This window comes from Zootermopsis nevadensis, unplaced genomic scaffold (assembly GCF_977971745.1).
Source record: "Zootermopsis nevadensis isolate Lab colony 2312 unplaced genomic scaffold, Znev_1.0 Znev_ptg000010l, whole genome shotgun sequence".
Classification (NCBI taxonomy): Eukaryota; Metazoa; Arthropoda; class Insecta; order Blattodea; family Termopsidae; genus Zootermopsis; species Zootermopsis nevadensis.
Genome location: NW_028259142.1, coordinates 13,131,242 through 14,284,674, shown reverse-complemented (window position 1 = coordinate 14,284,674; position 1,153,433 = coordinate 13,131,242). Strand labels below are relative to the sequence as shown.

Here is a 1,153,433-nt window from a genome sequence, read left to right as displayed (position 1 = left end):
AAAAAATGCTGGAAATTGTCTGAAAAGCGCATAAAACCAAATATTTTGAAAAATTCCACCTTTAATTTTTTTTTCTAATTTTTTAAAAAATTTCGGTTTTGTGCGCGTTTCAGACAATTTCCAGCATTTTTTGATTTTTCGAAAATTTTGAAAATTTTCAAATTTTTTCTAAACTCTCCCCAAGAGATGCATGCCAGCCTCGGTGAATGCCTCATCCTGTCTCTGCCGGACTCGGCCTCTATCTCTTCCAATTGCTAGCTGCCTCGGTGTCTGCACCAACCGGCCTTTGCAGGACACGTATGTGACCGATCGTGTCTATGAACGTCTCGATCTCTGCCTTACGTGTTGACTGCAATACCTGGTCTTCTCAGAGACGGCACGTCAGAGACCGTGTGAGGCCCAGACCGCGTTCGTTAGACACACAGTACATCCGAGACAGTGCGAGAGCGAACGGTTCTGCTTGCATCAGTTGTGGAGAATTTTGAAAGAAATTTCGAAAATTTTCGAAAAACCAAAAAATGCTGGAAATTGTCTGAAAAGCGCATAAAACCAAATATTTTGAAAAATTCCACCTTGAAAATTTTTTTCTAAATTTTCAAAAAATTTCGGTTTTGTGCGCTTTTCAGACAATTTCCAGCATTTTTTGATTTTTCGAAAATTTTGAAAATTTTCAAATTTTTTCTAAACTCTCCCCAAGAGATGCATGTCAGCCTCGGTGAATGCTTCATTATGTCTCTGCTGGACTCGGACTCCATCTCTCCCAATTGCTAGCTGCCTCGGTGTCTGCACCAACCGCCCTTTGCAGGACACGTATGTGACCAATGGTGTCTATGCCCGTCTCGATCTCTGCCTTACGTGTTCACAGCAATAACTGGGCTTCTCAGAGACGGCACGTCAGAGACCGTGTGAGGCCCAGACCGCGTTCGTTAGACACACAGTACATCCGAGACAGTGCGAGAGTGAACGGTTCTGCTTGCATCAGTTGGGGAGAATTTTGAAACGAATTTCGAAAATTTTCGAAAAACCAAAAAATGCTGGAAATTGTCTGAAAAGCGCATAAAACAAAATTTTTTGAAAAATTCCACCTTTAAATTTTTTTTCTAAATTTTTAAAAAATTTCGGTTTTGTGCGCGTTTCAGGCAATTTCCAGCATTTTTTGATTTTTCGAAAATTTTAAAATTTTCAAATTTTTTCTAAACTCTCCCCAAGAGATGCATGCCAGCCTCGGTGAATGCCTCATCCTGTCTCTGCCGGACTCGGCCTCTATCTCTTCCAATTGCTAGCTGCCTCGGTGTCTGCACCAACCGGCCTTTGCAGGACACGTATGTGACCGATCGTGTCTATGAACGTCTCGATCTCTGCCTTACGTGTTGACTGCAATACTTGGTCTTTTCAGAGACGGCACGTCAGAGACCGTGTGAGGCCCAGACCGCTTTCGTTAGACACACAGTACATCCGAGACAGTGCGAGAGCGAACGGTTCTGCTTGCATCAGTTGTGGAGAATTTTGAAAGAAATTTCGAAAATTTTCGAAAAACCAAAAAATGCTGGAAATTGTCTGAAAAGCGCATAAAACAAAATATTTTGAAAAATTCCACCTTTAAAATTTTTTTCTAAATTTTCAAAAAATTTCGGTTTTGTGCGCTTTTCAGACAATTTCCAGCATTTTTAGATTTTTCGAAAATTTTGAAAATTTTCAATTTTTTTCTAAACTCTCCCCAAGAGATGCATGTCAGCCTCGGTGAATGCTTCATTATGTCTCTGCTGGACTCGGACTCCATCTCTTCCAATTGCTAGCTGCCTCGGTGTCTGCACCAACCGGCCTTTGCAGGACACGTATGTGACCGATCGTGTCTATGAACGTCTCGATCTCTGCTTTATGTGTTGACTGCAATACCTGGGATTCTCGGAGACGGCACGTCAGAGACCGTGTGAGGCCCAGACCGCGTTCGTTAGACACACAGTACATCCGAGACAGTGCGAGAGCGAACGGTTCTGTTTGCATCAGTTGTGGAGAATTTTGAAAGAAATTTCGAAAATTTTCGAAAAACCAAAAAATGCTGGAAATTGTCTGAAAAGCGCATAAAACAAAATATTTTGAAAAATTCCACCTTTAAAATTTTTTTCTAAATTTTCAAAAAATTTCGGTTTTGTGCGCTTTTCAGACAATTTCCAGCATTTTTAGATTTTTCGAAAATTTTGAAAATTTTCAAATTTTTTCTAAACTCTCCCCAAGAGATGCATGTCAGCCTCGGTGAATGCTTCATTATGTCTCCGCTGGACTCGGAATCCATCTCTTCCAATTGCTAGCTGCCTCGGTGTCTGCACCAACCGGCCTTTGCAGGACACGTATGTGACCGATCGTGTCTATGAACGTCTCGATCTCTGCTTTATGTGTTGACTGCAATACCTGGGATTCTCGGAGACGGCACGTCAGAGACCGTGTCAGGCCCAGACCGCGTTCGTTAGACACACAGTACATCCGAGACAGTGCGAGAGCGAACGGTTCTGCTTGCATCAGTTGTGGAGAATTTTGAAAGAAATTTCGAAAATTTTCGAAAAACCAAAAAATGCTGGAAATTGTCTGAAAAGCGCATAAAACAAAATTTTTTGAAAAATTCCATATTTAAAATTTTTTCTAAATTTTCAAAAAATTTCGGTTTTGTGCGCTTTTCAGACAATGTCCAGCATTTTTTGATTTTTCGAATATTTTGAAAATTTTCAATTTTTTTCTAAACTCTCCCCAAGAGATGCATGCCAGCCTCGGTGAATGCCTCATCCTGTCTCTGCCGGACTCGGCCTCTATCTCTTCCTATTGCTAGCTGCCTCGGTGTCTGCACCAACCGGCCTTTGCAGGACACGTATGTGACCGATCGTGTCTATGAACGTCTCGATCTCTGCTTTACGTGTTGACTGCAATACCTGGGATTCTCGGAGACGGCACGTCAGAGACCGTGTGAGGCCCAGACCGCGTTCGTTAGACACACAGTACATCCGAGACAGTGCGAGAGTGAACGGTTCTGCTTGCATCAGTTGGGTAGAATTTTGAAACGAATTTCGAAAATTTTCGAAAAACCAAAAAATGCTGGAAATTGTCTGAAAAGCGCATAAAACAAAATTTTTTGAAAAATTCCACCTTTAAATTTTTTTTCTAAATTTTCAAAAAATTTCGGTTTTGTGCGCTTTTCAGACAATTTCCAGCATTTTTAGATTTTTCGAAAATTTTGAAAATTTTCAATTTTTTTCTAAACTCTCCCCAAGAGATGCATGTCAGCCTCGGTGAATGGTTCATTATGTCTCTGCTGGACTCGGACTCCATCTCTCCCAATTGCTAGCTGCCTCGGTGTCTGCACCAACCGGCCTTTGCAGGACACGTATGTGACCAATGGTGTCTATGCCCGTCTCGATCTCTGCCTTACGTGTTCACAGCAATAACTGGGCTTCTCAGAGACGGCACGTCAGAGACCGTGTGAGGCCCAGACCGCGTTCGTTAGACACACAGTACATCCGAGACAGTGCGAGAGTGAACGGTTCTGCTTGCATCAGTTGGGGAGAATTTTGAAAGAAATTTCGAAAATTTTCGAAAAACCAAAAAATGCTGGAAATTGTCTGAAAAGCGCATAAAACAAAAATTTTTGAAAAATTCCACCTTTAAATTTTTTTTCTAAATTTTTAAAAAATTTCGGTTTTGTGCGCTTTTCAGACAATTTTCAGCATTTTTTGATTTTTCGAAAATTTTGAAAATTTTCAAATTTTTTCTAAACTCTCCCCAAGAGATGCATGCCAGCCTCGGTGAATGCCTCATCCTGTCTCTGCCGGACTCGGCCTCTATCTCTTCCTATTGCTAGCTGCCTCGGTGTCTGCACCAACCGGCCTTTGCAGGACACGTATGTGACCGATCGTGTCTATGAACGTCTCGATCTCTGCTTTACGTGTTGACTGCAATACCTGGGATTCTCGGAGACGGCACGTCAGAGACCGTGTCAGGCCCAGACCGCGTTCGTTAGACACACAGTACATCCGAGACAGTGCGAGAGCGAACGGTTCTGCTTGCATCAGTTGGGGAGAATTTTGAAAGAAATTTCGAAAATTTTCGAAAAACCAAAAAATGCTGGAAATTGTCTGAAAAGCGCATAAAACAAAATTTTTTGAAAAATTCCACCTTTAAATTTTTTTCTAAATTTTCAAAAAATTTCGGTTTTGTGCGCTTTTCAGACAATTTCCAGCATTTTTTGAATTTTCGAATATTTTGAAAATTTTCAAATTTTTTCTAAACTCTCCCCAAGAGATGCATGCCAGCCTCGGTGAATGCCTCATCCTGTCTCTGCCGGACTCGGCCTCTATCTCTTCCAATTGCTAGCTGCCTCGGTGTCTGCACCAACCGGCCTTTGCAGGACTCGTATGTGACCGACCCTGTCTATGCCCGTCTCGATCTCTGCCTTACGTGTTGACTGCAATACCTGGTCTTCTCAGAGACGGCACGTCAGAGACCGTGTGAGGCCCAGACCGCGTTCGTTAGACACACAGTACATCCGAGACAGTGCGAGAGCGAACGGTTCTGCTTGCATCAGTTGTGGAGAATTTTGAAAGAAATTTCGAAAATTTTCGAAAAACCAAAAAATGCTGGAAATTGTCTGAAAAGCGCATAAAACAAAATATTTTGAAAAATTCCACCTTGAAATTTTTTTTCTAAATTTTCAAAAAATTTCGGTTTTGTGCGCTTTTCAGACAATTTCCAGCATTTTTAGATTTTTCGAAAATTTTGAAAATTTTCAAATTTTTTCTAAACTCTCCCCAAGAGATGCATGTCAGCCTCGGTGAATGCTTCATTATGTCTCTGCTGGACTCGGACTCCATCTCTCCCAATTGCTAGCTGCCTCGGTGTCTGCACCAACCGGCCTTTGCAGGACACTTATGTGACCAATGGTGTCTATGCCCGTCTCAATCTCTGCCTTACGTGTTCACAGCAATAACTGGGCTTCTCAGAGACGGCACGTCAGAGACCGTGTGAGGCCCAGACCGCGTTCGTTAGACACACAGTACATCCGAGACAGTGCGAGAGTGAACGGTTCTGCTTGCATCAGTTGGGTAGAATTTTGAAACGAATTTCGAAAATTTTCGAAAAACCAAAAAATGCTGGAAATTGTCTGAAAAGCGCATAAAACAAAATTTTTTGAAAAATTCCACCTTTAAATTTTTTTTCTAAATTTTCAAAAAATTTCGGTTTTGTGCGCTTTTCAGACAATTTCCAGCATTTTTAGATTTTTCGAAAATTTTGAAAATTTTCAATTTTTTTCTAAACTCTCCCCAAGAGATGCATGTCAGCCTCGGTGAATGCTTCATTATGTCTCTGCTGGACTCGGACTCCATCTCTCCCAATTGCTAGCTGCCTCGGTGTCTGCACCAACCGGCCTTTGCAGGACACGTATGTGACCAATGGTGTCTATGCCCGTCTCGATCTCTGCCTTACGTGTTCACAGCAATAACTGGGCTTCTCAGAGACGGCACGTCAGAGACCGTGTGAGGCCCAGACCGCGTTCGTTAGACACACAGTACATCCGAGACAGTGCGAGAGCGAACGGTTCTGCTTGCATCAGTTGGGGAGAATTTTGAAAGAAATTTCGAAAATTTTCGAAAAACAAAAAAATGCTGGAAATTGTCTGAAAAGCGCATAAAACAAATTTTTTTTGAAAAATTCCACCTTTAAATTTTTTTTCTAAATTTTTAAAAAATTTCGGTTTTGTGCGCTTTTCAGACAATTTTCAGCATTTTTTGATTTTTCGAAAATATTGAAAATTTTCAAATTTTTTCTAAACTCTCCCCAAGAGATGCATGCCAGCCTCGGTGAATGCCTCATCCTGTCTCTGCCGGACTCGGCCTCTATCTCTTCCAATTGCTAGCTGCCTCGGTGTCTGCACCAACCGGCCTTTGCAGGACACGTATGTGACCGATCGTGTCTATGAACGTCTCGATCTCTGCTTTATGTGTTGACTGCAATACCTGGGATTCTCGGAGACGGCACGTCAGAGACCGTGTGAGGCCCAGACCGCGTTCGTTAGACACACAGTACATCCGAGACAGTGCGAGAGCGAACGGTTCTGCTTGCATCAGTTGTGGAGAATTTTGAAAGAAATTTCGAAAATTTTCGAAAAACCAAAAAATGCTGGAAATTGTCTGAAAAGCGCATAAAACAAAATTTTTTGAAAAATTCCACCTTTAAAATTTTTTCTAAATTTTCAAAAAATTTCGGTTTTGTGCGCTTTTCAGACAATTTCCAGCATTTTTTGATTTTTCGAATGTTTTGTAAATTTTCAAATTTTTTCTAAACTCTCCCCAAGAGATGCATGCCAGCCTCGGTGAAAGCCTCATCCTGTCTCTGCCGGACTCGGCATCTATCTCTTCAAATTGCTAGCTGCCTCGGTGTCTGCACCAACCGGCCTTTGCAGGACACGTATGTGACCGATCGTGTCTATGAACGTCTCGATCTCTGCTTTATGTGTTGACTGCAATACCTGGGATTCTCGGAGACGGCACGTCAGAGACCGTGTGAGGCCCAGACTGCGTTCGTTAGACACACAGTACATCCGAGACAGTGCGAGAGCGAACGGTTCTGCTTGCATCAGTTGTGGAGAATTTTGAAAGAAATTTCGAAAATTTTCGAAAAACCAAAAAATGCTGGAAATTGTCTGAAAAGCGCATAAAACAAAATATTTTGAAAAATTCCACCTTTAAAATTTTTTTCTAAATTTTCAAAAAATTTCGGTTTTGTGCGCTTTTCAGACAATTTCCAGCATTTTTAGATTTTTCGAAAATTTTGAAAATTTTCAAATTTTTTCTAAACTCTCCCCAAGAGATGCATGTCAGCCTCGGTGAATGCTTCATTATGTCTCTGCTGGACTCGGAATCCATCTCTTCCAATTGCTAGCTGCCTCGGTGTCTGCACCAACCGGCCTTTGCAGGACACGTATGTGACCAATGGTGTCTATGCCCGTCTCGATCTCTGCCTTACGTGTTCACAGCAATAACTGGGCTTCTCAGAGACGGCACGTCAGAGACCGTGTGAGGCCCAGACCGCGTTCGTTAGACACACAGTACATCCGAGACAGTGCGAGAGTGAACGGTTCTGCTTGCATCAGTTGGGTAGAATTTTGAAACGAATTTCGAAAATTTTCGAAAAACCAAAAAATGCTGGAAATTGTCTGAAAAGCGCATAAAACCAAATATTTTGAAAAATTCCACCTTTAATTTTTTTTTCTAATTTTTTAAAAAATTTCGGTTTTGTGCGCGTTTCAGACAATTTCCAGCATTTTTTGATTTTTCGAAAATTTTGAAAATTTTCAAATTTTTTCTAAACTCTCCCCAAGAGATGCATGCCAGCCTCGGTGAATGCCTCATCCTGTCTCTGCCGGACTCGGCCTCTATCTCTTCCAATTGCTAGCTGCCTCGGTGTCTGCACCAACCGGCCTTTGCAGGACACGTATGTGACCGATCGTGTCTATGAACGTCTCGATCTCTGCCTTACGTGTTGACTGCAATACCTGGTCTTCTCAGAGACGGCACGTCAGAGACCGTGTGAGGCCCAGACCGCGTTCGTTAGACACACAGTACATCCGAGACAGTGCGAGAGCGAACGGTTCTGCTTGCATCAGTTGTGGAGAATTTTGAAAGAAATTTCGAAAATTTTCGAAAAACCAAAAAATGCTGGAAATTGTCTGAAAAGCGCATAAAACCAAATATTTTGAAAAATTCCACCTTGAAAATTTTTTTCTAAATTTTCAAAAAATTTCGGTTTTGTGCGCTTTTCAGACAATTTCCAGCATTTTTTGATTTTTCGAAAATTTTGAAAATTTTCAAATTTTTTCTAAACTCTCCCCAAGAGATGCATGTCAGCCTCGGTGAATGCTTCATTATGTCTCTGCTGGACTCGGACTCCATCTCTCCCAATTGCTAGCTGCCTCGGTGTCTGCACCAACCGCCCTTTGCAGGACACGTATGTGACCAATGGTGTCTATGCCCGTCTCGATCTCTGCCTTACGTGTTCACAGCAATAACTGGGCTTCTCAGAGACGGCACGTCAGAGACCGTGTGAGGCCCAGACCGCGTTCGTTAGACACACAGTACATCCGAGACAGTGCGAGAGTGAACGGTTCTGCTTGCATCAGTTGGGGAGAATTTTGAAACGAATTTCGAAAATTTTCGAAAAACCAAAAAATGCTGGAAATTGTCTGAAAAGCGCATAAAACAAAATTTTTTGAAAAATTCCACCTTTAAATTTTTTTTCTAAATTTTTAAAAAATTTCGGTTTTGTGCGCGTTTCAGGCAATTTCCAGCATTTTTTGATTTTTCGAAAATTTTAAAATTTTCAAATTTTTTCTAAACTCTCCCCAAGAGATGCATGCCAGCCTCGGTGAATGCCTCATCCTGTCTCTGCCGGACTCGGCCTCTATCTCTTCCAATTGCTAGCTGCCTCGGTGTCTGCACCAACCGGCCTTTGCAGGACACGTATGTGACCGATCGTGTCTATGAACGTCTCGATCTCTGCCTTACGTGTTGACTGCAATACTTGGTCTTTTCAGAGACGGCACGTCAGAGACCGTGTGAGGCCCAGACCGCTTTCGTTAGACACACAGTACATCCGAGACAGTGCGAGAGCGAACGGTTCTGCTTGCATCAGTTGTGGAGAATTTTGAAAGAAATTTCGAAAATTTTCGAAAAACCAAAAAATGCTGGAAATTGTCTGAAAAGCGCATAAAACAAAATATTTTGAAAAATTCCACCTTTAAAATTTTTTTCTAAATTTTCAAAAAATTTCGGTTTTGTGCGCTTTTCAGACAATTTCCAGCATTTTTAGATTTTTCGAAAATTTTGAAAATTTTCAATTTTTTTCTAAACTCTCCCCAAGAGATGCATGTCAGCCTCGGTGAATGCTTCATTATGTCTCTGCTGGACTCGGACTCCATCTCTTCCAATTGCTAGCTGCCTCGGTGTCTGCACCAACCGGCCTTTGCAGGACACGTATGTGACCGATCGTGTCTATGAACGTCTCGATCTCTGCTTTATGTGTTGACTGCAATACCTGGGATTCTCGGAGACGGCACGTCAGAGACCGTGTGAGGCCCAGACCGCGTTCGTTAGACACACAGTACATCCGAGACAGTGCGAGAGCGAACGGTTCTGTTTGCATCAGTTGTGGAGAATTTTGAAAGAAATTTCGAAAATTTTCGAAAAACCAAAAAATGCTGGAAATTGTCTGAAAAGCGCATAAAACAAAATATTTTGAAAAATTCCACCTTTAAAATTTTTTTCTAAATTTTCAAAAAATTTCGGTTTTGTGCGCTTTTCAGACAATTTCCAGCATTTTTAGATTTTTCGAAAATTTTGAAAATTTTCAAATTTTTTCTAAACTCTCCCCAAGAGATGCATGTCAGCCTCGGTGAATGCTTCATTATGTCTCCGCTGGACTCGGAATCCATCTCTTCCAATTGCTAGCTGCCTCGGTGTCTGCACCAACCGGCCTTTGCAGGACACGTATGTGACCGATCGTGTCTATGAACGTCTCGATCTCTGCTTTACGTGTTGACTGCAATACCTGGGATTCTCGGAGACGGCACGTCAGAGACCGTGTGAGGCCCAGACCGCGTTCGTTAGACACACAGTACATCCGAGACAGTGCGAGAGCGAACGGTTCTGCTTGCATCAGTTGTGGAGAATTTTGAAAGAAATTTCGAAAATTTTCGAATAACCAAAAAATGCTGGAAATTGTCTGAAAAGCGCATAAAACAAATTTTTTTGAAAAATTCCACCTTTAAAATTGTTTCTAAATTTTCAAAAAATTTCGGTTTTGTGCGCTTTTCAGACAATTTCCAGCATTTTTTGAATTTTCGAATATTTTGAAAATTTTCAAATTTTTTCTAAACTCTCCCCAAGAGATGCATGCCAGCCTCGGTGAATGCCTCATCCTGTCTCTGCCGGACTCGGCCTCTATCTCTTCCAATTGCTAGCTGCCTCGGTGTCTGCACCAACCGGCCTTTGCAGGACTCGTATGTGACCGACCCTGTCTATGCCCGTCTCGATCTCTGCCTTACGTGTTCACAGCAATAACTGGGCTTCTCAGAGACGGCACGTCAGAGACCGTGTGAGGCCCAGACCGCGTTCGTTAGACACACAGTACATCCGAGACAGTGCGAGAGTGAACGGTTCTGCTTGCATCAGTTGGGTAGAATTTTGAAACGAATTTCGAAAATTTTCGAAAAACCAAAAAATGCTGGAAATTGTCTGAAAAGCGCATAAAACAAAATTTTTTGAAAAATTCCACCTTTAAATTTTTTTTCTAAATTTTCAAAAAATTTCGGTTTTGTGCGCTTTTCAGACAATTTCCAGCATTTTTAGATTTTTCGAAAATTTTGAAAATTTTCAATTTTTTTCTAAACTCTCCCCAAGAGATGCATGTCAGCCTCGGTGAATGGTTCATTATGTCTCTGCTGGACTCGGACTCCATCTCTCCCAATTGCTAGCTGCCTCGGTGTCTGCACCAACCGGCCTTTGCAGGACACGTATGTGACCAATGGTGTCTATGCCCGTCTCGATCTCTGCCTTACGTGTTCACAGCAATAACTGGGCTTCTCAGAGACGGCACGTCAGAGACCGTGTGAGGCCCAGACCGCGTTCGTTAGACACACAGTACATCCGAGACAGTGCGAGAGTGAACGGTTCTGCTTGCATCAGTTGGGGAGAATTTTGAAAGAAATTTCGAAAATTTTCGAAAAACCAAAAAATGCTGGAAATTGTCTGAAAAGCGCATAAAACAAAAATTTTTGAAAAATTCCACCTTTAAATTTTTTTTCTAAATTTTTAAAAAATTTCGGTTTTGTGCGCTTTTCAGACAATTATCAGCATTTTTTGATTTTTCGAAAATTTTGAAAATTTTCAAATTTTTTCTAAACTCTCCCCAAGAGATGCATGCCAGCCTCGGTGAATGCCTCATCCTGTCTCTGCCGGACTCGGCCTCTATCTCTTCCAATTGCTAGCTGCCTCGGTGTCTGCACCAACCGGCCTTTGCAGGACACGTATGTGACCGATCGTGTCTATGAACGTCTCGATCTCTGCTTTACGTGTTGACTGCAATACCTGGGATTCTCGGAGACGGCACGTCAGAGACCGTGTCAGGCCCAGACCGCGTTCGTTAGACACACAGTACATCCGAGACAGTGCGAGAGCGAACGGTTCTCCTTGCATCAGTTGGGGAGAATTTTGAAAGAAATTTCGAAAATTTTCGAAAAACCAAAAAATGCTGGAAATTGTCTGAAAAGCGCATAAAACAAAATTTTTTGAAAAATTCCAACTTTAAATTTTTTTCTAAATTTTCAAAATATTTCGGTTTTGTGCGCTTTTCAGACAATTTCCAGCATTTTTTGATTTTTCGAAAATTTTGAAAATTTTCAATTTTTTTCTAAACTCTCCCCAAGAGATGCATGCCAGCCTCGGTGAATGCTTCATTATGTCTCTGCTGGACTCGGACTCCATCTCTCCCAATTGCTAGCTGCCTCGGTGTCTGCACCAACCGGCCTTTGCAGGACACGTATGTGACCAATGGTGTCTATGCCCGTCTCGATCTCTGCCAAACGTGTTCACAGCAATAACTGGGCTTCTCAGAGACGGCACGTCAGAGACCGTGTGAGGCCCAGACCGCGTTCGTTAGACACACAGTACATCCGAGACAGTGCGAGAGCGAACGGTTCTGCTTGCATCAGTTGGGGAGAATTTTGAAAGAAATTTCGAAAATTTTCGAAAAACCAAAAAATGCTGGAAATTGTCTGAAAAGCGCATAAAACAAATTTTTTTGAAAAATTTCACCTTTAAAACTTTTTTCTAAATTTTCAAAAAATTTCGGTTATGTGCGCTTTTCAGACAATTTCCAGCATTTTTTGATTTTTCGAAAATTTTGAAAATTTTCAAATTTTTTCTAAACTCTCCCCAAGAGATGCATGCCAGCCTCGGTGAATGCCTCATCCTGTCTCTGCCGGACTCGGCCTCTATCTCTTCCAATTGCTAGCTGCCTCGGTGTCTGCACCAACCGGTCTTTGCAGGACTCGTATGTGACCGACCCTGTCTATGCCCGTCTCGATCTCTGCCTTACGTGTTGACTGCAATACCTGGTCTTCTCAGAGACGGCACGTCAGAGACCGTGTGAGGCCCAGACCGCGTTCGTTAGACACACAGTACATCCGAGACAGTGCGAGAGCGAACGGTTCTGCTTGCATCAGTTGTGGAGAATTTTGAAAGAAATTTCGAAAATTTTCGAAAAACCAAAAAATGCTGGAAATTGTCTGAAAAGCGCATAAAACAAAATGTTTTGAAAAATTCCATCTTTAAAATTTTTTTCTAAATTTTCAAAAAATTTCGGTTTTGTGCGCTTTTCAGACAATTTCCAGCATATTTAGATTTTTCGAAAATTTTGAAAATTTTCAAATTTTTTCTAAACTCTCCCCAAGAGATGCATGTCAGCCTCGGTGAATGCTTCATTATGTCTCTGCTGGACTCGGACTCCATCTCTCCCAATTGCTAGCTGCCTCGGTGTCTGCACCAACCGGCCTTTGCAGGACACGTATGTGACCAATGGTGTCTATGCCCGTCTCGATCTCTGCCAAACGTGTTCACAGCAATAACTGGGCTTCTCAGAGACGGCACGTCAGAGACCGTGTGAGGCCCAGACCGCGTTCGTTAGACACACAGTACATCCGAGACAGTGCGAGAGGGAACGGTTCTGCTTGCATCAGTTGGGGAGAATTTTGAAAGAAATTTCGAAAATTTTCGAAAAAACCAAAAAATGCTGGAAATTGTCTGAAAAGCGCATAAAACAAAATTTTTTGAAAAATTCCACCTTTAAATTTTTTTTCTAAATTTTCAAAAAATTTCGGTTTTGTGCGCTTTTCAGACAATTTTCAGCATTTTTTGATTTTTCGAAAATTTTGAAAATTTTCAAATTTTTCTTAATTCTCCCCAAGAGATGCATGCCAGCCTTGGTGAATGCCTCATCCTGTCTCTGCCGGACTCGGCCTCTATCTCTTCCAATTGCTAGCTGCCTCGGTGTTTGCACCAACCGGCCTTTGCAGGACACGTATGTGACCAATCGTGTCTATGAACGTCTCGATCTCTGCCTTACGTGTTGACTGCAATACCTGGGATTCTCGGAGACGGCACGTCAGAGACCGTGTCAGGCCCAGACCGCGTTCGTTAGACACACAGTACATCCGAGACAGTGCGAGAGGGAACGGTTCTGCTTGCATCAGTTGGAGAGAATTTTGAAAGAAATTTCGAAAATTTTCGAAAAACCAAAAAATGCTGGAAATTGTCTGAAAAGCGCATAATACAAAATTTTTTGAAAAATTCCACCTTTAAAATTTTTTTCTAAATTTTCAAAAAATTTCGGTTTTGTGCGCTTTTCAGACAATTTCCAGCATTTTTTGATTTTTCGAAAATTTTGAAAATTTTCAAATTTTTTCTAAACTCTCCCCAAGAGATGCATGCCAGCCACGGTGAATGCCTCATCCTGTCTCTGCCGGACTCGGCATCTATCTCTTCCAATTGCTAGCTGCCTCGGTGTCTGCACCAACCGGCCTTTGCAGGACACGTATGTGACCGATCGTGTCTATGCCCGTCTCGATCTCTGCTTTACGTGTTGACTGCAATACCTGGGATTCTCGGAGACGGCACGTCAGAGACCGTGTCAGGCCCAGACCGCGTCCGTTAGACACATAGTACATCCGAGACAGTGCGAGAGCGAACGGTTCTGTTTGCATCATTTTGGGAGAATTTTGAAAGAAATTTCGAAAATTTTGAAAAACCAAAAAATGCTGGAAATTGTCTGAAAAGCGCATAAAACAAAATTTTTTGAAAAATTCCACCTTTAAAATTTTTTTCTAAATTTTGAGAAAATCTCGGTTTTGTGCGCTTTTCAGACAATTTCCAGCACTTTTTGATTTTTGGAAATTTTTGAAAATTTTCAACTTTTTTCTAAACTCTCCTCAAGAGGTGCATGCCAGCCTCGGTGAATGCCTCATCCTGTCTCTGTCGGACTCGGCCTCTATCTCTTCCAATTGCTAGCTGCCTCGGTGTCTGCACCAACCGGCCTTTGCAGGACACGTATATGACCGATCGTGTCTATGCCCGTCTCGATCTCTGCTTTACGTGTTGACTGCAATACCTGGGATTCTCGGAGACGGCACGTCAGAGACCGTGTGAGGCCCAGACCGCGTTCGTTAGGCACACAGTACATCCGAGACAGTGCGAGAGCGAACGGTTCTGCTTGCATCATTTGGGGAGAATTTTGAAAGAAATTTCGAAAATTTTCGAAAAACCAAAAAATGCTGGAAATTGTCTGAAAAGCGCATAATACAAAATTTTTTGAAAAATTCCACCTTTAAAATTTTTTTCTAAATTTTCAAAAAATTTCGGTTTTGTGCGCTTTTCAGACAATTTCCAGCATTTTTTGATTTTTCGAAAATTTTGAAAATTTTCAAATTTTTTCTAAACTCTCCCCAAGAGATGCATGCCAGCCACGGTGAATGCCTCATCCTGTCTCTGCCGGACTCGGCATCTATCTCTTCCAATTGCTAGCTGCCTCGGTGTCTGCACCAACCGGCCTTTGCAGGACACGTATGTGACCGATCGTGTCTATGCCCGTCTCGATCTCTGCTTTACGTGTTGACTGCAATACCTGGGATTCTCGGAGACGGCACGTCAGAGACCGTGTCAGGCCCAGACCGCGTCCGTTAGACACATAGTACATCCGAGACAGTGCGAGAGCGAACGGTTCTGTTTGCATCATTTTGGGAGAATTTTGAAAGAAATTTCGAAAATTTTGAAAAACCAAAAAATGCTGGAAATTGTCTGAAAAGCGCATAAAACAAAATTTTTTGAAAAATTCCACCTTTAAAATTTTTTTCTAAATTTTGAGAAAATCTCGGTTTTGTGCGCTTTTCAGACAATTTCCAGCATTTTTTGATTTTTCGAAAATTTTGAAAATTTTCAAATTTTTTCTAAACTCTCCCCAAGAGATGCATGCCAGCCTCGGTGAATGCCTCATCCTGTCTCTGCCGGACTCGGCCTCTATCTCTTCCAATTGCTAGCTGCCTCGGTGTCTGCACCAACCGGCCTTTGCAGGACACGTATATGACCGAACGTGTCTATTCCCGTCTCGATCTCTGCTTTACGTGTTGACTGCAATACCTGGGATTCTCGGAGACGGCACGTCAGAGTTCGTGTCAGGCCCAGACCGCGTCCGTTAGACACATAGTACATCCGAGACAGTGCGAGAGCGAACGGTTCTGTTTGCATCATTTTGAGAGAATTTTGAAAGAAATTTCGAAAATTTTGAAAAACCAAAAAATGCTGGAAATTGTCTGAAAAGCGCATAAAACAAAATTTTTTGAAAAATTCCACCTTTAAAATTTTTTCTAAATTTTGAAAAAAATCTCGGTTTTGTGCGCTTTTCAGACAATTTCCAGCATTTTTTGATTTTTCGAAAATTTTGAACTTTTTTCTAAACTCTCCCCAAGAGATGCATGCCAGCCTCGGTGAATGCCTCATTATGTCTCTGCCGGACTCGGTCTCCATCTCTCCCAATTGCTAGCTGGTTCGGTGTCTGCACCAACCGCTATTTGCAGGAGTCGTATGTGACCGACCGTGTCTATGCCCGTCTCGATCTTTGCGTTACGTGTTGACTGCAGTACCTGGGCTTCTCAAAGACCGTGTGAGGCCCAGACCGAGTTCGTTAGAGACACAGTACATCCGAGATAGTGCGACAGCGACCGGTTTTGCTTGCATCAGTTGGGGAGAATTTTGAAAGTAATTTTGAAAATTCTCGAAAAATCAAAAAATGCTGGAAATTGTCTGAAAAGCGCATAAAACAAAATTGTTTTGAAAAATTCCACTTTAAATTTTTTTCAAAATTTTCAATAAATTTCTAGCATTTTTTAATTTTTCGAAAAATTTGAAAATTTTCAAAAGTCTTCCCAATTATTTCTTCCAGAATCGGTTTCTGTCGAATACCGTCTCTGCAGTACCGTGTAACTGACGGACTCTGCCTCTGCAATACTCTCTGCTAGAAATTCTCTCTGTATGACACGAACACTGCAGGGCCCTCCTTGCAAAGACCGAGCCCGTCAGAGACCGTGTGAGGCAGAAACCGAGTCCGGCGTAGATCGTGGGGATGACACTAATTGCGGCAGAGACCGGGTGAGGTAGAGACTGAGACATGCAGAGACGAATTGTGGTAGAGCCTGGTCCCGCAGAGATCGGTTCTGCTAGATATCGGTTAGGGAATATTTTGAAAAAAAAATCAAATTTTTCAAGAAATCAATAATTGCTAGAAACTGTCTGAACGGCGCACAAAACCTAAAATTTTGAAAATGTTTTGAATTTGATATTTTTCAAAAAAATTTAGTTTTGTGCGCTTTTTGGACAGTTTCCAGCATTTTTTAATTTTTCGAATAATTTGAAATTTTTCAAAATTCTTCCCAACCAATTCCTTCAAGAATCGGTCTCTGTCGAACTCCGTCTGTGCAGTACCGTGTATTTGACGGACCCTCCTTGCAAAGACCGAGTCTGGCAGAGACGGGGTGAGGTAGAAACCGAGTCCGGCGTAGATGGGGTGACGAGGCCGGGTACGGCAGAGACTGGGTGAGGTAGAGACCGTGTTATGAAGAGACTGAGTGTGGTAAAGCCAGGTCCCAGGTCCGGCGGAGCCCGGTTCTGGTAGGCATCGGTTAGGGAGAATTTTTGAAAGAAAATTTCATAATCTTCAATAAATTTTAAAAATGCTGGAAATTGGCTAAATAGTGCACAAAACCAAAAATTTTCGAATTATTTTGAAAAAATTTAGTTTAAAATTTTCAACTTTTTAGCATTGTGCGCTTTTTGGACAATTTCCAGGGTTTTTTAATTTTTATAAAAAAATATTTTTTTTAATTCTTCGACTCGATGTCTGCCCGACACGGTCTCCTTAGGTTGATAAATACGTGACCTTCACCTAACAGTAACCTCAGGTTGAGTATGGCCATACTAGAGCTACATTTCAGCCGACATAAGCATGAAAAATGTATGACTTTAAATGACTTCGAAATTTGTTAGGACTCTTTGCCTAACCCTTGAGCTTATATTTCCGTGACCTTGCTATGACCTTGTAACCGTGACCTGATCCTGACATGCATATGGCCATTCGCAGGCCTATAGTTCTGCAGAAATTATCATGGCAAGTAATGGCTTTGAAATTCTCCTACAAATTTAAAAACCTCTTCGCCTCACCCTTGCTCTTATATTGTCGTGGTCTTGGGATGACCTTGGCCTAAAATGACCTCAACTTGACATCAGTATGGCTAGACCTATCAGTAGATATAAGTATAAGGGACCTTGAAATTTTGAAGGCCTCAATTCGATGAAACCTTGGGCTGATATTGTCGTAACTTTCACATGTCCTTGTCCTAAATGTGACAACTTGACATGATTATGGCCTTTCAAGTAATAATTTCTTGATTTTTTAACTAAAAGCAGATTAATTTATAGTTTTAAGTAAGTTAAATTTGACATGGTAACACTTTGTAAATGTTTTCAGATACAAGGATATTGTAAATGAAGCAATTGCCACCTCATCTGTTAAACCTCTCCACTGCATAATCTATCAGAGGTATAACATAGAAGTTGCAGAGCTTGATCCAGAGTATGACATGTTATGGGATGATGCATTGGTCATGAGCAACCCACACCCTTGTGTTCCAGTCGAAGCCAATGAACCTTTGTACATCCTTTACACTTCAGGAACAACAGGTAATTTTCTGTACTTGGCATGGAAATGACTAGCATGAACAAATGCCAGTTCATATATTTATTACATTATTTAATGACACTGCTTCTAATAAAAAAGTTGTGTAGCATAAAATGAATTACCTTTTTAAATTAATAGCCCAGAATTTGTATTTGGAGGGACTGTAGATTTCAAAAGACAACATGTCATGAAAGCTACTTGACCACAATATCTGGTCACAGAGCATAAGAACTTGCAGCTAATGAGTCTGACACTTGCAGTAATTCAAAACAAAGTATAAAATTGGTTTCTTATTATTTTATTTCATGCAAATACACGAGTACTGTATAGCCCAGTTCTTAACATACATCTGTATGCACCAAGAAATATGTGTAAATGAAACATGTTCTAGATCAACCAAAGGGCATCCAGCGTCCTGTGGGAGGCCACATTGCCACACTGGCATGGACAATGCATACCATTTATGGGATGGGGAAGAATGATGTGTGGTGGACAGCATCAGATATGGGCTGGGTGGTCGGACACTCATACATATGCTATGGTCCACTTACATATGGTATAACATCTGTCATGTATGAAGGAAAGCCTGACCGTACTCCTGATCCAGGAGCCTATTTCAGGTACTAAATTGACTCGCTTCAAGCTGTATTATTTACTTATAGTGCTAACTGCTGATAGAATAAGCTGAGGGTTTAACATCACTAATGCTGTAACTCTCCTTTTCTCTTTCTTCACTCATTATCACTTTAAAAATAACTGAGTGGTTTATGGGACAATGACACAAGTCCAAAATTAAACATTTTAAAGATCAAATATAAAACCTTCCAACATCTGAGCTAGTGAAAATTTCTTAATATATTTACTTTGTATCAGTGCACTAACATGTGTTGCAACATAGGAATATAGTTACAATTATCATCTATATTTGTAAGACTTGAGGTTCTCACAGCGGTGAATATGAAGATTTCTGTCTTCTGGGTTATTGCGCAATAACCCAGAAGACAGAAATCTTCATCATCTATATTTCCCACCCACTTTCTTCTAGACTAATGCAGTTTTTGCCAGAATGATATTACCCTATTATGAGTGCAGGTTAAACCTGTAAGATAGCAAGACTTACTAAAAATGACCTATTTAGGACTAATGTCATTTTCCCTTGAAACTCCTTGATTATTTTAAAGAATACATTTTCAATGCCTGACCATTACAACAGAATATTGTTGTATAAGTAACAGTTATTCTTGAAGTGCTAAGCACAAGTAAGAAATAATTCAGTATTTACAACCTGAAACAGCAAACTGGGATCTGATGATAATGTGGTGACCTTTCTTGCATGTGCCAGGGTAATTCATGAGCATGGAGTAAATGCAATGTTCACTGCTCCAACAGCATTACGTGTAATCAAGAGGGTAGATCCAGAAGTTAAATTTGGCTCCCAATATTCCAACAAATCGTAAGTATGATATTTTTATTGTAACTCAGACATTAGAAAACTAATTCCATTCCATTATGCAAGTTCTCTCTTTAGAGATATTACATTATCATAATTTTCATCAGTTCATGACATTGATCATTGGATCATAGACTTGATCAAAGAAAGATCAAAACATTCCTGTAAATTTGAAAATACTGCTACAAAAAACTGTGCATAAGCTCCTCGAAGTGCAAGGGCCTAAAACTAGGATGTTGAGTTCATCGTAGAGAATGTCTTATGGTTGCAACTAAAACGCCACACATCTGAATTAGCCTTCAGTTGCCACAATTGAGCAAATATGCATGTAGAAAACAGAACTTTTCTGTGGTGAATCCAACATCCCCTGTTCTCACCACCCATATTGAAGAGCACAAGCATACATTATCTTCATGGCAACCTCAAATTTCTGAGAATATTCTGATGCTACATTCTAATAATGAAAATTTTAGATTATGCACAAAATTAAGTCTGCCATTCAATTAGTTTTCTAATGAGATGATGTAAACATATTATAAATAAAAAAAAGTAAATGTAAAAACTAAAGCTGTCCCACTATATGCCATGTAGGCACTTGGGAGGAGAGGTGGTATAGCTCCTACTCATTCTTAACCTCGGCAATAGATGGGGGTGAGTGGTTAGCATCATGCCCTGGCCACGCTTTATCCCAAGGAAAAACCCCGGTACCCATTATATAGGAGGCTGAGTGGGCCCCAGAGCCGGTCTGGACACAGAGGTAAGAGGAAATATCCTCTGCCCCTGTCGGGGATCAAAATTCGGTAGTTCAGTCCATAGTCTATCATAATGACTGAGCTATCCTCACAGTAAATATATTATAATTTTCAAAAGTCTTCAAACAGAAATACAGCCAGGTAGCTCAATCAGTATATTTATTAAGCTATGGGTTGGACAACCGGGGGTTTTATTCCTGGCGCAGGAAAGAGATTTCTCACCTACGCTACTGCACTCAAACCTGGTCTGGGCCAACTCAGCTTCCTATCCAAGGTGTATAGAAAACTTTCCCTTGGGATAAAGGAGACAGGGCATAAAGCAAACTGTTCGCCTCGATCTAGTGCTGAGGTCAACAATGAGTGGAACTACAACTCCTCTCCCCCATATGCCTTTATAGCATGGTGGTTTTAAGAATCACAGAAACCATTGAATGTTGTATGTTTTATGAAAATGATTCCTGTTCATGACAATTATCCTGTGGAGCACCCAACAAATGACAGTCTTAAAACATTAATAAAACCATGAGTAGGGCAAGTGGAACGCATGGGAGAGATGAGAACTGCACATAAATTTTGGTTGGAAAACCTGAAGTTAAGAGACCACACGGAAGAACTTGGTACAGATGGGAAGACAATATTAAAGTGATATTAAAGAAATAGAGTGGTAGGATGTTGACTGGATTTATGTTACCGAGTCTAGACTAGTGGTGGGCTCTTGTGAACACAGTAATAAACCTTCCATAAAAAAGCAAGGAATTATTTTGATTAGCTGGGTGACTGTTAGCTTCTCAAAGACTTGCTCTATGAAGTTAGTCAAAGATTAACATGCCTACTAACTTAACTTTTACAGTTCAGCTTTTCAAATTAAAAAGATAGATTTTTCATGAAGTGTGGGATAAAAAAATCATACCATCTGAATCACCCCGATAATTTATCTTCAAATGCCAATGTGGTGGTAATGAAAAATACTAAAGTTGCCATGCAATATAAAAACACAGGAATTTGTATAATATCTCTTGAAAATATAACACTTCTACAAACTGTCTAAATTTGTGATGACCACAATACATGCTTTTAATTTGACTGTAACTAATGATTTGTTGTACTGAAGGTAAAAACTGGTTTGCTTGGAGACCACAGATATATGTACAGTTTTTTTCAAAACAACTGTCATATTTAAATTTAAATAAAAATTCAGTCTAATGTTGGATCACAATGGAGCAAGTAAAAAATATAAATTTGGTCAGTACATTCTATGACAATAAAATTGATAAGTGACTTGGAAGTAACAGTGGTATGCTAAATGTGTTATTCTCTTATGGAGTTTTCATTATCAAAAGATTGTTTCTTGAGATATATGTATATTCACATAGGCTCAGAACGCTGTTTGTTGCTGGAGAACATTGTGACTATGATACTACAGCCTGGGCAACAAAGATATTTGATGTAAGTACAATATATTTACTTTCTAGTTATTTCATGAAACCAGAGAAGAATGTTCCTGTAGATTTAGGTTCTTATGCATTCTTTGCATGAAATGGACACAATAGGACTGGTTATATCTGTCTGCCTGCATGATTCAACCTGAGAGGCCCTGGATGAATTCAGATAAAATTTAGTATGGACATTATGCCATTGGGGACTACACAAAAATCATATTTTTCAATTTTCAACAATCAATATTACCATCATGGCAGTCAGACAAACTTCTGAGGTGGAATTAACACTAGATCCACTTAGAACAGGGCCATACAATGATGTATGGTTATAGATTTTGGTGTAGTAATTCTTTTTATAATGTAAAACAAGGCGCTGGAGGGACTGATAAAAACAACAGAAATCTTCAATAATGATAAAGCTGTCTCCTAACTGAGATTTGAAGCCGGATATAACAAGCAGAAGTAAGAGTATTCCACAATTTTGGATACAAGATTCTGAGAGTCACAGTAATGTGAGTGACTGCTTGTAAAAATGATTGGAGGCATTTATGGGGCCCATTCAACTCTTACTGTTATACTAAAATTATGGTTGTGTTTCTTGTTTAGGTTCCAGTTTTAAACCATTGGTGGCAGACTGAAACGGGACACTCCATCACAGCATCATGTGTTGGCTTCGGCCATCCCATGAACCCTCCGAAATATGCTGCAGGCTTGCCCTTCATAGGATATGATGGTACATTAATAATAAACTACACACTTACTGTACAGTGTAATAGCAGAGGACAGCTGAAGCTTAGATAATGTATGAGCAAACCAACACTAAATTAAAAAACAATCGTCACTGGTCATTCCTTGCCAAACACTCGGTCTAAATTCAAACACATCATGTGGCTTACTATATGATATGGTGAAAAGTTTCTTAAGCAGTCACTATTTCTTAGTTACTTTGATATTTCTCCCACAGTGTTTCTGGTAGAAATTAGAGCTGTAATTGCATCTACCCTCTGAATATTATCGCATGCAGTGAAAATTGGAGAGCAGGTATTTGAGATCTCTGAACAGAGAAAGGGTATATGTATGCTAGTTACACATGGAATGACCATGAGTGCTTAACTGTAATGCTTTCTTGTATAGCTGTTGTGTCAGAAAATGGTGAAAAGAAGGCTGTGGTACATGTCTCCATTAAAGGCTCCACTTCCACAATAAACTTTACTGTACCACACACTTCCGCTGCTTCTGATGCTGAATGAGAAAACACATGAAAGAGCAACAGTGTTAGAGTATGACCTGTGGTTGCGCTACTGATCGCCCTCCATGTAGAAACATTCATAAAAGCAATGCTGTTTCATTAGCAGCATGACAAAGAGGAAAGCGGCTCAATCAAACTGAACTGAAAGATGAACTGGGCATGCTGCACAATGTAAAAGGTCTGATCTAAATGTGTGTATACTGTGGTTATGCCACCATGGTCACTCCATGTGTAACCAGCCTTACACTACTTCTACTCTTCCAGTGACAAATTTGTTATTTGAATGCTATTATTGTACCAACTCTTCTGTTCATAATTAACTGCCAATGTGATGGTTCTTAGCTGTTATATCCTTTTATACATACCTCACTACAGTGATGTTTAATTGCAGTTCATGTTCTGCGGCCGGACGGCACCGAAGCTGATCAAAATGAGATGGGATGTATTGTATGTAAACTCCCTCTACCTCCTGGCACAATGTCTACACTCTACAATGCCCCTGAAAGATTTTTACAAGTTTATTTTTCCAAATTTCCAGTAAGTCATTTCTATTTCTTCATAGTAATATAAACAGATTAGAACAATAAGTTCTGGGGAAAACTTTGAACACCTTCAAACAAGACAGTATTACTGATAATATGGTGACAGCAAGAACAAAAGAATTAATTATTATAAAATTTGGTGATCCATCAGTATAGATTCATGCCATGTTAAATTTACCAACTACAAAATCAATAACTCTCAATGTCACCATGTCCATGGTTAATATCACATAAAATGTGGTTTAGCGCAGAACATAATTATAGCCAATCTCCATACAAAATTTCTCCAATGGTTTATTTGTTATTCCTGCCATATCAAAAGCTACATTTACATTTGATGAAGACACCATTTTGTTGTTTAGATTCTACAGACAAATCTTTGGTGCTAAATAAGAATGGCTTGAGTCAGTAGAAATTACATTTGACATGAACCCTTCTTATAAACATCAACATACCGAACTCAAAACAGTACCCCAACAAATGTTTCATATTTTTATAAAAAAATTTAGCACACAAAAGCATCATCACCCTGCATTAAGTATAGCTAATGTCGTTCCCATCAAGTTCATATGGCTGTAGTGTCAGTATTACTGATGGTAAGAAAAAAATTACAGTAGCATATCTACCTTTGGTGACATAATGTTCACACCAGGCTTCATGAAAATACATCAGTTGGTTAAAACTTGGAATGGAATGCCACAACTGACTTTCCAATTTCAAGTTTCAAGTTTTAATTATTAAGTGGAATGGAATAAAAGAGTGAAGATTGCATTGGCATGGCAATATCTAATTCAATATGATCTAAGTAATTCAAATGTGTACTGTCATGACTAAGTAAGACTTGTAGCTTTCACGGCATCTAAAAGCAATGAGATCAGCCATGTACGTATGAAGACACAATTCAGTATTTCAAAGATTGTCTCTATCTCCACCAAACCTAACGGCCTACAGCCATTTGTTCTACACCACCAGACCATCTGCTGTAACCACTTCAATTAATCACGCAACATCAGAACTGACTTCAATTCAAGAAGAAGAAGAAAAAAAAAAGAACTTGCATATTTGCCTAAAAATAAACACATTTTCTGGACACTTATTTCATTCAGACTGATTGATTTCAGGGTTTCTATGACACAATGGATGCCGGATTCATTGATGAGCATGGCTATGTCTATGTGATGGCCCGTGATGATGATGTAATCAATGTGGCAGGTCATCGTCTTTCTACAGCTGCACTAGAAGATGTTGTGCTCAGTCATCCGGATGTAGTGGATGCAACTGTAGTAGGAGTCCCAGAGCCCACAAAGGGAGAGATACCATTATGTCTTTTTATCATGAAGGATGGTATGTCAACAACAATAATAATAATCCCGGGCGAACACAACATTAGGGAACTTCAGAAAACTGCCATTCTAGGGTCATCATACATCATTTGAAAGATGCTGATGTAAAATATATAGTCATCCCTCACAATACTTACTTTGACGACCTGTTCTTAACGTGCCTGAGCACTGCGGGTCCCAACTTTTCGTTGGCTTGATTTATAGACATTCGGTAGGACTCTTTGGACGAGGGATCGGCCCGTCGCAAGGCCTCTACCTATACACAGGACAGCACAACACAGAAAACATCGATGGCTTGAATAGGATTCGAACCCACGGTCCCAGCGACCAAGAGGTACAAGGCCCACGCCTCAGACCGCGCAGCCACTGTGACCCTCACAATAAAACTAGAGAATACATGTAACACGTATTAAAAACAAAATGTATTTCAGAAATAGCTGCTGCACTATGTACCTCAGGGGCAAGGTACGTCACGGGTACATAGAAGTAAATTATAGCACGTTGCTTCTGACAGATACCAAGTGTAGCGCCATTTTGAACGTGCTGTATAACACCACTAGCGGGAAGTGAATGAACTAAGCTCGAATAGATGCGGGAAGAATATATATATAAAGGAAAACTGTGGAATAGAAAAATTTTGTTTAATATGTGACATTACTTTTGGAGTCACCCCTGTAATAATAAAACAATGGTGTGGCAACCTGCAGCTAGAATCACTCTACATCATTTCTGTCCTACTACTTCCTCAAGGGCTCTTAGGCAAAAGCATTAGAAACACTCACTGACATGTTACATTTTATTTGTTCCAAAGGTTTATAACTCAAACATTCTATTCATGAATATGGCTATCTTCTGGGTTGTTGTGCCGTGTAGTCTGGTAAAAGTATACCGACATTCCAGAGGTCCTTGCTGCCTCCGTCATTGTCCCGATAATGGAGGCAGCAACGACCACAGAAACCCTGGTAAACTTCTACCAGACCACATGGTGCAACAACCTAAAAGACAGCCACCTTCGACATTTTATTCTGTTACACTAATCATAATATTTATCTTTTTGTAGATGTATCGTCAAGTTGTACTATTACTTCTGTATCAGTCGAATGGTATATGCCAAAATCAGTATTATTTTATAATATCTGTTCAATCAGGTGCAAGAAAAACAGAGCCGAACATTATCAAAGAGCTCATAAAAATGGTAAGGGAGTTGATAGGCCCCATTGCAGCTTTCCATGTTGCTGCAGCTGTCACAGGATTACCACGAACTCGGTCAGGAAAGACTGCACGGAAGTCGATTGCTGATCTTGCAAGGAATAAATTGGTCAAGGTAATTCCCTTCCCAACATTCTTAAAGTTATCTCATTCTGTGTTACTAACTTCTTTATGCTGATGCATCATATATTAATCTGAAAACTCATTACCCTGATGAAACTAGCAAGGACCTCTGAAACACTGGTAAATTTCTACCAGACTACATGGCACTACAACCCAGAAGACAGCCATAGAGCTCATGTAGTCATTGACAATTAGGTTCTGTAACAGTTTGCCTGTCATTATCAAAATTTTAGACACAATATAAATTTGGACAAAAATATTTCACACTAAATATTCTAATTTATCTATAACTCAAATCACAAGCCATAAATTCATACTATATATGTATGCTACATTACTAATGAGCATTAAATATTTAAGTGAGACTTGAAGTTCTCAAGGTAATGGTGATAGTGATGAATATACATTAGAATATTCTTAGAATATGTATTTAATTTTCTTTTCCTTCTCCTCTTCAGTATACCAACAGATATTCTGCTTACATTTTGTTAGTGATCAGGTTTTTATAATTTGTAACAGGTATGTTCTTCTCAGATACTATCTAGAAAGCCTTTTGCATTTCAGATGATTTTACTTTGGTTATGATTCAATATTTTCTGAAGCAGAGACATTTTCTGATGAAGGCAGGTTTCCATTCAATCCACATTTCATTGTATTATTATTTAGACTTAAAAGTTAAAAGTGGTACAACATTTCAACTGCAAATTCTCTTCTGTTCACAGATCTCAGGAACAATTGAGGATCCCACAGTGTATAAGGAAATCAAAGCAGTCCTTCAGAAACTAGGTTATGCTAAAATAGCACCAGATCCTCAGTGACAGATATTATGATGGATACTAGGACTAACATATAAATATACACCCACTACACTTACAAAGTTCCATTTAGCACGATAAAATAGTAAATGCAAGCATCCAATTGAATAAAGTATTAAGTGATTATTTTCTGCCAGGGGCTTCTTGCAGTTTATTCTAATTGCATGAAACAAAACATACTCAAACAAAAAGGTAAAAATGGAGGGATGGTTTTTCTTCTTCACTGCCCAATCTGAATGAAAACAACACATTAACCTTTACAGTGCTGTGAATCCTCTTTTGTTGATAATAATCACAATAGACACTGTGCTGGTATAAATATACTTTTTGTGATCTGTATAATAACTCTGTTTATTGTAATCTATATATTAAACTTCACTGTTTATCTATTAACAAATAAACATATGAGGTATCTAAATATCTCTGCAGTTCTCCTTTTCGATTCAGGGTACTCCACCATACATCTTCTCACAGGAGAAAAATTTACAAGAAATCTGGTGAAATAATTACGTGTATGGAAAAAGTGGAAAATAGTGACTGGCACATCATTACCACCATTCATTGTTGTTTCTACCACTCCATTCTTTTCTGTCCTCCATGTTCCTCTTCTATTTGCATTCATTACTTTTGAAATCTGTTTTGTATCACCCCTTACTTCATCCCTCCATACACTCTCAAAAGCATTTCTACTGACCACTCACCCCTATCTAGTGCCAAGGTTTGCAATGAGTAGAATAGGAGCTATACCTCCTCTCCTCCTAAGCACCTGCATGGCGCATATCAGGATATATTTTATGGTCACTGACAGAGTGCATCATGGGTGATGCAGTCACCAGTCACTGCAGAGGATAATCCTACACCTAGAAATTTTCAGAATCTGTCTGTTATCAACTGTAAAAATTAAAAATTACTTGTTTGGAGTAGCCTCCAATAGCATAACATCCACATCACTTGCACTTCTTGCAGTTGAGATCATTTCCCACAGAGGATCACGGATATGAAAAAAATCATCCTCCAAACTCATGGCTTTGAACATCTAGCATGTTGGTATTATTAATTTCATAAATTAAGGAGAACAAGTCTGATTAGAAGCCTCTAATGACATGCACACATACTACTACTTGTATCCTAATCATCATCCGAAAATCGTAATCATCTGCCATTTTCACACAACAAAGAAATATAGGTATAAGCATTATGCACTATCTTACATGTACAATATAATTTACTGGTATAACCTTCATACCAAAATTTCATGAAAATCTATTCAGTTATTCTTGAATTATAAAATGGCAGAACATATTATTAATAAGGCCACTGAAAGATGGCAGCACAATCTTGGCTGCAAGACATGACATACATAAGAGACCTACAAAGTCTTTGCTTATGACATGAGCATAAAGAACACCTAACAATGGAACTGTTAATTAACATGGTGTCACAATACATTCATTAACATATTTATAAAAAAGAATCACAGTTTTAAAAATCTGTAACAGAGTGAATAAAAATTAGTCTGATTCAGGTTTTTTTTTATATTTACCAATCTTTGTAACAACTGAAAGGAAAGTTTTGACACAGGGTTTTCAAACATATAGAACACAGTTAACTGAAAAGAAATTATAACATGTTTTATACTGGTAAAAATGAATAAAAGCCTTTTATTTTAAATTGGTATCATTTTAGTGTATATTTTCACTGATAATTGTAGTAAAAGTAAAGCTGTCCCACTATATACCATATAGGCACTTGGGGGGAGAGGTGGTATAGCTCCTACTCATTCTTAACCTCGGCAATAGATGGGGTGAATGGTTAGCATCACATCCCAGCCGCACTTTACCTGTGGGAAAGGACCCCCACACCCATTGGATAGGAGGCTGGGTAGGCCCCAGAGCCATTATGGAAGCAGAGGAGAGACGAAAAATCCTATGCCCCTGTCAGGGATCGAACCATGGTCGCCCAGTCTGTAGCCAGTCACTATACTGACTGAGCTACCCTGGCTCAGCTGATAACTCTTGTACAGATAAAAATTAATAATGCAATTTCTCTTGCCTGAATAAACTCACATTTATTTTGTTAGCATGAAAATACATACCACCTCATCTATTGTACAGGCTGTTCATCATAGCCCACTAAATCACTTTGTTTTTTGCTTCTTTGATGATTTCTTTCGAACAGGTGATGTTGACACATCTGATATTTCCATTTCCAAGTCTTTATCACTTTCTTTCCGTTTTACTGAATCCACCGAGGGAACACTAAACCCTAGGATCTACAATGGAAATAGTAAATAGTAAAAATATGTTAGTATAAAAGTAAGAACTCTCAGTTACAACTGAGTGTTTGTTATAATCAAATTCATGATGACAACTAAACCTCGCACAACAGAGTCCTGCTTGAGAAGTTAATAAGCATAAGGCAGAAGTGAGTATGCCTCACTCACAATACCCAAGGGACAATCTTTTGTCATTCCAGCAAAATGATAGTGAGCTGTCTCCGGAATTTCAATTCCAGTAATATTTTACAGTATTATCCACGCATCACACAACTGTGTATCTATCTTTTACTGCTACCACCAAAACACTGGCCTCAGTTCTGAGCTACTTCCACCCACCATCTCTCATTATCACAACCAATCTCCATAAAATCCATCTTAATGTTATACTCTTATCTCCATCTCGATCTTCAGAACCAACACTACTGACCGAAATCTATCACCCACAAACTAGCATATGCCAAATTTAACTTAGTATCTTAGACTTACCTGTCCTAACAACACTATGAAGTGACCTGTATAGGTCACAAAACTAAAAGTTAGTAATATCCTAAACTGTTCACTCACAGCATCATTCTTATGTACAGATATTTTCAGCACTTTTCTCCAGACACTTGTGTTCTTCCCTCAAAGTAAGAGACAAAATTAAACAAACATACAAAACAATTTGCAAGTAAATAAACAAATAAAAGTACACCTACCTGAGGGTTAACCAGCTTCATAATTATTTTCTCATGCTGCAAATTACTTTGATCTAAACTGAGTTGTACAGTAACTGGATCAAATGGTCGAAAACTTACATCACCACATTTCTGGGTTTGTTCCTATAAAAAAAGACAAAAATCATGTATGGTCAATTGTCTTATTTATAAATATCTATGAGAAGGGAATAAGTATAGAAATGAAGAAATAATAATTAAGACTAAATCCTCATTAATTTTGGTAGTTACACACCAGAGAATTCCTATGACAACATGAACAATAATAAACTTAATACCTTATGCAGAAAACAAATTAGGATCATGACCAGGAAAAAACAAGTTTTGATAAGGGCTTATAATGCCTGCTTACATTCAAGTGCCTCGACTGTATCATGAGGCTAGCAGGAACTGTACACGATAAGTTACATAATTAAATATACTTCATCCGTGTACATCACTTTCACTAGTACACATTCCAATTATATTAATTTTGACAGATATAACCTTACCTCAATGTTTTGTATTGGCACCATGTTTGTAATTAATAACATACAGTATAATTAATGTTTCATGCAGAACTGGTAGGTATGCTTTTGGCCTGTCTCTGTACAAAATACCACACGCCTAGTTCCAATGGTTTGTCAGTTACTACCTTCAAACCAAAACCTAAGCAAAGACTTCACTCAAGTGTCATGATGTACTTTTATAATCAGTAAAATTATTACCTTACAAAAGTTATTATTTTTCATATATCTAATTACTGGGGATATGAGCCGGGATAGCTCAGTCATTATAGTGACTAGCTACGGGCTGGATGACCGGGGTTCGATCCCTGATGGGGGCAGAGGATTTTTCCTCTAGCCTCTGCGTCCAGACCGGCTCTGGGGCCCACCCAGCCTCCTCTACAATGGGTACCGGGGTCCTTTCCCGGGGGTAAAACCGGCCAGGGCGTGATGCTGACCACTCACCCCCATCTAGTGCCGAGGTCAAGAAAGGCAGGAGCTATACCTCCTCTCACCCCAAGCGCCTGTACGGCACGTAGCGGGACAAATTTTACTTTACTTTTTACTTACTGGGGATAGGAAAGATATAGACAATGAAGATCCCCCAGTAATCACTGTATACAAGGCTGACTGCGACCTCAGAGGTAGTCTGAATGTGGTGTCAAAGACAAAAATTTCTTCCTTGCTGGGAATCAAACCTTACCTATCACACCCACAGCCAGTCACTATACCAATTAAGCTATTCCAGCTTAGCAGGTTATAAATATGAATATAAAACAATACCTCTTCATTGTAAACAAATGTAACATTCAGCTTCTCTGCTTTGTGTGGGCTCAAATATAATGTCCCTTCCAAACCATATTTGGGGATTAGAATCTGGAGAGCATTCTTACGTACATATAGTACATAGCCCTGCTCATCTTGCACCTTGCCTCGGAAGAACAGCTGCAACAGAATTAGTAACTTGTATCTATAACTGTGGGCTATCCTACATACATAAAAGACAATGGGTCTTAACAAATTTTATTTCCAATGGGACCACCTGTCCAAATTTATACTTTCCATTTCGGTATTCATACAATGGACTATGATATAGTTTCTTCCATACAATGGTAATGAAATCAATTCATCGGACAACAATAGCAAATCAAATCCCAAATCCCAAAAATATTGTCATACTGCTTGGCTCTTTAAGATATCATGTAACAGAGCTCAATTTAAACTGAAACCAAAGTGTCCCATGACAGCTTAATGGAAGTATAAATCCAATAGAATCTTCTTGAACAAACTATGCAACAAATCATGGTTCTGTGTGTTACTCTGAGTGGTTGTGTAAACAGATTCACCAAGTGAAGTGCAGAAAATCATCATGTATTTCACACACTCAAACCAACAGCTTTGTCATGAGTCTAAAAATATTTTTTTCAACATGAAAAGACTGCATGAAGGCAAAAAGGGACACTTCAATGTCCTTGTGTGAAATAAGGTATATTACATTTATGGGAAAAAGAACATTGCAATTTCTCAACAAAGGCTCCATTGCCATGCACAAGTTTCAGAACTGCATATTCTGTATTTTGTAAAAAATCCAACAAATGCACTTTCTTATGTGGACAGATTAAGTGTGTGTGTGTGCGCGCGCGCATACATGCACATTCAGGTGTATGCAAGCGGGTGCATGGGTGTGTATGTGGGTGTGCACATGCACTAGTAGTCCATACCAGGAATATTTTATAAAAATTGTTAATAATTAATATAAGTTACAATTAGACCTAGTTATCACTGCCCAAAACAAAGTCCTGTTTTATTCACACAGCATATACCAAAGATGTACAAGACTGATAACGTCGTGGCCAAATGGCTGGTCCCCTACTTTGTATCCAAGAGATCCTGAGTTCAATTCTCAGCATGTCTTATCTTTTTCTGGTTTTATCCAATCCCTCTATGAAAATACTGAGATGATGTTGTAGTAGTTGTTCCTTGGCTCTACAACACAGTTGTGGGTCTTTGTTGCCTCCTTTTTTGGAGATTTCCTAATCTCTGAAGTGTGCATTTATGAGTAGTGAGTGACCAGCCCACTGACTCCTTTACTGAGATAGTACTTTAAATTAGGCCTTGAATTCTGCAATATTATGTAATATTTCATAGTATGGACTTACATGTGTATGAAGAGCAACAGACGCTCGTCCTGCATACTGTGCCATGCGATTTCTGTAGTTCAGATTATGTGACAAAGTTTGAGACTTTCTCTTGTCCAGGAGTTCAGGGTATGTCACATCTGCACCAATACTCACAGCCAGCAAGCGATGAACAATAATATCTGCATACCTGTAACATATTAACAGTTTCACTTCAAAAAACAGATAAGAAATTTAACTCAGAATTCATAAAGAAATTTGACAACCATGGCCCATTTTCCCTCATATACAATTGAACAGGAAGTTCTGGAAACAATTTATGATACCTACTTTCCTTAAAATGCTTAAACATATATTGTTACCCAAGCAGAAAGTATAAATTAACATGACTGAAAGGATGTACTCATTGGAGTACACTGGAATTCTGAAGGTGTTCTTCATACCACATCATGAGTGATATTGTCAGCAGGGTGACCAAGGAAGAATACATATATACAACAATAGTATTGAAAGCAAAAGACGGTACACAATACTGCAAAATTATGATGTGGTCATTGTTGCAACAGTGTAATCAAACAATTACCCCATTCATGCAGCTGCAACAATATGCTTTAACAATTACCTCTATTCATATTGTTGTAAGTGTGCTCCAGTAGTCATCTGAGTTCATGTTGTTGCAACAATGAGGGTGGATGCAAAGAGGTGTCCTGGTCTGGTGGCCAAGGATGAAGACAGTAGGCCCATGGGGCAAAGCACCTGCAGCAGCAAGTGCTGGAGGCTTGACTCTAATGAGAATGCATGCTTGGAAAATGGCTGGGTGGTAAATCCTAAGGGAAGACAGACCCAATCTTAAGGATGCCTTTCTGAAGGTAAAGCAGGTCTGTTTCTAAAGCGTTAATTTCATTCTTACAGACAAACTGACTTCGTAACACTATTCTGTTTGGTGCTTTTATTAGAAGCCAATTAAGAGTGCAAAGTATGCAAAGTAATATCATTTTAGTTCCTTATAAACCAATTCTGTTAAGAACAGTGACTCATACCTTCTGATGGGTGAAGTGAAGTGTGTATAGATAGGAACAGCAAGACCATAGTGGAAAAATTCATCCCTCTGAACCATTCCACTTGCAAAATAGACAGCTTGCATCATGCAGCGAGTTGCCAAAATGCGCAGCATAGTGTTGAAAAATGCATTGTCTGGTCTCACAGCATTATCAAGTGATAAGGCCAGAGCCTTTCCTGATTCAATGTTGATTTCAAAACCCTAGGTAACAAGAAACAGACATGAGTTGAGAAGGAAGACAGTGGGGCTGGCTGGTCAGCAGGAAACAAAATGAATCATGTAAATCATATCTTAATGCTTTAAACATCCTAATATTTCCTGCCAATCACAAGATTTAAAACCTGCCTGAGAATCTAGCATTTATTTAGTAGGATATAAGGTTTTCACTGGGATGAGTCTGAAGATGGCTGTCTTCTGTAAACTTCTGCAAACTTCTACCGCACTACAAGGTGCAACAACTCAGAAAACATTAATATAGACTGTAATTTCAGAGTCCCTTATACTAATAACAACTACAGCACACACCATCAGCATAAAGCACAAGAACATCACTGACTGCAAGTTCATCCACTGTGTGTGATTCTTAGTAACTTAATCCTAACCACATGTGTCCAGCTACATACCTAATCATAGGCACCAATAAGTGCCCACACCAGTATTTCAAGACTTGGACAAGCCTAATTTAAATGGTGTAGCCAAGAAGATAAATGTAATTAACCAGCTAGCAATTGTGTAATAACAAATAAATTCACCTTAAAATAAAATTGGTTGATTAATGGCCTAAAGTGAATGCTAACATACCAAATTCCTTCCTGCCTTCACGAGAGGTTCAAAATTTGATAATGGAGGCTTCGGATGTCGCCGTAGCATGGCACACTCTGGGAAATCCTCTAGTATCTTATTAGCCACAGATATGTTGGCCAACAACATGAACTCTTCTACCATAGAATTTGTCTCACGCAGCTTCTTTGTTTCCACTTCAACTGGATCAAGTGTTTCACTGTCCACTTGAAAACGGATTTCTGGTGAAGCCAAAACCAAAGCTCTATGGAACAAACAAACTTCATTATTAAATTGATTGAATTTAATTAAATTCAAACTATGGCATCTATTTTCCAGCATTAGAGCCTGCAAAATAATTATTTCCACAAAGCTGTTAAATACAAAGTTGCAAACAATATTAATACATTGCATATCAGCCTGTGTCAAATTCAAGTGCATGTCCCAGTGCACAAACATTTAATCCACTTTACTGAAATTGAAGCACTACAACGAGCAAGACTATGCATCCATTTGTCACTTCTCTGTGCATTACGCCTTCAAGTTTGTCATGGGCTACCTCACATAAAGTTATACAAATACAAACTTTGTAACAACCTACTGAATGAACATGTAGGATATGATTTTCTAACATTACATACCCATTTTCTATTCTCCTCTTCTTTAAGATTTTTGCAAGTGAATTCAGACCTCTAAGAGATTTGGATAAATTGTCTTGTAATGTTAAATCATCTATCTTCATCTGGGCTTCCTCATATGTCATGGCCTGTCGTGATCGAATTATACTCTTACAGAAACGTGTATTGACAACCTCAGCTTCTTGGGTCAATTCCCAAATACAGGAGAAAGCAAATCTCTCTTCATTTCCAAGCAAAGAGCACAAATTTGAACTCAGTAGCTCTAAAAATAGGAAAAATATTGATATACACTATATATACAATACACATATACATATATATACAATAATGTGTGTACTCATCAGCTTTCCTTTTGCAGAATTTCATACGCATCACACATACACCATTTTTTAGCACATCAAAAATAAATATTTCATAGGTGGATTTAGAGGAAATCAGTCTTTTTAAAAAGTCTAAATGCTTATTTTATAAACAAGAGGCTCTAGAAGGAACTTATACAACCTTAGTATATAAAAGGTTAATATTCTTAGTGTGGGTGTAGTGGGGAGAGAACATATTTCTCAAAAATCCATTATCACACAAAATTTCAGGACTCTAAATGAATCAGTGGTAGTATAGCTCCCATCTTTGAAGTTCAGAAGACTGCTACACTGGTTTTACTGACGATAGGAATTTAAAAATAAAAAAGTAAAATTGCCTCTGTTGTCTTGATTGTAACATCAAGTTTCAAAAAAATCTGTCAACTATTCCAACCTTATTACGGCAGACAGACCTTTGAACACATGGACATGATACTGTAAGCCTTACAAAAATTGTACTGACCTGGTACCATGTCGATTCTCTTGTCCACCAAATAAACTGTTGTTGCTCTGAGTGCAGCCTCCTTGTCTATTGCTGTTCCAGATCGAATGAAATGACTCACATCAGCAATATGGACACCTACCTGTTCAAAACAAACATAATACAAAACATCCTCAACCATTACAACTTGGTCTGGTTTCTAACTGATCAAAGAGAGATTAAATCAATTGACCTTAGAGCTGAACCATTAGCAGGTCCATGTGAACGTGACAATGAACCTTCAGATTCCACAACTGACATGAAATTTCTTGACTAGTTTCACAAGGATCCTGCGCTACTTAGTTAGTTAGTAAATTGGATAGTTAGGTTCATGCTTTCCAACTAACATTTTATATACGTTTATTTTCCCTCCTATGTATGCTACATGCCCAACCCATCCCAGACCCCTTCATTTGACTTCCCTAACCCCATGTGGTGAACAACTGCAAGGGCATGAAGAACATCTGACATGGTACTTTACACAGTATGTCCCACTTAATGTAGTACTCACCATGACAGCATGCCATAGCAGTAACAATCAAATTGCTGGAAAATGAATTAGCTGCAGTGCAGAATATACCTACTGCAGACTAGCAGCTGTGATTAAAGTTAAGTGGAATTCACTGTATAAAAAATTAGGGAACTTCCTGTTGAGTTTTCTAGGTTTCCCCAAGTGGTCTCTTCACTTGGGGTTTTCCAGCCAAAGAGCCGGGATAGCTCAGTCAGTATAGTGACTAGCTACGGGCTGGACGGCCGGGGTTCGATCCCCGACGGGGGCAGAGGATTTTTCCTCTAGCTTCTGCGTCCAGACCGGCTCTGAGGCCCACCTAGCCTCCTCTACAATGGGTACCGGGGTCCTTTCCCGGGGGTAAAGCCGGCCGGGGCGCGATGCTGACCACTCACCCCATCTAGTGCCGGGGTCAAGGAAGAGAGGAGCTATACCTCCACTCACCCCAAACGCCTACATGGCGTATAGTGGGACAAACTTTACTTTACTTACATTAAAACGCACATCTCAATTATTCCCCAGATGTGCCATATGTCCATCCAATCTCATCCTTCTTTATTTATTCAACCTAACAATATAATCTGAATAATATAAATTATGGAGCTCTCACTGTGTAATTGTGTGACCTTATTACTTCCTCAGCAAACACCCTCAAACTACATTCTTCCCTTACAGTGAAAACCAACTTTCACACCCATATAAAATACCTGAGAAAATTATTGTTCTTACCTCATAATTTCCATTTTCTAGTTCCATGCAATGAAGAGCATCATCGATATCAGTGCAACCTGGAGGATCCACAGAGCAAATATCCACATGACGTAAATCAACTCTGCTCTGAACATCCTGCAATATAACAGAAGAATGTTACTAAAATTCAAATACTTCAACAATACTTACATTATTTGCATATGAACAGATTTTATTTTACACACTAACACAGTCTATGGTCAGTTAATTGTATCTGAATACTGGACATATAACTTAAAAATCCTCCACATAACCAAAGAGTACCTGCTAACAACAGTAGTCCAAACTATACAGCATCGATTGTTGTTGTTGTTAGTGTTGATGTTGCTGAGTTTTTTTATTTATATATGTATATATATATATGTGTGTGTGTGTGTGTGTGTGTATATATATATATATATTCCATCCTTTTCTTGGACTGGGACCTGTTCATATACGTTCTTGGCAGATGATCCAGAAGTGGTTTGCCATTGCCTTCTTCTGTGTGTGAATGGAGTAATTGTTGGGATGCCATGGAGAAACCGGGGAAGCCCCCGGAGGAAAACTCCGTGTTGCCTAGACCACAGCCTTGCCCAACACAAGTTATAAATTCTGGCACCGCCGGGGTAGCTAATGTTATATTAATATTAATAATGAATAATGAACTGGACAGGATATGGAAAGAAGTACTGTGGTCTAGTTTGGAGAGACTGAGGAAATCCATAAAAACCTTAGTCAGCCAATTTCTGAGTCAAGATTTGAATCCACAAGCTCCCGAATACAAAACAGGAGTTTGAAGCCAAATAATCAGTCCACAAAACCACACATTATTTCTCTGAGCTCTATTTCATGATGAACATCCCATCTATGCCTAGGTATCCTAAAATGTCCCTTCCTTTCAGCTTTCTGACTAAAAAAGTCAAAGTTAATGAATAAGAAAATGCATAAGCAAAAAAAAGAGGTAATTTATAATATGATAAAGTTTATAGAAAATTAAGGCAAAGCATATGTGCTTACAAGTACTGTTCAACATATGCACAGAGGAGCAGGAGAAACAACAGGAGTCCGTCTATTTACCGTTGAGAACATAAAAAACGAATGTGCTCTAGGGTTGCCCCACCTCAGAAATGGATTCTGGACAAGCAATGCAATTCTTGTTGTTGTTGTTGTTGTTATGATGACCAGCAATGAATATAAAATTTTGAAAAGTACTAAGAGAACTACAGGAAGGGATAGAACTAGCCATGAAATCTGAAAGCTGGTAAAAAATCAAAACACAGAAGAGGCTGGAGAATTTTGTCCATTGGCTAGCATAAAATGGAAGTGCTCTACAATATTTACAATAAAAATAAAATACATTTGCATCACCTGATACTGTTGAAAATACAAAAATTAAATTCCTGCTTCACTTACCTTTTCTGAAATAATCCATGGAAGCTTTGGGAGACAACTCAAAACTGTTTCTGAGAATTTGCTATGAGGAACATCATGTTCCAAGAGCAGAACTTCATTTTCAGTGTCTTTGTCACCAATTTTACCAAGAGCCCGTACAAAATGCCCCTAAAAATAAAACAGATAATGGCTCAAATGAATTTTAAAAATTGTCAACATTGTTATTGTGAAATTATTTTATTTCAGGACTTATTATTCAGTAGAATTATTAAGTACAATGATCCAGCACAAGCATACATTTTTTTTCCCACATCTTCAAAATGCCCATTTTTTTGTGCTGAAGTTGCACCTAGTAACGGATTGTGGTGTTCTGGGGCCCATGACTCTGTGTAACTTGCAATTAAACTACAGCTGAATAAATATGGTATCTTTATGTAATTTATTCCAAGACTATTATCTTTCAATACCAATTTTCATTCCTTTCTTCAAACCAGAAAATCAATTTGAGGTATTACATTGAACTTCATTATTTCAATTTTTAATTTAACTTTTTCCAAATTAAATGAGTTTATTTTTTATACCGGGTATACAATTTATGCAGCAGCGGTCGTGCTTGCATTGGGTGGTCGGCCGGCACACTGTTGATGTGGGAGAGAGTATTGCGCGTTCTTCCCATGAGTAACCGACGAATCAGTTTCATTGCGTCTCTCGTTGCGGACTGACATTGATAATATGGTGTATAGTATTAAGCAACATGTATTCTTAGTCGAAACATATGCCAAATATTCATCCTACAGAAGATGCAGCTGTAAATATTGCAGACATTTTCCTGGTGTAGTGTTCCTAGCAGGTCCATGATAGAGAGATTAGTAAAAAATTTTGTAGTACGGGATCAGTTTTGGATAAAAAGAAGAACAGGAAACGGAGTGTATTGACGGAGGAGAAATTGGATGAAATCCATACACTGCAGAAGAACTTAAGGAAAATATTCGACAACTACCCCAAAAGAGCTTCGTCGAGTATTTTGAAACATGTTAACGAGATGTGAAGTTGCCTGCAAGCACAAGGAAGTCACTTTAAACATCTTTTGTGATTTAAGGTAAGAACAATTAATGTAATAACATGTATTAGTGACGAGAAATATTCGCAGTTCGCTGTTACTAGCGGCACTGAAACTGATTCGCCGGTCACCCACCGGAAGAACGCTCTCTCCCACATCAACAGTGCGCCAGCCGACCACGCAATGCAAGCACGACCACTGTCGCATAAATTGTAGACCCGGTACATGTAAGCCTTTTCATTAACTATACAATCATCTAAGTATTACTATCAACCCTTCAAGTGCAAGTTCTTTTATGTAATAAAATACAGTCCATTAGTTCATGTGTCACATCATAAACAAAATACCTGTAACAGTACCTATTACCAGGCCTGCACAAACCCTACGTGCCAGTTTATCACAGAACTTAAAATTTTCATGACAGCACATAGAATTTTCTCCATATTATTCTGTAACATTCTCAAATGGATACCATGTAGTTCCAATTTCATCATGCAGGTGGCAGCTTCAACAATGGCAAATAAATGTATATGAATGTTGCATCATGAAAACCTAAAATTCTACTAAATGTATGTGAACATTATTACTACCACTTCAGATATATATTCTGGCTCCTTGTTTAAGGGAGTGGTTCCTAAATTTAGAGAAAATCTGTGCAGACCTGTCCATTGCGATGTGTGTTCGTGTATACACACACACACACACACACACACACATATATATATATATATATATATAAAACACACAAACACACTCTTGACAAATAGTTTTTAATGCAACCTAAATCTAAATAGGCTGCTATTTACTTACCAGTGGATACCTAGAATTGCGAGGCCATGAATCAATGGTCACAACAATCCTCTGGTTACTTAAAGTATCTGCCTGTCGAGTCTCTATCCTTACTTTTGGAATTTTTTTTTCAGCAGGCACAAATATATGACGTACTGACTGGAAAAGACAAATTATCACCTTTACCATGTTAATTAAAATTATGAACATTTACCTCTTAACAAAAATATAAAAACACTTGAAGTTCTGTTCTGCATGTCTTACAATAATTAACATTTTTTATCAACTGTCCAATATGGTTCCTTCTCGAAGGTATCACCACCTTGCCGAAGGCAATCTGCTGGGTGAGGAGGCTTGCATGCTCAAATGACCCTTAGGGCTATGCCGGCCGGAGCTTCGGCTCATGGTAGGGTCACCAAGCCAGACAGGTCTAAGGCGATGCGCTAGACTAAGAGTGATACCCTGGTCCTCCAGGTTGGGGGTTGGGTGTAAGGCTAACAACCTTTCACCTTTAAAAAAAGCTGTTACGAAAAAATCAACCAAGCCTCGGATCAGGACGGACTCTTTGACACGACCATGGCTAAATAAGGACATGAGATTTGGTACTTGGAACATTAGAAGCCTCTATAGGGCTGGGGCACTGAAATCAGTGAGTAGGGAATTGGAAAATTATAACTTAGACTTAGTGGCAGTGCAGGAAGTGCGATGGGACGGGGAGGGCACGATCCCTGTGGACATCTTCACATTTTTCTATGGAAAGGGGAATGACAATCTTCAGTTAGGGACGAGGTTTTTTGTTCATAGCAGAATTAGGGCAGCAGTTAAGAGAGTAGAATTTGTTAGTGACCGGTTGTCTTACGTAATTTTCGAAGGACATTGGTGCGACATCATTGTCCTTAATGTTCATGCCCCAACTGAGGACAAAAGCGATGATATCAAGGATAGCTTTTATGAAGAATTGGAATCAGTATTTGATACATTTGGCAAGTATCACATGAAAATTCTGCTAGGAGATTTCAATGCAAAAATTGGGAGGGAGGATATCTTCAAATCCACAATAGGCAGCGAGAGCCTCCATGCCCTTAGTAATGATAATGGTGTTAGAGCAGTAACCTTTGCTACGTCAAAAGATTTAATTGTAAAAAGTACAAAATTTCCACACCGTGATGTTCATAAATACACTTGGACTTCTCCAAATGGGAGCACACACAATCAAATAGATCATGTTTTAGTAGATAAGAGAAGGCAGACAAATGTAATTGATGTGAAGTCTTTCAGAGGAGCAGATTGTGACACTAATCATTATCTGGTGGTAGCAAAAGTGAGGGAGCGGCTTTCAGTAAGTAGACGAACTAAGCAAAATTAAGAAACAGAAAGATTTGATTTGAAAAAATTAAGTGAGGGAGAGGCAAAGGAAAAACATCAAGTTGAAATTTCGAATAGGTTTCAAATTTTAGAGATAAATGAAGATAATGAAAGTGTGGACATCAACAGGGAGTGGGAAAATGTCAGAAACTGCATCAAAATTTCAGCCAAAGAGAAACTAGGATACTACAGGAGTAAGCAAAATAAACCGTGGTTTGATGAAGAATGTTCCAAATTAATAGATCGAAGGAACAAAATTTCAATGGTTGCAGGACCCAAACAAAACAAATGCGGATAATCTATGTAATGTGAGACGTGAAGCTAGTAGAACCTTTAGGAATAAAAAAAGGGAATACCTGAAGGGAAAAATTGCTGAACTTGAGACAAATAGTAAGGAAAAAAATATTAGAGACCTGTACAGAGGCATTAATAACTTTAAGAAAGGATATCAACCCCGGACCAATTTGGTAAAGGATGATAATGACAATTTGCTTGCAGATCCAATAAAAATTGTGAATAGGTGGAAAAATTTCTTTAGCGACCTCTTAAATGTTCATGAGACTGGTGATATTAGACAGATTAAAATACATACAGCTGAACTGTTGGTGCCAGAACCTAGTTTAGATGAAGTTGAACTAGCCATTGGGAAGTTGAAAAGTTATAAATCTCCAGGTATTGATCAGATTCCAGCAGAATTAATTCAAGTAGGTGGCAAAGAGTTGCATATGAGGATCCATAAGCTTATTCAGTTAATTTAATAATAAGGATAAGAATCCATAATTATTCCTATTCATAAGAAGGGGGACAAGACTGAGTGTGGTAATTACCGAGGAATTTCTCTGCTATCAACCTCATACAAAATTCTATCATTCTTTTGGCAAGATTAACCCCATATGCGAATGAAATTATTGGGGATCATCAGTGTGGGTTCAGACGAAACAGATCAACGATTGATCAGATATTTTGCATTCATCAGATACTAGAGAAAAAATGAGAGTTTGGTGGGACCGTACATCAATTATTTATAGATTTCAAAAAAGCCTATGACTCTGTGAAGAGAGAAGTGTTACATAATATTCTTATTGAATTTGGTATACCAAAGAAGCTAGTGAGTCTAATAAAAATGTGCTTAAATGAAACCTGTAGCAAAATTCGAGTAGGTAAATATGTATCTGAGACATTCTTCATCAAGAACGGTCTAAAACAAGGAGATGCTGTCTCCCTTGCTCTTTAACCTTGCGCTAGAATATGCTATCAGGAAAGTCCAAGAGAGGCAGGAGGGTTTGCAATTGAATGGGACACATCAGCTATTGGCATATGCTGATGACGTTAATTTATTGGGGGACGATATGAATACAATAAAGAGGAATGCAGAAGTTTTACTAGAGGCTAGTAGACAGGTGGGGCTAGAAGTAAATTCAGAAAAAACTAAGTACATGTTAGTATCTCCTCATCAGCAGACAGGCGGGCAAAATTATCTTAGGGTAGTTAATAAGTCCTTTGAAAGGGTTACAAAGTTCAAATATCTGGGAACAAGAATAACAAATCAAAATGACACTCATGAGGAAGTTAGGAGGAGATTAAATTCTGGAAATGCTTGCTACTTCTCAGTTCAAAATATTTTGTCTTCCCGTCTGATTTCTAAGAACCTGAATATTAAAGTATACAAAACAATAATCTTGCCTGTTGTTTTGTATGGGTGCAAAACACAGTTTGCAGGTGTTTGAGAACAGGGTGTTGAGGAGGATATTTGGGCCTAAGAGGGAAGACGATGGGGCGTGGAGTAAACTGCATAATGATGAGCTTAAAAATCTGTACTCCTCCCCCAGTATTGTCAGGGTGATTAAGTTGAGAAGAATGAGATGGGCGGGGCATGTAGCGCACATGGATGGGACAAGAGGTGTGCACCGGGTACTGGTTGGGAAACCTGAGGGGAAGAGACCACTGGGGAGACCTAGACGTAGATGGGAGGATAATCTCAGGTGGGATCTATGGGAGATAGGAGTCGAAGGAGACTGGATTTTGTTGGCCCAGGACAGGGTCAGGTAGAGAGCTTTGGTTAATTCGGTGATGAACCTTCGGGTTCGGTAAGCCATCTAGTTAGTTAGTTAGTCCAATATGGTTAATGTAAACTGGAATGGGGCAGGAGTAGCAGTACGGTAATTATTAAAGTAACAACTTGCTTTCACATACATTCTGCAGATGTTTCTTTGTTATCCACAAGCTTATGGTCTGGGTTAAGTATACAAAGCAAGTGCTAACCACGTCACCACAATGTTAAGTGGAACATCTACTATTCAGCCAAGGATACACATTATGAATTGATAATTACTACAATCCTCCCCTAAATTTCCTTAATCACACTTTTCCCTCTCTGAAGGCATGTCTTTTTGAGTGTGAGGTTACAGAAGATCCCACATTCATTTGCCCTGGTTTGTGAGGTAAATGCTGTCCTTTGTACTTCAACCTCTGATGGATTCATACTGTGTAAGGAATCCAGATTTCCCGGTATATCAGGCCAGTTCTCTTCCTGAACTGGTCTACTTGCACACTGGAAGGATTAATTCCACATTCAGCTGAGATGCTACCTTCAATGATTCAGCACAATGGTACAACCAATGGGTATCCCAACAACAGTTGTTTGCTTGAACTGTTGTAGTAAAACTTCCTCCACTTTATCATGTTTCCTATGCTTCTTCATTTTATTTTACATTATACATCAGCTATTCTTGAAAACAAAACACCTTTCATTACCATTTAATTAGGTAAACAGCATGCTGAATTTCTCTGCTTGTTGATCACATGAAACAGCTAGATCCACCTCCACTGTCCTCACATTAAATTTTTCTTGTAAAGTCATTGCTTTCTATTTTAACCCAAGCACAGGAAATATTTGAGTTTGCCAATTAACATGCACAATCTATGTTTCTTATATTCACATAAAGCAAGACAATCCAACATAATTAAAACAAAGAAACAAATAATAATGCAAAGTAAAAAGGTGGAAATGAAAGTTTTATGCCATACTCAATGAACAGCATTGAACATTATCCATTCTTGCACTAAGGCTGGGCGTTTGACTTCATTCATTCTACAGTTGGAAAATACTATATTCAAGAACTTATTACATGGAAAACTTTAACATTATAACCACAAGACTTATGGCTGGACTTCCAAAACCAATCATCACACAAACACTGTACATATTTTTACAATACTTAGTTGTTCCTCAATGTAATCAGTAATTATCCAGTTGAACTCACCCCTTTAATTGGATTTTGTTGCAAAATTCCACAGTACTGTCGCCACTTTCTTCTTATAATGCCTACAATATGGCCTGTAGGCAGTTTCTCCACTTGTGTCTCCCTGCTTTTTATAAGTGTGTCCTCCTCCTCTAGTACATCTCCTGGAAGCAGGTAAGAGAAAAATACATTTTTTCTAAATTTCCACCATCTTATCATGAACCCTATGTGACAGAAGAGTCCCACTTGAAAAGTTTACAGTCACTCAGCTGGTCAAGAAGCCAAAGGTTCATTAACAAGGAGAGATTTCAGGATCTCACGATTACAAATATGAAGATGACTGCCTTCAAGAGAGTTGAGGCACACAATCTGGTAGAAGTGCACATATGTTTCAAGGTATTTCCTGCCTCCATCATTGGGGCAATAAGTCAGCAAGTACCTCTTGAATGTTGGTTATCTTCTACCAGACTAAATAGTTCAACAACCCAGAAGACAGTCATCTTCATTAATTAATAAGTTTAAAAGAACCATCACTGGTTCCTTCCCTGAGCTACTTGAATCTGATCTGCATCCTCAAATTCTGTTTCTTTTAGAACCACTGTAATATAATCCTAGAATCTATACCTAGGTCCCCTAAGAGTTCTCTTCCATTCATGTATTCTGACTAAAATTTTATATGCATCTCTCAAAATTCTCACACATGCTATACGTCCCTCCCATTGCATCTTACTTTGTTTGATCACACTAATAACTGAGGACTTAAGAGTGAATCAACATAACATTCCAGTACACTTTTGCATACGCTATCAGTTCTCATTTCCTGCTCATAACAACTTATAGGTTTCCTGTATTTCAACTTGTCTCTAAACTTCATTCTTCTATTCCTCCACTTGTGTCATGTAATTTCTAATCCATACCAGAATCATCATCTTCATCCTGCAGTACCATGTGACTAGGAACTGACCACTCCTCCTTTGGCAGCAACTTTACAGCCACAATGTCTCCGTCCACTGCTCGGTTTAGGCCCACACATCCTTGCACTAAAACCTGCAAGAGCCAACAGATCATGTCTAAACAAGGCAGTAAAGCTCTTCAGTGGGACGCCTTCTAATAACATTTCTAGAGACCTAATGGCCTTGGACAGGAAACAATGCAGGCCAGTAACAGGGTTATTAAATGACCATTGTACACTGAGGTGGCACCTACATATCACGAGCCACTCAGATAGTGGAAAGTGCAGGAAACATGGTTAAGAGGAGGGATCATCCCATTATATAGTCTAACAATGCTCAGCAATGAATGGGAACAGATCAGAGATCTTCAGCTCTGCATGGCTAGACATGACAGATATTAAGAAGGCCTCAATTAGGTCAGTTCTGGCTCTAGCAGTGCAGTCAGGGCTCTTTGAAGGGCTGGGACAACTTAATCCCCCCACAAGATCAATAAAATACATAACAAGGCAGTAATATGCATATACAATATAAGAAACTGTCAAACTATGCGAAATGTCAGCAATGTACAGGATAGCAATCAAAACTTTCTATGTGACCTAATGACAAAGTGTTGAAATTCACACAATAATTAACCACATTAAAATTTACTCTTGCATGACACACAACAATTTTATATTATGCTCTTTCAATAAATACAGGCTGATTATAAGATTAGTATGGCCTGTTTCAAAATGCGGTCATCATGCTCTTCACTTGTTTCCTAGAAAGTACCACAGCAGACTGCATAAACTATATAATATTTCAACAGCATGTTACTTAAATCGATACATTAAGGAAGAAAAGAAGAAAAAAGTGAGAGGAAGGAAGAAAATAATAAAAGACAACTGCAGTCTATAGGAAGCATTCTAATGTTTTCGAACACAGTACAAATTTTGGGCTAAAGTTTATCTGAAATTGTCTTGTGTAAACTCACCATTTTGTCTTGTCCTTCCACACTCACTTGTCCTTCAAGGAAGTTTTCTCTAGATGCCAAGAATGAACCTTGAAGTAATTTCCCTGATTTTATGCCTTCATGAATCTGTGAAGGAGTTAGATGTGAGGGAAATAAAGGTTCTCGGCCACCAGCCTGAAGCTCATATGTAGTGTTATGCTGGGACAACCTGTCTTCAAGGCCTGGGCAATTATCTACATGTCTTACATAGTCACCAACTGCAAAACACACCACATATATATATATATATATATATATATATATATAATTTACAAGGATGAAACACAGTATCATCATCCACCACGTAAAATTAATGTTACAGTGTAACTCTAGTGTTTATTATAAATGTCACTAAGATGAACAAAGGAAGCAGTAAGCACACCTGTGGCAACAAGAAGACCATCATTTTCAGCTTTTTGCTTATTCTCAGCATCATCTGTAAGTAATATCACTCTCACATAATCTTTTTTCTTTCGATCTCCTTTGTTTGGCATTAGGTGGCTTTCATACCAAGCAACAGATACTCGTATAGCACGATCATTGCGGTCATTAACTTTCTCCCCTGGTTCTCGCTCTACATATGTATCTCTGTAAATAAAGCAACAACAACAACAAAGACAGAACTTAACAGAAATACCGAGAGCTTTAAAAATACAGTTACCTGTTTGCCTAGAGTAACTTTATTTTTTAAGCAAGGAAGCAGAAATTCACAGTACTAATTTATATTAACAGATCTGGTTTTAGTTCTTTATATTTTTTTAAAGTGTAAGTTGATATGTTGGTAGTACTTTTCTAACTATTTTCTCTTAAGTCAAATAAAGCAAAGTAAAAATGGATTAAATGCATACATAAAGATTTGAAATCAAACCACAGTATTTTTTAAAAAATAATAAGATTTAAGATCTGATATTCTATTGTTACTGGCTGATTTTGGCCGCAGAACTAACTTCACAAATGTTTCAACAACTGATGAGAGGTAACAAGTTACTAATAGACTTTTTACCATCTCTTTGTCACCATGAAACCTATTCATTAACCCATTTAAAACGTACACCACAGCACTTTGTCAACAGTTCTAAAATCTTAAAAAATTAATTTTCTAAAATTCTTCCAGCCTCCAATGCTATAAATAAGTGTCATAAGTCAGATAAACAGCAATAAGAGTTACAATAGTTGTTGTGTACAGTCACAAATAAGAGTTAATTTTTTAAAGGCTTTGGGGAATGTACTTTAATTCAGCAAATAGCACTTCATATAACTTCCAAAGAACTAATAATTATAACAATAATTGTTTCCACAAAGCAGAATCCTCTTGAGAAACTGATAGTAATTCAGCTAGTCAAGAAATCCCTCAAATGCTCATTACTGTGTTCAGTTCACAAGAGCATATGATAATGATAATAGTAGAATTAACAAAGTAATAATCCAGTTATAAATCCATGCCATGGGAGACAAGCAAAAAAAAAAGTTTTGGCCTGTGTATTATGTACATAGTGAAGAAATTATTTAATAAATCCATCAATGTTGTAGAACTTACTTATGATGCTCATTTACAAAAACATAGAATTTTCGATTTGGATTCCCAATGATGTCTTTCAATCGTTTATAAACTGAAGAACTTCGATGCTTAACCTCTTCTAAAACAGTCTGTAAAATTATAACATTGCACAGTGCATCCTCCTCCAGCACAGTGATCTGTAGAGTAAAACCACCTTATATTAAAAACACAAATATATAAAACATAATTTAATTTCAGGGTTTTATTTGAGCATAAGATTACTAAAAGTAAGTACAGATACCAAACCTACAATGAATTAAGATTTATGAAAGTATGGAATTGGAGGAAAAAACTTTAAATACACATGATGGTGGCAGTGAGAGAGCATGTGTTCATTCATATGCAGAAGGGTGAACACACTTAAGAAGTGATGACACTGCAAGTTCTCTGGATAATGTGCATATTCCTAACAATCTTGGAGAACGTAAATCTGCAATAAGATATTTAATATGTAAACAAATAAAATACAAATTTCATTAACTGCTTAATGCCTATAATCACAGGCAGCTGTGCATCATTGATCAATGTTAAATACAGCAGAAAAACATTTTTCTTCCATTATGCTAGCTGCAGTTCAATTACTTTAGATTTTAACCTTTACTATGCTTGAGTCAACATACAGTCCAGCTGGCAGTGTCACACTAGAACACCACTAAACCAGTTAAATTCCAGCCAGCAGCCCTATAGTATGGTGAAGAACTTACAATATCAACATTCCTTCAAATGCTAACATTCATACAGCAAGGCTGAGAGGAACTATAAACTAACAATTACTAAACAATTTAGTGATGTACTTCAGTGCATAACTTCTGGACCTAAAATACAGATCAAGCTAAAATATACTGCTAACCTGATTCAAAACAACACACGTGTCCAACAAAATATAATGAGGAAATGGAAATATCTTGTTCTTTGACAGTGGTATTTTCTCTAAAATCAATTCATTGTCCTGGTGAGCACATTTTCTGCAGATACTTGATCCACACCATATGTCATCACGAAGGTAATGTTCCCGTACAATCTGCAAAATAGTTCCATCAAGAATTACTGCATATCAGACCACTAAAAGATAATTACTACAACTGCAGTAAATCTAATACTACTTCGATAACATCCACTAAAACATTGGCGAAACAGAATGTACACTACAAGGTACACTAACACTATGCCACTTTTACATCAACAGCACACATTAGAACTTGATGTGTTTCATTCTACACATTTTTTATTTCTTAATAGAATTATACAACAAAATTAAATAGATGACAATAAAACCACATTATTTACTACTATTCTGGAAAGGAAACATATCAAAGGAAAAACTTTACAATACAGTGATCTCATTTACCTGTTAGTCAATTTCAAGTTTGTTTACACACAAAATATAAATAAACCTGACCCAATCAATCCTCCATCTCTAACAATAAGTCTGGATTTATTTAAGGTTAGCAGCCACAGCAAAAACCATTCCAACTCAAAGTAACTCAACTGGTGACCATTACTATAAGATTCACTCATATTACAATTACACTAGTTTTCTGTGAAAAAAAATTCAATTATAACTATAATATTTATCTAGTAATTCAACCCTGCTAAATCATTAATAGGGTAACCATTTTCAAAGTGACCACTGTCAGATACGAGGGAGAACTGGTGTCACGTTTAGGTTAAACAATGCTTATATCTGTAAGAAGCGATTTAACTTACCTTCAATATATTGCCTTTCTTAGTCTTCCTTAGAAATGTCTTTGTAGTCAACATTGCTACGACAACTCAAAATACCTACTTCGAAACTTCGAACCACATTACCACAACCCACAGCCGAAGTTTATACCAACCACACCACGACGACCAAACAGCAACTACCCCAAATCAGAATAGCCAATCATTATTCGCACACAAAATATACCTAACTACTACTATATTTATCTATCCATATTAAGTGTTTAGTTTGTTCAAAGAGAAAATTTAACACGAAAGCGTACTTTGCAATTGTTATCTGTGTTTCACAATTACTGTATGAAGGCGATTAAAATGGAATTTATATTATGTAAATATACATTTGACCACCCAGATAAACTAACAAAATCAATAACCTGCTAGAAAGTCATACCGGAACCAGTGTTCGACGTATAAATGTTTCGTACTTAGAAACATGCGTGCAGAAGGTAAATTTTATGTTCAATTAAATCACTACTCGCCATATTATTGATCTGTGTTATCGTGAGCGGTAGAAACATGAAAGCCGGTAGTGGTATGTTATCTATAAATTAATCTTATTCACCTGAATCCATAGCTTTGACTCCATAACGTGTACTCTTCATAATGATCGAGGAATGTTGGGATGATGTCAATACTGCACAAACAACTGTCGGCTCAGTTGATTCTGGTACCAATTTCGGCCGTGGCAGAGGATTTATTCCATTGGAAAGTATATCAAATTACAGTGACTCCGTTGGATGCAGAAATAATGTAACAGTCGACGATTTAACCAGTTCTGTTCCTCATGGAAAAAATATGAGTAATAATGCTGACAAAAGGCAGAGCTCAGGGAGAGGGCGGGGAAGAAACAGAGGTGGAAGAGGACGTGTTGGCAGGGGAGGGCTCGAAGGGTCGCGCAATGATGGTAATGGTCTTCAAGCTAGAAGAGGGGATAGTAAGAAAAGTGGGCACCAGAGGAATTCAGCTGATGATGATAATGGAATCAGAAGTCAAAAGGGCAAAGACGCTAGTTTCACTACAGAACAGTCAAGAGAAGTATACATTCCACCAGAACCTGCTGATGATGACACTATGTTCACTGGAGGTATTAGTACTGGCATGAACTTTGACAAGTATGACATTATGCAAGTGAATGTAACTGGTGAAAATATTCCCAAACCAACTGAACACTTCAAAAACTCTGGACTTCGGCAGCTTTTGTTGGATAATATTCATAAATCCGGTTATTTGAGGCCAACTCCAGTGCAGAAACATGCTCTTCCTATTGTCATGGCAGGGAGAGATCTAATGGCATGTGCTCAAACAGGGTCAGGCAAGACAGCAGCTTTCCTTCTACCAATGATAAATTTACTACTGCATGATTCCAAGGAACTAATTGTAACAAATGAATACTGTGAGCCTCAAGCAGTCATCATATCACCCACAAGAGAGCTCACTCTGCAAATTTTTAATGAAGCAAGAAAATTTTCCCACAGCTCAATCATAAAGACAGTTGTTGTTTATGGGGGTGCAGCTGTGTACCACCAGGCCCAACAGGCCATGAAAGGCTGTCACATCTTGGTGGGAACTCCAGGCCGTCTTTTGGATTTTGTAGACAAAGGTCAAATTACATTTTCATCCTTGAGGTTCTTAGTCCTGGATGAAGCTGACCGCATGTTGGACATGGGTTTTATGCCTGACATTGAGCGCATGATGGGGCATCCAACCATGGTAGCAACAGGTGAGCGCCAAACATTGATGTTCTCTGCTACATTTCCAGAAGACATCCAACGATTGGCTGGGAAATTTCTAAATAATTATTTGTTCCTAGCTGTTGGCATTGTAGGCAGTGCGTGTTCTGATGTAGAGCAGCATTTTCATCTAGTGCCAAAATTTGAAAAAAGACCAAAACTAGTTGAACTTATTTCTGAAGAAGGAGGTACAAAAATATTGGTATTTGTTCAGATGAAGCGCACAGCTGATTTCATCGCAGCATATTTGTCAGAGAACGATTTTCCTACAACTAGTATTCATGGAGATCGTTTACAGCGAGAACGAGAAGAGGCCTTGGCAGACTTCAAAAGCGGTCGTATGGGAGTATTAGTAGCTACTGCTGTTGCAGCAAGAGGACTAGATATAAAAAATGTATACCATGTTGTTAACTATGATTTGCCTAAGAGCATTGATGAATATGTTCATCAAATAGGACGAACTGGTCGTGTGGGAAATTGTGGAAAAGCAACCAGTTTTTATGATCCTGAAGTTGATGCTCCCTTAGCAAGAGATCTGGTCAAGATTCTTCAACAGGCAAATCAAAATATACCTTCATGGCTGGAAAAGGATGCTTCTAGTGCTATAATCTCATCTTCATACCCTCGCCATGGTCGTTTTGGTGGAAAAGATTTTAGAAAATTTGAACATCAGAAAGAAGCATCTGACAATACATTTGGAGCAGTGACAGAATACAGTTATAGTCCGCCTCGAACTATTGAACCTGGAGCAGAATGGTAGAGTATAGTATTATGTGCTTACGTGTCTGGCCTGGACATATTGCCACTCTGCATAGGCATGACAGAAATTCAGGGAACAATTAGTATCTATGTGGTGGCTTATAGGTTCAGCAATACTTGAAAACTTCATCAGAGCTAAACTTGCAACAAATATATCCAGGCTTAAAATGTTGAGCCTTTCAGTACAGTAAACTTATTTGCACTTGCATTCAGCTTCAAAGAATATATTAGCACTATGAATTAATTATAAATTTAGTCAACTTACCATTTATTTGATTGGTCAGAAAATTAACTGATTAATAGAAACACTCTATGTCATGAAAACTAGTGCTGATTTTTATAGTAAATTAGTAATATGTAACTTTAAATGTGAACCTAACAAACCTTCCTGTTACACAGACTGTCCATCAAATCTTGTGTTATTAATGATTTACATTACCGAAAATCCTTAAATGGTAAACTGGAACCTATAAAACCGATTTTTGGATGCCATTACTACCCTGCTCCTATATGAGCCGGGATAGCTCAGTCAGTATAGTGACTAGCTACAGGCTGGATGACCGGGGTTCGATCCCCGACGGGGGCAGAGGATTTTTCCTCTAGCCTCTGCGTCCAGACCGGCTCTGGGGCCCACCCAGCCTCCTCTACAATGGGTACCGGGGTCCTTTCCCGGGGGTAAAGCCGGCCGGGGCGTGATGCTGACCACTCACCCCCATCTAGTGCCTAGGTCAAGGAAGAGAGGAGCTATACCTCCACTCACCCCAAATGCCTACATGGCGTTTAGTGGGACAAACTTTACTTTACTTTACCCTGCTCCTATAATCTGTATATCTTATTGTGTGGAAGTTGCTCATGTTTTTCTGTGTGTACACAAAATCCTTTAAAAATGTGGCAAATTAAAATATTTGGGAACAGTAACAAATCAGAATTGAATTCATGAAGAGATTATGAGCAGATTAAGTTTGGAGAATGTTTGCTACTTTGCAGTTCAGAATATTTTTCTTTCCATCTGCTATCTAAGAATGTAAAGATTAAAACTACAAAACTATAATCCTACCTACTGTTTTGTATGGGTAAGAAACTTAGTCTTTCACATTAAAAGAACACATTGAAAATATTTGTACTGACGAGGGAAGAAATGACAGGAAATGGGAATCGGAGTTCCATGCTCACCGACCTAAAACCACGCCCACTATCAAATTTTCTTAAATTCCCTTCCGCACTTATAAAAAGATTCGAAGCTGTAACCGTATGAGCGCCTGGCAAGTCCCTGGGTTTGATCCATGACGTCAACAAACAAAACCTGAGGAGACGAGAGTGTGGAAGGACGGTTGCAAGTACATACAGAATTTTGGTCAGAAAACCAGAAGGGAAGAGAGATAACTTGAAAGAATGATGTGTATGTGGATAACATTAAAATGGTTGGCTCTTCTAAACACAGTAATGAAACATGGGGCTTCACAAAAGGCAGTGAATTTCCTGACTAGTTGAGCAGGAATCAAAATTTTCAATAATCTACCATCAAGTCTCACAAGTCTTGTATATAAGAAGGAGCAATTTAAGGTAGCATTAAAAAGATACTTAATTACACACTGCTTTTACTGTCAATGAATTTATGTTGTTTACAAATAAGTGATAACTTTTCTTCTGTGTGTAATGGGTAGGTCTATTTGTAGCTTATCATTTCTTTGCGTGAACCCTTTGTTTTGTATTATGTGAAATTTATATAATAGTACTTTATAATATGTATTGTATTATTATTATTATGACGACTTTTTCCACATCCTATTGTCATGTCTTATGGATCCATGGAACGTAATAAATTATTATTATAGCAACTGTTAGCTTCTCAGGGAGGATTCTATTCCTTGGAGTTCAGTAGGTTCATAATCCAGTAATAAAATGTATTTTGGCTCATGGGTTAATGTGCTGGGCTCATAGATATAGGACCACATCATCTTAAAATTATAATTTTATTTGATCTTTTAATTATGTTACACATTGTTACTATTACTGTTATTATTGGTCTTGTTTGGCTGTTGGCAGACATGTAAATAAATTAGTTTAATCAAATTGTTATTATTAGTAGTAGTAGTAGTAGTATTCTCACTTTGGAAATAACTTGCTGCTTAAGCACATACTCTGTATTAAATTTGTCAGACAACCTCAAAGTTTCTTCACTATATTTGAAACTGTTTATAATGATCACACAAAATCCTACTTCCAGTGGTCTATTAGTTATCACTGTCAAACCATAAGCTAAATGAAAATATTTGTATGTCACATTCCACACCTCCCCCACCCACCCCCAAATTTCACAACTCTTATAGTAAGTGTCACTTCCACCTCACATGATTGTGTACCCATGTTATTCCTGATTTTGAGAAATTAAAAACTATGAGGTACAGGTGGCCTCTGAAGGCATCAAATTTATATTAAACTTCATGAACATCAGCTAACTGGTCCCTAAGTTGGAATGAAAATATTGACAGATAAAGTATGGTGATCTAACAAGCTACATATCTTACACACACAAAGTAGGCTAAAAAATTAGAATTACAATGCATCATCAGCATAACAGTTTAAGCCTGGCTTGTTCCAGATTTAAGTTCATTTAGTCTTTCTATTTGTTGGTTTGACAGCCTTAAGTTCTTCCTGTGGGGCAGTATATACGAGTTATATCAACATATGTAAAAAAATCTAAACATTATATTCTTCAATCTAAATAATTTCCTATGACTGGAGTTGTATTTAATATATTAGGGTAAGGAAAGACTTTCTCTGAAATTATATTTATCGAATATGATTCCTGTATTTGTATTTCCAATTTCATGTTGATTTCAAAATGCCATTCTCATGTAATCTATTATTTATAATATTTGGATATGTGAAATGTAGTTAGCATTTACCAACATATGAGAATTTGTTTATAAAAAGTTGGAAGAATTTCTTTAAAACAGAACTTAAGATGTCCATACATTCAGTAAAACTGTGGTGAAGTGCTCTAATCTGAAATGCTACTATATTTATACATTAATGAAACTAATCAATACATGCTGGGTCAAAATATCTGTAGGTTTTGCATAATCCAGGTAACTCAATTGGACATTGGATATATACCTTTTTTGCAACAGCAACACTTCCAGTATTTAAAACTGCTTGAATTCACAATATAGCCATGAATATCATAAGATATATTTGAGTCAACTGTATCCTGTTAAGCTTATTTTTTAGCAACATAACGCATTATATACATTGCTTAAAATTCTATGGCAGAACATTTTGAATTCTAAGAGAAGCAGAAGAAAACGCTGAAATTCAATTCAGTGTGGAACTTCTTACAGATTTTCATGGTAAGCTTCCCAGTTTTTATACTGACAGTACATTTGATGAAAATTCAGCACCAGTAGTTCCTTTGTGGTGTGAAACATTAAGCTCATCTTTATAGTGTAGGAAACATAAAATCCTATGTGGGCTTTTAAACTGATGCTTGAGTGTCCACGTTGTTCTAAAAAGCCATTTCCACCCCTGACGAAGTTGTTCTGTTGTATTCTTATATGAAATGTTAAAGCATTTGGCCCCTTTTATCATGAAAATTAGAAGCTTTTTCTCTCTCAGGTTTAAATTTGTACCTTGTTAATAATTTTTGAAAATTTATGCTAGTAGCAATAAAATCCACATTTATGAGAATTAAGTTAGGAGTGACCAGATTACAACTCCATTTTATCACTTCTAACTTAATTTCCAATATTACTAAATCATCCTAAATGCTGACTCAAGACATAAATTCTCTCTTGCCCTTAGTCCAAATCTGGCTCAGGCTATGACATTTTCAAGCTGACAATTATAAACAAAAACAAGCATATTACCTTCAATTAAAATAAATCTGCAACAGTTTCTTCCATGAACTTCTTATAGATGGACATGAAGCTGGCAACAAATGCTTCAAGATGAATAATGGATTTACTGCCTAGATGTATGCGATGTTCAAAGAATGCTGCTTTTTCAATAACTTGTGTCTTCAGCTGCATGTCACAATTCTTAACAAGCTCTTGAAGGAGGCCCTAAATTAGTAAAATGAATGTAGTCCTATACTGTGTAATGCTTGAGCTCATTACATACCACTAAACAATGAAACATAAAGGGTTCAAGTTACATCAATAAATCCACAATATTCTAATTCATTTTTTAATTTTTACAGTGACATATTTCATATCTTCTTTGTGAACTGCAAAAATGAGATGACAGGAAATCCATGTCAAAAACTACAAAACTTACTGTATTCTTTGTGAAGTTTCCTAAAAAAACATAACTAATCTCATTACAAAATTACATTATAAAAAATTTTGAATAAGAAATTAAAAGCAAGTTTGTAAGGCATATTTGTCATCAATCTAATGAAACTGTTTTCAGTGTGTTTGAACCAATGAAGGTATTGAAAAATTATATTGTCCTATACGCTTGCCACAGGATAGGAAAGATTAACATTCATATGTAAAGAAAATGCTGACCAGGAACAACAGTAAAGTCACATCGTAGATATCTGCTACACACAATTACACTTGTGAGTACACACTCAACTATAACAGGGTTAATATCTCCTGATATTTGACAAGAGCCAGTGGCATGTTACTGTGGTGTTCCCAGCTATCACACACCCAAAACAGCAGCAAATCTAACATAAGATATTGGGGACAGTATCCTGGCAACTTTCATCTTGTAATACAGTGCATTCAGCGATAAAGTTGAATGCAACTTTCACTTCTTGGCTCCTGGCTGGAACTATATGAGCCCACTCAGCACCACAAGGCCTTTCCAATACAAGTCAAGTACTGCTCCACAAAAATAATAAAATAAACTTACAAATATTATAGCAATTCCTACCAGGTAAAGGGAAGTGATAGGAGCATTCAATCAGCAAATGCACTATACTATCCTTTACTACAGCCTTTGGTCAATAATTCATATATGGTGTATTTAATTAAAAAACCCAGCTATACTGTTAAAAGAAGGTGGTGTTCTGTACTGCAGCTACCAATTTTTTTATAACTTTTTAAACTGGAATATCAGAAGGGAAGAGACCACAGGGAAACATAGATGTAAGTGAGAGGATCATATAAAAATTGATGTTAAACAAATGGGATTTGTGGGCATGGACTTCATTTAACTGACTCAGGATAGAGTCCAGTGGCAGGCTCTAGTGAAAATGGAAAGGAAACATCAAGTTCCATATTAACCTTAGACAATTACAAAAGCTGATTATCATTGCAAGCACATCTGGTAAACTCACCTTAAAAATAAATTCACTGGGTATACCATGAATAATAAGTTCATAGAGCCTGTTGCGTATTTCTAGAAGTTTCTGTGGTGACTGTTCCAGCACAATAATTTTGGCTGTATCTTTAAGAAAGATTTCCCAGTCATGTGCCACCACTTTCTGGTCAGGCTGAAATGGATACCTACAAGAAGAAAACAAATACAGGTGGCTAATGAATTAAATTTTGGTTGACACATGAGACTTCCACATTACATTCCATGTTAAACCATGAAAAAGTATCAACAGTTTCTTCAAAAATGTTAATATATTTTAACTTTTAATGTAGTACAACACCCACAATCAAATCTTAATTGTTTCAAAATTACCAGAGGGATTCTGAATTCCAACAGACTTGACATTAAGGGGCAGTTTCATAATTAATATAATACTGACAATTAGAACTCATATATATCTGTATTGCAGCACACAAATATACAGAAACTATGATTCAACTGACTAGCATGTCAAATATAATTTTATACTGGACTGCAAAGGATTAACATGTAATCTGATTCCAGTAAGAAGAAAATAAAGACAAGAACAGTTTATAACAGGACAGCTGATTCAATTTAAATAATATAAATATATGCATGAATGTTATGAAATCAAAATATACATACTGTTGTACTTTGCAACTCTCCAAAAAGAGAATGGCTCTCCGAAGATTCCTGTTTGACTGCACAGCAATTCGTTCTGCCAGTTCATTTGGAAGAGATAAACATTCCTTCTTGCACACACTCTGAAATTACACATCATAAGCTATAATCAAGGGGGAAAAAATACACAACTAAACATTCAATTTACCCAATAACTTATCCAATAAGAATTAACACCTATAATATATTGGGTGAAACTGCACCAGGTGTAAAGCACACCTACCTGAGATTGCATTCTTAAACCATTCATAAATACACTGAATTCAATCACAAAATAATTCCAAGAACTCGCAGATGACACTTTTTACACTCAAAAATTTTGTGATCTGGCTTTTTTACTCTTGGGGAAAGAACCACCAGTATCTACAAAATAGGAGACTATGAAGACCCCACAGCTGGTCTGGATACAGTAACAAAAAGAAAAATCCCTGCTGGAAATCAAACCCTGGTCATACAGCCCACACAGCCAGTCACTCTACTGACTTACCTATCCCTGGTCATAGTAGATAAGTATACAAAATAAACCTAGCATACCTGAAGGATGCTAATAATCTCCTCTTTGGTTGGTGCCCCTACACGAATGCCAAGACAACGGCTACGAATGGCTGGTATAACCCGAGAAATTGTATTGGCAACAAGAATGATACGACAAGTTGAAACATATTTCTCCATGGTTCGTCGAAGAGCATGCTGAGCATCCTTAGTCAAACAATCTGCTTCACAAATCACCACAACTGAAACCACAGCATAAATATTAACAGCAACTTCAAACGTACAGCTCTCTTGTCACATATCTATAACAGTGACATAAAAGCACAGAAATCAAAATATGTGCTAAGAAACAATGTGGGGTAGTAAAATGGAGATCTTTCTTGAACCTCAACCTAAACATCATTTTCAAAATTCAAACACTTTATAAAAATATGTTGCAGTTTAAACACAAGTAAGCACAAAGCAGCTTTATAACTTTCATGGCATACAAAAAATTTAACACCATAATAATAAATTGTTATAACACCAGCTGGTTTTGGTGACTACAACTGAAAAAGTAGTGTACAACAGTCATATAAAAAACCTGAGATAAAATAAAGCAGAGGTCATCAACTTATTCTGATTAAATATTGGTAAAACATCATTGGTGTTCCTGAGAACCAGTGCCCGGCCTGTCTCATATTGTACAGTATAAAAAAGAGTCTGTTACTAGTATTAATAGCACTACTGCTTGTTCTAAATACAGTAACCCTAAATTTAACAGACTTTCAACACCATCTGGTATTGCTTCTTTTTTTTTCTGGATGTGAGGCATTGGTGTACATTTTGGTTTTAATGGACCTTAATGGGCAAAGTCTGTTGAAACCAAAAATGTCCACTTATGACCATTGCCTGTTTTTGCACTTAATTATCTCTTACACTGCAGTGTTTTAATGAACCTTGTGTCATTGTGGGTGTCCAGTTTATATAACTAATCCGTTTAATGATGTTCCTAATGGAAACTATAGTCTAAGGATGCATTACTGGCATCATAAAAGAACTGTGCAATTAACAGACATCACCCTCCCTATTGGTCTGTTAAATCAAGGATTTACTGTACAAAAATTAACAACTTTATGTGATACCAAAAACAAAGATACTGTAATTACTCACACTCAACATTCACAACCAAACTTTATCAATCATGCATCATGGTTTACACACAGTCTAGCTGACCATGCATCACAATAGTATACTTTTAAATCATTAACCCTGGAGTTAAAGTCTAGCCAATAGCCTCATATTACTAGGATTTAAATCCCTTATTCCTGCACAATAACGGTTAAAGTTTATGTATGAGGGTATATGAAACAATCTGTCATGCATATCCAATTGCAAGGACATTCAGCTCCACATCCCCATTTCTGAGGGATGGAGCAACTAATCCCAAAACAATGCATCCTCTTCCTCACAACTAAGCCACTCACACAATTAAATTCCACAAAAGGGAGAGAAGAAATAAGTTGTTATGTTCAACACAAACCATTTAGTTACTAGATATAAAATAGTAATATTTCTTTGTTAAAATATATATAATGATAACTACAGTATGAGAATGGCATATATTAAGCTAAGAACATGTGGTCTGTGGACCACTGATTGAGAAATACTGAACTGTTGTATTCAATTCTATACACAAGTAGCAAGGCCAGATCTTCATCTAAAAACATATCACACCAGACTAAAAATATTTTTAAAAACATTCATATAACACCTACATGAAGAACAAATTGCTTGGAAAAGTTTCTGCACTGTTATCAATGACTTTAATGGTCATGTAAAATATGCACTGTATAGTTGAAAGGTGCAAATTATGAAGTTCATCGTTATATAATGTTATCCATTTCCTAACTTCACCCTGCAAAAATTCCTCTCAGTACTTTCAGTGGTATCATAGATGGATCAAATGTCTCAAATACCCCACATATTTTAAGATATTTATTACATACTGTCTTCATACCTTTGAATTCCCTCTGGCCAGATGGGTCTAGCTGATGTGTCTGAGCCACAGTTTTTATAAGCTCTTGTATAACAACTCTATCATGAAACCCAACATCACTAGGGTTCACTTCTAGATGATAGTTGCTGCTCACAGTGGTTATATCAATTTTTTTGTTTGATGGTGTCTAAAAATATGAAAACAGCATATAAACAAGAAATTAGAACCATTAAATCAGTATTCTGATCATGACAAACTTTTCCATATGAGGCATTTCAAAGTGTGATTTGAGAATCAAAGTAATATTATTCTTTATGTTGACTCCATTGAAGTGATTTAATAATTGACAGAAGAGCATTATGCTGTTATATCTTTCTGGGTGATTCTCAAAAGGACAAATTTTATCAGTAGTCCAAATCTTTGACTCACATGCATGTTCATATGGTCTAATCTTAACCTTTCCACCCCAGGTCCATACAATTCCCTAAGTAAACAAAATATACGTGTCTTCTTGCCTGCACCTGATGGTCCATACACTAAAAGATGTGGAAAGTCACCTTGCTGAACCTGCAGAAAAATATAATAAAAATGGAACCAGTGGAAAATCATCTTGCTGAATCTACAGCAAAATACAACTGATTGATTTAATACTAGAGGCTGAAACAGGTCATTTGTTGGCCTAACTTTGTGACAAGTAAACTTTTCTGTTATATGGACTTAAATATGTAATAAGAATTTAAAGATCAAGAAAACATGTTATCACTTTCATACATAGATATATTGTGACATCAAGTACATGCTCTATGAGGCACTGTTTGCACAACAAAAATATTTGAAATCAGTACCCACATAAGTGCTGTCATTGCTTTAATCAACATTATTACAATCTGTTAATTATTTCTATGTAACAAAAATTCATCGACAGTGTAAGAGATGGTAATAAACAGTTCTTTCAACACTGAGTTGAATGTTCTACTATCAGTGGCTAAACATTTAAGTTTGAGGGAAAACTTGTATAGTTTTAAACTCGTACATTAAAGCTTTTTCGTAAACTGTAAAGCCACTAATAAAATAAAAAAAGTCAAATACCCTACAAACATAACATGAATATGTATATATATAAAGGCATACCAAATTTTTTAGATGAAGAGCTTGTTTTTTATGGTAATCCAATTTCGCTAATGAATTCGGCCTGTATTTATCAACCCAAAGAGCCATATTTCAACTCTACAATACAAACGAAGTTAATTAAGTTTAGACTAAAACTCCCATTAACTAAACATAACAGATCAAACTCTATTCCACGAATATATTCACAACTCCCACTGAAGAATTTCGCGCGCCAGAACTTAACCTCACATTCTGCATGACCAAATTTATACATGTGCGGTAATGCCAACACCTACAAATCATAATTTCTCTCTAACCTGGGGGGGGGGGGATTTACATGGAAGTTAATATATGACCCAATCAAAATGGTGAACATGGCCCCAGAATGTAGATGTTGAGAGGTTATGTATTAATATGTGCGGCTGAAGTCCTCTGCTTTATAGTATAGCACTTATGATGGGAATTATCTACTTTCTAAGTCTTGGCATGACATTCAGCCACTTTAGAGGGTCATAGTTCTCAGAATCCATAACAAAACGTTTCCTACACATCATTAAAAAGTTGATTTGCATAATAAACATGCAATGTATTATTGGACTAACAAACCAAATTATTAAATACTGGCAGCAAACCAATAAACATTCCTTGCATTTTTTCAAAGTCAGTTTAGCACTATCATGGGCTGTCTCCTTGCAAAAATACATAAGCTACATTATGTTATGTTGAAAGAATCTTCAATTCAAGTGCTACCAAACTCCCATCAAGCTATTTTAGATTTCTCATAATTCACTGAGATCTCATGTCTTTTTTTAATATATAAAAGAAATCAATATCATTAATACCATTCATTGTCCAAATATTTCTTTCAGTTAAAAAAGGGAAACATGGTCAAAAATAAAACAAAGAAGATTTCTTACAACCACACAGCCAAAGATCTGTTTTGTATGAAGAATCATAAAATGGCATAACCTATTCTTTGATTGTTACACCATTTTTTGTACATCTACTTCAGCGATTTTTTTTGGAAGCAAAATCTTTACAAAAAATACGTCCTCCACAGCATTTAATTATAACACAGGCCATTATAGCATGTAATGCAGTATAATGTGAAGCCATCTTGATCATCAATATTTTTCCAGTGGCTTGGTACATTTTCTTACAGTGCAGTTGAATATATGGTCCCCATGAACTGGAGAGAAGTTTGTAGTACATATATGCTAAGCAAAGTAACACATGCTTAGTATGGAAAAGCATGGGCAAGTAAACAAACTTGTAGATGACATGACACACTGCATTCATGGATCTGTTGACAAAAGGTGTAACAACCTCCGCAATGGTCACTAAACCAAAAGACAAGTGAATACAAAATATTTAAGGGGACAGTATAAATATGTTTACCATTTCACATTTATGGGAATATTAATTTTATTATATATAAATAAGCTGTGATTATAATGCAACAGTACATTTTTGTTTATCCTCATTCAAAGGAGGAAACAGTTTATGTAAGACAACTAAAGTAATTATTACTTGTTAGTTCTCAATAACCAAATACTATCTCAATATTAACCAATATAATGGTCACAACTGCTGAACAGTTTAATCTGATTAATTTCATTCTAGTTTCATTGCACTTATGAAGAAGAAAAGTATATTTCACCAACTTAATAATACATACTTTCAGTTACAAAGACTACTTACTTGAAACAGAAACTGTATAACTTATCAGTACATTTCTCTGTGCAAATGAATGAATTTGAAAACAATTGGTCAATATAAATTGCTTTGTGTTTTACTGCTGTGAACACAGTTATGTAATTAAAAAATTACAGATATGATAAATTAATTGGGAATAATATTACTTCATGAAAAATATTTCACTGATCTAAATACCATATTCACCACAGCAAAAACATTTAGTGTTCGCTTATTCTGGTAAACATCTCATTAGCAAAGTCAGTAACATATGCAACATACATATGAAAATCTGCAAATTAAAATAAGGAATTATGTTGCTTATATTGCATAACTGATTAACAACTCACTTGTTTTTATATGCACATTTAAAGCTATGAAAGTAAATACCTTGTACTGAAGTATCTCATCAGAATAAGATAACTGGAAAGAGCACTTAAAAGCATAGTGCCAAATCATATTGTAATTTTACAAATTTCTGTCCACAACATTGACATAAAATAAAAACAATTTTCTGTATAAATTTGCAGTACCACAATATGATGAGGTCTACTATTTTGACAAAAACGTAAATTTTCATTTTGTGTGTTTATGTTGATTACACACTTCTTGCTAAAGTTTATTCTTCTGCTATTTCATTTTCATATGCACATAAGATAAATGAAATATATGACTGTAAATAAATAAATAAATAAATAAACAGTAATACATGCAAAGACATTTTTCATTAGATATTTACAAAGTACTCAATGTCCAAGCACGTATTTGGTCTTATGTACAATGTTAATGAAGTAATAAAAGTATCAAGCTGCAACATAATAAATTCACCATCTGATACAGTAAGTTGTTAAATGATGAACATTCACAAAAATGCTGCATCCGTTCTTAATCATTTTGATATAATAGAATGTAAACAAATTATAACACAGAAAATTATATAAATTAATGAGGAAGAATTTGAAGTTAAAATAATAATAATTCATTATATAAGCATATATGCTTAAGTGCAAGGGCCCATGATCTGTGAAGGTTATATTATGTATTTTATGACCATCAGTTGTTCATTTCACTACCATCAGAGTCTCATATTACACTGATTAATGAGCTGCTGATGAACAGCTAAAGCACATTTATGTCAAAGCACGGAACAAATCTCATTGCTGAGAAAGGAATTCATACTCTACTGGAAATACCTGGAATACTGTGTAATACATTTATTAACTAGCAATTATTTATTAACAACTTACTGTATAGGATGCTAAATTGATTTCCTGTCTTTTGGTACTTTTTAAGCAACAGTATTATAAGTGACAGGTGTGCCAAATGGTGTTGCTGGAGTTGGCTGTAATATGCAAGGAGTTGGTGTCATATGAGGAAGGCCTGGAATTGTTTGCATCCATCTTGGTATTGATATGTTAGCTTCGGGTCCAATACCAGTGGGATATACACCAGCAGGTACAGAAGATGGCTGCTGGAAAAGAAGTGGTGTTGGTGGCTGAGAATAAACAGTATATGGATTAAAACATCCATTCTCACTGTTCCCAGACTGTTTTACCGGACTGTAAACAGATCCTGTGAAGTGTGATGAAACTGCTTGCCCATCTGGCACTGCTGTTGAAACAGCTACTGTTTCCTGTGGTTCCAACTGTACAGAAGAATTAACAGTGTATTGTGGGTAATATGGCACAAACATCATTCCCTGTTCAGAATCCATGGGGAAATATAATGGCACCACAGTATGGTTGTACACTGTAGGTGGCATTGGAGTAAAGGCATATGGCACAGTGGGAGGAGGAATATTATAGCTGGTAGTAAGCACAGCTGGGCAGCTACTCTGTGCAGGTGAACCAATGGTATCCCCACAACTACCTTCCAAATCCTCTGACTGCTGAGCTGTTGTTTGTGCTTCATATGGTTCACTGTGTCTGGCTTGATTTTGGTGAGACCTTCCAATATGAGCTGAAAAAAGTGAATGTGGTTACCTGTATGTAATATTATAATATTCCTCAGGAATGAAAAACATTGAACAGGAACAAATATATTGTGCACTAAGATAGGGGTTTTCAGAAAGACGGACTATGTAACCCACTTTTCTAAAAGACTAGTGTCATTAACCAACTGACAGAAACTACAGCAACTGAGCTGAATGCTATTGTCAACTCCCTTTAAAATTACATGTTTGTCTTCTACTGCAAGAGAGAAAACACGATAGCTGAAACAGCTATTTATTTTGGAGAAACTTCTCAGGTAGATAATTTTACACACACTGCCATATCCACAGTTTTAGTAATTATTTACAGAAGGGGACCAATGAAGTGTCACCACTTGTAACTTCCATCCCTATTAGGTTTAGCATCTATATCAGTTGCAAGAAAAAAAAACTAGTTTCACAAATACTCACAATTTTGTGTTATATTTGCTCTCCCATCAGGGGAATTCTTACTGGTCCTGGAGGGAAACCCACTGTTTAATGCTTTCTGTAATGCATTTGAGACTTCCATGTCAACTTGCTTTGGTTGCCATGTGATAGTCTCATTCTCAATACTGTTAGTATGTAAACCCGTTTTATCTGTATCAGTAACTATATGAACATGGTGATCATTTGGTAACATAATATTCTGTGTTGTAACTTCCTGTCCAACTTGATACAAATCTTCTTGCAATGATGGCGATGAATCTGTAATGACAAACATTACCACAATGGTATTAAAAAGCTGAATATCTTTAGAAAACTTTGATTTTTATAATTCAATTAAACTTCAAGGAAGATGAGATGTATGACATGGAGCATGTATGGGGCACATAAGAAATATATGCAAGATACTATTCAGAAAACCTGAAAGGAGGTTTTTGAAACCTAGATACATATATGGAACAAAATTATTAAAATGGATATTAAAGAAATAAAAATGTATGTGTGAAGGTGTGGATTTGTTCAGAATGGGGTCCAGCGGTGGAGTCTTATGTGTTACATAAAAGGTGGAAAGTTTCTTGTATAGCTAAGTAACTATAACTATCTCAGGAAGTACTTGCATCAATGGAGGTTTTTTAATACTTAGAAATTAAATTAAATTAAATCCGTGGCGTAACAGCTCCAGAGAGCCAAAGCCGACTAGCTTGACTGCTGGCCTCACGTTCACATGCCTAAGGAGAGGTGAGCGATCATCCAACCAGATATAGGGTGACGTGTGGTCAGCACGACGAACCCCCAGCCATTGCTAGTTTTCATGACCAGATTACGCTACTCATTGTAGCTCCCCAATTTCCTCACAATGCTGGGTTGGCACCGGTCCCATACACTGGTTGAAAGCTCATGAGAAAATTTCTTCTCCCCTGAGACTCGAACCAGCGCTCATTCCATATCGCTGGTCCGAAGCATGATGTCTCAGACCGCGCGGCTAAGGCGCGGGACATACTTAGGAATTAACTTTTTAAAAACTAGTAACAAATGTTACTAATTTATGTAGGATATATCACCTTTATTCCATATTGTCTCATTCGTATATGCATGCTTCACGAATTTCATATTCAACACACAAACATTCATCACAAATCTCACAGACAGGCAGACATGGCATTTTGTAATAAATACAAATACAATATAATGAAAAAATGTACTCACCTAGCATATGATGCTCATTTTTTATGTTGTTAGAAGTCATGACAGGATTGCTAAAAGCAAAATTTTCACCATAATTTGGTGTTGAGGTAGGTGGAGGAGAAAAATTTGGTTTTGCTTGTGCCACAGAGTTAGGCAAATACATACAGCCGAGCTGGAAATACTATAACATAAGAAACATTAAACATTTCATATTAATAGACTTTTTAAGGATGACTATGTTTATGCAAGTGTCATGATTCATTCAATTAATAGTAAACCTTAACTTTGATAACAATAGAGTGAACTCTTCACACAGCAAATAATTGTGCATGTGTCTAATCCCTTGTTATAACACAGACAAAAAAACTAACATATATGATCATACTCAGTTTATGTGCACACACTTTAGATAGGCAAAAATTAAGATTGATGTAAGTGTTAGCAGAAGCATGGAATAGCATTGACAAAGAACAACTTTCTTCCCATCTGCAAGAATTCTCACATATGCAGACACATCTTCTGGCATACCCTATTTAAATTTATACTTTCAGTAGTGCCAACATTATCATCTCTTTTCCACACTCTACTACCATGCAAATCCTCAGCTGCATGATGTTTGAACGAAGTAACCTAAATTATAACACTTTGCAAAGTGATTTCCGTTTGGTTTAGAATATTTTGTGTTCCCAACTCCTAATAAAAAACAGAAAATTTACCTGATGTTTTGTATAAATGTGAAAATTGGACTGTCATTACCATAAGAGAAGAACACTGACTGAGAGAGTTTGAGAACAAAGTGCTAAAGAGAATATCAAGATCTAAGAAAGTGGTAACAAGAGGAAGGAGAAAACTATGAGGAGTTAATAACTTATGCTCTTCACCAAATACCTATTAGAGAGATCAAATAAAAGAGGCTGAAATGTATAAGACACTTAGTACGCAAAGGGAAGACGATCAATACAAATTTTAGTCAGAAACCTACAGAGTAGAGACCCCTTTAGAGGCTTTAGTACAGATAATACTTAAGTATGTAGATTTTAAGTAAACAAATGTGAGGTTGTATATGGCTCAGAACAGGATCCAATGGCAGGCTCTTGTGAACATGGTAATAAACCTTCAGGGCCAAAAAATGATGAGAAAATTATTAACAGGTGAAAGACTATCAGCTCCACAAGAAGTATTGTGTCCCATAAAATTAGTTTGTCAGTGTTAGTATTTGTTTCCTACAGAGTTTTCAACATTCTGAGATACTTTTCTGATAAAGATATCACTGTATCAGCATAATTATTATAAATGATGGAAAAATAATCCCTCAGAAGAATAATGTACAATTTGTAATAACATTTAAGAACATCTATTACTGTACTGCAATTGGATTTTGCTGGCCCAGGACAAGGACTGGTGGAGGGCTTTGGTTAATTCAGTGATGAACCTTCAGGTTCCCTAAGCCATCTAGTTAGTATTACTATTAGTATTACTGTATTTATTATATACGACAAATGTATGAATGGGTCTCAATGTAAAAAAAATGTGTAATATGTCATAACTTACATCATGTCCAAGATTATAGAAAAAGCGGAGAGTGGAGAGGTCTGGAAAAAGAAAATAAAATAAGCATTCAATTCATAAATTTCTATTCATGAAAGCAGTTTACAGATCAATATTAGTAAATTAACAGCATGCAAATGCAAACAAGATTTTGGATAAAAGACCAGAAGGGAAGAAAACACTTGGGAGACCAAAGTGTGGGTGAGAAGATAATATTAAAATGCATCTTTAAGAAACACGATGTGAGGGTGTAGATTGAATTCATCAGACTCAAGATGGGTACTAACAGCATGCTCTTGTGAACACATTACTAAACCTTTTTATTCCATGAAAGGTGGACAACTTCTTGGATAGATTAGTAATTAGCAACTTCTCAAAAGGATTGTGCTCCATTAAATTATTTCAACATTTTTTTCTTTCACAGCACTTCTATATGAGGTAAGATTTAAATAAGAATATAGTAACAGTAACAAACTCTAAAAAAAACACTATGCTTGAAGTTCACATAAAAGGTAACAGATTAATTCAAAACATGTAAAATTCATAAAAAGAAGGAGCAGTGTAGACTATTTGGACAGAAACTGATCACTAAATAGTATAATTATTTATAGTTCCTGCTAGCCTCACTACACAAACTGAAATATTTCAAGTATAGTATGACAACTTATTCCCAGAACTTCATTTTGAATGAATTTCAGTGAAATGAAGAGAAAAAATCTAGGAAAATATGAAATTGACAGACTGCATGAAGTGATGGATTGGAGAGTGGAAATGCAAATGAGCACATGATAGGAAGATTGTACAATTTATCACTTATGTATCTTGCATATTCATTTAATACACACCTGATAAAGGCAAGTCACTGCCACTGACTTGCACAGATTTCTGTGCCATGAAATTCACCGGCTGAAACAGAAGGTTTCCACTGAAGTCTCTCAGTGGCTGTTCACTTCCTCCTGGTAGGCTAACAACACCACCCATGTTCACACTAGACACACCTGTATTGCATACCATGTATGGTAATGTGGTACTTTTAGTGCAAACTGTTTCACTGAAACATGAAGGATTCATAATTCCATGGTTGGTAATATTGGAATCTGGTCGAGGACCAGAAGTAGGAACAGGGGCTTGTGACGCCAGTGGCAATGCGTTCGAGTATGTTGTGAAAGACATGAACTGTGACGGAGAAAGAGATGGCATTGGATCAACAGACTCTGTCATCATAGGCTGCTGTGAACATGGCAAATCAGTAGTAGAATCTGGCTGTTGCAGTGGAGACAGACATCTCTCAGGACTGTTGTGGCCAAGTTCTCCAGATTTTATTACATTATTGGTACTAGTTGCATTACTGTTGGCAGTAGTGATTGGCGGAGCCAAGGACATGACCATCGCTTGAGTCATCACTGGACTAGATGTTGAATTTGGCTGCTCTAACATCACAGATACAGGCATATCCATTCTAACATTCTGAAAAACAAAGAAATAATATTAAAAATGCATATAAAATTTAAAAAAGATAAAAACAGTGCACAGTAAACTCCCAGTTATTCATGTGTTGGTTATACATGCACAACTTATTTTTACATAGATGCAGACATGTGAACTAGGCTTTCAACACCTTTCTGCACCCGCTTTAGAAGAAAAGGTTTGGTTTTTGCGAGAGTCCACATATGATATGGTTAAATAACATATTTTTTGTTAGTACTTTACAGTTGGTATCGATGGTCGAGTGGAGAGGTTTGTTCCAATGCTCGTGGTGGAAAGAAGGAATGGTAAAGGTACATTTGGTCTTTTTAAAATATTAGTATCTTACAGTCAATTCCCTTGCAGTGTATTGTGCATCAGTTACATGAAAGTGATAGTTAATGCTTATGGATCCTAAGTGTAATGGCTAAAAATTGTATAAAACCGTATTGACAGTAAAACAAAAGCTCAAGTTAATTGGAAAAGTATAGAACAGTGAATCAATGACAGAATTTTCCAAGATCATGGAGTAGGGACTGAGTGATTGCATCCATGAAATGATGCTAAAAAACAAGTGACACTAGTTAAAACATGGAAGAAACTTCTCCCAGATCTTGAAGATGATGATATTCAAGGTTTTCCTAAAGAAGAAATCAAAATGTCTCATATTCTTGACATGGTATGTTATATGAGAAGTTTTGAAAATATCAACAAAGAAATGTTGCAGAATGGCTACAACGTGAAGCATGTAAAGTGGGCTTCCAGCACATGAGACGGACATTGTCAATGTTGGCACAAGACAAAAGGGAGAAGAGGGTGAGGGTATGTCTTTTCAATTACTTGAGTATCTTGTCTCATTCATTAGCCCGGATAATTGGGAATGTACTAAATATACAACATGCGTTCATAGAGGAGGACTGAAAAGAACAGAGAAGGCTTCATCACATGACCACTCTCTGGGTTAAAATGTCGGTAAATGATGATGATATAAGAATACTGTATTTACAATTACTGTAATTTATGCTTTCAGAATAGTTCTGTAATCCATAAAAATTTTGTTAGACAATACAACTGCATGAACGAGCATCTATAACACAGTTCTGGACTACATCATGATGTTCCATTTTACACTAATATTTTTATTTCACTCCTTTTTTAAAAATTAGACAACTGTCAACAGAACCATAACATACAAACTTACATTGTAATTCTGAAGATTACTTAAATTTTCTGGTGAAAAGTTCTGGAAAGACATTTGAACTTGTTGGTTACCAATCTGTTCATGTAAAAATCTGGAAATGGAAACAAAGTGTAACATGATTGTATGCACATATTTCAAAAGCCTGCAATTTTTTGAGATTTTATATGGAAATATAAAAAAATCATAGTAATGGTAAAATTGCACCTGAATACATAAAGTATGAATAGAAACAAACATAATGTATGCACTAGTAGCCTAAATACTTCAGAAATATTTCAATTATATAACGAAGGAGGTCACCTAAGCAAACACAGGACCAGGGAAATACTCTACAATGGATATTCATTGTACCTTGCACCCTAGACAAAATCCTGTCAGCTGTAGTGGCCATCCTATCATACATTCAGACTACCTCAGGCTACTTGTCAAATTTAACATAAGGACTGTGCATTCCAACCAAGAAGGTTACCTAGAAAATTACTATTTTCTGGGTTGAAGCACCATGCAGTCTGGTAGAAGTTTACCACCATTTCAGAGGCCCTTGCTGCCTACATCATCAGAGCGATTGATGGAGGCAGCAAGGACCTCTTACATCTAGGTAAACTTCTACCAGTCTACAGTGCACACTCATAATGTACGTCCCTTACAGCTACATTAAGTTGCTACAGTTGAACAAAGCACTGAATCAGGTCACTGAATAAGGTTCAAGGAAACTTCAACAATGTATAAGGTGCAGAGAGTCTGGTAAAGGATCCAGCTACAAACCATAATTCCAACAGAAATCACGGTTTCATTTTGAATCAATCATAGATCTTGGTCTTTAACAAAATGTAGCAAAATAATTTCACTTTTCATAAAGAACATCATCATGGATTACATGTGTGTTAGCACAATACATTGATTCAACAGAAATTTTGAATGGAAGTTGTTCACATACTTAAAATAAGCCTAATAACGATTTTATTATGTGAGTATTTTTCTTTTCACTAAATTAACAAGTTATGAGAAAATTCAACATATAATGAATAGTGGTTAAAACACAGAAACTCAAAGCTCAGGCCCTCTCTTAGATACAGACATCCTGTTGTATGATATGATAAATTAAAATACTATTGTCATCTGCAAAATGAATTTAATTGCATATTATTTGTTATAAATGACCACATGTTTTAATCACTGGTATGACCATCATCAGGTGGCTTACGATCACGATAAGATGTTAAAAATTAAAATGCATGACAACATTTTAAATGACGTTCAATGTTAAAATACCAATATTAAAACAACTGAATTGTATACCTACAAGAATCCTGTCAAGTTCAGTTAACATGGTTTTATAGCTATGGCAATACGAATGATGTTATAGCCTATAATAATAAATGACAGCAAATCCAAATATTTTGGTTTTGGGATATCTTGAATTCTGAAGGGTGTGGACTTCTTCAGAATTCATAAAACTTTGGTAATAAACTGCCATATATGAAGCAATATCCATTTAAAATATTTTATTCTTACCTTGCATTGTGCTGAGTGGAATGTTTTACTGAACCTCCATTCATCTTACTGTTGTATTGCAAACGAGGAGACAGAGGTGTGTGAATGGTAGTCTCCTTCAACTTGCGGGGCTTTCCTACTTTAGATTTTTTCCATTTGCCACCTTATTAGATAAAAGAGATGCAAATGGCATTGATTTTATGGTAAGTGGATCAAATAGAGATGAAAATATGTACAAATAGAAGGAGCAGCAACTTACCAAAGTCTGTGAGTGCTAAAATGGCTGACTTTTGTTGAGCACTCGATAACTGATGACAATGTTTATAAGGCAAAGACCACTGAGGCTTTTCACTCTTTGGCAGAGGCTCCAAGTTATCAAAAGGAACAGTGCATCTACATACAAATATACATACATATATATTGAAAATATTACATTATGCACTAAATCCAAATAATATTTATTGACACAAAACACTTCTTTCTTAAATTTTTCTTTGTTACAAAAATTGGGTAAAGGATATATGTATGATTCAAAGTTGCATTAAGGTCAAAATTACATTCATGATGAAATTAAGAAATACAAGAATCAAGTTTCATAGCAAAATTTAACAACTGCTGACTTTTGACAATGAATGTTAACCAAATACAAATATATAAAAATAAACTAGTTACTGAAGCTCCTTTACTCACTTTTCTCCGAGCTCTTCAACAAAAACAATGACTGGTCCTTTGTCAGGTGACATTTCTTGAATATGAGCATGGAAATTCCTGTCAGGATTCAATTTCACGAGGCATTTTACTCCAACCTGCAGCTCTCCATTATTCCTGTACCAGCCATACTTCATCTCTGTATGATAAAGAACATCACTGCTATACTTTAGATGAATATTTTCAAATACACAAAAATTGATTCTGTAAATAATACGCTTCTATAGCACATGAAATCCTAATAGGAGAAAGAAATTATGATTTACTGATTCTGGGAGTAACACCATATGATCCATTTTTGTGGAGTCCTTAAAGAAACTACCATTTTAGGTTAAGAATGAGTAGAAGCTCAGCCCAAGTACCTACATGATGTGTAGTGGGATAGCTTTTTTGTTTTCTTACCTCTTCTGAAGTCATTCCAAATGTCAAATTCAATGTTACGATAAATATTTTGGTCTAGAGCTTTTGCAACTTTATATGGGAAAGGAGTAGCACCCTGAGCCAGTAGTTCTTTAACATTCATATTCATCTCTTCAAGGCCTTTATATTCTTTATTTGCCTCCAAGGATATTTCCATAGAGAAGCCAAAACTGAAAAATAAACACACGTGTCAATCACTGGGAGATACAAGCATTAAATAGTTATCTGTTCCAACACATTCATCTCCTCAAATAAAATGATGCTCCCATTCTGCTATATCATTTATTAATTTACTTTTATCTTAATTTTAAATCAATTGTGTACTGTAGCATTTCATTCTAGTGGTAACTATATATACCATCTACTTTAACAATCAGTAACTCTGAACTTTGCATTTATGGGTTTACTTATGATTCATTGTGAACTAGCAATTATTTCCTTAAATAGTATTAATCAGCTTATCTTTGTAATGGAAAAGTGTTATGTTTTCTTTGCGGAATGGATTGAATTCTTAATTATTATTTAGATGAGTTTCGGCTTCAAAGGGTTAAATAAATCATAGCGGAGAAGAATGTCATGGATAACAATTTTAATTTCAGTCAGTAAATTAAAAATAAATAACGTTTTTAAACCTACAAAGCTCAATCCTCCATAATCCTAAAATGCACTATGTTAATATCAAATGTGCTACTTATAATTACATGCCTGGTTTAGTACTGTATCTTTCACTTAAATAAAACTATTAGTTAACCAGAATATCTGACTATCTGACACATCTATTGCTCATGGAATGCCAGGTAACAATGCTTGTACCATATTTTAAAAACATAAAGTGATCATAAAATCACTTTTCAACTAAAGTCTACCCACATGGAAAACTACTGTAGCATGATCCTACATTAATTGCACAGTCAAATGAGAACAAAATCACTTGCACCTTTTTCCAGCAAACTGGTGCAACTGCAAATATAACCCTAAAGTCACGACAGCATTACTACAAGATATTTTCAGTAATAAAATAATTTCCAAGGATGTTTGGCCACTAAGTTCACTAAGCCTAGTTAGACCTGATTTGTAATAAAATGGTTCTACTCTAAATACAGTTCACGTTTCCATGAACAGTGTTTTGGGTGGAAGAATAATGTACAGGGATATTCATCTGCCAGGGTCACCTAACCTTACCCACTTGATTTTTAACTTGGAAGCCCCAAATCCTCATGATCAGTTTCAACTTGAAGAAGCCACCATAACTTTGATTGAAGGCGTGCTTCAGACGAAATTGGAATGTTTCTGAAAACAATTTATAACATGCACACACCTGCCTGCCTGCTTACCATGGCAATTTCCAACATGCACTGCAGCTGATAAAAGTAAAATGTTTGTTATCAAAATTACTGTCTGAAATATGAATACATGGGATTTGACAATCACTGTATAAAAATAACTTACTGACCTTCCACAGGATATAAGGTGATCTTCATTTATTGCTCTCTCTTTCTGTGCACGATTTGTTTTATCATGTAACATTTTATTCACTGCATAATTGACATCTGATAATTGGAATACATTCTTGTACAGAACCTCATAAACTAATGCTGAAAATAGAAAACATTTCAAGAGAATAACATTTTTAAAAATCTACTTTATTGCATATACTCGATTACTTTAAACCAAGTCCATCCCTTGTGAAATTTAAAATTTTAGTACAGAAATCTCTATGTGGAGCATAAATACAAACATGGCTTGGGATATAAAAATAAAACATACCATGAAATTTACAGGAATAATATATGAGGAATGTTTAGCTTGCTGCTTAAACGTTTGTTGATATGAGAATAATACTTACATTGACAAAATGCTGCCTTTATGATATAAAACTTGGGGTACACAGAATCATAATGGCTGTCAGGAGAAAAGCAAAGCAGAATTTTCTTTGTAAAGCCATAGTTGGTTGCGACAGTTGGAGATTTGCCTACTTCTTCAAAAACAAGCACATCATAACTATAAAAGCAAATAATAAACTAAGTATTACTAAAACATTAACTCATGAGCAAACAGTTATATCATATGAAGAATAAATAAATCATTAATATATTACAATTTAATTTGGTATTGACTTACTGGTATAAGAGAGCCATGGCATGTATTTCCATCTGGCCTCCCCACTCTCTAGAATCCAGCATACGAACCACATATTCTTCTAAAGGTTCCTTCAGGAACTGAAACAGGGAAATTTGATATCTTTTTGAAAATATTGTTTTGTTTAGTTAGTACCTATTTTTTACATTAAGATTTGTAAAGAAACCCTTTTAACAAAAAATAGCAGAAAAAGTTGATTAACTGCGGTATACAGTAGCCAAAGCAGCCTAGGGATCCCCCAATCAATCACTTTTTGTAGCTTTCCTCAGTACCTCCAGCAAATGCTAAGACAGTACCTTGCCCTTATCAAATAGGAAAAGAATACAAATCCCTGCACTATGGGGCTGTTGGCTGGCTTTAATTCTGTGGCTAACAGTTTAGCAGTATGATAGTGTGATGCCCCCACTAGCTACTGGTAGGGCCTCCCTAGCCAGATTGGTCAAGGGGGAGAGGTCAGACTAAGACAGGTACCCTGGTCCTCCAGGTTGGGGGTTGGTCGCAAGGCTAACAACCTTGCACCGTAAAAAGGAAGATGTTTCATAACCTCAATCAAAGCCTCCAACAGAATGGACCTAACAATACGACTTAATGGAAGATAATTGAGGAGGCCATGGACTGAATACGGACCGGAGAGCCATAGAAGAAGAAGATAGTGTGACGCATGTAAAACAGGATTGTGTGTAATAAGTGAGACAAAGATATGATAAAGGTTAAATTAGGAACAGCCATTTTCTTCCATAAATTATTCTGAATGGCAGTGGTATTTTAAACATGCCGAGGTAACATAATCATCAATATTTTAATTGTGGGATGGAATGAATGGTTAGATGTCCTTTCCAAATCATTACTCATAAATTATCCTATAATTTGGTGCTATGCTGTCTGTGCTACTTACAGTGTCATTAAATAAGCCACAAATAAATAAGCAAGTACATAACAAAGTAAAATTTTGTATAACCAAACAATAGAGTCACTGGTCAGTAGTCACAAATCTAGTGGTCAAGAGTGTAAGTCCTTCAAGACATTACATAAATAAATCTCAGTGTAATTAACAGTTAATTTGTCCCTGCTATAGCTATGCTTCCACTGCCTCTTCACCCCACTACTCCTTTCCTTCCTCTCTCATGCAGACCAGAGGTTATGGTTATACTATAACTTAAAATCCATTATATGACTATAAAATAATTTAAAATCAATTACCTCCTGAAATTTACATTTATTCTTTTGAATAAATTCAACACACTGCCTCCGAACTTTCTGATGAACAGTTTGAACATAGAACACCTGTAAAAATAAAGCATTTTCATGATGTCTTGAACTCACAGCATGACACAAAAGCATATTCAAAAAGGAAGTTTATATCTAACCACATAATAATCCCACTGGAATTTTACAGGTATGCTATTGCCAGTCCATAAAATGCCATATCACAAATTCAGAAATTAGGTAATGGCAAGGACAAGAAAAACATACCTTTATAGTTTTCCTACAAATTTAAAATTGATGAGAAGTTAGGTTATCTTAATTTAAATAGAATATGTCTTGAGAGATATTTTGCAAGAGTGGTCATACAGGTGTAATGGAAATGAGAATCAAGTATATGTAAATCCTATCATAAAGTTGTTCCACTGTTAAAGTGGATCTTAGAAAAACAGGTTTTGCAGATGAGAACTAGTTTGGGATAGGTCCAACACTAAGTGCACTTTAGCAGCCGAGGAACTATCAATTTCTGACTGATATTTAATTAGTTAATGGCAATGTTTCAACTGCAAAAGTGGCACACTAAATGGTTATAAATGGTAAGGATTTAAAAATGTGCGATTGTGGCCTTCTCACAGTGCTATTAAAAATACTCTTGAAGGGACTGATGAGTACTATGCCAAAAGTGGGTTACACTTATCATGTTTCTGAGATTCGTCTTAAATACAGAGTGGGCAAAACATTGGCAGTACATCTCACATGTGCACAATACCATCACCAAAAGCAGTACATAACAGAGATGTCACCAACACATACAAAAAAGGAATGCATATTTCTTTACGAATTTGTCTGTGAAAGTCAAAATAAAGTGACAGATGATTCTTATGGGTTGTTATGGTGAACAGTATCCACTGTTGATAATTTACATATCTACTTCAATAAATTCTCTTTGAATACCTGCTCTGATATTGCTCTGAACAAACATGATCCATCCCGAGCTGTATGCTTCCGATAGTAACCTTGCGACTCCAACCACTGATCCATTGGTCCTGTAGGTTTTGGGTATGACCGTCTTGGAACCATTATTAAGACCTCTTACCAATATCTTGAATGAAGTGATGCATATTAAACTCAGAAACTAATTATTCAAGCAAACTAAATAAAATAAGCTCTTCTGCATATAATCATTATAAGTTTGTAATAATGAAGAGGCCAGGCATCACATCCAAAAATTCAGAGTCAAGATGGACATAACACAGAAAGAGAACTAATGATACATACTTTCAGTCAGTCCATGTTAGACTAGAAGGAACTAAACATTAACAACTTTTAATTAATAGTTAAATTCTGTGTATAATTTTTACTAGTACAGATTCTCCTTATATTAAATTGTCAAATGTGACTTCAAAACTTCCTACAGCTTCAATGCTTCTAATTGCTAGCATTTAAAATAATGGTTCAAATTAAATTTGTAGGTATTTTTATGATCTATCTGTATTCATTATCATATCAAATGGTAAGTTATATATATTTCACATGACTGTCATTTTTTATATCCATACAGGATTAACAAAGTTGCAAAGTTTATAAAGACATAATAAATATGTAGTGTGGAGTTCAAACACATCAGACAGAACAGGTAACATATTCAAAATCAAATGTGTGTGAGTTTCAACCCTAATGGAGACAAAGGAATTTTTTTCCTTTCACCAGAATGGTTCTACAGTCCTCCCAGCATTCTAATCAACAGGTTTTGAGGGAACTTCCCATGATAAGTTTTATAACTGACCACCAAACATCTTTCAATTCCTTTAATATAAAATGAAGAGATCATGTCCTTCCATCCATTTTCATGTTTCATATCATCAATTAACTTGAGGGAGTTGACAGAAATCTGGTTTGGGAATAAATCAATTTGACATCTTTAATACTTTTAATTGTTATTTTAAGAAATTTCTGAAACAGTATACAACAACCCTGGTAATGCAGCTTGAACACTTAACACTAATAAATATACAATTCTGCAACCTCTTTCCTTTCCCTGTTGCAACTGCAATGCTGGGTGTCATTGTCCTCTACTGAAAATAAAAAGGCATACTTCAAATAAGAATAATCTATTCTGGAAAGTTTTATGAGAGGAATGCAGACGCATTGAGGGTCAAAAGAATGTCTCACTTCGTGTTTCAAACCACTTGATGGATGTGGATTAAATTTGGTGATGTAGACCTTTCTACATGGGTACCGGTAGCTTGACCTTGACAGCCTCGCAGACGACTTTTGAATTCCAAAGGTAATGTTAATTTACACAAGATTATATCTTCGACGCAGTTAGTATGTCAAATTGATTATCCTGGATAAATATAACTACAAACAAAAACAATATTTATTCATGACTACAAAAAGTTACGTTTCGTAAAATGGACGGACATAAATATTCAGCTCAGAATTTAAAGTCTCTGCTACTTGCCATAAAATCTGCACGTTTACGTTGCAACATAAAAATTCCTTCAATAACAAAACCTCTGAGAAAAGTATATCCTAAAATCCTGGTAAAATGTTTTGACAGCCATCACACTCACGTGTTCAAGGAGAGGCTGACTATGAACTCTTGTATCTATAGAAAAGTTATTTCAACACACATTTAACCCACACGTAACAAACACAAAGAAATATGTAATACGTTATATTTTATGCACTACAAACTGTGTTTATTACACGAAGCAATTAAAGTTGTAATTGACAAGTAACACACAGCACACTTGCCCTTCTCTTTCAACCACCGCTCTCTGAATTTCTTTCGTCTGCCGGTAGGGGAAAATCTACACCAATCTGTGACATTGTAAAATTGCTACCACGGATTAATTTCCACAATAGACTGCGGACATGTTGCATCCAACGCGGAACATAAGCATCAGATCGGCAGATTATTGCCACGAACATGACCTTTTTTTTTCGCAACTCTGAGGCAACTTTAGGGACGGCAATTTTCTGTGTGCTAGTCACAATTCCTTCGAATTTTTAATAAGGTCTCCATGGAGCATAGTCCTCAAGAAGCTACTTCTGCGCTTAGCTTGTCGAATTATCCACATTTTATGGAGCCCAGAGGTTCATTAAACATCTCAAACCTTATTTCCCTTGGACGAATTTAAAAAAAAATCTGACTATAATTAGGTCTTCTCAGTGGTCTCCTCCCTTACAGCTTTTCACAAAATATTCATTTTTAATCTCACCTATGCACACTAAATGCACCACCATGTCATTGATCTGATCACCTTTATGACATTGGTGAATACTATTATGCTGAAACTTCATCCTTCCTAGGTCCAAACTTTATCCTAAGCACCTTGTTCTCATATACCCTCAGAGTTATTCTTAAGTGTCTGCCAACAAAGGCTTTCAATTATGAAACAAATCATAGTGCACTCAGCCATTGAATCAAGTAAAGTAAAAGTAAGTTGTAGGATTTCAGGTTTCCACTGCAGTGAGTCTGAAGATTGCTGTCTTCTGGGTTGTTGCACTGTGGATGATGGAGGCAGCAAGGACCTCTGAAATGTTGGTAAACTTCTACCAGACTAGATGACAAAACAACCCAGACAGCAATCTTCAAAGAATAAGTTCTGTTCACACAATGGTGTATAGTAGTAAGAAACTGTGTCTCTCCGAAGAAACAGAAAACAAACTCACCTGTCTACTTCATTTCAAAAGGATCCTAGATGCATAATTCCATTCATACATAACATCCTAATTATAGGACCAGCAGAATATTGGTGACATTTCTATCACAAAACATAAAAAAATTGATTATTTAATACTTTCAAGTTTAATACAGATATAGCCCTACGTGTGAATTACCAGTCATTTTGTAATATCTGCAGTGTTCTGTATAACTGTGGATAATGAAAGTCTACTGTAATGAAATCTGGCCTTTCTAATTATGAAATCTGAAAGCAGAACATGGGCAAGATTTAATGTATAAGGAAAGTTGGTGAAGTTAACACTACAGAGGTATGAAAATGTTATACACAAAAGCTGGCAATAGCATTTCATTGAGAGCATCTCATAAAATAATGTTGAACACTTAGCACTGAGGAGTTGAAGGACTCTGCAGCTGTGAGGGTCAAGTGGAGGAAGATAAACAAAATGGAGTGTGGAATGAGAGCGTATACAGACATACAGAAGAGAAGCATTTATGGGACTATAGAGATTAATGGAGAATGTTCATTATAGGACAGTCCACAATGGTAGAAACATCAATGGATGATGACAATGAATTAAACCATGGGATGGGCAACTAATTAATATGTTTATTAATAAGGAAATTTGCTTGGGACTCTAAGAAGTCAATTTTATGGAATAGACTGCTTCATTAGGTTGAAATGTACATGAAAATTAAGTGTTATGAAAGTATTCATTCTTGTATTTAAAATAAATCACTTTAACCCTAAAGGTGGATGTTTGTGAAAGACAACAGAATTGTACTATACCAGACACCCAGAAATATGGTCCCTCACTCACCATTACAGAGTTAATGTAAACCACAGGCAAATATACGTATATTAAGAACACTACCAATCTGCTAGTTAGTGAGTGATGGCTAGCAAATTTAAGCTGTAGAATTTGAGGTTTTCAAAGCAGTGAATCTGAAGATGGCTGTCTTCTGCATTCTTTTGCAATGTAATTTTGTATAAGTTTACCGACGTTTCAAACGTTGTTGCTGCCTCCATCAACAGGACCTCTGAAACATCAGTAAACTTCTACCAGACTACATGGTGCAACAACCCAGTTGACAGCCATCTTCAAATTTAAGCTGTATTTCCAGAGCCCCATATTATACTAAAACATTCCACACTTAAATTATCAGCAAAAATATCTGTAAATGAAGCTAAACTGTACTGCAGTCTTCATAACTAGTGCCATTTTAGATTTAATTTCTCATGGAATCTGAGCAAACATAATATGGTATGCAAGAAGTGTTCCGAGTTCAACAAAATAAGAATTTTCATACATAAACTTTATTCAAGTTATGGAATGACATAAAGCAATATTATACAAATACCGTGTGCAAATGAAATTTTGGCATTACAATGTGCACTTCACATGGATTGAATAAAAAACAGACTTGTGGGTCCACACTTAGCTTTCTTGAATATTGGGCAATAGTGGTATTTCTGGACAGTCCCACCACATAATTAAAGGAATTTGTATTTTACATTGCTACATTTCTTAATTCCAAATACCAGATAATACAATTCTTGAGTTCCAAATATCAAAGGCAAAAAATGTACCATACTTTTTAGCCAACAGTAAAATATGACTAAAAACATACCCACTTAAAAAGCAGTCATTTCTAAAACACCATTCATTCATACCAGTACTTGCTTCCAAAAAGGGAACATATCCATACATTTCTCAACTATAAATCTGAGGGAGCTCTTTCAGAAAAAATATACTGAATATGTTAATGTTATTAAGCAGGACACATTCCATGTTACAAAGTACAGAAACATTTCAACCATTATACAGTTCTGAAATGGGCAAGATCTCAACAATGAGATACCCACTTAAAATGTGACTGTTCCAGCCCAACTAGGGAATATGTTATGACCAACAGATCTAGAAAACTGTGAGGAAAATAACTCAGCTATACCTCCAGCATCTTAACTGTGCAGGAGCTGCAACTCATAACAGAGAATCTGGACTTGTTGGGCATGGAGTTCACTTTACATAAATGTGATAAATGTAAATGACATGTTTATTGTGTGTACAAAACCCATACAAAAATATATTAGGAATGTTTGTACTCCAACACCAAAGTGCTAAATTCAAAATCAGTCCTAATTTAGAAGAATGCTGCATCCCATTTTGCAAAAAAGTCAAAAAGGATATGTACAGCACATTTCAAAAAAGGGCATTAGTGCATTTTCATACAAAATTCAATTATCCAAAATGGTTTATTTAATTAATTTAACTTTAAGGATGAAATATCTTCTACTTACAGAATCCCAAGAAAATAATGACAAATTAACGTAAAAATATTTTACTGGTAAATATATTGTTTATTGGTTATACAAACTGTGACAAGCCTAATAATTGCATTCACGGCATACAAAACTTCATAACCATACATACTGATCTTCAAAATAAAACAATACACCAAGGCAGTTTCAATTAATAAAAAAATTATGCTATAATTACAGTATACAAATATTTTGCCATGGTGGTTTATCCAATACAAAATATGCGGAAGCACTTGGCATACACAATCACATTCAAATTGTTTTCATTCGTTGTCTAATGGCCGGATAAGAAAATATTATTATTGTTATTATTACTTTTATAAATAGTGACAGAAAATAAATTGACCAGAAGTAATAAAAACAGATGATCCCAATTGAGCTGGCTGGTTGCAGGAGGACAAGTTCCTTCTACGCAAATTGGTTGAAAAATGCACCTGAATGCTGGAACGAGTTAGCGAGGTTTTTATGCCTTTTTCTCTTCATCAATGGCTGGAAGTAAACAATTTAAATTAATCACACAACATAAAAATCTGAACGTTTTACTATACTGACAGATATGCCAGCTCAATATCTATTTTCAGTTACTCTTGATATGAATTCAATACAGAAATTCTGAAAAATATAGTTTGAAAAATACACAACTGCAGAGTTTAAAAGACTATTTGTGTGAAAACATATATAAAATATTATGTCCATCAGGTACATTCAGAATGCAAAGGTAAAAGAACACATGAAAACCGTATTTCAATATAGATTATGCCTTTCTACTCTTGTTACTATTTTCACTCACCTTCTTTTGTTGGCAGAGGATTCTTTTCTTGGGTTTCAGTGTGCTTCAACTTCTTTGTATCAAAATTTTCAATGCCAGCAATCAAATTTTGTTTCTCCTTCTCTTGTTCTATAGCTGCAAAGCAAACAATAAAAGAAAAATTAATAAAATATCTGGTGAGCTTATCTATGTATTTGCTTGAAAGATCACTGCTATGTGTCATGGATACTAATATGACTTTACACATGAGGATTACTACTATGAACAGTAAATGACAAAGCACCTTATTAATAAACATTTTCTTCTTCTTTTTCCGGTTTAACAATGTTTGTACATTTTCCGGTACCTTTATGGGTCCCCAACTTTTTAGTTGGCTTCATCTATGGACATTCGGTAGGACTCATTGGACAAGAGATCGGCCCATCGCAAGGCCTCTACCTATTTACAGGACAGCACAACACAGAAAAACATCCATGGCTAGAGTGGGATTCAAACCCACTGTCCCCGCGAACAAGCGGCACAAGACCCACGCCTCAGACCGCTTGGCCACTGTAGACCGCCTAATAAACATTTTATGGATATCATTTGTCAATACTAGTGTCAATAAGTACATAAATTAAAAGTCAAAAATTATTCTGACACGCAAGTTCCAAATAAGGTAATTATGTGTCTGACAATGCAGAATATTAATTATGATGAAATAAAATTTATAATAAATAGCTATGTAAAGAATATGAACAAATATACCTCCGCTATCTAATAACTCCTTGTAATTACATTTATGATAAAAAATCTTAGGTCAATTTAAACATGTTTCAGTGAAGAATGTTATGAATGACAGGTGAATACTGATGATATTAATCATATGCTTTCAAATTTCAGAACAGGAAATAGGCCTCCCTCTTTAGTCATTGCAGAAAACATCTTTAAAATGTGGAAGTATTGTTTTTAAGAGTCCCACACCATAGCCACGCGGTCGGACCGGCGATACGGAATGTGCGCTGGTTAGAGTCTTGGGTGAAAAGAAATTTTCTCATGAGCTTTCGACCAGTGTATGGGACCGGTGCCAACCCAGCATCGTGAGGAAATTGGGGAGCTACAATGAGTAGCGTAATCTAGTCAGGAAAGCTAGCAATGGCTGGGGGTTCGTCGTGCTGACCACACATCACCCTATATCTGGTTGGATGATCGTTCACCTTTGCTTAGGCATGTGAACTTGAGACCAGCAGTCAAGCTAGTTGGCTTTGGCTCTCTGGAGCGGTTACGCCACGGATTTAATTTTTAATTGTTTTTAAGATTTATAACATACAGGGAAGTGTGAATTCCACATGAACTACAGCGACTGGCTATAAGATGATGACTGGGTTCCATTTCCAGCAGGGCAGAGACTTCTCTTCCCAAATATGTCCAGAATATATCTGGAACCCACCTATTCTATCCCATGGGTACCAGAGGATCTTTCCTCATGATCAAAGAGGCTGGATTATGAAGCTGACCAATCACTTCCATTCAGCATCGAGGTTAGGAATTCACAAAGCTATACCGCCACTCCCCATACATCTACACAGTGCACAGCTTAAGCACAATGACAGCTTTATCTATTTACATTTACAACTAATTTTGACCCATTTTAATTCATTAGTCAAAAGAAAATATAAAACTGGTTTGAAGATATATTAATTTGTAATGACTTCTGATGAAAGCATTTATTTGGTTTAGTTTCACACTATGTAGCAATTAAAAAATTTATGTACAGATCATGATTACACATTTGAATAGTAGTCAATATACACTCAAGGTTAGGGGAGATAAAAACCGAGCGAAAATTTTAAGTTCCCTATTATTATTCATAACAACTTTGAACAAGAGTTTAGAATGCTGCACTTCTGTGACCAAGCCACTTAATAACATTCAAACACAATTTCAATGAGTCTCTTCAGATAACATTTTACAGGCATGCTGTGCTACCAACACAAATTATGATAGTTTGGGAAACAAAATTCTGTTTTATAGAAATAAAGCAACTCCTCAATTATTTAAACACAATCAAAGGTCATGAAGATAAACTTTTCAAATAGCCATGTTGAATGAATACTCAAACAGCTAGCAGGTTTCTAGACCACCTCCATGCCACCTACCTTCTGGATCTGGAAGTGGATTCTTTTCCTGAGTTTGTGTGGGTTTCATTGTAGCCTTGTCGAAGTGTTCAACTCCTTCCAACAAGTTCTGGTGGACCTTCTCTTGTTTGACAACTGATGGCAAGGCAAGCAAGATGCAAAGCAAAGTAAAATTCATGCACAGCATATTAGGCAAAAGCACTGCTATGCCTTTAAATTCCTCGCGCTTCATCTTAAATACATTAATGAGAATAGTTGTCTTTTGTGGTGACTTTCAAACAAACTATTTACAAAATAACAAAACAACAATATATTTTTTTAACAACCAAATATCAATGATATTGTTAGATTCAGAATTATATTGTATCACCTTCAAATCAAATAAACATGCTCAGAGAAATCAAATTAACACGCTCAAAGAAATCAAAATAACATGCTCAGAGAAATCAAATTAACATGATCAGAGAAATCAAATTACCACGCTCAAAGAAATCAAAATAACATGCTCAGAGAAATCAAATTAACATGATCAGATAAATCAAATTACCACGCTCAAAGAAATCAAAATAACATGCTCAGAGAAATCAAAATAACATGCTCAGAGAAATCAAATTAACATGCTCAGAGAAATACAACATAGAACAAATATTTGATACATCACCTGTGGTAAATTAATTGCCACTTACATGAAATGTTAGATTGCTTTACTAGTACATATCAAAATCCAAAATCCTTTTACGTACAAACCTCCGACTACTAAATGTAACTACTTAAAGACAAAGAACTTAACTTCACACTACAAAAGTTTAGTGTTACAGTAAATGCTGATTCTTTTATATAAACCAGTCTACCAACCTAAGGAGATGGGTCATCCTTAAAAAGCAAACAGTTAAGTCAGGGAATCCCCAGCCTATTAAACCCAAATGTTCATTATAGGGCCAACAAGAGTCCACCACAGGTCCCTATCCTATGCCAATTGAATCCAGGCTACAAGCTATTAATCTTTAAGACATGTGCTTTAATATTATCCCGGTATTGTGGCCAGGTCTCATTACTGGCCTTGTCCATCCAGGTGTTCGGACAATATTTTGTATGAGAAATTAATTTTTAATTTCAGCCAGAAAGCCTGAAGGGAAGAGCCCACTCAGGTGACTTTTGCAATGCATAAACCCATTCCATTTTTCAAGATTTTCAATCTCTTTGGACTTTCATTAATAACCACTGTGTGCATACTAAAGTTAAAATCTTAATTCCATCTGGCAGAGACTGAAATATGGACGGATTGACAGACACGTGTGAATTTTTATATACAGATTCAGTCCTACAGCCATCTTTTATTTCATCTAATTTAAGAAGTGATCAAATCTTTTCTCAAATTACTGAACCTCATCATGTAGCCTAAGCACTAAACTGACTAAGCTACCAGAAGCCGCAATTTACACATGGTGGCAGAATTATTAACAACGATGCAATTCTTTCAGAGAAGAATGAATTTTAGTTCAGCACGTGCTAACTTGGTATAACTTTTCAAACCTTACAAATGTGATCATCTAAACAGATATTAGAGATTTCTTATAAAATTTACTTGCTGAAATTTTATGCTGAACAAGTATATTAGTGTAGCACTGTGCAAAAGAATTCACACTTGCAGGCAAATATTTTTTAATCATGCTTTCTTACCACCAATAATTCTTACTCCAGTTCTAAGCCATGCATTAAAAACATTCTATTATTATGCAGTATACTTACCATCCTTATCTGGAAGGGGATTTTTCTCCTGAGTTTCTGTGTGTTTCAACTTCCCTGTATCAAAAGCTTCCACACCCTGCAGGAGAGCTTTCTGAGTTTTCTCTGTAGCAACATCTATACAGAAACAGACATATTTTCTTCTGAAATGCACGTAAAAGCTGTGCCCTGACAGGTCTAAGAATCACTGAGGCAGTAATCCTTTAACTCCTAAATATTTTATGAATACCCCTTTATAAGCAAGATTTATGATAAATCCAAAATACCAGTATGAAAGAAATAACACACAAAATAAACTAAAATATAATGGAGGCATCCTCATTCATATTTGTAACACTTTCAAAACTTCTTGCAGAGACCAATAAACCTATTTCAGACATGGCTACTACAGTTTTACTGTACTAAGGAAAGAATTGATATTGTGCCAGTTAACTATTTTCAGAGCAATTTCATGGTAGAATTTTAAAGAAAACCATGTTCCTATTATGTGAAACTTGAGGTTTTCACAGCAGTGAGCATTCAGATTGTAGTCCTATGGCTTGTTACAACTTGGAACTTTGTAGGTGGTTCCAAGCAATTCTGAGGAAGATGAAGAAGATGGGTAGTATGTTCTTCAAACTTTTCTATTTGCATATGTAACTACACAGAGCCACAAATCAGATCACAATCAGAGAATACTTCAATAAAACATGTGTACACAGTATCTTACATCACTGGGAATGTGTTCACTCACTGTAATGCTGCAAAATAAAATATAATATGGTTACAGATGTTAATGTTAAAAAACATTGACTCTTTGCATGCAGCAATAAAAACTGACTGAATTATAAATAAAATACCTACATTTAACATTCAAATTTGAAAATATTTTTATGTGTAATCAATCAAGTAACTCTATTTGTGCACAAACTTATGTTCAACATGGGTGTTTCATAAAAATCTGTACAGCCATTCATCATCAATAAAAAAGTTAATTTTTATAGCACCGACTGAGAAATCAATACGCATTCTAGCACACTACATATTAGAAGCATGCAAGGCCTTCCACTTGATTATCAATAATACACACAAAGCAATGTTGACTACAAACAGTAGGGATGCATAGTAACATGCAATAAGCTTATTTAAAATATAGAGTCAAAGCATAATAGAGGACATCAGGTCATGTTAACCTGTTAGACAATACATCTGAAGGAGGTCACTTACCTTACAAGTTATTTTGTAAATGGGTCAGCTTGAATATGAACATTCCACAAGAAAGAAAGCAAGGCAGAATTAAAGATTTCTGTCTTCTGGGTTGTTGCGCTGTGTAGTCTGGTCGATGTTAACCAACGTTTCGGAGGTCACACTGCCTCCGTCATCAGGGCGTTTCATTCATTCATCGCCCTGATGACAGAGGCAGTATGACCACTGAAACGTTGGTTAACATCGACCAGACTACACAGCGCAACAACCCAGAAGACAGAAATCTTCATACTCACCACTGTGAAAACCTCAAATCTTATAAGGCAGAATTAATTTATGAATGGGCGGGATGATACTTATTCAACAGTGTTATAATTAAACTGTACAACAAACCCAATTCAGGTTGGAATTTTCAAAAAAAATTTAAAAACTATCACTAAACTGACAGAAGGTTTTAAATGTTGTAGAGAGTATCTCATCACATATGGCATCTATTCTATGAGTATAAATTACAGACCTTTGTCATATTTATCATAACTGTCACCAACATTTGTCCATATCTTTTCCAACTCAACGCTCATTCATAAAAATGTTAACCATGTATGGTATGTACCCAATGTAACTGACAAAGCACTTTCATAAACCAGAATCCAATTACTGTAATTTAAATAAGTAAAATAATTCAATTAGAATAATTCACATTGATGTACTTGTCTGAGGCGTGTTAATGTTTAGGAATGTGGTCAATTCCAAACAAATTCTGCTTTAATGCTTTCTATGCACGAGTACATAAAATTAATGCATAATGGAGAGGCCATGTCATGCCTGCCTGTCTATCTACCTGCAAGTTTCATCTCAGACTACTGATGGAATTTGGTATCTGTGGTCTGCACTAAGAGTTAACATATAATTTATTATTCACATTGGTCAAATATAAAACTGTACTTTACTGAAGCTCAAACCAAACTTTATAATTTTATTTTTCAAGAACAGCTAATTGTACAGAAAATGCTTATACAACAAGCCATGAATCTCATTAAAATCTACAGTTTTTATTTGAAACACTATACGACAATTTTATCACATAACAAAATACAGGGAACGATGATTTCCGATGCCAAGTTGGAGAAATGTTGCACTTACAAGATACTTAAGCAAGAGTCGTTACATAATAATTCAAGAATGATGCGTAAAAAAGTGTAGTTCTTTCTTCTTAAACTGCCCTTCAGATATAAGTCTGAAACAATTGCATTTGTGGAGAGAAAGTTGTAACACCAACCTAACCTAACCGAACTCAAGATTTTACATGAAGGGATTTGAAAAAAACAGTTTGTAGGTTCAAGCAAGGAAATAAAGCATACTGCACACAACATACCTTGAGCATTTGGTAGGACAATTTTTTCTTGAGTGTTGGTCCGCTTTAACCTGTCGGTTTTAAAGCTCTCGACGCCTTGAATAAGCTCGCTGTGTTGCCGCTCTTGTTTCACATCTAATTAATGAATCAACACTCAACAATGTGCTTCTAATAGTGAGCCATGCAGCATGCTAATGAAGTACAATGAATACAAATAACCTTCACTTCTTGAAAAATATAAAAAGGAATCAAGGCCTAAAACTGAGTAAAATAAGCTGAAAATGGAGGAGGACCCCAAAGTGGAGAAAGTTTCAGTTACCCAAGAGTAATATTTAACAATTCTAAACTTTTGTCAAACACAAGAAGAACGACCAAAATAAACGCAAGAAAATGATTTGAATACAATATCAGGAATGCGGATTTCTATTACATAAAATGCAATGTGTAGTTTGACTCATAATTGAACCTATCGTAACAATAAGAAATTCAATGACTGGATCATCGGTAAACATTTTTTTAAATAAGTGATAAGCAAAGAAATACTTTGGTGTATGCCCATTTTGTTTTAATTTGATAAGGCACTGAACTTCCATAACATTCCAGACATGGAAGACTTAGCAAAAATAAAATCTCTGAATTTGGGAGGTTTTTTCAGCCAACGGACAATCAGCGTCATTCATAACCCTGAATAATATCAACATCTACAATGCAATGAGAACCTTGATCTCACAAAACGGAAGTTAAGTTTATGACCTTCATACTGGGTCATGTTAGGTGGGCGATGTATTTCAAAATGGACCAAACAAAGATTTCTGGTGGAAAACAATGAAAATTTCAATGTTATATATAAGATGAGTGGACAGCTTCATGCTCTGACCAACTTTATGCCCAGTGACCTTGACATCAGGTGGATAGAATATCAAAAGCCTAGAACAAGAAATTCTGGAAATAACTTGTCTTCATATTTTTTTTTGCTGGTGTCATGAATTCTGCATTCCTAACACTGAAACATCTAAGCAAGACATACAACAGAGCAACATAATCCATAAATAACATACGGCAATCATTATGCACAAAAACCATGCAAAATATCTGCTATAGATATAATACCAGGTACCAGACAATATAAAAAGAATAAAGAAATCATAAATTATAGTAAGAAATTAGAGGTCAGTTGCATTTCCTAGGCTAGCTTGTGACTACACTAAATTTCAGGTCTGGCAATACAGAAAAAGGAAAGTCTGGAAGAACGAATTTTACTGTCATCCAAGAACCATGGACTAATCTTTCTACATACCTTCTGCTGTTGGTAAAACATTTTTCTCTTGAGTTTCTGCCTTCTTCATGTTTCCTGTCTTGAATCCTTCCAATTCACTCTTGAGGTCCACATTCACCTTGGGCAAGTCCTTCAATGATGTGCTCATTGTCTGAAGTTTCTACTACAATTAATCTGTAACAAGGAAACACAGCAATGGAATAAGCAATCCCTATTTAATCCTTACACCAGTGGTCCCCAACGCCAAGGCTTTTTTTGGGTGCCCGCGTTGATACGGAAAGAGTTTATACTGAATAATGAAGGCCGTTCAACCGTGAACATTATAAAATCAAAGCGCAGATCTCGACTTACTGACGCCCATCTTGACGATCGTTTGCGAGCAGCAACATCATCCTACACTCCCAAATTTGAAAAACTGGCCGATGAAATGCAGTGCCAAACATCACACTAACTTCCCACTTGAGTAATAATAATTGTACTTATAAAAGTACGTATTTTTTGATTGCGTGTTTTCTTGTGTCATTAAACGTCGTGTTGTTTTGTGTATTATTTGGTGTCCATATCTTATTTGTCCAGGGAAAAAAATTTGGTTTTGTTAATTGGTTGGTGCCCGCCACGATCTCATAAACTCTCAAATGTGCCCGTGAGCACAAAATGTTGGGGACCACTGCCTTACACTGTCACGTAATGTTCTTACATTGGATTTTAACAGTGTTACACCGACACGGAGCAGAGTATTGATAAGCTAGTTGTCACTTAGCTAGTCAAGAAATCTGCATTTTGAGGAATTCAAAGGTTTATTCCAGTCCCTATCCAGAGTCAGATGAGTACAGCTCACATCCTACACCTCATTTCTCAAGGATCCATATTACTATCAGCCAATGTTAGTCCTCTGGGTTGAAACACCATGTCGACTTGTGGGCAGATACCAGCGATTCCATCTTCAGGGCTAACATTGACACATTACGGCTGCTGAGGGATTGCTATCGTAGGTATTTTTATGAAAAGTCGGTGTACTGCACGCAGAAGTTAAAATGGCTGTCTTCTGGGTTGTAGTACCATGCAGTCTTACCAGACCACATGGCACTACATTCCAGCAGACAGCCGTCTTTGTACACACCGCCATGAGAACTCAAATCCTACGGGCATATGCTCATTATTGCAGTAAAATATTTAATCTAAACACTCAGAATCATATTTTGTAACATCGAAACCTTATCCAAAGACCTATAGACATCTTGTAATTAACTTTCAAATGTCTTAGTCAAATGGCCACAATGTGGTCTGCCAATTCCCTGAATATTTAATTCATACTACAGAAAATATTTGAATTTGTAGCTTGAATTCGAATCTACTAACCCTAACGGAATTTTTAATATATCCAGATAAATACGACAGTAACTTCAAATTCTATTATGCTATTCAAAATCCGCCAAGAATCGCAATATGAAATTAATTACTGTACGAAGTATGAAAGCGGCAAGCAAACGAGAGTCCTTGGCCCTTTTATAAATTGTTATTGTAGGGGTAGGCTGCTCCCTTGCAGAACTTAATCTAATTTGTTCCACAGTAAAGACATGCTCATAGAATAAAAACAAGTTCGTGTGGTAACCATATTATTGAAAGAGAAAGAAATTCTGTGGAAAAGAGCTTCGCATTTTCAACACAATCGCGCGCACATTCGATTCAACGAAAATTCGACCTGTAGTTTTAAAAGTGATTAACCGGAAAAGAAATACCGAGAATCGTAACGGGGGAAGAGAGGGAAGCAAGCTGATAAGATAACTTTTAAACCGCAGTTTCAACTCAGAAACGACTTAAGAATAGGTTCTGCGAAGAAATTATGACGCCTACGTTCCTTAAACTGTTTCAATTTACAGGGTAGAGGATGCAGAACTATAAATTAGTGCTCAATTTCTGAGCATAATATCCACAAATTTGGACAGCGTTAAATTTATGACATCAAAGTTTCGTACCGCCGCTATATTTTAACTACTGACATGTAAACACTTCACACAAATAGTTATTGTCCGTATTCACACGAGCTCCTAGCTTCTACCTTCAATGGTAGCCTACGTTAGTTGACATTTAACATTTCAGCTAAAGTTGTCCCTATTACATCACAGCCTGAGTCCGGCCGCTTTATTTCCGGGAAAAGGGCCCTCAGTAACCAACTGATAGGAAGTTGGACCTCCTATTAAAGTGGTTTTCGTGTCGTGCCCACAACATTAGTTCGGACAGCCGCCATGTTGATATTATGAAGTGTGAAATTTAAAAGTGAAAATTCGGTTAGCCTGTGGTGGTGGAAAAATGTGAAGTGTTTCAAAATATATTTTGGCGGACAGACACAATGACATGACAACACAACAAAGAAAATAGGCGAAAATAAATATTAATATAAAATATGTTTCCCTAAACACTGGATGTACAAAGAAATCAATGACCGTGTTCAAGCTCTGTCGCTGCCTTCACAGGAAGTCGACCCCCACACGCGCTGTAGCAATTACTTTTGATAAGTCACCTGTAATTCCCATTGCAATCGCCTTTACTTTCGTGCAGTTGTGGTGAACGGAAGCTTCACGCTTGTAATCTTGGTCTGTTAAAGCATGTATATTCTCATAGCGATCACTGACATCACAAACAACACTGCCGTTTTTATGACAGACAGAAAGACAGTATCGCAATAGACAAGATAATAATTTTCAGTTTTGTATAAACCATGGTCTCTTAAGTCGAAAGAACAAATTACTAGTAATTAAAAAGTGCCCAGGAAAATACTTCGAGCAAAAACGGATGAAGTGGGCGATAGAATATTAAATATAAAAAACTTCGTGATTTGTACAGGTCACACAGTACAGACACGTTTATTTAGAGGGTGAACATGCAGCATGTGGTTAAGATTGGGAGACGAGGAATACATACAGAATTTTGGTGAGGAAACTTCTCAGGTTCTCACGGCGGCGAGTATGAAGATGCCTGTCTTTTGAGACATTGAGCTGTGTAGTCTGGTAGAAGTTTAGCAAATCTATCACAGTGGTTAAAGAACCCGAAGGTTCAACACCAAAGCCAGCCGCTGTATACGATCCTAAGACAACATGCCTCATTAAGATCCGTCTTAACGTCATCCTCCCATCCCCTCTTCTGTCCTCCAAACGGATGTCTTTCAGGAGCCATAATTCAGTACGTATTGTGAAAGATCCCGGAAAACACAATGAATGGCTGATGAGAAATTAATACTCTTGTTCTCTGGAAGCAAGACAAGCAACGCATCAAATTTCGAGTCGTTAAACTCCCTTACACCCCACAATCGCTGCCTGGATCTGAGGCGGGTCTTCTCCATTTATGGTCCAGTACTTGCACATACTGAATACAGATGGTGCAGCAGTTCATCCTGCTGCCAACCCACGACGTTGCCAAACTTCCGAAACTGTTAGTCCCTATTTCCGTCACTGCCTATTTGTGAACGACTAGAACTCAAATTATCTCGAACTGCCTATACATTCTTCATGCCCAAAGAATTTTTCAATACAGGACTTGCATAAACATTCAGGATAATCAAACAAAACTAATGGTCATTCGAATATAATTAGTGAGGTGAGAAATGTAACAATCATAGTCAATTCTTGAATTACGGAAAACAGGACAAACCATACGGCCAACCACTACACACACACAATCTTTAATAAACTATAATAAAACGCTGTTTGTAAAACAACGGTGACTTTTTGACCTGTCATGTCTTGCTTGTATTCTTAGTACCACACAACACAGAAAGGTCCTATCTGTTAAATAGGAAAAATATTTTAAGTCTATAAAATATAACCTAAGTCCGGCAAAAATTACGCTCTCAAAAAATGTATAGAGCACTTTATCCAAATCCGGAAAAGTGTGTTCATACCTATTCCTGTATCTGGACATGGCAATGGAACCTGAAGAAATCACATCGCCTTTGAAGGAACAATTAATTCCTAGGAGTGAAACCAAATGCCAGTGATCACTAAAATGTTGCTGACATATTACATTAATCGCGTGTATGAGATTCAAAATTTATAATTTCGCGTGAAAACTATTCGCCCAGTGCAGAAATGGCAGATGAGATTTCTGGTTCTTACGGCGGTGAATATGAAGACTGTCTTCTGGTAGAAGTTTACCGACGTTTCAGAGGTCCTTGCTGCCCTGATGATAGAGATAGAGAAGACAACCATCTTCTTCCACGATTTTAGCAGAGAAGCGTATTGGAAAAATTCCACTTTGAAAACAATTAAAATGGGTGTCGGAGAAGAAAACTGTGAGGATGGGAGGTAAATGTAACTAGCTAAGAATCGTGTAGAATGCCAGGCTCTTGTATTAGCGGTGCTGAAACTTCGGATTCAGTTATATGTGCGGTTCTACACAAAAATAAACTCTGATCAAAGTAGTCCAATTCGCTACTTAAATTAACCACGACATACACAGACAAATAGCATTGCTCTGGTACAATGAACGTGAGTAATATGAGTGCCAGAGTTTATATTTACAAATAGTTTCGCTTCCACATATTTTAACGAAACAAAATATTGGCAAGCTTAATAGTGTATTAGTAGCAAAGGTATTTTTGTTCCTGTGCTTAAACAGCACGCCGTGGACACGACTCGGAGAGTGAAGGTATAGCTTTATACAATCATGACGTGGGCACTAGATGCAGCTGAGTGGTCACTTCACCCACTGGGTAAGAGCCTCAGTTGGATCTAGAGGAGATCTAGATTTGAAAGCAAAGATTTACTGCATAACGTAAAAATGTGTAAGTTTTATAGGTAACAATTTCTTGAAACGTAAATCAACATGGTATCCGATATAAATCTATGTAAATGTAGCAATTTAGCTTGCGATTTCACGACGATAACTTAAGAATCGTAGGTGGTATGTGAAGTTTTAAACGGATATTATAAACGTATCAAAATACTGCATGAAATATGTTCATGCCAGTAATTAGAAACATAACAGAGCGAAATTTTGAGACTAGTCTGACAAGTTTAACATGGTCAGTATATACTAGTGGAAAGTATGCAGAAAATAAGTCACAGCATTATAACTATATTATTACCATTAATAAGTTACAGATCGTACTAGCTTAACCAAACGGAGTCTATTTAAAGAAGAAGTTCCTCCCAAAACGTTCTTATTCCGTTATCACAATTATGTGAAAGTGCGCACGTTAACAGAATGGTACACGTAATCTTGACTCTAGACAAAAGAGTTTCTACCTCGTCCTGAGTGGTGTGACAAGGGATGTGGGGAAAAACTGAAAGCCATTCCGGGTTCAGGAACGATCAATACAGACAACGAGGGGGCGCGCTGTCTCGCCATTTCCATCCACCTCCTCACTGGGAAAACTGCCGTAGTTTAAATAGCAGTCTACCGACTTCGTTCCACGATTCATATAAAATGATTATTTACCGTAGCCAAAAATCACTTTTTAATCACGTTTCGTTCTGGTCCGGCTGTTCAAAATACATGCGACATCCCCGGATCCTCAATAGACAAGCTTATTCAATTCAATTCTTATGCACACAGATTTAACATTAATCATAAAACTCTAATCTCAAAACACATAATATATTTCCACACCGATATTTGATATGGCCCTTATGCTATTTGTGTATTAATTTTCATCAACATACACAAACAGCTCATTAAGTCAATTCAACAGAAGGCTGTACACTGAAGATCCCCAGACGTCTGGAAATTCTTAGCACAATGTGTACTTCATTATCTACTCCTAATATAATATCTATCCAATGTCCGTAACGCTAGACTGCACGAATAAAACATTCGTGCGATATGGAAAAAATAGAAGCCAAGTTCTGACGTTGGCTACTTTGCTGGAATAAAAGCAAACAGGCTGTGGTGGGGTCTGCGTTTGGCGGAAGTCTGGAGTCAGCAGGTCGGTTTGGTGTAGGTGCGATTGGCAGTAAACTGGCCTTGGTCGTGAAGATGTTTTCACATTACATGACATAACTCACTAAGATATACTTAGTTTAAGATCGTTTATTCATGAAGTAAACACTGTACAGTGCAGTAAATAAATAAATAAATATAAAGCCCAATTATATATGAAACAATAAAGAATGCATTCAGAAATAGCATGTGCTCTTTCCAAATATTAATTTTATGGATGGAAGAACACCAATAAGAAGGTTAACACAGTTCCTTTACTGTCAACTTCTAAATGTCTGGGCGTTTATAAAACTGAAATTTTTGTTTGTAAAATTAGGTGAAATTGGGTCAAATTTGGAAGTCCACCCAGTCGCGCACTGCTATTCGTGGAATGAACTAAATATGACGGTTTATAGTCCTCGACCTATTCCATACCGGAACTAAATTCACCTTTATTATCGACTTGCATGCCGCCAAGGTTATAAATGAGGAAGATACACAATGAGACGCCAAGATAATGATACTAAAGTATACCTATTTTTGAGGAAAAAAATGTTCACATATTAACCTACTAAATATATTTATTTTACAGATCAGTCGTTAGGAAGACATTTAACGGCGCTTATGATTGACCTCCAAGTTTTTGTCAGCAAGGCGTATCCTAGTAGCTCAGTTGACGCTCTCCATTAAACTGGACAGTTGCTCACATAGATAAGCATTAATGAATACGGCTAACAACGATTCACCAAATAAATATACGCGGGCCGCAGAAAATACACCGGAGGGCCGCTGGTTGAGAACCCTTGGTGTGAACGAGGTACAGTACGTGTCTTGTCTCCCGACTAACAGGCGCACCGAGGTCTTCAACCTCAGCATTATCAAGCACGCAGCTTCAGTACCTGACTAACCTCGCTTTCCAGTACTGACTCAAAAACACAAGTGTTGCAGAACTAATGTTTGCACAAATTACCTCCCACACACACAGAATTCCATACAGAACACTTGACGATGTTCCAGTAGCTACGTGCCGATATGATGTCATTTTGCACAACAGCTATCGCATTTGAAGGTCGCAGAAAACAATTTTAAGCAAACTTTTTCAACGGCATCGTGAAGCATAATCAACTGATCTGCGGTTCGCAACTTAATTTATGCCACATTACAAATTCCAGTTTATGTTACGTATATGCCTTTAATGCAGCTAAAAACTACTGCAACATTCCGCTTCATTCCTTTTCGTTTAATTAATATATGGACTTGCTCATCATAAACCTCATTTGTTAAGTCAAATACTTTCCGTTATACACCAACGGAAAATTACTGTACATTTCTTCACATGCCTCGGACAATTTTTAACTGGGATTGTTCAGTGCAGGGCAACATGACGGAGGCAGCAAGCACCTCTGAAACGTCGGTGAACTTCTACCAGACTACACGGCGCAACAGCCCAGAAGACAACCATCTTCATGATCGCCGTTGTGAGAACCTCAAAAATATTTTCTTCAAAGTTTATTTCACAGAGTTCAATGAGGTAATAACACAAATTTAAACAATATATTTTACAGCAGAATTTACATTTTATGGCTTACTGTTAAATTTGTGTAATTTCAAATAGTTTTTGAAAACAATATTTTATTTTATACAAAAAAGGTTCCATTTTTCAATAAAAATTCCAAACTTTAAAAAAGGGTTACTTTCAAAATTTTATTTTCAGTGTTAAAATATTAGCCGTAACATAGCATGTGTGGTTTAAAAATTTGGAAACAAAATCTTTACTTGAATTCTTACATTCGGTTACAAACGGCATCAAATATTTGGGTACCAAAATAATTCAACTGGCGGATATTCCTTTGATTAATTTCTGAAATCCAGCGTGCGCGCAATGTGTCAATGTAGCAGACAAATTCGTCATTCAACACTAATCACTTATAGCACAGCGAGAATCCTGAATGGATTTCTTCACGTCTTCTATTTCCCGTCTGTAATAGGAAGGACGATCCTTAAAATTCCAACCGAGCCCTATTTACAGCTCACTAGTACAGACTACAAGCTTTCTGCCAACTGATTAGATTCCTACGAAGCATGACCAAGATACGCTACTGACAGATCTTGGAACATGTGACCCAATTCAGCATTCTTAGGAAATGGCTTATCCGCAAAAATCTCACTATTTAGTGAAAAATGGTGTATGTGCCCAACAAACTTTCAAATCATGCTGATAAAGTGACAGAACATGCCTACAATTACCTGTGAAAAAGGCAGTTGAAATTCAACACGGAATGGTTTCTTCCCTTCCTACGTCCCTTTCATGTGTTATACCATGCATGGCGAAGGATGGACAGACATATGGTCAGAGACGATGACAGAAATAATGTAACCTTTGTCTTTAGGAAGATAATGCATAAGGCTTGAAGACGGGAACGTAATGATTCATATCACACGCGGCAGACAACTGTATGCTAATCGTACACCCTTCAATATTTACAGAGTACCTGAAGAAACGCGTGCAAATTTACAGGCTCGTACTATTTATCGTTCCTTGACCACTGTCGAAGCAGACAAACCGGATGTTCGGCTACAAACCCATGAGGCTTAAAGACACGTTCATACTGACGAGTGTTAGTTAGTTAGTTAGTTAGTTAGTACTGGGTTAACAAGGCGCATCAGCTACTCTGGCTATTAACGCCTGTCATACCGTTCTGAGAGTAAGAACCGACTAGCTGGTCACTCAGTGTGGAACGACAAACTTCCGGTGGAGTGACCTTATCGGATAAGAAAATGGTTTCCAACTCTGATAAGTCACATGGAGTTCACACGCAATACAATTTTCCAGTCAGTGGTCCACGAAGTTGGCTCTGGTTCGGCATACGACGCAATTTCTAACAGAATCAATTTAGTTACATGGAGAGGGCCTATGGTTGACAGACATCAAATGAAGCTCGCTGAAGGATGTTGCAGAAAGGGTCTCATCCATCAATGGTGACTCATACTGTTGCATACACCCAGATACTGATACAGGCGGTGGAAGTCGCTGGGGGTTTCGAATCAAACTCGAGGAAGTTTGGGAACTTAACATTACAAGCACTCGACCAAATTTTCCCCATATAAAGACAAATCCTCAGACTACTCTGCAAAAGTTTAAACATCAGTTCAGAACCCTGTCTCTTCCCAACTCTCATAAAGAACCAAAAATTTAATAAGGGCCAATAAACTCACAACTGATTTTTTATATGAATGTGAAACATGGTCTCTTATCTCACGGTAAGTGTTTAAGAACAAAATTTCGAGCCAAGAGAGAAATAAAATGTATAAAACTGCTCAAGCAGCAATAGAATTCGTAATCCTCAGCAGTTATTAAGGAGTCCAAAGCGAGTATAAGGGCTGGGACATTCAGTAGACGGATAAAAAGGTTAGAAATGCATACAAAATTTTTGTCAGAAAAATAAGGAAGAGAAATGAGCACTTGGTAGATTTAGACGATGATGAAAGGAAAGTGGGGTGAGGGTATGCACTGTATCAACTGGGTCAGAATAGGGTCAAGCGGAAGATGCCACCGGTACTCCCAATGTTCGAATGCTTCCCGACTGAATGACCATCAGACCGAGCGTCAATGTGACGTTAACAAACGAACGGTAATTTGACTATGGCTGCATCAAGAACCATCCCGCTATTTGAGTGATCATAAATCACTTCAAAATATGAAGCGGCGCTATAGAAGCAACTGTCAATACTTTAAACGTCATGAAGATGACTATCTTTGAGATATTGCCGTAGTAGACTGGTAAAAACAGTCCGACCAAGCTTTTGCCTTGGTCTACCAGACTAAATGGAACATAATCCTAGAGGACAGTAGTTTTCATACTATCCGCCGTCTGAACCTGAAATCTCACTTTCAAACAGCATGACTAATGCAATTCCACAATGTTTGCATACGACGGTAAAGTCAGTGTGTTTATTTAAGCAACACGGCATGAATAAGTATGAGGGTGGAGGCATACTGCTGTGGATTCTTAACGCCAATACCAGACAGAGGTAAGTGGTGAGACTCGGACTTAGACTGCTTTACTCCCAGGGATACAGCCCCCCCCCCCCAATTCTCATTAACAGAGAAATGAAATCTTACACAAAGAGACTACTCAAGTACAAGTAATGTCAAATAATAAAAATATTCCTGATATTGTTAAAGGACATGGTTAAGTAATACGTGAATTTATTTCTAACAGCAAGTTCGTAGCATCTGTAATAAACTCCCATTAACTTTCAGTACACTGCACTCACTTGTAAATGGATAAGCAAGGGTGGATGTGGCCCTGTCTTGGAAAGGTTGAAACCACTGCTCGCTTGAAATTACAAGCAACTGGACAAAATAAAGCAGGAAGTGGTTTGGTTTCCTCTTTTCCAAGCAAGTTCTTCGACACGTCAATGCGTTTGTCTTGCAACCCTATGCTATCACAACTGATACATTTAACTGGAACACTTCCAATAGCTGTTATCGATATCCACATAAGAAAGGTCAGGCTTTATATTCCGAATACTGCAAAATTATCAGAAGCGATTCTTGGATCAAAATCTATAATGAATACGTTTAACCAACAGAATCTTCTTTGATAAGATTACAGTATTCCTGGTTGTTGCGCCGTTTATCCTATATATATATATATATATATATATATATATATATATATATATATATATATATGGACGTTTAAGAGGTATTTGCTGCCTCCTTCATCAGGACGATGAGTACGGGCTTCGGATCTCCAAACGCAGCGCAGAGTAGACTCCCCACAGAAGTTTACTAACCAAGTTTTGCGGTTCTCAAGGCGGCGAGCGTAAAGATGGCAGTCTTCTGTGTTGCATAGCCGCGTAGAGATTTACAGACATTTCAGAGGTACTTTCTGTCTCCACCATCAGAGCAATCGCCCTTCAGTGATCTTCATATTCGCCATCGTGAGAACCTGAATTCTCACCGTATGCTATTGCCTGGCGACAAACGACGTTGCTTTAGAGTTTCACATTAAAGCTGGCCTCAGAATACGGAAACAAACGGAGAGACAAAGATTTTAAATGATAAAATTGGTCAGTATCTTGTACAGTAATAAAGCCGGTTTATGTGATTACACGTTCAAAGCAAGCGAACTTTTTACACCGACGTAATCGTCCCTTCTCTAAGAGGCCCTTAGTGAATGAGTATGATATGCCTCGCGTAGGTTTGTGCTACAGGCTCTCTGTAATCCGAAACTAAATTTTAAATAAAGTTTTATAACCAAAAATCAACGACGTGATTCTACTGATGGAACCCCCTCCCCCCACGTCCAATACTGTACACAATCCTTAGCCAGCCCACTTCGCAATCCGAAAAATTATTTTCCTGGAAAGCTCTTAAATTTCTTCCCATCGCTTTTTCTGTTTTCCAAGTAGCCTCTATGAGCCACATATACTATGTCCCATAATTATCTTTACAACGTTAATACTTAATAACTTAATATATATGCATGAAGGTCCTCCTTACGTCAGATACTCCATTCGACACTTCATGTCTGAACTTCTCAACACTTTGATTTTGTTCTTCCTTCAAGACACAGTAAATTATTGCTTCAAAGCCAAATCAAAGTAGCGTAGAAATACATTATCGTTACATCCCTCAAAAAAAATCGCGCCACAATGCTAAGGTAGTTTAATAATAAATAATAATAACAGCAGCAGGTCCACCGGGTGTATACATACGAAACTAGAAAAATGTCTGATTTGCACGTTTGTTAAAAGGATACACAGCGAGAACGAAATTCCTTTTTTAAATGTAGCTGTCTAAGAGGTTTACAACCTCGTTTAATTTAATTAGAATTCCTCGTGTCCAAACACTAGAATGCACTATATGAATTTAGTTTTTCTGTTACGAGTCACAAGGCATTAAGAGCAATGCAGCTACAAGATTTGTGAAGCAACAGGCGTTAGACGTCTCTATAGTACGACACAACCAGATCGTAAATTTGGGGTCAGTCCTGCAGCAGATAGTTAACTCTACAAGGCAGTCCCTATCCATCAGCTGGAGAAAGACTAATAATAAAGCGGTCTCAGAACGTGGCTGGATATAGAAGTTCAACTGTTCTGTGAAGAGCAGACTGCCATATATGGGCTGTCAGCCGGGATGCTGGCTGCCAGCTGGAGCGACTAGGGGGCGAAATCTACTGCTGATGTCAATCAAACCCCTGCAACTTCCAGGAACTCTGAAGGGAGGGTTGGCAGTGATATGCTAGTGAAAACCAGAAGAATCATTATCTGACAATGAGTGCACCGAAGTCTGCGGATATACAAGACGATTCTGTAACCAGATTCTGAGGCTGTCACTTGTTTACGTTTCCCATAGCAAACGTCGCCGATGTGAAAAGTATGACCTGTAACAACTTTTCTTGATTTTAGAAGAAAAACAAATATAGCGGCAACATACTTAGCAATTCTGCTTCGTATTCGGTAGGTCCCGGACTCTGGATATCCCAAGGTTTACGTGTTTTTTTTCAGTCGCTTCTGGTAGACGTGGGATTAGGTCACGATCGCTTCCGAACATATATTTCCATTTCATTAATCAATATATAATTCGACGCTATATAACGTGAGCTGTTGACAGCATCGTTAAATTCTTATTTACAGCCAGGCAAATTTTAAGAACACACAAGTTAGACAGAATCAGAAAATTAAAAATAAACACTTATTTATGGTTCATATGCTTCAGGATGGAGGCCAGTAAACACTGATATGAATCTACCAGTTACTTATACAGTGGGGCATTTCTTGAACAGTTGAGCGCCTATCACCGTGACAAAAACCAAACAATCGAGGAATGCTTTCAGGTATCATCCTGCCATTTCCCCAGAGGAACTGAGGAAAGCAATAGAAACCATCAGACAGGATTGCCGGTCTGTGGGCCGAGATCTGAAATCTTGAGCACGTCGTGGTGTTAAGAACCAAAGGCAAAAATTTACGTCTACCTTCATCCATTGTTTTGTGTAAACCGTGAAGGGTGAAAGCAGACGCCATCAAGATGACGTACCACACCCTCATTCGTCAATCTGTATTGACAGGATAGTTGAGCAATAAAATCACAGGCACGTCCAGAGTTCGAAAGCAAAATACATAGTTATCGCTGGCTATATAATTAAACCGACACTAATTATAATTAGCATGCATGCTTTATTTACCAATGGACTAAGCCAGGGCGGTCAAACTCTCTTCTTCCTCCTGATGGACCCAAACGCCAAGAAATCCCCTTGGCACCATTCATATAAAATCAATACGAACCAAAATGAAATAATTTCGCAAACTTACAGTATAATCTTCAGTACCAAATTTCGCTAAATTCGATCAGTAGGTGATAAAACTGGTGAATACGATATCGTTGAAAACAATGCGTTCATTTTATAAATTTAGTGTAGAACTGTGATTACTACGAGGGCCAGTACAAGTCGCTTAATGAATCCCTACGCATGTGGAATCGGAAAACATTTGCTAGGGGAATGAGCGTTACTGAAAGTTTTATGAACACCCGAGTGTGCTGCAATGCAACTGGGACAGACATGTGGAGAGTTAAATATTACATCACGACAACCTGGTAACAGTTACTTGCATACTTCATCTCAAGTTCACATGACGCCAAACTTGATTCGCTATTCAGATGAGATGTTCAACTACAAGACACATCCGCTTCACGTACATTCATTACGAATGGCAGCTCTCAGGCTTCCTTCGTTCACTTGTCTATTAACAAGAATTCTGACTAAAATGCGCGTTCTATTGAGAAAGAAACAAGTCATGTGCTAACTTGTTACCGACATTCTCTTGTCTGGAATAACTAACCAGCGTTTCGCAAGATCATACTGATTCAATATTCAGGGCTGAAAATGGAGGCAGTATACATTTCTTTCCTCCAAAAAGTTGTTGTAGGTGATTCGTTACACGCGGGGGTTCCAGTCTTGCCAATCGCTGCGTTTTTACGAAAACGCGTAAAACGGGAAACATAAAACAATCATCTTGATGTTAAAATGGTGCCAGAAATCTTTGATTATAAACTTGTCATCTGCATTAGAATCCCTAATACGAACGGACAAAGTTCGATTAAGGCTTTGAAATTTGGCAACTGGCAGGATTCTGATGTCCTCATAATATTTAAATAAAACCGCGGATACGCGATACGGTCGATATCAAAAGCGCATGTAACAAGAGTCATCTGTATGTACCCAAATTTCCATACGGCGTTACAGCTCAGAAGAACTGAAGCGCCGAGATTTTCAGAACTCGTAATACCGATCAGAACAACCCAATAGGATGTGAGCCCCAAGGCAGCTGTAGAGCTAAATATGCTAACAAGTTTCCAGCTGCTGCATGGAAATGACTGCGTCTTCCACTCTTAATAAAAACACGGCTTGGATGAATACGTGCAAATGTCACCATGTTTTGTCATGTTTGTTTGAGAATGGGAATACTTTTGTCAGTTCGCGATACGAACGAGCGAAATAAAAATTCTCCCTACTGCAAAAAGCACCAAGTAGTGAAGTGATGTATAAGGGACGTGAAGGTAAACCGTCGGCTATACTGGCACCAGAGCCGGCCTGAACGTCGAAGAGAGAAAGGAAAAGTACGTACAACTTAATCCTGGCACGTTCATCAAACTTCGTAAATGGCAGCAGTGCCGTTAGAACTTACGGCATTTTTCGCATAACCATGGTAAATAAGGCAGCCTGGGGATTCCCCACCCTGTCACTTCCGCGCACAAAGACGGAAAGTATATCATTACTACTTCCCGATTTTAACCAAAATTGGAATGTGTCGACAATTCTTCTAAAATTCCCCAACTCCAAACTTCAGGATATCCATCGTAATATACAGGACCTTCCTAATACGAAGCTAAGAACTCGAAGACGATGCTCGAACGGAATTCTAAACACGCGAGTTGTTTGGCACGTTCACCATGTTATTAAACAACATCGCCTTAAGCAGTTGCATTTCGTAATTCTATCACCAATAAAGTTTCACGACCCTACATAAAACTGTCTCTCTCCAGACTCAATGGCGTTCGAACGGGCGACATGTTGGTACTGTCGACTGCAGGAAATTACAATGAGATAAACTTGTACGAGCATGAGATATCAGTAATCATTTCTTCCCGACACAATCGTACATCAGAATATGTACTGAAAAAGTAAAAAGGCATTTACGAGAAAGCACCACAAAATCGCAGAACACACCCTAAGCAAGCACGGATACTAGAATTGTGGTAGAAGTGTTTCCGTGTCACGACTAATGCGGTAACCTGGTGCAAAAGAAATCCTCCTTTAAGTTTCCAGGCGACAGAAGTTTAACTCGATCTCACTGCTTTGACCAGAAACACGAAACACAGCTTTCCCCTCAAATTCCACCAGCTTTGAAAGCTCCATACCTGGACTATTATCAGGGAATCTTCCCATCTCGGTGACACCCTACTTTTGGCCTTGCTTTTTCACGGTGTTGCCTTTATTTAGCCTATGTGGAAAACGTAATACCCTTAAAACTATTTCTATAATTAACTTAGTCAGTTTCCTGCACAAGCCATATTTAGCCAACACTTTCAAGGCAAGTTTCAGTGAAACGTCATGTCTCCAAACACAGCACAAAGCAATGAAACTCGTTCCTATTCACAAGGTAAAGGTTTTATACAGTAAGGCAGAGGCTTCACAAACAACACAACACTCCCACGCACATCACCGAGGATGGAATTCTCGGTGATGCCATTGCATCCTTTCGACCTCGGCATATTTTAAAATACTGTTTCAGATGCAGAGGTTACGTGGCACAGAAAGACTGTATGGGCCATCACGAAAGATTAATGTTGCCAAAGCTGAAGCAGCAATTTGATTGGGGCACTGCCACAGCGCCCTCCAGTGTTGCGAGAAATTTAAGAAACTGGAGGAGACCTTGGACGTCTCAAATACGCACGATGATTTATCTCCTCCGAGTTTAACGTACCCGGTGCCACAGTGCTAGGCGTTGAACTTCGGACGGAGCTGGGATGTCTGGCTACGAATGAAATCCGGTGCCCACTTCGATTCACCCAATTATTTTCAAACTTGGCGTTTTATTAAACACGTACAACAAAGTTATAGTTTTAAACTAATTCCATGGAACCCGAAGGTCATTATCGTACTCACAAGAGACCGTCACAGGACTATTCTGAATAATGAATCCACACTAATTCTACGAGATATACCGCAATGTTTTCTTCCCATCTATACTTAGGTCTCCCGAGTGGTGTCTTCCTTCGAGTTCTACAACTAAACTTTTGCACTCATTTCGGTATCTTCCCCATCGTGTCCCACATTTACATTTCAATATAATGCACATGAAAGGAATCAGGTCTACATACTGTTCTTCATCCACAGGGTTGAATACTAATACCTAGGGTAAAATTTTAATCCATTCATTAAACTTTGTTCGGAAAGCTATTTATTTTAAGAAGGCATTCTTTTGCCACGCTCAACTGTGAGCGAGTAACATTTTCTGGATTCGACCAGGGGCTCTCCTAGCAACCCTCATAATCCCAGGTCATTGTTTGAGCACACAGTTGCAACAGAGTAAACCGAGGGTGTTGTTGGAACACTTTTGCAACATTGTAAACACAATAGGAGCCAGGACCACAGTCTGCTCATATTTTTGCAATCACATTTTATAATTACCTTCGATACTAGTGATGCCTTCTTATTCCCTGACGTCAACGCTCGTGATGTGGCATGATGAGCGCCTTTGGAATTTGCGTCCTCCAAAGAGCATATACACCTTTCCAATCGTTAGCTGTTGTAATCGCCTGTGGTTGAATGTGTACTGTACCATCCGACCTAACTGAATCATGTTCAGGCGATATCTTAATTCGATTAAAACACCGCATTTCCAGCAGAGGATGTGTGGGGGCCCCTCACAGGTAGACCTTTCTCCACGGCACGCCGCACGGCAGCAAATAATTCCCATGCGCGAAGTATGAAAACAAATCGTCTAACGGCATCCCTGATGCCACTGATGATGACCTCTTGAGGTCGAAACGCGTATGGCAATAGTGTCCATTATAGTGTTAATAGTTGTTGGTTTTGTTCACTCTACATTATAATACGTTTTCACGAAGCTAACGATGGTCATGAAGATGGCTGTTTTCTTGGATGTTGCGCCGTGTAGTCTGGTAGATGCCGACAGACGTTTATCAGAGGTGCTTACCGCCTCCATCGCCCTGATGGAGACAGTAGAAAGCTTTAAAACGTCAGTCACCATCTACCAGACTACACATTACAGCACACCAGAAGGCAGCCATCTTCATACTCGTCGCTGTATATGGACATATAACCCGATCACTGGAAAACTGACATAAAAATAACACAGAGTCGCAGTTTCTTTCGCGCTGTTATCACAACACAGGAAATTAAAGCTTTGTATGTTTATTTACAGATAACATTTTACGAAATAATCGTTCCATAAACCGCAGTTCTACCACTGAAATTTACCGACTTAAGATTACGTCAGGTTCTATTATTAACCGATGTTATGATCTTGAAAACAATGCCAAGTGCTCATTTATCAAGGTGGGAATGTATCCGAGCCTTAACCCTCATTCTTCTCATTGTCTAACGCCACCCACTCAGAAACGGAGTTCTTGCAGTTCTTCAGCGTGAATGTTCTACATAGTTCTATGGCTTCTTTTGACGTCAGAATTCTTTCAGTTTTTCAACCAGTGCATGAAGCAAGGCAGACATATTACTTTCTGGTGGAGGGGGAGTAATAACTGGTCCGTCTTTGACTTATGGAATCCACTTTTAAGAACTGCAACAGACTATGGGGCAATGACGATAGGTTCCCAAATCCATAAAGTGGAACTACTACGATGTGACATAAATGTGGGCAGTTTTAGCGACAACTAGCCAAATAGACTCCACACCTTTTAAGGAACACAACAATAAAGCGTAGCCACACCCTACCAGTAGTTGGTATTTCACATCCACAGGCCACGTCTACTTGAATTAATTTTTGTTGAACGGTCTGACAATGAAAATATAATAGTGTTTTCATGAAAATTACTGAAAAGGAAAACAAATATATTAAATATCAACGTAGTATGGTCCATAAGAAGTTAAACGGGACAGAACTTATTCGGCAAATTCACTGCAGCATTACGTTTGCAAATCGTAATTAAAGTACGCATATAAAATGTCTTTCTAAAGTGAAACTTCATTAATCAAATGGCGTACAATTCACATCAGCAATACCTTTAAAATTATCACCGCAGGTTATATAACCGGAAGGTTCAAAGCTGTCGATACCATTGAAGGAGCTTGTTAAGATATAGTAACTAGAACTGATAGGCATTACACCTGAAACACGTTCTCGAATACAGTATCAGAATTTCAGGCAAAAGCTCTACACGTTTACGAACTACGTAAAAAAAACATCAACTATTCTCAATATTTACCACGTTTTCTTTACCACAATCATGTAGTATTACGAAAAACGGGGGTTAAAATTAAAAGTCAAAAAGTTGTTCAAAGTGAAGTTACATATATTTCATCATTCCGTTTACTGAACGAATCGAGTAAATAAAAGTCACATTCCCCCCCCCCCTTCTGGAAAGCGCCCTCACTACCGAACGGCCAGCGAACTAGTTTGATGGCCTCTGAAAGAATTTACCCCGAACTCCCTTCCAAATATTCACGAGTTACGATCACGTTTTCTAAATATTTCCCTTGACTCAAATAAGAAAATGCGTACATCCCCTCTCCACAGTGACGCATAAATCAACGCGTAGCCCCTGGTTTAATTTACCAGACAAAAACGACCCGTTTGTGATGTGGATGGTTTTCCAGACTGGAAATATGCAAAGAATAAGTACACTTACACATAACTACCATTTAAACACATCCAGGGTTGGAGCCGTTTTGTAAGACCTAATCATACTTAAGAAAATCCAGCCATCAGCGAATACTGACATCGCAGTAGAACGGGTAACCCCTCCTTTTGCATCGCTTGAAAAGTGGGATGCCTACTGGTGAAAGGTGAACATCTATTCCGACGATATCATCAGTTCGAACTATTCAGACGGTCCACAACCGTTTCTTTACAACGATCTCCAAATTCTTACAGCTACTGTTCACTATTTTGTTAAAAACAACTTGGGCTTTCCACTTTACTAAACCTACTGAAGAAAATTACTATCCTTCTAACTGCCCTGGGTTTGTGTCGCTGAAATTTTCGACAGGTGTCTTTCTATCACCTGCTTCCTGTGTACGCTTTAACTGAACCTCAAACACATATACTTATTGTGTACCACAATACTAAATATAGTTTGTGCGAACATTTGTGCTGAATGGCTGCCGTTTCCAAAGAAAAATGTTACTTTTGTTGGCCTTTCTTAAAATTTTAATCTTAGGTTTATTTAGTTTTATTATAATATTTTTTACTTATCAGTTTCTCTCACAAACTTGCCGCAAAAATCAGTCCAATTTTGTCCCTGACTTATGGCGCAAAACAACTTTTTTCATATTCAAGACCGTGTCTGTGCGAGACGAGGGTACAATCCGGTCTGTCGGTAATGCAGTCGAAGCTGCAGAGGATCCAAATCAGCGTTCACCTCATTTCCATTTCTGACTCACGATTCAGGGCAGACTTTTATAATAACCCTGTCCGAATTCCTGACGTCACAATGAATACATTAATCAGAAAACTAGAATCATATAAGGTGTAACCTCACAACAATCGTGAAAGTTTGCTCTACACAGACATGACTTACTTTCGCAACAAGGCCTTATGCTAAAAAGAATATCGTTTCCCAACAAAAGTAACTAACTCATACACAAAATACAACATCATTCCGTAAAAAGGTACTGTAAATAACACGATGCCACAAAAAAAATATGAATACACAAATATCATGGAAGATAGAGTGCAATGAACTAACCAGCTGCAGAGTTTTTACATGTGTACTGGATCGATCAAGCAAATCACCAGATTTTAAAGATGTTCCTAATCTGAACAAGCATTACACCAATAATGATATAAAAGCTGATAATCAACAAACGCCGCGATATACAAACCTTGGCCGAAGAAAACAAAACCACACCCTAAACACACAAGCCATACAATCGTAATAAGTTCAGCTTGTTAACAAAATGGTAATAAATGCAGGAATATATAAGTAAATACGAAACGGCGTAATACCATTTTAACTAACCTGTGTAGAGAAAGTAGTTAATTTCCTTCTTTTCCCGGCTAAATGGAAACGTGGCGGGATACAAGACGTTAGTCGTCAGCAGCAGAACATCTAGCTTAACCGGAACACTGACACTCGCAGACTGACAGAGGGATCGGAATTGCTGGAGAATGTAGTGGACTGGCGGGCGATTGTAGCGCCGGTTAGGAGGTGGTGAATCATATGTAGGGGGCTGTGGAAATGGAAGGACGTGGAAGTCATACATACGTAGCGCAATGTACAGTGTTAAGAATCCTGCTTAACAAAGTACTAAATCGATATGGAATTCATACAGAGGAAAAGCTTTCTTTGGTAAAGACACAATCGCACCAACACTGCAGGCAAAAAAAGCGGGTAATTTAAAAAAAAATCGGCACGTTACTGAGGTATTCCGTTTTGCTAACAGATGGTGACGGTCCTTCACTAATACAAAATTTTAGAATATCCTCTCATGCACGACATACCTTTTCAGAAATATAGCCCTATATATTTTTTCAGATGTTCCTGTCATAATGAAAATTAAAAAGAAATAAAAACATGGCGAAGTTTATCATGTATTCAGGTATGTAGATGACACTGTTAATCTAATGGTAGTATATTACAGAGCATACATAACTGACATGTAATATTTCAATTGGACATAACGAGTGACGGATAGACGGACGGACTGAGTTGTCAAAAGGGATTATGTAGCGCCGATGATATAATGGTAGACAGCTGGTGATGTGTCTATGGAAACTGTCACCACAATGTTTTCTTCAGTATAAATCACAGTCATCATTTGTGGACATCCGACCTGACTTCGTGAGAGCCTACGATCTGTTCTGAATGAAAATGATTATAAAGAACGTTTACTAGCTTACAATAAAATGACAAGAAATCAAATATGTTTTCGTACGTCATTAAAGAAACATAAATAAAGAATAAAGCCTATTTACCGATTCCGACGGCTTGGCTATATCAACACATTGATGACAATAAAAGGAGGTTTAAATGGGCGAAACGCATGGAGATGATAAACAAAATTTCTGTTTAAAATCCTGAAAGGAAGTGGCCACTTAGGAATTCTAGCCGTGACTGGAGGGTAATATTAACAGATCTTAATAAAATTGGCTCTGTGGATGTGGAACGGATTCAGCTGGCTTCACCTGGAAAGGCTAAGAGAAAACCGTAATTTACAATAGCCAGCAATACAGACGAGAATCGAGCCTGGTACATCTAAGATAAGTCCTTCATTGTTAAGACTGGTTTGTTTGGTGTGTATGTAATAGACACACGGAAAGTTATAACAGAACAACTGACAAGTTATCCCACTTAAAATAAGAAGTCTACAAAAGTACGAATTTGTGATCGTACTACTCCCATCTTGAAAAAAGAAACGTGACGAGACTGCTGTTCTTTTGTTTTTACTTTATTCTGGTATCTATGCGCCAGTGGTGAACACCGATGACTCACTTGGTAACTACCATCTGTCATTTGTACACCCTGATACAAAAGTATGCCAAACAACAAAATTACTGTCAGCTTTCTTTCAAAAACATTATGGTTGTGTAAACGAAGTTACGCTTGCTAGTGTCAGCACTGTAAGTTCATCTACTGTGCATTGCACTATCCCCTCATAAAACTACTCGGCCCTGTGCAATTGATTCACATCAGCTGAGCATGTGTGTGTGTGTGTGTGTGTGTAAGAAATAAATTATTAGAAAGGGCGATGAGATATGGCAGAAGACTGTACTTCAGTGGCTAAAAGAATGCCCATAAAACAACGGATTTAATATGACAGAATTATAGAGGGAGTTTGGTTTGTCTGTGATCGGTTTTTGGAGAAATTCTGCCTGTGGTTAGCAAGTAAAAGTTTATCCTGCTAACAGCTGACAGGGTCTGAACCCCAGCGGAAGTTAGACGAGGTTAGTGAAACGGAATAATCCTTTATTATACCTGGATTTGTGCAAGTCACCCGTCATGGTAAACCCCACATTTCTTTACAGACCACCAGAACGTAAAAAATGATCCCATTATATAAAGAAACACGACATTTTGTCGATGTAAACTAAAGTAAAATGTACAGTTAAGACTAACTTCAGATGCAATATCTTCCTTCAAAAATGTACAATTGCTTAAATTGGCAAAAAAAACAAAACAAATCAGGTGTTTTATGGAATCCACAGGTTTATAACAACTTCCTAGTCACACCCTCAAGATAATTTTTAATATTATCACCACATTTATGCGAAGGTCTCTCAAGTAGTTTCATTCCTTGAGGCTTTCCGACTAACTGTTCCGTCCATAACCTCATGCCCCACCCATCTCAAGTTCTTTAATGTAATCACTGTAATAATATATATTGTGAGGAGTGCAAATTATGAAGCTTCTCTATTGTAATATTATCTTCAGTACTTTGTTCTCAGACGCTCTGTCCCTCTTTTATGAACACTTCTGTTAAAAAGTCAGAATTCATGTAGTTACAGCAAATCACACGAACAGACTACAGGATTTTTAATTGGAAAACGCTTCACGAATTATCTTCATTTATGAAAGGAAGATTAATTGCTATGTCGCGCAATAAACACTCCGCTCTAGTAAACTGCGATTTACTGAAGCACTTCCGGTATATGTACAAGTTTTACAATGGAGGTCATTAACCTTCCGGTGTTGGAGAGTTCCAGCAAGAAGTGACAATGGTTATGACAGATTTAATTCCTCAAAGATACGCACGCAATATAGTAGCATTATTTTTCATGCCTATGTACATTTTGTTGTCAGTGACCGGTGTGTTGAAACAGACCACGTTTACACATGAAAAGTCAATAATTCTTTAAGCTAATATAATAATTTTCCTTCGTCCTGTTATTTTGGAAATACAAAATGGCAGGGGAATTGCTAGTTTTTGATACACGATTAAAATCTACAGCTCTTAATATCTGAATACGAAATTAAGAAAGTTGAAAGTGTAACTTAAACACTGCAAAATGTAAGTCCGTAAGTACGGATTTAATTCCTATAGACCTAAAAAATCTGTAAGAAAGAAATATACATCGTCCATAACCTCATATTTCCAGTAAGAAGTGTTCTGGGAAGAACATGACAGCAATATCTTTACATTAAAAACTAAATGAGTCAGTAATCCATTTCTGTGAATAAGATCGATTAGTAGGCCAGCAGTTTCCGACTACATTGAAATTGTCAGATAAAAACCTCATAGTTGTCTTGATGCGTAATAGGTGATTTGTAAATAACAGTAGCTGTAATCTATAAAAAATTCACATAGACCTACAAAGATCAAATGTTTAATTGGTTACCACCGTACAACCGAAACTTAAGTACACAATTTAAATGTTCACCACGACGTTTTACAACAGAATTCGATCACAACATAAATCTTTCGAAGCCCGTAGTTTTTATAAATAATATTTAAAAGTATATTTCTTACCGCAAAGAAAACACCCACTGACGCGGCGCGGCTGCCGCGCCACGTCAGTGGGTTTAGCACCTATAAAAAGCAATACAAATAACAGCCGCGCGCGACAACACTCGACACGCCGCACGCGGCTAGTCGCGCCAGTGGGTCCCTAGCCTAAGAAGTACAATTCTGACGTGGCTTCTATTGGCATGGTGTCCAAACCAAATTGCATGAAACAAAGAAAATAGTGTAAAATAGGGTTTCATTAAGTCGACAGTACGTCACTCAAGAGCGGGTGCCTAGATCAGTATCGCAAGGCATGTCGGGTGGAAACAGAAGAACGGCAGTTGAGTTCAATGCACTTAGCGGCGTGCGGTCATAAGCGCCTCGACAAAACGAGAACCACCCGATAAACCACAACGCTAATTAAATGGATCGGGACCCTTCTTGACACTCTTGTCGTTCGGCTGGTCACGAACCTTCTCGTCTATTACGAGGCCCAACATTCAATATTGTGTTCACAACAGCCCGCCACTGAGCCCTGCCCAGTACCAGAGCTATTTAAATCCCAACCATTACGTCCATATATATTTTCTTAACATTAATTTTAATATTATCCTCCCATCTATGTTTATTTTACAAATTTTTCAACTGCCCCATGTTTTCTGCCCGTCCAGGACAGAAAACCTATTAGACGTCACTAAGGATGTTGGCACAAAGGTACATGCAGAAGGAAATAAGAGTACAGGATGAGCATTAACCCAATTTACTTTAGAACTACAAAGAAATATAAATACACTGCGTATTTCAGTTTTTAGTGTAACCGAAGATGCTGACTCTCCACAAGAGAATTCAGGTGTTTACTCAGCGTAATTTTAATTTGTTCTCTTTTTCGAATAATACCATTTTTTTTTCAACCAGATAGACCGAGATGTTATGGCCACTCAGTATATGTTCTGGTATCATCACCAGAATGCAGGACAAAATCATAACGTAAAGGCAAATATATACTTTTGGAAACAAGGCAGAGTTCAATATTTGAAAACATATTTAAAAATTACAAAAAAGAAAATCTGTGTATACGAAGAAATTTTACATATCTTCGCTAGCATTTCGTGAAGGCCACGAAAAACGCATTGCGACGTAACCTTGAAACGTGATTCGGAAGCATTAGACTCGGCTAGAACTCATGCAACACGAGATAGCTTTCTCAATGATTCACTGCATTATCTTTAGACAGAAGATACGAAATGCTAACGGCTTATCTGAAAGTGTCATTTCCCTTAGTCGGGCTTGACAATGTAAGCAAGTTGCAACGAGCTCCTGGTGTCATCATTCGTTTCCGGGCCGTTATTATGGTAAAATAACAGTTTAGAGATGTGTACAGTTTGCAGACAGATTCCTTTATGGTCTTGATGTCCACTTACTGCAGATAAAAATTAATTTATTCGTTTCTTTAATCTTTTCCATTTCTATCTGGGCTCTTACGGTGGAATAAGAGTCAACAAATTAGGAAATGTGCACATAACATGCGTGCACTTCGACAGTCAGTACTCTTTGGCGGGGCTTTAGAGTCAGCCTCCAAGTGGTGACGAAAAGAAAAATCCCTTCCCCTACCGGAAATTGAACCCCGGTCGTGTAGTTCAAAGACAGTCACGTCACTGACTCAGCTGTACATACTCTTGTGGCCTATAATGCTCACATTCAAAGTCGATTTGCTTCAGTTCCATTTTAATATTATCCTGTCATATATGCATGTCTCTGAAATGGCCACGAAGTCACTGCACGTATTTTCAATGTCATATTTATGACCTTGTTCTGCTCTGCCAAACAGCTCCTCCCTCATAGGGGCCTCTGAGCATCGCCAGGGCACCACAGAAAGTGACTACGCCCACAGCATGCCTGCGAGTTAATAATTTTTGGCTTTCGTTTTTAGATTAAAATGCTGCTTGCACTTCTATCTCCCAAAAGAGTGCTGCATGTTTATTCATGTCAATAATATTCGGGTACCTCTTTATTCTACAAATTTCTTCAAGTCTCCCTTTTCTTTTCTCTCAGATCCACACATTCTTCTATACTTTGTTCACAAACATCACAAGTTTCGCGCCCATCTAAACAAAAGGTAAAAACATACAGTGTGATTCAGAAGTCCCTTTGTACCTGGAAGTGTTTCCCAAGTCCCACGCTCTAAATTGGCACGTCTTCGCTTACAAGCACGTGGGGTCCATTACTAATATTTGTAACTTGCAACAGTAAGTAGGTTCATTACAAGAAACACATCTGTGTTCTTTCGGGTTCACAGGAACTTTGAATTTTTCTGTAGGAAAAGGGGATATTACTCATTATTGTACTTGAGATAATGAAAGTTACCACTGGTGCTTACAGGGTGGGCGGGATCCAAGCCGGTCTTGATGTCATAACAAAGAGAAATGTTGTTCCTCGCCAGAGATGGAACCCCGGTCGTACACTCCACAACTTCCATCTCCACGATTGTCAAAATCTGAGTGGAAGCTTCTGCGCATTCTGGCTCAGCAGTCTAGCCACACAACAAACAGCGTCTTCACGTAATTCAGAACTCGGGACTTGGGCATTGACCAAGTGTGAGAAGGCATTGTCCTTTCAGTCTTGTTAGCAGCAGGATGCAGAAGTGCATAAGTGACGAGCGATACCGTCCTCGGTTTTTAATGGCGACTAGTCTGTCAAACATTTCTACACTACAGTGATGTGTATTGGCTCTTTATATTTTATGCTTGCGTAAAATTAATGCATTATTAGGAAGTTTTGTCTCTCCGTCAGACCTTTTAATGCCAGAAGTGAATGGCGTATTTCGATTACATTTGATTCTGCGGTATCTATGATAAAATTGTCGAGCAAGTTTACGTGACGTTCAACTCCAGTTTTGAGATGATAAAAGGATTATTGCAAAGCCAGAGACCGACTGCCCATACAGAGTTTTCCTCAGTCTCTACAGGGTACTAGCTTAAATTAGGACATTGCTTCTTTCCACATCCTTCGAAATTTATTTTTCATCGTATCATTTGATGCTCTACAGTCCGAACTACTGATGGCGTTGTTGCATGGACCGTAAATAAATGTATGTTCAGGAATCAATTATACAAATATTGTATACTCCTCGTACTAAATTATAACATATTTATTAGAAATAAAATGCCAGTACTAACGGCTTCGGCATCTCCGGTAGTATAGTGGTTAGTATGCCTGCTTGCTGCGCGGGAGACCGGGATTCAATTCCTCGCAACGGGCTTTTTTTCCTGCACAGTTTGTGTAGTTAAACCCACATGACAATTAACCTCAACGGTATGCATTTTAGTCATCCAAGCAGAGCTATTGAAACTTTTAACAAGCACTGACATAATTTCCTGAAGTACTTTTAGTCGAATAGTAGAAAGAAATTATTTTATGGAAAAGTTTACATTTATGATATTTTTACAGTGATAAAAAAGAATTAATTAACATGGTTGGAACAGCATAAAAATAAAACTGAATTTGATTAAATGTAGCTGTGATGTGGTAAGTATCAGATTAATATTGGGAAGATGCTCTTAGATGCTAAATGTAATTTATGCAAAGCTTAGAACATATCTCAAAGTTCAGTTACCTTCTCCATATACATGTATAACACAGTAAACGTAAATGTAGGATAATCCACTTCCATGTATAAGTCTGCTGCTTGTCATTTAATGACTTGTTTAGCTGCTTTTGCTTTATTATGCAGAGACAAACTGGTATGTAACTGGTTTTATACATTAAAAGTCATATTAGGAAACTTGTGAAATAAGGGGCAATAGAAATAATTGGAATTCATAGACACATGTAATAAAAAATAATTTAGTGGCAATATATTGTATTACTTGTGTCTATTTATGGAAAAAAGGAATTTCATGTCAAACCTTACCTTCTTATAATGGATGGTACAGAAACAAGCATGAAGTCAAAGAAATTTCAACTGTTCCCAACACAGATGTTTTTATAAAAGGAATTTTTACGATTTTAGGTACAATGAGTAAATCCAGTATTGCCACTGGGTTTATAATAAAAATCCGTGGCGTAACAGCCCTCTGAGAGCCAAAGATATTGGAACTCCTTAAACTGTTGCTAGATGACAGCACATGAAAGTTTAGACTGTCCTGCCATCTTTGACAGAAACTATAAACTGTAAGAGCATATCTCTGCCCTTTGATATCAACTGTCATACAAAATAGTTCCCCACTACAAACAGAGCTAAATAGAAAGTGGTGCTTAAGCATCTATTCAATTGACAGTTATAAATTTAAACTGGGATTTGTACTTCATCTGAACTTAAAAAATATATATGTTTAAATATAAACCAACTCTATGGAACAAATGCTGAATCTAGTCCACACCCTCACATTACATGTTTTTTAAGATTCATTTTAATACTGAATTATATCACATTAAAAAATAAAGATGACATGGCATATCAAATGTACATTCAAATAATAGTGAAACAAACAAACACGGATAATTCAGAAAAAGGAGACGCATAAAACACTGACAAATTCTTAATCCTATGCTGGACAAATATCACAATCAACTTCAACCTCAATATGTAAACCTTTCAGTACTCCAGATTTAAACCAATTTCATTTCCCTGAGATTAGAGCACCAAAAACAAAGAGTAGAAAAATGATAACGTATTTTCCATAAGTTCTACAATTTTAATAACGTTGAATTAAAATGTATCTATAGGGGATTACTGAGATAGCTCTGAGAAACAGACCATGGCCAAACATTTAAAACATTTATCTACTAACCATTCACGTTCATTTTCCTATCTCACTGATGCTGAATAATCTCTACAGCTGAACTGTGACAGTGAATAACTGAAGAGTCAATAAATCATTAACTGGTATGACTGGTTAAACTAAGTAAATAACTGATGAACTCCCTACAGCAGACTCCTTCCTGAGAAGATAACAGTAGCTCAGCTAGTAAAGAAATTTACTGCCTTTATGACACACAAAAGTTTGTTCATAATAGCCCATCACTGGTCCTTATCCTGGGTCAGATAAATTCGGTCCACATACACTCTTAAGAATATTGGTGGTTAAAGAAGAGCGGCTGGAATATCCAGAAGAGATAGAGTGAGGAAATCATGAGGATGGATCAAGATATAATAGAGGAGATAGAGAAAAGACAACTGATTTGGTACGGACACGTGCAAAGGATGGAGGAGGAAAGGTTACAAAGAAGACTATGAAATGGCAACCAAAAGAGAGAAGGAAGAGAGGGAGACCGAGACCAGGATGGAACAACAGAAGTACAAGAACCATGATAGAGTGGAAAATACCTCCTGAAGGATGGGAAAATAGAGAAGAATGGAAGAAAATATTGGGCACCGGAAGACCGAAGTAACGGTCAAGAAACGGAAGAAGAAAATAAAATGAGATGTTGAACAAAATCAGAGAGGATAGGGATATATGGAGGTGTTTTTTGCAGTTTTCATCCATTGCTTCTCAAAACAATGGAATAAAAATAGCACAATATTGTGAACATATCTGAACTTTATATTTGTAAATCCTTGATGCATGAAAGTCTGAAAAACACGTACCCATAATTTTATATCTGGAAAGAATGAGCAACTGTTCATTCCATATCCTAAATATGATGAACACAAATTAACGCCGATTTTTTAATTATGTTACTTCAATTGATTCATGCTCATAGTCCTTGACTCTTTTAATGGTATCATATTTTGCGATTGAGCACCATTCCTGTCAAATGAGTGCCATAGTACATTCTTTAACAAAAATAATACTTTGCCATACAAATTAAAACTATCTTTATCTACAATCTGTTTTTCACAACATGAATATGTTATTCCTTTATCTTCTTTAGCCATCATTTTGCCCAGAGCACATTCTGTGTAGCATTGCATATTGTTCAACTAACAATTACAAAGGCTGAACTTAACAGTGTTACCACACATCTAGATCATTCAAACTCATTGACTAAATAATATGGCGTAGAAGACGTATTCTTTGGTTAGTGACATAATTTATAAAGATCACTAACTTTAATTAAAATAACACTATAATACACCTCAGGACTCATTTACTGTGATATGCTACCTTACTTCTTTAAAACTTTTACCAATGTAATTCCATGTGGACATTTTTCCATGATCCTGTAGAACGAGCATATATATAAATAAAAAAATGTAACCCTTGCAATGCTCTAAACAATATAACTCATTCATAAGCACTAACTCTTCTTGTTCATAATAATTTCAAACTCAAAATTGCTGATCCAAAATAACATGCTTTCTTTTTTAGTTATTATCCCAAAGAAACATTTCCGAGTGTCAGTCAGACTAATTAGAAGTATTTAAACTCATATATTTACCTTTACATGAATTCCTGATGACAGAAGGTCATCACGTAAGCTGTCACATGCATTCAGTAAGACTGTATTCTTCACTGCCCCATTCTTCACATTATCAGTCTATAAGAAAATGCACATAACAGTGAGACGCCCACAACTTGCTTTGTTTACACAGATAAAGTTTCTAATTTCTGTTTAGCTGAAAAACACACATAGTTATTGAAATACAGAATCCAGTAGAGAAGACTGGTGTTTTTATTTTGAGTAGTATACAACAATGCAAGAGCACATCATTGCCAAAGGGGGGCATTTAGTGCTTTGTTTTAAAAAAAGTAAACAGTATTTATACTATACTTACTTTAAAAGATTTATGTAAAATGTAATGTGGCAGTTTATATTATTTACTCAATGAAACAGAACTTATTCACAAATGAAAAGGTCAGTCTTCTTTGCCAAACCCTGTTTTATGTTCTAATATCATAAAGGTGCCATATACACAGCCAGCCATTCACTCACCTATCTATTCATTGGGTGACTGACCTGCTTGTATTTAAGCAGAGAGTGACTGCATCTACAAATCTACAATTCAGCAAATCAGGCATGAGTACTGTCCTGGTGTGTACTCACTGTTGCATTTATATCTTCTCCAGGAGGGTTCAGAGCATTTTGTCTTACTTGGTTTCGAAAGTGTACCACACTGTCAAGAATCCTTCCTAGATTCACATCACAATCTTTAGTCTGCATACCGGATTCCTAAACACAATGAATATTGTCCATTCAGCAATGTCATATATGGATAACAGAGAAACAGATCTCCTAATTATGCATTCATTTTATGCACTTCATGCAAAAGACATAGGACTAACTTAACACACTACAACACCAGACAAGAAAATGCTTCTATAAAATATATCGCCTCTTCCAATGGTGTGTGAGGTAACTAATTATTTCCAATAATATGTTTGTAATTATTATTTGTAACTTTCATGTTTTCCTCCTGCATAATTGCCCAGCTCACAAAGGCTGAAAAGCTGAGACTTAAATAGTACTGTTAGAGAAAATGTAAAATTTCGGTCTGAATGACTAAACTATAAACTGCTATCAAAGGATATCCCTGACAGTATAACAAGTGAACAAACCAAATAAATGACCATTGGAAAAACTAATGATAAGTGGAAAGGCAAAGTGAGGGAAAAACAAACAAACAGGGAATTGAAACAAGATATACGGTACAGGAGTACTTGTGTGAGAAGAAAAAAGAAAGGAGACTTTGTACATTTAAATTTTCTGTAATAAGTAATCTATATCTAGCTTTACATTAATGCACAATTAAAATTAGGCACCATATGAAAATTCGTATGGAGGCAAATCATAAATACAAATAAATTCTGAATGAAACTTCTGTTTTGAGAATTTTTCATTAAATTATAAATTCAGAAGTTAGTCTGTTACAATAATTCTACATTTACTGTTAGACTGTGTAATGAACTGATTCACTTACTCTTTTTTTTGAAAAATTAGACCCAAATTTCTCCAGAGATTGCTGAACAAAGGACATCACAGCTGCTATTGCTACTGGATTTCGAGCACACTTCATATCCTGAAATGATAAACAGTAACTTTTTCTTTAAAGTACGAAATATTAGCACATATTGCAGAACTGCTAGAATCCTGAATTTATGTATCAGTCATAAGTATTCTGCAGATGATGCAAAGATTTATAAGTTTATCTGTTTAAAATACCAGTCAACATCTAAGAGTTTCATTTTCAAACCAATAAAATGTTTTGTTCTCTGAAGACTTTAAATAAAAAAGGTTTATAATCTTCTCGGCTCATTATTATGTACAAGAGGGTCTCTCCACTGAAGTAAATGAAATAAGATGATGATGGCTGCTTATCCATACTTAGTTCCAAGGTTAAGAATGCAGGGAAATTTACCTCCATATTTCATGGCAATGGTGTTAAGCAAAGGGATATTATCTCTTTATTTAGGCACATTTACAACCATGCAGATTAAAGACACTTCTTCTGTCCATATGCAAGAAACAATTCAGGATGATTCTGATGTAATTTGATACTAGAGAATTTTTCAAAAGAATGTAAAGCCATTTCAATTTTAACTTAAGTCAGACACTTTTAAGAACCACTTTAAAAAAGCACAAATACTTCTTTGAAGTTATCTCAATATGATGTACACAACATTTACTCTAGTTACTGGTGGTGGGTGATTGGCCAATATAATTACAAGTACCTAATTATGCCAATCACAACATTCATATTTTACCAACACATGAAGACATAGCATGAACAGAAAGGATTCTGGTTTCACTATCTGCTGATAATGCAATTTGCACGATGAAGATAGACTACAGGCAGAACATTTTTCATATGTGTATATAAGAAAATTACATAATACTTCAGAATATGCAAGGTGTTGCAATAACTTATTAATCCCTTCTTATATTTAATGTGTATAGGGCACTATAAGAAACAGGAAACATACTCACATGTTGAGGTTTCTCATGTAACATTTTATTTGTAACTCCCACAAGTTCTATAATGGCACTCATGGCTGTAGCAGTGTCAAAATCATCTGCCAGAGCTCCTAAAATTCTTGTTTTGACCTCAGAAACAGTCTGAAATGACTAAAAGCTTTGTAGTATGTGTAATTATAGGTAAACAGACATCCATAACATATATTATTTAAGTGAACTCATATATTTTTAATACTATTAGTATAGATATAAACACAAACTTTCAGAACAGTGAAATAAACTACTTAAGTGTCCACTAACATAAGATTATAAAAATGTAAATTCCAAACCTTACTGGAAAACTATGTATAACTGAAGTACACATGCTCTCGGCAATCATACATGAAGAAGTGAAATTCTTCATTACTAGAATCACTTTTTCTTTAAATGAATATGAACGATGTTCCTTCCTGCTAAGTTACATGCTTCTGTCACTACTCATCTACCAGTGAGTAATATTTTACCTTTGGCTGGTGCTACCATTTCATCCCTATAGCAGGACAGCTTTGCTTCATTTTTAATTATACTTATTGTGAAGCATATTTTACCTTCAACAAATATGGTTCATTAACATCACCAAGAGCTGTATAACCATGAATATATGCATCAGAATCTATAAGGAATGATTCAATCTTCTTTGTTATTGCTACAGCATTCTTCATGGCTGTATCAGTGTACTCCATACCTACATACAAAAAAAAAAGGACTATACAATTATTTTAAGAAAAACTTGACTCAGTACTGCAAACAGACAAACCAGTGGTAATATACTCGTATATACATGTGATCTAATAGCATAATTTCTACAAGCCAAATTATAAAGGAAACACCGCCCTCAAAGGTTAGTATGAAAGCAGTATTTTGAATACCAAATAAGACATACTGTGAAGACACTGGTTAAAATAATACAGTAGAGTAGAGTTTATTTACATTCCATAAATCCTTCTTAGGACTCAATCAAAGGATGTAGAACATGTCACTTCATACAATATATACACACTTCAGAACTTTCAACACAACTTTCTACACAAGTACAAGAACGTAGGATTTGAGAACTTATTTCACATATCAATGTACATAAATTTCAGATACCGCAATGCAAGTATGAAAAATAATTTACAAATTAATATACATAAACCTCAGAAAACTTTATTACTGTCTGTTGAATTTCCCCAAAAGATTAATCCATATGACACTACAGAGTGAAAGTAAGCAAAGTAAACTAGCTTTAAAGTATCTATTGTCATAAGTGGTACGACTGTTCTCATGGCAAAGCATGCAGAGCTTAATTTGGGAATAATATACTCAATGTGTTTCTTTCAATTTAAGGTATTGTCGACTTGTAAGCCAAGGAATTTGTTTGTTTCAACTTCCACAATTAATTTTTTTTCAAAACCTATATTTAACCTAGGATATGTCTTGTGCTCAGTAACAAATTTTATGAAGTTTGTCTTTTCAAAATTTAGTGCCTGTTTGTTAGCTCTAAACCATTTGTTTATGTTGGCAAAGACATCATTCATGATACTTTCAAGATAGATCAATTCTTGGTGTGCAATAATGATACTTGTATCATCAGCAAAAAGAATAGGTTTGGATATAGAGTTTATAGTTGCCGGCAGGTCATTTATATATATGAGGAAAAGTAAGGGTCCAAGAACTGAACCTTGTGACACTCCGTGATTTACGATACCCCATCCTCAATAGGTATTATGATTAGTATGGGGGCTTTTAATTTCTACTTTCTGCCTTCTATTATTTAGGTAGGATTTAAACCATTGTCCTGCTATACCTCGAATTCCATAAAATTCCAGTTTCATTAGTAATATTTCATGGTTTACACAATCAAATGCCTTGGCTAGGTCACAAGATATTCCACCCACATGCATTTTATTGTTAAGGGCACATACAATTTCATTAGTGAAACTAAATAGAGCCTTTTCTGTTGAGAGATTTTTTCTAAATCCAAATTGCTCCTCGATAAGGATGTTGTTTGAGTTTAAGAATTTATTTACTCTCTTGCATATAACTTTCTCAAAAATTTTAGAAAATGTTGTCAGCAGTGAAATAGGTCTGTAGTTAGAGATGCAGGATTTTTCACCCTTTTTATATAGTGGTTTTACTTTTGAATATTTAAGTCTTTCAGGAAACATTCCTACAGCCATTGAATGATTACAGAGATAACTTAATGGAATACTTATATAATCTACGCAAGATTTAAGTACTTTAGATGAAATTCCATCATAACCACATGAATTTTTTGACTTCACAGAAGTTATTATACTTTCAATTTCATTTGGTGTGGTAGGAATAAGATTAATATTTGGAAATGAATTAGGAATTGCCTTAGCCAAGAACTTCATTGCATCTTTGGTTTTTGGAGTTATTGTATCACTGCTGTTCATTCTTTCTACAATCGTTAAAAAGTAGGTATTAAAATAGTTAGCTATAAGTTTAGGATCATTTACTCCGTTATTATTTATCATTAATGGTAGGCTTTCAATGTCTGTAGACTGTTTGCCAGTTTCCTTTTTGACAATTTTCCAAACAGTTTTTACTTTATTTTCAGACTCTACTATCAATTTATTGTAATGCATGCGTTTAGCTTCTTTAATGACTTGAATCCTCTATTGTCCTTACAACACTATAGACTGAAGAGATTACAAAGTATTCTGAAAAAATTACTTACTGCTGCGATAAGGTGACATGAGACAGAAAATTCTAAACTGATTTGCAGAGAATGATTCAAGGAAATCATGAATACCAACAGTATTCTTTAAGGATTTAGACATTTTTTCTTCTCCTTTTACATGTAGATGACCTGTAAGAAAGAAACTATTAATAACTAGATGTACAAAGTGTTTTGTGTAACTGATTTTGAATGAGATGTGAGCAAATGTTTAATGCTTTCAAATATACATTTTAACAGAAAGCAGATTTTAACCCTTTGAAGCCAACGCTCACATAAAGAATATTTAAGAATTCAGTCCATATCTCAAACAAAACAACAATTCTTTAAGCTCAATTAGTTAATGCTATTTATGAAAATAATCTCTATCTACATATAAAACTCATAAATATAAAATGAAGAGTTATTGATTGTTTAAGCAAGTGGTACATTCTGCGAACCAAAAAGTAGGTGATTAAAATGTTCTAAGTCTAGAACCAGAAGTTACAAGTGGTTAGTGTGGGAGGCTAGCATTAATGCAAAGGACAAATGAACCAGTTTGAGTCCAGACAGCCGTGCATTTTTTATTTCTGGTGTATATTCTGTATTTGCACAAATACTAATTTAAACTGTGCAGTTATTCAACTAAATGATTCAAAATTTCTGGGTGGAACTCATACCTAGAGTAACTGGAAATGGGTACCAAAATATGTAAATTGTAATATTTAAAGAAGAATATGTAATTGTTGTTTGTCTATAAAGCATATGCAATCCAGTAACCCTTTGTTAACAACTTTATAATTTGTTGTTCATTGGCATTCTGACTTAAAGGCTTTGGAAGCATTAATTTTGTAAGTATACCAATTACTTACACAGAATGTCATATAAATGACTGATAAAAACAGTTTGACTTTTAGGTGTATAGAATATTTCAGCAATAATAACTACATGACTTTTGCACACCATAATCTCACCAGAATGCAGCCAGTAGTTCACCCATTGATCCACTCCATGATAAACACAACTCTGAGCTTCTTCATTCTCATGATGAGGAAACAACAAATCCACACCACCAGAATGAATGTCAATATTTGATCCAAGAATGGCACTAAAAATATATATCACAATAGTTATGTTAACACTAGAACAGTAAGAATATCGGAAAAAGTAGTCCTTGGTATTAACTACTAAAGAAGCTGCATTTAGATGTTGAACCATTGGCATTACTGCCAAGTTTATAGCACTGACTATGACTTTAGATGGCACCGGTGATAAAATGTTTCATCTGTTTCAATATATGGAGCCACTTGATGACTTAATAGTTCCCCAAATTAATCTTTCTTGTGTAAGATACGTTTTGTTGTTACTTTATGTTTACACAGCAAATACCAAAAAGTATTATTACCCAAAGAAAGAATAGCACAGGCAAATATATTATATTTTTTCTTTAGTACTACTTATTATCAATTCTTTTGCCCATAAAGTACTTAAGATCAGGTTTAAGATGCTATCTCAGAATGTAAACGAGTGTCAATAACGTCAGTATCAGAAATCCATTCATGAGGGATGTTCCAGAAGCAAGGTACACAAAGACACTATACCACAGAATTTATTACCACAGTGCTTGCACACATATAGCCATATTATTATTTTTCTATGTAATTACCTTCCCTGTTGAGGAATTTTTCCCAATGGGGAACCAGTGACTGAAGCCTTTGCAAATAAATTCTGGTCAAACGGCCTTTAGCAGCATGTCACCATCACAATAACATAATCATTCATAAACCATTGCCCTGATGAATGCCACCTAAGGAGCCTGAAGAGATGAAAATCTGAAGGACAGGAACTGTGTGCTAAATGCTGCAGCACCTCTCGTCTACACTTCTGGAACCACTTTCATGTCTGCCAGGCTGTGTATACTGCTGCATTGTTGTGAAGCATAATAAGACCATCTTGTCCTTTTCCTGGTCTGTCTTAAATGAACTTGTGTTGGTGTGTTGCACCTTGCAATGGTAAGTATTTCAGCAGTGGCATGAAGAGAATATAAATGATACATGTTTAATAACATAAAAGTTTGAAATGTATATTCATAAGCACCTTGCCATAGCAGAGCATTCTATATGCCATCCTGGTCGCCCCTTTCCAGGTCCCCAAGGATTCGGCCACCATGGTTCCCCAGGTTTGGATCCTTTCCAAAGGGCAAAGTCGATTGCAGATCTCTTATCTGTTGCAGATGAATTTTCATTTGGAATGTTAGGAAAAAGTTTGCCATACTGAGAATAATGCTTTGTGTCGAAATAAACAGAACCTGTGAAGAATAACGTCAGTGTTCAGCTATAGTCTTATAAAGAAAGTAATTCAGGGTGATGATGGCGATATTAAGCATCTCTGAAATGCTGGTCAGTTTCTACCAGACTACATGTGCCACAATCCAGAAGATGCCATCTTCAGCAGTAATTTATTTTTGTGTTTGATGCAATGTATTGACAGAAGAGATCTAGCTTTTATTTCATCAATGAAGAGCCATCATCATTCCTAATGAGACAGACTAAGTACATAAAAAAAGAAGGAGAGACAGCACAGTAATATTTTATCCAAATACTTTTAAAAAACTTTTGTAGATCCATCCTCCTATTTCTAAGTTCAGTAGTCACTGTTTACAACAGGTACACAAGGAAATGATCACATAAAATACCATGTATACAATTTTACATTATATTCAGAAGGAAGATATCACAAAATGACATAACATTTAAATATATGTATTTATGAGTATAAGTATCAATATGAACATCAAATGTTACTGACTCATTTAAGTAGTTATGAGGTTTAGTTTTCAGAACCTATGGAAAAGCTACATAGAATTCAAATCACATTCACCCATTTTTCACTTTAGATAGAGTTACTGAGGAACAGCATAAAGTAGAACCTACCATCTTCTGTAGTGTACGCCTGTCCTTTATCAATTATTTTCTGTACAAAGTTGATGATTTGTGGAATGAAATTTGTTACTTTGGTGACAACTGTTGGTGGCATGATATTTAAACTAGCCATGTCCCCAAAAAATTCCATTTCATAGTGGTCAGCTAATCTTCTTGGATCTTCTTTACGTTCATCTGCACGTTTGATAATTTTGTCATCAATATCTGTGACGCCCATCATCATGACAACATTGATATTAAAATAATTCAAGAGAATCCTGCGTATTGTGTCAAACTTCACATAGCAGCTAAAGAAAAAAGAGAAAGTTACATTGATTCTAACCAGATCTTGTAACCTGTAATGCAGTAATCAGAAAGATCATAATATGACACATCTACTTAACACCATAGAGCAGGGTTTTTCTTGTGAAGTTGATGGTTGTTCAATTGGCCAAAAAACTTACTTCCTTCCTCCCCAAAGATTCATTATTTGATCCTATCCAGTTAGAAAAATGAAGTGAAGAGTGAATTATATTAAATTTATTTTTATAGTTACAGTCCACTACATTGTTTTAATATTTTGTTAATGTAAATAATATCTTAATTGCACTAGCTTCTACATACCAAGCATGACCAAGGTGTGCTGAATCGTAAACAGTAGGACCACACATATACCATGACAAGAAGTTCGGATTTTTCAATACTAATGGCACTTTTGAATTAGTTATACAGTTGAAAACTGATATTTTTGTCTCATGACCTCTAGGAAGGACCCATTTATGTTTCTTGAATGCAGTCTTGCATGTTGATGCTATATGTTGCTTTCTTAACCAAATACAAATTACTTGCTTTATTTTCAACAAACTCATTATAAAACTTCGTGGTTATTATAAAAAAATCTTGTTCCAAGACTGGGCAATTAAAACGAAGTATGGTGCAGTATTGAGGTTATAAATACCGTTCTCAGTTCTGACACAAAACACTTAAAATATAACAGATTGTCCCAATGTAACACACAGAATAACTTTATCTTACACGTATTATTGATAAACAAATTATATTATCAAATGTGACTTCAATAACTCGCATAATCACTACACAATACGATTCGAGGTTTACACAAATTGTAAGAGCCGCCATTACAAATTAAACCTGTCGTCGGGTTAGCCAAGTATTGAATATGATATTGACAACATATGACGTAATTCCATCTATTCATGATCTATATTATGATATTTATGGTATGAATTATATATCTGTAGTGCTTATGTCGTCTATAACAATGTGTTTTACTTTCCCGTAATAGACCACAAAAATATATATTACATGAGTGGAATTCAAAGAAACGTCCAAATTATTAACAAGTATTGGCTAAACTGACCAAGCGAGCATATGTTACATGTAAATAAAATAGTTTTAGTGGACGTTTTCATTCAAAGATTCTAATGTGAAAGAATTTCAGAAATGTAAGTGTGAAGAGCAAATACTTGTGCCTTATTTTCTTACTGTTTCAACGTTTTTGATTTTAAGAAAAGTGATGAAACTTTTTATGGCCGCATTGTGGTGGAGAGGGGGGGAGCACTAACTAACCTGATAATAGAAGCTGAATACATCCGCCGATTTTCAAGATTTTCTCCACTAATATTCTGTTCATATTTCTAGTTTCATTCATAAGAGTTACGTATCCATTCAACACTTGTCATTAAACTATTAAAACATTGCTTCAATATACTATTTAGGCAAAAATGACATGGTTTTAAATCCGGCAACTGCAGAGTTCATAATCTTTGACTTATCACTTATATTTTTTATTTATGTTGATATGTAGATCCAAGATATTTTCCGCAAAACCTCTGGTGACATTTCTTCTATGAGATATCCTGTACATAAATATTATATAAGAAAATAATTTTTGCTCCATACTTTGACCACCACACAAGGGCACTAGTTTGAAACCAGTTTAACCAGATAGCAGAATGCAACTGCTGTATCTATATAGCAATTCAGTGTCTCTATAATGAAGTTACTAATGATATATGCCAGCATGTTGGGGACTGAAAATGTGATGGTTGTCTGATACTGTGATGTTTTCTTTCACCTAATTAAATAAATACATTGTATTGTGGTGTTTAAGCTATTATAAAATGTAAGGTTTATTTTCAGTACTCTCTTCAGGATGATGCGATATGAAGGTGAAAATGCTCACCTAGTTGATCAAAGCCCATGTGCAGGTATAAGGGCAGATTTAAAAATGTGTCTTCTGGAAAGTGACTGTGTAAAAAAGGTAATTTATTTTCTGTTTGTTAATAGTTACGTTGACAGTTGTAAGAATGTAAATAATATACCCATTTATCAAATTATAAACCCACATGTTTATTAATTTTTCAGGTGAAAGCCTAAAATTCTAATTTCTTTTGTGAAAATTATGTACCTCCTTATGAAATGGTCTTCAAACTTTGTACCATCTTGCTCTTTGATTTAAAGTCATCTGTAAGACAGATTCCTGTGTAACAAGATACCAACATTGTACAGTGTGATATAATGACATATTTGGGTTTTGGTATAGTCCAAAATTGTTCACATAGGCTTCATTCCTGGTCTTTGCACATTCGAAGAGTATTTCTTCTTTCTACTCTCATATTACTTCAGAAGCACAGAACATGCATCACCTCACAGTTACTTTAGTTATAGTGTTATAAACCAAGGCACCCATTGAGCAAATACTTTTCAGAAGTGGAACTGTTTGTGACTTAATGGTGTATGTAGTACTGAGTTATTTATTATTTTAGCAACCTCTCCCCTCCCCCAGTGCAGTCATTGGTCTGTGGTTACAGCATTCCATTGTCCTTTCTGTCCTGCTGTGTGTTATGTAGATATGATGTGACTGAATGTATTTAATCTATTTACAGCAGAAGAAAACTCCCCGTGAATGTCTACAATCATTTGATGCTTCTGTTCCCAATGAATGCTATGCTCTTCGCACAACATTTTTTGAGTGCAAGAGATCACTGGTAAGTTAATTATCCCTATGGAAAATTATAATTATTTACTGTCTTACAAGTACATTCCAAAACAAGGACAGGTTTAATTAACTTCCAAAGACAAAGAATGCTGTTCACTTCTATAAGACACTTCTCACATCAGATCATTCTGCATAATAGTGTGGACAGTCATCAGCGTTTTCAAGTACCTTCTTTTATTGTAAGTTGTATAGTGTGTGAAATCTGTTTTCTTTTGAATTTCAGTTGGACAACAGAACTAGATTCCGTGGAAGAAAAGGATATTAAATGCCATATTTAATTCTGGATAGGTGGTAACACTTTTGTAAAGAAGAAACTCATGTTTACAAACATGTGAACCAACTAAATTTGTTGTGTCACATGATGTTTATTGTAATGGTTTTGGATAATTTTTAAAATTAAAATATAAGACTTTTAACATGATACAGAAAGTGGATTAAGAATAACTTGTCATAGTTATCTTTTTATAGAATTCTGTTCTGTAGTTATTTAAATTGTACTGCTATGAAAGAAAATCTGTATATACACTAAACCCATTGCTACATATGTATCAAACTTCATGACTGTAAAATTTGTATTTTAGAAATATGTACCTTAATATGACAAAATAAACATTTTGGGTATAGGGCTTGCCACCTCTCCTTGATGGTTTAGTTGCATGCTGCTGTGATGCACAGCCAAGCTGAACCATGTGTGAGCTCTCAGCACATTGATGATTGAGGTTAATGGTCTGCATCTACTCAACTAAACCATTTACTCAGAGCAGAAGCAGAATATCTATCTTACCACTTTGCTTCAAACTTTGACAGTCTATATTCCAACACTGTGTCAAATATGACACTCATTTTTATTTAGTTACCCATTTAAAATTAAGCCTCTGGATTATCACATGCAAATATACTTGATATATTGCTTACTGTGTAGTAGGACCTCATCCCAAAGCAGTCTTCTAATATAGCCTCAGACTGCAATGTGTTGTTGGGTCCCAGTAAGTGTTATGTGCCATAAAGAATATCATGATGATGAAGGAACTTGATTTAAGGAAATAATAGGAAATGCAGGAAAAACAACCATTTTGTTGTAAATTTTGTAACATTTATTTATATTATCAGAGAAAAGAATCATCTTTCATAAGATCTCATTTGAGAAAACACTGTTACAATATAAGGTTTTATCCAAGTTTCGTGAAATGTGTTTGTTTAAAAGTGTGTATAATAAAATTGCTACAGCGATGACATGGATTCAAGCCAAAAGTTTCATAACAATTCACTTAATAAATTGGCACTCAAGTTTGCAGGAGAATTAAATCACCTGTGGATGAGCATATTTTTGGTGAATAACTCCTGATGACAGATGAAAAGTGATGATGAGAAGTCTGTGATGTAACAGTAGGCAAATGATAGGTAAAACTGGAAAGATTTAAAGTCTTCTGAAAATGAACTTCACCACTTGTAGTTTTGTAGAATTAAACAGTTTGACTGCAGACAGATTAATTGTATTTGAAGATGGCTGTCTTCTGGGTTGTAGCACCATGTAGTCTGGCAGAAGTTTACCAGTGTTTCAGAGGTAACTGCTGCCCAGAAGAGAGCCATCTTCATATTTGTGACATCTTCAAATCCTACTTAATCATGTCTGTTTAATGTGCCTCTTTCAACAATATTAATTACATATTTAGCTTTCCTTCAGGAACATCAGTGAAGAATTTTTACAGCTATGTATACTCATTATTACAGCTGCATACTACAATATGTGAGGTCATTAAGTTCTACAATTTGCTTCAAGCTCATGTTGGAATGTTGTGTACTTACTGACTTGGCTGTAATGAGAGTTTCATAATAGTACAAAGTCTCATGCAGATGTAAATTATTTGTATAAAGAATGTTTTAATAAAGTGTAAAGTTTCTATACAGCACTAGCCACTGCTTTCAATACTTCAAAATTCAAGATAATTTGAAATCACAGTTATGTGTGTAAAGTTATATGATTAGAAACCAAACTGGTATATACATAGTAAAGTCAAAAAGTATGTGACTACTTCTTGTATAAGTTTTCATGTGATCATGGCAGGTTTTACTCACACTGCCTTTGAAGTAGTTTCCTTCAACCACTGGCTATACCACTGATGGAAGCACCCCTGTGGGCTTTTTAATGTGATTCCCTGAAGTGCCACTATCATAGGCTTTTTCGCCTCTTCTGATGACTGGAACCTGCATCCCTTAACGATGGTTTTAATTTTTGGCGACAGTTGTTCATGAGCATGGACTAGAGCTTGAGTGCTGGGAGGTTGAGAAGCACATTATTCGTATGGAAGTCAACCCTCACCACCCTAGAAGCAGATGTTTCATATAGACCACTCAGACGAGAAGGTGATGCTGTTGGTGTTCTATAATAGACAGGATGTACACAAGTTCATTCCAGAAGACCGTAACATCAACAAAACCCTGTACAGACAATCTTTTCTATAAGCAAGTAACTATCATAAACACACTTATCTTTGTGAATATGTAAACTGCTTGATTACCTTAAAGTACCAGCTTACTAACCTCTTTTGGTGCTAGAGTAATCTGATCAAGAATGGTATTATTGTGTTTCCACAACCTCCCTTCTCTCCAGTGTAAACCCTGCTGATTATAAACTGTTTACCAGAATGAAAACCATCTTGAAAGAACACAGGTTCCAGTCAAGAGAAGAGAGGAAAGAGGCTATGAAGGCAGAAGTTGATGAGTTCTCGGGGAAAAACCTGCAGGAGTGCCTCCAGCAGTGGTATGGCTACTGGCAGAAATGTATAAGAGTAAAAGGGAACTACTTCAGGGGTGATGTACATAAAGACCTTCCATTACAACAGGAAAGTTCACAAACTATTTTGACTTTAGTATATAGAAACAAGTTGAACATATGATAAGAACCTCCCCTTTCAAACAATAATTTACATTCAGAGGAGTTAATTACAGGATGACATTATTTAATGTGGCAATTGGTTGTGGCTAAATCAACACAAGTTATGTAGGTTAAAATATTTTTCTTTGAAATAAATATATAGTACCTACAGTGGGTATTGAGAGCTTAGGTGTGCTATAAATTTATGAGAAAGTGAACGTTGTTCTAAAGTCTGTCTTCTGATAAATGGCTCTCATATTTAAGTTGTTATCTACTGTCCACAGACCAGGAGAAAAGCCCTGCGGGGGGAAGTCGTTTCTGGGGCAGTGCAGGGGGAATATTTACTATCAAGTGGACTAGAGGGCTGCTATTGGTGGGAAGTGTGATACGTCAGAGTTTTACACTACTACACACAGACTGAAAACATCAGGCAGTTAAGAGTAGCATGTAGTGAGTGCACTTGTACTGAGTTCTGTGGATGTTGTGATAATATTCTAGATTAAATCACTGTGCCTCTGTGAGGTAATCTTAAAGCTGTACCCATTAGAACACATGAAAGATTGTTGTCTGTTGTTCGTTCAGTGGTTGTGGAACGAATGCTTTTAGGATGGGTTGTCACTCACCGCGAAATGCTGCGCATGTGCATATATCGAATTCCTAGCAGGGATTTTCTCTAGGTCTGTGGACTGTACCTTTAAAGAGATTAAGATTTTATTTCAGGAATTAACATGGCTCTTGGAATGACAAATGATTTTCCACTAACAGAATTAGAACTGATATGAGAATTACATGAATTAACGTGTCATAAACTAATAACAGGCTTGGTTCATGACACAGTGGAAGATCAAAGAGACACTTGTGCGCCTTGACCCATTGCTATTTTACAGCGAGTCTTGCTCCTTGGGCCATTCAAGCATAATATCAAGAACTCATAATAATGTGATTCTTAAAGTAGAATACAAATGGCTAGGTCTCTGCATCGTAAATAGTTTCATTGTAAAGAATGAATGCTGATTTTAATTGGATTTCATAACAAATTAAAACAGATAATGTAAGATTTATAATTTCATTGTGTATCATGCTTATCTATTGTTCAGAGATCAAATAAACATTTTCTATAACTTCTTTCACCCAAGAAAATTGTTATTATGTGAAGTGTAGTCACACATAAACAACGCAATTATAATTTAGACAGTTTATATTTTTGTATTAAGTTTGTTAATTTGAGATGCATTCATATACTTTCTAGTAAGTAATAGATTATAAATTAGAAATCATCTTCCAGGTAAATGTATTCAGGTTTAGGTTTCATTAAATCTTTCCCAAACTTTTCAGTACATAACTTGCATTTCCTATATCACAATTCAGAACCTAGACTTGTCTTAGTGCCAGGGAAAGCATAACATTACAGCAATGGAGAGAATTCAATGTAGTGTGGATTTTCTTCTTCTTAATTTTATAATTATTTTGTAATGAACTATGAACTTCACTGATGATATGATCCTAAGAAATTTGTCATTTTACTGCTCTAGAGTGTGTCTGTATTTCCAAACTATATTTAATTAATTTTGTTTTGAAACCTAACATTTTTTTAGATGTGAGATAAAGCCTATAAATATTATTACTGCTGAAGAAATAATTTCTCTGTCAACTTATGTTATTAAACTACTAGAAACATTTTGTTATCATAAAACTGTTCAAAACATGAATTAATACTAGGCAAGCTTTGTTATTGATGTAAGATTTGAGGTTTTCACAGCGGTGAGTATGAAGATTTCCGTCTTCTGGGTTGTTGCGCTGTGTAGTCTGGCGTTATTGATGTTGTAGCTATATGCTGACATTTAGTCCGCATCCCAATAATGCTTGTAAATGAGTCCCAGAACCATCAACAGTTATAAAATTGACAAGGTCTCATCAGTATTTAATATTTTAGTAATATTTGAAAAGTAATCTCCCAAGCTGGCAATCTAAATTCTGTTTGCAGTTTTCTTTCTGTTTGTTGATTAGTTATTAGTGTTGGTGCACTATGTTGACTTATTGAAATTTATGCCAGTGTTTGTAAGGATTAAAAATCTGCTGAGTGTAATGTTAATATTAACATTTGAATGAACTTTAAATTTCAGTTCTTGAAAATGTCAAATTACTGTTACTAAAAGTGTCTGGGTTGTAGAGCAATAGGAAGAAGAAGTTATTAAAAATGTATCAGAAGAATACACGACTATATCACCAGAATTGACTTCAGTTAAAGAATTGAAGTATCACTATTCATCATGGAATTAAAACAGTAGATTTGATAAAAAGATCACACATTCCCTTTCTTCAACTTCAAAAAACCCTTCTTCGTTTGCTTTTAACAATATTAGTTTCACAGAAACCAAGTTCCAGTGATGAAAGTATCAATGTAAATTGGTGCATTCTTCATCAGCTAAAATTAAGTTCTTTCAGTGAATTTCTTCTACATTAATACTAATATTTTGATTTATATTAACTTTCCTCCTTTATGTTACTGACTTGAAAAGGTGCAAATCTGTGTAATCCTATGACTGAATCATCACAATTAAAGATTCTGTTTCCTCATTTTCCACTGTCTTACTAGGACCATCATCATTAATAGACCTTAAAATTAATTTTATATATATATTGGTTCTTATTCTTGATGGATGTTTCAGGGAATTTGGTACCTGGTCCATTTTCCTCGAATGTGAATGTTTTTCATTCCTCTCGGTGGCAAGCGTAAGTATGAATAAAGACGAACATTCAAAAGGATGCAGTTGTTCTATAGAGACCGGTGTAGCCGCACAGTCGAGCCCTGAGTGCAGGCAGTAGTAATGCAGCCGCTGACAGATTTTCTAAGAAGTTTGAACATTCACATAAAAGGAGATACATCTTATCACCAGTTGAGATGGATTTATGTAATGTGATGCGCCTCAAGCCTGCTGATTTGGGTAGGTAGCGGTACAGCATTCTAGCTCCTATAATGCAAACTTAATATAAGTGGAAACAGTATAGACTGATTACCTATGGTTTTATCTATGAAAAACTCCTTTTTAAAATACAATCCAAATAGAATTTAACTTTTTTGAAACTATACTTAAGAGCTCAATTGCATGTACATTTTCTGATTTTATAATTGATTATTTTGAAGATTTAAATGCATTACCATTTTTAATTTTGGATAAATGAATACTTTCAGATGTTACCTTTTAACTAAATGCTTCATCATCTACATCAGTGGTCCCCAACCTTCTTGTGCCTACGGACACATTTGAGAGTTTATGAGATCGTGGCGGGCACCAACCAATTAACAAAGCCAAATTTTCTTTTCTCTGGACAAATAAGATATGGACACCAAATAATATACAAAACAACACGACATTTAATGATACAAGAAACCACGCAATCAAAAATACGTACTTTTATAAGTACAATTATTATTACTCAAGTGGGAAGTTAGTGTGATGTTTGGCACTGCATTTCATCGGCCAGTTTTTCAAATTTGGGAGTGTAGGATGATGTTGCTGCTCGCAAACAATCGTCAAGATCTGTGCTTTGATTTTATAATGTTCACGGCCTTCATTATTCAGTATAACCTCTTTCCGTATCAATGCGGGCATCCAAAAAAAGCCTTGGCATTAGGGACCACTGGTGTACATAATATGATGGCAGTTCAAAGCACAGTAATATTTTGAGACTGTGCAGCATATACATTGATTAGTTGATGATGATATAATTCAGATTCATTTTATGTAGTTTAGATTAGAATGTTTAGCATAACACTTTGTCACATGCATTAAACTACAAACAATTTTATGTTTAAGTAAAGCAAGAGCTTGTCTACATTTAAAAGCTTAGTGCTAACTTGTACTGTACCTGTCCAGTAGAGCCAGTTCTTCTCAAATTTTTCCCCATCATCTCCCTCAAAGACTTTATATACAGAAATAATGTAACCTGTGGTTGTGGAATGGCAACACTTTGAGCTTGGGTCAAGAGGTGGTCTTGCTATAGTCGCTACTTCGTTGAATATATCTAGGGTGTGAGCAGCTGTGTAGCGTAAGTTATGAGGGTCAAATTTACGCAGTGACGCTGCTTGAAGATTGTGGAAAAAATCCACTGGATCGGTCTGACTTCTATTGATGACATAATAGGAGATGAAAGGAAATTGTGCTGAAAATAAAAATGAGAATAAAAGATAAAATTTATCAAAATATAAAAGCAGAAAATATTATTAATCTCTGCAGAATATGAGTATTTTATACTTACTGTAAGATTTATTTTAATTAACTTGGCCTTTTGTATATGACACTATATTATACATATATTTAGTTATAAAATATCGATGTTTTAGAAATTATGATATGCTGAAGGAGGTATGGATATGAAATACATTCTTCCCTTTCTCTTTGAATAAAGTACTGAAACACAAAAGCTGGCCACTACATCAAATATTGCAGATTATAACGCATAGAACATTGTCTCAAATCCTTCGGAACATGGTGTTCGGACACAGAAAAACTTTATGTTTAACAACAGAATGCTGATCTTAAGTCGCAATATTTAAATTATGTAATCATTACCATTCTTTTCCATATTGGAGAGTAACATTCCTTCCACAGCTGTCTTTGCTGATTCCACTTCAGCGAGAAGATCACTTGCAGTAGTCTTTTGTTTGGCCAGAGGCTGGACCAAGGGCGATTCAAGAATTGGTTCGATTGACTCCATAGGAGTCATTAAGTGTAACAACACACACAATTTCGGGTCATCTACCTTCAGAACATTTAGGAAACTTGGACCCTTTTCTGCCAAAGGCAACTGTAAAAAGAAAATAAAAACATTTGATTCATCAAAACCTAATACCATAGTCACTTCGTTAATAACCCTAATTTTTGCAGTTTTTAAACTAAACAATCTTAGAGCAATGATGTAAATTTATCCTTATAATATGAAAGGGGTTTGATAAGAATTAAGCCTAGGGATAATAGAAGTTTAAATTATTTACTGGCAGTCTGTTTCTTTGCTAAAGAACACTATTTATTTTAGTTACATAAAACTTGTTGTACTCAAGTTATGTGTAACGAGAATGAGCATTTTTATTATTTTTATTTTCAACGCAGCCTTTAAGAAACGTACAATGTCTATTGAAGGCTGCAGCAAAAGCAAATAATGAGAACAACCAATAGTGAAGATAATCATGAAAATGATGTTTGACCAATTTGAGGGGTCATTTTTAGATATAATTCATTTTTATTACATTCCAAATATATATAACGATTGTATCAACATAAAAGAGAAGGGATCATGTAACGCATAGATAATTTTTTATTTCAGTGAAGTGACCGCAGGTCAAAGATGGACAACTATTTTAAGAGGATGCAACGACGTAGACAACTCTTTTAATTTGGGTGAACTTGCCAAATCAAGAGCCTCTTTAGCACGTTATAAATAAATACAAGAAGTTCTGGGATGGACTTACAACGACTACTGTCCTTAAAATCCTTCACACCATATCGTGAGGCTACCTACATTAATAATTTTACAATTAATGATCCAATTACATGTAAAATTTATAGTTGTGCTGATTCCCATTATATTATATTTGTCCGATATAACCTTAAAATTACCATGTTCATAATTGTAAACACAGAAAAGAATAGTCATACAGAATGGTTATTTATATCCATCACTTGTATTCAAACAACATTTCACACAAATCTAATTATCGCCATGAAACGGAAAAATGTTTATTTCGAGCAGAAACCTTGTATTAAATTTAAAAAAAATGTACGTTTATGCCTACAGAGGTCTATTCCCACATAAACATTCAAGATTTTCAACTCTGAAGATGGGTGACATTATGTTTATTTTCCAAAAAGTTGGTCAGAACTCAGAAAACAAATTATTTATATTCAGTGCCTTACACATGCGTAGCGCTAACGCCACTGCCACCTCACAAATTTAAACGGCCGCCATGTTGGTCTTGTTGATGGTAGAAAGTAAAAACCACAAAGGTGAGGTGGCGCTAGTGACATGTCGACATCAAGTTTAATAAAAATCCGTCAACTGAATCAAAAGTCATTAGGTGGGGAACACTTGGATATCATATTCCCTAGGGAGCGAATTTCCTTTCAAAAAAAATCAGACAAGAGTGGAAGAAATGATGCTAAATAAATTCCAAATGCTACACTACAAAAAGTAGGATAATTTGTTTATTTGTGGTTTATTTAACAACGTTGTTAGCAGATCAGACTATACAGCGTCGAATGATGGGATGATTTGTGAACTGGAAAGGTTAAGATTGCAAGCGGTCGTGGCCTAATTTAAGGCATTTGCGTGGAGATACTGAGGAAGTCGACAGAACACATCAGTCAGGATAACCGATCTCCGAGCTGAAATTTGAACCCGGAATCTCCCGAATACGAAGAATATGTGTTAAATAATAGATAGTAGCAAACATGAAGAGGGGAAAAAGTGGGACACCTAGAATTAGATTAAAGGACAATGTATTGTAGCGTGCAAGGATGTGAACTGAATTCATGTGACCAAGGATAAAGGCCAACACTGTAATAAACCTCCGGAATCCATAAATGATGAGGAAATTGTCGATTAGTTCTGCTTCTTCTCAAGAACTTTGTTCTACGTAAATACTCATAAAACAAAAATCATCCTACAGGCCAATAAATAAATAAATTGGCCAAGAAGTAAATATACAGTAAACTATCTATTTGAACATGACAGAAAACCAATCAGCAACAAGTTTGTCATATAAATTTAGCATTAGCGATGTTGAATCTAAGGTTTCTGCTACCATAATGCTGATTACTCATCAGTACAAAACGCTATTCTCCATGCCATCAGTACAGTGATCGGCTTTTTTATATTTCGGTATTATTTCACCGATGTACGTGTCAAGGACGCACAATCTCCTGACAACTACATTGAAGTCCACTGCTAAAGCTTGCGTCTAAAATTATTGCCAGGATTGAAAATATATTCACTGGGTCCACCTATAACACGGATTTGCAGCTTTACTTTTTAATAAAAAAGCTGTACGCGGCTTAACTGGGGGTTGTCATTAAAGCTGTTGGATTGAATGAACCGAGTGGAATTGGGTACTTTATTCTATATTTTTTTACTATGAAAATTCTAATATAGGTGTATCATGTTATATTCAGATACTGCAAAGCAGAAAAGTGCAATATGAATCGGAAGTAGGGAAAATTATGATAACGAGTACCATACGTCTCTTTTTTCAATAAAATTGAGTAAGATATTCAGCTGATTAAGAAACTCCCAGCTTTTTTTCTGACCCCAAAGATTATCCATGTCACAATGTTGTACAATTTTTATTTTACCTTGAAGCTCGCAATTTTGTGAAGGCTACTCCTATTATAATCTTGAAGCCAAAACAGGTCAATTATTTGTCTAACTTCGTGAACAGAAGAAGAGAAATAACTTTACGTTCTCAACATATAGATTAAAAACATTTGAAAGAAAAGTGTAATTCTTACTGCGTCACGCAATAACAAATTCCAAGTGCAGAATCATGAACTGTGCGTCGTACCTTCTGGTACGAGGTGTGTGAAGGCTTTCTGGCTTCTGACTCCAGCGCCTTGTATGTACTAATCGATCAACGAGAGACATAAAACAGACACACAGAAGTTCGTCCGCTACCTTTGCGGGTCAACATAGGGAACAGGCTAAATAGAATTCTGATCTCCAGTTTATGCACATATTCACTTGCCATCATGTGGCGTCAAGATTTTAAAAATGCGCCTAGCTTTTCTTCCACACCATCAATTCCTGCGATGATATCCAACTGGTGGTCCGCGACGTAATAATGCCGGCCAACGAATTTTATAGTAGCCGTCATCAAACTATGTTTCAAGGTCACAGCAAAATTTAAATGCGTATAAACTTGGGGTGGACAGAGTAGAATCGAATGTGTAAAGTTTTCAAAAGTTAAACGGGGAATAAGCACAAAGAAGTTATGATACCATAAATCATAGAACGAGAAGGTTTGGTCATTTTCCGGTTGTATAAATCAAATATTAGATCAGTATGTCAATATGTCGAGTGGTAGTTCAAGTTGATATTGATCGTCATAGAAGACTCTGAATAATACACTCAAAAGTTACGCCACGAAGAAATGTCAGAAGAAATTCACGAGACCAAATTTTTCAGTAAACATACATTTGGTCTTATGATAATAATGAACAGAGTGGGAAATCTAGTATTGGAACATGTAATAACACAGATTAGACTAATTATTACTTACAGATGAAATAAATGGTGTAAAAATTCTCTGCTACTCTTAAGAAAGTGCCAAAAATATGAAAGAAAATATAACTCGAAATCTGAAAACCAAGAATGGGTAGTTTATGTAAACTCATGTTTGATAATACAGTGTTTTCAAATGCGTCACTTGATGTTCATATATTGAAAATGTAAATTCTTTCTTGACAAATTAACCGATAAGCAGACATATTGCACAGAATAGAATGTCCATATTATATTTTATTGTATTTATAATACACAAAAGCTTTTAAACCGAACTGAAGACATGATTATTAACGGGATACACATTCATAATTTATCAGTGTTTCTAAGAAACTAATATTTTTTAATTATGCAAGGTTAATTTGAGTGCAGAGTAAGGTATAATTTTAGTGGACAGCTGCAGATAAAAATGAAATTCGCTCCTTTTTCCAGGTAGAGTAACCCCTTCCCACACAAATCAAAATTAAATCTGTTACGAGATTTAGAATATGGAACATACGAATGAACGGACAGATAGAACATGGGCGTAATGCGTTCTCTTTACGCACTAGAAACAAGGAACTCACAAAATATATTACAAACGCATGTTAAAATATGCACGGTGTCCGCTGACCCAAAATGTGTTTGTAATTAAGAGAGATTATCTCACTTAAGGACGTTGTTTATAAATTAAATGGTAAGATAGTAGAAGAATATGTAATGAAGAGAATCGATCATAGATTAATCGGAATGGACTAAGGAAAACCGCGAGAAGTCTGAATTATAACAGACGGGAAGAATTAAGAAGAAAGCGGTCACGGTATTTTTCACCCTTTGAACCAGGACGCTGATCTAAATAATACTTGAAAATTCTGCTACCATCTCAAAGAAAACTCAACACTCCTCCATTACAAGAATAAACTGATTAATGTTGTTTATGGAAAAATAACTTCAAACAGGCCTAAATATTTTTGGTTTTGTGAAAATTTGTGTGATAAGCCGTTTGTGAGGAAATCGATAAAGTTTGATATGTTTGTTATGATTGGTCGATAGGAATCAGAATAAATAAAATTCATTCAATCACTTTTATTACAGATCTCCCAATACCAAACTGAATTAAATCTGATTAATAGTTTCCACGATAAACTATACGGACACAGGGGACAAAATTACTCGTTATTTTTACATAAACGCACCATAAACGCAGAAAAGCCCAGCGTAGAGGTGTTCATATAATAAAGTAATTTGTAGTTTGGACAAAATTTACACTTGACTTTTTTATATCATTACGCACTGGCAACAATAAAGCCCGGTGTATTTCTTTAGCTTTTACGAAGTTGTCTCTTGAGACCAGTCCTTTAGCGACGCAATACAATAGCGTAGAAACACATTCGGCCTGGTGTATCTTATTTGGTCCATCGAGGATGCCAAGTTTCATCCCCCGCATTTCTTACTAGCAGTCATGCGTAAAAACTTTGTGATAGTGTCATTTACTGATACATGTGTTATATAAACAAACAAACAAACAAACAAACATGCAAGGATGCACACTGACCATGCAACTAACTCACCGGAACTCCTGCAGGAAGAAACCTATCCAGACTAGCCACAGGGATGATGAAGCAATCCTTGTTGAGCGTAGCTAGGGTAATAGGTTCGTGATGGACCACAGATGGCGATGTGACGGGGCCCTGGAGGGGCCCGCTACTGAAGCTCACTTGTCTGCTTCCAGTTGGCGTTTCAGGAACCGTAAGAGAAGTATTGTCTGTCCGACCACTTTGTTTCCGCCTGTTTCCACCACCACCACCACCTCCGCCCACAGACCACTTCATGAGTGTGACGGACGGCCTGCGTTGGGTCATGGGTTCAGACTCCGTGTATCCCTGGCAACCACTGCCTGTAGGACTTAGGAAGATGTGGGTACGATAGTGATGCTCCTCCATTACAGTATAACCCGATTCCCGACTTCGTTTTCCATGCATTCCCTTCCCCACTTTCCCGCCAACTTTTCCGTAACTTCTTTCAGGTTCTCCATGGAAATGTTTACGGAATAAAATATTCATCGCCGAAGTAAAAATAAAGACGACTTGTAATTTTCCTAAGCCAATCTATTCAAGTAGTGACTAAAGCGTGATTGCCGCTTGGAGCGGCCGGCCAGCGGTTCGGTGTGCCTACGAACGTACCAAAGACAAGACGGGGACTGACGAGTCCAACACTCACGCTGCTATTTTCAGAGCCTCCTCTCCCCTCCGACGGCCACTAAAAAGCGAGCCAACCTGCAACTGACCTCAACACTCACGTGTACCATTGTCAACTGGTTCAATACCTCTGCGTGCACCGAGGTACAAAGATTGTTCCAGTATTAATTTCTATCAGAATGACGAATCAAGGAGAAATATGACACTAAAATTAATATGTTCAATTATTTTACATGTTTCGTGTCAGTATTTGATAAATATTTTGACACAGTGGTAGAAGATCCCCAAGATTCAGCAGCGTTAACGCAATCCTACCCCTGCATCCTCGCAGGCAACATCTGTAAGACGCAGTTTAATGTCATCGCCTCATCCCCTTCTTTTTTTGACATGACGATGTTTTCGGAGAGCATTATTTGTATCTCCGTCCTACCACATGACCAGACCATCGTAACCTCCAAGATTTCGCTGTCCTACTATAATTAGGTGACCTTTATTCACAACAAATTTAGCCTACTAGTTGTGTGACATCCTAAATTACCATTTACAATGGAACAGCATAAATTAGGCTACTCTAAAATATCCATAATATTAAAGGCAGATCCCTGAGATTTCAGCTTTATTCTACTGACACATATTCAAACATATAAACCTATATTAAATAATTACACAATGTTGTTTATAGACGCTGTAAAACAAAGTAAATAATGTTGTAGTAAACAGAAGCCAGGATTTAAAACGAGAAGCTGAGAATAGGGAAAACTGGCGAACTCTTTTTGGGCAGAGCAATGGACCTGTCGTCAGACAGAACACTAAATAATAATAATAATAATAAACAGAAGCAGTTCTTGGAGATGATTCTGAGTCATTTTCATGCGCCTCCGACCGTCATATTTATCTTAAGATCCATTTTTATTTTATCCACTCACCTCAGTATTTAAAGTGCGAATTTCCCATGTCTGCTCTAACAGAATTTTGTGGGTATTATAGATATCTCGTCTCTTCGCATGCGATATGGCTACATATTAAGAGCATAAATTGTCGTGTAAATGTGAAAAAGAGAAATTCGTCGGAAAGAGGCCTGTTAAGTCACTTCTGTCTCCCGTTTTATAGTGACTGGAGCCCATTCTCTGTTGTGGCAAGTCTTCCTTCGCAACTGAAATGCGACTACTATTAACTTAGCCGTTTACGTCTGTCCGCTTGTAAGAACTGGAAAACTGCTGGTGGGATTTTCATTTGAATTTATACTGTGGAGTTACTACAATTCGTAGAAATATTTAAATTTTGGATTAAATCGGACAATAATAAGGACCGTTAATATGGCAATTATAATAAACTTTAATATAATCACCATATAATTTTATTCTGGTATCCGAAACAAGCCACTACTGGCATTTGGCTTAATTTACACTTATTACAATTACTATTGCATTATATATTTACTACAAATTACAAATTTATTTTTTTACAAACACAGAGCTTTCTCATTTCCTTTTAGCGACTTACTAATTTGTTAAGCATTAGTATATTGTTAATAAACATGTTAAAACGTGCTAGTAATTACCGCATTTCTAGACAGTGCTCTGAAGATTTACGCGTAGACGGGAAGATAATATGAAAACGGATCTTAAGAAAATAGGGTGCAGTGGTATGAACTAGACTCAACCGACTCAGAATAGGGCCCAGTGTCGGGATCTTGTGATTACGGTAATGAACTTTCGGGTCCCAGAAATCCAAGGAATTTCTTGACTAGCTGAACGTACTATCAGCTTCTCAAGAGGGATTCCGTTCCATGGAGTTATTTTTTTAAATTATTTACGAGGCTTAAAGGGAAGATACGTTGCTATTTTGCTGGTCTGTCAATCAGAAATGACTGCGAACAAATGTTATAAACGAGGCTTACTGTACAGTTTAAGAAGCCGTAGGCACCCGAAAGTGATTTGATACTGGAGAATCCGTAAAATGGTTTTAGTGACGACAGTAGATTTCAACTGAACGCCATTTTATTCAGTAGATCTTTTATGGTGATATGTTGAATCATTTTGTCCTGTAGATATCACAGGATACAGTTACCAGTTGAAGTTGTAACTGTACTTATGTCTGCTTCGATCCAAATATGTGTGATGTAGCTAAGTAATGTCAACAACCCTTGTGTGGAAAACATCCCACAGCTGCTTACGTTTATTTTCATATCTTATTCTTCTGTGTTAGGCCTATGAACACTAGTAATGGCCTACCTGTGGGCAGTGAGTCAGGATGGCGTCCGATCTATTAGAAAGCAAACTTGCACATCACATCTACTAACACACACACACAAACAACACATATAGAACATTACAAGGGCACGATATATTTATTACATGCCCAGTAGTTGAATTATACTATTCTTGAAAGGAATATGGTTGTAGTGGTGGAGGTTTCAGATTGTGGTGTAATTCGTATACGTGATATTTATTGAATTCTATTTATTTTTATTAGGTTATGACGATACGTAATGTTATATTTACTATATTAAACTTTAAAGCCAGTTACGTGTAAACACACAGTGTTTCTATCGCCAAAGGCACGGTTTAATAGTCCCTTCGTTTATTTGGTCTAGAAAAAGGGTATTTTCTATCTACTCGTGGCTTATTTAGCAGGAACTTTTAATTCCATCTAAAGGCTAACATATAGAATAGGTTATGTAGACGTTTGATACCTGCAAACAGATTCTCTTATGTTTTTCTTATGCATTTTTACAGAAACACGTAATGACAATTTTTACAATTATTTTTTTCCGTAACTTTTTCAAAATTGGCTTATACACTTAAACCGCACATAAAAGTTTAAACTATTTCCAATTTCTGACTTAAATTTCAGGAATACAAACAACTACATGGAGCAGTCCTCCTTAAGAATATAACAGTAGTTCACCACAAGAAATTTCCCGTCATTGAAGGATTCATAAGGATAATTACCGTGTTCAGATCAGCCTACCCGCGTAATTTTAATTTAGTCCATACCAAAATTCTTAAGATTTTTCTTAATTTTATCCTCCCATCTACGTCTAGTCTTCCACATGGCCTTTTTATATTCAGGTACCCAGAACAACAAATTTTGTAAACATTTCTCATTTCTGTTATGTTGATTTACATAGATCGCTTTGTGACATTTCAAAACTCTTAGTTACTTCATTGTTCCAGGTAGTGTTAACCTCACGTGAACCCCGAAACTGAAGGTTCATCGTTTTTCTGCTGTCCGCTGACTGTTCAATATATTCACAGCCCCCCCCCCCCCCCCCCCATATCTGAAGACAGTCTCTTTCCTGAGCAACCTGGAGGTACGCCATGATGTGCTACTGACCTACTTAATAAGAGTAATACGAGTAAACGTTTCAACATTTCCAGTGTATTCCTATATGTATTTAAATTTGAGTGGTATCAAAATGTGAAATGAAATATATCATGTAATAAAATCCATTATATAAAGAATATATTCCCTAAAACCTGCCGAAAACTGAAAAACCACAGTACATCTGTACCTGTAGATTAGTTGCCGCAGATAGAAACAGTTTTGGTCTAGTTCTGTATGAATTGTTGTCCTGGCTATGAATATTTGTTTTGGAAACAAAAGAGTCGCGGCAATGGCAAAGGTCATGTGATGGCATGTGACTGCAAAATGTATTATTAATTGAGACGTGTATTGTGTATGCCCTACGAAACGCGGGGCTACCAAAGGTAACCTTCAACTCCTGGGTCGATCGAAATCAAGGAATATACGATATCAGCTTCGACTCGTGGGAAGTTTGAAGGTCAGAACAGCGTAACACGGAAATACATAGAATGCACGCCATATTGATTGGATACCAATTATTGAATAGAGTTTATAACACATGTTGAGGCATAATACAAAGCTAAACATATAACACACACTGGAAATGCATGCAGACTACAGGACTGTGCATTTACGAGTATACAGCACGTATTACAACACAGGGTCACATCGAAATTAACCATAGACAGGGGGAAAAATTAAAAATATATCTGATAACAGAAATCTAGATTGTATAATACATGGCCTTCCTAATTATGCCTCTTTTTATTCAACAACGATAAGTGCTAATTTCTGTTTTAGTGCACGGTTGCGTGACGTTTGCATGTTAACAAACGTTTCCTGGTTATTAGTTATGCACACAAAGATAATTTCTGAAAAAATCGTGATTTTTCCACCACATACTTGTGACTTCAACTTTCTAAGTCCATAAATTTAAACTATCTAGAAATAGATGACCACTTGCTGTTTTGGTTCTATCTTTGACTCTTAAAGCCGTGTGAGTAAATTTATAAAATTTGAAAACGCAATCTGAACAGTTGTAAGAAGCTTGAGTAGGATGATTAGGATTCTTCTGGTTAATATTTATCCTTCTTTCGGCATAATGATCAGTGCTAGAAAAACACGGTGGCCCACTCCCTTAAGGCAAAAAGATTTGTAAGCGAGGGAACAGAAAGTGGCAACAGTAATTTTCATTAATAGAATTCATTTCGGTTGCCCCGGGTTTGGTCTTGGCATATTCTAATTACGAAGATTACGATCCGTCATCCTGTTACCGCTCTGGGGAAGCATATTTCGTCGCAATCTGTTCTTCACATTTCTTTTCTCATCCCACTTTAACAATTAATTGGAACGAATGAATTCTTCGTCTTTGTAGAATTGAGCCGGTTAGTGTAACGGTAATAATCTGTACTAGCCATCGGCTGGAAATCATGACCGAGGGTTTGCGTAGTTTTACTCAGTTCTCCCTGTAAGAGAATGTCCGGATACTAACATAAAATAGGCCACAACCTATAATCTTTATTATAATCTTCCCATATCATCTGACACCTTTCAGTTGAAACACTGTCGTTAAATAACATAGTAGCAAATTTACCGGGAGGCTATTATTATTTTTTCAGAATCTTTCGCCCCCGGATCGAAAACTAATAAATTTCAATCTACGTCTAACTGTAGGCTTACATTCTATTATTTCATGCACTTAAAAAAACAACCGAATGGATACTGAACTAAATGTTAATTAAATACCGACTAAACTATTTCCTTTACCACTTTCGTACCTTTATCCTGTTTAGAATTACTTCTTAAAGCTGCCTAATGATAGCAGCACTTGGAAAATAGAACATTCTGCCATTTAGCGGCGTCTTTACTGAAAACATGGTCAGACATGCATAGAACACAGTCACAAACATAAATTATTATGCACAACAAACATATATAGATAGGCCTATATGTACATGCAAATAATTTGAAATTTTCTCCGTTATTTTGACTCTACAGCAATATAGCTTTAACAAGCTGCGAGTAAAATGCGAGAAGTAGCTTATGTTTACCAATTACGTGTTTTTCACAAAGAATATAAACAGAACACACGATGGGGAGGCTGTGTCTGTCCGTCCGCTTGTTTCAACTCTCAAAGTGTTGATCGAATTTCGATGATATTTGTTGTTGGGAGTGTAAAATATAAACGTTTCTAGAGAAAAGTTGTACCTGGTGGTTAACAGAACAACATGACACTCAGACGCATTTATAAGTGGAGGTATAGTTCCACACATTCTTAATCTAGGCAGTGGATAGAAGTGACTGGTTATCTTTACGCCCCGAACATTTTTCCCAGTGGAAAACTCACCGGCGTTGGGCCCAGAGCCGATCTCAACTTTGTGGCAGACAGAAAAATCGTCCTGCCGGAATCGAACCCCGGTCACCCAGGCTTTAGCTTAGCCAATAGTTACTAATTAACCTATATCGAATTCAGTTTTGGTTCTTATCTGTCTGATAAACACGTGAAACATACTTTAGTCTACATTAAGCTCAGTTCGGACTATTTTTTTTACAAACTTCTCATTAGTAAGAACTAAAAATTTATCGATAGTGTGGAATATTTAATTAACTACAAAAGGGATGGAGGGGGGAGAAATGGTTATCTGGAAACCTGAAACAAGGGAAGCGTGAAGTCTGCTTACAGGAGAACGTTAGTCAGCTCCTAGGTAAAACGAAAGAATACAAACAGTCTGCTGGTCATATGTAGTAAATATATGGTACTGGGTGAATCATCAACTGGAAACTGCGTTTATAAATAGGACTTCTTTTTACTCGCAACACCAGATTCCAAAACTTTTACCTTCAAATTGAGAAAGCATGACGAAAGTAATGGATGAGAGGCAAAAAGCCAGACTGCAAGAAGCAGGTCATTGTCCAACACAATCTCTCTCTCACCGCAGCTTTCGGGGCAGGAGCAGAAAGAAGTGAAAATATTGCTCGTAGGCAAATTTGTTTGTAGTCAGTGTTAGTGGCTATGTCTGGGAGAACTTTTCAAGTTCGGGTTAATTCTAAGGGCTGGAATAAGTCCAAAATCCACGTTCCGTTATTAAAAACGACGACACATTTAAATTCGTCCTTTCCCCCGTGTTATTTGTTTAATACTTCATATTTTTTATTCATAACTTTAGAAATACGATGTGTAATGAAGCCGTTATTGCAGTTAAATCAGGAAATTCTTTTAGACCAGTGGCCTTCATAAGTTCGCCGTATGAATTGAGAGTATATATTCTAATGCTAAGGCTAAATATTTGCAAAAAATGCCGAACACATTGAAATATTTTATATACGGCAGAATACAAGGCTAAAAGAACTTCATTTAAAGTTTAAGTTTTTTATTATTCAGACGGCGAGGCGGGTTACTAGGAGACAGACGGTTTGAACTTCAGTGGAGGCGCCAGGCGTCGAGTGCCGCTCAGAACCGAAAGGAGTGTTAATCAGATCACAGACTGTTGAAGGTCTAGATGCAATTTGTTGCAAATATCAGATTATACGAAAACAAGTGTTAACATGCCCCTACTGAGACTGTGTCTTAAACTTGAATTTCATCACTGTCGTTTGTTGTGACATTGTCTTGAATTTTCCCTTTGTTATTGTTTTGGATATCTACTCTTGACATCCTCATCGGGACGGCAGATAGGCTTTACTGTTGACGTATCAAATTTTTACCCAACTTTCCTGAAGAAAAAAAGGCTTGCGTGATCGCTAAGCTGAATGTGATTGTATGTTCCCCTTTAAAACCTGAAACCAACACGCAAATTTTCAGGAAATTTCCTTGTGAACTTGCTACTGGAGGCCACCAAAATCTTGTAATTTTTAATTTCCTACAATCAGTAACAACAACATGGCTGACTTACGACATGGGACTTACACCAGTGGCCTTGGAATTAAGTTAATAATAAACCTTTAAAACTATCCGACTCTTCTCATGGTAATATTTTTATAGAATGTAAAACAACATGTATTCCGCATAAAATCAATATTTAATTTACGGTTTGATAATGATAACTACTAAACCATTCGAGTTAAGGCCCTGAAATATTATATGCAGACATCATAAACTTGTCTATAAATTCGGAATAAAATATTGCTTACATGTCAACAATCACAAATATGGCGCCAAAGCAAACCGTTGAGATTATGTGCGAGTAATTTAATATACTAGAGCAGAGATCTCCTTTCGGAGCTCCTCGGGGGGGGGGGGGGGGGTCAAGTTTTTAAAACACAACCAACCTTGTGTAAGAAACTAAACTACCCCCCCCCCGAATAGTGGGTTAACACACTTGACAACCCCCCCTTTGGGGGGTTAGTTTAGTGACTTATTCAAGTGTTTTAACCCTTGAATGAGCAGTATGACTTGAATAAATATTATTATTAGTATCAGATTACCTTTTTTGGTGTTGGTAACGGCTTTTCTTCATTTCTTAAATAGTTTTATCTCGCTGTTCGGAGGCGATGTGCTGCTTCTGGAGCAGTGATAATGCGACTGGCTTGGTAGTTGTTAATCCCGTTGTTGTGAAGCTTTATTTTGTTTAAATGTTGCATGCATACATTTGTTATGTAGCTTTAACATAAAGGAACCGAAACTCTATAAAATATTTGAAACTGGAAAAGGTTCCAGAAATTCAGAAACACATACATGACAGAAACATAAAGTATTCACTCACATTTAACATTTTTACTTTAAGGACTATAATATGACAAAATGAACACTTAACATCACAGGTTAATGCACTTACCTGTAACAAACTATCAGCACAACCTGAAAATAAAAATTAAGACCGCTTGTATAATATTTGCTAACATTGTTCGAGTAAACAGTTTTTGTTTTTTAATATACCCCAACGTACTACATTAATTGTTAAATTTAAGTATTTAAAATTCTCGCTAATATTTTGATTGAACTAGAGCAGAGCGCTCCTTTCAGAGCTCCTCGGGGGGTTGGTTTCGTTTTAAAATCTTGAGTAAGACACTAAACTAACCCCTCCTTCGGTTTAGTGTCTTACTCAAGTCATTTGTTTACTCGGCATTGTTGTGTTGGTACAACAATGCCGAGTAAACAAATATAACGTAACATTGTTTGATGACGTCATTTTTTGATAGACGACAAATCACGAATTTTTATAGTAGATATCTTGAAAATATAATATTGTACAATATTTATGTAAGAAAGGTAAGACTGCTGCCTTATTTATGTTCTGCTCCATAAGGAGTGGGTTTCGACGAAAGATGTTAGTGAGAAGTCAGCTCAGGTTTTATTTGTTAATAACAAATATTGCGACGGTGTGAAACTTTGGGTATATGTTGGAAAATATTAAGTTTTTCTGTACTAGTGAAAATTATCGAGAAATTGATAATTAAATTGTAACATTACTAATTTATGCTTGTATTAAATACTTTAATATGTAATCTATAAAAATGGGTGCTAATGCTATTAGGATTTTATAAGTATAATGAATTATTATATGGATTACAGTTACCAGCTTATTATTTTATGCGGTGGTGCACAATGTGAAATCCCCAACCTCTGTCTTTCTACCTGTCTCCATTCCCGCCCTGGTTAAACCGCACTGCAGTGCGGCGAGACACGAGTAGGTCTTAGGGGATCGTCTCTTTCTCTCTTGAGGAAGTTAAGAATTACTTCCGAAACTTTTTCTTTTACATTCTATGTTGTGGAAAGAAACCGGAAATAACTGTCATAACGAACTCGTCCGTCCGGATGCTGTGGGCACTGGGAAATTTAAGTTACAATACTACAAACATCATAAAAACTCTGTCCTACAAAATATCACTAAAACGCAAACTGACGATTATGCGAGCACTAATGACAGATATCTCTGCATTGTCAAAAGGTGTATTACTCTAATTTAATAGCACATCATGTTACGTCTTAAGAGGACAGGTTTTAACGGCAGTGAATCTGGAGATGGCTGTCTTCTGGGTTGTTGCAGCGTGTGGCCCGGTAGAATTTTTCCGACGTTTTAGAGGTCTTTGCTGCCTCCATCATAAGGGCGCAACAACCCAGAAGACAGCCATCTTCAACGGATAGCCTGATTACGTTGTCTGCAGGTGACGTTACTTACAAATAAAATCAGTTTTCTTTACGCATTCTTTTCGTAAATTGTGTAACACAAAGGGATAATACAGACGCCGGGTTTATCCGCCGGCCCTCGTGTTCAGTCTCCGTAACCGTTGATCTAATTGAATTGAATTGAATTGAATGGTGAATAAACCATGTCATTTGTCATCGTTTCGCAGATCTGACGCGACTTGTAACCCGAGAGTCTTTCATCTACTATAATTACTTTGTAACATATTACCATTTATTCTAAACCATTACGTTTGAATTTTTTTTAATGATAAACTGTTCGCAAAGACTTTGCACTATGAAAAGGGACTTCTGTAGATTTTCCACTGATATCTGAATGATAAATACATCATGGCTGCACAATAAAGATTTCGGCGAATATTTATCATTCTACTTAATGACTAAGCTAATGGCTGTTGTCATTTTTTAACGTCATCCTCTAATATACTGTAAAAGACAGTAAGCACGCTTAGAGTTCCCAAAAGGCGCTGTTCGTTTAATTAGGTCACAGTAACAAGGGACCAAGTAGCTAAGCGTGGAAGTAAATCTTGTAAGCTAGAGTTACAAGATTTAAATCTCATATGGACTACCGATTAACCTGACCAAGGGGTTTTCGTAGTTTTACTCAATTTCTCCAGGAGAATTTAGTGTTTTTAACTTTCAACATACCACCAAATTACCCCTCCAAAATAATAACAGAATGACATGTTTTAAAAGTGTTGCTGTCATTAGGCAATTTTTAGAATTCTAAATGAGATGAAGTACAAATGGAACAAGGAAACGGTAGAATGAAGTAAGTAATAAAAATGCGAATAGGCCACACAAGACGATCTATGTCTACAGCTGTTCAGTCGCTATTTGTTATTTACCAGCCTTGTCACCATTCGATCCAACAGCGTAATTAACAAAGAACTGCAATGTCCTATAGGGATTTTTATTTTAATATTTTGTTTGCCACTCGTCATTCCTTTCTCGTTCCTGAATGTTGGCCGATCTTAAATTTTCTCCGAACTGTGTAATGAGTGACACATAAATTGTGAACATAACAATCTTAAATAAGTAGGCTATGAAGAACAGTGTGCATAAATCGATGTTTATCTTCTGAGTAGTAATGACGTATGAACTTCTAGGTAGTTACTAACGTCATGAAGGAACAATTTCCTCCTCCGAAACGTTTATATCTACTTAAAAGTCTACACGGATATGCTACCCAGAACACCAAAATCGACATCTCACACAGAGTAAATATATTGCCCTACATGCATGTACACAGAATATTATAATGATATGTGATTTAGTGAACATAAACAAAAACTGCCTCACAGAAATGCAGACAAAAAGATTAAAATAGTGCTCAAAATTTACACACACTTATTTTGCCACACACTGAAATCATATATTTTTAAAACACGGTTTATAATTAGTTTCCTAATATTATTATAACTTACTGCATGCACGCAAACACTATTGTAAAATACTGGAATATATCGATGATAATATTGTTTTGGAACCCACCAGAAGATGGCACGAGAGCAACGGATTTTCAATGGCTTCATTCCAATATTATCTCCAATTTAGCCAATAGCCACGGTTTGTTTTATCCAGTTTCTACCACAGGCTTCTAATACACGGAAGAGCAGACTGTGGTCCTTCGTCTGAGTATGGACAAAAAATAAATCATATTGACCTATAACTTTTATTCCTTTTTGTTTAATAAATTTATTAAAAATAAATCAAGATTCAAACGAATGCCTTGGTGAGTGAGTGGGTACGATTCCTTATAACTAACACTGTACAGTGGAAAAAAGAGTCTACAAACAGGTTTATAATATGTAAGTATTAGCACGTTTAGATGTGTTCAATTGTAATCAGAACACGAAGGAAGCTAATTCACAGACATGAATGACAATAACAAATGAAACGCAGGTTTATACACGACATTATTAAAATAAAATACTGCAAATATCTTCTATCATTTAGTTAAATTGAAGAACGATTATCTGAGCAAGATGATTTGAGGATTAAAACGGGTTTAAGAGAAACAAACACAGTCTTGGACAAAGATATCCACTCTTTGTTTAAAATGGCGACTGGATATCATCTGTATTCTATGAACTATAGCACACATTTATTTTCACATGAAACAAGGGCAAATCAGACGTACTAACCCACTTTACTTATAAGTAAGAGAATTTGCCGGGATGGCACGGCGAATATGTGTTAAGTGCTATTCTATCGAAACTAGTTGCAGTTAAACCAGTAACTTTCCCGTAAACAATGGCAGAAAATCTAAAAACGTAAATGCACACAGTCATAAATATTATCCTACAAGGCATCAAATCCCTGAACATCAAATAATCACAAACCATCCACGCTACCAATAACGTTGTTTATGAAAAGACAGAAGATACGAAATGAGACACGATAAAATGCCGAGTGTGACTCTTATGTAGGCTACAGGATAAATTTTATCAAAACCCTAAACATATCATAACAAAACACCAACAGACTTAAAAATCTAAATAACTTAAAACAGCGGTTAAGTGATATTTAAATAATCTGGTAATGAAAGTATTCTATTTTGAGCCGTGTCTAATATTTAACCCGTGGGCTTTCTTCCAACACTGATTATGTAACGGTCACAGTAACCCCAATCATCGCCGTACCTCGAGCTGCCAAGACGTGACACGAGCTGACGCAGGCAGGCTTTAATTTGATTACCCCACTCTTATTCTTCTTCTTCTTCTTCTTCTTCATTTTCCGACATGGATTACGCCTTTAGACTTGTTTGATTTAAAATTAATGCTGAAACAACGTATCTTTTAGATATTTAAGAACGAAGTATCGGGCCGTCTCAAGATTTTTACCTACGCAAGAAAATACAACAGAGAGACGCGTGAACATACATGTATGTGTCCTGAGCAGGTTCTGAAACCATAGTTCAGTATTGAAGCGGATCTAGACCTTACACCTTTTAGATCGCACAAAAATCCTTCATTGATAACTGGATGCATGGATGTAGCCTGCATTTTCTATATTGTTGCTGTCTTTTGTATGTAGAGGTCTTACGTCCAAGGATTGCAACGAAAATTCTTAAGAATTTAATGTGGGTGCTTACGACACCAGTATGAATTTAATATGCAAAAACATGAAAATTGTTAAATAAAAACAAAAATATAGTGATAATGAAAATTGCATTGTAAAAAGTGAGACAGATAGGTTCCAGCCCTCGCAAAATCGACTGCTATTTTACCATTTCCTGATTGTAAAGTAATCGAAATTATTGAGTGACACGAACATTTAACAAGGAAGTTATATTTACTATGGTAATTTATATTGATACATCGGCGTTATATAGTCTGAGCTACTGAAAACCGTCGTTAAATAAATAAATAAATATTCATGTACTGTAAGTGAAATCAGTAGTGATACAAGCAGTGAGATTGGCAAAGAATCACGGGTTTAAACGCGAGAAATTCTGCATGTAAAGAATTCGCTTTACACTGTCATAAAACTACAGGCACGCGACATTCCATGATAGGGCAAAAGTTAGGAAGGTCTAATCTAGTATTTCCATGCAAGACCACCTTGGTACTTTCCTAGTGATGGTGGAAGATCATCTTCAGAGGACCCACAGCAGTCCGTGAAGGCGTAGTGAGGCTCAGTCTCCGAGGCCACTGATGGACTAATCTTGGTGTAGTGAACCAGAGATCTGGATTGTCGCTGTTGCTGGTCCATGCGCAGGCCGGGAGGCTGTGGAGAGAGCTCAGTGCATCCGCTACACGGAGCGACGCTGAACTGACTGGGACAGCTTGCTGAGGGTTGGAGATATAAGTTACCGCCCACCGCCAAACAATTCCAGCATAATGGGCGTTTTGCGCGTGCGAATTCAGTCCCCGACAACATCTTTAGTTATAAATGCAGTTACGGCTTTCGGGAAAACTTTAAGCAATGCAAGGATTTTATTTAGTTTCACCTAAGAGCGGGATAAATTGACAGTGAAGAGCTTTCTACGCTACTAAAGTGTGTGATCTCGTTTAAATGCCACGGATAAAGAACTTGGCTTGTTCCGGTTGCAAGAATTAGGATTTTAGGGTCCCGTGGTAACTATATATACCATCTGATTTAACAATAAAATAACTCTACAGTTTACCCACTGAGTAAATTTATGAATAACGATGATTTTTCTAAACAATATTGATTAATTTATATGTTTAATGAGAAGAGTTGGTTGCCTTTGGGGTAAGACCTGATTTTTTAAATATATTTAGATGAGCTTCGGGCTCGAAGGGTTGAAATTTTTTCTCCTGTACTCTTTTTTTGGATTTTTATAATCCTTTGCCCTACCATTTATACCAACAGACAAGCTTGGAGATTCGAAATATAATTGTCTCTCTCATAAACAATACTATACCTCCACTACCCCGTATGTCATGGCGTGGTGTTTAGTTAAATACTAGCGACAACTTTTACCCGTGAAACACATCCTTGGTTTTGACGTGCAGACTCGTGCACACCACACCAATGAGGGCAAGGAATCACAAACAAAGCGTAATAAGTTCCTTTGCATTGTGTGGATTGTAAAATATTCATTCTGGAGTTGAGTAAATTGAATAATAGTTAAGTTTCTTATCGACCGAGCTTAGTAATTGCTACTGTATCGTTTTGTAGTTCAAGAAATACTGCTGGTAGATGACAGCACAATACATGCGTGTCGTACTCCACCTATCTTGTCATCCTACAGCACTGAGTTACTGATCTATGGGTCAGTATAACCAGTGCAAAGAATTCAGCGATATCCCCAGCCACCGCGGCACAGCTGTGTCCTCACCTTGCCTCAGATCAATAAATGACCGCTAGAATACTACCAATGCGGCACATACGGCAGGTCAGTACCTGTTTCCCTACGCGGACTTTTTTCAATTCAATTCAATTAATTTATTTACGTGTTTGCCAACAGCAAGAAGCCAATAACAGGCAAACACTGATAATACATAAAATAATAATGAAAAATAATACACAAACAGATTAACTAAACTTATACATGTACAGTACTAAATATAACTGCCAAGTACAGGCAAACCCAAAATAGAAACAATATCAACACAGAGCAAAAAATGAAGAAATATAAATAAAAACAAATAATCCACCTAGGGAACACTAATATAATTGTAAAACTTTAAAGAAATATAAAAAAACAGATAACGAAGCTAGATCATCTACCAGGACATCTATCTAGATCTTTTCCCTTATTGAGAACGTGCCCTCAAGGGAGACAATGTTTATGCTAAATACGTCCAATAACAATAATAATGTCGGAGGAGAGACGGAAACTACTAAAAATAAGTAATTGTTTATCAATTAAACCCAAACCTCGCGTAAAGAGTATTTAATAATCCAATCCTTACAGCAAAGAAAAAGGCAAACTTCACTATACGAAGATCAATTGTTGAAGGAAATAATCATACGTAACAGAAATTGTGACTTATTGGCTGTCAAAGCAGCTGGGACATATAGTTACCACTAGATTTTGAAGGATTAAACAACAACTGCCTAAGATATCGATACTTGTAGGACGTTTTAGCTCTCCGTTTTGGTGCAACTTCTATGGAGTATGAGTAAGGCCAGTAGTCTACCTGCTTTCTTGCAGGCGAACAACCGCTACGGAAAAAGCAGTGCGATTAAATTTGAGGTGTTTAGATTGTTCGATTCTTCAATCGATCTGAACAGAGTTTTTACACCCACAGCGACAATACGACAAAATCAGTAACACATGTTCTGTGCTGTATATTCTGGGACCCCTTTTTAACATTATAGGCTGCAGTTTGTTGTGTAATTAATTTTGTGTATTAAAATAAAATTTTTAATAGTATATCAGCCCAATCAATAATGAAATATTATTGATGATAAATGAGATGGTTAAAGTTCTAATTACATCTGTATCTAAGCAGAATACCATGAATATTTCTGGGGACGTGGAAATAACACTCAACGTATTCTAGATTCGACAGGGTACGGACTAGAATGATCAGTACATATACATAATGTAACTTAGTAACATGTTCTTTACAACAAAGAAAATAATATTAGAAGAAATCTAAAAAGAATATTCAAAAAATGAGAGATTAACCCGAGTAGGATTCGATCATATGCCCATTTGTAAGAGTCCAAGATTTTTGTGAGCCAAATTCTATTTTATTGTTCATTTACCTGGAAAATTTATAGGACTGAGAACTTGCAATACAAAAGTAAGCTTCGTGTTTTACCCAGACTCCTTGCTTACATTTAACACGTCTACGAATGCACCATCTAAGAAGATTCCATTAATACTGAGCTCGCAGCAGAAGATTTTTACGTCTTTCACCAGAATGTAAAATCTCGTTAGTAAAAACAAAACTGAATATAAACAGCCTCTTTCACTATCTATAAAATGCGGAATCGGAAAGAGTTATGAACAAACATAAACATTCCTAAACATAAAAATTTTGGCCAATGTGTGTCTGCTTACGTTGATTAAAAATATTACCGGGAAATATTGTAAAACGTTAAATTGAAAGTAAAGGATTTTCAGAGGGTTGGAACCCCTGAAATGGTTCAGTTGGTACCCGAGCCCTTGGGCAACCACACAGTCGACGCCCGTGTGAAGGGAAAGTAAGTTTACAGCATCTCCATTATGACCAATATTAAAAGAAACAAAGCAAATTGTACGGAGCCTTCAGTTAACTATAACCATGTCTGGCTTACCATATTGTAGAAATGTACAGAATATTTGGTACATCTAATTTATGGCAAAAAATCCAAACATGTAACCGAAAGTGCTTTGATTTTCACGCTTGTCGCTCTCAAACACTTTTAATCCCGAGAGACTAGAAAGCGAAATAGCAAAGTAGTGTCCACACATTGATTGCAGATATTTGAATTTAACTGAATTTACTTACGTCAGTGAAGACTAAAGGTCTCTGCTATTTTAGATATGACGAAAAATTCGTTATCGTCTGTTTGTTGTGTCCTTGGAACATTCACCATTTAGAAGCTATTGCACATTTGTACTCAGAATTTGTACTTCAGTTGACATGCAAATAACACACTACTAAGAAAGTCTACTATCAAAGCAAATAAATTTCAGGCATCAAATCGTACCTTCACAAAGACCAAAAGACAACTAAATGGAATAAACGCGTTCCGGTACTGAATCGGGTGAAATTGGGGAGGTGATGGTAGTTGGACTTTATGATTATTCCTCTGTGACTCTCATTCCTTCCGGCCACCGAATGTAGCTTGCTCATCCCCGTATCTACACGGTGTTTAACAAATGATTACATGCCTCAAAGCAAAATAAATTTGTGTAACAACAGTACAAGCTAAATTCACTATAGAACACTCTGATACTTCAGCAACAATCACTTCGCATCACTGCGATAAGACGGAAAAAGGAAATTAAGACTGTTGACAGTCTCTTGCAGCACAAAATACAAGAAGCTTTTGAAACGAGGGAGCTCCGCTGCGTTTGACAAGGAAGGGAGTAAAACCATACTAACTGGCATGTAAACAAGAAAGAAATTCCAGGGCCACACATACTCCACTAGAAATACAAAATACTGAAATATCCAGGGATATTAAACGTTGCAAAGAACGGTTAGAACATCTTTAGACTACTAATAAGGCCACTAATATGAAAGAGTATGAAAGTTTGTTCGACCCTGCCAAGCTGTTCCTACAGTTTTATAGATATTTCATAGGACGATTCCACATCATAAACAAGGCTAAAAGAAAAACTTCAATTCCAAGAATTACTAATACTACGTTACGACAAGGAAATTATTTCGATTCTCAACAACTGAGCTGTCCCTACAGTACTGCATGGGGAAGAATTATACGCCGGAAAGCAAGGTCGCTACTAGTAGTTCTCCTCCAAGAACTGCTAGAATGTCATAACAAGGAAATATGTCCGACCAAATGCAACTAAGTTATTGGAACAGCATTAGGGATCTAGGAACTAATTCTTGTGATGGCGACTGTAATTTCCCAAGCCTCCAAAGCACAAGACACTTTTCCGAACATAATTAACATACTTTGGGGCCCGCTTACGTGTTAAAATATAAAAGAAATCCTCCCACTGAAGCTGATGCTGGTGTATATGTGCAGGTCGCACACATTTTCAAGGACAAAAAACTTTATGGTTTCTTCAAATTTTTCACAACACGTGGTATTATTACTTGTATGATACATGAACTAATCGCTCTGCTGTCAGACTTTAAAAAAATAATATAGTCACTGCGACGAATGTTAAAAGATTAAATGGAATTTTGTTTTGGACTTGTCTGAGGAAGAAGACAAGACTTGAAAATTATGGTCTAAAATTTACTATTATATGAAACCAATATGAAGAGATGATTTTATAAATAATTTGTAATAGCTCTTAACGGATATGGCAGTTCTCAAATTATGACTGCTCACCGAGTAACTGTTTATTTATGATTCAGTCCATTATCAATTGTCTGATGGAAATAATTCGAAGTGTTGTCATTCCATGCAAAGACGAAAGCACTGCGTCATTTTTTTGGGGGGGGGGTTGATTTCCTTGCAATTTATAAAAAATAGGAGCAATAAATTTGGTATAAAACTGTTCTAACTGGGCCTATAGAACTGTCACGCCTGGGACGTCAGAATGTGTTGTGGTAAGGAAGTCACATTGGATGCTCCAGTTTCATCCGCTGCGGTCATGAAACTTGTTGGAGGTTTTTCTGACTCACCTATTACTACAACGCTCAGTTTATTTGGTTTAGGGCCGAACAGGAAGACAGACTCTAAATATTGCGAAAACAAAAACGAAGAAAGGCAAACAAAACACAAAAGAAAGTACCACGAAGTTGTGTTGACGTGGACAGAGAGAGACTTAATACAAGTAATTTTGTTCACGGGGAAGGAAGTTCACACAAGGGAAAGCATAACTGGAAGAACCAGAAATAATAATTGGTTATAAAACTTCGAAGTCATTTTAAGAACTCTGCGAACAAATAAATTCATACTCTGCTTTCAAAGAACAAAATGTCTCCGTAAGAAGATAGTTGAAATAATTTTGGATTCAACACTGATAAATGCACTTGTTCCACAAAGCTGTTTTCAACAAGCACGTGCCTATAATAAAAATCAAGGCAACAATTACTATGAAATCGCAGTCTAGTGAATCTAATAGCACGACTGACAGTGATTCTTGATCCGTGAATTCTTCCTTGCAGACATGCCCACGATACAACGAAATTCAAACAAACAGCAGTGTAGTAAATGTGAATCGTATTACTGTGTGTAATGTTTTCTCGTAAACCACAAAGCAGATAGAGGGTAGAATTATGAAGAAAATCTAAAATTGTTCTTTTTGAGAATCTTTATTCATGAAATTTGTGAAAATATAACGTAAAACTGTTTACATCAACGTTATTAAACCTTTAAAATAATAAATGTTATTCATATGTTTCAAATATTAAAACTTCATATCTGACGCTAGTAAGTTGCTTGTACAATTAACTGCCACATACACTTATACTGAAAGTATTTCGACAAAAATATTTATAACCTAGAGCATTCAATTATTTCTGGGCCACGTATAACAGTTTATTCACGGGGCCGTGCTGAATACAGGATCAGAGGTACAATACACATCACGTGGCTCTACAAGCAACATGGTGTGAATTACCTGAGATAACAGTCGAGGCGATACTCTGAAAAAAGAATAGGATGTACTCGTTTGAACGAGTTTACAGTCAGTCAACTGCTTTCACTGCTAGCTTATGTAAACTAATGGACAAGGAAATTGAGCTCCAGTCTTCATAATAGCGATTCCATTTAAATTATTCGCTCTACGGTCACAGTATATGTGAACAGAATTACTTTAACGGATCAAAGGAATTAAGGTTATGCAGCATCCCTCCCCGTTGTCATTCGTGATGTCACAGTACTTGTACTGAAAGCAATTTTAATCAACATCAGTGCTGAAATATTTGCACATCTGCAAAAAGAAAGGCAGAAAATAAGTTTGCGTGTGGCCATAGAGTCCCCTCCTCTTTGTGTGGGGAAAAATTGTTGGGAGGACAGGCAAACAGTGAAGCAGTGTTGTGCTACAGACAGGAGCCAGCTGACCGATCCACTCACGCGAACAGTAAGTGTAACTTAGGGTATGTCGTGGACGTGGAACACGTTTTGGTCAGGCAATCATACAAACGGTCACCATCTCGCCTGCCGAAAGTAAGGAACGAAAACTAGAAATGAAAAGCGGTGCACTTGTAGAATATTATTTTTACATTTCAGTTCACAAAGTTTGTTAATCCATCTTTTTGTAATTCAAAAATAAAATTTTGTTTTAAAATTTTTTTCTTGTTAAATACATTTTCTAAAAATTTGTACCAAATAATTTTAAATTACTTTTAAAATTCCTAAAAATATGCTTATTTATAATGTTAAAAATAATTATCATTCGTTAGTACATTTAAAACTAATTAAATAGTAGAATAAAGACAGTTATATATATTACATAGGTTTAAAGGAATATTTAATAATATTATTAATGTGATTGAGTAAAGGAGGTTAAGATACGGTGGACACGTAGCGCACACAGCGGAGAATAGATGCACAAACAGTTTTAGTCTAAAAACAAAAGAAATAGACTATTTGACAAACTTTGGTTTACATGCGAGGATAATAATAAAATGTATTAAAGAAATTGTTGTGATGATATCGACTGCATTAAACTGACTCAAGACAGGGACCAGTAGCAGGTTTTTGTGAATACTGTAACAAACTTTCGGATTCAATAAGAACAGAGGGATTTATTGACCAGTTTCAGTGTTGTTGTTATTAAACGGGCACTATTATTTGTGAGCCACAAATTTCCACAAATGAACAGTGATAATCATCAATCTATATTTTCTAACGAGTATTTTATTGGGTGTATCATCACAGGTGTGTCTCGACATGAATTAGTTTGCTATGACATTTAAAATTTAAATGCTTTTCTATACAACACGACAGTTCACAGAGTTCGCAGTGTGTGGTAACTACTAATCTTGACCAACCGCTGTGCCTTTGCCTGGACATTGTTAGTAATTCCTTATTTCTTTTATTTTCATAGCGGAACTTCTCTCGTCTTCAAATATTAAAGTTTCCTGTGAATTATAATTTACAGCAAAAGAATTACATAAACGCAAAACGCAGAATATAAAGAAAACACGGAAATAAGTACACGAAAAATTATAAAAGGCCTTAGTCCTTGATTTAGAGTCCTGTTTGAAACTGAACTACATTGCAGTCCAGTGTTTTGAAGAGGTGTTTCACGGACTCCTGATGGTCCGCGGCTTAATATCAGCCAGTTCTCGACGTGATAAATGCTGTCTATAGTTTACCACGATTACAAAAATTGTACTTTACAATTATTGGTAACTACGCGATATTTTTAGATTTTATTTTCATTTTAGCGACTAAACAGATTACAGTAATATTAATACATTTTCTTGCGCGGAATCTGACAAGGTAAGTCGATTACGATTAATTTTTTTCGGTTATATACCAATGGAACATTTTTTTACTACTTAAATCATTTTATGTTTTATAGGTCTTGATCGTTTTATTTTCAAATGTTTAGTGAGGATAATTATGACGTTTCTTTGATTTTAATTGTCATAAAAGGAGTTAATTTTTATGTTGTAAATCAAAAATAAACCTATTGACATCCTAATAATAAACATAATCGTGAAATATAATTTTTACTGCACAACGTGAGATGGAGTAAGTGCCTGTCTGCGGAAAATTCTGTCCGAGCTTCTTGGTACTTGGAATTGTTGACACTCAGATTTACTTTAATAAATGCGAAAATCAGAAACTACACTGCACCGAGAACATTGCAACTTTATTACCAGTTGTATTTCTAGATTTGCTCTTAGTGCTGAAGTGTTAGCATATCGTTATATGAATTAAAAGTAAATTCTTAGCTCACAGAAAAATATAAACTGCATCTCTGGACTTTAAAATAATGTGAACGGATTAATATCCATATTTCGGTTTATTTGAACTCTGTAACGAAAGTAATCAGACAGGTAAGTTACTGTGTACTTGACATGAACTGAGTGGGGCGAATCCACACACAGAAAATTGTGTCTGTCCGTCAGTATGTTTCATGTCCGAAACCTCTGAATGTACTTCATTTAAAAATTGTGTTAGTCTGAGTTTAAAGCATGGTGGACGTTGCTTCTTACTGGTCTAATATGAACTCGAACATTCTTAACCCTGCATTAGATGGCGGTGAGTCGGCCAGCTTTACGCAGCGGGCCCCAGAACTAAATTGGTTATTTCCGCAAATCGAGACCTTGTCGTCCAACCCTTAGCAGGGCACATTAATTTTTAATAAACTACGACATGTGCGCGTAACTAATCAATTCTGGTGCATTCATCAGGTTTAACCTATGACCTCTGCGACGCTAGCAGTGAGATCAAAAGCGTGACTCGTGGATGACGTCGTCACAGTGATTGTCCATGTGTCTGTGTGGGCGCCTTTGTTACTGGAATTCCTCCACACATTCCTATGCCCTCAGGTATTCATGTAACGTGCGTCGACAAATTGTAGGAAAACTTTCCGTTGTCAAACTTCATGAAAATTCGTTCAGTGGACATCTGGACGAATAAGGCGATGATAATATATTTTCGTCACTTTTAGATGCGAATTTGTCTTGTCTTACAAAATGACATTGGTACAGTGCACGGCACGACAGATTTATAATTCTACTGATCTAAATTCGTACAAAAGAAGCATAGTTTCATTCTCTGTGCATTATCTGCGATAGGCCTATCTGAACAACCTTACAGTGCAAATGACTGAATTTTCGTAATTACAAAGATAAGCAAACAGTTAAAGGAAAATGAATAACATGTTAAGATTAAATACTGACACAGTATGCCTACTTGAAGATGTCGTATTTTCTACGTAATAGTCCTATATTTCAATGCATTTAGTTCAGCAAGCCTCAAATTGTCCGATTCCATCAGAAATGAATAGGCAAATATTTGGTTGGGTATTAAGTCATTCTTACAACTCTTTTCAGTAATTTATTTGAATTTCATATGCAATTCCGTGGAGTTAGTGTTTTCTGAAAATATTAAATCAGGAAACGACCAACAAATATTTTCCGCTTTGAAGTTAATTGTTATAAAGTCACATAATAAGTTTGTTTATAAACTTCAAGGATATCAACGATATTTCTTAAAGCATGATATGTTGCACGCGTTTCTCTTTATAATAGTAAGGCTATTCCATTGTCATCAAAACGGGTAGGTTCCAAATGACTGAACAGGGAGCACGTTTTTATAAAAAAATATTTAGTTTAATATTACTTTATTGTAAAGCCTGACTAAACTAAAGAAATTGTCCAATTCCATGTTCATTCATAACGGAAGACTTAATTGGGTATTTTCTGATTCAGTACACAATTAATCACTATTTTACAGACCTTATTGATCTCGATATTAATTTCTTTCAGGTACAAATCTTTTGTTGCCGAGGTAATCACAATACAGACGTTAAACTGCACAGAGTCACAAATTATTTACATTCTAGTTTGTTAAGTATTCTCGCCATATCGAAAAAATCATCAAAGTTGTAGACCTTAATGATGATGTGAGTTTGGGAAACCTGTTAAGATCAGTTTGAGCCAGTATTTATATTAGACCGATTTATAAGAAAGTTAAATTTCTCTAATAACACGTTAGCTCAACCAGAATGCCAAAGAGAAAGGGTTTCTACCCTCTCCATTTTTTAGCTGAAGACTGAAGCACACTCAGCTTCCGAAACGTTGAGTTTATTTGTAATTTATACGATGGACAAAGTCCAAGAAACCAGTTTTACAATTCTAGTGAAATTTTTGAACAGAAGGAAGTAGGAAGACGACCTTGTCGTTGTAGGTTTATATATGCAGTTCGTTCAAAGAATTAATAAAGGCTCCCGCACGCTTACGACGGTGTCGTTAAAGTAATGCATCTTCCAGCGATGCTATTTCCACTTACAAAGTCACTCTTTGTTATAACAAGACTTGTGCTCTCGTTAACTCAGTTAATATCATCAGTGCAAATTCAAGCGGTTCAGACGTTGGCATTAGCTTCAGAAAATTCTCATAAATACACTGTAAAACCTTGGTTATACATGTGCTAGACCGTTTTGAAATGTTTGTTCCTCGAATATTTTATGCGTGCCTTACACAGATTGCATAATGTGAGCACATTTACGACAGTTTGTGACCATCTGTCGGTATGTTTAATCCTTGAAGCTACTGAGCCGATTTCGAATACATTTCTTACTGGGAAGGGGGATTAGCAGTCTAAACTAAAAGTTATCGTGAGGGTTTAATCTTGGTTATGTATAAACACTATTTTACGTGAAGTTAAAACAAAATGTAGCCTATCGGCTTTCTCGAAAGTTGCTCATCTTACAAAACATATTTAGAGCTCAATACGTAATTATTTTAGCATTACTCAAAACATATTAATCACATGTCTATGGTCGATTAGACTGGAAAATGTTACGAAATAAAATTGTGAATAACGGACAATAAAGCGCTTGTATGAGGGTTAAGATAAGTAGTTACGTATTTGAATAATAAGTTAATTGATTTTATGCCTATAAGACATTAAGATATACTGAAAATACAATGAAAGATAATGCGATTCAATACATGGATATAAAATTAGTTCAGAATTTAAACATTGCATCATAGACTATAGATGAAGTTGTTAATGTAAAGGAGACAAATCTCTTTCAGAGATATGTAAGCTGCAAGATGTAAATCAGTAACATAACTAATTTGATGACTGTCCTGCGAATAAAAGTAATTTTAATTGAGCCAGTAAGATTATCATATAATTAAATGTACATACAGATCAACGAGGTATTTAGACAATGTACCCATGGAAATAAACTTTCCAGTCTATTAATTCCCTTGCGTGTTTAATAGCCTCACGTCAGTAAAGCTGATTGGGGTAATTCGCTTCTGCGGGTTCTTATATTAGCTAAGTGATGACCTTCCTATGAACTGACCTTAATATTGGACAGGAAGTGACGTGACCATCTGCCCGCCTTGCTAGTTGTGTGTTGATGACCAGCTCCGGTCCTACAAAAGCACTGGTTTCATTTCGAGGGAAATGATTCCAGTGTCCATAATTAAAACAAACATTTGGTTAATTATAAAGTTACTTAACAATTCATAGTTGATTCCAATATCCCATGTTGAAAAATGGCTGCGTGACATAATCTGCATAAACTATTCCAGATATAAATACACCTAAACAAATAAAGGATTAATTTAACGTGTAATGTAGGGCGTATAATAGTTTAAACACAAAATGACGGATAATTGTGATGTTTGACTAATATATTTAATTAATTTAAACCATATTTTTTCCGGCCAAGTATAGTTGAACTTTCTGTAGGGCTACAACGACGTCATGATCTCGTCACCATTTCTTTGTTCTTTCGTGAAGTTTGTTCTTGAGCGTTTGCGTGAAGCAAAAAACTGTTTACAGTACATGCCTGAGTACGAATATAATTAATTTAAACCGGGCGTTTCTACAGATAATGATTTTTTTTAGCGAAGATCCTATGCGATATTGGTGGAAAACCTTTTAATTCCCATTAGATTTCTTGGAAATATGAGTTTTTCTTGTGAAGACAGTGATTAAGCTTTTTGTTTCATTAGTCTTCCAAGATTTACCATAACACCAAACCCAACTCAATGTTCGTAGACACTATAGGAAGAAAAATAACGCAATTACAGTTAAAACCAAGTTTGGTACAACAAATATATATCAAGCAACACTTATTTTTCTGTCAATGCATTGCTGTGTAGTTAATAGGACATGATGAAAAAGATGTGACGGTTGGGAAAATGACAAAATAACTTTATTTAGATAAACAGCATAATTGCGTCTTACGTGTATTTTATAGACAAAGTAAATGCCAATTTGAACAGCATACAAGGTCAGAAACCACAAACAAAAATTACAACAAAATGGTCTGAGTTTTTCTTTGCAAATAATTATGTAATGGAAGCAGAGCGGGAGAACCAACAGATTTTCTTATGCTGTTAAAATTATAACGAGTTAAGTCACGGAATCTTGACGTATTTTTTATGAAACATATTTCAGACGACGTACGAATACTATTTTTTGTGACGTTGGTGCTAATGTGTGTCGCAAATCTTCATCGCCAAGTTCTGTCTTGGCATATTCTCATATCTACATCAGTCTACCAAACGTCAAGTTCGATTAATTAGATCATAATTCGTATTCGTAAGGTCAGGGAATCTCTGTTCTTTCGTGCTTTCCTCAGCCCACCCAGGCAATTTCTTAGAGAGTCAGAGTCTTAATTTAGGCAATGACTGCTTCATTCCAAACACTTCACAATTCAGTGACCTACCAGGTTCTCACGGCGGTGAGTACAAAGACGGATATTTTCTGAAATGTTGCGTCGTGTAGTTTGGTAGAAGTTTACTGATGTTTCGGAGGTGCTTATTGCCTCCATCATCAAGGCGATAACTCATCGCTTTGATAATAGAAGTAACAAGTGCCTCTGAATTTTCGGTAGATTTCTACCAGACTGCACTGTACAACATCCCAGAAGACAGTCAATTAATTTCAATTGACCATTCACAAATAATCCTACAATTCGATGTCACATAACCTATGAAGTTTAAAAAGCGTCTTTAAATAATCCAATAGTCAAACCTTTCTATCTGTCAAAGGGACACGGTGACATTCCAATTGCTCATGCATTTAGATGTATATAAATAATTGTGCAATTTTGCTGGGTGCAAATAATTTGATTTGCACTTGAGGATTGCGAATATTCAGTATGGTGATTATGGCATCGCTTCGATATTTATACCATATAAATCCATTATCTTCATAAAGACAGTAAAAGTGTTTATACTTGTTATTAATAATTAGATTTCTAGTCTGTTACTCGTCCTGTAGAATGTTGGACAGATGGGATATCAATATTCGTGAAGTCCAACGGTGTAATTCCTATCCATAAACCAGAACATATTAGGAACCGCTGTCTGTGATTAAACTGTATCGTTTTTGCAGTGGATAAAGCCAAGAAGCTGAAGAAAGATTACACAGATGTGGTGCAGTCTTGTATGGGCAATTTTGGGCGATGGCAGCTGTGGGTTTGTTGTTGGATATCCATCCTCAAGTTCCCAGTGGCCTGGCACTCTCTGGGCATCGTGTTTTTGGCACCACCGACCGAGTCATGGTGCAAAAGGCCTACGGCCTTACACAACCTGACAGACGAACAGTGGCGCAACATGAGCCAACCCCCTGCAGCGTCTGCGAGTCAGGGACGCGACTCCTGTGCGATGTACGACTACACCGGCGGACCTTATGACGCGTCGCCCGCCAACCTCAGCATTGTCGCATGTGACGACTGGGAATATGACAGGTCCGTCTTCCAGGAAACCATCGTAACTGAGGTCAGAATCTGTTTCTCAACTTCAGGGAATTGTTTTGATGTAAGTTAAAGTACATTTACAGCTTCTAACTCTTGCTGCAGATGTAAAACTGCCAATTGTTTGTTATCAATACGTTAACTAAAGTATGAATAAATTAAGCAGTCACGAGGCGTGATTTTTAATATCTGATGAATGTAACGTTATTGTTTCAAATAAGCAAGCATAGCCGATAAGGAGTTAAATAAACGGATAAAAAAGAAACAAGGGTAATGAAAAAACATTAACAGGAACAAGTGAAAGAAATAGAGAGTGCTAGAAGGTCGAGAAAACAAGAAAAAAGTAAATTGGAACGGATCAAATTGCAGCTTGTAACTGTAAATTTACGTAACGTCTCAAATCTGACCGGAGAACGTAATACCTATAATAGAGCAAACGAGCGAGAGCTATTACTTTATGGTACATTTTCTCACTTGGTCATTGCGTCCAAAACCGCTCTAGTATCAAACAGCCTTTTTCTCTTGGAACATTAAGGCCGAAGCGTCAAAACGACCACTCACTTCCATCCAGGCCGAGGTAAAGTGCGAAGAATGACCTCCATGGTCTGCACGGCGTAGCTCTTACGGACTTTTGCCCTTATTGTTGCAGTGGAACCTTGTTTGCGAGCGGAGACAGCTGGCCAACGTAGCGCAGACTGTGTTCATGTTTGGCGTCCTGGTGGGAAACGTTCTGTTCGGCATGATGGCCGACAGGTAAAACTAATTGTCACTTGTCACATGAAATGTTACACGCACATTCTAAGCAACATCAAGAACACCAAATATCAATACAGGTCTATTATGGGGTTATCAAACTACAGTTCTTGTCAGAGTTCTTTAGTCCTCCGGGGGCAGTAACGGGGTGAGAGAGGTGGAATAAGGAAATGCGACAGAACCAATCAGGAGGCTACTGAGCTTACCTGGTGTACACAACTAATATCCACCCTGAAAACATACGTCTGCAGTGAGAAACTGGCGATTAACTGCCTGTGTTTTGTGACGTGGACAGTATCTGCCCTCAGTGAATTATCTTCCTGTTTGGCAACACTGCCAAATACTAAATGAAATAAAAATATAGACTCTCCAAGCAGAGTAAAGGCTAACTAGGCCAATACTTTCATTCTGAGTAATAGATATATTTGTTTCTGTTTGTCACTACCTACGTCGTAGTTTCCGCATTCCTTCCAGGGCTACAAAGCTTGGCCCCTGACTAAATTTTATGATCTAGTGCACACGGAAATAAGCTGCTAATATCTTAATACTTCTTTACACTCTTACTTTAAGTGATGTCTAGCACCACCCACCACAATAGCTGTTTGTACGCGGTACAATTAATACTCAGGTTATATACGTATAAGGAGAAGGTTTTATTTAAATAGCTGAGAAACTATCAGCTTCAACCTCTACACTAGATAGGGATGAATGATTAGCATCACTCCACGACCGGGCTTTGCCCTGGGAAAGGACTCCGGTACGCACATGGTAGAGATAAAATCTTATGCCCCTGTCGGAGATCGAAAACCGGTCGGCCAGTCTGTAAGTCAGTCATTATGCTGACTGATGTACCCTGGCATTCATTGCTACACATGATATTTAATTTTTCAGATTCGGCCGTAAGCAGCCACTGATGGTAGGCTGTGTGATGCAGGTCGTGTTCGGATCGGCGTGTGCCTACATGCCCTGGTTCGAAGGATTCCTCCTGATGCGGTTTCTAACAGCGACTGCTGTTGGGGGATCCATGATCACAAGTTTCGTCATCTGTAAGTAATACTCGCATACGCCAACACAACCTAACCTAACCTACCTTTACATATTCAAATTCAACCTAACCTAACATAGAGCTACCTAACCCAATCTAACTTCATCCAGGGGGGTTTCGCGCCAACCGGGAGGTTCGGTCCGATAAGGTGCATCACTCTCTTAGAGAGAATATATGAAAATAACAGGATAATTGACGACATCACATAGTAAGTAATTTCATAATTCAAGGCTGACATCATTAATGTATCAAGATTTGCAAACAGAATTCCAAAATTGCACCATTATTTATGCTATAATTTATAGCATTTTATAACAACAGTCACAATGCAGGTAATAAATAACCTTCTTTATTATCGTAATTTTGAAAGCTCCAGTCTATTCGGAACAGATGTATACCGTTTATACAAATGTTCACCGTGTATTGTGATTTAGACACACACACACTCAGGCCGAGGTTATTCATATTTCCTGCCTTAATAATACTATTTATACTAGTTCAGTGAAGTGACAAATAACCTTGAATATGCTTTTCACATTTGTATTTTAGAAACCTGCGGCCACAGAGTTTGTGGCTCCGGACAAAATTTAGCCCGTGTTGGACAATGAACGGTACCCGACTTATAGACCTTTGGCTATTATACAATTTTCCTTTTTTTTACATACATCTTTATATGACTATCATTATAAAAATACACATATTTGTTACTGATCCGGGTTTCCAGACTTTATTCATCGTTTAGTTAAAAAGTAAAACTGTCTCGCTACACGCCATGGAGTTGCTTGGGGGGAAAGTTACAGAGACCCTACTCGTTCCTAACCTTGTCACTAAAAGCGGGTGAGTGGTCAGCTCTTTACCTGGGGGGGGGGGGGGGAGAACCCCAATGCCCACTGGATAAGAGGCTGGGTGGGCCCCACAGGCGGCCTGGATGCAGAGACTGGAAAAGAGATCCTTTGCCCCGGTTGTCTAGTTAGTAGTCAGATGGCATAGTAACTAGTACTCCAAATAAATTCACCACATGTAATGGACAACATGCAAAGTTATTGTGATTCAATGAATAAACCATTGTACCGAACTTCTAGAGAAACTGTAGCCAACAGAATGTGCAAAGTGTCACTGAAGTCGAACATAAGAATAGAATGCGGGACTGAATCAAAGGCCTGCCTTAGATCAGAGTACACAGAGTCAATCTGTCTCTGTGAACAAACAGATGGCTGAACATCATTAAGGTAGGTAACTAAATTAGTTACCGTAGATTTAGATTTACAAAAACCATGGAACAGAGCCTCCCTCATGCACAATAGGTATATTACCAGCAGACGAAGCACTTACTGTAATAGTTTTACCAGGAGTGCGGAAGGAATGCATTTGATCAGGAGTCAATTTACCATAAAAGAGGGCAATAAGGCACCCATTCGGCCACACACCAGTGCTATTGATTAAAGGAAAGTCATCTTCATTAACTAAAACATGAATTGACGCATATGAGTCAAATTTATTTTTAAGTTTGGTGCAGATCAGCCTCTTAAGGCTCAATTGCTCTTTAAGTGCTCTTTCCACCTCAACAGATGTTACCTCTGGACTAAAAGGGGAAACAAAAATAGTCTTAGACTTTTCCCTTTTAGAAACAATTGGAAGTGCGACACAGTTACGCACTCCAATCAAAGATTGACGACGATGCTTGGTGGCCGCTGGTGTTACCTGAGAAGACTTCTTGTGAGAAACTGTAATAAAACCATCAGAGATGAAAGTAGAAATAATATGTGACACATGGGGGAGTATAGAAACAAGATTTTGCGTTACAGAAAATATTATACATATGTAGTAAATGAACATCAAGACCGATGGGGTATTAGAAATAGCAAAGCAGCATTTGGTAGGTTTTCGAATAAGGTTTTACAGTAAATTTTTGCCTCCGATCTATTTTCATCCTAGTCACTGTCACCACCGGTTATATTTGCAGGCTTGGAGATTCTCGGAGGCAGGTGGAGAACGGTGTTTTCCGTGTTATTCCATCTTCCATTCACTCTCGGCCACACTACTCTGGCAGCCATTGGTTACTACGCCAGGGACTGGCATACATTCCAGTTGGCCATAACACTACCTTCGATTCTTTTAATATCTTACTGGTGGTAAGAACAAGCAAACTGTAACGTTTCTACACATTTATATCACACACTAACGTAGCATGACCTGTTAAGGGTGACCGTTATCAACTTTTTTATATTTAGCAGTAATACAGTTTACTGCAGTATCATATTTGTTAATTGCATTGGAAGTACAGTTAAATTAAATGTGAAAACATTTTCAAGGTGATTAAAGCCAGACTCACGCAAAACGTATATATTCAAGCGTGACGGCTACTGGCTATTATATTATCAGTAGACAGAAAGATAAACTTCCTTGAAGGTCTGTAAACTATTGATAATTATATTAGAGTTTTAATCTGTTATTTATACCGTTTTGGTTCTCTGTAAATGTACTAATGGTTTTTAGTGCCTTAAATTAAGCAACGATACCTTCCACATAATTTCCAACACATTAGTCATCCTATCATTCGATGCTATATAAGATGGGATATCAAATATAAATATAGGATATATGATTCAGAATGTGATTATAAAAATAGGCTAAGAGAGCATTTTGTAACAGGCTCATCCCTGAATCTCCACGGTGGCTTCTGACGGCTGGAAGGGACGAAGAAGCTATCAGAATACTGGAGCAGGCAGCGAAGAGAAACAAGTTGGACACTTCTTGTATAGCTCAGAAGATACAGTCTGTCAGCATACACAAGGTAATGTGGATCGGAAAATATTATTCAGATCGTGAGATTCCAGGTTCTCACGGTAACCAGTATGAAAATGGCCGTCTGGGATGTTGCACCATGTAGTATGCTAAATATTGACCGACGTTTCAGAGGTACTCACGGCGAAACATCGCTGAAGACAGATAATTCCTTTGTTAACTTTTATCGCGTATTTAAGCTGTGTATAGTGTCTCCGCAGTCAGCAATGCCCGCATTACGAACTGATTTCAACGAAACTAGTTTGTTGGGCCAACACGAAGTTTAGGCCTGCTTGGTTCACATTAAGAATCATTTTATTTAAAGGTCTCCAGTGAATTAATTATTTTGAGGTTTATTTACGGACTATAATGAAATCTTAAGCCCTATATAAGTATCTATTTTAAGGCCTTATGATTATGATGTTTTCTGGGTTTTGACGACATGCAGAATCATCGGTATATATAAACGTTTCGGAGAAAAATACTGTCTCCATCTTCAGAGCTGAAACATCTACCGACCAGTCTACACGGCTCCCAAACCCAAAAGGACATCATCACCCGGAATAGCGTTATCTCAAGAAGAATAACATTGAATGAACATCACGTACACGTGGATACCTGAAAATAACAGCATTTGGAAAACATGCGGCCTTCTAACATGAGCTTTCATTCCACATTAATCACTGCATTGTACGTGTACATTACAGAACAAGAGCATGGATACGGGGAAGACAAAGCCGGCGAACATCCTGGATTTGTTCAGGACTCCGAACATGCGCCTCAAGACCCTCTGCATGTACTTCAACTGGATCGTCTGCGGCCTCTGCTTTTATGGGCTTGCACAGTACATGGGGCAGATCGGCGGCAACATCTTCATAAACGTTGCCATTTCCGGTCAGTTCTCTTCTTGCCACGAAGAAATGGCGTAAATTTTAATATCGATGCTAGTTTCATAAGTAATTTAATGCTCAATTAATTAGTAGACTTACCGAAATTTTGTTCCGAGTCAAATCACTTGTACTGGCTTCTCTTTGCATTGAATCTTACTTTTCTACAATTCCGTACATTCTTATATGCAGCACTAACAAAAATTTGCAAAGCTTTTTATTTGCCTGTCAGGTTTACTTGGATTGCCTGGGATTGCGCTGAGTATATACCTCATGGCAAGGATCGGAAGAAAAAAGACGCTTATATCCACGCAGATGCTCTCAGCAGTTTCCTGTCTTCTCATCATGGCAATGCCTCAACGTAAGCGTTTTGTTTTATTGTAGTTGTCCACTGTTGCATATTCTTACTATATTTTATTTGCTTATTAATTTCTAAAGGTTAAAGTAATATTTTACGAAGTGGACTATAATTTTAACATTTGTTTTGCATGGATGGACGTGAAATTTTATATCTTACATTAAGAAATTATCGTGGTTTTAGAATGTTTGAGAACGTTTGAAACCATCAGAGAAATAGAGGAGACTGATCTAAAGTGACATACCATAAATATAAATCGGTTAACGTATTGGCATTGATCTCTCAGTTTAAGAACATTACAGTAACCCTTCCGGTTCCACAAATAAAGAAATTTCTTTGTCATTTGAGCACGACGATCCTGCAGGTGGAAGGCCACCGCTTGTCTATTCGCTACAGCTTATTCAGAATAATCTAATTTATCCTCCATATCTAAAGGCGGTCTCCTCCATCCACAATCTTAGGATACCATGGTAACAAGGGTTCCACTTAACCGTCTGGAACCGAAGCTCTTCTTAATAATACTTAAGCATTCAGTCCTTACCTCAAAGAAAACCCAGAACCATTACAAAGTATCAATCAGTTAATGCCGTTTAGGGAAATATTCACAGTTTATTCTGAAAATCAAGCAAAACCTACATATACACTTTGCGGGCAAAACGCAGAATTGTTGGTTGTTAAAGCAGGTGGTACACGTAGTTTCCGGTAGGATTTCAAGTTTTACATGGCCGACAATTGATGTGTCAACAGCTGGTATAGCAGATGTGAAGTTAAGCGTTACGCATCAACTAAATATTTGAATTTAGGTCACTGATCGTCACAGCAAATCAGGCAAAGTGACTGTTGTACTTTTTCAGAGCCGGAGTGGCCCCAGGTGACGCTGGCGGCCCTAGGGATTGTGGGCATGTCCGTGTCCTTCTCGTCTGTGTACTTGTACTCCGCGGAGCTGTTCCCCACGGTGGTGCGCAACGTGGGCGTAGGATCTTCGTCCATGTGCGCCCGAATCGGCTCCATGGTTGCTCCCTACGTCACCTCTCTGGCGAGTACCATATCACTTCCAAGTCTGCCGGCTGTGACAGACGGTCGATTCCAAATGTCCTCAATAGCGTATTCCTCTCTCCCTCAACAACGCTTATGTACCCACTTTGTGCAAGGAACGCATAATAATTAGGTTAATAATCCCCCCTTTTCGACACGTAATAAATGAACGGAATATATTTGCATAAAAAATTTAGTCGGAAAACCCAAACTAAGAACCCACTTGAGAGATATAAATGTAGATGAGACGATAATATGATAATCGATCTTAAAGAAATAGGTCAAAGATTTCTGTCTTCTGATGAATCGCCCTGATGACGGAGGCAGTATGACCTCTGAAACGTTAGTTAACATCGACCAGACTACACAACGCAACAACCCACAAGACAGAAATCTTCATATTCATCGCCCTGATGACGGAGGCAGTATGACCTCTGAAACGTTAGTTAACATCGACCAGACTACACAGCGCAACAACCCAGAAGACAAAAATCTTCGACTATTAGCTTCTCAACAAAAACTGTTATTCCTAAATGTGTTTGAAGTTGACTAATACTCCTTGGAAAGTCTATAACAAGTTTTTAATTTACTGTAACTTACTCGCTAATAAGATAATTTTTATGCTGAATATTTTGCTCGTTTGTCACAGAGCATGTTCGGCGTGTTTATGCCACCCCTGACGTTCGGATTGTTTCCGCTGTTCGGGGCTCTGCTGTGTCTCTTGCTTCCAGAGACAGCCAACGCCGAGCTTCCAGACACGTTAGAGGAGGGCGAGAATTTTGGAAAGTAAGCATCTGAAACAGCAGCAGTGTCTGTTATCCACTAAAAGATGTTAAACAAGCACAAACAATCAGGGTTTAAAGTTTTAAATTTACATTTTTAATCTCCTCTCGCCCAAATACAAAATCAGAAATACGTCGTAGATACATTCTATGAAATTAGTCTAGTGAAATGTTTCTCAGAATAATGTGAATGAAATTTATGATCACAGAGAAAAGACACCTGGCAAATATTAAGCTATTCGGTTAGTAAAATGCATATAGGTATTGGGAAAATAATCAAGAACCCTACTTAGTATATCTAATCTTCGAGCCGAAATTTTAACCTGGGACTTCCGAAATACGAAAAGAGATAACCACTCGGCTGCAACGTTCGGCACACACAGTGCTTTATACAAGGCCACCGTATCCAAAATTAAAATGATCGATAGCTTTACTAGGGCACATGATTTCCTCCCCTTATGTGTCGATGAACATGGACCAGATAAGCCTCTCAATATACATCATACATAATGCGGGATTTTGTGATCTAGATCGTCTAGTATTGTCAGGGCAGTGAAATATATGAGACTACAATGGGCTGGACATGTAGCTAGGATGAGGCGAAAATAAAGAATACACAATTCTACATAATTTTGTTGGGAAAACTTTCTGAAAATGTTCTCGTTGAAGAATGGCAAAGAAATGAAAGGATAAAATTGCTTTTGTAGTAACGATGGTGTTAATCTTATTTCTCAGCATTACATAAATTTTATGTATAATTTCTGTACTTATTTTGCAGGAAAATAAAGAAATCCAAGACCACAACAGGATCCTTAAATAAGAGCTACGTTAATGAAGTTAACCCATTGTAGTTTCATATTACAATACTTCATTACATTCGTTTGTGATTTCATCAATATTTTGCAGTGGATTTCGAAACACTGATGAATGGTGTTTTTGGCGATCATGCTATTACAGTAAAGGTACATATGGTAGGACTAGTATTAAAGTAACAAGTATTTTTAATGATATTACCTCATATGATAAGTCTGCACTGTGGACATTTTAAATAAACAATGTGATACATAAAAACAATGACATTACAACAGCAAACAGCAGAACTGGAAGGTAATCTTCAGTTTGAGGTTGCACCTTAAAAGATTAATGCATTTTGAAACTAATGTTTTGTGACGCTGTATACTGCTACTTGGATAAAGTAAATGCGTTTGTATAAAGGAGTGTCTCTGAATAGAACACGCCATTAACTAATAATACGATTTTAAACAAGTATATTTTCACCAATAAAACATTGCAGGGCCTGTTAACCTATTTCAGTGATACATTATAAAGCCATTTAAATGAGTGAGTTCACACGTTTATTAACATAAAATGAATATAAAATGGATTATAATTGTAGGATTTGAGGTTATCATGGCGGTAAGTACAATGAGAGCTGTCTTCTGGGATGTATCGCAGTGTAGTCTAATAGAAGTCTACCAGCATTTCATCCACCCTTCATCATCAGGGCGATCGCCCTGTTGATGGAGACAGCAATAACCTCAGGACCAGTTCACGAGACAGCTCACTCATGCTAGCTCAAATGAAAGATTCGTTCACAGAGGGTCCTTCAAACGAGTCATTTCGTTCGCGAATTTCGGTGCTTCATGCGAGTTTTTTTAAGGGCATTTCCCGACCGATTCGCCACGCAATCCATTCTTTCTTCCTTTCTTTGAATTCGTTCATGATTACTGTGGGCAGCGAAGCAAAACTATGCTGCATCGTTCACGAGACTAGCGACCCGATCGCTGAAGGAGAACAAGTCTTTCGTAACTACGTAAGTAATTCACTCACCACGAATCCCTTATTCACATAAACCAGTCTAACAATTGCTTCTGCTGCTTGAAAGCCATTACATCATACTACTGCTGTGAAGAATTAAAATGTCTAAAAATACGCAAGACCAAACTACGTATCTGGTAGACTGTGAATGAGAACAAATTGGCTTGTAAGAAATGGAATTTATTTAAACAGTCATAAATCTTTTATTCAGTTCAGAAAATTAAAACACTAACGTGTTATAAAACAATTGCAAAAAGTTTACAGTAATATTAATATAACATAAGATGTAACATTTCTCAAAACTTAAAGTGTCACCTAGCTTAAAGGAGTCGACTTCAACAGTAGGCCCTAACATCAGACGGGGTCGCTTTGCAGCTGTGATACTTGGATGTAGTTTCTATTTTCCTTGTCTTGGGAATGTTTCCTGAAAATCAACGTTCAGAAAGGCGATTTTAAATAAATTTATCTGAATACATACACATAATGGTATTTCAGTCACAATTATAGATACTCACATTACAGAATGTTTTCGGACTCTCGTGGTTCACGTCTGCACTGGGCAACCCATTATACGTAGGTATTACAACATATAAAGGAACTGCAGTAATACTTATGGGCCTAAAGCAGACAGGTTATCCTAAGATCTGTCGCTTTCACGGCGACTAAGTATAATAAATTCTTCTCGGGCTATCGTGAGGACAAAGACAAAGATGGTTCTCGAAACATTGGTGTTTTCTTTATTAAGCCACCTTACACGGCTGGCAGTCCGAGAAGAATTAAGAATAGGTTATCATAAATGTCGATCGGTGTCCTCGAGATGCTAAGACACACATTTAACGAATCTGGAGTGAATCCCACTCGACCTCATATCCATTTTAAAATGTGCATACTACAGAATGCTACTACGTACTTGCCAAATTGTTCTCCATCGTCCAGCGTATCAGACAGTCCACAGTTTTTCGTTTCTGGAAGGAAGAAAATCACAGCAGCTCCCAGCAGAGAACAGCAACCAATTATCAATGGCGGCCAGAAGTCTCCAAAAGCACCCTGGAAATAAATTTCTGATACTAATAGTAATCTCCATCTCTTGAATCCTCTTGTTACCTTGGTATGACGCGCGCTCAGGTTGCGGTTGAAGAGGTCAGTGGCGAACGTAGTGAATACGCATTCGCGGACAGCCGATAAGTGGTGATCCCAAAGCTTCAGAGCTTGGCGGAGGCTAACAACTCCTAATCTTAAAACAGCACTGGAAAAGCGTAATCTTTGGGGGGGAAAAAACATAAGTTCCAAAGACATTCTTTGAGCCAAAAACAGCTAAAAATTATCCCATAACGTTAATAAGAATGAAAATAAATATTGAATGCAACGTTTTATTTTTTACCGCTACATTCCTCACACACGAGTACTCATCATCTTACAGAATTAAGAATGGATCAAGAAGCAATGGGGCACAAGAGAACCGCTTGGAGTTCAAAGAACGCATAATTTAAACTTTCATTTTCCACCGTTCTATTTCCACATAATAATACTCATACACTCCTTAATCTGTATAAGTGATACTATTATAGGCATATGGCGTGTATTAATGAAAACGCAACAGTTGTTCAGAATGCTCAATAATTCACTCCCTTTATCAGAACAGACTTTCTTCTAAGGTCACTACGGCGACACAATCCAACACATTACGTCTGATAAGCAAGCCACAGATAGACGGCTGCACGAGTAGTTTGTATAGTCACTGATGACGTCTTGGTCTTCGCGGAGATATTAAATGTAATGTACGTACGTACGTTTGTATGACAGTCGTCTTACTCACCGTCGCGAGAACCTCACATCCTTCTTTTCTTACAAAATAACGTAGATAACGCGTAAGATTAGTTTGTAGTAAAATTTTACAAGCACTTGGCCTTGCAGAATTATTCCGAACGTTGTAAGCAACAGAAAATGGACATATCTTCAGTATATAATTACATAATTACACAGTAAAGTAAACCAATATAGGAACATGCATAAGGTATTTCAATAAAGAAGTAGATATGTATATTAAATAAGTCACTTATCTCGAAATTTCATTAGCGGGCTGATACGATCATCAGTGGAACGGGCGACGACAAATCTGACCCGAGGAAATGCTCATGTTAGTGACGAGATACCTCGTCGAATTCTGGATCGACAGTCATCTGCTGTGCACAGTTACTTACCAGAGACTTGACGAATGGAGCGAGCACAGATCCTAAACGACTGAACATGGATGACGAACCGACTCCGACGTTTCGGACCACGGTAGGAAAGATTTCCCCAGAAAAAACATAGAGGGTTGGGAAGGTCAGACTCATTCCGGAGAGTGAAATCGCTGACAGGAGCACACGTGGCCAGTCCCCAGGAAACATTCCTGAAAAGAATAATAGCAAAGCCCAGATTTAGAGAGAAATAAAATCAAATGTCAATTATATTTTTATTGTATGGAGTTAATAATAGGAAATTCAGTATTACGGACTGCGATACTGACCAGTAGGAACAGCTACAAGCAGCAGACAGGCAGTTCCGGAAACAATGTGGGATATGCAGATGGTTTTCTTCCGCCCGAAGCGAATTACGTACATGCATAACAACGTCCCAGGCACACCTATGATGCCTGGAAAGTTCAATATACTCACATGTACTTCAAATCATCAAACAATATTGATTAAAACACAATAAATATTTATTTTATTGGGCCACGTATATAAATAGTTAACGAAAAGTAGTTCTTTGAGTTTCGAGGGATTAATTCTCTTGGTTAGGATGAAGAATCTCATAATTGATCTGTAAGTATCTGCTGTTGGAGCCAAAATGCAACCAACAAAGGCAAGTGTGGGCAAAACATCTGAACAGAAATATAATTTTATATCCATTCTGAATTATCGTCTGCTAGGAGTATAATGCCTATTGATTGACCACATATATCGTAGCTAGGATACGTTTGTAATTCCGAATGTCATAATAATAAAAAATTAATTCTACAGATGGTTTTACAGCTGGATAAAACGTATGCAGACTGAAATTTATTCAATCTAGCATTTTGTTTCATTTAATATAAAATTGCACAGGGACTTGTTTGCTGTACCCATGGTCTTTCCTCTACATCACGACCGACCAAGCATCCTGTCTTACTCACCTGCTATGATTGTGGTAACGAAGATGTTCCCACCAATCCTTCCCAGACTCTGTGTGAAGCCAAAGAAGATGAGGCCTGCCAGGAACCAGCTGAAGAACAGAGACAAAGAGTTTCGACGAAGGTTCGGTGTACGAATCAGGTCGATCAGGGTCGCCTTACGGCCAGCGCTCACAGCTTCCTGCTCGGATGTGAGATTCTGCAGAACTTCCTTGACCACACCTACGTCTCGCCCGTTCCATCGGGCAGCTCTTTCCATAATGCGGATGGCTTCCTTCTTTCTGCCCACAGCCAACAGCCACCGCGGAGACTCGGGGATGAACCTGTTCAAACGCCGCGACAAATCCCATGTTCAATATACGGTTAAACTAGGCCCACTTTTACGTTGTAGTTTAACTTCCTTTATTTATAGAAGAGTATTGAAGTGACGACACTGCTTCTTCGCATACCTGTCATCGTGAGAGTAGACACACGTCGAAGTTGCTGTACGGAAATAGTGGATATTTAATGCCTAATAATTTCTTGAAGTTCTTCTAAATATTGCGGTTTGCTCACACACACTTTTATGTCAGCCTGCCTCACAAATAAAAGTCACAAGGATTTAAATCGGGTGATAACGAAGGCCACAATCCTCGACTTATAACTTTTTCGTAGAAGACGTCATGCAAGGCAACCACAGAATTGAATGCAGTTTGTATCTTGCATAAAATACCAGTACAATTTTTCTTGAGCAGTCAGTTGATTGAAGAAGGGTGATAGAGTCAATCTCATATAACGTTCGGAATTGTTTCGTGAAAAAAACAAGGACCCAATTATCCTCCGCGTACTAACTGAACACCAAACCCCAACTTTTAAATCATGCAATGCCAATTAATGAACAACATGAGGATTTTCTGTGCTCTGGTGTCGAGATTTCTGTTTGTCCAGCACCGAACCCGTAGAACATAATTTTGTCACAATACTGTCAGGATGCTCCATACGAAATTTCCTGAGGCATTTTCTACATTAAGGACGCTGAACAAATGTATCGTCTATGAATAATTTCTGTTCAAAACTATACTTCATTTAGACAAAGAGACGTTTCGGCGGTCAGTAGTGGACATGCGTGGGTGAACAGTTTTCTAGCCGGCCGGTCTAAGGACAAATTGGATTCCCTGTAGAATAACAATAATTTTATGAGGTTATGACCAATTCCAAAACTGAATGTGTTTTTTACTTCCGGTGACCGACCAAATTTCACACCTAAATAAAAAGAAGAAACAAATAAATTTTAAAACACGAGACGAGAAGATAAAATGACAGTTGTTAATCCTCGAATTTAATATGCTCTTAGCTCGTATCTAAGTGTAATTTCGGTTTGTAACTGTCGCTAAGACAGGCCTGCCGACAAGTACATAGCCTTTAATACTCACCACCAGTAGACAACGAATACCATCGATATTGCTGAAAGAGTGAACTGAAAGTCCCGCCAGTCTCTCTGGATGTAAGAAATCCCGGTCATTACACACATTCCCAGAGAGAATGGAATTTGATATAAAATTGCTATTGTTGTGCGCCATTTGTCACCGACGATTTCCATGACTAGAAGAAAGAGAGAAATAATTCAGTTAATGAAGTATAATGAGGCTTATTTGTAGTTATTAACGACTGTTTCGTAATTCATGTTTTCTATACTGTGAAAGATAAATAGAACTGCCGTTTCATTGAGTGGAAACCTGTCATACTCTGTTCACATTATTTTGTTCCATACTATATTTCTTGGAATTTATCTACGAGCATTCCTGTTCCAAACAGAACGAATAAGGTTATGCCGACAGCATTTGTGCAAAATACTTTAATGGATTGCTGATTAAGAAAGCAAAACACATGAGATTCCACGTTTCTTAATATGGCCACGTCTGCTGGTGTATAACTAATATGTGTCAGAGAAACGGTTTTCCTTTCCTGTCGGCTGAACTCTGCAAGGTACAAATAACAGACTACAAATGTAAATAATACGAGCCTGTTTGACATACGTTTATTAGCATTATAATGCCTGACTTAACGTGTTGTTAAAATCAAAGAGACGCCATAATCACCCACGAGGTCATATAAAAACATTACATTTATCAGGCATATTTTTGATTCAAAGAGACTTTAATGGTGTTTCATCTCATTGTTTCTGAAAGATACAGCGACAGACCCCCAAATTCAGTGTCCCCATCCTCAACACACGGCCAGCCACAGTTAACACCGCAAACAAAGAATATGAAAAATGTAGTAGCCAAAATGTTCAGCACGGCAACGAAGACGACTATCTTCTGGGTTGTAGCGCCGTGTAGTTTACCAACGTTTTCAGAGGTCCTTGCTGCCTCCATCATCTGGGACTATTAATGGAAGAGCAAGGCAGCCATCTTCGTATTCACCGCCGCGAGAATCTCAAATCCTACGATAACGCAACTTGAAAAACAAATTTTTCATCTGTCTCAAAAGGAGCATAATATGACTAGAATTTTCGAACCGGTGTAATACTTACTGTATTCAGGGCGAATCTGTGGGGATCAGAGTAGTGGGAGGTTAAAATATAAGAAAGCATACACTGACCATACAATAAAAATTATTTCCCGGTGGCAATACATTGTAGCTCGCTGTTTCATTTCCTCGATAACTTTTTCTGTTTGCATTTGTATTCCTTCTATCCACAACCCAGTAAAGTTGGGCATGTTCTGTTTGGTCCCGGTTAAAAACGGCCGTGAATGGCAAAGATCCGCAGACCACCGGCTGGGAAATGCTATTTAGCACGAAAATACGAAGCAAGCCTGCGAACCTAGAACAAAGCTGATGATCATGGTGCCTCCAGTAGCCAAAGCCGTGAGGAAACGAGCCACTAGGAAGCCGCTGAACCAGGGTGAGAGCGCTGACAGGACACCAGCAGCGCCTTGCAGGGCAATTGCCACTATGAGCGGCAGTTTGCGACCCATTCTGCAAAACAGAGGCATCAAACACACGTTACACAGTGTCTTGTGGCGTCTATGGATTGTGTTAACATACAGCTATGGTAGAAATTAGAAACGGATTGAATATTTTGATCGAAAAACGCTAGGGAAATTAATCACTTTGTAGACACGATTGAAACAGTGTTTAAACGGACATAACTCCGTTCACTATCGATATGTGAGCTCACTGCGTTGTTTTTCCGGACTCTCTATTTCTCTCTCGGCAAGGCCAGTGGATACTAAGAAGTAACACGATTAAAGGCTTGGGTACAAAAAATAGACTTTCCTTTGTTTACATTTGCATTTCTCATTACCTTTCTGGAGTGACTAATGTAAGAGGCCATGACTACCGATCTTGAACCATAGAATGTAAACTCAAAAACTGCACGAATGTTCTGTCAGTATCTAATTACAGATTAATAAGCCAAGGTGTCACTAAAGCCCTAATGGTTCTACAACAGATGGATGGCCTCCAGAAATTCACGTACTACAATGTGAACCTAGGCCACTTAACCCTTTAAAGAAGAACGAAAATTATATGCAGGCCTACTATTTCCCTAATATTTAATAACTCTGCATTTTGTCCACAGAGGTATTTATGTATTTCGTATTATTCTAAGAAAAATGGTGATTATTCCACCAAATATCATAAACAAACTGACGTATCGTAATAAATACTAAGATAGAAACTAAACCTCCATATAACTCAGCAGGCTTCTAAATTAAGTTCCTGCTTCAAACTCCTATGGGTGTCCTGTCCCAATTTTGCATAGATTACCCTTGGCCTTAACGTTCAAATCAGCTAGCAGACGCGGTCTTTTGGTAAACAGAAGCTGAAAATTGCTCTCATGGACAAGAAATTCCAATCCTTGTATGGACCCGGAAAATTAATTAAAGTCTTCACAAAATTTTACTACAGATGCCATCCTGAGTCATTTGAGGTAAGTTCACATCACACTGAATATTTTAAAATTCCTTGTTAATATTTTTCATCCATTTGCACTTAGGTTTTTCATGTGGTCTTTACTTCTGGTTTTCCTACTGAAATTCTTTTCCATATCTCGTCCTAACCTTCATATTTTATTTGATCACACTAACTAATGAAATTAGGGCAAACAAAAATTACGAAGCTCTGCGTTTCATTCTCTTCCTCTCAGGTTCGAATATTCTTCACAGTCTTCCAACTCCCTCCATCTCTTACTCTAAAGGTTTCTTTCAAAAAAGTAGTTTTGGAAGCTGGTTCTGCTTCTGTGATCAGGTGAAAGTGTAAATGGTTGGGTCCCAGGTACACGGATCGAAATCAACTTTATCTAACGGAACCAGCAGAGATTCGTTTTTATACTTTCACTCGATGACGAAAGCAGAGCCACCTTCCAAAATGTGATTTTTTCTACTTTGACTTATTTGTTGTATATTAATTGGTTTATGAACGCTTGTAGTAGGTAAATAAATTAAATTAACTTTCACGCAAAATTATGGACTTTGTCGTGAATGTAATTGATTTCAAATAGAGCCAATCAGATGAGTCGCTATAACTATAAGCAGAGCAACGGTATGATTGCTTAGCGTCCTGCGGTGCGGCGAAGGGCAGTGACATCTGCACAGAAATCATTTGGTGAGAACAGGTTGTGTTACACCCACCTGTCAGCAACAATGCCAAACACAACGTTGCCCAACAGAACTCCAGCCATGAAAGTCGCTTGTGCTACGTCTACCAACACGGATCGACCGCAGACTAGGTCCCACTGCAACAAGGGAACACGTCAGACGACCCTGTCCGCATGTTTCATGGATACAACTGAACGGGTTTTCGTAAAATTTAATATTTGGGTTGGCTCGGGGTAGGTAGCACCACTAAGTAAATTTTTTCCCCTTAATTGTTATTTTTCTTCTATTACGATTTAAATGGTATCGTTCAGGAAAGAAGCGGGAATGTATTTTATTAGTCGAATTAATAGATCGTGGTACAAAAAGTTTGAACTGACCTCTGTTACAATGTTTTCCTTGAATATGTCCCTGCTGTATTCCCAGTTCTGGCACGCGACAGTACTGCTCCCTTCGGCTACATCTTGCACTATATCTATCGTGTAGTTGAGGTCGTATATCCTGCATGCGTCATAACCACCCTGTAAACACGTCAAATAAAGCAGGAAGTACAATCAGATAAATAAAATGAGCGAACCGGATTACACGAGATCTGAAACAAGCAGAACAGCATGTGTTAATGTTTTTTCCATTCCTTATAATTCTCGGATTGTTGTTTTAAAGTGACTTACCTTTCCCAGGCGAGGATGACTGAGATTTCTCCATTCCTCCACGGTAAAATTACGATACAGACCATGGGGTCTGGCACACCAGAAGTCAGTACGTGCCTCCAGGACAATGATGCCGAGCTGAAACCAGGCTATTGGCAGCTTCAGCAATGCCATCAGAATGCTAACACCGGCCTGCCAACGACCGAAGCCTCCCACTACTTTCTGCAGTGCATCTGACGTCGATCCGGGATATGCCATTGTCCAGATACTGCAGAAAAATTACAATGAAATGTTCTTCCTGGAAATATAGGATTTGAGACTTTAGAGGCGAATACAATCAATAAAATCTTCTCGGGCAATCGGCAGCGTCAACTGGTTATGGTAGTAAACCGACGTTTCGGGAACCAACCCTCTCCCCATCATTATGGTTCTGATGTGACTGGATACCTTGGAAGTCACCTGTGGCACAGGGTTCTTTGTTATGGTGGAAATAATATTAGTAAAATGAAAAATAGTATAAATGTACATGGTACGTTGTAACGAAAATTCATAAGACCAAAGTTCGTAAATCGCGAGAAAGATGAGCTGCTTCTTGTAGGTTTTCGCGGACGGGGTCCTTGTATGTGGCCATCCAGACGCAAGGCCTTTGCCTACACAGGCCAGTATAACACAGGACAACGTTGACATAAATTAATGCTGACAGTGAGATTCCAACACAGGATTTCAATGTTTTGGGCATCAAGAACTGCATATATGACCGCGCGGTAACAGTAAAAGTTAACCTCAAACGCCTTTTAATATAAATCTATACTTAAAATTGCATATAATTATGACTATATCTTATGAAGTGTCAATATAACTTTAGAATCGTTGTGGTGTAAGATTAATGAATGAATTACAAAAATATTTTCAATCAACTCACCGAGTGTTTCAGGATTTGTCTGTCTTGTGACAATTTCAAGGCTTCGTAGGTATCCTTGTCTTCAGTTTGTTGGATTTGAAGTACGGTTTCTGCAGCTCGTGTGAAGATCTCTGAAGGAAAGTTTCATTTCTGAAATGTACGGTCATCCGTAGAGGCACACGAAACAATGAATTCACTGCTAAACAGTCAAACACTTCCTGCAAGAATATTCTGAACGTGCAGGTAGGGAAGATCATTAGAAAGTGAAAATACCTGGCCACAGCATACTTCGTGTCCTCCATATCTCCAGCTGCCCTTTTAACCTACTTTATCTTTTTTTATTGTTTTACCTTCACTCTCTCTTTCTGAGACAGGTTTTCTTTCAGTTAATGTTTATTACTTTGGGAACTCAAATTAATTTTACGTCATTATTTCACCTAATAATTATTTATTTTATTCACCTGTCTCTGATCTCTACGATTCCACTCATAGCCAAACGGCAGGATTCCAAGGATGAAAGAGGCTTAAGCCCACAATACACTTAAAAGCTGAAGACGGAAGCAGAACCCAACTTCCTGAACTTTTTGAATTTTATTTGTAATTTAAACAATGTAAAAATGCGAAGAAAACAAATAATTCAGAAACAAAAAACTCTTCACACCATGGAACAGTAGTGTGTTAAAATATTATAAAAACCAAATATTTGTACTTATTATTTTCTGGCTTGTATTTGCATCAGAAAAGTTTCATTCCTACAGGGCAATCATCAGTGGAACATTATTTGTACTTGATTCAAGAAAACTGATAATTATATCAAAATAAACGTCATTATTAAGAGAGACTGAAATGTTAAAATTCCTTTAAAAGCCATTGAAAATACTATTATACTTTACATACGGAGGAGCTATACTTACAAGACAGAACGTTTCGCCAGTGCGGCTACTTTAAGATTAAGAAAGTAAAAACAAGGTTATACACAAATTGTTTCTTGAAAACAGCGATAACTACGTATACAGTAAGCAGTGATAATTCACACGAATTGTAAGTAAACTGTGAATGATACGTACCATACGTAAAGTCAAAGTAATATAAAGCAACGTTGATGTCGCAACAAAAAAACTAAAATGCAAATGAGACAAATTAAGTCGAGGAATATTGAAATGTGAAGTTATAATACTTATAGTAGTTGTGTAATGTATAAATAATACTATCTTCAACATGTTTTAAATAAATTTTAACGTCTTACGCAACTCATTCAGTATTTCGTAATAAATGCGTTGTTTATGTTAACTCAGTGATCTAAATTAGTGTATTTTTTTTCTGAATCAAATATATAAACAAGGTACCACTGAATATTGCGTTTTGGGCTTAAACGCGACTGGTGATGTAAATACTGGCAAACAAACAGTTAGTAAAAGAAGCTGGTAATATATCCATAAAAAATTGCATAACATTATGAACTACGAAACTATATACAGATAATTTAATTATGCGGATTCAGCTAAGACTAGTCATAAAATATTTCTAGCAAAACCACGTCGTATTTGAGTTTTGAGGTTCTGAAAGTGATAAAAATGAAGAAGTTCTTTTTCTGGGGTCTGAAACCAGGTGTATTCGCATGTAGATACCTTCGTTTTGCATGAACACTGGCTCCATCTTCAGAGATGAAGTTCTGGTTTCTACCTACGAATCCACACAGCGTCACAACACAGAAGATCAACATCACTTACTGTTCGTGTATGCGAACAATGAGACATTATCAATACGTTTTAGAGTATAATGTGGCACAAGCTACGCATATACTAGTTTCTACTTTCCCTTTATGTGCACAGACTTTAAATGGCCCCTTCTCCGTGAAATGCATCTTTACTCTACTGATTTTAAATAATTAAGGCGCACCCAAAAAGCCGCTTGGAGTGTCAGTTGTTTGTGTGAGGTTCGAATGCGGCTGCCGAAAGTCTTCCTTAACATTTTAAACGTGGCTTCACACTTATACCAAATCGCACTAAAATAGTGTGTTATTTTGAACTATGTGTTAATGTACGCGTGACTTGTGTTCTGGTTATTATTAATGCTTTACATTAATATAATTTGTTGTATTAAACATTAGAATTAGTAGAATATTTGACATTTTAAAACAACGATCAACGAAGAAAGAATCACAGAGGAATATATTATTAATAGTAAAAATATTTAGGATATTTTAAAAAAGCAAAGTATGAAGATTTATCAAAATATCGTTACGGAAATATTTTAACAATAAATCAACAAAACATTCCGATAAGAATATAGGATTAAACAAGATATCACCGCTGTTATCACACTGAATTATTTTCAAACGTATATAAATGCCCTTGAATTCAAAATGATGGATTAGAAACACCGCAAAGTGGTATAACAAGTTAGGTTATGATTCAAAGTCTTACAAGCAAGTCCTGGAGACAACTTTCTCCAACATCCTGCTAAATAATTTATAAATCACCTGCCAAACAAAGTGATGATTATAACTATGACGACGGTGATGATGGTATGAATGTAATAGTAATTTTATTACAAGTAATTTAATAATTCGTGTACCAGTTCTACTTGATCATAGCTGACAATAATCTACAACTTCAAAGCATAGAAAAATGTGTGGCAAAATAATACACCAAAATTTAGTTTCTGTCTGCTCGTATCATATGCAAGTTCATTATCAAAATAAACAAAATTCTGAATTGGAAAAGCAATGCTTTCCAAACGGAAGGTCTATGTGATTTAAACAAGTACAAGTTTACAACAATTCATTAAATCGTTTCAAAATGAAGCTGAGTGATATGAAGAAGATAAATTATGTTACAAACTTATTCAAGGAAACAATATAATATTACTACTGAAACATCTTTTACCTAACTGCAGGCCTATTTACTTTGTTCAGAGACACACCTGGGCTTATTTAAAGCATTCCGTAACATTTACAGATTTTAAACTGAATCTGAAGGTTTTGATGTACAGATTTGTAAATAATTACACGAAAATGTTCAGTGTGCGTGACAAAACCATGGGAGTTCATTATTCAGGAAATTGTTTTCCTCAAGTGTAAACAAGTATCGATTAGTAAGTAGACCTACATACGATAACATTTGTTTTACAGGTCATTAGTATCACGAACCAAGTTACGCATAAATCTGTAAAAGGGATTCATACGAAAACAGGCCTAAATGAACACTTCTGTATTAGGGACATTTCACTTAAGTTATCGCTTAAAATTAATTAATCTGAATGAAGCTAGTATACACGCAAGTGATATCCTACATAAATTTCCGTCAAAATATACCAAGGGATTAAAAAGTATGCAGGACTACGTACAAGTACATTTTGGCTCTTCAGTTTTAAGTAGCTATTAAAGTGATCGAACTTTACAAATTTCAGTACTACCCACGTATGTATGGACTTTGGCCTAGACATGTGGCTGAGATATGCAGTCTCAATCTTCAATATTTTATCTTACTGACAAGATTATCGAGGCTCATGAGGGCGGAGATAAATCCAATATCTTAGTGCTGTTTCCGGTTGTCTTGAATGACGTTTATCGTGCAATGTGTTTGCATCAATGATAATGTGCTACACTAATGATTGGTCAAGAATCGGATACAGACGTCCAAGCAAAATATAGTGTTCACCTTCGATTTGCTGTCGAACCTATTGACACGGATCTAAAAGTAATTAAATTAATTTAGTTATTCTTCAAATTTGGCAGACATATTGGTATGCTTCCTTAACAGACATCTGACACAAATAGTTGCAATCAGTAATAGACAGAGAAAAGCCACATACGGATAAATAAAAGAAGATTACGAATGAATGAAATAATTACTACAGCTGTACGCCTATGTTACTTCCGGTCTGAGTTCTAAAGTGCTTGATTTTCGTTTACATGTGCTAGATCTAAAGCGTAAAATGTTCGTATATTTGTTTAAACGGAAGTAATTCATGTGCTTCACGTGTGTTTGAAGAGTTGACACTACGTTGTCATAAATATTTACTGTCGTCGTAAGAAACAAGGCTCTCGCATACCTGACTTAATTGTATACAGTTAGAGGTCACATACCGAACGTTTCAATAAAGTTCTTTTCAAAAGGACTGCGAAGAGGCAATGCACTGCATACGAATGTACTGTGTCCTTCAGGTGTTACGCCACTCGCCTCCATCACTGCATGAATCCTCATTCACCATGTTTGTTCAAGGCTGGATCCACGATGAAGAGTCTGTAAAGGATGAACATCTCCCTAATCCCATGGGTCCAATCGTTGCAAATTTAATCAGATTTCTAACTGAATAATTTAAATGTCCTTGTTGTGTAATTTAGATAGATTGTAAAACTTCAAATCTAAAACTTCTTGACGATGGTGAAGAGTCAATTGAATAAAAATTTTCTTGGATATTATCCATCGTCTAGTAAATATAAAACGTAAAAACGACGTTTCGGAGATGGGACTCTATCTCCGTCTTCAGGTTCCTACACAGTTGGGCCCACTAGATAGAGCTAATCCCAACTGTGTAGGAACCTGAAGACGGAGATAGAGTCCCATCTCCGAAACGTCGTTTTTACGTTTTATATTTACTAGACGATGGATAATATCCAATAAAAATTTTATTCAATTGTAAAACCTTTTGTGTTGTATGATGAGATTCTTAGTAATTATTTTATAATCCTCAAAGACTTTAATTCGCCTTTCTAAAATTATTTATTATTATTATTATTTGTTTTTGACTGCAAATGGGTTTTTACCCGGTGGTAGTGGTCCTACAATAAGACACAAAACAATAAGACACAACAGAACATAAGACACAACAAAAACAATAAGACACAACAAAACAACTCATAAGATTACAAAACCATATAACCTAAAGTATATAACTTAAAAATTAATACCAACTAGACATAAGACAGTAACAGTAATGAATTACATACGTCATGAACTGATGCACTCACATTTCATCAGGACCTTCTCTACACTTATGAAGCCTTCCCATCCTCACCCAAATTTACCTCCCTTCACTTCACCTCACTGTCCAAACGAAATAAAGTTATTTCAGCTCAAAATGTTAAATTATTTTACAGCAATTTGTTTCGTTTCCCATAAACACAAACAGACGTTATTTCATTATAAAATTAAGATAAAGTTCAATTGGTTTAATGAAAAAGATACATTACTTCATGTTTGGAGCGTCTGCAACAGAAGTGATAAAATTTACTTATTAAATGCACCATTTATGTTGAACTCGAGAGCCGCTAAACTGATTCTCGTTAAATTTCATAATAGTGTGTTTTACTTAAACGTATAAGTACATAACAATTTTGGCTAAAATCTAACAATACTGGGCACTTTAATGAAGGCTACACTCATATTTTGTACATGAACACGAATCAATTCATACATCACAATAAATTTGTTCAACAAAATCAGCCACAGGTGAGACATATGACTCTGATTTTTCTCAAATAATATTTCTGTTCCCGGTTTAATTTCCATCTCCAAGATTCGCATGCAACTCTTCTAGTGTTCATCAGTAAGACGCATCCTACTTTTTTATGTTCTTCATTAATCTGAACACTTTCTCACAGTCCAAAACTGATTACATTAATAAGGCTTTTTATTTTTCATCACACAGATAAGACATTAAGTTTAAAAAAAATGTTCGTGTGCCACACAAAACATAACGGAAGGCCGTATGCGGCCCGCAGACAGCGGGTTAAAAACCCCTGTTCTAGGGGCAATAACATAGCGACAAGGATTGTAGCGTTATGCATACATATTTCTTTCTGTGTTTTAAATGACAGTATGAAGTAATAAGTACCTCAGTCGCGGGACCTGACAGGTTATTGTGACTTGGCTACACGAGACAGTCATTAAGTTGGAGTGAAAGTAGGCCTATAACGAGAGAGACGGTCTTTAACGACCTATCGATACTTTCTTCAAAAGCTGCAATCAAAGTCGTAAAGACTGTAACAATAAGTAAAAATTAATTTATGGTGTATTTAACGATCTATTCAATGGCTAAGATTATGTAGCGTCAAATGATAAGATAATTATTGAATAATGGATTGTAAGGGATGTGGAAGAAAGCCATTGTAGCCCAACAAATTAGTGACACTCTTCTATTAACGAATACCACTATCAGGCTGTATATTCCGGCTACTGTAATTTGCCCGATAAGAACTCCAAGGTCTTCCAGTCACTAAGTTTGTAACGAAACAAAAGTGTGCACACTTACGCATACAAAATTTTACTAACTGAAATTATCGACGTTATCACCGTAAAGTCTAAAACTGAATATTAATATCGCGAAGCCACAAGGTTGTTTCACATGCAATAAGAAAATGACTAATAGTTGTATGTTTTCTTAAGATAAATTTTCATATGTATTCCTAATTTCAGGATCCCTCAGAACTTCGCACCTCTTATGTTGGTATTATTGATGGAGGGATATTAGAAAGTGCAGGGTTGGCATGATTTTCACACTGAGTTTCATAAATATCCGCTAGTTGGTTCAAAATTCATAGGGAGGGATACACACACACTCCTTACCGGCTTAAACTTGGGCTACGTAAATGATTAAACATTCCAACAAGAACAATTCATAATTGGCTATTAAGAGACCCTGTTTACAGAATTTTATTTGATTATATATCTCGTACTTCAGTTTGGTTTAATGCAGAGGTGAGCAGTTAGGCCTACATTTATTCGGGGGGGGGGGGGGGCAGATGGAACAATTTTAAAATAGCTTCTAGCAGAAGAGCATGGCGATAAATATTCCGTAGTCTACTAAACTTTAAAAATGCAATTAGATCTATTAATAATTCATTCGGGCGGAATGATCAGATGACATTAAATGTTTACATTACTATGCTGACCGGTACGAGCATTCATTTTTATTTCCGCGTTTTTTTATCGTTAAACGACTGAACGATCAAGGACGTAATAAATTTACGCTGCAGTAAAACTGCCGTTAACAGAGTGACGTTTCAGAAGCTGGCCAATGAAAGAGCCCGAGGCGAGAAGACGCGCGTAGAAGCACATTACCATCTTGAAAACTAGATAGTCTTGTCAAGTGACACAGCTTATTGGACGTGGGTAAGCTGATATAAGCGTGTGAACAGTGAGGTGTGTTTATACAGGATTGTATGCCTTCTGAAGTTGCAAACTAAGCTGCCAGACGAATTTTATTTGACAGGTATCGAAATCTGAATGTTAAGGGTAAGTCTTAATTAGTGATAAAATAATTCAATAGAACAGAGTCCTTCTTGGTAAAATAAAGTCGTTCAGCTAGTCATTAAATTTCCCTGCTTGTTATGGAACCTGAAGATTCATTGTCTTAATCAGAGGAACCACCAATGGAATATTTCCTGAGCCAGATGAACTAAGTTCACATTTTCATACACTATTTCTTTAAGATATTTACATCTTAACAGTTGTATTTTCGCCCATCTACTGCTAGGTTTGCTAACTAAACTTAGACATCAACATTTTTCGATGAAAATTGTCAGTTGCTCGTGACACACTATTTTACTTGATTTAACCACGCAAATAATATTTTGTGAGTACAAATCTCAAGCTTCTCGCAATGATCAGTGATTATTTTTAGTTTATTAGCAACAAAACCTGTCACATAAAAGATATGCCAATGTGAGATTTGTTATTTTCACGGCGGTGTGGATGATAATATAGTTTTTTTAGCATATATACATATATCATGGAGTACGTTATAAAAGTTTCATGTATTATAAACGTCCTATTCAGGTCGGCTCAATGTCTCTTTTAACAAACAACATTGTTTACCAACTAACTGGAAAATACCCTAAGCCTGTGATTAGTAAGATATGGCATATATATAATATTTACGAAGTAATTTGTACATATACTGATTGGTGCTTTCCTCTTATAGTTGCTAACAACAGAGTTAGCATATATTAATTCCTCACTTACTTAATGGAACTGAGTCCTTTTTGAGAAGCTAACAGTCGCTCAGCCACTCAAAATATTCTTTACTGATTGCGGTATCCATGGTGTAAATTTTCAATAAATTAGCATCAAGGACAATGGGTTATGTAAAACTTTAAAGACTGCATTGAACAATTCAGTGAAATTAATTAAAATACTCTTGATTTCTCTTAGAGTTCTTAGTTTCTACGAAATGTACTGAAGCACTGAACTTCAATGTTATCTAAAAGGGGCCTCTATACAAATGACACTGAAATATGTGTACGTGAATTTTAACTTCGCCACATTGACTCATCTCAATGTAACGTAGTGTTAATATTTATTCTCAGAATTCTCCCATTATGTAATATAAAACAGTTGTTTGTCATGAGATTCTGAAGACTGTACAAATTTGGAAGACTTCGAAGCCATGGAATAAACATACCTTAAAGATGACTAAAGATTGCAAACAAATTCTTAACGAAATGAGTTACCATACATGGAATTGTGTTTTCACGCACGTAGAGAAATACGTTCTATACAGTTCATCTCTCACGATATGTTGGGTCGGTAAGCGCTATTCATTGAACAGAGTTACTGTTTCATGACTGAGTTGCTAGCAAAGAAAAGCCACTTATTTCAGTGTATTAATTACAGACCGTCGCAGGTGGAAAGAATGCTATTCATTCCAAATATATATATATTGAGCTCATAACATTTGTTCCTGTCGCTGGTACAGAAAACACATACAATAAAACGCATACAATTAAGATTAATGAAGGGTGATACTGAGTCTTAATTGAATGACGCTGTATGAATTGATAGGCTTGTACAAAAGTAGAATAAGATGGTGAAAGATAAGTAGGTAACAGTTTAGAAGGAGATGATCTGTCATATTCCAGTGTATCCACGTATTCGTCTGCAGATAATGAGACAAAATAGCAGAAAAATAATCAGAGACCAGACCCACATTTGAATTATGTATGTACCTCGTTAATGTTACTGCTGAGCTGTTCTCCTATTTTGAAGTTTCATTGCGTTTAATGGCGTCTATTAGTAAAAAGAGATAAGAGGAAATATAATAGGAAAAGAGAAAGCAGTGAAAAAATGCAGGAGGGAAGAAAGAGAAATATTAGGAATAAAATAATAAATACATATTACCTGAGATTTGACGTTCTCACCGTGACGAGTTTGAACGGTGGTTTTATTCTGTAACATTGCACAGCATGGTCTGGTAGATAACCGACGTTTCAGAGGAGTTTACTACTGCTGTCATCAGGGTAATAACTGGTCTGATAGCGTATAGAGTAAATTTTACGAAAACTAGAATCTCGACTTGTTGTTAGGTCCTGCTTCGTAGTACAAGCATCTGTGTTCTAAATGGATGTTTTGCGCAGATGTTTGGCTGAAACATTTCGTAAAAAATTCCACTGAATTACAAAAGTTTACATAACTTGGCACAGATTAACCTGTCCTTGATCCTGATGTTGGTGTGATCACATAACTTTCTGCCAGTCAGTTAGCCCAAAATTAGCCACTGTAACGAATTCAAGGAAACGACTGGGCAGATTACATTTATTTAGATTACTGACTGTGGTCAGGATGACTGCAACGTTTAAAGCACAAAAGTGATAGATGGATGAAACGATGAATAGAGAAGACAAATTTAATTCAGAAGTAACATTCTAATCTTTCTTATACTGGGATACTGGGAACGACCCGTTCTTCAAGTGCCTGAGCACTGCGGGTCCCAACTTTTCGTTGGCTTGATCTATAGACATTTTGGTAGGACTCCTTGGACGAGGGATCGGCCCGTCGCAAGGCCTCTACCTGTACACAGGACAGCACAACACAGAAAGACGCGGACAAACATCCATGGCATGAGTGGGATTCGAACCCACGGTCCCAGCGACCAAGTGGCACATGACCCACGCCTCAGACCGCGCGGCCACTGCGGACCCCAATCTTTCTTATATGTGGAACAAATCTAATTTCAGAAGATTTTCTTGACAAGCTAACAGTCGCTTAGCTAGTGAACAATTCTCAGCCGTCTCCTTTTTAAATAAAATTCGAAATTACATTATTGTGAGAGACATAAAACGAAAAGGTCATTAAGCTTTACAACTGCATTCAAGATATTTTTTCAATAAGCGAGGTATACAAATAACGAAATATTATTTTATCATCTCCTACTCCAAAACACGATTTAAATAAAAAAAATTATGGGCCCAATTTTACTCCTTGTCTGGTATGACTGTGAAACTGGGTCTCTAGCCCTGAGGGAATAATATGTATTTAAGGCATTAGTTAACAACGTGTCGTGGGAAATATTTAGACCTGTGAAAGAGAAAGAAGCAGGACGATGAAGAAGACTATACAACGAAGGAATTTTGTAATTAATACTATTCACCAAACTACTAGGTTCGTGAAATCAAAGGAAGGTGATACGGGCGGAACATCTAACACGCATGACAGAAATGAGAAATTCATGAAGTTCCATTGAAAGACTTAAAGGGAAGAAACCGCATGAGAGACTTCGGTGTACACGGAAATATAATTTTAGATGGTTCTTAGGAAAACAGGACGTGAAGGTGAAAAACTGATTCATCTGTCTGAGGACAGGGTTCAGTAGTGGAATCTTACGAATATGGATATCAGCCTTCAAGCTCTAAAATTCTGGTAAATTACCCATCAGCTGAGCGACAATAATCCTTTCAAAAAAGATTCTTCACCGAGGAGTTATTTAACAAATTATAAATGTAATTTCTGGCTGTATATTACGATTTCTGTAGTGTAATTAACTTTGCAACAACAGAATTGTATCTGCACTGAATGAACTTCAAATTCGATTCGGCATGAAAGATAGCAAGAATCGAATGACGTAAGTGTATGTCTACTCCGGTGGAGTACACCTTATCATTATCGTACACTATAAAAATAAGACATCTTGCATAAATACTCTGTATGAAGGAGTTTGTACCAAGTGAGGATGATAGGCGTTTTATACACGTGGAAACAAGTTTAACCTTGCGGAACTACGACAAAAAGAAAGAGTAGCTAGGAGCTGCTCCTCTGCTTGGTCATCACCAAGAACTTATGAAGAAAATTGTGTTTTTTTTTGGTGTTAAGTGTGGTTTTATGTCTCTTTTTTATTCGAACTAAGTTCCAGAGGCTTCTTTTGGGTAATATGTCGTTACACTGTAATTGTTACGAAGTTCAAATCTCTCAATGACTACGTGATCAAAATATCGCACGTTTTATATCGCTCGAGCACTGGGATCACGAGTTCGAACCCGCTCTGTGGCACTAATACGTCTTCCCGATCAACTGTGTTACTTTGTCATGTGTATGGAGAACTTGCTATGTGCAGATTCCTACTGCAAGTGATCCTAGCTAATGTTCCAAGAATTCGTTGTTTCTGAATTAGTTCTGGATCGAAACAGCCCCAGGGGGACTGTTGAATAATTAAATTTGATAAAGTTATTTTCTTCAACGTGTTAATTCAACAGCTACATGAGCTCATTACAGAGTCAGCACAAGAAAATTAAACACAAAGATAAAAAATAGGACAATACATAGTAATAATAATATCATCCCAGGCGAACACGACATTAGGGAACTTCTGAAAACCGCCATTCTAGGACATCATACATCATCCGAAAGACGCTCATGTAAAATATATAATGCCTCACGCGAAATGTCTTTAATGCATGTAACACTATGTACCTCAGGGGCAAGATTTGTCTCAGGTACATAGAAGTAAGTACCCTGTAAAATGGAGAATAGATGGAATAATATTCGTTCTCTCGTTGAAATGAAAATATATGCTTCGGTCCTGTATAGTCTGCACACAAGTTTTTAACCTAAGATCAAAATTTTAGGCTCAGGTTCATAAATAGGATAAACGTTAAAATACAAATTAAACTTCATTCAACCCTTACCTATGCAACATTTGCGCAATATGGATTTTACGAACGTAAGTTACATAACTTACACATAACAAAACATGTTTTTCCTTTTGATTTCCTTTTCTATTCTAAATTCACACATTTTCCGACGAATCACGTCATACAGAGACATGGAGAGTCTGCCCCCATGCAATCTTAATTTTGGAACTTTCCAACATAACCCATCCGCATCCCAGTGTTGCCAATTTTCACCCTGAATATAGAGGCTGCAGGTTTCTCCTAAGCAGTAATGCCCATTAACAGGAATACACGGTGTGAAAACTCAGGAAATCAAAACAATTTTTCGTCGTCATGAAAACTTCGAACCGAATACACTGAAATGGATCTTGAAATATATTAAACGAGGTTGTGGACTTGATTAAACTGGCCATGCTTTTGTGAGCACGGTAATTAATCTTCATTATCCATAAGTGGCATGGAATTTTATTCGCGCAGTGTTTTATACAAGTTAATAATAATCCTTGCTAAGTGGACCAAAGCGAAAGATCCAGTTTATATCACGATGTGTAGATAAGAGTTAAATTTTACAAAGCAATTCTGTGTTTCAATGTTGATTTTCTGACTCAAAACTGTACGCATAGCCTATTGATTACACAGTTTTCCCTGGTAATTGGAACGTACAAGCCGTGGAAAGAAAGTCAGTGTTTTCGAAGAAGCAAGAAGGTGAGTTTTAATTTGACAAAGCAGGCGTTAATTTGCCAAATCAATGGGCATCTGAGCTGGGCTTCACCCGAGATAAAATGACTCATTGAAGAAAGGGCGCTATGAAAATGTGGAAGGAGCTAGAAATATTGATTCTTCAGCAAGTGATGATTCTACTCATCTCACCATAACCCAAAATATATGCAGGAAAAATAGATATTTGCTTTTGCGTACTTTTAGACTACATACATCTTACTGTTAGCCACTAGTGTAACTAGTAATACGTATTTCAATACTTCCGTTACCATTGTTCATTTTCTTGTGAATTTAACTTACAATATTAACCTATAGAATGGAAGAATGCAGTCAGTGTAACTGAATTACTCCTGCTTATTAATTAAATTATATTGTTCACACCAGAGACGTATTAAGAGCGAAATCATATCCGCCCTTCCTGTAAGATGCATAGGGCCCTTAGAGAAAGCGATCTTTAAAACTAACTAAAATATAGATCAGAATAAATTTGTTTTCATTTTGAAAGCAATGGGACTTCGCAAATTTGTGTAGTACGAGATCACATTATTGCATTTTACATACGTTCTTATACTGATTCTAGGTTCGTCGATCGTGCTCGCATGAGTTGAGAGAAAATCGCGAGCATGGCGGAACTGTCTTTGCTTGTCAGCTGTGACTGTGGTTACCGCGATGTTCGTGAAGGCGTCAAGGCTCACCAGAAGACGTGCGACGTCAGCATCGTTTCTGCCCAGCGTCACACCACTGCAGTGCACGATCGTGGTGAGCTGGACCTTGCACTACATTTTGGCCTCTACCAAACTTTTATACTTCCTAAACCATTCTTCTGATGATAGCCTTAAGGTGCATTCATACTGCTGCAGAGACTCAGGGTGGCTGTGAATCTCAGAGAAATAAAATACAAGGTAGGATTTGATTTTTTTTCACGGTTGTGAGTACGAAGATGGCTGTCTTCTGGCTTATACCGACGTGTAGTCTGATAGAAGTTTGCTATGCTTCAGAGGTCCTTGCTGCCTCCATCATCAGGACAATTAAACGTTGATAAACTTCTGCCAGACTACACGGCGGTATAAGCCAAAAGAATAGCCATCTTCTTAAAACATAAAGTACATTAAACGGGTAATAAGTGAAATCATTCCTTGAAATTATTACTCAAGTAAGTTTCCCTTTATTACTCTACCTGAAAATACGTATAAAGACACACTTAAAAAACGTATTCACTCCTGTCAGTATTATTTGTTCATTTTGTGCACCACGCGGTCTTACTTTTTCTGGGGGATTGTTTCTGATGAATTCGAACAAAGCTTGAAGAACTCGAGCCTCCTCATGGTTTTCGTTCTGAGGAATAACACCTTTTCCAGTCGACAATCACGATAGCGTTCTGTAACGAATGAAATTTAAGGCCTAAAGGACCTTTAATTACAGCTGGTGCCTTTGGTCTATCTCTTTTAATAAAGGATTTCGCAATACAGCTTGACGTGTGACCTTGAATTCCTTTTATTGTTTTCCACCGTTCTAGTTATTTCATTAACTTTCAGAAACACGATTTTAGTTATGAACCCTGCTTTGTCCTGAGCTCTGTAACAATCTGCTGATCAAAAGAAACTGATCATGTCATCCAGAGAGGAATACAGCATAAGGAGCCCGTACAAACTGACGAGTAACTGAAACTACTGTTGCTGTTGCGTATCAAAAGACAAGCATACAATATACGTCTACACAGATTAATATTCTACACCACAGATAATACCAACATAGTGAACACTTTATATCACACACAATACCAACATGTTTATATCCTACCACGTATCATATCAACTTATCTAGGTTGGCAACATAGGCGACGAATGATGTCACGCGCGTGTTGCCCTGCCATCTATCCGCTGCAGCAGTGAAACAACTACAAAACGATCTGTTGGGCATGCGTCTACTATGGGCTCAGTCGGTATAAGGTTAACTATTATCCAACTTAATCTTTCCCCATTTACAACACAATAGTGATTAATTTTACAAACGTGGCTCCTGATATAATCTATGTTCATAGACCACCTGGTGTGTTAGCGAACGAGACTGGAACGGAACTATCATTGTGGTACCTGTAAAGTAAGTAAAGCGTCCCTCTACATGCCAATGCAGGTACTTGGGTGGAGCGGAGGTATACCTCCTACTCATTCTTGACCTCGGCACTAGATGGGGGTGAGTGGTCAGCATCACGCCCTGGCCGTGCTTTACCCCAGGGAAAGGACCCCGGTACCCATTGGACAGGAGGCTGGGTGGGCCCCAGAGCCGGTTTGGACGCAGAGGCTAGAGAGAGAGAGAAAAAAAATCCTCTGCCCCCGTCGGGGATCGAACCCCGATCTGTGGCACCTGTATATGCATAAATAAACAAAACGTGTCTGGATACTTATCCATTTCACTAACGGCGGTTATGTGAACACCACTTCTACTATACTTATTTCGATTTCAAGCCGCTTGGTCCAACATATTTTGCATGTTTCGATTCTTAGGAAATGTGCAACATACAGTTTTATATGGGCTTCACGTGCGGTTTATATTTTCACCGAAACGGCCAAAATTAAATTTAATCAAACATGATCAGAGAGATTTCAGCCTGTATAAAGTGGCCGTTTTCTGGGTTATTACGCCATGTAGTCTCGTAGAAGTTTACAGATATTTCAGAAGTGCGAGGGCGATGATAATCTATCTGATGATACTGGCATACTAAATGACTAGGTTTATAAATCTTTCAAGACAGGAGCACATTATAAAAGTCCGCCATATATAACTGCACCACTTGGTCTTGGGGAAATATTTACGTTAAAACTGAAAGAAGCAATGACGCAGTTCGTAAATTCAAGATTCCCTATGAACATAATGTACCTTAAAATAGAAAGACATCGAACAAGGAAACTTAAATTCGAAGAGATGCCAGATATTTCGTGTGCTGTCTGGACAGTATACCTCGGAGGTCGCTGGAGTTTTAGTCTAGCGTATAAATTCAACAACCATGTTATACTAACTTCGATAGAGGAAATTTAGGTCTGAGGTAGAATTTTCGGATATCGTAGGTTTCCTTGAGATAATTTTACGTTATGAAAAAAAGCACTTGTATATTAAACCGAAACATAATATAACATGCAAATGAAGGAATTTAACAGAAATACTATAAAATTTCGTAGATATATTACAGTCTGGACTTTTGGTCTTAAGGCCACAGGATTAATATTCATCATAATTAGGTAGAACATGATTACTTATCGCCCTGATGATGGATGCGGCAGGTACCTCTAAATCGGTGCAGCATCCCAGAAGACAGCCATTTTAATACTCGCCACCCTGAGAACCTGAAACCACACCCAGAATTAGTTACATTTTGCAGAAGTTACGCGATCAAAATCTGGTACAAATTGTTCTGTGTAATCAGAAATGTTCACAGTTTCTAGTATGCTAGTACGATTTCAAATAATTATCGTGTCGTATTTAAATGCACACTGCTCCTATTCCACTTATCGATCGTTTCTAAGAGTGTCACAAGTACACACACTTTTATCCCGTCAAAGGATGATACATCTCGTTCTTCACTTCTTCTGGCCTGTCTAATGGAGTTCGGGATATTGGAAAGCGTTAGGACCCGGTATCTCAAATCGTTCCAAGCAAGTTCTCTTAACAGACTGCCAATCCAAGGTAAACTGACAAGACACCAGACTTTCATAGCGGCATGTCTGTGATCATTATGAAACATATTTTGGTTTCCACACTGAGTTCGGACTAATGCCGTTTTACATAGTCCACACATGTCACTCATGTCATAAAGAAATACACAGTTTCTCACGGAACCCAAAAGTGCATGAAACCCCTCCACCACCAATGAGTTGAACCAGTTCACATCCTTAAATCAAATAACTCACTCACTCTATGGTGTAGGATGACCTTTGTAAAGTCAATTGTATACTCGTATGTTAAAGAATAATCCACTTTCTTTATGGAACCCGAAGGTTTATCACCGTGTTCACAGAAGCCCGCCACCGGACTCTATCCTGAGTTAGCTGCATCCAGTTCGCTCCTTCGATTCGTCTCCGTGAAGTCCAACTTAACGTTATCCTCCCACCTTCGCCCAAGACTTCCCAGCGTGTTCATCCCTTCACCCATGCGTGCTGCGTATCCCGCCAACCTCATCCTCTTCGATTTAATCACCTTAATAATATCAGGTGAGGAGTACAAGCCGTGAAGCTCATCATTATGCAATTTCACCATGATCGGTCTTCCTCCATTTTAAGTCCAAATATCTTCCCCAACACTCTGTTCTCAAAGACCCTCAATCTATGTTCCTCCCTCAAACTTTTGTGTATTTTAATCTTCAGTTTTTATTTGTATGAGACCTTACATCATATTTCTTGAATTAAAGTAATGCTAATATAATTCTTCCATCTATGATTAGGTCTCCAAAAGGGTCTCTTGAGACTCTCCGCCATATTTGCCATATTCTTTCTTGAATTCACCCCCCTCCCCCTTCCTTTCTCTGTCTTAGACCCAAATATCCGAATTATTCTGATTCACATACCTTCAGTCTGCGAAAGACATCGTTTCATACCCCAAAAAACCGACCAGTAAAATTATAGTATCGTATCCTGGGGTCTCGGGTTCGATTCCCGGCGGTGCCCGAATTTATAACTTGTGTTGGGCAAGGCCGTGGTCTAGGCAACACGGAGTTTTTCTCCGGGGGCTTCCCAGGTTTCTCCGTGGCATCCCAACAATTACTTCATTCACACACAGAAGAAGGCAATGGCAAACCACTTCAGGATCATCTGCCAAGAACGTGTATGAACAGGTCCCAGTCCGAGAAAAGGAAGGAAGGATCCTGTTCATATGGACCTGTCGTCAGACAGAACACTAAATAATAATAAGATGAGGTGGTCTAGCGGTTAGAACGCTGGCCTTGTAATCCTGGGGTCTCGGTTTCGATTCCCGGCCGTGCCCGAATTTATAACTTGTGTTGGGCAAGGCCGTGGTCTAGGCAACACGGAGTTTTCCTCCGTGGCATCCCAACAATTACTCCATTCACACACAGAAGAAGGCAATGGCAAACCACTTCTGGATCATCTGCCAAGAACGTATATGAAGAGGTCCCAGTCCGAGAAAAGGATGGAAGGATCCTGTTCATATGGACCTGTCGTCAGACAGAACACTAAATAAATAAATTACATACAGTACGTTCACTGATAAAGTTGAAAGCAACTGTCGCTTCCCGGCTTCCGGCTGGATCTTCATGACTCGTTTTCATGCGATACAAGGTTTTCCTGTTACGATAAATAATATAATCAATTTACCTTTGTTGTAGCAGCCCCTTCCGGGAACCAGGAAATAACAGTTGCGATCAATTTCATAGGTGCATTATTTACTTTTCTGAATACGAAACAAAGAGAGAAAAAAATGTTCTAAACTGAACCGTAACAAACGTTTCCCAAATTTAACCTGCTCTTAATTACTTCGTAAATGCAATTTTGATTCCTTGCGACCGTTCCTAAATATCTGGCTGTACCACCCGACACAGTTAAGTACAAATAAAGAGACGGGAGTTGGAAAGGTAGCCAAAGTGAAGTGACAGTGAGATTTATTCTACTCCTAGATTTGTTAGTTGTATTCAAGCAATCAGGTTAAAAAATTACTGGCGTGCGTGACAGAAGAGAATGTCTACTGGAACACTCTCGGGCTACAAGCCTCGTCAGGTGGTTGAACAGTGAACAAACTATGTCTTCTGCCAACGTTTCGAGAACCATCTCTGTTCCCATCCTCAGGGTTGCTGGGTAACTAGTCAGTTCCTTTCCTTCGCGCAGGAATACAGTGATATAAAATATCAGCAAATATTTCATTTTAATTTTAAAACCCCTCGTACATCCAGAGTCTGGCCCCGTTAGTACGCCACGTTTAAACCAAGAGTACTGGCGTTTTAGCGGGATGGCGGTAAATTGTAATTGATTATTTTTGGTGCAATTTTATTAATAAATTATTGTGCCATACGTTGTGCAAATACTGAATTTGTGACCTTGAAGATAAAATAAAAGGCAAAATTGTGCGATGCTACATTACAAGCTCTTCCTAGTTTCCCGTCACCCAAAATAAGTTGGCGATCGCTGGGCTAACCCATAAGTACGAAAAATAGTTGGAAATACTTTTATGACTTGCACCATGATATTGTTTTTTGCATATATTTACAGTTTATTTAACGACGCTTTCCGTATCTCAGACTACAGCGTCGAATGAGAGGATGGTAGTTAATAATGAACTGGAAATGATGTGAAAAGAAAAGGTGTGTTCTAATTTTAGGTACTACCCCGATATTTTCCTGGACGGACTGAGGAAAACGACGAATGACTTCAGTGAGGACAGCCGGTTTCCGGGCCGAGAATTGATACCGGGACCTCCCGAATACGAAGCAGAAATGATAACGATTCGACCACGACTTCAGTTTATTACGTGTTATCAGCACGGCGGTTTGAAACGTATCACGTGCGAAGGAAGTGGTGATGCAGACTTTCTGCGTCATCAATGGCGAAATTTCCGTCGCATTTGGGTCGTATTCTACCTTCCGAATACAAGTCAAGGGCTGAGAATGGCTACAAGAAGCACCTCTGAAACGTCGGTAAACGTTTATCAGACTACACGACTCAAAAACCCAGAAGACAGCCATCTTCTTAATCGCCGCCGTGAGAAATTCAACTTAAGGGCCGTTAAGAATGCAGGAACCAGTTTCATTCATTAAACTTCTCGTTCGCATCCGTCTGATCAATTCTTTGAAGGAGTAGGGGTATTTGGAGCTTAAACACACAGATCCAGGTAGTCATTGTTTCAGATATCTGAAAATGTTTCCAGGAACCACGTAGAAACCTCCACAATAAAAGACCTGCAACAGTAGGGTATAAGTCAGAAGACAATTTGGTGACTGTCATGTTCTAGAATTGGCTGATACTTAAAAGTGCGAGCTAGACCAAACATTTTCTTCAACATGAAACGGTAACTGAAGCATTGCAAGTTGACTTCAGTAATATGTAATTAAATAGCGTTAAGCACCGTGTTAATTTTCACGATTTAGTCCTCTGGCTTTTTGTTTCAGAATTTATTTTGGTACTATAAATCATTTTATATTTAGTGCGATTCCTGCCATAGCACATCGATCTACAAACGAAAAGGATTATAATTATGTGTACAACTTTCTTGTTGTCTCAAGTCTTTAGGATGTTCAGCGCTACATATATATACCAGAATATTATCCTACCATTTAATCTATATTCACTCTCCTCTGACTTTGAAGATCTGATTATTAGGTTCGTAGTTTACAAGAGAAGACAGTAACAATTTTTTGCTGAAGTTTACCAAGTGTTTACAGTATGGTTTATATAATGAACCTTGAGACAGAATCAATGCGTAATATTCTTATCACAGTTGTAAGCAACAGTTAACAATGACCTTCATGTGTTGATGGCACAAATGCAACTAAAAGCGGTCTTATCGTGCCCCCGAAAGCTATACGTTACGGCTGCTTGTAAATTCAGGACTGACCTTGCTGCGAGAACTGAAAGGAGAAAGTGTCAGTGGACGAGAACTTTTCTTTTCAATACCATGTTGTCTGAACAGGATTAGAAGACTCATTCATCATTCTCGACGTATAAATCGCACGTTTTTTTCTGTTAGGCTACTTGCGATTGTAATTGACCCTATGGAAAAGAGATTCTCTCGAGAAACATGGTCGCGAAGTTAGTAAAAAAATCAACCCCCTTTTGTGGAAGTTTCATTATCTTGTTCAAATGTGCCGGTCATTAGTCTTTATCCTGAGTCAGTTTAATCCAGTCTATAATTTCAATTTTATTTCTTTAGGATTCATTTCAATATTATACTCTCATACACATGTGGGTATTCAAAGTGGGCTCTAGTGTTATGGTATTTCCTTCTCAAATTATCTATTAATTTTAATCACCCCCATGAGTTCTATATGTTCCGCCTATGTTTTTCCCCTTATTTTGATCACCATAATCGTTTAAATTTACTCTCGGGAAAGTATGAAGTTCTTGCAGAAAAACCAAGGAATGGCTAATTTAAAACTAAGATCATATAAAGACTTCGCTTAAAATTTCCAAACGTTCAGTATCAGTTCTTAGAAATGCTATTTCCCGCTAATAGGTGTCAATTAATTAGATCATGAGTTTAGTAGTCACCGGTCGTCCTCGACCCAATAGCCTCCCTAAACAATACAAATCGTATGAATTAAAAATGCGGCCTTCGTATTCGGCTGAAGAGAGAGAAATCTGAGTAAGAACGTTAGGCTGCCAGTGGCGTAGTGCAGTCATTCCCCCAAAGAACTTACGATAAGTGCAAATAGAATTATTATCGGACAAGGGACGAATTAATTGCCCCAGTCTTAACTCTTCACAAACTCCGATGCTTGTCTAAATAATATTTAAAAACCAAGTTCTTGCTTAGCAGAAAACACGTCTCCATTAAATGAATCACTTGCTTAAAGCGGTTTAAGAAAATGATTGCTGTTTGTTCTGATAATTATAATCGAACGGACGCAGTAAATACACCCTGTGAGCTAAATTAATTACTAATTTTTAAAGCAGATGGTACGTGTAGTGACCACGGGATTTTAAAGTGTTCAAGTCCGGTGGTAAATACATGTATCTTCTGCTTTAACAATCAATAACTCTAAATTTGGTCCAAAGTATATTTATGTTTCAGCGATTTACTTAAACTGTTGTAATGAAGAAGCGATGTTTTCGTTGCAGTGGGAACTTGAATTTTAAATACTATTTAGATTAGCTTAAGGATTCAAAGAGTTAATGCTGCAACAGTCTGCAGGGTTATGAGAAACGGTGGAGCTAATCAGCATAAGCTGGCAATACATAACACAAATAAATGAAAATGGGAATCAAATAAATTTATGATTCATTCATTGCAGTTTTATGTACATCACTGGTCTTTGTTCGTGTAGTAATAAATTCTATTGTTTATATGTTGTGGTTGTTCAGTTCCATGTTGAAAGCCTTGTAGAGACTGTAAATAAGAAAAAATAAGATAACCTTTTATAAAGACCTTCTTCTTCTTCTTTTTTACTCTTTAATATCTGCTATTCTTGATGATGCATGCTCAGATTTGGTGTATAAATGCGCTCAATAAACATTGGTGTGTTCTATATCATCAAGCGCCGGTCTTCCACATTAAGGAAAGAATATATACAGATTTTCACGGCGGTGAGTCGGAAAATAGCTACCTTCTGGGTTGTAGCATAGTATAGTCTGGTAGTTTACCAACGTTTCAGAGGCTCTTGCTGCCTCCATCATCAAGGCAATGAGAGTTTTGAGATCAGATCTTCATTTGCGCGGTAAATCACGAAGTTGAAATCCCAGACTAAAGACAAGAATTTATAAAAAGTGACTCACACCACACGCCAACAAAACTGCTTGACTAAGTGACAGTGTCTGGAAATGACAATTTTATTCGATACGTATCACAAGTTAAGTCTTATGTAAAAAACATTTTCTGTTTTCTGTATGATAGGGTAATTATACGACAGCTGAAAACTGATGTTTCCTAATTTGTTACCTGTAATGGGAACAGATATTTTAGTGAAACATACATTTATTATATAATATTACACAATTACTTCTCTGTTATATAACGTCTGCGGTATATAAAGTTCTAACAATTGTAAGGTAGTTTCAGGAGTACGTCAGGACAGTAATGTGCGTCTCGTTGACGGAACTACATTTTTACCACTGTCTGATAATGTTATACAAGAATTCACGCCTTCACATTCATATCGGCAAATTGTCGGAAAATTTCCACCCCCTTATCCTAAGTTACCGCAACTTTCCTTATCTGTTTTCTCTTCATTTTATATTTTTGTTAGGCACCTGTGTTTATTATACCCGTGTTAACAACAGCATGACCAAAGTAGATATTCCAACCTTGAAAAAGTAGTTTTTGGCTTATGTGACAAACCTTCACTAAATAGCCGCCTGTCAAGTTCAATTTCTTAACTATATTTCATTAGAAAGGTCAGTCAGTCAACATTTCGAGCTGTACTCCACAGCCAACCGCAATAGGTTTTGTAAAGCGTCCACCAAATTTACAGTGTTACCTCGTTATAACTTTGTTCCGAAGGTTGGAAATCTGTCAAACTAAGAACACCTGCGGAAAACAAACATATTTTCCTTGTACCACTTTACAGTTGCTGGCTTTCACTAACAAAATCCTTCACAATGCATAAGGAAAAACTTTTATACTTTACTGGGCACTGCTTTTGTATATTTAAATGACATTTTTGCTGACCAATCAAATAGGCAAAAACAGCTGAGAATAGTGTGGGAACAGAATTATGTCAGCCTACTTTCCACGCAAGATCAGTGCCGAATAAAAATTACTGAATTATACAGAGAATATTTTTTTCTAAATGGGTGCTGCAGTTTCAATCTTCACGGTACACAGTCTAATGTCTCATGCCTAACTGTAAACGTATGTGTGTGTATGTATTTACAGTATGTAATAATTGCATGCATGAGCCGGGAGAGCTCAGTCAGTATAGTGACTAGCTACGGGCTGGACGACCAGGGTTCGATCCCCGACGGGGGCAGAGGATTTTTCCTCTAGCCTCTGCGTCCAGACCAGCTCTGGGGCCCACCCAGCCTCCTCTACAATGGGTACCGGGGTCCTTTCCTGGGGGTAAAGCCGGCCACGGCGTGATGCTGACCACTCATCCCCATCTAGTGCCGATGTCAAGAAACAGAGGAGCTATACCTCCGCTCACCCCAAACGCCTACATGGCGTATAATGGGACAAACTTTACTTTACTTTACTTAATAAATGCATGCATAATTCTGGTATGGCAAACTCTCTTCTGCTCAGATTTTCGTATCATATACAATAAGGTTTCTATGGTGTAGACTGGATTAAATTGTTTCAGGATAGGTTAAATGGTGGGCTTTTGTCAATACGATACTGAAGCATGAAGAGAATTTCTTGAAAGCAGCGCGACAATAAACTATTCAAAGGCACACATCATGAAATTACCTTCAACTATATAGACCCGAACTCGCAATCCAGCACAAATAAAATGTGAACAATTCAAAATATATAACCTATAGACGTCTCACCCCGAAGTGCCCAGGGCACAGAGTTCTGCAAACCCACCCCCACTTTCTTTGTCCTGCTAGCAGGTATACATTCAAGCTGCCTCGATTTTAATCGATCTTTAAAACTCGAGGCGATATTTCCTGTTGGGGTTTCCCGTGGTTTTCAGCCTCCCCACCAGCATCACGAAACTCAGTGGTTTCACATTTAATGTCGGGATGTCAGCTGATAAACTTATACCTTTGCTGAGGTTAATCGTGACTTGTCAATAATCTGATTATTGTATTAATTTTCGATAAGCACTGCACTCTTTCCATGAACTCCAGGGTCGCTTGGTTCTTGGAGGAGACGTAGATCAGGCAGAGCTAAATAGCGTCTTGTACTTCAGATGGGCATCCTGCTGGGCCTTGTAAGAAAAAATAGGTTATGTTACTATAACAATATTGATAATTTGTGAATCTGCAGTGTCTATTAACAGCTCTGAGGTGTTTGGTCAAAAGACCAACAATCTTAAATGACAACTTGACAGGAGAGCATCTTTTAAATCTACAGCGCTTGTTTAATTTCTGCAGTTATCTGGTGTAGATTATTATACTAGTAGCAATTTTATTCGATAAATGTTATCAGTAGCTTATCAAACAGAAGAGAAACCAATATGCAGTCAATACTTATACGTTACTCAAAGTGACAAATTCTGGGGTTATTATGTATTGACCAAAGGCTACCGAATTTATTCTTCCTTCCCTTCGAAAGACTTTATCACATTATAGGGGTCGTCTGACAACCAAGATTCTTCTAATCGGAAAGGGTACATGTTTCATTGTAAGATGATGTTTTTCTATGTAGTACAAACACCCCTCTTCAGGGCTTAAAAAAATTCTATAGCCGGCTCGCCTTAAAGCAACAAATTCACAGTCGCCTACACGTCGCAAAATCCCAAGAGATAGTAATTTTCAAGTTCCTAAGACTGTGGCCTAATATTGTGCTTCGTAGGATCTGAAGCAGCGAGGACAGTATTACGCAAAGAGAATGGACATTCATCGACGTGGAGTAGCAACAGCAGTTCAGTTCCCTTTCACTGCCTCTGCAATAACAGAGCAAGTACTGTGCATTTTATATAGGCTGCACGTCACAACATGCATTGTCTTTCAATGAAGTTCAGCGTTATGGCTACTTTTTTGCGGAGCGAGTTTTATAATTTACTTCAAAAAACACAACGTACAAAGGCTTAACACAACAAATATAAGCTTAAATTTTTTAAGATATTTTTGCTATGGTAAATATTTAAAGAGTAGCATATTAAAATATTTAACTATTACGGGGCTGTCTTCTGGGTTGTAGCTCTGTGTAGTCAGGTAGTCTGTCTACACGGCGCGCCGCGAAAACGTAAAATCCTACTATTTAACTATTAGTTAGCTTCGATTTGGCCAGTTTTTTTATCAATAAATATATATTGTAATTAATTGTATATCAAAGACAATGGGGTATGCAAAGTCGCACAGAACATATGAAAGTTGTGTACGCCTATTATATTCAACTAAAGTCTTTACAATTTTGTTTCCATACAATTTGTGAATTCCCATTTCAAAAACACTGACGGATTTTCATGAAACCTGGTATGGATACTGTATCAATAATCATAGCAACTGGAAGGTTACATTGATTTTCATGAGATTAATACAGCGTAAGCTCCAAGTGTCTCTCATCTGTTTATAAACTCGCGTTGTCACGACTTTTTTTCTTTTTGCAGCGATATAATTAACATTAACATGTATGAACTTAAAAATATGAAACCTTCGTCAGATGACATTTCTAACGGAACTCGTTAAAATTTGTTTTAACTACAGACTTGTATCCTTACATGCATATAACTGCAAACACAGAGCAGATACCTCATACATTTATACTGGATCCATAATTTGTGCCGATACAAGTTCTGAAATATATATAAGATGTAAACTGGTTTTCGAAAGCTTTTTACATGTTATCCATCGTTTTATATTTTGCACGAATATGGTACATTACCACGCATTTACTTATAAAACATGGAATAGTAGGTTTCCATTTTACTTTCCTACAACGTGCAGACTTTAAAATCCATTTTGTAATGAAGTCAATCCCAGTGGATGAGACTTGCGAACTTTGGAATGTTAGATGAGAAGTGCAGGAAATGTCTTTTCGTGAATGACGTCTTTCCTGAAACGAAAGTGTGGAACAGGAAACCACTATCACCCGTTACGACTAGTGACAGAAATGCATTGTAATATCAGTTACGTTCATTGTCGGAGTGTAGGCTTGTGGGGGGGTTATTCAGAACCGCAAGGAAACTTGAAATTAACCGACTATCAGCAACCAATTACGAAATCCCTGTATCGTAAATCAAATCATAGAATTTTAAAAATGATAATTAATGTGTTAATTCTTAGGCGTATTTTACTGCTGCACATTTTTGTAGTTTTCTTCAATTTTGTCTCACCTAAGACACTTTTATATGAGTTTTGCCTAAAGTACTACATTAAGAGCTTTGCTGTCTGATCATCTAAAATGTCACGAATATAAATACATTATTTTGTTGTAAAGTATGAAATAATAAATTTAATTTGACTTTATTATTTGGGCTGAAGTTCAAGTATAATCAGAATTACAATTAAACCACCTGTCCTACTGACGATGTCACTCATGTTAACCAGCTGATGAGGAGTAGTGTCATAGAATTTGGTAATATTTTAATAACAATAAAATTAACATAAATTGTGTCAGTCAAAGTTTCAAGTTACAACGTAATTTAAGGTCAGAGTTCGGGCGTTCAAATCCGGGATGCAGACGCGGGATGTAGAATCCTAAAGCCACAACTTAGCCTTGGTTTATCAGATACACTGGAAAGCCTGAAGGGTTACGGTGGGTTGTGACATTACATCTTACTGCTGCAAAATCAATCACGCGTTCAGAAGGGCAGGTCCGGAAACATCTTACTTCAAAGTTCGTGCTACCTTCAAAACAGATGACAAATCCTTTCGATAGAATGATGACTTTTAAAATGTCACTATCGTGATATTTCAACCATCCTCATCACAAAAAGGATTCTAAGATAATTTCTGCGAAACTATCATGAAGTTCCTTATGCGTTACGTACAGAATTTGTCCGGTAATTTCATCATTCTACTTCAATTATCACGGTCGTCAAAGATGCTGAAATGATGAAATAATAAGACGTTCATCATCCGTAAAATACACCAATGATTTGAAACTCTTTACAGTTCTTTTGTTTTTATTAAATTTATTAGGAGCACTATAATAAATTTTGAAGGTGCTGAATTCCTAAATTTTTACTTTAATTTTAATTTGTTAATGTCACTATATAATTTCTATTCCAAACTTTTGATGATATTTAGCAGCAATTTTGCTCAGTACATGAACAGAATTATACATATAACCCCCCAAAAATTAACAAACAGGATTACTCGAAATCTATCCCAGTCACTAATTCCATTTGGATTCAAATTACATTTCATCTAGAGAGTTAAGTAATAGCAGCTATGTCCTGGAACAGTCATACAAATGTATAGTCGAAAATGTTAACAGTACGAGGTGCGATCGGAAAGTTTACAGACTGCGCCTATAAAACCCGTACACTTATCTCAGGTATTAAATTCATCCATCACCCTCGAAGTAGTTCCCCTGGGAGTGAACACAACGATCCCAGCGCCGCTGCCAAGCCTGGAATCATCCCTGGAAATCTTTCTTTGTCAGCCTGTCAAGCACCATCTGCGATTCTGCCTGAATCTCTTCTATCGTCTCAAATCTCCTTCCCTTTAGCTGAATTTTCATCTTTGGGAAGAGGAAGAAGTCACACGGAGCTAAATCCGGCGATCCGGCAAGATCTTTGAGCTCCTGACAAACGAGAAGTCGATTCTGCTTCTGGTCCTCAGACAGGAGCCTTGGCACAAACTTGGCTGCGATGCGTCGCATGTGGAGTTCTTCCTTTAGAATCAGCTGACAGGTCCCATAGCCTATCCCAACAATGTCGCACAAGTCGTTGATGGTACGACGTCGATCTTCGTGAATGGCCTGCCGAATCTTCGTAACATTTACGGGCGTTGTGCTCGAAGATGGTCGTCCAGAACGCTCGTCATCATCGACAGAGGTTCGGCCATTTTTAAAACCTGAATGCCACACAAAAGTTTGTGCACGACCCATTGCGGACTCCCCAAATGCTTGCTTTAGCATTTCATAGGTTTCCGTAGACGTTTTGCCGAGTCTTTGGCAAAATTTGATGCACACTCTTTGTTCATGAAAATCCGCCATTCCGAAATCGCAGGAGGGTCGGTGTAATGCACTACCAAAACGCCCGTAACTAAGAAACAAATGCTAATTCGATGATGCTGGCTGGCACACTGATTCACTATGAATGTAGGCCGCACCCCCTAGCGGCAGAAGCTCGTACTACATCCGGTTCGCCCTCTATTGACACAGTCTTGAAACTTTCCGATCGCACCTCGTATATTGTCCTACATAAATTTTATACTAGTTAAATGTCTATACAGGTCTAAATAGCTAAGCGATTCTTTAGTATTTGTTCTCAGATACTGTAACTTAAGTAGTAAAGAAATTATGTTAGCGTGCGAGTTGTATACACAAATTTAAAAGCTAGAAATGTAAGGTTAAGTTCTATACACAAAAATAAAACAAATTGAATTATGGTACTGTACATATAATTTTTTCATCAGCAATAGACATCTTACATTTTATGCTATGTCAAGAAATATCTTATTCTTCATATTTCATGGTATCAGAATAGCACATATTATGTGAAATACGTAATTACAAAAGGTTTGCAGAAACTAAGACTTAAACAAAAGAGTACACACAATAACATAAAACGAGCCTGAGACTGCCTTATGGTAGATATAATGAAGATTTCTGTCTTCTGGGTTGTTGCGCCGTGTAGTATGGTAGATGGCAAACATCTACCATACTACACGGCGCAACAAGCCAGAAATCTTCATACTCATCGCTGTGAAAACCTCAAATCATACAGATATAATGAAGTCATTCAGGTACCAAGACTATTCCTGTCACAAAGCACCAGTCTCCTTGGAGATTTCTACGACCCATGTCGTGAAACTGAAATCGTTACAGGTGAGAATGAAATCGAGTGACATTGCAACAACGTAATGCGATACGTTGTTATAGCACTTGATTGTAAAACAATACTACACTATTACATGAAACTGCACGACACAAAGTGTCCACTGAAGTCACTGTTGAAGATGGAGGCAGTAAGTTCCTAAGAGACGTTGGTACATCTACAATTCCTTTCGGCGTTACAACGCAGAAGACGAAAATGTATTTCTCACAGCCTACAGAATCTCATACCAGTAGATGTCTTTATATGTTAACATAAAAGAATTACATGTCGGGTTACAATGATGCATCAGATATTACAGAAATAAAAAATTTCTGCCCCAACCTGTGCTTCATCCTAATAAAAGGAACCATAATTAAATAATCAGAAATCACAAATATTTGTCGCTAAACGGAATTTAAGGATACCACTGAGCTCAATGCGAATATAATCAGTGATCTTTGCCATCTTATGCATTGTCGTTATTGTTACGATGGGGTGAATCTGTTTCTATGTGGCTGGACCTCTAACGAGCCCTTTGTCCACACCCCAAACGATACCTGAGTGAAAATGGATCAACGGTGGAATGAAATAACAGGGGAAAATTGAAGGACTCAGAAACACCAGTCCTTTGTGCCATTCTATCTTCCACAAATTCCACTCCGACTGAGTTGGAAGAATACGACATCTGTTGAATTTTAATATCAGATAAATGGGTTAATTTTATATTGAAACAAACATATTTGGAGTACATTGTGAGACAGTCTATAATATCGCATGATCATATTACGACGACACAATTTTAAAAACTCTGCTAGTCTCAAGTGCCTTAGCGCCACAGATCTGGATCACTGATTAACTTCAACGCTTTAGACTTGAGATAATGAAGGTTACACCCGGAGCTCCCAAGTTCCCACATTATCCTGGAAGTGTGTTACCGTATATAACCAACTGAGAAAACCAATACGATGATGGAGACATCCAACAGGAGGAGTTAAGAGGGAGAAGAAATGGAATGGTGGGAGGTATAAATAGAAGGGGAAACAAAGCTAGAGTGAAATAATTGTTGGTAGGAAGAGACGAATACAAGGTCTAGCGAGAGAGGAATAGCTTGTAACTAGGGCGAACTACAGTGGACCAGTCTCTCAGCAACACAGTCATTCAGCGAACTCCACACTGCATACTGATACTGTCACCATACCGGACCGCGGCATGTAAGTTGAGTACCCCACGCGACATATATCATATAGACCACTAAATATTTAAACCAGGGCATTTTATAGAACGCTGCTGAACTAATCGTTTTGTTTTAATTTAATGCAGTGTAGCTGAACGTAACACTTGAGGAGTTTCTGCAGCCGAGTTTAAGACAGACCTATATTTTATGATCCAGAAGTAGAAACGGCGAGACTTGTACGTCATTTTATCTCTTTAATTGACAGTGCTATTCTGTTAAACTTTTACAGAGGCTAAAATGACGTTCTTCAAAATATTACTTTTTGGTAAATAACCAAAGCATGAGGGGAAGCAAGAATGGAAAGACAAATTTTGGAACTCTTTAAAAAAAAAACTATTCCTTCAACTATCAATTAAATTGGAATAACACACGTCGACATATGTAATGAAATTAACGTATTTTATGCAATTTTATCGATGCATCATCCACTTTTCCGTCTAAATATATGGAATTGTTTTAATACTGAATATGTTCAAGCCTGCTGCTGACTCCTGAATGTATGTGACCAGCACACGTCCGAACCACGTGTTGATGTGCAAAGTGCTGCTATGTGCTCCAGTGTTCACTTTCCTTGGTACAGATCATAGAATGAACATTGTCGATATTAGTCATTTTGTAGCATCAAATAGTGATTTTAGCTGTGAGGAGCTGTAGTTTACTATTCAAGATTGACCAAATTCGACAGTCGATCCATCGTTTCGGTTATTTAAAGACCCTGAATAACGTATAATTTATAGCGTTATATGACAGGATGGTTGTGACTGATGAATTAAAAATGGTGTTAAAACGGTCGTGGCCTATGTTAAGACTGCCTTCCAGCATTTGTCCCGAAGCAAAAATATCAGAATAGTCGATCTGGGGGCAGAGTTAACAAATTTACATATTTATTCATTGCTTATTTTACGACGGTCTCAATGATTCCTACATAAGGCGAGAAATTATAAGATACATTGTGAAAAATGAATTGGAAACTATGTGTCGTAATTTAAGGTATTATCTGCGAGTATCCCCAAAATTTAGCTTCTTCTTCTCCTTCATTCTGCCGGATACACCATTAAAATTCTCAAAATAAAGAGAAGAAAGAAGTAACAATATTCAATATAAACGATTAATCACTATAAGGAAACGATACACTTCCCTAGTCGTAAAATATTAACCTATTTTAAAAGACAATGGAATGCGATTAGTGAAATTTACACCAAGAAATCTCATTTACAAACGTAGACACACGTGTTATTTCAGTTACAATAAAACAAAAGTAAATGGGACGGAACAATCAAATTCAGCAGAATATTTACACCAAAACAATTGACGGGCTAGTCTTATTAGTCGTAGATTCAAGACAATTGAAGCGTTAAATAGAATAATTCATGAGAGCAATTTATTATGTTAGACACAGAGTCCTTTCTAACAAAAGTGTTGACTTGTTGGGCAATCTCATAATCGCAAGAATACTGGTCGTAGATGAAATAATGATAGAACAGACCCGGAAAGCGACTATTAGAAGACAGGCAAATGCGTACTTGACGTATTTTGAGTTCAGAAAGTGGATAGTTGACAGTTATCAACCTACAGTAACTGAACTGCACTTTCGATACAAGGCCATACGTGACTGTGGTGGGCGGTGTAACCACTGCAATGCAAAGTTAGCTTACTGAATGCAAATGGACAAAGTAGTCAAGACCGGACCTCAACTTCTTAACCAATAGTTAGGAGCCCTATGAAAGCATATTATGATTCGTGAAGGGGGGGGGGGGGGCGAAGCAATGGTAATAAAATAAGTTTGGCAGCTTGGTCATTGATGATAGTCGCTCAGTTATTGAAGACACTGTCCAACTTTTATGGAGCCAGAATTTTTATTCATCTGTTCGCAGGTGTCCGCAAATTGGTAATATTTTGAGCCAGTTGAAGCCAGCACACATCTTCACACATTATATCTCTATTATTAATTTTAATATTATCCTGTTCCTGTTAGAAGAACACTGTCACTTCAGCTGGCAATAAAGGTTTGCCTCAAACGTTGTTACAGAGATGTATCGAATTACGACGTTATATGTTACAATACAAGAGCACGAATAGACTGAATTCTGCGGTGCTCTTTCAGATAACAGGAAGCTGAAGTCCGTATTTCTATTTTTGGATCCCCGGTAGCAGGAATATTTCCTCGTTTCCCCCTACGTTGTTCAGACAGGCTTTGGGGCTCACCTGATCTCTTTCCAAGAGCGCGAAGCAATTGGGGCTTGAATCTGGCCACTTAACTTTATCTAGATCTGAGATTAAGACGCATAGAGCTAAGCTTTTACTACCACGGAGAGAAAGAAATAGGACCAAATGTGACAAAAGTTAACATAAACTGTTGAATGAAAACGTGAAAAATAGGGTTATTTTGACACATTCGTCATAAAGAATCGTGGAAGTTAAGTACAAATATTGAATGTTGATTTTAACACATTTACAATTTCATGACAAAATGTCAATATTATTGAATTGGTAAACATAAAATATATGACAATAAAAAAAATAATTTAAATGAGTCGAGTTGCCTATGAGATTAGTTTGACATTATCTAATGTAATTTTATTTGGGCTGGAACATTCTTCCTCATAAAAACTGTACTTTCCTTTCTCCTTCAGTTCATATTTAACAGCTTTCAAGACGTTGACTTCGTCATCCGAATCATTACTGTGCAACTACCAGGCATTTCACGGTAAGAGCTATTGTCTACAGAGAACTCGGTCTTCATTCACTGTTCCTCAATTGCTTCACGCTGAATAATCATGAAAGAGAAACTTCAACTCGTAACATGAACACCAGGTTTTTGTCAAATTATTACTTCACTACTGGTGTTACGCAGTTACATTTATGAAGTCCACAAATTATAGTTAGTATTATATTTGCCACAGTAAAAATACCTTAGTTTTTAAATTTGAAAAATTTCTCTTAACTACTGAATTAATTTTAAAATCATTGCTTTTTCACTATCTCGTTTTATGGCGTGTAATGATGTGACCAACCGAGAGGCAATGACGATGATACAATATATCGCTCGCTCAGATAAGACAAAATGAAGCCGTGTTACAAACCCTCTGAATACGGTTGTGTGGTAAATTAAATTATCCATGTTCTTCCGTACATACATTTTAATTGTGAGTACTGAGTTTGGATGATTGATGTCTCAACGATTTTAATACTACACATATTACTTAGATTTCATATTTAAATTAAACAAGGTTAGGCCTGGTAGCGCAGGCATATATATAAACTATATTTTGTACTATACAAGAAAATAAACTGTTGTTTCACAACCCGTAAACAAGCAAAAATTTAATAACCACTGGTTTAAACGGAGACAAAACAAGGAAATGCACAATTTAACAGGACATTTATTGCTTCGTAACTTTCACCACCGAAACTTCTGCGCAGTCACAAACAGCAATGATTGTGGATTGCGGAAGACTCTTTTTTGTTTATTTAACGTTCCTTTACCAAATTACATGATTATTTATAGTCGGACTGTAATAAATTTTCAACTACATGCAGTGTTATGAACGCAAAAGCAAGTGGTATGGGTAATTACCGGTCTATAATGACCAAAGTCTTGATATTATAATCATATTTTAGGCTACATTCCCTATTTTATAAAACAATTGACATTGATATTGTTTATATGGGGGAGACTATGTTCCTGCAGAGGCTGTAAAATATCTCAGGCAGTTAGACAATGACTTCTCGCAGTGGAGGTCTGGCTGTGCACCAGGTCAGCTCATGTGGTATTCGTGATGGACAAAGTGTCATTTACATGTTTCCATCAGAGTCCCTCGGTTTGTCCTGTCAATACTATTCCACTGTTGCTCCATATTCACTCGTGTATCATCTGGGGGATGAACAATGGACCCGTTAGAGGCCGTAGTTCCTCAGAAACATAGTTTAACCCCACTGGAACAGCAACAAACCAATGCAAAAATTGTGATCGGAAAGAATAAAGAGAAGAAATAACTTGGGAGACGGAGATGGGCTGCATAGGGCATGTGGATTGTATTCTATCGGCTTAAAAACGACCCTGCTGTATGCACTGTTCAGACACACAGATAATCCTCTGGTGCATATTACCGTCAGATTGTAAGATTTGAGGTTTTCACAGCGGCAAGTATGAAGATTTCTGTCTTCTGGGTTGTTGCACTGTATAGTCTGGTCGATGTTTACCAACGTTTCAGAGGTCATACTGCCTCCGTCATCAGGGCAATGAAGATTTGTGTCTTCTGGGTTGTTGTGCTGTGTAGTCTAGTCGATGTTAACCAACGTTTCAGAAGTCGTACTGCTTCCGTCATCAGGGCGATGAGTATGAAGATTTATGTCTTCTGGGTTGTTGCGCTGTGTAGTGTGGTAGATGTTAACCAACGTTTCAGAGGTCATACTGCCTCCATCATCAGGGCGATGAGTATGAAGATTTATGTCTTCTGGGTTGTTGCGCCGTGTAGCCTGGTAGAAGCTTACCGACATTTCAGAAATTTTTTCCTTCGTTCAGCATCAGGGCGATGACTAATCGCCCTAATGAGGGTGGTAGCAAGAACTTTTGAAACGTCGGTAAACGTCCATCAGACTACACGGCACAACATTCCAGAAGACATTAATCTTCATGCTTTGTGCAGCGAGAACTTGAAATCTCTAATTTGCCTACACTTGGCTTCTAAATGTCATGTTAGGCATTAACGAGAGCTGTAATCGCCAGAATTCTAGGCCATTCGCCAACTGCTCCACTTTTAAACGTGATAACAGTGTCTGTTGTGAAGCTAAAATAGCTGGGAACTGTTCGGATTGTTAGCGTCACTTTACAAATTAGCAACATTTCACTTTGGAAACGTGAGAGCTTTGTTTTGTACGGAGAAACTCGCGAGCATATATTCCAGTCATTACGGGGTGACTGAATTCCATTAACCAAGTGACTGGAAATGACAACAACATGAATATCAGTTCGCCTCAGACGAATTGATTTTACGTGATGGTGAATAAAAGTCATTTGAATTAACCGACTTTGACTCTGACTTATTTAAATTGGGGTTAATATGTTATCTGTAGCTATCTTTTCCACCATAGTGTGGTCAGGTAAAAATATCTTAAATGAGGACGCAAAGATAAACGAGCAGATTACAGCAGTTTAAATTTTCCCTTTGTAAACAGCATTCATTTATCACGGACTTCCGTCTACACGACAGTTTATGGTATTATTTATATTACATAACAGATACGTGTTTCGACACAAAAGTGTCGTATTAATGTAATTAATTTACGACATGCCTAAGCAAGGGTTTTAATATGGCTGCCGCGTAAATTTATAGTATTTGAGGACCACCATTAAACTTAGGATCTGAAGTTTTGTATAGCGATAATGTTTGAAACGTTTTTGACATTTATCAAGTTATCTTTTTAGAAATGGAGAAAATATAACATGGTAGCTGCGCGAACTGTTCTGAGACCAATATGATTAACTGAGGAGTACACAATTGTAAACTAAAATTTGAAATTTGTATGGTGACATTGCAAACATGTGTATTATTAGTGAGAGTGGCTTTGAAATGTACAATGTTAGCACTCCGAAACCCCAAATGCTCTCTGGCAACGACAAGTGCTTTCATTGTATGTTTTATCATTATTATTATTATCACTCAATTCAAGTTTACAAAATAAACGAGTCTAATCTGAAAATGTTAGGGAAACAACTTGTCTGAGTGAAGAACGGGTAACAAAACAGGTCTATTCCTGCACACGGCGTATATAAACAAGCAAGCACTAAAGAACAATGCTGTATGGAAATTTTTGTGTAATGAATGTTATTTAAAGTTGCTTTAAACGCAGTAGGGGCCAAAATATTCCTGCTAAACAAGATAATATGCATAAAATTTGTAGTACTAATAAGAGCATTCACACTGGAGGTCAGATCATATATTAACGTGTTATAAAAATTAGAATGTTATATATTATAACAAACAAGCTTCTAGACAGTAGGGGATATATAAGATTTTGAAGTGAGTGGTATGCAGAATTCTGTGATGGACACGTTCCCGTTACAAGTCTATTATGCAGGCAGTCTACAGGCTTACAAGGAATTACGTTCCTAAAGAGAGTTCGTAAAGCGAGTCGCTATTTTCCATAAGCTTGATATTATAATTGGGAGTTACGTTCCCAAACTATCAAATTTTTACCGCATAATTTAGAAACAGATAAGATTTACTGCAAAAAACACACGCGCACCAAAGCAGAACGTAAACCGAACTGATCTGGTTTTAGTGAATGAATGGGCGGCGTTGCGTCCTTTGTCTGCATTTTTGTTCGATTTTGTTCGGAAAAGGAGCCAAGATGAGGGTATGCACTTCATCATAAAAGCACTTACGAGCGAAATTTCATAATGGGAATATTCTTAAAGCGAGGACTTGCTGTATTTTATTGTCTACAAACATGAAAGAAGGAAAAGGAATATTTGATAAAGCAATATAAATACTGTCCATTTGCAGCATAAATAAAATCTGCCATGGTTTCCACTAATGACATAGAAAGTGGCTAACAGAAAGCTTGAAGTCATTATACAGATTGTTAACCACGCGGAACAGTACGGAGTTGTCATGACTACAGTTTGAGTGAGAGTCGACAAAGTCTTGTGCACTGTTGGTATGCTCTCAGACAGTCATTAAGACAGTCAGTCAGGCATTAAGGCAGTCAGTCAGTCAGTCAGTCAGGCAATCAGCCAGCCAGTCAGTCGGTCAGTCAGTCAGACAGTCATTCAGTTAGTAACTCAGTCATTCAGTCAAGTATTTAGCAATCGAAAATGAAGATGGCTGCCTGCTGGCTTGTACTGCTGTGTAGTTCGGTAGAAGTTTACAGACGTTTCAGAGGTCCCTGCTGCCTCCATCATCAGGGCGATGAGAAAATTCATCTGAAACGTCTGTAAACTTCTACAATACTATACGGCGCAACAACTTAGAAGACACTAATCTCGTAATAAAGGATTTTTATCACGAACATCAAGGCCAACGAGGTGTTTAAATTAACACTTAGCAGATGTGTAACGTACTCCATGGGAGCAGTATTCTTTTTTTGTTCAATTTTACATTAAAATGAGATTTTCAACTACCGTAATACTACTCGAGTTTGTACCAAAATTATTTTCTTGCAAAGGTACAATAAGCAGATACACGTTTTCATTCGATTAGTTTGTACCCGCATCGCCATTGACAACTAAGAACCCTTTTCGAAGCTTTTCCACAGAACAAATAAAAAAGACATTCATATAGGTCTACATCCACAAATACAGAAAAGTGATTCAAACATACTTAACATGAAAGGGAGTAGAAATTTCAGCAAATTAAGCAGTGTATGTGCATGATATATATACAGTTCAACGTCTGAGACCATTAATCAAAGAAACCAGATTACACATTAAGTAGGTCAAGTCTGATGCATCTTCCTCTATGTTGACCGTGGAACACATTTTATCGGAACACTGATATGAGCTGTTTCGAGAAGTCGAATACCTACTCCTACATGTTTGTCCAAACTTTTAGAACCGCAAATCATTTAACATTCATATGGAAAACATATATTACTCCATGGATTCGAGTTCTTACTGAGACGTCAACAGTCGCTCATCCACTCAAACCCTAACCAACCTAACTTAACTTAAACCAACCCAAACCAACCTAAACTAACCGAATTTTTACCAAACAAACCTATTCAAAACTAACCCAAACTGAACAAACCTACCAAAACCCAACTTAATCACTGGGCTGATAGCCGTGACCTTCCCATGACTTTGATCTAACCGTGACCTCAAACTGACATGAGTATGGTAACTCAAACATGTACAGTTCGAAAGAAAATAGCGTGACGAAAAACGAAATTGAAATGACCTTGAAAACTACAAATCCCTCTACTCCGCTTACTATTTGGTTGATATTATAGAGACCTTTACATGACCTTGAAATATCAGCGAATTCTAATAGATGTACGGTCAATCAGAAATCTACACCACGACAGAAATAAGTGTGAGAAAAAATAAACTACAAATGACCTCGAACAATTTAAACGCCTCCATTCCACAAATATTTAAGCATATATCACTCTGACCTTGACATGACCTTGGCCTATCCTTGACCTGAAATTGCTCTGAGAATAGTCACTCTCATAACTCCAGTTCGGCAGAAATAAGCCAGAGAAATTCTGAAATTAGAATGACCCTTAAAGTTACAGGGGCTTCCATTCAGCAAACACTTGCGCAAATTTTGTCCAGACCTCCACATACGATTGACCTATTCTTGACCTCAACTTGAAATCAGTACGGTCATTCAGGCACCTACAATCCGACAGAAAAAGGGGTGAGAAAAATGACCTTCAAATGACCTTGAGAATTTTAAATGCCCCTATTCGGCAAACCCTTGGGCTAATATTGCCGCGACCTAGTCATGCATATGATCAATCCGTAACGTAAACATGACACGAGTATGTTCATTCAGACACCTACAGTTCGGCAGAAACAAGCATGAAAAACCACACCATAAAGTGACTTTCAAATTTCAATGGCGTCTATTCGGCATAACGTTGCGCTAACATCGGCTATCATACGGGCTTTACTAAATTTTGTGTCAAATATTTTCTTGTCAGGTAGGAACACGTTCATAAAACTCCGTCGTATTGTACAACACAGACACATGCCGATATGATGCTACTTTACGCATATCTGGGTAGAATCATGCTTCCACACTGGTGTAAGCATAATGCAGATACGTTTCAACTTCTTAATGGCATCGTAAAGCAGGAACATCCGGTGCAAGATTGTTGTAACATCATTTAAATCACCGCTCTCAGCTTGCGTAACTAAGCTGACATTTCTAGGAATTCCTGTAATATGTTTATGTAATGTAATAAGAAGGAAATGAATCTAATACAGTCTAAGACAATTGAGATAAACATCACAACGTGTTTATGCATTCTTATTACAGCGGTCTTTCAATTTCTTTTTCCCTAACAAATTTAAGAACTTCCTAAAACAGACGAGAAACTTCAAGGTTTGTTCAATTTCTTATCTTGTTCAAGACATGCATAAACTGTTCCTGGAAGAGAATTCTGAACTAATTCGTGAACTATGCACCGTATCTGATGACACAGGAAACAAGGCACTTCGTGACTCCTGCGACCCTTAAAAGCATAGAGTTACGCGTTTTGAATTGTCATAATCACAGACTGAAACCGTATGGCGTCATCACCTTTTCATTTCTAACGACAATAATGAACTGAAACAGAATAATTTTACGGCAAAGAATTGTGGATACTAATTTCGCTTCTATTCCTTTTCAAGCAACAGATGAACTTAAGTTTCTTAAAAAATTAACAACAGTGGCTATAAACATTATTTGAACCATGGGCCGGATGGTTTTACAAGGACTAGTAAGTCGTCTCTCATTGCCCTGATGATGGAGGCAGCAAGTACCTCTTAAATTCTGTTGAACTTATACCAAAACACACGACCATACAGTCCAGAAGGCAACCATCTTCATACTCGCCTCCGTGAAAACCTCTTGTCCTACACGTCTACACTTGTCTATTTAAAACATAAATATTAACATCTCTAGTCTGTGTGGCATTAAATTCAAAGATATTTCATAAACGCTTACATGGAAAATAATTGCTGGCTAGGGGAAGAAGTACTTTGTTGTCAGAAATTTTTCGTTGAAATGAAACGGGAAGAAAAGTAATTGTAATCGACTTAAATAGTGTGGGTTTTTTTTTTGCAGAAAATTTAGTCAAGTTCGTAAAAAAAACAACTATTTAGTCCGTACAGACAAACATTAAGCGGAGGAAGTCGCTACTTGTAAAACAGCACCCAGTTGAACACTGCAGTAATAAGTATGTAAGTGGATTAAAGTCAATTAAAGCTAATGTTTGAAGCGAATCATAGTGAGAAAACCCACCAGTTGAAATAACACGTACTACTAGAGGACTGATGTTACACAGTAAAACCGATCACTATTAAGACTTGAATTAAAAGGAAATTTGACTTCACATTAGTTCCTAGAACACCAATATAACATTTCCTGTAACAGATGAAAACTCTTTTACAGCGTATGCAAAAGGAGAAGAGAAGGTAATGGAAAAATATCTAGGGTATTTATTGTTTCCTGTTCATAAGCTGCGAGTAGGCCTAAGTTATAATTGTGTTCTGAACTGTCCTTTATAAAAATTATCCTGTTATAAGTGGTAAAGAATTAAGCCTGTCCTTCAACAAAATATGAGAAATATTATAAATATAAAATGTTTTAAATATGTAGTGTTCTATTAATATTATCCGTTAGTTGATATCTTTTATGATGAATGTATTATTTGCGTAGATGTTGTAATAATTAACTGAGAATTGTGAAATTTGTATGTATGAGTTTACATTTTTCTATGTTCTGCAATGTAATAATATTCTAATGTATCCCAAAAAGGTAAGACATATACAAAAAAAAAATAATGCTGGGCTTCAGTGAAATGTAGCCATTATTTGTTTACCAGAAGCTTTGCCTTGTCGAAGTGCAGATCGACGTTTGTTAAGAACTCGGAATACGCAGTCATAAATACAATTTGCAACACCTCTAATTAAAATACGCATAACTGTAGAGAATATTACAGTAACCGTTCCGCCACTGCTGCCCCAACGCAGTCTGACATTAAATGACGTTGTTAGAATAGTGTACAGGAATTGACTGCAGGTCTGCACGTAATTTTATGTCAGTTGCTTACTTCGGATGAAGGTTAGGGGTCGCTGTTTTTCATATATGATGAAACACATGTACCGGTTGCTTGCTGCGTCTTCATAACATTCACCATCTACAGGCGATTATGTGTTATCATGTAATATTTTGGAACGCAAATTAAAATAAATTGTTGTATTTTCCCAAGAACACCCACACAGAAAACAAATCATTGCATCAAGAAATTACATAACACACAGCATCGCGTCACCCACCACGAAGACAGATTGTCAACTAAACATTGTTTTACAGGTATTGTAGATGCGTCATATTGTGATTTATATAGTATTAAAAATATATTAAAATTATCCGTCAATCACAATATAATATTAATTAAAAGATTAAAATATCATTTAACGTTCTCTATCGAGTACTCGATTTACAAATGGAACATACACTACATGTTTCGGCTATATATAGCCATCATCAGGTGTTATGTATTTAAACTTATCACTGAATTACTGGTTTTTTACTGATTTATTGTCTTCATTTTTCTTATGATGTTTTTGTCCTTTATATTTGTTTCTTCATTCGTTGTAGTATTCCAGGTCACTAATATGTTTGTATTTCGTATTTTGTAGTGATGTTAATGTTTTGTATATGGACCAAGAAGTAATATCGTATCAGGTTTATGAGAGATCGGAGATGTACTGTACTGTATTGGATCGTGGCTGGTTACCAAAACATTAACATCACTACAAAATACGAAATACAAACATATTAGTGACCTGGAATACTACAACGAATGAAGAAACAAATATAAAGGACATAAACATCATAAGAAAAATGAAGACAATAAATCAGTAAAAAACCAGTAATTCAGTGATAAGTTTAAATACATAACACCTGATGATGGCTATATATAGCCGAAACATGTAGTGTATGTTCCATTTGTAAATCGAGTACTCGATAGAGAACGTTAAATGATATTTTAATCTTTTAATTAATATTATATTGTGATTGACGGATAATTTTAATATATTTTTAATATTGTTTTACAGACTGCTTAAATAAGAAGAGGGAGTGGTAGTTGGGGGTTGTGAGTGTTCCCCTGTGCCTCTCTCCCCCACAGTCCATCCTCTGTTTCCCATCGCCAGCTCTACAAGATGTTTAACAAATAAGTTCATATCTGAAAGCTAAGGAACAATTTCTTACCATAAAACCCGGATTTCGAATTTAGATAAGGTAAAACATAAATCTGTGGACTGTAGTCTATATTAATATACGGGGTCTGATGATATTATAATTAATAAGTTGGGAAGTATGTAAAAAAAACGGTAGTGGCTCAATTAAACGTATTATCCCGACATCTTCCTGGAGGAGCTGACAGAAACCACAAAAAAGAAATACTGTCATGATAGATGCTGTCCAAGCTTAAACTTTAACCCGGGAACTTTCGAATATGAAGCAGAACATTATATTTGTGGGTTGTAACCATCTCGTATAAGACTACATTGCCTGTGTCATGAGTAGTTTTCAACTGTCTCTCTCTTTCCAACTCATGCAAAGTTGTACGCTCTGTATACTGTATTCTCCGTGTAAGAACTAAAGCTTACGAGACACAAAACAGTGCAATGTATTCAGTATGGAACTGAGCGCTATACGTAAATAACAAAAATGCAATTAAAGACGTAAACGAATGGGAATGTAATTGATGACTTATTACTGTTAGTGCTATTAATATTGTATTGAGTTTCTTCAAGGAATTTCAATTATGACGTTCCCAGACTGAGCACAGCTGTTGTTAATTTACAAAATTCGGCTTCAAAAACTATGTTTTTACAAAACTTGGAACTGTGCTCTTTAATTCTATAATGTCGGTGACACACCAAAATGGCCATGTTGCCAGGGGGTGAAGGACAGTATGAATTATGAATGCAAAAACCTCGTATAGCCGCTGAATCTCTTGAAGGATTAGAGTGCGCAGGATGGCGGAATACCGTGACCTACATTATTAGCTGAAGCAATTTACTCTACCAGAAAACGCACGTGTACTTTTTATAATTTTTACATTCAAGTTGCAGCCTATCACACGACACTGTGGTGAGCGGTCTTCATGAAAATTTGACAGTCACTGAACTAGTCACAAAAACTCCCCACATTTTATGGAACTCGAAGGTTCATGGCAGTATTTACAGAAGCCTGCAGCTATAAACTACCTTGAGCCATTTTAATCTAGTCACACCATGTTGTCTTTAAGTATCATGATAATACTGGTATTACATAACATATTGACCACGTATGTTTAGCTTCGATTAACAAAGTAATTTCTGGTAAAGTTTTGTTTTATGTGGCATTTTGACATCAAATGTTTCTTTCTGAATATCTCGCAAAGCTTTTGTTGGTGTCTACATTTGGAATACATTAAATGATTTAAAAGTGATGTATATAGGGTAAGAACAATATACAATTTAATTATATTCAAAACGTGACGCTGAATAGAATCAGTAAGAAAAAATTTCTATCTCCAGTCGTATATTTCTGTCGACGGTAATTTAGATTTACATACATAAAATCAGTTTCTCGCATCGAAATAGTAAGTGGCCTCATGGCCGTGAGGGATCACGTGTTAACACGACTTCGCGGTTGTCAGTCTTTGAACGGGCACCCGCTCGTGCGCCAGTGACCAAACGCCTCTCGTTACGATGCAAGGAGAAATAAATGGCGATACGGATTGGTCATCACCAGTCGGTTGTTCAGGAAGCATTAAATTCTCCAGTTTTGGTAAGTGAGGTTCAAGGTTCACAAAATAACTTTAAACATATTCTACGCAATAAATCAGTGCAACATTTAAAAATCTTTAAACAAAATTTCTGCTTCTAAGAATCGTAAAAGAAATATTGGTTTCTTATTTCAAAATGTTCTGTGTCTGTCGCTGGCTATATATCCATGTCATTATATATTTTATGTTATATCCTATATTCCAGAATAAAAACCTAAGAATTACGAAGCAAGTGAACAATTTGTGATATTACATATCAATACCGAAGAAGTTCCTAACAAACTATTAAGATAACGCCCTATAGGGCGTTGCAGTGAGTTGAGTATGTGGGTGGCACTAAGGATACTAGAAGTTGAAACAGAATTCTGGTGAGGAACCTCTCGTAAAACGCCATATAACTGTACATTACTCTATATTAAACTAGTCTGGTGATCTTTTAGACCTCTAAATTAAATTATCCAGCTAACAGGGACGTGACAATGTGCTTTCGATTATTTGTGACAACACTGTGGCATGTTACCAAATACCTCGTGTATTTCTATAATATACGGGCTGACAATATTTCGCATTAAAAATATAACTAGTGGCTGTAAATCGAACAAATCCGCTATTCTAAAGGGCTTGGATAATTTTTTGTTTGTGACATAATAAAATGTGTTTTGTTACTGATATTGAAAGTTTATTTAATAAAAAGTTTATATTAAACATTATTATATATAATATAATCATTTAGCTACGAGTATGAGTTTTTTCACTCACTTTTCACAGAACGAACAATATATTATTCCTTTATTGAAGGCATAAAAATTCGATCCTATTTAATACACATTATTATTAAATTAAATTATAGAACGGGTCTATAAAACTTTTAGTCTTTTACAGAAAAGGTTTATCAGCCTTTGTAATTACATTTCATACGAAATACTGTTCGCTCCTTAATATTTTGTTGAAACAATTTTTAACAGTGCGTAAATAAATGGCAATGAACTTGAACTTCCTGCCTGTTTCACAGGCTACATGGGAGAAATATCATCATTGAGGCTGAGATTTAGTAGCTTACAAGTAAACAGGAAAAAAGTGTCCGACAATTGCGGAAGACCTCCTGAAATATAAGATTGTCTTACGTGCATTCAGTTTGCGTGGTTTTGACTGTAACCACAACAGTTCCTGCCCATTTTAATGCAGTGGTTTTGAAATAAAACGCAATATAATACTCCTAAATAGAACTACACATTATGTGAAAAACTGATGGCGAGCCTTCTTAGATAATGAACTGTAATGTGCCCTTTTGCCCAAATATCACATCGAAGAGCAATTCAGGAACTTACATATAATTACTTTCGTCACATAAAAATTCTTGCCCTTTTTCACTAGATGGAATGACTGATCATCTGTTTGATTCTTGTGTTGTTTAATGGTGGTTTCCTAAATGCATGAGTTATGTAACGTCTAATGGTAGGTAGAAAAATTTTACAATCTGAATTCAAAGGGAAGGAGAACGAAATAAGTCGTGGCCTGTTATATCATCCTGGAATTTGCCTCAAGCATTGAGTAAAATCACGAAAACAGCAGGACTGTCAGATTCTAGACCGATATTTGAAGACGGGATCTCTTGAACGAGAAACAGGACAAAGTTCTTTACGTTTATTGAAGATGAAGGCCTTTATTTATCCTGTGGCAAGGAAGTCTTCACATCACCAATTCTGTTGTTATGCTACAACGTAGGTGAGAACCTGAAATCTCATTCCTTGACTGAGGTTTATTTTGGTTTTTGTCAGTCCATCAAAGTGAATTCCAGGGAAACACGTTTAAATATTTTCTATAATTTCTGCATCTCAAGGGATTAACCCCAGACAGCAATGGTGTCAACTGCAGTAGCAGTTAGACACACTGTTCACTCCGGACTTCATGGACCCCGTTCCAGATACGTGCATCCAGCTCAGTCTGTGAGGATGTCAGTGCCAGCGGACGCAGATAATGAGTTGATAGGGTCCGAACGCGATGGGTGTGATCTGCCCATGCTAAGTGAACACTTATGAATAAGGGGGCGGTTCTAGTGGCCACGTTATTTAACGCTCGCATTGTCTTAGACTCCCAGTCTAGCTGGGGAAATGGTTCGGGTTTATCTCGAAACATAGCAACTTTCTATGCGATCTTCAATGGCAGAGTTTTGCAGACGGCCAGAATCTCCTTACGTCATCATACTGACACAAATAATATGAGTCCTATTGACAGTCCTATTATTGTCGGAACACGTCAGAGTATTTGGTCCGTAATCGTGGTAGTCACAGAAAAAGATCGATTATGAAATTGCTGTCTCAAACCAAATTAACCAAGGTCGACTGATCGATTATGAAATTGCTTAGAAATACAAAATTATCCAATGAGATCGGATCTGTGGCCGTCATGAATGATAAACAACATTGTCCCCTGTTTAAATGAGGATTTTAGGTTTACTTACCGCGTCTTGTAACTGCAATAAGGAGTACATACAAATCAGTTACGGATGGAGGCAGCAAGGATCTTTGAAACGTTGGTAAACTCCTACAAGACTACACGGCACTATAAGCTAGAAGACAACCATCTTTTGCAATTTATCTTCCACTTTTATTTCACCGTATGACGTTAGAATTTCTATAACCTGTGCAGTAGATAAAGCGTTATAAATAACCCAAAGAGAAATTAATTGTTTTGTGTTAAAGTTCTCTTCCTTCCTTCATTTGTGTTTATAAATTGAGTATTATACATTTCCAAATCTTGTATTGGTCTCGTTACTGTTTTATGGAATGGACATAACGTAAGAAGAAATGCAGACTACAAGAAAACTCGACCTAAGATTCCTAGAGCCTAAATAAATTGTGAATACTCGTTTTATTTATTGCATGTGTCTGTGGAATAGATTGGAACTTCTCAATACCAAGCGCACAATTTTGGAAGACACAGATGTTTCTTGTGGTCGATGTGTTTGAATTTTATCGCATAAATAAACTTCACATGAAGAAAAGCATTCTGACTTACAACTGACAGCATTTACAAATTCCTTTGTGGAAGGCAGGCCAACATAGTTCGATCTCTGCCACACACAGCTAAGCTATTCAAACACTCTACTATGCAACTTACTTTAACTTGAACTTGGTTTTAATTCTGAGAATGTAACAGCAGTAAAAATTATTAACTGTCATTTAACTAGTTTTAATTTTTATATAACATCTCCAGGTCAGGGATGCCCAAATCTAAGCATCATGCAAATTTAGTCCCATTGGACAGCCAAACCTCCAGCAGTGTTCATACAATTTCTCACTCATTATATTCATTTTACGACAAACAATTACAAGTACAATATTATTATATCAATGCTTACAGAAAGTCCTTCAAGACAGGGCAACAGTTTAAGATAGCGTAACTTAATTTCTTGTATCTCTCATCAGAGAAGATTCGTGTATTGCCTTTTTATTTTTATAATTCTTTGAATTAGTGCGTAATAGGGAGCTATTGTATGTCCGTCCTTCCATGTGTTTCATCTCCGGAATCACTGAACGGATTTTTATTAAATTTGGTATTGCAAGTCTATAACCTACTTGACATTGTTGGGAGAACTTAATTTTGATTCGTCTCGTTCACATATAACTCCCATTATGCATGAAGATCAAATCATACTTACAGATTTCATCAAAACTGACTCATCGTACACATAAGTAGAATGCCGTCTATAAAAATATAAAACTCGTATACGGTTATCATTACCGATGTGATGTTTTATTCTGTTTAAGTAGTCTACGGAACCAGTATATTTATATTATCATAGAGGCTTTTATATAAGTTTGAAGTCTTTTGTTGTCCGCCGCTGTAAACTAATGTTTGAAAGTGACTGGGAACACAAAAAATATTGGACAAGCCCACTCTGACGTAAACATCGATGTCTGACTCTAGTAGTAATGTACGCAGGAAATGTAATACAAACACGCAAGTCTGTCTGGCTGTCATCAGAGATAACATCCTCGACAAACAAGCTAGTAATGTTAACATTTCTCCTTGAAGCTTACCTACATTTAAAACAGAAGTTTTTATACTCATTGATAAAATACTATCCATAAGGCAAATTCAATTTTTCAACCAAGCTATTTTTCTGTCGTACAAAAACCTATGATGCTGATAAGATTTATTTTTTCTGTCACAGTCTCAATGTCCGACACGACATCGCCTGGCGACGCTGTGCCGAAACACGTATCCGTCAAAACCAGGACAGATGAAGAAGTAGAGGATCGTATATCACAGGCTGTGGGCGAGTTTGGGCGATGGCAGCTGCAGCTGACTTTCCTCTTGTCGCTCTTCAACATCCCATGTACATGGCACATATTCGCTCTTACGTTCCAGTCGTTGCCTTCAGACTTCTGGTGCGCGAAACCACCTAACCTCGGAAACCTCTCGGTGGACGAATGGAGGAACATCTCTCATACAACAGACGCAAAGGTAAAAGCGAAAAAAACTAAACTGACGACAAATTGCAGACAACTGGGCTATATTTAAACAAATATAAGGATAAATGGGAAACGTCAATAACGGATTATGAGGAGGCATAAATCACAAATTAAATATAGCAAAGATGTCAGATAGTGGTACAGTTTAAAATGGAAGTATAACGTAAAGAGAATATTAATATGGCTGAAAATACTTACAGAAGACAGACAAAAGACCAGCAGAAATAAAAGTAGCTTTTCTTGACATAACGCTACTAAAATGTATTAAACAAATCTAACCTAACCAACCCGCACAGGATCAAACCAACCACCGCTTAAGAACTTCCTCAGAACATATCCAGGACTTTTCCAGCACTCCTCCAGGAATTTTCCAGCACTTCTCCATGACTACAAAACTTCCGCATAACCTCTCCGGGACTTATCCAGCCCACTACAGACTTTCTTCAGGAATTCTCCAGAACGTCTCCAGGACATCCACACGACCACTCAAAGAACACCCTAGAAATTTTCCAGAAAACAACCCAACCCATAGTAATATAACACAACCATACCTAACCGAACCTGAGGAACATAATTAACCAACCTAACTAAACCTAACCTAACCTAACCTAACTTAACCTAAACAAACCTAACCTAACTTAACATAAACAATCTAACAAAAACAACGCAACCTAACCCAATGCAACATATCCCAATCCAACTTAAACGAATTTAACCTAACCGGCCGGCATAGAATCAAGCCCTACTACGTTTAAGGACTTCCACAGAAACTTTCCAAGACTTCTCCAGTAATTTTCCAGAACTTCCTCATGAATATATAAATTTCCACATAACCCCAGCAGGACTTCTCCAGCACTTCTAAATGCCTATGTAAATTTCCACATAAACTCTAAAGGACTTCTCCAGCACTATTGTAGGATTCCTCCAGGATTTATCCAGCACTTCTCCATGACCACTGAAATTCCGCATCAACTACCCAGGGCTTATCTTACACCACCCTACGACTTATCCATATTTTCTCCAGCACTTCTCCAGCACTTCCAATGCACATCCCCACGAACACTCGATGAACACGCTAGAAATTCTCCAGGACACATCCCATCCCATCATGAAACAACACAAACTTCTCTAACCGATAATAAAAAACCTAACCAAACCTAACCTAACCTATCCTAACTCAACCTGACCCAAAACAACGGAACCTAACTCAATATAACGTATCCCAATTCAACTTGAAACTATATTTCATATATACGTGTTTATAAATTTAAACACCTAATAACTCGTAGGCTATCTTTCTTTAAGATATTTTTTAAACATTATACAAATAAAGCATAAAATTTTTTCCGTAATGCGGAAATCTCCAAATAAACAAATGGAGGCACATAAGGTTTTTCTTTATACCAGTTCTACAGCTATCACGAACAAATTCCTCACAGTATTGTCGATAATTTGTAGATGGTTAAGAAATATCCCGCTTTTAATAAAACCTAAATTTGATTGCCGTTTTCATAACTGCCTGCCAATAAACTGCATCCATGTCTATTTTAACTCAATACTTCACAACCCACTTTTGTTCATATTAATCGTAATAGTTTCCTCTTATCTACACCCAGGTCTTCATGCGGTCACTTCCCATCAGGTTTCCCTACTGAAACTTTGTACCTATTTTTTATCTTTCCCTGCATTCTACACACAGTGTCCATACCATCATTTTGATTTTATCACCTTCATAATAGTTTGTGAAACTTACAAATTATGAACCTTGTCATACTCAGTTTTCTACGTCTTCCTGTTACTTCCTTCGTAGCACCCTGGTTTTAAACACTTTCATTGTATCCTTAGGGTGAGAAGTTGTCACGACGGTTGGCATAAAACTGAGAGCATGTTACACATATCAGAACTGAGTTTCGGAAATATACTGATCACAAGCGTGTGAAATATTTACATATTTACTTTCAGCAAGTTACACTGCATGTTTATAACTTCTCAGGATGGCAAGGGAAGCTACAATCCCTGCTATATCTGGGACGTGGACTACTCAACTGCGGCATTGTCTGGTCACAACAACGTTAGCAGGGCCTGCACACAATGGCAGTTTGACAGCACCGAGTTTGGAGAAACGATTACGGAAAAGGTGAGTTCTCGCACGATTCACCTCAAAGAATTATTTGACGTTTTTATATTCAATTTGGTACATGAGTTCTATACCAAAATCTGTGTGACGTATTTGTTGTTGGTACTTCTGATCTTACAGAATACTCTTCTTAAACGAAACACCAGTTTTTCACGAATAGCTAATCATACCAAGATTGGTACACTGCATAGGAGTATAGATCCCAGCCTCTATAATGCCAAGTGAAGTTACTAAATTGTAACTTTCTTTATGGAATATGGTCCTTCTTGAGATAGTAGTTCATCTGATCGAGAAATCTTCAATCTTTAATGGAACTCGAAGGTTCATTAACGTGTTCACAATTGCCCACTATCGGATCCTATTCTGAGCCAGCTGAATCCAACACACCCTCTATCACCGTTCCTGATCCATGGCATTTCATCAGTGAAACATGTGCCTAGAAGAACTGAGGAAAACTACGATAAACTTAAGAATAACCGTTCTCTGGGCCAAGATTGGAACCCAAGATCTCGGGACTACGAGGCAGGTGCAGTAAACTCTCGACAAGGACTCTCAGTCGTCAAATTTCTACTTCACCCAGTGAAAAGTCTGCAGTGAATATAATATAAAGCACGCCTTGTGATGTCAGAAGGTCACTGCTCGCTCGCTCTTAGCGACTGTTTTCTGGGTCAATGATAAAATTAGCTTTTCTTAAATCATTCGCATGAACTGAGCATTTCTTCTTGACCAAGGTCACAGTTAACAGGAGCCTTCATGTTCCTAGTGACGTAGTGGCTTAGTGACTGTTCTGGGCGTGCACATGCTGTCAGGCGGCTTCGATACCGCTAGGATTACTTTTTGGAAGTAACTTACGTATTTAAATGTAGGATGTAGGAAACAAAGAATTCACACAGAATTTTAGTTGGGAAATTTCACAGAAAATGTCATAAGTTGGTTCTTAGGCACATGTGTTGTTATGATGCGAAACTGATAAAACTGGATCAAGTTCTTGTCCAGTGGAGAGCTTTGGTGTTAACATTGATGGGCGTTCATGTTATGCTAAACGTGAGATAATTAGTTATTTAATGCATTTAGGATCCTACAGAGGCAGCCAAATATCACACAAATAGCTTTCATCTTTAACCCTGAAAATGGAGCCGATATGTTTCTCCGAAACGTCGGTAACCACCAACAAGACCATACAGTGTCAGAACACAGAAGACCACAATCCAACAACAATTTTTTTTTGTTCTTTGTTCCAGTGGCATCTGGTCTGTGACAGGGCACAGCTCGTCAACGTAGCAGAGATGATGTTTCTGGCCGGAGTCGCTGTCGGAGGGTTGGCGTCGGGTATGGTGTCTGACAGGTAGTACAATTAATACTTTTTGTGTTTCCACGTTCTCCCCATACCTCCTCGCCCCTGAGGGCTACTAAAATTCCAAATTATCCCAATTCCTGATCATGATACATAAATCTTAAAACCTTACACGCTGTGTAGTGTATTGGAATATAAAACATGCATACAAACAAAACTGTTTACACTTTGAAGGACACTAATGCCAAACGCTAAGTGCTCAACATAATACACCAACTCCTGTGCAATCAACGTGTTACATTAATATGATTCTGTAAAGTACATACATTTTAAGCTCTGTTAAATACCATAATACTTCTGATTTGTTTTATATGAATTAACTTATTTTTGTCACTGATGATGACCTCTTGAGGTCGAAACACGTTTGGCATTAGTGTCCTTCAAAGTGTAAACAGTTTTGTTTGTATGCATGTTTTATATGATACATAAAGAAAAGTAAGTCCTAACGTTATACATTTTCCCTTAAGTAATTTCAATCCGCGTGCCTTTGTGATGTGAGACGAACAATTGTTATTAAAAACTAGGGAAATTTAATGAAGCATGACAGTTTAGTTGGCGATTAGACGATTCAGAAGAAGAATACCTCAAATACAAACCAGAAACATTTATTGCAATGGAACCGGAGAAGAAGTGGGCGATAGGATCAGCTGCATTGAAGCCAGAGCGATTAAATACAAAATGTAAGACATGTTTTCTTACTTTGTGGTTACTTTGCCAAAACTTACAATAAAATTGTCTTTGACTATAATTTCTCACTCCACGCCAATTTCAAATGTCACGATACTTTGGTTGGAAATCTTGGCTAGTATCCGGAATTTGGAAAGTGTCTGTGGAAATCTTGTTTATGGTGATACAAACTTTCATTGTTTTCCGAAGTACCTCTAAGATAATGCCCAGATAATATAGATCTTATGAAGCAAATTATGTCATTACTTCACATCCATGCTCTGGGCGCATAACGTCACGTGTTTGTTAAACAAAACTTAGCGCTAAGGAGAATATTTGTACAAGAGAGAGGAATTAACAATAAGATTAAATTACACAATACAGATCTTCATATGTACTCCACCAAACATTGTTAGGATAATAAAATTCTAAAGAGATGAGCACTCATGAAAATGTGAAATGTATATTTATTGTTGATAAGAAAAGCTCACGTAAACAGATCGCTTTGGAGATCGAAGATCTGATGAGAGAAAAATATTAAAATATATCTCAGATGAACAGGGTATGAAGCTGTAAACTAGATTAAAGCCTTCGATGAGATTCAATAGCAGATTATTACGAATATGATAAAGAACTAAGTTGACTAAAACTGGGAATATTTTACTCGGGTAAGTAGCTATAAAAGTTTCAAATAGTAAATAATATAACAACTACAAATGTGAAAAACTTAAGTTTCATTTGATGTATGACGGAAAGTAATAATGTGTGCAAACCTTTCTCCCTAAATGAATTCGTAACTGAGGAAAAAATAAACAGCTGATTCTGAGTACGAGTACAAAAGAACATGGCAGCGGTGGGATTCGAACCCACGCCTCCGAAGAGACTGGTGCCTTAAACCAGCGCCTTAGACCGCTCGGCCACGCTACCCATGATAAGACGTTTCTTTACGTTTCAAAGATATGCACCACCATTGCATTAATATCTTATCTTTGTATGATACTCAACACCTACAGTGGGCTTAGGCTGTATAGAATCATGTTGTGCAGTAGTCGGGACGAATCTGTGCGTTCTACCTAAAATTGTATATATTTACGCTGTAGTGAAAACTTGTGATTGAAAACTAATTTAAAATTGATACGGATGTCTACTGGTTTGTAGCGCCGTGTAGTCTGGTAGAAGTTTAGCAACGTTTCAGAGATCCTTGCTGCCCCCATTATCAGGGAGATGAAATGTAAATAACTTATACCAGACTACGCTGCCCTACAACCCAGAAGACAGCCATCTTCGAACTTCCCACCATGAGAATCTAGAATCTCATATATTACTTGTAGGTCGGTAACTCTAACATAAAGGACACAGAAAACTACCGGCTCAAAGGGAGAGGAACAGACTTCAGTTTAATGTGGAAATGATCTCATTAAGTCATAGCAATGATGACAGATTACAGCAGGAAGGTGATTGCATTATGCAGGATTTTTTTCTCTTTAAAGTCAAGAGCCTACCTTGCAGTAGCAAACTTAGTGATAATATATTTTATATAATGAGCCCCACAGAATAGCTTTCATTCTACTCGAAGACAGATTCTGAAAGACCAACACGTATATTTTGTTGTTAGGACAATGGTCATCAGTTTCTTTCCTTAGATTGTCTTGATTGGTTGTTTGTTTCTTCACATGGTCAATTTTCCTATTACTCGCGACAGCCCTTAATCTAATTTCAGACACTCCAGTTCGTTTCTCATGTCAAAGTCCAACAATGAGATCTACGTAATGTCGGTGCAGCCATCTTAAACAGAAAATTAGAATTGTGTTCGATTACAGCTCGAGCGTGGATATAACAATTTCCCTCAAACTTGGTATGCTTATTTCTATAAACCAGGAAAAAATTTACAAAGGTCAGAACTCAAATAGAGTGCCCTGGTTTCAAGCCCCACTGAGGTTGGTTTATGTAGCTCGTAAATTAAGCTGCGCCAAGACAAAAGTTGTTTGTTCGGCGAGGAGGTTACAGGGAAAAAGGCCACTACCTCGAAAATACTTCTGGGTTCAAGTCCCAGTGAATATGATTTTTGTAACTCGATAACTAAGCACGATGAAAGAACGACACCGACAACGGAACTATTTGTTTCAGCTGGGAGATTACATGGATGAAGACTAAAACCTCGAAAAGTTGTCCTGGGTTCGAGTTCCGTCTAAGATGTTAGGTTTAGGTATGATAATCTTTCCTATGTTATACAATGATACGTTTCGAATAATTAAGCCTATAATAAGCCTTGAATCAAGAAGAATTTGTAGGCAATGTAGCCATTTCTCGAATTTACCTGCAGTGTTACTGCAGATACTATATTTGTTATATTAAAATACGTTGTTTTCGTCTTGCCTACATGTACAGAATTGTTTTACTGTGACACAAAATACTTCATTCCACATGAAAATTGTTTAATCATTATGGGATAGCCCATGTAATGATTCTAGATTGTGTTTCTGGCATTCTCATAAAAAATAAAGTCCTCCTACGCTGAAATTACAAAGGCCTATATTAAAATAGCCTACTTTTACTGCGTCCTGCAGTTCGTTAACCGTAAATGTGCTTTCTGTACTGTCTTGGTCTTTTTTACTCAAGTTCATTCATTCTTATGCGGGTCCATATCTTGTTCTCAAAGCCTGTAGTGTGTACAAATTACACAATACTTGTACAAGTAGCCCTATACCTTAAAAATGGCCAAAGTATAAACTTGAATAAAAAACTTATTGTTCAGGTTTGGACGGAAGAGGACTCTAATGGGCTCGCTGGTGCTGCAGATCTGTCTTGCTGTGATCATGGCTTTCTCTCCATGGTTCGAGCTGTACCTCATCCTCAGATGTTTCCTCGGCTTCATCTCCGTTAGTGTCGTCTTCAGCGGATTTGTTTTATGTAAGATTCAATAATTCTTTTATGGAATCAGAAGTCCTAATACCATGTTCACAACAGCCCCTGAATTCTTCCCCTAAACCAGATGAATTCATTCCGCACTTTGTTAAACACCCCAACCTGTGATCATACAAAAAGAAAAACCTGGGGTACTCAGCATTAGTTCTCGTAAGAATTGGTGTTAGCACGAAATGTGGTACCAGAAATACACCGTATTCTCGCACGCATTCAAACTGTGGCACGAGTTTTAACTTGGTTGAAGCGGAAACACTGCGAGATTTCAGGTTCTCACGACGGCGCCTTCTAGGATATTGTGCCGTGTAGTCTGGTAGGAACTGACCGACATTTTAGAGGTGCATACTGCCTGCATTATCAGGGCGATAAATGCCCTGATGATAGAGGCAGTAATCACCTCTGAAACGCCGGTCAATTTATACGAGACGACGCTGCGTAACATATTAGAAGACACATCTTCGAGAGTCATTCATTTGTTTCTGTCGTATAAATCGGTGATTCTTGAGATTCCAAATTTAGGTTCAATGCAATGGCCGAATGACATCTAGCACTGGCATAATTCCGTTTCTTCTGTCAACTTTCCAATGTTCAGACACTGTCTCCTTTTTCACTGATTCGTTGTGACCTTTGACAGGTATGGAGCTGGTGGGAGGGAAGTGGCGGACGGTATCCGGAGTGTCTTACCTGTTCCCGGTGCCTCTGAGTTACATCACTATAGCCGGCATCGCGTACTTCGTCCGGGGCTGGAAGGAACTACAGCTCGCCATTACTCTTCCATCCGTATTGCTTTTCGGGCTCTGGTGGTAAGGCTATTTGACTTATGTCGCCGCCAGTACACGCACTCTAAACGTGAGGCAATCGACAGTGTCAAACAATACGTACTGCTGGTCTGCTTCCAGGGTGCTGCCCGAATCTCCTCGCTGGCTGCTGGCTCTTGGTAGAACGGACGAAGTAATGGTCATTCTACAAGAAGCAGCACGGATCAATAATCGTCCTCTGCCACCGAATTTGGATAAGTTACTCCGCCAGGTAAGAATAAAGGGAGTTATTTAAGAAGGTGGTTGCCTTCTTCATTGTCCTATTGACGGAGGCACAATGAACCTCTGAAACGTCGTTAAACTTCTACCAGATTAAACGACGCAAGAACCCAGTAGACAACCATTCTAATATTAGCTGCTTAAGTCTTCTTCTTCTTCATCTTCTTCTTCTCATTCTTTTCCTCGTCGCTGTTTTCCTCCAGTTCCTTCTTTTGTTTTCCTTCCGAGCATCCTTTTCCTCTTGATGTCCTTCTCCTCCCCCAATATTCTGTGCCTCACAGTAATGAAGAACTTGACTACGTACGTCACTTTTATTAGGACACGCTCCGCAAGGAACCAACTGACCAGCCCAAGGCCGGCATCATGGATCTGTTCCGAACTCCCAATATCAGAAAGAACTCCTTGGTCTTATACATCATCTGGTTCAGTGTGTACCTTGTCTACTACGGCCTGGTGCTCAATCTTGGCAACATCGGGGGAGACATTTACTTAAACACAGTTCTGTCTGGTAAGCTATCCGAATTACACTTAAGCTTACACATAAGCTATTCTCAAACTTTCCGATTTACAGACTTAATGAGTTTTCTGATAACTGGTTACTCAACCGTCCCACACTGTGTACCTACACAGTACATTACAACACCGAAAGACGAGGACAATCATCCATGCCTCAAACGGGATTCAAACCCACGATCTCAGTGTAAAAGCGGTCAAGACCGACGCCCCAGGTCGCGGCCACTGTAAACGGCATTGCATTATATTATATTCATAAACATAATTATTTTCGCTACCTTTCCTTACAAACACTTTTACCTGCCCGTTTATCAAAAAGAGTTGAGAAATATGCTTTACACAGGGATGTCGAAACATAAAACTGGTCTATCGCTTTTAATACAAAGTATGGTGTAACAGGTCGACTAAGAAATCTTAAGGCAGATGAACACAACTTTAAGGCTGTTTCTTGTGATGCAGGCATTGTAGAGGTCCCTGCTGTCGCTATTAGCATCTTGTTCTTACTCAAGATGGGGAGGAGGTGGCCGCTGTGCCTCACACTAATGGGGAGTGGCGTCGCTTGCTTCCTGACACTCGCCATACCACCAGGTACGATATCAGTGTCCCTGAACATTCTCCGCCTACGCGGTAAGACCGGACACGTATACGTCAGACAAGTATGAAATTGGAACAAATTATTCACTGAATTCTGCTTTGTTAAATTGAATTCTATGACTACAACTTCTGTTGCTTATCGTACTCCTGTTTAGTGATAAGAACTTCTCCTTTCAACGGAACCACCAGAAAGAAGTAAACATTTCAGTTTCCTATTTTCTCTCATTACTTTCGGTATTGACATGATGTAGCATTTGTTTATATGGGTTTTAGGGCGATATAGGCTCGTACGCAGAAGACAGCGTTTCAGAGAAACATACTGTCTCCATCTGAAGGGCTGAAGTAGCGATGAATTACACAATTTTCTCCGGTCTATTGCCCTGCACTCAAATATCTTTAACCTTCCCTAGTGCGAGAAACCAAGTTCGACGCCCATATAAAATAACATGTAAAATTGCAGCTGTGTTCAATTTAATCTGTAAATTTATTTAAACCTATGCTAAACGGGAAAACGAAAAAATATCAACTAAATGGTAGGAAGCGTTCTCTGAGTTTAACCTACTATTAATTTCTTCCTGAATTCAGTTTTGATTTGTTACTGTTGTTCCAAAATACTTTAATTTTGACATTTTAAAATATTTATTAGCTGCCTTCATTCTTGCTTTCTGGTGATGAGACAATTAATATAGCTCAGTCTCATGTACGTGTGATTATAACCAAATTTTGGATATATTACAATATTTAATTTCTTCGAAATATTTTGAGTAGATTCGAATTTCAAACACTCTATCATACAGACACCCAGTGCACTTGTGCAAAGGACGAGCTGACATCAAAATGTTAGTGCAGGAAGCAGTCTTGTAGCCAACAGTGACTCCATATCAATGCCAGTGAGGACAATAGAACAAAGTGTTCATTCCGTTGAATATTTTCAGGTGACAAAAGCTTGCAGTGGGTAACCATCACCTTTGCGATGGTCGGCAAGTTCTCCGTCTCCTCATCCAACGCGGTTATGCCAGTGTTCACAGCGGAGTTGTTTCCGACCGTGGTGCGGAACCTGGGGGTCGGATCGTCCAACGTCCCTGCAGGGATAGCCCTGATGCTCGTTCCCTATCTCTGGAACCTGGTGAGTGTCGGCCACAGCACGAGGCGATATGCTTAAAACTTCTAGCGCTCGATTCCACAAATAATTTCATTGAAATTTTTTAATAATTATTTTAAATACTCAATTTGAATTATTTTCGTAGTACACATTCGCATTTTATGCACATGTCGGCTTGTATTATCAATTCTACAGCCACGAAGTCTACGCCTGCATGTTAAAATACAAAATGGTAAATGTGTCAGTTAAAATTCGCCAGAAAAACCTATTAAATGTCGGCATTCGACCAACAGCATCACACCCATTTCTCAAGAATATCAAATCGAATCTTTTGTTTTCCAACAGTATCAAGATTTGCAGAATATTTTAGATCTTTCCATCAACTATCAACACTGATGTCTTTTCTATATTCTTTGAGCCTCTAAATTATCAAAAAACTCATGTGGTGGCATTACATTATCACCATGATTAATTAACATGTAACATCTTTCTTTAATCCTGTTCATATTTTTACAATTTCCGCCTAAAATCATAAATTTAATATTTGTTACAAAACATTCTGCCTATTTTACAGCTAATTATTTAGTAAAAGAAGTCATAAAACAAAATAACTTGAAATACAACTACAGCACAACGATAATTCGGTGAACTATAAATCATATAAATCCGTTTCACTTTTATGATAATGAATCCGGTAAATTCTGGATTTGGGTTTGTACGTTCTGTTTCCAAGCACTTAATTTTTTACTGTGCCGAGGTGGGAGATAGGAGGAGAAGACGGAAATTCTCTGTGCTTCTCCCAACCATTAGCACATAATTCTGCTACTTTTAACAACTTCATTTTCAGTCTGGGATGGACGAGCGCGTACCCATGGGTGTGTTGGGAGCCTTCGGAATTGTGGGCGGTCTGAGTGTCCTGCTTCTTCCTGAAACGGGAGATAGACCCATGGCGGCAACTCTGCAGGAGGGAGAGGAGTTGCCAAGGTACCTGTAAAAAATGTGAAGTTGGCCACGACTACAAACAATATGGAGCACGGAATAGCGCTGTAATCTCTTTTATATTTAATTGTATATTTTCTGCGGCTGACATATAAAGTGGCAAAAGTACAAAGTATATGAAAAGTTGGCATATGAACTCACTTTTATCATAAACATGGTATTATTTTACTCTCCGTTATTGGTGGAAAGAAACATCTAACGTCTTTAGCAATGTAAGTGGCTTTTGAGAAATATAAATCCCGAGTTACCATGCCATGTATGAAGTAGTGATTTTATTTTGAAACAACTAAGTGAAGAAAGGGATAACTTATGAATCTATCTGCAGCTTACCAGTTAAATAAATTCATAAATAATAACTGACTCTTCACGCTGTCTTTAGAACTCGATTTACCGATTCAAATTTCTTTCTATTTAGTCTTCAGACAAAATTACGCCACGGACTGAAGCAGAGCTAGTTGGACCCCGATTGATGACACCGCCACACGCAGTTCAGATGTGATTTGTTTCTTACCATTTAAGTTGGCAGGCGCTCGTAACCTTAAATCGTGGAGCGGGGTCGATTTTAGCTTAAATAAAGTCATAGTTACTGAAGTTAATAACTGAATTTGCCACACGTTCTTCAGCAATGAGGCCGGAGACTGTTTTCCTCGAGACATTGCCATCTACAACCCAGAATACCAGCATCGATATAAAGAATTAATTCGCAACCTCGAAGTCTTTGACGTTCAGAGTAGATGACAAAATAAATGACAAGGTGAAATTGTTACTGCATGTAAGAGATGCCCATTGCGACCTCTTGGGGATATAGGAGGGCAAAACAAAATTATTCCAAACATAAATGATCAATGGTTTCCTCCAGTTTTCTACAGTGTGTACTGCGTATTTAGACAACCCGCTTAACTGATGTGCTGAAGAAGTTGCCGGATCAAAACGGCGCTAAACACGTTACGACCAGCTGTCGGGGAATATCTTCCAGATAAAATCATGAGAGGTTTCCCGAGCATTAAAACTGAGATTAGGCTGATGTAATACATTTTAACTTATCATCTTGTTTCGTTCTTCTCTTCTCCTTATTTCTCTCGTCGCCATGGCCTGTTTCTCCTTTTCTTCTTCTCTCATTCTCAATTTTTCTCATCAGTTTCGTTACATCAGCCTCATTATACCTAGGATGAGATAGACAAAAAATCCACACAAAATTCTGATGGAGAATCGCTTCGAAGACCAAATATTGACGGGATTATAATCGTAACAAGATAATTACCCATCACGAACAACGAGAAAACACATTTTTATTACATTACCCAATCTACGGAATAAACACGGACAGACATTGAGACTATATAAAATGCCAGGATATAGAGTTTCAAGTACATTGCCTATAACTTTCCTTGCATTTATTGATCAGCTTATAATACAATGTCAAAACCCTTTGAATTTATGCTTTTCTGTTAACTATCAGTTTCCTATAAACCGAAAGAGCAAAGGAGAATTAAAAGAATTCTTCAAACCTACATTCGTGTATTTCGGCAAAACATGTTGAAAGTACACATATACGATTTCAATCAGATCGTTTGTTTTGTTAAGGAGATAAGTAGGTGAGGTTAAATGATTAAATATCATGGCGAAGAAATACGCTCATATTTTTGCATTGCCTGCAGTCTAACAATGGTTCTATAAAATGAACACCAACCAAGCAACACTTGTCAATTATACAGATAGATATGCATCTTAGGGAATTAGATTATGAGAATGGGAAGTGGAATTAAATGGGTCAAGGTGGTGTCCACTTTAGGTCAGCGTTGCAGTGTTGAATTTTCGGATTCTTTTACCAATGTGTTAGTTACAACAGTGAGGATATTTGGCGGCTGTGCTGGGTGCAGCGGCCTTCTGTTATATTATGATTAATGCTTACGTACCCGCTTTTCCTAATCTTGGCGACTCAGCAGCCTATTATCCTCCTTGTATTAGGTGGCAATTACCCGTACAAGGTGCCTAATACAGAATTAAATAAGTCAGTATATGTATTTCAGGTCTAAAAGGACGAGCTCTGCGGAAAAACAGAGAAAGATAGGCAATGATGGCAACTGCAATGGATCGTTCGCTTCTTGAAACGTCCATCTGAAGAAATCTACACCGGCATTAACTGGTAACCTGAGTTTGAGGACGGTAGAAGCTGGATAGCCCCAGTTCTCTGCGTTTCAACGAAGAGGTTCATCACTATCTGTGCCAAGGGCGGAAGGACATTTAAATGAAGCTTTCTCAACTTCTGAAATTCAGTCTTGGACAAAACCATGCCGCAAAGTGAATCAACATTACTTACAAGTCAAAAAATGTGTTAGCATAACAGAATGGACAAGTCATTATCTTCAAACAACGAAGTATCTTATTTCCCGTTTTCGAAATATGGCCATGTCATTTGCATGTAACGGCCCCACATTGGGAGCCTTTTGTGCAGTCACCACACTATTGCATTTGTCGATCTTACGTGGAAATTAACTCTCGATAAGAACGAACACAACTATATGTAAAAATTCATATTCGAATATATAGATTATCAGTTCTTAAAACGTAAACTAGAGTGTAAGGACGCCAAAGGACTGTAGGAAAATAATTTAGCTGTGTCGCATAACACATAATAAAGAGTACAAGTCGATATTAAATTCTCTACATATTAACTCTTTAAAGCCCAGTATATGCCACCTGCTTTAACAGTCAGTAATTCTGAATTTTGTTTTTGTAAATTTCATATGATTCTCACTGTGAACAGTGGTTATTTCCTTAAAGAGCATTAACCAGCTATCTTTGTAATGGTGAATTGAGGTGTTTTCTTTACGGTAAGGACTGAAATCTTAACTCTTATCCAGACGTGCTTCGGCTTCAAAGGGTTAATACACACTCATAACGATATACAATGAATAACTTCAAGTATATTAATATTATATAACAATAGTATTTATTTGTAACAGCAGAGGCGTTAAAAATATTACATATGAAGAAAATCCCAGTAAAGACTTCGTTAAAACAATTACTTTAACTCTATAAAGGTTTAGAATTACGAATATTTCTTTACGTTCTACATCAAGGTAAAATTGAATTGTAAACTCGGAGTCTTAATAAACGCAAAACAGTCGTCATAAGAAATGTTTCTTCGTTGTGTTTCGCTTTAAATATATATATATATATAAAACAAATACCAAAGAAATTTATGGAAAGAGTACGCTTCTTGATGATCATTTATATAGTTGTGTCAAAATCGTAAGGATAATTACGAACGTAGTATAATTCCTGCGAGGAAAATTAAAATGGTACTGAATCTAAGTGGCAGTGGTGAGGTGAGACATTATATTACCTGCCACCGATTAAAACATAGGCTTGACACTCTTGATCTAAAGACTGGCTGTCTTCAGCAAGTAAATTGTACGTGCCAGCTCAGTTACTTTTAATCAGTTCAATGAGGAAATTCAATCAACAAATACCCGGTGCTAGGTGAAAAATGTTCTGATGAGAATTATTGACCGATATCAAATGGAATAATAACGTGTAGCCATAATCCCGCCACCTTAATAGGTATGGCCTTTGACGAGTCCCGACAAAAACATTCATAATTGACCACTTAATAGTTACGTTACAGAGCTAAAAATATCTGCAAGGATTTTGACCGACTATTATACTTTAACGACAGCAGAAGTTTCACCCGTTCAGTTGCGCTAGCTACTTAATGGATCAAAAAAATCTTCCCCGAAAGAAATGCAAAATAACTAAGATTAGACTCAGTTTGTTGGAGAACAGATGCCTCATAACCACAGAAAATATTTGTGATAATTCTGAAAAGTTTATTATAAAATATGCTAAATAACTGTGTAAATAACGAGTAAAAAACTAAACAGGACATATAATAATTAGACTCTTGACATGTAATCACACAGTAGTCATAATAACGCTCTCTCTCTTGCTAACAGCCGTGTCAGGTGGTTAAAAGGGGGAGAACACCAACGTTTCGAGAACCATTTCTGCCCTCATACCCGGTGGGTGCAGCCAAGTTCTCGTTTTGCTGTTCCAGCTATGGTTTTTCGCCTTTCATGGCTGGTAGCCCGAGAGAACTTTATTACATCAAGTTTCCGCGAAAGTTCCAGATCAAACATATAGTAGTTACGCTCTGTTTTCCAATGTAAACTACCTTAAAACACAATGATATTTGTTGATGTTTCATTCCTCTGGCTAACAACGCCGTGTGGATTTGTAGGTAGATGAAAACAGTACGTTCCTACGAAATGTTATCTTCTGCAAGTTCACACGGCGTTACTACACAGGAGATCAACATCCACATCATCACTGCCGTGAGAAATCTCAAAAGTCACAATGATATTTTTATTTTCTTCGTTTTTAAGAGTTATGTGCTGTAATAACGTCTACAAAGAATAACGCGCTCCATATTACTTATTGATAGACTGGGATTCAGTGCTCTAAACATAACACTATATAATTAGCTAATTACATATACATATATGTAAACATATTTTGTACTTAATATACTTCTCTTTATTGTGTACTTTAAATAGTTTATAAAATATTATGGAATATAAAATCCTGTTTTTTTTTGTAAAACGTTATTTATTGTGCATTTATGTAAGTACTTGTGGGTTAAACGCATAAAACAATAATGTTGTTATACTGTATGCAAATAAAACTTGGTCTCCCATACTAAGGGACCAACTTATATCGTCGGTTTTTGAGACTGGGATGCTGAGAAGAATATTTGAACCTAAGGAAGAAAGTAAAAGAACACTGAATTAAAGTGCTTAATGAGGAGCTACACTTTTAGGGTGGGCAATAGAACGAAGTTACTGTTAATAGAGTCCGTAGATGAAACCCACCATAAGCTACGATCCTGAACAAATTTAATTTATTTTCCTTCCCCAGATTCTATTTGAATTTCCATCGAAAATTATCCTCTGATATCCTGCCTCCCCACCATGGCAAGACACAGAAAACTGACTTTCTTTAGGAAACAATATCAGAAACGTGCAGCAGATCTGGTATGATTACATCATCTAATTTCAAAGAACCTCTTGAATTTGCAGTGAGACTTTGTGTGTATTGTAAAGAGGCGCAGAAATACTGAAAGTAGGAATAATGAGGTTTTTACAACATGTAGGCCTACTTTGTATCACACAGGAAAGAAGGCGGATAAACCAACTGCACACAAAGATAACTGAGCCTCGTTCTACAAAGTAAATGATGACGAATTTACAAACTTCAAGAGATGGACAGCACAAACATTGTTTTGCAAATTCACCACGATGAAGATTCTAGCATTTTGGCTAGAGTTTTTATTTACAGCTATTTACGAATAATTCAAGTTCTTGTATATGCAGACGGAAAATTTTCTAAAGGGGCTACAAAACCACATAACACTTTTCTCTAAACAGAGCAAAACTGCGGGGTTTATTTTATCTACAATTCAACACGGCCTGATTTGAAGATCAGAAGTCCTTGTATCACATCTCATTATCGCTTATGCATGAGATTCACATACGTTAATATGAACCGAATCACTAAAATAAACTACAATATGGTCGTATATGAGATCTCGGGTTCTCACGGCTACGAGTACGAAGATGGCTGTCTTTTTGGATGCTGTGTCGTGTAGTCTGGTATAAGTCTGCTCACGTTTCAGAGGTATCTGCTGCCTCTATCACCGGTGTGATCTTATGATGCAGACAACAAGGACCTGTGCTTGATTTTTAAGTGGCGTTATTCGAAAACAGTCCTGTTACTGCCCGGCCCATCACAACGCATTGTTTGTAGGTTAATGGCCTTAAAGAGAAATTATCTCCTTCTTTTCTTTGCGAACGATGCCAAATGAACACACCCACAAGACAATACACAAGACATCAGCTGTCCAAATGACGTTTACCCATTTACCGTTGAATTAATTACCTCGACGACCTGTCAGTGCAAGAACACAGCGATAAATATTGGAAAGCCGGCGAAGTAAAATTGTTCTTCACTCAATAAATAAATATATAACCGAAGTAATAAATACATATCCCTTCGAGAAACTGACTGTCCACACATTCAGGGTCCTACCTATCTGTTCACCCAGATATTTCTTTTCCTAGCTATGTATTATATCTATACTAAAACAAACTTCCATAAAACATTTTATCACGTAAAAGACTGACTAAACATAGAGCCAGGTGTTATAACCCCATGGAGCTAAAACGCGTCTGGCATAATGAATTTTAAACAAATGCAAGTCAGCGATAAAAGTGTTTGGTTGTTTTATTGTGAGAGAAAAACAGCGTGATTACGATATTATCTGAAATGTTACCGAAATATATTAGAGAATATGCATATTTGTGTGTGCTTACATAAAACAAACAATGTGAAGTTTATAATTAATTATATACACAAATACGCTCGCGGATTTAAAGTACTTTGAATGGCAGTGACAAAACAAGATTATATTCACGACAATATTAAGAACACATTAATTTTTGTATTTATATTTAAGAAACTAAACATTAAAATGTGTATAATTACAAGTTTGATAATTCGCTCACATTTGAGATAACTAATACTGAATTTGTCACTCAGTTAATAACGGTTTTTTATATCTTAAGCCACAATCTTCTTACGTCTATAAGTGGCAATAAATGCTGCAAAATTTCCCGCTAACGCTTCCGTTCGGAACCCCAAGAAAAATTACCAATTTCGGGCCGGTTAAACGACTGGAACAAACTTTAGAAGAAAAGTTCGAAGTGAGAATGGTCGAAGCACAAACAGCCCTAACCGGAATAGCGAGTCTCGTGACACACCTTAAGCGGCCGAAAGAGCCTTGAATCTAACGTAACGGTACTACATTAAAAAAAATTGTGGCTGGGCGGTTAATCTTGAACGATAAACAACATCGGATGGGGAAAAAATGACACAGTGGGGAATTTCACGTTTTGTGCTCGTCACCAGATTTTATCAAATCACATTTCTGGTCCGAGCTCCCTGTCGACACGCTGTACAGAGAGAGAAAGAGAGAGAGAGAGAGAGAGAGAGAGAGGTGGAATAAAAAAAAGCGACAGAGCCAATCATGAGTCCACTGCTCAGCTGGAGTACACAACTAATATCCACCCTGAAAACATACGTCTGCAGAGACAAGCCGGCGATTAACTGCCTGTGCCTTGTGACGTGGACGGGATCTGCCCTCCGTGAATTATAGTCCTGTATGGCAACACTGACAAATACTAAAGGAAATAGGATTTGATGTCTTCACGGCGGATAGGGCGAAGATGGCCGACCTCTGGGTTATAGGGCCGTGTAGTCTGGTAGAACTTTACCAGCATTTCATTGGTCCTTTCTGTATTAATCATCAGGCACCAAGGAAAAAGGTACTGAAGTTCTTGTAATTGTAAATATGTCTCGAATTATATTCTTATTACTGTCAAACAATTTATTACCCAAGTACAGATGCTCCCCGTTAAACCATTCCTGTCAACCCAAGGACAAATGTTTGTATTTTGATTAATACCGTCCGGTTCGGCGTATGGAATTGCAAGTATTCGGGAAAAGTGATCTTTCAGATTAGCCTCGGGATATAGGTCGAAGAATATCAGAAAGTATAACAGTGTGAGGAAAGCGCCATAATGTTAAATGAATTTGCTTCATTGAACAGCAAAATTTAACCACACGATCTGCAAGAAAGGAAGTTAATCTGAGTCACAAAGTGCTCTATGAAGTTTAGAACGCGAAGGACAACAGTGGCGGCCTCATGATTCCATATTTCTTGACCAGTTCAACGATTATAATAAGCCTTTCAAGCGGATATTATCTGCATGAAGTCATTCAACTTTTTTAAAGTTGTTACTGTATGGTTTTAATTAGGTGGCGCTTCGATCCTTTAATGTAGCCTACTTAGAAAATGAGAACTGGATCATGGTGGAGGCGCTGTATAGTATATTGAGTTGTAATTAATGCTTAATCAATTAAAGAAATTAATGTGCGAAAGTTTAAGGTGTTCACACACAATTACCTAACAAAAAATTGTGTTAAATCTGTACTTATTTTAATTTAATAATTTATTTTACCCGCTACTGGCAAATTATGGAAATTCACTTCTACTAGACATTCGAAATTTTCACCCTCAACACAATAAAACACTAATAAAACTTTAAAATCATCGCGATATGACTTTACGCTGAAGTATCAAGTTCTGTTACGTAAGTCGGAATGATGTGTTACTAATCATAATATTAATCACAATAGAAAATGTAATAAATTGACATGTTACAAGGGCTGAAAAGTTATGTTTGTTTAGACTTATTCTGTGTCTAGTACATACTGTATTACCCTATTTTTGTCTTCAAATTTTTAGGTTAGACACGGGAAGACAACAGTTTCTGAACTGAATGGTAGAAAGCATAACCCAAATTTAATCTGCCGTTAACTTCATTATAAACATCATTTTAAGTTTTCATTGTTGTACTCAAATATCTAAACTCCCCAACATTTCAAAGGATTTGTTATCTAGGTCTACTTTTATATCATGAGATTGTCCTACATTCTGAGGACGTGAAGTTTATCTCTAGAACAACTTTCTTACAAACGTCCAATAGAATTTCTCCAAATAAATCTCAAATCGGGATATGTTATGTGGTAAATGAATTGCGTTTCTGATACAAAAAACTATAAACATTATTGTACTCACCGTCACCGCCATCGAATGTGTTGTTATGTCTCTTCACACAGCTTCATAATCACACAGTCTCGCACTAAGCATTCTTCTATGGGTTTCTGTTTCTCACACCTGGCTAGCTGAGGGAGTTTCGAGACACGCGATTCTAACGACACACAAACTCAATGCGGATTTGCTGATTGAGCCACAAGTTATAGGTCCAATACACAAAAAACTACGTCATTATATAAAACACAAGGCATACGCATTTACAGCACTAAAATTCGTAACATATACGTCCTTATTATAAATAAACTCGTCGCCATTCATATCTTACACCGCAATCACCCCGCCATGTCTCTTCTAGCAAACAAATGAAACACGATACATCTGATACTCGTTCTGTGCATAGAGTGCGTTCATTGCATCGGCAGGATTTTATGTTCGCTTCACTACGCTTACAGGATGATCAAATTGCATATACTTTAAAATGTGATGCACAGTTTATACGAGCAAAAAGGCACGTATGAAAATAGTCGAACCACTAAAATAAATAAAAATGCAAATTCTTTGATTTCAGTGTACTGACGCGATATTTATATTTAAACTATTTAAACAACTGATGCACAACTGAAACTGACCAACATCGTATTACGTCACAACATCCACGTAACGCTGCTGCGAACTACAGTCTCAAAAATAAAATTTCTTTGTAAGTGAATGGGGTAAAGCTACAAGAACAACAATTAACATTTTATTTTACTACAAAATTACTGCTGTAAATTTTAAAGTTCCACACACCTTACATATGCAGATATTTCCAGTTGTCATCAACTATACTAGCCAACCTATAATCTGAACTGGCCTTTGACGACGCCTTCGTATGCTTTCGATCTTGGTATTTTATCACCCTTATAAGGAGCATCATAGTCTAACTTTAATATCCGGGTATTTTTACGAAATTCTGTTAAAATGTCATGGAACTGGAGATCTTTCTAAGGTCATATTTTTATAACTCGGCAGCAATGCAAACTTTTGAGGCGAGAATAACATTTGGCGCATTACACTAATTCAGATTGGCCTGATGCTGATATTTCTAATCGAAATGTGTAGCCAATGAATTGAATGTTTTATGGTTTTAACATTTTGTTATGTTGATGCTAAATTATACAGAATATGTTATGTGTTAATAAACTTGACACATACATCTCTGAGTCTCTCCAACTTGTGCAAGCAAGCCTTCATTACACATGATTTGAGCTGCATTGCCTAATTTTAGCTGTGGCCATGTATGTTCTTGTTTTACTTACATTCTGACAGGCAGTCTGCTTTTCATTATATAGGCCTGCTATATGGCCTCTATACTTAGCGAAGTAAGCAAACTGGGTAATAAACAGCATGTAAATTACCAGGCTGAGAAGTGCATTCATGTCACGCGGTGCTGAACTAGTTTCTAACTATCAGAGAGTAATCTATTGGTAACAAGTTGCATAGAAAGTATGCGATCCGATATTTTATAACGTAATTTTACTGAAGTTAATAACATTCGCAACTCGTGACAAAACAATGGCTGGTGGCGAAAATAAAGAAGCACGTTTCTTCTGTTTTATCGGGCTTATGTAAACAGGTACTGTGATTATATTACTGAAAAGAGGCTTCACGCTTCGCGGCGACTGCTAATCACCACACATTATTCTGTATATAGCAGCGACATTTCGGATTTTTTTTCCTCCAAATTCTTCATCCTTAAACACTGAATTTGCTGTCAATTTCATCAGGGTTCAATCATAAACTTACCGTCTCCATCTTCAAAGTTTAACTATTACCCTGGCGTGAAATTCTGCACCATTTTATTCAAAACTTGGGGCAAAGTTGTTCAATATTGAGCAGTGGACGTGCTGTATTCTTCTGCATTGTTGAACCCTGAACTTGAAACGTCCTTCAATATCATGTTCATATTCCTATTTTCAACGTTCTATATTTTTTCTGTTGGATGAGTGTTATAAAATAACATAAGAATTAATCAAACAGCGACATTATTACCTTGACAGTAAAGACATGAAATCTGCCAACAAACTGAGTGTCATTTGTCTTAAAATTCTGTTGTCTCCTGTCGTTCGTAGTACATAAGGTAAATTACCTTTATTCCGAGACCAGTCAAATATACTACATGCAAGATTCTCTTCCTACCCCCAAGAAAACACAGCAAAGATTAGTCTGTTGTACGATGCATAGCAAATTAATAGTTCTATAATTAATTGTTCCCAACAGTAGCCAGTGAGTGAGGTCAGCTGCTACACATCGTGGCTTCAGTTGTTGAAAAGCCTCTTTTTTCAAAGAATAAAGACACACTTTGAGCAAAATTACAAGCTACGTTAAAGAAAGTGGTATAAATAGTTACCACAGTGCTTCTCCTCTTCTGATTTCCATGAAATCATCTTTCAGAGAGCTGTCTCAATCAGGTGATAGAAATTCTATTGAATTAGGACTCTTGCAATTTCCGACGGAAACATTGCTGATACCACACGACTTGTACGCTGTAACGTTGGGTATCGCTCTCTATTTCTAGGACCAGTCTTCCCACTTTCCTACACGACCTAGTTAAGCTGTGAATATTAACATTCTGAAGACAATATAACTCACAAGAGACGTGCCAGAAGTCAAACTTATCGGCTCCCACACCTTCGATTTCTCTACTTAAACTACATACTACGATTTCTGAACACTGCGACATGCATATATATAAATATTATTTTCATCCAAAAGAGAATTATGCGATGAGCGGAGAATGTAGTACGTAAGGGTCAGCTGAGAAATTTCTTATAGAATTTCAGTCGGAAAACCTGAAACAAAACGCAAGCACAGATTGAAAAATTATGAAAAATTTTCTCCGCCTCGTGATATCCCTGACCAAGCAGCTGATTATTGTACCCTAGGTACTAATGACTTTCAACTTTATTTTAGCACTTAAATGGTCTCGAAGTAAAGAAAATTACTTCGCTTATCATTAATGAGAAGAAATGAGGTGTCGACTGGGTTTATATGGCAATAGATGAGGTTCAGCGGCGAGCTCTTTTAAATAAGAAAATAGATTTTCAGAATTCCATATAAGGCAGGTAACTTATTGACTAGATGAACAAATATCAGCGTCTCAAGGACTCTGTCCATGGAGCTGGTGGCATGCGTAGGCCTGTAAAATAACAATGTTGAACGTAATTTATGAAATCCTTGTGCATGAAAAAACTCCAGGCATGCACATGTGTCCGCTTATTTATGTTGTCCTGTCCTGTGTAGATGTGACGGACTGATCTCCCGTCAAAGGGTCCCAAAAATATTGTATTCGTAGTTTCAGAAGCTAGTTCTGAACTGGAACGCACCAAAAGGCCTACCTAATACAGAAACGCCAAGAAAGAAAGCCAGTGATACAGACAGAATATTGCACAACGTTCTCATAGAAAAGGCACACCTACAAAGCTACGTAGGCTAATTAAAATGTATTTCAGCTAGACCTTTATCCATATCCGCACTGGTAAATATTTGTCCGACCCATTTCATATTCTGCATGGTATGTAACAAGGAGATATTTTATCGTAATTTCTCTTCAAAATTGCTTTAGAATACGCCATTAGGGAGATCCAAGAAACCCAGGAAGAAAAGGAACAGAACGAGTCAAGTCAGTTTCTGGACTGTGCTTATTATGTTAATTTCATCTTTATCAGCTATTACATATTATGCGGTGTGGTCTGTTCCAATAAAGAATTACATCTGAAATTATGAATCTCTTTAGACATTTGACAAGATTCCCTGGACGACTGACCAGCCCGTCGCAAGGCCTCTACCTGCACAGGACAGCACAACACAGAGAGACACAGATAAACATCCATGACTTAAGTGGGATTCGAACCCACGGTTCTGGTGTCGGAGTAACTAAGGCCTACGTACTAGATCGCACGGCAGCTGAGACATTATGCTGGTTTATTGGATGAATACAAAAGTACCAGAGAGAGAAACAGAGATCTATTAGACACCAGTGAAGAGGTTGGCTAGAGGTATAATAAATCTTGTTTGCGACATAGAAGGGTTTAAAATGTAAACAGGACACAGAAGACATCAGCGCCTCAGAGAACTCGTCCCAGACACAGGAAAGAGACGGAAACCTGTCCTCAGAAAAGAGCCGACAGACCAGCGCGCTGTCGACTCTGCTTCATTTGACCTTTAACAATAAGTGAAAAGCGTGACTCCACGTTATACACAACCGTGTCCTTTGCATTCTTTAATGACATGAAGTGAGAGGTGAGAACCGAGAGAAGCAATGAAATATGGCGCTCTTCCTGATAAACAGTTCACTCCATTATCCTACGAGCCAAATGAATTTGAATTTGCACTTTACCTTTAGCTTTGATTTAAGGTTTTCACATATCGGCCAACGATTCATTTTACGTCACACAATTCCGGTACATGATTACGTAATCACTTTCATTCACGCCTCTAACCAATCATTTATGGGAATTCTATGCATAAATGGATTGTGAACTGTTTAGTTGAGCAGGTGGTTACCAACATTTCGGGAAAAATAAGCTGCTTTCATAATCAGGGTATAAGTGACGAACAGGATAAACTACGGAGACCCTCCTCTTACTGCCTTCATCTTTCGTCCAAATATGTTTCCTAGGCCTTTGTTCTCAAATACACGCACGTTCTTCTTCAAGGGAAGACAGACCAATTTGCACAACCACAAGGAACTTGGTCAATTAGACAATGAATGTGGGATTGCTTAAAAATAGTTTCTTATTTCTGGTGTACAGCACAGAACTGCAGACTCGACAACTTGATTACCTTCACTTCACTTCGGATGGAATGAGATCTGGAGCAAGCAGTTGGCCGATGGTCCATCCAGCTGTCAGGGACGTCTGCCTACTTGAGTCGTAATCATCATCCATGCCAATATACACAACATACAGTGGCCCATAGCTCAGCGTTTTACAAACAGAATATAGCTCATCACATTCTCACTCACTGTAAAGTATTGATTCTTTTGTTTTGGATAAATTTTATATCGGTATTCAGGAACCGTGAAAAATGTTTCCCGCCATTTCCTAATTGTTCGTGAGTTGTTTCACGAAAATATATGTTGTTTTTTAAACATAAATCCACGTTGCCATCGTTTTACGTAATTTAAAAGTATAAATTACATGTTACCATGGAAAGATACGCAGTTTTTCATGGCCTAGACGATGTGACCTATTTCGATTTAGACTTAATTCTCCAATTATGAATCTCTTAGATACGAGGCAGGACTTTTCGGACTCCAAATAGCACCAACCTAAGATATCTGCCTCCTTAAATACCATAAAACACAAGAATGCGAAAATATATCCATGCAATGATGATTATTTCAGCCTACGCAAATACTTTCGGATGATCAAAACAGTAAGCACCTTAGACTTGCGGTCACTTTGATCTACTCTACCTCTTGTAAGACAACATCTAAATCCTTGGGGAAGTACAATTCTTTGATTGTGTAGGATATCTCTGAAATACGGTAAATTCCTTTACTTAGAAAATCTTTTCGATTTGCCTTTTGGTTGCTAAATCATACTATTTGTCGATTTTGTATTTAAACCTTCAATTTATACTACATATGTGCTGATTTTAATTGCCTTTCAGTACTCTTTAAATAAAGTTTTCTTCAATTATTAACAGACTATCAACCTATTAATGTTCTCCAACAAAAGAAAGAAAAACAAATTAACACCAACTGTTCGTTCTATTAGACTGAAGATACAAAAAAATGCAGCAAAGATATTCACACTCCATAAACTCATAAATTATTTTTCTTTGTATTTCGTTCAATATTAACCACATCAAAAAAAGTTTCAAATAAGTAAAGAATCTTAATGAATGTCATGTAGCTACAAATGTTGTTTGTATTATGAGTCGTTTTTGAGAAAACTGGAAGTCAGACTTGAGCTTAATTTAAAGTAGATATATTGGTCTGATACGTACCAAATTCAGATTCGTCCGCCAACTTTAGGGTTACATTGTCAATATCTGTTTATTTATAAGCTGCGTGGAAAGAATAAAAAACTGCACGTCGAATGATAACAGCTTCTCTAACGTATGTAAAATAGAAAACGTAGCTTCTAATTTGTCCACTTTGAGTATGAGAACTGAAACATATACATTGTCTAGGACACACATTTCCAGTTAGAAAATGTACAAATTAGCACACCCTCTCGACAAATGCAAATAATGCTACTGCAGAAGCTTTCTCATGTAGATCGAGTCCGGTTATGGCAGCAGATCCGATGCAATATGGCTGCTAGTATAAGAAAGCAAAGGAGCCCAGTAGGGCGGGTCATTGTTACTTGTGGCGTCTAACAAGACTGTAGCAGCCATGAGATCGCGCTTCTTACTGGTAGGTACAAACACAGTTCTTCAAGATCAGAAAAAAGTGCTCGTAAACTGTGAAAACCATCTTCAAACCGAGATTCATTGCGGACTTTAAAGTTTTCCTAATATGAATTAGAATTGTTTCCGTCTACGATTTAAATTCACTGTAATTAAATTTGAAATGTTTTTGGTTTATCGGTGTTGAATGTGTAGAATTGTGGCGTGTGTTCTTATGGTAAATCCATAATTGCAGTGCGTTTAGTGGTAACAGCTGATCGATGAAAATGTAATTTATCCATCCATCTGCAAGTTAAGGCCAGTTACAGTGATTCGTTTCATGTCAATCTCTTACTTTTGTTATTCAATCCCAAAACTTTTAACATCTTGTTTACTTTTCAAAGCATCAAACTATATATAACAAAAAATTATTCAGCTGCTATGTACAGACGTGAAATGTGGTCTCTTAAGTTGAGGAAAATTTAAAACTTACAAGTGTCTGAAAACACGTGGACCTAAAAAGGAAGAAGAAAGTGAAAGATTTATATTACACGACAATTATTTGTACAAGTGACTAATACCGATAGAATTTTCACATCTAGAAGGTTACGATGGGTTCAGAATGTAGCTAGGAGGGGGAAGACAAGGGATGCATAGAGGATTTTTGAAAACTGCTACTTGAGAAAGGATCACTTGAAAACAGGAATAGATAAAGAATAATATCACAATCAAGCATACGGAGACAGGACAATTCAAACATTACAACTGGCATTTATTTGTTACACAAAACTGTGTTAGAAAACACGCTACAATTAAGGATGGTATTCACAAATGTTAATAATTTTTCCTAGCTTAGTGTTTTATGAGATATCTCAAAGTGCAATAAATGAACGCATGCAAGCAAGGCTGACAAGACAAGTGTTATTTTAGAACAAAATAGGATATCATGATGTGAGTTGGAGTCTTCTGACTCATCATAGCGACTAGTCGTGGTCTGTTTTGAACACGATAACAAAACTTTGGGTTTCATAAAATGTGGGCAATTTCATTACCAGCTGCACGACAATTTTTTCAAATCCATACGCACACATACATCGTAATTATACAAACAACTTCACTTAATGAATGGGTATGTTTATTGCAAGAACGTATGTAATTTGTGAAATACGGTACCAAGATTTAGTTTTTGTTCTTTAATCTTGGAGTTTACGTCCCACATCGGGTACGTTAATTCGCATTGGTAAAGACCGCCCCTCTAGCGTAATGATAATCCAAGATCTGGCTTACTTAATTGAAAGAAAATAATACAGCGTCCAGGGACAAGTTTCCAGTCAAAATTAGAATTGTTAAAGAACATCAGTCCACAGAACAAATAAAACATTAACTATTTGGGTTGTGTGTTAACTTACAAACCAGACGGCGTGTGTAAGCTAACATACTTCACACATTACCAATATACGCGGTTTTTAAAAAGAAATCTTAATCGTAAACAAGGAGAAGCACAGATATTCTATAAAACGATGGCAGTGGACATCAAATACGGAATATACGACAAGGATTCAGGTGGCAGAAGGCTAGAGATATTTTCAAAAGTGGAAAAAAGTACCCGATGTATTTTGTATCTTTAGAGAATGAGCCATAGAAAAATACCAAACGAAGCAGACACACACACAAAATTCAGACCGAAAGCAAGAAAATACTTTTGTCGACCGCGTAAGCGATGGGAGGCTGAAGCAGTGAATCGTGAAGTGAAGATTATTATAATTTTAAGACAAGACAACCCTGAGACAGGTTTCTTTCAAAGCAGTTCCATTTTCTCCTGCCAATTATCTGTCCACTGGCATTTCATACTCGTTTATTACTTTCAATTAGGTGTGCACAAGGCCAAATCAGCCGGCAGGTAGTTTTCATAAATTCTGGCTTTAGTAGGAGCTTCAACTCTGACACATAAATGGACAGGACTTCACTTTATCAACCAAGCACACATGGTTATTGCAGCAAATAATAAAAATGAAAAGTCAACACTTTTATCCATTCTTTACTTCAAAGTTTAAATTCGATATTAGATATAACAGATTCCGATAAATCTAAGTCTCGGTCAATTTCCTTCAGCCACGAAACAGTATCGACCTTCAATAAAAATTGAAGCATCGCGTTCATTTCTTCGTTCGGGTCTGCAGAAATTCAGAACTAGAGTTGTACTACACTCCTGCTTCATCTTGACTATAGCTTTTGGTTTCTTGCTGGCAAGATGGAATACTAAGAGGGAAATGTTTCTTCAAGCAGAATGGCGGATGACGAACGTGAAACAACCTTCGACTCTCAATTGGTTGCCGTTCTCCCATTACTGACCTTCATTCAAGCTGTGATCTGACAATCGACATTATTACCAAATTCTGAACAAATATCAGTTTTATTCAGCAGGTTTATGCAAGTTTTATGGTAATACGACCATAATTCACGTATTACTGTGGAAAAGTCTATATAAAAATAATTAACGAAGTAAAATTCAATAACTACAGACAGGCCTAACACAGAAAAAAGAACATGTACAGAATAATGTAATAAGAATATGTGGAAACTAAAGGATACCGTTAATTAATGAGTCACTGTAAGAGTGAAAACTGACAGCAGATGAAATACAATCGATTATGTCCAATGCACACATCAAGGGTCTACTTGTCTTACTCTGCGGCTATCAGATTTAGAGTTGTCGGACATGATTCTACTGTGCTGGTCCAGTGGAAATCTTAGGTTCCCGTTTTGATCAGAAAATACCTACATTTTGGTGAGATCCAGGTCTGGTAGACAGGCCTACTTAGCAAGATCTGTTTGAAACGATAAGTACCAACATCCACTCTGCAGCATGTTTTATTTGGCAAATTACAAAATCAAATTAGTAACACAATTAATGAAAATTCTTTCCGTCAAATTAATTGCAGGAAGAAAGAAGAAACCCCTACGAACTTTTCTGTGAAAGCAAATAAAGAAACAAAATACAGACACACACACTACATAGTCTGGAGCACATTTAAGAACACAACCAGCTTAAAATATAACAGAATTAAAAAGCTCTTTGAGGTAATTTCGTGCCCACTTGCTAGTCATAATTATTATGTGGATTTATGGTTATTATACCGAGTTTCAGGATATCACAGCTGTGCATAGCCTCCCCAACACAAACCTAAAGAGTAATATGATAATAAAATAATGTGTACCGTACGCGGTATACGACTGCCGCACACCTGCAAGTTTAAACATGGCATATGCTACAGCTGCTTTCCAACAGATCGACTGATTCCTGCTCAGAATGCGATTATATTTTTCTGGTACAAGAATTGATAGGTGGTGCTATTTCACAGGTAATACAGGGCGTTGAATATGGACTTCACATTTTATTAAATAATGACCTGTCTGGTATGCAGTATAAAGGGATAGCTGCAATTCGAAGGTAAACAGGGCAGTCGACTGTGCATATTCAAAAGCAGGTTTAGAGTAGTGTCTCTCGGTCAGTGGTTCGACGGTTCGTAGCCTAAGTATTTTACTACAGCTGCAAGAATTGCCTCTACTTCATAACTGACATCCTTAGTCTGTTGACTCTTACCACCTAAATAGTTTGTGTTAAATATTACTTCATTTTTTGTAGTCTCTCTACGTTGACCGAAGTCAATTACAATGACTTCTTTTCGTCATACACCCACAGGTAATCAGATGACTTAAATTACTCCATGTTTTTGGTTTATAATTTTAATTGACAGCTAGACTAATTTCATTGTTTGTCACTATTATGTCCGTTGGAAAGAAATAAAAGGAGAGAAAGACATAAAAGAATCAGGAAAAAATTCGGTTCCTATTGGGAATGGTAGAATACATGATCAGTGATAAAAATCACTCATTTGAATGTTTGTGAAACTTAATATTTAGGTCCCGAAATAAATTAAATTTAAGTCTACTTTCTGTCACTTATGCTTAATTAAACCACAAATGTCTTGGTTTACTTACAATACCAGTTTTCCTTTAAATTACATAATGGAGTCAATCCTAGAAGTCGACTTTATTAGCCAACCTTAGTTTGGCAAATGACCAAGAATTCTACCAGTACTAAAAAATGTAAATTTCAAAGGCGTAAACTACACGTTAAAGAAGTGAAAGTTTTATCACGTACATGAAAAGTCGAATTATAAATCAGTAGATATTTTTAATCAACAGCACACACTGCGACTACCCCGTCTGGGTACGATTCTTAACAGATGTAATCAAAAGCACCACGACTATGTACTATAATAGAGATCCGGCATATGCAGTACTTGACTCCTTGCCACAATTACAAGTACATATTTATTTCATCACATCCTGAACAGAACTGTAGACAGATTCCATTCAAGGCCGATTCCTGAAGCACGTTCTTGTGGTAATTTACTGAATATTAATATATAAAATAAACAAACCTCCTGTTATTACCGTCTTCCATTCACTCGCTGTAACGGGTCGAACATAATAATACCTAGCCGCTTACAATATACAGCGTTTTCACTAGCAACAGCGTGCAAATGTGGCCCTTGGTGGTGGCATTGTAACGGTTACGTTGCATTTACGAACACCGCCTGCCTGATATCTATGTATACGATCGTATATCGAAAGGGATTGCTGAACAATTGACAACTCAGAATAATCCTATACTTCATCACCAAGCCTCAGAGAAAATAATATACCAGGTGATTCAAAAAGGACTTTACAACTTTGAAAGTGTATAGAAATTTATTCAGAAGGCTTGATTTGTTTTGCTACAAAATTACATCTCAACCGATTCTGTAAGCCTTCTGAATAAATTTCTGTACACTTTCAAAGTTGTAAAGTCCTTTTTGAATCACCCTGTATTAAAAGAGCATGTTAACAAGTTAAGATAGCATTAGACTACATATTTAATATAATAGACCACACCACGGTAAAATGTCTGCTATAATTACATTTGGTTTAAAAAAAACTTGTATTCATTTCAGAAGCGTTGCATAAACTCCGTACAACCTTTCCACTTAAAAAGAAAGTCATACTAAGAGATAACAATTTGATATCCTTTCAGATAGTACTGTGTGGAAGTGTCCTGGCACAGTATGATGACGATGATTTTGGAAGTGCCTTGCCACAAAGAGTCATCATCCCTGGAGCTGTTCCTGCTGGCCGACCCCAGGTCCGTCCTCGGATTCAAGGGGCACAAGGACGAGTCCTACAAAGTCCTAGGGGATCTGGGGCAGTACCAGTGTTGAGAGTACATCGTCCTGGTGCACCAGGACGAGGCGAAAAGCCACAGCAACAAGGATATCCATCTACTCTGAGTGCTGGAGAACCGCAAATATTAAGAAGCACTCCAAATCCATTAGGACCCACCCCATCCTTACCTGCCATTCTTGCTCAAGCACGTCCACTTCCACACGCGAGTACAATACTTCCTCGCCCCATACAAGAAGAGCCATTTGAAGATGAAACAGAAACAGATCTGGATTCTGAGACACAAGCTCTTTCAATCCCAAGTTCAACTTCTCTCCCAGCTAGTCTGTCTACACGTCCACAGAGTCTACAGCCTGCAGCATTCCGTCCAACAAGACCTGCATTCAAGCCTGAAAGGCCATTAGTGCCACATGTATCTCCTTCTATAGAAGATATACAAGTTCCTAGTCGCCAGCAATTCAGGCAATCAGCTGATGACCTTCCAGTACCTACACGCCAGCAGTTCCATCAACCTACTGAAGACAATATAGCGACACGCCAGCAGTTACGCCAACAGGTGAGTTTCAGTAGATTACAAATACAGGTAGCCCTCGATTTACGCCGGGGATGCGTTCCTGGACGAACCGGCGTAAATTGAAACTCTGTTATAATGTAAATCAATGGGAAGTCAATGACATGCGTTCCTAGCATCCAAATATTGACGAGTACTATAATGATATTACATTTAAAGTTCTGAAATAACATAAATAAAATAAAGGGAATTTAAAAAAATATATTTCATACACTTACAATCGGCAATTCGTTGGTCCCCGCGATTGATTGCGATTCTTTCATGTGATTGATGTGTACAGTCATCTCTGCTGTTATGCAATAGTTGCATTCATGTAAGACGCCGACCTATAGAGAATCGCGTAATAAAAATATCCTCGGTACCTCCTTAGAGATTAAATTAGTCGTTTGAAAGTTTAAAGCGCCAGGAATGAAATTGCATAAGAGCTAACTCGCATATGCAAAAGTTTGTATTTCACAAACAGCTTTTACCGATTCATCGATCTCATTGGAGCAAATTCGCGTTAACGAAACATACGTAATTGCAGAGGTGACTGTATTTATAATTTTTATTCAAAATCAGCGAAGTAAGAATTACGATTTAGTATAAGAATCAGTACGAGATACATTGTAAAACGTTATAAATAATAGTAAAATATATTTTTTTCACTTTTTGACTTTCCGGTTTCAAAATCGGCGTTATTCTGAATCGGCGCAAATTGAACCGGAGGAAATCGAGGGCTACCTGTACTAAACAATCACATGACACACTAAATCAGCTCATTTTACCCTTCTACTGGACTCTTGACAAAACTAAAAATTGATAATAAACTACGAACTGACCAATTAATGCTAACACTGCTCAAATATTTTGTCTTCTCGTTACGTATCACGTGTCGAGAAGTATAATCTTTTACCGACATTCATATTTCATACTACACACACAGTGTTAAAATATGACCAATGTCTAAAAAATGTTATTTTAATCCAGATCATGCTTGACATTGTAACAGCCTTCCTTTTTTAGAATTTTAAATAATTACTTACTACAGTATCTTTAATCATTTAGAGACGCAACTTAAACCACATCCGTATTTGTACGCCCACAATTTAACAGACTGGCATGTGGTTAGCAAGGACTCCAAGGGTTAAAATCCAAGAATTACCTCATTTAATTCACTAGAATTTCCCACCTGTCCCCCAAAATTCCAAAGAAAACGTTCCTGTTCAAATAAATCATCACTCACTGCCATGAGAACCTCAACTCCTATCAAGTAAATTACTATTAGTTTTTCAAGGATTCTGATCTATGAATTGATTATCCTAACTTAAAACACATGGACTTCTAAATCACTAAAGTGAAGCAAAATAAAAATAATCCAATTACAAAATGTTTTCCTATTCACAGCCTAGGCCAGTACCTACTGAGCCCCAGTACACAAAGACATCCCCTCAAGAGTACAATACAAGGCAACAGCAGATCACAAGACAACCGCCCCCTCAGCAACAATTCAGCAAGCCACAACGTGGAAAGAAACCAGTAGCTCAGGTATGAATAACCAAGAGACAGGAAGAAACAATTTATCAACCACGGCACAGAACCCACAACCTCCCAATTACCGAGTCTGCCAAAGAAGAGTTTTCTTTCAGTGTTGTTCAGGTCGCAAAAGAAACGTCCCTTACCATATACTCCAGGGTTCTGGACGATATATCATTCCAACGCCATATTATGAACTCAACATCGTAACATAATTTACTTTTCATGTTTACCATGTTAATCATTCAATTCCTGAAGCTGTCTACATTATTGTAGTTGAAGATTCCTGTCTTCTGGGTTGTTGCGCTGTGTAGTCTGGTTAATGTTTACCAACGTTTCAGAGGTCATACTGCCTCCGTCATCAGGGCGATGAAGATTTCTGTCTTCTGGGTTGTTGCGCTGTGTAGTCTGGTCGATGTTAACCAACGTTTCAGAGGTCATACTGCCTCCGTCATCAGGGCGACGAAGATTTCTGTCTTCTGCGTTGTTGCGCTGTGTAGTCTGGTAGATGTTAAGACAGAAATCTTCATACTCATAGCCCTGATGACGGAGGCAGTATGACCTCTGAAACGTTGGTGGACTTCTACCAGACTACAAGGCGCAACAACCCAGAAGACAGAAATCTTCATACTCACCGCTGTGAAAACCTCAAATCTTATACAGTAGATTATAGTTGTTTGTGGACCACACATAAGAAAGAAACAGACAAAACAGCAATTTCATAAGCCTAAATTCTTTTTCCTGAAGAAATAAAAGTGGACTAAAAATTTTGTCATTCACAACAATCTTTATGTTCTATCCACACAATAAATGTTTGTATAGTTCCAATGGTTAATGATTTGTCATCATGAAACTGAAAGCCAACTGTACAAGATTTGTAGATTTTGGATGGCCGACAGTTGTTTTATTCCAGTTTTTGTAGATATATCTTCATATAACACTTCGGACAGCTATTACACTGGTATCAAGGACAAAGTTAAAACATACAAACACGACATAACACTCATACCAAATTTCATGCAAATCCACTGACGAGCTCAAAAGTTAGTTGGGGGGAAAAGAAATGCTAAGGAAAGTAGGATAAAAAAAGTTCTTCCAGTCCAATTTCTGAAATCACATTTATCAGTTAAGTGTACCATCATTTGCTCTTTGTAAATGTAATAAAACTCCAATATCGAAGCGTGGGTTCCGTATCTTTAAAAATAAACTGTTACGGGTGAAATTCTGATGTGTCTATAATTCTGGTTCTCACAGGTTATCAGTCGTTACCGTGAAGATAATGAAGATGGCAGCATTACATGGGGTTATGAAAATGATGACGGAAGTTTCAAGGAGGAAACCATTGGTGTCGACTGTGTCGTACGAGGCAAATACGGTTACACGGACCCAGACGGCCTGCGTAGACAGTACACATACAGCAGTGGAATACCTTGTGATAAAGAAGAAGAAAACAGAAAGAAAGAGAGTACCGAAGGTTTTGAAGACTATCAAAACAACAAATATGTACTTCCAAATGGTGATGCTATTGATCTGGAATCTGCTGTAAGAAACAAAGCAAGAAAACCAGTTACTCAATACAGAAACTGATGTATTTGTACAATCAACTTAAAACTGTAGTGTAAATTACAGATGATGTGAAATGAAAGCAGACACAGACCAATATACAGCAGTATAATACAGCTTAGAAACAAAATAATCATGTTCATATTCCTGGTATGTGTCATTGCTTTACAGGAAGTGCAACTCTAACTAGAATTCAGCAGTCTGCATGTACTGTTTGCACACAGTGCATAAAATGACAAAATTTAGTACTCAGCTGATCTACACAAACAATTTTTTTCCCAAAAGTATTAAATTAAGCATAAGCATTTCAGTTTTAACAGTAAACATAATTACTCTTTTGGACATTGTCTACCGTCTGAGGATTTTCAAACACAACATTTTGGAAATGGGACCCTTTTCTGTTACGCACTGCTCTCTATGCTGTTTCGCAGTCGATGAACTGGAGTAAGCGGATCAATGACCTATCCTCCAAAAAGCAAAGATGTATGAAAAACATTGTCTGTACTAAGAGAACTCAGCAATTAAAGACGTCTTTGAAAAAAAATTACTGCAGCTGCAGCAAGTCACTTCAGACTTTGTTCATCATAACTGGACTGTAATTAAACAATAATAGGATGTTGCTGGGCTAAAAACGGAGACTGTAGCAACACATGCACGCAAACTGTGAAACTTTCACCACATTCCTAAAATTAATAACTATATTCTTCTTCTACGGCTCTCTGGTCCGTATTCGGTCCACGGCCTCCTCAATTCTCCTCAGGTAAGTACACAACAGATAAATTGTCAAGTGACAATTACACAAAGTTAATGGAAATCTAATACAATCAAATATTAAACCTAGTAATAACTTTTATTCAGAAATACCAGTTGTTTTCTACCATGATAATTTTAATTCTTTCCCAGCATAATTTCTTAAAATAAAAATATCTTTTGCTGCATTATATTTGGTGTGAAAACAATTTAAAGTGTCATTCTTTTTGCTTTACTAATGCCACGTTTTAACAAGATTTCCACCAATAAAACATTTGCTCAACTGCCACAGACACTGATGTCTTCGCTCCACTGCCACATGTCAGTAAGCCAGTAACATTTCATGCGTGTATGGCTACTATTGTCTTGAGCGAGTGTTAACTTCTTGGAATGTTCCATTACTAAATGAAAAGGGCTGAGTCTCACTACAATGTATTTACTGATTTCTTATCCTGAACATAAAAAATACAAATCCTCAAGTAGGGCTTTCAAAATTCAATTTGAATTTACTTAGCCTTATCCACATTCAGTAAGATCTTCCACCTCTTCTCATCATAGGCATCATGCGATTTGGTGGAGTAATAGAAATGTCCATGTAATCACCAATACAAAACCTACAAATGAAAACATAGATACCAAATACAACAGATATTACACAATAAAAGAATACATTTAAAAATTCAATGTTGTGATTTCACTGAGACTAGATTTCTATCATTCATCAGCTTATTTGCTTTCAGAATTTAACAACTTTATAATTTATTGTTCCTGTAATCTTGTTACAATTTACCACTCAAATTACCTTGCCTGTGCCAAAGTTTTGCTATCATCAGAACCTCTTTGTCCTGAGCATGTTGTTCCAATTTCTCTCATTCTGTACCCTGGACTCCTCATATCGGGGAAAACTAAAGAGAAATCAAAGTAGGTCCCCTTCCTTCTGGCCTCTGGATTTACTTCCTTCACCAAACTAGTAATTTCACGAAGTGTTGCATCCATCCTGCAAAGAATAATACAGAATTCACATAAACAATTATATAAATATGAAAAATTAGGAGTTATTTAACTATTTCCAGAATTCAAAAACTAGAACTAGCTCAAGAAACTTTTTAGTTCACTTTCCATTCAATAAAAGAATAAAGAGGCTTATGGTATTATGTCCATGTGCCTGTCCGTACTTAATAACATGAATATTATGGGGTAAACACTTTCACGAAAGTGAGTTATGAAACTCATAACACAATGCACAGAAAACAGTAACATGATGTCCATATAAACAGTGCATACAGGTCACATAAAAAAAGTTGTTGAAAGATATCACTATTCAGTGTTTCATTATGTGCATACAGCTCACCTCAGATATTTTCACATACCATTTCAAACTAAAATTTTCCATAAATCAGAAGTCAGGATATACTTATTTGCATGGCCTTACCAGGTATAAATCTGCAGTTCATTGGTAGGAACATTGCCTCTACTGTAGTCAATTATATTATTGTGGCGCCCTGTACTGCAGAACACGCGCAGCAAGAGGGGACAAGTCTGGGAAAGAATAAATATGTCATATTTTATTAAGAGTTGTATGTTATAGCAACATCATATGACTTAAAAAGGGCTATGTTACTAAATCTTATATGGGAAGAGGTATTTCTTTTTTGAGGCACGATACAAAACGTATTTAGTCTGCATCCTAATAAAACTGATGTCAAAACACATGCTAAGGTATTTGGCTGAAATATTAGTAAATGTCATGAACATGGTACTATTAGTCTTGTCACTAATTGATGAACACTCTTAAAGCACGTCACATAAACACCATGTGTTGGACAAAGCTGCAGTTACAAATTCAAGGTTCAATCAACCAAACAGTAATGCTTCCCTAGGAACTGTGTATAAAACAATCCATCAAAAATATCTTCTCATCAGTGAATTGTGATGTACTTACAAATGCATATTAACCGGTGAGTCAATTACTATAGAAAACTTTCTGTGTTTTATTTCTGATCCCTCACATCAAGGAAAGAACACTGACTTTTATGAACAGGGTGCAAAGGAGAATATTCAGACACAACTGTCTGAAGGCTGGTGGAAAGCGTACTCGGTTAGGGTTTTAAAAATGTTTCTGTAAATATATGTAAAGTTTTTCGTAATAAAGACTAGAACTATACTACTTACTTTTTCACGATCCACTGGTTTCTCCGGTTCAGATTTATCTTCCACTATCATGGATTCGATCGGAGCAGACGCCATCTTCACAACGTTGCTACAACGCGTGGTTCACGTGGTTGCAAGCGCATATCTACGAAACACAGCCCACAGATAGTACAACCTATCAGAAAAATACGGATAGCCTTCCATGAAACTGTACAAACATGAGAATTTACTGCCATCTATGAACACGATACCGTATTGCAGTACATAAACTTTTACGTTCTCCACGCTCACCTTGTAGATTGAAACCTTTAAAAAAATTTAAAGAATGCAAAGCACAGATTCCCAACGCACACTTCAATAACTCGACTTAACATAAGGTGCACCCTAATCCTTTATACCGTCAGTATTTTGCAATATCCACAGCAAATAAATTTACTCATTGCTTATGATGTTTGAATGGAGGCAGAAAAGACCTCTGAAACGTCGGTAAACTTCTACCATATTACATGGCGCAACAATCCAGAAGACAGCCATCCTCAGGCTCACTGCCGTGAAAATCTCAAATCCTACATAACTTTCGGAGTTCTTGTACTTCAAAATGTATATAATACTGTCTTAAACTTATGGCTGAAATGACAGTTCAAACTGACTGCATGGATCATGGATTTTTACTTCTGACAATACAAGTTAAATGTTCCATATCCGTCCTCTATCAATGGGCTTTACCATAGCCAACATTCTTCTATAATAGGATTGTTAAAGTAATTCGTAGTTTATCTATTTGGGAAGAAGTTTTGGATTTTGCTTCACTAAAAAATAATAATTATTATTATGATAAATAATAATTACAGCAAAGGGTTTTTAGATTATTACTTTTCTGTTTGCTAACATAAGTGCTTGTTTCTTGCACTAGCTACTCAGAGTGTCCAAGTTCACTCCAAACTACCTTGAAAATTTTTAGTTTTTTCAGTTTTATGATATGAAACATGTGTTACTGGCCAATGCAGGTTTTGTAGCATACAAGTGGGTAGTGCTTAGAAGCAAACAGCAACAACTTGTTTTAAAAATGGTCAACTATGTAAAAATCCTAAATCCTGAGAAAAATTTATCTTGGCTTGTGACTAAAACTGCAGAAGTTACATATATTTTGAGAATCTCAGTACCTATAAAAGGAATGATGGCTCTGCAACAAGTTTTGTGGGTAAGATACATATTTTCATTTTTTAACACGAGAACAAATCATTACCTCATGTTGACAGTAAGATCAGACAGAACCACTTCTAAACATGGTTGAGCACTGGCTGTTCATTTAACTTGAATGTTATGTACTTGGATGGCTGCTCTACATTGCAATACTGTGGCCATATGAGAAATATTGTTCATGTTGGATAAGCTACAGAATATTACAAGTGTATTTACTAATAAAACCAAATCAATTTTTGAAGTACCACATTTTTATATAAGGATACATGTGGAGAGTAACAGAGCTATGTAAATGAAGCTCAACACATGTGAACTAAATGATGATATGGGATGAAGCTTCAGTCCAGCAACATACAAGTATGGAATCTGGATTCCATTCTGCAACTTATAACTGCACATTTACAAATTATCATATTTTCATGAACATATCCCCACACATACCCAAATGTGCATCACAATTTTCAAAACCTAAATTGAAGAAAATAATTATTTTTATCGATATAAAATTTTCCAGCTATTGTTACCATGTGACATTTAAGATATTAACCAGAAGATGGCCTAAAGAGGTCACAACATATAGCACAGTATAATACAAGTTGTGTAGACACTACTGTACCAAAAAGCTTCTTAATGCAGTAAACAACTATTCATGTACCAAATATTTCTGAAAAACCTTTCATTAAAATGTTTAGATGTCAACTGTACAAAATTTACCGTAAAGTAATTTCAATAGATAATAAAATTCACATTAGTAGCTTCCACTAAAACATCTAACAGAATTAAACATATGCTAATATAATGCACAGTCAATGTTTGGAAGGTATTTGAATGAAAAAAACTGCAAATTATATTTGGGCGAATACATTATTTCATTTCACTCATAATGTCACTACTATTAAAGATCATCTTAATTTCTGATGCTAGAACTGTAATATCACATGTTACTATTTGCATATTCATAAATATTATCTCCATACTGCAACACATCATTTTCAGATTCATGTCCAAACCAAACCCAACTAATTGACTAAGTATATTTCAATAAAAAATAAATAAATAGAAGATACAGCATTATAAGAAGAAAATATAAAGGACCACATGTCTGTTTATCAGACAAAGGATTACAAGAACATTAGTAGAAAATGTAATCTTTCAGTTTCATTGTATATATGCCTCAGCATTTTAGCCTTTGTTAGTTTTGTAAATTCTCTGGCTTTCCAGCCTTCTTAATTTTATGTGTGCAAACTCTTAATGCAAATTTTCAATGCTACAGTTTAGGCAAAGTCTTATTTAAGTTCTACTTCCATTTACAAAGAAATACAAATATATGCCCACAAATAATAAGTATGAACTATAAATTCTTACCTTAGTTTTAAAAAACAAGATTTATACTTTCACTAAAATGGGTTTGAACTACAAATCTGAACAAAAAATGTTAGAGCAGTACCACCATACACCATATTACAATTTACAGGCAAAAATATCTGTAGTTACATCAGTTACGCTGTAGATTATGTACCAAAATGGCATTAAGTAAGCTTATAAAGAAAATAACCAATACTGAAATGGAACAACAAGCAATGAGGAAGGGTAACAAAGAGAGCATGTTTCAGTTGCATAGCACAAACATATATAATCTTTGCAATTTGATCTGTAGCAGAACACAATGTAAACAATTATTAATTTCTTAGAAATAAAAATACAGAAAATTGAAACAACTCAAAAGGAGGTAGGGATGTTCAATAAATTTCATATACAGCTGTCAAAAGTAGTGTGGTAATGCTGAACTGCTACTCTCCAACAAACCTGAGGTTTCACTACAAATGCGCAAAAATTATACACTTCCAGAAAGAACTCTAGTTTTAAATGGAAGGTACCTGCATGGCATACTGGAAGTATCAGAGAAAATGCTGATGGGAAGTATACACCATTAGTAATAAAATCATACTTGAGTAATGCCAGATTTGTACTATTCAAATTATTTGATTACTTGTATAAAATATTCCTCATGGGACATGTAACACTTAAAAAAAAAGTATGTAGAAGGTTGGCAATATGATTATACATTACAGTCAAAGGCAATTACTTATCTCTAAGAGTAATATATAACATCATTAACATCTTACTTAAAGTTAAATGTCTGGCTCTCAATCTTCATTACTTAAGAAATCTTGGGAAGTTAACATTCCTGTCTGTGTGTAGTCATTCTTATATTGGAATGACAGTTATGTCTTGTAGATGCACTTCTTTAGAAACATGTGATTGTCAAGGAAAGTTTATTTATATCATACACAACTGGAATGGTAAAATGTAAGTCACTAAATTGGTATTAACATGAAGTTTACATTGTCTTACATTATATGTTAAGGTGGCCTACCTTCAGTATTTCATATAAACATAAAAAACAAGATATAAAGTTACAATGAGTTTCAATAGTAAATATAATTGATGGTTAATGTCAAACTATGGGTAAATGAGTTGGGGAGTATTTCACATAACCACCATTTTGTAACTAGTATAGACATGGAGCAGGAACAGACTACTTTTGGACCTTGGGACAACTAATTATCTGTCTGGTTGTCACTCTTTTTCTTACTTTCATTTTCAGTCATTCTGGACCTTTTGTAACTCTCATAAATGTGGGGAAGCATAGGACTAAGTTACAGCAGTAGCTTTGTCCATGAAATTAATTACAGAAGGTGAATACCACTATCCCCACCCACAGCCTCATCAATTTATTGTTGTTGGTTTGCAATGAAGGCTTAGAAATAATGGTCCCATAATAGTAAAGTACTACCCTCTAAACTGTTCTGATGATCAGTAAGAGTTCTACCCACATGTGCATTGCCTGTTAGGTCTCTGAACTGGCACTGTACTTGTGATACATTTCATATATTTTTTAAACTTGAATGGCCTTACCAAATGCTCGTTTGACTATTTTATTATAACAGATTAACCTAATAAAAGAGAAGTGAACCATGGATTTTACTTCAATTAATGCTGATTCTGCAAAATTCAATCTATGCAAGCAAGAATTAAGTTACAAAAATGTCTCAAAATTGATATTTATTTTTAATGCTTGGCTGGTAATTGACCTCGTTTGGCTATTGTCAAGCACATTAAAAAAAACTGAATTCAAACATCTGGGTTCTTTCCTCAGGGGTAAAGTGGCCAGGTTATGAAACTAACCACTACCTCCATCTAGTATGAGGTTAAGAATACATGGAGCTCTACCTCCACTCCTACATACACCTCCATGGTGTGGTGTTTAATTTGGTACAAGGGATAACTTTACTTTACCTATATCTTGTACTAAGACTACTGTAAAGATAGTTCCCCACATAAAACAGGAACGATACAATGCCAAAACTTAATTCTTGTCAACAAACTGTAATCTGTTCACTTACATGCACATAGATATTTATACCATTTTTATGTTCCTACATCAGACTACTCACACTGTGATTATGTGTAAGAAAAATAGTTGATTTAACACATTTTAAAAAATAAAAATTGAAACAAAGCCCATTAGTATAAATGAATGCTTGCTGAGAATTTGTTTGCCTAATCATAAAATAAATTAGACTAAGGCTAGTGGGACACTGGTTTTCAAGCCATGATAATGATAATGTGAAATGTTGAATTACAGTCAATAATATGCCATCCAAATTACATAAGCCTGTAAATCACTTTTATCTGGGTCAAAACTTCAACCTCCAATAAATAATTCTAACTTAATTCTGAGTATCTTTAACTTTGAGTTCAAGTATTCCAGATATACAAGCCTTGTTCACTCCTAAATTATCATGGCATTAAGAAGTACATGTGCTCACAGTAAAATCTGTAGGCTTGCCACCCATAGAATTTCAGGCACTAAATACATACAGTGGAACCCCGTATTTACACTTTCCTTAAAAATGGCATAAATTGCAAAAATCATAAGGTTTAGTACTTACCTTCACTCTAACTCTTTACTATAATGCTCAGCAAATACATAATGTAGATAAATTATTCAGTAATATATGAACACTTTTACAACAAGTAATTCCCAGAAAGTAAATTGTGTAAAATGAGCAATAAAATAATTTGATATCTTCCACAGTGATTTACATTTTCTTCAGTGACATTATTTTTTTACTATTGTATTCAAAGCTGATACTAATACAAGTTGTTTTACCAAATAAATACGAGTCCCTGCATGTTTGACAATATACCATCGTAAGATGAGTTTTTCTGCTAAGGAAATGGTTTTACTTTCCTTTTGTGTTGCCATCATGCCTTATCAAACATGCAAATAAAACAACTACAGCACACGCACCACATTCAGCTAACGGACAAAATAATAACAGCCAACATGAAAGGTTTCCCACATCAAAAGGTACAATAATGCTTGCAAGATGGTGACCAACTTGTCAGAGTAACCAACTTTTTAAAAGAAAAGCTGAATGGCCACAAAAAGTGGAAAACCTGGAAAATCAAAATTAAATTGTATATTTTTCAAGAACAAAATGCAATGACATTATAGGAAAATTAAAGGGAATGAAAAAAGATAATGTAAATTCAGGAAAATGTACATTCTGAGAATGTAAATACGAGGTTTTGCTGTATTTGTTCTCTTGAATAATACAACATATTATGCAATTATAATATGGCTGTGATCATACCGATTCATAAATTATACAGCATAATACAAGACATATGTGCTTTCAAAATGGGATTCATATTTTGTTGAGAATTACTTCAGTTCTAAAAAACTTACCTTGTTACATATGAACATTTTAAATATGAAAGAAATAGACTGTAATGTCAGAATGAAACATTTTACGAAATAAGTTCAGTATATCAATGTGTATCAGAAAATAAATAAACATATGCTAAAGCATTACTTTTGTATAATATTTCCTGTTTTCTAATTATACAGTATGGTGAACGATAAACTTTGTTACCTATACCGGCTACATTCATATCTTTTAAACAAATAATATGGCTGAAACAATCACACTTGGCCTGAATAACTGGTCTTTGCTATCCATAAATAAGAATCATTACATCAATAAGATCTCAAATTCATACCTTTTCATAAATTGGATGCCTAAACAAAATAAGAATTTCTGTTAACACACACTACTGAAAACAATTTCGTGTATCAATCAGTCTAAACATTCTTATTTTAGTTCACCTATTACAACAGTAATTAATACCTCATTCTGACCACATACTAGAAGGATGATGGAAATACATGACCATTACTTGATAAAACCGTTTCATAGGGCTGATTCTACTCGACAGCTCCCTTTATCATCAGAGCGAATACTGCTTGGATGTGAATCAATGCTGACAGCATCTGAGTCATTGCTGCTGTGTGGACTAGAGTAATTGGCTGCTTCCTGGAGACGCATCAACATATTCAACTACAAACAAAATCAAGCCAACAATTAGGTGATATTTGTGTTCTATGCTGCATACTGATAGTATGAGTGACTAGTAAGGTAAAATAGAAACATGTGAGGACAGATATAAATCACCTGGACGTGTTTCTGTTTTCTTTTGCCAACACTTCAAATAATGGGAAAAATTTGACATTCTAAGCTCAAAACTTATAATTAATTACATTAATAAGCATGTATGGTGTCCATGTGGTATATCAAATGAGAAAATTATTGGGACTGAGAAGACATCTGAGAAGTGGTAAAAATGTTTACTTCTTTCTGCAAGTCACTATAGTGAACACTTTTACTCTCAATAACCTTACCAATACCAACAAAACATAGCAAAAGTCGCTCCAAGTGATCAATTTGGTGGAAACTCATGCAAGAGTGAGCAGAATGTGGAATTATAATGCAGTACAACCTACCATATAACACTTCCCTGATGAAAAAAAGCATTAGGCATAATAAATGTGTTGTGTGTGGGAAGGACTGAGGCAAGACCAATAACATTTAAATCATACAATACACACATGTAAATGTATGATCTTCCAGTGTGCCACTCCCTTCCCCCCTCAACAACAAAGGTACACTGAAATGAAAGATAAATAAGAACTGTTCCATTTATGACAAACCTGTGTAAATAATTACATTATATCAGTTTGCTTTCATCAAACATTAACACATTCTTTAAATATCCCACCAATAATTTTACATTATTTAAGATTTACAAAATACACCACAAATGCATTCCAAAACCTAATAAAGTTAGAAGATACACTCACCAGGGGATCACCATCTGTGTCACTCTGTGTGGAGCTCATAGACTTGATGCTACTGCCTCCCACACCTCCACTTTGCTGTATGTCATAACCAACATCCTCGGGTCTTAATCTGTAACAGAATACATTCTTCAGAACACAAGAAGCTACAGTTGAGTAGAGTAAATTTTGTAAAGACAAACTTCATGATTAGTAATCTTTGCTAAGTATTGTTTATAAGATTAAAGAGAGACAAGACAAATACAGATTGGCCCGAAATATACCCACCAAATTTAAACTCATTTTCCTCCACAGTGAGCAGTTATAATTTGAAGAAATTTTGCTGACACACTGTAGTACTCAAGTCATTTGTTTTTATTCAATTTTGTAGATACCAATAAGTGGCAGCCTATAGTACTGAGCATAGAATATTCATCAAAAAAGAGTGCACTCAATCATCTGAAAGCCCATAAAATGTCAGAACAGTAGTCCAGATAAAGTTTTGCATCAGAGATGGACCAGAAAGACATACAATTTCAAACATCATCATAAAAAACATAAGAAGTAATAAGTATTTTAAATCAGTTCTTAACAATCACCATACAGGACTGTATTATTTTAAAACTTAGTTCAAGAGCAAGCTACTTCCAAAAAAATATAAAACTAAATAAATTGTCCATTATTATGGTAACACATGGCACAGTTACCAGATGCCAATTTTTCCAGGAACCTGATAAATACACTTGTTTCTTTCATGCATTTGTCTTCATTCACGTGCCCCTGTTTCTGAATAAAACAGAAGTTAAAAGAAAGCCTTCCCTAATAGTCAGGTTAATACAGTACTGCCCTTATGTTTGATGCAGTAACCTTCCAAAAGACCTGAGTATGTTACTGACCTGAGCAGAGCCTCATGACCTCTATGCACAGTGTCTCCTGTCCAAGGGTATGTCTGACAGATGAAATAAGCAGGGTCCTCCCAGGGAGCCCGTCGTCCATACAGCTGAAGCCCTTCACGCACAGCTTCTAGCAAATATGGGACTACTGAGTAGTTCCACAGATCAGTAAACCACACCTGAGATCCATCTGGGTCACTTGGACAAGACAGGAACAAACGAGGACCTGTAACAAAGGAAGGAAGAATTTAAAAAAACATAATGTAAAATCATAAATACAGTAGTGGAGTGAATTTTGTCTCAAAATCGCAAACAAATCAATTTTACAAACATACTAATTCCCAGTTCAACACCAACAAATCATCAACCACCACTAGCATATTAAATTACCAAGAAGTAATTAAAACCACTAGTATACATAATTACCACAAAGTCACACCCAAATTTGGCACATCTTATGATGTGAATACACCATAGGAATCTTTATTGGCCAAGCCTTTGAAGTTTATCCAAGACGCAGGCATCACCAGGGTTTGGGATTATAGGGGAAACCTCAGAAACCCCATTACAACAAACAGTGGACTAAACACACATAAGCAGTGGCATGGCTCCTTCCCTAAATGGGTCTGGGTAATGCAGTTATAAAGGTTCATAACATTCAACAGTATAATAAACATAAAATGCACCTACACCTGCACTGAGCCAGAAACATTCTCTAAAATATCAGATTGCAAACTTCAACTATTTTCCAAGCAGATATGAAGTAAAACAGCAATTTCAAAAAATGAAAGTTGCAACAGTCATGAAGTGTAAAAAAAGAACACAGTGAAATGAAATGATAATTTATCAGCTGACAGAAATTAAACTTCTACAAAAACCTGCAAGTACCAAAAAACCATATATAGACATGCAACACATCTGTGACAAAAACCTGTATCATAAATGTATTCTGTATTGAGTATTTCTCACCAATAGTGACATCTGATGAGCTGTGAGTTTCAAGGAACTTGTTCAGGTGCTGCCACACCTTTGGAATCCAGTCAAAGATGCGATTCAGATCATTGTTGCGTATTCCCTCCTGAACTTCCGCTTCCAACAAGCGTCGTCGCAGGAACCGACCAAGAAAACCCTTTACGGGCTCCATGTGGTTTGCACATAAGATCCACCTGCAAAAGACATCATTTCATGTCAAGTCAACAGTCCAACCTTGCCATGATCTGAAGCAGGGGGCTTGCTAATCAGGGAAAGGTAAAACAAGCACCTGAAATAAAGTTCATATAAATTATTAAGAACAAACAGAAAAAGAGAAAATCTGAAACCAGGTGATTAGGCAAGATCCCTAAGAAAAACCAGAGACAATAAAGATAATGATAAAGAAATGTGTTACACACAAATGGAAAATGACAAATTACAACTGAGGAGCCCAACGAAATGGTAGGAATAGTGCAGAAGCAATGCAAAACAGAGTATAAAATGGGCACAGACAGAAAAGTGCTTATGGCAGGACAAAGAATACCGGAGAAGACCTGTTATAAGATGATCCACTGTGGTAGAAATGTGAATGATTATTGATGACTTCAAATACAGAAATTAAAACCCAATATACATTTTATTGTCCTTACTACAACCCAGTAACTCAATATGACATAGAATACCTAAAATTGTGATGCAACTGCAGGTTGGTGGTGGAGCATGTTGCTTGATTCATGGTTCCTATAATGTAAGGGCACTTGGAATATTTTGCATTCAGGAAGCCATTGAACACTTCCCCGAGAGAAGCCGCATGATGGAGATTGTCCAATATGATCACAGAGGGAAGGTCCAATGCATTATTTTCACACTGCTCTGCTACGTTGGCAAGATACTGACGCAATTCTTTGCTGCTTTTATGGTCCACACTGAAACACAACATGGTTACAAAAAGTTCAATGGCAAAGCATACAGGAATTCTTGACTTCTCAGAATGTTTATCTACTGCTTGGAATTTACTTTTGTATTCACTTATGCAATTAAAATACTGGGACAATAACAAATCAAAATAGAAGACAACAAACCTGGATATACACTGTCTGATGAAACATAGCACAGTACTGGACACAGAAACTAATGTGTCTCAAACTTCACATGGAATTGCATTCACAGCATATTGTAATGCTACATGGCATTTGCAGACAAAAAGCAAATTATATAATTTCATGTCATATTTTAGACACTGATTGCAGTTTTAATAGTTGTACTTTGTTTTAACAGTGTGATTATTTTAAATGTGTAAATTATTGGGATCAATTATCTTAGGTCAAACAGCTCATTACTTCTGTGATTAGACTATACAGAACACATCAATGATGAAAAAGTAGGCCAAGTTAATGTAAAAAACTTTAGCATACATTTTAATCAAGATAAACCCCTGAAGGTGACTCAGCAGTGCTGAAACATGCTGGACTATAAATTATTGTATATTTGGATGATACACAAATGATATGTTGCACATTATTACATCTGATATCAATAAACACCTGAATGCACTCGGCTCACGTAGTCTAATCATAGCAAAAATAATGTTTATGACTTGCACTAAACATAAGATCCAATATAGTTCATTTCTTATATTACAAACTTACTTAAATGTGGCTATTGATTCGGCTGTAGACTCCTTCCCATCACGAAGTACAAGAAACTCTGCTAGTTTATTGGCAAGATAGGACTTCCCAGTGCCACTAGGACCACAAAGGATTATTCTCCTATGTTCACTCAGAAGAGAGACATATCTGTGAATTGGAAATTCCCATCACTACTTACAAGGCTTCAGGATTCTCAGTCTGACATTACAATGTCTAAACTTAAAAAACTTGCATTAAAAGTAAAAGTTAAAAAAATATATATATATATCAATCAATCAATCAATTAACACATGAAATGTACTAAAGAGTGGAATTTCACAGTACCTTTGTACAATTGACTTAGGAATCAGTGTTTCAAAGGCGAGTGCATCTACACTGCCACTGTGCAGAGCACCCTTCAGGCAGACATGAATACTGTTTTGCGAGTCACCAACCAGATACCCATAAGGCAGTAGTTCAGGCACTTGACTGTCCTTGTATCGTACAACCTCTCCTATGTGATAGCTCCAAATTGACTCTGCGCTTAAGCCCAAGTTTGACACTGGATCTACTCGCAGAACATACTCCTGCAATAGCAAACAATTCAAGTCACTACAATCATAGATTTTAAATTTCTGTTTCAGTATTTTGATACATGGTTACTCTATTACAAATACAAAGACATTCATACAACTGAAAGACAGTAAATTTGCTCTTATATTCATCTGATGTTTCCTGCAAAAGAAAAGGTATCTTGTATATAAAATCCTTTTGCCTCTCCACTTTTTTCAAATTATCCATTTTTGATCTGTTTTTTTGGCAAACACAACTGGATTTTTCATAGTGCATAAACCAAACTATTTTCACAACCATTTTGTTCTGTGACCATTCAATGGATAAAGCTAGCGCTATGAGGCACCACAATGGAAAATAATAGGGAAGATTTGTAGTAATGTCACATCCTTTTGCACTTTTGATACCTCTGAAAAATTGGGAATAATGTTCATAAGACTCAGAATAAATAAGCAATTTCACTATTTTAGTCAGGCTTATTTAAAGAAAGCCCAATAAACAGCAACAGTACAATAAACACTGGTAAAGCTTAGTAAAATCATAATTGTCATGATGGAGTTAGCTCATTAATCTGGATACTGTTAAGTATGAGGCTTTGATGTAGACTGCAATTTGCTGTACCTTGAACACTCTCCTGATAAGGCAATCCAACATGTCCCATTTTGTCTTCCCACTCAGGAAAAGTGCTGCAATCATACAAGATGATGGAGCGTTCCCTTCTTCTATATATTTATGGTAACTGCCATGGGAGCCGAGGAAAACTGAAACTACAACACGCTTTCCTTCTGGGTCTGAAGGTGAAGAAGAAAAAAACATGGTTAATTTAAATTTTAAAAGATAAGCAGGACCATAAAATCAGAAGCATGCTTTTAGATGCTATAAAGCTGAAGAAACAGGCTTGAAATCAAATAAGTTCAGGCAAGCACTTATGTCGACTTCCCTTCAAAACTAATGATCAGTATACCAAGAAGTATAAATAAATAATGATAGCTCAGTATAGTGACTAGCTATGGGCTGGACGACTGGGGTTTGACCTCCAACGGGGCAGGGGCAGAGCGCGGCTGGGCCATAATGCTGACCACTCACCCCCACCTAGTGCCGAGGTCAAGAAAGAGTAGGAGCTATACCTCCGCTCCCCTCAACTGACCTATATGGGCTGTAGTGGGACAGCTTTAATTTTTTTACAGATTCTGGGTACATTAAATTCATTACATATAACCTTCAGTTTTGTACTGTCACCATGTTGTTATCATAAACAAAAGTTCACAGAAAACTTATAGGTATATTTATCATCCACCTCCATACAAAAAATCACATGCCTAGCATCTATGGTTCATCATCACCATCAAACTGATAGAAAATAAAGATAACACAAGCCTATCTTATCAAATTGGTTATTATTAAATGGCACACCTGCTGGGGGTGTTGATGTTTCGGTCATGCTGAACCTTCTTTCCAAGCTGTCTGTAATAGGGAGTGAACTCTGAGAAGAAGTCAGTGACTTGCTTGTAACGATTCGTTGCAGCCGTTCGTTATCCTGCTTCAGGTTTAGCATTTCATTCTGTAAATAAACGGCAAACATAAAAGTGAAAATGCTTTGCTCAAGCAGCTACAAAGCTCAAAGAAGACATACATACATACACGTGTGTGTGTCTGCTTATAGCTCCAGAACAGATACACTGAATTGCACCAAACTTGCATGCATTTTGTACATGCTGTACAGAACACAACTTATGTGTTCTACTGTTTTGTGTTATGACCTAATTGCAATAAAGACACTATATTTTACTTTGCGTTTGCATAATAGTTATGTTCTTTAGCATACGTTTCTGGTGTATATATGCCTTTAAGCTATGGTCAGTGTTGCTGACGTTCCTGCCTGCCTCTGTTTCTTTTTTCAATCACTAAACTAAACTGACTACCACCATACAACTGTGCCGTCTCATGTTCCTCGTACTCACCCTCATTTTGATCACTGTATCTTTAAGGGATTCCAGCTGATGTGCAGAACTAAGTGCTTCCAAGCGTATATCTGTGAGAACAAGATCTTTTTCTCTTAGCTGCTTCTTCAGCTCCTCCACCACGTCAGGTCGTGCTTCATGAGGCTCCTTATCATAGATGCTTGAACCAAACAAACAAACAAAGTTTTCAACCTATAAACTGCCCAATCAGTAGATAAACAAAATCAGAATATTAAATACAGACTAGCAGTGCTAAAAAAATATGGTCACCCACTTGCTCCCAGGCTACTTGATTTCGTAAGGCAGTGAGCAGTGGTTCATAATATTAGTTTCTTATATTATAGGAATTATTTTATTTTATTTCACCTTGCAGAAAATGAAGCCTGCATATGGTTAACATCACTTAAAACACATTTTATAACCTGAAATGGTAATTGTAACAAAAGCACTGCAGTACTTACGCAGACGATGACTGGCTTCCTTTAATTTGACTTCCATTCATATGATGTGGTGCACTCAGAAGTGGGGAGGAAGGAGCTGAAACATCTGAGTTGAGTCCTCGAGAGTCTTCCACATCAGACACAGACCCATTTTTATTTTTCTTCGAACGTGAAAATGCTTTACTGAAGGAGCTACGCAGCTGAAAGGACAGATACTTGGAAAATGATTCATGCTATGCTCACAACAGTAGGCAATTTGAGAACACATTTAATCATACAAAGGACAGCCCAGTAACACATGCAAACTGAAGAGTGATGGAATCACTGTGTATGTAATCAAGAAGACAGAATTATGAAAACTGGAGGAAGGGCAGAAAACAATGCAATAAAGTGACACATTACATATTTATATAAAAGCATGAATGGAATTAACCATTATCAGTTGTACATCATGGCTTACACATGGTCCAGCTGGGCATATGTCACAGTGGCATACTGCTAATCTATTAAAACCCAGAGCCAAGTCCACCAGCAGCCTTGTAGTACAGGAATTTAAACCCCCTATTCCCATATGACAAACGTTAAGAGGTATACTTGAGAAAAGGGGCCTACTTCCAGAATGCCATGGTATTGTGAATAGAGCAGAAATTACATTATAATTATCTTTAATAAAAATTCATGTAGCTTAATGATTTAGATACACAGAAAGAAAGGAACAAAAGACAGAAATAAAGAAAAATTACAGATTTGTATAAAAGCATAAAGAAAGGTTTGGTCTTCCTTTCTTTATGAACCACAAAGACATCGGAATCAAACCTGAGTTCCAATGAAGCTGACCTTGTCATAAAAAATTAATAATTTACAAGTATTCAAATACTGAATTAATTCCACATAATTAATGTAACTGTAAAATAATTGCAAATGTATATTATATTCAATAAAGCTTCATTACCAGCACTAAAAATTTGTCTTATACCAAATTTTTTAATCTTATTTATGATGCAGGCACATGGCAAGATAGAAATGGCATAATGCAATACTTACCCAACCTTTCTTCTTCTTTTTGCTGACAGAGGTAGTAGAGTTGTCGGGGACATGAGCAGAACTGGACAGACTACAGGCTGATGACAATGAATTGATGCTTGATACTGAATCTGTGGACAGCTGGCGTAACATGCTGCCCCCATCTGTAGAGTGCAACAGCATACCAGATAACAATAAGATCCGAGAAGACTTATGACACACACTTCAATCACAATATTTCAAACTATTTTAATTTGAATGTTCTAAACTTAAAGAAAAAGAAAAGACGGGCAACTGTAGTATATAAAACAGGTGTTCACAGTAGTTAAAAGGATGTTGGGTAAAAATAATATGAATCTTCCCTCATTTGCTCTATATTGCTTTTTAATAGGCACAGAACCATGTCATGTTTAACATGGATGCTCCACTGAAAGATGCACCAAAGAATAGCTAATTTCTGTGGTGAAGTGGTGCTAAAACATATAGAAATTTATGAATACTTCAGTAAGGCAATAATTGTATGAGCCAAAGGAAAGTTCACAAATACGTAGAAAGATTCAAGGATGAAGGAGTACTGCAGTTCACATTCTGTATGACCAGTGACAGCAAAACAGGTTCCTTAAAACAAATGACTTGGTGTGATTCAGTAATGTCATTTAGCTTACTTTGTGCTCCAGCATTAATGTTGATGGTGTGTCTTCGAGCAAGAGACGGTGACATGCTTTGAATATGTGCTGATGTCAGTCCAGCCTCTACACTTTGTTTCCTCAGCAACTCAATTGTTTGCCGTAACTCTAACAGTTCAGAGTCCTGTAAGGTGATAAAAGCAATATTTCACAGAACAGCGCAAAACTGCAAAAAATAACTGAAATATTACAATAAACATTTACAATTCTAAAAGATTTTCTGGAGAAACCAATAGTTTAATATTTTATAAATCATTATTTACACTCTGATAGGAAACAGATATAATACAAGTGCTGCACGAAACATTTTCAAGACATGGAGTTGAGCTCGTACAGCCAATGGCCTGCATTGCCATCAAACATGTAGCAATGCTCCAGCTATAAGAGGAAAGTCTTTTCCATTCTACATAACCCACAATTAATAATACACCTTAGAATGCTGTAGGCTACTGAGTGATGGAAAATTTCATCTTGACAAAAAAAAACCACACAGCTGAACATTTTCAGGCTCTCATGGTAGCAAGCAAAAACGATGACCATCTTCTGGGATGTTGTGCCATGTGTAAGGTAGAAATTTACCAACATTTCAGGGATATTTATTGCCTCCATCATCAGGGCCCTGCACAGTCCAACACCACAGATGACAGCCATCTTCAACCCCCATACAGTACAATCAAAAAATAAGTGTCAAACTGTGGATTCATATCATTTACCTTCCTCTCAGCTGTAGAGGTGAGGTGCTGCAAGCGTTGTGTCATATTTGACAGAGACTGTTCAAAAGCAGATACCACGTGAGCCTGGAAGATACAAAATGAACAGATTATCGATTGTAAAACATATCTAAATTTGAGATTTGAGGTTTCTATGGCAGTGAAAGTTTGGATTGTGATCTACCTGGCTATGACACCACAAAATCCTGTAAGCAATTACAATTTTTGAGGAACTTGGTGCCTCCAAAATACTGATAACCATTAAGACTACAGTTTCATAACCCAGAAGACTACAATCTAAATGTATCAATTTACTGTGACTACTTCTCCTCTGAATAATTACATTCAAACAATAAAATAACCTCAATGACCACTACACCAAACATACACCAATACACAAAACCACGGCTTAGAAAATTATGCCAAGTCCTATTTGCCACACTAAAAATTAATTTAAATTTAAGAGAAGACATTAAATTTAAATACAATATACTGGAGTCACTCTCTACTTTCAATGTTCTGAAAATGTTAGCACAGTAAATAGGTAAACATACATTTGTGGAGAGTTGATTTGTTAGGGTATGGACCTTCTCCTGTGCATCCTGCAACTCACGACGCAGTTTCCTGATCTCGTGAGACTGTTTCTCCTCTGGAGTACTGTACAATGAAGATGCAGTAGACACTAGGCTAACTGAAGAACCATGAACTGAACAGAAGCAAATATTAAGGAATTTTAAATTAACAGAGAGGTATTCTTTTCACAGCACTAGACAAGACAAAACATTGTACACATCAACATTTTATATTAACATTATTATAATATTTAAATTCCACATGTCAATTACTTTCATTGAAGTGAAAAGTAAATACAGATTTTGATGCTTTCCATATTATTTTTATTATATCCATCACTATCATCATCATCTTTTAAGGTTTATGTTTCCAGGAAGGTGGATCATCCTGTAAACTCCCTTAAAAACAAAGGTTAAAAATTAGGAAATTAGTTTTAGGCAGGAGTTTGCATCACATTTAGAAGCAGTGATCCAATTCTCTACATTCATTCTTTTAGTTACATACTTGTAATTTTTATAACTTCTTTATACAGCTTATCCTCATACACTTCTAATACCAAAACTTGATCAGCTGTAGAGCTTTGCATTAGAGGAAACACAATTATAACAAAGATGCATCAGGAGTTAGTCAAATTATATCCCAGTTTTTACTTAAAAACAATTTCTAGGTTTCAAACTGAACAAAAAATATTCTGAAAATATTCAATTTATACTTACTCTCATCATCTTTGGAATTTGTTTTTGAAAGTAGACCTGAGTACGGAGAGACAGTGATTCGACTCAGCCCATGACTAGACGCAGATGTCGTGATTGGTGAATAATTGAACCTGAAAATTTATAATTTTCAATAACAAACATGCACTGACAGAACAGTCTAAAATCTAAAAGGAAGCCTGTTCTGTGATGAAACAGTTTAGTCACAAAGTATGGCTGAATGAGCTACCAATATTCATATTTAACATCTGTTAGCATATGAAAGTAATATCCAGTGGTACCAAATTTGTTATTACAGTCTCTTTGGGGTAGTACAGCTATCTAAACAATAATGCTAACTTTATTTATGTAACTAGCAATTTTCATGCATATTTATTACCACTTTAAATAATATTTCACACAACGCATAATGAGATGGAAAGACACACCTGGAGGCAGCGCCCTGGGACACCTGGCTGGGTGTTGGACTAGTGGGCTGGGAGGAGTGGCTTACTGTGTTTGAACACATGGGAATCCCATAATATGGATCCAGTTCTTCTGAGCGCTGAAGCATGGACGGGTACATCTTCTCAGATTTGGTAGATCTAGAACATTGAAATGATTTTCACCCCAGAACCCATCATAAACCAGTCTATGAGAGACATCTGATGTAATATTTGTTTTGGTAATATTATGACAGCAATATCAGCTGATAATGTAGTATATGTCAGAAATGGATATGTTTCTTGAAAATATCACCTTCAAATTCTTTTGTTGGCACACTACCAAAAACAAATGCCTTCTATAAAGACTCATTAAAAGGTGTATCTGTATAATTTTCAGCTGGCTGGCATGACACATAACCTCATCTTTAACAACCATTTATACAAAGAAAAGTGTCAAGTTAAAAAAGCAATATATCCTTCAAATTTGATACTACATGCTGATTTTAGATTGCAATTTTGTGATTCACACCATGCTCTTCTTTCTCCAGGCAGCAAATCTGTTTGCTATCTCTATCTCTCTCCATCTCAACATGGAACAGCAATGTTCTTGCACCACAAATGGAAGTCTCAAAGTTACTGCAGTTAACCTTTAAATGACGGGGATTTAAATGGCAAAGTGGTAGCAGCCCTACGGAGTTTTTTTTGCAGGTTTTTAAACTTTTGTGCACGGTCTACGGAAAACTTTAATATTATCTAAAGTAAACATGATAAATTGACGAAATAAAAGCCATATTTATTCGAAAAGAACAGAGAATACATAGAGTTTTTTAAAAATGCAGTTCATATCTTAATTGCCTAAATAGGCCTTAGTAACTTTACTTTCTTCTTTGGAAGCTCATTGGACATGGTAGAAGCCATGGTTATGAACTAATGACCACACAGAAAAATTTGTTTCCCCTACTTCAGTGGATACACATTCTTTTCAGAGATCATGCTGAGGAATGTGAGTAGCTTTGAATAGGGGGTCTGAAAACGCAGCCGAAACCCACTTGACAATAACAATGTTTATTGCTGTTTATAGTTCAGGTTGAACTTGTCAGAACCCTAGAGAAACTGATTCAATATTTGCAGCCCCTAAAAGATGCCAAAAGACATAGCCAAGTCTACTTACAATGTTGCAAGTTTTGAGTTCCGCACAAGGAACGTTTGTAGGGCTGAGTACACAACTTACGTCCCAGACAAGGAACACTAGTAAGATAAAGGTTAAATAAATCACTTTACTCTTTCCACCCTAACACCACTCATTGTCGTAGCTTGATGCATCAATTGTCTCAAAAGCAACATATATTTTCTCACAAAAAGAAAACTTTTCAAATGTTAAAAACTACAATATATTAAATGGAGTGTATAAAATAATGTAATAAACAGTATAGGATTCAAATAAAAAGAGATAAGCAAATAAAAGCTTGTTTTGTAATGTGAGCACCAGGAAAACATTCAACTATACAAACACTGTATTGTAACCACGAGCTCCCTAAAGATTTTTAAAGAACAAAGATTACACACATGAAGAAAAATGTATCAGGCACCTGTGACAGAATCAAGGCAAGTACAAGGGCAATTTTGATGTAGATACCTGATGCTGTTGCTACGATTGAGACGTGGGCCTGGGGACGCACTGCTGTCTCTCTGATGCATCAACAGGCGAGCATGGGTGAGACTAGCACGATGATGCTGCAGCTGTGCTGGCAGAGAGCACAGTGATTCAACACTGTCTGCTTCCACCAGGCCTGCTGCAGAAATACAGGTAAACAAGGCATAAGTGCTCAATGCACAAAGTAAAATAAATTATGTTTCCTCTATGGTTTACCAGTCGTTCATAATGATGAGGAGTGTCAATCTGTGCACTGAAAAAGAATTCTAAGAACAAGAGCTTACATTACTGAACCAGCTAACAAAACCCTTGACTAGTTGTGCATTTCTTTCACAGCTTGGGAAAGGTCACGTCATTCTTAAGCAATGGTAAATAAGTTAAAAAATTTCTGCCACTCTAAGACACCCGTTTTCCAGAATTTCAAATAACACACATAAACCATGGGGTGGAAATGTGGAAAGTATGTTCATCAATCTGCTGGCCTGATGATTTTGTTTGTTCAATACAGGGGAAAACTGATTAATCTTTCATAGTCAGCATTCTATTTGACAATTTTAGGTTAAGAATTGCAGTGAACAGACTATACAATTCTCTGCACTTTAAAGCATTTAAATACCAATTTAATCTAACCACAAGACTGTGATAGGACATTTCCATATCCGAAAGGTTAATCAAGTTTCCATTTTTCACTCATTTTCTTCATTTATGAATGTAAGTCACTTCCTAGTTTTGAATGAAGAAGAAAAAAAGAATGGTAATCTTAAGAGAATAATATGACATCGTCTCCCGCAATGATCCAGGTTTGCTGCAATAAGTACCGAAAACTACTTACCTGCACTTGCTCTGGCTGGTAATGACGATGTGTATGCGGCACTATATCGTAGCCATGAACTGTAGGGGCTGCTATTGGCACAGTAGTTCTGCAAATCTGCATAATTGGAATAGGTTGTATCTGAGAGGGAGCCATCTGTGGGTCGATGACCTCGTTGCTGACCTCTGTGCGAGTGGAACAGGGCTGCATGTTCACTGGAGCCTGGTTTTGGCAGGCTCTGTGATCCAAGCAGCAAACGGTCCCGCACGCTCTGTGACAGCTGACTGGCCGAGGGGCCGGTAAGAGAGTACGACTTGAAGTGATGGGGCTGTGGTTGTTGCTGTTGCAGATCACTTGTGCATGTCTGTGTGCCACCAGATACTTTCACTTTTGTACGAGGCACTGCAGACACTTGGGCAGTACGAAGCTCACTTTTGTTGCCAGCACATCCATTTGTTGAACGCTTCACATAGCCAAAACTCTGTGGAACACCCCTCACCTTACTCTGCTTTCCTTCACCATTTGAACGCAACCCTGAAGAACCATGTGGAGATGCTCTGTCAGTCTTCGGCTGCTGTTTCTCTGCATTGCCACAATATTCCTTTTCCTTGCTTGTTCCATCTTCTTTTACACCTGTATTACAAAGTACGAGATAAACTACGTAGGAGAGGACAACAGCCAGCTTAAAGACTTGAATAAAGTGGACTTTAAAATTAATCACAGTTCATGAAACTTGAACAATGCAAATACTTCTATAATATAAGTACAGTACCAGTACTACAAATTTTACCAAACTTTAGTTGAAGACTCAAAAGACACATTGAAGTTCATCTCTGCCATTTATTCCCCTCCTTAAAATAATTCAAATTAAAACAGAATCAAAAGAACTTGAGAATATTTAGTATTTGTTTTAGGTACGACTACACTATGCACATTGTAGAGACTATGCAATGTCTGAGAGGGGTGTAAAGACAACTGCTCTGCCCATATCTCTTACCCAGTGTCCTACGTGAGCGATTAAATGCGAGTGGTGCGAGTTGCGTGGGTGAAGCGGAAATATCAAACTGGCTCTTTGTGTGGCGCTGTCCTAGGTTACAGCGAAGCGGTCAGCGGCCAAAGTCCGAGATCAAATATTTTCGTGTGAGTCCCTGCGCTGGCCAGTAAGGCGCATGCGCAAGAAAGCTCTGACCGTGCAGTACACGAAGGTGTATGCACAGGAAGGCTGTGTGCTTCTATTGCAGTCTCTCACGTAGGACACAACAAGCGATTCCCTTATGTCATATGACACCCCATGCTGCTTATGCAGCTCGCATAGCTCGCTTGTTATCGCTTACATACGACATTGCCTTATACTCATCATCCGAGTCTCCTCCACAACCATTAATTGCGAATGGAAGATTCTGAGCAACCAGGCTCAGTGGTCTACTTATAAAAGAAAACTTATGCCAAACCGAGTTTTAAAGTGGTGATCACTGGGTTGCTATTTGGACACACCCTTAATGTGGCCGATTTTACCACTCCTTCCACTTGGCTTCTATCCCCTAAAACTGCCATACAGATGTCATTGTGGTTTAAGATAGAATTATATAGTACCTGAAATCAACAATTTTCCTGAGGGTGGACTAATTGTAGGCATAAACAGAATTTAAGACACAGGACCCAAATACAATTTAGAACCCAGACTCACTTACCAGGTCATACAATGCCAATCAGTGTTTGGGGTGGTTCCCCTTGTCCAATGGAGCTACTACAGAGTCAAAACACATAACGAAACCACAGTCCTGTACAGGCTTGCAGCAAGCAGCATCAGTGGAGAGAGGGGGACAGGCCAGAGAGAAGGTTGAGATACTGGGTAAGCTGCAATAACTTTAACTGAACTGAGGTTTGGCACAGTTTGAGACAATGGTCAAGCAGGTTAAGCCCTGTTATATGCAGTTGGATGGCCAGGACAAAGCCAACACAAGGATTTCAATTTTGTTTCACAAGCCTAAAATTCTGAAAATATAATGTGTTGCAAATCATCCTGGTTTCCAACTAACCCATTTTCTTCTGCCGGTCGGCGTTCTTGTCAGGCTTGCGAGCAAGCCCATTGCTACTGGCACCTGGGCTACAGCCTGATCCCCGCTTCTCTCCTTTCTGCTGTCTCACCACCTCTGGGTCCGTCTTACCACGGTGCAACTCTGGTACTCGACCTCCTCCATTACCATTACTTTCAGCATGCTTCTTTGCTTGGCTGCCAGAATTTTGTCTGCAATCACAATCATTTCTGAAGTAAATACACATATTCAATAAAATCATAAATATTTCAGATATAAGAGCCATTATGATAGTTTCTGACTTTATTAATGGTGATGGCAATAAAGCATCTTCTCATTGCAGACCTTTCTGAATAGGAAATGTGCCAAATGGATGCTCATGTATATGGAATTTAATAAAATGTTCTGTTCGAACGCCACTGCTAAATATAAGACTATAAAACCTACCTGAAAGCACTGTTGTCTGTCTGCTGGCTGCTGTCTGATTTCTTGACATTTGACCGAGACCCAACAACTCGGTATACTACTTGGGTTTGATCAGATGGATTGAAAGGTGATGGCAGGGGCTTCTGAGCACCAGGCCCTTTGAGGCACCCCCCAGGCCCACCTTGCACCAACCGCTGCAATAAACATCTCGTTCCTAAGCTAAGTCTGAAGGTTTCTGACAATGGTGTATTACAGTATGTACAATTGTTCTTTTGGACCTTGTCCATTGTCTAAATTGTAAAATTATAAAACTACAATGTTTTGGAAACTGGATTCTGCTTCTGTCTTGAAGCATGAAAGGAGGGAAGAGGACAGAAGTCCATCTGTTGGACTCCCTGGTTGAGCTGGCCTCAAACCAGGTCCAGTCAATAATTTCAAACACAACACACATTTTCATAATGACTTTCTTGACCAGTTGCATCAACCACCAACATAGACACACTCTTCTACTGACCTTGTTATGGGAGTGGCCAGGGAGGTGCTCGTCTGCAGACAGTTCGGAAAATATCTCCGAAACGCCCACAGATGCTGACCTATTATCATCCAAACTGCACAAGAGAAAATTTATTTAAAGACGCTATCCCAGAATTTGCCTAAAGAGAATCAAAACAAACAAACATGACAAACCTTAGGCACAGCAAAGAGCGCCCACTTTAAAATTTGAACCAGGTATATTGTGAGTACAAATCTAGAGTCATTTCCAAATATGGTCAGAAAATCTTAATTACATTACACATATATATATATATATAATAACTAAAATTACTACTCTTTCAATCAGTGACATTTTTCTTCTCTTTTCGCAAGCTCTTTGGAATATGGAAATGTCCGACAAATTAATCTGTATGCCCTCATGCATATTTTGATGACACATGCCACAAGCATGCCAATCATTGCAAAAACACTTTCAATGGCAAATATTTCACAAAAAGCCAAAAACTAAAACAAATGTGATGTTTATATAAATGGCATGGTAGTCCAATTACAAATATGGTCAATCCAAATACATCATCATCATCTCACCATATACGAGGCTTTGGTCTGGTAACAGCTCTTCTTAGTAATGGTTCACTCTTACCACTTGGATTGATGTTGGCAACAGAACTCCTATGAAAAGAAAAATTTGTATTTAAAGTTTTGTCAACAATTTGCATCAAATGGACACGAGTGAATCAGAGGTGGCTAATTACTGTGTTCAAAACGTAACTTTTCTTCTTGCTTGCTAGATCGCATATAATATTGCAGCACATATTTTTTTTAGTTCTTTACATATTTATTAACATAAAAGCTGCACTTATTAGGAAACTTCTCGTTTGAATTTAATGGCACTGAATTGGTATACATTTCAACACAAGAAACAATTACGATAATAAAAACGAGTAATATTTTAACTGACTACATCCACGGAGGAGAAGTCCGTCTTGAGAAAACTATAGTCGTCCTGCTCGAAAGAAATTTCTCCGCCTTTTATGAAACCCGAAGTTCCATTACCGTATTCTCAGCAGCCCCTATCCTCGGCCAGAAGAATGCAGTAAACAGCTCACACCCATTTTCTTAAGGTCCATTTTACGTGTTTTGCGCTTTATCATAAGCGAATTACGTCTTACGGCCACATCCGTCTATCGAATTTTTCACAAAAGTGAATTGATCACATAGTATTATTGCCGAACGTACAGTGCCAACAGCTGGAGAAAAACAATAACGTTGCGTCTTATCTAATCTACAGAGTATAATAATTTTTGTACTTTTAATGTCTACCCCTTATTGTTATTATACCTAAAAATAGGAGGTCTACAAAACAATATACAATGCACTTCGATGAAATTTCGATGTCAGTTTCCGGCAGGCAAACCTTTGTTAAATAAAACAGTAAACCTCACTACAAAAACTAGTCAACTAAAATTACAATGTAAAACAAAACACTGCATGCAATTTGTCAGCTAAAAGGCAATCTGTATAACTTAAAAGACACTGACCTACAGACAATCTTAGAGATTCGAATCTTTGTCTGACTTGACGTCTCCGACAGAAACAACAAAAAACAATGAGGCATACACCTACCTAGAACAACTACCCGGGTTTCTAATTGCACTTCATTAACTTATGGTATTATCCTTCTATGTGTGTCAACCGAACTCCGTAGTAGTCACCGCATCACCCCCAAATCAATGCCGGGCAGGCCTCCCTCACTAACAGGCCTACCAACTCTGCTGGGATTTGCACAATTTCGGACGCAAATGGAAGCAGTGTCCACTGCATGACTGTGGGCACACTGTGGGCAGCGCGACATACAACGGGTGCTTCACAAACAATTACACAAAAGGATGACTGTAAGCAAGCACCTCTGAAACGTCGGTAAACTTCCACAAACCACACGGCGAAAAAATCCAGAAAAAAAGCCATCTTCATGCTCACCGGCGTGAGAACCTCAAATCTCACACGTAACTTGTGAAAGGTATCAAAACTATAATAAAAGAATGATAATGTAGCCACGAAGATCCACGGACAATTAGCACTAAATATAAGGTCCGGAGAAGATTCTCACAAATCACAAATGTCTGCCTTGAAAAACAATCATGCAGCATTTTATTCAAACAGAGAGAGAGAAAAAACTTCTAAACACGCCAGAAAAAGTTACAAAATACCTGACAGAATAAAGCAAGCGCTGCACCATAATAAATATTTAATAAATGGTTTACGTAACGACGCTGTCAGATAGCTCAAACTACCACGAAAAATCCGGTCCATTCCGAATACAAAGCAGAACGGCTAATCACTCAGTCGCAACGTTCGATACCAAAATTGAGTAAACATAGTCAAATACCTTCGAATTTCAATGAAACTGTCCCAAAAGAATCTTCATAGCACCACTAAACTACCAAATAATATTACATTCTGCTTAAAATGCCTTAATTCTTCAAATGGCAATATCCTATTACACCGTGTACAATTTAAAACGCGCCCCAACAAAAATCCCGCACCACAGCACAGAAATTGAATTAGAAGTACGTCCTCCGTGGCAGTTGAGTCTAGTTTACCCTTGTTGCTAGGACGCTCCTCACGCCAGTTGCGCAGAAGCTAAGCAGGCGCGAACACTGTGAATCATGAGCAAAACGTGTTCATTCTCAAACATTATTTGGCATCGAAATCCTTTCTGTGATTTTCCTCAGTCCCTCCAGGCAAATGCCGGGATAGTACCTAAAATTAGGCCATTACCGCTTCCTTCCACATCCTTTCCAATTCATTATTCACGTCGTTAAATAAACTATAAATAAAATACTGAATAAAACAATGCAACATTAAACCATAAAATGCATTATGCCAACTTGTTTATGGATGTAACACTAATAAATGCATAACAGACGGGCTTACTGATCACACTGCCAATGGCAAAGCTAATCCAAAGCGTCACTGTGGACCAACAGTGGCCAAGGAATTTATGAGCACCCTGTCGCACACCATTCCACCCACAGGAAATAATGAAATCTCAAGTATTTATTAATGCAGTCAACCTACACACGACCTTCACGATGCAGAATGTTAAGAACTGAGCGCGCAAGAGTTTAAAATGATGACCTTCACCTCAGAACCTGAATAGTTAACACACCCAGTCACAATACCCAAGTTTTCTGGAAAATATTTATTTGTTTCACGCCTTTTTTCAGTAACTCAGACTACAAAGATAATAGTAAATAATAAATTCGCAAGGATGTGGAATGAAGCGGTTGCAGCATAATTTAAGGTACTATCCCAGCATTTGCCTGGAGGGACTGAGGAAAATAACGAAAAACTTGTCAGGATAGCCGGTCTCCGGGCCTAGATTTGAGCCCGAGACCTCCCGAATACGAAGGAGTGATAACCACTTGACTACGACAGTCGGTAATTTTTCTGGGGAAAAGTGTAAACTTCCCCAAGGAATACAACGTTCATTTATAATTATGGAAATTAATGGCTCTTAACATTACATCAACGGATGATACTTTGTACAGCAGAATGATACGGACGGATTATACAAGAAGGATATTAATACCAATCGCAACATACTTTAAAGCACTATTTTGGAGTTTCATTATATAAAGTGACGAAAAGTACAACATTTCTCAGTTAGGTCCTGGGACAGGATTCGAATGAGGTACCCCCAATGCTGATGACCTTCATAATAACTAATTTTCGTCAGTGATAGGTAACAATTTTGATCAAATTTCCTACCGTGATATAGCCCCGTTTTAACCTACACTTGTAATTATCTCACACAAAATTTCAAATTGACTGACTTTGAAAAAAATACGTAAAAGGGGAATAAGGGTGTACGATTGGATCAAAAACTGGCCTTATTCCAGTATGTACTAGTAAAATGACGGTTGTAAAATCGATAGTCGGTAGCCTGCTGCAACAAGTTGTAGGAGTGTTCCAGTTTACCCCACACTGGCAACGATCTACATCAATTCGAACAGAAAAACCCAAAGATGTGCCACGGATATCTCGATAAAGTGCAAACTGCTTTGGGTTACAATAAAATAATCTTTTGCAAGGGACAGGATAAAACACGTGTCTGAAATTACAGCGTCGTCCATGTGTGTCACCTTACAAAGATAGAACCAGTGGATGAATTTAATGAAACTTCCGAGTATCGCGCAATTCGATGTGGCCGTATCTTCATACTGTATACTTCTCTACAACTAACACCGACATCATGGCAGTAAGCACTTCTGATTTGGAGGAGATTTTCTCTCTTAGCCGCCTTTTATGAAACCTGAAGTTTCATTATCGGCCACAAAGGACATCAAATGGGTCCAATATTGAGCTAGTTCAATACCGTCCACATCCTCACAACGTACTTCTTTAAGATCCGTCTTAATATCATTCCCGCGAGTACAATATGTTCTGCCAACATTCTCCTTCATTTCATAATATTCTGCGTAGGGAACAAATTATTGTTGTTAATTTCACACGTGACCCAGTATCATACCCAGTTCATTAGCAAATTTCATATGGATTTCATTTTTATTCATATTTACTCAAAGTCCAACGTCGTGTCTAAGATTTCAGGCTTTCGCAGCAGTGAAAATGTCGACTGTGGTCTGATGGGTTGTGACAAGGTGTAGTCTAATTACACGGCTTCACAAATTCCAAGACACAATTCACAACGTCTCGAACTACATTCATCTGGCTCAGAATAGCGGACTCTTGTTAACACAGTAATAAAACTGTAGGCTCCATTGAAGGCGACATTTTTGTGGCAACTTAACAACTATTATCTTCTGAAGAACTCTACTCACCGAGTTAAACACTATACTGCGCCTAAAAGGCTTACGCGAACGTCAAGCTAAAATTATACGTTCACTTCTATACAAACACCGAGAGCCAACAACCAGTAAAGTCCAGTATCGCGTACAGAGATGAATGTAATGAAACTGTATATTACACAAACCAGTACGCAATACATAACAAAAATTTACAACCAACTCGCACAAGCATGTGTCCTAATTACGAAACTGCAGCTGACAGCCGTGTGCTGTCGTTTTCGTTTGAAACATCTGCTGGAGTCGACCCTACAAATTCAAATACATGTAGGGTTAACAAGTCACTGGCCCTAACGTAATCGCTTCCTACATTTCAGAAAAGCAAGTAGTCAACATATATCGATTTACAGAACATTCTTTAAACACGATTCCACTTAAAGCATGCCTCTGAACAGAATTCAATGAACATAAAACGATTCGAACACGATTCAATCGGCAGAAAATATGTATGCTTTTAACTGGAGTACATTTATAAAACATATATGCCGTCTTTGGACGTCTGGTGCGTTCGTATCTCGAGAAAACACAATTATAAAGATCGATTGTTTAATGCCGTTTATGGGAATAACAGCAATAAAGCGACATCAAGGTCAACGACGTACATAAAAATGCAAAGATCGAATTTGAAAAATACGCGTCTTCGAAACTGCAATACCTCTTATTCGCTAGTGTTAAAAATGTCACGACGTGAAAAAACATAGAACGTCTTTATTCTTCCTGTTTCCATTAATACTATACATCCAATTTGAAACAATAATGACCTCGCGTAAGATCCCACGCTCAAGGGCTGCTGGCGACTTCGGCACGCTACGATGACGTCACACCATACTTCACCAAATCCGTCGGCAAGAGTATTGATTTTGATGTCAGGGTGTTTAAAAACTGGCAGTTGCCAACTGTGAACAATGATATGCAGGGCAGGGTAATTCGCAAATGGTCATTGTAAGAAGTAATGACGCTGGGTCCAGCCACGCTGTTATACAACAATAAATTACTTTTATTTTCGGAAGTGCAATTTTACACACTAGGCAATAGTGAGGAACCTAATAATTTGTGCACTTCATGTTTATCACACGTGGTAAAAAAGAGAACGAAATAAGCAAGGCTTTCACTATGAATGGGGAAGCCAAGCAAGCCAAAAAAACTTTAGAAGATTACATAGGAGACCTACGCAAAAATGGGAGAATATCAAAATACATATAATAAACTAAGTTTTGAGGGTGTGGACTGGATTCACCTTGCTGAGGATAAAGTCAAATTTTATTAACAAAGTTATGAGCATTCGCTTTCCATATAATCAGAGAATTTCTTGACTACGTAAACATCATCATCCGAAAGACTCTGCACTGCTGGTTATAACTAATATTTGACATGACAACAGGGAGATACGACAAAAAGGAAATGGAAAGTGGCATTTAAGAACAGTCACTGCCAAGGTGGTAGTAGTAGTAATAAAAAAAATCCATGGGTAAAACATGTTGCTGAGATGCAGAGCCAAGAAAAATATACACAGAAATTTGGTGCAGAAATCAAAAGTGGAAGTTTAAGAATCAAATAATTGGGTTCCTGATTCTTCAAGGTGAAGGTCTGTTTTGACATTTCTTGACCTCTGCTAACCTATGGCAAATCTAGAATCAATTACAAGGCGGGAGCAACCACAAAATGGTTTCAATTATTCCTGATGGTAGGTTAGATTACTAAAGATACAAGGCAGGACCTACAGTTTAACACAGGCTCCAAACCACAGTGAAGGCCTGGTATACTATTTGACTTTCCTAGATTTCTATCTTTGGCAAAGAGGTCGAGGCTTCAATGTATCGACCAAACAAATTCACCCACAGATATGACTGGGGACGAAACCCAGAACCCTCTAAATGAGAGCCCAGTGTCTTATTCTGATATGAAGACCCTAGAATTAAAAGGATGCATAATAATATGACCTTAAGGAAGCATTATAAAGACAGGAAGAAGACGGAAGAGGCTCAGAATTGTGTCAAATGGTGGGGCTTTGCAGCTTTCAGGTTCTATAATCAAAGAGAATTCACTTACAATATATCCATGTATGTCTCTTTGAATTTCTTACAGTCTGGAAATAGGTTCAAGACTGAAGATTTCTGACGGAGGCAGTATGACCTCTGAAACGTTGGTAAATATCGACCAGACTACACAGCGCAACAACCCAGAAGACAGAAATCTTCACACTCGCCGCCTTAAAAACCTCAAATCTTACAGGTTCAAGACTGTTCATGAATTTTGTTTCCAATTATTAAACAAGCAGACAGTATCACTATAATGGAAATACCCATTATGGCTCTTCTATAATTACAACTTCAGTAATTACAAAATATCCACCTGCAGCATTCCCAGATTACATATTAAAGAGAAAGTTATGATGGACACGACATATAGCTAGAATGAGTAAAACATGGATTGTATACAGAATTTTGGTGGAAGAACCTCTTGGAACAGTCACACAGAAAGCTAAGGATACAGGACAATAACATCAAAATGTACAATCAATCAATGCCAGAATGGTACTTTCAAAACAGGTTACATCTGCTTCGTCCTCAGTCCATTCTATTTCACAATACATAATAATTCTCATATCAGTCAGCATAAATAGCTTCTGCAACTGATATATCATCATTAAATAACCTATGAACTACACATCATAAACCATAAACCAACACAGACGTACAGAACTTGGAGAGCCAAGTGTAGCAGAGAGATAATTACGAACGTAGCAAAGTTTAAAATATGAGCTGGTTCGGGATAGGGTCAGGTGGCAGGTTTTTGTAAGCACAATGATGAACATTCAGGTTCCATAACAAAAGTGAGCTATTCTTTGACAAGCCAAGTATAGAATCGACATTTTGAAAAACATCCTGCACCACCGAGTGAGTGAGCAAGCAAAGTTTAAAATTGAGGAACACAAGGAAAATAACGATATGATCCAACAGTTTAGAGACATATAATAATAATAATAATAATTAGTGGCATAACAGCTCCAGAGAGCCAAAGCCGACTAGCTTGACTGCTGGCCTCACGTTCACATGCCTAAGCAGAGGTAAACGATCATCCAACTAGATATAGGCTGACGTGTGGTCAGCAAGACGAACCCCCAGCCATTGCTAGCTTTCCTGACCGGATTACGCTACTCATTGTAGCTCCCCAATTTCCTCACGATGCTGGGTTGGCACCGGTCCCATACACCAGTCGAAAGCCCATGAGAAAATTTCTTCCCACCTGAGACTAAAACCAGGGCGCATTCCATATCGTCGGTCCGAAGCATGATGCCTCAGACCACGCGGACGTTAGAGACATATACTTCAAGAAAATGAAATGGGAAATGTTACAGTACTCCTTACTGTCATACTCCAGAAATCTGGAATTTCATGTGAACGTAGTAACACAGTACATTTTGTACTTACCGACTGCCCTGTAACAGACCCTGCTGGGCGTGCAATCTTCGAGCACAGACAGAAGCTCCGCCTTCTGACATGTATCCATCACACATATCAGAAAATGGGTGTGTCACACTACTCTGCAACACATCTCCATCAGACAAGTAACCTGTATATACAACAAATTAATTACTGTTAATGTAGATTAAGATTACAATAAAAAGTTAACACTAAAATAAGTGAACTAGAGAACTTTTAATAATCACAAATATGGTTCAAATGCTGTACATTTTTCTTTATTACAATATCACAAATAGTTTTAAAAAATAAGACCACCTCCTCTCAGTATGAATGGTAAACTATTTTGGATGATCACTGCGAGTATTTCTATGGCTCCACGTATTTTCTCTTACATTATAGAAAAATATCAAACTTATATTATTAGAATGTTTCTCAGAAGCTATTTACTTTATTTATATATTTACTTGTGAATTATGTAGTAACATTGTCAGTAACTCAGAAGATTAATAAACAAAGAATCTGAAAGTATAAGGATGGAAGTGGTCATGACCTATTTTAAGGCACTATTCTGGAATTTGCCTGGAGGTACTGAAGAGAACCAAGTACAACCTTGGTTTAAACAGCAAGTTTCCAGGCTCAGACATGATCCCAAAAACTACAGATACAAAAGCGGTAGCATTTGGTGCTTAACCAAATTATAGTTTGTTTCCAACAATAGTTGAAGTACAAGAAACAAGGGTATAGCCTTCCCAGGTTTGCCACACTGCAAATATAACAACAATTAATTATAAGAAGAAACATAACAACTTATCCCACTACAATTTTGTAATATTACCTGACATAACATCTATGTTGCTGTATTCTGGGTCTCCATAACCACCATCTCCCACTCCTCTTTTGATATTCAGCATAGGATCTAAATGCTGGGCATAGTTGAAATATTTCATGCTTTGTTTATTTTGCACACCTGAAATGACAGGATTGCGGAAATCAATAAGATTAACAAACTGTTATGCTTTTAGTACCTTCATATATCTCAAGCCTTATGAAGTGTAATCATACTTAACACATACATTCTAAGCAGTTATTTTCAGTTAATAAGTAAAACTATTTTATACTAAATAAAAGACCTTCCGATGACAAATTTCAGGAAACAGAAATTACAGATTCTGGTATGAGACAGTTTCATATATAAAAAAGTTTTAGAAATTATGTAAATGTACTGCAGTCTATCACACTGGGATCATTCTTATTTTCTTGATAATTCAATGTCAAATAAACCATCCTTTAATTTAACCCATCATCTCAGATTTTGAAGATTTCTGTCTTCTGGGGTGTTGCGCTGTGTAGTCCGGTCGATCTTAACCAACATTTCAGAGGTCATACTGCCTCCGTCATCAGGGCAATGAATCACCCCACTTAGTATGAAGATTTCTGTCTTCTGGGTTGTTGCGCTGTGTAGTCTGGTCGATGTTTGCCAACGTTTCAGAGGTCATACTACCTCCGTCACCAGGGCGATGAATATTCATTGACTACACAGCACAACAACCCAGAAGACAGAAATCTTCATACTCACTGGGGCGATTTATTGCCCTGATGACGGAGGCAGTATGACCTCTGAAACGTTGGTTAACATCGACCATACTACACAGCACAACAACCCAGAAGACAGAAATCTTCATACTCACCGCTGTGAAAACCTCAAACCTTACATCTCAGATTTTCTTTCTATTCCATTCATGTCAGTTTGTTAATATAATAGTAAACACACTGAATATCCTTATTCATAATGTGTCAGAAAGTTCCTTACAACCTCGTATATGCAGTGCTCGAAACTGTTCTGAAATAATTATTGATCATTCATCATGACAATCATAAATATATATTCCTTCAACCCTTCCATAAAATGCTATTGCTGATGGCAGATTGAATGTGTACTGTTCAGTCACATTATCACTATTAAAATATGTCGTTAATGCATAATGGGCGGTAAAAATTAATAATCGGGACTCACCCATGCAAGACATATGTATACTTGGCCCAGATGGCGTATAGCCCCGTAACAATGGTTGCATGGGCTTTACGTTCATTGCTGCTTCTTCTTCTCCCCCAAATGATGTTTCTCGAGGCTGTACATGTGGGGCCTCTTGAGTTATCACCTACACAGAATAATACAACAGCATTATAACGAATTCTTCTTGGGCTACCAGCCGCGTAACACAATTTAACGGAGAAAACACCAACGTTTCGAGAACCATCTTCGTCCTCATCCTTAGGGTACTATAACTGCAAATTCTCAATTTCAGAGGTGGTATCTGCGAAGCAACTGGTGACAGAGTTCTAGTTTTCAGAGTGGCAAGTATAAAGATGGCTCTCTTCTGACTTCTGGGCAATGACCTGATAATGGAGGCAAGAAGCACCTCTGAAACAACAGTTAACTTTGACCAGAAGAAAGCCATCTTGAAACAAAACAGGTTGCATTTAAATACAAGTTTTGTTTGTAATGCAAAAGGACTTGGGTCTGTGCTAGTACATGTAAGAAAAACCCAAATTCAGTTCGGGTTAGGAGCTTGGCCAGGTTAGTGAAAGAATGTTTGAGTTAGGTTAGTAACTGTAACTAGTTCCTGAACTGAGAAACCGTTAAAGTGGTGTTGGAAACTAGTTCTGACAAAAACTTGCTGGAAAGCACATTACCTTATCCAAGTTATCAAATGTTGTCTCAATCTTCCTAGAAACAGGCTTGCCCATTTCACTGCCACTCTCAGAGCTGGGTCTGTAGATAACACTGCTGTCAGACGAATTCGAGTTGGACTGTCCCGTTGAGGTGGAGTAAGTTGATTCACTCATACTAGAACTATTCTCACTAGGCATTGGAGAAACAAGAGCAACACTGATGCTTCCACCCAGTTCACCATCCCGACTTCCCAGCTGCTTCTGGCGTGGCAGAGCATCGCGGTGTATTACCGACTGTTTCATGGGACTTGCTACTTGGTTCCGTTCTTCCTTGGCTGGTTTGCTGGTACCTTTCACAGCAGCAGTGGGCTTAGGAATGCTACTTCCAGATCCTCCAAGGGTACATGGGGGAACAGGTGGTATTCGCAATGGCATGTTGTTGCTAGAACCAAATGAACTTTTCACTGATGATTGACCTCGTATTTTCGAAACTGCATTGTCAGATTTCACAGACTTTCCTTGTCTGGCAACATTTTCTGAATCTCCTGATGGTTCACATACATAATTCTCATTATTCAACAATTCTCTCCCATGCATTTTTGGATCCCCTTGCACTAATCTTAGGCCAGAATCTTCTTTCAACTTGGGCTGTTCATCCACTACCACCCCTCTACATTCTCTACTGTTAATTCCACTTTTACGAACAAATTTTGGCGAAGATTTGTTAGACTGGATTTTGGCTCTGCTCTTTGGTGAAATTTGGCTCACGTCTTTACAACTACCAACACTTATCAAGTCTTTAGAACTTGCGACACTTATGCCCTTCACTAGTTTATTCCTAAATCCACGTGACAAACCCTTCGGGCTTGAATCATCACTGCCAGGATGTCTGTACGAAAGTGAGGGGCTAGCTTCCTGCCTTTCATCTTGAGAGGTAGAGCTGGAAAGGAAATACAAAACAGAGTTTAGATACGCATCTGTAGTACCGATATTTATTAGCAATTACACTGGGAACATAACACAAACAAATGTAAACAAATGCCATACTGCTTGGATGGAGCACGTTAACTTTGACAGCAGTGCACGTCCTCTTGGTATTCACTGTTTATGTTCTGGCGAACCTCATTATGAAAACAAACCATGCAGTGTACTGACTCCGCGTACTTGGTTTCCATACACTGACGACACACTCCGCTTTTTTAAATCAACGGACATGTGTCCTAATTCATATACACAATTACCACGTTGCAGTCACATATCTTTATATTCCTGTTTTTAACGCACAGCATGCCCAGGGTTGGGTCGCAATCGGGAAAGCAACCAATGAATCACTTAAGTTGTGCGTAACAGTATAGCCAACACAACCACACCTCATGTAAAAGTAAAAACATAGACACTAACATTAGAACTAAGTTCATTTGCGTCAATGCATAAAAATTGCACAACCCAACCAAATCACTGACTTCTAAGTCGACAGCTGACCTAACCCACAGATTCAAAGAACAATAGTACAGAAAAAACACCCATAGTAGAACCTTGTGCGAGGCTACGACCAAAAAAGACGATTGTGGCAATCAAGCGGAAACAAAGAGGGTGGGTTTTCGTCTGTCTGAGCAAAACACGCATGGTTAATTTTAAAAATACTTCTTTTTGGTGTGTTAAAACCAAAAAGGTTAACTAATGGGGCACCTCTTCTTTCAACGGGGTCAAAATATAAAGATACATAAAACTATAGTTTGTTTGTTCGTTTGTATGGATGTGAAACTTCGTCTTAGGGTCTGCAAGGGGTCAAGCCTTAGGCTGAGGGACGGACCGGGTTCAAATGATGACAATGAAACTTTATGCAGAACATTTCAGACGTTCTCAGGTCATTTTCTTTTCCCAAAGAAAAAGTTATTCGCAGTTGCCTTCATCGTATGCTAGTGATGTTGCCGGGCTCCAGTTACAAATCCCATCGACTTTTTTTCTTGGGGATTTTCGTAGCTGCCCCGTCCCAGAAATAGTTCGAGACAGCACCTTACAACCTTGGCATCAAATATATTTGTACCGTTCCTCAAACTCAAAAATTACCTCAGATGTTATTACTGCGTCCTTATATAAATAATTCAAGGAAAACTGGCATTTATGCACAAAAATAAAAATTCATTAATGATACGAAATTCGGGGCAGATTATAAATATGTGGCTTTATTCGGGCTGCAATTAAAGGAAGTTGGGAAGACAAACTTCTGAAATTTAGGCCCGTGCAGACCCTTACTTGTTCTTTCACATTAAGGAAGAATATAGGTCGGAGGTGTTTGAGAGGGAAGTGCCGAGGAGATCATTTGAATGTAAAGCGGATAAAGTGACAGGTAATAGGAGACTGGGGACAATGAATATTCTGAGGAGTTTAATCAAGTATGATCTTCATGAGAAATAATCTGAATAATCAAATCAAGTAGGATGATATTGATGGAACATTTAGCGCCCAGAGGAGAGATGAGAAATGTATTCATAATTTCGGTTCAAAATGAAGAGACCACTTGGAAGACAAGGGCGTAGACGGGAGGACATTAAAACGGAGGTTCAGAAAATGGGATGGGAGGGGTATGGATTGGATTCTTATGGTGGATTTTTTACACCGTAATGAACCTTCTGATTCCATAAAAAACGAAACATATAAAATCCTCAAGCTAATTTTTTTTATGAGATCTGAAACATGATAGCCGTAATTTAGTTCCAAACTAGTCAACCTTATTTTAGTGTGCTTCCGTTTTTCCTCAGATGCTCGGTAAGAAGGGCAAACATCAAATATAATTTGTATAGATTTAAACGCCTTCTACTGAACACAAAAAATTTACGTAGTCGCTTACTTAATTACTCCATGGAGCCGAGTCCTATTGAAAAGCCAACAAAAATTCCCGACATTATTATGCAACCCGCATGTTCATTGCCGTGTTCATAAGAGCCCGCCAATGGTCCCTACCCTGAGCCAGATGAATTCACTCCATACCACCCTACTCTATTTCTCTAAGATCAATTTCTTCTAGCGACTAGATAAAGCTTAAAAGCTGTAAGAGATTAATGACTGGAATGTTTCTGTGGTTCCTTCATCCTTCCAGCCTTTTCTGATAAAAAATATGAACGTAACGATTTTCGAAGTTCGATACTGGCTACAATCGAAAACCCCTTTAGAGTTTGGCAGACCGCAGTTTGATAAACACTGATCTACATGAATATATTCAATCTGACGTACCTGGGACAAGGTTTGGCATCACTGCACAAGCTGGTAGAAGAGTCGCTCCTTTCTGATCGCGCAGAGCTAAATCCACTTGAACTGGAGGTTCTTTTGGACACATTCGTGTTTCCTGAAATATTGTCAAAGAAGTAGCTATGTAAACTGAATTCAATCACTTATCATGTCCCTTTCTCTTTTATCAATATATATAGTGAATTTACAATTCTCATGAATACTTCATAAGAATTAGTATTTGTCTGAACACGTAACAGCAACTCTCGTAATCAGTGGGTAGGCTGTCTGGACCAAAATGACATTGAAGAGAAAATAACCTTGAAAAATTAACCTCTGTATGTTCATTACAGATATATTGAAGTACACGCAGTTGAAAAGCATTATCTTTATAGCACAAGAACCAATAAATCTTGCGTCACAATTGAATGTTGTATTTTCGCTTAAAAGTGATGCACGGAACTTGTAATTTTGAAGTAACTCTTACCACCTTTGACTCTGCTACCACTGTTCTTCTCCTTGTAGGAAAATAACTTGAGACCGCCAAGCATGCTGTTCTTTTCAGATGTCACACGCTGCTGGGTGTGGCCACGAGGAGACGAAGGGCTGGTAGTGGTACTCGAAGACGGGGTGCTGCTTCGTACTCTGTCCAAATAGTGCACAGGCAAGGAGAGAAAATGTTACGAATTTAATGCATGGAGCATTAGTCCTTATTGACAAGTTAACCGTAGCTCAAGTTCTCAAAGAAATTGCTTTGTTTTTATGTAACAAAGGTTCATTGCCGTGTTCACAAGAGTGACTGACGTTCATATCAACATTTAAAAATTTAAATAAAATTCATCTAAGATACAAATGTACTACTGATCATCTGTAACTTCAAGAAGACAAAACGCAGAAGGATTCCAAACGTATATAAACAACAAATTAATATATATTTTTAATCACACTCAATAAAAACGCTCGTGGTGGTGAAAATGTAAAATTGAGTCTTCTGGATGTGGCATCAGCTTCTAAGGCATGACGTCACGTAGTCTTACCAATGTTTCGGAGGAAGAGGGTGGATTCTGAGGCAATGAAATTGTCTGGCTCAAGAACGAGGGGTAACTGAATACAGTTCACATGTGACAGAAAGAAATTTAGTTACAATCCATTATTTTTGTTCCAAACAAAGTGTTTTCCAGACAAATCTTATAAAATACCGTATAGCGCAATTACTTACGTTGAAACTGCGATCCCCACAAAGTAAAAAGAATTGTTTTGCAATACTACCTGGTATTTGGAAGATGCTTGTCATGTGGTCCCCCTGTCCGGGTAACGGTAGGGATCAACGAATGCGCCGAAGAGGGACTTGTAGACCGGGAACTACACGCCGACCCACTGAAGGATCCTCCTGAACATAAATAAGGCTGATTGTACAAACAGTTGGTGTTCTTTGGCATCTCCGGATAATGAGACACAGCGTTACCACAGTGTGAACAAAATAACAATTTTTAGTGATAATCGGTGGGCTTCCTTAAACATGCTGCAAAGCCTCGGACGACTTAATTTGTCAGACCTTAACCCTCAGACCCTGCTACAGCCGGCCATTTTAGTGTGGATTAACTCCTGAGTAGAAAATTGTGGATTGGAATAAACACGTCACATTCTTTACGTTTTAATGTGATATTTATTGAACAGATTGTTTAATATTAATTTTAATAGCTATATTTCATTTAAATATAATAATCATAGCCATTATTTCCTCTTGATTTCCTCAGCTTGGGTTAATTCTAACTTGACTAATAGTAATAACCGCCTCTTTCAATCAGACACACTTTACAAGTTGGCATAATTATCTGCAACATCACATTCTCCTGTTTCCAAGTTTACTTCCGTCTACTCTATCTTGTGATTATTACGAGACGATGTATGTCACTAACAGAGACAGAGATCAATGTCCACCCCTGTTTCGTCGCTAGAGAACCAGAAATGGTTTTAACATAAATCGTATTTACAAGTCCAATCACCTTGAGGTGTCACGGTGTTAAATAACAGAATCGATGTGTAAAGTCACTTTTCAAAACCTGAATCGACTGATACGTAAGAATTATTCAGTATTTGTCAAGGAATTCCATTAATGTTTACGTCCCTACAATTTAATACAGTTTATTCGAAATTAATCCAGTATAAGCATAGCCACACGCATTAGGGTTAAGTAAGAGTTTATTCAGGCTATATAAAGATGTCGTAATAAATAAGCAACAATATGTTTAATTGTTCTTCATCTACAACTTAACGGGTTGGGACTATACATCACGGCAGAGTGGTTAGCGCTCGTGCTTCGTATTTGGAATATCTCGGCTTCATATCTGAGCCCAGAGACCGGCTACCCTGATTGAGGTTTCTGTGGATTCTGTCAGTGACTCCACGAAAATACTAGGGCATTACCTTCCATATGAATTCCAATTCATTATTCAATAATTATCCTATCATTTAACATTATAAAGTAGTTAAATAAACCACAAATATATAAATTAATAAACTTCGCAGTTTGGGTTTTAAGGTCCTTTCCGTCTAGTAAGTAAGATTTTGATCGATGTCTTTATTTAAGTGCAGTTTTTATTAAGAAAAACTCAGGATAAAACAGATAATTTAACGAATTTTAAACATTATTTAATGTAATGGCATTGCTATACGGTCATTTAGCCAACATACTTTTTATCTGTTACCGATAATGTTCACGTTCAGACTGTTCTCCCACATAATGCACATTACAACCATACTTATGACTTTCCTAGGTACAACAACAACAACAACAACAACAACACAATGGAAGCGTTATTAAGAGCAAACACAGTTGGTCTGACCTAGTTTCCACAGGACGAAAACAGCCATTTCTTTTCGAGAAGTCTGCGTATGGCAAAACACGGTTCTGCAGTATTCTGAACATTTTGAGACATACCAGTTTCCGTGTACTTGTATTTAGTTAAGTACTAATCGAATCGAAACCGTTTCTAATAAAATTTGTACATCTTATTAGGGCTCCGTCTTGTAAGATGAATCAAAACTTCATGAAAAGTAAGTTCTATAATGGACAAGTAACCACCAAAACACAAGTAGTTTCGGAGATGAGACACGTGGACAAACGGACACGACCTCCTCGTCATGCGTTCATTTTAACTTGTGCACATAACTCACAGAAAGACTACATCAGCAACTAACCAGCCGGTGGTGGTCACGAGCATAACAAATTGCGAAATGTGTGCGTGGCGTAACAATTATGGCGCTTTCGCTCTGTTATTGCCTCCAGACCTTCCACGTGGCAAATGTTGACTTTTTATGCACTTAAAAATAACGTAAATTACCAAAGCGGAAAAACAAGGACCACCAACACAAGATTGTATCAACATCAGTACAACCATTCTCGAGTAATGACATGATGCATCATAAAAAATTGGCTTGGTTTAATAATATCGAGAACCAGAAGACTTGTGGAAGAAATGTATCGGCAGAGAAGTGAGTTTAACTTCTCTCTACAACTTGTACTAGAAATATTCGTGGCTTGGATAATTACAGTCTATCGCAAATTATGCTCGAGGAGCGTGTAAAAAATTATATATGTTTATATTGTCATTTGTTATTATTAGGTTTTAATTAAAATTGGAAGCATCGATATATTTCAACACACCTCCTTCCACAAATATCAAATTTCTTTAAAATCCGTTCAGCTGTTCTCCAGTTGTTGTATACGGACAGACACACATGACGAAACTAACAGGCGTATTTTTACAACTTTCCACTGCGAATGGACCAAAAAACGTTTGCTTGTTCAAAGCTCCACATTAATTCCAATACTTAAAAGATCGTTTGGTTGTTCCGAACACGAATTTGCCTTCGCCATTGACGCACACAAATCTTGAAGGTGTGTTAGTTCCAAATTATCACTTAGCTGTCGTGCTGACCGATTACATGAAAGCCTTCAGCATCTGCATTGCCATTTTTTGGTTCTATAACTACAGCCCAAATGTAAGAAACACGAGGGCATTGCAAACAGTGAACGTTATTCTTGTGCCTTAAAATTGTATTTACTGTAGGCAGTTTGAATATTTAAAAAACAAATTATATTTTTAAGTGCAAAGACAATGTACAATCGGCCTACATAAAAACTGCATCAAGCCATACAAAATTTCATTTGCCTGCTCCAAGGCTCATTAAATGTCATATAACCTTCAGCTGCCATGTTGTGTTCTGTTTGAAAAAAAAAATACTGCAACAGAAGTTATGTTTTTCGAAGATATATTACCACACAGAATGTCAGGACATTATATTGAGTGACACTCCCTCATCGGAAGGTCTCATGGCTACCATGTTTCTATTATTTATGGCAGGAAATGAAAAGGAACAAAGGTTGGGTGGCCCCTGGTAGCCATGGCGTTCATATTTCATTACCTTTCGTCACTTGGTTCAAGTAGAGTGGACAGACACGTACACACAAACAGGAAGATTGATTTAATCTACTTTTATAAAATATGTAACATAAACCAAAAGGGTTGGAATCAAAACACATTTTTTCTTTCGAAATGAAATGTAACGGATAAATGGCAATCTAATCTCAGGTAAATACATTCTGGATGTAACACTTTTCTTTACCGTGGAATCCCGGGTTCACTTCCAGGTCAGTCCACATTGAGATTTGTGGTGGACAAAATTACATTGGAACATGTTTTTCTCAGAGCTAGTCGGTTTTCTCCTGCCAGCATCATTTCACCGCTGGTTCATATTAAGTCGTGTGTCTTCCAGAGGATGGTATCTCAAATGCGTTACATCCCAACCCCAGTTTCCTTACTTTCGAAAATCTTCCTGAAAATTACAAACCCCTGATTCCTATCAAACGTGCAGTATCTCTTTTCCGGGTTGCGCTCCGAAGCAAAAAACGATGGACGAACGTCAAGTATTATAAAAGATTAGCATTAGTTTCGCCACAGCAATATGTAATTAAGCGAAATTCTAGCTTCAAGGGCGAGTTATTATAATACTGAGGACTATTACTGTCAAGAACAATTTATGCCGGCCCAAGTATTTGTTTTAGAAGCACTATTTTGCACCTAGCTACTTCCTTTCCTTTTTCGTTTCCTTTTAGTGACTAATTAGTTTGTGTTAAACATTACTGACAATGCCTTCTGTTGCACAGAATCTCACTGGATTAAGTCGATTACGATTACGTCACACTACTTTTAATTTCCCTTGTTAAACAAACAGGAAATTTCTGAAAATTTAAACTATTTCACATGCCCTACATGATTTTTAATACACAGTGATGATTATAGCGTCTGTTAAATTTTAATACAACTTTCATGCATTTGTTTTAAATCGTAAATAAATGTGTTCAGACCTTCTAGCAAGAATTAAATTTACAGGGAATTATTTACACTGTACAATATAAACCACAGTTCTAAAAAATCTCACTACTGCTTTATGAACGATTTCTCGACAATGTTTTTTCCCCCACTAATTCTTTTTCTCCTCCCCTCACTTCTCCCACATTCTATTTCCTACCTTTAAGCTTAGAATATCAACGAAAAATATCAATTTGCGGTATGTAGTCCGTCATTCCAATATAATCGCCGCAGACTGCTCGTAAAAGCTTCCCAACGGCTGCAGCTTTTGTAAAATAGAATATTCTACCTTATAGGGTCATTACTTCGAGCTCTTAAGCCTCTCTGGGCGCAAACAAACATGCGTCAAGCAAGCAAACATCAAACTGGATTTTATATGATACGGATTATGAACGACAAAGGGTCCGCCATGTTGAGCGTGAAGGGTGACTTCCCAGCTTCACACGCTACTGCTGTCAATGGGAAAATAACCTCTGCTACATGATATGTGAAATCGAGAAACTGAGCGGGTTACGCGTTTCCTTTGTCAAGATTCGAGGTCAGTGATGCAAACCACAGAGCAATATCATCACTTACGCTCGCCTACACCATACCCACACTACCAATACAAACACGAAATTTCTCCACAACTTCCCTCCAACAATCATCCTTTGGTTCACGTAACTACGTTTACGGAAATTTGTCTTTTGATGCCAATTGTTTACTCGCATCCTCCCGTCCAGCCAACGAGCTTCAACAGGCCTACCACTTCATTTTACAAATATTAAACATTAAAATGAAGGATCATAAAAAGTTTATTACTCCTACGGCACCAACGATGCAACGCGCAACGTAAAACGCGGGACACAGTGAAAATGGGATTTGCTCTTACCCATCACCATAACAAGATGTCACGTTTCAAATTACGACACGGGGCCTAGGAATTTGGTACGAGCTAAGCGACGAGAAAGGTCATGGGATTTTGAACTTGGAACGTTAAGAGTCTGTATATGACAGGTTCACTGGAAACAATAGCTAGAGAATTAGCAAAGGAGTTTCTTTCTCACGTTTACATAAAGGAACCAGGTCAATAGTTAAAGAGTTCGCCAGTAACATAATGTCGTATAGGCCTGTACGTTACCTAATCCTAAGAGGTCGTTGGTGTCGTATGCTAACGCTGCAAGTTAATAGTTAAAAAAGCATAAACACCATAAAAATAATACAAAAACTTCATCAGACGCTAGTAATGAGGTTAGTCTCAAAATAAATGCAGAACAGTGCAGTTTACATTTTTATACAACATTCATGCCCTTCTCCTAATCCTAGCACATTCGATACATTATCTGTCAAACCCAAACCCCACGGAAGGCAGCATTCACATGTTTCCCTCCACCATTTACAGATGCCAATATACCTTGAGGCTGGTGGTGAACGCTTCCGAGAGGAATAGACGACTGGCGGCCATCTTCAGTTCCCGACAAACGGGAACCAGCGGGCAATGGAATGCTCGTGACACTGCCACTGTGCTTGCTGTTTGCAGACGGAATCCTGGAACAATATCACATTATCATTTCTAACTATCGCGTCCTGAAACAGGAATTCACTACTGTCAGCAAAGTCACTGTACAGGTTTCTGCAAAATGTTTTTGGTCTAGGCAAAAAATGTCGCGAACAAGGACAGTAGGACAACGTTTCTGAACAGATGGACCTATATTTCATTTCTGTCGGTCCGCAAACTGTAGATAATCTACAGACCTTTTTCAAGCTTTCGGGAATTTGTAAATTCTTTATTTTCCTAGAGTGACCGGCAGAGTGGTGAGGAAGTGGTCACGTGGTTTTGGGGTTGGCCGCTGTATCAAACGAAGGGGGGATGTAGAGCCATATTAAAAACCCCAGATCCTAGAAAGACAGATGCCTTACACTATTTTTTTAAAAAAAATTCTTATGTTACATGTGGACGATTATAATGTCTCTAAGTATACAGGATGATTCAAAACTCTTGCATAACGCTTAAGGATGCGAGGAAGATCATCTGGAGCAAAAAATGTCGCTTTGTATTATTACGATCGCTTGACGGGGATTCTTGCAGAGAATTCGTGAAAGTACGGATAAATGATGCCCAGTTATTAGACTCGGACAGTGATGCTGTAAAAAGTTTAACGATTTTCCACTAACCGAAGAAAGAAGTGTTCAAAAATATTACTTTGAAGTGATGATTGAAAAACGCTTCATAGGGCACAATTTGCTTTCTTTCTTTCATTGCAAACAAAAATCAGTTTACATTCTGCTGAAACGAATTGTTATATTGTCTTAAAAATCGATAATCACAATAATAAAAGTGACATCAACGTAAAAAAAATCGAAACTCGAAACGGGAGCGAAATCTGAATAATTGTTCCCAACAACCTCTGTAAGTGTTGTACAAGAACTTTGAATCATTCTGTATAAACAATGTATTGTTTCAATTTAATGTTGCTGTGTCAAAAATATAAATGACACTTCTTTCAAGTAGCACTGCTTCGTACCTCGGCATTGCTTCAGACTGTCTTGTGAGGTGCTTCTGGTGCTGTTTATGCCGCGAGAGAGAGAAGAACACGCCAAGAATCGCCTTCAGGTTCCCCTGACGCACATCTTGTGCTTGGATTCCATCCACACTCACCCCCAGCTCACCCAAACAGGTGAGGCACGCCCTGATGTTGTCGATCTGCATGAAAAACGGCCAATATTCAGCATAACACAGATACAGCGGGAATTTCACTTGGAATATTACCGTATTTTCAATTTTAAGATGCACTCTATCAACATTTTAAAATTTCTTAAATCGGGGTAAAAACATACGTTAATTGGAAACATGTTTAAAACAGAAAAGCATTCACGTTCCTTGAATTCCATTGTAAGCAAGTCTTACTGCATATTAACAACAATGATGGTGACACTGGTAGGATGGAAATGAGCGTTATTGAATTTGAATCTCATCCTGGTACCAACCTTGGGTGTTACGGACATGTAGCACAATCTGAAGGTGAAATACTGCTTCAAGGTCCTCAAACACAGTGACTGGTTACGTGCAGAACACATAATTGCACTAAAACTTTGCTTTAACATTGCTAAGAAAACATTCCTCTTGCCAAGAACAGAAGGTGTGACAATGTGCGAATTGTTTCGTTACCCACCCAAACAAAGAGTGTACAAAACATGCATTCGTGAAAGATGACTGTCTTCTGGGATGCTGTGCAGTGTACTCTGATAGATAATGACTAACGTCTTAGAAGTATTTGCTGCCTCCACCATCAGGGCGGTACGTACACGGCACAACATTCCAAAAGACAGCCATCTTCATACTCGTTGCCGTGAGAACCTGATATGTCATCAGGAATTTGTGGTCTTTATAATGGGTCGGAAAAGTGTTGTGCTGCTTGAGTGAGAAATTGTCAATAATTAGGGTGGGACAGTGGAAGCAATAAAAGAATATTTTACTTTTTCGCGGGCGGCTTCATCACCCTGAAGACAAAGGCAGCAAGCACCTCTGAAACGCCGGTAAATTTCTACCACACTACACGGCTCAAAAACCCAGAAGATAGGCTATCTTCCAACTAGCTTCTTGTTGAAAACATCTTCTTATACTACTAAATTTTTCTTGAACAAAATTATTTAAAGATTTCTGTCTTCTGGGTTGTTGCGCTGTGTAGTCTGGTCTGAAACGTTGGTAAACATCGACCAGACTACACAGCGCAACAACCCAGAAGACAGAAATCTTCATACTCATCGCCCTGATGACGGAGGCAGTATGACCTCTGAAACGTTGGTAAACATCGACCAGACTACACAGCGCAACAACCCGGAAGACAGAAATCTTCAAAATTATTTAAGTTCCCTTGTTTCAATTCACAGGCAAGACACATCCAAATTCTGGTTCTGATGTTCTTCACTGAGCTGAATGAGCGACAGGGTTTCCTCATGCAGAATGACAGTACAACAAAAATGGTAAGTCGGCCGCACAAAATGACGCCGAAACATAAAAAATGATGACCTATAAACTGTCAAGCTGGTGGGACAGATATTTACCATCCTTGGTACTAGATTGTGGTGAGTGGTCATGTTCAGGCTCCGGTTGTCGGGCGAATTTAATATTAGGGCTAGCTGGGGGCTAGCCCTAATATTACGTGAAGCTCAAAATTAACCTACCAAAATCTTCAAAAAGATATCATCTTACACATAAATTACTATGCTACAGTATAGATCTCCGTAAGATCTACAGATATTATTTCCTTCATATGAACACAGTGGTCGCCTTCAAGTCGATATATTTCGTTCGTATGATGGGAAATGTTAAATTCGTTCTTTTATTGTTTAGTAAAATAATAAATGACTTGACTTTGATAGAGTATAAATTTAATTACATATCTCTAGAGTTCGTGTGGAAATGAGTAACTAACACAATGTTAAAATCTGACGCTGCAAATTCTGAGGATTTCCTGTGTGGACTTCGAGACGCTGACCAACTCATTACTCAGAATCGCCATGAGATCATCCTCTCAACTGACCCAATAAACCGACAATGTTGACTCTGTCTGAACACCAAGGTTTTCCAGATGTTTTGGTCCAAAACAACCGGCTATCTTACTCTGACGCATCATGCGATATGGATTCTGAAGTTTCTGACATGATCCATCACGGCTGACGACCACTTAAATTCCTGATTCATACTTGGGAGGTACTGGATTAAATTCTCCGCACAGAGATATGCTAATCGGAGGGCATGCGTTGTTTTCTGCAGTACCTCTAGGAAAATTCCTGGATCGTACCTCAATATGGTCCATGGCTGCTTCCTTCCACAGATTTTAAGTTAATAAAACATATCACTGTCCCATTCTTAGACCCATAGAACTAATGAATAATCTAAGACCAATTTCTCGTCTTTACGAAAGGAACTGTAGATTTACACATCCTGAACAACGTCTCGTAACGCTACCCACTCACACGAACTGTTTGGATGTAAAACTGATCTCTTGCCCTTTCGGAATAAAAATACATATTAAGGGTTTAGTATCTTAATTTATGCTGTAGATCATTTAAAATCCACATCATAATTTTTTCAGTCTGCTTCAGCTAGCTTTGTTGCGTTCCATGAATACTCTTAACTCCCATCCTCTCACACCAACAAGAGGACAGCGTGTGAAAAAAATAAATAAAAATAAAAATGTACAACACGCTCGCCTGGTCTTGGCATATGGCTACGTCACACTTTCATGCAAAACAAAGCAAACCGCAAGACGTCGGGGTTCCCGCAAAGTCTGCGTCATCAGGCGTGACGTAACGAAAATGGACTGCAGCTTCCATACTAAAACTGTACTCTTCACCAAATATATAACTGGTGATAAATTCAGTAATGAAACGTGTGTGGTAGAGAGCTGGAGTGCATACAAAACTTTATAGAAAAATCTTTTCTTTTTCAGAAGGGAATGGAATGGAACATGAGAATGTGCGCTATATTCTAGTGGTGGGCTCTTGCGAGCGCAGTAATGAACATTTGGCTTCTATAAAAGGCTAAAATGTTCTTGACTCTACTCCATAGACTTAGTCCCAGGGATAAGTACTGATAATGTACGTATGTGATTTTGCGAGGACGTCAGATTATTTCTGCAGGAAGGAACAACCAAATGTGACCTGTTTGGGATCTCCCAGAGTGATCACGCCAACTTTCGGTCCAGTTGTGAATTTCATTGGCAGTGAAAACGGAAATACGCACACTGATTCACAACGAACGTGTTCGTTTCTCCTTTCCGGCAGTACCAACAAATAATCGGTGGTACGAAACAGACAGTACTAATCCCTCGCTTTAAGAACGTTATTCGTTCGATGAAAACTGTTCGCAAGATGCAATTTTGTAAATCGAAAATAAAATTCCCACAAACTGCAAAGGATAAAATTCGGAATGGTTTCCGACTCCGAGAAAAACCACTCAATATTTTCCCCATATGTTAAAAGAGTTCGTACAATCATAAACATAAGAACAGTATTAATTGTTATGATAGTTACTACCTACTTAACCCTTTAAAGCACCGTTAAAGTGTTAAATCAAATGTTTACATGCTATAGCAGTTACTATAATTACAGTATAAACATACGTAAACAATTGTAGTCCTCCGCGTTCGTTACTTTCAAAGCAGACACTCGGCCCTCGGACGGTTCTTCTTTGTAACGAAAATAATGTTCGTAAATTAAAAAAAAAACACAGGTATGAATTAAAGGTAAAGTTGTCTCTGTACTTAAGTAAGCATTATGCCATTGAGGGGTATGGCATAATAATGGTAGAGCTACAAGAATTATTAACCTCGCCATTAGATGGAGATAGTGGTCAGCTTCGCGGTCGGTGTCTTTGGATAGGTAGGGAGAGGACCCCAGAGCCCATCTGGACACCATGGTAGCGAAGAGAGAAAAAACTGCCTCTGACGGGAATCTAACCCCGGTCGTACAGCTTGTAGATCATTACTATAGTAACTGAGCTGTCCTGGCTCCGACCTAATAATTCTAAATTTATTAAATTAAAATATAACGATGTTATTTTTCTCGGAGAAACAAGCTGTCGCCATCTTCAAAGCCGAAGAACAATATCCTCATCTCAACCGCCGTGATAACCTCAAATCTCACATTAGAAGATAACTTATTAGATCCTATCATGTGTCAGTGCCAGATTATATAAATTCCAGTGTTTTAAAGTATTTTATGAATGTCTTTGGCGATGGTATTACGTTAGTGATTTCTTTGTTTTGAGCGTCATCCATCGTCTACTTTTAAGTCTCAATAAATCTCTTAAAACATTATATACGTCTCGAAGTATGGATCTTCTCTCTTCCTTGCTTAAACGGCAGGAGGGGGTGACACCTATTCAGTTGGATCCGGTAGACTGAGCTAATCCCGATCTGTAGTATTTTTAATTAATTAAATTTTGTGGACATGGAAAGAAGAATTTTTAAGCACAACGATGTGGTTCGAACAACAGCAGACAAGTCACTTCTTGTTATACAATAAACTGATGTTTCTAACAGGGGTCTACGTTTCCACGTTCCCCACACTTGGCTGCGACCTTAAGGCTTTGCCCCAACATCTGGACGAGTTTAATGAATATTTTCCCATTGAAACAGATCCTCAGACAGGATGTACGTGGGCAATAGAAACACTCTTCCTTTCTGGCAGAGACACAATTTCACTGTCGCTCTCAGAAAACGTTTCTTTTTGTGTTATCAATTGTCCCACATTTTGGAAAAAAAGACGTATTTGTTAGCTTCTAGCAAAAACTGGGTGTACGTATACAGCGAAACCTAAAAGCAATGAAGAAAACAGAATTACTGTCTTCCATATTACTTTAAAACACAACAGTACCAAGCAGACTGTGCGAGACTCGACCGAATTTATACTTGCATGTAAATAATACGGTGAGAGTGAGATTAACTTTTTGAAATTGATCTTAACTATGTCATCACGAGCTCAACGGTGGCCAGTATTAGTAGTTTACAGAAACGTTCGTTGTTTCACGAAATTAAGCGTTTCATGAAACATAATTACAATGTACTGCATTTGAACATTTCCAATGAGACCTATTAAAAGAGCCCATTAGTATATATAACTATTGTGAATGAAAGCTTGTCACCAATATGAAGTCGCCTTACACAATAATTTATTTAGAACGTCACTTCCATTAGACTTCCGTAAGTTATTGTTAACAAATAGAGTTTTATATAAAAGATTTGAGATTCTCACGGCGGTGAGGATGTCCATGTTCTGGGTTGTGACGGTATGTGATCTCGTAGGTGGTTACCATCGTTACGGAGAAACATACCGCCTTCATCTTCAGGGCTGAAGCCTGGTTTTATTTGCTTACGAGTCCACACAGCGTCACACCTCAGAAGAACAACGTAGAGATAATTTCATAGGATGAAAGACGAGAGCTATAAAAGTTGGTATGTGGTTCTTGTTACTATTATTAATGTTCAAATCGCCAACATCCTTCTTGAAGAGGAGCTGTGTATGCTTAGGAATGCATTCATAGGTGTAGCAGTCCAAGACGGTTATTATTCATAGCAATGCAATGCCTGATCCAATGCGACAGCAGACACTGCCAAACGTTTCTCCCGCAACTTTATTGTCGTTTGATTATGGTGTCCTTCGTGACAAGAGCTAAGCGACTTACTAACTTTAAGGACAGTATTATTATTACTACTACTAATACTACTACTGCTGATGCTGCTTAATTCCCAGTAGGGACAGAATTTTTCTTTTTATCGCCGAGGCATAAACTGGTCACTCAACTCCATGTCAACTGCATGTAGTATCGAGACAAGTGTGGAGCTTCATCTCCATTCCCCATGTGGCGTGGTGTTTAAGAACAGGGCGAACTTTATTTGCCTCACAATCCGCATTAATTTATTTAGATTCAGTTAAGATGCTGGAACGTGATTATGTATAGTTGATGGTTACAATGGATGTAAGAATGACAAAGGCCAAAGTGAGATGAAATTAATTCTTAAATTGCTTTTACCTTGCGTAATTGGACGTGGCAGATCGTAGAATTATAGCAGGAACGACCAGGGTCAGGGACAACTATCCCGCTGCCCTTCCCGATGACACTGTCCAAAAAGAGGAATACGTCGTTTCCTGAGTACGATTCAACAAATTTTAACCCACGAAACCAAGACTATTAACAGTAACGAACCGGAGACAATGGAATCGTGAGGCATTATCAAAAGAAAACACACGTTCGTGATCAGGAAGTCTAAAACAAATGGCTTGTGAGCGAACGTATATATAAGAAACAACACACATAAAAGGATCAACCGATAAAACAATAGCTTTGCTCTTCTGAATAACTGATTCATACTGACACACATGCACCCTGTAAATAGTACTTACCATCACCCTGTGCGTCAGACCACGACATGAATGCACGGAGTGGAAAAACGTCAGCTAGTTCACTTTTGTAAACTATAACCCAGAAGCCCATGTAGGCCACAGTGACAATGTTTCGGAAATCCTGTCTCCATCTTCACATTGAAGAAGACGGAGACAGAAGGGACCTCCGAAACGCGGCGGTAGTGTTGGGTCACCTCAAAAGTTCCTGGTACTTAACTAAGAACAATGTCATGTCGTAGACGTATGGGGAGTGGAGGTATAGCTCCACGCATTATTAACTTTGGCTGTAGGTGGTAAGCTTCACGCTCCTACCGCTTTACCCCCGAGAATAGAACCACACGGTTGGGCGAAACCTGAGCAGGTCTGGGCGTGGTGGCAAAAATGACAAAGTTCTGCCCTGCCTCGAATTCAAGCCCAGTTGTCCAGCACGCAGCCTAGTACCTATTGACTGAATTACCCGGACTCTATTAAACAAGGACAGTGAGCCGAAAGGAATTTTTAAAGGCGTACTTTTAAATCGTACAACGAAGTGCTCAGGTATCCCTTTTTTAATGAGCTATGTGTGCCTTGAGTTTATGAATCTGTGTGCTTCTGGGAAGTCGTGGGCTGGGTTATGATACAAATAACGAAGACGTCAACCCCACGGTATTACTGAAAAACCTTTCTTCTGAAGAAAGTGGAGACGACGCACCGATACGGACACGATGTACATTAACAGCTATGTGAAGTGTATTAGTCCATTCTGTCTCCCATCAACTAACCCGCTAAGCTGGAAACATGACAGGCGCATAAAATGGCTGTCGCGATAAAAGTTTTTTCTAGTTCTTCCCTACTGTAACTTACACCATTGTTGACTCTATTTCTAAAAGACAAAGAGTCATACAGACTGGTGACCTATAAGTTACAACATTGGAATCGGCTGCTATTGTCCTACTCCAAATTCTGACCTAATCTCCTTCCGTTCAATTTCTGCTTTCATTTCATGCTATAAGACTCTAATTTCTGTAGTTTAAACAGCGTTAAACAGCAAATATTCAATCATAAATAATATTAAATAATATGAAAACAAGCTGGGTGTTTAGAAATCAGAAGAATTTTCATTTCATGTTCGTTCATGACGCAAATGAAGTACGTTTGAAATAATAACACAGGGCTATAAACGAGGGATAAAATCTTTTAACCAGAACAATCATATGTGGTATGACCTTTTAGACAAAGCGTTTGCTGTATTTGTGTTACTGACGGATCGAAGTCGTGCACCAGGTGTTAGCCCTGGTGTATGAGAAATCAATCAGTTTATATACATATTTACTGCCGGGGACAAATATTTGAGACTGGCTACTTGCCTTTCCATTATATTTGAAGGTAAATGAAGCGATGCTATTCTGACACTTTCCATGAATGACACACGAATGGATGAATCGATACAAACGACCTTGGATTCTGAACTCGGACCCTACAAATGAAAAACAGACAGAACACATGCTAACTACATTCTTTCATTCTTCTGCTTAAGAAAAGCCTGGTGGATAACATTATTAAACTACTTATATTCTTAAAACACGCTAGCAGTTGCGATGTTTTACCAAGGCATTATTTTGAAACAGGCCACTACGATGCACTTCTAAATCCTTGCTGACTCAAATTTTAATTTGGCGCCACATAACCTCTAAACAATACAATTCAAAATGTCTTGTCTTTTTCCATATTTTTTTCTGTATCCCATTAAAGTATTCTGCACATATTTCGTTCTAAGTAGAGTTTAGGATCAATTTCCACCACAGTTATATTTCTTATCACTATAATGTTTGCGAGGCACAGTACTGAACAAAATTATACGAACAGAAAATATTTTAATATTTTCCGTCAAATCACAATTTTAATAAGATAATAAAATATAAAATATTTAAAATATAATTTCACGTTCGGTATCGAATGATCGATTTACAAATTGGAACGTCTCTTACGACATGTTTCGGTTATATATATATATATATATATATATATGTAAATCGATCATTCGATACGGAACGTGAAATGATATTTTAAATATTTTATATTTTATTATCTTATTAAAATTGTGATTTGACGGAAAATATTAAAATATTAACCTAATTCACAATATGACGCAAATATACTACCTTATGAACAGAAAATAATAAACAGACCTATTCAAGAACGCTATTTCCGTTAAATTCTTGTATTTCGTTTCTCTTTCCTTTTTAAAAGACGCCGTAACTCGAAGTTCGTTTTCACCAAACATTTTTGGTACATAAAAAAGTTAACAGATTTAAATTTAATCCACTTTCCCTCCTATAAAGTTTTTACTTATTATATTCCTACATTAAACAGAACAGTAGCGTTATCCTTCTTTTGATAATTGTCTGCTTACCGGTGTGCCACTGTCACTGAAATGTTAATTTCACAATTCATATTTCGTCGTCCATTTCCACTACGACACCGCAGGTATCACTCGTCAACCTTAACTACAGCACCAGGCCAGATCCGGCAGAACACTGACGACCGTCTGTCACCCATCGCACCACGTGGGTTCTAGCTACGTCACGCAACAGGTTCCGGCAATGACTGATGTGACGTCCTAGGTCCGTATGTTAACAGCACGATCTTACCGAGGCGCTAAACCAATCCCGATCAAAACACAACCCATAACTAGTAATATAGCTGTATTCGAAACAGAACAACGTTAATTTATAATATTAGGCCCATCAGTGGCATTTAATTGTACCAAAAGAATTGGCTCAGCAAGGACCAGTGTGGGGCGAAGAAATCCTGAACGCTTGAACACAAGAGTAAGACACCAGCTACATCCAGAGAGTTTAGGACAACCAATTAAGCCTAATTCTGCATACTTTATAATAATGATGATGACGTAACTTTAAGAATATTTGTAACCACGAAATGTTGGTTTAGTGACTTCTTTCCGTACTTAAGACACAGCATTAGTAGACCAACAAGCTTTTTCTCCTTTAAATCCACTACGAATATTTATATTTAACTTTTCATGTGATATTATAACGTGGTATTAAGTTTCTAATAGACGTAACAAGGAAAATGTGGTGTAATTTTCGTACCTTCAATCCTTATCGGTATTATTCAGCCAAGTTATGTCAACATGTAATTACCATAATATTACTTCTACGCTTATTATTTACTGTTCGAGATTTATCCCCCTCGTTTCAGGTCCAATAACAAACAAAATTTAATTCGTACAGCGCCACGTTATTACACTGCCGTGAAAATACATTGCATCACTTATGCCCGCACGTCCCATTCAAGTCATTACTCTGTCATATGAAATTAACATGGTTTATGGTATGTTACACAGTATCGTCTGGTCGAAATTGATCAACGTTTTAGAATTACTGCCTCCATCATCAGTGCAACGTCGTTCGTCGCCGTGAGAACCTGAAATCTCTCATGGTCCATCGTTAAATAGCGGTCTAGCTTTCAATATTGTTTCTCCCTGTAAACAGAGTGACCTCTCCCCATAAAAAGAAAATTGTTTTCAGCCATATAATTCTGAGTAAAACAGTTTTAACGATGCAGAAAGCAGAAATCGTTTCTTTGGGCAGTGGGAATGTTTTTAAAGAATGTTTTGTATTGTTTCTTAGGCGTAGTTCAGGACTAATGAAATGACAGACCTCGACTTTAGAGAACAAAAGTTTGACTACTGAAGGATTTTAAACAAAGAAGGTTTCACTTCGCATAAAAACTATGAATAGGAGTCCATTCTAAACACACAGGCCAAAAGTTCTGAAAGTGAATGGCCCTCACATTTAACGTTTTTCGCCCGACGATTGTCAAACAAGAAGAAGTTCTTAGAAGAACTAACGACACCTACATTCCTTTATTTGCTTCAATTTGATGTGTACATTATTTATCCCCACATCTGAGCTACATGTTCAGACTGTCGTAACCTCCTACATTTCACTGCCCCAACAACATTACGTGCCCTGTACAAAACACAAATTAATCGTCGTGTAATATTATAAATTGTCCACCTACTTTACTCTTCTTTCCCAGGTACATTTCTGACATTTTTTGTGAAATAAGTAGCATTTATATGAGTTTATATTATGTAGGCCTAACCTGTTTTTTTTAAAGAAAAGTTACATATATTTCTAAATCCTTTCACCACACATAATTTCAGTGCTACAAGCGCCACTCTCACCCCAGAAGTTCGCGGGTAGTCATGTTTACGTCCCTTATAAGAGGTTTTAAGAATCTGTGAAGGCGGGGTAGCCTGCTTCAGTTTCATAAAAATCCGACAGTTTGCTTAGAGGTTATTAGGAGGGGTCTTACATTCACACCCACGGACACACAAACACATCCACGCTCAGAAGCGATAGCAACGTAGGATCTTCTCTGTTCGGAAAAAGACTCTCAACTCTTCATACAAAGCCTTGAAGTGTTTAGTAATTCAAATCAGCTAAAGTTGTTCAAAATATATTTTTGTGTAGTATGGCACCAAGGCGTGGTTGGGAGAATATTAAAATCGATCTTTTAAAAACAGGATGTGAGGGCGTGTCCTGGATTGATCTGGCTGATGACAGAGAATCCATGGCAATGAACTTTCGGCATTTGTAAAATGTGGGGAAATGCTCGACTAGCCAAGCGACTATCAGCTTCTGAAGAAGAGTACTCTGCCCCCATGGCGTTAGTCAGTGTGATATAAATTATGGATTAAAAGGAGCAGAAAACTATTTCAGAGGTTGATTTGAAACTGGTTTCTCCTGCATGGATGGAAAGCTGATGTGGTTGGTCAGTCCTAGCTTGTTGATGACGAAGAATGATTCAAGAAATTCTGTACTGAGAGCATGCGCTCACGTCAATTATAATGTCAAATCTAAGAAAAGCTCTTTCCTTTCTGTAAATGAAGTTACGTTATCCAGGTCGCGATAGGATGACGTGCCTGTTAGGTCTAGAAGATGTAATGACGTCACAGTGGTGTAGTCAGCCATTATTCCCAGAAAGCGTTCATACAAATCACGAGCATCACGACTCGTCCTCGGAAAACTAATTTGAAAGGATAAACAGAGATGGGACGACCCACTCGCCCCGAATAAGATTTCTCATTACACGATTTGTCTGTATCAATATTTTTTTTCTCGTATCCAGTACACACCATTCAGCATGGCATGATGGAACCGGGGAAACCCCGGAGGAAAACTCTGTGATGCCTGAACCACGGCCTTGACCAACACAAGTTGTTAATCTGAGCACCGAATCGAACCCAGGACCCCAGTATTACAAGCCCAGCGTTCTAACCGCTAGACCACCGTGGCGGTATCAATATTTAGAGTCCTGTAATGTTTTAACAGTTCCCAAGCAACACACACAAACATTGTAAAGGCACACTTTTTCTGTTATTTAATGCTTTCGTCCCAAACCAAAAACATGGTCGCCGATTCCCAGATTGTAACAGCTACAAAACTATAAGTAAGCCGGCCCGGATGCTTACCTAAGCACTACGCCATGTAAACGTATTGGGAAGTGGAGGTATAGCTTCATACATCCTTAAAAAATCAGTAACACAGAGAGGTGCGTGGCTGGGCAGCTTTATCTGCGAAGAAAGGATCCTGGCACCCGTTAGATAGGAGACCGGGTGGACATCCGAGCCGGTCTCGATAAGTCTTGCCGTGCTGAGAATCGAACCTTAGTCGGCCAGCCCGCAGGCCAGTCATTATACTGACTGAACTATAGTAGACCATATACAAAAATATGAAGTCTGTGGTTTATTTTCTGTTTCTCTAACATTTGTCCGAAAAATACACAAGATTTCAGAAGTTATTTCACTGACGAAATGACCGACGTCTGAATCGTTCTGAAGAGCTATAAAGTCCAGCTGGCGCTACTAGAGCAATGAAAACGGCTGGCACTATTTCTTACTGATAAGTAACTTTAATGTAAATTTGGCACCGGCAACCAAAACGTGCGCTGTGCCTGAGCTGCGAATACACCCACAGCTGCTGAAAGCAAAACGTTGTTTCCGGAACTGAGACACGTGCCAAGCACAACAAGAAAAAAAAAAAGCATTAAAGCACTCGCCATAGGCTGAGAGCAATTTGGGGTCCGAAAGATTCCACAGAGTGTAGATTTTAAAACCACGCGCACAGCTCGTAGAAAGTTTAGATAAGGCGTTCTTCCGAAATGTCGGTAACTACATACAATACCGCGCGGTGTCAGAACCCAGAAGACCGAAATGATACAAAGATGAATAACGACGGTTTCATCATTTTAAATTATACAGCGTCGAAAGGATTATTAGATAATGAAGGATGGGAATTAATACGAAAGGAATTAGTTGTTGGGTGTTTAGAGAGTTGTCTATTTATATCTTAGTGCTAACTTAAAGACTTTAATGTTCCATCCTCACACTCAAACAGTTCAACTTCAATGTTATCCATGACTTGGCAAAATTGAACGTTGGTGTCTTCTAAAAGGACTCAGTCTCCAAACAAAAGTTTAAACGGAGGATTTTTTTGGAAAGGCTGGAACGTAAAAACGACCGGCCATCTCCATTAGTTTTACTTTTACAAACATGTAGTTTAACCTCCATGTCCCGCGCCGTAGCCGCGCTGTCTGAGGAATCATGCTTCGGAACGGCGATACGGAATGCGCGCTGGTTCGAGTCTCGGGGGAGAAGAAATTTTCTCATGAGCTTTCGACCAGTATATGGGACCGGTGCCAACCCAGCATCGTGAGGAAATTGGGGAGCTACAATGAGTAGCGTAATCCGGTCAGGAAAACTAGCAATGGCTGGGGGTTCGTCGTGCTGACCACACGTCACCCTATATCTGGTTGGATGATCGTTCACCTCTGCTTAGGCATGTGAACGTGAGGCCAGCAGTCAAGCTGGTCGGCTTTGGCTCTCTGGAACTGTTACGCCACGGATTTAATTTAATTTAATTTAACCTCCATTCCGCTATACGCTTTCACGGCGTGGTGATCGCTTGCATAGACTTTCACACGTTCACATAAAGTTCTCTGTCAGGATATTGAGAATAGCGCAAATGTCGTGAGGTTCCAATTGGTATAATATTTATTGTAACATGTTTCCATAAAGCTATCGCTCGTTATAAAACAATGAAAGCAGATTAAAACGGCATTAGTCATTTTACACTACGATATTACTAGCGTAGGTGCATATTCGGTGAGGGTGTAGGAGACTGAACTCTCTATGAAGTGCGCATGAGTGATGAGACGTCGACCCAATAACCAACCATTCGCCGTTACTTGGAATGCGGTACCAGAGAGCCCCCTAGAACGCAACAGAGTACATCGTTCCGTGTCATTGATGATCGTGGCCATTAGCTATTGAAAGCTCGTGCGAGTAAGCAATCATGTCTGAGTCATTCAAATGCAGTAACGCAACATGGAACAGGGTTCTGTAAGCAATATATGACCCACGAACGACGAATCCTTTCGATTCCTGGCAACTAAATTTATATAAAAGTACATTTAGTCAATTCAGAAGTAGTTTCATCCACCTTCGTGGCCCCAGCACCCCTGGCGGATTCAGTGAGAAACTGCACATTGTTCCATTCTTGTCTTATGATCTGAGATCAGCACAAATGACAGTAATTTTGTAAGATTTGAGGTTTTCACAGCAGTGAGTATGAAGATTTCTGTCTTCATCGCCCTGATGACGGAGGCAGCATGACCTCTGAAACGTTGGTAAACATCGACCAGACTACACAGCGCAACAACCCAGAAGACAGAAATCTTCATACTGATCGCCCTGATGACGTAGGCAGTATGACCTCTGAAACGTTGGTTAACATCGACCAGACTACACAGCGCAACAACCCAGAAGACACAAATTGACAGTAATTTTGTTTGTGAGACGCCTTTAATCTGATTTTATTTCCCTCTCGGATGAAAATAATTGGTATCGAAAATAAAACAATGTCAGTACGTTGAGGTTGTTTGAATTGCTCTTTACCTGATTAATCTCACTTTTCAGTGTCTCAGTAAAAAGATCAAAAGCGTATCTTACAAGAAGAAATGAAAGACCATGAAGTGGATGGTAGCAAGCATTCCTCGGATTTAACTCTTCTTCATTGCTTTAAGATTCCAATTTTGATTTGTTACCGTAATTCCCCGGTTCCTGTATATTATAATATTTTGTCCTATTTTCTGGTGACGAGACATGAACATACAGGCTTACTTAGTTTCCTCTGCGTATAATTCTAGATCAACTTCCTTAGTATCATCTAACAGAGCTTCTGTGTTTTTCTTTATGATATTTATATTATAACGGAATAAATTAACGTCATCAGAACAGACGGAAAGCTGTGTCCCGTTCAATTACAATCCTTATTTGTTTTCTCTCTTTTGTGCTTCTGGACGGAGTAATGATCCTGCAGCTTCTGCTCGCTACAGGCCGTTCTAAATAAGAAGTCCATTAGAGAAATATTTACGTAATAAGTCGCTGCTTGTAAAATGGTATGTTTCCAACCGTGGTAAATTAAATAAAACATAAATAAACACTTTGAACAGGGAAAAATAACTTGTGAAACACTGTTTTTGAACTATTTTCATCCACGCGGCCAATAAATTTTCTCTTAGTCATCTCCGGAACACTACAAGGCCACTGGAACACACGGCGCAGGTGTGCACAACGAATTTTCCAGAATTGGCTGCAAGTGTCTCGAGCGGAACAAATCCGAAGGCCGATGTTCTTTCTTCACAAAATAATAAATTTAAAGAAGAAAATGAGAGGACAGAACAAAATGCGGGATATAATAAGGTTATTATGTCGAAAATAAGAACGGTAATCTAACGAACATTCCTCCCTACAGACCCCAGAATTTGATTTGTAAATCTCAACCTTGTCCGTTGGTACATACATTCTGACAAAAATTAAAGAAATACCAAAATGACTTTCTAAAACCAACAATAAATTACTAAATTAAAAATAAACCGATTGCTTTAAGACGCGGGAGGGGAATTTTGTACTTGGAGATAGAGGCTGCTTTTAAGTGATCACAAGCAGGAATGAGAATGAGAATGAGAAATAGGGTACATACACTTTTTTTTATACCTACAAATTATTATAGTGACCAAACAAGCTTTTTCGTTCACCGGAAGACAATAACCACCTAGCTAACTAACTCCGTGTATACCTACAAGTCCATAAGGCGTTCCATCCATCGTAAAAGACCAACATCGGCACCTCCCAGTCTTGTTTAAACTGAATTGTTATACTACACAATAACTTACGGGCAGTGAACCCGTGCGATATCACGGCCGCAGAGATAATCTCACGTATGAACAGAGTATAAGGTGCAAAGCAACACGAATTATGACTTGACTTCCAGCACGTTCAAACCGCTCTACATGTCTGTACTGCATTTGCAGTGTTATTGTAAACCTGTACTGAAAAACTCTGGTCCGTAATTGATGGCGCAGATAACATAACCTCACTTCTTAAGCAACCGTATCTATTCTCACGACTCAAATTAATTTAAGTATCACGTCCACATGTCATGCAGTGATGGCTTTGAAAAATTAGGAACAGCAAGATGTTTTGTCAACTTACCATCTGAGACGAAGTCTTCGGTTTCTGATTTATATTGGGGACACCGTGACTGGCTGTAACAGAGAAGTCATATAACTTTAAAGTCACGGGGTCAAAATGGTGGATTTGGCTTTATTAAAGCCATTATTGCGATAATTTATTTCGGTACACAGAATATTTATTATGCACAAATCTTTAGTTTCTGAAAATTAATAGTTCACTGGAAACATCTAACATCTGGAAAATTCAAATGTAAAACCAGTGAAGAAAAATTACAAGTGTTTTCCGTGCTCTTTAGAAATTTCCAGACGATTTGTTTAATGCTCTCGTAACTAACAAAGAGTTGGGAGAATTTACGGCAACGACATTTCTTAAAATGGTCCAGTCTGCGCGGTAAAGAAAGAAATAATCATACAATTTAATTAGTAATTTCCAATAAAATAGACGTAAACTTCGACTACTTTAAAAAATCAAATATGAACTTAAAATTCAAACCGTTCCCATTTTTGTAATGGTTAACACGTAAACCATATTTCACACTTATTCTATAGCTATATCAATGAACTAATCGCTGTCAGGTCGCAAACTCTCAGCAGCAACAAGAAATATTTCATTTTCGATCCACCTAGAGTGAAGTAAGGAACACCTTTGGAACGTCTGAATAGAAACATGAAATATTCCATCGCACGACACACAGACGTAAACCAGTTCTCTTAACGATTTTAGCCAAATACGTGACGTTACGTAGACATGTATGCACGTGCGTTTGCAAGTTCCAACGTAGGATTTATGATTATCACGATGGTGAGTACGAAGACGGCTATCAGAGCGATAATCGCCCTGATGATGGAGGCAGCAAGGACTTCTAAAACGTTGGTGGACTTTTAGCAGACTGCACGGCGCTAAACCCAGAACACAGCCATCTTCAAGTTCCAACGTGATTAAGGTGAGAATATCTGATTTTATGCTGATAATTCACAGGTGGCGAGGGTCGGTGTTAGCAAAAAGAACTTAATCGGTAATTAATTAATTTCAAATGTATCACGTTCATTCATGGGGCCTAATAAGGGAAAGCAGACTTGATAGTCTCTCTCCCTGCAAACGAGTCAACACCACCACATGAATTGTAGTAGAACTCTGATCTGCATTTAATGTCTGAGAATGCACGTCATATGAGGGAGGATGGAAATGGTAAGAATGGAGAAAAGATAAAGATGGAAGAACTGGTGGAAGGAAAGAAAGAAACAAGTACCGAAATAAAGGAGGAAGAGAGTGAGGAAAAGGAAGAGATAAGGATTGTTTCTCGACAAACGATACTTACTGACAGCTTCAATGATGTCGGCCAGCAGCACCCCGTCACACACGTCAGTCTGCAGATCATGAATCAACCGCTTGCTACGAGTTCTGCACAGGTAGTGATTCGCCCAGTCTGTGTACACCTACAAAGAAACCCTCCATTATCCTAAACCAAATTTATGCTGACATCAAAGCTCGTCTAATCTGTTCACGTTTCTTAACCAAAATTCCGTATGTATTTCTCATCAATCCCGTGCATGCTACATGCCCCACTCATCTCATACTCCTTTCCTTTAACAAGCAAGAGTAAAAGTAGGATTTGAGGTTTTCACAGCGGTGAGTCCGAAAATGGCCGTTTCCTGGGTTGTAGCGCCGTGTAGTCTGGTAGAAGTTCACCAGCGTTTCGGAGGACCATGCTGCCTCCATCATCAGGGCGATAATCACACTGAAACGCTGGCGAACTTCTACCAGACTACATGACGCTACAATCCATAAAACAGGCCCTTTAAGCAAGAAAATCATTCGCAGGCTTAAGTATGATTGTTACCTGTAGTCCATTTTTAATATTATATCTAATTTAGCAAAGCTATCACTTAGCCATAAGTTCTTGTGTAATTTATATAATAATATTTCTGTAAATGTTTGGAAAATCAATAAACATATCTTCTTAGAACTTCCGGAAAATTCTTTTTCGTGTCCTGAACTTTTGGTAGTCTTACACATTTACCCCGGAACCGTCCTGTGGCATTTCTCCAGCCTTCTGTTACATCCTATCTACTACTGAGTTGTTATTACCTGAATGATTGGCATGTGCTTCTTCGGTACTGCGGCCTGCTGCCTGAGGAGATCGTCCGTCGAACCTTGGGGCGACCTCACAGCCCGGATGCACGCCATCACTCTTACACTGGATTATTTTCATCTACAGAATTTGGCACACGCACAACATTGTTGTCACAATTTAAAAAAAATCACAACACTATTCTCACTTGATTGCACTGCATTATGATATGCTTCACATTTCACCTGTTCTATAAAGTATGGAGCAGTAGTTCCCAGTCTGCGGACCGTGGCTTAAAAAGGGCCGTGAAACTATTTTTCTGGTAGATCATCTAATGAAAATTCATTTTATATATGAACAACTGGTATTATATATTATATATTTGCGTGGAATGCAATGTCGCTTGGGCGTAATTTAATTTCACAATATAGCGTCCTCTTAAGCCTATTATTATTATTATTATTAATATTAATAATATGGTACATTTATATATTTAGTTTCATTTGTTTTACTTTTATTATTATTGAAATAAATTAATTACTTATTAAATTTTATCCTGTACTCTGGTTTAGTGCTTGGCTGTTATTGGCCTTTTTGGCTGTTGTCAAGCACTTAAATAAATGAATTGAATTATTATTATTATAGTTAATTGAATTTAATTTAATTATGTCAGCCTATTATATTATAATAATAAAAGAAGAAGCGCTTGTACTTCGCTTTGGATTTTCTCAAAATAAACTGCACTAAAATAATGCAACTTCAAAATTATTATAATTTTAATCTCATTAATATATATTTTCGTTGACCAAACACGTATAATTCACATACATAATAGACTTTTCCTAAAAGATCACAAACCTTATTCTTATACCTTAAAAATCTCAAACCCCTGTACCTCTTTAACCTACAAGTACAGAGGCCAACATATTTTCATAACTTTCATCATAAATGCACAAAACATAGCTGCAAAAGCCTGTTGTTAATTATGAAAAAGCTTACAAGGAAAGTGAATCATTGAATCATTGTACATTGTCTTGAATGGGAGGTCGAGTGGCTGGAATAGAGACCAAGTCATTTCTTCGCTAGGAGAAAAGGCCTCGTTTGTGATGGCAGGAAGACCGAAAATAATTAACTGTCTTTTTATATAACCAATTCTCAGCACAACACTAAGGGGTGATCCCAAGGGTGGCGCATGTTTGATGTAAATTTAGCTCCGTAAAAGTAGACCGAAGCTGAGTTTTATAGACTATATAAAAAGATCAAAATAAAACTGTGTCAGAAATGTGGCTCGATAAAGGGTGTGGAACTGTGTGGACTTCCTGTCTAAAGACAACTTTATTCCGTTATAAATAAAACGAGAGGAAACTTACAATCCTACTCCATTTTGGAGTTGGCCTACCCGTGAATTTTCAAATTTGTTCTTTTCGATCATAATTAGTATTGATGTTCATTTATTGCAGATAAAAATCTCTAACTATATATACGATAATATTACTACGATGTTGTATCACAAATTATTTGGTATTGCATGAGTCAGAAATTATTTATATTTATTTAAATATTCGCCATACCGAAAATGCATCGAATGAAATCTGTAGAACTTCATTAAACGTGCGGTTTATGTCATCCACCAATCATTTGTCCGATAAATCGTTATAGAGAATTTCGACAAATTTCGATTTGAAAACTAATGGACGGACAGGAAGCCGCGTTATGCGTCCATTCTATGCATTTTGCGCAAAAACGAGTATCAGTTAAGTTTTCCCTGAACTTTAGAACAACGCCACCAAGGCATGTCGAGTAAGTCGAGGTAGAGCTACACGCTTTCTTAAACTGGACACAAGATATAGGTGAGAGGTCAGCTTCACATTCCACTCTCTTTACTCCGGTGGAAAAGCCCTGGTACTCAATGGATAGGAGTCTGGGTGGGCACCAAAGCTGGATAACACAGGATAAAATGGTAATATTTTAAACCTACATAATCGACGCTATGTATAAAGTCGGTTTATACAGAGTTGTAAAATTATTAAATAACAAAGTTACTCATCAAATAAGCATAATGTTTATTACCAATAGGTATGCTATTTCCCGATTTACATGAATTTATTTTTTATAAAAGAATGGAATAAATAATAACTCTCAGAAATCCTACGTATTGTTCGCGAACCAAGTAAGTAGGTGACTTACTTTCTTGTGTAAGCCAAATTCAAGCACTGGACGCAATCTGCCAGTCATGCGCATTCGACCGCAGGTTCCAAGTTCACAACCTCAACCAAAGAGGTAAAGCATGACTTAGCTCTATCCATTCATTTTGATTTTCTTGCGTGGGTACAATGGAACACAAGTACAGGAAGTTTTAAAACCACAGCAACCTTCAGTTCTGCTAATACACGTGGGTCTGGCGCCATACAATACTGCCGTCGCGTGTCTATTTCCGTGCGCTCCGTCTGCCTTTTCTAGCAGTGTTTAAATTAGCGCCGAAAATCCGTATGCAGTACAAACACAGCTTCTGCTTGTGGTAGCAGAGTCTATAAGAGTCTTTTTTAAAATCAATTATTTACTGAGACTTGCTCACATATCTTCAGCTGCAGTCAAGATTAGCAAAGAATATTAAAGGTAAAGTTTTAAGCTATGTTATTAAAGTGACTGAGTACAGGGCGGATACGCGGAGTTTCATTACGAGTATTGGCAGAGCATTTCGACACAGCATCCAGAATGTCTGTGGAGTAGAAACACTTCTATTGCGTATCAGGGATTCTCCCAAAGGGTAAAACAGCAGGAGGGTGAATCTAACCACAAAACTATATCTAGTGCCGCAGTTACGATACCAAGATCTGTACTTACTCGCCCCTACAAGCATTTAATTTGTGATGCTTAAGCACAGTGGAATTGACTTCACTTTCTTTACCTTTAATTATTTAAATAACAGAGAAATTGTCTGACGAACCGATGCCTTTACCGAGATAAAACATGAAAACAGAAATAGGACTATCTGGCAACATTTTCAGATTTGGTAATCACATTTCATGAGATTAAACATTTAATTAGCTACACAATTATTGCTACTAGTGAAGGAAAATTGAAAATTGTATTCGTTCTTACCATATTACACCGCTTGTATGTTAATAACTAATTTTGGATATGGTAATCTTTCCAATGCAAGAAAAATTAAAATATTCTAAAATATCACCTTTGATGTAAAACATAAAAATTACTTCACTTAAGCAACTTTCTGTATTGGCTGAATTTCACAATTTCTTTGTTTTCAGTTCGCCTGATTTCCGAAAAGATAAAGTCAAGTATTAATGTACGAATTATAATATTTAACGTATGTCAATAACAAACCAAGAGGGCAGGAGTGTGTTGCAAACTATATGATGTCATAAAAATAAATAATGTAAGTGTAAAATAGTGAGATGATTTTCAACAAATAGTGAAGTTTGAAACGTCGCCTATCATAAGCAACTAACTAAAATACGTAATTTAAATGCGTTATATCACAAATCGACAGCTCTAGTGCTAGTAATTACATATATAGACATAATAATTGTGTTAAATACAAAACACAGGTGGAATACAGAGATTAAATATAAAATTCACAGCCTAAATTTGAAGAAACAACGCAGAACATACACAAGTGATCATATCAACAGCTTCAAAGATTCAAAATCATTTGTACATGCAATAAATATATGGTATATGAAGCACTTCTATGACACAAAACCCTAACCACATTCGTAGTCAAAACATTTTGTATATTTAACTTTACCATTCAACCAGCGTTGATTGCCCCATTATAGCTCAACTAGCAATTTTCAGCAGCACTCAATTTTCGCGCGCACGTATTAAATTTCACTTCATAACGGAGGTAGCTGTCAGACGATTTACAAGGCGACGCCGAAATAACAATATATGGAAGACGGAGAAAAGATTCTATATTGCTTTAACTGAAACGATATATATATGATTTCCTCCATTCATCTGGCACAAAAACAAATAGTTGTTTAGTCACAACATTATAAACAAACAAAATTTCTAGTCTTCAGACAGCTGTACGATCGAGCTTCCAACCGGAAGTACACGTTATCAGTGTTGCCAAAACTCACTGTATTTGCCTGTGCTACCAACTGCACTTACAGGAAGCAGAATAGATACTAAAGTCGGTTTGAATGAGCTGGCCCGATCCGATCCTACATGTCTTGAGCTAAAGATAGACTGGGCGGAGGTGAGACAGGGTGGTTCCTTCCAAGACGAAAGAAATCGTGATGCCTTGTGTGTTAGCAGCACGTGCGTCCCAGACCCAACACGCATCCACCTCCCCTGGACCGGTTCGTCATTGCTGCCTAGTATTGACCCTTCCTTCTCCCTTCTAAATTCTTCTGATTCACCCTTCTGTCGTTACTCACGATACACCTGCCTAACCGGGCGTTACAAACATATACGTACTTCTCTCATAAAGCGCTGTGCTATGGAGAAGAAAGCATAGAATTGCAACTTAAATTTTTAAAAATGAAGTTCCGAGAATGTTTACTACCACTTCCTTCAGACTTTCGGTTTCCTATCCAAAAACGTAAGATTAAAACACTGGTACATAAACAAATAATGTGCCTGTTGTTTTGTAAGAGCGTTTCGACTAGGTCTCTCACCTTACTTGCCGATCACAGATTGACGGCAATTGAAAACAGGATGCTAAGGAGAATATTTATGATAGGAAAAATATCTGCATGATGAAGAGTATAATAATTTTTACTCCTCGTCCAGTATTATTATGGGGTTCAAATCGAAGATAAGATGGGTGGGACATGTAGCACGCATGGTACAAATAAATCCATGTTAAATTTGTAGTCGGAAAAACCTGAAGGGAAGGAATCACGTGAGATTTCTCTCCTGTAATACTGCGAACTAGAGCCGGGTTTTCTTAGCTCTTTCACATTAACGATAAGTCAACCGTCTTATCTGGACTAAATTTAAATGCTTTACAAAGTACGGCATAATTCACGTTTGGGCGAGTCGTTGATCTCATGAACCCTGGGTGGGGGAAATAACAGAGTTTTCCTCGTTCCCGAACAAGCTGGCCACCGCAAATTTGTCTATTTCTGTCCGCGGTGTAAACGAAACGTGGGAAGAGGTGGAACTTTGACTGTGACATCCTCAGATGTTACATGACTTAATACAGAATAGTAGTGGAATAATAGACAGGAGAAAATGTAAAACGAACCGTTTCCCACTGACTAGTGTGAAAAGCCCGTTGCAATTCAGAGGAAAATGATTTATTTCGTATCTTCGTCCCTCGCCATCTTTTTCTGACTTCGATCTCCTTCCCTCCAAAACATGCCGGCACAGAATAGAAAAAGTGCTACTCGTTACCTTATTTGAACGTTTTTCGCGCTCACTGTAACAGATCATAAGCAAGTATGAGAGCACGACCTTAGCCTAATTACAGGAACGTATATATAAAACCTGATTTTCCTTTGATGTGAAAAATATGTGTCATGGTTACTTTACAAATCGTGACTTTTTTAAGACTGGTTTCTGAACGGAGAAAAAATGCATAATTTTAGGTCAGTACAAGCTACATGCTTTCCCTCCCTTTTGTATGAATGTACACATTTTTGTGAAACTCAATAGGAAGGTCAGTTGGTCATTCAACATTCACGTTCCTACACTAATGAACAAATATGAGGTGGGAGACGTGATACACAGTATGAACTGTATTTTACTGATGTGGAATTGGATCCAGTATCAAGTTCGTGTGAAGATTTAGGTTCCATAAATGACAGGGTGTTTCTTAACCATCAGAGTGACTATAAACTTCTAAAAACGTATTTTTCAACACACAATGATTCAACAAACTTGTAATTTATTTTAATATCTCTGCAATCACTATATACAAAAACTTGAAAGTAAAACAGTTGGTCCAATCCAAGCTTGGAAAAAGATGTGACTTATATTTATGAAAATATGGCAAATTTCACGTGCCTGAATCAAAGTTACCAGAAAAATATCTGGACCTAAGAAAGATTAAGTAAGTGAATAATTTAAGATAATTTACAATGAGGAATTTTGTGATTTCAGTTCACCTTGTAATGAAAAGTTATTTTAAATTGATTTCTTTGGTCACTTAAGTTAATAGAATATGTTAAGATTAATCTATGTTGGTGTTCCAGACATAGTCCATCAAAACTGCAACAGGATATTAAAGTGAAACTCCTCAATTCAAACCCAACTTGTAAGATTTGAGGTTTTCACAGCGGTGAGTATGAAGATTGCCTCCATCATCTATGAAACGTTGGTAAACATCGACCAGACTACACAGCGCAACAACCCAGAAGACGGAAATCTTCAAACCCAACTTATTATTCATCATTATCAACCTTTGCTTTCAATCATTACAATACATTGCAACACAGCCTCATACTCCTGAATAATCATGATATCCAATTGCACCAAACAACTACGGAAAGGTCCAAGAAGAAGCAGCATTTTAATATTTATTATAAGAGGCATTGTGGACACAGCCAATAACACACACAGCATCGTCAAACAGGTGAAGCCCTGTAGCACTTCAGAACATAATGTTAAACATGTACTATAGGATTTAAGGATGGGCTGTGGGCCAGCATTAGACCATGGACCACCAGTTGAGAGAAACTGCTTTAAATAAAATAATATATTATCCTGAAGAACAGTCCCATGGCTACAAATCAGGAAGGTGTTTTAAATAAAGGACAGAACCAGTTGAAATAGTCTGTGTCTCTTGGTCTGAAACGCATTTCTGAGTTCCCACCATATGAGAGTCGGTTGTATTTTGTAACAGCAGGAAGTCCTGCACAATTCCAACTAAACTACTCTTTTCTGTTGTACCATCACCATAACCATCAGGAACAAAATTTATGCTATCATTAACGTAACTTTCATTCTTATCACCATTATTAATGATGCAACTGTTACCATTACTTTCTTCACAGTTGCTCTGCGATACCTTATCACTGAGGCACAATACAGACATTCTTTTCCTGTATTTGTGGGCCCTATCCAGTAATGTTGCCATTTCATTTTCTTTTTCTGCCCTCTGTTTGTCTGCAATCAACATCAGTTCTTTCTTCCACTTTTGAGCCATGTTACTGATCTTTGTTACTTCTGTTGCACTTTCGCAAAGCACATTTTCATCTTGGTTGCAGTGTTCAGTTATATTATCTACAACAGAGGAGATGGCTTTCATCATAAGCTCATGTACCACGCAATTCAATTCTTTTTTGAAGCACCCAATCACATGAGGTGTCAGAATCAGTGACGCTGATTCTCCTACTTCTTTCTTAAGAACTGTCAGAAGAGACACCTCCAAATTGTATTCTATATCTGTGTTAATCAGAGACATATGAAATTCTGACTCATTACCACACAGTATTTCTGATTCCGTATCAGAAACACATGACTGAGAGCGTATTTTACGCAAATCCATGTGCCTGTGATCATGACTTTTAGAGTCAGTCTTTTCACTGATAGAAGCTGCTGTGCTATTTTTCACTTCATAATGTGCTTTGGTAGTTTGGGTCACGGTCCTCTTGTTTGCGTTACTGTTATCTTTCAAAGAATCTGTTTTAACTTCACTTTTTGGTTCCAAAAAATTTGTAATTATTTTAGCATCTTCTGTTGAATCCATAAATGTTTTGCTAGCTGCTGTCACAGTAAAATTATTTTCATTTTCAAAATTTGCAACTGCTGCGGCTGTAGTTGCTGTAACCACAGAATCGCTTTTTTTGGTTGCAGCTGTGGCAATACCAATGATTTGTTTTGAAGCTGTCACTGAGGAAGTACTTAATGCTGTCGTCACTATACACTTTGTTTCTTGATTTGCAGTCATATTTTGCTTAGTAATAGCAACAAAGCTCCTTTCTTTGGTTGCAGGTGTTATAGCACTGATGTTTAGTGCTGAACCTTGAACTATATTACTTGTTGCTGTGGTTGCAGATAAAGTGCTTTGTTCAGTGGTATCACTACTAACCACTTGGTTAGCATCAAATTTACTTGCAGTGGAACCACTTAATTCTTTCTGAGAAAGTGTTACTGCTGCAAATTCATTTAATACCCTAGTACTGTACGAATCATATATTTCCTCTTCATCTTCAAATTGCTGTTTACCTTCATCAGGTAACCGCTGTTTGCCAAGTTCCTGAACCTGAAACACAGCACAACACTGCATAGCATCGCCAATAAATGAAAATATGTAATAAGTTAACATGATTTATAGACTTAAAGAACATTAGTACAATTAATTATATGTATGATATTCATCATTGATTTAATGTATCTCAACCTTCAAACTTAAAACTTTGCATATCGTGTAGTGTATTAGAATATAAAATAAGCAAACAAACAAACTATTAAACACTATAAAAAAGACACTATTGCCATACGCGTTTCAACCTCAAGAGGTCATCATCAGTGGCAACTGGGAAATTAATTCATTTAATCAAAATAGTTTAAAATTGGTCTAAATATGGTTTAGAAAACAAATAATTAAGTGTAATATTTTACAAAAGTATATCAAGCAACACTACACTAGATGTTGGCTTCACAGGAGTAACACTCACGCTTCGTTGGAGTTCACAGGTACGGACAACGCGACAACAGTTCGCTGCAGACCAGCTACGGCCACAGGACCATCGGATCAATAGCTAAGTGCAGAGTTCATCTCCTGTGAAGTGTTGCTTGATATGCTTTTGTAAAATATTCCACTTCATTATTTGTTTTCTAAACCATATTTAGACCAATTTTAAATGAATTAATTTCCCTGGTTACTGATGTTACAGAGGTGGCTGCTGCTTCCTTCATCAGGACGATCATCCTGATGATGGAGGCAGCAAGCAGCTCTAAAATGTCAGTAAACGTCTACCATACTATATGGTGCGACAACCAAGAACACAGTCTTCTTCAAAACTACAACAAACCACACAAATGTTCAGTGTAGCTCAGAGTTTTTTGCTCAAATGCAAATTTAAGAAATTTATAGGTCCTGTGGCCATCTTTCTAAGTTTCATACAGAAAGTCATGCTCATACATTGTTTTGTGATGTCAGTAATTTTATACTGCAGTGATCAATAGACATGAATACAAAACTGCTCACTTCAGTTGAGTTACAGTCAGAAACAGCTGTTGATATTTATAGTTTACTGTCGATATAATTTAATGTCCCCAAAGAATAGAGTTGAAAACCATAACAAAAATAAACCAAGAATTAATAACTTAATAAGACTGTTGAATAAGGTCTCACAGGTTAACACTCTGTAATCTTGTAAGTAGTTAAAACATTCCTCTGAAATGTTGGTAATGACCTATAAGACTACTCAACAAGACAACCAAGTTGACATATTCACTGCTGTAAGAACCATGAGTCTAAATTAATGGGAAGATTTCCAAATGTATATACTTACGATTGTTGTCAAAACCAATGGGTCAATGCCTCTTTCCCTGCAATACTTCATTATACAGTTTGTTCTCTCTCTCAGGCTCAGGCTGACAGAATCACGTGAGCCAAACCAAACACACGATGCTTCACTTTTAACATCCTCTGATAACAGGAAACTCATTTCTTCACCTGTAAAATACCAATACTGTACAGGTAATTTCCAGCTCTTAATAATAGACAGACTCTGATTTAGAGGCAATCATATACATAAATACATATTTTTCTGAACCACCATTACTGAGATTCTGGCTAGTGTTAGTTTGTATAGGTCCCATTGTTATTAACATCTGGAGTCAACTGATAATTCAGTAGTTCATCAAGACCCTCCTGTCACTTCATCCCTGTTGGGTTCAAACATTCTCTTAAGCACCCTGTTCTTAAACACCTCCCCTTAACCTGAGACCAAATTTCATATCCATAAAAAACATTAATCTTAAAACTTTGCATACCGTGTAATGTATTAGAATATAAAATAAGCAACAAACAACTATTAACATTATAAATAATGTCTTTTTTATAGTGTTAATAGTTGTTTGTTGCTTATTTTATATAAAAGCTTGCAAAATTATAATTTTGTATATTTTAACCTTCGTGTTTCTGGATAGCAGAAGAGAAGAAGAAAGTTTCATTTCTGCCTACATAGTGCTGAATGATATAATGATCAATGAATAATGAATTGGAAAGGATATGGAAGAAAACAGTCCTGGCCTAATTTAAGGAACTAAAATGCATTTAACTTTTACACGCAGACAAATTATAATATAACTCAATAGAAATTTATTACATATAAAATGAAAAGACTTTTGTTTGAGAATATTATTATCATGCTCATATTTAAGAGTGAAAATCATACCTGTTCTGAAAATCTGATCCAACCTCAACCCCTTCATGGGTACTCCAAACAGGAATGCAACGTCACGATGAAAGAACACTGTATCATTACACTCTGCACTTACAAGATGTGCAGCTTCAATGCCCACAAAGCCCAGTTGGCCTTTCATAGTGCAAGTTTTTCCCTCTGACTTACGAGTTCTCTTACGTTGCTGTTTCTTTTTTTTAGAGCTCGTACTTGACAACAAAGCATCATCACCTTCCATCCATGCATCCCATGCCGACCACTCAAACTCTTTTCCTGATGTATTTTTATATACTTTTACATATACCGTATCCCCCTTAGACACATAAAGGCTGACAGGTTCATCTCTACGCAGTTTTCCTGCGTGCTGGTTGGGCTTAAAGGCTTGGTTGAACACAAAGACAAGATTCTTAGAGTCATCTATTTCCACCACAAAGGCAAATGGACATCGCATTTTGATTACTGTTCCTCTATACACTGTATGATCAATAAGTTTTGCTGTGTGATGTGTGTAGGAAATGGGTTGAGAACTTGAGTTCGATTCCTGCTTTCTCGACACCCAAATATTGATACATTTAACGTTTCTCACATCATCAACCTCAATGTCAAAATAAACCACTCTGCCTTCAGGAAAGTAACTTCTAAAACCACTCCCTTTCTGTACTACAGAGAATTTAACTTCATCCTCAGTAAATGTAACATCGCCATATACCTTATCCCTGAAAACAGCTGTTCTGTCAGACAAAACTTTAACAATGTTGCCTGTTCTTCCTCTCAACACCTGAACATTAAGTGGAGTTTTGTCAATCTGAACAGAAACTGAATCTTGTTTAACTGACATATCTAGTACTAACACGCATGCATATGATTCTAGCCCAGTCTTTTGTTCAGAAGACAATAATGTCTAACTTAACATACTTTAGACATGTCATTTTTTTGTTTTAAAGGTTCAGTATTTGGAAATGTCTCACAAGTGTTTAGATCTTTGTATCTTGTTTGGGAATAATGGATGCAAGTTCCTTGGTTCAGATAAAACCTGTGCACCTTCTTATTCACTTTCCTGGACACACACCATAGGGAAAATAACTTCTTGGACTGCAGGCAACAAACTCAATTGACTCTTTCAGACAAATAAATCACGTAACAAACCATACATTACAGGCAGTTATACTCCCATTACATCCTGAAACAAAAGTTCTATGTATTAATATGACAATTTTTCCTTCTATAAAATTGAATACTGTGAATACAAGCAACACAAGCCCTCAAAATGTGTTCACTCTTAAAGATTCTCAAGTGTCAAGAAACATCCTATCCTGAAAAATAACAAGAATCCTGTATCATAAAACATTACCTAGTTACAATCAAATAATTTATAAAATATGGTAGCACATTTCATGTTAGTTTTCATGCTCTGGCCCCTCAAATAGTTATGTGGCTCAAGCATGAAAATCACATCAGACACTAGCCAGAACAGTCAACGATGAAGACTTCTGGTAAAAACTTTAAATAATTCAGTACCTCAAACACACTATGAGGTTATGTTCAGACTGAAGCAAACCATTCACTACACTCGGCCCCAAAGTCTACAGTCATTATTTATCTTATACTACAGAATTAATCTCTGTTATTAAAAGTCTGATCATTAACTTACTTCACACATATTATAAAAAGAGATATATTAATGGTCTCAACATGTGTGTTATTAACTTTTGAAATTACTGTCTGTCTTTCATACACCTTGGTATAAAGATAATGATATCAGACCATTTGACATTTTAATATTAATTAAATTAACTGTATTTAATTGTATTGTTCTCATCAGTTATAAGTGACAACAGCAATAAATAACATATTTGGAGATAACAACTGATGAGTCACCGAAGTGAACTTTGGGATTTCCCCAAGTTTCAACCTCTGGTCTCTGACGCTTTTAAGTAGAATTTAGAAGTATCAGCAAACTGTTATTTTCTTGTGTCATAAAATGTATTACATAATTGTGGAAAATTTATAGGCGCTTATAGATGTCACGAGTCTTTCAGCAGAACAATAGTAATATATATATCATGCACGGTGTGTAAATGTGTCACCCCCCCCCCCATTCCGCCTAATGTAGCATTGCACGCTATTATCTAACACAGTATAGATCACAGAATACCAGTAAAATATGCGGATATCCTCGGTGGTCCTGCAAGTAGCCAAAACGGATAACAACCTCTGTGTTCCACGGACGTACAAAAATGAATAATTTGCAACGTAGCGTGTAGCGCATTGTGCTGCCATCTCTGAAATCAATCGGTAAAAATGCTTACTACATGTAAAACTTCGTCATTGAGCGAGTACATGTAAACAGGCTTATCGGTATCGTTTCACTTGTATTCCTCAGTTGAAGATAGTTTCTCATACAAGTCAAGTTTTGTTTGTTTGTCATCAGTCTTTCGTTCCACAAAAAATAACATCAGCTCGTGCCGGGACCCGGGAAGTGACATTTGCATTCAACTTCGTCACTAAACGTGGTGAACTCCTTAATTTGTACTTTCAACCAGATGTTGAGGTGATCAAATCAAGAAGATTGTGATGGACTGAACATGTATCCTGTTTGGGAGATTTTTAAAATAAACATAATAAAATAATTTTAGTCGGAAAGCCTTTTGAGATGAGACCACTTGGGTACTGGCTGGATTCTATTGTCAGATGAAGACTATTGTGAATGAAATAACAAACTTTAAGAGACGTGAAATTCCTTGACTAGTCGAAAGTATCAGATTGTCAAGAAGGGGCCGGCTCCACGCATATCCGAATGATGTCCAAGTCTTCCTTTAGTTCAGAATAAAACACTCAAGCTACCTGCTAGGCTAAAGAAACCTAGCTAGCTAGGATCCTTTCAGTAATAAATGGATAGTTATTGTACAGTCAAGATTCGAACGCAAGCTACACAGTGTTGCTATTGATATTAAAAGGCGCTTGCCGCGATGAAATATGAGCAGGCCGGTTGTGTAAAGCCAGGGCTTTGTTGAGCAGATAGATGACTATGCTTATCCCACTCCACGCGAAGTGCGCTGTTTTAAAAATCTAACCACTTTTCTGCATTCTGTTTTTTCTCTTTTTTTTAAAAAAATAAACAGTGATTATTTCCCTAAACAGTATCGACCAATTTATTTTAGTGATGGAGGTTCTGTGTTTTGTTTGAGGTACGAACTGAATTTTTAAATATTATTTACAAGAGCTTCGGGTTTCGATAAGTTAAACGAATGTCGACAGCGCGTGCGATTATACCAGACTCCATCGACTGCGAACTAATAAGCCTTAATGCCAGTGCCAGTTTTTCGTTTTCCTGTAACATATCTGAGGTCTCACAAGCGAAGTAGTAAAGATGCTCCTGACCCTATTGGGTTTATCTATAGGCTAGGCCAGAGGTTCCCAAAGTGTGGGGTGCCCCCCTGGAGGGGCATGAGTGGTTTTCTGAGGGGGGGCCTGTTGTTTGTATGAAAAACTTTTTAACGAAATATGGAGAAACATTTTTAACATCCTTTGCTTGGTTGAGGCAGTTTAGTTGTCTTACAGTGCTGTAGAATTCAGAGCGTATATTTTATTACAGTTTTTTTAAATTAAATGCATTGAATAATATATACTAAACTATAAAAAAATGTATACTCATAGCTAAATTTTATGTCAAATCTGTTTTGTTTGCACATTCTGGAAGGAGGGCGTGAAATTTATGAAATGTTTTAAGGGGGGAACCTCTGGGCTAGGCGATACTGGAACGTGAGTGTGAATGACCCAGCTCTCAAACCCACCTTTGCATTGTGCCCTCATAATTCAGATAAGATACCCAGGCATAACAAATAATTCAAGTACCCAGCCAGTTACAGTCTGTTTTTCTCCTTCATAAAGATGCAATTGTTATCATTACTTGAATGTTTATGAGACAATTCTAGTATAAGTTACAGAATTAATACTTAAAAATATCGCTTCGACGTTTTTACAAGAGGCAGAAATTTCGATTGTATTCTTCTCGGTCATGAAGCCGTGTAGTCTTGTAGGAGGTTACAAACTCACTGCCTCCATGTTCAGGGTATAACTGCTTTTAACTTGGTGGCTATTAGTCACTCCGAAATGTTGGTAACCACTACACAACTATACAGCGCCATAATTCAGAAGACAACAATCCATACCGATTCCACTGTATAATCAAACAACTAGCATTTTGCCAGGTGCTTAGAAAATACCATTTATCTCATTACAAAGTGTTGCAACCTATATCGAGAGAATTGTTTTGTGCACATTCTTATTAATTAATAATTAAGTATTAATAACAAGCAGTAATAGTTTTGTATAATGTTTCCAATTAAATAATTACGATACTTAATCCATTCTTCCCATACTAGAATAATAACAAAAAATTGGAAAATTTTGGATGTAGATTATCGATCGACTGTAATATCTCAGCATACAATTTTAACCCGATGTTTAACTGAAACATTTTGTTTCCCCAGTCAACTATTCACCAAATGCAAGAATGTGCTAGACAAAAACGATATGAATTAGTAAGACGTGTTACAAATACAGCAAAAGTTGTTGAAGAAAATGAGGTCTGTATTTTGTATCACATACAAATGTTTTATCTGATTAAACGTTTTTAAAAAAATTGATAAAATTCGACTTAAGCTTCACAAAAATTCGGTGGTGTAGTTTCCCTAAGTAGAAGCCTTGGTTCCAAAAGGGGTTGTGGAACTTTATTGGAGAACTGGCAATGGTCTAATTAAAGTATATACAAAATGATAAGAAGAAAGGCCACGAAACATAATCTGATATCATTTAAAATACTTCATAAATAACTCTAAATCCATTAATAATTATTTTTTACATTTCTAAGCCACATTTTAAGTCATCTTAAACTTATTCACATCAAGAAAGTCTCAGACTGAAATATTTCGGGAACCTCTGTTACATAGGAACGATACGAAACAAAATTAACATCTTTATTATTTCAATTCAATTCAATTCTTTATTATTTGTGTGCTGTATCAACAGCCTGGTGGCCAATTACAGATACAGCACAGAGATAAACTCACAAACACAGTAAAACATAAAAGGTAAAACAAGCAATATATAAAATACATTGATACGGAAAGTACACAGAAAATTACTACTAACTACATTAGGATATTTGTAAAATAACATGAATCAATTAAGTAAATTATGCTATTATAGAATATGATTAAGTGTGACAATTTTCGTCTCGAATATGTCCAAATCCCTGCAGACAACATTAGCAGCTGATGCGCATCTAGCAGAAGAACTGTTTTTGAACAAGGGGCTAAAACTGAACATAGAAAAATCTCTCAGATTCCGAGCAGGGATGCGGAGACCGACAGCTTCCAGAAGGGAAGGACAGCATTTAAAACCGCGGTAAACCTGCGCAAGGAACAGTGCATCACTGCAATGCCTTCTCTTACGCAGGGTCTGGAGTTTTAAATACTCTAACGCATCAGCGTAGCTGTAATGAACTTGGGGGAGGAAACGATAGTAGCAAAGGGCTGCAAACTTCTGCTGAATACGTTCCAGTTTGTTGGCATCAGTAGTCGTAATAGAATTCCAAACGACCGAGGCGTACTCGAGCTTGGATCTAACTAAGGTTACATATAACATATACAGGCAATCGAGAGAAGAGAACGAAAAGGTTAATGTGCGAACAAGACCCAGCAACTTAATACAATGTGAAAATATGTGGTCAACATGGTTGTGAAATCGGAGCTTGGAGTCGATAAATATTCCCAGGTCTTTAATGGTATCGGTACGTGTTATGGAGGAATGAAAAAGTTTGTAATCAAAGATCAAAGTAGTGGTTTTCCTGGAGAAGGAAATTACTGTAGTTTTACTAATATTGAGTTTCATGAAGTTAGCAGTGCACCAACCTTGTACCGAGTCAATGTCAGTTTGAAGTTGATTGCAGTCGTTGGGAGATTTAATGGCACGAAAAATTTTGATATCATCAGCGAAAAGAAGGCATTTAGAATGATTAATTACTTGGCATATGTCATCAATAAACAAGTTGAAAAGTAGAGGACCCAAAACAGATCCCTGTGGAACTCCAGAGAGGACTACAAAAGGAGACGAAAGAGTTCCAGAAACGCGAACCTGGGATTGTCTGTTGGTTAAGTAACTACGAAACCAGTGTACATAACCATCAGAGAGTCCAAAAGCACTGAGCTTGTTGAGTAATAGATTGTGAGGGACAAGATCAAATGCACTGCTAAGATCAAAATAAACAGCATCAGCTTGACCCTGGGAGCCAACTATTGGGTTAATAAAATCAAGATAAGTTACGAGATTAGTAACTGTAGATTTAGATTTAGTAAAACCATGCTGACAAGGATTTAATTTCGACTTTATGTAATGTGAGATATGATCATAAATAACAAGTTCAAATAATTTGGAAAAAGTATTAAGTATAGAAATGGGTCGGTAGTTACTAACAGTGGCCGAGTTACCTTTTTTAAAAACAGGAACTACTGCTGCCTGTTTCCATAAAATAGGGAAATAATTCTGTGCTAAACTTAGATTAAAGATGTGCTTGAGAACAGGAACAAAGATTTCCGAACAACCCTTTATAACAAAGCTAGGAATGTCATCAAGTCCGACAGATTTGGAAGGTCTCAGACGACGAATTGCTTTACAAATGTCCAATTCGGAGATAGGGGCTAAAGACAAGAAGTCAGAGGACTCCACAGGGGAAGGGGATACGCCTAAAGAGGTACTGTAGACCGACTGAAAATGCTTAGCAAATGCATCGGCAACAGAATGGGGTTCAGCCAATTTTAGTGTTGTCTGGACATGAAATGTAACTGAAATCTTTTCAGTAGTTTCAATGATGAATCATACGGAGAGACAAACGTAAACTATCTCACGTGTGTGATTTCACATCGTGCAGTTTGAAGCAGCCTATCGTAAGTTTTACCTTCCTACTTTTGCTAGATTCGCTCACCTAATCTCGGACTTACGATATCCTTACCGTTACATTTGTACCACCTCTCAACAATGCAGAGATCACGCGACATTTCTACGGGCACGCGCACTCGTAACTGATATTTCTAAATCTTGTGTTGTGTTACGGAATCAGTGTCGCTTCGCATAGTGCTGTGTTAGGTCGGAGTGTGGTTAAAACAGTTCGCGAAAATCTTTAGCCATTATCATTACCGCGACCACGACCACAAGCAATAAGAGATAATTAAAATAATAAGTGTTGTTAGAAACAAAGATGCAAGTTATTTGCTGTGATAAACGGGTAGAGATACATACGTTTTAAGTTGTTTCATAATAAATAGATTTATTAAAAACACACCGGTAAAACACACTTTTATAAAATTGAACAATAAAAATAAATCAGATAAAAATTAAAGTTTTTTTAAAATTTTATCTTATTATTCAATTTTCTGAAAATATGCGCTGACACAAAGTACCGTTGAGCAACGTCAGGAAAATACATTAATAATAATATTAACACCAGAAATAATATTGCTGTTGTCGGAATCGCTGCGATGGGAACGCTGAAGGGGATCAGACAAGACAGCAACCCCGAGTTGATGGACCTGTACAGAAACAGCGCGTCCTGGCCACGACTCGATCACGGTGACCACGTACAGGCCCTCCTCAACATGACTGAGACGTACTTGCACGCAGCGAGCAACTACCAGGGTGACAGGTTCCGTATTAATAATTTATAGTAGGTACAAAGATTCTGTTACTACCTCAAAAAAGGCAAAAGATCAATGGTCAATGGCTTTTAAGGAAATAGCCAGTGTTTATTCTGGGAATCATACGGAATAATTTACACATTTTGTGGAAAAATACAGTGTTAATGAGTGTTAATAAAGTATGTGGTACACACAGTTACCCCGTGATTTAAGGAACAGTGGTAACGTAGATTCAAAACTTACTTATAACAGAATCCATAGGAACCTGGTAAAATTTGTTGTATAAGAAAGCTTCCGTTTAATTCACGTCCTTACCTGTAGTAACATTTCATAGTATACAGCCCGTGTATTTATGATCTAAATCCAAAGTTGGATATTAATGTTACACAGTATATATTAACTGTTACTAACAAGAACACATTTTAAATGCTTTTACTTTCCTAAGTATCTTTCTTCTTCCTGTAGCCCATTAAAGTATTTCGAATCAAGCTTAACCCGCTCTCATTTGTGAAAGGAATGATCCTTTTAAGAAGCAGTCAATTTTCAAAACATAATACTTCCTTAAACATTTTTACAATCACAACAGACACATAAAAGTCAAACGTAACAACGTAGTAAATTCTTTGTACCTTTCACCATATATCATTAAGGTGATACAATCAAGGATGTTGAAATCGGAGGAATATGTAGCACCCATGGAAATGATGAGAAATAGATAAGTAATATTAATTAATAAACATAAACGAAATAGACCACTTGGGATGTCCGGGCGTAAATGAGAGGATGATATTAAGATGGATCTTAAAGTAAATAGATTGCGTGGGTGTAAAATAGCTCAGAATAAAGTCCGAATGTTGCAGTCGGCTGGTTGCCACGCCTAACTCGTATTCAGGAGGTCCCGGATTCAAATATGCGTCCAGAATGATTGTCCAGACTAAGGTGGTTTTCCTGAGTACCTGCAGACAAATATCGGGATAACTTAAATTAGGTTACAACCGCTTCCTTCCTTATCCTATTCAATTCATAATTTATTATCCTGATAATTTGAGCTAATGACAGCCTAGTAAAATAAAAAACAACTAAATAAAATATTTATCTTTTAACGACGCGTTTTCAACCGCAAATTTTTTAGTGTCGAACTACAACTAAGGTCAAATAGGAGAATGATTTTAATGATAAACTTGAATAGAAAGGAAACTGCCGTGGACTATTATAAGTACTACATGAGCATTTCACTCGACGGTCAGAGTACATCCAGAAAAACCTGCCATGATAGGCAGTCTCGAATCAAGAATCGATCCACAGACTATTCCACTCTGCCGTAATGTTCAGTCTGGGATATAATTTGAATTTATGTCTGTGTTATTTAAGATCTGCGTTTATCAATTAAGTCTTGGTGTCAGAGATTTAATTCTTATGGATTTCTCCCAAGGGAAGGGCCACTGGTTATTTTTAATTAGACAGTTAAATAAATACGTGATCACAGTGGATCGGTCTCCCAAAAACGAAAAAATGATTATATCCCATGGGGCGAAACCTTCCGAGCAGAGTTCGTAATAGCCTTGCTAAAAATATCGGCTCATGCTAATTTGTGCCAGTCCTATTACTAATGTTGTATAGGACCTAAAAGAGTGAAATTTAACATTTACTTCTTACAAATCTAAAATAGTTTTACGGAACGTCTACAGGCCTGTTAAAACAACAAATAACATCTTAATGATGTGTACTGTATTTTATTACGTCTAATAACTCTTAACCCCTAGTCATGGAAATAAAATTTCAGATATGTTGGAAATTGACTGCCTGGCTGTGAAATTTTGTCCTTTTTCAATTTTTACCTGAAAGTCCTTCATTCACACTCATTACAACAATCAAAATACACAAAGCCAGAATTTAAAATGTTCCAAGCAAAATAGGCACACATAAAGCTGCCAAGCTGAGTGGGGTTAACAGGTAGCCGATATTTGGCACAGATAGAACTCCTTGGGTTAATATTGGACATACAGCCGTCCTCTCACTTTTAAGGATTGATGGATATGGCACCTAAGATTAAGCCTCAGAGCAAACTGGGACAAAGAAGATGCTATGAGAGAAGCCATCAAACAATTCAGAAAAAGCAAGACGACTTCCTTAGTGTCAAATACGTTTAAGGTTACATGAACTGCGTTATTTACGTGCAGTAGATCAGAATGCCAACTTTTTTGTTCAAATGAATAAGCCGTGCAGTTTCAGGCAAAATAAGTAGCTCTTACTTTCTAATTTTCGGATAGTAATTTTTGTAATTTCACCACTTTTCACAAATAATTTTTTCTTTGTATTCCGTAATTGAGTCCCATTTTTTCTGCACGCTGAAAAAATTCTTTAGACGAAATAAATTTAGTCTAATTTGCACATATACTACAGGATTCAAGTTTCGTAATCATATGAAGGTAGGTAGTTAGTAATTTTTATTTTTATTTGATTCGTAATAGGACCCAAAAATAATAATAAGGAAATCCATATTTGCACCACATATTCTGAAACAGCATAATTCTAAAAATCCACAGGTGGGTCAAGAAACAAAGAACGAGACGGACTTGCAGCGCTGACCGTTACCGGCCTCAACTTCAACACGCGAGGCGTTACAGCGCAGGCACGGAATGCAGCCAGCGGGACAACTCGGAGACCGACGACGAAGTAGATTTGAACGAGCACCTCGCGAGGTGTCGATGTTCCTGTGATCACATGGGGTACACCCCAAGTCCCCGGCACCACACACAGGTTGGTGATGGCGAAGAAACTTTCAATGTACCTCAGCATTCGCGACGGATACATTCTTGAGATGATCTCCAATACATTCATGGTTTGTTTAACGACGCTGTCAATACGAATTCAGATTATACAGCATGGAATGTGATGAAAAAGCGCATGTACCCTTAGTAAATAAGTATTCCTTTCTATTGCCACAGCAAAACTCTTCCACTTACTTTGTTAACATCATTAATTTTTTGTAGGCACTGGTGTTAAAGAAAAAATATACTTAGTGGGATATTGCCGCTACAGCAGCGGGGTGCAGAAGGGGGACATTGACGTAGCGCACGTGGGTTAAACACACAAAAAATAAGCTGCGTAGAGAAGCACTACTGGAAACATTTTAAAGAAAATTCGTGATTATGTAGGCCTATGTTAAGAGCTCGGCCGCTTATAGAAGAAACGGGTGTCTATCGCCCTAATAATTTGAATGTTCTTCATGTGGAACTGTAGGTTCTATACCCACATGTATGTGAACTGGGTCGATTCGCGTGTTCCCAGCTGAAGGACCGAAAGTCTGCTACAGACGGTCGAAAAGATGCATATCATAGGAAGTATTGAGAACTGGAGCACATAGGACCTTAGCATAATTTTCTTTTTAGAAACAGACGTTACCTGAACTCGGGAAACGAGTCGATGTCTAAAATCCAACTGTAAATAGAAAGCATGCCGCAATGGCCCATGCAATACAGTGCCACTTCACATAACACTGTCAGACTTTGTGTCTGTGCTCGTGAACTCGACAGGGAGAAGAGATCTAGTGGTACGGACACCACAGTCTCCGGATCTCAGTACATATCTGAGGCTTCCTCAAGGCAAGAGTTTACATGGATGAGTTCACGTACGTGTACATGTCCGAAGTACCGCGTTATCGCATACAGACGTAATGGAGAGCACACTGAACAGATTTAATACTTTCTTATGATTCTCATTTTTTCGAGTAGTCTGCATGGCTGCCGATTTTCTAACGTTTTTCTGTGTTGTGTTACCAAAATCGGCAAAATAACTGACTACAGGCTGGATGATGTGGGTGGTAATTTTAAGGTAACAGTAGCCGTTCGTAAAACTACCCTGTCATTTGTATGAGTGTTAATACACGAACCTACCGCTGTGACTGAGCGTCGCTGTCATTAAATATTTTCCCGCGACTTGTCAATAAAAGTTCTAGGAAGTATTTACAATCCCTACTTCCCTTCAAATGTTTTTGTGTCTGTGATGAGATAATCAAGAAGTGCACATTAATAATTATGCGATTAATGACCCATTTTTATGTATAATTTCCACAAGCTGAGATACCGCCTGCGTTAGAGCCTCTGAGTTTCGAACCTTCGCCATGTTCGTAGGCCTAGTTGTTAACACATAGAACATAACATGGTTCGTTAGTTCTCCCCAGTCAAATGAAAAGTTAAACATAGGTCTACTTATACTACTGTTTTATATACTACCCCCCTCCCAAAAAACACACACACAAATGTTTATATTTCGAAGATTTATTACCTCACAAAATTTCAGTACCCTCGCGTCACTTCCACCTCAGACGTTGACACGGCCACAGTATTTATGGTAAGAAATAAAGTACAGCGGTGGGGTGGCCTCTAATGGTATAATGTTCATACCAAATGTTAGTAATATTAATGACAAAGTTCAAAATTATTTGGCGGGACAAACACACGGACTTGATATCATATATAAGACTGTCTCCCTTTACAAAGTTAGGAAAACAAGAGCAGGTCTGACAAACGTTCCAGCCCGTGATGTAATTAATCAACATAGTCTCTTACTGTGATTAAATAAGAAATACACCATGAAGACATCTGGGGAAATATACGTATAGCTCCACGCATTATTTAGCTTATACACGACGCCAGATGAAGGTGAGTGGTTAACTTTATGCCCCGACGTTTTACCCCCGGGAAAACAGCCTTCGGTACTCACAGGAGGGAGTCTGGGTGAACCCCATAGCCAGCCTGGACGCGGTGGGGGAAAAAAAAGTAAGGAAGTATACGCACAGCGTAACAATTATGTTGTGTTCGCCGCTCTCTTCCTACCTCTAAATGTCCAGTTAGTGAACGGTAACTTTTAATGTTTTCTTGCATATAGCATACAATAGTCGGGACAGATAAGCTAGGACTTCCAATAAAAAATTGTATCCAGCCCAACAGTTCTGTAGTTCTCACAGTATAAAAATCACTTTTATTTAATTATTTCGAAACCTTAAGACCTAGAGGAAAATTGTAGCCCTACTGGGCACTTTTCTATATTTTTCTTAACTTTTTTAAACCATCTGTGAGAAAAAAAATTCGTCCTGATTAATATTTAGCGAGTCATGTTCTAAATACGTGCAGAAAAGCATGCAAGTGTTTACGTAAAGTGTCCATCGTTTTTCGATTTTAACCAAAATTTGAATGTGTCGACAAATTTAAATAAAACTTTCTACAATTAAATGTTATTAAAGTCCATTCAGCCGTCATATTGTTGTTATATCGGACATACGGACGGAAAGACGAACATTGTGAAAATAATATGCATATTCTTGTTACGTCGTTCCGACTAAAAGTCCGCCAATAGCCTAGTCACTGCGTGTATCGACACAGCCATGCCGGATCCACTGAAATTACTACAGCGTGAGCGTAACAAGAACTCTGATTTATTGTTGGAAGGTACTACAGGAAAAAGTAGGGTATGATGTTTTCACGGCGGTGAGTCTGAAGATAGCAGTCTGCTGGGTTGTTGCGTCTTGTAGTCAGGGAGAATTTAACCGACGTTTCAGAGGTCCTCGCTGCCTCGCCCTGATAATGGAGGCAGCAAGAATCACTGAAACGTCGGTTAACTTCTACCAGACTACACGGCGCAGCAACCCATAAAACAGCCATCTTCTACTGCAGGAGACATTACAGTTCCTGACTTCTGATGGGGTGAAACTATAAAGCTTGCAACACAGAGTTACGCCTACCGAAACTAATTTTCTTTAAACTAACTCGTCACATGAAGGCGATAATCGCTCAGCAAATTAAATTTACCTTCTTACAGGGAGAAGTAGACGATCATAACAGCAGAACCCACTACCCAATGGAAGCTGATGGTGCCCCCACCAAGCCAGAAACGACGTTCTATCCCCAGGTCAGCTCCACACCGAGCTCCACTTCCGCTGCTTCAGGTAAGAAGCAGCGAAATAACAGTTGGCTATTTAAGATATTTTGCATTTTGAAACAATTAAACGCGGGCTTCCTGAGATGTGCACCGGGTACTGGTTGGGAAACCTGAAGGGAAGAGACCGCTGGGGAGACCTAGACGTAGATGGGAGGATAATCTCAGGAGGTATCTATCGGAGATAGGAGTTGAAGGAAACTGGATTTTGTTGGCCCAGGACAGGGACCGGTGGAGGGCTTTGGTTAATTCGGTGATGAACCTTCGGTTTCGGTAAGCCATCTAGTTAGTTAGTTCTTCTAACACCACAAAACAAATTACTTTGTAATCAATGAATAAATAAAATAAAAGAAACTATACTCAGATATCTGTAATACTACAGTGAGGATATTTGGCGACTGTTCTGGCGGTGCGGCACGGCATACCTGCCAGGCGCGATCACTGAGTCGGTTTCTGTTCAGAAAAATTATTTAAAAGCGAATTTAATTTCTGAAAGTCAGTTCCAAACGATGTTCATCTTACTTCCTATACATGCTAATGGAAAGAGGGTTTAGTTTAGGGACCTCGCACGTTTAAACTTGAATTTCTTGATCTAAATCAGAGTTTGAATAACTGAAATCTGGGTTCGGGATGCTGGGAATTGAATAAAGCAAGGTGATTCCAAAAGAAGTAACACGTTGTACTTTTGTTCCTACACGGTTAATTGTACAAATGCAAATTAAAAAGACCTGACTTATTGATAATGGCACCGTGTAGTAAGAAGGAATGAATCCACAAGAATAATTATGATGTGAGCAAAAATATTGACTTAGACATTGATAATTTTATTATTAAAACAGAGTTAGGAAACACTAAAACAATCCATTAGTTAATTTTCAATATAACTTTAGGTACTTTGACGGAGTGAGCATTTCATAGCAACGAACTGTTTCTACTGACCACTAAATCTTATCTCTACTATTCAACTCAGAACCGCATTCATTTATGCAGGGACCAGTTTTCCCTTTTTTAAAAAAAATTCTTCTGGGGTGCTGTTGAAATTTTTCATAATACACTGACAATAACCTACGGTTGCATATATTTGTTAGTTGTTTTTTTATGCTTCCCCGTGCCTTCGAGATATGAATCGCACGTTTCTTCACGTACTTTCCACTTCAAGACTTCGCATTTGTGGCAGAAGGAGCAGGCAGGGTGATTCCGTATGTATGACCCTCGCCTCTGGACGGCTAATTCTAGTACAAAGCCATGAAATCCGTGCGACCGTCCTGCGGGACTCTGTGATAGCTTTGTGAGTTTTCCGCTTCAACTTTACGACGCGAATGGTGGAGGGGGTCACGGGGTAAAATGAGATCCGAGAAACAGATGCCTCGCCTCAAAAAGTGATCATTTTACTCTACTCCGAGTTAATTGAATCGATTCCACACATCAATACGCCGTTTCTTTGAGGATTATTTTAATATAATCATTCTATTTATGACTAGGTTGCCTGAGCTATCTCTTTCCTTGAGGTTACCAGATCTAAACTACGTAACCTACGCGTTTCTAATCATCTTCGTATGTGCTACATGATCTACCCATCTACCCATCCCCATATATTTAATCACTACAAAATATAAAATTAAAAACGAAAATTATGAAGTACCTTTCTGCGCGACATTCTCAATTCTCTCTGTCAGGTCGAATATTCTCCTCAGCAGTTAGTCCTCTAACTCCCTCAATCTACGCGCAGAAAATCCAAGACTAATTCACCAACTTTCTTTTCATGACGAAAAGATCCCTGTTTCATGCGCTATATATAAATACGTTCACGATAATTGGACCTACCTCCACCGACAGCTAACCCTGCGGAGACATGGCAGATCGAGGCCTGACCGGCAGACCGCGCTGCCGACTGTTCGCGGTCAAGCAGGAAGAAATACACTCTGCATGTAAAGTTTAATTTCCTCTTAATTCTATTATAAACATCATTCTGTTTTCTTACGCTCGTTTTCAAATATCTGAACTTCATCACATTAAAAATGAATGAGTATCAAACCAGATTAATAGCAATATAACATAAGGTCAGTCCTCGAGAGACAGAATTCAACAAATTTACCGCTGGATAATAGACACACGAGCACGGCTAAGGGACACCAGACACCCCAAGAGAATGACAGGCCGAGGGTCAGTACACACACTTCAAATATTAACGATCGCAGGCCACAGGACACAGTGTCCTTCAGGATTTGTAATTGTGACTGACCATAACGCCTCATCAATAAAGCAGTTGAATTCGAGAATCGATCCTGCACGTCAGTCAGTCCACAGTAATATCTATACGTACACTACAGCAGCAAAATAGAGTTGAAGGGGATACCATGCTGCAGCGATCCCCTGTAAAGAAATTACGTTTGAACCAATTAACGATCTGAACATTACGACACGCCACGTCACAATATACGATCCACATGGAAACCTTGTGATCTTCTCAGGTGGAAGTGACAATATCGCCGCTTAGCGCAGGTCTATGAGCCTGAAATTAGGTGTGGTAATATTAGGTTACAGCCCTCAACTTCTGTTGAGGCAATAATTTTTGCAAAATTTATATTAAGCTGAACGTTTAATAGTGACTCCAGAATTCAAAAATATAACACCTTTCACTCTCACAGTTCGCAGGATTTATGTATTTAAATTCGAATTTTGTTTTGGCTTCGAACAAATGACTGTTTACTCCACTTAAATCGACCATTTTTACATATCAACCGTACAGACGCGGTAGCTCCACGTAAAGTCCAATTTTACATTATGTAGTTAAAATATCACATTAGCATTTAATGTTTTTCAGTAAGAACATTCAAAGTTTAGTCTCTGTAGATAAAATTATCTTGTTCCAGGAACGATCCTAACAATGATTTTAAATGGGATTGTCTCTTGAAAATCTCATATCTCATTAAAACCATCACTACATTCATACTGAATATTAAATTCATTAAATAACACCTTGGTTGAAACAAAATAAAAAAATACAATCCTGGACTCCAACAGTTTCCCGTATTAAGTTAAAGTCAGAAATGTCTTAAGTCTGTCACTGAGTTAGCTCCTCCCCTCCTTTCAAATCCCCATTAATTCATCATCCACAGATGTCAGGTGCACATACGCTTTCTTAAAGGAAATGAAGGCGCAGCCAGGTGTCGCTTTTATTATTGCATAACAAAGCACAGCCAACGAGAACTGCGCGCCGCTTGTTTATTCAGTTCAATTATTATTTAAGCACTTCTACGTTGATTTGCTGCCTTCACAGAAGCGTGCCCCCCCCCCCCCTCCAACCTCTTTGTAGGCTGGGTACACCTCGGAATGAGCACGCTATATGCAACTGAATAATTGCTGACAGTGTTTTATTTCACTACTCGTGGAGCAGTATCCTTTGCATTCCAGCTGAAAAATTTTATGTTTTTCTGAGTCACTACAGATGTGTACTGGAACTGTATATTAACACGAACCACAGCATCCAAAAACATTCCTTAAGCTAATCAGACATAATCTTCGTACCATATCACAATCAATCATAATCCTTGCAGCAGAAATAACTGATAAGAAATTTCAAGGTTCACGGTCTGCCTTAAAAAAAATTTCTGCTTTTAAAGAAAACAAACAATTAATCGTGTTTATTGCTTCTCTAAGATCCATTTAAATGTTTTCTTTCGGTCTACGCCCAGATTTCCACATGGACCCTTCCTTTGAGCTGTCTCAATAACAAAGAAATACATGCACTTTTCATTTTCACATACGTGCTACATGTCCATCTCATCGCATACATATTTATTTAACTACTCTAACAGTATCAAGAGAATAGCAGAAAACAAATTATGTTTTATTTTGTATTGCTAGTATTTTAAATGACACTGAATCCAATAATATCTGAACCAGGGGAGGAGCGTTCATTTTAACCGTGTTAGCACGACTAACACTTTCAAAAACGAAAAACAGGAAGTCTTACTTCCGTAGCTCAGTGGTACTCCATACACTGGAACACGCAGAATCGATCAGATATAATGCACCATCGGCCAGTTTACCAGCCAGGAGTTGTTAGCCAGCTGGTTTAAGCTTAGGCCACTGAACCACAAAAATATGAAAATACAGTTTTTGAATTCTTTTAAAATGTTAGCCGGGCTAACAGGGTCAACATGAACGCTCCACTCATAATCTTCAAAAGTACCAAGCCGATGGCGTGTGTGCGCAATGGACAGCAGTAACAGCAAAACAAGACTTGCGCTCACGACAGTAGACGCCATCTATAATGGAAACAGGAACAATGGAACAGCCTTGTTGCAGGTGATGAGCATTTTGGCTTCAACAAAATACCTGAACGGCAGTAAAAAGGCGTGAAATTATTTATCCCGGTTTTCTCACGTGCTGTGGCAGAGAATATGTTCCCGGCTTTTTCCTCTGTGTAATTAATCTGAGCTCACAATGCCTGCAAGCAACACGTTGAAGCCCCACTCCAAATTAGGTCCGTCACTTCTTTAATCTAGTGCTGTTTCATTAAACGCGACGTTTGTCCACCACCACTTCAAGAAGAATACGCGAGACAGAGGCAAAGCTTCACTCATTCTTAACACCTGCACTAGACGAAGGTGAGTGGTCAGTTTTAAAACACCGTCCCAGGTACCTACTGGAGTGGACGCTCAAGTTACCCAGGAGCCTGTCTGTGATGGTTAGAGGAAAAAATAAACACTTCTCCCCTTGAACTGATCCCCAATAATACAAACATTAAAATCCACAGATACAAGGTGGTCTCGAACAAAAGACCTTGTATAGAGAAGACCAGAACTTGACTACAAAGCCATCATAAGGCAGAACTATTGGACTTTTTTATTTTGCAGAAGTTAATGTTCAGAGCAGAGCATTGAAAGACATCTGGCTATGATGTGTTACAGGGATATTTGGGCTGATCGGCGCCCCGCGACGCTGGTTGGCGATTCTAGCGGTGCTTCTGGTAGCAATGGGAGTGAGTGTCGGAGTTCCGCTGGCACTGCGGTCAGGAAGCGACAGTGGCACGTCACTACAGCAGCGCTTGGAAGCTGCAACAAGACTCCTCCACGAAGTGCCACTAGTGGACGGGTGAGAGTGAATGAATAAAATATAATCTGCGATCTCGTCAAGTGAAATTAGTCAATGCGAACAGAGTTTTGGTTGGGATGACAAGGGAAGAGTCCACGTGAGAGACCTAGACATAGATGGGAAGAAAACATCGAAATGGACGTTCGAGATGCATGGTGTAAGGGAGTGAAACAGACTTGTTTATCTCAGAATAGGATCCACTGGCTTGCTCGTGTAAAGATTATGATAAAGATGACAAACCTTCAGGTTGTATAAAAGGCGGGATAGATGAGTGACTACCAGCTTCTCTAGAAAGACTCTGCTCCGTGGAGTCAGAGTTAGTTAAAGCTTTGCAAAACAAACCCCATCATCACAACCATCGACGCAAACAAGAGTAGTCAGCTTTATGGAAAATAAGTAAGAATTAATCAACCTGCACCTACATACTTCCTCCATCTTAAGGGGTGAAAACATTATTTCCATCTTCAGGGATAGAAATGGAGACAATATATTTCTCTGAAACGTTGGCTTCTACGGACGAGTTTACACGGCGCCTAGACCCACCGCCGTGAAAACCTCATATCTCACAACTCTTAATTACGTCTTCACGCAGGTACGTGAGAACATACATAATTTCCAACTAGCACAGAGAGAGAGAGGGGGGGGGAGAGAAAGGTGTCTGACGACGAAACAAAAAGTTTTTAGTAGTCATACGAGGATCAACTGTGGTAATTACCGCTTATGTCAAACTGCTAGTGTCTAGAATTCTGACAAGCTCACGCCACTTTGCAGAGGGGAGTTTTCATAAAAACCAGTTAGTGGTTAATTGTCCACGTTCATTAAGCTGCAGTCGATTCATCATGCCATGACGCAATGCATACATAGGCCTCTACATACATCCAAGCCGAACGCTACTGTCGAGTGGTTAGAATGCCTACATCTTATTCGAGAGATTCTTGGTTCAATCTTCGGTCCGATAGGCCAGAAGCCAGTTCGACGCTAAATTACGAGGAAATGTCTTTTCACGTAAATTCAGAAACAAAAGACATACATAGCTGCATGTACACATATATACGTAAAATACTGTTATTCAATGACGTAGTAACGAATAATTTTACTCAGACTACTGAATTTCAGGAGATTGAATCCTGGTCACAATTGCTTCTGACAATTTGAAGAATGAGAATGACAATGATCAACTTCACATAAATTAAATAACTTCACAGAGCAGAAAGCTCCCAGAGAAACTAACACTCACTCAGCTCGTCTAAAATTCTCCGCCTTTTATGGAACACGAAGGTTCATTATCGCTTTCATAACAGTTCTGACTCCTGAATCCAGTTTTTCCCCTCGTAACCTATTTTCTTCAAAATACCTTTTTAATACCTTCCTCCCATCCATGTGAAGTTCTCCCTTCAGGTTTTTCAACTGATATTCTGTATGCATTCTAATCTATTTCATGCATGCTACATGCCTCGCCATTCCATTCTCCTACCTAAAAATATAAAACGTTGAACACAGAATAACAAACCATAATTTTACTTGTTCTTTGGTGTGGTTGTCAAACGTAGACGCGTACCAGTAAATATAAACATTAATTATAGGCGTAAGTGTAAGGACAAAAAGTGTTCATGAAAATACTTGGACCCAAAAAGGATGTAGTGAGCAGCTTAGGGCGAAACAGAACGTAGAATTTCAAGATAAAGGCCTATAGGCCTATATTAGTCACTTAGTAGCCCTACTATCTTGAACGCACATATACACGTAAACAACATACGCCTATATATAACTGAAGGGCCCGATGCTGAACTACTTGACAGCGTCGTTAGATTAACCACAAATAAATCAATAATAAATATAACTGGAATTGTCACAGTAAAGACAACGGAAATGAGTTTCTACATATGCCTTCTTGATTTCTATCAGTGGCTTTCTACTGCCGTGTTGGAATCCCAGTCCCAGTCAAATTAAAACACGCAAACACCTATCGTTTATGTGTTCCAGACATAACGATCTGCCGTGGAACATTCGCAAATTCTTGCACAACCGACTTCGAGACTTCCGTTTCGGGGAAGATCTGCGTAAAGTGGTACCTTGGTCCAGAAGCCCATGGTCACACACAGACCTGCCTAGACTACAGGCGGGATTGGTTGCGGCACAGGTCAGTACGATCTTATATTGGTTAATGGTCTTCTTCCCTGCACAGCAAATAAATAAATTTATAATAATAATAACACATAAAACGTTGCAGTCCAGTGGTTAGCACTCACGCTGCTTATTCGGAAGATCCCGGGTTCCAATCTCAGACGGAAAACCGACTTTCCCTTCTTTTCTAATTCTCTCTAGGAAAATGCTAGAGATGATGCCTTTAAATGAGCCACGACTGCTTCCTTTCAGGTACTTCTCAATTCTTCATTCACTAGTTATTTTATAATTCAACGCTATACGTCAGTAACCTGCAGGCCGCATGTGGCCCTTAGAACATTTTGGTTGCAACTTTCTCTACACACATTTGCTAACGTTTATTTTGTAAGACAAATTGTATGAAATCTAATAAACGCAGTGTTTCTTGAGTTGTTTTGAAGACACGAACCTGACATTGCAGCATTACCATTCAACATTCAACACCTAGTTTCTTATTAAACAGGTAATAATTTATTAAAAATACACAAGGTGATAGAAATATTTTTTTAAAAAACTTATTACATACTGTTAGCGTGTAAAATTTCAGCAGGATTTCTTACTTCTCAAGTTTTGGCACGGGAACTTAAGGTTCGCCATTCCACTCCTAGACCATGACGTACATGTCTGCGTGTTGAATCCGAGAGCTTGAAGAACCGAAGGGCAAAGGTGTAAATGTTTTACATGATGCAGTGTTCAGTGCAAACTTCAAGAGCGAATCCTATCCTATTAGCCAGCAGCATGCAGCATTTATGCTGACTATGTTATTCAATTATGCAGTAGCCAAGTGCGTGAGTATTATGCTGACGCCCGCCTGCCTGCCTGCCTGTCTGCCCATTCTTTATTTGTGTTGATTTTCTTACAGCTTCCCCTCTGAAAAAGAAAATCTACTTGTCATAACACACACCACGCGTTCTGACATGACCACGGTTCTGCAATGTATGTCAATCTGAAAGCGCATTTTATTTGCGTAACATAAAATGAACTAAGATCTAAAATTAGTCGATCAGGCTTGCGTAGCGGTTATGATTCATGCACAGATTTTCAGCCGACTTCCCGGATATAACACAAATTTTCTGTCAAGAAAAGAATTTCGAGATAATTATTTAAAACAGGTCAAGATCACTTCATTTTCTTCCATACCATTCACTATAATGTAATTGGATGCTATAGACCAGAAGGCTTAAACTCTACACTGTAACCTCATCATCAAAGAAGCTAAGAATTGTGAGATTTGAGGTTCTCACGATGGTGAGTATAAAGATGGCTGTCTTTATTTTGGTTCAAGAGTGGCCGAAATTGAATTGTGACGATGCAGTGCATGAAACAAGAGACCGAAGTACCATTTGAATTTATGTTCTGCCAGAAATTAACAGAATATGCGGAAAGGAAGAACAGAAATATTCTTACCATTAATCCTAAGTACACTGCTTGAATTACCAGATAAACAATTTATCATCACGATTTAGACCTACAACATTTGTTAGAAATTATTTACGATATATGGCGAGTATTTAAGGTAACCGCTTATGAAAAAAATACTAAATCTAACACGATTAGCTGCATTTACAATAAATGAACATCAAAGCTAAAGATTTATGAAATATCGCATTTTGGAGACGGGTTATGTTCATCACCTTCCAAACTGTAGTACATCTCTTCAATTCTTCAATTCTAGCTAAGAAGCAGAACTGGACTCGTACCAATTTCCACTCCAGTGACAGTCTGGTTGTGACACTAGGGTATTGACGTCGTCTAACGCGGCTCACCGACTCCTGAGGGAACATGACGTGACGTATGAAACGCGACTGAACTCTACAATTTGATTCGGCGACATAAAACTGATCGTCGAACAACGTACACATATATGGTGTATAAGCTCAAACTCCCTCTTTTCACTAACTAGTTCAAGCGCAATCAACCTGCCAGAACTTCGCCAATTGTTGAAATATAAAAATATGCAGGGTCTGCTGGTATCACAAATATAAAAAGGTAAAGCTGTCCCACTATACGCCATGTGGGCACGTGGGGGGAGAGCGAAAATAAAGCTGGACTCATTCGTTTCCTTGTCTTTAGATGGAGATAAATTTTTAACTTCAAACACACTGGCCCCTTTACTCTGTAGAAAGTGTCCCTGGTTACCACAGTACCAGTGGTGACTGGAAGAGCCCTAAAGCTGATCTGGATAGTGTGGCAAAGAGAAAAATCCTTGCCTCACACAAATAACTAAACCTCGGTCATAGTAAGCCACTTCCTACCTCTCTTCAAAAACACACAATGGACCGTGATCAAATTCAAAGGCACGTGAATAAAAATGCGACTGCATCAGTGGGTGATTGTATAGGTAATTTAATCAAAATGTCATAGACTACAGTGATAATTTTGAGTGTATGAATGGAGGAAAAGATCACCTGCATCTTTTTGATATATGCCTGAATGCGTTTCTATGATTTAAAAAATTACACTGAAATAAATATCGTCTAACACAATTCTTCCTTGCAGTTCTGGGCAGCGTATGTCCCATGTGAATCCCAGTTCCTGGATGCTGTTCAGTTAACCTTAGAACAGATCGACGTAATCCGACGCCTCACAGAGAAATATCACCCAACACTAATTCTATGCACATCAGTTGCTGGTGAGTGCCAAACACTACCTACAGCATGCTTTAAGATCTTCTTAATACGAATACTTTAATTTTACGCTAAATTATGCTCGCTTCATGTGCACCTCAGGTGAGAGCGAATAATTCTGTTTATAGCCATACTAAAGATCGTAGCTCACCGTAACACTGCATGTTTTCAAACGCAGTGTCACAATGAACTATGTATTTAATATAATTGTTAATTACAGCATTTAGTTCTATTCGCCCATGTTTCATCAGCAGTTCTTCAGACATCACCTGGTGTTACTTACCATTGTGATTAGAACCATTGAAAACAGTAGTTGTTTTGTCGGTCCCCATCCTCATAATGACTCTCCAGAATCCATTTTAATATTTGTTCATACAACTCCCAAGTGGCATCTCATCTTTAGATTTTCTGACTACAATTTTACACGCATTTTTCATCTCCCCTACATGTCCAGGACACTTCATCTTTCTTGATTTGACCATCCTAATAATACTTAGTGAATACCTTCTAAATAATACTTTTCAGACACTTATCATCTCCTTCATGCATGCTATATGTCCAGCTCATCATATCTTTCTTGATTTTATCGCCCTAACAGCATTTAATGATGAGCACAAATTATAAAGGTCCTCATCATGTAATTTTCTCCATCATCCTGTTACTTTTTCTCTCAGATCCACTTGCCCCAGTACCTTGATCTGAAACACCCTCAATCAATGTTCATTTTTTAGAATTAGTTTTCGTGCAACCAAAATTTTAGGTAATAATTCATAACTAGCTCCATGGAGCAGAGTATTTCTTGAGAAGCTAATAATCTGGTCAAGAGGTTTCCCACCTTCAATACAACTCAAAGATTCGTTACCATGTTCAAGCAAGCCTGCCACTGGTCCCCATCCTGAACCAGAGAAATTCAGCCCACATCATTACACCCTATTTCTTTAAGATCCAGCATTATTAACACAAATTGTCACAGACAAGTTTCATCTACACTTGTTATAGATATAAAGGCAGCTCACGCTAATGGACAGCTGTGCAGTCTAATTGGTGTTGAGGGTGGACACTCACTGGCCAGTAGCCTCCCTGTGTTGCGGACACTCTACAGTGTGGGCGTACGATACCTGACACTCACATCCAATTGCAACACACCATGGTAATTATTTCTGGCATTTGTATAAGTGGTCATACATGAGCCCTAAGCAAAAGATTTTTCCCTGTGCTTGGTGTCATTTTCTTTAATTTCCACTGTCAGTAAATTGTTCAGATTATTAACATTAAATGATAGGGTGAATAATTAGTAACAAAATAGAAAGAATTTGAAAGGAAGTGGTTGTGGACAGTTGACAGTATTTCTAGGGTGCTCAATAAATCTACACCATTCAAGAGCCAGTAAACAAAATGTTGGCTCATCAAAGATCAGTGAAGGATAAACAGGTTCTGACACAAAATGGCCATTAAATCTCTAATAGAATATCTAAATAATCACACCAAACTGGAGAACCAATGATAAGCAGCAGCCACATCCTCTAAAAATCAGACGTGGTATCAATTTTGACAAAACTCCTAAGACATAAAACATCAAGACTTACTGAAGCCACTGAAATAATAAAACTCACAGGATTTCAACCATTTAGATGGAGACAAACTCTTTTCTTCAACCTCTCATCTGAACTACCATGCCCTCCCCATCAAACTCCTGTAGAACATCGATTAAGCAGATGGATACAGAATGAGAAAAGAAAGCTTTTTCTCCAAAGTTACATCTCTCATTTCAACTGTTTTCCTTCAATGTTATGTCTCAACTACTGAGCTTTACTCATTAGACAGCATCCACTATGCTGTTCACCCCAACATGTTACCTTCCTCTCCTGCCCCACTCCCTACACAACAGTTTCCCTTTCCTTCCCTCAGCGTCAATTCTCTGTTTCAAAACTGCATCAAACCACAAAGCATTTAAACAGAACACTTACTGCTACTACAAAAAATCCAAACAGACTGATGAACAATACTTATTACTGATTCCAGAAAACCCACCTGAAGTGGAAACATCTTAGGAAATGCAAATTAAGATGAAGATTATTCATGAAGTCATAGGGTCCAAAATGTGGCAATCTTACCAATGCTGCTGTGTGTCCAGAAAATGTAGTATGGTAACATTACTGTCTGACCTTTAGCACAATCTCTTACATTTATCAGATAATTTGTTTGTCCAGCGAACAATTAGAAACGTACTCTGACGAAAGTGAAATGAGAATAAACCGATTTTCGTTATGTTTTCCTCAACTGCAATAACTTTAAATTCCTAGAAACCAATTAACTCCTTTAGATTTGCCAGGGCATATTTCAAAATAATATAATGTTCATTGACAGGGCCGACTCTCTGCTTGTAGATGGCCCTGGCAAGCAACCAGAGCATAATGGACTTACCAGCTTTGGAAAGGTGTGTATGTAATAAAAATAGCATTTCAGTTTGACATTTCTGTTAAGTTTAATTTAAAAATTCATAGTCATCTGTTATTGAAAGTAACAGACTTCATATAGCAGACTCCTTCTTGAGAAGGAGATACTCAACCAGCCAAGACATTCTCCACCATTTATGGGATCCAAATGTCTATTAATGTTTACACATGAGCCCACTATTTCTTCTTATCTTGAGCCAATTAAATCCAGTCCACACACTCATACAATTTTTTTAAGATAAATTTTAAATCCTCCCATATATTGCTACATCTCAAAATTAATCTTGTTCTCTCCAGATTCCATAAAAATTTGTATACACTTTCATGTTTCAATAGGCCCCATTCACCTCATCTTATAGTTAATCACACTAATAGTATTTACTGAAGAACATAAACTTCTCAGTCCTCTTGTACCTGAAACTACAGACTGTATAATTACATCCCAGTGTTATTGCATGCTTCATTTTTGCTTCAGTTCCATAAGTAGCAGGAAAATTGCACATATTAATTATCTATGATTTCAGTTTTTCAAATTTTCTTTCAACATCAGTCCATTAATTTGAATTATTGCAGACTGTGGTTAAGGAGATGAACCGATTGGGAATGTTGGTGGACCTGGCTCATGTAGCAGTGCGTACAATGCAGGCAGCACTGGAAATAAGCCGAGCTCCTGTCATCTTTTCCCATTCTTCTGCCAGAACTCTGTGTAATACTACAAGGAATGTGCCTGATCATGTTCTCAGGCTTGTGGTGAGCACCATAAGAATGTCCCAATTAACATACTGTAATTTTTACATGCACTTTAAGCCACCTTAATAGCATCACTATTTTCAGAATAGAGAAAAGTGGACATGAAAGCGAACAGTATGGCAATCTTGCTTCATGTTTGAGAGTTCTCATGTTCAAACCTCTGTGCAATGATCGGCTATTCTGACATTGTTTGTGGTTTCTCTAAGTCCTTCCAGGAAAATGCTAGGAATTCCGAAAACAAATACAACAATAAATTTGTGTTGCTAGGGTCTGAAGGGTGGACTGGTGATGGTCAACTTCTACTCCCAGTTCCTGACCTGTCAGAATACAGCCACTACAGATGATGCTGTTGGTAAGGCTACTTTCTAATGCACAAAAGTCTGAATGTTACAAACAGTAATATGAAAGATGTGCACAGAATCACTGAGAGATGATGTTGTTACAATAGTAAAAATGAGGTGATATGTTCCTGAGAAATGTTGAAAACCATATACAAGACTACAGGTGTCATAACTCAAAAGAACATGATCTCCCCTACAGAAAAGAGGGAAACTTTTATTTATTTTATTTTGGTTGAAAATTAACTACATGGATGAGAAACAACATTTTGAGAAATGCATATATTCTTTCAAACATGACATCTATATTAAATTGTCATTACAAGTTGATATTTTGTTCATGTGAACTGTGTTGTGTTTGGTATGAAGTCATTAAAGTGGAAATGGTGGAGGAATTTTAAAATCTTTTGTTTAACTGTAAACAGTCCATAATGCACTTATTTATATTCATACGGACCTACTGATCTTAAAATTGGCAAAAAAAAGAAAAGAAAGGTTAATATTACCCAAACATCCTGTGAGGGGTTAGAGAGGGATGTGTTTTGAACACACTAATTTATCCTGACACAACCACATCTTTTGAAGGTGTTTAATTTTTGGCTTGTTTCAGCGCATATTAACCATGTGAGGCGAATAGCTGGAGTGGATAACGTGGGGCTTGGTGCTGGTTATGATGGAATTAATTTGTAAGTAGTAATAATGAACTAATTTAAAGAATGAAAATGCTTTGAATATATTTGTATCATAGGTAAAACACTGGAATTCAAGTAAGTACTTCTACCATCATAATAATATGCAGTGATAAAAACTGAATGGATTCAATTATACAGTTTACAGTATTTCATTTGCTTATGTCTTCAGTCCAGGTAGTTCATCTTCTTAGATCTGAAAATTATCAACTCTTTGTCTTAACATGCTTCTACTTTACATTTAGTAACAATAAAAACAGCCTCATGTCATGACACATTCTCATTTATTTCAACCTGGAAGTGCATGACAGCCCTTCCCAACAATTTTACACCCCTAACTATAATTCACAATACCATTATATTATCAGTGAGAACTATCGTGGTTAACATTTCACAAGAATAATTCACTGTTGCTGTCATTCCAGCACCCCAGAAGGACTGGAGGATGTGTCAACTTACCCCATGCTTTTTACTACTCTAATTGGAACAGGGCAGTGGAGTATAGAAGACCTAAAAAAACTTGCAGGCCTTAATTTCCTCAGAGTAATGCAAGAGGCTGAGAAGGTACTGTACTTAAAATAAATTGAATTAAATTTCTGAGTCAAGTAATGGAATAAGGCTATTTTATTAGTCTCAACAGATACTAATGTGTGTCTACTTTTTGGCTAAACAATTTTAACTAAACTCCATGGTGTAGCATATTACATGGGTAACCAACAAGAGCACAATATTACAACCCTAATGACCACAACTTACATCTTCACTACAATGAGTATCTTAAATCTTAAACAGGAAATTCCTGCTGTCTTGGAACCAAAAGGTGCATTACCATGTTCATAAGAACCCACCATTCAGCCTCATCCTGAATAAATTGAATTTAGTCCATCTCTCCACATCGTGATTCTGTATATGATCCATTTTAATATTATCCTCCCAGCTACAATACTGTTTCAACATCAATCCTACCCATTTCATGGTGAATTTCTATTATTTTGTGTTCCCCTTTTCCTGAGAGTTATAAATTTCAAACCAAGCAAGCATTTCTTCTTCAGTTAAAAAGTATATTTGCATTTGATAAATCTTAAGAAAACACATGAAAATAAGCCATAACTCATACTGAAATGAAGTTATCTGATTGTTATCTGAAAGGATGTTTTTTAGTAAAGTAGGCTTTCCAATTGTATTACACCAAGATAGTGCCAAATATTGTAAGAACAAAAAGATGTCAATTTCTAGTATTGGGTTCTCTCATTTACTGCATTATCCATTTATGTGCAGGTACGAGACGCAATGCGAGCAGCAGGAGTGGGCCCATATGAGGATGATGATATAAATGCACCTCAAAGACAAAAGAACTGTTCTTCAACAAACCTCTTTTGAGAATTAAACTATATTCATTTAACAGAACAAGATCAAGATCAGATATGAGTCATACCATGAAGTCCTAATTTGGTAATGAGTAAAGGCAGACTCAGACAAGGTTCTCTCATCCAACCACAGTTGTCGCAGAAACATAATTCTCATAGTATTATAACCCGAAAGACAGCCATCTTCAAACAGTTCCTTGTTGAATTTAAAATGGCAATTAAATTATCAGGGAACAGTGACATCAAATGGCGCTGCAAAAGGATCAACTATTAAGATGAATGATAATTATGTTACAAGTTCATTTTCACACTTCTACAAGTTATTTTAGTTTAAATTACAGAACCACTGTAACCATGTGAAACATTGAACAAGTAAAACCTATCTAAAATGCTACATGGAATTAGAGGCCTGGGTTTATAAAATCCTTCTCTGGTCCAAAGAATAAAGTGTGAACGCTATTGTAAAATTACCCGTAATAAACCGACACTGTGTTATGTGAAGGCGGAAAAGAGTCTGATAGATTATTTACTGCTTTCTGCTGATATGATTTTCTTTTGGTCTATGCTGCCTGGAATTTATTCCAGAAGGAACATTTCTATCATGAGTGGGAAACAATTCAGCTTAATGATGAACAAAATATGATCAGAATACTTTAATGGACTACAATTAGCCATCAGAAAGAAATAAAACTGAAATCCAGATTACCTTGAAATAGTGTAGTGTTCATGTGTTGCAAGAATTTTTGGACTGTGATGGCAACATGAAGTCTATATGGAGACTGTTCTGTGCAACACTGTTTTTCAACAATAAGTACCTAAATTATGTACAAAATTATTAGGATAATTTTTAATTGCAACTATTTCCATGATGATGTGTCATGGTAATAATATTCACTCAATAATCACTTCTGTAACAGATGTTAAAAAAACATCAGGTGTTGGGACCTACATCATAGGCTAAGTACTGGCTACCACATGGTCAAGAACTTGAAAACACTTTACTCCAATACACATTTTATGGACAGCTTGAAACAAAAAGGCAGTGGCAATAGATTATATACATCAAACATTATGAACGCTAATGTAAAATAATTATAAACTTCTGCAGCTTACTTAATTTCTTGCATTACAATTCATTAATATGGAAACAAAACAAGTTCTGCACTGTGGACAAATAGTGAGAGGCAAGTCCTCCAGGTTTGCGGTTGGTCGCAAGGGTAACAACCTTGCACCGTAAAAATGAAGATGTTTCGAAACCTCAATCATAGCCTTGGACAGACGGACCTAACAGAGAACCGAATGGAAGAGGAGAATTGAAGAGGCCATGGACCGAATACGGACCGAACAGCCATAGAAAAAAAAGTGTAACTAAGACTTACTCAACAGTAAATTGAGCTTTTACACTGTTTGCAGTTTATTTATTGTTGACACAATGCTTTTCTATTTGTTAAGTACTACTTTGACAAAAGAAGTCTGTTTTTAATAAATATCACCTTAGATTTATTTTCTTATTAGATCTTTACTGCAGCTTAAGTTTATATGCACTGGAGAGCAAATGAGAACAATAAAATGTTCACTACCAACACACAAGTGAAATATCTTTGATTTGAGGTTCTAACAGCAGTAAAAATGTCTTCAAGAAACAAAATGAAAAGAGAAAATCCAAGTTGCATGACAATTCTTGTGATCACAAATACGTATCCGTTAGACATTTGTATGTAAATAATTCCACAACATTATTAGAAATAACACATAGAATAATACTACTGACAGAGGTAATCAACTAAAAACATATCACACCATCTATAATCATGATTTATTTGTATGCTATTTTGTTAACGATACATTGCATTAAAAACCTTTTCAAATAAAACTTCAGATCCCAATAACAATCTATGTTTTATAGCCCTTACCAAAGTTTTTATTATGAACATTTCAAAGAAGTTTAATTGGAACTTCATGTGAAATATGCGTTCTAGGAGATTGAAACATGTAAAAATTAAGTTTAATTCCATTACTTAGCATAAGTCCCCAGCACTAAAACATATGGACAGACATAACTTCTTCATTATGTATTCATTTCATACACTTTAAGTAATGGCATAAAAATGACATTAATAGTTGCAATTATCTTGTATTTTTATACCTATCTCCTTAGTTTTGAGCGACGTGAGTCATACTGGTATAAAAAATAGGAAATACAATTGAGTTGGTGAAGTATAAAACAATATTCTGCCAGTGGATTTTACCTAACTGAACATCTGACATGAAAACTTGAAACTGGACATGACCCTGAGCCAGATGCATCCATCTTTCAATCCCACAACCCATGGTCCTAAAAATCCATTTTAATGTTATTTTTCCATATCTGTTTCAGTCTTCCAAGTGGCTGTTCCCAGCCAAAATCCTATATTCATTCTTCCTTGCCCTCTGATTTACATACATAGAATATCACAGCCTCTTAAAGTTTTCTATCCTAACAATACCCAGTGTCATATATAAATCACCAAGTTCCTTGTTATATAATAATTTATAATTTAATTAAATATATATAAAAATACTTTTAAATTAATTTTTAAAAATATATGTAAAATCAATAACAAAATAATCTGACTATGTATGAGACAAGGGAAAGAAGATATATGATCTTAAGGTTGTAAAAGGAAAGCAATTCGCACTTAACATTTTACATAACAGGAAGGCTTACTTGCGGATTAGCAGTTTATTTGAGATGAAACAAACGGATTCCTGCACAGCAATATATTTACATTTAAATCACTACATTTGAAAACACAGGTGATCTAAACTGTTTTGACATTAAGTGTAAACTCTTTATATTTATTAAGCAAACAGGTGTATCTTGCTAAGACCAAATCTCCTATGTTGTATGAAGTTTCATAAATAAATTCTAATATCCACAAAAAAGTATGATTCTGTTTTAACTACAATAAAATGTTGGATACGCCATCCTTATAATAACTTTTAAGGTAATCAACGATACAGTTATTCCTTGGGATTACTAAATTCTGGGACTCTGACCTTCAACTGTTAAACAAAATAACACGTTTTGGAAACTGGACCTTTTCCCACCCCTAAATAAAAAGATATAAATTATATAGTTATTCCTGTAAAACATGGTACAGAACAATTACATTTTGCTTTTACAACTAGAATTTGTTAATGCAAACACTCTCAGAATATAATCAACAAGCGCAGGAAAAATAACCTAAACACTGCAATGAACCTTCCCCTACTCGACAATCCTGTCTGAGCATGTGTCGCGTAATAATTATTTTCTGTTTTTACTATTATTTCAACAAATTGGCCTACCCCACAGTGAAAGTCCATCATAATGGAGTTCATAATATTAAAGGCGGGTTGTAATGAAATCATATTGTGATTATACAAAGTTGTTTGATGTACATTAATTTTCCATGATATTAATATTTCATGTGATTCTTTGTATTTGATATAACTTTGGATGTAAAGTGTAATGAGACAGAAGCAAATTGAGTTTGGTAATGAGCACTGATAATCTCACATACATGATTATTACATTTAATAGAACAAAAATAACATAGCGGATATAAATTAAATAAGCTTACTATAACCTAACATAATCAGTCACCAAATTCCGAAATAAAGAAGGTAAACCTAAACATATACTAAAATAAATTCACTAGTAAAATTACGAGCATTCGGAACTTCCGCGAATAGTGTGGAGGATGCGTGAAAACATCGTGCAAACAAACGATTTCAATTAGAATGTAAATAGAAAACTGATTGCATATAACTCACCTTGCCGCGTTGAGCACCTGCCGATTGTCACAGTTCGGTCACATTTTATATTAAAGACCTGCCGCTAACGAACTGTATCGTGTAGCGAGTAAAACAGCGGCACATGTAACGCACAGCACTGGGTCCAATTCACAGGTGTCAGCAGAATTTACTTTCTTATTCCTTCCCGGCGTTTGGTTATTTTTCTATATCGAATGCTGCAGAGCTCGCCAATTTAACTCTTAACTAACATACGTCTCGTCACACGACGAAATGATTTCAAACTTCTTAGCCAAGCCGAAGTACGTGAAACTTCTTAAAACTACCATTCATAAATTGCGCTTACCCATGACCCGATGTTCAAAATACACTAAAATCTAGAAACTTTTCGTTTGCATTATGGTCCTGACGTCAGTACATCCTCCCTACCTGGGCCCATGATCAGCCAAAGACGGAAAGGAAGGATAGGTTCATTTCATACACATCGAAGTTCAGGATGTAGAACAAGTCAATGTGCAATACTTCATAAACACACAAAACACAATACACCTAACGACACGTCCTAAAAACAAGGCAGGCGCAGAAAAAACGGGGGCACGAAACCAAGAAACCAACTTAAGCACTTCGTGAAAAATTGCTTCCTTTTATGCGCTTTCGTCTGTCTGCACAACTCAAGGGCAGATTTTCATAATGTTTAGTACTGGAGATTTTGACTAAAAATTACCCAGCCATATTCATGTACATCAAACAATTTAATGACCATGTATGTCTTCTAGGATGTACCAACGTTTCAGAGGTACTTGCTGTCTCCATCATCAGGGTGCCCTGAGGCAGCAAGGTATTAAGTATTAGCAATTCTATATGATGGTGGACCAGCCTGTTCCAGTCATGGCTAACGTAGCAAACATACATATGTTGGTCTGACTTTTAACTTTGATGTGTATTACATACATCAAGCATCAATCTGATACAAACAGGCACACAAACAAATAATGGACAAAATGCAGGTGGGACCTGTAGACAAACAAAGAATCATGGGTGAAACTTGCAGGTCAGGATTTGTGTTTTAAATGACCGCTCGTAAAACATGGTCCTTTCTGAGAAAAAAAGATCGTGTAACTACAAGAAAATCTTCTCAGTCCATATAATGCTAAAGATGTCAAGAATGTTGAATTACTTTTCGTCATTTTCGTACCTTAATGACAATCCTCTATGAATTCACAGATGGTTCTAACTTCATAAGGTGGCAGATCTTACAGGGAAACTACACCATGCACTTCATACCACCTGCAGACAACAGTAACATTTGCAGACAAAATTTTCAATTTCAGTTTCTTTGCACAAGTGTCTCATGCTGTTACGCCATACTCCTGCACACTGTGGTCTCCCAGGCATGTCAGGATTCATATATAAGACGCTGGTAGTGAGGGAATACTTCCCAGGTTGGCAAATGCAGCCCAAATTCTAATGCTACAAGGACAGCAAATTCAGATGCAAGAAGGTCTTTTCGGTTCAGCCGGAACACACTCTCTGTCCTCTGCAAAAATATCCAACTTAATTACAATCTAATTAATTATATGTTTACTTTGTAATGCAGTTACAATGTAAGATTTGAGGTTTTCACAGGGGTGAGTATGAAGATTTCTGTCTTCTGGGTTGTTGCGCTGTGTAGTCTGGTCAATGTTAACCAACGTATCCTCTCCACAAAAACCGACTACATGGATTGGATAATCAGGGAAGCCAATGAGATCTAATTACATCCCGATAACTTCAACAGGGAAGATGGACTTCACCTGAGCCAGTCATGGAAACCTCTTATTCACACTCTTCGAGGGCTCCGAGAGTGATCTAGAGTGCTCCGCCAGAACCAACCAGACCACTAACCTTGCCCTTTTCAGGGCCCCGATCACATTCAACCGAACTCTCGATGTCCCACCGGACGCACTTCCCAAGCCCCCCTCTTTTTTCCTTTCTCTCCCTCTCTCACACTCGCCCATGCGCTCCTATTGGTCCACTCCCACGCCTGCTCTCATTGGCTCGGGGCAGGCTACTCTATTCACAGTCCGGCTCCTATAAACCTAGCCCCACACACCCTATTGGCATATTTATCACCCTGATGATGGAGGCAGTATGACCTCTGAAACGTTGGTAAACATCGACCAGACTACACAGCGCAACAACCCAGAAGACAGAAATCTTCGCAGTTACAATGTTTTGACTTAAACCTAACTATTCTAAGATTCAAACATGAAGGTGGGTGAGTGACAGTCACATTGAGAGAAACGACGCCACATAAGGTTACAATGTTCCATTCAAACTTAACTGTCATATGCTCTGCAGTGCAGTCTTCTGCCAACAACACTGTCCACAGATCCACTGTTCTCCTCCTCTCATCTGACATAATCAAACACATTAAAAACTAATCTAATCAGTCTGTAAACAAATCTGATGCTTGGGACCCTCCATTTTTAAAAATAAAGGACAACCACCTGAAACACTTTATATTCAAGAAAACATTATTTTAAGTTGTGAATATAATTTCACAAGTACTGGTACTATTGTTGAAGACAAATTTATATGTTAATTTTCACCACTTGACACTTCTTGCTAGCAAGAAAAGCCGTCGGTCATCTTGTTTGAATTCTACAAAAAATATATTACTTCCATATGTATATACCACAAACAACGCAAATAAATTTTGTCAGTATTTAAGGATCTTATTCCCGAGGTCATTCCCAGTCAAAAATGCAATGTGAATACGAGTCCTGTATGGGCAAAAGTCCATACTGCCAAATAATTACTTTAGGGTAAGACTATTCATCGTACTTTTATTTACACTGAAACTCACAGATTTTCTGCAATGGTTTGAGGCTACAGTATCCAGCCATTGCAGTGATGAACTGAGAATGACTGACCTGACATTGAAGTTCAAATAAATTTGCCACTGGTCACTTCAATGATGAGCAACTCCAAATTACACACTCTTCTACCTTGCATATTTATAACATGTGATCAACAGTGTTAAAAACAAATATAGTCCAGTTTCTAAATGACATCTGGCAGGGAGCAGAGGAAGAAAAACAAGCTGAGACACAACAGAGCACCACTGATACAATAAATATTTACAACAGACTGCAACCTGGTATGACAAGCTCTGGAACAGGAAGATGATTGTGCCTTGCAGCACAAAAACTTCTCTTTCTCAGATTGTACAGGAAGTACTGAAATGGACCACTCATTATCTGACTTTCTTTTACACATTAGTTTTAAAGATCTTGTACTGTACCTCAATGAGAGCCTTGAGGGGCTCTCCCTTGACATCATTAAGTTTTGCTGACAACAGGAGGCAGGCACCTGCGCACAGCTTGCGGTTTTCCTTGTTGATCATATTGCGAAGGATCAATTTCTCAAAGTAAACATATGCCTGTGCAACGGTAAGAAGATCCACGGGTCCATCTTGTTGCTGGCGTGCAATTTTTCGCAACTCCCGCTTGAGGCTTCTCAACTTACTTAAAGTCAGCTTAACTGAAGGAAACTTGGCACGAAACTTGTCATTTAACTCCTTCTTTAAGTCTGATGGGCGAACATAGTCAATAACAGAAGTCTGCAAGTGAAGCAGTACCATAAATAGCATAAGAGAGAAAAGAATAATTAATTATTCAATCACGGTTCATTCTCCTTTTTGATTAACTAGTCAATAAGCATCAACTATGAAAATTTATTTTAAAGTTTTGAAGTCTAGAATTAGTTTAATTTTCTGATGATGACATGGGAAAAGTCTGATAATTCTGACTACACACAAACTTGACTATCAAAACTATTTCAGAATATGCTCACACAATTTTGTATCTCACCTAATTTTTATAGATTTTCCATACCCTTAACAATTAAAACTAGCACAGCATTTAATATAGAATGGTTTATTCCTTATTGCTGTTTGTCCGACAATGTGATGCCACAAGTCACTGGTTTCTCTCAGCGAAGAAAATCATACACTACTACACAATTTAACTGAATGTTTCATCTGTACTTTAAAAAATATTTTCAGTAAAAACCATTACTCATGCATTAACACAAACAGGTTGCCACCATGAAAAGAAGTTCACAGTTACTTTCCATGAACCACGGCATGTTTATTTTTGCAGCAGGTAAGCTACGAACACCGTTTGTGTTTGTGCTGAACCATGGTTAAGAATTACACTTATATTCCCCGCAAAAAAACACAATGTCACACATAGCAGAAAAATCAATGCGAGCTCTACAGTACTTTTGGACTACGGTTTTCATGTTCCCTGAACCTGAATATGTGATTTTTTATCTCTGGGGAAACTTCAAACAGAAGGCCTACACACATAACCCATGTCCCTCAGAGGCTTTACAGCCTGAAATCTGGATATTATTCTAGAGATAACAAAAGGAGAAACTTCAATCTGTCACAGAATCTCTTCTTCTTCTTCTTCTTCTTCTTCTATGACTCTCTGGTCCGTATTCGGTCCATGGCCTCCTCAATTCTCCTCTTCCATTCGGTCCTATCCTCCGCTGCTCTGTTAGGTCCGTCTGTCCGAGGCTTTCATCGAGGTTTCGAAACATCTTCCTTTTTACGGTGCAAGGTTGTTAGCCTTGCAACCAACCCCCAACCTGGAGGACCAGGGTACCTGTCTTAGTTTGACCTCTCCCCCTCGACCAATCTGGCTAGAGAGGCCCTACCAGTAGCTATGCTACCGCCAACATAGCTCTTGGGGTCACTGAGGTACTCAAGCCCCACCACCACGACAAGGTGCAGGTACCATTAAGTGGGGCACAGAATCTGTTATATTGTGTGAAATGAGCATGGACATTTATGGACACCACCTTTATCTCTTACTGTAATATCAAGTAAGTAAAGTATTATTACTGAAAACATTTTAAACGTGGATGGCGTTTCCAGTTACATCACAAGGTAGTCAACTTCAAATAATATTTTCACCAAGCCAAACGTTCGTATTCAACATTGTTCAACTAACCTCTCCAGACCCTATCACTTACAACAAAATTACACTGATTTTACATCATCTCTTGCTAACAAAACCCGTGAACTGGAGCCATGATACAGCAGGAACACTGCCCAAACATACTGTACGGTCTATGGAAGTATCACCAGGAAGGAAACCCTAAATCTTGTGAGTGGCAGATTAGATTAAAATGGTGAGCATAAACAATACTTTCACTGAAACCAGTTTTTTTTTATATCCAGTACACACCATTCAGCATGGTGTGCATTGGTGGTTAGCAGGATTCACGACCCATCAGTACATGGGTTCGACCGGGACCGCGACATTTAATGCTCCTGCTGTGACCCCCGTTTTGCGAGATGATGATGATGAAAGTGGAGTAATTGTTGGGATGCCACGGAGAAACCGGGGAAACCCCGGAGGAAAACTCCGTGATGCCTGGACCACGGCCTTGCCCAAAACAAGTTGTAAATCTGAGCACTGCCGGGAATCAAACCCGAGACCTCAGTATTACAAGCCCAGCGTTCTAACCGCTAGACCACCATGGTGGTTACTGTAACCAGCGTGCCTCCATAACTGATTAAACTTCAAACAATCTTGCTCTCTCAATAATAAAGTTATGAAGGAGCTTCGAAATAACACATATCTGAGTCCAGCATGTGCACGGCCATTTCCTTTTATTCAGACCTGTACTGTAAGTGAAATTTCCTATTATCCTAAGTTTGAATAAGTCTCTTGTCAATGCACCTGCAGCAAGTCTTAACTGGTTAGTGTTTAACTGCAGCAGTTCCATAATTCAGTTCTTCAAAAGTAATTAAATGAAAGACTGGATGTTTCTGTCCAGTAGCGGACTTCCAGTGTTAAGTCCTAAGAACAAAAATGTAAATTCACCCAGGACAGTTTTTTGAGCGTTTAGGTTGGGCGAGGGATAACACATGGTACGAAACTATTCCTTTAAATGTACCAAATATACTGTGCCAACTTTAACAACTTCACCAAAGTGATAAAATAAATACTGTTGCAACTCGAACCCAAACGAGGCAACCTCTTTTTTAAATAAATTAAAAATACAACATTTTCTATTTTAAATCACAGGCATGACGTAACCACAATAACTGACTGACCATATAAGATGTGAATGTCAGCAGAGTTCGGTGTTTGCCTGCAATTAGCTCTGGGTCATCCAGAAGGTTAGGCACATACTGCAGGCCAAGAGTTGCGTCATCCCATTCAAAACTAGTTCCACTGCCTGTGGGTCCAGCTGGTTTGTTTTCATACAGTATTGTGGATGTGGTTGGCGGAGAGCCACAGTGAGCAGAGCCGCGATAGCCTGGCACATCATATGAGAAACACCTGTAATTAAAAAATTTTACACTGAAATTGTATAGAATATGCACATATATTTTACCATACATGGCAGACAGAGATATTATCGCAGTCAAAGTTATAAGCTAAGTATCAAACCAAAATACCAAAATCATACTTACATAACTATGCAGAAGATGTCTTTCTGCCAGTGAACTTCAATGACACTGTGAATCCATCCTCGGTGCATGGTGAAAACCAAGGTGAAATTTCTATACATAAAAAAAACACGCTACCTGGCAACGAAATGATGTTTGAAGCCAGCAATGTCAGGAGCTTCATCTGACACCATTTTGCGGTCACGAACCAGAAACTGACGTGATGGCACCAACAGTTGCCCATATGATATCTCCTGCAAAATAGTGTCATTACAAATTATTAATGATTTATAATACAGTAAATATCAATACAAATATGAGCATAACAAAATAATAAGGGTGAGATATAAACATCTCTTGTACCACAAACAAGAACTATTATGGTTCCCCAACTGATTAACCTGTTAGTGTACTGCACATGTGGTTAATAACTCTAGTCTGGTGAGCACTTTGGGTTCATGAAGTGAGCTTATAAATGACAATGTCCAAGGATCACAATTACATCACATATCTTGGGAAGTTTCCTTCTTATTCATACACCTGATGTGAACAGGAATATCTACTGAACCCAGTTGAAATAAATACTCCCTTAAGTGACTGTGTCCTTAATAAAATTATTACACGTATTAAGTGATTATTGGTTAATCATAATAGTTCCCTAGTCTGTTCTGTAATGGTACTTTGAATGAAGGACTACACAATGTCCAAAATCAATCTGTGTAAAACAATCATTAATCACTCACACTGAAAAAACAATGCTCAGATATAAACAGAGCAACAAACCTGTCCATCCTGCCCTTTTTCTAAACCAAGCAGATCAAAAGGATCAATCCCATCACTGATTGCTGACAAAGGACGTGGCCCCGATGTATGCCGCCGCCTTCCGCTCTCCTTCCTTAGGTCATTCCTGACACATTCCATGAAATCACAAAATGAAACTGGGATCAGAAGAATGTACATTACTTACAAATATAATTAATTAAAAATCGATGGCAATGAAAATCATACTTTTGTGTGTACAAAAAAGCAGAGCAAACATCAAGTTATAAGACTTAAATCTCAATCACAACTAAAATCATAGATAGGGAAATGGTCACACTGAGTTAGGCCTCTTTGGAAAGCAGCATGGCAACATCCTGTTTACGTTACCTTGTTTCAAACTTTGATATCATTATCAATCACCACACAATAAACTTTGAAATGGATGACAATCAATGAAACTGTTCAGGAATTACTCATTAACACAAGTTAAAATGTATGATCAGAAGCTTTCATGGTGATTAAGTATGATGAATTCTTCTTGGGTTACCAGCAGTGTCCAGTAGTTGAATGGGGAAAACACAAATGTTTTGAGAACCATTTGCATCCTCATTTGAACTTTAGTACACTGAGGATGAGGACGAAGATGGTGTTTTCTCCATTCAACCACCTGACACAATTGGCAGCCCGAGAAGAATTCGTTATACAAGGTAAAATCTTGAGCCAATTCACATAAATGGCTTACTGAATAGGTTTTCTAATGTCCACTGGCAAGAGGCATGCCAGGCTGCAAGTAGTAATGTTCCAAAACACACTATAATTAGAAATGATTGAAACATGCAAGTGTTTTCTTGAAATAATATAATAGCATCAAGTTTTTGCTTTCTATTGTAATGTGGCACAGATTCTGTCTGAGAATCATAACTTTTGGCAGGCATAAGCTAGGACAAATTTGATTGTACAGAACTGTTCCATCTTCTATTAGTCTTACACAAGGAGAGCCTATATCATATTTTGAATAATAACTAAATAAATATATATACATTCACCTGTTGGACCGGCAGCCCTTGTTGTATGGTAATGTAGAAAATATAAGAAAGGGCACATGTCTGGCAGATACAAGCAACAACCGCTCATCTTGAAAATGATGTCCTCTTGTAGGGCGGACAAAACGAACTTCCTTGCATGGTGGAGAGGCCACCTCTGGGATAATTTTATTGCGACCTACTGTTGACCCCAAACTTTCGCTGCTACTGAAATTGTGGTAGTACTTGTCTTCAACTAGAGATGACTGATGATGCAAGAATTTACGTTTCTGACCCCCAGACCCAAACCTTCGGTCCAGACCACCATGATCGCTCCCTGAAGTATTTGCTCTCTCTCGAAACGAACTTGTTATACTGCTCAAATTTCTTTGCAGCACTTGTGCATCCTGATCAAATACCTTAGAGGTTGTTGTTGTTGTTTCACTAGGATTTGAATCAGAACTGTTTGATTCATGATCTGGAGACTTTTCATTCTCCTGAAGTGATCTCTGTCCCTTTTTAATTGTCCTAAGAGATTCTGTAGTGTTAACTACATCAAGGTCCTTACTTTTCCAACTCTCAAAATCACCTTCATAAGGACATTCCACATTACATTCCCGTCCCAGTCTGTTTTCGTGTGCCCCTTTCTCAAATGACGCATTTCGGGTGTAGAACGCAAATCTGGTATCTCTGTAAGTACCATCTAAAGAAATGTTGGACAAAAACGTTAAAGCAGCTATTCTACGCCTAGAACGATTTCTTTTTATAGACGTCGCCATCTACAAGGCCTAGAATGTTATTCTTCATATAGGGTCATACTAATAATCGATGTCATATCATGTCAACCGTACTACTATTTGGCAGAAACTAAAATAAAAAATGTAACTCAGGAATAGCTTTATAATGAGTTACAGAACCATTGAATTGCCAACAACTGCACAAACTGCTCAAGGCCATCTCCAACCTAACCTTTCCCTGCAAAACTTGTCTGCGTCACAGATTATTTAACCTGAGATTGATTCCCTGCATAGACTTAAAATATCCCTTTCATTGAATAAGTTCCCGACACGTTAACCATAGAGATGCGAATATGACGTGAAAACAATATAAACAATAGAGTTATATATCACTTCAATCATATAACATAAACTACATAATACGAATACACCCCAACTCAGTTTTATGGCTACTATTGTCAACAGGCATGAAGAGAGTGTTCTGCCATCTGTCAGGTAGGTGCTTAATATATCGAGAGCGGTAGCTCAATCGATAACGAGGTTTATTACATCTTTATTACATTCCATGGATCCATAAGTTAGTCAGATGACAATAGTATGTGTAAAAAGTCATAATAATGCCATATATATATATATTTTACATACATTACAAGTACAATTCATACTATGTAAATATTTAACATATTATAAACAAAGAGTTCATAGAAGCAGTAAGTGTTATGTTAAAGATACATCACCCATGACACAATAAATAAATTATATTACATAAAGACAAGAAAACCTTAATGAACATTATGAATTATTTGTAAACATTACAAATTCATCTACAGAGTATGCAATCAACTATTTTTAATGCTACTTTAAATTGTGTTTTTTCATTTATAAGACTTGATGTTAGACTGCTGAAAATTTTGATGTCTGCATAATATGCACCCTTCTGAAATGATGTTGGAAATTGGTCTATGAAGGTGATCCTTATTCGTTGTATTGACGCTGTGTTACTACTGTGTTAAGTGTGTTAGTTACTATTCGAGCACATGCAAACATTTTCTTATTTGTCTCAAAACTGATACTTTAAACAGCGTAAACAATTAATTTATTAATTTTACGATTTTAACTGGTATAACTTTTTGACTATAGTCTTGAAGTATATGAGTACCTGACCCTTTCAAAATAATACCTGCCAAATGTTATTGTGCTATGATTAGGCTCTTACTCTGTTAGGACAGTTCTGTACAGCAGGAAACAAATTCTCAGAGTTAGTCCTGAGTAGTAACTGTTTTAGTTGATCAGAAACTAAGTAAGATGAAAGAACAGTGCCAAGAGCAAATAAGTTTGTTTCAATAAGGAGGTTACAGGACAAAGTACATAACCCTGAAAATCTGTCCTGAGTTCAAGTCCTAGTTACGATGGTTTCTGTAGCTTGGTAACCAAGCACAAAAGAAGAAGGGAAGAACAAATTTGTTTGTTTCAGCAAGGAGATTACAGGAGTAAAGATTACAAACTCAAAAATTATACTGTGTTTGAATCCCAAATACGATGTTGAGTCAAGGAAATATTTCTTTGCTGCTATTCAATGATATATATCAAATGATGAAGAATACAATAAGAATTCAAGTAACAAAGACTGAGAAAAAATATACGCATTTTGTCAAATTTTAAAATTAAAAATTTCGAAACATCAAGAATATCAGATATGTTAACATATGTGTTTTGTACAGGTCTAAGATCAAACATGATCAAATATCCCCTCTTATCGGTTAAGAGTCAATAATTCACCCAGTAGTCAGGGCAGCAGTTTACAATGTGCTGAGTGGTATGTAACTACCCACTTTGTATGGGAGAGTTGGTACGCCTTCCTGCACAAAATATTGATCTATCGTGTTCGCGTTTTAGTTGCACGTCATTTGTTTCTGTCGATTTTGACGACAATTATAGCGCTATTAGTCAAAGTTCTCTTGTGTGACACTACACTAATAACCCAGTTTTCTTCCTTCTATTTGATGTGCACGAATCAATAAGAATGAACAAACATGCGAGTAAGATTACCTACCATTTTAATGCAGGTACAAACAGATTACGACTTCCTGATAGGGAAGCTAACTACTCACCTACTAATAATGGTTACGTCTAGAATACGTGGTGTTTCACCTCCGCATTCCTTTCGTGTTCCAGTCACAGTTCTTAGGCACATAAGCATTTTTTATTAAATATCCCACTTTTCTAGTACTCGTATAAAAAGTAGGCATAGGCATGCAGAAAGATTAAAGGATTGCTAGGAAGCATTTCGTTATGTTTAAAAAGTGCGCGTAGTAGCATATTGTAAGATAACAATTATGCACTTTCTTAAGAAACCAAATAAAATAACGAAAAGCACAAGTAGCTGATTCCGGGTATAAATTCCAAATTTTTAAACACAAATTTCCAACGATTTAACTCTTTGTAACTTTGGGTTGAAGATGAGGGAATGTGCCATAGCTCCGGCGGCTAGACGCGCTGGACCGCGGAGGTCCTGATTTAATTAATGAACGGTGCTTTCAGTGCGATCAGTGGCGGACCAAGTGTCACTGGGAGATAATTTTCTCAGAGCCCTTTCATTTTCCTCTGTTAATAATCGTCATCCCACCATTGCGTCATTGCGTCCCATGATATGTGCAATAGCCCTGATCAAGCGGCACTATATAGTACCCTCGTTTAAAGACAATTATTAATCCTGATACTGGAGTTCTGTCATCCCTTTCGGGTTTCAAGATGGTAGCAGCATTTTCCTCCGAATAACAGGACTACGCGGGGCGACAACCCAGAGACGCGTCACAATCTAAATCCATACAAAAATGAAAATTCCATCAACTATTTTACCGAGTTACTTCAGACATTATACTGGACACTGTCCTTCGTCTAAGGTTTATAAAAATGGGCTAAAATAACTACAAAATACGAAATACAAGGCACAATAATACATGTTGATCTCTCTCGTCACTACATAAAAACCCCGTACGTGTAAATGCTTAGGCTACACAGCAAAAGCAGGAAGCAATAAACTCCTATGTATTGATTTTTTCCCTATATGCAATGTCCAAGAGCTCTTGTTTTGTACTTGTGGAGTTCCCCCCCCCCCCCCACTCAACCCCGAAGGGGAATACCGGGTAAAGTTTATGCATTTTCGATCGAAGTCAATTTTGTCTCAAAACTACAAGGAATATTTTTATGCAATGACAATTTATTGCAAGTTACACACAAAATGAAGAAAATTTTTACCAGCTGTCAGTCAAGCGTCAAAGCCAAATTAAACAGATCCAGTTTACTTACAAAATACACAGTTTAACTCAGATCCTAAAATTCACTGTTCAAGATGATGCGAGCCGCCTGTGAATTAATTCATTGGTTATTTAATAACGCTCTTTCAATTGTACTGGAATGGGATGATGATTGGGTGGCCGGTTAGAAGGGATGGAGACGGAAGTGACCGATTCCGTAATTTGTATGGGCGGACTAATACGAACTATAAAAACGCCTCGACTAGGTCAGGACTGAAGATCTACGTTCTATAATTTGCCACTGACCTCAACAATCTAGTTTCAGAGCACACATAACTCATCTTAAAAAGCCCTGATTGATCGCATAGATGAGTTCAATACTATTTATTGTTCTTTCCACCCACCCTCTCTCTTGAGGTGTCTGATTACGTGAAAACACGCAATTCTGGGGTCGACTGCTGCACCCTTCAGAAATGGAGGAGCGAAACGGAATGGCAATCCGCACATTCTTTAACGATGGAAAAGTCTAACAAATTATTTCGTACGCCTTCTTGCATAATTATTAATTGAAAATGTTCTGTGTAGTGGTTATGACGTCTTTTCGATTTTAATACCACACAAAGGCGTTAATTATTGAATTGTAAATAAACATGTTTAAATGCCCTTAATTATTATAGCCTATCTGTAGATCATTATTGTCCTGAAAAATATGAGACAGACAAGGTGCCGCCACTCGGAGAGTCAAATGCTGTTCTATCTGTACGTAAATCAGAAAGCTTAATAACCATTGTGCTGTGCCGTTGTAAGAGTCACATTCAAAGGACAAGTGTCCTGAACAGATAAACAATTTATATGCACGGTTAATGGATAGCAAGTTAGGTCACGCAGATGATGAAGTGCACTCCAGGACTATTGATACTGGAGGATTTATTAATCATACAGTATTAAAATAACGCTCACAGATATGCTGGCGTACGTACCATGAAACTGAAATGAAGTCGAGTTTTGCAGAAGATACTGTCTTTTGGGCATGTGAATACATTGAACACTATAAGTTTTTTTATTATGTCTGGACTCTTACTAAGCTGTGTTCGCCTGGAAATTCTATCTAAATATTATTTATGAATGAAAGGATTTTATATATATGTATAATATTGCTCCTACAGAAACAAAGGTTAAAACGTAAGTGTGTATCGAGATAATTCAGGGCACCCAGATACATAGCTCTCACGTGAAGAATGTTAAAAGCTTACTCACCTGTTCAACTTATTGCACATCCATTACGTCTTCTATACAAAATAAAGCTCTCGAATGCCTACAGCTTTAGTAGTTTCATTAGAAATCCAAGTTTTTTACGGACATTTACACATGTAGTATAACCAGATATGTTCAAACATGTCGTGCTTTGTTCCTAAACACTTTAATACTTGTACGCTTTATCCATTCTCTATCAACACACACTGCAATAAAGTAACATTTTTTGCAGCATTTTGTCGCATGTTACAAGACTACTTCAGAAGCTAATACAACAAATGGCCGAATAAAATCTAATTTTTGATTCTACTTTATAAAAAAACACCTAACAGACGGAGCGGAAAAACACAAAATCTGATCAAAATCAGTCTATAAGTTTCGAGTTATGAGATGACACAGTCCAAAAATTTCTGTTCATTTATCTCAAAAAGCCACAAGATTTGCAGAAAAAAGGGTATTACAAATGAAATGTAAATTATATTCAATTGTACTCTTCAGCTTTTATTCGAAACGTGTCCTTTTGTTAAAAAAACAGGTCTATACACGCCTTTCGTTTTCACGACGACTAAATACAATTGAGTGTACTCTGGTAATCAGCTGTCTCTCTATACAGAAAAACTGCAGCGTGTCGGACAATATCTCTGTCTCCATCAACAACGATGGATGTGAAGTTAGAGTCAAATACAGCCAAAAAACAGTACCCATTAGTCTAGCAGGGCCCTGCCTTCATTGACCATTGAACCAGAATATGAGAGAAGAGTCGATAGGCTGTGTTCAGAAAATGCATTGGGTTCCATGACCACCCCTGTTGAGATGGAGCGTGATATCAATGGCTTCTTTTACCAGATGCTCCAAATAGTCTATTTCTTTCGTCTTTTGAAACTTGATGCGGTTATTCATACCGAAGTCGAATGTCTACTCTTCTAGATGAAAAAGTTCATTGTGTTGCGTATTCTCTTTTGACGTTGTTTCAACCAAGCTTTCCGTTTGCTCGACGTAAACATAATCGAATTGAATATTTAAATTGCTTTCACTATCATCTTATGCAAGATAAATAAACGTACATTTTGACTTAGCAAAAGTGATAGCGTCGGAACTAATAAACATGTCTTATTTTAGTGCCGGTTAAAACATACAGCAGAACAGAGCGGACTTAAATCATCTTAAACCAGACGGATTCTGGTACGATGTTCGGAGAATCATTACCTCTTGCATCAGCTTTGTGCCACGCGTATTCACGTGATAAACCAGGATGTAATTACATCGATACGTTGTATCGTGTGCATCACTTTGCGTTAGTTAATCATTTATCAACTTACTGCCACGTATCTTACTGTTTTCATCACAACCGCTGTTATAACACCTGCCCTCTTGAATAACCTATTCTTTAGCACAACAACTTGTGTAAATAATCCTTCTTTGTAGAAGGAAAATTGTTGGTTGGTCATTTATGTCCGATAATTAACAACAGCATATCAGGTTATCGAGTCAGGCGATAAACCAACTTGTCGCCATTATCACGATTTTGTCCTCCACTAAAGTTCGCCACCTGTCACGGACCACATGCACGTTGTCAGTGTGACGCCTGAGTGTGGTGCAGGAACTCTCTGGATATATTTTGATGATGGAAGAAGTTCATATTACTAAAGAGAACAATTTGTTGAGAGAAAATGATTAGACATCGTCCATATACAATTGATGATGGAATCATAATGTTACAAAATATTATATATTATTGTTAATGATAATCGAATAACATAACTGTGAGAACAATCTGAAACTAATAAATAATAGATAAATAATATTAAAATAGAACCTCAGTGAAAATAATGAACTCAAAAAAACCACAGAAACTTCAATTAACATATTACAAGAGTCAATAATTAAACGCATTTGGACCAAAAGGAAGATTTGAACGAACATAAAACATCTCACGAATTGTATCTACAGAGTTACTGACATTAATTAAAGGTTGTTGGGTCAAATGGCCATACTCTCCTATAGCATGATGCTGATGATAGCAGTACCTTGTTGTGGTAAAAGAGAAGTGCAGATTCCAGCGACAACTGCAGCTAATGTAATAAGTTCATTGAAGAATTATTTTCTCAGTGGATGTGTTTTCCTACTCTCTACCAAACATCAAACGGAAATGAGTAAGTATTCACTCATGAGGTTACTTTTTAGAGACTAGCTGCTTTCTGCTGATATCAAATATGTGTTACAGTGTGACTAGTGCAATTCCTAAATTCAACGGAACGTCTTCCAATTTGTTACATCAACTACATTGTTGTTGTTTACAGATTCAATATATTTTAATTATAACAGTACAACAGAAATTAACACAAAGGTGAGACCGTGATAATACGTATATAGGATGGCCAAGTCGAGTTTTATCGCTTGCATGGAGGAGTTACCAGTACAACACACATACCCAGGCTTTTATATATAAAAAGTTTATTTATAAATTAAAGTAGATGTGTTGCCGCAGTAATAAATACATCATAATTACTCTTCCATATCCTTTATCATAACAATAGTTAATTGAACTGCAATTGGAGTAAGAATTAAAGTTATTGAAAGTAGATGTTTGTCTGAGGTAGGGGAACCACGAGATTTTGGGAGAAATGCCCGAAGTTTCGGTACAACCAGAAAATAAGTTATCATTTCAGGGTCTTAATTCTAAACCAGATCGTAATTCTTCTTTAATTAAATTTTGTAAGAAATATCCATATTGCCTAAAAGTATAAAAAAATCTCATTTAAACAACTTCGATACAGAAAATCTGATTAGAGAAAAAGTTCAGCGATCCTACTAAATCCATTCCGCGTTGAGTACAGTACTGCCAGTATGGACAGTTACAAGTATTAAAAAAACAATATTGTAATTATTTTTCCACTTTCATCGTTTCGTAAGAAAATACATGATCATGATATGAAAACATCTGCCTGTCAGTTCCTACACTTTTTAAACAAATGGTAGTTTCTTAAACTGAGTACATCAATGTGACTAGAAGCCATCACGCTTTTGTATTGATTTTAATTTCCTACCTTTGTGCAGTAGCTTAGAATAAAACCTGCACATTTTTCGTAGTTCCATTACAGCACAAAATTTCAGGGCCGTGCATCAAGCGGAGCTAATTGCAACCGCATCTCGACAAGTTTTACATGGTCGCCACATTTGTATTATCGATAGCAGGAAATCGAAAGATATGAAATAGGATTTGAGGTTCTCGAGGCGGTAAGTACGATGATGGATAATTTATAGGTTGTAGTCTGGTAGAAATTTACAAACGTTTCAGAGGTCCTTGCTGAGTTCATCATCAGGGCTGTGAGTGATGAGTCATCTCCATGATGATGAGACGTTGGTATAATAAACTCCTACCAGTCTACACGACGATACAGCCAAGACATCCATTTGTAAGATACAACGATGGCATATCCTTTAGTAGCATCATGTGTATACTAACTATCACAGAAGTCTTTCAGCTGGTTCAAAAGTTGTTAAGGATGGACAGACCAACTGGCTCTATAAGCCTTATCGTATTTTTCCTTAGAAAATAGGTAAAGTTGAGGTAAATTCAGGTTGCTCATAGCCAGAGATTAAATTATACAAGACGAAATGTGAAACGTATTGAACCTTCACACAATAATTTGAATTTTATGGACAATTCGACTACAATAACAGTGGCGTCTATTAAGAAACAATGCAGGATATAAGACGCCTCCTTCAACAAACGTTAACATGCACTTATTGATTGCAGGGCCATCTTCAGTGAAACTAGGTCGACTCCTCTCAGATAAAAGGATCCTTGCAACAGAAGTTTCCCTCCAGTCATTTAACCATACTCTGCCCGAATACAGGTGCTGCAGTAATCACCCTCTAAATGTCATTCTGTCGGGGGACACACAGGCCAAGAGCTCTGTACGTCGGGTAAGGATTCGTCTGATACATAATACGAGGCTCGTCCACAAAGTAAGTTTCCCTGGGGCCGTTTACAGAAACAAAACACAATTTCATGGAAATATTTATTGCAACAGATACAGCAAGTGTCCAGCTATTTTTCAACATATTCGCCACCGGAATTGAGACATTGGTCATACCGTGGGACCAACTTTTGAATACCTGTGTCGTAGAAGTCTGCCGCCTGGGATTGGAACCACTGTGTGACAAGCATCTCCGCCTCTCTGTCATTCTCAAAACGCTGACGCTGACCGGACAGGAATTTCTTGAGGTGTAGGAAAAGATGGAAATCACTGGGAGCGAGGTCCGGGCTGTAGGGTGAATGATTAAACACCTCCCAGCTGAACTCCTGCAGGAGACTTGCTGTCCGTCGAGCCGTGTGCGGCCTAGCGTTATCACTGACCGCACTTCACAGTCGGCGGGAGCTGGAATAAGAACCTCCATCTTCAACAGCTGCAACGATGCTACTGTGAGAACGCGGGAAGTACCGTTAGTGCATGCGCCATTCTACGTCATTGCTCTATCACGTACGCACAGTCGCTTTGCGCAATATAAGGTTTGCTAGCTGTGGGACGAGTGGGAAACTTACTTTGTGGACGCGCCTCGTAGTGCAGTTTATTTCAGTTCTATCCTTCTGCGCAACAATAAAAAATAGTGATAGTAACTGCAACACAGATCCGCTATAAGAATTAACAGCAATGTTTCTTTGAAGGGGCTTTATTACTCAGATGCTAAGTTACACTTATACACTGTATAAATGGTTTCGGCTCCCTTGTACGATAATAATGTTTTTTTACGTTATTATCGAAATTAACACTGATACTTCCACCCTATACTACTACTACTACTGCAATTTTATCTTGTTTTCTTGTGTTTTAAAATGTATCGAGACATAAGTCTGTTGAAGATTGTAAATCTCTTCAAGATGACACTGATTCAGTGCAACAGTGGTGAGTTGAAAGGTAAAAGCTGTATGGAAATTAACATTCAGCAGACCAAATTCACATATTTAACACGTAACATCAACAACATACATTTTAATTACTATAACACTGATATATTGATTTTTCGTACTGACTATAATTAAGGGTGCAAATAATGAAGCTCCAAATTATATTATTTTCCCCACCATTCTCTTACTCGCATTTCTATATATTCTCTTTAAAAACTTGTTATCAAATACAATAAACACAATTATAATCTTTATTTTCTTAGTTTTACTCTAACTTCATATAAAGGCATAAGTGCAGACTATTCTGAACTTCGTCAACAAACTGGAAAGATGTACCCGTGTATTCATTGGCGTACACTGACATTACAAACGTGTTCGAATTTATAGTTTACAAATCCTGTACTGTAAGAGTGTGAAAACTGACTGACAAGCAACTGAAAAAACATCGCTGAATAAACCCGAATCAGTCACCTCATAACCTCATTACAACCTCATGTGTACCCCTGCAGACAATGCGTTCGTAATTAATGTTTTACTCTTTAGTTGTCCGACACAACAAGTCTGACTGGGCCGACATGGCTGCTTCTCTTGGACAACACCTCGTCTCCGAAAGAGTTTCTTGGTGACAGCAACATCCCTTTTGATTGCGAGTTCCTGGTAGCTCAGCAGAATGCAGGAGGCTTGGTCATGCTGACAGAAGTATACAAGATCGCAACAGAAAGGCCGCTCCTCTACCACGATTTCGGATATTGGTTATCAGAGACGACATTCAGATTTCCTTCGACAGATTTCTACTTCAGGAGGTCCAGTCTCCAAGGTCTTTCTATTTCTACGGCAACTATTGAGGTATGGATAAAATAAAGAGAGGGTAGAACTCTATTATGGTTACTGTCGTTACGTCGCCATGCTGTCGCGGCGACACATAGTGATCGCTTGTTGCATTACAGGTTATCAAGCAAGTTACGTGTGTAAAAAGTGACTGACAAGAATCAACAACAATGGACACAGATGGCTTTTGCACAATAAAACTATTTGTTCTTGCATTGTAACCAGTCCGACAGAAACGGTAAACACTGTACGAAAAGCTTTTGTTCAAACTACTAACTATTTAAGTTAGATACTATAGTTCCCTTCCATGTCCCACGATGCCCGAAAAAGTCACTAACTGAGTTCTGAAAAGTTTCTTCGAAGAAATAAACACATAAATAAACGGACAAACCAATCGAACACAGAGGCAGTGCTGATTACTTCCGGGCGAAACTGATTGTCATCTACCATGTTTGTCGATAGCCAAATTATTCCGTCAAAGACAACAGCACGATTTGTGATCAAATGAACAAGTGTGCATACAACTGAAATTGACCAACTAAACTGCGTAGTTTCAGTTACTATATGCCAAGTTCAGAACATCTGACCTTCTAACTAACTAGATGGCTTACCGAACCCGAAGGTTCATCACCGAATTAACCAAAGCCCTCCACCGGACCCTGTCCTGGGCCAACAAAATCCAGTTTCCTTCAACTCCTATCTCCCATAGATCCCGCCTGAGATTATCCTCCCATCTACGTCTAGGTCTCCCCAGCGGTCTCTTCCCTTCAGGTTTCCCAACCAGTACCCGGTGCACACCTCTTGTCCCATCCATGCGCGCTACATGTCCCGCCCATCTCACTCTTCTCGACTTAATCACCCTCACAATACTGGGGGAGCAGTACAGATTTTTAAGCTCGTCATTGTGCAGTTTTCTCCACGCCCCATCGTCTTCCCTCTTAGGCCCAAATATCCTCCTCAACACCCGATTCTCAAACACCTGCAATCTGTGTTCCTCCCTCTGAGTGAGAGACCATGTTTCGCACCCATACAAAACAACAGGCAATATTATTGTTTTGTATACTTTAATTTTCAGGTTCTTAGAAATCAGACGGGAAGACAAAATATTTTGGACTGAGAAGTAGCAAGCATTTCCGGAATTTAGTCTCCTCCTAACTTCCTCACAAGTATCATTTTGATTTGTTATTGTTGTTCCCAAATATTTGAACTTTGTAACCCTTTCAAAGGATTTATTAGCTACCCTAAGATAATTTTGCCCGCCTGTCTTCTGATGACGAGATACTAACATGTACTTAGTTTTTTCTGAATTTACTTCCAGCCCCACTTGTCTACCAGCCTCTAGTAAAACTTCTGCGTTCCTCTTTATTGTATTTATATCGTCCCCCAATAAATTAACATCATCAGCATATGCCAATAGCTGATGTGTCCCGTTCAATTGCAAACCCTCCTGCCTACCTTGGACCTTCCTGATGGCGTATTCTAGCGCAAAGTTAAAGAGCAAGGGAGACAAAGCATCTCCTTGTTTTAGACCGTTCTTGATGAGGAATGTCTCAGATACATATTTACCTACTCGAATTTTGCTGCAGGTTTCATTTAAGCACATTTTTATTAGACCCACTAGCTTCTTTGGTATACCAAATTCAATAAGAATATTATATAGCACTTCTCTCTTCACAGAGTCATAGGCTTTTTTGAAATCTATAAATAACTGATGTACAGTCCCACCGAACTCCCATTTTTTCTCTAGTATCTGACGAATGCAAAAGATCTGATCAATCGTTGATCTGTTTCGTCTGAACCCACACTGATGATCCCCAATAGTTTCATTCGCATATGGGGTTAATCTTGCCAAAAGAATGTTGGATAGAATTTTGTATGAGGTTGATAGCAGCGATATTCCTCGGTAATTACCACACTCAGTCTTGTCCCCCTTCTTATAAATAGGAATAATTATGGATTCCTTCCATTGATGTGGCATCTCTTCCTTATCCCAAATTAACTGAATAAGCTTATGGATCCTCATATGCAACCCTTTGCCACCTGCTTTAATTAATTCGGCCGGAATCTGATCAATTCCTGGAGATTTATAACTTTTCAACTTCCCAATGGCTAGTTCCACTTCATCTAAGCTAGGTTCTGGCACCAACAGTTCAGCTGTATGCATTTTAATCTGTCTAATATCACCAGTATTATGAACATTTAAGAGCTCGCTAAAGAAATTTTTCCACCTATTCACAATTTTTATTGGATCTGCAAGCAAATTGCCACTATCATCCTTTACCAAATTAGTCTGGGGTTGATATCCTTTCTTAAAGTTATTAATGCCTCTGTACAGGTCTCTGATGTTTTTTTCCTTATTATTTGTCTCAAGTTCAGCAATTTTGCCCTTCAGGTATTCCCTTTTCTTAGTCCTAAAGGTTCTACTAGCCTCACGTCTCACGTTACATAGATTATCCGCATTTGTTTTGTTTGGGTTCTGCAACCATTGAAATTTTGTTTGCTTCCTTCGATCTATTAATTTTGAACATTCTTCATCAAACCACGGTTTATTTTGCTTTCTCCTGTAGTATCCTAGTTTCTCTTTTGCTGAAATTTTGATGCAGTTTCTGACATTTTCCCACTCCCTGTTGATGTCCACACTTTCATTATCCTCATTTGTCTCTAAAATTTGAAACCTATTCGAAATTTCAACTTGATATTGTTCCTTTGCCTCTCCCTCACTTAATTTTTTCAAATCAAATCTTTCTGTGTCAAAATTTTGTTTAGTTCGTCTACTTACTGAAAGCCGCTCCCTCACTTTTGCTACCACCAGATAATGATCAGTGTCGCAATCTGCTCCTCTGAATGATCTCACATCAATTACATTTGTCTGCCTTCTCTTATCTACTAAAACATGATCTATTTGATTGTGTGTTCTGCCATCTGGGGAAGTCCAAGTGTATTTATGAACATCACGGTGTGGAAATTTTGTACTTTTTACAATTAAATCTTTTGACGTAGCGAAGGTCACTGCTCTGACGCCATTATCATTACTAAGTGCATGGAGACTCTCGCTGCCTATTGTGGGTTTGAAGACATCCTCCCTCCCAATTTTTGCATTGAAATCTCCTAGCAGAATTTTCATGTGATACTTGCCAAATGTATCAAATACTGATTCCAATTCTTCATAAAAGCTATCCTTGATATCATCGCTTTTGTCTTCAGTTGGGGCATGAACATTAAGGACAATGATGTCGCACCAACGTCCTTCCAAAATTACGTAAGACAACCTGTCACTAACAAATTCTACTCTCTTAACTGCTGCCCTAATTCTGCTATGAACAAAAAAACCCGTCCCTAGCTGATGATTGTCATTCCCCTTTCCATAGAAAAATGTAAAATTGTCCACTGGGATCGTGCCCTCCCACTCCCATCGCACTTCCTGCACTGCCACTAAGTCTAACTTATAATTACCTAATTCCCTACACACTGATTTCAGTGCCCCAGCCCTATAGAGGCTCCTAATGTTCCAGGTACCAAATCTCATGTCCTTTTTCAATTGCCGTGGTCGTGCCAAAGAGTCCGTCCTGATCCGAGGCTTGGTTGATTTTTTCGTAACACATATTTTTTTTAAAGGTGAAAGGTTGTTAGCCCTACACCCAACCCCCAACCTGGAGGACCAGGGTATCACTCTTAGTCTAGCGCATCTCCTTAGACCTGTCCGGCTTGGGTGACCCTACCATGAGCCGAAGCTCAGGCCGGCATAGCCCTAAGGGTCATTTGAGCACGCAAGCCTCCTCACCCGGCAGATTGCCTTCGACAAGGTGGTGATACCTTCGAGAAGGGCATCTGACCTTCATTCGAGTATAATTTTTAGCACTTCCCCTGAATTGAAACTGTTCCTCACAACACAGAATCATTTAATAAATCACTAATAAAGCGGCCGTGAGTAATTTAAATCTGGCACGCTGTAAATATTTAGCAGGCTCCGTGCAGAACTTAATCATCCCAGTTTCAATCTCTTTCCTCTGGATGACGAGACATTCATGCACGTAGATATCAAACGGAAGAATAAATACATATTCCGCGCGGCAGCCATGTTGATCCACAACAACACCTGGTTTACCATAATGTACACATTTGAGGGCCAGCACATCATATTACAATAGCGTCTCTTTCACTTCAGAAATTCACACGCCTCCCGTGTTAATATCAGTGGTAAGGAATTTAAAAGGAAAACTTGAAGTAGACTCCAATAACATCAAATATCGTGATAATTCGTCTGCTGATCCAGAAGTAGCCAGTATTAGCGTGAACAAACACACAGAAAGACATTGCACACTCATACATACAGATACACCATGTTAACATAGACTAAGTATTGTTTTATAAAATAAGAAAGTAGGCTGATACAGAGACTGCTTTTACTGAACAGGAGTAAAGGATGAGTTTATTTAACGACACATTTTCCTGTTATAGAATCCTCCAATCACAGTGCTTGAAAGGACTGACGGTCAAATTAAATTTAGTGGCTACTTCGGTAAGGTATGGCGTGTCCTGGAGAAGAGGATGGAATTCAGGTAAGCGACCTTCTAAGATCAATTTCAGTTATAATAATGTCCGAACAAGAAGGCGGGTGGCTGTCAGTTGCTTGGTAGCAAAGATTCTGATGCATTTCAGGTGACTGTTTGGAGATAGGCACGTTCTATCTCCAGAGATAGGGATTAGCTCTATCGATTAGCGCAACTGAGTAGGTCTACCTGAAAACGGAGATAGAGTTTCATCTCCGAAACGTCGTGGATTTTATTTATTGGACGATGGATAATATCCAGAAAACTGTTTACTTCATCTGACGGTAGTTCTCAAGTGTGGTAACAGAAGTGGCAGTTTGTTCAGCTGTCTTGTTACCTGCCTGTGTTGGTGTTGCTGCTTCTCTGTTAAAGGTCTGACGCTCAGATCAATATTATCTTGACACCGCTGTTTATATCAGTGGTACATTACAAAAGTTTCTGTCAGTAGGACTTGAGGTTTTCATGGCGGTGAGTCTGAAGATGGCTGGCTGTTTTCTGGGTTGTAGCGCCGAGTATTCCGGTAGAGTTTACCAACGTTTCGAAGGTCCTTCAAAAGGCAATCTCCCTGACGATGGAAGCAGCAAGTACCTTTGAAACATTGGTAAACGTCTACCACACTACAGGGCACTACAACCCAGAAGACAGCCATCTAATCTACTATTAATATTATGATGCCGCGTTATCATCTCGTGTCTACGTTTTTCTTTTTAAGGCATTATTACGGCATCTGCCCGGACAGACTGAATAAATCAAGGAAAAAGCCGAGCCAAAACTTGAACTCAGGGACTGCAGAGTACGAAGCAGGGCTTCTGCGCATTCTGCTATGACGTTCAGTCATGCCTGCCTACACGTATGTGCACACGTGATAACACACGATTTGATGTTCGGTGAGATACTGAACTAAAACTTATTTTTCTGCTTCGTCTCGTGAGAAATACACTACCTGCGTCCATTTACGTCGACGCTGCCTGAGTCTCTAGGACACCGCCTTTTCAAATAATTATTTAAATACTGCGTACAAACGAGAGAGGAGGTTTCTATTTCCGAGCGTTCTAGAGCGTCAGGACTGGCTTTACCCATATGATAAGGCAACGAATACACAGAACTTCACGCATCATTGCAGGACGAACTTCAGTTTCCCTGCTGATGGCGGCAGAGGATCGGTAATGAAGAACGGGACTGCTACTGGAATGATCAGGATGATACAAGACAATCAGGTACACGTGGCTGTAGACGCATTTGGAATGAGTGGGATACGAGCCACGGCTGTCGATTTCACGGTGCCCCTGCTTTCTACAAGGTACATTAATCACCAGGCTCTTTAGAACTCAACTCTCTGGAACAAGAATCTCAGAAACCACACACAATACTAGATGAGATTTCAGGTTCTGGCAGTGGCGAGTAAGACTGCTGTCCTCTGGGTTGTAATGTCGTGTAGTATAATGATTGGTCTCCAGATGACTGGGGCAAGAACCTCTGAAAGGTTGGTAAACTTCTGCCATACTACAGTTCACACTCAATGTTCGTTCTTCCCTTGAGCTAAGAAATCATCTTCAATACGCATAAAAAACAACAGATAACATTTTTGTTATATTTTTATTAATCCTTATTGTTTCAGATCCGAACTAAATAATAACAGGGATTGCCCGTATTTAATCTGCTAGTAATTTCTCCGTGTATGTAATTATGGAAATTAATAAAACACCACAAATCACATAACAATGGCACTAATTTATTTAAACAAACAAAACTGCATATAAAAATGTATAACTGACTCGCTAAATACTGTGTTTAACTAACGAGCCGTCTGATGCCAGGTACTGTGTCATCGTGAAGTCCCCAGACAGCCTAAAACTGCAGTGGGACAACTTTCTGGCTCCGTTCAGTGTCATGCTCTGGGTAGCTATGATGGCCACGGTCATCGTCATCGCTATCCATTATACACTGCTATACTACCTGGGGCAGCGCTATGGCAACCAAGAGGCTGACGAGATCAAATTTTACACGTTCAGCGACTCCTTGCTGCTAGTACTTGGCATATTTTGTCAACAAGGTAAAATAAATGTCAGTCTGGTATTAACAGCAGGTGATCGAACTGAATAATACGTACAACAACAACAATAATAATCAATTCACAGATGGGGTAAAAAAAATTTTGGTGTTCTTTACGCCAGTGATATTCAACCTGGGGTACGCGTACCCTCGGGAGTACGTGAAATTTAAAAAAAAAAAAATATTATTTTTATGATAAATACTGAATAATCAGTAATGTAATTTATTTAATTAATTTTAGATGTAGATTATATACTATGTATAACTTGAATTATACACCAACAACTTTGGGGGTACAAAGTTGAAGAGAAATTATATCTGGGGGTACGCGAACAAAAAAGGTTGAATACCACTGCTTTACGCCATTCAGCAGCGAAGAACACTTTATGAGCCTGTTCTGTCCGTCCGTCTGTTGTGCTGCCATCTAACGGTGGCCAAACAAATTACATGTTCTGCAGTATAGGCCTAATATTACAAGAACGGCTAATCGGATTTTCATGAATTTTTGTTATTAACGTCATGCCATTAAATGTTCGTTCAAACTCATGTATGTAATACCATCGCGAAGTGGGACGATGATGAAGCCATATGACGAGCAACATTGAGTATAATTCCCGTCGTTTCGTTGACAGGTCACGACACGACGCCCCGGTCATACTCCTGCCGGTTCGTGTGCATCTCGATGTACATTATTGCAGTGATGATTTTCGGCACATACTCAGCCACCTTCATATCGTTCCTGACAGTTCATGAAAACAGATTGCCTTACACGGACCTCGAGAGTCTCCTGCTGAAAGGTGGATACACGTTTGGCATGTTCAGCAAGCACGCCCAGAACTACATCTCCGAGGTACCATGCTTGAGCAGAAAGGTCTGGAGAGAGATTCTGAACAAAAACATAAGAGAATGTTTTCCTTCAACTTCTGAACTAATTAATACAACGGTCACGCAAAATTTGTAATCTTTAATGCCCGAACATAATTAATACAACCATGTCGGCTGTACGGACTTGTGAATTGGGACGAAAAGAAAGGTAATAATATGTAAAATGAAAAATTATAACATCGCATTAAATATTTAACCACTGGAACTAGGCATGTATGGAGATCAGATTAAAAACACACAGATTCGTTCTATAAGAAACAGCTTCATATGTTAATCGAACGTGGCGTCGGAGTAAAGATTTTTAAGTTAAATGTCATAAATTTGTGGTAATTATACACAGAATGAACAAATAATTTTTAAAACAATAACTTTGTAGTTCTCGCCATACTGTGCATAGTAGACCTAGCTGAAATCAAGCAGATCTGAATATACATTTTCAACAGAGGGTATTAAATTTCTCTCCAGCGACTGTGGAATATGTTGAACTACCACTACATTATCAAATTTAATATGACTTCCCTTCTACTCCCTACAGCCTTCCAGACAATTTCTCGATAAAACGTATGGCGAATCGTACCAAGACAACGTCCAACCGTCCGTACTGGACGGAATGCATAAGGTCTGCAACTCCAAGTATTCCTTCTTGATGTCAATGGACACAGCGCTGGCGTTCAAGAACAAAGTAAACTGCACTGTCGTCCCTCTGCCGCGTGAAACAAGTTTATACATCCCACAAGGCTTTGCGATTGCTAAACGAAGTCCGTACCTAGGGCTTTTCAATTACAAGTAAGTTATATAGCTTGAGACTGCGATCGAATGACAAGCTGACTGTAGTTATCGTGTCTCCTTTTCTAAGGTAATTCCGCGAAGCCAAGCTAAAATTTTGAAAAGATTTCCAGTTTTGGCGAATCTACAAGAAAACAAAGAAACTAATGAAGTCATCATTTATGTTTCATGGGACAGTCAGTATCCAAAATAATGTTAAAATGCCAGCCGATGAGATTTTAGGACATCACAAAATTTAGCGGAATAAATCATGATTCTATAATGATTGCTATTATGGATATAACGAGAAAGTGGGCTAGAATGCAATGACTGCAGATTCGTAACCAAATAAACGTAGTATATACTTCCTACACGCGTGTGTGTGTGTGTCAGTCTACAACTTGACACTAGCTACACAAGTGTCACCCAGTTTCAGGAAGATACAACTTCCATATCTCAGTCCCTAGAAGTTACTGAGTTTTGTCATGTCTGGAATGGTAAGATATCTGGTGTAGGTCATAGGCCTGCAGGTTATATGGTGCCTTGCATACACATTTCTGGAGGCACTCGACCTCACAAACATGCCCCACTACAACTACTTTGTCAGTAGCCAGCACTCACATAATTTAGTGTATTTGTAATGTTGCAGCCTGAATAAATTACGATCAAATGGCGTCTTGTACAAACACCGAGTATATGACAGTATGAGGCGGACATTTAGCAAAGAAAATGCAGCATGGACAAGGGTAAGGTTGGAAGAAGTTGCACCCATCATCGGCTTCCTTCTGGCTGGTATCGTGGCATCTTCTGTGGTGCTGCTGCTGGAGAAAGTAATTACAACTAACATGTTCCTGCAACAACAAAACGTGTTCTGCTGCATCGCTGCAGTTCGTTACGTTGATGGCGGCCATTCCTTTCATCCGAAAAACTCGCAAATAAACTTTTTACGACCGGTGGGACACAACATCAGAGTGAGGAGGGCCCCACAGCACCAGCGCCTTAGGGAGGTTGTCTGAGTAATTCCAATGAATGTAAATACAGTTCTAAAAGCAACAACTAAAAAAGAAAGAATTTTTTTAAGAGTTATGAGACTGACCACACTTTGAAACTGCATTACATTATATTTAATACACAGGTCTACACAGTCGCTCATAACGAGGTACGCGTTTAAGCAAAGTGCCTGAATTTCGAATGTTGAATTTCTGCTTAAGTACAGAGGTACCACGCCAAATTAAATTTTCGGTATAATCTTGCATTCAGTTCTTTCCCTACTGGTAAAAATACTAGGAGAGCACTTTCAAAATAGGCCACGATTTCTTAGTTCCGCATCCGTCCGAATTCATAATTTACAATAATCCTCTCATGCAACGCTGTGTAAACTATGAAGCTCAGAAAACGTCGTAAATAAACTGAGAAATTAATAAAGAAGAACAGAGGATACGTTCATACAGGCGATGTCTCCGAACATTAATTGTTGTAGAAACTAAATAAATAATAAATTGTTGTGTTTTGTTAGCATTATGTACGATAAAGTCTATTTCGAATAAAAGTTTGTAATTAAAAACAGACACTCTTGAATGCTAATAGGCGTACAATGGTAATATTTTTCTTAGAGTGTATGGTAAAACAGACCAACTCATAAAGGAAAATTCATTTAAAACTTTTAAAAAGCAGCACCACCACATTACTATTGCAAACGTATTTTAACAATCTTCATAAAAAGACGTGCAATCTGTATTCTGAGAACCAAATGAAATAAATAAATAAATATATTCTGTGAGTGAAATAAAAGTAAGAAGTTATCGCTAAACTCTAAAGGGTTAGAGACCAATCACGGGTAGAAAAGTTTCAAAGAATTTTTTATGAAGGTAAGTATTAAGTAATTTCTCTAAAACCCTCAACACCACACAAGTAACAACTTGCTCACTCCGTGATACAACCAACAGTTCTTTTGTGAAATAAAAAGAGTAGTCAGGGAATAGTGAGTGTCGAAAAAGGAAGAAATTTCATCTTTTTAATATAATAATAAATACACATTTAAATGTCCTGCAGTAGTCTGCCAAAGCATTTTATAGAAACTATGAACACTAAACGACAAAGATGACTCGGTTTACATGTCTCAGAATTATTGACATGAAGATTTCTGTCTTCTGGGTTGCCAATTGGCACATTCATCGCCCTGATGACGGAGACAGTATGACCTCTGAAACGTTGGTGGACATCGACCAGACTACACAGCGCAACAACCCAGAAGACAGAAATCTTCATTCTCATCGCCCTGATGACGGAGGCAGTATGACCTCTGAAACGTTGGTAAACATCTACCAGACTACACAGCGCAACAACCCAGAAAACAGAAATCTTCATACTCATCGCCCTGATGACGGAGGCAGTATGACCTCTGAAACGTTGGTAAACATTGACCAGACTACACAGGGCAACACCCCAGAAGACAGAAATCTTCATACTCATCGCCCTGATGACGGAGGCAGTATGACCTCTGAAACGTTGGTTGACATCGACTAGACTACACAGCGCAACAACCCAGAAGACAGAAATCTTCATCGCCCTGATGCCGGAGGCAGTATGACCTCTGAAACGTTGGTTAACATCGACCAGACTACACAGCGCAACAACCCAGAAGACAGAAATCTTCATCGCCCTGATGACGGAGGCAGTATGACCTCTGAAACGTTGGTTAACATCGACCAGACTACTCAGCACAACAACCCAGAAGACAGAAATCTTCATCGCCCTGATGACGGAGGCAGTATGACCTCTGAAACGTTGGTTAACATCGACCAGACTACACAGCACAACAACCCAGAAGACAGAAATCTTCATACTCATCTCTGTGAAAACCTCAAATATTAAAATTACTGACATCTCAAAGTAGGAATTAAACTTCGATGGCTCTGATGACGTTCGTTATTTTGGGACATCCAATATTAAGCATAAGCCATTCGTTTTCATCATTAGATTAGCATATTTATACCAAATATCATTAGGAAAATAATCAATAATATAGTGTGCTTGGGTAAGAGCAAAAGCATTGAATAAGGCCTATGCTAAGACGTAGCTTACTAATGACTTTTAAATTGTTAGGCAATAAAAAATGTATGGATGATTACTTTAAGTGCGTCAGACTATAGCCGTCCTTACGGCCACTAGAACCTAATCAATCCCCATCAAATGTAGTGTACGTCATCATCATCAATTATTTAAAGTACTCGTAAAAGGAGAATGCTTTCTCGACAGCTGACACGCTTACTGTAAAGTACTTTGCTCTACAGTATCAGTATCGACTGAAAGTAATATCGTCTTCTGTCGACGTTCCGTTCTCACGCAATGCCCCAGAAGTGCTCGTCTATATAAAGTTGGTATTATCAATGAAAAATAGATATAATAATGTACTGTTAACGTTAAAATATCTCAGTAATACGCACACGAAATTTTGTTTTGAAAACTGAAGGAAGGGAAACCTCTTGGGAGAACTTGACATGTGAAAGGATAATATTAAAATGGAATGTGCGCATGTGAATTAGACTGAACTGGCTTAGAACAAGGTAAAATAGTGTAATCTTATGAACATTGTGACTTACTTATATACCCCTAAAATTCGGAGGATTTTCATCATATGAACAATTATCAGTTTCTAATGATACCTCTGCTGGAGTCCACACTTATTCCCAAGGAGTGTTATGGGCTGGGATAGTATTTATACTTCAGTAGATTTAAGGAATATCATTTATCGAGTGAAACCTGTACGACGCACAGACTACGCTACACTTCTTTAAAGTTGGCGTTCCTCTCGCAGACATTTATTCCCTTTGGCTGCTCAGATACCCTGAGACAAAGTACGAGAATTTTATAATGTTGCTTCTAGGAAATTTGTATAAACTGATATGAAATTCAATTAAAAATTAGATAAAAACGTCAAATTAGATGGGAGAAATCTATATTTATAGTCTGGTTGTCCATATATTTTGTCTGGAAAGAATAAATAAAAGATTTCCCTGGGTTTAGTGTTACATTAAACCACAACTGTGCGTGATGAGACCGCGTGTCTTTGTTGCACTGTAAGATAAGGACGGGATGGTTAAAAATAAATAAAGCGTACTTCCACATGTTTTACGGGTACGGTCATACCCTTTTCCCGTAGACATTAAAGAGGGTCAGCAAATAGGGAGAAGGCACTTCATTTTTTTTCATACGCTGTATGGAAAGAGTCAATAACAACTGGAACATAGGCTTATGTTACTTTACTGATAACAAAAGTTCAGAGAAAATACGTATAACCTACTGACACGCTATATGTGACATATAAAATAAATTGTTCACTTGATAAAACCACAAACCTCTCTTAGTTTCGTTTGCTTGTCAAGTACATTTGATGTTTTTACAGGATTTATATCAGCTCTGAAAGCCAAAGTTCTTGAATATTTTACTGTTAAACGTGTCTCTAGACATTAATCAAACTCGTAATGTTGTCCAGAAATGTACACATTTCACGTATGTTTCCACCATTAAGAGTTGAACTGATAGTAATGAGTCATATTTCTATCTCACAATCAAAACCAAACTTACTTGCTATATCAGTATGTTGAAATGTATGTCAGAGAGGTTGTCCTTCACCATCATCATTTCAAAACATTAACCTATTTTGTCGAAATTCTTTATGAATTCATGTTACGTAATTTTAGAAACACCTTCCTAATTTTGTAAGCCGGGCTTACAGCATCATTATTTCCACGTGCATCTATCTCCTGGTAAAATTTGAACAAAATATTTAACTTTCGAGGGTCCGCAGTGGCCGTGCGGTCTGAGGCGTGGGTCTTGTGCCGCTTGGTCGCGGGGACCGTGGGTTCGAATCCCATTCAAGCCATGGATGTCTTTCTGTGTTGTGCTGTCCTGTAAATAGGTAGAGGCCTTGCGACGGGCCGATCCCTCGTCCAAGGAGTCCTACCAAATGTTCATAGATCAAGCCAACTAAAAAGTTGGGGGCCCGTAAAAGGTATCGGAAAATGTAGAAACATTGTTAAACCGGAAAAAGAAGAAGAATGTATAGCTTTCGTAAGAACCTAGTTATGAACTCTTGTCTTAATGAGAGGCTAACACATCTTCGTGTTTTCTAAATGGCCACCATCAGCATCAACAACTCGAGGATTGAGCAGTAACAGAACACAACTTCGGATTTCGGGAATGAATTATGAAAGTTATGTAATGTATTGGCAAACACTTCAGTCGCCATCTTTAGGGCGAGTACAAGAGGATACCTTTCATGTAAACCTCTAAATGTACTGCAGCAGAAACGACAACCTCGAAGGTCATGGAATTTGGACACAACGGCCAATTATTTTGTTAGGGTAATGTTCATCAACGATTCTGATTAATCAGACGAACTTGTTGCGAAGCCGAAAGCACACTATGAATAAATTTGGGGAAACGATAGTTTTCATGCGGCTCAGCAACATTTTTTGACGTTTGTCAAGGAATTTTAGAATTGTACTCTTTAAGCTTCTACCAGAATCAATGCATTGCCGTAATACTGGAATTCTGAAGAGAAACTCACCCCTACAGACAACTTCGTTCTCAAAATTACGTGACGAATTTGGTTAAGGTCGGGGTGAACGAAATTGTTCCTATCCTCAACCAAGAGGGAACGGACGGCTTTCTATGCGGACTCGCCTTGATTGTCGAGTGTTGGCTGTTCCGACGCAAGCGCCGACGTCCCATCGTCGACGCCCACGAAGAAGAATATGAATAATCCTGAAATAGTTTTGTGTTCAACAAGTGTTACATTTCACTGCACCTCCTTCATAAGAGTTCCGCAGTGGCGGACCACTGAACATGACAGTCAAACGATGCGGGAAGGTGAGAATTAATTGTTATATATTAGACTATAAACTAATTCATACACACTACTATTATACATGTGTTAATTTATAATTTACTGTTCACTGAAAAGAAAAACGTGTTTATGAACAGTCACCTCCAATTTCAGGTCAATAATTGTAAATGAAGGCAATGTAAGTGTTGACAGTTACTAAGCACGGATTATTAATTAATTTGAATTTATCATGCAGAAGACTGCTGCTTTAGAAGGAATGGATGGGTAAATTCGTGTTCGATACACACGATACATAGTTTATTAATTTAAAGAAATAAATTTTAACTAAGTCTCAAGTGGTAGTAGTAAAGGAAAGTCCTGACTTTACACACGTTGAAATATAATTATTCAAAGGATAATTGCTAAAACAATGCTGAATTTTTATCTGCAATGTAACTGTTTAGAATTCCGAATTGTAATAATATTTTCATAAGTTGTAATATTGTTCCAAAGTAATATATGTAGTTAGGATAATTAATTGCTCCATTTGTACTCTGTTATAACTGATTTTCATAGGAACAGACCTAGAAGTGTCCAATAGAGGGTTGTTATGTCATTGCCGGTTAAGGAACTGTGTGAGTAGTGAGGTTTATACATTTCAGAAAACGGAGTGAAGCATCACAAATTACATTTTTAAACCTTTTCTGAGCATTACAAGACAAGGTCGACAATCAGACATATAAAAATTGATGTTTCAATATTATCAGATAAAATGAAGGGTACCAAAAGAAACAGCTGCAACACAAATTCAGAGTGAAGACAAATAAAATAAAAAAGCGGAAACAGGAAGAACAGATGCCTAAAGGAAAGGTGGAGACCAAAGAAATCGAGAGGGTTCAGGAACAGACAATTTGGGGTAAGTGTTAGAAGTACAAAAAACGAAGAACAATTTTTGGAAAGTAGTCGCAAATTAATTTTATTGGCTTTTCAAAAAGAAATAATGCATGTATTATTGTATGGTTTAGAGAGGGACTTAAGGCTGAAGTCTTACTTTTGCTAAATTACAGATGATCTGTAATATTGGTCCTAAACCAGTAATCATACTTAGGTAGTAAATTTTGGATTTATATCCTGTCACCAGTGAATTTATTCTAATTCATCGTAGCCAATAATAATAATAATAATAATAAATGTATAAATTTTTGTTACATTCTGAATAGATAAATTTAACCATTTCAAGCCAAAGCTTGCCTAAATAATATTTAACGATTCAGTCTGTACGACAAAGAAAACATAAGACTTAAACATTACGAAGATCTACAGACTAATGCACCTTGATCATACAAGACCCATAGGCGTAAATATAAAATTCAGAGTTATTACTGTTAAAGTAGCTGGTACACATAGTTACCATTTGGTTTCATAGTGTTACTAAACGTTGTGAAACTGATCTCACGCAAATTTTACTGTGAGTTATTTGCATTAGCGCATGAAATATATGTGTAATAGGAAAATAGTTTCTGCTATGTCCGTCCGCATGTTTCATACCTGAAGACTGGATGTCGTTGAAATTTAGTATTGATTTTCAGCACTAAATGCTGTCGAACGAATTAAATGTTGATTTATGACCAATCACTCAAATATAAACGTAGCTTAAATAAAATTTTTGCCGATTTTATCACAAACAACCCATTGTACACAAATATGCAGCGGTATATTATACAAAATATAGAGCTCGTAAGATCTCACCAAAACCATTGCACCATATCACGAAAAATAGGCTTTATAAATTATTCCGAACTTTATGTTTTATGTTAGTAGCTGTAACTACGGCAGTGCACGCTGACATCGAAATATGTAACAGTCCTACGTGTCACGACATTGCCACATCAACGAAATGTCTAATGAAGTACTTATAATGAGGCCAATTAGCGTCGTTCTTGCAGCTATGGAAAGAGTAGATCGTACGGCCAGAAAGGAAAGTATCGATTGTCATTTAATGAACATTATTCCAAATCCCTATTCGTAAAGTATTTCTTCATAAAAACTAAACCCAGTCGCAGAAACGACAGAATGTTGTGTTGTGTTGTTTGCTTGCACAGTGTGTATGACGAGAGAGTGATATTACATGGATTTAATTTAACCGAAGTCTAACGCCACCTCGCTTATGCGTCTTATGACGGTAAAAGGTAAAGTTGCTCTGTGCGTAACTAATCTCCAAGTCATGGACACGTATGGAAAAGCGGAGGTATAAATCCATGAATTCTTAACCTTGGTACTGGATGGAAGTGAGTGGTTAGCTTTACGCCCAGGAAATAATTCCAGTACCTTCTATAACTGTGCATTTTTTCACAGTGTATGCCTATTTATGGACGATTACGAGGTGCGATCGTATAAAAAGCCGTACACTTATCTCAGGTATTAAATTCATCCATCACCCTCGAAGTAGTTCCCCTGGGAGTGAACACAACGATCCCAACGCCGCTGCCAATCCTGGAAGCATCCCTGGAAATCTTTCTTTGTCAGCCTGTCAAGCACCATCTGCGATTCTGCCTGAATATCTTCTATCGTCTCAAATCTCCCTCCCTTTAGCTGAATTTTCATCTTTGGGAAGAGGAAGAAGTCACACGGAGCTAAGGAGGGTGCGGGATGACGGCCATGGTGTTTGAGGCCAAAAACTGCCGAACTTTGGGGGCGGTGTGCGCTGGCGCGTTGTCATGATGCAGCAGCCAGTTGTGGTTGTGCCACTTTGACGGCCGCTTCCGTCCTTTAGAATCAGCTGACAGGTCCCATAGCCTATCCCAACAATGTCGCACAAGTCGTTGATGGTACGACGTCGATCTTCGTGAATGGCCTGCCGAATCTTCGTAACATTTTCGGGCGTTGTGCTCGAAGATGGTCGTCCAGAACGCTCGTCATCATCGACAGAGGTTCGGCCATTTTTAAAACGTAAATGCCACACAAAAGTTTGTGCACGACCCATTGCGGACTCCCCAAATGCTTGCTTTAGCATTTCATAGGTTTCCGTAGCCGTTTTGGCGAGTCTTTGGCAAGAGATTCAGGCAGAATCGCAGATGGTGCTTGACAGGCTGACAAAGAAAGATTTCCAGGGATGCTTCCAGGCTTGGCAGCGGCGCTGGGATCGTTGTGTTCACTCCCAGGGGAACTACTTCGAGGGTTATGGATGAATTTAATACCTGAGATAAGTGTACGGTTTTTTATACCCGCAGTCTGGAAACCTTCCGATCGCACCTCGTATCAGAATAAACAGCATTAACAAACTCATCTTTGTGATGGAGGAGTATTGTGTTTTCTTTTAGGTAAGATCTAAATTTATATGTAGCCTATTATTTTTATTATTTTCGGTTTTACAAGTTTAAATACGATTCATCGCTTAATGCAGCAGATATTCGAAGCGGGAAAAAGGAGTTCTGGGCAGACCTTATCAATGTCACTTTCCCATTGTATGTATTTCTAAGAAACCATGTCCTACAGGCCTATTGATAATGTTAATTTAGGCAAAAGAACACGATCGCTTTCTATATTAATTATAATTAATTATTCATTAACCATTCTATAAAATAATATTTAAAGATTCAGTCCGTACCGCAAAGAAAACACAACACTACACTATCACAAAGATGAACTGGTTAATTTTGTTTCAATAAACAATTCCTGTTTACTCTAAGAATTATACGAAACCTATATTGCGTAAAATGCATAGTTTCTGATTGTTAAAGCAGGTAGTACGTATCGCATTAAATGTTACCCGAGGAGAACAACAGGGCTTATAAAGACAGCTAAAAGCATCTTAGGAGCAACATCATCTTAACTTAAGGTAAATGGACTTGGAGAGACGTACGCCAGCTGTCTGTAACGAGGGAAGGAAACGGGTGTTTGCCTGATTACTGTAGAAATTAAAAACATGGGGCCTTAATGTTAATAAGACATGCGATATAAGTTTATGCATTATTATTTTACGTTTTTCCTAGGAACTATAAGTCAATAGAATAAGTTAAATTAAATGTCTATATCTTGCCACAAAAGTCATGCCTTCTAGCAATATCTTTAAAGTGACGGCTTCGATAAAAAAAACTACTGGTTTACGTCAGTATTATGCTACATATTCCATAATTTGTCCACTGATTATTATCGGTTGTCGATCCACAATATTTATATTGGTATATTACGGTCATATTTCGTATAAGGATTATTTTACGCAGTTATGTTATTTTAGCCTGAGGTGAAACGGTCTCATGTCAAGGGCTAATTACACTACTTCGTGAGCAATATTTGCGAATGAATTATTTATTTAACTAATCCTGTTTATTTTTTATAAAATATATATTACTGCCAAACATTTATTTTCTTTTCCTTGAAATGAAGGGATGCATGACAATAACATGAAATATTAATATCCTATGTCAAATAGCTATTTCAAAAAACCATATGTCAGAATATGACAATGTACAACATACACATGAAGGGGTTTTACTGAAAGCGTCACTACATACGTATACTGTATGTTTATCGTTAGCAGTTGATGTCCTTTATTGCGTACCTCTCATCTCATGTCATATGCAAATGGTTTATAGGTCCAAGGTATCAGCTGTCACAAAATACTGATCAGCTAAGACATAATGTTAAATTGTTCTTTTGGACTTTGTCCGTCGCACAAAATTGCAGCGTTTCTGAAGCTGGTTTTACTTCCATCATCAGATAGATAGTTCTGTTCTCATTTTATCTGATAACGGAAGCAGAACCAAATTCCGAAACGTAATTTTCTGGCATACATACAATGGACAAAGGCAAAACATACAAATTTAATACAATGTTCTGCACCGTTGTCAGAAACATTCAAACTTCGAAAAGACAAAATATTATAATATGTCTTGATATTCCTAATTGTTTCTTGTTTCATCTAACGACGCCTTCTCAGCTCTAAGACAAAGATGACCCCGTGCTTGAGCACCGTATCACAAAGACGTAGAAGAATCAAGCTCCACGCATTCTTTACCTAGAAGGCGAGTGAACAGCTTCAGGCTCCAGTCGCTTTACTCCGTAGGAAAGAGGCTCATGCTTCGTGTTCGGGAGACTTCGCGTTAAAAACTGTGCCCGTAGTTCAGGTAACCTAACAGTGGTTTACTGTGATTTTCTTCAGTTCCTCCAGAAAAACGCAGGAAAAGTTTTACTTAAATTAGCATTGCTATGATTTAGGCGTCTCTACATAACTCATTATCATACAGACTTAATATCATCTCATCCTCCTCGAGTTATCACCCTAATAATACTTGGTGCAGAGTACAAATTGTAAAACTCCTAATTTTATGACAGAAAAGGATGGTACGAATCAAATCCATGAACAACACAATTTAAACCCACATTCTAATGGATAAATGTGTTGTTGCAAACAATGTAGCAGATAAATTTAAGTCGATCACAGTGTAGGTCTGAACTGGTTGATTGTTCTGACTTTATTTTACTGTCAAGTTTATAAATTTTATGTAGGTAAGTGATTTACTACATAAGAAACTGCGCTTACTTGCTTTGAGGTATGTGAGTACTATTAGCTTCATAAAGTGTTCATTCATTACATTATGACTAGTATGAGCCGGGATAGCTCAGTCAGTATAGTGACTAGCTACGGGCTGGACGACCGGGGTTCGATCCCCGACGGGGGCAGAGGATTTTTCCTCTAGCCTCTGCGTCCAGACCGGCTCTGGGGCCCACCCAGCCTCCTCTACAATGGGTACCGGGGTCCTTTCCCGGGGGTAAAGCCGGCCGGGGCGTGATGCTGGCCACTCACCCCCATCTAGTGCCGAGGTCAAGAAAGAGAGGAGCTATACCTCCACTCCCCCCAAGCGCCTACATGGCGTGTAGTGGGACAAACTTTACTTTGTCATGACAATCACTGGTACTAACAGCAGCCAATCTAGTGCCACGATATTGTATGGACAAGCAAACAATTCTCACGTGCTCAACAGAAATCGATTGTGCAGTGTTTATTCTTCGTATTAACGTGTTTCAAAAGCGATTACTGAAATCTTTCTCCCCATCTCCGGGAACTTCGTATTCAACAATTTTATAGTCGGCACGTTGAGCCTACTCTGATAAAATTGTAGATGATCATTTATATCTGAACTTGTGTTAACCTGTCAATTTTTTGTTTAATAAAAACATACCGAGTAGAATTATTTATTGTATACAAGTCTGCTTACTGACTTTCCCACGATTTATTGTCAAAGTATTTAAACACGAATGCTAAAACGCTGTAAACTACAATCCGAACAATGAAAGTACGTTGAATTCGATTTCTGACGGAGAGGCAGGTGAAATTAATTTAAAATCGCTGGACATGGGACAAACATGAGACACCGTATTATCCCTTTATAAATTACAGCACACAGGCGTACCAAACCCTGTCACTTACAGCGTCTACTAACAGTTCTTATTTTATTCTCAGAATAAAGAGAAAATTTTCCGTAAAGATCATTAATGTGCTTTATTGTTGAGCCCAAATTTGTAATGGCGATGCGGCTTCAATTTTAGAATTAAGAACCTAGTTTATAATATTATTTACATCAGTTCGTCTCTAAAGAGTTACAAACAGACGGTTGATGGTTTCATTTGTGCCGGTATGGAAATTGTAGTTAACTCTGTACGAGATTCCACTTCGAATTGTTGCGTGTTTTTCTCTGAACATCTTGTATTTAACCGCAACTAAAACAATACTTTCATAACTATTGACAATGCCAGTTCATGTTTTGTTTTTCTTTGGCCGACTAAGTAGTTTCTGTTCAGTATCTGTATAATTCCGCCTCTTCCCTTGTGGCATTTAATTTTGTAACCGGTCGATTGCCGGAATTTTGGAGTCGGTTGCTCCATCCCATAAGAAAATGTAGCTGGAGCCGTGTTTCAGCCCCCAGAACATTATAAACAGATGCGTCCAACATCTCATAAGATTTCATAAGCATTGTATTAAATCGCAGGTATCCAATGTGTGTGATTATAACGTCAGCTCGGATTTAATACCACATAAAGGCGTTAAATTTGCTTTGTAAACAAGCATGTTTGTACCCGCTTTTCGTAACTAGATGTGTATAATATAAATTAATATAAAATATAAGCTTATAATGCGAGACAAAGCAGTGTTCCTTGAAACCCCAAAAGCTGTTTCACAAGTTCCCCCATCAGGAAAGATTCAAACTTAATGCAGAGTGCGGAATTCATGGTGCGACAGACAGTGATGGAATCTTCAATCCCCATCTGCGTTCCGAGGCAACATCGCTAGAACATAAAACCAAGCAAACAAAGATTCAAAACAAATGCAATGCATAGCGTGGTTTACATGACAGACCTAACTGTTAATTTTGAGTCCGTTTTGTTATATGACAATTTCCAACCTCCAGTGGGTATCGAGTTTCCTTTCTCTGGAGTAAAGCGACCGGAGCGTGACGCTGACTACTCGGCTTCATCTGTTGCCGTTAAGAATGCGCAGAGCTATCATTCCACCCCCCACCCCCATACGTGTTTTGTTAAGCGCCAGAGACATTTTAATCTTTCTCCCTTTGTGATAATTTCTATTGTAACATGTCGTTACAGCTATGAAACATCTGCCATGGAACAAGTTCCTCATAGTGTTGGCGATGGTGGAACTCTGCCCCGGTCAGATTGAGAAAGCTCTGACCCTGGTAGAGACCACGGCAGCCATCATCGGACTGCAGCAATACTTCCGGTCAGGATGCGTATTCTTCCTTTATTCAAATGGTCGAACCCATTATGGTGAGCTTACTATCGAGGGTTCAGTCCCATCCTAAGAGTTTATACAGCGATTGGAATGCCAAAATGTGTCCAAATATAATTTCAGCAGCCCAGAAGCAGTTGATGTTAACTCCGCACTTCAGCAATTTCATTGGTTGTAATCACCACAGTAAAAGATAAACTGTGCTTTTAAAAAGCTGCATTGTTTTTCTATAGGGCGCTAGTAATGGCGGTAATGTTGGTTGTACCACAGAAATTCTCACGTCCGCCAAGTTGGAATTATCGACGGTGTTACACAACAAAGTGGAGTCGCCTCTAGTGGCATGACGTTGATGTAAACTTTTACAGAAATCTATCAATTGGTTCAATTTTATGAGAAAACATAACTTAGAAAGTCAGGAATAATGAAAAAATATTGTCTCACTACAGCCTTCAATTATTCTATGGAGGCGGGCTATCACATGTCGTATGTCACTTTTACATTTTTGTGGAATTACAGGAACCGCGTTTAGCTTTATCTCAGTTTTTCTATTTTAATAACATGTAAATTAAACTGCTTTTCCTCCCAGGTGTTTAATTACGAAAGTCGGTTAAAAGAAAGTGTAACGACCTGGTCGCTCCTTTCAGAGTTTCGAGTGGAGGGGCAGTCTCTACGCAAATCTGGAAAATTCATGCAAGTCTGGTTTAATTTTATTTCAGAGCTACGAGATAAATTAACGCTGGTGCGTCTTAGCAAGACAATGTCTCAGAACACGGTTACAAGCGCGACCCTTAATACTGGCAAAGGCGACGTATCGTTGAAATACCTTCGATGCCAGAAGAATCGACCTGTCAATGTTTTAACTTCAGATGACCAGAATATGATGCTTTCTCTGAAGGAGGTAATGATTAACTAACATATTTCATTCAAGCTTAGTACGATGTGCGAGGCATGTAACACGAATGAGGCAAATAATAAATACGTATTAAATCTGGTCTTGAAACCTCAAAAAAAGTACACTAAGATGCAAGTTGATAGTAAATTTGTGATATGAAGCTTTCGCGGCGGCCAAGTACAATCAACTTTTCTCTGGTTACCAGCCGTGTCAGGTGGTTAAATGGAGAAAACTCTAACGTTTCGAGAACCATCTTCGCCCTCATCATCAGCGTATTTCAGTTCAGTACCACCTGACACGGCTTGTAACCCAAGAAGAATTCTTTATGACAGTAAATTGTTAAGTGTGTGGTACAAACAGATTTATTGTTGGTTTAATTATTGAAACTGACAGAACCTGTTCAGTAAGAAGTTAACTCTGTTGTTTATTGCCTTCCAGATGGCAACACAACCACATTTCGCACGTTCAGTCTGGTTAATGCTACTTAGTGTCGGAACGGAAATTGACACTTTCTTTTCTGATATTGATGTGCCAGTTGACAGTGAATTCGTTGTGGCACACCGACCAGAAGATTACGTCCAACTAACAGAAGTTTACCGAGTAAGAAATGGTTATCCACTGCAGAAACAAGTATTCGGCGAGATAAATGCTGGGAACAAAGTCCTGAATCTCACCGATATAGGTTTCTATGAAAGGAGAAACAATTTACATGGACTCATCATGGAAGCTGTTACAATTCAAGTAAGCGTACCTCAACTCCGCGTTGTGTACGTTGCCAATTAGTGCGTGTCATTTGTTTTCGTCCAATAAACTGATACAAGCTGGTTTATTCCACTCAATTACGAAGTCTACTTGTTCTCTTAGAGTTTCGTAATGACATATCATAGAGTGTCATTTTTACGTATGATATTCAATCTCGTCAAATTTATTTTGTTTTAATTACGAAAAATCCAAAATCACGTTTTGGAATGAAAAATGATTTTCCATATGTAAGACTGAATGCAACAGAGGATCGCCTTTGAAACCCCTTTTTGCACTCACAAAACACCACAAGCAGGTCTATACTAAATCAATTAAATTAGTTTTCCCTTTATTTTTTCATGTTGTAGTTTTAAGACGATTGTGCTCTACCCCACAACGGGCTGAAGTGTAGACCTAAGACCCCTGAAAATCGAATAATTCAGACGGGGAGACGTAACTTTGATACAAAGGCCTACACCAAACAAGTTTCATGCCTATGTACTTAATTTTCTGTTAGTAATAGTGATAAGAGTTAACAGAAAACAATTTTGAATTCCCGCCAACTTGAATAAGCATCAACTAAAAATAAATCGTTGGATGTGAATTTATATGTTTGTTTGTCAGTCTACAGGGTAAATCATTCATCGTTGAATAATTATTCAGTTTAGTAAAGAGTTTTACTTCCACAGATCAACTCAAAGTGAACAAGTTTCACAACAGTTTTATGAGCATAATTTATAATTTCTTTTGTCGAATGTGCGTGTTAAATGCATACTGTATTCTTTTATAATCTTGTTTAAATTCATTTTCGAAATGAGCCAGAAAGTGTATCAGTATATTAAGCTGACATATCAGGTATTTATGCAAAATAAAACTTGACTGTCTTCCCATTAGTAATGAATTTGAATTGAGCTGTTGTACTTCTGAACATACACTTCGAATGTTTGCTAGGACAATCCGTACACCTCCATTGCAAAGAATCCTGACGGATCTGCCATTGTGACAGGGGGTTTCTTTGGTCTCGTGTGGAAAGAGTTTGAGAATAAACTACATTTCAGGTGAGTAACAAAACCAAGCCTGCATAAAAGGCTGTTTTTGTTAGTTCTTTTCAAAATGGGGTACAGTCCTTTTCCAATTAGTAAGAATGTGGCCGATTGGGTATGTTACTATAAAAATTATACGTCGTACAGAAAAAACTTTACAGTTGCAAACAAAAATAATAAATTTCTATTCAACGCTACTACAGTTCGAATCTCATCACTGACCTCTAGGCCAAAGAGTTGACAGTACGGATGGAGAGGTTTCAGTTGCTACACAAATGGTCCATCATCGGCTTCGAGACCGGCTACTGTGAGATATTCCATGGTTATCCTCAGTCATTCTCTGGTACACGCAGTCGAAGTGCCACTATCAGAGAATGTTTTAAAATAGACAAAGATTGTTTCCACAAGGTTGCGGTTGGAGGAGAAGGCCTGCAATAATATCGAATAAGCAGTCGCGGACAGCCAATAAGGGGGTGTCCTCTAGCTTATAGGTTTTGCGCCAGGAGAACAACCCACAACAGTGGCATCAAGCATTTTAGGAAACGTAACAAATGTGAGGGAATATAAATTAGGTGGTAAAGACAAAAATAGAAGCATGTGATATGAAAAGTTGAGAAATTAGTAAGATTTTGATCAGGAAACGTCAGGCCAAGAGATTTCGTGGAAAACTACGTATAGATAGGAAGAAATATCAAAATAAATTTTCATGGAGTGTGAACTTGGTGATTGGACTGAACTGGTGATGAATAGTGAACACAGTAACGAAACTTCTGGTTCGTTAAAAACATTAAATTGTTTTATTAACTAAGTGAAAGTATTTTTAAAAATGCACCACTATGTCAGCTTACAGTTAAAATAGCAACACAGCAAAGAACCATTAAATGGTACTTAATTACATTGAACCTTCTTCCTGTGTTTACAGGACCAACTTCACTTACTTAGAAGAGAAATCATACACTTACGAAGTAAACGACAAGACAGATCCTTTCGCCAAGATGGTATATGATGTGCATTTAAAAAAATACGACATTGGCGTAGCAGCTTTTCGCTGCGTCAATGAAAGAGCCAAAATTGTGGAGTACACATACATTATGCACAGAAGCAAGTAAGTGAGCCAGTTCTATGAATATTCTATTGTAGGTTTACGCAGCTGGAGTTCAATGTACAATCCACGACTGTAATCTTGAGACTTGCAAGGAATGCAGGAAGTCCGTAGCGTTAAAGTAAGACGCTATCTTCCTTACCCCGCAAGTCTCAAGATTACAGTCGTGGACTGTATAACTTCGGCCTACAGGTGACAGCCACGTCGAACACCAAACATTCGATGCGGCTCTCGTCCGAAAGCCGAAGTTATATATTCTTTTAAGCTATTGAGTTCTGCGAAAGCAAGCTAAGTACCAACTTCTCAATGAATAACCAGCGCCATGTAATTAGCTCATTAGGACATGAACTCGTATATCTCCGCAGGTTTGTGATAGTATTGAAACCGGCAGACAATGAAGACATGGCGTGGAACCACTTCTTCGGACCATTTCAGCCCTCGCTCTGGTTCGGCCTGATTTCCTGCATCTTAGTAATCGCAGGTTGTCTCTCGCTGTTCTACTACGTTGGACAACGCTTAGCATACCCAGAGTACGAGACACCGAAACAGTACACATTTGCCATATCAATATTCTACGTGTTCAGTATGTTCTGTCAACAAGGTAATAACGAATTCACCATACTGATAACAGTTATTCTTTCTGACATGATATTTGCTTTTGATACCTGAAATTGTAAAAAGCACCGTGGGTGTGAGAAACTAATTTTTCGTAACGTACAGACTGAGTGTGAACTTAACATTAATTTGCGAAATTACATGTGCATTACTCTTTTGTTCACAGCTGATACAAAGCCATGAGCCATCCAACTAATTCCATGATGCACGGTCCCCCTCCAGAAGGACCCGCCTTTTATGAAACCCGACGGTTCACTACAGAGTTCACAAAATCCAGTGACTGGTTCCTATTCCGAGCAAAATTAATATTTCCTCTTCTACATTTCGTACCGGGGGTCACAGTGGCCGCGCGGTCTGAGGCGCGGGCCTTGTGCCGCTTGGTCACTGGGACCATGGGTTCGAATCCCACTCAAGCCATGGATGTTTGTCCGCGTTGTCCTGTGTACAGGTAGAGGCCTTGCGACGGGCCGATCCCTCGTCCAAGGAGTCCTACCGAATGTCTATAGATCAAGCCAACGAAAAGTTGGGACCCGCAGTGCTCAGGCACTTGAAGAAAGGGTCGTTCCAGTATCCAGTACCAGTATAATTCGTACCTCAGTTTTCGAATTGGTCCATTCCATTTAGATTTTCCAACAAAAATCTTGTAAGCTCTTCTCGTCTGCCCCATGTGTTCTACATATCACGCCTATCACACGATCCCTGATTTGATTCTACCAGTATTAGGTGAAGACTGAATTATGCAGTTCCTCACTATTTAATCTTCTTCTGAATAAGGAGCAGGGGTATCAAACACTAGACCACGTTATGTGATAAGTTCGTATGGCGGTTTGTCTCTGTCTCTGCAGGTCATGACGTAACGCCCAAGTCCTGCGCGTGTCGTCTGGTGTACTGGTTGGGGTACGTGACAGCAGTGGTGGTGCTCGCCGCCTACTCGGCCACCCTCATCTCCTTCCTCACAATTCAGAACAAGGAGCCCCACGTGAAAACGCTTGAGGCGCTCGCCGCAGATGGCACTTACAAACTGGGAATGATACGCCATTACGTCAGGATCGTCAAAAATGTGAGAATGTAGCATGTTTCCAAGTATCAAAGACCAGAATTTCTGGGAAGATCTCATGAAGCCTACTTTCCTTCAATCTAAATAGTAAAACTAGACAGAACTTTGAATGACCATTTGATAATTAATTGCTGTGAACAGGTTTCGCCAGTACAGATTCCGACTACCGTATCTTAAATTATATATAACCTCAAAACTGTAGCTGTTTACATATGAAAATAGACATATTTCATTCGGAATTTGTGGGTAAGTTTATGACCTATATCCATACAGAATTTGATATGCCCAATTCCAATGGCTCATTAATGTAGTTTTTATATGCTCTTTTATTCTTCTTGGTCCTCTAGCCCCAATCGAACCAAGGCGTTCACTAAACAAGTCATAGTGCCCACGCATCTTTGTAGAAGAGACTAGTGTAATTACCGTATATATAAGAGGATGGATAGCAAAATAAGTTGTGGAGAAAAGACGTATGTAACGTGCACAAAGCATAAAAGCCGCGTGATTAAATATGTGGTAGTTCTTGTGTGTATTAATATTCACTTCAGGCCTCCGTGCTACAACACGCTTTTCATAACCATTCCCTCTTATTTTTAAAAGAATGTACAATTCTAGGCCATAAAAACAAAACATTTCTTCACCAAATGTTAAAGTCAAATAATCGCCGATAACCATAAAATCAAACAGAGCGGTACACAGCAGCGGCCGGGAGCTTTCTTGAATTTCGGGACACTGCTTCGAAGGCAGGGGTGTCAAACGTGATCAATATAGACTGTTGGAAAGATTGTGTGAGCCCCTTCCCCCAAAGATAAGATATGGAGTATAGTCCCATGGAAACTTAGAAAAATTACGTGTTATGAAAGATAGAAAACGAAGTTATTTGCTATAGTATTAACATCCTCTGCCCTATCAACCTGCTTTATTTTAGAACTATACCTGGCGGTTTAACGAGCATTGTTTCCTTGCAATGAATAATGTTCAAGCTTTAGCGCCATTATTTACGTACAAGATAATTTGGCCGAAAAATTTGCACTGAAAAGCACAACAGCTTCTCCTTAGATCACAGCAGAAGAAACTGGTGTGCATAGTTGCTCTGACATATCATGATTCCAAAGGATTTTAATGAAATCTTTATGTCATTGTGTTAAACATATATACAAAACATATGTGAATTCAAAATAACGATAAGCTCCATTTTACAGGATGTAGATCACGGCATCACGAATGAAATATACGACAAAATAATCGAACCAGACCCCAACAACATTGTCGATACAAACTTGGAAGGATTCCGGCGTGTCTGCACCACAAAGTACGCTTTCTGGACAAGCTTGGAGGCTGTGAAAGAAGTCGGGGATTTGGTGAACTGCAATATAGCGTTACTATCGTACAGCTACGTGTTCATGTTGGGGATGGTGGTCACTGACAACAACCCGTACAGGCGTCTACTGAACTATCAGTGAGTGTCTGCACTTAGCTTGTGAGCTTTACTAACAACAAAATGAGTTTTACGAGGTGCGATCGGAAAGTTTCTAGACTGTGTCAATAGCGGGCGAACCGGATGTATTACGAGCTTCTGCCGCTAGGGGGTGCGGCCTACATTCATAGTGAATCAGTGTGCCAGCCGGCATCATCGAATTAGCATTTGTTTCTTAGTTACGGGCGTTTTCGTAGTGCATTACACCTACCCTCCTGCGATTTCGGAATGGCGAATTTTCATGAACAAAGAGTGTGCATCAAATTTTGCCAAAGTCTCGCCAAAACGGCTACGGAAACCTATGAAATGCTAAAGCAAGCATTTGGGGAGTCCGCAATGGGTCGTGCACAAACTTTTGTGTGGCATTCACGTTTTAAAAATGGCCGAACCTCTGTCGATGATGACGAGCGTTCTGGACGACCATCTTCGAGCACAACGCCCGAAAATGTTACGAAGATTCGGCAGGCCATTCACGAAGATCGACGTCGTACCATCAACGACTTGTGCGACATTGTTGGGATAGGCTATGGGGCCTGTCAGCTGATTCTAAAGGAAGAACTCCACATGCGACGCATCATGACAACGCGCCAGCGCACACCGCCCTCAAAGTTCGGCAGTTTTTGGCCTCAAACACCATGGCCGTCATCCCGCACCCTCCTTATTCGCCGTGTGACTTCTTCCTCTTCCCAAAGATGAAAATTCAGCTAAAGGGAAGGAGATTTGAGACGATAGAAGAGATTCAGGCAGAATCGCAGATGGTGCTAGACAGGCTGACAAAGAAAGATTTCCAGGGATGCTTCCAGGATTGGCAGCGGCGCTGGGATCGTTGTGTTCACTCCCAGGGGAACTACTTCGAGGGTGATGGATGAATTTAATACCTGAAATAAGTGTACGGGTTTTTATAGGCTCAGTCTATAAACTTTCCGATCGCACTTCGTATCATTTGTTTTTAAATATAACACAAAAATTAATACCTAATCATATGTTACAGAACTTTGTAAAAACGGATTATCAACTAACTCTTGCAGGCGAAGCGGTTTCTTTAGCGTGAGCTACATTTTGGTCACGTGTTGTTTCCTTCTACAGATAACATTGCGAGCAAAATTTATAGCAAATTATTCGGCAGCTTTATATTTTTATAATTATATTTAGCGTTGCTTCCGAGAATGTGTTTATTTAATTTGATGAACTGTAATTTTAAGATACAGAATGAATACACCAAATACTCATTGTCTGCGCCGATGAATCTTGTCTAACTCTACATACAATTGTTCTTGAGAAAGTGGTTCTTAGCTGGCCAAGAAATTCCTCGTCTTTTATGGAACCAAAAGGTTTTCATTACCGCAACAATGACCCCGAATCACAGGGCAACAGTAGTCTACGTGACGGGCCGTAAATAACATCTTCGAAATGTCAGCGTACTCCAAAGAGTACAACTTTCGAATCATGTCTATTATTAACATGGGAGCTGAGTGTAGTATTTTGTAAGATTATCGGTCAGAGTCCAAAGGAGGACTTGACAGGACTGCATTCTTCCGCAGAATCTCGAGGATGCAGTCTGGGGGCGTGCTGCGCAAACACAAGCTGGACTCCTGGGCGGCCCACGTGCCAGAGGCACAGAACATGTGGACCAGTGTCAGTGTCGGGCAGATAACGCCACTACTGACCATCTTGTCAGGAGGCGTGGCAATTTCTCTGGCGCTCCTGCTGACAGAAATGGTAGCAAGCTGGTGGCAGCACAGACAGACTGAGCGCAAAAACGCATGGTCAGGTCAGCTAAGCAAGCAGTTGCGCACAAAATACATGTTCTTCCGGGTCTAATTGGGCAGGCAAGAGAGTTTCCATGTACGTATCTGTTCGTAGTTAGTGGGATGAATATTACACTAATCACAGTGAAAATCCGCCAAGTGTTTCAAAAGTTACGAAATGAAGAATTCGGTGTAGCAAGGAAAGCAAGCTAACAACCTATGTACACGCTAGAACTATGTTGATCTATTGAATGCAATATTGATTATTTCCTTTTTAAGATGTTAAAAGTGCCGTATTATTATTAATATCTTAACATCGCCATGGGCAGTATTAAATTCTTCGCCAGATGCATACTCCTTCCTTTAACGCTGTAGTATGATTTCCCTGATTCGGCGTTGTTTGAGGAGCGAGGTAAATAACACTCCACCCTTCGGCTTGTGGCCATTCTAAATGCAGCAGTACTTCCTGAACTTCAAAATACAGAAAGGAAGTTACGCCCCTACAAGAATGTTACCATGCTTCTGACTATAACAAGTTAACAGCTTTATTTACTCACGTGTCTTTCTAAAAGGACGAAAACAGATACATTCCTTGTTTAGTATATTTAAAATAATGAAGGTACTGCGTATGTGTTCTGATATAGCAACAGCCCTCTCCAACTCCACTGGCCGACCCTCCCTATCGTTTGTATTGTTTATGAAGCCTCTCAACATTGAGGAACAATAGACCTACTAGTGCGGTTTTGGTCTCCTTGATGGTACTTACAAATTTATTCCGATAAGGACGCATATAATGTCCATAATGTAAGTATTTTCTTCTCAGTGGCGGTACTTTGTAACTCTCTGTCATACTTCCAAGTCGGCAAAGTCTTTGGTTTACATAGCATATGTGTTTGTTTTCCTTCTACCTGTCAGCTAGTGACGTACGCGAAATGTACGGTTTGGTCCCGATTACCGTGCTAGGGATGGAAGAGTCGTGAATTGCTTGGTTACTCACCTCTAACTGATTGCGGGAATGACACCTTCACTCCTCCATTTGTCTTCGCGGCGTGGTTATAAAGCATTCTTGTTACTTTCGCTCCTGTAACTAGTTGGATACGCCAGGCGAATGAACTGACAACTATAATTACTGTTAGTAGCAAATTCACTGCATCATATGACAACAACAGTTTGCTTCTATCACGTGTAAGCACTGATTTAATGTTTACAAAACTCATTACTCATAAGACCTTCTCTTACGTGTTCAGTTTCGTCTTTTTTAAACTTAAATGTTGTAAATCGACACTAGGGTTCGGCACAGATCACATGCAGAGAGTATAACAAATGGCAGGCCACAGGAGTAGAACTCGTCATGTGTGAGACGAACAAATTGCTGTTGTATGGCTCTATCATCGGTGTTTGTTCCCATGTCGTGCTAATTTTATTATTATTATTTTCAGGGATTATTAATAAAACCTAACATATTACATAAAATTGAAATTGAGGCACATTACAGCATAAAATGGATACTGGGTTTTCGTTAGATGATCTTCCAAGTGAATTTGTGTACGATGTCGATAAAGATTCAGATGGCAAAAAATGTATTCTAATTCGAGCTAACCTTCAAAATAAGGATGATTGTGAACGTTGGCTGAAAGCATATGAATCAAAAAGTAGAACAAAATGGATTGTTGCAAAAGTAATTACGACACCATTCAGGTATGACAGTTTTGTTAATCAATGTTTCTTATAAACAGGCCTTTGAAAGTGAACTGATTTTATGTACTGACAAGATTTGTTGATCAGTCTTGAATATTGTTACAGAAGTAGCGGTATAAGATTTGTTGGTCTGAAAAAAATATATTGTTTTAGTGTCTGCATAGAAGTGTGTTAAGCCAAACTTGCATATGTAAGTCTTAGTGCTTAAATGGGCCAACATAACCTGTAATACTTCTGCTTATTGCAACCCAATATGATCGTAGAAATTAAAGAATTTACACCGCCAGACCAACTTTAGGGACCAGTGTGGCTGTCTTTACACTTTTGTTTCTCTCCACTACCGGTTGTTTAATCACATAATTTTGTGGTACAGTCAAGATAATGGATTTTAACCATGGTACATTTTACTAGATGCTGTCAGACATTTCTGCTAATGGTTATGCCATGCCTGAATACTCCTGCACACCTTTCCCTTTAAACTATGTAGCTTCTGTTACCTCAGGAGGCTTTCATTTTGGGAACAGGGAGAATGAAGATGGCTCTCTTCTGGGGTGTTACACCATATAGTCTGGTAGAACCCAGAAGACAGCCATCTTCAGGCACACTGCCATGAAAACCTCAAATCCTACTTGGCAGGGAGATTGTGGATATCTAGTTACAGTGTATTTTGATACGACAGAACCATTGGAGCCGTCCAGATAGTTAGTTCATTGACTTCATCTTTCATTTATATATGGTCTCCTAGGTTTCCCTCTCCTGCTTCCACAGGTCATCCTGCAGTGACCATAAACACTCCCTGAATATGAAAACTGTATGCAACAGCTTCACACAGTGTTGTCTCCATGGGCTTCCCTGTCCCTTGTGACATTGTTCTGTCCAGTCATAAACAAAACTTAGTATTCACTCATTCTTCACAATGCAATATACTGATGAACCAAGTTTTGAAAACAACAAAATTTGCTTAGCTGAACAGACACTGGTACTTTTCATGGCCTCTGTACACTGCGTCTGAATTTCTGCCCAACTTCCCTTTACATATCTCACAAGTAGCATGCTGTTGAAAAAGTTCACCAACAAGACGGAGAGACAAAGATTAGTTATTTTTTAGTATCTTAGTTCTTGTAATTACACATAGTTCTGAGAGGACCTAATTCTTCCTCACCTAAACTTCAAATTTTTTAAACTTTTCTGAAATGGATATGACCTGTAATGTGCTTATGCCATTATTTCTTCACATTAAACTGTGTGAACTTGTTGCATATTAATCATCATTTTCTGATGCACAGATCTGTATTTCACAAAACGTGGATGTGCCACTTAAGCAACAGGAACAAATCCAAGGATTCACAACGCTCAACAGACTGCAAGGCAAAAATTGATATAAAGGTTAAGAAGCTTAACAGAAACACTACAAGAAAGGACAAATATTTGAGAAGGGACCCTCCATTAAGTGCAGTTATGCATTTGGAACTGAAGCACAACCATCACATACAATGTGACAGCGTGTTAAAATATCTTAGAATAAGCCAAAATGTTACAGAAGAGTTTGAATGTTACTTCAGGGATGGCTTGACTCCTATTGAAGCATGTGAAGTTCATGAAATTAAAATTAAACTTAATCAGAATGCAGATATTAACCTTGCTGATGGATCCCTAAATCCATCTCTAAGGAAAGTATATCATCTTTACCATAAGTGGAGAAGGGTAACAGCTGCAGGAGCCCAGCCCATCAAAACTGATACAAGTGAAGCTAAAATGTCAAGAGATTCACTAACAGAAACAGTTCAGTGTTTGAATAACCACTCAAGTACTCAGCTGTGTTGACTTATATGTTAAAGAGCAGCAAAGCATGCATAGCTTTGAGTAGGTAATTTCAACTACTGCAGTATTCACAACATAAATATGATTACATCACAGGAATGTAAATGGCTTTAATTATAAAAAGCATTTAAACAGTATTAATGAAAGCATAAATTAAAGTATTAGAACAGAAAATACAATTGTTCACATTTTTATTTCTAACACAGACCAATTTTACGTAATATAAAATATTAGTGCTAGTAGAAGATAAATGAAGGAGGGGAAGAGATGACAAATTTTACTCATCATCATCACCAGCACCACCTGATGGTGGTTTGGGACCACCTGATGGTGGTTTGGGACCACCTGCACGTTTTGCCATAATGATCTGATCAACCTTCAGAATGGTATTAGTAGCATTTAAGGCATACTTCATACCCCAAAATTTTGTTAAATACAGATCAATAATTCCAGCCTCAACTACATCCTTAATTGCAGCTCCTTCTCCCTGTAACATAAAATCAAAAAGTTCTTTCACATTAAAATTCAACAATTCCTTCATTCAAAAAAATCCTTTGTTATAGATTGGGAAAATATCTATTGTACAACAAAACAAATTAATCCTTCAAAGTAACTTTGACATTTTATGAATAAGGAGAAAATGTCTGAAACCAAAATTCCAAAATGTATATTTGTATAATATAGTGTACAAAGTCTTAGTATTCTTACATCAATGTCAAAACCATAGTTCTTTTTCCCCTCTTCATGGGCAGCAAACAGTTTTGAGATCACTTCATTTGCTTTCACTCCTGTATTTTGAGCCAGAGTCTTGGCAAAGGTTTGTAGTGCTGTAGCAAACTTTTTCACAGCATACTGCTCCAAACCTGGTTGCATCTCACCATAGCTTGTAATTTGTCGAGCCAATTCAATTTCAGTAGCACCAGCACCAGGAACAAATCTCCCATCCTACACAAAACAACTGAATACAGTATGTCCAGCACAACGGAAACTACGAACAACTCAAGTGCTTGACAACTGCTGTATTATCCCTTCTCCACCATACCATCATCATCACCATAACTGCAGAAAATGGAACTGAGAACACATTACTACAAATTATGATATTCCATGCGCTCAGTAACAATGACAGCAGTGTGAGCTGACTCATAAATACCTGTGTAACTTATAAACTCATTTTACCAAAACAGAAGAAAATGAGAAAAACCAGGATAAAAATATAAACTGTCACAGTCAAAATGGGGCGTCTGGTAACCCCAGCCAAGGTACTTATAAATAAATTTTATGACAAGTACAATAAGACAAAATGTTCATTGCACTATAAGTTAATTATTATACAATAATCCTTTTCTGTGTATATTTTCCATTAGCTCAAATTCCCATTACACTAAATCTGTCAGACGTATCCTCGGAGTTTCAACATCACCAAGCTTCTAACTGCTGGCATGTGAATGTTTCAGAGAAAATCAGTGAATGGGATCTCCCTGATCTATTGCTATACAGAATTTCACATGTGCAGTTTCAATGAATCATTAGTAATCATAATGAAACTGTATGAATGATGAAATCACTGTAACACATGGTCATTTCAAGTTGTGGGACCAAAGAGGAAATAAAAATGTATCTGTCCAACAACCAAGTTTTTACATTGAAGTTGGAAAGTGTTGGCGATGTAAAAGTGTTAAAAAGTTTGTACAGTCTTATTTTCAGACAACTTGAATGGAACAGTTCTCTACATTGGACTGCAGTATATAAAATAAGAACCTACTGGTATTCATTTAGAAAACATTTTTACCTATATTCCCTGGTCTACCTCAATGATCACAAAAGTCTCATTCCTTTTACATTAAGCACGCCATCTTCTTAAATTTAAGAATCCCAATTTCAGCCTGACAATGTCTATTAGTTACATTCTATATGTATTAATGTTTGAATATCAATGTTTGGAAAAATTATTCTAACCCCTGGTAATGCTGCATTCTATTGAGTATATTAATTTAAAATTCATAATACATTACAGTTTTGAAAAATCATCATACTCACATATGTTGTACCTTGCAAGATATTACACACTTAACCACCAGTTTTCATTGTATTAAACTTAAAACATCCCATCAACTGTGGTATAAGAGCATGCCACTATAGATAAATGTTAAACTTACCCTGGTTATGATCTTGAAGGTATTGACACCATCATCTATGGCTCTCTCTATATCGTCCATATAATTATCTGTAGAACCACGAATTACGATAGTAGCAATGCGTGATTCCCTGCCATCAATGCGAAATATTACCACAGAAGTATCTCCAAGCTCATTAACAAATACATCATCAGCATAACCTAATTCTTCACGGGTTGGTGGTGTCTGTAAGAATGAGTGTAAACATATATGTGTTACTCATGTCATAAAATTCTAAAAGAAAAGTGCAAAAGGAAATTGACAAAGGCTCAAATAAACTCTCAGCACCAGAAATTTTTTGAAGAACTCTGTAACTAAATGTTTCATGTTCATTCAGATTCTGTATCAAGCATAATTAGTTCACTGCAACTCAGAAGATATAAAGCAAATAGAAGGCAATTCTTACCAGTCTAGGCAATGCTGTCGCACCAACAGCCTTGCATAACCTCCGCACGTCAAATTTGCTACGTAGACGTACTGCCATCATTTTGTACTTGTTTATGTAATGAACTGCCATATCACCAAACTTGGCACCTGCCACAATTACATCAACTCCAGACTCAGCAAGAGCTTTAATTTGTTCTTCTAGCAAGTTTTCTTCTCCACGACTAAAATTCATTAATTCATCAGCAGTCTTGATCAGAACTGTGCCCTGCAAACAGAATCAGTTACATATTCATGAAACAGTATGAAATATCATTTTATATTCTCTTTCAGTTAAGCAGCTATATTTTTAATTTAATACCTGCAGCATGTAAACATTAACCAACTTCCTTGGCATAAAATCAACGTAGTTGCCAATGCAGTCCTTCAATATTCCTTACATTCTTCAAACAACCTATACATGGGGCTAAAGGGTGGTGGGGAGAAGGTATGGTATATATTACCTCAATTCTCTGCTAAACCTAATGTGGTAGAACATAACATTAAAGCATTAAACATAGACAAAAGGGCCAAGGAGATGGGAAGACTGTTTTTACAACTTTTATTCCTCAAGTCCCATTATGTCCATGTTACATAATTCATATACAGTATCTTGTAGCTTATCAACCACCAATAAACTATCCTGGTGGATTTAAAAAGCAACTAGCATGCCCAAGCTAGCTTAATTGCACACATCCGTATCTTGTAGACTAGGGGCAAAAATGGATAACAGATCTTACCTTCGTCTCAGTCTGCATGGCATCCACAGCACATGTGTATACAGCTATCTTTGCCTGAGACTTCTTAGTGACGTCCCCTTCTACTAGACGTTTGAAAACCATTCCTTGTACTACTTCTGAGTTATGCATGCCAGAGCCCTGTCAGAAAAAAACAATTTTATATCACAAAAATCCACCTATTAACAAGACGAACTGGTGTCTAGAACATAAATTCTGACAATGTAAAATAATGAAATAATATGAACTAGGAATGAACGCTTCGACACTGTAGAAATGAAAATGTAACATTTTTATAAACTAGAGGCTTGTGGCAGAAAAAGCTGTAGTAAAAAAATACATTAATAATTTCTATTAAACATAAATTGTACAAAAATAAATATTTTGTTTTCATTCAATCCCATAAAACTATGCAGTTGATTGTGCCCATTTTTAATCATAAATGTCTTTACAACCATAATACAGATAATCAATTGCAGCCTTCTGTAGAGAAAGCAAGTCCAGATTTTAATTAACTTAGCAGACAAATGATATTCCAACATCATGGCTGAAATTGTGTCCACAAGGCCAGCTAAGATGAATGCTCAGGTGTGACTGAGCTCGTCTATTATTCAATTCTTTATTATACTCCTAAACAAGGGGTATTGTAAACAGACTGAAAACGCTTGGCAGAAGCATCAGCAACTTTAAAGGGTTCTGCAAAATGAACACCATCAACATCAAGCTGAATAGAAGTGGAATTATGGTCGCAAGATTAATTTTAGAGCAAATTTTGCAGCTTTTGTAGTTCTCAACATAAAAATGTTTCTAGTCTGGAAAAAGAAAATTACTTTTTAAATCAACAGTTGCTCACCTCTGTACATGTTCCCATTCACTCACAAATTCAATAACCAGAAAACAGCATTATATAGATATGCCCATACCATTTATGTTTATTTAGCAATGACAGTAAGTTTGGCAATATCATTACTGCTCACTTATCATTGAAAATCAATCCAATCATACCCCTTTTCATATTTAGCCGTACCCCTTCAATTCTTTTAGCAATCACTCACAAGATCAACCAATCTTTCTGTCAATTAATTACAAATCCAAGATGGCAATATAGAAAATACTGACTGAATTTTCAATCCCCTGAAATCTGAAGGCTCTTACAAGTTCTGGTAATTCAAATTATGCTTACCACGATCTTACACACTCTGACATTATCCACATTAAATGTTGTCTTCTCTGGCAAGATGGATACTGTACAAAATATGAAACACAAATTACAATTAATATTTCAGGGAAGGAATAACATGCCTTAGCCACAAAATTATAATTTCAAGCCCATATACCAAACACTAGCAAGGACTGTCATACTTTCTTAAGTATCCAATATAATATATAGTGATGCACTGATCGAAGACAGTTCACCAAAAAACTTACCACAAGCCTTTGCAATCAACTTTGCCAGGAAGTCTTCATTGCCATACTGTTTGCTCATAATTGAAGTTTTAATGCCCTTCTCAACTTCAGCTTCATTTCTGTAGTCCTTAATTTCATAACATGTGAGAGTTGGCAAAATTTCCAAAGCTTTTTCTAGAGCAAGTTCATAGCCATCAACTATTTCTGATGATGTCAGACCCTAAAAGGAAATAGAAGCAGCACTAATAATAACACACTCCCCATCAAGTAACATAATCTGATGGAGCATTACAATATAATGATTGTATTTAATAAGAAGAGAGAAGAGTAGTAGTACAGAATGAAAAAATAATAGCTTTGCATATTATGACATTGTTCTTTATGTCACTGTCCATCACTGTCAAGAGACAAACTAAATATTCATGTTTTAATTTATATTTATCAACAAGTTCAAACATTATGGCAAAGAAATTGTCAGAAAATCTAATACAATAAATAAATTTTTCAAACTGAAAATTCCAAAACCTTTGGAAAAATATGGATTGTGGTTTTCTACATTGTGAAGCTGTATGGTCTTGTAGGCGCACCAACAAGAGTATCACAACCCAGAAAACTACATTTTCCTACCATGAAAACCTCAAATCATATACTTAAAAACAGAGCTTTAAAAATCCTATTTCTCATGCCAAAAGCCATTGTTGGTATAGGTCGTATGAAATAATGTAGCTAAATTTTATAAATTCCATTTTAATATATCAACGGTAATTCAGTAAGGGACATTACATGGACAGCAGCAGTTTAATCCTTAGTGAAATAATAATTTTTCTGTGCATCCCCAACCACAGGACAGTCTGGGGTCCATACATATTTCTAGAAATACCAGTGGTACTTTCTCCAAGATAAATTAAGTATATGTCAATAAAGTAACACTGCCAACAACTAAATGACAAAGTAATGACTCATATAATAAAAACGTAACCATACCATCCTCAGAAGATCTTCTCCACCTTCCAGAAGAGCTCCAGAAAATATTATAACAAAATTAGTTCCATCACCTATTTCTTGCTCTTGCATTTGTGATGCTAAGATCATCAGTTTAGCAGCAGGATGCTCAACGTCTAGTTCCCTGATTATTGTTGCTGCATCACTGGTAACAAACAACTTTTCTTGCTCATTAATAATCATTTTGTTCATACCATTTGGACCATATGCAGTACGGACAGTTTCTGCAAACTGTTTGCAAGCACTGATATTCCTGTAAACAGCTTCATCTAAACCTGAAAAATACTGCAAACAGATGATATAAGAAATTATTTGTATGAAGTCAGAAGCTCTCTAGATAAATGCATGCACAACATAACATCAGACATTTACATCTCACATACAAAACCTACATACAAATTTGCATAATATATAATTCAGGAATTCAAACTGAACCTGATTAACCCACATAAAAAAGCCGGAGTTCTAAATATGGCATGGAAGAAAGATGGACTGCCAGCACAAAACTGTTAAGTAAGAATGCGCACAAGATGAGATTTAACATCACTTCATTGGTTCAATAGAAATACGATATTTACTGAAATGTCTTAAAAATATTATCAATGGCAATACTGGAGTAATTTTGAATTCCTGTGGGGAAATTAACTACTGATGTGAGATTATTATATTATGTTAGTATAGAGTTTAGATATTGTTTGTGGCAAATTTCAGTAAATTAATCAATATTTACACCAACGCATATGAAAAATTCTGCTTTAGTTTCGTGTTGATAATTTATGATGCTTTCTAAGCTTGAGTATAGCTAGGACAAAAATGAAGATTTCTGTCTTCTGGGTTGTTGCGCTGTGTAGTCTGGTCGATGTTAACCAACGTTTCAGAGGTCATACTGTCTCCGTCATCAGGGCGATGAATAGGACAAAAATGTTAGAGAAATTATATTCTAGTTGCACAGCATAATATTCTATGTCCTGTTCGTTGCAATAACTACCCATTCCCATCACATTAATCAAATTACTACTTCATTTTGTTAAACGAAAAAACATAATTTTAAATGGGCACGCTTTCTAACGCAGCCAATTACTTTTTTTCAACATGGGTCTTCAATTAAGTTTAACAGTATTTTCTGTTGCCTAATTATTGGTGCAATATACTTTTAAGCAATTTAATACATAGTCATAACGCGGCTTCTTTTTATATCGCAAAATAGGATGAAACAACAAACCTCTTCAAACATTATAATCAAAGTCAAATCATCATTTAACCAATACATGAAAAAGCATGTGGACCTCCTTCAACTTACCCTTGCGCCTTCTTTTAACATCTGCGACACACCTGGGGCCTTGGGCACATGTAACGCCATTTTTACAATAAAAGTACAATATTTGTCCTTTTATAACTAAATTCTGTTTCTGGAATGCTCGTGCACAAATATGACTGAGCTTAGTTCCCCAGGAACGAACAGAAAGCAAGTAGCGACACTGCAGTAAGAATCAGTTTATCTGTAGTAGATATAATCAAAGAATCCCAAATGACGTTATGGAATGCACAAGTAAAAAAAACTGAGAAAATAAACCACTTTCTATACTGTGTCTACCGCACATCACCAAATACAGATTAGTAATGCAAATTTGCAACGAAAGCGTCACTTGACGTCATCCATATATATAGTTCTTCCACCTATCCACAGCAATAGCGGAACTACATAGGTCCTAATAGTAGTAACCAGTGCCAGGAGCTCCGTCGGTAAAAATGTTAACTCCTACAGCATCTATCCATTTAAAACACGGCACTGATTAATTTTACGAACCGGCTCCTGTTAAAACAGTGTATTGCACTTCCATTTTAAAAATGAGTGTTTGCAGACTTCTGTAACCAATATCATCACTCATATTTATCAGAAGAAATTTCTCACACCCAGTTGGTTAAGTTTTCATGTGTTAACACATATAAAGTGATCATTCTGTATTTCATAAGTAGTTACTACCATTCGTAAGCGTTTTGGACAGTAAGGTTTGGTACACTTGAATGAAAAATATGTTTTCATTATAGATATTCGTATTCAGTGTCATAACATTTAAGTAGGATTTGAGGTTTTCACAGCGGCGAGTCTGAAGATGACTGTCTTTTGGGTTGTTACGCCGTATAGTCTGGTAGAAGTTTACCGACGTTTCAGAGGGTCTTGCTGCCTCCATCATCAGGGCAATGAACATCGCCGCCGTGAGAACCTCAAATCATACTCAGCTTTGAAAAATTAAATTTTTAGGACCATTAAGTCGCTGAAGAAATGCACGTTTTTATTATGCATTAAAACAAATGAAATTTTCAACCTGACTCTCCCATTTTTATTCCAGTGACAAAACATGAACCCCTACATAGATCATAGATTATACCAGGTCTTCTGAGAAAAGTGAATGTCGCCATACCTCATAGGTGATTAAAAAGTGAGAGTCAAATATTACCATAATAACCATGAAATCAGGAACTTTCAAAGGAATCTACTTAGCTTACTTCCATCCTATCATGTAGCATGAGGGAAATTCAACGGGAGGCAAATGAAAGCGTTTGAACAATGGCAGACACTAAAAGGAGAGCTTCTTGTAGGAAATTATTTAAGAAGCTTAATACTCTTCCAATAGCAACCGAATTGTTGTTCTCTTTATTATAATTTGTAATGTGCAACATAGACTGTAGGATTTGAAGTTTTCACAGAGGTAGGTATGAAGATTGCTGTCTTCTTTACAACATAAAAAATTTTCAAGCTTAAATATCCACAATGTAAGCAACAGATACAGATATAACCTTTATGTGACGAATTTGTATCTCATTTTACTATGTTGTAATTACGTTAATCAGTAATCTTCCACCTACTATCAAATGTCTAAATCATAACTTCAAGTCAGCACTAACACTCCGTGGAAGGATGTACCTTAACCAGATATTATGAACCGTTATAAATACATTTAACTAATAATGGTAATGCTTTCTTGTATAATTATTTTTGTGTGATTCTGTAGTAAACTGTAATTATCTTTCACAACTATGTATTTATATTTTATTTTATTTGTATTGTGACATGTTTTACAAGCTTGGCTTAGGCCTATATAGAGTATTTTATTCTGAAGCCCTCCAGCAGTGTTCTAAAAGTATGTGGAGTATATCTATAATTCTGTGCAATCAACGATTTCGTACTTCATCCGTGAACTCAAGCACAGAGGAAACAAGCAATAAGGAGCCATATTTGCAGACATTAGGGAATTCATTTATTTCTACGGCATCTATACTGAACATTCTTGCTGAGTGAATTTGTTTAAAGTGTACAGTGAAATAAAATATCTCCCCTCGCTTTGTAAAGCATCTGCGGAAGTAACAAGTGGCCACTATTGCGGCCTGGTTTTGTGTAGCTACGTGTTAAAACCACGCCCTTAAAATAGGCCTGTCAGATACTGCTGTTATGGACATGATGATTTCCAACTTGCAGCAGCAACGGCAAGTTACGGAGCAGCTGAGGAGAGAAGCTGCTATTAAACGTATTAGTGTCTCTCAGGCAGTGTTAGAGATAATGAAGTATATAACTGAGCATGAACAAGAGGATTGCCTCTTGGTTGGCTTTAGTTCTCAGAAAGCCAATCCGTTCAGAGAGAAGAATAGTTGCACACTCCTGTGATTGCTTTACAAAATTTGTAGGGCACAAGTTAATTTGGCTCTTCGGATCGTCGTGGCATTTGTGGAAAACGTTTATTATTACATTATTTTGTGTACTATGTAAGTGTGTGTTGTCATTTCCAGCTATTATCTGTTGTAAAACTCATTTGTGATACTCTTTTCTTATCTTAAACCTGATTCATAGTCTGCTGTGCATAAATAAATAATTAAAATAGCCAAACATACATTGGTCTGTCACCAGTATTATATTTTTGTACATGTAACTTAGGAGAGCTTATTATAAAACAAATTTCATGATAAGAGTTTATTAGAATAACAGTATCACTATGAATATATTTTACTTCTATATTGGTTGTGGATACAACCTCAGTTTTTATAAAGTAATAGTATACAAATAAATTTACAGTTACAAGAAAGGAAACTACTTGCACAGCACTACTACCTTTGTAAAAACATTATATTCTGAGAACTAATCAAGATACATGTAGCAAGCTGTAACAGAATGGATTCAAGTGCAGATTCATCATTAAAGTTTTATTACTGTTGTTATTATTATTTAGCAGAAATGCAAGTATTAAATGTTCTGGTAATAGTACATTAGGTCTGTCACTGCATATAATACCTAACAGCAGGGTAGTTGGTTGGAAACACAAATGGCTTCATATTCTTATACGTATGGAAGTACAGAACTCAAATCTTTTAGTGGTGTTGTACAGCATAATTATTGTACTGAAGTATATTTTGTGGATTAATTTGAACATATAAGATACTGGGAAATTTTTAAGAAAGTAGTTTTGATGGGGCATATTGACTGTTGCTTTTTAATTTGAGGAAATTGTGGGTAAGCTGGCCTTTAGTGAACTTCAACATGCCATTATCTTTTTCCTAGTCTACAAAAGGGAGAGGGAAGGAAGATCAGATGGTCAACACCAACTATTTAAACAGTAAAATGAAATGGCGAAGTGATTAGTCATACAATTATGGTGTAACTAGTTATGTAACATGCATATTGTGCTGATTAAAATTTGCAGTTTATCAACAAATTAAATCTCAAACTGACAGTAGGTTGCAGTTGAGAAACATTGCTTTAGCTCTCCAATTGATTGGCTTTGGAAACTGCTCTGTAGGTTTGATTATAAAATTTATTTGGTATTAAAACTGTTAGCTAGCTGGGCTCATAACTTAGAGAGAATTCTTTATTGTAAAAATAAAAAACTTATATGGACAGTGAATTCCTTTTCACTGCCTTTGAATAACTGCTGGATGTATTACAAATCAGTGTGGGAAAAGAGAAGTGGAAAATTTGACTTAATATGGTGACTGCTGGAAGTAAGTCATAGGTAAAAGTTTATTATCAATACTGACTGCTAGTGCAATGACATACTTAGGTGTAATAAACAGTGGATATGCTCCATTCCACCAATACATGCTCATGACAGTTGATCTTGTACCAAAAACTAAAGTTGATAGGATGGAAAAAAAGGAACCTTGATCAAAGCTCTTGAAGGGATAAGGTTATAGTTGTTTTTGCATGGCAACTTGCATTTTTGTTCTAATTTCCTGTTACTTGAAATAAAAATAGTGTGGTATTTGTATGGAGAATTTCTTTTGAGTAATATGTCATATATTGCTATCAGCAGTGACACAGCATTCTTGATGCCATTAACATTGGTAGTACTTCAAGATATATTCTTCTTAAAGAAATGCTCCTTGTATATGTCAGAGTTATTTGCATGCATAAACATTGCAAACATTAAATGTGGGTTTAAAAATATCAGAGCATTTGTATTTTGCTTCCTTGTCTTAAAAAAGTGCTTTTGTTTTGGGTTGCTGCTATTGGTCCAGTCATAACATAAAATCTTTGATATTTACAGACATTTTATGTGACCAGTGTGAGATGTAGAAGTAGGTGTTTATGAGCTTGAGTGTGGCTGTAATATGTAAGTGAATAACAGTTTGTTGAACACTGTATTAATATGTTAAGAAAGGCCTAAACTCTAAGGTTTATAACCCTGTGGTCATTGTGTCTACAGTGTATGAATTACAGTGTACTTCTGTTCATGTACTGTGACCAATAAATTTCAAGTATCTTAAAGAAGTTTTTCTTATTCAGATATGTTACCATTTGCAAGATTTGTAGATTTAGTACTGTATGATAATTATCTTTTAGCATTGAAGTGTAACTCTATCATTAGTGGCTACACTTAGATTTACCCAATATATCATCTCGATGCAGGAGACCGTGAGAAGCTAATATCACTCAACTAGTCTGCCTTCTGTGGAACCTAAAGGTTCATTACCTTGTTAACAGCTTACAAAGAATCTGCCCAAGTTCCTAAAGTATTTAGTCCATACTAGTTTTTATAGTAACAGGTTATTAAACACATCCACCCAATCCCAATGCTGTGGGACCACACTGTTCCAGTTGTTCATGACAGCTTATTCAATACATTCTTAGTTACTCATGTCTGGAGACCATCTCTATCTGCAACATCAGGACATGCTATACTTTTGGTGTATCGATATTTATCTGACACTTAATTGATGGCATGTTAGTAGAATAACACGAGTTATTGTACATAGTGGTAGGTAATAAATGTTCCTTTCAGGAAATAAAAATGTATCCTCTTTTTAGCCAGGCAAGTTACGACTTTCATTATTAACATTATACTTAAACTCTTGCATAATTATCTTGGGAATATTGGTTTTATCTTAATCAAACTTGGAATGTGCATGCCATAGGACATCACCCCAACTTTGTCCTTTTTAATTTACTGTTGTAATACTACAAGCATGGTGATAATGCAGACATATGAGGTATGAGTGACACTGTCACTTATTTTTTGGTCCTGCAGTTTTTTGTTAAGGCAGTTCATTTACAGGATTGGCAGCATGAAGAACATATTTCGCTTTGTCTGACAATGACAAATGAATCATCAGAACTAAATGTATGGAGTTAGATCATAAACATGCTTACAAATTCTGCATGAAATCATATTTACTTACATATCAATTACAAACATGATTATGGTGAAAATCTGAGGTTATAAAATTCAGTGTAATAATTGTACTAGTACCACAGAAATAGGAATCTAAATAGTATATTATTACTAACCTTACCACACGTGTCAACATTAAGTGAAGAGGAGTAGGTATTTGACGGTCTTCCCAGAATGTCTTGCTCACATTTACAAAATCAGCATAAAGGCAACCTGTGAGACTCCCATCAGCAACCAATGAAAAGGCCAGTTACATTCTGTAAAAATTTCATGTTATAAGAAATAACACTTGCAAGATTTGTGGGTTTTATTAAAAGTTCATTAGGAGATGCAAAAATTAAACTGGACTTATAAGAAATTTAATAGAGTACAGGTTTGGAATTTGACTTCAACAAAGTTATATCCAAAGGAAATAATTTTGTATTTTCCAGACTGTAAGACAAAGACTGCCTGAATAAAGAAAAGCAATTCAACAATTTCTGGGAAAATAGGGATCTGGCAAGTGTGGCATGTCTCAGAACTTGGGTGTACTGTATCAATATGAAAATGTTTGAAAAACTAATAGTTAAAAGTTCTATAATGTATTAATGCTATATAATATGAGCAACCTTTCAGTACCCGCAAAAAATTATTAAAAAGGAGCAATGATACCAAGTTAGCTGATACCATAACAAAGAGGTACACGAGCAGAGCAACAGCAACACTATTCTAAAAATATGCTTTGTTACTTGTCAAGTGTTGTAACATCATTTCAACCACAAAGACTGAAACAGAACGACTGCTCATATTAGAATATGGAACATTTATATTTGACTGATGCTATTTATTTGTATAATTCTAGTTACTGGTAATATTACCAAATGAATTGACTCCATGCAGCACAGTCATCCTTGATAAGCTAATAGTTGTGCACTGAGATCCTGTGTAACATTTCATAACAGACACCTATTAAATCACTTGATGAAATCATGAGAGACCACCTGGAAGCAAGACAGACTTGATATGTAGTTTCCTTTATTGCTGCATATGATAATATAATTGATTATCAGGAATACCACAGACTAATAATTGCATTATATGCAGGAAATGAAGTGTATCTGAGGTAACTTAACACAATGCGATACAAGAAACATTTCCAGGTGCAAGTCTCATAGTGAAAGCATTCTGTGGATGTAAAATTGACTACTTGAGGAGGGGGGTTATGTTGGAGGGGGAAGAGTGAAGCTATTCCACTATGTGCCATGCAGGCCCTCAAGGAGGGAGGTATAACTCCTACTCACACTCAATCTTGGCACTAGATTGGGATGAGTGGTCAGTATCATTCCATGATCACGCTCCCCCCAAGAACAGACCCCCTGGTAGCCACTGGACAGGAGGCTGGGTGGGCCCCAGAGCTGGTCTGGATGCAAAGGCTAGGAGAAAATCCTCTGCCTGTCAGGGATTGAACCCTGGTAATCCAGCCCACAGTCTGTCACTATACTGACTAAGCCACCCGGCTTATACTGTGTTGGAGAAATGTATAAATTTTATTTGACCAAGTGATAAAATTTTTCTTACATTTTCATTATGAAAGAAAGCAGACTTGGAGTGGGAAAATACAATATACCTCTGATATAAGCACATCTGTAATCCATATAAGAGCAGTATCTTGGATAAAATTACAAATCCCTAAGACAGCAGTATTTAGCATTTTTAACTCGTCTGAATATAGGTAAATGATAGGATAATCCAAAGTTATGAAGAACCTTAGTTGTATTTATGCCTCTATTTCAGATTTTGGACCAGTATTCTATTCTCCACACAATGTACATTACAAATAACAGTCTATGATTATCTTCACACTGTTATTGGTGTTCTGGGTTGTAATGCTGTATGGATTTGTAGGTAGATACTAATGTTTTAGAGGAACATACTGCCTACATTTTCAAGGTGAAGACTGAGGCAATATGTTCCTCTAAAATGATGGTACCTACCTACAAGTCCATGCAGCATTATAACTCAGTAGGCCAGTAATGGAATTTTCACCTCTACAAGAACCAAAAATCTCATTATTAACATGTCTGATTATGAAGATGGCTATCTTCTGGGTTTACCAAACTTCTAACAGACTACAAGCACAAAAATCCAGAAGACAACTTCAGGCTCATCACCATGAAAACCTCAAATCCTACACATCTAATAATGTTTATTTACATCACAGATGTTCTTTATGTAATATTCAGATTTAAGAGACGTCATAATCACCCACGCTTAACACCTTAACTGAAAATTATTCAAAAGGGGGAATAAAGTAAAATTCCCCATGTCATTGGGTTGGGTGGATATTGGAAGGAAACTTTCCTGCAATTCACTTACCTAGCAAAACTTCAATGTAAAAAAGTGGCAAATGTTCAACACAAACTATGCGGACACTAAAATAAAACAAAGAAGTTGCTTGTTATAAAACTACTATTTACAGCTGTGGTAAAAATATATAGGCCTACATATAAAATACCAACTCCAATTTGCAGACTGGCATACAATATGCTGCAGACCACTGGCAGTATGCATACTACTTCTTTCAAAACACTGTGTTGCTCCATTAACAAATTATTGTTCTATATTTATTAATTGTATTAGCAGTGTAAACTTTTATATACATTGAAGTTATATAATCATATATCTGCACTGTTACAGTATGAGAGCTTTCACTCCATAAGGAACTCAAGTATTATAATGCCTACAGCTATTGAAAATTATTATTAACATTTAATAAATGCAATCTCTAAACCATTGGTTCAAAATCAAAATTATGGTCAAAGAATTATCAAAACCTTATGAGAAGAGCTGTTTTATTTTTTAATGCTGGAAACTGTCAACAGGTTTGAGCCTGAGATCTTATTGGTGACCAGTTTTAGGTCACAGCAGTAAAAGGCAGATTACCATTGCACAGAATAATTACTTCATTTTCTGTGGTTTTGATCAGTGACCCTGTACCAACAGTAGCTTCCCTTAATTTTGCAGATCATCTACAAGTGTTTTATGCTATGTTACAGCAATCTGGTAAAGTCATACAGGCACATTTTATACAATCATTTCAAAACTCGCATCAGGATTTAATATGTTCCAGTATCTGCTTCAGTTACAAAAATTACAAAAATACTCTCTGTATGCTGTACAAAGTTTTGTGGTAAACATTTGCAAATAGATGCAGTAACATAACTCCAAAATTACTTCATATTGAGATTATTTTATCTGAAGCAATGTCTAATATATTCATCATATAAAATCAATAAGAGTCTACCACTTTACAGCTGTTTGCACTTGCTTGTTTACATTTATATGTTTGTGTGTGTTACATTAAAAACTCAAAATCTATTACTGCTATTTACTAGTAAAATCTATTACTGCTACTTACTAGTAAAATCTATAACCTCCTAAATGAAGTAGACAGAACTGGAATTTCATAGTAAGAACTAGACTTTACTGTAGCCTTGACTGAAAGTAAGTTCCAGATTAACAAATGAGGGAAACCACATGAAGACGGGACTTACACATTAGGATATAAAGGCATCCTAATGAATTTGTACTCATCTCAATTTAATAATTGCAAACAGAGTTTTATTGTTGCAATAACTGATGTGGCTAAAGAGAAGGAAATATCTTTAAAGACATGCTACAATACTGTCCACTTTGAGTTCAGGCAAAGGTATGTTACATGTCAATATAAAAAACTGGCTTGGTTTTATGCTTGTGGAGAGGTGGGTGGGCGTGCGTGTGTGTGTATGTATATATGTGTGTGTGTGTGTGTGTGTGTGTGTATATATATATATATATATATATAAAAACAGCAATTCAAACTGTCACAATAGCAGCTCATGCAAAAACAAGTAAACAGGAATGAACTTGAAATATTTTCTGCAGTAGACATTTCCTTTGCATTATAATACATTTTGAGAAAAACAAAACATAATAACTTGAAGTTAATGAGTCTGTCATACTTTCATTTGTCTTTTTTGGATATTTTGTGTTTTTTCCTTTACATATAAAATTTGTATTTCCTTTCATTTTAAGAAGCAAAAAGTGATGAGAGATTAAAGAGTCTATCACAACAAGTTTGTAAGCTATCTTGTAGCAATAGGCTAAATAAAATCTGTACTGGAATATTTCTCCATAATCATAAACCCCAGTGAGAATTACGTGTAAATAATGAAGAAGCTGTATGAACAAGCTTTAACTGAAGAGCAGTAAATACTAGGTCTTCCAATGTTCATTCTGGCTTTCACCAACTACAGCAGTCTTTTCTAGTTCTTACTAGGAATTATTAGTTTGGCTTCCAGATTTATTAGCAAAAACTGGCAGTAACAGGTTTCAGGTTCCTATAATAACATACACAAAATTATATTTGAGAGGAAAGAACAAGTAGTTTTGCACAGCACTGTAAAGTTGGAAGAAACTATCTTATTATGGTGAAAAGGGCAATTAACTTTGTCCCTATTTACTAAGTAAGAGGATCAAATAATGACAACTGATAATTTACCAATTTTATCTTTAAATACAACAATAATGCATCATGTACTGGCTGTTTTAAAATTTATATACTTAAATTCCTTCATTCTGTGCTATTTTCCCAGAAATGCTATAATAAGCAAAAACAAGTTCATATTTTTCACATTCTTCATTTACTCATATATGATAGCTTCAGTATTATTGTAGGCTAGCAGAAGATTGTGTAATGTTTTCTAACTGTAACATCTTTCAAAAGATAAACTTTTACCTTTTTCTTCCTTCTTTACCCAATCTTTTCCATGTCACCATGCTCATCACAGAAGATAGTGAGTAAACATTCATCTCAGAGCAAGCAAAAATATGAATATGATTTTATGTTGTCTCCAGATTCTATCATCAAAGGTGTGCAACAGAGTGAGCACATATAACCTAAACAACAGAGATGGGTAAAGAGATAGTTCTCTAACCTAAAATATGGTATTCAGAGAGGAAATCATAGCAATCAATGACAGGCACATAATGTATTTATGATACAAGGATTAATAGTGAAGAAAATTTAAAATTTTTCTTCTAATTGAAAAATAAGGACCAAGAGAAACTGCATCATTATAGTCTGTTCTGCCTTCTCATAACTATTTCATTACATTTTGCAACTACACATCATATCTGTTCACATTATAATAACTCAGAGTTCATGGAATAAATGTTGGAGTGGATACTTGCATATTATGAAAAGAGATCACTACAAGAAAATAATTTCCAAGAAAATATGCTAATAGCATTTTGTGACTATAAACTATACATACACGTATATACAGTACTTAGGTACCTACATACATTTATATCTTTCACACTATTATAAAGTTAGACTGTTAAAAATAAAATGTGGCTAAATTTCAAAGACAGGAGAGGGGTAAGTACTTTTAGACTGTAAAAATGATACTGAAAAATCAGAGAACATTCATATCAATGTAATTATCTCGACACCATTCATAAGCTGAAAGGAGTTACATGTTACAAGTTCTTCATTTATTGCTTTCATCTGGCATGTTTTTGGTATAAATTTAACATTATTTTTATGATAAAACATCTAGTTCCAATGCCATGAAAGAATTTACTTTGTAGATTTCCTCACTGTTAACATATCATCCCTCCTTTACCCCTTTCCTCAACCAACAATGTTCTAAAACATTAGGTGTACAATTCATAGCCAAACTCCATACCCAAAGACAAATATACAGTAGAGTACCGATTATCTGACCTAAACAGAACTAAAGGATGGTTGGATAACCGAAAATGTTGGATAATAGGGAAGACTAATGAAAAATATGAGAGTAAATATCAACTCAATTTATGATATTACTAAATTACGGAGAAAATTCAATACAGTATAAAATGAAATACAGTGGAAACTTGATATACCGTGCCTTATACTGCAGCTGTGATCATGTCCCACAATATGATTACATATTTTACATCGTACAAATTTCTATGAAATGTTCTGGTTACAATATAAGATTGTATTGCAACATTTATTGCTGTAGTGTGCAGGTACAGAGGGTGAAGTCCATAGTCCGCAATGAATAGGTATGTTTCTGGTTTTTCTAACCTTGGGGTTATTTTGCTGAAACAGCAAACTTTAGTGAGCACCATTTTTGGTTGAGACAGGAAGAGTTACATTGTTCTGATGCTAATTTTACCAGTAGCATTGGTAAAAACATAAGTTTGAAATGCCCCTTAAATTTCATATATTTTAGTCACTGGATAATTATACATAACATCAGGGATTCCAAAATTATATAAATGTCAATTTCACATATAAGATGGGTACTGAAGCTGTCCCCCAAAACCTGCGTTACATCGAGGTTCCACTGTATCTCACAAACAAAAGTAATATTAAACATAATGTAAAATGGAAATGAGTTTTTTTTTAAAATTAGTAATAGGTACACTGAATAAAATGGAATGTTTGATAATTGGGACTCTACTGTACTTCAAAGTATACAAACTGTAGCAAACAGCTGCATGGCTTCATTAAAATATATAAAGAAACTTGACTATACTCTGGGCAGCCTTGCCAGTCTGCGGCAGCAATCCCTTTGCAGACCAAATGTTTCCTAAGTTATTTATGAAATCACATACACGAATAACCAAACAGCTGCCATCAGTTCTTCCTGTGAAACCTTCAACTTAACAACAAAGAACATGATTTCTATATATACTTTGAAGAGAGCAGTTTGGAAGAAATAGTCAGATTATTAAATCCGAAGCTTTGTGACAATGGAATAGGATTAAAATTGTTGCCATCATCACCACACATATGTTCCATGGGGCCATGACTTTGCTTTGAGGTACGTTTTGTTATAATATAACACCCATCAGATATGAATACAAGTCCAATATCTTTGTTACTGATGATCCAAAGTGAATGATGCTGATGTCTTAATATTGTTAGACAATAGTTTCATATCAATGCACATGTTTTGAGATGTGCCACAACTGACAGATATAACATAGTATGTGGTTTGCTGAGAACTGACAATGTATAATATGTGGTATTAGTAGTTTGTGTTTACAATAACTGTACCTATTATATGGAACATTAACACTGTAAATCACATGATGAAATCATCAAAAGATACTTTTATTCTCACTAACCACATATGGTACCAATTATAAATTAATAGTTTAAGGCATGCTAAAAGGGCTAATAATTAGCAGGATTTGAGGTTCTGCAGTGGTGAGTCCTAAGATGGCTGTCTTCTGGCTTGTTGTGTTATGTAGTATGGCAGAAGTTTACCAACATTTCAGAGGTCCTTGATGCCTCCATCACAGGGAGATGATTACAACATGGCACAACCCAGAAAATAGCCATCTTAGGACTAATAATTGCAAGGCATCAAGAAAATACTGTATTCCTGAGACAAATATATGGTAATGTCAGAGAAACAAAGAAAAATTGAAAGGCATAAAATTTGGCCAGTGAACATACTGTGGCTTTAAAATGGGCTCTTATGTAGTGACAAGAAAACACATGCCATGGTAAATAGTATACATAAAAACAATCACATTCTTTGTGTTTATTGTCAACTTTCATGATCAAAGTGCAATACATTACTCTGGGTCAATAGCAATTTGTGAACAAAATATTTTAGCACAGTTCAGGAAATTATTACTGCACCACAGTTTTAATCTAACAACATTTCTCACTCAGCATTTCATATATAATCTATATCAAAGTAACATTTGCCATTAGCAATTCTCATAATTCACTTATCAGATTGGTAATCACTGTTATAATAATTTAAAAGTATGTTTTCAAATGACTTCCCACAGATGACAGACTTCACACTGAAATAAATACTAGTGTATGAAACCAAAGACGTTGCAGAAACATGAAAGATAAATTAAATTAACACAAAATAAGTTTATTTTGGTCAATGAAAGTGCTGAAATTCGCTTAGATTCTACCATGATACCAGGTACTTATTTAGGACAGCACACAATTTTCATGTCAAAAATACATTATTCAGGCCTTCAGACTTTAAAACATATCATCTTAATGTCCAGACTGTGATTTCAAAGATAAGCTGATATGCAGTATCCTAGGGGTGTTGTTTACTGAACACTTTATAAAACCATATCTACTGAGAGACAGAATTTGTAAAATTGTATATGCTTTGCAGTCAGTCAGTAAAATGGTACAATTACAAAATTAAATAAATCAAATAGCTTCCCTACTATACCAACTACTGACAATGGAGTTTGTTTACGAATAAGCCACCAAAGATAAAGAATCACATACACACAAAACAAACTATCATATGAAACTTATGTGAAAAATAAATTGTATTCATACACTCTTAATATTTTCTATGGAACTTACAACAGAACGTTTCAGAAAACCTGAAAAGAAGGCTAAAACAAAGTTTCTCAAAGTGTCTGGCAATAAAACACAATTTATATAAAATCAGAAGCATTTATAAACATAAACTGAGTAGTTTCTTTATATACAGATCTTTAATTAGCACGTGCATGCATCTACATTTCTTCATTCTTATGATCACAATATCGAGAGAACAGAATTTGCCCTGTGTGTTCTCCCAACAAAGTAGCCGATTCTATACCCTTTCCTAAATGGACACAGGCCAGAAAGAAAAAACATTCAATAAACACACCACATTTAGTACGTCTGGTAACTTAGAAAGCAAAACCTCTAAATTTTGCATGTGTCCCTTGTGAGAAATCTAGAATTGGACTCTCATAACACAGAATTTACAATTCAAAATTGGTTTAAAAGAATGTGGTTTCTGCTCATGAACACTTGATGTAGGCCAGAAAACAAATGTATGGACACTGTTTAAAAATTTGTCAGAAAAATTAATAATGTCAATTTTACTAACAAAGAACAGATAATAGAAATACAATACTCTTAAAACATGATTAATTTCAGGTAAGCATAGTGTGCATCAGATCAGTTCTGAAGAACTGACTTATGATGAAGGCTTCAGTCAAACAAATACCTGCTCTCAGTTATGCACTGCACGTACATAAATTAAATTCCACTGCACATTGATAATTATGAATGGCAGAGGATATGGGAAGGGGCAGTTGGGCCCTATTTAAAGGTTGTCTGTAGGGCCTGTGGTAAAGCATGATAATCCTCAGGCACAATATCAGGTCCATTTGGGATTCGAACTGGGTAATATTCATGGCTGTACCAACAAATTCATACCAATTACTGTATTTACACTATTTCTTAATACAGCAATAAAGGCATATCTTTACTGTATGATAACACTCTGCACAATGAACCAGGGTTATTACTAACCAAACATTTTGAGAAACCTTGGGCTAAAACATAAAACTGCATTAATTCTGTGATAAATTACAATTATTAAAGCCATTCCAGTACATATGGATATTCTACCTTTGTGAACACTCAAACTAAATAAATCTTATACATTATACATTACCTGTTGACTGACTTCATAGGTAACTCTAAAACAGTAGCAACAAAGAATACAGTATATTCACTGAGCAAGATGTAGTTTTATCTTGAAAGATATTCATGCTACAAATGTTCACGTGAAATTTCACAAAAGAGCTTTCAGCTCTTTTACTATGTGCTTTAGCTAGTAAGAGCAATGAATGAATTAGCTTCATATACAGTTAATTCATCAGCAAATATAAACTTTCACAGTAGACTTTCCACACATAATCTGGTTCTTCTCTTAGAAACATAGTGTAACAGGATTTCCCACGATACACATTTATACACGCACTTTGTACATTTTAATACATATCAAATTGCACTGGCACACCAGGGAAATTAGAGGACAGAACAAATATTACAACATAAACTAACAGATTTATTGGTTATGTCTTAATGCGAAGGTTTAGAAGGTATTACTGCAAACATCTGAACAAAAAGCTGACAAATACCTTCATAAATTTGATTAATGGCAGACCCACAGTGGTGCTCTTTCCCAACACACTAAAACATACTGAGATGTGAATTATAAAATCATAACAACAACAAAATCTAAATCTTGTCCTTGAAAATTAATAACATCAGTCTAAGGAACAACATTTATATGTGTTTTGGTTTTTAATTATTTCCAGAACATTTTTGCTATGCACATTATAGAATTAAAACAGTAAAACCTTTGATGAAACATAAGTTTCATCTGTGGCTTATCAGCAGTAAAATTCTTAACATTCTGCATTTTAAAGAACCTAATTTAATGTACATACAACATAACCAATGAATGTTGCACAAAGTCCACATAAACAATGATGGTGGTACAATAATCTAAATAACAAATCATAAGCAGCAGTATCAAAATACTTTCCACTGCAATATTATATAACAAAATTACTGAACACTACCGTATAACACTAATCCCCATCAATGTGTGTTCAAATTATAGAAAATCTGAGGAGTCTGTTTTGTTTGTAAAATTTTACTATGGAACAAAATAATAATATGTAGAAGGAAAATTTAATGAAACAAGTTCACACAACTTTAAAACACTTATAAAACAGGACCAAAATGGCACAGAATCCATTTAAATGTATCAATTATTTGGTACTAAGGCAAAATAAATGTTCCACACATTAACACAAAAAACGGACTTTCCATTTTACACATTTTTACCAAAACAATCTTTTCTTTCATTCTTCTCAACGCAAATAATTGAACTCCGGCCCACAGCATACAAACTTGCTCCCAAGCAATGAAGCTCATTGTTACCTCCAATTCAATAAAGTTTGTTTATTACAGTTTACATTTTAATTTCAATTCATAATATTCACAAATTACTTACTATAACAGTATTATTTTACTTGCCTTATGTATCACAAATTGTTGCATTTACACCATTCTAGGTGACGACATAGTTCACTGTCATAAGAGCAGATGTCTTCGTCCTTTAATTCTGTTGACCAAATTACAGATCTTGAGAGCAGGGCCCAGTTTTAGGCCCATGTATTTCATCATCATGTCTGAGTTAAGTAGCAGCAATGCTTTACCATCAATCTCCTGCAGGAACAATCAAAATATAACTGTCACTTCTGTCAAAGACAACTATTACTTCTACGCTCCAGGGATTAGACTTCTGGAGTTTAATGATGATTCTTACATTATTTATTGATACTGCTACAGCTTAAGATTATACTGAATTTTCTCAAATAAACTATTTAAGACTTGAGGTTCTCACAAATAAGGAAAACTGACAAAAAGTGGGGTGAATGACTTATTTGTAGAGAAACTAACATCACTATTCACTCTTATTGACATCTTAACTTTTCTTTCATACATCCATATGCCAAGCATAACATCTGATGAAGAGTACCAGTTATGAAATTCCTTATTATGAAATTTTCTCCAGTCCTTGTTACTTTCTCTCAGATCAAAATCTTCTTTCAAAAACCCTCAATTTGCTTAAATGAAAAGGACATCTTTGGGAAGAGGTTTTCAAAGAGAATTCAGGTAAAGACACTTTAAACAACTAACAAGTACTTTTGTCCTTCCCCCAACCCCCCTCCCTTAAAAAATGAGGAAGAAAAAAAAATACACACATTAAAAGTGACAGCATGGACACTGTTTCAATGAAGGAACTGAAAATGAAACTTGCAAGCTTAAAGTTCTGAGAAATCCATGGAAAAAAATCCTGTAGCATCTTATATTAGTGTCATATTAGGAAAAAACCCTTATTTAAAAGTGAAAAATGTAAATAGTTCCTGAATATATATATATATATATATATATATATATATATATATATATATATATTTCAACTGCAATAAAATGTAAGATATATGTACATGGAATTCAGAATATAATAATTACCAAGGGAAACACTCTGGAAATAGGAAATGCATAAATGTAAAAATACCCCTACTTAAAAGGTACATGCCCCTATTAACAGGCAGCAAAAACGTGTACACAGAATAAGGCAAATATAAGTGGACTAATGACAACAGAGACAAAATTTTTAAGAAGTACAGAAAGAGAAACCTAGAGAAATAAAAAAAAATTGAAACAATCTGAGGTTAAACAGAGAGAATGCCAAGGTTTTGGACATAAATGTACAAAGGAAAATGCCAAACAGAAACACTGAGATCACACTAGGAACAACAGATTTGTAAAGATTTCACACAGAAAGAACAAAGACCTTGGAAAAATCTGAGGAGATCGAGGAACACAGAAATAGATGGGAGAAGTATGGTTGTCAGATGACACTCATAAAGCGAAAATGTCTTAGGAAACAAAACAAGATATATTGAACTCACATGTTTTCTGAAGAGATCTGCATGGACTCCTAGGGCAGGGTCAATGAAAGCAATATGCTGTATAACATCTTCAATTGACCATTCAGACGGATCTGCTGGTGTCTTGGGCGGAGCCTCAGAATGTGTAGTGGATGTTGCTGCCTCCAGTTCAGCTATAATTAAATAACTTATGAACCTAGCAATTTAATAAAAATGGACTGACCCTGTTTTAATGGAAATGGAGACAAAGCTCTATGCATTACATGGTAACAAATGGAACTGATTGGTAAGCTGGCTGCTTTACTCGGGAGAAAGAGCCTCTATACTGTAGCAAGCTGGAGTAGTCTCAGAATAAGCTTGGATTTGGATCAGAAAGAGATACAGTGAAACCTCGATGCATCGTTTTCGGCGGGGGTGGGAAATAAAAACGATGAATACGGGAAAACGATAGTTGTGGAAAAGCATTAAATTTTTTAAAAAAAACAATGTTTCTCTTTCAAAGTTATTTCTTTTTACCAAAAAAGTCTTTAATGGACAAATGGTTTGTCAAAACTTTACATTTTAGGCCAAACAGAGCCATTTCCACATTCAAAATGTTTTCCTTGTCACGTTCACTAATATTATGCGCATAAAAGAACGACTTCACTTTTGCCAATGCAGCATGTGTTTCGGCAAAACTCGGCACAGCTTCGGGCTCGCATTCGTCGTCTTCCTCATCCTCACCACTTCCACCCCCTTCGTGGACAATAACAGGAAGAATGGAAATACTATTACGGCCGAACTCAACGAAACGTAGCTGTAGAAGACACAAGATGAACCAGAAGAATGAAAAGTGCCGCCCGCCTTTCCTTTGTACGTATAATAAAAGCATTTGTGAAGAAATTCACACTGCACATGCCATCTGGCATTGCTGGAACGAAATATGAGTGCACCCTAATTAAACTCGTAAAATTTCTGACATTGGGCACCGCCATTCTCTCCAACTATCACCCCTGCACCGCTGACCCCTCATTCCAAAAGAATCTGTGCTGGTTGGGCGACATAACAGGTTACCGCTACTGTGTATTCCAAAAACATTGTGCATCTTTCAGTATTAATTTATCTCAAAACCCAGCATTTTAATTTCTCAGAAACGATCATTGCGGGAAAATTGTGGGCCGGGACTAAGATTTTTGAACGATCGATGCGATAAAACGATAGTTCGAGGAACGATAGAAGCGGGAAAATGGAACATTATTTTATATGGGATGTATCCGGGACCGAACAAAACGGACGATGCATCCGGGAACGATGGATAGAGGTTTCACTGTATTACTATACATGAAACACATAAATAAATGTATGCTTATCATTTGCTGAATAATATCAGATTTTGTATGAAACACAGAACACAAAATGCTATCTTTGAAGACTACCAACAGCAGCATTGCATGTAGCTACAACTGCAACTCATTCCAAAGTATTAAAAACTTCTTCAGTTCATCTTTCAATGTACTTGCTTACTTTATTCATAATAAACTACATCATCACAATCATTACAAACAAGCATAACAGCTCAATGGTTAGCACCCCTGCTTCAGGTTAGGGAGGTCTCGGTTTCAAGTATCGGAATGAAGACCAGCTAACTGGACTGAGAATTTTGTGGTTTCTCTACATCCCTCCATATTCTGGGATAATACCTTAAATTAAGCCAAGGACACTTCCTTCCACATACCCTGCGATCCATTATCATTAATCATGGTAGAAATGATGCTATAAAATCTAAGCTACTGAATGCCATGAAATTAACAAAAAATAAATAAACAAGATCACTATGAAACACTGTGTTGATGTAATTAAAAACTTTACAATTCTAAATGTTAAAAATCTTACCTGGCACGGATTTTCGAGGCTGCTTTGCTGCAGAGGCTGTGGTTGATGAGAGAGAAGGTGAAGGTGTAGGTGCTGTGGTGGTTGTTGGACCTGGACCCAACCGTGAATTTGAGTCAGAGCTCTCAGAGGACCATCTACGCTTCATGGCTCCATCATTATCTGTCACCGCATCTGCACCTCCACTAACTTCACAATCCTCTGTAACAAACAAGAACATATTCAAGAGGTTATACAAAGACCATAACTGTCACTGGAACAGAATAAAATTATAACACAAGTCTCAAAATGATATTTACCAATCAAGCATATCACTTTAATTGCTAGACAAGAATTAATTTTTAAGAATACTCACATAACAAATTTACAATGTAATTTGAAAATGTGGTGTACAAATGGAAAATAAAGCATGCAACACCAATACAACCACTCTAACTCCTAAAAGAGAATATGTTTCTAAACTACAGCACCAATACAGTTGAGTCATCTTGGTTATCAAATTCATTTGCACAGTTACCCATTTGTCTGTGGTTTACATGCTAGGTTGATTTCAATAAGTGTTATCATGTAAACATTGTATCTACTAGTATTTCTGTTTAATTTATAAGGCAGTACCACAAACAGAAAGAATGCATCCATTTTAATTACAAACTTTCCCACAAAGAAAAGTGCTTTACCAGAAACACTCCTGCAGTTTACAACAAAGATTTATCAACATTAAATACCCACACAAAAGCTTTCTTTCTTTTGAATTCCATAAAAACTTACCTTTCTTCAAAGCAACAGACTGTAATCCTTGTTTCGAGCACTTTGAACAGGCACCAACCAAGTGCTGACTTGTGTAGAAGTTTTCACAGCACATAAGTTCTTCAAACAAAATCTCTAGAAAATTCCATAACTCAGCCACCTTTTCTATTACAGGAAGCCTCACATGTACAGTTTTACTGTCAAATGATGCTGGAAGAGAAGACCACAATGTTAAATAAGCATCTGTTATCTAGCTAAAAGATGTAACCTTCATTAAAGTAACTTCAACCAATGTATCTGCATGAGATTATCTCAGATCCCCATAAAAAATTTTAGCACATAAAACAGCAGAGCACAGAAATTTCTACACTCTTCTAAGGGCATGATTCTGTTTTCCATGAAGTCTAACCCCATTCCTCCATTTCTTGCACAAACTATCTCTCATCCACTCTCATCAACAAAATCCTACATACAAAGGCAGAACGCTTTCTTAATTTTCTTGAATACATTTCTTTTGTTATAATTGTTTTATAAATAAGTATCTTGTTGTTTTCATTTTTCCACTTTTAAGTTAAAGGATTTTATTGGTCACTAGAGCAGAAGTGTAGTTTTCTTCGAAATTTGTTATCAGTTATCTACACAACTACTTCCAAGCAAAATAATATAATTTAACTGTACTAAATGTATGTGAAATAACATGCAGGAGTCCTGTTATCCTCTCACCTGTAATAACAACTCTCCCTTCTCCTTGTCGCAATAATCCAAATATCTGCTTTTGGTCCAGCGCAGCATCAACAAGTGACTGCACACACTCTCGCAGAACTCGGTTGATACTTTTCCCATTGAAAACCATTGGAAGGTTTGCAACCTTCCGAGGATCCAGGTATGGACCACACGTACAGCCATGGTTTACAAATACACAAACTGCAATTAACAGTAAAATTCTGTTTGTATGTTTATCACTTAGACATATCTAACATTTTAACACTCTAAGTGTAGTCAAATTATTTATTTATTGTTCTGATAAATAAATACAACATTCTAACTGTCCCACCATACATTAGCAATAAATACACACCAAGGCCAATGAGGTATATGAAACTGTAAAGAGCATGTTTACAAATGTGTGTACTGCAATTTGGTCTGCACCTATCAACTTGTAACAACAAATTTTTGATTCAGCAGCAAATAAAAAATAAAATATTTTGACAAACCTGCTGTTTGTTTCTGCATTGTGGATGTATCTGGTTCAGTCACAGTGATACCAATTGTACCACCATTTGTTGAACTTGCCTCTGTCGCTGCAGCAGTCCCAGCACTGCCTGGTGACAATTGTTGTGGTTCCATGCTGCCAGGAGTACCACCCACTCCAGCCAGAGGAGGTGGAATATTGCACACTCTCGCTTTGTACCGGCTAGCTCCATGTGCAGCTACACAATCACAACTATAACTAGCCATGTTGCACTTACATGACATTCTATACTATAAGTAATTTCATCTATAATGCCACATGTATTCAGTTATAAGATGGTCCACCCCTTTACAGTAAAAAAATTAAGAGAAAATAATTTTATTACTAGTTCAGATTAAATTCATTGGTACAATTTTCAGATGCAAAATACAGCATCTTTTATCCATCTAGCTAATACCCAGGAAGGATCACTAGGCATCTACACACTAAGTAACATCTGCCAATCATAACATGTCTTGAAGCTTATGTATCCATAGATTATTAATATGAGAATACCTCTACAGATCATCTCTGATTCAAGCATCTTTATTTTCATTAAGTGGTTTGCAAAGATGAATTTACATCTGATGGATGCTGCTCTGTTCCAGTCTCCCTCTCTACATTAAATAATTTTCAACTTGCAGTAAAATAATCCCATACCAACAACACATACTTTGCTCTCATTACTGTGGGTGATAAATATCTAATTGCGACTTGAGATGACATTGTAAGAGAAAGGGATGATTCTGAAAGTATATGGTGTTACAAGAATCATGAACTACATCAATTAAAAAAATTGACAGTGGAACCACGGTTCCGGAGAATCTGACGTAAATACGCAAACGCAGCAGTAGCGTGAAGTGTGATGCGCCTTTATTTGTATAAATAAATGTTTGTAGAACCTAAACCATTTGTGATATGTAAAATCTGAAAACAGACATGGAGAGCTCAAGAGGTAATACGCATTTCGTATGCAATATGTCCAGATCCATCTCTTACGGTTTTCGAGAAGCGGGCGCTTAACGCGCCAGATGCATTGAAAATTGTACACATTGGTTCATTAAAATTACAATAAATGTATAAACAATTATAATTACAATAAAATACATTACAGATTCTTAAAGGTCCTTATTTATTGATCATTTTACATATAGGTTACATTATCCTTACACTTACCATTCCTGAGGAATGAACATTTAAAGTGACTCGGCACTGGATCTTACACATCTTCGTAACTAACGCTGTTTTTGCCGAATGACCCTTCCGTATAGACGTATTTACGTCAAAAACTTGGGATACTTTGATGCACATAGCAATTCTCAAGGAAAAATAATAACCGTATACAATTTTATGCCAATAAAACATGCAACTTATTCATATAATTGCAGTACAGTATTTTTGAAGAGAAAAATGGTACCGTCTCCAAATATTAATTACTGCCTGAACATTAGTGTACTTACTCTTTTGCCCTGGAGGCTGCAATGGATGCCCACTCTTGGCACACCAGCCAACTGGAAAGATGTCTCGAGAATCAAACCGACACCAATAATCGAATGCTCCACGCCACCCATCAAACGTCACGTGGATCATTTCACCCTTAACAGCTCCTGGAAATTACATGAAACTATTAACCCTACAATATAAAATTAATCAAAGATGCTATTGCACATCAGTGGTTTAAGATTATATTATTAGTGTAAGAACCTTAATTTTAACTTCTTACTTATACTAGAACAATACCTCATTTGGGCAGTCAATGTCTGACCATAACAACATTAACTGGAAACCAATTCTTGAAATTAAATACATGGAAAGTTTGGATAGCCCAGTCAACAGAGTGAGTATTTACATGGATGAAACAACCACAATTTAATTACTGCCATTAAATTATTCTCTCAACCACAATAATGTCCTGAGCAGCTCTTAGGCCTACGCAGCCTTCTAACAAATCAATGCGTACTGAGGGCTCTAGTGCATAGGTACCATAAGAATGTATGAAGCTATGACGCCAGTGCTTGGTGCTCAGGCACCAGGGTAACTTTTATAATTTAATTGTACTTACAAGTTGAAGCCCTCCATTTAAATGTAAATTATTACCATGTTACTATATTAGCAAACAGGCAAGTCTTAAAAGCTGCTTTCATCTGGAATTTCATAGCAAAATTCATCTTGTTCACAGATCTTTCATACGCTTTATCATTTCTTTACTTTTACTTCTTTTTACAGTGGTAACTGAATTATTTACACCATCTGCATACAACACATTCACAGTGTTGATATGTTAGAATATTCAGAAATATTGACATATCATGTGGTACTTTTTAAACAAAACAAAATATATCCATGATCCTTCCAGAATTTTAACTAACCCACAGTTGCAGCACAGATCAGCTGCGGATTCTTTTTATCTACTGCTTCAAGCTTCATTCCCACTTGAAACAAGTTACTTTTTGGTGTAGGAGGTTCCCTTTTGAATATTTTTGATGGAGCCATTTCTGCACCATTCAATGTCTTCAGAAGAAACATTGGCCATGAAGATGCATTCATTCGAAAACCTGTGGAATAAAAACTGGAATAAAAACTATCCAATCAGTGATGCCTTTAAGTCAAAACCCTCCAACATACAACTTATTCATAAAGAAAAATTCTACAACACAAAATAACCACCAAGTATAATTATAGAATAATTACATATTTGTATCATATATTCCCTCACATTAAAAGACACGAATATTTAGACCTAGGAGAGAAAAAAAGACAGAAGGCCAGAGAAAACTGCCCAGAGTGTCATAATTCTTCCTCAGCAGTTTATTCTAAAAAATCCTCAACAATGTTTTCCTCTCCTTACATGACAGACCAAGTTTCACACCCATACAAAACAATGTGTAGAAGTACATTATCTTTGAGGAAAAAAATCTTATTCTAAGTCATGTCATCTGCTTAGTACAGTAAGTTCAAGAATAATTTTTTATTAACCTGCAGTTTTCTATACTGCTTTTTACTGCATGACTACTATGTAGTGGCACATAGAGCTAGAAAAACTAAAAACTTCCTATCCTTAAAAATAACAAAATTCATAGCACAGTAACATCATGTGTAAATTTTTAATTTACCCAAAGGAGGCTGAAGCATTCCACCATGTTTCTCACAGTGGCCAATGGGATGTATTTCATTTGAATCAACAAGTCGCCAGAAATCATTCTTGTTATCACTTCCATCAAGTCTGAGCCTTAACCTTGGACCAAGAATTCCAACAACAGATGCAATACATGTTGAGGTTAGATTTCTTGGATCTAAAGCCTCCAATTTCATTCCAATCTTGAATTCATTTGTTGGAGGAGTCATGTGCTGAAAATATTAAAATTATAATGAATATTTCATCATATCTGAAGTGTTCATGGAGGTGAAGTGATAACTGTGATCTGGGTTACGATGCCACGCGGAAGTGGTTAACAATATTTTATTAGGGACAAACTGCCTCCATTTTCAGGGTACCCTATATTCCTCAATATTTGATCAACTATAAACAGAGGCTCTAACATATGTGGAAATGGAATTCCCCAAAAATATTAAACAAAATATTTCTAACTGAAAATAAGGGACTACCTGGGGCAGCTAAGCATAGAAGGATAATATTAAAATGAATATGAAAGTATGGACTGGATTCATCTGGCACCTATGGTGGGCCTTTGCAAACATCAACCAAATAAATTGTACATTACTCATATAAATTTAATGAAAATCCATCTATTTGGTCAAAAATCACATACACATTATTATATAACAAGACAATTTTTCTTTGTTAAATAAGAAAAGCATGCAAAAATTCATAAAAAAATCACCATGACAGTTACAATCCTTTACCATACAGACCAGCATCTCATACAAGTAACTTCGGTAGTTTCAATATGGACACAATAAAGAGAAATTCTGTTTACCTGCTTGTAGTACTCTGGTGGTGCAGTGACACTATTTGTTTCCCTCAAATATACATCCCAATCAAAAGTTGTATATGAGTCAAACTGCATCACTGAAGCTGGGGAGGCTTGAGAAGAGGTGGAACCAAGAGAACGCTGTTCAGTGCTGCCCACTAAAAGACACAATACAGTACATCAGGCGGGACGGGGGACACCACTAAATGAAGGAGAAACAAAAACCTCAGAGTGTATGTCAACCATTTTAGGACAAAGTTAAATAAGGTAGTATATTAGCGTCATATTGTGAATTAGGTTAATATTTTAATGTTTTCCGTCAAATCACAATTTTATTAAAATTGTGATTTGACGGAAAACATTAAAATATTGAAGTTAAATAATTTCAATTTTTCATATCTTTATTTAATTTTCTTAAAGTGTAACAATTAATAACTAATTTACTTTTGGAAATGACCCCTTCTCTTTTTAGATCCCAGTTTAAATTGTTTTTTAACCTTTAGCAATGTGAGTGAAGTGTGTGGGGGAGTGTACACACATTTATATGTACTCATTATCTGATCTTTTCATGATATTTTTAAGTTAACATACACAATGCGGTCCAAAAGTTCCCGGACTGAATTTTTTACCACTTTTCTACCGTCATCTTCCGGACCGAGGTTGAAATACGTAGTAGAGACCTTTGCTGACAAGGGTGCAAAGTGCCGTTAGTGTAGTGGCAGGTGTTGTTAAGAAGGGTTGTCTCATACGAGCTATTGTTATTGCGCAGTGTCACGGTCGTGAGATGGATGCGAAGGAGGAACAACGTGTGGCGATTAAATATTGCTGTAAAGCCAATATTTTGGCTTCAAAGACTGTGGAGCTGATTCAGAAGGCTTACGGTGATGCAGTGGTAAGCCGAACAACAATTTTAGAGTGGCACAAACGGTTTCGAGAGGGTAAGGAGTCAGTGAAGGACAACGAATGCAGTGGCCGGCCCACAACAAGTCGAACCGATAACAACATCGCCGCCGTCGCCAAAATGGTTCAAGAAGATCAAAAAATGTGACGTCTTGGTTAATAGCAGACACACTTGGCATCCCTTTGGTTCTACGGATTCTAAGCGAAGATTTGCAAAAACGAAAAATGTGCGCCAGATTTGTCCCACATGCCTTACGCGAGAGCAACGCCTCGGCTCATTCGGCAGCAATGATTCGACAGTTTCTGGCGCAAAAACAAGTCGCGACGTTACAACACCCCCCATACTCACCAGACTCCCGCAGACTATTTCCTGTTCCCAAAGTTGAAGTTGCAGCTAAAGGATGCAAGATTTGACACAATTAAGACGATTCAGAAAGCAGTGACCAACAAGCTACAAGCGATTCCCACAGAAGACTTTTCCAATGCCATGAAGAAGTTGGAAACACGTGCTAACCAGTGCATTGCATCAAATGGATCCTATTTTGAGTAAATAAACCAAAAAAAAAAGTCCAACTTCGTTTTTTAGTTCTTATTGCCTTAGTCCGGAAACCTTTGCACCGCACTGTGTAGATCAATATGCAGAAGAAAACACATTTATGTAAGCAGGCTGATTCCAGTAAAACAGTATGTAAATTATTGGACAGGTTATTAAAGAAAGCTGTGGATCGATGTATGTCCACATTAACAACAATACAAATTTTTGTCACATTCGTTATGGCACGTTTTATCAATTGAATTACTCATCTCGTCATTGCATTACAGTAATGAGTAATTAGACCAATTGGCCTGACAGAACAAGTTAACTGTGTTACATATTTCTAATCTGCCTTCAAAATCTGTTATTTCCTTTGAATTAAATTTCTTAATTTGAAATTAGCTTACATGTATAATGGCGTTTCCCTGTATAAATACAACAAATACTTTTCATTGTTGTGGTTTTGATGGATTTTATATACAATAAAATAGAATGAACTACTATAGCCATTTATAAAATGAAAATTGATATTTGAACAATTCATTCTATTCACCTATCATGAAATCGTTTCTTCTGCACAGACCACATTTCACTTCATTACATAAATTCTGTTTTAAGACAAAACATACCTTGAAATATTATATAATCTTCACATTTTTGTTAAAATATTTTATACCAGAGCAATTAAATCCAACAATTATGTTTATAAATGTAGCATAGTCATATGTGCTAATGGGCTAAACATCAAGTTATGTGCACTGATAAAGGGCATGACGCATATGTATAATGTTTTGTAAATGCCCTTGCCAATGTTTAGGTCACACATCTATTTTGAAGCAGAACATAAAACTGTTTCCTAAATAAGCATAAATAAATACTTCAGATATACTAAGTAAGCAATTAAAGTTACATCTGTAAAGGCTAGGACTAGTACATAAAAATGGGAGAAACAGCGTGTCTTTCATGGACAATGTTACGCTGTGATTGCCCTTCACGCTACCTCGTTTCTGTTCTGCCAGCTGAGCTGCCTGTTCCTTTTTCGTATGTTTGTTGAGACAATAGGTGCTACAGAAATCCTTTGCAGATGAATCCTGCTGCTCAACTCGAACAGGAGTACCACGAATAACATTGTCACAGTACAGACAGGCACCCTAAAAATGCAAATATGCATATTAATAGAAAAGAATCATGCAGACTGGTAAAGCAACAACACTCTATACTTCTATTCAAATGACACAGAGTTCAAATCTTAGCTTTGTTACATGTTATGACTTTCTGTGGTTTTCCCCTCTCCAGGAAAAGTCATAATAGCTGCTGAAAATAAGTCATGATGGCCTCACCGCATTACTATACCATACAAACAACTCTGCCCTCCATATAAAGTCATCTCCTGCACAGTCTACTATGAACCTATTTCAGATGGCAGATTTTTATAATTGGTTTTCTGCTAAAGAATGAATAAGTGCAAATAGCATACTACTGTTACCTTTACATATGCCTTTCTAAATTCTGACAAACAGGTTTCTGAACAGAATTCCTTCTTGCCGTGTTGTGTTGGTAATACATATTTCAAGGGTTGTTTGTTCTCCCCACACCACGTACACGACGTCTTGTTTTTTGAAGGTCTTCCTGCACCTATTAACACAGACATGTGTCCATTGCCTATAAAACATCTTCATTAAACTCTTCTGAAATTATTTTCAAATCCACATCTTTCTTATAATAAAGTGACTGAAGTGGAAATATAAATAATATGTTGTACAGACATCACTTATACCAGAAGAATAGAGAGCCTTGCAATATTAGCAACACTAGATTCTTGATCTCCTAACTTTTGTTTCACAACACCAAAAGCAAGTGTAAATCTAAGCAAGGTAAAAGAGTACATAAAAATTTAGAATATGACATTTTCCGACATAAACACTTTCATGCAACTGTCTGAAGCTGACAAAACATGTCAAGTATTGCATGGCTAGAATATAACATTAAAAGCAATATTTCTATTTACATATATATAAAAAACAACATCACCAGTGACTGGTGTACAGACCAACCAATTTGTGTCTGTATGTCAGAACAGCTAATTCTAGTTGCTGGACATTTCATTATTGATGTTATATTTTCATCTGTTACCTTTGATTACAAATAGTTTAAATCTGAGCTTAACTATTGTCAATTGAAACAAGGAATGACCCCCTTGTCCCATTCTTGCTAACTTATTTACAGAATTAAGATACACATTATGCATGGGAGAAGAGAAATTAACATAAAATTCAGGTCAGAAAACTTGAAAGGAAGAGACCACTTTGAAGACCAAACTGAAAATCAAATTATATTACAATGGATCTTATAAAAACAGGGTGGGAGAGTGTGATATGGATTCATGTGACTCAGGATGGTATCCAGTGCCAGACTCTAGTGAACATAATAACAAAGCTTAGGCCTCCATAAAAGGCTACATTCTGCTACAGTAGCAAAGACACTTCAGTACATTATGTGTGATGCTGTAAACATTAAATACAGCAGTTACATGGTTCTACTGCATCAGCAGAACCAAACTTTTACACAGGTAACCTTGCGAATCTATTTTCCACATAAACTATTTTTACTTACAAAATTTCACACATTAAATTCTGACAAGGACAAAGAAAAAGTACTTATTTTAAAGACTTATTTACAATGAAGTCCTTTCTAACTAGGTTTCACTTCTTTTTACAGAAAAAACGAATGCTATGTGTACAAGCTTAATTAATTACTACACAAGACTCCACTGTAAGCAGAATATATTACAGAAGTTCACAAGAACCAACTAAAAGACAAGAAACATGTACACAAAAAACCTTCACGACAGCTTACCTCGCACTTTACCATGTGGACCTGACATATCTGATTGCTGCCCTTATAACACTAAATACACAGGAACTTCAAAAGGTATGACACCTGCAAGAACAAATTAAACCCATTATACATTCATCATCATATTTTGGCAATTGAAATAGCACATAACACTTCTCTTACACCTTATGGTATTAAGTCAAAGCTTTACTTGTCATTAAATTATGTCAAAGCTACTGTCACTGAAAATAGCTGTATTGACATTAGTTGAGCACTTGCAGCTGAGGTACTGCTATTCATTTTTCATTAATTTCATCATCTAAATTAGTGCTTCTCAACTAGTGACCTTTGTAAATTAGTTAGCATTATGCACATGTACACTCATACACAAATAACCACAGGTTGAAAAATTACTTTAGAGCTAGTAACTTTATTTTTCTTTCAGTGATTATAATATGTTGAAGATTACTACATTTTTCACAGAGGTCTCTCTAGCAAAAACAATTATGACTGCCTTTTCTTTTCCCAAAAATACATAAGATTTCCACTAAATTTAAATTGCTTCAACAATAAATGTGGCAATAATGTCTCTTAATATTTCCATCACATTCATTCAGAATTTGCAGAGTAAAATTCATAAACGAACAGTTAGACTAGTGTATTCATAACTACAACCAACACACTACACAGTGACAATATATTCACATACCAGTTATGAAATTGGTGGTTTTCCCTTTTATAAACGTAACAGGAGTAGAAAATTAAATACAATATCGCTTTATCATTCAGCAAAAAAGAACATTGCAATGCCATGAAGATCCACACACACACATGAACCAAGATACACTGCTTAAATTTAACTTTTACTGACAATCCCACTACAATTACACAGAAAAGTTTATATTAGAACACGGGTGACAATCTGAACACATCAGTCATGTCTCAATACAAAAATACAGGTTCACTGATGCACAGAACAACAACATAAGAAACTCTGAAATACTAGGAGTTAACATTAAATCCTACGATGCCGGGCTAAAATTTATATACACTGGCAGTTTCAAAAATGCATACACTTGAGAATGACACTCTCCCTTCCTTCCACCCAAGAACATACCTTAATGAATTTTGGTATCTGACTTGTATTATCAGTTCAATAAACTCACTACCTCAGTAAAAATATGTCTACATTATAAGACGCAGTTCTTATGCTGCACCAACAACGCCGCCATGTTGAGCGTCATAAACAGACATTCCGGCTACTACTAGACAAAATGGAGATACATTCAGTAATAAAGAATTTGTACTGCTTTTGAAACACTTTTCTGCGGCGACTGATCAGTTCTCTTCCGTTACCAGTACTTAATTTTAGATACACAGAAATTCTGACTTGTACGGTTATTTAATTCTTTAATTGGCACTGACGAAATAAACATATTACCATTACAATCCAACATCTTCAGTGTATACCAGCATATTGCATGATTTGCTATACGAAAGATAAGGAATACAGAAAACGAAATACACCCTTCAAGGAAATCATTGGTCAAAATATCATACAGGTACCGTAATCAAATGTCACAGATGCTACTAATCCAGTAGTTTAAAAGCAGGGACATTTACTCGAGATTTTTACGTCCACATATATTAAATACCAATGCTTCAGTAACAATAATATCATACAAATACTAATTTTAAATTAATTTAGATTAAAAGTACTGTTATGTTTCAGTATAACATCTAAAACTGCTTAAATTTTTAAATGAGTAGAGCCTTAAATATGACAGCTTTAATATTCCGCTTCTCTGCTTCTGAAACAACGTTTATGATTCTTTTATTGTGTCATGATTCAAAAATGTGGTTACCAACAACCCCAGTTGTCGAAACTTACACATATCACTAAAAGATAACGGTAAATGACCTTGAAACCTCGATCGCATTTCGAATATGCTTCCAGATAGTGTGTAGGTACGGGACGTTTCGGCAAACACTGCAGTTACCATCTTCAGGGTGAATATTCACCTTGTATAATTTTCAAAATTTGACTCAGCTCACATTAAGTTTGTTAATTTAATGTAATCCCAGTGCAGAGATGAGACTACATTCTTTAATATAAAGCTTCTTGCCAGTAATATTAAACTTACAGGTAGCTGGCTTTTTTATTCTTTGTACAAGTCTTAACGAGGGACCTGCATGGACTGCTTCTACCCAGCTCCCACTCTCACAAGTCTTGTAAATAAAAAGGCACAATTTAAACCAGCATTGAAAAGATACTTAATTACACACTCCTTTTACTCTGTCGATGAATTTCTAATGTTTACAAGTAAGTCGTAATTTATCTATTGTATATAATGGGTGGATTTATTTGTAACTTATCTCTACTTCATGTGAACCCTTTGTATTTTTGTGACATTTATATAATAGTATGACTTGTATTTTTATAACATGTATTGTATTATTATGACTTATTCTACATCCTATTGTCATCTGACTAACTTATGGATCCATGGAATGTAATAAAGATGTATGTATGTATAGGGACAGCTGTGCCTGCACTTTCTGACACAGCAGATTGTTTAGGTTGTCAAACCTTTTCTGTAGAAATCAATATTTAAAAAATGATAACTATGTTAATTTTATAATAAATATACTTATTAGTAGCATAAACTGATAAGTATGTATCAAGGCAACTGTCTCTCTTCATTATAATAAAATTAATGACCACACTTTTGTGGGTAACATGACGGGGAATAATTTTTACAACTAAAATCTGTTAACAGGATATTCACACTTATGTTAACCAAGATTATGCCAACAAGTGTGAAGCCTATTATTGTGCTTAATATGAATTCTATATTTCAGTACAGTTCATTTTACACAAAAAGACATCTTGTCACTAATTTAGACAGCTGACATATAAAGACAAAAAATATGCTTCAAAGTCAAATATAAAGACAGGGTTGTGAAAATGGAACATAGTGAATACACTAATGCATGTACAGTTTTCAAATACCTTTATTCTTTACTATATGTATCTGTATCTTCCAAATTGATATATTACAGATTAATTTATTTCATATTTCTTTTCTAAATAATTTACACACAGAAATTAAACATTAAAGAAAGTGAAACACTGGAAATATCTACTAAATATATTGTGTTAGTAAATACATTATAGTTTATGTATACACACCAGAGTAACATACAGTATTTACAATTTAGTACTTAAAAAAATAAGAATAATGATATTATTATTTTAGGGTGATATATGAAGTTACCATATTACTATAAATAAAATGATGTATGCATATCTTATCCAGATGCCTTGCTGTCGTGCTCCTTGTCCGGTGATTCTTGTTTGATCTTATAATCTGATAATGCTGCTTTAATGGCATCTTCAGCCAACACTGAAACAAGTTTGAAAACATAATATAACACTTCTCCAAACATACACAATGAAATGATATTTAAATGCAATACTACATACTTGAACAGTGTAGTTTCACAGGTGGCAGACACAACTCCTTTGCTATGTCAGTGTTCTTCAGCTTTGATGCTTCCTCAACCTGAATCAGAGTTTCGGATTCTTGTTAATAAATCACACGCCCAACTTTAAAGTTACAAGATATTCTTTATACAAAATCTAGCACTTGTTTTAAGCAACAGAACATCCTATTTTTTAAAGTAGAGATGTACTTTCCACCATAATAAATAAATTGGTGCAGCACCACACATATCCTTACCACATCACACATCCAACTGTTCACTCAGCCTCCAGCACACAACACATATGACTATACAAACCAGACAAGTTAGCAGTGGCTGAGAAGCCCATCAATGAAGGAGATTGTATCAACTTCAATGACTCCATGGTATTGTCCAGAAAGGTGGGTTAAATGATAGCACAGTGAAAGAAGCCACTGAGGTTCAGTTAAGTCCTGACAACTTCAACAGAGTTATGGGATTTAATTTCAGTTGATTCTGGAATCAAGCCACCGACATACTCTGACAAAGTAGGGCCAGCAACAGCCAGTAGTCTGGTATGTGCAGGTTAAGTAACAGACTATATGATAGACAAACACCAGATTCCTCCCACTGTCCCTACTGGCATGCTCACAGGCATAAACATAAAGTTTCAAGAACACTTCATGGGTATATATACAATGGGAATTGTATCACTTATCATTTCAGCCCTGATGGAGGCTGGCACAGACTCAAAACATTGACCTGCAATTCTATACCTACAAAGAACACCCAAGAAGGGTTCATTACATAAAATTCAACTTATGGAAGGGTCTGCAGAACTGAACCCTTTGTAAGTCAGGGAGGAAGTCCAAAACATCAAGATGTATGAACGCATCTTTGGGTGCATTTCATTCTTATACAATGCCTGTCTCTTTTTCAGTATATACAAGAAAAGACCAAGCATTGTATATCAAACAAACATCTGTTAGATTGCAGGGAAATCACAGGAGCTTCAACAATGTTTTAATGGTAAACACTAACTAGGTACTATTATTATACATGTACTAATGAATTTCTTAAAATTAGTGAGATTTGTATAAATATTGTACATGACATCTAATAGCTGCATTTAAATGTGTTTGAATAACTAAAAAATTGCACATAAGTATTTAAATATACTTAACAGTTTTTCCTTTCACCCATTCTGTGGCTAAAGAACTGGATGCAATTGCAGAGCCACAACCAAATGTCTTGAATTTGGCATCAATGATTTTACCATTCTCATCTACTCTGATCTGGAGCTTCATGACATCACCACAAGCTGGAGCACCTACTAGACCTGTACCCACATGCTTATCATTCTTATCAAGGGAGCCTACGTTTCTTGGATTCTCATAATGATCTAGAACCTGTAAAAAAGAGAAGAAAATTTGCTTCAAATTGGCACATTTAGAACCAGAATGAAGTACAGGCAGATTTCAGCAGATATTAGGAATTACAGATTTTATCTATATTAAAATCTGCAGCCACCTAATAATTCAATAAGGAAGTCATACATTTTTGTGTAAGATACATTTTTGCTGCCCTGATGTGTTCTGACCCCAAATACCAGAAGGCAGCTATGAGAAAACATATTTTCTTCGCAATATAGCTTATCACCAATTATTTCATATGATAAATACATAAATGAGATTTAATTACCATTCTTAGGAATGAAATGACTCCTATTTCTGTCATTTTCAGAACAGTTATATTCAAGTCAAGAATATAATGTGTATAAAAATGTGCAAAATCAAATAGCTAAGTCCAACTGGCAGTTCCAGAGCAATGACAGCTGACACCATTTGTCTGTTGTTCATTAATCACTCATGATGTAAATTGGCAATAGGCAGTGAAAAGGCTCACCATAACCAAACCAGAATCATAGGACTATGGAACACAAAGGTCCATCAAAATAAAAGCACACCACTGTATATTATCTTGAGGCAGTTGAGATCAATTTACATCACAAACAATTTTTAACCCACTTCCCTTATTTTACAAGGACAATAACTAGATCACAAGTTATTTTACAATGCTGTGTTATTATAACATAAAAGAAAACAATCTCACTTCAGATTACAGCACTGTATCAACTAATCATGTTTCATTGGATTCTGTAAACTGAAGTAAAATACAAAAGCCATTAAAGAGTTATGTAGGTTAGAATTGTCTATATGAAGTTAAGCTCTTCACCTCAAGAAAAATATTCTCGAATTTGTTTAATATAAACAGTTTAGAGGCCACATCTGGACTTGGTGGTAAACTTCTACAGATTATCCTGATGAGCTAATGAACTTGCAGACGTTAAACGTTGACTGACAAACGCCAAACATCGACACTAAATAAATGTTAATACAACGTCACAATAATCCATGTAAACCAATAACATAACCTAATTTTAAAAATTCAATGCAGATTTTGAGACTGGAAATAGACGAAAATAATAGCCTACAATTTTTTTATGTACAGAAAATACGGCATGAAAATTATATTCGAAAATGAAAATATAGCTTACATTTGGATGGTAGAACAAGACAGGGTTACTAATGCTCGTGGTTCTACTCCTTAGCAGATTCCCACACGCTTTCTTAGAAACAGTATTAAACAACGACATAACTGATAATTTGTCAAATCTTGTACTTGATTATTCGTACTAATAAAATTGAGAGTGAATTCTGTTGCAACACACAATGGCGTTGTACTGTCTGTTCACAAAATTATTACTGTCAAACACAGAAATTCGATAACATGCACACCACTCCACAAGACATTCTGTTATTATCCCATGGAATGGGAAACACGTTGTAAGACCACAGTAAATAAATAAGTGCTATTAAAATAAATCCGGTGGCTCGCAGCGCCCTGTGTATTGTGTTGCCATCTATGTATCATTGACAAACACAATCGCGAGAAATGTACTGCGAATGGTAGCCTAATCGGTAAGATTACGTAAGGCACTACCTTTTAAAATTCCTCAAACACTATTTACACCATAAATAATTTACAAACCCTTACAGTGCGGAGAAACTAGCTCCATCTTTACGACAATACGAAGGCCATCTTAAATTACTTTTATTCAACCAACCCAAAACAAAAAATTAATTTACAAAAGTAAATTATCAGCTTGGATGTGGTGACGTATCTGGTGAACGATGGATTCTAACACAAGATATGAGCAACTGAAAGGTTCCATGTCCTTAGAGACAACTGTATGCATGGTGTGCAAACAAGATTGTGAAAGATACTACCTTATGATATGCAAGAAATTAACCCACTCTGACTACAGCAAGATGTGAACATGCACACCAAACACATTTCAGTTGTTATTACTGTTATTGTTCTTCTTAATAAATGATAAAGTAAAACTGATACACAAAAAGAAATCTTAATTCAATTTTTGTTTGATGTACATCAACCCCTCCCTCCAAAATTACATATAATAACAAGTTTCTTAAGAAATATGTTTTCAGGAATCAGCATTTTATCTCCTATCCTATTCTTACAATATATCCACTACATATTATGTGGACTTGCCAAAAATACATGTACTTACACATTTCAGAAAAATTATCGACATGGATGTCCATTTGAGTCTAATGTACACCACACATACATGTTAATGTATTCACACCTGAGTAGCCACTTAGCAGCACTACATACTGAAACACGTATTATTTAAATCAAATAACATGCAATATAGCTGACAGATTTTCAATTTTCAATGCTCATCTTGCAAGAAGTCTAAAAATATTTAAGGGAGAGACTTCTTATGAACCACTGTTCCTTGCCCAGAGAAATCTGCTCTCCTAGCCACAGCATTACTCAGAACATTTCCTTGTTGCTGTCATTTTATTGTTTCTCATTATGTCTAACACACTAGCTTCCAGCAGAGTTATCAATCACTGATATTTATCAAGAAATTACATAATCATAAGGTTCTAAATCTGGCAGCGTACAAAAATGTAATTTTCTGTGCTCCAACTTGCTAATGTAGGTGGCAAAGATATAGGAAAGTGCATTCCTGCTATGACCATGTTCTTACAGCATAAAATAAAATAAAATACAATTTCATGTCAGATTACACATTCAAAGCTTAAGTACTCACAATGCATAAAAGAGGGGCCAATGTTTATACTATACTTATGTTTTTCATTCGTTTACATCTGATTACACTTTCATTCTTTACAAAATACAACACCACACTGGAATGCTCAGTCACTTTTATCAAGAGCTTTAAGTCTTTCTAAGAGTGGAGGATGAGAATGATGCCACATGGAGTACATCCAGTCATATACTGGAAATCCTAAGTTGTCCTTGTTCAACTTAATCAGGGCTTGGCGGAGAAACTTTGATCTTCCAAGGCTCTTGGCAAATGCATCAGCTTGAAACTCAAACCGTCGACTCAAAATTGTCATCAGGAAACTTAAGACCTATACAAGCAAAAATAAGAAGGAAAAGAGTAATAAATATATGTTTATAGGTATAAACAGTAACATTTATAACTATGTAGTTAACACATCATAAATGTAATATTAAACCTTTAAAGAAGAAGCTTGTCTTAATAACATTTAAATATGCAGTTCATGCTTCAAGAAAACCCAGACCACGACCATTAAAATGACCAATCAATTAATGGTGTTTAGGAAAAACTGCACTTTACTCTGAGAATCATATGAAACCAACAAATACACTTCATGGGCAGAACAAAAAATTGTTGATTCTTAAAGCAGATGGTACTTATAGTTCCCACTAAGTTTAAAGGGTTAATACAATCTTTTAAAATAAACTAGCTTCATGGTGCACAGCGTCTTAGTCACTGAGCCAGTTAAGAGAATAAATTCCCGCGTTTAAGAAAGTCAAAGGTTCACTAACATTCTGGAATTATTTTACTCAATCATATTAAGAGAGTTTAACAATCTAATTATAAAATAACTAAGTGACTCCATGAAGCAGTGTAATACTTCTGCAGTGCAGTACACAATGTGGATAGTAAAATTAATAAATATTCACACTTCTTGATTATAAGAGATGCAATTAATTTTCTAACTTATTGATTATATCTTACAGCATTATATGGTGAGAAGATGAACTTAAGAACCACCAGAAAGCCAATTAATATTGGTTTCTCATGTTGGAATCCAAATGCATGATACATGGCTTCATACTGGAAGAGCAATCCAAATACTAAAAATATTAAGAACAGGTTCAGCTGAAAAAGAAAATGAAAAAAAGATTGTTACATGATGGCCAATAAATGCAAAAATATCATTTCTGTTGTATGCATTATTATCAATACAGTTCCCTTGTGTTTTGATAATAGTCAACATAAACAATTATTTTCTGTGTGTAAATCAGACCTCAGGAAAAATACCTACAATTTTGGCACATATATGAAATAAAATACCAATAAGCTCTGAAAACCAATGTAAAATAGTAAAGCCATCTCCTTGCATGCCAATGCTGGCACTTACAAGAGAGGAGGTATAGCTCCTACTCATTATCAACCTCAGCACTAGAAGGAAAGGGGGAGTGGTCAGCAGCACACCAGGGCCATGATTTACCCTCATGAAAGGACCCCAGTACCCACTGAGCAAGATGCTGGGTGGGCCACAGAGCGTCTGGAAGCAAAGGCTAGAAGAAAATCCTTTGCCCTTGCCAGGGATTGAATACCAACCATCCACCCAATTGCCAGTCACTATACTGATTCAGCTACCCAGCTCAATGAATATCAATGTATTTATTATATGGATATTATCATAAAAGGCTGTAACATAAACCATGGAAATTAAATAAAGAAAGTGTTATATCACACTGGCTATCCAATAAAGGCAGACAGGATATGCATGGCTTTACTGCGCATGCATTAACTTAATATTTCATGTCACTGGTGGAGAAAATATGACCAAAATATTTTACAAACTGCTATGATAAAAGTCAATGACACATGAAAATTATACAACATTCTTTAAAGCCTTCTTTCTATACTCAAACTAGTTACATAATGAACAGCTTGTAATCAATGTTACTCAAACATAACCTTTCTCAAAGCATGCGATCTGTAAACAGATGTCTACTGCTACTAATTAAAACAAACTATGATAATACTACCATCACTGTCATAACAGTTGTTTAGATCCAAATTGAAACCACCATCTGCAAACAATCTTGCATTCAATTCTCTTGAGCAACAAGCAAACACCTTAACAACTTCCTCACAACTATAAAACTTAAACACATGCACGTGACACAGCATGTGATACGTACAAAGTTTTAACTGCATGGGACCAAGCAGCACAATTTAACAATTGTATAACTGCTGTGAGAAAAGTATATCAATAAATCATTAATCATTATCAATACAACATATATTTAAGAGTGCAATACCTGCATGATGACTATATTTTTCAATACATGATTTAACTTCCAGTGACCTAATTCATGTGCCAAAACTGCAAGAACTTCAGCATTATCACACCCCTTTTTCTCAGATTCAGGATCATCTTTAACATCACTTTTGATGGCATCTTCAGGTGCATAATCCTTCAACAGGGTGTCAAAGAGAACAATACGCTTATTCTTGAAGAATCCATAGAAGTAAGCATTGCTGTGTGTGGAGCGTTTGGAACCTGCAATACCAACATCACTCTTACTATACAGAAAACATCTAGCATGTGATGTGTCAATCTCTTGTGCAGAAGAGAAACCAGTTTGCTGACGGTATCCACTGCCTTCCATGTGAAAACACGTTAAGCATGGGCATTGACTTTATTAAGGTTTGCAATTCCTCTTGGATGCGAATAAAAATTATTCTTTATGCCACTTACTTCACCATTACTTCTAACCGTCACATGCATACACAACCTACAGTAACATATCAAACAATAAATTTTTAAGTAACACTAATTTACTAATTTCATAGAATTATTTTATAATGGAAGTCATTAAAAATGGCCACAAAGAGAATAACTGTTAATCGACTAATTTCAGGGTGCAGTATTTTCTCAAAAAGTAAACAGACACTAAGTAAAGAAATTCCCTACTTTCATACATTCCAAAGGTTTGTCACCATATTCATTAGGGTCAGTCAGTAGACCCTGGGCTGACCCAGCAAACACAATGTAGTAGTCATTCATTAAAAGCTGATAGTTACTTAGCTATAAAATAAAATGCAATATTTTACAGAACCCAAAGGTTCATTATTACTGAGTTCACAAGGGCATATCACTGAGACAGACGTACTCTCCTCTCAATACCAAGATTTTTTTTAATAACTTAAAAGCTACAGAAATATCTGGATCTTACCTTCCACAACATAAAGTTTGTATAGTGGAAAATCTATACTAGCTGCAAGTTCTTCTATGCATGTTCTCAGTTCACCATCAGGCAGTGGTGTATACTTATCAAAAAGTGGAGCAATGCAGTTGGGGTAAATAGTAAGAAGAATAAAGGTCATAGCCATTGCAAACAACCACAAGTAGATAAAGAAATAGTTTCCACCAATCTTGACAATATAAACAACTCCAGAGATAAGTGGGAGCATTATCGCTTGGCCAACAACGAAAGCCTTTATTTTGTCCTTTATGAAGAAGCCAATGGTCTAAAAAACAAGAAAAATCATTTTATACAATACCTATCTTCCAATCAATCTTTAAAACATGTGGGTTATTCAATTAATTTATGCATCTGAGTATGAACTGAACAAATGTGGTCAGCTTTCAAGGTTTATTTAACTTGGTTTTATAAACATTTGCCTCCAGATAGAAGTCAACTTCCAGGTCTTAGAACCAAGCAGATATGACATATTTCAATTTATCACCAGTTGAAAAAACACTTTTCAATAGGAATTTCTTCAGGAATCCAAACATGATGGCATAACTTATGCCCAGAAATGGATTACAGGTAAGTGGTTGGGTTTCCAAAAGCACAACAGTAAGATCTCTCCATGACTTATGTCACGAAGAACCAATGTCAACATTTCTGAATGCTTTTGCTTGATGGCATCAAGCAAGAAAGAACTGTACTTTGTAATGTGGATAGGAGGCCACACAACAGACTAAAGATGATCATAGTGACCACTCCTTTTTAATGTTATCTAATTTAATCTACAATAACATAAATGAAACACTGTAACAAATATTATATCAACAATTTTTAAAATTCAGCTTACTGTCCAAAATAATGTTATTTCATAACCAAACCAAGACCTCACTTGCCTGCTTGTTGAAGCCATGATTTTCCTCCAACACAAACGTGTGATAAATTGAAAACGGTAAACTGACAACAGTGTTGAAGACATTCATTGTAAGCATCAATGCAGCACTTCGAAGGATTTCATTATTCATATCATAACCCAGGTCTGAGACAATAACACCAGCAATGTTCCAGAAATGTACAAAACCATTCAGCAGAATGATGGCCTGAAAATAAAACAACTAAGTACTTAAATAAAAGTGCAGAGAGGAAAGGTGAAGTTTAACCTACAACAATCTCCAAAACAATTCTATACAATAAGATCATAGTTATTCACACTGGAACTTTTCATAAAACATATGCTGACAATTCAATTGCAACATTCATTCTGCTCTCCACCTTTAAAAGCTAACAAGGCTTAAAAAAACATATTCCCCAGTCCAAGAGAAAAATTAACAGAAATGGGTACACATTCAGTAAACAGGCTTAAGACTGCTTCTTACTAACTTAGGATGATCATAAACCAACATACATTTGTAATGCAATGAAAGCATGGTTTTAAGATACTGCATTGTTGTAGGAAGTCTGCATATAAGATTTACATGCCTGAGTTCTCCTTATAAATAAAACTATAACTATAAGGGATACATTACAAGTAAAATAAACATTTGAAAATTAAAAGCTTCAAACCAAAAGAACTTCACCAAGTTTCATCATTATCTGTCCTGAAAAATTCTGCTAAGAAATATGCCTTACAAGAGTTGTGGCGACGCCAAACACTTCTTCGACAATGCTGAATAAGCTTTTATCCAATCCATATACACGGGCCTTATTGTATGTTTCTTCATTTATAATTTCTTTCAGTTCTTCAGGAACTTTAACCACTTGTTGATAAATCTTGTGCTGTAACAATCACCAAAGAAATGGAATGTCTACAGCAGTAACTGCTAATAGTAAACAATGACTGAAAGTGTAAGAATCGATCTCTACAGATAAAGTCAAATTTAAAACAGTAACAATACTATGCCATACACAGATTATAACCTTAACCTGAAACAAAACAATACTACATCACACAAAAATTATGGAGCATTCTGTTGCAGTAATGGCCAATATAACTCACTCAAAATTGAAAACCATAACAGCAAAAGGAAGCAACACATATTTCTGACCTGAAAACTTAATGTAGGATCCTGAAACTTTGTGTGGTAATAAAGATTAAATAAATGTAAAGCTTTATTTTTTTGGAAACATAGTATGGCAGTAGAACAAAATTTATAATCAGTTTTCCATTTCATATGAATGAAGTGCATGTATAAATCTGGAACGAAAATATATCAATAACTTTAAAGAGAGTGGGAATATGCACAAAACTGGATTACATTTTGCAACAATAAATTTATAAAAAAAATATGACTATTATTGTAGATATTATCCATCATCATTCTCAAAAATTTCATAAACTGGAAGTGTATCCATCTTCAGGTAGAAACCAATGGACGATGACAAGTTTCTAATAATTTGAGCCCTTCTGAAGAGGTTAGTTTCAATCAAATCAAAGAAGATGAACAAGGCATGTTGCACACTAGACAATGATACATATGCATAAAATTCAGGCCGGAAACAATGAATGGATTACACTACTCAGAAGTCTTGACGTAGATGAATGGGTAGTATTATTAAATAGCATCTTCTGGTAACATACGTAGGATGGGGGGTTGGATTTGGTGATAATGTAGCATGGAATAGTCGTCTTAAAAACGAAATATATTTTTAAAAATCAAAGTATCAGTGTAATTTCAGCACCTTAAATACAAAACCGGCAGTTATAAAATAACCGCATGCTAACCTGTCGTATCGATAAGTATAATTCCCACAAATATTCCAAAAACAAAAAAGATAACACGCCGTATAGTATAAAACTCTCTTCCAGCAACATTGTTCTTGATCGGGAGCACCAATTCCACAGAATTTTTGAGCAAGCACTATAATTTCAATACTTTGAGAATTCAGTTAATACACGATTTACAACCCATGAATTAACGGACATCTTCCTTTTACATGATCCACAGTCACCGCTATACTCACAAGCTCAACTACCCAGAAATTGCACAGAATTCAAAAATCTTCAGTGACACTGCACAACTAGAAGACGATGTTTGTGCCATCTAGGTGTGACACCGATTAGTACATTTCGTAATGGTGACAATCTTATATTTGTAGGATTTGAGGTTTTCACGGCGGTGAGTTTGAAGATGGCTGTCTTCTGGGTTGTTGTGCCGTGTAGTCTGGTAGAATTAATTTCAGAGGTCCTTGCTGCCTCCATCATCGGGGCGATGAGCAAGGGACTCAGAAACGTCGGTAAATTTCTACCAGACCACACGGATTAACACCCGAGAAGACATCCATCTTCAATCGTACATTTCGTAGAGTAGAGTTTATTTACATTCCATAGATCCTTCTTAGGACTCAACCAAAGGATGTAGAACATGTCATTTCATACAATATACATACACTTCACAACTTTCAACACAAGTGCAAGAACGTATTTCACATATCAATGTACATAAATTTCAGATTCTGCAATACAAGTATGAAAAATAATTTTACAAATTAATATAAATAAACCTCAGAATTTTAAATATAAATACAAAACTTGCTTTACATGTATGTACCTACCATGTAGCTTCTTCTGTTGACAACATTAATTTAAATGGCAATCAGGGACTGTACTTTAAGTATAATACATATACAGTTCATCAACTCATATATAATGGAAATGATGCCAGAAGAAAATCTCCCAGCATTCTTCTTCAGGCATGAGATAAATCATGAAATAAATGATGAAAGATTCTCGCGTTACAAGCCGCGTCAGGTGGCTGAACGGTGAATAACCCATATCTTCTGCCAATGTTTGGATAACAATCTCTGCTCTCATCCTCAGGGCTGCTTATGGGAAACTCAGTTTCCCATCAGTGAGCATGCAACAAAGTATCAGATTTGTTAACCAGCGGCCCTGAGGATGAGAGCAGAGATTGTTCTCGAAACGTTGGCAGAAGATATGGTTTACTCACCGTTCAGCCACGTGATGCGGCTTGTAACCCAAGAATCTTTCATCACCTGTTCTTATGCATAATTCAAACTAGATACTTCCTGAAAGCTAAAGTTACACATTAGACTCTTGTCTGTGAAAGCCTCTGGGATAAGAATAATAGTATAATAACAATAAGTACAAGTTGCGAAATATTTTACACAGATTGATCCTCTTATCTGATTTCATTAGGAACAATTTTTAGTTCACTTGAAAGTGCCTTTAGCCAAACTGTCACTCCATAAGCTCCAGCATCCACATCAGTGACATAAGAGGCATCCACATATGTTGCTCTTCCAACTCTGAAACAGTGGACCAAATACTGCAGCAACATCACACCAATGATGCAGTTTGAACAAAACGATTCATTACAAGGAAATTGTTTTATTAGACTCAGTACATACAACATTTAAAATTAACTAGGACAAATGCCAATGTTAATTTTCTGAGTTGTAATGCCATTTCTGAGTAACATACTGCCTCCATCTTCAACCATGTTCTCCTCACAGTAAAGACAAGTTATGAGGCACAACTCAATAAAATAACAGTTAAACTGACAATGTAGTTCCATATCAGTGAGTATTTTATCAGGTTTTAATACACAAATTGTATTACTTATCTTAACCTGACATAACATATAGCAAGAAGGTACAGCAGCTTGTGTGAAGAAGACAATACAAGATGAAGGTGAAGGTAAACAATTAATGGCAATTAATGTTTGAAAGTGACATCAGTGATTCAGTGTAATAATACAATACCTCAGCTGTAATAAATACTGATAGACATTGTGCGAAAGCAAAAACCAACAGAACTATAACTACTGTATATGGTATGCGTATTTGTAAATACATTTACTAGTAACAGCTAAATGAACATTCAGAAAAAATTATACTTATCAATACGGACATCTTAAGTAATTAAGCTTCCAAATATTCCTGCTACCCTCAGCATGTAGACTGATTGGTATACATCACATTGAGATATACTTTACTTTACCTGGCCTTCATGTGGCGTGTCTTTTGACATCCTTCTTCTGCAGACATTACAGCAGCTTCCAAGGCTATGAGTACTTCTTTTACTGTTATAGGTTTGTAGCTTTCAAATGTCATACAAGCTGGTAAAAGAGCATCAAACTGGAGAGAAAAGAATTAAACTGTATGTCTTTAAAAATGTTATACAAATATAATATAACAAACAACACATTAAGACATTAACAGAAACTTCAGTTCTCCTTCTAGAAGTGAGTAGTATGATCTTATTTACATATATACTTTTCATTTAAATTGTTATAATAATTCATTCATTTATAGTAACTGATTCACATTCTAACCATGGATCTATCACCAAGATTTGCCTGGCTGTAGTTAAGTGTCCCATGTGTACCAGCTAGCCAGGCTTCAGCCCAAGTCTTTGCAGTTACTGCTTCAGTTTCAGTTTCTAAAGCCTTTCCTGCCATTGTCAACATGAGGCTGTACAGAGCACCTGATGTACCACCCATTGTTGTTTCAGCAATGACACTGAGTTGCTTTAGCAAGGTACTGGGATGAGACACTGGCAGACTTATTAACTGGTGCAGAATACCTACAAAATTAAATAAGTGTGGAAGACATAAATTAATTAATTATTCAGAAGTAAACTATCTTAAGATTGTGAGATTTGATATTTTGACAGTTGTGATGATGTTCTGGGTTTTGGCACCATGCAGAATTGTAGGCAGAAGCTATTTCAGAGAAACATGCTGTTTCCATCTTCTGGCATGAAGTGGCAATGCTGGGAAGTGGAACGATTTACAACATAGGGTTAGAGCCTTCCCTTCCTCCGACCCTATATAAATCCTTCCACTTCCCAGAATCACCAAAGGTACATTCTATAAACTAAGGCAGCAATACAAAATAATGAAAAGAACTTTAAGAACTACACCAAAGTATGAATAAACCATACTTAATATGTTAAAAACATCACTTTGTCAACATCTCTCAGTTACAGTAGTTTAGGTAACATAAAAATGCAATAAATTAAGCAGCATGGGATGTTTAATATTGCCATTTGTTGGGGAGTGGAGTCTAGGCTTCACAGCCCTAGTCATATACCTGGCAACATTAAAACAGAATCCTAAATACCTTCAACAAGAAATAAAAGACTGGTTTCAATAGAAAGGAATTGCATTTTCAGAATCAAAACTTGAGGTGTTACCTTTCAGAAATATAAACATGATAAGTTGGCTAATGAAAGAGGATAATTTGTCTTCCTCCTTCATTGCCAGTAGAATCCAATAGAACTTGAGTGAGCTGAACTGAAATGTAAAGTGGGAAATAACAAAAAAATATTCACAATGGCAGAAGAGAAGAATTTAGTGAATAAAGAATTCAACAGTGTAACACAAAATTTCTGGGTGTCCTGAATAAAGCAGAAAATATACAAGAAAAGGATTATTCAAAAGGAATTAAATGTTTTACAAGACAGCAATACAGAATATGAGGTAAGTAGTGCCAGTGATGACTACTGCTGACAATCATGACAAACAGTTACTCTTCCTCTGGATTAAACAATAATATCAGCAGAATGGTATGTTTAATTAATCTGCTTTATACACATTCATTATTTTAACATAAATACTCAAGAAGATGGGTGTGACCACAAACAGTTACTAGATGTTATAAATGCTTTTAATCTGACTATGACAATAAATGTACCCACTCGAGTAACTGAAAGTACAGCAACAATTTTAGACCAAATCATTACTAACATGCCTTCACACTGTTATATAACTGATGTAATAAACAGCTTACTTTCAGATCAATATGCTCAATGTATAACTATTAATATGACTATACCACAACAAATTAGATGCTATAGAGAGGGCAGGAAAGTATCAGAAGCCAATGTATTAGGCCTTTGCTCTTTAATACAAAATGAAACTTGGACTGAAGTGTTCTGGGATAATGATGTAGAGAAAAAATGGGATTCTTTCTCTAGTATTTTTAACTATTATTTTAATACAGCCTGTCCAAAAGAAGAAATACTGCAAGGGCTTTAAATGTTCCTTGGATAAATAATGATGTTATTACAGCAAGAACAAACTTATAAAATGTATATGATCTTTACATGCAAAGTAAGATTCAGGAACATAGAGGCAATTATAAAATATATAAAAAGGAATATAATGTAATAAAAAATGCAAAAGCAAACTACATCCAGCACCTTATAACCAGTGCAAATAACACTCCTAGTGTATTGTGGAAATTTGTAAATAGAGAAAGAGGCTCTTTAAATAATATATTGACTTGCAATATTCACCTGTAAGCAGGAAATGAAACAAGTTACAAGTCCGAGCAGAATATGTAATATTTTTAATGGTACTTTTTTAGAAACTGTAAGTAAACTCATACTTGATAAAAATTTGATGCCTCCACAAACTAGTAATAGTACAATAAGTATAAAAGATTCATTGGTCTTATTAGAAATAACAGAGACTGAATTGATTAAAGTAATCCAGAGTTTGAAGAATAAAAAATCAGCAGGACTTGATGACATCTCTCCCTATTTATTAAAGAAATGTGTACCTTACATGATAAGATCACTATTAGAATTGATCAATGCATCAATTAGAGAAGGCATCTTCCCGTCTACATTAAAAGAATCAGTCGTTAAACCAATTTACAAAAAAGGGGCGAAAGAAGATGCAAATAATTATCGTCCAATTACTCTTGTTCCAGCTCTTTCAAAGGTTCTGGAAAAGGTAATAGCTATTCAGCTAATTTCTTTCTTAGATAAACACAATATACTTAATAAATCTCAGTTTGGATTTAGGAAAAATAAATCTTCAAATGATGCAATTGCTGCAATCATTGAAAATATAATTGAAAATCTGAATAATAAAATAAAGTGCAATTGTGTACTATTAGATTTATCAAAAGCATTTGATTGTGTTGAACATAACATCCTTATGGATAAAATATACCAATATGGAGTTCGTGGCATATCACATAAGCTAATCAAATCCTATCTCACAAACAGAACACAACAAGTAAAAGTCTCACATGTAGCAAACAATCAAATGAAAGAATACTTGTCAAGTAGCCTTCCAGTTACATTTGGAGTTCCTCAAGGTTCTGTCCTAGGTCCATTACTTTTTATATTATATTCCACATCTAACACAAGGCAGAACATCAATGTATGCTGATGACACATCAATATTGAATATGGGTCGGGATTTGAATGAACTCCAAAAGGTAACCTTAGACAATATAGACTTGGTAAAGCAGTATTTTGAGATAAATAATTTATTTATAAATCCAACTAAAACACATTATATTTTTTTCCAGACAAAACAATGTAGGGAGGAAAGTAATCAAAAAAATTTAATAAAGAACGTGGAAATAGTTAAAGTAAAAAGTACTAACTTCCTGGGAGTTGTGATTGATTGCACTCTGAGTTGGGAAGTACATATTGAAAGAATGTGTAGTAGAATTGGCCGTAACCTATTTATAATTAATAGACTCTCTAAAATACTTAATCTAAATGAAAGAAGAATATTGTTTTATGGTTTGATTTATCCCTTTTTGTCTTACAGAATCATCGTATGGTGGGAGAATGCTAAAGTACTCGCTTGACAAATTTTTACTCTTCAAAAAAGGGCAGTAAGGTACACAGCAGGTTTAAAACCAACTGAATCGTGCAGAGATAGTTTTAGGCATTTAAAGATATTAACAGTATACTCATCTTACATTCAAGAAACCATTTCATATGCAAAAGAAAAGTGTGTCTGCACTGTAAACAAACAAGTACATACATATAACACAAGAAATAATAATGATTATCATAAATATGTACATAAGTTAGAACTTTATAATAGCAAACCGTCTGTAGCAGGTTGTTTCTTCTATAACAAACTGCCTACCATAATAAAACAAATAATCAGTTTAAGATGGAATTGAAGGACTTTCTTATTAAGGGGTGTTACTATTCTCTAGATGACTATCTTAATGAAGAATTTTTGAATATTGGCTATGGATAATCTAATGTGTATAATGCTATATCTCCAATGGGATTATATCATAATCATTAATGTATTTTGATAATGTATAATATAGATTGACATATCCTATATCAATGTATTTTTTATCTACAGGAAATAAAGTATTATTATTATTATTATTATTAAGTTCATATGTTACAGATACTGTTATCTCTGTCTCCCAAAAGTTCAGGCATATTGCTACCACATTGTTCACATAAGTGCTGGCAAAACAATGGTAACTTGTCACTGCCTATCAGCAAACATTAGGAAAATGGATCTAAATTAATAAACCAATACATTGAAACATGAAGGAAATTAGGCATAGTTAGTTATTTCCATAAATTCTCCAATATAATATAATTGTGGCCACTTTTTGTGTTTAATACAAGTGATGCAAGAGAGACAAATACATTTTGTAGTGCTGCTAATAGATTTCCATTCCATATTTTGAGTTTCACATATAACAGAAAGGTAATATTTAATAATTTTTCTGTAAAATAACGAATTTTAAGTATTTTCATCAATGGTTACCGACCTTCTGCCATTCTGCGCAGTGTTGTGCCAGTATCACCATCACCACAGACACTGTCAAGTTCATTCAGTTTACATTCATTGGAAATCAAAGCTACTGAAATTGCTTCAAGACATCTTCTTAGTATATCACAGCCTCCTTCACTGATTACAGGACCTTGAAGCTTAAAAGAGTGAAAGAAAATAATTGTCATCCCATCTTTAGCACAGTAGTTAAATTTTAAATAAAAGATCTTACATGCATGTTAATTGGGTTTTATTATTATAAGTTACATAAAACCCTTTTGCAATCGTCTTTTCAGTTCCTATCCATCTTTGGTGTGACTGCTATGTAATTGTAACATTTTAAAATATAAAAGTGATTTATGCCTACTGCTGTTTCACAAAAGTACTAAACAACTTTCTTGTCTACAGGAATTATCAAAACCAAGTTTTTAATATTTTAATATTATGCTGATAGTACTACAGAGAGTTTCAAATATTTTGGTAGCATAAGTGTTGAATTATCATGTACAGCCCCAAATACTATTATTTTATTTTCAAGGGCTTTCAAGTCAGGAATTAATTTTTAATTTGGCAAGTAGGACTTGGCACAATATTTTACTCTCTGTTCATATGAACTAAATAGAATAATGTCTGTCTATGCTTCTGTTCACATTCCTTACTAACCTCATATTTTTCTGGATTATTTTTTGGGGGAGGAGGAGGAATATTCAACAGTGATTTTTCTGGTGGAATGGACATGGGAGATCCAGGCCAGGCACAAGCCTTGGTTTCAGCATCCAGATAATTCAACCACTCTGCCTTGTGTACCCCAGAAATATTTAATGCAGAGACCTGGATTCCAGCCATTTCTAACGAGGTCATAATACATGCAGCATATATACGCAGAACAGCAATGCCAAGACCAACTGGAACAAAGGATACATTCAAAATCACACAAATTGCATACTTTATATCAGTCTTGAATTATAGTTTTACCTTTTGTTTTGTATGGGCATCAAACTAGTCTGTAGCCCTAACAGTAGTACACTGATTAAGAGTAATTAAGAACAAAATGGTGCAAACATTTAGACCTAAACAAGAGTAATTAATGGGATGATGCAAAAAATTATATAATGAAGAATTTAACATATGTACGCTTCACCAAACATTGTTAATCGCTTACTCCATGACTCCACAGACCTTGTAGGAACTTGGCTGCCTCACACATTGGTTTCTTAAGCTATTTAGACATTTGGCAGAACTCCTTGAATAAGTGATTAGCCTGTCACAAGGCCTCTATGGCACAGGATAGCACAACACAGAAATACGAAGACAAACATCCATGTCTTGAGAGGAATTTAAACCCATGATCCCAGTATCTGAGTAATCAAGACCCATGCCCCCAGAAAGCACAGCCACTGTGACTAGCACCACACATTGTTGGGGTGATTAAATTAAGGACGATGAGCTGAATGGGACATGTAGTATATATGATGGAGATGACAAATGAATACAAATGTTATACACTTTCGTGTTTCATGAAAAACATGGAAATTTCCCAGCCAGCTGAATAACTAAACTTTTGAAGAAATATGCAGTACTATGTCATGAATATATTTTGCCTGTAATGGTAATCACATGACAAGCTGCTGGAAGTGGGAAATTAGGCAGAGAAAGCAGGAGGTCTGAGAATTCTTTGTGGTCTCACACAGCATAACATGAAACTAAATGTTCTTACATAACTATCATGAGAACACAATAGCAACAGCTAGAATCTGGGTATGAGTGACAGATATGCCACATCACACATTTTATTATATTTGTGATGATATAATAGTTATCAGTTTTGAAGAAAATTTTGGCTGCTGGGAGAGCCCCCATGTTATATAAGTGCTGAACATATTTATAAATTCTTACCAAACTGTTTATGTACTTCTCCAGTGACCACCCACTGTTCCAGTTGCGATGTACCACCCAAGTTGTTAATAAACACAACAACTTCATCTCCAGGTCTCAGTTTTAAAACTCCTATAATAGCTTCCAAAATTACTTTCACAGCTTCTGCTGCTGTACACATCTGAAACAAATTTGAGCAAATCTGACAAGAATAAATGTGTTGGAATCATCAGATGTTGCAGAAAGAAGAGAAAAGTCAAAACCACATATACTGACTATGGAGGAGAACTGAAGGAGTCCCCTCAATCATAAAAGTGATAATTAGTGAGTGAATATGAGATATAAAAGAAGGCCTCATAGCTAGACAATTTCAGAAGTGATTCTAAATCGATGATGAAATCAGAACTGTTTGGACATACATTGGTTTTCCTTCAAATATAAAATTATTTGAGGGCAAACCTAGCACTAATGTAGTTCAAAATGATACTAAATGTGTACATGAGGCCAGTTTTGCAGAGATCATCAAAATATGAAATTTCACTCCAAAAATTAAAAGTACTCATGTTACACAAAAATTAAATTAAAAAGAATAATAACTCACAGTATCAGTTGTCATATGCAAAAAGTGCTGCTTTAATGTACAACACACATCTCATGTACTAGATACCATTATGGATAATTGTTACATGCTGAATGAAAAAAGGTTAAAAGGTGAGGAAGATCCATTTTGTTGGTTTTGATGTAAACCAGAATACATTGTACTAACATTTATAACTATACCTTTACTCTTTTTATTCCAGCCTCTCCATGAACTCCAAGCCCAACTTCCATCTCATCTGATCCTATCTTGAACAATGGTCCACAACCTGATGATATAATAAGTCACTCTTAATTTATATTATGAAAGAAATATAGTGCATATATATTGCATTTGATATGCAGAAAATGCTGTTACAAAATTCTGTTTGTTTTAATGTTGACACTGCCTTTATTATTGAAAGTGACATTTCTTGTGGAGAAACAGTTTTAATTAGGATCGGGGGAGAAGGATGTAGGAACCTTTTCTGGAGATGCTGAAGGAAAACTGTACTTTCAGGGATTGTGGAGATTGACAGCAGTGGTTCCTTTTGGGAATCTTTTCTTTAAATATGTTTATAGGGAAGTTTGTGGTGACTGGATCAAATTAATAAATTGCTGTAATATTCATATAGGTAATACCTTTATTCATATGCACAAATTTGTAAGTCAGACTTCTCTAAACTGGTTACTTCCTGTACAGAACCCAAATAGCTACTCTGACAAAACACACAACATTACAAGAAATATAGTGTATACATGGAGGATATCCCACAGAAACTAGGCACTAAGATGCATCATACACCTGCTTTACTTTTCTCACTTTATATCTCAGGATAAAGTTTGGGCCCCTCATGGCCCATTAATAATATAAGATATAGTCACTCACAGCATGTCAGTTATCTGTTAATGATACTTGTGTATGAAAGAAAAATATGTTCTAATATTACAAAGTAAGAGCTGTTCATACAAGTCATTAGAGAGTATCTATACAGCGACTGCTAACCTGGTAGACTACATGCTGAAAGGCTCACACCAAAAGTTGCCAAAACCTCCAGAACCATTCGAACAGTGTGTACTATATCTGTCAAAGACTTTCCCTCCTCCGCCATTGCTCCAGCAATCTATGAACAAAAAGGTCAACTATAGTGACATGTATGTACATATAAAATGATTTACAGATGTACAAACTACCCTAGGAGGAACTGGCCAAACTTTGGGAGTTTAACAACCCCCAGTGCTAAAGAGATTTTTGAACAAAAATATTATATCATCATGTGCCTACTTATGGCAGTTTCAGTTATGATTATTTAAAGGAGTAACTGGTAGAAACATTTACTGTACAACTGCTTAATCTACAAAAGTGTTGACATTAGTGATTTGTTCTGTTTGAATTCCATTATTAACTACTTAACTACTTAAACATTAGTGCTTTTGCATGCTTGGTACTCAGATAGTGTATTAGTGGCAGCACTAATAGTAGTGGTATAATAAATTGAGCTAGAAAATGTATCAACAACAAAGGTACACAGTTTGAACATGCACTGTATACAAAATTTAAATTACTTTAGATACAAAAATCTTATGCATTATGGAGCATGCAGCATATTAATAGTTCAGACATTTATTGTAGATTTCACATTTCTTGTACAGTCAACAATTCTACCAATTACTCTTTATATCAATATTATATTGGACACTGTCTATTGTCTGAGATATATTTCATATACTGGTTCATAACCACTATAGTGTATGAATTTCTAGATTGCAAATAAAATATATTGAACTCGAGATGCAAGTTCCTTTTTGAACTGGAAAATTATACTAAAAGGAACAAATTGATTAAAAAAATACACCGAGAAAATGACTGATGGTCTAAGTGCACAAAAATGTGAATCAACATGAGGTACCTCTAGTCAGATTAAGTTGTATGTACAAGAAAAATAGAAACCAAAAAGTGGACTCATCATATTCAAATTCAGTGTATCACAAAGGCAGGAAGTAGGCACAAGAATTTCCCTATTACGTCTGTGTCTGTCGCAGAGAGGAATTACAACAACCATATACAGTTATAATGAGATTCCTTGTTGTGTTAGTGATATAATGCTTGTATTTTTGGTATTTTCATATCATAAACTTTTTACTGTAATTCATATTTCTTTATTCTGTACTTCAGTTCAGTATTTTCCCTAATGAAAATGTAATCATTTTCAAAACAAATTGTATGAATTTAATTTATAACTATAAATTTGGAGAATGATAGTGGGATACATCTGCATAACAATCAATATTTATGATTTAAGAATGCTTGGTTCTTGCAGGATTATTAAATTAGATACATTTCTGGTTTCAACTAAACCAATCCCATTAAAAACAATTTCAATGAAAAGGAAATAAAAGTGTTCTGCATGCTAACTTTCATCCAGAATATCTATATCTTATTTCTAAAAGTATAAACATATATTCAAGTTTGAAATAATCCTGCATAAACATTATTATAATGTTATTATTCTGTTATGACATGTTAAATGATTCCCTTTTCTCTGTAGCATGGCCCATGCTCAGGTTGCAGACTGATGGTGGCAATAAATATATTGAATAAACAGTTGTGGACAGCTGGTAAGGGGTATTCTTCCAGTTTGGTGGTTGGCTGTGGGGTTTACAGTCCGTTACCTTGAATATGAAGACCATACCACACATCCCTCTACGCCCAACAGAACTATCTTGTCTAAGGAGAGCACAATCTTCTCCAAGTACAATACTCTCAACCTGAAAATATAATCCATAAGTGAGAATAAGGAATGCTTTGAATGCAAGTCTCCAGAAATATGTTCAATCACTGATTATGCGCAATACAACATCTCAAAGACCAATGAATTCTTCTCGGGCTACTAGCCGTGTGAGGTTGTTTAATGGAGAAAACACCTCCATTAAACCAACTTACATGGCTGGTAGCCCGAGAAGAATTCATTATACTTGGTTGCCATGAAAGCTTCAGATCATACATTTCAAGGTCTGCTTGGACCACTGAAATCACATTTCACTACATACACAATAATATTAAATATTAATGTTTATTACATTGGGTCATTAATATCTTGAAAAATTAAGCACAATTTTGAATGGTAATGGTTAATTTAAAATTTACTGACCTTTAAACCTTCACTCTTGGCCCATTCAACTGCAAGACCAAAGTTAAGACAGTCTCCAGTGTAGTTAGGAATAAATACCAATGTTCCAGCTGAAGAAAAAAAAATGAAGTGTGTGATTACTGGTTCACAATTCATTGGAGTTCACTACAAGCTCAACATTTAACAGGTCATCACTGTAACATTTTTCATAAAATTGTCACATGTGAGCCCCTCTTGAAATTCAAACTCAATTTCTTCAGTTTAACATATTCTGATGGTGTTCTTAACATTATTCATCATCACCACCACCATCAGTTATCATCATCATCACAAATGAGCTCTTGGCCTGTTTCATTTACAAAGATTAAAACTGCTCTTTTTCACATTTTTTGGACATTTTTGATATATTCTGCCCTTTGGTTCACACTGATTCAGCAGCTTTGACATTTAATTTTCAGGCATCTTTTCCGAATGTTCTAGCCATTTATTACTGGATTAGTATCTTCCATAAACATACACAAGGCGGTAATCAATAGTCAAAGTTCTCAATTACTGGAAATCAAAAGCATGTATTGAATAATTATGTTGATCATGCTGCATAGCAATAAAGAACAAATAAAAAAAGGCAAATAAAAGTCATAAAGAAACTACTATGAATAACATACCCATAATTTAAAATAACGAATATAAAAAAAATAGAGCAATATTCCACACACACAAAGCAATACATTATACAGATACTAACTACTCAGAAACTACAAATTTTGTCTTTCAATAGTATCTTACTAGTATAAAAATCAGCAATATATATAAATATGAACAAGTACTCCTACAATATGCAACTTTCAGATTGTTGGTTGTATCCTGCCCAAAATACTGGTAGTACTTTCTGCTGTTCTCAGTACTCATCATCTAATCAACACAAATATCACATCAGTATAAAAGTTCAGAGGACACCAAATGTCTCTTTGTTCTGTTCAAAGGACCACCTCTTTTAGCCTTGCAAAACAAACGATGATCTACAGTTTAAGAGAAGTGTGTTAAGTTCCTACCATGAGACCATTCATCACTACTGAAAGTTGGTCTAATTATACAGCATAATTATTTTTGGTCAGTGACCCATTATTACATTTAAATCTAAAAAGATATCTGTTACATTAAAGGAAATGTCAGTACTTTGTTGTTGTAAATCGCATGGATAAAACACAATATTTAAATAACTGCCTGTAAAGTGGCATTCAGTACAAAAGAAAAGGTAGTGATGTTGTTAGAACTAGTCATTAGTCTAAAAATAATATTGCAGATAATATTTTTACCTTCATTGCCTTGAGCAATGCACTGGATGGCATGCAACACATTTCTAGCTGGGGGTGAAGCAAATACTGATCCTGCAACAGCAGCACTCAGCATCCCAGCCCCAACAAATCCTTCAAGATAAAGCACAAAAAGATGTGTGCAACATGTTTCATGCTCTTTATCATGTCTATCAAATATGTGATGGCAGTGGATACAACAAATATTTAAGTTCATTTCTGACAAGTGATTGTTGTCAGTGTGCAGGATATGAATAAATTAACATTAAGTAATTGTCAGTTATTCAGCAGATCAAAATATACCCGTTTAAATTAATTTGGAGGATCAACATCACTATAAAACCCTACCACTGGACTCTCTCGTGAGCCATTTCAATCCAGTTCATGTTCTCTTAACACTTTTTCTTACAATCCATCTTTGTATCTGCAAATATGTCAGAAGATTAAATTACCTTACCTTACCTCCAGCAAATGGTTCATGCCCAGATCCACCACCAGATAGAAGGGCCACTCTGTTCTTACTATCTGCACACTATAAGTATGAACATTAAAACACTAAAATATTAAGTTTTCATGGATTAAATGTGACAAAATCTTTTCAAGCAGTGAACCACACCAATGTGGAATACACATCCAAAGTGCCAATGCTATATCAGTCAGATTAACGAACTTTGATAATGTCATTCATATGCTCACCTGTTTTGTTAAGATGACTCGATTGTCAGCATGCAAAGAAAGGCCTGGATGAGCTCTAACAAGGCCATCTAACATCTCATCAACACAGTTTTCTGGCAAATTGATTAGCTTCTTACTCATTTTCTCTAATTAAATCTGAAATAATTCCAGGAAATAAAATGAAATGTAATTAACCAGATCAGCAATAAAAATTGTCCCAGTATGCCAAAGAACACTGAACAGTACCTCTACAATAATTAACCTTGGCATGAATTGGAGGTGAATGGGTAACTTCATTCTCTGGTAATTTCACCTCCAGAATAAGGAATTTTAATATCCAATGGGTACAAGGCTGCTTGGATCTAGACATGCGAAGAGAAATATCCCAGTCAGGAACTAAACCTTGGTTAAGAAGGATTTGAGGTTCACATGATAGTGAGTACAAAGCTGGCTGTGTTCTGCTTCCATCATCAGGGAAATGAGTGAGTGACCAGTGCCCTGATGATAGAGGCACAAGGACCTCTGAAACTTTTATAAATTTCTACCAGTATGCACAGTGCTACAACCCAGAAGACAGCCATCATTAAACCTTGGTTGTCCAGCCAATAGACAGTCATTTTACAGAAATGTCCCAGCTCATTATCAAATATCAGTATTAAAGTAAGGTTATCCTGTTGCTCAACTAAGTACCTTGACTCAGTCACTTTATCCCTGAGAAAAGAACCCCAGTACTAATTAGACAAGAGGCTGGGTGGATTCCAGATATGGTCTGGATATTGGGGTCAAAAAATAAACTGTGTACCAGGAAACAAAGCTTGGTTGTCCATGCCAGAGCACTCACTAGACTGACTGAGCTAATGAAAAAAACACCATTCACACAGTAGTGATAAGTGTATGGGTTTGAAACATCAATGCAAGCAGGAATAACTTAACATGCAGTAGGCCACACAGAATATTCAAACTCTCATTGATGGAAAGAATGGAAGGGAAGAAAGGCATAAGGCATAATTTTGCTAACTTATTCATTCTACACCAACAATAACAGAAGATAATTTTTAAGTTACTGATTCTTGTATGTACTTATTTACATTTTTCCACATGACTAGGTGATGTAGCACTTAATTTTACAATCTGCAAATTATTAACTGGAAAAGATTTGAATGTGACCATGGTCTGTTTTAACATATTATCACAGAATATACACAGAGGGTATAGGAAAATGACAAGAAACCTCAGGACATGCAGCTCCAAGGTTGAAATATGAATATGCAACATCCTAAATATGAAACAGGTGTGCTCACCTCTTGGCCATGAGGTCTGATAAGATTTTTTTTCTCATCAGAATATCTTATGTTAGTTCCATAGTTTAATTTCCATGCCTTTATGTAAAGTGGCCATTAAACTGTTCTATCAAAATGAAATTTAGATCTTGAATAATGCTGCTTTTTTGGTCTTCAGTAATCATTTAATACTTTTTTAAAAATGCTCTGTCTTGTTCTAGATTGTTAAAACCACAATATTGAACACAATGCACCTTCATTAGAGCCCCTAGAGAAAACTCAAATGATTCAATAAGTTTTCATAAAACAATCCAATATTAAATTTATATGTTTTTGAGCTCATTCATGCATACTTAGAAGATGATTATACTCTATACACCACATCAGCTGTACATGAACTCACTCACCTTACATTTCTCACAATGAAGTGATCCAGAATTAGGATTCTCACTTTTCATCAGGGAAGGACATAAGAATATCAGCAGACTGTCTATACTTAACTGTAGTTTCTCCACTGTTGGTTTCCTCCACATAATTTCCTCCTGCCCCTCCTCTCCTGTACTCCCAGTTTACCATACTATCCTTATTCAATGCTACATAACCTCATGTTGACAGAGGACCAGATATAAATCTACTACTCACCTTCATACTTTGAATAGAAAGAATGATACAACTGCACTTCAGCTCAGTAACTTATGTACATCACAGAACTTGTACCATAAAATACAGAAAATGAATAAATGGACCTAATATACACATGACCCTTGACATCAACAACAGATAAATATGACCTTCACAATCATTACTTCAGTGATATCATGCTGACAATCAATTGGTCCAGGTCCCTTCAGTAAATCTAGACTACATTTCTGTGATGCCAAATAAAAAACAGAAACATTATTCTTTTGCAAAAGGAATTTCTTTATGAAAAAAATTCATGGGATTGTTTAATGTGACATTTCACTGCTGTTTGACCAAATTCCATCAAACTACCAACCTCAACAACTTAAATTCCCTTGAGCTCCATGCTGATGTTATCTACCCATCTTCCTACCGTGCCTCAACCAAAACTGTATTTATTGTTGTCCACCTAATGGTGGATACATGTTCAGATTATGACTATATACTAAAATTGATTATAATTTCTAAAAGCATCAATTATTTTCTTTCTGTAACCCAACGTCACTATGTTTCAGAAACTAAATTACACTTCATACGAACTGTTGAACACTGGTATATAAATTTTGTCTGCTGCATTTGTCTTATAATGACAGTAACTTAAACTGTCATGCTGTTATAATGCAACTATTATGAAGTGTAGTCCATTTTCATGGACTACTGTGCTAAAGAACACGTTCCTGTGCCATGCCTAGACGTGATGCACCTTATTCATATATATCAAGCTTGAGACCCCTCATAACAATAAGGATAATTAATACTAACATTCAGAACTTGCATGTTTTATTTTACAGAAAACAATACAAAAGATCAATTACATAAATAAGAAATAACTAAATAATAACAAATAATTTTAAACACATTTTTTATTTTTGGAAAGCAGAAATGGTTATATTCTAAAACAGCAAATTATGAAGTTTGCCATGTCCCATTCACATAATAAATAGCTAAAGCAGGAAGCTTTCTTTCAACACTGTTGTACACAGTACTTCCTTTCTTCAAGACACCTCACTCCAGTACAAATTTTCAAATACTTCTCAATCTGGTCACAGTAACTGCAAGAGAAAGTAATAAGTATTACCAGACGGTGAAATTAAACTTACAAAGCCAAGGAAATTTTGTTCCATCCAAGACTATCACTGAATAAATGTGATCATCTTTCTAAGACATTAACACTTCATGTGGATCATCTATTGCAAAAAATACACAGTTTGCGGATGATAAGACGTAACTTGGGAATCTGATAGGAAATTTAATGTGAAGTAAAAATGTTCTTAAAAACATGGGCCCAGAAACGCTTCAAAAAAAAATGGACGTCAGTTTAGGAAGAGAAAAACCATAATTTTATTTTCTTTATTTATAAAAACTGTAAACTTAAAAACTTCAAATTGCAAAATTAAAAAGAAACTGTATCAGTTTTGTAAAAAGTAAATTAATTTAGTCATGCTGAGAATGTTCAAAATACCTCATACCTCTGCCCCATTTTGTTTCATCTGATTACATGCATCTTCAATACTGTTGATCAGTTCTTGCCTTGTTCTGGCTGGTCTTGCATACACTTCATCTTCTTAACATCCCCAAACATAAAACTGTAATTCAGTTGATGCAACTTGAGAACCACTGGACAGATTTGAAATGTAGGTTGTGCCATCCTGCGCAACCTCAAAATTGTACTTTTGAATATCCTATGATGATGATAAAATGACAGAGGAGGAAATTCATGACACAGACAATGACATGCTGCAATCTGGTGGCAAAATTGGGAAATATCAAACAAGGCATATTTATTACCACTAAATACATGATGCAAAGAACACAAGGATATTATAAGTATGAACCTAATGTCCCAGGCTGTGAACTGAGATTTTGCCATCTGGAAATACATGATCTGAGCCCTCAGTTATTCTCTGGGATGTTCCATTGCTTAGCAACAGTCACAACATATACTACTCTCGAACTCAAACTGGTAGACCAGAAACCTTCTGTTGCAGTGAAATAATAATATATGGTACATGATGTGACTGACCTGTATTTGAACTTATGTCAGTTTTCCTCTTGGTATTATGGATATTTAGGGACTGTAGGTAGCTCCTGTGGTTACCAGTGTTTGAATGTTTGCAATCCAGTATTTTTAAAGGAAACAATAAGGTCATTCAACTATTTCCGAAATCTATGTTGCAGTTAACAAATGTGCACATCAAAAAAAAATGGTTTTCCATCACTGGCTTGAACAACACTGTTATGGAGCGATGTACTGAGTGCTGAGTGACTCATTTTGTTTTATCTTGAAATTACACATGGCTACATTAGTCTAATGGATTTTAATGAAAGCACAAAATTAAATTTATGCATATTCTTGGAAATTTTCCTTCATCTATTAGTTAAAAAAACAATAATCGAAGCAAATCCAGCTTCCAAAATGATGTGATTTTTAAATCGACGAAGGAAAATGTGTGAAAGAATATGCATCAGTTTAACAGTTATAATGCGTTTGAAAATAAATTAGTATGGTATAAAAAAGATGTCTTTAGTATAATACACAATTTAGACAGACCCAAATTAATTATAACCAGATTTAGATTTCATAGAATTTGGGATGTTATAAAGGAAAATTTGCAGAGAGATCAGACTGTAATTTATAAGGGTGCAACTGGAGAGAAACTTGAAATTGATTACCTACTAATTATTCTCTTTCTTAAAGTGACAAGTTTCTACTTTATTTCAAAATTAGAGGAAACCTGTTTGGGTTAGTGACAAGTAAGATAACTCCATTACTAATTCAGGATTAAAGATGGTTGATATTTGAGAAATGGTCTAAATAATGGTTAGAGTTCTGCAACGACTTAGTATTTTGGTTAACTTACAAATACTAGATGTAATTTATTGGCTGAGGTTTCCTGAACAAGTTATTATTAAATCTAATTTATAATACAGTATTTACATGAATTTAAGCTATGAGTGCATATACAAGATAATTTATTGGTTGAGGTTTTCTGAACAACTTATTATTAATTAGAAGAAGATTGCCGTCTTCTGGGTTGTTATGCCGTGTAGTATGGCAGATGTCCACCAACGTTTCAGAGGTCATACTGCCTCCGTTATCAGGGCAATGAATGAGCCAATCGAGCGGAAAATGTTAGGTTTATAGGGGATAAGACAGTGAATGGTGTAGCCGAATCTTAGCCAATGGGAGCTGGGGTCAGATCAGTCGTGGATGGGGACCAATACGAGCGTGTGGGTGTCATGGGGTGTGTGAGACACTCCAGCACTGAAGCAGCAATAACGCACAGATAAAATTGTTCTTGAGCGTAACTAAGCACCACGCTTTGAACATGCATGAAAGCAGAGGTACAGCTTCATACATTCTTAACCTTGGTCATAAAAAGAAGTGAGTGGTCAGCTTCACACACTTTATTTACAAGAAAGAAGCCCTTGGTACCCACTGAACAGGAGGCTGGGTGAGCCCCAGAGTCATCTAGACACAGTAGTGGTGAGGAGAAAGATCCATCACCTTACCAGAAATTGAACTCTGGTTGCCTAGCACACAGCAAGTCACTTTACTGGATTATAATGAGATATAAATAAAACATACGTAATTTTTATTGTTACAAGTAAATGAAACTTTTCAAATAACAAAGGTCAATGCAGAATACAGTTAAGAATGGCTGTGAACTGCAGCACACTTCAATTTCATACAACTATAGCTTTAAGCACATTGTTAACCTTACAATTACATAGAGGGCACCTTCTAGCTTGTGTCCAAACCTTTAATGCACACTTATAACAGCAACATATATGACCTATTTTGCCGTGGACAAATATACCATTTTTTGGATTTGTCGTACATGTCATACACAAGTCAGAGTTACCATTGCTAGAGATACCAGATAATCCTTGTGAATCACTTTCACATTTAGATTCTGTTTGGTATGAAGATTCCAGACTTGATCCTAAACCACTATCCACACGAACATTTGAAGGTCCTGCAATGTCAACTGCACCACTGCGTACCACAATCTCATCAGGAATGTCCGATAAACCAACTGCAGGTGCAGTGGATGACTTCCTGACAGAGCTCAGTTTATTACGAGAATAAGAACATTTCCTTTTCCTCTTCTTTCTGCGTGGTCGTGGAGGGAAGAAATTCTTTCGAACCTGTAGATAAAATTACCCAGATAAAGACAATTGCAAATCTAAATCTAAAAGCTATTATCCCATACTGTGTTCACTGAAATGTATAAAATTTTCTCCTCACACAAGATGTCCTGAAGCCATACACAGGAGACAGACCAAACAAAAGAGACAGTTGAGTTATAAAAGTGGAATAAATGGTTCAATGAACAGATATACAGAATGAGTCAAAAGTATGTTTGGAAAATTTAAGGGTACATTCTGTGAACCAAAACAATAATAAAAAGTTTCTATGAACACGGGGTCAGAAATGCTTCCTTACCTAGATATTATAACTGAATGGAGAACACACATTCCTGTTACAAAGTGTTTATGATGTATTTAATTCACGATTTTGGAAGAGGTGTTCAAAATCCTCTCTCCACCTGCACACATGCCCCAGCACAACAAACAGTAGACTAACACACTCAAACATACCAGGGCTCATTTTAACTGTGTTATAAGCAACCCACACACACTGCCATAGTTCCTGCTATGTGTTAACTGGCATGGCATACACCAGGGACTTCAAGTGATCCCACAGGTAAAAGTCCAAGGGGTTCAGGTACAGTGTATGCTTGACTGAGATTAAAACTATTAATTTATCAAGTTTTAAAAGCTGTGGATCACAGAATTAGTTTAAAACCTGAAGTCCACCTGATAACTAAGGCTCTCCATCTACCTTGTGGGAAGACAGAAATAATTAAAGTAGCATGGGTGTCAAATAACTTAGGAAGAAGCAGCTTGTGGAGTGTTGTCAGCCTGCACTTCGTTTATGATACAAAAATAAGAGCTAAGTGTCATTATCAGTCTAATGTTGGATTATGGTATTAACAACAAATGATATGAAAGGAAGTCCACAGAAAAGGAAACTTTAACCACTTTCCTTGTTACCCCAAATTAACTTGGGGCTTATCCCAGGCTCTTTTGCTCCTAGCAATAATCTGAGTCTTTCTAGACCGAACTAGTTATCCGTAGTTCAATGACAGATACTGCCTCTAGCATAGATCTTTTGTACTTCTTTGTATTTATTTGTACATTGTACCTCTAACTTGTTGTTAATAACTTATGATCACAGGTACTCATGAAAATTAGATTTTCGTTTAATTTATTACTTTTTCGTATGTAAGACTTGAGGTTCTCACAGCGGTGAATATGAAGATTTCTGTCTTCTGGGTTATTGCGCTGTGTAGTCTGGTCGATGTTAACCAACGTTTCAGAGGTCATACTGCCTCCGTCATCAGGGCGATGAATATTCATCGCCCTGATGACGGAGGCAGAATGACCTCTGAAACGTTGGTTAACATCGACCAGACTACACAGCGCAATAACCCAGAAGACAGAAATCTTCTATTACTTTTTCAATTTTCATACCACATAAAATTCAATGATTCTTTTGGTATAAATACACACAATTAAACATGCTAATAATAATTAAGTTTTCAAAATATTTTGTATGTGAGACAGACAAAGCATCAGTCCTTAAAAACCCACGAGTCAGATAAGGGCCAATAACTAATCGTGCAAGACAGAATAGCTAATTTCACCGTTCTCATTACGAACTGCTGATAAAATGTAGTTGTGAACCAAATGGTCTTGTTAAATTCTGAATTCTCCACCCCAAGAACAACGAGCAAAGGTAAGGACACAACCATTACATATTTAGTACACAAAAACACACACTACTAATAGCAATATCATAATCTCAAATATACATAAAAAAGTCACATATTACTGAAGACAATGCTGCCTGTTTCTTTGATAGGACAGCTTCCGCTTTACTGAACTGTTAAACTCACCTTAAAACAAACCTCACAGAAGAGAAAGCAAGGAAACTTCTTAGAAATTTTGCACTGCATACATATCTGCCTCTGCCGATTCAGAATAAAACAAAAATATAGAGAGGCCAAGATTTTCACATCCCACAATCTGTTCTTCTTAGATTAAAATGAAATAATATAAAGATTTTATATACTGGCACAGAAAAGACTTCAAGAATCAAACTTGAATATTATTAACCAAAGATTCATATTTCTGATAATTTTTTAAATACGTTCACCATTACTCCTGAATAACAAAGCTTAACTACTGCTACTGGAAAGAACACAATATACAGTACAGTACAAAGAATCGAATTGTATAGATGGCCCTAGATATTATTCATTAATTTGTTTCTTAAAAATGTGTCAGATAAGAAAATAATGGATAAAGAGTAAATAACTTATATGTTATAGGGAAAATTTGTTTTACAGAAGTCATTTTCAGAGCTGTTAGTCTTCCATTGTTATCAAACCAAAAACATGTTTCTACCATCACAAAATTAAAATATGCCTAATATTTCCAAGAAATTAAGTACTTGACTCCCAAACATTTACTTACTGATTATATGTCCATACTGATGAGCGACTGACTTTCAGAGCTGTCACTTTACAAAATAAAAATTATTTCAGATTATTTCATTGTAGCGACCATATTAAGAACAGGTTTCATCACAGAACTGATAAAATTCAATGAAATAATTTGCAACTGAAGAAAATATTGCTGCTTCAGGGTCTCTGAATAATAATGATGTAACTTGGGCAGTAGATTGGAACAACTGATCATCAGTGTGGTTCACATACGAGGATTAAGAAAGACAGGAGAATTGCCACCAAATAAAGAGATATATGAAAAATAAATAGGAAAGTGCACTATCACAACTCAATAAACAGCTGAGATATGCATATAACTTCAAAGCGAGGAAATAGATGAGGCAAGGGGTTGGAAAAATGACTAGCAGATAATTATACTATGATAGGTCAGGAATTTAGAGACCTGTTCTCAGTCTACAGCTCCTTCACTTCTGTACTACCCAATTTACATACTACTATAATTAAAAGGAATTTTACCTTGTAACATTTCTCACAATATCGGAAAAGAGGATTATTGTTCCTATTCTTGCACTGCACACACGCCCAGTAATCACCTCGAGGTACCTCAGGATCAATGGTCAGCTGACAGTCTGAAATCTCTGAGCTATCAGCACACAGACTAAGTTCATCATTACAGAGCACCATCATGCCTGCTGCACACATTACATCCTGTTAGAGACAAAGAATGTACAGTGATTAAAATAATGAAATGGCCAATTTATTTTCAAATATCTTCATTCTACACATCCAGCTCCATACATTATGACAGAAAACCTTATTACTGACAGCAGAACCTAAATGTTCAACACAACTAATACTCCAGCCTGCCAAAATTCAGGATATTTATTTCTGAAGCTTGTCTGTATTCTCATTTGAATTTATTTGAACTTTAATTTATGGTGAATACCTAAAAACAAATTTGCAATGCAAACAGTAGTATATATAGCTGTCTGGTACACAGTCTATAATCAGACAATTCACAGTTTATAAAATAGCAGTGTTTTAAGAAAACACTGTATAGGTCAAGAGCTGAAAACTGTGATATAAATGTGACTGTAATGAGACAGAAAAACCATATCCAGCTTCTTCACCTCTACTCAAGCAATGCTGTCCACTGCCACCCACACTGTGTATGGGCAGCTTACAACGTTTCCATTACTGTCAATTAACACAAAGTCATGTTGCACATCACTGTACTCAAAACATAATGAAAGTTTGAGATATTACAATTTAAACAAACATATGGTATTACATTCTTCAACTACTTTAAACCAAAAATACGTAAATAAAACACATAACTTAAGAAATAACCAAGTAAAAATGAACATTATAATCAACTCCAACACTATCCAATGTGTAATAATATTAGCTATCACAACTTTAATTTTCATTCATTTTACATAAAAATTGGGCAGAAAGATAACCTAAAGAACAGTTTAAATAAAAGGAGCTGATGTTACCAGGTAATATAACGGCTATTGAAAACCTGGTATAACGAAGATTTTTTATTGTTACAACAGATGACAGCAATGTGTTCTGCAGTCTGCCTTTGTCTTTCAAATGCAAGGTGCGTGTTGGCGACTTTCCATTGTAGCATTCTCATCAGCATTGTAAATATGGTCAGGCTTCAAGTTATCTTCACTTTGGGAAATGTTCATTTAGACCAGGGGTCGTCAACCTGGTGCCTACCGCCCACTAGTGGGCGATTCAAGCTTTCATGGTGGGCGGTGGGGTTTTTTTGCCCGTTGTTACAAATTTTGTTCTTCCTCCATATATCGAATACATTGCTAACAACTTCGCGAGTTTGACTTTTTAAAATATGCTTTTGCAATTTACTTTTGAATTCCATCTCTAAACTTTGAATATAGATAATAATTCACCGGACGCTTCTCGAAGTATACTCGTGGACAAGGGAGCAATGAATGAGTTCCATAGCCAAAGGCACGAGTTTAGTGCGCATAACGAGGGCAGGGCTTACCACCGGCCATCACTCAGTCTTCGAGCTGTACCTCTTTCATGGTGGTGGGCGGCACCGGTGGGCGGTAAGGAAATTTTACCATCAACAAAGATACAAAAGTGGGCGGTAGGTATGAAAAGGTTGACGACCCCTCATTTAGACCTTCACAAAATAAACTCAGTGTACAAACTGCAAATCCATCTAGTTGAAAAACTGCTGTATTGCCTTTAACATAAAGTTTTAGCATGTTCAGATATTCTGTGAATTTCAAAATAAGCATTTTCCAGAATGGTGTATTTGGAAGGGACCTTGCTCTTTTCTTCACAGAACATAAAACTTTTCTAATGATGTTCATAAGTGTTCTGTGTTTGAATTAAAATACTACCAAATATCTCTTGTAAGAATAGCCAGATATTAATTGTAAGAATCAGCATATATACAAATGTGCATTTTTCACAAAAATTCAAACTTTCTACCACATTATACATTTGAAGGATGTTTCAGAACTGGAAGTACTCTACTCTAAAAATAAGCTTGTAATGAATTTTATTATTTATCTAAAAATTAGGTACAACTTACATCTGTATCAGAGGACAAGCTGCCATCACCAAGAGGGTTTTCTTGCTCTGAAAGACTTTTCACCTCATACTCTACATCCATAGTAACTTCATCAGTCCAATCTCTATGAGATGAGGTGTCACTCGTATCTTTGGCATAATCTGCACAAAGAATATTTGTGGAGGTATTCAAATCATTATAAACTACAAAAGGAATGAATAGCCATTATAAATTCAAAATAACAATGTGTATGATGGGACAATTAATGAACAGTTAAATGAAAAGAATATGGAAGGAAGCAGTCATGGTATAATTTAGGGTACTTTCATGAACACAGCTGTAATTTGTCATGGATGAACAGAAGACAACACTGTCCATGCCTTAAATGCTTTGAATGTCTAAAAGAAAGGAATCAGCATTTATCACCACCAGTTATTGAAATAAAAAATAATACACCAACCTGTCGCCTTCGCTTGAATACTATGAACACTTTCTTCATCTTCATCAGTCGGCTGTTCAGACTCCTCTTCTAACACAATATGAAAATTAAATCTCGGTACCTTCGCCCCAGTAACACTCTGTCCTACATAAACATAACAAAACACAGATTTAAACAACTTAACCACAGACGAAGTTTTGCATTACACAATGACTGTATGTGTCAACAAATAAGCTGCTTGATTCCAATGTGAATTGAGAGTTCAGCAGTGCTACTCTGCATTAACACCATAGTGCAGGGTCCTTCTGCAGAAGTCGATAGCCACTCACCTGATCAAGCAATTCTCTGCCTTTACAGAACCTGAAATTTGATTAGCATATTCACAATGCACCACCAGACCCCATCCTGAGCCACTTAGATCCAGATTAGATCACCATATCCCACTTTTTAAAAATTTATCTTAACTTCATCTGATCATCTATGCTTATACCTCGCAAGTCATCTCTTCTCTTCAGACTTTCACATTAAAATTTTGTATGTTTTTTCTAATCTCCCCATGTGTGAAACAAGCCATGCCCATAGCATTCCCCTTTATTTGACCACACTACTGGTGAAGGACACATCATTGAGAGTACCTCCAATTTCACTAGTACTCCACAAGAATTTACCTCAACCAAAAATACAGCTATTATAAATACATATAATAATGGTTATGCTTTCTCATGTAATTATTTCTGCAGTAATATCATAGTTGACTGACATAACTATGTAATTTATATTTTTATTAGAAGCAAGTCAGTTCACATCAGGCTTTCCTACTGAAACGTTATATGGATTGTAAGCATTTCACACCTACCTCATTCACATTATACATCCTATCCATTTCAAAATAAATGTTTAATACTCAATGTTCAATATTAGGTTATCTGTCTCAAACATTTAATTATAACAAAGAAAATGATCAGATTTAAATGACTCAGGAGTGGGCCCAATGAGAGGCTATCATGAAAACTTCATTCAATTCTATCAAATGCAGCAGCTACTTCCCTAACCAGATAAAAGACTCCCTTTTTTAAGGAACAACCTTTATTGTGAAGTTAGTCACTAGTTAGTGTTTGCTTCAAAAATAAACTGTTACTAATTAGATATTCAAATAAAACTACTTTACCATCAAAAGCGGCTGCTCCACTTCGTTTTAAGCTCATTATTTCAACTGTAAAATAAGCATATATCATAAACAGAATTTTTTTAAATTAAACTGCATAATACATTTCTGGATCTCAATTCAATGTATTATATCATGTAGACAGCTACAAACATTTCAGAGGAACACGCTGATGTAGTGTCATAGTCTTCATTTACTAGAATTCTCCAAAACTTTACCTGTTATCCTACCATTTCAAGAGCCATTCCATATACATGACTTCTCTGTGGGAATAAGTTTCACCATTACTCAACCAAATACACTGTGCCAATCTAATCAAAGTAATATCAATTACGAAACACCTATGGAATAGAAATCAATTATCTTACTCGCTATCATTGCATCTCTCACCTCTTGTTTCACGATTTTACACCTAAAACAATCCACACCCGCAACTAAACTAACAGTTCCAACCACCAATACAAGTCCTACCAAGTTCGAACATGTCTCAGCTTGTTACCTCGTTACGCGTGTCGAAAGTATCGATTACACTAAGTACGTATTAACCGTTACCACGGAATGTGCATTCCGATGTTCAACTGTGAACAAAATATTGGCCACATATAAGACATGGCATTACTCTAGTGCCATCATTGAACAGGCATTCCTAAACACCAGTGATAAGGGCTGAGGGAGCAGAAGCCCAATCGATTTTAAAAAGTTTTGACTATGGTGTAAAACCCTTCTGATTGTAGTTCAGTTGATAGAACGATTTGCAAAACATGATCACCTTTTTTTATATCCTAGTTATTCCTCTGTGCATGTACGTATATTATGCTCTACATTTCTTTAAAAAGCACGGATTGTAAATTGTGGTCAGTTTAATTGCGAATGATGAGTAAATATTGCTGATATTGCATAAAAGAACTCTCTCCGAACATGAAAGGACATTTCTAAGAATGTAACCACAGATTACCACCTGATGGTTTAATGAATGAAAACACACCAAGGAATATTTCATCACAGAGGGCACTAAGATTTAATTTTGCGTTTCGATAACAATTAATAGCAGTTGTTAAGTTCAGTTGTTCCATAAATAGTTTGTGATACACACAATTGCACTTTCTAGGATACACAGAAAAATATGTCGAATTACCGGGTAAATATAATTTAATTTGTAGTAACTGTGTATTTACTTTGTGATATATTTTGTCACTGTGGCATTAAATACATGTGCTCATTTCTGTTGGTTAAGATGTAATTGTTTATAATTGCAGCAAATTGATTCGAAAAGAGAAGAGTTCAGGAAATATTTGGAACGAGCTGGTGTTATGGATGCTCTGACTAAAGTACTGGTTAGTTTGTATGAAGAAACTGAGAAGCCAGATGACGCCTTAGAGTATCCTTCAGTGCTTTACAATTGTATTATAATTACTCAACAACTCTCTTGCAGTGCATATTATTGGTTAATAGGTGAAGGGTTGATACTAATTACATAAAGCCAAATGATGATGGGTGTTTTGCATTGTATAATACAGCATTGAAATCCATAATTGCTTTCTCATGTTAAATTTGTGTAGCTAATATTGCATGCAGATTTCCATATAGTTGTCTTTCAGATGCAGGAATTAAGTTCCAGTATACACTAATTAATATTGTATGAAGAAGTTGGCAGTTATTGGTTTCTGTGTTGGCAATATTGATCTACAACACCCCCCCCCCCCCCCCCCCGACAAAGCACCAGAGACAACTTTACTCTTTTCTGTTGAAAAAATAACATAGTTTAATTATCAATGTACTGTGGTTAACAGTCAAAAGTCTTAGCAAGATCATGGATAATTTCAGATTGTTAGATTTTTTTTATCGCACATTCATCAGCATTGGCTAGATTCCATTTATAACTGTTATTTCCTGAGTCACACCTGTCTGGGTTTTACTATTGAATAGGAAACAATAATTTAAATAAACATCTGTGCAATTAAAAGTTTATGCCATTCCCTTTAACACCATATTCAGGATACAATCCATATTATGAATAAATATTGTCTATATGTATGAACAACAATATTCATAATACTTGATTAATGGGTTGCTGGCTCAGAACAGGCATGTAATAGTGGATCATATATCAAAATTAAATCCGTGGCGTAACAGCTCCAGAGAGCCAAAGCCGTCTAGCTTGACTGCTGGCCTCACGTTCACATGCCTAAGCAGAGGTGAACGATCATCCAACCAGATATTTTAAATTAATTACATTTTCTAAGGATTTGTAAGCTATATTTATATTGTGATTCTATCCTGCATTTTAGTGATGAGATATAAATATATTCCTGAGTTTTCTGAATTTATATCTAGGACCTAAGGAAAACTGTTAATGTATCAGGTTTAGCCATTGAAGTTTGTATTTTAGATGCTTTAGGATATGAAAGTTAGTACTCTAAATGTTTTGAAGTTTATATCATGAGTTCCTTGATGCTGGTACAGTTACGTTCGCAAACATTTGGCTGGTGGTGGCCCTGATGTGGAGGATTTAGGATCAGTGAAAGCTGAGCTGGATATTAGTAAAGTTAAAGTAGAAGAATTAGAACAAGAAAATTCTGTGCTTAAGAATAAGTTGTTACAATTTGAAGGACCAGTTGATGAAAACACCTCAAGTGAAGCAGCACAGGCAGTAGACAGTACTCCATTAGACTCTAAAGAGGGAGTTAAACAAGCTGTGGCCCCAGATCAGGCAGACTGAACACAAAGGTAAAGTATGGTTGCAAGAATTTCATTGTGCCAGAGGAATTCCAGTATAAAATGGCTAGATGAATCATGCAACTGGATATATTTATTTACAGAATATTTACTTTTTAATAATGTTTTAAGCAGCTTTTTGAAGTAAATATTATTTTATGTACTAGGTAGGAATATCTATAAACATTTGATGGTATAATACTAGAAATGTTTTGTTTTACATATTTATTGCATATTTTGTGTTCAATGTATAGCACAATAAGGAAGTTCAATGTAACGAAATGGTAGATTCTGTATTTTGGGGGTTGTGACTGTTGAAGCATATTTCATGAAATTAATTAGACATGATTTTTTGTCCAGTTAGCTGTTACACAACTAAAGAGAATGATGTTTGATGTGGAAATATTCTTATACCAATATTTACATGGATATATGAGTTGTGTTATGGGTGCCAGATGTTGTTTGTGGGGGTGCAATGATCCTTTGTAACGATTGCTACAAACTGATATAAGCTGTGCTATGTGACTGTTTCTTGCGTCAGTGCACAGCAAAGGAAAGGCAAACAGCACTTACTAAGTGCAAGTTCCACTATAAAAATAATTCTGTCGAGCTTTAAAACCCTTCCTCCATACTGCTTCACCAACAATTTAAGTCATTTTTTACATGTATTTTTGTGTTAATTTATAATGTTGGAACACTGTCTAACTCCATTTTTCCGTTTTAGAACAAGAAAATAACATGGACAGTTAGCAGCTGAATATCATCATTAGTACCTTGACTATGGCCTCAACTTGCAGGAGTAAAATACGGGTACAAAGTGCCATCAGTGGAAGTGTTGCATAGGACTACTTTTCATCAGTTTATACAGTTAAAAGCTTGCCATACTGTGTAAGATACAGGTTTATTGCAGTAGATTGATGGACACAGTGTTCAGTCTTGTATTTAATGCTGTTTCTCCTGTCCCTTTAAGAGAATCTGTCCAGTTTAGACATATGTAAGACCAATATTTTTGTCACAGAATGTTAAGAGTTGTTCATAACGTCAAAGTGAATTTAACATGTTATATATAAATATTTATTTCTTAGGGTTTGTTTTGTACTTCTGGAGAAACCCATGAGTACACTTGTTTTCTGCCTGATGTAATGTGCCTTCGTGTTTCATTGTATTTATTTTCCCTTACATAAGTGAAGTATAAATTTGTGGGTATGTTTGCAAAGTGTGTTAAGTCAACAATGAAAACTTAGTTATCCATGGAACCTGATACAGAAAAAAATGCTTTATGCATGTGTAAAGCATGTTGTGTCATGTTTAAAGTTTTGCAGAAGTTATCTCATAGTGTATTTTACTCTAATTGACAATGACAGGTTTTAAGGGTGCACAGTGTGTTATGAAGCTTTACAATTCCCTGTCTAATGACTTCCCACACACTTTGCATACTCATACACAAATTTATATTTACATTCCAGTTTAAAAATCATGAATAAGAAGACTTGAACTTTGCTTTATTTTTTATATAATAAGCAGTTGACATAGCAATGAAAACGCAGGTAAGCTGGCCATAACAATTCATAATATAGAATTGGAGAAGTACATGACTCTAGAATTAGAACTTTTCCATTAGCAGATTAAATGTAGATATTTTAACAAGAAAATATATTTTCTCCAGAATAACAGCACTGCAGTGTATTAGTCATGTTAGCTAACACCAACACAAAAAAATACTGCCTCATAAGAAAAATCTTTCCAGGTGCACTATAAATGAGTGTGTGTGTGTGTGCTGCTGAAAAGTGGCCAAAAATATTTAAATAAAGGGCTAAATTCGTCCATAAAGTTAATTTTAAAGCTTATTATTAAGTTGAAAGTTTTGAGGACGAGGATTTAGCAGCTTGTCGCTTCTTGACATCCCAGTTATACACGCGTGCCATATTGACCTCTGTGGTTGTAAACTGGTCTCTGAAAAATAAACATTGGTCATTTGTGAAGTATGAATTTCAGACTTTATGGGAAAAATGGGGTTATGGTTGGTGTTCCTGGCTGAAAGTTGTCAGGATGATCAAACACAAAGGCAAGAATACACCCTAAAAAATGTGGAAAGTACAGGTAGCCCTCAATTTACGCCGGGGATGTGTTCCTGGACGAACCGGCGTAAATTGAAATTTTTATAATGTAAATCAATGGGAAGTCAATGACATGCGTTCCCAGCACCCAAACATTGATGAGTAATATAATGGCATTACATTTAAAGCTCTGAAATAACGTAAATAAAATAAAGGGAATTTAAAAAATATATTTTATACACTTACAATAGGCAAGTCGTTGGTCCCGCGATTCTTTCATGTGATGTGTACAGTCATCTCTGCTGTTATGCGATAGTTGCATTCATGAAAGACACCGACCTATAGAAAATCGCATAGTAAAAATAATCCGGTATCTCCGCAGAGATTAAATTAGTCCTTTGAAAGTTTAAAGCACCAGGAATGAAATTTCATAAGAGCAAACTCGCATATGCAAAAGTTTGCATTTCACAAACAGCTTTTACCGATTCATCGATCTCATTGGAGCAAATTTGCATTAACGAAACATGTAATTGCAGAGATGACTGTATTTATAATTTTTATTCAAAATTAGCGATGTAAGAATTATGATTTAGTATAAGAATCAGTAAGAAATACATAGTAAAATGTTATAAATAATAGTAATATTTTTTTTTTTTTTACTTTTTGACTTTCTGGTTTAAAAATCGGCGTTATTCTGAATTGGCGCAAATCGAGGGCTACCTGTACATTCATTGGTGTACCTCCTGTGACAGAGAGGTGTATTTGGGCTGTTTGTATTACTTCATGCACAAGAATGAGGGACCTACACTGATGTACAAGTATTACCATAATTTTTTTGCAAATATGATGAACCATGATGCACAAACCTGTGAACAAGGTGGGTCTGCTGTATTAATCCAGGCAGCTGAAACCCCGCAACTTTTGATTGGAACTGGCGAATATCCTATAATTTTACATGTCCACAATACCCAATATCTTGGACACCCCTTTATCCTGGAACTTGAACACCCCTTTTGTTATAAGTTGGACAGGTTCATGCACTTAGCTTCAATGCTTTCCAGCGAAACTTTTTCAGTTACATATTTTGTTATTTTGAATTTATGACTGATGAATGACTCCTCTCTGGAGGATTATCTTATGGACATTGAACCCATCATTGGAACGCATTGCAAGTGTTTATCTATTCTTTTGCTGAACCCTTAACTGGACTACAGTATTGCAGAAGACACAGCTTTAACTCCATCAGCACTGTGCTTGCATTTGAGTTCAGATTGTGTTAAAAGAAATGGAATTTTTCTTTTTGCGATGGGGAAGCGAAAATTGGTGGAATAAATTTTAGAAAATGTTATTGAGGCTGGGGTGTAATTTGCAATGCATGGGAGTGTGCTCCAAAAGATTATTATTAATACTATTGTCATTAATTCTTAATTAAAGTAAGCCTACAGTAGTCAGTGTATGTAAGTAAATAGATTGTATTGTCATTAGACCACAATCTGATTTTTCTCTTTCCCTCTGTCTTGGACACCTCTGTAAATTGGACACATTTTCGTGGAACCCCAAGTGTCCAACTTAGAGACGTTTTACTGTATTTTCTGAATGATCCACTGCTCACATGATACATACATAGAAACACAATGAAATGGATGTGATTTAAACCAACATAGTATGAGACTATTAGCTGGATTTTAATTTCAGTTTTAGTGGTTTACCAGGTAGTATGTTGGTGTGAGGCAAGGCCCACTGGACTACAAATAAGCCATGATGCATGGACAATAAATATGAAATGTAACGTTTAACTTACTGAGTTAAATGCAATTTAAAAGCCCAACATGTGGGTATCTAGGAAGAAAGTGTAATGACTTGCCTCAAAAAGTCCAAGTCATGTTCTACATAACCCAAGTTTTTCTTCGCTGTGTCTATATTCTTCACTAAAAGATTAGTAGCATCTTCTAATGTATATTCGAGCATGACATTAGCCTGTAACACAAAAAAAATACATCAGTGTTAAAATAATTGAAGATGAAATTAGCCAATGTGAGGGCCCATGTGTGAAAATCTGAGTCTTATAGAATTGTGAAACACCACTTCTTATTCTGAGGGAAGAACATGGATCAGTCCTCTTCACCTAATACTGTCAGGGTGATTAAATCAAAGATGGCAACTTGGATGAGACATGCACCTCTCATGGGAGAGTTGAAAAATGCATACTTTTTTTAACAAGATGGACTGAGGCTACTAAGCAGTTACAGGCACAAAGAGGAGGATTAGAAAAGTAGGGTTTAAGACTGAACTAGATTCAACTGCTAAGCACAGGGTTCAGTGGTTGGCTCTTGTATACACAGTAGCAAACCTTCAGATTTTCAAAGACTCTACTGCATGGAATTAGTCATGAATATAAGCTTCCCCTTGTGTCACTATGGCAACTTTCTTACAAATAATATTTTTTTCATGGTGGACTGAAGTAAATCTTGAAAGATAAGTATTGGTTTAGGATTTTGTTTTGGGGGGAAAATGACTCCCATTCAACCCACATTTCTACAGGAGTTACATATTCATATTTTAATAACAATTTTTGACTTCCTATCACAATATTAAATCACGCAATAGATTCCATGGATTCAGTTGAAATTTATACTTACTCCAAGCCACAAGCACACTTTGTCTGTTGGGGGAACCAACGCTTTGAAATATACTTGCTCACTCAGCAGAAACTCAGTTTCAATCTCCTTTGGATTATCACGTTGCTGCTGTAACAGCTTGATCATATCCAGAGAGTTTTCCAAGTCTGGGATCTGATTCTTCAACCTTCAGTAAATAGAAATAAAAGTTAATATTTCTGTATGAAAACTGCAACCTATATATACAAATTGCATAGTCCATATAACAAACTGATTGATTACACTTGCTACCTCCTATGTCAGAGGTCTACAAATTCAGATATAAGCACACACACAATATAGCCTCCATACAGTTGATCGGTTAGAAGTGGCAATGCATCTGCCTCTCATTTGGGAAGATTGCAGTTCAAATCACAGCTGGAGCATGAACTTACTGAATGATTATAGTTTAGATGCGTCATGTTTGTGTTTTCAATTCATACATATATTTATTCTTCAAGTCTATACACAAACTATATTAATATTGATGTTAAAAATTAAAATTGACATAAATATTTTGCGCTATTCATCGAAACATGTTGTAATATATAGCGCAAATTGTAACATCGAGGAAACGATGAATAGCGCGAAATATTTATATCAATTTTAATTTTTAACATCAATATTAATATAGTTTGTGTATAGACTTGAAGAATAAATATTACTGAATGATATTTTTACTCTCTTTCCTCAGTTCCTCTAACAAATGCTTAGTAACTTAAATAGATCTGATATATGGGGCATATCTGTTAGTATGTAACAGAATTTTTATTAAACTAGACAATGACTCTGCTTTGATACTAGTTTCAATCTGATACCAACACAAGTGGGACAATTTTTTTACCGTCGTCTCTTTGAAGCAAGACTGTATTCCATAAACTTATACTTGCTATGTTGTTCATCCAGTCTTCTAAGAACTTTATCTGCATCACCACCATTTTCTTCTAAATCCATAAATTTGTCAACATCATCCTGGAAAATATCAGAAAGTTCAGATATGTATACAAAATATATTAATTATTCCATGTATAACTGATTCACAGAATAGGATTTGAGGTTTTCATGGTGGTGAGTAAATAGATGACTGTCTGGTAAAAGTTTACCAATGTTTCAGAGGTCCTTGCTGCCTCCATCAGCAGGGACCTGATAATGGAGGCAGCAGATCCACAGAATTTCATCTAATGGGAAGTAAATAAAAATTAATAACTTATTGGTTACATATGCATATAGTGTTTATTAACACTTAATTGAGGAATGGCATAACTTTTTATGCACAATAAATGTATATTCTGAATGTAATGTACGTTACTCTTGATTCGACTTACATAGGTTATAAGGGATGCATTCATGAAACTAGGTCTACACAAACATATATTTTAAAACACACAAAAATGGGATCAAGCCCACATTACATACGCCCCATTTAACAAAAATTTATTACCAAGTTATATGTATGTATTCCAATTTTAAAAGGTGAAATATTTATACGAGGTGCACCAAATCTAAACAGATTTCCGGTTAATGAAATACGTAATCTCGACCAGCGATTCAATTAAATAGCCAACATAATAATAGGTGATAAAGTTGCACCGCAATAAAACATATTATTACTTACAACAAAAGCAGCCTCAGGAATGCCAGCATATGATTTCTTCTTCTTGTCATCACCATCACCCAATATACCACCCTCGCCATCACCAACCTCCATCTTTCAACTTTCCTGTTACAGATTGCTGTTAGGCACAGATTAATATCAACATTGGCTCTTGGCGACTAGGAGCACCTTTCACCAATATTGTGTACTATTTTCAAGTACCACTACTCCATTGCGGATAGATGTCGTGAATTCATGCTTCCATTCTCTAATACCGGTTGCAAACCCATTATGGTAAGCGATCGCAAGTAGTAACCGATAACAGACAGATCACAAATTATTAACGTGTAGCAAGAAAGCGTGCACTTCACTACGGATTGGTATGGCGAGTTTATATTTTCCTCTTCCCTTATTCAGTTACAAAACCCCAGCAGAGGTTAGAAATTACAAAGGTCACATATTATCCACGAATACTAAAGAGTGTACAATGCTGCAAATAGATGTCGCCAATGCATTTTGACCCAGCTTGTACATAGTTTCAAACCACTGCTGGGTAGACATTCTGAAAAAAAGTGTTCGTAGCTACTGTCTAATTCGTTTAATTGCTAAACAACTTCAAACGTATTGCAATTTTAAAATATGTAGAATTTATTAATAAGTAGCTGCATGCCATGAAAATATAATTTTTGATGTTACATGCACAAAACTAAGCACTCATTTCGTCAAGTTCAAACTGTCATGTCGGCTATGTTAAAGGTAGGAGAGTTAACCGGTGTAAAGGATGAGCAATGCTGTCACATTAGTGGAGTACATAAAATGCAGTAAATTTAAAATGGGACATAACTTGCCAATCGATACCTTTATTTGAATAAACAGTTTCCTTTAACACTGCATTGTTATATACCTGTGGTGACTTGTTTATGTGGGTATATGACTTTCACTGAAATTGTTATAAAATTAAGTAAATATTGGCATTAGTTCAAGTGAAACTAAAGTTTTATAGTAGATACTACTTTTACTTTTTTTGGTATAGAATTTCCAACCCTTCAGTAACGAAATGCGAAAAGAAAATGTATGATTTGACAGAATGTTTTGTTTCAGGATAAGGGACAACTTTTGTTTGAGGATAAATGGCCAGCCATGAGGCCTATCATCCTTAAATTATTGCAGCAGGAGCCAGTAACGCAGACTGAATGGCAAGAACTCTTTTATTCTGTACATTTGGTGTGCCTGTGGGATGAGAAGGGACCACCAAAGGTTAAAGATTCGCTGAAGGATGACATAATGGATTTTATCAAAAAAGCTCAACAGGTGATAAGTAATATGCTGACAACGGAACATGTCATTCACTGTGTGTGTATAGCTTGAGGCATACAGGAAATAGCAGTCATAGTTAAAAACATGCCTATCAATAAATTATATTTAAATTGGAATAAGAGTATAGTGTTTTGTAGTGATTCATTGTGTTTTACTAAGAGGTCATTGGTGTGATCATGTTTTCAATGTGTATGCTTGTACTAAGGATGAAAGTGATGATAGAAGATGTAATTATATGAGGAACTAGAACTTGTATTGAATCAATTTCTATGTACTATATACTACATTCTCTTATGCGATTTCAGTGCAAATGTAGGAAGACTAACAACTAGGAATGGAAGGTTACATAAAATTGGTGATAACATAATAGACAACTGTGATTGTTTTTAACGATGACAAAGTACTTGTAGGTATAATTGGACAGTCCAAAGCCAAGGAGTATAAATCAGGAGCATTGTTTCTTGTTTTTTTTAATTTTCTGTAGTGTAGCTCATGGTGTAGGATTATGTTCAGAAGCCATTAAGGGTAAGTCAGTAGTTACTATGGATGGAAGAAGATGCAGTACAAAAAAATTATATATATGTATTGTCCCGAATTAACTTTGGTTAATATTTTTGTAAAAATTATCAACCTTAAGTATTTTTGAATAATCAGAAAGCGGTTAAGCATATATATTGTTATCTGTCTTTTCATTTCAGTTTTATAATTGTGTTCTTTCCAGCGAGTACTGTCACATCAGGAGGATCAAGCACTTCTTAAGGCTTATATTGCAGAATGGAGGAAGTTCTTCACACAGTGTAACTACTTACCAACTCCCTTCAGACAGCTGGAAACATCTCTCGCAGGAAAGACCATCTCTGTTCAAAAGAAAGCTCAAAACGATGAAAGTATAGTAAGAAAGGTATGGATAATGATTTGACTGTTGCCTTGTAGTATGTCTTCTTGTTCATACATTCCATACTGAAATACTTGCAGTTGATGTTCTTCAGCAAGGATATAAGAAAATAAACACTGCATATAAAATGAGTACCTCAGAATGTATAGTGTCCAAATAACATTCAGATTGTCCTTAGATTGAAACTCAAGATCAGTATTTTGACAGATGGCTTACCAGTTTCTTATTTTTAATGTTTGAATATGTCCATAAAGTACTACTGTGACTTTTCCTAGTGATAAAGAATTATTACTTTGGTGATGGAGGCAACAAGGACCTCTGAAATGTTGGTAAACTTCTACCACTTCTACCTGGTGCTGCAACCCAGAAGGCAGGCATCTTCCCTAATTAAAGTGTTTTTTTAAGTGTCGTAAAATTATATGAATTTATTGCATATATTTTCAAAAATTTACAGTGTAAGGTAAAAAGATGTTCTATCTGATAATTTTCTAGTTGTTTTTATGGTCTTCATTGGGTACACATTTCCTGAGCAAAGCAGGTAATTACATTAATATAAGAACATTAGCAACACAGACAACTACAGTGCATTATAAGAAAGGTTTTTCTTTTCTATATCATCCACATGCAATACATGTCTTGAAAGAGTTTGTTGTATTGAATGTACAGTCAAACCTCGGATCACGAACAGTTCAGTTTACGAACAAATTTTCCGAACACAAAGCGTCTTGGATGACATACTGTGTCTCGAGTTACGAACACGCAAGCCGTCAATATCGTGGAGTGATAAGCTGGGAGTATCAGCGTCGGCAGTATTCGTAGAAGAATGATCCAGCATGGGGCCAAAGAAAGACAATGATAGCAGCAAAGTGAAAAGAAAAAATACCAATATCATGATAGATGTTAAGAAAGAAATCATAGCCAAACATGAAAATGGTGTTCGTGTAGCAGTAGCAAGCCGCATCATAAACATTTTCAATGATAATGCTATATGTCACTTGAGAAACATTTTAAAACGTAGACAAAAACAAATCACACTGGACAACTTTTTAGTGAGACAGAGGCCCAGTGAGTCTGATGCAGAGTCGAGTGGTGCCAAGAGACAGAAAAAAGAAAAAGAATCCCCTTCCAAACAATAACATTTCACTTCCTCACCACTTTCCACTTACGCCGTCAACTCTCCTCCATACAGGTACGGTAAAACTAAATTAAGTTTTCGTCTATATTTGATCTGCTTGGTGTTGTGTTTATCTTCTTTGTGATAGATTTAATGGTTTCCATTGATTTTGTGTTAAGAACTTGTGCACAAAGTACTGTTGTAAAATGTTAAATAAGCAATCATCTGGGGTCCTGGAACGGATTAATTCATTTTACATTAATTCCTATGGGGAAAATAGTTTCGGTTTACGAACGACCTTCAGGAACGAATTAAGTTCGTGAACCGAGGTTTGACTGTATAGGGAAACTCAAGTAAAGGAGAAGTTTTTATTTTAAATTGATAAAATTGAATTTTAAAAAGGCAGAGTACTGAAACATTACTTCAGTGTTTCAGGTTATATCCCAGAATTAATTGTAATTATCATATTTTTGAAGAGATTAGTTTGATTTTTATAGAAATAGCACACACTGAGAAGCCTAAGTAAGTGTTCATGTTTGATCACCAGAATTCAGGGTAGTCATGAGGTAGCTAAATTGCAGGTACTGTGGCATGATATGAAACACAAGTTACTTTCAAGATTAAATTAAGAGAAGATTGAATTCAATAGAATGTTTGCTTTATTCTTTTGTTGTCCTGCATCCAATATGAAATCCTAAGATTAATGTGTAAAAGCTATAATTTTACTTTTCTTCTTTGTGGTTGTGAAATCTGGTCTCCAAACCTAAGGGAAGACCATAGATGAAGGTTTTTGGAAAGAAAGTCATGGGGAGAATACTTGGACCTAAAGGGTAGGATGGAGCAAGAGGGTTGAAAGTGTTACTTAATCAGGTGCCTTGTAATTTGTGCTTTTCACCAAATATTGTTAGGATGGTCAAATAAGAGAGGATGAAATTAGCAGGAAGTAGCATTTGTATAAAAGATGTGAAATGCATACACAGTTCTAACCAGGAAAGTGCATGAAAGGGACCACATGGTAGACCTAAGCATAGGTGGTAAGATAATAGTAAAATGGATCATGGGGTGTGAACTGAATTTTCTTGACTTAGGATCATGTCCAATTACAAGCTGTTATGAACACAGTAATAAGCCTTATCATTTCATAAGAAGCAAGCAGTTTCTTGATGCTGCATTGAGAAGATGTATAGTTGAACAGATTATTTTTTATCAGAGGAATATTGCTGTAATTGTTATATTCTTGTTTTAGTTGATGTTGGACAGCTGGAATCAAAGCATATTTTGTGACATTAAACAGCGATTGCAGGACTCCGCCATGAAGTTGGTGCATGCAGAGAGGAATGGAGAAGCATTTGATTCACAGTTGGTTATTGGAGTCAGGGAATCTTATGGTAATTAATAGTGGTTTTAAACATTTATACTTTTTGATAAATGGTATTGCTCCTTAAAGGCAGCATGGTTTGATAAATATTTTAATGCATATTTGGGCACTCGAGGATAGGCTTGTAACTCTGGGAGCTTTTGTGGACATTGATTATGCATTTGACAGTAGCACTTCCTGAGTTCATAGCTAAGAGCATAGGGTGGAGTGACATGTGGTCATGTTTAGTGATGAAAATATGCCTTTAAGGAACATTTATATGTGATGCAGATTTTCCTGACATTAAGATTATAAGGAGTGCTCATGTTTCTTCCTTCCTTCCTGTCAGTAATAAGTCTTATTTGATAGGTGGTAAACCCTGATTTTGATACTGATTGTGTAGAAGTAACAGTGGAACATGCATTAATGTGGAACAATATTAACTAATCGGTTTATTTTTGCCTGTTTATCACTTCTTGCTTATATGCATTTGATGAATTCTAGTAATGTATATTTTCTGTTATCAGAAAGTATAGAAATGTGGAAATGATTGATGTATAAAGAGAAGTACTGGATACAATGTTGTGTGTATGTAATTCATTGTACATTAGTGAAAGCAGATGTTATTTAATTATATTAGTAACTTTATCCCAACATGCCAAAGTATTTTCCCGGTTTACAGTGTTTTGTCAGTTGTTTTAACATGAGTGCATATGAGATTATTATTTCATTACAGTAAATCTGTGTTCAAACCCTGAAGATAAGCTTCAGATCTACCGTGAAAATTTTGAGAAAGCTTATATGGAAGCAACGGAAGCATTCTATAAAATGAAAGCACCTCAGTATCTTCAAACAAATGGTGTTCAGAATTACATGAAATATGCTGATGCCAAACTTAGGGAAGAAGAGCAGCGTGCACAGAAGTACCTTGAATCATGTAGTGGGTCAGTGCAAGTTGTAAGTACATTACAAAATTTACGTGAAGATTAATGATTGTTGGATATGTAGTACATAATATCAATATACTGTTGTGTTAGAATTTTTGTTAGGCATTTTCAACTGTCTGGTATGGAGAAAGTGACAGTTTCTGAAATTTATGTAACTTGCATAATTTGTATACTTCTACTTTTAGACAAATTTCAGAAAAAATAAAAGTAAATGTCATGATTTTACTTCTTTTAGCCATAAATTGTTGGTTAAATAGATATGGATTTAAGTACTTTATCTAATTTGTGCTTACATATACTGCCTCAGACACATGTCAAATCTTCTGAAGGAACAGACAAAGCATTTACACTATATCGGTTATTCATTGCATAACAACTAATAGCTTAATTACATATCTTCTCACATTTATCAGTAGTGCACTGAGGAATATGCTATCAGTATATTTTGAAATATTATTGCCTTTACATGATATTTTAGTGGAAACATGTAACAAGACATTTTTATTAGCTTAGCAAAACAAGGTATATGAAAAACATGATTAAAAATTTCAAATTTTAAACACTGAATTTCCATAAAATGCAGACTTTTATATTTTTATTCTAATATTGATGGGAGGTAATTTGAAAATAAGCTGCTTTGAATTTTCTTGATGTTAAAGCATGTAACCTTATTTTGTTTTAGCTTACAGAATGCTGTGTTAATGTTCTAGTATCAACATTTAAGTCCACAATTCTTGCTGAATGTGCTGGTATGATTAAAGGAAATGAAACAGAGAGTAAGTTATAATGATACATCTTGTTTAAACTATTTGTTGCAGTGATAAACTATGCTTGATTTCATCTTGGTCCTTACAAACATAGTAATGAACCTTTTGGTTCCATAAAAGGTTGGGAACTACTCAACTAGCTGAGTGACTATTAGCTTTTCATGAAGGACTGTGCTCCAAAAAGTTAGTTCTTTCTTTGTGTAGTTGAGTAGACTTGATCAGAACATTGCAGTCATATTCTGTTTTCTTAGAAAGAAAGGAGGAGGAAAAGAGAATTAAATAAAGGAAAGACGTATGTAAATCATAAATACTTTATACTTATATGGAGCCGGTGTAGCTCAGTCAGTATAGTGACTGACTACGGACTGGATGATTGGGCTTTGATTCTTGACAGGGGCAGAGGATGTTTCCTCCAGCCTCTATGTCCAGACTGGCTCTGGGGCCCATCCAGCCTCCTCTTCAATGAATATTGGAGTCCTTTCCCAGGGTTAAAGCACAGCCAGGTCATGACACTGACCACTCACCCCTATTTAGTGCCAAGGCTAAGAATGAGTAGGAGGGAGTCTCTTTACGAAACAGATTCATTCAGGTGTCAGTTTTAGGGACAGTGTTAATGGCTGTAAATATATGCTTGTTGAATCTGTCCCTCAGTCTTCAGACAATCTGCAAGACGTTTATGTTTCCACAGTACCATCAATTTGAATTACTAGAATTAAATTACTTCTTTCATTATTTATTGTCGGTTATAAAGCAAAGTTTAAACCCAATGGCAGTCGTTCATTTCATTTCCGTGTCCGGCAACGCCTAAATATTCTCAGAAAAATAATATAGTACGTTATTCTTATCATTATTGTTGTTGTTTTAGTTGTTTATGCTGTCATTTTCATTGCTTATATTAAATATTTTCATGTTGTGTTCTTGTGAAATTATCATGTAATCTATACTTGTTGCTTTCAGGACTCCATTTAATGTTTAAGTTAATGGATCGAGTTCCGGATGGTATTGCTCCCATGTTAAAAGACTTGGAAGATCATATAGTGAATGCTGGACTGGCAGATATGATAGCTGCTGCTGACATTATTACACAGGTAAGAAGAAATATTAAACCACAATACGTATACATTTTCTGAACATATTTTGATTTTTTTATTGAATATTTGATGTTCCATTTGTAAATTTTTTAAATGGTAATGTTGTTGCAGTCAAGTTCTTAAGTTTAACAGTATAATTTTAGGTGGTGTTGTACAGGGTGAATAGGATGTTGCCTGGAGAAATAGGTGGTCTTCAGGCAAAGATTTGAACCTAGGACCTTCCAAATACAATGCACAAATGTTAAAACCATTTGGCCACAAAAATCAGTATTGTTTCTATGATTCTTCTTAAAATAAACTGTACTAAAATAATTAAACTGCTTGTTTATTATTACACACATCTTTAATTATTGTACCTCTTTGTGTAGGGGATTATTTCTCTACTTTAAACTTTAATAAACTTCATATACAATGTAATTAAATAACAGGGTAACCTAATCTATCACAAGAAAGTCAGTGCAGTATAAGGAAGAAACAGAATTATTGTTTTTATTATTAAATTCAGGTTCTAAAAACAATAGGACATAACATTATGCATCCTTCTATTAATCTCTGTGGCACCAAATGGTGATAAAGCTGTACATACCAATTAGATCACTTCATGCGTTGAACATTTCATGGCTGCCAAAAATGAAGCCATGGTAAATGTAAATTATTTATGCATGTGGTCTCATAGCATCCACCAGGCAGACAGAGGATGGAAAGAAATGTGAAGACAGAAGGATAATATAATGTAACTATAAATTACTTAATTATTGGAGTTTGTTTGCCATTAGTAGGTCTAATAGAATGTATTTGAGTAAAATTGTGTGGAAAAATATTGTATTGAATTTATTTGTGGAGCTTGTCTGTGAATGAACATTTAAGTTCAGAACTTTTTTAATTTAGTAGCTGTTACTTTTTTTGTGTGTCTTTACAGGATTCTGAGAAATATGTGGAGAGGTTGTTGGAATTGTTCAATCAGTTCAGCTTGCTAGTGAAAGAAGCTTTTAATGATGACCCAAGATTTCTCACTGCCAGAGATAAAGCCTACAAACAAGTTGTAAATGACACACAAGTATTTCGATTAGAATTGCCAAGTAGACAGGTAATGTCTCATCTGTACACAATTATAAACAAGACTAGGTTATTGCTGTCAGAACATTATTCTCACAGTGAATTTATGAAAAAGTGCTCACAGCTGTTTACAGAAATACAGAAACAAACTTGATAGTCATTATACTTATAAATCTAGAATATGTTAAAATTTAGATCTTCAAAATGTCTGAACAATTATCTTATAGAAAATAAGAACAAAAGAACACCAAAGGATGAAATCAATCTCAGGTACAGTAAGGAACTAAATACCATATAATCAATGATATTTAGGCCAAATAGAGCTGTGGCTGTTGTACTATTATTTTAATTTTTGTTCCTAACTACTTGTGTACAAAATGACTTTTATCTTTTAAACATTGCACCATCATATGAAACTTGAGTAGCTTACTAAAATATAAAGTTGGCACGTGACAGTGACCAAGACTTGCAGAAGCGTACTGTTCAAATGATAATGTAACAGTGTGCTTATTTACTGCAGAAATATACACAGATCATATCAAATTACATTTTAAACCATGTTTTCAGAAAATGTTTATCCTATTGACAATCACTTAATAATAGTTCATTTTATAGAACCATAACGAGGTGTATTATTGGCATTCTTACCATATGTTTAAGACCATTGTTCTTCCAGACTCACACTGTTGGCCACTTTCAAAAAATTGTGTTAGACACTTTCTTGTGGATAGGTTGCTAAATTCAGATATTGTAATATTGGTTTCAAATTTCCCCATGATATTAATGTTATATGCGTATTAATAATTTATTATTTAATGATTTTGCAGAATGCTGGTCTGAAATCTCAACCTGAGTCTAAGTGTCCTGAATTATTAGCCAACTACTGTGATATGCTGTTAAGGAAAACTCCACTTAGTAAGAAACTCACCTCTGATGAAATAGAAAGCAAATTGAGGAATGTAGTAAGTTTACTTCATGTTCTAGTATACATACTGTTAACAAGCAATCCAATTTGTAGAGTGAAATGTCATCACAGTGAACTTCATCCTGCAGACTTTAAAAGTATGTTTGTAAAAACAAAGTTTTGATACTGTATAATTGTCCCCTCTTGTTAACTTCAGTATGCTTGATTATGGTAGTAGGTGTTCTTACTATAGCTCCCAGAGGAGCGTAGGAATCTTATCTTAGGGTTCACGTGGTGTTCAAGTTAAGAATCTGTCGGCCGAGAACTGGCAATGACATGGTGGTCCAGTCTAGGAAATAATGGATCGAGGATGGGGAACTTACTGGTTGCAGAATGACTTCAGATTTGCAAAACAGTATGCTGGTGATATGAGGCATACAGATTATATTCGGGTATATGTTACATCATAATTAAGTTGTTGAGAAATAAGTTCTGTAAACTAGAAGCACCAATTTAAAATTATATGCTGAGCCATCATTTAAAATGCTTTAATATGCCTATGAGATAAAAAACTCTTGGCACAGAGTCCTCCTTGAGAAGGTGAGAGTTACACAACCAGTCAAAAATTCTTCAAATTTTTTGGAATTAAAACATTATTGTGTTCACTAGGACATGCCATGAGAATCCTGTACATATCCTCATGTCCTGTTTCTTTATGATATACAGTAAAAACTTGAACGTATATTTCCAGAATGCATATTTTTTCTGAAGTTTACATAATTGATTTTGTTCCATTAATTTTCCTATCATTTAAATGGTTTTAGTTTCTGAAAAATATATGTCAATTTAATTCTCCTGAGTTTTGTGCCATTTTTGTAATGACTAGTAAATTTTTATTTCATCTATTGACTACTCTGATGAGTTTGTGGCCATCTTGCAAGCATTTGTTTATAATATTTGGTTAACTGCAAGTTAGCCATTATTTAATCTGTTAGCTTAGCCTGCTGTGTTCACTGCACTTGTTTTATTTAAATATGTATGTTTGATAAGGCAACACAAAATGAATGTGATTTTAGGTTCTTGTGGCAGTGAAGATGTTAATGTTGTTCTTCTGGGTTGTGACACTATGTGGACTCATAGGTAGATACTGATATTTCAGGGAAACATACCCTTTCCATCTTCAGCCCTGAAGACAGAGATAGTATGTTTCTGTCAATTTATTTCTGCACTCGTGTAATGATGAATTTCACTCTTCTGTGTATTTACATATGAAGGTTTATGTTATATGATGTTTAATGTCTGTCACAGAATTATAAATGTTATACCTGAAGGTACTATTCATCTGGTACATCCATGATTTATGAATCCTTTAAATTCTCAGGTTACTTTTATGAACTGCCATTTGGTCAGGTTTTTGCAGCACTTGTAGCAACCCAAGGTAAACCTCTTACTTTAAGAAATTAATTAAGTTTTCCATTTTTCTTTACTTTAAATATAACAAAGAAACAATTATATTGTGCATATCTGTAGTCTGGGAAATGGGAAACAGCACGCAATATAACATTGCAGCTTATGATGAAGTAGAAATCAAGCTACACATGGCATCGTACTTCTGCAGATCATTGCACAGTCTGGTGAGAACATTTAAAATTTTGAGTACAAAATGTGGCAGAAGATGATTTTTCTTCATCTTGTTCTGTAGGAGAAACACTGTAAGGTACAGTTATTCCTAGTGCTTAGTAAGCACTACACCATAAAGGCACATGGGGGAATGGTGGTTTGGCTCCTCTCTTTCTTGACCTTAGCACTAGTTGAAAGTGGGTGGTTAACTCCACGCCTTATCCTCCTTACCCCAGGGGGAAAATATCCAGTACCATTGAATAGGTGGCTGCATGTGCCACAGAGCTGATCTTGACAATATTTTAATCTTGACCAAATATTTCCATCATTGTCTGTTAGTCTTTCATTGGGCCAGGCACAACTTGTAAAAGGATAAATAAAAATCTTGACACATTTGCATAAGGTATAACTTCTAGAATTGGTGAAATAATAGTGTATTTCATGGCTATATCACTGTTCTTCAGCCTTCCATTTACTTCTAAAAGGATTTCCAGTTCTTATCATTAGTAACTTCACAGTTTGGAATTTTACTGTGTTATAATTACAAACCTAAATTAAGAACAAATTAAATATCTCTGATACTAGTAGCAAATTTCATGTGGAAACCATGAAAGTTCCAATCTGTAATGATCGGAAGGTCTCAGATTAAGTGAATATAAAGTCATTAGTTTAAATAAGTACAATTGGGTTAATTTTGTATGCTCTTTTAAGTTATACCATGCCAGCAGTCATTGAATCTATACTTTGTCATAATTGTAATTATTTCTGATTTTAACATTACTGGTATTTTTCTACTTCATTTCTTTATTTTACCTGAGGTCATGCTTTGTAATAATTGAGATTCTTGCACATGCCTGTATATAAATTATCTTTATTGATTTCTGATAAAGGCAGTAAGAAGAATGCATGTTGGAAACATTTTCATAAGCATTTTTATTTTCACACAGCTCTTAGTGCTAAAGTATGTCCAGAATAAAGATGTTTTCATGAGGTATCATAAAGCTCATCTAACACGGAGGCTAATTCTGGACACTTCAGCTGATTCAGAAAAAGAAGAAAATATGGTAGAATGGTAAGTATGTAGAAAATAGGTGAATTCTGAGATAATTGAGTTATTTATGTAGTTGAACCTCAATTTAATTGAAAGACGACCAAAATGGGCTTTGAAATAACCAGTTTTTTATTAAGAAACTGTACTACGTTGTATATTGTACTGTGTCTGGTGCATACGTTCAGATGAGTCATGATGTTACTTACATTTTTCAGTGAATGAAAATTAAATGCACACACATAGAGGAAAATATATAAAATAATTTTATTAAGTGTGCTCCATTTCTTCATGTGTGATCTGTGTCTGCCATTGTTCTATTGTTTGTTATTTGTTTATTGCATAATGCAATCTCTGTGTATAAATAATAGAGCATTGCTTAATGGAAACATATATTTATAATATCGGTAATTATACGTGGGTTCTTGTTTAAATTAGATCTATCCTGCACAACTGTATGGTTGATTCTTCTTCATCTTCTTGAATTAATGTTCTGTCAGTCTACAAATCACACTTGTAATAATGGTTTTCTTAATTTATGTTCAAGTCAGAGTACTTCTTCAGACTGCGCTCATCTACTGTCATCTTGCTTCTTATCTGTATTTGCACAGGTAATATTAGAGACTCTCAATTTAAGTCTCTTTCTCACTCTTCCTCGATTTATCAGCAACAGCAGTTCATATGAAACTCGGTGGGCATGACCAACTCATTCGTTTGCTTACTTAGTACTATCCTAATTCATGCTAGGCTAGGCTAGGCTAGTCTTACATTGATTCATAGTGTTCAGGGAGCATTAACTTTGTTCAGAAATGGTCTAGGAGCTCTTAAGATACAGTGAGACCCTTCAGGTTTCTCCGTCACATTACTCAAACCCGTTAGCAGACTGGTGATGTAATACAGCATCCACTGAGAACTTGCAGGGGGTGGAGGGCACGCATTCTCACACTGCAGGTCCAGAACAGTAATGTCATATAAATAAGTAGTTTTGTTATTTCAGCACAGTTTGTTTAAAGAAGATTCTAGGTGATAATTGACACTTATTCTTTCCCCCAGTGAAAATATATATTCAAAAGATTTAAGTAACTTTTCTGGTCATCTGGAATATATCAGATAGTCATAATCGTTAACTGATTTCATTATGACAGAACAGTTTTACTTCCAAGAAAAGAATGTCCAATTTCTCTAGTTTTTGTGCTTGCGCACATTGGCATGTACACATTCATTTGTGTATGTGTAAAATAAATTTGTCAAATGCAATGGAGGTTGAAGTCTAATAAACAACTTGAAATAAAACAATTTTCTTTTCTGTTCTTCTGTCATAATTTCCATTTTGTACAGGTGGTTGGATGAAGTGTCTCCAGTCCTTTTTATTATTTTGATCTGGGGTTGTGATCATTGTGTGTCAATAAATCATCTCACCTGTTTCATATTAGTTGTATTGAGGTACTCTCCCCTCATATGTGCATACTTTTCCCATTCCCACAGCGTAGAAGTTTTGGGGCAGCATGTTGCCAGTGACAGTGAAAATTCCAGGTAAAATTTGAACCGCCCTCATATTATTGAGCAATGGAATGTTTTTCTAATAGAGGTGTATAGTCCACTTCCACTGTATAAATTACCATACATACATATATACATACAATTAGCATACGTTAAACTTTTGTTCTCTTACAGGCTTAGAGAAGTTGGTATGCCAGCAGATTATGTAAATAAACTAGCTAGGATGTTCCAAGATATTAAAGTCAGTGAAGATCTGAACCAACAGTTCAAAGAGCAATACAGAAGCACAAGAGGTAGCATAGCAGGTGAGTGAACGAATTGCAGTGAAATGTATATTTGGTTGCTTTCGTATTTAGTTCATTTTGATTCACTGAAAAATTGTACCTGTACTTGTACGTAATATATTTCACATATTAAAATATGGTATTGATTCTATTATCATTATTGACTGAATTTTTTACCTTCTTCTGTATTTCATAATAAATGCAAATCTTACAGTTTCTTCTTATGTCTGTGTGTTAGAACACATGTGCGTGTGCTTTTACCAAGTGGCTGGTTTCCATGAATCTTGGCATGGCATTATTGGAAGCTCACTACTGTTACAGTAGCATTCAGAATATTGTCATTGACTGAAGCTGTGTATTTAATTTTTCTTTCTTGATGGTTGAAAAAGCCTTTATTCTGCACATACAGACTTTTGTATAATAACATTTTATAAACATAAATACAAATTTTGATTAGTAACATCTGATATAAAGGTCTGTATTTAAAACTAAATCATTATATTACATTTTTTGTTAAGAATTTGGATTAGTGTGCTAGTTTCTTAAGCATATGATAGTTGCAGTATACCATAGGCCATTGAATTTAGTTTCCAAGGAAAATACAGCTTTGTCTTTAGGATGCCAGTGATATAATCTACTTTGTCTCCATCTTTTCATTTCTGTGTTTGTGTGGTTATAATGATTGATAAAGGAGTTTTGCTTTTGTTTGGAATTCAATAACATTCTCACACCAGAAGATCTGAACTTTTTTTTTATCTTCTTCTCTTAGATTCAATTAATATCAAGATTTTGAATGCGGGTGCTTGGGCTAGGGGTAGTGAACGGGTCACTGTTTCTCTTCCTCTGGAACTTGAAGATTATATCCCAGAAGTTGAAGATTTCTATAAGAAAAAACACAGTGGCAGGAAACTGCAGTGGTACCATCATATGTCTAATGGCACGGTTTGTATTATTTGTGGGATGCACCATAGTTTATTGTGGCAATTTGTGTTCTGAGGTACCATATGCACACATGAAGAAAGTTCTCTGGTCCGAAAGGATGTTCACAGACCCTCTATGTCAAAGTGCTGTCTCTAATTACCTACCCTGGAGAATTCCAGAAATAGATCACATTATATATTTTGTATTCTAACAGCATTAGATTATAGCATTATCAGTCACAGACTTAGTAAGTGTTTAGTGTAAAAATATAATTATCTTTAATTATGAGAATGATTGGCAATTTTAAAATAATGTGATGTATAAAGTAAAATTTAGTTTTTGTAATTTTCACTAGTGTGGTTTGAATCAGTAATAATTATAATAATTTTATTAATATAAGTTAGTTTGGCCAGTTTCAGAGCACTGGCTTTTCAAAAAAACACTTTTATTTTTGCAGATAACATTTGCAAATGCAGTAGGAAGATTTGATGTTGATGTAACAACATTCCAGATGGCAGTACTCTTTGCATGGAATCAGCGCCCACTCGATAGAATTTCATACGAGAATTTAAGGTTAGCAACAGAACTACCTGATCCAGAACTCAGAAGAACGTTATGGGTATGTAATGCTTCCTTGTGATTTAAATTTGTGTGTATATAATAATGAAAGCTTGATTGGTTTGTTTCTTTTGAATCTAACAATGCAAAATTGTATTAGTGAATCCAATTCTTCCTTAGTACAATTTTCTGCTAAGGAGGTTAGTGTAGCATTAACACATCTCCAGTCATACTTGATTCAGATATTGATTATGTATCATATCAGCTATCTTGCAGGTTTTCATAATTTTACTCAGGAAGAATATTCACAACATTGGTATAATAAGAAATTTCTATAGTTTATTTTATGAAACTTCTCGAGAAGAATACATTCGTTCACTAAAACAGTGGTATTCAACCTGGGTACACGTACCCCCGGGGGTACGCGAAGACATCTTAGGGGGTATGTGAAATTTAAAAATATATATGTATTATTTTATGATAAACACTGAGTAATCAGTAATGTAATTTATTTAATTTATTTTAGATGTAGATTATATACTATGTATAACTTGAATTATACACCAGTAACTTTGGGGGTACAAAGTTGAAGAGAAATTATATCTGGGGGTACGCAAACAAAAAAGGTTGAATACCACTGCACTAGAAGACAAACATGAAATAGATCACTCTCTATTAAAAACACACATCACATTCATATAAAGTGGAGGATATTGATATATGGTAGACGTCTCTTTACAATATTAGTGTAATAAATTGAAGTAATGTTGACAGGTCATGTCACAATATCACATTTCACTGTTCTTCATCTACCTCATATTTGTAGACTTTACAAATCCTGCATTGAAAATTATAAAATGCTTTTAGGTACTGTGGAAGTATCAGACTTCCAATTAAGGTAGGAAATGTGAGATTTCAGGTTCTCATGATGACAGGTATGAAGATGACCATCTTCTGCATTTCTTAATGACCTTCACTGTAACATGTACATATGTTTAATTTGGAAGGACTTTAATGTTGATATAATACATTTTGATTTAGTAATCATTGTTTGTGTGTGTGCACATATAATATTTTTGTAATGTAATTTAACTGAATATATTCTACTTCTTTCAATTTCAGTCTCTAGTAGCATTTCCAAAACTAAAGAAACAAGTTCTTTTGTTTACTCCTGAAGTTCAGTCTCCAAAGGATTTTGATGAAAATACAATGTTCTGGGTAAACCAGGAGTTTGCATTGGTGTAAGTGTGTATGTTGTCTGTATTACGTATTTCACATGTGTAAGTTACTAGTTTACTGATACAATATTTTTTATAAGTTGTGGTTAAATGTTGTACATAAATGTATTGAATGAAATTAGTATTTTTCTGAGTATTAATTATACTTCTTAATTCAGTCACTAAGATTATCAATGCTGTTTATTGAGCATGATGATGATCAAGAAACTTTCAGGACAAAAAGTTTGTTTTCACACTTCTTGAATTTAGTGGCTATTCCATGCTTTCATCTTTGAAGTAATTCTGTTGTGACCTCATAACAGCGATTCTCTCATTATTAGAAACTCTGTGAAAGTCTTTTGTTTTGAATTTAGCAGGTGTAGTTTGAAGTTTCTCTTTGAACAATGTCAGCTTGCAGCCAGTTCAGAAATTTTCTATCACACCTTATATTCATGGTAGAGGTATATCTGTCATAACGGCTTGTCAAAACTTTGTTTTAATATTTCTGCACTGAATATGCATGAAAATAACTTGAAGTATGTCAATGTCTATTATGAACTGTGCATATATTGTGTGCTATGGGACCAGTCACTCACCTAACAGTACATCAGAAAAATACATTTTGAAAGCCAGAAATGCCTGTCTTGTTAAAAACAGTCTAGCAGAAGAATATGAAAATCACTGAGGTGCATTTTGGTTTAAACATATAGTAGGGAAATTTTTAATGGTCTCTCATACAAATGCATGACTATAAGTCATATTTTATATAAAGAATATTGAAAAATAATGTGGAATCTGCTAATACAAATAGTATGTTTGACAGATGAAATTGTAAATTTTAGTGCTTCCTTCAGCCAGTAATACAGGAAAAATAATGTAGAAATTGTTACAAACTACCAGGGCCCAATGTTTTGAGTAATATTGTATGCATAAGAAGGTATTTTAGGCAGCCTAATGGTGTTAATCATTCAGTATTCTTCAAACAAAAAGTATGTAAGTTTTAGAATTGAATTTATGTGTTATACAGTTAAGCTTATAATTTTTATTATTGTTACTTACAACTAATATTTTTACAGCAAAAATGGAAAGCTACAAAAACGTGGAAAAGTGAATCTAGTGGGTAGATTACAGTTATCAACAGAGAGAAGCAAAGAGGAAGATAATGAAAGTATTGTTCAGCTCAGGATACTTAGAGTTCAGGTCAGATTTACTGTTTTATGTGTGATATGTTTATATGCTTTTATTAAGTGACTACTAATGTAGATATACAGGTAACCCTCGATTTGAGCCGCTTCAATTTGCGCTGATTCAGAATAACGCCGCTATTGAAACCAGCAAGTCAAAAAGTGAAAAAAATATATTTTACTATTATTTATAACGTTTTACAATGTTTCTCGTACTGATTCTTATACTAAATCGTAATTCTTACATCGCTGATTTTGAATAAAAATTAATAATTAATAATTGTTTTGGAAGTTTGCTTATACCAGAGTGTATGGATGTGCCAGTTTTAGGGTATGCATCAGTTGCCAGATATGAGTTAGTTTGTGGATGTGATAATTTTTTATTTTATGACACTTTAGATTGTTTAGAGTTTATAAATGTATTGTCCCAAACAAAATGTTATGAATCTCATGTTGACGTCCATACTCAATAACAGTACTTTTACAGGAAGCAATTATCAAGATACTCAAGATGCGGAAACGAATCACCAACGTTCAACTCCAAACAGAATTGGTTGATATTCTCAAAAATATGTTTCTTCCTAGTAAGAAAATGATAAAAGAACAGATAGAGTGGCTTATTGAGCATAAGTATATGAAACGGGATGAAGATGATATCAACACATTCATTTACATGGCCTGAAACTATCTTCTTGCCTTGTGCCTCTTAGAAAGTTACCAGGCCAAGTGCTTATTGGCGGTTAATTGACTGATCAGAGTGAACAAAATAAAGGCACTTTATCAAAGTTGTGCTATGTATGCTTGAACATTCAGCTCATTTAACCGCATCCACGATGATTAATACATTGTCGGCAACTATTATTGTTTATGTAAGACTGATCCACAAATGAAACACAATGAAGTTCATAATAAAAATGTATTACAAATGCAAAATGAAATACTGGTAATGTTCCATTGTACTTTCCACCTAGCAATACATGCTTTGTTGTATGTATATAACATTTTAGATTTTTTATATGTTCAAGAAGAGCATGAATTTGGTAATATGTATATTGTTTTCAACATTGCTGCAAGTTGTTAAGTACAGTAGGAACTTCATTTTGTCATATTTAAGGCACTTGGAGCCTGACACAATTTGGTCCACAGAGATAATTTTGCAAGACCAAATATAAATTGTTTGAAGTTTTTTCAGAAGTGCCAAGACAGTGAGCACCCAGTCTGTACCTATGTTAATATGTAGTGAGGCCAGAGTATACTTACATTTGCACTCATTATGCATAATTAAAGGAAAAGGTATAAATTTCTTCAGCTCCAAAACATATATTAAGGATCATATTAATTTTGTTTGTTAATGTTTGGATTATTTTTACAAGTGATAAATGTAGTAGCATCTCCAGCTTCTGAATATCACAAATATGTGACAAATTATGTGTAAAGGTCAGTCTGTTAAACTGCAGATCACGTGGGATAAAAGAAAATGAATTCATGCTAAATGTTTGAAAAAAAAGGCGAGTTAGAAAATTTATCAGAATATGTGCCTGCAGATGTATTAACTAAAGATAACCATTAATAAATTATCCACACTAGCTTCTAGCAAATCATTCTCAGGTGGTTTGCTGTGTGATGTTAATTTGGCATGTGTTCTCAAGGAGCTCTGTTTTAATACATTCTAACAAATTGTGACTACTGTAATAAAGTGTTTTCAAGAAAGACAGGTAATGCAAATTGAATAATACACATCTCTTTGTCGATATGAAATATTGAGCTGTGTGAAAATTTGAAGGTATGTTTAGTCTGTTTTGTGTGTCTGATTTTCTATACTCATTTTTATGACTAATGCATAAGGCGTGTGGTTTGAAACATTTATAGTAATGTACAATCTGATGCGGTTTGTCTGAAGGTTTATGTCTACTGAACACCACCTCAGAACATATGAAAACTGTTCTTCCAAATTTTTTGCTTTAAATAATTACCATATACCCCCAAATTAATCTAAAACTGGTAGATTTTGGCGAGCAAATATGCATCTGTTAGAAAGAAGTCATTTTTTTTAGACAAGTCACAATTGTAAGGCGTCATGTTCTCAGCTGCTAGCATTTCTAACAGTGTGATTGTTATGAAAGAGTCCATTTCTGTGAATATATTGTTAGTAATTGAGATCATATTTTTATAACATATAAAACACTGATGACCAAAAGAAAATTAATAACTTAATTGGGCCAAACATGTTTATCAGAAAATTGTCTTTACCTTCCATATGAGCTCAGATCAGACCTTTTGTTTACATGGGCCATATCTGCTGAATAAATCTTTATTTCCAGTGGTAGTGAAATTCCCAAAAGGATTCTCACAGCTTTAAAGACTGCCCTGAATATTTGCTTGAGGTTTACCCGAAGGCCCATTTGCATTTTCTCAAAGTGAAATTTGTTTAATTATTCTGCTAAACATCTTCATGTGAATAAGTATGAAGATAAGAATCAGAAACACATTTGCCCATTATGTTGTGAAATTTTCTGACTTTAGATTTTTATAAAGTCATTGTTAAAAGTAAATGAATGTGTGTTTATTTAATTTTTATTTAACAGGCACTAAATATTTCAGATTTTTGTTTGTTTCTGTGGTTTGAAAGACATTATTTGTATAAAAAGTTTGTGAAAATTTCCCTTGTATTTGTTGAAGTACTGTACCAGCCACCACCAAGGTGGTCTAGCGGTTAGAACGCTGGCCTTGTAATCCTGGGGTCCCGGGTTCGATTTCCGGTGGTGCCCAAATTTATAACTTGTGTTGGGCAAGGCCATGGTTCAGGTATCACGGAGTTTTCCTCCAGGGCTTCCCCGGTTTCTCCGTGGCATCCCAACAATTACTTCACATTCATCATCATTTACATACAGAAGAAGGCAATGGCAAACCACTTCTGAATCATTTGCCGAGGAAACGGACCTGTCGTCAGACAGAACACTAATAATAAAAAAAAAAACTGTAGCAGCATGAAGCATGGAGAAGTCTTACGCATTCTCAGCCCTCTGAACCAAGATGAGTATAATTTACTTGTAACTCCCTGGAATTAAGGTAAATTTTGATATTTTATTACACACATATTGAAAACCATTTACCTCCCCTAAGATGAAAATTTACTGAACTCCTCATGCTGGTTCCTGTACCCATATACATTGTTCACCACTCCCCCTATAGAACAGTTGTATGTATATGGGTATGTGGTGTGCTTGGTCTTGGAAATATTCAGTCTCTGTTAAGGGATATTGAAACTATATTAATTGCAGCATGTCCTACTGGCCTCCATTCTTCCTGCCATCAGTCGTTTTGTGTAAAAATAGCTATACACAAGCAGGAATTTGTTTTACTAATACATATAGATTATACCCAATTTGTCATAACAAACTTCTTATAAAAAGAAAAAACAGCAATAGCTTTGCATATATTGGTATGTTCGTTTATTTACATCAAGATATACAATGTCACATGACCCTCATTCCCTCTGCTGTTCAATTAAGATATCAGTTAAAGAAATGAGACAGTTCTGTGCAGTCACATAAATTCAGGTTTAAAACATCTGTTTGGATTACATAGGCCCTTTAAGAAAAACAATTTGTAATTGACTAAATTAAAGAACAACAGAATTTAAAAAATCAAACTCAAAAGACAGAAATGCCAATTTGATGCATCAAGTAATTCATGCATATGTTATTAAGAAACATTCTTCATATGGCTCAGAAAAAGTTCTTACAAAAAGCAATACCTGAAGTAGTGAACAGCAGAGCATATGGATTTTTAATAACATAACATTTATAATGTATCAATCCACTTCTGACTATGAACAGTTGTTTAGAAAATATTTACAATAACACATAACATTATAATAAGAAAAGATGCTGATATATGTTGCATTATTATTAAACATTTCAACAGTACACTATAAGTGTCCCATTAGTTTTGTTATTTCAACTATGGATCCAAATTTAGGGACATACAATAACAGGATATTATGATCTGTGTTCAACAAAATGTACTGCCAGTGCTTTGTGTCATCATAAAAATAAGTGGAACATACAGAATGTTTATCCAAGCACATGGATTATAAATCATATGTAAAGAAATAGAAAAACTGTTATCACCACTGTCAATACCCAGCACCAGAAAATACCAAAATGTATTAGTCTTTTCAAAAGATACCTTGGCTTCTCCATTCTTAAACAGTTATGCAATGAACTACTGCACAGTGCAACCTCGATATACCGAGAATTTATAAAATGGCTAAAAGCATATCTCTCTGTCCATCACCTGAGTCTAACTATGCATATTATAGTATGGAACTGAGGTTTAAAACAAATTAATGCAGGGAAATATTTATTCTTTGTTGAAGTGGGGATCTGGTAATATCAAAGTAACAAATAATTCAACATTCTCAACATCTTTAGCATTATCTGAACCAAGAAGTTTAATATTTTTCATACCATCTTCACACTGCCTCCACATTACAGATTTGGCTCAGCTCGTTATGGCTTGGTATTTACTGACCAAAAAATAATGTATGCAGTACTAATTACTCTTATATTTACACATATTCACTTCTCATACTGTTATTACAATGGAGAAATGTTATTTTGAGTGGTATTGCTGAGCAGAGTGTAGCATGTATTATTTCTTTTTGTTATGATGGGGTGAGACTATGTCTCTATGTACATGTGACCACTAACAGGCCCACTGGCCATCCCCCAGATGGCACATGAGCAAATATGAAGTAATGGTAGAATGAAAAGTATATGGGAAAGTCACAGAATTTGAAGAAATAACTTGCGCCAATGCCACTTTGTCAACGAAAATTCCACATGGACTACTCGGAGTAAAAATGGTCTATACTGTTAGAAACAGGTGGTGAACAGCCTATGCTAGGGTACAGCCCCAGTGTGTGTGTCATACTAACCCAATACCATCATAAAGAACTGAGGTAAATGACAAACAGAACATTCTTCTCTCAGACTAAGAGACAAAGAGGATGGGTTAAAGATATGTTTATTGACCACCAGCCACAAATAGCTTCAGAAGCAGTACTGCAAGAAAGGGGCACAAACAGCCATACCAGATGATACACCATTAAAATAACCATTAATACAAGAGAGGGTGGACTACCATTCATAAATAACTTAAGAAGAAATACTGCAAGTGCAGTCAGTGAAAAAGTCATGGAAGAAATTTGGCAGCTAGTTAGGAACTGCTCATTTTATATAAAATTTTACAGGTATGTAACATTAAGAAACTGACAAATCCAATTATTTTGCTCAAGGTCTCAATTTTTTTTAAACCATGCATGTTCTATCGTGGTTACACTGTATTTGATTCCAACAGCCTTGTGTCATTCGAGTAATTGGTATTACAGCACAATGCTGAACCAATCCACTGACTATTAATCAGAAAACCTGTGTTTATATGATTAACATAACACTGAAAGTTAATTCTTAACAGAGAAAGACATACTTTTTCTACTGTATACTGTACTGCAGGTCTATTAGTAGGGTGAACACAACACAATAAACTTGACAATTCTGATATGATATGTAGGCAAAAAATGTAATTCATTTCATGTTACTGATGCCCACCCGTCTTCTCATAAGAGTGGTAACCTCGAGAGCTGATGCACCTCTAAACACACACAGAGTTAAAAGTGATAACAAGTTCAACACGAAATAATATACTTGTCTGTAAAATCTCTCAAATGTAAATCAACAAGGCTAAATTACATAGCTTAATACTTGCACCATGAAAAACTGCCAATCAATATGTTCCTAAGATTATCCTAATGAATATATTGAATATGGGCTTGTAATAAGCCCAGGACTGCTGACAACAGCAAATCTTTATCAAAGCAATTCAAGTGATTGAAAACAATAACAAACAATGTCATTATTCTTACTATAGCAATGACAAGTTCCAGGGATAAATTCTTGATAGTTGATATTAATTCAGCCAATGCACTCTCAGAACACACAGACTTGAGTGCCATTCTAATGTATTGTATAACATTGTGTTGCTTCCTAAGACACTGATTTAGTGGTCTCGTTTGTTATTTGGAAAGTACAGGTATGTTAAAGTATACAGAAAAATAGCATAATAACATTACATTTTATGTTTCTTAGTTACACTCTTCACACAACAGTTATTTACAAGTAAATTCATGCACTTTGCACATCATATATTTCATGTCATCTGATCTACTGACATGTTTCAGGCAAAATAAGTTTTGTACAAAGTACATTAATTTATTTGCAAATAAATGTGTCAAGATGGTAACTAACAAAGATTCAAATAGAACTACATGATGCAAACATAAAAGCTGTTAAAAATTTTATGTTCACAACATCTACAAATGTGTGATTCTATAATCTGAAGGAATGGAGAAACAGTAGCACTTTACACAATTTGACTGAATTTGACATGTCTCTCATAGGGGCTGATACAAACACATTCTTCTGTCTTGATCTGTCAGTTCATGCTATAATACCAGTGATGATTCCACAATGATAGTTTGCAACAAACAGGAATGCCAAACAACTGGAATATATCCAAATGTTTTGCTATTGATAACTGCCAATATAAATTAAAATACTGTAATATTTTATTTAGAAAACTTCATACTACACTTTATGAGGATAAATATCTTATACAAATGCTTCAGAATAAATTAGCTGCACTAAATCAAAAGCAAACACAACAAACATTACATGATGCAAAATTCTTATATGAAGGAGAACTCAAAATCAGTTGTCTTCCACTGACACTGACCTTAATAACTGTGAATGGAATCTAAAATTTATAAGACTTGTTCCAATTTTGTTTACAATGTATGAAATTTACTAATCTTTCTTTTCAATTTCTCAAATATTGAAACATTTCAATTTTGATAAAGGTACAGTATCAGTAGCTGGCATTCCCATGTCAACTACAGGATTCACACTGAAGCCTAAGTACAAACTGGCAAATTAGGCAGCATCTTCATAGTGTTCAGTTGTGATCTGGGCACCTTGTCTGCATTATTCGAGCTTTTGGTAGTGGCGTTCCGCCTTTGGATGTCCCAGCAGATTCCTCACAAACATGAACTACAATACCTGGCTGGCTGCCTGATGGTGGATGCAATTCATGTGGCTCTCCTGAAGAACATAAAATGTAAGCCTACATTAATTCATTTAATGAAAGGTTGAATCTAGGTGTGCAGAAAGTTACATTTTCAAATACTTCAAATTCCTCAATTTACAAACTGCGTGCAGATAATTTGTCTATGTCTAAAAAACATTCCACAATTCTCAGCAGCATCTCATTCAGAGGCAAGCTGCTTTCAAATGCAAGCCATGTGTCAGAGATCAAAACTAACTGAAATGAATTTCTTGCAGCCTAAAGATGATTACAAATTCTCTGCACATTATAAGAAATTTAAATATGCAAAGACAGCAAGACAATATGTGAGGTTTCCCAAAAGTAATTTATTTGCTTTATTCCAAATTACAACTTTTTGATGGTATTTACTAGTTGAAGGTGAATGTTGGCTACTGAAACCAATTTAACAATCACAGTATCTTCAGTGAAGATAAACTCTCTCATCCCCTCCTTTCATTCTATGACTTATCCACTGTTTAAAAATTGTAATGGGCTTTTACCCCTAATAAAGCCATCCACGTGAATTCAAATAATTTTGTTTCTGATTTCTCACTCTGCACTTCTGTTTCTTTTGGTGAAGCTGGGATAGCTCAGTAGGATTTGTGGTTCTCACAGTGGTGCATACAAAGATGGCTGTCTTCTGGGCTGTAGTGCCATGTAGTCTGGTCAAGGTTTACCAATGTTTCAGAGGTCCTTGGCCAGACTACATAGCACTACAAACCTGAAGACAGCCATCTTCTGGGACAGCTCAGTCAGTAAAGTGATATACTATAGGCCAGATGACCAAGGTCCAATTTCTAGCAGGGGCAGGACCATCATATCCACACCAGCTCTGAAGCCCACCCAACCTCTTGTCCAAAGGGTACTGGTGGTTAAGCATTTGACCACTCGCCTACACTAGTGCCAAATCTAAGAATGTGTGAACCTTTACCTCCACACTTTCTACATCCCTTTATGGTATAATTCCTAGGCATAGGATCAACTTTACATGTACCCTTCTTCAAGAATGTATGAAGCTGCACCTACACATTCCCATTACTTCATGGTATGATGCCTAGGCACATGACCAACTTTAAATTTTCTGCATTTCTTTCAGATCACCAGTCTCCTTGCTAAACATCTGTTTGTTGCAATAGCTTCTTAATGCTTGAACAGTTTAGTTTTTTCTGCATTATAATGGTGATACAAAGTGTGTTGCTTGCTAGAGAACAGCAAACCATTCAAGTGAATATTTACTTAGCGCAAGAAAAGAGAATTTTTAAATGTGTTCAATTACATAATAAATAAACATCCTAAGTGAAATATCAGTTATAATGTGAGTGGAGCAACTTAATCATTTTGAAAGTTTCAGTTTCTACAGAAGTAAAACTAACTCCTCATATCATCAGAACAGATCAGCAGCTGATGTGTTCCATTCTGAAATCAGTACAGGAAATTCAGTTCATATCCTTATCACTGATAACAGGTGTCACTGTATAAAATATGAATGCAGATGAAGCCATCTTCAGTACTCTCCGGATTGAATACACACCTGGGGTCAAGTTTGCTATAGCAGCTAAAAGATCATAATTCACTAGTGGTTCTCCTTCATCTCTTGGCTCCCAGCCAACTGGCGGTGATGCTGGTGGAGAAATCAAGAACTGCTTAACTGGAGCCGGTGGTTGCAAGTGTTGGTCCTCTAAATCAACTGGTGAAACAGGCTTGAATAAAGAATACATCTTATTAAACAAGGCATTTGCTCAGGGGTATGCATATGGGCAAGTTATCTTGTCACTAATCTGAAAATTAAGCAAGTGAATACAGCAAAGGAGAATGCACACTGGTTTCACTCGGCTCAGTTTGACTAAGGTGTTGGTCCTTGCACAATTTTAAGCTCCTTCAGACTCTACCAATGAAGCTATTGCACGCTACTAATTGGAGAATCAGAGACTCTGATTTGGGTGCATGAAATATGTGCCAAATAGAATGGAATACAGACAATTTTACCATCTTTTTAATAACTTAATGAGGATGGCAACAAATTTTTCCAGTATTTTCAAACATTGTGCAGCAATTTGTTTCACCTCATGGATATACCTCTAGAACAGGGGTTCTCACCCTTTTTCGCTGGCATACCACTAATTCTAATTTAACACATTAAATGTACCACTAACCAAATGCGTTCAGGGAAATCTTATTTATGTTAATATTATCTTTTGATTTTCTTACTTAGTTTGCATACCACTCAACATTGGCTTGCATACCATAGGTTGAGAAATGCTGCTCTACAGAAATATAAATAAAAAAAAATTAATGCAATTTCTCCAATAGGATAGTAAGTGGTGACTCTGAAGTAGGTCTAAGTCTTTTTTATTCCATACTTTACATTTAGAATTGCAAGACAAATCAGGGGAAGTGCATTTGTAATTATAATAAAAAGTTCCATATTTTATAAAAAGTTTAATATTTGTCCCTAACACTTGGCCATAATCATTTGGATGGCAACATGTTTATGTAATTTTTTGCAGAATTACACTTGTTCATGGTAGCCCAGTGAGAATAATCTACTGGTCTTAGAATCTCACAGGAACTACTACTGATGCCTTCATGATCAGAAATCCATTTCAACATTTCTCTTCATTTCCAACTAGGTAATTGTTGTGGATGTCAATGGTCTATAATTTCAGTTTTCCAGTACTGGTGTGTTCAGTGTTATCAAACACAATGATATTTGTCATGTATTTTGGTAAATATATACAATTAAAGCTAGAGCATCTTTTTGGAAAGGCTGTATTATTAGGAAGTGAACGACTGAAAATCTTACATTTGTAAATGGATTTCTTGTCTTACCTGTGCAAAGTAGCAGTTGATTAAAGTATCTCCAAACTGTGTCTGGTGCATGTGTATTCTAGCCTTAGCAGCAGCAGCTGGGCAATTATAATTCACCCTCATACGCCTAAAGCTTCTGAAAAATTGGAATGAAGCTGGTTCGCCAAACTGAGTGAAGAGTAATTCCAGTTCTTTCTGAAAAGTGTAAGACAAAAACTACAGCTCTAAAAACAAAGTATAGCATTAGTAAACACTGTGAAATTCAACTGGACAGCATATCTGCTATTTACAGACTTCAAGAAAGTCTGTTATTCAGTTGCAAGAGAAGTGCAAAATTTTAAATGAATTCAGTATACCCATACAATTAGTTAGGCTAATTAAAATCTGATGAAAAGCAATCTACAGTCTGATGCAGTTTCTATTCAGAATGATCTGAAACAAGTAGATACTTTAACACCACTATTTTCCACTTCACTTTAGGACACACATATGAGAAGATACAAGAAACAAGGAGGGCTTGGAACTGAATGGGACATATTAGTTTCTGGTCTATATACAATGCAGAGAAAATAACCTGTACTTATATATTATTATATACAGATAGTGAATTAAGTGTACAGCCTTTACATGTATAGTCATTTACTTTCTACATCAATTTGGTAATAAACATTTTGAGTATAAATTTAAATATTTCTAAATATATTTTGTAATTACAAAGAAATTATTATTAAGAGTGTAATTATGTATATGACTAGGCATACTTTAGTATTTTCCATTCTTAGGGTTCCTGTATGTACCTATTGTATTTCTACATATCTTCTAATGTAATATACCAAATATCCAATGACTGTGATGTCAGTAATGAGGCCATTCCCAGTCAGAAATATCATACAAACATGAGTCGTTCTCAACATTTATGGAGCTATGGACAGAACATGATTACATAATGCACTTCCTGTGTGATAGGGCATTCCACATTTCAGTTGACATATGATGGAATTCCCAAATGAGCCATTTCTTGGCCAACATATTAGTCATGATAGTTCGTAGAAATGGCCTCTGTGGCCACTGGACCTCGCTCCCCATGAAGAACATGGTGTATGAATGCAAAGTAAACAGAAAAAAGGAAATACATAATCAAATTATTGATGCCACAAGACACATAAATGACTCTGTTATTCTCCACAACCACTGAAAATCAAATTTATTCATGATATTTCTAACTGGGAATGACCTTAGGAATACAATCTTTTAGTATTGACATTCTGTCATCAGACACTCCATCCTATTTGTTGTGACCTAAGGGATGCATCTTATATGTCTACTGAAATAAGTATCAGACTTGAATTCAGTTTACATACAAAATTCTAAATACCTCAATGAAAAACACAGTAAAAAAATTGTACATTCTGAAAAAGTGTCCCTAAGATTTGTGCCAGCCAACTTCTAAAACCAAGCTCACAAATCTACACAGAAGTCTTGGTAAAACCAAAGCAAACCTAACACAGCAGGAAAACTGCAGGACCAAAAACTGTTGTGGAATATTGTGGGGCCCAAACAATATTTTGCACTTTAACTACAGTAACAACATAAAACATTACTTTTTTTTTCTCATCTTTGAAGATGAAGCCATCTAGATTTGTAACTATCAATGAAGTTGGAAGATCTTCATCATGAATCAATTCATCCATAGTTCGTGCATCATCTAAATTCTGTCTAGGAGCATCATGATGAAGTTCTAATTCAATGTAATTTGGATGAACATTGGGCAAGCCATCTACTTCGTTGATAATAATATCATTCTCATCATTTGACATTGGTTCATCTGAATCAACAGCCATTCGCCCTTCTTGCTCTTCCATTGTGATATGCCAAAGTTGATTTTGTAAGGCCAAGTACAGGTTACAAAGCTAAACAAAAACAAAACATATTACACACGTAAATAGAATACTAAAATGTTGGTATGGTAAAGTTTCCCTTGTGCCTTAGCAGCAAAAGCACGGATCTCTGCAAGATATAAATGGAAGAGGTCAGCTTGGCGCTTCGGTAGCTTTACCTCCGGTACCAACTACTAGCATGTAGGTTACAATGATAGGAGTAAGAGTCACACGCTTATTATTTGTAACGCAATTTGTTGTAGATACTTCCAAATAATTATTGTAAACAAATGGTCAATATTTCAAATACAGAGTTTCAGTTCCCACATGTTTACACAATATTTCACCCGCCGGCACCCACAAGCCACCTATAGCACATTTATTTTAATAGTCCAGTTCTTACATTGACATTACCACTTCTGAGCTTATTTTATTTCACAAGTTCATGTCGAAGAAATAAATGTCTGTCTGAATTAAAATATTCATCAATATCGAAAATGAATAATGTTTCAATTGATTAGACTCATTGACGGGAACATGAAAGCAGAAACACCTTTGGCCTTTCAAATTTGAACGTCAGTGATTTGTTTATAAGTTTCGGTAGACCTCCGCAGTAGTCTGCTAGCTCTAGTGCAGACAATCCGTAGCTAAATCATAAGTTCTTACTTCTAATTGTTCATCTATGGAACTATTGGAATTTTAAATTACGGCTGTCATAGAATAATATCAAAGAGAAAAGGAATACAATCTGTAGCTAGTGCAGTTTCTGTTATGACGTAGGTTGTGAGAAGGTAGTGCATAAAGATCTGTTTAGGGTACTTTGATGAAAGGATTTTGGCTTAAACTTTAATTTTTTTATTGGGGTAAAGGTATCTTAAACAGAGAAATAACTTTTTTAAAATTTTCGTAGGCTTTAAAAACGTAATGTGAACGATGGCTGTGCCTGGTTGGTGTGGTTTGTTTTTAGTGATGTAGTTATCAGAATGCCCAAAAAGATGATTACAAAAAGTTGCCCAAAATGTGTCCAACAGGTTAGTACAATGTGTTATCTCGTTAACGTGACTGTATAGTGCCATTTGTTTCGTCATATGTTTAGAAAAACAATCTAAGCAATAAATACGACCTATACCATTTTCCTTGAGTAAATGTAACATTGCCTTTAATGTAAGTTTCATAAAAAGTTCACTTTGTTGATGGAACCGTCACCAACTGTGATCCCAGAATTCCGTCAAAATTAGTTACATGATATTTTATGAAGATGGGGAGGAAGCACAGGTTGCAAGTTGTTCTTATTTTCCTGGTATAAGTATCAAAAATAGGATTTTGCTCAACACATTCTGACCCCACCCCACGTTAAAATTGATCAGTTGACAAGGATTCTTAGAAACCCAATTGAAAATGTAGTGAATACAAAATAGGTGTCAAAAGACTGCATGCAGAACGTCAATGCTTAGTCATTAGCACTGTTGTTTGGTGTTTCTGAGGGTTATGTTTCAAATCTTGGCCTGGAGATCACCTGTCCCCAGTTTTCATGGTTTTTCACAGTCCCTCAAGGCAAATGCCAAAATAGTGCCCTAAATTAGGCAACAGCTGCTTCATTCCAACCTTCCCAGTTCATCATTAGTATATATATATATATATATATTCTTTAGTCATATATAGTTATAGTTAACTAGATAATAACAGTGTGTGCATGAATTTGGCTCCATCTCTCATCCTCTTCCTGTGGCTCTGTTAGCTGTTATTCCTGTTATCTCCAGCATGTTCCTCTGAAATGCTGATGTAGAATCTTAGGATTGCATAGTGCATAAACCCTCAAGACTACAATCTAAACTCACACCATCATGAAAACCTCAAATCCTACATGATGTAAATGGTTTACTAACATTTGAATGTCTTCCATAAGAAATTACTTTAAGTTGTAAAAACTATGATCATGATTCTGACACATCAATGTTGTTATTCAGCGCTTATAATTTTAAATAGGTGAGTCTGTATGTAGCTTTCTTAGTGGATAGGTCTTCTGTAAAACCAACTGTTTGTTAAACAAAATGCCACTGCAGTTTAAATGGTGCATAACATTCTTAAATATTTTAGAAAACCCTGTTAAAAGAGCAATTGCTCCATAATTTGATATATTTGACTTGTCAGCTTTTTAGCATAGGATTGTTTTTACAATCGACCATAAATAATAATGAATTTATTTGCTTGGTATGCTATGTTTTGCAGCTGCCAGTAGCATGTAAAGCATGCCCATGTGGGCATAATTTTTTTTCTGCTCGGCGTGCAGTCATTACAGCACAAGCAGCAGAAGTGCGGGATGAAGGTATTACCAAGCGTAGGCGAACAGAGAGAGTGAAGCGAGGAAAACCAAATTATTATGATGCCCTGGAGTATGAAAAACAAACAAAAAAGGTAATTGTGTTTAGAAGGATAGAAACGTTTCAGAATACATTGTTGGACCCATGCCTGACATCCCAAAATCTTTTCCCAAAAATTTTTATGGTGGATTTTTCATACACTAGTCATGTTTGAAACAGGTGTTTTGTGGTTCTTTGACTCACCACCATGTGTGAGTGGCACTACTGTCAACAGTCTTTTTACTGCTAGTAGAAGACAGCCTGCTTGTTTGCACATGTTTAGTCAGTGTTTTTAATATTGTAGGATTTGCCATTTCAGTTTTGTGTACTGCGTACTAGTTTTACCCTTTAAAATGTCCAAAAGGTTAACAATGAGCTCTGAGGATTACAGAGGATTGATTAGAATAAAGCAAGAAGTTCAGTTATTGATGAAGTTGGACAATTTTATTGTTTATTTTGTCTGTATTAAATCTCTTCTACACAATGATCCAAAATCCAGAAAACCCTAAAATTTAAATGGTGTATTTTTATCCAAAGCAAAAGCGGAGTCGGAATGCCAGTGACATCCCTGGTGAGCAACACAGAAAAGGAGACTACATAGATGGCCAGCATCAACTGAAGAGAAAAAGAAAAAAGAAGGTCTCAGTTGAGAAAGAGCATGAGGAGAAAGATATTTCATTATCAGCAATCTCTCCTGAGAATAGCCTCAAGTGTTTTGTCATTCTTGCTGAAATAAACAGAAAAATTGGTTCCACATCATGGAGGGAATAATAGCATTTTAATCTACTTCTGTTTGATCAAGGCTTTTATATTGTTTGAATATTGGAAATATAATATGCATTACATATTGGGTATGTTTGACTTATACGCTTTATTGTTGTTATTATGAGACTAAGAGAATGCAAATTCTACATGTAAATTGAAGACTGGCCTTGATCTGGTCAACTGAATTATGTGATTTTCTTTCCTAGTTTGACTCAAATATTCAGAGCTTTACTGTGTAAATTTTGAACATTTTCAACTGAATTCAGTTGAGATCATAGATCATTGTTTTATTCTGTTTTGTGTTGCTTCATTCTAAAGATGAGAATTCCCCTCCTCACATCCATTATATCCTGTGCATGTCTGGATAACTCTTGAATGAGAGAGTTATCCTGTTGATTTTTTATTTTTGTTAGTATTAGCAACATTGTCGACTTGCAGACTTTGTATGTGGGAGCAGTTGCATGTATTATATGATTCTGCAGCTTTGTCTCTGAAGTAATGTTTGTTCAGGTAATAAAGGCAAAATTACTTTTTTTAAATTTCGGTTATTGAAAGTGCACTAAAAGATTGTGATGTAAGTAGTGTTTTGGGATGTAGGTATAGAATTACTGTACCATCTTCATCACATTATTGCCACTGAGAAACAGCCCAGGCAGTCTCATATGCTATCTTCTCAAGGTATTATTGTTAATTACATACTCTTTAGTAACATTGAGCAGTTTCATATAAAGATATTTTGAAGTACAAACATAGCAACTACACAAATTTCTGATGGTTTGTTTCCTTAGTATTGTGTTTACCATTGACATTGCCACTATTGTCATCATCATACTCCAAATTTTATGCTGTAGAAATTTTTGAACATAACTGACAGCAGAACGAGAGAAAGCTAGTGTTCTGCTAGTCAGTGTAAACTTTGCTCGACAAGTTGTTGGTTATTACTTTTTATAAATTGATTGTGTATAGAATATGTGATGGTAATTTGTTGAATGGATGACAGACATCTAACTCTGTGGTCGCAAACCCAAAGATGCAAAATTGCACATACCAAGACCTGCATTTGGATTCAATTCTGAGTCCATTTTACCTACTGACATCTGCAAGAGCCATGTTAATGTTTCCCTCTGATCTCCTTCTTGGTCTTCCAGGTTTTTAGTTTCAGTTATTTTTTGTATGCATTACTTGCCCTTCCTATCCTATATACATGCCCAGTTCATCATAGGTTCCTGTATAAAGTGTTTTTCATTCTGTAATATTCCGAAGTGCACATGTGGCTCATCCTTCTTGAGTCCAAATGTTTTCCTAGCATTTTATTTTCAGGCACTTATAATTTATTTTTTCTTTCAAAACAAGAGATTACATTAGATTATGTGAAATGCATATTATGGATGTCAGGATAAACAATTTAGTTGTGAGTTCTTCCACTCATACTCCCATAGTAAATGCTAAACAGATTGGTGGTGTAAGCTAGTAGCCTCCCCCCCCCCTTATTTTATTGTATGGAAGATGTGTGGAACATAGAAGCTTAGTTCATGATGACAAATTTGCTGCTACGTGTTCATTAGTATTCTGTAGTGCCAATTTTCATGTAGTTGTCATATTGTGAATAACTTGAATCACATTGATAATTTTTGGTAAAGAGCTCCAAATTTCCATGTCACTGCTTCTATTCAATCCAGATATTTTCTTCAATGCCCCATTTTCATGCAATGTAACACTCCATTTCCCTCAGGACCAGAGATCAGATATCATGCCCATAAAATGGATATAAACTAACTAACTAGATGGCTTACCGAACCCGAAGGTTCATCACCGAATTAACCAAAGCCCTCCACCGGACCCTGTCCTGGGCCAACAATATCCAGTCTTCTTCAACTCCTATCTCCCATAGATCCTGCCTGAGATTATCCTCCCATCTACGTCTAGGTCTCCCCAGCAGTCTCTTCCCCTCAGGCTTCCCAACCAATACCCGGTGCACACCTCTTGTCCCATCCATGTGCGCTACATGCCCAGCCCACCTCATTCTTCTCGACTTAATCACCCTGACAATACTGGGGGAGCAGTACAGATTTTTAAGCTCATCATTATGCAGTTTTCTCCATGCCCCATCGTCTTCTCTCTTAGGCCCAAATATCCTCCTCAACACTCTATTCTCAAACACCTGCAATCTGCGTTCCTCCCTCTGAGTGAGAGACCATGTTTCGCGCCCATACAAAACAACAGGCAAGATTATTGTTTTGTATACTTTAATTTTCAGGTTCTTAGAAATCAGACGGGAAGACAAAATATTTTGAACTGAGAAGTAGCAAGCATTTCCAGAATTTAATCTCCTCCTAACTTCCTCATGTTTAGTATTTTTAGGAATCAAAAAGATGAAATATTCTTAACTGAATGGTAGCAAGATTTTAATCTGCTTCTTAATTTCTTTGTGAACAAAATTTAGATTTGTTACTCTCATTCCATATATTTGCACTCTGCCCAGATTTTTAAATAATTTATAAGCTGTTTTTATCCTATGCTCAGTGACTATACCTAAAAAGTTGAAAATCTTGCAAGCAGTGCATCATGCTGAGTGTATATTCAGTTTTGTATTTATATGATTCTGTTAACATAATCAGAGAAGAATGCAGGTGAAGTATGTTTATTCCTGAACAATTAAGATTAAGTCATGATTGTTTGGAAAAAAATCATTTACGAAGGTGCCTGTTAATTATGTACTTTTAAAATTTTGTTTTACTGGAAGTATACCTATGTAGAAATGCTAGTAATTAGCAAGCTATTATTTGTACTATACAATGTGAGACAGATGACAATTATCCAGAAAACTAACTCTGGTTTCTCTTGCTTTTTGCTGGTCTTTGAATCAAGTAAAGTTGAGAACCACTGAGCCTGGTGACTATATAGCTCATTCATATCTCTTCTTGTAATAAATATGCACATGATGCTGACCACTCATCTTTGTATAGTGCTAAGATTATGAATGCATGGAACCTTACATCTACTGTTCTGTGTGTTCATAGTGTGGTGGATTTGTTTATTTATGGTTTGGGGGCATGGGTGTATGAATGTGAAAGAAAATAAGTATTCAGAATTCCCATTTTTATTGGTTAAGAATATAGATGTGTATTGTTTCATTGTGGTAATAGGTTTGTTAAAATTCTTATACCTCTAGCATGAATGATTTGTCTTGCTTTATCATGTGATGGCATTGACCTTTCCCCAGCATTTGAATAGGAGCCAAGCCAAGGTCAGTAAGATAAGATATGTCATTGTCTCCCAGTTTGAGATGCTGGCCTATTATCCCTAAAGACACTTGTCGGGAGAGAACATTTTATCAGCAGGATTAGCATACAAAGGTTAAGGTATGTATATATGTATCAGCTGATATGGGTCAGTCTTCCTGAATCAAATCTTTATTTTTATCACATGTTAGTAACCTTTTTTATGATACATGTCTTATTTTCCACACAAAGTAAATGGTATTAGTAAGACAGTACACTACACCAAAAAATAAAACCCATTAAGGAGGCAAAGAAACAGTTTTGCCTACTAGAACATAACTCTTACAATGTAACATTTGATTTTTTAATATTAAATCGGAGACACTGTTAACTATGTTTGTGGTTGGTTGGCTATTACTGGAGGTTTTTGAAATCTGATGACTGTCCTCCACTCTGACATCCCTGTATATTTATTTGAATTAATTATACACACAATGAAATATTGATAACACAAATTCCATGGATTAGAGTCCTTGAGAAGCAAATAGGCACTTATTAAAAAGTTAATCTTTCAAGGAGCATGTAGGTTTATTGCCAAGTTTGCAAGAGCTGTGTGAGTCCAGTTTACTCTTTATTATGTCCTGTATTTTACTCCACCACTTGTGAAGTTTCTTACTGCCTACACCAGGGAACAATTTCTTGTAGTAATTCATAAAGGCAGACATTGTATCATAATATTGATTGATTCAGCTTATTTCACAATTCTATTTGACTTTCTGAGATTATATAGCATAGATTTCTGTAGCGATTTTTTTTTTGACATAAATACGTCTATACTTTAGGGTCAGTGTCATTCGGCAAAAAGTGGAACGAAAAAGTGTAACTTCATTGTTATGTTACCTAGGAAACGTCAAACTTCATTATGTTACCTTGGAAATATCATCTGTTTACTCAGCATTGTTGTTACCTAGCAAACGTCATCTGTTTACTCAGCATTATTGTTACCTAGGAAACGTAATCTGTTTACTCGGCATTATTGTTGCCTAGGAAACGTCATCTGTTTACTTAGCATTGTTGTTACCTATAAAACATTACCTTACCTTACCTTAACTTACCTTACTTTACCTTACCGTACCTTACTTTACATTACCTTACCTTACATTACATTACATTACATTACTTTACATTACATTCAGCTACCACAGACCCATTTCCAGCGTAACTAATTGAAGTTGAATAAGCAATGTCTTAATCAAACTTATCTCAATTGTAAAGCATGTATAAAGGAAATATTTAGATTAATGCCAATATATAAACTTCCTTTCCGTATAGATTTATTTACGTCAAATTCTCCGGAACCGTAGTTCCACTGTCAATTTTTTTTTTTTGTATTTTGACTCTTTAACATTATTACTTATTTTTCATCATGGTCACATTTTTTAAAGCATTTTAAAGTGTCCATGACTGCCCAGCAGACAGGGAAATGATCTTTGACCAGTCAGATACACAAACTCTGATAGTAGTTGTCAACAGAAACATGTTACATACCCATTTCTTTTACAGTGTTAAGAAATATTTTGTAACATAGACTGAACATACATTTGTAGGAGGAAGTTAAATAACTGATATTAAGTGAAAAGCCAGATGGTATCTTAAAACTTCAGGTGAGTTAGAAATTTCTGGAAAATACTCTGAACAAAAGTGAGTGATGGTTTAGTAAAGTGACTGGATATATGATGGTTGACCAAGATTCAATTCTTGACAAGGGCAGGGAGTTTTTCTTTGCCACCACTGTATCCAGAGCAGCTCTGGGGCCCACCCAGCAAGTTGTCCAATGGGCACTTGGGGCTTTTTCAACAGGGGTGAAGATGACCACCTCCATCTAGTACTCAGGTCAAGAATGTACGGAGCTTTACCTCTGTTACCCCATATGTTTCCATGGTGTAAAGAAGGAATAGATTTACTTTTATGCAATTTAACTGAAGAAAAATCACAGTTCTATTATCTGCATTTAGAAATGATGCATCCTTTTATCTTTGTTATATAAGAAAACATGATTGGAATGTTACAAGTATAGTTTCATATAAACAAATTCTGAGCCCAAGTTTACAGAAGTCTGGCTTAAAGCTTGTGAGGTCAAAGAATTGACCTTGGAAATTAGCAGTCATATGTATTTGAATATGCATAGACCCTTGATAATAAATGTAATTTATTATAACAGACAGGTTGCCAGGAGATGACACCTGCTCTATTAAGACGCACATTGTTAGGTTGTCTTCAGACTAGATTTTCCCACCATCCATTCAGCACTGGAAATCCTGCAGATATACAAGATGTGGTAAGTGTTTTTGTGTTCTCTGATAATGATGACTCATGCTTTAGTATAAGCATTGTATATATTTATTAACTTTAAAATTTTTAAAGAAATGTGTATCAGAGCATGGAAGTGTCTGCTTATATGATGATAAATGAGTAAATATTAGTAACCTCTGCTAGAAAATTTTTGCCACTATGTATGAACTTAATGACCATCATTTTTTTCATAGCAGTGTTTCACCTTAACATATACTAGTCTACTAATTATAGTCAGTGCTGTATTCTAATATAATTTACAACTGGACAAATTACTGTTTTACTTTTATATTTCATTTCTTAATATTAAGTATTTCTGTTCTCAAAATCACATTATTTATAGCCTGTTTTCCTTGACATATCCAATCAAGTCTGCACTGTTTCAGTATAGTTTTTTTAAATGTGAGTGAGCAAAATCTAATGACCTGACATTAGTCCTATGAATGATTGAATGACCAATTCATACATCATCATAGACATCTTGATGCTTTGTAGTCTGAGCTACTGAAAAGCATTATTACATAAACTATAACTAATAAATATTGACTGGAATCTTCTTCATGTTAGGGTTCAGTGGCTGGGGATCTTATGAACACAATAGTGAATCTTTGTATTATGTAAAAGGCAGGAAATATATTGACTGAGCAACTGTCAGCTTCTCGTGAAGGCCACTGCTTCACATACTTAGTTGTTTGTTTGATAGTTTCTTTATTTACTTTGTTGATTATTGTCAAAATACTTTGAGAAGAATAACAAGACTGGAAAGATGTAATCCATACCAGGATATACAGTTTCCACATGTGTTCTTGACAGATATTGAATTTTCAATGCTTCTAGCAGAAATAAAAAAATTATATTATGCTGTGTAATCATTATTATCAGCGTCATTCACACAAGCATATCGATAGATTGCAGGCAATATAAAAACATATTTCTTCAGCTTAAGATCTATTGTGTAAAATTGTTTTCGTGGACTTATCCATCATCTATGTTTTATGAACCACAGTGTTTCAGACGTTGGTTCTACTTCAGATGAAATGACAGAAGAAAAAAAACAATCTGTTGGGGCCCCTGATCTGGCAAGTTCCAAACTTAGATTAACTTGACCAGGGGTCCCAGTTGATTAGGCACACTTACAGTCACATGGTCAGCCCATTATGTGCCCATTTCATGCACTTTATGCAAGTAATGCATACAAAATTAAATATCTCTACATACTTTCAGCAAGTGCAAGAGCAAATAAAGCAAAATCTAGAAGCATGTCACATGACAGAACTTGTTCGAGATTTTCTACATCCTGGCGACTTCTACAGGGCTGTACGTAATATTGGTATAAGTTTCTTCTGTGGTGTCCCAGACTCATTACTTAAAGGTAACAAGAAAAATATCTTTCAACCATGTTTCACAAATACTGTAAAACTTATTTAAAATGGAATCCATTTCAGACAGAGTTCCATTTAATGTAAGTTTTTAGTAGTGGATTAAATATAATGGATATATATATATATATATATATATATATATATATATATATATATATATATATATGATCTAATGCACAAGTGACGCTTCTGCTTTTCTTTATTATTTACAGTAGTTCATTTAAGCATTCTACAAGTCTTGTTTATTACTTCTTTCCCATTTGTGACAGGACTATTCCTTATAAGATAAATTAAATAAAACACATCAGAACAAAATTGTTCTTTCCTAACAAGGACTGGGTAGAAAATCTCATCTGAGGCCAGTGGGATAGCTTTTGCTTGGCCCATGTCACATCTTTTATATTGGCACGTTATAGTTTGCCTTGCATGGGAAACATCCAGGGAACATTCTTTCAATGTGGTCAGTTTCTTTGGTATTGCATAATGTCTTCCACCACATTCTTGATTTGTAATAATTTCTATATTTCTTCATGTCTTATTTTGCCCTTCAGTGTAATTCCTAATATTAACCACAAGAACCTCTTCTTTGATGTTTTATTCTCTGCTGATCTTGTGATCTTAGCACCTATGTTTTGCTGCCACATATGATGACTGTCATGAACAGGATGTTATGCATCCTTACTGGCATCTGTGGCCTCATATTTAAGACATTTATTTTAATCACTGTTTAATTTGTTATTTTTCTTAATATTTTGTTTCACAATCAAGTTAATTTTATACATTGTTATATTGCATCATGTATATGTAAATGAATTTGCTACTAATTGGTGGTGGCTCAAGTTATATTGTCAGACTTCTTAATCTTTTTTACAGATTTCTGTGCATACGTTGCTTATAATGAGAAGGAGTCCCATCATATAATAACTGCAAATGAGGGCAATGCTATTGGTTTAGCAGCTGGGTATCATCTTGCAACAGGCAATGCCAGCCTTGTTTACCTCCAGGTAATTTTTGTCTCATTTAATATGAATTGACTTATTCAACTTAACAGAGTTTGTAACCATTTTCAGCTAGTGAGATATTATTTCTTAACATTCAGAGTTTTATTTCAAAATCGTAAGAAAGCAAACCACATCAAGCATACTCGGTGTGAGAGAAGATTGTCATATATTCACATCCCAGTCAAGATAACTTCTTTTACTGCTTGCAGTTTTAAATGTTGCAGGTGCTCCTGATGGGCAGGGTTAATTTTGTTTGGTTGGAATGATTCAGTAACATTAGTGCAAGAACAATGCACGTGAAGTGGCGTGAAGAACACCTTTGAAATGTTGGTGTACTTGAAAGAGTACACCTTTTCAGACTTGTTGTTAATATTAGTATTTATTGTCTTCTTGGGAACTACTTATTGCTTAAGTAGAGGTTTTGTATGCTTTAAATTTGTTGAATGTAATTTCAAAGATTTGTGCTGTCACCGGGTGTTCAAGATTTGAATGAGATATGTTTCAAATACAAGTGTCATTCTTACCATCCAGAACTCTGGATTAGGCAACACTGTGAATCCACTTGTATCACTTGCTGCCCCAGAAGTATACTCAGTGCCTATGCTACTGCTGATTGGCTGGAGAGGAGAGCCAGGAAAGCGTGATGAGCCCCAACATATGCTTCAGGGGCAGATTACATCTCAACTGCTGGGCAAGTACATATTGTTATATTGCTCTTACTGGGCATTCCTATATCTGACTCATGATTTCATTAAAATGTCTCTAAATACCAAATTATGTAACTGTAACAGAAAATTTCTCAGTCAAACCAGTATGCCTGTTGAAAATCAAGTTGATATTAACTTACAAAACCACGAAACTGATTCTGTACCAGAATGTATATATCCACCTGCCTTCATCATAGTAACTTTGTATCATTTTCTTGTGTATGACCCATGTTTAAAATTGTGTTGAATTTATCAAAGCAGATATTTGTGAATTCTGTGGAAAATATTAATCTTTCTTTCTTTCACACATAAATGCACAGATTTGGTGAATAGGACATTTCACAATTTGCACGCCCTTGATATATTTGTTTTTTCAGGTTGTTGAATTATTTCTTTGTAATGCACTACTGCCATGTAATTTTTCCTCTCTCAGACACACTACATATCCCATTTTCGCCACTGCCTGATTACATTGAAGGAGCCAAGAATGCTCTGAATACAGCAAAACAGTACATGGAGAACCATAGCAGTCCTTATGCACTTTTAGTAAAGAGGCAGACATTTTTACCATATAAACGTCCAAGACCAACTTCGGAGTAAGTGTCATAAATTAATTCTGGCATAGCAACAATAGGTTTGTATCTAAAACAAATAAACATCAATGCCAATAAGGTATGCAAAATAGTAAAGAATGAATTTGGAAAAATATGCGACTTGTAGAGTGTCTTCCCCCTCTTGTATTTACTTCAGTCTCATTTATTTTGCTTCTTATTTATGTAAGTTCAGGAAGTTTCATACTTTAGAAATCTTCACTCCTCCTAATTTAGCCTTCTTTCTGTTAACTTAGTTACTTATAATTTTCATGCTCCATATTAACATGTTTCATTCTTACAGAATTTTCTTCAAAATGTTGTAAATCTTTGTGAGATTTTATATAGTACTCCACATTTTGGAGAACACAGTGTTAATTTTGTTTTATTTTTGCAAGATCTTAAGATAGTTTGTTATTTTCTTCTTTTATTTTCAGATATCCATTGTCAAGAGAAGTGGCCCTTAAGATGGTTGTAGACTCACTTCATGACAGTGATGTAGTTGTCAGCACAACAGGAATGCTTTCTCGGGAGCTGTTTGAGCATCGAGTAGCACGAGAACAAGGCCATGAAAGGGACTTTCTTACAGTTGGATCTATGGGACATGCATCTACAATTGCTCTGGGAATAGCACTGAAGAAACCTAAACGACAAGTATGTGGTTATAAAGATGTGTGAATGTTGGTCACAACCTTCAGTTGGTGCATAATATAGTTATGCCCTTCAACTACACTGTTTAGTCATGTAAGTCACAGATACAGAACCTAAATAAATTAGTAAGATTTTCTATAATAAAATTACAATGAACACAATACTTTCAAAACATGATGTCCGTCTCTTGAGATGTTGTGCTGTGTAGTCTGGTAGAAGTTTGCCAATGTTTCAGTCATGCTTGCTGCCTCAATCATCAGAGACCTAAGCTGCCATATTATAGGTCACATATATATATATATATTATTGTGTTTTGTAACACTATAATCATCTCCTGTATTCTCGTGTTACAGGTATTTTGCCTGGATGGTGATGCATCAGTAATTATGCACATGGGAGCACTGTCAATAATTGGCCAGATGAGACCTCGAAATTTGAAGCACATTGTCTTTAATAATGGTGCTCATGATTCTGTTGGAGGCCAGCAAACAGCAGCATTTAATTCTTGCACATTCCGTATTACTGGTATTGCTGTCAACAGTGGATACACTCAGGTACAACATTGTAATTTTGTTTTTCAGACATACCAATATAATAAACTGTCCTAACACTTCTATTGCAAGATATTAGCAGAAAGTTTGTGAATCTTCTCCTAGCTCTTAAATGACAGTGTCATTTGCACTAATTGTAGAGAAAAATTGCACATGACAATATTGATTAGATAAACTACCATATCCACCACTCTATTGTTTGTTTGTTTGTTTTTCTTTAAATTCTCTGGTGGTGGAGGGGTAAAACTGTGCATGTGATGGCATAAACACACAGACTACATAGCAGTTACAGTTAACATATTTATTTTAGTACTTGCAGATGGAATAAAAATTGTGTGCAAATTTGTTTCAAGAATGGTGCTGTTGTTTGTGATTTTTCATTTCTTTCGTAAGTTCTGCTGAGTAAGAGCCTCGTATCAACATTTTTAATATTAATTCTATTCGTAGCCAAACTTTCTGAGAAACAAAATAAATTATACCAGAATTACATTATAAAATTACACGCATCTTTAAGAAATTAGTTATTTTTTTCTTGGAGGTATGCATCTCTTATAACTTTGATGTTAACATCACATGCATCAGTACTATGGGCCTCATTCAATGGGTATGAAGTGATTTTCCCCGATGTAAAGCAGCCATAGTGCCGAAGTCTGTACAATGTATGGAGCTTTATCTCTCTGCTTCCCACACACTTTTGAAGTGGTGCTTAGACACATAAACAACATTAGTTTTATTTTACATCATCATCAGCAGCAGCAGCAGCAGCATCACCATCTTTACCACAATATTGCTAATTTTTGTTCATTATCAGTTTAATTATACATGTGACAACTTGCAGGGAAAGGTAGCAGAGACTGCAAATGATTTGATGAGTGGGGTGCAGTGGCTTCAAGAAACTATTGGGCCAGCCATGTTGGAAATAAAAGTCCGCCCAGGTAGCAGAAAGGATCTTGGTCGACCAACACGATCACCCATTCAAAACAAAGTAGATTTCATGAATTTCTTAACAGTAAATGCATATGAATAGTTTATTCTGTATGAATTTCTTATTGAATAACATATTAAATACTTGCAGAATTACAGTCAGTATGATCTTAATGTTTATATACTGAGAGAGAAGACACACACAGAACCTGGTGTATGAAGTTTCACACAAAACTACAAAACATTGTGCATTTTGTGCTCTCTGGATTGTATTATGGTTTTCAGTTTTTGTCTGAAGAATAAGTGTGTACATTACATGTTTTTTGTCATATCTTGTTGCTGTAAAGTTGAAGTCACTTCTGTCTGGTTTCATCTTTAAGGAAGCAAGATTGTAGGGAACTAAAGGCAAGCTCAGCCACATTGTGTCCAGTAAAATGATTAAAACATTCTCTTGTAACCATATTAAATAGGCATCCTTTATATTGCTGATATTTTTTTTTTTCCAAGTAATGTCTGAAAATATAAGAGAAGTAGTAAGCTTTATGGGCTAGGAATCAGATTCTCAAGCAAAATCATCTGAAGTGTTTAATACTTATGTGTAAAATTCAAATCGTTTGATATTTTACTTTAACAGAAAAATATAACTTATACAGATATTCTGAATTCATAAGATACTGGAGAAAAAGCTGGAATACTGTGACATTGTTTGTCTCAAAAAATCACATTTGGCAAGATTCATATATTTTAGAGTAACTAAGAAATCAAAGTTTCATTCACAGAGTGCTTTAAATGTTGGGAATTATTAGAATTATAATGCGATTCTTATGCAAGTATGTACAAAATGATTATATATGGATCCCAACCATAAGTATAATTTTTGTAGCATTAGAGGTTTTCACGGCAGAGTCTGAAGATGGCTGCATTCTGGGTTGTTGTGCCATGTAGTCTTGTAGAAGTTTACCTTTTATTTCTTTTTTTCCTCCCCCTTCCTTCTATATCGAAGTGCAGTCTTAGGATTCTACCAAACTACACAGCGTAACAACCCAGAAGACAGCCATCTTCAGTATAATTTTTGATTTCCATAAATATGCCCATTCAAAAATCGTGAAACCTTTCTTAGGACTTTAATTTTTTCGGCGGGTTCCAGAAATTTAGCTTTCTGGACGTTTCATCGTTGTGTGGCAACTATTTAGTGCATTAAGTAATCGCCATTGCCAGTAAAGAGATTATTAACGGACAGCAAAAGAAATGTTTAATTATTTCATAACGGTTTATTTCACACCAATCCGTGATGTATTGTAAGAAGAAATCGGGCCTACTAAGATGGACGCTTTCACTTGTTTTTAAATTACAAATTCAACAAAACGTTCAACGAGTTGAGTGTACTCGCATCTAAGTTCACATAAAAAATACCAGATCGCGTACGAAATCCAGTAATTGCAATTATAAAGCTTTACTTCGAGGGACATATTGTAATATTAGGTTGGTACAGTGTGAATTCACGGATCATAGAATGTTAATTTTTGGATATTGTATTTGTCAGGGAACACGTGAGAAATGCAGCCTACTTACTATTGGTTGTAGTCTCTATTTTGTTCACGGAGTGTGTCTGTGTGATTTGTATGATCTTTGTACGTTACGCAGGATTTATGTGAGTAAATTTGTGATGTTATTCTGGTTGCTGCATTAATAAAGTGAACATGCCTGTTCCTCTGTTTCCTAGTTTGACACCTAAAATTACCGATTCCTTGTGGTTTAGTGTTGACAGACCCTGCGACGATGAAAATGAGATTGTGCAGCTGGAACAAGAACATCAAACGTGGGTAAGTTTGAATTGGATGCATCTTTTGAAAGGGCATGGAGGTAATTATGCATAGGTGGGAGACTACATGATTAAATGATAATGCTTGAATGAGGTGCAGTCATTCAGAGAACTGAAATCCATCTGTTATTTTTACAACTTCGGGTTAGAGCCGCCACAAATGTTTGGTGTTTACCAAAATTTCGGCAAACATTGCAGTTGCATTTTCAAGGTGGGTAGGAGGTGGGGTCAGTTTATAAGGCTGTATATAGTGCAGGCAGTGAATGGTGAGAGAATTTTTAATTCTCAATGAACTAAAATTCTAAAGTTCACTATTTATGTACATTTCGTTGAACTTCATAGTGATATGTGCCTTACTTGCTCTGTTCCAGCTGAACTCTATAGCACAGGAAGATTCTGACTTGATTCCTATTGGAAAAACAGCATCAGAGGTATTTTAAGTGATGTTAAATAAAAAATAATTATAGTTTTTAGTTCCAGCTTTGTTTTTAAAATATTCTTTGAGGCTAATGCAGTATCACCTCCAATTTACCTTTCCTGCTACCTGTACTTTTATACAACTCTGTCAGCGAGTGCTTGTAACCACGAAAGATATCACAGAACTGAACCATGAAGTCCCTAATTAGGAATCAGGTGTACATAATTATGCTCATTTGTCCTGTTTTAACTTTTATTTAATTTTGTTCCTGATAGATGTTGGCAAAGATCCAGAAAGAAATCAGTATAATATCTTTTTAAGTAATTGTTATTTAATTGGCATGTTGAGATAATTTATTAGCTACATCTTTCAGTGTGTCACACATTGCCATGCAAGGAGTCAAAATATGCAAGAAAGTAAAAGAAAGAGGATAAAAATATTTCAGTTGGTTAATAATGTGTTTGAAATATTTCACAAAGACATGTATTTTTTATGTTTATATCTCAAACATTTAATTTCACTATTTGTCTGGCAAGAATACACTAATATATCAAGATAATGCAGTGCCATGATTGACATGTCCAAGTAACCAGTAGTTATACCCTAATTTTTTAGATTAAAATGTCACAGATTTCAGACACACTAAAACACCCACAACAGGGATCACTTAGTTTTTTTAATTTTTTTCAGTAATGTTTTTCATATAGCATATGAGTATATTCAATTTTAAATTTCATAATTGTGTTTTTATGGTTAGAAAGTGAACTTCATGTAGTTGGATTTATGAAGAAAAAAAATGTTACAGCATCTTGAGGAAGAGGAAGAAGATGATGAAGAGGAAGATGATAATGATGATGATAGTGACACTCATGATGATGAAGATGATGATGAGTTAGACATGGAGGTAACCTACGAGCGGGACTCTCCTGTGGATGTAAGCATCCGTCTTGGTTCAGGACATGGTGTCAGATGAACAAGTTGAAATCTTGCAGGTGTATATTTTGTTACATATGAACTGGTTAATAAAGTGAGTCGAGGATTGTTTTATATATATATTTCTGCTTGTCAATATTTCACTGTTTTTTCTTATTATAGGAGGCAAGGTAGGGCCAAATGGGTGGAACACATTGCAAGTTAATTCAGAAGATTTTAATTGCTAGAGTACAGCCCCATTTAATGATGTTGGAGAGTCAGGTGATCAACATGATAAAATTGTGCAGTACAACAGCAAACTGCAATCCTTTCTTCTTCTTCTATTCAGTATTTTTTCTTGTTACAAGTGGCAGTTCTATGAGTAAGTTTTAAGGGAGTTTAGTGAAATAAACATTCATTTATTGCATACAGAAGCAGATATTTCATTCACACTCAGATTTCACCATTTACTTGTCAAATGTCTGATGCTGTGGGCCCTCACTTTTCTGATTGAACTTACCATCCTTTACAACCTTATTTCCATTTTGTTGCTATACTTGATTCTGTACTAGAGGTCTAGTAAAACAAATCAGGATTGAGTAGAAATTGTGCAGAGGCAGTGGGTTTGTCACTCACTACTCAAATGCACCCTACATGACTAAGGACAAGTTACCTTGAGCAACTGTCCCAGAATTGACAATAGGTCCAATCCTTGTAGTAGTTGGTGATGACATTGTTGGGAAATCACATGTATATTTAGGTGATTATTATCTTTTGCAAAAAAGTTTTAATTACAATTGATCACTTTTAAATAGTCATCAGTATCATACTATATACAGAAATTTATACAGTCAAAAACAGGATACTTTAGAAATTAGTCCACTGTCAGTTGCAGAGTGTCAAATTATTGTAATGCATTAAGTCACAAAATGATAGTACTTGTACATGATATTGCCTGAGTGCAGGATAGTCTTATTGTATTCTGTAGTCTGTGGTTTGTGTGCCCTGAAAAAATAATTCTCAGTGAAACCCTAAAAATATTGCATTTAAATAAAAACTAGTTTTGATCAATTTATTTATCATTTATGGTTCTTAATCACATTGATCATTGTTACAAGTGCAAACCCACCATTAACTTCAAGAAAATGCTTGTGCATTAATTTCTCCAGAAACATGCTTGATATTTTGTTGGGCATAAATTTCACAAAAACAAATGTTTAAAAATCAGGTATGTAATACAATAAGGCAGAGGTTCTCAACCTGCAGACTGCATGCAGTCCTTCAGTATTTTGTGTGACCCACATATTTATTAATATCAAGCCACCTGCATGATAATCTGCAAAACACTTAATATTGTCACTCTGGCAGTAATTACAGCTAAACTTAATGAACACCAAATTAAGATCTAAGATCTCGCGCTTCACTGATAGATTAATAAAATACCATGTTTCATTAAATTGCTCTCACGAGTGAATAAGAAATGGTAGGGCCACACTAAGTATGAAAATGTTGAGAACTCGTTATCGAAGTAAACATGTCTTAAAGAGTTAATGCTGCAGCTAGTTCTTCGGAAGCTTTTCCATTCTCTTTGTAGCTACCAACAATGGTGACGTTTTAAATAGATATAAAACTGTATGCCGTCATTATACCCAAATTGTTTTCATTGGAGAAAATGCTGGGAACAAATCTGTTCAGGATAAAGGCAGTAGTGCAGGGTAACCAACCCATAAACACATTTTCTTTAATGTCATTATGTTTTCTTACAAAAGTAACGTAAAATAGTAGCTGTTTATTTTTAAATGTATGTTCGAAAACAAAAACTATTGTTTAAAAATACCCTTAAAAGCTGATAATTTATTGCGACATATTTACATTGCCTATAGTCCTGCGTATACTGCCAATTATCAGCAGTGAATGAACTGTGATATATGTGTGGCGGGTTGCGCCGGGGAAAAATTGTCGGTTTGGCTACCTCCTGCAATGAGATAGGCTCCTAATCTCAGAGCTCGTAAATTAAACGCCTGCCAGATGGTTGATGGACAGGTATCCGTCAGACAAGTGGTGGTCAGAGAACTGTTGTATTTATCGCAATCTCCATCAATTTCTTACGTTTTCCGAACGGTCAAACTATCGCCGTAGATTAAAATATAATGCGACGACCACGTGAATGTTGCCGTATCAGGACATTATGGAATCGTAAAGTGTAAACTAACGTTAATAATTAGTGCATTACAGACACTTGCTCTGTTTGCATGAGGAAGGACGTTCTACTTCGAAATAGCAATGCAGTTTTGTCCTCCATTATGAACATTTTTCGTAACAGAAGTTTTGTATGCGTACGAACACCATGACGCTTTTCTTTGCATTTCGTGCTCTCTTTGAGCACCGTGAATATGTTCAATATTACTAAAGCTAGGCTTAATGTACATGAATAAGTGGAAGTCAGGGTCGGTTCAGGATAATTGTATTCCTGAGGTAAGCGTGTTACTGGTTATTTTTAAATTGTAATTAAATTTACAAATTTGTGTGGACGTTTGGCCGCGTATATGAAGAAAAAATCTCAATGCCTTGCCAGGAATTGATATGCGTATGTACTTTGTAACTTTTTGCCATAAATGCTGGTATGGATTTAAATATGAAGTTAAGAATGAATAATATGTACTTCATTTTATGATTATACACTACCTAAAAACCTAAACCAATATTAGTATAGAAAGCTAAAATAGGTATGTCCATCTGCCCTTCCCCCATATGGGTAAGTGGAATAAGGATGGCAATAGCAATGGCTTGTGTGATCACCAGTTTTGAATGTAATATAATAAATTGTTTTCCAATAAAATCTTCTGTATTCAGCAAATTATGAAATAAAAATTTCATTGCAATGATAGTGTATATTAGCTTGAGCCTTTAATGCATTTAGGAGAGCAGTACAGCATGTCAACATTCTGTCATGGAATAACCTCAAAATTAGATGGATTCGTTAAAATGTGTGTAAATGAAACCGGCAGTAACATTTATGTTTCGGTGAATTGTGGAATGGATATCAAAGAGGATCATATTATTAAAGTATGATGCACTTTTCTTTATATTACTCCATATATGATGTGATTGAAAAAATAATTTTAAATTGATATATCCAATATTCAATGCAAACCATTTTAGGCACCTACAAGTGTCATATAAATACAGATGGGTTTGAAAAGGTAAGTACTGTTTTCATATCACAAGACAGCTTTACTATACCTTTCAGCCTGAGACCAAGTTTGAACACCTTCAATTACATCCACTAGATAAAAAGTTCTGTGTTACATATAAATACTGGGAACGGCCCATTCTTCAAGTGCCTGAGCATTACGGGTCCCAACTTTTCGTTGGCTCGATATATAGTCATTTGGTAGGCACAAAACAGAAAAACGCGGACAAACATCCATAGCTTGAGTGGGATTCAAACCCACGGTACCAGCGACCAAGCGGCACAAGGCCCACGCCTCAGACCACGTGGCCACTGTAGACCCCTTACATATCAGTACTTTATTTAACATGAAAATATATCCAGTTGAGACTGAAAAAAAGAATGACACAGTGACCTTTCAGTCCATTTATCTATGAATTATGGAAAAATATCCTGTTTATTCTACCCTGCATTTAATCAAAGATATAATTTTTGTTATTGCTCATAACACATACTTGAACTTTGCTGCATTTTTAGAGGATTCAATATGATCTGAATTTGATCATGAGTCATTCTTTTTTCTTTTGTAAGTGAGCACACCCAAGTTACTTTCATTTTCAAACCCTCCCACTAATGTTGTATTCCATAGCAAAATTAAAAAGTGACATAACAAAGAATCCCCTTCTTTTAGACTACAGTGATTTGGGACTGCATCAAGCATGAATCTCTTTTGTGTCTTCCTGTCAAACTGTGACGTATTCTACATCAAACGTGTAGGATTTGAGGTTTTCATGGTAGTGAGTCCAAAGATGATTGTTTTCTGGGTTGTTGTGCTGTGTAGTCTGGTAGAAGTTTAACATCATTTCAGAGGTCCTTGCTGCCTCCATCATCAGGGTGATGGAGTCAGCAAGGACCTCTGAAACATTGGTAAACTTCTATAGAATATCAGCACAACAACCCAGAAGGCAACCATCTTCCTCCACATCAAACATTTTTGTACAATATGACATTATTGGAATTTCATATGTTCTCAAATACCCTCAATTAATAGCTATTTTATAATTTCAGAAGTGGGTCATTTTTTACAATGCAGTCCTCATTTTTGGCTGATGGTAGCAGTAGTGGTGGTGAAGATGAAGCCCATATGGAATTAAGTTTGCACTTGTGGAGGCAAAGGTGATATAGTAAACTAAATTATAAGTTAAACTGGTTTACTATTTTTTGACATTTTAATCCCTTTATGTTTAGAAAAACACAAAGTTCAGAAGCTGGCTTTGCTTCTGCCGTCAGGTGAACAACTGAATTAGTTGGGTCCATTGGAAGGGGCTAATCTCATTCTGTGTGAAGTTGGTGGCTTATCAAAGCTGACTGTGCACCATAGATTGGTTGTTTTTTCTCTTTGTGTGCCTTGCAAAACTGTCCAGTTATTTGTTTGTGGGGGAAGAGAGTGTTAGTGTTCTTTAATGTGCAATGGTTTCTCAATTGGAGAAGTTTAGTAAACACAGGGTTAGTGGGTGTGAAGGAGAGAGTGAATTTTTAAATGTATTGTGCTAATAATTGCATATGAAGTTAATCAATAGTTTAATGTTGCTCTTTGCTTCAGGAATTACTTGCAGGCAGAGGAAGAAGAAATAGTGAATTATGTGGTGAGACATAATGCATATGGTCTGGTAAAGGGCACTGCTTTATGGAAGTTGATGGAAGAAAATATGGTAAAGAAAAGTATAATAAATATTGAACATTAAGATGTGTACAAATCCATTCTCACACTTTTTCTCATTCTTCCTCTGCTTCCTCCTAAGATGTTTCCACAACAGTTCTTCAGTATATATAACAACCATTTAATTTAGAATTAGCATCATATGCTGTTCATGAGAATGAAAGAATCATTGCACCAAAGGTCCTTTGCGTCTATGTGATCTGCCATGATCATGTAACATGATTTGTTAAATTATAATTTAACACTTTAAGCTGGGTACACATGTACATTCTCTTAACTTTTAAACATTTCCTTACATGGTATCACATACGTATATACACTTGCTGATTGCAGGCTTGTAGAAAAGATCTCTCAATTAAAAAAAGTCCAGAGCCACTGCTGTACAGAAACAGGACTAAATAGCAGATTTTAAATATTTTTATCTCAGTGTGAAATTCATGTTTCAAGGTAATGTTTCAGGTGTCAGGTATCTTATTTTCCTAGAAATGGTTGAATTGCATTTATTTTTATGCATGTTTCTTTATTTGTGACTTATCTTAAAGTCAGGTAAGTAACAAACAATGTAAATTCTCTATAGTTTATTATAATAAGACCACAGATTTCCTTTCTTAATTGTAGGTCTCTGTTGTAGAGATGTTTTACACATTGTTTTTTGATAATACTTGTTTAGCCATTTTTTTATATCACTGTCATTTTAGTAAAAACATTACTGTAAGCCTCAGCTAATTTACTCACATTTTTATCTCAGATTTTGCCTTTAAATTAAGGTATGGACACTATTTGGAACACTTAAAATAATATTGTGTTTTTTGTGAATTAGGTTAGTACTCAATTTTCTGCAGGCATGAACCGTAGGGTTGAGGATTCCTGGGTATGTGTGGAACCAATATCATTTGCTGTATTTAATCGACGTTATGAAGTGTGGTGTTCAGTACTTTGATGTATTTGTAAGCATGTGCATGTGATCAGTTACACTCCCTTCTCCAGAAGACATACCTATCCTAGATTTCTAACCATTCCAAAGAACTTGCAAGATAAGATCTTAAATGTAAATTTGAGTTGTAATAATTAGCTTTATTGTATTGATTTGCTGGAGATTAAATAAGTGGTTTAAACTGTTTGTCATACAAAGCTTTGATTTTTTTGCAAAACATACACCAAATTTTCAGGTGTGCAAGAAAAGGACATGGCAATCTATGAAGGAACGGTTCCTCAAGAAGATCTTACCAAACATTAAATCATTCAACCTTTCAGAATCTCAGATCGCCTTGTTTAACAATATGTAAGTATTGCCATGTTTAGTTATTGTGTATTGATTTGTAAGTTCTTGTTTGTCAATGCATGATTCAGTTTTAATAACTGTGTTTGTAGTAGTTTATTGTCCTTAATGCTCAGAACATAAATTTATTTTTGTACTCATGTCTTTATTGTGCAAGATTTTGGCAAGTCATTATAACTATTTTGTAATATTTTATATTCATGTGGTTGCTGATGACAGAATTACTTCCATTAGGTTCATAAAATTAGCTTGTAATTTGACATAGGACCAATAGAGTTTGACTGAGTTTCTGGTATTTCAACTATTTTTAGAAAATCTGATGGAAGTAATCAGTTGCACAGAAGCACAAACTAATGTACAACAGCAAAACCACAAAACCAAGTAACATTTTTTGATACCAGATATTTATTTTTATAGTTTATTTAACAACTCTTGTAGTAGCTTGGACTATATAGTACTGGATGAGTGGATGACGGTGAATAATGAATTGGAAAGGATGTGGAAGGAAGCAATCATGGCTTAATTCAAAGTACTATCCTGACATTTGCATGGAGAAACTGAGAAAAATCACTACAAACCTCAATCAGGATAGCCAGTCTCTAGGCTGAGATTTGAACCCAGGATCTTCCAAATATGAAGCAGGATTGTTGTGCCAGATATGTTTGCAACTTTGTAAACAAAGCAAAAGTTACCATTATTTTATCTGTAATATTACATATGAGAGATTATGTCTATATTTTTCAGAAGGGATATCACAAGGAAACAAAGGCAGAGAGAAAATTTATTACAAGAATCTACTTCTCAGCTTAACAGGTTAGTCATCTTGCTTTGTGTTGTGTTGGGACCAAAGCTTGAAGTTTCCACAACAGGTTTTTGCGAAACATCTGTATATACCAATTGACATTGTCAGTTTTTAAAGTGACATTTGTGCAGATACCTGTCACTTATTCTGAAGTATTATAAAAATGGTAGCAGATGTTTTTCAGCAGTTTGTACATGACATTTTAAGGAGACATCCAGCCTTTAATGCATCCATTGCGAAAACTGTTGGTTCAGTTAAAGATAATAATTGATTCGTTCAATGACAAACCTTTGTTGTATATTATTATGTGTAACTAGTGCAGACAGACCTTTAATATTAATCCAGATTTAAACACAACGAGTTGAGTCTGTGTACTACTAAGAACAAAATAATTGTTATTTTCCGTTCCATCGCTGTTGACTGCTTTTAAAATCATCTTGAACTTATCTTTATTTTTCCGTTGTCACCCATTACTGCCTTCAGTTTCCATCCTTTCTTCATGTCATCATTAATGCCACTATGCCACTTTATGCTTGTCTTATAATAATTGGTATTTTGTTCATCTTCATTCCCATCCTTGATTTTCTGTGTGTCTAACTCAGCAGTTACGAGATTCCAAAGAAGGGTTCTGCTGTATGGGTTAGTTATATACACTTTGATAATCATAATGCTGCTCTAATCTTGATATGAGGGTGTTTAACAGTAAGGTAACAAGCACTTCTGTGTGAGTGACTTTATTCTTACATAGATGTATGACATACAATAATATTTTATTTCAGGATTATGCCATTGAGCATCTTTACATTCTTGTGTTCTTATTATTATTTTCATGATCCTTATAATAAACATTCCTGTTGCTTGTTTCTAATGTTTCATATTGTGTATGAAATTGTGTCAAAACACACATTCATCCTGTGAGGCCCTGTTATTTTAACATGTAACATTTTTTTCTTTGACTTTCGAAATAATCAAGACTCTTAACACTGCGACATTTTATATGTTGGTTTTGAATTAAACAGGGGACCTTCTTTGAGGTACATGTAGTATAACTCCAGAAGCAGTATTTATTTATTTATTTTGTTTCAGTTGTTGGACTTTTTTATTTAGCTGCCACATGATTTCCTGTATGTAGTGAGACTATTTATCTTGTTAGTTGTGAAAATCTTATGAATCTATATTATTCCTACTGTCTAGTGTTTTGTTGTGGCTGTGTTGTGGGTTACACTATGTAGTCTGGTAGAAGTTTATCAACATTTCAGAGATGCTTGCTGCCTTGTTTATCAAGGCAATGATGTAGGTAACAAACTCCTCTGAAACATCAATAAACTTCTACTAGTTGTAGTTAACAGTTGCAGTTGTAATAAAATTCATTATCATCTGTACCGTAACAAGTTGTGTTTAATCTTCTAGGAGATGTGGGAGTTCCAGTGAAAATAATGGTAATCAAAGTAACTCAAGTGTTGAACATTGTGGCGATCAAAATAAACAGAATTTTTTCAGGTATAGTTTTTGAAGTGTTTTAGAAGTCTTAGTGTTTGTATGGAAAGGAATGTATTGATTGTAAACATACACACTTTTTTTTTCAGTAGAAGTTCAAATTTTTACAGAGAAGATGAAGATAAAGCTCTGCTTAATTTTATTGTTCAGAAGAAAAGATATGATCGAGCTGGAGGAGTACATCTGTGGATGTTCATGGAACAAAAGCAGGTTGTTCCTGGTAAGGGAGTAACCAGTAGAGGCAGAAGCCAGCATAGGTTAATAAAAGTAATGTTTATACAGTGAAGACTTAATACTGTGTGTCTTTCTCATCTGGTTCATGGTTAGTTTCTTTTTATATCACCAGCATTAAATGAGAGTAAATGTCCATACTTGAACACATCTTTTTTTTCTTCATAAATTTAAAACACTTCAGAATGGTTATGACTTTCTGTACACTGGGATTGTCTTTGGGAGACAATCGGGCTGTCTAATATTGCGCCTCATTGGTTTTTGTTTTACAGGTCGTTCTTGGCAGTCCATGAAGGAGAGGTATCGTAAAACTCTTATGAAGAAACTGAACAATTATTTGCCCAGTGATGTGGTGACAAAAATAATGAAAGCTGAAGTAAAAAGTAAGCTTAACTAATATCTAAATTATATTATGTAATGATAACTGATTTTTAAACTCACTGCCAAATATTAAAGTGAATATTGAGCTGCCATTATAAATCAAGTTGGCTTTCTTTTTTTCCCCCTTATGTATATTTAAGAGCAAGCCTATACTTAGATGTGGTCATCTTCGTGCTATGCACATCCATAAATGCACTGGGTAAGTGCCTGTATTATATATCATGTATTTAAAAGTGAAGTGTTCCAGCAGTTTGCTGACATCTGTCAGAAGCAATGATACAGTTAATAAGATATCATATTCAGGAAAGTTTTTAAATCACTTCAAACTCCACTGAATTTGTTGGTTATGTTGTAATAGTTTTGTTGAAAAGAAGGAATCCCGTATGTTAAATAATTCAGGCTATATTAATTATTTGGTGTTGTAAATTATTAATTTCTGCAGAGGAGATGGCCTTTCAACTTTCATTTGTTAGAAGTGGCAGGAAACCAACCAGCACCATGGAGCAAAATTCACAGTTTTTCTCCACCTTTTTGTCACTTAGGTCCAAGTACTTTCTGAAGCCCCCTGTTTTCAAACATCCTCAGTTCATATTGTTCCCTCTCTGAGAGACCCATACAGAACAACAGATAAAATTATAATTTTGTGTAGACAGGTGACTGATTATACACGGGGATTGCATTCCTGTGAATCGCCACATATGTCGAAAATGTGTAAAACACGAAATGGGTCATCAGTGTTATACGACTCAGACAAGGGTAGAGGTGATCCCACAGGAGCTTTTTTCAGCTGTGACAGGCTCTGCAGCTGTGGTTGAAGGCTTCTTATTATGCTTAGTATTTTCATACTAGAATAAAATGTTGATTGAAATTCATCAGGGTATGATTTGTGTCATATCTTCATCTCTTGTCCTCTTTGTTCCTTTTGTTTATTACTTATATACCTTTTCTCATTTCTCCTATTTTCCTTTCATTTGTCCATTCTATTATCATTTCCTCTCCCTGTTTCTTCTTTTTCTCTATCCTTTTCACACCTTTCAAAACCATGCTATTACAGAGTGATAACATAAGCCATGCTACATGTTACATTTTTTAACATTTCATACAATATCTGTAAAGTTAAAAGTAAAGTTTGTCCCACTATACGCCATGTAGGCGTTTGGGGTGAGAGGAGGTATAGCTCCTCCCTTCCTTGACCTCGGCACTAGATAGGGGTGAGTGGTCAGCATCACGCCCCGGCCGGCTTTACCCCCGGGAAAGAACCCCGGTACCCATTGTAGAGGAGGCTGGGTGGGCCCCAGAGCCGGTCTGGACGCAGAGGCTAGAGGAAAAATCCTCTGCCCCCGTCGGGGATCGAACCCCGGCCGTCCAGCCCGTAGCTAGTCACTATACTGACTGAGCTATCCCGGCTCATATACAATATCTGTACCCATTTAAATAATAGTGGAAGAAGGTGTGAAACTGTTTTATGTAGTACAGCTTATGTTGAACACCAAGATAATTAATTGTTTTCTATTAGTTTGGTGTTTATAACCATTTTTCTTTTAATAGGATCATATCTTCTGAATGCCATCCATTTAGTTGCTGAGAGTGACATTCCATATCTGTATATTAATTTATTTAGTTTCTAAGTTAGTGTAATATATCAAAATCTTAAAATTCCTCCATTTCCACGTTTCTTTCAAGGGGCTAAGAAGAAGAAAACGTCATCTGCAAATGGCATACATTTGACACAAAATCCTGAAGTTGGTAGCACACAAAAGTCAGAACCTGAAACAAATATAAGAAGCAATGCTCATCCTGATCATCCAGCATTGGGATGCACATGTTGTTTTGACAGCAGTACAGATGCAAGTGTAGGCAGCATAGACAGTACTGTATTTTTGCCTTCAATTGAACCAAATAAGAGGGAATATCCACAAAATCACATTTCAAAACGTAAGCTATTCTCACAGAGGGAATCTCTAATGGAGTTCTCACCAGTACTTGAAGATGAAAAAAGAATACAGTCTTCAAGATATCTGCATATGCCAAGACAGCAATTTCACCATAAGGAGCTCAATAGTAGAAGTGATGATAGAGGCCAAAAGAGTGGTGTGACAGTTGTCAAAGTTGCATGCACACTTAAAAAGTCACAACAAAGTAAAGATATTCCTGCTTATGATACAATAAAATCATATTTACCACAAGAAATGATAGGTGATGATGAAGTTCCCAAAGAATTAGCTGAAAGAAGTCATATTGAAAACACACCTGAAGAAGAGACTGTGTTCTGTAAAGAAAGTGAAGTATTAAAAGTTACGTCCATTGCAGGAGGGAACAAGGGGCAGGTGTTAGATGATGGTATTCAAGAGAATATGTCAAATAAAAGGAATGAGGTGCAGAGGAAGTCAAACAGAAAAATTTTAAACGATTGTAGTGTATTGGAAGAACCGTCATGTGGCAAGCCCCAAGATGAGGTACAAGAAGTATATTTTACGTCAAACTGTGAAAGATGTGAGAGTGAGTATGTAGCCACACAGCAGAATACTGATGTGCAACTTCAAAATGTGACAGTGTCTGTCAATGAACACGAAGGAGTAACAGGTGATAAGGATTTAGTAGTTGAGGCAAATAAAGAAAAGCATGTTGCAAGATTGAAGAATGTTTGTGATGTAGGAAATGCCGCCGGATTTTCCATTAAATGCTTTTTAAATGAAGAAGCAGCTAATATAAATCATGACAAGTCAGTACAGAGGCATCATAATACAAAAAAATTAATGAATAAAAAATGTTTGAATGAAGTAATGCCACATAAAAAGAGTGGAAATTGTGTGTTGGCGATCAAGAAATATGGTAAGGAAATATTCATAGAAGAAATTATGCCATTTCCAGAAGCCAGTGCTCAAAAGCTATCTGCCAACGAGCATATAAGAGAAAGATCTGATGGAATACCAGAGAAGTTTTTAAATGAACTGAATCTAGAGGATTTGTCTGATAATGAATCATCATTGAAAGATTATTGTTTTACTCATAAAATAGTAATTTCCCCCAAAACGCAGTCTGATGATACATTCACTAATATAAGATCTCTTTCCCAGAGTAGTTATTCTAAGACACCCGAAACTTATTCTTGCAGTCGTGTTTCATTTAATGATGAAGATGTTCTGTCTGGAGGAAACAGTCATAATATTTTGAAACAAAAACACTTTGCTGATAATCGACATGATAATGGAAAGTCATTCGAGAAGGCTGATAATGGAACAGATGAAATTGATGAAGGATTTACAGAGAATAATATGAGTACAAGCATAATTCATATACAACCATGTACAGAAAAGAATGATCATGGTGGACTGTGGGTGTTTGAAAATATCAGTGGTAAAGTGAATATCGATAGCAACAGTGAAGGCGGAAATGATATTCCAATGTTAAATGCGTGCACAGTAGATGGGAAAAGTTCAAATTCCATGAGAGAAATAATGAATGATTGTGTACACTTACTGGAAGATAACTCTAGAGTTTTGGGTCTTCCAGTAGAAAAGTTAATTCCTTCAACCACTCTGAATGGACATACAGAATTTGCAGACAAAGAGCAAACACATGAAGTCTCTGAAACTACACATTCCTTACCCTTGTCTTCATGTGTGGAAAGTTCTTGTGAACTAACACCTGAGAATATTATAGCAGATGTAGGTCAACATTCTGAAGAACAATCCTCTTTCTCTTGTCCAAGCCAGGAATCTGTGCCATCTTTATCAGCACCATCATCAGAGGACTCAACCCACAACAAAAACAATGGTAATATTTTCTTTTCTTTAAGTATTGATTAAGTCCATGTGTTTTATTTCTCATGTATGCTCGAAGTATTTAGTTAGTATTATGTTTATTCTAGTTAAGAGTCTTAAACATGAAGATGGATAAATTATGAAAACATTGTTATTCTCTTCTTCTTCTATGGCTCTCTGGTCCGTATTCGGTCCATGGCCTCCTCAATTCTCCTCTTCCATTCGGTCCTCTGTTAGGTCTGTCTGTCCGAGGCTTTGATTGAGGTTTCGAAACATCTTCCTTTATACGGTGCAAGGTTGTTAGCCTTGCGACCAACCCCCAACCTGGAGGACCACAGTACCTCTTAGTCTGACCTCTCCCCCTCGACCAATCTGGCTAGGGAGGCCCTACCAGTAGCTCTTGGGGTCACTGAGGTACTCAAGCCATACGACCATGACAAGGTGCAGGTACCATTAAATGGGGAAAACATTGTTATAACATACATAATTGTGTAAGCTCATATACAAGGAATAATTTATCTTTCTGTATAACTGCTGAGTGTCAGATTTTTGTCGAAAGCCTCATTATTTTAGCTACCTTACTGAAGAAAGTTACTGGTATTTGTGTAGTTGTTTGCATCCTACTTCAAATTTTGGAGTCCCAGTTTAAAATTACAGCCCAGAGACTAAAGCTTTTATGGTTTTTCAATCTTTTCAGGCAAATGCTGGCATTTTGTCTCGGAATAGTCCGTAACTGCTTCCTTTTAGATCCTTCCCAATTCATCATTTTGTGTTAAACAGAAATGTAAGGAACTTTGTTTCATATATACATGCACATGTTAATCTAGTCTTGTGGTTCTGTTATAAAACCTTGCACTTGGGGTTGTACAAACTTCTTTTCATTTTTAAATTTAATAGCAGTATAATTTTTCTACAGTTACTGGACATATGTGTATGAAAGTCAGAACTTTTATGTTTACTGTGTAAGGCATTAAAATCGACGAGTTGGAATCATCGGTGTGTACTCTTACAGTACAGTCCTTAATTATCTGACATCTGGTTATCCAGCATTCTGTTTTGTCTGACGTGCTGTGTCGATGCGCTCCATTTTATCATCAGTCAACTCTGCATGTAGTGGAATTAATCACCCTCCCCCTAACATGCACCTTCCACATCTGTTGCTAGAGATGTACTACTTTTCTGGTACTGGCATGCCCTTGCCACAAAGAAATGGAAAGAAGCTTACAAGCAAATACCCATTACTACTTTCTTGAATAAATAAACTTTCATTTACAAAATTTATGTTATTAAATAACTTTCTTTATTTTTGATATGTTTTTCATTTGATTTTATAATCTTATTCTGTTGTTAATTCGTCTTAAAGTGTTCTTTACATCTTAGAAAATTGCATCCCTGCTGCTCCTAATTGACTACTATTAAATAAGAAACAGCCATTTGAAAATTACATATAATCCAAATCAGTATATAATGGGATCTCTTTTTGAAAGGGAGAAATTGAAAGAATCCATTTTGGTTCTCAGTGCATCTGTTTATCACAGGTTTGACTGGGAGACTTTTAGAACGGTCAGAGAAAGGGAGCTTGGCTTGCTGGTTTAAATCCAGCACAGAAAATTCCAATTCATCAGCTCGCTGGTCAGGATGCGATGTGTGTGAGTCCTCTTGCAACAGCTCTGCTTATTCTGCTGCTTGTAAGAGTCTGAAGAAGAACCAGTGGTGGAAAAGTAAAGACTGTTCTATTTGTGACAGATGTGAGACCATGGAACCTTGTATGGAAGATGCATAATGCCATGGCAAAGTAACTGTAACGCTGTCATGAAGTTCAGTATTGTAGTATATTCACCAGTGAAGAGAGAGATGAAGGAATGCTGGCAGAAGTGTTGGCTAACATAATTTTTCAGTTGTATTGTTGCAGATAATAACAATGAAATATAGTGCAACCTCAGTAATGTTAATTTATTTACATTATATAATTAAATTGATTATAAAAATACAATTTCAAGGTAAACTTTTATGTTGAAAAAATTGAATATATATTTAAGGTTATTGTTTGTGAACCACAAGAGTTAATTTTTATTTTAATTGTTTTATATTTTTTGCTGTTATTATCTTTCCATTATTTTATATGGGATAAAAATAGCCAACTTATTGCGTCATAAATGAAGTGGTATCCATATATAAATGCAGAGAGTTTCTTAAAAAAATGCAGATTTAAGAATTGTGTAGGTTGAAGATTACTGTCTTCTGGGTGGTTGTGCCATGTAGTATGGTCGATGTTTACCAACGTTTCAGAAGTCATACTGCCTCTGTCATCACGATGATGATTGCCCTGATAAAAGTGGCACATGAATAAAACGCATAAAGCAATATTCCCAGTGGAACTGTCCAAATAAAATCGTAACTTGTAGACTATAAGTAATGCGGTGATCTGATTGTACTCAGAGATTTGTGAAATATGTTGATTATCAAAAGCAATAAATCTTTTAGACATAACAATAAAGGGAAACTTATCACAGTAATCTACTGATGGAGATGACAGGATGAAAGATTTTGTCAAGATACAGAGCCTGAATGTAAAATGTAAACATTGACGTTTTCATCTATTTAGTGATTAAGTGAAATCTCATCAGGGTTACAATGAATTCTCATTGAATGTAAATCTAAAGAAGAAATTATGAATTTTGGTAAAATACTTTATTTGTTTTATTACCATCAAAATATATTATCATGTTTTATATGCATGTAGAGTTGGTTGTAATTGATAAGATGCATCCTGTTAGCAAGTGCACACATTCGTATTTTTGATGAGACATGTAGACTATATTTAGTACACTGAGAATATTGGATATGTACCTGTGCCTCTGGCACGGTTAACAGCTACTACATGAATTTTGTTCCTATATTTTTATTTTATTCATATGTTATCATTTCATCACTGCCTGTTGTGCTTAAAAAAATACAATTCCCTAATGTATACATTTGTACTGTTTGTTTCCATTTCAATATAAAATACGACATATCAGCACATGCACACACAAAATTATATGCAGTGTGTGTTATATATTTCTATTGGTTTCAACTGCAATTTTTCACTTTTTGTGGAAGAGCTAACAAGCATATTTGGTGGCATTAACCCGAATGTCATTTTAACCTCTTATTACCAGGTCTTTCATACATAATGTACAGGAGTTTCCAGGCTGTTTCATAGAAGTTAAACGTTTTAAATGGAAATAGCTGTGTTCATAATTAAATATTTTGCATTCTACAGTTACCTCTAAATATCTGTATGAATTATATATGGTAGTAAACCAGCCTCAGCAAGATCAGATTCTGACAGATCGAGTAGAAGCTGCCTCACTGCTTGTAGAATAATACTTCGGTACTTCATTATACAATACACAGTAAGTAACGATTCCAATCACCTCCAGTACTTCGCGTGTGAAAGGAAAGCAGTTTTGATTAGATCGTAAGCATTACGACTTCGATTTTGAGAAGTTTCGAATGGCCAATAGAAGTATTACGGCATTTTTGCAGGAATTTGAAATTTCAAAAGGTATGTGTAATTTACACGCCCTCATATTTTTAGTGTTTGTCTTAACAGTATTATTTAATATGGTCAACCATTGTTATTATGTGTCAAAATGGCGAGTTCACTAATAGGGAATAGAAACTATTAAGTGGTTGGTTTGCGTCAGGTGAGTAGGCAACAAGAGGTTATGTGGCATAATGTGACTATACAGTATATTCTCAGTTGTAGGCAAGTTAAGTAACAGTGTTTCGAAAAGAAGATAAGTGACATCATACAAATTGAAGGTAATTAAGAGCAAATTGCTGACAAAGTTATTCGACCTTATGAGAAATGAATGGGTTTAAGTGAAACAAATGGCAGGTTTTTGCAAACGCAGTGTTGTGTGTTCAGGTTCGTGGGCACCCGTAATCTAAACTTTCAAGGACTACGAGTTATTTATTTAGCCGTGAGAAGTAATGAATTCCTTGAGCTCAGAAATTATTAAAGTGGTGAAGAAAATTAGTCCTAACAAATATCAAGTTTAATGAGAATTGAGGTTCTCACATCAGTGAAGATGTTGATATTAAGCTGTTGTCTGCCAGGGAATTTGTGTTACCTCGTCCGTCTAGCCTTGTTACCTATGTTTTCTGCGTCTTTGACAGTGTCGGGAAGTTTCGAATTAAGCGTTTCGGGAAAACTGAGAGAGAAGAGCCCAGACAGGATTGACATACCGCCGAACAGAAGTAGAGGGAGAGACTGCAGGTACCGCTCCTGAAAACAGACACACAAAATATATACATTTGCCGAAGACACAATCTGGTGATTTGTGTTTTCAGCTTACATTTTCAACCTTGGAGGTAATGAAACGTTCTCAGCGTAGTGTGATGGGGCCATCACTTGAAGCCTTCAAAATTGCCTGGGACACATTTTATCTGGTCTCTCGCATTTCACATGTCCATCAGTTTTGTATCTACCATAATCTATACAACCCCTCTACACTAGATGGACGTGTGTTGACATTCGTAAGAAACTTATGGAATTGTGGACCTATACAGCAAAGAGTAAGAGGAAATCAAATAGAAGTGGTCAGCTTCTGGTTCCGGCCCAAGGAAAGAACCTCCGGTGTTCATTGGATGGGAGTCTGGTTGGCCGATCTGGGCAGAAATGACACATTTACCGCTCTCGAACTCAGGCTTTTAAACAAACTATTCCAGTCAATAGTGCAAGTGTCCATTACTCACCAGTAGCGGTGTCTGTGGTGCAATCATGGAACCGATCCTTCCGACCATCGCGCACACGCCAAGCAGCGAGTTCCGAAGCTCCGTGGGGAACATTTCGGTGGTATACACGTACACCACGGTGAAGGATATAGTAATAGAGAATTTTCCCATCAGGAAGAGAAGCATCCGTACCCATTCCAGATCTGCCCCAGATAGACAGACTTCCACTATACAGTGTTTCTTAACTTCTTGATTGTTTGGCTGCTGATTATATGGCATAGTCAATATGAAACGACGTTATGAAATGGACCTCTTTAAATTTTATGTCAAAATAAGACGGTAGATGTGCATTGAAGAAATAAACTTCGTCTTGGTCTTCATGTGCACTTTATCCCTTCATTACAATATGAATCTCTCGAAATACCCATAGCTTAATCAATTTTGCTCTTATCCCGATTTATATGTCTCTCGCGGAATGTATTTTTAATTGCTTTGCTTTTGAGTACTTACTTCAAGGTTCGATTTGCAAAACCAGCATCAGACATTCTCTAGTAACACAGTATGATCACAATATTACAGAACAATTGAAACTGTTGACGACTCTCTGGAGCATACTGTAGTAGCTGTACCAGCAAAGACAGCTCGCAATTCGCAGCTTAGCAGCTGTTGACGTAAAGCTGTGTGGTAAGGGTGGGATGAAGGCTTTCCTGGCCTTGAAAAGTACAATTTGATGTCTGCAAGGGGAGGCTGTTATTTGAACAAACATGGTAGTGATAATATGAAACAAGGACTGCCCTTACCTGTGGGAACAAAGGCGAAGGTGATGCAGCTGATGCCGGATAGTATGAGAGACACGCTCATCGTAGATTTCCTACCGAACCTGTCCATAGTGAAGTAGAACACAATGTAAGCTGGGAGTTCAATTATCGCCACCAGTATGAAGTTGGTGAACTTGTTGCCACCGACAGACACCGATGTGAGAGACAGCCCGAAGAATACGAATGTGATGGCAACCCTGTGTGTCAAACGGAAGGACGGAATGAGAAACAAAGTAATGGGCTTATAGTGTTAGAGTTGGCAAGAAGAAGAACAGTAAGAGGGAATCATATATTTCAGACAGCACGCCGGAAAATATAATTATGGAAAACTATCTACATTAATGTTAGTAATCCCAAAAGTGAAGACAGCCAACGAGGTGTTCAGCTCAGTAAATTACCACATCGGTTACATTGTGTTGGATGGCTCATTACCGTGTTCACAAGGTCCTGTCAACATTCCCTATCCTGAACCAAATGAATCCAATGCACCAATGTCAAATTTGGGCATATTCTAGCCAAGGATATTTGATGGAGGTAAATAATCTGAATTTCGCTTCAGCCACTTCACTCTCAGCCTATGATACAATGATGCCCTGATTTGGCCTTAATCAAGCGAGTTATAATTCTGTACATACCAACAAAAGGAACAATTGACTACTCTCAGCAGCAGTATCTTGGAGTGGAGAACTTGCTTAAGGACTTCTTTTGCAGATTTTATCTCAGCTTCAGGACTCTCCTAATAGGGGTGTCAACAGTGAATCCAGTCAGTAGAGTACCACAATGGAAAGTTAAATATAAAAAAAGATACAATGGCACAATGAGATTCCAGTTTCTAATGTTTAAACAACGAGCACAGTGACAGCCCATTCTAACAACCGTAGGGTTTTAGGGTCGCTCGAACATGGGACTCGGATGAGGGAGACCTCCAGATGTAAGAGGATAGCTGTGAATGTACCAGACAGCTTGGTGGTTTATCAGAAACAGTGCTGGGCCATCACCTGTAACGTTCTCTGTGATCAGATCTCTCTTGTAAAGCAAAGAAAATATCAGAAACAAACACACAGCAAACATCTTACAGATTTTCCTTCTGACAGGGACGTCATCTCGAACTTGTTGAGCGCACCGCTTGATAGGACGACTCCGTTCCGTTTTGCAGCTTTCATAATAACGTTTCTTGCTTCTTTAATCTTCCCCATGGCCAGAAGCCATCTCACTGATTCAGGAAGCAACCTGTCAAAACGTAAATGTAAAAATAAAATGATTTGCGGTACAATTATTCTCTAAACTCCTGTTGCAATGATTGATCCATTATATTGCATATTGCCTATTATTTGAGGTATATTTCATACCAGTAGAAAAGCCTGTTGCTATTCAGAGGGAAATTATTTATTTCGTGTCTTCATCACTTACCCCTTTCTTCCTTTGTTTTATCAATTTCGTACATTTATCTCCTTTAGAAGTTCTTCTGAAAGCTGTCTACTGGTAGTAACACTTGTAAGGTGGGACATTCTCTGTCTCTTCTAAAAAGTTTCTGAATTTCTCCAGCGTTTCAGAGCTGTTTGCTTTGTAATGCATACATTAAGAAGCGCTGGAAGTCAGAGATTTCTGAGACAAATGGAAATCAGGGCCAATACCGTCTATACGAGATCACTGGCCTTATAGTACACGATACGGGCCAAAATATAATTAGTTATACAATTTAGTAGCAACATAAATAGACTGAAATGCACAGTCACCATACCTATGCATTAGTACGACATGAGATCATTATTACGTAATCAGGCTGTACCAACAACGACGTTTTCATCGCGACAAGACGACTAATTTTTGCTTTCAGCTGCCGGTCACGTGAATACCGCTGAAAATATATATCTTTGTGAAAATGTTTTATGTTCAGTCCCAAATTAAATTGGAAACCATTAAAAGACAATGCATGAAATATGACAACATGATTTTTCTATGAAGCCTGTACCTCATACACCGAGTACAAATAATGCATGAAAACAAGGAAATGAAAAAGGGAAATTAATTATTCCCGTTGCAGACAACATATTGTATAGGCTACCAGTGGTATGTGACACAAAGCAAGGCTGGCGCGTAGAAGACTCGAAGAAGGTTCCTCCAGTTCTGTAGCCATAAGGCTATACCTCCAAGAATTGCCTCGCCGAGAGCATAGAAGACAGATATTAGAGTACCACCCAGCACCCTAGCCCGTGACCCCACTAACTCCATACCTGAAAGTAAACAGATATATAAATAAGTAAATAACCTCCAGGGGGGGGGGGGGGGGGACAAATAGAAGATCGATATGTCCAGACCAGTTCCACGTTAAAATCGAGATTTTTTGTTTTGTTTTGGACGACATTTCAATTCAGCTTTGAACATGTCTTTTATTTCCCCGTGGTGGAATGTTACAGACATTTAGTGCTGCAGTATTAGTAGTAGTAGTAGCTTGATATGTTATGGGTTTTGGGTCATTTGTGTACAAACAATTAATGCCATTTCAGAAATTATGGAGTCATACCTAAAACAAACCCTGTTGTGTATATTCCAGAAGCAAATACTGGGTCAAGAAATTCGATGACGACGAACGCTTCGTAGCTCCAAGCCATGGAACGGACGAGCCCCATCACACCTGCACCAACAGTAGCAGTCACCAAAGTTGTCCTTCTTCCTACTCTGTACGAAAAGATGGTGAGTGGATCTCAGACAAACCAAGGCGCATTCTTTAACCATTTCCACGCTAATTTCTTGTGCTTATTTGACGCCTTAATTTTATATCTTTCTGCAACGTTTAGACTATTTCTGTCTTAGAATTTTTAGGAGTTTTATTTATATAAAAATTGATGTTTTCAGCTTATTTGGTGCTGTCATTTTTTTATCTCTTTTGACAGTTTTAAAAGTATTTTGGTGTTTTATGACGTTTTAGTTTTTTTCTTACGGGTCATGTTTCTTCTTTTATCTCTGTCATACTGATTAGAAGAAATGTTTCGCACATATTTTTGGGCATTCTGTGGCATTTATTCGAAGTTCTGGTATAGACTGTCAAGAAATTGTTTGTCCTGTATTTCTCTAGCGTGAATTAAGAAGAAACACCATATAAGTTCGTCCATGTCTGCCTATCGCGTTTTTCCTAAGGAGGTAGGCAACTTGAACAGCAATTGTTACGCAGCAGTGGGGCGATAGATAATTTTTGAACACATTGTTGAGTAACAATGGCCTCGAATCTCATAACTTAATGAGCACTTGAGTTGAGGGTTCTCTGCGTGGCCATTCGTGTGTGAATCCTGATTTTTGAAGGCTTTGGTGTTAAATGTGTTGGACCTTTGTATTCCATTACTAGACACTTAGTTAAGTGGGTGGAGAGCATGACTACAAGGGTCTACTTGAACGGTTAGACCGTACATACAAGGCAGTATTTAAACGGATAGTGTCAGGCAGGAAGTGACATTATTTTGGAGTTACGTTTTAATTTCTTATACGTCGATAATAAGCTTTTCAGACATTCTAAATATTATTTAATCTTGATTCTATTAAGTCACCTGTCGGAGAAGAATCCAGCGAGGGGGAAGCCTATGAACTGGCCGACGTTGTTAACAGTTCCCACTAACGTCAGTTTCCACTCATTCTCTTCACACGTTATATTCCACTGAAAGGAAGCAATAACATGCATTAGAGTTAATAAGACGTGAGAGAGTCACTCTGTTTCACACGTATAGTTATTTCAAGGTACGGTACACTCAGTTTTAGCCATATTTAGCGCTGTTTACGTTTTACTTTAAAGCCCGCGTGACGCGAAAACGCGTAAATAAAATAAACTTTTTTGTTGTGCTAATTGAAAACATAACCACGAACTCAGTCGAGTTACTTGATTTCTGGGAAAAGATTGAAACAAAGTAGCAAACCTACCGCAAATGCGAATCGCGCGATCACGTTTGGTGAGAAATCATGCAGTACCTCGTTAACAATTGTAGTTTCCTCTCCGTTGTACACCCATTCCTGACACCGAACGTTGTTGTTACGGTCGAACATATCCGACGAGCATTCTTCATCAAAGGGAGTAGATATGTTCCTGGGTGTGTACCGGAGACAGCGAACGGGACGCGACTGGGAGTCAGGGCCCTCAAAAGGAACCGCATCCTGAAGCCAGTTTGGGCAGAAGGAATCTTCTTCACCGTCGCACTCAGGAATTCGGCACCTGCAGGGCAGAGACATTCTTTGACGGCTTTAGCACGTCTGTCCCTACACCTGACGTCCGTCAGCTAGTTTTATGGCAATGTAGCGTTGCTGCATGAGTCGAAACAGTTTTTTTCTTGGGTGACTTATGAAGTTGCTACAACTATTTATGATAATTTCGTAAAAAAAATCTGAAATATTTTAATTGTTTTTTATAGATGTGTTTAGAAGACAAAATCTTACTTGACAGGAATATTCAGAATTACGACGCGGTTCTTAAAAATGCCGTGCAATACGAAAACGTACAAGCTATATGGAAGCAATTTTAACCTCAAATTTTTGTTTATAGTTTATTCGAAGTTTTCTGTAGCGGTCGTTGCCTATACGGAATTCGTCTGGACGGACTAAATAAAATCACTCAACACCTCCGTTAAACTAACTGGTGTCCGGGCCGAGGTTAGAGTCCATGATCACCTGAATACAAAGCAGGGATGTCAAAAGGATCAGTATATCAAAGGCTTTTCTTAACATATATTTAATGTTAAGACAAAGGAACAAAGTTTCTGAGCAGATATTTTTCGAACTTCAGCTTTTAGTAATTGTGATATCCTTTATTGGTTATTTAAAACTCAATTAGGGTTGCAATGCCATAGAGGGGTGCTTCGTCAACATCGTGTAATGGGCCTAAGCTCTAGGAGTCACGTCTAATGCGCCCAATCTTCGTCCTGGGGAACCAAAACCCTCAACTTGCAAAATGCTGTAGTATCTTTGGTCGTACTCTTGAAATCAATTATACACGTGCACTTACGAGTTAATAAAAATTCCTATTTTAAACCCAGAATTGGACTTTGTATGAAAAATTGCGATAGGTTACAGATTCTAGTATGTCCGGCACCAACTAGCATGCTGTGGAGGTACCTGTATTCCAGATCTCCGGCCGTAAACACGTAACTGAGTGCAAACGCAGCAGATAGCAAGATTGGAAATCCTACAAGCGCGTAGTTGACGGCTTGAAATTTTCCAAAATGCCCAACTTCATCCAGAATTTCGTCCAAGTCCATGTTTTTCTGGAGTACAGACAAGCAAATGAAAGAAAATGCATTTTAATTTCGTTGACATCAGTCATTTGTGTATGAAGGCTAGGATTCATCTCGGTATATTTTTCTATCCCCTATCTATTTGGTATTTACAAAACACGTGGCGTTATATCTGTAACAAAGTGTGATGTCACACAGCTTCATTTTTTATCTATTCATGTAGATTTACATTTGCAGTAAATGAACAACATAGACACTAAGGTATGCAAAATCACAGGCAATGTATTTGTAGAATAAGTGTACTTCTTTTAGCAGACATTCCCATCACCAATCTTGTGGTTACACCAGGCTGAAGTCGCGATTTTTAGATAATAATTGTTCTTCACTTCACATCCACACACTTCACGCTAGAACTTACACTGAAGTCTTGCTTTTTTTCTTTATTTAATGTCGAGATCTAAATTCCTTTACGTCCGTTCGAATTATTGATTAATTACAAACTGGATCTGTTGTCATGTTCTTAGATAACAATATTTGACGTCACATATCAGATATCGCCGAGACTTGTGCGGATTGATCTGAATCCTGGATACTCCATCATCTACAAATAAGTTCTTAACGTTCTGACTTCTCTTATCGTTTAAGCCAAGTATAAGTAGACTATATCCCACCTAAATGGGGAACACATTGTGATGTTTAATTATCGACAATGACCCACGGTTTCAGTCGGAGAAATCTCAGCTGCTTTTCAGCTAGACATAACACAAAGTTCAAGGATGTAATCAGCAGTTCACAAAGATCAAGCATTCGTAGGATGTGAACGATTTCTGGACAGCTCGAACACTGGGAGTGCCACTAGAGGCAGCGTTTCTGGCATTTTTAAGTTATTGGTTGGCTTCGGCCACGTCGTATGTGATTCGTTGGTGAACTCGCGAGTCTCGAAGATTTTCTTGCGATCTTGCCTTAATCGCTTATTACATGTCACGTTCGGGATAACGTGTTCATACGGCGTTCCTCTGGGTTTACCTCCTTTGACAGTAATGCCGGAAAGTGGGAACTTGGTACTAAGCACCGATGGAAGGTGTATGGAAACCTCCGCTTGTCTTTGTTTTTCGTGAGTTTTCATGAGATTTACTCACATAGAGCCAGCAAACCATGAATTACCCTCAAATCTAAATATCGCTGCTAAAAACTCTCATATATATCAGCCTTTCAAATAATTACAGTATAGTAATGTTTTCTCAGAGTGAAGAATACTAGCGGTTAAATTAAACTCTGTCTGCTTTCTTCTATAACATTTATTACATTAAGGCTTGCAGGTTCATTTCCAATATAGTCAACTGGAATTTTATGTTTATAATATCAAAAGATGGCTAGTCTTCTGGGCTGTTGTGCCGTGTAGTCTGGTAGAAGTTTACTAACAACCCAGAAGACAGCCATCTTCAGACTAATTGCCGTGAAATCAAACTTTATTATAACATTTACATTTTATTAGGATTGTCATCGTCAGTTCACACAGAACAGACACACAAGTGATTTCTGTTTGGGACAGTCTTCAAATTGCTTCAGTTAATGAATTTAAATACAATTATTTATAAAAGTGGTGCAAACTGAGTATATCAGTAGAAACACTATAAACAGGTTGTGTACAGATCAGAATATTTATACTCACATGATTGCATGCTGCATGAGCCGGCGTAGCTCAGTCAGTATAGTGACTGGCTACGGACTATGCGACCGGGGTTCGATCCCCGACGGGGGCAGAGGATTTTTCCTCTAGCCTCCTATCCAATGGGTACCGGGGTACTTTCCCGGGGTAAAAGCACGGCCGGGGCGTGATGCTGACCACTCACCCCATCTAGTGCCGAGGTCAAGAAAGAGTAGGAGCTATACCATCTCTCCCCCCAAGCGCCTGGCATGTAGTGGGACAGCTTTACTTTATGATTGAATGCTGCATTACTTCCAATAACCGGTGGCACTGGCTAGTTTTATGTTGCAAAATTTTAATTATATACAAATCAAAACTGTTTACTTATTTAGTGACCTATAAAGAGGTTTCGTGACATATCTGAGGTCTTCAATATAGAACCTTTTAATTAGGTGTGAACATCTTAATAAGAAATATGGGGTAAGATGTGCACAAAGCAGGATCCCTGAGAAGTTAACAGCTGCTTAGTTGTTCAAGAGTTTATCATCTATTACGCGACTCGAAATTACATCACCGTATTCACAGGCAGCTGCCCATGGACCACATCCTGAGCCGCACCTCACATATTAGGTTTCTACGACCCATATTAATATTACGTTCCAGTCTATGCCTCGTCTTCCAAGGGTCTCTTCCCTTGAGGTTTTCTAGCATTCTATTTCATTATCATGTGTGCTACTCGTCCTGCCTATGTCATCCTCGTTTAAATCGGTGTAATAAAAAATTAACTTATATTTGGAAACATTTACATAATTTTATATTTATTTTTTACTATTTATGTGTTTTTAAAAAAATAAGGCAGCAGTTCTGTATATCATTCTATACCACCAAAAAGAATCAACCAGGTTTACCGTAGTAAGATCATGAGAAGAACAGTTTGTAGATTTATTATAAAAATATGGGTATTTCCAGTGTATGAATAATTCTGCAAAATATAAGAGTAATAAATTCTGGAAACGGTTACAAAATTCAGACTTGCTATCCCAGATAAATTATATGACTTCCATTTTACAGTACAGGAATGCCAATTCAACTGTTTTACACCTTTGCTTGTAAGAAACAGAACATGTCAACAAAAATCAGGAAAGTCATCAGTGATGGATGTCTTTAAATATCCAATATCACTCTTTGTACTACCCACAAAATCTTAATACTAAGTACATTAGTACTCACTTTCTAAACTACATCAAATCATAGAACTGAGAATACTTAGAGTCTGTTGATCATGGTCAGTGCGCCACAACTCACAAAATCCATCCACGTGCTCTGTACAGAGCTAACCGTAAGTCTTGAGATGCTCAGGTCTACTTCTTAATACAGTGGTCCCCAACATGGTGCCCGCCAAGGCTTTTTTTGGGTGTCCGCGTTGTTATGGAAACAGGTTATACTGAATAATAAAGGCTGTTCAATCATGAACATTATTAAATCAAAGCGCAGATCTCGACTTACTGACGTCCATCTTGACAATTGTTTGCAAGCAGCAACATCATTCTACACTCCCAAATTTGAAAAACTGGCCGATGAAATGCAGTACCAAACATCACACCAACTTCCCACTTGAGTAATAATAATTGTACTTATAAAAGTACGTATTTTTGATTGCATGTTTTCTTGTGTCATTAAACGTCGTGTTGTTTTGTGTATTATTTGGAGTCCATATCTTATTTGTCCAGAGAAAAGAAAATTTGGCTTTGTTGATTGGTTGGTGCCCGCCACGATCTCATAAACTCTCAAATGTGCCCGTAGGCACAAAAAGGTTGGGGACCACTGTCTTAATATATACAGTACTAAATGCAATTTTTTCCATCACGTGTTCTGCCGCTTGCCAAGGTTCTCAGCTTCTTCCACAGTGTCTGGCAATTTCTGGTTCAGGGTTTCGGGAATTAAGAGTATTAGCAACCCAGACGCAACAGATATGCCTCCAAATAGGAAGAAAGGCAGTGCCTTATAGATCTCAGCCTGGAAGTTTATAACAGACACAGTGTACATTAGAAGCACATTCAGGTTTTAACCATCATAGTTTACACAAGTCAGTCAAATACTAATAGGTAATCGCCCAATTAAAAATACTTTCTTACTTTGTTTTTAAATTTACCATTGTTTAATTTTAAAACTATGAAAATACTCTTTGTATACGTGACCAGCTACGTAAATAACTCCAACGCACAAAGTTCTACTTAATTACGAGTTTTATGGCACAAGAAGGTTAATTACCATGTACGTAAACACCTGTCACTGGAACCTACTTTTCTAAGAATTTTTTTAATATTATCCTCCAGTCTATATCTACACTTCCATGTTATCACTGCCCTTTAGATTTTCTGTCCAAAATGTTGTATACAATTCTTATTGCCCCATTACAATATGACTCACAATCAATAAAAGTTAAATAAACCAATGGTATTCAACATTTTTTTTTTATATATATATATCTTAATTGCGTCATGTTTGTGTTTATTAATATAATAATTTATTTACCGTCCATACACAAACTTAAAAATGTTGTTAAAATTACTTAAAATTACAACATTTTTTCATTAGATATTAGATCTTGTTACATTTTATATTGACGACATGTTTCGATGTGTATTACACCATCATCAGGTCTATCAATTTTAAAAACTGTTTTAAAAACTGTTGCACATCTTGCTTTGCGTATATTGATTTGTCTGATTTTTAAGTCTCTTCCTTTAAATGTTGTGCTTGGATGTTTTATATCGGGTTGTAAGTGATGTGCTGTGTGTCCAATATTATGGGACGGTAGATTGCAATAAACTCTAGCAGTTATAGAAATATCCTGGATGCAGTGATTAAAGCACATTTCTATATTTCTACTTGAATAAGGTCACACTTGTTGAATACCGGCCATTTTCATCTTAACTGCACGATAATCCGATAATCTCAGGATTGTCCTAGAAAATCTGTAGTCGTCTTCATATCAGAGAATAACATTCTTATGAATGCAAAGAAGATAAAGATATTACTTACTAGGAGCGGAGTCTGAGGCGCAATGATGGAACCAATGCGCCCCACCATTGAGCATGTACCAAGCATCGAATGTCGGAGTTCAGTTGGGAAGAGCTCAGCAGTGAACACGTAAACCACCGTAAAGGCAATGGTGATGGCAAATTTGCCTGCCAAGAACACAACGAGTTTCGCTGTGTCATAGCCTGTTGAGCCAAGCAAAAAAATCTAATGAGTTTTGAATCTGTACTGCAGGACTGGAGCCAATAAAATGGAAACAAGAAATACTTAACAAATTTAAATACCAAATAATTATTTGTGACATTCAAAGTGATTAAAATTCTTCAAATTAGTAACTTTACATCAGAATTTCAGTATGAGTGGCATCTAATTAGCAATATTTAAAATGTCTCATCATTCACAGCTTGAAAAATTGCGTAACGATACAATATTCTATCTTTAATTCAAAAATCCCTGATGGAACATTCACAGATCATGTTAATTAATTATTATTAACTAACTCCATGAAGCAGAATCTTTCTTGAGAAACTAATAGCACGATCAGCTAGTCGAGAAAGTGGTAAGAAAGCTGAGATACAGACGAGTATGGCCGTCATCTGTCATCTGCCCCTTAACCTAATTGCACAGTTCGATTCTCACCTTCTGGTATGAAGGCAAAAGCAACGCAGCACACACCAGCGATTAGAAGTGACACGCACAAAGAAAGTCTCCTGCCAAATCTATCAGAGAAGAATGGAGTAACTGCATAAGCTGGAATCTCCACCACCGCTACCAGAATGAAGTTCGTATACTTGTCACCTCCGACCGACACGGCAGAAAGTGACAGTCCGATATAAACGAAGGAGTTTGTGATCCTGTGTAAACAGAAAGTAACTTAATCAATAAAATATTCGAGGGGGGGGGGGGGGGGATTGGTTTCAGTGGTGTTGAATCCGTGGATTCTGCTTGAATGAGGTAGATTTTGTTTGACACGTAGAAAACTTTGACAATTCCAAGCCTCCTGAAAGAAAGCCCTTTAATTATAGCTTAAGCACATAAAGGTAACACAAATTCTTTATATCAAAGCCGAAATTACTGGACAAAATTTATACAAGTTGTAGAATTTATTATAAGTTTAGAAAGTTTTGAAGCTGCTGGCTTTCGTCATGTATGAATTATGCTTAAATTATTTCAAATGTTAATGCTGTTAAGGGATTCTCAGCCAATTTTAGAAGTAATGCCAAAAATTCATATTTTATATATTTTATTTAATACATATATAGACTAAGTAATGTATTACCGTCCCGCGCGGTCTGAATCATCATGCTTTGGACCGGTCTGATACGGAATGCGCGCTGGTTCAAGTCTCGGGGAAAGAAATTTATCATGAGATTTTTGACCGGTGTATCGTGAGGAAATTGGGGAGCTACAATGAGTAGCGTAATCCGGTCATGAAAACTAGCAATGGCTGGGGATTCGTCGTGCTGACCACACGTCACTCTCTATCTGGTTGGATGATCGTTCACCTCTGCTTAGGCATGTGAATGTGAGGCCAGCAGCCAGCTAGTCGGCTTTGGCTCTCAAAGGGCTGTTACGCCACGGATTATTAATGTATTACCTGTCACTGACATCTGGGGGGAATATCTGTCCCCAACAGTAAGCTATTTAGCAATATGACACTCTCATCACAGGTCATTTTGCTAAAAGGATTAATAAAATCACAACATAAAACTCTGTGACTTCAAAATCATTACTTATTACATTGTTCAAACTTACCAGCAGAAGGCACAGTTAATCAGTCTAGCCAGCAATATTTTTGATTTAAAAATTCTCTTGAAAGCATCAGAATTAGATCTTTTCTGTACAGGAGTCTCCTGAAAGAAAAAGTGCTTATTTAATTGTGATCCTACCATCAATTACAGAAATAAAGTCAAGACGTAAAATTGCGTGGATATAATTTCTGACGAAAAGGACAAAATCGTCCTCAGGTATGTTTATATAACTTATTCTTGCATTAACATTGTTAGTACGTCTGAAGAACTTATTCACATAACTGTAGGGACATTGAACTCTAAGCTGATAAGAACACTTGAATTACAAACAAGTGACTGATACACTTCTGCTTAGACATGCAGTGTCATTTGCGTACTACATCTCTCGAACAGCAGAACAGCATTTGTAGCTTATGGGGAGTTCGTCCTTGAGTGTCCTTACCTGAGTGGACTAAGCTGTCCATCATTTAGAAGGACTTATCAAAAATAATGAACCCAAGAAATTAATTTCCTTCTCATTTCACTGGTTCACTACCCTAAGTATTACAATAGATTTATAAAACAAATACTTAAAAAATATATTTATGGATTATCACTCACATCTTCTGTCTTCGCTACAACAGGTGATAATTCAAACTTGCTAAATTCTTGTTCAGACAGTTTTACTCCATTTATTTTTGCCGCTCTCAACATAATTGTTTTAACTTCTTCGGTCCTTCCTTGGGATTGAAGCCATCTGACAGACTCTGGCAGAATCCTGAAACATAACTTTCACGCTGTGCATTGGGACTGACTGAGGAATCCCTAATATATTCACTTTTTATACCAAAAATCGAATGCCCAAGGCCCTGAAAATTGTTGTATTACACGTTCATTTTACAGAGATATTTCTATTTCTGTTCAACACGCACAATTAAAAAAGAAACAATTCACACTTGAAAATACATAAAGTTGATCTAAATAAGCCAAATTTCATGTTACATGTAGTCAAAAGTAGAAAGTCGCTAGAAAACCTCAACAGAAGAGACTATTTGGGGGATTATTAAAATTTATCTTAAAATCAAGGCGTGGAGGCATGGACTAGGTTCAGATGATCGATTCTTCATGTTTCTGTAACTATTTAGGTTATGTGGCATCAAGTAGCATGGTGGTTTGATAATGGCGAAATTTTTGGTGAAACGAAGTGGGTGCAGCCAAGTTTAATATTCTAACTTGCCGTATGTAACTAACGAATATCATGGATAATCGATTTTCTAACTCCGGACTTTCTGTATTCGAAGCACGATTACTAATCATTCGGCCACTATGTCTGCAGGTAAATTCATCTGTATCAGGACATGGTAAACATAATGATGTGTCTACAATTTGATGGAAATTATCGTCAATACGTAATTACATATTTCATTATCAGTTATTCTTCAGCTTTTACGGAGCGAGTGGCAAAGACTTTAAAGACCTTATGCCTTAGTTCGTAGTAGTAATAATAAAAGTATTTTAACAAATTTAATAACAAATATTTTAAAAAATATTCTTTAACGAGTTTAACATTACACTGTATAGGATTTGCCGGCGAAACGTTACACAGGTGTAGATAGGGAGTCAGATTACACATTCAATTATGCATAGAATAAATAAATTATAATAGTGGGGCTGCAATATTTGCAGCGGCGACAAACAAATAACGTGATATGTAAGATCACATGCAACGTCGTCTGAAAATGTGTACCATGAACTGGAGAACGGTTTTCCGCTCTAGTTTAAAATATGCGACACAGAATTACGTAGCAGCTTCTCCCACTGTTTCACCAAAATAAACGTCCTACATAACGCCTGTTGGCCTCTTAACCCAAGTCACCGGATTGGTCTGAAATATAACACACCTCTAGTCCTGTCCCGAGTTGCACAATCAGGGCATTCGCCCAATTCCTGCAACGCGTTTCAGTGATTGCACCAGTTGAACGATGGCCAATGGCGTTCTACGGTGCTGGCAGCCAATTCCGGCAGAAGAATAACGTTCTTTTGCACGGCCGTCTCCATTACCACGGAACCAAATTCAGCTTTCGTTATGTTGCATAATGCAGCTTTTTGAATAGGTTTCATGTGGAAAAAGCGTTTTCTGATTCACGGATCGGTAAAACTGCACTGGGTTTCCCCAAGCCACTTACTCCCGCAAAACGCATACGTCTTCATGAAAAGTGTCTGTCCCCTATTCTTTGAAGTAATTAATGAATAGACAACAAAGCATAATTAGTAATTACTCTCGATCCAAATCGCTGAGGACTTCTTCAGCTCTTAGTGACCGGCCGTCTCCATCCGTACCTCGCGGTCATACATTGCTCTCTTGACAAGGGACCCACAAATATACATATAAAAGAAGTATCTGTCTTATGGGATGGTGTAGTCTGGTAGAACTTGACAGACGTTCAGAATTACTTAGAGCCTCCATTTTCGCCCATCATCTGCTTCTACCCGACTACGCGGCGCAATATCCCTAGACACACTCACCTTTATTCTAACCGCCATGACAGTCTGATGTATTTTGTTTAAAATAGTTTGCAAGTCTATCAACATGTTCATTCCAATAATTATTGCTTTTATATTTCACAATTTTGTCAAATATAGGTTGTTTATAGCTATTTCAGTATGTTGTAATGCTTTTAGTCTTTTAATATGCCTTGGATGGGTCATTGAAAAAAGGAAACAGTCGCTTGAGGACACAGTGCATGTCTTTGGACTACTTTGTGCCTGTACTTACCAGTAGTAGACGAAGCAAATCAAACCAGGTGCATATATGGCTTGCAGAATTCGCCAGTTTTTCACCCACAAGGCGACGGCTGCCAAAAGCACCATGCCAGCCGAATAAAAACAACTAATAACGGCTCCCCCAATGACTCGAGCTCTTGGACCAACTAATTCCATGCCTGAAACCACACAGCGTTATTAGGCGCGTGCCCAGAAAGAAAGCTAAAGACCAGACAGCTTTGTCGTATCTGTTTGGAAGTAGCAACGTCCAAACTACATCTTCCTATGTACTGTGTATTAGAGGTGATTCAAAAGTCCCTGTCACACACCCAAATCTAGTACGCCATCTAAAGCGTGTTGTGTGCGTGCGTGCACAGGGATTTCTGAACCACTCTGTATATTCTTGTAACTACACGACTGGAAAGTGTACGCTAATCCGTACCGGAATATAGTGTTTCCACACGCGTTCTTTGCAAATTTCTTTTTTTACTTCTAAATGTGCTTTGCCCTTGAAAATAGAGTTGTCAAAAACTTCAACAGTTTTAAATAAGCACTCAACGTCATCTAACCTACTCCATCTGAACCACCCTCACTTAAACTTCCAGTGCGGTGCCAGATAATGATGATTTTTTTCGGTAATTTGAGGTCAAAGGTAGGCTTGAGATTCTCGTCCAACAAGGTTACTTACAAGGATCGACTTACACTCGCTACAGCGAGCTTGTTTGCTTCAAATTTTGAGGTTTACATTTCTAATTGAAAGGGGCCTAAATGTGAAGCAATTGAAATTGTTGTCGGTCCAAAACGAAATCCAGAACTAGACAATGTTGATGTGCCGCGGAAAATACCACGTCTTATCAACCTTAAACTCGATAAATCGCCACCACGACTTCCCGACGCTGAGTGGCCAAGTCTTGACTTACTTTTTCTGTCCCACGGTTACAATCAACTCTGTTTATCGGTCTCACAACTGATAAACATGTCTTCCCCGAAATTACCCCCTTTTGGTTTCTTGTCCCGACTTGTCCCTTTTCGAAACATTCTGGCAAAACCCAAGTCTCCTTTCTTATCCTGACTTGTTTTAATACACTCTTTATTGGCCCATTATAAATGTTAGTTTATCCACTTCGCCATAACACGACACGTTTCTAGCTAGAAACTTGAAGTGTGGACTTGTTCAATTATTTCATTATTTAGAACCAGTTTTTTGACTCACAGGTGTAACCCCATTTACGGCCACTGAATCCATTTTATGTAATGTAACAGGCAGTATAGATTATACTTCACTGATAAACCCATGTAGGCGTACTACGTTCAATCATATCTCGTAAATGTGTAGCGCATTAGTTATCCCCTCCAAATGCTTGTAACAACAAATTCCAACATTGTCTACAAATTACGGACATCACTGACATGTTTACTACAGTGGACGCAAAATAAATCCGAGCTTCGCTAGCCGTGGAAGCGACAGCACACAAGGAAATAAAACAGTCTTTGCACAACAGATGTGAAATTATTACGTTTAGGCTGTAGAAGCAGCGCGGCCGGGTTAACACGTGTACTTGCATTATTAGTGTTTTTTCCCTTTAGGATCAAGATCGGTTGTCTGTATAAATTATCAAATAGCAATGTTAAAGACTGAAGCATGAAGACAACTGTTCTGTGTAAGTCGTTAACCGACATCATCACAGACAGAATGTACTGTAAAGTCACTCAAAAATCTGTGATTTATGACTCGAGTCACCGTGACCTTTATGAAGGTCGAGATTCTTTGGTATTCGTGCGCGTAATCATGCACTGCGTTTGTTTGATCATAGTTACTGTTAAACCCGGCCTCATCATCGATAATTTTCTTGCGTATCATTGCAAATTCAACACGCACCATTGCAGAACACTGTGTAACAACAGAAATGTTCTCGCCCGTTGTTGGACATTGGACTAAAATTCAATGGTGAATGATTTATTTCGTATATTCTTCCCTTAATTCATTCTTCGTTTCCTTTGCCCCCTTCGTAGATTTACATGTTTTCCTCCTTTACATCGTATTATTTTCCCATCACTTTAATGAAGAAAAAAAATGTCGTGTTACGTACTAGGTCAGCGTTTTCGTCACCCAATTAGAAGCACTTCCAAAAACTGCTTAATGGCAGTACTCATTACTGAGAAGTTTTAGGTCTATGTGGCTGTAGGTAAACATATATCAAAGCACGTAAACATCAAAGTGTTTGTGGATGGAAGAGACAGCCTTGAGACATGAAGGGTAGACATTCGCGAATAGCCGACGAGATATGGCCTTCAGCCTGGGGATGCAACAGTTCATTATCAGATGCTGTACCTACATTAAGAGGCGAAGTCTTGAGTAGGCCAAATTCATGAATCATTCTATTAATTCAATTAATTCTTGAATCTGTAAGTAATGCCATACTGGTATTGCAGAAACAATATATTTATTTACACGATTACCATTTGGCATGACAAGAAACTGTAAAATATTTTTACAGCAAATGAAAGTTTATGAAGAGAGGGCTTAATTTCAACACGACTTCCTGGTGGCAGGCATCAGAAAACATGCATGTTGTGCAGTTTCAAAACACATTACACATCAGTCACGTATTTTGTTCATCATCGTACTTACATAACTGGCAACCTATTTCCGTTCACCTTGGAGCAAATCTTACAATCTGATTCCAAGGACAGTCTTACACTTTTCATTATGTACACACACTAAACGCATATATATATATATATATATATATATATACATATATATATATATATATTCACTGAACTTTAAAATTAAGGTGCGCGGGTGAATTTAAGTTTTCCAGGTTCGGTGGGTGCTTGGCTGTTCCTTTGGTTCTTAGGGAAGAAATTTATCAACGCACGTTGATATTCTCTTTAAAAACCAAGTCAAATGATCGAAATTACAGAAATCATCAATTAAAATACTAAAATTACGCGATCATTGGAAGAAGAAAAAAGAGACTTATGCCCCTGTCGGACGAACAACCAGGAAAATATTTGTTCCTGAGCAATCAAAATTATTCCGAAGCCAACTGAAATATCAACTGTAATGAAGTGTAATTTAAAATGGAAAAAAGTTTGCGAAACACTGGTATAGGGATCCCTCATCTATTCGTTTATTTTTGACGTTTTTGGTACGCTCTATATAAATATATTTACAAGTTAAAATTTTTGATAAGTTTATTACATTTTAGTATAGGTGTCCCTTTAGTTCGTGTGTGATTGTGCAGGACAATACCTGCTCAGAACTAAAGATGGAGGCAGTAGGTTCCTCCGAAACGTTAGCACTCACTTACAAGTCAACACGGTGGCAGAAGACCACCATGGGCAACTGCAGTATGAAGTTCACAAGCCAGGAAAACTTGGGCGATTGCACATACATTATCACTATATCCTGCACGTTCTCGTTATCTAGACGAACGGATAATAAGATATGGTTGCAATGCAAACCTTATCGTGTACGTTCAGTTTCCGTTCATGTATGTTACACGTCTAACATCAATGCATTCTCTTCCTTGAATTGAAAAAAGCTATTATTCACTAAATATCATTTTTGTGATGAAAGCAAAGAGAACGACGTGGGAGTCATGGGGAGATGAATCGGAGACCACATGGGAGACATTGGCGTAGATGGGAGGGTAATATTAAAATTGAGCTTAAATAAACATATCGTGACTATGTGGACTGTTCAACTAAACGAGCTCTTTTGAACGCGGTAATGAACCTTCGGTTTCATAAGGGGTGTGGAATTTCGTATTGATTAGCTGAGAGACGGTCAGCTTGTGAAGAAAGACTCTACTGAATGGAATTAGTGATTTTAAGAAGCGGTAATAACAACTTTGACAGGACAAGGCACGTTACGCAGCCCGTAACTATTTATCAAAACCAAATAAATACATGCTTCTAGCCTCACAAATGCAGCCCCAATAAACCAGCGATAATGTGAATGATAACACTGACAATCACTTACTGGACTGGTTTAACGACAAACAGCAGCTAAACATTCTTTTTCAAATATCACTATCTTCATATTTTTGTATCCATTTCCATCTGCTCTTGGTGCGAGTTCCAAACGGAAATGTTGAAACGTGTAGTTAAATAACGTACAACTGCACAGTTTAAATTAATGTGTGTGTGAATACAACATACGCATTAAAAATCATGCCCACATGAGGAGTGGAAATTTACAATCAACGCTAGCCTCAACTGCCAACTACTCGGAAGTCAGGGGAGTTTGGTCTTGACCTTTGGTTTACTGTCAAACCTACTCACACATGTCGGAAATGTCATGAGCATTAATTAATGTTTTTCTTCAAATCAGACAGACATGTTGGTGTCTGCTTGACAGATGTCTGGCATAAAAGTTGGAGAAAAGTCTGAAATTACGACGTTTACATCACTTCCAGTTTCGTACTTTGAACATTTTCAGCTTTATATTTTTCCTGCATAGAGTGCAGTAACCATCTATACATACCAGACAGTGTCCTTTCGATCCCTACTGAATGCATGCTTCTCTACGCCCGGACAGACTTTAGTCAATTATTTGTCTTGTACAATGTAAACAAACAAATGTCTTAGGACACTGGATTACGTTGTATTAAATTAGCTGTTAAGAGTAAATGCGGTTGTAAGAGACATTTTTGTTAAAGGAAAAAGGCGTTCATTTGACTGTCCATTACCTAGAATGAATCCAGAGTTGTAGATACCACCGCTAAACCCTGCCACAACAAATTCGAAGAACAGGAAAGCCTCGTAACACCACGCGAAGGAACGCAGTACGCCCAGCAAGCACGTCACTATGATGGACACCAACAGCGTCTTTTTCCTGCCAACTCTGTAACACACACACACAAAAAAAAACACTGGAGGTTCTCGAGTATTTTAAATTAAATTCAGTCTCATAAAGCGAGCTGTTTTTTATGTTTCTGTTAATTTCTTTCACGAAACTTCCCTCCATCTCTATATTTTATATACCGTAGAATAGAAGGGTGGCCTTGATTGATGAACTGGAGAAGATATGGTCAAAATTTGCTTGGATAATGTCCGTCCTCATTTTTTTCCTACTCGTTACCAAACTAACGCTAGTCTATTCAGTGTTTCTAGTTAACGACGCCCTTTTACATAAAGAGGTGGCACAAATACGCTACCACTGTTTTTAAAAGAGTTGAGAATAATATGATTTGGCATGCACAAGAAAATGTTGCCTACTTTTGCAGTGGAAACTTTGTTTAACAGATTTAACAATAACAATTACTTACCTGTCAGAAAAGTAGCCAGCAAGTGGAAAGCCGACAAATTGTCCAATGTTATTTACAGTTCCGACAATCGTTAATCTCCACTGCTTTTCAAAACATGAGGTAAACTTCCACTGAAAGAAAACAGGAGGAAATTAACGTTACGGCATGCAGACATTAGCGCAGCGGAATTCTGAATTCCGAACGACTAACAGCAAGAAAATCTTCCTTGCCCATGGACAAAGTGTGGTGGCCCTCCGCCTCTCTCGTTCCCCGAAACATTTCCAAGTTTTCGTCCTTTATTTCAACCTTATTAACTAGCATAGTATTGTCCGTCAAAGTTGACGGGGATGGATCTTTTTTGTGTTGAATGGTAATAACAATTTATTTCAGAAATATCGGAAAATAGAGCTTCAATTTTTTTCCGCATCGCCCTTGCATTGTTAACCGTGAGTGACATTGGACTCCCCAGAATTTAATTATTCCCCCCTCCTGATTTGTTTCTTTCCCTCGAGGTTTCTTGGCCAAAATTTCATATTTTTCATTTCTACATGTCTCAGCTCTAATTTATCTCTTTCCTCTTGTGTGACAGTTTCAGCTCCTTCCCTCTATGACGCAACCCTCACCGCAGATTAATGACACAGGAACTAGGATGTTTATCGACCATGAGTCACAGACAGATTGGTAGGCAGATGACATGCGTGTACGTGCCATCAATTCGAAGCGGAAGGCAGTACAGTTATAAATAGCAGTTCATGAATACAGCCTGAAAGGTGTCCCGTTTGTGATTGCTTTGTTTTACTTCGCACTCCCTACACCACGCATGTCAAACTCAGTGTCACAGATTATTAAAGACCGCTTGAAAAGAAACTGACTGTTCCGGAGGCCATCACATGGATAGAGAATCATAACCGCCTACATTCACCAAATCCAAGCTTTGAATATTTTTTTTAAGAATCGATATGTTTGGCAGCGTCACCTGCAGCACAAACCAGACAAGCCAATATGGCAGGAAATAACATAAGGGTGGGGCAAATTACATTACGAGGAGCATCATAATATTTACTTTTCACCAGATATTATCAGGTGATCAATTCAAAGACGATGATATGGTGGGACTTGGTGATAGACCTATGCGTAGAAGAGAAAATGAAATTAAAACGGATCTTAGAAAAATAGGGTGTGAAAATGAAGAGTGGATTCCAACGGCTCGCATTTTTGGAAGTGAACTTTTGGGTCCCATAAGAGGCTGGGAATAACTAGGCCATCTGAGGTAGACTCTATGTAGTTCTTACAATATTTTAGTATTGAAAATAAAATTCGTGGAAACTGAAGGGTGTTGTAACCGCTAAACGAGTAATGATAATGTTCTTCAAGCAACAGTCTCAACTACCGACATATATCAAATCCCGAGCAGTTTTAGTAACCGACTTTTTAATCAAGAATGATTTATGTTCTAGACACAATAGCCTCTTCAAAGCCAAGTCCCACGTGCTGCCTCGTGGTGGGGGGGGGGGGGGGGCGAACAATTCCGAAAAGAGGGCTACTGGTGGGGAGAAGCATGTGACTCCATACAACAGTTGGAACTATAATTAGTTTTTCAATGATCCAAGCAGAGTCTTTCCTGAAAGCTGACAGCCATGACAAGAAATTCACTGCCGAGAGATTATTAAAGTGGTCACAGGACCGTAGAACACACCATTAGTTCTTTCCTCAGGGCGAGAGACGTAGTTTCACACCCATACAAAATAACAAGCAGAATCTCACTTTTATTATATGAGATTTGAGGTTCTCTCAGCGGTGGAGATGCCGATGTTGATCTTCTGGGTAGTAACGCCTTGTGGGCTTGTAGGTGGAAACCAACGTTTCGGGGAAACAGTTTCTGTTCACACTACCTACAAGTCCACACAGTATTGCTACTCAGAAGACCAACATCAAAATATACTTTAGGAATTTTTATTTTTAGGTTTCTAGGTAGGAGATGGGAAGTGAAAGGATCATGAACGGGATGATAGCAACCATTCCTCGAATTTAATCTGCTGTTAGCTCCTTCATAAACGTAATTTTGGTCTGTTACTACTTTAACAAATAAGTGTCACGTGTTCAAAGGATGTATACCTACGAACGTGTATCTCTCTCTATATTGATTTTGCCTTGCACTATGGTTACGACACACACACTCAGAAGAAGCTTTGGTGATGAAAATAACGTGCGTGGTCCATCGCTAACAGCTGTGAGTGTATTAATAGGCATAAAGGTGGGAAGGGGTGGGTGGTGTAATTTCTGTAGGAAAGTGTACCTATACCGAGAAAGACAACGAACAAATAATAATCCTTATATTACTTTACTGCAGTCATTTATCATTTCCACACGTACCACCCTCGGTACACTTTGAAAATCGAAAGGACACAACAGTGAGTCACAGCACACAGACTGCGAAGCGTTAATTAATCTGATTTAATGTCAGAAGTGCTTGCTTTAGGTTCAAAGGGGCCAATAGAGCTAAACTGAAAAAGATTAATTCTGAAAGAGGTTGTTGTTTTTGCGATGAGATGAAACTATGTCTTTGTAGAACCGAGCCTCTAACGGTCCCTGTATCAAAGGTGTTTCAAGCAGACGTCTTGGAAGGGGTTTCCCCGTTAATATCATGTACATATTCCAGGTCTCCTCCAGTTACGCTACGTGTCAAACATACAGCCTCCTAGATTTCATATCTCGACAAAACTAGGTAACCTATGTAGGCTACCCGCAGGTAACGAAGTTTCTCCTTGCGTAAAATATAATACGCCTAATTTTAATTCCTCACAAGACCTACTTCACGCCTTTCAGATTCCGATATTTTCCAACACACTCTGCTTTCAAACACTTATCATTTATTTCCCACAAAGTAAAAGACAACGTTTCACAACCATACAAAGCCAGTAGCAATACTATTGTTTCGTACACCTATCATGATCTTCAGCGCTTTCAAAAACAGACGGGATAATAACCGATTGTGAATTGAATAACAAACTATTACGGAATTAATTTACTTCCCAATTTAATCACGAACCAATTTCTATTTGTTAATATTGTTTCGAAATATTAACACGCTGAAATATTCTCAGGTGATTTATTTCACCGATAAGACATTTATCATGACGCTGAGTTATAGGTCAAGCTACAGAGAATATTAACAAACTGCATAAATTAAAATGTAATCTATACTACAAGCTGAGTGTTTCGAAATGCTGAGACGGTTCAGCGTGTTACATCAAAGTTTATGCATGCGCAAGTCGCAGAATAAATAACTCTACACTTACCTCATTTGCAATAGTCCATTCCTCGTTATCGAACACCCAGTCACGACATTTTACCATGCTACTGTTATCAAAAGTATCAGGTAAGCAGGAAGTTTCGTTGTTTATCGGAAATCCGTCGGCGGAAGTTGAATTGCTTCGTGACAGATACCTTTCACAGGAGCTAGGCTTGTCATCATTGAACGGCACGGCGTTGCGTAACCATTCGGGCTGATAGATTGCTTCTTCAGCATCGCATTCTGCGATACGGCACCTGTAATCACATCACGTCGATGTTCATACTTCTGAGTTTACTCCAGACAGCAGAGTTCTTCCGGAAACTGAAAATCGCTCAATCTGCCAATTAATTCCCTGAATTTTATGGAACCCCTTGTTCACTAGAGTACAACAGTTTACATACGCTGGCTAATCAGCCACTATTTTTCTCGCAAATAAAATTTATACAAAAACGGAAAATGGAAACTTCTCAAATTTGCCTTCCTGCTGCCCTCAGCTCGGTGACCTTTTCGTTCCATGACAAATGCAATTTCTAACACTCCCAGTAGTTTTATCTACTACTGCAACTAGAAAATTGTCGTAGAACGCATATCAGGGGAATAACAGGTTACAGTTTTACACTGACTTCAAAATTTACAATTCATAATCACATTTCATTAACAGACCAAGAAAGAACCTTGTTGCATAAGATTATGTAGCCGTAATTCTTGTGCATGTGGCACAAAGTCCTGACGAAGTTCACCTTCAAACGCACAATAAATATCTGCTGACAGTTTTTACAATTTGTCCTTGGTATCGGAATACAGTCAACACGACAGTGACATCAGTAGGAGTCTGTCTTATTTAAACAACTTGTTGAAGTAACTGCAGAAGATGCGAAGTGAAGTTTAACTTATTAACTTCGGCACTGGATGTAAGCCCAGAAGACAGGTCCAAAAGACTGAACATTGCTGAGAACAGCTCCCTTTCAGTCATTTAGTTCGGAAAGCATGCAGGAAATACTTCTATGCATTACAGACGAAGTAACTTTTGAATGAGCTAAGTAAACTTACGCCGTGTTTTGAAACCTGTCTCCAAATGTTACTAGGAAGGTGAAGGCGCACTTATTGGAAACACTGATAAGTTTTGAGTCTCATATAACGTGGAACTGATACTGTTCCCATTGGAGGAAGAAGAAGGAAGAAAGAAAGAAAGGAAGAAGAAGCCATTAGTTTCGGTATAAATCCCTGCATAGTAAATGCCTATAGGTTCGGAGATGTAACATGCTGATCGAGAGATGACCTTTCCCTTATGTTTTCAGTTTAGTGGCCTCGTGCGAAGAATACATAAAAGTATGTTCTGTATTCAATAATATTACAAATTCTGTATTCGTTCCAAGCAATAAATCTTAGTTACAAAAAAAAGTCCTTTTGTTTCGGTGACTAAGTAAATAAAATTAATATGTTTGGGACACGTGACATTTATTGGGCGAAGTAAATTTCAGTTGGAAGTTAGAGCGCTTCAGACAACTAATTGTGTAGGGAAAGGCAATATTAAAATTAATTTTATATAAATAGGTTGTGAAAGCATGGACTCCGGCTGGTTTACAATAGGATCCAATGTCTGTCCTTGTGAACACGGCACTTAATATTCGGGTTCCATAAAATCGAGAATTGTTTGATCAGCTGCATGCAATTTGAGACGACTGCTACGAGCTGGCTAACCATCAGCTGCCAGGCCATTCCTTCTGCAGGTGTTAAACAGGCCGTCGAACTCTGGCGGGAACGTTAACTGGTTAGTAAACTTCAGTATTGGGTCCAGTCAGAGTTGTAATTGAAATTAAAAAGCATCGTCAACGAAGGCCATATATTGAGAGCAAAACTACGCTGTTAAAAATAATTTGCGAGACGTTTCTCTTTTTACGCATGGAATTATCACTTTATTGTTTTGCTTAAATTATTTTTTCAAGTGATCCACAGGTGGGGGTCTTGTGAACCGCCAATCCCCACAATCGGTGCCACCATGACTTCGTTTGAATTTCTTGCTATTAGAGTCGCCACCGTCAGAACTTAATTTCAATTTTTTCGACATCAAACGAACGGCTCATTGATAGGAAAGCATGGTGGACTTTGGCTATGAGTAGATTCACAGACTTTTTGTTTTTAGAAGAGGTTACAGTTGATTCCATCCATGTGATTCTAAAACTCCTATCCATTGTACCATTTAAATAAACTCGGCAGATGATACAACATCGTTAAACAACATGATGTGCTTACCTGTATTTAACATTTGCTGTCGTGAAAGCGTAGCTTAGTCCAGCAATTGCAGCGTAGAATATGGAGAAACTTAAGAGGAAGTAACAGAGACCCTGAAACTTCCCAAAGTGCCCCACTTCGTCCATCACCTTGTCCAGATCCATGGTTCCTTCAACTGCCGTCGCTACGCAAGACGAAACAGATTCTCCTGCGTCCCTTTATTCCTTCGTGAATACGTATCTTCGGAAGCGTTACCTGTGCCGAAGACGATATTATTAATTTATGGTGTTACCAACACACAAATTTTAGGGTTATACAAAGTGGTCGAAAATTCTCTGTGCACATGCGTAATCTACTGTTTCCTTATTCAATCAGTGATGCAACCAGCTATGCAAGTCTTGGTTTTTCAGCTGTAAACCCTACGCGGATAATTACTGTATTAACGACATGTTTGAGTAGAGATTGTCCACCAAGGCCAGAAAGTTTGGTTAGGCCGTAATCTTAACTACAAAAATTGTTTATACTTTACAGTAACTTAAGCAGCAATTCTTTTTCACCCACAATCACTGGACGTGATGAATCTGCAGTCTGATAAACTACTAATAAGTTTAATACCAACATACAAACTCATATAAAAAACCATTAGTTAAACAGTGAGAAGTGCGTCATTATTGATGCAGACGAAATCAAACTGCCATTCAATTACTGAAAGACATCAGGAGAAGGGGTGACCAAAAAGTACAAAGTCAATCTGTCGTCAACAATATAATTTTATGTGAGACATTTTAAAAAACTGTCGTTTACTCTCCACAGGGTTTTTATCGAAAACTCCCTGAATAACTTCTTCATCGTTGTCGATTTCAGATGAAAGTATATGTGCTTGGCAAACAAGCAAAAAATATAAGGAGAAAATAAATTTGCAGTACTTACAAATACCTTGGGCTTTCGCCCACTTCTACTCCTGTTTGTCACATAGTAGAGCTGTTATTTTGAGAGAAAGAACTTTCTAACACAGAAGTACAAACTTAAGATAACTGACACTTTTGTTACCTGAGTTTTAGTAAAGTAAATCCATTCTTCCGACTTCTTAATACACTCGTACCACAAACTTTATACAACACGTAAACACTACACGCCACTCCCTGCCTGCAGTGTAAGCTCGCCCCACACAGAACTTCCGCCTGCCTTCTCACGACTCCGTCAGCAGAGTGTCTACTGCTAGCTGAGCGCAAATGATATGGACTGCTGACCTTCGGTCTATAGGCTAGTTAACTTGAGACCAATAACAAAGCTCGCCTAGTAAAGAGATTTTGTGCACGCACACAACTGCGCCAGGTTGAAGCAGTTTTTACCATGCAAGGGGCTTCACATAACGGGTTTCACTGTGTGGACGGAGGGGAGAGTTACTGTATTGTTATTGGTTAGTTCTGCAGTCAATGGACCGATAGCTCGAACGGTTTAGTGTTAGTGGAAATGTACAGGATTTAACGAATTCGTTTGTTAGCATTGCTAACTGATCCGTTTATTGAAGGAAAATACAATTTATTTATTTTTATGCTTAGGAAGATCGTGTCTGTCCGTGTCATTGCCAATCACTTGTTTTAACTGATTTCGATTCAATTCGGTATAGAAGATCTACGCTGACAGTTGTTACAAAAATTTAATGTTAGTTTTCATAAGCCAAACGTAATTCTTGCTTGAAGCTCGTATCTGGCATCGATTTTCTCTGAAGAACAGCTACCTATCCGTATTTTAACTGTAGCACTATAAGACGACAGCATGGCTGAAATAACATCAGGACCAGTAACAACACAGCAGAAAACAGATTTAAAATGTATGTTGTAGAATGCATATAAAACTGGAGGACAACTTTCTGATCTTATTTAATCGAATTAGTCTTTTGCTAAATTCTTGCGGAAAAAGAGAAAAAAATTCGAAACACAAAGAAACGTGATCGATATTATTAACAAAACTAGTCAACAGCAGATTTAGGCGACGAGTATGAAGCTGGCTGTCTTCATGGATGTTGCGACGGGTAGTCTGGTAGATATTCACCTACGTTTCAAGGTGCTTCCTTCATCGCCTTGATGGCGTAGGCATCAAGCGTCTCTGAAACAACGGCCGTATCTACCGGACTACACAGTGCAACATCCCAGACGACAGCCGCCTTCAATGTCTTTCTTTTCCACTGCATCAATCATGTCAACTTTAGTCGTCAGAAACACGGATATGATATAAAATGTTAAAACTCAAAGTTCTGTGGTTAACCGCAGAGATAACTGAGTCTTACTTCTGCTGAATGGAGTTGGCATGTTCAATTATTCTTCATGTCTGATTACTTGGACTATCTTTTCATATGACAGGCTGGGTCTGGTCCATACTGGTCAGATGTGTTTATGCTATGGGGCACCAAAACCTCCTGTTAACGTTATGCAATTTAGTTGAACAATAACTAAGTAACTAGGTGGCTTATCGAACCCTAAGGTTCATCACCGAATTAACCAAAGCCCTCCACCGGACCCTGTCCTGGGCCAACAAAATCCAGTCTCCTTCGACTCCTATCTTCCATAGATCCCGCCTGACATTATCCTCCCATCTACGTCTAGGTCTCCCCAGCGGTATCTTCCCCTCAGGTTTCCCAACCAGTACCCGGTGCACACCTCTTGTCCCATCCATGCGCGCTACATGCCCCGCCCATCTCATTCTTCTCGACTTAATCACCCTGACAATGCTGGGGGAGGAGTACAGATTTTTAAGCTCATCATTATGCAGTTTTCTCCAATCTTGTCCTTAAAATAACATCTCTCGTTAGAAGATTTAGACGTTCGAGCTAAGGAACTACTTATTCGACCGCCATGTTAGTGTGTTACTGCCAAGTGGCAAGGTCCAGACTTCGAAGTATGAGTTCGAATCTTCCAACTACAGTGGCCTTTTAGTGTAATTTCTGCGAGCCAAGTTATGATGAAGGGTAACAGGAGAATGAGGAGCTGATCTTCTACCCAAGAGGTTCTACGACATTATTCATTATCTCATAATTAATTACGGGGAGGAACGATGCAGCGTGTCTAATCCATGACGGAATACGACGATAAAAGTGATGAATACTGTGTTAAAAGTGACATAAATGAAGAATATTCTCAAAGCACTGTGTCGTTTTATCAGTGCCGGTGCCATAAACAAAACTTGTGCGGACATGAAGAACGAACTGTTCAAAAGATACCACATTGTCGATGATGGTCTTCTTGGTAGTGGAATTGTAGGCAAATATTCGTGTTTCGAATTAACATACTACCTCCTTCTTCAGGTTACTGACACTGCGTGGATTTGCAAACAATTGCTAGTGTTTCGGAGAAAAATACCACATCCGTCTTCAGGGGTCTAATAATGTCATGCGGACTTGTACTAACTAACGTTTCTGAGGATCATACTGCATCCATTTTCAGGATTGAAGTCCTGGAGGCTTTATCTTCTTCAGAAACGTTGTTATTGTCTCTACCAACAAGTCCACACGGCGTTATTACCAAACCCTGAAGACGGAGGTGGTATTTTTCTCCGAAACGTTGGTACCTATCTGCAAGTACACACGCCGTTACTACCCAGAGGAACAACTTCAACGCCGCGCCATGAGAACCTGAAGTCTCTTAAAAGCTGCCATATTTTGATTACAAAGTCCCTGTGTATAAGTTCTTGCTGACCATTTACTTTAACCCTGTGCCATTCCGTGTAAAGTAATTGCGTCACATCACCTTATATTAATTTATTCATCTCTTTATTGCCTCCTTTCTTTAAATCCTTGGGTGTAAAAACAACAAATCCGATGGTTTCGTACCATTTTTAAATATCCTCTTTGGTAGAGTTACGACCTACAAAAAGCTGTACTTTGTACTTTGCTCAGGGTCTGTTCTCTAAGTAAAGTCTGAAGATCGCTGCATGTGACTCAGACCCTTATCTCTTCTGATACTGGCACCACCTTTCATGTTACATAACAGACCCCCAATTTGCGTTTTCTTTGTAAGTCCTAATCCAAATAAATGAATAGCACGCTTCCTGCTGGATCCGGGGAGCTTCTGTTATCTGGCCTATCCGCTCGTAAACACAGCGATCTGTCTCATTTTCACGGGCAACAAAAACAGGGAACTTTAATTTGGGATGGTTTGTGTTGTTTGCGGATTTGCTTATCGAACTGGTCTCCAGGTTCACTTATTGCATGTTGCTGCTAAGCATATCGCATACATCGCACGCAACACTTCGATAATTACACGCAGTATCGATTTAATTTTACAAACCTTTGTGGGTTCTAACAGGGTATATGTTTTGCCTTGTGAGTTATTTTTTGTACTCGGATTTAATTTTGAGAAAAAACTGTAGTGCTCCAAACTTGTACTTAGCTTCCCATTGTGCGTCTCTTACGATTGCTATATTTTGATACCGTCTATAGCACTGTATACCTATAGTACGATAGTGTATTACAATCATAATAACATGTTTCGACTATAGGTCACATTAGGATTGTTTTATACAAAAACTCTTTTTTGCCACTGAATTGCTGTGTTTTGGATTGCCACTTCTCCAATTTACCCATTATATAAGTTCTTGTGTTACAATAGGTTACATAATTGCAGTGTATTTTCTTACACGTTAAAAATAAGTAAAAAGTAAAGTAAAGTTTTCCGAAAATAATTCATATTTTATAAGTAAAAAAGTAAAAAGGACATTTCTTTTGTTTAATGTTAAAATTGATCACTGCCGTTCAAATTTAATATTTTTATTTTTAAAACTTGTTATTTAATTCACAGTTCTATTGCTGCTGATTTTCTTGAGGCGTTTATTGTTTCTTCGAAAATAGTTATTCTTGCTGTGTGAATGGCTTAATGTTTTAAACAACTGTGCATTTGTCAGCAAAACAATATTTTTTTCAAGCAGCCTGTATTCTTCGGTAGCTGTGTTCACATTTGTCATAGGTAGGCCATCTTTTCCGCGGGTGCCTCATAAGAGACCGTTATGTACCGGAAGTGTTATGGAAATGACAAAAACTTGTGCACAAAGGCAAACACCACATCCTTGTCTCAGTATGACACACAATGATATCATTTCAGTGTTCTAAAGATGGCCCAAAGGGGACACGTTACATATTCTTGCATGTTTGCAAGTTGGATTTCAGAATACAGTCGTAACAACACACACACCAGGACGTCAATAATTCCATGCACATGTTGCAAACGTTCGGTGGTTTCTTGTGTTCTTAGTATTTAAAATCTAAATGCATCTTTCTTCTTGAAAAACTGACTGGACTTTCTAACCTTCGAGGAACTTCGTGATTCGGTATTGCTAACGGTGTAGAAATGTAGTAGCTAAAAGCGAATGCTTGCAGAATTATTGGTGGGGAGACACATCTATTAGAAAGCGGTCACTTTGAAGACCGAAAAGAACTCTTTGAATCAAAGCACGAGTAAATATTTGAGAAGTCGGTCAAAGAAAACATCGCGTATCAACTGGTTAACGCTATTTAAAGAAATATCTTGAGCCCTAAATAAAAAAATGTAGAGATACTAATCGTTAATGAAGGGGATACATGTAGATACCACTGGGCGGTAAAGGGTTAAGATAATCTAATGAGTAAACTGTGTAGATGGGAACTAAATGGAATGGCTCACGGTCTGTCTTATGTCCAGAGTTGTTATAAGCGACGTCGAACCTTCGGCTTCTACTACAACAATACATTTTTATTGTCATTAAATTTTTACAGCAACTTTTTTAAAACAAACAAAATTGTTAAGGGATGATAAAGTCGCTGAGAAATCTCAGGAGCTAAAGAGGGTTTCATGCAATTCCATTGTATTACGATTTACTCAAGTGTTCCAATAAAACAAACCAACGTCAACAGCCACCCATCACTGCAACATTAAACGTAGGTTAAATGTTGTACACAGGTACAAAATCAAAAATTAATCGTTACACGTATTAAACCGTATGTGGTTCCTTAACGACGAAATCCTTTTGGACAATGACTTCATGCATTGTATATTATGTCTCTTAGTAACGAAAATGACAGGTTGGACGGAAGAAAATGGGGAGACGAATGACCTTGTATTACAAATGTACTGTATGGGAGGATGACATGAAACTGTGCCGTGTCTTAAAGAATGTTGCTGACTGGATTCATCTTGCTGATGAGAGGTTTCAGTGGCGGGCCCTTATGAATACGTGATGGCCTTCAGATTTTGTAAAATGTGCATGTTTTTGACCAGCTAACTGACTGTCAGATTCTCAAGAATTTCTGCACTCCATACAGTTTTTTTTTTACTTATTTGGACATCCAATACATGTCACAGGTACTTGTAATAATTGCCTTTAGGCTAATGTAAAAATTAAATTTTGTTTAACGAGAGACATTCATCGAACACATTCTTGTAGAACAGAGAGTTATTTGGGACGCGAAATTGCAAAGTTAGAAATCGAAGATTTCGGCTTGTCTTGGTCGCACAATGTAATATTAAATAAAGCGGAAATCATATTGGGGGGGGGGGGGGGACATTGTCGTCATTATAGAGCGAGGTTATAAACTGTCTGTGTCAGGATCAGAGGTGCTGTAGATACAGGGCCTCGGGGCCCGTAGAGACATTTACTGGTCGTAAAAATAAACTAATTGAAGACAGACCGCGCAGAAGCGCATATATTGATGGAACAAGTATATACGGCCGCTGAACTAAATGACTTCTTGAACTCATATTTTATTCAGTCAGAAGTCGATACAGCTATCATACTGTGACGCAGCGCGTTTTATTTACGGTTATTTTTTGGGGATGGATTAGTCAAGAAAGCGACTTGGTACGGGTTGGACGACCAGGGTTAGGTTCTTACGTCTGCGAGTATGAAGATTAGGAACATTGAAGATTCTGCGATGTTTAATTCAGTAATATTTGACAATGATCACATGATGACATGTTCTGCTCGTGAATACGTTATGTTCGTACCTGCACAACTTTCGCGCAACTGGTTTGAGCAGCGGCCTTGCGACCAGGGTGACTTCGGTATATCCTGTACCTAACGGTTGACTGTTTCTGCATCCGAAACGTTGTCATGACGCTTTGTTCAGATAATTTCATGCTATTCATTACATAATGCAATATTAATGTTTGTGCACTTGTGAGGTTTGTTACAGTAATGTTGCATCTCCGAATGTGTTCAGGACGCGGTCCAAGTACAGGCAACCATCCAACCAACCAACGGGGTTCTAAATATCAGATATGTATTCAATATTTGGCTTCACTGTGTTAAGAATAGTAGCCACAGTGACTGGGTTCTGGCAGTGTGCCACAGATCGTTCCCGATTCTTCAGCATGTGACTGAGGCGTTCCGTCATCGGCAGGACCTTTGTCCATCATTTGCGTCGCGAATCGAAGATGCAGCATTCTGACGCTGCTGCCTTAATGGCCTTTCCCTCTTAAAGACGAAGTAACTAACGGTTCAATATGCTTTAATACGTTGAGTTAACGGTGACATACAAATTAAACCTCCCAAGTCATCTTTAGCAATTATATAAATTTCTAGAACGGAGTTTGTTGCTATTTCACATACCTAACCTTATCAGCCTTGATGTTTAATTATTGTAGATACAAATCTTCTATTACGATGTACTGTATTTATTCTTTGTACTATTAAATTTGTAATGCTACTTCCTTAAAGTATTTTATAGGACATTTCTCTAAAATTCTTTACTCACCTATCACCATTGATAAGACGTAATGTCTAAAAGTCTAATCAGTATTATATACATACTGATTCACATTAACTTGTGTCGGTTTTCAGTGAAACTTACTCAGATGATCGAAATCAGTAGCTTTAAAAACGGAATGCATTTCGAACAGAATAATAAATGAACGCCAAACATGTCGCCAAAAATTCCAAAATTCCAATTTCTTGTTTAAATGAGACATGATATTATTGATGGATATAATGTTAAAGATGTGGTCACGTTCCTGAGCTGTTTTTAAACAATAAACCATATGATATAGATTTTATTCATTATTTAATGGGGATGCTCGTGGGAATAAAAATGCATACACGAGTAGGTCTTTAAGAAACTGCTTATATTTAACACATGTAAATCTGTGTATATATCTTAAAAATACATTTTAAATGCATATTTGTAATTTCGGACTCCACATTGGTCTTGATGCAGATAAGTATGTAGGTACATAGTATAGCACAGTCCCTATCCTACAAAATTGTGTTCCGTTATTCATAGCAACTAGATAGACTAATTACGACATGTTACTCCATTAATCTGAGTCTTTCTTGAGAAGATGGTAGCTCAGCTGGTAGACATTTCACACGACCATTGGACCTTATCCTGAGTAGGCGAACCCAGTCCACATCTTCATGCTCCAATTCATTAAGATGTATTTTAATCAAATCCGTCCCTAGGTTTGCCAAGTGCACTCTTCTCTTCTACCTAACTAACTAGCTGGCTTAGAGGACCCGAAGGTTCATCACCGAATTAACCAAAGCCCTCCACCGGACCCTGTCATGGGCCAACAAAATCCAGTCTCCTTCAACTCCTATCTCCCATAGATTCCGCCGGAGATTATCCTCCCATCTACGTCTCGGTCTCCCCAGCGGTCTCTCCCCTTCAGGTTTCCCAACCAGTACCCGGTGCACACCTCTTGTCCCATCCATGTGCGCTACATGCCCAGCCCATCTCACTCTTCTCGACTTAATCACCCTGACAATACTGGGGGAGGAGTACAGATTTTTAAGCTCATGATTATGAAGTTTTCTCCATGCCCCATCGTCTTCTCTCTTAGGCCCAAATATCTTCCTCAACACCCTATTCTCAAACACCTGCAGTCTATGTTCCTCCCTCAGAATGAGAGACCATGTTTCGCACCCATACAAAACAGCAGTCAAAATTATTGTTTTGTATACTTTAATTTTCAGGTTCTTAGAAATCAGACGGGAAGACAAAATCACTCTTCTCTTCAGGTTTTCAAATTAAAATTATTCACGAGATACCAAGGAAGAAAGAACACGCGCGGTATTTTACACCGCTCCCCCCAGTACCCCCTAAACTCGTCTTTCGTTTAATTTTTTGTATCAAAGATTTCTGATGTTTTCATATTTAATGTGAATAGCGCATACTTCTGGAATCATAACCAGTAGATACGTACACTTCAAAAAAGACAAAATTTTTGTGTTTATAAGCAGGCCTGTAAAACATCTGCATAAGATTCACGTTTTTTACGACGAAAAGTACTTGGCAGTTCTTGCAGTAAAACGTAATTCTTATGGTTTGCATGCTTTATGAGGTAGCAGGCGTCTCAGTAATGTTTCCAGTATGATGGAAAACACGTCTCATTAGCTCAGTGTTTCAAAAAGTATTTCTTATAACACTTTTCAGAGAACTAATTAAATGCGTTTATTCGCGTTCTTGACAGAAAACAAACAAGGCTAGTTACATCCAGGCACGAAAAAGTACAATAACAAATAATATAGTAAACAAATGACGTAAAAGATTAAAAAAGACAAAATACGGTCAGATGTACAACATGAAACACAGAAAATAGACAAAGTGTACAAATCTAAGTACAAACAATATTATTAAATATCCGTTAGTAAAATATAATCCTTGTTGTAGATGTCTCAGTCCTTGCAAGTAGCATTGGCAACAGAAACACGTCCAGCTAAAGAACTGATCTTTAGACTTTGACTGCGGCAACCATAAATGTACAGTCACCTCCAATGAATCTAATAGGTATTCGTGCACTAACAGAATTAAATACGCAATAGATAATTTTTATTTTAAATACATTAGTAAGGAAAACACTATCAAGATATCGCAGCCTGGAATAGTGTTGAGAGATTCAGTCTAACTAAAATAACTTTAAAATTATCGTAACATGTGCCTACAAACAATTAGCTACGGCATAAGGCGGCATATTTTCTTTGAACAGTTTAGAGTTTGCACGTAATGACCTCTATAATAAACCCCCCCCCCACCACCACCACCACCACCACCACCACTGCATACCACGTTCCCACTTTTAATTTTCTACAGTCAGTAAACCTAAAAAGAACATGACAACAAAGCGACCTTGTCAAGCGAAAACACCAACTACAATTTGTATGCAAATAGGGCCCTGAATTTTTTGCAGCAACAAATCTTCCTAAATTGTGAAAAACTTGTTGTATAATTTTCTTGTACAATTTAAAGCAGCGACATACGGCCATAAGTTAATCAGCCATTGGAACTATACATGCGAAATCTTGTATGGAGATCCAATCAAAATCTAAATAAAAAGTCTGTGTGGGAAACTACTTGGACCTGGATTTGAACAATTATAATTGTAATTACAGATGTGGTAACAATACGAACTTTGAGGTTGCATGTAACACATTTAAATTAGAATTTGTGACATGTGACGTTATGATGCCGGCGAGTCTGAAGATGGTAGTCTTCTGTTGTTGTTGCGTCTGGTTGACGTTTATAATGATTCGTACTTATTTCTTTCGACAACTGCGTGCCAGATCGCGCCAGTATTTTTATTTTAAGAACTACGCCCTGAAAATAATGTTCTGAAATGGGTAACTAAGTTGTATGTAAAATAACAGTCTGATCATGTATAGGCTTCCTAAGTTTTTACGGTATAAATAGTGTTCACTTGTTATAATCTAACCCGATCTTCACTGTAATTTAATTTCATAGACGTAAATTTATTTTTCGAGAATAATTTACATGACTTCTTTTATTTTGAAAGCAAAGTCAATTTTTTCTGGGGCAAGCCTATAACCTTCTTTATGTATCTAAGTAAATTTATGGAGACAGAAGTTATCAGGGCTCTCAGGCACTTTGACACGTGGACCCTATGTACCAACTGTCCTCATTGGGTTATATGAATTTATATAAACGCCGCAAAACATATTTCACAACTATGAGCTTATAGTTTAAAATATCATTTGTGGACTACTGAATTACTGATCGTTCACTTGTAATAACTAATCAGTGATTTTACAACACAAATCGTTTTATGTTTCTGTTAAATCTTTGACGGTGACTTTACCCACATATTGTATTTATGTTTTTCTTTTGGTTCCTGCAGTGCCAAGCAGTCGCTCCCCTAAACGTTAAAAACCAAGTGACATTCGCAACGGCGTTACGGTGTATTTTCCAGGAGGTAGGACCAAAATTATTAAATTCGCCTATTATTTAAATGAGTTTTGTGCTTGAACGTGTTTTCTGGAGATCCATGATTAAAATCTGTGTCCGGAGATTCTCACATTCCGTCTACGAAAATTCCGGGATAGTTCCTTAAAATAAGGCCAAGACAGCCTCCTTCCACATCCTTTCCGTTTTACTGTTCATTACTATTAATCCTGTCATCTGACGAAAAGAAGTCTGAGCTACTGACAGCGTCGTTAAATAAACAAAAATTAGAATATCAGTGCTTTTTGGGGGGGTGGGGGGAGATGCGGCGAACTGCTTTCTTAAATCCGCCTGGCAACATTACGGCACTAGACTCGTGAGTGCTGAAACAAGGCCAGTTTGAGTTGGTTGTTTACCGCGTTGGCATCTTGTCGTGTCACAAGGTTTGAACAACTTGTGATGAAACTGGAAGTCTAGTCCAAGTTTTGTAATTATTAAATCTGGTTTTTCTTGCGCTCAAAAAAATTCATTTAGTTAGAAACTTTCTAACAGCAGTTAATGATTACGATACATATTTTTTATTACTCTTATTTCATAAAGGAATATAGATTTATCTACAGTATCATCATGTCCAAACTCCTGAACAAATTTCTGGATATTCATGAAAATTGGTTTGAATAACCTTTAATTTTCTGACGCCAGTAGCATGTGCAGGCAAAGTGGTAAAGTGGGAGCAACACTACCGCCCTTTAATACCGAGTTCGAAATTATATTTCGCTAACTCTCCTTCGTAGTTTAAAATACGTCACCCGCACGACATCTATAGACGTATTTAGTTTTCTGTTTGATGGTTATAAGTAATGAACAATTGGAGTTGACACACATAAACTTTTGTTACGAGATAAACCATACACACAGGCCTACTTACATTTTTAAAATGAATTATTGTTTTTGTATTTAATTACAAACATTGTAATGGTTAGACCGTTTGATTTCTCGGCTGACAAATTTATACTTAAGTAGTTAGAATCTGTACTGGTGGATATTATGAATCATCAAATAATATCATTTATAACGATAGTTCTGACAACTTTATGATGGCATCATACTTCCTTACAAAACTTCTTTTACTTTTCATAGGTTCACGTCCTTAACGTTTGCTGCGATTTGTTTAAGACTATTGTATACATTCTCTGGACTTGGGGGTCGATCCAAGAATCTACTGCGGTTGGACTTCGTATTGAGAGGGAAGTTCTCTGGTTGGATTGTCAGAGGTAAAAAGGAAAGAAGAAACCGAAAGTCCTATCAAATTAGTCAGTTAGTTAGTTCGTTACACTCGCAATATATCTCAAACGGTGTCAAATACATTCGAAATGAGACGTATATTTTATATCATTTACCATTTGTTTTATGTGCAGTTTTTTAAACAAACTATTGATAAGGACCTATTCTATCCTAATGTAGTGGTCATATCGGACCGATGTGGGCAAACATAAATTCGTCTGTCTGACAACTTGTGGTGTATACCTCCCCGTTTCCAGTACCACATTTAATCGAAATCCGTTCAGTAGTTCTGCAGTTGAACCATGCGGACAGACGGATGGATTCCGCCTCCCAATAATGTGATAGCTTGATGTACTTACTGCAAAGAGTAATTAAATTAAACTGATGGTTCATGTAGCAGGTCTGCACAGAAATGTTAACAGTGAAAAAGACCTTTTCAGAAGTGTGAAGAATAAAGACAATGCTCAATTGTCTATTCGGTAGCTCTAACTTCGCGATTAGAACAGTGACTGTTATTCAGATAATTCTACTTACGTTTAAAACTCGAGATGATGCTTTCTCGCTTCTGCTACAGCAACTGCGCGGAACCATTGTATTATATCGGCCGCCGTTCGTGTTGCAATGTCCTGTGACGTCACAGTTACAAACATGCCAATGGTCATCGCCATAGGGGCCCGTCTGCCGGTGGAACTATTAGTGTATTCTTCGTGTCTTGTGATGTGCTTCCTCGTCTCTCGTCAAATAAGAGCAGGGTCCATTATGGAGTTTAAATTTACACAACCTAAAATAAACCGTGTTTATAAACTTTCGTCTAGGAAGGTAACAAAATATTACTGGAAAAAGATACAGTTTGTGACACACGAATTTAAACTATTCTGTCCCTTTCAGTAAATATTTCGTACGGTAGCAGATCTCAGATTGTTCTGGACTGTTGCGTCGTTTCGTCTTGTGGATAGTATATACCCGCATGTCGGAGGAACATGGTGCTTCCATTTTAGTGTTGAAGATCTTATTTGTTATTTTTGGCGACATACTTTGTAATAGTTGTGCCATAACAACATAGTAATTTTGTGTGTGTGTACGAAATTGGAGATTTTGTTTGAGAATATTCTGGATAGCTCCGTACTGTGCTATCTGAAGTTTTCTGAAAAGAAACAGTGCTGCCACAAATGGGAAAGAGAAACCATAAATTAAGTTAAAACTGGTTGTCTGTTGTGAAAGTTGTAGGGAAAATTTTACACGAAGCTCATTGTCTTAAAACTAAATCATTCTGCAAACATAAACGTACTTGGAACGTGACATAAACTAACTTACAGACTTCGTGAAGGTCGTCAAGAAGTTTAACCTGAATCCTTCTTTGGTGTGGTGAATATTTGATATAATATGAGTAATAAATTTTCGGGCTGGACGCAGTATTTTTAATTTTAAAGTATGGGTTTGCAGCTGAAATAAATACACTTTAAGGCTAATGTAACAGGAAGATCACAAAGAAAATTTTAGGTCATTAACAAAAGAGACAATGGGAGAACAGGAGAAAATCCATAACTGAAAATCCACGTGCTAATCTCGCAAGATACTGAACACGTATCCATTTTGTGGACGCAACAGTTAGGGCAATGTTAACACCAGAACTTCGGAGTAAGGCAAAGATCCAGACACAGAAGCCATTATCTCCTCCAATGCCACTAACTAAAACGGATAATTTCCTTAAAATAAAAATTCAGGACCAGAGTCGTTTGTTGGTTCTCTTCTCCCATTTTATTGAAGTTTCCACTTCAGTTCTCGACCTATAAACCAGGCACACAATGTCCGTGGTATTTTCATTTCCCTCAAGTAATTGTCGGAATAGTACAGGAATGTCGGTCACTGAATTTTCCTCCTGCACTTCTTTCAATTCTTAATACGCCGATCATACCTAACTAGCTGTTAAGTAACACCAGTAGTTGATGTAGTTCAGTAAGGTAATCGAGTAACCATACATTTCAGAACATGAAGTTTAAAAAAATCCTAGTTTGTCGTAACGTTTCTTGTCCGTGGCAATTCCGCCCAAAACATTGCCATCCAGTAAGAAAGTTTTGTGTGCCGTCAGATTATGAAACAATAAACTGTTTGGTATGCGTTTCGTATCTGTGTTTCTCTAAGATTATTTGTCTCCAGATAAGAGGCCAGCGGCCGCAAATGGATAAAGTCACTTAATCTCTTCTGGTACTTTGAAGGCGAGTTTCTGCTCCCATAATTATGCTTTACAACTACTATTACTTTCATCAGGATCGGTATGATTTTTACACCAATTACACTATATGTTAACTAATAACATAGCAGACAAATGAGATAGTCATTCAACTGTATAGGCATGACCGCCTTATAAAAGAGTCGTGGAAGAGAAGTTGGAATTATAATTAGGCATGTTCTTAAATATTCCTGGTTCGAGGCGACAGAAAAATAAGTGCAGTTTAGAGTTGAGAAATATAATTTAAAAATTAATAGATTTATTAACGCTACATTACATTTATATCTGACTGGGTGTGTGGTTTATTTAGCGATGCTGTCAGTAGTTCAAACTATATATTATTTAATGACGGGGCGATTAATTAGTACCTTTGAATTGGAATTGATAAGTAACAAAGCGGTTGTGACCTAATTTAAAGCACTGTCTTAGCATTTGCATGAACGACTGAGGAAAGCCACAGAAGACCTCAGTGAGGATTTCAAGTCTCTGGGCAGAAATTTGAACACGGGTCCTCCTGAATTCGAAGCAGGAATGCTGACCCTTCGACGTTCGATCTGTATGCCCGTGCCATATCACACTGTAGGAGTACACACGACGTCCAAACGCTTAAAACTAACAAAGACGTGTCCTCCGCTGTCAGATCTCCTCAATGACGTCGTGTAGTCTTGTACTCGGCTACCGGCGTCGGCTGCATCCACAGTTTCACAACGTCGTGAGGTCCTCACGTTTGGAATAATATGTAGTCCTTCTCAAGAAGGACTCTGCTCCTCATAGTTAGTTACCGGTGCGTGACTGCAGAAAATAAAATCCTGACGTAAGTGAAATTAAAAAGGACAGCGCGCAGCTGGGCGATGTATCGGTTCAACACATCTCCCGGAGTCTCTCCTGCAGCGTGTTGTTAACATTCCTGACCCGTGCGTTACACTTGTATTGTATGTGCAAACATGAGACGATAAATAGTTTATTACTTTACTACTGCGCACAGGGCAGTTCAAATACATTTATATCTTATAAGGGCTTGTAACCAAACACTAAGAAGTCTACGAGTTATACTGCGTTCCAGCGTATTTGGCCGCTGAACTTCTTTGAATTAGAACCTTGGAGCAAGTCAGTTACCAGAAGTTTTCTGGAAGGGATGGCAGCAGGCCGCGTACAGCACACTCCAAATACAATATCACCACGATATGTAACACAGGAAAGTCGATTTCACTACACTACACATCACTAGAAAATTAACACTGCGGAGAGTATTAGATAATTTTATCTTCTTCACAACTCATCGATCCTCTTCCAATTCTACTCCTCACAAACCATCTCTTTCCGGCATATCACTTAATTAATCACTACCGCTGCTGCTGTCCACTCCATTATCTTCAATTACGTTCAATAGCGTCATCGATTAAGCTTTCTTGCTAATAATAAAACGTTGTTTAAATTAGTGAATGGTTGTTATGGCCAAACATTGTCAGGGTCACGTACGCAACTAGTATTGTAATGTCTTCCTCAATAAAATCCACTAGTCTGCTGAACTTCCACACTGTATTGTACGAATCTGTAGCATTCATTTTCTTATCTGTACAGTATAGAATAACAGGGTCTGGTTCTACAGATGAAGGACAGGCTGAAGGTTCAAGGGCGACTATCAGATTGTCGACGTATCAACGTACGAACTGTCTTGAAATCGAACAAATCCGTCAATGTCGGATTGTGCGTGTATTCGCTTCACATTTTTAGTGCGCTAGACAGAAGACAGCTTTCGAGTAACGGGAATTTATGTGCTTTTTAAAAAAGTAATCCACATCTATTAAGTCGAAATCTGTGAAGCTACAAGCCCTGGCGATATCATTGCTCACAATTACGGTTTCCTTCAAGACAAGTTTGAATCTGAACACTCAAAATATACGTTTTTTTAAAAATAAATCGTCAAATTGCAAGTCGCCAAAATCAGATTCTAAACGTTTGCTAAAATGTTCCTACTAACAACAGTAAGACATGTTTCGGCTTATTTATCGTGATATATATACATATAACAAAAATTTGGCGTCGGAAGTCACTGAAGTTATTCTACATCCGGAAGTGCGTATATAATGTGAATGCGGTCTACGTGATTGAAAGTTAATTTTGTAGTCTCTAGAAGCAGACGATAATTAACCTTGCAACATGTCAGGTTCACACTTATTAAAATTAGCGAGTTTCTTTGAATTTACAGTTTGGGGTGAAAATGAGGAATATTCTGTGATAATTAGGTCCATGATGCCTTCTGTATAATTCTGGCGCCTGCTTTAGAGAAGTAAAGAAGAATTTGCTTGTGATGGGGTTAAATCCACTTAACCAAAGTGGCACTGTGTCTCTCTGCCTTATGATATCCCAATATATAAAGATTTCTCCCAGTTTATTACCCTTAATTTCAAAGAAAATATTGCCACAATATGTTTCCATGTCTGTGTATGTGCATTCCATAGTAAATTGTGAAGTGGTTGAACAATTGCTTCGTAGTAAGTTCATGCTGGTTGAGAGCACCAAAGCGGTTTATTGTTTTCTTCGTATGTTATAAACGTGATAGGCTCTGTTACTTATTTACTGTGGCAGTACTAGGGCTTGTTAATAAGAAGACTATAACGTTTTTATGTCGAGAGACTTGTAAAGGGTGTGTAAAACTTGCTAAAGTGATTTTCGGAAGAAAAAATCCCAGATAAGCTACGTCAGTATTAAAAAATACTGCTATATCTGGTGTCTTATGGTAACTACTTGCAGCATGTAGCAACTCATTTGAATAGGTTTTTGTAAAACCACGTGAGTAAACTTTTTGATAGAATTGGGCTATTGTTACCATGACAACCACTAGGGGTAAATGCATCGTATCCTACAAGAACGTTGGTCCAATCACGGAAAGCTGTATCTATCGTCTGTTTCCCGCTGACAAGACATGAGACGCGTGTTATATTACTACTAGGTTTTGGCTTACGCACTGACCATAAAGAAACCACCGAACGTCAGTTCACCCAGCAATGACAAAAGCCAAAGGAGTCCGAAGATGACTTTGATGGTTCTCTTCTGGGTTGTAGCGCCGTGTAGTCTGGCAGAAGTTTACCAACGTTTCAGAGGTCCTTGCTGCCTCCATCATCAGGAAGATAACCATCTTCTTACTCACCTCAAGTCCTATAAAAATAACTTTAGCTTAGGTACAAAAGAGGTTATTAAGCTGTAATTAGACACTTACCAATTATTCTTGGGGGAAAACAAATCACACTAAATAAATAGAGTGTTCGCTTTTTCCTTTCTTTCCAGATTTTTTTTGTATTTTTTTTTTGTGAACTTGTGGTTCTTCAAATAATAGATTAATTTGTCCTGTCAAGAACATTCACTCTCCGCCCCGCGTCCGTGCGGCCTTCACCGTTTCAGTCTGTGGAGCATCCAGATTTTTGTGTTGTATTCACGTCACATGTTTGCATTCCTTGTCTCCCTCACTCTACACACATGCCCTGCCATATAAAAAATGTTTAAAACCGTAAAATTGTACTGACGTTTTCCTTCCAGATGTGTGACAGAGCGGGATCTCCTAAGTGCGTCAGGCCGGACACTCTTTACGAGAAAGACGAAGTCCTGTTTGCTTATTTTGTGGTAAGTCCGTGTGTGCATATGTTTCTTAGCTTCCGGTAAGAAACTCTCTATTAATTGTAGTTTACAGTGTATGTTTGTTTAGTCATATGCGAATTTATTTTCTTTTTGGCTAGAATCCCTCGTTAACATACAGTATAAATATCCTGGTGGACGGTAACATACATTTTCAGAAGTTTTAATCAAAAGGTAGTTGCATACGCGACTTCAAAACAGAAATCTTTTGTGTCCACGCCTTCTTCGTCACCGCGTCTTCACGTTGTGTATGAAGTAGACGGCCTCCAGATTGCTGATAGAAACTAGAATATGTTGCATAAGCATTTGCGTACAGATGACAACGGGTGTTTGTACGGCTAGGCTTTGATGAGGGGGGGGGGGATTATAACAGCCTCTAACAATAAAAAATAATTAGGTCGTTACGAAATACCACAAATAGCTTCAGACCTCGACGGGTTAGCATATTTGACTCGACGTTCGTTGGAATGATGACACGTGCGTACAGTTTTAGACAGAAAGTCAGACTGAACAGACGATATATACCTTGAGAGAACTATAGTTAAGGGAAGTTGTACTGAAATGGATCTCCAAGAAATGGTATGTAAAGTTGGGATTGGATTCATATGGCTCATAATGGAGCCCAGTGGCGGACTTTTGTAAGCAAGATGTCTACTCTATAAAGTTAAATGTTCCTTTGTGTGCTCGTAAGGATAAAATTAAGTTGTGTCTGTGTCGATTGAAACCATAATGGCGCACAGTAACCTGAAGGTAAATCAGCAGGCATTCTAGACCTCTGTACTAGGTCAACATGAATGTTCAGCTTCACGCTCCGACCGCTCTGTGAAAGAGTGTTGGGTATCCAGCAGATCAACAACTAAACCAGTGTTTCCTAAGGAAATTGGGAAAGCGCCCTTAAGAAACTGTGAAAAGAACAATTGTCAGTGACTATAATAATAAATATTTCTGAAGAACACGGCTATAGAAGACTAGGCCTACAGTTAAGCGATTAATGTGGGAACACAGCCGTCTGAGATGTGAAGTGGTTCTCAAAAATGAATGGCTTCGGCCAACTTTGAAAACGACATTAAACATTTAAACACCTGAGTTTAAATTTAAACTGTACTAAGAGTCGATATATGTAGTTGGGACTGTGAAAGACAAGAGTGATTCGGTGGTTTCTTTGGCCTTCGGAATATCGAAGATAACATTTCGTGGTTTCGTGATAGAGAGTCGAGAAAGGCAATTATTCTTAATCAGCTATTAAAATTAATGCATTTGAGGCCGGTAGTGGTTTTAAAAGTTGTTTTAAATATTTAAAATTAGGTTTGTCGAAAGGGATGGCATTTCTTGTGTGTGTGAAGCGGGCACGCCTTTGTATCTGTCGAAAACTGAGGACGGGTTTTCGAATCCCTGTCTTGTCATGAGTGGAAGTTCAGGTTTCTTTATATTGAGTCGTCCTTTGTAAGTAAAAACTTTGAAATGGGCCAATTCCTCATCAAAGGAATTTTATAAAATGCCTATTAAGGATTAAATGGCTTAAATTACTCCAGAATTGGAACTCACCAGAGGGTGAAGAAATATCATGTCGGAAGAACAATATCCATGAAAAGACGTTAGCGTTATCGTTTAAAAACCAGATACTAGCATGTGGGAGTAAACATTTTATTGGGAAAATGCTGTGTTATATCTGTTGCGTGAGATATTAATCGATTCCAAACTTTTTTCTTTATAGTCCTTGTTTTACTGCCTTATGAAAAGTAACGGATCTGACAGAATCTTATAGAATTTTTAAATTTTTACGTCTGTTTCCATTCTTATTTCTTACGACGTTTTTAAAAATTATTAATCTGTTGATTTAAATATTTCTATCTTTTGTCGGTAACAGTTGTGTCCCAGGGAAGGTACAGAATTTATTCTTCCTAATTGTCCTCCCTTGTACATCAAATTCCCTGTTGTGGTTTCTTCCCTCAAATTTTTCCGGCTAACGTAAAAATATTTTCCCTGATAAATTGTTACGGTGGAAATTGTGCACGTAATTCGACCACTAAATAGTATCAATTTGAATTTATAGTTCTTCACTCTGCGATGTACAGGCTCGATTAAAACATTCTTGAAGGAATGGAAGCTCTGTTTTCCCGAGAATATTTTGTTATTATTGAGTTTGTTATTTATGTTTGGGGTTCTGGTAGTAATTTTTGAGGTCAGAAGTGTTCCGCTGTCCGTAAAGTTGCGAACTGGTGATGTAGTGGAAATGAATGGGACTTCACGGATGATTCCTCGGAGCAAGACGCACTTTTCCCTCGAGTGTTCCCTAAATAACTTTGCTTCTGTTACACAGAAGATGTGTAAAAAGAATGAACTTGCAAAGTGTTGAGGGCGAACTATATTTACGCTTCTTTCTTTCAGTGCGCTCTATGCGTAATGCGTGATGGCGCTCGCGTATGGTAGAACCAAAATTAAATATTGTAGAATAATTTATTAAGATGTTTGTTACTAGTAATTAACGTTAACGTGAATTTTTAGGAATATGCTTCTTGTGGGTGTTTGCAAATAGAAGTTAAAAATATCTATAGTGCAGCGTCCCGATGTGTATTCTTCAGGTACTAAATATTAATTCACTCGTCACTTTCTACACACTTACTAAGTGTTTATCGAACTACAAGTTCCGAACGCATGCGCCAATCTTCAGGTTCGACGTGTCTACGTTGTTATTGCAGTCCAGAATGCAGTAACTGCGTAGTACGAACGCGGGAAGTGTTAAGTGACGAGTGAAGAAAGTTCAAGAAACAGAGGTTAAAAAATGTTTAGCACCTTCACTGTGTCGGTCTGTTTGTCTGCAGAAACAACTCATTAATCGCTGAACGGATATTCTTGTAATCTGATATTAGGCAATTTTCTTAACACTTGTCTTAACATTAAAAATTTCTGCTAAATTCGGTCAACGTATTGGACACGTCACACAAAGACCTTGTACCGTTTCTGAGCGCGGAAATGACTGCGCTTGGGAAAAGCACCCACCGTTTGGGGAATCCCCATTTGAAGTACTCCGTGATGACTTCATCTATAAGCACGTACTCCATCCACGCACAGGGTATTGACCCCCAGACAATTCTGACGTCACTGGTAGAATTTACGAAGGTCAAATGCCAAGTTCGGGCGAGCGTGCTAGAATTGTTATGCAGTGCATTAATTTTTAACATTATTTTATGCTTTATATGTGGGTTTCGATGTAAAATTACTGTAACTGTGAAGGAATTGAAGACTAGAATTTGGAAGAATTGTCTGGAATTGATCGATGTTTGTGTGATACGGTTACTGGACACTAGTCATAATGGTGAATTATGAAGAAGAGGAAGATGATGCTGTTGTGGAGATTAAATGTCAGTTGTTATAAACAGGTACGAAGGTTTCTTTAACCCATAGGAAGAAACATTATCATAAATAGCGCCATTGCCATAGAGCACAAGGTTGTATGTTTTTATGATACATAAATTACAATCTCTTAACTTGGGTCGGTGAGTGGAACAATGGAAGGTCAGATAGATAGAATAACGTCAAAATTGCAATACTGGAATATGTGCGCGAACCAATGAGAGCGATTGGGTGTGTACTGCTGACCAATAAGTATGGTGGAAAGAGTGTGTGTCTGTGTCATTGAAATCGACAGGAAATATCTGCGACAATCTAAACTGCAAGTAACGAATGCTTAGCACAATTTACGTTAATCAGCATCAAGTCACTGACGTCACTCTAAATGTTGGTGCGTACTGCACTGTTCAGCCTCTGCATCTGGTGTCCAGAAAGTACTTTCTGCCTCTTTCATCAGCCGTAGCAGGAACTCAGCACCTTTGGAATCTCAGTGTATGCCGCAGAGTACACGTTTCCACTCTTGTTTATTTAGAAGATAATGAAAGATAACAAGTGATTTAGAACGTGTATAAGATTTAAATATTAGTCCACGTCGTGTGACGCGATAAGATACAGCAACCGAAAGGCAAATAAGAAAGATTGTTTAAGTAAAGCAGTACAACCTGTTTCAGAGAGTCGTAGGTGTTATTTAGATCAGTGACATAACACATTTAAAGTTATGAGGAATACGTATAAAAATTGACCGACTATCAGATACATGAACAGCAAGGACAACGAGGTATGCAGAATGTTTCGAAGTAATGTGCCGTAAATAATAATGGTCCTTCAGGACATTACTATGAGTCAGAAGTGGCATATGAACATAGGCCCAGAAATGTAACAATAAAATTTGCATGGCTTTTACATTATCTTTGAAATACGAAATATTTGACTGAAGGAAGATGTACTTGAACACAACATATGCTCGAAATGCCCTCCATGATTATGAATGCATACGTCAACGCAATGTCTTAAGGAGACACGCATTCGAAAACCCCGGATGTGGTACGAATCTCGTTTGCTGCATCCTGTATGCGTTGCCAGAGTTTCTGTCTGGTATCAACAATGTTGGTGTAAACCGCACTTTCATGGAGTCTCACAAAAAAAAGTCTGTCGTATTGAAGTCTGGTGACCGTGATGGCCACGGGACCACGACTGATACAACACTCGGGTTGATACCAGCCTAACCACTTCCGTACAGACAATGACATGCCCCAAAGCACCATCGTGCTAAAATCACACCGTTGTTGCATGAGTAGCTCAACATCCTTCAACAATTGAAGTAAGTATCTACGGAGAAGAGTACTCCCGCGCCGTAGCCGCGCGGTCTGAGGCATCATGCTTCGGACCGGCGATACGGAATGCGCGCTGGTTCGAGTCTCGGGGGAGAAAAAAATTTCTCGTGAGCTTTCGACCAGTGTATGGGACCGGTGCCAACCCAGCATCGTGAGGAAATTGGGGAGCTACAATGAGTAGCGTAATCCGGTCAGGAAAACTAGCAATGGCTGGGGGTTCGTCGTGCTGACCACACGTCACCCTATATCTGGTTGGATGATCGTTCACCTCTGCTTAGGCATGTGAACGTGAGACCAGCAGTCAAGCTAGTCGGCTTTGGCTCTCTGGAGCAGTTACGCCACGGATTTAATTTAATCTACGGAGAAGATGCAGCTACTAGGGACCAATAAGTTTTGCTGGTGAAATGCATGGATCAAGGAGATGCTGTCTCTACATGTTTGACGGCTTGATGCATCATGCAAACTGAAACAGCCTTGAAAAAACACGTGCTCTTGAAACTTATCCTGCGTAATTAACGGAAACTTTTCGAGAGCTATGCGTAGACATCACATAGAAAAGCCTTATTACAAGTAAAGTTGGTGTAAATGTCCACATATTATGCTTAGGCTTGTATGTTGAACGATCTTGATGAGCAGGTGAAGTTTCAGGTTTTCATAGCTACGAATATGAAGATTACTGTCTTGTGAGATGTTCTTTCAACATCTCGCATGCATGTAGACTTAAGGATTAATTGTTTGAAGGATGTTTTTGTCACGAGGAACTGCCGAAGGATAAAAGGAAGAACAGAACAAATGCTACAAAATTCATAATAAACACTATATATTTAGTCTTATTTTGTATTTGTAAATATTGATTATAGTACATAGTCTAAGCTTGAATAAGGCAAAATTTTACTTGAAATGTAAGGCCCGATAATGGACAATATAATTACAGTTCTTTTTGAAGTAGTTACTTCTTAGTGAAATCACGCTCATTATTGCACTTACATAAACTTTTGCAGTGTCATTAGATTTTTATAAAATAGATGAGAAACGTGGCTTATGTATAAAAGTAATTTATTTAATTGCGAAACAAACAAGTACTAAACTTTACAATTTGGTATCAGAAATTAAAAATCGAACTGTAACATTGTAAAACGTAAATTTGTTCCTGTGCTTAATTGAGCATCAGACCATGGAAACGTATGGAGAAGTGGGCGTACACTCAACACTGTACTCGTAAAGTATATAAATAAGACCACTTTTTAAAATTGTATTGATTCAGTTTTTTGTTTAGTGCATAAAGAACAAGTATGTGTGTGTGTGTGTGTGTGTGTGTGCGCGCGCGTATAGAACCACACGCAGAACAAGTAAGGCAAGATTTTTCGCTCACTTTTGGACGCTTCGTATGTTTCGCATATCCTGAGTTTGCAAGCATTTTGCACTGATGAACAGAGCCTAAATAACAGATTACTCCCCAAAACCGGTCTAAAACTGGTATTTCTATTTATAATTATGTGTATTAGAATACCCCTAAAAATACTTGGACATCATAATTTAATGTTCAGGAAGGATATTTTAAGAATAAGGTTTCATAAGTTAAAGATAAAAGTTAAGCTGTCTCAGTGTCTATGTTCCAAAGCATGGAGGCGTATAGGGGCATGGAGATATGTTATTTTGCTTAGAATGAGTTCAATAAATTTATCTTTCCTTGAACATTTCATGAAAATTTGAGGAAGGAAGAATGATTCTCATTGAATATTGAAGGGAAGAAAATTCCACTTTGAATTCACTTGGCATATATCAAACAAGTCTACAAAATATTATTTCCAAGAACCACAAAATGTTTAACCCTCTTAAAGTTAACATTGTTTGTTCTAAACTAGGTTGAAACATTTTAATGTTGTGTTATGGAAGTCTTATTAGAATTTAGATTTTTATTGCGTATCACATTTTACAACTTCTCTTCTAGAGAATTGTGTTTACAGTCATGCATAGAGTTTACGTTATTTCAAATGATATGGTTTCACCTACCAAAATCAAGGGAGCACACTTTGCATCGTCTGGTATAAAATGCAGCCTCTACTCGATTTGAAGATGGCTGTCTTCAAACTCCCCTCTGTGAAAACCTCAAATGCTACTCTACTCGATTTGTTTCTTGTGCCTAGATTTAATAACAATAGAGTCGTAATGTTTGTTTTACCCTTTAAAACCAAGCGTGCCACTTGCTTTAACAACCAATAAAGCTTGCAGCTTGAATTTATATGCTTCGTATGTTTCTCAAGGTAAAGAGCGATTATTCCCTTAAACAGCGTTAACCACTTGATATTTGTAATTATGAGGTGTTGTGATTTCTTTGAAATACGGGCTGAATCCTTAGATATTATTTAGACAAACTTCAGCTTCAAAGGGAACTCTATAAAATCTGCTGCATCACTGTCTCCGAAGACATTATTTTAAGAATGTAGTTGCAGTGAATGTTGACTGCAGTATGCCTCCATGTTGTTTCCATGTCTCCTACTTGTCATGGTGGTATAAATTAAAGTTAATTGCAGAGTGTACGTCAGATGTGTTCTTGGGCTTCGTATTCGCTGTCGTCGTTCATACGTCGTATGTGTTTCCCAATGTTTTCCGCTTCTTCAACTGTGTCTGGTAGTTTCACGTTTAGAGTTTCAGGGAAGTATAGAGCCAGTAATCCAGAAAACACCGACATGACTCCGAACATGAGAAGTGGAAGAGATTCCATCACCTCATTCTGGACATAAAGAGGGATACATCAATAACTAACACACCGACCGATTAACTAAATCTAAACTCACACCAACATCTACAACTAACAAAGTAATTAATTGTCCAGTTTAGTAACTAAGTAGACCACTAAAGAAAGAAATAACATCCAAGTCTTGTCCTTTGGTTTAGTGGTTGGAGTTCAGTGTACGACTTTGTATTTTCGGGATGAGCCGCGTCGAATGTTAAAAGTTATCCGTCGTTTCGGCAAACATTGTAGTTACCATCTTCAGGGTTAATATGTAATGTTTGTGGACTTTTGGAGGCCTCGTACAGGGCAAGCAATAGGTGACGAGTTGGGTTTGATCGTGCTGATTTGTGGAGCGAAAGAACGAGGTGATATCGAATTGGAGATGATCATGTAGTTGAGGAAAAGAGGCGATTAAAGTACCTACCGATGTAAAGAATTAAACTATGGAAATGGAACACAAAGCTTGTACAACACTATGAAAGCCCGAAATTCCTTGGAATGTCCTAAGTTCCTCATTTTATCCCACTTACGTCCAAATAGGCAAATTTTCCTGAGAACTCTGTTCCAAGAACATATAATATGTGTTCTCCTTTTTTTAAAAAAAAGAGAGCGATCATATTTACGCAAAGCCTGATTTACACATTTTGCTCGGTCAATAATTTTTCTTCACTGACTGATAGTTGATAGTTAAACTAAACTTTATAAAGATAACTTTAATAAAATGAAAATGTTCCGATCTGTAATTAGACACGTTAATATTCTGTTCGACGTTTGTACGATACCGACCTTGTAGACTATTGTAATTCTAATTAAAATCTTGTTTGGTGGGAGCATCTGATGTATTGTAAACGTATCTGTAGTTTCTCACGTATGATTTAAATAACGTGAATGAGGACAAGGTCATTTCCGTTCCTGATAGCTATTAGCTGTTGCTGCTCATACGTATATTATCATGTATGTTCACAGCGTAAATGAATTCCAAGAAAATATAATTTTGAACCAATGCGAACAACGAAACATAGCCTGTACAAAAACAGAGATAATAATGCTTCTCAAGAAAGCCTCTTCTCCATGAGATTCGTTAAGTAGTATAACTGAATCCTACTTTATTGGACTGCTGTTTGCTTCAGTCGTATAAGTGGGGTAGGGTGGGGAAGTAAGAAACAGACTATTCTGGTTGAAGACTGTGATAGGGGTACGGATGTATGTCCGCGTTTCCAGGTTTGTTTGCAACTAAAAGCTGTAATAATGTGCCTATTGTTTTCGTTAGACGTCTGTCCGTGTGTAACAACTCCGCCGAATGGCTTTTGTCAACACATTCAAATTTTGGTTAAAATCAATCAATAACGGGTCATTTACATGAAGATCTACGCGAATTCCCGTCTATGACGTAACTAAAACCAATCGGAAAGGTAAATCTCGGCGAATCGATACATCATGCGTAGGTTTCTTAATTTGTTCTAGGTTTTTATTCACTTAGCCACTATTCGCCTTACCAGCAACGGTGTCTGTGGTGCAAGAATGGAACCGATCTGCCCAAACATGACGCAGGCACCTAGCAGGGAGTGCCTGAGTTGTGTCGGGAATAGTTCTGCGTTGTACACATACATCACCGTATAAGAGATGGTGATGGCGAATTTTCCAGCCAAGAAAAGCAGCAGACGTACCCACTCCAAGCCTGTCGCACACAGAAAATTGCGCCTTATGTAAACTACAAAAGGCTAACACCTTACTGACAAGTTGATACTCAGTTAGTCAAGAAAAAAACTTCTGTACGAAACACGAAGATCCGTTACCGTGTTCCCTAGAGCCGTAATTCTTGTCTTGAGCATTCCTTTAAAGTCCATTTAATATTATCCTCCGATGTAAAATGAAACGGGTACTTAAATTTGAGGAATTAACAGTGTACTGACAAGGGGCCATATCTCCTGTTAGCAGTAATTTTGATTTTGTCTCTAATTTACATGTGGACCTATGTTCACCGAGTCCGCATGGGACTGTGGGTTTTATTACCGAAAGCGAATATAGTTTTAACTTACTGTAAAACGACTGTGAAGATTAAATCTACAAAAAGTACAAGAGTAGGTGTAACGTCGAATTATTTTACTTATGTTAAACTTCTTGTTCCTATCTTGAATTTGAGTTTCTGACGACAGTGATGAATTCATTTATAATCTTCTGAGTTCTGGCGTCTTGAAATTAGTTACCTGCGTATTGGATAAAAATATCGCCTCCATCTTCTAGGCTCTTCTTACTTCAATTTCACTACTGGAAAAACTGAATCCTGAGATCTTGTGTAATAAACTGTTATAAAGCTAAAAGAGTGTTAAATATTTGGAGAAGCTTCAATGTTTTGGCGATGGTTGTAAGTTATCTGCAAAGCGTGCAGTAGCTTACGGTAAACAAACACGGAGCGGTGTCTTGTTAAAAACAAAAAAATCCTCACGTACACAATATTGTGCTCTTTGGACCCAGAAATTTTCAAAAACTTTACACCACGTGTCTGTACACACTCGTTAGATAGCAATTATGTCACAAGATCGTCTTAAATACATTTTACCTCCACCTTGCTCCAGGAATGAATGGGTGTAACAATTAGGCATCTAATTGGTGTTGTGAATTTAACCAATCTGGTTCTTGAACACGTAACATTCATAATCAGATTACGAGAAGCTCTGTGAAACATTTCGCTAATAAAGTACTATTTTCGTTACCAAATAAAAGAAGGTGTGAAATGGTTTACACGAAAGTATTATGGCAGTATAATTTTGGTAGCTCAAAAAGAACCCTCCAGAAGGAAGAAAATAGGACCTACGGGCGCGAACATACAGGCTTACTTTGTATTTTCCAAATGCACTCCTGGAAATTTTGTATACACTGATTTGGCCTTGGCAGGGAACCAGAAATTGATATTCCCTTGGATTCGTTAAACAATTGTCAAATATTGTAAATCTTAATAAGTGTCGATTTATTACACGACGAAGTAATGTCGGATTTATAATTCAGGAAAACATGTTCGAAAAGCAAACTATCTCCAACATTTTTAATGTTCATTTCTACTGCCAAATTTAATAGATATTAATTCTGCGTTTTAGAAGGTTGCACGTTCAAACAGACAGACGGATAAGACTTCTCCCAAATGCGATCACTCTTTGCACTTCGTGCAATAAACTGTAAAAAAACGACAAGTATTAGAATTATTATGCATGGAGAACTGTATTTCGGGTCGAGATTTGATCCCGGGACCTCTTAAGTACGATGTAGGAATACCAACCCCTCGACCTCGATGTTCGGTGTTTATCTTGATCAGGGCAGGGCCCGATTGCGAGATCTTGTGAACGCTGTAATGGCAATGAAACTTCGTGTTTCACAAAAGAAATTTCATCACTACCTTCTTAAGAAGGACTCTACTGCTGAGCCATCTGCAAACAACGGTTCGTACGATCGAGGAAGCTTTCAGGTATAATATTACCGTCAAAGAGAGAAATGAATACACGTGGCCAGAAGGACGGTACTATTATACTTGAAAACGTCGGTCTTGTCCTCATCTTGCATTCGAATTCTTGACATGGTTGAACATTCAAAAGATCGCTCGCTACAACGAACAGCGACAGACTTGTAAGCAATGATTAAACTAAAGAAACAAACAAATTGGTCGTAATGTCAAAGAGAATATTCAATGTGCGCAGAACCTCATTGCAGTTTCGCGTCAGCACCGCCACCCTAGAAGCTCGCGTCTCTTCTTCACTTTCGTTGACAATAGTTGCTTTTTACCTGGCGGTAGGAGTGCGAAGGCTGTGCAGGGGATGCCCGAAATTATGAGCGTTGAGCAAAGGGAGATTTTCCTTCCGAACTTCTTCAGCGATAAGTAAGTGGCCACGTACGCAGGTAACTCGATCAGAGCCACCAGGATGAAAGACGTGTACTTGTTACTGCCCACTGACACGGAATTCACTGTCAGGCCGAAGTATACGAACGTAATGCTGACCCTGAAAATTAAGGAAATATTCAACATTTCCTAGAACACAAAACTTAGCTGTCGTATGGTTACTACTCATACTTCTTATTCTAGAGGTACTGGGGTCAATTACGACCCGACAACCAGCTGTGCTGGCTAAGATCTTTCCTGGGCTTTCTCAATCCACCAAGTCAAACGCCGGTGTCATAACTAAATTAGGCCACGACCGCTTTCTTCCAAAACTTTTTCAATTCTGATCATCCTATTATTCGACGCCATATAATTTCAGCTACTGACAATAAATAGCTGTATCAATACCGTGCAATGTAACTACATATTATGTTTTCCTCCCTACGTGTTTCGGCTACTTCGAGCAACATTCAAGGAACTCACAAGGTTTTTTAAAGTATTAAAACTGTTACTCCATATAGATGAATTACTCCTTTATTATCCCTATCCCCTTTTTAGGTTCTTTGTGAAAAATTATATACTAATATATAAAAGAATTTAACATATTTTTCTTTTGAATTTACGTCAGAAATTCAGCGTAAAATCGGAGTGTGGCTTTGAGATAGATCCACTTTCCGAAATGTTGGTTTCCTGGTCAACAATGACAAGACTAATAGCGGGAGAGGACGTCAGTGCATTTAGTTCGTTATAACTAACCAACCAGCTCCATGGAACACAGTACTTCTTGAGAAGGTAAATAGTACATTCAGCTAGCCAAGAAATTGATCGACTTTTATGGAAACCAAAGGTTTGTTGTTGTGTTCAGAGGACCCCGCCATCAGTCCCTATTCTGCGCCAGGTTAATTAAATCTACACCGTTAGGACAGACGACGCTTACCAGCAAACGATGCAGACAATTAGTCTTATTAGTAAAGTCTTCGATCTGAAGACTTGTCCAAGTGCCTCTTTCCATGGACTTCCACTTCCTTCCAGGCTGTCCTGGGAATATTGTAACAGTACATGTAACTGACAGTAGAAAGATGTCTGTCTTCTGGGTTATTGCGCCGTGTAGTCTGGTAGAAGTTTACCGACGTTTCAGAGGTCCTTAATGCCTCCATCATCAGGGCGAACATCGCAATGACTTCTGAAATGTCGGTAAACTTTTACCAGACTACACGGCGCAACAACCCAAAAGACACCCATCTTCAGACTCACCGCCGTGTAAACCTCAAATCCTACATAACTGACAGTAACTGCTGAACTTCTATAAAACATCAGTATTCAAAAATTGTGACTTGTGGGCCGCGATGCACAATGGTCTTATGTTTCTTAAACACAGATTCAGCGCCACGAATCACTAGCTAAATTGACCATTTTTCGCTGGGGCTTTCTTAAATAAAACTGTAGGCCTACTGAAATAATAACATTGCGCACTCCTTATATCACACAGCGTTAATAAACACTTAATTAACAGATATAGCTGAATGTAGACCCAAATTAGAATGTTTTATACAAATCTTTAATAAATCTAATCAACAATCCAAACAAACCAGTAACCTCTTAATTAACACTTGATAATGCAAGAAACAATTACTGAATTATTCTTACTTAACATTAAATTGCAGCTCTTAAGAGAAAGGATGTGACATAATTATTATTTTATATTAATTAACTGCTTGCTGCAATCACACAGTGGAGTTTTGCTTGAACTGTTTATTCAAAGTCTGAAGTAAAGACTCACCTCACTGTCTTTATGCTCCAACGATGATCTGATCTCACTCATCACACGTTCAGAAAGGCGTACTCCATTTTTCTTAGCTGCATTAAGTATAATATCGGAGGCTTCTTTCGTTCTTTTCTTCGTCAGAAGCCATCTTACCGACTCGGGAATAAGCCTTTAAATGCAAGAAAATTAGGAATTGTTAAATTATTAATCTATGTGCTAATATAACTGAGATTAAATACACTTAAAATTATTCATTGTCAGGACCCTTTCCATAGTCTGTTCTTTAAAACCACGACGTTTCGGAGGCTGGTTCTGTCTCCGTCTTCAGGTGAGAGGTGCCTACTCTGCTGGGTCCCTTAGATAGAGCTAGTCTCTGTCACTGGACCCTAAGGGACCCAACAGAGTAGGCACCTCTCACCTGAAGACGGAGACAAAACCAGCCTCCGAAACGTAGTGGTTTTAAAGAACAGACGATGGAAAGGATCCTGATAATGAATAATTTTAAGTGTGAACTACCGTCGTCAAAATCTTTTAGAATTGAGATTAAACACCATTAAGCTCCTGGTCACTTCACTGACCTGTCAATAATAATTTGGTTTGTAAGATTGCTAATGTAATCCTTGTACATTAATAAAAAACCAAATTAAGCTAGTAGGAGAATAGCAAAGTACAATTATTTCAGCGGTATGTTATCAGACTTCCCTGCCTTCAATGGCCTCGACTGACTCAGGATAACTTCGGAGGACATGGATTCCTATTCGAAAGTTGTTCTCTCTGAGTCCCTCTATACGCTCCTTCAGTTTGGCCCTAACCTTTTGAATCACCCTGTATGTGTAGATATGACACGTAAGCAGAATGTAAACCGTGTGTTTGGCGAAAATAGAAGATACAGACAGAAAATGTGTATACCGACCGTCCTGCACATGTTCAAAGCTCTAGACTCTTCCGTTAGGTGAACTGTCGGACATGCTAACAGTAACTTACCAATAATAAGATATGCACAGTAACGACGGAAGATATGAGGCTCTTAGAATTAGCCTCCAGTTCTGTAGCCACCAAGCGATTATACCTGTCAGAGCTTGGCCTATCGCGTAGAACGAAGTAATCATAGTTGCTGCTAAGACTCTGGATCTTGACCCCACCAGCTCCATCCCTGCAACCACAGTTACAAGAACAGCACTAAGAACAATTTTAAGGACAAGTGCATGATTGTATTTGCATGGCGAAAGGCTACGCAACTAATTTAATTTTAAATTAAAATTTCTATACAGATATTAAGCAAGTGATAATAGGCTAGTTGTCAACATTAGCTGATATCACCCTTGAAGAGCATGAATTTATATGTGGAACCTAGGAAAATGGGCATGGAAATGAATGAAAAACATCCGCCATTTGTATATGAAGCTGTCAGCTGATCAAACACATGTTCTCTGTGTGTATATAATATATATATATATATATATATATATATATATAATAAAACATGTAGAAGGTACTGCAAACCCAGGTCGTGTATTGGCATACGTAACACACTGAAAAATATGACATGACATTTTTGACGATCGAATTCGAGATAGATGATTCCTGATGGCAGAAATGTTAGGATTATTATGAATAGGCCTGTTATAAATTATGAAAGGGCAAGGACTCTTAGGAGGAAGATGGCTCTTATTCATTTTAGGGTACAGCTCCAGCAGTTTCTTGAAAGGAATTAACCTTTTAAAGCCTAGTTTATACATCGTATACTCTAATATCCAACAGCTCTTTGTATTGAACATAGAGTGTCTTATTGCTTTCATGTGATTCTTAGAATAAACATTGATTATTTTCAGCATTAACTAACTAAATTTTATTATGTGTTTTCTTTACGGTAGAAACTGACTTATTAAAAATATTTGTATGAGCTTCAGAGGGTTAAGGAAAACCACCAAAGAACCTAAATCAGAATAGAAAATCTCCAGGTTGTGTTTTGAACCAAAGACTCCTCGAATACGACGTTGACGTGTAAACCGCGATGAATGAATGAGTTTCGGTGCGCAGAGTGAAGGTTACCCCCGCCCAACAACTTAGAATCTTGAGGTTCTGGATACCTCGAGAAGCCTCGAATCATTTCCTATGCCAATGAAGCAAGAAGCAAGTTCAGAAATGACTATAAAGTCGTTCGATTAGTGCAGCGTGAGGAAGTCGGTACTTTAGTCAGGTGGTTTATTGGTTTGTGCTGAAACACTTAAGAAATGCAGCTCTGCTGAAGGTCTGCGACACCGGTGTTACGTGCAACCATTGCGAAGTACGTCATCACGCATATGAAGAAGTTCTTGGCAAATACAAAATATTCACTAGATCCTTAACGACTGTACAGACAGGGTTTACTTTGCTCCCCGTGCTTAAAACAGCTTAACCATTCACATACTTTCACTATTAAGTCACCTTTAATTTTTACAGTTGAAAAGCAACGTATTATCAAAATATATGAGCCTGTTTTATTCACTGATATTTCTAAAAGTAAAATATTTCAAATTGGGACGGTACAGAGTTATGAATGAGAATCCTTGTGTGTAGCATATAAAGAGCGGAATATTTCAGGGCACATTGGTATTTATATGAGGCATCACTATGTATTGACGCAATCTCAAAGAGTGGGTTACCACAGAAGAAAATATTCCGTCCCTGATTTATCTACCTGTGATCTAAACCACAAGCCATTAGCTCTGTGCAACATATCTACAAAACATTCTTTCATTTTTCCATAAGCAGATTGAAGCATTAAAATATTGTACACTGTCGTGCGCAGTTCTCTTCCATTCTGAAAACAGTTTCCTTTATGAAATAGTCTTCAGGAGTACACAGCGTAATTACATAAACACAAAACAATATTCAAGCAGACTGTAGTCCATTAGATTCTTGGTGAGATTTCAGGTTCTGCCGGCTGTGAGTATTAAGATGGCTGTCTTCAGGGATGTAGCGAAGCGTAGTCGAAGTTTACAGACGTTTTAACGATGCTTACTGCTTTCATAACCAGAGTGATGAAGAAGGCAGTAAGCATTGTTGAAATGTTGGTAAACGTCTATCAGATTACACTGCGCTACAGTCCTGAAGACAGCCATCTTAATACTCGCAACCGTGAGAACCTTAAACCTCACCAAGAACATCCAAGAAGATAGTCATCTTCGTTAGATTCCTGTTTATAGGTTATATTTTCCGTGTTAAACAGAATCCGTGTATTTTTGCTGTTTGAAGATTTTCATAAGCCGCGCATTCAAGCAGCTGCAAAACCTAAGACCAAACATCAGTATATTTTTAATTAAACTGAAATAGAGATACGAACCTAGGACCAATGCAGAGGTGTAGACTCCGGTTCCGAGAGCCGGGTCCAGAAATTCGAAGAGAAGGAATATCTCATAGCTCCAAGCAAGAGATCGAGCCAGGCCCATCACGCAAGAAAGTATCATAGATACTATCAAAGTTGTCTTACGGCCAATTCTGAAAACACGGAAGAGGGCGGAAGGATTCTGTAGCATGAGAAACATATAGGCCCTACTTGACTTCTTAAATGGGATGTGAACAGGCTGACCGCTGTGGCGAGATGTTTGTTGGCTTGAGACTTGACTACGACAGAAACACTTTGCTGAGTAACCTATCTACTTAAGTCAATATTACAATAAATTAAAAATATATAAAGGAAATGAGAACTAATGCAGGAGATATTGGAATGTCAGATGTGTTAAATATGACTTTAACAAATATGTAATTCGTTGACAGAAATAATTATGCTTAATGTATTAGGGTATATACATATATATAACACAGTTACTGTAATATATTTAGTTTATAACCACTCTGTTTTAACTAATGCGCTGAACGATGGATGGAAGAAGTATTACGTTGGATAAACCAGGAAATCTCTAAAAGCAAAAATCGTGGCATTAGATGCTATAGTTCATCTATAGACGTATTTAGGTAGCATGACTTGAAAAATCCACGTGAAAATAAAGCTATTTAGTTGCCAATAGGAATATAACGTCAGATTTTCTAACGCGTGTTGCACTCATTGCTAGGGATTATCCTGTAATTAGTCGTTATAGACCTACATTTTATAACTTATTCTCAAATATTTTGTTCCATTCGGCAGTCTTATGTTTATATTCTCTACCTTTTTTAAATTATTGATTTTGTGATTGATATTAAAGGACAAAGTGTGAACTTATGGACTGGTTCCAACTTGATTAGGACAGGGTGTAGTGGCGGGCTGTTGTAAACTTGGTAATTATCCATCAGATTTCATAAATGGCGGTGAATTGCTTGATCTTCAGAGCGACTATCAGTGTCTCAAGGATTGCAGTCTATGGAGTGGAACGTGTAAATCTTCGTTTAAAATTTAGTCGTTCTCCGAAATATCAAATTTAAAGTAATGACCCTCCCCCTTTTCAGTTCCTCTACGAGTCTAAACGCCGGATTTTCGTCATGGTATCAGGTAATAACCCAGAGCTGAAATCGGGTTAAGTGTTCAGATCAAATTGCTGTCAACATTCTGAAGAACACCTTAGGTTTTTTATACCGTGAGCCTGGGTATATGAGAATGTACGTGGCGGAATTCAGAAAAGATGGTTCTGATACCATATATGTGGTAGGTCGTACATTCGAATATATAAATGAACCCATAATATAACTGAAATAAATGTATAAAAATATAAAATAGAATTTGACGTCATGGAAAACAGTGAGATTAGCATTGCTGTTTTTTATTGGGGGGGGGGGGTTCCCGGTTTCAAATTTTAGCCCGGAGACTAGTTATCCTGACTGAGGTTTCTTATGATTTTCCTTAGTCCCTTCAAGAAAATGCTGGGAAAGTACCTTAAATTAGTCCACGATAGATTTTTTTCATTCTTCCCAAACAATTTTATAATAATCATCCTATCATCTCACACAATATACCCGATACCCAGAGCTGCTGACAGCATCGTTAAATAAATAAGTAAATAACAAAAACAAAGACGCATGGAAAGCTATGGAGGACAATTTTCTCTGTGCTTAAGCGGCATACTCTGAAGACGTATGGGAGAACTGAGTTAAGTGGTGCATACATTATTAACCTCAGTACGAGCTACTGACTGGATAGTCTATTGAGATTACCTCAGAGCCTCTGGTGGCTAGTCATTCACTGTCTGAGCTATTCGATGTCATCGTGAAAGACAAAGCTATGGAGATTACTCCTAATATACTGCAACGCCGTTTATTTGTTTGAATGGTATCATTAATTTTTGTTGCACATATTTGTTATTTTAATATTATTTAAGGTAAAATTTAAAAAAATAAAATTACCTTTACTCCGAGACCAGTAGGGTCGCATGTTAACCGTGTTAGCCGTGTTTGCCTAACTAAAACTTTGAGAAACGAAAAATAAGTCATCTATCTTAATTTCGTGGTTCAGTGGTACTCAATACATCGGAACACGGCAGAACTGATCAGATAAAACGCATCGTTAGCCAGCTCCAGCCAGGCGTTGTTAGCGTTATTATATTCACGACACGCCCAAGTCTCAAATAACCATACAGAACACTTATAAAGCCTATAAATTGTAAAAATAAACTTGAAGTTTGCACCAATATGATGTGCTTCGTATCATATCTACAGCTTCGAGTCACAATTAGGTTCCGATTTAAAGAATTTATTAATCTAAAATAAAGTAATTATGTGTGTTCTTATAATTGTTTCAATTTCGTTATCGCACTTTCAGCGAATTGCCGAAAGAAATTCTAAAGCCACAGGACCCAAGAAAGCGTAGCCACTTCATGTTGTTGATTTAAGAGATGCTTCATGAACTGCAATTGACCCATCAATCATAAGCCACGTGTCTTGAGAGATGCGTTTTAAAGAATAAGGGAAAGAATCATGTTGTTGACCAGGAGACATTGCAGCAAGTCGTATAGATAGTTGCTGTACCAAAATGAACATATTCGTACACAAGAAATTAATGCATATGCAAGTATTGATGCCCAAAGGATTGGAGGATAGAAGACGAAATTGAACAGAAATATCTTGAAGAACGAAATAACATTCCAATTATGTATGAAGCACAGCAGTACAATGTCTTGGGGCCTCTGCAGAGTTTATCGCCCTTTGATGAGGACCCGGACTCTTCTTGTTGCTGTGTCCGATTATAGTGAACGACGTTTAACTATGTCCCTCGTAGCATAAATCCGAGTTTAAATACCGCTGATCTAAAAGACAGACATTTAACATGATCCTTAGTCAATTCTATCCTCCTCCCACCCTTACAGCTGTCTCCCTACAGATGGTCATCTGCATCTCGGTGTTCTAAGTTAACTTTTTTTAAAGACATTTCATTACCAGAATTTTGTGTGAATTTCCTGCCTACTCCTGTTCTAGCCTCGTGCTCAAACAATCATACCATCCTAGATTTCTAACTATTCCAACAATAAAAAGTTGCATTGTCCATCTTAGATTTCTCACCAGAATCCAACACTGGACCTTACCCTGAGGCATATAAATCTAGTCCGCACTCTCACATCAAATTTTCTTGTGGCCTTCTTTAATATTATCCTCCCATACATGCTTTCAACTTCTGAGTGGTCTCTACCATTCAGGCTTTCAACAAAATTTTGTACGCAATTCTCACTTTTTTCATGCATGCTACATGCCCCGCAATTTCATATTAACTGGTTTGTTCATTCTAATGCTTGGCTGAGAGTAAAATTTACGAACCTTCTCAACTCTGCAAAATTCGTCAGCCCCTTCTTACATATCTGGTCAGAAATTGAAATATCTTGAGTCATCGACACTTCTTAATCACGTTATGTATCTATAAATGTTACACTAAGTAGCGTCTATTAAGACGTATGTCCTTTGAATTGACATAATACGAAAGTAATGTCAATTGTGATGAGGGCTGTACAATTTAAAGTACTTAAGAGCATCTGTCAGAGTTCAACTGGCTTCATGCATTTACTCAAGTCCTGAAAGAACACTTGTTTTACTCCTGTCGGTTGTGGTATTTATGACCCAGATTTACACTGAGCTAATGAAATGGTTGACATCACAAATCATTAATAAAAACGCTAACTTAATTTTTGTAGCCACGAACGTATTTGGAGAATACATATATTCGGTTATTCTGCACTTTTTCAGCACGTTTTAATAACGTGTTTGATTTACGAAGCTTATATTTGTTAGAACATTAATAATGTTACCATTAGAACTGTCGGCAGTACAACAAATTTCAGGTGAGAGTCACTTTTGTATGTTACAATGCAACCAGATAGACATTAAATCTCGCTTGGTTGCCTACTAGAATCTGTAGATTTAATTACTTAAGCCTGAACAACTCACCTGTCGGAAACCACTCCGACGATCGATAATCCCACAAACTGCCCGATGTTGTTTACAGTACCCACCATTGTGAGCTTCCAAAGATTTTCTTCACAGGTTAGGTCCCACTGTAATGACAACAGTGATAATTAATACCAATAATAAAATTCATTTAATTTATTATTATAGTGCTTGCCAACAGCTGTGGTCAAAAGCAGGAAATAACTTTAAATACATAATAAATACAAAAAATTTACGTACGCCAGAAGAAATAAATTCTTTAGCATTATGCAAAGGAAATGTGTCCTTCAAGGAAACCGTACCTATTCCTATTATAATGTAAAGAAATTGTCATATGTTATTTGCAGTATTAGCTCTCTTGACTGAAGGACTGGGCGTTACATTGCTGTTTACTTTAAAAATGAAAGTGAAAAATTGATTTAGTTGGTACTGTACACGAAGCTTAACTTTATCAATGATAGAGCAGTAGCTCATTTTGTTCTTAACATTTTAAAAATAAATCGAGATGCTGTCTTCTGGTAGGTATTATTATTTTAAGATTTTGGAACAAACATAATTGCGAGAAAAGCCAGACTGATAAAATCGACTGTAACATAAATATGCGAACTTATTTTGAATATTTTAAAGTTTATTGGAATTTTCAAGAGCCAGCCATATGAATTCAGTCCACACCCCAGAAAACTATTTTGCCAAGATTTGTTTTAATATTATCATCCTGTCTACTCCTAGATATTCCATGTAATGTAGGCTACATATGTGATGCTGTAACTTATCCTGATTAGGCCTATCAAAATTTTATCATCCAGCAAACTAAAACCATGGTGCAGTGTCCTTGAGAAATTCTCGTCTTTTATGGTTTCAGACTGTTCATTATCATGTTTACAGGAGTCCTCAACTCGGTCGTGTCTTGATCTAATATGATCTAGTCAACTCCTTCAATCTTCTGCATTCAAGACACATTTAATTTTCATCTTTGAATTAGCCTTTATGTCCAGGTTTTACGCCTGAACACTTATAGTCTGCGCATTTACCCCTGCGTGCTACATGTTCCGCTCACTTCATCACCATAATGACAGGTGGTAAGGATTAACATGAACCCCCCCATGAACCTACAAGAAGACCAACACAAATGCATGGCGGTACAGCCTACCTCTCTCAGAATTGTAGTTTCTTCCCCGTCGTAGATCCACTCATCACATCTGATGACTGTACTGTTATCGAAGCTCTCTGGCGAGCACGAAGAGTAATTTCGTTGCGAATTTTCACTTAGGGCGGAGAAATTGCGGGGTGCGAACCGGCGACAGCGCCAGGGGACAGACCGCGAATCCTGTTGATGGAACGGGACGGCGTTCTGCAGCCATTCGGGCTGGAAAGTGGCCTCTGCCCCGTCGCATTCCGGAATGCGACATCTGCAAAAAAAAAACAACAACATAGAAGTCTGAAACGGAAACTTGCCTTCGGCTGGAAATACTAAGGCTAAACAAGAATTTAAGGCAAAAACTGTGTTTTAATATTTATTATTCTATATCCAGACAATTTTGTTCCATAATCTCTGTTTCCTGAATTTTATCTGAAGAGATGTGTTCGTTGGCATCAGTTCGGAATATCACCGTCCTGATTTAAATTTCAACGTCCGTGAGCGGTTTAATTAAAATTCGATAATTACTTTAACACAAGCCAAGAAATTCTGAACCTGTGTGTAGTATATTTTCTTTACGATCACTCAAAGTTCTATAAATGCATTAGGGTTATATGCAGTGTTACAGGGTTCAGACTGTTTGGCCGCGTTTTATCAAACTCGGTTTTTTTTGCTGATTTCGAGAAAACGAGAACATGCAAATAATCCCTGCCTTTTTAGTATGTCATAGAAAGCGTTGTACAGTTACAGTCTTCTCATGTAGATTGAAACAAACGTTATGCTTAATCGAATCTCATATTTTTAATACCGCCCAATGGTGAATTTTTCCTTTCTTCTGCTTGAATTATTTTCCATACAAAAATTCTTCAAAATTATTACTATCCTACAAGGTACTTTAAGTGTGGATGCACGTATTAAAACTTTTATGAGATATTTGCATATTGACAAATCGTGAGACATCGACTCCTAAACAATAAATAAAACATCTAAAGTTAAACAAAATGCTATTATATGTTATATTATGTATTTTATACATACATGTATATATACATATGTGTATATTTTATATTATAATATTATGAAATTACTACAAAAATATTTTTTTTACCTGTAATCGAGATCCCCAGCCGTGAAAATAAAGCTGGCCTCGAACATGGCCGCAAACAATATAGCCACACTGAGTAACAAGTAATTGGTGGCCTGAAATTTTCCGAAGTGTTTTACTTCGTCTAGAACTTCGTCCAAATCCATACTTCTGCTGAGTGTTCAGTGGCGTGACTGCAAATCAGAGTGAAAATCTTTAAATGACATCAGCAGCGACACGAACTAAGGGACAGGAAGCAATGTTGGCCCAGTTCTATAGATTAGCAGTGTTTATATATTATTCATAGAAGTAGTTTAAAATATGATAGTCAGTGATCTCCAGATATAACATCACAACTTGTACAAACAGACTTTTATTCCAGCGGGCATGCCAAATTTTCCTAAAATTTAAAACATTTGTGAAACATAGTACGAATTCCATATCACCGAATGTCGTGGTGTAGAAGCTAGCAATATGGCTTCGTATTCTGGAGGTGCTGTGTTCGAATGTCCTTTCGGCAAGTGTGATCTATTAGTTTCCTTCCATAATGCGAGTTCCTTCCACATCCTTTCCAATTCATCGCCCACAATATTATCCTTCCAACCAGCGCTATATAATCAATGCAGTTTGGAATGGCCATCAGTAAATGATCAGAAAATTTCATATCGGAACCTGGTTATAGATTGACGAACTGCTTTTTTCCCTAGTAACTAGGGGTTTGTAGCCATGGCTTAAAGGGGAACTATTGTAACCTGCTTTATGTGGTGTAAATTTTGTAAACTTTTCCAGAACGGGGGTTGAAATAAAAATTCCGGTTTTGGCGACCACATAACCAAGTATAAGCCTAATCTATGTTGTAATGAATAACTCACTGTCTCGTTTCTTCATTGAGGTCACAAGGAAATTAATTTAATTACTGTTCTTTAAATAAATTAAAATCTGTATACAATATAGCGTGAAAATTGACTTTCTACAGAAAGTGTCGTAACTTCTCAGGTCACTGTAGGTTGAAATATGTTTAATACTGTAAAAACAGTGTTCTATCGACTTTCCCACCCATCCACAGCAACCCTGATCGACGAAGCATCGTATATAATCGCATTTCGTAAGTGGTTTCTTAGAAGTGTTTAAGAACTGCTAGAAAATAATATTTCGTTACATTTATACCATTATTCACTCGATAAATCATTTTAGTGTTGTTTAAAAATACATTCAATCACCTTTAAAATATCTTGTCTTTTAAATAATAGAGGTTTAGCTATAATATTATGTCGACATGTACTCACCAGTCTGAGTGGAGTAACAAATCCTTTCACTTGACAGCACTGTCTGTAATTTTTCGTTTCATAAATTGTTAAACTGTTGGACACGATAAGTGTTCCGATTCCTGGGATGGAATCGAAATTTAGTTCGTGTTAAAAGTATATCCTATTCATTTGTGTGACGCTCTGGTTAAGCCACAGGCCCTTGAAACATTCTTCTCATCACGCCAAAATTCTAAGAATAAAAACAATTCAGTTGCCAGCACATGTTCATACCATTAACTTGAAGATCTTGACAGCAGATAGCACCTTCCTACTAGATCACACGTTTGTAGGCCCATATGAAGGAAAATAACGTAGGTTCTTTATGAATATTACCTTGTATCTGTGAAAGTGATTCGTAAGGCACAAAAATGGTAGTTATGCGTGTCTTTAAATTTCACGTAATATTGTTTTCAAATACCGTATTAACTGAAGGCCAGGCCGATGGTCGAATAAGTGAGACCATGGCCAAGCAACGCGGCGAAAAGACCGTGCAAATCACGCCGGCGCGACGGGGTAGACTGCCCTTTCCAATCGATACCGACGACCCGCTGATTCTTGGCTTCTGCATTCGGGATTGTCACGATTCACTGTGTGGGCTGTGTTATTCGTTTTAAGGATCTGCCATTTCATGTGTTACGGTGCAGCACATTTATGTTCGACGTGTAAAGAGACTGTCATCCACTTTACTAGAAATTAGTCTAATTTATTTTCATTTCGTCCGTATGCTCGTGGAGAAAATGACAAATGTCGAGTGGTTATCACACCTGCTTCGTAATTCGGGAAGTTCCAAATTAAAATGTTCAGCCCGGAGGCTGTCGATTCTGACAAGGTCCTTGGTAGTTTTTGTCTATCCCTCCAAGACTGTGACTTACGTTCGTATGGAGCCTGTAGGCATTAAAAATGTCGCCATCCTATTGATTCATCGTATTCGGTGTAGCAATGGCGGTTTAGAATGGTAATACTTTCCAATCTTATTTATATTAAACACTTGTGCCCTTTTCTGCGTCTTCTCTTGACGCCTCAAAACGGATCTTTGAGCACAACCAACCAACAGAATAGCGGCATTTACATACATATTTCATATCAATGCAAGGGATTCTTATATGCTGCCGGGATAGTTCCTTTGGCCACAACTATTTCCTTCCACATTCTTTATAATCACAGTATTTATTAATCGTCCCATCATTTGATGTTTAAGGCTGGATTATACCTGAAGTATTCAGTAGGTTTGAATTAAAAGTACAGCTATCATCATTATTTATATGTAGGCCGAACTCGACAGTTTGTAATATTACCTAAACAGAGACATAATACAGTTTAAGGCTGAATTTAATTAGTTATGCATGCCGGTGACGACATTAAGGACGTACGCACTGAGGATCGTGAGAAATGGTGTCCTCATTGGCTCACGTTACACCACATTTCTTGCAAATCCGTTCATCCATTCTGGAGTTATATGTACGAGTCTGCGTAGTTTGTAAGATCACCGATAGATGATAGCACATCTCCGATGGAACGACGCTACAGTAGACAGAAGGACATTCACGGGCTCATAAGATATTTATTTGCTTGGGTTAAAGCACACAGAATACAGGCGACAGCTACAAAGCATGGGAAAGACTGATATGTGTCACAAATTAGTTCTATAACATTTTGTTGTTTTATCTTTATACTCGTTGTATGGTTGATATAATTGTATATAATTTTACTAGAGCGTTTTAACGTTTTGCAACTTAATCTACAATTTAAATAATTACGTTTTTAATAGTGTTCCTAAATTCAACAATTTTTACCAAGTACCGCCGTTGCGACGATTTTATGTACTAATTTTTCAAAGGTGTATGAATGCCTCTGTGAACTACAAGCCAAGGAGCTAGAGAAGGGAGTGGGGGGCATAAATAGTGGGATTTCAAAGTTTTATTTGGCAGCAGCTGATTTTAAAGCATTTCATTTTTAAACTGGTGAATTGACAAGAGTCCCTTTTATTTATGTGATATTTGTATTGTTTGCTGATTTTTTTATGTTAATATGAACTCTGTTGTGTAGAAGAAAGAGGAACGAGATGATGTTTCTTATCCTTTAATAATTCTTGAACGCATGCGTCCATGCTTGGCAAATGAAAGTGGTGGAGTGAGTGACACTGTTGACTCTCAAAAGGAAAGCCGAAGAATGAGCCGTAGAAAGAAAGCAAAGGTAACTCATTTTCCAAATAAAATTTGTACAGTCAGACCGTTCAGACACACTTTACAACGAAAACAGAGTACTGACAGTGCAATAATATCCAATGTTAGCTTTTGTGCATGTATTTGTAAACGTTTTTTTAAAAAATGTAAGAAATGCAGTTGTAACAGCGTGTTTACTATTTCCCCTTGTCGACCTGTTTGTAGATAATAACCGTGATAATTATTATATTATATCAGTTTGCTACTTGTCTGCATATACAACGATATATGATTTATAGGTTATGTTCCACATTGCATTGCATATGTAGACCAGTACAGACGTGAGACAAACGTTTTAAAATTAAAATTTGAAAGTTATATACAGATGCTTGTGTTGAAGATGACAACAGCAGTGTTTGTCAAAATGTTGGGTAACATCAAACATTTGACGCAGCTCACACCCAAAAACCTAACTTATTCGGAGAAATGAATGGTTCTAATTATGTTATAAACATAAAACTTACCATAACCTCATTGAAGTTTAGTTATATTGGTGTTACCTTTTCCAAGGTTGAATATCGTGAGATGGAGGAAAAGTACAGCCAGCTCTTGGATGAGGAAGATGTGTCGGATACATCTGAGAAGTCTAAAGCTGGTGGAACTGCAACTCCAGAAAGTGTGTTGACACCTGTTCCAGAACCCATAAAGAAGGAAATTTTACTGCCACCAGAACAACCATCTGCAAATGCAACCACAATTGCAGTAAATGCTAATGCAGTAACGGCTGAGAAGTATGAAGAAGTGGAACCAGATTCAGAACAGGATGACCCAACTGGTAAATCTGGCTTCTTATCTTTAGACATTTTTTTGAAAATTATAAAAATTCTGAAAGTTGCATTTTTTAAATTAAGGCTTAATATGTATGACAAGATTTGAAATATGTATTCTCTAGAGTGCACAAAAGTTCCAAAGGTGTTTTTATGTCACTTTTGATGGGTGAGATATCAGATAGCTGACATGGCTACTGATAGAGTACAGTGGGGATTGCTCATATAGGTATGATTGCAGCACAATTGATGTAATGCCATGATTGACTGGTTGATACTATAGGTAGATGGAAATGGTGTGTAGTTCACATGGCTCCTGATAAATGCCAGCATGGGCAGTTTAGAATTCCACCAGTAGGATTGCAGCATGATTAGATCATATAACTAATGGTGGCTTCATCAAAGATGATCATTATTTAACCTCTCAAGCTTGAGCATCGATAACATAGGTATGACTGTTTGTAGAAAATTAAAAATAGTTTAAAGTAGTCTGCATTGCTATAACATCTAAACCTCTTTCATGAAAATACATTTAGGCATTCTCAAGTGACATATATGCAAAAGGACATCGTGGTTATGACATTATTTTTGGAGATACAAGTCATCACATATGATCATCCTTTCGTCTCATGACTCTGAGCATGTTTCATGTTCGCATTACAGGTTGTATGAAATAAAAAGTCTGAGTATGGACTAGTTTTCAATGGCATAATCTCATTATAAGATTTCATTAAGACAATAAATTCTTCTCAGACTACCAGCTGTGTTAGTTGGCCTAATGAAGAAAATGCCAGTGTTTTGAGAACCGTCTTTATTATTGTCCTCAGGGTGTTGTAGTTGTAGGAGATCCTGTCTGGACTCTTTTGTGTCATTTGATTTGTCACGTGATCCTTTAGGTTTGGAAGGAGCCGCGTTTCAGAGTCGATTACCTTTTGACAAGATGATAGCTCCTGAAGCTGCTGCTTTTCCTGATGTTGCTCAGGGACCACCACAGACATTAAAAGTATTCCTGTACATCAGAAACAGACTAGTAAGTAGATGTGGAAGAATTTAGTTTGTTATGCCTTTTTATTTCACATCTTCCAAACTTGTGAGACATTGACTCACTGTTCCTGAAGAAAAGTATGTCACTCAATTTGTGTTACTGTTCCTTCAGTTGTCAGAATTTTCACAACAATTATTATTTTATTTCTATATATGAGTTCCAGGACACCATCCTAGCACTTCTTTTAAGGACTTTGCTGCGAAACATAGTCAAAGGATAAGGATGATGCAAAATTTTTCAGTTAGAATTATAAAACTATAATTAAGTGTCAAAAAGAACAGCTTCTTATCATGATTTATGCCCATTTCTTTCCTGGCACTTCCAGGATCACACTCTATATGGTTTCTTGCTTTATTGAAACATTATCACATTTGCAGTTTAAATTCAGTGTAATCCTCAGCGAGTAGATTAAATTTTACACTATTTTCAGTTGCAGCTCTGGCTTGACAACCCAAAACAGCAGCTGCTTTTTGAAAATGCTCTGCCTCAGGTTGAACCACCGTACAACAGTGATGGACCATTAGTCATGAGAGTCCATGGATTTCTTGAAAGACATGGCTTTATTAACTTTGGGATCTTCAAGAGGCTTAAGGTACACGTTTCCATATTTAGCAGTCCGTGAAGTAGCTTGATATGACACAATAAATATGCACCTTTCCCAAGTCATTTGTGCAAATAGAATTTAAGTAGGATCTATAACTAACATTTAACATTATTTACGTATTAAATTCTAACCAGGATGATTCTCCGAGTTTGTGTTGCTGCAAAGAATAATATAATTGCTGTCTCATTCTTTTAAAAACAAGAACAGAAATGACCCAGGATAAGGGACAATGTCAGGAAGCAGTAATAACACTTGCCTTCACATGACATTGCCTTTCATCTTACGTGGAGTACCATGTTGGCTTGGTATGGGTACAAAGCACCTTAGCATTGACTTTCTTTGGGTTAATATTTTTTTACTGTTTTGGGTTCCCTGTCACAGTTATGGGCTAAAGCTGGAAAGAATCCATTATCTGATATCTTATATTTAATGGTTTCTTCTTCTTCTATGGCTCTCTGGTCCGTATTCGGTCCATGGCCTCCTCAATTCTCCTCTTCCATTTGGTCCTATCCTCCGCTGCTCTGTTAGGTCCGTCTGTCCGAGGCTTTGATCGAGGTTTCGAAACATCTTCCTTCTTATGGTGCAAGGTTGTTAGCCTTGCGACCAACCCCCAACCTGGAGGACCACAGTACCTGTCTTAGTCTGACCTCTCCCCATTGACCAATCTGGCTAGGGAGGCCCTACCAGTAGCTCTTGGGGTCACTGAGGTATTCAAGCCCCACCACCACGACAAGGTGCAGGTGCCATTAAGTGGGGATTTAATGGTTTGGTCCACCTTAATGAACTTCATATTAAAATGTTGCAGTTCCTGAGATTTTTGCAGGAAATGCAACTTAAAATGAAAATCAGTTTATCTCACTGCTCATGAGAACTGTTTACTTAGAAGAAAATTAGGATGCGCACAGTGTGGTTAGCATGTCACTGAGTTTAAATGCTTTGAAAAGCAATGCCTCACTATGTTATTACTGTGTTGGTTTGTTTTTTGTTTGTTCTAGAGTCTTCCTGCGAAGAAGCAGGGGAAGGTCATCGTGATTGGAGCTGGCATTGCTGGCTTGGCAGCCGCTCAGCAAATGCAGCAGTTTGGAATGGAAGTTGTCGTGCTGGAGGCAAGGGTAAGAGTTGTGTTAAATGTTGAGTAATGTTAAGATCCAAGGTAAGCTAAGTTTGAATTCTGTGCAGAATTAAATCCTGCAGTATTAAATAATTAAGTCTTTCGTAGGGTGTGTTCGTAATTTGTTACAGTATTTTGTGTGTGGTTCATAGGGAACTGTTTAAATACATGCTTTAGTTCCTTGTAAAGGCTGCCCTTTATATTATCACTTTTATTCTCAGATTAACTGAATTTAATTGAAACAGGACAGGATGGTCTACTGTGAATGCAGTAATGAACTTTAAGATTTCCAACTTTCCACCTGTGATTTCTAGCTCACTGGCCGCTTGGCTTACAGACATTTCTGCTTAATGGTAAACGTATGTGGTTCTTCCCAATACAATCACCTGTCATTTCCCTTTCTGTCTAATCAGGGACTTGGACAGTTACAATGTCATAGCAACTAATGCCTTCTTTTAGTGATTTACACACAGACAGGTGTACAGAACTGTAAGATGTACATGCAAATGTTCTTCTTCTTCTTTTTATTGTAGCGTTATAATCCTATATGGGTTTTAGCTTGTTTGACGAGTTTTTTCCATTCTGTCCTATCATTCACAATTCTTCTCCATCCCCTCACTCACATCCTCCTCCACGTCATCTGTCCATCATTTCCGTGGTCTCCCTCTCATCCTTCTTCCCATCGGTCCCCGTACCATCACTCTTCTAGTTACCCTGTACATGCAAATGTTAACCTGATTAAAGTCAGTCAAGTTCTTCTCAAGTGGAGCTTTCTATAATTTGTCAAGAATAAATTTGTGAATGGTAGAGATGACTAGAACAGAAAAACACTTTGCTTGCAGGACCGAGTAGGAGGTCGGATTGCCACGTTCCGTAAGTCTAATTATATCGCTGATCTTGGCGCGATGGTAGTCACTGGTTTGGGAGGAAATCCGGTGACTGTTCTCTCAAAACAAATCAATATGGAACTGCACAAGATCAGGCAGAAATGTCCCTTGTACGAGTCAAACGGCAATACGGTAAGTGGATGTAATTATACTTTTTTCTATTAAGGATGTTTCTAAAGGAAATAACATACAGTATGTTTTGCTATCTAGCATCATTGCTGAGGACATTTCATATCATCCATATTATGTACTGAGTTATGCTGTAAGGCAGGATTATTATCTATGACAGTGGTCCCCAGCGTGGTGCCCACGGGTGCCATGGCATCTGCCAAGGCTTTTTTCGGGTGCCTGCGTTGTTACGGAAAGAGGTTATACTGAATAATGAAGGCCGTTCAATCCTGAACATTGTAAAATCAAAGCACAGATCTCGACTTACTAATGCCCATCTTGACGATTGTTTGCAAGCAGCAACATCATTCTACACTCCCAAATTTGAAAAACTGGCCGATGAAATGCAGTGCCAAACATCACACTACCTTCCCACTTGAGTAATAATAATTGTACTTATAAAAATACGTATTTTTGATTGCATGTTTTCTTGTGTCATTAAACGTCGTGTTGTTTTGTGTATTATTTGGTGTCCATATCTTATTTGTCCAGAGAAAAGAAAATTTGGCTTTGTTAATTGGTTGGTGCCCGCCACGATCTCATAAACTCTCAGATGTGTTTATAGGCACAAAAAGTTTGGGGATCACTGATCTATGACATCCACACACCCCTTTAAAGAAGAACAAATTTGACTTTCCTGTATTAATTTCTTTTTTATGTATCAGTTGAATCTGCACATGTAGTTTAATGTGCATGTAACACATGTTAAAGGTTCCAAAGGATAAAGATGAAATGGTGGAGAGAGAATTCAACCGTCTGTTAGAGGCAACAAGTTATTTGTCACATCAGCTGGATTTTAATTACGCTGGTGGAAGACCAGTCTCTCTAGGACAAGCTTTAGAATGGGTAATAAAGTAAGTAAGTTGGCACTGAAAATCCATACTGTAGCAGTATTTTAAATAAAATTAAATTAGTATGAACTTCTTGCATCATGTAGCGTTCCTCGGCTATGTCATATTTCTTCTTCCCTTTGTCTAGCTCCTGCGGGATTTCATTTGTTTTCTTTTATTGGTGCCATCTTTTCTTTTTAGTATTCTTTCATTTCTTTGTTTGGTCTAGCAGTTAGAATGCTGGGCTTGTAATACTGGGGTCCCGGGTTCAATTCCTGGCGGTGCTCAGATTTGCAACTAGTGGCAAGGCCGTGGTCCAGGCATCACGGAGTTTTCCATCGGTGTTTCCCCGGTTTCATCATCATTTCGCTAAAAGGGGATCACAGCAGTAGCGTTAAATGTCGCGGTCCCGGTCGAACCCATGTGCTGATGGGTCGTGAATCCTGCTAACCACCAATGCACACCATGCTGAATGGTGCATACTGGATACGAGAAAAAAAAAAATCTTTATTCTTTATTATCGGTATGCTGCGTCAGTAATCAGAATGCCGATTACATGTGGCCTTCTGGCCGTGATCTGTTATAATGAAATAGCAAACTCATGAATAAACTGAAGCAGAAACCAGTAATTTTTAAATTTCGTGTAATATTTTGATGAGGTGATATTTTTGTCGAGTGTGAAACAATGCGGATATTGCACCAAGTCCGTGTTTTGTTTTTTGTTTGACGATGATTATATGACTAATGAACCATTGAAGCTAAATCTGTGAAATTTGAAATGATATAAACATTACTTACAAACTTTGTATGGAACATTTCCCACACATGAAAAATTATGAACTTAATGACAGTGATAAACTTCGAGGTTATATTTGGAAAATTTAATTTAATCATAATCTATCCCAATCAGAGTTAAAAAATTATGTGATTGTTAACTTATATTTTCTGCTAGTCTGGCTTTGTGGACTGATATTTCAGAAGAGAAGTAGGTAAAAGAAGTTCTTCCCATGATTACTTCTTACTACGAAGAATTACAAGATTTCACAAAGTTTTAATTTTGCAGATTACAAGAGAAGAATGTCAAAGAAAAGCAAGTGCAACATTGGAAAGCTGTGATAGCCCTTCAGGAAAGATTACAGACCAATCAGCACAGGGTGAGTATCGGTCTGTAATATTATTTGTGGCTCGAGGTACCACAAGTGCAGGCACATCCACTTTCTGGTTAAGAATTACACAAAAGTGCTGGTAAAACAAAGAAGACAAAACTGTACTGATACAGGCAGCAAGAACTAGAGAAATTTTTACAAAATTATTTCTTTATCTGAATAACGTGCTTTGGTTGCTTTTCAGATGTTGGCCTTGCGAGAGAAAATTGAAGAGCTCAGTAAACAGTATAAGGAACAGTGTGAGAGCAAGGGTCCAAGAGATGTCACTCAGGAGTTCGTTTTTCGTTCCAAACTAAGGGATCTCAACAACTCGTGTCGAGTAAGTGCATTTTAGAGGGATCAATAGTTACACTAATATTTCAGCTGTGTTGATAATAGATGAGGAAGAAGGCTTTTTAGGTGTTATTTACTCTTTGGCATAAGTGAAGAACAACCATCCATTTCTGTCTTTCAGTCACATTTTTCATCTGTCTGTAGGAACTAGGCAATCACCATTGCTTCCTCAAAGGATGGTGTGAACCCAGTGATTTTTCCTCCCCCTGCCTTAGATTTTGCCTCAGAAGGTTCTTTCCCTAGGGTATTTACCCTCTTGGCTTGTCTCATGCCCACAAGCTCCCTGTAGCTTTTTCCTTCCTGAGCCTTTCCCTCACAGGGCTAGAAACTTTCTCAGGTTACATTACCAATACTTTGGAAACACTGAATGCCCCCGAGGGGCTTGCCCACCCATGGGAGTAGGTCGCTGTTGGAATAATGTATTTTCCACCTCCCCCTGCACTCATTACATCTTGTCCTCCTTGATTATTCTAATGTTTGGTGAAGAGTACAAATTATGAAGATCTTCGTTATCTCCAGCCTCCTGCCACTGCATCCATGTTAGGCCCCCTCTTCCCAAATATCCGCAATACGTGTTCTTCCCTTGATGCGAGATACAAAGTTTTCCACTCGTAACAAAACACTAATATGGTCTTGGAACTCCTATCTCCCATAGATCCCGCCTGACATTATCCTCCCATCTACGTCTAGGTCTCTTCCCCTCAGGCTTCCCAACCAACACCCGGTGCACACCTCTTGTCCCATCCATGCGTGCCACATGCCCCGCCCATCTCTTTCTTGTCGACTTAATCACCCTGACAATATTGGGGGAGCAGTACAGATTTTTAAGCTTGTCATTATGCAGTTTTCTCCATGTCCCGTCATATAACTTAATTAAAAATAATTGTCTTCTGATAGCAAGTAACTATTTTTTGTTATACAGTGTGACCCATTATTACAAGAAATGGGTTGGGAATTCGTCATTTACGAGATGTGGGTCGTAGTAGTCGCTTGGAAATATATTGTAATGAAATTAATCGTTTGTCATAGGAATGGGATCAGTTATCGGAACAACAGAAAGAAATTGAAGATAAACTACAAGAATTGGAAGCATCACCGCCAAGGTTTGTGAAATTGAAAATTCCGTCCGTTTCAGTGGTGCATGAACATCTCCCGCATAGAACGCAAAGTTGTAAAGTCGGAGGCTTATGTTTAAAGAAAGAATCGTCTTTAATGTTGTATCGGCAATGTGAAGAGAAGATTAATAACATATTTTTTAGAGCAGCAGAATTATTGTATATTTAAATTGAAGTTGATGGTAATTTAATGCTGGTGAAGGTGGTGGTACTGCTTGTCCATGTAGGATCTAAATTTCACTTTGTGCTTGAAAATTTAAGACTTTTTTAAAGTTGTGGTTGTATTACAAAAATGTCCTCTGGTTTGAATGTGTGAAATGACATGAACGCTTTATATCGTCATGAACATTGTTTCTGCTTGTTTCGTTTTCTTTTTTCTTTCTTCATGGCACCAGCTGAGTTGGCGATTTTTTATTGTTATAATTCTTTCTGCTCAGTTTGTGGGCAGGGTGACTTAACATTGCTACTGGTTTTCTGTTTTATTTTCCTTTGTCACTTATTATGCCATATTTACGCATGGAGCATTAATGGCCAGTTTATACAAGATGCAAAAGTGGATTATGTCAGATTGATCAGAGTTCTGTAATAAAGTTTTAATTTTATTGTGCATGTGAGAAACGTCTAGTCTATTAAAATGATAAAAAAATTTATTTCCTTTTTTTTTAAAAAAATTATCCGACCGCCACGGTGGTCTAGCGATTATAACACTGGCCTTATAATCCTGGGGTCCCGGGTTCGATTCCCGGTGGTGCCCAAATTTATAACTTGTGTTGGGCAAGGCCGTGGTCTAGGCAACACGGAGTTTTCCTCCGGGGCTTCCCTGGTTTCTCCGTGGCATCCCAACAATCACCTGCCTAAAAAACACATATGAACAGGTCCCAGTCCAAGAAAGGGATGGAACGATCCTGTTCATAATGTTGCCAACCTCCTGTAAAGGAGACGGCGTAATAAAGAAGAGGAAGAAAGTTTATCCTTTTATTATATTAAAAATATTTGCCACATATTTAATCTTTAAGACAGGTATTTTAATCTCTCGTGTAACCTTTCAGCTGGAGTGAATCAGCATTTAAATGCTTTAAAGTGCACGATGTGTTTATGCTGTTTTTTCTTGAAATTATGAAATTTCTGGTAGAAGAGACAAAGAGATACTAATGTATAAAGTGCGGCTTTCATGGTGACCGAAGTTGATGAAAGACTCTCGGAGCTACAAGCCGTTGGCAGAAGATATGGTTTATTCGCCTTCTGACCGCCTGATGCGGCTTGTAGCCCGAGAGTCCTTCATCAAAGAGACGCTGCTATCGGTACTGTACGCACTTGACGAAGGACGCTTCTCACTGCCCGACATCACTTTACAAGAAATGCACTTTTCTTATCTGTTATTGTTCAGATGGGTGACGCATGTCCAAGAGGCTGAAAGCCGACTGGTCCGCACTAGAACAGTATTTTCGAGTGATGAGAATGAGACAGATTCTTTTGTATGCTAATATTTCTGAATTTCATCATTAACAGAAATGAACCTGATATGGTATTTCATTGGTTAATTTTTATACTGGTGCCATGAAGCTTCTAAAGCTTTAAAATTCCGTCATCATCTGCTCAAAATGAGATAAATAAGTAGTGGTGAGAAGATTAGTTTAAATTTAAACCATAATTTTAAGATCCTTTTAATTTTTAGATCAGCTACAAATTTTTTGGGGTCTGCCTAGTTTCTGCATTGCCTCAGGAAGTAGTCCCTTACTTGATGTTATGTTTTAATACTGCGAATAAAATGAATACTAAAAATGTAAAAATAATGGTTATGTGGAGACGGTAACGGTCAGAGACTTTTTGGCTGTTGTCCTGTGTCGAGTCTGATGCTGAAGCAAAAAGAAGCTGAAGATTAAGATAACCTGACGTAGAAAGTTGCAAGAACGGGGAGAAAATAAAAACTTTCCTGTCATATAAAAAACATTAAAGATCGAAATAAGTAAAACTGTAATTCTGTGACCATCCTTTCACTTCTGACTACAATTGTTAGCTGGTCTAAAAGTTAATCGGACCTTCTGGTTTAGCGTATTCATATACTTTTAATATTATTTTAGCGACGTGTATCTGTCATCACGGGATCGCCAAATTTTGGACTGGCATTTTGCGAATCTGGAATTTGCTAATGCTACACCCCTTACCAATCTTTCTCTGAAGCACTGGGACCAGGATGATGATTTTGAGTTCACTGGAAGCCATCTAACAGGTAGGATAAATCAGACAGATTCTTAGATCGTGTGTCTTCGTCGAAATGTAATAATGTTTTTGCTGTTTTCAAGATTACGCCTCTTTACACATAGCCAGGAAGTGTAAATATTCCCGCGGAGCTGATTAAAAATAAGTCCTGTGTGTCGATACAACCATTGTGCATATTATTGTTAGAATGATTAATTTAAGGAGATTGGAAAGGGCTAAATGGGGGAAGCAAGAAGTGCATTGATAATTTTTATTGGAAAAACATTTTCGAGACTAAATATTTGGGTTGCATAACAATATCTCTTCGTATAAGACTACTACCACGGAGTTGAAGATTTCTGTCTTCTGGGTTGTTGCACTGTGTAGTCTGGTCGATGCTAACCAACGTTTCAGAGGTCATACTGCCTCCGTCATCAGGGCGATGCAGATTTCTGTCTTCTGGGTTGTTGCGCTGTGTAGTCTGGTCGATGCTAACCAACGTTTCAGAGGTCATACTGCCTCCATCATCAGGGCGATGAGTATGAAGATTTCCGTCTTCTGGGTTGTTGCGCCGTGTAGTATGGTCGATGTTTACCAACGTTTCAGAAGTCATACTGCCTCCATCATCAGGGCGATGCAGATTTCTGTCTTCTGGGTTGTTGCGCTGTGTAGTCTGGTCGATGCTAACCAACGTTTCAGAGGTCATACTGCCTCCATCATCAGGGCGATGAGTATGAAGATTTCTGTCTTCTGGGGTGTTGCGCTGTGTAGTCTGGTCGATGCTAACCAACGTTTCAGAGGTCATACTGCCTCCATCATCAGGGCGATGAGTATGAAGATTTCTGTCTTCTGGGGTGTTGCGCCGTGTAGTATGGTCGATGTTTACCAACGTTTCAGAAGTCATACTGCCTCCGTCATCAGGGCGATGAGTATGAAGATTTCCGTCTTCTGGGTTGTTGCGCTGTGTAGTCTGGTCGATGCTAACCAACGTTTCAGAGGTCATACTGCCTCCATCATCAGGGCGATGAGTATGAAGATTTCCGTCTTCTGGGTTGTTGCGCCGTGTAGTATGGTAGATGTTTACCAACGTTTCAGAGGTCATACTGCCTCCGTCATCAGGGCGATGAAGATTTCTGTCTTCTGGGTTGTTGCGCCGTGTAGTATGGTCGATGTTTACCAACGTTTCAGAGGTCATTCTGCCTCCGTCATCAGGGCGATACTACACGGTGCAACAACCCAGAAGACAGAAATCTTCATCGCCCTGATGACGGAGGCAGTATGACCTCTGAAACGTTGGTAAACATCTACCAGACTACACAGCGCAACAACCCAGAATACAGCCATCTTCAGTCTCCACTGCCTTGAAAATCTCAAATCCTACAATGGATGGATTGTAATGAAACTTGGTATAGGCATCGTGTCATTAACAACTACCCAGTTTCATAGTTTTTATTTTCCTTTCATTGATAATACAAATAGACTGTCATCATTTCTGTGGCGGGAGTGAATCGTGTAAGACCACATTTTGTCTAATGGTAGGTTATCACAGGATATGCAGCTTTTGTTGTAACTTTTTTGTGCAAAAGTGTAGTAGTTTTAATTTGATGATAAATAAAGATCTATTCAGGTAGGCATCTTAAATTTAGCCTAGGTATAGGTGGAGGATAATACTGAGATGGATCTTATGAAAATAGGGTTGGGGTGTGGGGAATGGATTCATGTGACATGAGATAGCGACCATTGGTGGGCTGTCGTGGACACTAAATGAACTTCTATGGCGAGGAATTTCCTGACTAGCTGGGCGTGTTGTTAGCTTCCCAAGAAGTATTCTGCATCATAGAGTTAGTATTAGTGTTAACCAATGTAAGTTGGTTTGTAGTGTGAACAGAACTGTTTCGAGTTTCTTTTTTTACAGCTAGATGAAGACGAATAGTTTCAAACATTCTAATTAGTAAAGATTAAAAGTTGAATGAAAGGACTTGTGATTTAAGAGAATCTAGAATGAACGTGGAATTAGGTGGGCATGGAGGAAGACGCTGTTTGATTGCACGTGGTGCTAACAGCTCCTCGTTTTTACGTTCTGGTCTGTTCAGAAAAATGTAATGAAGTGAGGCAGCTTAGGGGGAGGATTTTAATGAACACATGCAACGGCAGTCTCATAAAAAAATAACTTGTTTGTATAACTTGCTCAAGATTGTTATTTCTTTTGGGACGAACTTGGATTATAGGTTGGTTTATCGTAAAGGTGGGCTCGGGCTAAGAAGTTCTTGTTCAGAGGTTTGACATGCAAACTGTAATGGGCATGCCTAGTTTCTTCCAAGTACAGTCAGCAACTAAAGACAACTAGGTACTGTGTTTACGATCCGGCGACGTACTTAATGTAAACAGAGGTGGCTTTGGGTTAAGTACTCTCTGTAATGTTTTTAATGTGTGTGCACAGGTATGCAGGTTATGCTTAACCACAGGTTCACAATTTTATAACGACGAATTAAAGTTGTAGGCCCATCGTCGTCGTCATAAACTATGCAGAATTGGGTTTAAATACCGGTGACTAAATTTCCAGATGCATTTGGTCTCTATTTTCTTTGGGGTCCGGATATTTTCTTCGAAATGGTTTGTATTGTAATTAACAGAATGCTCGTAGTGTTACTGCGGGGATATTTGGCAAATGTTTATCGCTGTTCTACCTTCGTGCCTGGTTTTCGATCTACAAAAACCCCCTTCACGGGGACTCGAACCCAGGGCAGATTTTTTGCGTTTTGGTCCCTGTTCCCATGATCGCCTCGTCGAAACAAGCTACGAAGGTCTTGGACAGTCTCCTGCCATATCCTTGACTACTCGCCACTTACGATAATTTTCCTGTGACGTTCGACACAAGCGAAACTAATAAACTGCCGAGTGTGGCTAATAACCGTAAAGAATTACACACACTTGGAGGGGGGGATGTCATGACAATTCTTTGCCAGACGTAGTAAGTACGGTTTTATGGTAAGTAATGCAAACCATACGGCCGAGAATGCCGTAACAATGTTACCATGGCAACGGTTATTATTTTTATTATTATTTAAGCACAAGCGTGACGCGTATCAGGTATTAAATTAGGAGTGGATGCCAGCTTTGGTATTCTACTCGTCTTAATTCTGTATAGCAAGTTCTATCGGTACCCTTCAGATTTCCTCTAATGTCTGGAACATGTATTTTTTTTTGCTCTAATCTTATAATACCTATTAAAAGTTACAGAAATCTTAATCTTGCTGCTTCAAGTTTTCCTACTTCTCTTTTTCTTTAACATTTCCGGCACAAAACCACTTTTTATGACCGCACTACGCATTTCTGGGCCTAAGGTTTACGCACGGGGCGAAAATAGTCTTATCCTGGAAAACCATTTTGTTACATGCAGTGAATACATGAGTACGCAGTAGCGCCAGCTGTTGTCATATTCGTAAATTTTTCTGGCAGTCGTAAACTTGTCATTTTTTGAATCAACAGTTTACACAATTATTTTCACGCTTTAAACTTTAAGGTACAAGCACGCCGTTTTTTGAATAAGTCATTCTAACATTAACATTTTCTTTGTGCTTAGGAATATTTGTGTCAAGATCGACTTTCTTTGTGCGGTCTCCGTCTAAGATCCACACATGATTTAAACTTGATGAATTGATATTTGTAATTTATTTGGAGATGGTATTGTGGGTCTTGAAACGTGCCATAAAAAGAGAACATTTTTTATGAATTTGATAATTTAAGAGTTGTCAGATATGTATAAGGCAATTGAAATGAGTTACTTTATTTTGTTTGTTTCGACGTCGTATAAAATTACGCGCGTGCCTGTGAAATATCTGTATGTTTTATTAAAACGGTCGGAGCTATTCGGATACCAGTTTTGTTTATTTTGGGCCATTTGGGTAATAAAGTTTTGTCGAATAAAGACTGTACTTTGAAATATGTATTCTTCACTGCTTCACTATCACTGCTTCTCTTGTGTTCCATTCAATTAATTACCCATTTCGCTAAGCAACGTCTCATGATCGGGAGATGCCAGGGCTACCAGAAAGGATGTTTATTTTTAGACAAGACAAAGCTGAACAGAAAGAATATTGAAATAAAAATTATTGAAATCTTGGATAATCATACTTAAATTACAGGAGAAATTACCAACCACATAAATGCAACATCGCCAGGTTAAGAGGAAATATGAACATATTTTAAGTGTATTGAGTACATGGGATTGCAGTTGATTTAATTTTATACGCATTTAAGAATCTAACGATTTTCAGTTCTGTATGTCGCACTGCTTTGCCCTTCAGCTGTTGTGATACACTCACCAACTTGTATTTACGTATGGCTTTATTTTTTTCTTAATGTAAAATAAATTAGGCGTGCGACGTCACGAGGCAAAGATGTCTGTGTCGGTTTTCTGGGTTTTAAGGCCGTGTGGACTTGTATGTAGATAGCGTGGCCTCAAATGGAATAACGTCCACAAATTAACAAAATTCTGCAACTGGTTCAAAAAACTAAAAGGGGGACACACACATACAAAGACGGCATAGCGAGAACCTCAAATCTCACAAAGTCTGCAAGTTCCTGAATAGTTCGCTATAATTTGTAAAATTGTTCCCTTGGACTCTGTCCATCATCTAAATGATATAATAATGAAATTACAGCGTGTAGGGAGCTGGATTGTTTTTCCGTCTTCAGCCGAAAAAGGGGAAGAACCTCCAAAACCAACATATAGGTCACATCTACTAATCTCTTCCTTAAAAAGTCCACATGGTCATATCAGCTACGTGTCTTCACTCTGGTTTTGGCAACTGCACCCGGTAGAACACTGTCAGAATAGTGAGTTCTGCAAGCAAGTGATAGGCCTGTAAAATAAAACGCGAAGGAAGTCCACGCCCATTTCTGTAAAACTTTAAAAGTAGTTTGTTTTTGACAACAAAATTAACCACTTTCTCTCCTCTGTCTCTCGCATTTAAATTACACTGTGACGCTTAAGTGCGTAATGACGACAGCAGAATAGCCACTTTATTGCTGTTCACAGCTATAAAATGGAGCTGCGGCCATAATCCCAAATGCGGAACTCAGGAGGTAGAATTGCCTAGTTATTAAACTGCTTTGCTAACCCCAATTCGGCTGTAAAATAAGGGTTGGGCTGTTTATTTCTCTACAATATACATTATACATCCCGTCACAAAACCATTCGTAATTTATTATATATAGTTTATCGTTTGAAAACTGTTGCCGTGCCGTTTAGAGAGAGAGAGTATATATATATATATATATATATATATATATATATATATATATATATAGGCTAAGTGTGAAATGCAGTCTTTTACTTTGGGAGCGTGACTCCACCAATCAGCACCATTAAATGTCCACCAACTGCATTTACTGTATAATACTGATAAAAACGTCCAACCATTACGCCCTGAAGATGGCAACCAAAGTGCATATCGGAGTGTTGGATTATTGTCAGGATTCGACGCGGCTCATTCACCGAAGCCGAAGTTGTACGTATGGAAAAGGGCACGAAGAAATCTATATTTAAGAAGGAAAAGAAGTGCCTGGGAAGAACTGAGACTTTTGAGATTAGTGTAGGTTTGCTGCATACAAGATATTCAGATGTGCTACTTGTAGATCAATGTTTTTATTAAACTTGTGAACTGGATAAATTGTAATTTCTCGGAAAACTCACCGTGAGTAAGAAAGAATTAAGAATCACTGACTTATGACTTCGATAAAGACTTTATGATATAATGTATATTTTTGCATTAATTGCATGGTTATATTCATTTAAGAATTATTTGATTACGTTTTGTAGTGAATTAAGTGCTGTTACTGCCTTAATGGTCCGAAATGTACGACGAAGACGGAAAGATGATATCGCTTTTGTTAATTAAGATCGTGGATGCATATCAAGACATTACACTAATTAATTAAAGTTAGTTTAAGGAACGTGTTTAAATCTTGAATCTGGATTACATCCAGTAACCTATATTCTCTTTGCGTTTTATGGTGATGCTTCGGAAGGTTAGCACAATGTCTTCTTCTAACTGCACAAAAAAGAACAAACAAAAAAAACGAGGAATACAACTCACGTTAATTCGTGTCTTTTGTTTGTTTTCTAGTATGTAGTAAGACTTAAATTATAAGGTTCCTGGACGTGGTGCTTTTATAGTACAGTCCCATGAAACACAAATGTACCTTCTTAAAAAAATTACGTCATAGAATAGAAGGAGTGTCAAAATAAATGGGACTAGATGGACACATGAAATCTGTTGGGCAGAAACAATTGGAAGTGTCCTCTTCCATTCAGGGACTTTCGCAGCAGAGAATTAGAGAACTGTTAGGCCCATTGTTTAATTGTGCCCCACTTATTAATAGGACACTGAAAGGGACAATTACCAAATTAAATCTAACAGATTTTCGTTCGCACTAGGTGTCTAAACAGAAAGACGGTCTTGCATGTAGACTGTTACATACTTTTGAGGGCAGTTTATATGTTTACCTTATTTTCTGAACACTTTGTCTCGTAATCTTTATTTTGTGGCTGAATGCAGTAGCGGGGAGCGGTATGCACATTGATTACGCACTTAGGTTTTTTTGATCATTGAACGATTATAGTAAACCACGGATGAAAATTTGTTTACAGAGAAGCTTGTAGAAACAATAATGTAAGTTTGGGAAGGATAAGACGAACTTTACGTTGCCAAATCACTGGGTATCTGAGCCGTATTCCATGTTAGGTGCCATGCCGGGGTGAGATGCGCTGGAAATATTGATTGCTCAGCAAGTGTTGATTATAGTCATTACAGTCTAAACCAAAATACATGCAAGGAAAGAATGAGATTGCTAGTAAGTAATAAACATAAGTAGATCTGACTTAAAGATTTCTTTCTTCTGGGTTGTTGCGCTGTGTATCAACGTTTCAGAGGTCATGCTGCCTCCGTCATCAGGGCGATGAAGATTTCTGTCTTCTGGGTTGTTGCGCTGTGTAGTCTGGTCGATGTTTACCAACGTTTCAGAGGTCATACTGCCTCCATCATCAGGGCGATGAGTCTGAAGATTTCTGTCTTCTGGGTTGTTGCGCTGTGTAGTCTGGTCGATGTCCACCAGCGTTTCAGACTACACAGCACAACAACCCAGAAGACAGAAATCTTCATACTCACCGCTGTGAAAACCTCAAATCTTACACAGATCTGACTTAGTTTACACACGGGCTCAGATTCTGTTCCACGCAGTTGTAGTGAGTTGGTCTGTTTTTGTGAGGAGTGCCCGAGCCGGGCCTAACGACCCTTCCACATCACCATGTGCGTGGCCATCCAGTCTTGTACAAGACCAAAACGGTTTGTTTGTTAGATGTGAATTACGTGGCAGCTTTGCTTTGGACACGAACTGGAATTTAGAAATGTCGCTGTAAAGAAAGTGGGAGATCTATTAACATTTTCGGGCACGCTATGTATGTAGACTACTTTATATTCTGTGGTCGGTGAAGAGATCTTTCTAATGTAAAGATCACACAAGGAAGCGAGCGACATAACATGCAGTCTGCGTACGACTGTGAAGTTTTCTCTTTCTTTCCACGTCCAGCCCTACACGAAATAAGTTACATTATCCGTTGTTTGATTTGTGGGTTATTTAGCGACACTTTTCTAACTGCGTAACTTATGTAGTTTCCAGTAATAGGATGAGTGAATGATGAATTGGATACCGATTTAAACTTCTGCATATTCCACCTCCCTCATATTAAGGGAAGTTAGTCATTGCCCTGCCTTTGTTGTGCGGGTAAAGTAAAAGGAATTATGGAAGTAGACCTACTCAAGGTTTTTAATAACAAACATGTCACATTGAAGTACCTGCGTAATTTTCGTTCCCACTAACACCAAGTAAGGCATTCCTTCATTTTATTTATGTATGCAAGCAGCAAATAATATAAAAATATTTGTTTGAAGTTAGTGTTGTACAATTTTATTCATTTGTAAATGTCATTTTACATTAGGACCCGAAGTTATGAAGACGAAAATGTTAGGCAGAAGCGTCTCCTCCTCTCATAATTAGATTTTTCTTCAGGTGTATCTGCCTTTAGGAGAATTTTAGGTCCAAGTTCTTTCATTAGGAAGAACGTAAGTTTCTATTTTATTCAAATTCAATTATCATAAGTTTGTCCGTATGTGGGTTGTAGTCAGACGGGTTTTTCACAGCCCAAGTTTTGGCCCATTAGTGTTGCATGGTAACAGAACCTATATATTTGATGTAACCTAACCCTTTCTTTTACTGGGCTGACAGTAACAACTGCCTCGGCATCTTTCAACTAGAAAACAAATTTTCCTTGGAGGAAATTGATTGCAACGACTTGCATTTCCATAATTCTGATTTCATTTTCGGGCTGAAATCACGTGCTTCATTGCCATATAATCTCACCGTATAGTACCTAGACAGGTATATGACAGAACAAGTATTGTTTGTTGGAACCAATTGTTATTCATGCATTTGTTGGTGTATGCGTGGGACTTACGTTAGTAAGTCCCGTTAAATAACAGGAATTTCTTTATGGCTTATTTATCCATCCGAATCCCAACAAATCCAGAATATATTCGCTTAAATTCTTCTGTGATGGCACCGAAAACATTGGCTCACTGCACTTACAATTGGATGGTTAGGATTTATGCCTGGTTTCCGACTATTCTGAGTATTTCGTGATTTTCTTTAGTTTCTCTTTGTCCATGCCAGGGTATTATCTTTACTTAAACCCGTCTTCCTCATTCGAATCCTCGCCCTCACATCATCAGCTTCCAGTCTTTTTCGATTGTGTCACTCGCTGCCTATGCATTTAAAGTGCGGCGTTATGTTAACCGGAATCGATTATAGTAGCCTTGTAGGATGAAACTGTTAACTGGACATGACACACGTATTTTATTCTTTGAGAAGGATCCATTGAAAGTTTTCAGTTTCATGTGCAGCAATGTAGGTATAATTTTTATTTTAAGACCAGCGTAAGAATTTATGTTAAGTGAGTCCCTTGTCATGGTGCGTCATGAGGTTGGCTCGGTGTTGGCTGGAATGTATTGAATGAACAGTAGCGAACAGTCGACAGAGTGACCCTCCAGTTTTTTAGAGCACTGTAATGGACATTCGAGTCCTGAATCTGGCGCGGAATATTTTGATAATCTGAGAGACTATTTGGTTTTCAAGAAACACTCTGCTTTATGGAGTTACAAGAATTTCGCTTTCATTTAGCACGTAATTCAAGAAACGTTTTTTAACCAAAAATTATACTTTCAATTTCATCAAAATATGTAAATGTTTTCTTACATTACTTCATACTGAGTGTGTTTCTGCTCTGTCCAATTATCGGGCTGTGACTGGAGACTTCGGTCAGGGGATTGTGATGGTTCTTGGGAATGTGTTGAGTAAAAGCTGAGAAGGGATGCTGTTTTTACTTTAAAGAATTGTTCGTCGTCAGTCGTCAGTATTTGAATAAACTACAGTTGGCGGCTAATGACGAGTTCGAGGGCGGCCATTTTCTGGGATCCTCACCCAGTTAATGAAGAAATAAGCCCCTCTAAGACGTTGGTCAGTATCTATCAGACAGCAGAGTGCAATATTCCAAAAAAACATATCTTCATTGTAGCGAGTTGTGTGAAAGTGAAGAACAGTCCACCGGCTTCTGTAACAACAGAATTGTGAGTTGTGTATCATATAGTGGATCACATATATTCTCATAAAAAATACATGATATAAGGAGCTCACTTTGTAGAATGTCTTGTATAACCTCGTGTGGAAATGGTTTCAGAGGAACTTGATGCTTCTTTCTTCGAAGTCGATTATATGCCCGCGTGCCCATAATGGTTGGTGGTAAAGAAATATTTTCGTCTTCTGTGCAGTATTAGGCCGAATGTTCGTGAATAGAATGTTGAGCACTGTGTCCGAACAGCTTCTGTGCGATTCTAGTCGGGGGAGGTTTTGTGTAGTTACACATTTGTACAGGAACGGCGAAGGTAAAGGGTCCGGAAGTAGGGTGGTTGTCGGTTCAGCGTTTGACATTCAACTCCCATGGAATGTATTCTGATATACACCATGTATCCAGCAATAATAGGCAAAGAAAATTAAACGATTGTGTGCTATATCCTTTCACAGTACCGGTTCTTGTAAGCTATAACCAACTTTATAGGCTGCGAAACTGCACTTTTGTCGTCTTTGTGAAATGGTAGTAATAGCACCGCACATCATATAGTGCGGTGAGGATTTTTCAGTAAATTCATTTCCGATAACGAGGCGGGATAGCTCAGGCAGCATAGTTACTAGGTCACGACCGGGTTCGATTACTCGCAGGACAGGATTTTTCTCTTTGACAACCTTCAGTTCGGCTCTGGAGCCCACCTAGCCTCCTGTTCAATGGGTACCTGAGTTATTTCCTCGGGGTAAAGCATCCAGGGAGTGAAGCTGTCGTGGAGTAAGGTACATGACTGCCGGTGTGAAGTGTACTCCAGTTGGAGTAGACTATTCCTTTCCGCGATTGTCATACAGACATTGTATAAGAATTAACACTATTGTGCGTTGTAACCCTGGAAGATTAAGTACAGAATGTAGTACTTTAAACCGTCTCTAGCAACTTGGATGAATTTTCCGTAAAGCGGTACGTTTCACCCCAGTCGTTTTGTCGTTCCCCCGAATGAAAGAACGAGTTACAATACTTTAGATTTGGGGCCGCAGTTCTTATACTGTAGTTTATTCTTCTACTTAACCCCGTACTTAAGAATTTGCCGCTTAGTTTCTGGTCTACGAGTTTCCCTTTCATTGTCACTGTCACCTCTCTTCAATTACAGCCTTCCATCGGCCTGTTTGTCGTATTGTCGGTGTTTCCTTGATATACGAGTACAGTTCAGTGCCTCGACCCGTTGTTTCTTTATAAGAGACCCAGGTGTGAGGTGGTTCTTAGTGATCGCTGTGTCCCAAGGGTTGTGCCTAGCGGTGTCGTTTGTGGCCCCACCCGGTACTTAATTATCGCTGGCTAGACACTGACTGTCATGTCACAGCCGAGCGGGAATCTCACATACGAACAGGAGCTCCTGTAGCAACATCCGGAGACGTATGGCAGATCAAAGCCTGCGAACCGCGCGTATGGCTTGTATGCAAATCTTTATTTTATTTATTTATTTTTTGCATTCTCCATGTGACATGTGCGGACTGTGTTCGGACTAAAAGACATGTCCCCGTTCACTGTTCGAATTTTGTCTCGAGCCTGGATAGCTGTGTGGCTGGGAGAGAAGCAGGGCTTCAGCTTCAGGCAGTGCAAGAGTTTTCGCAGAAATTCCCAGATCGGTTCTGGGGCCCTCATGTCTGGTGGATCGGGGGGTAAATCGGCCGGGACGTGAATTTGACCATTTATCCCCATTTAGTGCCAAGTTCAGAATGCTGGAAGCTATACCTGCATTCCCCCCATACGTCTGCATGACGTGTTGCTGATATCAGAACCAGGAAGAACTTCAACCTTCACCAAACCTGAGTATGATATAAAATTCCTAAAGGTCTTCTTGTCTGACGGAAGGACATAAATTGATTGTGTTAGATAACAAGGTGTTGATAGTTTTTGAACCTAAGAGGAAGTAACAGGAGTTTCGAGACAATTACACAGTAAGGAGCTTCTTGCTGAAGGATAGGCGATCGTTGAGATTATTGACTTCTATCGAACAATTCGTCAAAATTAAATATTTTCATTATGAAACAAAATAATCAGCAGTGATTATATTCTTAACAGCAGTGCTATCAAAAGACACCGATGTTCGTCATAAAGCACTCACTGCGACGCCACGGCGCCAAATAATGGAAAATATGTGTGATGTCATGTCCTGTAATGAATGGGAAACATAATTCCATGTTTGTTTCCTGCTTTACTCAAACACCGATTGTCGGTTTCATTGTTTTAGAAGAATTTAATTACAAATAAAGAAGCCTTGCGTTTTTGCTAGTGCACACGCACATAAACACGTTCATACATACGCACGCGCACAAAACAAAAGTACTATTTTATATTCGTTCAGTAAATGGAGAAACAGACAACTGGTTAATCAGGAGGCAGCCATCTTCATACTCACGCCGTGAAAACCTCAGATCCGACTGGGTAATCAACTTGAGCGGAATAGTCTCCCTAAACGCACTGCATTTACAAACGAACGAGATACAGACATATTTCATTAGATTACCACGAGGTCATATCAGGCCACTGCTTAATTCGTGAGGGGCAGAAGAAGATTGCAATACTGTTCACGCCGAATGAGCGCTGCCCTATGTGCACGGAATCTAGTGTTAACGCATCATTTCATCAGTACATACAATAATATTATGTCAACCGCATATGGAATTCACAATCATTTCATACGGAAATGTCAGGACAATTTTTGACGAATTTCTGTTGCCTTTTTATTCAATGTTGAATGTTTATTTAAGTGAAATGGACTTCGTAGTTCCGTTGTTTATTGCATCTGATAACGTTATTCTGTTTCTCTGTATGGTGACATTTTGCATGCGTGAATAATTGAACAATTTTAACACAACGTTGTTTATAAAGGGAAATAACATGGAGCGGGTGCACTGAATTGTGCTGTCTGCCATGTTGGATGTGAAGGTGTGTTGGTGTCGATACTTAATTTATTCGTGTGGGAGGACAAGAGCCCAGCTACTAAATTTTTGTTCGTTTCTTTATTTTTTTATCATCTGTCGTAGCCTCTTGTTAGTTGTGAGTTAAATGTAAGAGAAAGGTATCACAGAAATTCCTTTTTAATTGCCCCGATGCTGGTAGGCAATCGTGCGCTTACGTTGATGAATGAAAGTGCGACCTGCAGCTTGTTTCATGTACAGAGATGGACGACACTCCATTCGTATAGTGTAGTGTTGACTTGTTGCTAATCACTTAAAATGTTTCTTGATATTTGTCGAGAATTTACTTGGCCGTGGAAACTAAATTGAGAGGAATGTCTTTGCGGGCATTTCTGTAATGAAATAAATGCATATTCCAATTTATACGGTACCTGTGTTCCTGTAAATGGCAATGACGCATACATCGGAAACTTTCGTTCCCCATAGATTCAATTGTAATACTAATCTTTCATTTATGAACGGACATTTGTCGACGATAAGCGTTTTGATGGCGATTTATTCAGCTATTTTTTTTTTAGTGAAGTAGCATTATAACAAGACATTTGAACACATGAATACGACGTTCAATAATGCATGTTTATTAAAATATTTCTTCAGAAGGTCTGTGTAGCGCTTCTCTGTGTGATCGTGGCTTCACGTGATAGACGTCTTATCTCAGAGATGAGTCTAACTGAGCCACTGTCCGCGGGAAAGCGACCTTTGTATGCGGGGAATAAACACGAAAGGACACAAACAGAAGACACGTAAATCTAAGTTTGCATGCCAATCAAATTTATTATGAATGCAATAAATATGTAGGCCTAAGTCAATAGGCTGAACTGAGTGTATGCATGATAAATTTAAAATTCAAGTTGTTTTTGTGCGTAAGCACAAGGCAAGAATGCGAAAATGGGAAGTTGAGGTACAGTGTGCACATAAAAAGGTCAGTATTAGATTAGATGAGTGATCAGCATTAGCGCTTCTTCCGTCTTTACCCCAGGGGAAACAGGCCCTGCATCCGTTAGCCAGGATGTTGTTGGCCTCAGCAGATGTCGATGTTTTGGCAAACAAAAACATATGTTCTTGCCGGAAATCGAACCCGTTCATTTAGTTCTGAGCCAGTCGATATACTGACTGTTTTGCAAACAACATCCTCTTTGGAGCAGTGTCTTTCTTGGGAAATGATTGTCGCTCAGCTGTTTCGAGAAATTTGCTTTTATAGAAGCCAATGGTTGGATCTGCGGTTCTCACGGCTGTGAGTACGAAGGTGTCTGTCTTATGGGTTGCAGCGCAGTGTAGTCTGGTAGACGTTTTAGAGGTCCTTGCTGCCTCCATCATCAGGGCGATCGCCAACCATCTCGAAGCCAAAGGTTTATTACCTAATTCACAAGAGCCCGCCAGCGGCCCCTATCCTGAGCCTTATGAATTCATTGCGCATGTTTCTTTAAGTATTTTGCAGATTGCATGCATGAATTTTGCCTTCTTCAAAGTGCAGTCTGATAATGAAGTTACTGCGTCATCAAATTACCATTATATTGAGTGATAAGTTGTTGCATAATATTATAAAAACGCTGTCAGGTGTTTTACATTTTGAATTTCTTTTTACTACGAAAACAAGTTTCTTCTATTAAAACGAAATATATTCGAGAAGCATAAATCATCCGTTAATGGCGTTGAACATTTTTATTTCGAAGATGGCTGTTTTCTGGGTTGTAGCTCTTATGGAGTCCAGTTGGTTGTCCAAAGAGATTGGAAATATTCCACACTGCCCATTTGTTCGAATACCTTATTTATTTACATTCTTCTAGTTTTTTAGATTCTTCCCATCTTTTTTTTTCTCCAACCGTCTTAGCAGCGTTGCTGTAATTTTTCGATCAATATTTGTCCATTGCTACAGTTGACGGCAAACTCCTTGTAGACCTACCCCATGTTTGTTATATTTATTTTTATTGGCATGTGAATTTTTAAAGTTTATTTTTGTGACTTCTGTAACACATTTACATCTGCTTAATAATAAATATTTTACACCACTTAGACGTTTTATTTTCCCAGCTGCTAACAAGATTGGAAATGTATGCATCAATTTCAAGTTACACGTACTTCTATTTTTAGAAGCATATTTAATTCGTCTTGATGTCTGATAATACTATTCTTTGCTTTATTACTGTGATAGAATTTCCTTCGCATATATATTTCCTGGTCTTAACTTTCTTTGTGTTAGATTGTGCCAGTTGTAAGGTGTCAGAGTGCTGTCTGTAACCTATCTGTTAAGACACTGTGCACAAACTGTTGCTTCTTTTCTTGAAAACACACTTTCAAATTTCGCCCTGAGTCGATGTTTCTAAGTGAAATCTCTGGGGTGACACGCGGTGTCTTCGTTCTTTCTCACTGAACCTTTCTAAAACGAGGAAGGATTGAAGAAGTTCTACCTCGATCGGAAAATTTCCCCGATCCCGAAGACAAAGCGAAAATCACTGTAAAATTATATCTGAGAAACTGAAATTGCGTTGAGAGAAAGTCTGCTTGAACAGACTTACTTGTTTTTTTGTTCGTATAGGCTTAATTATTTTCTTACTTTTCCTTCTGGAATTTATCTTAGAAGGAGCATCGCAAAAAATATGTGCAGAATGTTTTAAGGGACTGCTGAAAGGAAGGAAATGGACACAGTGTAACAATTCTGGCGCGTTTGCCTGACGTCATTACTGAGTATTCCCGAGTTTGGTTACGCACATGAAGATATTTACGTAGACTGTGCTATTAAAATGGACCTTAAAGATATCAGGTTGGAGGATGTAGACTGGATTCAGTACAGGGGCCACTGGCCAGCTTTTATGAACTCGGTAGTGGACCTTCTGAGGGACAGAGAAATATTTGGACTAGATGAGCGATTTTTAACTTTTCCAGAAGGTCTTTGCTGTTATATCTGCTGTTGTCAACGGTTACTGAGTTTTTGGTGTGAAGGTAAATGAGGGGAGTGTGCTTATGTAAACTTTAGAAACGGCTGGCTTACTGATTGTACTGGTTTTCTATTACGCTGCTAAAATATTTACCCCGGAGATTCACAGTTTCCTTTTACAAAATATAACGCTATTAAAGGTTCCCCAACTGAGTTAACTTCAGTTTCTTCCTTTTTACGAATGCATCTACAGTCAATAAGCGATGATTTCAAATTGTGGAGTTATTTTTAACTTATTTACCTCTGTATTTGGACACGTTTTCTCTGCTGCTTTTCGACTTACTTTCGACACTTGTATTTTCAGACTGTCGTGACCGTGATTTATGTACTTGCTGACCATTGTGGTTTCTTCACATGTAATGGTTTGTTTCTCCCGACAGGCCCGTATGGAATGTTGGCAGAACATGCCAAGTATTGATGAAAAGTACGGTTCACATTACGACGTTGGTCAATGTAATGCAGGCTTTAATAAAGGCTTACCGGCTGACTGTGTAAAGCTACGCTGTGAAACTTTATTTTAGGTACGCACTTGGTGTGTACTTAAGTTAGGCACTGCCTGTCCAAAGGAGGCAATGTGTGAAAACGGCGGCAAGGTACAGCTTATGGTTGCACTGTTAGTCGATCTCCATTTACAAACGTTCTGTTAGACTGTGGAAGTGACTAGGATTGTTGGAGCCTGTGACGGGACAAGGAGTGACTGCGCTGTGCCGTGCAGAAGGCCGTCCAAATAGCCTGTGTAAACCAGTCACGACGTCGTGGTCGCTCCATGTATAACCAGGTTTATGAAGAACTTTTGTGCTCAGTTCAATTAGGCAATGCCGCATTCAATTTTTAGCATTTTATTAGTTATTAACGATCCTTTAAACGCCACAAGTATTACAGCAGAAATGTTTTGAGCAGATTGTCAAGGTTTCTTGTTCAAGGCTGGCCGAAACACCGGCTACTCTCATATATCGGTTCTTTGGTATTGCCTTGTCTTGTCCAGACGAATGCTGCGATGTTTTTCGATAGACCGGATCTTTCCAGTTTGCTGTAGGTCTACATCGGGCCATTTTTGCGTGAGTGTTTCAACAGTGTTCACATTGCTGCGCAAATGTGTGTTGCTACATGCGCAAACACTTGAACGAGCTCGCACGGTATTCTGCGCTCACGCAGGAGCTTGAAGAACACCGTGCAGCTGATACGGAGTCATTGAATAGCCAATCAGCCAGCCAGCCAGTCAACTGGGAATGTGTACGATTGACATATATTACAGAGCTAGTTATGCTGTTTGCAGATACTTCGGTATTATTGAAGTCTCAGCATGAAAATGTACTAATTTATAATCGTTTATAGTCTTAACAATTTAATCATCCACGTCATTAATCTCATAATGAAATAGCGCGCCATAAAACAAAATAAATTGCATTATCGCTACGGTGTTTAGAAGTTAGTCTCGCAGGACTGTATGTTGCTTATTTTGTGTTGTCATACCTGCTTGAACTTGTCTTTTTTTGAGCTTCAGGATTGAAATTGATGAATTGTTCGACGTATTAGGGGATCGTAAGTGGCGTCGACTGGTTATCCATGATTAATGGACGAATGTTGAGATGATAATAGAATAAATTAGCGTTTACTTGTTGGTATTGCCGTGACTTGTGGAGAGGAATGTAAATGTTTGCTTTTCAGTTCCCGTCGTCTGTTCACAGAATATGACAATACGATGTGCCCAGATTATTTCGAACGAAGCGAAAGGCTTTAGGAAAGCATGTAACAAAATGTAGGTTATGTTTCATGAAGTACATTTGTAAAAAATTAAGTATCCGGGTAGAAATCGCGGAACCAACTTTCCTATTCTGCTGACATCTATTTATACGTAAACATTTTTTTATATATCTAGGGTATGTAAATTTAGAAGCCAACAATAAAGGCTCATGAAATTGTGTATTTCGGCCCGATCGTAATGGTCGCAAGACAAAATGATGTTGAGTAAACTATTTTATTGTTTGTTTTTGTGCTATAAATTGCTGTTGTACTTGTTATTGTCATTATTTTCTTTCTGGGATGAATTTAATTACCTGTACTATACTTTATTTAGGCATATTACACAGATTGTGCCCATATCAAACTAGTCGGCTTAAAAATCAGTTTGACACTGTCGCCATATTTGAATTGTTGTATTATGAAGGGTATTTCTCTTGTACATAATTTGTATGCGTATTTACACTCCAGGTTCATATAAATTGTTGCTGTCAAATGTAAATTTACAATTTTCTCATGACCACCATGTTATTTTACATTTAAAAACGGTATGTATTTATCGTATATCTGTTAACCTTTAGCGAGATTTGAAGTTCTCACGTTGGTGAAAATTCGGATTGTGGTCTTCTGAGTTGTGATGCAATGTAGTCTTGAATGTGGTTGTGAATGTTTCGGAGGGATCTATCACCTCCATCTTTAGGGTACAATTAAAATACGTGGTCTAGGTCGCTATCGGTGTAACTTACAACGATCATGTCGAATTTCGTGAAAATCGGTCATATGGCTTAAATCTTCAAAGGATGCTCCCAGATTGAATTGTGATATTATATGCATAGTTTGAGCCCAAGTAGAAATAGGCTTGTGACATTAGGTTAGGCACTCTTTAATTGATAGTGTGTGTTATGGTCTGTGTAATTGCTAGGGATTGGTTTTCCAGACTGCTAGAGTCGGTGTTTGACAAATAGCAGCTCAGAGTTGCCAACATTTTGAATTCGGTGGTCAGAAACGTAGCTACCTTCAAATGCAGCTGAAGTGCCAAATGGAAGTAATATATTCATGCCAATTTAGTAACTGTGCGGAAGTTTACTGCAGACTTGACTGGAAAGTGACTGTAGAACATGTTTTGTTGCATAATTAGTTTTATGGTCACCTCAGTATAATGTCGGTTTATGCCTTTTCGTGCTAAGTAGTCTGGTCTGCTATATTTATAGAGTGTCAGACTGAGCTACATGCTGCCTTAACTCACGGTTAACAGTCACATTCTATAATTGCAGATTTGTTTCGCAGAACGAAATCGTAGGAAACAGCTTCTAAGCGAAACGACAGGAAACATTTGCTGAATTTAACTTACCTTCAATTTCGTCCGAGGGTGTCGTCGCTAAAATATTTCGAGGCTGTTAATCAGTGTTAATGGATTGGCTCCAAAATGTAGTCCAATTTATTATCTCGCTGTGTGACCCTCAACTTAAAGTGATAATGAGTTTTACCTTAAAATACGCTAGAGCTACATTCGCCCAAATTGTGCATGTCTATACATTGATCGTTAGATACTGTTCGACGTTGGAACAAATTCCGAATGTTGTGTACAGACCATTATTGTGTCCAAAGTTCTCAGTATCTCCGCGAGAAACTAATCTGTTTCTATAAGACGACTTTTGGCTTACTGCAATTCTGCACGGATTAGTTTCTGTCAAAACTTGGCATACATACATTCCTGTTGATTTAAAACGAAGCATGAACCCCGTGAGAAAACACACTTGTTTTGAAAATGTGATCATTCATTACGTAGACTTCAAATACAGAAACAAAAACAAAGAAATGTTAACATTGAGGAGATTTGCTGTAGATGATTTGTTTTTATTCTAGTAGAAATTCCTAACGATTACCGGCCTGTTATTGCCATGTCTCTAAGCATATAAATTTAATACCATAACGCCCTTGTCTGTTGTGAACTGTTTTATGCTCCGTAATAAATCAAGCGTAGGCCTATTTGTGTTCTAAGCGATGCCGCCATGTGCCATATCTAAACACAATCTGCAAGGCTCCGTTTCAGTAATAAGGTGGTGTTGGCCAGCACATACCAGTTAGTGTTAGTAGCGCAGGTCAAAGGCTTATTTGAATTGTAACCAAGATTTCCACGTCTCTAGATATCCAATCCGGTTGATCGTGTGTCTGACGAATGCATCTCCTCCTGAACAACGTAAACTATATCTGGAATACAGTTATATTTAACGAACTTTCTAAGTAATAACTACTACCTAATATGGCGGAGGCTTTATTTCCTTGAATAATAATAGATTTATTTTTAACTGATCAAAAATTCCTTCCTTTGTTATTTGTTTCTTAGTTACTTAATTGTTGTTTTAGTTATTAGTGGCACGTTCTGTACTTCAGTGGTCGTATGGTGTTGAATGGTAGATAGTTAGTGAATTCAGTGAGGAAAGTGTTAAAATAAGTTGTCAAGGCCTGTTTCAAAATATTACTACAGAATTTGCTTCATGGAGGCGAAGAAAATGCGACAAACCTGTCAGAATAAATCAATTCAATCATCCTAATTGTAATATGCCTTCGTGAGAATCCTCTAGAATGTCGTCTGTTTAACCTGCATGGACCCAGTGTGCATATTTGTGTGTGTATATTCCTGTTTTAGGGTGTTATTTTAGGAATAATAGACGATGGACAAAGTCCAGAAATTCGGTAATACTCAGAATCATTTACATCCAAGCCGAGAATGGAGCCCAGGACTGCAGAAATAGAAAGCAGAAGTGTTAACCACGAAGCTACTATATTTGGTCAATTTCCAGCGTTTTGACTGTGTCTTTATGGTGGAAGATGAAGGCGTCGTGTTTCTCCTACACGGCTGCACGGTGTCATAACAGTCGACATTTTCACTGCCTTGAAAACCTCACATTTCATGTAGTTCCTTGTAATGGTTCCCTAAACGTTTGTGACAATGGCTTATTCATTACTGCATCGCAACTGTGTTGTATATTATCCATTGTCTGAGGTTTATTTGATATGCATAGCATTACGGGAGTTGGCTTTGTTCCATTCATCACGTGATTCGTTATTGTCCACAATTTTTTGATGTCACGTTGGACCCGGTGGTCCAAGGGTGCGACATTACCCTTCCAGAAGGTCTCGGTTCCATTGGCTAGTCGAATCTCGTGCTGATTTTTATAATCTTCCCTCGCCTTTGACAAAACTAAGTGGTTTGTGTATATAAGATACAGCACAGGCTAAAAATAATAATAAAAAAACAGCTGTCGCAACGTTGTGCGAATTCCAGGTTAAGCTGCAACGTAGTTTCATTCTGCGGCCGTCCTCACTAAAACGGAACATTGAAAATGGATCTTAGACAAATTGGGAGTGTGGATTAGATTCACTTGGCTCAAGTAGGGACCGGTGAATATTGTAATGACTTTTTGAGTTCTATAAAATGCAGGGAATTTTCCGACTAGCCGAGCGTACTGTTAACTCCTCAAGAAGGACTCTGCCCCGTGGAGTTAGTTAACATGTGAACCTTTTTGCAATACTAGGCCTAGTCTTTTCAGTAAATTTCCATACTGTGTCAATTGATTCTTGCCAGTCATGACTTTGCGGCCCGCGTATAGATAAGAAAGGGTGAATGTAGCCCTTAGTCTGGAATAGGTTAAGTAACTCTTAATGGATGGTATTTATAGTTCAGTGCACTCTTGGCGTTCATCGTCCAGTTTTTATACAGCAGGTTAATAACAGTATTATCAGCCTTCAAATTATTTCGTATTTATTTATACATAACAGTGTAGATCGTAATGCGTATTGTATTTAGGTAGGCCCTCCAAAATTTATAGAAGTGTAACAACAAATACACAAAGAATTTAAGCCCGTGGGTTGGATCCTTTAGTATAAAGCGTGAACTAATAATTTGTTTCTTAGAATTTACATAGATTTGAAGATACAAATATTTTAGTGTCTGAAGGAACAAGTTCCTGTCTAGATCCTTCATGAGTGCCTTGAAATTACATTCTTGATACACGAGTTTGTTCACACCAGTGGAAACCACGTGAGCAAATACACGATCTCACTGGCGCAGGAGGAGGGGGGCTGGATCCAGCTGTGTAGAAGATTACAAATAGGAGTAGAATCAATATTAGATCTCTCGATATCCTACGATCAGGTTTAGCGCAGGCATTGGTGTGACCAGCTATGAACTTGAAATCCGAGGTTCAGGTCTCGGCAGGAGTAGATTTCCTTTTGTGACGTTAGAGGTCTTACGGCGGTGAAGATACCTATGGTGAATTTCTAAGTTGTGACGTCGTGTAGACTTGTAGGTGGGTAGGCCTGTCAGCGTTTCTGAAAAAACGTACTGCCTCCAGATTATGAAGATGGAGGTATTATGTTCCTCCAAAACGTTGGCTTCCGCTTACAAGTTAACACAACACAACCCAGAAGACAATATGGACGAGCCACCGCATTCAGAACCACTGCGAGATCGGTCGTACCTTCTATTTGATGGGCACAGACTATTTAATTGTAGGTAAAGCGGTCGGAGCATGAAGGTATCGTCTCCATCTGTAAGAATGTGTGAATCTTTACCTCAGTTCTCGCAAACGGCTGCATGAAGTGGTGCTTAAGGGCATATCATGGAAGTAGGTATATGCCTGTGTGGTGTCGAGCGCGCAGAAAGTTATTTCTTTGTACTGGAAACCATGTTTAAATACCACTGAGACGCCTTTCTTACTGTTAAGCATTTAACACAATTAGATAATAACATTAATACCGGATCAAACGCAGACACTAATTACGGTAAAGTTTAAAGTTGTCTCTGCACTAAAGTACCACGCTAAGAATAAGTATAAGGGAGAGGAGTTGAATCGTCACGAGTTCTTATTCTTACAATTGGATGCAAGTGGCTAGCTACACATTTCGGCAGTCTTTTCCCCTGGGAAAGAGCCCTCTGTGGACAGAACACTGGTTGAGCCTTATAGCCGGTCTGGACGTGGTGGGGAACGAAATTGCTTATATTTTCAATGTTTAGCCATCAGATTGTATGACTAGGAAGCCATAAGTTGCAAGGATTTTGAAGCACTGTACTGCATGAAGTTAGTTTCATAATCATTGCAGATATCTTGTTTCCTGTCTCCACTACCCGGGTTCGTGAATGCTCACGTGTTTTAACTTTTACACTGATTACAGTGATGTTATTTCATTAGTTTCATTTTCGTTTAATTTCCTTGTAGGATTTGAGGTTTTCACGGCAGTGAGACTGAAGATGGCTGTCTTCTGGGTTGTTGCGCCGTATAGTCTGGTAGAAGTTCACCGACGTTTTAGAGGTCCTTGCTGGCTCCATCATCAACTAATACATTGAGTTATTTACAAAGTTTTATTTGCATTTGACGTCAGTGAGCTGTATAATTAACATTGTTCGATATAATTACAGGCACGTGTGGTTACTCTTTTATAAACGGTGTATTCCATTTACGAAAGTTAATGTTGTTTCCTGCAAGACTTTTGTTACTGCTTGCTTGTATAGTTGTAAGCATGATTATGTTATTAAAATATAAACTTGTGTGCAACTTAATAAAATGTAGGACTGCTGCATAATTATGTTTTTGTCTTGAAATATTGTGAAGTTAGATAATGCCGAGTTTTTCAGCCTGTTGCGTTTGTAGAAGCCGTTTACGTGCTGTGTTCAAGACAGTTAACTCACGTGTGGAAATTGTAGTAGATTTCCAAACTTTAACTTCCGGCAAGATCTTAAACAATCTACATGTCTTTGCCTACTAAATTTGCAGGTGTTTAGTTCCCTGGTTACAGACTGTTCATTCACTTGGCGTGTCAAGAATAATGGACCGCAGTCGCACGAACTCCAGTAGGTATACGCCTGAAATTTTTATTAACAATGACATTAGTCAAAGTTTAGTTCACAAACGTATGAAATTTTAGTAATGTGGCACAGAGACAAGACAAAATATTTATTTAAGAACGTCTAATTTATGTTTTGCTTGAAAATCGACAGCACATTCAAAGGGCGATTTTCTTGATTATAGAGCCAGCAGGTACCTCTGAAACGTCGGTAAATTTATACCAGACCACAAAACGACAATTTTCATGATTAAGTGATTGGCATGCAAATTGAATATCCGTTGCATATAAGGAACGTTCTTAAAAAATGGGCATGGATATATGCGTTGCGTGTTTTAACACTGATTTTTCACTTGCAGAATCTTTTGATTATGGTACATATGTGACAAACGCCATGGTAGTAAGCATCTGTGGTATAAATCTTCCTGTCTCTGTCTGGTTGTTTGCTAGGAGACCGTATGAGGTACTTGACGCATAAAACTATGTTTCTACCGCAATTTCGTTGTTAGGAAATCGTGTGTGGCTTTATGCATAACAGCACGAGTAACGAAGGTGGTAAATAACACGAAATACGTGTGGTGTCACACTCTCGCTTGTTAGAACCTGAATTAAACGAGTCTTAATCATTCAGTGGGAATATCTGTTTATTCTAGTGCACTACATTTCATGTGTTAGTTTAAAGCGCGCTAATATAGTTTGGAATACGTGTGAAGTTTTCTAAAACTGCATGTAGAAAATTAACCAAATATACACATAGCTTCAGTCTTTAAGTAAGATTTTACTGGACAAATATATTTTTATAGGAAATAAGAAATGTAATTGTTATACCACAGGTTATCTTAAGAGTAACTCTGGCGAAGAGAATTTTAGTAGAAGTCACAGTAATCCTGTTTTTGTAGAACGAATCTTATTGCTGATACTGCATCTGTTGTCCACTGTAGTTGTTAACTCGCCTATTAATCCGAATAGAACGCGTTTCTCCTTAAATCATAGCAAAATATACGATAATTTAAATGCAGCTAATAGCACTTTGTTTTGTGGAAGCTTGAAGTGTCATCACATTTGTGAACACTGAATTATACAAAAACTATTAGTACTGTGTGTGTGCTTGCGTCTGTAATATACTGATGTCACTCGTAAGCCAGTAATAAATTGGCCTTATTCATTCCTAGATGATTTTTGCCTTTGTCTTGTGTGTGGGAGGAACCTTACGTTGAATTAGCTTGTAATATGCAGGCGTGGAATAATTGCAGTTCGTTAATTAAACTTTTTCTCCAGTACTTAAGATGTTATGTGAGGCATAATATGTGATGCACTTTCAGAGAAGTGTGTTGAAATGAGAATTTTCTAAACACGACCACGTGGATTTCCATTGCAACATTTTTTACGATCGAATTAATTATAAGCCTGTTTTGCGTGTAATTTGTATAATGTCGATTAATAACATCTCATTTGTTTCAAAATTATTACAGTTAGGGAAGTGTTTCACATTATGGGCGAAATTTTCCTGCTTTCCTGGGTAGTTAAGAACTGACTGTTTAATATATATATATATTATTTCATCATATCCTGATTAAGTGCATTTTAAAAAGCGCAGAAACTTTTATAACGTAAAAGATTTAAAAACACTGTCTTCACTTAGAACAAAATGTGTAAAACTGAGGGGAGAGTCGTGACTGTTTTTTGAATTGGTTATATTTGTTTCTTGGTTCATTAGCTGCTATATGCTACATCGCTAAGGTGTCCGGTTTGTGTTGTAGCGGACTGTACTGTGTGTTTTACATGTGAACTTGTGAAGTCCTACTGTACATCCGATAGGCCAACTAAAGCCATCGGAAGACCCGAGGCAGGGCTTAGACTTAAATACAAGCAAGATTGCCGCGTAGTCTTTCATACTGACAAGATAATAGTAGGCTATGTGATGTTGAACATGGACAGACAGACGAATAGGAGGGGAATCTCTGTACCCAAGACCGAACTAAGCAAACTACTACTTAAAAATTGGACCTCTTCTTTTTTTATTCCCTCCCATTACCTCTTCTCTCATCATCATCATCATATTCGTCGTGACTTCTTTTCGGCATTCTTCTATTAGAGTTCTTCAACCCTTGACCATGCATGGCTATCCTGTATTGGATACACATTGATTTCTGAAAAGGGTCAAAGGTATATTCCTGTAATTATTAGTACGAATTAAGCTGTTGTTACATCAGTTGTTTAAAATAAGTACCATGTAGTATTTTGTATTGGGCAGGTACAAATTTACAAAAGTGGTCCCAAGTATGTTTCTATATTAATACTGTTGTATCCAGTGCATAAAAAAATTACCGTTCAGTATTTCTATACTGGATACACAAAGATTTATGAAAGTGGTATCATGTGTTTCTGTATTAGTAAGTAAACAGGCTATTTCTCTATGTTTCTATAAAGTCCTAAAAAGGATGCCGCATGCCAGATTTAATTAATGCTCTCTAAGTGATTATGTAGGTCTACGCTTTGTGACAGGCGTATCTGTTTTGTACACTCGTAAACAACGCCTTCGGTAGGAAATAAGCCGTTTTAGATTGATAATAAGACAATTGTCTCGTACCATTGCGCACATCGAACATCGTTTCTTGAACCCTAAAGAGATTGGCCTTCCAGCGTGTCTGTCGACTTCAGCCGTAAGCAATGCAGCGTCCTTCTGAATGGATGTTTTTTAATGCGCACTGCATAATTCAGTCCACAAATGTACGTGACGTGCTGGGAAGAGATGATGGTGTATAAATTCCTTCATATTTTGAAATAGAAAACAGGAATTGGTAATTATACTGTTGCGTATTACAGGCTTCTTATTTGTGTAATTTCTGTTGCCATAGGTCCTTGCACATTTTGAAGCTCTGGACTAAAAAAATCATCGTAACGTAAGACTTTCTATGGTTCTAAGTATGCTCGGTCCGTTTTGCCTGTTTGGGGCCGATGTGCAACTTACCCTCCCTTAATATGCAGTAATTTGGTCCAAAAACGTGATGATTAGAAATATTTTGTGTCTTATTTCCTTGTAACCTTGTACAGAGGCAGGCTAGTCAATGACATTTATATATTACTGAAAGCGGAACTACATTGTGTGTATATTATGACATTTACAGAGTACGTGTTTGCTTGTCGATACAAAATTCTTCATAATGTTGCAATGCTTTTGGGAAGTCAATGTCTGGCATGTTTAGATTGTCGAACTATTTACTGTTAATAACACAGGGTGTAGTTAGTTACGTTGCCAATGTATGCATTTACCCTGGCATGTATAATTTGGGCCCATTGGCTAGCAATAGATTCTGGATTTCCTTGGTCACATAAAGAAAGCTGTTCGTAAGGGCGGAATATAAATAGGTCGTGAAGACTCATGAGTAGTGCCGGTTATATCAGGCCGTTTATCTACGTAATATTCTGCCAGATGAATGAAAGCTAATGCCACAAAGTACATTAATTCTTATGACTATGTTGAAGTTATAATTTATTCCTCATAAAGCTGAATGTTTGAAGAGCAGCCTAAGTAAAAATAACTCGTCTTGAAGATGACTATCTTCTGGGATGTTGCGTCATATTGTTTGATAAAGTTTAACGACGTTTCTGACATACTTCCTGCCTCCATAACCAGGGCAATGAAACGTCGGTGTACTTCTACCAGACTAAAGGCCCATCATTCCAGAAGACTGTCTTATTAATAATCACCGCCGTGGGAACCTGACATTTTACCTGTCTCATTTTATTTCATCCATCTCGGAAAAGTGTGGAGTGATGTGAAGTATTTGTCACTACAAACGAAGAATGTATGTACTTAAACTAGTGATATGTTTCTGAAGTAACTGCAGAATTGTCCAAAACTTCCCGAAACGTTCTGCGTATCTCAAACATTGCATTTTGTCCCACGTAGTTGTGGTGTCATTATAGTAGTCGTCACCAAATGACATGCTACAAGGTCACACCAAAATCGCGCTCCGTTGCAACACGAACAGCGGATCCTAGGCGAGTGAAGTCAGATCACAACTCGCACAGTAGCAAAGCAAACAGTGCTCTTCTGGTGACTTAGAACCGCGATAAGCGGGGTGAGGTTCTTCAATGGCCTCGAAGTACGCAATTTAGTGACGGCTGCTACAGTGTGGTTTCCTTCCTCAGGGAAATTAAGTAGTCCTACTTACGAATTATTATCCATCACCATCACTTTAAAGGAATATCACTAACTAGTCAGTCAAAAAGTTGTTCTTGGCGCGTAGGTAGATGCCAGCGTTTCGGACAAATATACTGTGTTCATCTTTTGGGCTGAAGATGGACACAGTAGGTTTCTCCGAAACGTTGGCATCGTCCTAAGAGTCTACACGGCGCCAGAACCAGAAAAAGAGCATCTTACTTACCGCCTTAAAACCTCAGTCTCACAGACGGTAAAAAAATACTTCAGTGAATGCGGCGTGTCCAGAATAGTATTCGGAGTTTTCATATCTTATGACTATACTGCCCATTCTTGCATGCTAAGGTCCTTTTATCAGGAGAGTAGATGATGAAGGGAGCTATTTTATTTCACACTACCCAAGTCTTAGCTCCGTAATTTGAGTTGTGTAACTAGCATGAAGTCTGACCAAATGACTGGTTTCGGTGGTCCGTGTGTGTATCCCGATGCAGAGCGGTTTGTCAGGTCTTGTAATAATCTCAGCCATCTCTCTTATTACGTTTGGGGAGATCATTCAACCTTGAGAAATCTTCGGTGAATTGGCTTGCACTAATTAAGAGCGTGGGTAAACCCCAGCCTTTAATCGGTTATAATGACTGCATTGTTTCAAAACATGACCAGATATCCGGTAATAGCAAAATTATCACATCATCTTCTCTCGTAACAAGACAGCAGCAATTCGTAACATTTGATTGCACTTTATCTTAGAACTTATGTATTTATACAGGTCATACGCATTATATTTTAAGGCAGTGAAATATATGGAGATAATAGGCTGGGTACGTGGCTATTGTGGGATAAAGTAGGAATGAGTTCAGAAGAATTTTGGTGTCGAAATTCCTTAGAAAACGTCCACTTAGAAGATCAAGTAGTAGACGGTATGTTAAGATGCATCTAGGGAGGAAGGTTGTGAGGGTGAGAGGTGAATATAATTAGCTCAGGATCATATAAGTGGCAGATTTTGGTATAAGATGTATTAAATATTTAGTTTCTGCTGTCAGTGTTTATTATGTATGATTTGAGGTTTTCAGGGCGGTGAGTATGAAGATTTCTGTCTTCTGGGTTGTTGCGCTGTGTAGTCTGGTCGATGTTAACCAACGTTTCAGAGGTCAGGAGACGCTTGATACCACTCGACACTTCGAAATTTTTTCTCACTCTGGTTGTAAATATGACTGCCATATAAACTTTTCTTAAAAGGGGAAGCTGTTCAACGGAGAGCAATGAAATTTTATACGACGATGCTTTATTGAATGGATCTACATGTTGGTTACGGTGGTTTTGTCGTAAAGACGAATAACAGACATGGTCACTGAAGAGAGTACAGATTTGCTTTTCGATTTTATGACGAGAGGAAAAAAAATTCAATAATGGTATAGTAAATATTTTGATAAAATTTTTATGAAAAGTGCATGGCGGGCTTTAAAAGTGCAAATGATGTGAGATACGTACGTTCATCGCAGTGTATCTTCAACCACAAGGGACTGCGTGTATGAAACCTGGCCGAATCAAAACGCAGGATTTCATTAAAACAATCTCTTACAGAACGCAGTTTTCTTTCTGCTGTCTGATTTTATTATGTGAGCTAAAAATATAGGCACATACTGACACATTCATGACACTCGAGGTGGCATCTTGGTACTTGGACCATCTTATAGTCAATAGTGGTTACAGCTGTTGTGTGGAAGTATTTCTTAATATAAGAATTATTAGACTCGTTAAGTCTGTCAAAGACTCGATTAGGACTGAACGGATTTTCATGAAATTTCATACTGGAGAGTTTTATTAAAATTTGTTAACACATTCCAATTTTGGTTAAAATCGGGCAGAAACAGACACTTCACACAAGCAATATGCGTTTCTGGTTGTGGATATGACGGTGGGGAATCAGAAGGCTTCCTAGATAACCATCGTTACTTTGTTTGCCATGGTTAACTGAGGAACCAGCAGTCAGCCTCGCAACCCAGACTACACGGCACAACAACTCAGAAGACAGCCATCTTCATTTCGTAACTTGTTTAATTGTAGGTCTACACACCATACCACACCATCATGAGATAGTCTAAACGTTCTTATTCTACTATTCACAGTTTACTGGTAATGAAATTCACGTCATGTACGTTTAATTGTGGAGGGAGGAATGGTAATTTGAACAGCCTATACAGATTATCCCAAAAATAAATATATACACAACCATTACATAAGTTAGCGTTGTGTTTGTTTCGTTTTGGGACATTCTTTATGTGACGATGGTGACATTTTGATCATAGGATTAGCGCTCATGTGCACTTGATACAAATTGTGTACACAGCAATGTTTTTGCGAAGGTCACAAAATTCTAACCATGGAAGCCCTTTCTTTCCCGGAAAAGTAGACTAATTGGCCTGATATTGTGTTGTATGTGATCAGGATAAACACAGGGTTTGAATGCCACGTTGGATTCAGATCCTTAAGGTATCTATCTGCCTTTTAAAGCATATCATTTGTATATAATAGCATATCATTTTGTGATATAATGAAAGAGGTGTTTTGGATCGTCAGTATATACTCATTTCTCCGGACATTGATCTCTTGCCTTGGTAAAACGCCTTATGGTATCCTCTACAGGAGATATAAATAGAGACGTTAATCATGTTCATAAGACAGGGATACAGCTGTAAATAGGATGCGCCGATTTATTGAGTTCTGTACGTACCCACTGGAATTTTTGCAGGACACAATCACTTTTCGTTACCGGAAGAACTGAACATCTCGGTCATACGACTCGTATTGTATAAACAAAGCGTCCCCCATAAAGTAGATTGGTTCCAAATTTTGGTTAACACTGATCTCTTTCATCTGTGTGATTTAAATAGGTTCCTCTGGTGGATTGAATTTATTTATAGTTTATTTAACCACGCTGTTAGTAGCATATATTATAGACCTATAGCGTCGAATTATAGGATGATTAATGAATTAGAAACGTCTCCAAGCCGAAATTTGATCCCGGAACCTTCGGAGTACGAAACAGGAGTGTTAAACATTTGAATCTTCCATTGATTTTATAAGGTAACATTCACAAAATTTAATTCATCGGTCATTATAACGTCTTTATTCTGAAGGACGTGCAGCACTTGCATCGATGATTCTGAGATGCAGTAAACGAAACCTGTCTCCCACCTCTTTATAAATCAGCAGTGCAGTTGATTCACATCGTGTACTGAGGAGTTGGATCGCTTTGCCTTGTTAGTATCCTCGTATTTCGAAATCACTAAAAAGAAAGCTGTAAGTACTTGCATCGATATCATGTAAAATAAGTTATATTTAATTTTTGTGTCCATTAGGCAGTATACTACGTTAAACTCGAAATTAATCTAAATAGTACGTTATCAGCACAGTCGAAATTAATGCGGGAAGAGAAAACGGTATATTTACAACGAAATGCATGCTACCAGCAGGCTTCTTCGATATTAGCCTGTATCTCGAGTGTGGAACTTCTGGTGCAAGCTGAATTTCCCCTTCATCAGCCTGTTGGTGATGATTGCACGTTGATTCCTCCTATAGTGAGATACTCCAGTTTCTACGTCTTTTGTTTTGTATTTCCTACTCAGAAATGTCCGTTTAATTCAGATCCCTTAAGTTTCTGTGATGTAATTAATCTTTCCTCTCGGGAGTGTTCCAACAGTGGACTTTGCTGCTTTAATTAGTGCTCGCAGACTGCGAAGAAAGATTAGCAAATTAAATAAATGTAACTTTATTCAGTTTTCCTACAGAAACATCTTTTAATAAGGAATATAGCGAGAAGCAGCTCGCTTTATTAATCTCACACTTTCAGTTGTGCGTGTAGCACTTAACATTAAATTCAATATTCTCTTTTCCTCCGTGAATGTAAGCTGGAGGAGTTTCTTTTAACACTGTTTTAGGAAGGAATACGATTGGAAAGGTGTATACAGTATTTCAGTGAGCAGATTGAGGATGAGGACTGGATTGAACTCATTCGGGTTTGGGATTAATGTCCGGCTGTTACTGGTGAAGGCGAAGTTATCCCTGGCATGCAGTTATTACCACGTCATGTAATGTAAAACAATTTGTGTAATAAATATAAACGTCAGAATCTCATTTAGCGATCAGAAAATAAAAATATTATGTAAGTCATATTATTTTTTAAGAAAATTATTTGAACCAACAATAATTCAACACAACCTATATGAAACGCAGATGAAACAAAAATAAATGGAAACGTCTGAACAGTTTACTAACCGAACAGAAGACCCTGAGTGGTACATATTCCGTAGACAAGACAGCCCTTCTTCTAAACGTCTGAACTAGTGTTCCATAGCCAGTATGCTGCGAAACACTGGCATGCCATCACAAGTTTTCAGGTGTGCAGGGGATTTTTGTAAGAAATTTTATATTCACACGTTACAGTTAGAAAAAGACAATATCTTAGCTTTCGTAACTAGAATTCGCGAATGGATATCATTTTTAAAGCAAGTGTCGTGAAAATTTCCCTACTTAAATTTATAGTTTGTACAGTTTTGTGTAAATCTACCACGACTTAAATTAATTTAGAACCTGTGTCTTAGAGCGGTGTTCCTCAGCCTTTCTGGTGCGAACCCCTTAACCAAAATTATCTCATATATTTTGATTAAAAAATATAGACTAATTAAAATATGGGTAGAGTGTATAGTTTTGTTATGTCCTTTAACCCATTGTGGAAGTAATATATGTAATAACAACTCTTAAAACGTACAATAAGCATTAAAATGACTTGCGGTCTCCTTAGACACAGCTCGGAAACTCCTGGCTGAGAGGCACTGACTTAGAGCATGGATATTTGGATCGTTCCATGATGTGTAGCCTTCCTGTGGCGTGATCTTTATCAAAATTAGAATTCCTACGTGTTATCTCAAGAAGGGTTTAGGGAACCTCAGTAACAGGGAACATTTTGGGTTTAACACGTTCGACGAAACATAAAAATTGTTTTCCCCCCATTAAGATTCCATGTCAAACAGTTTAAGTTTATTACAAGTACGTTTACATCAATTTCTCATATATTCACGGGATCACAAGACTATTGAACAGATGTTTTCGTTTATTCCAAGTTCATTTTAGACAGGTTTTGCTGTGCTGCTAAAAAGTCTATGAGTCTCAAAGATGTAACATTAGTCTGTTATTTGGTATCGGAAGCATAATGCTGCTAATTAGAGCTACAGAACTGTGAACCTCAGTGCACAAATTTTCGATCATACCAGTAACACGCACTTTACGCCCTTCGCATTTTATCCGCAAAATAACCTATTCATCAATAATCACGGGGCGTTAGGGAACAGACAGATTGAGGTGTGACTGTTCGCCATTTCGTCGCACCAACATGGGATATGACCACACAATCTAATTACTGCAATTCGGCGAACTATGAGATAAGCGGTTGCCTCATAATTCACCACAAATACCTAGAGAGTATGTAATCCGGATTAGCTCTGGGATCAGAGGTTACATACAGAATGTTCTCTCTCCTTCTCTTTTTCAAAGTATTCTGAATAAATAAATAGACCGAGCTTAAACAGAAATGCCTTAGGTGGACAGCAAAACAGTCTATTTTCTGTATGAATGACAAGAGTGACGAATTTTTGATTCCAGAATCTGGTCACACTGAAATAAACCACAAAAAATAAAAACTACAAGTAAAAGGCTTTGTCGGAATAGTGTACGTATATTATTGAATTTAACAAGAGATTTGCCAAATAAATTAACATCATTGCATCATCTACTGTATGTTAGTAATTTGGCTTGTGACATTGAGTGAAATCGGTTGTGTATTGTCTCGGGGCTGGACCTTTGCTGTTATCTTCAAGGTACTTATGAACAGCGGGATTGGGGATTTCGTTGTGCGCCCAAGCATTACGTGAAGATGTAGCTCAACGCATCCTATGCCTCGTCGACATTCCGTATGAAAAATCTTCATCCAATCACCCTGGTTTCATAAATCAATTTCTAATCCCGTACAGAATGACAGATAAAATTACAGTTTGTGTAGGACAATTTAGTTTTTTTTACGTTTTTAGAAAGACGAATAGACAAGATTCTAAAATGAGTAGTAAATGCTATTTCTCGTTTGAACTTATTCTTAATTTCATCTTGAACGTAATTTTTCTTAGTTACAGATTGACTATTTAAATTTCACGACAATGTCGAAGACTTTATTAGCTGGGAACTGTTTTGGTGTTATGACCTTGTTCTACATTTTGGTACCGAGATAGGAACATGCGTTCACTTTATAATGACCTCCTTACTAGCATTCGGTTGAATCTCCGTGTTTTTATTTGTTATTTATGCTTTCAGTCAGTCACTTCCGGGCTGCGTCTAAATTTCCGTTCCAATTACAGTCCACGACTGTAATCCTGAGACTTGCAAGGAATGCAGGAAGTCCGTAGCGTTAAAGGCAGACGCTATCTTCCTCACCCCGCAAGTCTCAAGATTACAGTCGTGGACTGTACTTGTATAGTTTTGTTTGTTGGATTAGTAAAAATAATCGACATTTCGCAGCTACTTGTTGCATTATTTTTCATGGCGAAAGTGACGAAAACTTAGTGTCGGAAGTTTTATATAAGCCACGAATCGCGATTGGTCTGGACATGGTGTGAACATAGTTTCTCTAAAAACGGCTTATCATACAAAAATTGTCATATTGATAATGTAGAAAATAAATACGTTTAACGTAAATATCACATGTATACAGTCTGTCACATTATCGGCAAGACAAAAAAAAGTCATTCAGACCAACAAGTTTAATTTGGGACTTTAATGCCCGAATTTATAACTTGTGTTGGGCAAGGCCGTGGTCTAGGCAACATGGAGTTTTCCTCCGGGGGCTTCCCCGGTTTCTCCGTGGCATCCCAACAATTACTCCATTCACACACAGAAGAAGGCAATGGCAAACCACTTCTGGATCATCTGCCAAGAACGTATATGAACAGGTTCCAGTCCGAGAAAAGGATGGAAGGATCCTGTTCATATGGACCTGTCGTCAGACAGAACACTAAATAAATAAAATAATGTGTGATTAACTTTGCAGCAATATATTTGTATTTGCAAGAAATGAACATGGCGTAGGTATCGAAGAACTTATAAGAACACTTTTGGAAACTGTTGGTACTTCATTGGATTACAACTTCTCGCGTTAGGTTTTACTGACGCTTTGTGCAGACTATTTGGCCACGTTTTGCCTGTTGCACAGTGAAATGTGATCCGATGCAGAACAGAATGAATAACAGCTGGAATGAACAGGCAGTATGCAACTGTATTACAACGACCACACCCGATACGCAATAAGAACAGCGTCTCTTGTATCACTTTGGCTGTACTGCAAACATTTTGATGCGTTGCGCTTCTCATTTGTTGCACGGAAATTGTCGAATAGAAACCGTACTTTCTCGAACGCTTCAAGCGTGAGAGACAAGACAATCGCGCCATTACGTGCAAGAGTGGTAGACGTGGAGTTTCAGTGGGTAGTGCGTTAGAAATTACAATGTGATTTATACAGAGTAGAGATTATATTTCTTATGATTTGTTCTATTCAGTAAACTTCAAAACTCACTTACAAACATACTGAAAACACTGTGCATGAACTTGATGCAGCTATAAACGTAGTGTGCAGACTGTTACGTGCTGTTTAGCCACGTCATACGCAACAAGCTGAGGTAAGTATTTTCGATTGAAGTAGACTGAAGAGCATTCGTGATAATAGTGAAACATACAAGGGAAGGATATTAATGACACTGCAGTTTTCATCAGCAGGAGTAGTTGATGGCGTACGTTGATAGGAAATAGGGCGTCGAGATGTTGCTATCAGAAATGATGTGAGAAATATTAAATCAAAGTAATCCTACATTATTAGTGTCACGGAAACCGTTAAATGTCTGCTACAGCTTAAGGTTGCAAATTTACGTGGAATTCGTACAAGTTAGACGAATTCGTTGACGCAGTGGGATCCCAAGTGGACACGTGGATACTCAAGTTTGGGCAATATTAGAGCGTTGTATAAAACTAAAAAGTTATCAGTAGTGAAAAGGGGAGAAATGTGTTACATCTAACCTTACCCGGCATTTTTAAGTCACGAGAAGTAATGTAGCGAGTGTAATAGTGGGAAAAAAGAGCTTACAGTTCAGTAGAACTCTGAGATCTCTTGAAGCTGTGGGAGCGAGTTATAATAGTAATAACAACAACAAAAATAAATCTTAAGCTTCACGAATTCAACAGTGATTCCATTGCCCGTAAAGAGAGTGTGCATCCACTTGCACAAATATGCCCACTCACGTTTTTTGAAAGGAATTGAAACATGGTCCCGTTGACGAAGTGGCATCGATATGTATTGTTTTATTGTGGTTAATATTGTTATTTGCCTTCAGTTTTGTGTTATGTCCACAAGTTAATTCTGTGTTGTGTCCAGTTTGACAGATATTCGATTTTAGGTAGGCCTTATCTATCAGTGGACATTTTTGTTAGCATGTGTACGTCCCTCCTCACGCAACCCATATGAAAATATATATTGACGGTTGCAATTCAATGCAGTTCGATTTGGTTAATAGCACACAATAACGCCGTGACTGTACAGGATCCCACGCAGGTCACTTCATGCCGATCGTGCCAGTGCGTCATCTGTCCTTCAACAGTCGAACTACAACTACAGTCAAGCTTAGTGAGCGCGCATTGCCAAACACTACGTGGCATCTTGTGGTTACGTTGTCAGAATAGGTTTGGGGATACATTTCCCGATTCTCATGTGCCAAATCGACAGTATTTCGTATGAAATTGGAAGCGTTCCCTTCCGTCTTCTGTTTTACCTGATGATGTAGAACGCGGTGAACATTTCCGACACGTAACATTTTTTGACGTAAATACGTCTATAAGGAAGGGTCATTCGGCAAAAAGGGGGAACAAAAAAGTGTAACAATAGTTACCTAGGGAACGTCGTCTGTTTACTCAGCATTGTTGTTACCTAGGAAACGTTACATTACATTTCATTACATTACATTACTTTACATTACTTTACATTACATTCAGCTACCACAGAGCCATCTTAAGCGTAACTAATTCAAGTCGATTAAGCAATGTTTTAATCAAACTTATCTCAATTGTAAAGCATGTATAAAGGAAATATTTAGAATAAAGCCAATATATAAAATTCCTTTCCGTATAGACGTATTTACGTCAAATTCTCCGGACAACTTTTTTCCGATTTCAAAGTTACATACACGCAAGGACTTCCAAACCCTCCAGTGTGTGCCAAATTTCAAAACTGTAACAAACTGTCTCTTAGGTAAGGTATAAAAAGACTGGGAAACACAAAATGGAGTGTCTATTATGACGGTAACGTGACGAAAAATACAAGTTTATTCTTTTCTGTTACTGGCCTTACATTTTTCGATTTACTCTTTGTGTGAGACACTTCCGTGCAGTAAATGCAAACCCAAATGCGGTACGCATCGGAGTTAATTGTTTGTCTCGTAGTGTTCGATGTTTTAAACACAACCGACATGTGGTTCTCCCTCTTGTATGTCCGTGTGAGATCACAGATATTTGTAGGATAACTAGAATGAGTAGGTTGTTGGAAATAGTGGGATAGAATATAGAATGTTAGTATTGACAGCATAGGGTGCGCCATAAACTATCAAGTACAAGTGTACAAGTAATTAAAATATATCACACGGCAAACCATTTCAGCCAATAGCTTTGCCTACAGCTGAAGCACCCGTTCTATGTTCTTATGATGTCTAGCGTCTTTGGAGCTTTGAACATGGATTAATGTTACCCTTAACAAGAAACATGCTATGACATATCGCTATTTGGTTTCAGCATGTTAATGATATTGCTATACAAGAAAGACGAATAAATGTTGTTATAAGGCGGAGGTACTTTTTGCCTGTAAGCATGTGTGTGTTGTTCAATGTTATGAAGATAACTTGAAGATACAGCGTGCGCAATGCAGATAATAGCAAGCGAAGTGAGTTACGGCGCACGTTTTAACTGGCTTCACACCAGTTGTAGTCTGAGGTAGTCTGTGACGAGTGTCATTTTTATGCATCCACGTTTGAAGGTCTGGGAGCAACAGTGGGCTAACCCGCATGATATTAGAACTAAGAAAAGCAGATGGCACTGTTGCCCTAATTCCACTTTACAAGATTTGAAGATAAACTAAATGTGGCTTAGCCGGCTCCAGTGTGAAGAATAGACGGCGACAGTGAGATTATATATTTTTTAATTATTCAGATTTTCCACCTTTGTATGTTAGCATATTTTTTCTCCAAGGTTTCCGTTTATTTTACACGCTTAGTAGCTGAGTAAATTTAGTTATCTGCCTTTAAATCTTAAATTTCTGTTGCTGTGTTTCATATATTCATCTGAAACAAAAGAATAAATACAGTAAGAGATTGTCGGCGTGTTTTCCGTGGAGCTCACTAAATTCCTCGCGCGCGGCTTATTCTTCGTCCTGATGATGGAGGCAGCGAGCACATATGAAACATCGCTGAACTATAGTGGTCTATCGGAATATGGTACTTGCTGATCCCATAGAACCAGAGATAAACAAAAAGAGAGCATACATTAGACTTTTATTTAGACTCGAGCGGGTCGCTTCGGGGCAAAGAGAGAGTAGTGACGACATGACGAATTTCTTGCAGTTTATTAAATTGATAGATGACGTGAATGTGCATAAAGAGACATGGCGGAGTCGCGTTCTTTGGATGCCAGGAGACGTCACAGACTGTGTTTGTAGAGAGATGGTAGTTGTGCCTTCTGACAGGGAGAAGTTGGAAACAAATAATAAATATTACGCGCGGTCTGAGGCGTGGGCCTTGTGCCGCTTGGTCACTGGGACCGTGGGTTCGAATCCCACTCAAGCCATGGTTGTTGGTCCGCGTTTTTCTGTGTTGTGCTGTCCTGTGTACAGGTAGAGGCCTTGCGACGGGCCGATCCCTCGTCCAGACTTTTGTTCCAAGCTGGACACCATGGACAGAACATAATTAGGTGTAATAACATGTTTATAGATGGGTTATAGTTCGATAAATATTCAATGTTGAAGGATTTCGATGTTGGTCTTCTAGGTAGTAACGCTGTGTCACCTCGAAGTAGATATCGACATTTTCTGAGGAACATCTTGCCTTCATCTTGAGGGACTGAGGTGTTACTACGCGGGAGACCAACACAGACATTTTCGCCGCTGTGAGGACTTAAGATATCTTACTGAATATTGAAACATGTTACATGAGGTTGCAGGCCAATGATAATATTTTGTTGGGCGCATTTTTTGCTGTGTATAGTCTTTTAGTATCTGTCTCTATGGTCATTCGTAATGTATTCTTTCAGAGATCTCTGTATCAAACGCTAATAGCCAGATTGCTCTTAAAATCTATATGAACACCACGCCATTTGTAACAGTCTTCTTAGTTGTAACTGTAGCTCCATTCAATGTGGTCCACTCAAGTTGTGTATGGTAATAGATCTTTAAAAATATGTGTTCTGAAGATGTCGTTGAAACTTGCATTCCTGGTTAGCATGAAGATTACACAAAGGAACAAGCAGCAAATGAATCGTACTTGTGCCACTGGAACAGAATGTGAGGTTAGGGTGTGTCTAACGTGAGCCACGGGGATGCAAGCGAATGCACAGCATTGGGTTTATTTGTCATTTCTTTTGGCGCGCTGTAATTATCTCTGCCTCCAGCTGTGGCAATTGATGTTTACATACCGTGCCATAGGTTTTTGTGTGATGGGACGGATCATTATCGCGTTCTGTTGATTACACATTTGTTATTCAGTCCATGTTCTTGGTGGGACTCCCAGGTTACACACGTTAATACCGCATTTCTGTAATGGAGACGTACGCTTCATTAGATGTGTAATTACGCTCTTGCCGGTCTCTTGAATCTTCTATTCTCGTTTTCTGAAACTGGTGCAGATAACTTATTATTTGCAGTCTCGTCACAAATGAAAACGTTTAAACAGGGTGAATGATGTTTCTAAAACTTTTTCTTATATTATGGCTGTTTTACATGATTCGCGTCAATTGGATCATCACTGTAGGCCTTTTTCTATTTTCAAAGCGTCCTTGTGCCTTTCAGTCACGTTTTTTCTCTCCCGTCGATAAATTTAAAATTTGAAACTCATTACTATGTGTCTAGATCAGAGGTTCTCAAAGTGTGGGGCGCGCCCCCTGGGGGGGGGGCGCTTGTTGTTTGTATGAAAAACTTTTTTTTAACGAAATATGGAGAAACATTTTTAACATCCTTTGCTTGGTTGAGGCAGTTTAGTTGTCTTACAGTGCTGTAGAATTAAGAATCGTAGAGCATCGGCGGTTTTAGGAAGTAAAATGCAATATAAGTCTACGTACAGTTAGGGACCCATCCCACTAATCCAGGTATGAAGCCTATATTTTATTACAGTTTTTTAAATTAAATACATTGAATAATATATACCAAATTACAAAAAGAAAAGTGTACTCATAGCTAAATTTTATGAAAAATCTGTTTGCTTGCACTTGTTCTGGAAGGGGGGTGCAAGGTATAAAAGTTTGGGAACCTCTGGGCTAGATGTAAAGGGTAATGCCCTAGAACCCTAGTCGTTCATCCCGTAACCAGTTACTTTACTGCCTGATCTTTTAACGTAAGGCCTTGGTTCATTCCCAGTGCTCAGCGCTCCTCGTTTTAGCCAAACACGGGGTGCAGTGGTATAAATCAAATTACAGGGGGGGGGGGGTCTGGTAAGCAGTTATTCAGGTTGAAGGAAGTGGACGTGAATCATGGTACGAGGCCGCTGGACTCAATGTTCGCGGGTTCAAACCCGGCCGAGGTTAATGGATTTTTAAGGGTCCCATGTCGTAGACGTGCTTGCAGATTTAAAAGTTGTTAAAATTGTGCACTTTTAATTTGAAATAACTCGTGAGGTCATCTGCATGTGGTAAGCGGAAAGCAACGAATGTGAATAGGTTTTTGCCGGTGCTTAGGCCGTATACCGGATGTGTTTACAGGTGTCTATTTTTGTGTTGAAAGGCTATAGAGCACGCTGTTCAGCTGCTCCAGAAACGTGACGAAGCAAATGAAAACGCTACATGTTCGGGTCATAAATTTTAAATAATTTTTGTCTTTGTTCGTTACGAGAACAGTCATATGTAGGATACTCACGAATATTCTCGTGCTCTGTACATTTCCGTACTTGAAGTAAGTTATTTATGTGTTCAAACATATATATATATATATATATATATATATATATATATATATACGCACACGGTATTTATTTTGCTCTTCACAACGTATATTTGGGGATTTAAAACAAAACAAAGTGCTGAAAATATTTGAATTTTAGAACCAGAAAGTATCAGAACCATGGAAGAAACATAAATAACAAGTATATAATAATTTGTAATTCCCGCCTGATATTCTTAGGGTGATTAAAAAGAGCAAAACGATTAGGGCGACGCATTCAGCACGCATGAGCGAAATAAGAAATGCATACATAATGTTATTTGGAAAACCTGAAAGGAAGAAACCATTTCGGGCACCAAGGAGGAGGATAATACTTGAGTGTATCGTAAATAAGTTGCGTGTAAGAATGTGGGCTGAGTCTGAATAGGGTCATAATAGCAGTAGATTTGTGTCTTTCCTCTTTTGTGCGTTTGTATTGATAGCCAAAACCGCACGAGATGTGTTATTCGTGTTTGATTCATTAGGAGGCTAATTTCAAAACAATGTCGTTGCTATGTACTGACTATGGAAGGTCTGTAGCAGATGATGCTCAAATACAGATTTACCTATATCTAAACAAGTTCTCGCACTTTCTTGTCATAATTCGTTGAAACGAATTTGGAAGCGAACATGTTTTCATTTTAAGTGTGTGAAGAAATTAGTAATATATAATTCTGTTTAAATGAGAAGACCGTTTTTGTTTCGGAAACACGCGCATTCTAGAGACATTTTTAAGCGAAACTGATAACAAGTAATACCCTTGTTAACTTTTGCTTTCTTAGGGCAGACGGTGTGTGTGGGTAATTAATGTAGTGGCCAGGCTTGCCACATTTCGAGGATAAACACATTTTCTTTTTGTAGTAAAAATCTGTCAACTGGAGCATATAGAAACTGAAACGAACATTTTCGTCTTTAGATATCGATTGATAGTCCTAAAATAGAAACAAATGATAGCGTGATTATGGACCTAACTGCTTCATTCTAGTGACAATCAGGAAACGCAGGGAGTTAAAATTTAAGTCGGAAAATCTGAAGCGAACAGACTATGTATTCGACTAGGCGTAGACGAGACAGTATCAGTGGATCAAATACGAGGCTGAGAATGTGCGCTGAATTAAATCGGATCAAGATATTAACCAGTTGCGGGGAATTTCTTGTCCGGAAAAGACAGACAACCCCTGTATGAATCGCGTCCCTTATTTTCTTTCAGATTTGCTTAGGATGCAACTGAAAAGACCTGTTGTGCTCTGTACTGCTCGATTTACATTGCCATGCATGTGGATAGAAAGTGACCTATATGTGATGGCTGATTGCGTCTCTACCATCCCAATGCCATTAAATTCAAAGCGACGAGACATTAGTTTTCTCATTCTGCTGGTTGGTCAGCACTGACGTAGACGTTGTCGTCAGCCTGTGTGTCTGGTGACAAGCCCATTGCACGGGAAGCGACTTATGTCCTGAGCACATGTTGGTCGCTCGGTGAATATTGGAATCCATCCGACTGGATGAGTGATTCAATCGCCGTCCAGTTCAACGCCGATGCTCGCCTTGGGGGGAGCAGACACTGCTGTGTCACTCCATACCTAATTAGATATAGACGCACACAGCGTTTTTTGTAGCTCTGTGTGCTTCAGTGTAGGAATAGCGCGCCGTATCCACCCCAAGGCAGCTCCCGTTTCCAACATCCCATGGAAGACCTACTGCAGAGGTAGCCGAATATTATGTTGGTTATTGTGACCCGTGTAACATTATTACGGTGATCGAATCGAGAACGATGAGGTAGGAGGGGGAGATGATAAATGCGTAAAGAATTTTAGTGTGGAAACCTGAAAGGAACACACCACTCGAAGACTCAGGCATGTGGGAGAATCGATATTAATGTACGTCTTAAGCAATAGAAGTTTTGGATGTGAACTGGATTCTGCTTATTTCGAATAGCGTATTTGTGAAGGTGGTAATAAACCTTCGTGCCTCATAAAATGCGAAGTTTTTTGAACAGACGACACGCTACCAGCTTTTCAAGAAGGGTTTTGCTGGGTTTATTAGTTTTGGTTTTAATAATTCATAGATACAGTAATGATTATTTTCAGCGTATTAGGTTGTTACAGTCTAAAGAGTTTGCTTTTGTGTATGTGAATGACATTTTGTATGCTGATTGGTCACAAATTTTATACCAAACATATACATACACGCAGTTAACACACATAAAGTTACTTGGCATGATAAAGTGAATTAACATAAGGTATTCTGAATATTGTCATACAAAATCGAAGATTCAGATGACTTCTAAGGAAGTCAAACAAAAAGACTCAAAGACGATGTGGACGTCATTAATAAGAAAGCGTGGCTTTGCAGAACTGCTGAATAAGGTCAAAGGGAACAAGCATAGATGTTTCTCTGCGGTTTCTTCCGTTGTTAAGTTATTTTCCAAAGGAGTTATGTTAGTTTATTTTCTTTCTTCATTCATTTACCTTTGCCACCCTTGCCTCCAGCCTTTATCAGTCAGTACTTTACTTTTGCTGATACTTCCTTGCCCCATTTCCCTTCAGGCTTGGCGTCTGTTCTGTCTCTAAATCTGCTTCTTTGTGCAGTACGTATTATACTTTACCATACTGTTTCCTTTCTTCTTCTCTCTGTGCTCTGAAAGTCGACGTCTTTCATGTGTCCGTGTAATCATGTCCGTTTCTTTGCCCAGATGACGGTCTCTCTCTGAGATATTGTAATCTAGTACAAGTATTTGCTGTTAGGAATGTGCATTTCGATGGTACTGGTAGAAGCGATCGAACTTCCAACTTTTCTTCATCAGGAATTTTCTTCGATAGTTTTCCCATTTTGCATGTCCGCGAGCTTCGCGTAGCTTCTGATCACCCAAGCTGCGACCGCTGTATCGCGTTCCGCCTCGCTCTGTGCCGGTAACATCTCATGGTAAAGTGTAGCTTCATTACATGTTCTTCACGCACTACCGTGAACGAAGAACGTCCACGGGTCACATTTGCAGCAATGTGGTCCGAGGTAATTAGTTCTGCAACAGTTGTCTCAATGTTGCAAACAACGGAAATAAAGTAGACTTTAAATATTGGTCTTATGTAAGTTGTAACTGATTAATAGAAAGAATGCAATTCAGAATGAAATTATACAATGCAGGAGTTCGCAGTCTGTGATCCGCCGATATGTTTTGTTCACTCAAATATTTATTTGTATGCTTTACGGAATAAACTTGAGCTTATAGGGTAATAGTGCTGGCGCATGTGCAGTGAATATTCTCAGAAAAGGAAAAACACGTTCCAAATTGTTTGCTTCCTTGATTGTTTGTCGTACGTGTAAGTCTGACGTCTGTCAAAGAACGCGTAGAAAAGAGAAAAAGATGTGCCGGACATGTAGAATGACTGGGGGAGATAAAAATTCACAACATATTTTGATGAGAAAATCGTGTGGAAAGCGGGTCCTTGAAAGACGTAGAAGGAGATGGGAAGGCGTCTCACGGATCTTAGGAAAATATATAGTGAGGGTGCATACAACGGCACAGGTTTGTCCGATGGCTGATCTTCTTGCTAGCGGCACTGAATTCGCAGATTCTACCACCACCATAGTCGCACGTATGACATCTCACCTTGAAGAAAATTCTGCTTGGCTGCCCTTCCATTTAACTGCAGACACACGTGCCAAGAAAATGCCGTATTTATATTAGACTTAATTTATTTGATTCCTTCTCGCGGATTTAATTGAATTAACCTTGAATTGCTCTGATCCTTACCGAATAACAAAGGTCAGTGTGGGTTTTATCCTGGTGTGAAAATATTAAATTGCACTTTCTTTCTTATTTTTCATTTTTACTAGCCTGAGTCGTGTTGAAACCTTGCCGAAGTGGTTTGGAAGTAATTTAAAATTAGTTGTTTCATAATTCTTCTTATGCAAGCGGAGATAAACCTTTCTGAAGACAGATAATATTTCTGGTTGGCTGTATTCGCCTTCGAGTGAGCGTGATATTTATTAGCTATGGACCAAATTACTACACTCTCTGGTTTATAAATGTGGATGCTTGGAACTATGTCGGCGAAACTTGTAGCCTGTCTATTTCAATCCGATCAAGTAACATCGTCAGTTAAAGCATTCTCATAGAGTACCAGTCAGAGGCCCAGTTTTAATTGCTTTCATGTCGAATATTCAGATGTTTTTCTTCGAATGCTGATTTGCAGTTTATTTCCCCTTTTATTGTTTCTTAACAAGCCCGTAGAGTTCACTAAATATTTTGTTGTTACAGTATCAGCATTAAATTATATTGTGTGATTTTACTGTGACTTCGAGTTAATTTGTTTTTGAATTTCGGGTTTATTTCATGTTATATTAATTCTTCATATATTATTTTGGAGAATATTTGATCCAAAAACAAAGTAACTCATGTTGGAGAAAATTATATATGAAGAGCTTCGTAATTTATTTTATGTTATAGCATTTCCATTTGTACTATTTACCAAATATTAGTGGACAGGCCTTAAAGGAGACGATTTAGATGGGGGGGGGGGAGTTAAAAATAAAATCCATTTTGTAGGAAGTTTGTAAACAATTGGCTGGATTAACTGTCCAGGATAGAGCTTAATGCCTACATTTTGTTAATACGGTAATTAAATTTCGTACTATATAAAAATCAGTAGCTGGAACCCACCTCTAAAAACATTGCCTGGGATATGTTAAATATACTTCAGAGACTGGACAATGTCCAGTAAAATATTCGTGTAGTGAATCTACCATTGTGATAAAGCTTTAGAGAATCACTTTGACTGTAGGTTTTCATAGCTAGAGAAGTTTTAAGAAGTTGCAGGCCCACGGTTTCAGAAATACCTTCGAGTAGCGCGTAAACAGTGAAATATTTTCCATGGAATTGAGATCTTGTTGACATAATGAAATTCTCCACGGACAACTTTCAGTATGTATTACTGAGCTTTGGACGTGTTTGTACAATAAAACTTGCCAAATCTTTATACCATAATCGCATTTTAATTCGGCATCTTTGTAACTGACACCGTGTGTCTATGTGGTCTTATTCTGTTTAACGTATAGCAAAGTAAAAAAGTACATTTATGAAATAACAGTTGATTAAGCGCAATGTTCAGTGAAGATTTTCGTGTCGGCCTGAAAAATAATTTGAAAGTCTCCCAGAAATTACGAGGTCTGTAGTGACTGGTACAGACTGTACTTTCACTACCTAAATCGCCCATTGACGTCCAATTGTGTGGCGCGAAAATGCATTATAAAAAGAGAACAGTAAGATTTAGTTTAAAGAAGTTAGATGCCATCGGGAATACATGAATGCGAAAATGGACAAACATTGCCATAAAATAAAAAGTCAATTTTACAGTTGACAGCCTTTGCGAACTTTTTAAATTGAAGCTAAACATAATGTAGGCGATTATTCTTAATGTAAAACCTATACGATAATAATTATTGCTATTTTAAAAAAAGACACTTTTTCGGTTACTTAAATTAAAACATTGAATTAGGTACGGTATTTGTTATTTATTAATAGTTTATTTATAGTTTACCTGATACAAGAACATGTGCCACAAAAACAAAAGAAATACTGGAAACAGCTGAAGTAATCGTGTCGAGAAATATGGTGGGGGAGACGACGAACGATGGAACATGTTAGATGCCGAGACGTGGGGCAGAATGGAATAGACATGTATCGCGAATGGCACCAGACAGGATTCAACGAATAGCAAGAGACAGATCACTGGAGTGGAGAAGCCCTGGAAGACCGCACAAAAGATGGCAAGATGTACGCTCTGAGAAGGCACAGGCCCGTGGCCTGAAGAAGAATTAGTGTATCTTTTATGCTGTACTGGTTAGCAGAGACGTGAATGATAATTTCGAGGCCGTCGATAAGAACATTTGTTCTGCAAAATGTTAAAATTGACTTTCGGGCTGTCTATTCTACCTGTAAGCACATAGTACGAGGGTCGCTCATTAAGTAATGCCCCACATTTTTTTCCTCAGAACATATTTATTCAAGATGGCTCAAATTTAGTGACAATATAAATCAATGTTTCCTTTACACATACTATTTTTCCACATAGTCCCCATCAACTTGTACGGTTTTACGCCAGCGTGGAACAAGTGCATGCATGCCTTGCCGGTACCAGCTCTTGTCCTGTGCACGTAGCCATGTCATCACTGCTTGAATAACGCTCTCGTCATCTTCAAATCTTGTTCCGCGGATAGCATCTTTAAGTGGCCCAAAGAGATGGAGTCGGAGGGTGGATGGGGCAGCACCGTTCAACCAAATTTGGTGATTTCTTCCCGGGTTCTCAGACTTGTGTGAGGGCGTGCATTGTCGTGCAGGAGCAAAATTTCTGCTGGATGCTTGTGAGGCCGAACTCGTCGAAAACGCTTCTTGAGGGTTTTCAGGGTCCTGATGTACGCGTCTGAATTGATGGTCGCACCTCTTGGCATCACATCCACAAGAATGACCCCATCACTGTCCCAAAAGACAGTCATCATGACTTTTCCGGCGGAGGGAGTTGTCTTGAATTTCTTCTTTCTCGGTGATTGAGGATGATGCCACTCCATTGACTGCCTTTTTGTCTCTGGCTCAAAGTGGTGTATCCAGGTTTCGTCACCTGTAATGATCCGGGACAGAAAGACCTCTCCCTCAGCATCAAAACGCTCCAACAATTCAGAAGAAATCGTTTTCCTTTGAATCCTGTGGTCTGCTGTGAGACTTCGTGGAACCCATCTTGCGCACACCTTCGAATATGCGAGAGCCTGGATAATTGCAATCACACTTCCATTGCTGACTGAAAGCTGTTGGGCCAATTGTCGAGTTGTGATGCGCCGATCCTCACGAATAATGGCATCCGCGCGGTTCAACATGTCTGGAGTGGTGGCTGTGGCAGGACGCCCAGAGCGCGGCAGATCACGGAGCTCGGTTTCTTCACTTCCTGAAGCTTTAACTCTCTTAGCCCAGCGACCAACGGTGCTCCTATCGACTGCACAGCTTCCATACACATCACACAAACGTTTATGAATATTCACCACCGTTTCTTTTTCAGCAACAAGGAATTCAATTACAGCTCGTTGCTTGTAACGAGAGTCGTTCACAGACGCCATTTTAACAGTTCACTACAGCTCCGCTATCGGTTGGAATCATTTGAAACTCCGTACACGAACGCGGGAAACATCAAATCTCAAGCATGTAAAAGTACACTTTTCTATCTTCATTATTGGCTGAGAAAAAAAATGTGGGGCATTACTTAATGAGCGACCCTCGTATATGCGCTTCCCGTGTGTTTTTTGTCTTTGGTAGCATATTCTTATGTCACCTACTTTAAAATGAATATAACTTACGTGTAATAACGTTCAAATGACAGAAATATCGTAGCGTAAGAAAAGTGGACCTTCAAATGACCCAGACTAAATCGAAATCAAAATGAGGTGACAACATTTAGCTTAGTCTATCGTCCCTTATTTTATGGGAATGGGTCTGGTACTGTGGTGGTTACGCACAGAGAAACTGCCATGATGGAAGTAACAGAATATATTCGCATTTTTTTTTCCGAAACGCTTCTTATTCAAACCTTTTTCAGTTTTATATTTGTATCTCTTTTGTTGGCAATGACCTCACATTTGTGAAAGTATCCTACATCACACAGAAATCCGCAGTCTAGGAAAGAGGGATATGAAATGTTTAATTCGACTCCATAAAAAGGTTCACATTTTGGCAACGTTTCACAAGACATGAAGTGGAGGAGAGTGATAAGCAGATAGCGGTACGCTACTACCTGTTCAGAAAACATCAGGGGCTAGCATATGATTGAACAGTTTAGGGATATTTGGAGTAAATTTTGTGTGAAAGAAACGCATAGCAGTTATTATCGTGTTAACTGGGTTCTCCAACGATTTCATGATGTCGAACTGTACTACAATGATGAATCAATGATTTTAGTTGCGTTCGCTGTCCTTTGAAGCGCCTATTAAAATCGCCCCGTGATCATCTGTCCGTACGAATGAAGTAAGTCGAGGCAGAGTAAACTAATTGTGGTGAAATTTAATGTTTGGGAACTTTTCGGAAAATTGTTGATCCATGTCAATTCTGGTTTAGATTGGACGGTTTTAACGACTACTTGTATGTGTACATACATACTTTTTGATCCTGTCGTATTACGACAGCAGACAACCTTTGTTATAATCGTTACCTGGGGAGGGGGAATCCGCCGTGATGACGTCATTAAACCAGATTCCCTTCATTCCATATAACGCTGATTGACGTCACTGACTAAATTTGACAATCAAGGTTCAGATATTGACGATTGCACCAGAATTATTACGCTATGCGTGCAGTTCCTAATTTGTTCTCTGTAGATGTTCTTAATCCAGTTGTAGAAGCTACGCTCCACAGATGACGAGAAAATCCCTGCAAGGGGAAGTCGTTTCTGGTCGGTGCTGGGGGAATGTTACTTATCAGCTGGACTAGAGGGCTGCTATTGGTGGGAAGTGTGATACGTCAGAGTTTTACGCTACTACACACAGACTGAAAACATCAAGCCGTTAAGAGTAGCGTGTAGTGAGCGCACTTGTAATGTGTTGTGTGGGTGTTGCGATAATATTCTAGATTAAATCGCTGTGCCACTGTGAGGTAATCTTAAAGTTGTACCCATTAGAACACACGAAAGCCTGTTGTCAGTTGTTCGTTCAGTGGTTGTGGAACGAATGCTATTAGGATGGGTCGTCACTCAACGCGAAATCTTGCGCATGCGCGTTTAACGAATTCCTAGCAGGGATTTTCTCCTGGTCTGCGGACTGTAGGTGAGATGGCATGTTGTAGGTCCTCCAGAGGGCAGGTAACGTCTCTCATCTGTCCCCCTAAGGGCCGGCTAGTGACCGCACCCTTGTTACCAATGACCGGTCCGTCCGTCACTGTGGAAATCAAATCAGGTTCAATGTTCGTCTCTCTCATTATCTTTTACTAGGGTTATTCAACACAGCCCTTTCATGCGTGTTTCTTCCTACGATCAGTTTTACATTTTAGCCCTTCGAGATCCATATATTGTGTCGATTGCCCCCACCCCCTCCCGCAAGGTCGAATTGATTTAATTTGATATAAGATCTGTTGGGCTGAATCAGATGTCGGACTGGAAATGAGTTCCCGAACGTCCAACTGAGTCCGGCGAACAGATTAATTTTACCTCACCACTTAAACTACCATGGTCTGATTTAAAATATTTGCGAATTACAGTACAAGTAAAAATGTATTCTCGGAGTAATGAAGAGAGTATTCAGTTTGGGGAATGTTTGCTGCCGTTCAGTTTAAAACCCTTTGTTTTTAACACTTTAAAACGCACGGATTAAATTATACAAAACTATAATAAACGTATAGAAAACGAATGCTTAGAATTCGAAGGTTCCGGGTTCGAGCCCGACCTTTGTTCGTAATAACAGTAAAAATAATGTCATTGTCTTGCTAACCAATTACCTGAAGACGGGAGTAGTCAACTTCCGAAACATCGTGTGTGTCAAATATAATTCAGACAATGGACAATGTCCATAATAAGGCTCCTATAATGGATTAACCTTTGCCTCAGACCTTGTGAGAATAATTTCTTTGTCATAAGTTGGAAAGCACAGTTAATGAAAACGCGTATTTGCGGTAGTACGACAGCAATACAGTGTGGGTACGATGTATTTTATTTTGAATTAATAAACTCTTTTAACACTTTTACTAATTTAAGAGTTGTAAGTTTCCTGTCGCGCGAGATATAAGAAAGCCCTTGTCTACATACATTTTTATAAACTCCCCAGACGTACAGCGTGTGGATAATTGTGTTTGCTGGGCAAAAGTTGTGTAATACCTCCCTCTGTGCGCCGTGTGTGTAACTGGCTGCAGGCTCGTTTGAACTCTTATTTCTGCAGTTCTTTTTACTCGTAACGAAGCCGGACGCACGCGTTTCAGACCGCGAGCTCTCTTTCTGTGTATATTAACAGCCCTCCTACCCTCCCGTAAACCACCCTTTTAATGACTTTTTCTGCAGAGGCAGGGGTACAGTGACACATTCTCATACCAGGGCAAACATCGATGATGCTGATGTTGCAGCATTTGGGGGGGGGGGGGTCTACAGTATTTGTCCGGCAGACCTCGCTATTTTCCGCACCGTTTACTTCACAATATGTAGCCCTCTCCTCCCCTGTCACGTGCTTTATTACTGGTGACATTTTCATATGAATTGTACGCCTTTGTGGGAGACCGTTTTAAACTCTGCTGCTGGTCGAAATGTGTTTTGTTTTATGTTTTGGATTAGTGTTACTTACGGAAGAGTGACAAAAAAAGTGTTTCCTAGGACTGTGTGGTATTTCGCTAGATTTTTTTTTCACATTTACGTTATTAACAAATAATTGTCAGCCGCTGTGTTTTCGGGCATATGTGGTATGTACTTTGTAAAAATTCAACGCCCCGCAGCATTTCTCTTGATGACAGTGTTGTGTGTTGGCTGCTCAAACCATTCACATCACCTTTAATATGATGATTTTGCCGGGACCAGCCGGAAATTTGGATTGTGGCTAAACTTCTTTTACGAGGGCTGGGTGAATGTGAAAAATATGCCAGAAACGTGGGCGACAATTATTGCCTTATACTGACTATTCTCATAAGAAGTTATTCAAGTTATGTGCCTGTTTCTTGCATTCGATTATCTTGCAGGGAATCAGTGACATAATGAAGTATAAGAATATTTTATTTAAAAAGTGTTGTCATTAGTGCACTTATTATAGATGTGTTGAGTGATGTACAAGTTTATAAAGAAACTGCCTAAAGCCGTTAATGCTTCTGAGGATATACAATCCTAATAGGATAACGTTTATATTTAAGTTTTTCTAGCAGCACTCAAAGTAAGAATGATGAATCCGTGAAACATGGACTGATATTTTTGGTACGACACGCATACAACACGGAAATGTGCTACTAGTATCTTCCGCTTCGTCATCCTCTGGTACAGCTAGATTGATCACGTTGCGCCAACGACGCTGAGTTAGATCTTTGTGGTTTTCGTCAGTTTCCACAGAAAAATCACTGCATTTTGAACAAGACCTCTCGTACCGTTCCGTTTTGTTACTGTTAACCGTTGGTGGTTGTCTTCCCGTCGTGTTCGAGGCTGTACAGTGTCTGCAGTTAAAAGAGAGTCTCTGTGTACCCAAGTATTCAATCCCTGAATTGAAACTGCGTTTTTATGACGCTTTTATTGCCTGCTGTTTAAACAATGCCGATACTGAAATATGTGCATCTGACATGAAAGTAATTGAGTATACACCCGCAATTTAATTTAGGACATCCGAAGTTTTATTTCAAGGAATATGTGGTTAATTCCTACCTCTGTTAGTGAACAAAATATTTTAAAATGACAAATTCAGTTTACCAAGTGTCTCCTTAAGTTGCAATACGATCACTGAGCACTGATGCATTCTTAAAGGCACGAGTGAACCAGGGCGTTGCTGGCAGTTAAACGTTGTTCACTGTTTTGTAAGGTACACAAATCTCGGTTGTGAAAAGTTGCTCCAGAGACTTAGCTCCATAACCACAAGGTGGCCGACTGTCCTATGGGTTGTGCCGTGTAGTATCGTAGAAGTTTACCGACCCTTCAGACGTGCTTCATGCTCCATCATGAGGGCTATTGTCTTAAATTATTTTTGCTCAAATATTCGCCACTGTCTTTAAAAAGGGATCCTGCTTGTAGAATTTGAAACAACATGGCAGGTCGCGAAGTATAGGCCAAGTCTCACATCTAGTTTGTGATTTAATGGCGAAAACTAATGAATTAGTGGAGTGGAATTTTTTATGGATATAGTTGATTAACATACCTACATGATCTGTCAACCACAAACATGGCGACGGCGCGAAACTTTAAGATTGAATTTGATACATTTAACGAAGCCAGAATGTGTGGAATTTATGCTTACTATTAAGATCGTAACATTTGAAGGAAATTCGCCTACCTATGTGGCGTTTACGTAAGACCTTGGCCAGTTTAACTCCTTCCTTTCGTGTGCTTGTGGTTTTAGGTGTCAGTTACATTAATTTATGTTGATTATACAAAAAGTTATGAACAGCTCTTGCAGTATTTATGAGACACGTGGCATGCTATATGGAGAACACTAATAAAATGACCAGCTGTATAGCCTATAGGTTTATCAAGACACCAGAATACTGAACACGGTTGCACTGACATTCCCGTGATATTTTTTTTTTCACCAGTGAATTCGTTTTGGAACATGTAACTTACAAGTTCGGGTGCCCATAGCGAGAAATGAAATGACTTCGTTTGGTTTGACCTGATATCAATAAAGTCGACAGGCGGGGATGAGTTTAGTTGTCCTAAAGGACACGGGACGTTTGCCTCAGACCGTAAGGATACGGCTATTTCTCCGCCAGAGGACTATTGAATGAAGGCTCGTGTGGTCGTAGACATAAGGAACACAATCTTTGTGCTAGATTATTATGCTCGTGAAGAATTTTACTGGTGTTGCTTCATGAAGAAGGTAATGGAAAATTGTTATTTATTTTTTTTGCTAAATGCGCCTTAATTTTAAATTATAGCCTAAATAACACGTTATCGCATAACGGCCTACATGACTACATTTTAACGTCATGGCAATAACGGCAAAAATAAGGCTATCAGATTTAATTGGATATAAGTCATTAATAAAATAGCCAGTCACACGTTCACACCTTATTTCTTTAATATCCGTTCTTCATTGTCGTGGACTGTAAAACTTAGATCTGCCAAGCGGTCTTTTTCCTGCAGGGTTTCCTCTTTGTTTGTACGCATTTACGCGGTTTAATCCACGTGCCCCTCCCATATCATATTTTTTATGATGTTTTGTGAAGAGAGCAAATTAAGTTGTTCATTATGTAATTTTGCCGTCCTTTTATTACGTTCCCTCTCTTAGTTCTAAATGTTTTCTCTGGTTTTGTTTAAGAGACGAGAGGAGATTGTGAACCGAACGGCACCAAAATTCCCCGAAATCCATTGTGTGTACGCTTTTGATTTTAAAATTGCCGCATTTTCCGATGATTCAATACCTCGCTTCATATTATGTTTTTGTACTGCAGTCTGATGACGATACTAGAACAGTATTTAGTTTTCTCTGAGTTATTTTTAAATCGACTTGCTTAGTAGGGTTTCGTGAAATTCCCGTGTCCCGCTAGTTAAGTCCGTAAATTGAATTTATCGGTGTAGGCCGTAAGCTGGTATGTTGCATTTATTTTCTGTCTCATTAATTAAGTGGTGGAAAATTACGGAACATTGTAGTCCTGTTGTTTTCAATTGTACGGTAGAAAAAATATTTCCTGTAGCAGTGTTAACATTTTGAAGTTGTAGTATCGGTGTTCACACTGAGAAGACTGCTTGATGCTTACATGAATGTGTGTTACGTAATTCATTCAGAATGGGGTCTTTGTTTACATCCTTACAATTAAGATATTTATGTGTGTAAAATTGCCTCATGCCAAGCGGCGGGCTCAGTTGTAAGCAGTCTGTTGACGACAGGTGGTCGGGGCTCTGTGCACGCCCAGAATAACTTCATATGCCCTTGCTGTCATGGGGCGACTCCGAGACAGTGACGCAGAACACGACCGTCCAGGTGAGGGTGGCTGTTGTAGAAACAACCACTAGGCGCACAGTGTGTGTCGTCTTCCTATCATTTGCGAGCAGAAATTTCGAGATTCCATGCATTGCAGATGTGGTGTCTCGTCTATCTTAACTCAAGTTTAAATAGGTAGGAACGTGAATTTATAGAACTGCATTAATTGTCTGAAGCAGAAGCGCATCTAACAAATTCGTTTGAGCCTTAAAGAAAACAATACTTTTCTATGACAAAGACCATTTGGACAATGTTTAAGGAAGTAATAGCTGAAAATACGGAAAAAATTGTAGAGTTATTGATTTCTATAGCAGGTGGTACGCATAATTATTACCATTGGGCTTTCCAGGACGTGTTCCTTTTACACACGAACCCACCATCTGTGTGAACTTGAGCGGAAATGGGAGGCCTTGCGTTATGCGTAAATCAGGTGGCTTGCTGCGTCCATCATCATCATCGCTGTGATAGTAGAGGCAGAAAACTTCTCTGAAACGTCGGCAAACTTCTGTCAGACTACACGGTGCAACAACCCAGAAGACAGCTATCTTCACCTAAATATAAGTGGTCTTCGTCATGAAACGACCGGGGTTCGATCCCCGACGGGGGCAGAGGATTTATCCTCTAGCCTCTGCGTCCAGACCGGCTTTGGGGCCCACCCAGCCTCCTATCCAATGGGTACCGGGGTCCTTTCCCGGGGGTAAAGCCGGCCGGGGCGTGATGCTGACCACTCACCCCCATCTAGTGCCGAGGTCAAGGAAGAGAGGAGCTATACCTCTACTCACCCTAAACGCCTACATGGCGTATAGTGGGACAAACTTTACTTTACTTTTACTTCGTCATTAAATTAAGAGCAGAATAATTTTCGGGAATACTTCCTACCGTTCAGTTCTTAAGTTTAAAATTGTGAAGTTTTTATTTTGCACTGACTTAGAGCACGGTGACTGACCTTTAGATTCCATAGAAGCAGGTCATTTCTTGGCCAGCTGAATAAATATCAGTTGCTCAAGAATACTTTATTCCTCAAGCGCACGTACAACTAGGTTTCAAGGGGCGTATTTATAACGAACGGACGCGCGTCAATGTCGTTACACCCGTGCACATGTTACTACGTCGGGCGAAGGTCATAATGATGGCTTTATGTGGTAATTTATATACCGGTAGTACCAAAGAATATTTTTGCACTGAAATTATCTCGGGCGATCATCCGCGTCACATTTGACTTCACAACAAACTTTCCGTTGGCTTGTTCTGTCTCCATCGTCTGTGACGATATCGACATTGCCTAAGAGAATTTAATGCATTTATTCGCCATGAAAGCTTAAGATCTTACAGAATATTTATTTTCTGCTGCTATAATTAATTATGAGTCATTTACTAGAAGGGATATCGTGGTGTATTTTTAAGCGCTATCCCAGTTTTGGCCTGGAAGTACTGAAGAAAATTACTTAAGAATGGTTGGGATAACCTTTGTTTCAGACGCGTTATCGTCGAACAAACCAACTCGATGTGCGTGACTACGGAATCGATCTACATATAATCAGGTGCTGGAATCGACCTGGTTTCAATTTTGCTGTGCCTTTAAGAACGAGTAGGAACTGACCATTTCAGCCATTACGTGGCCTAACCGTGGCAGAAGCAAACATTTGGAGCTGTCCTGAGATTAATCCCAGAGCCGAGAGTGAAGGCTGTAAACCCCCGTCGTCCTGCCAAGCCACCCCGCCAGGCAGCTCGGAGCAAACTCGTCTTTCTTCAAACACATTTATTTTCGTTCCCAGTGTGATGATAAAAATTTTCAGTACCGAATTAATTGTTGCCCAACGGTCTACGTATAAATCAGTCGACCGTTAACGCCAGTGTCGGTTGAAATTAATGCAAGACAGAGGAGGAAGGAGAGAACGAGACAAAGAAATAAGTGGTAAAATGAAATAAAACTACAAACGTTGAAAGAAAGTAATGGAAATATGGAATAAGAAAAGGCGTAGAACGCTAAAGACTGAATAGAAAATTAGAAATAGTCGCAAATGCGAGAACAGACCATGCACTAGAACACAATAAAACAGAGAACACACAACAGAATACGCAACAAAGATTGAAATAAATAAAAAAAAGTGAGTTAGGGACGTGGCATGCGAAGGAAACAATACTCAGCATCCGACCTTCTTTCCAGTGGCTGAGAGCTGCCAGCTATAATGGTGAATTGGTACGAAGTGCATGTACCACCCGCGGCGTCTTCCACATGGACCATAAAGTTTCCTGTAATGTGTTCCGTAGGCAATTAGCACTGGGCCTTAACATTAGCACCTCCGTGCTGGCCACCCGCACGTTATCCATCAGCATTTGAAGCGAGCATTAAGGCACTGTCACTTCCTGACATAATAGCAAATCTGTAAGTTCCTTAGATAAAACGAAGCTGAAGATCGAGGTAGGAGACGGCAGTGTTGTTGTTTTGTACGGGTGTTGGAAGGAATGACACAAATTACAAGTATATAAAGACGGAAAATATTTGGATCTGGGAATAGAGAAGTAATTAGGTAAGGAACCCATCACAGCCATAACAATTAATGGTTTGTAAGATTTGAGGATTTCACAGCGGTGAGTATGAAGATTCCTGTCTTCTGGGTTCTTGCGTTGTGTAGTCTGGTCGATGTTAACCAATCGCCCCGGTGAGTATGAAGATGACGGAGGCAGTATGACCTCTGAAACGTTGGTAAACATCGACCATACTACACAGCGCAACAACCCAGAAGACGGAAATCTTCAATTAATGGTTTAGCTTTATACCCAACCCGCAAGCAAGAGGGACGTACTTTTTCGGCTCTCCGTTATTACTTAGTCAAGATACTCGCAGCTCCTTTTCGTGCCTGTAGTCCGTCTTCTGCATCACACAGCCTGAAAACTATGTCTGTGGTGGCGAGGCATCAGCTTAATATGGGTTTATGTAGTGTGTTTTGTAGATAGCGCAGCGTGAATGCGTTGCGGATCATTCCGACTTGACGGGGAACATCACTCTTTCGTCCGGGTGCATGCTCACACAAATGTCAACTTTAGTTATGAAATACAGAAATCGAAGTGTGGAAAAGTAATTTCAGACCTTCCTCGTTTGGAAAGAAATCTCTGAATTGTAATTTTTTTCTATGTTTCTGATTCTGCAGTTACGGGAAAAAAGAGCCAAGTATTATGTGAATGTAAGTGTTATCCGCTTGGTAGTGTTGGCGTTAAAGCAACAGGGTTGCCCAAATCGTTGCAGTACGATGTCGTTTGCATCATCAGTAAACTTCTTGCGGGAAAAGATAGGACATTAGGACGTGTCCATCATCATGTATTGAATATTCACGTTGGTATCTCTTTCTTTCTCTTGGAACGTCCACACTCTGTAGTCCATCTTCTTGTTCGCTGTAGGAGGGAAGCCGCTATACATCTTTTTAAAAGTCTTGCATCAAATGCCCACTTAGGGATCTGCCATTCTTTGCGACCATCTTCACACAATCTTTTCGAGCTCTGCCTTGGATATTTCCTTTTTCGAAATGTTGCATACACTCTGCAGGGGGTAAGATGAAAGACAGTGCCATCTATATAGCTAATGGCTTGATTTAAAAGTTTGCATGTCATACTAAAGAATGTTTCGTTTCATGTGCTAATGTATAGTTACATTTTTTGTTGTGTGGTGAATATATGCGAAGTAAGCGCACACAAGGTCGGTGTGATTTTGCTAAATCTGCCACGATCTGCGCGTGAAAAAGGTAAAAACTGTTGGAGGAGACAGGGATGGACATAACTACCACATTTGATACACTGTTAAGCCGTCTCCAGACCCCAAATAGGCACATCTCTCAAGAGATGGCAACGGCGCATTGTAGGCAAAGAAATAACAGTGATTCCTTCAGATCAGCGTTGCCACGCCGACTAGAAATAAGGAGACGGGTTATTCAGGCATATGGAATGTTGGGTAATACAGGCATACCTTGTTTTATTGCGCTTCGCAGATATTGCGGGTTTTTTTTTACAAATTGAAGGTTTGTGGCAACCCTGCGTCGAGCAAGTCTATCGGCGCCATTTTTCCAACAGCTGTGTCACATTTTGATAATTCTCGCAATGTTCTCGCATTTTTTTTAGACATAGTGCTATTGCACCCTTAATAGACTACAGTATAGTGTAAATATAACTTTTATATGCACTGGGAAACCAAAAAATTCGTGTGACTCACTTTATTGCGGCGTTCTGGAAACGAACCCGCAATATCTCCGAGGTATGCCTGTATTGTTAACAGCGCCGTGGTTGGAAGAATCAAAGGTTTGCAGCAGTGGGGACGTGTGATATTGGGGAGTTGCTGTAATTTATCTGCACATTTTAATTATGACTTAATTCTGACAACAATAACGAATACTTCACATATTTGTTCGCTTCTAGAGCGCTAGTTTCAAGATTTTGAAAGAAGAGTGAAACATTTTTCGAACAAATGTAGAGAATATGAAATACATTTTATGCCAAATACACTTATAACTCGAGAACCTTTGGAATAATGTTCATAATAATTTGTATTTTATTTGTTTGACACTCCCCCTTATTTGACTCTATTTATACGGGAGCATCTAAGTTAGCGTTCAGGAAATGAAGATTTGGAGGCAATGACAGAGCGAAGGTCCACGTTGTTACATTTTCCTACTTGTTCTTCAGCGAGACCATCCGATTCGTCTTCTGATCCGTTGGACCCGAAAATCAATGAAATAATGACGTGTGTAGACTTTGTTAGGACTCTTTGAATGGCGGATGTGGCAGTGCCTTCGGTTTCAGTAGTCAACGAAAGGCGTACATTCAATCACCGATGGAGGTTGGACCCCTCGATTCCAGTGTTCCGGTGGTCCAAGACTGTGTTGCTGCTGTAATCGGCTGCTGTTTCATATGCAGATTAAACTTTAAGTTCGTTTTGATCCACGTTCTTCTTAAAGTTAATCATTTCAAGTTGTACTTATACAGGAATGCTGAAGCCTTAATCTAACTGTATTCCGATTTCTGTTTACACATTCAACGAATTTTCTTGTTTCACAAAGTATTTTAAAAAGTGTGAAATAGTTTTCGTTGCATTTTTAATGGTACGTAGATGACAGGATGTTCTCCATACTTGTTTAAACAGGGCATTACCCTCTTTTCAGCACACACAGTTGTAGCCTCAGGCACCATGTTGCCAAAATGCTGACTGACTACCTTGTTGAGAGAAGATTATTTATGAGACAGCTTAGTTATTGCTGTTTGCCGTCCCTTTGAGTAAATCGTGAACCATTTTATTAGGCCTAATAATATTGTAGTCATTTGGTCTCTCGTGATATTAAACACTGTTAAACACGTGGTAGGAGTTGTAATATCGGAGACTCAGATGAAATTTATGTGGATTGGAACAGATTAATATTACCGTACTACTACTATGTTACTCGATATTTTAAAATACATGAGCAGCAGAGTAAGGCCTCCAATGTTAGATACTTAGGCCTGGATGTCACTATTTTATTAGATCAAAAAGAGAGATGCCGATTCCTTTGTGAATAAGAATGACGCAATGCCATAAGGCGTACGGGATTGTGGTTGCAAATTTCCAAGCCTTCGTAATATAGGTCCTAAATGGTGATGAACTATCGATTCTTCTATCGCTACAGCACCCGATATTCTACAGACTGGAAGTTGGTAGGACAGAAAAGCCGATCCAGACGAGATGAGATGTTGGGAGTCAAATCCCGATCATCCAGTTCATAGGCCGTAACTTTGCTGACTGAGGTACGCCATTCGTTTTTATTAACTGGCTGGTCTGGAATGTGTGGAAATTTTTTTGGGGGGGAGGGGAGCCCTCAGTTATTCACGGAGACCCGTCTGTCGATATCTCCACCCTCTCCCTTCCGCTGTTACTGCAGAAACTGAGGATGATGTAGGCATGCATCGTCCTTGTTTTTTGATGTGGAATGTTTGAATGTTGAATATAGGGATAGAGAATTGACTGTAATTATTTCGCCCCTCCTTGTATTTTATCTGCGTGTAAGACTGAAAGACTTCAGTGACAGATGGAGAAAAATACTTTCCATAGAAACTGGATGAATTCGTTTGCACGTGTTTCATATATCCACACAAGACGAACGAGGTTAGAAAAAGTACGTTCTACAGTATATTACACACACATACGCATCTATAATCGCACGCATAATAGCATACACGTTTCATATATGCGTAGCTGTGTTATTTCTGTCGTGAATTTAACCGGCCAGGCCCTACGTTTCCTCAACCTAGCCATAAATAACTCTTTTTGCACATGACTTACAAGCGCGAAGGATATACGTAATAACGAGTTTGGTGTTGTACCAGTGTTTGTCATGTCTGGCGACTGTGGTGGCTGCTGCATATATTGACATTATGCCCCTACGCTCCTTCTATGTTGTTCTTGCCTGTGGTTTTCGTTCAAACTATTGCACTCAGGTGGACAGACAGAGGTATCCGCCATTTAGTAACGTTTTCACATAATCTGTTATTATTACTGGGTTTCTGGGCATTGTTCATGGTCCTATGTTCTTAAAAACACGTAGATTTTGAAACTCCGTAGTGAAATTCTTCTTCTTCTCTTTCTTTTTCTTCTTCTTTCATGGATTTAGGCCATAGCACCTGTTCCCACATCAAGAGAGCTAGTCTTGCCACCTTGTTAATGGGCGGCCAAGAGTTCTTCGTCCTAGTGGGTTGTATTGAAGTACCGCCTTCGGGATTCTTTCCTCATGCGTCCTTTGGATATGGTTATGCCAGTTTTGCTTCATTTGAGATTTCCTATCTGTTAAGTTAAAAATCTTCAGTTCTTTTTATTCTTATACAAATTTTCATTTGTGTAAATGTTCTTTTATTCGTATATATAGGCCACATATCGAATTGTATATAGTTCTAAACCAAATATCGAATTAAAATGAATAGTTTTCGTAGCACTGTAATTTTGTATGGACTTCGTCCAGAAATAAATCTGGTTTTCGTGATATTGAGCATTATTTTTTAACCTACTGAGGTTCGTGGCCGTCGTTCACGTGGGTGTCATTAGTCTTCGCAGACATCTCCGCAAGGGGACCCTACCATCAGTTATGATGTCGCTGGAGTAGACCTGCACCTTCGATCCCGCTGATGGGAATCCACGTCACATTTAGGTGTACAGATATCGGATAGATTATAAAAACAGAGGGAGATGTGTTTATTCACTTAATTCAAACAAAGGCATAATTTGGTATCAAAATCTTTAACTGCCTGGTGTGTGATGTCTAAAGAAAATATGAAATAGTAAAGAAAGATGGAATCGTGAGAGACCTGTGAACAACAAGCAGAGGAATTATAAGGCTTCGAAAATGGAGGCTGGGGGAACATGAAGACGTTGAGACTAGAAATCTACAGAATGTGTCATCTGTTAATTCGTATGTAGGCCCTGCGCTCAGCAAACATCGCTTGCTGTGGTGTGAAAGGCCGGGTACAGCTCTTGATAAATATTACAATTGGAATAGCAGCACTGTCGAATTTTTCGTAATTTGGACTACTGATAGACAAAACATATTTTTTTTACCTAGGGGATGGGATACAATAAAAACTGTTTGGAAATGCTGTTGACGTCTTTGCAAACCTTGTCCTATTTTTAAAATGTAAATGTTTTTTTAACTGAGAATCTCTGAAGAGAATGAGAACGTACAATTCACTGCGGTTATTAATCCATAATTGTGTTTTTGTAACATTTAGTATGCGGACCTTTTTTGTCTTTATTCAGTCATGAACTTATTAACAGCCTGGATAGCTCGTTTAATAACCGACTGCTGGCTGGACGGTCGTGTTCGATTCCCAGCAAAAGCGTGATTTTTCTTTTCACTACCGCATCAAACGTGGATTTGGGTCTCATCCATTCTCCTACCCGTTGAGTCTGGGGCTGTTACTCTTCAGATTAAATAGACGGAGGCGAAGATGACCGCTGTAATTCACCTGGTGTGAGTTACGTGATTGCCGTTAGTAATGAGGCTGAAGAGTTTGTTCTTAAAGTCGCATATAAACGACGTGGTAATTGTAAAATACTTTCGTCTAATCGTTTGAAGCATGATGCAAAGAATTATTGTTTCGATTCCAGTTATAACTTCAAAATTAATTCGTTTTGGTTAACAGTTTTGAATTACTCTCTCATAAATGGTTCTTTGCTATGGTAGTTTCTTCTAGCGGCGAATTCTTTGGGTTTTGTTAAAACCGTGAACACATTTAACGTCGCTTTTGTGTCATTACCTGGTATTCTGCTTCATGCTTTGACACCCGGAGTGTTCAGCCTTTTGAAAAAGATAATCAGGTGTCTCTAAAGCCTTGTATAAGGAAATGAAAAGGTAGCAATTCAAATGTAATGCCACTCCCAAGACTAGATCCAACAAGCAGCAGAGTTGAAGAATACTTTCTTCACAAATGTGTACTTACACAAACTCTGCTCTCAGTTGTCGGTCATACTTTCTGTGTTGTTTTTGGGTCTTTGGGAACACGTAGAACATTTGTGCATGGTACTGACCAAGAGTGGACATTTTCGAATATCCATTCCTCCTGATCTTGATGAGCGTTTATTACACATACGAGTATATAAACTTGTTTGGCTGAGAAGTGCGCAAAAATTCGTGACGTAGAACAACATACAAGAGTTTTACAATTTTCATAATGTTTATGTAACTTTTCTTATAGTTTTCACCTGCAAATAGTGGCGAATTTTGAACTTCTGTGCATATGTATTGATATCGATTAAATATGTACATTGGGACTAATACCTGTGTGTTAAGAAGGCGTCTCCGAAAAAAAAAGTGCTGAAAATATACGCCTACTTGATACTATTTGTTTAAATTCTTTAAAAGTTTTTAGGTCTTTCCTGCACCTACCCTAATATTCGCTGGTTATAGTAATTGCAAAGCAAAATGATTAGTTGTGGAAGTAAAAGGATATTTTCTGTTATATAATGTTTTTTAGTTCTTATGAATTATTGTTCAGTTGAAAAATGTAACTCAGTTTTAGTTGAAATGTTGCCTACACATAGTGCGGGAGAAGAGATGTCAACGGATGAAGAGAGAAACTCTTTTCTTGACAAACATAGGTCTAATTGTGTATCGGTTTGATAATTTCGGGGTGGGCCGTACCTGCTTTTGTGTAACTGTCATCTTAACTTGCCCTGAAGGCCGGTTTACACTAGCTCAGCGATATCACAGGATTTTAGCTATCTTAAGTACTGTCTCAAAAAGACATTCTGTTCCGTTCGCACGGTCTCCATACCAAAGCAAGACAGAAAATCATCAACATGACATAGTACAGACACGCAAAAGTACTCCAAAAACAACGGAGCAACTGTAATACACCTAACTTCGCTAACAAAATATATATGATAAATATCTGCTCAAAAATATTATACACTTCAGTGGATTCTCGAAATAACTGTCTTTATCACGTTGCAGAGTGTCAAAATGGCTTCTGGTAGAAAAGTTTTGGTTCAACATTGTGTTACTAACATTATATTACCATTAGCAAATATCTTTTGCATATCTTAAAAATAAAAAAAAATGTGAAAAAGTCGTATGTGGACGGTAGAGTCTGAATATGTCACTTCAATACACATTTTAATACCTGCTTCAGCCATAATTTAATTGCTGCTTCAAAAAACTGTTGAACTCATAAAACCTACAAGGAGAAAAAATGACTCACACATGCGCTGTCTTAATTCTCCAGATAAGAATAAAAATTCTTTGATCTGTCCCTTGAACTATTTCTGTATTCACTCACTTGTTACACGAGATTATTACAGCTAACGCTGCATGTACAACTGTGCTGTTAACTGAAGACTAGGTCGGTAGCGAAACAAATGGCTGTCTTGTGAACTGTCCGCACATGTTTGAATGACCCATCTGCTGTCGGAAGCCCACTGTCTGTTTCTAAGAAGCACTATTAATTGTGTGAGAAGAAAATTACATGTTCTTGGCCTTTGTGGATTTGTTAGATTGAACAGATTATAACGAGAAAAATACGTTAAACGTATGTTTACTATTTACAATAAATCTATGTTTCGATTCCATTTTCTATGTAGTAAGATAGGGACCCCTCGTTATTGATAAATGTCGTGATTGGTTTGTTTATGACGCGTTTTTTACGCTCTGTTAATATTTTACATACTTTGGCTTTTATGATTGTGTTTATAGAATGACAGTTACATGATTATAATTGATTGTAATCAAATAAATTGCACACATGCTTGGTATTTTAATCAGGTTTAAAACTCGGTCTTAGTTTCTCGGTAAAAATCGTAATTTGCATGAAATATATTCACTCTGACAGTCTTAGTATCAGTCATTAAAGTGCACAAATGACATCAGCAGGTCAGTAAGTCAGGCTAGCGACTGATGGATATTTGTTTGTGGCTTAACGGCGGAGTCAAGAGAAAACTGTGTGAAGTCGAACGATATAGGCTTAAATATTAAATACATTGTTGAGGAGCTGTGGCCGAATATAAGGAATGGCCTCAGAATTTGTTTGGAGAGGCTAAAAGACCTCGGGATAGGAATACGAGACAGGAGGGTCAGCGATTTTTTTGAAAGAATAATTTCCTTATTGTGTTCTATTTCTGTACTTTTTGGCTTGTTCTCTCATGCACTTTTTCCGGCTTCTTGTGGATTTGCTAAGAGAACTACACATTGCAGATCGAAGACGAACATCCATGTCCTAATTGGGATTCGAAACCACGATCCCAGTAACGAAGCGGCCACTGTGAGTGGCATTGCTTGGCCACTAGGTTCTTTTTCATTTTTATTGATAAAACATTTCATACGGTGAATGATGCTTGTGTGTCTGTCCGATAAAATTTGTGAATTTCATCTACCAAAATTTAACCCATACATGCCTACGCGAGACGTAGTTGGTTTATGCCTTGATAGGTAGCTGATATTACTTTCGTCGGAGTAAACATCCCCCCCCCCTCCTTCGTCCATCGACACATACTAATGGCTCATAATATCATGCGGTACATCTTCATTTGTCAGTCTTATCATTTTATTTTTTATTTCGAAGTAAAAGTGAACATTTACAAATTTACACGTCAAAATGCGACGTAAGTGGAAATACAAATCACATTTTGGACATTCAAGATTACTTGACATAGACACGGTTGCTAGTACCCATTGGTGAAACACATTAGCCCAATCTTCACATCTTTGGGTTGTTGAGATGCCTGAATGCTTACAAGGTAGTCCAATCAGATAAAAATATTTCCAATTGCATTCTTTTCTATTTTGCATATCTAAGTTATAATAATTTCTTGCTGACGTTTTTCATTTCGGTAGATATTTGCCTTATCGAAATATATTTGAAATTAATGTTGTCGATGTTAGCCAACTATACGCAACGTCGCCATCTTTGTATTCGGGAGGTGCCTGTTTCAAGTCTAGTCCCAGAGACAGATTTTATACAGTTTTCCTCTCAACCTCCAGCCAAATTCCTGTGTAATGCCTTAAATTAAACTAAGATCGCTTTTTCAATATCCTTTCCAGTTCATGATTGATTGATCATCTAATCATTTGACACTCTATAGTCATTATCGCGTTCACATGAGAATTCTACCTACACTGTCCTGAGTCAAATGAATTCAGTCTCACCGTAGATCCATTTTCATGTTGTCGTGATTTCTTCCCCTTTTTTCGGCTAGTACTTGTATGTAAATAAAGATGTGTTTATTTGTACCAAACTTGAAGTATGACTTGTTTTTGAAGTGTGCTATGAAGAGACTTTAAAGAATCTACGATGAGATTTGAGGTTCTCGCGGCGGTGAGTCTGAAGATTACTGTCGTCTGGGCTTTTGCGCCGTGTAGTCTGGTATAAATTGGCCGACGTTTAGAGGTGCTGACTTTCAAGTTATTTCACTGCTTTAATTAATTAAATGTAGCAAATTGTTATCTTTTTAATCATTCTGAGACACTATAATTTTCACCTTGAACAGTACAAACAATCTTCCGCCGTACAATTTTCGATTCTTTGATACTTCTAGAAAACTCGCCATCTTAGAAGGATGAAATAAGCGATCAGTTTAGAAACTTTAATAACAAGGATTATCCCGATGCCCTACAGGACACCTAGAACTTTTAAGATTGTGGTATCTAGGAGGCTACGATGTGTTGAGCATGCGCATAGATCGAAGAAAAAACATGGAATACATACAAAATTTTGGTAGTTCTCTTCGAAAATATGGCCTTAGTAGACGGAAATGGAGATTTAGATTATAACAGTAAGATTTGTGTTACGGATAGAGGTATTGAGGATGGGCCTAGTGCAGGATTGTGTTGTCATAAGGCGGGCTTTTAGTTAGTGATGCTGTGCTAGTAACCTTTGGGTTCTGTTATTGGAATGTTGGTTAGCGCCTTAATAAATCGCATAAGCTGTTGCCAATAACTCGATTTTTGATACCGCGGCGGGATGGCAGCGTGATACCCGCTCGTGCTGTTGTCACCCTGGAATGTGCCCACGTCACTCAGCCTCGTTGTCCGTTACAGCTCTTAATAACTTTCAGAATGAAACATGAGAAGGATTAGAAGCAACTTTCAACGTAGTTCAAATTAGGAAAGACTTCACTGAGCTTTGTTTTGCCGCGAGCTTTAGATGGACACCACGTTCATAGTCGTGAATGAGCTGTGTTACTGAATTGCATTTAGTTGCTATTATGAAATGTTTAAAAAATCGTGTCCCTGCAATTATTTATTTCAAAGATCTTAAAACAACTTAATATAATTTGTTGGCACCACATTTGAAAGAATTCATAGGGCAAGTGGTTAATTATTATGCTCAACACTTTTACTTTAACATGAGGTAACTTCAGTCTTAACGTCTCTGTTCCAGTGACTCAAACTTTTATGTTTGATAAGCATTAGCGTAGGACTGTAAGTGTAATATTAAGTAAGTAATTTATTATCTCCCCGTCTTCACGTGTTTGGGACGAGTTGTGTCGTGAAGTACAACTTATTCCATTTACAAGTTTTCTGTTGAATTACGTTGTCAAGTTCTGAACCGTCACATATAAAAAGTCTTCGCTGAAGAACACAGAATTTTGTGTTTGTACTTTTCCGTGCATCAGCTTTCAAGACAACGTGAAAAAGTGCATGAAGGTACAGACAATAAATTTAATGTTTTGGTGATAACTGGACAAGTCTTTTGACAAGTAGCAGTGGAGATAAGTAAAACCATCACGCAGAAAATATTACGCTCTCTAACGTTCGTGTACATGTTTGACAGAAATGATTCTTCTTTACGACGCTGTTTCAATTGCAGAGGTCAATAGGAAGATGTTCGTGAAGGTGTTATTTTTGCATTAGCTTAGATAGCCTGAAAAGAACTGCCGTTATTTTTAGTGTTGATAGACGGTAAGCGCCCGATACCCATCAAAATGAAAGGCCGAATTGTATGTGATTTATGCCTAAATGACTCAAATTTCATCAGCACAATGATCATTCGGAAGCACAGGTAGTGTGGACATAGATTTGTTTTATGGACGTCCTGACGTTTCAGGCATTTGGAAGACGTAGATAGGGGAACAGTGTTAAAGTGGATCTTAGAGTAATTAGGTGTGGCATTAAGGGCTTGATTAAACTGGTCTGGAATAGGATCCGCTTGCGAACATTTCAAACGCCATGATAGGCATTCATTGATTCGAGTAAGTACTTACTTTGTGTAGTCGAGAAGCAGGAAATTAAGATTTTTGTTGTAAAATAAATACTAAGTATAAGCAGTAATTGCCAAGAGGATGTCATAAGAATACGTGAAAATATTCGTCGATGTTTTGTTCTTATTCTTCCCCTTATTTCAAGGCCTGGGCCAAAGACCCGTTCGGAGGCTAAATTGTTTGGTCACTCCATCTTTTACGTGGGCGACCAAGGTCCCGTTTACCTGTTGGTGTATAGAATGAAGCTTGTTGGGGATGTCTTTAGAGGTGACGTCTTAAGAACATGTTTTCCACGTCTCTAGTGATATGTTTATTCTGGTGTAGCCCGTCTATTAGTCACCGTTGGCACTTAACGGATATTTTCACTCTTCGTTATTTCTCACTTCGTCTCTTTACATGTTTATCTCTTAAAACCTATTCGTGTATCGTTAAAAGGAGATGACTCATGACTATAGTTTCTTTACTTCCATATTTAAGATCTGTCTTTTGCGCACTACTATGTAGATCTGTTTTTTCTCATATTTTCCTGCAGATATTTTTAAGGGGTTAGTAGCATAGCTGTTAGCTGCTCTAAGAAGACCCTAGAGTATGCATTACCTATGCAATTTGTGTCACTGCATTTGTGTTTTAAATGACAGCATAAATGAAGCTATTGTCAATAAAAGTAATAAGTTGTACTGATGTAGTTGATTTCAAATTATTTAAATGGGAGAACAAAAAATAGTAAGATGTAACTGTAAGTGGCGGGTGTGAAGGAATAGGATAGGAGATGAAATCCGTGTAGTCTGTTGTGTAATAAGAGAGTAGCTCCGGTGGACATGCGTGTAAACGGGCCGTGGACCAGATCAACTAGGTGTTGGCGCTTACACAGACTTCAGAATAAAGAACACGACGTAACAATTGTTATTATATTAATACAACGTCCATGTGGGCTAAATTTTCTTTGTTCTCAAATGATGTATGATGTGTATGACTTTCTTTCGGCTTTATTTTCGAAACCAGATGTATGAAACAAGAATAATTATTTAATAATTCCTCCGCGTACCACTTTTTGATCCACAGCGTGACGTTGGTCCTTGATTTGCTTGTCCTCATCTTGCATAATTTCATATTCTGATTGAGCTTCGTAGTAACTGACTGCAAACAATTTATTCCTCTGCCAAATGCCCGGTGATTTGCAAAATTATTTAGTACTGCAAAAGTAAATTTTACAAATGGTAACAGTATTCGAGTAGTCATCGCGTGTGTTTTATACTCGGGAGGTCCCCGGTTTGAATCTATTATTTTTTCTTAGGTTTATTTCGCGTTTAGTTTCTGTCTTGGCCGCGGTTTCTCGTGGTTTCAGGCTGGCATAGTGAATTAATAAAGCATGATCGCCTCCTTTCACTTCCATTCCAAATCATTATTCTCCTACCGCAAGAAATTAAGTAATTTCTGAAATCGTAAAAGCGTCGTTAAATGAAAACTTAAGCACTTACCAGAGGTTCACATTTTGGTTGAAGATATTCGTATCTTGCATAGCATATCTCAAACGTGTCAGAATTGTTTCGAAAACGATACTATAAATTGCAATGGAGTAATGAACTTTAATTATTTTTGTTGAATTTTATTTATTTCATACATGCACCTGCCAGATATCCCCAGTGGTCTTCACACTGCATAGAAACATAGAAAGATACTTTGTTATTGATGAAGCTAATCATCGGTGGAGATGCTGCAGAGAGTAGATGCTTAAATTATATTTCTCATTTATATACATGAGAGTTGGGATAACTCAGTTAGTGGGCTGGGTCTCGGGTTCGAGCTGTTGTAGAGACAGGAATTTTTCCCTTAGCCACCATGACCAGACAGGCTCTGTGAGACAAGAATGCATTTATTTATACAGACGTAGGTATTCAGTAATGATCAAATAAGTTATATGTACGCACACACAGGTAGTTATGAGCTCTGCGTTGGTATGATTGTAAACGAGAGATAGAACCTTGCGAGAAATTGTTATAGTTCATGTGCACTTTTTAATGAATACTCTTTTCGTACGATATGTTAAGACCTTATTTATGTGGTTGGTTGAGTAATAAATTCAGTGTGGATAGATATATTGCAATTCAGTTCGGTTTCAAGGTCACTGGTGAACAAATTGAACAGTTTGAAGTACAGAGGGGTGAATATCAGGAGGTACACATGGACATGTGGATTGAGTTTCTTTTGTCATTTTAATGTTTCTTGATCTTTTACGTCCTTTGTAGATTTTATTATATTTAATTTTATACTGTACTGTTTGCTGTTTAAGTGCGCGGCAGTAATTGGCCTTGTTTTGCTGTTGTCAACCGCAGAAGTAATTAAATTGAAATGAATAGAATTAACCGCAGAGTTTCGTATCCTGCTGTCTCAACGCGGACGTGAAGTGTCATTCGGGTTGACTTAGTCATGGGGTTGGTTACTTGTAAGTAGGGGAAAGAAGATTAAGGGCTGTAGTTTTTATGAGCAGTATTCATTGTATCATAAGAGCATCTTAATTATACAGACTGAGCGTCTTAAACGTGTTGAAGGAGTGAAGGAAGGCTCTGAAGTATGAAAGTGCAAGCCGGTTGAGAATACGCAGATAAAGCCCTGTGCTCCTACCAGCTTCACTTTATATTCTAGTAGTATGCTCTGTCGACAGGGAAAATTAAATTTAAAACTTTATAATTACATTTAGCTCACGGTTGCTTGCCTTTGTGAATTTTATATAAAAGCGAAGGGGATATTGTGTGTATAAGGGGTGTCTGTGTCTCAAAGGCTTGCGGAATATGATCCACCTTTCAAAACGAATGATTCTGTGCGCTCCATTCAAAGGGCGGGGGGAATAAAAATTATTTTGCTTATACAGAAAAAAACCTGTTGATGTATTATGTATCTGTTAAATTGTATGAACCATGTAAGCACATCTGTTTTAGGTACTAACCATATGTAATTGCGTCATGAAATTACGGAAGTAGATTAATTCCGAAGGTGCTGTCAAAGACGCTCTGTCTGTGGCATTGTGATGTAGGGCTACAGCTAAAACATAATAGTAGAAGTGTAGGTAGGGCAAACGGGGACGGCCTTTGAACAGCGAACAAAGAAGTGGGTGGGGAAAAATACACAGTAATTTAGTGGTTACGATTCACAGGAGGAGGTGAAAATTGTAGCAGAAACAAGAACGTGTACGTGCCTTTAGTTTTCGGCGTTTTAGGCTCTTGATGAGCGGAGATTCAAGTGTATCACTGCAGCTCTTGTCTATAGGGTGTTTGTAAAGTGTGGTCCTTTAGGTGAGATTTGACGTTCTCACGGTGTGTGTATGCGTGCATGCATTTATGCATGGATGCGCATATATAATAATAGGTCTAACCATACTTTTGGTGCTAGAAAACCTTTAAGGAAAGAGAACACTTGGGAGACCTAGGGGTAGATGGGGGAATAATATTAAAATCGGGTGTGCAGATATGGACTCGAGTCAACTTAGTATGAAGTCTAATGCCTATGTGAAGAAGATAAATGAATACTGATATTCTATGAAAGGTGGCAATTTCTGGATCAGTTGCGCGACTGTCAGGTTTTCAAGAAGGGCTTTGATCCATGAAGATAGTATAAGATAAGTTGATCACTTTAAGACTGCAGTGTGACCAATTTCATGTGGTATGTATTCATCAGGCAATCTGCAATGTCCAACGTAATTGTGTTGTGTTGCTGGATAGGAGACAGTGAAGCACTCTGGGTAACATTGGTATATATGCATACGTATCCCGAGGGTAGTTCATGACACTAACCGCGTGTATGTCCCATCAGTGTGAATTAGCCCCTAGAGGCATTCACGCCCAACTGACTGCTTTTGAACATTCTCCAGCCAGTGTTGTATGAACCCAAAAGCAACTTTGGGCACACAGGAAGGAGATTTGCGCTGTATTATAGCTTCTGGTCAGTTTGTTTTCATGTACTGAAGATCTAATTTAGGCTGTTAACCTGAAGCGTCTTTACTTACCAAAAAGAACCATAGGCCTGAAAAATATATTCTGACAATTACTGCGAATCAGGTTAGCTATCAAAACGCATGATGTTCATAAATATTTGTTACTGTACGAACACGATTGTGTCGTTGGTTTTTACTCTTTTTTAGCGTAATTTTATTATTTTATATGTAAAGAGCTGCTTGTGGCATTACGCCCGTCTGTATTTTCGTCTTAATAACTTTTGAATTAATTGAAGGGTTCTTTATAATATTTTGGTTGAAGATTATGCCACTAGAAGTCATCTCATCTTTGCCCCCTCTTGGTTTCCTACTTCAGTAGTATCAACATGGTGGTGGTGCGAAATTCTGAGGCAAGTCCATCACTTGCGCCACTACTAACAAACTTGCGTGTAACTCTAAAATGTGTCTTGACAGATTGGGAAATATGCAGCTTATGTTGAGTTTACGCTTTAAAGCACGTAAAGTCACGGCGTGATGTTGACAATAGCGGTCCGCTGAGCTAGACATGTGAAATGTTCGCAATTGCTTCATGAAGAAGCAGCATACAAATTCATTTTATTGTTACAGACTTGGCGTCCGTGTGAGTCTTCGAGAGTGTGCTTTAAGTAGTCAGAATCTGTACTATTTTAAATTATGCACAGAAAATGGACCATTTGCTTCTTCTGAATTAGGCCCAAATATTTTCAGTGTTTTATAATATCGATATTAAAAACAGTAGCAACTTGAATGTGATTATCTTCTGCGTTGTTGTCTGGTGGAAGTTTGCTGATGTTTAAGAGGTGCTTGCTGCCTCCATCATATGAAACGTCGGTAAATTTCTTCCAGACTCTACGGCGCAATAACCCAGAAGACAGTCTTCTTCATACTCAAATATCACTAGCAACTTTATTGCCATCGTGTTATTAATAAAATGTAAAATATTATTATCGTGACAGAAGGTTCTTCTTGTAGATGATATATATGTACACAATGGGTAGTGTCTATCAGAATATCGGCCACAAGTTGTCCAGTTAATTTTTCTGAGTAGGTGATATCTAGAACATGGGTCGCTAGACAAGTGAACATGTCGACATGACGAATTGCCTATTTTAACCTGATCACCCACATCCACTTCTTGCGTTATTTGATACAGTTGTCAACATAACGTATTTATCAACTGCTTTTAAGATGTGACAGATATAACAGGTTTTAAAGTTGTGTGTGATAGTAAGTGCTAAGGTGTATGAATATTAACTCTCATGGGGGGGGGGGATTCTTTTGTTGGGTAACTGCGATCAGGCTTTCAGTAATACTATCCATGGCGTGAAGAGGTTTTTATCACACTTTTTCGTGTCAGAATTCAGGTCTACAAACAAGAAAACCTTTAACGTTCTATAAAATTAAGAGTAAATCTATAGGGCAAGTTTGAGTTCGTTGGACCGGTGGGCGAAAGACCGATTTTGTTTAAACTTCTTTGTCTGCGTTACTGGTGATTCTGTGATCGGTGATGCCATATACAGTGTTTATCTGGAGCGAGTTGACGGGGTAAAATACTACATGGACAGGCGTGTTTGAGTGATAATTGTTTGTTTTGAAGTTGGTATTTTAAGGTAAGGTGTAAAGTTAATAAAATTCTGACGTTTCGGTAGTTTCTCATTCTACAATTGGTGTGTATCGATTTCATGAATGAATAAAATCCCTGTGTTTTGAAATTCTATTGAACCATAAAACGACTTGAACTTGATAGGACTAACCTGTTGAGGTCTGTGTCGGTGCGAAATGTGTACGTCTTACATAAAGACTAATTCGTGATTTGAGTTTTAATCTGTATGCTATTTTATTTGAAATCATTAACCGAATTTTTAATTTGTGGATTTATTTATCTTGTCCGGAAAGAAAATGTAATCAAAGTGTTTTGAAATTGGTATCAATGGAGGCTGCTGAAAACTGGAGTGAAGCGATGCCGCTTGAACGTGTCAGAACTCGGGGAAGGGACTACCGAGTCATCCAGCAAGTCGACTCTATAAACAAAGGCTTGAAGGCCAGGCAAGTAAAGTGAAAATGATGGTAATTATACAAGCTGAGTCGCGGAATCGGAAATTACGGTATGTTATCATTAAGACGCTCGGGAGTTATGCGATCAACAAGGTGCTGTCCCCAGGACAGGTGCTTCCACACCATAATTGCACCTCCACGTTGCGCTGTGGAAACACGTCTGCACTAAACCGCTACTGCCACGCCACTGCTGAGTGGCTGAGGAGTAGCATTGCGTTGGTCCTTCCGGGCTATCAGCTGTGTCAGACCGGAATATGTTTCTTTCGTTACGGAAACTGTCTCTGACTATAGAGCTGCAAATGACAAGAACTTGGTTTTACACAGAAAAGTGCACAAGAAGACATAATAATAATAATAAGTAATAATATTAGTTTGATATTAAAATAATGGATCCTGGGTTCTTCACCTTATTCGAAACGCTGGGAGTTGTTTCATAGCCAGATTCTTTACCAGACGTAGACTTAATAACATTCCCCCACACATCGGGATTTTAGAGTATATTAAAAGTTAAGTTCTGGGAAGAACTTCAAAAGTCTGATTAGTTAATTTTTGTGCATAGTTTCTGACAGCACAGAATATTCATGAGTCGAGGTAGCACAGCAAGCAGGATAGTGTCTGACTACAGACTGCACGACTGGGGTTCGATTCCCGGCAGACCAAATGATTTTGCTTCTAGCATCCAGACCGGCTGTGGGGTCCACGCAGTCTCCTATGCGGGGGTATCGGGGATCCTTTCCCCGGGGGTAAAGCGCTACCGGGGCGTGACGCTGACCCCCCCCCCCCCCCCCCCGGTCAATCTAGTGCCGAGTTGAAGAATGAGTAGGTTCTATCTCTTCTCCCCCATCCCCATGATTTGTAGCGGGGCAGCTTTACTAAACAGTATATTAGTAGGACCATATGGAGTTAGTGTTAGTCTCATAAAAGACATAAAAAGAGTATTAACCCCAATTATATTTGAATATATAAATTTCCTTGTACTGATCGTTACAATCAAATAGAACCATGTTCTACAGAGTTAGAAGTAATAAACCACTTGTAAAATTTTAGAACCATTATTTTCAACTGCATTTACCTCTAATTAAAGTCGTAGCGCTTCTTCCGTAGCAACGTACGAAATGTTGTTAGGGCAGTTAGAATAATTACAAGTTCCTTAATTATTTACGAGGAACTGCAGATCTCGTCCATCCAGTGTTCAGCGTCCGTTTGGCATGTGAGCGTAGACAGATTGCAGAAGGGGAGAAATTAACGATGGACCAACTGGCACATGCACGTAATTACTTGTTATGAGAGCAAAGTGCCCCCTGGTTTTGCGACATCCTGCAACACGGGTGTCGAGAAGTCTCATGTTAGTTTCAGACTTTATTACCAGTGAAGGAATTTAAAAGTGCTGTTGGCTTAGTGATTTCAAATCACCTTTTCATCCCATTAACGTCTAATATTAATCACATCGTTGAATTAATTATTTTTGAAATAACGCACGTTTGAAGGTTTGCACTTGAATCTGTCGTCAATAAACAGTCCTGCTTGTCACATCCGAAATTACAGGTCGTCAGTGTTCTCTGTTCTGCTGTTACAGCTTCAAGAGAATTCACTATGGCAAACGATTTAAATATTTTGAACGACTATAGACAAGTTGCCAGCAAATATAAGGAATGTTTGAACATGAATGACAGGTCTGTGCTTAACTTAATCGAAATATTAAGCTAAAATTTAATTATAAGTTGTTCAAAATAAAAAAAACAGACAGGTTAGTGTTGGAATTGTTTGATCCGAGCAGGGCTGTGGAGTCAGTACTAAAAACTCCGATTCCGACTCCGGCTTCGACTCCGACCCCGAATCCTTCATAAAAACTCAGTATTTATTAATAAGGGTAAACATACTAAAATGGTAAAGGACACCATAAAAGATTTCCTCACCACCACGTGAATCATCAGTCTACTTTTCAGACTTATAACCTATATTTAAATATACGTCTAATTGGGTATTGCAGAAATCGGTTGATTTGCAGACAGTTTGTATTCTTAAGGTACCGGAGCCAAAGTTGCAAAGCATTATTCCCTCAACGCGGTGTTGAATCTCCCTAAGCGTCGGTACATTTTTATCGACTCCGACTCCACCTAAAATTGCTTCTGACTCCGTCTCAGATTCTACAGCCCTGGATCCGAGGCCATTATTTTGAACCAACAGTGTTTCCTAACAATGACCTCATTTCCCATTTTTGCAACTATGTATTCCAGTAATTGTCTCCATTATCATCGTTCCCATGGCCAGGGTTTTCCTTGTTTTGTAACTGTGTTCCAGCAGTAGCCGTTTAACATACAGGTTGCATAACACCAAGGATAAACGTCAGATACAGACATGGAAGCCCGCCCCTCACGCTAGAGAGCGAAGAACACCCGAAAAATTGAGATTGGCTGGGCATGTAGCTTGTATGGGGGGGGGGGGGAGACGGCAGTACATATATAATTTTGGTTGAAACGCCGGAAGGAAAAAGACTACTCGGATGACCCAGATGTAGATAAGAGGATAATATTAAAATTAATGTCAGGAAAATGTGTTGGAGGATGTGGGTTGGATTTATCTGGCTCGGGACAGGGACCGTTGGTGGATTAGTGCAGATCCCATTAATGAATCTACGGGATCCATAGAAACCGAGACATTTCTTTACTGGTTGAGTGTGCTGTTTGCCTCTCACAAAGAGCCTCCATAGAGGTGGCTTATGACACATTATGCTGAGTTACTTATGGTAGGTACTTCTTTGCGACGCAAAACCAAAACATAGGATGCTTGTCTAGGACAATTGGTAATCCTCCTTTGGAATGCACATTAAATGAGGACAAGAGACGCGAGCACAGATTGAATCGTAACGAGCTGTATTTTTCATTTTTTAGAAAATACAATGCCCGCACTCCAGGGGTGGAAGGCAGCTGCAGATGTTCTAATTCGAAATTTCAACAGAGAATTCAGTACAAATTCACCTCTCTGCTTAATGTAGCAAGACATTCTGGGAACAACCACTGAGTCAGTCTATTCTTCGTTTTATTTTATTTTTTAATGGGTTACACTTTCGATTTCAAATGAAGAAACTGTATAGAGTCAAATGACATGAGGAACCTAAAGTGAGTAATGAGTGAGTGAGTGAGTGAGGAAAAGGGGTTTGTGGCCTACTTCGTATCATTCGCCTAGAGAGGCTGAGGGGAACCACGAAAACCCTAACGACATCTGGTTGTCGTGCGAAAACCTAAATCGTGTACCTCACGGAATGTTACCGCTACACCAGCCTGGTGATTGGTTCTGGCGGTCGTGCAGTCAGATGAGAAGACAAGCAGGCGTGCAGATTACATGTACAGCGTGTTCCAGTTGAAACGCAATCCAAACTACTACACACAAACCCCTTCACCCGCAAAACGACGAACCCTGTGGCAATATTCAGGTCTTGAGGTCGTATCCCGTTGGTACAGCTGATGCACTGCTTGAAGTCAGTGCGGTCTTAATTTCAGTTTTCATATTTCTCGATGACCATTTATCACAATCACTTCCTGCGTTCTGATTTTTTGTTTTGTTTTGCCAGTCTTGTCTTATTCGGTATTTCCTTATCATATGCATCGCTGAATGCTTCACAAACAGCAGTAAAATATTTCGATGTGAAGTAATGTTCGAGGATTAATACACGTTCTGCTTGTGAATACACCATGTTCGCACTGGCACAGCTTTCGCGAAATTGGTGTAAGCAGCGGCCTAGCAACAAGGATGACCTTTACTCAGGTGTCACGGGGTGGATTGATAGAGTCTATTATACAAGGTGTACCTGCGTCTAATTTAATTTTTGTACCGTTGTACGTGGTGGTTGTTGAGTTTCGTTTTAAATTTTACACTCTGCAGTTTTACACAGGTCTTCATATTTGTGATCGAGCATAAGGCATGAAGTTGAGTTGTATTGGACTTGAAATATCCCCTGAAATTACGTAACATGGTTACAAATCCTTTATTTTGTTACAGGTAAGCGCTGATGAACCTACCTGCAAAATATTGAATAGAAGCGGGAATCAACTGAATCGCTCTTTCCGCTTATCTTATTAACCACGCTATTCAAAATGGTGAGTGAAGATAATTTTATCTGTGTATTTCTTTTCTTGTTGTGACTGTTTTAACTTTGTGTGTGATATAATACAGTCCTCACTGGTCTAAACACCGGGTTGCAGTGATCTGTTTTTTTTTTTTGCACAAGATTTATGCTGAGAGTAAAGTATCGTATTAAGACATACATAATGTAAAATAGTTTGTTGTCAAGTAGGTTTTGAGGCTTTTGCGTTAAAAGGGATTATGAAATCTAATTGTGTACATAAAAGCAGTAAAATAAGGATATATAAGACCATCATCAGGAGTATCCTCTGCTATGCAAGTGAGCTCTGGACACTAACAAAGAAAACAGAAATTATGCTGGGCGCACTTGAAAGGAAGATTTTGAGAAGAATCTTTGGACCAGTACAGGAAAACTTAAAGTGGAGGATATGCTACAATCATGAGCTATATAGACTATATAAAAGTGATGATATAGTAACTCACATTAAACTGAGAAGGTTGGAATGGGCTGGACATGTCTACAGGATGGAAGAGTATAGGATACCCAAAAAATATTGGAAGGAACAATATATGGGAGAAGGCCAGTGGGAAGACCTAAAGGTAGATGGCTGGATGCAGTGACGACTGACTCCAGAAATCTCCTTGGAACAGCAGCTTGGAGAAGGATAGCGTTGGATAGAGAAGATTGGAGGAAGAAGATAGAGGAGGCTAGGGCTCGATCTTGGGCTGTTACGCCATAGTAGTAGTAGTAGTAGTAGTAGGTTTTGAGGCTATCACGGCGGTAGGTAGAAGGCTGTCTTCTTGGTTGAGTTTACACATCGTCCTGATGATGGTGGCAGCGTAGATCTCTGGATCGTTGGCGAACTTCTATGAGACTACACGGCGAGCAACCCAAAATACATCTATCTAAATTTTGCAGTCATCATGCGTTCAGTACTTGTTTAAAAGGAAGTGGCGTCAGTGTTTCAGAAATGTCTCCATGTTGTGGCATGCTGTCTTGAATGTTACGTGCCTCGCAGAGACTTCCTAGTGAAAGAGTTACGTACATTGATCCACGAAGTTTCATGTCACAAGTCCCGTGTTTTCTTGATGAATAGGTAACAAGCAATTAGCCCACACATCTTCTCCCACACCTTCTCTTGTTAAGAGGTCATTGCTTCCTCGGGCGCTGGTGTACGACGCTCTATGCAACGCAACAAAGGTAAAACATGTCAGCTTATACAAAGACTTAATACACGACGGTATGGTCTTGGCGCTTGTCGATGCCGAAGGGCACGGCAGTATTAAAAAAACACGTCAAACTTTGAAACGTTCAGTGCGAAACTCAGAAGACCTCAGTACGAGTACGCGAAAGTTCCATTCGATAATTGTTGTTGCCACAGTTGGTTCGTTTTCGGGAGATGGAAGGTTAAAATTACCGGCTATCCTGATAGGTGTACTCTGTGTTTCTATTAGTTTCTCCAGGCAAATTTTAAGATAGTGCCTTAAAATTATGCTATGACCGGCTACTTTACACATCTGTTTCAGTTTATTTTTCATTAATCGTCGCGCCATTCGACGAATAAGTTGTTCTGCTGCAGCGTCGTTAAATAAATCGTAAATAATTACGTGAAATAACTGGGGAATATTTTGGAATTGATTTTTATGTTTCACTTGTTATCGAATAAGATATTATTATGTTACGTTATTTTTATTATATAAGCGTGTATTTTCTGACGTTGCTGGAGTAAATTTTAGATTGTACCACAAGGAGGAAGTTGCATGTAGCTTTATGAAGTGGCTAATGTGGATGCATTTGGCAGAAGGTAGCACTTACTACACATTGCAATGAACCCAATTAATGACAGCACTATACGGGGCCAAGATAGTCTGTGTATCCAAAGGAAATAAAAGTTCATCATTCGCATCTTTCTGTACTAGCAATAGTAGTTACCTGTTATGAAAGTCTTACGGATGGGCTTAAATACGCCCGTTGGCCACTTTTAAATATATTGTAACCGTGGAACCGCGTTTTTGTCGACTTATAAATTAGATGCTTATGAAGCAAGGACGCAACAGTGGATATAGGTCTCTTTTGCGCTCTAGACTAGCGACGAGGCCAGAGATAGAGAAGCAGAGGGCGCCGAGACGTGGAAACGGTTAGGACTGTACGTTTGGGTTTTAGATAATTCTTGAATGTTAGTCGCTGATATTTTCGAAACTATAATTGAAGTAAGACAAAGAAACTTAATTTCTAAATATGTTCTTACATGATCGTTAAGTTTTATATGTTGTTTATAGCGCCCAATTGGGACCAAATGTGGCCCAGTGATAAGAATTGACTTAGTAATAAACTCCTTTAAAACACCGTCTTCGATATTTTCAAGGTAATTCTTTCAGTTGCGGACTTTTTGTGTTAATCTCATCGTGTTTGCGAGAAAGCTAAAGCCTATAGCAGAACAAATATTGCAAGCACGCTGCAATACTCGCTCGTTCTTAAACATTTACATTGCTAATAAATAAATTGAGGCCGACAGTTTTACATTTACCTATTAAAATCCAACATCCCATTAGATTTAAATGTTGATTGTTTGAATACGTTAAAATACAGGTTTTGCGCGAAGTAACGCGAAATGTTTTAAGAGTCGTTTAAATCTGAATAGTGCGTGGTTGGTGGTTGGTTGCTTGATGGATGATCAAAATATATTAGTAGCCCATTCCTTCAGAAAACCTGTCATGAACCTCGTTAAGACCGTTTCTTTATGACCAGAGTTTGACTCCTGTTTATTATCCGGCGTTCTTCACCACCCTACGCTGAAAACGCGATGCAGTCAGAAGCTTCCTCTTGGTAAGTTAAATTCAGAGCCACCATGCCGGTCTTATGTAATCAAGGTCGGTATAGAATGTAGGCGGTGCTAGTCTTTTGTTTAAGGGGCCATGAGTTCAAATCCTGCTGCTTCTTATGTCAGGTGTTAGGCATTCTTTTTTTCCCCTCGCCTCGTTAATTGTAAGAAGGCACAATAGAATGTTATGTGAACAATCAATCATTTTATCTCATTCATGTATTGCAGTCAGGATAAAGGGATGGAAGTTCAAAAATTGCAGCCGAAACAGGAATATATTCATGTCACGTGTGAGTTAGGGAGGTAGTGCAGGTGCCACCTGTGAAACTCTACTGAATCTAGTTCTGTTGTCTAGACAATAAAATGACTTCAAATCGAGTTGACATGACGCATTTTTATTAGTCGCTTGGCTGGTCAAGACCCCGAAGGCCCGTCACTGGTCCATAGCGTATGCCGAATTAATCCAGTCTACACTCACCTTATTTCTTTAAGGTCAATTTTAATATTATCTTTCCATCTACTCGTAGCTCTTTCAACTGTTCGTTTCCGTTGAGCCTAAGACATTGACGCGTCTAGAAACGCAATTCTAATGCCGTAAGTGGTATTTCATGATTTTTTAAAAAATACCCGTAAGACTGAGTTCAAGTACTGATTTGCATAATTAATTTATGTCTGCTATCCTGTGTGTGTACAGAATGAAACATTCAAAGGGAAGTTATTTTCAAAGGTCTTTTTGAAAAATGATATAATGCGTGAGGATAAAAAGACAGAAGTTGATTTCCATTAGCGAGCGGTGCGTGAGGGTCAGGGGTTAACATTGCACCTGCCGTTCGATGACATCACTTTGCTGTGTTATTTTGTGGGTCGGCCCGAAATGCCATTTAAAAGTGTTTTGCCCATGTAGCAAAATAATTGCTTAGATTTTGCTGCCACTCCTGTTAGCTGTTCGTGGCATTGCTTTGTATGTTAATCTTTGTACCATTTATGCCGGAATAATTGTTAAAGGCAGGTTTCCTCCGGGGGTAGACGTTCCATACACATTTTTCAGAAGGGAAGAGAAAGAAACAGTATACTGCTCTCAGATTGACATGTTTCTCGTGATGCCATTGAAATTTTTCGTTCCTCGTCAGCCTTGTTTTATGACACCTTATCAACCGTGTGGATTATTGAAAGGTTGGGGTAGGTCAAGAATTGTTCCTCACGTCACAACGTTTAGATTACCCTGAACCTCTACAGAGTGACTTGTCGCTCTCTGTAGCGCAGAGGTCTAGAACAGTGGTATTCAACCCTTTTTGTTCGCGTACCCCCAGATATAATTTCTCTTCAACTTTGTACCCCCCAAAGTTGTTGGTGTATAATTCAAGTTATACATAGTATATAATCTACATCTAAAATAAATTAAATAAATTACATTACTGATTATTCAGTGTTTATTATAAAATAATACATATATTTTTTAAATTTTACGTACCCCCTAAGATGTCTTCGCGTACCCCTGGTTGAACACCACTGGTCTAGAATATGTGGAGTTTTACGTCTTTGTTCTTTGTGCATCTTTGTAAGGTGGAGATTTACCGTAAGATATTGTTATACTTTTTATGTAGTTATAGCATGGAATAACAACATGTTTAATTATTAGTTTATGTAATGACACTATTTCAACTCCCAGATCGTGTTTTGATTTTATGGTTGTCTAATTCTTTACTGAAGGGGCAAGATGAATCGCTTCAGCTGAGATATTTTGTTTTGGTCCAGACACAGAGCATAGACGTATCCACAGATTCTGTATAGAACATGCTTATAATGCTAACAATTACAAACATGATGGCGTCAGTACCAACATTTGAGATTATATGGGAAACATTTAATGTTGGCTGCATTGGTACTAATGTCAATTACGTGTACAAGTAGATAATTGAAGTGTTTAATTAATAGTTGCTATTCTCTCAACACAAGAATCAGTACTTTGCGTCGCTTGTGTTGCGAAATGAAACGGAGAAATCACCGTACAAGTTCGCTTAGTAACAGTCGATTAAGTAATATGACTTATCTGTGTTAAACTGCTAAATTATAACACCAAAACTACAGACATACAGAAGTTTTTAAGTAGTTTGTATTTTAGTAGGATTTGATGTTCTCGCGATGATTACGAAGATGGCTGGCTGTCTTCTGGGTTGTAGCGCCGCGTAGAAGTTTACCAACGTCTCAGAGGGAGATCGCCCTGATGATGGAACCAGCAAGGACCTCTGAAACGCTGGTAAACTCGTACTAGACTACACGGCACTACAACCCAGAAATATCCATCTTCGCACATATTTTATATATATTATTTTCACCAGATATCCGATGTGAACACGCAATGGGATTACTTGAAGCTCAAATCTAAGTTTACAGAATTTTTTCTAAAAACTGCTATATGCCGGAAAATATGTACAAGTTATACATAACATATTCTTTCGACTTAGTAAATATAAAACATTCAGAGTGTGTGAAATGTTTTTAACACAGAGCTTCTTAGCTACAAAAAATGAACATCGCGGTCAGTAAAGTACGAAAAGAAGCGAGGAACGCATTCAGGAGACGTGTGTACGCCATTAAAGTTCATCGTTCGCTTTGTTTATATGGTAGACAATTTTATTGTGCAATATTGGCTCTAGACATAACAATAGAGAAATGGAGACAACGCGAACCAACATGCATCCAGCTGAGCTAAAATGCGGTACATTTTTGTGAGGCTCACGCTGGTTCTTGCGTGATTGAAGAAGTGCTGGTCTCCAGATGGGTGTGACTTCTTCGACAGGGACTTGGCGTGTATCGGTGTAGTCAGGGCTGTCCAACTTAGAGCGCTAGTACATCAACAACTTATTATATATACAAATTGACATAGATGCTGTATAGTCGGCGCAGTAGTTTTTGGCCGGTGGAATTTTCAAGGGGAAGGCTAGGAGCGAGTCTCTTGTGCGATAGTATAATGCTGACTGCACCGAGGAGCTTATCGGACGGAACGCCCAAACAAAAGAAATACGCTAACCGTGCCACATCAGGTACACAGAGTGGGCCCGTCCGCCAACTACGCCAGTCAAAAACTACTGCGCCGACTATAGTAGCCAGTTCAGTTTCGTTATTTTGTATCCCTTACGCGTACCGTGGGTTGTAACAAAGATTTTCGGTTGAAATTCAAGACTGACCGGTCTGCTGTGTTCGTTGTGGCATCACTGGTAAGAAGTCAAGCGTATTTCTTAGCATTAGACGCATAGACAGCTAAAAGATTAAACTATAAGGCGTGTCGACCATTAGTCTGAACATGAGTAGGCCACGAAGATATGTTGAAGTAAGACTATTTCTTCTTGGAATGAGGACTTTAACGGGCCCTTTGTTCGCCCTCAGATGATGTACGAGAGAATGTGGAATGTTATTGATGGGGGAAAATCGAATGACTGAGAAACACCTGTCCCAGTGCCACTTTGTCCACCACAAATCCCACGTGGAAGTCAAGCAAAGAATTGTAGGCATTTTTATTACACTTTTTCATAATCCCTCAGTAGTGACGAACATCTTACTTTTCCGCTTAATCTATTCTGAAGATTAAGTATGTAATTGCATTAGAAACGTTGGTAACCATCTTAAAAAAAATCACGACTTCATAATCGAGAAGACTACAATAAAAGAGCAATTCATGACCGTGTTCACAAATATCAGCCGTTGAATTCTATCGTGAGTAATTCAGTACAGTCCACACTTTTAACCCCTAATCTCTAAAATCCATCTCATCTACGTCCAGATGTCCAGATTGGTGAAATTTTGTAAGGATTTCGTACTGTTTCTCATCACCTGAATGCGTGATGCATGCCTCGTCTATTTTCACGCATGCGTAATAACTTGCGTAACATGAATACTTACATACTCTAGCCCTGCATAGTACACAGACAGCAACTTGTGTACCATTTTTATAGCACAGTCCATACACAGGATGCAATAACTTTACGTAAAAAAAATTTAAATCAGTTTGAAAGTTTAAACCAATTGCATTTTTCTGATTGGGTTTTACTTTAAACCGGGGTGAGTAAGAATTGTACATTGTATGAGGTTAATATATGGACTTTTCTCAAGACAGTATTGAATTAGCGAGCTCTATGAAGTCAATGAATTTCTCTGCAAGCCGAGTGTCTCAGACTGCTCCTCCGTGATGGGTCATTGGATGATGTTTTTGTAACATTATCTTTCCTCTCATTTAATATCTCCGTAGATGTCGAACGGTAGTTTGTAACTGGCGCGGGTTTGAACCCCTTTTTAAACCCGACGCGACGTGTTTGAACGTTGGTATGTATAAGGAGTTTAGAGCGAAATACAATTCATCTCCTTGTGAATGATCCGTCGTTTTGTTTTCACTTCGACTGTTTTAACACGTGTTTGGTACTAAAAGCTGCCGATAATAGTGACTTACTTTTCCACAGTTTAGCTCAGTTACAGTCAGCTTTTTTGCCGATAATATTGTTCGTGGCAGTTTTCTTGCGGAGTAAATGTGTGACGAGTAGAATTTTTGTATGTCTAGTGAACTGAACCAGTTAAAATTGGAAATGTATAAATTCCCTGAATTTTGTAAGCTCTGCACCATGAGAGGCCTTAATTTAAAGTTCCCGGAGTTAAAATGACGTAACTCAGTGGACCTGCTCTGTAGCTTTTTGAGTGGTCGTGGATTGGATAATGAAATAGAACCGAGAATATGCGTAAACTTGTTTTTCCCCCGTACGATAAGACAGGATCGTTGAATTGCGGTACGGAGATGCAATAAGGCCCCATCCTGCGGCCTTACTTCGTGGCATATAAGAACTGCAACATTAATATTAATTATATTTGTTCTTTCAGTACCAATTCAACAACTCATATATTATTACTCTGTTTGCTTTCGCGCCCCACTGCAAGAGGTTTTGCGCCCCACATTCGAAAGAACATTTGCCTTGAAGCAAAACGAGATGTAGGATGTTTGTGCTTAGAAAAAAATGAACCTTGGTGAGATCATTATTGAGCACGTGATTTCGATGTTGGAGATCCCTGATACAGCGACTGGAGGAAGACCTTCAGAATCACCAACAGATAAAAAGCGTGGCGTGGCGACCAGAGATCGCTTCACAACAACGCGCGCCTTCATGTATTGATTCTAAGAACAGAACATTTTCCTCGTGTGGTACAGCTGATGTATGTAGACTGTTTAAGTACTTTTAAGTGTTTGTGAAAATGTCTGATGTCGTTAGATTTGGGTGGTGACTTCGTCTCAGTCCTTGGGTAGAAGGAATTTGAGAGGCTGAATAGGCGAAGCAAATATTTCAACTTTTTGTGCAGTTTCCTAAGGCCAAATTGAACGCTTTCCATGTTACGAACGAGATATTTCGCTTTTATGCCCATCTTTTGCGTGTATATATTTGGTGTGTGACATTATCATTGAAAATAAATGTATCGTACCATGTATTGATACTTCGAGCTACACATTAGCAGCATCTAGCAACGTGAAAAGTATCAGATACTGTTAAATATGGGTGTGATGGAAGTCGGTTCATTAATTTCTGATTTAAAATAATCCCGATCAGGACGTAAGGATGTATGTCCTTCCGATTTGTATCCAGTACATTCCGAAAGGCGGTACGGAACAGGCTTGCAGGTCTTCACAAATTCTGTCAGTTGTATTAGGCTACCAGAAAACATTGAGCAACTGCGCCAGGGAACCGTAGGTAAAAAAGGTGTAAGCTGTAAGGCGACACGGTCTGTAGCTTCATTGACTGATCCTGCGCAGTAGCTATTAATTCCAGGAATTCCGGTTAGCGCCTCTCCCCCTCCTGCTCTGTGTGAATGGACTGTGAACTCCACCTTGTGAACTGGCCTTGCGTTTCACGGCCGGCAAAGGAAGCTGCCGACTGACTGTCTCTGATCCGTATGACTCAAGTCTGGCGGCTTCGGTGCCTTCTTCGTTGTGGCCGAGGTGAGGCTGGACTCTGGGCTGGAGTAATTCCTCTCAGCAGGTGGTGTTGTCGAGACCCTAATACATCATCTGCATCACGAAGAAGAATAAATACGATGAAAAACGCTTGGCTTTCACCAGAACCACGGCTTGTGCTGCCATTACACTGGTATAAAAATTAACGTATTGGTACTTCCCAGCTAAAGGGAGCATTACGAAACTCCAGCTTTAGTTGTTCCGAGCCACTGTTCGTAGGAGGGATGTCCATCTGGTAATATATTTGAATTTTTCCATATATCAAGTGTAAACTAAGATATGGCCAACAAGCCAGGGATGCGAAATTTATAAAGTGCAATTTTAGCACAAAATCTCGTCTGGCAAGAAGCGGTGTGTTAATAATTAAACTGATTTTGCTGTTGTGATTATTACTGTTGTTTTATTGACGTATGTGACTTCTGTTTTGGAAATACCTGGTTAGATCTCGGTCACGGCGCTGGCTGTTTTTAGAGGGTTTCCTCAGTTATTTAAATCTAATGCCGGGACATTATTTTGAAATTGGCTAACATTGTGTCCTCCGCCGTCCTCTTCAGTACGTCTTGCAAACATCAATAAAGATTTGGGTTTGAAATACAGGAATTGTTTATGGATGTCCTGTGTTAATTTGTATATGAATCAGCAAATTATGATCAAGAGTTCGAATATGATTTTGGGTGTGGATGTGTGACCACTGATCCGCGTTCAAAGAATGTTACTGATTGTTTGATAGTTGAAGTGGAACAAGAAAAGTAACAGGTATGTCATTTATTGACAATTATAGACCGTTTTCTTAGTGGCACAAAAGAGACAATTCATTCTGCCTTTGCCCTTAGCAATAGTCCTTATCGAAGTGAACAACTGTTGAGAAATGACATTTAATCAAACGAGGTAGTTGTGTGACTACTTTCTCTGCAAGCACGCCTGTTAAATCTTGCCTTGGGAATCCACGTGGTTGCTGATTTTTTTCCCCCCGCATATACATTGCTTAAAATCATTTAAATGTGGTAGGTTTTAAATATTCTACAGATTTTTTAACTCTGATTGGATCTGTGTTTCGTGTAGATTTTAGTTGGTTTCTTTGTTTTTATCAGGTCTGTTTTATAGTCCGCTTTTGTAATTTTGTGTAAAGCATTTTACTTAAAGTTCCATTTTATTAGTTTTAGAAAGGATAAACGGCGTATGTTTATTGGTCCTTTTTAAGCCTTTGTATTTGTTACGAGTTAGTAGTTTTTAGTTGGTGAAAAACATTTTATGGCGGAGCGTGGTCAGTAATCCGATGTTAAATCTCAGGTCACATGAGATTGACGTGAATAATTTTGCATTATTAAGCAACCTGTCTGAGCTTCTAAGATTCGTCAGTAATTATACATGTACATTGGGGCTATGCAATGTATGGAAGCGAAATGAATGAACTCCAAGTGTAGCTTTGTTGATTAATTATTGCATATCTAATGGAGCTATTTGAGCTGCTTAGGTTTAACAACGACGAATGGGGTGAAAAGATTGTAAATGTACAGACGATTAAATGCAAGCATTTTAGTTCTCTTTAATGTTCATTTCCTGCGGTTTATCCTTTTTTGTGAGTGTAATTTGTTGGCTTGTTGTGGCAGATGTTCTGTGCGTTTAATACACAGGCCGGTACAAATAAATAATTCCTTCCTCTTCTGTTTTTTTCTGACTAATTGTTTGGGAAATAAAAGTTTCCCCTTACATATTTTTAAACACTTATACAGTATTGATTCTCAACATTTTGCGTTTTATTAATTTTCCTCGTGAAATAGGTCGGTGAAAAATATTTTCTTGTCATTTTGGATGTGGAAACTGCAGAAGATAAAAATGAGACGATATAATGTTTCTATTGTTTGTTATTTTTATGGGCAGACAACATTTCATGTCCTCGTATTCAAATTCTAATTACACCTGAAAGTGCCTTAAAAAGACGTGACGTGACTTCGAATATATTGTATGAGATTGTTACAAAGGTGCAGTTCTATTAAATGGATGTATTTCTGTGTAAACACCTTTACCTTCTCACAAGTGCTTCATTGAACTTCGCCGTGATTCGAACCGGATACCTCGAAAGTAGCCACTGAGATAATGTGTTCAAATGTATTCATTCTAGACATGACTACTGATAATATTTTGCAAATTTTATTTCATTCTAAAGAATTATAATTGGCAGAAAATAGTTTAAAATTATTTATTTTTAAATGATGCTTATGGTCAATAATATCAAACCTTCCAGCTAGTGTCTCTGTGTTAGGAAATATGAAATATCTTCTCAGTGTCTGACCAAATTTATGGTTCAACAACGCCTTTTTTCGAACGATGTTACCTGTATAATTAATTCATAGTGCATAAATTGAGGCCTATTACAAGCTTCCAGAGTGCTGCTTCTGAAAAGAAAGGAAAAAAATTCACGTAGGAGAGGAATTATTAAAACATTCATCTTACAAGGACGACGTGTGTTACAAAATATAAATATTCTGAAAAAAATAATTTGCTGCCCGGACACTTCTAATAATGCTCACTCCGAGAATCTCATCATAACTTAGTTTAAATTAAAGTAAAACATGGTTAGGAGGCAGTCTTGTTTATGTTGGCAGCTTTGCTCAGGGTCCAGAAAAGTTACGGTAATTATTATCGAACTTGCAGCAGCGTGAATCTACAAATGAAGAGTCGGGAAGGAATTGTTCGCCATTGCTGTTGGTCTCTCGTCTTAAGGGAAGAACGTAGACTGAGGTTGTTCGAACAGAGTGCGAAGTAAAATACTTTATATGAAAACCTCCTATACCCGACAGCACTGGTGCATACCATCTGTTACGAAACTGTGCGTGAGAAAACATGAAGTGGCTCTTAATTTTAAGATACCTTTCCATTATTTCGCCTAAAGCAATATAAATAAGTTTAGTCACTCAGGAGTAGATTTAACATAGCTGACTTCATGCATTCTTTTCGCCAAACTGCCACGAATCCTACTCACATTTGGTTTTATTTCGTTATAACACTTACTTTGCTGCGAAATATACGTAGGTTAGGTTAGGTTGGGTATATTCTGGTTTATTGCCTGCGGCTTAGAAAGGCTTTTTCGAAAATAGATTCTAGGATTTTCCGCCTCTTGAACAGTTAAAGTTTATTTGTGGAGTGAAATTGTAATAGCATTGTATAAGATATTTTTCCTTGTTCTGTTAAGGTTTAGACGCTGAACATGTTTTAAGGAGTCCTCTGGACAGTGCTGGAAATTGAATAAATTTTATAAATTTTTGGAATAGGGGAAACTTAGACATTTCTGTTTTGAGATAGCTGTCATCCGGGTTGTTGCACCGTGTAGTCTGGTATAAGTTTACTTGCGTTTTAGATGGCAGCAGCAAGGACCTCTGAAACGTCGATAAACTTTATCAGACTACATGGTTCAGCAACCCAGGAGGCAACCATCTTCAGACTCACCGTCGGGAAAAGCTCAAATCCGACAAAGAGATCTCGTACGAAATATGAGTTTGCGAACTATGATTGAGACCAAAACGTCCAGGTTTTTTTTTTTTTTTGCTAAAAATGATTTGTGTTGAACTAATGTTATCTGTAGATCTCTCCCACCGCACGGTCGTAGTTACGCCGCTGGTAACAGGACGTTCATCAGAGTCCGAGTTCTAGACGGAAGAAGCCGAACCGGTTGAGACCCCAATATGTCGCCCACTGGGCACCCAATTTTAATTAACATATGCCGGACTGTGTCGGACATTGGCCTTCAGAAATCACATTCTAAGCGATCCATGACGATATGGTCGGAGCACGGTTTTATATATATATATATATATCACACACAGTCTTTCATGTGTGAATCAAACGAAGTCTGACAATGTAATTCACGTTGAAATTACACTATTGAGAATTTTAGCGACATGATACGGTCTTCGCACAGCCCTGTATGAGTGAGAATTAGCCTTTAAGTCTAATTCACATATAAAACGTGCTCGGATATTCATGAATCACCGTGACTAGATATTTTTATTCCTGAACATTCGCATGACTGCGTGCTTTACTAGATAAATGGTTTTATAGCTCTGCTGGCCATCTGTCTCGCTAGTGCCATCAACTACTCTTTGACAGTGGCCATCACAGACTTAAAATGTTAGCTGCAATATGGTAGGTTATGTCGCGTTAGATTCGTCGGGTGGGTAGCTAAGGACACTTGTGCGATGATGAAGTTGATTAAAATAATAATGTAGCAATTTTATGAGATGAGCAATTTTATAACTTTACAAAAGCAGAAACCTAATTTCTCGTCTGGAAACTGGCTGTAGCAAGAACTTTCGGCATATCTTATGTGGTGAGGCTACACGAACTATAATTCATTTGTGTTCGTGATTTCGTCTAATGCGGATTCAGACCTCTTTAAAGTTCTCAGCTGTAGAGCTACAATAAACTGGATCTTATGATAAGAAGTTACGAGTGTACCAGGTGGATGGAACTATGGCAGGGTCGTATCCTCTGCAGGGGTTTGTTAAGCCTGTGGATTCAACTGGCACAACTTCATTTACTTTGTTGGTACAGAGTGTTTCATTTAAACACAACCCTATCTACTACACTTGAATCCATTCACGCACAAAACGACGAAAGTAATGAAAGTATTAAATTTTTGCAGCCGGATCCCCCGTGTTGCATCTGATGCATTGTTTGAAATCTGTATGGCCGTGATTTAACTGTTTTGTCGCTAGATGAACACTTGCCACAGATAATCACGTCCTGCGTCCTGTGTCCAGCATTAGAGTCTCCAGCAAGTGTCGGTCCGTTACCTAAAGTGACTGCTTCCTTCCCTCGTTTTTACTTTATCACTCTTTGATTATCCTATCATTCGATGCCGTACAGTCTGAGTTACTTAAAGCGTCGTTAAATAAACCATAAATAAATAGAAGAATGGGATAATTAGGAGGGATGAGAATTCTAAAGGGAAACGATGTAAGTAGAATATACCGTGACCTACCCCAAGGTCTTATCACTGTGTAAGTGTGGAGGAATTAAAAACGAGATACTTCAGTCAGGATAGAGTGCCCTGGATTCGAACTCTGTCCCTCCCGAATTAGAGTTAATCCCTTTACCGCTCTGTGTGGCCAGTTGATAATAGACACTTGCATCCCCGGTAAAAGCTTCTAAGAATGGGGAGGACATATATATTTCTGTTGCATTAATGCAAACTTGAACCGCGTGACTATGAAGATTCCTATAAACGCACTGGTATTTGATTTACACAGTGGTGGTCGTGGTGTGAACAGGTTGTGGGTCACCGTAATGAGTATTCACGCCTTTGAACGTCCGCCCTCAGTAGCTATGGACGAAATGCGTAATACAAGACACGCTGGTTAGCGTGTCTCAACTCCGGTGGTCTGGTAGTAACCCTAAAGTTTGCTTGCCCTATGTTCATGTCCATGTCACCCTCTGCACAGCGGAAAGGTGATCCATCTACTGCAGCAGCATACAATTGAACCGCGATTCTTCAGCAGTACAGGCGTGATCAAGAAGTGTGTTTCATTGCTTAAAAATTAGGTACAGGTAAAGAGTTGGCTTTCGTATATCTTCATCACTACAAGACGACTGTTTTCATACTCATCACCGTGAGAACCTTGAGTCTCACTCTATCACTTATTATTCTGTTTTGAGAACTTGTTAATGTTTTTGTGAAGTGTTGCACAGAGTAAAGGAAAGGAACATGAGGATGTAAATAATTACGTGAGCTTGAACTTCATAATTTGTGCGTTGCACCAAATTTTACTAGGGAAATGTAATAAAGGACGGAACATTCAAAACATAGGAAAACGAGAAGTTCATATAAGTCTTAGTTGGAAAACTTAACCGCATGAAGTCATGTACGTAGATGGGATAATAAAATGGTTATTCAAGAAATGGGGTTGAAAGCATGGACTCACCTTGTCTGCTTCAGGTAAAGATATACCTGTGGGCTTTTGTTAACGCGGTAATGAACACTCGGGTGTCATATAACACTAGGAATTTCTTAGCCAGCTGAGTAATCTGCCTCTTAGTAAGTATTATTTTTAAAAAAATATGTTCTTAGTAGGATTTGATGTTCTCACGGTGGTGAGTACGAAGATAGCTGTCTTTTGGGTTTAGCACCGTTTAGCTTCCTAGAAGCCTGGCACCGTTTCAGAGGTCCATATTTCCGCCATCTTCTAAATATGTTCTTAATTCTATCAGCAATAAGCTGTCATTTTGATGTGACATTTTGCTGTTTGGCACGTAATAGGCTACAGCGGATATTTTTACCGGGTGCTGTACCTTTTTTGCATCATCCTTGCTTTATAAGAATTCTGCATATGTTGATAATGAGGTGCTCTAAGCTGCTACAACCATCGCACCTCCCCCTCTCTGCTTCTTTTCATGGTGTCCGTGCCAGGCAATTGTAATTTATAGTTATCCAAGCATTCAAGGCCCATTATGCATTGTTTCTTCCAGCCAAGTTGGGTTGCAGGATGTGTTGTTTTATCCGAGAGATTTGTGTTGGCTGTGGTGGCCAGTCCAAGTACATAAACCCTCGTCGGCCTATACGACGTACTTTTTATAATAGTAAGTAGTAAAACGGAGACACGAAAACCGATAAATGTTTCGTTAAATTGATAGTTACGTGTCGAGGGCTGCTGTTTCTCCTTGTTCCCTAGATTCAACATACTGAAATTGATATTGAACTACTCGAGGTTTCGATTTTTTGCCTGCATTTTGTTAGTCTGTTTTGTGGTTTTCAGGCAGAAGTGTTGCGTTAAGTTGATCACCCATCCAAACAATTCTACTAAACGTCAGAAGTATTTATCATCAATTGGAACAGGTCATATGGCCTAAATACTGAAAAATAAAGAAGAATAAGAACACAGATTCTGTATTGTTATTACATATTGAGCACTTATTTTATATTACAGTCGAATACGTCGCTTTATGCATTGAACTATATGATTGCCTAGCAACGATAGAGCTTAACACATTGAAATTTATTTGTTAGTCAGGTACAGGAAATACTCAATTAGTTATAATATTAAAATGGACATTATAGATCATGAACATGAAGTGAAATTCTCACAGCGGCGAATATGAAGATGGCTGTCTTCTGGTAGAAGTTTACCGACGTTTCAGAGGTTCTTGCTGCCTCCAACCCCTACCAGACTACACTGTAAAAAATCCAGATATTTAGTGATCACGAAGTTTGGCTATCTTCATTTGGACCAAGTACTGTGATTTTAGAGAACACATTTGATGAACTGTTGTGTTTATTAAATTAATTTCTTGATCAAGCAAGTGTCTGTAGACCTTCCAGAGGAGATCTTAACTTTCTGCTAAAATGTAGAGACATTTTAACTACTTATGTAGGTATGCACTAGGCGTCATTCTTATAGCATTTACAACCGCGGTTATCTGTGGCGATAAATTTTGCTGATAAAGTGAGAGACGTTCTACTCATTAATTACTTGAATAGATAACAAAAATAACCTGACGGTTTAAAAATGTATGCGTGTATGATGGGTGGGATTTATACGCTTCAAAAGAAAGGTAAACGTCTTGTATCGTTCGAGACAGCGCGGTACTGATACGCATCTCCTCAAGCGTCACGCCTTGACGCGTACAAATGTTGTTCTTGTGTCGGCTGGAGTGTTCATATTCTCTCGTCACTAAAACAAATGCGTCTTGAATTGCATTGCAACTTCTTGCAGTATCCTCTTCGGAGCGAGTTCCGTACCGGCTTTACTGTTGTCTTCATTTTACGGACGATTCAACAAATAATTTCTGATGTAATGCAAATGTTAATGCTTAATCATTTATAGTCGGCACAGTAGTTTTTGGCCGGTGGAGGAGCTGGCGGACGGCCCTACTCTGTGTACCTGAGGTGGCACGGTCAGTGCATTTCTTTTGTTTGGGCGTTCAGTCCGATAAGCTCCTCGGTGCAGTCAGCATATACTATCTCAAAAGAGACTCGCTCCTAGCCTTCCCTTTGAAAATTCCACCGGCCGAAAACTATTGCGCCGACTATACACGACTTGTCTTTCTGGCATAAAAGCTATTGACCGTCTGTCGCGGTGTGGGAAAACGCATTCCAGTGGCGCCTATGATGAGAAATTTAAATCTTAAGTGGTAAAAATTTGGGAACTTGTCGATATCTGGATTTGGAATAATGTATCTTCCTTTCAGTCATTGTTTTGTCTTTGTTCGTGATATTAAGCCCCGACCTCGAGAATGTTGTGTCGCGTTCTACACCTGCATGAAACTGCCAGCATTCATTATAGAGAGATTTGTTGACACCTGTCTGATTCCAAAGCTTATAAATGAGGCCTCCCTTGAAGAATGTTGTATGGCACTCTTCTTTCGAAACTTCTTCAAGATTTTTGCCTTCAGTATTTTACTGCACAACATTATTTCAGGGTAAATTTCAGATTTGCTGTCTGGTTAGAGTATCCTTTTGTAATTAATGTTTATATGTTACCTACTCCGGAATAATGATTTGTAGCAAAATATGGAAGACAAACGTGAAGAAGAGGTTTCGCCAAAAAAGTGCTACACGGCGTTTCTCGTGGAGAGGCCTGAATTATAACGACGAATGAAGTTATTCATGCATAAATGTTGACAGGAGCTCGATTATTGAGTCGTTGGTTATTTAACTATACCTTTTCAGCTGTGTACGTTTTATAGCATCAAACTGAAGGAAGGCTGTGAAGGATGAACTGGGAATGGATTGGACAAGCGGAAAATTGCATTCGATGGAATGAGATTTTTAAAATCAACAACAGGGCATGAACTATTCGTGCTGCCGTCTGTCAGTGTCATAGAACTATTCTATATCACATCCATCAAGTGGGGCATAAATAATACATTTCGAAATTTTGTGTACTCCTCGAGTACATTTTTCCACTCTTATTGAACTTCGGATTTACTTTACTCTAAATATCTGAGGCGGGCCTTCTGAATTACCACTTTTACTTGTAATATTCGCACAAGATGACATGTATTTTATGTACTTGGAATTTACCAATTTTTCAAAGAACATTACATTTTGTAAGAAGTAAATATATTATCGTAAACGCTATTTGTTGAGACCTATGAGTTTTTTAGTACTGGGAATATTTAACGAAATTTGAGGAATCATATTTGGAGTTTGTGAGGTGTGTTATCTGTAGTATGTTTGGTTTCAACAAAAGAAGAAGTCATCTGTAATAAATGAACATCCAGGACGACATATGCAGATTCGAAAAGAGAACGAGTTTGTAAAATATGTTTACTTCACTGGCGTTCACCTTGTAACTCGTCGTTGTTTGTGTGTCTAGCAGTCAAATCCCATTTAGACAGTGTGGTCGCACAGTGATTGATATGACATCAGAATTAAAAGCATCAAATGACATAAGTTTGTGAGACTTGTTTTCATGTCAAAGATGTAGAAGGTATGTTTAATTTCAGTACACAGTCGTAACTTGATACAGGTATAGGACATTGTTTGCTCAGCTTGTCAATTGATAAAATCACAGTTGGTGGTCTAATTCCAATTGCCTAATCCCCAGTAACCAATTATAATCGGTCGTCTGATAAGGGATATTCATTTGAATTTCTTCGCCACGGTTCAAGCAGGATTCAGAGAAGAGGTGCAACAGTTACTCACGTCATGCACTGTACATAACCGGAGCCTATTATGTAGTTCATGGAACACAATGACCAGGCCGGCCCGTGACCAACGCGAACTATTGCAAACCATTGTGTGGTCCGCGTGAGAGCACACCAAAACCTTCACGGCAGCCAATGCCCCGATTGACCGCTGCGAGAAGCGACAAAACCATCTAGTTCGAGGAGATGAGAGGAAGTGGTCGCAGCTCCTGCACACATTCTTCTGAAAATTAGACTACAAGAATGAAATATTTTCAGGAGTTCTCAGATTCGAATATCGGCTTGGCGACCGAGTATCTGATTACTGAGGGGTTTCGTGGAGGGCCCTAGAACTGGATTATTACGACTTACTTTGGTGACAATTCGCGATCATTCTGTCAATACATGTTTAGGCGTAAACGAGCGTTATTAAATAATCCAAGAACCGTGATGATAGCTATCGTCTGGGTTCTTGCGCCGTGTAGTCTGGTAGAAGTTTACCGACGTTTCAGAGATATTTTCTGCCTTATGAAACGTCGATAAACTTGTATAAAAATAAATGGGTTAAGAACCCAGAAGGCAGCTGTCTACAGTTTTTGTTAGGTTTATGCTTAATTCTTGGTGACTCTTTTATGAAAGCCCACATGGGAAAAAAGACTGAAATACTTCTTATCTTCTGACATTTCTCTTGCTCTGATGGAAGTCCTTGGTGCGAGAGTCTTATAGAATTGCGTTGTAGGGCACTTATCGATGTTATCTCAAATGTTAAAGTTATACAGCGTCGAATTAACTGGAAAAGTAGTTATGAATGATGAATTGATACGGTTTTGGAAGGAGGTAGTTATGAAGTATCCCGACACTCGTCTTGTAAGGCTGAAAATAAATCGCTTAGTTAGCCTGTAGTCAGCCGAGACTCGAGACACGGCACTTTCGAATACAAGCTTTAGAACATTATCGCTGTACCATTCTGATCTGTACATCAGACGAGGCCAGAGTTTGAATTGTCTTGACAAGAATGGGGGGATGGTTGAAATTAGCTGGAAATAATTTAAAAATTTCTTTGCATTTTACCCTTCTATATTTTTAACTTCCGACTTCTCTGCCAGCGCAGGCGAATGATTCGGTCGCTGTAGGAATGTAAGAGAAATGTTTTACTGCGTAACACGACAGGGGTATATTAATAATAATAATAATAATAATAATAATAATAATAATAATAAGTCACTCAGGAAATATTTGGCCAACATCCCGGGCGAATACGACATCAGGGAACTGCAGAAGACCGCCATTTTGGGAACTTCTTACATCATTCGGAACACGCTTTCATAAAATAAAATTATATAATACATGTGGCACTTGCTAAAAACAATATGGATCCCGGAAATAGCTGCTGCCCTATGTACCTTAGGGACAAGGTCTGTCTCGGGTACATAGAAGTACATACCCCATAAAGTGGTGAAGAGATGGGATGATGATGATGATAATAATAATAAGTTTTTTGGTATTTTATTGCGATTTTTGAGGGTATTTAATAACTTTTAATTTCCGCACGACCTGACTGGTAGACCTAAATTCGCCGCTGTGTACCAGCTATGTGACCCACTGATTAGGAACCATTAGGATACCAGTTATTCAGGCTAACGGTCTAATATTTCCGAAGGAACGATTCCATAATGGTAACTGTACCCGCTTTCGTTTTGTTCACTCGTCATCGACTGTTTGATGACACGGATTGATGAGTGTAATAAAGCCCAGAAATTGAATCATGCCCTCTTACGCTACACACTGACGTCACACAGCTGGAATGTTGAAAAGTTGTCCTCTGTATTTGCCGGCATGTGTAATTTAAGGACTTGGGATTGGAAAATAACATTCTGTGTAGGTTATAGCTTTTAGTTTTAAATTAAAATATTCGAAGGTTGTATCAGATGGCTTGTGTAACAAGAGTATTCATAGCGTGGTTTGCAGTTAGGGAAAATTATATTCATTTGGGTTTCAGGTGTTATTATTAATAACCAGGAAATTATGGGAGATGAAATGTAGCGCGTAGCTCTCAGGATCCATGTATGTTTGTTCGAGCTGTATAAAAATGATGCGCCACCGGTGTGCCGCGGAGGCCAGCCTGGTGTGCCACGAAATTTTCACCTCATATTATAATTACAACCATAATAAGATAAATAATTGTTAATCTTGTTTTCTGCTCTGTCTAAGTTTTAATTCTCTTTGCCATAAACCATCTACCACCCCTCTACGATATGCAAAATGGGGTTGGTGTGCCGCCATGACTCGTCGACAATATTTAGTGTGCCGCGAGTGTATAAAGGTTGCACAACACTGCTGTATAATATCATTTAAATCTCAGAAACATTGTCCCTTTTACGCTGTGCGTAAATACAGGTTAATAAGTATGTTTAAATAGCTTAACGTTTAATTACTAGAGTAAGGTTGTGTTTCACAAACATCTTTATATTTAAATTGCGTGTGTTCAAACATTGATTCCCACGTCGTGAATTTCAAATTTATTTAGACTTATGAAGCAGTGATGTTCACAATATTCTTCATGCACAATTGGATTTTGCGGCGATTCTGGTATAAAATGTACTGTACCTTTTGAAACCATCAGCGTTATATTAGTTGGTAATCGAATTTTTGAGTTCTCGGGTTTAAATCTCGATATCTTTAGATGACTGTTGTGATATTTTTATGTGTGGTCCCCCAGGACATCCACTACATTAAAATAGGCCACAGAAACATCCTTCCATATTGTTTTAATTCATCATTCCTAAGTCTTACCATTTGTTGAAATTGAAAAGCGTTGTTAAATAATGCAATAGGAATAAATTTAATCCATTGGTAGATGGACATTATTGGAGAACATGAGGATTACAAATTCGTTTACACTTGTGACTTGTATTGTACTTTGTAGCAATGTCGCAGTGGAATTTGTTTTTTCCCTAGGTCGTCAGTCTCAGTTTAGATGTTTACGAACTTTGCTTTATTACTTCACGTTGTCTGTAATTGCTTTCGCATCTTGAAGATATTCTAAACGTAGCCGACTTTTTTGTATCTACTGCACTAAAGATCAGATAAGTTGGCGGTTGTTCAAACTTTAATATGAAGTAACAGGCATGTTACTAACTGTTCTTTGCACCGAGCCAGACAAAAGTACGAAACTACGACGTTGCAATAATTTCTGCGCAGGTTTGCGTTGTTCAGCTTGGCAACACTGTGCATGAAGCCCACCATTCTTCGCCTGTACCTTGAAAATATTAAACATATTAAGACCTTCAGTATCGAGCTCGTCTGTGTAAAATCTAATGGTAGTTTCTATGTATCCAGTGTTTAAATACAATAAAAAATAAACTAGCAAGAGCCTGAAATATTTATTTAAATAAAAATATATGAGTTGTTAAAGCTGTGACATAACGTGTGTAGCAGCCTTCATGTTTGAATTTTAAAATAATTTATTTTTGGCTGTCGTTGTCACTTAATGAGACCAGACCAGTCACAGTCAGTCACGCTATGCTTTTGTCACAGTGAATAATTTGATAACAGCAACGGAAATACGTGATACAGGAAGGATATCTGACGGCTGCCCTGGGCAACGAACGGTCCTTCCGCTCTCTGCGACGACCGCGTTAGTTTCCGCCGTTGCTAGCTGGAACCAGCGGCGACAGTGAGAAAGATGTCTCAGGAACGTAGTGGGGTGGATTATTTATTTACTTACCTGCGTTACGGAGAGATGCTGAGATGTTCCCCATTCGCTTGGATACATCCCGTACGTCTTCCAAACGGTGGCTAATGGCGACTATTCAAGCCGGGCTGCAATTTAATCCAACTTTTTTTTGTACAAGACGTTAACATATTGGCTTTCCGCCTGTTAACACGCCAATTATTGTGACTTTATTGAAACCATTATAGAAACTTTCTTCTGAATTTCCGCTGGCTCTTTGTAGTGGAGTTACGAAATAGAATAGCAGTCTGAGATTCGCGTTGTTTGCCAAGCGTCGCATTCAACACAGCTAAGAAGTGGACCCTGTTCGCCCGGTGTTGAAGTCAGTAAGGATTTTTATGTGCCCAACTTCAAAATGTGCTTCTTTTTTCTGAAAAATAAATTTAGTCCCGATACGTTTTGACCACACCTCGTGTGTATTCTCGGCCGTGATTGGAAGTAGGATCGTCCATACGACGATTATGCAAGACGGCACAATAATGTCTTATAGACCGGACTAATTTGCAATTGAATAACTCTACAACGTTCGACGTGGATAGGATTTAATTCTGTCGACTTCTGCATGAAACCAGAATAATGGTCTAACAAGCAGTTTGATGTAGAACTCGTGTTACCTAATTGCCGCGGAACTTGTCATGATTGTATAACAAGTATGGAGTGGTTTGTCATACGAGTTTCAGCTGATAATTATTCTCTTTTGCAACTAAACGCAGATCAGTGCTTGGGTGGTCGTACTTCTGCGCATAATTACCGGATGTATTAGAGATTGAATAGGATGTTAATGTAATGCATAGCCATTAGTAATTTTTAAATAAAACAAACTAAATTCTAAAGTGGAAATGGACCGTGTGAACGAACTAGTTTTTCTTTTTGTACATGACGCGAAGGAATGGTCAATTAAATGCCTGCACCTTAACTAATGCTTTAACCAACAGCCAAACTGGAACTAATAACCAAGCGAAGTGTAAGATTTGTATGAACGATATTTTGTGTTTTTCGAGCTGATGATTGGATTGTTGTTTGCCATTCAGTGCGCAGACGTCGAATCTCGATGACTCGGATTTGGTTCTGTTTAAATATGCATATTTATATCATAATAAAACAGAATTTGAATAATGCATGTATGAAGCATCGTCTGATTACACCCGAAACACTGTGGCAAGCAAATTCATGCCATGAGTACTGGTATATTTCATCGGATGATGCGGTTAATATTTTTACCAGATACTGGGGTTCGTATCCCGTGTGTAAAGCATATAGAATGCTTGGCGCGTTCTTTTCACGCCCCTTATACGCCTTCGTGGTGCGATAATTAAGACTGGATGGATATAGCTGTATCGGCTGCTGACGTGGCAGTGAACAGTGAAGATGATGGAACAGAAGAGACAGTGAAATTGATAAACTGCTTTAAGGCTGCAAAGCGCAGGACATCTACAGGGAACAGGGCTGTTTTTGGTGCCCATATACCGGATGAAGTAACTAAATAAATCCATGGTGCAGTGTATTCCTGGAAAAGATGGTAGTCAAAACGTTTCTTGCTTTTATGTGACCTGTGTCCGCGTTTGGATCGCATGCTGAGTCTCTTGAATCTAGACCACAGTTGTTACCTTTTGTCTCTCAAATCGATGTTAGAGTCTGTCGGATGATAGGAGAAAAAATTGCAGATTTATAACACACTCAGGATATTATAAAATAGTGGTAATTATAAGTTAGAGGCTGAAATGTAAACAATGTCTCTCCGGAGTTATGAAAAGGAATAATTTTCTTTACAGGCCAGCTGGAATTTGTCTTGGTCTGCTTGTTTCGATGAATGGAAATCAATTGTTAACTTGACAGGTTTCGTTACGTAATATTTATTTTTGTTAAGTGTTAGGAGAATGATAAGATGTGAAACTGTGAATTCTTCAAGAAAGATACGGTAACACGTAGTCATGTGATTGGTTGGTTAGTCAATTTTTATGTGATGATAAAGCTACATAATATTATCATTTTATATAGTTGAAACGTATCGTCTGTTACAAAGTGACTCTTTATTTCTATAAACGCTCATGAACGTTGTTAATTATGATCTTCACATCCTTTTCAGACTCAACAGCTGTTGAAGTTCTCTCTTCTAGGGTTCAACGCACGTTTGAGGTTTCTCATTCCATTTGTCGTAACATATAGAGGGCCAATTGCATCCGGCTACTCTTTTTACGTATTTCAAAGGTTCGTAACTTGTAACACGCGTACCTCTGGATCTACGTAGTTTTAGGAAACGTGTTAATTCTAATCTGCAGTGGAGAAAAGTTTTGGAGGTTCTAAAAATTTAAGAAATATTCGATTTTGATTTGAAAACTGCTAAAATATTTGAACTCAAAAAGTTGTGGAACAAATAGAGAATGGAAGATACTGCGAATATTTTAAGAGTAACTTCCACTGTTTATATGTGTCACGTAGATATATTTTAGGTCACGATCGACTGGATATGTAACTCGTATGGGAGAAACCTCTTTACAGCTACTTTAGAGACAGGGAGATGGACTGGAGGATAATATTAAGTAAGATCTTAGGAAAATAGATTGCGATGTGGAATTGAGTGGAATGTTACAGCTGTATGGTGCAATTGGCACGGAGCTGTTCGTTACTTAGGATCCTAAACATTATAGATTTCACATTTTATTCTTATTTGACTCGGCTCTCACACAACTGTTCACGAGTCATGTTCGCCATCAGAGGAAGAGGTCGCGCGTCAGACGCAAACAAAACAAATTATAATTGTTGTTTGAAAATAGCCAACGCTCTTTTTTCAAAAGTAGACGAAATAACGGTTTTGAAACGTAGCAGTAACAAGTCTTGCCAGAATTTTAGTTTTCTTCAAATTTAATCAGGAATACCGTATCGATATCTTAGTGTTGCTTCTAGATATTTCAGTTTTGAAACATTGTGGAATTATTTGTTAACGTATAGTTACATTTTACTGCTGATTTTGATGTTGTGTTATGACCATATATTTTTTCCCGTCTGCAGCTGCTTATAAGATCGCCTTCTTTATTGGACTGTAAGAAAATTTCTTTTGATACCATCATCGTAATAACGAGATATAATATTTTGGCCATTCTGTTGTAGGGCTTTCAGGTCTTCTTTCGGACCTTTGTGATGGCGTATTTTGGAGAAAACTTAAAAACCAGTACAGGTAAAGCGTATCCGTGTTTCAGTCGACTAATAAATACTTACATACACGTACTCTAGTACCGAATAGAACACCTTTCATGCATATGAACTCTACAGAGCCATAATTTATTTATCGTTGTTTCTCTTAATAAGGCCTGTTTATCTTGTCGAAATATGTTCTAGTTAGAAGCTGAAGATCAGTAAGTAGACTATATGTTTAAACTTATGAATATTCCTGGACATTGTCCTTTTTTCTGTTAGTTTAAAAACCGCCACAACATTTCTTAATCCCCGGACTAGATTTATCAATTTGATCCAATAGATGAGATTGTATAGTTTCCTATGATAACGGAAGTAGGGTCACACGTTGTGTTTGTTAAAAATAATAGACGAAAGAGAGTGTCAAATATATGGATCAGTTTATTCGCAATCATTTGCCAGAAGCCTTTAAATTAATTTATGTTTTTGAACTTACGTAACGAGTTTTGTCCGATGAGCCGTTTGTGACAAAGTTTTCGAATTTGGAGTTGGATTTCTTTCTTTTTATATATCGGACTGATTGAAACCAATCATAATTATTTTTTTGTTTAGACACACACACACCAAAATCAATCTGTGGTTACAGAGATGGAACTGACAGACTTTACCTCATCAATATTTACCCATTTTATGCACTTCTTGACAAAGAGGACAAAAATTAGAGGATTGAATATGCTAGAAGCAAGCTTAAGGTGATGTGATGTGATGTACGTCCAGCTAGGTAGGCGGAAACCACAACCCTGCGGAAAACAAGCCGTCTGTTGGTTGACCTACAGCCCGCACACGACCAGAAAGAAACCTTCCAAGCTAAAGGTAGGCGACCGACCCCTCATTTCACTTAAAAATCAACTATTAGACGTTCTGCAGATGTTGTCGAGCGTCCCATGTGCTACCAGAACTTGGGGTAGGTTTTCACTGCTTTATGGAAACAAAAAATTAGTTGGCGCAAGCAAAACATGTTACAGGTAGCTTACCAAGAGGGACGACCTGAAAGATTGCAAGATAATAATAATACAACAACAACTGTTCTTTTGAAGAACATTCTAATAACCATCTATTAGCCTAATTATAAACGAACACACCCGCATGGATAACAGAAGTGACCGTTTAGATTCTCAAGTACACAGTTAACGTCCTCAACGAAGCTCAAAAGTTTTTCAGAAGCTGATAGTCACTCAGCTAGACAACTAATTCCGTGCACAAGACCCCACCACTAGATCCTATCTTGACCCGGCTGAATTCACTTTACCCACAAACGCCTTGTTTCTTTAGGATTCTGTTTAGTATTATCCTCATTTCTAAATCTCGTGCCCATTTTTCATTGCTTATGTTTCTTCCCTAAAGAATCCATCCAAGTCTGAGCCTGAAAAATATTTCATAAGACTCTAGTTTTGGTGTTGGTCGCGTATTAGCCGTATCTTTAGGCTGGCATATACAGTGTGTCCGTAAAATAATGGTGGGATAACAAACAGTCATAGTTTTGGAACAAAGCAGATAGAGACATAAAATAAACGTCAAAATAAAGAGAAACTCTCCAAGAATCTTACCTGTTCAGTAGATTTCGATACGCGCTTCTTTAGTTGCCCTGCAGACATCAAGACGATATTCAAGCTCTTGCCATACACGACCGAGAATTTTTGGACAAGTTTATGTTCAGTGATGAGGCTACGTTTCATGTTTCGGGACGAGTCCATCGGCATAATGTTAGAATATGGGGTAATGAACCTCCATATGTCATTATGGAACATCAACGTGATAGCCCGAAAGTTAATGTGTGGTGCGCAATTGGACGAGACAGAGTTATTGGCCCCTTCTTTTTTGCTGAACAAACTGTGACGGGGAAGAACTTCCTGGGTATGTTAGAAGGGTATGCAGTGCCTCAAATACCGGAGAATTTCATTCTCCAGTTGGATGGAGAACCTCCACATTTTGCCACATTCGTGCGGGATTACCTAAACCAAACATTTCCTCAGCGATGGGTCGGACGAGGAGGGTGGATAGCCTGGCCTCCACGCTTTCCAGATCTTACCCCTATGGATTTTTATTTGTGGGGTTATGTGAAGCAACAAGTGTTCTCTGTCCAAATAACAAATTTGGACCATTTGAAAGAACGGATCTCTGAAGCTGTTTCATCTATCACACCGGATGTTCTCGGTCGTGTATGGCAAGAGCTTGAATATCGTCTTGATGTCTGCAGGGCAACTAAAGGAGCGCGTATCGAAATCTACTGAACAGGTAAGATTCTTGGAGAGTTTCTCTTTATTTTGACGTTTATTTCATGTCTCTACCTGCTTTGTTCCAAAACTATGACTGTTTGTTACCCCACCATTATTTTACGTACACACTGTATAATGGCGATTTTCCTTTTCTTAAAACCATATAGAAATTATAAATGTTGGACACTTGAAAAATTTTGCATGTTTCAGAAACGATTGTAATTGTTGACTTACAAGCGTAAAATTTATGTAATTAAGTAATTCACTTAACGTAATAAAATATTTATTTGGAACAGACACTCACGCAAAATTTCAGTTGCAGAAACAAAAATTAAACCGATTCCCAAATAAGAAACATGCATAAATTTGATGACAGTCTTTAAAATTTCATTATATTATAGTACCAAATTTTACCTGTATACAGACATTATATACACAAGGAGCTGTAAGTAGAATGAGTGCTGCTAGTAAAATACATTTTAATTCAATGCTTGATTTCAAAATGACAGCGAAAGAACAGCTGTATCCATACAATCTCCTGCACAACTGAAGCGTTTGATTTAGGGTGTGGAGAGACCAGCTTGAGGCTACTCTGTGCTGAACATACCATTCGATCCTTCACACTCTGTCATTATCTTTCGCAAATGTAATATGTCCACCGGTCTTAAAGGAACATGCGTTAATCTAAGTAACAACTTTGTCGTCTTCAGGGCTGTAGCGACGTGTCGTCTGGTAGAAGTTTACCAGCGTTTCAGAGGTCCTTGCTGCCTCCATGATCAGGGCAGTAACAGTGTTTCGGTTCACTTAATTTATATTAGCTTACTCTTCAAATTTATGTATGATTGTCACAGCATAAGCTTATGAAGATCAAGCTAACCGTTTTTGTGATGATAAACCATGTTTTTTCCATTTATAGGTTTGGCCTGTCAACAAGTACGCGACAGGAAACATTTTCCGTGTCTGTGTTAGTCATCAAATACATTAAAACAAGCTGTTATGTGTTTAAGGATCGACCTTAACGTATTAGGTCTCTAGAAACATTTTAGTGTGTTCACCTTTGTTAAAAGGCGGTGTTGTGTTTTATAACGAAAAATTGGTTGTGCAGTTCTTGTAGATATGTGTTTCATTTGTTTCATTGTATGCATTTAAAATATCTGATGACGTCATGTGGTATGGCCGGCCACCTGCTCGTCAATCTAGTGTGAGGCAGCGGCCAGTACTGCCCTCTTTCCAGCAGATGGCACGCACTGACCAGAACCATCAAGCCCCTATACTCTGGCATATCTTACATTGGCGCATCGTTTATAATGACGGTGACTGAAGTTCGAGGCAATACAGTACTTATCGACAATTTGATGCTCGGGGGATCCTCTATTTCTCTTCTCTTCTTTCAAGATTTTATGAATACACAAATCAAAGTGGTAGACCGTCAGTTTCCGACAGGCTGGATAGCTTACAGAATAATACCATTTGTTTTGCATAACACTGAGTTGCAATATACGCACAGCACAATTTTTCAAATTGTTTTGTGTGGATCTGAAGCATTGTCCCTCGTTCTGAAGGAAGAATACGATGAATATGTTCAAGATAAAATTAATTTAAGCATGATAAACGAATCCAGACGCAGAAATTTTTGGGAAACATCTTAAATTAAGAAAATGTACAATGTGACCATCATTTTGTTGAACAACTTCTTGGATACGTGGACCAGTGTTTGTAATCACATGTCTTCGGAGGTATCCCTGCGCAAGCGGACAATCATGGCTCTCGGGCCCATGAGATTAGTTGTTTTCTTTGGCTTGTTCACCGTCCAGTCCAAATGAACGTAAGCTTTACCCTTAAACCTGGTTTTGAATACTACAGCATTTTCTATCTCTGCCAGTGTTGTGAATTTAAGTATTCTTTACGTATTTCGTTGTGAAAGTTTATGCAACACTGGCGTTTTGTACAGAAACGTCTACGGACCATGTTAAGTATTCGCTGGACTAATCGTCGAAATGTCCATAGTTAATCAACTGATTTTCTGGATTACGCTTCGTTGCATGCCTGGAGCGTTCTCTGGAACGTCCACTGGAGGACGGTTCCGTTTCCTTTACACGGCCTTCATGCGACAAACGAAGTATGGTCAGCCATTTTCCTGCTAATGGACGTATATAAGCGCTAGGTTATAGTGTACTACAAGTCAAGTGTGAAGTCTCACAAAAAAAGAAAGAAAGAAACGGTTTGTTTTTAATCAAGCTACAGATTGTTAACTTTCGTGCGTCACTCTGTATTACGGACTTAGGTTCTGAGGATGGGATTAAAGTGGCCTAAAATCGTGTCCTGTGGTACACCCCTGAATCTCGTTTAGTTTCGCCGTTTCTTCAACTTTCGCTTTCGTTTTGTGTACGTTTCTGAAAGTAATCTAGAATTTTATTATAGGTCCTATGAGTTTTTGAAAACCCGTTCTGTGTTGAATGCATCAACTTTAAAATTGGAGATACTGGAAACTTAAAGCTCTTTTGCGTGCCTGGTGACTGGTCAGGAAAGCATTTCGTGCTTTTATATTGTAATTGAGAACATCGTTCAGTACTGAACAATTTTCGTCAAGAATGGTTGCTGCAATGTGATACGAAACTCTGCTATTGAACGGATGTGTACTAATTAGATGTTCAAAATAGTGATGAATTTCGTAGTTAAATTATACATCACCACAGGGCGAAAGTGCATCGTTACCCATATGGCTGGTACTACCGGATAGCGGTTGATACTTTCCGTTTGCGACAGGACTAATAAGTATCCAATGAGACGTTATTCCTTGGGACGCATGATCCTTGGTAAAGGTGGTAGTTAGCTCATGTTTAAGGGGGCCTTCAGACTCAGATGTTCTTCTTCTGGCTTTATTCTTGTTGGAGTAGTAGTTGTTATTATAACCTTTGCTTGTAGCGTATGTTTTATAGGGAAGTCAGTTGGGTACATAACATATAGCAGACCTTACATCATGTTTAACTATTACTTACGAAAAATCTTAACATAAGAGATAGTTACGCAAGACAGAATTCCTCCAAAACTGTAATTTATAGATGCTGGCGGGAGGTAAATTTCTGTGGTGTACTGTGAACGGCCAGAGACACAAGATATTGTAAAGAATGTTGAACAGTTTGGAGCAAATTTATTTGTCTTTTTTCCAAAATGTTTGCGGTTAATAAAATTCATATCCTTTGGAACAGTGACTGACATTCTTGGACAGTATGTGTCTGGTAAGCCGCTTGGTAATTTAACGTGGTAATTTTCAGTAATCGGTGTTTTCATATAGCTAACACTTTGGTAGCAAAACCTGTAAAATTTATCACAGCCAACTCCAAAGCCTGCAATTGTAAGCAGTCCTAAGACAGGTCCACGTACAAGAAACTCTGTTATAACGTACTGAATCAGAATTGATTCACATTGAACTCAGAAGGAATATAGGCGAGAAAACGTAGCGAATTTGGCCGTGTCACTGTACAAAGAGGGTGGTTTATGATATAATGTGAAGAACCTCAACACTGCAATTGGTAAAAGGTCCTTGTGGTAGGTAAATATGTATTGGGATTTGTTCTTTGAATTTCTGAAAAGCTAAAATCTCCTGCGTTGTTCGCCATCACATATTCCCTGTTAAATATTAAACGGGAATTATGTGGGCAGTAATATATTTTAAAACCGCATGCCCATGGATGCTCGTCATGTTCTTGTACCTGAATTGAATAACTGAAGTCGAAATAAAGACTTTGATTAAAAATAATTATATTTCGGAAAGTGAGAAGAGCTGAATTTGGGAATTTATATACTACATAACAAGTGAATCCTAGCATCCAAAGATTAATAAACATTGGTATAAGTGTACAAATGCTTACTCTTATCAGAGTATATTTAATGCGGAATTGGTCTCTATATATCCCAGGAGAGAATTTTCTTTTCTATCACTGGCCCTTCAACGCCCTTTCATTATTCAGGTTTGGTAGTTAGAACAAACTGACTGTAGCAGAAACGTACATAAACAGATGATCTAATTGCTCATGCATTTCGACAATTAAACTGACTACTACTCTATTGGACATTGTCTATAATACGCAGTGTATTAGTGATATGTTCTACGTTTCGGTTGTTGAATCTGCTCCCGTCTTCAGGTGATTTGTTATCATTATACTGATATACGTGTAATGTTCCTAGTTTTATATCAGTAGCGACCGTTGGGGTTTGATGGATAGTGAATGATGAGCGACACACTGACCAGTAGTGTTAGCACTAATTTGAAACTAACACTTAATAATATCAGTATAATGACAACGAGTTACCTGAAGACGGGGGGTGCAGACAACATACGAAACGTCTCGCGTGTCAGACGTACCTCAGAAATAGCGGCGTGTCCAACATAATTGTGGCATGATAAATCAATCAATCGTTGTACTGTCTTCAACACAAAGCATGAACTCCGATTCTCCCAGCACCACGAAGCCATGAACGCACGTCTGTCCGTCACGAGGAATTACTTTTTCTGCTTACTACCTCCATCATCAAGGAGCTAATTTCTACGGCCTTGTCGATGAAAACCTGAAATCACACCACGTATTTAATTGGGTGGTTATGTATACATTCGCAACTACCAGGCTTAGATGGATTTCGATGAAATTCTTATACTTTATTCTAAGCCAGATTAATCCATTCAGTACTTTCACGCCCTACTCCTTTTCAGACTTGTTTTAATGTTACACTCCGGCCTAAATTTATTTCTTCCTTTGAGTTTTCACACAAAATATGCGTATACGTTTCTCATTTTTCTTGGTATCCTGCTGTTCTGCTAATTTGTCTTGGTTCCTGTCCCCGGAACGGATTTAAGTCAAGTGTACGAATAATATAGCTGCTCGTTATTTGAATTTGTCTTTCTGTTTCGTTAATAGGATGTGTGTAGGCTGTTTTCAGCTGGCTCAGTATGAAGTCTGTTAGCGGGCTTCTGTGAACACGTAATAAACCAACGTGATCCATAAAAAGACGGACATTTTCTTGCTAACGTGTATCAACTACTCAAGACAGCTTCTGTTCCGTATAATTAAAATAGTAATTTATCGTAGTTCATACCTTTGCTGCGTGGTGACAACCTTGATGATAGATTTGCAGAAGACTAACAACATATTGTCACAAATGTGGTCTTTGTTTTTTGTTTTTGTTTTTTTGTTTATTGCCAAAGTATAGAGTTTATGGCGAGGTGAGGAAATCGCCCGAGCATTTTCACGCACTTCTTGTTTCGACTATATTAACCTCACGGAATTTGAAGCAGCGGAAAATTGTGAACGCCGGTCTCTTCTTTTCGCAATCCCCGAAACACGCTTCAGCGGGTCTTCTCATTGGTCTAAAGCACGTTGTTTCAAAAGGAATCGTGTAGACATTCAGCTTTGACCGAGTGCCACGACTACCAAGACATCTTATTCAGCACGTCGTGCCCATAACCATATGAATGCTTGTCTCAACATTCTTCGTCTCTTATGTTCTCACATACTTTCTTTTGAATGGAAGAAAAGTGGTTAATCCCCTTATAGAAGCTTTAGATATGATTTAAGATCTTGTTAGTGATTTTATTTTAAACTTGATGTTAAACCCACCGGTTCCTTGCGGGAAGCCGCTCCGTTTGTATGGGCGATTAGACTGTTCGGGATATGCAGTTCCCGCGTCGGAAATGAGAAAGGCTCCCTTTTGATCCAGTCGCTTTCTTTAGATTATTCTGCCTGATGTCTATTTAATATCTACTTGGTACTGATTTGTGGCCAGAACAGGGGAACAAATCAGTGAAGTTATTTGTGTCATCAAATTTCTGTGTCCTTTCGCTTCACACGTATTATGTTGTCAATTGTACATCAGTTGTAAAAAATTCTTCTATCTCTCCAACTTTCGTCCTGTCGTCCTGCTGTTGCTAGAAGAATAAACGATGTTTTTTTATGTTGCATACAGCAATCTGTGTCCATAGCTCTTTTGAAGATTTCTGACCCTTTAATGCATATGGCGATCACGACTGTAGATTATAGAAAGCATACTCTGAGTGATGTCAGATATATTTGTTTTAAAGATATTAATATCTTGATAGTTATGAATAATTTACTGTTTTCTGCAGTTAACAAATCTTCAGGTGCCATTTAAGATGTTAAAGTACATATACGAGGAAGTGTCGGGGAATATTATTTTTGGTAATACAGTACTTTACTACAATCTGTTCTTTGTATCAATGCTAGATTTGTATATACGAAAAACATTGTTTCTTCGTATGTTACGAGTTTCTAATAGACTGCACTAAATTCCAGCAGACTTGAACAAGTTGAATCATGACTAAAGCATTTGACCCTTAAGTATAATAATGATCTACTCACTGAACAAATCTTCGGGCTGGCTTCTTCCCCTCCTCCACTTACATTTGTGACTTTTTGAACTGAATAGAGATGATGGCGGATGGATGTATTGAACATGGGCCACACCCTGCATTTGGTCCATGTAGTCCGTCGTTCTGTTGGAGTTGATGCCAAGGATCAGTGACATCGATTCTTTCATTGAGGGAACAGGGGAGCACTCCGTGGGTGGAGAACATGACTCGACCCTCACAGTTTCTGCCCTGCCCCTTGTTTTCGTTCAGCTTGCATTCGCCCTGTCTTGGTCTTGTCTTTCCATATACATGTGTCACGATCAGTTCTTGTTGGTAACTTTTACTTGCATTATTTTGATGTTTCCACGAGAGGTTGTGGGCAACGGAGTAACACATTTGCAGCACGACAGGGAGATTCTTCAAAGGCTTTGTGAACTAAACGAACTGTTGCATGTGCATGCTATATGCGTGTGTTTACGTAAGGCATGAATGTACATGTATGTGTGTGCAAGCGAGGTAGCGTAAGTACGTATAGATAACTGTACAGTTCAGTTTCTCAGACATGGCCGCTGTAAACACGATGCGCAGTAAATTTTTGAGTTCAGTGAAATATGTATGGAATTAATGGGGCGGTTGGTTAGTTCAGTTGCAAAGTAACGACGCAATTATCCCACTGCACTTAGAATTTCAACTCCTACTACTCTTCCCGTAATTTCGCCACCACGCGCTGTTCAGCGGCCACGTATGAAAAATCGGACTGTATGTGTGCATCAAAGTTTAGTTTCAGCGCCAAGTTATTCGTTATTCTACTCAAACAAAACGTTTCATGTAAAACGTTCTTTTAAGTACATAATACTGAATGTAACTGGAAGACTCTTGTGTGCATGGTAATAAAACTTCGTGTTCCATAAAAAATGGCGGAGCTTAGCAACCATCGCGAAAACGGCATAATATGGACTACCTTCAAAGCCTCGTGTATCACACTGTTTCTGTATCATAGTATTTCTGAAGGAATCGGGCCCAGGGAGCTTGTTTACGGTGTTAGGATTCATCTGTTTCAGGTTGTGGTCCCCCTTGGGGATCTTGTGAACACGGCGATGAACTTTCGGCATCTGTAAGAGATGAAAAATTTCTTGACGAGCAAAGCGGCTACTGGGTTCTCAAAATGGAATCAATTCTGTGAAGTAAGAATTATTTGCGCAGTGTAAATATTCAAATTGACTCTTGCTTGAGCTTCGTGTTAAAGTTTGTCACTTTGCAGAAATTGGAATGTTTATACAAACAAAAATGCTACTCAAAATAAACTCATCCTTGAATATGGCTATTTTAATGGTTGTTACGCCGAGGGCGATATTGCTGACGACACCAACAGCAAGCGCCTCTGAAACGTCGGCAAACTTCTACCAGACTACACTACCAAACAACACGTCGCCGTGAGAACCTCAGATCTCTCTAAGGTCATTCTTATTTATGATGTAGTCTGTAGATTTTATGAACTTCGTTGTCTCTTGTTATTCAAATGGAAGCGGTTAGGTAAGATGCGATGTGATTAGTTATTCAAAGAACGTGCCGTCCGCAAAATTTTAACTATAACTAGTCTACTTGCTCGGTTTATGTCGTCTGTTATTTTGTTGGAAACCGTATTTCCTGGAATTTACTTGATAAAAGGAAACTACTGTAACAGATGGATTGGAAGTATGGTTTATACAAAAACCGACTTTTGACAAAACCGGTTTTCGAATCCCAGTATTTCCAAAAAAAAACATGTTTTCGAATTTTTACAAAAAACAAAACAAAAACAAAATATAATTAAAACAATAAAAAATATTTATACTTATTTTAAAAATTTTCAGTTTACTTAATATTTATGGAACTACAAAAATAGAACAAAATAAAATATACTACATACAAAACCAAATAAAAAAATTAAAATAACTAAAATCCGTACAAAATATAAATTTTTTATTTAATTTAGTATTTTTCTTCAGGAAATATGATTTCAAAAAACATAAAATATCCACTGAACGATTACTTAATCTTGTTCTTATTCTAGATACAAAATTGCCTGAAATAGAAAATACTCTCTCACTGGCTACTAAACTTGGTTTTATCGTTTTCAGGGCATCAAATAATAAATCTAAATTCTTTGTTCTTTTATTGGTTGCCTGAAATACTGAAAATTCGGCCTTCAATGTCTTCGGAATTTATATTATTTCTTCAGGTTCCTCAAGAAACCTATGAATTGATTTTTCCATGGTTTCTTTTAGAGCATTGCCCTGATTAATAGTTTCTCCGTCTCCGATATATTCATCATCGGAATATGTTTCCATACAAGAATTTGGATATATTCTAGACAATATTTTTCCGGATAACTTAATAATATCGAGTTTTGAAGCTATAGGAATTACACTAGATTTCTTTGTTGAAATGTTTTGTGGATTTTGCAAATATAGCAAAAGGGTTACCAATCAAACTTGTCTTCTTTCTTGAATTGGTACTTCTAAAGCATTTAATAATTTGGAACTAATTTCAGCCTGACTCATGAAGATTAGTTTTACTACAATATGCTTGTGCCCGAGGCAATTTCAAGGCAAAATGTTAACGTTTTTAATTGATTAATTATTTTGACATATTAATTCTAGTATCTAAAACCGGTTTTTTAAATTTTAAAAACCGATTTTCGAATTTTACAAATTTATCCAAAAAACCGGTTTTTAAAAACCGACAAACCCTAATTGGAAGTAAACCCAACGTTGATAGAATATCTGCAGAATACATTAATGTTCTAATGGAAAAGGACGGAGGTAAACGAGAACTTCGTATTCGTTCAGCTCAATAACTGAATAGTTATGTGTGTTAGACTTATTCGTGATTTTGATCGTAGATACGCGGGATATGTCAAGTGCAATTCAGGACGTCCCAAAAAGATGTAAACACAACAGCAATTTTGGTGGTCGCTTGGCAGTCAGCTGCTTCCCGCTGTCAACTGTGCCACGAAGCTAACGGTTGTCATTTTTAACACCTACACTAGATTCCTAAAATCACGGAATGTCAGTGTTGACGTATGTAATTAATGCCTTTGTTTCATTAGTGGAATATGTGTACATCTTTTTCGGACTGTGTCTTTATTTAGAATTAAGGCTTGGTGCTAAACAGAAACCTACTTCAGATGAAGTAAAATGTAAAAATCCCTTGGATTCAGTAACAAGTAGTTTGTGTGTATTTTTATTTTCATCAGTAGTGATATAATTTTTTGGCTTATTCACGTGTTCTCTTGCTGGAACCGAGGGGTAGTGTAATCAGCCGTTGCAGAAGCAAGTCCACTTTTAGTCTGTCAGTTTTGTTTCGCTCTGAGTGTCATTTTTCTCCCATCAAACCATGTCCACTCGACAGTTTTCAGAACCGGTTTATAATATGCCAGAGGGTCTCACTGACGTGACTTACACGTTACAAATGCGAAAGGCCAAGGTTATATAGTTTATAAACATGGCGAGAAACAAGCTTGTATTCGAGAGGTACCTGGTTCAAGTATTGGTCGAATTACCTCCTATCATGACTCGGATTTTTCGTGGTTTTCTTCGGTCTATTCTGTCGGATACGGGTAAGGGGGTGGGCGTGAGGATTTTAGAAGATTAGAATAGTGTGGTGGATCTAAGACACTAAGAATGTCTGCTGTCTAAGGCAAGAACATAAGTAGGTTCTTTGAGAACAGTACTGTACTGAGAATAATATTTGGAACTGGGAGAGACGTTGCAGCGAAAAGGTGGGGGAAATTGTATGGGAGAAGGTGTGTAATTTTTACTAGTCGACAGATATTAAATCAGATGAAGGAATATCGGATAAACACACGTGGCTCGTGAATGACAGATGACAATCGCGTAAAAAGGAACACACCATGTTGTTTGTAACCTTGTGGGATTTTTAAACTTAAAGATGAATGAAAATGTCCACTAAGCGTTGATTTATTAGTCATTTATTTAATTTACTGAACTGTGTAATTGTAAACAGTACGGCTGAGATTTGATTATTTCCTGAAAGAGTTTAAGGCAACTGCTTCGTTTAGCGAGAACGTAATAAAGGTAATTATGCTATGGTTCGTGGGATGAAGGGGAAAGTATTGTCTAGGGATTTTGTTGTTGTTTTACAGAAATTTAAAAAGGAATTGATCTTGTTGCGTGAGCTGTGCTATGCTATGCGAATTATTCAAATCCAACAACGACGAATGTGATGGATGCGAAATTCACCATTGTCACGATGAAGTGTCTGTCCATGCGATTTTCGTAACTAAAATTGTTGTGTCGAACAGTACGTATCGGAAAGGAAGTAGTTTACTCGCATTTGAACAGTTCGATGAATCCATTTTGAGAGAAGGCGTCTTGTGACACGAATAACCCTTCTCATTACCGCAATGAATTCAAGTGGGTTAGTTACCGTAAGAAACATAAGAAAATTGCATCATACACCATACACGAATTTCTTGCGGTATGTGAAGATCAGCGAAAGAAGAAAATAAAATGACTGCTGCCTTGCATTCATCGCGCGTGCTTTGGCGACGTACGCAACTCCATATATCACCCCCCACCACCACCGGTTTGTCTGTCATCTTGATAGTCAAAGAGATGCCGCCACCGCCTCGTTTCATGTAGCCAAGGCTTCGTCTCTTTGCTTGATCGCGCCTTAAAAATTGTTCTGAACCGCCTGCTTCTTCATTGTACAATATTTCTGCAGGTGCATTGGTGACTTTTGATGTATAAAATTCTGAAGAAAAAAAAAATTGTATGCGTTGTGGCATTTGGAACTGGGTTTTATTAGGCTTATTATGTATCGGCCAGGTTTGCTCACTTATCATATCAGTTCCTCGGGATGGGGACAAGCACTAAGCATATAATGTATGTTTCTTGAAAATCTTGTAGTTACTCACCTTTCCAACAATTTACCTCCCAGCGTTAGTTATTGTGTCTACAGAAGTAGGAGACGTTTTTTGAAGTGCTGTTAGACGCGGTTAAGTTGTTATAAGTTTATTGTTTGATTGGATGGTTGTTGTGTTACATAGCCTGTTGAAGGCAGTTACAACGGTCAAAGGCCAGTGGTCATCCAAGTAACAGCGCTGATGCCTGTGTTGAATGTCGATACCACCACAGACAGTTCGCACTGTTGACTTTTTGCGCTTTAAAAATTGATTTGAAGTGAACTTAGGATTTACCCTTCGTGCATTTTAATGACGTATAAGGAGTTATTGTAATTGGCTTGGAACATTCACTTTTGAGGCACTGTTTATAAACAGTGCTGAAGTGCGTAGTAGGTTCTTTGTCTTAGTTTGTCTGTCTATTCTCAGAAGACTGATTGGCCAAAAGTTATCTTGACTGTGTTTTATGCAACTCGTCTTTCGTAATATTTATCTTCCAGATATTGCATTATCCCAAATTGATAACTATACAGTTGAAGCGTATTTTCGCCCATTTCATTATACATACAAACATACACATTTCTAACGAACTGTGAGCTTAAGTAAGGTGAATGATTTTGTTACGCATGGTATAGGAGTCACCCGTTTCTGACACTGATTATAACGGTACAAGACATATTTAAGATAGAAAGCAACATAAGTCACTTTTGTGATTTATATATTTCACGCCTGTCCATGTTCATTGTGAAATCTTCTTGGTACAGCAACGTGTCAAAACGTTAAAAAATACTGACGTTTGGGCAGGAGACAGCCTGAGGATGTCTGTATTCTGGGTTGTAGTGCCGTGCAGTCTGGTAGACGTTTACAAATGTTTCAGAGGTACTTGCGGCCTCCATCATCAGGACGTGGTATACCTATGAAAAGCTGGTAAACGTATACCAGACTGCACGGCGTTAATATCCAGAAGACAGCCATATTCATGTTCGTCGCTTTGAGAACCTGTAATCTCACCATTGTGGACTTAGTTTCACGAAAACTGGCTACACCGAGTTGGTAGGACTGACCATATGCAAGTTTCAGGCTGTGTTGTGCAGCTATGGGCGTTGACTCAATTGGCGGCTGTGGTGGACAGTACTGGATTTAAAGCTGCTGGAACAGTACGTTTGACCTCTCTGCCCTGTGAAAAAAGTTGTAGGTTAACTGTTTTGTGTCAGACAATATAATCATAACATTTAATATATAGAGTTACAAATAAAATTAAACCCATATTATCTTTAATCATTTAATTTTGTAATTAAAACTTTTGTTGTAGTAGGCGTTAATAATTTTAGGGGGACCATTTACACAAAATCGATGCACTTTTAATCATTGACTTGTAACTTCAGGAATTTTTCTACAAATGCTGTCTTGCTACCTTTAAATGTTCCAAATGTTTAACGATTATTATTATAACTTTGTCAGCATTTGATAAAGCATAATTAAATCGATGAGGTTGCAGGTTCTCACAGCAACTAATAAAAAGATGACTGTCTTCTGTGATGTTACGTCGTGTAGTCTGGTAGAAGTTTACCGACGTTCCAGAGGTGTTTCTACCTCCACCGTCATATCCATGAGTCATAGCAACATTCGAGAAGACTGTTATCTTCATAATTAAATACTTAAACATTCGTTTATTATGACAGCAGTTTATGATTCTGGTGTGTCTGTTACGAGTATTTCTGAGTTTCCTATGCTTTACTTTGTATTTTACAAGGTTTGCTTTCTACTAAATTTCACTTGCTTTACACGCATGTCAGATCTTCGCAGTAGGAGCCCGAAGGACGTGCCTATAAAGATTTGCAAGATGCTGTTTCAAATATACCACGTCCAATTAATTCTTCATAACAGTTGCCTCAGGCAACGCTTAGTGTTCGTACTTTGTTGTTCACGTGAGTGGTAAGTCCTGAAACGACAGGTTCGATTCGCAACGCTTTATAACAAGCAATTAAACGCAATTCGCAAGCGTGCGTGTAACTTGCCTTTATGGCTGTTTATCTTAGAAGACTTGACTTACCCTTTAGAGCAATTAGTACAGAAGATAGAATGTTGCCGGGAAGAAAAAGCTCATAGTTCGAAATGAATTTGAAATCTGGAACCGATATCTGTTTTAAAGGAGCCGTCCGCTCCACTCCAACATTTTGGCGGTTCCAAGTGTTATATAGTATCCCCTCCACGCAATTATTCTATCCTCGTCTTTTAGCGCCCAGTTTTTTAACCTTTCTTCTTATACTTGTTTGTCTATCTTTCTATCTGTAGGTATGTCTGGTTTTGCTGATGGTTATTTGCCGAAACCCGCCCCCTTCGTGTTCCCGCGGCCATCGGCACCTGCTTATTGGCCAGCTCCATCGCGCAGACACTTTGCGTCACTTCGTCTTGCTATTTGACCCCGACCTCTTACCTGTTGCGCTTAACTTCAGGGCCTGGTACATAGGAATGCAGCCCGCAATGCACTTCTCGTATCTGAATCAAAGCGAACTGAGAGTGATTGGTCCATGACGTGCAATCTTATGTGTTTAAAACAGAAGTGGAAAGCTGTACTGAATTTTCGAGTGCATGTGTTTTCCAAACGTATTATTGTTCTTCTGAATATTTTATTGGCACTGATTTTAATTTATTGCAGGTTCGAACCAGTTGTTGCAGAGTTAATCACGCTGAATTGAGTCAGAAATTATTTTACTTCCATTTCGTTAAATATTTTTCATATCCGAAACTTTTTTCCACGATCGTATCTTTTCAGAGAAAGTTCATATTGTTTGATTTGAGCGTCATGTTAATAGTGGATTACATTGCACCGATATCTGTGAACCCATAATTAAATTCAAGCTAACAGTTTATAATTTATATTCCCAATATAAAATTTAATGGGAATCCGTCACGTAACTTCGGAGATTAAACATAATTCAGTCAATGTAGCCGGTCTCAGATCCAAGATTCTAACCCGGGATTTTTCGAGTAGGAACGAAGCAGAATGCTAACCACTCGACCGAGATATCTGGTGGACGTTGAGTCAGATGAACTGCGAAAGGATTATTAATGATGTGAGAGGATACGGCTTTGCCCATATTAAGCCTTATCACTGCATTCGCCTCGAGATACTGGGTAAGACCCGGAAAACGTCAGGCGTATTGGATTATCTTTTTTGGGTTTGGACTTGGATGCCTTCCGAATGCTACTGAAGACACTATTATTACTGTTCCACTCCACGTCTGTAGGTGTTATATGAGTTTCAGGCCTGTCCAGTTGGAGGGTGACGTAAACCTCTCACGTCTGTCAAATGCCGAGTTTAATGCATGGAGCTTCACCGCCATTTCCCATACACAACATAGTGTTGAAGCTGGGGATACTGGGAACGACCCGTTCTTCAAGTGCCTGAGCACTGCGGGTCCCAACTTTTCGTTGGCTTGATCTATGGACATTCGGTAGGACTCCTTGGACGAGGGATCGGCCCGTCGCAAGGCCTCTACCTGTACACAGGACAGCACAACACAGAAAAACGCGGACAAACATCCATGGCTTGAGTGGGATTCGAACCCACGGTTCCAGCGACCAAGCGGCACAAGGCCCACGCCTCAGACCGCGCGGCCACTGCGGACCCCAGTGTTGAAGCACAGAGACAATTTTACTTTTTACCATAATATGTATAAGTGTTATGAATTTGACACGCAGAAAAATATATAATGTGTAGAATTCTTAACGTAAACATATAATTACGATGTAGGCAGAATTTTAAATCTCTCTTGCAAACACACTGATGCAGGAGGCAGAATGTCAATTAGATATTCAAATAACTCGACCAATGTTCGGTAGGTGATTAGGGTGGGGTGGTTACCAGGCACGCAGTTGGACTGCCGCACTGGTAGGCCTAATGGGAGATTTTGAAGGCCACCTCGGGTTCACCCTGCGGGATGCTGGAGCAACTTATCTTATTTTGCTCTTTATCTCTGACCGTTCTTCCCCCCCCCCCCCCCCCCCCCCCCCCAAAGTTCATTTGGTTAGTTCCTGCGCAACGCCGCAGATCCGAAAGTTGGTTGTAACACCTTCAGCGGAATAAAAACGTCTGATAAGTTTTCCAATATTTTTTTTACCTTTCGGACAGGTTTTGTTTCTAACACCAAAATGCATGCATTATATTTTAAACAGTATTTTTAATATTCATTGCTGAAACATAGACAGTTACAAAGATAAACAATAGCGAAACTCAAGTGATGTGTCTTTGGAGAAGCATTTCGTTAAGAAGCAAGAATTTAAAATGAAATCTATAAAGAAGTAATTGCAATGAAATTTTGTTAACTCAATTAAAAGATTAAAGACTACATTATTTTGTTCGTTTGAAGACAACTATAGAACAAGGATACCACGAAGGGTATTAGAATTGGAAGTTAAAGGAAAGAGACCAGTGGAATGATACAGAAGAAGATGGTATTGCCAGGTACTAGAAGACGTCAAGAAGAGAGGAGAGAAAGTTGAAACTCCAAGTTCTCACTGCTGCGATTACGAAGATGGCTGTCTTCTGGTTTGTTGCGCCGTGTAGTCTGGTAGAAGTTTATCGACGTTTCAGAGGCGATCGCCCTTATGATGGAGGTAACAAGGATATGTGAAACTTTGCTAAACTTCCACCAGGCTGTACAGTGCTACATACCAGTCATCTTTACCGTCGTGAGAACCTCAAATCCTACTTGTTTGAAAGATCCACACTCACAGAGAAAGAGAACTTTTTAAATATGTTCTGAGAGGACCGCATGTAGCCTGTGCAGTTGGTGCCGGAGCAGAGGACACGCATGCAACAGGAAGACTTTTTCCTCCGGCTTCTTTACTCAGTTGTAGTCTTCAGAATGTAAATTACGTAGTTTAACTGAATTCTTTCTGTTCCTTGCACTAACATGCTCCACACGATTAGTTGTAGATCGCAATGTCCTTCTTAACCTCTGACAGAGACAACGCGAGGCGTTCTTCGTGTTTCAAGAACGAAGAGTTGCCATGCGTCGTTTGTAAGGAAATTAGTATTAGCTCTATCGATTGTGAGAGAGGAAAAATTCGTAGATTAATTTGATCTGAAAGTATGAAGGAAACGTCATTTGGGAGACGTGTGTGTGTGGATGCGGTTTTATACTGAAACGAATATTAAACAAATAGGATAACTTACGTGGTTGTAGACGGGGCACAATTGGCAGAGGATAGTCCTGTGTCGGGGTCTTGCGAACATGATCTTGCAGCTTTGCGCTCCGCAAAGCCAGCGTTGTTCTTTAAAGAGTTGGGTGCTTGTTAGGTTTTGAAATAGGACTTTGTTCCGTGGTGTTATAGATACATTTGTGCCTGTTGCTTTATCTGAGTGAAAACGAAATGCAGAAACTGAAGATGTCTGAGAGGGAAGTCGGTGAGAGAAACGAGCAGAGGGACGGAGCGAAATACGACGAGGAAGACCACGAGAAATGTCACGTTAGCTAGGAATCCGGCCGAGATTCGACCGAGTGCTTTCTGAATGGATGTAGCTCGCTCTTGTGCTTTGGAATGAAGGAAGTGGGAAGAAGAAAATGAAGGACGGAGAAAGAAAGACGAATTAGATGAGGTAAACACACGTTTATTCCATTTATGTTTTAACATGTGTGTAGCCTGTATATGAGACCTCGCTTTCTGTGATGTTACCTGACACACTGAACGTTAACGGAATGTCACTTAAAGCATGTGGCTTTTTTCGGTATCTAATTAGGGTTGGGACTTGGGAAACATTCCATCTGCCCTATATATATTTTAAATAAACTTAATTTCTTGTATGGGTTACGTAGGAATAATGAAAGTCGCTTGTAGATCAATTCATTAGAAAGGCAAGCCGGAAGGTACAGGGAAGAATACAAGACTTTTATTTAGTTGTCTCCGATGAAGTGAAAATGCAGATATTTTGGTAAAAGTATTTACCGGGGTGTAGGAAGAGGAGGAAAATCAAACTATGTGATTTAAAACGATAACTAAACCACTTCATGAAACACACACCTTATTGAGTAACTGATAGTCGCTGGTTTGGTAAAGAAAATTGTTACCTTCTGCTTCACCCAAAGGCTCATTACCTTATTCACAAGAGACATATAATGTCATATGCCCCATCTCCTATCTATCTTCATCCCTCTGATAATATTACGTCTGATGTGCATGTCGTGAAGCTCCTTATTAAGTAATTTTCTCCGTTGAGTACTGCTTCTCTCTTGCGTCCAAATATTCTCCTCAGAATTTTCTTCCCAAACACCCTCAATTTGTGCTTTTTCGTTAGTTCGATAAGCCAACTTTCACTTCGTTAAAAGCAATGGAATAAAAAGTTTTGTCGATAAAATTATATCACAATGCTTTCTGAGCTTCGAGGATTTTTATTTTGTATTTTCCGTATCAAGAACGTGATTATAAATAAAAGCACATTTTACTCCTCTACATTTAGCTTTTTTCAGTTTAACCATCTGGACCCAAGCTTATTTAAATAATGTATAAACATTCAGTACTTACCTCAAAGAAAATACAATACTTCTCCTTTACAAAGATAAATTGGTTAATACTGTATAGGGAAATAATGTACATTTATAGCTAGCCTGAGAATCATTCTAAACCCTTAAATAATGTACACTATGGACAAAATGCAGTTACATATTGTTACGACGTACGTGGGCTTGAAAATAATTCGAAAATAATGTTTGATGTTTTTTAAAATGGGAATAGTAGCATCATTGAATGTGTTGTGCCAGCGTTTTCAGTACTAACAGTGCCGGCTGCTATAAATTTTCCACCGTAATGCGTAGACATTTGACATTTGTAGGTACCGAATCAAAGCATTTTCCACCTTTTTGCCATAACTGTCCGTAAAAGTTTAAATTTTAGTAGTTATTTTATTACACAGTGATTAATTCTCTTAAACAGTAGTAACTCTGTTGCATAAATCCATTTAATTTCCTCTGTTAATGAAACTCAGAGGTTCATTATCGCTACAATGAAAGCCAATCCCCACAAACACTACACACTCACAAAAAGATCTTTGCTTCTCTCAGTAGGCCTATGTTACAGAGAAGACATTAATCGCGGCAAACGTAGAGTCATTGTCTGTGATCCAAACGCTGGATGAAGGTTTATTTCCGTGTATACCAGAACGGAAATTATATGTAGTTTATGATCTGAATTTTGTATCTGACTCTAACTGAGAGAAATAATTACAGACATCTTGCGAATTTGACTCAACCAGGAATAATTGACAAGTGTAATTCAGCTTAAATTGATTTGAAACATGATAGGCTACCACTGATATAAGGTTAAATCAGTTACGCTCTTAAACTTAACTAACTATATGGAACAGAGTGCTTGATGTGAAGCTGACAGTCGCTTGGTTAGTCAATAAATTCCGCGCCTTTTCTGGAACGTCGTGTTAATTATAACCGAGAGCATTCACATGAAACCAGGTGAGATTTGGGGTCCTCACGGCGACGAGTATGAAGAAGGGTGTTAAGGATGTAGAAATTTAGAGAAGCGTACTGCCACCATCGTCCGGGTGATTCATCAACCTCATGTCGATGGTTTCAGCCTAATCTTGGGAAGTGTAAATATGACATTTAAATGGTATTTTGCATATTCGTGAGCACAGTTTACATGCTGACGTACAAAAGTCTAACAATTTTAGTATATTTTACACTCTCCACAAAGTATAATACAAGTATGAAGCTCTTCTTTATATAACTATTTCCCTATATATATAACACACAGAATCAAAATTTTCACGGTAGATATTTTAATTGGAGTGCCAGATTTAATGTTTCTTCTATAGTTTAATTTCTAAAGGGATTAAACTTGTTTGGAATCGAAGCTTATTATTAGACAAGATGTAAATACAGGGTGACGCAAAATCTACCTACCAAGTTTAATGTTTTATTTCAACTAAACGATGAGACATTAAAATCTCATTCAAATATCATTCATATCAGCATTTCAAGCTGTTTACATTACGATGTGTATAAAGCGATTGCCCTGGAACTTTTAGAATATTGGTTTCAGCCATTGCTTTGAGAATAATCGTCCCAAACTGATCCAGTCTTACGAAATTCCTTATCCGGTTTAACAATGACGCCAAATTTTGCGTGGAACGCTCTTCTGACATTTTCTGGGCTTTCTTATGTTCAAATGTAGTTTTCGATCATGAATATCCGCTGCTTGCTACTGTACAAAATCGAATGGTAACAAATTATAAACAGATCTCTTTAGTACTACAGTGTCAGCGAAGTTTCTTTAAATTATAATCACTCGTCGCGGAGAAGATTGTATGTAAATTTGGTAGTGCGTTTTGAATAATTTTAATTACCTGGGTTCGCAGATTAATACTATAAATTCAGTAACTAATGAAATTAAAGCACGTATTTTGAATGGTAATAGATGTTATTATGCCTATCAGAATTTAATGAAGGAGGGAACTTCAACTGAGAATCTATAAAGTTCTGATAAGACCAGTAGCCTGGACATTAACTAGCTTTGATGAGCAACGACTTAGAATATTTGAACGCAAAATATTACGGAAAATCTATGGTCCAATACAGAATAGTGATGGCTCCTGGAGAATTAGGATGAATCATGAACTAGATTGTATCATACAGGGAGCAGATATTGGAGGCTGATCAAAAGCAAAAGGTTAGCCTGGCTTGGCCATGTTGCAAGAATTGAAGGAAACAGTGTAACTAGAAGAGTGATGGAATGGAGACTGATGGGAAGAAGGATGAGAGGGAGACCACGGAAACGAAGGATAGATGACGTTGAGGAGGATGTGAGGACGATGGGAGTAAGGGGATGGAGAAGAATTGTGAATGATAGGACAGAATGGAAAAAAATCATCGAACAAGCTAAGATCCACACAGGGTTATAACGCTATAAGAAGAAGAAGAAGAAGAAGAAGTTTTGAATAATCCTGTATGTTCTGTAACCTGGTCTTCATGACGTCAGTATTAGAATATTTTGTTAATGTGAAGCGAAGGGAAGCGGTTTGAGATGAAGAGGTTAGGGTTAGAAGGTCGAAAGATGAATTCCGAGTGTCTAAAATGACGTATCCAACGGATATGTTTTGATATTCGGGCTCTTAGAAAAAAGACAAGAAGATAAATATTGTGAAGCAGACAGTAATGCGCTGTGCCCTATAGAGCGCAGGTTGTCTGTCAGCCGGAACTGCATCGCAAGGCGGGCGAATCGACCAGCAACGGGGTCCACGGCTTCCCCAGACTCGGCCGTTGCACTCAGAACGGCCGGTCTTTGGGCCAGCCACTGCTGCCTTTCAACACTATAATCGAGGATGATTATTTTAACTGTGCGCCTGCGTGGAGGACAAAAGAAGTAGAGAGAAAGATGGAGTATGAGAGGAGGGAGGGAGGGGGAATTGAAAAATGATGGGATCGCGTGCGTAAGCCACATGCATGGAGGCGGAGCGAAGTATTCCTTTCATTATTTTGTTTGTGGCACCGAGTGTTAACAAGACACTACGAGGAGCAATCGAATGACTGGCCCTTTTTTTTCATCTGTTCCCTCGGGATATTCCCCAACGCATCGTGCTTGTAACAGGTCTCCAACGCCATTGTGTTTTTTTTTTTTATTCTGAATGCGATTTCAGTTATACTGACCCATGCGCTGCCTGATTAGTCCAATGCCCGTTGTCCCGAGAAACGTTGCTATCGGAATAGTAAATCAGCGTTTGTATTCGATTTGGAAAATGCCGGCAATTTAATGAAGGTGATTATGTTGATAAGTTGACATTTTCACCTGACCATCTCAACCTGGTAGCTTGAATATTGTCTTTTTTTATTGGAGTGAAAAGACGAGTTGAAAATCAGGATGTCTAGGGTGGGTTAAACAACTTGGGCCTATTAGAATTTAAGTAAGTAAATTATAGTTTGATGTTTTGTTTTGTTTTGGGAAACCTTTGTCCCTGTCTATAAAGTAGTGACGAATATTGGCCTCGGTGTCAGGTAATGCGGAGAAGCAGAATTATTAAATCTCCACCAACATTCTCACCACATTTTAATGATTATGATTCTGTTTATACTTTTACGAGTAGGTTATTAATTGACTTACTGTACCTTATTAACTAATTATATTTCGTAGGGATATTCTTTAAAGTTTGTAGTCTCATTTGGTCAGGAAATTCTCAAATTTATATTGACCTTAGAGTTCAGTGCCATAATCCCGTCAATAGACCCAATCCGTATGTACGAGGCTCGTCCACAAAGTAAGTTTCCCTGGGGCCGTTTACAGAAACAAAACACAATTTCATGGAAATATTTATTGCAACAGATACAACAAGTGTCCAGCTATTTTTCAACATATTCGCCACCGGAATTGAGACATTTGTCATACCGTGGGACCAACTTTTGAATACCTGTGTCGTAGAAGTCTGCCGCCTGGGATTGGAACCACTGTGTGACAACCATCTCCGCCTCTCTGTCATTTTCAAAATGCTGACGCTGACCGGACAGGAATTTCTTGAGGTGTAGGAAAAGATGGAAATCACTGGGAGCGAGGTCGGGGCTGTAGGGTGAATGATTAAACACCTCCCAGCTGAACTCCTGCAGGAGACTTGCTGTCCGTCGAGCCGTGTGCGGCCTAGCGTTATCACTGACCGCACTTCACAGTCGGCGGGAGCTGGAATAAGAACCTCCATCTTCAACAGCTGCAACGATGCTACTGTGAGAACGCGGGAAGTACCGTTAGTGCATGCGCCATGCTACGTAATTGCTCTATCACGTACGCACAGTCGCTTCGCGCAATATAAGGTTTGCTAGCTGTGGGACGAGTGGGAAACTTACTTTGTGGACGCGCCTCGTACAATGCGTTTGCTGATGAAGTTGAACGCAACTGTCACTTCCCGGCTCCCGACTGCAACTGAGTGTCTCACCGCCAAGCGCTGTAGTGTTTCCTGTATGCGTGCCAAAATATCGCTCCATAAGAATGTCAGCAGAAGATGGCCGAATACGACGCTGGAATGTTAACCACTTGGCCGCTATCTTTGGTAATGATGTATGATGATTATGATGATAGAGAGTAAGAGTATAAATTAATAAAATATGATTACATTTGGGGGTTGGTATCAGTTCTGGTCGTATTCGCCCTGTTCCTGCGCCCACGAATCTCTCCAGTGAGTTGCTGTGTGATCGAGTGTTTCGTGCTCTGTTCCTCTAATGGTTTCCCGATGCTGCAGTGCGAAATCAACCAAAACAACGATTTTGCGTGGAGTTACTTCGCGTAACCAAATACGTGTGCTTATTATGTGCGCAAATAACACAGATTCATTGGAAATATCAGCGTGTGATGTCAACTCTTGCAGTTGCTGGTCGTCGTGTGATAACTAAGCACTGCACTATGTAGACCATACGGAAATGGAGGTGTAGCTCCACTCATTTTTAACCTCGGAACTAGATGGAATTTAATGGTCAGTTTCACGCCCCGACCGCTTTAAACTTGAAGTAAGATACCCGATATTCATTGCATAGGAGGCTTGGTGGGCTCCAGAGATATAAAATAAAGTGTTCTATGCAACTTTCGCTTAAGACTTTTTAAAGAAAGTAGAAAGAACACTAGCCCTATTGGATCTGATAATCCGGGTCCCAGTTTTGCGCAGTAGTACCTATTGTATGTATGTATGTATGTATGTATGTATGTATGTATTAAAATACTCTTTTTAGAATAAATTTAATTTTTTTAAATTATGTATTTTTACAGCAAACTTTTTTAGAATAATTTTTTTTCGAATTATGCATTTTTACTGTCTTTGTATAAAGTTCATTTATTTTAAAAACGCCTTAACATATTTAACAATATATCTTATGGAAAAAATAAGATCAAGTTACAAATACATTTTAAATAACACGTGTTCGTAAATTGGCGTTCACCTGTATTCGATGTTAAACCTGAAGGCAGGTTCCAATGTTACTAGAGGATGAGATGTCTCGTTTTCGCTCCCACAGCTAGTGTGCATGTCAATAATTTAGAGCTACCAAGTTGTATAATGCTCTTTACTGTGCGTAATCTGCGAGTAATTGGTCCTTACGTCACAGTACCAAGTTTGGTAGTCTGGTTGTGTAACTTTCTTGGATTGCGTAGTTAATTCTCCATTAGAATTCCCTTTGATGATTAGGTTTCGGATCTGACGAGCTAGTCAAATATTTACATTAGTTGGAAGTATCACCAGATTGACTTTGTACAAAAGTTTTAATGGCATTTCTTGGCATGTAGTGTACCAAAGTTTTCTATCTCGATGGAGGGCCACAAATTTATGTAACCTGTGACCATACTTTGTGGTTTAGTAAAGTGTTTACGGAATTAGATATGCAGTATTTGTTCTCGCTAGTGGTACGGACTGTGAACTGAGCTGTCTCTTATCTGCATCTCTCATGCCCGTTGCTACGGTAATGTTGATGACACAACGTAGCAGGTCTTTGATAGAAGCGCCTTGCAGATAGGCATCTGCTCTCCCATTCGAGAGTGAGTGTTAGGATTGCTCCAGGGTCTTCTGAAGACGAGCAAACAGCTTTGGAGGCGAAAGTTTTGGTGTTTGCATTTCGTGTTAGTACTTTGATTACCGGAGAAGCGAAATCACTCAAGGTGTATCACAACATCCATCGCAGAGTTTCCCGTTAATTTTATAAGTATTGAATGAAACCAGAGAGTTTTTTTTTTAAATGTTTGAACAAGTGTTGATGCTTATGGAAAGAGTTTAATATCCGTCCAGTAATGTAACTGCTTTACAGTATAATGTCAGTGGTGGACAACGTCTGTGTATAATTTATATATGCCATATTTTTAACATTACATACCTAATTGGCCATAATGTTTATGCATTACTCTGTATAAATCTATATAGTAGTGTTATATTTGCCATTGTCCGTTGTCTGAGGTTTATTTATTGTTTATAGGACATTTAGGTACTTGGCTTCATTCCCGCATTCTGGTGAATGGTTATCATTATATTGGTAGATTTATCGTTGCTTTCTATATCACCGGCCGAGTATGTTACTAGTCTAATATCAATCGGTTCTACATTCGATCCAAACTGTCACCGTTTATATTATGAATAAATATTTATAAAATATCTGTCAGTTTACTGACCGCCAGTAAATGGAAGACGGGAATAAATCAAACTTCTGATACGTTGCGTGTATTCACCATACTTCAGGCAAGGTACAATGTCTAATACAATATTTATAGATCTGAGTTGTAATAATCAGCTATTTACAGAATAATTAGATACAAATCTGTTTATTATAGACAGAAGTATATTGTTGAATAGCGAGTAGCACTACAATTATTCCTTTGTACAGAATAAGAAATTATTGTCTTCCTAACGTGTCGTTAAATACTCAGTACTTTTAGAAATGTTTCTGATAAAATTTCTACCGGTGTATTTGGTTATGTATCATGATGCTAATTTAAATGCCAGGCGAATTTTGAAAAACTGAAAACGTTCTATTTGATCTTTGTGTAAAGTAGGGTTTGTATTGAATTATGTGAAGAAATTAGATTCTTGGGGCCATCTATTTATTTTTTTCTTATTTGATGTTATTGCCAGTAGCTTAGTTTCAGTAGCATTAAATGGTAGGAATGAATGATGAATTAAAATGAATGTTGAAGGAAGCGTCGTGTCCTAACTTAAGGTAGACCAAATATTGAAGAATTTTCCTGAAGGGTCTTAAATTTGGCCACGACTGCTTCCTTCCACTTCCTTTCAAGCTCATTATTATTTTGTCATTCTATAATTCGACGCTGAATAAAACGAAATATTCACAGCATCGTTAAAAATAGAAATGAAATAAAATAAAATTCAGGCATTTGTAACGTTTGTACTGTTTCTTTCGATAACATTGTTAGCAAGTTCAATAAGATTCAAATTTTCAGGCAGTAGAGAATGTTGTAACTCTGCCGCGCAATTTTACGAGACTACAAAGCGATGGTTGTTGAAGCGTTTCCATCCAGCCAGACGCCTAGTTTGGCTGCTATTCGCTCAAGACTGAGCTTGGGCTCTGCGGCTGATGGATTCCGTGTTCTAGAGGAGGTAAATCCCGCGTTATTGCTTCGTGCTGCTTTTATCAGTTCCCGCCACATGCAGCATTCATTTCGCCCGCAACATTCAGTTTGAACGACCACAGCCATTTCCTGGGGCCCGGCGCTCACACACACACATGGATGTTTTTGTTTCACAAAGATAACAAAGAACTCTTTTACGTCATGAAATACATTCAGTTTTCTTTGCGTACTCACTGACACGTAAACTGGATCAGGCCTCGCTACTGCTGTTTCGTAAAGCGATATCTTATTTGTGTTTTCTCTTTAGTCTTTACTTGGTGTACCAGTGATTTCGTTTCTGCTGAAAGTTTGAAACAGTTGCGTGAAATTTGCTCTCTTTGTAAGGAACTCAATCCACAAGTTCACAATAAGAGAACCATGAGTGATTTTTGTCATCTCCATGGAGCAGAGAATTCTTTCTTTTAGAATCTGATAGTCTCTTAGGTGAACAGAAAATTTCCCGCCTTTTATGAAACTCGAAGGTTTAATAATGTGTTCGCGAGAACCGACCGCTGGACCCTGTCTTCATCCAGTTAAATCCATTCCGCACTCTGACATCCATTTCTTTACGATCCATTTGTAAATTGTTTTTTCCTCTCCGAAATGGGCCGGTATGTTCTCTGACCGAAATGTTTTATACATTTCAGCTTTTCGTGCGTGCTACTAGTTCCCCCCGTTACCATTATTGATGTTATCACTCTCTTTATATTTGTTGAATTCCCTCTTTCTGTAATTTTCTCTATCCTCTAAAAATATTCACTTTCTTAGACTTAAATGTACCCTTCAGCGCTTTGTTCTGAGACACACTCATACTTTGTTTCGTTAGGGTTTGACACTCATCTAGCTGGACAGAGTAAAATTAGGGGTTTATATATTTTAATTTTCGGGATTTTAGTCGGCATTTGAACCTCCACGCTTAAACAGTGTAACTAAATAACTTAAGAATTTATTTTGATAGACGCTGTTCCGACTGCAGACATTCTAGCGTTGTCTGAGATGGAATAAGATCTTGAATGCTGAAGGGAGGTAGGATTTGAAATAACGAGGTCATGACCTAATTGAGGGTAATTATCCCATATTTTGCCAGAAGAATCTGAGGTGAATCACAAAATCATGTTGGGTTGCCAGTGGCTTTACCGGGGTAGTAAATGGGTATCTCCATAATACGATTCCAGAACGTTATCTTCCCATCATTCTATCCTATATCAGGTACTGACTCATCAGTATAAACCAATTAGTCTCCTGTCGTCCTACATTCTTACGAAACTTCTGCATAAAGTGTTTTGCTTAATGACTGACGTCTTTTTGGTTGAAGAGCTGCATATATAGGCTAGTTATGATTATCATAAATCGGTGACTTATCGATTACGTGGCTAACTGGAAATGTGGTTAACGTTGGTAGGATCAAGTATGAAAATGACTGTATTCTGGGTTGCACCGTCATGTAGTCTGGGCAATGGTGGATGCAGTAAGCACCTCTGAAACGTCGGTAAACTTCTACCAGATTGCACGGCGCTACATCCCAGAGCCATCTGGTTGACGTTTGGCTATTCTGGTTAGTAGATCTGGCTGGTACGACCTGGCATCTAGATAAGTGATTGATTGATTGATTGGATGTACAGGTTACTGACTAACTGGTAGTCTGTGTGACTTGCCTGACTGCCTGAGAGATGGCTCGACCTACCGATTAGCTGGCTCTCACTTAACCTGACAGTCTGACTGATAGTGTGGCGGTTCTCCGGCCCTCCGACGGACTGTTCGTGCATCACCGAATCAAGTCTGATACGTGAGTGCAGAGGATTCTTTAAGAGAAAGATCCGCTGCTTGGATAAGCCGCGTCTGCATTATTCTGGAGGAGGAGAAAAGGAAAGGGAGCATAGGGGTTAGGAGAGGCGGGCATCTGCCCAGCCAAGGTACAAGCCACGAAGGCCTTAAGTGAGCCAGATCAGCATAGTACACTCGGTGATACAAGCAATAAAGGCTTCCTGGTTAAAGCTAATTCTATCCAACATGGCGCTCCTTTGAGATGTTAAGGTCCATGTGCCTGAATATCGCGTCATGAAGTCCTTGGTGTAAATTATAATAAACATTTGAAGCAAATGTTCGTCCAAATAATATTAAGGATTCAGTCCGTACCGCAAAGAAAATATAACTCTTTACCATTACAAAGTTCAGTTGGTTAATGCTGTTAAATGAAATAATCGCTGTTTAATCTGAGAATCATACGACAGCCATGAATCTATAATGCGGAGTTTTTAATTGTTAAAACAGCGGTACGGCTTTAAAATTCTAATGTCATCATAAGACGTTAAGTCGATTGTGGGTTGTGGCGTCTTGTGGACTTGTAGGTGGTTACCGACGTTTTGGAGGAACGTATCATCTGTCTTCACCATGAAGATGGAGGCACTACAGTCCTGTGAAACATCAGTGACCACAAGGCGTCACTGTTCAAGGAAGATACCATTATCATAATTCACTGTCGTCAGTGTCTCATATCTCATGTGTTTAATGGAAATGTTTTAAAGGCATTTCGAAGCACTGTGGTATTTTTGTCTCGAAGGGTTAAAGATGATACATATTTGAATAAAAATGTCCTTGGATATTTTACATCGTCTAAGAAATAATAAAATATAAAACGACGTTTCGGAGATGGGAGATAGAGCCCCATCTCCGAAACGTCGTTTTCTATTTTATTATTTCTTAGACGATGGAAAATATCCAAGGACATTTTTATTCAAATGACTCACCATCGTCACGAACCTTTTAGATTTGATATGATACATATATTGTTTTGTTTGTAAGTGTTTATAAGTGGTTCTGGATTAGATTTTAGCGTGTTTTTAGAACTGTTGCTATTTATTTTATAACCTCAGGGTATTGGCATGTCTCTAATTCCTGAATTAATTTGTTTATTTTGTATAAAAAGCTGTTTGACATTGCAGCAGGCCACTAAGTCGGAGTTACATGATTGCTCTAGCACATATTCTTATAGTGAAGAAGCCTTAGTTTCTTCAGTAACCCTCAATACTCTTGTTTTTGCGACCATTCTGTTTCTGCCAGTCATGTGATGATGAAGTAGTTGCATATTACATACCAAAGTGTTCATGCTTTAGCATAAGCAAAGAACACATTAAGGGCTCGTCCGTGTCTGTCGAATTTTTTCTAGGGGGTAGGACCATTGTTGGAACACATTTGCGATACAGTGGTAAGCGAGGTCATTGTTCGATTGCATTGTTGCGCAGCATTTAACTCATGACTAAGTCCAGCAATGACAGCATTGTGCAACAATTAACTCGGATCGCACGTGAAGCATCGGTCAATATCTATCAGAATACAGAAGTCTTCAGTGTTCTAGAAAGGTGTCGAAATATTGGACATTATGCAGTTTCCCTTTCCGTGACAGAAGTATCACGTCCTATTCCTTCTTCACTGCATTTCGTTGTGTACGACTGGGGTCAAATATTCAAGTATTGTACGAACGGCACACAATGGCATGTCCGTAATATGCTTTTGTGCAGCGAGCGGTAAATCATTGAGGACTGATCAAAAGTATCGAGTTTGGTTTCATGTCGATAAATCGCCCAGCACAGGGACGGCTGAGACGAACGTATTTTAAGATGTAGATGTAAGCTCATGCATGTTTATGGCTTCACTGATTCAAGTGGCCCAGGACAGCCGTGTTGTTTGGAAGGACTCTGCTCCAAGGAGTTAAATCTGTTGTCAATTGAATAAAAATTTTCTTGGATATTATCCATCGTCTAGTAAATATAAAACGTAAAACGACGTTTCGGAGATGGGACTCTATCTCCGTCTTCAGGTTTCTACACAGTTGGGCCCACTAGATAGAGCTAATCCCTATCTCCGGACAAAGTAAAAAGTGAAAGTCCGGAGATAGGGATTAGCTCTATCTAGTGGGCCCAACTGTGTAGGAACCTGAAGACGGAGATAGAGTCCCATCTCCGAAACGTCGTTTTACGTTTTATATTTACTAGACGATGGATAATATCCAAGAAAATGTTTATTCAATTGACTCTTCACCATCGTCAAGAAGTTTTAGATCTGATATAAATCTGTTGTGTTTTTTTTCATATGCTTAGTGGGATAATGGGAGTTGTTCTTTACTCATCGCCATCACAGAGTTACGTACATATTTCGTGTGGTAGGTATGCATTATACAAGACAACGACTTTATAAAATGTACATTTTTCGAAGGTATATTACCACAAAATCTTCCGGGGTCATGTGTTTAGTATTTTAATGTTGTTTTCAGCTCGAAAGCTTGCACTAAGCGTTTTTATGAATGTATATATAACAAGATATTGAAAAAGAAATAGTCTACAGTGGCGTGACCAAGTTTTAACAAAATCCGTCACATTGTTCGAAGTTATTAGAGTTGACATAACATGCCCATAAACTGGTCTTTCGTTGTGAAGAAAGTGAGTTAAAACTTCATCAAGAATAACAGGGTGAGAAATCATGAAATGAATCGAATAAGATATTTGATGAAATTAAAGTTGAACAGCTTTCAATTGCTTAAGGGAAACTGTACCTTGTAGTTAAAGACGGAGCTGGCGATGCATTTCAATATGCTCTCTGTTGTAAAGAGAATATTTTCTCGTAGGACGTTAACAAAATATGGGACGGCTTTACATTTACCATCGTCTGTTATATTGGGTGGATCACATTCTGCTGGCAGTTTCAAGTCAGGATGACAATATAATGTTTGAGTCATGTTGTCCGAAGCGACATTTCGTATAGGATTATGGTACAGACTGGGCTGCACCACGTGACCCTGACGGTATGATAGTCAGCTGCAGGCTCACAAGGAGGTCGATAAAGCAGCATGCTTCGACATATATTTATTTACTGTTCTATAACTTTATGAATATATTTGCATTGTAAAATCCACCCATTTATAGTGTAGGTGGTTGGAATAAAATTAGGAGGGCCAAAACCCCGGTCGTTGGACATTTCTGTTTGCCGATTAACCACGGTCTGCTGTAACCTGGACTCGTATAAATAGTCTTATTAATTCATGTTCTTAAAATATGTGCTATATGAAATATGCGCTCTATAGGAAGCAAACACTGCATTAGGTACACTCTTTTATGCAATTATGAACTTATAGTTCTCGTTAACTACACCATATAGACTGAAATAATTAATGAAGACGGCATCATAATCATCCGTCCGGGACATGTTAATATTGTCTGATGTGACACATCGTGTACAGAATTTAAGCCTTTAATTCTCGAATTTTGTTGACATAAATTTCATATCCACATGGAATCATTTTAGTGATTTTAGCTTTGTGTGTTTCTTCATGTGTTATTTTGAAGTCCTGCCGGACATCTAGCATATTACTTGATACAAGTGTATTTTATTTATTGCATCATAGTCGGATTAATAAGAAACACTGCATGCCACGAAGTTCAGGCATGAAACTTGCTTTATAATCGAATGTAAATTAATTAATATTTCCTCTTTCGTTGTTATCAGTTATATTTTCCGATCAAAATGAAAATTATGTTAAGAGTGAATACAGCAGCGACAGCTGTTGTACAACCGTATTGCCAGAGAAAGTGTGGCGACAGATGCTAGGCGTTGTCACTTTGCAGCGCTACCCTGGCAGCGTGGGTTGAACTTACTTTATAATACTGTACTACGTGTTTTCTGTTTAGAGTCGCACGCCTAGATCATACTACAGCCACCTTGTTCTTCTTGTTTATGGTTTGGTACATATCGAACCCCCGTCTGTGGCATTTTGCTGCTAAGGTACCGTCAGAGCAAAAAGCTTATTGTTCGCTCAAGAAAGCTGCAACACCCCAATGCTCATATATATTTATATGTGTTTCAGCTTTGTTTCATGCCGCTGGTAGGAATTTCGCGGTTATTATCCAGTGCTCTGTCGTGATTTAAGGCTTGTTTTACTTTTATTTTTCCTTTCCTTCTTTCCTTTATTCTTTCTTTCTAACCAAGAAATATTACTAAAACGAAACTTCGTAAGAATTACACATCTTGAAGCTTTTCTTACGAGATGGTAATTACCTCATTACACGGCCATCGCTGATATTAAAGCTGTTAACTGACTTCCATTTAGTGCCGAGGATAAAAGTGCGTCAAGCTATGCTTCCGGTTCTGAAAACGTTTTATGGCGTGTTGCTTAACCTTTCGAAGCCGAAGCTTATCTATATAGTATTTAAAGATTCATTTCCTGCATCGAAGAAAACGCAAATATGAATTGGTTGTTGCTGTTTAGTGGGGAAAATGGTTGTTTATTCTGAGAATGACACGAACTTATTAAATATGTTCTTTGCGCAAATTTAGGAGTTACTGGTTATTAAAGCAGGTGGTACGTATATGTAGTTACCACTAGGCTTTACAGAGTATGCTCCAAACTACCACAGTTACTAAGGTAGTAAAATCCCTCCGCTCAGTAAATAAGTCCTGTACAAATGTAGGCATGAACAGTCATTTTCCATATTTTATAACAAGTGAGGCTTCTTCTGTTAGTGTAATAATACTACTAGTATGTATGTCTGTGTGTTAAGTCTTCCTTTCCAGCTTCTGAACTAATTGGTAGATTTTAATTTAATTTTTATGATCGTGATGCTGTGAAAACAATCCGGCTTCTTACTTTTTGAATTCACTAACACTAACAGTGCCAAGACTTCTGAAATTGGTACAACACTATGTCATTCAACATCCTGATGTTTTATATAGTGAAAGATCTTAAACAAATCTACACTGTCGTTAACATTACTTTGTAAAAGAATAAATTACACAGACTTAGACCTACTATATTATTAAAATATGTATTCTGTGTTTGTCGCTAACTCACATCCTGGAGCAGTGTTTATCGATAAACCGGTAGTATCTCAGCTGATCAAAAATTAAAATTGTTTTCCTCCCATTGTTTGAAACCCAACGAATTATCGCCGTATTTTATAAGATCCCGTCACACACATTGTGCAAATTTCTCTTTAATATTATCTTTCCATCTACGCGCAGGCATGACAAGTGAACTTTTTCATACACGTTACCCGACTCAAATTTTGCAGGTCTGTGAATTTATCTTGTGCCTCATCGCGCTACGTGTTTCGTCCATCACATCTAGGCTGTTTGTTTAAAGTACTAATTATGGAACTACATTATTATGTAATTTTCTCCAGCTAGCTGCTAACCTCTTCTTACTTTCAGGTTCAATTATGCCCTTCGAGACTCTATTCTTAAACACTGCCAGTCTGTTTTATATTGAACATTGTGTTTTTGAACCAGATAAATTAATTTCCGAATTTATTTTTTTTGTAGGCCTTCAGTCTATATTATCCCCTACTTTGCATGAAGCTGTGATCGAAGTTACCAGCTATCTGTTTTAAGAAACCTGTTCAGCGTACAAGACGTAAAATGGTGACTTTATTTAGTTGTGCGCATCCTCGATATTATGAACATTTAACCCTCTAAAGCAGTGGTATTCAACCTGGGGTACGCGTACCCCAGGGGGTACGCGAAGACATCTTAGGGGGTACGTGAAATTTAAAAAATATATGTATTATTTTATGATAAACACTGAATAATCAGTAATGTAATTTATTTAATTCATTTTAGATGTAGATTATATACTATGTATAACTTGAATTATACACCAACAACTTTGGGGGTACAAAGTTGAAGAGAAATTATATCTGGGGGTACGCGAACAAAAAAGATTGAATACCACTGCTCTAAAGAACAGAGCTCATGTAAACAGTATTTGAACTAGCTACTCTTAGCTCCAGTTGTACATTAGGCTTACTGTTATGAATGTAATAATTTGTAATGATCCTTAGGGAAATATTTGCTCTTTATTCTGAGGAACCCATAAATAGATTATGTGGATGACATACAGAGATAAAAACGTAAAAGCAGTTCCTATAAAGGATTGATGTAGTGTATTATTAATAAGGACCGCGTAGCCTGAAAATTACCAAATATTCCCGCTGGTCGAAAGGGACATAAGAATATAGTTTCTTTACACTTGTTCTGAATTCATGTGTCCGCTTTGGTTATACTGTTCTTTAAAACTACTCTATTAAGATATATGTGGGAATGGTAGTAACCTTCCACGTATTCCTGATCGTGGCACTCGGAGTTAAAATTTATTTGACGTCAATTTCTTTCCCACAGTTTCTTTTTTCTCATTTCATCTGTGGTAGATGGTTAAGACAGTGTTTTGTCTTATCTGCTGCTTATTTTAGTAAAGTCTGTTAAAATGTGTACACATGGAATACCTGAAACATACGCTACGTAACTGTAATGGGAACCTTTGCATATTCTGTAACCATCATTCTTTGATGTGTACTGTGGTAAGCCATCAAGCAAAGCGAGTGCATCCATTACCATTACCACCATTTATTACCATATGGTGATCTCCAATTACTCTTGTGAATGTTACATTCATTGATAAACTGCATAGACTAGGCTAATAAGCTACATAAGTGTCTATATCCACAAAGCACCATTTTCGTTATAATAAAATAAGAGATTTTACAGAGTAATTTATTTATGTAATGGAGCATTACAACATAATTGTTTAGTGAAGGGTTTGTGATAACGATTTCACGAATGAGCTTGTCTTCCTAATAAACCTAATGAGTGTTTTCTGTCATTTGACACGGGCTGCCAGCACCTTCCGTTATAGAAAGTGTCTCTCTCTGGTGTGCTTTTAGATATGATATCGTGACGCTTTAAAACCGGTTCTTCGTTGAGATGCCGTGGTTTGACTTGTAGGCCGGTTGCCTGCAAGTTTATGGGTTTGAGCGGTGAACCAGTGGAAATGCCATTATAACCGGACGGACGTATTACATTCTGAAAAAAAAAGAAACAATAAAAATAAATAGATTTTCCAGTTTGCTGCTGCTGCCAATACTGTTAGTAATGGGTTGAGATATATGAGGTGATTTGGTATTGGAATGAGTTTTCTGCTCTCTGGTCTTCGGACGTTCGACAAACAACATTTTCGAGCGACGACTCCCATAATGAGGAGCTTCCATCAGAGAGTTTGTATAAGTTTATAGGCCATATTTTCATGGGTGAGGCTTCTGGAAGTGATTGTTGGGCGTTGTATTTCACGGACCCCTACTTGTGACGTCGATAATACGATCTGAAGGCAGCCAGTTTCAATTAATTGTTGTAGGCAGCGTTCCCTCTCCTAAAACATCCGTCATACGTGATGCTAAATAGTGCTCTTTCATCTTATCTTTAAAAGCGTACAGGAGATAACTTCTGTTTATTTCATTCTATTTTTGTGCTTCTGTTTCCACTAGAACACATTGGCAGTACCAACGTGAAATTTGAGAGACATAACATGAAAGTATGCATCTTCGTCATGTCTGTATTTATTATCATGGAAAAGTATCTCATCAGATTTACATAAAAATAATTTATAATTTTAATTGAATAGAATACTGAATAAACAAAATATTTTTAGTGGGTAGTTTCATTTTACATGTTTTTAGCTATCCCCTACCTACGGTTGGCGCACTATATTAGTATTTACGGTAAAAGTATGGCAAGACGTGATGTCGAAACGCGGTCAAAAAATCCAAACCTAATAAGTATTAATAACCCGCTTATTGTTTAAGTGGTTGTAATGAATAATATGATATCGAAAACGCAACCTGAATGCTGTTTTCCTTATTTTCCATGAGCGTTCCTCGGAGGTGTTAATTGCGCAGAAAAGGAGTCATAGAATTAGTTAAAATCCGTTTATAACCTGTAATTATTATCATAACTTACGAACTCCATGGAACATATCTTTTGGAAGTTGGCAGTAGCTCAGCTTCTCCACAGTGAGGTATTTATTTACAAATCGCTTATTCCAACGTTACAGATTAATGTTTTGTCCACAAAAAGCAGAAACGTTCTTTATTGTTGTTCTTCTGCTTCCACACAGCGCAATGCGCCTCTCATCAATTCCTGGAATGTTACGAACAAAGGTGCATCATCGCCTTCTGCCCTCTGTTTCAGTTAATGTGGCTGCATAAACACAGATAGGCGTTTCTTTTTTTTAAATGGTTCATAGGTGTGAAAGAACCAGGCCTTGGTGCCTGTGTTCAAGGATCATTATTTATATCTGAAGAGCGTTTATTCCATCCGCAGCTTGATGACGCCCATGCAGAAGTGGCGCTTGGTCGTAATGTGGCAGAAATTTATGCGAAATCGTTTGGTTGTGATCCAAATTCTATTGCAATTATATTGTGTGTTTAAACAGGAGGTTTATGTTCCAGTTATTCAATGCTTTTACTTTCACAGTTTGAATAAAAGAGGTAGTTATTTGTCCAGCCTGTCTCTGCGACCTTATTGTCCAACGCAAATAGCTCTTTGAATTGCATTTGCAGATGTAATTTGTGGCTTTCACAATCTGTAACGGTGACAATAACAGCGTTTGTTCCTTCAATGCCAGCTAGAACAAGTAGAGTTATATCTGTGCATGGAATGGGGCCCCGCCCTTGCACTGTATCCATATAGGGCATTGGATACAGCAAGTATAAATACAGAAACCCGGAAAGACTGTTTAACTGTGACGTCTATAAAAGCACCGACTCAGCCCAGGCCTCTTACAATACAGTGCAGTACAATAGCTCGCCTCCGGGGAGTTATTGTGGGAGTTGGCTGCTCTAGTTTGCTCGGGATAAGCCTAATGGCTATGTCGCAATGCATCGATAGCGACTAGAAAATATCTGCGTGCTAAGGGTCCGTCTTGTTTCTTGATATGCAAGCTACTTATCACATGAATAATGCCTTTGAGCTGGGTGGTGGTCTGCTGCAGGAACGAGATCTAATGGCTGTGTCGTTTACAGTTGCTAACCCGTGGTTCGCGCACGAAGCGGTCCTCAGGAATTGCTAATACGAAGGTTTATATTTATATTATAAAGTATTTTATACCATATATATATATATATATATATATATATATATATATATATGTAATGTATGATAATGTGCGTGTATTGACAAGTGCACCTCACCTTGAATCCTTTCGTGCCGAATGTGATATAGAATGAAAATTGATTTTGGATCCAGTAGGTCTCTTCCAGTAGCTCTCATATTTTTTGGGCTCTGAATTTAATCTTTGATTCGACACGCAGAGTTGCGAGTGGGTGGAACGGTACTGTCCGGGTAGACTGTTGATTGCTGAGCGAATCCGGATGTTATGAGCCTCTGGTGTGTAGCTCACCGCCGGCGTCTGTGTTCTACTTTGCAGAAATTGATGCTGCATCCCGCGGAGAACGTGAGGCTCCTGCTCAGGACTTTGGTTGTTACCGTACCACTTGACATAGTCACTTCCTGCATTAACCATTCTCCGATTATTTTCATTCCGTCATTTATTTAACTTATCCTCGTGTTCAGCCATGGCTCGGTATTCTTCTCAATGACTCGTGTTTTTGTTTCTTCCGTACGCGTGAAACAGTTCGAGAACGCGTTGACATATTTTGATAAAACATGACACTGGATAATCTTAATGAAAAATTGTCGAGCAATATTATTTTGAAGTTTAGATCGGATAATTTTGACGACCATTTTTTATCTCAGTATGGCTGCACACAACGTTTATAGAAATAATCGCTCTTTGTTCTTAGAATCATACTGACTCTGTGGTCAACATACACAGTTATTGAATAATGAAGCTGATGGTACATGTAGTTATCAGTGGGTTTTAAAGATACAGCTCACAAAGTAAGCTCCTTTCTAACCCTTGTTGTAATTAATTAATTTCTTCGAGCTGAAGAATTAAGCAGATGTCAGATCCAGTGCCGTCCGCTCACCCGAGGAAAAAAAACTCTTATTAAATTTTGAGTCTTGGAGAAGCTGGGAGATCCGACAATTAAATAACCGGACTGATTCTTGAAGAATATGTCATTGGTTGTTATTGTATTAGCCATCTGGATTTATACGCCTGTTCCAGTGTCTCTAACATACCTTGGAACATGACTTCGAATTTTCCCGAAAGTCGTTCCAGTATTGTTGTCACTGCGTCTCTTCAAGTTGTTTAAAATGACACCCTCACAACGAGAGTTTTAGTTTCGGCGACATCAGAAGCGACCCGGGGCCAAATCAGGCGAATACGGTAATGTTTAATTACCTGCTATTTGTTTCCCCGAAGAAGAAAAAAAACACTGGTGAATGTGTGTGGAAAGCTGCAATGTTGTGATAAATAATTCATTTGTTCTTTAAAATATTTGTCGTTTTCGACTAATGCAATGCCGTAAATGTTCCGAAAGTTCAAGGTCGGATGCTTGGTTGACTAGGGGAGTTTGAAGATGGATGTGTTCTGCGTTGTTACGCCGTATGGACTACGGATCAACCCAGAAGACAGCCATCTTCGCTGCTTGTTCTGAAAAAGTAATTTCGCAATTGGTAATTCCGTTAACATTCTCTCAGAAAAGTAGGTCATTTCGCCTTCTTATCTTTGGCTTCTATGCTTGAGCACCTTCGTGTTTCGAAGACATTGTTTTATTTGTGGGTCATGATGGAGACAATTCTAATGACTAGTCACTGTTTTTCCCGAATGATCGGTTTTTCCCAACCATTTTCCTGAAAGTTTTAGGCAACTTAACTTTAGTCAGTCATTTTAGAAACAGAATACTGAGCATACAAAACTCAACTTTAAAACGAACTGAATCCCACTGATTGTTTAACATAAAACTACACATACTCTGAAACGCACCAACTCATCAGTATTGCCAATACATCAGTCCGTTTATTCAGTTGTCATACCTCGTACTTCAGTTTGAATATTACTGGAGGACGGCGAACGCTGGTGATTGACGCTAACAAGAACATCGCGTTGGCCTAGGGATGTGATGTGAATGCTAGTGGCTGGCAAGTTACTCAGTTGTGTTGAAAGCTTTTGCTTAATAAGATTGTTTCAAATTAGTCTACCGACTTATAGTACGTTGTCATAAATGGACCTCACATTTTTATTAACGATTCTTAGAACTCTTCGGACGTCGCGTGTTTGTATATACATATCATATTTAGATTCTAGTCTTGTACTGCTGCTGTTGGTACACCTGTGAGTTTTCTGCACGGAAGTGATGTGTGTCGTCTCGTCTTAACACGGGAACATTATAATCACGTTGAATGATATGACAGACTGCGTACCATTAAGATGTTTTTTCCAGTTCTTAAGTAACACTATTTGTTTTAAGTTGTATTCCGTACTGCATTTAATAAAAATAATTTTACAAATAACTGAAGTGGAATAGGCATGTGAAATTGCGGCTTGCTGCGTGTTATGTGGACGGGAAATTATGATTAGGGACGGAGGATTTGAGGTTTTCACGGCGGTGAGTTTGAAGATGGCTGTCTTCTGGGTTGTTGGGCCGTGTAGTCTGGTAGATGTTAACCAACGTTTCAGAAGTCATACTACCTCCGTCATCAGGGCGATGAAGATTTCTGTCTTCTGGGTTGTTGCGCTGTGTAGTCTGGTCGATGTTAATCAACGTTTCAGAGGTCATACTGCCTCCGTCATCAGGGCTATGAAGATTTCTGTCTTCTGGGTTGTTGTGCTGTGTAGTCTGGTCGATGTTAACCAACGTTTCAGAGGTCATACTGCCTCCGTCTTGAGGGCGATGAGTATGAAGATTTCTGTCTTCTGGGTTGTTGCGCTGTGTAGTCTGGTCGATGTTAATCAACGTTTCAGAGGTCATACTGCCTCCGTCATCAGTGCTATGAAGATTTCTGTCTTCTGGGTTGTTGTGCTGTGTAGTCTGGTCGATGTTAACCAACGTTTCAGAGGTCATACTGCCTCCGTCATCAGGGCGATGACATTCATCTTCATACTCACCGCTGTGAAAATCTCAAATCTTACAATCGTTGTTCTGTTTTAAACGATGTGTGTTTTATATCATTTAGCATTGCGAGGACGCCGCCATGGTTTAAGAGAGAGCATATGTGTGTGTGTATCGTCTCGAAGCGGCTCTGTGTGAAGGCGGAAGGTAGGCTGTTGACCTCGTGGAAGTTGTTATAAACTAAGCTGAGCAAAAGAAGGTATATGTATAGGGATAGGGTCTGGGCTAAGTTATCTTCTGTGGGCTGACACCCGCTGCGTTTCCAATGCCGGGCTGACAGGTGATTAGTCCGAAAGGTGATGTATGAGTCGTATGCGCGACTCGGCGCTGTTGGGCCATCAGCTATTATGATTGTATTCAGCATTATAAGGACCCTCGCTCGATGCTGGGCAAAGCTCTGGGTGTTGAGTTAACGAGGTCTGTCTTGGTTCCGGGTTAAATTACGTCCAAAGATTTCAGCACCCATTGATATATCTATTTGTGTGAAATGAATAAACACGTTAGGGTTATATACGTTGCCTACACTTAATTATAACATGATTTGCATTCAGTGTGTAAGAAATCTTGGCATGTGATAGAGGATTTGGTCACTACCAATTTCCTTTAATCTTTCGTATTATAATTCATTTCGTTTTTAACACATGTTAAGAGGAAATATATAAGATTGTGGATGACAAAGTTGGTTAACTTGCCGGGCTGGATTGGATAATTTGTTTTATTGTGCATTATTACTTATATTGTTTCCAAAGCAGGAACGCTATTACAACGCAGAGAGAACTAAACTTCTTCCTGTGTCGTCACTGGAATGCAGGACAGAGGTACAATATATAAATCCCTGTTATCCATTAACTCTTACTTCAAACCGGATGTAAACGAAAACACGTGCTTAACAAAGAATTATATTGGTTCCTGATATTAATTGTGTCCAAACTCATCGGTCATCCTGTTACTATTTTAAAATACGCCGGTTGTGTTCTTTCAGTTTATCGATTTTAAAAGATTGTGGGTGCTTAAACATCGTTTGAAATTTTGTGAATCTAACTACAGAATTTTAAACTGTGATAATTTAACTGTTTTATGGAAATATTTGGCTACGTTTAGATTTCACTTAGTATAATAAGGGTAGGACTTTTATTTCAAAGTAGAAAGGAAGCTTTCAAAAAAGTGTTCATCCCATTTTTACGTTTTCACTAAAATCATCCTCTCCTGATCAGTCAGCTTACCAGCCGGTCAACCTGTACACATAGGAATCTCAAAGGCGGGAATATAAGGGGTCAGAGGGCAGTTGGTGGTTATAAAACGTTTAGATTAGTCATTCTAAGATCTCCTGTTAGCTACAATAGAAAAATCTCGACCTCACTTTTCTTGAATTATTCTGTTACTCTCTGCTTTGCAGTGTCCTACTGTTAAGTTCTTAACAACTGCTACTACAAATCGTTTTAATCAGGAAGGACTTTTAATAGGTGTATGTAGGCACCAACAGCTGTTCGTTCTTCACAGGTGTTTTTCTTACTTACTACGGAAATTATCCTCGTGTTTATATCGAAAATGTGCTTCTTTTTGGACATCCCTGCCTCCGCAACTTGTAGCCTGTTTTAGAGAGAAGTACTTCATGGTCGGTGTTGCTAGTGATTTTCGTCTTCTTAAAGTTCGAAAGTAGGAAAAAGGGATAATTGGTTAATTTCAGTTATTTATACATTGATAACGAACACTGCAAATTAAATTGTAGTGCGCCGGAATAATTTCCATAGAAATTTACCACTCTCTTCCTACGCAAGTGCAGATGATACAAATTATGAACCTCTCCGTTATGGAATTATTTATCTTCCTGTCACTTCGCTTTTAGCTTCACTTATTCTTAGCCGTTTATTCTCAAGATCCCTCTATATAGGTTCTTACCTTAACTTTAGAGTCTAATTTTTATACCTATACAAAACATCAGGTACAATTATGGTTTTATGTGTTTATATCTATATATAGGAGCCTGGGCCTCTGATAAGCTATTTTATTTGAACTTTCTGAACGGTTATGATGTTTAGAGTGAAATCATTGATCCAGTCTTAGTAGGAGAGCATTCGTAAGTCCCCCTTCAGCAGAGTAAGAAACCATTCTGGGCCATAAATTACATATTCAGTCCCGTATAAATCCAAACGAGTTCTTGGTGTATGAAATGTTATTGAAAAGTGTTTTTCTCCGAGTCCTTCGAATTTTCTCTTCTAATCATTATTTCACCATTGCTCCATACTCGTCTGTACTGGAGCCCTGAACAAGTAGCACGTTATCAAACCGTTATTTGAAGTTCATCTGCATCTCTGACCTGGCACTTTGCTGTTCTCGGACTGAAGGTAGTTTTTCTTCATAATAAGTGGGAATTCGTACATAGTTATGCAGTGGAACAGAAGTTATGCGTCGGAGCATCGCGTCGCGTCGTAGTGCTTTGTATTAATCTTTGGATTACGATGCTCGAGTGACGTCTAGCGTTTCGTGTTGCGGTTATTTGTCACGCAGACGGACGAGTTCACTGGGGCATGGCCATAACAGGAAATTGTTAGCAGAATAAACTAAAATGACGTAACCGAGGTCTGCCCGATATTTGAAAATATGCTAACCAACTAAATAATTCTATGGACCAAAGTCCCTCTCGAGAAGCTGATAGACGGAGCCTACGAATTCACCGTCTTTTATACAACCCGAAGGTCTATTACTGTGTTTACAAGAACCCGCCGCTGGTCTCTATCCGCATGTATTTGAGGTTTATTTTAATATTGTCTTCCTTTAAACGTTAATTTGGAAGGTGATAAGGTACACACAACCGAAACAAATTAAATAATAAATATCCTCCCATCTACGCCGAGATGTCTTAAACGTCTTCTTCCCTTCGTGTTTTGCAATTATTTTAATGCATCTTCGCGAGAATTGGGGTGGGGAAATTATAATGTAAAAATAGGTAAAACATCCTTTAAAAATTTGTCAAAGTTCAAATATTAGGGAATCAGAATTATTTTCAGTATGAGCGTAACAATAGATTAAATTAGAGGAATGCTTGCTACCATTCTGTTCAGAATTACTGGCTGCCCGTCTCTTCTGTACAGATCTAAAGACTGAAATATGTGAAATTGTAAAAGGTATCTGGTGTTACTGACTTTTTTCGTCGAATGTAAATGTTGTACCTACGGATCCTTGATGGTGCTGAGCTGTCCTGAAATCCAGCTTCATAATCCATTGGCTAATCTGTGATTAATGCACATGAATTGGTATCCTACTGATTGGAATAATTATAGAATAAGGGATTAATTGTTATCAAAACTATTTCGTTGCGATCTCTAAGAAGTACGGAAATCGTGCACAGAGTAAAGTAGAAAATATTTGTTACTGTTATTGTTAATAATTATTTAATGAACAAGCTCAGTGCATTTCAGTTTTATATTATGTAATATGCCGACATGATGGCCTTGCCAACTTTTGAAATTGGAACAACACTATACCATGCACAGAAGGAAATGACGATACTTTGAATTTATGCTACTTTTACCTTGTTAGGAAATTACTGACCGGGAAGATGGCGGTGGCGGTCAGTTTAAGGTACTGTCCCCGCGTTTATCAGGATGTACTGAGGAAAATCATGAAACACTTCACTTCTACTAGCCGACATTTGAACCCGGATCTTCCATTAAATTAAATAAGAATGCTAACCACTCAACCGCGACGTATTTCATGCTAAATCGTATCTCTGAAGCATGAGACAGGCTCACTTCATGTGTTTGCTGTGCCTGAGCACTGTCTCGCCGTTGTTGTTCGCACTCACTGCCTTTACAATTATGAATTGCTGCTGTGTGATGTGTCACACCGCTGGGTGTAGCTGGCAGACGTGACGTTGATTGACTTGTCTGCTTGGAAATATGTCTGAAATTGTTCATGAAGTTGTTAAGTTTGTAGTATTATATGGCATCTAGCGTCACCCGATGTAACACAGGCAAACATCTAGTTGTATGATTTGAGGTTTTCACAGCGGTGAGTATGAAGATTTCTGTCTTCTGGGTTTTTACGCTGTGTGCCAATTGGCACATTCATCGCCCTGATGACGGAGGCAGCATGACCTCTGAAACGTTGGTTAACATCGACCAGACTACACAGCGCAACAACCCAGAAGACAGAAATCTTCATCGCCCTGATGACGGAGGCAGTATAACCTCTGAAACGTTGGTTAACATCGACCAGACTACACAGCGCAACAACCCAGAAGACAGAAATCTTCAAACATTGAGTTGCTATATAATAAACATAGTTAAGTTGGTAGTTATTTTGTGTCACTGCAAGGTATACTGTATTCTGTATGCTTATTCTGAATATGGTATCTTTATTAAGATGGATAAGATTTTAACTCTCATGTTGACTGTGTTTGAAGTTCTCTTACAGTTGACTGTCAGCTCTATGTTTAGGATTCCTGTCACAAAGCCCAAGAACAAACGACTTGCGTTTTGGTGGAGCAACGTGAAAGGAAGGGTGAAGTGTCCCATCTCCAGCTGGGTTCGGTGCTGTGGTTGTGAGAACCGGTTGATAGCTGTTTTCTGCAGGACGCCGTTTCATCCCCTATCCTATTCCAAGATTGACCACGTGGTCTTCGTTGATGCGGTTTCGAGATCCGGTTTTCGAGGGCCAGATACAGAGTGATTCATTTAGTGTTCTTATTACCGTCGTTTATTTATGTGTGAGAGTTGGTTAACGAGGGCTTGCTATACAGCATGATGATTTATTCCGATCTTGATTTCCAGGGTTGGCTGCATTGTCGTCGTCGTTATATTTTGTGAAAGACCTTTCCTGAGAATACTGCAAAATTTGTGTCTCATATTGTGTATATCATCTCCATTAATTTGTTTTGGATTCTGAAAATATTTAAATTTAACCAGTTTATTTTGAGTACGCACTTTTCATAAAAATCACCATGCATTTAAAATAGAACCTGGAATTGAAATTAGTGATCTTTGTTTTGTCATTCTGTATAAGATAAACTTGAAACGAATTAAAAAAAATACATTTTGGGGTTAATTTGTTCTGCGTAAGATAAATTTGAAATATATATGCAACCGGAATAAATACCGGTAGCGAAATGTTAGTGCATTTTTTCTACGTTGAGGTGAGGTGAAATTTGAATTACGACTGAAAAGAACAGTGCAATTATGACATTATTTTATTCATCGCAGTTTGAAAGTTGTTTATTTGTTGGGATAAGATGATTTTGATAAGTTCAGTTGAAATTAGTATTCAAATTTTGGAGGAACCAAATTTATATGCGCAATTTACGGTCATTGACATAAACAATACTGCAGAACCATTGACCGCATATTTTACAATAACATTGCATAATGACCACTCTGTTGTACACCGAATGTTCCCTACGACCACTGAAGACAAGCACGAGCACGAATTTGCAGTATAATGTTTATGTATAAAAGACCACAAACACCGCTTGCCAGTAACAACCATAAGGTAATGTTCCGAAGCCCTGATGTATAACCCATTTCTGCTTATCCTGTTAGAAGCTTTCAGGAAGGTCTTATGTCGTCCCGCCCGACTCCAAAGAACACGCAGACTCTATGTGTGTGCTCTTGTCTGTCTGCAATCCGCTGTCCGACACACCCAAACAAACATAAGCTATCCAGTATTGGAATTGAAATGTAGCTCAGCGGATATGGGTTTATGAATATAATACATAGGATGTTCCATGCTGTTGTAGTGTTTGTTTTTTGTTATTGCTGACGTTTGATGTTCTAAGGGTTCTACAGCGAGTGGTCGCAAATAGACGGATAAAATATGGGAGGCTGACGAGGACGACTGTTTGAAGAGGACACTCGGCGCTTAGTTGCAAGTCCTCTTTTGTTACAGAAAACTTTGCTAGGTATTTTATGTTTATTTTAAAGGACTGTCATTCAGTTTGATGTATCTTGACTGCTGCTTCACATTTCCACACAATAATTCTCGCATCATGTATTTAGTGATTTGTTGCGAGAACCAGCTCAGCCTTATTGGCGATTTATTTACCGGTAATACTGAACATACTGAATTCAGCGAGAATGTTGCATAATATCATAGGCTTTGTTGAAGTCTGACAATGTCCAGTGTTCTGTCTCATTAACTATATCTCGTTTTTCTCCGGTATATATGGCGGATATCTGATCAGTAATTGATAGATTACGTCAAAATCTATGCTGGTGATTTCCAGTAATTTCATCTGCGTTTGAAGTTAACGATGAAATAAGTATGTTGCATAAATTGTTTATGTTTTTATAACAGTGACATACCTAATTAATTACTAGTCGGTGTAATCGGCCTTTGTGTAAATATGCGCAGTAATAGATTCGATTTCTTGTTCTGGCCGTTCTTGACATCTTCTAGATAGACTTAGTAAGTTTGTGGATTTTAGAATGTAATGTAGGCCTGTTTTCTCCGGCTTGGATCAGACGGTCTTTATGTAAAATATTTCCAAATTCGGTCTACCTGTCTCTTCTGTAAGCGTATTTCGACGCTACACCAACAAAATTGCCTTTTATTCTATCATTCTTATTCCAGTTAACACGGCTGATACAGTCCGAAAAGCCATTCATAGTAATGAATGTATGCCAGTTGGTTTGATAAAATTGATGGGATTTATACTTTGTGATGTGTTCCAGAATGTAGGTTTGTGCTTTGTTTTCTTTTTGCCCCGTTATTTTCCGACTAGTTACATTGTTTAGATGAACGTTTGCTTTATCTGTAAAGCTCTTTCACAAAATAATAAATATAATTTGGTTCATTTCGTCGCCAGAGGTTTAGCGGCTGTAACCTTAAACAAGAGAAAACTTAACGTGTCTTGAAAAAGAAATGTTTACAACGAGATGAATATCGTGGGCAATGATATGCAGCGGTGTTGTTTGCATCTAACCCTCTGTATACCAGCACCTTCATAGTATAAATGGCCTTCTGCCTTCAATAATATAGGAAGGTCTGACTATTACGGACTCCGCGTCTGAAGATATTTTCTGCATGCTGAGTCTCGAATGGAAGTTATTTTTCAAAAGGCGTCATGATGGCTTTCTTGTTTGATAGGAAAAACGTTAAGGGACACTTTGGGAGTCTGCATAATGCATTCAGACAACAGTGATCTTAAGAAAAGATTGTAGACACTGCAGGGATGACGCAGCTGTCGTGTGAAATGTGTCTTGATGGTAGCAGGATCCCCGCGGTGTCGCTTCTCAGTCAAAAAAGAAGTTCTAGAAAGAAATTATGACGCCTACTTTCTTCAAATTCTTAACTCTGTATGATGACTGTAGTATGAAATACAAAATACAAAATGATTATTTCAGTGATCCATGCTGATTCCAATAGTATGGATTATCACCACGTTACTATTTGTCTGATGAAACCTCAGCGTGCCTCACTGTCGCCATGTTTGTAATTGTTAAAAAGTTTATTACCGAACTATTTATAAACTTTTACACAATTCCAATAGTTCATAAGTTTTTGCCTTCAAAATGTATGCTATTTAGTCCTATAGATTTCTTGAGGAGCATAGTTTTGGAAGATACGTTACTATATAAAAATTCATAACCGTATGTTAAGTGTCAGTGCCGCCTCAACCTCAGAATTTTGCACGTCTCCTTAGTCGGTGTTATTTATTGCAGGAAATTAAAGGGACAAAGGTGAAATAGCTTCTCAGTGGACGATGTTTCTTCTCGGTGCATGAAATAGTAGGTTCTCACGGCGGTAAAGACCTCGATGTTGGTCTTCTGGGTTGTTACGCCGCACGGTCTCGGTGGATACCAACGTTTGGGAGGAACATGCTGCCACCGTGTTCAGGGCTGAAGATGGATGCATCATGTCCCTCCGAAACTCTGGTATTTAACTACAAGTGCACGCGACGTTAAAACTCTTAAGAACGACGTTGGAACCTTATGGCGTCCGAAGAAAGAAGTTTCTTCAACGGGAGTAACTGCCAGTTTTGTCGAGGAAGACCTTTGTCAACGTATACATTGTTATATGAGGCAGTATATTTTAATACGATCAGTTTTGTATATTTTGTTTTGAGTTATGTATACCCCTGTCTGTATTTCATGTGTTAAGAAATCCTTTATTTTCTACATGAAATAAGGTGTTACATACAGAATTGTGAGTGTCAGTGCGTTACAAGTGTGGTAGTCTGTGAATGTTGAATGTTAAACAAACAGTTGAAGTTGTGGGTGTACAGACATGACCTAAAGCGCGCTTTATTCCGAGACTCGGTAGCGTATTATTTTACAACGCCTCCACTTTTCGGTCTGTTGCCTGCTTGATGAATTGTCCGCATGGTAGATTTCTTAGCAATAAATGTAGTGATGAACATATTTGTTTTATTATATATCGTATAATAGATGTAGAGGATGTGTGACGAACAAAGCAGTTGGATGTCTTCCCTCTGAATGAAAACAGTGTCTAGTGTCCGGGTACAAAAACACAAAAGGCGGTTTATTTTTGTTGTTCATTTTCGTTGGGAAGAGACACAGCTCTTGAATTAACGGAATTCTAAACCTTATAAGGCATGATAGATACTACGCTGCTTCGTGTTTTTCAAATATTTTTATTCTGCTGTAAATAAAATAGTGGAAATTGCTTCTAGAACATAGGATAATTATTAGATGACAAAGCGTTGGAATTTACTGCAAGTTTACGATGTTCATAATGAAGTGAATGGTTTACTAACTCAGGCGTCTCTGTGTGTGTCCTTGGGATTCGTGTTTTGGCGTTGTCAAGGTTTACTTCGGAATTTATCACGAAACTAGCGAAATATTCCGTTCTTTTGTCAGGGTTTTTGTTGAAATAAACTGAGCTTGAGTAAGGAAATTACTTGTTTATTACGACATCTGTTTGAATAAATGTTTTTGGCGTAATAAGAAACGACACCGAAAGTGCGAAATGGTGTGACATCACACGTCTTTTCAGTTCTCTACTCGCGGCGCCACATAATAGACAATGAGAAATATCACGCTCCTGCCAGGATTCGAACTGTGCTTGTAGCAACGAAAAAGCGCCAGATATGGATTGGTTTATGCAATATAGAAAATCCTGGTACGGTCATCTGACAAGAAGACTGGAGACGGAAAAAGAAATCTGGAAATATGAAAGTATTTATATAAGCACATGAGATTAAACAGATTAGTTCGGATGACAGAAATTATTAAACATTGAATCAATAGTACGATGTGTGAATAATTTTTGAACACAGAACTTTCAAGTTTATTTCATTCCATTTCGGCTTCTTTTGCTACTTTCGAGAGAAATTATGCATCATTATCCAGACTACATATGTCCATGTGAATGACCCTACATTCCCTCCCAAACAGGCAAACTTTCGAATAAATAGACGACATTTTACGAAATTTTGTATGAAAATAATGCCATTGGAGAATTCTGAATTTTATTTTACAGCAATAAGCTGCGAAAATTAATTAAAAATTCACGCTGTACTTTTATTTATAAGTATATTTGTTAATGAGAGCATATATTTACAATATTTTAAGGTTGATTCTTAACGTAATACGAGACTTTAAAATTAATTAATCTTGAGAGTGCAGTTATTGCACGTTGTGATGAAAATCAAAGAAGGGGACTTATTTATAATTATATTAATAGGGACCCGCATTTAACTACCCTTTTATTTTAGAAGAAAATAGTTTCTGAATCAACTAATAACTTTAAGTAATGCTCGTCATAAGGGTATAAATCCGATAACAGGATCACGATACATATAATCCTATGAAAAGTGCTCGGCAGCGTTACCATGGCAACAGCTATAAACCTCAGTACTTTGAAGTGTGACGGGCATAGCTCATATTTTATGTAGACATTCCGAACCCGGTCCGATCTGAGGCCACATACTTCGAGGCTGTTTCTGACAACTTTCAGGCATTGGGAATCTTAAGGCCTGTTTGTGGAAGTCGAGAACAAGAATGGTAGGGTATTTTGCCAATCACTATAGGCGCACCCTCTAAAGGTGGCGACTGACTTGTAACATTTACGTAAGGTGTGGCTTTCGATGGTTCAGACACTAGGATCGTGGGTTCGATTCCCACTGGAGACTTGGATGTATATCCGCATTGTCCTGCCCTGTGTAGGAAGAGGCTTTGCAACCACAGTTGAAGGTGTTCAAAGCTGGCCCAAACTTCTCCAGGAAGGCCGAGGCTTATTTGTTGTTTGACGATTCCTTTTCAGCAGCTCGTACGATGTAGTAGTGAATTTGAAAGGATGTGCACCTAATTTAAAGTCCTTTCCCGAGGAACTGAGGAAAACCACTAAACTCAGGATAGCCGGTCTTCGTGCCAAGATTTGAACCCGGGACCTCCCGAATACGAAGCAGAAGTATTAATAATTTGTGTTTATTAATGTCTAATTCCTGCTAAGTTCACTTTATATACACACTTATAAATTTATGTACGTTTTTAGTAAAATGTGAATATTTTCTAATTTTCTTTTAAATTATACTACTGTCACTCATCTTTACTACTTTACTACATCTTTACTAGCTTATAATCTATTCGTCATCGTATTTTATCACTGACCTTTTCCATTTCTCTTTATACGTACTTAAATATAACCCAAGTTTTTGCAGTTTGTCACAATGTTTGTCGTTATCCTTCTAATTCCTTTCTCTGGCTCAATACTTATGTGAATCTTTTGTCTAACAGTTTCTACCTCAAATTTTATGTTTCCTCACATCTCAGTATATGGATCCATTCTTCTGTCTTACACACAGTGCACATCCACTGTTCTGTATTCGCCTAACACACTTCAAATTTCAGATGCCCATTTTCCACCAGCCTATACCTCTTCTAGTCTCCTGAGTATATTCTTCTATGCATGAGTCTCTCAAATGGTCTCTTACCTTAGCTTTTCTGATTACAATTTCTTATGAATTTCTCATCTGCCCCATGCGTGCCACATAAGACGCCCAGTTTATCCTCTGGTTTTGTAACCCCGAATAATATTTGACGAGAATATGGTTATGAAGCTCCTCATTCTGCAGTTTTCTCCAGCCTGTTGTCACTGCCTTTGTCTCGGGTCCACCGCATCCTGTTCCCTCAATCTGTGTTCTTTCTTGAGGGTGAGAGATGCTTCTACGCTGATCTGAAACGTGGCATTCCATATTTATCATCAGGTCACTTGTACTAATTATTTTAACTTATTGTTTCCTTTCTGCTTTGTTACAGGTGAGTGTTATTTCCTGCCTGACTTTCTTTGAGGCGTGTGCGATTGTAGGTAAGCCATAAAGAATACAAATACTGTGAAAGGGGAGTGCCCTTCTAGTCTTCTTCGATTCCTGACCGATTCCTGTCATATATTTTATTTGAAAACCTTGAATTTTGAGTGAAGCAGAAACTTATTTAGTGTTTACTTACATAATACGAATTAAATATATTATTTTGTTTAATTTACTTTAAGGAATTATAACCAATTTGCATAACGTTTGCCATAATTCATAAATTTAGCTTGATTATTGCATGTCATATCTAAAGTTCGTGTTCTCAGATGGTTAAATCAGGACCTGGGGTTGTGGAGTATTGCCCATCTTTCAGAATCTAAAATGTACCCTCGATATCAAGAAATATAAAGACCCTGGGGAACAATACTTTACGCATTCTAAAGCACTGAATGGATGTGTGTGGACGCCTTTATATTTCGGCGTGTTATTTTCTGTCGCGGTATAGCCTTCTGGTATACATTTGAAAGAATGTTGGATGGGCCTCTGAATTAGTATTAGGCGTTGTGAAAATGGCATTTCTGGCTTTTCCAAGAAACGAGCGTCGACCGTCCAACTCACAGCCAGCACATTCGCAGAGCTGCACCGACTGACCCCAGCAGTTTATATAAAAAGACGTAAGGTGGCCTTGAAGGAAGGAGAAAACAAAAGAAAATAAAAGAAACGCCGAAGAAGAATGATTCAAGAGACTTAGCAAGAAATGTAACAGTGAGTTACATCATAGTGACAAATATACATTGTATCATGAACCACGTAATTAACTTCCAAATTGTCCTCCTTTTTTCCCCATTAAGAGTGGTGGAGGGTGGAGTGGATCTGAATGGTGTCTGGTTTAAATTTCATACGATAGAATTGATGAGAATGGTTTTATGTTCGCATAGGATTCCATACGTATCCTGCATTTTGCCACTGTTTTAATCCTTTTCTTACTGAAATTTATGATTTGCAAAGTTATTCATCTTCTTTTTGTAGTAAATCAAAGTCGTGAACAGTTCTTGTCCATACTAATTACACCCTGTTTACTTGAAAGTACAGGTTTGTTGCGCCTGAAGGTATACTAAACAGGGGTGCACAGAGTTGCAGACACTGATTAAAGATGCAAATTAATAATATGCTTAATGATACAGAAATCATATTTTTGTAAACAGAGTGACGAGGAGATTATTTGGACCTAAAAACAGGAGGTGATAGGATAATGCAGTAAGTACATGATAAGTAGATTCATAATTTGTATTCTTTACAAAATTTTATTTTGGTACTCAAATCATGGAGGATGATATGGACGGGGCATCCATGGGTAGATGAGAAATGAGTGCAGAATAATTGTTGATCGGTAAACCTGAAAGGAAGATTTTTGTGATAGCTTAAGATGGCGATACTGTAATGGAGTTTAAAGAAACAGGGTATGAGCGTGTGGAATTGATTCATGTGGCTCAGGATAGGGTCCAGTGGCGAGCTTTTGTAAGCATAATAATAAATCTTCAGGTTCCGTATAAGGCGTCTTACTTTTTATCGACTGAGATACCAGCTTTTGAAAAATGCTCTCCTACATGGATCTGGTTAATGAAAAGATATGTAGCTGATTCCTTTAGCTGGTTTTTATTAAAGCGGTTAGTAAATTTCACGAAGACCAGCATTTTATTTGGTGTTTCATAAAATCGGAGCCTTGCAGCGGAGAAATAAATGTTAGAAAGTTACCGAACCACAGATGGTTCCTTGTGGTTATTAATTGTTTAGTTGATATCTTGAAATACTGTAGGCCTAACTTATTTTCTTTATAGTCTTATGAAGTATCTGTTGAACGGATACTTGGTGTAATGGAAATTTTTATTTATTTTTTAAAGTGGAGTGTGAACCAATATAAAATTCTGTGTATTAAAGGGAAACTATTTTCTGTGTAAAACAAAAGTAAGACTTTAGCATAAAATAATCAGCTTGAATATTCATTCTGTTCCTATAATTTTTTCCGGGCTTTTTTTTTCCTGAACTTGTCGTGGAACACTCTTTTCAAAAATTCCAAAGAATTAAACTTTACTTTCGATAAAATATGTATATAATGCTTTATGTTACTATTTAATAAATAAAGGAAAATAAAGACGAAGAAAGAAACTGAAAAGTGATATTCAATAGTTGTGTAGTGTGCGTATATATGGGAGGTAGCCACGAATATATGACTCGTGATTTAAGCCATAAATTCATGTAATGTTGTAAAAAGGATTAATAACCTGTTGTGAACGGAAACTTATATTGAAATAAAATTTATTACAATCCTTTGCAGCCAGAGACCGAATTTCTTCCTTATATAAAACAATGTTTATGCCAATAATTGTAGTTCTTCATATTTTAATCTTTAAGTTTTAGTCAGGCTACAGAACAAAAGAAAGATTCTGAATTAAGTCGTAGCATGTTATCTGCTGTTAATTTAATCACGAATGTAATCTGAAATTGTTATTGTAGTTCCCAAGTATATAAACTGTAATCGTAATAGTAGGACATATAAAACTAATTAATCTTAACGTGATAGTAAAAGCACGAAATAATTAGCTGTACGGAACTGGATCTGTTTTGAGAAGCCAGTTGTCTGCTCGGTTGTACAAGAAATTCCCAGTATTTTATTGAAACAAATTGTTCCTTAACGTGTTTACGAAAGCCCGCCTACGTGTGCAACATTAATTTAGCTACTATTGATTACTTTTCTGGCAGTTTAGTTGTATTTGTACGCGAGTGTACATCGTTCTTGGCGGATAACTTGATCACTAAGAACTGTGGTGAATTGTCCACCGCTCTAATTATCGCGATTCATCGTATTTACAATTTAAACATCTTAAATGTATGGTGGGTGTCAATCATAACATTCTCTTTGGATTTCACTCTGTACTTTAGTTGTTATTAATGGCTTAATTATAGCCACGGTGGTCTAGCGGTTAGAACGCTGGCCTTGTAATCCTGGGGTCTCGGGTTCGAATTCCCGGCAGTGCCCGAATTTATAACTTGTGTAGGGCAAGGCCGTGGTCTAGGCAACACGGAGTTTTCCTCCGGGGGCTTCCCCGGTTTCTCCGTGGCATCCCAACAATTACTCCATTCACACACAGAAGAAGGCAATGGCAAACCACTTCTGGATCATCTGCCAAGAACGTATATGAACAGGTCCCAGTCCGAGAAAAGGATGGAAGGATCCTGTTCATATGGACCTGTCGTCAGACAGAACACTAAATAAAATAATGGCTTAATTACGGAATTTGCAAGTGAACATAGTCACTCTGCAGAAGCAGTGGTGGCTTTACTGTGCGTGTTGTATATTTACACATAAATATTTATAAATTGTGATATTGTATTAATAGCTACAAGTTATAGTAGCTCGCTTTAACAGAATTATATATAAATATGTTTTCTAGCTGTAGTGGTAATACTCTTGCTTATACTGTAATACAGACCCACTCAGTCGTACATTAGATCCGTGATGTCAGTGATGGAATTTGCAACGCCGGAGGGTTGAAATAATGCTGTTGAACAAAATATGCATGGAATTCAATAAAAGTTAGGTTTAGTACTCTTCATTACTGATGGGCCACATTAAGTTTCCATTCACATTGACGTGTTTCTGTGCAAATAGTTTGTGTGCATTCTCCGCAATGTTTCCACAAACTGCATAAATTAGATGGCGTGTCTCTTCGCACACGTGATATATCTCCCCACGTCCTCACATAATTCTGCATTTTATTTTGGACGTGTGTACTTAAAGTTGTTGGACAGTTTTAATTTTTAACCGTATCGATTAAATGTAAATTCTGGTTTATGTAGAATACTTTGAAATTTCGTGCTAAGGAAATATAGACCTTATTATGGACTGAAATTTTGATGTAAAACATTTTTCAAAGAACAAAATACTTTATTATTTCTCTTATTTAGTGCGAATAGTTAAAACAGTGGTGTTGTCGTTGTTGTAACGTAACGGAATGTTAATACGGCAGGAGAAAATACTTGCTGTTAGTTGCAGCATGGAAGGAAGGTTATGATAGCAACATAATGAATACGTTGAAAGAATTATTAATCTAATTGACTTGTCAGTTTAAATAAGTGTCGTTGGAAATGTATTGAAACGTAACATGAGTCACAGAATATTCCTGCTGTAGAAGACATATTCATTCAAGACTTACATATGACCTTGTACGAATTGTGGTAGAATATTGCAACCAAAAGTTATTTAAAAGAGGTTATTGAAAAAAAAATGGTTTGTACTATACCTATTTCAGAGACATGTCCTTAAGATGCTTTAAATAACTGAGATTGGGCATTTAATGCTGCGAAGAAAAACTTATTTTAGTTGGCCTGCTGTGTATCAATAAAAAATAGCCTAAACGTGAACGTCATGTAAGTATGTATAACCTAAATTTAAACAGAGGCATTAAAGAAACTAAGAATGAACTCGTTGTCGCCACAGTGTTACGTGGAAGATTATTTCGGCTACGGTAAAATTAACACAGCAGGAGGACACTGCCAATGTCTGGCCCATTTTCAGTTTGAAGTTAGATCTGCTATATTAATGTTACCTCGGATAGGATTAATTGTTTGCGGATCGTAGTTTGTCCTCCCTTTCTTCGGCTAATCTTCAGGTCTTTGAGTAATTGCTTGCATGCCATTACTTGAGCAATGTTTGTGTTACCATAAATCCTGAAATGTTGTTGAAGAGAACTGGTTGTACATTTCAGAAAGCTGATCGCTGTTTAACGTGTCACTTGCAGTATTACTGCTTTGTAATTTAAATTGTCGTTTAGTCTTGTTTCCTAAAAGGGAAACGTTCTGTCTTTACCTTTGCAGCCGAGGGGTTCAAAGACACTTTTATGAAAATCATTCGACCAGAAGCCAGTCCGCCATCACATTATATAACTCTGCATCTGACATTAGCTTATAATTATTATCATTAGAGCAGTAGTAGACTGAGGAAGCTGTGAAGTGGATTAAACAGCTCTGGGTTGAGGCCATTGGTATTTAACACGATAATTGATGAACGTTTGAAAAACCATAGCAGCAGAGATCAATCTCGATCAGATGGAACGTTCAATGAAGAAACATTACCATGGCGTTAATTCAGATAAGCTCATGTCAAATTATAAATTGTACTCTCTCGAATAATACAATTGTAGTTGAATAGGCTTTATATTTTCTGTCTTATGGGTTGTTGCGTCGCGATCGCCCTGATGATGGAGACAGCAGGGGTGTCTGAAACACCCGGTAAACTTTTACCAGATATGGTGTATTGTTTATCAAACAACCATCTTCACACTTCTCGCCGCGATAACTTGAAATATTTTTCGAATTTATGTAATATTCATTTCCATTATGTTCTGCTGATGGCAAAATACCGTAAGATACAAATATGGCGAGGTAACTAGTACTTATGTTTATTTTCATGCCCTGTTAAGTTGTGTATGTTCTTACGTGCTTAAATCAGGGCGCGTACGAATACAAATACACACGTCGCTACTAATGTTCGAATTGAACACCATAAATGGATTTTAAACACTGCTGCCTCTGATGTATCATGTGTGTGACTGTAGACAAGTTAAATAAAATCGGGCAGGTTTCGTTTGTTAACAGTCGAAACTGGCACAAACACAAATGCTTATTACCTTTCATTTAACACACACGTGAATTGTTGCGTAAAGTGTTGTCTGCTTTGGTAAATAGCACATAACAATATGCCACATTGTTTGCTTTATAAGAAACTGTCAATCAGCCCATATTGTTGGTAATACACTCTTAATAGATCAGACATCAGTGGAGTAGGTATTAAGTACACGATACACCTTGTATAAATTCTCCCAATTTGATACATTATTGTCACACAAGAGAAAAGATTTTGTTATAAAGTTTTTGTAATACGTTCATTGTTGTTATCTGATAGGTCTATTAAGGATACAGTTGAACATTCACTCCTGAAATTAGCTAAAATTGATTGAGATTTCCAAGTAATATACCTTGTATGTCGTGACGGGGTGCTACATAATAGACGATTATGCATTTCCTAGAACATCTGAATTCAGGTAATATAATATACAAGGAAAGCATTGTGCAGTAGGGTGTGGGGTGGGTCCATGGCTGACGGAACCTTTACTTCCATTCAAAGTGAGATCTATTCTATGAAAGGTAGCTTACTAATAAAGCCGTGAATGCCGGTAAGGCAGGTGGTTTGTGCCTGTAGATCGCTAATTAAAATGACGGGTTGCCTGTGGGAGAAGCGATGTACCCTGTCTTATAGGGCTACACCACCCATGTTCAGAAAACGTAATGAGAAATAACGAGTTGTGTACATGCCGTCTGATATTTTGCTGTCTCGTACGTTCCAATTGATTAATTGATTGATTGATTTGTAGGTTATATAACGACAGTGGTTTAGTTGCACGGGACATGTACCACGCATGAGATAAGTGAGAAATGCTTTCAAAATCTTGGCCTGAAAACCTCGTTGATATTCGATCGTAGATTTACGCTTGAGAAACGTGTTTCACAGGATTAAGTCCAGAGGCGAGATCATATAAACACGAAAATGTACCGCCAGATACTATAAAAGACGTAGGCTTTCCTAATGAACTTACCGACTGGTGGCTTCTCAAGGTGGGCCCTGCTAATTGGAGTTATTTTGTGCTATTATAATAATAGTATTTGTGTATGTGCAATCAACTTTATCACTGAATGCCAATGAATAGGACTATCAGCAGAAACGTTTCAGCCTCAGGGGTCATCATCAACTTTCACATTGGTTCAACAAACGAGAATAACATTATCTGCAGTAACGTTTATATGTAAAGCATGTGAACACGTAAATTTGCATATATTGTTTACCGTAGCATTCTTATAATTTAGAACATATTTTACGCTGTTCTGTGGTTTATTTTATTGTAAATTTTCATGTTAACGTTATTGAAAAACGGCTAAAGAAGTTTATTTTATTATTGTTTGTTGAACGAATGTAAATGCTACGTAGATAACACTGATGATGGCCACTTGAGGCTGAAAAGAGTCTGTTAATAACTGACACACAGTAAAGGTAGTTGATAATGCACAAATACTTATATTATTTTCCCTTGGAGTTAGATGATTAATCCATAAAGAAAACATGATTTTGATGGTTCCAAAATTCTATAGGAAATTATTGCAAGCTTTAGGAAATATATAAATCTGTAGATTTCATAATTTAAACTGAAATAATCTGGACTTTCAAAGCAGAATATAGAATTATGCCCTAATGCTGACAGCAGTAGTCGTCACCAAATTACACACTTCAAGGTCAGAGTAAAATCGTACAACGTTGAAACATGAACAGTGGAACCGAGGCGAGTGCAGACAACTCAGAACTTGAAGAGCAGCAAAGCTAGTAACGCTGTACAGGTGACTTCGAGCAGCGCGGTAAGGGAGTTAAGTCCTTCAGTGACCTTGAAATATGCAATTTTCGTGACGGTTGCTATAGTTTAATACGGAATCGTGTTTGTTAATGCTCTCTGTGCCATTTTTACCTCAGTTTTATGTAGTTTGTTTTTCTAATGTTATATTTGTCAAGAAATATTATCACACGAAGAGTTAACCTGTTTTTCTCTCATTTTGATGTAAAGCCGTCGAATAATCGATGTTCTACATACAAATATCGAGGTAGAGTACATGCAACACGCAGTCGTCAGTCATGTCTTGGCAGGGATTCAAACCTGCTGTGTAACAGCCTCGAACTATGTACTACTGTGGTAATTGGACTTGCTCATTTACCGATCTAGATATTCCAGTCGTGATTATGAACGAAAGAGGCAGTTGCTAGGAGAAAGTGTTACATGTTTAATATCAGTACCGTTTTGCAACCTGCTAAAGACATAACTTAAATGTGAAGAGCCAGTTCTTGAATAGGGATTATCTCAGAATTCTCTTCTCGAGTTGCAGGTACCTCCAAGTACGTCATTTGACCTAACCAGTTCAGTGAGCCCCTTTTTTAGCCATGCCTTGCGTTTGTCACGCTTTTGGATTGACGTTCCAAAGAGGAGGCCATTACATAGTGAAACGTAAGTCGTGTTCACTGTCAGGTCATTTCGTTGGCATAATGCTGATGCTTTCTGTGTCGAAGGCCACAGTTTTGGAGAATCTGATGTCCTAAAAGTAAAGATGTAATCAAAGAAAGTTCTGTACTTGTATAGCAACTAATAAGAACAGGTAATTTAAAAGTTTAATAGCTCCAGTCAGATTGTGACTACTACATCGTGGATGTTTTGAATGCGTCAACGCCTCGTGGTTTCGACAGAAGTTTAACACGTTTTCACATAACCTTTTACTTTGTTTTTAGGCACGTTTCGGGAAGACATTTGAAAACGTGTGTTTGTGTCGTCTTGTGTGCCCGTGCGGATGCAAACGCGGTACTGATTTCAGCGTTTTGTCCATGTGCAACCGTAAAGTTTAATAAAAAATATGTCTGTTTGTTATTTTCAAGACGTAACAACGCAATACTACCTCTGTAAATAACAGTAAATATATTTAATTACACACTCCTTCGTTTTTACAGTGTTTGTTTTTTGAGTGCGGAGTGTGAGTTCGGAATCTTCCCGACATAACGATTAGACTATATAAAAATTATTATTTTGTCTGTTGCTATGTATGAGTGTGAAACTGTAAGGGAATGCCACAAATTGAGGGTGTTTGAGAACAGGGTGGTTAGGAGAATATTTCGACCTAAGAGGGATGAAATGAAAACTGCTTTGTAACCATTATCAAATTCTGTTATGGTGACCATTTCGTGGAGGATGATTTGTTCTGAGCGTTTATCGTGCATGGTATGATGAGAAATGCGTACAAAATGTATGTTAATAGACATGAAGGAAAGGGCCACTTCTAAGACCTAGACGTAGATAGGAGGTTATTACGAGAATGGGTCGTAGGGTGTGCGGGTTTAATTCATCTGTCTCAAGATAGGGACGCGTTACGGGCAATATTGAACCTTCTGGTTCCATAAAATCCAATGAATTTCTTAGACCGGCTAAGAATGCTATTAGTTTCTCAACAAGGATTATTTCGTGGAGTTCGTTATGAAGTCTACTAAGGATTTATATAAAAAAGTAATCTAATGTAGACCCACATATATTTATCTAATTTCGTTAAATTGATGTGTTATATGATAAATTGTATTATTTGGATGGAGTTTAAGTTAAACGAAGATGCAGATGGGTATTTAACTAGAGGTCCCGGATAGCGAGTCGGTATAAGCATGTCTGTCTATTATATGACGTACCAAGACAATGAATACAGCCACAACATTATTACAGGTATCCCTTGGAGGCTTTGGGTGTGCTGGTATCTGAATGAAAGAGAAATCTTCTTGAAATGTCGGACAAAGACAATCCGTTTCCACCCAGCTTTCTCGCTGTGCGAAATACTCGTGCTAGTTCATGACGGGGCGGTAATTGGCCCACTGTTTCTCACTTTCCAGTGACACATTAAACTTTTAGACGTGTTTATGAGTTCCCTCTGCCTAATTCGAAAGGCTTGTTCACAAATATAGGATTTGAGACTTTCGCAGCGAGTACAGTCAATAAAATCTGATGCGACTGGATACCTCGGAAGTCGCCTGCGAACCCTGATGATGGGGACAGAGTTGGTTCCCGAAACGTCGGTTTACTACGGTAACCAGTTAACGCGGCTGATTGCCCGAGAAGATTTTATTGGTTGTTCACGAATGTTCGCTGACTTTTTGTTCGAAACTACGTCGGATTTTACGACAAAATGCTGCTAAATTCATTTGAGATACTTCTGAAAGCGGAAGCCGGAATATCTCAGTCAGTACTGTGGCTGGCTATGTGATGGACGACCGGGGTTCTATTCTCGGCAGTAGCAGGGACTTTACTCTTTTACACACTTAGAGGCTGCATTTTCACCCGCTTAGTTTCCATACAAGTTAGTATCCTTGGCTGCGTTCTCTGACGATTCATAAGGAGATATGTATTTATGGCCATGTGTAGTTTCGTACGCCCTCTTCGTGAGGCGAAATTTTGTGGTGTGTCGTCATGTGCCTTTGACAAAATAAGTTGTGCCGCTTGTGAAAAGGATTGTGGAACACTGATCTGGTGCCGAGGTTAAGAATTCGTGAAGCTATAGCCTGATTTCGTGACTCCCATTTCTCTTCTCGGCTTGTGCTTAATTAGAAGAGGAAGGACTTTACGTCTGATTGGAAATGTTTTATTATGTGTCTACAGAACACATAAAATACAGCGGATATCAGACAAGAAAGTACGCGATGATCGGTGGAGACTTCACTCGATTTGAAGAAGTTAGAACACAAGAACCAATGTTTTTATGACACAGGTTATTGGATTAATCTGGCTGAGGATAGTGACTGATGGTGATCTCTTGTAAACACGGTAATGAACCTTCTGGGAATTTCTTGAACTAGCTGAGTGTGAGATTCTCAATAACAGCTCTGCTTTACAGTGTTAGTTAATGCCGTAGGTTTCACCGTGTTCGTTTATCTGAGCACATGGGCAGAGTCGTACTGTGTGATTGTGTACAATGAATTTATATTTTATTTAGTTTTGAGCGAACACTTTACAGCAAACAATTTTGCGTCATTTTGCGGGAATTGACCAGTGAATTGTCATTACGTTATATAGGCTAAGTTCTTGAGCCAAACAGGGATTGACCCAAAATACTTCAGTCTCCTATCCCCTTAATTCTCATTCGCCCATTGTAGGGAGCGAGACGTTTCCAGCTAAATCTAAAAGTGTTTAGTAGACATTTTTGTTCCAGAATATTTTTTGAAGATTTCCAAATATCAGTATTGGCATGCAATATGCTGATATTAAGAGCACGCTTTCGTGAGACATTTTCTGTCTCTAGAATGATTAGACGGTAGGCTTTTAGGTTTCCTCATCACTCGCAGTACCAGAAGATGTCATATTCACATACCACGGATTGTCAGAATACCTTTTGCATATTCAATGTCGTCAGAGTTTCGGTAACTCGAAACACACTGTACTTTGGTGTTGCTTCTTCACCTCAATCTCTGTTCACTTGAACTGGGAACGTGAATGACCTATCAGATGACGCGTCCTTTGACGTGCCAAGATGAAACACTGCAGCGCCTTTTTGCCTTGCTGGCACATGCGAGTCCATCCTTCTGTTGTACTGCTGCAGAATCGCAACGCAGAGTAACTCGGAGCTTGTGACGTGAAGATAGAAACGGCGGAGACTGTCTGAGAATGTTGAAAACATATTTGTCTCTTTCAATTTTGACACAGTCAATGACAGTCTTTGTAAAATGACTTGTATAGGACACTGTATTTTGTGAACCAAAGAAACTAGAAAACACTAATAACACAAGCACACGTCTTAACCGGGACGCGATGCTTCTGCAGCCAAGACTTAATAATTTAACACCCAATAGTCGAGGAGTTATTTGGTCATCTCTGCATATGTGCTATCGCTTCGCGGTGTTCCCACCTTTCAATGTGTGTATTTGTAACAACCAATGAAGTTAGGAGTTATTTTGCATCTACTTTACTACCGTTCGGAACAAACAGTGTTTCCAAATCTGTTTCTTCTCGTCATATCATCAGGGCGATTAGAGAAAACAGGATGAGATGAGTGTTGCATGTAGCAAGCGCTGGGAAAACAACAAATGCATTCAGAGTATTGGACGGAATATATGAAGGGCAGAGGTCACTTGGGATTTATAGATTGGATAATATTTAACGGGTGTTTTGAAATATGATGTGAAGTAGTGACTCATATTATCCCCTCCCCCAATCGTGACTACCATTATGAACACTGAAATAAACTTTCGGGTTCCAGGATTCTGTTATAAGCTTGAAATTTCTTGACCAGGTGAGCAACTACTCTTGGGTACAAAATGGAACTGCAACGTGGTAACATTCTGGGCCAGGCATGTCGAACTCGGTGTCTGCAAACTAAAAGGGTCGTTTAAAGAATAGTTGACTGTTCCAGGGACCGCCACATGAGTGGGAGAAATCGTGACCGCTTACTTTTACTAATTCCAAGCTCATACTTGGGATATATTTATTTTTATTCCTATGTTTTCCCACAAACACAAACAAATGCAATTTACGTTGAAACACATTTTCAATGTATTTAAACGAATTAAAACAGTTGTACACAGATATTTATTTGTGCCTAATTAACATTTCGAAAAATGACTCTGACCTCATAAAATATCGAAGTGCCGCGAGTCTGACCCGCCCAGCTTAGCTGTTAATCGTTAATAAGCACATGTGGTTGATATTCAGGAAAATCATGTGTATTCGGGTGTAGCACGTAGGTCGTGCCCGAGTCAGTAAGAAAATGCAAATATGGCTCCATGTCTTAAACATCTATGAACCGCAGTTCTAGGGCACTATTAGCAAATATAAATATTTGCATATGTGCATTGAGGCTGCAGACGGCGGTGTTCTTTCACGCTGCATGGGTAAGAAGATTCGACCCTGAGATCGCAGAGGTGGAAGGGCACCGCACTGCCGCTGTGCTGGGCAACCAGTACATTAAGTCAGATTGGTCACGGTGTTACTTCTGTTGTGTAGCGTGAAGCTGCAGCACCCTTTTCTTTCTGTTCACCCCACCTTTTGTCCTCGCCTTATCCTGACGATCTTTATGCGACCAGTTTTGCTTTCATCACCGATCTCTGTAACAATTATGGCTCCGTCATCTTCCAACTTCGTGAGATTTCGGGTTCTCACGATTGGGAGTAAGAAGATAGTATTCTTGGATGTTTCGTCATGTACTCCGGTAGAAATTTACCGACGTTTACCGGACTACACGTTGTAATAGCCTGAGTTATTGGTATGTATCAATTACAGATACGTCTACTAGGCATGCTGGATAAATTTTAAATTTACAGAGGATTTTAAAATTCTACGTTTTAATCGATTGTAATGGAGTGTAGATGATCATAACTAAAGCAAAAAGAAAGACCATGGATTGTTTACCATAATCGATCGACGAAAAAATTAGGATTTATTTATCAACTAACAGTGTTGAATGTTTTGTGACTAGTTTTAATTTTAAATGTCTGTCATGCAGTCTGTAGGCCTTTTCATCGATGATCTCGAAAGGCTGGATGTTTCTGTTTGTTTTAAGCAAAGTGCAATAATATCGTTGGTTTTTTTATGTATCTGTGAAAGTTGGTCTTTTGCCGTGAGAGAAGGTCGTGGGTGTGGCGTGTGAGAGGAAAGGTTGCCGAGTCAAATACTCGGACCCAAGTGGCTGGATATGGCACACTGTTGAGCGTAATTTGTGTCCTTCGCCTAATATTATTGTGAGGATTATATGTAAGTGACGGACGAGTTAGATGGCTCATGCAGCACGCACGAGGGTACGAGAAATGTAGGATTATTTAACGATTTACCCTCGAAATGGAAAAGAATAGGACGAGTTTTGAAATTTACAATTAGACTTAGATTAGATGGTAATATTTTATTGTTATTCGATTTATTTATTGTGTATTTAACGACGCTGTAAATAGTCCAGACTGTATATTATGGGATAATAGGATAATCGATGAATTGTGAATTGGAAAGGATGCGGAAGGAAGCGGTGTTTGCCTAATTTAAGGTGCTGTCCCGGCATTTGCCTCGAGGGCCACTGGAAAACCATGAAATACCTCGGTCAGGTTAACCGGTATCAGCTGATATTTGAACCTCGAGAACTCCTAAATACAGGTAATTTTAAATTAGATTTTACCCTATATTTACGGTTTAAAAAGATGTTTTAAACAAAGGCAGACTTCAGTGTAATCAGCACTCCATTTTTTATAGGTTTCACTCTGACGTTTTTAACAAAATGGCTTGTTGTGTGAAAAAAGCTTGGAAAGGTCTAGAAAACCGTGTTCCGGAAATGCTACGTTATTAACTCGCGTAATAGTGAAGGTGCTCTGCATAACTTAAGAGACCCTTCTCCTGTGTCCTACATATTTTGTGGCTATGTTAGGATTACGTGTGGGTAACTGTAATGGTCCCTTTGTGCAAACATTTATCTGTAAAAAAACTAATTTCCCAGTTCCGGTTCTGTGTGTCGTCTGGGTTCCAAAATAAATCGTTTGGTGGACTTAAGGTACAGGAGTCTGCCCACAGGGACAAATATTTGTCAGAGCTCATTTCTAGCTCTTTCGTATATGGGACACAGGTTCGATTCCTGGCTGGGCGGCGGTTTCTTCTCTGCTTTCCCTCTGTCGTATTCGACCAGTGAGTACAACTGCAGGAGGGGTGTTTCTTGCACCGTTAGGTTGGGTTGTTTAATTTTTACTACTGCTGTGCGTTCAAACATCATATCATTAACTAAGTAACTCCATGGATTAGAGTATTTTTGAAAAACGAATAATGCACTCGGCTGTCAAATTTACTGCATTTTATGGAACCCAGTGTTTCATTATCGTGTTTACAAGAGCTCGTCACCTGTTCTTATCGTGATCCAAATTAATCCAGTTCACATTCCAGACCCAATTTTCGAAAACGCAGTTTAATATTATCTTCCCAGGTCTTCCCTTCACAACACGTTTCAGAGCAATTTATCGCTGGATGAAATAGATACAGTACGCGTCTCCCGGTCGTTGGTAATCATCTGCTAAACTACGAATTCTCATAATCCAGAAGTTCGGAATCTAAATTCGGTACTTTTTTCTGTCCTACCATCTCTTCCATCCATTTTTCTCTCGTGGGCACGTTGTGTTGAAAAGAAATTCATATGAAATTGTAAACTAATAACAAATTGCATTAGACTTTGAAATACTTCTGTCATTAAATTTGTTTCTAAGAAGTCGTGAAATAACAATTGTGAACCGTGTTGCCCTGCTACATTGAAGTGGAAATGCAGTCCGTGACAAAGTCTAGCAGCAGGATTTCTGAAACTGTTTTTAATGATCCTAACTGTTCCACTCTGTTTTGATTTTGAATTTTCTTTTTATGAGGTTGGAGTCGCTACTTTAATTTTTTTTACTTTTTCAATGGAAATTTGTTAATTCAGACATGTCTTAAATTGATTTGTGGACGACACGAAGCTTGAAATGCTAATTTCTGCGGGCCGTGACGGTGGCCTGAAGATCGTACGTCCCCACAGTCGTGGTCAAAGCTGACTTTGGTTATTTTGTCTTTATTTGCAAACAAAGGGGTTAAGCGTAAAACTAAGGCATAAAATAAGCCAGTAAACATTTGAGATCATTTCGATGAGAATGCCACCTACCGTGAACAGTATATTTTGGTCTTAACCATGCACTTGGCCACGAATTGTGTTTATGTTGAACAGTAGATGTACGAGTACAAGGTGTTCATAAAGGATGTTTCCGTTTACGTTTTGTAATTTAACTTTTCGTTTTATAATACTGTAAAATTTAGGAACCTTAGCGTCATAACACATAATAGTTTACGGTAAAGTGTTACTTTCAAGGTGGAAGACCGCCCCTGGACTGATTTCTGCGTCTGCACATTCAGTACGACCGTTACCAAGGTAAAGGTGCGTAAGCCAAAAATTAAAAGCCGAAACATGCTTGTTGTCTTATGACTTACATTTCTTATTACCTATAATTTAACGACGTCAGCTTTAGGTCCGTGTCTGAATTGTATAGCTACGTGTGGGTATATCTTATTGAAATTTGCAATGTTTATTGAAATATTTTTGTTGTGTTGAATAAGAAACGGAATATAAAGGAAATATATTTTTTTTCTGGCTACGGAATGTGATATTTGTGTCCATGTGGGAGATGTCGTATGTAACAGGGAGTTTATATCATAAAGATGGCTTTATATCAGTAGTTTGCATAGTGAACATGTACGCTTTACTTAAGTGACTTACTGCTGCCCGTCCACTCTTGTTTTTCTAACTTCTGTGCTCCATTACCTTCCGCAGTCGCCAGTTCGAGAAATTACTTGAAGATGACTGTCTTCTAAGATGTTACCCAGCGTAGTCTGGTAGGAGTTTACCGAAGTTTTAGAGGTGGTTGCTGTCTCCATCGTCAGGGCCGTAGTACGTGACGCAACATTCCAGAAGATAGTCATCTTTATAGTTTCACTTGTTTTAATCTTTATAGTTTTAGATTGAACATGAAAAGACTGGCACCTATAATCCCCAGAATTTAATCTACTATTAATGTTATGGATATACGAGATATTATGGCAAAAACACATACGTTTTAGGATTTAAACATCGTTGGCATGATTATTCTTGTAACGTGTTAAATTAATTTTTGAAAATGTAATTGGCGTTGACGATTGGTTCTTATGTGTAACATGTCAAATAACGTTTGAGAATTTAAGGCGAATTGTTATTTGTATCCTTCTAAAATGTATTAAAGTAACATTTGAGAACTATAAATAGTATTGACATTCGTTTTACTTATTTCTTAAAGTGTCTCAAAGTAACGTTTGAGAACTTTAAAAGCACTAATATTTGAGTTGACGTACATTCTGATAATTTAATTAGCACTTCTAAGAAATATGATCGTTACTAATTAGTTAACGACTGACTCTTTCGCATTAGAAACCTAACATTTAACATTGGTTTCATGTCTGTCACTGAGCACTCGGTTCCCGAAGAAATTCTCTTTAACATAATATTCACGTCCCCATATCGTTTTAAGGTCGAAACATTCCAGGCGTGTTTCCCACCCATATTCTGTATGCATTCCTTGTACTCCCCTTCTGTGACATTCCCAGTCCATCACATAATCCCGGGCTAGCAATAGTGGACGAGGCGCGTATAACACGAACTTTCTGCTCACGCGACTTTAATTATTTCTCCCTTCTTCCATCCATTCTTTTTAATTCAAGGCTTTGTAACATTTTAAAGCAACGTGGTTACTATTTGTACCACTTTTTTAGCATTCAGTACGTGGGTTACGTATGATTCATAAAATAAACTAGTTATATCCCGAAACAACATTAAGAATTTGTTTTTGTAAATAAGGCACGTAGTGTTTCCTTTGAAGTACGAACTGTTATTTGGATGAGATTTGTGCTTGAATGAAGTAAATGTTGAAAATTTCACAACAAACGTAAAATTAAGTGAATATTACCTAAACTTAATCTCTCTTGACTTCATGAAATTGGAAATGCCCTAATTTGTAACTGAGACTCAACAGCACTGAGGCTTAGAGTAAAACTTCGTCTAGGTTTTCGTAATTTTGCGTCAGTTGTTTGCGTCTACGTTAATTTTTTGCTATGAATCACATGGGTATCTTAGTATTTCCAGACCATATGTTTTGTCGAAAGCGTTAAGTGACAAATGAAGTCACAAAGAATATCTTTAATAAGATGCTGTTATTTTACTCGAAGATTAAATCGAATTTAGTAGATTTTTTTTAAAAAGAACTCGTGCAAAATGTTTTACGTAACTTGACAGGCAGATTAACAAAATGCAAATTGTATTAATAATTTATTACACTGTGCAATAGTTAACAGCTTTCACTGTTAATACCTGAATTGGCTTCCATCACTGCTTTAAATCCCAACAAGTGGCGTTCCAGTTAACTTAAATGCTACCTTGATAGACAATATATTTGCGTTTGCAGCAGTGGATTTGTATAAAAACCAGTCGAAGGCTAATGAGAGCTGTAGAATCGAAAAAGAAAATTCATTTGGAAAATATGTGAATTTCAGTTTATAATGTATCTTTCTTGCTTTTCTGGTAACGAACTTAGGGCAATTAATGACCTGTTTTGGCTTCAAAATTTAGTAGTCCAGATCAGATAAATCTGCGCGTGAAAAATGTGGGCTCCGGCGTCAGAGGGGCGGGGAACAGGAAGTGGAACAAACGGGGAGGGACATAACTACAGAATTTGCCACATAGTATGTCTCGTCCCCTATCTGGAAAAATCCTTCAAACGTATTATTATGTGAGCAACCCAACTTCCTCTGACTCTTTCTGTAGCTGGCAACGGCGCATTCTGGGCAAGGAAATAACACAGTTAATCCTTCAGATCAGCTTTGGCACGTCAGCTTGGCATGAGGACGTTCCAGGCGTCTGGACTGCTAGGTAATGTTAACAGCACCGTAATAAAGAGCAAAGTGACTGTGGAGCAACAATGTTGGTAGAAGAGTAGGAGATACGAAATAATGGAGACTATAATTTTCGTGTTCTGTGTCGCAGTAGACATTTGCACAAGCTCTAACCGTCTGCAGTGCTACCATCAATACTAAACCCCGGGAAGTGTGTGAACTGAGTGGAGATTCCGCTTAGGAAAAAATACCTCTTCCGCCTTTGGGAAGCCACAGTTTCCCTCTGCCTCTTAAGCCACATTGTTGTCAGAATTAACACGACTGAGTAGTGACAGTGTTATTCACAAATAGGAAAGCAACAATGCAGTTCAGTAGTAAGGACAATAATTTTGCAGTGCGAAATAAAACCATAATGAGGTTGGATTTGAGGTTTTCACGGCGGTGAGTCCGAAGATGGTTTACCTCTGGTTTGTAGGACCGTTTAGTGTGGTAGAATTTTACGACGTTTCAGAGGTCCTTGCTGCCTTCATCATCAAGGCGATGATTCATTGCCCTGATATTAGAGTACACAGCGCTACAACCCAGAAGACAGCCATCTTCCACAATGAGGTTCATTGTGAGAACTGCCTGATATCATCGCGTACCCTAGCTACACAGGAGGTGTGTGAAGAAGAGATTCCCCTACCGCTGGTTTTAGTGCCATTAATCGTCGTCCAGGGTCTCGTCTTCTGACGGCTCGGCATCAAGTTGTTTTGGATCGCGAATATTTTCCAGTCTGCTAGTGACTGACACGAGCGAGGGGGGGGGGGAGATACAATTTGCGACGTTTCCCTAGTTAATGATCCTTTGCACACTTCCAGTGCTTAAATCGCAGGCTTCAACTTAAGCAGTGCGTTCTTGCGTTTTGGCATCGTCCTGATCTGGCATGACGGCATCTGCTTCACGTTTGAAGTAACTGAATACTTTAAACACCAGCTCTCTGTCCTGCCTGCGGAAAACCTGGTGCCTTGCGACGTTCGCCTCCCATATTTTAACACATCTTTTGAAAGTTTAATGCTGAATTCTAAGAGTTTGCTTCGTATGAACACGACATTCACTGTCCTTCGCTAATTTATTTTTGTTTTGTTTCCATGTCGAGTTTTCCTCAAATATCTCGATTTTCTCTGTGGTCTGATAAACGTTTATACAGGCATACCTCAGAGATATTGCGGGTTCGGTTGCTGAATACCGCAATAAAGCGAGTCACACGAAGTTTTTGGTTTCCTAGTGCATATAAAAGTTATGTTTACACTATACTGTATTCTGTTAAGTGTGCAATAGCATTATATCTAAAAGAAAAAATGGGAGAACATTGCGAGAATTACCAAAATGTGGCACAGAGACACGAAGTGAGCACATGTTGATGGAAAAATGGCGCCGATAGACTTGCTCAACGCAGGGTTGCCACAAACCTTCAATTTATAAAAAAATGCAATATCTGAGAAGCGCAATAAAACGAGGTATGCCTGTATTCTGCTCGTGTTTACGTCTGATGTGGATGTGTGCTTGATGATCATCCTATATGCTATGTAATTTTAATGTACATCTGTCCTGCCTCCGAACGTGTTACACGTTACATAGTCAACAGGTGTGTCTTAGATGTGTGGGGCATGTTTGTGCACTCATGCAGAAATGTGTTTTGAATATGTTCTCGCAGTGCGAACTGAAGCCAGGCGCTATTAAGGACTTGCAGCCTTGCCAGAGGCTGTTTCTTTGCACGGGGCAGTGACCAGTGATAACTGTGATTGGCATCTCGTTGCCTCGTCTTTGAGAGCACACAGCAGAGGTTATTTATTGCCAACTGTACGCCGCCACATTTGGAATTAACGAATATGTACATAAAACGCAAATGTAGTTTACATGGAGATAACGTCATGGACATAATTGATCGTAACTCTTCTATGAAAGATTACCAATAATCAATTCAGTCTAAGACGCTTCGGGTCTTTTGTCGCTCGAACACTGGGATTACGAGTTCAAATCTCTCTCGTGGCTCGTGCCATGGTTGTATGTCTGCGTTTCTCTGTGTTTGTTGTCTTGTGTAGTTAGAAAGTCTGCTGTGGTCCAGTCCAGACCAAACATCGAAAGATTTATTGTTTAGAACTATGAAACGGAACGAAGCAGCAGAGGGCATAATCCACTTAGTATTCATAGATATTAGTAAATAGTTAGAAGATCATTGTTATCATTGTCATATGATTTGTTCACTTAGTTTTGTACTGGTTTTACGTACACATTTATTCGCACGTTTGTCAGTAATATGCCTACAGTAGGCCTGAAGCTGTTATTGTATACAAAGTTCCTTATTATACTACATGCATTGAGTAGACCTACAGTAGATTTTCATGTGGCGAAAAGTATTCTTTCAAGGACTCTTTCTGAAGATGTTTTACCGAGATGTGTGGAATTATTTATTATCGCCTGTTCCAATTACCACATATCCTCGATTTCTTGCTGTAGTTACACATATTTCGTATGGTATTTCCCACGTGTTGTATATTTTATGAACATGCAAGCCGTGGTCTCACAAGTGGTCGCTTTCCTTAAGGTCTTGCGACAGTATTTTTACTATATGAATTTCTTATGTTCCCGTGCTACGTGTCCTGCCATCTCGATTTAGATCAGTCCAATTACATTTTGTGAAGGATGCTGTTTACAGTGAGACTCGTACGAAACTCTAAGTGTAAAACGCAACGTTATTGTTAAACCAGGCTTTCCTACTGCGCGTAAAATGATTAAACATCAGGTACAAGCCAGCCCTTTAAAACACAATGATAGCAAATGTGCTTCCCGTCCTAACATTTAATAACCCAATTTCTTGTCTACACAGTGTTTTTTTATGGATTTCGTGTGATTTTTGGAAAATACAGGAACACGGCATTAACTAATTTGTCTTTTTGTGTTCTTTATAGGAACTGAATATTTAAATATCATATAGATGAGAACTGTGTGTTTCTGGAGTTGAACTTGACTTTATTACGCTTTGATTTATGGTAATTCTCATGCAAGATACTTGGGAAATGTGGACACTCTACCTATTCGGTCCTTTATTTCCTGTTTAACAGCGCGAGGTCTATAAATTAGGAGCGTAAGGACTGGCGATTATAGTGCACGCTATTTTACTGCATTTCTTGAAACTGGACACCATTAAATGTAATGTTTATGACGGTCTTCAGATGCGAACTGGTAAGACCAGCGCATTGGATGTCCGCCGTCTCAGAGCATTTTCTATACCAAGTGCATAGATCTCAGTGGACCTTTTCTGGTACTGTTGGTTGAAAATCGTGACATGTCAGTGCTATTGACATTACCTAGCGAGTATATATTTGCCAAACTATACTTTATATTCGTTTATAAAACGGCAGTTAAAGACGTTTTATCACAGGTCGTTTACGGAATTGCTTGCTTTATTATTGTATTTATGTAAGACTTGTATATCTTTTAAATTACACTATTATCCCTTTGTACTGTAAACGTTCCGGTGTTAGTAAACGTTTCCGTTTCTTTCAAACTTATTTGTGTACTTAGCTTCTCGTTGGACATTGCTTCTAAGACGATTTAAAAGTGCTGACACTTCTGCAGGACATATAGGCTCTACCTGCATATGTGTGGATACAAAAATACGTTCTGTGCAAGTTCAGGGCTGCTGTTGAGGTAGTCGAGAAGAAACTGGCTTCTATCGGCTTGAACGTTGTTGTCACCAAATAGCAGCTTCGTTCAAGATGTTTTCCAAAGCCTCGCTAAAATCTTTTTCATGCAGTTATGTTCGCAAAACGGAGAAGGTCCGTGTATACCCTGTAGGACAAGGATTTCCGATTTCGTCGAACGGCTTTCGTGAATGTTTACATCGTACATTGGCTCTGAAGGGGAGCAGAAAATGTAACTTTGAAGTAACCTGCTATCGTAACATGGCAACATTTAAACGCAGTTTCAAATTTTCTTCTCTGAATGTATGATTTAAAATCTTGAATTTCGTGTTTGTATAAATATTCCATACAACAAACATATCTTCCCTGATCAGTAATGTTCGAGTTATTCTCCATACAAGGCACAACGTCACATGACGTATGAGACATTTGAATCATGTTGGAGCCGTTGCAATTTGTATGCAGCTTCTGTACTCATGTTTCACCTTGTTTTTCCATGTCCTTTCTGCTGCAGCGTTGCACAAAGACCAGATGATCTGATTACGTTTGTGATTACCATGAAACTTTACATTGAAAGCGAACTTGAGGAAGAAGTCGGAGGAGCAGTGTCTGCGGTAAGAGGACGCACGCTTGCGTCGTGATCACTATCTGCTTCTTACATTATGACCTGACGTGGTAAGTTCTTTGTTCCACTGCTCTGGTGAATGCGGTCGGCGCATTATATATAGGCCAAGGTCCAAAAATGCCCCCTGCCAGCCAAAGGATCCTCCAGTCCTGGGGTAAGACGCTGGTCGGTATCGCTTATCTCAGCTCAGAAAATGACATCGATGTAATTCAAATTGAATGAATGCCCTGAGATAGACGCTGTTACAGAGCGAAAAGTAACAAAATAACCGGATGTTGAGATGCTTTTGTTTCTGCATTGTACGCCGTATCTCGTTTCAATCATTCATGCATTTCTTGGCAGAATTTTGTCTCAGATCAGATCGGAGTAATGGCTAGCCATCCTGAGATTTTTAGTTGTTTTCCTCAGTCTCTTTATTCTAATACCGTATAGCACGCCTATCTTAAAACCGGCCACTGAGCTCTCCTTCCATATGCTCCATTTTGTTTGACGCTGTAATATAACCTCTACTGTTTGCTTTGACTAACTTCATGTAACAGAGACCTTCTTGAGAATCTGTTAGTCGCTTTGCTGGTCAAGAAATCCGTCTTCCTTTGGGAACCAAGAAGTTTCTGTACCCTCTTCACTAAAGCGTTTCAGTGCCCTCGATCCTGACCAAGATGAATCCAATAGAAATACGCATTCTGTTACACGGTATTTAAATCCCCAAGTATCCTCTCGCATTTAGTCTTGTGACTGAAATATATGCGTTTCTCATCTGGCCTCTGAGTTCTACCTGCCCCATTTATGTCATAGTTTTGATCATACTAATTATAATTCGACAATAAGAATGACGTTTCTTGTTCTGTAATTTTCTCTGTTATATTGTTCCTTTCTGTCTCTTAGGTTTTCCTCAGCACGTTGTTATGACACGCTCCTAATATAGCCTGCCTGTAATTCCTTCCCAGCGACGTTAGGATTTGAGGTTTTCACGGCGGTGAGTATGAAGATTTCTGTCTTCTGGGTTGTTGCACCGTGTAGTATGGCAGATGTCTACCAATGTTTCAGAGGTCATGCTGCCTCCGTCATCAGGGCGATGAATCATCTTCCAGTCTACACGGTGCAACAACCCAGAAGACAGCAATCTTCAGACGTTAAATTACCAAATAATCAATAATTGACAGGAACTGGATTTAACATAAACTTTCGGATCTGCATGTCCGTAGAGAAGATAGATGGAAATTGTTTTAAGAATGGATCTCGAGGTTAAAGGTTAATTTCTGTCGATTAATGTCGTCCGTATATAGGCACTTTAAACTCAATGCAGAGTACAAATATATGCTCATACTTATACTCCATCGTATGGGAAACTGATATGACATAAATGTGTCACTGACGTATGGATTTCATATTTTAAATGTTTCTGTGTTCTGTGAATAGGCCTATACAGCGAAATACATGGAAAATAAATTAATCTGAAGGTTCATGAAGATTTATTATTAAAACAAGATTTCTAGACATTATCCATCATCATGATTCTTTTTTAAAAACACGACGTTTCGGAGGGTGGAATTCGTCTCCGTCCTCAAGTCCGAAGATAGAGACTAACTCTATTGATTGGGTCCACAGAGTAGGTTATATACCTGAGGACGGAGACAAATTCCACCCTTCGAAACGTCGTGTTTTTAAAAAAGAATCATGATGATGGATATTGTCCAGAAAGCTCGTTGTTTATAGCAAGGAATCTGGATTGTTCTGCCTAGTGCGATATTCTTTCGTGCTAACGGTGCATTCTAAAGTTTATCTATGAAGAATGAATGATGCTTCTGTGCGCAAGCTGCATCTTTGCTTCATGCGGTTTTAGGTCGCATTTACAACTGCTAATAGTTCACTGCAGAATATAGTACATCATTAATACGAGGTTCCGTTAGTACTCGCCCACTAATACATAGTATCAAGGTTTCATCTAGGCCCGCCTTCTTCCTCCCCCTTTATAATTTGTCATTTGGTCGCATCGTCCATGATCTTCATGATTACAGCCATCCCTGTAGGCGCATTGCAGTAACTTCAGTTCTGGTCTTTGCCATCCGTAAAGACGCTGTACCGCGTGTTGAAATACAGACGATAATCGATATTTAGCTTCGAAAGAACTAAGAGGAAGTGGTTGATAATGATTCTGGTAGTAATAGTAATATGATCAGTAATAGGAACAAGACTGTAGCCCGCGTGAGGGACATGTGAAATGCATGCAAAATTGTTGGGAAAGCTGGAGAGAAGAAATCACATGGTAGACCTAGTCATAGATGGAGGATAATAGGATTATTATTGAAATAAATGGGATATAAGCTATGGACTAATGGTTGAGGATAGAGTATACTGACGGGTTGCTTTGTAATGAACATTTGGGCTCCATAAATAACAGGGAATTTCATGAGCATTTGAGCTACTGTAAGGTTTTTAAAAGTTTCATCTTCTTGAAGTTAATAATTATAATTACTCATCTTCTTCTGAATGCCATCGCGACTCCATCTTGAGGGCTGATTGGAGGAGGATTAGGGAGGGTGTGATTTATAAGGTTTCTTAAGGTCAACTCAAATCGCCGTGATAACCTCGATGTATTCATTGTTTCTCTTATGTGCACTTCTGTCCAATTCGAACATTGTCTTTCAAATGCAGGCCTGTCCACTTCACTATTGAAAGGGCCTAGTGTGATGATTATTATTATGATACAGAAACCTTAAGTAGGTATTTGTTTATAAAATTCGGCTTTGAAATATGTGTGAAGAGGCACTAATCACAGGCCCGCGTGAATCCCTTTTGTCATGATAATATAATGGGATATAATGGAATTAAATTTGTATTCAAAGTTGGAACATTTAAGTTTATGTACATTGACCTTTACTTTGTGTTAATGTAGCTTCTTCCCCCCCCCCTCCCACTACAGGATCTGAAGTCCTCACCATCTTTGAATCGGCCTCTCATGTAATGACAAATTACCGGTGGACAGTGGACATCGGCTCCGAATTTAATGCTGCATAAAGACACCATAACTTCGTGTTTCAAATGCCTTGTCTCTGTGTGGTGTTCAAGTGGAACTCCAGTATGTAATAAATGTTTGGTTAACTTAGATATCAAGGAGTTAACTGAGAATTCTACAGTTAATTATCAGCAGGTGGTCCAGCAACTTGTTTTATGCTACCGACATTCTCCACGGGCTGAAACGAAAAGTGGCGAGCCAAGCTTCCGAGAGCAATGATCTACTCTTGTGGTCACAGTCAGGAATCGATCCTAAGTTGGCGATTTACATATGTTTGTACTTTTGTTTGATGGATTTTGAGAGGTCGTCATTCGTTGTACAGGCGTGTCTTACAGGTAATAACCCAATTCATGTCTGTGAAGGCAAGAAAGGGCCTTTGGTCTTCCTCTGTCTGTTTATCATTCTGGAAATTGCTGAAATTGTAATTTCAGTGTACACTAATTTAAAGTCCAATTCTTGTTTTGACAATGATTGTTACGTTAATAACATGGTCCCCGATCAGTAAGTTTTGTTTGTAGAGGAATGTGTACTGACAGCGTCTGATTAGCATGGCTTGGAGGTCTGATTAATCTTAGACAAACACACACAAACCCAACTCTGCAACCCCGTTGGGCACTTTTACCACCGTATCCAATTTCATGATATTTATCTCAATTTACATAGCTTTCATTTCGTGAGCATATATTTGTACTTAGCGATTGGTACCAATCGTCAGATAATACCGTCTACAATTTGATCCAATATAGGGATGTAATGACGGATCATTTTCTCATCCTTGGGAGATTACTAAGACCAAACAGGCCAGAGATTCAAGATGCCTCGCAACTTACATCACGCTTCCCTTGTATCGTGATATTGATGATTTACCGGTCCTATATTACAGATGATCCATTCGTATTGGTCGTATCTGAAGGCATGGCAGGTTCCTGTCACAGTTACATGCACGACCCAGCGCTAGATCCCATACGCCTTATACGTTTCAAATGTACTGTACCTACTTATTGTTGGGCAGACTGTCATTATATGTAGGTAATCCTCTGTGAGGTTGTGGATAGGCGTATACTATGGAAGCCCAATTAGTTGAAATGATAGCCATAAAGGTATGCAATGCAGCGGCGTTATGTGTTGAAGTCGAGCGCAGTATGCAGGCTTTTGGGACCCTCGATTCTAGAGAACTGTTGTTGTAAGACTGTACTGGTTGATGCATGTTGTTGACTGTAATGAAGCCTGGCTGACTTCTTCAGTTCTCCATATACCTCCCAGTGGGAACACTGCGTACGTCACTGGTAAGATACAGAACTATGCAAAAAATAACTTGGACTTTTGTTCCGTCGTCTGAATTATAAAATAATGAAATTACCACGTATTGGAAGCTGGATTCTGTTTCCATCTTCAGATAAAAGGAGAGAAAGAAGGCAGAAGGCCTCAGGCTTGAGGCTAGCTCAACCAGACAGACGAGTTTCCTGCCCAATTTCGTCCTTTTTACTTGAAGACGGAAGCAGAATCCAGTTTACGAGGAGTTGTACTTATTTGCATCGTAATTTAGACGACAGGCAAGTCCGAATGAACAGTTTTACCTTATTAGACCAAAAATTCACCATTGTCAGAAACCTTTGACGAAGTTGTGTGCATTATCTTAAGGGTAACTTGTTCGATCCTTTCTTCTGAAATATGCAGCGTGGCAAGTTCTCAGGAATTCTGTAGGGCGTAGTCTTATTTGAAACTTGGCTAATGCGGACCAGGAATGTTTCGTCCAGACTGTCCACACCGATGAGATCATGGACGTCTCCAGTCCTAAAAAATTCTTTAAAGCTCTCGCCCTTTAAGCGTGAATTTTAGGGTTCCGAACGATTAGGCATTGAAGGTTTTGTTATTTGTGGCTGTGGGTAATGGCTATTGAAGTTTCTTTTGTCAACTCACGCAAAAGATTATCCAATATTCTTTTGACACGGATAAAACCGTTCGTGAGTGAAATCGTCGATGATCGTCAGTTTGGTTCAGGCGTAAAGAGTCAACTATGGATAACGTTGTTTGCGTTCCATAGACACTATAGATGATAATACATCAGTACTTGAGCTCATTAAAAGATCCTGCGATTCAGTTAAGAGAGAAATCTTATCTAGCGTTTTAATTAATTTGGGATACTTTATTCTTATTAAACTGCATGCACGTGATAGCCTATGTGTAGTAGAACTCGTTTAGGCGAGCTTTTGTCCGGTGTATTTCGAACGCTGTATCACCTTAATTTTTAATTTTGTTTGAACGTGTTACAAACGAGTGCAAGTAGGCAGTAAGGACTGAAATGGAATGACTGTAATGTACTTCTTCGGCTCAATTTGTTGGGTGAGAATATAAATACTATGAAAAGCTGATGACCTACTTACTTTAGTACAGCCATTTTTCCAGTGACTGTGAATGTAACTAAATATTATGTGCCTGGCGTGAAACTAAAATCATAATGCAACTAAATAATAATAACACATATTAACAACGAAATGTATTTCGGAAATAGCTGCTGCTTTATGTACATCAGGGGCAGGGTTTGTCTCAGGTACATAGAAGTAAATACCCTGTAAAGTGGTGAATAGATGGAATTACAACAATAACAATAATAATAATACATGCCTGAATTGTTCTTCGGGGGTTTTGACACTGTGTGTACTTATAGATAACGTTTCTCAGACACATACTGACATTTCTGAAGATGGAGACAGCATGTTTCTCCGAATCGTAAGTATCTGCCCACGAGTCTACAGGGCGGCACACCATCAATTCTGTCCTGAGTCTGTTGAATCTAGTCCTCTGAAGTCTGTTTCTATATCATCATCGCATAGACACCTAGGTCTCCCAAATTTTGTTGTCTTCAACTAAAATGTATGAATTTGGCATCGCCTCGACGCATAATACTTGTCCCGCCTGCCTGAAATTGATCGAGCACCTAAGTAATGTTTAGTGAGCTATTAAGAAAGTACCTGTTGTTTTATGTCGGAATGAAACTTTGTGTCCCTCTCTAAGTGAAGAACCTAGATTGACGATAACTCTAACGGTTTCTGACAGTAGTCATCTGGTCGCATGGTTGTAGGATGTTCTCTGGGCACTGTCCAGTCTGTACTTTAGATTAAGGCTTCGTCGTTTTCGGAGGCTGACACAGGCTCTGTCTTTACACAGTGAACACTAGTCAGTGAAGATCCTTACATCATGACAGATTGAGGGATTTCGAGGGTAATATCTTGAGGAGAATATTTGAACCTAAGAAAGGGGAAGTAAAGAGGGTACTGACGAAGAAGTATCACAACGAAAAGCTTAATAGTTTATACTCTTCGTCTGATATTGGTAGGATAATTAAAGCAAGGAGATGAGGTATGCCGGACATGTAGCACGCATGTATGAAGTGCCAACTTTTCAAAATTGTCGTCGGAAGAAAACTTTGGCGTAGATGGAAGAATGACGTTCAAAAGAAAATTTGACTGAATGTACTTGGCTAAGGTTAGAGTCCAGTGGCAGGCAACTGACAACACGCTACTGAATCTTGAGTTTCCTTAAGAGTAGGGCATTTCTTGTCCTAACTGGATGCAGTGAATGTGGACCGGCCTTCCAAAGGAATTTTATGCTAATGAACATTTGTACAGCAAGTGTGAAAATGGTTGATTCATAACACTGCCATTTGTTGGTCATTGTCCATTGTCTGAGGTAAAGGCTTCTTAATAGTGGCCCATCAGTTGGATCTACTCGCGTCATCAGGTTGTTGGTTGGCATTACACTGACGGATATTTGTCATTATATTCAGTAACACTCAAGCTAGTGCAGTAGTGGGCTAAGGCTCTACACTTATAATCAGATTCAATTATCTACCATGTTACCGAAAGTCCTGTCCGTGATATTGCGTGGTTTACCACGGTTGAATATTACAAATAGGTCACGTACATCCAACTTATCTGTTTAAAGTTCATGATAATTTTCCTGTCTCATTCGACGCTGTATAGCATTTGAAATTGAAACAACTTCAGTAAATAAATAACCTTTGAATCGACCAATCGAGGTAGGTTACTTCGAGTTTTTCAACTCTTGTTTTGTAGTGGTTACCCTTCAAAGTGGTAATTCCTTGCAAATGTTGTCTTGAAAACTGACATATTATGACAGTTGTTAAGTAGCCGTGCTGTGTAAGTTAGCCGCAAGTGTAACCAAATAACTCATTGGATGCGCGGAGGAAGGTGTTCGCTTGTGTCGTTCGTAGAAGGTTGGGCTGGAAACCACAAGAGCAACGGTCAAGTGTTACGGAACCGCAACACGATTGTTCTGAAACTCGAGAGGTGAACATCGTTTTGACTGTAGTGTAAACATTATCGGCATCTTCTCTAAAGGAATGTAAAGCTATATGCCGGTTTACTACAGTCTCTATATCAACCCTTTCCACGTGGTAACAAACTAAAATATAGTTTGATATTTTAATGGCATACCAATTCATGCAGGCCTGTAGCATGATGTCACTGCTGTCACCATACTTAGTGAACCGTTGTTAAATGTCTAGAAATGCGTTTAAATTAAAAAAATATATCGCGGTACACCCGTTCATACCAGTCTGAACTATTATTGCATACAACTCAGACAGCGAGATGTGATCGGACTGGATTGACTCAAGGACGTTACTCTCGTTGGAAATGTTGAGGACTGCAAAGGCAACTTTCACTGCGCCGTGCAAACATTCCCGGATATGCGGTCGGTCACACGAACCTCTAACTGGAGCAGGCTAACGTAATTTCAGTCGGAGTTTCTTCACAGACCGTATTAGAGTAGGCAGTGTTTCACTGGCGACTCACTGAACGTCAGGATGTAATGGTCTCAGATATCGCTTCCTTTTCGTGAGGGCTCAGGTTCGTGTCTCACCTCGAAGGTAGACTGTACTGAGATTTTTCATAATATGTAAATTTGTTATTTTTTTCTCTGTCCGCCTTCGAAATTATGAAACTACCAGCGGGCCCAATAGATGGGCTTTCTGTCCTCGTTCCCGTTTCATCCGAAGACGGAAGCAGGTTCCAGCTTCTGAAATGTATGATTTGAGGTTTTTACAGCGGTGAGTATGAAGATTTCTGTCTTCTGGGTTGTTGCGCCGTGTAGACTGGTCGATGTTTACCAACGTTTCAGAGGTCATACTGCCTCCGTCATTAGGGCGATGAACGTTGGTAAACATCTACCAGACTACACAACGCAAGAACCCAGAAGACAGAAATCTTCATACTCACCGCTGTGAAAACCTCAAATCATACATTTCAGAAGCTGGAACCTGCTTCCGTCTTCGGATGAAACGGGAACGAGGACAGAAAGCCCATCTATTGGGCCCGCTGGTTCAGATAGCATCAGACTTGGTCTGAGGCGTCTGTCATTCAGATCTAACCGGAGACGTTTCATGTTTGTGTTATTACCGTGGCGGCTGGAAGAGACCTAAACCTGTGAATTATAAAAGCCTCCTGATATGTAACTACATCTCGTCCTTCGTTACTTAATCCCTGTTACTCCACCTATCTTCCTCAACATTATTTCGAGATATCCTCAATCTGTGTATAACATTATCTTTCGATATTGAGCTTCGTCGTTTATTGAAATCATTTCAACCTTTGAAAAAAGACCGCAGTTGTCATCTTTTGTCACATTGTGGAGCCAAATTTTACATCTATTTATAACAGTAGATACAATTACAGCGCGTATAGGTTTCGTGTGAAGTGCCCGTTATTGATGTCTGAAATGTAATAAAAATTAGGTTGTGTCGACAAAGTGTAAGTGCAATATCAAATTTCATGAAAATTCATTCAGCGATTTTTCTGCGGACAAACAGACGCAACGACATGGCGAAGCTAATAGTCGCGTTGTGCAAGGCACCCAAAAAACTATTAAGACCTTGACAGTTATTGGTTAGAGCCCAGAGGGGAAAAAATGATACGACGATGCTTTTTTAGAAAATAATTTTATGTCGGTGTGCGGGATTATATGTAGATGTTCGCTGCAGTGTTCTGTTTAATAAACCTGTCGGAATGGCCACATGGAAGCTGGAGAAGAAGTGTAATAATTATGTTAACATGAATCATGGGGAAACAGACTGTGAAAATGGGAGGTGTATGGTGGCTGGTGATCGTGCCCAGTAGCGAATCAAATTTGATTTCAGCGGTGTAGAGCAATCGGAATGTGCTACCGGAGTTAATTATGTATTTAAAGACCAGTGTGCCACTTGTTTTAACGGTTAAATCTGTGCATTTTTATTTATTTGTTTCATGTGATTCTCAGTGTAAACAGTTTTTATTTCTTTAAACACCTTTATGAAAATATTCTTTGTAATGGCAAAATGTTATATTTTCAATGAGGTAAGAAATGAATTGTTAAATATTATGTAGACGATCTTAGACTTCAAATGGTTATTAGTCATGTATTATCATTTTTCCCTTCTCGAAGGTATCACCACCTTGTCGAAGGCAATCTGCCGGGTGAGGAGGCTTGCGTGCTCAAATGACCCTTAGGGCTATGCCGGCCTGAGCTTCGGCTCATGGTAGGGTCACCCAAGCCGGACAGGTCTAAGGAGATGCGCTAGACTAAGAGTGATACCCTGGTCCTCCAGGTTGGGGGTTGGGTGTAGGGCTAACAACCTTTCACCTTTAAAAAAAAAATATGTGTTACGAAAAAATCAACCAAGCCTCGGATCAGGACGGACTCTTTGGCACGACCACGGCAATTGAAAAAGGACATGAGATTTGGTACCTGGAACATTAGGAGCCTCTATAGGGCTGGGGCACTGAAATCAGTGTGTAGGGAATTAGGGAATTATAAGTTAGACTTAGTGGCAGTGCAGGAAGTGCGATGGGAGGGGGAGGGCACGATCCCAGTGGACAATTTTACATTTTTCTATGGAAAGGGGAATGACAATCATCAGCTAGGGACGGGTTTTTTTGTTCATAGCAGAATTAGGGCAGCAGTTAAGAGAGTAGAATTTGTTAGTGACAGGTTGTCTTACGTAATTTTGGAAGGACGTTGGTGCGACATCATTGTCCTTAATGTTCATGCCCCAACTGAAGACAAAAGCGATGATATCAAGGATAGCTTTTATGAAGAATTGGAATCAGTATTTGATACATTTGGCAAGTATCACATGAAAATTCTGCTAGGAGATTTCAATGCAAAAATTGGGAGGGAGGATGTCTTCAAACCCACAATAGGCAGCGAGAGTCTCCATGCACATAGTAATGATAATGGCGTCAGAGCAGTGACCTTCGCTACGTCAAAAGATTTAATTGTAAAAAGTACAAAATTTCCACACCGTGATGTTCATAAATACACTTGGACTTCCCCAGATGGCAGAACACACAATCAAATAGATCATGTTTTAGTAGATAAGAGAAGGCAGACAAATGTAATTGATGTGAGATCATTCAGAGGAGCAGATTGCGACACTGATCATTATCTGGTGGTAGCAAAAGTGAGGGAGCGGCTTTCAGTAAGTAGACGAACTAAACAAAATTTTGACACAGAAAGATTTGATTTGAAAAAATTAAGTGAGGGAGAGGCAAAGGAACAATATCAAGTTGAAATTTCGAATAGGTTTCAAATTTTAGAGACAAATGAGGATAATGAAAGTGTGGACATCAACAGGGAGTGGGAAAATGTCAGAAACTGCATCAAAATTTCAGCAAAAGAGAAACTAGGATACTACAGGAGAAAGCAAAATAAACCGTGGTTTGATGAAGAATGTTCAAAATTAATAGATCGAAGGAAGCAAACAAAATTTCAATGGTTGCAGAACCCAAACAAAACAAATGCGGATAATCTATGTAACGTGAGACGTGAGGCTAGTAGAACCTTTAGGACTAAGAAAAGGGAATACCTGAAGGGCAAAATTGCTGAACTTGAGACAAATAATAAGGAAAAAAACATCAGAGACCTGTACAGAGGCATTAATAACTTTAAGAAAGGATATCAACCCCAGACTAATTTGGTAAAGGATGATAGTGGCAATTTGCTTGCAGATCCAATAAAAATTGTGAATAGGTGGAAAAATTTCTTTAGCGAGCTCTTAAATGTTCATAATACTGGTGATATTAGACAGATTAAAATGCATACAGCTGAACTGTTGGTGCCAGAACCTAGCTTAGATGAAGTGGAACTAGCCATTGGGAAGTTGAAAAGTTATAAATCCCCAGGAATTGATCAGATTCCGGCCGAATTAATTAAAGCAGGTGGCAAAGGGTTGCATATGAGGATCCATAAGCTTATTCAGTTAATTTGGGATAAGGAAGAGATGCCACATCAATGGAAGGAATCCATAATTATTCCTATTTATAAGAAGGGGGACAAGACTGAGTGTGGTAATTACCGAGGAATATCGCTGCTATCAACCTCATACAAAATTTTATCCAACATTCTTTTGGCAAGATTAACCCCATATGCGAATGAAACTATTGGGGATCATCAGTGTGGGTTCAGACGAAACAGATCAACGATTGATCAGATCTTTTGCATTCGTCAGATACTAGAGAAAAAATGGGAGTTCGGTGGGACTGTACATCAGTTATTTATAGATTTCAAAAAAGCCTATGACTCTGTGAAGAGAGAAGTGCTATATAATATTCTTATTGAATTTGGTATACCAAAGAAGCTAGTGGGTCTAATAAAAATGTGCTTAAATGAAACCTGCAGCAAAATTCGAGTAGGTAAATATGTATCTGAGACATTCCTCATCAAGAACGGTCTAAAACAAGGAGATGCTTTGTCTCCCTTGCTCTTTAACTTTGCGCTAGAATACGCCATCAGGAAGGTCCAAGGTAGGCAGGAGGGTTTGCAATTGAACGGGACACATCAGCTATTGGCATATGCTGATGATGTTAATTTATTGGGGGACGATATGAATACAATAAAGAGGAACGCAGAAGTTTTACTAGAGGCTGGTAGACAAGTGGGGCTGGAAGTAAATTCAGAAAAAACTAAGTACATGTTAGTATCTCGTCATCAGAAGACAGGCGGGCAAAATTATCTTAGGGTAGCTAATAAATCCTTTGAAAGGGTTACAAAGTTCAAATATTTGGGAACAACAATAACAAATCAAAATGATACTTGTGAGGAAGTTAGGAGGAGACTAAATTCCGGAAATGCTTGCTACTTCTCAGTCCAAAATATTTTGTCTTCCCGTCTGATTTCTAAGAACCTGAAAATTAAAGTATACAAAACAATAATATTGCCTGTTGTTTTGTATGGGTGCGAAACATGGTCTCTCACTCAGAGGGAGGAACACAGATTGCAGGTGTTTGAGAATCGGGTGTTGAGGAGGATATTTGGGCCTAAGAGGGAAGACGATGGGGCGTGGAGAAAACTGCACAATGACGAGCTTAAAAATCTGTACTGCTCCCCCAGTATTGTGAGGGTGATTAAGTCGAGAAGAGTGAGATGGGCGGGACATGTAGCGCGCATGGATGGGACAAGAGGTGTGCACCGGGTACTGGTTGGGAAACCTGAAGGGAAGAGACCGCTGGGGAGACCTAGACGTAGATGGGAGGATAATCTCAGGCGGGATCTATGGGAGATAGGAGTTGAAGGAAACTGGATTTTGTTGGCCCAGGACAGGGTCCGGTGGAGGGCTTTGGTTAATTCGGTGATGAACCTTCGGGTTCGGCAAGCCATCTAGTTAGTTAGTTAGTTATCATTTTTCCATCCTCGTCCATTTTTTATTCATGAGGCTCGCTGTTCTTGTAGGTATTGGGTCTGTGCTGTTAACTGTTTCTTAGGAACATCGATAAAACTTTTTCTCAAAGGTTGCCGCTTGCAAGAATTTTTGTTTCTCTCTGTGTATCGTTTGCAAGAAGTGAAAGCTGTACCGCGTGTTATCTCGTTCTTATGACACTGGAAAATAATTTTGCTGCTTGTACCAACAAATTCTGGCTATTGTACAGAGTGTCAGAATTCTGCATTAATTATGTTGCTCAGATTTGCAGCTGCAACACCAGACCTGGTTTCAGGCCGTTCTGTGGCTGTGCTAATATGAGAAATTCAGATAGATGAACATTTTTCGTGTATAATATGTCGGTGTTTTATAGTTCGGTTGTATTTGAATAATACGTTTCAGATTCGTTTTGAAAAAAAATTGGTGTCCATTACTTTTGTCATGTTGGTATGCCTGCAGGGAATATAAGGGGACGATTTTGATGAAAATGGTATGTTGAACATGCACTATACTCTGTGGAGTAGTTTTGATTTTGTAGAATTTCAGGTTCTCACGGCAGCGAGTATGAAGTTGGTTGTAGTACCGTATTTTCAGGTAGTTTACGAAACTACGCGGTCTACAAGTCAGAAGACAGAAATCGTCACATCCGTCTCCATGAGAAACTGAAATCCTACAACGCAAATGGTAAGGATGTATACGCCGAAGCACAAATAATGCTGGCATTCCTTAACGCAGAATTTATAACTTGTGTTGGGCAAGGCCGTGGTCTAGGCAACACGGAGTTTTCCTCCGGGGGCTTCCCCGGTTTCTCCGTGGCATCCCAACAATTACTCCATTCACACACAGAAGAAGGCAATGGCAAACCACTTCTGGATCATCTGCCAAGAACGTATATGAACAGGTCCCAGTCCGAGAAAAGGATGGAAGGATCCTGTTCATATGGACCTGTCGTCAGACAGAACACTACAAATAACAAAAATTCCTTAACGACGCTGATTCAAATGTGAAATTTATATAAGGTCGAATGATGTAGTGATATAACAATGAATGATGAGTAGATAAGGATTATGAAGGTGTTAGTTGTAGTTAGGCCTGTTTTCTTGTCAGTCGCCTGCAGAGACCGAGAAAAACCAAGAACAAACTTAGTCGTGATATCAGGTACTGGACCAGTGGTGGAACCGAATATGTACCTTCCGGGGTCCCGAATGTCGGTAACAATTTTTTTTAAACCACCATCTGATATTATCTTCCTAGTGTTCATTTGCTTCAGAATTTGAAGTTGATTTCGCAGATACTACCAGTTAATAGTTTCACGTTCTAAAAAGTGGTGTGATACGACGTACCTTAATGGCTGTAAGCAGATGGATGTACCAAATTGCACACTTCAGCAAACCTGATTGCTTTAGGATGTTATCCCTGATTGGCGAATCGTGGTCTTCGGCTCATTTCCGCTACATCTCAGTACGATCCGATTAAGTATTACTTATGAAGTACAATAAATGTAGATTATTTTTGGGCAGTAATTTTACAGCTAAGTTTCTTGGGAGTGCAATTCATATTGTTCGGGGTGCTGTTTAGATATTCAAAGTACGTGTGAACTAAGTAGAGGTTGATCGGCTGATTGATGCACTGTGTTGACTCATGCAGTCCCCATGCGTCTCGTTCCATTAATCATTCACACAACACTGGTCCAAAATTACTGATAATTTTTGAAAACCATGTTCCAAACTGAAACCTGTTACCAGTCACCAATTTTAACTTAAGTATGCTTATTATTTAAAACATCTTTAATTTCTCTATTATACTTTGCATCGTATAACATGTGAATGTGAATTATAAACCTTTTTTTATACGAATGTACCAGAATTGTGTAGGGTTTAGACAGACAAACCTTGTCTTGAAGCTGAAAGCCGGTCTGTCTGGAGTGAACTGGCAACACTGCAAGAACGGCTTGTTCAGTGCCTGCTCGGGGCTTACCTGGCAGATACCTTGGCTGCTGAATACCTCTTCTTCGCTCGTTTGGTTCACTGCAACCTCAGTTAGCATTTTTGCCGTCTCTCTTGTTAAGATTCTTCACCTCGGTCCATCACACGGGCATGCGGTCAAGGGTGTCCATGAAACAGTGAGCGGTCTAGCACCCACTTATTTTACGACTTACCCCTTGCACTTTTATTCTTCAGATGCTGTGGTTCTGTCTCCCTGTTTTTACGCTAGATTTTCGATTAACGCATTCCCCTTCATTCGGAACGATATAAGTTTAAGCTGTATTTTTTTTTCATAATAGAAAGGTTGGTACAAAAAGATTATGTCCGACAAATTGGACAAAATCTGTACTTAAGTTATAAATTGTCCATAAAGCGTAAAGCACTGCTATTATCACTGCAGTGAAAATCTACATGTGTGATCGTTTTGTAAGAACGTCCTTAATTTATTTTTAACAACGAATGCGTTGTTTAAAAAGGTGCTGATGTGCACTGGTGCATACCGCCAATAAAGCACTGCAGTTTAAGAATTGGCCCAATAGTACTGGTTACTTATTTTAGACTTATACAGATTTCGGTTCTATACGAGACAGTAGTGGATTTCGAACATGTACGAGCCGCATTATTTTAATGAAATTATTTCTACCCTGTTCCAAAGTAACAACCACATGCTTAACTAGGGGTGGACAAACCGGGAAATAGCTGCGGGCATAGGTTACAAGAGAGCGCGTCGATCACATTCAGGATAGTCATTAAATAATAATATAATTATCATTAAATTGTGTTAGTGTGTAAGGACTACGAGCAGTAGAAGAAATCGAGAGGGGTAATTGTGTGTGCCTTTCTTTGATTGAAAATTTGTCATCATTTTGGTTAATTTTTTTTTGGTTTTACGCACACGAGGAAGGATGTGATATTTAGCGCATAACTCTTATTTTTGCCACAAAATTTTATCTATTTTACGTCTTTTTCGTATAAACATTGTTTTTTTCCCGTACGAATTTCCCCTATTTACGCTACGTTTCCGTGCATGTATGAAGTTTGCATCACTCTGACTTGTTTCTGAGAGGACATTTTCATATCCTATATGAATTTGTGCACGCATGCGCGCTTCCGGTAGCTGAACTTAGGACATATAGTAACAGAACAATATTGTAATATAATTAAATGACATACTTAATGCAATGTTAATTGAATTTCAATTACGATCAGCTACCATAATTGACGTATATCGCAGTTTTTGAGGCAGATACTTGGATATTAGGCCTATCTTAAAATAAACGGCTGGTGTTTCTTTCTTGATCGTTTGCAATCCATCATTTTCATTCATTTTGTTATTGTTTGCCCCTTACGCAGGCTGTGTAACTCAAAAAAGCGTCGTTATATGTCAAGTATGAGTTAAGTAACAGCTTATATGCGTGCTTCTCCATTTGCAGTAATTATGGTTTACAAACACACAAAGTATTAAAAGTCGAAGTGGCTGATATACCTACTTTATGCGAGCTCACAAATTGATTCATATTGGATACAAGGATGGTGACAGATGCGTATACCAATTTAACTTTCTCGCGATTTGAGAGTTCCCGACCTACTGTTGTCAGTATATATTTTGTGATGGGCTTACTTTAAGTATTACGAAGAAATATATCTTTTCGTCTTTTAATGCCACTGGTATTGCTATTAGATTTCTTTTTAATATGAAGCCATGCTTATTTCGTTCGTTACGTTACATAATTCAGTTCTTTTATTCAATAAAAAATCCTTACGGTCACCATTTTATTACTTTACGTTTTCCTAAAGAAATTTGCGTTAAAATCGTTATAAACTCCTCATTCATATCATACGCGAAACTTCAAGACTGTCCAAGTTTGAACGTGTGGAATTTTTTGTTAGCCATATCTGTCTTCTAAAGATCTCAGTTGTTGAACACCTTTGTGCCTCCCCATTTTCTGCACGCCTCAAAATTCTGTGTCATCCTCTTCACCATTCGGCCGATATCACCATTGAACTTTGCTAAAGGAGCAGAGGAACAAAGTAGCGATGTTCAACACGAATTGTTTCGTCTCTGAGAATAAGCGAAAGCGATCAGCTGTAATGCGGAAGATTTATGTTTTTGGCAATGATAGCTCTGCAAACGCTAACTAGAGTTCACGGACATCTAAAAGTCTCCGTTTCACAGTTTGAGAAACACTGCCTGGAAATGGTCACGTCACATTCCTTGTATGCATTATTGACCATCATCAACTTGTGCAGTTGAAAAGCGTCGAAAAATTAAATAAACATTTGCCAAGATGGCTACAGTTTCGAAAAGGCTTGCTGAAGATGTGAATGTGTGGACAGTGTTCACTGTTGAATTAATTCCAGTATGACACAAGAGATGATAAATCGACAAGCTCCTATTGCTAAGTTGGCAGTGTTGGTAGTCACAAAGCAAGCTAATTGCAGACAGGGCGCCTATGACTCCACGTCTTTCCACTGTCCAACCCAGCAGCACATCAAAGAATGAATGATTTTGCTACAACATACAATACTCCTTGCATATTGTGTACAAATTCTACAGCCCTTTCTACGAATTTAGTACCAGTCTTAACTCGTATTATGTTAATGAATAACTACAAGATTTGACCTCACAGCAGCTATTATATTCCTTTTCTTTCCAAACTTTCCTGTCGGCAGATCCGGTTATTTTATAATTTAAATTCTTCGCTCTTGCTATCCCTGTGGTCTAATTCAAGCATTACTCCCTGTCGAATGTATGTTTAATACACGTGTGTTTTGTATTTTCAAGTTTTTATCCTTGTGTACCCGGCGAAGTTGAATTAAAAATACGTCTTGCTGGCCAGTAATCATACCGCTGTTAACGTAAACATACGTGTGTGTGCAGTGGCGGAATTAGTTTGGGCCGACTGGGGCAGCTGCCCGGGCTTAGATGACAAGAGAAGACGTCGAATATAAGATGGCTCTTTTCTGGGATATTGTACCATATACTCTGGTAGAAACTGACCGACGTTTCAGGGGTGATTACTGCCTCCATCATTATGGCGTGAGTTTATATCAGTGTTTTTAAACATACCCTAGTATAGAGGTAAATAACATGTGTTTCGTGTACTCATTTTAGTGATTATTTTCTTTTCTTTGGAGCGATATGTGACATGTGTGTGAAAGTGTGTGAATGTAAACTGCATCAAAAGTCACTATAGATCTTGTTAATTGAATTAATCATAAAAATATTAGACTAAAAAAATTTAATTTCCAATGAAGTTAACGTTTCGTACCTTGGTGATGGACGCGGTAATCTTCTCTGAAACGTCGGTCAATGTCTACCGGACTACACGATGCGACATCCCAGGACACAGCCATGTTCTTACTCGTTGCCTTGGGAACCTGAAATTTTGCATAGCTCTACTGCTATTTTCTTCAGTGTATGTCACAGATGTGTAGCATTTGGGAAATGGCGGAAACTACGAAGACATTATATAAGGTCTGCTGTCGGTCTGCTATGACGATAATAGACAATATAGGAAATGTTTCAAAGTTTTGTCGTTAGTTGAATTGTAACACTGTCATTTGACCGCCCAGAAACTCCCATTTACAAAGTGTAATGTGCGTGTGGTTTGCGTTACTGATGAAACTTATAAAAAGAGCTACGAACTGTTTTTGGTGTGTTGTTTTATGGCTTACATGTGGTGAAGGTAAAGCAGATCTCGCTTCTGGGCACGGCGGTCACTTAACTTCTTGGTCCGGTCCAGCTGTGAGCTCCAGATTACAAGTTTCATACATTTGGGGGGGGGGGGGGAGGTTCAAGCTGCAAGTGATCGAAAGGCCGTCATTGAAGACGTTATGCTATGAGGTTGAACCCAGTTGTTAAAATTTCGACCATTTATCCTCCCTCGCCTGCCTGTCCAGCATATCAGTACTAAATAACATCGTACATTCTTCTTTCTTTAAAGTTTTCTAATCTTAGGAGCACTGGTGTATATTTCCTTCAGGTACTTTATCGTGTACATGGTAGCCTCTCGCCGATGAAACCCGAGTTCGCTTACGGGTTGCGTAAAATGAGATCCGCTGTGTATGCAGTGACTCTGGGGCAAATCTCTCTCCGAGTCCTTCGGGTTTTCGCTGGTAATCATCATTCCATTGTTTCTTCTTAAACATATAGGCCTGTAACCGCCCCACGAGATGTGCAGTAACCCTTATCAAACTTTAGGTTCTAATTTAGGGGCTTCATATCTGACCCGGTACCTGGATGGTCTCAGAATAAAGGAAGTTTTGTGTAGTTAAAGCATTTTCTGAGCCAGATGTGTAAAATAAATGCATAATAGTGTTTGTTCGCCTGTGTGATGGATTTCAGTTGCAGGCGAATTTAATTTAGGTTCTTGGCCTTCAAACAGTTTTTGTTCTTTAAAGGTATATTCAAATAAGTGTATATACTAGGTGCGATCGGAAAGTTTCCAGACTGCGCCTATAAAAACCCGTACACTTATCTCAGGTATTAAATTCATCCATCACCCTCGAAGTAGTTCCCCTGGGAGTGAACACAACGATCCCAGCGCCGCTGCCAAGCCTGGAAGCATCCCTGGAAATCTTTCTTTGTCAGCCTGTCAAGCACCATCTGCGATTCTGCCTGAATCTCTTCTATCGTCTCAAATCTCCTTCCCTTTAGCTGAATTTTCATTTTTGGGAAGAGGAAGAAGTCACACGGCGAATAAGGAGGGTGCGGGATGACGGCCATGGTGTTTGAGGCCAAAAACTGCCGAACTTTGAGGGCGGTGTGCGCTGGCGCGTTGTCATGATGCGTCGCATGTGGAATTCTTCCTTTAGAATCAGCTGACAGGTCCCATAGCCTATCCCAACAATGTCGCACAAGTCGTTGATGGTACGACGTCGATCTTCGTGAATGGCCTGCCGAATCTTCGTAACATTTTCGGGCGTTGTGCTCGAAGATGGTCGTCCAGAACGTTCGTCATCATCGACAGAGGTTCGGCCATTTTTAAAACGTGAATGCCACACAAAAGTTTGTGCACGACCCATTGCGGACTCCCCAAATGCTTGCTTTAGCATTTCATAGGTTTCCGTAGCCGTTTTGGCGAGTCTTTGGCAAAATTTGATGCACACGCCATTCCGAAATCGCAGGAGGGTCGGTGTAATGCACTACCAAAACGCCCGTAACTAAGAAACAAATGCTAATTCGATGATGCCGGCTGGCACACTGATTCACTATGAATGTAGGCCGCAACCCCTAGGGGCAGAAGCTCGTACTACATCCGGTTCGCCCTCTATTGACACAGTCTTGAAACTTTCCGATCGCACCTCGTGTATGTATGTATATATATTGTTTTCGCTTAACTCGCGTGCCGTTTTAGGCAGGTTCGCTGTGTTACGTGTACAATGGTTTGAATTTAGAATTATAAATAAATGAATCAGCATATTGTTCATGAAATGCTTTGGTGTGCAGAGACATAGATATTGAATCTATAATCGAATCATATATATATCGATTTAGCACCAGTTTGAGAAATTATTCTCGGACTGCGATTCACATTCATGTTTAGGGAATGCACGGCTGTGGAGATGAATCTTATTTTGATTCTTATATGTAGTTACTGCTTCGTTGCAGTGTTTTATACGTAGGTAGATGTACTTTTTACTAAACCTCAGATAGCGAAAAGAAATTCTGACAGCGTCCGTACTCTGGCACTCGAGCGTGACGAAGGCCCTGGCTGGCAGCGTGATCGAACCGATCTAAGAAAAACAAGACATGGGTGGACTGTTCCATCCACCTTCAGAGGGTCTGCGCGTTCTCTTATACGCAGTATTACTCTTTAAAGAAGCTATTGTAATTTTTGCGATATTGACTTCTAAATACAGTATTTTCTTGTGAGTTAACACCACCCTGCGAACATGTAGGCGCAAGGATTAATGTAAAGGATGGCGAATTCTAGACCTCGGCATTTCATGGAAGTGAGTGGTCGTATTCACGCCCCGGCCGTATTTATCCCGAAGAAATGACCCCTGATGCCCTTAGGTTTAATGATGGATGGCACAATTTTCAATCTGGAGGTGGCCAGTGCCATTATGGCCACAAATCCCACGTGGATTGATCGATCCTTCGTAGTGAGAACTGCTACTAACAGCCAGAGCTACTGCACGGCCGAAAGTAAAACTTGTAAATTTATGACATTCTGAATTATTATTTAGCGTTTTGAAAAAAAAGGTACAGGTACCGATTTTGTAATCCTGTTAGTAAGCTTCGTGTCAATCATTTCGTTAGTTAGTTTTCCGATTCGTTTGCGGAGAAAAATATCGGAGGCCTATAGGCCTCCACGGAACGTGAGTGTTCGATAATCATCACTCGTACTTCGTTGTACGGAGTCCTCGGCCCGGAAGGTGGCTGTCGTTTTTTAGGGTTTTCTTCAGTTCCTCCTCGTAACTCGTACTTGGGCGATATCATATGCCATTGTTTAATCTTTGTGACATATTTATCCATTTCCTCTTTCAACACAGCTACTACATTTTCACATCTTGAACGCGACATATATTTAGCGAGTTAGTCCTAATTTTTGAGGTGAGCGCAGAAAAACGTGTTGTTGTTGTTGTTTAAACAGTCGCGTTATTTCGGAAAATCATAAACAGAACTGTAATATATCGATTAATTTTAGTAAAATTCCCGCATTGTCAGAATTAATATCCATTCTGGTTTCCTCGAGTTGTTACATGCGAACAGACAGACATGGTAAAGCAAATAGACGTCTTTCTTAAACTCTGTTTTACGAACGGATCTAAAAGGTGTATTCGTATGCAATTTAGTCTTTGTATATCGAAAGACATCAGACCTAAAATAATGCGAAATAATAGGGTCTGTGACATGCGGTCGCTGTGAGTGAGCCTAGGGCTTGTCTTCCGAAACGAAACTTTTCTGCTGTTCACGTCATAGCGAACAGACCATGTGTTTCATTCTTTTCACGAGTGAGAACATAACATAACATGTGAATTTATAATAATATGCTTATTTGAATTGTAGTGAATTTAATTGCATTTTAATAATGCAAAATCAGCCGAAACTCATGTTCGTATGCTGGAGGTCACGAACAAAGACGACCCTGACGGTCGCGTGACGAGCCTTTATATGCCACTGTAAATCGACATTGCATATATTAGAGGCATTTCACACACACACACAGTGGCATCCGTATGGTTTCTTACTCTTAAGTGCATGATTAAACTGATCAAATACATTATTTGTAGGATTTGAAGTTTTCACGGCGGTGAGTTTGAAGATGTCTGTCTTCTGGGTTGTTGCGCCACGTAGTCTGGTAGAAGTTTACCGTTTCAGAGGTCCTTGCTGCCTCCATCATGAGGGCGATGCAACTTTTACCAAATTACGTGGCGCATCAACCCAGAAGACAGACATCTTCAAACACATAATGTATCCTCAGACCGTTATTTACTATGAAGTTTGATATTTGATAGTTTTCAGAGTACGGCACTGGTAGCGAAATATGGTCAGCGGGCAGCACTGAGTTTTATCCTCTTTGAATATGATTCATCAAGAGTCATGGAATTCTGTGAATGTTAGGATATTAGAGCGATCCTGAGACAAATGGTGTCCGCGGCGTAGAGGCGGTTGGCTTTTTTGTGTTGCAACATTGTACTACTTTTCTGTGGCCTTGAAGCATGCGAATTGTTGACGGCTGCTATAGTATATAACCCTTTCCATGTTGAGAATGTTATTCGTAAAATATTTTTCAATTTGAATTTTTTTTGAAGTTATTAATTCTGTTTTTATGGACCGCATTACGTGTTATGAGATACAGAGATGCTGATTTCAAGGCTATGCATGCGTCGTTAATCTCATCCTCCTATATTTGAGAAATCTAATAATATTTGTTGAAGAGCACAAAGCTCTTCTTAATTTCTCTCCAGCCTCCTGTTATTTCTTCCATCTTAGGTCCATATATTCTCAGCGTTTTGTTATCGAACGCCCACAATCTTTGTTCTCTCTTAAGGCGAAAGACCAAATTTCACACCTACACAGAACAATTAATTTTATAGTTTTGTATATTTTAATCTGTAGATTTTTAGATGAGACGAAAGAGCGCCATATTCCTTGATAAATGGTACTATTTTTATTTGTTACCTCAGTTATTTTCTTCTCAGTTTTGAGGGATTTGTTGTCCGTTTTTGTATTTGGAGATACGCACAATACGTTAGTGCATGATGCCGCGTGTGGTGAGACTTTGAACTAATTTTTCTGCACTCTGATCGTATAGGATTTGAGAATAATTTGTCAGGAGTAGTGAAAGGTTACTGAAAGTGGCAGCAGGGTTACAAACTCAGGCAAATCAGCATCTGATTCCCCACTTGTGTGGACTGGTAAGTTTTAATGCACTGCGAGTATTACAGTGGATGTTTGGAAGTAAACGTCTGTGAATTAAATCATGTACGTAATCACATCACCCACGAATATTTCAGTTGAAATCCTCGCGTTATAATTATATATATATAAAGTAGTCATAAATAACAACTACGTGAGAGTTAGAATTATGAAAGAACAAAGTTGAAATTGTTGTAGAAATTTGGCGTTCCAGTGGGCCAGGAAGTCTAATTTACGAAGGTGGCGAATAACTTGACGTGTTGAGGTCGCTAAAAGGAATAAACGCAACGAAGACGTTGTTACAATTGTAAAACATTCCTGATACGTACGTCAAAGAAGGTGTGAACACATAAAAATACCTGTAAATGTTCCTGCACTTAAGATTATAGCTTACAAGAGTGGAGATTTCAACGCATGAGAATATGGGGTGATCTGACACCACCAAATGAACTACTTTTCTTACTTACTAAAACGTTAAACAATAATACTTCTACATTTTTCACAGCTGATACTCTTAATTAATGATATAATGTTGGCAACCCTGATACTCTGTTTCATAATCTTTAGGAGTCAAAGACTTGGAATTATGCCTATGCATCGTTCTTTGAATTTGCACTCGATAATGAAATTGCATCCTCCCGAATACTTCATGGTTCCGATTTTCAAATGGCTACTGTGACTTTGCAGAAACACATTGAATGCACATGTATCCATTGTAGTTAAATAATTGCAGAGGTCGATAGTTATGTCTGTAGTTTGCAGTTCATGTCGAAGCTGACTTAGGTAAATTATACTTTATTTTACAACTCGTATTTCCCTTCAGTATAATTATACTGGGGAGACGGCTGTCTCAAGCAGTATAGTGACTGGACTTTAGCCTGGACAGCCGGGGTTCGATTCCTGGAAGTGACGAGAAAGTTGTCTCTTATTTGTGTCAAGACCGGCACAGCCCACCCATCCTTCTGTCCAATGGATATCGGCGACTCTATCCCCAAGGGCGGAGATCAATGAATAGCGGAGCTATCGTCAGGGTCCGTGTGAGGAGTTACCAGAAGTCGATGATATATGTCATACACTATACAATTTTTGTACCAAAGTTTTGTATTTCCCAAAAAATCTTCATTGTATGACCCCGTTACAAATGTTAGTGTCGACACCCCCCCCCCCTTCCAGCTCACATTTTGTTCGTCCGTTATATTGGTATTACGGATTGTATGAAATTGAAAAGTACGATTTCATAGTCGTCCTCGGTTGCATAACGACCATTCCAAATTTAACCGAAATCCGTCCTGCGGTTCTCGAGTTGAATCATAAGGACTGACAAACAAACAAACGTGACTAGCCCCATATGCGTTAATTTTATGCACATCGTCGAAAGAACGTGTAATAAAACATTTGCGACATTCTGCAGTATGTGTTTTTGTAATGTGATTAGTTTTGCATCAATAGATTCGAATTAAGTTAAATTAACATTGAAACAAATGAGACGTGAAAACCGCTCGAACGTATTTGGAAACTTATAATAAGAGTCAGTTACACATTTTGACTCTTACTTCACATTTCTTTGTTAAATAATTGGTTTTTGGTAGTTTTTCAGTGTAGAATGTGCTAATTCATTATGTCTAGAAGGATTTTAATTGCCTACCACAAGATCCTAACACCAAACATGTGCCTAAAAGGACAAGACTACAATCTATAGGGGACTAATTTTATTCATACCTTTGACCACTTATAAGTTTCCAGCCGGAGAAATACTAAATCGGACTCTTGTTTTTTGACTTCATCTTTCACCTACACCAAAACATCCAGCAGTTCGGGGTCGCTGCCCTGGGTTTTGCAGTAAAAGAAATACACCAACATAACACATGACTGCTCAACGTCTGCACAGCTGAACTGCCATTGCGCCATTATTGCAGCAAGTGGCTTTTCCTGGCCATTTCTGGCTGACCAGCGAAGTCTTTGTTCGTTGATCGTATTTCCTAGAAAGTGTTTAATCAGAAAATGGCTGCTTGGCACTGCTTTCGAAATAACAACGGACATAAGAATTTTGTGGTATGGAAATGTGATTGCAGTGCATGCATTAAGTCAGTAGACAGACAGACAACGTCTTTGTTTATCTGAGTGCTCTCTTGAAATGAACCTTTATTAAGCGAAAACCTGTGTTTGTCGGAAAGGTGTCTGCCCTTCAGCTAAATTGTAAAAGAAAGTTCATTGTCCTTAATAAAGGGAAACTGTGTAACGCGGAAACAGTTATCAGAAACAAGAATATTACAAAAAAGTCTACTTGCTGTCCGAATATTTTTTGTTTGTATATTTCTGTTCCGTATTTTGCTTTATGAACGTTAATGTGATCATTCTGAAATAATTTGCCCGTTTGTCGAAAAATATGTATGTGCAAAGTAATGTAATAAACATATGTACAAACATGACACAAAGATGTAGCATGAACTTAGAAGACCTCATTATTCCGCTGACCGATAGCCAGTGATGGAAGATTAGTGAGGTGTTCGGACGTAGCCTGTCACTAATGATAGCATTTTATTTACATTTTTGAATAAAACTCGCAGTTTTTTCAGACGATTATATTCTTATTCAACGGAAAGTGTTTTTTTGGGGGGGGGATAAAACTTTTTTGCGTAGGGTAGTGCTGCTGTACACAAACATAAATTTAATTTGAAGTTTTAAGGATATGCAATTCTCCAATATATTAAGTGAATTATTATATGGATTCCACACCCATAGTTGAATGTTGAATTTTTCCTTTTGCCAGACTAGCTCTGGAGCCTACACAGCCTCTTTCCAAGACGATGGCCTACTAAGGATTCATTATTCGGGGTTGTGACGGTTGAATGCATGGCAGATAAAATCGCAAAGAACGCGTGTGGAAGATTCCACTCATTTTATACAAGACAACCCTTCCCTATTTTCTTCATATTCTGATGCTTACCACTTGAAGTAACTTAGAAAATTCATATTAAAAATATTTATTTCTGTTGCATATTTAAGAAGCCATTACTGAAGTTACGCAAACGTTTTGTATTTTGAAATGCTTTTTAAAACTCGCAGTAGTTGCTATTTTGATTGCCTTAATAATGAGTAGCTGTTTAGACAATCAGACCTGAAACTAAATCTATGACGTCATCTCCAAGGCACAGAAAAAGATTTCTTGGGTTATTAAGTTAAATGCAAATTAAGTAATTTGTAACATTTTCAATGTAACGAGCGAGATTTTTTTTTGCTTTCACAAATGGGCTACTTATTTTCTAAATGACTTTGGTATTTGCAGCTATCAATAAATTCTGTTGTTATATCTCGCCGTCTCTAACCTGTTTGTGGGTTTTCACTACGAAAATGCAGAACAGAAGAAGAATTTTTTCTAAATTAAACTCAGCGCCGAAAAAGTTGAAACTTTGTTGGAAAATACATTACAATTTAATGTTTTGTGGAAGTGTTTCCTGCAGACGGCGTGGATTAATTTTTCACCGACCCAGTGTTTATTTCCTCGGAATGGGTGCACAGTTCTTGTACCATGATTTATTTTATATTACTTAGTAAGTTTTATGGCTTGGATATTTATAATTTTGTGTACATTTCGTTCATTAGTCCTGTGTGTGGTTCTTTGTGTCTGTAGTACTACAGACTCCTTGGCCAATATCACGGGTCTCAGATTAGTTGGGCCAGCTGAGTGAACTGTAGGATGATAAGGGGTTATGAATTAAAAACGACAAGGAAGAAGCGGTTGCCGCCTAATTTAAGATACTTTTAAGGAACTGTGCCTGCATTTGACTTGAGAAACCTCACTCAGGTTATTAGATTTCAGATTATTACGCCGGCGAGTATGGGGATGAGGTGCTTACTGCCTTCATCATCAGGGTAGTAAGGCAGTAAGTATTCCTGAAATGCAGTAAGTTTCTACGAGACTATAGAGTGCAGTATTGCAAAAGACATTAGGCTTCTCACTCAAGAAAACCGAAGCCGAGACGAATTTCGAATCTGGAATTTTCCGAATGCGAAGCCTGAGTACTAACCACTCGACCGCTATGTTCAATTCGAACAGAATTATTTAGTGTGAAACGTTAATTGATGTGTTTCAACATGGTAACTGATTTGCTTAAGTCTGCCGGTAAACCAACTTGTTACACGATTGAAAATAAGGCGAAGAAAAGGAATGTGTGGGAAATATGGATGGGTCTACACCTACAGGAGGTGCGCGGTTCTTTACGTATAAATCGTTCTTAACTGCTTATTGTTGAAGAGTTATTTGTCTCGGATTTCTGGCAAAAACCTTTCAAACTGATGCTGTGATAGTATTATCCGAAACTTCAACATCACTATGTGGACCTATTCTAGCATTAATATTGTTTCCACCTCATAACTTTGTGCAGTTGCCATGCTGTTATTTTTCATGTCGTGGTGTGTACGAACCTATTTAATGAATTTTTGCTTAGTTCCTAAAATTGTAGCTCACAGCAAATGGGATAATGCAGTTTTCATAAGAGGTGGAGGTATACTTTTATAACATAGGCCTACTTCTTTGTATGCAGTATTTCAATAATAAAATTAAAAAAAATTCTTCATTGTTATTAAGAATATTTTAAGGTCTTACCGCAGAAGTCTAAGAATATTACTTCGGTGATCATGAGTTAACTAAAGAGATATTCAAAACGTTGCTTAAATAATTAGTCTTACCAAGCAGGTCCTTCAGTGATTATAATTGTATCAGACATTTTAAAAATATTTTTTCAGATATTCTTACCAGCATTTTCAAAATATCGCTTCAGTGATTGTACATTTACCAAGGAGATATTCGAAACATTATTTCAGTGATTATAATCTTATTAAATGATTCTTCATGTCATTATTGAAATGAACGTACTTTAGCAAAGAAACTTCCAAAGCATTCGTTTGTGATTATTCTTGGCATAAAATAGAGACTTAGGTCTATAAAACAATTGTCAGTACGCTCCACGTTCGCCCATATGATTCCATTACTCTGTCGCCTATTGTACCTGTGGCTGTATCACGTCCTTAAAACTGAAAGTTTAAGTTTCATACGGACAGTGTACTTAGTAGAGCTTACAGCCACGTGTTTTTTAAGACCAACTCACTTCTGTGTACTAACTGCCATCCACTGCATTTATTTATATTGGATGATTCTTGGCATTTTAATGATGCTGTGTGCAAATATTGTATGGCGTTGAATGATATTGGCCAGTGTTGATGAATAATGAGTATATAAGAATTTGGAAGGAGGCGGTCTTGACTTGTTTTAAGTTGCTTCATATATCTCCTTGAAAAGACTAAGACACTCCAAAAATAACCAGTAGTAACAGGCATCCTCTCTAGAATTGAACCGACTTCCCGATTACGAAAGAGGATGCTAACCACTCTATTGGATCTTCAGTGTTTAGAACCCGGATTACCTGTAAATGTTATGTCTCCGGTCTTCAGATTTTAGGTCGCGAGGCTCATAAATATGGAATGAATATCGACCTTTGCACTGTGAAAATACAATCAACACACTTGACATCATGCAATCTAAATGAGAATTCTCATTTAATTCCATGTTGGTAGAGACTTATTATGATAAACAACTGGACGGTGTATCAGATATTTCCATAGAATGTTAGTTTATTTCTATGTTTGAGGACTGTGAACGATGATTGGAAGCGGTATTGTTCTATTTTAAAGCCTTATGTCAGAATATGTCTGCAGGTTCTGGGGAACATCATGAAATAATTAGGCTAGGAGGCTTCTGTACTCAGAATCGAACCCGGTAGGTTCCGTATACGAAGCAGGTGTGGTCTTAGCTTCAGGTGTGTTCTCTGTCGCCACAGCAATCTAGTCTAGCAGCTACAACTGAAAAGCAACTGCTAGTTCTGTGACTTCATGTTGAAGAATGCACTTGTTTTTATTTGCATTACTCATTATGAAGGAAACGAATAAGGTTTTACTGGCACTGATTAGTAGCCACATGATGGAAAAGCCAAACATTTACCAATTTTCAAATGGAAGTCGATACACGAAGACAGGGATGTTAACATATAATTTGTACTTAAAAACCGATTGCAGGCTTCTGGGGTATGACGCCGTATGGTATTATATGTAAGTGGTAGCCGTGAAGATGGAAGCGAAATGTTTCTCTGAAACATTGGTAATCACGCGGTATCATAATCCATCGAGTTATCCTGGCAGTGAGAAACCCCTCGCTTTATTTGACCGTAGCATCTCTCAGTATGGATGCGTTCTTTAGAATGCTATTTATTCCATATCTTGCGGATATCAGTAGGCCTGTGGTTGAAGAACCAAGGTACGATTACAAAGTGATCTAAATTCATCAATTTATAAAGTTAAGAGCTTTTCAAATTTTTCATGTCATTGACATATCCAGCTCGCTGTACATCATTACTCCTAAATAATTCTTTGGCTCTGCACGTATTAAGTCCGTACGTTGATACTGAAAATCATTTGCGATTTAACCACTTAAAGCCCAGTGCTAACTATATGTTTGACCTGCTTCAACCATCATAACTCCTCGAATTTTGGTCACGGATTGTTTATGGCTTTTGTGTGATTCTCAGAGTAAACAGAAATTATTTCTTTAAACAGCATTGGGAATTTATTTTTGTAATGGGTGATAATTATTGTCATATTTGCCGTAGGAACGGAATTTGTAAATATTATTTACATGACTGTTGTCTTTATAATGTTAAATAGGCCCAAAGCATCTACGCGTTTGATCTGTGGTTCCATGTGTCATTCTTCCCCCCCCCCCCCCCTTCCTGCTGGGAATTTAGTGTCCCGCCAGTTTTGTCCATAATTTTTAGTAAGAGCGTACGTTAATGTTCTGCGAAAAGTCATGCGATCTCTTCTGCGACTCTGGTCTGAAATCCCTGTTCGCGTACAGTGCTTAAGAAGATTGTCTCAGAAAATGTTCAGCCATCCAAGCAACACGTTCTTTACCAAGCCTGAGTAATTCCTTGTAACGTTCTTCCTGACTCTGTAACTGTTCAATCAAACATTTTCGTACACAAACATTGATCTGTACCGCCATACTGTAGTTTACATCTGTGAGGTTGATATTCAAGTCAACCCTGGGACGCTCTTGAAAAACCGCAGGAGTTTACAACTGAAACTAATTGGAAGGTAATTTTGTTTTTAATTTCCCCATATTTTAAAATTTCCAGTAAAATTTAGCTTTCGCCAATTCGTTATTTAGCACTAAGTTGTAATTCGCTTAAACTCCAGCCTTTGCTTAAAAGATTGCCAGTAAAACCTTTTGTTAGTTTATGTTGGCATGATCCAATGTAACAGGTATTGAAAATATTTTGTGTTGGTGCAGAGAATTTTGTGTTTCCGACCTGCTACATAATGCCAGTTTTTCACCGCTCATAGGCCTGTTATTAGTAACACCTGGCCATATAAATTTCAGAGTTTAGATTACATGTTGTCACCAGTTTTCGTCAATGTATCGAAATAAGTTTATGTTCTGTTATCTTTATGGTAGTGAGTCCCACCTTCAAATGAGTTTTTACCATTGACTGATATCTGTCGACACATTCCTATTTTGATGTTGGTTAGTAATAAGTAGGATATGAGATTCTCAGGGCGGTGACTACGAAGATGGCTATCTTCGGGGTTGTAGTGCCGTGTATTCTGTTAGGCGTTTACTGCACGGCGCTACATCCCAGAAAACAGTCATTTATTTATTGTAATAGTTTGGATCGGGCCCGAAACATTTTGAATACCGGAATTATGTTCATGTGTCACTAATTACGACTTTAGTTTAGTACGACCGAAACGTCCTTGGCTCTGTAAAATCGTTCGAACGTAAGGACAAACTATTGGCGCTCATGAGAGCGCACGTTTAAGGACTTTCAAGAATGTAACGATACAAGAAGTCAGCGGATTATATTTTGGATGATAAGCCCATGGTTACTGTTTTTAAGCTTTTTAGTTACTTTTTTGTTATGAGCTATGAGTGTTTAACAGGGCAAGGTTCACGTTTTTTGTTAATCATTTCCTATATTTGTTAGAAGCCTAGACCTAATTTTAAATATAGAGATTAAGTAACTCTTGAGTATGAATCTTACATTCGCAAAATCCTGTCTCCAATATTTCTTCATTTCTATTTTGTCTGTCCTGGTCTTGCTAGAAGACCATCTACTCTTCATATAATAGCCAGTGTCCATTAAACTTGACTGTATGAGTGTGCCGTTTGTTCTGTGCGAAAAAAAAAATTAAATTAATTTCTGATGGTGGTGACTCAGCTAGCAAGAAACACAAACGTGTCTGTGGTGGTATTTTGGTGGGGTCTGGAGAAGTTTGCGTTAAGCAGGAGACTCGAGTGAGGCTGTCGGTTTTATTTTGGTGCGTTTGACAATGAAAATATTTTCATATGAAGACATTACCCATAACAAGTAGACCTACAGTATAAAGTAATATGCAGGCCGGTGTTTATAACCGACAATGTGGGAGTTAAAATATTGTAATGATCACGAAAAAGAATTTGTCATGTGGTCTTTCCTCAAGCTCATGCTGATAACACACAAGAGCGTCCGCCATTTTAGCTATCCCGAGGAAATTAAACTGAGTTCACATTCTAAATCATATTTATTTAATATTTATTTGCATCTACCTCCGGGTCGTCCGAATAGTCTCTTCCGATTCCCAAACCAAATTTCTGTGTGCATTTCTCATCGCCGATATGGCATTTTATCCGTCTTAATTTGATCATTCTGAAAATATCTGATGAGTACAAGTTTTGGAGCTCCTTTTTATGAAATTTCTGCATGCATCTCTTACTTCATCCCTCTTAGTTCTTAACATTCATCTCAGCACCCTCTTCTCAAATATCTAAATCAGTTTTGTTGCCGTCATGTGAAAACAGGTTTTTTATCCAGACAAAACAACAGGAACATTTTGCTCTGTAGCCTATATTATAAAGCTTTGCTTTTTACATAGCAGTCGGAAAGACCCTGAACTGCGTGGCGTCAAACATTTTCGGGATTTAATCTGTTCTTGATTCCTTTATGAATGCAATTTTGATTTGTTACTGTCGTTCCAAAATATCTGAACTTTGCCACATTTTCAAAATATTTATTTTATGATTTTTGTCCTGCAGTCTGGTGACGAGACTTAAAACGTACACGTGCTACAGGCTACTTCCTTATGTGTTCGCCCAGCACATTAACATGATCAACGTAGGCCAGAATTCCATGTGTACCATTCAGTCGCAGTCCTTTGTTTCTTGTTAGAACAGATTAATATTTAGTCCAATCGTTATTCAGTTAACAAAATATGTTCTTCTAAAGCGATTATAAGAAGTGGAAACGTTTGAAAGTACCTGGTTTATATTGCTCGTTGAGAATACGTAGTTAATGAGTTAAGTAAACTAATTGATAAATAATTGAACAGTAATAACTAAAGTAAAGACTACTGGACGTAAAATGAATAAACAGTAAATTGGCTACAAAAGTACGAGATAAATGTTAAATGAAAGCGTAAGTAGCATAGCCATCGCGTGGTTCTGTTTTAAAGTGTGCCATTACTGCACACTGTGAGAGAAGCAACGATAACTTCGAGATATATCGAGGCTCTTATACAGTGTCATAGAAAGTCAGTAGACTTACTTCATTCTAGGTAACGATCTTATTTTTGTGTTTTAAGTGGAATTTATATTTTCACTGTAATGCTTTGTTTATTCCATTAACAAATCAGATAACATTAGTTTCATCGTTTACTTTACTGGAACTTGTGTGTTTGTTTTGTAGAAACAGACATCTGTGTTTGTTTCCATATGTTCAGATTTAGAAAGAAGGATCTAAATGTGGATTATATTAAAACTTTTGGCTTAATTTATCTAATTGATCTGTTTGAATTAAAGTAAGAATATTTTCATACTACTTCCATATCTGATAAATCCCTCGTTACAGTTGTAAGACTTCATCAGTGGAATGCACTGATGACTCTTACTTTCGATTTCTCACAAATATTTGGTGTAGAGCCTTCACTGATTTAAATCATTCACTGAAATATTTAAAACTCTCTTACCCATTTATGGTATCAAATGATTTTAGTTCCACATGAGCTCAGTAAGGTATCTTAAATTTGCAAATAACGATTAATCTTTCAATATATTAAATGGCATCTTGTCATAATAGGCTTAATAAAATAAATATACTCGCCCTTCGTAATGTTTACTTCATATTTGTTTTTCATAGAATACTGTTTATCACAATCCCCCACAACATTTTCGTAGTGAAAGCAGGTTAGAATGAATATAGTTAAGTACCTCACTGATTAAACTATACTCATATTATATGAGATTCGAGGTTCTGACAGCGGCAACATTAAAACACATAAGGCATTTTTTTACTTTAAAAAATGGCTTTGTATGTGTAGTAAAATAAATCACAGTTCATGGGAAAATATTAAACAGCTGAACAATATTTAACGGACGACTAATATATGAAAAGAATTGGAGGACAGAATATTAATAAGACCCTTCAAAGATGGTTGTTCTGAAAAAAATCGAAGTCATCTGTAAATTAATTCTTTTTGAAACCGACATTCATTATTAGAAATATAATAAGGGACATTTTCTTATGTATTATGATAAAAATTAATATTGTACATTACACCAACGTCAAGATATCAATCAGAGCGGAAACAGTTTACTAACGAAACAGCAGCAGATACCAATGACAACACAGAGATTTGAACAAGATCCCACTGCTTTTAATATCGCCGCATTTTGTGGCCTGTTTTTTAAACGCGTAAGAACATATTCGAATTCATAGGCTGGCGTCGTGGCATTTGAGTTGACTGGTTAGTGGTGGGGTCATGTTGCATGGTGTGTTCGTGTTTTTGACAAATGCATACAGTGGCTGGGAAGTGTGGCTTTATGAATAATGATCGGATTTTTAAAGGACCTCGTATCAACTTTTATATTTCGATTCCTTGTATTTAATGATACGGGTTTATCACGAGGATATTGTAAAAATGTAACTATTATTTTGTTTAGATGCCTCTGTTCTAGACTGTTATAATCTTAAAAATTAATATGGCTGTGTTCTGGGATGTTGCACCGCGTAGTCTGGTAATTACCGACGTTTCAGAGGAGCTTACCGCTTCCATCTTCAGGTTTATTAGTAAGGCGCGTGCGTATGGAGACTACACGGTGAATCATCCCAGCATACGTTTTAACATTCGTCACTATGAGAACCTGAAATCTCGTCGAGAATGTTCGTTGTAAAATTGCGGATATTTTATTTACTATATTAAGAAAGTAATTAAGACTATAATGAAGAACATGTTTATGACAGTTATAACGTGTGAATCCAGCAGTTTTGGCACTGTAAAGGAATGGAACAAAGCAATGTATATGATGCATATACTTCGTGTATTCAGTTCACATAATTTTGGTATAAAAGTATAATTTCCTGCTTAGGCTAAATGTCACCGTTTATGAATCGAGAAGTATTAACAAAGATTGAATGTTAAAATAGCATTATTTATATACTGTATTCTTAAGATTTTCGGTAACTCGAATTATTATAACTGAGCTATTTTTCTAAAGAAGTGATATTTGAAGAAACCTCGGACATTATGCTCCAAAGTCCATACATATGCGAGTGGAGTTTTTTCGACTAGTTTATACTTCGTGTATTAAATATAGAATAGATCTACTTTAGAAATTAATTGCACTTCACATTGAAGGCGACTGGCATTTCTATAGAAATGGAGGGTTTGTATCCTTTAACAAGTTTCCTATAAGTGGTTGTCGTTCTGTTCGTGTGTCCTCTTTATCTGCGACTCCAGACGGTTTTTCAACAGCAATTTTCAAGTTATTTCACGTAAAAAAAGTTAACAGTGTGATAGTTTGTGGGGAGGGAGGGACGACGAATATCAAGAGTTGTTTCTTGGTCCGCGAGCTGTGGCAGGTACGCATGCGGTCGACCAGGCATCAGGCAGCTACAAGAAGCGCTCTGTCATTATGGTGTCTGCGGGAGAAAAGACTGGGCAAAGACCCTAACTTGTTTGCCGGTCGGCTGTTGTTTCTTCTGCCTCGTAACTTAACCTCCGTACCAGAATTTTAATTTCAAAAATACTAAAAAAGATTGATGTTTTATCTTTATACTTCATAATGCTTCTAAATGATTTCGTATTGTTGATTTGCGATGGAAATATTTAAATTGCAAAATGATTTCGCAGCCGAATTTGGTTTTTAAAGTTGTCCAGCTCGAGAGTAATTTCTTAATACGTAACTATAGTTCTAGTAAATTAACATTCACAATTAGTACATTTCTACAATGTATGCCTATAGAACAAAGCCTCACCTCGTCTAAAAGAGGCATTCAGTTTTTATTTATATCATATTTTCCTTTATAACAATTACGGTTGGTCTGAATCAAAACCCATGAGCTGGTAAATAATATTACCTTCTGATTAAGTTTATAACTAATTCTATGGTCCAAAATGTGGACCAGCTTGTCAAGATATTTCTTGTCTTTTGTGAATCTCGTAGGTTCATTACCGTATTCACTAAACCCTATCCTGAGGCAGTTTTAATCCATCCCACATCGTCACATCCTGTTTAATATCTATTTTACTTTTGGATATGTTTCCCTGGTGACATAACCTCAAATATCACACGTTTCAGTATTGCCTGTCATCTATGTCTTGGTTTACCAAGTCATCTTAAAATATCTTCAGGTGTTCTAACTAAAATTATATATGCATTTCGCATTCTCCTTCGTTTGATAACCCTAATAGCACATCGCATAAATAAATCTCTGAAGAAAGTGGTCGCGCCCATAATTTCGGTACTTGAATAGAAAACACGATCTACAGCAACTACATTGCTAAACAAGAGATAATCATAGGCCTATTGTGCAGATTTTACACAATGGAATTTGCTTTTTAAAATATGATGTATTAGACCTTACCAGTCTCTGTCGTCCTTTCGAAAATGGCGGTTTATTAACAGGTTACACCTAAAAACTCAAAGGCGTTCCAAGTTTTGTGTGGAATAGGCCTCTGTGTATGCATTTAAGCCAGTGTGTTTCGTATTTCGTGGTTTATATGCCTGCGTTTGTTTTGATATTATCGGTAATAGTATTTATAAGGCATTTTTAAAAACACGCTCATCACTTTGGAAGTCACAACAGAAATATATACAGCTTACAGTGGATCACTAAATAACACTTTGTACCATATTTAAACACAACAGTATGATGCAATAATTTGATCTGGAAATCAATTACGTTCGATAGAAAAACGTGACAAAATTAATAGTAGAAGATGGATTACCAGACCACACAGCGCAACAACCCAGAAGACAGCCATCTTTAGACTCACCGCCGTGAAAACATAATATTTTACTAAAATTATTAGCAGTTTTAAAAATCAGTGATAAAATTACGAGATTGACGAAATATTAAAATAAACACAAGTGAGCCTAACACATTTGTGAAATTTTAGAACGGATTAACACAATAAAGAGACAATAGGAAGAATTTCTGGCAGATCACAATAAAATTGTGCCTGTAATATTACACAAACGTTAATAAAACTTTAATAACTGGACACCAATACATACCGATGAGCTGCATAGAACAAGCCTGAAGAAGATCTCGCCGCTGTTCACATTTTGTAAATATTGTTAAAAAGCGTAGAAAAAGGATAGCCTTTGAATTCGAAACGTCAGGTCTCACAAGTTGAGAAACATTGTATCAAATACATTCGCCACCGTTGTAAAAGTTACAAGAATTTGTTCAGCACTTCTGCATAGGGAAATCTAATGTGTCTATGAAAACACGTCGATTCATTCAGATATTTCTTGTCACGCGTTATACGTTGATATAACCTACAACTACTGTCGTCCACATATTTATGGTGCATTCAATAGCAAATCGCAATTCGTTCAAAATGGACAGAGATGCAGAGCACATGCTATAGGCCCATTTGTTATGAAATACGAAACAGTTCCACGTTTGAAATAAGCATCAACTCCCTAAACACTTGTTACCTTTTAATGGAAAACGTATAAAATATTATGATTATTACATTCAACACACTTGATTAAAATCTTAAAGCAGTCTCTTTATTGGTGACAGCATGTTTCGAAATTAAAATACCATCTTCAGACCAATTTGAAAACGTATGTGCGAACTAAGTTCTTAAAATAGAAATTTAAAATTTAATCAAAACCAACATTAAATTTAAAATGAAATCGCATGGGGCTATTTATATGGACGAATAAGGCCACCCGTTACATAAATTGTTTTGCAAGTAACACGTGAGCCTACTCACCAAATAAATAGCCCCATGCGATTTCATTTTAAATTTAATGTTGGTTTTAATTTAATTTTAATTTGAAGTTCGTGGTTTGCACATTATATTATGAATATGACCTGACGATGGTATTTTATAATTGAAAAATGTTTCGAGGAAGAAACTGATTGTTTTTTAAATTAAGTGTGCTAAAGGTATTAAGCACAATATTATTTAAGTAATATGTTGGAATGCTTAATTATATATGGAATATATCTCAGGAAGAGTTAGGATGTGTTTGAGGAAATTTTACTACCTGATTTCTAATATAAAATTAACACAAGTTTCATAATAATGAGGGGATTTTATTAGCCGCTTTAATCCCACAATAGCAAGGCACTTTGTATTTACAATAAATTTCATGTCACACGTCTGCTGTGTGCCAGTTCGTAAATCAGCGTCTTTATAAGTACAACAAAATCATAAACGATTATGCTACTGTTCACTGTTCATCGTTCACCTCAAAACACGAGTAAATATTGAGAATACAGAAATAGAAGTAACATCGAGAAAGCATTTCTTTGTTACCAAATATGCTGCAGTGTTACGTACCAGTATAAGACAAGAAAATTCTTTTACCTTACACTCGTAGCGGGCGACTGATGAAATGTGGAAGCCGAATAGCACCATAAAGCAATGTTTGTAATAAACTTCTTGGATAGAATAAGAAAGAGAAGAAAATAAAGTAAAATAAATTATTTCGCTCACAGCACATTGTTCCGAATTATTATACACAGTTGTAGTATTTTGATGGGCGGTGTTTATATACCTGCATTTGTTTTGATCTGCGTGGTTATCGTATTTATAAAAAAAAACACAGTCACCGCTTTGGATGTCACAACAGATATACACAAGTTGAAACGGATCACTAAATTACACTTTGTAACATATTTACACACAAGAGTATGATGCAATAATTTGATCTGGAAATCACTAGCATTTATGGTTTGGCACCAAGCACCACTACACAGCATCACACTCATATGTGGATGGCGACGGATCTGGGCGTCGTGTTCGTCGTGTTAGACGCACCGGACGTGTTGTTCGGGTGGCTGTGGTTGTGGTTGTTGTGACGGTGGACGTGATGATGCACCACGTGATGGTGGTTGCTGTTGTTCGTGTTGTTACTATTACGCGTTGCATTGCGAGTTCTCTGGTTGTTCGGGACGTCTGGCAGAGCGAATCGCAGTTTCTCCCAGAATAGTTTGTCTCCCCACTGGAGGTACGTGTTCGTCTTCAGGTACAGCCGGATGTCGGGGTCCAGGTCTTTCTGCGGCACTTCTCCGAGGAGGACGAGGATAAGCCTTCGTCTTCGGTCTCGCAACACTTGGTGATGCGCAGATTTGAACTCGAACCGGCACCACTCAGATTTGATGAAGTTCTCTGAGAGAACCATGATTGTCCGCCGGGACGATTCCACGGCCTGTACGATAGTGTCAGCGATAAACGCTCCGACGGGGAAGTCGCGGTAGTGGAGGCACAGTTTGTACGGTGGATCGCCGTGTTCTAGGATGGGCGCCAGCTCCTCGGCGACGAATGCCTCATCCTTGGAGCTGTAACTAACGAACGCGTCAAATAACTTGTCACGGTCATCACGGTCGATATCGTTTCTGCGATAGAAGAGCCGAATACCGAACCGAGAGTGGAACCAAACTCTCATTTCTTGCCGGAAAATGAATACGGCTAAAGTGGTGGCAATAACAATAAGAAACGCGCACAAGGTAGCAATGAGGAGGGGAAGGTAATCCTGAATGGCCTGGCTCTGGATGATTGTCTTGGTAGAGGTGTAGTTGCCATTGATGGCGTTGTCTATGGCACCGAAGCATGTGGAGTTCTTGTCCGAGATCAAGAAATACCCGTCCTCCACTTCGCCTTCCTCCATGTCTTCGCCGTCCTCGGGTTCCGTTCCATTATTGTTGTTGTAGACGCAGCGAAGCGAAGACAGGTCTCCGATAGTTTCGCCGGCGTGCTGTATCCATTCCCGGAACCTGTCCGTGAACTCGCACTCACACGACCACGGATTAGCGGACAGGCGAATATCGTTGAGGTCGGATGACAGTTGCCAAACAGAAAAGTGTTTGATGCGATTATGGTCCAGCCGTAGTACCCTAAGCTCTCTCATAGGCATGAATGTCGAATTATGGATGGATGTGATTTTGTTTCGTTGTAGGTACAGTTCTCGTAGGCTCTCTAGGCCTTCGAACTCATAACCCTTTAACTCGCGGATTCTGTTGTCCTCTACATGCAACAACTCGAGTTCTTTCAGTCCATTGAATGTCCTATTGTGTATTATTTCTATATTTGACGCATTCATGAAGAGAACTTTGAGCCGCCGTCTTCCAATAAAGGCGTGACTGCCTATTGCTCTGATATCATTGCCGTCCAAGTACAGCTGCGTGGCGTCCATAGGAATTTGATCAGGAAGACGATCGATGTAGCCGGCCCCTGCACAGTCCACCACATTAGCAGACCATGACTGATCGTGGTAACACGTGCAATTAGTGGGGCACGTCATCTCGCAGTCACAGGCGTCGAAGTCGCAGCAGTGGCACAGGGCGAAGCAGTGAAAATCGTAGCGACATAGGAACTGATTTGGCGCGGCTTCCACAAGGGGGATGTACGTGCGCCCGCGGTTGTATAGAAGCTTACAGTATATGCTCTCCAGGTCCATCAGGCGTGGCTGGTTCCTTGCTCGATTCTCCATGTTAATCCTCTGCAGCCAGTCCATGGTGCAGTCGCACTGATAGGGGTTGCCACCGATGTAGAACTCCGGCAGACCTCGAAGTGGAGGAACAGCTGATATGCGAAGGGAGTTAGGATTTAGACTGGTTATTTTGTTGCCGAAGAGGTCAACACGGGTGAGGTTGGGTTTCTTAAAGAATGTGTAGGACTGTACTTTTGAAATGAGGTTGTCGTTGAGGAACAGCATCTCCACGCTGTCGGGAATGGCGCTTCCAGTGATTTCCGTCAGCTTGTTAGAGCTCGCGTCAAATGTGCTCAGATGAAGTTGGCTCTCTATCTCGAAGTAATTGCCAAGCTCAGCGATGCGATTTGCGTGGATGTCCAGCCACTGCAGGCCCGTAGGAATCAAAGCGTAGTCGAACCATTCGAGCTGGTTGTCAGATATGTTGAGCCAGATGAGACTGGGCAGCTTCGTAAAGAGCGAGTCGATGTCGGTGAGCTGGTTGCCGTCCAGTCGAATTGCCTGAAGATTGACATTGGCATCAAAGGCACCTGGTTCAACTTTCTGTATTTTATTGCGAGAAAGATTCAGGATTTTAAGGGCAGACATTTTTTCAAATGTGCCTTTGGTGATGTTGCCGATGTTATTTTCGGTCAAGCGAAGGCCGTACATGTGTTGCATCGAGCCGAAGCTGGAGTTGGCAATGTTTGCGATGTGATTCTCTCCGAGGTCAAGTGTCTTGAGAAGAGGCACGTCGTTCAGTACTGTAGGAACTTCAAACAATTTGTTGCCATTCAAATGGAAATCCTGAAGACTGGACGAGTTTTTTAATGCCTCTGGATGGATTGACTGGATTAGATTGTTGTCTAATGATAGGAGACTGAGAACGTACAAGCCATTGAAAGTGTAACTGTCGATTACGGCTAATTTATTGTTGGAAAGGATTAAAGTGTGGAGGTTGTATAATGAAGAGAATGTGTTTTCTGGCACAGTTTCTATGACGTTATCTTCCAGTCGCAATATCTGGAGGCTATATAGATCCCGGAACACAGCTGGCTCCAACTTGGCTATGCGATTGTGTGACAGATCAAGCACAACAAGGCGCACCAAGCCTGTTAACGTGGCAGTATTCACCCATTCGGCTGTCAGTTCATTTTGTGACAAATCCAATACAAGTAGCTGTGTCAAGTCGTTGAACAACCCAGGCGCCAAGACATTGATGGAATTGTTTTGTAGGTAGACTTCCTTTATGTCACGAGTATCTGCAAATAATTCGGGCGGGAGACTGCCTAGTTTATTGTCTGCAAGACGGATGATAGTGAGAGAGACCAGCCCTTCCAGAGCCCTGTCGGCAAGGAACGATACTCCATTTCCCTGTAGGTTTAACTTCTGTAGTCGCGATAGGCCAGAAAACGCTGCAGGAGGAAGGGAATCGATACTGTTATTGGAGAGGTCGAGATTTTTCAGGTTACCACCACAGCGCTCTGAGGGATTAAGGTTTGAAGAAACTAATCCGCCGAACCGAAACCCAGTCACGTCGCGAAGTCTGTTTCTGGTAAGATTAAGTGTTTCTAGACTGTGGAGCGGGCAGAACACGCCGTCAGGAACACTCCACATGTTATTTTCACCTAGATCTAGACGCTCTAGAAGTCCCAGTTCTTCGGTAAAGGCTTCAGGATCCACTTCAAGTGTCATCGCAGACCAGTCCGTGTTATGTGTACGCACCGTGAGATTGCGAAGTTCCCGGAGGCCTCGAAACGCCCCTGCCGAGAGGTTTCCGATCTTGCAGTACTCGATGGCAAGATCCCTTAGTTCCACAAGAGGCCTGAAACTCCCGGAGCTGAGTGAACTCTGGAAGAACAAGATGTCACTGCACTCAAGCCTTAGGCGCACCGTGTGCTGGGGCTGTATCACGCTAAAATTTGTGTTCTCCAGTTCACTGTTAATTGTTCGTAATCGACAAACGAGAGCAACGTCTTCGTCGAAGCTGCTCCCGTCACTACCACCCGCTCTCGAGAATTCACCACCGCCGCCGTTCGCATTAAGCACCACCCACTTGCACTCGTCAGGCGCCTGGTATCTCAGTGCCTTACTGAGCGACGCCGATAGAACGCCAAAGATGGCTCCTAGCAGCACCGTAAAAACCACTGGGCTGACCTGCATTGTGAATGAAAATGTTAATGTACGTGATAACCGCCTGTTCGCATAATTACTATCTACCATTATTTCCTCAACGATCTTTGTAATTACCACTCGCGTACCATCTTTCACTATTTCTGCCGGGTTTCACTGCATTAACACGTACGTCACGAGAACTAGCCGCGGATGAAGTTGGGGCTCCATGGGCGCGCGTACTCACGAACCACCACTCAACTCACTCATTAAATCTGACAGCACCGGTGTTGGACTCTGTAACTGTACCCGCGCCACATTAAGAGCTCGTCACTTATCGTACAACGAATTCAGTTCTGTCATTGCCCATTAACAACAACACACTATGCGCTGCCTCGCGTTCACTCTCAGACTGCAACAACGACAAGCTCCTAGCAGCTCGGATCACTGGACTGGACTAGCCGAGTCTGCTTTGACCATGGCCTCGTCGCTAACCAACCAAGCAACAAGCAATTCCAACCTCACTCCCCTTCAGGGCAACCAGTAAAGAACTCAGGTAAAAAGAAGGTAGGCGAGTTTGGTTCCAGAGCCATCACCCAGGTGGCGTTCGAGTCAGTTTCTTGTTCGGTGTTGCTGTGTTCGTGTGGTTGCTGTGTTCGTGTGGTTGCTGTTGCAGTCTCATTCCTGCGATATGGAAGGTCACGGTGCGAGAGTTTGACACCCACTCAGAAGCGACCAGCGGCTATGACTGCAGCAACAGCCTCGGGGCCTGCGGGTCAACCTCACTGCCTTATAGACGTACTGTAAGAAGACACGGAATTAGCATTCATTCTGTAGCCTAGCAAATTAAAGGAGCCTTCAGAGGTTCCACCCACCTGAAACGAATCGTAATAGCACTAATAGCACTACTGCTTCATGCCCATTGTTTGTTTTAGCTGAGGCGTTATATTTATCTTGTTATTTTGTTAGACATCGTATTCAGCAGTCTTTAATTCCAACAAGTTAATGAGGTTAAGAGTTATGTTGGGTTCATTAGTTTTGTAACGTTTGAACTAATGAACTGTAGCTTCTAAACCCTTTCTTTTTATAGCTGATGTCGAGGTTCGTCCAGCATGTAACAAGGAGGAGAACTGTGACAATACATGATTAACATTGTCGGGCGTGCTTGTGGAGCGAATTAAGTTTGTTCCTTTAAAACTGTGAACAACGGCAGCAAATCAGAACTGCATTCACGAAGAACGTAGGGGCAGATTAAATTCGGGGAAGCCGTGCTCCCGTGAATCTCGAAGTCTTTTGTTTTCCCGTCAGCTGTCTAAAACGTGAAGATTAAACCATACAAAAGTGTAATTTTACCTGTTGTTTTGTATGGGTGCGAAACTTGGCCTTTCACATTAAGGAAAGTACGTATTTTAAGGCTGCTTAAGAACGGGGTGCTAATTAAAGAGTTATGAACCTCATAATCTTTTACTCTTTACCAAATATTGTTAGGATCAAGTCAAGGAGAATGAGATGTACGGGGTATGTAGAACGCATGAAGAAATTAGAAATATGAACAAAGTATAGGCTGGGAAGCCTGGAGGGAAGAGGCCACTTGTAATATAGGGGCGTAGATGGGGGATAATATTAAATAGGGAAATCGGATGGAGGTTGTATTAGATTCATGTTGCTCAGAGTAACGACCGGTGGCGGGCTTTTGTGAAGAATGTAATGAACACTCTGGTTCCATACAAGGTAGTGAATTTCTGTACTAGCTTGTCAAGAAGGACTTTGCTCGATGGTGTTAATTTTTTGGTTAAAATGTTTTGAAGTCGAGACAACTGTTTTGAATAACTGTTTTATTCTGAATTTTAAGATTCGCTTTACTTCGTACTTTAAAATTTCTTAAATCGGGGTGCATCTTACATTTAATGGTGTCTTAAGAATCGGTGTTGAAAAATTATATCGTATTACTAAAGCGCAAGGAAAATCTCCATGTCTGTGACACTAGTCATGGGACAGTGAACACACACGAAGAAGATCCTAAAAGCATTTTTGCAAAGAAGTATTGTGTTTGAATATTGTTAACTTCTTATGTAATATGCTTGTATTTTTTCTGAAAACTTACAGTCGACGGTGTCTTAAAATCGAGTAAATGCGATAATTAAAGAAATCATACACGTGTTTTGTTAGTCGTTGCTTATCGATGAAGGTAGTTTGTTTGGGAGAGGAGGACATGATTCCAATCATTGGCCGCAATATTATTAATTGTCTTATGTAGATGATTAGTAGGATGATGTATTATTTCCATGATTAATTATGTGACTGATCAATTGATTGACTGGAAGATGACGGAGATACAAATTACTTACTTTGTTCTGCTTTTTTGTTGTCGTAAAATGTCGCGTCTTTATCTGCACTGTTTTTGACAAATTCAATTACGTTATTAGGTGAACAACATTTGTGTTCACAGATCAGTTCGAATGGTAAGACAAGCTGTAACAGCCCTCGAACATCAGTATTCTCTTGCCCAACAAAGAACAGTTTTCTGTTATTTTTTGTGTTATTATAGATACTGTAAACACATTCTTTGAAAGGAAAAAAAAACGAGATGGAAATGTATATAGCCACGGTTTGACCTGTTGAACACACACACACACTTTCTACTTGCCGTTACAGAAAATATTGTCCGAACTGACAGGTCCAGGAATTACTGCGTCCCGCTCAGTGGGAAAACTAAGGGGAGGAGTTTAACACAAAGACGATGATTTCGTGGTTTTCAAAACGTCAAATACCGTTTCTGAACTTCCTATTCTTATACTTTATTCTCTCGCTTCTTCATGAAAGAGATGCAGCGACCGGCGTTTATAAAGTATTCTGAATAAATATTCTTCTTTCCCTCCCGCGGTCAGTGCAATACATAAATAAAAATTTTGTCACACTAGTATAATAAGAATGCCCGTTCTCATATGCATGAAGCAGGCTACTATACGGGTGTTACTGCCGTGAAGGCACTTTGATCTGGTGGAACACTGGCATTCAGTTCTCTGTTCCCTTGGAATATATGAGCTGGTGCGGGTACTTACTCCTTCCTGAGAAGCCAACAGTCACTCAGCCACTAAAGAAATGTTCCTGCTAAGTATGAGGCAAAATATATCCTTTCCCCTAGATTTTGCTCAAAACTAAAAGTTTCGTGGATTGAACGGTGTAGGCTTTTGGCTGCACGAAAAAGAAGGGTTGTATAAATGAAAAGCTATTTAAAAATTTAGTTCGTACCTCAAAGAAAACACATTGCGTCTCTATTACAGAGTCAGTTGGTTTAACCGTGTTTAAGGAAATATTAACTCTTTCGTACGAAATATATAAATTTATTACATGGATAAATGCACAGATATAGAATATTGAATTAAATACATATAATAACCTCTGTGATATAAGGTTTTAGGCTCGCATGTGAAACGGACACTGCAAGAGACCTGATTTGTCAGGATGTCATAACCTTCACAATCGGTTATTTGCAACTGAAATCGTGAGAAGTTTCTACACACAGAGGAAACACTCTGTATTATACCAGTGTATTATTTATTTTTTATTTCTTTCTTTCTTTCTTCTCTTATGTTCCAGATTGTTCTAAATTATCTTCTTAAAAAAAAAACTCGATTCAAATTTACTGTGTGCTCATTCCTTTATTTGTGTTTGTACATTGTGCCGTAAGTCGATCTGTTGATATGTTGAATTTTCTTTTAAAAGATAAAGCTTTTGTAAGAATGCTGTGGTTCCACACATTGCGAGAGAGCTTATTTCGTGATATTTTGGTACCCAAAACCTGAGGTTCAGACTTCGATACTTCACGTGTATGGCATAGCTTAAAAAATATTTAGACTAAAGTGTAGGTCTGTCGGTCATGGTATGTGCAAACCTAACACCATCTTCTAACTGTTCTCAATTTCATATTAAATAATGTTTTATATAAATCTTCTATGACATATGCGTTTATATTTTTGCAGTATCGAATATCAAGTTAAAAATCTTAACGATTATTACGTTAATAAACACAGACTTGGTCCACAGTTTGTAAAGCCCTGTAAGGCTATTTTCGGAGACTGGAATTTTTTCACTATTACCGGTCTGGGTTGCACTTGAACACGAAGGCTTCCAGATACCAAGACGTGAGCCAAGTAGCCCTGTGCTGACAGAATACTAATACCGTGCTGGCCTTACATACAAACACTTCTCTCTGGAGTGTTTGCGTCTCTCGATTGTACTTTCGATTTGTGTTCAATTTACAGCCTTTCATGCAATTTCGCCTTTGCACTGTTGTCTGCAACAAATTTTCACCAACGTAAATCATATATTCCAAAGTACAGTGTGGTCATTTTATTTGTAAACCCATTAAAATTTCAATAACTTAGTGTTAAAGACGATCATGAATATGAAATTTACAAGATTTTTCTGTTTTTGTGGTGCTGCCATCTCCCGACAGGCAAAAACTCTGCGAATACGCATGCATAACATGACATTCAGTGTAGAGGAGTGTGTTTATGGGTTTAAAGATCAGATGACTTTGTACTATATCGCAATTGAAAGGGTTAAAAGGTGAAAATTATTTGTATGTATGAAGTCACGCAGTTTTACCACTGCTGATTATTCGTCAACACTCAAGCTCATTATGTTGTCATTATCTCAACTGACATTTTACCCAAAGTCTTAATAATTATTTACCTTTGACCACAAAAATAGGATGACAGATCTTTACTCTTCGCTTTATGCTGTCAGTATAATCACAACTCGAAAGACAATTAAAACGAAATAGCAGCAAATGGAGAAAGGCTCATGCTGAATTAACTATAGTTGACTTTAATTTCTTTGCTTTCTCTAGAAATAACAGATAATTCTATGTACAAGTAACATAGTGTGTCTTAGCGGACTACAATAATCTGTTTACGCAATTGTGCTGTCGTGTTAATGATTTGTTGGTTAATTTACTAAGTACAACTCAAACCTGAACTTTGATGTTGTAACTGTTGCAGATTCTAATTACAAAGTGTTCTATTACAAAAATAACGAAGAATTCCATATCTGTCTCTTGTAATTTAAATTAAAAATAATTTTTAATGCTACTTTTAATTGACTGCTCACATTCATAGTTGGATGTTTGGTTTCGTAAGAAGGTTCTCAGTTAGTGTGTTAAATATAATGATAAAATAATTTCCTGGAAAGATTAAAAGTGACGTAAGAGTTTAGAATCTCAGGAAATACTTGTGGTTTCCTGCTAAATACACAACAGATTTGGAGTGAGCAGTGATAATTGTACGTAGCTAATAGCGAATTTGCAGGTTTTTGATCAGAAATCCCGAATCGATCTTACTCAACACCTTCAGTCTAATTTCGAAATTGTGTGTTCAAAATAAAATGCATATTCGGGATGTTCGGTCCAGGCCGAAAGGTGTAGACTAGATTAAACTGGCTCATGGTAAGATAGATTTCAGGCATTTGCAAGCACAGTATAAAGTTTCTTGTCAGATACTAAGGAAGTTCTTTACCGTCTGATTAACTGTCAGCTTTTCCTTTGAACGATCCCGTTGAAAGATTTTTATGAATGTTGTAACATGCTACTTCTCACAGTGTTCGAATATATTAACACACGGAACCACTGTAAGTGCACTGCACTGCATTGCGATTGTTTTCTGGACGAGCTTATTTCATACTGAGAGAAACGGACATGCGTGTGACGTGTTGTGGGTGAATCATCCGAGCTGTCTGCCAATAATTGTGAGCGTCCTATCGCTGCCTGTTTGACATGTCCGCCCCATAGTTATTCCGATTAGAGTTTTGAAGCAGTGTTTCTTTTATTAACGGTTGATATGAAAATTGTCAACTTATTAGTGGCATATTTTTGTCTCCTTTTAGCCATTAATGAACAGAGTTCGGCATGATCGTGGTGGAATGGATCTTACGTGGCCGAATTGATTAATTGCTGCCATTTTTACCTAAATGAAGTTTATGGCATGTCATCTCCCCCAAAAAATGATTGTCAACCCTAATAATCTTGACTTGTGTGAATGATGATAATATCTATAATTTTCTCTCGGAAATTGTCTTTCTAAAAACATTGCTTCCAGAAAATAAATATATTCAATTTGCTGTTAGAACCTAGTGTGAATTACACGCACGTATTGTGTCTGTGTATTTGTTTCATCTCTGAGTGATCAAACAATGTGTTCTATGCTTGTCTATTGTGGTCTGCCGTGTACTTATATGAGTTATTACCAACGTATCGGAGGAAAATGCCGGTTCAGTCTTCAGGACAGATCATGAAGTCGAACAACAAGAAGACCGTAGAAGAAATTTTCACCGCCATGAAAACCTCTGATTCTGTCTTATAAATATCATTTTTCTTAATCGCTTCAGAGGCATCTGTGAAATGTCATGCCAGTATTGACAACGTAATGGAGTAGAGCATGGACTGCCCTCTGGTACCTTGGTACCTTGGTGTGAGGTTTTTTGGAGTTTTGGGATAAATTTAAAATAGTTCGTAACAGGCCTAAGTGACATTTTGTAAGAAATTGGCTTACAGTTCGTTATATATATATTTTGTGAAATAGATGTTATCAAGAAAATGTTATGAAAAATATCTTGAGCGTGAAAGAAGATGAAAAGCCTGCTATAAATTAGGGCATATTAACTTCTGCCAGTTACTCGTTACCAAAAATAATGTCCTTGGTAATACAGGAAACTTGAAAACAAGATATTTACATAGACTTATTAAGAAATGCTCTGTTTTAAGAAAGCCGGAAGTTATTGACTGCAGTGTTCACAAAGTTCCACAGTTGAACATTAACTTGAACTTGACTTAAGTTGAACCATCTTAAACCCCGTTTCTCTAAAATCCGTTCTGATATTTCTTCCCATGTACTCCTCGCATATGCTATCATAAAATATTGCCCGATCAACATTTTGTGTGCATCTCTCATTACCCTATCGATTGTACCCATTTCACCGGATCCAACGTTCATATGAAAATAAGCGAATATTTTTCTCATTTTGAGAATGAGCAATATGTAATGTGTGAGGTCTTTTTAGTTGTGCGAGACAATGGATGTGAACTCTAGTTCGCTATTTGTCTTTCATTTGAAGGAGACAGAGAAGGGTGCTCTAGGCCAAAAGAAAACCCTTCCCTCAGTTACGTTATAAGCCACCAGTTTACACTCATCTCCCTACGTATCATTTCTCGTTTGTCGCCTTATTCGTTCGCTCGCAAGGTATAAAAACGATACACTGCAGTAGTAACTTCGTTAAAATGTAACTGGTGCACACAAATCTGTCACTGTCGCCCTGAATGGTAGGACAGCGGCGAGACGCTGCTTCTTAGCTCCTGCCGGATATATGAACTGCGGAACAAAAGCAGTCTTGAGGTACTGTCACACAGACGTACGCCACTTCTAGTGTCTTATCTTCTTTATGGTTTATTTAACGACTTTGCCCATAGCACGGTTTAATACGAAGCGGGGGTTCAAATCACAACTGATTCGTAATATTAAATTACAAAATTTGTTAAGGTAAACCTGTTTTAGTGCGTATAATTAATGGGAGCGACAGTAAAATCTCGACGCATTCATGTAATTGTCACGAGAAATACGTTGCCACACCCTCGGATAATGATACCGATAATTAATACAAAGTCTACTTTTTACCACTCACTTCGTTTTATTGTGTATTATTGGCGTCTGTCTGAAATCTGTATTAAAATATTAAGACAATGTTACTGGTTGTTTTAGATGATTGTGAAACGTGATATCTCTTCCTGGGGGGGGAGTACGTAGATTAAATGTGTTCGGGAACAGGATGTTGGTGAGAATATTTGGACCTAATAGAGAAGCTGGAGAAAATTTAGTAACTTTACGAAGGATTTCATGGGATCAAATCAAGGCTGATGACATCGACTGGATGCGTAGACCGAATGGAGATGAGCAATTAATACAAAATTTTAGTCGGAGCGCCTGAAGGAAGAGAACATTTTTGAAACCTGGACATTGATATGTTGATAATATTAAAATGGATCATAACTGGGATGTGAAAGTGTGTACTGGATTCGTCTGGCTCAGGATAGGGTCCAGAGGCGGATTGTTGTGAACAAGGCACACACCTTCGGGTTCCATAAAATACCAACGTAAGTACCATCAGATTCACGAGGACACTGCACCAGGGATTTCAGTAGTTACATCTACGGAAGTCTTGTTTGTCTATGTGTTGGTTTACGCTTTCCTCGATGACCAAACTGGGTTCATGGACTGTGGACATTTGTAAGAACAGGTATTTCTCTTGTAGACAGCATCAACAGTAGCAGACTTGTGGAAGGGTTGGGCTTAAACTAACGAAGTATTTGGTCAAGGAGAGGCGTGACCGTTGTGTTACTGCATGGAAGACTCTGTGTTACAAGTAGACTTAACAACGTGGTTATTTTCACAGCTGGAATTCTCTTTGTTTAATTTATGAAACTTCCCAAGCAATCCGCCAGACAGAATATGCTGGCTGTTTCAGTGTAATATCTATCCACGTGGAAAAATTTCATTTCGCCATTGGACACGGCCCGGATAGTTGGAATATATTGGCCGACGGCAAAAACGTCCGTTCTTATAATTAACTTACGCTTAACTGAAGTTATGACGATGTATGTACACTTTTAGAGAGTTTACAGTGTTACTGTGGGGTATTTCTCCAAATGCATACATTTCTTATCAGTCTGTTACTGAAACCTTATCATAAGCCTGATCATTCGATGTGTATAATGGAATATCACAAAGAAAAAATGTCCCTAAACGCATCATCATCGTGACTCGAAACCAGGACAGTTGTTGGGCTTGTGAGCTTAGCTTCTGTAGTCTCCTCATCGAAAAGAACAACTTCGATCTTGGCGAAGTTCTTCTGTCGTGCTTAGTTTTCAGGATGCAGAAACCACCCTCACAGGGTTTCCAACGCAGAACACTTTTCGGGAGGTTTTACCTTTCTCAAATCTCTTCTGATTTCAAGGATAAACATTCCAAGTTTGGTGCAAATCGGTTTACTGGATTTTTTATCTGTAATTCAAGCTTATCCTCTGGTTAAGGGTGACTTGGACGTAAAATATTGCCGAAGAATTTGAATTTTGACATTCCCTTAGACCTTTCATCTGTTTCCTCACCACAGGGTTGCATTCCGACCCAACACCTTTCAGTTGTTTACATTCTTTTAGACCTGCCTTCGAGTTGGGTGGAAAAATAGGTAATAACCTCTTGAAGTTCAAACTTTCCCCTAGAATAATTGCCTTCCCTTTCTTCAGGTTAGCTCCGCGACCCCGCACAATGCAGAATGAAACCGACCAGAACGAGTTGACGCCTGTTGCAATAGGGTGGCGTATCTGTCCAATCTTTCAGAGACAAGCAGCAAACCAACCCACCCAGGGCTGAAGACTGTTACTCATTTTGCCTGCAGACCCAAGATCTGTTTCAAGCTATCGATTGTCGTCTGTGTCTTTGTAGCAGTTTATTACCTGCTTATGGTAGTTGGAATCTTTTTGATTGTTGTGCTGTGTAGTCTGGTAGAGGTTTACAGACGTTTCAGACGTTGCAATTATAGCGGCTACCAGACCACACGGCGCATCAATACAGAATAGTCAGCTGCATATTCATCGCCGTGAGAATCTCAAAACTCATTTCACACCCTTTCTCTTAATACGTTTCTGGTACAGACCAAACATATCACGAATCATAGATCAGAATTACCGTCGTTTTGTAGAACATCGTCCATTGAATGACTCAAGAAGCTGTGTGCCCCTGAATTATCCGTTATTGGTCGCGAATCTTTGGTACGACATTTCATGTGCGCAACCGGATATTGAACGTTCTTGTGTGCAAAAGTGATGTAGCTCCATGTTACTGAACACCTGGAAATTGAGACTGGAAAGCTATACTCCTGTGATAAAGCACCGTACCTCGCGTAATTGAAGGGGTGTTAAGGTAAAACTCAACGCGTTTGTAACCTCGGAACCAGATAGAGTGTGGTTTACTTCACTTTACTTTGCGAAGAAAAAATCACCTTGTACCTATGGATAAGAGACTTGGCAGGCAGTGGTTGTGAAGAGAAAATAACAACTTGTGTTCTGAATCGTCCATCCCATAGCCACTAATTTTACAGACAGAACTATCCAGGTTCTTATTCCACTGGAGTACACATATTTTTCAAAAGCTGTTCGGTGGTTTGCAAGCGTCATTGGTCTTGATGCCAGTACACTGCTGATTAGATCTATTTGTTACAAAGTTAATCACAGTTAGTATATCACGCTTTTCAGAGTTCTTTTTATTTCATGGCTAAACGAAACTCTTAGAACAAGAAACTTACTCTGTACATAACCTTTATTAAACTAGAGCAGAGCGCTCCTTTCGGAGCGCCTCGGGGGGCTTGGTCAAATTTGTAAAACGCAACCAACCTTGTGTAAGAAACTAAACTAACCCCCCCCCCCCCCGAATGGGGATTAAAACACTTGACCGACGGGGGGGTTGATCAAATGTTTAAAACGCCAACAGTTCTTGTTCAGTCAACTACTTACGTCCAGCCCCACCCTTGCAAATCTTCGTCTTAAAATCGATCATAAAGTCAGTTTTCATAATAGTTTTCGTAATCGTAATATATCGAATGAGTATCAGTTTACCTTGTTGAAGTTGTTGGAGTTGATACTTCAAATACTTGATAACGTCTTCATACACTTTTCTGATGTTTTAAGCAAACTGTCAGTCAATATTCAAGAATGCTAATTGCTCCTTCTGGAGCAGTGATAATGCGACTGGCTTGATATTTTTTGATTTCTTTGTTGTGAAGCGTTATTTGTTCACTCGACATTGTTGTATTCCACAACAATGCAGAGTAAACAAATATCTGTTGACATTGTTGATGACGTCATTTTCGGAGCTCCTAGGGGGGTTGGTCAAGTTTGTAAAACGCAACCAACCTTGGTTAGTCCCGAAGGGGAGTTAGTTTAGTGTCTCATTCAAGTGTTTTAACCCCTGAGTAAGAAACTAAACTAACCCCCCCATGGGGGGTTTAAACACTTGACCAACCCCCCGAAGTGGGTTGGTTGCGTTTTAAAATCTTGAGTAAGACACTAAACTAACCCCCGTGTATAAACAAATATAAGGTGATATTGTTGATGACGTCATTTTTTGTCGACAACGATGGCTAATCCTTTCGGAGCGCTTCCTGTAATCTGATATTTTACTTCTTTACGTCGCTGATCAGAGGCCAACAGTTCTTTTTAGTCAACTATCTACGTCCAACCCCACCCTTGCAAGTCTTCTTTTTTTCTGTTTTTTGTTGAATAGTTATGATGTTTTAGTTCTTTACGTCGCTGTTCAGTGGCCATCTGTTCTTGGTCAGTCAACTTTTTACGTCCAGCCCCGCCCCTGCAAATCTTCGTCTTAAAATCGATCATAAAGTCAGTTTTTATAATAGTTTTCGTAATCGTAATATATCGAATGAGTATAAGTTTACCTTGTTGAAGTTGTTGGAGTTGGTACTTCAAATACTTGATAACGTCTTCTTTCACTTTTCTGATGTTTTAGGCCAACTGTCAGTCAATATTAAAGAATGCGAAGTGCTCCTTCTGGAGCAGTGATAATGCGACTGGGTTGATATTTTTTGATTTCTTTGTTGTGAAGCGTTATATTTGTTTACTCGGCATTGTTGTGTTCCACAACAATGCCGAGTAAACAAATATCTGTTGGCATTGTTGATGGCGTCATTTTTTGACGACAAATTGGTTGAAGACAACGACTGGCTCGGTAGTGAAGCGTTATTTGTTTACTCGGCATTGTTGTGTTGTACTGGACATTGTTGTGGAACACAACAATGCCCAATGTTGACGTCATCAACAATGTAAACAGATATTTGTTTATACTCGGCATTGTTGATGACGTAATTTATTGATATTTATCAATGTAAGTCTTCCTTCGCTTTTCTTTATTTGTTAGATCAGATTTTTAAGATTTCACGTAGCTATTCAGAGGCCAATTGTTCTTGGTTAGTGAACTATCTACGTCCAACCCCACCCTTGCAAGTCTTCGTTTTTCTTCTGCTCTTCTGTTCTTGTTGAATAAGTTTTTCTACCTTTATAAATGTTAGTCTCCCTTCGCTTTTCTTTATTTGTTAAATAGGTCTGATATTTAAGTTTTTACATCGCTGTTCAGAGGCCAACTGTTCTTGGTCAGTCAACTTTCTACGTCCAACACCACCTTTGCAAATCTTCGGTTGTTTTTTTACCTTCTGTTCTTATTGAATAAGTTGTTCTAAGTTTATCAATATAAGTCTCCCTTCCATTTTCTTTATTTGTTAAGTAGGTCTGATGTTTTAGTTAATTACGTCGCTGTTCAGAGGCCAACTGTTCTTGGTTAGTCAACTTTCTACGTCCAACCCCACCCTTGCAAATCTTCGTCTGTTTTCTACGTGTGTCGTTAATATGGTCTCGTTTATCAATGTAAGTCTTCTTTCGCTTTTCTTTATTTCTTAAATAGGTCTGATGTAGTTCTCTACGTCGCTCTTCAGAGGCCAACAGTTCTTGGTCAGTCAACTTTCGACGTCCAGCCCCACCCTTGCAAGTCTTCGTCTTAATATCGATCAAAAGTCACTTATCATAATACTTTCTTAATCGTAATATATCGAAAGAGTATCAGTTTATCTTGTTGGAGTTGTTAGAGTTGATACTTCAAATAGTTTATAACCTCTTCTTTCACTTTCCTGATGTTTTAGGCCAACTGTCAGTCAATATTCAAGAATGCGACGTGCTGCTTATGGAGCAGAGATCATGCGACTGGCTTGATAGTTTTTGTTGTGAATCATTATTTGTTTTCTCGGCATTGTTGTGTTGTGCTCGGCATTGTTGTGGAACACAACAGTGCCGAGTATAAACAAATATAAGTTGACATTGTTGATGACGTAATTTATTGACGACAACGAAGAATCACAAATTTTTATAATAGATAGATAGATAGATAGATAGATAGATAGATAGATAGATAGATAGATAGAAGAAGAAGAAGATAAGCTTAACAAAGTTAGAGAACGTTAGGGAATACAATACAACAATAGTAATGACGTGTATTCACGTATTTCCAACGAATGGCGTCCATCACACGAACGTGCACATGACTGCGACACAGAGCGCATGCGTAGCTCGCGTCCAATTGACTTAAAAGGTGTAAATATTGTTCAGCACGAATGGCATAAAAGAACAGCTGAATGAATTTAATTAGTACAAGCAAGAGAAAAGTACAAAGGGCCATTCACCAAGACCACGAAGCGTGAGCGACTCAAAATAAGGGTCAGGTAGCAACTACACAAAACAGCAGCGATTTATCTGCAGAACGTAACGACTACAAACAGGTTCAAGAACAGCTTTACGGCAAATGTTTTAAATGTTCTAGACTGCTCGCCGAAATAGCAACGTATGAATGGTTGTTATATTCTTCTTTCTTCATTTTCTTCCTATGTACTTCTCTTCATGCCACGGTGGTCTAGCGGTTAGAACGCTGGCCTCGTAATCCTGGGGTCTCGGGTTCTATTCCCGGCGGTGCCCGAATTTATAACTTGTGTTGGGCAAGGCCGTGGTCTATGTTTCTCCGTGGCATCCCAACAATTACTCCATTCACACACAGAAGAAGGCAATGGCAAACCACTTCTGGATCATCTGCCAAGAACGTATATGAACAGGTCCCAGTCCGAGAAAAGGATGGAAGGATCCTGTTCATATGGACCTGTCGTCTGACAGAACACTAAATAATAATAATAGTACTTCTCTTCCTCCGCCCTCATATCCTCATCATATTTCTGTTTCATTTCCTTACTCTTATTCTATTTCTTTCTTCCCTTATGCCTCATTTTGTTATCTTCCTTGTCTGTTTCTTTCTCCACTTTATCCTCTTCATCATTTTTGACATTTTATAGTTTATTAATGACGCATTCAATATCTCACACTATATAGCGTCGGACAGAGAACAGCAGTGAGTGATGAATTGGAAAGGACGTGGAAGGAAGCGGTCGTGGCTTAATTTAAAGTACTCTCTAGGCATTTGCCTGGAGGAACTAAGGAGACCCACAAAAAACCTGTCTCCGGACCGGTGTTAGAACTAGAAACTTCCCGAATATGAAGCAGAAATTCTAATCACTCAACAACGACGTTTGGTTTATGTTCGCTGTCCTGAGCGGCACAATTGTACTTTAGGAATCTGTAAGGGTTTGTCTGGGTATTGTACGGTCTTTCACGGTCTGTTTTGTAGGCACCGAAGAGGTGCAGCCAGTTCTGTCAGACAACAGGACGACCCTTAGTCTTTGACTGTAGAAACGAGAAATATGGTTGGTTAATGAATCTCACAATTCGTACTTTGTGCCCCATTTGTGGTTCACATTACATCCTTTCATCTTTGCGCTGTGCCTTTATGTTGAGTTAATATCTCGAATTGGACAATGGACGCATCCATTCTACATTGAACATGCTTGCTTAATAGGGGTTTCGAAAAGGACTTTATGTAGCATACAACAGGAGGTATATTGTTATGTACTAGCTACATCGTCCTTTCCCCACACCTTGATTCCTTCAGAACTGACTTCTTTCTATACCAAAGAGCAATATTACATGTATAGCAAACATCAGTACAACAGTGGATGTGACATTGTGCTCACGAATAAGTAAACATAATTATAAACAATTGAAACAAATAAAAAGGAAAATGTCTGTCTACTGGGTTGTTGCTCCGTGTAGTCTGGTAGAAGTTTACTGACGTTTTAGAAGTCCTTGCTGCCTCCATCATCAGATCCTGCTTTTATTATAATTCAGTTTTATCATGTGTTATTCATTTGTGCATAAAACTGGAAATGCTACTCAAATGGAATGCGCATATATTTTAAAATCTTCTTTGCTTCTTTTAGGCTTACATACCTCTTTTGTCTTTATGTTTATTTATATGGCAGAAACAGATGTGGAATCTGATGTTATAACGATTATCACTTTACATGTGTCAAAGTACAATTCACACTGTATATTTAAAATTCTAATGTTGAAAAACATTAGAAACGCTTCAAAATAAAAATGTATTAGTTAACCCTAAATCTAAATAATTCTAAAGCTTCAGTTCATACCTCAAAGAGAACACACTTCTCCCTTAATGTTGTTTAAGGAAATAATTGCTGTTCATACTGAACCTTTAGAGGTAAGTAAATATTTTAAATTATATAAATAGTATTTCTAGGCTTAAAATTAAGCCACGGTGGTCCAGCGGTTAGAACGCTGGCCCTGTAATCCTGGGGTCTCGGGTTCGATTCCCGGCGGTGCCCGAATTTATAACTTGTGTTGGGCAAGGCCGTGGTCTAGGCAACACGGAGTTTTCCTCCGGGGGCTTCCCCGGTTTCTCCGTGGCATCCCAACAATTACTCCATTCACACACAGAAGAAGGCAATGGCAAACCACTTCTGGATCATCTGCCAAGAACGTATATGAACAGGTCCCAGTCCGAGAAAAGGATGGAAGGATTCTGTTCATATGGACCTGTCGTCAGACAGAACACTAAATAATAATAATAAGGCTTAAAGTTAGCTTACGACCGCTTCCTTCCACATCCATTTAAATTCATTACTCATAATTATCCACTCATTGACATAATTTCTGCAGATGAGAAAGAGTCCTTAAAGAAATATCGTTACTGGAACCCTGTGCTAAGAAAATTACCTCATTCATAGACATGAATTTGGTGTGACCTTGAACTGACGGCATTTTGGTGACGGCTGTTGTAGATGACGTGCATATAAATCATTCCACTTTCCATCTTCACATTCTACTTCCATAAGATCCGTATTAATTCTATTATCTCATCTCGTTCTCTGTCTCCCAGTACATTCCTGGCTCAGTGTTCAAGATAAATTTTCTTTTTATGCCTTTGCGCCCCATTTCTACTCCAGCTTAGGAACATGTCCATCCCATGTCAACCCCATACACTTCACTATCCAAAAAATACTAGGTGACGTGTATAATAACCTTAACTTCTGAATTAACACGATCTTTCTTAATATTAATCCTCTTTCGGTTTATCACGTGTAGTGCTGTTTGTTGAATCTAATTTCGTGTTTTTATTTATTTTAGGTAAGTCCTGTTGCGTGCTGTATCCTCTCACGTTCTGCCATTATTGGTAAGTCCGTTAACGAGTGATCTGGTGAGTAAATGATTAATTTACGACTGTAATCTGCATCATATCCTGGAAGAACTTAAATACGCTTAACTGGACATAGTCATTTGGAATTTTAGCAGTTCTTACGATAACAGTGCAGTAAGTTTTTAGTGTAAGTTAGGGAGAGGTACAACATATTTTTTCCATGCTAATATACTAACAGATGTGGACGCGAAACTGAACAAGTGGCCTTGTGATTTGGCATTGCCTCTTCAAGAGTTGTAATGCGTATTTTGTATGAATTGTAGGTCTTTCTTCTCCGTTTAACAATACATTTCTGTTTAACGCAGTTTCTGTTCCTTTTTTGGTAAACAAATCATCAAATGGATACATAAATTGCTGTCTAGGTATGTTCATGCAGTTAAACACGTAACCCTGAAATGCAAAATAAATTACCGTATTATGTATGTAAATAAATAGTGTGTCCATCTTATGGAAAATAAAATCAATGTTATCAATATTGCAACAATAAAACCAATAAAATTTGGCAGTTGTGTTAGAAACCTGTAATATTGCATCATGTTACAGATCTATCGCCTTTAAATGTTTAACAGTTACTCCGTGCCTGGTATCGTTGCTGGGTTATGAACTCTTGTTTTATGGTTTACACCGCTGTTATAACTAACTTTATAATGTATGAGATATATATGTTCATAGCTATTTGCAGTTTAATGCAAAAAGCGTTCGTTGTTCTATAGTCCGGTGGTAAATAATGCCATGTTACATCCTTTCACAATGTAGGTGCTGTATTTAATGAACGGCAGTACATGATATGAGAATGTCACCATAAGTAAGCATTTTCGTTAAGTGCGTTATGATTAACGTGGGCAAAGAATGAGAGCGTTCGTTAACTATTTAACAACGATTAACAATATTTAAATTTGTAGCACTGATTAATAATTCTAGAGATCGTAAATTTTGCGATGAAACTTCGCTTAGTTGCATTCGTTACGTGTCTCTTGTACGTTTTTGTGTTATGTGCGGCGCCAAAATGGAAGACAGGATGAGACTTAATGTAGTTGGAAACGTCATTCTGATAGCATGCAAACAAAAAGAAGGCCTCTTTCCGCCCAGTTCGACCCTCATGAACCACCCTCCCTCACTCTTTCTTGCAGTTCGTTTGTTTGTTAATGACGGGTTTCAATAGGAGCCGAATACCTGACTTGTTTGCTTGGATGCGGTAATTTAACAAAAGCCTCTGTCTCTCTCCTTTTTTATTATTTGGCCTCGGGAGTTCTGTCTGCAGGACACTTATTCCGGGAGTTGTCTGCCTGCCCCCATCACTGCACCCATTCTTCAGCTGTAGGTCTTAAGGCCTGCCATTTTATTTCCAAAGCATCTCCCTTCGCCCTTTGCTTCATGCTTCCAGCTTGGCTAATCGACCATTGTCAAGCTCGAAGCGTCCCACCCGCCTGTCTTGGATGAGGATTCACACAGTAGAAACATAACACAGCGGTAGTTTCCAACGCTTTCATCATGTTCACCGCCCACGTGAAAGATTGCATTCAGTCGTCAGTGAATGAAAAGGCGAATTGAAGTAATTATGCCGAGGAATTTCGCTTGGACAAAGCGACATATAATCTGTTTGTGAATCCGGTCGTATTATCGGTCCTTAAAATCCATCGTTTCTAACCGAAGAAAGAAAAAGAAATTCCACTAATGTATTTTCAAAATACTACAAATGTATGTTTCGGATAAAGCAATAGATTTGTGGAAAGTCTGGTTGTAAATGAGTAGTTTACTTTAGTAAATTCATCTAAAAGTATTATGATCCAAGATTGTGGATTGGATTGAAGTGGTTCAGGGTGGTGTTCAGTGGTGGAATTTTTAATCACGGTAATGGATTTTGGCCCCATAAAAGTCGAGGAATGTCTTAGTTTTGATAAAATAATTGGATAATGTATGAAAATGTTAGTCAATGGTTTCGTACCGAATGTCTGTATTTGTATTTCAGTTACATAATTAATTAGCTATGGTAAGATAAATTAAAGCCGGTCACACTGGCCGCCTAGTCTGGGGCGTGGGCCATGACCGCCCGGACATTGGGGGACCGTGGGTTCTTATCCAGTTCAAGGCATGTCGGCGTCTGTGTTGTGCTGTCATATTCTGGTTGATGCCTTGAGATGGGCTGATCACTGATCCACGGATTCGTACCAAATGTGTGAGTAGATTAAGAAACCTCCAAAGTGAGGATGCCAAGGTCATTGAGGGGCTGTAGAGCTACTGATGATGATGATGATATAAATTAATGCTCCTCCGCCGTGAGAACGTTAAAACCCAAGCAAATGTTACACATTACGTATGTGAATAATTGAGCTCTCTTTAGGTGGAAATGCTTCATTCAAATACAGTTTAAATTGCACTTAGCTTTGAAATAATTTATGTCCATTTGTTTGATTTTTCATAGGTAAGACTTCGCTTGAATGTTTGTCTGATATGTAAAGGATCATTCAAAGCGTTCTTTTGTTATTTTAACAATTGATGTCGGCAACACTGATTCGTCTCAGTCACTGGAGAAGAAAGTCGACTCAAATTTAACATGATCCTGCCACATGAACAACATAGTATTGACTTAAGAGATGGTACAAACGTTGAAGCAAAGCATAGCTGTCCTCTCTCTCCCTCCTCCCTCTCTCCTCTCCCTCTCCTCTCCCCCCCCCCTCCCGACCACTCTGCTCACAGTCCAGGCCAGTTTCAGTTTGTAACCATATAATCATAAACTATAACCTCAGTTAAGTCTTCAGTGTGAATTGGTAAAAGAACAGAGTACAGCTTGCAGTCCCCAGCGGTTGCATGTTTTAAGCCGATGCATAGAATTTATATTTCTGCGTTAAAGAATCGTATTTTTTGCTTTCGATCCCCCATTTTCCAGATGTGAAGAGAGAAACTACGTCTCTTCTCAAAATGATGTAAGTGATTTTGATAACAATTGGACAGACATACGACGGTGATTGAGAATAAAGAGTAAATATGAGAATATTAGAATTTAAGAATGAATCCGTAACTGGGGGATGAAGAAAATTACATCATGAAGAGATTTGTAATTGAAAATCTTAGTTACAAAACAAGACGTCAGGAAAAGTGGTTTTTTTCGGGAATTAACACATTTGTTATGTGGGTAATATTGACGCCATGTATATGTTTTGCTTTCATAAGAACAGGAAACTTCTTGACCAGCTGAGCTACTATCAACTTTCATGAAAGACCGTGCACAAAAGAGAAGTTATTTTGTCATTAATACACGAAAACTGAGCCGAGGAAATGTGTAAATGGATGGAGAGATCACCGCAGGCGGTGTACTGGTCGTGTTGTGAAGTAAAAGGAAAACCATTTCGTTTGGAAAATTTATACATATTTAGGAATAATATAAACTCTTTTAGGGCTGAGTACTGTTCTTGCGACTGCACTCAACTTGGAAATCAAAAGCGGTTCCTACTGATTATTGTTCTTTTTGTATGGTGTATGTTTGTTATCGGTATTCTTGTGCATAATTTTTGTAATAACTAGCCATTGCAATCTCTCTTCTCTTAAAGTTGCTTAATAGTAACCTAGCGAAATGTGCTCCAAACATTTTTCTTCATTTAATTCTACATTTAGTCACAAATTTTATTTAAACTACAAACACATTTTTCTTGTTACATTTTCCTTTTATGTACGAGGACAAATTTTTGTAGGTTAAAACAGGGAAATTCATTTATCGTTTAATTTGATACTCTGATATGGTAGAATCGTACATAACCAACCATTTAAGTTAACTGACTCTGGTATTAGGCCTATAACCCGAATGTTCAACAAGGCTAACTCATAAGCTCACTATTAGCCACACTTCTGAACCAGTTACATCGCCTTCCGATAGATCTCACGACCTATTTTCCTGAGATCCACTTTAATATCGTTTACTGTCGGTGTTTCATCTGGCTGTTATACTCGCACATGGTTAAATTTTAAGTAAACCACAAATAATTGAGACGGGATGCACAGTCTCTAAGTCCCACGAACATTTCCCTTAATCCATCTGCCTTGTTTCATGCTGCTATTAATTTGTAAAAACGTAACGCTAATTCCCATTCCATGGGAAGCACAAGACAGCTCTGGTTTCTGCACCATTAAAACAATGTGGTAAACCACCAATTACAATTACGTGCAGCTAGTTCGCTTCCATTCGTCATCATGATGGCTGCCGTAGACGGAGCGTACAGCGTCGTCTCATATGAAGGCGATAACTTGGGACACATGACGTTACCCACGAACCTGCGAGCGTAATCTCTTAAGCACGCAAATGACTTCCGTTACCGTTCAGTCTTGAACAAGTCATCATGCAAGAAAGTATGCATAATGGCTCGATCTATTAGACAGTTGGTAGGACTCCTTGGACGAGGGATCGGCCCGTCGCAAGGCCTCTACCTATTTACAGGACAACACAACGCGGACAAACATCCATGGCTTGAGTGGGATTCGAACCCACGCTTTTCAACACAATTACCTGTCATTAATGGATTAAAAAATAAAACATGATTAGACCACATCCCTGATAGCACGTCCCAAGATTCTTCTCAGTCATATGGCCATTTGTGCACGGAGCGGTAGTGTGGTATGTCTGAGATGTGGGGGGAGAGCCTCGTGAGGTGCTGTGGTGCCATTTGGTCTGGCTGAAGGCAACAAAGTGGTCAGCGAGGAGATATCTGACTAGAATAAACGTGTTAAGAGCAGTAAGATGTCCATTGACAATTCATAATACAATCGATTGCTCGATATTATTAACATTGCAATGCATGATAATTTCGAGTGTGAACGGTCTGGCAACACTGTAGTAATCTACCTTCTGCCACTCCTCCGACGTTTGGTTTGACGCTAACTTTAGTACTAAGGTCAAGGTCTACCTTCACACTTCGTTTCTTTGATCAGTAAGTTATAATTTTTGAAATAGACTGTCGTCGACTCTTTCTTGTAATACTTTTAGTCGAGTCTCTGGATTCACTGCCCATGCACCGATTACTCCCTTGCAGTGGTTCTTAGCTGCCGTATAGATTTGCTTTTCGTGCTCGCTCCTACTTGCAACTTCTTTTCCAATCGTCCGTCAGTCCCGTCCATTCTCCCTCTTTTAACCTTCTTGCCTTCCCCCTCTCCCGCGGAACTTGTAGATGAGGTCGTTGACTTAATCCTCTGCGAAATCGTATGCGGTAAATGCATATGGCTAATCAGTTAATTTTATCAGTATCCGCTGGACGTTTGAACAAAAGGCCAATTCCAAACTTGTAGATCAGCCTGTATTGACGCTGAGACTGGATGGTCGGTGATGAACTAGGCGCTTCGCACACCCACATTGACAGTTAATGGATTCTCGGCATGTCAGTCATGTAGACGTTTGAATTGGAAATCCGTGTTACAGAATTAGGCTCACTCGAGCCACGCGTAACTATTCTTGATATAAAGACCTTAAGAATGCTTAGCAGTAGAGCCTACTATCTGGGACGTGGGAGGGGGGTGCTGTAGTATCATTAAGTGCCAAGTGTTGTCTCTGAGGCTTGGGGTTCTCAAGGAGATGAGTCTGAAGAGGACTGTCTTCTGGCTTGTTCCACCGTATAGTCTGGTAGAAGTGTCACCATCTTCTAATGAGGCTTGGGAAAGATTTTGCTGCTTATTCTCTGAATAAAATGAAAGGTATAAAGCGATTATTACTGAGAAACCGATCGTTAAAGCAGATAATGCAGTTGCCAGTATCTTGTAATCTGTGTCATCCGGAATTCTACCATTCTGGTTTTCGGAGTCTTGGGTCTTTGATTTTAATATTCTTCATAGTATGGCAGATGTTTAATTATTTATTGTCCGGTATTCAATTCGTTGTTGTACGGTTTAAGTACTGATGTTGGTGCTCGGATTTAAAAATCTAGAGCCAAAATTTTAGGGTTTTCAGTAAAATGTATTTTTAATGTTTTAAATATTGTCATATTTAAATGCGTATTTGTGTCTAATAGTGTGTCCTATTTACTTGAATAGCTTAGGGGCTTGGGTTATTTTTTTTTAAATACGCTATTCAAACATGTGTCGAGAAATGGTATTAAATTTCGGAAATCATATGTATTGATAATACTGTTCCATAAAATTTAATAAACTTAATTTCATTCGCTTCTCCCTTCCAAAGAACATTTTGCGAATCTGTACCGAACGTTTCATTCTTCAGTGAAGGAATACCGACGGTTGGAAATACATTTCTTGCCCATTACCATACTTCGATTTGTTTAACTTCCATTGAATTCTATCTGCTATGACTTGAATTTGGTATTGTTGTGATTTGCGAACAAGTTGAAAGCCAAACATCGGCAGGTGACGTGGTTCCGGGACCCGTAATGTATTCTTGTGGAATATATGAAAGAAGGAGACGCGGGGGGGGGGGGGGGGGAGATGACCTACTCTTTTGACGACGGTAGATTCTGCTGTTTCAGTTCCATCTCGCTTGGCTGCTAACTCGTACGCCCAGATTTGCTGAACTGGAATCGCTTGTTTTCTCAGGCCCTGCTACTTCACTTGGGAGGTGCACACTGTATTGCGCATTTCTTGTTTTTTTTTTAAAATAGGCTGCAACCGCTTTATTCCCAGTTCTCTTTAATTCAACTTACATGAACATCGACTGGTATGGTTTACGCTACATGACGTTCCGGTTGATTCCCATCCATTAAGTAATTTGAAGATGAAATATTTGTTTATAACGCACTTCATCCGTTAGAATACCTGTATAGCGTAGTTTAATAATAAATAACTTCGTATATCGCTCACAAATGTATTATGTTCTTGTTCCATTACAAGAATAAACAATGTTTGCTCCTTTGACAATCTTCATACTATCTTTACCTATTTAGGGGTCCTTTTTCAGAATTTCCGACCTCATTTTTGTATCCATTTCTCATCTTCCAGTGCGTGGTACTTGCCCGATGCATCTCATCCGCCTAATTATTAAGAATAAGCGAAATAAGCCGTGCTTTTCCAATTGCGGGATTGTGCGTTATGCAGGCCAGAAGTGCATACTGTATTGTTATTGACTGTGTTCCATAAGGGACTCTGTGTGTCATTGGTAGGTTATTGATGAGGAATGACAGTCATATTTATAAGGCCTATAGCTTATCATGCAGGCCATATGTAATGTTATAGTGAAAGTTTTGTAGACATCAATCAGACGGGAACATTTTATTGTGTTTCAACATAGCTACAAAGAGGAATTCTGAGCTCGACTGTGTCCGTATTGTGGTGAAAATGTTTGATCAGGATTGGTTTTCCGAATGCACGATTTTATGTTCACGATTTAGACGTAGATATACAACATGTTGTGAGTCACGGTTGTTGCATGGATGTTACAAGCCGTGTAGCAGGTTTATGGAAAAATATTTCCTCACGATGATATTAGGTGCATATCCTCAGTATACTCCGTGCATTTCTTCATAAACGTGCTAATTTAAAAGTAAGCCAGACGTATTAGAAAACTGAAATGTTTTCATTTTAAATCTTCGTGTTCGACATATTGGTGTGAACTTCGCACGGATGCTTGGCGCTTGTAAAGAAAATATTAGTTGTCTGTCGGATTGTTCGGGGTTTTGAAAGTAAAAAGGCTTGGCCATTCGCTTTCAGAGTACGACAAGCAGATTTTTACGAAATTGTCCTAAAATATGTATTTATCATTATATGAGTCCACCATTAAACTGTAATATTTTATTTTAACGTTCGGTTATGCAGAGAGAATACCGAGAATTTTTGACTTGTAGAAACAGTGCACTTTACATGTTATTTCTCTTCCTGACTTAGTTTTTAATTTTTTTTATTACAATGGTTACTCCGTCTTGTTCTTTTTACCCACGGGTTAGACATTTAATGCTTAAGCAGATTTTACTGTAGCGTATAGAAATACAGATTAATAGTTCAAGAATCATAGCGTTCAGGATGGCGTATCTTCGAGAGATGCTGACTCCTCCTGAGTTTAAATGTAATCTTCAGTATTCGTCTGCTTTGCAAGAAATCAGAAAATGAAAGATGAAGGTGGAGTTTTTGATCGCCGTGTTGATGGATGCAGCAGGGACCTCTGAAACGTCTGTGAACTTGTACCAAACAAGCCACAGAAACACTGAAGACAGTCATCTTCATACATCCATACAAAATTTACGGGCTTAACTCCAATACGGTAATTAATGAGTTAGACTTTAATTAGACCCCCAGGTTAGTTATTACAAAGACGCCACATTGTTTTACTTTCTATAAAGTATGTCATTAACAAAAGACATATTATTTATTGTGTTGGTGTTGCAGATGGCAGGAAACTGAAATTTATACGTTTGGCATGATGCTCATTAGAAGTGTCATAACACAGTGATTATTATACCGTAAGCTTATATTTAGTTTTAAGTAAGGAAAATTATCTTAGAAAGTAAAGTACAATAACTCAGTCCAGAAGGTACAAAGTTGTCTTCAACTGTGGAAAGACAGGAGTGTGATGATGATCACGTGATGTATGAGTTCGGAGTATCGAGCCTTTCACACAGGCCCATGCTATTATGTCTTCATGTTAGGCGTGCATGAAACTGTGGTAGTCTATTGTTCCTTCTCAACCCTCACTTCATTTTGCTGAATACAGTTAGAATTGTCGGGCAAAGAAGTACAGTTACAAATCCGTGGCTTAAATCAATGTATTCCAATCGGCGTGTCGCATTAACTGTGATGTCCATTGAATTCAAATGCATTTTTACTCACGACGATGACTGTCTTCTGGGATGTTGTGCCTGCAGTCTTATAGAAACTGATTGATGTTTTCAGAGGTTCTTACTGTCTCCATCGGGGATATCACCCTGATCGTGAAGGTATCAATGACCTCTAAAACGTTGGTAAACTTCTACCACCCCAACCCAGAAGACAGTCATCTTCATCTCCAGTTATAGTTTATAAGGTACCGTTTACCATTTCTGGTTATGCGTTTTTGTACGCAGGAATAGTCTAACCTAGCAAATGATGTCTTGCGCATGCACAGGACTGCCTTTGGTTAGCATTTGGTTGGTTCTTCCTCCTGGATATTTTTGCGCGGTGCTCGATTGACTGTTATATAGCAGGCGAGGACGAACTCTTTCCTTACAGCCTGCAGCTTGCAGTCTGTCTGTAAACAAACTTACCCGCGCGCCCGTTGTCTGCGGGTAGTTTACTGTACTGTGAGGTCTTCCACCGGGTTAAATTAGCCTCATATAAGAGGGTCCCTCTTTGTGGAGAGTCATTCTGACAAATGAGGCTGTTTTATTCTTAACAGTCAGAGGTCTCACACAGATTTCCCCCATCTGAAAGTCTCAGTAGACAGAGCAGTATAGCACACTTGTAAGTTCTTAGCACAAACTCGTACATAAATGAACGCCAAATTTACATCCAGCTCCACTCTAAAACGTTCGGCAAATTTAATTTGGTCCTAGTGATAAAATGTAAATGCTAATTTAAACGAAGCTAAAATCCAACTTGATTGATTGTCGGTATACTGCCTCCTTCTTCAGGGCGGGACAGTATGTTTCTCTGAAACGTTGGTATCCACGGCAATAAGTCCCACTGAGTAACAGTGATTCATGTCTATTTATTTCAACCTGAAACCGCGTGCCAAACCACAGCGGCACTTTCATTTATAAGACGGCCACCCGTGTATAAGGAAGTTGGAGACAGAGATACTCTCGGTTTTAAGCGCTAAACTATACGGACATAATGTGGAGCTCCAAGAAGGTTCGTAGGCTGGGTGGGCCCAGAATCGCCGTTGAAGAGGAAATATTCCAGCCGCCATCAAACTTGTGTCTCACTGACTGAACCATCGTGGTTCATAAACGTGGCTTGAGACATGTAACAAAGTTCTTGCAGTAAAAGGACAAGGAACAACATTCTGTGAGCATTTTCAATGTTTCTGTCGCACAGTTCAGATAAAAAGGTCGTTTTACTTGGTGCATGTGTTTTATTGACTCTTACGTCACGTTTTCTGCTGATACATGGCTTATTCACCTGTCACTGTAGCAAGGCATGACTGTCGTCACATTTGGCTAGCTAAGTACGAGTAACACTTGCAGGCATGGGCTTTGCAATAGCACAACGACATTGCTGTAGTGTTGTGTGGCGATGAACAATGGGAATGTGAAACTCTCGTTAATATTTGTCGTAGAATGTCTTCATTGTTTCTGTCACGTAGCGCCATTTACGCATGCGCCATGCCCTCTGTGGGACAAAACATAACTTAACGAGTCCCATTTGCTCGACCCCAAACTGCAAACAAGCAAAATTGACGTCCGGCATTTTGGAGCAGGGGTGTAAATTCTTATTCTTCCGAAGGGAAATATTTCGAAACTGTTCTTTGTCTGTGGATCACATTAAGAAGTGCTTTGGTTGAATTATTTTAAGCCATTGTATCAAGAGCCAACGTTGTTCGTAAATAGAAGTCGTAATAAAGAATAACCAAAATATTATTTGTGATTTTTACCATAGATATTGGAATTTATTTCGCAGAGAAAATTGAACAAACCCGTTAATGAATATTTTATAACATTTATGATTACGAATTTAATTAAATCTAATTTATAAAGTCTGCAAATGAAAGCAAATATAATTGCAGGTTTAATTACATATAATTTATAGAAAATAAGTATTACTATTATTTTAAATCCTTTGTACCAAAGAAAATAAATGAGCTTGTAATATCCGGTAACAAATTAAGTAATAATTTACGCAGGCCTTGTTACAAGTGCCTCGGGTCGAATGTGGCCCGCGGGTCGCCTGTAGTACCATGATTTGGTCTAGCTATTATAGTGATAACATACACGTAATATCGTGTTATAATAAAACATATTATATTTAAAATTCACTGCATCTGTTATTTACACACGAAAGTAATCAGTCACCCGCTGTTTAAGAGAATTGTGATCAAGAGGATGATGGACCTCGAGGCCACGCGCTTTTCATTTCTGTTTTTAGAGTTCAATTGACTCTGACGCGCTCTGTTTGGTGATTGCAGAAATTAAGGGCAGCCCATTGCATTTTAAAGCAGCTTGCCAGTCGTGTTATTGTTTCATGTTTCTGTTGCCTGCGTATTCCACCACCGCTGTCGTATGGTCGTGATAGTTTGTGCGCTTTCACGGAAGACTGCATTACACGTATTGGATACAGGACTGAATTGTTGTTGTTCTAAACGTACTCCCCTTCCTTGGTGGCAATGAATGTTTTGCTGTGTGGTATACCATTTTTCTCGTAAAGTATCTGCTAGATTACACGATAAATTTATCTGAAGCGTCTTCTATAATTTACAGCAATTTTATTAATATTAATTTAGTTGGTTCAGTTTACACTCTAAGCTGAACGTTATGAGACAAAGATCAATTATTAAACCTAATCACTTTAAATTAACTGTGGGTGATGTTAATTTATTGTTCTGTTTCTGTTACATACGAAGCGTGAATCGTATTACCCACCCGCGTCTAGAGCCAAAATCTAAGTTGCGTGGAAATTTACTTTTAAGTCCCTATAGGCTTGCTTCTAGTGTTTCTGGATGGCATACGAAGACAAATTTTCTTTTTACGTTCTGCAGACTCTTCGGGGCTGTGGGACCTATCCAACGTCCTCTAGAATGGGCACAGGAGTAAATCAGCTGGGACGTGAATCTAACCACCCATATCCCAACAGTACCGAGTTAATACAGCGTGAACTTTACCATCACTTCCCAGCATGTCATGATGGCGTAGTGCTTAGGCAAAGAGACAGCGTTTTATAGCTTTCCAGTCGCTGGGAATTATGTTCAAATGAATATTTGGTTACGTTGCTGGAACACATCTTATGGTACCCACGGAATTAATCCGGGTGTCAGTCGAAGTATATATATGGTTAAAATAAGTTTTTAGACGTTGATAAAAACTACGACGGTTTGCGCCATGACATGGAAAAACTGGATTTTGTCAGGTGATATGACATCAGAAGACGTCGACCAACAAGTGGTGCTAGGTAGAAGGGCATTCGTGATACAGTGTCAGATAGAGTAGGTCGATAGGACAGTGGCAAATTGGCTAGCTTCCTAGTCACTCTTTTGACACTGCGTGTTTATAACAAAACATTCAGCAACAGACAAACATTCTAGGAGGGAAGGCACAATGGACTTCAGGGAACGCAAGAGTTTATATACGCTATAGATTCTAAACACAAAGATAGACAGCACTATATGTAAGACACTCGCATAGTGAAGGGAAGACAAAGCTTAAGTAGACACATAAATAAAAATGTCATGGAGATACGTATAAAAAAGATGAGCGACTGAGTTATTCTCGCATGAAAAGAACATAGTAACGTGTTGATGGATTCTTGTGTGATGCAATCTGTGTATAATTTATGTGGAATTTTGTGTAAGAAATGGGAAAGTCGTGGACCTCCGAGAGTAGTAGCACTTCAGAACACAGATTGAAGGTGTTTGAGAAAACATACCGAGCATTTGTATCTAGGGATTTTGACGTAACAAAGGAGTGAGTGCTGTGGCGGTTAGTCGTCGGCTTCTCACTGTGGAAGCCCGGGTTTGCGCCCTGGGCAGTCCAGTGGGATATGCGGTGGCCATTGTGGTGCTGGGGTCCTGCGCCGTAGCCGCGCGGTCTGAGGCATCATGCTTCGGACCGGCGATACGGAATGCGCGCTGGTTCGAGTCTCGGGGGAGAAGAAATTTTCTCGTGAGCTTTCGACCAGTGTATGGGACCGGTGCCAACCCAGCATCGTGAGGAAATTGGGGAGCTACAATGAGTAGCGTAATCCGGTCAGGAAAACTAGCAATGGCCGGGGCTTCGTCGTGCTGACCACACGTCACTCTATATCTGGTTGGATGATCGTCCACCTCTGCTTAGGCATGTGAACGCGAGGCCAGCAGTCAAGCTAGTCGGCTTTGGCTCTCAGAGGGCTGTTACGCCACGGATTTAATTTAATTTAATTTAATTGTGGTGCTGGGACGGTTCTTTTTGGAGTTCTCAGATTTCCCATGTCAGTATTATTCCACCTTTTTTCTGTATTTACAATGGGCCCGTTAGATGCCGAAGTTCCACAAGGTCGTATTCTCTTCCCATTGTAACAATATAGAAACGAGGGCAAAATAAATTATTGTTTAAGTCTTGAGGCGAGTAGAAATTGTTTGTATACTTAAATGTTCTGAGTACGTGTACTGTCTTTTACATCCCTTTTCCAAAAGTAATGTCAAGATACGCCTGTATTATCTGCAGATAATGCTGTAGCAGATCAAGTCTTTGATCATTTATCTTTTATTTTCCGCTGTCACGTACAGGGCCCTGTCGTGTCACATAGAGCGATCCAGAAACGGAATCGGGCAAGATAGACTGTTTTCATTCTATCGCTGCGTCTACATATTTCACATCTTTACATCAAAGTTCTTTGTTATAGAGCCTCAGTGTACTAAATAGTGTCTGAACTACCTTTGGAGAATGGTACGCTACCAGGGCCTACAAAAAGCCCACTCGTCAGTTCTTTTCACATTCTGATGTGTAAACCTATACCTCTTTAATAATGTCAAGACGTACTTAAGTTAAGCAGATAAGAGGAAGATAGCATATATAATAATGCATGTCGTATTTATTGATATGTGCCTATAAAATGAACGATTTTATAAGTAAATATTTAAAATAAAATGTTTTGTTTAATCTGTATTGTAGTATTTTATTTTATTAATATATGCATATTGCATGAATCACATTATTAGGTCTGTATACTCGTATTATATTATTATATCGGAAGCACACGTCAGTGAAACAAAACGTTTATGGGAATATACCCTGTAGATACCGGTGTCAGTAATAAACATTAGTATTTTTCGATTAATTTGCCTATTTCACAAGCGTCATTATTTTCCCTGGCCCCACTGACATACAGCAGATAAATACATTTACAAATAAATTTTAAGAAAGAAATTAAAAGAGAGATAGCATGTGAATGTACATGGATGCAACGTACTATAAAAGAAGGGAATATATAGTAATATAAGATTGGAAATTTGTAATCCATACTGTAATACAGAGTTTCCAAATTCCTTTTTTTGCACTTTTGGATTTTATAAGATCTTGGCTTATCGTATGTACCGTCCACGTAAAAGTTGCAGAAAATGCAGAGAATGTAAAAATATAAAAAAAAATGTTTTCGACTCTACATAACTTATGATTTGTTCATAAACTCGTATGTACTTATATTCTGATTAAAATAACAGAGCGAACTTTAATTACTCTCCGGTAGTTCTGTCACTAAAATGCTTGAATATTATTTTTAAAACGTTTCATTTGTTTCTATACGAATTCATTTGTTTATCGGAAATTGATTGCTGAGAGGACAGTATAGCCTCAAACGGAGGACCTTGAAATGTCGAGATATCAAACTATTCAGTTTATACAACGTTCGCCTATGTAATAATATAAATAAGCCATGCATCGACATTTATCGTAGCTTGTTAATCTGAAAATAACTATTTATAAAACAAAAGTTTCCTTTCCATAATTAGTAAAACGGCTTTTCCTCCCAACTTTACTATTCGAAAATTCTTTATAAGTTATTTAGGTAATTTGACACAATATAAATCAGCACATGGGCCAGTGTGCTGGACTTGTACGCGGATGGTTCATAGGAACGAATCCCGATCGAATCTAAACTTTTTTTATTGCTTTCAGTTTTAAATATTTTAAACATTATTATTATTATTATTATTGTTGTATCTTTTGTTGACTCTGTATTTGGTTCGTGCGGGTATTAGCACGTTAAAATAAAGAATTAAATTATTTTAGACTTACTGCCTTACCTTGCTGTATTTGCTTTAAAAATATTGAGTTTAAATCTTAAAGTTATATGTTTAACCGGAAACTTCTAAACAGCGCAATTATTTCTGTTGATGGCGATTGTTTTTAAAGCGGTAAGTGTAACTGCGATTATATGATTTTGTGTCTCTTGGAGGGGAGAATTTAGGAGAAACTCCTGTGTTTTCAGCCACGATTTATTAGTTACTTCGAGTAGAATTTACGTTTCCTTCTTGTGGTCATAAAAATGATGAATTTGTTGAGTGGTTGAAGGGGCGTTGAGGAAAATGAGGGGGTTATTAGGGTGCGCTCAGCTGGCGAATTATTCGAGTGCACCGAGATTCTATTGTGTATTGTTATGGGGTGTTTTACCTGAGGAACGTTTCGATTATTTCCGCCTCTAAAATACGCTGTTTCCTGTAATTTTCGAAAACTGATAAGGAAAAATCGGTTGTTGGCAGCTGGCTATACAAGCCCTTCCATAGATGACGAGTGTTTAAAACTATTTTTGTTCTGCGTCCTGCCACATAGAGTCGTAAGCATAACGAGCATTCGAACAGCATAAAGAGACATCCGGTTTAAACGATCTTTTTTCCGCAAGAACGTTTAATGGCCAATTTCATCCGGATGCTTCCGGATGTATAATGAGGGTTGCAAGAATTTTAAATTAGTAATTATGCTGTGAGTGGTTTATTATGGGTACAGTTTCCTTTAGTACAGATTCTTTATCCGTTATATTTGTCCGTTAGATTTAACCTTGAACATTAGCATCGTCGCCATATTTCATACAAAATGTATAGGCATGTTTATGAAGTATGAAATTGATTGTTATCATCTCCAGTAGTTTATTAGTTGTAGTTATTAACGAAAAGTTTAATATACTGTGGTTTTCGCGGGCGCCATGTTGTTTGACATCCTACAAAAAAATTACATTAGAAAATGTTGTCAGTTTAAAACAAAAAATTACACCAGATTTTAAGCGTTGTTCGAAAGTTCGCAGGCTTGTATTATTCTTAAGAAAAAGGCAAAGAAACATTTAGAGTGACCTTTTTGCCAACTAACTAACTCATACTTGTTTGAACAACTTACTCTGGTATGCCTCGTGTCCTAACACCATACCACGAAGGCGTACAGGAAACGTGGAAGTAAAATTTTACGAATTCGGTACTGTTTGGAAATGAATGACCAGTTTATAGTTCTGGCTGTCCCCGGCTGAAAGCCCCCAGGTACCCATGAATGGGTTGGACTGTCCTTCTTATCCTTGTGCCCTTGCCAAGCGTCGAACCTTGGTCGTCCAGCCTGTAGTCAGCCACATGTACGAAGTTCCTATAAAACGAAAGTTGTTTGTTTGTCGATATATTAGCATGACACGTGTATATAGCTCAGTGCTTCACGTGAGGAATTCCCTGGATATTTCATTTGAATTCTGTGTCTCATTTACAAAATATTTTCCTTCGTCCCACAGCCACTGTTATTGTTCGGAACAAGAGTTTAAATTTGCTGGAATTAACGAACATTGCGTGGCAACCAAGTATAATTGTGAATAATAATGCAGAACAGGATCAAGCCATATTTTGCTGCTTTACTAAAAGGTGTAACAATTACTGAGGCAGGGCGATAATTTTAACCGTACACCCATGTTAGCCCCGCCAAAACGGCTAACATGAACGCTTCGTCATCCAAACCAGTAATTACTCTGTTATAGGAGTTTTTTCATTGCCACAGAATGGATCAGATAACAATTTGTTTTACTGGAATTTAGAAATTCTCTCAAAAATTTTGAGTAAAGTTTTCTCGAATCGTTCTTTAACTTTGTTGGTTTCTTTCAGCGTAAATACGTCCAACTCAGCTCCTGTCAGTTGCCTACATGACTCTGCAGTAGAATATCTTTCGATCCTTCTAGCATCTTTGATATTAACTCGAAGGCAATTTTCCTTTCCGTTATATGGGAATTCGTCGTTGTTTGGATTGGTGTTCATTTTTGACGTTTCCCATTAAAGCTGTGACAGGTGTTTTTTCTTCATTGTCTGGGTTTATCGTTCTGTATGCACACGGCTTGCCTTTACTTGATTGACGGACTGCTTATGTAAACACTATCATCAGAATTTGGGGTTCACCAGAATGATGGCTGACAGGTGACAAGGCTTCAATTTCCCGTGTAAGTAAGAAAAAGTGCTCCTGCTGTTTTTATTTGGAAACGCAGAGCAGCCACTGGCGGCGTTCAAAATTATATAGGCGTACAAGCCATTTTACTTTAAATGTCAACAGACTCTTGTTGTCAGTAAGACTTCATTATCCTAGTCTCCGTAACTTTATAAGGAATGATGGGTTTACAGTACTCTCATGTCCTTGCATATCACCTTTAATAAATTTTGAATCAATTACGAACATGCAACTAGATGTCACCTCCATCTTGAGAAGCTAATAGTATTGAAAGTGGTAATGAATTTTACACCTTTTAAGTTCCATTTTAATATTATCATCCCACCGACACTTAAGTTTTTCAAGTTGAGTTAAGGTTTTACAAACAAAACTGCATACGGTTTTATCATCTCTTCAGATTATGCTACATTCCATGCTCATCTCATTTACTTTGGTTTTATCATCTTAATAATATTTGGTGAAGATGTTTCTAATTCTGTCCCGGAGACCAGCTGTTCTCATGATTCTTTCCTCGTCCTTTCCAGTTCATTATCCAGTAGACATAATTATCATATCAGTCAGTGCTATAAAATCTTAGCTATTAACAGTGTTATAAATAAATAAATAAATAAACAGGGTTCACATGTTCTCAGCACCTTTTTTCGCTAACAGGCAATAACTTATAATTGTGGTGGTTCAGTTGAAGCCCGCTAATCGTGAGTCCTTATACATTTATGGATGAACGTCTTTAAATAGGAAACGATAACATTCTACAGAATCCATACCTGAGGTAGGCCTACGAAGTAAAGATGAACATTCCCACATTTATAAGCGTACAGCTTAAAAGCGTAAAAATTAGAGAAAATGTATTATCATTATTATTGTTGTTGTTGTTGACGATGGCAATGTATTTTTAAATTGTAAAAATATGTTGTTCTGTTTGATACATGTGAACAGTTTTAGGGCTTCCTGTGGCTAGAATGCACGAAGGGCCCTCATACATAATGACCATCCGCTTTCAGGTGCGGTACTGGGGTGTGTAAGCCGATTTCCAGTTAATTGCATCTCAGCAGGGGGTAACAGGGGCTGTGTCTGCGTCCAACTAGGTTTTCGTTCTCCGTCCGTTTCTTTCAGCCCTAGTGAATAAGGAATAATCTCCTCTATATAATGCAACGAGTAATAAACGATTATAAATTTAGTTTGTTGCTGGAATTAATGTAGTGTTAGGTACGTCGTGTTCCTGGACATGTCTGTCAATGTATTATTTATTATATTTTCTCTGAGTAATGAAAGCTTTTGCTAACCGAATTAACTAAATTATTTCTTCAGATTGTGTTAAAATTTTTATTACCTGAATTTCTAAAATAGCTTAGGTTTCTTGGTGTGTGAGATGAATATGACATGAAGTCGCTGAGTCTTGGGTGAAAGGATTTTTTTTAATTTTCTCTTGAAGAAGGTTATTGACATTTGACTTCGTCCAAATAATTTTAAAGGCGATTGGAGGTTTACTTTCTTGATGGAACGAAGTTATTATATTGTGGGCTTTTACTTCCAACGTTTTATGTTTCCGTTTTGAACATTGGGCTGTAATATTGTGTACTACGCTTCTAGACATCCTTTTCCATTTGGACGCAGGTTTTAAGTTTTGCATAAACAGTATTTTTCAAATAGGCCTAGGAGCACCTGCTCACTAAACGTACCAGCCCTTGTTTGTTGTCTAATATTTCCACATAGCTTACGTCGTTCGAGAATGTTTGATAGCGGTTATAGTTTTTCTCGTTTGTCGTTGTGATACAAAATGTAAGTAATTGTATTATTGCAGCTGTATCCCATTATTGCAGTTGACGCATTGTTTGAAATCGGAACGGCAGAAATTTCGGCTGTTCAGTCGCTCGATGAGCACTTATCAAAGGCAAATATTTCCTGCGCCCCGAAATTTCGTTACCAGTGTACAGTCGTCTTATCCCGTACCTCTATTTGCTTGTCAGGTTGCACATCGCGAAATGCTGCTCGAACAGCAGTAAATAATTTCGATGCGAAGTAATGTTCTACAATGTTCTGCTCGTGAGTGCATCTTGTTCGTACTTGCACTGCTTCTGCGCAAGCGTGACCTTGGCTCGAGTGTCACGTGGGAGATTGGGAGAGTCCACTACGAGTAAAAGTGTTGAACCTGCTTGCATTTCGAGAGCATCATTTTCTTTAGCAAGAATGGGATTGCTGTATAAATGTTATGGGTAAGTCTTGTAGACCTGTTTCCATTTCTTTCCGTAAAAGCGTGTTACGTCAGCTTTAAAATTAGATATCAATGCATGCTTGCTTATTGGTCTTGCTCTTAACTAGCACTATTTGTTGCACCGTATCTGGACAGCCTTCATTACCCTTCTGTTGTTACGCTGTACTTATAAGATCAGTAGTATTTTGTGGTAAGGCATGATTCAGAATCTGAGACTCTTGTAACATCCACGATGAACAACATTGAGGGAAATAGCATTGAACTGGGTGGACAGTGTAATAAGTAAAGACTGGTCACTGATTTTACTGTTGAGTGCGAGATTATAAAAGCACCTAAAGTTTTGTTTATGTGTGCGTTTGTAGAAATGTATCAACATGTCGACACGAGCGGTGAGAACGTTTGAGGTTATGTTATTAAATAGTAAGTTATCTTTTATCATTGTCAGCGAGAGGTAGTATGCGAGAGCAGTGATTCTAGATTTCTGTCTGATCTTTGTACTTGGTCGAAACACTTCGCATGTAAAATAAATACCAATACTGGCCGGCTTTGAAAGAGCAGAGCGCTCTTTAGATGCTTAATAGGTTCTTACAGGTTTGTTTGTTGAAATGGGTGGTATGTTTTATGGATCATCAAGAGGAAACGGATACACGCCATCCTTTTCATCAGATAGCCCCTTAACTTTAAACGCCGGTATAAGAGAGAAATATCCCTCAATAAATGAAAATATGGCGGTCCATTACAGACCGTATTGAGAAGATCTAATCTCCGTTTAACTGGTGGGTCATAATAGTGGCACATTCCACTGTTACGCAGTATTGCTTCATGACCGTGATAACCATCAACAGATAACATAAGGAGGACCGTATAAAATAGAAGGATCCATCGTTAGGACTGTTCAGAAAATGCCATGGCAGGGTTTGTAAGGTTGGGTTTACGGGCTAAGCCCCCCGACTCTCTGAAATGACAAGGACCACAGTGGAAGGAGTGTTTTTATGACAAAGTTAGTTAGAAGACAGTGACTTCTTGATGAACGGATAAAAGCTTCAGCGAAGAAATGCATTTAACTTCGAAGTAATAAAATTAAACATTTTGAAAATTGAAACCAGCAGATCCTTGAAGCGGCATTACTCTGAAGTTGTATTAAGGAGGTCCCGTGTTAGAATATAAAACCTGGTGGCTCACTTTTTGTGGTTTTCCTCATTATTACCAGACGAGTGTTGGAATAGTACCCTGAAATAGGTCTTGACCACCTCCTTCCATAGATTTTAGCTGATTACCATTTGTCATAAACTTCCATTCTTATTAGACGCTGTGTGTAGTTGGAACCATGTCGTTATGTAATAATCATTTTAATTTCAGTACCCCTGTACTTTTTTAACTGGGTCTTTAGTTTTTTTTTGGGAAGAACATGCCTTGACGGTAGCCAGTCCGAGATCATTTTGATGAGTGTAACGTGTGCACCAAAACAGTGGAAGTAGAAAGAACGCGGGGGGGGGGGGGGTAATGGCCTGATACCATTCGAGAGATCGAATCGAGGAAAACGGGGTTGTTGGTTAACCTGAAGAGACCACTTAATATACAGGAGTACATGAGAGTTTGATATTAAAATGGATCTTGAACAGATTGATTTGAAAGTGCGAAGTTGATTAATCTGATTCAGGATAGGGTTCAGGGGCTGGAGTCATGTGATCACTTCATTGAAACTTCGGGTTCCATGAAAGGCGAAGAATATTTTATCTGAGCGACTTCCAGAGTTTTAAGGAATCTGCTCCATGGAGGATGAAAATATGGCCTAACAAACGGATACCTTTGTGCGTTAATTGTATGAACTCTACATGTAACTCATAAGAAGTCTTATTTTTTCATATTAGTTACGCAGGAGGATATAAATTGCAGTCGATTTTAAATTACCACTTTTGCCTAAAAAATTACAGCTAGCAATTCGGAATGCTGTGTGATTTAAAGTCTGAAGGATTTGAGGTTCTCGCCGCGGTGAGTGAAGATGGCTTTCTTCCGGGTTGTTGTACCGTGTAGTCTCATCGCCCTGATGATGGAGGCAGCAAGGACCTCTGAAACGTCGGTAAACTTCTACCAGTCTAGTAATATTACATCACGAATGAATAAAATTTCGATCCAAATCGTTTATGTTTTTCTTTCTAAAACTGATTTAAATTGCTTGCAAAGTTGAGATTATAAGGGACCGTTATGAATCAAAATAAAATCTTCCCTACAATTTTCTGTGTAAATACACAAATCGAAATTTAATTGAAATAATATCAGTAGTTTCGGAGATGAAACATGAATTGTTGATGGACGAATGATACGATCTCCTCATTATAAATGTTAACATTTTGAATATGCTGAAATGCTTTTAGAAATCCAAGAAGTAATAATTTATGACAAAGAGACGAAGTTGGTAACCGAAGTGTTTTGTAGTGGTTAGTGTTGAAATGTTGCTTGAAGTATCTCTGAGCTTGCTTTAAATCCAATCTACCCTATTCCTTTTGTGCCTTTCTCGTACTGAAATCTGGGGGAAAACAACCCGAACCTTACTTTTCTTACGTACGTAGAGCTCCACATGATTCAATACACTGAGGTTCGTTGTCCTGTAATTGATTGAAATGCAGTGGGCTGTTAACAGCTTTAGGGATAGGTCACTGCTCCAGAATGCAAGCGAATTAAATTATTCGTGTCCTTTGAACAGGATTATGTCGGTCACAAGGGACAAGGGAGTAGGTTGGTCTTATTTATATACAATGGTATTACAAGGGGCAGGCTGGACAAGCTTGGAATTCTGTACAACATAACAACCTAATTCACTTTCTTTCTGTTAGCTACTGTACTTAAATTCTGCTTGGGAAAAGATAAGCCCGAGATTACATACAGACAGTTGAAATTGTAACTGGTGTTCCCTTGCAGATTTCAGTCGTTTGATTTTTTTTACACGTGACATGGGGGTATTGTTGAAGAATGGTCGCAGGGTTCGAACCCGGTTTGAAGCATGAATGAAAATCTGAGTTTTTGTGCTTTGTGCTGTCCTATGTAGGCAGATGCATTGCGACTGGTCGATCCCCCAGTTAAGGAGTCCTACAAAATATCAAGGATCCTAATTCTATTTGAATCGGATCGTCACAGTCCTGAATTAGTAAATTTGGGTTGGGGGAAGTTCAAATATTTTCAGTCACACAAGATTCTGCCGTATATTTAGATGTCCGTAGATGAATTCTGGGAGAAATGGCTATCTGTTTTGTTCGTGCGGATGGGCATACAGTCCATATCGAAGAAGTTACAAACGAGAACTGAATTTTGGTAAGGAATAAGAAGGAAGTGTTTTCGCTTCGAAGGACAGAAATGGGAAGTTAAAATTTTATTGAACTTACACATGAAATCTAACAACTCGCTACACGCGGGTTACAAGCTGGCATCTCTTTGTTTTGTGAGACTCGTGAAACTATAATTCCGTACTCAATATGCATATTAGACTGACCAATGTTTCATAGGCCCTTGCTGGGTTACAACCTACAAGAACGCTATATTAATCTTTCCACCTCTTTAAGAAGAAAAGCCTCGAATTATGTTTAGAAGACTTTTTGAAAAGTGCTTATTAAATATTTCGTGTAACATTAACATTATTTTACCCAACACGTAAGAAACAATTTAGATAGGAATTGAATTATGATTTCAAGTTCGTTTACAATATAGATTTTTCCGTACAATATACTAAACTTTTTAGAGGCTAATTTTTAAGCCCAGTTTACATAGCAGAACTGCTTGACGGCCTCATTGAGCGTTCAGCAAGATCGCTTTTCCTAACCACTCGGATTAAAACACTTACGTTTTTATTTGTTATTTATTTGCGTGTACTTTGTAGATCTGATCATTGCAGGGCAAATATTTCTATATCCTGTCAATTAGGGACTTCCGATTTCGTCGGAGGGTGCTCGTGAAAGTTTACATCGTACGTAGGCTCTAGAGGGGGTTAGAGAGGGCAAGGGGGAGACTGCATGACCGAAAATTATAGAATGAACTTAAACATGATCAGTGACGTTCTTAAAGGATCACTCGTATATAATAATGTGGTGTGTTTTAGTGTACAAAAGTATTATGATGATTTAATTACAAATTTAATGAGATGGGTGGGACATATACCTGACATGGGGAAACGAAAAATGCGTTCAGTATTTTGGCTGGAATTCCTGAAGAGATGATACCACTCAAAAAGCCCTAGGCGTAGAGTGTAGTATAATATTAGAATGGATGTTACGGAAATAGGGGTTGGGATTTCTCTGGCGAAGAACAGGGATCGTTGGCGGGCTGTTATGAAGACGGTAAGGAACTAGAATGGTAATGGAGTTATTCTGTGTCTGGTTTGTCGAGAGACATTGACGTGTATTTCAATTTGATGTCACGTGGAAAGAGTGAGGAACATTGTATTCATGGGTGTACGGAAGTCAATTCTGTGTTTAATTTCCTTCCCTGTGTGCAATGTTGTGCGTGTTACAGACTGTACAGCACCAGTGCTCAACAGCTGGAAGATCTCTCAACCCAGTTTGGATTTATCGGTCCCTTTCCTCCATTTCTGCTTCCCTCCAGCCTTTTTAAGCCAATAAGAATAAGTGTTCTCCAGATTTCCTAGGATCTTATGTGTCCTGTACCATCGTAGTCTGCACCTAGAATGGACCGTAAGGGACAGTTTGCTGATTTTATGTTTATGTTTATGTGTAGTAGCCAAATGGGAACCATGTCCAATCAACTCTGATGGACACGGCCGGGCGTAACGAATTTCTTGTTTTAAACTGGAAATTCTTTCTTTTCCTGAGAACGTATTGTGTAGTTCTATGCAGACTACTGAAAAGAATGTTAGTGATCAAAGCACCGAGGGTGAAATGAGCTGGGCGTTTATCACGGTAGATGGAGGTTAAACATGCGAAGGGCTAAAAGATTTTAGTTAGAAAATCTGAAGGGAAGAGATTCCTTGGGAGATGTAGTTGTAGACGAGAAGATAATATTAAAACACGTCTTAGGCAGGTAGGGTGTGAGGATGTTCGTTGGATTCATCTGCCTCAAGATGTGGGTATGTGGCGGGTTCTTGTAAGCACGCTAAAGAATGTTTAGGTTCCATAAAACCGTGAATGAAAGAACAGTATCGGTGTTTAAGTTATAAGTGATGTTAGGCGTTCACGGTAATGCTGGTGCTGGCCACCTGTGGAAATGGTTCTTTTCTTATAGACGTTTCGGAGGAACATGCTTCCCTGATGGTGGGGACATGATGTTTATCCGTATCGTCGCCAACACGCCCTATTTACACAAGATGCCAGCTCTCAAAAAAATGATTATAATTTGTTATTTAAATTGATATTAGGAGTAAATATTGTGTAAAGATGTGGACTGGACCGAACTCGTGGGGGGGGGGGGGGTCAAGGATCAGTGTGATGTAATCATTGAAGCATTCAGTTTTTTGACCATATGAGTAATCATCAGTTTGTCAAGGAAGACCTTGCGTCATGAAGTAGTGTTAAATCATAGTAGCGGTTCAGTCTATACAATTCATTTATATAAGTACTACCTGGAAAACACAAAGGCAATTTAAACCAAGTACAGTAACATACTTAACGTCTTTGAGAGGACTGACCTTTCTTAACATGCACACTACAGCCTACATCTGAGGAGGATTAATCTCCTAATGCTACATAATAACTGTAATAAAGTCAAGGGATCCAACAGGTGGGTCAAATTAGACCGGTATAAAGACATTAGGCATTATTATATGCTTCTACAATAGGCTATAGGCTGTAAAGCTTTTAAGCTTTCATGGTAATAAAATTTTGTTTCCAGCCGTCAGATGCCACAAGACGGGACATTGCTATTAACCCTTGAGATTAATACGTCTCGCCACAAATCTTTCCGTCGGTGAATGGTGCTATAGTTGGCCCAAATTCCCCCTTTTTTTGTTTGGAACAGAACGAACAATTTTGATACTGTTTTGAAGTGTATGGTGACAGGGTTGTACAGTCTTGTTTGGAAGCACCTGCACTAGTAGTTTTACTTTACAGTATGGTCAACTTCTGTTTTCCAAGAGTATTAGTTCTTTGAAGTACGAAGTTCATGGGGAGGGGGGGGGTCCTTACATCAAAGAAAGAAAACCCTTCTCCATTACAAAGATCAGTTGGTTAATGATGTTTAAATAATCACTGTTTATTATGAGAATCGTACGAAACTTATAAAATCACTGTGCAAAATGCAGTATTAAATATTTGAGTAAGTGCTACATAAGAGTGGTTACCACTGTGTTCTTTAGATGCAATTGGGGAGTATGGGGTTCGGATTATTGGCTATCTTGGCCAAGATTTTCGTTGTTTTATTTGGTTTCTCCAGACGAAAACTGTGCAGATCTCTTTCAACCAAATCCTTAACTACCAACCACTCAGATCATTTTTCAGTGGCATTCGACCCTATAAATTTAGGCCTAGCCTCGAATGTTGGAACTAAAATTTTATCTAACACACTTCATGGTGCGGAGTTTTAACTGAGAAAAATATATTTAGTGCTTTGTCAAGGTATTCCGTACCTTTAAGAAATCCTAGCATTGGACTGTGTTAGTCCGGTCCTACTGTCGCATACAGTTTATGTCTTCTCTTATCCACGCCTACGGTCGCTTCCCTTGACGCTTCTTGTCCAAAATTCTGTAGGCATTTGAATCACCCCAGTGCATGCTACACTTGCATGTCATAGTTTCGTCTGTTATTTTTTTTGCGTTATTAAAAAACTAAGAATGAAGATATCCTTTGGGATGTTGTATCGCGTAATCTGGTAAATGATGATACAAAGTAAGGCGATGAATAGGGTGGGACAGGTAGCGTAGCGTACATTTTGGTTCAAATAACTGAGGAAGAGAACATTCGCGAGTCACAGGCTTAGACGAGAGGATTATAGTAAAATGTATTTAAAAGAAATATGGTGTAAGCCTAGAACCGGCTTTCCAAAGGTGATCTCATGTGAAGACGTTAATTAATCCTCATAAAAGGCAGTCAAGTTTTTGACCAGCTGAGAGACTGCCAGTTTTTAACAATGGCTCCGCTCCGTGCAGTTGGTTTCTTTTTGTCTGTGGCTGTATTCGAGAACAATCAAATTCTGGTTTCGAGAAACTTGTGTCTGGCTGCAGTGCCGTTACATACAAGTAAGCATCGCATTTTCATCCTTTCTACGATATCATTTTTATCGTATCTTCAAACTCCAGAATCGTTTCCTTTGACTGTCTTCCCCACTGAAGATCACATTTCTGGATTCACTCTTCTGTATTCAGACGCGGGCAATTTCCATGCTTGAAGAAACCTGCTTGATCACCGGGTCTGAACTTGTGCAGTCGCATAGTCGTCTTTGTTCATGGGCTTGGAACCAGCAAATCGCTTTACCCAACTTGTGAAACGCTTCTTTCTGTCCCCCCCCCCCCCCCCCTATACATTCAATACTTGTGGTGGGTCCTTCGTGGATTGAATTCATTGTAGGTTAGCTCCTCACGTGCTGTACGGTTACTGAATGCGAGATTGCAATGCGAAAACAACATGGCACATTCGATAGTTTTGGTTGTTTGTAACTTTCGTGTGTTATTTGCACAAAATTCGTGCTCAAAAGGGAGGCCACATCTGTTAATCCACGTGGCTCTTTTCATAAACTATTGTACATGACTCATCGCCACATATTTTATTTGAAACATTTTTCGATGTAGTAACATTTAAGTAAGTGCAAGGGAAATTATTTTAACCAGTGAGATACAGTTTTTTTAATGCGATTAGCTTTATTGTTGGTTTATGTCTACAATAAATGAACATAACGAAGAATGTTTTTGGAAATATGTGCAGGTCTAGCTCAGTGACGTACAGGTTTAATATTCTTGTTTTATATGGTGACTAGTAACTAGATACAAACTCTTTGACACGCTGTTTGAATCCATATGAGAATGCATGCCATCCGCTACTGTCATTAATTTAAACGGTTAATGCCAATTGCAATTGAAGAAATAATCGTTTCATCTTCTCTTCTTCCGTTAGTCTATAAGACTAAAATCTGAACTACTTTCTGTTTTTTCACTGCAGGTGAAGATGAACAATAAATACCAAATCAGCTACCTTGATCCTTGTTAACCTGGAAGTAGCACGGTGATAGCGAACTTCCGTGGCGTAGAGGACATGCCCCATATGTTAATTTGATTGGTACTCTGGTACACACAAGTAACTTCAGCTGTTGCTTTTATCAGTTAGACCTATGCATTCCAGTACTATAGTCAAATTGTAGAAGGTGTTTTAACTATTTAAAGCAGAAGGGTATGCCTTGCAATCCTGTGTACCGCCTGCTGGCACTTGTGTTTGTGAATTTCTCCTACAGAGCGTATTTATGGGCTTCGCGTTGTTTTAAGAATAATCAATGATTGATTATTTGCGTGTTGTAGCTGTCACCAAATTGCATGCTTAAGGCCACAGAATGACTTCACCCCCACGACTCTAAGTCATCAGTACAGCGTAGCTAGCTTTGCTATGCTGCTAGTTCTGAGCTGTCTTTACTCACCTGTGCTCTGCTATTCGTGTTTCAACGTTGTCTGATTTGTCTGTGACCTTGAAACATGCAGTTTTATGACTGCTACTGTAAAGAGCATTAACCTATTAACTGTAAATCCTACTGAACAGTAGTTTATTTTTACACTTACATATACGAGGTGCGATCGGAAAGTTTCAAGACTGCGCGTATAAAAACCCGTACACTTATCTCAGGTATTAAATTCATCCATCACCCTCGAAGTAGTTCCCCTGGGAGTGAACACAACGATCCCAGCGCCGCTGCCAAGCCTGGAAGCATCCCTGGAAATCTTTCTTTGTCAGCCTGTCAAGCACCATCTGCGATTTTGCCTGAATCTCTTCTATCGTCTCAAATCTCCTTCCCTTTAGCTGAATTTTCATCTTTGGGAAGAGGAAGAAGTTACACGGAGCTAAATCCGGCGAATAAGGAGGGTGCGGGATGACGGCCATGGTGTTTGAGGCCAAAAACTGGCGAACTTTGAGGGCGGTGTGCGCTGGCGCGTTGTCATGATGCGTCGCATGTGGAGTACTTCCTTTAGAATCAGCTGACAGGTCCCATAGCCTATCCCAACAATGTCGCACAAGTCGTTGATGGTACGACGTCGATCTTCGTGAATGGCCTGCCGAATCTTCGTAACATTTTCGGGCGTTGTGCTCGAAGATGGTAACAACGGAACGTAAAAATGCGTGTTCTTCGCCAAGTATTATTAGCGTATCTGCTGTACCAACTGGCCGAAGAATAAATATAACGAGAGTGTGACATACAATAGGGAAATTAAGAGATTAAACATTTAAACCCCTTTATGAATATTCCGACATTCTTGGGGGACACATAAATACCATTCCGAGGGCAGCAATGTACCAGCCGGCATAGAATTGACGATCTATGATCTGGAGTGACATCATGCCACTGTGACGTCATTCTTCTCTTTGGCCAGTATGAGCTGTAGTTCTTACGATATCCTCCAGCTTAGCTTAAAGGCGTCGTTTGTTCAGTACAACACTTCACGGAATGGTATCCTCGCCACGATATCAAAGACATCTTTATTTTCATTGCGGAGAACAAACTATATACACCTGATTGTTTCACATCACTGCTGTAGGCAGGATTCTGTGTTCCGTCAATAGTTGATGTTGCGTATGCGTTAAAGACAAGGGAACTTCAGTGATTTAGGACAAGGGAAATTGTTTTTCAGTCTGAAGTTCAGTTGCTGCTCCATAATTAAATTTTACAGCTTTGCCCTAAAGGAGCTGTTGGTATGAGTAAAAGATGTGGAGGTCCCGGTTAGTCTGGGCTGTATGCGTTCAGTATCATAGTTTAGTCTGGATTCATTCTTTGGCTTGCGTGACGTCACGCCAGTGCTTCTTTTGTTCTGAATCTTTATAGACTTAAGTGATCGCAGTATACGATTTTATGAAGGTCCTCAGACTTAGTTATCAGCTTAAGCGGTGGATTGCTGTTTGTTATTCATTGTTCATGACATCATATGTATTAACATATTTTTTCTTGAGAAAGTGGTCGTGCCTTATCATTAAGTATAGTAAATGTTTAATTGGAAATGACCTATTGGCCTTCTCTTATAAACAATTGCAGTTACCACAAAAACACCGCTCATCCGACTGACTTAGCTCAAACGTTAAGATCCGATGCAGGTAGGAACTTGTTATGAATAAAAACGCGCGCAACGTATAATACCAGGTTTTCTTTGAGCCAATAAATCCTTCTTTTCCTCCTCTTTTTCTGATAAATCATGTCCACTCTATTATCTGTGCTTTGGAATTACGTGCAAACACGCCAAAAATCTTTTAAAAATACACTATTAAGACAACCTTAAATTTCCCCAAATTATATGCTGTCAATTTTAGTACGAAGTGAAATGCTACATCCTCACTTCCCCAGTCGAGCTTCACCACCACCCACTCAACCACCCCAATATCATTGTAGGTCTGTATGTTCGTCTTTGACCTGTATTCTGTATGATTTGAGGTTTTCACAGCGGTGAGTCTGAAGATTTCTGTCTTCTGCGTTGTTGCGCTGTGTAGTCTGGTCGATGTTTACTAACGTTTCAGGGGTCATACTGCCTCCGTCATCAGGGCGATGAAGATTTCTGTCTTCTGGGTTGTGCTGTGTAGTCTGGTCGATGTTAACCAACGTTTCAGAGGTCATACTGCCTCCGTCTTCAGGGCGATGAAGATATCTGTCTTCTGGGTTGTTGCGCTGTGTAGACTGGTCGATGTTAACCAACGTTTCAGAGGTCATACTGCCTCCGTCTTCAGGGCCTTGAAGATATCTGTCTTCTGGGTTGTTGTGCTGTGTAGTCTGGTAGATGTTAACCAACATTACTGAGGTCATACTGCCTCAATCATCTGGGCGATGAGTATGAAGATTTCTTTCTTCTGGGTTGTTGCGCTGTGTAGTCTGGGCGATGTTTACCAACGTTTCAGGGGTCATACTGCCTCCGTCATCAGGGCGATGAATTCATCTTAGACCTGTATTCTCTTTGACGATCTACTTTTCCCCATGTAAATTCCACCTACATTTGTATGAAGGTAACACGCACATACACAAAGTTGGAATTAAATTTCGAGTTTTGTTCATATTTCAGGGACTTACGTGTTTCGTGAACATATATTTTCTTCCTTTTCGTTTGAGCTTGGACAATTCAGAGAGAATGCGTTAGGCCATTACTTTCAATTTCTGTGCCTAGGTTGGTAATACTAATGAGTTTCATTTGAATAATGTTGAAGTAGCTTTATCCATTTCTTTTTCTGGGACATCTCTCTTACAGCGCACGCTTCATTTACATCTCTTTTGAACTACGTTTTCATGCTTACAAGCACGTGTATTGGAGTATAATTTTCTGGCGTGGGATTTAAATTCTGAATGGAATTGAACCCTTAGAAGACATTTATAATTAAATTCAGTTGCTTATATAATTTGTATAATAGTTAATGTAATATCTCAGTTATGAAGGCGGTTGCTGTGTTTAGAAATGCCGTTGAATAATCGCCTAGGAATTAATCAAGCCGGTTACCTTCTGTGGGCATGTCAGTTTCCACACAGCACACTGACATGTACTCACCTTGCCTAATGCTGTCATCAGTTTGTTCTGCCGTAGTCCAGGTGACAACGTTCTGTCAACTTGCTGTGATTGCTGTTGGAACTCTGTGGGAGATGTCGACAGATAGATTGTCGAGGCTCGTAACAGCTTCCTGGGTGACTATCCTGGATACCAAACCATCTTTTAGACTGGGGTTTGCTTCTGCACTTTATCTGTCTTGTTCTGAACTGAAGATGATCGTAGCCTGGGTTGTTGCGCCTTGTAGTCTGGTAGAAGATTACCGATGTTTTAGAGGCTCCTGCTGCCTCTATATCATCAGGGTGATGACTCACCGCTCTGTAGAATAGGTCTATTTGTAAGTTTGGTCTCTGATGTAAAGTCGGTTTGTAATCCTCTAAAAGCAATACGATACCGCTATTTTTAGCAAACTTATACTATTATTGTTTAGCCTATTTGAACTTAATTCAAAATTGTTCTTGTGTGTAGTTTGGTGGTTTATTAATTAAATAATACAGAACTGCACGGATTAAATGTTCCTACCGAAACAGAAAGAGAGAGTGAGAGAGAGAGAGAGAGAGACAAGCCTTTATATCCGTCCCATCCAGAAAACAAAGTTATTGGTAGACTGGAAAGAATTGTCATATCTTTGTTCAATGGAATGCAACGCGGGTCAACATTGCCCCGGTAAATAGACCTGCATTCTACATTCTCGCTTGGGGATTCAATCATTGAGCTTTATGGTGGAGAGGAAGTGAATACTTTACACTTCTTAGTGCAGTAATAACACTTGTCACAATCTCATGCAGAGACCACGCGGCATTTCTTCTGTGATGTTGCTGCTGGACATCCCAAGTTTCTTCAGAAAACAGACGTTAAGCAGATGGCTCTTTGTTCAGTACCAAAAGTTACAAAAGGACGTAACGCAAAATCTATTTCTACCGTGATCTGTCCAATGATCTATCATTGCAGGTACATGGTTTAGATGATATTCCTTCATCGTACTTTATTTTTCGGCCCACGACTGCATTTGAATCTTACATTTTAATGTAGGGTAATAATCTGTAGCCAGAGCAGCCGCATTACAGAAGGGACGTCCTTATTATGTCTGTTTAGAGCCCGTCTATGCCGTTTACATATTGTTTTGTACGACGCAGTTTGAGGGTGTATGTTAACAGTGGAATGAAAAAAATATTTTGATCTAAGCGAGAGGAAGTAACACGACGAAGAACTAGGAATTCCTTCATTCCTGCTCTTCACTGCTGGCTCGTGCTAGGATGATTGACGTTATTTCTTCCTAGCAGCCACCTAATGCAGCAGTTTCGAGGCTCGTAATAGCGCCTGGAGCGGCTTTTCTTTGTTGTAATTCATGTTCATGGATACCCTGTCACCCACAGCATCCCAAAGCCTAGTTCCGGCATCCGGGGTATATTTTTGCTCGAAATGTGGCACAAAATCGTGCATGCCACCCGCTGGAGGTTGGATAGATGATAGGAACTTTGCAATGCAAATGTGCTGTAATACTACGGTAGGACATTCTGCAACCAGTAGGGACATAACTTGTGAGGAAGCTTGTACCTAACCGTTAGGCTGGTTTATCAATAACTGGCCTTACTAGTGTTGGGATGTATCCTGGAGGACACATGTCATGTGTCTTCACAGATATTTTCGTGGGTTTCCTTAGTCCTCACAGATACATTCTGGTATAGTTCCTTGAAACAAACCAACGACTGCTTCATCACAAATCCGTCGTTTCTTTCATCCTCCTAATAGGTATTATTCACCTCTGGCGTGTGCGAATTACACCTTATGGGCTCATCCACGTCTGTCTTATCTTTCCGAAGAACGAGGCAACCCGCATTACTCAAGGTTACTGTAACATTGTGAGCCGATTCCATTATTTGAACATCCTTCCAACAATAGTATTGATAATTGTTGAATACATTGTTGTAAACTATGCACCGATGTCATTGTTGTGGTACAACCGAGGTCGTTGGTGGCTCACAACAATTACGTCTGATCACATTGTAAATGACCTTGGATATAATTGTTGCCTATGTTATTATTTTCGTGTAAGAATAACTTTGATCCGTGGTTATTAACGAAGAACCTGCTGACGTCACTGCCCGTCTATGTCTCATAGCACGGTGCATAATATTATTACAGCTGATACATCGATGGACATGGTTTTCGAAACATTGATTTCTTTTGGCCGCTTGAAGAGGTTGTTGGCCCGAAGGATTTAATTGCAGTCAGGGTTTTGTTCAAGATCTGAAAGTGGTATCAATATGAATATGATTTTAGACCAGTTATATGGAAACAGGCGCAGGTGACACACGCAGATCTCTGCATTGTGTGTGACGCGACTGCCGCCCTACTGTGCCCCTCTGCCTTTCCGTCCCAACATAAAGTGGTCAAGCCGCTTTTCGATTTGTGTCCTCTCCAAGGGCTTCGGCGGGCAAGCTGTGCGCTCGCGTTGATATGCCGCCAGCAAGCTTCAGTTGCGGGTTCGAATCCCATTCATAATTGTTGTTTGATGTTGAACAACTTCGGAATGGATTGGAAGATGATGAATAGTTAAGGATTTGGAAGCAGGCGGTTGTGACCTATTTCAAGGCAGTTTTTCTGTATTTGCCTGGAGAAACTGAGAAAAATTACGAGCGACTTCAGTCAGGTTGGGTGGTAACAAAGCCGATATTTGAATAGAATTATAGAACAAAACCGTTGTGTAACCTCTTCGGTCATTACATCCGTGGCATAACCATTTTGACCACTTTAGAATGGCTGTCATCTCATTTGCTATACCGTGTAGTCTGGTACAATATTACCGACGTTTCACGGGTGCTTGCTTCTTTATCATAAGGGCCATCACCGTGGCTGACATTTTCACATTACGATATTTTTTCAGTAACTGCGGCCTATAGAATCTGCTAATTTCTAATGCGAAAATCACATCCGAAGAGTTATAGAATGTAATTATATTTTGTCAATAAGCCATGTTTTTGTGAATTTATTGGTTTGTATGTTATTCAACGACGCTGTTATTAACTGAGACTATATTGAATCGAAGTTGACTATCTTCTGGGATGTTGCGCCGTGTAATCAGGTAGAAACTGACCGACATTTCAGAGACGATTTATTGCCGTGATAATAGAGGCAATAATCATCTCTGAAACGTCTGCAAATTTATACCAGACTACACGGCGCAACATCCCAGCATTTCGTTGCCGTGAGAATCTAAAATCTCGCATGTCGTCGGGTTGGAAGGAAACAATTGTGACACTATTTATCGTACATTGCGGATCGAGGAAAATCTCCCGAATATGAAAAATAGCTGACCACCTCGCCGTTACGTTAGTTTGTTTTGATTAAGTCTAAAGTTTCAAGTGACTGGAGAGAAAAGCAGGTTAAAAACGTCGTTCGGTATTGAAAAACCAACTAGAATGGATAGTGGTTTAACTAGGATAGGCGTATACGTCTCTAAATTGAAATGTCCACCAAGCAAGTTTTCTGTCTGCGTGTGTGTGTGTGTGTGTTTAGTTAAAACGAAGTTTTAAAAGCATTTAGTCGCTTGGTCTAGTAGAGATGCATTATAAAGTGTAAACACACAGAAGTCATGGTGCACGGACCTTCTACTCAGCCGTAATCGGAATAGAATTTCTTCCACGTTTCGATGACACGACAGTCTATTTACACGCAGAGAGTGAATCCTAGTACATTAAGAATCCTATTACTCGTATAATTATCATTATATTCTTGTTAAGGATTAAGTTGAAAGATTGCAGTACCTTAGAAGCATTTTACAGATGTGGGTAATTTCTTCGGTTATTTGCATTTTGAGTGGTTGGAAATTTCTGTCATCAGAAAATCGAGTTAATAAATGCCCTAGAGTATATCATAAAGCCATTTCTCTAGTTAATCAATTATAAGAACACAATTCTTTACTTGTACTCTGTACTCGAATCTGGCAACTCAGTCGGTAAAGTGAAATTTCAGGTTCAAGCGGGGACGATTGTGAATGTGGTTGACTTATAGGTTGTTGTGCTTCTAAAGCAGCAAGCACATCTGAAACGTCGGTAAGCTTCTACCAGACTATTCGGCACTGCAACCCATCTTAATTTTCTTAATCAAACTACTTATATTTTGACTTGCGGTTTGCTTTCGGCGGAATAATCCAGTACTTTTGAAGTTGGTTTGTGCATGTGGAAGTGTATTTTATTAGTTTATATGTTTTTAAATGGTTAAGTAAACTTATTGGCGCAAAAATTGTTTTATTGCTGTGTGAAGTTGGCGAGGAATTTCTGTTTTTTTCTGTCTCGCGTTTACAAATAACTTTAATGGACACAGGTCGACCCAATTTTGCTGTCTATTGGCTAATACTACTTTGTATTCGAGAAGTCCTGGTTTTAAATGTGGTTTCCGATATACTAATATTCTTCGTGACTTTCCTCAGCCCCTTGAAGTAGATGCTGGGATGTTACCTTAAATTACGCCGTGTCACATTCTTTACAGTTAATGAAGTTATAGGTCGTTCTGTTGTTTCACATTATATATCCTAAACTTAGTACATGAAAGCGCAGTGCGCAAAGACACAGACGCTCAGATATTCCGCTACGGCTGGACCTGGGTCCTTTCTTTGATGGTTTCCACACTTGGAGAAGCGATTGTACTGGGCACAGCGTGTTGAGTCAAAAGAACGCTGTGCAGGTACACTGCTGCCTTTTCTTGTGCTTGGGATTTTACCAACAAAATGTTTTAAAGGCAACGTTCCAAGGGATGACAGGACTTCCACTTGAAGTCTCTCCCCTTGTCGATGTCACTTTCCTAGAACAAGAAGCATATTTTATAGCCTCGTCAGGTATGTGAACTTCTTCGTCCCTAAGACAACACACAGAACCTTTTTGGAAGGTCTCCTTAACGACTTTACCTTTTAATACATTTCATGTTCTTCAAGCTGTTTTATTTTTTTGGAAATATTTCACATGTTGACCAAAAATAGAAACTAGTTTTTTTTCTTACATTTTGAAAATTCGGAAGCATGTACTGGTAGTGTTTTGTCCAAGGGCGCATATAATGGGTCCACTTTCGTTGGAAGTCGGTATGACGGACTTGCGCCTTGTTATTTTCTAACATTCCTTTTCTTTTCACACTGACTTTTGGGATTAGATTTCCTTCCATACTTCTAACATGTTTCTAAAGCATATTTCCATTGCCTCAAAATCCAGCTATTATATTAATGTATAATTCCTCTCTTTAATTATTTTCTACTTTCATAATCTCTGAAACTGCATTTCAATTTCGTCAATCCTCTTTCTACGACCCCGACTTCTGATTAGTGCGAAAGAACAGGTCTTGCCCTTCTCTCATATCCAGCAATTTCGTTAGAGTATCCTTGTAAGGATTTTTGGTGTTGTTTTTTTCTCTCAGGAATTTTACTAATTTACTCTAAATGTATAAGTGTCAATAAAGTGTTACTTCATACACAAGAAGCTAAATTACGTTATTGCCCAGTGCAGTAAAACGGAAGCGGAAAATGTTATATCACGGGTGATAACGCAGTGCATTCTTAATTCTGGATCCACCGTCGGAGTCATGCCACTTGTCTGAGTGTGGAATTAGAAAATCATGACAGTAAAGTAAGCCAAGGCACAAATCGAACTGTGGGGCCAGGAAGCAAATTAGATCCACGGAGTGGAGTGCTTGTTGAGAAGGTGATCAACGCTTTTACGGTAAATAAATTCCGCGTCTCTAGTGGAACCGGGATGTTCATTACTGTGCTCACAAAACCCAGAAGGCGAACTCTACACTGATCTACTCCCCTCTCCCCCCGGTCCGTTTCCTCTTTGAATGTATGACCCTAATTTGATAAAGAGGAAAAATTTTGCAGTATTCTTAGTTTTGCCTTTAATTAATTTTTTTGGTCCTTTTATTTTCATCACCAGTATTCTTGAACACTCTGAATCTGTGTTCTTTTCTTGAGGTGAGAGTCCAATTTTCATGTCCATACAAAACAGCAGGTAAAATTACACTTTCATGTACTTTAATATTTATGGTTTTTGGTAGGAACAGAATAATAGCGAGGTTTGTTAACATTTGACTTGTTTATAATTTATTAAAAATGACGCCTGTAAGAGGCCAATTTTCGTTTTGAGAAGTCCGAATAATATATTATTTATTTTGATTAATAATAACCACGTAGAGGTCCATGTTTTGTTCATATTTCTTTATTTAAATTTTGTGAATTCTTTTGTGCGTATGGTATTTTTGCCTTCATGATTTGTGGTAGGCCTACTGGAAGAATGTAACCGATTCGAAGAATTCTGTATTCCGAGGTCTGACTCTGTAACAGAGCGTATTTGCATGTGTCACGTAGCTTAATCGGTTCATCTGCATGCAAGGTACAAGGTTACACGACGAGTGAATTGTTATATAAATTCGTTTTCTGCCAGTAAATGCCAACATTCAGTATTCATGAATCAGATAGGAGCCTTTATCTTGAATATTCTATTTCTAAGACTGCCTTCATGAACATTCATAACTTTACAAAAATAGTTAAAATGTTTTACTTATTTTTTTCAAATATTGTTTACATAACAGATCTATTTTAGCTTGCTTTTCCTCTCTCCCTCTTTTTCTCTTGTTTTTTTTTTCTTGGAAAATCTTAAGGGTCGAGATCACTCAAATCTTATTAGTTAGTTGTTGCTAGGTAAGTTATTAGTTTTTAATTTAATCTTTATTAGAGACCATAGGAAGTCAAAAACATCGTAATTTGTTTCGTTTTATGTCGTTCAACGTATTTCTTTCACTTGTTATGGGACCTCTGAAGCTTAGCATAGCCTACGGCCCCAGGGTGTCTAAATCTGGCCGTGGGTGGGAAATACGAATATCCCTACCCCTTCGTTCAGTCGAATCCACGTTGTCCAGTCACTAGTCAGTAATTTCACTGGTAAAGGTACCCCTACTTATCACCTATTTTAACAGTGCACAAAAGTTCAGATCTTGAGGGACTTTTGCATAAGACAAAATCACTATGCGTGATTATAACCACGTGTAAATTTCCTCAGTTTTTCTTCGTCATTCTTTCAGCACTGCAGTATGTTATTGCCTTTTCAATATACTAAATGGTTCCATTGCAATAAACTTGTATGTGCCGGCGAACCAATAAATTACGACGTTTTCGTTGGTGAACGACTCGCTGCACATAAAACACGATTCAGCGTTCTATGTGGCGAAACAAATGAAAAGTGGTCTAAACTTGTTGCCTGCTAAGGTGCTATAAATTAATGGATCAAGCAAGCCTACATGGTCGGTGAGAAGTTTTATATGCTCATGCATACACTTACGTACGTACAGGAATTGCCGAGATACTTTAACTGTTCTCTTTTGTATTTGTTCTAACTCTGTTTAACCATTAGCACAAAATGTGTTTACTGATTGCTTGCGTGTTTTGTGGAGTTGTACGAATGGCGAGGTCATGTCGATATCTGGGAGGAAAAAAGAAGGATCACAGTAAGAATGGAACGAGAGTTCTGTAAAGAAAATAGGGCGTCAGCCCGTTGTGGCATATATTTTTGGTAACTTAATGATATTTACGCGCATGTAGGCCATAATTTTGGACTGGAATGTGATTCATGTTTTAGAGGTACCTAATCGATTATTTCTAATACGTTTCATACTCTTGAAACGCATACATTTTCTGACTGAATGGGACATATAAATTCCCTGTCTTAAAAGAAAACCTAAGGTTTATATAGTTTTCATAAAAATTTGTCACTGGTACTAGTCACAAGCCAGATGAATCAAGTCTAAACTTTCATAGGCCTGTCATATTACTTTAAGTTATATTTTAATATTATCCTTCCATCGACGTCTTGGTCTCACAAATGATCTATGTATTTGTGCTTCTCCTCTATCTTATTCTTCTTGATTTGATAACCCTCGAATAATATTTGTCTGTCAAATTATTAATTATCGTATTTATAAAAACGTGTTCTACAGTTTATTTTTGATCCAAATCAAATGTTAGAAAGTCACTGCCAGTGATCAGTACACATTTTCGGTTTTATGTCGTCTTATTTTCTTACTTCCAAAGGAATATTCGGTCCTATGTAATTCCAGAAACATTTATACTTTCTATTTCCGGAAACCCAGAAAATTTCTGATGAAGACAGGCTCGTTTGAGGCATATTTGTTATAGTTTTAACTTTAATATAATGAAATAAGTAAAGTAAAGTAAAGTAAAGTTTGTCCCACTACACGCCATGTAGGCGCTTGGGGGGAGTGGAGGTATAGCTCCTCTCTTTCTTGACCTCGGCACTAGATGGGGGTGAGTGGTCAGCATCACGTCTCGGCCGGCTTTACCCCCGGGAAAGGACCCCCGGTACCCATTGTAGAGGAGGCTGGGTGGGCCCCAGAGCCGGTCTGGACGCAGAGGCTAGAGGAAAAATCCTCTGCCCCCGCCGGGGATCGAACCCCGGTCGTCCAGCCCGTAGCTAGTCACTATACTGACTGAGCTATCCCGGCTCATATAATGAAATAAGACCGATTTCAAACGATGGTTTGCCAAACAAAGCTTTAGTGTTCTTATTTTGTTACATTATACATTTTAATTTCTATTTCTAATGTCATATTAATGTCTTGGGTGTAAAATGAAGCGAATTCGAGTGTGCAGTGAAAAGGGAACATTTTCAACAAGTGTCAGTTTCACACGCCTACCTCATCATTCAATGTGGGCCACAGACACCGGGGGGGGGGGGGGGGGGTTGGGTGTTGCCTTGACTTACCGAAATGACCCTCGTAAATCTCTCCACAAACCTATCCTGCCAACAAACGTTTCTGTACTGAAACCACGGAGCGAAAGAAGAGATATGCCCTATGTTAACTAATTCTGTGTTATCATATCCGTGTGTCTGTCCCTTGTAATAAGTTTTGAATCAGTTGGGTGTGAACATATGAAAGACCTTCAGAATACACGCGACGTTTAAGGGGAATTTTTTTAGTTAAACAAGAATATGATGGTATTGCAAAATTTACTCTGTATTTATATTTCGATATAATAGCAGTAAATAATTAACTATCGGGGTACATGTGAAACATTGCATGGAATTATACCTTCGATCCTCAATATTGTGTGTACCACCTGTTCTAACATTTAATAACTACATTTTGCCCGCAGTGTATTTATGGGTTTCATATAGTTCTCAGAATGAACAATGGTTTTTTCGTTAAACAACATTAACGAATTGGCCTTTGTAACGCAGATGTGTTATATTCTTTGAGGTAGCAATTGAATTTTTAAATATTATTCATGTGAGGCATCTTCGGGCTTCAAATTGTTCAAGAAAATTACGATAAATTTTGTTTGCTGCATTTTCTGTACAATAACAATTCCAAATATGCTGATGGGTGTTGAACATCGTCGTATTTGACAAATTTAACATAGTGAAATCGTACACAGAAACGGATAGCTATAGTTACACATAGCCTTGACATACTATGTATTAAAACATTTAATGGAAAGCTAACGTCATACGTCCTTCTAAGAACTTCTTACTAGAAGCCACGTGGCATAGAACTATCAACATAGTCAAACATGATTACCATTCAATGAAAGAGAACCAGGCGCTGGCATAATTCCACATGACATGGGTTCGCTGTGTCACACGTGTTTCAGTGCTATTTTGCAAGCTGTTTGTACCTTTATTTTAACAAACACTTGCCGTCAAAATAATTTAACACATAATACTACGAATGTAAATACATAATACAAATTTGGAGATGGTTTGTTTGATGTTTTCATATTTAGGAAGAGGGTGTGGAATGAAACTTTTGTATTCTAAGGAAATGCCACAGCATGTACCTGGACGGACTGGGAAAACGACGTCGATAGACGGTTTCCGCTGTCGAATTTTGAATCATGGTCAAACTACCGTACTGCCGACCCAAATTTGCTTGCCCTGGAAACAAAATTCTATTTGCATGTTTATTTATTATTGCACGTTACAGGTCTGTACCTACATAGAGCTATGCGGAAGAATACCTGCACCGGTTCTCGACTAGCCATCCCGACGTTACAAATCCTGATTACTGCTCGTATTATGTTGGTTGCTGTTGTTATAGAAGAATCGCACAACTTCAGTATTAAGGACTGAAAACAACCAAGTACCTAACCGACACGTGGTAGCAGATTCTGAAGGTTCAACATCGTTCTTTTTTACCAAGGCCCGTTATTGCCTGTTTTGTTTAGTGGCGAATTCTGGTCTAGAAGTCTGGTCGTGAGGAAATGCAGTATCATTAAATTATCTCAACAGTGATAATGATAATTATATAATAAGCTGCTGTTTTGTTATATAGTAAAATATTCATTTTTTGTATTCCCCCAGTTTTAGTTGTCTAAAGACGCATTAATAGCCAAATCGGAGTATTTGCCTTGGTATTATTCCAAAGAATACGTCCAATTCCGAATCGTTTGGAAAAGTTTTGAAGCATCAGGTTGTCAACCCTGCACGCAACATTCAATCTGGTGGGACAACAGTTGTTACCAACTTTTGTGAAAACCGTCCAGTTGCTTGAAAAGCTATCATCACCGTACAAAGCGTTTTGTCTGTCCAGAAATTGACCTGAAAGTTCGAAATTTGCTTTGTGTTCACTGACGGTCATCATCAACAATATACATTGTACAGGAATTTGGGTGTTTATTAACATAATTTTGTACGTAATGGTAAAGAAAATAGTTCCAAAATCCTAACCGCAGTTGTACCACTGTCGTTCTAGTAACTCTCGAGTTGAATCTGATTGTATCTGTACCGTCAAAAATTTTGTGTTTGACGATTAGATGACGCCGGAAGGAGTCAGTAGAACGTGTGCAAAAGTGAAGTATTAAAATCCTTATAATAGGACATTATTTATGAAAGTAATATGATGTTGATTCGCGTTACTTCTCTTTGTGTGAAAAACCATGGGCGCAGAAGAAGCGTTGTAAGATAGCTGAAGACATCGTATGAAGCTGATCTTGTAACCTTCAGTGTGTCTGCACGATGTTCGCCCGCCAGACGGAGTTGCGTGATAGGCACCAATTGAGGTGAGGTTTGTGATAATAGATGAATTGGCACGATGTGGCTATAATCAAGGGTGAACAAATGTTGGCTCAACAGTAAAATTAAAGTTTATTTGTCATGTGCCTCAATGAATCGAACGCAAAGACAGGCCCGTGTGTTTATAATACTTCGAAAAATACCCAGGTTTAGGAATCGATAAGTTTCTTCATATTATACGGGAATGAGGTTGCTCGGTATCCCTTCTACCACCCATTCCACCCTTCCTGTGTTTTACGTGTCTGGAATTTCAAGCAAGTTTTGGCATGCGGTGGGAAGTCATTATATCTTGTGTGTTCTGTGTTGTGTTTTCTTGTATATTTATTTATGTCTTTCAATTAAACGTACACCTCCTTTATGTTTGTCAAATATTATTGTACTTTATCTGCTAAAGTTTCCTGCATTATTTATGTTACATTTGTACCCGAAAACTCATTCATGTGGGCACAAAAATTGCTGATTTATATTTATGTTATCTAAGTACATGTATTGTGTAGATATGAACACTGTTGAACGTTATCTTCTGAAGTATGTTATTTATGTTAAATTGTTAACCTGAATATTGTAACACACAACGCAATTACTGTATTATTTTACGAACTTACGTTTTTTTTTAATTTCAGCAATGCCCTATATGTTAAATATTTGTATATTGTCTTTTGTCTTCCAAAGGGCATTGGGTTTCCTTGAAAATGAGGTACCACTAGTATTACAGCTTTACAAATTGTCTGGCATCTTTCTGTTTTTCTATATCTTAATACTTTGGGCATGGAAGGAAGGTGAGTTTTATAACGCCCCTAAATAAGTAGAAAATAATGCAGAATTTGGGGAGAATATAGTTAAAATAGAAGGATAAATTAATTGTGATCTACAAAATTATTCATTTTGGCTTGACTATTTGATAGTTTGAAACGGTACGATGGTGTGAACTTTGGGGTCATACCCGAGAAAGGTAAAGTTGTAGGATTATGTACTTTTGGAAATTATGTACATGAATAAATTTTATACGCCTCTCGTTCGTGGTATTCTGGGTCACGCCATGTAGTCACATGGTGTCTATCCTGAAGATGAAAGTGATACGTTCCACCGAAAATATGATTATTACCTACGAGACTACTCGCAACTAGAAGACCACAGCCAAAATTTTCACAGTCGTGAAGACATTTCATACATAGACATAATTATATATTTATTTACGATTATTTGTGGACTTGCTATATGGACTAAAGTATTTGAATGAAAGCAGGGGTCATAAGTTCTTACTAATACCTCTTTAAGTTAAGAGCGTCTTCGTTTCGTATCATTTGGTATTTAACATACTTACAACAGGACAGACCACTATACTTTTCCGTATCTTGTTACCTGTGACAAAGAAAGGGACGTGCAGAGGCTTCTGTTTCTCATTTTGTTTCATGATGGAGTTTGGTAAAAAGTGGCCGTGACGTTTCGAGTGTCCATTTCAGATAGGGAGCAGTGTTGCTTCAATTATAAGTCGATAGCGGCGCACGCACGGAATGAATTCTTTCTTTTTTATAGTTGGATTCCTCTCCTGGTCCACACAGCGGTTAAAAATGGTAACTTCGTGTGCCTTCATGTTCAAGCACGCCTGATAACTGGACGAAACACATTTAGTTAAATTTAAGGAAGTATTTTGATGATTTTAACTTCATAATAAAGACTTCGCTGACCGTGAAACGAAGTAACTGAAATTGATTTATTGGAGTGTAAACAGCGATTAATTGACCGTGTGGGAGGCCTTTCCTTGATATCATAAGTCGTTAAGTAACAGTATTGTTTAAAATGTGTTTTATGCGTATAATACCTATTATGTGGCAACACAGGTATCACCGGGAGATTTTTCTTAAGTAGTTAATTGGCAATATTGTTCAAAATCTGTTTTGTTAAATATGTATGTTGTGTGTCTAATACTTCGTTGGTGGCAACACCGGTAAGACAAGTGGCCCCACTGGGTATTTCTAAATGTCAATGGAAGGGCCTCTTCTCACATCGGTGTTGCCATCTGGTAAAATAAATGTCAGAGAAAGGAACGGAAAAAAAGATGTTATCATTGCTAGTCTCTTAACACTGAAAAATCTGTAGCTTAAACATCGCATTAGTGCAAGCGTCTATGGACGGCAGAAAACGTTCCTGAATTTTCCAGAACTTTAATAAATTCTTATAGTTTACTTACTTTTGGTACCAAAAACTAAATTTCTTTCGCACGTCTCAGCGGCTGGCTTCCCCAGATCGTTTCTCCCATTTTCTTATCTTCCTTCTGTTCTGTGTCTCATGCGGTTTGTCTCTCCTATTTCAAAACGCTTTTTTCTGTGACAAGTGACATCCGACTGTGGAAAATGTGTTTTGACGTTGACAGTGGTCATTGAGTACTGGCGACAGGCATCGGATATAATATAACGCAAAAGAAACACAAAGGTAGGCAAGCCAGTCATCATCAAAGCTTCTCTGGCTACTGATCGAATCTAGATGACCAGTCTAGAGAGTTTATTTGGAGCGTGGGTAGACTTTCAAACAGCAAAGAACTCACCGCGACTCCCGTAAAAAAAGCATGGTTTATATACAGACTAAAAATTTGTGATGGGAATCAGAAGGGCTTGTTTTATTACCAGTCTTAAACACAGCATGACTGGATTCCTGTGACCTGGCCCGACGGTTTTATTCCTACTCTTTCGTTCCAAGTGGGAAAAGTATTCAGAATTGGCACACATACGTGAATGAGAGAGAGTAGAATTCGCTGCCCTGAGGAATTCAAGCAAGAAATATAGGACTACAATAAAAGAAGTTTGTTCCGGGGGGGGGGGGGGAGGCCTCTGTTATTCATGCATGAAAATTGGAGGTAAGGGTAAAGATGTTTCATTTGGATCAATATAAGGGATTAACCTCGAGTTCTGGTCCCTATATTCTCGGTGCCATTGTTTAAATGGCTTTTACGGCTACCCGGACGTCGTGGCCAAGAAATTCGAGTCCCATAGCCAGTGACTTAGCAAACTGATTATTACAAAATTCTACTCATTGACAAAAGTTTTGCACAATAAAGTGTTACAAAACTTTTTTTTATATTTTGTCTTAACATTTTACGTATGATCTTTTATTTAAATTACTATATAGCCTTGTTGTTTGGGATGAATGTTCAACATCTTGAATTTTATGTTATACAGTTCAGCAGAACAATCATTATAAACTTTTGCTTGAATTCATCAATCTATGTTTTGTAAACCAACTATTTCTTCTTCCGTTTCTGTCTTAATTTCTTTATTTCTTCTCTCTGCTTTATCGCACATCATGTTTTCTTAATGTGACTGCACTCCATTACATTTGTATGGCAAATGCTGTATCGTAGCAATGTAATTTCGTACGAAGTGCTTTAAAGAAGACGACAGAAATATTTTGCGGACAGAAGATCAGAAGGCATTGAACATTCACTCTGCTTTATTGCTGCAACTTTATTTAAGTGGTTTTATTATGAATTATTGAGGTTTGAATAGAAATTTCCAAGGCCATCTTTAAGTTTCTTTCATCCGACATTCTTGAATTGGAGTTAATGGCTGTTGTTATAAAACAGCTATAAAATTTACAGAATTTTTAAATGTAAGCGATTGGACTGTAACCTCATCAGCTACACACATTCTGTTTGTAACTTGGCGTTTGATGGCCACTGGGGTCACTGTTCAGAGTGCGCATCATTGCATGTTTATCTTTAAAAATCCTGCACATGATATATAAAGTAACGCACTTTAAATAAAAAATTGCAAAATTATAGCTTTGATTTTGTACAAACGTATCCTAATAATGCAAATAGTATAAATTGTGAATTTCTATTCTGCTTATATGGATAATGAAATAACTAAAACCAGAACCGATTTTGGACATTTTAAATAGGCATGTTTAAGCAGTTGAGTTTAACGTGTTGATAGAATGCAAGGAGACAGATTTCTAAAACTTACAAATTATAAACTATGGATTAAGGGATCCAGGTTGACCTTCAAAGAAACTTTACATGATCTAACCCTTTGACTACTAGATGCTGCTGCTGATGATGTATTCTTATGGACGAACAACATGGCATGATGTATAGAAATCATGAATACGAATGAATGTATCCTCATAATGTAATTTGCTATTACGTTAGTGGTAAGTTTTCTGAATGTATTACCTTCCTTTGTTGCAATATTGCAAGTGATATTACATTTCTAACATTTGTAATTCATGCTAAAGTAGATCTACACCACCCAGATGACCTTCCATATCGTAGTTCAGAACGTGATGAATTGTCTTGTGTTTGGGATGTCCCTGTATCGTGTCATAGGTTTTTTTGTTGGGTGAGATACTAGGAAAGTGATTATGAAACATTTAATCGAATCCAGACCAATCTCCGCCCATTTTTTGTAAAGTTTTAATTTTAATATCCCTCATCATCTGTTATGTGGCAGAATAATCAATCAGCCACGGTATTTACCGGGATAGCTCCACGTCCGAGCTTCGATTCCCTGCAGGGGCAGGGCGTCACGCCCATGCCATCTCCAAGTTCCATTCATCATTCTGTCCAGTGTGTTTGGAGGCATTTTTTAGACGGCTAAGCGGTTAGATTGGTATACCGGTACTTGATAATCCGATGAAATAATTAGTAGACTGTATAATTTATTGATTGATGAAAGGGATTCTTACATTTGTTATCGAGCCACGTTGTTGCAAACATGTGATCCTTAATTGCACCAAAATTATACAAGAATCGTGTTGTATAAATATACTGTTATATCAGGACCATAATTCTGGTGAGATGTGTGCAACCAAAGCAGCCAAACGCAAGAAATTCTCGAAATTCCCAAGATAAGTTCAAAGTTTGGGATTTAAACCGGCGTGGCACTAAATTTACTTATTGAAGATTTCTGTCTTCATACTCACCTCTGTGAAAACCTCAAATCTTACAATTTATTTATTGTTGACTAGTAAAAATTTACACCATCAACTGAAGTGGCAAGGGCTGGTGTTCATTTCTTCCCAGGTCAAGCTGCGTGGCAGAGGAACCTTTCTGCTTTTGATGTGTCAGCTTCCAGTAGGAGGATAGCTAGAAAATCTCAAATTCTCTTGAAACTAACTGAAAATATAGACCTGCGTGTACGAATGTACACGTTGTCCGGCATTTTTAATCCACCTATTTTGACAAACATTTGTTTAGAGATTATGACATTTATATTTAAAACAGAAACAAACATTAGATAACTAAGCGTAAATGAACAGTCAATTAGGCTACATCTTCATGGAAAACAATCCTTGAAGAGCTAATAATTTTTTCCGGTTCAAAAAATTTCCCACGTTTTAATGAAGGCGTGTAGGATTTGAGTTCTCACGGCGGTGTGTCTGACATGGCTGTCTTTTGGGTTGAAGAGCCGTGGAGTCTGGTAGATGTTTACCGACGTTTCAAAGGTACTTGCTATCTTCAGTGACGAATCGCTCGTCGCGAGCCAAATGAATGAGTTCGCATATTCACATTCTGTTTCTTTGAGAAAAATTTTGATATTTTAGTCCATTTTCGCCATGTTTTCCCAAGTAGTCTTTTCCTCACAAGATTTCCGTCTGTTTTTTTGTTTTTTTGTATTTAGTTTTCATTTTTCCATGTGCACTACATACCCTGATAATTTTATCCGTCTTAATTTGACCACCTTAATAATATTCAATAAATAATACGAATTTTGATTTTTATAATTGTGTAATTCTTTAGCCTTCCGAACAATAGCGTAAATAGAGCAACGCAAACGAACTGTAATGTGTGGCCACAGCACAGGCAACTGAAGAAAACTCTGGTGTCAGGAAATTACTCTTGCATCTTACTTAATCCCTTAGAAGTATTTGACGATCGCGTGCCCTTTGGTAAAAGCCAAAGATTGTAATGATTCAGTGCAGGCATGTGCGACAAACAAAGTCAATAGGCGATTATTTAATAGGCTTGTTCATAATTTTAAGCAGAGACGCCCGCCTAGTGCAGAGAACAGAATGCGAGTCGAGTGAACTGTAAATGCCGGTGATCAGGAGGAAGTTATAAGAGCCAGCCAGCCAGCTTGTTAGGATAGCCCCCTGGATGCAAAATGGCGGTGTTGATACCAGCTGGACACGCCTACCCGTCACGCTCGCCTTGTTTACGCACAACAACCCAACAATTTAGCGCAATAAGTGCTCTGGCCCCATCATTTCTTGTGAAGATGAGTTAGTGTTGGTTGTGTTGAGTGAGGGGCATACACTAGGGGTGCCCATGCATGTTTTTGTGTCATTTATGGCGATGTACTTTCTGTGAGGATGATGTGTGCTGTGAACTGAAAGTCCAGGGGAGAACAACCGTTAACAGCAGCAAATTATTTTCTTACCTGGTAAAAAACACCATATATCTGTTACAGAGATCGTTTGGTTAATGCAATTGAAAGAAACAGTGGTTGTTCTGATAAATACGAGACCAATGAGGACTTAGAGCGGATTTGCTGATTGTTAAAGCAGTTGCTAAGGGTCTACAGCTGGATTTTGTAGAGTTACCTCTTCTACCAACTATTCTGGAGCTGAATTGGCTTTTAATCAGTTATTTCAAGGTTTATTTGAAATAGTAAATTAGTTATATTCCTTGTGTTTGCCTATTCATTTGTTCAGTTCCGTAGAATTTGTGGTTTCAACGGCTGTGAGTCCGAAGATGGCTCATGGCCCTGATGATGGAGGCAGCAAAAACCTCTGAAACGTTAGTAAACTTATACCAGACTACACGGCGCAACAAACCAAAAGACAGCCATGTTTGTGATGTGGGTGTTGTTTATACTGCACTTTCCCGTGTTCCTCATTGAACGCTCCGTTGATTTGAATCCAGCCCACGTTCTGTTCTACTGTTCCTTTTAGATAAGTGTTAACTATCTGCTCACTTGCGTGTAGATCCCCCACGTGTTCTGGTCCCTCCAGGCTATACCTCTAACGTTTTGTTTGTATTCGTCATTTCCCATTTTTCCTTCTCATCTTCTTGATTTGGTGTCTCTCATAATATTTAGCGAACATTACAAATTATGAATCTCCTTGTTATGTAATTTTACATCCTCGTGTTGTTCCTCCTATGTCTTTTGGGTCTACACTTTTTCCCGAGCGTTCTCAATTTATGTTCTGCCACAAAAGTAAGAGACACAGTTTTTAACTTATACATAACAGCAGATAAAGAAAGTAATTATGGTCTTGTATAATTCATTTTAGTAAGCCTTTTGTAAGATATGGGAAGATGAAAGATTCCAAACTAGATGGTAGCAAACATCTGCTGTCAACATCTTCGGATATGTAATTTTAATATTTTACTCTCTTTTACAAATATATTTTACATCTTGAATAACTTAGTACCTGCCTATGTGTTGCTGTTTTGTTCTGAGAGGTGCTTAACTTCATGATCAGTCTGCTGATGCTGATAAAAGTCATGTAAAACGTCAACGGTAATAGTCGGCCTCGGAATTTGCTCGCGGGTCTCTGGAATTTATGATAATGATGAACCACCGACATGAGTTAGATTCTTAAGCCTGCCACAGAACCCCTGCCAAATTGTTCGGAACACATAGAAATGAATTAATGAATTTTATAACCCGTGATTTAATCCCTGCCCTAATTTGATTATCTTATTTTCTGCTTAAATGCAACATAATCGCGCACAAACATAATTTTGATTGTTTGATAAGCTTGTGAAACTTTCGTCATTGTTACCGGTTTATGGGCAGTTAAAATGGCCGAGCCAGCGTGTCTGAGACGTTTATCCGTTTGGGCCTGTGTGCTAACTAGCCGTGATTTGTGATGCATACAAATTACTGAGAGGCTGTAACGTGTACGGTCACAGAACAAAGCATTCGCAGAAGAAAAATAAGAAGAAGAAGGATACGGATGTAGTATGTAGCGAATTTACTGTGAAAAGACAGCTAAGGTGACGTGTAATTAATATATGAATAAAGAATCTTTGTTTGTATGTTCAGAGGCATACATTAATTTTATCTTAGGGGCGTTCCTCTCTCTCATGCAGAGCCCAACAGTAAGGCACAAACAATCACATTTTTCATCGGTAGTTAAATTGGTGATCATAAAATATAATAACCAAACTATGTATCTATGCCATATTATTCATTTTACCAAGAGAGTCTCTCACATGGTGGCCAAGTCCTACACTAAATGAAGATTATAATCAGCATCAACATTAGTTACTCCATTCATGTTCAAACCTCTTAATTTCAATTTCAGAATGTCTTAAGTTACGTAGCGTAGCTCCGAGTTTGGAATCTTTCGGATTACGGACACATGGATATGACTTTATGATTAAGTAACAGGTCTGCCATTTATGTAAGAATTTTTTTTTCAGTGTGCGATACAACATTTATATTCAGTTAGTGTCAAATGGTTTTACTGTAATTTGTTTTTTAAAAAGAATATGTCCTCGGAGTAGGTCTACACAGTAGAATTGCCAACAGTCTCTTCAAAGCTACTGAATGTCTTATACTTTGTTGTCGTACGTGCAACACGATTAGTGTCATTTGTCGTTTTGCACACGTGGGGTTTTCTATTTTTCCAGTCTACACAGCAAAAGAATGTTGTGCGGGCCTTACATGAGTGCATAAATGAATACCCAAACGGAAGCCTGTTTGGTCGTCTACATATTTTATTTCCAAAAGTAGTGATGAATTTCGATTAAATTTAAGATTAAGAGTCTATAATAAATGTCCGATAAACGTAATTTTGTCCGTGTGAATCGTTATAATATGACATGTATTCTGCATGAGACTCCTAAACTGAGATTTTGCCACCTGGGATCAAACTTAATGAAACCAAATGATAATTATCACGCCCCACTAAGCGATATTCTGAAACATCGATCGAGGTGTGAGACTTCTGGAGAGCTAACCAGGGAAACGGCATGCGCGTAAAATCATTGTCAGTCGCTTGTTTGTCCACCCCTAATTGATTAATTTATTCAAATACATACTCTTTTCGACCGGGATAATCGATATCCTGACTGAACGTTTTCGTGGTTGTTCTCAGTCTCTCTAGGATAATGGTGGGACATTATCTTGAAATGTTCCACGAACTGCCTCCTGGAGCTTTCTCCAACTCCTTCGTGATCACTGCCTCACATCATTCAACATTATTAACCTTTGAAAATGAATATCATATGAAAATAAACTAAGAACCAGTCTTATGATAAGGCAAGTTTAATTGATCAATTGCACATCTGCATTCACACTTAATTGGTTATGGAATGTTAAATGTTATTGCCTAAATCTCCCGACTTCTGTCTTTGAACTTGTAGGGCAGAAAGTCTAACCCAGACACTTGCCTCATGGAAATCCAGTAGGGCGACACATATTAAGATACAAAGTAAAATAAATTAATGTCGCGGTCAAATGGTTCGAACTCATGTTTCATATTCGAGAGGTCAAGGGTTAACATTCTTACGCATAGTTCAGCAATCATGACTGACATCTTTTGTTTTATTACTTTGCAGTTGCAGAGTAATACCAACATGTGTCTTAAAATAAGCCACGTCATTTTCCTTCCACATCCTTTCGAATTTCCCTTACTGCATATCCTAAGGAGTTTGAAAAGCGTCTTTAACTATTTGAAGCCGAAGTTCATCTAAATAATATTTAAGAACTCAGTCCATACTCCAAATAAAACAACTTTTCACCATTTCAAAGATCAACTTATTAATTCTGTTTGAATAAATAATGCATATTTTAATCGAGAATCATACGGAACGCTTACTATGTGGTAGATAACGTATCTTTTGTCTTTGTAGGGTTAAGTCTTAACGATAATCGATTAGTGTGAATAAAGCAGGTACACAGTTGTTGCTAAAGTAAGCCAAGTTTATTCCTGTTATGGAGGTTTCGAGTAAACTACGAGGTGCGATCGGAAAGTTTCAAGACTGCGCGTATAAAAACCCGTACACGTATCTCAGGTATTAAATTTATCCATCACCCTCGAAGTAGTTCCCCTGAGAGTGAACACAACGATCCCAGCGCCGCTGCCAAGCCTGGAAGCATCCCTGGAAATCTTTCTTTGTCAGCCTGTCAAACACCATCTGCGATTCTGCCTGAATCTCTTCTATCGTCTCAAATCTCCTTCCCTTTAGCTGAATTTTAATCTTTGGGAAGAGGAAGAAGTCACACGGAGCTAAATCCGGCGAATAAGGAGGGTGCGGGATGACGGCCATGGTGTTTGAGGCCAAAAACTGGCGAACTTTGAGGGCGGTGTGCGCTGGCGCGTTGTCATGATGCGTCTCATGTGGAGTTCTTCCTTTAGAATCAGCTGACAGGTCCCATAGCCTATCCCAACAATGTCGCACAAGTCGTTGATGGTACGACGTCGATCTTCGTGAATGACCTGCCGAATCTTCGTAACATTTTCGGGCGTTGTGCTCGAAGATGGTCGTCCAGAACGCTCGTCATCATCGACAGAGGTTCGGTCATTTTTAAAACGTGAATGCCACACAAAAGTTTGTGCACGATCCATTGCGGACTCCCCAAATGCTTGCTTTAGCATTTCATAGGTTTCCGTAGCCGTTTTGGCGAGTCTTTGGCAATAGATTCAGGCAGAATCGCAGATGGTGCTTGACAGGCTGACAAAGAAAGATTTCCAGGGATGCTTCCAGGCTTGGCAGCGGCGCTGGGATCGTTGTGTTCACTCCCAGGGGAACTACTTCGAGGGTGATGGATGAATTTAATACCTGAGATAAGTGTACGGGCTTTTATACGCGCAGTCTGGAAACCTTCCGATCGCACCTCGTAAGCCGTGTTTTAAGGTGAAAATCGTTAATATGTCGGCCTAAGCGTAAAGGTCCGGACGGCTATTGTGTACGGAGAAAGCATCCACCTATTGGTATGCAGATATGTGAACTACCAAGTCTTAGAAATACAATGAAAGACAAGGCTCTTCTAACACAATTTCTGATACAGTCCAAACTCAAACACATTCAAAATTATTCAACAAAATTTGAAATGCATTCAAGAAATCCCGTTTCTATTTGTTATTATAATGACGATGATACGTATCGTGTTCAATATTTTCTTTAATCATCTTCCTTTTTCATCGTGTTCTTTACACCATGCTCGTTATTGACACACTTTCTCTGCTGTCGCTGACATTGACGGACGGGATGTTGTAAGCCTGCGGTTTGTTGAAGTAAATGCATCTGTAAGACATTGTCAGTCCGATTCCACTACTCGCTGTGATGTTGTACCAACAGGACGGGTATGTGACGAGCTATCTGCTTCACTTACTGGCTCTACATATGTTATCACATACGAGACAAGTTGCGGAGAAATGTTTCAATATTGTTGTTGTTTGCAAAGCCGACGTCATTGGAAACTACGATAAAAATCTCGAAGTAGAATCACAACGTTGCTCGAAACTTCCGTTCCTCATGTAAGACAGTTGAGTCTAACACATCTAGAGACTGATTTATTTCTTCTAGTTGCTGCAAGGCATATGGGAAGGAGAAGCTATCAGGAAACTAAACATCTTATTGTGGTTTAGGCCTTCGGTTACTTATTGCTGTGAAGGCTGCCCCATTAGAATTTTCTATGCTTTTTTTTAACATATTCCCAATTCGAACTTCATATCACGTCTAGCCGGACCTCGATGTGATCATACAGATAATAATTGGTGGGGAGTAGAAAATGTGAAACTCCTCGTCATATAACTTTCTCCATCCTCCTGTAACTGTCATTTATTAGGTCGAAATATCACCTTTAGGATTTTTGCACACACTTCCTCAACGTTTGGGTTTCATTTAGGGTGTTAAGACAAATTAAGTAATCGCGCAAGTGTATAATAATAGTGAATTGTGTAATAAAGGAATGTCATTGACTAGACCTATGACTGAATCTGGTTCTGTGAGGAAATATTTTCTTAGAAAGATGTCTTGAAGTTCTTAATAGGTCTAAATTTCCATTCCTTTTAATGACAGATACATTATTAAGCATGACCAGGCCTCTTTTTGCGTACTGCATCTCCTTGGAAAACTCTGGGTAATGCCCTCACGCCTAATCCAAACCAAGATATTTTATTTAACCCCAGGGTCTTTATCACCCGATTTTTACACCAGGGGCTTTGCCCCTCGGGACATCTCTCACCTACCTTGGCCAAGGGTCCAGGACATCCCTGTGATTCCACAATTCTGGTTGTAACACCAGTGCAAGAATAACCCAAGGACATTGTTTGAAAAGATTGTCGCTTAACAATGACCTTGGGCCCACTTTAGTGCAACAGTGACCTCTGTGATGTGTCGTGAAGAACACCTTCAGATTGTCAGTGTACCCCAAAGCGTATACCTTTCAAATCCTGTAATTTAAAAGACGAAGAGAATTATTCTACGTATACTCCAGTAAAAGCAAGGATAGCCATGGCCAAGGCAGCTTTCGTCAAGAAGAGGATACTTCTCACTAGCAAGTTGGGCTTGGAGATGAAGAAGAAACTAGTGAAGTGTTACGTATGGAGTGTCGCGCTGTATGGAGCAGAGACTTGGACACTCAGGAAGAAGGAACAGAAATACCTGGAGAGTTTTGAAATGTGGTGTTGGAGAAGAATAGAGAAGATCAGGTGGACGGATCGAGTGACCAACGAAGAAGCATTGAGGAGAGTGAACGAGCAAAGAAGCATTCTGCAGGCGATTACACGAAGGAAAGCTAACTGGCTGGGACATATTATGAGAAGGAATGGGTTACTGAGTGATATCATCGAAGGCCAGGTTGAAGGAAAGCGAGGACTGGGAAGATGATTGATACAGCTAACCGACGACCTTAAACAAGGAAAGAAGATGACGTTCCAGGAATTAAAGCGAGAAGCCGAGAATAGGGACAACTGGAGAGCTCTGTTTGGGCAGAGCAATGGACCTGTCGTAAGACAGAACACTGAATAATAATAATAATATACTCCATCATCAGAAGTCTTTAAACCTCGCCTAATTTCTGTCAGTTTATTCCCTGCTTCTTAGTCTTTGGCCGCTCATTAACCCTTAAAGTCCTTAAAATAATTCACTTGAAGATCACAAGATTTCTACTCTTTTTTTCATGCTTTATTTAGGATATTGTGTAATGTTCTCAGGCATTGGTACAATTACGGAAACACAAGATCTAAGTCATATAATGTTTGTATTTTACGACATGCCATAAACTTCTATAACCTCTCTTGATTATGGTTTCGCTGCTCTTAAAATACTTATGAATGGGCCTTAAATCATGTCGGTTTAGATACGGATTTATTCACACTGAGAGGGAATATTTGTTAAAACATTTTCAATAATTGGCTTGAAGTGATAAATTGTATTTCAAGCGACTCTCTGACTTGTGCGTGGTACCGTGTATAAAATGTTTATTTAATCCATTGACGGAACGGATTTGTGATTGACAGACAGTGTGTTGGGATTACCAGTTGTTTACGATGTAGGATAATGGCAGTGGCTGATTTCATTCCACGAAATTGTTGTTATACACAAAATTTCTGGAGATTTGTCTGTTACAAGTATGAGTACTAGTTAAAGTCCAGACTGCCATTGTCTTAGGTTTACGAAAACTAAGAAATAAACTGTTTGAGATTTTAATGTCGTACTGTATTATCTTTAACTGCCATATTTATGAAATTTTGGATATTAGATCTAGAAATTTTGAATAGATTAAAATGTAATAAATTCTCTCGGGGACTATCAGGGTCATTCCTAATATTTGTCTGTTATGTTTCCTGTAAAGATTTCTTTTATAAAAAAACATAAGAAAAATATGTATTGGCATTGGTTTTCCACTAGGCTTTCGAACACGCCGGTACTTGAAACCCACAGGTTTGCTGTAAGTGAATGAATCACACTAGCTTACAGGCTGTGGGGAAGATGTTAATTTATTGATTGAACAATTTTCGCTGAAATATTTATGACTTGTCTAACTGGTTGTTTCTTCTTATTGCTATCAATGCGAACCAGACGGGCGGGTGTTTATTACGCAAAGGCGTGAAATTCTGAAATACGTACAGAATTTTTACCTGAAAATTTACAAGGAAGAGACAACTTGGGATACCAAGGGAAATTACATGAAAATGCATCATAAATCAATGGGGCGAGGACTGAATGCATGTTCTTAATACGGTAGTGAACCTTCGGGTTAGGGATGTTTTAACCAGGTGAGCGATTTTCAGCTTCTCGAGAAAAAGTTTGTTTTATATAGTTTGTTATTACAAAGAAAGAAGACATTTCAATATAAGATTGCTATACGAGTTTCATATTTCATAACTACTTTTTAACTGTCACTGTAAGGGGAATAGGCCTATTTAACACCATTTGGGAATAGCATTCTCTAACCTGCATTCCTTTCTTTGTGAATTAATCTTTCGCTGCTTCAAATATCTTACTCATTCGTGATGTAGACAGTGACTAAAATTATATTATTTTAAATAAACTTTGACCTTTAAATGCTCATTGTGGTTCTGTGTGCAAAGTTTATAATTCATCTATTGAAATAGTACCTGTTTAGACATTTGTCCAGGTCTAGCTATAACGAAACAACTCCGATTGTTAGAGACTTTTTCGTTCACACACACACATGTATATGTATATGATTCAGGCAAGCCTATAGGCTTGCTTATTGGCCTGTAGCTGTTCGATTTCATAAATAAATTTGCATATAAGGACCCTTGTTTGTGTTATTTAACGTGCTCAAGTGGTTAGCATTCCTGGTTCATATTCTTGAGATATCGACACGGACATTGGCTATCCAGACTGACGTTTTTCTTGGTTTTCATTGGCTTCTCTAGGTACATTCGGGCATGGTACCTTAAATTAGGCGAACTCCGCTTGATTCCATGTCCTTCATAATGTACAATTGACTAATAATCTTATCATAAATCGTTATGTAATCTTAGAAATTAAAAATATCCTTAAATAAACAAACAGTAATGATGATGGTCGTTGCTCATCATCAGGTCTGCTGAGGCTGTGTCTGTCCACAAGTTCACACGTTGTTATGTTCCAGAAGACCAACATCTTCACCACCGTCAGAACCTCGAAACCTTAATATTTTTTTTGATCAGTCAAGGAGTGGAGAATCCCGCTTTTATTGTTTGCCACAGAAGTTGCCAGATCGCAGAATATGAATATTTATTCATAGTGTGCTGACGAAACGAAGTGGATTTGCACATCATTCTCGTTTGAGTGTTTTGTTGGTGTGATCAGCGACATAGGATCGATGTTATCTAATATCGATCTCTTTCCAAAATAACTTCTTGGCTTGTCTTGGCACTGTTTGTAGCTTGGAGCACACATTAAACAACTTACATACAGGACATGACATTCGTAAACAGAAATAAAATTTATATTTTACTTATTTAAAAGTAGAACTGGAATATGCCCTGTTATATTTCACCAAAGAGTTTTTATCTTATTGTTTATTTTTATATGTATTTTGTGGTATTAATTTTGTTAGGTTGTAAGAAAGTGTGAATGCTATCATGCTTAAAGGTGTGAGGGTACTGTCACCTTCTCATATGGCAACATACTTCGTGACGAAATATGAATTGTTATTAAGGAATGATATTTAATAAATAAAGATTCGGATCGGTCTGTTCCTTGAAGTCATTTTGTCCAATCTTATCAGATTTATTTCGAAATATGATTCGAATTATGTGTGGTTTCTTGTTCAGATAGTTAATGTACAAAGTGTCTGATGTGTCGTTCGAATGTACAAAGAAGTGAAGCCATTTCCAACATTCACGTGCCTTAATCCGTCACTGCCTTGGTGCCTGCCACTCACGACCGTGAATATACGTGACTGGCCGCGTGCTCACCTGTCAGGCTTCAACTTTATCGATCACCACAACACCGTCCACTGATGATTGCTGGACTGGATGTCTAGTCTGTTTTCTTTTTACATCTTGAATCTTTTAAAAGACCTCATAATGACCCTTAGTCTTTTCAACAGTCATCATCATCATCTTCAGTGTCCAATCTATAAGCAGCCAAACATGAATTTGTCGATAGGATGCACACGGTTACAGCAGAATGACATTAATAAATAAGGTAGCATGACCCAACAAAGTTGACGGGGTTGAGAAATTTTGTGTTGAGTCGCTGTACAGTTTATTGCAGCATTATTATTGCGAATCGCATTGAAAGTACAAACTTTGTTAAATGCGTTTACTAGCGAATCAATTCATCTTCACGGGGTCTGAAGTTTGATTCCCGCCAGACGCACCGGTACAAAACCGACCACCTGTCTCCAGACCCCGCCATGGCCTTGTTTGTATTTCGTGTTACCACAGTTGCCAACGTCAGAACTTCAACTTTTTCCGCGTCGCACGAACGACGTGTTAGTTGTCAAACGTGACGGACATATGTTATTAAATATATTAAGAAATATTTCGACAAACAAAAGTTATAGATTAAAATAAGTATACATACGTACATATCACAGCAAAATCAACTTTTAATTCCACCGTACTTACCTCAAAATCTTGTTAGTATTTACGGAAAGGAAGAATTTAATTTGAATACTGCATTCTCTATAGCATTTAAACAACTAAACATACTCGAGTTACCAAATTGTCATCCGTTTTCTCAGCAGTCCTCAAATCATAGTTGGTAAAGGAATTCATTACAGAATTCACTAGATCCCGCAACAACGTTTATAAAGCTCTAAATAGAACTTATATAGTAGATTGTAGCTCATCCATTTTAAAATTATGTTATCAAAGTACATATTTCTTCGTGTCAGTAATATATCGGTTTTACTATGCATATTGTACATGTTTAAATATTTACATTTAAAGATTTGTGTTGCTTTGTGAGCAATAGACCTGTTCTACTCGAAAATCGCAGGATGCTAAAGTCATATAATTGCACGTGCTGTAATTGTCAGTGTAACATGTTACGTGAGCAGAAATTTAACTTTAACTTTCTCGATTTCATCAGACTTATGCAAGTCTCATGTCCCTAATTAGTTGCTTAGAATTTTTCTACGGAATTTCGGTTGTTTGGAATATAAGTCAAAAATAGTTATGTTTTGGATCGCTGGCCTTAAGTTATCGTTATGTATGGACTGTTGCTTGTATCAGATGTAGCTCGGAATCAGAATTCGACATTCCATTTGGTGATACATTGTTACTTGTAGGTTAAATGTACACGGACGACGGCATGCCTCCTGCAGGTCTTAAAGCTGTCAAGAACTAGATTCCATCATGGTTTACCCTTGTCAGATACTTTTTACGTATAGAAAATAAAACTATGTAAACGGCATCGGAAGGTTTTAAAGTCAGAGGAAGTGAAATAAAAACTGAAGCTGATCTTCCCATCTTGAGCAACTATAATACGTGGTCGGAACTCTAAACCACCTGTTTTATCCCAGAGTTGCTAGTGGCGACAGGGTTCCTTTTCAAAGATCGACTGATACAGAATCGCCTGTGGCAAAAATCTTTCTGTATTAATTTTAGTTAATTTGACTTTTAGTTGGTAAATCCGACAGACACGGTCGCCTTCATATCAGCAGAGATTTTGTGGTCCCAACAGCTTACGGCTTATTTGAATGGTGTATATTGAAATCTGCATCATCTTGAGGAAATTGACAATGCACGTACACACGATTTCTGATTACTTATTCCACGCGAAATGCGCTGTATTAATAATGCACAAAAATGTTTTCTGTTATGAACAATATCTATTGTATGGGGAAAAATATCACGTTCTTTTTGAACTTCCTTAAGGACCCGAGTCACTATAAAAATATCTGTATAAACTAATATTAATGCTTTTTAACACGAAAGTGTGTGATAAATACACGGTCAATGAACCTTTGTAACTGTAAATAAGTTATTTCGGACAGATTGCCACGAAATTTTTGTGACACGTCTATTTTTTCAAGTTCGTGTTGACATCGTCTTCCTTTAACGTCTTGCGGAGGATTGAGATTTGCCTCTTGTTGGAAATATCAAATTGAAGGTATTTTCGAACGTATGGATTTACCTGAATCAGAGTCACGAAAGGTTTTGGATTGGTAACACCTTGGCCGCCGAGGTCTCCGGACCTAATCCTGCTTGATTTATTTTTATGCAGACGAATTGAAGACCTACAGGACCAGAGTGCACTCAAAGGAGGGACCGCTGCGTCGGATTATAGATGATGCTTAAGTACGAGAACACCACGAAATGATTCAACGAACATAAACTCTTGTTTTGAATGAGCAAGGTTGTGCAGTGAAAACCGTGGCTGATATCTTGAATAGTTTTAGGCGTATACAATAAAATGTGACAATAGATTCGTCGGATAATAATTTATCTTTCCCTACACTCTCAAGCCAACATGGCTCCGCTACGGTTGGAAATAGGACGAATGTTTTATTAGAGATTTTTCTCAAAATTATTTTCTGAATCACCCCAGATATGTGGCATGCCAGTTGGTAGATACTGTTACCATCTTAAGGATTAGAGATTAGTGACTAGATTGTAATCCTGAAGATTTACACATTATTTTTCTCCGAAACGTTTGTGTCTTTGACAGGTGAACTAGAAACTGGGAAGAATCAGAACTCAGAATTCTCTTAGAATACCTGTTAGATATATGTTTAGTTCTTTCGGACTGAAATACGTATTAACAATCAGGTCAGAAGGGGACAGTCGTTAACAGTGGTCATAAAGTTTCTACAACAGTGCTGTTATCCAAGATTTAAAAAAAAATTAAGTTGAGTTAATTTATATCTTTGAGTTTTCGGTGGTCGTCTGTCATGTTGCCAGATTTCTTGAGGCTAGAATCTGTATTTGTTTTTATAAATACACTGGGATAGAAATTACTTACCTTAAATTAACTTCTTAATTATGAAGGTAAATGTTATTCTGACTCCATTAAATTTCTTGAACCATTAACACTTTGTATAAGAAGGTGTATCGTAATGGTGGGTTGTGTGACCTCCGGGCTATCTTATCTCAAGCCTCAAGACGCTGCGTTCACTCCTATTCTTTATTGTTTGCAGCCTGTATCCTGCCTGACGAATTTCTTCTCCTGCAGCCACTGCAATTAGCATGTTTAACATAATTCGATTTTTTACCCTGTTTCTTTTTTTAATATCTTTTTACCCCCCCCCCCCCCCAACTTCTGGCTTATGGACTTGCTCAACATCATCTTCTATTTTCATTATTTGTTTCTCCTTTACTCCCTCCGCCTTCTTATTCCTTTTCTCCGCCCTTTTCTCGTCTCGTCTTCTATTTAATTCCAACGTGAGTAAACAACAATGCGAAGAATAATAGCTAGAACTCCTACAGGGCGCCAAGGTAAAGTTGTCTATCTGTTGTGCAGTGTAGCAGGGAGCAAGGCGTCTGTCGTAATGTTTTGTATCAAATGTTTAGTCATTTCAAACTCATTTTCAGACTCAGCATTTTATCAGTGACTCCAATTTTTTTTTTTAGTTCTTTTGTGAAGCCAACCTACCATTTAGAATGACTCTTCCATCTCTCTGTCTGTCTTTCTAACTCTTCGTCTGTCCCACACTTGTCAAGTCTGTTTTTCTTGACCGGACACCATTAACATTAGAGACGAAATTGTCCGCATGGCCTATATCGGCGCTGCTGTCTTGTTTTTTACCTGTTCGAAGAGTGTTTCAGACGAATTTTGACAGAACAGAGATTATTTAATATTTGAAATGTTAACAAAATAGAGGAAATAATATATCCCTGCATTTGTGATTTGCTTCGTCAGCAGTAAATGTCGAAGAATTTGAAAGAAAGTACGAATCACGTTCTTCACTAAATTTCTTATTTAATGTTGTGTGTACAGGAGAATTTACCGTATTTGGATTTGCATTTTACGTCATTAAAAATGTTATTGTTCTCATTGTATGTTACTTCTGTGAGAATATTGACAGAACTCTTAGGTTGAATTGTGTTTCAGTGGAATGTCTGTTCCATTCTCTAAATAGGCCAGTGGCTTACCTTATATCTCTATCATGTTCGTCTTTATACATTCTTAAATGCGTTCTACTAAAACGAAATTTGATTACCTTTCATAATGGATACTCTTATAAATTACATGTCTAAAATGAAGACTACAGATTGTTTTGACAAAATAACTGCTGCCCGTTTCCTTGACGTAATTTAACCCATTAGTTTATATCGTTTAGTATTCTCAAGAGCTTCAGATATTATTATGGTGATCGTACCGAGGAGATAAGACGGGCAGATCATGTGGTACCCCATGGGGGAGGTGAGAACTAATGCCAACATAATCTTTTCTGAGAAACTAGTAGTCACTCAGATAATCATAAAATCCTCTGTTTTGCGAAATTGGAAGGTTCATTATCGTATTCACAAGAACGTACCACAGGTCTTTATCATGAGTCACATGAAACCACTCCACGCCCTCAAATTCATTTCTTTGAAATCTTGTTTTCATATTGTCATCTCGTATATACGCAGGTCTTCCAAATAATCTATTTCCTTCAGGTTTTACAACCAAAATTCTGTATGCATTTCTCTTGTCTTCCATTTGTATTTCATGTTCAACATATTTTATCTTCCGTGATTTGGCAACCCTGATAATTGCAAAGTGCAAACAAATTATGTATTATTTCCAGCTTCCTACCATTTTATGAATCTCAGGTTTAATTTTTTTTGTGTAACATTAAGATACATAACATGCTGTGTTATCTCCCTGCCAATCTTCCAAGTTCGAGGATCACCCCTGCTTTGTTAATGCATAAATTCGCAGCTACGTGCCATATTTGGAGGCCACTCAACTTGGAGATGCTCCCACTTCGCCGCTTAAAATTTAGTCCGAAGGGAAGAGATCAATTGGGAGACATACGAACGGAGGCAGTATAATATTAAAATGGATATTAAGGAAATAGGATGTAAGAACTTGCGTGACACATAATTATTACGTTTTTCTTCTTCCAGGTAAGGAGCTTGATGGCCTATGGTTCTGTCCTCCACGATTGTCGCTTGATGTGAGTAGCCCATGCGTTATATATTCTACAATGTGGTACATTGGAATGATTTGTTTTTTAAATGTCTTTCGTTTGTGTATTTCCATGTTAACTTAGATAAAAAAACAAAACAAATATATTAGTTTATAATCTATCGCTTCAGTAATAGGCGTGGAACGTTGTGTTTCATATTAATGCAGTCCTACGTGCGAATTTTCCTTATTTATAGACTCGATTTTGTATAGGTCTCTGGCCTTGATACGTATTTGTGTATTGCAGAACAGATATTTTAACGGGAAAATTAAACTTATTTTTTACATGTTGTTATATACGAACTGTCCTCAGTGAGTCAATCTTTTTTCGAACTCCTTCACTGGAACAATCTTATTTACTGGTGCTTTTGCGTCGTGTATTGTGGTAGAAGTTTCAGAGATGCTTGCTGCCTGATGTAGATCCTGAAATCTCATTTCTTTATTTACCCTTTGGTAGCTGCAGTATATTCCGCCGCCATATTGACAGTAATTTATGCACATATGTGTCAGTTATTAATTAGATGCTTAATTACCCATTCATTAACGGGTATAAAACAGATGAACGCCGATGTTGTAATTACATATCAAATAGAAGTGCTTAGCTCCAAAGCTACCTACAATCCTATATCTTTTCTTGTATTTCTTTAAATATTTACAAATTTCCCTATTATAAAGTTAATGTTCTTCGCGAGTAACATTTGTGGTATTATTTTATTTATTTCTGCTACAAATGTCCGGTTATCAGAGGAATTCTGCATTGATTTTCACTGTAAATTATCTGGACCAAATACATATTCTGATTAGTTCAGGTTTTAGTTTGACTGAGGTTCCATTTTAGTCACCTCTCACTGTATCTGATAATCGTTGCTAATGTTTAGTCTTTGTGATGTGTGTTAACTCTTTGAACGTTCGTAGTACCCACTGTCTCATTTCCGGAAGCGTGCAGAACGAATGCAATGAAGCCAAGTTTTCAAACAAGAATTAGACCACCGTGAATTTGGATGTGACCGGATACTAACACAGTGGTTCATTAAGCAAAAGGCAGTTGTTACACATTGAAGTTATTGAAGTCAATTGCACGTCAACGTGAAAAGACTATTATATTAAACTTTTGCCGTAATTGTCTCGGTATTGAATAAGAAACGCCTTGACGTCATTTTGTATAGACGGGGCTGAAAGGGGGCATCTAACATTTCCCACCTGTCTTTAACTCCCCCTTTTCAAACAGCTTGCATTCTGACAACGCAACTTTTCATATATTCTTGTGATGTCTCGTGATACTTAATGTATTTTGGGTAAGTCTATGTCGTTTTAGGAAATTCGAGGGAATGTTTTAGATAATGGCTTTGTCCGTGTATGTAACTTCGTCACAAGGACAGAAAAAACATTATAGGTCGATCATTTAAATGGACATTTTATTCCGTTGGTCGGACAACACCCAGAAACAAGCGAAAATGTCGTCGTGGAACAGACTCCAAACACCGTGCTTGAGCCATGTATTTGGCCTGTATCAGTCGTATTTTTAAAAGTGCTTGGCATTTTGATGGCGTTTTGACGATATCCCGTGCTGTCTTTTATCGACTGGATGGGCGAAGTGCGAGCTAGTGACAATAGATGGAGCTTTAGCAAAAGTGTAATAAAACCTATAAAGAAAGAACACACCGTTGTTCCTGTAGCTTTAAAATCTATGACCTTACCATAATTTAGGGGTGATCAAAACTCTGGATCATTGCTCTGTGTGTGGCCTTATTTATTTCTACCTGTATATAATTTTGCTACCAGGTTCTTATTGCTAGGATAGCGAAGAAAGGGCGACTAAGATTAGAAATTCATACCGAATTCTGGTGTGGGAACCTCTTGAAAAACCGTCATATAATATACAAAAAGTGGGAATATAATATTAAAATGGGTTTAAGTGAGGAAGGTTGTACTTACGTGCACACGTGAATTTTGTAGTTGTATGAAAAGATATTGAGGATCGACCATCCCTGTGTCACATGTCGCCGACGTTGAGTGTGTTAGACGTGTCATACAGTCCATACATACGCCTGTGTGTAGGCTATATGTGTGTATCACGCATTATTCTGTTTCATGGCAGAATTACGCATTACGGAATTACACACTCACTGACCCTTTAATCCTCGAGGGTGAATAGTCTCATGGACTTAGCAAGATACTGCCATTGTTGTATCGAGTTTCAGCTTATAGATGAGGTCCACTTAAAACGTGCTCTTGAAAGAAGAGTCCCTAAAATTCCTTTGGTCTCAAAACTAGCATTTTTCTGGACTTCATTAGGTCTGGAAGTCTCTTTTGATCATTCTTTTGTGGTGTGTACAGAAAATCCTACTTGTAAACGAATACCATAGCAGTTGAATATTAATGCTGTTCATTTGAGTTTTGGTGCTATTTACACTCCCCGATAGATGCCAGCGTTTAGGAGAAATATATTGTCTCCATCTTCAGGACTGAAATGGCGTTTCTGCAACATTTACTGATTAGTCTACACCACGCCAAAAGAACATCATATCCGCTGTGAAAGCCTTAGATCTTTTTTGTTTCTGAAATCAAAATGATACTTGTGAGGAAGTTAGGAGGAGACTAAATTCCGGAAATGCTTGCTACTTCTCAGTCCAAAATATTTTGTCTTCCCGTCTGATTTCTAAGAACCTGAAAATTAAAGTATACAAAACAATAATCTTGCCTGTTGTTTTGTATGGGTGCGAAACATGGTCTCTCACTCAGAGGGAGGAACACAGATTGCAGGTGTTTGAGAATCGGGTGTTGAGGAGGATATTTGGGCCTAAGAGGGAAGACGATGGGGCGTGGAGAAAACTGCACAATGACGAGCTTAAAAATCTGTACTGCTCCCCCAGTATTGTGAGGGTGATTAAGTCGAGAAGAGTGAGATGGGCGGGACATGTAGCGCGCATGGATGGGACAAGAGGTGTGCACCGGGTACTGGTTGGGAAACCTGAAGGGAAGAGACCGCTGGGGAGACCTAGACGTAGATGGGAGGATAATCTCAGGCGGGATCTATCCGAGATAGGAGTTGAAGGAAACTGGATTTTGTTGGCCCAGGACAGGGTCCGGTGGAGGGCTTTGGTTAATTCGGTGATGAACCTTCGGGTTCGGTAAGCCATCTAGTTAGTTAGTTAGACAGTAAAAGGAATGGATGCATTTATATCTGAAATAACAACAGATGTTTATGGTATTAAGTTATTACTGAATAGGTAGTAATAGTGCTGGATTAATGTATGTGTAAGAACTTGTGTTTCGTAGGGATGCATTTTATGGGTGTGTCGATTTCTGTGGGTAGATTGGTGACCAAAATTATCTTTAATAATTTTTTTTTCGGATAGCAGAACGGTATTTTTGACGTTATGGTATGTTTGTATAAGTACGTTGTGGTATGTCGGTCATTTGTTTGTGCATTATTCAAAAAGAGAGCTTTGTTACAAGTTTTATCATAAAATAAAGAAAATGGTCAAAAACATTTTTCGTAGGCCTGAAGCACAGTTCTTTTTGTACGTTTTGGAAAGTACGGCCCAGGGCAGTGTACATTTTCAGTCGCTTTTCGGTTTTCCTCTCTTTATTCTATTTGAACCTTTTCCTGCTTTCCACTAGAGTAATCTACACTTTGCCGACGGCCAGACGGTATTCTTTCCCATTTGTGATAGGAATCTTCTTTACCAGATAAATTTCAGGAACACCAAACTTTACAGACTTTACAGACTTCATTCTACTGAAATCTTTTTTCGTTACGTTCGCGTTAAATATTATCAGTTTATTAGAGGACAGCATTTAGTCTGTAAACTTTCATGAAAAAGAATACTGCTTCATGTGGACGTAGCTGCGAGGATGCTTTTAAAGTGGATCTTAAATAAATAGTGTGCTAAGGTGTGAACTGAATTCAAGTGATTCAGGTTAGGGTATAGTGTTAACACGACGGGTTTTTAAAAGACGGGGAATTTATTGACTGTCAACCTCACGAGAAGGAATCTCCTCCATGGAGTTTGTTAGTTTACTTCAATGCTGTCGGGCCCGGAGAAGATTATCAACAAAGCCCTTTTCCGTTTGAGCTGGGTTTTGTTGTGTGTTGCATTTGGCTCTGAATATCATGACAACAAAGTTTAGTTGTTTTGTTTGACGTCATATGACGAGTTTATTGACCCTGACAGCCAGTTCTTCAAGCTATGTCCACCCCTGTTACGATATTCGTCGTTTGAGGGTTTCTTTCTTTTTCAAAGTAAACGCCCAGTGTTTTGACGACGTGGCAACTATGTATCAACTTCGTTGCTCGTTCTGACCATCCAGTTCGGTCTGAGGAGAGATGTTGCTATCCGATTATTGGGGGGCTGGCCGGCCAGCCGGTCTTACCGATGAGTGTGAGCTGGTCAGCCACGCAATGCTTCGTGAAGAGGTGGGAGCGAACATTCCAGAATAATGATGCGAGTTGGCTGCTGACAAGATCAGCATTACACTATAGGGGATGGACCGCTGTATCGCTCGTTTCAAATACATCGATTCTCCAACATGCCCGTTGTTTTTATGGCGAAGGGATTTGCTGTCTCACTTCAAGGGATGAACATAGATTGAATCTGCGCTGGGATGAAAGATCTTGTGCTCTCGTCAACAAATATCTTTGGAGTGACTGAATGAAGGAACAAGAGATGTAGGATTTGAGGTTTTCACGGCGGTGAGTCCGAAAATGACTGTCTTCTGGGTTGTTGCGCCGTGTATTCTGGTAGAAGTTTACAGACTTTACTCATCGTCCTGATGATGGAGGCAGTAAGGACCTCTGAAACGTCAGCAAACTTCTAACAAACTACACGTTGCAACAACCCAGAAGACAGCCATCTTCGAGTAAGAGATAGTTTAGAGATGCAGCAAACATGAAGGAAATGAGAAATACACACAACGTTTTGGTCGGGAAACCTGAAACGAAAGTTACTTCAGGGATACAGGCATGCATGTGAGGCTTGTACCAAATTTAATATTACGATATGGCATGAATTCGCTCGGATGCGAGATAGGCGTGTTAGTGAAGAGACGATAAAGCAAGGAACTTCTTAACTGGTTGAGTAAAACGAATTTCAGAAAGAAGTAATAGGGCATGGAAACTTAGTTTTGTTTTTAAGTTATCAAATATTACCTCGGTTTCTGTTTTAAACAGTTGCGCACTGAACTATTTTGTTCTAAGGATAAGCAAGATAAGTGAGTACGTTTAAGTTCACAGCAGTTTTTAAAAACTTTTCACTCTTGTGTGCTGATAACGAAAACGTGATCTCATGCGTTCGTATCTCTCATTTGAGTCATAATTGGACAATTTTCGATGAAATTTGAAGTAGGGGACACTTTTTTGGGTGGGTGTTGTTTCAATGCAGGCCTACGCTGACAAAAATCTTTAACAGGACTGTAATTTTTTTCTTTTTGATTAAAGAACATGTTAAGCATTCTCAAAATATGATCCATTGTGTGAACTATAGATCTCATTAAGATGCACAACTTTTGTTTGTTCGTTTGAATGTGGTATTTGTAGTACGATTCGCTTTGAAACAGTAGATTTGTATGATTTGAGGTTCTCACAGCGGTGAGTATGAAGATTTGTGTTTATACAAAATATAGTCAATAACAGTTTTGAGTAAAAGAAAGAACGTGTTTGGAAAATTGGTGGTTTGGAGTTCGCTCACATATTTCTATTCTTTAGTCTATTGGCTGTTTGTGTCAGAAAATGTTCAATGTAATGCAAACCAAAGGAATGTGATTTGAGGTTCTCACGGCTTTGAAGATGACTGTTGGTCTTCTGAGTTGAAGCGCCTTGTGGACTTAAGGGAGTATAGCAACGTTTCGAAACAAATACTGCCTCCATCTTCAGGCCAGGCATGAAATCTCACTAATAATGGCAAATTTCTTCGCTGTCGCAAAATATCATTATAATACAAATGGCAAAAACAATTAGCAGGTAGAATAAGAAATATTCTTACAGGCCAACAACTGAGTAGGTAAATATACGTTTAGTCCATGAGGACAGCGCGATACATTTCTGAACCTGATTTACATCTCTGCGATGTGATCGAGAGCTTTCAAAAACGTCTCCAACACTTGAATTAGCGATCCATATCACCGACAGTATATGAGTTATATATGCTTCACAGTGCTTTTGAAACTACCGCAGTCAGTTTAAAAGAATCCGCTCATTTCTTACGTGAGGCGGTTGGGGTTGTAATACTGTGGTATGTGACGCGACAAACATCCTTCCTATCAAGTAACCTCAGACGTGTGATTATATCTAACGTCACAAGCAATCAAAGAATGTTAATTAATGACGCAACATGCCTAACGTTGAAAGTGACAGAAGATGCCGGAAATCAAGTCCAACTTACCAACCGGTCTTGCAAGAAAATATTCCGATTCGGTTCACAGTACTTTTTTATTTTATTTCCTTTTTAGATTTACTCCGGTCGAACTAACTAAGAAGGCTAATTAATTAATGTGAAAATACTTTTGTCTGTAGTAGTCGGTCTTCTGGGTTGTAACGCCGGGTGGACTTGGAGGCAGATGCCAATGTTTCGGAGGAACATAATTTCTCCTTCTTTAGCCCTGGGTTGTCAGCAGATATAAGTATATCTGAAACGTCGGTATCCTGGCAGCCCACGAGTCGACAAGAAAAGGTGAATGTGGTTCCGGGTCTTGTATGGCTGAGAACTCGGGCTTTAGAGTGTTAAAATTAAACAAGCACTGGAGTGTATATGAGCGTAGGCGTGAAAAAGGCAAACTCGTGGTTGTTATAGCTCCATTCACTTGCTATAACTTGGACCTCAAGAATTTTAATATCTCTTCTTGTGGTTGTCAGTAGTTTACAACCTGTGACCGCAGCCTGCAAATATGCATGTTCTTATCTATGGTTAGCACAAAGCCATGCGCTGTTAGTTTGACCCATCAAGGAAAGACAGCTACACATTTTTTGAAGTTAAAATAAAATTTGGAAGTTGTACTCAGTGGAGTAAAATTTGTTTTCAAGTGCATTAATTGCGTCTTTATATATCACATTGAACTTTATGCTTATTTATTTGAAAGATGAATTAGTTATTGAAGAAAAGGTATTCAGAGATTATCTCTCTACAGATACCAGGGACCATAGACAGAAATTATTTTACTTTGTGCTTCCTTAAATGTTTATCTTATTAAAATTCTTTTAAAAATAAATTTACAGGATCCAATGAAGATTAAAGTGTGTTCTGTAACATTTTCTTATGTGACCCAGTCCTGAAAGATATATGTGTTTTATATAATGTAGGGGTTATAGCGGATTAATTCGAACCGAAATTAAATTATTATGATAACTAAGCTGCCGGAGATTTCTGTTTACGTGGTTCTACGATTCTTGGCGAACATAGGCCATCTCCTTATGGGAGATTTCGGAACCGTTTCTTCCGACAGTTAGTAGGACATCTTGGACGATGGGCAAGGCCTTTTCCTACACAAGACGGCACAACATACATTTATGCCTCAGCTGGGGTTCGAACCCATGATTCCGGTGTTACAGTGGCTAAATCCTACGCCTTAGACCGTGTGGAGACTCTAATCGGTAAGCAGTCGGAGTAGCCTACTAAATTTAACCGAAATCTGTTGAATTTTCACACTACCGCGATCTCTTGCGTGCATTTTATGCAAGAAAGGAAATACGTTTTGTGTTAAACAGCCGAATCGCGAAATGCCATGTTCAGTTTTTATGCCTGTCAAGAACGGAACAGGGTTTGAACATGTCTGTAATTCCTAGATTAAAGTGTTTTTAAGTAGTGGAATTAAAAATGACGAAATTGTTGTTTAGTAACAAATTATTCATATTTGTAGAGGTCGACTGACTTTTGCGATTATTCTCACATTTTATATCGTGACAATTAAGAAGCCATATCTGTATGTGTAGTTAGTTCGGTGCAGACGCACTCTGGTTGAGGCTGGAGTCTGTTGGTCATTGCTGCATTTCCGGTAGCCAGCGGGCTGGAGTACTCCCACCCGTGGCTCACTGTAATGACAACCGAATTTCACACCGGGTTTAATTAATTTATTGCATATTCATCTTGCTCCTGACGTGCTGCGGTATGTTGGATGTCCGTCAGCTCATTAATTTTAATTATGTTACCACACATCACTTAACCACACGCCACCTTACGTCGGAACATTGGATTCATTTAGATCTTGGTCGGAAAGATTGGACTGCTCTGCAAAATTGCATCGTATCACTCATAATATTTACATATAAATTAGATTGGAGAGGCCACTGGCATGCATGGAAGGTATGAGAAATGCATGTGATATTTTATTTGGTAAACCTGTACGGAACAGTCCATTTGGAAAACCTGGGTGTAGATGGGAGGACAAAATTAAAATTGGTCTTGAGGGTGCTGATTGGATTTGTGGTACACGAGGCGGGCTCTTGTGGATGGGTAATGAACATTCGTGACCCGTAAAGGATGGTAAATTTCGTGATTAGTGCCGCTGATAACTTACCATAATGAAGGACTGTGTCCCATGGGTTAATAATATTATTGTTATGATTCGTCAAAACTGTTGTTTATTCACGTTTTACCACTACTTTTGGCTTATTATTCTTTGCAATAAGGACTATTATTCAATTCAATTCAGTTCATTTATTTAAGTGCTTGACAACATCCAAATAAGGCCAATAACAGCCAAGCACTAAACCAGAGTACAGGATAAGTTATAATAAATAATTAAATTCATTTCAATAATAATATAAATAAAACATTGCAAATACAAAAACAAACAAACAAATGAAACTAACTATATAAATGTACCATATTAATAATAATAATGATAATTCAATTCATTTATAGAATAATATTTCACAAGTGAATGGGCAAAATACGATACCTAAGTAATATAATTCAATTAATAATACTAAGTAAAACATTAAACAATAAAAAACAGAAAAACTTATAAAAATAAAACCACAAAATAAGATCCAGTCAGCACAGCAAGTAAATAAACAATAACAACAATGCTTATTGTTTAAAAAGCTGACTGACATCAGTAAGTAAATAATAGATTTTGTCAATTTCCGTCTCTGAAAAATTTTACAGGTCTCTAAAATGAATCGTTGTTGTACATATTCATGATAATTTCTCGAGGATTTAATTTACGATATGTATTAATTGTTTAACTTAAGGTGGATAATTCTTGGAATGCATAATGGCAACAACCGAGGATTTTGATGACCGACAGGTGAAAATCTTCCTCTCTGTTTGTGCTTATGTTTGCAAATATTTATCTACTTAAATTCATATTTACTTACGTTTAGCGCGTAGTTTGTTCCCTGTCAACAAGAAATACAAGTCAGAAATACAAGAACTAAAGTAATAACAGAATGTTGGGAAATTCAGATGCTACGAACGTCCTAAGAAGATTAATTTATTATTGCTTTATTTAACGACGGATTTATAACTGCCTAATTTATGTTGCGTCTAATGCTAGCATGGTTAGTAGTCTTTAGTGAAGTGTACACATTGTGAAGTTTATCACTATGAAGATGGCTGGTTTCCGCCACGCCGTGGTGAAAAGTGTCCTGTATTCCTAATACGCTCGAAACCTTGTCTGGTCTCATTTTGCACCCACAATTTGACTTGGATGATAGTGGGTTTAGCGTGAACCGTGTTCTTATTCATTCACAGAGAATTCGTTGCTTCCTGTAGTCAGTCTACCTGATAACATGCTTGCTGTTCTCACAAAAACAAAACAATTATGAAAGCTTTCCATTAGAGATTTTTTTACATTCAGTACACTTCAGTTATTATTTTGTAGTTTTTGAAAAGTATTGGAAAGAGGAGGTTTTTTATAATTATTAGAATAAAGTTACAATTTGCTTATTAATAGTAATTCAATTCACTTATTAGAGTGCTTAACAACAGCCAATAAAGGCCAATAACAGCTAAGCAGTAATAACAAACACAACAATACAAAAACACACAAACAGTGAACTAAATATATAATAATGATAATATATCAATTCATTAATTTATTGCAAAATAATTAACAGTAAATAAGCTAAATAATGTGCCTAAAAGTGAAACATTAAAATACAAAAAACAAACAAACAAATAAACTAATTATAAATAAAATTCCTAAGCAAAATATTCTCCTTTGTTAAAAATGTCGATGCGCTGACAGACTGCATTGGCAGCAGAAACACACCTAAACAAGGGACTAGCCTTAAAACTACAATGAACAAAAAACGTGAAGTAGTTTCTAATGGATCTGTAGGGAACGCGCAAAGAAACTGAATCCAAAACGGATGGGCAGCAAATTTTGCCTTTAAATATATTAATGAGAAAGAGAGCATCAAGATGGCTCCTAACTAAAACGTCTTCATAATTATAGTCACCTAGGCCATTAAAAAATCTGGCGTGACATAAAGCTGCAAATTTCCTATGAATTCTTTCAAGTTTGGTAGAATCAGTGGAAGTAATGGAATTCCAAGTAACAGATCCATACTCCAATTTAGACCGAACAAGACTATTGTACAAAACCAATAAGCTATCTAAAGTAGAAAAAGAAGACGTAATATACCTAATCAAACCTAGCATTCTAAGGGCTTGTGAACACCTGTAATCAATATGCTGGTGAAAATAAAGCTTGAAGTCCAAAAGTACACCAAGATCTTTAACACGCTGAGAACGCGATATCAAATTGTCATATAAATTGTAATTGAAATATATGCTGTTTGTTGTACGAGTAAAAGATATAATCATGGTTTTACCTAAATTAAGCTTCATACCATATTTATGGCACCAATTTTGCACAGCGTGAATATCATGCTGCAACAACTTACAATCAAAAACGTCTCTAATATTACGATATATCTTTAAATCGTCAGCAAACAACAGATAACTGGAATTGGAAAGAGAGTCACAAATATCATTAATAAATATATTAAAAGTAGGGGGAATAAGGTAGAACCTTGAGGCACTCCTGACTTAACAAGATAAGAAAACGAAAGCATTCCCGATATACGTACAAAGGAATGTCTGTTGGTAAGATAACTACAAATTCAATCAACAAATTTAGAGGAAAATCCAAAATTAGTGAGCTTGTGAAGAAGAATGTTATGGCACTACTACTACTACTACTACTACTACTACTAATAATAATAATAATATAACCTCACTGAAATATAACGAATGTGGAGGGTAAAAGCAAAATAAATTCCAATAATTATAGGAGCAACTGGAACTGTCTCCAAGTCACTCAAAAAATATTTGGCCAACATTCCGGGCGATCACGACGTTAGGGAACTTCAGAAAACCGCCATTCTAGGATCATCATACATCATTCGAAATACGCTGGTGTCTATATAATGCCTCACACGAAATCTGTATAATGCATGTAACACATATTACAAACTAAATGTATTTCAGAAATAGCTGCTGCTCTATGTACCTCAGGGACAAGGTTTGTCTCAGTTACATAGAAGTAAATACACTGTAAAATGGTAAGTGAAGGGAATAATAATATACCACCCGATAGTGAATGGTTATGTATAGCCAACTTTCGAAACGTCATGTACATAAAATAAACCTCAGGTAAGACAATATTGGTAATCTTTAATGTGATATGGGCCGGTAGCGGGCTGTTTTTAATGCGGTAATGAACTTTCAGGTTTTAAATAAGCCGCGAGTTACTTTGCTACCGAAAGGAATGAGTATCAGGTTTTTGAGAGGGAATGTGCATTATGGAGTTGGTTAGTTAGTTAATTAGTCTGTTATAATGAATGAACAGTTGTCACGTTTGTTGAACATCGGCTCCATTACTGTAGCAAGGAATCTCGTATATCAGTTCCGTTCATACCGTCGGCCATTAACTGACGTAGACTGTAGACATTGTCGTTACTTTGATACGGAAACACGTAGTTCGTACTGGTGCAACGTCACGACCCATGTGTGGTGTGTGTGTGCGCTACCTGGGGGCGGGTCAACGGCAGGCCCGACGTACGCGATGCTGCTTCTTATGCGGCTACTCTAACGCCTGATCTTAATTGCCAAGATGTCTTCATTCACGGTACGCTTCATCCGCTGCGAGCTATCTAGCCTTATTAGTTGCAAGACATGGCAGGAAGGAACGCTGGAAAGGCCTTTCTGTTGTCAAGAGCTTCCTTCTTGTTCTTCTTATTCTTCTTTAAAACTATCAACTTCAGTTTACTCCGTCCTTTTCGCACATACTAAAGTTGCTCGGGCTGATATGACGTTTAGTAGAAATGATGTGGTTATTAAGACGCTGACTTTTTCTTTTTTATAATATACAAGCTTTAATATTAAAGAAGGGATCTTTTTCCTCCGAATTCATGTCAACGAATTGACTTGTCTTCGTAGTATATTTCGTCATCTGAACATTAATACTTTCCAGTCTGGTTTTTATTTAAATAAAACTCTTGTTGGCATATATCCATGATAATATGTAAAATTTATTATCTTGAAAAACAACAAATAGTTTTAATTGCTACAGACTGCTAAACGTTTTGTCTTTAAATGCTCTTCTCAAACAGCAAATACGAGTGAAAATGAAAAGCAAGAGGATATTTTAATTTGCGTAAAAAACAGTGTTGACGGAACTAAAGAAAAAAGATATCGGTATATTTAAACTTGAACGTAGACTTTCTGTCGTTACTTGGTTTTTGTTGTCCTATGATAATGACAATTCTGTGTCTTCGCAGTAGAAATTCTGGAGTATAGCTTCGGGCTGGGTGTTAGTTCAGAACCCTCCTCACCGTAACCTCCGAAATGCTGTGCAGAAATTATCATAATGTCTACAAACCTAACAGCATTACTAAGAGACGAGTAAGAACTATACCCCATGCGTACTATCATCAACTGCTACCGTATTTCTGCATCCCAGACACACCCACACACACTGTCTCTTGTTTACATCTGCAGTGGAGAGAGAGAGGTCCGCAGTGGCCGCTTGGTCGCTGGGACCGTGAGTTCGAATCCCACTCAAGCCATGGATGTTTGTCCGCGTTTTTCTGTGTTGTGCTGTCCTGTGTACAGGTAGAGGCCTTGCGACGGGCCGATCCCTCGTCCAAGGAGTCCTACCGAATGTCCATAGATCAATCTAACGAAAAGTTGGGGCCCGCAGTGCTCAGACACTTGAAGAACGGGTCGTTCCCAGTATCCCAGTGGAGAGAGAGCCCATAGCCTGATGGAAGTCGTCGTAACCTTTTAAGACCTGGGGCCGCATGCATCTTTTTTTATCGACTCGCGGTCTCTGGAACTTAATGGGAATTTATTAAAAAAGGCTACTGACTGAATGTTGTCATTATATTGATGATGTTCTTCTGGGTTTTGGCGCCGTGTATACCGAACGGTAGACGCTAGCGGTTATTGATAAGGTGATAATCAGTTAGCTTGTCATGTAATTCCTTGTCTTTTATTCAACTCTGTGGTTCATTACCATGTTTACAGCAGCCCAACACAAGGTACTTTCAATTTCAGAGCCAGTTGTATCCAATCCTTGTCTTCATACCTGTATCTTTAAGATCCATTTAATAATATTCTGAAATCTGCTTCTCCGAAGTGGTCGCATGCTTTCAGGTATACCTGCTAAAATGTTGTGTGAATTTCATCTTCCTTTCTATAAATATGTTGAAGGCTGATTGGGAAAAACTGTGTTTGATGTTCGGATACGCAGTTTGAGTGACGCAGACAACAGACAAAAACATTTCGAATGTCGCGTTCATTGACTCAAGCAAACAATTTAGCGTTGTTAAGGAGGTTATTATCCTGGCTTGGACAAAACTTTGTTTACGCGTAAAGTGGGTTAGGATGGGTTGCAGTGCTTCAACCTTTTGTTTAATGCAAGTAAGTTGCTTCTATTAATGAAAAACGCACTTTTCTCATTGTTAGGGCTGTTTTGCAATTATTTTTTTTCGATTTTTCTTGTCTAGATCTATTCACTGTTACATGGCATCTGGAAGGTACGTAAGGCCTGATTGTAAGATACCAATCCATGTAGTAGCCATGGATCCTATTGTACTGGCAGTCCCCCTAATCAAGACTATATTGAGTGATAGGGCCGCGATTCATTGTTCCTGAACGTGGTTCTATTCAAGCACCTCTCCTAGTCTCACCTTCCACCCACACAGGGGAAAGGTGCAGGTAGGGTTTGGAAACCACCCACTGAGACTTACAAGCTTTCAGTCACCGGTACTAGTGCCAAAAACAATAGGATACGACTAACGAGCAGAAGAATGATTTGCAAACAATGCAGTGTGCTGAGGGGATCTTACACATACAACAAATAAATAGCAAAAAGAATGAGACCTCTCGTTATAATAGCAGGTTAACGACAGCACTTGATGGTCGTTAGATTGCTCTGCAGTGGAGCAAACGCTGTTTGGGCTCTGCTGGCGGCTTCACGACACATACCATGGCGCTGTTTCGCCGGCCACTGCGAGATGTCTCTGCTGGGCCGAAATTATCATCTATCATAGGACTGTCTTATCATGATCATAGTCATGTGCCAAGTAATGTCCAGTTATGCTTCATTTTTCTTGGTTAAACGACATCAATACTGGCAATTTTTATGTACTTTAAACATTTCTATTCTTCAGGGAAATATTTAATATGTAATTCACAGGATTACTTAATCAGTCAAGAGATGGCAGGATAGATTTGTTTTTAATCAGACGTAATAAGCACGTTTTAGTAGCTTGGTTCGCTGGTGATCTGTTTATTTTAAGGGATTTTGGGCCTTGTGGAATGTTATTTATGAATATATGTTTGATACTTCAGATTTTCCCATCATTATTGACATGCAACTTACCAGTAAATAAACATTTGTTGTCAAACTCACGATTTGCTCAGCTTCGAACGTATATATTTTTTTCGTGGCACCTCTTGATAGCATTAGAAATAAGTTTGATTAGAATTATATTTTAACCCCCGTTGTTCCCGACGGGATTTCTCACGCAGCCAGTCACGTGTCACATGGCAAAATCTTAGTAAAGTAACGAGGCACCTTGTTTGTTCTAATACTTGCATTGTTTTTGTCATAACTGGAAGAAGGTAGGTTACGCTGTTAATGTTTGTTGTACGGTACTTATTTGTACGTACTGTACATTATTAATTATGTTACGCAAATATATGATTCTTTCTTTTTTATTTTTTTATTAGGTTAAACATATGAAAATTATTCATCGTGTCGTAATTTATAATGTACATTTCTATTCCTTGTATGCTTATATTGCAGTTTTCTTATGCAATCTACAGTCTCTCTCTTTCAACTGTTGTGTTATTTTATATATGTTGTTCCATCGTTTATTTATTTATTTATTTTTTAGAAATACAGCAGTATGATTGACATTAAACCTTGTTAGAATACCGCTAATTTTCTGCTAAAGCTGAAGTTTACATGTTATAAAGTTCATGCTGTAGCCATGTTATCAGCAAAGTGAAAGCAAATGCAATATAACCACGTGTTTTATTCCTTACAAACCACAGTTCTGTGTTATAACAAGTTAATACATAGCATAACTTTATTACAGGCTACGCGCAATTGAATTTGCGGCGAACCGTATTAAATTAAACAGTCTATTTTGTGTTTCTCACAGCTAACTTATCAATTTTCATTGTCCCGCTTCGTCCATTGTGTGGGGCGACTACAGCTCTGCTGTTTCCGGTAACGTGGCTCGGTTATTTGGTGAGAAGCTTCTACAGTTTCCTCTTTTGTGGTCAAATTTTCAATGTTCCAGTTCCCGTTTCTATTCACTATCGTGGATTATTAGCTTGATCACTGCAGTTGCGGTGGTGAGACTGGCCGACCTCATTCGAGCAACGAAACCTCAGACTTCTGGGCGTCTCGAAACAATAACTAATTCAGTTTCAGAAGCTCCGTGATTTCACGTCCTTCGCTGTCTTTTGTCTCGCCTTGACCATAGAGCTAATCTCACATTATATTACTTCACCGACCAATGCTGGAAGAGACTTTACAGTTTCTAATGTTAAGCCCAAATGTTATCGTACTTCGCCCTCATATCAGAATACGAAATTCTAGACTCACGTTGGAAGTATTAATTTGCATTTTAACATTGAGCTTGGAATTAGCGTGATATGTATGGACTTCAACGACGAAATTGACAGTGTTATGACACGAAAAGCTTCAGATATTTCTTACGTCATGTAAGCTTACAGCTATGCGTATACGTAAGCACGGTTTGAGTTGTAGATTGTGCCATGTTGATACAGGGTTAACTATAATTATTGAAATAATAATGTTATCAGAATTTTAAAATAAGTTGTAAAATTATCAACGCATTACAATCCCGTAAGACGTTTATTAAGAATACCAAAATAAGAAACGCTTATAATAAGCTATAAATTGGATTTAGTAAAATTCTTAAACGTGTCATGGCGTCGCAGCTGTTTGGTACTACGCTCAGAAGAATTGGGATCATCAGCTGGACCTCTTTGTTAGAAGTGATAGCCATTGAGAATTGTTAAAAGTTGTATTTATTTATCATACAGATGTTTAGTCTTTTTTAGTTGTCAACTTACAGCTTCAATTCCTTACGTTTCTCCCACAGAATTTTCCTAACATGTGATCACCTTTTCATAAAATTCCTGCTTCTCTGCTTTCAGCATCAGTAACATAAAGACGATAGTATAACATCTTCCGAAACGTCATATATCTGTACGAAATATACCTCTAATAATGAACGATTTTAACGCTACTTGGATGTAGTGATTAAAGTATTTGCTACAGACGAGGAAGGCCTCTTTAAATAGTACGTATATTTTTGTCTCTTGTTTTCGTAATTCGCTGTTCTTCATCATTTATCGTGATCACGTATAGTCTTGCAGCAAATCATTGTTCACAGTAAATAATCAGATTTGTGGTCTTGACAGAAGTGAAGGACGACTGGTGTTCGTCCATTAGAACACTACCTGCAGCGCGAAGATCAGTTTTTCCCCCCTGTTACACGATGGGTTCTTTCTTGTTTTTGAGTCTGGCTTTATTTTATTTCACTTGAGATTACCGTTCTTTTCGTTACCAGTATGTCGAGAGGGGGAGATCTAAGATGTGATCGAGTGATTTATAACTCGGTGTGGAAAACCCGTTCAATTAATAAAGCAGGTAGGAGACAGCTGTCGGTTCCGATGCCCGATTACCTGTTGGTCCTCCAAGGGCCACAGCCAGCGGTTTGTGCCATACAACATAACTTCCTTATAACCGCCCTCAGCATGCATGTTTATCGTATATATGAAGTGTACCGTTGCAATGACGTCACATACATATTTTAATTGGAATTAGAAATCAACCAAACATGAACTACGGGCAATGTACGTGGGTCCTTAAGGCTGCTTTGTACATAGTCTACATACATAGGCTTACACACGTACAGAATGATTGAAAAGTCATACAACCCTTATTAAAATATTTATCGGTGGTTGAAATTTAATACATTTCGATTAGTTCAATAAATATATCGATTTAACTGTAGAAGAGCCCACGCAGGTCACGTTGTGTTGTAACCTACTGTCGTTAAACGTCGAAGTGAAAGGATGTATTTTTATAAGTGCAACGAGAGTCTACAAGTTTTTTCCAGCCAGCACACGGTCCGCGAGTGGAGCTATGGTGAGCTTTTGTAGAGAATAATAACATCATATGCCGCAAAAATGCTATCTGATAACTTTGTTCATTTATCGCAGTTCTGTAGATTGAACCAGGTCTACGTTAAACTAGAAAAGTAGGCTTTGTTTTTCCCCAGAATGTCTTCTTCGTAGTCGTTTCGATATTATCAGAACTTTGATATGGCGCACTGAACGTCGACTGTTTCTGTATGGAGCGACCTTAGCAATGGGCGTGTTGTCTTGTTCCGTAGGTCCAGTTTTGCAGTGGCCTCTCCGGTAGCTCATTCACCCGAATATATAGAAGAATGGAACGCACTGGGCGTTATCAGATAGTCTCCCCTGCGTTCCTTTATGAAGCTAACGGGAGAAGATTAGCATTACAACACCTGTAGTGCATTATTCTTTATTCTGATTGATGTACATCACCGGGGCAGCTCAGCAGGTTCGTAGAGATAAATTTGAGGGAACAGTGCATCATTGATTTCTATTTTAAGTGTCAGTGCGTTATTGAACTTTATAGGATGAACTTCGTTGTCATACGAACGGGTAAATTAAGATTTTTGGGAGACTTTTATTGCCATTTTAAGCTTAGAAGTCAAAAAATCGTCTATTGTAGACTGGATATGGCTGTATTTTGGGTTGTTACGCAGGTAAATCGTGTAATGATGGAGGCAGCAAGTTCCTCTGAAACATCGGTAAATTTCTACCATTCTACACGGAACAGCCATCTTCATACCGCCGTAAGAACCCGAAATATCGCTATTCTAGATCGATTTCGTTATTAAACCACGCAAATCTGTTGAAAATATGAAGGTCGAATTTGAAACCAGTCAGAAGCACTTCTTACCGTGGTAAGATTCTTTCAGTACAGGATTTCTTCTATATTTTTAACGTGTATTTACATGGACATGTGTGAATATACAGATCTGTACCATTATTCTTTCCATCACGAATTTGTTGTATTAACATGACTGCTGGTTTACCGCTTTGAGGATGGAGTTTATAAATGGGCATAAGACAAGGAGTTGAAACATTTTGATCGTCATCTGCTCAACTTTTAAAAGAAGCATTCTCCATTCTGTGAACTGAAATCCGGAACATGTATCAAGAAACCCGACAAGTCCAAGGCTATTTGTAGCGTTTCGCAACATGTCAGATCGGTATCAGTCAGAGCCAAGAAGTCAGAGTTGGAACAGCAAAGTTTAGACGAATTACATTCTGATGCAATGAAACTAACATTTCAGATAGGCTTTACTGGAAAGTGGACACTTGTTTTATCCAATACACAAATTAAAGGACGTTATTCATTCTCCGATTCTCATTTCCCACTACCAACTGTAGTTTATTCCTTTTTTCTGAGAATAAATACAATGGGGAGCCGATGGGTGAAAGTTATTACCCTAACGCATTACATTGGCGTAAGCCTGCAGGAACTCTGTTTAATGAGTAAAAATTGTACTTCTTCACGCAAATAATTGATGTGAGGGCACAGAAAGCCTGAGTGTGATGTAGTGTAAACTGTTTTTTGTTTGGTGTGCATATAGTTATATAGGATCATGATTTTATAAAATATTTAAGTCACATCTTATTTAGAGTGCGGGATTGTACTGAATGTTTCTTACCTGTCCAACAAATGATCAGTGTTAATTTGCTCTTAGTTTCACTATGGATATCCTGTAATATCGTACTTAATTAAATTATAATGATAACTAAATAGCATACCGCCTACACGTGAAGTTGTAAGGCGCAGGTTTCCAGACTAGAGAACATAAATTATTAAGGTGTTAATTTAATTTAGACGGTAATGAGTATTATACAAATTAAGGTACTTATTGAAGCTTCAAGTATCGATAGTAGATATTGACTGGTTTAGAATTGAACGATTCCCTTTCAAACGACTTAAATTAATTTGCGAGATATTTAAGGCAGATCTGCCCGTTTCTTTTGTTGAGTGTGTAAGTGTGATGCAAACAGGTTAGGATTGCTGTAGCTTATTTAATAGCAAAGCTGACTCTTAAAGACGTGATGATCTGATAGCCAGTACCTAACTTGAGGTAAGCTGAAACACTCTTGTTGTAAAGACAAAGACGCAGCAGATCGAAACTTTTACTGAGTTTCAGCCAAGTATTTATGATAATTATGTAGAAATGCAGTTGGATTGTTTTAAACAGTGATCCCATTTAATACCTTTAACTTTGGATTCGTGTGATGTATGGAAACAAATACGTGTTTATTACAAGTCGGAGACGATTAGGCAGAAACACTGAAGGAACCGCAGAAATTGATCGACGTTTTAGACGTTTTCACAAAGGCCCGCCATGGATCATTTTCTTAACCAGATCAGTCTAGTCCACACCTTTATGTCCTGTAAGCACATTTATGTATATAATCTTATATGCATATCTTGTCTATACTTAGATCATCCCAAATAGTTTAGCCGCTTATGAATTTTAACTGTCGTTTGATATGAATTTATCCTTACCTCATGCAGTGAGAATGTGTTTCTTCTTTAATTGTTTTAACTACCAATATTATGGGTGGAGTATAAATTACGAAATTTGTTTTTATGTAATTTTATTAAACTTAGGTCAAAACATTTTTGAAACATCCTCAATTTATGTTTGTATCTGTGTGGTACTTGTGAGGGTGTATCATGGCCTGAGTTCCCTAGTGCGTCATTGAGATTTTTAAGTTGTTGTGTTGAAACTGGCTAACAGTAGGTGTGAAATTATGGGTTGAGTACTAAGTAAGTATAATGCATGTTCTGTCCTTTACTTTTGGAAGTCTGTACTGTATATATTTCAGTGTAATGGGGAGTATTTTGTCCTATTCATAATGAGCGAGAAAGCTTTAGCCTGTGTATCTCTCTGTTCGCCATTGTCCGAAGGGTGTGTTCAGAAATTTAGTCGGTGCCGGGAGATCGAAGACTCTTAACTCGGCGTGTGCTTTGTGTTATTAAGGGCGTGGAAAGATTGTTCACACTTTTAGTCTCAGGTATACTATGGACTCTGTGTATTGGAACACTTTCAATCTTGACGTACACTCTCGTCTGTATGCAGTGGAACTATCTGGTACACTCAATAAAATCTTCTCGGGCAATCGGCCGCCTTAACAGGTTACCGTAGTAAACCGACGTTTCGGGAACAAAATCTGTCCTCATCTTCAGGGTTCTGTTGTGACTGGATCCTCGGAAGTCGCCTGTGTAACTTCCTGCTCGGGACCAGTTACACAGGCGACTTCCGAGAATCCAGTCACATCAGAACCCTGAAGATGGGGACAGAGTTTATTCCCGAAACGTCAGTTTACTACGATAAGCTGCTAACGCGGCTGTTTGCCCGAGACGATTTTATTGATTGTACTCACCTCGAAAGTCTCAAATCCTATATTATCTGGTACACTATTGACTGTAACTATTGAAGCACTCGGTGTCAGGCATAACGTTTAGATCTCACTAAAATTAGCAATGTTCATATGAAACATGTTGTACTGTAGTGTATATATGTAACAAAATACAAGAAGTACATTGTAAGTTTTCATATTCTCATGGCTGGGAGTATGAAGCTGGCTGTCGTTTAGGTTGTAGTGCTGTGTAGTGTGGTAGAAGTTTACTGACGTTTCAGAGGTACTTGCTGCTTCCAACACCAGGGCCAGCAAGCACCTATGAAACGTCAGTAAACTTCTACCAGACTACACGCCGTTACAACCAATAAGACAGCCGTCTTCATACTTCAAAATTGTCGTTAAATAATACAAAAATTTAAGACTAACTTTCGTGTATGTTGGGCCAAAGTTACTGTAAGCCTGTATGATGTTTCATGATCAGTATTGTGGAATGGTTGATTGCATTAAGACGAATGAGAATTGTAATGTTTAAAACAAAATTGATGTCTTATTTTACTTACAGTTTAAGACTTCAGAACAAGAGAACTTTGAAATTAAAGCAACGTGTTGTTGATACAATTTTCATCAATTTATGACACTCAACTCTGGCATGGCTGACTATGGTTGTCTGATCTATTCATCTTAATGGATCACCTTGACAGCTATAAAGTCTACCATTACTACCGGCCGTACAGGACTAACGCTTCCTAATGAATACAACGATTGGATTTCACAACCAATAGAATTATTTACGTTACAGACCTCAACCACCAGATAGATACGAGCAATGAGATATATAGCCCGTTATAAAATCCCTTCCAGTCGGTTTAAAATTACAAAGAATTATAGCATCTCGCATTAAAATGGGAATTGTACTTTTTAATCTTATATATACGTCTTTTAAACTGTTTTATTTTGTATAAAATCTCACTTACGTGTTACAAAATAAGATTTTATTTCACGGCCATGACATCGGATAGAAATATGTAGCAGATGTTCCCCAGAGACTTAGGCCGCTCAGTTTGTTTTATGGCATTTGCAGTTCTTGGACAAGGCGATCCAATCTTTATTGCATTTGACTTTTAGTGCTGGAAATTTTGTCAGTGGCGGTTTGCGCAAGGGTTTTATTGTTTGTGTCCGATCCATTCTATAAGTTGTTCTTTCATATCACAGTATTAGGCTTATCGATGTCAATATTTCCGTCTGAAAATAACCAATAGACCATATCACATCCATATAAAATAAATTCACATTATTAGTTTTACATTTGTAATTTTAAGAAAGTTGCTGCCGTTGAATTTTTATAAATCAATATCGTTCCCTCACGCTATTTTGCATTGAAACGATTATTTAGAATAAATGTGACTCTTGTTTGTACTGTAAACTTACCGTTATTCTATTTTTATTACTGTTGTTACTGCAGTTACCCTGGGGAGCACCATCCTCCTATCCAGCGAGTACCGTGGGGTAAAACAATCAAGAAACTGAACGCTCAATACCATCTCATGTAAGAACTTCAGCTCCATTGTCGTATAATGACTGTTTAATGACGTGATATCCTAGGTTAAGTATTCACCCTATGTAGAATTCATAGTATAGGAGGTTCATGTAACAGTTTAAACTCTGAAGATGGAGGCAGATGGTGAAGGTTTTTAAACTCGAACGAACTTCAAAGCGCGGAAAAGACTTGAACGCAATAATAGATTCGACCCAAAAGGGCACAGCGTGTTAGGTTTTAAAGACTGAAGGTCTGAACTCTGGACGCAGGTCGCAGAGGAAAACCCCGAAAGCCCCTGTGTGAATTTTGTCGTTCTGTGTTAATATAACACCGAAAGCGATCCTATATAACTAAACTGAAAATAGAATGGTTTTCTGTTAGTTGGTTGTTGTGTTTTATGAAACTTCAACTGATGAACTGTTTAAAAAAGGAATTCGTTGTAGATAATGAGCGTTGCCAGCATGAATTGTTAAAATAACAAAAGATAGCGATCAACAAATATGGAAAATAACAAACAGAGTAGGCCCTGCGTTTATATTTATGCCGGACAAACAAGGAAGAGATGTTTTATTACTGAACATCAGAACAAATGGACAAACATTATTCCAAAGCCGAACAGCATTTGTAGCTTTATTTGAATAAATAAATTAAACGTTGTAACCTCAATGTAGCTGATCTGCTTTTGTAAATAATCTGTAATATCTGTTAGTTTACCGTATTGTATGTACTTTTTTGCAATGAAAACTACGTAATTTAGCAGAGGGAATGTAGAGATCGGTATTTCATACTCTGATCCTGAATAAAATTCTGATGTTTCTATAAAGTGTTTTAAGCCTTCATATAAATTTAAAATTTTGGGGGGAAAGTTTTAAATAAATGTTTGGTATGGTTTATTTGTTATTTCTATGTGTTGTACTTTACTGTAAAAATGTGAAGTCAAATATCAGAACTTGTTGTCGCTGTGTAAATGAAATTATTTCTGCATCTTGGAAGCTCCATCCATTTTACTGACGAAATTCGACACCCATATACCTACGTAGTTTTAAATTTCTTTTTATGACAACATTTTGTACCATACGGATAGTGTCTGCATTTTAAATAGTGCGGGGTTTTAAAAAATAATCTCCAAGAACCGTGTTTTCATACGTAGATTCACAAATTATCATGCTTCTATAATTTATTTTATAACTAAGTTTTACGGGAAAGATTAATTTTCTTGTAGGTCCAAGAACTCGAAGCTCACGTGTGCGTTTGACTGCGTAGTCTGTTACCTTGTTCGAGTTGTTTGCTGTTTATTCCTGGGAGAACGGAAATTCTCCGAAAGATGTAGTTTTATTTTTATACAGGTATTTATGAAAAATCGCTAACAATATTTTGAAATGAAGAATATTGTTTTAAGTTTTTTAAACTTACAGTTTTGGCTCCCTTAGAAATGCTGCAACGTGATTTGAGGGTACATGAATCTGTATCCTTTTTTACCACGCGAATTAATACGAAATTTACGTAATCATCAAAATGTATGAGTGAAGATGAAATGTCCTGTGTGCTACCTGCGGGGCACGCGACCATATATGTGTCCCGAATTTGGAGGGCGTTATGGATGAGTAGTATGCTCTTCCGAGTATGTCTGTAGGTGCAGTTTTTTCTACCTAATTCGTAATAACTTTTAAATACGTACGCTCTACTTCACACGCAGTAATATTTTTGTTACCGAACGTCGATTTCGAGTTGTTTAACAATTTTCTTTGTTTTCGTGAGGTCCCTGATTCAATTCTCTGTCCAGAAACCGTTTTTCCTGTCTTTTCTTTGTGGTTCTTAGTTTTTCCAGGTAAATGCCAGGACAGTATCTTAAATTAGGTCATTGCCTTTTCATTCCACGTTCTTTTTAATTTATTATTCGCCGGTCACCTCATCATTCAACATTTTATAATCTGAGTAATCGAAAGCATCGTTGAATAAACCGCAAATAACAAAGAATGATGTAGGTTTACGAGAACTTCAGAACGTGATCAGTTCTTACATCATTTTAGAGCTGTATTCATAATAAAACTGTATAGTAGAACGCAAATGTAATTCAGTTGAATACTGGAGTTAACTGATTTAGACAGGTTTATGCGAACCATTCAGAATGATCAGAAATGAAATTTCTTGAGGTATTGATCTCTCACGAAACATGACCACTCCTAGATCAAGGCTATTCGAAGATTCTGCGAGGTCAGCAAGACAGAGACATTTCGCCCCCTTCTTGGGCCATATCATAACTTGCAGACCAATTTCAATTCCTGCTGTGTGTGCATTAGGGTACAGAGGTCAGCAGTGCAAGTTCCTACACTTTATTAGACTCTGCAAACTGGAAGACGAGCGACTGGTCTAGGGCTCCTCAACGTTTCTGGCCTTACTCCGATCGGAATTGACACTCGAGACAGACATGTTGCCAAGTGCAGCTATTCTGTCGCAGGTGGCAGCACCGATTGTCGCGTGAGAACGGGAATTCATACGCTGTTTTATGTTGTGTAATCTCCAAATTTATTTGATTGATATATTTGAGTGCTTAACTCCTCGAGGCAAATTTGCTGTCTTCGTGACCTAACCTAGCCATGAAGGCGTATGGAGGAAGCGAACGTATAACTTTACTAACTTTTTATTTTTAGGTCAGCTGTACATTTCAGAAGTTATACGTATAGCTAAATAGCCCATTACTTCCGTGGTTGATGGACCCCATAGTCGGTCTGGGTACAACGGTGGCGAAGAGAAGAAATTTGTCCAACCCAGTATTGGAAACCCCCCTTACGTCCAATCTGTAATTATTTCATTGCCGGAGCTGTTTGATCAGCTGCAATTACGAGAGGCCTTTTTTGAGAAGACATGCATTGTCAACGGGTTAAGAAATTTCCCGTCTTTTCTGGTACTCTAAGATTAAACACCGTGTATTCAGGAGCCGTCTAGTGTTCTTAGTCGTGCCTGATGAGAGACGCAGAGTAAGCTTATTTCATAAACGTAATCGTTACGAACCTGGAACTGGTTTGGAGGAACCGGAAAAATGATTAAAATATAAGAATCTTAGTCCGTGAATGTGAATGCGCATTTCATTACCAGGGTCCCGTATATCTGATGAAAAATTCATTGTTCTGCTGCGTTCTCAGGGAAGTTGATTTGCTATTTGTGAAGGCAGACACAGAGCACGGCTTGGGACATATCTGTACGCTAAGAAATAAACATAACATCTGATTGAGATGAAAAATTGCGCGTCTCGTTTGACGAATGAAACTTAAAGGAACATCAATACACAACTCACTATGCTTCTTCTCTCATGGAATGTACTTATTAAATTCCTTGGGATAGCCTTCTGTTAGGTTATTCTTCGCTTCTTGTGAAAGAATGGCCATACCATTTTTATTCGCTGTTATTGATGTTATAAAATATGTATAAGCCGGAAGACACAAGCGGAAAACATGATGGGTCCGTACTTCCAGAAAACAAAATGATTGAAATGCCGAGAGCGATTTATCTCGTACTGTGCAAGCGAGAATATTTTGGTAACTAGTTAGTAGAGAGACGTGTAGACTGACCAGACAATTTTAAACAGTTTTGGATTTTATTAACCTTAGACAGCATTTCGTTTGACCTTTGTATGCGTCTAGTTTGTGTGTATGAGTAAATAATTGCGATTATCATCATTACAAAGCATGTTCATGCAGGCAATCAAAAAGTGGAAAAATACTTGGATATCGATTGTGGTTAATCGACAATCGACATTTTCACCGTTGTGAGAACCTCAAATTGTACGTTTATTATGTTGGACGTTTCTGTTTTCCCGAGGTACATTTAGTATACGCGACGTTTCGGGAGTTGTCTCTACTCTCGTATTTATTTGAAAGGTTGTCATTATACAGACAGATTTTTTATTTGTGTGCTGGCGACAATGAAATTGGGAGTGGAGTCAACTCCAGAAACGTCGTATACATTAAATATTCCTCAGACAACGTCCAATGTCCGAAATAATATAGGTATAATGAATCTTATTGTCACAAATATAGGTAATCATTATAAAAGTTTATAACTAATACCTTATTATTTTAGGGTATTCCTTAAAGATAATGTAGTTTCTATGCAAATTTCGAACATGCTATTACACACATATAATTAACGGATATGGGGATAATGGGCCTATGACCTAACCTATACACCACTACAAAACTAAAATTAAGCCATTACAAAATATATATGATAGTAGCCACACATATCGATTTACATTACCGTATTATCCGGGCTGCCTTGTTCACTGTAGCGATCTGCTACGAACAGAACAGTCGGGATTCGATTCCCGCTAAGAGGATTGCATTCAAAAGGGCGCTGAGTCCCAATTTTACAAGGGGTACAATGAAACATTTATCGGGGCTATAATGGCCGGAGAGTGAAGCTTACAATTTACCTATATCTATTACTGAGGTTAAGATTGTGTGGAGATTTTCATCCATTTCCCAATACGTCTTCATGGCTCGATGTTTAATTAAGCATAGTAACATTACCTTCGGCATAAATTCTAGACTAATTCTGGTTACTTACCGAGTTAATCGACCATATCGGTATGTCTTAGAACAAAACATAGTTTGTATGTATAATTGTTTTATCAGGATTTTGGTTCGACTTGTGGTGGGTTACTACATTATTTTGAAACTGCTAAGACTTGACGTGTTTAACTACATATGTTGATATATTCAGTGACCATTTATTTAATGTGGTCACTGTGAAATTCATGTCTCCAGTTGTACAACGTACAAACGCTTAAGGCCTAAATGAAGTACCACTCATTTTATTTGTTAGAGCTGCTACAGATTTCTTTTAAGACAGTTGTCTCTTGTGTACATTTAGGGATATTAAAAACCAATTTGAACCTGACGGCTAACAGAAGGGCGAGTACAAAGAAAATAGCAATTCACATTATAATACAAAAAGTGTAGTTTAAGTAAGGCTAAAGAATGAATTCCATTTTCATGGTATAGATTTCACGCACGACTTATCCGTTCTCCTCCTATTCCATGCTTTCTCGTTTATTACCTCAGGATATAGGCTGCTGATTACTAGTGAACTTTTACATTTAGCAATTCTGTTAAAAAATGAAACTTTTGAAAACAGCGAGGTACTTTCAATTAGTGTGAAATGAGCAAGTTGTGTGGAACTATAAAGCGATCACTACTTGGGGTGCCAAAAGCAAATCTTAGCTAAAGTTTTAGATACTAATAGGCCTAGCCATACGTTCGCGTTTGTATGAGTCTGTTGAACGACAACGAGATATTAAGAAGTATGAATAATACGGTAGAAGTTCGTTTTCTCATAGCGGTCGCAGGATGCAGGACTACGGACCGTAAAAGTAATTAATCTGTTGCAGTAAATGCGAGTAACAGGTAGCTTATTAATTATAAAATCTATCAATAAAATTTTCTAAACATCTAAAAAGAAGGCCAGCAAATCCAGTTGATAGCCGATATATTAATAAATTATAAACATAAAAGCAGAATATGGCATTCAATAATCGAGCAAACGGGTCATCCTATGAAGGAAGGGCGCTAACATTAACATTAACTCATTAGAGCAGTGCTACCAACATTTTTGTGAACCACTTACCGGTACAGAAATAATGGATTTCCCGAAGACCGGTACCTTATCTACTTATATAAAATTCTAAATTATGATTAATATTAGTAGCACGTTTGTATATGTTTATTTGCAGAAAAAGTAGAATGTCTTTAGCTATGTGGTATTGAAATCAAAGAGATGACATAATCATCCACACAAAATATTCGTAATTAAAAATCACTCCGGAGTGCATATGTAATAATTCAACTTGCCATCAATTCTCCGTCAGTTGATTACGAAAAAGACGTATATTCGTAATCGACTTACCTAATGAGCGTCCATCTGCACAAACTGTTCAGTTGTGAAAGTGAAACGAAAAATTAAAATAGTCAGTATGAAAACAGCGATTCACGGACCAGTGGCTGTTAAATATTTCAGGAATCAACTGTATGACGCTGTACGTTATCCAGTTAGTGACAGAAACTGCGTTATTATTCTCTGATTAATTTACGGCGAGGCAGATAATTTAGATAGACAGGTCATTTCACGCAGTCTTTATGACTTTTTAAATAGCGTATAAATAAAGTAATTCAGTAGTATTTGAGGTTTTCACGACGGTGAGTGTGAAAATTACTGTATTCTGGGTTGTTGCGCCGTGTAGTCTGGTAGATGTTTACCGACGTTTCAGATGTCAGGGCGCCCTGATGATGGAAGCAGAAAGGACCTCTGAAACGTCGGTTAACACCTACCAAACTACACGGCGCAACAATACAGTATACTTCAGACCCACCGGCGTGAAAAACCTTAAACCAGGTGGTACAGATAGCAGTCACTGTCGTAATTACGAAATGTTAATGTTACCATGGGCCCTAGTTAGGCCCTTATTATTATTTGAGGCGCCTGTATTTATGGAAGTCCGGTTTCTTGGGCAGCTGCTGGTAGCAAACATCATCTAGCTTGCAGACATGATTTCACCATACGTTTCAAAAACATTGAGTACCTATTTTTGCCTATGCCGTACTGCTCTATTTAATTGAACTGGAAGACGAGAAGAATTTGACAAAAAAAAGTTGACTGCTGTGGTGAGCTCTTCAGCCCCCCCCCCCCCCCCATCTCGTGCCAATGGTATTCGTTTAATCTCCTGCTTCTGTTCTGTTACTTTCATTCTCTTATTTCATTCCATTTTTTCTCTGTCTCCCTTTCCTTGTGTTTTTTTTTGTCTGTCCATCTCATGTGCTATATAGTTCCTCACTTTCTCCAAGTTTCTTTGACATTCAATTTTCCTCTCAAGCGACTCCTCTATCCACTCTTCGTCCTCTTTTGTGACGTGTTGGCAGCCAATTCCTCGGATATTCTGTTACTTGTCTTTTTACAACAGCGTCTAGGACTAATTTGAGTGCCGCATTCAGTAGTGGAATTGTACCCTGTGTGTAGGAGCGGCCACGAAGAAGAAGCGAGGCGATAGAGAACATTAATGCGGTGCGCTGCATTGTGCAAGAAACAGAAAGAAGTGATAGACCCCTAATAGCCGCTTCCTTTATCATCGGATTTTTTTCCCCTCCAAAGTTTGGAAGTGAGTCGCTCCTGTGTGTGGTACAGAAAATCGCGCTATTTTATACATCACAGTTGGATGCGTTCTTGTATACATAGCCTTGGGTGGTCTGTTCCAGGTGGTACAAATGCCTTCTGGTACTATTTCGGAACACATGTAGACTTAAGTGTGATTGAATTTGCCACAGTATACTTTCTTTTCGGTTAGTTGTAAAGTTTGAATATTGAGGCTCTAAGTAAATACAAGGATAAAATTATTCTCGGGGTTTGTCGCGACGTCTAGTGTGGTACAATTTTACCGACGTTTCAGAAGCCCCTTGTTCCTCTGTCATTACTACTATCGCAGCAAGCATCTCTAAAACGTCGCAACGGCCCAAAAGACAGCCATCTTCTTTATCTCCGCCGTGAGAACTTGAGATCTCACTGATGTAATTGAGATTTCTACTCACATTTGAAGCGTGTTTGATGATGGTTGTTATTAAGGGTTGCTGATTATCGTATCGTTAATACATGTTTACTTTAATGTATAAATATCAGCAGTCCTTGAATATATTATTTAACGACGCTCTAAAACATTTTAGGCTATTTTCGTTTTTAAGGAACGGAATAAAAATATCGGATACCAAGTTTTTAAAGTGTCACCTCGATCTGATTCTGGGAGGGGTACAGCTACGAAAATATCTGATTAAATCCTGTTCGTGGGATCTGTTTCCGGATTCCGACTGTGTCTGGAGCCTAAGACGAACGTGTTTTTGTTTCGAAAAAGAAATAATAATGATTTGAGAAAGCCCAAGATGTTCTACATAACGTTTGATTGCTATTATACCAGGCTCGAACCCGTCTTGGACCCCAATAGTGTCTGTGCTATCAAGACAGGTCGATGCCCGGACCTGTGCAGTGTTCAGTAAGCTAGTATAGGCCTTACCCGGATAAAACGCGTTCGACGTTTCCCCAGGATGTAGGAGACTAACTACGACACTTGCCATCGGGCTCTGGCTGACTCTTTCGTGACGGGCCAATATTGTAAGATGTGTGAAATTCTTTGTATGCGTCTTCGTTTCTATGGCAGGATGTACTAACAAGATGAAGGGAAAAAAAACATGGGAATGCATTTACGAAGCTATTGTAAGCATAGGCAGGAGATTCTCGTGCAGTTATAAATCACACAATGGGGTATTGCAAGTATGGCCTGTGGAGACCTATTTGACACGTGCATAGTAAATTTGAATCCAAGTGACTTTAAGGGGAGTCGTGTTTGTGTAGTTATAGGTGAAATGAAGGTGCAAGGGGGGGGGGGGGTTGAAGACCGTCTGCCCCGTGCTCATCTTGAAGCTTCTCGGAGGGAACAGAATACTACTGAAGGTAAATATGTCAGAATGCTGTATTCAAATGCAAATGAATCTGTATTTTGGTTACCATATATTTGTACTTGTTAAATTTAATATTTGAAAGTTTTTAAAAAGATAAAATATTAGTCGTTTATAGCCGTACGTATAACAGAATCTTCTTCCTGGAATAGTTTAACAGGAATGCTCTGCTGTCCTGACGCACACAGTTTGAGTTTTAAATTCTTGTGGGAAAACAGTGAAAAGGGCTGTGTTTTTGTGATGTTGCGCCGCGTAGTCTGGTCGACTTTTGCTGCGATTTCAGAGGTAATCAATGTCTCCATCATCATGACGATTGCAGGACAGAGAAACGTGTCTACTGGGCCCCCCTTGGCTGAGTCCAGGTCCAAATTTGAGACTAGCTCTGCCAGGGGCTCAATAGATAGGTTTCTGTCTTTTTATGTCTGGTGACAAGTATAATTCATCTTCCAAAACTTTACTTTGTAATTTTATTATATTTAGACAATAGACAAAGTCCTAAATAACAATTTAACAATTTGTGATATACAAACCGTGCCAAAGATTTGTATACACACAACCATTGCATAAATTAGCAATGTATATACATCTTTCTGGGACACTCTTGCTTGCTTTTGTTTTTGTACTCTTGAACGATGTTGCTTACTGTCAGTCGATCGAACCAGCCTCGTTTCTTACTATGGCCAATCAACGGTTTCAAAATTATGGATACACAAACTGGCAGTTTTAAAAGGCGTTGTTACAGTAGAGTGCCAGAATGCAGCTAATGAAATTCAAGTCGTTACCCGTATTATATATGCTCTGCCCACGCCTTCTCATATTTTTGAGCCTCGTGTCGTTTGGTCCTATGTTTATAAGCTAATAGCCCATAAAATCTATAGTGAATAGTAGCTTCCCCGTTTTCCGTTTCTCTCTGTGCCAGAGTATTTGCTCCTTTAATGATCTTATGTTAGTCTCTTCGTTGTGTATCTTGACATTTTGATTACAGCCGTTTTTTCGTGTACGCTATCTGATTCTTGATTAAAGAATTATTATTCTTATTTTGTCTTAGAATGGTGTTGTCAGAGTCTGGGAGTTTCTGTTCCTCAACTAATACGTTGATACATTTAGGCGTTGTTATGTTCAAGAGTAAGAAGTCAGAATCACGAGGACGAATCTCGATAAAGAAAGGCGTGTGTTTGATGCGGAACTTTCGGGTTTTAACCAGTGTAAGAAACTTTGCTGAAAACTACATAATGACTGTTGATTTAGCAGAATATTCTTTTGCCAACTAATTGATTAACTGATCGACTAACATCCTGGTAGCAGAAATAAAACTGTCAATGCCGAACTAATTTTTTTGTTTTGGATTTTATTCGTTGAATGTTTTTTTAAATGTCTTGAAAATTGGTCCACAGATGGGGAACAAATCTCTTCTCCTCTCTACTTTTTATCTGAAGACCAAGGGATGTTTGTCCTTCGAAACGTAGTGATTTTAAAAGGTCTTAAGATTCTTAAGACTTTTAAAAACAGCCGATGGATAAAGTACTAAATAAAGAAAGTAGTAGCATACGATAAGTCCGTCGTCAAAGACATTAACACAGTAAGTCAGCGCCAAAGCCAACAATTGGGGACTATTCCCGTCCAAGTTTTATCCTCGTCCGGTCCTCCCATTTCTCCTACCTGACATTCATGTTAATTTTTAAGCTTCCTATTTTTGTTGTCTGAAGTGTCGGCGTCCCGCCAAAATTCTGTATGTATTTATTGTTTCCTCAGTCCGAAGTGCGTGTTAGTCGCATACAAAGTCTGATAAACTGCGTCCCATCTGATACTTGTTCTCTGGACATTATTGTAAAAGAATCGAAGTTTAAATTGTAGGCATTTCATGATTTTAATTAAATATTGAAACATTTTGTGATTTTTGTCTGTAATTTACAAATAAAAACATAACTACCGCAACTAAAATATGTATTTCTTTTTGGTTTACAGAAAACCAGACATACCTGTTTTATGTAGAACGAGGTTTTCACTTCAGTGAGTCTGAAGATGGCTGTCTTGTGGGTTGTAGCGCCGTGTAGTCTGGTAGATGTCCACCAGCGTTTCTGAGGTACTTGCTGTCTTCATAATTAGATTATAATGGAGGTAGCCAGACTTAACGGCGCTACAACACAGAAGACAGCCAATATTAATGCTCGTCGCCTTCAGAAACTAAAATCCCACTCGCTTTTGTTAATGGTCACTCAATTCTCACTTGTCTCCGTGGAAGAGGAAAGATGAAGACCTCATTGTCTCGCATTTTCTGTTGATTTTCGGAAACAATGTAACGTCTCTTTCAAAATACAATTTTGTCTAGTTCATACAAAGTGACGTTTCAGGGGAAGTAAATGTGTCCGAAGTCTGGCTTGAGATGTAGGATGGTAGGCCTTCTGGCTGAAGCTGTAACTGTGATATGAAGCCATGCCCGGCACTCAGAGGGACTGAGAGGGCAGGTTTTGTGGAAGGTATAACTGAGTGAGACAGGGATCAGCACAGCGGGGGGCTGCCCATTGCATGCCACGAGGGTGCCGCAATGACGGACGGTCCAGAGCTGGAAGCTGTTAGTTCACCTGCCATGCTGATGAGAGGAGAAGTATGGTGTACTGGTGGTTCTACATGGACTGCGACCCTTTATTAATGTTGTCCGGACTTTTAACATGATGTGATGTGTTCCACGCAACACGCAAACACTCAAATGTAATTCCGAAATACAGTACACATATAATTGTGTCAGATATTTTTTATTTGTAGTTTACGTGTGGTATAATTGGGGCATATGAATCAATTAAGGGATTAAGCAGTTAAACGGCGACGAACCCAATTGTCAGTGATCTTCAATGAAGTTGTATGTAATGTTTGAGGTTTCCACTTCTGTCTCAGTCGAGATTTTTGTCTTCTGCGTTCAGGTGCATGTTCCTCCGAAGTGTTTGAGTACACAAACACAAGATTTGGCCTATACGACTTATCAAGTTAGAGGACCACAGTCTTAAAAAAATACTTATACTACGGTGTTTTATTGACCGTGCAAAATACACTGAGTCGTATTTGAAAATATTTCGTCAGTATAAAATACTTTAAGTGAGAATTAATTTACCACAAATTAAATACAATTTAATTGCTATTTTTTTAAATTGACTGATTACGGATGGGCTACCGGATTTTGATACGCGGCACGGGCAGGAATTTTTATTTTTGCCATCACATCCATACTGGCTATGCATCTCACGAGCTTCATATCCACTGGGCACGGGATGCATTTTTTCAATAGTAAAACGGCCGAAGCTTTGAGCTGACCACCAACCTCTCCCTATTGGCGAGAGACGAATGTGTGAATATCATGGACAGGCTTGAGTACTGGATATCTGTGATAGTGGAAATTACACATTCATTGGGTCACTAAACTGTGTAATTAAGCCTATTAATTTAAATTTATAGTTAGCATCGTCATATATTAATAGATTGGAGCATGTGAAGAAAATTAGATATTATAACTTCTTCTAATTTGTTGTGGTGTATGTTAACACTTTGTTGTGCGAATCTCTACTGAGATGAAACCGGCCTGGAGAATTGTTTCTGTCTTTAAATGCTGAAACTGAACGTCGAGGCCGAGTTTTTTTGCAACACCTGCTTCGTATTCTGGACGTCGCGACGTTAAATCTGAGTCATGAAATCGGCTATTATGACTGGTCGTTTACAATTTATTATTAATTAGTCATCCTCTCATTTGACACTATGTAATCCGAGATGCCGGCCGATACCTTCAGTAAATAAAGTGTAAATAAATATAATTAATTCATGTGCTGGAGTTGAACAGACAATTCAGACTGCCAAGGTACCTACCGTGGTTGATAGGACTACGTGATTTTATAATGTACGGATTTTGTAAACCACAATATTTTGAGTTAATGTTATTTGTATAATACGCGCCGAAAAATATTCAGATTCGGGATACTCTCGACCAGGAAAAACAACATCTGAATCAACTTGAATTGCATGCGCCAGAAAACTGAAAATTTACTTCAGTACCCATTGAATTGTAATGTTTGCATTTGCTTTCAGCAACTGGATCACGAAGTTCATGATAGTTGAGGCTCCTGCGAGTTATTAATGCTTTTGAATTTATTTTGAAAAGCACATTGATTCATTCTGTGACAAAAATTCAAGGTTCTTAATATTAAGTCAGATGGTACATGTGGTTTACAATATGCTTTACTGTGTGTGGTGACAAGGTCTCCAGTTTTCACAAGAACTGAAACGAGTCTCCTGAAACATATCGGGTCAAGTTTCTGGAGCTCATGAAAGAAGGAAACCCTTTTCTTTTATGAGCTTTGTTATTGAACTTCTGAGATGTCTTTGATAATATACTGATTGCGTCTAATATTATTCCCGTCATCATGGTTGTCTTGGTGCTCGCTTTGTACGGTACCGCGCCTGGTGGAGGCGCCGTGAGCCTAGAAATGAGCTCATAAACGTCACCTCCTAGTGGCTTCAGGTCTTCAGACGAGGTGGCTGGACCCCTTACGATTCCCTGCACGTACCGTGTTATGTAAGAACTAACTAACAGTTTTATATATGGGACCCATGTCAGGACGTGAACATGTCGTTTCAACTATACCGTGCCAACCCGACCGTATAGAATGACGTCTGGTTTTCTTTCTTCTCTTTTTGCTGCTCTGGGGTTTGGGGTTGTTATGTGTTTAAATTTCGTTCCGTTATTCGTTAATTTGAAGCTGTGTAGTCATGTTCTTTATTACTTCTCGTATATTTTGGTGAAATTAAGGATATGCATGTTTGTGAGTGTTTGATTTTGGTATGGCGAGTCAGGGAACTTCGCGATTTACAGTAGCAAGACAATGACTGCAGATACTTTTTCGTTCTTTGTTTTCAGAATTTGTCAATATAGTTCTTTAATTTTGTGTCTGTAAATTTGTCAGTTTTGATAGTGAATATCACTTAGCCTCTGCATTTGGTTTCTTAACTGATTATTTTTTTGACACGGACCCTACCAACTTTAGGGTCTAAACGAATTCTGACTCTGTCTTTGGCTTCAGGAGGAACGAATTGTCATACAGTCTTTGGAGCGTATTGTCAAATACATTTTGATGTTCCCACGGTGACGAGTTTGAAGATGACAACTGTCTGGGATATTACGCTGTTTAGCATTTTAGAAGTTGACGGACGTTTAAGACGTGTTTATTGCCTGCGCTGATGATGGAGGCATTAAGCACCTCCTGTGTTTTCCCCTTATGGTTAGAGACCACATTTTACATCCATGCAGAGCAAGATATAAAATAGGTAGGGACTTAGATTCTCATGATTCTGAGAAACTCAAATTCTACTTTCTACTGTCTTCTGGGTTGTAGTGCCTTAACGCCAGACTACACAGCGCTACAACACAGAATTAAACAATCTGAGATGTAAAATTGTTGCTAATGCTTGTCGATAGATGTCTAAAGTTTTATGATAACAGGAAGATTTTTTTCTGACGTGAATAGTATCCAGTGTCTTTAAGAATTTGTCATGCTTTTCGTGAAATCGTAATTTCGTATCTTTTTAAGTCTTTGCTAAATATTTGCACTTCGCTACATTTTTAAAGGATGTCACTCATATAGATTTTACATTAAGAACAAGGATAAGTGAACGCACTATCTGTAGTCTGTGGAGGGTATGAATTTGACTAGCTTCTGCGTTATAATCCCACACAAACTTACGTGGACAAAATTACGAATTGGCACCAGTAACCTCAGGTGAGACTCAAGTTTTGAAACCGGTTCGTTGTTTTGTGACGACACTATCGACTTGAGTCGAGACCAAGTACAAAGCCTGTGTATATTTTGATGGTGGTTTCAGATAAATACAATTTTCTCGTCCTACAGCTTAAGACAGATTTTTTCTCGCTCTGCTGCTGGAACCTGTTCGTCGTCTCGTAATCTCAGCATATTTTCTCTTCCACTCGGTGCACTGAGGAGCAGTAGGTAAATTTTCTTCAGTGACAAGAAAACACACATTATCAATTTCCAAAACATCGAGCCTTGTCTTGCTGGCAACATATGGTCATAACCACTTCCCTTCACACACCAGCTGTGTAGCAAAAGAGATATGTCCTCTTGTTACTGTTCCTATAAATACGTGAGCATAAATAAGCAGGAAACTTTCGAAATACGGCAGATAGGCGTGGGTTTTGAGGAGGAGGTGACGCCGAAATATTTCAAAGAGAAAACAAATGAGATTTCTGTCTTCTGGGTTGTTGCGCCGTGTAATATGGTAGATGTTTACCAACGTTTCAGAGGTCATACTGCCTCCGTCATCAGGGCGATGATGACGGAGGCAGTATGACCTCTGAAACGTTGGTTAACATCGACCAGACTACACAGCGCAACAACCCAGAAGACAGAAATCTTCATCGCCCTGATGACGAAGGCAGTATGACCTCTGAAACGTTGGTTAACATCGACCAGACTACACAGCGCAACAACCCAGAAGACAGATATCTTCAGACTCATCGCCCTGATGACGGAGGCAGTATGACCTCTGAAACGTTGGTTAACATCGACCAGACTACACAGCGCAACAGCCCAGAAGACAGAAATCTTCATACTCTGATGACGGAGGCAGTATGACCTCCGAAACGTTGGTAAACATCGACCAGACTACACAGCGCAACAACCCAGAAGACAGATATCTTCAGACTCATCGCCCTGATGACGGAGGCAGTATGACCTCTGAAACGTTGGTTAACATCGACCAGACTACACAGCGCAACAACCCAGAAGACAGAAATCTTCATACCCACCGCTGTGAAAACCTCAAATCATAAATGAGATTTCTGTTATTACTGGAATTTGTAAGACTATATCATTTATGAAATATTAGTCAAGTCATCAGAGAAAAATTAAATGTTTCAAATATTCTCTGTGTAACTGAAGAGCATGCAAAAACATGGGACTGGTGACAAATAGAACAATGAAGTGGGCACTGTAACGCAGGTCATTAGGACGAAGAGACCCTGGACGGATGAAGGAGAAACAGCTCCACCTCGAGGGTTTTGTGAAAAGGCAGTTTGTTTAACCCAACATGGTGATAAAATAATTTGCTTTGTGCGTTGTTGTTTTCTGATTTCTTACAAGGTTTAGGTCCATTAGACCCAGTCCGAGGTTACAAAAAATGTTCAAACCATCTTATTCGTGATTTACCTCTATTCATCTTAACTCGATGTCTCTAATTGGAAAATATCCTTGGTAATCTGTAGTCTGGCTTCCGGTGAGCATGTTTGAATATGAACATTTTTAAAAACACCCAAAACACCTAACTGGAATTCGAACCTATAATCTCAGGAACATGATCTCCAACAACGGTTCTTGATATCGGCTTCCTCGTTGAAACGTCTGTTACTTCTCTGTGACGATGTTCTAGGTTATGACTGTGTAGACTCGTAGATAATACTAATAATTCGTAGATGCATGATGTCTTGATCTTCAGGGCTGAAGCGCTGGTATCTATCTACGAATCCACACAGCTTCACAACCCAAAACAACATAACCTTGCCATGAGAACTTCATATCTCATATAATTAATACTCTGTGTTTGTATATGCGTACACACTTATTTTAGGACACTAATACATATTTTAAGCGCTAGTTACGTTGTTCGACATTCTGCTGATCCATAAAATAATAATTTTATGATTTTATATTTCGATAAATGTCATATCTACTTTTGAAAGAAGCCTGGAGCTATAAAGAAGAATATATAAAGATATTTTGATCTTTCAAAGCGGAGAAAGTTACCATATTGTGTGTTCGTTAGTTACAGGAAAAGTCGTAAAATGGTTATGTCATTCTGAGCTCTTTTTTATGTTCAAATTGTGACTTGAGGTGCACTTTGGTGGCATTGCCACACCTTGCCGCTTCAGAATGCCGCCTCTGACATGGAGTTATGTAGGAAAGAGACGGAATATAATTTAAACAGTCCTTGTCTGTGATAATTAGGGACCAGACAATAGTGTCCATAGATCGCTATGAATATAAATGAAATGTTTCACTGAACGATTTAAACCGACCTTGGACTTAAAAAAATAGGACAAGTTGTAGAGTCTACACTGAATTTCTCTCTGGATCTTGTTAAACTTTTGGTCTGCCAGAGATTTATCCAATCTCGTCTTTTTTCTGTCGCATGTTACTTCTTGTTCAATTAATGTGCCGTCCAAATGAGCGCTGGAATACATTTTTCTACTATTCTCTCATAACACTTGAGAGAATATGTGACACTCTAAGCACCCTGTTGTATTAGAGAGAGGGCTCTTCGTGTGGTCATTAGTTTCATCCAATTAGGTGTTTCGATTTAATGTTAAAATGAATATGTGTCGTTATTATAACCTGGCGTTTGCGTTAACTCTATATATTTTAAAGCTATATATGGCTTTATGTAAATATTAGACTATAAGAAATGCAAATGTAAGTGATATTTATTTATCTTCTGTGAATGTTATACACAGTAATTCTTTATTTAGTCATAACTGTTACTGTGGAGATTGTACTGACAGGATACATAAATTGATGTATTCCTCGAAATTTTTCACAACACGATCCTTGATTTCTATCGCATTACGTAAGAACCTTACTCGCTTTAGTGTTATTCGATACTATTGATCACTTTCTTCCCACCAGTTTTCAAAAATACTGGTTGTTGAAGTCAGCGATGGAATTTGAATGAGAACGACTCCAGAAAGTTACGGAATGGAAGGCAGACAGACACTCGGCGGATGCATATTCAGTATAGATTGTACTTTTTATTACAGCTCTTAATTACTTTCATGGAACAAAGCCTTTCTTATAAAACTGATACTCACTCGGAGAGTTAGAAAATTTTTTCCCACAGTTTATGAAATTTCCCGAAGGTTAATTACCGAATGCAGTGGGACCCGTCGTTGAACCTTATCCAGAACCAATTGAAATCATTGCATGCATACCTTCAAAGCCTGTTCCTTCAAGATCCATTTTAATATTTTGATACAATTGAAAATGATGCGTTAAAATTAAAATTCTCTTGTATGTTTATTCCGCATCCTCGATTTTTTCTATTATTTATCCATTCCGTACCTTTATCTCCTTTGTGTGTGTGTGTGTATAACGGCTGCCTAATGGTAGTAGCACTCGTAAAATAGAGTACTACTGTCGTTACCGAGTACTTGGTCAGTGATGCATAAAACACACACATATAGATCCATAAAACGTTTCGTATTGTGTAGGCATCACAATAAATATTGAGTGTAAAACAGGTGTTACAAATTCTTACAGAGTACTGATAATGTTCAAATTTTAATAACAGCTTATAAGAACTACCTCTGGAGAATTTTCTATAAATACAAATAGTACACTTGTAAATTGCAGATTGTAGTCTTCTAGAGTGTGAGGCTGTGTCATCTTTCATATGGTTACAAACGTTTTGAAGAAACATATTGCATCATTTTTCAGGATGAAATTTATTTGTTTGGATATTTTGTACACTTATTTATACCAGTATGCATACCATTATTAAATTCTATCCCTCTTCCAAACAAAATGACGTACGTTTATAATTATAGTGTCTATTAATAATGAAATGAACTAAAATTCCAAAACATAGAGTTACGTAACTCGACAGCCAAGTAACATACTTGAAGCCTCAACTTAATTTCCTGTTTCATATTTATTGTATTAGTGGTGTGCTTGTCTATGTATTATCCGTTTTGAACACAACCGAGCATCATGACAGTCTACGGTACAGACGAAAGACCAGATTGGGCGAACTCGTGAAACACATTGGTCGTTCAGAGAGGCTTACGTCTCGCCTGTCACATTTTCATTCTTGGGGTCGTAGAGTTCAGTCCTGATGGAGGTCTCTTGTAGATGCCAGTCGATGTTCGTATGTCGAACAAAACAGATTCCACCCGATGTTGGTCTTCTGGGCTGCGACCCCATGTGGACTTTCAGGAAGACATCAGCATTTCCGAGAAACATACTGCCTCCATCTTCAGAGACTGGATATGGGGTGAGAAGGAAGCGATAGGGTATATGGTGTTTTGCTGCCCCCTTGCCCTTTCCAATTTATCTTTCCCTCTTACTGTAATGTAGCCAAGGTTTGCAGATATTTCGCGTCCCGTAGACTACGGTCAAATAAGTAACGTATATCCGTTGCACGCCTATTATTAGCAGTGTGAAGTTGTAACAGTGCAGCGAACGCCTCTTCGCGCAAGCTATTTGATCGGTAAATATCCGCTTTACCGTCGTAAACATGCAATGTCTTGACATTAGAGAAGCAACAAATTTGAATGTCTATACACACGTCTTCAGATTTGCTTAAAACTAGATCTGATTTTGTTTTCCCTTTGTTTTTTGAAGGAAAAAAGATTCTTTTTAAGGAAGTAAATTATCGAAATAATATTTAGAGCAGCGGTTCTTGATTTCAAGGAAACACGTCACATAACTGTTTGAAATATGATTTTAATGAGCGTATTCTGAGACCAAAATTAATCCTATAAAAAGAATCTGGGTGACATAAACGCCAACACAGTTTTGACTGTTCCTTCAGGTCTTTAGTGGCATTTTATGAGTGGCATAAAATTGCAATTTTTAGGTAATTTCATTTTTATTTTTATTTTTCTTTACTTACTTCCATGCGTTGTTTCTTTCTTTGCAAAAAAATTGTACTGGTGTTTATTTCGGTTGGCACTGTTGTATTGTTTCAAACTCTGTATTCCCACTTGTTTTTCGCTGTCACTATTGCAAAATTACGACCCCCTTTCCCCCCCGTACAAATTTAAAAATATGTTAGCTCGAAAACATACTGCAAAAATTTATTGCTTTAGGTTTGTACAAAGGTGCGTGTAGAATATTTTTCAGATTGTTTCTGAGTTACGTCACTAGAGTTATATATGTTTAGTGCATGGGCAAAGATGTATAGGAGATTTTACATTCAACTCTCGTGCGTTAGCGTCTGTGGGTCGCGACCCGTGTGGAGTTGCTAAGCCTTTCTTTTACTTAGCTTTATTAAATAAGCTACAGTTTTTGCATAGTAACGAAATTAAATTCAGAAAACATTTAATAGAACAGGTAAGTTTGTGCTGTTCAGTGTTTCGTTCACTGACGTCCTAATTTGCATCGAGGTCAGTGACACAACAAACAGGTGTTGGGCTTGTGAGCTATTCATTTTACGATCACCTTGGAAATACCGCGACCCTTGCCTTAGTCGATAGATAAATTTGAAATTGAAAATTGGTTTAAACCAATACTTCTCTGCCTTTTCCACCTGGCGTCATACAAAGATTATTGTATTATTGTGAAATTGTTTGTTTCTGTACGTGTGAATGTATACAAAGTACAGGATGCTTCATCTGAAACGCAACTCTAACTACCATGGTGTTTTGTAAATTTCGGTTATGGTCGTGTTATAGCTCAGGCGGTTAGCCGTCGGCTTCTAACCGCGGAGCGCTGTGTCTGCGTGAAGGTTAGTACGCGTGGGATTTTTTGTGGACAAAGTGGCAGGGGACGTGATTTTCTTCGAGCCCTCTCGTTTTCCGCTGTCAGTAGCATTTCATTGCTGCTTCACACTTATTCATGTATCTGGGGACAAAGTGCTTGTTTGAGGACAAATTCCACAGAGATATAGTTTGATCCAATCGCAACATTAACAATAAACTTTTGTGACGTCAGTACAAAAAAAAAGTTGTTTTTAGTTTGTATTTGTTAGGAGGAACTTTCAGAACAACTTCACAGCAGATTCTGAAGATGTCCACCATCTCGGAAATGTCCCATTCGCAAATTGTCAGACAGCGCGCCTGAAAACGACAGCACCTTGTCCATCCGTGCTGGATAACATCATTGTCTGACCTGAAACTGTAGGTGTGTGCAATATTTCCGATGGTTTAAGAGACTTCCTTACCGTTAATGGACAAGGTATTCTGGGCGTCAAGTTTCGTAGCATTGAGGCTTTGTTTCATTTATCCAGGTACGTGAACTGCGCATGTGGTCGGCGTTTAATCCGCATGAGGTACTGGAGACACCAATGCGTGATCAAATGGCTTGTGTATGTTTCACTATATCGTGAAGTCTAAATAGAATAATTGGCCCCATATTCTTAGAGGACACAGTCAATTCTGTACGATATTGTGAATTGGTTCTGTACTCTTTAAATGAGGACATTGCCCGTGGCTGCTTACAGCAGGATGGTGTTACAGCGGTCACGGTTCGTGTCTGCACGATGCGTTCGAAGGACGAATAATTTTGTTGGACATTTGGTCACCAAGATCGCCCGATCCTAGTACCTGTGATTTCTGTCTGTGGGGAGCAAAGCATTCTCCGTTACTCTTCGTCATCTTGAAAGGAGTCATCACTAACTTTATTATGGATGCCTCCCATGCTCAATTTATTCGTTCCTTTATCAACAAGATAACAAGTTCAGATGCTTTCCTACAAGCAAATGGGATCAAATTCCAACAAATTTGTAACATGTTTTAATCTTAAGTTCATGAGAAATATGTGTTCCTGAAGGTTCACAGAAAGTTTTGAATTGCTGTGTATTTACGTTTTGAATGAACTATATATGTTTTATACTCGTAGTCTTTACTCTAGTGTCACTCTGTTTACATTTTTAAGAAACCAATTTATTCAGTCTGACAGTGATATTAATTTCTTACATTTCTGTTATGTAGCATATTCTTATTCCTGTTTATTAACTCCTCCGTTCTTGTTACATACATTTATTTAAATTTATTTATTGGTTTGATAGGCTGAATTGTTACTCTAGATTATTATGCACTTTGATGTCTTAAAAACAGAGTTATATCACATTTTTGTTGTAGGCTACAATTTTATTTCGACTCCTAAGAAATTCAAGATATAAGAATACGAATAAGTGCAGATAAATATCTGTAATTGATTTAATGCGTGAGAAGACCTGGCTACTCACTGAAGTCTTCAAGAGTCACGCTTCGTTTCTTCGGTTGCAGTTTTATCCTCTAAAAGGATCTTGATCCTTATGCTATAATAATCATCACTGGCTTCATAGACATCATCTTCACATTTCTCAACATACTGCTCTTCGTTGTTACATAGTATCTCCAACGATCATGAATAGTTTCTTATATATTTCGTTCTGCCATTAATTTAGGGAGTACGATCTTCTTGTATTGTCAAAAAGTGTTAAATCCATTCCGTTCTTGGCCCAAATTTTGCTGGACCTTGGTTAGGTTCCTTTTAGGCATTCCTTGTTTATTTTTGGGGATGTCTAATGAATTTCGTCTGAGCAGTTGTGAGTGTTTGACCATAATTGTTTTCAGGGTTTCCTGTCATACAAGAGACTTGGGACAGATTATGTGATTAGATTCTTATTGTTATAATTTCCTAAACTTCTCGAGATAAGTACACAATTTATTGTACTTATAAATATACGTTATCGTGTTTGCAAATATTACGTATTTTTATGTGTAATGTGTCTATATGATAATGGTGTTTTATTCCGGTCGCAAACAACCTTTGTGTTTGATAAATCTTCGTTATATAATATATCATATATTAACCACATCACGTTTTGAAGACAGGCTAATGGCTTTTGGTTTGTTCCCAGTTAGGACATATACTTTGTGTGTGACTTTCTAAATAGCATTTCGTCAGGCCGTGTGATTACCTCCAAGATAGCGCAAGTGGACAGTAATCCATCAGTCAGTCTGGTATGAAGCGGATTTTTTTAGAACGTATAAAATATGAAAATGTTTTGTGGAGCGCTGCGATGGTTGTGCCCAACAATCCATCAACGACCTGAGTAACCAGTCTGGTCCAGTCCGGTCCACCTTGGTTTGATACGCCGATACGTGTGTGTTCGTTAGGAGAGCGGCGCCGGTATTTGAGCCACCGAGATGAGATTCTTTATTACTTTGTGTATCGCTTCTGAGTTTTCTTGTTTGCTCTTTCTCTCTCTAAATTCCTTGGCCAGGAATTGTAGATTTATAGATCACCAACTAAACAACCTCTTACCAAATTTTGTGTGAGTGGTTAATGTATGCTTGTCGAGAGAACAACGAAATGGTAACAAGAGACTGGGCGAGTCGCTTACAGTACAGTGAACATCGGTTTCTCATGTAAATTAAAACTGTAGTGATTCATACACACTTCAGTTTGGTGCTAATTTAATATTTCAACGTACCACAAGCCTGGGTAAAAGTTCCATAAGGATGAATTTTGTAGTTTGAATTTGTCGCCAAATTTTATCCAGGTGATTAAATAAAGGATGTTAAGATGAGTTGAGCATTTAGAACGCATAGAGGAAATGCAAAATACATACAACGTTTTTGTAAGAAAACCGTAAGGAAAGATATCGGTAATTTGGCTTGGTTTGGATTAAACTGGACAAAGATAGGGCCCAGTGGCTTTCTCTTCTTAACATAACGAACCTTCTGCTTTTATAAACTGAGGGAATTTCTTGATTAGCTGAGTAACTGTCAACTTTTCAAGGAATTCACTGTAACAGAAGCTAGTCACGTTTATAGAGGCCTATCCGTACCCTAAAATCAACCTGGCATTACATTGACAATTGTGCATAAAGTAATATATCAACTATACAAATGTTAGGCCTGTAGTTATAACAGTAAACTGTTTAAATCTGCCTAAAATGCTATGTGTACAACCTTAGAAATAAAATTCTACAGCGCCGTGAGTTGATTGCGACCCCATGATCTCCGAACTTCATTTGTAACGCCTACACATTGTGTATTGATTGAAATAGAATCTTGCATTACTTATAAATCATGTTTTTGCGCTCAGGATCTATCGATTCCCTGAGCCATCTCTCCGTGTGAAGTGGGCAGGTCTTTGTTTCATTACGTGTGTAATCTAAAGTGCACGAAGTGGTTTTCTTCTTACAAAGTCAGAACTGACCAACCAAGAAGTAGTAATAGACGACATTAAAATCTTACCTAATGTTATTCGATGTATATATGGAAGCAGTCGTCTATATGAATAGAATTGTGTGTCATCGTTAGTAGACTAATTGTAACGACGTAGCATCGACATGTGACAGTAATGAATGTCACTAGTGATTGTGAGATAGAAGGCATCTTCAACACATTAAAATTCTTACGCCACAATGTAATTAATTTGAGTTTCTACAGAGCAGTGATAATGTTGCGTATGGTACCACATACTAAACGTCCCTCACAGACACTTTTTATGGATTTTGTTTGGCCCTTGGAATAAACGCGAAACGTTTCTTTAATATCTTTAAATGTAATTAAGCTTAGAAAATCCACGACTAAAAAACCTGATGTTTTAGTGTTTTCTTGGGAGGGGGCCAAGAACCGATTTTTTAAACTTACTATACGTAACAATTTCCAAATTATCATCAGAAAATTAAGATTCCTCTTTGTCTGTCCAAAGCTATTACTTGTTAGATCTTAACGTCTTCACTTTCATGTTACCTTATTAGAAGGACGAACGGGAGAAGCCTGGGAACATTCTAACAAGTAATTTTCTTCCCTCCCCCAACCTCCAAAATAATAGTACACTAATAATAGACCACTTTCCAACGCATTTATTTCTCTGTAACCTTCATAAACCCCGCTGCCATCCGGCCAACTGCAGTAACTCCGAACTGTGAAGAAGTTACTGACTTGACTGTCTGACGCCATCATTATTTCTACATTTTGTCTTCTTTAGAACCTCTTATCGACACATTGGCCTGCATTGCGTAAAGGCATCATTGAAGAGTAAGCTTAATCTAAATACAAAATCGACCATCGTCGTCTGTCAGTTCGAAAGTTTTGTTGCGTTTTTATGGATACTTGAGTACCATACATACACTGATCGAAAAATCACGTAACCCATTCCTGACACGTGTATTTTTTTTGTTAAAAATCTTATTACATTGAAATGAGAAAAAAGCAAAACAATCAATGTTATATTAAGTGTTGAAAGTGTCCACCGCGTTCCTCAGGTTCGATGTAACACTGCGAAAAGTGTCCGTACGCTTACTGTGTCACGGAAACGGTTTATCAGAAAAAATGTAATCGATTAACTCGAAACAGACGAATCGGCATGTTAGGTAAGAACGAGGTGACAGGCAGTGTTCGACAATGAACATTCGTTGCACTTGTGAAAAAGACGTCTTTGCACCGACTCTTGAAACACAAATGACGGTGTGGCACGATCAACATGACGTGACCTGAGTGGGTTTCTGTATAGTCTCTGCGATATTTTGTGTATATTAATCGAATCGAATTGTACTGAATCTCAACCTTCAATAAATATTTAAATATGGGTTTTGCTTAACTTTTTGGCCACTCTGTATTTTATAGTAACAATGCATATGTAGTGGGGCGCTGAATCGACCGTCCCGTATGCTGAATTTCATGATGTTGTTCCCACATGAACTTAGCTGAAGGAACAATGGTGGGCCAGTATACGATGCGTGTAGCTTTTCTCTTAATGACATCATAGGAATGGCGATTGCTCGGTCGATCTGGTAGATCCCGACTGTGTAAACTAGAAACTGTGTACTTCAATAGCTTATAGCCCAGAGAGGTACATAAATTTCCAATTCCAGACGAGCTCTTCTTGGTAAAACATTCTCGCCAACCTCTTCTTCTTCTTCTTCTTCTTTTTCTACTTCATCCTTCCCCTCCTCGTCTTGCCGCAGATTCCACTGCGTCATTTTCAACATTTCTGTCGATTAATAGAAGATCTTGCCTTCGTGTTAGATTGTCTTCTTTGTCTCTTGTTTTCTGGCTTGGTCATTAAGTGAATCCACACAAGTGTTTTAAACTGCTTGAACATTCAGCTTTAATAAGTACATAAATATTCACGATAATTAGACAGGCACCTGCTGTTTTCATTAAAATAGTTGTTTCGCAACTTGCCATGATTAATGCACCAAGCACGAACAGAGATTTCTATCAAAAAACTGGCGTTTATCAGTGTCCCAAAACAATTTTGTGTGTAGTCCAAGTTTGTAAGGCAATAGCCTGTCGTTTATCACGTTGGGTGGAAGTGGGATTGAAGATTACTTAGCGCACTAGAATGCAGATGACAAATGACAGAGCGAGCTTTATCAACAGTTGTTTCAGTCTTACCACAATTTATTTAGAAAATGGCTGTCTTCTGTGTTGTAGCGCCGTGTGGTGTGGTAGAAGTTTACGAACTTTTCAAAGGTCTTTGCTGCCTCCATCATCAGGGCGATGAGTATCGCTGTGTTGTAGGTTGCAGCGCTGTGTAATCTCGTAGAAGTTTACTAACCCAGTGAGAACCTCAAATCCTACAATTTATTTCCTTCAATCAGTGTAGTGTACCTGGGGATGATAGCCTCTGCGTAATTACGCGTTGATTTTGGTATTTTTATAGGTTCAGGGAGTTTTTAATTGCAGGTAGCCTTAATTTTAAATGAATTTAATAGTCGTCGTACTTAAGTTTATGAAGAACAGCATCGAGTTGTACTTCTGCTTAAGTAACTTTAAATTATTTTATCAGCATAAATATCAGTCACTAATCATTGATTTTGTTAGCATTGTACAACTGACATGGATAAATGATACGTATTTTTTTCTTCATATTAACCAACGGAGATCCCCACGAAATTTTCTGTAATGCATAGACGTCCTGTTTTTCATTATTTCCAAATATATATCAATTTTATAAATCAATAAATTAGCTGATACAATTTATATGTACTTAACACTTGTGCCCGATATCGTATCATCCTGAAGTGAACATGTGGTTTCCGACAGATTATGGTAATAGAGATACGGCGGTCGGTGGCTTTTAGTGGCCCTGGATGTAGGTCTGTAGCGATGGGTTGAGGTCGAAGGCACCTGGAAGGAGTATAAAGGATTTTAATTCTCTTATTATTCTGCCTACCTTCTCTGATTAAGCGGCTTATTGCCTGTACTGGCATTACAATCCCCTCTGTCCTTGGTCTCTCAGTGTTTGACCCAGGCAACGTTTGAAGGTTTATAGAACTAAAGAAGGCTGTCTTCTGGGTTGTTGCGCCGTGTAGTCTGGTAGAAGTTTACCGACGTTTCAGAGGTCCTTTCTGCCTCCTCTATTAGATCTTGCTTTGGACCGAACCCCACAGTGTCGTGTCAAATATATAAAAGGATTCATCGTATTAAAACTTGGTTTTGAATCGAAGCAGTGCCTAATACATAATAAATGAAGAGAAAACTTTTATACAGTCCGCGTACATTATTTTATGAGAACTACTGTGTTAACCTGCATATTAAAACAAATAGTTATTTCATATCAGAGAACACGCCCTGTTAATGTAATCAGTATTTGGGAGTACCTGTTGCTTTGAGCAGCTGTTTGGCTTAATGAAGAACGTCAAGGAGTAGGATGGGTGTTGCTGATAACGCTTGGAGCGATACATGCAAATTTTAGCGACAGGAATTAAACCGGATATTGAAAGATTACTCAAGGAAAGGCAGCGTCAGATGATTATTTTGTTGACGATTATTGAGTGATGTGTGAACCTAAACTAATATGTGTTCCTTCTTGCATGTGCATTTAGAATTTAAAACATTCTATACGCGATGTTTCGGAATCAGATTATGCTTCCGTCGTTAGGTGAAAATATACAATTTAGTCATTTGGGCCCATTGAAAAGAGCTAATTCATATTATTCCCCGAACCTAATGGACCCAACTGACTAGGTTGTACGGTTTTCCTGACGACGGAATTAGAACAAGCTTTCGAAACGTCGTGTGTTTTACAACTTTTTAAAATTTAAAATTTCAGACGAATGAAAATGTGCAAGAATAAGTAACAACTTTAAACATACAAATACTTTTAGACAGAAGTAATACGCTGTTTAATATGATAAGTTAGTACCATTGGTAATAAATTGCCATGAGTTTCAATAAGTTATCTTCATATATAACCCTGCAGTCCTTTGGTAGATACGCGAGTATGAATTAACCCATCTGTCTGGGAAAGGCTGAGGATTCCTGTTTGAAAAATTAAAATTTAATTTTTTAAAGATGTTCGTTAACTTTCCCACGCCGAATTGTTGAACGTATTTCTGCAGCATGGTTTCTAGTATTACCCATGACTAAATTTAGTTGCAGTCGTAATGTTACATATGCGTACCAATTAAATAACTCCATGGGGCAGAGTCCCCCTTGAGACACTAATAGCTCGTTCAGCTATTCAAGAAATTCCCCGCATGTTATGGAGCCCGAAGGTTTATTATCGTGTTTATAAGAATAGTCGTCGGTCCCTATCCTGAACCAGATGAATCTAATCCACGACCTAAACCCGATTACCGCAAGACCTGTCGCGATATTATCCTTCCACCTACGCTTAGGTCTTCCGAGTGGGCTCTTTCCTATGTGTTTTACGACCTAAATTTTGTATGTACTTCTCACTTATCCCATGAGCGCTATATGCCCCGGCAGTCTCAATATTCTTGATTTGATCACAGTAATAATATTTGGTGAAAAATACAATCCGTCACTTCATTCATCTTGAGTCTAAATGATTTCCCAAGCGCCATATTAAAAAAAAACTCAGTCGTTTTTCTCCCATCCAAATCAACAGGTAAAATTATAAAGTTTTGTTTGTTTTAATTATATGGCTTACCAACTCCAGGTTAATAATGTCTGTATAGCAGTCATAGTATATAATAATTCTAGTCATACCATCGGTTTGTGGATAGTTAGAGGCCAGACAGGATTTTCACAGGACTATGTGGTGTTTGGTTATTACACGGCTCTGGTAATAAATTTAAATTTATTGATTAGTTGTGCACAAAGATGTTATAAGAGATAGAAGCTAGTTGTGGATAAGGTATTTTATCAGGTTCGTTAATCATTAAACCACTGTAATGAAGTTGGTACTGGTATTTCATTTGTCTCGTAAAAAAAGTCACGTGTTTTAAAGTTGGTGCCGGGATTCTTATGCGCAGAAAACATTTCCTTTCGAAATGCTAATACTTTTGTTAGAGACCATGCCTTCTTCTTCATTCTTAATTGCCTCCTAATTGACGTGAAGATGGTGTTATGGGCGAGGACTGATCTTTTACATCTACTCTAGCGTCCCTCTGGAATTATACTTCCTTCCCTTTGTTAAAATCTGGTACGTAGTTTACTGTAGATCCGCTAGACAGCGACAAATAGTGTCAGCTACTCCCGAGATTTGTGAGGCATATCGGATGAGATGAATAGCTTCCCTACAGGAATCGATCGTTGGATTGTAAAAATTCCACAAGGGATTTATTTGAGAGTTCAAAATACGAGTGTTTTCGCAGCTGCAGTAAGTCGGAAATGAAGTCGAGAAGTTGTAAGCAACTGAAAGTCTGTTCCACAACATAGTATGTATTAATACTATATCTGCAGTGTTTGGGATTATAAACAGTAATTAATTTATTCAGAAATGGAATGAGGATAGCCATCTTCAGAATCACCGCCGTGAAAACCTCAAATCATACATCTATGGAATGTTTAACGGCGTTGTCCGTGGCTCGAACTGTATAGCATCGAATGATTAAAATAATCAGTGAATAATGAATTGGAAAGGATGTGGAAGGAAGAACTTATCAAATTTAAAGTGCTGTGTTAGCATTTGCCTGGAGGAAATGAAATCGTTTGCTTGGACAACCGGTTTTGGGGCCGAGATTCGAACCTGAGTTCTTCCGAATAAAAACAGGAGTGCTGACCAGGCGTGTATAAATGTTAATCGACAGTGCTTTGGCATTGGAGATTAGAAACTTCACCTTATTAATACTTCTTTCTGTTAAATGAATGTCACGTGTGTGAAATTTTAATAACAGTGAGTTACACATTTTATTTTACATTGAAAATTAAATAGTTGTCGGCGTTGTAAGATCATATCTCACTATGCATGTACTAGTACGACGCTACTAAATATTGACCATTCCGTGGTGCAGAATATTAGAACCACTTCAAGAGATCTGAAGCCATGAACTCACAAATATTACACCTATAGACGCGTGCAGAATAAGTAATCTTAATAATAAGTTTGATGTAACTGTGTGCAACAAAATTAGAAAGACATAGGGGGCCTGTAACATTTAAAGTTACTCCTAATTTTTTTTTTATTTTCATGCATCATAGAACTTTTTATTTAACAAATGGTGGATAAAATCAGCGCTATATTCAAATGTTATTAAGTCAGAGTTCAGACGCAGACATGGCCGTTCTTTAAGATTTTTTCTTCTCCATTCGGTCTGTAAATTGAACAATCTATTACGTTCGTCTGTCTCTCTGTCTGTCTCTTTCATAGTATTGCTGTCAACTGCATGCAGCACAGTGTGTTATGTCACGGACAGTTCTGTATTCAGTAAAACACCAGCTGACGTCATTTACAGTGATGCTGCTAAATATGGATCAACAATAACATATAAGAGTAGTCCTACTTTATTGCCCCATTTATAAGGTTTTGGTATTGCCATGGTAGAAAGAAAATGGACTTCATAATATAGGGGTTAATTTATGAAATAGCCACTTACTAAGGCCTCGGAGAGAACATTTCAAGAAAACATAAACAATAAACATACATACTAAAAATATTTCAGATACGAGTTTCAGATTTCAGAAAAATATATATTTTATTTGATGCTGTATAACATTTTTTGTTTGTTTAATAAACCATTATTTGGGTAATTTATATTACATTTTCTTTTATCTTCATGTAGATACATTCACCATTTTATTGGCCGATACCGAACGAAATTAAATTCTTCAATCGTCTCCTAGTGTGCATTAGCAATACCGGATGTCGGTTGCATCCGCAATTTTCAGGTCTCTTTTCTTCCCTTCAGGGCTTCCGACTTAAACTTTGTGTGTATTTTTCATCTTCAATGCGTGTTACATTTTCCGCCCATCCTACATTTTCTGATTTTGACACCCCAATTGTATTTGCTGAAGAGTGCAAATGTGAAGCTCCTATTATGCACGAGATATTATGAAGGTTGTCAAATCAAGAAAATGAGTTGGGAGGGGGGAATTCTCACACTCGTGGGGAAATTATAAATAATACGATCATCCTGGTCGAGGCAGTTCAGTATTGTAGGTTACGTCATAACCTCGGCGCACTTAGGAGTGTAATGTGAAAATACATTTTAAACAAATAATACGTGAGATTGGGAATTGGATTCAACTGGCTGTAGATAGGGTCCATTGGTTGACGTTTGTCAGTACAGTAATTAACTTGCTGTTTGGAATTACCATGATATACAAGGCGCCGAGGACAGTGTCCATCATAGGTCTGCATTTTATCACTCATGTCAGATACACGCCCCACTAATGCCATAATTTATTTTGAACATTAAAATAATTTTTATGAGTACATTTTATGACGTGTCTTATCATCTTTACAGTTTGAGGGTGATTGTGAACAGGGTTCTGAATAGAAAATAATAGAAACGAATTGCCTAACTTTCAAAATTATCGTCTCAACACCCATCATAAAATTAAAATGCCTCAGTCTCTGTTTCAAACTATTGCTGCTTATCGCCCCAACATCATCACTCTCACTCTGCCCTTATCAGAAGGACGAGTGGGACCTTCTACCCAGAAACCATCTAACAATATGTCTTAAAAGGTTAATTAAAAAATTGTTGCTGAATCTTGTCAGTGTGAAACGAAATACTAACGATGGGTGAGGGAAAGCTTTGCGCGCTTGTCTTGTGATTGAAAAAATGTGTTTTCTGTCACAGTTCTGTTTCTTAGTTCTGAAAACTTAGAAATGGGGTCGGAAATTTTAGAATTTCCCTCGTTTGCAAAAATCTGTATTCAGTATCATATATTGTAATATAGCTATGGTTTGAATGAGCGGTCTGTGTCTAGTTTCAAATGTTGAATTAATATTTAAAATATTACTTCCTTTGTAATTTGTCATGCTCATTTGTTATGCAGCAGGTAAAATAACTATTTCTACCCACGTTCCTACCTTCAGCCACAGCAACTGCATTTGATTACGTGATTATTCAATTCCTACTTGTGATACCCGTTCCAATGACGTATTAACACGCGGTGCAGCTCAGCACATGAGCTCTGTGGGTTATCCCATTGTGTCTGACGTAATTATCGCTTCCGACCGCGAATGCTGTCAGTGCAGAATGCTGGTGGTGTGTTATCACTTTTATGCTGGTATTATTCTAGTGATATACCACGTTGAAGGCTGGCAACTGGGATTAGTGTTTATGAGCTTGATTAAAAACCTAATGTTAGTTGCTTTTTAAAAGTTCATTGAAGAATTTACTGTACAGAGTCTGTCGTATACAACTGCCTGGTCCAATATATCCAGCAGTGAAAGACAACGGCTATCTTAAATGAGGGACTTAGTAGTTTAACTCAGTGTCTTCGGCCAAATTCGTGAGTAATGGCATAAAATAGGTCACGACTATTTCTTGAAACACCCTGCCAAATTTATCATTTATAGCCATTCTCCCATTGGATGCTGTGTAACTTTTGCAGGTCAGAAAGCTTAAATAAATCAATTAAAGAAATTGAAGTACCTATATTCCGCGTAGGCGCGTGGTACCAGAGTATTACCACAGAATTCGCTATTTAATTACAATAACAAGAATAATATTTGTTGCTAACATCATGAATCCGCAAGTTTTTTGTGGCATAATTAATTAATGTCAATGAATTTCGGGAAATACAAGTATAGGTGTAGATAGAAAACGTAAGTGAACCCATTTGTACGCAAAATTGGTACGTTAAGGAATTTTATTGGTTTAATTCTTCGTCCAAGAGTAGCTCTTCCGAAAATGGACGTAGCAGCTTGTTCTCTGCTATATATCAGACTTTTGGTAAAAATCCGGCACATAGTTCGAAATGCCGAATGAAGTTCTCAGTTTATGTATGCATCGGATCAATTAATTTTTGTTTTCCTATACACGTCACACTTCTTGGGTTTAGATGGAATTTGTGTGTCCATGTTTCATTTCCGTATAAACGCTTTAGTCTTTGTGACTTAATTTCATAACTTGTTTCAACCGTTTGTTTATTTCCCCACATCGAATATCAGTCGACGAGCAGTCACTGGGTTATAGTGGGAGGTTGTGTTTTCAGAATCAAACCTTTCCCTTTGTTAACTATTGTACGATTCGTGACACGTTGAACAGCGCGGTGAAAGTTGTTCGCGACAAACGTCATTTTCGTGAATTGCACAACGTCTAGGAATGATCACTTTTACGAAACAGCTTTCCGTTGCTGGCAGATTTTAGGTCAGTGGAGTACATTTTGCACCGCGCCCACATTTGTCTGTAAAGAATGCCAGTATAGAATCATTCACGAAAGGTATGCACAATTTATGCCGGATTGTAGAAGCAAAGATGATGGGACCTATGGACAGGATTCTGTCATAATCTGTGTTTTGCTATTGTCCAAAACGAGGTAAATGTTTAACAAGGAAGGGCTTCTATTCAAAGTCTGAGTATGTTGAACGCCTTTATGTGCTCCGGTAGCATGTTCCATTGTGCAGAGTACCACAGAACCACGAAAGTAAGACAAAAACTTTTTATTTATTTTTTATTAAAAGTATTAGTCTGGTTGACAAGGTTGACACGAGACAGGCGGACGAACAAAGCCATTTAATAGACGCTCTCCCCAGGGATGCGAACACGTCTGAACCCCGAACATTTTAAACGTATTTAATTTAAATTCTGTGATTTTAGATGTTCATTTATAGTCTTTATTGCACCGTACTTTATTCAGCTTAATCACTGTATTTTTCGCATACCAGGCTTTACATTTCTAATGCGATATGTGACGTGTTATTTTCTTTTAATATCCAACTACCGCCTTCAGTAGCACGGGGTCCAGGTCGGATGTTTGTATGTGTTCATTTTCGTTTTATCAAATAGTCATAGCGAAAGGTATCCGACCGCCTTCTTTGTGTTTTGACAATGCTGCATCCACTTCATGAAAAAGGATGAACGCTTCTATGAATAATGAATTCGTTTCTGTATCGGATTTCGTGAAGTATCACACGCTTTGCGGTCATGTGAAAATCCATCCATGCATATGCGGTGGATCTGCATTACAAAAATAAACTTTTGATGCATTTAGAGGTGCATTTATCCGTCATTTGTGTACAAATCAGTCTACCCTTTGAAATACGAACTTTTATTCCCACGTTCAATGCTGATACAATACATGTAGGTGAGCATGTCACATATGCTGAAGAATGAATTTCGTTAATCAGTTTTTATTTTGTTTTAGTTAGTAATTAATTTCTTCCTGTTATGCCGATGATAGGCGTCTGTAAAAAAAAACTTTCGTGAACAAAATTTTATACAACTTCTTTTCTTCTGGTGGGGAAAGTTCTTTATGCATTAGCAAACTCAGGCTACACTTGCGAATTTAAATTAAAAGTTATTCCCAAAGTTAAGGAGAGATGGGTGAACAAAATATTAAAATGATTCTGAAGTTTTTCATTGGAACGAAGAAACTAAAAGTACAGGTAACACACCCTCTCAAACAACCTCAATTAAGCTTATTCAAGTCCTTAAGTTTCCGTGGTTGGTTTCGAGGAAGAACTGTATCAATTGTTGAAGGCAAATATTGACACTCATCCTGAAGATGGCAATTGATTTTTTTGCTGAAACGTTGGAAGAATTTAAACAATCGAGGTGGCTTTTCGCCTAAAGCTGAAGTTATATTTTTCATGTATGTTTTCTTTCTCTTAATTCGAGAGATCATATTTCACATTCTTTTAAACAGTACGTCTAAATTGTGTAACTACGAATCAAACAAATGTAATTTCATGGGGGAAGTTTAAAAGTTGGGATTCATCGTACGTACAGTTGTCATTGCAAGATACGAGATCGGTTGTTCCTGTAAAGCAAAGGTTCCCTCTTCCAACCGGTTACGATTATCTGATCTTTTCCGGTTAACGTGATGGCATTTTGTTTAATAACAAAGTGTGTTGGATTCAAAGGCCTTGCTTGCTGAGTGTCTAAATAATTTATTGTGTGTATTAAATCATGTTGCAACATGGTTTATTTCCATAATTTTATCCTCATGATGCATCCCTCACCTTGAGATGTCTTAACATGACATCTTACTACAAAGCGAGGAGAATATGTTTCTCTTTTTTATGCCATTGGCTAGCATCTCACATCGTATCCGCCAAACGAACAAGATAAAGTTCAGACTCTTAAAGCCTTGCTTTTTTTGGACATTGAAACAGTGCCCAAAACAAACAATATATTCGTGAGGAGGTTTGAATGTGTGGGAGGTCGCTTAAGAACGAAGTGACGAGGAGGAATTACAGAAATATGGAGAAGACTGCATAATAACGAACTTCACAATTTTTATTGTTCGTCTGATATTGTTATGATGATTAAATAAATGATGTAGAGATACTTGACAGAGGTGAGAAATACGTACAAAATATTGGTAAAAGAACTTCAGCTTAATGAGATGCAGTATATTGATACGTTGAGTTTGTTGGTTAACAGATTTTTTGAGGTTAATTAATCGTCATGAAAGGTTCGCTTACGTGGTCAACCGAGATTTGAGGCCCTACCAGCAATGAAGATGTAATTTGTGGTCTTCTGGTTTGAGACACCATGTAATCTTTTAGGTGATTTAGGCGATTCGTTCCTCCGGGACGCTAGTAACCATTGAATCACAACCCGGAAGACGTCGGTTACTATACGTCATAGGTGCAGCTATGTTTTTAGCCGCGAGCGTAAGCCACAACTAGGTGGCTAACAAAGCCTGGTTGGCCGGCTGGCTACAGCTGGCTAACGATGCATTCTATCTGATCAGTTCTATTATTTTCCAGGGTCTGATGTACCACTGAATCACGAAAGTAAGAATGCTTTTTATTTTTCGTTTTTCAAGATGTTAGCAGGGCTAACACGGTCCAAGTGAATTCAGTAACAGGCGTAATTAATTTCTAATTGAGAGGATGTTAATCGCTATGGGGTCGGCATTTGTTTCCTATATAAAGGAATTGCAGTCCGAAATTTAGTACTGAAACACTAATATATTAGACTCTCGATTCATGGTATTTATTGGTATGTAAGAATTGTTCGACCATAAACTTCACGGTGCTACAACCCAGAAGACAATTCAGAACACCGATTTTCTGCTAAGTTTCGTCTCCCCATTGGTCAGTTGATTGGTGAACGGTAAGGGAGAATAGAATTATTGATCTCGCTTCAGAAACACATCGTATATTGTGCACAGCTTTCCTTGGAAAGCTTACCGCTAAAGAGATGCCAGCCTTTCTTAAACCGGAAGGTTCATTACGTGTTCAGAACAACCCGCCTCTGACCTCTATCACTAAGACAGTTCAATCCATTATCTGTGCACAGTATTCTCTAGGATACATTTTAGTATTATCCTCCCATTTGCATTTAGGTATCCCGATTATCTGCCTAAAACTTTGCGATAGAAAAGTCGGAACAAAAGTTGAATACTTATCGGAGATCTGTTAGCAAACACAACTTTAGAACGCTTCGGGAAGTGACGAGTATTAGTATGACTTTCGCCTCAGAAGTTCGCACAGTTACCATGTTTGTTTGTGTGATTGGTAGTAGGAAATTTAGAAGGATAACGATAGTATGTGACTTCTAGTGGCATGATATTTATGTCAAGTTTGATTAAAATCCGTCTTCTGTTTAAAAATGTAGGTCTGTTATTTGGGGACAGACAAACTAGAATATTCCACAGGCCTGTCTGTGGTTCTAAAATAAATAAGTGTGTTTGAGTATAGATATAGATGAAGGTATTATGAGCAATATGGCAGTATTGAAGACGTATGCTAAGAAAACTGTGATTTTGATTCATATACATAGTCGCTTGCGAAGATAATGTTTAGTTTTCCCTGTCAATTGCAGTAATTTGAATGATCTTGCTTTTAAATTGGGAGACTCATCTCGTCTGTAGTTCTGTTCTGTCTTCTACAGAGCTTCCTTCATCTCGACTGCTTCTGACGGGTCAATCAGCTTCTCGTCAACCCGCCAAGGGTTTTTCCTTCGCCCTCTGATTTTTTCGTTTTTCATTTTTTGCTTTACCATTCCTCGAATACTGCCTCTCAGTTTTACTCGTCTTTGAGTATCACCTTCTTTCATTTATACGCAGTTAAACATTGATGCAAGGGAATGGGGACGTTGAAATTGACACGACATGAAAGGTGTTACTACAGTTGAGTACACTTATTTGCCAGTGGCGTTTATGTCAATTTATTGCAGATAAAATATATTTTCCCAAAGCTAACTGCACAGATATCAAATTATAAGTAACGTCATGGAGCCGAGTCGTCCTTGACAGGCTGATGATACTGTCAGTTACTCAAAAACTTCTCCGTATTCTTTGGAACCCGAAGGTCCATTACCGTTTTCACAAGAACCCGCCAACGGTTCTTATCTCGAGCAGTATTATATTGCACAAAACCCAAACTTATTTTTTTTTATTGTAGGCCGATATTAAACGTGCTAAATAAAACATTAAGACGTCAACTTGAACTGTAGTCTGTATTATGAACCAATACTTTCCGGCTTTTGTGAAAATGAAAAAGTTCATTTTGAACGTTGTTGAAAGTAGGTATTAAATTGTGACCCGGTACAAACCTAAATTACAGTCTGATGACAACTAATTCTGTCTGAGAGTACCTGGTTCTATGACAACTATTCCTGGCTTTCTCTATGAAACTATCTGAACATAAACGTGCCATTATTCTTACTTTTCATCGCATTGCGTTAAGCTGATCACTCATCTAGCCGTCCCTCAACCTAATCTTGTATTTATACTTCTCTGTCTGTTGAAGTTGTACCGTGGACTGATTACAGCTCCGTCGCCATTGAGTGGAATAGGTGACGATTGAAATATGTTACAGTATTTTATTTCAGTATAAATTTAAAAGAATGGCAAAGTCGTTTTGGTAAATTTACAATGTTCTTATAATACGTAATTTATGATGAACTAGCAAAGCTTTTTTTCGGTCACAGATTAAGCTTTTAAAACTCGCGGCTGTATTTCAGGATGCGCGCGCTCATCTGAGATATCTTCTGGCGTTTGTGCCAGCTTGTTCCTTCCTCCTTCAAACTCAATCAAGAGGGCAGTCGACCCTAACCGCTTCTATTCTCCCAACAAATTGCATTAGACCCAGCCTCCCATCTTCCCAACTCTTCTCTCTTTTTTCAATTTCCTTTTGCGATCCTATTCTAGTAGGAATCCGATTAGGTTAAATTCGGACTCAGGTAGTTAGGTCTTGCTGGAACCCCCATATAGTTGAGCACTTTCTCAGGACTTAATCTCCGCATTGAATCTGAGATAGAATTTACATGTGAGACATACCATTACGTATATCCATTTTCTTACTCTGAATGATACGTCATTAAAGACTTAGGACGTAACCGCTACGTTTGATCAATTTTTAATCTAAACAACAAGACAACAGACTCGTATTTCTTACCGAGCTTAGATATTTAAGTCCACCTTGAAAGCCAAGAACAAAGCTTTTGTGATGAATATTAGAAGGAGTATTAATGATAATGACTAGAGTCAGCTCTGTACCACGTACCCATTAAGCTGATTTATAAATGTAGTTTATGTTATGTTCATTATTTGCTCCCCCCCCCCCCCCCCGAAATGAAATAGGTCTGTTGGATATGACTGTTGATTGTACAGAAAAATGAATATTTCAGAACATAAAGTGCATAAAGGACTCGTACTTCAGCTTTGGATTAGTCTACTTATCTGTACGTATGAAAAAAACTTTAGAATTGAAATTTTTATGCTTAGGATTCGAAAACGCGCTGCACCAACGCTGAGGTTTTAATACTCCTTGGGTCTGGCTTTGTTCGCTTGTAGTGTTCTTGATCGAGTTATCTTTTTTCACAAATAATATAAATTCTTGCGTTGTGTTATGTCTTATTTCTTGTTTTTTAAGTACATGTAACTAAGTACTGATGTTCAAAGATGGTGTACGAAGCAGTTGTCTGCATTGCTTTGGGGATAATCTCGCAATTTAAACCCCGCCTGTCCAATCGAAATGCAAGGACGGGTCATGGTCTTCGTTATGGAAAGGGCAAGTAGCTTTTCATTCAGGAGACGTGTTTTGGAATCATTCCAGATGCGCTGCACGATTCTTCTGTCAAGAAGTCGAATTTATTCATTTCTTGTGATCAATATTCTTCTTATCATTGTTACGTTGTCTTGGTCATTGACACAATGGTATGTGGAAGCCGTTCAACAGTACTCAATGAGAGATGGATCATATATCATCTCAAGATCATGAAGTACCAAAAATGACTGTGTTGGCTTTACCCACTGTCGGTAGATGGTACAGATCTGCTACGCAAATATTCACAAAGAGATGGCTGAAACTCTGAAGATGGCGATAATATGTTCTTCTAAAATGATATATATATTTACGAGTCCACACGGAGTCATAACCCAGAATAAAATCCTCATTTATTCATCGATTAGCCAGATAATTGCAGTCATTGTAAAAGTTTCCTAACGTGAAATGCGTAAAGCGAAAACCTCTTGTCCATAACTCACTGGTTCTTGAGCGTGCTTTAGTAGTAGACTTTATTTTCGGTTACTTAGAAGTGAAATACATTGAAATATAGTGTAACAAACACCGTACTTATATGATCACATGCGCGTTGGCTTTCTTGTGACAGATCAGACAAAATAACATGATTTTGTCACACAGTTTCCTCACAAGGCGCGAACACGTGGATCTGCTTAATTTTAAACTGTGTGGAAAACTCAAGTCACATGCAAAGAATAGATATTCTGCGAACTTATCCAACTATTTTCGGCATTTCGGAAATCTTTGTCGGTGTTGATTTGGCTGTTGCCTCGGAACACAGCAAATATATTGAAGAGACACCGTTTTATGTAGCCTAACGATGTAAGCCATTAATAAGGCACAAAGCACATGAAATATGGAATGGAGTTGTTGTACGATGTATGGGGAAATAGTCTTCTTTCATGAATCTCTGTGCTTTGGGAAGGGGAGGGGGATACGGTCATTAATTTCCTCAAGTTCTTTTCAGTTGTACCACTGCTCTGTCCTCTCCATTTGTTTTATCTCCAGACCTTCTATCCTCTTATATCTCTCTGTCTTTGCTAAGCCATGCTTCACCCATCTCCCTTCTTCTGCAGAGGTGTAAAATATACATCAAGGTTACTGCCTTACGTTTTGCCTTCAAGTCTGTTGGCTATAGAAATACCCACGGCTGGACCTATGTGTTGCTTGTTAGCGATTGTAAGCGCCGATAAAATCTTCACAGCATTTTCAATTTATAAAGTAAGAGTTGAGAGTCGTGCTGCGGGGTCGACAGGCGTGCAAGCAGGGAGAAATATTCACATTCCGGACAGACGGGAGCTGCGCTGTGCCCCCATGTTGCTGACGTCAGGGAAACAGCCAGCTGACGGTCTTAACGTTATACCACTACGCCAGAACGCGTCGGCTATGATGGGAAATGTAAGGTGATGCTAACGATTGGAACTGTTATATTGATATTGTGATTCCAGATAAAGCTAGCAGGGGACAAGTTGTGACTGATCGATTCTTGGTTTATTTTATGACGCCTTTTTATTCGTGAGTTCAAGAAGTCATGTCCCACAATCTATAACAGTTGTACAACAAACATAATTTATTCATTCATCCATTGCTTGAAATTATATATCGCGTATAGTAGTGGGATAATTTGTGAATTGGAAGGTGACGTATATGAAAGGAAGCGGCCATGGCCGATTTCAGTATGCTATACCAGCATTTTCTTGGAAGGAGTGATGGAAACAAAGGTACTCGTTACCCGGGCCGAGATTGGAATCCGAAACCTCTCGAATATGAAGGCAGGATACGCGTTGAGGAACTGAAAAATGAATACGATGTTTTGGTCGAGATATTTTAAGGAAGAGACCACTTGAGAAACAAACGTAGGATGACAAGTTAATAGTAAAGAGGATTATATAGAAATAGGATTGGATGATTATACTGAACTGGCTGAAGGGATGACTTAAGTTAACACGATAATATTCGTTCGGATACCATGAAGTCCGGGATTTTTTTTTTTGAACTGAGAGAGAAGATGTTTAAAGATCGCGCTGCCCCGTCGAGTTAGTTCACATAGCTAGTATCAACTGCTGAAGCTAGCTTGCTGATTGTTGAATAGGTAAGGATTTGGAAATAAAAGGTGGTAATCTATTTTACATTGGATTCGTCACTGGTAAGTGAGGTCTATCACAAATTTCTGCCAGTAATTGACAATAAAGTCGGATTCGGCTATTTCCTGGACACATTCCTACAGTTACACCAGCATAATTGTATTCTTGTGATTCGTCTGGTTTCACACACCTTCTTCGTAGGAAGAAATTAACGGCGATGCGAGTTACAAATTTGGTCGAAAGCGAAGCGAGTGAACGAGGACACGTGAGGATGAATTGGATCTCCAAAGGGCTTGACGGCGATGATGACCAAGAGTTCGGCTTCTGTTCGGCCCTTTGCCTGGGAGGGAGAAGCTGCTGGAAAGAGCGTTGTTTATCTCTACAAGTCGATCTCTCGTTTCTGACAGCCTGTCTTCCAGCACACAAAGCCTATTTTTTTTAGTAGCATCATACTTTTTTAGGATACATCCGGAACATTCAGTCCATACATCGGTCAGCTGTCTGCATTTACATTATGGTGCATTCTACTTGTGATACGACATTGCAAACCCGGTCTGATTTGGTCTGATTTCAAGTTATTTTACAAAACTGATTGGTGAATCTTAAATTTAGCAACGTGGACCGTTATTCTAGTCGATTTTCTAATTATTACAAGTGGTATTTTGTTAATTTAATGCTGATAAATCGTTTCAGAAATGTGAGGGTGTCGTCGTTGAAAATTTAGCAGAAATAACCCGATGTTATGGAATCCGAAGGTCATCGTTGTACATTGCAAGATGTCACTGTATGACAACGTTTCCAACCAAACTAAAGTTACAGGAAACCGTTCGGCTCCATGAGTCTATATCTCTCTCTCTCTCTCTCTCTCCTCCTCCCCCCCCCCCCCCCCCCCAGCGGATTTACGTCAACGGCAAAGCGTTACTAGCTTTGCTAACTACGAGTTAAGAGTTGTCTTTATTCGGTTAGGAGCCCCCATTTGTGTTTAAACATAGTAACAGACGATTTTGATATGACATTGAACCGTGCAATTAGGTGACGGAGACTAAAGCAGAGATGCAAAGCTGTGACAGTGAATGTAGAGGAAGGGTTGTTACTTGTGTATTATTTATTACAAGTAGAACCACACATGCGGAGTGCACATGTTTTTCAAATGCGTCTTTTGGAGTTTTATCTTCATGTTTATTTATTGAAAAAATAAACCCTTTGTTCCAAAAGCAATGACACTATAAACAGACCGATCACAATTATGCAAAGACTTGAAGTTGATTTTCCTTATATTTTGTTAAATATTAATCGTACCGAGAAACTTTTCAAATAAAAGTTATGGAATCCAATGAAATCCCAGGTAAATATTTTGTAAAATGTTACTTTTGTGCAATGAACCACTTCAAAGATATGTGTAAAATTGTACTGTGTTTTACCTTGATGCAAAGCAGGGTTTACGGGCTAACTGATCTCGACAAATTTTGGTGTAGGAGCCAGTATTAAATTTTATCGAAATTAATTAACCCGTTTTGCAGTTGAAACGTGCGAACTCATAAACAGATACAACCTTCCATGATCCCTCAGCTGTTAATTTTGTGCAGTTATTTCAAATAAGTTTTAAAAAACATGGCTACTTTGCATTCGAATTCAAGTCAGACACGGGATCAGTAATTTATAAAGCCACCGATTGTGATGGTCTTGCTTTCTGTGTACGCACAGACTTCGGTCACCTCAATACACTGGTCCTGGGTTTGAATCCCGCTCCAACATTTTCAAAATTTTCTGTATTGTCTTGTAAATGTAGAAGCTTCAGAACATCCATCCTGGTTTGTTTTCCGCGTGTCTATCAGATCCGAGAGTTATATAATGTCGTATTGTGTAATGGGAAGCTTGTGCAAGGAAGCGGTCGTGGCCCATTTAAAGTAACATCTTATCATTTTCCTGGTGGAACTGATGGTAAGGATAAAACCCTTAGTGAACCTTTTTCCGGGTTGCGACTTGAACCCGGCACCTTCTGAGTACGAAAAAATATTTATGACCATTTGACCACTTTGATTGGATATAGCATTTTTGTAACTTGTATGTAATTGAAGGATTTTAAGGCTTATATCGAGTTACGGGGCTGATAGCAAAATCATTAATAAGAAAATTATCTGGAAGCATGTTCATACGTCACATTGGATTCTTCGTTTGTCTGATTTGCTGAAGTTAGAATCGGACTTGCGTTGGAAGGAAGACCATGCCAGATGAATAGAAATTTCCCCAAGAGACAGGAATGTTTTACTGAACTAATAAGACTGAAGATAAATTCCTTTCAAAGTACATTCCATGTATCAAAGTAGGGATACGAGTTGGGAACAAGAACATTTTATTGCTGAAGTAAGTGGAAAGAATCCGTCTCATGTAGGACATGACTGTCCCGTCTGATTGAAGTATGTTTCTAGCTTTACGAATGACCGAGGAGTATTTGTGTTCAGTTGTCAGAAATACTTGCGCCATACGTGCACAATGGTACCGACAGATCGCTTGCAGAAGTAAAGCGTTCTTCTTGCTTTCGTCCGACGAATTCAGTCTAGCACTGTACCTTAATATAAATCTCGGCGGCTTTGATCTTCATTCTTACTAGTTCCTTCTTTCATTTGACGTTTCATATATAGGTGATGATATATCAGTAGAAAGTTTGAAGTTTTCTGAAATTTGTGGTGCAACACATCGTGTTAAAATGTCGCCTACTTGTTAAGTAATGTAAGATTGTTTTCTCTCTAACGCCGTGTACTGTCAATGGACTTATTCCATTATAGCATCAATTTATAAGATTTTTTTCTCCATATGAAATCGGAAAGCACAAAAAACCCATAAAATTAGCTCGAAAAATTAAATTATTTGTTTCCTGTTTCTTCAATGTAATAAGAAAATCATATGAGACGAAACGAGAACGGAGACTTAAATGTGAGATAACATTAAATGAGTCATGAATATATGTGAGTGTCTATGGGTTGAAATGGTCCATGATGTGATACTGTGGTAGGCTGTTGTGTGCATGGCTGTGATCCAAGGGGGTCCATGAAACGTGAGGAATTTCTTGACCAGCTAAGAGACTTAGTTTGTCAAAGGCGACTCTGGTATATGGGGTTTGTTAGATTGTGCTTGTGAACTTCAAAGCTACATACGAATTAGCTATAACACATAGGCCTTCATATAATAAAGAGTGAAAATATGGAATTAAAAGAACACTGGGAGGAAATTAGTCTCTGCGCCCGAAAAAAGGACCCGAGGATTTAGAGACAGGCAATTAAACCTAATCCTGAATCAGGCACTGATATCACATTAATGGAATTCTGTAGTTAGGGCCTGAGATTCGTTTTATTCGACATTTTGTTCCTAAACTGCTTAGTCATGACGCACATTTCCATTCTGTTCGTTGAGAGCAATGATCTCTGAGGACATGTCTAGCAGGAAGCTAAGCCACTTGTTCCAAATCAGCGTTGCTAGGCTTAATGACATTTCAAAGCACGTAGTCATGCAGCTAACGTATGCACACAGGATGGCGTTTGACGCTCAGTAGAGCAATGGTAAAAAGCCAACGAACGGCATCCAACGTTGTCAAATTTATTTTGTGCACTCCCAGAACCAACATTGGGTGTTTTTCTCGGTTTTTCTACACGTCATTTTTACACACTGTTCATTTTCTGTTCACTTGAACAACATGTTTCGATCCAATATGACCATCGTCAGGTTCATTTCCCTGCTTCTATGTCTCTGCACTAAGGGCCTCCTTCCCTATGTCCATAAATAATGATAAACTATATATTAAAACGTTCTTAATGACGTCTAACCGTATGCAAAGGTTATATAATATATACTGTCGTCCGTTGATCAATGCATCGATTGAATCTTGAATTATTTAATGGCGGTATTTTGACTGCATTGGTTATATGAAGTCGAATGATGGGATAAGAATGAGTAATGAAGTGGTAGGGATTTGGAAGTGAGCTGTAGTGATATGTTTTAAGGTTTCCAGATCGAGATATGAGTCAAAAAGCTCTCGAATCTGAAACGTTATGTGTTTGGTACGTGCGTTTTTCATCAGCGCCTGTATTCATAAAATCGCCATAACTCGCCCACTTTTGGAGTTGGTCACATACAGATCGAGTTCTTCCGTGTTTAACTCGAAACATCCGGGGGAATAAGCTGTCAGAAAGAACATCTAGTTATTTTTCCTGTGTTCGTGGCATGTTCGTTATATAGAGTGACGAAGTGATACAAAACGATTTTCATAATTACAGCTTTAAGCATCATAAAAGCATTGTAACTCTTTTGATATATGGTGGATCATCCACTTCTTGCGAATTCCGCTTAGCTATCTTCTAATAACAGAGGTCTTTAGTTCGCAGTTGTTATTTTCAACAAAAGATGGTCGATCGAAGTTTCTCTACGCGACGTGTATACATAAACGCACAGTAAATAAACTACAAAGTAAAATTGTGCACAACCGAACAAGAGATTCAGTGGTCAGTTATAAGACTCCTACATGATACAATGCCAATAAATCTCATGCTAGATCTAATTAGCGGTTAATGCTTCCCAACTGCACTATACGACTAGCTCTGTTTTTCCGCGGCCGGCCACTTAGACTTCTAGGTGATACCAGTCATATTACCACCATCTTCAGGGCTTCAGCAGTGTGTTCCTCCGGAACGTAGTCATCTACCTACAAGTCCACATGGCGTCACAGCCCAGAAGATCACCGTAGACATCTGCATCGCCGTGAGAAATGCATCTCCCACTGTTATTATATTCATCACTCAGACATTCCAAGAAATAAATTAAACCCTTTTCTCTTGTGTCATCGTGTTCCGTAGTCTCTGATGCATTTCGTTGGTTATTTCAGTGATTAGGTGGAGTTCGGAAGGCTTACGTAGTTAGAAACAGAACTACTTGAACATGTAAGATATTACTAACAGTACAATTTGGAGACAAGTGGAAATAGCGTGTGGGTATAAAGAGTTAAGGCAGGTGTTCGAGAATACCGGAATTAAAAGACTACAAAATGCAGAGTAAAAGAAATATCAGGGAAAGACTAACAAAATAATTCTGAAGCAACAAATTTCCCACCATTTCCATGATCCTCATGAGGTTTGGTCACCCTTTTAACAAAGTGAGTAGGGTTTTCTTTTAACGAAACGCAAAGCAAAAGATATATGAGTTACCAGTAGCTCCTCTGATGTGTGTATGGTGAAGTTAATGAAGTCTACTGTACCTGCGTACTTGTAATACTGTCCGCGGGTTAAAACCTTGAGATGTGGCCTCATGGATGACCCTGCATCTCTTACTTACGCCAGTGGGCGGGTGTCGCTTCGTGTCACTTTGTATTATTGGTCAAGTGTACTGAATGTTAATGACGTTCCATGGTTCCATGATTTTTTTCTGCTTTCATTGGCTGTCCCACCGCTGTAGGTGAGGTCTCTTGTAATTGAGGTTTACCAAGGACGCGGCAGCTGTCTTTGCTACAAACAAAAGGTATTTAGGTGGACCCAATTATTGTATAGTCCCTTTTTTATTCTCTATAAAAGTCGCTTTAAATATCGTGAGCTTTGTTTTCTAATGAAGGTGGTTCCGTAAGCGACATCAGATGTAATTGTTTATAACATTAGAATAGCCTTATTAACCTTTTGCTGGAAAGGTCAGACTTCTGTCCTTCCTTGACATTCCGACAAGACGGTGTGATGCAGGAACGCCTAACTATAGGCATATTTCTTGCAGAGGGCACAGACGTGCTGTGGTTTCACAGTTACTCAACTGGTCAAGATATTCCCACCTTTTACAGAAGCAGAAAGTAGTTACTGTGTTTGTAAAAGCCAACCTCTGAATCATATCCTGAGTCAACTGAATATAGTTTACATCCTCACATCTATGTCTATAAGATTAATTTTAATATTATCTTTTTTTATGCTAGCGTATCTCACGTTGTCTCCTACCCTCAGGTTTCGAGAATAAAATGTTACGGCACCCATGCATTTTACATGTCCCGTCCATTCTCATTTGTTAATTAATCAGCGTAATAAAAGTACGAATCGCAGTGTCCACGCGCTCTAATCTCGTGTTGTCTTCGGCCTCTCGATAATTTGGTTCGAATTTCGCACGGGGTGTCGATAGTTGTCTGCATTTCTCTGTTTTGTGTTGCTCTGTATAAGGTGTAGGTCTTGCACCGAGCCCATCCCGCATCCGAGGAATTACCTTAACATCAGCGTGCGATCTAAAAAATCCCTGACCTAGCTTTCGTGTGACGTAGCAAGCCCTAACTTGAGCGGAAGAATGTAGCGCTGTTGTATTAACTCCTTCATCTCATCTTAATGAACTCAGTTTGCGTCGTGTCTTCAAAGAAAGACGGACTTGTTTGGAGCGGTTGTAACGTTTGTCTTCTAGTTGAACGGTACCCGGTTCGACTACTTGTCACACCTCTCCCCAATTCATCACTCACAATAATCGTACCATATCTCAGTCGACACCACATTAATACATCGTAAAGTAATCAAATAACCAACTAGCTTGAAGAGACCAATTCTATTTCCAGTGGGCGTGGTTATTATGTTGTAAATAGGGCCACAAATACGAAACCGTGCCTGTATGTGTTGTCCTGATAATGATTTAGCCAGATAGCCAGTGCGGAGGACAAGAACACCTCCTGTAGGGCAGTGACTGACACCTCTATTGAGGCCAGAATCGTGCCACATGATCACTATCAGCTTATCTGTCAGGCGGCCCTCTACGGGAACACCATGTAACGTACTGACATTCATCTTCAAGATGTGATGTACGACAGATACTTGAGACTCTTTTTATTGTATTCACAATATCAGGAACGTGACCGGGATGGTCAAGTCTGTGTATAAAAGGAATGTACTGAGCGTTGAATATCTGAAGAAAAAGCTATTCTTACATTTAGTACAAATGCTCGCTGAAAGAAAGTAATGATTCATGTTGGTTAATATATAACTTAATAGTGTAATCTTATTGTATAATTTAGTCGGAAAACCTTGGAAAAGTGCCATTAAGGAGACCTAAGGATAGATGTGAGTATAATATAACATTTTATTTTAGAGAAGTAGAGAACCAGGGTTTTAATTGCCGAGGGAAAGGTCTATTGGTGGGTTGCTTGATTTCTTCTTTCTGCAAATATACGAACAACGTACAGAGGCTAGACCTAGTTTGATAATATGTTGAAAAATCACTTAGAACTGACAGTTTTTGTTGAGTGACGTGCTGAATCCGTACATGCAGCATATGAGAAATTAATCTGACTGACTGTTGTGCTAGTACTTTATACGCTGAGCGACCAGGGTTGAAATTAACCGAGACGAGGTTAAGAATGCATGGAGTTTTACTTTCACTCCCCTATACATCTTTATGACATGATGGTTAAGCATTTTATACCACAATATTAGATGAAGATGAGTGATTAAATTGTGCTTTCGACGTTTTACCGCCCGGGGGAAAGCCCTTGATACCTCATTAAGAGGATGGTAAGTGGGTGTCAGAAGCGACCTTGACGTCGTAGTGAAGAGAAATCTTTTGTCTCTGCTGGGGAAGGTCCCTGTTATAAGATATCCTTTCGATGCCCCTGTATTAGAGACGGCCTTTCGATGTTACGGTTGTTAAAACTGATCGTTCTCTTGCCCAGTGAAGTTTAGGGGTGACCTGTTCTACAGTGGTGTATTGGCCCAATGTTTGAGTCCCATATGTGAGGCGTGAATGTGACCCTTGTCCATATGGGTCTTTCCTGTTGAGGGGACTACAGTAGTGATCCTACCTTTGTCGTTCCCTTGGCTGCTCTGAGGCTGCGGATAAGGAAGCGTGGATGACAGAGAAGTCTCATTTCTCAAGATAATCTCGAACTTGGCACACAAATCTCTTGGAGACGAGAGTCAGCCAGAGATCAGCGATCCTGTATGTGGTTGTTGTGGTTTTCTTCAATTTTTCCTAGGACTTAACTCAATTCTGGGATATTACCGTAAAATATACCGCGACTGATTTTTTCCGATTCATTTCCAGGTCATCGTTTATGATCATATTGAAATCCGACGCTGTGTAGATGAACAAAGGTCGTTAAATAACTCAATCGCTTCAAATCAAAAGAAGAATTTGATGATATATACAGTTTCAGATATATTAATGTAGAGTCCTTATTGTGAATCATATCTCTACTCTGTTTAAAAGATTTCTCGCCTTCTGTGAAGTTGAAGGTTTATTATTGTGTTCATAAAAGTCCATAAGAGAATTCTGACTTGCGTCAGCTGAATCCAGTCCACGCCCTGACCGTTTCTTTAAAGAAACCATTGTAATGTTGTCCTCTTACCACTCACTTCTAAGTCTCCCGTTTTCTCTGTCGGCTGCAGGCTTTCCTACTAGAAGTTAATCTAGATTTCATGACATGATTTCCTGCTTGCTCCCAGCTTCCTAGAAATCTTGACAATAATTCCGTCATACTTTATGAAGCAACATTTTTCACCTGCCAGTAGCTATTCCACTTAAGGGCTTCTTTACATTTCAGATTCATGCATGAGTTGTCCGATCAAGACGATTTTTTACTTTTGAGGGTCGTGTCAAGGCCGTTTCGAAATTTTATTGAGTCCACGCTTTGTTACTGGTTGTATACTTGCGATATATGAACATGATATCGTTTCTTCTTGAAGAATTAGCTGTGATTGGTAGGATTTGAGGTTTTCAAGGCGGTGAGTCCGAAGATGGCTGTATTCTGGGTTGTGCCATGTAGTCTGGTAGAAGTTCATCAACGTTTCAGAGTTCCTTGCTGCCTCCGTCATCAGGGTGATGACTCTTCACCTCTGAAACGTTGGTAAATTTCTACCAGACTACACGCCGCTACAACCCAGGTGACAGCCATCTTACCTGTGATTGGTTTGCTTCTAGATTAAATGCAAGAAGTTAATGTAATATCAAATGGGTTAATGCATCTTGGTGAAAGCTAAAACTTGAGGTCGAATACGTTACTTTATTTAAAGAACTTGTGTATAAAGCGTCTAAATTTCATGACTATTTTAGAATGTCTAAACATTCCATTAATGCTATTCTACGGAAAATGGAGGATAACTATGCACTTTGTTGTTCATATTGTGTGCAGTCATAGTAATGTTAAGGTTTTCAACAAATCTATTTCCGAGGGCTAGGCACATTTAGAAATATAAACGTGCAATTGCATGATTCAGGGTCTTTCTTAAGAAACTAGATAGTTACTGAGCTGTTGACAAAATTTATTACATTTATGGAGCTCAAAGGTTCATAACCATGTTAATAAAAGCCTGTGGGCCTGCTCGTGTAGTTTAATGAAGTATTCAACTTCACACCCTTTTCATACTTAATTGAATTCGTCTGCATCTTCCTGCCAAAATTTTGTATATATTTCTAATTTCTCCGTATTTGGTACTTGTACCTATGTAAATGATAAGAAAGCTGCTATTTGGTGACGTGTATAAAATTTCTTTTGAATCGTATCTTGTGCTTAACTAAACACTACGTTATACAGACGAATAAGGGTGAGAAGTAAAACTCCACCGCTTTACCCCTGAGGAGCCGTGGATGGGCCCCAGAACCAGTGTGGACGTTGTGGTGAATAGAAAAATCCAGACCTGCCGGGAATCGAACCTCAGTCTTCTAGTCGATAGCGTAGTCGCTGCTGACAGATCATCCATGCTAATGGTTGTATTCTTTATTGTGTATCGCTGTGATGTGCTTTGAGCAGTCGGTGTGTGAGGTTTATGCAAAAACAACAGTAAATTACTACTGTAACGCGACCGGCCTCGGAATACAATGTAACAAGGCCAGTGATCTCAGAAAGACCTGAACTCAGAATCAGTAAAAATGTAATTAAATTTTACAAGTAGAACATATTTTCGTTAATTGTTTTCGAAATGAGGAAATTCTAGACTTTAATCAGTTTCGGAGATATCGCCTACCGATGCCAGATGGGCGGAATTACAGCCTTCGCTGCAGGCCACTCATCGAACGTTTAATGAATTGGAATTGTTCTGGAAATGGATTACAGATGCGATACCTCATCATATATCCAGTCGTATTGTGTGAGATCACTGATTACGTTTGTATTGCTCGACACACCACACTGTATTTGAGAGGTACCGAGTTCGAATCTCGGGTTCGTTAAAACTGTCCTATTTGAAGATTCATATGATTATTTCCATTATATTTACGCGAATGTCGAAACGGAGCTTTGAAATAGGCTATAATTACCGCCTTCGAACTCCTTCCAAACTAGCTGCCAACCGTCTTGGTAAACCTTAGTGGTTTTCTCTAATGCTTCTGATTCTGTGGGATCTGGGTTTGATTATTTCTTTGTTGGTTGTTGTGGCTGAGTTGTGTTTGAGTTTCTCCAGGAACATTGTATGATAGTGCCTTCGTATAAGTGACAACACTTCTTTCCCTTCTAATTAATTATTCATTATCATTCGACATTATATGACACTCAGTGATGAGAAATTATCGTTAAATAAATCCACAAGCAGGTCGATTACTATTTGCAGTCATCTTCCCATCTTATTCGATGTAATATATAACACATGCATTTGATATGACATCTTTAAATAAATCGTAAATCAAATAAAGTGTTTGTAAGATTTTTGATATAATTTGTTTTTTTTACAAATTGTTTTAAGTCAATAATCAGTTTACCCTTTGAAGCCAAAGCTCATTCAACTGTATTTAAATATTTGGTTCTTACCTCAAAGAAAACAGCTTGTTAATGTTATTAAGGGAAATGATCCCTGTCTGTACTGAGAATCATACGAATCCCATAAATATACTCTGTTGACAAAATGCAGAATTATTAATTATTAAAGCAGGTGGTGGCTTTAAACTTTTGATTCAGCGTTAATGGCGTCTGACTGATTGATATTCTAAAGGCCTTTATGTCGAATCTAGGGACGGGAATACGTGATTGACATGTTCGTAGCTTTTATCTGTTTCGCCAGAAAGTTGTCGGGCCGGTATTTTAAAACATTCATGACAAGTCCGTCTCAATCAGATAAATGCATCAATCAGAATGTTCCTGACTCTTCATTCTTCTCACCTATATTAAATATTTTCATGTAGACGCTAGTAAATTACCTGTCGAGAGTGACAGAAAATTCTGTAGCAAACACGCACAGCCGTAAGTATTACACCATAAGACTTAAAATCCCTTAACAGCAATTGACAACTAATCAAGCAACACATATAGAAGACATACGGCCCAAAATTACTTAACAGCATTATCATAGTAACGGCTGTAACAACATACATGATAATAAATGTTATTCCATAAGACAAATCATCACCGACCAACCAGCATACAGACCCCAAATCCATTAACAGCATTGTAATGGCAACGGCTGTAACAACACATATATTTATGATCACTAGCTAACCAAGCTACCAACAATTGCGTATTATATAAATCGATTTATAACCCTTGGGTGGTAAAAGACGAAACGTAATAACGCTAATACCCTAAGCAGTTCAGTCAATTCACTTTACTACATTGTTTCCTTGAGATTAATTACATTATTAACACCTAATTTCTTGTCTTACAAGTAACTGATCCCTAAGCTTATGTTATTTTCCCGCCTGGCCTAAATGTCCATCTCTAAGTTCCCCCCAACAATTCTAAGTTAGCTGAGTAATTTACAAGTTTTTTCCCTTGTGTATTTAAAACTCGGGAAAGATGCTTATGTGACAGGTATAAGGCTGTTAAAATTACAGTCTGGCATTTTAATAAATTATTTCTCCAATTTCAAATCACTAATATTTCATATTAGATCGTTTTATGCTTGTGGTTGACGAAATAATGACCTGAATTTTAGTTCGTACTTATAGATGTGTATAGAAAGCGGAAATATGTTCAAGTTTTAAGGCACCATAACGTCGATTGGTATAAAATGCACGCAAAATCTGATATGCCTCTAATTAAGCCTAATTTGCATATTAGATAATGTTAGAATATCGATTAATAGTCGCTTGAAGCAGATTCCTTCTTGAGAAACTAATAATTGGTCAGTTATCCGGGGAACGTTCTGTCTTTTATGGAGCCCAGCGGCTCATTACTGTCTTAACAAGACCTCGCCATTGGTCCATATTGTACCATAGGATTTTCTTTTTAGTTTTCCCTATTATTTACACTAAAATCTCTGAACTTGTATATTATCTTACAGTTTTTGACTAAAATTTGATACGGATTTCTTTTCCCTCCCATACCCCGTTTATCCTATTTGAAACTAAATTCTTATTAAACTCGGGAATGACATTTAAATGCGAATATCCAGTGTGCTTATGAAGTCTCTTCTATTTTAATATTACATAAAGCTGTAAATAAATTTCTGAATGCAGGATTTGAGGTTTTGAAGGCAGTGTGTGTTTAGATTGTGGCAATCGTCTAGGTTGTTGCGCGGTGCAGGCTTGTGGTTGTACACCAAATCTTCTGACGAACATGTTCTGTCCATATTCAAGATGGGAGGGATAATTCCTCTGAAATGCGTTGTACTCTCACGTGTCAGCATGATGCAACAACCTAGAAGACAACATTTTAAAACATCTAAATGTTCTGACCGTAATTAGACTGTGAGACAAATAGGATTCCGATCCTCGGACAGTCCGCTACCTTTTTATCTGAGTTGTCACTGAATTGTGCCGTGCAGAATAAATCATGTTGTCATGGTCATTATTCGGATGACTTTGGCGTACGACTTTACACCCCATTGAGATATTCAACAGTAGCTTAAGTTGTTTGTAAAAAATATACTTGCCGATACAGTGTGCTTGACAAAAGCAGTAGTAGCCCTCATAATCATGGCGCATGGAAGACTGATTAATATTAGTCTTTCAAGTTGAAACATATTTGAAGTGTGGTCCTACTGTGTATAAATTGCTGTTGCAAAAGGATGTAATGTTTTAACACTTTTCTTCTTTCCATGTGTTTATAGGCTAGTTACTTCTTTGCCAGGGCGTGGCCGCTTACCTAACCGTGATTTGTGATTTAACACTAAAAGGGAAGATACAAATGAGTGCTGTATGACGTCCAGGTTGCTATAAATCTTAAATCCATCCCGTTTCCTGTAGGTTGTCTGGAGGTGATTCAGAAATTGTTTCCTGTGGAATGCCTTTATGAAAGGTTTCTGTTGTCTGTGTTTTACAGTGTAAAGGAACACAACAATATTATAACAATGTTTCGAGGTGGTCGTTGTAACAGTGTGGCGAAAGACGCGACAGATTTGCAGATGCACATTGTCGACCCCATAAGGTGTTGTTCGCTTATCTTATATGACATTTAAAAATTTAGTAGAAACACCCGAGGAAATTTATTTTAAGGTTTATTTTATCTAAGTTCCGAAATACATTTTTGGGCGTGTCTTACCAAGCGTTCACATGAGAGGAACATGTATTGTATGAAAATTGCATATATTTGTAAGCAGGCGTATCGTAGAGACATGATAAATAATATTTGTATACATCTCAACGATATTGAAAACGGTTACTATTAAATATAACAGAATATATTAAGTGTGCAATTCGAAGACGTTATCCAATCTTTTGCTATTGATCTGCCATCTGCTTTTGGCTGCACTAATTAGAACATATTGTATGTAGACTGTGCAACAGGTAGGCGTTACACGTAAACGAAACGTACTTTTCAGTTAATCGACTAAGGGATTCATCCGTTCTTTTTATTTTTCTTTAAGTTAGTGGAAATATCTTTTGATGCAGATTATGATCATAAATATTAAAAATTGTAATAATTGATAGGATAATAAGACATATACCTAATAGTAATCATATACATAACTTAAATTTCAGAAAATGTATGCAATATATTGTTTTATCTTGCATTATTACTTTTGAAAACTGTATTATCGTTCGTTGTGACCGATTAATCTTTGGAGGAAAGAAATCAGACAGTTAATAGATCAGTAGTGAACCCTAATAATTTTCCTTCTCATCCACAACAGAATTTGTTTTAGCAGCTTTATAGGATCTCATTATAGAAGTTATCTCAGAGGTTTGCCGCCTCTTAAGCGCCAAACTTTAAACAACGAAAACTTGGTGTTTTTATTTTTATCAAGAAATTCATCAAGACACTCCTATTTCCTCTGCATATCGTGCCAACAGGCAGTTTCCATCTTAACGTGTCAGACGCTATTTCAAATAGAATAAATTACACAGGGTCAAACATGTAACGATTGATGAGTACAGTAAACGAATTTTCATTTTGTATACTCGCCACCCATCAATTCGCACCCAGCCTCTCACACAAAGCATAACTTTTATAGTTTTCGAACACATGTTCGACGAACCATATGAAATACATTCCTTTAGGGCGATACTTTTGTGTGAAATTCTACATACCCGATGTGAGACAATAAACAGAACAGAATGGCGTAGGTTTTTCTATAGACTTATATCTGGCAATGAAACATTGTTTAATACAGGGTGCTCGATAAATCACTGTCCAATTAACCACTGACTGGCAGTATTGTCAGTGCCGAGTCACCACACTGTCATTGTGAGTGTTGCCAGGTTGTACATTACAACATAACCGAAAATCCACGGTGACTTTCTGAACGTACTGTATAACACTTCAGACTCATGAATGATTTTGTTGATAAAAATAGATTTCCACATATAATTACTGAACCTACATACAAAACTGTTACATAAATTTGATACCTCAGATTAGTATTACTGACAGAAAAGCGTTCTGATGTGGGTATATAAACCTACGCATTTTTAATGTATTTGTGTATTTTGTTAAGAGATACTGTCAGACTTGTACGATTCTTTCTTTGTAGTGAGCAACCTTTCTAGTTGAACTTGTGTTGATGTTTTATTCAGAGGTTTCTTAATGGATTACTTAAAGACGAGATTCGAAGAAGGTGATAATTTGTATTAAGAAAACTTTTTTAAAGTTGCATTAATGTACCTGAATCAGTACACACATTGCAAATTAATTAGTTTATAAGTATTACATAAATCATGCAGTAACTCCGCTCACATAATTATTGGTCTAATTTTGCAGATCGGAGCGGATTAGCTTCTTTGCGGAACGTTTTCTGCCAGTCCAAACAACAACATAGCAGTATATACTGCGGGATTATATGTGTCTTTATATATTGTATGCAGATGATAGCGACGAACTTGAAGTGTGGGACCGTATAATAAATATTGAATCATAGGGCGAGTAGAGTTATGGAAGCTACTTGAATAAACGCTGTAAGCTTTGTCGAAAGTGCCAAATATTAACAAGAAAATTAGTTTTGTGTGTTGTTTAAAAGTTTTTTAATTTAAACGAACCTTACAAAAGAAAAAATCTCAGCCACTGTACTTCAGGATCTAAATTATTCACAACCGTTTGTACATGAATGTTGATACATCATTTACTCAAAGCTCATAAAATGAAGACATGGAACTCGTGTATGTTCCGTTGCATATTTCATTTCCCTAACCACTTAACGGAATTTTATTAAATTTCGTATCGGTTGACATTGAAAGTTGTCAGATTAGTTTTATTTTTGCTAGTTGTTTCTTAATAACTATTACTTTCTTTCTTTCTTTCTTTCTTTCTTTCTTTCTTTCTTTCTCTCATCCTCTTTTACCCGTAGGTGTCGAGGTTTTTTTTTATTCAATTGATCTATTTGGACAATGGTAGGACTCCTTGGATGAGTGATCAGCCCGACGCAAGGCCTCTACCTATACAAACACAGAAAGACGCGGACAAACTCCATTCCTTGAGTGGGACTCGAATCCACGGTCCCAGGTTCATGCCTCAGACCGCGTGGCCACTGCGGCTGGCCCTAGTACTTTGCTCAGATCCTTAATCGACAGACATGAGATTAATTGAAAGTGGTTTCGGATATAATTGAGTACTTGGAAAAATATGAATCAAATTCAGATTTTAACTTGCCCTTGGAACATTTTCATGCGCTCAGAAATGTAGAACGAAAAGAGATTAGACCCAGTGACTCTTATTCACTGAAGCATCCATGTTATATTGTTAATCTGTCAGCAAGAGAATTAACTCTTATTGGACCGAATTTTTATATGGCCCGTATGTAACAAAATACAACGAAAATAATTGCTGGTGCTGTGATATCTCTAATGTGAATATCTTTGCAACAGTGTGCTTACTTACGCAATAAATGACCATTAGTGGCAAATAGGTGAGTGAAGAAGGCACTTTGAAACTTAGGTCTAACCGAACAGAAGGAATTTTTTCACTCTTGCAACGTTGATCGCCTTGAGATGGCTGCATGTCTGACATCTGCCATTTTGTATTAGTAAATACGACCGTCCTTGATGGCAAAGAAGGACTACATCAGCTCTGGCAGGAAATACAATCCTTCTATTTTTGAACAATTAAAATACAACAAATAATATGGTAGTTGTTTTGTTTGTATCGATTTTTAGTATATTGGCACTAAACTTGTTAATCTGATATATTAATGGTCGAAAAATTCTGTTTCTGTCCATATATTTATAATACATCGAATGAAATCAAACTTACAGATTAAAACTATAGTATATGTTATATAATTTGATATAGCCACATACAAAATATAATTTTACCAAATAATAGACTGTAATTTTGTAAAAACACAACCGGGATGCTGTATTGTAATATTAAAAATATAGGATCATCTAAGTCTTTATTTTTCTTGTTTCTATTTTATAACTGCATACGAAATGTTAATAGGCATGTGCTATTAAGACTCCGTCATCAGAGCCTTATTGAATGCACTAAATAGAATTGTTAGAAATATATTCCACGTGGATCGTCCGTTTACCGAATCCGGTTCTATCAAGTGCAGGAGGATTTCATTCATAAGATCAATTAAGGTGTCAAATTAATTCATACGCATTAAAATTGTCGTTGAACTCTTTAAAATTTACATCACCGAGACCTGTATTCTAAGGGAGGTTAGAACATAATTTACGATGCTCGACATCTTGTTCCTTTATGTGTATTATACAGTAGTCAGCAGAATAATTGTAACTTCAAATGCAGATACTGAACTCCGTACTAGATTAATAGGGACCATTACGAAAGAATCTTAGTTTCAAAGGCCATGCATACACATGAATGGGTTTTGAAAAATGTCGAACAGGTTGAGGGAGTATACCAGAGCCATGTTCTATCCCATTTCACACGATGCTGAACATGCTTTCTTCATTTGACTAATGATTAGCTGTAAGATAGCTAAACGACTTATGTACGTGTCTTTACTCTAACGTTATGAGATATAACCACCTTTTATCAGGAAACTTGATAGGCTTATTCGTGCTTCAAATTCTTTGTGTTCTGTAAATCATTTAGGTCACTAATTTTTCTTGAGCAATTTGAAGCATACAAGTACACTTTTAAAATATATGTATGAACCTAAAACCATATGTTTTTTATATCTTTCAAGTTAATTCTTGGTATAATGAGTTTACTGAAAACCTGATGTTACAGAATTCTTGGAAGCGCAAACTTGCTTGATCATTGTTGATATAACAGCTGTGAGTGACCGAAGGCGTGGGACATGCCGTGAATCAAAAGGTGCAACCCTACCACCTCGAGTTTCTTCCTAACATCTACCTAAGGAATTAGCCGGGAACTCGGTTAGTAGACTATGGGTAGGAAGACCGGAGTTCAATTCTCTCAAGGGAAAGAATTGTTACATTGACTGGAATATGAAGCTCACTAACCCCCAGAGTCATCCCTTGGGGGGGGGGGGGACCTGGGGCGAAGCAATCATATGTGGGCCCCTCTTTAAAATTTGTACAAAATAATATGAAAGCCGGTAACCTGTGAACTTGATATTACTGACGTCAAGTTGCGCGGGACCCGGGGCTACCGTCACTCTAGCCCCCGCCATAAGGACCACTCTGCTCACCTCCAGGTATTTTCAAGGTCTAGAATGTGTGGAGATTTACCTCCGCGTGACCTTTATATCTCAATGTATTTTATGTATAGTTTATTTAACGGCGCTATCAGTAGATAAGACTGTCTATTAATGACTGCTGAATATAAAAGGACTTGGAAGGAAGTGGTCGTGACATAATTTAAGGCACTGCCCCATTATGCGTCTGGAGGTACTTAGGAATACTACGAAAAACCACGGTCACCATCATCCGGGAGATGACTTATCGCCCGGATGATGGAGGCAGCAACTTCTATAAGACTACACAGCCCTACAAAGACAGTCATCTCTGTGTATGATTTTACTTGGCTAGGACATGTGAATGTCGTTGTGATAGTAGATTAAACTAGGCCACGAGTTCCAGTTCTGTGCCTTTAATTATGCTAACGAAATCAGTCCCATGTTACTGGAATGCAATTTAAGTGGCATTTAATCGACTTGGAAAGGTTACTGGAAACTTTGGAGCGCAATTGTGTTTGCGTTGTTAACGACTTTTATGTGTCTGAAAGAACGAATTTTTCTCAAATTTTATATTTCAGATTAGAAGTTTGCTGTGTTTAATAGCAACATACTTCTAATCCAATAACTAATATTTTAAATGAACTGAATCTTTATTTTCCATGATAGTATGTGAAATTCTTAATACAGGCCACTTATGAATTGTGTTAAAGAATTTTAAATTTTATGTTTTTTATTGTAATCCGAGGAGATGTTAACTTACATGGGTGTCCTCCGAAATTAAATGTAAAGGCAATATTTTAAAACATGAGAGAGTGAACTTTGTAGTTTACGATTAAACTTTTAAGTTTTTATTTTTACGTAACACTTATTGTTGTTTACAATATTTTGGGCATTGTTGAAACAGCTGTGCTGATGATGCCGAACGAATGGAACCGGCGTTTCGATCGAGCTTGATTAAACTTTCATGTTATTGTACGTTGGTCTGAAACTTTATATTGAAGTGGCTTGTAATTAAATTCCTGGAAATGCATGATCCGTACGCAACTTGATCTCTGTTTCCACGAACTAATTTACGAAATTAATTCTGTCATACATTTTCTGAAAATGACTTTACTGACGCAGAGGGCAAAAGCAATATTTTATAAAAATATGCAGACTTGTATCACAGCTCAGACCGGTTTACGTTCCACAGCCTAAAGCTTCTGAAACTGTATGGAGTGGTCGAGGCATGGTGCTCTCTGCTTCGTTACGTGGTCCATTTTGATATTTAGTTACAGCAAAGGCAAGTAAAATGGAAACTGAATAAAGTGGAACTTTGTCTTTACAGGAATATTTTTGTGGTCCAAATAATATACAATGAAAGTAATATATTTTTTTTATAATATGCCTAAACAGAAACTTCGTACCTCAGAAATGGATATTAAAAACGTTCATAAATGCCTAACGAGCTGGGAAATTATCTTGGAACAAACATTTCTGAAATAAATTAGAATGTTGTAATGCATATCAGCAATAAGTTATGAACTAACTCTGTAGAGTGCAGTTACCCTTCATGAACATCGGAATAACTACACGTAGGCCAATGTTTACCGCAGAAACTCATCGCTGTCTCTTCGAATTTATGGTATGATATACATGAAATAGAATAAAATAGCATTGCACAATTACGCATCCATTGCTCACAGATGGTGGGACATATCAAGATACCGTCTTCAGGTAGTTGACGAATATACACATCGAACTCCAGATTCACAAATAAGTCTTAAATTCTTAAATGTATCAATTCACGATATCCAAAAGAATACGTACCATATGTGTACATTACAAACGCGAAGTAAAGTATTAAACCGTACGCATATATACGGTTATTTGTACAATTGTTTTGTTAAAGCCAGCAGTTTGCTACCAACATTTCTAAGACAACGTCAATTAAGCTAAGGCTTGGTTTGAATTACCTTCTACCAGGTGGCGCTTGTTTCTAATGAAGACATCTTTTATGGGCTGTAATAAACTCCCACCGCACTCACTTGATGCTGTACTTGAGTTGTTGACGAGACAGCGACACTTCACGGCTTTCTTGATGTTTTCCCTGACAGTTCTCTTAAAATGTCTTCCCTAAGATCATTTAAAGTACGAAGAAGCACACGAGGATGAATGTGTGACTGTATAAAGAGAGGGACTAGCTTGCATTAAGGATGTTGTATTCTGCCTCCTGAGACAATACTTTGGGACTTGACAAGTTCTTGACAAATTATAATTGAGTTTTAAATGTACACTAAGAAGTTGGTCGACCATGATTAAGGAGGATATCACCACGAGAACGCAAGCGGCAAGGCGGTCGTCCGCATTTTACGTCTTTCTTCAGGAAGACAAGTTGATCTGCGTGTATGTAGAATGTGAGGTACAATCTTAAAATGTAATAATAGCCTGGTTAGTTAACGTGATACTAGGTAGTGGATGACAATTATCTCTCACATAACGAAGAGAGATGTATCGATTCAGTTGTAAAATATTTATGAGACTGAATATAGTTAAATTCCTTTTATATCGTTCTTTACTGTTGTCGATGTTTTTAATTCTGATAATTTTATACATGGAACAATAATTAAAGTAAAGCTGACCAATCTACACGCTTTGATGGCGTTTGGGGGGGGGGGGGGAGTTGAGGTATAGCTCCTACTCGTTCTTGATTTCGGCACTAGATGGGGTGGCCGCGCTTTACACTCCGGTAAGGGACTTCGAGTACCCATTGGACAGAGGGCTGATAGGGCCTCAGAGCCTGTTTGTGAAAAGTTGTTTACATTCATCGCTAGATCCTTTAAACTAACTGGTAATAATTCAGCAAAACAAATGAAGACGTCGTTGTATTGTTGATGCTTTCCAAAAAGCCGGTTTGAGTTGTGAGTCTAATTGATGTGGGCTGAGGTCTCGACTGAAATGACAGTTGCCTGAGTGTACATAAATCCAGCTTTAAATTTGGGCTGCATCACAGGCTTTTAATAGAAGCCCGCAATAGCCAACAAGAAATACCATGGCATATGTTTAGGGGCGGCTGATGATCTTAGAATTTCGATTCCATGTTGTGACATGATTGTCAGTCCAGTGCTAAAGTTACGTCAAACAGACTAAGTGTGAACCACAAGCTTGAAATAGCTGCCACACACCAAACTGGATATTGTGCTGGTGATCTTCTTCGTTACTTTATTTTGCATTCTATTATAACTAACAAATAACCACTAACTTGTAAGGTTTGAGGTTTTCACAGCGATGAGTATGAAGATTTCTGCCTTCTGGGTTGTTGCGCTGTGTTGTCTGGTCGATGTTAACCAACGTTTCGGAGGTCATACTGCCTCCGTCATCAGGGCGATGAGTATGAAGATTTCTGTCTTCTGGGTTGTTGCGCTGTGTAGTCTGGTAGATGTTAACCAACGTTTCAGAGGTCATACTGCCTCCGTCATCAGGGCGATGAAGATTTCTGTCTTCTGGGTTGTTGCGCTGTGTAGTCTGGTAGATGTTAACCAACGTTTCAGAGGTCATACTGCCTCCGTCATCAGGGCGATGAAGATTTCTGTCTTCTGGGTTGTTGCGCTGTGTAGTCTGGTCGATGTTTACCAACGTTTCAGGGGTCATACTGCCTCCGTCATCAGGGCGATGAAGATTTCTGTCTTCTGGGTTGTTGTGCCGTTTAGTCTGGTAGATGTTAACATTACTGAGGTCATACTGCCTCCGTCACCAGGGCGATGAAGATTTCTGTATTCTGGGTTGTTGCGCTGTGTAGTCTGGTAGATGTTTACCAACGTTTCGGAGGTCATACTACCTCCGTCATCAGGGCGAAATCTTCAACGACTAACTTATTTATACGAAGGCTGTCTTGAAAACTGATAGTTATTCGTTTGACCAAGAAAATTTCCAAAGGTTCATCACCGTGTTCACAAGACGCCGCCCATCACTACATTACATCAAATTTTCCTCGTAGCTGCAACCTGTGACATTCCTGATAGATCTTGTTTGTATTTCTAACCTTCCTATGCATGCTACATGTCACACCAATTTCATCATCCCTGATTCGATCACCCCAATAATTTCTGGGCGAGAATAGAAATTATGAGGTTTCCCATTATGTAACTTTCTTCATCCTCTTGTTTCTTCCCCTTTTTATAAGTCACTCCCAGAACTTTTTCTTTGAAGGTTATTTCATTGTCATTTCTACTTGATGTGTCTGCCAAATACAGCGGAATGTCAAATGGCGTGGTTTTATATTATCAGGCACAATTCTGGGAATCCAGTTCCAATTCATTTAATTTTCCTCAGTTGTCCATTCAGTAGAACACAAAGTCAACTTATGCTTTCATTTTAGATTTATTAGAATTAATGCTAGTAAAAATTTTGTTTTTACACAAAAACTTTTATTGACTGTAGTCCCTGTCTATATTTTAATTAGTATATATTTTATTTAATCAAAAATATACGAGGTATTTTTGGGGTAGTGGTCCGCGGTGCGAGTAAGGTTAGAAACGCTGATTTATAAGACACAAAATTCTTACACTAATTTTTTGAATACGCGTCCCACTAAGTTCATAGTGTGGAGGATAAATTGAATATAAGACGCGATGTTTGATGATCTTAACAAATAGTTTGCATATAGCTAGTACTCTTTAAGTTGTTCATGTAATAGAGTGTTGTCTGTCAAACATGTCAAATTCCCAGAACTGACACCAGATGCCACTCCAAACGGCAGTTGCATTCATTGGATTACTTTGTCACTCTTTTGTTATGAGTCGTGATTCCCTCATTTACTGTCTTCTAATACACATTTATTCTTACGTACTCTTTATTGTCAAATTTCTAGGAAGAAAGGGCAGTTTGAAGACCAAGGTCAGAACCAAATATGTGGGGGGGGGGGGGGGGTGTCAGTGTCAACCAGGGCACAGAGTCACCCCACAAATCATTAATCACAATTTACAGCCATAGCTGAAACTTCACGAGGCAATCAATGTTGGAGTACGAACAGTAAAGGGGACGTGCTCCAGCAGCTATTTAATTTCATGTCCGTCTCGTCACGAATTGGCTCTCCCTTAACCAAAGTAATGTGTATATTTCTCCTATACAGTTCATGACCGACATGGATTCGTTGGTTAAAACTAAGCCAAAGTTTCTTAGAGCAAGTTCATGACCTTTCTCTCCGTAACGTTTATTTTATAGTTATTCAGATTTTAAATATGTAATTAGATTAGTTATTCTATATGGATGTGAAACGTAATCTCTTATTTTAAGGGGGAGGGTTATTGATAAATGTGTGAGTTTTTAAAAATAGTTTTAGGAGGGGAATCTTGACCCTTGAGTCCAACGGGCAAACCATTCTTGATCCGATGGAAGATGAAAGTTAGATCAACCTATTCTAATTTATTTCGTACCTTCCAGATTTCTAAAATATTTTAAAATTTGATAGTGGCGAATATGACGATGGTGCCATGTAATCTGGTGGAGGTGTACCAAAGTTTGAGAGGCGTATTATCCCAGAAGACAGCCATTTTATAACGAATTTCTTATCCACTTAAAAAGTTCTTCTTTATTAATTTAATCTCCGTCCATTCTCTGATATTTTTAGTGAATTCGGCCGGTAGATAACATTGCAAAATTATAACTGCTTTTCGTGTTCTTTGCTTCCTTTTGGGGAATATTTTGAAGACGAGAAGTTTTAAACCTCCGGCACACTCCTTCAGGATACATAAGGTCTCTGACCTCAAGCAGTTGGTGCGATGAACCTATTTTTCTCATGTTATACGAGAAAAAGATGAATCTATTAATTGGTTGGTTCAGCCAATGTTTTGTAGAGGTTGCTCAGTTTAGATTAATTGCCGATAAACAATGGGGCAGCGGCTCGGAATACGTGATACAGAACGAAGCTGAGTGATTGAGTCACCAGCAGAGCGCAGCACGCATCGTTACGCTGTGTATTTGCCGGCGTAATAAGGTTATTAACACTGTTCAAGTAATTAATAAGCAACTGTTGTAGGTTGTTGACTTAAACTCTGATTTAATTCCATGGCTAGAAGAGTGATGCGATTTAGAGCTGTTCTTGTTCCTGCGTTATACCATGACCCTTGATGCAGAATGTCTTTTGATACTGCGATTCAGAACGTAATGTTTGGGACTGACTTTGATGTAGATGGGGTCACTAGTGGCTCAGTATTTTCTGAACTGATGTGAAATAAATTAGATATTGCTTCAGATATTGGTGTAAGAATAGATTCTTAAGATATTTCTTGTTGTTTCTTTCAGAAACTGTTCAATCTTTTTCGATTTCCAAAAGAACTGAAAGCCAAATAGGGTAAAACAAAAATTAGTTCCTCTTTGGTAAGATGTTTCATATTCTCACAACGCTGATTGTGTAAATGATTATCTCCTGGGGTTTTGCGGCTTGGAGTCTGGTAGAAGTAGAAGAATAACAAATTAACAATGCGTACTCTTTTATAATATTGTTGGGTGATTGTCCAAGGAAGATATGATGAATGTAACGTATGGGGAATGGTCGAAATCCGTTTCAGGAAAATTCTCTACCAATAAGTAAATTTTTATGGTGCCTTCAACGAACAGTTTCATAAACGAACCTTTTGAAAGACGCGTTCCTTTGATTACAGCTGGCTTCCGTCATGTTCTCAAATAGGGTCTTCGTCCAATAAATCTTTAAACTTACTATTTAAGGCATTATGTTTTTTTTTCTCATATAAGAAGCAGTGGTACTTAAGACGCAGTTGTCGGCTAGCCACCCAGTAGACGTGGCTACATTTCAATGCGTATTTCATATCGTACTTATTTGAAGCGATTTACAAATTGATACGTTCACACGGATGCTTTCAGTGAATTGAAGGGTTTGTAGATACACGTTAGCATTTACAAAAAGCGTGATAGTGTAGTAGGTACGTAATGCATTACCATTAGATTTTTACGCTTGAAGGCAAACTTTCGTTTCTGTGAGGAAGGTTGGCCGTAGACCGGCTACTTACTAACTTCCTATAGCCGTAGCGCAATTTTTAAATGGGTAGGAAGAACAAGAATGGTTTTAGATCTTGATAGTACTTAAAATTAAGCAGAAGCTGATCAAATCATATGGTAATTTTAAAACCATTCTCTGGACCAGTAATATGTTAAATGTGTGATAAGTTTCGAGGTCCTCCGAAGGTGAAGTCCTTTAAAATATTATGTAATTTTGTTCATCTTTTCAACTGATATGTATTTTGCACGGGGGAGGGAGGGAGGCAATTGTGTGAAACGTTCTCGCTGCTTTATTCAGACCGTATTTGTTAATCTTATAATGAAACTCCTTAAGGATTTCGATTTGCTCGCAAGAATGAGACCCTTACAGTGCGTGACAAGCTGGTAATTCTCTCGTTCAAATTAGGGAAACTTAAGTTCTTAAACTGCTTGTTGGAGACATCGTCTTCAGTCCCGCCGACTAAATGCCAAGATTAAATTTAAAAATCTCACACTGTTTAATCACTTTCAGAACTTTGCAGTTCATAACATTAGTAATTGTTGCGACTTCGTAAAATAAACTTTATCAATCGTAATTCTGTAAAATTTTACGCGATTCGCAATTAAATATTGCTCCACACACTACTCATAATTATTTTAAAAAAAATGTGTAAAGTGTTTAGTATCAAGCACTAACTAAGTAAACGAAACAGAATTGAGAAGCTGACAGTCGCTCAGATGTTCAAGAACTTCCCTGTATTTTGTGGAATCCTTCGTTGCTGAGACTACTGGTCACTACCTTTAGCCAGTTTAATCCATTCCATGCCCTCACATAGTTTATTTAAGATTTATTTTATTTTTCCTTCCATTTACGTATAGGTCTCCCAAGTAGTTTCTTCTCTTCAGGTTTTTAGATTACTCATTGCTCTTCTCCATGCATGCTATATGTCCAGTCCAACTCGTCCTCATTTAGACTGAGTACCATGCTCTAACAACATGTGATGACGACTAAAAATTATGAAGCTGATTATGTATGTCCGTTCTCTTATTATTTTCTGTGGCTTATGGGCATATATTGTCCTCAGCACTGTTCTGAATCACGCTCAGTCTGTTTTCTTGTTATATTTTTATGTATTTTAATTTTTTCTGTGTAAGATTTGAGGTTTACACAGCGGTGAGTATGAAGATTTCTGTCTTCTGGTTTGTTGCGCGGTGTGGTCATAGCCCTGATGATGGAGGCAGTATGACCTATGAAACGTTGGTTAACATCGACCAGACTACACAGCGCAACAACCCAGAAGACAGAAATCGTCATACTCATCGCCCTGATGATGGAGGCAATATGACCTCTGAAACGTTGGTGGACATCGACCATACTACACAGCGCAACAACCCAGAAGACAGAAATCTTCAGACTCATCGCCCTGATGACGGAGGCAATATGACCTCTGAAACGTTGGTGGACATCGACCATACTACACAGCGCAACAACCCAGAAGACAGAAATCTTCAGACTCATCGCCCTGATGACGGAGGCAGTATGACCCCTGAAACGTTGGTAAACATCGACCAGACTACACAGCGCAACAACCCAGAAGACAGAAATCTTAATTTTTTCTGTTTTTATGCAGGAGAAGGGAGACGGAATTTTTGAACTAAACTGTATCACGAATCCCATAATCTTATCTACTCTTAACTTCGTCATGATTGTAATTTTGATCTGTTATTGCCCTTCCCAAAGATGTTAACTTGGCTGTATTTCGATATTAGCTGTCTTGTCCTGCATTCTGTACCATAGGCTTAAAATGCTCTGAAATATTTTATGTCAATTACGGACGTAGTCTTACCACCAGATATTATTTGAACCCAAATTTCGGGGTTGAGTGGACCCACTCACAGGAATGCCCCCTCACGATTCGCTCTAGCCTCATTCAGGATGGACTAAGTGCCATGTCCGTACAAGGAGCTTGAGGGCTTGCACCTGATAGTATCGATATAAATACATGTTGCCAACAGAACAGAAGTTGGTTTTGTTCACTTCTTTTTTGTTAAAATTACCGCGTGCTACGAGTGTGGTCGGGTCGTGATGAAGGCTGCTCCCAGTTCTGATTTATGAAGGTATAGGTTCGATTCTCTGTGACGTTATAACGAGTCAGATGCTGACATTTCTAAACAGTGATCTGGTGTGGCAGCTATAACTGAATGACCATCCAATCCATGCATATTAACCTATTCCAAGTAGTACCATGTTCAGATATCAGAGAGTGTTTTGGAGGTTAATAAACTACGCCTATCGTTAATTTGGGGCAGAGGATTTTTCCTCTAGCCTCTGCGTCCAGACCGGCTCTGGGGCCCACCCAGCCTCCTCTACAATGGGTACCGGGGTCCTTTCCCGGGGGTATAGCCGGCCGGGGCGTGATGCTGACCACTCACCCCCATCTAGTGCCGAGGTCAAGGAAGAGAGGAGCTATACCTCCGCTCCCCTCCCAAGTGCCTGCTTAGGCATGTACCGAGACGTTTAAAATCGTATAGTTTAATTTTTAAAGAAGTGTGACACATAATATACTGACTGATATATCCCGTCTGTTTAATTTTATTATTAATTGATGTTAAATTTGCAGTGAAAAATATCGTAGTCGTTCGTATCCTTAATACTTCCCGTTTAACCTCATCTTGGTCCAAGAGCAACGATCTTGGAATTATGGTCTCGTGGTAAAATTTTAAAATTTCCACTGCGTTATCGGCTATCGTGACTTGAGTTTTCTTAGAACATCCAACCAAATACGACGATAGTTTGTTGAAATAAATCACTGCTGTTTGCTTCGTGGAACGTGATACTCTTCACAACTCATTTGACACTCTCAGACAGTCAGCAAAGTTCTTTGCCAACACAGTCACCGTGGCACCTCAGTACTTTGTTCTGGATCAAGATATGGATGTTTAAGATTAAGTATTAGGTAATTAGTTACTGGTTACATATTCCTAAGCAGATTGTGGTTTATAAATTCATTTCTCAGAAATGAATCGTGATTTGATAGGAATCTCAGTTACTCTGTTTATGGGATCTCTAGCTAATAGCCTAGAGCCAAGAAATTAGTCAAAACGCTGTTAGTAGTCTCTTGTTAGTTTATGTCTGAATGAAGATCATTGATACACCTCATTAGGTATATCGAGTATCGGGAGTTTATTCAGTGACCATCACGGTCCGAAACATGTTGCCGGTCGCCTTGTTTTTCAAACAGCGCATTGTGTATAGTGTTGCGAAATCAGGCGCGATCTGTTTTATGACTGGATAAACTACTGTAACGGGTCTGGATAAACATTGACATAGGGTTGTTTTATACCTAAAATGTATAGCTACATAGACACATGATATTTAAAAGTGGGTTTTGTTTACGTATGACGTCAGTCTGTCATCTGTATAGGCGTCTATGGGATTAGTAAGTGTGGTATTAACAGGCATTGGGGGTGTGAAGTGATTAAAAATTGCTTTGCGCACATACGCCCTAGGTGGCGAACGTGATTTGTGTGTGTTATAAGTCACGTCACAGCACTTGTTTTTACAGATGCAATGGACAGGTTCATTTTAAATCACCCTGTATAACCATCGTGTTTAAACCGAGCGGGCATTAAGTGGACCGCATTGCAGGACGTCATGATTTTGGATAACTCTTTAGATGACAAACATTTATTGTTTATTGGTATTATACAATCTTTAAATAATCCATATTTATGAAAATATTTTATAAAATATAGAGCAGCACGTGTTTTGTGGATAGGCACTACTTACAAATATTATTCAAGTAACTACCTAACAAGATAACCCCAGAAGTGTATTTAAGTTCTTAGTAATGTGAGGTTTAGGTTGTACAAAATTATATCGCTTATTATTTTACGGCCAGTGTGGCTACTGTGCCTGGGGGCGGCTCGGATTCCCACTGAGTATGGTTCTTGACAACTGTGATTTTGATATATTTTATCAAAATGTCAGGGGTCTAAGAACCAAATGCAGTAAATTCATTGACAATGTTTTCGCTGGCACGTCCGGAATTTACTGTATTACGGAAACCTGGCTTAATGACTCTATATTAAGTTATAATATTTTTCCTGAATCCTATTACGTGTTTCGTGCCGATAGGGATTACGTAAGCTCCAATAAAAAACGGGGAGGCGGAGTGCTGACTGCAGTTTCAAAGTCTTTCCGTGGCGTTAAACGAAGGTATGATCTAGAAACGATTGAAGAGTGTGTGTGGATTGAAATTCCTGTTAGAGACAACCACAGTCTACTTATAGGGAATCATTACTTTGCGCCGGATTGTGATATAAAAGCAATTAAAAATTATCTAAACACTTTAGAAGTAAACCTAAACTCGCATCTCTATCGGGTGGTCATGTTAGGAGATTTTAATGTCCCCAATTTTGACTGGCTAAACGGCACCCCTTCCTCTAATTGTTATTACTATAGCAAAATTAAAGGAAATTCTCTTTACGCCACCTCCTGCTTTCTTGGTCTAAATCAGCGCAACGACTGCGTTCCTAACAATGCCCTGCTCGACCTTGTCTTTACGAACTTCAGCGATCTCAGCATTTCCCTTTCTCCTCACTCGCTGGTCCCTCCTGACCACTATCATCCGCCTCTTGTCCTTAATCTTAAACTAAGTCTTGACTATCAACATACCTCGCTTACTCCTCGACGCAATTACGGGAAAGGAGACTACTTATTACTTTACCATACCCTAGAAAACTCTGACTGGTCTTGCGTTCTTAATGAAAGCTCGGTTGATGCTGCAGTTAATAATCTCACGGCTACTGTGTCGAAGGCCATCAACCTAGCTATTCCCCTTGTAAAACCCAGAAATTCTGCATTTCCTCATTGGTTTTCCAAAACTCTTGTCTACTACATTAGAAAGAAGAATGCATCTCTTAAGAAATTCAAAAAATCTAAAACTGATTATCATTATAGCGTTTTTTCCCACTATCGTAAACTAGTTAAATTGACTATTAAATCAGATAGATTGGTTTGGTTAAAAACTATTGAAGAAAATTTGAAAACCCAACCAAAGCACTTTTGGAAATATATTTCTAATTTCAAAAAGAAAGACCAGTCGATTACACAAATTAAAGTTGGAGACAGTTTTATCACGGAACCCCAGGCAATCGCTGAGGCTTTTGCTGACCGCTTTCGTTCTGTTTTTAACTCCCCTTCTTGCGTTAATGTTACGACTAGTTCTGACTTCGCCTATTCTGATGTTTTGAATATTCCTCGTATCTCTGTTGATGATGTTACGCGGGCAATTAGTCGTCTCCGTTCGACGAAATGCGTCGGACCCGATGAAATCCCGACTTTCGTCATAAAAGGTTGTTCTGAGATTTTAACTCCTCTTTTACGCTATATTTTCAACCTTAGTTTATCTAGTGGGAACTTTCCTTTGTTATGGAAGCGAGCGGCTGTTGTGCCGATTTTTAAGAAAGGCAACAGCGCCTTAGTATCTAACTATAGGCCTATTTCGATCCTTAATAACCTCTCCAAAATTTTTGAAAGCATTGTTCATGATCACCTTTCCTTTTATTTCAAATTCAAATTACACCCCAGTCAGCATGGTTTTTGTAAATCAAAATCTACGGTAACTAATTTAGTTACCTACCTTAATGATGTTCAGCCGTCGGTTTGTTCACAGGGACAGATCGACTCTGTGTATTTTGATCTTAGGCAGGCCTTTGATTCAGTCCCGCATTCTATTCTTTTGAAAAAGCTAAATAAATTTGGACTATCTTCTCCTTATGTCAAGTGGTTCCAAAGTTATTTATCATCCAGATCTGCCTTTGTTCGCATTTTAGGACAGTCTTCTTCTTTCTACGCGGTGTTATCTGGAGTTCCACAAGGCTCTACCTTGGGACCTCTCTTATTTAATATTTTTATTAACGACCTTTGCGACAAAATTAAGTATTCTACATTTCTCTTATTTGCTGATGATTTGAAACTATATTGTGATATTAAATCTGTGGATGACTGCAGAGCTCTTAAAACAGATATCGACTCCGTACATGAGTGGTGTGATGTTAACAATATGGAAATTTACATTGAGAAAATTAAAATTATATCTTTCACACGGAAAACCAACAGTATTTATTTAACTACATTGTCAGTGATATTTTAATTTCCCGTACTGACTGTATAAAAGATCTTGGTGTTTTGTTAGACAGTAAACTGTATTTTCACTGTCATGTAAATTGTGTTCATTCCCAGGCACTAAGGACCTTAGGGCTTATTCGTTTTATTACTTATAATTTTTCCTCTTTAGACAGCCTTGTTGTTTTATATAATGCTTTAATTAGGTCAAAGCTTGAGTATGCCTCGGTCGTTTGGAATAATCTTACACAGACAGATTCTAATAAATTAGAAAATATTCAAAGAAAATTTGCCAGTTTATGCAATTACCGATTTTTCCAGTTTAATATCCCCCGAAAATATGAACTGATCCTATCTACTTTAAATTTTAGAACACTTTATTCCAGACGACGACATCTCGATGCGTTATTTCTTATTAATGTATTTAAGGGCAAAATAAATTGCCATTCCATTATGGACGCTGTTGGTTTACGTGTGCCGGCGAGGCAAATAAGAGAATTTTCTACTTTTAGTGTGAGCAGTGCACTAAGGCATAGTCCTTCAGCCAGGTGCGTCATCGCTGCAAATGACGTATGTAAATCTTTGGACGTATTTAGCACAAACATTGTCTCCCTTGAGCGAACGTTCTCAACAAGGGAAATGATCTAGCTTGGTTATCTGTCTTTTTATATTTTTTAAAGTTTTACAATTATATTAGTGTTCCCTACGTGGATTATTTTGTTTTTATTTATATTCCTTCATTTTTTGCTCTGTGTTAATATTGTTTCTATTTTGGGTTTGCCTGTACTTGGCAGTTATATTTAATACTGTATATTTATAAGTTTAGTTAATCCGTTTGTGTAAGATTTTTAATTTTTATTTCACTATTATTGTATATATTATCAGTGTTTGCCTGTTATTGGCTTCTTGCTGTTGGCAAACACGTAAATAAATTAATTGAATTGAATTGAATTGAATTTTATACCGTATTATATTATATTATAGTAGCAGATTATAGTCTGTGTAGTTGTAGAACATCTGCCCTCTTACTCCAATTCCGCTGTCCATATACTTATGGACTTTATTAAATTTGTTTAACAAACATGATCTTTGCGTCATGTTCAGAAGGGACAAAATATGTTAGTGTAATTAAGCAGGTGTACGATCACCAATGACAATTTGTGTTTCACTTCGAGAACGTGGCTTATACTTTTAAGGACGGAAGAATAAGGAAACGGAGAAAGAAATAACTAATGGTGAGAGGTAGATGAAGGAAACATAAGGAACATAATAAATATAGAAGGAGAGGAAAATAAAGAAGGAGGAAAGAATGAAAGAAAGGAAGGATACAGCTTCGTTCTTTTCATTCTTGTGTCCTGTGTAAGGTTCATTTCGTTTTATATGTACGCGGTGTGAAGCCGTAAAGTTTGGGAACAGAGACAGACTTATGGATACTTCAAATTTACGCTCGAAATATTTTGTAAAAATATTCATGCACATAAGCAATAATGTGAATGCCTTTTTATTTTGATTTATAGGCCTATAGGCTATAGACCAGTCGATATTGAGTGTATAGCCGAAGTTGGCAACTTCTCTGAAACATAACTTAGGCCAAATATGCGTTGAAATACTCGTGTTAAAATATACTGTTTTATCACAAGGTCTGAACACAAGAAATACGACTTGAAGTATCTTTATCCGCTCTCTAGGATTTGAGAGTTTTTTTGCGTACTTTGTATAGGGTGACTCAAAAGTTCCTGTGTACCGATAAGAACGCAGATATATTTCTCATGGTGAACTTAGGGTTACAAGTCATCAGTGTCGTACAGTCACATTACATACGCAAGTCTCGTGTACCGCCTAGGACGTGTATGTGCATAGGGACGTTTGAATCACTCTTCATATTTATGTCTACCAAGAAGTTTCTTTTGATAGCAGTTTGATTACTGAAATTTGTTGATAGATCATGCCTTATTTATTTGGTTTTATTATGCTGATTGTATGTTTGATCTATACTCTCAGTGTTACTGACTAATAAATTACAATTTACATATAACCAAGCAGAAATCTGTATTTAGAATAATCCTTTCTCCTTAATTATTTACTAATTGTGTTCTTGTTCAGCTGTAAATATGGTGTTTATTTGAACGTTCATGGTTTACCAGTCGGCCATATTAGTTTAATTTACATTGATGTTGTTTGGGTACATAGTTGCTTTGTTTAACTTCAAAATGAAGTACAAATCGCCGTTTGTTACAGATCCGTAACATTCTGTATGGTGATTTATCAAAGAACAAATATGTGTACAAATTTGTTATGGGGAAAATCCACAGGCCTATCTATAGCTTTTCCTTTGAAAGCTGTAACGGTTGACTCGGAGAGGCTGGGCATTCAAAAGTATGCAAGCACAGGATGGCTAGGAAATCGGTTAATATATAATTAAATCTATCACAGGAATGAAGTTGTTTTATGAAGAATGTTTAATAAATTAATAGTTTAATAGTATAAAAACACGTTACGCTTCACAGACCGAATCCTAACTTACGCAGTGGCTTACATCCGAGCTGTCCATAGTCATAATTTGTACTACTTAGATTTTGAAGACGATATATTGAGTCTCTAAGGTTTTATCTAATAACTTTCTGATAGTGCAAATACTTGTAAGAAGGCAACAAGTACAGTTCTTAAAAAAAATTTTGCGGATCAGTTCATAATCATTATTCTGCCTTAAGTTCTGACGGTGACGACTCTGGTAGCTAGAAATTTAAAGAGGTTATGTCGGGGTTTGACGGGGTTAGCGTTTCTCGGGAGTCTGGAGTCAGACTGCGTTTTGGATAAATCTGGCTGCAGTCCACTCACGGCTGGATAAGTAATTTCTTTTCTTCTGTTCGTCACCACCACGTGCAGATGGGGTCTCGTTTTCTCGAAAATAGGTTCCTGAGACTGCGACCCCGAGAGTAGAATGGCCGAAGCGGAATCTCACTACTCACTTCTGTAATGCGGAGGGTAAGTATGCTCGAGGAATAATAACATAAGTTAAACAAGTCCCTGAGATTCAGCACCACGCCATAAAGACGTACAGTGAAATAATTAAAGCGCCATGACTCTGTGGCCTGTGTTGCGTTTTTTGGACAGCGAACTTATCTGTTTTCCTCCTTTTAGGATTCCTACGCTGCTATGCTTTCTCAAAAACTGCTTCTTATTAAAGTGTCAAAAACATGTCGTGGTCTATAGGTACTGTATATTAAGGCAAAGAGTCTTTTTAGCATATAATTTACATACGAATTACGTTGTTTATTTAGTATTCTTATTCGCTATGGAACGCATCTTGTGTGTGCTTGGCTTTGTGTCCGTGGAGGGCCTATAGATTTTACATAGACCGTGGAGAAAAAAAACACTCCGTTCTTTACAGTACACTATGCATTATGCATGGATTTGTGTATCCCGTCTTGTACAGGACTCAATTATATTTTAGCTTTAACCTGCACCTTATTATAATATTATTTGGAGAAAAAAAACGCTCTGTGACATCCACGTTGAGCTGCAATAACATCTTGCCCCAAAGCGCCAATCATTGCACACATCGTTAAATACAGTTTTGCTTTGTTATGTCAGGCGAAGGAGGTGGGTGGGATTAGTTGAAGAAGCGATTAAAACGTCGTTTCAAGTTGCTTGTATACGTGTGTGTGTATGTGTAGAAATTGTATGCACTTTGGGATAGATTACACTAGAAGCCCGCAAATGAAGTACTGGAGAGACAAAGGACATTAAAAGGAGCGTGTGTCAATATTATAACGCCTTGAATAGAAATTTTGAATTCCAAATTGAGAAATCAGGCTATTTACGCATGACAACTGCGTTGTGTTTGCTATATATATGACTACATCGCTGAAAAGAAGAGACGTGTTAGAGAAATACGTGATCTACGTTCGCATGGCATTATGTCAATTACTCTACCGTCTAAATGAAGTCTTTTAGAGTCGTGTTATGGAACAAAAACAATTACAACACAAAGCGATATTTTTACTGTGATGTGAACGAAGTTTCGTGTGCATTTACTAGTAGAAAAAAAATAAAGGAAATCGTTTAGAATAATCAACATTTCGGCTTGGTCATTTGTTACTTATATTTCTTTAGCGTTTTACTTTTATATTAGTGTTTCCCTAGGTGGATTATTTGCTTTTATTTATATTTCTTCATTTGTTTTTCTTTGTGTATAATATTGTTTGATTTATTTTTGGTTTGCCTGTATTTGGCTATTATATTTAATACTGTACATGTATATGTTTAGTTAATCTGTTTTTGTAATATTTTTTATTTTTGTTTCAATATTATTGTATGTATTATCAGTGTTTGCCTGTTGTAGACTTCTTGCTGTTGGCAAACACTTAAATAAATGAATTCAATTATTATTATTATTATTATTATTATTATTATTATAAAAGAATCAAGGAGAATTACATGGGTTTGAAAAGTAGAGTTCTGTTATGGGTAAAAATGACATTCAGTCTCTCAACGAGTGCTTCTAATTGATGGTTAAGCACAACAGGTGATTTCTCGCCCCTCACCAAGCGTTAGTAAACGAAGCTTAAGTGCAGTTAGTGACATCCGATCTGTCAGCGTACTGGTAAGAGATGTTTAAGCACATACAGTCACTTAACAAGCATTAATTAGCGATTGCTAAGAACAGAAATTGTCAGTGTGCTACTAAGTCATAGCTAAGTACTGTGACAACAGAGAGTTTTATTAATTGATAGTTAAGTACAGAAAGTTGCTTCCAGTCTATTAACTTGCTGCTAAGTGATGATTAAGTATTTAGTTAGCGATATGTATTTAGAACACCTGTTACGTTTACAGGTCGATTTATTTAAGTAGACTCAGTTTTACATCTCTCCTTTTAATGAGTAGACTGAAAGCTACGTAATAAATATTAGCTATAAAAGTATGAAGTTTGTCACAAGAATCTAAGCTTTTCCGTCCTCAAAATTAGAAGTGACTGATTAGCATATTTTAATAATACAGAAGTGACTCTGAACAGCTGACTTGTGCTGTTTTATGAACTGCTGCTAGACTGGAGTTTGTGATATTCATAATTAGTAATACTCTGATCCAGAATCCAAGCGCTGAACACGAGATTAAAATTCGCATTGCTTCATAAAGTATATGTGTCCTACGAACTGAAACGTTAATCATTATACAGACCTAGTCGACACTATTATAATTACGCACTCCACAATGTTTGAAATCGCTTGTCTTGTTTGCAACGGCATGAATCTTCCGCGAGAGAGAAACCTTTCCTCCCCAGGATATGATGTTAGCTGGAAAGAAATCATTGCATTGATAGTTGTAAGCATGGAATAGGCCAATTTGGAATTCGTGTTCGCTTATTACAGTTATAAAACGTTAGATGGATTGTATCACGGATGGAGACCTGCATGTCCACTTTCAGGTGGCCTCGGATGTTAGTGTATGTGACGTGCTCTCCTCCCCTTGGCCAATGACCGCACAGTGTTTGGGGTCACGTGATAAAGATGGCCATCACGCCCGGTTATACTCGAGGCGGAGCTAGGACACGCGAGTTCATGAACATCACCTGTCCACCTGCTTATACGGCCTGACGGCCCATGTGTTTGTTAAGTTCAGCGAATCAGGATTTCGAAATTTAGGACGCATTGTATGCGTGTGTTGAGGCTTTGGACTTTCTATACAGTGGCCATTGATCGGAGATTGAACCCACAACTTTCCACAGATCAGGTACGTTGCGTGGCCATTTGAAGTAGCCCTAGTTGGTATTCATACCCAGAGATCGGAGAGTTGTTTTTGCGGGTGACTACTAGATAGCGTTGGTGTATGTGTTTAAAATACGCAAAACACAGAACACGTTTCTACTTCAGCATATGGCATTAGTGTGAGAAGACATTTATTATTTTTCTTTCATACTTTAACTTTCATGTTTGTTCGTCTTCAAGATTTCTTCAAAACCGTTCGTTCTTAAGGAAAGTTGTTAAGACTTGTTAATTCATGCGAGGTTTTCTTGGTAATTTTTACTCATACTGATTGATCATTGTCTTATTCTCACCATGCTCTCTTCCATATAAAGTACAGAGATGGTTTACACAATTTATATACATCCGTTGCTCGACGTTAGTAATATATGCCCGTCTGCATATTTGGTATTCTAACTTCTGTCGGTGAAATTTTGACATAGTGAGGGACTGCACTAAAAACTGTACAGAAAATATTGATATATGACAAAGTAAATTGTAGTTTACCTATCGCCTATACCCAAAATCTTACTTCATTTTTTCTGATACGGTGAATATTTAAGAAAATATAACAAAAATGTCATCTGACTTTATGCAGTGTGATAGTCGTAATGCTTCTATGTTGGTAATAGCATTAATTTTTACTGCTAAAAACAATACAATAATAATTGTCTGGACTGATCATTGGCAGTCTTAAAGTCACTAAAACCACTTCATCATTATTAGAGTAACCATATCCTTCGACAAAAGCTTGTGATATTTAATTAAAACCCTGCGATCAGTTGAAAATATAAAACATAACAGATGCTCAGTTACTGTGTGTATAACATGGCTTGCATTTATTTTTCCTTCTTGTATCTTTTTACACCTCCATAAATTGTATGGAGTTTGTCTTAGAAGGGATGAAAAATAATTATTATGTGATTTGGCATTCACATAGAAATAAATTGGAGATTTATTACCTTTGTTTTTTCAAGCGCTCTGTGGGACATATTAATTGCAGGTTATAAACAGCAGTGTATGTGGCTAACAGTAATAAAAGTTATGTGTCTGGACCAGGTATGTGATCCGGAGTGAACTGTCTGCAGATAGGGTGGTCGCGTTCTTCTTAATGCCAACGGCTTTGGTTCATTTATCGTAGAACTCACATTACTCAGCATGATAATAAACCGAATATCTATTGCCCTATTGTTTTACAAAACTACTTATCATTATTAAAGGAATGAAGGGAATTTATATATTTAGCGTTTTATAACCGTTCTGCAACTGAATTCGAAACCCTCTTTGAAAAGAAATGTTTTATTTATATAGAGGTAGGTGTTCTGGATTGTGGACTTGTAGATACATAACAGCGTTTCTGAAGATGGATGCAGTGTGTTCCTCCTAAACGTTGGTAAATACCTACAAGTTCACACGGCGTAAATACGTAGAACACAAACATCGACATTTTCACGTCCATGAGAATATCGAATTATTTAAAAGTATTTCAGTTTTTATAGAAAACGATAGGAAAGATGAAAATTTTAACTGTTCAGAAATTGGCTTACAGACTTCTGTTTTAGATTATGTAAGAATAGAACAGTTAATGTGGCAAAGATGGTCCAAATAAGTGCTGAAGTGGAAGGAGAACGAGATAAGACCGAGAAGCAGATAAATCAGAGGATACCTTCAGGAAGTAAGCGATGTACATATATACAAAACCATTCTATTTGAAATGGTAGGAAATTAAAGTAGTAATGGATTTTGATTTTCTATAATTACATAGTCGTTGCAGATTTTGTAAAAATTGGTAAATTCTTTGAAAATTTAAAACGAGGGATACACCGATCTGCATACAGCCTACTGATCTCACAAGGCTTGTTTTTTTTTTGCCTTGAAAAAGGAATACAGATTCAAACATTTCCTCAGACCGCCTCTTACCAATCACCTAACCCTCTTTCGTGCAGACACTCTTGTTACACATAGAAAAAGAGAAAATTAGCTATTGAGTTGTTGAATTCTCTTAAAGAAATATGTTTGCATTGCGTGTACTTACAAGTGTTATGGGTTACGAACAGATGCTACGGACAGATACTAAGATCAGAGCAAAACTACTTGTAAAATTATGTTTACTTTGTTTTTGATTCACCGGATTGTTTTATACGCCGTTCGATTCTTGTGTTAGATTGAATCGGATATCACATTGCAAGTCGATGAAAGTTTATTCTAAGCCAGACGAAGTGGTTGTTTGTACTGACAGTTACAGAGCAATAGGATGTAAACTTAACATGTTAGAAGCTGACTGTACGTTTGCTCTAATTCAACAACTTTGATCATAAACACGAACTTGGTAATTAATGTACGAGAACTATAGCTCCGCTTGAGTAATGGGTTTCTGCAGCAAAAATCTGAAAGTTTAATAGACACTGAACAAGTCTGTATAACGGTAATGATTTAATAGTACTGAAGATGTATCCGGTTTGAACCTTAAGTTTTCTTGTTTGTTTTTTTCTTAAACTCGCCAAACAATATCTGGATAATAGCACGATATAGGTCTCCTCCTCGATCCCTATACTCACCATTCATCATGTTATTCGCATGCAAAGCGACATTATATAACCCCTGCATTTATGTCTCCCACGTGGTCTCTTACGTTAAGCTTTTCGGACCAAGATATCTATGCAATTCTTACTTCCCACACGTATGCTACATGTGCCGCCCATTTTCGGTTGTGGAGTTTCATAACATGCTGATTTTTATTTTAGGGTGTTTCAGCCACCCCCTCCCTCTACATCTAGCCCCAAACTCGAAGGTTAACACTTGTAGGATTTGAGGTTTTCACAGCGGTGAGCCTGAAGATTGCTGTATTCTGGGTTGTTGCGCCGTGTAGTCTGGTGGAAATCTACCAGACTACACGGCGCAACAACCCAGAAGACAGCAATCTTCAGGTTAGCACTTGTCGAATTGTTTTAATTGCGCTCGTGAGTGAGATGTGTGGTTCTCACGGCTGTGATGATATTGATGTTTATCTTCTGGGTTGTAATGTTTTGTGGCTCTCAGGCAGATACCAACGTTCCTGGGGGACATTCTACCTCCTTCTTCAGGACTGTTCCTCCGAAATTATATCTGCCTACGAGTGCACTCGGTCCAGAAGACGAACATCGATATATTTTTTGTGAGGTTTCTTGGTACGCGGTATACGACATAGTGCCTGTCCATACTACAGATGGACGTGTTTAACTGTTATGTTTTATGCTTTCAGTGAGAAATGGTTACTCATGCGTACCCGTGGCGCTGTCTGAGGGGCTGGACATCAGGCTGAACACTGGTGTTCGTCAGATACGATACGGACCACATGGGGTGGAGATTACAACTGCCAACTCTCGAAATCACAGTAATCCTGTCACTTTCAAAGGTAGGACACAGCTGAAGCTATCTTTTATCACGTGGTTATTAGATCAAGTCTTTTTGAAACCATGAAACTGTTATATCACACATTTTGAAACTAGACTTATATTAGATCTGCACTCAATGCAACTCCAGTGAATGAAACAAGCAGTGTAAACAACAACGGCAAAATTTAATTTCTTTAAGTGACTCGTGAAACAATACATTGAATTATTCTTCACGGAATTCATATTGCAACAAGTTATGAAATATAACATAGCGTAACAGAAATGGTGCTTTTGACAGAAATTGGCCTTTGACCTATCTAAATGGCAGGGGAATTTCCTACATTGGAGTACAGCAACACATGTGGGTCTTTATGTAAATTGCGCGTCATTGTTGTCTGATTTTAACCAAAATTGAAAAGTATCGATAAACTTTCGTGAAACTCTCCAGTATCCAATTCCATTAAAACCCATTCTGCCCTTCTCGATTTGTTCACAGACTATTATCTGTCGATGAATTCACTTAGTAATTTATGAAAATATCGCATTTTGTTAGCCCTTCAAAGCTTTAATTCATATTCATGTGTCTCTAAAATAAACAGCGTTTATTTGTTCAAACAACATTTACAAATTGATACTTATGATAGAGACGTGTTGTGTTGAGTTATAACAGCCTGAAAACTGTATTTTTAACTATTATTTAGATTAACTTTGGGTTTAAGATATTTAAGTCCAGGGTACTCATAACGTTAAAGTAGTTCGTCGATGTTTTTTACATTTACAAACCAAATCGTCGATCAGATTCAAAATATTTTGCCATGCGCGTGTGTGCCAAGTGCAGGTGACCTCAGGAAGCTCAATAGAATTTTTTAAGCATTTTTCTGAATTTGAACTAAAGGCTAGGGAACTAATAAGTTTACTGCAATAGGATTTTCTCTCATTGATTCCGAGATAATCGTCTGCTCTGTTAAAAAGTGGGTGACATATCGACAAGTTCTTTAATTTTTGTAATTATTCTTTCTGTGTATTTTAGGAGGGAATAAGTTGTCTCATGAAATTTACGAGTTACCCATGAATGGGTCGTATTCTCTAAAAAAAATTGGAACAAAAAGTTTTGGAAAGAAATTAACAAAACACATTCATTTAAGTGCTTAAATCCATACACAGAGCTAGAAGAGATTTTAAATTAATATTTCCAAAACGTAGTAACCTGTTTTTACTATATTTCGCTAAAACTATGTATGGAGTAAAAACAACCTTTGGGACACATTAATTTGTATGTCATGCAGTATTTATTCCATTAGGCTTTCATGTATTGATAAAACACAGCTGAAATGCTACCGTTTCAAGTTAAAGTAAACACAGGTCTGTGAGCTGTTTGCTTTCTACGTCTCAAGCACGGTTTTCACGATGTTAGTAAACATAGAAACGTTGTAAGACTTGAGGTTCTCACAGCGGTGAGTATGAAGTTTTCCGTCTTCTGGGTTGTTGCGCTGTGTAGTCTGGTCGACCAGACTACACAGCGCAACAACCCAGAAGACGGAAATCTTCATAGAAACGTTCTTCGTCTAAACGCGGACAGCGGATGCCGACTACTGCCACATACTACATCGGGGTCTTCTCGTCGTGATTTTCCCCTATCATTTACATACATCACGTCTCCGCTTCCATCACATCTTTACCTATCATTTTACTGTGTCTCATTTGGCGCTATATAATCTCAGCAAGTATAAAGCGTCGAGAAGTAGTGCGAACAACAAACAGGTATCCGAGGAACACGAGACGACTGGAGAATTGGAGCATGTCATTATAATTCTGCTTGGAGAGTTGTGACGTGTGGCGTCTGGCAGCGAAGGTAATGCACGGCGTTAATGGACACTAATTGAGTTCGTCCTCTGCGCCTTTGAAGTGGGGGAAGGGAATCAAGCACTCTGAAGGATCGGTCAGCCGAAACGCTTATTACGCGGGTCACCAGTAAATTACAGTTGTCTGCGTTGAAATAATAGAAATGAACTCTAAAATAACGATGTGGGTGCAGACGTAATGATGTATACCGACGTTTTGGAGGAACATGAATTGCCTCAGACTTTTACTGACGTGAGAACCTCAAATATTATAGATCTCTAAACAATTCTGATTTACTAACGTAAAGAGACCGTTTAAATTAAACGGGAAATAAGTTATTTCGTATCATCATCACTCGTCATTTTTATTCCTTCCCTTTATCTCAGCTGTCCGAACTATCGTAGTTCCCCCGTTTCTTTAACTTCTTTATGCCTTTTCGTAGCTTCACTGCCCTTTCTCACTTATTCCTTTTCTGTTCATTTCATTTATCCATCCCGTCATCCTCGCTCTGTCCCTTTCTTATCTTCCCCCCACCCACTTTTGAAAACGTGTCGCAGAAGAACAATAAAAATAACTTATGCTATGTGTTACGTTATTTGAACGTCTTGTATGGGGTCCGCGCGTCCATTTAAATACAGAGCAAGAAGGCATTAAGGAACGAAACTGTGCTGTGTATAATACAAATTTCATTTTAAAAGCAGGTCTCGGTTTATAAATATTTACAAGTTAAATCTCAATGTTATTGTCATATGTAGCTTGGGTTAAAATTCCTGAAGAGTTTACTCAATTAGCAGTGATAGATATTTCTTGATTAGTCGCACAAAACTGAAGGTTTACGACTCAGTTTACGAACTAATTTTTGCGAGTTTACTTTACACATTCGATTTGATGTGTAGTAAATGTTAATACGAATCTGTTGTAGATATAAATAATGAGGGATAGTGGAATTAAGACTTGCACTGCATATTGTTGTACCGCGTACGCTACATTCCGAATTGTAATCCCAATTCCAGGTCCTTCTATTGGACTCACCAGAATAGGATTTTTACCTGGAGACGGCAGCACAACCGGATCTCGAAACTTAGTGTCTTATTGTAGAATATGAAATGATAGATTGAGTCTACAGGGTGGGTGGGAAGTAAGTAGGCATTAAATAATCGCTTAATACCATTTCTCAATGCCTACTTACTTCCCACCCACCCTGTAGAATAATATAAGTATTGCACGTATATTTATTAGACTAATTACTCTGTTTACAAAAAAAAAGCATGTCGGTGAATCATATCCTATTCTATATTAATCCAATCTGTATTCTCAGGTCCTGTTTCCCTAAAGGTGGCGACTGACTTGTAACATTTGCCTGTAATGTAACGAGTTACAAATCGAGCATTACACAAGTGAAGACAGCGAACGGAGCCGCTCGATGCGAGCTGCTCACGCTCGCGGGCGCTCCATCGTGTTGTCGGTTTTTTCGCGAATCCCTTTGAGTGTTACATTACAAGTCAGTCAGTCAGTCGAGCGGCGTCATAACGAGCATTCACGAGTTCTTTATATGAGAGTAGCGTATTAAATGGAACAAAGATAACACAACCTCCACGTCCGACATATTGAATGAAATGAATGGAGCACACATGAACACAGTCGAGCCGAGCGTTCAAAACGATCATTCGATACGCCTCACCAGTTGTGGTGTAATGTAACATGCTCGCCGCGATTGTTACATTACGAGTAAATGTTACAAGTCAGTCGCCACCTTAAGACGAATTTTAATAGTAACGTGCATCAGTGTCTGTCTCTTAAGTGGTATCTTTCTTTGAGACTGTCCTCTAAAAATGTTGTATAAATTTTCTCCTTCCAAGTTAATCATTATTTATTTCATTATCTTAAGTATGTAAGCTACGAACTTTACTGCATACTGTTTCTGTCTGTTTCTTAGATATTCAACTCGGCACTTCGCACTTGAACACCCTCAATTAATGTCACGCTTTTAAAACGAGTAATAATTAAGTTTCGCTTTTGTATAGCTTACAGGTAAAGGCACGTTTCTGTATAGGAAGCATTTTCTTATATTCATTGCAGTGCCTACAACGTTGCTGACTGGTTTTAATATTTTCCATCTGTTTGAGCAGTGTTTTGTGTGAATATTGACAAGAAATAACGGGCCGAATCAGAATTGATTTATATATTGGACATGGTCTTTAGTTTATCCCGCTCCATTCATCTGTCACAGCCGTTTCTTCAAATTACAGCAATTGGCTTCGTTAAATTTTCCTTTGATTTTGATATTTTTTGCGCCTAATAAATCAGTGTAACCACGCAGTTTTAATCTGCTATTAGGATAAGGGTATAAACGCTGGAAGTTTTGCATTGACTTGCTATGCCGAATAAAGTTGAGTGAGGTATGAAGTCTACCGCCTGTAATGTAGGTAATGTAGTCTCCTTCGTTCCCACAAACTTGCTGTCCATGCATTCCAACCTGTTTACAGGCAGATCTTATTTTATGTGTTTAAGAGTCCATAAAAGATCAACTCGCCCGGATATATGAAGAGGATAAACAGTCGGTAGAGGAAAAATGTAAAATACGTGGTGTAGATTCTGACAGATGGGTTCTTTTATATAGGAGCCCACCGTGGAGTAGCCCCCGAATTATTTATTCTGTCTGAAGAAGAGTATGTTCACCAGTGGCGGATTCCCCGGTCTGGCTCTTGGAAAGCTACTAGATTACTGAAACTGGAGGAATATAAAGGAATATTGTACTGTTATATGCAACAGTGGCTTAAGAAAATTATTAATAATAAAATACCTTAACACTGTGATTGTTGGGTGATTTAATAATAATGCGTTTCAACATTACCTGGGTTCAAGACAGGGATTCGACACTGATGCTTGCAGGAGACAAAGTAAACTTGTTAACTTGGAGAATTGAATGTGAAGTGGATCTTGGCCTGTGCGTCAAATTCTGAGACATACGTGATTAACGAATAATGAGCTGTAGTTGTGGCTGACTGTTTCAATTAGTATCGTCCTCTTTTGTTTTCATAGTGGTCGCAAGGATGTAAACGCGCGTACACAGTCAGTGTTTAAAATGCATTGACTTCGGTTATATTTATTACAATTGTCTGAACACAGGACTTGACACATGTTTTTTTCAGGAGATGCTGTCCTGTGCACATTGCCACTAGGTGTACTGAAGCATGACACATGTTTTTTTCAGGAGATGCTGTCCTGTGCACATTGCCACTAGGTGTACTGAAGCATGACACATGTTATTTTCAGGAGATGCTGTCCTGTGCACATTGCCACTAGGTGTACTGAAGCATGATACATGTTTTTTTCAGGAGATGCTGTCCTGTGCACGTTGCCACTAGGTGTATGAAGCATGACACATGTTTTTTTCAGGAGATGCTGTCCTGTGCACATTGCCACTAGGTGTATGAAGCATGACACGTTTTTTCAGGAGATGCTGTCCTGTGCACATTGCCACTAGGTGTACTGAAGCATGACACATGTTTTTTCAGGAGATGCTGTCCTGTGCACATTGCCACTAGGTGTACTGAAGCAGTGCACTGCGGCCAACTCTCAGGGGGTGCCCAACACCGTGCAGTTCATCCCGCCATTGCCCGACTGGAAGGTGGCAGCCATACAACGCTTGGGTTTTGGGAACCTGAACAAAGTAGTGTTGTGCTTCGAACGAATCTTCTGGGACCCCAATGCAAACCTGTTTGGGCATGTGGGTAGCACCACGGCAAGTAGAGGTGCGTTTATAAACAGAACTGCTTTCTGCCTCAGCACCACGCCTGAAAGGCATGTAGAGGGTTTGGAGTTAGTGCTCCACTTCCACTTATATTAAACTTCGGCACTCTGTAAATGCTCCTGCGATTTTACTCTGAGGAAGGGGTTTATTTTCCCAGCGGGGATTCTCCGTTGCCGGTTTGGATGTGGTGGCAAAGGAAAGATTAGGTACGAATATTGGCACATTCATAATACGGAAGGAGACGTGCAATGAAACCATTAGCCCTATGAAGCCGAATCTCGTCTAAATAATACATTTTTTTAAAAAGTCAGTTAGTACTTCAAAGTGAATAAAGATCTGGCTAATGCAGTTTAAGGAAATAATTCCTGGCACGGATTTTGGACAACGCTTTCGATGTCGTACTCTTAATTGGTAACGTTATTAAATTACATTACTAATTTTCTCTAAATTAGTAACTACTTATGTTGAAATATTGTTTCATTCGTGGTGGGTATTGAATATATTCTAACACGTCAATATTTGGCTCTATATGCCAACAATTTATTTAGGCCCTCGAGTAACGTGAGTTTCAGATGAATTAAAGCAAATGACACTGATACATACAAATATTTATACAGGCATAAGATAAGTGCCCTGAAATTAATTTTTACCATCTGCCCAAAGATTTCATAATGCAGCCCTTGTAAAAGTGTTGTCTGTTCTGTCTTAGTGTTTAAATACCTTCAGTCTTTCACACCGTATTATTGTCTTGCCTCACTCCTTACAATATTGTGAAGAGTCAATCGATGTTGAATTTCATGTTTAGGTTCGTAGATTGCACTTAAGTCACTGTGCATTTCAATGCACATGTTAGTTAGTATAAAATGTTCAATAAAATCATCAAAGTCTTTAAAACATATATACAGTATTATTAATTGATAGTAGTGCAAGGAATGAGAGACGGCCAGTAACGAGGCGTGAAGAAAGTGACAGTGTTTAAACACGAAGGTAAAATTCTTTCTTTTTCCTTTCATTAATGAGTGTCCTTAATTTGTTGAACGTGCGCGTCACTTATAGCATTATTTCTATATTAATTAGTAACATCCACTGATTAGAAAAGGACATGTGGGTGTGGCATTTTGTCTTCAGCTGCTCTCCCAAAATATGTCAGGCGTTTTGAATTGTCGGAGCGATAACGGAGTACAAATTTGTATTCCCAGGTGAACTGTTTCTCTTCTGGAACTTATACCGAGCTCCAGTGCTTCTGGCCCTAGTGGCCGGAGAAGCGGCGGCCATTATGGAGAACGTCAGTGATGACGTCATAGTCGGTCGCTGCATTGCCGTCCTCAAGGGTATCTTCGGTAACAACGCAGTGCCGCAGGTAAGCCAATTAGAAAAAAATTTAAACTTTTAGAGTTTGTGCTCATTTACCTTGGCACTGGCTAATTCCTCTGATTATAGGCGTACAACGTCGAATGACAAGGGATCTCAGTGAATAATTAATTGGGAAGGATGTGGAAGGAAGATGTCATGGCCTAATTTGAGGCACTGTCTCGGAATTTGCCTGTAGGGACTGAAGAAACGCGCGTTAAACCTGCCAGGATAGTCGGTCCCGCGGTTAAGATTTTACCTGGGATCTCCCGAATACGGATCGGGAGTGGTAACCACTTGGCCACTATATTCCTTACCTCATTCTAAATTTTAATCTTGTAAACATCTAAATTACGACATTTTTCCACTTCACTCAACCTATGCGATTTAAGAAAAATCATTAACCAACCTATGAATCTCTGTCAGTTCAAGAAATCGCATGCAATGTGATTTTCAAACAGAATTCTGCGGAGTATTTTCGACCTAAGAGAAATGGTCTCAGAGGATACAAAAGAAAATATTCCACAATTAATTATTCCATAAATAGCCTACACGCTTCATAAAGTGTAAACAGGCTCTATAATTTAAAACACAAACCAACAACAGTCTCGTATTAATGTACAAAAATGAAGCTAGAATCATCTTCACCACGTGTAATTGACTGTCTTAACCTCCTTAGTAACACTCGAGTCAAGGTCATCGTAATTGCTAGGCCGATTCTCTCGCTAGTTCAGCAAGAACTCTGCAGGTGCGAACATGGCGCTCGCGATGAGAGCGTGTGTTAATTCTCGAGACATTACTTTCATTGAAATAGTATTTCGCTCTTCATGAAACACTTAACAGTGTCTGTCCTGACAAAGAAATACTGAATAAGACGACGATACACCGATTGTTAAGAAATTTTCGGGACGCAGAAAGTGTTTGTGTCAGGAAACGTGATCGTCATCGAACTGTGCTGTAAGTTTTCGTAACAAATAAAAAAAACAAGCATCTCCTTTGTTGTTTTATGTGGATTTTACCAAAGGTTACAGATATTGTTGTACTTAGAGTGTCATTTTAAATGGAACACGCTGTATAAAGTGCGGCCTGCTGGTGTTGCTGCAGCCGAAGGAAACGGTGGTGACGCGATGGCGCGCGGATCCATGGTCCCGTGGATCGTACTCTTTCGTTGCTGTGGGTTCCTCCGGAAGCGACTACGACATCCTCGCGGCCCCCGTTATCGCAGGCCAGAATCAGCAGCACCAGCCCGGACTAGCTCATATCCAACAATACAGACTTTTCTTCGCCGGTAAGTTCGTGTTCGATTTTCTTTTGTCTTAACAATATTTCGAGGCTTTTTTATAACTTCAGTGAAAAGAAGTTCTCCTGACAGAGGACTCCTTTTCGAAATACGTTCTTTTATAAAATCACTTTTATAATATGTTGCGTCGTGCAGTCTGACAGAAGTAGACCGACGTTTCAGAGGTGCTTACTGCCTCTGTCACTAAAGCGATCACCATGTTACCTGTGACCGCAGTATTTCAGTTTTTTTACTGATCGTAGATCCTGTACTTTTAACAATGATACTGGGCAACAGTGGCGTTGTGTCTGGTATATTTCATTGTCTAGAGACTCTTGGCAAGATGACGTTGAAGCCTGAAGTAGAACTGCTCCTTAACTTTACCTGCGGCCATTTTGGATTGCTTCTTTAAAATGCCTCCCTTAAGCCAACGGTCTATTATAGAAGTTCGTATAAGTACTGTGCTCACTTGCCATTACGAATTCTTATTGAATCTACTAATATAATTGCAGATATATTAACCGTAAGGAATTGTGATTCTCAAGTTTGGATCTTATTTAGAGGCAAAAGTGTCCCTAGAAGAGTTCGGTGCCCCTCCTTAGGATTTAAAGGTGTACAAGAAATAAATTCGACGCTGTATAATCTGAGTTATTCAAAAAATGTCGTTAAATAAATTATAAATGAATAAATAAGAAATAAATATATAAAAAGAAAGGATATAAAAATGTAACCTGTAAGTTTAATATTACTGGCACAAAGCTGTATGTTTATTAAAAATCGTATTCTTGTCTGTGTTCCGATACTAGAATTATATTAATTTTCTGTACTTTAATATGCTTTATGTTACATTTATACTGCATGGGCGCTTAAGGTGTCGCTGTGCAGAAAATATTTCATACATCGTAAAATCTCGACACTATGTATTTCTAGCTAGTAAAAGACTGTCGTTGAATAAATCATAAATAACCCCCCCCCCCCCCCCCCTCCGAAGCGTAGGAGCCTTATACGTATTTAGTCGAAACCTTGTACCAGGTTCGTAAAGCAATGTCAATATTTCGTGGGGAGCGCTGCGCTAAATTCTGTTAATGCAATAGGCCTAACCTTATTTTGACATCCTAAATTAGTTTAAGAAGAGCATGTAGTCTACATGTGCTCTTATTAAAATGTTAACATATAGTTTTATTATAATAACAACTAAATTTTATTGTCCAGTCGTTATCACATCTTCATTGTTTGCTTCTCGGAGTCTCCGGTTAGAATCTAATCTGAGAGACATGTTGTCATACAATCTTTGTTTTTCTCAGTTCCTTCAGGTGCCAGTGCTGACCTTTACAGTAATATCGAAGGCTTCCTTTCAGATCGTTTCCGGCCGTGACCATTTATAATCATCATTCTGTTTATGATTATAATTTATATAACATCTACAGTTGAGAAAGCATCGATGAATAATCCAAGACAAACAGTAGTCGCTGAATAAATGAAGAAAACTCGTTTGAGAGTGGTTGAAGTAGCTGCAAGTGTGTGTGACACGTGTATGAAATTTCGTAGTATATTTTTACACCCCTGTTTGAGGGATTGGCTGTTCACTTCCTTTAGTTAAAATTGCTTTTTTTCGTAGGGGCTTAACTGTAGTAAGTAAACAGGAAGACTGGAAATATGGCAGTTACGTTTTATTAACTGCGGTATAAGACTGTGGTGTATTTTTTAATAATCCTGATATTATTACGAAATACAGATTATGTGTGTGAGTAGCTATGTTGTAAACTTATATTCTTTAAAATCGTATTTTTGAGGTGAGGAACTGCATTTGTTCTCATTCGCCGCTACGATGATTTGATTTATTACGAACAGCGATTTTTACCGTGATTTACCGCAGACATCTTGAGAACGTCTTGACATCTGTCACTTAGAGTTTTGTTATTTTAAAAATAAAAGTATCTTTATCAAGACTGTAATATACTCTTCAAAGAACAACATCCTAGAAGACAGCAATCTTCAAACTCACCGCCGTGAAAACCTCAAATCCTACGTGGATTGTGGTTTTCTGCGATGTGTCACCTGGTAACCTTGCGTTACGTAATCGCATACAGGAAGACCACAGTCCATAAGCGGATAGGTGTTATCGAATTTAACCTTTGTACGAGATATCTGTGTAGGTAATTATGTTTTCCTTTCTTCTGTCGTTTGATTAAATTAGACAAAATTAAGTTACAAGCGTTTCTATGTTTTTAATAGGGTCCTCAGTATCAGTACGTTGGTGGAACGTGCATGTACAAAAGGCGACACAACATAAACAACAAAACAATTTAAATTCCTTTTTGACAAGACCTAATTTTTCTTACTTAGATTTATTTTATTTCGTCTTTTCCTGAGAGCTTCCATCTTTTACGTAACTTCTCTTTCGTAAGCTGCTGTTTCCTATATAAAATGCCGACGATTTGAAAGTGACGCTGGAAGACAAATATTATGTCCAGCAACTTGTTTATTTCCTCGCCATTTCGCTCTCGTTTGTCTCTGTGCGTTTCAGATCTTATGGTCTTGCGAGTGGCGGGTGACGAAGATTTTCACATTACTTTCTTCCTATATTTGTCCTGCCTAAAGTATCTGTGCCTTATGCCGTTTGTAACAAAATAACGGCATTGCTAATTTCTTACGACTGTTTTATGCGTGTTGACCAAAAATCTAACCTGTTGGGTCTACGAGTTGTAAAATTACTTACCTAAAATAATACACTGCCAGAAACAAACACTGAATCATTCTTACTTATTGGTTTGTCTCTAAAAAGGGGAGTATGTTACATCATCACGTATTTTCTATTACTTAGGCCTGGTATGGGCAACCCCCGACCCTGGGGTCCGCATTTTATTCAGCCTGCGTGAAGTTTTACGGTTTTTTAACACTTAATTAGCACCCTTAATATATTTGATGTGTAAAATATCGAGGTGTTTTATATTCTTGCATTGGCAGGTTGAAATTCTTACCTGCATAATTACGTTTATGGTCCATGGTTGGAACAGGTGAAGGCAGAGTGCAGCACGTTACTAGGAACATGGCCGTGGCCGAGAGAGTGCGTTGCTGCTTTGCCAACCTGTTCCACAGAACCTAAGAAATAAAGATGGCAGCACAATATCTATATGGGAATACTCGCGAAATTTCCAGATTTCTGCTTCCATATATAAGTGCCCACACGCGAGACGAAGAATATGTCAGGGTAATATTCAAAAGGGGCACGGCCCGCCTACCGCCATCATGGAGGCCTTCAGCTGAAGTGATTTACACTCCCCCTCCCAAGGCACAGAGGCCATCTGTCAAAGCGATCGCCACTACTTCTGGGTTTAAGTCCCAGAGAGCCATTCTACCAAAAACCTTCTCTCAAAGTACAACTTCCCCAGTGGTTTAATCTCCCACCAGTAGCAGTGGACCCTAGACTGAACAGCCAGGGCTTTTCGCCGGGGAAAAATTCCCACATTTTAGTTTTAGGCACTGTTTACCATTTCCAGAAATTCCTTTCGTAAGCAGGATTGGTAATCTACCAAGGGGCAATGCCTTGCTTAGCTTTTAGGTTGGTTAGGGGTTGGTAGAAAGAATTTGTTGTAACTTGCTAATAATCTTTCAACTTTAAGTAAAGAAATAGGTCTGTAATATATCGCCAGCCAGCTGGTCTGTTAGTTGAGAAACACTGGGTTCGAGAAAATTCTGTGACAAGATTCCAATTCGGGCGTGCTGCCCCGTGTAGTCTGGTAGACGTGTGCCGACGTTTCGGTAGTACTTGGTTCCTCCATTATCAGGGCATCGTTCCCATAAAAACGAGATCAGTCCACGTCAGTATTGAAAGTGGGAACGTGAACTGTAACTGTGAAAACAGTAGATGCTTGCAAATTGTTTTCGGGGAAAAATAAATGAAGCGTGAAATGAATAACGTTTGCTTAGTTTTCTCGAAATTTAGTTTTGTAGACGCGTCTGGTTTTGCAAATGATAGATTCGGTTATGAACTTACTGTTTTATGATTGCTGTTCATCTGGAAGGTTCACGATACAAACGACGCATTGTCCTAAAATAACCAGAAAGTCAGTCATCCTTCTTACGGTGATGCGCATTGCAGTCTTCCGTTATTGGACGGTGTTACAGGGGAGCACACGATCAGAAACTACCCAGCTACTGTGCACGGAGCATTCCTGAGTGGGCTACGTGAGGGGGGTCGTATTTCTGACCAGTTTACCGGCCGCCCATACTCTATGCCACCTGTACCGCCGGCTCCTGCTGCCGCCGCCGCCACCGCCGCCGCCACCGCCGCCGCCGCCACACCCGGCACCCGTCAGCCGCCCTCAGGGGGCTCCATGCAGCCCGCAGCGTGAATTTGAGAGTTCTCTGCAGCTGCTGACGTGTGCAGATTCGTTGTCTGAATGCTAACACCGCCAGTCGGTGTTCTGCTGAAACAGACGTAATGTGGATCGATCTGTTGGTACCTACAAACTTTTGGATAAAGGAGATTGGGATTTTGAAATTGAGTTATGTTGCGTTTCTGCTTCATAAGGTCAATGCAATAGTTGAAAAGAGATATAGAAATCAACACTAAATAGTTTTGTTTTATCGTATTACGTAATTATTTATGAGCCGGGATAGCTCAGTCAGTATAGTGACTAGCTACGGGCTGGACGGCTGGGGTTCGATCCCCGACCGGGGCAGAGGATTTTTCCTCTAGCCTCTGCGTCCAGACCGGCTCTGTGCCCCACCCAGCATCCTCTACGATGGGTACCTGGGTCCTTTCCCTGGGGTAAAGCCGGGCGGGGCGTGATGCTGACCACTCACCCCCATCTAGTGCCGAGGTCAAGGAAGAGAGGAGCTATAACTCCACTCACCCCAAACGCCTAGATGGCGTATAGTGGGACAAACTTTACTTTACGTAATTATTTACTTTTTGGTATCAGCAATAATTTGTGGCTTTTACGATTTAAATGTTCAAAGAAGCACGCAACTTAGATGTAATACTTTATCTAAATGATGATTGTGTGTGTGTGTGTAGAAAGAAGAAGTTACTGCAACAAAGTCCTTCAATTATGGTCAGGGAACATTAAAAGGAAACAATCGAAATTACACTCCTCTTTTATTGCAACTCATGCAATTTCCAATATGGTCTCTGAAACCATATTTCATTGTCTGAATTGATATAAATTATCCAGTGGATTTTAAACACGAAAGTTATTACATGAAAATCTGATGTAGAAACGCGTACAGAAAGGGAATAACTTTTTTTTCTTTGAACGTTTGTCTGTCGAAACCATAGGAGGGCAATTATTTCTTAACCTTTTGGCCATGTGCGCCTATTTCGAAGTGACCTTCGACTTGATAGCCTTGAGAGAAAATGCTTTAGTTAACAAAGTTAATTCGAAGAGGATGTCGTAAGCTGTACTTGTTACGACGTTCAGTAAACGAAATCTGGCTTGGATTAAAGTTTACATTTTCATACCCAGTTGTGTGTGTGTGTGTGTGTGTGTGTGTGTGTGTATGTATGTGTGTGTGTATAGTTTTTCACGTGTATTTATTACACGATATTTTCCGAATACAGCACGAAAAGAATGCACAATAGCTGTGCACCCAAAGGACAGTTATTTTTGGTGTATTTATTAATAAGACATCTCTGTGTGATACATAAATATAGTTACCGTCTATATGAGATAGTATTTAGCATAGTTCTAATTAAAATAAGGTAAATTGAAGCCTCCTTTTAAATGACTATACAAGTTACCAGGTGTAATATATCGCAACTTTAAAATCTGTGTGATTTTAAGATACATGTGTTCATTCCGAGCTTTATAACCCTAAGGTAATGAACTAAAATATTATTATTAATAATTTTATTAAGTTGAGCCATAATTTTTTCGTGAAGAGATAGGTATTTTCAATGTTGTTGTAAGGAAGAATATTAATTGACTACCCTAAGTCAAGTTGAATGCTCGTACAGTTTAATTAGGAACAGTATTTCTGTACGGATTCGTCTCTTAACCGAGTGTGTAATAACTTTATTGGAAACAAAAATTATTACATGCTCTATGAAGCCTCAATTCAAAATAGATGATTCGTTGATGATTTCGATTTCTGTCCAATACGATGTTATTTCTTGAATATAGATGTTGACTTGACATTTTAAAACACCTGATATTAAATTATTATTTTTCTGTCTGTTGAAATATCGTAATAATAATAAGTGCTCATCGGAGTTTGTTTCTGTGTAGAGTACGACACTCGGGTGACCATTTCATAGAATGCCATCTCCTGTCCCACAGAACATTTTATGGCACTTAACTTAAATTATGGGCCACTCCTTTTCCACGAAAGTATTTTACTGTTTGCAATATATGCTAAATTCCGCCCTCTTCTTAGGAACCCAAGGTTTGCACATTAATATAGACATTAGACTCACACGATGTGATGGACACCAGCAATATCGAGCAACATGATGTATTTAAAGTTTTTCATGATCATTTTATGGTCACCATAAAAAGATCAATGTTTGTTAACTCACGTCTGAGATTGTTCAATATCCTAAACGTATTTTGAGCTTATATCTCGAAAATATTGTGCTGTTCAGGTGGAAAGCGTTGTTATTCAGACGTATTTGACTCAGTGTTTATTTCAAAGTTCTAGGTTTGTTGGTACACTTTGTATTTTTAAAAGTTGCCCAAGAAGCTTTTAAATTATGTTCGTGAAACTAAGTTATAGCAGTATAGTTTAATCGTGTGACGGTTTGTTAAATGTTGTAAATCCTTTTGATAAGTTTTTACATGAACAAGTATTTGGCTGCGTCTGGTTGTCGAACTTGTTCATGTGTGTAGAAATGTAGAAGTTTTGTTTGTGTTAAACACCAGTTAAGCATTCTAATGTTTGTTTTTATTGTATCTCTGAAAATAAATATTTAATCTCAATTAATACTATTTTATTTTTACATTTAATACGATAGAGATGTTTTGCATGTTGTGTGAGTCAGTCGGTGACCTCAGTAGCAAATTCCACCGACCACAGGGACTAGTCCATCGGCCAAGGAACCGCTCATGGAGGTTTTCCGTCATCTTCACCCTGGAAGTTTATGTGTAGATGTTTTATATCTATTTAGATCATCTTGAATTTTAGTCCGTATCTCCATAACCGTTAAATGGAACTCGTGTTCCGCTCACATGGTGTTTCTGACTGGGAATTACCCCAGGAATAGGATTAAAAAGTATTGATATGAAGTCACAGGATACTGTGCTTGTATGTTACGGAGTTTAAATAGCATAGGTTTGTTTCCAGTGACAAATGTGGACGTTATCTTGTAGCAGATAATCCTACAGCGTCGTACAATAAACATGATTTCTGAGTTTTCGTAGTTATTTTTATGATAACACATATTGAGTTGAACCGCGATTTATTATTATTAATATTTGATAGCGTAAATAATTAAAATCTGAGACCTATTCTAGAATTTTGTTTTGTGATTTCTTGATCTGATGAGCTAATTTAAAGAAACAGACTTTGATTTTTTGTTTGGTATTATGAAAGTACAATGTTGTGTTACGTTCTATAAATTATATATAGCTATTTATAGAACAATTTTTTGTTGTTACAATGTTGTAAAAATAGTACGTATTACAATTGATTTGACTCACCCCATATCGTAAATTGTGTTGTGTTATAAACAGTTGATTACGTAACTGTACCTTCCCTTTTTTATTAACACGTGTTTCTGATAAACCGAATGAGTTCTTCCACATCGTTATTTACTTGCGAAAGATCCTTATGATTTATGTCAGTTTTTGATAATAAAATTTTCCCCTAAGCTGAGAGTATATCCTGGTTCTCAGATATTTGTCATCAGTCATTAAAGTTATCAATTATTTTTTAAGTGCTGCCCCGAAGTTTTCTGTACAGTCTCCAATAATTTTAAGTGACTTGCATTAAACGGTGACTGCGTTCGATCAGTAATTTATACATGATAATGCGCTCGTTTATGCAGAGATAGTTTTGATTTTCATTTATGATATTATTTGATCAGTTTGGTGCGCCATTGTCCACAGATGCGTAATAACTGGCACACGTTATCTTCCCATACATTTGCTTGACGAGCCGTATCATCTACTATTAAATCTCATATTTGTTTTTTGTTAGTTGTCTATATGAGATTACCCATAAAACATGCACTGTGTGAAATTTGTTCATACAGAAATTAATTACAGTACAGTATCCGTGGGCCTGTTATTAGCATCGGTTCTTTGTGTCGAGTAAGTTTCTCTTCGAGTTCATAATTACCAGTTTGTATTTCGGTGCGGAAAACATTGGTTGAAGAGTAAAGCACGGTACCACTTGGAATACGTTGGCTTAGATGGGAGAATAATATTAAAATGGGTCTTAAGACAATATGGTCGGGGGTGCGGAGTGTACTTAACATGGCAAAGTATAGCGATTATTGGTGGGCTGTTGTGAAGAAGGTGATGAACGGTCGGGTTCACTATAAGATGGGAAATTTATTGACCAGCTGAGTGACTTTAAGCTTCTGAAGAAGAATTGTGCTCCATTGAATTATTTTATGGAGTAAATTTATAATTTGTTAAAAATAAAACCTAGAAACGCATTATGTACGATATTTTTACCGACATGCTAACCCACCGTGGGTTGATACTAGGTGACGCACATTTCTGAGTATGGCGTCCATAATTCCTAATGTCATATCGATCATCTTCAGTCTTTTTCTATCGATGATTTTGTGTCATTTTCATATTCCGTACTGAAATGCAAGTCTCCGATTGTATTCCACGAAAATGCCTGTTGCGTCTAATAAATAAGGCAAACGTTGAGACATTTCTCTTTGAATGCGACGGATGCAGCGTTAGTGGCTGCAACTTACACAGACTTGTAGTTGATTCAACAAACAAGTAACGTGTCGAAACAACACCACGTGACCATGCTGGCCCTGTAAAGCTCAAATGCCCGACACAAGGGATTAATTTCACACTTTAAAGGGCAACTTGAAGGTTTATGGTGATGGAGCCACACACTGCGTTATATTTATTGGTCTTCGTTTATCGTCTACGTGTTATTCAAATTAAAGCGTTTCGTAAATTGACTCTACTACTGTTTTCAGGTAGAAGAAAGTTAAACACTTAATCTGGTGGACCCCCGTTTAATTTACATACAACAAATCTGAATCATCAAAATCATAAGTTCATGTGTCATAACCGATTCATATTCTCGTAAATCTTCTAAGCGATAAGGAAATTTTGGTATCTCGGTTGGTTGATGATTATTTGCTGTTAAGCGACTGTGGGCTTTATGTGATAATATTTATGAATGTGTGTTATAACTGTTGCCATGGTAATGCTGTCAAATACCGATTTCCATGGAACGACAAATCTTTGTGCCGACAATAGAAAGTTTTAATAGCTTATGTCATACGTATTCTCTTGAAAGAAGAAAATCTGTAACAAATAAATTATTATTTATAATAAATTATTGCAAACGACAGTTTAATGGGCTTATGTAAATTTTAATTCATACATTTTGAAAACTATTTTTAATACTGCTCGTGTCAATATATTTGGGTTATGCTTATTCCTTCTTTTTTTACTTCTTGTAGTTTGAATTAATACAATGTTTAATGTGCAGCGTGATGCGACGATTTGAATAAAAGTAACGGACATCATGGCCGAGTGGTTATCACACCTGATTCGCATTTGGGAGGTTCTGGGTTTGATTCTCGACCCATCGACCGACTGTCCTGACTGAAGATAGTCATATTTTCGTCAGACATAAATGTTGATGCAGTTCGTTAAAGATTAAATCCTGTCATGTCCAGCCCCATGTACATCCTTTGAGATTCTTGATGTGGTATGTGACCTTGATGAAAGCTAACCGAAAGCCGAAGTTATGCAAATATACTGTCTTCCTTGAAGCTGTGAGGCCTGTATACATAAGACTTAATTTTATGTTGAGCGAGGTCAAGGAGACACAATGTTCTCGAGACGAATAGTAGGCTGAACGCACTAAAAAGAAAAACGCTCTAGGGAGGAAAAACTTGCCCACAGTAATGGTCTTCTTGGTTTCCATTTAAACTCTAACTTGTTCCTTTCATACGTCCATCGTTCAAATTGTCTGATGGGAGGCCTTGTGCCCCCACCACCCCCCATTCCTTCCCTTAAACCGTCAACCCCTCGTTTATCTCAGACAGAATCTTTGATTTACGAAGGCAAAAAAACTATTCAAGTTCCGGACAAGCGAACATCGGCTGGCTAAGCAAAGCGGGAACGTGATAAATCATTATTTATGGGCGCATTCGATTTACATAGTTAATGAACTGGTTGGTCTCTGTGGGTACGCTAGCCTCAGCTAGAGGGTGTAGAAGAAATAGTTCCGGGCAAGTGCCCGAAAAGTGTAGCCTGGTTTCCGTTGCTTTCTATTTTACAATCTGCTTTTATATTGCTTCAGGTGCGCAGCGTAGATCTGCGAGCAAATTAATCAGTTGCCGGACGATGGGCCGAGGTTTAACACCCCCTCCCCCTAACACCCGCACAAAAAGTTTTCTCTTTTCCACCTCGTCCAGTCCAGATTTGAAACGCTTTTAGCCTTCTATCTACGCCTGTCCAAGACTTAGAATGCGTGGAGCTTTACATATTCTTCCCCTATACGCCTTTATTTTGAGGGGTTCTAGCTACTTTTTAACCCATTGCACTGAAGTTATATTTGAGAAATTAAGTAATGGATTAAAACATTTTTGTGTCATGTTGTTAGTTTACAATTGTCTCTCTCCAAATCCTGACCTGCTCAGTTCTTTGATAACTTTCGCGTATGATTTGGAGCTACAGAACTTAGGCAGTTGAAGAAGTGTTGTTAAATGAATCGAACATCAATGAAGAATGAAATGTGTTGAATTTTCAAAGATAAATGTGTATACGAAAGATAATATCGAACGGTGATATGTTTTATTAAACTAACATATTTTAATGTTACAGGTAAATTGCACGTAAGTTATAAAATTCGAATAATTTATTGTGATAGAATGTTATAAATTGTAATCAGTATGTTCAAGAAACAAGCTTGAAAAAATAGAATGTTTTACTTGAACGGCCTGCATCGCAAGCTTTATTATTGAATGCTCAGCATTCGTGTTACAGTTCCCCAGTGCCAGTTTAGTCCACTTGTAATTGTGAACTTTCTTGAACGGGAATCACGTTATACACTCGTGCGAAGCGCGGGAAGGCTGTCATTGTTATGAAGTCAGACCCGTACCTCTAAGAAAACCATTCGCTGTACTGTTTCTATTTGCATCGAACACCATGCGGCATTGTTCTTCTTGAGAAGCTGTTAATATCATCGCTGATTAAGAAATTCTCCTCATGTTATGGTATTGCAAGGTTCTGGAAAGCGTTCACAAGAACCCGCCAGTGGATATTATTATGAATCCAGTCTACACAAGCTGTCACTTCCGTTCAAGTTTCTTTGCCAACAATTTACATGTCGGTATATTTCTTAAATCCACGATATTTTCTGACCGCGGTTACAAGTTTACGTGGATTAATATTATTACCAAAATAAGTCTGAAGTAAAAGCCACCAAAAACCAAATACAAAGGGATAATAAATATTAAATAATTGCTGATATAACGAATATTTAAAAATAAAATTTAATTGTAGCTCCTAGGGACAGAAGTTGGCTCATGTTTAGCTACCATATGGGAGCTATGATACCGTAGTTTCGATAAATTAGCCTCGTTTGTCAACAGGATACAGGTACGCCCACACCAACCATCGGTCAGGTTCATAACCCACTCCGCACATTTTTCATAAAGTTCCGTGTCAGCTGACATGTATATTTTACATATCTTGTTGCATCTGCCTACAATTGGCTACTCCTGTACTATTAATAACAACGCGATTTCTCTGACTCAAGTTTTACGAAATTTGATGTCAGCTTTCTTATGTTCATATGTGATTCATTTCTATGAAAAATTTATAAACAATTAAATATGTCAAATATAACCTGTAAGTTTCTTTAGATATTAAATTACTGTTTACGAATTGTTTTAGTTCACTCACAGAAGTCTTTGTAAGTTTGTAGGTCGGTTTTGGTATTTGTAAGCATGCGGATAGATGTTAGACCTATACACACATGCATTTACGTGTTGACGTATCTAAGGAAGTTTTCAGTAATTATCGTCGAAAAATATACGTCTGTTACCTCAAAATAACGTGAGGATGTGGTATAAGAAATGTTCTCGCACAGATGATTATGATAGCAAGGACGGATTATAGCCTAATCTTGAATGCCAGAAAAAGTTGCTATAGTTTGGAGCCAACAAATTAGAACATACCACAAACCTTACATCATAGTTTGAGGTGCAGGCGGATTATGGTTATTAATAGACATTTCTGTATATATTGACAGAAATTCAATGTAGAAAAAGCAGATGAAAGTAGTAAAATATTGATATTTTGATTGAAGTGTTGCTCATGTAGAATATGCAATTGAAGGTAATATCTGTAATTATTGTTGCAACTTTAAGTTTGTCGTGACCATTTAAAAGCTTATGAATGACATTTCTGGTAAACATTTCAACACAGAACTACAGATGACTGCTGTTCTTATGGGAACAGAGCATATGTTGAGGCTTTGGTCATTTCAAATTTATTTTCCAGAAGCTGTTATGCAGTCTAATCAGCTACGGGGACTACGTTCGACGCTCGCTCACGGACAAATACCTTGTAACATGCTGTGGATACAAAAATACTAATATTAATAGTAATGACGATGATTCAATTCAGTGGTTATTGCATTCCATGGGAAGAAACTGTGACAGTCATGCAAAATTATTGATTAACTTCAAATTCCTGTCATCTTAACAGTGAATCTAACGTAATAAGGCGCGATTCTCAGTTGTTAAAAGGTCACTGGACAGCCCTGTCGGTCTTTTGATTGCCGTGTACCGCGTTTGTGATGGGTAATGGAATATGTAAGTAGTGTTCTATAAAAATGTAAAATACGAAACAACATACTGGAAAATATTAAACATCAAAACATCAATATCCTATTTTTTGTATGTTCACTTCATGGAATCAGAGATGGGAGTCGTTTTATTTGCCATAGGCTTAACCTAATGCAAAACACGATGTAAATGAAAATTGAATGGAGGTTTTTAGGGTGGGGTCAGCTCGCTTGAAAACTTCAACACAGTAATTATAAACTCTTAATATGCATGCGATGGGAGCACGTCAATCCATCAGCATCACTTACACTGTAGCGGGTCGTAGTTTCGTTGCGTGACTAGTGACGAATTTCGATCACTGCCCCATTTACCTTCCTCGTACCTTCATAAACATGCACCTCGTTGCGGAATGTCTAAGTGTTCTTGTGCGTTAGTAATTTTATTGGAAATTACTTGTAATGTATCGATCTCCATTGTGATATATTGATCTACGCACATGTATTTATAAATGTACCTCCTCAGGAACACGCAATCTGTGATGCGATGTGGCGGTGTATATATTATGTCTGGCACTGAAAATACTAGATATTTTCTTAGACACGCGAGTTTTGTTATTTGAATGTATATAACTTCTCTACCTGTTCACTGATATTAAATACTGCTATATGCAGTGGACTTCATACTAACCTGCTTAGCGTTTCCGCATATTTAAATTAACTTTTTGACATTGTTTTCGAACATGTAGTCATGGTTAAGATGATAGACACCCCTGCTTTGTTTTCGCAAGATGCAGTTCTAATTATTGCGCAGAAGCATTTCTTGTTATTCCTCAGTACCGCCAGGTAAATGCTGGAGATATACAAAATAAGCAATGGCCATATTTGTTCCCATTTTATCTTTCGTAGTCAGAGCTGTGTAACTTATGCAATCAGAAAGTGTAGAGAAATAACTAAAGAGATATAGTTTTTGTCCGTTTGTGTATGGTTATATGTGGAATATTTAAAACACCAAGTATGAGAAATACATGAGCCTATAACACTTCGGTCCCAAATCTGAAAGGAAAAGATCACTTGGAAAACCTGGGCATAGATGAGAGGATAATATTAAGATGGAACTTCATGAAGTGCGTGTGTGTGGACTACATTCACGTGGCTTAGGATAGAGTCTATTGGTTGGCTCTTGTGAGGAAACAATAAATCTTTCGGTTGTAACGACAGGAATTACTTTATTAGATGGGCGATTATTAGCGTCTCGAAAAGGAAACTATTCTATGCAGACAGTGAGCTGAATGTCGAGGAATTTGTGAATGAGGCTTGAAGAATTTACGAGAATGTTAAGTTTGAATGATGTTGAAGGAAGCGGTTAATGTTAACATTTTCGTGGTTGAAGTATTTCATCTAAAGTAAATTCCATCGAACTTTGAATGTCGGATATTATATGATACCATTTAACTTAGTGTACTTTGAGAAATTTTAATTAGAAAATATATATATGTGCATGTGTGTGAATACATCTGTTTATGAAAGATTTATCTGTTATACAGTTGTCATGGACAAAATTAGAAAGGAATGCTGGCCAAAGAAATATAACACCAACTGTGATAAAGTCAAAATACTGTCCGAACTTTGAAAATTCGTTAGCATGCTGCCAGTTTGTTAAAACTCCGGCCTAAATTTGACACAAAGACCAATGAAACTATCTTCATATCTTATTCCACCATAATTACATTAAGACCAAGGTGGAGGTAACTCTCGAAACGTCGTGTGTATCGAACATACGTTATAAAATAGGCAATGTCCAACGCAGTTACGGGTTAAATAATAAGAAGGGAAGTCGTAAAGAAGCGCCAACCCTTTTGAAGTAACACCACATGGTGTTCATTGCATTAGCCGGTTCTTTGATATTCTTTATGTGAGTCTAAATCACTGATAAAAATATTAATTTTCTTTCTAATAAATTTATAACTATGATATCAGCAGTATATTGTATGTTGTAATTGGCACAGTGTGTAGTCGACATGCAAATTGTAAACGTCTAAAGAAGTACTACTTGAGGTGAAGAGTTACGAAAGGAAGATCATTCTATGCATATATAAGTGGAAAGCTTTTTTTTATCTCTGAGTTTCTGTGCAGGTAATAAGATTTCTTCTGAGGTTGGGTCTCATTTTTTAAGCATCCGTTAGAAACTAAAAACGCTCAGACTTAAATGACAGCGCCACAAGAAACTCATGAATGTTCAACAGGTTAATGAGTTTTTACATTACTTTTTAGAGATTCTACTCTTTCCCACTGTTCTTTTAAACACCTCCACACTTCACATTTATAATTTAGTTATTTATAAATCTTGAAGTTCGGCAATCATTTGATGTTATTTGAATTAATTGCAAAAAGGAGACAAGTAATAGTCGACTAGGATGGGAAGATGTCCTTGAATGGGATGTACATAAGAATTTGAAAGGAGATAGCCGTGGCTTACTTCATTATACTGTTCCACTGTGCATCTCAAGAGAATGTGTACCGTAGAAGAACCGAATCTGGCCGATGTTCAAACCGGACACTTTCCTACCGGTAGACATACCTGGTCGGTCCATTTGTATACATTGAATTTTAATGAAATTCTAGGGGTCTGCCATTTACTCGCTTCGCTCGACAACCCTGCCGAGGGGCTCCAATCCTTCCTTTCTCTACCCCCCCCCCTTTTCATTCCTATCTTTTCCTTCCATTTACTCTCCTCCTCCCCTTCTACCCCATTCTACTGATTTAGAGACAAAAAATGAGGGCAATGAACAGATAATAAATTTAAGTGTAGTTGAGCTTCATTCATATTAACTGCTCGTTCTAAGTTTCATTGAAATTTTCTGCACACTGTAACTCTATCAAAGCCTCAGTATTCCATAATCTCTCTCTACGTAGACGTAATTACTGTACGTTTTATTATGTTGTTCGTAGAGTCATCTACCGTCAGAATTAAATACCTTACTACTGGCTGACCCGCTGTATTAGAATAAACTCAAGTAACAAGAAAATGTTTTTATTTTTAAAGAGACCAGGTATACACGCTTTAATAAAATAATACATATTAAATAATTTATACGAATACAATATATGGTGCTTGAAGAGGTACATATTTTCATGTGAATATATGGTAATCAACTGAAGCTCTGAGGTGTACCATTATAGTTAAACTTGGTATAATGTATTCAAATTATGGGGACTGCATCTTATTTGCACAACAGATGACACATATCCAAATACCGGGTTTCCATTTTATGAGGCTGCGGTCATGTGTTCGGCTAGCGATCTGTTGACGTCAGCAGGACTAGAGCGTGTTCTTCTCATGAGTCACCGGCGAATCAGTTTCATTGCGTCTCTCGTTGCGGATTGACGTTGATAATATGGTGTATAGTATTAAGCAACGTGTGTTCTTAGTCGAAACATATGTCAAATATTCATCCTACGGAAGATGCCGCCGTAAATATCGCAGACATTTTCCCGGTGTAAGTGTTTCTAGCAGGCCCATGATAGAGAGCTTAGTAAAATAATTTCGTAGTACGGGATCAGTTTTGGATAAAAAGAACAGGAAACGACAATTCATTTCGGCAATATCCCAAGAAGAGCTTCGTCGAGTATTTAGAAATATGTTAACGAGATGTGAAGCTTGCATGCAAGCACATTGAAGTCACTTTGAACATCTATTGTGAATTAAGGTAAGAAAATTAATGTAATAACATGTATCAGTGACGAGAAATATTTGTAGTTCGCTGTTACTAGCGGCACTGAAACTGATTCGCCGTTCACCCACCGGAAGATCGGGCACGACTCTCGCCCGCATCAACGGGGCACCGGCCGATCACGCAATGCAAGAACGACCGCAGCCTCGTAAAATGGAAACCCGGTATATAGGTGCTCAGATATACGTAAATTTGTCTCGCCTCGTGTTATCTGTTTTCTCATGGACAGATGTTACTTTTCGAAACTAGCTCATATCATTATACTGTATCACCATCTGTTAGGTATATGCTACACTAAATATCTCATTCTTCTGAACTTTCTTTAAAAAATACGAATACAACTTGGAGGGATATTATTAAAACGAAAGATTGAAGTGTATATTGTTTTTACGGAACAACGACTTAACTCGTGCATATTTTTGTAGAAACACCTTGCTAGTCCACAAAACATTAACAGATTAAAAACTTCTGCTGGGAGTCAAGTATGTCTGTAATTTATTCCATATATTGCATTAATGAATAAATATTACTCCCAACAAATAAGCATATGTATCATATCATTGAAGAAGTTCTTTACGTCTAACATTCCATAAAAGTTATTTTGTCCTTTATTCCTGTTTATTTGACACCACTGTTCAGGTTGAATAATTACATTACATGCACTCAAAAACTTATCATATTTTGTTGTCGAATAAATTTTAAATTAACTCAAAATACCCTGCCTCCAGCTTAAATTCACCCTGAAGTTATAGGTTACTCCGAAATTCTGCTACCTGCAAGTCCAAATGATTTTACAACCCAGAATACTAACGCCGACAACATATGTGTATATTTATAATATACATATATAATATATATTAATAATACAAATAAGAAATTTTTTTCATTTCAGTTAAAAAAGCTGACAGAAGGTTCGGACAATTTTATCTGTGATGCCTTGTAGAAATCCAGCTTCTTTATATTTTCAGAAACACATTTAACATCAAATAAACAGATATATGCTCTGTGTTATAACTACAGTCATTGCGAGACTGAGAACATTTTTGTGACGGTCCAAATTTCTCGCGCTACATAGGGCTACTAATTAAAGGAAATAAATTTGAGGGTTTTTTAAAGGCGCCTGTAAAGTATTTTGCCAAGACATAACAAAAGTTTAAAAGTACCAGCAGAAACCGGCTTATCGTAATAATGGCTAGTACTTGGCATTGTGTGCATGGAAAGATTAAGTAATTTTCTTTACTACGTAACAAAGGGCAAAGAAACATTCAGAAGCATATCGGAGTTGTTATATGGAAATAACTTCGTAAGTGTCTCATTTTACAGAGTGTGCTAACATATGTGCAAAGGAAAATAAGCATAATCGCGCAGAGTAAAATGTGCAGCTCCCATATTGTATAAACCAGGGTGCGGGGGAGGGGGGGGGGGGAACAATGGCCTGTCTTTACGGCATAAAGTTAGCTTTGCGTTTTGGGACAAGATACGGTACAAGTTGAGTTAACGACTCCAAAAATAAACTTTCGCAGGGGTTGGGACATTTAGCCAAATACAGGGCAAGTCACAAGTATCTTCACACTTATGAAATTCTGTAACTGAGTTACAGTGGTCCTAAAGTCAGAAAAAATATAATTATAACGGTTCAGAAAGACAACAGTGCGTAATTTCATTTACTTTTAATTTATATTGTTTTTACCGATAAATCCAAATTATTTCCATGCCACAAACAAGTATCTCGTGAAGAAACGCCATTTGTGAACGGGACAACACCTGAATTGTATAATTTTCAGTAATTAATAAGCCTACCTTATGTGAATTATTCACGTATCTTTACGTCGCCTTCGCTGACGTCTTAAGTATACTATGAACGAGGTGCGTTGCCGACTGTGCCACCGGAGCCGGAAGACATTAAGAAGATTAAAGTTGCTAGGGAGGCTGCGTGTCAGCCAATAGATACCGCCACGGTGTTCGTCGTCTCTGCATGCAGTTTTTTGTAATGAGACTACGTCAATAAAAGACGAAAACGCATCGTAATGGAGTACAAATATAAACCAAATACATTCTTTCGGTTTTTCTTACCTCATTGACCTTGATGTTAATTAGTCGCAAGTTCAAATCTTTTATCACAAGACCAATTACATTACAGATATCGCATAGAATGGTGGTATAAATTACTATTTGTATTTATTTAAATACTTAATGTACCAAAATATTTTAAAATAAACTTTGTAGGATTTGACGAGGTGTACAATTTGTGTCATGTAACAGTTTTTTGTAAGATAAAGTATTATTGAATTACATATTGAAGAGCTTAATAATTTATAATTCTCACTAACAGGTGTCGGAGCGATTAAATGAAGGAATTTATAAATCGTTTTTATTGAAAAATCTAAATGTACGAGACCATTTGGGAGGCACGGAGATAAACGGATAGTATTTAGGCGATTCTTAAATACGGAGTGAGTGTCGATTGGATTGAACTGGCTCGGGATAAGGTCGTGTGATGAGCTTTTTAAAACTTGGCAATGAATATTCTGGTTCCACAAAATGGAGTTTCTTGACTAGATAAGCGATTAGGGCTTCTCCAGGCTCGCTGTTCTCCATAGAAGGGGAAGATGAACTGACTGGGTATTAAAGACAGTCGCATTACAAGGAATGTTGAAGACTTATATGCTACTCCTAGTGCAATTTCGTCTTGAGAAGATTCCAGCAGAAAACAGTATACTTGAACATTTATTTTCTCTTCAGTGTAATTTCGTTCCTTACATTCTACCTGGAATTTATATGAGACGGAACATTCATCTTGCAAATAGTAAAAGAAAATAAACTGTCCCCTCAAAATATCTGCAGAATAATTTAACAGATTTTTGAAAGAAAGTGAAATTGAGTGACGGGTAAAAGGATGTTTTTCTCTTAGCTACAATTTATCTGGTAACCCTGTTATGTGCTTGCGTCTGTTGTAAATCAATTAATATCGACACCAATTGAGATTCTGTTATAAACAGGATTTAATGTGAGGTAAATTTATGTAAAGATTATTCTAAGCGTTTCGAGTATTTGTGTTTTTCTTATACTATTTACGAAGCCCACTTTCAGTCCCTGCTAAACTTCCACAATCTAAGCAGTTCAGTCTGTCTGAAAGAATACTTTGTTCTGCGCAGTGTAAGTCCAAATTACTTTCCGGACGGCGGTCACCATTGCAGAGGGAGACGCTGATACTCCCGTTTCATAATGGGGCGGTGGATTCTTGTTCAAATACCAGCCCTGAGACCCGCTATCCTGATTTTCCTCAGACTCTCTAGGCAAATGCCAAGATAACTAACTAGCTGGCTTACGGAACCCGAAGGTTCATCACTGAATTAACCAAAGCCCTCCACCGGACCCTGTCCTGGGCCAACAAAATCCAGTCTCCTTCGACTCCTATCTCCCATAGATCCCGCCTGACATTATCCTCCCATCTACGTCTAGGTCTCCCCAGCGGTCTCTTCCCCCCAGGCTTCCCGACCAATACCAGGTGCACACCTCTTGTCCCATCCATGCGCGCTACATGCCCAGCCCATCTCATTCTTCTCGACTTAATCACCCTGACAATACTGGGGGAGGAGTACAGATTTTTAAGCTCATGATTATGAGGTTTTTTCCATGCCCCATCGTCTTCTCTCTTAGGCCCAAATATCCTCCTCAACACCCTGTTCTCAAACACCTGCAATCTGTGTTCCTCCCTCTGAGTGAGAGACCATGTTTCGCACCCATACAGAACAACAGGCAAAAATATTGTTTTGTATATTTTAATTTTGAGTTTCTTAGAAAACAGACGGGAAGACAAAATGGAGTTCATATTGTGCAAATGCGTCCTACGCGAATTTTCGTGCATGGCTAGCGTTGTTAATTTATTGCAGACATACTCACTGTTGCAAAGCTAATCGTATAAAATATGCATTGCAGTAGTGCCTGGACGTAGTTTTTCTTGTGTTTCGTTAAATATTCGGCTTTAATTACGACACACAAAGGCGTTTCAAATTAAAGTTGTAGATCTTAAGAAAATCTGAGTGACATGTATTAATATTTAGTACGATGGCAATTTTAAGAGGAAACTGATTTGAGCTTCATGTAATTATAAAACGGAAATTATGTTCGATCGAGTAAAAACAAACATTTTCATCTGCTGGACGATGATTAGTGTAGACATTCAATATAAAATTTTATTAAAATTTGTCAAGTAATTTCATACTCAGAAACGGGCATTTACTTCCTGAATTTTGTCTCAAGTTCACGTGAGAAAAATCTCAAATAACTCACTTAAGGAATATTATTTTATGCTTTATTGTGTATAACTGGTAGGCAACTAACTCCATGGAACAGAGTTTTTTTAAGCTTTCTGGTAACAATGCTAACGTTCGGGGGCACTTACTTATTTTTTAAACTCATTCCTTTAATTTAAGTCCTTTTGGTCAGATAGCTAAGTTATATTCGAGTCACAAACGGTAATTTTCCATCAAGTTCGTGCGTCGTGCTAAGAAGCAAATCCCAAGTCTCCAATTCTGTAATGAAAGTCTACAAATGAAAGAATAAAACATAAAAAACTAACTCTTTGTTCAAGTTTGATTCGATATATCTTTCTTTTACACTGCGTGAGTTTCTTAAAGTATTTCCGGTTAGGCTGCAATGACAGAAGTGGAACCAGTTCTTTGTACCACATGTGAACGCATGCCATTGACCGATTCTAAACGAAACCTGGGCAAAAACACGAGAAGGAAAAGACTGAAATGAAGGGAAAGAAATACTGAGAAGGCTAAATCGAAAGATTCTTCACAACTTTGTACGACAAAGGACTGCAAGGGAATGAGTTTGTCGCTCAGAGAAAGAGACAAGAAGTTTTTGATTATTTCTTACAATACTAATTCCAATTAAACGTGAAATGCTAAGAATATCATATGACCAAAAATATTTTAAATTATGAATAAATATGTTATATATGTGTTGCATTTTTATGTGCTTGTAATACATTTCACTAATCCAAGTTTAACAACACACATGTCAGTACTTCTACTTAGAAAGTTAATTTAGTGGCGAGATAATCCGTACAATGTCCATAGCCTGAGTGACGTCAACAATCAGTGTCGTGGCGCAACTGTAACCCGCCGACTTGTTTGAATGTTATGACATTTATAGTTTTTATAGACTGTAACGGAATTTTCCTCATCATTTATCTTGACTCGGGAGGAAGCTTAGAATAACACATTCTAAGCATGTTCGTCTTCGTACTACGGTCCAATATAAAATGTCTCCGTCGTACGCACAATATGAGCGGTGTAAACATATAAAAATGGCGAGAACACCGCTGCCTTGCCGTCCCGTTGCATAAACCAAGCCGTAATGAGCCGAGCCAAAATCTCTCTCGGCTGAGTAGGTGCAGAGTCCAAGTTAACTGACGCTGACAACAGAGTAATTCATACTATGTTCTAAATACCAAATGACGTGAAAAGGTTGCTGCATTTCGTTTATACTGTAATGAAAGAAAAAATATAGAGGTTGCTTTTTTACTAAAAAGTTTAAAGAATATTGAAGAATGTTAATAAATTCTGAACAAGCAAGGGTTTTAAAGGAGGCTATGGTATGCTGATCTAAGGTAATGTCCCCTCATTTTACTGGATGTGCTGAGGAAAGCCACGAAGTCGAAATTTGATATCTTTAGCATCAAAAACCATAGTTAGGATACGATGCAGGGAATTTCTGAATATGAATTAGATACTTTATCGCTTACCAGGGTCATGTGATATCATTTCAATGGAAGATCAGTCGGTTCATTTTGTTTATTAAAGGAAAAACTGTAGGCCTACCCAGTAAACCGCGCCTGTTCCAGAAGGAAGCTCGTCTACCCGCTTCATCACTATAGCGTGGTACCATAAGAATATGTCAGAGATGCTCAGAACGTAGACGGAAGTTAGATGTTGGCCAGAGTTTTCAATTTATCAACTGTTATTATTCTATTAAATTCGCAAATAACTTTGGAATGCTTTCGAGGGTTTCTTGGGCGGAAGAAATTTTCTTTTCTTAAGAAAACATAAAAATGCAAAAGGAGAGTGGCTAAATCAATATATAATGAGTAGTACTAGGCAGAAACTCCTCCCAAACGTACTTCACAGACTTCTTTTTATTTAAAAATGCCTCAAAGCGAAATTGCATTTCGTTTGTCTTCAAATAAACTACTAGAGTGTTTTCTTCAATAAATTTTGGTTGAAAGAATTTTATATTACAAGCCTTTTTTTCCATTTTTGTTCAGTCTTAAAGTTATCCTAAGGCTATTTCTTGTTATTCTTAGTGAAAGAAAGAATTTCGTTATTGAATAACGTAGATTGTAAGCACGTAGCAGATTCGTTATTCAAATGTTTCCTTAGCCTTTTAAAATGGATTCACGATTGAAAGTAAATAAGGAAATACGCGCTACGTCCATTAAGTATAACAGCAAGTTATTCGGCGTTTGCAGTGGGCCAGTACAAATAAATGAGATACATCTTAAATGTTGCCCCTTCACAAGAACCAAGCCTTCTAGTGGGTACTGTGCACAGTTTGTTAGCTTGTGTAACGGTGATGGGTTAGCTGCAGTGATATTTGTCGACGATGATATTCGATCTGAAACTGAAGGGGTTATAAATCTGTGTAGTTAAAAATGTGTAGGTAAAATAAGTCAAGAATAAATGCATCAAAGCTGAGTACAGAAAGAGCTAGTGTCATGTGTGGGGTTTGAATTGTGTTAACCCTTGAATAGAAAAGTTACGTGCATGGATTTGTTAAGCAAATTTTATTAGGTATATTGAATTAATGTTCTGATATAGTGGTTTTATGCCTTAGGGTTTTTGATTAAAAAATGAACAATTTGATAAAAAATATGTGACATGATATAATTCTTCGTCAGAATATACAGCCGGTTTTTATTTTTAAGATAAATCATAATAAGCTACCGGTATTGACATTGATCTTTATTCGTGTTCTTAAATTAACGTTTTCTGTCATGTGACGCGGGTATCTCCCGTGAGTATTTTATTAAGAAGATTGTAAATTGAATAAAGTTTCATGATCATTAACCGAGTACTGTGTAGTCTGCTTTTAAGGGTCTTCATGGAATTAATCTCCAACTCAGTCTAGCCATTTTTTCTGGAATTAGAATTATGCCGTTGGAAATTCCCGTGAGGATTACAGTTTTCATCTAAACGTTCAGATGCACAGCGAATATTTCCCAGTAGGACCATAATTTAAAATAAAGAAATTAGATTAATCTTTTCTATCTACAGTTTCTAAAGTAATAAATTGTAATTTACGATATTTATTGTAAAAGCGTGTCATATGTATATACATTCACATTTTTAAGAGCATAAAAGGAATATGGTATTACAAGCTGAAAATTTATGTAGTTCATTGATATATTTTTAGGCACATTGGCAAGCCTGCGACGTTTCTGTTAAATTTAATTCGTTCGTCTAACTGCCTGTCCGTCCGCATACATGAAACAGTTCGAGAACAGATACACGTATTTTCTCGAAATGTTGTTATTGGAGATTATTGCCAGGAAGTTTCAATAAATTACCCTCATTTATAAACCTGCGACCCCTCGAGAAGAAAGCAAGTAAGAATTTGATCTTCGGCGTCTTGAAGTTAGAGAATCCCTGCTCTAAACGAATTGTTTTGAGCGGAAGACTATATAAGTAGGTGTATAACTAAAAAGTACATATTCAATATTTCGTATGCAGTTATCCACGGCACGTGTGATTGCAATTGTAAGCACCTGATACAGGGATAAACGTGTTAAGTTAGGCACAGTCGTGATTCAGGAACAGAATTTAGTTATAACTTTAAGGGTTTCAGCGTCGAACAAACACGGCTCGTTCTTTCTTTCTTCGCTGTCAAAAAATGAAGAGGTACTTCGACGACATCACAGAATGGCAGGCTGTAATGGAAAGCTCAGTGGGTGAAATAGATTAGGAGTTATCAAAGAGTAAAAAGAAATTGATGGAAAGGAGGTGGGTAAAGGAAAGCAAACGAGAGGTAGGACAAGAGCAGATAGACGAAGATCGATTATGGCTAGAATCCGGTAGCTGGAAAAGAGGATTCTCAATTCTGAAAGTGATTAATGATGCACCGCATGGAGTAAGCAAATTAGACATGAGACTGAAAGCCAGCGAAGTTGCTAATAAAGCTAAAACTTGTCTTCTTGGCTACGGGAAAGTACGTTCACGCACAGCGATCAAAGTCCGGGTCTCCAGGTAGGCTACCACTTCATGGGCTTTAGCATGTGCGTGCTTGTAACGGAAATCCAATCCGAAAGAAAATTGGTTGTCAAAGAATATTCTTATTGGTTTATTAATGCGATATTTAACTCAACACGTGTTACTTCATTTTTTAGAGATGGTAAATTACAAATTTTATTATTAAATCTGGGACCTCCAGAATATAAGCAGAGTGATAACTACTCCACCGAATGGTTCGGTAATTATCAGAGTTTACTTCAGGGAACAGACTAGAATTAGGAATAGTACACATTATATGTATTATGTGTTATATTAGCTAGATTACCTGCAATTTTTTCGGCCTTTCTCAAAATTAATTATACGGAAATAATTGTTGATTATATCTTACGACCTGTATTTAATAAGACATTAAATGTTTGCACGCCTATACAGGTGATTTTTTTTTTTTTTGCGTTTTCCACATCCACGTTTTCGTATATTCGCCGTTTTATTTCAGTATGCATTTATATATTATCCGCGGCCACAGTAAATAGCTGCCGCGCAGGTACGCTAAGTTGCACGAGCAATTTCACTGACCCCCCCCCCCCCAATTATTTTGACTCCTGGGACCACACATTAAGGCCTCTGATGGTGTATCAATGAGAATATCAACGTTTCCCGTTTTACACGGTACCATTTCATTTCGCTATTCGCAGCAATGCAACACCGCGTATAACGAGAGCCACATGCATACGACTCATTTTCTCTATGAATACTTTACAACCATAACAACAAAGCAATTTAAGCTCTTAAATTACACGAAATTTAGTGCTCTGCATCATATATTTTTCTGATACAGGCCTATGATTTATGTATGTGTTTATGTGTGTATGTGTATATATATATATATATATATATATATATATATATATTAATAAAAAGGGTTTGAGGTCTACGTAACTTGTTACCGGTTACCAGATTTAATAGTTTAGATATCTGAAAGTTTTTAGTGAAGTATTCTGTAAATTGGCTGGTCAGCTTTGTTGTAATCCAATGCTATTCTTCCGATAGCAGATTCTTGCGAGCACAGTAACGAACCTTTGAGTTCCATAAAAGATGGGAATGTTTCTTTGACAGTGAGTTTTATTCATTATTGATAACGGACGCAGGGAGTTGATTTAAGCCTTCAATAACACGAACAGAATCGTCGGACAGTTCAAGTTTGCACAACTTAAGAAGATACCCTTCGTGTTTAAAAGTTGTGGTGTTGGTGGAGTTTTTCTTGGAGGACCCTGACAAGAGCCAAGGGATGCCGACAGCAGACGCCACCAAGACCGCCAATGTTGCAAGATTTGGAAGACGCAGAGGGGATACAGCAGCAGTTTCTGTTGCTGACTCCAGCGCAGTTGGGGACACGAAATTCGGGTGTATCAATAATGCCGTTCCGCCCTGCAACCGCAGCGCGTCGTAAGTTGCCTGTCCATTGGGATCGCTTGCCAGAGCTGAGAGACCACCTTCAGCCACGTAGCCATTTAGCTCGTCTTCCTCGGGGTTCACATTTGAAATAACAAACAGTGGTTTTTTAAGGACGTCGTCTGTGCTGAAGGACTGCCTCAAATAACCTAAAAATCACGAAAGTTTTGCAATTAATGCATAAGGTAATGAATCTTACATTTAAGGATTTTCTAGCAAACCAATTCTTTTAGTATATGTTATGTGTTCTATACTCCAGATATAATAGTTTTATTGAAAAACTGATAGATTCTCAGATCATCACGATATTTAATATTTTTGTGGAACCCCAATATCAATAGTCATAAAATAAAAGCCCGTCATTGGACCGTGACTTTAGCCAGTGCACTTTCATACCGTAGATTTGTAAGATAGATTTTATCAGTGTCTCCCCATGTACTCTTAGGTATATTATGTGATATAAGTCCCCAAGGTTTTCCGATCAAAATGTCGCGGTAGTGCATCATGTTCCATGTTCATTCTACATGTCCTGTCTGTTTTATTTAGGCCTAGTGTGTTCGGTCAATGCATGAAGAGTCAGTAGTTTATAAAATTGTTTGCATTATAACTACTTTATGATATTTTTTCAGTAAAAAGTTTCAGCATGTTTAATATTAATGCCAGTTCTATCCAATCTACAGCAAGAAAATCTATACGAACCTAAGATCCAGTTTATTATTATTATTTATTAAATTAAATCAAATTATTATTAACCTATTTTTTATCTTGAAAGTGACCGAGTTCGTTGCTAAGCACAGGAGGATTAGTTGATTTCTAAATATGAACTATAATATCACGGCGTCTAAAATTTAGATCGTGCTTTTCTGGATTATGACGTCATGTAGTGGTTCCCACTGAAATGGAAAAACCTGTAGTCTTCACCTACCCTCAAGATGAGGCGGTAGGTTTATGCAGGACGTCAGTAACCACTTGTAAAACTACATAAAGTTATAACTCACATCACAATTTACCAATACTGTGTCTAGATACTTCGATGCATTTGTGGGATCCGGTTAGCTGAAGTGGTTACAAATCTGGAATTTGCTCCGGATCCCAGTAGTAGGCCTATATCAAACCACCTATATCAACACGCTTTATTTACAGTGTAGAAAAATACGTATTAAATAAGCAACTTATCTTGTAATTTAAACTATGATCCATGGCTTGACAAATTACAACACGACATTCCATAACACAGAGTAAAATAACATCCTGAATTTATATGAAGTAACATAACAGACGTGTGAAATGTGTTAGCTGCTCCCCAAACACATGGACAAAAGTCTATTAATAGGCGTAATTTTGTGCACTGTCAAGTAGTAACAAATGTACTTTATTAAGCCGGCGTTTGATGCAGTACAAACATAATGACAGTAATAAACAATGTCTATTATTGTTACCACCATCGTAGTTTAGTGCCAGTAGAAGACAACCAACCATTCGCCATACAACAAAATAGCCAAAGAACACAGGATACCATTCCAATTCACAATCATCCTCCCATTCGACGGTATATAGTCTGACCTACTGAAAAGCGTCGTTAAATAAACTACAAACAAACATTGACTTCACAATTGTACGTCATATACATTTATGGATGACAAACCACTAGCAATGTACGTATTCAGTAGGCCTTATTCGTTGTTATACCATTTACAGTCAGAATCAGAATTATGTTTGTTGAAAAGTACGCATTTCTGAAAACATGTTACACTTTACTCCAAATACAAAATATCGAAGTAAACATGCGACTTACTGTAGACAGTGACGTTGCTGTTTTCTGTCCGCCCGTAGCTGAAGGCTGATGTGACCATAAGGCCAAATACAATGATCCGTGCCACGGACATGGCTCATTTACAGCCAGACTTGAACACAACACGGCCCTTATATGGTCTTAAACAGTAGATAACAAACGAATTTGTATACCAGTAATTTTCCACAGTGATAATTAAAATCGCCCATTTGCCTTAAAAATAGAATGTGATAAGACTGTTTATTAGTTCGGGTACTCTCCCGGTGTTATCAGCTTGAAGTGGCTGAAAGATTTAGTAATCCCAAATGACCTAGTTGACTATAATGGAGAAGCATTGCTTATCATCGGGGGTGAAGTTAAGAACAATGTGGAGTACAAACACTTGCCACAATTGTGAGTTGATTGAACGCCATGACATGCGGACGTATGGAGGAGTGGAGGTACATCGGTACATGAACATGAGTGGTCATTACAAATAAATTAGTACTTTAATTCCTAGATCCATTTTGTGTCATTGTTTTTATTTCAACACAAAATGACGCACAATACCAGTACGTCAACATGCAATTATCGACAGTTCTTAGTTTATGCAGCTCAGTGAGTACAAGTAAGTGGAACCTCCAAACCAGTAGAATAACTAAAAATTAATTTCTTCACTTAAAAGGGTTTTACGTAGAAGGGAGAAGAGAGTTATCGATTACAACTAAACCAATTAAGCGATTAGCAAAAAGTAATAAGCCTCTTCCTTAGTTCTTCTGGGTCTCATAAAAGTATTAGCGAAAAAGAGGGGCATTATGGGAAATTAGCTGCAGGAAGTGTTGGGTCATTTGGAAATAGGCTGAACGTAGGAAATTAATTTTTGGCTATTTGAAGTCCTGTCTTATAATTTGTTAAATAACAAATTTTAAAGTATACATCAGGACGCCATAGTGATGAAGGCAGTGGGATCAGTGTCTATCAGAATACGTAGTTCAATATTATCTTTATTTTTATAGCCGTGAGAACCCGAAATGTCAAATGTTATTCTCAGCCAGTCTTTTGTATCTTCATTATGTTTAGAGTCCATTTGTTTGTATTGTGCGATCGCTCGGAAGAAACATTTCTGACGTGTCTGTTCTTATCACTTAATTTTAATACACCCAAAAAAGGTTTGAAATAATTATTTCAGTTCATTCTGTGATGTAGGTTTAATTCTATCTTTAAATGTATTACGTACAATGAGATATTTTTTAGCGAAACGTTGTTTCATTTCAGTAATTGTATTATAGGCATAAATTATTGGCTATTGGCAAACTAAAATTAATTTTATAACGCTTCACTGTATTTTGTAGGCGAGGCATGTGGAACGAATGGCAGAGATGAAAATTTTGGTCGTGAAATTTCAAAAGAAGTTACGAATTACCGGGAGACCAAAACTTAGATGGAGTTACATTTGTAATTCGAAATGTATGATAAAGAAAATGTTTGTGGCTGGATTAAACTGGGTTATGATACGGTAATGAACCTTAAGGTTGCATAAAAGGTGAGGAATTTCTTGATCGGTTGAGTGACTGTTAATTTTCTATGAAGGATTCTTCTCTGTGTAGTTGATTAGTAGTTACAGAGAGCGGAGTACCAGTAATTGTAGCGGGTAATTTCGTCAAGCCTACCAAATTTGTGTATTATTGGTCTTCACATGATCAAAGATGAATTCTAACGTGTAATTCCTATTGAACTAAATCATTAGTTACTAACTAAGGAACTACTAATCTAATCCTCGAATGCTAGAATGCCGAGTACAAATTATTGCATTTTAGACTTAATTATAGTCGGCCTGACTTTGACTAATTTGTGATAACTGCATAGGATTGGACAGACGTAATATATATTCATGTTAACGGTAGAAGCAGCGTGATGATAATAATAAATTAGCCAGCTCGATCTACATTAATTCTCATCATAATGCAACAGATTAATGACGGCGACACACAGTGCCATAAGCCACAACTAATTATACGCTATACTAATTGCTCAACCTGATGTGGTGACGGACAAGAGAAGCCTTTGGAACAATACAGCAGAAATCAGGGGAAAATATAGAAGGATTTATGTTGTTTCTGTATAGTTACAAATATAGAAGAACGAGAGTTTAAAAAAATGATGCTGAGTTTGGAGTACAGTGCGTTATTTGCTGTAAGAAACTACGTATTCTCTGATTTATGCTCACTTATGTGAGCCAAATTACGTTTAAAGAACGTTAATATATTTCTTGTATTTTCACAAGTATTATCCGTGCGGAGTATTTTTCTGTTTTGATAAGATCCGTAGATCGTAAATAAATACACATCTTATATTACGGGTTAATATATTTGTATTTCAATCTTTTTAAAGAGGATTTTAGGATATGAATGGTCTATCGAATTAATCTTGGGGCCCGAATGGGTCTATTTCGAAGTGATGGCGGACCACAGACACCCCCGAGAACATCTGCGAATACGAAACTACACAAAAATGTCATTATATAAAATTAATTGTGACACAATAACCTAAAATTTAATGAATGTTTTCGAGTGTTAAAGACACGCATTAAACTGAGTTTGTAGTGGACGCATGACTCGCTCCAAATTGTTGGTCCATGGTAAATTAAATTATCAGATGGCTGTGTTAAGGAACAAATATGAATATCCCTTAAAAATATTTTTAAATACTGTAATGATGTATGCTATAACAATATTTTCTCTTTATTATGTACAAGGAAGTTGCCTTGTTAATAATTATTATCTAGACTTATGTGAATGTCTTGCAGACCGACAAACACACATCTCCATTTTGTGTTAGTTTTATATATTATATTTGAAAACACATATTTCTAAGATTTTTATTTAAGCTCGTCTCTGCTAACATACATTTTCTGTAATAAGATCCAGTTGTGGGTACCCCGGTCTCTAAATTCATAAGGTTTATACGTTAATTTCCATGGGGATCTCATAGAAGACTCATTTATGTAGCTTACAGCTTTTAATTCTCAAGTATATTCATATGTTTAAAACCTTGTAAGCTTATATTTATTTGTGTATGTCTCAAGGCCACGCGATGTCTAAATTCATGTTACGTTAATTCAAATTACTCTAACAATTACAGAGACATGGAAACAACATAATGAACACAGATAACGAAATAGGAACTCAGGAAATGCTTGTTACCAGCCAGTTGCAAAATACATATTTTTCCGCCTGCTAAGGATAGAATTACGAAAGAAACAGTGTTGTTGGTTATTTTTTATAATTGTGAAACGTGGGCTTTAACCCTCAGGAAACAAAATCAATTAAAATAGAGTGGACGCAGCGTAGGAGTACTTATAAAAATATCTTTACGTAGGATGGAGAAAGTGGGCTAGCAACTCTTCTATCTTTCGTTTCCCTCTAGCTACTTGATGCCGTCACAGTGGCCGCCGCGCGATCTGAGGCGCGGGCCTTGTGCCGCTTCGTCACTGGGACCGTGGGTTCGAATCTCACTCAAGGCATGGATGTTTGTCCGTGTCTTCCTGCGTTGTGCTGTCCTGTGTACAGGTAGAGGCCTTGCGACGGGCCGATCCCTCGTCCAAGGAGTCCTACCGAATGTCTATAGATCAAGCCAACGAAAGTTGGGACCCGCAGTGCTCAGGCACTGAAGAACGGGACGTCTAAGTAAGTATATAGCTTCTTGATAGTTCTGGTTGACCATTACATTTCTTGCACCCGGTCAGTCTCAGTAGGAAAGCCAATTACGACTGATTCTGTTTCCGATGTACCAACGGGAAATTTCTGACAATTTTAATTATTTCACATGCCCCCATGTATCACTTTTAATTGCGGTTATCCAGTGAGGATGATTATGACGTCTGTAATAATTTAATAACCAATATCCTGAAGGCGTTTTATATCATATATACATGTATACTCTCAGCAGTGATCAGATATGGAAATAGTGGTCTTCTGAGTTGTGACGCCAAAAGAATTTGTAGGTGGGTAGCAACGTTTGCAGGTACATACTGCTTCCATTTTCAGGGCTAAAGTCTGATATTAAATACATGTATTTGTGAAAGTATCCCAATTCAATCTGTGGCTAGCTCTGGGTGAAATAGTTGTTGATCCTTCGAATTCTTATACCAGGAAATTAGGTAATTAACAACAGCATTAAATTTTCTGGGTCAGTTTGGCACTAGGAATTAGAATAAGTCTGTTTATTATAATTTAAATTAGTTATGAAACGATTTATATGAATTATGCTTTATTTTTAGAATTTTTGACGTTTAAATTACATATTAGTGTACACTGGAAGATACTTGTAAACACATGTTTTATGTAAAAGATGTGTGTCGTCATACCAGTATACGATAGATTATAACTTGAGTTTAAGGATCATAAAGTCACTTTAAAACATAGATTTGACGTCATAAGGACACGTTGATAGTGGCAGATTACGTCTGATTTTAGTAATTAAGTAGCATGACGATCACTGAATCTTATTGTCTGAGACATCTAAACTGCCTAATCTTATAAGACCGTCGGAATCAAAACTGTCGAGGTTTTCTTCATCGTAGATAAAAATAAATGGTAAATTTGTGTTTAAAAAGCGGGCGAGATTAGCAAACTTGATGCTACCAGCAATCTCAGTTTTTTTCACTGGCATTTCCTTGAGGGTCTTAAAGGCCGGAGTCTTAAGCAGCATTGCGGGATGAGCCACTACAGCGTTCTTATCCGCCCCGTTCTTGATCTTGTCGTGGAGGAAGCGGGTGGAAGGGTTTTCTGCCAAGGAAGAGAGGCCGCGTTCTAGAATGTAGGCCTCAAGGTCTGTAGCCTCGGGAGAGCTCTTCATCACCAGGACGGCTGGTTCATGGAGTACATCTCGAAGACTCGCGTGCTGGTTACGGAGGTGATTATTCGAGAACTGGAAGTCATTGAAACTCTTGAAGGAAAGAAGTTCTGGAGTCAGTGGGAGATTGAACATGTGTGTCTGTGGGTAAGAGGATCGAAGTTCCAGGAATGGAGAGAAATTGTTTCGGATGGAATTTCCTTCTAGAAGACCTGTGAAGTGATTGTAGCAATTAGTTGCAATATTTTGTGAATCCTTATTTTGTAAAATAACATTTAATTAATCGGAATATAAAATGTATATTACATGTGGCACGCATTCAGGAAATAGTAAATGCATACAAAATGTTGTTTGGAAAATGTAAAGGGAGAAATCACGTTGGAACCTTATTGTAGATGCTTACTTCGATCGCCCTGATGATGACAGTAATCATCTCTGAAACGTCGGTCAGTATTTAGTATACTATACGAGAAACATCACAGAACACGCCTTCTTAATACATTTAATATAACTTCTAATGAATTACAGAGCAAAATCAACGTTAAAATGCCCGTAATAAGTCCTTTGAATGACATCGTACAAGTAGGCCAGCCTGTACTTGGAAACGTCAGTAATAAATCATTTTTAAGTCAAAGGTGATAATAAGATCAGATATGAAAATGCCTGTTCACATTTTATTATAAGACCTATCTCAAAACCTGAAGTAAATATATTCCGAGACACATTCGTATCTATTATTGTGAGTGGATGTGAAGTTTGATGTCTGTCTCCCTCTAGGAGAGGGCCCCGCGGCTTTAGGAAAATAGTTGGGTTCACGAGAGGAAAATAACAGGAGAATGGAGATCATTGCTAATGAGGAAATATATGTTTATCTTATTCGGTGATTTTATTTAAATAATCATATGACTATGAAATGGAGGGTGAATGCGAATGAGAAATATTTACAAATTCTGATCAGGTAACATAAAGGGAGAAACCAATGCGTAGATGAGAGAATAATATTAAAATTGACACGAGAGAAATATTGTGTGAATTTGTGGAGTGGATTAAAATGTTTCATGTTAGAGGGCAGTTACAAGCTGTTATGAACAGTCGGGCAACATAATGGCAAGAAATTTATTTAACAACTCAGTAAATGTCAAGATTTTTAACAAAGACTTTGCCGTGGAGTCCGTCGCTGATTTGAAAATAAACAAAACAACATAAATTTTTGAACGAAATTATAATTCCAATTTCCCTAATATTTAGTTTTCATAATGTAATTACTATGTCATTGGGACTCTGTAAGAAGGACTTAAGTCAATATAAATTCCGTTTGACTTGAGCCCTTTCTACAGGACACCAAAGATATTTAATGTTGTTCTTGCCTACATCACGGATGAAAATATTTGTCACAGTATATTATACAAGCTTTTGTTAACACGGTAACGAAACTTTTGTATGGATAAATAGCGGAGAATTTATTGACCAGCTGAGCGATCATCAGCTTCTTAATAAGGAATCTGCAACACGGAGCTAATCATCTTCCAAATAATTACATTTTTAAAGTACCTTGGAACGATGTATTTTTTTTCAGTCGGTGTCACGTACATTAATAAATGAATCGAATTTTTAAATTTAATTATGAATTTGTCGCATTTGTTCGCGACTTGGCCATGTTTAGTTCAATGTACATACATATATAGACGGAACGTCACGTAAATCAAATGGGCACTACAGAATGAACTTAAATTTTCTTCCTAACTAATTTATTCTTTAATCAAACTGATTGTGACTTACCATAGATAGGGAGTTTTCTTTTGCTAGGGCTCATCGCCACAGCCAGTCCCAAAGCGACCAGAAGAAAAATACAAGACTTCATACTGCTGCTCGTATGTTCTTTAACTGTTCCAAACACTCTGAACCTATAGTTTATATATCCTGCAAATATGTGGCCTGCTAACCTGTGGTTATTTTCCGTTGAATGAATATTATGGCATATCCAACACGTATTTGTTAGAGAAGCATACTTTTCCACTACTAATTAAGCTCAGTCTAAGACAAGTGGAAATTTTTGAAGACAATATTTTCATCAATATAGACATCGATTATGAAATATACAGAAACATTTCGTAAATTATTAATTATTTCCTGCTAAATATTCGAAGATTTTTCACTTCTGAAAAGAGCTTTAAATTTTTAATTGTTATCTTTAATTTAAAAACACTTTGATATTATTTATATTAAGATCATAAATTTAGCGAAAGTGATAATTTGTGTCGGTCCGTCCGTCTCATTTTTAACTTTCAAGCCCTCGACCGACTTTACTGAAATTGTTTGTCGTGTCTACGTTAAACTTGTTAGGACAAAATTAATTTTAAACGCTACTGGTCCATTTTAATCACTGATTTCTTTGAATTACTGATCCTTGGTTTATTCATCGATGGTTTAATTGTCCAGGTTATGGGGCGTCTCATGATTGCGAGGATGATTAATTAAATAGTGTGTGAAAACACGCGATCGTTGCCTGTTTGAAGACACCCTATGTACGGTTTCGGTAGTAGTAAGTAGGGTTTTAAATTTTTTTCTAAGTTTAAGTAAAGTTGTAACGTTAGAATTGAGTAAGTACTCTCCAGTCAAGTTGAAGGTTTCACAGAAATCAACTTACGCTTGGAAAATTGAGTGACGAGATCTGCCTTCTTGGAATGTTTCCATCAGAACAACACAGGAACCCACTAAAATACTTTTATTTTTGATAAATTAATAGAATTTCAACGTCATACTGAGACTGAATTAATTTATAAGCTTTAATGTGATTTTTATGGTTTAGTGTAGTGATGAATATACTTCTTTTAAAATACGGACAATTTTAAAAGATGGAAACTCTTTGCAGGTCGAATGTGAAATCATATAAATGAAATTTCTGTTTCATTAAACGGTTGTCGTGCTTTGAATTAACGGGAATTACAGAAGTTGGACTGCCCTGTTGTCTTCGTCGCTAAGAATTACTCCACAGAAGTGCAGAGTGGAACTGGACGTAAAGCTCCACATATTCCTGACCTTGAAATTATATGCGTATGGAATGATCGACCAATGCCCTAACCGAGATGCCAGTAGGAAAAGGGGACTTGGTGATTTTTAATTAACAGAATATAAGTCCATACTTATTAGCACTGTGAATACATAACACGAGTTACATTTTTATGCTTTGTTTGTACTAAGAGCTACATCTGAACGCATAATGGGAGGCCACTTTTGTTAGTATGCGTGTTTTATCTTCGTTAACACGACTCTGATTTTGGTTAAATTCATTACTGTGACTGCATATTAAAATTTATCAAGGAAAATTAATTTTATTCATATTCATCAATTGCAAAAACCGCTTTACACAAAACTACAGTTTGTAAGAAGTTATATAGCTCTTATATGAAAAATTTGTCGATGTGGTACATGTTTAATAACTAGGGGCTCCTCCCCTACTGTCGTCACTCACGAGCCCCGTCATGGCGCCTGATCCTTCCCCCCTTCCTCTTACTTTCCTAAATTTCCTCCCCTCCCTTAGCCTCTCCTTGTTTCAGGGATTCAGAGACAAAAATGAGGGACCTGAACAGTAATTATAAATAGGCTAATATTTCATGTTCATCGGACACATTTGCTCTACCATATCCAATAACTTATTCCTGTCATTGAGTAGCTCGTCGTGGTCTACCTGAGCTCCGTTCATATTTGCTACACGCCACAATTCTGCCAAAGCCTCCCCGTTTCGTTCCGTTCCTGGTACAATCACAGATGTCAGCGCTGTTGTTTTGTTGCCTATCTTCTACTGTTTATAAATAACGCGCAGTCACTTTTACCATTATCTCATGAATGATAATTACGTTTGTAATATAATGTAGAGAGAACCAACTACCGTCAGAATTAGGTAGGCTGGTATAGCTACTATTGGCAGAGCCATCTACCGGCAGATGCCTTGTATTACCACACTCTCTAGCACAACATGATTTATTATTATTATTCAGTGTTCTGTCTTACGACATGTCCATTGCTCTGCCCAAAAAGAGCTCTCCAGTTTTCCCTATTCTCAGCTTCTCGTTTTAATTCCTGGAACTTCATCTTCTTTCCTTGTTTCAGATCGTCGGTTAGCTGTATCAGTCTTCTTCCCAGTCCTCGCTTTCCTTCAACCTGGACTTCGATGATATCACTCAGTAACCCATTCCTTCTCATAATATGTCCCAGCCAGTTAGCTTTCCTTCGAGTAATCGCCTGCAGAATGTTTCTTTGCTCGTTGACTCTCCTCAATACTTCTTCGTTGGTCACTCGATCCGTCCACCTGATCTTCTCTATTCTTCTCCAACACCACATTTCAAAACTCTCCAGGTATTTCTGTTCCTTCTTCCTGAGTGTCCAAGTCTCTGCTCCATACAGCGCGTAACACTTCACTAGTTTCTTCTTCATCTCCAAGCCCAACTTGCTAGTGAGAAGTATCCTCTTGACGAAAGCTGCCTTGGCCATGGCTATCCTTGCTTTTAACTTCTTGGTGCATAGAGCATCCGTCGTGAACAACATGATTATAGAAAGAAAATGTAATTTCCGACTCCGGGTAGTTTGTTTACATTTTGGGTCGTCCTCAGTTTGTGGATGGTCAGCTGGTGTGAACAGCTGTGCAATAATACATTTATATTTGTTACCTGATTTAACGAGTATGTGATGTTTATTTGTTTCTGTTTCTGTTTAAGAAAATATAAAAGGTATTTATTTATTTAATTAATAATTTATTGTGATACTTTATGTAAGTTGTATTGAAAGCACGGTGAATGTTAACGTTATTCACTTATATATACGTTCTGAATATAATATTAGATGATAGTACACAGCAAACGTAAAACAAATGAGATTGTTGATTTAAAGAAGTTCAGTCTAAGAATTATAAGCCTACGTCACCTCGATAATAAGAAATAGGAAATCCCATGAAGTCTATTTCAATCGCGTGTTTATTTACATGGAAGACGCCAATATCTTCCATTATACAAATAAACATTAAGGGTCAGTGTCATTTCACTTGTTGGTACGCTTAGGTAGACGCTTGAGATACTATATTTACATTTATCAATAGAATTGTGCAACTGTCCTTAGAGGATATTCTGATGTAGTAACGAAGAAATTTGCATAAGACCGGGACATATATTAATACATATAATGCAAAAAATTGACAGTGCCATTAAAATATCAGGTTAGAAATATACCGTAGTTTAAAACAATATTTTACGGTATAAACTCATTTAAAAAGTATATGAAAATAATATAATGGAGTGGTCATTGCAAAGAAATGAGGGTTTAAAAAAAGTATAGAACATAAGGTAGCAACTACAGACTCTCATTAAGTTAATTCTAAGTGTCTGTAACACTAACATATTTATATAAATAAATAGAATTGGTCAAGGATGTTTCAGAAGGTGGAGGTTTGTGAGCATGGACTATATATATATATATATATATATATATATATATATATATAACATGTATGTGACATACTTCGTAAATTCAGCCATTCATTCATTTAAGACTCTATTTGTCTGCTGAGCTTCGTCAAATCAGTTTTTCAGTATCGATGATTGTTCCTTGAAATTTTTGAAGTGAGAGAAGGATAGGCGTACATGTTCTGACACATAAGATCGTTCTGTGACTGGGCAGGTTAGTATAGCGATTCTAATATTGCTATCCTGCACGAGTCTGTTTTTAATTCCACTTCCGAGGTTTGGATAGCAACCATTAATAGGCCATAACTGCCTACTTTCAAAAACTTTTCCTCTCGTTATTTATTATTGTATATAATTCTTAGATTTTTATGAAAAACTGAGCCTGTTTTAACAGACAGTAGAAAGTTCTCGGCTGTTTATTACTCCATCTTCAGGGTTCCAGCCGCCGCCATTGACGGATATGTGACAGCGTTGTGTCAGAATGGCCTGAGCTATTTCGACGGCAGACTTAAAAATTCATTATACTCAGACTTAGGGAGTTGTTAAAATGCAAATTTTTATGAAATGAGAGACGTGTGGGTATTTGGACGCCTGTGAAGAATTTTTTGGAAATGAACAGCAGCTGATTCTCATTTGCAGAGCTGTCAGCTACAAACGTCGAGACGTGAATACGAAAGGACAGGAGGGAGAGAGTATTAATCTTTCTATTTCAGCAATGTTTAGAAATAAAACGTCAATAATTTCAGTAAACTAAATCTATAAAAAGTATTTTAGTCATGGATAAATATTTATCCGGAACATGGCTGTCGTCTGGGTTGTTGCGCCGATGTTTCAGAGGTCCTTGCTGCCTCATCATCAGGGCGATCGTCCTGATGATGGAGGCAGAAAACAGCCTTCTTCGGACTCACCGCCGCGAAAACCTCAAATCGTAGGCATTTATACGTCTGCGTGTTATAAGTACGAAATACCATCTGGTTCCTTCCTTTTCGCCAGAGTGGAGGATTTCTTACAGCATTAGAGAGTTATCTGAACTGAGGTTTTGTCTGCACTTTCAAGTAAACTACGAGCCGTAAAGAAAATGAGATTAAGATGATAAGACAGTTGAACATGGAGCTGCGAGTTTCTCATCTAGCCCCACTTCTTCATATGTGTAATTTTACAGTCTGTTTGGTAATTTAAATTAGTTTCACCAAGTTTCATCTTACAGATTTAATTAATAATATGCTCTACAGGCCCATATTCCTTTGTATAATGCAGTCTGAGATTGCTAAAGACAAAGTGCTGAGAATGATATTTAGACTTAAGAGAGACGAAATAAGAGGAAATGGAGAAAATTTCATATATATGAGCTTTATATTTTTTACTCTTTACCAAGAATTATGAAGGTAACGTAATAAAGTAGGAAGATATTGCCTACGTATGTAATACTTTTACAGGCAATTAGAAATTTATACACGTCATTCGGAAAACCTGAAACAAGGCGTAGACAATATGATAATATTAAAATGTACAGCCAAGTTGACGATGTGGACTAGCTTTACGTGGCTTTGGCTAAGGTCTAATGTTGTAAATAACTTCGGATTCCATAAGAAAGGGAATTTATTGTCTAGCTGAGCGATTGATAACTTCTCAGGGTGGAATCCGCTACATGCAATTAGAGTACGTACTTTTGTAAATATGTGTATCGTACTTAACAGCACACTTTTATCTCTACAGTGACCTCTAAAGTGAACCAGCGTCTTTTACACCGATGTTGTCATAGAAGGCAGACGATTTCATTGTCTGCTTTGTTTCTCTGCGGGAAGTAATGGTGCCTAAGTGATAGACTAAGAATAATATTTAATTAAATTACTAATTAAGTAAAAGCTAATACCGGAAATTTTCGCAGAAATAATTTTTTCTTCTGATATATTAATCAGTGTTTACATAATAATACTATTGGACTAAATGTTAGTATGTGTGATATGAACAGACACATTGATGGCTGTCTTTTTGGTTGTAGTGCCGTGTAGTCTGGTAGAAGTTTACAACCATCCATCTTCGTTTAATTTCATCTTTTAAGTTAAATGTAAATGCATTTTAAAAATACTGTGAAAGTATTATTTACTTGAAATGAGGAAAAAAAACTGCAAGGTATAATTTTATTTCAAAAGTCCATCAAGTACATTTATTATATTCACAAATATTGAACAGTTTATGAATTGGAATCGAACATATAGTCATTGATAATTCAGACTTTACCAGATCCACGTATTACAATGCTGATGAAATGTGGGAATAGTGATACAGATGTTTCTTGTCATTTTATGAAGGGCAATTCTTGGATATTTTGTATTTGTTATTACATCGTAAAATAAATTTTACTCAGCAATTTATATCAGAATCTGTACATATTTTACCGCTTAAGGTATTCAGTCAGGGCTCAGACTAGATGATAAGCATTTTGATTAATAGCTGGTATTAAGTGGCTGAACATCAGAATTAATGTTTCACAGAAACATGGTAAAATGCTGATATCTGAAACACATTTCTGAACACGAAAGGGAGCTGACTTGTTATTTTAAGTCAGAAAGATATGCTCTGATTATTTATATCTATTTGCAATAAAGCGTACGGAATGCTATTGAATTCAAGAGTATGTTGTTGTGAATATGGACAAAATTTCTTGTATTTAAAAGCATGACGCGCAGACCACTTTTTCATCTGCGATATCCAAGCTTCCAACTTTTACCAAGCCTTCAGATTCAAAAGTGCTTACGTCTTCCTTGTCATGGATGAATACGAAAGGCATGTTGGTGCTGATGACATTAACTAGGTTCGAGAACTTGATTCCAGAGGGAACCTCAAGCTTAACAACAGACATGTCCTTCAGGATCCTGAAAGCAGGGGTGTTGGACAGCACAGTGGGTTGTACCACGACTGCAGTCTTCTCAGAGCCGGTCTTTATCAGGTCGTGAATGAATTTGGTTTCAGGGTTCTCTGCCAATGAAGAGAGCCCGTTCTCCAAGATATAGGCTGTCAGCCCTTCAACTCCCGACTTTGATTTCAGTATCATCGTGACGGGTTTGTTATAAACGTCACGAATACTGATAGGAACGGATTGGAAGTCACTGCGAAGTACGTTGGGCACGAATGGGTAGTAAATGTTGTATGGGATGAAAGGATTTGCTGATACGGGGATGCTGTACGGGTAAACAGACTTCAAGCCGAAAAATGAGGACCCGACAGTGTCCGACGTGGACGATACTCCTGGAACACCTGAAAAGATTACACAGATTTTACAATCTCTCAGTTATAACGTGTCACATTATTTTAACATTACCAAGAAATCATGGTCATGACTGTTAATGACAGGAAATGGAACTTCATTCCATTTTAAGTTTGTTAATAGATGCTATATAAATGTAATCTATAAAATAAAATATTTTAGATTCAGGATATTATCCGGTGACGGACTCTTGTGAATAAGATAATGAAGAAGTAGGCTTTAAGGTTTTCACGGCGGTGAGTCTGAAGATGGCTGTCTCTGAGTTTAACGGGGTATCTGTGGTCCTTGCTGCCTCGATTGTGGCCACAGACCAAGTGATCTCTGAAACGTTGGTAAACTTCTACCAGACTACATGAAGCTAAATCCCAAGAAACAACCATCTTCACAAGCTACCTTCCGTAAATAATTACGACAGCTTCTCGTCCTCGGTAGTATAGTGGTTAGTATCCCCGCCTGTCACGCGGGAGACCGGGTTTCCATTCCCCGCCGGGGGGGTTCTTTATTATTAGAAGGCCTGAAATGTTTTTTATGACGAAGAATGACGTTCGTTGGGAGGTGACGTTATGCCGTGTGATTCATAGCTGGATACCAACGTTCGGGGAAACATTCCCTCTCCATTTTCAGTCTAGAATGATGAAGAACATCATCTTCACCGCCATGAAAACCTAAGTATTTCAGAAATGAAATGATTTTTGTCTCTAGTAGGTACGGTCTTGAATCACATCAGACCACTTCACGTTTGCTGCTATTCTAAGATCAATTTTTATGTTATCCGCACTTTCAAACTGACTTTTCTAACAATTTTTTTCTCAGAAACATCTCTCCTCTCTCTCAGTAGTAACCGAAGACGGTCATTTCAGATTAACTTGAGCCAGTTTAGTACCATCCCGTCCTCATACCCTGTTTTCCTAATATTTAACATATGTTATCATAGTATCCTACTTAGTCTGTGAAATGGCCACTATTCAGAACACTTATGTATCTTAATCCTGTATGAATCTTGTATCCCCCGATAGTACTTGATTTTTTGTACCGTTAATGTATTGTAGTGTAGTCTGCCACCATATTCTGAAACACTCGGTTAGTCGGTCACTTATTGACAATTAATTCTTTCGTGAGAGTCGTTTAATTATTATTGCCCTGTCACTGTTCACAACGTGTATAAAAATTTATTAAAGCAAGGAAAAATGTAAAATAATATTTCTGCATCGTATTCTAGAGGAAGCAGTTAAAATTTTGATGAAGGTTTTTTTTGTTATTTTGTACAGTTATGTCAAGCGAATGCTTTTATGGTACCCTAAATGGAGTATACCATGAACAGAACATTTCAAAAATTTACGAACATATAATTTATAACTTTCACTTCTCATCCGATACTCTAAACGAAAGAAGTTGACAAAATACATATTGAGAAGTTCTAAAAGCGATCTGGCAAACGGTGACTTACCGAAAACAGTGAGCTTCTTGACGGTGGTTTCCGTGGCGGAGGTAAGCCCCAACGCGAAGAGAAAAACAAGGCAGGATTTCATGTTGTTGCTGGTTGTTCGAAAACTTGACCCATGACTAAGGACCTTCAGACACGCGGTTATATACTCTACCAGTTCGTTACCCCCACCTGAAGGTATTTTCCACTTGTAGAAGAAAACAGTTGGCGAGAATGGATCAGTGCTGTTTGTGATCCGGTGTACTGTGACCCGTAACGCCTGTTTTGTTACGATTAAAGACGGGTGTACGTAAGAACGGTTTAAGAATTTAAATAACGACATTCTAAAAATTTAAGCAGTTTCGGTTGATTACTTTATAGAGACTCTTATTTAAGTTGCATAGCTGCTACTAATGCCACTTTAACACTCCTAAACAAATTATTAGCGAGTAACAGCTTCCTGACAAACGCTGATAACGTAAAGTGTGCGATGAACAATTGGAGATTTTACATTAAATAGATCATAAAAATACCGAGACTGTATTTGTAGTCTGTAATAAATCAAGAAGGGTTAGATCAGCGGACATTTGTCACAAAAGAAGTATATATGTAGTTTTTGTTGTGATTTTTAAGGGTACGTGCCACTTGAAATACCTGATAGTTGATTGGAGATGGAATTTGAAATTGTTTTTAGAAAAACAGGGTTTTGAGGCTGTGGGCTTTGTTGCCCAAATGTCAAATGGCGTGCTTTTTTGAACAGATTTTTAAACTTTAGGTGTGTGAAAAAGCCTGATATTTTTTGATCGGTTGAGTAAATGATAAGCGAACATCACTGGACTGTGTTTTGACTCGCAGCCGGGAAAATCACAAATCCTAAATGTACCATTCTTTGAATTACAGCGGTAATTAAAATAGATGCCTATTATTTAATCTGATGCTTCGTATTCTGTCTGTCTACACAGAATGAATCTATTTACGATCCACAAATTGTCAGTCCCTCAGATTTTTTGAAACGTGTTTTCTAACGTGGTATGACAGAATTCAATTTTATTACTGAGCACCATGTTTGTTTTCATGGTAATTGGTTGGGATGTGCTCCAGATGTCGCTTCAAGAGCTACAGTTATATGCGACGAAATCAGTTTACTTTTAAATTCTAATTACAATTTCCCATTATATATTTATCGTTACGGTCTGCGCTGATGCGTGGAAACAAGAATAACAGTTTTGACACTGTCAGAAGTGTTGTAACAGTTTCAACAAAAAGTATTTTTTTCCCTCTTCTAAACCATCATACCATGAAAATGTATGCAGGAATGGAGTTAAAGTAATGGATGGATGTGATTTTTAGTCGCTTTATCTGCAGGAAAACAGCACCCGATACTCGTTGGTTGTAGACCCCAACGGGTCCCAAAATCGGTCTGGACGTGCAAGCTTAGAAAGAAAATCCAGACTCCTAGAAATCGAAACCCGATCTGTCTTTGCGTAATTTCGTGGACAATCATAGGTGACTGTTCGACCTAGAACGTGGGTCTTGGCCACTTGGGTACTGGGAATATGGATTTGAAATCCACTCAAGAGGCTGATGATTGTGTTACACTTCAACATCAAGGCGGCCTGGTTTTTCCAAGAACTGTAGAGCCACAGGCAAAAATATTAATCATCATGAGACATTGTATAAAATGAAACCGACTTAAATTATTATAAGTCGTAGTGTTAAGAAGGAAGAAAATCTGAAAAGAATAGTATGTAATATAAAAAGAGAAATTTTAACGCTAGATATTGGAAAATGGCTATCATCAATAAGAATGTTCCAAAAATGTATTTGTCTTTAACGGAAGACTATGATCTTATCTTACAATGATATACTTACTTCTAAGTCGCAACATTAATAATCGATAAGAATTTTTCTACAAGGCTGATAGCATATGAATGATGTACTTAACTGTACAGACAAGAGACAGATATTTTTTAATCTCTGGAGTTGTTATTGAATTTTGATTGCCTGTTTCCTTAGGGTCATGCAGTGTCTAAGCCATGTTATAAACTGAAGTAAAAACTTTTCTACGTGAACTAGATATAAAAACTTTTGTAATTAAGATAAACTTTAAAATGTTGTAGCTGAATGAATATTAATCATAAGGCAAGAAAACTGACGTTTTATATAGAGAGCTGGGTTTGTTTCGACGTATAGGTATATTACTCTTAATTAATTAAATTACTTTACTTTTGATAAATGAAAGAGAAGTGAGTTTCAAAATTTATTATAATGGTAGAAAACACATCCAAACTTATTATCGAACTTGACATACGTGTGTGAGATGTAAGGATTTCAGGGCGATGATGTTGAAGGCTTTCTCACCGTTTGTGACGCCTAACAGACCAGGCGGTGTTACGACCAACAAGACCACAATTAACATGAAGTAGCAGTTTTATTATTTTGTTTTAGAATATTTTATTTTTACGTACTTGAAGATTTGTTTTAATGTCCACTTTTTAAATATCTGTAGTATTTCATAGTGTCCAGTGTAGACTGCATCAGTTTCTTGATATACTTAGATTTGTGGTTTATTTAATGACGCTGTCAGTAGCTTAGTCTATATATCGTCGAATGATACGATTATTAAAAAATAATGAATTCTTAAGGGTATGGAGATAAGCTCTCGAAGCATAATTTAAGTTACTATTTCTGTATTTACTAGAAGGGACCGTGGAAAACTATGAAGAATTTCAATCCGGATAGCAAGTCTTTGGGTCGAGATTCAAACCAGGAACCTACTGAATATGAATATTCGCCTCCTAAGTTTTGTAGAATATAAATTTTGTCGAAGTTTCGTAAACATTGTTGATATTAAACATTTTTAATTTTATTCTTTGATAGTGCAGGAATGGATAATATAAGAAGACAATGATGTAATGTCCAGATTTGATACTGCAAAGGAACTTATGAAGGAGGAAGTATTGACTGAAGTACGCTTGCTTATTCGTAATACGCATTTCATATATATTATATTATCCATCAGATAAAATCTCAGTTTTACAAACAGACCATTGAGGTGTTATTTTGTAAAATTGTATCCCGGTGTCTTTTACCCCTACTTCCAACATTAGAGGCACAAGACAATAGAACGAAGAACAAAGCAGAAGATACACCAGCATTCTTACACTATGTGATCGAACCAGAATCACACTATGAAAGATAATTCGAATAAAAAATAAATAAATATGTATACAAGCTACTTATTCTCTTCTTTGCATCTGGTTTTCCTATAATAGAGATACCTAGTAAATAGTAACACGGTCATCACTTTTAATATCAGAAATAAATATCGATAATAATGACATTGATGAAATAATGTGACATGATGCATCTGTTGTTGATTGTGATTTTAGCCTGCAGAAAGTACTCACAATTTTGGGACTCATATATTTCCAAAATACACATAGTTATTACTTTTCTATAAATGTGAGGAGAGGAAGGCATTAATGATGGCTCCGATGTGGATTCTGTTAGCATCGAACCCGAGACCACTATTACGGAAGGCTGATTTATTTCCACCACACTACAAAATACAGATATTAGAGGTTCAATGAGTTTCATTCAACATTCATATGGACCGCGTTCGGCCCGCGATCTCTAGTGTGAATGCGCATACTAAATTATTTTTCCAACAGGTAGACTTCATCCGTAAACTACTTGTTCAGTAACCTTGAGCTGAGTATCAATAACACTTCTGTTTGTCTGGGATGTATAGGAATAAACAAGAGAGACGTGTTTGCTGTGTTTTGTGTGATCGTAATAGATTGAACATTTGAAAGAGCTATATAGTATTACGCTGCTGTAGATAAAGTGAAATTAGTGCATCATAATGACATGAAACTTTCTCATTAATCAATGTAATATTTTTCTGAACTTCTCATACTCATGAGTGAGTTCAAACAAGTCTCAAGTACTGCATCGCGTGTGCTTGGTCACCCTTTCCCACAAACTAGGCTAAAGGAAAAATGTAAATTCAGCGGTGGAACTGCGAGACAGGTCTATTATCCCTATGATGGATCAGTTCATGAAACATACAACACAAAGTTCTGAGCATCGTAGATGAAACCATTATCCAGTTAAGTGGAATCTGATTGTAAAACCCCGAAATTTCAAAACCGCTAAATACGAGATTTCAATGCGTTATATCAGCGTCTTGTGTGGGTGGTTGTCAATACTGCGTAGTATTCGGGAGGTCCCGGGTTCAAATATTGACCGGATATAGGTTATTTTAATTCAGATTTTCGTGATTTTCCCGGACCGCGCAGGAAGGCACGGTACGTCATTAAGTGCACAATCGCGTCCTTTCATATTTTATTTACAATTTAAAAATCTAAATACGTGACAATAAACAATAAAGCGCTACAAGAATATACAACAGAGGAGTTTTGCGTAATTTTCCAAATAATCCCGTGAAAAAACATAATTTTTAAAAGTGAATGTGATTGTTTTTTGATACGGGTATGGAGAAAATTATACAATAAATGAGCTCCATAGTTGTACTATTTAACAGATATTATTAGGGTTATCAAATCAAGGAAGGTGGGACAAAATGCGTACACAATTTCGGTTGAAAAATCTGAAGGGAACAGATCACTTGGAAGACCTAGGTATAGACGGCAGGATAATATTAAAATAAATTTTAGGTAAATGGGATTGGAGATTGTGCACTGAATTCATGTGGCTCAGGATAGGGCCCGTGGCTTTGTGTAGCGAACACGTTAATGAACCTTCGGGTTCCATAGAAAGAGACAAATTTCTTGTCTAGCTTAGAGTACTTTTGGCCTCTGAAGGCTAATCTGGTCCATGTAATGTTTGAAGAGAATAGTTAATTCGACTCGTGGGACGGTTATTTCCAGACGATAAGTATTTTCTGCCCATGGACATAAAAGCATTAACGGCCTGAGGGCGTGAATGCTGCACTCCGCAAACATACGTAGGATGTTCATTTCTGGGCCGATCACTGGCTTGCAAGATAAGTTAGATAACTCTGCCTGCGTCATGAAGTACCTTTTATTTCTTTGGAATTATGCGGTGTCAAATGTTTATTGTTCAATGCGGATTTAAGAATAATGAAATCAAAAAGAACATGGTAGAGGTATGAGGTGAAGGAAAAGAGATCACTTGGGAGACCAGGGCATAAATGGAAGGATAATAAAATGGATTTGAAAGTAGTAGTATGTGAGAAGTAGATTGGGTTTGAGAAAGGGCCCAGCGGCCAGAGTCGGATTTAGCCGGATCACTTAGTCTACTGGGAGACTACCAGATGCTGAAGAAGGGACGTTTAGGTATTACAGGAAACTTACTGTTAAGTTGTTATTTTTCCAAGTTTGAAAAAAAACAAGTAACATCTTAGGTAAGATACGTAAAATGATATTCTTATCGCATGGGCTGTTCATTGACCTGAGATACGTGCAACATCATTAGTTATCTGTTTTGAGTAGTAATAATGAACTTTCCATTACGAAGGCTAACAGACGCTGTCAATGTCACATTTATATGAGCCAGGAAGACATCGTCGAACAGTGTCAGGTTCTCCCTTCGTTCGTACCAGACAGACAGTTTTGCATAGCCGTGATGAAGGTTTGCGTTCTGATCTTTATGGTTGGGGCAGTCGCTGCTACGCAGGTACCAGCCCCCGCTACTACCAAGATCACATTCTTTGGTGAGTTAATCAATCTAATTCGGGTTTTCATCCATAATGTCTGTCGCGTAATTTACAATAAGTAGCTAACTTAGATATACTGATTAATTAACCGAGTAGCTGATAGTCACGCAGCTGATCAATAATTACCACTGTAATTGAAGCTGAAGTCTTCATCCTGAATCAGTTATATCCAGTCTTCACATTCACACCCTGTTTATGTAGCACCGGTTTTGTTACCATGTGGTCTGTTCCTTTTGAAGGACCGCGGTAATCTGATTGTTCAAAAGTAGCATAATCATTAGTCCTTTATTTGTGGGGTGGTATGTGCTTTCTGGGGTGAAATTGTCTTGGTCTCTAAGGATTTAGGGTTAGTTTAGTGATAAGATTAAATACATTTTCGTTACCACGTCGACGTTATCTGTGATTTAATGATTGTAATAGCTTGAGGTTAAGTATTATAAACAAAGAAGTTGTTTATTATTTTTGTCCTGATTTTATTTTTTCTTTCGTATTATCAACACCTTCTGCTTTAGTGTTTATGTATCCCGTAATAAAGCATACGAAGTTTTACATCCATAAAAACAGATAAAATTGTATTAAAACACCGTAAAATGAATAGTATCAAATTGTAACTGAATAACTTAAAATTATTTTACTCTACCAGAGGCACCCGAACCCACTGCGAATGAAGCAATAGGCATCAATGGAATTATGACCCAGCCTGTGGTTGCTCTGGTCAAAGAAAGAAGTGGTATTGTGGCCTACGTACTCGAGAAGGGGATGACATCTCTGGTAACTGACCTCAGCCCCGTCATCCTTCGTCTGAACGAAATTCTGAGAGAAAACGATAAAACGGCTCTGATCTTTAACCCAGTGACCCTCGCCGCCGACACTAACCCGAATTTGCAGCAAGTGAGAGAACTGCCCATCGTCAAGGTCGTGGCTCCTGAGAACACGCGGGTCTCCTCTGTAGCTAGAATCTCGCTCAGCACGTTGCCTATCGTTATGCTCTTCGAGAGGGAGGACTTCGCTTCTCGCAAATACCAAAGCTTGGTCAGCTATGGTGAGGTCGACCTGGCTACATTTGCTCCCACAATTGTTTAAAAAAGCCAGACGAAGGCTTGTTAAGTTGCTGTTAATACTTGTAAGAAATGATCTGAATAAATTTTAATATCTAACAATATTTCTTTGTTTATATATACGCGCATATAACTTTCCGAACGACGCAGTGCAGTGGTTAGCACTTCAGCATTTTATTCGGGAGGTGCTGTTGCGAATATCAGCCCGGCCATTACCTTTTGACCAAAGCTTTTCATAATTTTCCTCACTCACTCCAGACAAAATGTGGAACAGAACCTTAGATAGGCCACAACCGTTTTCGCTAAAGTCCATCCTTACCATTTATACTGGCGTAGTACCAAGGGCAACAACATTATCCAAAGTCTGTTGCAACAGTGTGACCCACTGACGTCTTTGTAAAAATGAGATTAAATTTAATTGTTGTGACGGAGAACCTGTCATTGTCGGAAATAATATTCTTCAAGGTCATTGTTGCAACATTGCAGTTAAAGATGTGACAAGCAGATATGCAATGGTCATGAGTTGTCCTTCGCTCACGCTAAAGCGCAAATCACACCTGAAAAGGATGTTCTGATTATTACAGACCCTAAATAAGATAATTGTCAATAACTAGGCCTAGTGAGAGGTAGCACCGAGTACTTTATTAACTAATTATATCGGCATCGATGCGTTTACCCACAGACTCATGTAATTCCATCACGCACAGAGTTTAATTTAACTTTATCTGTATGTGTGTGTGTGCATTTGTCACGGAGCACAGCATGTGAGTGGGAAGATGACATCCATTTCCAAGTTCGTCAGTTTGTACATTTTCATTTCGGAGTAACTACAGTTTTATCTCATTAAATTTTGAAAGCAGTTTCACGGTTGTTACAGCGCTACCTTGTTTTATACAAAGTGAAACAGCGCTTCTTTTTTGGATGCCAATGCGCATTCTAAATACATTTATTCTACATAGATGTAGGATATGAAAATGGCCAACCGATGAAGTCTTAAGCTTAGATAAACCTTATCAAAGCTTGAAGATGGCTATTGTATGTGGTGTTTCGCCGTCTACTCTAATTCTAGTTTATTTTGGTGCTGCCTCCATCATCATCCGTTCTGATGACGAAGGCAGCAATCACCTCTGAAACGTCGGTAAACATCCACCAGACTACACGGCGCATCGTCTCAGAAATCATCTTCATGCTTGCCGCCTTGAGAATCTGATATCGACCTTATACTCTTTTTCCCTTAATTAATGAGAATCATCAAATTTGTAATTTGTCTGGATTTTAAATCCGGTATCAATTTAATATTTCTCACAATTACGTTAAGATACGTCTATTAATTAAATCTGCTGGACCTGAACACTGCCTCTCTTCCGGACCCGGTGGCTGCCTCACCAAGTCTTTGCAGAGACCTCCAGTCAGAGACATGGTCATACAGAGATTTGATCTTGCAGAAAATTAGTCCACAGAGACAGTGTAGGGTAAGCTAGGTTAGGTTAGGTTAGGTTAGGTTAGGCTAGGCTAGGCTAGGTTAGGATAGGCTAAGCTAGGTTAGCTGTTAGGCTAGGTTAAGTTAGGTTAGGTTAGGCTAGGCTTGGCTAGGCTACGTGTCACGGGTAAGACGTTAAACTGCGTCCGCAAATCGAGTGACCACCTGTATAAGTGGACTCACGCCACCAAGTGCCAATAGCCTCTTCGGAGGGTGGAGGATGAAGTAGGGACACCCTCTTGTCCCGGGGGTGAGACATCACCCCCAAAGGCATATAAACCAGATATGGTCAAAGGCGTAGGATGTGGAAGGCAAAGGGAAACCACCACATTAAAGATCCTTGTGATATCCCTAGTTCTACGGAACCGATGCCCAAAACATATAGGCTCTGTTCCACTGATAGGTCTGCGGACAGACACAGTATGATGATGGCTAGGCTACATACCTACAGTCAGAGACCGTGTCCATCAGAGACAGAGTATGCAGACACCTGAATCGGCAGACACTGGTTCTGGCACGGATCGGGTGGGAGAATTTTTCAAAATTTTCCAAAAGTTTAAAAATTCCTGCAAATTGACCAAAAATCGCTCATAACAACAAAATTGAAAAATTTCAAATATTTCTAAAAAAAATTATCAAAAAATATTTTCAAATTTTTTGAAAATTTTTGGTTTTGTACGCCTCTCAGACAATTTCCATCATTTTTCGATTCTTCGATTATTTTGATAAATTTGAAAAAAAAATCAAAATAATTTCGACCTGATGCACACTAGAACCAGTCCCTGCCAAATCCGATCTAAGCCGGACTCGCTCACACTCTCTCCAGCTTTCTACATCAACCGGTCTCTCGCGGACACCGTCTCTCCCTCTCACCCGTTCTCTCCCGGAATCCGTCACTGTCTCACACGTTCTCTGAGTCTCCCGTTCTCTGCGAGACACTCTCATTGTCTCGCCCGGTTTCTACTTAAAACGGTATCTGGCGGACACGGTCTGTCTCACCTGTTCTCTGCCGGACTTCGTCACTGTCTCACACGTTCTCTGCGTCTCCCGATCTCTGCGAGATTCTGTTTCTGCCTCTCCCAGTCTCTTCTGTTACCGGTTTTCCAAGACGTCCCGTTAGAGACAGTGCCATACAGAGACCGGATCTTAGAGGACCGAGTCCGACAGAGAGAGGTTCCGTCAAAGACCGTGTCAGGCGGAGGAACACACAGCGATCGTAAAGGGGAATTTTGAAAACAATTCAAAATTTTCAAAAAATCAAAAAAGCTGGAAAATGTCCAATAAGCGCACAAAATCAAAAAAATTGAAAAATTACTTCCTCTAAAAAAATCAAAAATTCAATTTTTTTGGTTTTGTGCGCTTCTCGGGGAATTTTTAGAATTTTTTGATTTTTCGATAATTTTGAAAAATTTGAAAATTTATTTTCAAAATTACCACTTTCTGGTGTACACGACAACCGGTCTCTGCCAAATCCGATCTGTGCCAGACTCGCTCCCTCTCTCTCTCCCGGTTTCTACCTCAACCGGTAACTGTCGAACACGGTCTGTCTCACCCGTTCTCTGCCGGACCTCGTCACTCCCTCACACGTTCTCTGTGTCTCCCGATCTCTGCGAGATTCGCACACTGTCTCTCCAGGGTTCTACCTCAACCGGTATCTGCAGGACACGGTCTGTCTCACGATCTATGCCGGTCTCCGTCAATGTCCCACAAGTTTTCTGCGTCACCGGTTCTCTGCGAGACACGGTCTCTGCTATTACCGGTCTTTACAAGTTGGCCGGTTAGAGTCAGAGGTTACGTCAAAGACCGTGTAGGCGGAGCAACACACTGACAATGAACGTAAGGGGGTTTTTTGAAAAAAATTCAAAATTTTCAAAGATTCAAAATACACTGGAAAATTTCCAATAAACGCACAAAACTAAGAAAATTTTTGAAAAATTTTATCTTCCAAAACAATTTCAAAATTTTTGAAAATTTGTGGTTTTGTGCGAATCTCGGACACTTTTCAGCACTTTTTGATTTTTCGATACTTTTGAAAAATTTTAATATTTTTTTCAAAATATTCCCTACATGATGCACGCGACAACCGGTCACTATCAAATCCGATCTAAGCCAAACTCGCCCCCCCTCTCTCTCTCTCTCTCTATCTGTCTTCCGGTTTCTACCTCAACCGGTATCTGGCGGACACAGTCTGTCTCACCCGTTCTCTGCCGGACCTCGTCACTCTCTCACACGTTCTCTTGCGTCTCCCGATCTCTGCGAGATTCTGTCTCTGCCTCTCCCAGTCTCTGCTGTTAACGGTTTTCCAAGACGTCCCGTTAGAGACAGTGTCATACAGAGACCGGATCTTAGAGGACCGAGTTCGACAGAGAGAGGTTACGACAAAGACCGTATCAGGCGGAGGAACACACTGACAGTGATCGTAAGGGGGAATTTTGAAAACAATTCAAAATTTTCAAAATATCAAAAAAGCTGGAAAATGTCCAATAAGCGCACAAATCAAAAATTTTTGGAAAAATTTCTACCTTCAAAATTGTTTTCAAAATTTTCGAAAATTTTTGGTTTTGTGCGCTTTTCAGACAATTTAAAGGATTTTTTTATTTTTCGAAAATTTTGAAAGTTTTCAACTTTTTTCAAACCTCTCCCCCAAGAGATGCATGCCAGCCTCGGTGAATACCTAATCCTGTCTCTGCTGGACTCGGCCTCTATCTCTTCCGATTGCTGGCTGCCTCAGTGTCTGCAGCAACCTGCCTCTGCAGGGCTCGATGTGTGACCGACCGTGTCTCTCTGCCCGTCTCGATCTCTGCCTTACGTGTTGTCTCCAGTACATCGGTTTTTCAGAGACGGCACGCCAGAGACCGCATGAGGCACAGATCGCGTTCGTCAGAGACACAGTACATCAGAGACAGTCCGACAGCGTCCGGATCTGCAAGGCATCAGGTGGGGAGATTTTTGAAAGGAATTTCGAAAACATCCAAAAATTTTCGAAAATTCAAACAATGCTGGAAATTGTCCAAAAAGCGCACAAAACAAAATTTTCTGAAAAATTCCACCTTCAAATTATTTTCAAAATTTTTAAAAAAAAATTCAAAATTTTCGAATTTTTTTTGTTTTGTGCGCTTTTCAGACAATTTCCAGCATTTTTTTATTTTTCGAAAATTTTGAAAGTTATCAAATTTTTCAAAATTCTCCCCCACAACATGCCTCATCCTGTCTCTGCCCGACTCGGCCTCTCTCTCTACCGATTAATGGCTGCCTCAGTGTCTGCAGCAACCGGCCTCTGCAGGGCTAGATCTGTGACCGACAGTGTCTCTGCCCGTCTCGATCTCTACCTTACGTGTTGTCTCCAGTTCATGGGCTTTATATAGACGGCATGTCAGGTACTACGTGAGGCACAGACCGCGTTCGTCAGAGACACAGTACGTCAGAGACAGTCCGACAGCGTCCGGATCTGCAAGGCATCAGGTGAGGAGATTTTTGGAAGGAATTTCGAAAACATCCAAAAATTTTCGAAAATTCAAAAAATGCTGGAAATTGTCCATAAAGCGCACAAACAAAATTTTTTGAAAAATTCCACCTTCAAACTTTTTCAAAATTTTCGAAATTTTTTGGTTTTGTTCGCTTTTCAGGCAATTTCCAGCATTTTTTTATTTTTCGAAAATTTTCCTACATTTTCAAAACTCTCCCCCACGAGAGGCATGCCAGCCCCGGTGAATGCCTCAACCTTTCTCTGCCGGACTCGGCCTCAATCTCTTCCCGATTGCAGGGCTCGATGTGTGACCGACCGTGTCTCTCTACCAGGCTCGATATCTGCCTTACGTTTTGTCTCCAGTTCATGGGCTTTTCAGAGACAGCACATCAGGTTCTGCGTGAGGCATAGACCGCGTTCGTCAGAGACACAGTACATCAGAGACAGTCCGACAGCGTCCGGATCTGCAAGGTATCATTTGAGGAGATTTTTGAAGGGAATTTCGAAAAATTTGAAAATTTTCGAAAATTCAAAAATGCTGGAAATTGTCCAAAAAGCGCACAAAACAAAATTTTTTGAAAAATTTCACCTTAAATTTTTCTTCAAAATTTTCGAAATTTTTTGGTATTGTGGGCTTTTCAGACAATTTCCAGCATTTTTCTATTTTTCGATAATTTTGAAAGTTTTCAACTTTTTTCTAAACTCTCCCCCACGAGATGCATGCCAACCTCGGTGAATGCCTCATCCTGTCTCTGCCGGACTCGGCCTCTCTCTCTCCCGATTGTTGGCTGCCTCGGTATCTGCACAGCAACCGACCTCTGCACGACTCGATGTGAACCGACCGTGTGTCGGACCGTCTCGATATCTGACTTACGTATTGTCTACAGTACGTGGGCTTTTCAGAGACGGCACGTCAGAGAAAGCGAGAGTCACAGACCGCGTTCGTCAGAGACACAGTACATCAGAGACAGCCGACAGCGTCCGGATCTGCAAGGTATCAGGTAAGGAGATTTTTGTAAGGAATTTCGAAAAATTTGAAAATTTTCGAAAGTTGAAAAAATGCTGGAAATTGTCCAAAAAGCGCACTAAACAAAATTTTTTGAGAAATCCACCTTCACATTTTTTCAAAATTTTCGAAATTTTTTGTTTTTGTGCGCTTTTCAAACAATTTCCAGCATTTTTTTATTTTTCGAAACTTTTGGAAGTTTTCAACTTTTTTCAAAACTCACCCGCACGAGATGCATGCGAGCCTCGGTGAATGCCTCATCCTGTCTGCCCGACTCGGCCTCTCTCTATACCAATTGTTGGCTGCCTCAATGTCTGCAGCAACCGGCCTCTGCACGACTCTGTTTGACCGACCGTGTCTCTGACCGTCTCGATATCTGACTTTCGTGTTGTCTGCAGTACCTGGACTTTTCAGAGACGCACGTCAGAGACCGTGTGAAGCACAGACAGCGTCTGTCCGAAACAAGGCACATCAGAAACAGACCGACAGCGACCGGTTCCGCAAGGCATCAGGTGGGGAGAATTTTGAAAAATTCGAAAATTTTCGAAAAATCAAACATGGCTGGAAACTTTTAAAAATGCGCACAAAACACAAAATTTTTGAAAAATTCCACCTTCAAAATCTTTTCAAAATTTTAATTTTTTTGGTTTTGTGCGCTTTTCAGACAATTTCCTGCATTTTTTGATTTTTCGAAAATTTTGAAAATTTTCAACTTTTTTCAAAACTCTCCCCAAGAGATGCTTTCCAGCCCCGGTGAATACCTCATCCTGCCTCTGCTATACTCGGCCTCTATCTCTCCCGCTTGCTGACTGACTGCCTTGGTGTCTGCAGTAACCGGCCTCTGCAGGACTCGCTGTGTGAACGACCGTGTCTCTGCCCGTCTCGCTCTGTGCCTTACGTGTCGTCTGCAGCACGTGGGCTTTTGAGAAACGGCAGGTCACAGACCGTGTGAAGCACAGACAGCGTTCGTCCGAAACAAAGCGCATCAGAAACAGACCGACAGCGACCGGATCCGCAAGTCATCAGGTGGGGAGAATTTTGATAAATTCGAAAATTTTCGAAAAATCAAAAATGGTTTAAAATATTTAAAAATGCGCACAAAATACAAAATTTTTGAAAAATTCCACCTTCAAAATTTTTTCAAAATTTTCATTTTTTTGGATTTGTGCGCTTTTCAGACAATTTCCTGCATTTTTTGATTTTTCGAAAATTTTGAAAATTTTCAACTTTTTTCAAAACTCTCCCCAAGAGATGCTTTCCAGCCTCGGTGAATACCTCATCATGCCTCTGCTGTACTCGGCCTCTATCTCTCCCGCTTGCTGACTGACTGCCTTGGTGTCTGCACTAACCGGCCTCTGCAGGACTCGCTGTGTGAACGACCGTAACTCTGCCCGTCTCGCCCTGTTCGTTACGTGTCGTCTGCAGCACGTGGGCTTTTCAGGTACGGCAGGTCACAGACCGTGTGAGGCACAGACAGCGTTCGTCCGAGACAAAGCACACCAGAAACAGACCGACAGCAACAGATTCTGCAAGGCATCAGGTGGGGAGAATTTTGAAAAATTCGAAAATTTTCGAAAACCAAAAATGGCTGGAAATTATCCAAAATGCGCACAAAACACAAAAATTTTGAAAAATTAGACCTTTAAATTTTTCTTCAAAAAAATTTGGTTTTGTGCGCTTTTCAGATTCTTTCCTGCATTTTTTGATTTTTCGAAAATTTTAAAAATTTTCCACATTTTTCGAAACTCTCCCCAAGAGATGCATGCCAGCCTAAGAGAATACCTCATACTGCCTCAGAAGTACTCGGGCCTCTATCTCTCCCGCTTGCTGACTGACTGCCTTGGTGTCTGCAGTTACCGGCCTCTGCAGGACTCGCTGTGTGAACGACCGTGTCTCTACCCGTCTCACCCTGTTCCTTACGTGTCGTCTGCAGCACGTTGGCCTTTCAGAAACGGCAGGTCACAGACCGTGTGAGGAACAGACAGCGTTCGTCCGAGACAAAGCACACCAGAAACAGACCGACAGCAACAGTTTCTGCAAGGCATCAGGTGGGGAGAATTTTGAAAAATACGAAAATTTTCGAAAAACCAAAAATGGCTGGAAATATTCCAAAATGCGCACAAAACACAAAATTTTTGGAAAAGTAGACCTTTAAGTTTTCCTTAAAAATTTTCAAAAAAAATTTGGTTTTGTGCTCTTTTCAGACAATTTCCTGCATTTTTTGATTTTTCGAAAATTTTGAAAATTTTCAACATTTTTCTTAACTCTCCCCAAGAGATGCATGCCAGCCTAAGTGAATACCTCATCCTGCCTCTGATGTACTCGGCCTCTATCTCTCCGGCTTGCTGACTGACTGCCTTGGTGTCTGCAGTAACCGGCCTCTGCAGGACTCGCTGTGTGAAAGACCGTGTCTCTACCCGTCTCGCCATGTGCCTTACGTGTAGTCTGCAGCACGTGTGCTTTTGAGAAATGGAGGTCACAGACCGTGTGAAGCACAGACAGCGTTCGTCCGAAAAAAAGCACATAAGAAACAGACCGACAGCAACAGATTCTGCAAGGTATCAGGTGGGGAGAATTTTGAAAAATTCGAAAATTTTCGAAAAACCAAAAATGGCTGGAAATTATCCAAAATGCGCACAAAACACAAAAATTTTGAAAAATTAGACCTTTAAATTTTTCTTCAAAAAAATTTGGTTTTGTGCGCTTTTCAGACTCTTTCCTGCATTTTTTGATTTTTCAAAAATTTTAAAAATTTTCAACATTTTTCGAAACTCTCCCCAAGAGATGCATGCCAGCCTAAGAGAATATCTCATACTGCCTCAGAAGTACTCGGGCCTCTATCTCTCCCGCTTGCTGACTGACTGCCTTGGTGTCTCCAGTAACCGGCCTCTGCAGGACTCGCTGTCTGATCGACCGTGTCTCTGCCCGTCTCGCCCTGTGCCTTACGTGTCGTCTGCAGCACGTGGGCTTTTGAGAAACGGCAGGTCACAGACCGTGTGAAGCACAGACAGCGTTCGTCCGAAACAAAGCACATCAGAAACAGACCGACAGCGACCGGTTCCGCAAGTCATCAGGTGGGGAGAATTTTGAAAAATTCGAAAATTTTCGAAAAATCCAAAATATCTGGAAATTTTTAAAAATGTGCACAAAACACAAAATTTTTGAAAAATTCGACCTTCAAATTTTTTTCAAAATTTTCATTTTTTTTTGCTTTTGTGCGCTTTTCAGACAATTTCCTGCATTTTTTGATTTTTCGAAAATTTTGAAAATTTTCAATTTTTTCAAAACTCTCCCCAAGAGATGCTATCCAGCCTCGGTGAATACCTCATCCTGCCTCTGCTGTACTCGGCCTCTATCTCTCCTGCTTGTTGGCTGACAGCCTTGGTGTCTGCAGTAACCGACCTCTGCAGGACTCGCTGTGTGAACGACCGTGTCTCTACCCGTCTCGCCATGTGCCTTACGTGTCGTCTGCAGAACGTGTGCTTTTGAGAAATGGCAGGTCACAGACCGTGTGAAGCACAGACACCGTTCGTCCGAAAAAAAGCACATCAGAAACAAACCGACAGCAACAGATTCTGCAAGGCATCAGGTGGGGAGAATTTTGAAAAATTCGAAAATTTTCGAAAAACCAAAAATGGCTGGAAATTTTTAAAAATGCGCACAAAACACAAAAATTTTGAAAAATTTGACCTTTAAATTTTGGTTCAAAAAAATTTGGTTTTCTGCGCTTTTCAGACTGTTTCCTGCATTTTTTGATTTTTCGAAAATTTTAAAAATTTTCAACATTTTTCGAAACTCTCCCCAAGAGATGCATGCCAGCCTAAGAGAATACCTCATACTGCCTGAGAAGTACTCGGGCCTCTATCTCTCCCGCTTGCTGACTGACTGCCTTGGTGTCTCCAGTAACCGGCCTCTGCAGGACTCGCTGTGTGAACGACCGTGTCTCTGCCCGTCTCGCCCTGTGCCTTACGTGTCGTCTGCAGCACGTGGGCTTTTGAGAAACGGCAGGTCACAGACCGTGTGAAGCACAGACAGCGTTCGTCCGAAACAAAGCACATCAGAAACAGACCGACAGCGACCGGTTCCGCAAGTCATCAGGTGGGGAGACTTTTGAAAAATTCGAAAATTTTCGAAAAATCCAAAATATCTGGAAATTTTTAAAAATGCGCACAAAACACAAAATTTTTGAAAAATTCCACCTTCAAATTTTTTCAAAATTTTCATTTTTTTTGGTTTTGTGCGCTTTTCAGACAATTTCCTGCATTTTATGATTTTTCGAAAATTTTGAAAATTTTCAACTTTTTTCAGAACTCTCCCCAAGAGATGCTTTCCAGCCTCGGTGAATACCTCATCATGCCTCTGCTGTACTCGGCCTCTATCTCTCCCGCTTGCTGACTGACAGCCTTGGTGTCCGCAGTAACCGACCTCTGCAGGACTCGCTGTGTGAACGACCGTGTCTCTACCCGTCTCGCCATGTGCCTTACGTGTCGTCTGCAGCACGTGTGCTTTTGAGAAATGGCAGGTCACAGACCGAGTGAAGCACAGACACCGTTCGTCCGAAAAAAAGCACATCAGAAACAAACCGACAGCAACAGATTCTGCAAGGCATCAGGTGGGGAGAATTTTGAAAAATTCGAAAATTTTCGAAAAACCAAAAATGGCTGGAAATTTTTAAAAATGCGCACAAAACACAAAAAATTTGAAAAATTAGACCTTTAAATTTTGGTTCAAAAAAATTTGGTTTTGTGCGCTTTTCAGACTGTTTCCTGCATTTTTTGATTTTTCGAAAATTTTAAAAATTTTCAACATTTTTCGAAACTCTCCCCAAGAGATGCATGCCAGCCTAAGAGAATACCTCATACTGCCTGAGAAGTACTCGGGCCTCTATCTCTCCCGCTTGCTGACTGACTGCCTTGGTGTCTGCAGTAACCGGCCTCTGCAGGACTCGCTGTGTGAAAGACCGTGTCTCTACCCGTCTCCCCATGTGCCTTACGTGTAGTCTGCAGCACGTGTGCTTTTGAGAAACGGCAGGTCACAGACCGTGTGAAGCACAGATAGCGTTCGTCCGAAACAAAGCACATCAGAAACAGACCGACAGCAACAGATTCTGCAAGGCATCAGGTGGTGAGAATTTTGAAAAATTCGAAAATTTTCGAAAAACCAAAAATGGCTGGAAATTATCCAAAATGTGCACAAAACACAAAAATTTTGAAAAATTTGACCTTTAAATTTTTCTTAAAAAAAATTTGGTTTTGTGCGCTTTTCAGACTCTTTCCTGCATTTTTTGATTTTTCGAAAATTTTAAAAATTTTCAACATTTTTCGAAACTCTCCCCAAGAGATGCATGCCAGCCTAAGAGAATACCTCATACTGCCTCAGAATTACTCAGGCCTCTATCTCTCCCGCTTGCTGACTGACTGCCTTGGTGTCTCCAGTAACCGGCCTCTGCAGGACTCGCTGTGTGAACGACCATGTCTCTGCCCGTCTCGCCCTGTGCCTTACGTGTCGCCTGCAGCACGTGGGCTTTTGAGAAACGGCAGGTCACAGACCGTGTGAAGCACAGATAGCGTTCGTCCGAAACGAAGCACATCAGAAACAGACCGACAGCGACCGGTTCCGCAAGTCATCAGGTGGGGAGACTTTTGAAAAATTCGAAAATTTTCGAAAAATCCAAAATATCTGGAAATTTTTAAAAATGCGCACAAAACACAAAATTTTTGAAAAATTCCACCTTCAAATTTTTTCAAAATTTTCATTTTTTTTGGTTTTGTGCGCTTTTCAGACAATTTCCTGCATTTTATGATTTTTCGAAAATTTTGAAAATTTTCAACTTTTTTCAGAACTCTCCCCAAGAGATGCTTTCCAGCCTCGGTGAATACCTCATCATGCCTCTGCTGTACTCGGCCTCTATCTCTCCCGCTTGCTGACTGACTGCCTAAGTGTCTGCACTAACCGGCCTCTGCAGGACTCGCTGTTTGAACGACCGTGTCTCTGTCCGTCTCGCCCTGTGCCTTACGTGTCGTCTGCCGCACGTGGGCTTTTGAGAAACGGCAGGTCACAGACCGTGTGAAGCACAGACAGCGTTCGTCCGAAACAAAGCACATCAGAAACAGACCGACAGTGACCGGTTCCGCAAGGCATCAGGTGGGGAGAATTTTGAAAAATTCAAAAATTTTCGAAAAATCAAAAATGGCTGGAAATTTTTAAAAATGCGCACAAAACACAAAATTTTTTCAAAATTTTCAATTTTTTTGGTTTTGTGCGCTTTTCAGACAATTTCCTGCATTTTTTGATTTTTCGAAAATTTTCAACTTTTTTCAAAACTCCTCCCAAGAGATGCTTTCCAGCCTCGGTGAATACCTCATCATGCCCCTGCTGTAGTCGGCCTCTATCTCTCCCGCTTGCTGACTGACTGCCTTGGTGTCTGCACTAACCGGCCTCTGCAGGACTCGCTGTGTGAACGACCGTGTCTCTGCCCGTCTCGCCCTGTTCCTTACGTGTCGTCTGCAGCACGTGGGCTTTTCAGGTACGGCAGGTCACAGACCGTGTGAGGCACAGACAGCGTTCGTCCGAGACAAAGCACACCAGAAACAGACCGACAGCAACAGATTCTACAAGGCATCATGTGGGGAGAATTTAGAAAAATTCGAAATTTTCGAAAAACCAAAAATGGCTGGAAATTATCCAAAATGCGCACAAAACACAAAAATTTTGAATAATTAGACCTTTAAATTTTTTTTCGAAAAAATTTGGTTTTGTGCGCTTTTCAGACTCTTTCCTGCATTTTTTGATTTTTCGAAAATTTTCAATTTTTTCAAAACTCTCCCCAAGAGATGCTTTCCAGCCTCGGTGAATACCTCATCCTGCCTGTGCTGTACTCGGCCTCTATCTCTCCCGCTTGTTGACTGACTGCCTTGGTGTCTGCAGTAACCGGCCTCTGCAAGACTCGCTGTGTGAACGACCGTGTCTCTACCCGTCTCACCCTGTTCCTTACGTGTCGTCTGCAGCGTGTTGACCTTTCAGAAACGGCAGGTCACAGACGGTGTGAAGCACAGACAGCATTCGTCCGAAACAAAGCACATCAGAAACAGACCGCCAGCAACAGTTTCTGCAAGGCATCAGGTGGGGAGAATTTTGAAAAATTCGAAAAACCAAAAATGGCTGGAAATTTTCCTAAATGCGCACAAAACAAAATTTTTGAAAAAGTAGACCTTTAAATTTTTCTTAAAATTTTTTAAAAAAATTTGGTGTTGTGCGCTTTTCAGACAATTTCCTGCATTTTTTGATTTTTCGAAAATTTTGAAAATTTTCAACATTTTTCTTAACTCTCCCCAAGAGATGCATGCCAGCCTAAGTGAATACCTCATCCTGCCTCTGATGTACTCGGCCTCTATCTCTCCCGCTTGCTGACTGACTGCCTTGGTGTCTGCAGTAGCCGGCCTCTGCAGGACTGGCTGTGTGAACGACCGTGTGTCTGCCCGTCTCGCCATGTGCACAAAACACAAAATTTTTGAAAAATTCCACTTTCAAAATTTTTTCAAAATTTTCAATTTTTTTGGTTTTGTGCGCTTTTCAGACAATTTCCTGCATATTTTGATTTTTCGAAAATTTTGAAAATTTCCAACTTTTTTAAAACTCTTCACAAGAGATGCTTTCCAGCCTCGGTGAATACCTCATCATGCCTCTGCTGTACTCGGCCTCTATCTCTCCCGCTTGCTGACTGACTGCCTTGGTGTCTGCAGTAACCGGCCTCTGCAGGACTCGCTGTGTGAACGACCGTGTCTCTGCCCGTCTCGCCATGTGCCTTACGTGTCGTCTGCAGCACGTGGGCTTTTGAGAAATGGCAGGTCACAGACCTTGTGAAGCATAGACAGCGTTCGTCCGAAACAAAGCACATCAGAAACAGACCGACAGCGACCGGTTCCGCAAGGCATCAGGTAGGGAGAATTTTGAAAAATTCGAAAATTTTCGAAAAATAAAAAATGGCTGGAAATTTTCCAAATTGCGCACAAAACACTAAACTTTTGAAAAATTCCACATTCAAATTTTTTTTTCAAAATTTTCATTTTTTTTTGTTTTGTGCGCTTTTCAGACAATTTCCTGCATTTTTTGATTTTTCGAAAATTTTCAACTTTTTTCAAAACTCTCCCCAAGAGATGCATGCCAGCTTAAGTGAATACCTCATCCTGCCTCTGATGTACTCGACCTCTATCTCTCCCGCTTGCTGACTGACTGCCTTGGTGTCTGCAGTAACCGGCCTCTGCAGGACTCGCTGTGTGAACGACCGTGTCTCTGCCCGTCTCGCCCTGTTCCTTACGTGTCGTCTGCAGCACGTGAGCTTTTCAGAAACGGCTGGTCACAGACCGTGTGTGGCAATGACAGCGTTCGTCCGACACAAAGCACATCAGATACAGACCGACAGCAACAGATTCTGCAAGGTATCAGTTGGGGAGAATTTTGATAAATTCGAAAATTTTCGAAAAACCAAAAATGGCTGGAAATTATCCAAAATGCGCACAGAACACAAAATTTTTGAAAAAGTAGACCTTTAAATTTTTCTTCAAAATTTTCAATTTTTTTGGTATTATCCGTTTTTCAGACAATTTCCTGCATTTTTTGATTTTTCGAAAATTTTGAAAATTTTCAACTTTTTAAAAACTCTCCCCAAGAGATGCTTTCCAGCCTCGGTGAATACCTCATCCTGCCTCTGCTGTACTCGGCCTCTATCTCTCCCGCTTGCTGACTGAGTGCCTTGGTGTCTGCAGTAACCGGCCTCTGCAGGATTCGCTGTGTGAACGACCGTGTCTGTACCCGTCTCACCCTGTTCCTTAAGGTGGCGACTGACTTGTAACATTTGCCTGTAATGTAACGTGTTACAAATCGAGCATTACACAAGTGAAGACAGCGAACGGAGCCGCTCGATGCGAGCTGCTCACGCTCGCGGGCGCTCCATCGTGTTGTCGGTTTTTTCGCGAATCCCTTTGAGTGTTACATTACAAGTCAGTCAGTCAGTCGAGCGGCGTCGTAACGAGCATTCACGAGTTCTTTAGATAAGAGTAGCGTATTAAATGAAACAAAGATAACACAACCTCCACGTCCGACATATTGAATGAAATGAATGGAGCACACATGAGCACAGTCGAGCCGAGCGTTCAAAACGAGCATTCGATGCGCCTCACCAGTTGTGGTGTAATGTAACATGCTCGCCGCGAATGTTACATTACGAGTAAATGTTACAAGTCAGTCGCCACCTTTACGTGTCGTCTGCAGCACGTTGGTCTTTCAGAAACGGCAGGTCACAGACCGTGTGAGCCACAGACAGCGTTCGTCCGAGACAAAGCACATCAGAAACAGACCGACAGCAACAGATTCTGCAAGCCATCAGGTGGGGAGAATTTTGAAAAAATTCGAAAATTTTCGAAAAACCAAAAATGGCTGGAAATTATCCAAAATGCGCACAAAACACAAAATTTTTGAAAAATTCCACTTTCAATTTTTTTTTCAAAATTATCAATTTTTTTGGGTTTTGTGCGCTTTTCAGACAATTTGCTGCATTTTTTGATTTTTCGAAAATTTTGAACTTTTTTCAAAACTCTCCCCAAGAGATGCATGCCAGCCTCGGTGAATACCTCATCCTGTCCCTGCTGTACTCGGCCTCTATCTCACCCGCTTGCTGATTGATTTGATGTCTGCACCAATCGGCCTCTGTAGGACTCGCTGTGTGAACGACCGTGTCTCTGCCCGTCTCGCTCTGTTCCATACGTGTCGTCTGCAGCACGTGGGCTTTCCAGAAACGGCACGTCACAGTCTGTGTGAGGCACAGACAGCGTTCGTCCGAGACAAAGCACATCAGAAACAGACCGACAGCGACCGGTGCTGCAAGGCATCAGGTGGGGAGAATTTTGAAAAATTTTCGAAAAATCAAAAATGCCTGTAAAGTTTCCAAAATGCGCACAAAACAAAAATTTTTTGAAAAATTTGACCTTGAATTTTTTTTCTTTCAAAATTTTCATTTTTTTTTGATTTTGTTCGCTTTACAGACAATTTCCAGCATTTTTTTTATTTTTCGAAACTTTTGGTAGTTTTCAACTTCTTTCAAAACTCTCCCGCACGAGTTGCATGCCAGCCTCCGTGAATGCCTCATCCTGTCTCTGCCGGACTCGGCCTCTCTCTCTCCCGATTGTTGGCTGCCTCGGTATCTGCACAGCAACCGGCCTCTGCACGACTCGATGTGTGACCGACCGTGTGTCTGATCGTCTCGATATCTGACTTACGAGTTGTCTGCAGTAACTGGGATTTTCAGAGACGGCACGTCAGAGACCGCGTTCGTCAGAGACACAGTACATCAGAGACAGTCCGACGGCCGCCGGATCTGCAAGGCATAAGTTCGGGAGATTTTTGAAAGGAATTTTGAAAATTTAAAAAGTTTCTAAAATTCAAAAAATTCTGTAAATTGTCCAAAAAGCGCACAAAACAAAATTTTTTGAAAAATTCCATCTTCAAAATTTTTTCAAAATTTTCGAAACATTTTGGTTTTGTGCGCTTTTCAGACAATTTCCAGCATTTTTTGAATTTTAGAAAATTTTCTGTTTTCGAAATTTCTGTCAAAAATCTCCCCACTTGATGCCTTGCAGAACCGGACGCTTCGGACTGTGTCTGATGTACTGTGTCTCTGTCGAACGCGGTCTGTGCCTCACGCGGTCTTTGACGTGCCGTCTCTGAAAAGCGCAGGTACTGCAGACAACACGTTAGGCAGAGATCGAGACTGGCAGAGATACGGTCAGTCACACATCGAGTCCTGCTAGGCGGGTTGCTGCGGACACCGAGGCAGCCAGCAATCGGGAGAGAGGCCAAGTCCGGCGGAGACAGGAAGTGCCATTCACCGAGGCTGGCATGCAGCTCCTGAGGGAAGGTTTTGAAAAAAGTTGAAATCTTCAAAATTTTGGAAAAATCAATAAATGCTGAAAATTGTCTGTAAAGCGCAGAAAACCAAAAAATTAAGGTGGAATTTTTTATTTTTTTATTTTGTGCGCTTTTTGAAATTAGATTGTTAGGTTAGGTTAGTTTGGGTTTGTTTAGTTTAGGTTAGGTTAGGATTGGTTAGGTTAGTTTAGGTTATGTTACGTTAGTTATTTTATTTTGGTTAGGTTAGTTTAGGTTAGGTTAAGATAGGTTGGGTTAGGTTAGATTTGTTAGGTTAGGTTATGTTAGGATAGGTTAGGTTAGGTATAGTTTAGCTCAAGTTAGTTAGTATAGTTTAGTTAGTGTAGTTTAGGTTAGGTTATGTTAGGTTAGGTTAGTTTAAGTTAGGTCAGGATAGGATAGGTTAGGTTATGGTATGTTAGTTTAGGTTACGTTAGATTATGTTAGTTTAGTTTAGGTTATTTTAGTGTAGGTTAGGTTAGTTTAGGTATGGTTTGGTTAGGTTAGTTTATTTTAGTTTAGGTTAGGTCAGGTCAGGTCAGGTTACGTGAGGTTAGTATATGTTAAGTTAGGGTATGTTAATTTATGTTACGTTAGGTTAGGTTGGTTTAGATTAGGTTAATTTGGTGTAGGTTAGGTTAGATTAGGTTAGTTTAGGTTAGGGTAGTTTCGTTGAGTAAAGTTAGGTTAGGTTAATTAAGGTCAGATTTGGTTAGGTTAGGTTGGTTTAGGTTAATTTAGGTTAGGTTAGGTTACGTTAGGTTAGTTTAGGTTGGGTTAGTTTAGGTTAAGTTAGGTTAGATTAGGTTAGATTATGTTAGGTTAGTTTAGTTTAGGTTTGGTCAGTTTAGGTTAGGTTAGAAAAGTTAGGTTAGGTTCGTTTAGGTTAGGTTAGTTTTGGTTAGGTTAGTTTATGTTAAGCTAGGTTAGGCTACGTTAGGTTAGGCTACGTTAGGTTAGGTTAGATTAGGTTAGGATAGGTTAGGTTAGTTTAAGTTAGTTTAGGTTAGTTTACTTTAGGTTAGTTTAGGTAAGGTTAGGTTAGGGTAGGTTAGTTTAGGTTAGGATAGGTTGTTAGTTTGTTAGGTTAGTTTAGGTTGGGTTAGGATATGTTAGGTTACGTTAAGTTAGTATAGTTTAGGTTAGGTTACGTCAGGTGTGGTTAGATTAGTTAGGTTAGGTCAGTTAGGTAATGTATGTTAAAGTTAGGTTAGGTTAGTTTAGGTATGGTTAGGTTAGGATAGTTTATTTTAGGTTAGGTTTGGTTAGGTTAGTTTGTGTTTTGTTAGGTTACGTTAGGTTAATTTAGTTTAGGTTAGGTATTTTTAGGTTATGTTAGGTTAATTTAGGTTGGGTTAGGTTATGTTAAGTTAGTTTACTTTACGTTAGTTTAGTTTAGGTTAGGTTAGTTTAGCTGAAGTTAGATTAGGTTAGTTACGTTAGGTTATGTTAGATTAAGTTAGGTTAGTTTAGGTTAGGTTACTTAGGTTATTTTAGTTAGGTAAGGTTGGTTTAGTTTAGGTTAGGATATTTTAAGTTAGGTTAGGTTAGGTTAGTTTAGGGTAGGTTAGTTAAGGTTATGTTAGGATTTGTTAGGTTAGTATAGGGTAGGTTAGTTTATGTTAGGTTATGTTATGTCAGTTTACGTTAGGTCAGCTTAGGTTAGGTTAGGATATGTTAGGTTGTTTGGGTATGTTAGGTTAGGTTGTTAGATTTGGTTAGTTTGGGTTGGGTTACGTTAGGTTAAGTTAGGTTAGTTTAGGTTAGGTTAGTTTAGGTTAGTATAGGTTAGGTTATGTTTGGTAGGATAGTTAGGTTAGCTTAGGTTATTAGTTTAGGTTAGGTTAGTTTTGGTTAGGTTACTTTAGGTTATTAGTTTAGTTTAGGTTAGGTTAGTTTTGGTTAGGTTATTTTGGGTTAGGTTAGGTTATTTTATTTAGGTTATGTAAGGTTAAGTTTGTATAGGTTAGTTTAGTTTAGGTTACGTTAGGTTAAGTTTATATAGGTTAGGTTAGTTTAGTTTAGGTTGGTTAGTTAAATTAGGTTAGGAGAGTTTATTTTATGTTAGGTTAGGTAAGTTTAGGTTTGGTTAGGTTAGGTTGTGTTAGGTCGAGTTGGGTTACGTTAGGTTAGGTTGGGTTAGGTTAGGTTAGTTAAATTTAGGTTAGGTTGTGTTAGGTTTGAGAACGTGTTATGCTGAGGGCAGTCGAAGCAGTCAGGTGGCAACCGGTTGTTGTTGATGCCGAGACCGGCAGACAGGGTGTAATACACCGAGTTTGGTAGTCATCACTTGGGAAGAATTTTGAAAAAATATCAAATGTCTCAAAATTTTCGAAAAATCAAAGAATGCTGGAAATTGTTTAATAAGCACACAAACTACTTTTTTTTATAAAATTAAAAAAATTTAATGTGAAATTTTTCAAGAAATTTTTGTTATGTGCGCTTTTTGGACAACTTACAGGAATGTTTGATTTTTTGAAAATTTTCAAAAATTTCGAATTTTTCTTCAGAATTCTTTCCACCACTTACCTTGGAGAACCTGTCTCTGTCGGACCGTCTCAGACGTACTGCCTCTCTGTACAACGCGGTCTGTGCCTACCTCGGTCTGCACAAATTGGTCACTGTATGACGGTCTCTGAGGTGCCGAATGCATAGCCCGGGAACGGCAGACAATACGTAATGTAGAGACCGATCGAGGCAGAGTGATAGAGATCGAGACAGGCAGACACACGGTCTGTCAGAGACCATGCCCTGCCGAGGACAGTCGAGGTAGGTAGTTGCTGAGGACTGCAGAGACAGTGAGAAGAATACACCGAGTCTGGAATTCGTCACTTGTGAAGACTATTGAAGAAATGTTCAAAAGTTTCGAAAATCCAAAAAATGCTGGAAATTATCCTATAAGCGCACAAAACTAAAATAATTGAAATTTTTTATTAAAACAATTTTCAATTTTTTTTAATTTTTTTGGTTTTGTGCGCCTCTTGGACAATTTTTACCATTTTTTGATTCTTTGATAATTTTAAAAAATTTGAAAATTTATTTTCAAAATTATCACACTCTGATGTACACGACAACCGGTCTCTGGCTAATCTGATCTTCGCCAGACTCGCTCCCTCTCTCTCCCGGTTTCTACCTCAACCGATATCTGGCGGACACGGTCTCTGTCTCACGCGTTTTCTGCCAGACTTCGTTTGTGTCTCACACGTTCTCTGCGTCTCCCGTTCTCTTCGAGACTCGGTGTCTGCCTCTCCCAGTCTTTGCTGTTACCCGTCATTCGAAGACGTCCCGTTAGAAACATTGTCATACAGAGTTCGGAACTAGCAGGGACCGAGTCAGTCAGAGAGAAGTTACGTAACTGATCTGGTTAGGCGGAGCAACTCTCTGACTGCGATCGATAGGGGAGAGTTTTGAAGAAAATTCAAAATTTCCAAAAAAATCATAAAATTCTGGAAATTATCCAATAAGCGCTAAAAGCGAAAAAATATTTTGAAAAATTTGATCTTAAATTTTTTTAAAAAAATTCAAACTTTTTTGGTGTTGTGCTCATCTCAATTTCCAGAATTTTTTATTTTCGAATAAATTTGAAATTTGTTATTCTTTTTAAAAAAAATTTCCCTACCCCATGCACACGAGAACCTGTCTCTGCCAAATCCGATCTAAGCCAAACTCGCTCACTGTCTCCCGGTTTCTACCACAACCGTTCTCTTTCGGACAAGTCTGTCTCTTCTGGACTCCGTCTGTCACACGTTCTCTGCGTCACCAGTTTTCTGCGGGACTCGGTCTCTGCCTCTCCCGGTCTCTTCTGTTACCGGTTTTTGCAAAGACGACCCGTTAGAGGCATGTCTCATACAGAGACCGCATCTTGCAGAGACCAAGTTCGTCAGAGAAATGTTACGTCAAAGACCGGGTAAGGCGGAACACGATTCTGATAGCGATCTGGTTGGGGTAGAATTTTGAAAATTTTTCAAAATTTTCAAAAAATTATGGAAATTATCTAGAAAGTGCACAAAGTAGCAGGAAGTAACACAAGACCACTGCTTAATTCACAGCTTCAGAATTTGCTCTCTTTGCCAGATATCAGCAGAATTTTCAAATAAATTAAAAATATTTTCGGGATATGTAACATGAATCGGGAATTTTATGTATTTTCGTCTGAAAACCTTCAGTGTAGGGACCGCTTATTGTTTAGACTATTGTTGTAGATGGAAGGATAATATTACAATTGGACTTAAAGAAATACGATGTAAGATTGTAGTCTGGATTCTCAAAGTTCCGAGACTGGAGCAGTTGCAGAATCACGTAAATATGTTAAATGACATCACCCACATGCCAAGTTGTTTGAATATGAAGAATGTGATAATGCTCTGCAAGTTCTCTGAAAGTCTTCTGGGAGGTGGAGTGGGTGAATAAGGTGACTTGAATGGTTGTCTGGGGGACGAGAAACAACATATAATTTTCATCCTGGTGGTATCTCCGGGGTCCTTGAGATGGAAAGTTGCTTTCCACACCAGAGACCAGGTTCTCTGGTTAGCTGACGTAGCAGAAACCTCGCTCTGTGTTTCTTGTGCAAGGAATTGCCATTCTGTGGAGTCGACCCCTGTGTTTGTGTGATGCAGACCTGTGGTTTGCGTCCATGCAGAAATGTGAGACAAGGAGCAGCAGAGGATTTAACCCCGTTTCCCCTTAATTAAACTTGACACAAACGGGTACTTACTGCAGTACTGGCAAGAGCTACAGGCAAAGGTCGTGGCAGAAACCGCGAGCCCCCGGGACAGAGACAGACGAGTCTGGTGGCGACAGTCATTTTACGTGTGCATGGAGGCGGAAGGATCAGTTGCCATGTTTGCCAGACGCAGCGTCCCGACTTGCCGCTTCCTGTTCTGAAATTGCTTGACTTGTGTGTGTGTGTGTGTGTGTGTACTACTCATAAACGCCTTTGAACTACAGCAGATAGTAATTGGAAATTCTCTGGACCGAAAGACACAGATCTCTTAAATACTATATTCTCCTCGCACAGAAAGATGCTTTTTAGAAAATATCCTCCACTTTAGTAGTCACAGAATTCATCTGAAACGGGAAGTTACACGTTTTAAAAATAGGCATATAATATCAGAATTGATGCTACAAACCGAAGGTCGTATTACTTAGCAATCCTACGACGTAATCAAGGCGTACCGGTTTTGAATCTCTGCTTGGAAGCCAGCCATCTTCTGCGAGGAATTTTTTGGCTACAAAGGCGCTTAATTGAATTGTGCATAACAATTTACGCCTGTTTTATCTTGTTAAAATACTCCTGCTGTTCCTAAAACTCTGACCACTTCATCCTTCGTAAAAAAAAGTCGTTGAATGTGCGCTGGTATATATCAGTCACTTCTGTGAAGACCGCGACTTGATGCACGGTAGGGTATAATTTTC

The 1,153,433-nt window shown here is 37.7% G+C and overlaps 43 protein-coding genes, 5 long non-coding RNA genes and 1 other non-coding gene across 129 annotated transcripts in view; 20 read left to right on the top strand and 29 right to left on the bottom strand.

The window, feature by feature from the left end:
* The window catches only part of LOC110841476 (acyl-CoA synthetase short-chain family member 3, mitochondrial), a 58,097-nt gene extending 30,935 nt beyond the window's left edge, over positions 1 to 27,162 (top strand). For all 3 annotated transcript variants that reach the window (XM_022087083.2, XM_022087082.2, XM_022087080.2), the window contains exons 7-15: positions 17,611 to 17,822; positions 18,212 to 18,440; positions 19,163 to 19,273; positions 21,396 to 21,468; positions 22,068 to 22,194; positions 23,102 to 23,247; positions 24,374 to 24,596; positions 25,744 to 25,919; positions 26,650 to 27,162. In XM_022087083.2, the coding sequence (XP_021942775.1) occupies positions 17,611 to 17,822; positions 18,212 to 18,440; positions 19,163 to 19,273; positions 21,396 to 21,468; positions 22,068 to 22,194; positions 23,102 to 23,247; positions 24,374 to 24,596; positions 25,744 to 25,919; positions 26,650 to 26,745 (1,393 nt within the window). In that variant the 3' untranslated portion in view covers positions 26,746 to 27,162. The remainder of the gene's footprint in view (positions 1 to 17,610; positions 17,823 to 18,211; positions 18,441 to 19,162; positions 19,274 to 21,395; positions 21,469 to 22,067; positions 22,195 to 23,101; positions 23,248 to 24,373; positions 24,597 to 25,743; positions 25,920 to 26,649) is intronic.
* LOC110841487 (uncharacterized) lies at positions 18,103 to 25,607 on the bottom strand. Of its 3 annotated transcripts, XR_002547205.2 has the most exons (4): positions 25,049 to 25,607; positions 24,733 to 24,851; positions 23,076 to 23,209; positions 18,103 to 22,177 (listed from the first exon to the last, which is right to left on the bottom strand). It is a non-coding gene; the product is annotated as an uncharacterized LOC110841487 (long non-coding RNA). The 3 variants fall into 3 exon arrangements; XR_015534562.1 differs by lacking the exon at positions 25,049 to 25,607 and having other exon boundaries at positions 18,103 to 22,703; positions 24,733 to 25,042; XR_015534561.1 differs by lacking the exon at positions 25,049 to 25,607 and having other exon boundaries at positions 24,733 to 25,042.
* A 1,622-nt stretch (positions 27,163 to 28,784) lies between the features above and the next one.
* Positions 28,785 to 50,688, bottom strand: Dis3 (exosome complex exonuclease RRP44-like protein Dis3). Of its 3 annotated transcripts, XM_022087094.2 has the most exons (19): positions 50,549 to 50,624; positions 49,972 to 50,126; positions 49,115 to 49,285; positions 48,244 to 48,401; positions 47,089 to 47,294; positions 46,689 to 46,924; positions 45,680 to 45,809; positions 44,784 to 44,926; positions 40,177 to 40,314; positions 38,328 to 38,474; positions 36,915 to 37,031; positions 35,660 to 35,780; positions 34,841 to 35,099; positions 34,221 to 34,464; positions 33,400 to 33,620; positions 32,381 to 32,549; positions 31,005 to 31,166; positions 29,719 to 29,841; positions 28,785 to 29,014 (listed from the first exon to the last, which is right to left on the bottom strand). In XM_022087094.2, the coding sequence occupies exons 2-19, from the start codon at positions 50,023 to 50,025 to the stop codon at positions 28,880 to 28,882; spliced, it is 2,934 nt and encodes a 977-aa protein (XP_021942786.1). In that variant the 5' UTR covers positions 50,026 to 50,126; positions 50,549 to 50,624; the 3' UTR covers positions 28,785 to 28,879. The 3 variants fall into 3 exon arrangements, with proteins under 3 accessions (XP_021942786.1, XP_087202686.1, XP_087202687.1); XM_087346560.1 differs by lacking the exon at positions 49,972 to 50,126 and having other exon boundaries at positions 50,549 to 50,688; XM_087346561.1 differs by lacking the exons at positions 28,785 to 29,014; positions 29,719 to 29,841; positions 31,005 to 31,166; positions 50,549 to 50,624 and adding an exon at positions 32,982 to 33,186 and having other exon boundaries at positions 32,413 to 32,549.
* LOC110841477 (ATP-dependent RNA helicase vasa) lies at positions 50,590 to 56,544 on the top strand. Its single transcript, XM_022087085.2, has one exon. It carries the CDS (start codon positions 50,590 to 50,592, stop codon positions 52,474 to 52,476), a length of 1,887 nt encoding a protein of 628 aa, XP_021942777.1. The 3' UTR covers positions 52,477 to 56,544.
* RfC38 (replication factor C subunit RfC38) lies at positions 54,430 to 62,336 on the bottom strand. Its single transcript, XM_087346562.1, has 7 exons — positions 62,050 to 62,336; positions 61,348 to 61,485; positions 60,940 to 61,105; positions 58,983 to 59,182; positions 58,413 to 58,531; positions 57,766 to 57,934; positions 54,430 to 56,539 (listed from the first exon to the last, which is right to left on the bottom strand). The coding sequence occupies exons 1-7, from the start codon at positions 62,134 to 62,136 to the stop codon at positions 56,351 to 56,353; spliced, it is 1,068 nt and encodes a 355-aa protein (XP_087202688.1). The 5' UTR covers positions 62,137 to 62,336; the 3' UTR covers positions 54,430 to 56,350.
* A 1,099-nt stretch (positions 62,337 to 63,435) lies between these two features.
* On the bottom strand, positions 63,436 to 80,782 carry LOC110841448 (uncharacterized). Of its 6 annotated transcripts, none has more exons than XM_022087006.2 (17): positions 80,078 to 80,782; positions 79,527 to 79,576; positions 78,456 to 78,603; positions 77,499 to 77,582; positions 76,281 to 76,378; positions 76,006 to 76,160; positions 75,613 to 75,754; positions 74,142 to 74,329; positions 73,722 to 73,878; positions 73,291 to 73,424; positions 73,053 to 73,194; positions 71,538 to 71,628; positions 69,718 to 70,339; positions 68,876 to 68,916; positions 67,346 to 67,505; positions 66,125 to 66,400; positions 63,436 to 65,682 (listed from the first exon to the last, which is right to left on the bottom strand). In XM_022087006.2, the coding sequence occupies exons 3-17, from the start codon at positions 78,579 to 78,581 to the stop codon at positions 65,012 to 65,014; spliced, it is 3,087 nt and encodes a 1,028-aa protein (XP_021942698.1). In that variant the 5' UTR covers positions 78,582 to 78,603; positions 79,527 to 79,576; positions 80,078 to 80,782; the 3' UTR covers positions 63,436 to 65,011. The 6 variants fall into 6 exon arrangements, with proteins under 6 accessions (XP_021942698.1, XP_021942699.1, XP_021942697.1 ...); XM_022087007.2 differs by lacking the exon at positions 80,078 to 80,782 and adding an exon at positions 79,674 to 79,912; XM_022087005.2 differs by lacking the exon at positions 79,527 to 79,576 and having other exon boundaries at positions 80,078 to 80,781.
* Positions 80,783 to 82,492: 1,710 nt separating this feature from the next.
* On the bottom strand, positions 82,493 to 112,269 carry cib (thymosin beta cib). Of its 5 annotated transcripts, none has more exons than XM_022087011.2 (7): positions 112,112 to 112,269; positions 91,984 to 92,136; positions 90,708 to 90,821; positions 88,151 to 88,264; positions 86,423 to 86,536; positions 84,306 to 84,419; positions 82,493 to 84,004 (listed from the first exon to the last, which is right to left on the bottom strand). In XM_022087011.2, exons 2-7 carry the CDS (start codon positions 92,108 to 92,110, stop codon positions 83,979 to 83,981), a joined length of 609 nt encoding a protein of 202 aa, XP_021942703.1. In that variant the 5' UTR covers positions 92,111 to 92,136; positions 112,112 to 112,269; the 3' UTR covers positions 82,493 to 83,978. The 5 variants fall into 5 exon arrangements, with proteins under 5 accessions (XP_021942703.1, XP_021942704.1, XP_021942707.1 ...); XM_022087012.2 differs by lacking the exon at positions 112,112 to 112,269 and adding an exon at positions 108,582 to 108,604; XM_022087015.2 differs by lacking the exon at positions 86,423 to 86,536.
* Positions 112,270 to 121,057: 8,788 nt separating this feature from the next.
* CysRS-m (cysteine--tRNA ligase-like protein, mitochondrial) lies at positions 121,058 to 131,140 on the bottom strand. Of its 2 annotated transcripts, XM_022086994.2 has the most exons (12): positions 130,641 to 130,765; positions 130,421 to 130,512; positions 130,029 to 130,324; positions 129,193 to 129,403; positions 128,070 to 128,203; positions 127,117 to 127,248; positions 124,979 to 125,115; positions 124,404 to 124,532; positions 123,397 to 123,495; positions 122,523 to 122,648; positions 121,917 to 122,015; positions 121,058 to 121,698 (listed from the first exon to the last, which is right to left on the bottom strand). In XM_022086994.2, exons 2-12 carry the CDS (start codon positions 130,423 to 130,425, stop codon positions 121,639 to 121,641), a joined length of 1,428 nt encoding a protein of 475 aa, XP_021942686.2. In that variant the 5' UTR covers positions 130,426 to 130,512; positions 130,641 to 130,765; the 3' UTR covers positions 121,058 to 121,638. The 2 variants fall into 2 exon arrangements, with proteins under 2 accessions (XP_021942686.2, XP_021942685.2); XM_022086993.2 differs by lacking the exon at positions 130,421 to 130,512 and having other exon boundaries at positions 130,641 to 131,140.
* Positions 131,141 to 131,340: 200 nt separating this feature from the next.
* Positions 131,341 to 133,664, top strand: LOC110841447 (cytochrome c oxidase assembly factor 5). Of its 3 annotated transcripts, none has more exons than XM_022087001.2 (4): positions 131,341 to 131,482; positions 132,180 to 132,300; positions 132,926 to 133,027; positions 133,262 to 133,664. In XM_022087001.2, exons 2-4 carry the CDS (start codon positions 132,193 to 132,195, stop codon positions 133,301 to 133,303), a joined length of 252 nt encoding a protein of 83 aa, XP_021942693.1. In that variant the 5' UTR covers positions 131,341 to 131,482; positions 132,180 to 132,192; the 3' UTR covers positions 133,304 to 133,664. The 3 variants fall into 3 exon arrangements, with proteins under 3 accessions (XP_021942693.1, XP_021942694.1, XP_021942695.1); XM_022087002.2 differs by lacking the exon at positions 131,341 to 131,482 and adding an exon at positions 131,585 to 131,692; XM_022087003.2 differs by lacking the exon at positions 131,341 to 131,482 and adding an exon at positions 131,701 to 131,898.
* A 445-nt stretch (positions 133,665 to 134,109) lies between these two features.
* On the bottom strand, positions 134,110 to 159,351 carry LOC110841446 (uncharacterized). 5 transcript variants are annotated; one of them, XM_087346554.1, is made up of 6 exons: positions 154,449 to 159,351; positions 154,099 to 154,273; positions 145,738 to 146,071; positions 140,488 to 140,722; positions 139,784 to 140,077; positions 134,110 to 138,885 (listed from the first exon to the last, which is right to left on the bottom strand). In XM_087346554.1, the coding sequence occupies exons 2-6, from the start codon at positions 154,128 to 154,130 to the stop codon at positions 138,671 to 138,673; spliced, it is 1,110 nt and encodes a 369-aa protein (XP_087202680.1). In that variant the 5' UTR covers positions 154,131 to 154,273; positions 154,449 to 159,351; the 3' UTR covers positions 134,110 to 138,670. The 5 variants fall into 5 exon arrangements, 3 of the variants coding, with proteins under 3 accessions (XP_087202680.1, XP_087202679.1, XP_087202678.1); XR_015534558.1 differs by lacking the exons at positions 154,099 to 154,273; positions 154,449 to 159,351 and having other exon boundaries at positions 134,110 to 135,419; positions 138,595 to 138,885; positions 145,738 to 149,634; XR_015534559.1 differs by lacking the exons at positions 154,099 to 154,273; positions 154,449 to 159,351 and having other exon boundaries at positions 134,110 to 135,362; positions 138,595 to 138,885; positions 145,738 to 149,634.
* Positions 159,352 to 165,401: 6,050 nt separating this feature from the next.
* Positions 165,402 to 182,137, top strand: LOC110841513 (organic cation transporter protein-like). Of its 2 annotated transcripts, none has more exons than XM_087346548.1 (11): positions 165,402 to 166,039; positions 172,919 to 173,304; positions 173,929 to 174,032; positions 174,924 to 175,078; positions 177,041 to 177,209; positions 177,730 to 177,871; positions 178,569 to 178,755; positions 178,981 to 179,109; positions 179,961 to 180,142; positions 180,791 to 180,927; positions 181,702 to 182,137. In XM_087346548.1, coding segments are annotated over exons 1-11 (1,665 nt in total). In that variant the 5' UTR covers positions 165,402 to 166,038; the 3' UTR covers positions 181,775 to 182,137. The 2 variants fall into 2 exon arrangements, with proteins under 2 accessions (XP_087202674.1, XP_087202673.1); XM_087346547.1 differs by having other exon boundaries at positions 165,404 to 165,953.
* Positions 182,138 to 182,905: 768 nt separating this feature from the next.
* LOC110841452 (organic cation transporter protein) lies at positions 182,906 to 260,470 on the bottom strand. 4 transcript variants are annotated; one of them, XM_087346549.1, is made up of 15 exons: positions 260,126 to 260,470; positions 207,919 to 207,977; positions 201,152 to 201,395; positions 196,117 to 196,273; positions 192,048 to 192,176; positions 191,147 to 191,393; positions 190,856 to 190,996; positions 190,512 to 190,615; positions 188,702 to 188,856; positions 187,308 to 187,476; positions 185,899 to 186,218; positions 185,251 to 185,376; positions 184,943 to 185,133; positions 183,652 to 183,788; positions 182,906 to 183,165 (listed from the first exon to the last, which is right to left on the bottom strand). In XM_087346549.1, the coding sequence occupies exons 6-15, from the start codon at positions 191,381 to 191,383 to the stop codon at positions 183,096 to 183,098; spliced, it is 1,650 nt and encodes a 549-aa protein (XP_087202675.1). In that variant the 5' UTR covers positions 191,384 to 191,393; positions 192,048 to 192,176; positions 196,117 to 196,273; positions 201,152 to 201,395; positions 207,919 to 207,977; positions 260,126 to 260,470; the 3' UTR covers positions 182,906 to 183,095. The 4 variants fall into 4 exon arrangements, with proteins under 4 accessions (XP_087202675.1, XP_087202676.1, XP_021942713.1 ...); XM_087346550.1 differs by lacking the exon at positions 207,919 to 207,977; XM_022087021.2 differs by lacking the exons at positions 207,919 to 207,977; positions 260,126 to 260,470 and adding an exon at positions 205,332 to 205,458.
* LOC110841451 (organic cation transporter protein-like) lies at positions 199,071 to 256,141 on the top strand. 7 transcript variants are annotated; one of them, XM_022087017.2, is made up of 13 exons: positions 199,071 to 199,244; positions 205,217 to 205,395; positions 239,800 to 240,092; positions 242,094 to 242,237; positions 243,479 to 243,582; positions 247,013 to 247,167; positions 247,814 to 247,982; positions 248,079 to 248,208; positions 248,535 to 248,724; positions 249,189 to 249,317; positions 250,259 to 250,449; positions 251,273 to 251,409; positions 253,455 to 256,141. In XM_022087017.2, the coding sequence occupies exons 2-13, from the start codon at positions 205,260 to 205,262 to the stop codon at positions 253,531 to 253,533; spliced, it is 1,857 nt and encodes a 618-aa protein (XP_021942709.1). In that variant the 5' UTR covers positions 199,071 to 199,244; positions 205,217 to 205,259; the 3' UTR covers positions 253,534 to 256,141. The 7 variants fall into 7 exon arrangements, with proteins under 7 accessions (XP_021942709.1, XP_021942708.1, XP_087202671.1 ...); XM_022087016.2 differs by having other exon boundaries at positions 199,071 to 199,267; XM_087346545.1 differs by lacking the exon at positions 199,071 to 199,244 and adding an exon at positions 204,548 to 204,621.
* Positions 245,103 to 245,184, bottom strand: TRNAL-AAG (transfer RNA leucine (anticodon AAG)). Its single transcript has one exon. It is a non-coding gene; the product is annotated as a tRNA-Leu (tRNA).
* Positions 260,471 to 266,408: 5,938 nt separating the features above from the next.
* On the top strand, positions 266,409 to 276,298 carry LOC110841462 (uncharacterized). The gene is made up of 4 exons (XM_022087037.2): positions 266,409 to 266,510; positions 271,563 to 272,264; positions 273,666 to 273,806; positions 275,049 to 276,298. The coding sequence occupies exons 1-4, from the start codon at positions 266,490 to 266,492 to the stop codon at positions 275,379 to 275,381; spliced, it is 1,197 nt and encodes a 398-aa protein (XP_021942729.1). The 5' UTR covers positions 266,409 to 266,489; the 3' UTR covers positions 275,382 to 276,298.
* On the bottom strand, positions 275,366 to 278,418 carry Bin1 (histone deacetylase complex subunit SAP18). Its single transcript, XM_022087038.2, has 4 exons — positions 278,280 to 278,418; positions 277,540 to 277,646; positions 276,910 to 277,104; positions 275,366 to 276,721 (listed from the first exon to the last, which is right to left on the bottom strand). Exons 1-4 carry the CDS (start codon positions 278,352 to 278,354, stop codon positions 276,634 to 276,636), a joined length of 465 nt encoding a protein of 154 aa, XP_021942730.1. The 5' UTR covers positions 278,355 to 278,418; the 3' UTR covers positions 275,366 to 276,633.
* Positions 278,419 to 281,720: 3,302 nt separating this feature from the next.
* Positions 281,721 to 345,833, bottom strand: LOC110841457 (sickie). Of its 2 annotated transcripts, XM_022087029.2 has the most exons (36): positions 345,513 to 345,833; positions 341,761 to 342,074; positions 340,991 to 341,108; positions 339,691 to 339,743; positions 323,741 to 323,919; positions 322,630 to 322,763; positions 317,131 to 317,251; positions 316,349 to 316,506; positions 315,868 to 315,979; positions 312,655 to 313,573; positions 311,975 to 312,119; positions 310,796 to 310,927; positions 309,967 to 310,108; positions 302,256 to 302,339; positions 301,687 to 301,780; positions 301,194 to 301,366; positions 300,750 to 300,958; positions 298,732 to 299,343; positions 297,882 to 298,038; positions 296,249 to 296,404; positions 295,824 to 295,933; positions 295,089 to 295,240; positions 294,538 to 294,621; positions 293,804 to 293,948; positions 293,160 to 293,302; positions 292,137 to 292,315; positions 291,676 to 291,835; positions 291,128 to 291,275; positions 290,336 to 290,505; positions 289,487 to 289,728; positions 289,163 to 289,309; positions 288,197 to 288,439; positions 287,511 to 287,707; positions 286,545 to 286,767; positions 285,673 to 285,781; positions 281,721 to 284,872 (listed from the first exon to the last, which is right to left on the bottom strand). In XM_022087029.2, exons 2-36 carry the CDS (start codon positions 341,857 to 341,859, stop codon positions 284,726 to 284,728), a joined length of 6,396 nt encoding a protein of 2,131 aa, XP_021942721.1. In that variant the 5' UTR covers positions 341,860 to 342,074; positions 345,513 to 345,833; the 3' UTR covers positions 281,721 to 284,725. The 2 variants fall into 2 exon arrangements, with proteins under 2 accessions (XP_021942721.1, XP_087202158.1); XM_087346032.1 differs by lacking the exons at positions 339,691 to 339,743; positions 340,991 to 341,108; positions 341,761 to 342,074; positions 345,513 to 345,833 and adding an exon at positions 332,518 to 332,639.
* A 1,753-nt stretch (positions 345,834 to 347,586) lies between these two features.
* On the bottom strand, positions 347,587 to 385,130 carry LOC147874260 (uncharacterized). 4 transcript variants are annotated; one of them, XM_087346041.1, is made up of 4 exons: positions 384,991 to 385,130; positions 352,066 to 353,251; positions 351,178 to 351,341; positions 347,587 to 349,922 (listed from the first exon to the last, which is right to left on the bottom strand). In XM_087346041.1, the coding sequence occupies exons 2-4, from the start codon at positions 352,907 to 352,909 to the stop codon at positions 348,441 to 348,443; spliced, it is 2,490 nt and encodes an 829-aa protein (XP_087202167.1). In that variant the 5' UTR covers positions 352,910 to 353,251; positions 384,991 to 385,130; the 3' UTR covers positions 347,587 to 348,440. The 4 variants fall into 4 exon arrangements, with proteins under 4 accessions (XP_087202167.1, XP_087202165.1, XP_087202166.1 ...); XM_087346039.1 differs by lacking the exon at positions 384,991 to 385,130 and adding an exon at positions 354,227 to 354,353; XM_087346040.1 differs by lacking the exon at positions 384,991 to 385,130 and adding an exon at positions 353,723 to 354,176.
* Positions 362,291 to 382,782, top strand: LOC110841459 (dipeptidase 1). The gene is made up of 12 exons (XM_022087032.2): positions 362,291 to 362,525; positions 365,586 to 365,712; positions 370,619 to 370,802; positions 372,786 to 372,942; positions 375,465 to 375,597; positions 376,592 to 376,742; positions 377,960 to 378,029; positions 378,622 to 378,798; positions 379,066 to 379,150; positions 379,747 to 379,822; positions 380,251 to 380,389; positions 381,104 to 382,782. The coding sequence occupies exons 1-12, from the start codon at positions 362,490 to 362,492 to the stop codon at positions 381,203 to 381,205; spliced, it is 1,437 nt and encodes a 478-aa protein (XP_021942724.2). The 5' UTR covers positions 362,291 to 362,489; the 3' UTR covers positions 381,206 to 382,782.
* Positions 382,992 to 394,386, bottom strand: LOC110841460 (CDK5 and ABL1 enzyme substrate 2). Of its 2 annotated transcripts, none has more exons than XM_022087033.2 (6): positions 393,232 to 394,384; positions 392,207 to 392,330; positions 391,562 to 391,677; positions 391,085 to 391,313; positions 388,256 to 388,573; positions 382,992 to 386,506 (listed from the first exon to the last, which is right to left on the bottom strand). In XM_022087033.2, the coding sequence occupies exons 1-6, from the start codon at positions 393,984 to 393,986 to the stop codon at positions 386,366 to 386,368; spliced, it is 1,683 nt and encodes a 560-aa protein (XP_021942725.1). In that variant the 5' UTR covers positions 393,987 to 394,384; the 3' UTR covers positions 382,992 to 386,365. The 2 variants fall into 2 exon arrangements, with proteins under 2 accessions (XP_021942725.1, XP_021942726.1); XM_022087034.2 differs by lacking the exon at positions 382,992 to 386,506 and adding an exon at positions 386,528 to 387,363 and having other exon boundaries at positions 393,232 to 394,386.
* On the top strand, positions 394,363 to 414,222 carry LOC110841514 (putative glutamate receptor). Its single transcript, XM_022087139.2, has 10 exons — positions 394,363 to 394,439; positions 400,460 to 400,608; positions 402,216 to 402,385; positions 403,911 to 404,213; positions 408,654 to 408,754; positions 409,869 to 410,045; positions 410,563 to 410,798; positions 411,430 to 411,647; positions 412,218 to 412,468; positions 413,097 to 414,222. Exons 1-10 carry the CDS (start codon positions 394,390 to 394,392, stop codon positions 413,461 to 413,463), a joined length of 2,022 nt encoding a protein of 673 aa, XP_021942831.2. The 5' UTR covers positions 394,363 to 394,389; the 3' UTR covers positions 413,464 to 414,222.
* Positions 414,223 to 418,227: 4,005 nt separating this feature from the next.
* On the top strand, positions 418,228 to 438,394 carry LOC110841458 (glutamate receptor U1). Of its 3 annotated transcripts, none has more exons than XM_087346049.1 (13): positions 418,228 to 418,321; positions 419,045 to 419,193; positions 425,880 to 426,059; positions 426,738 to 426,919; positions 427,352 to 427,654; positions 428,606 to 428,712; positions 429,620 to 429,802; positions 430,165 to 430,400; positions 431,260 to 431,474; positions 432,674 to 432,930; positions 434,490 to 434,793; positions 436,136 to 436,394; positions 437,681 to 438,394. In XM_087346049.1, the coding sequence occupies exons 2-11, from the start codon at positions 419,133 to 419,135 to the stop codon at positions 434,767 to 434,769; spliced, it is 2,004 nt and encodes a 667-aa protein (XP_087202175.1). In that variant the 5' UTR covers positions 418,228 to 418,321; positions 419,045 to 419,132; the 3' UTR covers positions 434,770 to 434,793; positions 436,136 to 436,394; positions 437,681 to 438,394. The 3 variants fall into 3 exon arrangements, with proteins under 3 accessions (XP_087202175.1, XP_021942723.1, XP_087202174.1); XM_022087031.2 differs by having other exon boundaries at positions 418,940 to 419,193; positions 434,490 to 434,719; XM_087346048.1 differs by having other exon boundaries at positions 418,940 to 419,193.
* On the bottom strand, positions 438,390 to 445,593 carry CCT8 (chaperonin containing TCP1 subunit 8). Its single transcript, XM_022087035.2, has 9 exons — positions 445,262 to 445,593; positions 443,944 to 444,246; positions 442,981 to 443,179; positions 442,736 to 442,797; positions 441,556 to 441,693; positions 440,799 to 441,044; positions 440,375 to 440,578; positions 438,924 to 439,160; positions 438,390 to 438,702 (listed from the first exon to the last, which is right to left on the bottom strand). The coding sequence occupies exons 1-9, from the start codon at positions 445,319 to 445,321 to the stop codon at positions 438,493 to 438,495; spliced, it is 1,659 nt and encodes a 552-aa protein (XP_021942727.1). The 5' UTR covers positions 445,322 to 445,593; the 3' UTR covers positions 438,390 to 438,492.
* A 1,536-nt stretch (positions 445,594 to 447,129) lies between these two features.
* Positions 447,130 to 449,722, top strand: Ggamma1 (guanine nucleotide-binding protein subunit gamma-1). Its single transcript, XM_087346064.1, has one exon. The coding sequence runs from the start codon at positions 447,413 to 447,415 to the stop codon at positions 447,623 to 447,625; it is 213 nt and encodes a 70-aa protein (XP_087202190.1). The 5' UTR covers positions 447,130 to 447,412; the 3' UTR covers positions 447,626 to 449,722.
* Positions 449,723 to 450,604: 882 nt separating this feature from the next.
* Positions 450,605 to 476,459, bottom strand: Scm (Polycomb protein Scm). 5 transcript variants are annotated; one of them, XR_002547209.2, is made up of 16 exons: positions 476,054 to 476,194; positions 474,958 to 475,041; positions 473,588 to 473,736; positions 473,102 to 473,252; positions 470,673 to 470,824; positions 469,848 to 470,082; positions 469,104 to 469,289; positions 468,195 to 468,341; positions 466,718 to 466,933; positions 466,227 to 466,427; positions 465,525 to 465,713; positions 464,760 to 464,957; positions 462,909 to 463,060; positions 461,464 to 461,655; positions 451,481 to 451,603; positions 450,605 to 450,880 (listed from the first exon to the last, which is right to left on the bottom strand). XR_002547209.2 is itself a non-coding variant. In XM_087346046.1 (14 exons), the coding sequence occupies exons 2-14, from the start codon at positions 474,983 to 474,985 to the stop codon at positions 461,521 to 461,523; spliced, it is 2,139 nt and encodes a 712-aa protein (XP_087202172.1). In that variant the 5' UTR covers positions 474,986 to 475,041; positions 476,378 to 476,459; the 3' UTR covers positions 453,197 to 461,520. The 5 variants fall into 5 exon arrangements, 3 of the variants coding, with proteins under 3 accessions (XP_087202172.1, XP_021942820.2, XP_087202173.1); XR_002547210.2 differs by lacking the exon at positions 451,481 to 451,603 and having other exon boundaries at positions 476,054 to 476,209; XM_087346046.1 differs by lacking the exons at positions 450,605 to 450,880; positions 451,481 to 451,603; positions 476,054 to 476,194 and adding an exon at positions 476,378 to 476,459 and having other exon boundaries at positions 453,197 to 461,655.
* LOC110841507 (uncharacterized) lies at positions 476,364 to 479,521 on the top strand. The gene is made up of 2 exons (XR_015534410.1): positions 476,364 to 476,498; positions 479,128 to 479,521. It is a non-coding gene; the product is annotated as an uncharacterized LOC110841507 (long non-coding RNA).
* On the bottom strand, positions 477,934 to 481,099 carry IscU (Iron-sulfur cluster assembly enzyme). The gene is made up of 4 exons (XM_022087133.2): positions 480,959 to 481,099; positions 479,586 to 479,810; positions 478,424 to 478,502; positions 477,934 to 478,343 (listed from the first exon to the last, which is right to left on the bottom strand). Exons 1-4 carry the CDS (start codon positions 481,055 to 481,057, stop codon positions 478,249 to 478,251), a joined length of 498 nt encoding a protein of 165 aa, XP_021942825.1. The 5' UTR covers positions 481,058 to 481,099; the 3' UTR covers positions 477,934 to 478,248.
* A 710-nt stretch (positions 481,100 to 481,809) lies between these two features.
* Positions 481,810 to 488,798, bottom strand: LOC110841505 (CAAX prenyl protease 1 homolog). The gene is made up of 7 exons (XM_022087132.2): positions 488,483 to 488,798; positions 487,390 to 487,536; positions 486,657 to 486,860; positions 485,746 to 486,040; positions 484,828 to 485,069; positions 483,509 to 483,652; positions 481,810 to 482,873 (listed from the first exon to the last, which is right to left on the bottom strand). The coding sequence occupies exons 1-7, from the start codon at positions 488,570 to 488,572 to the stop codon at positions 482,655 to 482,657; spliced, it is 1,341 nt and encodes a 446-aa protein (XP_021942824.1). The 5' UTR covers positions 488,573 to 488,798; the 3' UTR covers positions 481,810 to 482,654.
* Positions 488,799 to 489,055: 257 nt separating this feature from the next.
* On the bottom strand, positions 489,056 to 505,262 carry LOC110841502 (triokinase/FMN cyclase). 4 transcript variants are annotated; one of them, XM_022087124.2, is made up of 14 exons: positions 504,774 to 505,262; positions 502,873 to 503,007; positions 502,639 to 502,708; positions 502,180 to 502,290; positions 500,885 to 500,973; positions 500,406 to 500,501; positions 498,739 to 498,856; positions 497,937 to 498,022; positions 497,178 to 497,337; positions 495,945 to 496,186; positions 495,280 to 495,439; positions 491,055 to 491,305; positions 490,721 to 490,857; positions 489,056 to 490,026 (listed from the first exon to the last, which is right to left on the bottom strand). In XM_022087124.2, the coding sequence occupies exons 2-14, from the start codon at positions 502,990 to 502,992 to the stop codon at positions 489,900 to 489,902; spliced, it is 1,767 nt and encodes a 588-aa protein (XP_021942816.1). In that variant the 5' UTR covers positions 502,993 to 503,007; positions 504,774 to 505,262; the 3' UTR covers positions 489,056 to 489,899. The 4 variants fall into 4 exon arrangements, with proteins under 4 accessions (XP_021942816.1, XP_021942817.1, XP_021942818.1 ...); XM_022087125.2 differs by lacking the exon at positions 504,774 to 505,262 and adding an exon at positions 504,539 to 504,750; XM_022087126.2 differs by lacking the exons at positions 502,873 to 503,007; positions 504,774 to 505,262 and having other exon boundaries at positions 502,634 to 502,708.
* Positions 490,023 to 494,878, top strand: LOC110841508 (uncharacterized). Its single transcript, XR_015534411.1, has 2 exons — positions 490,023 to 490,553; positions 490,812 to 494,878. It is a non-coding gene; the product is annotated as an uncharacterized LOC110841508 (long non-coding RNA).
* A 3,129-nt stretch (positions 505,263 to 508,391) lies between the features above and the next one.
* LOC110841453 (E3 ubiquitin-protein ligase Mdm2) lies at positions 508,392 to 516,413 on the bottom strand. Of its 5 annotated transcripts, none has more exons than XM_087346061.1 (7): positions 516,279 to 516,413; positions 515,513 to 515,557; positions 514,366 to 514,488; positions 513,927 to 514,066; positions 511,868 to 512,059; positions 510,779 to 510,850; positions 508,392 to 508,964 (listed from the first exon to the last, which is right to left on the bottom strand). In XM_087346061.1, exons 2-7 carry the CDS (start codon positions 515,547 to 515,549, stop codon positions 508,500 to 508,502), a joined length of 1,029 nt encoding a protein of 342 aa, XP_087202187.1. In that variant the 5' UTR covers positions 515,550 to 515,557; positions 516,279 to 516,413; the 3' UTR covers positions 508,392 to 508,499. The 5 variants fall into 5 exon arrangements, with proteins under 5 accessions (XP_087202187.1, XP_021942716.1, XP_021942714.1 ...); XM_022087024.2 differs by lacking the exon at positions 516,279 to 516,413 and adding an exon at positions 516,009 to 516,220; XM_022087022.2 differs by lacking the exon at positions 516,279 to 516,413 and adding an exon at positions 515,900 to 516,215.
* A 36-nt stretch (positions 516,414 to 516,449) lies between these two features.
* On the top strand, positions 516,450 to 519,362 carry LOC110841456 (c-Myc-binding protein). Its single transcript, XM_022087027.2, has 4 exons — positions 516,450 to 516,647; positions 516,766 to 516,887; positions 517,973 to 518,236; positions 518,949 to 519,362. The coding sequence occupies exons 1-3, from the start codon at positions 516,633 to 516,635 to the stop codon at positions 518,226 to 518,228; spliced, it is 393 nt and encodes a 130-aa protein (XP_021942719.1). The 5' UTR covers positions 516,450 to 516,632; the 3' UTR covers positions 518,229 to 518,236; positions 518,949 to 519,362.
* Positions 519,363 to 519,705: 343 nt separating this feature from the next.
* mgr (prefoldin subunit mgr) lies at positions 519,706 to 524,785 on the bottom strand. Of its 2 annotated transcripts, XR_015534406.1 has the most exons (6): positions 524,554 to 524,785; positions 523,783 to 523,910; positions 522,921 to 523,086; positions 522,146 to 522,258; positions 520,528 to 520,620; positions 519,706 to 520,177 (listed from the first exon to the last, which is right to left on the bottom strand). XR_015534406.1 is itself a non-coding variant. In XM_022087026.2 (5 exons), exons 1-5 carry the CDS (start codon positions 524,644 to 524,646, stop codon positions 520,075 to 520,077), a joined length of 603 nt encoding a protein of 200 aa, XP_021942718.2. In that variant the 5' UTR covers positions 524,647 to 524,738; the 3' UTR covers positions 519,706 to 520,074. The 2 variants fall into 2 exon arrangements, 1 of the variants encoding a protein (XP_021942718.2); XM_022087026.2 differs by lacking the exon at positions 520,528 to 520,620 and having other exon boundaries at positions 524,554 to 524,738.
* Positions 524,786 to 524,833: 48 nt separating this feature from the next.
* Cul5 (cullin 5) lies at positions 524,834 to 544,026 on the top strand. 4 transcript variants are annotated; one of them, XM_022087043.2, is made up of 16 exons: positions 524,834 to 524,912; positions 525,634 to 525,843; positions 526,571 to 526,750; positions 529,105 to 529,246; positions 529,952 to 530,172; positions 530,845 to 530,938; positions 531,887 to 532,017; positions 532,940 to 533,107; positions 533,904 to 534,038; positions 536,548 to 536,672; positions 538,323 to 538,453; positions 539,202 to 539,374; positions 539,811 to 539,972; positions 541,034 to 541,152; positions 542,205 to 542,328; positions 542,800 to 544,026. In XM_022087043.2, exons 2-16 carry the CDS (start codon positions 525,673 to 525,675, stop codon positions 542,992 to 542,994), a joined length of 2,271 nt encoding a protein of 756 aa, XP_021942735.1. In that variant the 5' UTR covers positions 524,834 to 524,912; positions 525,634 to 525,672; the 3' UTR covers positions 542,995 to 544,026. The 4 variants fall into 4 exon arrangements, with proteins under 4 accessions (XP_021942735.1, XP_087202170.1, XP_021942734.1 ...); XM_087346044.1 differs by lacking the exon at positions 524,834 to 524,912 and adding an exon at positions 525,060 to 525,288 and having other exon boundaries at positions 539,865 to 539,972; XM_022087042.2 differs by lacking the exon at positions 524,834 to 524,912 and adding an exon at positions 525,060 to 525,288.
* A 1,711-nt stretch (positions 544,027 to 545,737) lies between these two features.
* On the bottom strand, positions 545,738 to 554,760 carry sra (RRM_RCAN_like domain containing protein Sra). Of its 3 annotated transcripts, none has more exons than XM_022087046.2 (5): positions 554,579 to 554,760; positions 553,889 to 554,197; positions 552,309 to 552,482; positions 551,011 to 551,179; positions 545,738 to 549,475 (listed from the first exon to the last, which is right to left on the bottom strand). In XM_022087046.2, exons 2-5 carry the CDS (start codon positions 554,147 to 554,149, stop codon positions 549,330 to 549,332), a joined length of 750 nt encoding a protein of 249 aa, XP_021942738.1. In that variant the 5' UTR covers positions 554,150 to 554,197; positions 554,579 to 554,760; the 3' UTR covers positions 545,738 to 549,329. The 3 variants fall into 3 exon arrangements, with proteins under 3 accessions (XP_021942738.1, XP_021942737.1, XP_021942740.1); XM_022087045.2 differs by having other exon boundaries at positions 554,568 to 554,759; XM_022087048.2 differs by lacking the exon at positions 554,579 to 554,760 and adding an exon at positions 554,344 to 554,551.
* Positions 554,761 to 554,803: 43 nt separating this feature from the next.
* On the top strand, positions 554,804 to 557,584 carry LOC110841469 (uncharacterized). The gene is made up of 3 exons (XM_022087049.2): positions 554,804 to 555,195; positions 556,394 to 556,579; positions 557,062 to 557,584. The coding sequence occupies exons 1-3, from the start codon at positions 555,148 to 555,150 to the stop codon at positions 557,293 to 557,295; spliced, it is 468 nt and encodes a 155-aa protein (XP_021942741.1). The 5' UTR covers positions 554,804 to 555,147; the 3' UTR covers positions 557,296 to 557,584.
* A 153-nt stretch (positions 557,585 to 557,737) lies between these two features.
* LOC110841498 (uncharacterized) lies at positions 557,738 to 570,491 on the top strand. Of its 4 annotated transcripts, none has more exons than XM_087346059.1 (10): positions 557,738 to 562,174; positions 562,732 to 562,848; positions 564,087 to 564,234; positions 565,118 to 565,248; positions 565,777 to 565,936; positions 566,386 to 566,548; positions 566,980 to 567,196; positions 567,547 to 567,747; positions 568,583 to 568,729; positions 570,428 to 570,491. In XM_087346059.1, the coding sequence occupies exons 2-10, from the start codon at positions 562,747 to 562,749 to the stop codon at positions 570,431 to 570,433; spliced, it is 1,275 nt and encodes a 424-aa protein (XP_087202185.1). In that variant the 5' UTR covers positions 557,738 to 562,174; positions 562,732 to 562,746; the 3' UTR covers positions 570,434 to 570,491. The 4 variants fall into 4 exon arrangements, with proteins under 4 accessions (XP_087202185.1, XP_021942810.1, XP_021942809.2 ...); XM_022087118.2 differs by having other exon boundaries at positions 570,392 to 570,491; XM_022087117.2 differs by lacking the exon at positions 570,428 to 570,491 and having other exon boundaries at positions 557,738 to 560,651; positions 568,583 to 569,150.
* On the top strand, positions 570,326 to 572,254 carry LOC147874258 (anaphase-promoting complex subunit 15B). The gene is made up of 4 exons (XM_087346063.1): positions 570,326 to 570,491; positions 570,862 to 570,921; positions 571,714 to 571,900; positions 572,004 to 572,254. Exons 1-3 carry the CDS (start codon positions 570,369 to 570,371, stop codon positions 571,879 to 571,881), a joined length of 351 nt encoding a protein of 116 aa, XP_087202189.1. The 5' UTR covers positions 570,326 to 570,368; the 3' UTR covers positions 571,882 to 571,900; positions 572,004 to 572,254.
* A 1,545-nt stretch (positions 572,255 to 573,799) lies between these two features.
* On the top strand, positions 573,800 to 587,355 carry LOC110841492 (uncharacterized). Of its 4 annotated transcripts, none has more exons than XM_022087102.2 (10): positions 573,800 to 574,295; positions 576,061 to 576,168; positions 576,596 to 576,704; positions 577,882 to 577,994; positions 578,736 to 578,804; positions 580,204 to 580,293; positions 580,380 to 580,510; positions 580,794 to 580,904; positions 582,586 to 584,679; positions 586,205 to 587,355. In XM_022087102.2, the coding sequence occupies exons 2-10, from the start codon at positions 576,080 to 576,082 to the stop codon at positions 586,447 to 586,449; spliced, it is 3,051 nt and encodes a 1,016-aa protein (XP_021942794.1). In that variant the 5' UTR covers positions 573,800 to 574,295; positions 576,061 to 576,079; the 3' UTR covers positions 586,450 to 587,355. The 4 variants fall into 4 exon arrangements, with proteins under 4 accessions (XP_021942794.1, XP_021942795.1, XP_021942792.1 ...); XM_022087103.2 differs by having other exon boundaries at positions 574,290 to 574,407; XM_022087100.2 differs by lacking the exon at positions 573,800 to 574,295 and adding an exon at positions 574,437 to 575,023.
* On the bottom strand, positions 579,512 to 597,856 carry LOC110841496 (organic cation transporter protein). Of its 7 annotated transcripts, none has more exons than XM_087346052.1 (11): positions 595,304 to 597,856; positions 594,167 to 594,425; positions 593,752 to 593,858; positions 592,734 to 592,888; positions 592,275 to 592,443; positions 591,286 to 591,439; positions 590,845 to 590,945; positions 590,192 to 590,406; positions 589,413 to 589,594; positions 588,736 to 588,942; positions 579,512 to 586,992 (listed from the first exon to the last, which is right to left on the bottom strand). In XM_087346052.1, exons 1-10 carry the CDS (start codon positions 595,444 to 595,446, stop codon positions 588,784 to 588,786), a joined length of 1,644 nt encoding a protein of 547 aa, XP_087202178.1. In that variant the 5' UTR covers positions 595,447 to 597,856; the 3' UTR covers positions 579,512 to 586,992; positions 588,736 to 588,783. The 7 variants fall into 7 exon arrangements, 6 of the variants coding, with proteins under 6 accessions (XP_087202178.1, XP_087202176.1, XP_087202177.1 ...); XM_087346050.1 differs by having other exon boundaries at positions 579,512 to 588,942; positions 595,304 to 595,452; positions 595,726 to 597,856; XM_087346051.1 differs by having other exon boundaries at positions 579,512 to 588,942; positions 595,304 to 595,452; positions 595,841 to 597,856.
* A 142-nt stretch (positions 597,857 to 597,998) lies between these two features.
* Positions 597,999 to 628,490, bottom strand: LOC110841495 (organic cation transporter protein-like). 3 transcript variants are annotated; one of them, XM_087346056.1, is made up of 12 exons: positions 628,352 to 628,490; positions 628,061 to 628,175; positions 615,412 to 615,645; positions 613,163 to 613,412; positions 609,885 to 609,994; positions 609,306 to 609,460; positions 604,619 to 604,784; positions 602,464 to 602,620; positions 601,868 to 601,965; positions 600,752 to 600,966; positions 600,116 to 600,297; positions 597,999 to 599,086 (listed from the first exon to the last, which is right to left on the bottom strand). In XM_087346056.1, the coding sequence occupies exons 3-12, from the start codon at positions 615,552 to 615,554 to the stop codon at positions 598,934 to 598,936; spliced, it is 1,629 nt and encodes a 542-aa protein (XP_087202182.1). In that variant the 5' UTR covers positions 615,555 to 615,645; positions 628,061 to 628,175; positions 628,352 to 628,490; the 3' UTR covers positions 597,999 to 598,933. The 3 variants fall into 3 exon arrangements, with proteins under 3 accessions (XP_087202182.1, XP_021942806.1, XP_021942805.1); XM_022087114.2 differs by lacking the exon at positions 628,061 to 628,175; XM_022087113.2 differs by lacking the exons at positions 628,061 to 628,175; positions 628,352 to 628,490 and adding an exon at positions 616,441 to 616,620.
* Positions 628,491 to 628,492: 2 nt separating this feature from the next.
* Positions 628,493 to 1,131,247, top strand: LOC110841493 (lysine-specific histone demethylase 1A). Of its 4 annotated transcripts, none has more exons than XM_087346037.1 (18): positions 628,493 to 628,636; positions 633,585 to 633,668; positions 659,658 to 659,804; positions 660,344 to 660,608; positions 661,497 to 661,630; positions 662,076 to 662,237; positions 663,245 to 663,361; positions 664,203 to 664,379; positions 665,127 to 665,269; positions 666,309 to 666,399; positions 666,596 to 666,730; positions 667,774 to 667,847; positions 669,941 to 670,089; positions 1,072,881 to 1,073,033; positions 1,078,374 to 1,078,610; positions 1,079,809 to 1,079,969; positions 1,081,064 to 1,081,247; positions 1,085,367 to 1,088,161. In XM_087346037.1, the coding sequence occupies exons 1-18, from the start codon at positions 628,535 to 628,537 to the stop codon at positions 1,085,591 to 1,085,593; spliced, it is 2,742 nt and encodes a 913-aa protein (XP_087202163.1). In that variant the 5' UTR covers positions 628,493 to 628,534; the 3' UTR covers positions 1,085,594 to 1,088,161. The 4 variants fall into 4 exon arrangements, with proteins under 4 accessions (XP_087202163.1, XP_021942800.2, XP_021942798.2 ...); XM_022087106.2 differs by lacking the exon at positions 1,085,367 to 1,088,161 and adding an exon at positions 1,130,729 to 1,131,247 and having other exon boundaries at positions 628,510 to 628,636; XM_022087108.2 differs by lacking the exons at positions 659,658 to 659,804; positions 1,085,367 to 1,088,161 and adding an exon at positions 1,130,729 to 1,131,247 and having other exon boundaries at positions 628,508 to 628,636.
* LOC147874257 (uncharacterized) lies at positions 630,290 to 631,694 on the bottom strand. The gene is made up of 2 exons (XR_015534412.1): positions 631,164 to 631,694; positions 630,290 to 630,839 (listed from the first exon to the last, which is right to left on the bottom strand). It is a non-coding gene; the product is annotated as an uncharacterized LOC147874257 (long non-coding RNA).
* LOC110841494 (organic cation transporter protein-like) lies at positions 639,169 to 658,124 on the bottom strand. 3 transcript variants are annotated; one of them, XM_022087111.2, is made up of 12 exons: positions 657,945 to 658,124; positions 657,591 to 657,801; positions 656,329 to 656,498; positions 655,233 to 655,491; positions 654,083 to 654,189; positions 650,061 to 650,215; positions 647,720 to 647,888; positions 646,751 to 646,904; positions 645,908 to 646,008; positions 644,877 to 645,091; positions 642,599 to 642,780; positions 639,169 to 641,099 (listed from the first exon to the last, which is right to left on the bottom strand). In XM_022087111.2, exons 3-12 carry the CDS (start codon positions 656,469 to 656,471, stop codon positions 640,908 to 640,910), a joined length of 1,677 nt encoding a protein of 558 aa, XP_021942803.1. In that variant the 5' UTR covers positions 656,472 to 656,498; positions 657,591 to 657,801; positions 657,945 to 658,124; the 3' UTR covers positions 639,169 to 640,907. The 3 variants fall into 3 exon arrangements, with proteins under 3 accessions (XP_021942803.1, XP_021942801.1, XP_021942804.1); XM_022087109.2 differs by having other exon boundaries at positions 657,591 to 658,124; XM_022087112.2 differs by lacking the exon at positions 650,061 to 650,215 and having other exon boundaries at positions 647,805 to 647,888; positions 657,591 to 658,123.
* On the bottom strand, positions 886,102 to 902,264 carry Tollo (Toll-like receptor Tollo). Of its 3 annotated transcripts, none has more exons than XM_087346033.1 (2): positions 902,112 to 902,264; positions 886,102 to 891,413 (listed from the first exon to the last, which is right to left on the bottom strand). In XM_087346033.1, exon 2 carries the CDS (start codon positions 890,721 to 890,723, stop codon positions 886,797 to 886,799), a length of 3,927 nt encoding a protein of 1,308 aa, XP_087202159.1. In that variant the 5' UTR covers positions 890,724 to 891,413; positions 902,112 to 902,264; the 3' UTR covers positions 886,102 to 886,796. The 3 variants fall into 3 exon arrangements, with proteins under 3 accessions (XP_087202159.1, XP_087202160.1, XP_087202161.1); XM_087346034.1 differs by lacking the exon at positions 902,112 to 902,264 and adding an exon at positions 901,276 to 901,403; XM_087346035.1 differs by lacking the exon at positions 902,112 to 902,264 and adding an exon at positions 896,132 to 896,259.
* LOC110841501 (uncharacterized) lies at positions 925,640 to 1,048,359 on the top strand. Of its 4 annotated transcripts, none has more exons than XR_015534408.1 (3): positions 925,640 to 926,015; positions 969,665 to 969,714; positions 1,047,946 to 1,048,359. It is a non-coding gene; the product is annotated as an uncharacterized LOC110841501 (long non-coding RNA). The 4 variants fall into 4 exon arrangements; XR_015534409.1 differs by lacking the exon at positions 1,047,946 to 1,048,359 and adding an exon at positions 992,172 to 993,135; XR_015534407.1 differs by lacking the exon at positions 1,047,946 to 1,048,359 and adding an exon at positions 987,619 to 987,905.
* LOC110841500 (uncharacterized) lies at positions 1,106,243 to 1,109,539 on the bottom strand. The gene is made up of 2 exons (XM_022087123.2): positions 1,109,405 to 1,109,539; positions 1,106,243 to 1,107,758 (listed from the first exon to the last, which is right to left on the bottom strand). Exons 1-2 carry the CDS (start codon positions 1,109,493 to 1,109,495, stop codon positions 1,107,280 to 1,107,282), a joined length of 570 nt encoding a protein of 189 aa, XP_021942815.1. The 5' UTR covers positions 1,109,496 to 1,109,539; the 3' UTR covers positions 1,106,243 to 1,107,279.
* Positions 1,113,633 to 1,116,118, bottom strand: LOC147874256 (uncharacterized). Its single transcript, XM_087346062.1, has 2 exons — positions 1,116,014 to 1,116,118; positions 1,113,633 to 1,114,446 (listed from the first exon to the last, which is right to left on the bottom strand). Exons 1-2 carry the CDS (start codon positions 1,116,093 to 1,116,095, stop codon positions 1,113,875 to 1,113,877), a joined length of 654 nt encoding a protein of 217 aa, XP_087202188.1. The 5' UTR covers positions 1,116,096 to 1,116,118; the 3' UTR covers positions 1,113,633 to 1,113,874.
* On the bottom strand, positions 1,121,818 to 1,124,560 carry LOC110841499 (uncharacterized). The gene is made up of 2 exons (XM_022087122.2): positions 1,124,406 to 1,124,560; positions 1,121,818 to 1,122,948 (listed from the first exon to the last, which is right to left on the bottom strand). Exons 1-2 carry the CDS (start codon positions 1,124,485 to 1,124,487, stop codon positions 1,122,362 to 1,122,364), a joined length of 669 nt encoding a protein of 222 aa, XP_021942814.2. The 5' UTR covers positions 1,124,488 to 1,124,560; the 3' UTR covers positions 1,121,818 to 1,122,361.
* Positions 1,131,248 to 1,153,433: the final 22,186 nt, after the last annotated feature.

Bases quoted from the DNA above. Each gene is read 5' to 3' on its own strand.
- sra (XM_022087046.2), bottom strand. From the start codon at position 554,149: ATGGAAGAGCAAGAAGGGCGAATGGCTGTTGATTCAGATGAACCAATG. The intron at 551,180-552,308 runs GTAAGACAAGAA...TCTTTATTCAAG, and splicing joins TCAACTGCTACTTTGCACAG to CCTGTTTCACCAGTTGATTT. The intron at 549,476-551,010 runs GTGTGTATTCAA...TATGTTCTTCAG, and splicing joins TATAGCAAACTTGACCCCAG to GAGAGCCACATGAATTGCAT.
- Tollo (XM_087346033.1), bottom strand. From the start codon at position 890,723: ATGGTAGATAGTAATTATGCGAACAGGCGGTTATCACGTACATTAACA.
- LOC110841500 (XM_022087123.2), bottom strand. From the start codon at position 1,109,495: ATGTCCGTGGCACGGATCATTGTATTTGGCCTTATGGTCACATCAGCC. The intron at 1,107,759-1,109,404 runs GTAAGTCGCATG...CGTGATTTTTAG, and splicing joins CAGCAACGTCACTGTCTACA to GTTATTTGAGGCAGTCCTTC.
- IscU (XM_022087133.2), bottom strand. From the start codon at position 481,057: ATGTCGTTGTTTAATACTGTTTCTAAGAAAGCGTGTGGGAATCTGCTA. The intron at 478,503-479,585 runs GTTAAGTATATT...ACTCTGATTCAG, and splicing joins AATGGGTGAAAGGAAAAACT to GTTGAGGAAGCATCAAAGCT. The intron at 478,344-478,423 runs GTATGTAGTATT...AACTTGTTTCAG, and splicing joins TGTGAAACTACACTGTTCAA to TGTTGGCTGAAGATGCCATT.
- LOC110841447 (XM_022087001.2), top strand. From the start codon at position 132,193: ATGATGCGATATGAAGGTGAAAATGCTCACCTAGTTGATCAAAGCCCA. The intron at 132,301-132,925 runs GTAATTTATTTT...ATCTATTTACAG, and splicing joins AAAGTGACTGTGTAAAAAAG to CAGAAGAAAACTCCCCGTGA. The intron at 133,028-133,261 runs GTAAGTTAATTA...TTTGAATTTCAG, and splicing joins TTGAGTGCAAGAGATCACTG to TTGGACAACAGAACTAGATT.
- LOC147874256 (XM_087346062.1), bottom strand. From the start codon at position 1,116,095: ATGAAGTCTTGTATTTTTCTTCTGGTCGCTTTGGGACTGGCTGTGGCG. The intron at 1,114,447-1,116,013 runs GTAAGTCACAAT...ATCACTTCACAG, and splicing joins AAGAAAACTCCCTATCTATG to GTCTTCTAGAAGGAAATTCC.
- LOC110841458 (XM_087346049.1), top strand. From the start codon at position 419,133: ATGCCTAAAGGAAAGGTGGAGACCAAAGAAATCGAGAGGGTTCAGGAA. The intron at 426,060-426,737 runs GTGAGCTTACTA...ATTTTATTTCAG, and splicing joins AAATGGTCGAACCCATTATG to AGCTACGAGATAAATTAACG. The intron at 430,401-431,259 runs GTAATAACGAAT...CTGTCTCTGCAG, and splicing joins CAGTATGTTCTGTCAACAAG to GTCATGACGTAACGCCCAAG.
- LOC110841448 (XM_022087006.2), bottom strand. From the start codon at position 78,581: ATGGTTCCAAGACGGTCATACCCAAAACCTACAGGACCAATGGATCAG. The intron at 71,629-73,052 runs GTAAGAATAAAA...TTCCATTTCCAG, and splicing joins TCCACTCAGCACAATGCAAG to ATTTTTACATGAACAGATTG. The intron at 68,917-69,717 runs GTGTGTATTAAA...TTCTTTTTCCAG, and splicing joins CAGTGACTTGCCTTTATCAG to ACCTCTCCACTCTCCGCTTT.
- LOC110841494 (XM_022087109.2), bottom strand. From the start codon at position 656,471: ATGGATTTGGACGAAGTTCTAGACGAAGTAAAACACTTCGGAAAATTT. The intron at 655,492-656,328 runs GTAAAAAAAATA...TTTTTTTTGCAG, and splicing joins GCTGGGGATCTCGATTACAG to ATGTCGCATTCCGGAATGCG. The intron at 647,889-650,060 runs GTTCGTATCTCT...CTGTGGTTGCAG, and splicing joins CACCTCTGCATTGGTCCTAG to GGATGGAGCTGGTGGGGTCA.
- LOC110841462 (XM_022087037.2), top strand. From the start codon at position 266,490: ATGAGATCGCGCTTCTTACTG. The intron at 272,265-273,665 runs GTGAGTTTCAGT...TCCTATTCACAG, and splicing joins GCCAGCAGTTACGCCAACAG to CCTAGGCCAGTACCTACTGA. The intron at 273,807-275,048 runs GTATGAATAACC...TGGTTCTCACAG, and splicing joins GAAAGAAACCAGTAGCTCAG to GTTATCAGTCGTTACCGTGA.
- LOC110841493 (XM_022087106.2), top strand. From the start codon at position 628,535: ATGTGCTTCCTCGTCTCTCGTCAAATAAGAGCAGGGTCCATTATGGAG. The intron at 661,631-662,075 runs GTAAGTAGATGT...CACTATTTTCAG, and splicing joins TGTACATCAGAAACAGACTA to TTGCAGCTCTGGCTTGACAA. The intron at 1,078,611-1,079,808 runs GTGCGTTTATAA...TTGTATTCCCAG, and splicing joins TAGCACCACGGCAAGTAGAG to GTGAACTGTTTCTCTTCTGG.
- LOC110841469 (XM_022087049.2), top strand. From the start codon at position 555,148: ATGCCCAAAAAGATGATTACAAAAAGTTGCCCAAAATGTGTCCAACAG. The intron at 555,196-556,393 runs GTTAGTACAATG...TATGTTTTGCAG, and splicing joins GCCCAAAATGTGTCCAACAG to CTGCCAGTAGCATGTAAAGC. The intron at 556,580-557,061 runs GTAATTGTGTTT...TTTTATCCAAAG, and splicing joins ATGAAAAACAAACAAAAAAG to CAAAAGCGGAGTCGGAATGC.
- LOC110841446 (XM_087346552.1), bottom strand. From the start codon at position 146,229: ATGAATATTTTATTCCGTAAACATTTCCATGGAGAACCTGAAAGAAGT. The intron at 140,078-140,487 runs GTAATGATTACA...TTTTATTTTCAG, and splicing joins CTCCAATATGGAAAAGAATG to CACAATTTCCTTTCATCTCC. The intron at 138,886-139,783 runs GTACAGTACAAG...TTTGCATTATAG, and splicing joins GAACTGGCTCTACTGGACAG to GAGCTAGAATGCTGTACCGC.
- LOC110841513 (XM_087346548.1), top strand. The intron at 177,872-178,568 runs GTAATGTGGATC...TGTACATTACAG, and splicing joins AGTCTGTCAGCATACACAAG to AACAAGAGCATGGATACGGG. The intron at 180,928-181,701 runs GTAAGCATCTGA...CTTATTTTGCAG, and splicing joins GAGGGCGAGAATTTTGGAAA to GAAAATAAAGAAATCCAAGA.
- LOC110841496 (XM_087346052.1), bottom strand. From the start codon at position 595,446: ATGGACTTGGACGAAATTCTGGATGAAGTTGGGCATTTTGGAAAATTT. The intron at 593,859-594,166 runs GTACTGCATGAT...GCTTCCTTTCAG, and splicing joins AAACTACAATTGTTAACGAG to TGGAATATAACGTGTGAAGA. The intron at 589,595-590,191 runs GTAAGGGCAGTC...TATCTGGGGCAG, and splicing joins CTTCGCCTTTGTTCCCACAG to ATCTGGAATGGGTACGGATG.
- CysRS-m (XM_022086993.2), bottom strand. From the start codon at position 130,885: ATGAGTTTGTTGAAAATAAAGCAAGTAATTTGTATTTGGTTAAGAAAG. The intron at 128,204-129,192 runs GTGCTTATGAAT...ATATATTTTTAG, and splicing joins GAATGCTCTGCTATGGCAAG to TGCCATTCTTGGATCAAATA. The intron at 127,249-128,069 runs GTGAGATTATGG...TCTTTCTTACAG, and splicing joins GAACTACTGGCTGCATTCTG to GTCATCTACATGTAAAAGGA.
- Cul5 (XM_022087042.2), top strand. From the start codon at position 525,229: ATGCACAAAACTAAGCACTCATTTCGTCAAGTTCAAACTGTCATGTCG. The intron at 525,289-525,633 runs GTAGGAGAGTTA...GTTTTGTTTCAG, and splicing joins TCATGTCGGCTATGTTAAAG to GATAAGGGACAACTTTTGTT. The intron at 534,039-536,547 runs GTAAGTTTACTT...ATTTTCACACAG, and splicing joins AAAGCAAATTGAGGAATGTA to CTCTTAGTGCTAAAGTATGT.
- LOC147874260 (XM_087346041.1), bottom strand. From the start codon at position 352,909: ATGTCAGTTAAACAAGATTCAGTTTCTGTTCAGATTGACAAAACTCCA. The intron at 351,342-352,065 runs GTATGATTTTCA...GGTATTTTACAG, and splicing joins GGATCAGATTTTCAGAACAG to GTGAAGAAATGAGTTTCCTG. The intron at 349,923-351,177 runs GTAAGTATATAC...GCTGTGTTTCAG, and splicing joins CATTGGTTTTGACAACAATC to GTTCAGGAACTTGGCAAACA.
- cib (XM_022087011.2), bottom strand. From the start codon at position 92,110: ATGAGCACATCATTGAAGGACTTGCCCAAGGTGAATGTGGACCTCAAG. The intron at 86,537-88,150 runs GTAAGTATACTG...CCTTGCCATCAG, and splicing joins TCCCCTTCCAGATAAGGATG to TTGTCAAACAAGAGAAGGTC. The intron at 84,420-86,422 runs GTAGGTGGCATG...TTTGCTTTGCAG, and splicing joins TCCACTTCCAGATCCAGAAG to CTATAGAACAAGAGAAGGAG.
- LOC110841451 (XM_022087017.2), top strand. From the start codon at position 205,260: ATGGCGGAACTGTCTTTGCTTGTCAGCTGTGACTGTGGTTACCGCGAT. The intron at 243,583-247,012 runs GTAGTACAATTA...CTTATTGTTCAG, and splicing joins TCGGGTATGGTGTCTGACAG to GTTTGGACGGAAGAGGACTC. The intron at 248,209-248,534 runs GTAAGAATAAAG...CACTTTTATTAG, and splicing joins TGGATAAGTTACTCCGCCAG to GACACGCTCCGCAAGGAACC.
- Bin1 (XM_022087038.2), bottom strand. From the start codon at position 278,354: ATGGCGTCTGCTCCGATCGAATCCATGATAGTGGAAGATAAATCTGAA. The intron at 277,647-278,279 runs GTAAGTAGTATA...ATTCTTTCCCAG, and splicing joins AACCAGTGGATCGTGAAAAA to ACTTGTCCCCTCTTGCTGCG. The intron at 276,722-276,909 runs GTAATTTGAGTG...TTTCATTTGTAG, and splicing joins AAAACTTTGGCACAGGCAAG to GTTTTGTATTGGTGATTACA.
- LOC110841492 (XM_022087100.2), top strand. The intron at 576,169-576,595 runs GTGATATAGTAA...TCTTTGCTTCAG, and splicing joins TTGCACTTGTGGAGGCAAAG to GAATTACTTGCAGGCAGAGG. The intron at 580,511-580,793 runs GTAAGGGAGTAA...TTTGTTTTACAG, and splicing joins ACAAAAGCAGGTTGTTCCTG to GTCGTTCTTGGCAGTCCATG.
- LOC110841452 (XM_087346549.1), bottom strand. From the start codon at position 191,383: ATGGCATATCCCGGATCGACGTCAGATGCACTGCAGAAAGTAGTGGGA. The intron at 190,997-191,146 runs GTAAGTCACTTT...ACGTGTTTACAG, and splicing joins GTCATCCTCGCCTGGGAAAG to GGTGGTTATGACGCATGCAG. The intron at 187,477-188,701 runs GTTCGCAGGCTT...TCTTTCTTCTAG, and splicing joins GATCATCAGCTTTGTTCTAG to TCATGGAAATCGTCGGTGAC.
- LOC110841498 (XM_022087117.2), top strand. From the start codon at position 562,747: ATGACACCTGCTCTATTAAGACGCACATTGTTAGGTTGTCTTCAGACT. The intron at 564,235-565,117 runs GTAACAAGAAAA...TCTTTTTTACAG, and splicing joins CCCAGACTCATTACTTAAAG to ATTTCTGTGCATACGTTGCT. The intron at 565,249-565,776 runs GTAATTTTTGTC...CTTACCATCCAG, and splicing joins CCAGCCTTGTTTACCTCCAG to AACTCTGGATTAGGCAACAC.
- LOC110841495 (XM_087346056.1), bottom strand. From the start codon at position 615,554: ATGGATCTGGACAAGGTGATGGACGAAGTGGGGCACTTTGGGAAGTTT. The intron at 601,966-602,463 runs GTGAGTGATAAT...TTTTTCTTTCAG, and splicing joins TTGTAGCGAAGACAGAAGAT to GAGACTCCTGTACAGAAAAG. The intron at 600,298-600,751 runs GTGAGAATCGAA...TTGGCTCAACAG, and splicing joins TTTTGCCTTCATACCAGAAG to GCTATGACACAGCGAAACTC.
- LOC110841499 (XM_022087122.2), bottom strand. From the start codon at position 1,124,487: ATGAAATCCTGCCTTGTTTTTCTCTTCGCGTTGGGGCTTACCTCCGCC. The intron at 1,122,949-1,124,405 runs GTAAGTCACCGT...TAATCTTTTCAG, and splicing joins CAAGAAGCTCACTGTTTTCG to GTGTTCCAGGAGTATCGTCC.
- LOC147874258 (XM_087346063.1), top strand. From the start codon at position 570,369: ATGCCTGTTCCTCTGTTTCCTAGTTTGACACCTAAAATTACCGATTCC. The intron at 570,492-570,861 runs GTAAGTTTGAAT...GCTCTGTTCCAG, and splicing joins AACAAGAACATCAAACGTGG to CTGAACTCTATAGCACAGGA. The intron at 570,922-571,713 runs GTATTTTAAGTG...AAAATGTTACAG, and splicing joins TTGGAAAAACAGCATCAGAG to CATCTTGAGGAAGAGGAAGA.
- LOC110841460 (XM_022087033.2), bottom strand. From the start codon at position 393,986: ATGGCGACGTCTATAAAAAGAAATCGTTCTAGGCGTAGAATAGCTGCT. The intron at 392,331-393,231 runs GTGAATGTATAT...GGAATGTGTCAG, and splicing joins AAGGGCTGCCGGTCCAACAG to GAATGACCTAAGGAAGGAGA. The intron at 391,314-391,561 runs GTAGCGTGTTTT...TTTTAATTACAG, and splicing joins AAACATCATTTCGTTGCCAG to GTGTTTCTCATATGATGTGC.
- RfC38 (XM_087346562.1), bottom strand. From the start codon at position 62,136: ATGGCTCTTTGGGTTGATAAATACAGGCCGAATTCATTAGCGAAATTG. The intron at 61,486-62,049 runs GTATGCCTTTAT...ATTTTTCTGCAG, and splicing joins CTCTTCATCTAAAAAATTTG to GTTCAGCAAGGTGACTTTCC. The intron at 58,532-58,982 runs GTATGCTAGGTT...GTGTAATTTCAG, and splicing joins AGATTATTAGCATCCTTCAG to AGTGTGTGCAAGAAGGAATG.
- LOC110841477 (XM_022087085.2), top strand. From the start codon at position 50,590: ATGATCGAGGAATGTTGGGATGATGTCAATACTGCACAAACAACTGTC.
- Dis3 (XM_022087094.2), bottom strand. From the start codon at position 50,025: ATGTTGACTACAAAGACATTTCTAAGGAAGACTAAGAAAGGCAATATA. The intron at 49,286-49,971 runs GTAAGTTAAATC...ACTATTTTGCAG, and splicing joins AGAAAGGCAATATATTGAAG to ATTGTACGGGAACATTACCT. The intron at 44,927-45,679 runs GTATGGATTAGA...ACCTGCTTCCAG, and splicing joins GGATGAAGATGATGATTCTG to GAGATGTACTAGAGGAGGAG.
- LOC110841514 (XM_022087139.2), top strand. From the start codon at position 394,390: ATGGCTACTATTGTCAACAGGCATGAAGAGAGTGTTCTGCCATCTGTC. The intron at 400,609-402,215 runs GTAAGTATTCAC...TATTGATTGCAG, and splicing joins CAAACATCAAACGGAAATGA to GGCCATCTTCAGTGAAACTA. The intron at 402,386-403,910 runs GTAAGGATTCGT...TTTACTCTTTAG, and splicing joins CCAAGAGCTCTGTACGTCGG to TTGTCCGACACAACAAGTCT.
- LOC110841456 (XM_022087027.2), top strand. The intron at 516,888-517,972 runs GTATCCTTCAGT...ATGCTGGTACAG, and splicing joins AAGCCAGATGACGCCTTAGA to TTACGTTCGCAAACATTTGG.
- LOC110841453 (XM_087346061.1), bottom strand. From the start codon at position 515,549: ATGAGCTTAAAACGAAGTGGAGCAGCCGCTTTTGATG. The intron at 514,067-514,365 runs GTTGGTGTATTA...TTCTTTGTGCAG, and splicing joins TATTCAAGCGAAGGCGACAG to ATTATGCCAAAGATACGAGT. The intron at 512,060-513,926 runs GTAAGTTGTACC...TGTCTCTAACAG, and splicing joins GCTTGTCCTCTGATACAGAT to GATGTAATGTGTGCAGCAGG.
- LOC110841457 (XM_022087029.2), bottom strand. From the start codon at position 341,859: ATGGCGTGCATCCGGGCTGTGAGGTCGCCCCAAGGTTCGACGGACGAT. The intron at 312,120-312,654 runs GTAATGTGCTTT...TATTCTGTGTAG, and splicing joins CATTTGATAACTTGGATAAG to GTGATAACTCAAGAGGCCCC. The intron at 296,405-297,881 runs GTATCTACATCA...TCAATGTTCTAG, and splicing joins AATCGTAGCAACAGCATCAG to ATCTACCAAATCTGAGAAGA.
- CCT8 (XM_022087035.2), bottom strand. From the start codon at position 445,321: ATGGCGTTACATGTGCCCAAGGCCCCAGGTGTGTCGCAGATGTTAAAA. The intron at 442,798-442,980 runs GTAAGTTTTTTG...TATTTTGTACAG, and splicing joins GTTGATTGCAAAGGCTTGTG to TATCCATCTTGCCAGAGAAG. The intron at 439,161-440,374 runs GTAAGTTTAACA...TGTTTTGTGTAG, and splicing joins CCTTCAAGATCATAACCAGG to GATGGGAGATTTGTTCCTGG.
- mgr (XM_022087026.2), bottom strand. From the start codon at position 524,646: ATGGAGGTTGGTGATGGCGAGGGTGGTATATTGGGTGATGGTGATGAC. The intron at 523,911-524,553 runs GTAAGTAATAAT...GATATTTTCCAG, and splicing joins TTCCTGAGGCTGCTTTTGTT to GATGATGTTGACAAATTTAT. The intron at 520,178-522,145 runs GCAAGTCATTAC...TTTATTTTTCAG, and splicing joins CATGACTTGGACTTTTTGAG to AGACCAGTTTACAACCACAG.
- Scm (XM_087346046.1), bottom strand. From the start codon at position 474,985: ATGTCAGGTCCACATGGTAAAGTGCGAG. The intron at 473,737-474,957 runs GTAAGCTGTCGT...CTGTGTTAATAG, and splicing joins TCCACATGGTAAAGTGCGAG to GTGCAGGAAGACCTTCAAAA. The intron at 464,958-465,524 runs GTAAGTTTTTAT...TGTTTGTTACAG, and splicing joins GTCTGTTGCTTTGAAGAAAG to AGGATTGTGAAGTTAGTGGA.
- LOC110841505 (XM_022087132.2), bottom strand. From the start codon at position 488,572: ATGTTGCTGGAAGAGAGTTTTATACTATACGGCGTGTTATCTTTTTTG. The intron at 486,861-487,389 runs GTAAGGCATATT...TTTTATTTTCAG, and splicing joins TTGGCGTCGCCACAACTCTT to GCCATCATTCTGCTGAATGG. The intron at 483,653-484,827 runs GTATTGCACTCT...TTTCTTTTTCAG, and splicing joins AAAATATAGTCATCATGCAG to CTGAACCTGTTCTTAATATT.
- LOC110841459 (XM_022087032.2), top strand. From the start codon at position 362,490: ATGGGGTACACCCCAAGTCCCCGGCACCACACACAG. The intron at 362,526-365,585 runs GTTGGTGATGGC...ACCTTCTTACAG, and splicing joins GTCCCCGGCACCACACACAG to GGAGAAGTAGACGATCATAA. The intron at 379,823-380,250 runs GTAAGTAGTAAT...CTGTCATTCCAG, and splicing joins GGTTATGATGGAATTAATTT to CACCCCAGAAGGACTGGAGG.
- Ggamma1 (XM_087346064.1), top strand. From the start codon at position 447,413: ATGGACATGATGATTTCCAACTTGCAGCAGCAACGGCAAGTTACGGAG.
- LOC110841502 (XM_022087124.2), bottom strand. From the start codon at position 502,992: ATGAGTAAGAAGCTAATCAATTTGCCAGAAAACTGTGTTGATGAGATG. The intron at 496,187-497,177 runs GTAAGAATTTAT...CCTTTGTTCCAG, and splicing joins AGAAGTACATAAACAGTTTG to TTGGTCTTGGCATTGCTGTT. The intron at 495,440-495,944 runs GTTAGTAAGGAA...CACTCTTTTAAG, and splicing joins ATAATCCAGAAAAATATGAG to CTTCAAGGTCCTGTAATCAG.